General features: G+C 40.1%; 13 protein-coding genes and 1 pseudogene across 14 annotated transcripts; 7 read left to right on the plus strand and 7 right to left on the minus strand.

Annotated features, from left to right (window-relative positions):
- Positions 1–232,899: 232,899 nt before the first annotated feature.
- Positions 232,900–234,180, minus strand: LOC135699336 (uncharacterized; annotated as a pseudogene).
- A 5,149-nt stretch (positions 234,181–239,329) lies between these two features.
- LOC135699337 (tetratricopeptide repeat protein 36 homolog) lies at positions 239,330–240,889 on the minus strand. Its single transcript, XM_065219583.1, has 3 exons — positions 240,716–240,889; positions 240,330–240,521; positions 239,330–239,705 (listed from the first exon to the last, which is right to left on the minus strand). The coding sequence occupies exons 1-3, from the start codon at positions 240,846–240,848 to the stop codon at positions 239,464–239,466; spliced, it is 567 nt and encodes a 188-aa protein (XP_065075655.1). The 5' UTR covers positions 240,849–240,889; the 3' UTR covers positions 239,330–239,463.
- Positions 240,890–292,405: 51,516 nt separating this feature from the next.
- LOC135699362 (uncharacterized) lies at positions 292,406–293,194 on the minus strand. Its single transcript, XM_065219603.1, has 2 exons — positions 293,051–293,194; positions 292,406–293,005 (listed from the first exon to the last, which is right to left on the minus strand). The coding sequence occupies exons 1-2, from the start codon at positions 293,192–293,194 to the stop codon at positions 292,406–292,408; spliced, it is 744 nt and encodes a 247-aa protein (XP_065075675.1).
- Positions 293,195–294,815: 1,621 nt separating this feature from the next.
- On the plus strand, positions 294,816–338,898 carry LOC135699381 (organic cation transporter protein). Its single transcript, XM_065219626.1, has 2 exons — positions 294,816–295,191; positions 337,007–338,898. Exons 1-2 carry the CDS (start codon positions 295,149–295,151, stop codon positions 338,620–338,622), a joined length of 1,659 nt encoding a protein of 552 aa, XP_065075698.1. The 5' UTR covers positions 294,816–295,148; the 3' UTR covers positions 338,623–338,898.
- A 15,938-nt stretch (positions 338,899–354,836) lies between these two features.
- Positions 354,837–356,728, minus strand: LOC135699363 (glutactin-like). The gene is made up of 4 exons (XM_065219605.1): positions 356,349–356,728; positions 355,395–356,285; positions 355,021–355,333; positions 354,837–354,949 (listed from the first exon to the last, which is right to left on the minus strand). Exons 1-4 carry the CDS (start codon positions 356,685–356,687, stop codon positions 354,837–354,839), a joined length of 1,656 nt encoding a protein of 551 aa, XP_065075677.1. The 5' UTR covers positions 356,688–356,728.
- A 40,067-nt stretch (positions 356,729–396,795) lies between these two features.
- dysc (dyschronic) lies at positions 396,796–947,130 on the minus strand. Its single transcript, XM_065219616.1, has 19 exons — positions 947,100–947,130; positions 946,085–947,030; positions 877,906–879,377; positions 753,240–753,790; positions 735,430–735,611; positions 734,971–735,109; positions 689,811–689,941; positions 673,253–673,602; positions 664,017–664,152; positions 663,762–663,946; positions 663,494–663,665; positions 663,311–663,427; positions 645,440–645,475; positions 445,418–445,545; positions 445,019–445,292; positions 444,364–444,432; positions 400,771–400,962; positions 400,612–400,704; positions 396,796–400,551 (listed from the first exon to the last, which is right to left on the minus strand). Exons 4-19 carry the CDS (start codon positions 753,778–753,780, stop codon positions 400,423–400,425), a joined length of 2,874 nt encoding a protein of 957 aa, XP_065075688.1. The 5' UTR covers positions 753,781–753,790; positions 877,906–879,377; positions 946,085–947,030; positions 947,100–947,130; the 3' UTR covers positions 396,796–400,422.
- Positions 492,063–494,078, plus strand: hb (hunchback). Its single transcript, XM_065219584.1, has one exon. It carries the CDS (start codon positions 492,063–492,065, stop codon positions 494,076–494,078), a length of 2,016 nt encoding a protein of 671 aa, XP_065075656.1.
- LOC135699339 (pickpocket protein 28-like) lies at positions 581,162–583,103 on the plus strand. The gene is made up of 3 exons (XM_065219585.1): positions 581,162–581,538; positions 581,600–582,595; positions 582,654–583,103. Exons 1-3 carry the CDS (start codon positions 581,162–581,164, stop codon positions 582,937–582,939), a joined length of 1,659 nt encoding a protein of 552 aa, XP_065075657.1. The 3' UTR covers positions 582,940–583,103.
- On the plus strand, positions 602,856–604,311 carry LOC135699353 (pickpocket protein 28-like). The gene is made up of 2 exons (XM_065219596.1): positions 602,856–603,949; positions 604,020–604,311. The coding sequence occupies exons 1-2, from the start codon at positions 602,856–602,858 to the stop codon at positions 604,309–604,311; spliced, it is 1,386 nt and encodes a 461-aa protein (XP_065075668.1).
- LOC135699354 (pickpocket protein 28-like) lies at positions 625,709–627,526 on the plus strand. Its single transcript, XM_065219597.1, has 3 exons — positions 625,709–626,096; positions 626,156–627,145; positions 627,211–627,526. The coding sequence occupies exons 1-3, from the start codon at positions 625,723–625,725 to the stop codon at positions 627,524–627,526; spliced, it is 1,680 nt and encodes a 559-aa protein (XP_065075669.1). The 5' UTR covers positions 625,709–625,722.
- A 17,923-nt stretch (positions 947,131–965,053) lies between the features above and the next one.
- Positions 965,054–983,958, plus strand: LOC135699340 (proprotein convertase subtilisin/kexin type 5-like). Its single transcript, XM_065219586.1, has 6 exons — positions 965,054–965,208; positions 982,120–982,485; positions 982,545–982,772; positions 982,832–983,329; positions 983,390–983,644; positions 983,710–983,958. The coding sequence occupies exons 1-6, from the start codon at positions 965,145–965,147 to the stop codon at positions 983,895–983,897; spliced, it is 1,599 nt and encodes a 532-aa protein (XP_065075658.1). The 5' UTR covers positions 965,054–965,144; the 3' UTR covers positions 983,898–983,958.
- A 2,031-nt stretch (positions 983,959–985,989) lies between these two features.
- Positions 985,990–987,036, minus strand: LOC135699364 (uncharacterized protein K02A2.6-like). The gene has a single exon (XM_065219606.1). The coding sequence runs from the start codon at positions 987,034–987,036 to the stop codon at positions 985,990–985,992; it is 1,047 nt and encodes a 348-aa protein (XP_065075678.1).
- Positions 987,037–998,976: 11,940 nt separating this feature from the next.
- On the plus strand, positions 998,977–1,000,586 carry LOC135699342 (uncharacterized). 2 transcript variants are annotated; one of them, XR_010517518.1, is made up of 5 exons: positions 998,977–999,078; positions 999,139–999,504; positions 999,561–1,000,046; positions 1,000,102–1,000,362; positions 1,000,424–1,000,586. XR_010517518.1 is itself a non-coding variant. In XM_065219587.1 (4 exons), exons 1-4 carry the CDS (start codon positions 999,021–999,023, stop codon positions 1,000,263–1,000,265), a joined length of 1,074 nt encoding a protein of 357 aa, XP_065075659.1. In that variant the 5' UTR covers positions 998,977–999,020; the 3' UTR covers positions 1,000,266–1,000,586. The 2 variants fall into 2 exon arrangements, 1 of the variants encoding a protein (XP_065075659.1); XM_065219587.1 differs by having other exon boundaries at positions 1,000,102–1,000,586.
- An 18,906-nt stretch (positions 1,000,587–1,019,492) lies between these two features.
- On the minus strand, positions 1,019,493–1,021,627 carry LOC135699343 (serine protease 53-like). Its single transcript, XM_065219588.1, has 7 exons — positions 1,021,482–1,021,627; positions 1,021,329–1,021,423; positions 1,021,137–1,021,246; positions 1,020,651–1,021,065; positions 1,020,411–1,020,594; positions 1,019,762–1,020,339; positions 1,019,493–1,019,696 (listed from the first exon to the last, which is right to left on the minus strand). The coding sequence occupies exons 1-7, from the start codon at positions 1,021,609–1,021,611 to the stop codon at positions 1,019,511–1,019,513; spliced, it is 1,698 nt and encodes a 565-aa protein (XP_065075660.1). The 5' UTR covers positions 1,021,612–1,021,627; the 3' UTR covers positions 1,019,493–1,019,510.
- Between the last annotated feature and the right edge of the window lie 6,084 nt (positions 1,021,628–1,027,711).

Genomic DNA, 1,027,711 nt, shown 5'->3' on the forward strand with positions numbered 1-1,027,711 from the left:
GGATACAGTTCATCGAAAAAAAAAAACATCATCAGCGTCCCCGAGGTAAGACGTGTTCCGCAGAGCTCCGGCCCTGGGTGATTCCTCGGAGTTAATAATAGAGTTTCACATTGGATCGCCAGGAGTTTCTTCATTTACAACAGAAAGTAAGGACTTAAGTAGTTTTTTATAGTAAATAACAGGAATCACCCAGTCGCAAAAAGGAGTAAAAAGAAAAAGAAAAAAAGATACTCCGATTGAGGTTATCTGTTCCACGTGGCACCTGGTGCCTCAGGAAAGCGAAAATAACTCCCTTCCAAAAACCGGCTCTGAATGCGAATAAGATTCTATTTTCACATCATAATAGGAATCAGCGATTCCACCATAGAGGTAACTCTAAGACCAGAAGGTCTCAAGCTAATCGATGCACTCTCGAAATATAAGAAAATCCACGAACCCCTCATTTTATCTGTCAAACTTTCATAGTGGATCAAAACAAACATAGTGTAGTACTAGAATTTATACTGGAATGGGGTACGTTAGTAGATTTGCTTGGGACCAATAGGCTAATCAACTAGTGAGTCAATTTAAAATCGTTAGTTTCCACCGGTTGATTCCACGATGAAAAGGAAAAATTGCGATACACTAATCTGAGCGTACATGTAACTATTATTTACAGGTGCAGTGACAAACTTATACATAAAGGTTACTAAAGCGCTGAGGTTCCGTGACGAGATGGGCAAGAGGAAGCACATCAGAGCAGGACACAATTCCGAGGAAGACGGCGGCAACATAGAGCTTGCCCATTTCGTTGAAGTCCGCTCCGATGAGACCGGCACTGATACCCATTCAGTGGTAAGGCATCACGAGTCAGATGAGCATAGTTCTATCATAGAGGTAGGTCTGGTAGGTCCCGAAGAAACGTGCTCGACTTTTTGGCTCAGTTTTGGTACTATCTTCGGTCCCACACACAAAAAATAATCGTTAATAGAATTGAAAAAACCATTGGTAGAATTAAAAGTTTGCATTGGTTCTTTTTGGTAGAAAGTCTTGAGCTTTCAATATAAAAATGTGTTACCTTTCAAATCAAATGTTTCCCTTCTTGTTAATTTTAAAAGTTGCAAAATTGAAATCAAATTGTAGAACTGTCAAAATAATAACCAAGGTTTTTAAACTGACGTATGAATTGTTGCACACCAAAAGATGCTGGTTTCAAAGTAAGAATATACAATTTTTACATCAAATTAGAGTTATTTTCAAACAAATAGTTCTCATGACTGAAGAGAAAGTATCCAAACTCATATTTTTTTTATCATTTTCAATAATAATGTTGAAGTAATGAAATTGGGTTGTTAGCGGAATGCTTTAATAAAACAGCAAAAAAAGGGTTATCTTCCATTTAATTCCACTTAATTAATTTTGTTATCCATGACAGATACGTATTTCGACTACAATGTGCAGTCTTCATCAGTGTCATTCCCACTAAAGAACTTATCAAAATCTAACCCCCTTAAGTACTCATCCCCTAGGTATAAAAGTCAAGATCACAGGTATATAAATGAAACTACAATGTGTTGAATCGGAACCTACCTAACTAATTAAAACCAAAGATTTAAGTAAGCTAAAGGAGAAAAATCTATTCAACTCTCTAATAAGGAAAATCCCAAAGGCATTGTAGTTTCATTTATATACCTGTGATCTTGACTTTTATACCTAGGGGATGAGTACTTAAGGGGGTTAGATTTTGATAAGTTCTTTAGTGGGAATGACACTGATGAAGACTGCACATTGTAGTCGAAATACGTATCTGTCATGGATAACAAAATTAATTAAGTGGAATTAAATGGAAGATAACCCTTTTTTTGCTGTTTTAATAATAATGTATATTTACCAATTCAATTAACAATTAAAAACAAATATTTTATGCAATCACCATAGATTGCTGCCGAGTTTTAAGATGACGACACTTTGAGAAACGGAGCCTTCATGATGCATTCCCAAAACCTTTCCAAGGATGGAGGTTCTTGTTAACTTGCTCATTTTCCCCAGTGGAACAGCCACATTAGATCCATTGTTTCGGCTGATACAGCGAGTTCATTCCATCAGCTTTACCGGAACGTTAACACAGGTGGTTTGCAATGCAGATCGCAGTTTTCTAAAATAACATTCAGTTGCACCAACCAATAAACTTGCAAATAAATATTACTGCTACTTACCTCTTTGAACGATAGTCGCTGCGTTTCCAAATCCTCCAGGATGGTCGAAATCTATTTCCACAAATGTCCTACTTCGGGAAAGCAGTCCGTTGGATGGGAGTTCTGTTAGGAAAATAATTTTCATAATAAACAAATTCGGGAAACAACAATGATTCCAACAGATTTTAACTTACTTTTTTTGTTTTTTGACCCAACTTTCTGCAGTAGACGCAACAATCAATACGAAACTAACGATTTTAAATTGGCTCACCACTTTAGTAGCCTATTGGTCCCAAGCAAACGATTAACGTACCCTATTCTAGTTGAAATTCTATTACTACACTATGTTTGTTTTGATTCGCTATGAAAGTTTGACAGATAACATCAGGGGTGTGTGGATTCATGCAGAACATGCAGGGGTGAGTGAAATAGCTTGGGACTGCTTGGGACCGTTGTTCTGGTACTGAGTGAGCCAAAAATAATAATGATTTTCTTCGGGACCCAGTGGTCTTAGAGTTACCTCTATGGTAGACGGCTAACTTCGCAATGTAGTTTTGCCTTCCGAAAAAGGCGGCAAATTAAGGCTCAGTGCTGCCAGTGAAAACGTGCTATGAAGACATATTTTTGAAAGTTGAACAACTTTTCTTTTGAAAAATTTTACTTTTAGAATTACAAGTCGAAAGTGAGAGAAACACTTTCAATCCAAAAGGATTCATTTAGTGTTAAATGTTTTCGTAGTTGAAACTACGGATTTTTGGAAACTTTCAATTTAAAAATGCATTATATTTATTGATACAATTTTTGTTTTTTGTGTGCACGCTAATCGATTCACCCCTCGAAACATAGGAAAATCAACAAGCCCCTCATTTTATCTGTCAAACTTTCATAGCGAATCAAAACAAACATTGTGTAGTACTAGAATTTCGACTATAATAGGGTACGTTAATCGATTTGCTTGGGACCAATAGGCTAGTCAAGTAGTGAGCCAATTTAAAATCGTTAGTTTCCACCGGTTGAATAACTTTGATGAGCTGAACTATTTGTTGATTTTGATTATTGTTTTATGATTCAATTTATTATTGTTTATGGTTCAATTAGAATATGAATCAGTTTATGTTTCATGAATAAGGCTAACTGAAGGTAATCATAATTTCTTCCAGCAAACGATAATACGAACTACTGATCTTGTAGAGGAGTTGAATAATAAGGACATTGTCGGACAGGTTGCAGGCTTACCAGTTACATTTTTGAGTGATTCTGGATCGGAAGTGAACACGGTGGATAGAGAAACGTTCAATAAATTGAGGAATATTGATATGGCGCCCTAATATGTATTTCGATGGGTTCAGACACGCCGCTTGAGGCATATGCTTCCCAAGGTCAGATTTCGGTCATTGTAACGTTTGTAGCAAGCTTGTTTATTTCCGGTGATCGACCACAGTTCATGGAAAAATTCTATGCCGTCGAAAGCGGTAGACCGCTTCTCGGAAGACGCACTGCGATTCGATACAGTGTTCTTCAAATTGGTCTAAATGTTCTAATCCTTCCATCGGATAAGATTAAAGCAAGTTTCAAAATGACCACCGGCGAATTTCCTAAATTTAACGTGCCACCAGTCGAGCTGTCGTATGATAAGAACTAACACCTTCACGAAACGTGTTCACCAGTATTCCTCCGGCTTTCAAAGAAGAGACAGAAGGTAGAGTCCAGGATTTTTTGCGTACAGGGATAATCCAACAAGTGGTGGATGACGGATAAATCTTATTGCACCTCGTTAGTAGTCGTCCCTAAAGGAAAAAAAAAAGACATTCGGTTGGTAGTTGACTTGAGGGGACCCAACAGAAATATAATTAGAACACTTTTCTGTATGCCAACCCTGAAAGCAATCTTAGCGGATTTGGACGGTGCTGCTTGGTTTTCTACAATAAATCTGACGAGCGCTTTCTTTCACGTTGTTTTGCATGAAAATTCGAGGCATTTGACGGTTTTTTTTTTCGCCGGGAACGCAACATACAGATTCAACAGATTACCTTTTTGGATTATGTAATGAAGAAATTTTACAAACGTTCGTACTAGAAGATTGCAAAGGCGTTTGCAATTATCTGGATGATATTCTGGTTCATGGAAAAACTAAAGAGGAGCATGATGCTAACCTGTGTAATCAGTCGAGTTTTCGGGTTTCTAACTATCAAATGACGGGCTAAGAGTTGAACAAGATAAGATGAAGGCTATTAGAGGCTTTCGGAGACCTGAATCTCCGTCCGAGGTGCAAAGTTTTCTTGGATTAATGAACTTCACAGAACGATGCATTTATCAACGAGCCGAGAAGACAAATCATTTGAGGAATCTTGCGAAAGCTGAAAGATTTCACTGGGGACAAAACGAGGAGGACGAATTCGTTTATTTGAAGTCAGATGCATTAAGAACCATAACGAGGTTAGGGTTTTTCAGATACAAGGATGAAACAGAACTTTACGTCGATGCTTCTCCAATCGGACTTGGTTCTTATTCAGTACAATGAATCAAAAGTTCCAAGGATTATGCGCTTCTAAGGCGTTGTCAGAAACAGAAAGAAACAGACGCAGTGAGAAGCATTGGCCATGGTCTGGGGTGTTGAAAGGTTTTCTTTTTATTTGCTGAATAAGTCATTCACTGTCAGAGCTGATTCAGAAACAATCCAGTTTATCTTCGGAGATGATCATTCCTCGTTCTGCTTGCGAATGAGCAACATCAAGGCCTGTTGTCTCGTCACATGGCATAGCTTTAAAAGTGTTTTCACCGCGAAAAGTTTTTTTTTTCTGAAAGCAGTTTTTGTGCCTCAGGTGACTCGCGCACTACATAAGGAAGCAGCCGATCCTGGCGAAGCCTACGATCGGACTGTCCATCTTTAACCCGCTCGAAGATATCAAATTGATTTTATCGGAGCCATAGTCAGCAGCAAGAGCCGTGTAATACACATCGGCAAACGACAACCACACGGACGGTGTGTACGACTGGAAACAATAACCAGCAGAAAGCAGTGAGCCGCCGCACGGACGGTGTGTACGACCGGCATCTATTGTGGCAGAGCAGCAACAGTATAGCAGTAGAAACGGTAAGGGCACATAGCAGCACGTATCTGTTTTTGTATTCCCATTCCTCTGACTGTTTGCTTGTGGATCGTCTGTCTCTCCCCCAGTAGAATCGTTCCACATAGGGTGGTTCGTTAATAAAAAAAAAGTCAAATAATAATTACTTTTTGACGACAATTTTTAATTTCTAATGGATGGTTCAAAGGGGGGCAGTAAGCCTCCCAATGATAAACTTAGAAAGCGCCATTATCAGGCGTCCTCTGCCTCGCCTTGGGTTGTCTATTTTCGGCAGAAAGAGAAAGCCCTTAACTTCTTAGGGATTAAAAGAATATTGACGCGTCGTTTCCCGGGGACCGAATTTCATCAGGTCAATCGGAACAAACTGCGTATAACTGCACCTACATATAATATCGCAAATGATATTGCTGACGACGAGGCTTATAACAAAGAGTATTACGTCTACATCCCATCTCGAGATGTGGAGATAGACGGCGTGGTCTCTGCAGTGAGCCTGACGTGTGATGACGTCATGGAAGGTATGGGGCGCCTTCAAAATGCTGCTACATCTACCGTGGACGTTCTGGGTTGCAGGATATTGTATTCAGCGACCACGGTAGATGGTCAAAAGACTTATTCCCCTTCAGGCTCACTACAGGTGTCTTTCGCTGGATCGGTTCTCCCAAAGTTCTTAGAAATTGAAAATGTTTTTTTCCCGGTGCGACTTTTTGTACCAAGGGTATATAATTGTACCAACTGCAAAAAGTTGGGACACACAGCTGCTTTTTGTGACAACAAGCCCCGTTGTGGCAAATGTAGCCAAGACCACATGGAGGGTGCTTGCCAACAGGAAGCAACTAAATGTGCTTACTGCGGCAAAGAACCTCTTCATGCTTTGCAGGACTGCCCCGCGTACAAGAAGCGTACCAACAATGTGAAGCGTTCAATAAAAGAACGCTCCAAGCTGACGTTTGCAGAAATGGTTAAGTTGCAAAATGGATCCTCTGCTTCGTTGGCATCAGCCGCTCAAAATGAAAACACTTTTGAGATTTTGTCTTCCGATGAACTGGACTCTGACATAGCAGATGAGAGTGAGTCTCCGGAGGTACACGCCCCCGGTAAAAGGAAGCCGACTAGCTCCCCGGGAGTGCGCCGGAAAAAAAATAAAACCACTCTCAAAAGCATGCAAAAATCTGAAGGTAGCGGGGATTCATTGAAAAACCCGAACAAATCGTTAATTGCTGCTCCATCTGATCCTTGCTGCAGCTTTTCCACCCCGCCGCTACCTAATAAAGGTAATCGTAAGAGGTTACCAAAAATAAACACCACGTCTACTCGCAATTCAAAGAAAACTCTCCCGTCCAAGCGAGGAAAGATTAAATTTAAGGACATTGTGGATAATATTTTGAATGCCCTCGGCTTTCCCGACGAATCGCCACTTAGAGGGCTTATTGACCTGCTTATTCCTATAGTCGGAAACTACTTCAAGCATTTGACTGCATCATGGCCCCTCATTGGTGAATTCATATCTTTCGATGGATAATTCGTCGAGTGAGGATCAAGATATGATCACTTTATTACAATGGAACTGTCGTAGTTTAATACCTAAATTAGACTCGTTCAAGTATTTGATTCACAATTCTGATTGTGATATATTTGCACTCTGTGAAACTTGGCTTTCTTCTGAAGATGAACTAAACTTCTACGATTTTAACATTATCCGCCTGGACCGAGATGATTCATATGGTGGCGTACTTTTGGGGATCAAAAAGTGCTACCCCTTCTATAAAATCTCAATCCCAATAATTTCAGGCATTGAAATTGTCGCTTGCCAAATAAATGTGAAGAACAAAGATCTTTGCATAGCTTCTGTATATGTCCCTCCAAGGACTTCCATAAACCGCCGTCAGCTTTGGAGTTCAGTTAATATCCTTCCATCTCCAGTTCTAATACTGGGCGATATGAACTCACACGGTACTGGTTGGGGCGAATCATACGATGACAATAGAGCGGGTATTTTCTATGATTTGTGCGACGATTTCAATTTGACTATCTTGAACACTGGTGAAGCAACACGTATAGCAAACCCTCCTGCTCGAGAGAGCCGTCTTGACATTTCTTTGTGCTCTAACTCACTATCATTAGATTGTCTGTGGAAGGTTATCAATGATCCCCATGGTAGTGATCACTTGCCAATTATCATTTCAATCAAAAGTGGTCGTCTAAAAACAGATCAGTCAATTCAAGTTCCTTTTGACCTCACGAGGAACATTGATTGGCAAAAATTTGTATCGGCGGTAACTCTTGGTATTGATTCTACCGATCCTCTACCACCACTGGAAGAGTATCGTTTCTTTACCGAGCTAATCTACAAAAGCGCATTAGAAGCTCAGAAACGACGTGTTCCAAGTGCATCGCTCAAAAGAAGACCCGCCACCCCTGGATGGGATGACGAATGCACAAAGTTGTATCTTGAGAAATCCGATGCCTTTAAAGATTATCGTAGACATGAAAGATCTGAGCTTTTTGAAAAGTATCTAAAGCTTGAAAAAAAGCTTAAAAACTTACTAAAAGCAAAGAAACGAAATTACTGGCGTACTTTTATCGAGGGACTTTCTAGAGAAACCTCGATGACAACGCTTTGGAAAAAGGCTCGCTATATGCGAAACCGCTCATCTTCCAATGAGAGTGAAGAATACTCCTCCCAATGGATATTCGACTTCGCTAAAAAGGTTTGTCCAGATTCTGTTCCAGCACAACCAACTTTACGGGATACAGCCCGAAGTAACGGTTCTCTGGATGAACCATTTACAATGCTGGAATTTTCAATGGCACTTCTTTCATCAAATAACTCTGCTCCGGGAAGCGATATGATCAAATTTGACCTTCTAAAAAACCTCCCCGATATCGCTAAAAGACGATTACTTAACCTATATAATTCATTTATGGAATTCAATATAGTTCCACCAGCATGGAGACAGGTTAAAGTAATAGCTATTCAAAAGCCTGGGAAACCAGCGTCTGATCACAATTCTTACCGTCCGATCTCTATGTTATCATGCCTGAGGAAATTATTAGAAAAAATGATCCTATTAAGACTTGACCATTGGGTTGAATCAAACAATCTACTTTCAAATACGCAATTTGGTTTCCGGAAGAGTAAAGGAACAAACGACTGTCTAGCGATGCTTTCATCTGATATTCAACTGGCCTTTGCGCACAAGGAGCAATTGGCTTCAGTCTTTTTGGATATTAAGGGCGCATTTGATTCGGTTTCCATAGACATACTGTCAGACAATTTGCACAGTAGTGGATTACCCGGTATTTTGAATAATTTTTTGTATAATTTGCTGTCAGAAAAACAAATGACCTTCAATCTAGGTCAACTGACAACTTCTAGAATTAGCTACATGGGCTTACCCCAAGGTTCATGTTTAAGTCCCTTACTTTATAATTTCTATGTCAAAGATATTGATAACTGCTTAGATAATCAATGCACGCTTAGACAGCTTGCAGATGATGCCGTGGTTTCCATGAGAGGTCCACGTGCAGAAATCTTGCAAAGACCATTGCAAAATTCCCTAAATAATCTGTCTCTCTGGGCAAGAAATTTAGGGATCGAGTTTTCACCGCAAAAAACTGAATTGGTAGTGTTTACAAGGAAGCGGTTTCCAGCCCAACTGCGTCTAAACATTTTGGGCAGAGACATTACCCAATCTTTAACCTTCAAATACCTTGGAGTCTGGTTTGATTCAAAATGCACTTGGGGTACCCACATTACGTATTTGAAACAAAAGTGTCAACAAAGGATCAACTTTCTACGATCAATTTCCGGGACATGGTGGGGTGCTCACCCGGAAGACCTCATTAAACTATATAAAACGACTATTCTTTCAGTTCTTGAGTATGGCTCTTTTTGCTTCCACTCGGCAAGAAAAAGCCACCTAATCAAATTGGAACGTATTCAATATCGTTGTTTACGTATTGCCCTTGGCTGTATGCATTCAACACACAATATGAGCCTAGAGGTCCTAGCGGGCGTAAAACCCCTGCAGAACCGATTCTGGGAGCTCTCATTAAGAATATTGATTAAATGTAGTGTCAGTAACAACCTTGTGATTGAAAACTTCGAAGAAATGCTCGAATTGAGCATCCAGTCTAGATTCGTGCGAATCTATCTTAATTATATGTCATCGGATATTAGCCTTCCTTGCTATACCCCCTCTCGTGTATGCTTTACTAACTACAGTTCCCCCATTGACTACGATCTCTCCATGAAACAGGCTATTCAAGGAGTTCCAGATCAACTTCGACCTATCTCAATTCCCCACATTTTTGCTGAAAAGTACCAACAAGTCAATTGCAATAGAAGATTTTTCACTGATGGATCACGCATTGATGGATCCACTGGCTTCGGCGTCTTCAATGAATACTCAACCGCCTTTCGGAAACTTCAGGAACCTTGTTCCGTTTATGTTGCTGAGCTAGCAGCAATTAACTTCGCATTGGGGATGATTTCCGATATGCCCATAGACCATTACTTCATCTTCTCGGATAGTCTCAGTTCGATTGAGGCTATTCGGTCGATGAAACAAGGTAGGCACTCATCTTATTTCCTTTCAAAGGTAAGGGAGCAGATGAGTGTACTGGTCGAAAGATCATATATGATTACCTTTGTATGGGTCCCCTCACATTGCTCAATCCCAGGCAATGAGAAGGCAGACTCTCTCGCAAAGGTGGGCGCACAACAAGGCGAGATTTATGATAGAAGAATTTCACATGGTGAATTTTTCCCATTAGTACGTCAGAGTTCTCTTTTAAGTTGGCAAAACGATTGGACAAATAATTCTCTTGGGCGGTGGTTACATTCCATTATTCCAAATGTTTCTTCGAGAGCGTGGTTCAAAGGTCTGGATGTAAGTCGGGGATTCATTCGAGTGATGTCAAGACTTATGTCCAACCACTACTCGCTAGACGCACATCTCTATAGAATAAACCTCGTTGACAGCAATATATGTAGGTGCAGAACCGGTTATGATGACATCGATCACGCAGTTTGGTATTGCCCGGGTAATGACGCCTCCAGAGCACGACTATTGGATACCCTAGTGGCCCGAGGTAGACAACCCTTCCGTGAAGTAAGAGATGTATTGGGAACACGTGATCTTCCCTACATGCAAGCGATCTACGAATTCCTTTGTTTGTCTGATGTTAGAGTTTGATGTGACTATCCCCTCCTTTCCTAACAATTTCCCGCCATTGTGTCCCAGTCTTATTATCCTCCTGTTCCTGTGCTACTTGCCCCTGCCCAGTCAGGATTTGGTCAACCGTCCGAGAGTAGTATCTGAAGGAGGCTTCAGAAACCAGTTTCCTACCTAGATCCTTCCAATTGAAATTGTTACCCATTAACCTCGAGCCCGCCACGAGTAATTGGTACCCAATACTAACCTAGAAATACTGCTATTTAAAATGTAAATCAAACATTACTGATTTTGGCTCCGCAAAGTGTCACACACGACTGAGCCTAGTAAATAAACGAACTAGTTAAAAAAAAAAAAAAAATCTTCGGAGATGGGTGTAGAACAGGAAAAAGGACGATGTCTCAGGCAGAAGTTAGGGCTCTCAGACTTTAATCGCATGACTTCAAAGTCAAATGTGTGTCAGGTGATAAAAATTAAATTGTGATCCAATAAAATATATTCTTTTAAATGAATAATGGTATAGGTGATTCAAATGTTGCGGACGTTCTTTCTCGGTTAATTGCAAAAACATAAACAGATGAACCTTTCAATGAAGATAACGATAGGCATTTGCTGTTTATACTGGACGCTGCAACAATGGACATAACTTGGAAGGACATTGAATCAGCATCTTAAGCAGATGCAGAGCTAGTTGCTATTCGTGAAGCGTTGGAATCAAGAAGATGGCCAAAGGACCTCCGTTGTTTCGAATCACATGCTAAGGAGTTGAGGATTTTGTGTCCTAAGATTTTAAAAGGAGAGAGACCTATCTTACCGATATCATTGCGCTCAAAGGCATTGCTGACAGCACACAGAGGACATCCCAACTAACAATTTTCACAATGTAAACGCTTTACTCATTTCATTTATACAGCTGTATTCAAACGTTATACGATATGAGGGAACCTTTATTCAACCTCTATACAAGCAAAACTGGCAAACTTAGTCAGCTACAGCTGTTGGGATGGTTGGGACAAGCTCTTATTGCATTTCCATTAACGCTTCTATACATTTGTTATCCTGCTGTGTGTGAACTTGAAAGCCGCTTATTTAACCTTTTCCAGGTTTTCCAATAATCACTACACAAGCTTTCTCTTGAAGCCAGGTTCAATATTGTTTACGCTATTTTTTGATGGAGGATTTTATTGAGTTTATTTTGCTGTTAATCAAATTAATCGAATTTAGTTACAATCACACCATCAAATTATTTACTCTGCACCGGAGGAACCTGAAAACGAAAGCTAAAAGCTAAAAAACTGCACACATCTAAAAATTAACCTAGCTGACTGTAAAAATGCTTCCAAAGTAGCGCCAACACAGTTGTTGTTAGTTGTTGAAAAAGTACTTTTGATGTTTAGGTTATTCAGCAAGAGTGGTTGGTTGTGCAGAAGCCATCAAGTGAGTCACATATTCACTTTATTAGCTTTGTTTTGCAGCTACAAGTTGAAAGTTGATTAGTATGTGTATAAAAGTGACATTAGCGTTTATTGGCTGTTGTTATTCAGTGCGACTGATAAATTGTATAATGGTTGTGAAAAAGTTGAGTAAACGCTCTCCAAAACTATTTTGCTAGCTTCTGCTTATAGCTGTATCTGCAGCTTTTATTCAGCTACTTTACAGCTCAACGCTGCAAAAGCTGGCTTATAAAGCTGAAAATGTTAATTGGGATATAGGATGTGCTGTAATGAAGAGGATTTTGAGGGGCCAGGTTTGAGTGATTAAGCGGAGTCATTCGTCAAGATTAGTAAGACCTGCCTTATGATAACGGAACGACATCCACCAATACCGTTATCAAGCCGCAAGCTACCAGAAGGACCATGGGAAGTGTTGCAAATAGATTTTTTATGAATTCTCGGCAGTGGTTTTGGTGAATTTTGGATTGTAGTTTATACGTATTCGAGATAGGTACTTAACAGCTGTCAAAAGCGATTTTTAGACGCGAAAAGTACTAACGCAGCCCTATCCAAGATATTTTAACTTGGAGTCTACCGCTGGTAATAAAGAGCCACAGCGGTCCACGGTCCAGAAAGGAATAAATATTAGAAAATCGATTCCTATATGTCCACAATCAAATGGTTCGGTTGAAAGCCAGAATCAGGGGCTAATCAAGGCTGTTGCAGGAGCGAAGCAGGATGGAGAAAATGGGAAACATGCGTTAAATAATTATGTTCATGTGCATAACACTATGAATCCAAATTCAAGGCTCGCAGTCACGCCAATTGATCTGCTTGTAGGATGGCAATACAGGGGTACTTTCCCATGCCTTTGGGAACAGAAGAATGGAAAAATAGATAGAGAAGAGATACGAGATAAGGATGCTGAATCAAAGTTAATAAGCAATATGTTTGCAGACAACCACAGAGGAGCCAAATGTTCAAACATTACTGCCGGAGACAAGTTAATAGTAGCTGTTTCAAGGAAGATGAAAACGGATCCAACATTGTCTAACGAACAATTTACGGTCTTATCCCGTGATGGAGGAAAACTCGTCATCAGGAGTGATGATGATGATGATGGTCCAACCTCTTACCCCTACAAAGGTTTGAGCTGGACGAGTTATCTTTAAGATAATTAAATATAAACATTTTAACCAGGTTTGCAAACAAAATCGAGCTGGTTACAATTACAGATATAAATGTCCTGTTAAATATGCTATAGGCATCAACCAAAAACATTCAAAGGTGTAACTAGTTATCAAAAGTCCCAGTATAGTCCTCGACAATACTTCCATTTACACGTGACCTGGGATTTACACGTTTAAGCTTCCGCAGTGCCAGGACTATATCCAAGGAAACGACTTCCAGCCAACCCTTTACTAATTCAAGGCTTTTGCCACAATTTCCACGTATTAGTCATTTATACCTGTATTCCGCGCGCGAGGCTCAAACCATTGTAGACTACTCAAAGCTATTTTTACTATTACTACTACAAAATCAAAAAAACTAAAAATCCATCATCACCATCGAGGCAAACAATGTAGTTTTTTGTATATGCTACACCAATTACTAAAATGTCTTTATGACAGTCTCCATACAAAATAATCCGTTAGAGATAACTTTGTCAAGATACATGATTTATCCATTCAAAAAAATTTAACTGCTCAATAAACAGCTTTTACATGTGAAATGCAGCGTCTCTTGAATTCTGTAAGTGTAGTTGCACGCTTGATGTATCTAGGCATCGAATTGAAAACATTTATACCTTTGAAAAATAATGAATTTTGTGAAGCATTATTCAAAAGATGTGGTGTTCTTACTTCGTCCGCGTTTCTAGTGTTATATCTATGAAAATCACTTCCTCTTTCAATCCGATCACACAAATATCGAGGCAGCAAACCGTTAACTACTTTAAAAATGAACACCATAGTCAAAAACACAATTCTTTGCTTCACTGACAGCCATTGCAAAGCGTCCAGCATAAAAGTTGAGGAAGTGAATCTATTACATCTTAAAATCAAACGCATTACTTTATTCTGCAAACGCTGTAATCTCGATATTTGTGTTTCATTGGCCAAAAATAAAATGGAAGGGCAAAAGTCTAGATGAGGGGAGATGATTGATTTGTATAACTGTATTTTACTACCAATAGTTAAATCGTTTTTCAAGCGACATAGGATTCCATACTTCTTGGCAATTTTCTTGATGACATTGTCAATATGAGATTTGAACTTGAGTTTGTCATCAATTATCACGCCAAGATATTTAATTTCCTGAACGCGATCAAGTGTCTCATCATCAATAACAACAGAGACATCATCATCTACACGATTACGCGAAATTACCATGAATTTAGTTTTACTTATATTTAATTACAATTGTTTATACTTCAACAATCTACTTAGAGAACGCAAATCTTCATTCAAGCGTGAAACGGCTTCTTCTAAATCTTTAGCTGCAATGAATAACACAGTATCGTCAGCAAAAAGATTAATATCACAAAACCGTAAAACTCGTCGCATGTCATTAATATATACATAATAAATAAAAGGGGCCCTAATACACTTCCCTGAGGCACTCCAAGGTTATTGGCAACGGGACAAGATACAAAATCATTAAAAACAGTCCTTTGTGTTCTGTCAGATAAATAGTTTTCAAACCATTTGTATGCAGAACCCGAAATTCCAAAGCGCTTGATTGTTCTCAACAATAAGGGCCTAAATTGTCTCAAAAGCGCGTTTTAGATCCAAAAACACAGCACCAATCGTATATTTATGCTCCAAATTTTCTTTTCATTTAGCTAACACTAAGTTTAACGCAGTTTCACAAGAATGGCCTTCCCGGTATCCCGATTGTTCCGGTATCAACAAACAGTTACTATTTAAATATTCTAACAGCTGGCCTTTTACAACAAGTTCCAAAATTTTCTCTAATGTGTGCAGCATGTTGATGGGACGAAACTCTTCGGCTTTAATCGTCCCAGCAACTTTTTGTAGAGGAACAACTAAAGATTCTTTCCAAATATGCGGCACGTGCCCAGATTGCAATGATTGATTAATAAGGTCCCGCAGAGTGTGTCGAATGACATGAAAGCAATCTTGAATAACTCTAGCATTAACATTATCTACTCCAGCCATTTTTCCTAATGAAAAGCAAATATTTTTAAGTTCATCTAATGTAATTGGGTGAAAACCATTAAATCTACAATTACTATTAATCGGCTGTTTTATTTCGTCCGGTTCATTGATCAGTTCAATAGATTGATTGATCAGTGAAACGCTCTCGACGAAATAGTCATTAAACTTAGAAGCAATTACTGGTTCTGACTGTTCTAATATGCCATCAAAAGTTATGGTCCGCGATTTACAATTACTAGGCTTCATCAAAGATTTCAAAATTTTCCATAACTCTTTGCTGTTGTTTTGATGCTGATCAATTTTCCGCTGAATATATTCACATCGAGTTTTCTTAATTGATTGTGAATATTTATTACGCGCGACCGTGTACCTATTCCAATGATTATCACTATTAGATCTACAACACTTTTTGTACCATTTGTCCCTCTTACGTTTAAGACGCAAAAGATCCAAATTGTACCAGCTGTTCGAGTTTTTCAAAGAAACAAACTTTTCTTCAACTAATTTATTGGTACAAGTTTTCAAAACGTTAGTAAGAACAGCTGGATCTTCATCTAAAGTTCCGGAGTGAGCGAGGTGTTCAATATTCTCGTAGTTTTCGAGATGTGAAGCTTATTGTGGATTGCGGAAACGGCAATAGCGCTGAAGAACTTGAAGAGAAAGTAGTAGATGTCCAAGACGAGCAGAAGAAAATGGTAGATTTTCGTGTATTTTCCTGTTTAAGTTAGTATTTTGACTATAAACAATAATTAAAATGATCAATTTCACAGACGAGCCTGTTCCGAATCCATTGGATACAAATGTATATACTGATTGTGAAGAGAATTCGAATCTGTCAAACGATGAAGCTATTGTCAGATGTCCGAATCTCTAAGAAATATCATGATATGTATTTGTATTACATTTTTGACTTAGTGTAGATTAGAGGATAGATGTAGTAGAAAAGACAAGATGGGACGAAATGGAAATAGAAATTGAAGCTCTTCTTTATTTGTTCCCGAAAAACCCCGAAAAATCGAAACGTTTCACTATGGAAAGCAATCCAGGTCACGACATTAATCGAGCATTTTTTGATATAATTTTTTTTTATTTGGCTGATTATTTATCCACAATGATAATATATTCAGTAATCAAACCTAGATAACTGGGTAACAGAACTTGTTATCAATTTGGTGTAATTTTTTACTGGGATATCCTTGGTATTACTACAAATGTAATGGCAGTACATACTTATGGACTGCAGCGTGCAAGCAAGTTTTCCAGAATAAATGTTTTCGTACAGCACCTTTATAAGATTATTTTATAACCACAGTGAATTTGAAGAAACGTACCCGAAACATTAACTAATATAAAATACACAAAATTATTTAAAAACCTTTAAGACACATTACCGAATCCGTTCATGTGGTGAAACATTACATATTCTGTATACTTTTTAAGGAAATCTGCAATATAAGCTTACATTTCCCGGTTGGGTGTAGGATCTACCAACATATAAACCGAAATATGGTACTGTCCTTCAAGATACAGAGCGGTATATTTGATTCATGGCAATTTGATGGAACTGTCCAAATCTTCGTGAGAGGGAGAAATCTCAAGATGTAGGTCATCGAGATATAAAATATTGACTACATAATCGCTTTATCAACTCTGTATTAGGACGTGGATTCTACAGAAGGAACAATTGATCCCCTGATTAGTCAGCTTGCGATCTGCTTGATTACCTCAACTTCAATAGGAACATATGTTCTTCAAAGTCGAGCAGCACAAAAAATAATGCAAATCTCACTGCAAAACCAATGAATGGAACTCCTCGGGAATGGCACCCGCATGTTTGCAGTTTGCTTGCAATCTTCCTCTTCCATTTTCACTTCCAGTGAGCATTCAGAAAACGAACGACATAAACCCTTTCCATCCGTTTAGCCTTCTTCTGCATTGGGTTAGTTAAGAGGATATTAATTTCACGAAATTAAAATATGTTTGCACGATTCACTCCATCATGCTGCCGGGCTTCGGATCCTCACCAGCTTTGAGACATTGGGAACTTGGTCTTGCGTTGTCGAGTTCCCTGGCATCCATTCGGTTGTTTTCGCCACTAAAATAACGTGAACTGATCGAACTCAGTACTCATTGTAGCTGCAGCACTCGCACTAGCGCTCGTCACCACCAAGGCACCCATCCCGTTGCGAATCGGAACCACAAAACCAACGAACGCCAGGACCAACATCACCCAAATTGCGACGGCTGCATCTTCCCTTTTATCTGGCGCGTGTGTTTCTTTGATGGCTTGGCTGCGCGTTGTATAAGGTCAGGTGCTCGCCTTGTATGTCGTCCTCTTCCTGGTTCCTTCTTCCCACTTCCATTGATTCGCTTCGTCAGGGCTGCTGCTGCTGCTGTTACCGCACACATCAGAGACAACACCAACTGCCATCCCGGGTCCGATCTTGTGCCGTGTAATTGAGCAGATCATTTTTCGTTGTCCCCTTGCCCGCTTCGCCGCCTCGTATGCAAAACCCACCCCGCTCTCCCCGCGTGTCCCTAGAGGTACGTATGATGAATATGTTGATATTTTTATTAACCCTCTTACTTTCGATCTCGATTGGGGTACATTTGTCTTGCCTCTTTGCTTTTTGTTCAAGATTTCGTCGTCGACCGAGTGCCACACGACTACCACACGACACACGGCTCACAGACTCGGGGTGGTGAGGGTGATCGATGGTAGGTTACCATCGTTTTTTTTTTAATTTTTTTTTTCGGAACTTGCCTGACCCGACCTGGCGAGAACATATGTCATCTTGGAGGCGATCGATTTTCCACCTTTCTTTCTGGTTCCCTGTTTTATTTTTTTTTTTCTTTGCTGATTTTGCAAGCTTACAATCGAAAGTTGCAGATTTGCATGCTACTTTTTTTTTTCTGCAAATGCAGGTAGTTGCCAGTCTGTTGAATACTTTGTTGCATTTGTCTTGTAACATTGGCACAGGTGATTGACTAAATGACTGGAACGTTTCGCTCATTGTTGCATTTTGTTTTGTTTGTTTTTGTCGGAGTCATGCTTGCAGAATTGGCTCCTGATAAACAAAAGTGTAGAGGAATCCTCGGAGAAAGGCAAACGACTGGGCGTTATGGCTGTTATGTATCTGGTGGTATCAGAACACTTCTGCAATTGTTGAATGTAGCCTATAGGTTGGAGTGAAAATTAGTATAACGGGCAAATATACTATTGCATACATTAAACATTGATAAACGCACCTTAAAAATAAACCAAATTATCCATAAAACTACGGTGAAAATCCCTAAAACGGTGTGAATGATCCATAAAAAATGTCACTATGATCCATATTTAATGTTAAATCTAGCAACACAATTGTTAAAATGTACCACTAAATTTCTAAAGAATGAGCATTGAAATTGTGTGAATTACCCATAAACATATTGCGAATGATCTAAAGAGCGGCGCCGGTGGTGTAGTGTTAAGCGTGATTACCTCTTCTCACCCCAGCAGGTCTGGGTTCAATCCCAGTCGGCGCTGCGGGGATGTTCTGAGGCATAACATCTCTGATCAAGCCTTCCTTCGGAAGGGAAGTAAAGCCGTTGGTCCCCGGTTGATGAGTTTGTTGGGTCGATAGGTAGGGTGCTGGTGTGAGAGCTGCATGCCTTGCCTCCCTGGCGTCGGTAGCATTGGTGCTCAGCACGGAAAACTAGATCGACGGAAAACAAATCAAGGAAAAAATAATAATAATAATAACGTGGCTTATGTAATATCTTCTTAGCATTCTTGGACAGAGTTGGTAACGGTCAGTTTGGTCAGTGACGCTCGACGAAAACCAAAAATAAATTGTCGTGGTACAAAAACCATCATTTCCATACATCCTTCGTCATTGACGAAGAGAGGCCGGCAATAATCCCTTTGAATAAATCCTGTTGCATCTTGTACCTTCATTTCTCTTTTTTCTATCATGCATGGACAAAAAGGCAAATACCGTCGAACGTGCATGTGAGCAGACTAGTTACAACACTATGAGCGCTTCTTCTTTTCCTTTAGCCTTTTATGATATCCTTTTGATAGACCAGTGGTAAAGACACAAGCCTGATAATCTCAACGTTGGTGGTTTGAAACCATTTTGTACACATTTTAAGATTTTTGTGTTGCTTCCAACGATTATCTTTTTTTTCAAACAATACGGAACGGCTGACTAAAACGTGCAGTTTAAATCCTCTCCGAGTAACCAACAGATCTAAGAGAGAGAGAGAGAGAGAGAGAACGTGCTGAGATAAATTTTTTTTTCACGACGTAAATGAAAGAGGACTGTCTTCGTATGGAATTTGTCATGCGCTGTTTGGAGTGCGACGAAGATAGTAATACAACATTTTTCATCACTGACTTTACTCTCTCTACGTTGATGCAAGACAGCCCTGTTCTTGGACTCATGTCTTTGTATTGCCTTAATCATTTACGTTATTTATTTATAATTATAAAGCTAGCTTTAACGAATGCATCATCTTGCTTTACATAGCATAACATAAATTAACGTTTGCATGAAAAAGTAGAAATTTTCGCCGATTTTTCAAGCGATGACCTGCTCTTTTGATAAAGACACCTGGAACTTCAGGCTATTTCTCCAACTTCAAAGAATCTCTAATTTTTTTTCTCGATTTCTCAGGACTAAGGGGAATTTCTTCAAACTTAATATTATTTCTGCGAACTTCAGGGAATTTCTGTGAAGTTCAAAGAATTTATGTGAACTTGAGGCAATTTCTACGAACTCCAGAGAATTTCTGTGAACGTGTAAGGAATTTCTGCAAACTTTAGATAATTTCTGCGAATTTGAAAGATGTTCTGCTCACTTCCGGGAATTTGTGCAAATTTCAGGGAATTTCTGCAAGGTTCCAACATTTTCTGTGAACTTTAGAGAAGTTCAGCAAATTGCAGGAAAGGTCTTCAATATTTAGGGAATTTCTGCAAACATCAGAGAATTCTGCAAACATTAAAGAAAATCTTCGAACTTCAGGGAATGTCTGCGAATTTGAAAGATATTCTGCAAACTTCTGGGAATTTGTACAAATTTCAGGGAGTTTCTGCGAGGTTCAAAAATTTATGTGAACTTCAGGGAATTTCTACGAGCTGCAGAAAAGCTCTACGAAATTTAGGGAATTTCTGCGAATATCAGAGAGTCCTGCAAACATTAAAGAATTTCTGTGAACTTCAGGGAACTTCAGGCTATTTCTCAAACTTCAAAAAATCTCTAAAAACTTCAGGGAATTTCTCAGAACTTCCAGGAATTTCTTCTTCATTAATATAATTTCTGCGTACTTCAGGGAATTTCTGTAAAGTCCAAAGAATGTATGTGAACTTGTGGAAATGTGTACACACTCCAGGGAATTTCTGTGAACTTTAAGGAATTTCCGTGAACTTCAGGGAATTTCTGCGAATTTGAAAGATGTTCTACAAACTTCCGGGTCATTGCGCGAATTTCAGAGAATTTCTGCGAATTTGAAAGATGTTCTGCAAACTTCCGGGAATTTGTGCAAATTTTAGGGAATTTATGTGAATTTATGAAATTTCTGCGAATATCAGAGAATCCTGCAAACATTAAAGAATTTTTGCGAACTTCAGGGAACTTCAGGTTTTTTTACAAACTTCAAAGAATCTCCGAAAATTTCAAGGAATTTCTCAGAACTTCAGAGAATTTCTTCAAACTTAATAGAATTTCTGCGAGCATCAGGGAAGTTCAAAGAATTCATGTGAACTTGAGGCAATTTCTACGAACTCTAGGGAATTTCTGCAAATTTGGAAGATATTCTGCAAACTTTCGGGAATTTGTGCAAATTTCAGGGAATTTCTGCAATGTTCAAAAATGTCTGTGAACTTAAGGGAAGTTCTGCAAATTGCAGAGAAAGTCTACACAATTAAGGACATTTCTGCGAAGATTAGGGAATTTTCAAACAATAATGAATTTCTGCGAACTTCAGGGAATTTTTGCTAATTTGAACAATGTTCTGCAAACTTCCGGGAATTTGTGAAAATTTCAGGGAATTTCTGCGAGGTTCAAAAATTTATGTGAAATTCAGGGAAGTTCTACGATTTACAGAAAAGTTCTACAAAATTTATGAAATTTCTGTGAACATCAGGAAATACTGCAAACATTAAAGAATTTCTGCGAACTTCAGGGAACTTGAGGCTAATTCTTAAACTTCAAAGAATCTCCAAATATTTCAAGGAATTTCTCAGAACTTCCAGGAATTTCTTTAAACTTAATAGAATTTCTGCGAACTGCAGGGAATTTCTGTGAAGTTCAAAGAATTTATGTAAACTTGTTCGAACCTGACGTTTGTTTTTTCCAAGGAGTTTTTTTTATCTACATACGTTTGCTGATCTGGCCTTAACCAGGCCCAGGAGACAATTTCTAGTTCCTCATTCTAGGTCCCTATTATTTGCCGCTGAGAAGCTGTTCGGAAACCAAGTAGAACCTCCACGAGGCGTCCCATCATTCGTCCCATCATTCGTCCCATCATTCGTCCCATCATTCGTCCCATCATTAGTTCCATCATTCGTTTAGTCGCAGCGTTGAACCTGACTATTGGCCACGAAAAGGCTTGCCAATGCACATCAAAAATCGACTACATACATCCGAACATTTGTGCATCTCAAATCGAAGGAAGACGTTTCACGCAACTACCATAAACCGGACTAGTTTATGTTGACCTTCTTCAAGCTTTGTCTACAATTTAGACTTCTACATCAACACATGTCAGGTAGTCTTCAGGTTCAATTGGCTAAACTTGGTGAGTTCGTTCCATTTTGTAAATTTGTATCTTTTCAAACCAGTAACGTTGGGAGATCACCTTTTGTGGTGTGTTACTGGTATTAGATCTACCGCCGAACGCTAGTCGTGACAACTTCAAGCTACTTTTGATGACTTGATAATAGTGACAAGACTCGGGTAGTGACCACCGCGCCGTTATGCTTATTTGGAATATTTGTTTATTTGTTTATTTGTCGTCAATCAGTGTAGACCGTTTTACAATTGTGCTGTTGCTTTACATGCTATTTTAAAACATACGTTTTTATTTGAAATTGCCAATCAATGTAGACTGACTGACAACTGTGACAGTTGAAATACATTTTTATTTTTATTTATTTTGTCGTCAATCAGATGTAGACCATTTTTTACAAGTTACAAGTCATGTGTTAAAATTACGAATAGAATTAAAGTACTGCTTTAATCTGGTTTTTGTCATTATAAAATCAATAGCTTCACTATGTTTATTGTAAGCAGTCATAATTTGATTTAGTGGACCAAATTTGGCATAATTTGTGCGATAGTGATTTGTAGTAATTATATTTCGAGTTCGCAGTTGCCAAGAAGGTATGTAAAAATTAAGCTTTGATAACAGTTCTACCATAGAGGTAACTCTAAGACCACTGGGTCCCGAAGAAAATCATTATTATTTTTGGCTCACTCAGTACCAGAACAACGGTCCCAAGCAGTCCCAAGCTATTTCACTCACCCCTGCATGTTCTGCATGAATCCACACACCCCTGATGTTATATGTCAAACTTTCATAGCGAATCAAAACAAACATAGTGTAGTAATAGAATTTCAACTAGAATAGGGTACGTTAATCGTTTGCTTGGGACCAATAGGCTACTAAAGTGGTGAGCCAATTTAAAATCGTTAGTTTCGTATTGATTGTTGGTTCTACTGAGTCAATTCGATGCGATACTATATCGTTCACAAACGAAACCATTGCAAATTCACGACGCGCTTTCAATGCTTGAATGTTGATGAGCATGCAGCGTGCTTCATAAGATGGAAGAGGAAATCTTGTCCAACCTAATTTACGAAGAGAAAATAGTAAGAATTGCTTTTGCACTGATTCTAATCGTTCCTCATGCGTGAATGAAAAAGGTGACCAAACAATGCTGCAATATTCAAGTATTGATCTTACATATGAAATGTTCAGTGATTTTATTGTATACGGGTCATGAAAATTGTAACTGAATCGTTTGATTAAGCCAAGCATATTATTTGCTTTGTATTATAATGATCAGTGAATGCTAATTTGAATCAATTATAACTCCTAAATCCCTAACTCGTTCACACTTTTCTACTGCCTGATTTCCTAATACAATTGTATTTTCTGGTTTGTTTCTTTTTCTACAAATAGCTATTGATTTACATTTTTGAACGTTTAGTTGCAGGAGGCTTTTGTTACACACAACATAGAATAAGTTTATTTCAATCTGGTATGTCTGTATATCTTCTTTATTTCTTATTTCTAGAAAGAGCTTCATGTCATCCGGATAGATTTAAACTTTTATTTTTTTAAGAATAAAGGAGATGTCGTTTGCAAATAAAATAAACAAAAGAGGGCCTAGATGCGAGCCTTGGGGGACTCCAGAAGTAACAGTAATAGGGTTTGATTTTTCACCTTTGAATCTAACTTTTTGTTGGCGATTTGTTAAATATGACTCAAGCCATTTGAGAAGCCCAGGTTCAATTCCTATTTTTTGTAATTTGAAAAGAAGCATGGGTATATCAATACGATCAAATGCTTTGCTAAAATCGGTATAGAGTGCTTCTACATGGTTTCCATTATCCATTGCAACCAAAGAATAGTTGACGAATTCAAGTAAATTTGTATTAGTTGATCGTCCTTTGAAGAAACCATGTTGCATGTTAGTGATTCTGTTTTTGATCTGATTGAATAGTTTTTCATTGACGATCGCTTCGAAAAGCTTTGGGATACAGGAAATAATAGCAATTCCTCGGTAATTTTGTATGTCAGATTTTTGTCACTTTTGAAAATAGGCACTAGAAAAGAGCTTTTCCATGTTTTTGGGAAGATTCTAGAATCTAGTGACATATTGAAAAGCCAGAATAATGGAGCTGTAAGTTCCAGTGCCAGGCTCTTCATAAATACTGGTGGAGTTCCGTCTGGTCCAGAGCCTTTGAAAGCATCCAAATTGTACAAAGTTGCCATAATATCCTGCACATTAACTTGATTAACTTGTATATCACTAATACATTCTGGGATGAATTCAAAACAATCACGATCATCTTCTGAAAAAGAGGTGTAAATTTCTTGGAAGGAAGTAGCAAATAGATTGCAGATATCGGCTGCGTTGTCACCAACCGTTTCATTAAAATCCTTTTTTGATGGAAAATTGTCTGATTTTAATTTAGTTTTAACGTAATTGAAGATTTTTTTTTGGACTAGATTTTATTTCGAGCTCGGTTCTTGAATTGTACTCCTCAAATGCAATATCAATTGTCATATTTAATTCATCGCAAATACGCAAATAGTTTGCCAAATTTTCATTGGTGCCTTGCTTTTTATAAGCCTTATGTGCCTTTTGCTTTCGTTTTTTTAAGTTTATAATTCGACTGTTTTACCAAACAGGATGTTTTGAGTTACTTTGACGTTTTCTTCTTTTTAATGGAACTTCTTCAAATATTATTTCCGGAGAACTTCGGGATTAGGGCGTAATTGCTTTTGTAAACAAACACATCATTTGCCGATTTCTCGCGAATTGAAGCTCAATTTAAAAAACTAACAACGCAAACAGGTAGAAGAATGGGTCCTCTATCATTTCATATAGTTTGTTCACGAGATTGTCGTTTAATTCGCGAGAAATCGGCGATTGACGTGTTTGTTTACAAAAGCAATTACGCCCTAATCTCGAAGTTATCCGGATTTCAAATATTATTTTGTAGAAGACGTCAACAGCAGTTTCAACATTTTCTTCATTCCTAAAAATCGTTTGCCAATTTATGTTACTTAATCTAAATTTAATATTTTCGTAATTTGCAGAATGATAATTAAAAACCTCTTCATACTCACAATAGTAGGGTCTTTTTATACTCATGCACAAATAAGGAAAATTCGATTGCTGTGTGAAGCGCTTCGTTTTTCCATAATGGATGAAGTGAATCGGTTACACAGAAATCTTCCTGAATATTCGTCAATAACAGATCTAAATAGCAATTTTGCTGATTTTTTATATAATTTATCTGGTTAAGACCTAAACAAGCAGTTTTATCAAAAATAAACTGAAGTGTTTCATTTTCCCCAACGATTGGAAGTAAAATAGTATCATTTTCAGAGTCTGGAATGAAGTCAATAGTACGTTGGTTGAAGTCTCCATAAATATGAATTTTTACTTCAGGCCGAAGACTAGTTGTAATTTCTTCAGCAATATTAAAAAACTTTTCATATGTTTCTTTACGGGCATTGTTGGGAGGGGGGAAATAAACCAAGCCAAATATGTGTGTTTCACCAGCCATATGCACTTTCACCCATACATGTTCAAATTCTCTAAACTTTGTAGCTGCGATGATTTCAGCATTAAATTTTGTAGAAATAGCTATAAGAACTCCACCTCCTGACTTCTTTTCCGACGAATGCAAATCACGGTCATCCCTAAAAACATTGTAATTGTTTCCGAATACTTCCTCACTTCTAACACATTCGTCTCAACTAGTTTCAGTACCCAAAATTATTGCAAAGGAGCAACCTACAATTTTTTTTATGGATTTCGTTCATTTTCAATGCACTTCTCATGCGATTGAAGTTTTGGCAATATACTATAATTTCACTTGACTCTAGTTGAGAGGAGGCTGTAAGAACTGCCTCAGTTGTAAAATTTTAGTATAAAAACTATTTACCATTCCTGCAAGCTGTCCGGGATTCGTCAAATTGGATAAAATGTATTGTTCCTCGGGTTCGGTAGTGCTATGGTTGATTGCTTCCTCTACGAAGTGCGTCAATGGCGCCGAAAACACGAGTGTTGCGCATAGCATGCCTCACATGATGAAGTAGAAGCACATCCACGATTCGACCAGTTGATTGCCGTGATTAGGTTGAAATTCGTCAGGCTATGGATTCAAAATGTCTCCTCGCTGAAACTGTATGGGCCGAAGGCTGTTTGATGCCTCGAACGGGTTGCATTTCTATATTTTAGTTGAAATGCATGTAATGTCGACACAAATGTCCCTAATTTGGGCCCATACATAAATTCAACAATCGATAAATAGCAGATTTTTTGCGATGTGCCCAATCTTAGATCCATAGGCCACCATTAAAGCCATTTCCCCTATATTTCAAATCAAAAATATTGTTTATGTTCATAGATCTCACATAATCCTTTTCCCTTTGTCCTTATCCTTTTCCTTTCCCTGTTCTCTTTTCAGAAAGCGAGTAATGGCGCTATAGCCATAAATCATAAAAAGGCTAGGTACGAGATATCCACGTTTCATCCATTTATTGGATTCTGAAGCATCGTTTTTTAATCTTCGATTTAAACAGGCCCGATGTTTTCTGAATCATCTTGCCCCTTAAATGCTGCACAGTAGGCCTGGCTGTTTTGATATATGTGACGCATCTTCGATGTCTCACTACACACCAAAAAATTCTGAATTTTACTGGCGTAAACATCCATGCATGCAAACATTCATACATAAAAATTTCCTTTTCACGGAAACTAGCAGCTTGCAAGACATGTTGCAAACAAAAGTGGACAGTTGCATACAATATATGGAATATTCCATTATATGTCTCATAAATTTACACGATCTATAATCTAAACTTGTATGATATATGACGCTCCATTTATGTGCATCATAGTAACGGAAATTTACACTACTTTTTTTAGCTGTGTATGACTCGCGAACTTTTCCCATGGTGAACTTCGTTAAATATCGCGAACTTTTCCAACACTGTCGATGTGAAACATATATCAAACAGACAAGACAAATGATGTAGGTATATATATCATTTTTCAGGATGCTTTCAAGTACTGGCTGTGTTGGTGTTAGTTTAGATTAGATTAGATTAGATTAGATTAGAGAGTAACGGGTTGTGTTGTTTCTGGGGAACACAGTATTAATATTAGGAAAGTTGGTTGATTAATTTGATAAATAATTATTGAACTTTATGTTAATACTTTTTTTCCAGATAAAATGTGCACACTTCAAAATACCTAATCTTACACGTGATAGAATCCATCTTTGACATGTCATGTAAAATTAAGTGCTCCGAGACTGAAAATTTCGAAAGTACGTTTCATTGTGCTGAATTTCACGTCTCCAGTGCTGTTAATTTTCATATCATTCGATTGAAGATGAACCAATACAACCATTCAATCAATTCTGTGAAAACGAATTCTCACATGACCATAATTTGAAGAGCCCCTTTCTCATTCGAAGCTCATTGTCACTGTCAATTGAGTCACTCACTATCATTTGATATACGCCAGTGGAGTATGGAAGAAACCCAGCAAAATGTCGGATCAATGTAAGGCAAAGTTAAGGTCGATGTCGACCAAATGTCGTGTTGTTGTCGGGTCAATTTTGGGTTTATGTCGGATCAATGTCGAGTCAACATCGGGTTGGGGTTTGGTAGAAGTCAGGTTGGTGTCGGGTTGGCTTAGCTTTTTCGTCGGAATGTCGACCAGAGCTCCGTTTATGTGTAGGTTACACTCAATTGAATGATATCAAGCGTTTCTCAAATGAGAATGATCCATGCCTTTGTCAAATGACTGAGCAACTTATCACCCATTCGAAGGAGGTCTCCTTTGATAGCGGATAGCTTTTTTGTCGTCGGTCTCTGTTCCGCAATCTAGTGCCAATCACCGACGGACATCGATTGCCATCCATTGACGGCAATCGAATGTGCAGGAAGGCAGCTTCCACACCTGCGTAGGATGTCACACCCATTCAACACACATGGGCCGGGACCAACGGCTTTACTTCCCTTCCGAAGGAAGACGTGACCAGCGATACGACATATGATGCTTTTATAATTCGTAGCGAAAGAAGATCCCGTTTTATCCATCTCCATCTTTTTAAGATTACGCTCACTGCATTCGGAGAAATTCACGCCTTTATCGGAATATTATAATTTTCAAAAATACCTGAGAAAATTATCTAAAACATGTTTTCTATTGGGATGTTTTTAGTCGTAGTGGTAGTGTACTTGAACCGCTTTCATGAGAAGGAAACGAGTCGCACGCACACACACACACCGAACCGGAAGCAGCGTATATAAACATTCAAACAACTTTTTGATCCTAGACATTCTTTTAAAATAAATAGTTTTTTCGTAAACAATATCACATTTTTCCAGTTGATTTTAACACGTCTCGGCAGAAAAACTTATAATCAGAAAGGTACGTATGCTATGGTTTTTAATTTTTCGTAATTGATGATAAATGTTATAGTTTCAGGAATGGCGAAGGGTAATCGACTAACGGAGGAAGAACGGCGGCAATCACACAAAAAATTGGTCGCTCTGAGAAAGCGGTACGGAATTTCCTCAGAAAAGGTTCAAAATATGGCATTTGACCTCCTACCAAAGGACGCATCAAAGTTTGCTTGAGGCTGAAAGGCCAAATCAGACATGAAGCCACAAAGAATCGGTTGTCCTGCTCCCAATTAAAACAAAAGCTGGATGTTCCAGTGAACCCCCGACAAACTATTCGGATTTTGAATGAATTGCCCAACATCAAATGGAAGAAACTGCAAGGAAAACCGAAGCTTAACCTCACTCATAAGCAGAACCGGCTCAAGATCGCGCGGAAGAACATGAAGTGGAAGACAGAATGGCGTAATGTTGTGTTTTCTAACGAAAAAAGTTTAATCTAGACGGACCGGACTGTTACAGTTGCTACTGGCATTCATTTGAATCAAGCCAATGTCGTGAGATCGAAGCGAAACTTTGGAGGTGGAAGTTTGATGGTATGGGGTGCCTTCTTCTACCATGCCAAGCTCTCGATTTGTTTCATCTCAACCCGGATGAATTCTGGAATGTACCTGGAGCTCTTGGAAGATGTTTTGATCGGTCATATTGAGAACGAGGCAAATAACGACGTTTTTCAGCAGGACAATGCATCTATTCACGTCTCCAAGCAATCCAAGTCTTGGTTTGTTCTACCCCTCTCCCAGTTGAAAACCACTGCTCTTAAATCTCTGACATCTGCTATAGTTGAAACAAGAGCTGCCTCAGTACCAAAATGCGAGGTAAATTAAATTATAATAGACGACAATCTTCAGATTTTGGTCCGTCTGAAAAATGTCCGTAGGAGGCAATATCAAAGAACAAACGATCCTGCCATGAAAGTTATCTGGCGGGATTTGCAAATACAAGAACACTTAAAGAAGGTGGTAACATGTTGATAACAAATTTGGAAAAAGCTCAGAAACTTGCTAAGCAATTCGAGAGTTCCCATAATTTCAGTTTGGGTCTTACTAGTCCTATTCAGAATCAGGTTGCTCGGGATTATCTGAATATTTTCTCTCGGGTAAATATGTTTGATGATTCCTGGGGGACTGATTTGGACGAAGTAAGGTCTATAACTAAAAAGTTTCATAATATGAAAGCTCCAGGTGATGATGGAATTTTCTATATCCTCATCAAAAAACTCCCAGAGAGTACCTTGTTTTTTCTTGTTTCCATTTGGCATACTTTCCTGATAAATGGAAAAATGCTAAAGTCGTTCCAATTTTGAAGCCGGATAAAAATCCAGCTGAAGCTTCTAGCTACCGTCCAATAAGTTTGCTTTCTTCAATAAGCAAATTTTTAGAAAAGATTATTTTAAATAGAATGATGCTTCACATCAATACGAACTCAATTTATGCAGATGAGCAGTTTGGATTTCGCCATGGGCATTCAACTACACATCAACTCTGAAGAGGTACAAATTTAATTCGTTCAAACATATCTGACGGCTGCTCAACTGGAGTTGCTCTTCTAGACATAGAAAAGCATTCTACAGTGTTTGGCATGAAGGTAAGTTACTGTAGTAGCTGGAGTACCTAGGTTAAAATGAAACGTAATTTATTTTGAATTTGGAACAAATAAAGAGTTAAAAAAAATGTACTGGAAATTGTTTACACCCTGTAAACATAGCAAAGACCCCGGCCTTGTTTGTAGCGAATTTAGTCAAAAATCGATACAGTGGAATTCGGTAGGTCGTTTTGAAAATTATTTCAATCAACGACAATAGCGCAACACAACCACCGAAACATGCGTGATAAAGCTCACTCATCAAACACCACGCCGTGGGTCGCCGGCAGCTCGAAAACTGTGTCAATTGCCTGCTCCGCGGATGACAGCAGCTGCATTCCTGTACCTACCCGGCGTCCACCAACACGCTTTGTCACCATCAGAGTCCCCTCTTTCGTCATTTTACGACATCTCCAAACCAACAAAAAAAAATAAATAAACGCTCAAATTTTACTACCGTTGTGCATTTGTTTTTCCATCGCGGCCGGTTCGTCCTTCAACAACGCTTCAACGAGGAACACCGCCGCCGCTTCAAGGGAAGAATTTCTTCCAGCAAGAAACTCGATCCACCACGTCCAATGTGTAAGAACCTCTCATCGATCTGGAGCTGGACCTGGCGGTCGGTGGAGGTTGGAAGGAGCTTGAGGGATCTCAACATTCAGGCTCCTTTTTGTTCGGCTGTGGTGATAGCAGCAGCAGCAGCAAAAAGAAATTGTTGCGCATGTGCGAGCACTCTTAATTACGAGCTTTACCATCGATGCATTGGCTCCACACACTCTCTTACACAAGACGGTAGTTGAGGATAGCAGGCGGGAAAAGAGGGGGGGGGGGGCTGAGGATGACTCGCTTGGGTCCAGAGCGAGACGGATGGATCTTCATGACAAGGGGCAATTGCTCAGTTTCGGCTCGGGATGCGCCGGCCTTTCGTCAAGTTGCCCATCAGCCGTAAAGGATCGCTTTAGGGATTGAACAGTGAAACTTTGTAGAGCGGACTGCTGGTTTCATTTGATTCGCAAAAGGCGGTCACGATCGAAAAGTATTTTTTTAATGAGTAGTCAAGATTTCAAGATAGACAGTTGGAACAATTTAGGAAATTGAGAAAATAGAAATAGAAAGATTTTTTTTTTTTGTTTATTAATTTATTTGATAAGGCTCAACCGAATTAACTTTACAGAGCCGAGGATTCTTGGTATCTATACAATACATCTTAAAACTATAGTCAAAAGGTACAACACAATAAACACTTTATCTTCCGCTATCCAAAAAGCCTCCTCCATCAGAACTGGAGCCGCTTCCAGTAGTTTCATTGTATGGCGAATTGTTGTACGCCAACGAGGGTCAGAGCGCGTCCATTGCAACAATGGACGCAAAACGTGGTCAGCACTCACACACTTATCACGAAACGGTTGCTTTCCAAAGTCGACGACGCATCGACCGAAAGAACTGCTGATGAAGAACAATGAGGAGGACCACACAATGGTTGCTGCCGAGAAAACAGACGATCGCGTGACACACATCGAGAGTGGCCTACTTTTGTCGACAGCCGAGTGAACACTGAAAAATAGAAAGATGTATCAGAGAAAATATAAATAGAAAGATCATCAAAATGAAGTTTAATTTTGTTCATCACCTGAACATTTTCTTCTGAAAACAAAACAACGCCTAACAGCAACTCCACTGTACCCATTTGTTTTGACTTGCGTTTCATATTTTTCACCTCATAATTATCTTTCTCGCTTGCAACCGGTGAAATGATGACTCTCGGAACGGCAGGTTCTTCGCTCGATTTTTCGCTCTTGAGTTTCAGCTTTCAGTGCGGCTGAAAAAAAAAAACGAAAAACAGAACCGAAAATGCGATTCCACCGTTTGCGCGGAACTAAAATTAAACTCCGACCGGGGCCGGCTCCTGTCGTGTGCAGCATCAGGTGCATATTTGCGAGATGCAATTGCAGTCTGGTTGAAACAAGAGAAAAAAAAAAATGGAACCTGCACATACTCACACCCATCAAGTGCGTCGAATGTGTATGTTCCGACCGAGATACCAATCAGGTCCGAAATTGATGAATTACTTTGGCTTGTTCAGGGCGATGCGGACCAGGCGCGCCTCCAGTGCACGCAATCCACGCTGCTGACCTGGACTCGCGGGATAAGAACTTTGAGCAGCAGCGGAAAACGGTAAGTGGATGCGTAAAAAAAAAATCTGTTTGCATTTCAGACCGGCTGAGCCGGTAGCGGAAGGGAAGGCGGGAGGGGTTGAGTTTGGATAATTTTCACCGACACAATCCCCGGACGGACTGACGAACGGTTACTACAAAGCAAACGTCCCAAGAACGCAAGCATTTCCACTGCCGGCCGCCGAAGGGATACGCAAAAAAGGGTTACAACATTTTTGGCACCAGATCGACCGAATTTCGAGGGGGCTATTGATCGCCAAACTTCCCGCCAATTCCAGCCCACCACCGGGCGAGAAGGGAAGGAAATTGACCAACTGACTACCGGCCAGATTCGGTCCTGCTGCTGCTGCTGCTGTTGATGATGAAAGGATCCGCTGCAATTCGGGGGAATGTTTTAATTTTTCGATTTATGATTTTCGGATATGCACAAGGTTCTGTGTTCGCTGTTTTTCTGAAAAAGGGATTCGACCAAAAAATGAGAGCGCGGATTGATTGGGAAAGTGTAATGAACTGCGCCGGTCTTGGGCCGGCTTCCTTTGGCGGAGAAGTGTGCGGAAATGCTGGAAATTTTTCGGTTCAATGAGTCCTTTTGTGAAAAAACGCTTACTCGGTACCGAGGGGAGCGAAGAGACGACCGTTACGATAGAAATTAAAATTGCTGATATTTTACTAATTAAACTACAAAGCATGTTGCGGCAAGTGGATGACTCAAGGGAGATCAATGAAAGCAGCAAAGCAGGACAACTGGACTGAAGCGGAAGATTGTAGTTACTGGGATTGACAGATGGCGAAATGGCGCAAACTTCGATGGGTATGTTCTTTTGAAGAGAATGTAATTTTTCGCACTTTTAGCTCCAACGAAACTGCATTTTATAGGAAAAACAATAAGAATGATATAAAAAAAAAACTACAAGGGACAGTTCTATGGGGTTGTACGCAAAAGTGTCGTAGGATTACATAGTCTTATATCATAAATTTTATTTGTTAACTGCAGCACGAGCCTATCGATTGACGTTTTAAGAATTACAATCCATCATCTCTGGATCAGAATCAGATCACTTTCATGCCGCGACCGGCTTTGGTTTTTGAAATTGCATCACCAATGTTACCTTAAAGTACATGGTATGTTAGATTTAAACATATCTAGATAGAACTGGAATTAGGCGTAACAGCTTTTGTAAACAATGACTTCTCTTGATGATTTTTAGGAATTCAAAGCACGCCCACGCAAACCAACATTACCGTCGGGTAGGGGAAGCCTTATCCTACCTGTTAGTGATGTTGATTTGCGTGGGTGAGCCTTGAATTTCAAGACTTCATCGAAAGAAGTCATTGTTTACAAAAGTTGTTAAGCTCTAATTCCAGCTCTATCTTGATATGGGAACCGATTGATGACCTTGAAAAATGTCCAAAAAATACTATTTTACAAATTTATCGTGGTCCTGAGAAGGATTGTTTTGTCGTGATGATTGAGTAATGCTGAGTAGGGTGTTTCATTTTGAAAAAAGTGATGAATTTTTGATAGGCCACCCTCCAGTTCGATTCATAGCCCCAAAATATGAACCTGTGCAAAAAATGGTAAAGATTGATGAAGGTTTAGAGGTCGCGCCAATGATTTGGATTTTGTATGGAGATTTTGGTGAATTAGTATGGGAAATTATTGATTTTCGTTTACATTGCTCTAACTTTGGTTGTAGTTGTCCAAACGTTGAAAAAAAAAATATGTGGTTGTCATGACAATGATCAACAAGCCTGTTGTTGTTGCGATGAAATTGGCGTTGTTGCCTTGTACATATTCATCTGTCAATTTACCCTATTTTGCCATTTTTTCACATTTTTATAATTCTTGATACGCTGCAAAACTGAGCGTAGCAACTGTAGGCTTTTTGTTTATTGCCATAGCAATAACATACTAAATTTTTTCGACATTTGGACAAGTAGAAGCAAAGTTATAGCGATATAAGCGATTTTTTAAATTCTTCCATAGTAATTCCCATACAAATTTCAAATCATTGGCGCGACCTCTAAACCTTCATCAATCTTTACCAATTTTTGCACAGGTTCATATTTTGGGGCTATGAATCGAACTGGAGGGTGGCCCATCAGAAATTCATCACTTTTTTCAGAATGAAGCACCCTAATGCTGAGCTATTAGGGTGTTTAACACATATGAGGCTGGTGAGCTGTATGTTGTTTGGAATGAGGGTGACGCGCTTGGCATAGATGACCCACAGCGACTCACAAAGAGCTACTGATTCCGGTCAATAGCGGTGTGGCTTCTTCTTCGTTCTTCGGTGAATGGACGCTTATGTGAGCTGCAGCTGGCTGCTTGCAGACAGTATTTTGTTGTGTACTGGAGAACAATGTTGAACGCCACGCGCCGGACACCACCACACACGGTGATTGGACCTAATCCGGTTGAGGGCAGCCTTGATAGCTAGCTGCTTGCGGGGAGCCTTCCGTTGTGTACTGTTTTATATATTCACTATCGAATTATGTTGAGGCAAATAGTACTGTGATTTAAAAGTATACTTGAATAAAAGAGTACTACACCGTTTGGAGTTCAGTATGATAGTGACGTTTCACATTTTATTTCGCTTTCTTTGCACCTATCGAACGGTGACAGATCACCCGATCGGACTGATCAGACTCGAGTTCGCTTCGTTGTTTTCCGTTAAACGTATTTCGCCCGCACGGTAATCGCGAATACTACAATCTCAACTGCTTTCGATCGCACGGTTAATGCGGATACCATAGCTCTTCCCCCTTGGAAAGATTCAATACAATATAGTTAATCAAGTTATACAATTCAAAATCCTGTCATATTTCAAATCAAACCACTCAGAACGTAATACATATTACATTTAGTTAGTATTCAAAGTCATTGTCAATTCTTGTTTTTCTTAGCCTCTTAGAACGCCTTAGATCCTGTTCCCATGAAACTTCATTTTCACTCGTCGAATTTTCGACATCGATTTTCCGTTTTCTTCCTAGCTTAAGCTCATCCTCGGAAAAGCCCTTAAATTCCTCACTATTGGCTCTCCGTTTCGGTTGCAGCTGTTGCTGGTCCCACCTAATGATCGGGTTTTGGAACTGGTTCTGTTCCTTATTCAAGTGAAGTTGCCCTCGATGGGCCATGGTTTCCACGCCGCTTCCAACTCGAATCTGGAATGTGTTACGGGAAAACTTTTTAATAAAAACTGCCTTAAGCCATCTAGTTGTAGAATGAGGATTATGGCTTTTATACCATAATTCACCCCCCTCTATCAGCTTTTCGAAAGGGTCTGCATTTTCCGGGATAAATCCCTTGTCCTTCGAATTGACTTCATCATGTACAGGGACCAATTGTTCATTCATCTGACCCTCTTTCATAGTTTCCGAACTAAGATATTGTTTGTATTGTGTTTTAGGGTTTAACAAATCTACGTTCGTTTTTGGTTTATATGAAAAAAATAATTTGCGATGGAAAGTCCCCATCGATAGTCAAGAGGTTGTTTCTATAGTTAATTAAAAATAAATTGATCTGGTCCTCCAAATCTATATGAGAAAACTCTGGGTCCAGCAAAAATTTCTTCAACACATCTTTTACGGTTCTCACCAACCTTTTGGCTTGCCCGTTACTGGACGGGTTATATGGTGGACTTTTGAGAACGTTAATTCCCTGTTGCTTTAAAAAGTTAACAAACGTAAAAGAATTAAATGGAGGACCACCGTCAGAAGCCAATACCTCAGGCAATCCAAATCTAGTGAATAAAGCCACCAATTTCTTCAAAACCTTTCCACAATCTGTTCCTTGTTTCATCCATTCAACTTCCAACCACTTAGAAAAACTATCGACAATCAATAAAAATGTGCGATGGTTAAAGTAAAAGAAGTCAATGTGAATCCTGCTGAAAGGTCTTGTTGTAGGTATCCATTTATATTCAGTTTTTGTTTTTGGAACAATTGCCATGCTATTACACGCATCACAGATTGTAACATATTTTTCAATATCCGAATTAATTCCAAACCAATAAACACTTTGCCTTGCTAAACGCTTCATTTTTACTATACCTGCATGGTTGGCATGCAAAAGATTCAATATCTGTTGTTTCATTGATAACGGTATTACAACTCTATTCTGTTATAATAGACATTCATCTACCAGTTCTAAATCATGTTGATTAGCAAAAACATCTATAAACGGTTTATTCAACTTTGCACGCCAGCCTTTTTGCATGAATGATATAACTGATTGCAGAAATTCGTCATTTTTGGTTTTAATTGCTTCCACCTTGTAGTCAATAGGGAATTCACCGCTGAAATTAATGCCATTGATCATTTCTCTGCCGTATTCATCTGGGACTGCCAATGGAAAGCGTGAGCAGAAGTCAGCATTTCCCATTCGCTCTGATGGCCTGTATTGCATTTCAAACTCATAAATTGACAGCTCAAGCACAAATCGCTGTAATCTAGTAACGAAAATAGAATGTTTGCCCTCTCTACCGAAAATTCCCACTAATGGTTTATGATCCGTGTAAATAAAAAACTTCTTCCCATATAGAAATTTATGGAATTTCTTTACCGTGCATACTAAAGCAAGTGCTTCCAAGTGAAGAATCGGGTAGTTTTTTTGTGCTGTGTTAAGTGAAAACGATGTGAAATAAATTGGCTTTTCAACTCCTTCAATTAAGTGAGCCATCACTCCTCCTAGACCATAGCCTGACGCATCAGAAACAATAACAATAGGCTTGTGTGGGTCATAAAACTCCAGGAACTGCGTGTTTATCAATGACTTTTTACCTTCCTCGAATGCTCTATTGCAATGTTCATCCCAAACAAACTTAACGTCACTTTTCAATAAATTATACAGATAATACAGTTTTGATGATAATCGTGGAATAAATTTATGATAGTAATTGATTAATCCCAAAAATGATTTCAATTCCGTCACATTTCGTGGTGCACTTGCCTGTTCTATTGTAGAAATTTTGTCGGGACAAGGTTTCAACCCTTTATCACTAATTATATGACCTAGTTAAACCAATTCGGTTACAAAAAACTTACATTTGTCCCAATTTACTTTTATATTCACACTTTTTAATTTTTCAAGGACCACATGTAATTTTACTCTACAATCATTCAAATCCTTGCCCGCAATTAAAACGTCGTATAAATAAACAGAAACATGTTCGATTCCATTTAGAACCTGATCCATTACCTGCTGGAATATGGATGCGCTTGAAGATGCACCTTGTGATAATCTATTGTATGTATAAAGTCCTTTAATTGTATTTATCACCATAAATTGCTTAGATCTGTCTGATAAAGACAGCTGTGTGTTTGCCCAAAGAGCAAAAATATTTGCAATTTGCCAAACCAGCAAAAACATCTTGAACTGTAGGCAATGGGTATGTATTTGGTATGATAAATTTATTTAAGGATGCTTTATGTTTTTTATGACCACTATAATAGGTGACGCCCATTCACTAGTTTTGATTGGTGTTAAACCCTTCTGTTCGTGCAGACGACTACTACTGCCTCTACCCTTAACATAAAACAGGTACTGTGTCTACCCATAGATGTCACCACTTGTCCCCGTATCATTGTTATAGCTTATTATGTACTGCTCTTGTTATGTTACAGTAAATAAACGTCTGTAGTACTTTTACCTCCGCACTTTATCCCTAAGGCGATAGGGAACGTCGCACGCTTTTTTAAAAAATAGGAATCTCTGATTTTAGAACTAGATCCGCTTCAAATCCTTGTATAGGATAAGAGAAATTCTTTAAAAATACATCCTTATATTTACTCCTAATTTCTTCAATCGTTTATTAATTCGTCATAATATTAGTGGAAATAGAATTAACAAAAAAAAAAACCTCCAATCAGGGAAAAACACGTCAAGCCATGGCCTTCCCAAAAGAGGGATGAAATTATTCTCACAATTAATAACTAAAAGATTTAAATTTTTGACGATGCCCTTAAATATGACTAATACGTTAGTTTCTCCCTCATTAACCAGGTTTGAACCGTTAATAACAATCAGTTTCTTTTGACTCCTTGTCAATAATCAAAATATTGTTTCTTTCCCATCACCGTCACGGATGAACCACAATCCACTTCCATATTGAAAAGAATATTATCAATTTGCACATTTACTAAACAAGGTTCACTAATTTTGCCAATAGAAGAAATATGCATGCATTCGAAAACTTTTGTCTCACCCTCTACTTCATGCTCGCTATCCGAATCGGTTCGCATCCTGTTGACAAGATTGCTCAAATAGTCTTCCTGATTGGGACCCGAAGTGTTGGAATCTACCATGTTCACTGCATCGCGCTGCATATTTTTGAGCTTGAAATACTCCCGCTTAATGTGTCCTTTTATTCCGCAAAAATCACTTGTCATCTGTGAATAATCCGGACGGTTCCACCACTCACCACGCGGTGATTGAATAAACACCATTTGTGAGACCAGATGGAATTTAACTTTGAAATCTGTGTTAGGGAAATCGCTTTCCGCAGGCAATCGGTGATAATTTTAATTATCATAGTAACAGTTGCACGTTCGTGAAAATTTTCAAAGGTGATATTTTGAAACATTTATTAAGTCTTAAACTTAACAGATGTGTAGAAATATTTCTGATCGATTCGTGATAAAATTATGGTAATTAGTCCAGGGGCAGCTGAGTTATTAACGTTCAAAATCTTTTAAAATTTTGTTACATGTTACATTTTTGGTTTTCACAAAGTGTACCCCCATATAGAAATCACAGACGTAGTCCTACGCAGGGCGTCACAATATCAGATTCAATCGACCAAATCGATGCGACGAAGAGACTGCTGGCTTTCTTTTTCTGTTAAAGTCGAACAGCTTCGCAGCATTCTAGACCCTCAGTCGGCGTGCACAAACAAATGTTCAATCGCTTGTCTCTCTTTCTCCCGTCGCTCCATTGGTCTTCCTTTCAAGCTTCGTCGAAACGGATGAGCGAAAGAGCGCTCGACTTTGATAGTTTTCTCTTTCATGAAACACATCAACAGAGGTTTCATGGCGTATATGACGGAAAATGAACTAACACATTTAAAGCATTTCTCACGTGAAAACACGTGAAGATTACACGTAATATTTTTAATTTATCTTCCATCCATATATTTATCAAAAAAAAAAAATGATCGTAAACGGGACATAACGCATTTTAAACAAATTGAAAGAGCGGTGATAGAGTGTTCGTGAAAGGGGATCGAAAGCCATAATGAGGTTCGTTTAACTAGAAAATCGACGTTAGTTACATTGAAAGCGATGAGCAAAGCAACGGCGAGAAGTTCCACAGCCAGCCTTTGCTTCTAAGCGTCCTGCTTTTTTATTTTCGTTTCTTGCTGATAGTCTAGCTAGGCGTTATAGAAATGAAGTGTCGAACAGGTATGTATGAGAGAAACAAAACACGAGTTCATTTTAGAGCTTCGAAATTGTAGAGCCCTGGTCCTACGTCAGTAATGGAACACATTGTGCATCAAATTTCTATGCAGTGTATCAAAAACGCGATTGGTTTAACGTAAGAAAAATTTTATGTAATGATTATCAAATTGTTTATTTTTCATTGCACTCATGAAAAGTTTCAGGCAAGACATGTTTAATCTTTATTTTGGATATTTTTAGCCGAAGGCTAGTTTATCACTCTTAGTCGGTTTCAGAAGGAGAACCTCCTACGGAGTTGTTGTACAGAGTTGCTTTCTTCTTTTAAACAGTTGAAGATGCTAATTTCAAATAACAGACTGAAGTTGTAATTTTTATACGATACATGTAGGAGATGAAAGTATAGAATAGATAGTTCCGTTAGAATACGGCAGTGGGAAAATTGCATATAGATAGTAGATAGCGAGCTAGGACAACTTTTAAGGAAGGTACAAATCGGTTTTTTCATCTCTCTTTACCAAACTCCCCCTTTGGAGAGGGATGGTGAGGAGTGTAAACGGCATCGTCACGAGGTCCAAAGGCTCATCCCGTACGGAGCCGTCCCGACAGCCGAAAGAAAAATGACAAACAGAAACTAACAAAAAACTATCTAAATACTTTGATTCTCTGAGGAATATTAAGAGGGCGTCGGCAGCAGGCGAGTTGTCTCCGAGAAGGTTCCGAATGCTCGAAGTGATCCCATAGGTCTCCCTGAGATTTTCGAACTCGGGACAGATGCAGAGGACGTGCTCGACGGTCGCCGGAACCCCGCAGATCACGCAGTTCCTACGGAAGGGTCCTCCGTCGAAGTTGCAATACAGTCGGCAGTGTCCTGTTCGGAGCCTTGATAGGACTCTTTGATCCGGCTGATTCCGGAGGTAGGTCCACGCCTCCGTGCTTCCTTTGATCTTTCGGATGAAAGGTCCCCTAGTGCTAAACCACTGTGGTCGTTCCAAGCTTTCCGTATGGTTGATTTGACCCATCGCCTGATGTCTTGCAGCGGTACCTTGTCCGTGAATCTGGAGTCGGATGGTCCAGATCCAGCGAGGTGACCCGCTGTCTCGTTGCCAGGTACTCCACAGTGTCCAGCTATCCATGTGTAGATGGTGATACTCGGGGCATACTTAACGGTAGCCTGAATCCACGGGTGTAATGGAGCTGCGGAGCAGAGTTCTTGGATGGCGCTGTGAGAGTCAGTCAGGATGAGAATTGGTTGGTTCGCTGGTGATGTGGCCGCATGAAAAATTGCGGCAGCTTCTGCTGAAAAAACGGAGCATTGCGGCGGTAGGCGGTTGCTAACTAGTATACCACTTCCGGATACTCTGATGCCAACGCCCGAACTGGATCGGGAACCATCAGCGTACCAGTGTGTGTGATCGGCATAGTGGGAACCAATTAATCATTTTGTCAAGCTTCTGCATTCATGTTCCATCAGATGTCACAGCTGTTGTTTGCGGTGACATCTTTCGGAAACTAGACACAATCTGTTTTCCTATAATTGTTCACAGAGGACACTGCAGTGCAAAACATGTCTGGTACCTCTATATGTGCATTTAGATTATTATTCGAAGTCCCTCCTTTTTGACACATTCTGCAAAATAGCTCACACATTTTAGTATGGGGCGGGGCATAAAGTATCTTTTGTGCAGAATTTGTAAAAAGGAGGGACTTCAAATCTTAAAGCAAATGCATATATAGAGGTACTCTATTTTGTAATCTGTGAAAGGGAAATCACAAATCGAGTGTGAACAAAATACATGGCATGTTGAGAGATTGAGGTCGTGAGAGCAAATTTTCTCTCTCAGTAGTAAATCAGGTAAAACTGTATGGGAAAAAATCATTTTTATTTAATTGTAGCTTGTTTAACAATAATTTCCGGGAAAAAACTGAACTACAAAGTCCTTGAATAATTTCTTTAGGTTGTCGTTCACTTTTTTTGACCTGAATATGCACCGAAAGCGAATTATTCCCACTTCTCCCAATTTCTATATGGGGATTTTTATCACTTCCTACCAGCGGAACAGCGCCATCTCTGTGGAAAATGGTCGAACAAAATGATTCATTAGTCCAACTACTGACCGACGCAGGGCCACGGAATTATCTCCTGCCTTGAATCGGTTCTTAATTCAGCGATCAGCCCTGGGCTGGTTCGTCTCTGATCGAAATAACATCTAAGACAAAGTTGTAGAAAAAATAATGTCTTTTGGGAAAAATAAATAAGAAATAGTTTTAAGCCAACATTTAAAAAAAAATGCTGAAATACAAATATCTGAAAATGTTAACGACCGAGTATAGAAATAAAAACTTTTGAATTGTTCTGAACTATGGTCACTTAAAAACTGACAAAAATTCTAAAACAAGAACTTTAATTAAATTACTAAAAAAAAAAAAAATAACAAGCATCTCATAAATTTGATCAAAAGTTCTGTTCTACGATTTTGTCAATTTTTAAGTATTCATAGTTTTAGACATTTCAAATGTTTGTATTTTTCATGTGCTTTTTTTAATGCAAAATTGGAGAAAACCAAAGGACATTCTATGATATTTAGGTCATTCACAATGCTGAGTTTCTAAATTGTTGCAAAGTGCTCCTATTTGAACCTATTAAAAATGAAACTGCAACACGGTCATACAATGTACTGTTTTAAAAGGTTTTTTTGAACGGGTTTGAAAAAAAAAATGGCATATTAATGTCAAAGATTCACCTTTCCATACGTACCGTTGGATTTGATAAAGAGCCACAAATTGATGAGATATTGTTCAAAATCTAATACTGCTTCTTGATTTTAAATTCGGCCTACGAGTTTTAATTCCGTCCTAACGCATTTTTAACGCCATTAGATTTTCTTCGTCCTACGGATGAACGTAGGACAAGGGTATTCACTAGCGCTCTTTTGTTTTGAGGACAATGAGCGTAAATATTCAAACCATGAGCGCTGATAGGATTTATGTTGTAGTTAATGAACTAACGCATCGGAACCAACCTATTATTGATTTGTGCACGGTGAAATCATTGATAAAATTGATCTTTTCTTATCGATAGAACGGAAATGGGCGATTACGACGAAGTTGCGCTCTACCCAAACAACAGTATAATCCAGCGTCAGGTAACGAGTTCGAACCAAGAGAAGACGCTCCGGACGATTCGGCTGTCGAAGCATGTCCCAAGTAACAATTTTGATTTTATGACGGTTCTGGAGACCATTATTTATACTTGTAACATGCTTTAAAACCTCGATAGAACTTAAAATGTTACTTGGGTGTAGAAAAAAGTACAATACTCACCTTACCCATCAGGCTATAAGGCCTTGATGTCCTCTGCAGTCCGAAGAAGTCGTCTCTAATTTACTCGATCCATGGCCACACGTCGCCACATAACATTAATGTGATCACATGAGTTCTATATGATAAATCACTTAAATTTCATTTGATCCATAAGGTTCATGTGATTTTGTGGTGCAATTCCCAATTATGATATCTTATGAAAGTTATGTGAAATTCTAATGGATATTTTCCATTGGATATGTGATTTATTCTTTGAGTGTATACTTCTAGAATGAGTAAATTTTTTGTCGATTATTGTCATATTAGAAAAGATTTATGAGGCTTGGAAAATTTTACTTAGTCTACAAGTAAACTAGGTTTTCTAGAGTTTGAGTAATTTTAACTTAATTTGAGTCGATCCTGTATGCCTTGCAGTGTGGAAATCCGTTAGTTACTTAGTAGTGGTCCTTTTGCCAGTGAGCAGTGGGAACGAGCACATCTAAGTGAGGGATTCAACTTCCCAAGTAACAATTCAAGTTTTATAGAGGTTTTAAAGCTTTCTTCAAGTCTAAAGTATGGTCTACAGAACCCTCATAAAACCCCAATTGCTACTTGGGTTACCACCACCTAAATATGAAGAAATCGACAATCAAAAGAGCAATTTATAAGCTTATTAATACGATTCTAGACACTTTGTGCTCAAAAAGTGTTGATGAGTCAGGATCAGGGTTGCTGAAACGATTCAGATAGGAAGGAATATTGAAATAAAGCTCATCGAGAAATGGGGAGTACTGTCCAATGAAGCCAAGTACGATGAATTGGAGCTTAACACGTAACGATTTTACAAATAAAGTTTTAAAATAAGATATATCAAGCGGCATATTCATTACATTTTGCAAAATAATTACAAACTTGGCTAAATATAGCTCAATTTTCTGATACCAATCTTTTTGCCTCTCTCATACTCCATGATATCACTTGAAAAACACAATTTCGTTCCAAGACCCGGAGAGACGAATGGCATATACCAAAAGACTCATCTCAACGGGATCGGAAAATGGTTCTGTATGTGTGTATGTATGTATGTATTTATGTTTGTATGTGTGTAAGTTCGTATGAGTGTAACTCACTCATTTTTCGCCGAGATGGCAGAACCAATTGGAGTAGAAAAAGTTCCAGAAGATGTGTTTCAGATCCCCATAGATCGCAATTGATTTTTTTTTTCCGATCGTAATTATGGTTCCGAAGATATGAACAAAAATGTGAATTCCAGATTCCACTGGGGAATTCGCAAAAGAATGATTTATCAAAAACTCATCATGCGACACCTCAAATCACATTAGAATTTTACTATAAGATCAATGGTGGACATATTCAGACCCAATGATCACAACGGCCTCTTTCAGTACCCCCGGTAAGTGGACAGACTCTGACTTGCGCCGAAATCCATCGTGCGATACTTCAAATCACATGGAACTCAACATAATTATTAGTGCAAGTATTTTATATTGTATATTGATTTTCCCTAACTTATAGCTCACCTGATACTTTGGAAAAGTTCGTTATGGGTTTTCCTCTCGGGTTCCCTTTGATTTTTCTCGATTTTTTCCTCATTTTTATGACTCCTATTCAGGCACAAAGCGGCGAAATTGTCTGCTTCGTTCAGCACTAAACGCACCAACAAACCGACCTGCCAGAAGAGCATTTCGTTTGTGCACAATTCGAATTGTCAAACGAGCGATTCGAACATTTAAACGGGCGATCTGATCTGTCACATGGGGTGAGACGCAAACCAAGGCAATATAAATTATACGTGGGTTCATAAGCATAGCCAGAGGGGAGCAACTTCCCCCCTAAGCTCAGCAACACAAAGGCTTTCGGTGAAATGGAGTTCGGTGAAATGGCATTCGGCCAAATTTTCCATTGTAATTTTTTTTTCGCCCCTCCCTAGCTCGAAATCTGGCTACGCCCTTGCGTGGGTCCTTGCTCATGGAATGACGTGATCGGATGAGTAGATGTCGGTAGTGTTCAACGTATTTTAAATATACACGAGCACGAATTTGAAAGTAGCCTGTATGAGCTGTCACGTCGGTTCCTCGGTGCTAAAACTGCATCCGGGGGTGGGTGTTCTCGAATAAAAAGATGGAATAGGATGGAAACACACTGTCCGTTTCATTCACTTTTTCAGTGACAGTGACCTTTGACATATCCAAACAAACCGTCAAATCGCATGGAAAATGTTCCTTTTGGATACAACATGGCAGCACATTGACAGGTCTATAACTATGACCGTTTATAACAGTGACAGCTCGTTCGGGTGGTGGATTTTAAAACGCCCGTATTTCTAATGCGTGTTGCAAAATGCATCGCACGTGTAGTTTGATTAAAGATGTAAAACAGTGTAACCAAAACAATTTTAAAATTTTCCCTTGATTACAAAAGTCTGTAAATATCTGTGAAAAAAAAAAATAAAAGTCTGTAAATGTCTGTAACGAAAAACATGTCTGTGAAAAAAATAAAAGTCTGTAAATTCACACACTGTAAATCTTTTTCACTCGGCTGTCGACAGAAGCAGGCCACCCTCGATGTGTGTCACACGATCATATCCGGAGAACTTCCAGATAAGGGCGTAATTGCATTTGTAAACAAACACGTAAATCACCAATTTCTCGCGAATCAAAGATCATTTTCAAAAACTAACAACACAAACAGGTAGATAAATGATTCCTCTATCATTTGGTATAGTTTGTTTGAGGGATTAAACTTTTATTCGTGAGCAATCGGTGATTGATGTGTATGTTTACAAAATCAATTACGCTCAAATCTCAAAGTTGTTTGATTATTTTCTGAGATTGCTGGTATTACATAAAAGAATAGCTGTAGGAGGGATAAATAAAATCGATTGATCAGTTGACGTGGATTTTCTAATTAATGAAATCTCAATACTTGGTATCCGTTTTCATTATATTATAGGCTGCCATCTTGGATTGAAATCCACCAATAGTTCAACAACTATACTCACTGAAAATATTTTCCTAGAGAGGTCTTCTTCTTCTTCGCATTTCAAGCTTATTGCATATCGCATATTAGCTTATTGCGTGCTCTCAACTTAGTGTTCTAGATGCACTTCCACAGTTATTAATTGAGAGCTTTCGATGCCTGTACTATTTTTGTGTGGCAAGTCCAATCATACTTCTATGCCCAGGGAAGTCGAGAAATTTTCCAACCCGAAAAATTCCTAGACCGGACCGGGAATTGAACCCAGCCACCTCCAGCATGGTCTTGCTTTGTAGCTGCGCCTTTACCGACTGAGCTAAGGGAGAGGTGCTAGTAGTAAATTTTGACGCGACGGTTAAACGAGGTGTAGTTGATCAGCAGGATGTATTTGACCACTGAAGTTTGTTGTGTTTATTCATTGTGAACATGCAAGGGAAATGGATGTAATGTCGGCCTAAACGCCCCTAATTTTGACCCTTACATAAATTCAGCAATCAACTAAATTTTCAATAGCGACCGAAAATAATCATAAGTACCGTCGCAATGACGCCTTCATCTATATAAAATTGATAAATAGCAGATTTTTAGCGATGCGCCCAATCTTAGATCCATAGGTCAACATTAGAGCTATTTCCCCTATGGTATATTTTTTTCAAATGATGTATGTAGCATGTATTATCTCGCCCTGAAACAAACAAATGATCTAGAAATGTCAGTGATCAAATATACCTCGCTTATCAATCACACCTAAATGTTTGACGGTAATGTTTCAAATTATCACGATTTAAATACGCTTTTTCTCTTACGGTAGTGTTTTTTTTTGTATTTACTTACTCGCATCTTTCACGTAAAAAGAAGAAGAATGTAGTATATTTTAATGTTAAAATGTTTGTGTTTATCTTAAAACACATATTGGTCAAACCCGATTTGAAATCTCACTGTGGCGATAACAAATATCCCTCGCTCTTTAGTACCAACAAGAACAACTACAAGAATTTTTTTTCATTGAATTAGTATACTGATTTTGTTCTTTATTTATTTTGTTTTGAATGATGTTTTGTACATCAAGCTGAACATAGCATTAGGTCCTCAGTAACAGTGACAGATTCTCTTCGTCGACTTTCTTTTTGTATCCTCAAGGCCATGTAAAGACATTCCCAGGTTTTTTTCAGCACACAGATCGATAAAAGAAGCTTTTATCTAGCATCTAATACGACACACACAACAAGAAATGGATATGTGCTGAAGTTATTAACAAAAGAGACAGTCGACTAAAAGAATCGATCAATGTTACTGAGGACCTAATGCAATGTTTGATATATGTTGAATAGCTGTACTTAATTTACTGTACTGTTGTTTTATTGTTTGTTGTGTTATTTAAAGACAGATAAGTGATTAGTTTTAAATATTACTCATACTACCTCCGAGCAGTGGTGTGCAAAGTGAATTTCAATTAATCATCTTGAAACGAACGATGAACTTGATGCCAGTGCTATTAGTATCATCCATGTGTCGTTGTCTACTATTTTCTGCGAAATAAACTGACAAAGCACAACGTAGGGCCTGGTCACACCCTAGATGGATCACATATTAAGAAGGCTTGCAAATCTGCCAAAAACCAACAAACTAACAAAGTAGCAATGGCGGTGGCATAAGAAAACGACATGAGCTGGCGCGTCGGTATACTTGAGCTGTCAGAAGGTCTTGGAATTCTGTTTCTTTTGAAAGCAGCACCCTTCAAACTCAGACCTCCATGCATGCATTGCAATATAAAATAAAACAAAATTAAATCAATCATTTGGCACGTCACATGCCATTAAATTTCCAAACAAACCCGAACGGAATCAATCATTTTGGAGCCGAAACCCGCAGGAGCAGCACATTATTTTCCCGCAAACGCACCGAACAGCCATACTCGTACTGCCAACGGGGTTAATCTGCCGCCCATTTGGGTTTATTAAATCTCCGGATCTTAATGGCCGTTATTACCGGGGTGGCGACCACAGCGTTTACTTCTTCGAAACGCTGCACTTGATCTCGAAGCTCATTCAGATAAGCATCCCGGGAGAAGAAAATTCCGAAAAATTTCAATTGCTACTCGCTCTGGCCGACGAGCACCAGATCCGAACCTTGATTGCCGCCCAAGTTTTGAGAATTTTGCGATGCAACGCGAAAATGAAAATTGATCCCCATTGTTCGGGATGGGGCCCTCGAAGCCGCAGCTTCCAGAAGCTTGATCGGTGTAATTGAATAACTGTAATTTGCTCCAATGCTACCCGTGTTGTTGAGGAGGATTTTTGTGAGTAATTACTATTGTTCTTTTTGAAGAAATGCCGGAGGGTTGAGTTCTATTTCAACCGATAAATTAACCATTTGCCACTACCTGTCGTTGTCACGGGTTTTGACATCCTCAATTAGTCCATCGGGAAGGGTTTTGCCTTATATGTCGCGTAATACAATTAGCTTCAAATTCCCGGCCGGGTCAACAAATCCGGCAAACAAATCTCAAGAATCCAATAATCACCGTCTGCCTGCAGGAGCACGAGCAACTGGGTAGAAGGAAATGAACGAACCAACTACAGACTGTTTGAATGACGGCTTTAAAATGCAGTGCAAAGGATTATCCCGAAGCCATAAGTGTTATTCAACTTTGGAAGGGGTTGCAAATGTCATCCAATCGCGATGGGTGTGCAGTGCGTTCTAGAATGACGGACACCCCCCATTTGTGGGGAAATGATTTGCTTCAAGCATGGTGCGGATTTTACTATGAATCCTTACAAATGACCCAAGCTGCAATTTGTTCGCCATTCACCCCCTTTCTACGGGCCCATTGAGTGACAAAGTAGTGAAACTTGCTTCTTTCTCCCAAAAGTGATCTACCGCAGCGAAAAAAAGAAACTGTTCGTAAAAGCTGCATCGATTCGATCGCCGTAATTAATACATAAATATGAACAATTTAGATCACCTGTGATAAGCGAAAAGTGACAACTGCCACCATCTGCTACCGCAAAATGCAAAATCCACGCGAACACTCGCTGTGCCAAAAGTGACCGAAAAGCAGGAAATCGTAAAAAAATTGGTTGATCAGTGTGAGGTACGACGGTAATTGCTACAACTGTTCAGCTGACTTGAAAATGTGCCTCGGTACGATCAGCGAACGTAATGGGACATGAAACGGCACCGTTTCAATCGAAGAATATCATTTAGAATAGGGTAGATATGAATTACTTTTTTAATCACATCTCAATAAATTATCGACCTGCAGACGAAATGATACTGATGTCAACATGCGTGCATTGCATTCATAAGCTTACATTTTTTTTAATTAATTGAATTGATAAGACTTATTCAAAGTAACTTTACAGAGCCGAGGATTCTCGTTCACCATACAAAACATCGTAAAACTATAGTTAAAAAGTACCTGGAGGAGGCTTATTGGACAGCGGAAGATAAAGTGTTTAATGTGTTGTACCTTCTAACTATAGTTTTACGATGTTTTGTAAAGTAAATGAGAATCCTCAGCTTTGTAAAGCTAATTTGATTGAGCCTGATCAAATATATTAAAAAAAAAAATGAAATGCATTTTAATAAGAAAATTCTTTCTCTGTTTTCTGCAAATAAACATTATTCAATAGGTACCTGAAAAATGGTTGTGCATGTTTAGAACCTTATTTTAAATGGGATAGGAACTGATTTTTTAAATATTAAAATTAAATTCAATTAAGATATTTTATGTCACCTTATTTCGAAACTTCCGTTAATGCTACCTATCTCTAATGGATTTTTTATCCAGTTTATTTGGACGGCTCAGCAAAAATGAGAGCAGAATTCAAACGGAAAACTAATACTGCTTTCAATGAAATCAATTTGATTACTGATTTTGCATTCATAATGTTGGATGAATACGGGCCTGGTGTAAATGGTTAGCATCCATGCTTCTCACGCTGAAAGACTTAAGCTCAAATCTCACCTCGGCTAAAGGGTGTCCCGCATCACATTGCATCACAGAAAAAAAACGCTGTAGAAAATTACCTAGTTGACCGATCCTTGACTTTCAGAAAATAACATATATCCCATTAGTAAGCGTTTTGCATATTTATTTCATTCAACTTCAATACCATAACAGTACGCTCGTACCTTACGCTTAACTCATTAGGTTCTGTACAACATCTGGCTGCAGCTTCTTCTGTACGGAAATCCACTTTTTCTTCATGTCTTCCTCAGATTTGACCTCCTTGAGATGCTTCCGTAGTGCCTGCCTCATAATAGCCCAGTATTTTTCGATGGGCTTTAGTTCTGGTGCGTTGGGGGGTTCATGTCCTTGGGTACGAAAGTGACCCCATTGGCTTAGTACCACTCTAGAACAACATTTGAAAAGTGGCACGAAGCTAGATCTGGCCAGAAGATCGTAGGGCCCTCGTGTTGCTTTAACAGAGGAACCAGACGCTTCTAAAAACACTCCTTGAGGTAGACTTACAGTCCCGGTAGTCACGAATGGCGCACTCCTTTTGCCACATGAACAGACCGCTTGCCAAATCATGTATTTTTTGGCAAACTTTGAAAGTTTCTGCTTCCTTACTTCATCCGGAACATCAAACTTGTGCTGGGTGGGAAAGAACAGTAGCCCCGAAAGCTGCCGGAAGTTTGCCTTGACGTAAGTCTCATCATCCATGATGAGACAATGAGGCTTCGTCAGCATCTGGGTGTACAGTTTCCGGTCCCGTGACTTTTCCACCGTATTTTGCCGTTCGTCACGATTTGGAGCCTTCTTCACTTTGTACGTATGCAGATTCAACTTCTTGGCCACATCCCTAACCGAAGCATTGGGATTCCGCTTAAACGCTTTCACGACACGCTTTTGATACTGATCACTGATAGAACATCAATTCAGACCACATTTCACCTTCCGTTCGATGCTCAGAGTTTCATAGTAACGTTTAATCGCACGACTCACCATTGCCTGCACGATTCCGAATTGTTTTCCGATGTCTCGATGAGAGTTGAGGATTTTCCAGGTGCTTGCGCAAAATCAATTCGCGACGTTGCTTTTCTGGTGACACCATTTTTCCATCTTTCGAAAAACTGACAGCGATAAAAATACAGTGTAAACAATACACTCTAAACTACTTTTACCTAAATTTTCAAGAGAAAATACCCAATGGATAATTTTCCACAGCGTTTTTTTTTCCGTGATGCAATTTGATTTGGGACACCCTTTAGTCAGGACTGACCTAAAATCAGGCATAACATTTGATAACGGCACAAAAGCATTTGTAAACAAACTTCCTAAGGCCCTTTACACGTGAACCAAAGTACGCCCACGCATAGCAACAACATCATCGGATAGGGGCAACTATCACCTTTCCAAAAATGGTATTGGTTTGCGTGGGCGTACTTTGGTTCGCGTGTAAAGGGCCTTAGAAAGTTTGTTTACAAATGTTTTTGTGCCGTTATCAAATGTTATGCCTGAAATGTGTTAAACACAGCAACAAATTAATTTTGATATCACATCAAAGTGCATGCACTTCAATCGTGTCAAAAATGTGATGTTATATTACTTGCCAAAAAGTACAAAATTATAATTAGTGCAGTGCATAAACTGACATACCGCTGCTTTTGCTGCATTTTTTTATTTGTGTGGCCATAAAAATTACATGAGATTTTCGACATTATTGACGTGCATCCTCTTGGATGTAATATTAAAATTTAATGTTTGCTGTGAACAAAACAAATAAACAATAATCGTTAGTTCAACGACCGATGAACTGAAATCAAATATTAAACAAGAAATTAACAGAAGAACTTCGAGTTTAGATTTAAAAAGTTTTGACTGCATAATGAAAGCACAATATGATATTCTGTCGCGACAATTGAAATTAAAATGATTTTGGATTATGATAGCAACTGCACACTTGAACTTTAACAGACTTTGCTCGGGTTGCTCCTCTTATGTCGACGCCAACTGAAGAGCAAATGTCAAAATCAAAATAGAGGCATCATTCTGCCCGCGCACACCTACAAAATGAGGGGTGTTCAGGTTCTCGATTAAAAGAAATGCGTCAAGTTTAAGTCGACCAAATTTTGATCGTAACACCGTTTAGTAGGAGTTGGGCCGAATACTCGTGGCTCACCCGAGGTTAGGTGGGTCCATTGTCGAAGGATAAGATCCGGAGAGGAGCTTGAGGGTGCGGATGTCTCATCAGAGCGTTGTCGCCAGTAAGAACGGTAGTGCGATTCTAAATTCGTCTGAGACTCATCGATGACCGGATGACGGTAGTTTTGTTATCAGATGATGCTCCTCTCAAATACAGGATGAACATTGATACGAGAAGCGAACGGACCACAGTTGAAATTCGTTATGCTCTCTGTAGAATGATTGTCGTCCCAAATTGAAATGCATATGGGTTTGGTTCAGCCCCGTTACGCAAATTTGATCTGAGCTGACAAACGAGGTGGAAAATTAGTCATCGCTAGCAGAGGTGGTACGAACATTGATAAAGCGTGGAAACCGAAAATTGTATAGTTCGTAGTGGAGGAAGTTTTCTCTACCAACAAAAGATTTTTGTATCCATGTTGGAAAGGCTGTTCATAGCTATTCAATATGGGAATGTAAACATTCGAATTATAAATCTAATTTAAAGCATTTGAAAGTCAACCTATTTTAGCGGTGCCAGTGGTGTAGTGGTATGCGTGATTACCTCTCACCCCAGTAGCCCTGGGTTCAATCCCAGTCGTTGCCACCGGGATGATCTGAAGCATAACATCTCTGATCACGCCTTCCCTCGGAAGGGAAGTAAAACCGGTTCATGAGTTGATGGGTCGATAGGTGGGGTCCAGGTGTGGGAGCTGCCTTCCTGGCGCAGGTAAACAACGGAAAACAAGATCGACGGAAAACAAATCAAGGAAAAAAAAGTCATCCTATTCTACATTGTTGTCTAATGAGCGCTGTATGTTGTACAGTCAATTTTCAAATAATTACCTTCCTTTCTTTGGATGACAGTCATATGGATACTCATTAGCTGATGACGAATGCAACACCCGAAATTCGAAAGCATATTGTTAAAGGGCTCGAGCGATGCAATAATCATTCGAAGTATTGCGGATGTTTTCGTTCAGTGTAGAAGTTTCACCTCTATAATAACTTTGTTAAATGAGAGCTCGTAACCAGTGATGCCAGATTGCTTAGCTAAATGTCTGTACGTCGGAGGCGAACCAGCTCCAGGCTGAAAGCCTCCCTAATTAAGAAAACCCAACCTATTGTCTGTACGAAAGCTTCAAAAATGTATGTATCAGGAATTTGGGAAAAGGTAAAAATAGAGGTAAATTAACGCCGGGCCCAAATAAGTAGCGTAGGTCTAATATTTCATCCTGTAACGCTATAAGAAATCTTTATTCCATGCACATTTTTTAAACATTTCATGGGAATGTCTTAGCTCGTGGATTTTTCAAATTTCGAATAAATTTCAATCTATAATGATGATTGATGATTCAAAACTTACGAGTTAACTGGTAATTATGTTGAATACATCCAATCTACGAAATTATCTTCAAATAGATCCGGCATCCCTCAATCAGGGGTTTTTCAAGCCGTCTCTTTGCTGAAAACGAGCAACATTTTTTGGCTGTGTATTTCTTGAAGCAATGTGAATCTTTTTGCAAAGTAGTTTTGGGAAAATCTGAAAGATAACGCGGTGTATAAAATCGACTGAATGTCACAATTCTAAATTGTGGATAGAATTTCTAGTAAGTTGCATGTACCGTGTACCCCCGGTAATCTGAACACTTTTTAGTTTGGACCCGCTAATCTGCACGCCGTGCAAACTAAAAATTGCTCAAACGTCATTTAGAACATGGAATGAATAAAAGCGAAATGGAACGATGCGAAATGGAACGCATAATCAAATAAAAACAGCAAATAGGACTACCAGAAACTCGCTTTTCTGCTGATCGCAGGGTTACGCTCAATGAACTAAAAATGAACCCCGTTAATATGCACGAAGTGTCATGGTATAAGTAAAGAGCGGTTAAGCAGGTTGGTATTGAGCCAAACGAATTGGTAAAGCCCGAACTGTCAGTAGACGAAACCTAACCTCAATTACCCAACATCCATTCCTTGCGCACGAACTTAGACCGTTCTTCCGGATTTATTCTGGCTCTCACACAGTTCGAAAAGTAGTGTAAATTTCTGTTCAATATGATGCACACAAATGGAGCGTCATATATCATATAAGTTTACATTATATATCATGTAAAGTTCTAGCATAATTCATGCAATGTAGCAAATATTGTATACAAATTGCTCGGTTGTGTGAAATTAAATTTATGTTTACGTGAATGAATGTTTACATCACAATTAAAATTCAGAATTTTTATCTGTGCAGATTCGGATGCTATCTCTTTGCTTTTCTCGACGATGGCTGAAACGATTTGAATGCAACCGGTTGCATTTTGTTTGTATCTACAGTGTATTTCAAAATTGATCGTACACCCTAGAAGAATTTTTCAAACATGGTGTATATACGTACTTTTTAAAGTCGTTACTGGTGATCAGGGATGGAAAATCATTTACATTCATTTCGTGCATTCATTTACATTCATTTGCCTCTAACTTTTTTCATCAACAGAATACCGTAAAATGATGTACACAGATAAAAATTCTGAATTTTAATTGTGATGTAAACATTCATTCACGTAAACTTAAATTTAATTTCACACAACCGAGCAACTTGTAAACAATGTTGTTTACAAAGATGGGCTTTTGTATACAATATTTGCTACATTGCATGAATTGTGCTAGAACTTTACATGATATATAATGTAAACTTATATGATATATGACGCTCCATTTGTGTGCATCATATTGAACAGAAATTTACACTACTTTTCGAACTGTGTATGAAGCTTTTGTAGCTTTGATATTAACTTCTATTTGTTAATAACTACTATATTAACAACTATTTGTTAATAACTAAAACCTGAATCTCTTATACATGATGAACTAGAGCTGGCAGAACATGTTATTTTTTTCAGTGAATGCAACCAAGCATGCACAGTTCGAAAAAGTAATGTAAATTTCTGTTCAGTATGATGCACATAAATGGAGCGTCACATATCATATAAGTTTACATGATATATCATGTAAAGTTCTGAGACATTTCATGCAATGTAGTAAATATTGTATACAAAAGCCCATTGTTGTAAACAACATTGTTTACAAGTTGCTCGGTTGCGTGAAATGAAATAGAAGTTTACGTGAATGAATGTTTACATCACTATTAAAATTCAGAATTTTTATCTGTGTGGGAAAATTCATTCACTCGCGCGAGCACCACAGAATCAAAATAGCCATCCTCGCCTACAAACAGATTGCCGAACTAGTGTAAATTCTTCCTACCAAGTGACTCTGCAGCTCGACTCAGAACTGACAGCAGTAGAAGGAAATAAAGATAAACTGAAGGGCAGCCGAACAATTTTCTATAGCGAGGGAGAACCAGATTGAATTCCTAAAATCCGAATGCTAACGATTTAAATAGCCGAGTCAGATAGTTTTTGGCTCACTGACTTAAATCAGTTGAATTGGCCACAGCAGTTTTAAGTTATTTGCGTGACGCTTATGTTTATGTGTTACAGTATAACAGTTTTTTCGATATTAATAGCGATTTAAATGTGTCAAGCTAGAAAATAAAAAGTGATTCTTTCTGCAAAATTTTCATTCAGATCACTCAGCAGAATGCAATCGTAAAATGCTCAGCATGGAAAAAATAATAAGAGAGGAATTATCCACACTACTACACTCAGAATCATTCATGTTACGCTCAGCTGCCTGTTTTGCTCAATTCTGCATTCATCGAAGAAAATAGAAGCAATTGGCGTTGACGGCACCGTCGAAAAATTTGCTCTTCCAGCAAATATAGACAGTTTCTTATCGGAATTTTCGTGGAGTGAAAGGATAGTACAAAAACCGCCATGTTTCACGCACAGTCTGACGTTTGCTTACGGATTTTCTCATAGGAGTAAAGAGCTACAGAGTCGCCGTCAACGCCAATGCGAATACGAACTAAATCAGTTCGGCTCGCACAAGCTGCTGTTCGTTTCTGATGTTGTATGCGTGTGAGTGAGTTGAGAATGCAAAATGGAACGATTTTTCCCATGCTTGAATGCAACTTACATTCACTGAAAAACAATGGTGGGTTCTTATCGTTCTAATTCATCATGCATAAGAGATACTGATTTGAGTTGTTTGCAAAAGATGTAGTTAATATCAAAGCCTACAAAAGCTTCAAATACCAATTAACGAAATTCTGTTTGTGAAAAAAGTTAAAGGCAAATGAATGTAAATGAATGCAAATGATTTTCCATCCCTGATGGTGATTGAACAGATGTTTATTGATTTATTGCTATAATTTTGGTCTTTATTGGAGGAGCCTGTGTGAAGTTAGATTTATTTTAGTAAAACGCACGATTTTAAACTTTTTACCTTGTGGATGAATTTTAGTAAGATTAGTGGCAGATGAATGATCTTTGAGCTTGAGCTTGAGCTTGATTGACCTCCCACGGTTGCTACTCTGTTACTGCCAGATCAGCTGTAATTACACAGAGAACCAATAGACGATGCTTGGGACTAGCAATCATCCTCAATGTGTAAAAACTGGTGATCTCAAACTAGGCAATACCAGCGCCGGCCGCGCCCGAACACAGGTCAAGAAAGGAATGGGAAGGATTGTGTTGACATGACACTCGCTTTGATGGAAGCCGAGAACACCTGTGCACTTCCCCGAGGAATCACTGGGATGTTGGATAAGAGGGTTGGGTTTGCAGCAGGGTTCGTTTTGGTAAACGATAATCTGAATTGATGTCCTAACGATCATATAACGCTAAGGAGCTTGGGACTAAACCCACGGTCTTCTGCTCAGTAAGCAAAAACTTTTGCCACTAGGCAGACGAGCACCTTTTTAATCACCGAGTTGCTGCTATTACCATGTAGTCATGTTAACAAATAAAACGATTGACGAATCTTGAATGTGGATGGGCCTGAGATTAGACTCATGATGTTCTGCTCAGTAAGCAAAAACGGTTGCTCTAAGGCCACCGAGCCCCTCATATCACATAATACCGTTTCTCAAATTTGAGTATCCATTCAAACCCGGAACCAACGACAACAACGAGTTTCGCAAAATACACGATACACAAGCAATTTTACCATAAATTTCTTTGATATGTAAGGACCTGGGACCGCGTTTTTCTGCTCAGTAAGCAGGCCACTGTAACCGACGATCTTTCAAATCCGAAAACTAAAAACTACGAAAAAGTACTTAGGCCTTCATTAAGTTCCACTTTCACGCGACGTTCAATGACAGGGTCCTATCCAGGATTACATCTGAAAAATCCAAATCTGGCCAACGCCCACCCTAAACCTAAACCTGTTCTAATCCACCTGAAATGACTAACGAATGGAAGACTTTGACTACCCAGCCATGCAATAGTCTCATTCCGTGCCGTATGGCAACTTGATGATTCTATTGCGCTCATCTTTTGGCACCACCCAGGGGAGACTTGGTCCTGTACCCAATGCTTAACTTATCTCCATTCCACTCAGCTACTCGCAATTTCTTGTGATATAGTGGGCGGAATATTATTATATGAGACAATTCAATGCAGACGTCTTTCCAAATTTGGCAGATCGACAGGTAATCGGTGAGTTACCACGATAGTTGCTATTCAACAACTCGACAACGTCCCATCGTCAACGCCTGCTATGAGAATTTCCCATTGCATACGTCAACGAAATGACGTCATCGAGCTATCGATCAACTACCCTGGTTATCGCCTGGTACCTTATAGCACGATGCTAGGAGGCGAACCGGAAGAATCGATGAGCTACCTCTCCCTCCTTGTTTGGTTTGAAACTAACTGTGCACAAACCATTTGAAGTTTGTATGAGAATTACTGTGAGAAACCTAATTTTGTTGTTCAATTCATCACACGATAAAGATCGATAGCTGATCTTGCATGACATTTGTTCAGCTACAATGCTGAAGACCGTTTTTTATTCAAACAACAGATGGAAAAGTTATACCTTATTTAACACTCTGAACACGATGCCTCCGGTAAAATGTGTAATGATATATGTGCAATGCTTGAAAAATAATTACTCAGCAATTTATCGATAGATTTTTAACCTATTGGTTACGAATAAATCTTTACAGTCTGTAATTCCAAGTGGCGCCAATAGATTTGAAACCATTTCATAAACGCACAGGGATCCATTTTGTTTTGATAAATAGATATGGTGTTTTGTTAGGAAGATATGAACAGTTTCCCATAGTAATTCTCATATAAATTCCAAATGGTATGTGTACGGCCAATATTTAACTACATAAATGAGTTCAAATTTTGCAAGGGTGCTGATCATCCCGATTTGAATCACTCTAATGTAGTAAGTTGTACTCTAAGTTTGAGAACGATGACTAATTTGCCTCAACGTTGCAAACTAATTTTCCTATTTATGTATTCTCTCACACCTGAACAAGCTTTGGATACCCCTGGGGAGCAGATTAAGAATGTCAACCTTTGATATTTTAAAGATGTGTGGAGTTTTGACTTAGTATCAATTAGAGCTTGTCTAAATTCTTTAAGATTTAAGATTAATTCCTTCTTCTTTGGCATTAAAGACTGGAACGCGCAAAAAATCGTCGACAAAACAAATCGTTTCTTTCAGTCAAAATTCATATCACAAAATCTTTTTTCTTTTGGTAGTTCAATTCATAGGGGAAATGGCACTGGCGTGCACAGGGTGGGCAAGGTGGGGGCAATTTCCCCTCCTTTTATATATAAGATTGTTGATTTGAAGGTAAATAACTTCATTTCATACTATAAGGGCACTGAAAACCTTTTATTGCGTCAATTCCTTTGAGATGGTGTCTGAAAATTGCACCACAAAGGTGCATGAATGAACAAACTTCAATAAAATTTTTTGGTCAAAAAATTGCACCACAGTGGTGCATACAAACAAATTCTGGTGTAATTTGTTTTTTCAAAGTGGTTCATGGAGGGTTAAAAGAAGAGGGTAAATTTAAGGTTGAAAAATTCCCCTTCGTGGTGGTAAATTGTAGAAAAAGCTTTTTATTGAATAAATATTGGTGTAAAATATCATCAATGAATAATTCTGGTGGAAAAATTGAATCACGCAAAAAAATTGGAGGTGCACATTCAACTGAAAATTTCTGGTGGAACGTTCGCAACACTGTGGTGAATGTAGAAGCAAGGTTTATTCTTTTTCTGGTGCATAATTTGCATCGTTCTGATGAATGCAAGCTTCATTGAAAATTTATGGTGCAAAATTTGCACCATGAAGAGGCAAAGCCTGAAAATTGCACCACAAAGGTGCATGGTGAAACAAACTTCACTGACAATTTTTGGTGCACCGTTCTGGTGAATGGAGGAACATGCTTTATTGAAAGTTTCTGGTGCAAAATTTGTATCGCTCTGATCAATGAAATGAACAGAAAATTTCTGGTGGAAAACTTGCACAGGTCTGGTAAATGAAGGCACAAGCTTTATTTAAATTAAGCTATGTTGAAAACTACTGGAGGAAAATCTGCACCGTTTAGGTGAACGGATGGGCAAGCTTTTCGGAAAATGTTTGGTCTCAAATTTGTATCCTTTTGCTCAATAGAGGAACAAAATTTAATAATAATTTCTGGTGTAAAATTTGCACCATTCTGATGATGAAGGGAAGCCGCTTTACTAAAAAATCATGCTGAAAAATCTGAAAACAGGAGCAAACTTTATTTGGTGGAAAACCTGCAACAATCTGATGATAGGAGAAGCAAGCTATATGGAAAATGTCTGGTGGAAAATGGAAAAAGGATATCTGCACCAATCAGAAGATTGGAGAACAATTTTTATTGAACATTAAAGGTGGAAAATTTGCATTGTTCTGGTCAATTGAAATTTTCTGGTGTAACATTTTCTGGGGCAAGTTTGTATTGAAAATTTCTGGTGTAAGATTTGCAACAATCTGCTGCATGGAGGGGCAAGCTGAATTGAAAATTCCTGATGTAAAAAATGCACAGTTCTGATGAATGAAGGGGCAAGCTTTATTGAACATTTCTGGTAGATAAAATACTACAACGTTTTGGTGAATGGACGGACAACTCAAACTTGACTTCCGAGAAGAACCTCAAGGGTATTGAATTCTGAAGACAAGTTCCAAAAGAAATGATTTCTGGGGATGATTCCATGAAAATTCTGCGAATAATTTCTATTGAATAATGCAGATAGTTCCCAGATGTTGAGGAAAATTTCAAGGAAATTCCGAGGATAGTTTCAAGCATATTTTGGGAAGTATTTCTGGAGGATACAGAGGAAATTCTTCTGAAAAATTAGGGGAATTTCAGTTCCAATGTGTTCTGAGGAAAAAAAAAAGTTCTAAAATATTCTGAGACGAACCTCAATGATATTGAATTCCTAGAACGGTTTTTTTTTTAGATATTTCTGGAGAGAAATCAAAGAAAATTCTGCGGATAATTTCTAGTACATCCTGCAGATAGTTTCAAGATAATTTCGAAAAGAATACCGAGAAAATCAAATTTTGAGTGAAATTCCAAAGGGATTTTAGGCAAAATTTCAAGCGAATTCCGAGGAAAATTTCTAGCACATTTAGTTCCAAGGTGTTCTGAGAAAAAACCATAAAGGGTTCTAAATATAATTCCAGTGGACTTTAATTTTGAGTGAAATTCCAAAGGGATTTGAGGAGATTTTCAAGGGAATACCGATAATTTCTAGCTCATTCCGGAAATAATTTCTGGATAATACTGGGGAAATTCTTCTTAAACTCTAAGGGAATTTCAGTTCCAAGGTGTTCTGAGTAAAAGTTTGACTCAGAGTTCTGGAGAGTTCTAAAAATAATTCCAGAAGACTCTGAGAAGAATTTCAAAAGAGCTCATAGAGTTCTAAAAAAAAGTTTTTGGATTCCCTAATTGAAAAATGGGTATTAGTTTGCCATTGAACCTTGGTCGATTGTTGTCTTACTAAAAGATCGTCAAAGAATCTTCTCTGAAAATGTCAATGAACAGCTTTGAGTGTGTTGGTTTATTTCCTTTTAATTCCGTTATAATTGCTCATCTTTTGACAGATACGCGTATTTCGTCTACTACTTGCAGACTTCATCAGTGCTAAGCACTCAATATCACTGATCAAGATTGGATTGATCAAGAGCAATATACTGTTTGTTCACTGCTATGTGCACTGTTTGAACCTTGTACTTGTCGACGCAGTGTGCATGCGAAAGGAGAATGCGATTCTTATTGGTCATTCATCTCGGTTTGTCGATGCTATCACCACCATCTGACGTGACTTCAGCTGAATTCAACCACCAAGGCAACAAAATTACAGCAAATGTATAATTTCGGATAAAGCCCTACTATCGCAACCATTTGACGAACCGATCACCATCGACATCGTCAATGGGATTAAATTGCCAATTTCCATTGGCTGTCTGAAAGCAGTTTGCATTGAAGAAGATGAACCAAAACCGGAGCAAAAAATAAGTAAAATTAGCAAAATTGAACAGTAGGGAATAAGTGGGATGAGGACAGCACCATCTACGACGTACTTTGGAGTACTCCCCATCCCCAGATTAAATGCACAAAAGAAAAAAAAATTGCCCCTCCTTAACAAGATTCCTGTGTACGCTAGTGGGAAATGGATGTAATGTCGGCCTAAATGCTCCTAATTTGGGCCCAAACATAAATTCAGCAATCGACTATATTTTTAATAGCGACCAAACATATCTATTAGTACCGTCCCAATGACGCGTTCATCTAGATAAAATTGATAAATAGCAGACTTTTAGCGATGGGCCCAATCTTAGATCCATAGGCCAAAATTAGAGCCATTTCTCCTATATTTAAAGGAAAAAATATTCTTTTGGTTTGCCAAATCCGAACTGCCGTGTCTTCCGCTTAACCTCTTCCATTAAATTTTGCACAGTGGTCTCATCGACCTTATTCGCCGCCGAACGCCATTTAGATTAAAACTGCTGCTAGTTTTCCATGGATTTATTAGTTTTTTTGAGATTCCGTTTGAACAAGGCCCAATACCGTTCGATAGGGCGGAGTTCTGGGCTGTTGGGAGGGTGGTGGTCTTTTGGTACCACAACCACGTTTTTCGCATCGTATCACTGGATTGCCTTTTTCCCATAGTGGCAGCTCGCCATGTCTGGCCCGAACAGCACAGGTCTATTATGTTGCTTTAGGAATTGTAGCAGCCACTTTTCCAGGCACTCCTGGACGTAAATCTCTTGATTGATGGTTCCCGTAGTAATGAAAATGCCGCTTTTTAGACCACACGTGCATATGGCCTGCCAGACGAGATATTTTTTCGGGAACTTCGATAGTTTGATGGTTTTGAAAATTTCAGCCACCTTCCCTTTTCCTGATGCGTTATAAATCTCTTGTCCCGGAAGCCGCCTTCACATTAGTTTCGTCGTCCATGACGACACCAGTGTCTGTTTTTATCATTTACTATCACATGCAAGGAGTATCGCTTCAACCCAGTGTCGATGAATTGCGTTTGTTTTGAACATCTTCGTAGTTACGAAACGAGTGAAATGAACAAATGAGTTTATTATACATCAACGAATACGTGTTTGTTGATATTCACCAGTGCTCGATTATCAAACCCAAAATTGTCAAAATCAGAAGTGATCCTCAAAAGCAAAATAATCAACGACATTTTGGGCAAAATGATTATTTTGAATATTGTCGACCACACTGCCTAAATCATCGATATTATCATCAGTTCAGCTTGAGGCAATAATTTGCCGTCGACTTATGTCTAAAAACCACGTTCTTCAGCGCTATATTTGTTTAAAATGAAAATAATCATTTTGCATTTGATCCTCAATATCATCCGAAACAAGATGAAGACGAATATCAATATTTACAACAACAGAGGCGATAATGAGAATCCAGCAACGAATGAAGAAAAAAAAAATCTCGCCTAACTTTTCAAAAGGTCCTAAGTAACAAATGTAAACAAATCGAGTTTATAAATGCACATTGTAACATTTGTACCTAAGAACATTATGAACACACACACATTAATCTGAATGTCAATTGAATTGAGAAAATTCTAAATTAACAAAGCGTCTGAAGTCCAAATTTACATTAAAGATGGTTCACTGTTACATAAGACGTTTGACTATGTTCATCAAGACAAACGTCTGAAGTATCAGAAAAACCAAAACAATGCATATGTGTACTTCGGTCCTTTGTGTTTATACGAGTAAAACTTTTAAAATGTTCAAACAAACCAAAACAATGTGGTTGTGCACATCGGAATTTTCATGTCAAGCATTTTTCTACTATTTCCGCGTGGGGGGGGGGGGGGGGAGTAGTTTTCGACAATTATCCACTGCCCATACAAATTTAAAAATTTTTATATGGACAATTGTCTACGGGGGTCAAGAATACCGAAAAGCTGTCTACGTAGTTAATGAATAGCCCCTAAAATAACACTGTTATTAAATAAAAAGCAGCTCACGCGACCACCAACGATCGACCAAAACAATCTGTGGGCAGTGTTGCGATATACCGTTAAAAAAAAGTTGATGGTCACTCATAATGCTTAAAACAAACAAATAATGTTGAAAACATAAATGACCTATAAAACTGTGATTATAACAAAACGTCCTATATAACATGTTCAATGTACACCTGACAAGAGCAAAATGTCCTATGTAACATTTTTCACGTTTTGATAGAAAAAAAAATGTATGAAACGGGTATTTCAATTTTGCTATCGTATTTTACTATTAAAGGTCTTAAAAATGTCAAAAGTTGATTCGGTTTAAAATAGTATCAAAAAAGATTTTGTCAAAGAGTGAAATGTTAGATAGGACCTTTTAAAAAGTTAGGCGAGAAATGTTATTTTTGATACGTTGCCTAGATCAAGGGAATTTGTTTATATCAAAATACAAATTCATGCAGGTAGTTGGTCTATCTGTTAAGGTTTTCTTCATTTTCAGCTAAATTGAGTGTAGAAGAAAGGATTTTTTATCAGCACTGGACGACACAGTCGAACTTTGTGAGCAGATTCATATACAGTTTACGGAACCACTGCTCGCCACCTTCACCTTCTTAAACGTCGACAACCCGGCTCGTTTCTTGGCCCGCTGCACAGTAGTATGGGAGACATGTTGCTGCCACGTCCGGATTAAGCTCCCCGAACACTTTTAAAACGTTTGTCACGGTCGATTTGGTCACATCCAGCAATTTTGCTAACTTGGCGTGTAAGAACGTTGGATTCACTTGCTGCGCGAGCAAAATATTGACACGCTGCTCCTCTTGCTTGGACGTCATTTTGAAAACTGGAGATCAAACGTTGAAAACTCATCATAGCAACCAGTGTATATACAATCAACTTCCAAATGCAGCATTGCAGGTTTTTTATGCGTTTTTAACAGAAATACATCAACTTTCACCTCAGTGTTTTTTAGCGTCTTCACAGTAAAGTCTGTTCCAATTTGTGTTTGGTCGCTTCTTTTTAATTACTGTAGCGCCTCTAGTTATCGTAGCAAGAAACTATTGACAGCGTTTTGATGACAGCGGAAGCATTGTTTATTTAGTAGTGAAAGTAGTACTTGTTCAAAAGTTATCGAAGATGGAACGTGACAGAAAAATTCGGCACACTCATATTTTGATGGACGATGAAACTTACGTAAAAATGCCAACAATTTTACTTTGCTAAACGTAAGAGGGATGCTTCGGATAAATTCAAATTTGTCTTTGCAGATCAATTCGCTCGCAAGTTGATGATTTGGCAAGGCATCTGCAGTTGCGGATAGAAAACAAATGTTTTCATCACTGGAGCGACTATGAATGGACAACTTTACAAGGAGGAGTGTCTCCAGAACATTATTTTGCCGGTCATTACAGCAGCGATGTCATAGAATGGTACATGCAGAATAGTGTTGATTTTATTAAGAAAAGTATCAATCCACCAAATTGTCAAGATTTTCGTCCCATTGAAAAATGTTGGGCAATTATCAAGCGCAAATTCAAGAAATGTGGCAAAACAATCAAAACACCATCTGATTTGGAGAAGTGGTGGAAAAGGATGGTAGGTAGATGAGGTTGACAGTGCTACTGTGCAAGACATGATGAGAGGTATTCCACGAAAAGTTCAAAAATTTATCCGAAAAGCTGAAGAATAATTTTAGTTGTATTTTTCTCTTAAAGATAAACACTAATCCTACAAAATGACACCTTTAGCGTTTTTGTACTTTATTTCCCCTTGAACTATTTTGTGCGACCAAATTCTAAATGGAACAGACTTTAGTTGTTAGTATGATGAATTTCAAAGCATTCTTAAATTTTTAAGCTTGACAAAGCTAAATTGCGGTAAGAAATTTTGTACGGATGTGTGAACCAATTTGAACCAAATTTTGTGGATACTCAACCACATGTAATGCATGTAGCTCTTTCACTCCTAAGAGTGGATACGTATCTACTTTCTTTCCCGCTATCACCCGGAGCATACTGTGTGTATTAACATTGCAAACAAAAACATCTACAAAGGTGGGGGGAGCGGGGGGTATCACCATCCTTTGTGGCATGATCAACATGTGTCCCGACATTGCCAAGTCGAACCTCGCTTCCAATTTATCTGACGAACAGCAACCGCTCACTCCGTTGCAGCGAAATCCGTTGCACCTTACCCATCGATCAGACAAAACCAGATCCTAATAAACTGGAATCGATGTTGGTAGTTTTGCGGGCAGCGCAAACAAGAAGGCGCATTTTTAGGGAGTTTGATTAAACTACGAATCTCAAAAAATGCATGGAGGAAATAAATGCGGCAGCGAATGCAAGAAAACGGCCGATGAGATCGACTCAATGGTTTGACTGAGTAAAATTGTCCTCAAAAATCTGCTCGAATGTGAGGAGCATCGTCGAATTTTTTACTCAGTCTAGGAGCTTACTAATTACTTATACGCTGAGTGAAACCTGTTCCTAATTTTTCTCAAATTCGAAAAGATTTTCTTAGAAAATCGAGGAAAATTTTAATCAGTCTATGAGTAACCTACATTTTTTGCGAGTTTGCTTGAACGAAACTCAAATTTCAGTTGGTTTAATCGGCCGTGTTTGGTGAAAATAATCAGCAAGCAGACGGTTGTTGGTGCTGTGCTAGCATTGGTTCCGCCTTGGACGTAATCGTCCCGGGCCAAGCTTGTTGCAACAATGTTGCGCACCGGTTGACGAACTTCGGTCGTGGTGGTCAGGACATGATAAGAAAGTTGATTTTTTCGTCTTTTTATGACTATGATAAAGTGAGCGAAAACAGAAAAAAAAACGTAAGCACGTGTAAGTCAAAAGGTGCTAAACTTGATCGGATTGTGGAGAAATTATGAGCCATTTTTCCTCGCTGAAAGCAGCTGTTTCGTGTTGCCATTAACAGTTTACTTTTCAATCAACGGTGAGCAAATGGTCGAAGTTTAACATTATTCATAAAAATTCTCAGCACAGGTTGGTAGAACGAAGGAGATCGATGTCCTTCAATCACTAATTATATCATCATGTTGCCACGAGAACCGGTCCAGGTCAAATCAATTTTCACCGGGGACAGCTTTTGAGTGTTAGTAGGGCAAACTGTAAATTTTAATCAATAACCGGATTTTCGTCCTCGGAACCCGGTTCTAGAGACCGTCGACGCCAGAACCAAAATGAGTAGCAAAGAAGAAACCACCAAGCGAAAATTTTCTCTCTGTTTTCTCCATTTACGGGACCTCCTCAGTTCCAGAGGGCATTGGAGGGTACTTAGCCGAAACAAAAAATCAACGACAACGACTACTTTTACTGCCTCCTGTTACGCATGCTTCTTCCGTTCAACCTGCATGAATATCCAATCAATGTATGCAAAAATCTGATAATTTATTTTCTCCTGCCAACAACATATGCCTGGAATCATATGCGTAGGATTTCCAAAAATAAAAGTACCACTCTCAAAAACTGCACATAATGATGCTCAGTGAACAGCAATTACCTCCCTACATTGTTATTAATTTTAATTCATTCAATCTCTTCCCAGCTCGGGTCCCACAGCACCACCATCCCCACTACCAACGGCGCCGGTTTGAACGATTGCCGAGGTTGCGAACGGATAATTTTTTCCGGTGCCACTGATTTTTTACCACTGATAATGTCCTGCTCATTGTCCTGGGGTTCACAAAGTTTTTCGGGGTGGATTGGAAGCAGAGATGCCAGATTCAATGGAATTGCTTCCGCAGCGGATTTCAAGATGACCAAGAAGCCCAGTAATTCACTAAATCGGAAAAAAATATCAGAATGGTTGTTTTGTTCCTTTGGTCTGACCTTTTCCGGTGGGTCCCTTCACTCTTTGATTCAGGACCATTGCACAATGATCCCAATGCAGTAGTTTGTGAGACAAACATGTTTGCACTTAAACCGTTTGTTTAAGATGTGTTGGGCTTCATAGCCTAGTCAGTAAAGGTACGGTATTACCAAGCCTGAGGCGGCCTACCTTGTTCGATTCCCGGTTTGATCGAGGGAATCTTTCGGGTTGGAAATTTTCTCGACTTCCCTAGGGCTCAGCTGGTCATAGAGTATCATTGTGCTTGTCACACAATATACAAATTCATGCATTGGTATTGGCATCGAAAGCTCTCAATTAATAACTGTGGAAGAGCATTTAGAACACTTTGTTGAGAGCACGCAATAAGCAAATATGCGCTAAGTTATAAGCCTGAAATGCAAATAAGAAAAAGAAGAAGTTAAGATGTATGGTGTTTTCGGGAAAGTTTTATATATTTTTGGACAAGTTTTTGATGTATATGAAATTTGGGTGGATCTTATGGGAGTTCAAAATATAAACTTTGTTGTTATTTTAAATAGACCAGCGCAATATTCTACAAAGTTTTCTATTTCTAATTATTCTCGTTTTATATTGGTTTGAAAAAGGCAAAAAATAGAGAAGTAATGAAATTGGGTTGTTAGCGGAATGCTTAAATAAAACAGCACAAAAAAGGGTTATCTTTCATTTAATTCCACTTGATTAATTTTGGTATCCATGAGGCAATCAGGTTCCGATTCAACACATTGTAGTTTCATTTTTATACCTGTGATCTTGACTTTTTTACCTAGGAGATGAGTCCTTAAGGGGGTTAGATTTTGATAAGTTCTTTAGAGGGAATGAAGACTGCACATTGTAGTCGAAATACGTATCTGTCATGGATACCAAAATTAATTAAGTGGAATTAAATGGAAGACAACCCTTTTTTAGCTGTTTAACCTAAAAAATAGCTTTTTCATATTTAACTAGCTGAGTGTACCCGGCCTTGCTCGCGATTCAATATTTGCTTGAGTTTATGAGCCGATTAAAAAAAATCATACCATATTTATGTTGCCCTTCCCCCCTCTTATCTAAGGGGCTACTCCATATTACCATCTCCTTATACCTCCACATGCCACATTTGGTTCCATTTGCTTGATTAGTTGTCGAGTTATGCAGAAATTTCTGTTACATTTGTATGGGAGCCCCCCCCCCTTATAGAATGGGGAGGGGTCTCAAACCATTATAAGAACCATTCCCTGCCCCAAAAACCCCTGCATACAAATTTTCACGCCGATCGGTTCAGTAGTTTTCGAGTCGAAGGGGTTCTCAGAGATTTTATGCCTAATAAAATCCCGGTGGCGCCAACTGAGATTGAACTCAGGCCCTCTTTGGGGTGAGAGGCAATCACGCTTACCGCTACACCACCGGCACCAATGATGCAATGATTTCTCGCAGATAGTTTGTTCTAGAAACTTTTAGAACTTTTAATGACGCATGTTTTTGTTCAAGAAACTAAATTACTAAATTTTCGGTTGGCAAGTTATAAATGCTTTTTGTTTTAAAAAAAAAATAAAATGCTGATATCTCAAAAAGGAGCATATGTATTTTTTTGTTATTTCCATTTTAAAGATCATTGATATGCACAGTGTATCTCAAAATTGATCGATTGATCGAGAGGACAAATTTTTGTAACATGGTGAATAGATCTTCTTCTTCTTGTTCGCATTTCAAACTTATTGCTTAGCGCATATTAGCTTATTGCGTGCTCTCAACTTAGTGTTCTAAATGCACTTCCACAGTTATTAATTGAGAGCTTTCGATGCCGATACCAATGCATGAATTTGTATATTGTGTGGCAAGCACAATGATACTCTATTGCCCAGGGAAGTCGAGAAAATTTCCTACCCGAAAGATTCCCTCGACCGGACCGGGAATCGAACCCGCCGCCTCCGGCTTGGTAATACCGTGCCTTTACTGACTAGGCTGTGAGGCCCCACGATGGTGAATAGATATATGTTTTAAATCATGGCTGGTGGTTATGTTTATTGATTTATTGCTATAGTTTTGGTATTTATTGGAAGATCTTCATACAGTTAGATTTATTTTAGTACAACGCTTGATTTTCAACTTTTTGACTAGTTGTCGAATTTTAGTTAAATTAGTGGCAGATGAATAATCTTTATTACGACTAAAAATGAGCGAAATTTCAAGAAGTTATGATCATTTTATTTGAAGAAATCAAGGTGTTTAAAAAAATGCGTTTTCCGTAACTTATTTTCATATTTTCCAAATCTGTTTGCGTGGTAAAACTATTGAGAATAGTTAAATTCTAATGAACTGCTCATAACTGCTTTATATAAAGAAGAAATCTCCTGTGATTCATGTTTGAGGGTGTCATTCCGATATCTTGTGAATGCCATGAAAAGAGGGTTCAACTAGTGGAACTTTTATTAAAATGTGAATTTCACTACTGTTTCAGTGGTTGAAGTTTCATAAAAAATAGAACGAACAGTGATGCAAAATATGAAATACCATATTTATGAATCAATAATGACCAGTACACTGCCGTTCTACGCATATCAGTCCCATGTTTCAAAAGTTGCTTCTGAGAAAATCCCGAATAATGTTTTGAATCATTTCTGCTCATTGGAAGAAAAATACGTTAAAATAAGTTAGCGCATTGCTCACATTTCAACAGAATCAATATGTTTTAGTGAAAACTACAGAAATTACCTTCAATGAAATCATTGAAATCGTATTGTTATACGAACAATATTTAATGGGACTGTTATGCCTAGACATTTGCACTGAAGTAGGAAATTCTACGCTTGTTAGCCCCACTAGGAACTGTTACTGTCAGTGTTGCTTTGATGGCCACATTGCGTTTGACGTCTTTACTCTTGTGATTACATGAGCGTGCTTGCGTTCTCCGTAGTTTTGGAAGATCCTGGATAGTTTGTTTAGCTTTCTATTATTAAATTATACCAACAATACATTTTTGACACTTCTATAAAACCATTAAAAGTATGGGCATCTCAAACTAATGATGAATACACTATTTAGAATATAACCTTCTTAGCATCTTGTTTTACTCCTTAGCAAGATGAACGTAGGCCTAAATGAGATTGTGCTTAATCATTTTGAGTCCGACCATAGATTTAAGGTTGACATGCTGTGGACAAAATATCAATGCGTCACACGATCGTTGAACGTGGGCTTCGATGATTTCAAGAAATACTTACTACTTACTACGTATTATCATATTATATAAAGGGCTTTTCATGAAGCACGTAGACAATAGAGAGGGTCTTGCATAAGAGAGGAGCGGACTAGCTGGTTTTGAGCCAAACGAACTATCAAAACCAGAGTCAATCTAGCAGCGCCTAGCTGGCTTGCATTGGCAGTGATGCTAGAAACTACCCAGGCATAGGCTGCCAAGGCAGTTTGTTTTGAATTCGCTCCTCTTTTATACTAGACCCTCTCTAGTAGACACTATAGGGGGAGTGTGGGGGGTGGCGAGTGTCTACGTTAGTGTCTAATATTGCATTGTTTGGCATTAGAAAGTGACGTTTTAATATGAATTCCCGTTTTTCTTAATATAGATGAACATTAAATAAAACTGCCACTTCCTAAAATGGTTCATACTGTTTCTTTTGATTGTATGAATCCTGCTTCCATAATTTGTGTACACAAATCGCTTCGTTAATGATAAACTCAGTCGAGAAAATTTTTTTGGGACAGTTATGCGTAGAATTTCAACATGGAACAATTAGGCTTGATGCAATATGTTTTTCTATTTTCAATCCAAAGTCTACCTAAAAAAGTACTGTTTTATAAACAAAAGTGAAAAACGCCCAAAAGTAACATGGGACAGATATGCGTAGAACGACAGTACAATTCAATACAAAAGTTCGAATGGAAGAACGAATGTTGAATGGACAAATGATCGAATGGACAGAAGGTCGAATTGAACTTAGAGGAACAAAAGGATGAATGAACAAACGGTCAAATTCAACATTAAGCGACAAAAGTTCGTATGGACTAGTGTTAGAAATGGGCAAGAAGTAAAATTGCACATAAGCTCAAAAAACCAATATTGACAAAATATTGTTTAGAAAATTATCGCTTCGAGTTTAAAGGAACTTAAAAACAGTACTTTGCAAATACTCCCAAGGAACTACTCATGATTTAAGTAAGGAATATGTTCTAGAGAAAGGCAGTTATTTGTCTCTTAAATTGCAGTGACACAGACAGTAACTATTTGTTAACTCAATTTTCCAAAGAACTGCTTATGATATACAGAAGGAAAACATATTTGATAGTTAGCCACCCACTTTATCCTCCAACAATTTAACCAGTTTATCCATTTCTTTTTTTTGTCCTTTTTTGACCTTTTGTCCATTTGACCTTTTATCCCACCAAGTTCAATTCGAGCATTTGTTCTTTTAAATTCAATTTGACCTTTTTTCCCTCTAAGTTCAATTCAACCGTTCGTTCATTCGACCTTTTGTCCTTCGACATTTTGTTCATGCGACCTTTTGTCCTTCGACCTTTTGTCCATCGATCTTTTGTCTTTCAACCTTTTGTCCTTCAACCTTTTGCCTTTCGATCTTTTGTCCTTCGACCTTTTTTCCTTCAACCCTTTTCCTTCGACCTTTTATCCTTCGACCTTTTGTCCTTCGACCTTTTGTCCTTCGACCTTTTGTCCTTAGACCTTTTGTCCTTCGACCTTTTGTCCTTCGACCTTTTGTCCTTCGACCTTTTGTCCTTCGACCTTTTGTCCTTCGACCTTTTGTCCTTCGACCTTTTGTCCTTCGACCTTTTGTCCTTCGACCTTTTGTCCTTCGACCTTTTGTCCTTCGACCTTTTGTCCTTCGACCTTTTGTCCTTCGACCTTTTGTCCTTCGACCTTTTGTCCTTCGACCTTTTGTCCTTCGACCTTTTGCCCTTCGACCTTTTGTCCTTCGACCTTTTGTCCTTCGACCTTTTGCCCTTCGACCTTTTGCCCTTCGACCTTTTGTCCTTCGACCTTTTGTCCTTCGACCTTTTGTCCTTCGACCTTTTGTCCTTCGACCTTTTGTCCTTCGACCTTTTGTCCTTCGACCTTTTGTCCTTCGACCTTTTGTCCTTCGACCTTTTGTCCTTCGACCTTTTGTCCTTCGACCTTTTGTTCTTCGACCTTTTGTCCTTCGACCTTTTGTCCTTCGACCTTTTGTCCTTCGACCTTTTGTCCTTCGACCTTTTGTCCTTCGACCTTTTGTCCTTCGACCTTTTGTCCTTCGACCTTTTGTCCTTCGACCTTTTGTTCTTCGACCTTTTGTCCTTCGATCTTTAATCCTTCAACCTTTAGTCCTTCGACCTTTAGTCCTTCGACTTTTATCCTTCGACCTTTTGTCCTTCGACCTTTTGTCCTTCGACCTTTTGTCCTTAGACCTTTTGTCCTTCGACCTTTTGTCCTTCGACCTTTTGTCCTTCGACCTTTTGTCCTTCGACCTTTTGTCCTTCGACCTTTTGTCCTTCGACCTTTTGTCCTTCGACCTTTTGTCCTTCGACCTTTTGTCCTTCGACCTTTTGTCCTTCGACCTTTTGTCCTTCGACCTTTTGTCCTTCGACCTTTTGTCCTTCGACCTTTTGTCCTTCGACCTTTTGCCCTTCGACCTTTTGTCCTTCGACCTTTTGTCCTTCGACCTTTTGCCCTTCGACCTTTTGCCCTTCGACCTTTTGTCCTTCGACCTTTTGTCCTTCGACCTTTTGTCCTTCGACCTTTTGTCCTTCGACCTTTTGTCCTTCGACCTTTTGTCCTTCGACCTTTTGTCCTTCGACCTTTTGTCCTTCGACCTTTTGTCCTTCGACCTTTTGTCCTTCGACCTTTTGTCCTTCGACCTTTTGTCCTTCGACCTTTTGTCCTTCGACCTTTTGTCCTTCGACCTTTTGTCCTTCGACCTTTTGTCCTTCGACCTTTTGTCCTTCGACCTTTTGTCCTTCGACCTTTTGTCCTTCGACCTTTTGTCCTTCGACCTTTTGTCCTTCGACCTTTTGTTCTTCGACCTTTTGTCCTTCGATCTTTAATCCTTCAACCTTTAGTCCTTCGACCTTTAGTCCTTCGACTTTTAGTCCTTCGACTTTTAGTCCTTCGACCTTTAGTCCTTCGACCTTTTGTCCTTCGACCTTTTGTCCTTCGACCTTTTGTCCTTCGACCTTTTGTCCTTCGACCTTTTGTCCTTCGACCTTTTGTCCTTCGACCTTTTTTCCTTCGACCTTTTGTCCTTCGACCTTTTGTCCTTCGACCTTTTGTCCTTCGACCTTTTGTCCTTGGACCTTTTGTCCTTCGACCTTTTGTCCTTCGACATCTTGTCCTTCAACCTTTTTTGTCGTGACCGGACCGAGGATTCCCGCCTCGGCAACGGCTACAGGAATTAATGGTGCAGCTTCCACGGCTGCGGCTGCTTCCAGTCGAATGTAGTAGATAAAATTAGTGTTGAACAAAGAATGAGTAGAATCGAGTGAGCGTGAAGCGTGGTAGATGTAAACTGAATATCATTGGTTCGAGAATTTTGATAAGCTTGCAGGTATAAATATGAGGTACCTAAGCTCGTTGACGGCATTCTTGTAACGAATTTTGGAGGATACAGACGTTAAGAAGGAACAGCAGCAACAATAGCAGCAGGATTGGAAGCAGCCGCATCCGTGAGAGCTGCACCATTAATTGGTGTAGCCGTGACCGAGGCTGGAAACATGGCGGATGGTTCAACAAGGGCCCAATGGTCGCATGGACAAAGGATCGAATGGTTCAAAGAGGGACAAAATGTCGAATGGCCCAAAGAGGAACAAAATGTCGAATGGCCCAAAGAGGAACAAAAACTCGAATAGACTAAAGGTCAAATGATCCAAAGAGGGACAAAAGGTCAAATAATTAGAAGGGACTTGACAAAAGGTTGAATGAACAAAAGTTCGAATGGCACAAGGATGGAAAAGAACATAATGTTTCACACAGATATCTTAAGAAAATAGAAGAAAATTATAGTTCTTACAAACAGCACAGTTCTTCCGAATAATAATATGTTAATGATTTAATTTCACGTTAACATTGTTTTTCCTTCTTTTTTATCTCTGTTCGTTCTTTCATATAACCTCTTCTGGATGCATCTTTTGGAACAGTATTCGTATTGGAAGGTCTTAATTTAGTTTTTTTTTACGAGCTGATGTTGTTTTAATGCGTTTCCCATCCGTAGTTACTCCAACACTGGATTTCAATATCAACAATTTACCTTGTTTTCGTCACTGCTTGTTCTTTCATATAATCAAAAAATGTACCAATTTTTTTGGTTAGTCATTTAATATTCCACGCAACTGTGTCCTAAGTCTGTCAAGTATTCTTTACACTATTTGCCATCTGGCCAAGTGAGCTTCACAACAAAATGAATCATTCGACCTTTTATCCATTCAAACTTTTGTCAATTAGACCTTTTTTACATTTAACCTTCTGTCCTTAGACATTTTTTGATTCGAAATTTTGACTCCCTTCTCATCATTTGACCTTCTGTCCATTCAAAAATTTGTCTCCCTTCTCATAATTCGACCTTTTATCCATTCGACCTATTGTCTCCTTTTCGTTTTTATGGCTTTCTCAGTCTAGGGTAATTCAAACAGTTAGTTGTGCATTGTCGCCTTTCTCATCATTCGACCTTCTGTCTATTGACCTTTTGTCTTTCGACCTTTTGTCTTTCGACCTTTTGTCTTTAGACCTTTTGTCTTTAGACCTTTTGTCTTTAGACCTTTTGTCTTTAGACCTTTTGTCTTTAGACATTTTGTCTTTATTCCTTTTGTCTTTTGACCTGTTGTCTTTAGACCTTTTGTCTTTAGACTTGTTGTCTTTAGACCTTTTGTCTTTAGACTTGTTGTCTTTAGACCTTTTGTCTTTCGACATTTTGTCTTTCGACCTTCTGTCTATTGACCTTTTGTATTAAGACCTTTTGTCTTTAGACCTTTTGTCTTCAGACCTTTTGTCTTTAGACCTTTTGTATTTAGACCTTCTGTCTTTAGACCTTTTATCTTTAGACCTTTTGTCTTTAGACCTTTTGTCTTTAGACCTTTTGTCTTTAGACCTTTTGTCTTTAGACCTTTTGTCTTTAGACCTTTTGTCTTTAGACCTTTTGTCTTTAGACCTTTTGTCTTTAGACCTTTTCTCTTTAAACCTTTTGTCTTTAGACCTTTTGTATTGAGACCTTTTGTCTTTCGACATTTTGTCTTTCGACCTTCTGTCTATTGACCTTTTGTATTAAGACCTTTTGTCTTCAGACCATTTGTCTTTTGACCTTTTGTCTTTAGACCTTTTGTCTTTAGACCTTTTGTCTTTAGACCCTTTTGTCTTTAGACCCTTTTGTCTTTAGACCTTTTGTCTTTAGACATTTTGTCTTTAGACCTTTTGTCTTTAGACCTTTTGTCTTTAGACCTTTTGTCTTCAGACCTTTTCTGCCGATCTTCGCATGTCGGTCCCATAGTTCTTTTTGTCAAAAATGAGTTTTTCCATGCAAATGGTAGATAATCACGCATATTTTCACAATACTGGATGAACTCAACAATTTTATTCTGAAAAAGTTTGGAAATACAGTCAAATTAGTTGTCCCATCACATAAGAAGCAATGGTACGAAGCAAACGTAAAACGCGATTTTCTCGGCTTACTGATTTTCGCTATGGGACGGACATGCGAATAGCGGCAGTTTTGTCTTTAGACCTTTTGTCTTTAGAGCTTTTGTCTTTAGACCTTTTGTCTTTAGACCTTTTGTCTTTAGTCCTTTTGTCTTTTGACCTTTTGTCTTTTGACCTTTTGTCTTTAGTCCTTTTGTCTTTTGACCTTTTGTCTTTAGACCTTTTGTCTCTAGACCTTTTGTCTTTTAACCTTTTGTCTTTAGACCTTTTGTCTTTAGACCTTTTGTCTTTAGACCTTTTGTGTTTAGACCTTTTGTCTTTAAACCTTTTGTCTTCAGACCTTTTGTCTTTCGACCTTTTGTCTTTAGACCTTTTGTATTTAGACCTTTTGTCTTTCGAACTTTTGTCTTTCGACCGTTTGTCTTTCGACCTTTTGTCTTTTGTTTTTCGACCTTATGTCTTTCAACCTTTTGTTCATTCGACAATTTGTATCGTTTGTCATCATTCGACCTACTGTCCATTGACCTTTTGTCTTTTGACCTTTTATCTTTCGACATTTTGTCTTTCGACCTCTTCTCATACAATCGTGTTAGGTACAGGAAAAACGTGACGAAAGTTGAGACTTGTAAATTTTTACTTAATTTCTCGTGGCATGATTAAGGGATATGGGTTATGATACAAACTGGTGGTTCAGTGGATTGAAAATAGTATTTATTTCCATATGAAGCACCGTAATGTCCACTGCCTTGAACTGGAGACAAAAAATCTCTATGACCTGGATCTAAAATTTCTCCATTTTTAATTTCATTTTTCAAATATATCAAATGAGGAGTGTAGTATTGTTTGTTGTCCAAATAAAGTATTCGGCCAGATGAACCATTCGGTAAATGAACTATTCGACCAATCGGAATTCAGTTAAATGTCTGTGAAAAGTCCATTAAGTTTGGGTTGTTTAGTTTTGTCCAGATTCTCGGAAAATTGTGTTTTTTTCTTCAAAAAGAACAAAATCAAAATTTTTAAACAAAAAAAAAACAATCTCCAAAACTCAGTATTATTTTTTATAATTAAATATAAAAAAAAACTTGAAATTTGTTACGCAATCTTGGAATTGAACGTATTTTCTCAAAGGTTAAACTTATTTTTTTATTTAGCTTGTTTCTTATTAATGGGGGAGACACTACTGATTTGCCAACATTGTCTCAAATGTGCCCGCCTTGCCATCGTCCATCTCTGCTACCAACTTAAGCTTTCTTTGGCAACTCGCTGCATCTCTCTTCACCTCCCAGAAGCTACACACAACCGGGAAATGTAAAATTTGATTACAGATTTGCACGAGAGTATAAAGTTTAAAATAATTTTGTAATTTCTATGATATTGCGTCTAGAAAATCATCTCGTGAAGGTTTCATAAAAACATATGCTGTCATTACAAAAACTGTCATTACATTTGTTGTATGAATTATATGCAGAGGATGTAAGAGAAGTTTGTTTTGCGTGTATATATTTTCTTCAACCATCCATCATCCATCCACTTCAACCATAATCATCGGGAAGTATCCCGCAGGAGCGCTGCCCATGCTCTGCTCCCATGCTGTGGGCAAAATGTGACGAAACGTTGATGGGCACGGGTGACAGTGCGATCAGTGATTCGCGGCAGGGTCCTGCGTAAATTTTGACCCGAAACATCTCTCCTGCGGGTGCAACTTTCTTGTCACGGTCAATACTCGTTCCCGATGAAAAATGTATTTATTTATGCGCGTAAATACATGTTCAACGCTGCCGAAACATTGATTAATGGAACGGTTATGGAAATGATCATTCGATGACATGCTGCTGGAAAGGGATCTGATTAATTTGAATCTTCTTTTTTTTTCTCGCAGAACATCGTCAAATACGCCACTTCATTTCCGAATTTCCCACGGCCAAAGCGAATCGTCATCAAGTCTAGTGCTTTCTTCACAATTTACCGCTAATCAAACGGACAGTTTTCCGATCACGAATTTGTACCAACGCGTTTCGCGAACGATCTTCCCAAAAATGGAGCCGGGACCAGATTTTTGGAAAGTTTCCGCCGACGACCGGTCGGTCACTTTCAACCGCGCGGTGCTTACACATCGTACCGCTAACCGAGGCACATGCGTAATTGAACCAGTTCCATAAAAGGATCTTAAATTAATTTTATCCTCCCTCTCCCTGCGAAAATGGTGGCGGTTGTGGTGCTACCGCAACTAAAAGCCCAAAACATCGAACGTCGAACAATGTCACGGGGTAGACAATTACGCGCCAACTTCTGTATGCGCTCGGCTGCAAATGGCTTTCATTTCCCCCGAAGAAGAGATTCGTGATGCCATCCTCCTTCTGCGACAGAGCGAGCGTTCGAATTTGCGCCCTATGGACGTGTGAAAATTTGACGATTCAATTAAAAGGTTTGTCGGCTGATTTTCGTTTTATTGATTTTATCGTACGTAGAGGACGGTTCGGGATGAACGCAGCGGGGCTCGTGATTTGGGGTTATTGCGTGAAACCGAACTGGACGGATGGAACCGTTTAATGATTTCATCTTTTTCCCGGGAATAATGGGAAATAATTGGTGCTCTCGAATCGATCCGGTCGGGTGGCACTCTGAGAAAAAGTTATTCGCAATTTCAGTGACTTACTAAGAAGGGTATATATATCGCTTGGAAACCGACTTCTGATCCGAGGCCCAGAGGCTCAGCTCGACGAGATCAGACAATGTATGTAAAACTCGATTCAAAGTAAATCTGGACGCACGGTTTAATACACCACCGCGCCCCTGGTGGTTGGAACAAAAAACGTTTGCCAGACATTTGTTGATGTTTCATTGACGAAGAAATTGGTGAAAAGTTTTTCTCGATTGATCGACGCATCCCGAAATTACGGATCATGGAACTTGAGAAAAGAAAATTAATTGTGCACAAAAATCTAGAGAACCCTTCGTGGTCTGCCTCAAAAATAGCAAAAGTGTTAAAATTCCCAAAGTCAACGGTGATTCTTGTAATCAAATGTTGCAAGGATACTCTGAGTGTGGATAGAGCACAGCGCATCTATCATACAAGTGGCACTAGGGACAAAGCGCTGAGAAGAAAGGTGTTGAGGTACGTGAAAAGCAACCCAGGTGTCTCCATACGTGATTTGGCAAAGAAATACGATTCCAACTTTTCCACCGTGCGTAAAAATCCCGTCAAGAGAAGGATATAAGTATTTTTGTGCCAGTAAACATCCGAATCGCTCCCTGAAACAAAAATTAGTGGCCAAAAAGCGAGCATGATTACTTTACGAACGAGTTTTGACGAAATTTGATGGCTGTATTTTAATGGATGACGAAACATATGTCAAAATGGATTATAAACAAATCCCCGGACGAAAATTTTACCTGTCAACTGGTCGTGGGGATGTCCCTTTTAGGTATAAATTTGTTTTTGCTGATTAGTTTGCTCGGAGACTAATGATTTGGCAAGGAATCTGCAGTTGTGGCCTTAAAACCAAGGTTTTCATCACATCTCACACAATGACGTCGAAGGTGTCTGAAAAAGCGGATTTTATCCTTCATTCGGCAACACAAGACCAACGTTATGTTTTGGCCGGATCTAGCCAGCTGCCATCACTCTAAGGAGGTACTAGAATGGTATGCTGCAAACAATGTTAATTTTGTCGCCAAAGAGATTAATCCTCCGAATTCCCATGACTGATCGAAAAATATTGGGCAATTGTCAAGCGAAAACTTCGAGGATGCGGTAAAGAAGTGACAAATGCACAACAAATGCGTTTAAAGTGGAATAAGTTCGGCGGCACAGTGTCACCAGCGATTGTGCAGATCATGATGGCATTGATCACAAGTAAAGTGCGACAGTTCGTTCGAAACGGTGAAATGTAATAACTTGTTGTATATCGTTTGAAAGCTGAATAAATACCCTTATGTTTGACGTTTTGATCAACCATGTATGTTGTTTAATTATTGAGTTATGATCACTTGAATGCGTCCAAATTTACTTTGAATCGGACTTTATGTGTGCTTCTGACAAAGTTGTCCGAGATCGGGTTTTCAGCAACTCGGGGGCAACTTGACAGCTCCAGTATATTGCCAGTGTACAAACTCACAAATTTCAGAAGTGTTATCTGAAAAGGGCAAATGCGGAAATTAAATGAAACCAAATTAAAGTTTAAAATTCATCGTATTGTCGCGCGCTCACCAACCCTAGTAGCACGCTTGTCACAAATCAATTGTAAAAACCTATATACGACTTATTTCAGTCATAAACAAGTTGCTGTACTTTATTGTGATGAAAGTGTGCCACTTGGGAAACTACACACGCGACGTTAGCGACTGTGATTCCAGTTAAAAATTTTGCTTTAATTCTCAGTAGTATGCAGAATACACTATCACTTTATGACATTTCTTTTTATTTTGTGTACAGGTTGGACTCGATTATCCGGAGTATCGCTTTTTTTTCACTCCGGATAATCAAATCCTCCGGATAATCGAATCACAAAAAAAAATCAAATGTGCAATTGAAGAACGTAATGTTTTTTTTTTGTTATTTTATTTGGCGTAGCCAGAAATTATTTCTAGGGAAGCAAACAATAAATTAGCCAATAACCTGCATAGAAAATAACTATTTATGGTACAGTTCAACCTTTACCTACATTTTACCAGCTATGTTAACCTTGTACAAAAAGGTTCTGCTATTGTTATGGAATGTAATGAACATCAAAAAACATTACTTTCTAATGTTACAGTTACTAGTATGCTCCAGAAGCATTTTGTTATGGTCCCTTAATCATATTGAACTGTTTTAAAACGTTACGAAGAAAACCAACACACTACATTTTTTTGTTTACCTTTTTCAAGTCGATAAAGTAGAAAAAGTAACGCTTTATGCGTTACATCTGTCATTTGATGGATGAATTCCCCCGAGGCGACGTGACGCCCCACGCGCTGTTGTGTAACGGCCTTCACACCGAGACTTATTTTGACAATCGTAGGAGTGCAAGTGTAGGTTATTTCATTTTGTGCAATTTGTTCTTTGTGCTGTGTAGTGGTGTTTCCGGTTGTTGCTTTCGGACAATTCAAATTCTAAAAAATGGTGAAAGTTGCAATGAAAGGAAAGAGGAGCAGAATTGTCCTGACGTTTGCTACAATAGTAAAAATTTTGCAAGATCTCGACAAAGGGCAACCTATGATCGAAATAAGGCGAAAGTATAACATCGCTGAATCGACTGCATACGACCTAAAGAAGAACAGGCTGAAAATCATGGAACAGATCGCACAGCGTCAACTTCGGATGAGCAAGCCTTTTTTTTTTTGAGCAAACAGAATCCACTACTGTTTTTCAGTGTATGTATTTTACATTCACTGAAAAACAGTAACGAGTTCTGCCCGCTCTAATTCGTGATGCATAAGAGGTACAGATTCAAGTTAGGGGCAAAAATTGTAGCTAATAACAAAACCTATAAAAACTCCATACATCATTTTGCGGAATTCTGTTGATGAAAAAAGTAAGGGCAAATGAATGTAAATGAATGCATGAAATGAATGTTGGTCGATGAACCTGACGAAATAAAACAGCCAGTTAATAGTAGTTGTAGATTTGAAGTTTTTCACCCAATCACATTAGATGAACTTAGAGTTATTGTTTTTCATTAGGAAAATCGGCTGGAGTAGATAATGTTAATGCTAGAGTTATTCAAGATTGCTTTCATGTCATTGGCCACATCTTGCTGGACCTTATTAATGAATCATTACAAACTGGACATGTGCCACAAATTTGGAAGGAATCCTTAGTGGTCCCTATTCAAAAAGTTTCTGGAACGATTAAAGCCGAAGAGTTTCGTCCCATCAACATGTTGCACACTTTAGAGAAAATTTTAGAACTTGTTGTTAAAGGCCAGCTGCTGGAGTATTTAAATAGTAATAGTTTGTTGATACCAGAGCAATCGGGATATCGAGAAGGTCATTCTTGTGAAACCGCGTTGAATTTGGTATTAGCGAAGTAGAAAAATAACTTGGAGTGTAAAGATACGATTGTTGCTGTTTTTTTGGATCTTAAACGCGCTTTTGAAACAATTTCTAGACCCTTATTGTTAAGATCAATCAAGCGCTTTGGAATTACGAGCACTGCATATAAATGGTTTGAAAGCTATTTGTCTGACAGAACTCAACGGACTGTTTTTAATGATTCTGTTTCCAGTCCCGAGGGGAATACCCTTGGAGTGCCCCAGGGAAGTGTATTAGGGCCCCTGTTATTTATTATGTATATTAATGACTTGCGACGTGTTTTACGATTTTGCGACATTAATCTTTTTGCAGATGATACTGTGTTATTCATTGCAGCTAAGGATTTAGATGATGCCGTTTAACACTTGAATGAAGATTTGCGTTCTATAAGTAGATGGTTGAAGTATAAGCAGTTAAAATTGAACACAAGTAAAACTTAATTCATGGTAATTTCGCGGAATCGAGTAAATGAGAACGTCTCTGTTGTAATTGATGATGAGACTATTGATCGCGGTCGGGAGATTAAATATCTTGGCGTGATTATTGATGACACACTTAAGTTCAACTCTCACATTGACAATGTCATCAAGAAAATTGCCAAGAAGTATGGAATTCTATGTCGACTGAAAAACGATTTAACTATTGCCAGTAAAATACAGCTATACAAATCAATCATCTCTCCTTATCTTGACTTTTGCCCTTCCATTTTATTTCTGGCCAATGCAACACAAATATCGAGATTACAGCGCTTGCAGAGTAAAATAATGCGTTTGATTTTGAGATGTAATAGATTCACTTCCTCAACTTTGATGTTAGACGCCTTACAATGGTTGTCGGTGAAGCAAAGAATAGTATATTTGACTATGGTGTTCATTTTTAAAGTAGTTAACGATATTTGTGTGATCGAATTGAAAGAGGAAGTGACTTTCATAGATATAATACTAGAAACGCGGTTGAAATAAGAACACCACATTTCTTGACTTGTGCTTCACAAAATTCATTATATTATAAAGGAATAAATGTTTTCAATTCGATGCCTAGACATATCAAACGTTTAGCAACACTTTCAGAATTTAAAAGACACTGCAGTTCACACGTTAAAACTGTCTTTTGAACAGTTATCCAGTGATTTTTTTATGAATTGACAAATTATGTATCTTGACGAAGTTATCTCTAACGGATTATTTTATATGGATAGCTGTCATAACGACTTTTTAATAATTATTGTAGCACTGCAAAAACTATTTGTTCGCCACGAGGGTGATGATGGATTTTTAATATTTGATTTAATAGTAGATTAATTAAAAAAAAAGTAGTCTACAAAGGTTTGAGCCTCGCGCGCGTATTACGGATATAGAGGACTGAATTTAACATTTGATAAAAAAAAATGCAATTTTGAAGCTTATTTGAAAGATTGTAACCGTTGGCCCAATCTTGTAGCTTGTTGGCTCCTCCACAAGCATCCCAATGTCATTTGTCACACCTGCCAGTGAGAACCTAATTCCTTAATCCAAGCCTGTAGAATATCGGACAGCCTCACTGGCGGTTGCATCCTTAGCTGTCATTAGAAAAATGCGCAGAGCCGTCCATTTATTTAATGAGTACGCGTTACACAACTCTCACAGGGTGTTTGTTGACAGAGGTTGTAGCCAAGATAACACCCATCTTAGTAGTCGACAAAGAGTTCCTTGTTTGGAAGGGTTACCAACCGTAAAGAAAAGACATGTCAAACTTCGGATTTTCCCGAAGATATTTCAGAATATTTTAACCAAGGTATTAAATAACCGCTTCAAAGCATTGGTCGCTCTCATTCCTGTCCGTGACTTACAAGGTAGTCGAAGTGCGCGATAATTTAAAGTGTAAGAGTGTTAAAGTTAAATAAAATGGTGTATATAATTATTCTTTTTGTAGTGCTTTCTTGCAGTTAGTCCATAGTTGGACGGTCACAAACAATTCATAAAAAGTAGTGCTAGTACAAAACGTTAATAGTACGGTCAGTTACAGTAGTAGTACGTAAAAGAAATCTATAGCCTAATTGTACGCTTTGTTAAACACAGTTAGCTATTGTTATCCGTACACTGAGATAATTATTCCTACAAATTTCATAAACTACATCGTATGAACGTATGCAAATACGAGCCTGAATCAATTTCATAATTATCTTATGTTTTCATAATATATCTATAGTATTCATAATTTGATACAACAAAAGGTATACGAAAAACATTAAAATTTCATTAACACATCGTATGAATTATTTTGGTTCAGCTTACGGCAAAAAATCATACGATGATCGTATGAAATTTATTTAAACAGTGCAAATCAAAACAACAACAAAACACAAGATGGCGGATTCAGCTTCAAGACGTGGCGCAAGGCTCCGTAAACCTGTAAGTAAATTTAATTCATATTGTTTCATTGTAGTTTACAACTTTATTTACATTTGTAGACAGTTAAGCAAGCTGCTGTGGACGGGTAAGTGTCAGATATATGTTTTGTTTTTGTGTTGATAATTTAATACAACAGTAAATTTTTTGAACAGGAATCGGACACGAGTACAAACAAAACTACTCGCAAAATCGTAAGTATAAAGTTCTCAGTTGACTCGTTATTTTTTACAGTACCGAAGGTAATCCAGCCCCGAGCTAAAAGCCTCCCTAATAAAGAAAACCTAGCCTAACTTTACAATTTTTGTTTAAAGAAATTGGAACCACCATCAATATCCAAATCAGCTTTTCTTCCTGCCACAGCTTCATTAATTCAACTGAGATCTTCTATTCCAGCTGTGTTCAAGCAAACAGGGTTGACAGAAAATTACGCTACAGTACTGCAGAAAAAAAAGACACTGAAGTCCTTGGAAAATGTAGGCCAAAACAAACAACAAAATTTCTTAAAAAATTAAAACTAATCGGTTTCATTTTCAATCCTCAGCTACCACAAATTGACGAACTGGAAAACCGTTTAAAGCTGCTACTCCAGCTAGCAAAACTGTATCTATTGCTGCAGCTCCACCTTTCACAATAGCATCAGGGTCGACGACAGTTACCACAGTTACAGAAAACACGAGCTGCCTCGGAGTCTTAATTTAATATATATAATATAATAAATATAATAAATAATTGCCGCTAAGGCTTTCTCAGTCTTAATATCACTCTAAAGACTACGATTTAATCTGCCCGATGCTTTAGTTATAGGTTTTAGTTCATGGTCTATGGCCGAAACGTCGGGCAGATTAAATCGTTGTGGTTAGAGTGAGGTTAAGACTTAGAAAGCCGTTAAACTAAGCAAATCACTCAAGTACTAGTCGTCACCATCACTAATAAAGTAATTAATAAACTCAAACTATATTTTTCATTCATATCCTTTATGAGTTTCATACGAAATGACAAATGAAATTGTTCGTAATATCCTATGATAGCTATTGTTCGTTTAAATTGAGATTCATAGTTATATGCATGAAAAATCATACGATGGCTGATTGACAAAAAAACTGACAGTTCTTCATAGTTCGGTCGTATGAAATTCAACATAAAATCTTGTCGCAAAAAATCATACGATATTTCTATGAAATTTGTTTGATTAATAATCTCAGTGTAGTCAAAGCCGTCAGCGTCTGGTGTCAGCGTGAAGATTATAAGAAAAGGTAACAACATTCATTCCTTTTAAATAGAGTTAGTGGCATTTGAGAGAGATATTATAGAGGTGTACTAATAACCCTGAATAGGTCCATATTTGGGCCTTTTCGTTTACGTCTTCTGGTGTCATCCGGAAGGGTTGTATATATCCCACAGCAATAGCGTAGGCCGAGTGCTAGACGAAGCACGTCGGTACCCTTGTAAGACGCCGATATTCCGTGACATTTTGGGAAGGAAGTTCAGTCAAATTGGATTGAAGGAGAACGTATTGCGGCCATTTTCCCAGCGCCATCTTGGAAGCTGACCAGACAACACGCAGCTGCCAACAATACAGGTCGTCTGCCTGAATAGTCCGTTGATCAACCCCCAATACGGTTGAACCGGGCCGTGACCATCACCCACTGTTCAGAAGCCACCAAGACGTTTCAATTATCACCTGCCGCCACCACCACCAATGCTAGCCACCGAAGCCATCGTTCACCATCAACACCACTGCAGTAAAAACCGCAAGTAGTACACCCATAAAGATGTCTCTCTCTCTTTAAAACAAAAGCCCCAGTATGGGCTAATAAAAACAAATTAGGCATGTAATGAGGTAGTAGTTGGCTTTCTTTCAAGCAAGCATTCCCAAAGGTAATTTATGTACACCGTTCTCGTTCTGTATGATTCCGTATCCAAAAAGGGGAACCCAGGCCTCAACCTTTTAAGTCCACTATACCTTAGATATTTTTACCTTGGTTTTTTGATTGGTAACCGTTCCCTTTACCTGGAAAAGTCAATTGTTGACGAAAGTATAGCGCCGGCTAAAATGAATATTCTGTTGACGTTGTGTTATAGTGCTCATTGAGTATTAGCGACCCAGTGCTCAGCATAACCTTACCCGTTTTCCCTTCTGAGCAGCTAAAAGGCTACAAGATACCTTGAGTTAGTAATAAGTTTTCTGGCAAATGTTAGGGGTTCGTGAGCATTCCTGACATTGTTGAAAATTATTATAGCATCAGATTGCGGGGTTGCTAGTGTAATAGGATGCTTTGTTGATTGTTCATTAACTCTTGATAGCTTGTAATACTTATGAATATTTTAGGTGGACAAAAAGGCGAACTAAGAGGTGGACGCCTGAGTTTTCCACATTTATATCGCTGTGAAGCAACTGTAAACTCTAGAGGGAATTTATATCTGTAACTGAAACCAGTTCGATTTTGTTTGCCAACCTGGTTAAAATGTCATATTCAATTATCTTAAAGATAAATCGTCCAGCTCAAACCTTTGTAGCGGTAAGAGGTGGGACCATCATCATCATCTTTATATGGCCAGAACATGTTCTGGTGGATACGGGGATTGTACGACTTTTCCCGAAATTCAGATCCTTGAAATAACTTTCGTCCAAAGTTTCTTCCTCGAAATTAACTTTTCCCCGAAAACATTACCACGAAAAGAAATTCCCCGAATGTACTATTTCCTCGAAAAATACATATCTTTAGAATTTAGATTATTAGCATTAAACATATTATTTTAAGACCTCCCTTAGCTCAGTCGGTAAAGGCGCAGCTACATAGCAATACCATGTTGGAGATGGCTGGGTTCTACAATCTCTACTTTTTTCTGAATTGTTTAACTATTTTCTCTATTTCTTTCATATACCAAAAATAATCAGGATAAATTCTTCGTCAAATGACATATTGTTAGACAAATTTCACAATAATGGCTTGGAGAAATAAGTGTTTGAAATCTGCCACATTTTTGTTACATGATTCATTTTCTATTTCATAAAGTGTCCCCCAGTAAGGAAAGAAATAGTCCTACTTCAAAAAAGTTCTTAAACTACCCCAACGTTTTTCATCCGTGCCTGTCGCTTGCAATCCCTGCCAATACGTGTTCAATAATTAACAACAATCGATAATAATTGCACCCATTCTCTCAGCCAAACTGCCGCGACCGCGGAAGCATTTCTCGATTCTCTCACAATGCACTGACCAGTGGCTGGATGGCGGCGGTTGTGGCATAAGGTAGGAGGAATTCAGTGTGTGTGTACAGCTATATGGCGGATAATTTGCAGCTTGGGCCACAAGCTTTCCCGAAAACAGAAAATCACGCAAAAATGTAGCTGGCACTCGCAGGAATGCTCGCACAGTGACAAGGCCAACACCAGCCGCCGTACGGATCGAGCCAACCAGTTTTAAATGCAACAATGTTGCCACTCGCTGTGACCAGAAGCAGCAATCTTAATTGTTTTGACATGAAAATACCGAAATCAATGCGCGGTGCAAAATGTGATGAAATTATAGTAATTTTTATAATTTCATTTCGCTCGGATCGCTTCGCTATTTGACGTCGGTCGATTGTTGTAAGAGCTATGGTTCTGAGGAACACTTTTAGAAAGGTGCGTACTTAAGCGTACTCACGAGGAGAAATTTAAGAATTTTATGGAGCACGTTTCTGATATGAAGAGTTACAATTGGAAAATGTAATTCGGACAGTCCAGATCCGATCAAAATTTCTCATGATACTCTCAATATCACTAGCAGCTGTCGTGAATCGAAAAAAAAAAACAAAAATCACGGATAAACATCAGCTGCCCTATGCTCATCGATACCCAAACCAGGCAAACGCACACACTCACATTTCGTCGATTACGTCTTCGATAACCTAAGCTCTTCGGCAAGACCCGGAAAGCCACTTCGTCAGTGACCGCGTCTCTCGCTCGCATCGCACACACACACACCGTCGTCGATGGATGATTATGATGACGATAATGGTACCTTTTGGCAGGTGTACCCATAAATCGTTCCGTTTCTTGTCCGAACCTACCTGTCTTTTTGTTTCGATTCTTTCCCTACTCTGCTCGATGGTAATAACCATTTTCTCATGTAAAAAAAAATCTATCTACCCCTCGATAGCCGGCGTAGAAATCATTCGAAAATCTCTGATCGTTCGTTCCCAGAAAAGATCAAAATCGCTTCCCTGCTTCAATGACGACCATTCTCATTAAATCTAATGCCCGGCACTCTTGTAATAACAATCAATTTCTTGCCCCCGAAATTGACCATTGACTGACGAACACAAAAGTCAACGAACCTATCCGATCTGATCCCTGGATCGTGTTCTCGAGGGCAATTCACATGCACAAAATGAGTTCAAAATTTTCAATTATCCTGCCCTGGCGGAGGTTTCGTTGCAAAAAGGTGCAAAGGCACAATTTTTGCCAAACAGTAATTTGACAAACACTTTGATCGGATCGATAAGATCGAAGATTTTTGTGCTTTGTGAAAAGCAGGGACTCTCGAGGAGAACGGGTGCATGCAGTAAAATGTAACAACCGTTCGGAATGGGCAATGTAAACAAAGCAGGGGCCATGCGCTGACATCTGCAAAATTGCGACGACCGTTGTTCAACGGTGCGCGCCCCTGCCTCTTTGTTACCAGAGGGTCCTATGTGCAGGGTTCGGAATGTCCTCAAATTCAAAGTAATGAATGTCGTTTTGTGCAGGTTGTGCGTTCATTGTCCCCGGAGTTAACGGGATAACGGGTGTCGTTAGCTAGAACAGGTGTAATATTTTATTGGTGATTATTTGTATGAAATGAGTTCTGCAACCGGTAAAAGCGAAATATGTTGCAAATCAGATCTGGAAGGAATAATATTCGACGGCTGCGATAGTTTTGAAATGCTGCATTATCACCTAGCATCGTATGCTAACACCCATTGGATTCAATTATAAGATCGTTCACCAACCTCTGCAGCTTGTGGTAAAAGTCGTCGACTTAAGAATAACATTTGATTCTGCATTAATATTTAAGCTGTCATCATTTCCAAAGCTAACGGGCAAGTAGGTTTCATCTTCCGAGCTCTATTGAAGTCTTCGTTCTTTCTTTTATTTAACGTCGGTCTCTGTTCCGCAATCTAGTGCCAATCACCGAAGGACATCAATTGTCAATTTTGTACTTGTTAGATACAAGAAGAGGTTGAAAAGCAAGTGTTTAACATATATAACCTGTCAATTACGTTTTCAGAGTGCAACAATCAGGGTTCTGTATTTTCGAAACAAAGAAAAGAAAATGAACTCTCCGCAGATTCGCTTCATTTAGAGCAATATCATGTTCGTGTGAGTCATCGTGTTTCTTGTTATCGAGTCACGATGAACATTCCTCTTTTCCGCTTGTTTCGTTCGTCAAAGGCTTCAGTTCGTTTCATTTGAAGCAAAGACGTGTTTCAATTGACTCAATGAATGACTCTAAAACTGCTTTCTTCGTTTTTTTCCACTTTTACTTCAATTCGGGGCTCATTCGACATACCGACCTGACGACGCAGGATGGCAGCCATCGGATTTCAGAAAAAGTGTTAAATACCCTGCAATAGGTTATTTTCTGAACGGGGATGGCGTGTAGATGCTAAAAATCGATATCTGACGCCATTTTGGAATTCAAGATAGTGGCCATTGCAAACCAATGCATTGGTTTTATGAAGTGTCAAATACCCTAAGATATGAGTACTTTCGGAACGGGAACAACGCGTAGATGCCAAAAAGCGATATCCGACGCTATGTTGGAATCCAAGATTGTGGCCATCAAGTTTCATAAAACGTGTCAAATACCCTAGGATATGGGTATTTTCGGAATGGAGACAATGCGTTGCTACTGAAAATCGATATCCGATGCTCCAAAACGGCGGCCACAGGAACAACGCGAAGATGCCGAAAATCGATATCCAATGCCATTTTGGAATCCAATATGGTGGCCATAAGGTTTCACAAAAAGTGTCAAATACCCTAAGATCTGGGTATTTTCGGAACAGGAACAACGCGTAGATGCTGAAAATCGATATTCTATGCCATTTGTAGGCTATTTGACACTTCTTCTGAAATCTGAAGCCACCATCTTGAATTTCAAGATGACATCGGACATCGACTTCTGGCTTCTAGATGTCACCTCGATTCCTAAAAAAAAACCCACTTTGATCGGTATTTGGCAGTATTTTACAGTTTGTCTGAACCAAAGCCTCCAGCTTGGATTTAAAGACGGCGTCTCATCCGCACTCTGAAAATAACCATATTTTAGGGTATTGACACGTTTCCGTAAATCGGAAGCCGCCATATTTGATTCCAAAATGGCGTCAGATATCGGTTTTCATCCTCTAGACATCAACCCGATTCGAAAAATACCTTTATTGATAATTTTTTGACAGAATTTCCCACTTTTTATTCAACTGGAAGCCCCTATCTTGGATTTCAAAATGACAAGCATATAAATTTTTATTCTCTTGACGTCACCCCGATTAAAAAAATACCCAATAAATATACCACCCAACAAAGATAAATTTAACATCCACGTGCACAGATCTATGCGCATGCGCTTAAATGAACCGAATCAACAAAAGTCATAAAAACTGCTCGAATTTGGATTGAACAGCTTCGCTTCAATGGAAAAGTAAGTTCATTTGACAATGTAAGAAGAAATTAACATGAGTCAAGCCTATAGTCGCTATATTAATAGTCTGGTGAATAGAATTTCGATCTATCAAAAAGCGGAACCAATTCCATATATATTGTAGACCAACAATTGAAAAGGTACTATCAACTTTTATACACTAAACGTTAATTATTCTTTCTTCACCAATCGAACAAAAATTACCGGCATCACCGGATAGGGGAAACTTTCCCCAACCCAAAGATGGTGTTTGTTTGCGTAGGCGATCCTTGAGTCACGAGAAAAGGGTTTCTGAAGTTTTGATCGCAATAGCTGATGGGCTCTTTTCTGTTGTTGGTCGTGATTTTCTCGATTGGTTTCGCTATTTGACAGCTCAATTGGTTCCTGAGGTTCTATCCGCCAGACTATGAATATAGTGGCTATATTCATGCCAAAACAAACAGCATGAAAACTGATCGAAAGTGGTTCTGTTGATGTTGACGGGGATCTTCTCGAAGAGAAAACAGAATGACTTTCAATTGAAAGTGATGGTTGACCGCTTCTTCGTCACTTGACGATTTTCGTTTTTTTTTTTCCTTTATTAGAGAGATTTTTAACCTAAGGCTAGTTCATCTCTTGAAAGTCACTTTGTGGGGCCTTGGTAACAATCAACGATTTTATGATTCGATATATCATTACAAGATCTAATGGTTTCAAAATTCAGAAAATCAATTATTATAGCAAATAAGTGGAAGCAACCCTGCTCAAAATTTATGATTTTTTATCGAGAGGCAAATAGAAATCATGCCGGTTACTGCAGGGCCCCAAAAAGGACACTTTCAAAACCTCATGTACTGGTACCATCCAACGACCTAAAATTTATTATTGTTCATCCAGAAATAAAAATACATCATGCCACGGACCAACAGGTGGATCTGGACACATCTGGATACCCGGAACCAGTTCCGACAGTATCCCAAAAAGGACACTTCCTAAACCTCATATACTGGCATCGTCAGATGACTCAAAATGATATATTTTTTCATTTAGAAGTATATAGACATCATGCCATGAAGCAACAGGTGGATCTGGCCACATCCGGATACCCAGAACCAGTTTCGAGGAATGTATAAAAATATCTATTGAGATACATCTGTTGAATTCGAACTTATTTTGACTTTTTATGATTGAGACGTCTTCTTTTATGGCTTCGATAATCAAAGGCCAAGTGTCATTTTGGACAAACACCTTAATAGTATGGGCGCTATAAAACAAACAAAATTATGAAATTTTCATTTATCACACAACTCGCAACAGAAAATTAGCCATTTCCAACGGGCATTCCAGATCATCAAAAACCAGAAACCGTTCGGTTGTCTCCGTATGACTAGTGTAAAACTCGAAGATTACAAAGACAATAAAAAAACCCGAATTTATCCACCTTCTTACTTATTCAAGTTTATTTATTTTATTGTCATTATCAGTGACCAAGCTCCCCACCCCCGTGTCATCCAGTGACGCTACGCCACTGCCTGGGGGTACCCGGAATATATCCGGGTGTAGTCTATTTGGTGAGGCTACGAATCACCTTATCATCGTATTTTAATGTGATTTAATGGGTTTTAATTCAATTCATATTCAAGCAACTTCCCTGGGGTACCCGGAACATGTCCAAGTGTGTCCAATGTGGTCTGGAACACTTAACACGACTTGCATTGATCTTATTTTTGAATTCTGTAGTAATTTGATGTGCCGCATGATGGTTTTGATACGTTTTCCGTTAAATCCAGCGTGAGGGCCCATATTCACCGGATCTTATTCCGACCATATCTCCGGAACCGGTTCACCGATTCCAAAACCGTTCAAGACCTATCATTTGGCGCCGAGTTTGTCCAAATCGGTTGAGCGGTTGCTGAGAAACGTGAGCGCATTCATTTCGTTACATACACACACACATACACACATACACACATACACACACAGACATGTTCCGATTTCGTCGAGCTGAGTCGAATGGTATATGACACTCGGCCCTCCGGGCCTCGGATCGATAGTCGGTTTTTCAAGTGATATCTATACCCTTCTTTGTAAGAAGGGTAAAACGTCCAGCTGTTGTTGAAGGAAAACTGAATCACTACGATACTTTACGACAAAATACAGTTTAAAATCATCCGTATAAGATAGCTTCGGACACCTGATTGAATAGTGAATGTCAGCAGAAATACGAACGGCCCAATATGACTACCTTGGGGCACACCAGAAGAAACCGGAAACGACTGAGAAATACGGTCACCTATTTTCACTGACATTTGACGACCGGTGAGGTAAGAACGAAGCCAATTAAGAAGGGGACCATGGAAGCCTAATCGCTCTAATTTGGCAAACAGCAAGCCTCTTGCAATCCATTTTATTAAACGCGACAGAGAGATTCGTGTAGATAGCATCAACTTGTTCGCCTTTTTCAAGCTCGTGAATTATAAAAGATGTGTATTGCACGAGATTTGATGCAGTGGATCTCTTCTGCATAAATCCATGTTGTTCGGAGGCAACGTAACTGGAGCAAGTGTGTTTAAAATAATCCAAAACTATCAGCTCAAAAAGTTTTGAAACTGCGCACAAAGCCGCAATGCCTTGATAGTTGATTACTGACTGTTTATCGCCTTTCTTGAAGACAGGAAAAACAAAGGAATTCTTCCAGCCATCAAGGAAGATTCCAGAATTCAACGAGAGGTTGAATATGAATGCTAGTGGTGCGCTCAAGGCTCCTATAGAGTTTTTAATCACCACAGATGGAATTCCATCCAGGCCAATACTGGAAGATTTTTTTAAACGAAGGCCTGCTGTTTGAACGTCATCTCTCGATATAGGTGGATGAGATTCAACAACTGAACGTATGGGAGCCTCACTTGCTGCATCTGAAACGTGTTCGTCAGAGAGCTCCTCGTTGACGAAAACACTGCAGAAATGTGACCTGAATAGATCCGCGATACCAAACACATTAGACATTTCTCGATCCCCGTTGAACATCGTGGAGGGCAGACCCGATTCCTTTCGTTGATCTTTAACGTGATTCCAGAAGCTTTTAGGATTAGTTTTGAGCTTATTTTGTAGTTGACGCTGGTGTTCTAGGTAGAGTTGCTCGATGAGCTGCTTGTACTGCTTGTTAAAGTGCATGTATTTCTTTCTCGACACGTCAGATCACAGTTTGCAAAACTTTTTCAGATGATTTAAGACGTTTCAAACGAGGATTTGACCATGGAGGGTTAGAGTGATGCAAATTTTGAAATTTTCGTTCCACAATACTTAAACGATTCCAAATCGGATCCTGACTAACCTCTCAAAATTTGAACCCATTTGGGGAGAAACTGAGATGGCACAAACCATTTGAAGTTTGTATGGGAATTACTATGGTAAAACCAAGATTTTTGTTCATGTCTATCTAATAATTCACCATATCGGTCTGCTTCAAAAGCTTTCAACTTTACTTGTAGGAAATTTTCCCAGCTACAACTTTGCTCAAGACTTTTTGATTAAATGCAAGGATCGAAACTTATTAATGGTTCAATGCACTAATGTCTTATGATCACGCTCAATCAACTGCACAGCAGGCAACATTGGTGTTTCAGGGGCGTTGAATAGGACACAAAAATTATGGCTACTATGTCACACTGCAAAATACAGTGTTGCCTACAGAGCAGCTGCTTGATCATGTCATAAGTTTACCAATCGCTTAAATAATTAATAACTATTTCCTGTCTCGTTTTACATAGAAACAATCTTCAGCAAAGTTGTAGCTGAGAAAATTTTCTATAAGAACAGCTATCGAGCTGTTTTGCAGCTCAATATGGAAAAAGACTAGAAGGCAATGAACAAAAAGTTGAGATTTCCCATAGTAATTTACATGTAAACTTCAAATGGTTTGTGCGAAGTTTGTTTCTATCCAAATGAGTTGTAACTTTTGGAGGCTAATCACGACTCGATTTGAAACCATTTAAGCACTGTGGAGCGAAAAAGTCAAATTTTGCATCAGTCTTATGGAGGGTGTGTTGGTATGACTGGAGTTTTGTTTTTCGGTACGAACTGATCGATTGCATAAATAACTATATTCGTAAAAATAGTCGAGGAAATATTTACGTCATGATCACGCAGTTCTTCATCCCAGTTTATGCTCTCGAAAAAGGCAGTCATACCATCGAGGTCAGCCTTCCAGTAGTCATATGAAATGCTATCCACAGTGTTACGAAAAGAAAATGCCTGGTTCAATTTCAATGATATCTGAAGAGGTGGACACAGGCGTCTCATAAATCAAGCAACTAGAAGCAATTTCACGGCTAAGAAAACATAAATCAAGCAATCTATCATTCTCATTAAAAACACTATTTAGTTGCAGGAGATCAGCAGTACTGTAGCTGCCCAGAAGAGCTGCTGCCAAGGGTGCAATGTTTGAGCAATTGGATTGAGGATGGAGAAACCCGGCGTCATTCCAGGACCATTTGATAGACGATACATTGAAATCACCAATTACGAGGATGTCGTCATTTCCATTCATCTTGGATATGATCCAAAAGAGAGAGTTTAAGTGTTGATCAATCAACTCGGAATCTCCAAGGCGGTCCGGGGGCAGATACAGCACACAGACGAAAACCACTTTCGATTGTAGAAAGTTCAACACCAGTACACCTAGGTGGATGGAGCTGCCGAGATTGAAAGACTGATCGAACAGCAAGTAGAACTCCACCACCATAATTTTTGGGGATCGTTTCTCGAGAACGGTTAGTACGATAGACAGTAAAATCCAAACCAAATATTTGTCTAGAGTGCGTGTTGCTGTTTAACCATGTTTCCGTAAAGGCGTAAATGTCGTAGCAAGCATCCGAACGTTGCTACAGATGTATTTATGCCATCAACATTTTGGTAGCAGAGTAGTACCGCCTCATCCTGCGTTTTTGTTGCGATACGGTTGTCGTTGCTGCGGTTGGTATCATCATAGCATCAGTCGGCTGAAAGTGTGGAAGAACTTTGAACGGCAGCGTAGTGATCATTTCCTGCTTCGGCAGGGCATATACTGTCAATGCAATTACCTGAGAGAACAAGCTCAGTAGCTAATACATCAGTTCACGAAGATTTGCCGCACTCTTCGCTCACCTGTAAATTTTAACAGTTTTGGGTGGTTTGTTTTGGATCCCATTCATAGCCGTCTCTTTTACTCAGAAACAAAATGATAGGAAGCCAAAAGTGAGGTTAGGGACCGTGCACTGATCTATTGCTACTTCCTACGGCGAGGTATGAATGGATCCACACTGACAAAACTGGGCAAAAAGTCATTTTTTGTAATGGTGTTTATGTAAACCGGGTCGTCCAATACGGATAATTTAAATTATTAAATTTAAATTTAAATTCAGAAAATCGCAAAAACTTCAGGAGCTTTGACTGCCAAAACTGCCAATTAGTTTAGAAAATAATAAAAATGTCGAACAATTCACAGAAAGAAAAAAACAATCACGGTACTGTCGAAAAAGTTGCCAATTAATAATTTTGTCGAGCTTCTGCATTCATTTTCCATCAGATGTCACTGGTGTTGTCGGCGGTGACATCTATTGGAAGCTATACATAATCATGTTTTCCGTTAATTGATCACAGAGGATAGTGCAGTGCAAACCATGTCTGATACCTCTATATATGCATTTAGATTAACATCCGAAGTCCCTCCTTTTTTACATATTATGCACACAAAATAACTCACCCTTCACAGGATTTCTCGCCGATTTCTATGAATGGGGCTGGGCAGAAAGTACCTTTTGTTAACAATATTTAAAAAAGGAGGGACTTCGGATGTTAATCAATACGCATATTTAAGGGTACCAGACATGTTTTGCTGTGTCAGATGCTCTATTTTGTAGTCTGTGAATGGGAAATCACAAATTGAGTGTCATCAAAATACATGGTATGTTGAGAAATTTGACTAGTGAGAGCAAATTTTCTCTCTCAAATTTGAATATTTTGGCTCTCTGGGGACTGGTAGTAAAGCAGGTTAAACTGTATGGGGAAGAAATCATATTTATTTAATTGTAGCTTGTTTAACAATAATTCCCGGGAAAAATCTGAAAGTCCCTGACAAATTTAATTAGGTTGTCGTTCACGTTTTTGACCTGAATATGCACCGAAAGCGAATTATTTCCACTTAGCGCAAATTATATATGGGGATTTTTATCACTTCCTACCAGCGGAACAGCGCCATCTCTGTGGAAAATGGCCGGATGATATAATTAATTTCAAAATCTTCATAATAGTAGTGAACATTCCAGGAAATTTAAGAGAGCTTCAAGGCAATCATAAAAAATAAAGGAACTGTTAAGAAGTTGTGAGGAATGATAGGAAATACGGATGCTTTTTAAGAAGTTTCATGAACAGACTCCGACATAGCGAGGAAATTTTTGTAAAATTTCGGACACTTGAAGCAAGTTTCGAGAACTTTAAAGTGGTTCCATCAGCGTCAGGAAAACTGCAGGAAATTTATAGAAGTTATTGGAACTTCAGAAAAGTTCAGAAAACTTGAAGAAATTGTGAAAACTTTAGAGAAGTTCCATGTTGAGCAAGATAGGTCTAGAGAATATCAGAGTTCTTCAGAGATCTTAAGGCTGTCACAATAACTTCAGAGACCTCCAGACTTTAAGCAAGTTTCGGGCAACTTGGAACGTAAGTTTCGATGAATTCAGGACAACGCCATGAAAGTCAGCAAGATTTTGAGGATCTTTCAGAAGATAAAAGAATTTCAAGGAAGTCCAGAGAAGTCCTGAAATTTTTAGAAAACTCTAGGCATATTTTGTGAATTTTAGGACAGTTCCATTTATTTCAGGGCAGTACCAATAACAGCATGATGGTTTCAAAAACCTCTGGGTGGTTCAATTAATTTCATAGAAATTATAGGAAATTTACGGAAGTTCCACAAAACTCTGGGAATTTCCGAAAATTTCAATAATGTTCCGACTTCTTCAATGAAGATCAAAGAATAAAATAAAACATCAAAAAAGGTTATCTTCCATTTAATGTTAACACTTAATTCATTTTGTTATCCATGGCAGATACGTGTATTTCGACTACAATGTGCAATCTTCATCAGTGTCGATCCCACTAAAGACTCATCAAAATCAAACCCCCTTAAGTATTCATCCCCATAGGTATAAATATACGTATCTGTCATTGGCTTAGATCCAGGCCAATTATCCAGGCGATTATATGGCCAAGTCCAATGACCGAAACGTTGAACATAAATCATTCTAGCATTCCGAAACATTTAGTATTTTTAAGCTTTATGGCCAGCTGATAGCAGAAAAGTTTATCCATACCCTAGTTTTAATTAGAGAGAACTGAATAGTCTGTACATTCCAAAATTAAAATAAAGGCATTTATGAAAAATCAGTGACTAACCAGCTCCAAATCTAGCGGCGCCGGCGGTGTAGTGGTAAGCGTGATTACCTCTCACCCCAGCAGGCCTGGGTTCAGTCCCAGTTGGCACCGCCGGGATGTTCTGAGGCATAACATCTCTGATCACGAAGTAAAGCCGTTGGTCCCCGGTACATGAGTTGATGGGTCGATAGGTAGGGTCCAGGTGTGGGAGCTGCCTTCCTGGCATTAGTAGCATTTGTGCCCAGCACGGAAAACAAGATCAACGGAAAACAAATCAAGGGAAAAAAAACTCCAAATTTATCATGACAGCACTGAATCTTAGACTTCCAAAAATTATGACGATCTCGGGGTAACACAAAATTTCAAGATGCTGATATTTGAACACATTTCGGGAGCTTGGAAATATTTCCTAGATTTTAGGGCACAAACTAATAGCAATAGCCTAAAGTGTCTATATCCATATCATAAAAAAAAACTACAAGGGATGGCCTTATGGGGTTGTACGCAATGGTGACGTAGGACTACGTGGTCTTATATAATAAATGCTATTTGTTAACTGCAACAGGAGCTTGTGTTTTGTGCAGGAATACGAATTTTAGCGAGGTTCTCTCTATGTAAAGGGTGATACGGTCAAAATTTGGTCAAGGGAAAACGCGTGTAAATCGGTGAAATCGTTTATTTAAAAAATCAAATTAAATTTCTTTTTCAAGTTCAATTAGTATAAAATTCAGGAAAAATATTCAGTTAGGCTTCCGCTTTTCCAAATTCGAATTGCCGGGCCTTACGCTTGACCCCTGCCATCAGATTTTGTACAGCCACCTGGTCCACCTTCTTCGCCGCAGAAAGCCAGTTTGCCTTGAACTGCTGCTCGCCCTTAGCAGTTTTTTTGGTCTTCTTTAGGTTCCGCTTGACAATAGCCCAGTATTTCTCAATTGGGCGGAGCTCTGGCGTGTTGGGAGGGTTCTTGTCCTTGGGAACCACCTGCACGTTGTTGGCGGCGTACCACTCCATGGCCTTTTTACCGTAATGGCAAGATGCCAAATCCGGCCAAAACAGTACGGAACAACCGTGTTTCTTCAGGAAAGGCAGCAGACGTTTATTCAAACACTCTTTCACGTAAATTTCTTGGTTGACAGTCCCGGAAGCTATGAAAATGCTGCTTTTCAAGCCACAGGTACAGATGGCTTGCCAAACCAGATATTTCTTTGCGAACTTTGACAGTTTCATGTGCTTGAAAACATCTGCTACCTTTCCCCTTCCTTTTGCCGTATAAAACTCCTGTCCCGGAAGCTGCTTGTAGTCGGCTTTGACGTAGGTTTCGTCGTCCATTACCACGCAGTCAAACTTCGTCAGCATCGTCGTGTACAGCCTCCGGGATCGCGCTTTGGCCGTCGTATTTTGTTTATCATCGCGATTTGGAGTCACTACCTTCTTGTAAGTCGATAGTCCGGCTCGTTTTTTGGCTCGATGCACGGTTGTAGACGATACACCCAGCTTATTTGCGGCATCTCGGAGAGAGAGGTTAGGGTTTCGCTTGAAACTACCGGCAACTCTCTTTGTCGTCTCAGCGGCTTCCGGTTTTCGATTTCCCCCCGATCCAGACTTCCTGGCTGTCGACAAACGTTCCCCAAACACTTTAATTACATTTGTAACGCTTGATTTGGCAACTTTTAGCGATTTTGCCAACTTTGCGTGCGAGTAGCTCGGATTTTCGCGATGCGCGAGCAAAATTTTGATACGCTGCTCTTCTTGCTTGGACGGCATTTTGACAACTGAAGAGTGAATTCCAAAATCAAAATAGGAGCAACATTCTACACACACACACCTTCAAAATGAGGGGTGTTCAGGTTTTTTAAATGGAAAATTGAAAGAAATACGTCAAGTTGATATTGACCAAATTTTGACCGTATCACCCTTTATACTCTTTAGTGTGACTATGATTGCCCTGAAAAGAACCTTTTGGTATGAATTTTAGTTAGAATATGTTCAGAAATTTAACTCTTCTGGAAAATCTTGGTGACCCTGAAAAGGGCCGAGGGTAGTACAGGCTTAAACCCTTTGGAAGATGATGATGACGTGTAGGCACAGCAAATCGGTTCAATGATTGGGCACTCGCAAGAGTCTCAGTCCGTCTGTTGCTGGACAGGGGTTGAACTGGTTTCTGCGACAGGTTGGAAGGTTGCAGAATATCAGTGTCCACCCAGCTAAAGCTCCTCCCCTTTTTAGTTAAACTGTCGTATCAATGTCGAACTGCAGAATTGCAACCAGCAAGTGCAACCCAAGAATCAAGAGCGGTGCGATGCTAGTTTTCATTGCTATGATGATGACTGAATTAAGGGGCTTAGAAGCAAAGGGATGAAAATCAATTCTCTTCATCGATTTCCTCTTTTGATGACCATGGCTTCACTAACTTATTTCGCACTATTTCAGCTATGCTCTTCTATCATCTAGAACAACAAACGTTTCAATGAATGTGTTTGCCGTCGAGTTATGATCGAAACAGAAAATCGATTAAGGGAATCGATCAAAATCACTTGCACGCCTGCTTGCAAGTTCGGTTACAAGATTACAACTCTGGACAGCATTTTGTGTGGTCGTTCTGAATATGGCGATGAGTGTGCAAAATGTTACGCAATTCCATCCTCGCTATTCGCAAACGCCCGGAGATCGGAGGCGAATGCCAATTCGACTTGTTTCGTCTACTAACGACGAGTGTGCGGGAAGCAGCAATGCTACATCGACATGTTTCGCCTAGAAGCGATTCTCTGATGACTATGTTGGGAAAGCAGCATATGCATGTAAGTAATTGGTGGATTTGTTAGTTCTTTTTGGAAAATGCTCGACATTTACCTCTTTTTCAATAGTTTCCTGTTGAAAATCAACAGTCGGAAGCATTGCCATCGATGCGTTGAAATATGTCTGATCGGTTGGTGATAAAGTTATTGAAATTGGTACAGGGTCAGGTGAGTTATTAACTTTCAAAATCTTTCATAATTTCGTTACATGTTCCATTTTAGGGTTTTACAAAGCGTACCCCATATAGAAATCACAGACGTAGTCCTAGGTCAAAAACTCAATCCTTCATCAACTGCGGATGTTCCAAGTCATGTCGCAAGACATTCAAACGTGAAATTTTGCCAATCCCAGAGCTGCCGCAAAGACACAACCACCAAGAACTTTCCAAACCCACGGGGCCACCCCCTGAAGCCTTTGTTAAAGCATCGTTTAATGAATATTAATGTTGCATTATGACACTCCGCACTATACAACAGCCAGCCAAAGTGAGCGCAAAAACGGTGCACAATTTCTTCCGACACAACAACGACGACGACGACGACGACGACGACGACGACGACGACAACGATATGCAATAATGAGATGAAATTGATATTAATTTGCGTTTTTCTCCTCCCGTTGCCAACAATAACGGAGAAAATCATAAATGTTTGATTTATAGTTGAAAAAAAAAGCATGTGCATTTCGCTTGGGTGTTCTGCTCGCGCATAGTGGCGACATGAAATTATCATTAGTATTATTGTCGTTATTATACGCGCATTGGAATAGTGCGGCGAGGGTGCAATGGGAAGCTGACAACGTACACGTGTGCGCGATTCCGACGACTCTGCCAACCATCCAACCAATGGACGGAAGTTGCGCGGATTTAGCCACAAGAAGATGCGATCATCGTTTGCAACGCAGACGACAGCAGAACGGCATTTTTGAATGGACAACAATTGCACTATTATATGACAAACCCAACCTTTCGGTTCGGTCCCATTTGGTTACGCAACGATCTGGCGAAGGAAATTTATCAAACCCTAAAACGGAATCTCGTTGCCGGTAGAATAGTCACGGGCTTGTATGAGCATAAAGACTATTGTGTTTTTATGACTCAACGATCTACACACCAGCACCGACTGATGAGGGAGGGGGGGGGGGGCTGAGAGAGAGGCGATTATGTCCATACGCCCAGGCGCCACAGGAGCCCGGCTGCTGAGCATTCTAAAAGGCTTGGACAACACGATTTGTCCATTTGTTATCCACTGAACTGGAGACACTCGGACACTCGCGGCCTAAGCTGATATTGAAAGATTACAACCTATTTATGATTTTGTTAATTAATTTCATGCTTGAAGTGCATTACGCAATTGAAATTCTCAATACTTGAATAACTCCAAGAACGGCACAAACCATCTGTTGAAAGATTTGCTTTGCTCCTTGTACTGGGAGCGTTTTTTTTCTCCTGAGGGCAATTATCGTGAAGCTGATGCCTGGTCCTCGCTCAGAATTTTCGGTTTCAAGTTCGATGACTTCCAAACACAATTAACTTCCACTCGAGTGCGGGATCCTGATTTTACCAGTAACAAATCTGGCCGGCATCGATCATCGCCTTTCCGAAGTGAAGTTTTGCGTTTTTTTTTGTTGTTTTCATCTGCTGCTGATCCCGTTGCTCATGATGGTGAGTGTAGGGAGCTGTGATTTAAGATAATAAACAATAATTATACTGATCCTGGTGTGCACGGATTCACCGAAAAGGCGCTCACTTGAAGGCACTTGAAATTACGGCAGCCGCGGCCGCTGAAGTTTAAGAGGTTTCCGTTGGTTTGGTGCTTTTGCTGCGTGCGCATAATTCGTCAATGTTTGTAATGAAGTTAACGCTGCAAATTTCGAGCAACTGCGGGTTTCGAAGAAAGCCACGAACGGCTTAATGCACTTATAACGTGATAAGGCTGGCAATGAATTAATGAATCAGATCGAGACGGCCGATGTTGTTTGAAGGGATGTTGTTCAAATTATGCCGAGGCAAGATAAATTTTGAATTTATTTTTATGGTTCTTTCGAGCAGATGATACCAGATATCCTAAATTGCATGATCCTGTGAGTTTATTAATGCTATGGGTGCGTTTTTAAACATATTATTATTAAGGAAATGTTTTATGATAAATCTTTTGATTCAATGTATGTTTAAAATCGCACCGTCAGTAGAATAGCTTTAATTTTATTTTACTTTAATCATAATGACAATGTTGGTACTTATACGATGGAAGTCCTTAAATTAATCTGTTTGATATTTCGATGTAACAAATATGATAATCAATGCCTTGAATACTTTGTCACTTCTAATTTGTTCTATTCATGGTATTTAAGCTTATGACAGAGGGAGTTTGGTCACATCATAATTACTAAACATTTTTTGCTATAAACTTAGTCAAGGTTGCTGCCATTCATTTGCTATAAACAAAGTTTTGCAAATTTCTGAGATCAATAGAAGATTTGATGATATTTTGCACATATAAATTGCAAGAAGAGATTGTAAAGAATGTGTTCGACACATTCAAGATATCAATTTTCATATTTAGAGTCACAATTTTATAATCAGTGCCGCAGGGCTATAAAATTTTTTTTTCGGTGTTATGAAATCATTAGATGTTAAAATGATAATTAGTATTTGCTAGTTAGAAGAAGACAAATATGTGTTTGACTCATTAAATCTGTCAATTTAGCTTTCAGAGCGTCGCAATCAGTGATTTTTTAGGATTCCTGTGACTTCCCAAGTAGCATTTCTTATTTTATACATTTATAATCTTATTATCTTATTTTAGTGGTTTTTGAGATCAATTTTATAAAGCCGTCAATAAAATTAATAGCTCCAGCACAACCTTTTGATAACAGCTATAAGATCGTCTTCCAGCTTAGTGGACCACTCTTGATAAGGGTTATAAAGCATGTTTGAGAATCACAATAAAGCTGTCTTAAAACTTTTTGTTAGAAAGCCCCATACTCTACAAAAGGTTATCATAGTATCTTTAAGAGAAATATTGAAAATCAGTTATAAATCCAATTTAATTTTTATTTGCTTCAAAGCAACCGCCATAAATCATTAGCGGTAAAAATAAGTTTGAGTGTTGGTGTTAAGATCACCATGCAATCAATTTTATTTCATGGCGACATTAGTGAAAATCTTAAAGAAAATATATGACTTTTTAGAAGTTTCAAAACATATGCACACATACCTCGAAAACAGTAGGCTGTGCATGTATTCAATCACATGCGACTGTTTCATTGAAACATCTCAATGCGCTCTCTCAGGGCGCCATCACCGTGCGCTGTTTCGCATGCTTTGACTCTCGCGGTCCCATCATATGTGATGTTGTCGGGTGACGATAGACGAAACTGCAAGGGTTTGTTCACAGAAGACTTGTGTGCCCTTTTCACATGTGGCTTTTGAAATGGGGTGAAGTTTTTAGATGGTTCCAGAAATATCTCCTAGTATAGCTTCAAGCAGACTCAACACATGGTTCCAGAGATCTACTGGAATCACCGTAAGATCACCACTTATGCTCCTAGGAAGACGAAATTGCTTGTCGAAAGGATGCTAAAGGAAGGTAAAGGAAGACTACGTGAGTGGTGGATGGCAACCTTACGGTAGTTGGGATACCGTTAGCTTGTTAGCACCCCAAATAATACCGGAATATCTCTGGAACTATGTGTCCTTCAACAAGTCCTCATGCGGAAATCTTCTAAAATTCATTTTTTTGAAGCTTCTGAAGCTTTCAGCCCATTTGGTGGAAAAATAAACAAGTTATTGCGCATTTGCACCAAATTAGGCAGCTGCGCTAAAAAAATCCTTCAGAATACTTTTACTTAGACCAGTAAAAATATAAATGGACGATTTTGAATGTAAAACAGCTCTACATTTTACTCAACTCCCCGGCAAGGTGACAGATAATCTTAGTTTCACGTACCCACTTGCAAATAGTAGATGTCGCCACACAACGTAAACAAAGGGACTGCCCTTCACCGCCGCAATGGTATTTCTCTATGGGAAGGCAACTTTTTGTTTCACCATGTGTGCAAACCAATCCAAACAAATTGGAACAGATTGATGGAAGTTTTTCTTATATAATCAAATAGAAATAAAAACACATTGGTTAATTCTATTATATTTTGCTCTTGAATATTATCAGTCTTGAGAATAATGTTTCTGAGCATACTTGTGCGGTGAAGACTTGCAATAAAAAGCCGTATTATTAAAAACAGTTTACTTCCCCATCTTTCTATTGAGGGGTGAAAAAAAATACAAAATTGATTCTTATTCGCGGTGAGTAGTAGGTTTGCTGTGTGAACACTAACATTTCGTATATTCATTCAAACATGAAGAAATAAATAAAATAAAAAAAAAAAAGCGTCTCTCAACAAAAGATATTCATAATGAGCTTCTAAAACGAATAAATTTCAGTGATTGTCTTTTGTTACACCCGTCCGTTTAATTAACATTGTTCCCCACCAACTTGAAGTTTCAAGAAACAGATGAGGCTATCTGTTTTTATGTTCAGTATTTTATTTACTCTATTTACATATCTGCATTCGCCCTATTCAGATAACACTTCTGAAATTTGTGAGTTTGACAGAACCACCAGCACCAAATTTTCGGAGTACACTGGAAATGTACTGGACTTGTCAAGTTGCCCCCGGGTTGATTTTACTATACAAGATCATATGGTCGGCGTTAAGTTAGAAGGGACTAAGTAGCAAAATAAAAACAAAACATGAGTTAATGATATCATAAGATCAAGAATTCCTTCAGCTACATTTCGCTTTTCCAACCAGATTTGAAAAATTAGAGTACCAAGAGAAAACGGTCAAATGATTTGTCCTATTACATAAGACACAATATTGAACAGCCAACTTTAAATTCGTTTTTCTCGAAATCAAAAAAAAAAATGTCACTGTTCTGTCTGACTTGACCGATCATATCAACACGCTGGTAGAACTCTGAAGATTAATATTTGTATTTTGTCTGGCTTGAGTGTACACTATTTAAGGGATTATTTTCAACGCAGAAGTGTACTTTGCTGCAAAAACGTTGGTGGTGACTTCTCATTACATACACACAAGGCTACACTTAAAAATTAACCAAGTTTAACATGTTGTAAATTTGTTCTGTTATGATCAATTGACTGTTGATGTTGACTCAAAACATGCTTTCGCATTGACCTTTGTCCGATCAGCTATGCACAAATTTTAATTTTACTGTCAACTTCCAGCAGGTGCTTCAAAAAATTTGGTATTTCTTACACGTGAAATTCAACATATTTGTAGTTGTGCGTCAAAATTTCAGCTCAATTGATCATAACAGAACACATTTACAACATGTTAAACTGGGCTAGCTTGTATGAAAACGACCTTTGTCCGATCAACTTTGCACCACAGTAGGTACGTAGGTACGAAATGCTGGATTAAGGTTAATGTAATAAATTTAGGAAAAAGTTGTGTCATATCTGTATTACGGATTGTTGCTAAGCTTCTTGCTTCAGGAATTGTATTGAAACTTACTACGGCAGCAACTGAATTCTTCAGATGTGTTAGTGCTCACAGGGTAGTTCAAATCAGCCACCATGATGCTGAATTGAAACAATAAATTTGCGATAACAGATTTCCAAATAGTCCTAGTGTTAATACCGTGGACCCTCGATGAAATTGAAAAAAAAAAAGCATATTAACGAGCAAATAAACCACAACTTGATTGTATATTTTACTTACCAAAGCCATATCCCCTCCTTCATTCGTAATGAATGGGCTATTTTTCAAGTTAATCCTTTAATCAACGAAAATTTCCGCTAGAAAAACTTTGTTAGTCATATCCATCTGACACCTCTTCTCCACGTTCGATAAGAGTGTAGTAGCTAGGTCGCTTTCCATCGTTTTCAAAACAAAACAACACTTTTCCCACATCAAGAACACGAGTTGGTCTTCCAGTTGAGTTTGTTATTTCGATGTCGCATTGAGACGTCGCTTAGCGACGTCTCAATGAGAAAAGCGCATGAGATTCGCCTCACGCGACGTCGCATGATACTCGTTTTCATGAAACGCATACATCCGGAAATGTGCTGTGCTTACAAAAAAGTGCAACACACAGACACAGAATGTGAGATGCGACACAACTGAAGAGAGAGAAACAGAGTGCTACAAATCTCTTGCGCATGAGACTGCTATGTCTATGAGACTATTCGTATTGCGTCTCGCATACGGTAGCGCGCGCACTGGAAGCCTGGTTGCAGCTGTAATAAAACCTTGATAAATTTTGAATATAGACAAGCAGCTCTAGATTTGTTACTTGGGTTGTGATTCTTGGGGCCTCCCTTAGCTCAGTTGGTAAAAGCGCAGCTACAAAGCAAGACCATGCTGGAAGTGGCTGGGTCCAATTCCCGGTCCGGTCTAGGAATTTTTCGGGTTGCAAAATTTCTCGATTTCCCTGGGAATAGAGGTATGACTGGACTTGCCACACAATTATACCAATGCAAAAATAGTACAGGCATCGAAAGCTCTCAATTATTAACTGTGGAAGTGCATCTAAGTGGAGAGCTCGCAATAAGCTAATATGCGATATGCAATAAGCTTGAAATGCGAAGAAGAAGAAGAAGAAGAAGAAGAAGAAGAAGAAGAAGAAGAAGAAGAAGGAGACTCTCTGAATGTGAAATTGACAGTATTTATATGCCAAACACATGCTTTACCACTTCTTCTTCGAACTTGAAATGTGTTCAAAGGGTTATACAAATAGATTATATACAGTAGCTCAATACCATAGGATTATAGTTTGATACAGTCAACTTTCGCTCGTTGGGCTTTCCTTTGGTTTGTTTTTTCCGTCGATCTTGTTTTCCGTGCTGAGCACCAATGCTACCGACGTGCCTACCTATCGACCTATTAATTAATTAATTAATTTAGCTTTATTTAGGAGGCTTTCAGCCTTAGGCTGGTTCGCCTCCAACGCCTATCGACCCATCAACTCAAGAACCGGGGACCAACGGCTTTACTTCCCTTCCGAAGGAAGGCGTGATCAGAGATGTTATGTCTCAGAACATCCCGGCGGTGCCGACTGGGATTGAGCCCAGGCCTACTGGGGTGAGAGGTAATCACGCTTATCACTACACCACCGGCGCCGCTTAGTTGGGCTGAGCTGTCAAGCATAAAATTTGTTGAGGGATATACCGATTGTTTATTATCATCACTATCCTTTAGCAACTATCCAAATTGTTCATACATGAGCCCCTCGAAAAGGAAACAGCTCTGCCAGAAATGATGCTTGACTTCGATTTAGGTGGGCTACAGCCCAACTAAAGCGTAGCCCACTTAAACATAGCCCAACGAGTGAAATTTGACTGTACTCAAAAAAAAAACATAGTTCAGATTAGGTCAAGAATGTTGCGCTCTTTTGTTAAGAAGTATTTTTATAATTTTTACTCAAAATAATATAAATGCTTTCTTTCTTTAATGAAAGAAAGAAATGTTTTTAAATTTTTTGTCTTGCTTGCGAATAAACTTTTTACCCGAAAAAGATTTTGGCTAAGTTTAGATACGTATCGATGGTCTTACAATCAGGGGTTGAAACGGTTGACGTTTTTTACTACACTCGCTTCGTTGTAGTGCGCGACAGTCTGTTTGTATTCGTACTCTTATGCTCCACCGTTGTCTCTCTTACACAACATTATCATATAACTATCATATGACATGTGTGATTTCGTTCCTCTATTTGGTGTAAATTGATCCATTTATGATCAGACATGTTATTACTAAACATCGTTGCTTGCTATTTTCAGAATTCACCCAAGTAAAACATCAGCAGCTCTTATTTTGATACAAAACTAAAATACATACATTCGTGACGGTCTTCGGTAACAGTGTCATATTACAGAGCCTGTCATATGACATTTTAGTTTGGTACTGTAATTTGATAGCTTGTTTTGCAAGTTTCGGAAGCAAAGGCAGGCGATTATCACAGAAAAAGGCTTTAGGTAGTGATGAAAAACGTCGCTAGAACTATTCCACAGCCGCAGTCAGTTTATGGGCAAAAAGAGGGACGCACATTTTTGCCTGTAGACTTGGAGACATACTTCAAGTCTCCGCGTACATCGTACGGGTTAGGCAAAAATGTGCGTCTATCTTTAAAAACTGTCGCATTAATGGCCCTTCGCTCATTTTCAACTTCTATTCAATTTTCATACTGCCGTACTCTAACGGAACTATCCACCTACCCTCTTCTAAAGATCATTCTCTAGCTAATAAATCATCACACTAAAGCTTCATGTTAGCATTTCCAACCAACTCTGAAAATCGTTAACTTCGCGTATGAAGTAACATAAAAACACTTTGAACAGAAAAAGTGTCAACTACACCCGAGCAGGAAAAAATAACTAATTAATACCAAATTTAGGTATGAAAATAGCATAACTGGGAACGTAAATATGGTATAAGTGAGGCTGACATAAGAGGTAAAATACCAAAAATAATACCGCAAAAATATTCTACAAATAACGAACTAATAAATAATTTAGCTATTACAATAACAAACGGATAACATACGTTTTTTAAATGCCAGAATACCATAGTTTGTTATTTTGAAGGTCTTCTAATACCAATTCAATAACTCTATGTCATTGTCCAAAAAATCTGGACCAGTTAAAAAATAAAATCTGGACAAATCTGGAATGCTCAAAAAAATCCTGTGCCAATCTCCAAAAAAGTGATGTGCCAATCTCCCGTAAAAATCGGTCAGAATGATCATCTGAAATGTATTTCAAGTACTGGAATGAATATAAAAAGCAAATTACTTGTTAGCATTGCTAAATCATACAAAAGTTGAAAAGTATTGACACAGTGTGCCCAAAAAGTTTAATATCCACTGCGCAGCAGTTCAAAAATTGAATTATATGTTGGTAAAATACTGCAGAAAATATTTTTAGAATTGTTTTCTTAAACTGTAACTTTTTTAAGAAGAATAAGAAGCAAAGAATTGAGCAAATTTGATGGGATGGATGTTTTTTAAACTAATAGTCAGTGTAGTCCTTACTATTTGATGCAGTACCAGAATATAAAGATTTTATTAGTTCTAAATAATTCTAATATTATCTTGAGGTTGATCAGGTTTACAATTTAATTCTTGACATCATACAACACACAACACCCAATAGATCAGTAGGCATTATTATTTTGAAGCAAAATTCACCTGGCTGAAGTGGGAATCAAAGCCTAACATCGTGGACTCACACAAAATTTACCTAAACTACGGGTAACTCCACTATTATTTTACGCCAAACAATAATTTCATTATATTACTAAAATGAAAGTCTGATTGCGTCAATTTTTGAAGTCCCAGGATCTTAAAATGATTATAAATTTCGAAATTTCTAGTTTTCCTGGGTCCCAGATCATGATTTTTTTTGGTAGTCTGAATTTTCTTGGAACTCTTCACAGGATATCTTCGCCCTTTTGTAACCGTTGGTTTCTTAAATCGATTTGCATTAGCTTCGCCAAGTGCACCACCTCCTTTAAATACACCTTGCCTTATGCAAAGTAGTGCTGCCACCTATGTGTCAGTAGACGGTGTTCATTTAGTAGTCGACCTAATTAGAAGAAATTGCGCATAATTCCGTTAAAATGTCTTAACATTTTATTAAAATGAATCTCCATTGAAACATTGGATAGAATTCTATTGAGATTATTCTCACGATTCGTATCAACATACGCCTTAAGTTTCATCTTAGCGGCGCCGGTGGTATAGCGGTAAGCGTGATTAACTCTCACCCTAGTAGGCCTGGGTTCAATCCCAGTCGGCGTCACCGGGATGTTCTGAGGCATAACATCTCTAATCACGGAAGTCAAGCCGTTGGTCCCCGGTTCAAGAGTTGATGGATCGATAGGTAGGGTCCAGGTGTGGGAGCTGCCTCCCTGGCGTCGGTAGCATTGCTGCTCAGCACGGAAAACAAAATCAAGGAAAAAAAGTTTCATCATAAAAAATTTATATGATTTCTCGTCCGGATTGTAGGGGAAATGGCTCTAATGTTGGCCTATGGACCTAAGATTGGGCCCATCTCTAAAAATCTGCTATCTATCAATTTCATCTAGATGAACGCGTCATTGGGACGGTACTAATGGATATTTTTTGTCGGTATTGAAAATTTAGTCGATTGCTTAATTTATGTATGGGCCCAAATTAGGAGCATTTAGGCCTACATTACATCCATTTCCCCTACATTCACAAAATATCCAAACAATTGTCATCAGAGTTGACAAGACAATTGACACCGTCTTCAACCAGAGGTTGCACAGACTGAATATTTAATACTAGACAACGGACAACACACCACACCCAGTAGACCAGTAGGGAAATTTTCAGGTTGTCAAAATTTGCACCAGCTGGAGCGGGAATCGAACCCTCACTTCGTGGCACTCACAATACGCCTGAACGACAGGTGATGCCGCACGACCATCAAGCCCACAAAGATGAATGGAACTCTACTCAGAATTAGCTTGAAATTCTCCTTTGATTTCACAAGGCATTCGCCTCACACTTCACTGTGAACTATTTTAGAATTACCTTAAACTTCCTATAATGTCCAACGTTGATGGCCTTAAATAATTAAAGTAGCCAGCTTAGATAGAGGGTAAATCAATTGCAGTGATATTTTTAAACCAACTTTTAACATGGGAACATCTGGAACATATATTTAACATCTGGGAAAATCTGGAACATATATAAAAAATTTGGAAACATGCGTGGTCTGTCTGTGTATCTCGAGGTGTACCTGGCAAAAAGACTAAAAATCTGGAAAATCCAGATAAATCTGGAATACTGGCAACGCTGGCCACACAAGTAGTCATCTTGGTCGACGATACCGGAGTTCAACACGCTGCACGAGCACTTTTGGATTCGGGCAGCGAGTGTTGTTTCATAACGGAGACCCTGTCCCAATCGCTGTTGCTCAATTTTACAGTAGGACAACGTACTTCCTATGGAGCAACTATAAAAGGCGTCGACAAAGCAGTGGAAGTTCTCTTTTTATCACCGTCTATTGTGCTCAAACAAACGTCATTAGTTGTATATTGAATTGTAGCAGAAGAAATATAATCATCTGAAGTTTTATTTTGATAAAGTGCATTTAATCTATTTCGAACAATTAGTGACAGTTCAGTGAAGAAATTACTTACCTGCATGTGAAGATCCATGATTATGTGCACACACTTAGAATTTTTTTTATTTATTTATGTCGTCAATCAATCGTAGACCAATTACAATGAATGCTTATTAACTATGTCTTAAATATTATTGCCTGGCTAGTGTTATTTTATTCATTGTTACTTTACTTACATTGGTGTTATTTTATTCATTGTTACATCAATTGATTGGGAATATGCGTTATAGCAGGTCATAATTCTATTCAAAGGCCCATTTTTAGCATAGTTTGTTCTTTGATTGTTAATGTAAAACAAATTCCTAATCCTCAGAGAGCGAGTGGGAGCATAAAAATTTATATTTTCTAAAATTTCCGGAACATTAACTCTTTGAGCAATAACATCGTTTATAAATGTTACCATGGCAAAGTCTCTTCGTTTTTTCAGTCCATCTAAACTTATTAACAAACATCGCGATTCATAAGATGGAAGTGGTAATCTCGTCCAACCTAATTTTCGAAGGGCAAACAACAAAAACTGTTTTTGAACAGACTCAATGCGGTTTATATATGTATCCTGATACAGAGCCCACACTACGCTACAGTATTCAAGAAGAGGTCTCACATAGGCCACATACAATGTTTTAATAGTGTAAGGATCATTGAAGTGCTAAATCTTTTGATAAACCCTAGCATGTTACTTGCTTTATATATAATGTTATTGTAGTGATCAACAAATGACAACTTAGAGTCGAGAATAATGCCTAAGTCCCTTACTTGATTACACCTTTCAACTGTTTTCTCACCAAGGGAAATTGTGTCATTTACTATGGCATGCTTTCTTGTAAACGATATAGAATTACATTTACTAACGTTAATCTCTAACAAATTCTTCTTACACCAAGTGTAAAAAATGTCAACTTCTTGCTGAAATAGCTGCATATCATATGCTTTAGATATTTCCATGAAAAGTTTCATGTCGTCTGCATATATTGAAACATGAAGCAGCTTCAAAATGTATTCTATATCATTGACAAATAAGATGAATAGTAGTGGACCAAGATGCGAACCTTGTGGCACACCAGATGTTACATGAACGGCAGACGACAATTTTCCTTCAAATCTTACTCTTTGCGTTCTCCTTGACAAGTATGACTCGATCCATTGCAGTAGCCTGGTATTAAAACCTAACTTGGACAACTTGAAAATCAACAGTGGTATATCCACTCTATCGAATGCTTTACTAAAATCAGTATATAATGTTTCTACTTAATTTCCCTTATCCATTACATTTAAAGCATATGTTACAAAATGTATCAAATTAGTGGCTGTAGATCGACCTTTAACAAATTCATGTTGTTTACTAGTAATGAGAGATTTAACTTGGGAAAATATGTTGGCATTAATGATGGACTCGAAAAGTTTAGGAATAGTAGATAATATAGCAATCCCGCGATAGTTTGTGATATCCGATTTTTTCCCGTTTTTAAAAATAGTACAGAAATCTGTAAAATTTTACCGAAATCTCAACAACTGAATTCTCGGTAAAAAGTTTCGCAGATTTCCTGTAATTTTTCACAAATATCTGTGAATTTTTCACAGATATCTGTGAATAATTACAGGAAAACCGTAAAATTGTTAACCGAACGTTCAGCTGTTGAGATTTCGGTAAAATTTTACAGAAATCTGTAAAATAATCTTAGTGTGCACTTGAAAAGAAAAACTTATCTCAACCTGAAGACGTTCGTTGGGAAAAGTGTACTCACCTGAAATTTTACCTGTGCTGCCCTCACTGATACTATCATCTGGTCCATAAGCATGGGCTTCGCTTGCTTTTGTCTTCTGACCTGCTGATTTAGGGCAGTTATGAAGACGATTTGCAAAATTTTCCTTAATATGGTATAGTATAGTATAGTATAGTACCGTGCCGATTCAAATTTCGGACACTTAAACTCGAATTTCGGACACTTTTAAAAGTTGATTATCTCGGTCGAATATGATCCACATGTCTTGTAAATTTTAAATTTTTTTGACTAGTGCCCTCCACGATCATCTAACATTATTACTTTGTTTCTAACTGGATGTAATATTTAATTAAAAATGAAAGTGTCCGAAATTTGAATCGTCCGAAATTTGAATCGGAACGGTATAGTATAGTATAGTATATTCGACAATTGAAGAGAGACCAGAGTTATAGTATAGTATAGTATAGTATAGTATAGTATAGTATGGTATAGTATAGTATAGTATTTAGTATATAGAGTTACTAAATGGTTTGCTTTTGCAAATTTTTCTTTTAGAGGTCAGATTTTGCGTGATTGTAGAAATCTAAAGTTAATAAATTTACCTCCCTATAATGCCAGAAACTGACTGTTCGTCGGATGCGACGAAAATTGATTCATTACTGTGGTGCCCAAAGCGTGTCAGGACATCAGGTCAGACATCACACAACATTATCATTGCAGAGCACGAATCGTCCATCGAATTCAGTTGAACCGTACACGGTGTCAACCCGTTGGTGGTCAACCATCACTCAGCTGTTACTCACCTCGGAGGATGTAACCCTTGTTTTTGCAGAAGGCAGTGCTTTTATTGTGAAAACGCTTGTTGACCTCAATTTCCGGTAGCTTTTTTTCCCCGCCGAAATCAGCTTACAATTAATATTAATGTCCTTCCCAGCAATCATTCCGCCTTGGATACATGAGCCACGGAAGCGCACCCTCTGTTGAATTATTCACCAAATCATAAAAACAAACGTGCCTGCCATACACATGTCAAAAATCAGAAATTCAATCGGTTTGGCTTGCTTAAGTTTCAACATGAATGTTCAGTTTTTTTGTTTGTTTTGGCGATTCTAAAAGATGATTTTAGAGTACAGAAAATCCTCATGGATGCAGGAAAAGCGAAATGAGTGGCCACTATCCTGTCATATTTTGATGTAATTGATTGACAGAATGGAGAGGAAAAACTTGAAGAGATCATTAAATGTCCCGAATGCCAATCCAACCAAACGTTTCGTGAAAGTAATTAATTATTTTTCGTAACTGATTAAAAATTGCAAACGAGAAAAACAGAACCTGAATAATGTACTCACTAAAGTTGCACTTGTCTGCCATGGTCAGCGCCCATGGGATGCGTTTTGGACATGTGCCCCGGACGACATTATCGGTGACAATTTATCAGAACCCATCAAAATCACGTACTTACGGGTTCGGTGGTTGATTGTGATGCGTTTATGCCTTTCGAATAAGAAGAAGACGAACTGCGTCGAAAGTCCTCCTATTGCATGACCGATAACTGTATTTCGGTGGACCAATCGAGCGTACCGATTCGCGATGAATATTCATTGACAAGTGCAGAAGCATTCGACGGCCCCAGGACAGGTTCTTCCGCTGGAACACATGCTACGACACGGGCTTCAGCACCTTACATTGTTGTAGACTGGACGTCAACATAATTAAAAATTACACACCAGGCCTTCTAGAAGAGTGCGTCGTTCTCGAAAACGACACCCGTGCCAATATTCATTTTCTTGGGAAAGTCATTCGGGATTTTTTTTTTCTGGTTTCAGGAAGAGATGAGGCACTTTTTCGTGGAGCGAAATTGATTGAATGAATTTTCATGGCGAACCAGTTTCCTGACCGGGGCGCTTCTCGCTTATCTCGGACCTAATTTCGCAAAATAAACACACCATCCGTCGCCGTCGTCGTCCTGCTGTCCCGGGAGTGATCCATCGCAACACGGCAGCCGGTTGGTCGAAGGAAAAAATTCCGAACATTCGTGCCTTTGACGGACCAAGCAGATTATTCCAGGACCCTTAATGTGGTTCGGGCTCGTGAATGATTTATGTCCGCTTTCTTTTCGCAATTCCAGATCTCGGCGTTCCTGGGTTTTTTTTTTGAATAAAAAGCGTCTCTCAACCGGTACAATATATTATTCAAAAATTCGGCATTTTACCCGTTTGGTTTGCACGAGACAGAAAAAAAAAATCAGAATGAAGTATAGTAAATAAACTGGAAATTAATTAAATTCGCATTAAACTGGAACTCTGGTCAGTCAATTGACCGCTGGAAAGTTGCTCGGTGCATGATTTATGTCATTGGCAGTATGGTGTGGTAATTTGACATCATTTCGTTCAATTTGTGCATTAAAGGTTTGTTATAAGTAAGGTTGTAACGTAAATCGGTATATATTAGACGGAATGCCATTATGCCGAAAACTATTAGGTTGTTAAGGTCAGTGTAAATTTGCAGCAAAATCAGGCAAATTTACTCGTCATTAAATGTGGGAAACTTGAAAGGACGCATGGCTGAAGAATGATGCAAGAACACAGAGTCTAGTGTCTGATCCTTACCCCGTGGATCCGCTGTTCCCGATGTAAACTATTTTAATGAAAACACTTCGAGTGATGTTAAAAGTAATTCACAAATTTTTTCATGTATTGTAGCGTATTGTAATTGGAATGTATTTTAAGTCAATTTATTTTAATTAATATACTGGATATAGCCAAAATCGAAAAATATTTAAAGAATTGATAAGAGCTGCCTAGTAAAGCCGTTGATCCCCGGTTCATGAGTTGATGGGTCGATAGGTATAGGGTCCAGGTGTGGGAGCTGCCTTCCTGGCGTCGGTAGCATTGGTGCTCAGCACGGAAAACAAGATCGACGGAAAACAAATCAAGGAAAAAAAAAAAAGAGCGGCCTTGGTCTTCCAAACAAAAATTTCATACAATTCTTCTCAAAAGTAATCTTGCCGTCTATCATTCACCAAAGTAAAATTTCGTTCGTAACCTGTTTAGATTGTTTATTTTGTAGGCTCAATGTCTTTGAAAGCTCTGCGGAGCTGAGGGACTAATAAAGTGATAATTATAATCGAGTTCTTGATTATTTTTTCTTTAGAAAGTATTCCTGCCATGCTGCATACCTCGCCCCATTTCCACTGTTGTCTTGTTATTGCTGTCCAACGATACACCTTCTGCCACTACCCGAGTAGAAGAAAATATCTCAGCGAAGGTGGTAAAATGTTGATCAAAAATTCGAAAAAAGCTCAGAAACTTGCTAAGCAACTCGAGAGTTTCCTTAATTTCAATGGAATTATCTGAATATTTTCTCTCGGAAAAATATATTTGATGATTTCTGAGGGACTGATTAGGATGAAGCCAGATCTACAACTAAAATTTTTCAAAATATGAAAGCGCCAGGTGATGATGGAATTTAATTGAAAATAAAACTCCCAAAAAAACACCTTGTCTTGGTAAAATTATTGAACAGATGTTTCTATTTGGCATACTTTCCTGATAAATGGATAAAATGCAATGTTGTTCCAATTTTGAAGCCGGATAAAAATCGAGCTGAAGCTTCTAGCTACCGTCCGATTAGTTTGCTTTGATCAATAAGTAAATAAAAAAAAAAGATAATTGTAGACAGAATGAGGCTTCACATCAATACGAACTCAGTTTTTGCAGATGAGCTGTTTGGATTTCGCCATGGGCATTCAACTACTCATCAACTTTTAAGGGTTATCAATTTAACTCGTTCAACCAAATCTGAAAGTTGATCAATTGCAATTGCTCGTCTAGACATAGAAAAAGCATTTGACAGTGTTTGGTATGAAGGTTTGATTGCTAAATTGAAAAAGTTTAATTTTAAATTCTTTATTATGAAATAAGTTCAAAATTATTTAACTGACAGAACTCTGCAAGTAAATTATTGCTGTTATTACCAGATCAGCTGTAATTACACAGAGAACCAAAAGACGTTGATTAGGACTAGCAGCCATCCTCAATGTGTGATATACTGGTGATCTAAAACTAGACAATACCAGCGTCGGCAACGTCCGGTTTCTGGTCAAGAAAGAAATGGGTAGGCATATGTTGACGTAATGCACTCTTAAATGAAAGCCGAGAAAACCTCTACACTTCCATGAGAAATCACTGGGATGTTGGATGAAAGGGTTGGGATTGCAGCAGGATTCGTTTTGGTACACGATATGCTGAATTGATGTCCTAACGATTCAATATCGCAAAGGAACTTGGTTTTGAACCCACGGTCTTCTGCTCAGTAAGCAAAATCGCTCACCACTAGGCCACCGAGCTCCTTATGTCACAAAACAAATACGATAAAGTTTCCGTTCTACTGGTTGTTACTAGGTTTCGATGCGGCGGCAACCTCACCGAAGACGACAACAACTGTTCTTGATATGGATTTGATATGAATTTCCGTCTTTTCTAAAACTAAAATATTACTTATTTTCTTTTATTCCTGTTCTGAGGCGGCTTGGTATTGAACTTATGATTTTCTGCTCAGTAAGCAAAATCGGTCGTCACAAGGCCACCACGCTACTAATTTCAAAAAAAAATAAATAAAATAACGACCAAGTTCCTGTTCAACTTGCTATGAGTAGATTTCGATTCTTACGGTGACTTCACCGACGACGGTAAAAATTAAATCGGAGACCCTCGACGACCGATGAACCGTTGTACAAAGGAGATACAGGAGGCCGTTGACAAACTGTAGGCAACCTCGAGGTGTACGGCTTGTACTGTGAGGCAGGTAAAGAGGGCGACCCACCTCTTCACATTAAACCTTCCCACCTTCGTTAGAAGCGGGCCAAAATAGTCCACACCTACGTAGCTAAACGGACGAATATGCAACGCTAGGCGGACTGGAGGAAGTGCAGCCATCGGTGGAATACGAGGAAGGGCCTTGCGGATCTTGCATAGCTGGCAGGTATATTCAACCTTCTTCACGAGCTGACGTAAGTTTGGGATGGTGTAGCGCTGACGAAATTCGTTAACGACGGTTTCGTTGTTTGCATGTTGGTAACGGCGACGGTAATCTGCAATCAGGAGGTTCATTGCCCGATGCTTCGAAGGCAGTATTATCGAGAACTGGGCATCGTAAGTCACATCCATAGCAGCTACTATACGACTACACCGGAATTAACGTAAACAGTTTGCTCTTCCGATTGATGTGCATCTGGTTCTCGTTAGGTTCTGACCTATTTCGTTCGAGGATAGCTGTTTCATCCGGAAAACTGTCCTGCTGTACGAGTTTACAGATCACACACTCTGCGCTGAGAAGCTCGGCTTGGGTAAGCGGCCCACGCAGCTTCTGTTATGGTTTGACCATGTTGTAGATGAAACGTTTGGCGTATGCAGTGGTGTGCAGCATCATTTTTCACGCCGAAAATCGCTCGAATTTGAGTACCGGTTCATCTGCGAAGTGGCATAACACTGATGGCCTGATATCTTCGGAAGTGGAATCTGTTGGTTCGACCGCCCTGGGCCATGCTTCTTCAGGAAGTCGCAGGAATTCTGGTCCGTAGAACCACTGGCTATCTTGGTTAAACTAAGGTCCTCGACCCCACTTGGTTGTCTCATTTGCTGGATTAAACTTGGACGGAGCCCATCTCCATTCGCTTGCGTCCGTACTCTCTAGTATCTGCCCGACTCGATGAGCTACGAAGGGCTTGTACAGTATGACCCATAAAAAAATGCGACATGGGACATTTTTTCCAATTAAATGTGATTCCTTCTAAACTGCTGATTGAAACAAATATATTTTTGCTTTCCCATGTTTATTTGACATGTTTTGAATACATTTATTCAATGTGTCCTCCCTGGTTCTCGATCACCTGCTCCAGGCGGGGTCGAAATCTGGAACACACGGTCGTAATATATGACGCTGGCATCGAGTTCCATGCCTTGCGAATGGATGACTTGAGCGAATCCACACTGGGATGGGGGGTTTCACAGGCCTTAGCCTGAACATAGGCCCATATTGAATAATCCAATGGATTCAAGTCCGGGCTGCTGGGGGGCCAAAGCTCCTTCGACCAAAAATTCAGGTTCTCGGTGAGCCAAGCTTGGGTCCTGTTAGAAGTATGGCAGGGCGCTCCATCCTGCTGGAAAACGACTAATTGGTCTTCTCCAAAGTTGACCTTAATCCATGGCATCAGATGGTCCTTCAAAATGCCGATGTAGACCTCCGTATTCACTTTTAGACCCTCTTTGATGAATACCGGAGGCATTTTCAAGCCGTTGGACGCGACTGCTCCGAAAACCATAACTCCTGCAGGATGCTTGGTGGTAAACTTAAATTTTATGTTCTCAGGAACCTCCTCGATCTTCTTCGGCGAAATAAACCGGTCAGTGCGCGTGTTGGACACCGGATCGATGTTGAAAAGTTTTTCGTCAGAGAACACGATTATTGGTTTTTTCTTCTTCAAGATGGAGAGAAGCCGCTTAGATCTCTCAAGCCGCAGTCCCTTAATCCGGTTCGTTATCAGGTGGCGCTTCACTCTAGCCCTAGACGAAGCCTTCAAGTCATCTTTGACCAACCGTTGCATCGAGGTGTTGGAGATATTGGCTTGTTTTGCCAATTTCCGGATCGATCTTACCGGATTCACCGTTATTTTTCTTTTGACCGATCTGATGACCCCTGGAGTGCGTGCCGATCGCGGACGTCTACTTCCTGGCTTCCGTGGATGTGGTCCAGCAAGGAGAGAACGTTTAATTCGATGAACAGTGGACCGGTGGCATCCTACGATCTTTGTTATCTCTTTCACTGACTTTTGGGCGAGAAGCAAACTGGTAACAATTTCTTTTGCGTACATTTTTGCAAACTTTTAAAACGAAAATCACTGTTTTGTTTACATCACTTGACAGTAGAGATTCTAACGAATACACGCATATAAAATAGTGGTAAAAACAGTTTTAAAATAAACCCAAAAATAAGCTGTAATCAATGTCGCATTTTTTTATGGGTCATACTGTAGCGTCGCGGGTCGGACCGGATCCATGATCGCGCTGTGGTGGAGTCTGTCCAGAGGAACCTCTTCCTAAATACGATCGGGTGATTTTCCTGTACGAATTGTAATAGACGCGTACCGAGAACGCCTCATTGCAGCTCAAACATTGGAATGGACATCGGTTTGAGCGGTGCCTCCTTGGTATTGCCGGAAACCAAAACGCAATCGCGTGCTTCATCGCCTACGGTTGTGCGAATATAAGCTGCACACGAGTGAGCAATCTCACTGGCGTTGACGAATACGTGTAGCTGTGCATTAGACTGATGCAAAATTTGACTTTTTCGCTCCACAATACTTAAACGATTCCAAATCGGATCCTGACTAACCTCTCAAAATTTGAACCCCTTTAGTGAGAAACTGAGATGGCACAAACCATTTGAAGTTTGTATGGGAATTACTATGGTAAAACCAAGATTTTTGTTCATGTCTATCTAATAATTCACCATATCGGTCTGCTTCAAAAACTTTCAACTGTACTTGTAGGACTTACTTACTTTGTACAACTTTGCCGAAGACCACTTTTTGATTAAATGCAAGGATCGAAAGTTATCAATGGTTCAATGCGCTGATGTCTTATGATCATGCTCAATCAACTGCTCAGCAGGCAACATTGGTGTTTCTGGGGCGTTGAATAGGACACAAAAATCATGGCTACTATGTCACTCTGCGAAATACAGTGTTGCCTACAGAGCAGTTAAATAATTAATAACTGTTTCCTGTCTCGTTTTACATAGAAACGATCTTCAGCAAAGTTGTAGCTGAGAAATTTTTCTTTAATAATGGCTATCGAACTGTTTCGCAGCTCAATATGGAAAAAGACTAGAAGGCAATGAACAAAAAGTTGAGATTTCCCATAGTAATTTACATGCAAACTTCAAATGGCTTGTGCGAAGTCTGTTTCTAACCAAATGAGTTGTAACTTTGGTAGGCTAATCAGGACCCGATTTGAAACCATTTAAGCATTGTGGAGCGAAAAAAAAGTCAAATTTTGCATCAGTCTACTGTGCATCCTTATACGTTTCTATCGTGGCTCTGGGAAAATAACACCTCGGTATCCTCACGGTTCAAATGAACTCGATCATCCTTGTCCAGCGATTCCACTGCTCGAATACTTCATTGCTACCACTTCATCACACTCAGTTCCAGCCCGCCACAAATCCAGGATCAGCACTTTCCCGTGAATTATGAACGACGCGAGTAAACCTAGGAGGTCAATCAATGACATTACGCACCGTAGTAGCTGTCGTTTCGTCGGCCGAGTGCCGCTGTCGAGGAGATTCCTGACTTCTTCTCCCATGCGGGTGGAGAAGCTTAATTCGTCCGAATTTGATGACCACAACATGCCGAGTACTCGATCCACTTGTTCGTCGCACTTCAAGATACCGGTTTTTGCTGTTTACCGCCGCTGCTTTGCCGAGCTTTGCCAAGACATTCCTGCTGTTTGACCTCCAATTTTGTAGATGAAATCCTTCATTGTGATGGAACTTGAGATTGACCCCACAATTTTCTGCTCAATAAGCAAAGTTGGTTGCCACTAAGCCACCGAGCTCCTCATATCACAAAACAATTACGATCAAGCTCCCGTTAAACTTGCTGTTACTAGATTTCGGTCCACGTTCGGACCTTACCGACGACGACAACAACTGTTCTTGAGAAGGATTTGATATGGATTTCCAATCAACACGTCGTAAACCGACGATCTTCTGTTCAGTAAGCAAATGCGTTGATGGCTGCCAGTATTCGAGGTGCTCAATTAATTTTGTAGACACGTTATTTGGTAAAACAATAAGTTAAAGCCACATGGAACTAACTAGATGTTACCTCTTCCAAGTCCAAAACAATGACGAATTTAAGTTACAGAAGCCTCACGGAGAAACGTGCCTTAGCTATTTGGTGAAATAGAATCGTCATCCGAACCGTCGTCCGGTCGCATGTTGCCGATGTTTGGTTTGTTGTTATGCTGCTCAGTGTATTTCGTTGAATTTGATGACTATGAACATGATGATTATGACTGCTCCTCCAACGAGACGAATGCTGCTGCTAGTTGATGTTGATGAAATATATTGATTTGATTGATCTTTGTGTATGAGATTCGAATGGTTTCTGGAACACTGTGTGCTTTTTTAATTGGGCCTCCGCTGGTTGGGCCATGAACCAATTAAAAAGCAACTGGATATCAAAATGTCATGTCAAATTAGATTTGACAATCAAACATGAATTCTGCCAGGGTGTGAGCAAATGCGTTTAGGATCGCGAATCATATGTAATGAATGTAAAAATTTGGTATATATTCGAATCATTTGATTTAAGGAGACAACAAAAACAAAAATTGTGCACATTATATGATTCGCTTTTTCCACTTGATTCAGTCCGCTCTTTCCCTAAGCCGAAACTGAGAATTCGTTCATTTAAAGCCAAAGCTAAAGCGCATCTCACACCACACCGCGCAGCGTCCGGGCTACTCTGACTGACTCTCTCATATCACCGCAAACTCCGCAAAACCGCAAACTAGTTCAAAACCGCAAACACGATGAACCGGCCACCCGGAAGGCAATGAAAATCACAATCACACTTACACACCCGTGCAAAGAAACGGATCCAATAAACGACTCTCTTGCGAAAGCAAACCCGTCATCGTCGAACGGCAAGAAAAGGAACTCGGTGAGCAATTTTATAATACGGAATTTCCACCGGGAATGCACGAATTTCACCACACCCAACTGTGAATCACGTTTAGAAGCACTTTTGGTACATATCGATATCGGTTTCGGTCGAAAACACTTAATTTTTGCAAAAATAGTTGCGAACCAACATCAACACCGACCGTGCCTTCACGCATTTTACAGCGCGTAAATAAACTTAACTTAAAAATTATCACTGGGATGCCACAAATTTCTGGTCCGGGAGAAAAAATCAAACAACGCAGTTAGCGACATCTCTTCTGATGCTTGGAAACATGATGAATCACGTTTTCCTTCTCGATTCTAAAACTTCACGGAAAGCGAGAAAACCACACACGTATAACCGTTCGGGAGGCAGAGTGCCAGCGCTAATCAGGCAAATGCACCCGAAAACTATGAAAACGAACGCACGCACAAAACAGAGAGCAAACTTGAAACACAACCGTATCCGAAGGATTTCTCAAAAGCAAGTTCGGGTGTTATGGAAAATAAATGAATTAAATATAATAATAAAAACCATATGGATTACGAATTCGGCAGGGAAAAATGATGTCTTTGAGCGATCGTTTCTTGCATGAGGATTTGGATATTATGTTTCAGAGCAACGGTGGGCTAAACTCAATCATTCAAGCATTCCATTTAGCCCCTTGACGATAGTAGGTAAATTTATTTTCGAAACCTTCATTTACACTATTACAGATTCCTTGAGGACACACCTAATCACGAGGGAATTAAAAGTTGTCCCACATCAAATTGCAACACGGAAAAATACGCTTGGGTATGTTCTCTTGAACATTTGGGTAGAAGTAATTTAGAGTGTATTGTTTACACTGCATTTTTATCGCTGTCAGTTTTTTGAAAGTTGGAAAAAAAATGGCATCACCCGAAAAGCAACGTCGCGAATTGATTTTGCGCAAGCACCTGGAAAATCCTCAACTCTCTCATCAAGACATTGGAAAACAACTTGGAATCGTGCAGTCAACGGTGAGTCGTGTGATTAAACATTACAACGAAACTCTGAGCATCGAACTATTAGTGATCAGGATCACAAGCGTGTCGCGAAAGCGTTTAAGTGGAATCCCAATGCTTCGGTCAGGGATGTGGCTAAAAAGTTGAATCAGTTCAAGTCTTTCGTTCTGAGAGCCAAGGACCGGGAGGGACTGCATACGTACAAAGTGCAGAAGGCTCCAAATTGTGATGAACGGCAAAGCCAAAGTCACGGGCCCGGAATCTGTACACCCATATGCTGACGAAGCCTCATTGTCTCATCATGGATGATTAGACTTACGTCAAGGCGGACTTCCGGCAGCTTCCGGCGCTACTTTTCTTCACCGCCCAGCACAAGTTTGATGTTCCAGAAGATGTAAGGAAGCAAATCTCATGTGGCAAACGGGGTGCGCCGTTCGTGACTACCGGGACTGTAAACGGGGAGATCTACCTGAAGGAGTGTCTACAGAAGCGTCTGCTTCCTCTGTTGAAGCAATACGAGGGTCTTACGATCTTCTGGTCACATCTAACTTCGTGCCATTATTCAAATGTTGTCCTGGAGTGGTACGAAGCCAATGGGGTCACTTTCGTACCCAAGGACATGAACCCCCCCCTCCCCCAACGCCCATCGAAAAATAATGGGCTATTATGAAGCAGGCACTACGGAAGCATCCCAAGGAGGTCTAATCTGTGAGTGAAGAAAAAGTGGGTTGAATGAAAAGTTCAATGTTAAAAATATTAATATCGGAAAAGGTTCAGAACAAACCTTTTTCCAATAAATTAATTTTAAATTAAAATAGTTTGAAAATAGTAGGTTGTGAAATGTTGGCGTCTTTTGAATCAGGAGAGCTGATTTTTTAAGATTAACAAGTTTTCCGAATACGTTTTCCAGAGTGTCAGAGCAAAAAGTTCGATTTTCGCACCATCTATCCAGATGAGCTTTTAACTATCTGTTTATGTCTATTAGGTGGTCCTCATTATAATCAAAAGCTTTGCTGAAGACGTTAGGCCACGGAAAAACAACGTTTCGGAGTAATTAATTTAGTCCTGGTAGATTGCATGCCTTGCCTATTGTGCATTGCGATATACAACTTTCATCTAAGATTACTGAGTCTGTTATTACATATGATTTTTTTTCTTTTCTTTATTACCGTGATTTTTAGCCGTAGGCTAGTTCATCACGATATACAGCAGATGGTCAGGCTAGATCCTGCCTAAAAAAAAGGTTTCAATTTGACATGAACGGGACGTCAGAGCCGGTTAGATTACCCAACGAATGAGACAGACAACATTTTAAAAACTTTATGTAAGGTGAGGATTAGATCGGGGCTGTGGTGTGGACTGGATGCGCGAACAAGGTAGAGCTCCACCGTAGGAGACAGACGGCAGAAAAAAAAATAGAAACGTGAGGAACACACGATCAGTGCAGCCACCGACGGGGCTCTAGATTTGGTCATACAAGTGGGCTTCTTTCAGGAAGGTGATCAGCGCAGCCAACGTCGAGGGGTCGTAACCAAGCAGATTACTGACGTTCTCCGAGAGTCCATGTTGTTCGCGTAGCTTCTGGAACTCCGAACAGACACACAGCACGTGTTCCACCGAGGCGGGGATCCTGCAGATTGAACAGACCTTGCCGAAAGGTGTCCCACCGAAATTACAGGAAATCTTCGCATGGCCAGTCCGGAGTCTTGAGATGATCCGCTGATCCTTGTACTTTTGGATGTCCGGCCAGGAGCGTACGGTTCCCTTGATCTTCCTCAGGAAAGTGGTCCGCGACTGGAACCATTCCTGATGTCAGGCTTCCATAATGGTATTCACAATCCAACGCCTGACGTCAAGGATGGAATGGATACTTCGTTCTGCTCGTCAATGTTGGTGGTACCCAAAGGTAAAGACGACGTACGTCTAGTAATTGACTTGCGTGGACCAAATAGCTAAATTCACCGAACACCGAGTTAGATGGGGCCAGATGGTTTTATACAATAGATCTGTCCTATGCGTTTTTTCCATATTGAATTGCACGAAGATTCACGCCATCTTACCAACTTCTACACCGAATTCGGAATGTTTGGCTGCGTTCGACTGCCATTTGGTCTCTGCAACGCCCCTGACATATTCCAGGAGACGCTTCAACGAACTGTGCTGGCTGATTGCAAGGGATGCACAAATTATTTGGATGATGTGTTGGTGTTCGGGAATACCAAGGAAGAACCTTGCTTACCTCAATGTTGTATTGAACGAAAGCAAATGTGTCTTCGGAAGCCAGTCGGTTGTCTTCCTCGGATTTCATCTAACTCCTAACGATTGGCAAGTTGAGGAGGAAAAAGTACAAGCAATTAAGAACTTCAGGCAATCAAACAGCTGCGCTGAAGTTAAAAACTTCTTGGGCCTAATCACTTTCATGGACAAATTCATTGTGCGTCGAGCAACAAAATCTGAACACTTACGAAATCTCGCCAACTCCGTAATTTTTTATTGGAATGACAACGAAGACGATGAGTTCAATTGGCTGAAAAACGAAGCTTTGGAATCCATAAAGAGACTTGGATACTACAACCTGACTGACCGCATAGAATTATTTGTAGATGCCTCACCTGTTGGTTTGGGGACGGTACTTACTCAAATCGACGGAAAAAACATTCGACGGATTATAGCTTGTGCATCCAAAACGTTATCCGTTGCAGAAAAACGTTACTCCCAAACACAGAAGGAAGCACTTGCAGTTGTCTGGGGTGTAGAAAAATTTGCCTACTATCTGTTGACTAGGCCGTTCACTATTCGGACAGACGCGGAAGCAATCCAATATATCTTCAACGTTAATCACAGTTTGGGAAAACGAGCAATTTCACGTGCGGAGAGCTGGGCGTTGAGATTGCAGCCTTACGACTATGACATCCAAAGAGTACCCGGAATCCAAAATGTAGCCGATGCATTGTCTCAACTCATACCAGAAACACAAGAGGCTATCCCATTTAAAGAAGAAGAAGAGACTCACTACCTTTACTCTTTGGATACTGGTAATATGATCATTACGTGCGATGAAATAGAAACGATGTCTGAAAATGGCAGCGAATTACTATCAGTGAGAAAAGCGGTGTCGTCGAACAAATGGCCATCTGAACTGCGAGCATATGAGGCACAGAAAAATAATTTGCGTTGTCGTGGTTCTATGGTCTTCAAAGATGACAGACTAATACTACTCTCTGCGACTAATACCCCGGACAGACTATGGCTTATATCATGAAATATAGGCTGTCTTGCAATGAGCACTCATACATAGGATTTCCAGTGAAAACTAGATGTATGAGTGCTCATTACAAGACAGCCTATATTACATGATATAAGCCATAGTCTGTCCGGGGTATAAAGGAACTTGATTAAGCACATGGAGGCCACATAGGAGAGGTGGCGATGAAGCGTGTAATGCGTGAGTTTTTCTGGTGGCCCAGGATGTCTGCGGAAATAACTCGCTTCATGAAGACCTACAACACCTGTGATCAACTCTCGAGACGAAATCCACCAGCATTTCCCCTATGCTCAAGAGAAATGCCTGAAGGACCGTGACAAATGCTGCAAATAGACTTTCTTGCAGTACCCTCCTGTGGATCCGGGGAATTTCTGGTTGTAACTTACACATACTCGCGCGACCTGTTTGTAGTAGATATGAAGGCAATGGATGCAATTGCTAAAAACTCAGCCTTAAACGATGTTTTTCAAATATGGGGATACCCTTCTGTCATACAAAGTGACAATGGATCTCCATTCCAGAGTACCGGATTCATCTCATATTGGGAACACAGAGGAGTTAAAATATGAAAATCTGTACCACTAACTCCTCAGAACAATGGGGCTGTTGAAAAAAAAAAATCCAGGTATCATTAAAGCCCTATCAGCGTCTAAATTGGAAGGATCTAACTGGTGTAAAGCACTACAGCAGTATGTCCACAGACATAACACGTTAATCCCGCATTCACGGCTGCAAGTTACCCCCTTCGAACTAATGGTTGGTTGGAAGTATAGGGGTAACTTCCCCGGTCTCTGGAAGCCTTCCGATTCTAACGGAAATTCCAGCGAACTTGACCGCGTGGAAGTTCGAGAGCTTGATACTGAGACGAAATTAATATCGAAGCAGTATGCTGATCACGTACGTGGGGCTGAAGAAAACAATATTGTCAACGGCGATACGGTCTTACTTGCACACCACAGAAAAACTAAGACAGATCCTACTTTCTCATCAGAACGGTTTGAAGTTATTGCTAGAGACGGTGCAAAAGATGTAGTGATGACTAAATCTGGAATTCAGTACACTAGGAATGTACAAGATATTAAAATAGCGCCAGGTTTAAATCACTCTGATGGGCAAGAGTCGTATGAAAGTGATACAAAGTCTATACATAACCATCGCTTCAACTCCAGGACTCTAGGGATCTTCGACTATAGAACACTCTAAGTCGACCAGCAAGATTTGACGACAATTACATCTACCAACTATTCTACTGAATCTCGATGCAAGGATCTCATAGCGTTAACACCAAACATTCCCAGAACTGGAACGACAAAGCACTTCGATGTACCCGAGTATTCGGATTCTTTTTGTTATAAAGCTAATTCGAAATACTACAAACTAAAATTTAAGAATGCTAAATAAAGAACCATTGATTTGGTAATTCTTATTCATTTTGTTCTCAACTCGAGTTGTATACTTCTCTGACATTTGGTTTATAGCCTTCTGTAGAGCTTTTGACGTTTAGTCGGCGCACACCACTGCACCATTTAAATCGAATGAGTGCAAACAAGAGGAAAATAGATTAGTAGGGAAACAAACCGTTCATTCATCCATGTGTGCTAAAAAGAGAAAGGCGATTCATGTCGATGTCAGTAGTATTGATGGTCCAAAAGTGAGGATAATAATAACAAACGAACCTTTTCTGGAGCAGAGGATAAAAAACTTCGCCCTTGATAATGCGATTACGCAAGTGTGCGTATTATATACGACAGAAAAGTCAATGACGCCACTGTGTCTAAGGAAAACCCCATAATTTCACTCAAACCTATGCATTTCCTAAGCGTCAGATAAGAGCAAACATTGACTTGTAATTTTTTATAGTGAACACAGCGTTATATAAGTTCATCGGTAAGAGAATTTGGTACACTGGAACAAAAAATCATTTTTCACATTTCACAGGATTCACATTCGACATAAATAATAAAATTTATTAATATTTATAGTATTCATAATAAATCATAGTGTCCACAACTTTAATCAAACCATAGAATTTAATGTTTTCACAATAGAACCTATGGTACATAGGGAAATCTACAATAGAACAAGGGGGTTGTTATGTATCTTAACCAAAAATCACTAATAACCTAAATAACTAATGACAAATATAACCACTAATTGTATTGTTGTTCTATTGTTGAAAATCCTTACAAAATCCTTTAAATTTTTGTACAATATATGCACAATAAGATCAATTGATGGTAAGAGATTTAGTTGTAATTGTATTTTATTTTATGGTAACTGTCTGGTTATATTTTTCCGAGCAGGCCAGAAAAAAATCACATTTATTTTCAACAGTATTCAAAATCAAATGTTCGAAGCATCCTTCCATACAACAGATAGTAGATCAGAAATAAGTAGTTTCTAAGTATTTTTATTAATAAATCATTGAATGAGAATTTTATTCTCCGCTACTTATTTTTTTAATGCACGTGATCTAAGTAAGAAGGAAAGTAAGAGGGAGTACTGTTGGGGGTAGATGTAGTGATACAGAAATTGTAGTCGAACTCTAAAATATATTGTAGATAAAACTAGGTACTTATTTATTATACAGAATTGAATATTTAAATAAAAATAACAACACAGTCAAATGTTAGCACAACCCAAACGCTCACTGCATCATGTTTGGCATGTAATTAACGCAAACCTATGCGTTTTGGCAGCATTTCCGGAATGTCCGGTCACAGTACTGAGATGCGAATTGGATTAATCCTATTTCATTAAAGCAGGACGTGCGTTTCAACGTGGGATACGACTAGACCCTGGGTTCAATCCTGGTCAGCGTCGTCGGGATTTCCTGAAGCATAAATCTCTTATTACGCCTTCCTAGAAAGTAAAGCTTGTAGATTGAGGTATTGAATGCATTTTTGCTGGTAGGGCAGAAGTGCACTAAATGCGTTGTGGGTGATGTGGAAATCGTCAAAATGAGTTGATGGGTCGATGGGTAGGGTCCAGGTGTGGGAGCTGCCTGCCTGGCGTCGGTAGCATTGGTCCTCATTACGGAAAACAAGATCTACGGAAAACCAATTAAGGAAAAAGAAAGATGGATTCACTAAAAAGTTACTAAGACTTTACGTTAGTTTTCTACATAAAAGAAATGAAAAATGCTCTAAAGAGCGCTCCCATTCGTGGTAAGAGGAGTAAGTGTAAGGTACGTTTAGTGATCGTTATTGCAATTAAACAACGTTACATTTTTGCAACTGGACAGGCTTGGGAGTAAACCCACGAGATTCTACTTGTGGACGCTCAGTACATTGAACTGCTACCCCGAACATGTTCTCCTAACTCTTCTTGTAAGCGCTCCCTAGATTTACAATAAAAAACTTCATGAATGGAACCACTTGCTGTTATCAGCGGAAACCACCTTTATGGTCTTTTGGCGACATCATCCTATTCGATGATTAATTAAATGCTACAATGTCGGTAAAAGCTACAATGCTAACTTAATAGTTATTGTTTCATCAAACTACGCATTTACAGACTGTGTGCTTTTTTATACTACCATGCAATAAAATCAAATTTTAACAATATTTCATTCGAATGTCGATCTAGTTTCTACGTCGCAGCCAGAGCCGAGCGTTCCAATCAAATGATCAAAAAATCCTCTCGTTTAACACATGTCGTCCAAAACATCGATCAGACTGTGCTACTAAAAAAAAAAGAAATCCACAAAAGGAAGGAAAGAGGCGCGTGCCGGTTTTTATTTTTATTACATTACCTGGCACTTTCTTCCCCTCGTTCGGCTGTCTGATTCATGCCATTTCTCGGAGAGCAAATAAACAACTGCTGTAGGACGTAAGGGATGGATGAATCTCTTTTGACTGAACCTTTATGCTTTATGTTAAAGAGAGCCGGACAATAAAACTGCAATATGGTCTCGGCCTCTGGAAGTATATAAATAAATGCACAGAGTTTAGTCACCCTCTCCAATGTTGTCGGTTGAACACTCCCATTGTTGGTCTGAGGTGTAAAGTTTTAGTCGGGAATGAAAATTTCTTGCAATGTTCCGTCAACTTTATTAGTTGATTGGAAAATCTAGAAACTAACTCAGAACAACAGATCCAACCAATATGACATGTGTTGATATAAATTACGGCCGTTAATCCTCATCAGGAGTGCAAATAAACCCGACAGCCGGTCCTTTTAGTTTCCCTCATTTGTCTTAACCGCATTCAGCCCGAAAGCGAAGAGAGGTGTGCAATTGCAGTTAATTATTTTGATTTCTCATTCTGCCTTATTTACGATTCCTCTTTCCGCTCACAAAAAGTGCCAATCGACAATCTGTTGCCCAGTGTGACTTGGCGCGCGAATCGGTCCCTCCCGAAACCGAAACCGCTTTGAAAGGGAACCTCATCGACTTCATTGGTCAAAACTTTAACGAGCATTTCCGGACTTGATCCATATGGGGTAATCCTTGCCCAAGTGGAAATAGATGGAAATTGCAATTACACATCCCCGAACGGGCAGTCTCATCCGCGCTGATGAGTGTTCAATTGTCAGACGGTTTAATTGCATTCCCGATCGGATAGCAGTTGGCTTCAGACGGAGCAGGTTCGTCGTCGCATCGTGCGTTGAAATCTACCGTTCAAATTCCGTGCGCCGCAACCAAATCAAACAAAAATCCAACACGCGTTAATGGCGTCGTCGTTTTCATTGATCGTCACCTTGAACGCGTCACAACTCTTCTACCATCAGCTGCTACACACACATAGGATGGGCAGGACGTCGCCTTCCGATTTTCGCCGAATTCCGGATGGGTGAAGAAGAAAACCCCAGCAGTTCCGACTGATTTATATCGATTAGGAAATTGGCTCAATTTCCTTTGTCTAACTGTTTTTTAATTATGCTGGACCGAGAACGAAAAAAAAAAATCCCTCCCGACGATGAACCTTCGCTGACCTACATTTTATCTGCCATGCAGAATCTCGACTCCCTATCCTGTCCCGGTCGGTGTTTGAGTATGGCTTTATTGGGATCACCGCCACCAACCGTTTGGGAATCGATTTTCTTCACTTCCTTCGTCGTCTACAAAGAGGGATCTATCGGTGGTGGTAGCAGCAGCAGCAGTCAAAGAGGGGATCCTTTTCAGAGCAGACATTCATCTTCGTTGATCAGATGTTGCTCCGGAGGTTAGCTTTTTCCGTTCTCATCATGGGCTTCCCTGAACTAGCTTCTGTTTCGGGCGTTGGTTGATGAGATTTTGACCCTCGTTGCTTTCGTCTAATGTGACGTGTAGGGAAAGGGACGGTTCAGGAGAACAGTTTTTTTTACAAATGCATTTTAGAGTAACACGTGTTAAACGCTGCAACATTGCTGACGGCAGACACGGAGGAATGCAGTCAGGGGCTAACTGATCATCCTGATCTGCAAATTTGTGATCAAACATTGATAATAGATTTAAATTTAAGCAAGCAGAGAAGGATTTAATGATATTAAATTATCCATTCAGGGCTGGTAGTGAGTCACTTTTCAGTGACATGGTAACTTTTTTCAAGCCAATCACTAAAAAGTCACTTTTTCTTGTAATAAGTCACTATTTTAAACATTTTTAAGCGTGAATTAATTTCAAGATTGATCATTCTTCTGAATAGACCTACATTTTGTTCTATTTTTTGAGTAATGCGAAGTTGCCGACCTTGTATAGAGTTTTTTATGTTTGATCGTCTTCTCTATCTGCAGGGTGTCCACTCATTTGGCTTAATAATGTTCCCTGACTTTTCCAGGTGTTTCATAACTTTGGTGGATAATTTCCAGGTTTATAATAAGAATGCTGTATACAAATATGTTTTAATGTTAACGTTTTAAAGACATGACAATCAGTTTTAAAGAAACAGCTTTACTGTCAAGTCCGTTAAATGTTGAAGTTGAACACTTAATTCATTTTAGTAAGTCTAAGATCACAACATTTTTAATGTCTTGACGTTTCGTACTAACAAAAATGTGGAAACTTTAATGAAGTTCTATTGATCTCAGAAAAGCTAGATCTAGAGATCTTAAGGGGAAGTCCCCCAAACTTTAGCCCAGGCTATTTAATTGGTTTAAAAATCTTTAAGCGTGAGTTTAGACAAATTCAGGATAGTTCCATGATGTTCTAAAATAAAATAAAAAACCCATAAGATGTTCCGAAAGATTCAGTCAGAGACCTTCAGAAAATTTATGCAAATTTCAGAAATATTTCAGGAACTTCACAGAAATCCAGAGAATTCCAGGCGAAGTTTAAAAGTGGTAACGAGAATTCCATTTATTTTAAAGTAGAACCGAGATCTTCGTTAGAGTTGAGTGTTTTAGGGAAGTTCCGAGAACATCAAGACAGATCAGAGATTAAAAGGGAAATTCTAAAAATTTCAATGAAATTGCAGAGTCCGGTATTTCCTGAAACTTCGGTTTGCTCAGAGAAAATTTGTGGAACGCAATAAAAATGATGTGAACATCCGGATAATGTGAGAGTATTTCAAGAATGGTATATCATGAACATTTCAAGAACTAAAAAAATTCGAAAATTTAGCCAAGTTGATTAGAGAACATCAACAAAATTCCATAAATAATAAAAAGGCGAGAACATTTAACAAGCACCGATATTTTCAAGAAATTTCAAAGAACTTCTAAGAAATTTAGATATTTTTAGATTGTTTCATTATATTCAGTGAAGAGCCGAGTACTTCGAGGACGATCAGATAACATCAGAAAAATTGTATTAACCTAAGGTAATTTGCAGCGACTAACAAGGAGTTCCTTAGAATTATGGGATATTCCGAGAACTCTATGATTGATCCGAATACTTTAGAAGCTACAGGGAATTTTAAATTTATATCAGAAAATTTACCGGAACATTTGATCAATTTAGAAGAATTAAGGTAAAGCATAGAAATCTTGTGATTTAAGACAAAGTTCCGCGAGCGATTATACAATTTATAAAACTTTAGGAAAATTGTAGAACTTAAAGGCAATTAAATCAATTCCAGGAAAATGGTGGGTTCTTTAAAATAAATACTAAGTTTTTAAGGGAAGTTTACAGAATTTAAAGGAAATTGAGAAATATTTTGGGCAGTTATAAAAACATTAGGAAACTAGAAACTAGACTATTGAAGAAGTAATAAATCAGTTTCGATCATTTGAACTTCAGACAAATCTTGAGAACTTCTGTGAAAATCATAGGACTATATTAATTATTTCGCTGCGAAAGCTTAAAGAAGTTCCAGAATAACTTCGAAAACTTCACAGAAGTGCAGGGATCTTCAGAAACATTTCGAGAACTTCATAAAAATCTATGGAACTTAAGGGAAGATCCGAGAACTTTAGGAACTTTTATGGGCATTTCGGGAGCATCTCAAATAAGTTTAGTTAATAAAACTCCAAAAACCAAGGGAATTTCAGGGGAGTTCAGTTCCATTAGTTTCACTTAACTAGCGGGAAATTTCAAGAAGTTCCCAGATTTTCAGAGAACTTTAGAGATTTTAAGAAAATTTTTGAGGTTTTCTCATGAGTCCAGAAGTTTACGCAAGCTTAAACATGTTTAGAACAGTTCAATTAAATTCAGGGTAGTATAACAAGCTTCATGAGAAATGCAAACGCTTAAGAGAAGTTTCGAGAACTTCTAATAACTAACCTTCTAATAATAACTAATAAAAAAAACTTCAAGAAAGAACAGATATCCTCAGAGGAGAGATATTCCACAGCAGGAAAATTACATAAAATAAAAAAAAAATCGAGAAACTCAGTGAATTTTTAACACTTCAGAGAAGATTCATGATCGTTAGGAAAATTGTGGAAACTTTAGGAAATCTGAAAAAGTTTAGAGAAGTTAAAAAAATGATGAGAAGTATTGCGAGTATCAGGCTAGATTCTCAAACTACAAAAGAACTTCAAGGCAATTTAATTAACTTCAGGAATACTTTGGGAACTTTCAAATGGTTCTGAAGACCTCAGAATTGTATATTCTATATTCAACGGAGATTTTCCATGAAAATTCGCTTGGAGTTTATTATCTTAGGCTTAGTCTTCACATGAAGCCCAAAATTCCTTAGAACTACCATGAAAGCAAATTGCAGTTGATGTTTTTCTCATTTCCTCTTTTCCCAGAACTCCCGTGGAATGAGGTCCTTAGAAGTTATAATAAAATTCCATGAGCCTTACGATAATAGATTAAGGTATTGCCGAAGCCAACTTTTCCCCTATTAAAATGTATGAATCTTGTACATAACCTAAAAACTAGTGTGATATGTATCGACTCAAAAATACAAATTACTAGTTTTCAAATAAAATTGAAAAAAACATGCTAAGACTATGAACATTGTTATGTTAACAGCCATACATCGATTCATGTTGATATGGAGACGTGACTAACGATTTTTTTTCTTTGATTTGGTTTCCGTCGATCTTGTTTTCCGTGCTATACCTCAGGACACCCCTGCGGCGCCGACTGGGATTCATCCCTGGCCTGCTCGGGTGAGAAGTAATCACGCTTACCACTACACCACCGGCGCCGCTAACAACCCCTTGTAAAATGTATTCCAATGCAGATACCCATTCTGGTTGTTGGTTTAATTCGGTAGGATTGTATTTGGATACGATTTGCAACCATCCATTGAAGCATGCAGAAATTTTGTTGGTTTTATCATGTTTGATCTTCGATTTTTTTTCAATGCTATTTCAATAATTTAGCACTTAAATATCTCATTCTACTTACTAGAAAGATTCTACTTATGCCAGAGAAGAAAGGATTTTCGTTTAGTTATATTCTTGGTGATCAGAAAAACTATGCAATTCCGTCTCCGACAGAAGCACTTTTCGTGCTGCCTTTGTCGTTCAGCTCGTCTAAATCTACCAAACCAGGCGTGACTTCCTCCTAATGGTTTCATATGAACTTCTGCTTTGTTTATGTTGATATTCAGCACCATTAACAGTACTCCAAAGTGCGTGGGAGATGGTGATGGCCCACCACTGTTTCTCTGCTGTTCAATTTAGCTAATTTTATTTATTTTTTACTCCGGTGGTGGTTTATCTTCTTCAATGGAAACTGCTTTCAGACAGCCAATGGAATTGGCAATTTAATCCCATCGACAATGTCGATGATGATCAGTTCGTCAAATGGTTGCAATAGTAGGGCTTTAACCGAAATGATACATTTGCTGCAATGTTGTTGCCTTGGTGGTTGGATTCAGCTGAAGTCACGTCAGATGGTGGTGATAGCACCGACAAACCGACATGAATGACCAATAAGAAATCTGCATCGCTGTCAGGACCTCAGCAATAGCATTGAAGATGGTCGTCGCGTCTGTTTTCAACACCCGTCTCACACCCACGAATGTTTCCGTCGGTCGATCATTATCAATATACCTGATGACAATCGCCAACTGCTCGTGGTGCCCACAATCGCTCGTCTCATCTGCAATGATTACCACTGGTTCTCCTCGCAAGGATTTCGCAATATTCCGCAACATTACATATGTCATTTTGAATACGGTTGCTTGTGTACTGGAAATTTTTGGCACCTTCCGCCAAGTGTTTTTCCAGCACAGGATCGTAGTTAGCCACCAATTGGGTGGCACACTTTCCGAATGTTCACAAAGTGGTCGGCAACCTTTGCAAAGTATGCGCATAATACCGATGAAACGTTCCATTATATAGCGATTTTGTAGCCGCTTTGCCTTACTAGCAGCAATCATACCTCTTTTTTTGGTGGTCCAGTTCTTCGTCAATACGAAACTAACGATTTTAAATTGGCTCACTACTTGACTAGTCTATTGGTCCCAAGCAAACGATTAACGTACCCCATTATAGTCGAAATTCTAGTACTACACAATGTTTGTTTTGATTAGCTATGAAAGTTTGACAGATACAATGAGGGGTTAGTGGATTTTCGTATGTTTCGAGGGGTGAATCGATTAGGGACCGAAGAGAGTACCAGAGCTGAGCCAAAAAGTTGAGCACGTTTCTTCGGGACCTGCTAGTCTTAGAGTTACCTCTATGCTAATACCTACTTTTTAATTAGGGAATCCAAAAGCTGTCTTTAAACTTTGTACAGTTACAAAAAAGTCCATTCTCAGAATTCCTTGAGGTTCTTTTCGAAATTTTTAAAACACTATGAGCTTTTTTGAAATTCTTCTCAGAAGTACACTGGAATTATGCTTAGAACTCTTCATGATTTTTTTTTTCAAAACACCTTGTAACTCAAATTCCTTTAGAGTTTCAGAATGTTTTCCCGGAATTAGCTTGAAATTTTGTTTAAAATCCCTTTGGAATTTCACTCAAAATTTGATTTTCTCGGTATTATTTTCTCTGTATTCTCCATAAATTCTTCCAACAATTAGCTTGAAATTATCCTCGGAATTCCCTTGAAATTTTCCTCAACATCCCTCTGGAATTTCATTCGAAATTTGATTCTCTCGGTATTCTTTTCGAAATTATCTTGGAACTATCTGCAGGATTCACTAGAAATTATTCGCAGAATTTTCATGAAATCATCCCCAGATTTTTTCTTCTTTTGTAACAGTGCTCAGAATTCAATACCCTTAAGGTTGTTCTCGGAAATCAAGTTTAATTTATCCGTCCGTGTCACCAAAACGTTGTAGTTTTTCTACCAGAAATGTTCAATAAAGCTTGGTCCTCCATTCACTAGAAGTGTGCAATTTTTAGATCAGGAATTTTGAATTCAGCTTGCCCCTCCATGCAGCAGAATGTTGCAAATCATACACCAGAAATTTTCAATACAAACTTGCCATCAGAAAATTTCAATTTACCAGAACGATGCAAATTTCCCACCGTTAATGTTCAATTAAATCTTCTGATTGGTGCCGATTTTCTTCTTCTATTTTCCACCAGACATTTTCAAATAAAGCTTGCCCCTATTTCCATATTTTTCATCATAAATTTTCAGTAAAGCAGATTCCCTCCAATCATCAGAATGGTGCACAGATTTTCCACCAGAAATTTTAAATTTAGTTTAATTTTAAATAAAGCTTGTGCCTTCATTTTCCAGACTAGTGAAAGTTTTCCACCAGAAATTTCCATACATTTTATTAATAGAACATGCTCCTGCATTCACCAGAACGGTGCACCAAAATTGTCAGTGCATTTTGTTTCACCATGCACCTTTGTGGTGCAATTTTCAGGCTTTGCCTCTTCATGCAGAATGGTGCAAATTTTCCACCATAAATTTTCAATGAAGCTTGCATTCATCAGAACGATGCAAATTATGCACCAGAAAACATAATAGACCTTGCTTTTACATTCACCACAGTGTTGCGAACTTTCCACCAGAAATGTTCAGTTCAATGTGCACCTACAAATTTTTAGCACGATTCAATTTTAGAACCAGAGTTATTCATTTTGATTAGTCCCTCCATGCACCACCTTGATGATATTGTTACACCAGAAATATTCAATAAAGAGCTTTTTCTTTGATTTACCACCACGAAAGTGAATTGTTTAACCTTAAATTTACCCTTTTCTTTTAACCCTCCATGATCAACCTTGAAAAAAAAATACACCAGAATTTTTTTGTATTCACCAATGTGGTGCAATTTTTTGACCAAAAAAAATTCATTGAAGTTTGTCTCTTCATGCACCTTTAAGGTGCAATTTTCAGGCACCATCTCAAAGCAATTGACGCAATAAAAGGGTTTCAATTTTACCTTCAAATCAAGTTATCAAGAAATCTAGATATTTTTTTATCATAACTTTGTAAATGTGGAAATAAAAATCTTATTTATAAAAGGTGGGGAAATTGCCCCACCTTGCCCCACCCTATGCACGCCAGTGTCACTCACACACTATAGATTTCTAGCTGTGAGTTCCACTGAGAAACGTCTCTTGGATCCAATGTTCTTTTTATAAGTTCCGAGCCAACAGGCTTGTTGGTGTTAGTGCAATGTGTAAATGTTTAGTGGTGTTCGTATTTCATTGCAATGTTTATCTTTTCACACGAAACAGCTGATGGCAGTGACGTAAATCTCACTGGTTGCAGTATAAAATGTTACGGTAGAGTGACGTCGTCACTTGAGTGCTAAGCAATGTTTACAATATTTTTGCTTCTAACACCAGCAAGCTGCATAATAAAAAGAGGAGACAACTGGCTTCTTTTTGTCTGTGACGCGTTCTTCTTCTCTCGCGGAAACGACAATGCAAAAACTATTTCATTATGGGCGACACAGTCGACCGTCAAAATACAATTAAATAGATTCCCTGTTGTAAAAATTCTCGCGTTTCTATACCACGACCAAACAGGCGCTGGTTCACGTTTGACAGAAAATTGGTTCTTGAAAGTCCCCCTATTGTCTCCTCTTCCTCTAAGTTCGGGATAAATTATAAGTATTAGTGCAAGTGTTGCCAATGTCGCAACACAGGCAACCCGGTCCGCAACGTTTTCGCTGTTAACGATTGAGCGGTACGAAGGTTCGTTCAAGCAACACTAGGCGCGCACCGAATTGACAGATAAGGACAATAGGAGTCCGAATGTATAAATGATCCAAATGTATAGATGACAAGCTAAATTTGAATCTTTTGATTTAGAAACTATTTTGCTATACTACACACTTAGAAATACCTAATTTTACACGTGACGGAATCCATCTTTGACATAAAGGATGAGACGTAAACAAACATGTCATGTAAAATTAAGTGCCCCGAGACTGAAAAGTTCGGTACTTGACGAAAAGTACGTTTGATTGAGCTGAGTTTTGCATCTATTACGACTCAATTTTATGTTAAAAATGACGCTCGTATATGTCAGTCTCAGAGCACCTAAATTTACATGAATTTTTTTAAGTGTGTAGATTTCCTTTAAATCTGTTATCAAAAGTAATCTGAGACTAATTAAATTTAATTACTTAATGCCTAATACAATATTCCTAAACTACAGCTAAAATGATTTCTTAATTTCCTACAGACATTTCAGGCTTAAAAGTTACCTAAATTAGTAAATTTAAATGCTATCACCATTCAAGATCGGTAGGTTACACACTTAGAAATACCTAATCTTACACGTGACGGAATCAATATTTGACACAAAGGATGAGACGTAAACAAACATGCACACTTAGAAAAAATCATGTAAATTTAGGTGCTCTGAGACTGACATATACGAGCGTCAATTTTGACATAAAATTGAGTCATAATAGACGCCAAATTCACCTCAGTCAAACGTACTTTTCGTCGAGTAACGATTTTTTCAGTCTCGGAGCACTTAATTTAACATGACATGTTTGTTTGCGTCTCATTCTTTAGGTCATGTGTGTGTCATGTACAATTAAGTGCTCCGAGACTGAAAAGTTCAAAAGTACGTTTGATTGAGCTGAATTTCACGTCTGTTATGACTGAATTTTATGTCAAAATTGACGCCCGTATAAGTCAGTCTCAGAGTACCTAAATGTACGTGCATTTTTCTAAGCGAATACTCACTTAGACATAACTACACTCAAAAAATTCCACAGGTTTGATCGAAGTGTTTAAACACTTGATTTTTTTAAATGCACAATCACATTTACTTTAAGTGTATTTCACCTAATGAGTTATACACGTTAATTTATAGTTTTTCAAATTTTGAAATGTTGAAAATATTTCATTATCTTTTCAAGTGTATTGCACATTGAATCACACTACTGTTGAAAACAGATGAATTTAATGTGTTCTGCATTTCAATGCGATGTGAATTGCTTGCTCAGAAAGGTAAACATCGAAAACAAGACTTGTGACTTTATCCTATCAACCCGCCTCATATATGAGAACAACCGTGACACAGTGAGATCGAACGAAGACTTCGGCAGCAGCACACCCCAACAGTCCATGATCGAATCCCAAATCAGACCCATTAAATCGATATGTGAAAGCTCTGGCCTCTGGCAGTTTTGTTTATATATTTGTCGATTCATTTTTAGAGTCGGTAAAATAGAATTCGATAAAATAGAATATTGTACAATATTGAACTATGATGTGCAAAGCTATTGATATCACCAAATGAGGCACATAGAATCCAAGTGTGTCACAATTCAAATCCATAGTGTTCAGGCATGATTCATAGCATAAGATTCACACATGAAATGGATGTGTTTTACAATAAGCGCAAAATTAAGTGTGAGACACATGATGATGACGTGTGGAATTTTTTGAGTGTACTTTTACACGTGAAGGAATTCATCTTTGACATAAAAGATGAGACGTTAACAAACATGTATGGGCTGTTCATTAACTACGTAGACAGTTTTTTGGGATTCTTTACCCTCCCTTCTTCTGCGTAGACATCTAAATTTACATGATTTTTTCTAAGTGTATACACGGCGAATGAGAACGACCCAAATTTGAGTTTAGTTCACTCATAATCGCCAAAAGTGCAGGAACTCAGCGATGAGTAAATTTGCGTTGAAACTGTTTTCAGCTGGAAGCAATTAACAAATTAAGTTGCTATCAGGAATAGTGCTTGGTTTTGTTCTTCGCAACAAAACTTCAAGACATAATATCTTCGATGGTATCTGATAGATCCGATCGATCCGATGCGTCCTCCGTGGACAATGGAACAACAGAAGCCTATAATTGTGTTGCTTGTGGGAAGTCTGATGGGCCAGATGACTTCGTGGCCTGCGAAAAGTGTGACAAATGGTGGCATTTTTCGTGCGCTGGAGTCGATGCAACTGTAGCAAACAAAGACTGGATTTGCCCGCGATGTTCACCATCACTTGTACCAGCTTCGATACGATCAGCTTCGTTGAGTCGGAGGGCAGATTTGCAACGCAAACGCCTCGCTGAACAGCCGGAATTGGAGGAGAAACAGCTGGAGTTGGAAAGGAAAAGAAGCACTCACAGGTGAAATACGATCTGGAGGAGTCGCTTGCGGAAGAAGCTGACAACCGCAGTGTAAATAGCCGAAATCCTAGGTAAAATCTTCCGATACCACGAAGCTTCATCCAACTCTACCAAACGGCAGTGGTATTCTTTCCAAGTATGATGGAGCTGAAGATCAAGGTCTACTTGAAGAAGCTACTAACGCAGGAACGCTGCTAGGTGATAGTTCGATACAGCAGCTTCTGAAGAAACGGCCAGTTACGGTTGAAGCGCTGCTCCTGATGGAAACTGAATTGCGCAAATTTCGGTTACAGATTCAGCAACCGATGACAAGTAGAAAAAAGGATCAACCTGTCCACGTCCTGATGCTTCCAAAGGAGCAATCCCTAAAACAGTTCCAACAGATCGGGACAACAAAGCCACTAAACATGGTCAACCTTGCATCTCGAAGAAACAGCCTGGAATTCCTGTTCTGGATCCACCTCTTCGTAATCGGAAGGAAAGCCTTTTTAAGGAAAAGATTCCAGAAGACCCGCTCAACCCGATGGACGAAGATCAGCTGCAAACTCCGCCTCACGCTTAATCCAGTCAGGTCTCCGCTTGATCTACGATGAGCAGCCGCGCTATCAAACCACGTGCTTGAACAACGACGGAATTAAAGGCAACCCTCACATCAATCAACACCCGCTTACCCCATCAAGATATCCTGTGTTTCGGGGGCCAGGAGCCTAACCTGAGAAGACCATTACGGGAACAGTTAGCCACGTGATTTACCGGACTTCTCGGGTGATCCAGAGGAGTGGCCGATTTTCTACAGTAGCTTCTACCACTCTTCTGTGGCCTGTGGGTTCAACAACTTGGAAATTCTCGCACGTTTGCAACGTTGCTTGAAAGGCAATCCCAAGTAACATTGGAAGTTTTATCAAGGTATTAAAGCATGCTACAAGTCTAAATAATGGTCTCCAGAACCCTTATAAAACCAAAATTGTTACTTGGGTGCTCTCAAGTCAGTGCGATACTATTTGCTCTCTCCCGAATCAGTTCCGCCCTGAGTTTTTTTTTTTTTTCCTTTTGTTTGTTTTCCGTAGATCTTGTTTTCCGTGCTGAGCACCAATGCTACCGACGCCAGGAAGGCAGCTCCCACACCTGGACCCTACCTATCGACCCATCAACTCATGAACCGGGGACCAACGGCTTTACTTCCCTTCCGAAGGAAGGCGTGATCAGAGATGTTATGCCTCAGAACATCCCGGCGGCGCCGACTGGGATTGAACCCAGGCCTGCTGGGGTGAGAGGTAATCACGCTTACCACTACACCACTGGCACCGCTATAGTTCCGCCATGAGGTTATCATCAACAGGATGATTAAAAACGTGCAGGAGACCCAAACCGGAGAAGCTGAAAAAGTTGATCGAATTTGCGATGTCGGTCAGGAATCTGACACAGCACCTCGTTGCAGCGGGTCATCAAGCTCATTTTTCAAACCCGGCACTTCGTCAAGAACTGGTTGAGTTGCCAGCAAACATAAAGCTTCAATGGGTGCAACATCTAATGTTCCAACCAGAAGCGAGTTTGAGAACTTTCAGCAACTTCATGGCAATGGTGGTCTAATCGGTAAGCAAGGTGGTCGTCTATACGGGTGGTCAAAACGCCAATAACGACAAATCTCGAGGAAAGGACAAAGGGTTCATTCACGCTCACACCAAGAGCCAAGTCGCCGTCGTGCCGATAAAAGAGAAGGGTGAGAATGAAAAACTTTACATGTTTTGTGGAAAAGGAGGACATCGCTTGAAAGACTGTACGAAGTTCCAGCAGCTATCGGTGGACGAACGATGGAAAAATGTTCAATCGTTTAAGGTTTGCAGAAGCTGTCTTAATCCACATGGACGTCACACGTGCAGAATTTCGAACAGGTGCGGGATCGATGGATGTCAATTTGCCACCACCATTTGCTGCATGGGAAACTTAAAGCAATAGCGAAGAAGCCTGCGCTCGCATCTGCTGAGAATCATGTTCATCATCACTGCGGACAGTCCCCATACTCTTTCGAATCATTCCCGTTACACTGTACGGGGAGTCGAAGTCCGTCACCGTGTTTGCATTCCTAGATGAAGGGTCTTCTACAACGCTTATCGAACGTAGTCTGGTCGAAAAACTCGGTGTAAAAGGGCCAACAGCTCCACTGTGCCTCAATAACGCTTGATGTTTCCGAAATGGATCGGACGAATCAGTTCCAGCTGGTGAAAGCACGCACAGTAGGAGATTTGAATCTGCCATCACAAACCCTACGCTACGCGGATCTCCAAAAGAACCATCCTCACCTCAAAGGTTTACCGGTGCGAAGTTACGAAAGTGTCACTCCGAAGCTTCTGGTGGGCCTCCGAAACCTACAACTAGCCGTTCCTCAATCAAAATCAAGGAAGGACGTAGTGGCATCGTAGTTACCAAGACTCGCTAAGGATGGTATGTGTACGGAACCTTGGATCCAGTCAAGAAATCGGATGAGTATAGCTATCACGTGTGCGAATGCGAAGCTGAAGAAATGTTGGACCTTATGATGAAGGATTTACTTCAACACCGAGGATTGTGGAGTGAATCATCCGGAGGTGCTAGATTCTGTAGAAGAGAACTGGAGTTCCAGTAGCAATCTTTACTGGACCTTGTCAAAAATTCCTTACACGGCTCAGAAATTTCAAGTTCGGTTTGAGGTTCGGAAAACTTCTCGGAAGTTCCAAAAAGCCCCTTGTACAACTGGATTAGAATGCATCATATATAAGGGTAGATTTCTTACATTCTCTGCATGTTTCCTAACAACCAATGTAATTGCAGTTCTTACAATGAACTGTAGCATACAAGCTAGTTTTTTCTAGAAAGAATATTTTTCGAACACCATTTTGCAGGTATGGCAGTCAGTCACCTCGAATAGGAAAAGCCAACAAAAAATTGTTTAGCTACAAACAAACTTCGAGGTCGTAAAAACCGTAATAAGAATTACTCAAAATACAAATCACAATGCACTTAAATTCATATTGACCCATCAGAGTAGTATTAAGTTATTCTTGTTAAACTACAAAACAATGAGAAATCAGCTCCGCAAAGCTAACGCGATTGCACCTTCCAAATAAATGAAATACAAGAAAACATATCCTTCCTTCGACATCATGTACAAGAGTCCCGTATCATCCATTATGCATATTGTAATTAGAGTAATTAATGTCTGTGTACCTCCGAATCGGCATCAGATGCCCACCTTGATATATGGCTCAATTTTCGCTGACAGCTCTCCGGGTGGCAAATAATTATGGGATGTTAGGCAATTGTGAAACAGAACTGAGTAAACTACGTACCTACCGGTTTTGATATGAATACAAATAAAACAAAACAAAGTTCTCCTTCCACGCTCATCGGCATCTTGAAGATTGATGGTCAAGTGATAATAAAGCCATGATCGATTTTCGCATATTTGAACTCCGTCGTCATGGTCATCACCAAAAACGGGGTGTGGCGATTCTAATGACAGTGGCTGCACGCGCTCACATCACATAATTCAAATTTTTCTTACGCCAGTAGGTTCATATCAACTAGAGCCTTCCAAACGGCAAACGGCATCAAAGGTAGCCTCAGTAGAAAGTTCAACAAACCAGACATCCTTCTCGCTGTACGCGGTTCGCTGCCGAGAAGGAGGATCATTCACCCGTTTTTTTTATCATCATATGGTGTCGGATTGCCCCTCCAGGTTCCCGGGCGAACGAAAGCGAAAAACGGAAGGAAATGATCAATTTAATTCGGTTCGATGCCGGTTGGGAAACAATGCCTAAAATAATTAAATTAGAGTTAGTACCACCATCAGCACCGACGGACTGCTCTGTTTGCGCTGAGCTCAGCAATTGTAATTGCACCCACGGATAACAGGCGATAAAAGGTGGAAGGATGTGCTGAAAATCTGGCGATTTGCCATTTGACCTCCCACGTCCTGTTCCCGGGATTGGTTGAAAGGAAAATCGTCCGGTATATCAGGTGAATACGGTTCGATTAGGATTGGAGGAAAACACCTCTTGAGCCAGATGGGTCCTGCGAATTCGAAGGTCAATGGCATCGCCCAGTAAGGGATGCTGTAATCGATCGGAGCATGTTTGAATATTTATCGCACGGCCTCTCAATTATCGATTTAATTACTTCCTCCCTTGCCATAAATGGATTCGAGTGTCGAATGCCTCACGGAATGATTTATCGTCTTTACGTTGACATTCGAACACGGGAGGACCCGCTCCAGATTGAGTTGTCCACATTTCATCGAACAGATGCACAACGAAACGTCGAAAATCTCCAGTACATTCCATATTTCCGTCCGCCCGTCGTTGATTTCCTTCTGTATCCAAATTTATAATTGATTATTTGATGAAAGCAAGGTGCATCAATTTCTTCCTGCCCCTGAAAGCGATCCGGAGCAGGTATGTACCTACCATAAATGTCCAATTCTCCCAGCCCCTTCCAAAATTGGACGCGGAGCGTGTGGCGCTCGGTGATTTTTTTTTTTTCCCTCCTCGGATGACTCCATGTTTGGATGTGGACACACTTGGCTGACGGGTTTTGAAAGGTGCCTGCCAAAAGCGATCAATTAAATAAGTATTTCGTGTCTTGATTATTCGTATCAATGGGGCTCGGGTCCTCTGAATTGTTTATTACTCTGTCCGGGGTCCAACCCGATTGACAGGTAATTGGATGCGCGCGAACGTGCTCTCAATGACTGATGGGGAGCAGTTTACGGTTAACACCAACAAGACAAGGGACCAGGGGAAAAGCGGTGGCATCTTTTTATTTTGGTAATTAATCGACACAACTACAGGTACCTGGATGCAGATCAGCGGTTGTGGGTCAAAGTGATGGCATCGCTTAAAATTTCGTTTGGCTGTAAGTAAGCAGTTCAATTTCATTGGTCATAATCAAGCGATTTTATGATAGGTGAGTACTCACTTTGAGTAAACCCAGTGAGTTTGGAATCTAACTTTGTATTTGAGGATTAATATGGTAAATATGGTTTCAAGCAACTTTACAAAAAACAACATTCGTCTAGCTCTTTATTTGATAAAGGTAAAGCAATTATTCAGCTTTCAAGTGGATTCTCCCTAAAAATATCAGTTTTGGTCGATTCGATTTTTTTTAGATAAAGGTCTTGAAAAGACTTGTAAATTGCGTTCCATTTAGAAATGAAACAACAACAATTTCGTGTATTTTGGGATTTAATTTATATAATAAAGAGCTGATTGCACTCAAATGTTGGATTGTATGTATATTTCAAGGGAAAAATACAGGAAATAAAATTGATCGAAATTTCGAAAACTTTCCGGGATTTTTCCTGGATCCCGGGTTGTCAATCCACGCAATCTTCTGTCGTTCATCATTTTGATAATTCTAATCGACAATAGTTTCATCTGACTGGTGCTTTAAAATCACTTTTGTCACTACCTTCAGCATCCTCATCTTATTTGCCCAAACATTCTTAATTGAACTAAACTGGGGACAATTGAATCTTGTGGAACAAATTAGATATTATTTACCTCGTAAAATTTTAGCGCACGCTACTGTAGTAACTAGCAATGGGCGATCTTGGATCGAAACACAAAAGATCGATTATTTTGGTTCGATTAATCGATTTTTTGAATCAATCACAACCACGACAAAAATCGACTGGATCGATCTTTTTTATTCGATTTTTGATTCGATCCAAAAAAATGTTTTCAGTGCATTTGCATTTGCAATTTAAAATTGATTTTTTTTTGTCTTCACTTTTGCACATCACTTGCCTTGAAAATGGATACAGTGAAAGATTTACCGGAAAAAATTTCACTGCAGTTTGACGAGAGGTACAAAGACGTTGAGCTGGTGGAAACATTAGCTATTGCAGCGCTCCTTGATCCTCGTTTCAAGACACTAAGTCACTGTAGATGCTTTTCAAACATGGGAGAAAATCCGTAGTGAATATCCTCGTGTATACCCCATTGCTCGAGAATATTTATCAAAAATGGTAACAAGTGATCCGTCAGAGAAGCTATTATCTAAAACTGGTGAAACCACACAGAATTGATATCGGCTCAATGCAAAACGCATGGCTCAATTAGTTTTCTTGGGATCCGTCTCGGATGAGTTTTGGGATATCTGAATTAAGTACTTCCATACTTACCTGCTTTTACACTCCGACCTAACTGTTTTGTTTCATACATTAATCTTTCGTTTTTTAAATCGTACATTTAATACCAATAAAGCGAATATTATAACTTGCTATTTATTGCCTAATCAAGTATCCCGACACCCAACCGAGGGATGTAAGATTCGCTTACAATTATGTGTGATTCATCATCAGAGGATGTTAGTGGAGACCGCATGAACCGAGGATGCGATATACTTAGCTGCGGTCCAATGCAAGAAAATTGGAGACCGAAAAATGTAGAGTGTATTAGTGAGTGAAATTAATTATGTTGAAAAAAAAAATAGAAAAAAGGTTGCCGACTGGACTCGAAACCACGGACGTTGCGACTATCAGAACTGTGCTTTCTCCACTGCTCTCTCCATGCTTCTGAATATTGTTAGCCTAAAAGCAAACATGAAGCGCTCATTTTCTCGCATGCTCGACTTCGTATGCTTTTTCTGCTGGATAGATTCGAGACAAGTGTGTGCGTCGTTCTACAATGTTCTACAACGTGCGTCGTTCTACAATCTTACTGGTATAGTCGAAATATCCACGCTAACACGAAATAAAAAAGACAAAAAAACCATTACATCGCTTGCATGGTCAATTCCTAACATTCGTTGCGATGTTCATGAACAGAGGATGATAGGAAACGGAACTAACATTTATTGTAATAGATTTTTGGTTTGCGTGGAGCAAAAACTTCCACATGTGAAATGAAATTAAAATAGTAATTTACTATATTCTCATCATGTATGTATGTTACACTCACAACTTTTACTGCGTACGTACAACACAATTTTTTTCTAAATAATATCAATCATCGCACCAATTGACTATTATAAGTGAAATCAAGCTGAACATTGCATTATGTAACATTGACAGATTCTCTTTGTCAACTTCCTCTTTGCATACTCACGGTCATGTCAAGACAGTCCCAGCTATTTTCAGCTAACAGATCGTTAAAAGAAGCTATTATCTATCTTGTAATATGACAAACATGACATGAAACAGTTCTATACCAAAGTTATTAACGAAAGACTTACTTAATTAGGACCTAATGCAATGTTCAGCTTTAAATGTCATAACAAGATAGCTTATGTAACATTATATCCATTTTAGACTGAACTTGGCGTTAATTACATCAACTATGATCCGTTATATTTGAAAAATGAATCGATTCAAAAGATCAATTCAAAAAGATCGATTCAAAATGATTTTTAAAAAATGAATCGATTTACTAAGATCCATTCTTGCCTCAAGATTGCCCAATGCTAGTAGTAACATGTCGCAGCTTGTGGTTAGAATTCTAACATGGCGGAGACCAAGGGGATCGAATAGATGGTAATAATTGGTTCGGGAGACATCCAAACTTGTAAAACTAGAATAATATTGTATTATATATGATACAAACCTTAGTTTTCGGACCACATCTACAAATTCTCAGTCAAATCATGCACTTTCCTGTACTTTATAAGCAAACACAAACTAGCATTTGCTAGAAACATGTCCCTGAGCCATGGTTAAGTAATAGTTACTTTTGTACTGGTAGTGGTCAGAAGTTCAGACTCTGAAGCAGCATAGAGGTAACTCTAAGACCAGAAGGTCCCGAAGAAACGAGCTTAACTTTTTGGCTCAGCTCTGGTACTATCTTCGGTCCCAAGCTAATCGATGCACCCCTCGAAACATAGAAAAATCCACTAACCCCTCATTTTATCTGTCAAACTTTCATAGCGAATCAAAATAAACATAGTGTAGTACTGGAATTTATACTAGAATGGAGTACGTTAGTCGATTTGCTTGGTACCAATAGGCTAGTCAAGTAGTGAGCCAATTTAAAATTGTTAGTTTCGAATTGATTGTTGGAAGCAGGGTTTCACAATATCAGCTTCAATTGACCAAATCGATGCGATGAAGAGACTGCTGGCTTTGTTTTTCAACTTCGCAGCATTCTAGAACCTCAGTCAGCGTGCACAAACAAAATTTAATGTTCAATCGCTTGTCTATCTTTCTCCCGTCGCTACATTGGTCTTTCTTTCAAGCTTCGGTGAAACGGACGAGTGGAAGAGCGCTCGACTTTTAAAGTTTTGTCTTCCATGAAACACATCAACAGAGGTTTCATGACGTATATGACGGAAAATTAAAATATATATTTAAAGCATTTCTCACGTCAAAACACTTGAAGATAAAACGTAATATGTATAACTTATCTTCCATCCACATATTTATCTAAAAAAATTAACGAAAACGGGACATAACGCATTTTGAACAAATTGAAAGAGCGGTGATAGAGTGTTCGTGAAAGGCATTGAAAGCCATAATGAGATTTCGTTTAACTACACACTTCGAAATAACTAATTTTACACGAGACGCAATCCATATTGGACGTAAGAGGCTGTTCATAAACTACGTAGACAGTTTTTTTGGATTATTGACCCCCCCCCCCTCCCCCTGAGTAGACAATTTTCACACAATTTTTTTTTTTAAATTTGTATGGGCCGTGGATAATTGCCAACTCCCCCCCCCCTCCCACCCTAAACTATCTACGTAGTTTAAGAGTATGATCATCTGGAATTTATTCAAAGTACCAGAATGTTTATGAATTACATGTTTAAATAAATTATATAAAGCAAATAACTTGTTAGCATTGCTAAAATCATCCACAAGTTAAGAAAAGCAAGGCTGCAAATACTCATTTCAGCTAAAACAATGTTTTTGTTTTTTAATTATGAAATAATTAGATGCTATGATCATATTTTGAATTGGTAAGATACAAGAAGAGGTTGCAAAAAATGTGTTTGACATAATAAACCTTTGACTATATGTTTTTAGTATTACTTCTACGTGAAGTCAACGATTTACATAGTTGAAGATGCTAATTTCAAATAACAGACTGTAGTGGTAATTTTGAGGGAGTTTGGTAAAGAGAGATGAAAAAACCGATTTTGTACCTTCCTTAAAAGTTGTCCTAGCTCGCTATTCTAATAGCTATATGCAATCTTCACACTGCTGTACTCTAACGGAATTATCAACTCTATGCTTTCATCTACTCCATCTATCGTATAAAAATTACCACTACAGTCTGTTATTTGAAATTGGCATCTTAAACTATATTAAACCTGTTTATTTCAGTTCATAAGAGCCACAATCAGCGATTTTTCACAGACTCACTCAGCGATCAGCAAATCGCTGATTGTGACTCATAGAAAGCAAAATTTACATGTTTTATGTTTTAAACGCATACTTTGTAACCTTTTCTTGTAAGTTACAAGTAAAACATGTCATCATACCATCTTTTGGTTTTATTATTTCGAAAAACATTATTTTAGTTGAAATTAGTATTTGCAACCTCGAAGAAAAGTATTGCAACAGTGTGCCCAAAAAGTTTAAATATCCATTACGCAGAATTTCAAAAAATGAGTTAAATTGTTGGTAAAATACTGCAGAGAATATATTTAGAATTGTTTTTTTAAACTGTATCTTTTTTTAAAAACAATGAGGAGCAAAGAATTGGATTTTTCTTACTAATAATCAATATACACAATATGTCTATAAGATTTGATTAATTCTGAATAATTCTAATATTATCCTAAGGTTGATCAGACTTACAATTTAATTCTTGACATCATACAACACACAACATCCGGTAGACCAGTAGGCAATTTTATTTTAAAGTTAAATTCACCTGGCTGAAGTGGGAATCAAAGCCTAACATCGCGGTACTCGCACACAGTTTACTATTCCCATGGCCATATAATAATTTAATGTCAAAGAATAGTTTTATTATATAACTAAATTAAAGTCTCAGGATCTTAAAATGTTTCTAAATTTTGAAATTTATATTTTTCCTGGGTGGAATCATGTAATTTTTTTGTTAGTCAAATATACTTAGAACTCTTTACAAGATGCTTTGTCCTTTATTCAGAGTTCCATTTTAATCATCCTAGAATTCCATCATACTTCTTTTCTGGATTCCCTAAACATAATCTTGATAATATAAATAGAGAGAAAAGGATTTAGTCATTTCCATTTAATTCCACTACCTTATTTGCTTATCCTTGACACATACGCGTATTTCGCCTACAATATGCAGACTTCTTCGGTGGCTTGTACTGATACTCGACTGAAGAAAAACATCGCATTTTACCGAATATATATTATTTAACACAGGTACATTTTTTGATTTCCTGTAGGAGCAGGTACTTTGCTGTTTACTCGTTGATGTGCCCTAGGTAGTAACTTGAAAAGCCATGTGTGTCAGTTTCCTTGATCTCTGTTGAGTAAAGTTGAATTAAGTTGTTTGTGTATGGAACGGTTCGACTGGGAATTGATGTGTGTTGTGAATGGCTGTTCAGTCTCGACAAAATCAAAATACTGCTATTTAATTTTTGTCCAACGTTTCGGTCCGTTTGGGACCTTCTTCAGGGACTCTAAAATTGTTTATTAACATTTTAGTTGTTTGAAAATGTGTTTTAATAATTTTTACAAAATTTGTTATTTTTACCAATTTTTACAGTTTTCTTGTCTAGTGTGGTTCTGTGGAACCTGAAGATGTCCCGAGGTCAGAGTTTCTGTTTTTGTTTTTAAAATGTTTTTATATGGTTAGCATTTGGTAGCCACTCACGCTGAATTTTATCGTGTACTTACTCCCGCTCAAACACAAACGGTACGAATTCATTTATCCGTCGAAAACCCTTTCCAATTTCTACGCTCTGGAATTCAGTACACGGCACTAGAATGATCACCATTGCTTTTCTACCCAGTCCGTAGTGTTTGTGTGATCATTCCTCAGCTGATCAATACGTGTGTGTGTGTGTTATAAACTTGCTTGTAAATTGCCTGTGTTTGCGTGTATTTAGCTATCCACTGTTTGTTTTGATTTTGGTTTTCAGCTCAGCTGATCAATACGTGTGTGTGTGTGTTATAAACTTTAGCTATCCACTGTTTGTTTTGATTTTGGTTTTCAGTTTCTCCCATTCCGATTGTTTTTCAGCCAATGTAGAACTCCTGCATATGCGACGTGAAGATTGTCGGTGTCCGTCCGTTTGTTGACTGTATTTTTTGTGTTGTGAATGTGGCAGCTCTCCAGGATGGGTAGATTGTGTGATTTGTGTGTTGTGTCCATTATTTTCGTCTCTTCTAACTTAAAGTTGTGTTCCGTTCGGGCTGCATGGTTGACAATAGCGGTTGTATCCCATATCGCTTGGATTGCTATATCGTTCGTTGTGTGTCCCGCTCTTTGTAGTGTTTGTAGCTTTTTGTGATTAGACTTGTGTTTCGACAACCGTGCTTTCAACTTTTGTGTGGTCATACCAATATAGCAGGCATTACAGTCAGAACAATCTATTTTGTAGACAACATTACTGCGTTCATCTACTGGTGTTGGATCTTTCACCCGTGGTAGGAGGGATCCAATGTTTTTGTGCTGACTGCTAGCTATGTTTACATTCGGATATTCCTTCCGTAGTGTTTTCGTTAGAGTTTGAGACAAACCCCTAATATTAGTGAGTGAGCGGAATGTTGTTGTTGTATCTTCATTGCTGCTCACTTCCATAGCTGTTTCTGTTTGCCTGTTTCCACTGACCCTGTTTATTACGCGATTAATGATATTCGCGGGATAATCATTGATCCGTAAGTGTGCAAAAATAATGGATTTTATCTTTTTCAGGCTCAGGTTAGTAGAGAAAAGTATGACCCGCTTGGCAAAATTGGACGCTACATTAATTTTTAGTGACATTGGGTGCCCTGAATGGAAATTTAGGAACCTACCGGAAGCAATCGTTTTAGTATACCATTCCGTCCTGATCATGCGATCCTCTCTTCTAACGAGTACCATATCCAGAAATGGGAGGCGGTTGTTTTCCTCCTTCTCAACCGTGAACTGGATGTGTTGATCCTGCTGGTTGAAAACGTTTTGGACTTCTGTTACTTTGTCAGTGGGAAGGACTAGGAATAGGTCGTCGACATATTTCCTAAGGAACGGGATCGCGATGACACTTGATGCTACCGCATCGTCCAGGAGGTCCTCCATCACGTAGTCTGCAATGATGGGAGACAGTGGGTTGCCCATCGCTGTGCCAAACGTCTGTCGGTAGTAAGCTCCCTCGAAAACAAAGTAGCTGCAATCGATGCAAAACTCCGTAACTTCCCAAAACAGGTCCAAGCAAATCGCTGTGTTTTTCCCAATGTCGTCCCAGTGCCGAAAAATGCTCCTCTTGACAAGACTTTTTGGGATAGAGGTAAACAGTGCCACCACGTCAAACGATACCAGAATATGTCCCTCCGGAAGCTCGATAGAGTTAACATATTCACAGAACTCAAACGAATCCTTGATGCTGTATATACTGACCAGCGAATTTTGCAGGATTTTGCCCACATGTTTGGACAGTTCGTATGATGGTGCTGTCATACAGGGCACGACAGGTCGTAATGGTAAACCTGGTTTGTGTGCCTTCGGTTATCCGTAGATCTTTGGGCAAACCGCTCTGTAGGTCTTCAGTTTCGAGGCAAGATTTGGGTCCAGTAAGTGTAGATCTTGGAGTCGTTTTACAATGGTGTTGTTTTTGTTTTGAAAAGTGCTTGTGGGGTCTTTCGCTAACCTTAGGTATGTTCGATCGTCCTCTAATAGGGTCTTCATCCTGGTCGTGTATTGCTCCCGTTCCATTACCACAGTTCGGTTACCTTTGTCTGAGTTTACGGCAATTATCTCTGGATGGGTCTTGAAGAACTCCCTGGTGTGCTGCTCCGCATTCCTGTAGAAATTCGTTGCAGGGTCATTGGTGCCACCGTGTTGAGCCCTATGTAGGTAGTTTTGTATCTGATTTGCCACTGAGCATCGCGTTCGTTCTTGAACCGCCGTATCGTCATTGGTCCTGATGACGGACTCCACATCGGCAATGAGATGATACATCGGAACTTCGGACAGGTTTTTGTGCGGTAATGCGAACTTAGAGCCAAGGCTCAGAAGGTGTTCCACTTCCCCCGGCAGCGCAACGGCCGTCGCGTTTAGAATGGCTTTGTTGTTCAGCGTCGGCTCTGTTGTAGTGAAGCTCAGATGAGGTGTGTTGAGCAGCATTTGAAACTTTTGCTCGATCTTCCACTCGGTTTTTGCTTTGTTTCGGTCGCTATACACCTGTTGCTTGCCCAGAAACTCTCGGGAGACTCCTTCAGGCACCGCTTCTTGGATTTTGCTGCGAAGACCGTTGAATTGCTGCTGATACGTCCTGAGTTTGAAGAACGTGTGTTTCACTTCTGTGTTCAGAACGGACTTCTTGAACCTCGCAATGTCTCTTTCCAGCTTTCTCAAATGGGGCTCTGTTCTACTCGCATAGTTGTTTGTTGATCTCGTTGATGTCCTCCGTCAATAGTTGGTGGTTCTCTGTGAAGATGTGTTCTGCAACCTTTGATTTGTTATCATATGTTAGGCCTTTACCCTATTGCTTTTTTCTCTTATTAACCTCCGCTATATGTTTTTAAAATCTAGTTGCTAAAGTTCTCTTGGTTTGTCTTAAATATACCTTGTTACAATGATTACAGCTTATTTTATATACACCTGCTTTCCCTTAAATATTAACTGGGTCTTTAGTGGATCCAAACAGTAATTTCAACTGGTTATGTCTACTGGTGAAAACTCAATCTAATCCTAATTGTTTTAACTGTGGTCTTAGCTTACAAGTAATTTCTTGATCAAATGGAACGAACACTCGTTTCAAGGGTTCAGGTGCTTCCTTTGTAGAATTGTCCATTTTTTATCGATGATTGCCGCAGCACCTCAACACTTTGTATGCTTAGAAAATTTACTCCAAGTTGTGTATTGTTTTAATTTCAATTTATTTAAGATCTTCTATCTTTGATGTGATGTGAATTTCAAAATGTCTAGTTAATTGCGTAGCAGGCAATCTTCATCGCAGAATTATCTACTTCATCCCAAAGCTAAATGGATTTCTATGAGCACACATGTAGAGGTATATTGCATTGCAGTATGGAACTATTTGTTATTGATCATTAGCGATACAGATGTTGATATGTTCATTTATAAATAACTTATTTTACACGTTTTAGAATCCAGTTTTTACATAAAAGATGAGACGTAAACAAACATGGCATGTAATATTAAGTGCTCCGATATTGAAAAGTTTGCTGCTGGACGAAAAGTACTTTTGATTGAGCTGGATTTTGCGTCGGTTATGACTCAAATTTATGTCAAAATTGACGCTCTTATATGTCACTCTCAGAGCACCTAAATTCACATGAACTTTTCTAAATGTGTGTGTGTGTGTGTGTGTGTGTAAAAGACTGATGCAAAATTTGAAATTTTCGCTCCACAGTGCTTAAACGATTCCAAATGTTGTCCTTCTTAGCCTCCCAAAATTTGAACTATCTTAGTAAGAAACTGACTTGGCACAAATCATTTCAAGTTTATATGGGAATTAATATGGGAAAACTTATGTTTTTTGTTCATATCTATATAAAAAATCACCACATCACTATGCTTTTAAAAATGATAGCAGTTTTTTTTTAACTACAAGTTTGTTGTTATGATAGCATTTTTTTTCAACTACAAGTTTGTTGAAAACCACTTTTCAATCAAATGTAAGGAACAAAAGTTATTAATGATTCAAGTCACTGATGTCTTATGATTATGCTCATTCAACTGTTCAGCAGGCAACATTGGTGTTTCTGATGCGAAGAATAGTGCACAAATATCATGGTTACTATCTATGTATGTCACACTGCAGAATACAGTGTTGCCCACAGAAAAGTTGCTTGATCAAGCCATAAGATTATCAATCTCTTAAACAATTAATTACAATTTATTTTGACATTTGGCTGAAAAACAATGTTCCGCAAAGTTTTAGCTTAGAAAATTTCCCGTAGGAATAATTATAGAAATTTTCGAAAAAGCTATATGGAAAATGGGTAGAAGACAATGAACAAAAAGTTTGGTTTTCCCATAGTAATTACCATATAAAGTTCGAATAGTTTGTGCCAAGTCAGTTTCTTGCCAAATGAGTTTAAATTTTGGGAGGCTAATCTGGACCTGATTTTTAACCGTTTGAGCACTGTGGAGCGAAAATTTCAAATTTTGCATCAGTCTAGTGTGTATCTCGAGGAACCAGACTAGCGATACATTTTGCTAGCGAAATGTTTTGATTGTTGTCTTTACAGTTGACAGTATTACCCGTTTGACTGAAAACCTATGTGAAGTTTTTGCTGACATCACTTCAGTCATCGTGCAATAAGGTTTTGCACCGCCGGGGTTGACCTCAATCTGATGACAGTTCAGTGGTACTGTTTACATGGACTTAGTAGATTTTTTCTTTGGCAGATTTTCTCAATCTTTTAAATTTGTCGAACCTCTTAACGGAATCCCTTTATGAAGAGCTTTGAGTGTGTTGGTTTATTTCCTTTTATTTCCATTATAATTGCTTATATTTTGACAGATACGCGTATTTCGTCTACTACTTGCAGACTTCATCAGTGCCAAGTATTAACACCACCAGATTTTCTCGATAATTTTTCAGACTGCAGTTAGCACACTTCTGCAATCACCGCGAGCAACAACCTTTCACCGCGCATTACTTGACAATTTTCAAATTAAAATTCGAGAATCTTCAAATTATTGCTTTTAAACTTCTAAGCGCTTGTTAACAGTACCACTGAACTGCCAAAAAGGTTCGGCCGATTAGCACTGAGTTCATTTGTAACGTCATGCTGCAGTACCTTATATCCATTGGTGAACCACTCGACGTGCTGTCAACTGCACACTTAGAAATAACTAATTTTACATGTGACGGAATCCATCTTTGACATAAAGGATGAGACGTAAACAAACATGTCATGTAAAATTAAGTGCTCCGAGACTGAAAAGTTCGTTACTCGACGAAAAGTACGTTTGATTGAGCTGAATTTCGCGTCTATTATGACTCAATTTTGTGTCATAATTGACGCTCGTATATGTCAGTCTCAGAGCACCTAAATTTACATGATTTTTTCTAAGTGTGTGGATGAACAGGATGAACCTATCCAACCTCTCTAATCTGACGGGTAGCGATGTTGAGCCAATTTGCTTTCAAATCGGTGCCAGTTTCTGATTGGTCGATTTGACAGTAGCAATCGTGGAATAAAAAAGACAGAGGGATCGCATCAATCTGGCTGGCAGTGATGCCGGAATCAATGCTGACGTCAATGGCGTTGTTAATTGTTTATGTTTGCGAAAGGAGAGTTGAAAAACTGAGTGCACTGCATGTTTTAACCTATGGATATTGTTGTTTGTTTATGGTTGTTTGGCATCATTGGTCAACTCCTTAAAACAGCACGCACAACTTTCCGAAGGGCATTCTTCAAGAACACTAAGAAGAGTGAGAAGCTCGATTGTCAAGTCCCGTCCCGGCACCCAACGACACTTCAATCAGCAAGCATCTCGTTCATCCTCTTTCGGGCAAATCATTGGTTAAACAAGATGCAACAAACAACAAGCAAAGTTGCAGTTCTGCCGATGCGTAGGTGATTCTCGATGGTAGACGAAGCCTAGTTTCCACAATGCCTTTCATTATAGTGAACGAAAAATCTTCGCAAAAATTCACGACTTTGGCATCATTCCTATTTTGGCAACATAAAATTGACGCCTTGTTGCCAAAAATGGGAAGGCACTATAGTCACTTCAATGAGATGAGATTTGAATTCTTAAATCCTCTGCGAAAGTTTCTTAAGTGCAATGTAAAGAGTGTTCTTACAGCAGCCTGCAGTGATCAAGCTACTTTTTCAGAATCAATTTGATCGTAAGATAAATTTTGGGGGTCTATGGTTTGGTGTGAATAGTTTCATTAGAAGTAAGAAGTAATAATTTGACACGATTATTGGAAAAGTCTTCCGACGACCACGTAACTGATTCTGTACACCTTTTTAGAGAATCTGGCTGGTTGAAGATTAATCTCTCACGTGTTCTTTTTCAAGAGCGGTTTTAGCGAAAGTGTTGACAGTTTTTCAAATTGTTGAATTCCTGCGTGTGTTTGCAAAATTAAGCGCAATAATACTGAGCTTATAACAATCCAATTATAACATTCAACAGTCACAACAAATGCACATTATATCCGAGCTAATCGAAAATGAAAAATCAAATCGATTCATTCCACCATCCTTGTGTCAGCTTCTATGGCAGCTCATCAGCTGCTGTTATCGCAGCAAAAATGCTAATTATTAAAATCAATTCAATAAAAATGAGCTCCAGACGCGTGCCATGACTCGTTTTTTTTTTTAGTCTTCCTTCAACATCATCAAACCGAAAATGTGGCCTTTTTAAAAAACCTACCTCAGAAATGAGGAGAAGAAGCAGCCGGGTTTGAAAAAAAAAATCATAACCATTTGCCTTAGGACGCTTTTTCCGTCCATCGTGGTCGTCGTCGTCGTTGTCGACCCGAACGCGGCCGCATTCTTAATTATGAACAAACGATGATACATAAATTTTGGAATCGGTGGAAAAAAAAGAAGCAGCAGGGAAAAAATTGAAATAAAACAAAACGCAAGGTGCGTTTTTGGGATTTTTTTCCTCGATCGCTTTTTTTTCATCCTGCGCTCCGTACAATTATTTATGATTTTAATCACGAACTGCGTGCTGGAGATAGAGATATATGTACATATAGGCATACTTAGGAGGGCGAAGGGGAATCTGCTTTTTAAAGTGCGAGTCGCTTGAGTGCGCATCGCGATATCAAATTGCTTCCGCGTGCCATTAATCAGACAGACGGAAAGAAAGGACATGTGCATTCGACGGGAGAATGCAGCAGAAATGTGGGTCATTTCCAGAGAGGAGAAATTACGGGACCACTGTTAGTCGGGAATAATTCGATCAGTTTCGGGTGATAAGAAACAATGTCTCAATTGGGGATGGGGCGATAGGGCGTGTGTCCCGAAACGGACTATGGAATACAGATCATTTGACGTGGAATTTCAACTGACTTCAATCGTAATATCGCTGTGACGGAATAATGATTTGAAAATATGTAGGGTTCATGTTAGCTTCGGCATCCATTGACTGCTTTTGGCGACACAAATTTACACGAAAATTTCACTGCATTTTTTCACCAAAGGATTCCTTAGATTTTTAGCGTCAATCTGTAAAGGTTTTTACAGCTGAGAAAACGCATTTTTATCAGTTTTTCTTTAAATGAATCACACGCGCTACAAAATGCTGTTGATTTTGAGTTGCCCATAAAAGAACAGCAGATCAAATGTAAAGGCTGTCGAAGGTAAACAACAAAAACAGTTTTGGAAAATTCTATAGATAGTTTTCCATGAAACGACAAAATTCATGTAGGTTTGTTGGAAAATATGCGAAAATATGAGGAACTTTCCACATGGAGGTTAAAACTGAAGAGGTAAACTTTGGAGTGGCGAAAATCGAGAGGATGTCCATGTATGAATGAAATCGGGAGGGATTTTGAAAGGAAACAGAGCTTGAGGTAGTAGTGAGTTGAGAGGAGCAGAGTGTTTTGAAAACAAAGAAGAATCACGTTCGGTACCACCTTTCAGGTGCAACCAGATTGAAATAAGCAAGTTGGCTAAAGAATGGAGGTCCTGGGAAGAATCGCTGGAATGCTACTTCGTAGCGTATTGTATTACGGACTAGTTAAAGTTACATCTAGGTGGACCAGCATTACAATCCATTTTAAAGAATTTGAAGAATCGTGACCAGATGCCGATAGTCTCCCTCATTCCGAAATGGTACGATGTAGCAGTCGAAAAGCTCGACGAGTTCTTTGATCCTTGTCACCGAAGGACGTCGAAGCGCCGCAAGCTACGACAGCTCAGACAAGTTTTTAAATGCGGTTTCGAACGATATGGAAGTGATATTGAAGCGAGTTTGACGGAGATCTACCTAACAGATACGATGGTGGAGGGATTTTGCTTAAGGATCTACTTCGCCGATATTGAAGCTCTCGGAATCTCGTTGGAAGGCGTTGATCAACAAATCGATGAAATGAATACGAACGAATCCTCTCAGAAGATTTGTCGAGTGGGTCAGAACGGTTTACGATGGCTAAAGATTCTTCGGTGAAATTCAAGCCAATGCGGAATAATACGTGCTACAACTGTGGTCGTGTAGGTTATGTGGCTGCATCGCAAGCGTGCCCAGCTCGTGGAAAACAGTGTAGAACTTGTCAGATTTATGGACACTTTGAACTACTGTGCCGCAAACAGAAGCAACGACCACTTCCGGATTGCAGTGTTTGAATAAATTATATTTAGCGTGCCAATACGACTCAGTCTCTGAATCCACTGAAAAATCGATTCGTTAAACGATCAAGAGGTACTGAACCAACACGAGTAAATATGCACTGTAAGATACTAATGTATTGTTAGAATCCCTATATAAACCCCACGGAGTAAATAAACCAGTTCAGTTTTTATTTCAACTACCAAACTATACGCGTGCAGTTTAATTAGATCCGAGTGTCCTAAAAGTCCCAAATAATACATTAAACGGATAAGGTGGCAAGCAGATTCGAGCGGTAGAAGATGAGCAACCAAGAAGTAATGTCAAGGAGGAGATTCGATAGGACTAAGTACACAATGTTTTCTACTCAGGCAACGAAAGCAACGTTGTGACGTGCGTCATTGGTTGGCGTCCTGGTCAAAACTGAAGGAAGTACCAGGATCCTCAAGGCTTATGGAAGTAATGATCCGTTGAAGATTTTGGGTTCTTTTGTTGGTGGGTAAAAGCTAAACTCGGGTGGAATTTGTGGTGGTCGAAGATGGGCAGCGTTGTCTACTAGGCGACACTACTGCCAAACAACTGGGCATTCTGAAAGTTGGGTTGAATATCAACAAAGTCAACGATTTGTCATTACCGTTTTCAACGATCAAGGGCGTGGAAGCATTCTTTCACATTGACCTCAACTTTGCACCTGTGTTTCGATCCATGTGCTGACTGCCTTTGCCTCTGGACGCAGCTGCCAACAAAAAGTTAGACAAGTTATTTCAGTGTGACATTATTGAGCCGACAACAGGGCTGAAAAGCTGAATATCACCACTAGCTGTGGGACACGGTTAGAAAAAAGTACCCAAAATTAGGTTCTTTTCACTCATCTCGGCACTATAGTGCAGGAACCGAAAAGTAAAGGGTGATACGGTCAAAATTTGGTCAAGGGAAAACGCGTGTAAATCGGTGAAATCGTTTATTTAAAAAATCAAATTAAATTTCTTTTTCAAGTTCAATTAGTATAAAATTCAGGAAAAATATTCAGTTAGGCTTCCGCTTTTCCAAATCCGAATTGCCGGGCCTTACGCTTGACCCCTGCCATCAGATTTTGTACAGCCACCTTGTCCACCTTCTTCGCCGCAGAAAGCCAGTTTGCCTTGAACTGCTGCTCGCCCTTAGCAGTTTTTTTGGTCTTCTTTAGGTTCCGCTTGACAATAGCCCATTATTTCTCAATTGGGCGGAGCTCTGGCGTGTTGGGAGGGTTCTTGTCCTTGGGAACCACCTGCACGTTGTTGGTGGCGTACCACTCCATGGCCTTTTTACCGTAATGGCAAGATGCCAAATCCGGCCAAAACAGTACGGAACAACCGTGTTTCTTCAGGAAAGGCAGCAGACGTTTATTCAAACACTCTTTCACGTAAATTTCTTGGTTGACAGTCCCGGAAGCTATGAAAATGCTGCTTTTCAAGCCACAGGTACAGATGGCTTGCCAAACCAGATATTTCTTTGCGAACTTTGACAGTTTCATGTGCTTGAAAACATCTGCTACCTTTCCCCTTCCTTTTGCCGTATAAAACTCTTGTCCCGGAAGCTGCTTGTAGTCGGCTTTGACGTAGGTTTCGTCGTCCATTACCACGCAGTCAAACTTCGTCAGCATCGTCGTGTACAGCCTCCGGGATCGCGCTTTGGCCGTCGTATTTTGTTTATCATCGCGATTTGGAGTCACTACCTTCTTGTAAGTCGATAGTCCGGCTCGTTTTTTGGCTCGATGCACGGTTGTAGACGATACACCCAGCTTATTTGTGGCATCTCGGAGAGAGAGGTTAGGGTTTCGCTTGAAACTACCGGCAACTCTCTTTGTCGTCTCAGCGGCTTCCGGTTTTCGATTTCCCCCCGATCCAGACTTCCTGGCTGTCGACAAACGTTCCCCAAACACTTTAATTACATTTGTAACGGTTGATTTGGCAACTTTTAGCGATTTTGCCAACTTTGCGTGCGAGTAGCTCGGATTTTCGCGATGCGCGAGCAAATTTTGATACGCTGCTCTTCTTGCTTGGACGGCATTTTGACAACTGAAGAGTGAATTCCAAAATCAAAATAGGAGCAACATTCTACACACACACACCTTCAAAATGAGGGGTGTTCAGGTTTTTTAAATGCAAAATTGAAAGAAATACGTCAAGTTGATATTGACCAAATTTTGACCGTATCACCCTTTAGGTAAAGCGGGTCAAAGTAATTTTCATTTACTTATGTGCAGTTCGTATGGAATTTTCCACTGGCTTTATAACCAAAAGTAAGTTAGTTGTACCCAACAGTAGGTAAATATGATCATACTCAACGTTGGGTTCCCACACTTTACTACCCCTATTGGGTGGTTTTGCTCCTCCGTTTTTGACAACATTAGAAGGAGAAAAGGAGACAAACTAGTAAAAAGTAAGTAAAAGTGAACTGGTCGTTGGGTACTTTTTTCTTACCGTGTAGGGAAGACTATCGGTGAAGTACGATTGTGGCTTGATCTTCGTCGTGTAAACGAAGCGGTTCTAAGAGAGCATCAATTCATCCGAAACTTTGCAAACAATGGTTGGAGTTTTGCATCTTTCAGTACCACTTCGAGCACACGCAATTGTATCAACAATCAATACGAAACTAACGATTTTAAATTGGCTCACCACTTTAGTAGCCTATTGGTCCCAAGCAAACGATTAACGTACCCCATTCTAGTTGAAATTCTATTACTACACTATGTTTGTTTTGATTCGCTATGAAAGTTTGACAGATAACATCAGGGGTGTGTGGATTCATGCAGAACATGCAGGGGCGAGTGAAATAGCTTGGGACTGCTTGGGACCGTTGTTCTGGTACTGAGTGAGCCAAAAATAATAATGATTTTCTTCGGGACCCAGTGGTCTTAGAGTTACCTCTATGATTGTATTTTGCTAAAGAATTACGATCTATTGCTGAAAAAAAAACTTATTTCTTATTATACAAACAATCCAGCTTTCCACGCTCGGAAAAAGCGGCTTGTTTGTATGAATAAATGTATCCTTCACTGTTCTTGAGGTATGCTCACGAACCCCCTAAATTTGCCAGAAAGCTGACTACTAACTCAAGCTATCTTCCAAATAAGCTTCAAATAGACAATAGGGGGACTTTTATGAACCAATTTTATGTCAAACGCGAACCTGCGCCTGATTGTTCGGGCGAACGTATAGAAACGCGAGAAAATTTACAACAGGGAATCTATTTTCTTGTATTTTGACAGTCGACTGCATCGCCCATAATGACATAGTTTTTGAACGGTCGTTTCCGCGAGAAAAGAAGAATACGTCACAGACAAATGGAAGCCAGTTGCCTCCTCTTCCTCTTAGGTTTGGTTCACATTTTGACAGTTCTCGCTGCTCGATGGGCTCAAGATGGCTGCTTCAGAGAATCTCGATATATAGGATTACTAGTATAAACATTATCAACATTGCTTCCGGCATCATTGCCAGTAAGATTGCTATGATCCCTCTGTTTTTTTTTATTGCACGATTGCTCTCAAATCGACCCATCAGCAACTGGCTCAGATTTGACAGCAAATTGGCTCGAAAACGCTACACGATTGTCAAGTCTCGTCCCAAATTATAATGGATAAAGCAGCAGGCAGCAGCTGAATATAAAGCGAGAGAGTGAGAGAGAAGAATTAGGAATTTTTCATGTAATTCCACTACCTTATTTGCTTATCCTTGACAGATACGCGTATCTGGTCTACAATATACAAACTTCTTCAGTGTCTATTAGTAAATAAGTAAATTAATAAAAAACGAAATACGTGTATCTCTCAAGGATAAGCAAATAATGTAGTGGAATCAAATGCAAATTACTAATCCTCTCTCTCTATCCCTCTCTTTATACAGGTATTCCTCTAAGACGCCCACATTCATCAGGAGCAGCTGAAGGTAAACAACGAAACATGACAAATATGTGCGTTACATAGAGAAAAAAGCACATGGAAACGTGGACGGTGCTTGGATTGCCGAGAATACGTAAATTCCCCTATCCCAACTAGAACCTCTAGTTTGGAGTGCGTTTTTGATATCAATCGAAAATTAATTGTTGATTAGCTCCTGCGTAGCATCCCATTTCATGAACCAATTACGGATCGGCCTAGGGCAGCGTAGCCCAATCAACTTCTCGCACATGCCACCAATAATGCATGTAATTCCGCGAATCCAAGGCCACGCCGATGATGACAACCGTTTTTCGCAGCAGGACGCACATGGTCGTCACACTTCCGATTGCAACTGCCGGGCAAAACTGGTACGTTACGTAAAGCAATCGACCCAATTGTTTCCCATTCAGCTGAGTGGCCTCGGCTGTCTGTTTTTCCTGGTCTGGTTATCTCACGACAATTGCAAGCTGAAACCAGACTGGATGCACCTTTTCTCCGTATGATAGGATCGACTCGCTTATCGCACGCGCGCACTCGTAGTGCACCCGTTTGCCTATAGGTACCAAAACCTACGCGAATCCACGTGCCATCGATCAACCCGAAACATGGTAAGTCGTTACGAACTATTATTAAGAGGTTGAGTAGTTTTTTTCTCCTCGTTCATCGAACAACAATGTTTCGGGAAATTGCAATTGCCGGCAACATATGTTTTCCTACTTATGCATCGGGAGAACCACCTGATCAGGATGATGCTTACTTATTGGCATATTACGAGAGAACCCCCTTACTCCCGTGGGGGGTAATTACTAGAATCAATAAAGATCTGTGCGTGCGAGCATCAGAGTTGACTGCTGCTCGGCTCGGTTAGTTGGTTTGTGGTTTTGCAGCCGGACATCGGACAAGTGCGTGCCGGGCGACGTGTCCAAGCAATTATTCAGTCATCAGCACACGCACGCGCCGCTCACTTATGAACAGCACCCATTTCACTTTCCGGTGTCAACTTTTTTTCGAAGTTATTATTGTATTTAAAATTGTCAATAATTGTCAAGCTGAGAAAGTTTTTCTTTTTTATGGTGAAAGGATTCTTTTCCGTTGTTTTTTCATCTCGTTTCTGGTTGTTTTTTTGGGGATAATTGTCACATTGAAAACGAAAACTGGCATTCTGGTGCGAGTGGCACTGAGTGCCTGCGCTAATTATCAACAACACAACTGTTTACTTTTTCACTGCTTATTATAACTGACTGCTTTCCCGGCAGGTATTCTTAGTCACAATTAAACCTAAACATTAACAGGTGCTTCAGCTAGTTAAGTCCTTCAAGAGGTACACTAATTGTTACCATAATTATCACCCGGATTTAGATCTTGTGGGGGACCATACCGGGTCAGGTCAACGAACTGCAAAAAGCCCTGAGTAGCAAGGGAGTTCCGAAAAAAAAAAACCATCAGTCTAATCAAAGTTGCATTCACGTACAGAGCCTTGTCCGACCATATCACAGAAGTAGCTGGTGTGAGACAAGGATTTATACTATCGCCACTACTGTTCGTCATCGTAATCGACGAGATAATGGCAGGTGTAATTGATCGCGTACCAACCGTGAGCTGCTTCAGAAAGTCTATCACTATGGAGCATTTCAACGACTTCGATTTGGCAGATAATGTTGCTCTGTTATCACAATATCGCTCTGATATGCAGAGGAAACTCGGTGACCTAAATTGTTAGATGACAGCACAATGAAAATCCTTTCAATTTAATAGTTGCTGGGCAACCGTGCAGGTAGTCGAAAGTTTCGAATGCATTGGTTATTTGAAAGCATCCGATGGTGGGATCAAGACTAGCATAGGTGCACGAATCAAAAAGGCTAGAGAAGTAGGGCGTCCCATTTTTTTTTCTTTTTCGAAAAGTTAACTTGCTCCCCACACTACGAAAAAGTCATGTACATTTCGGTCCCTGAGACCGACACATGCAAGTGGCCCTTAACATAAGAATCAGTTGAAAGAGACGAAAAAATCAATTTAATCAAACGCACTTTTCCTCGTTTTTGCGTATGCTTTGGCTTAAGAACACTTAATTTTACTTGAAATCTTTGTTTACGTTCCATGATTAACGTCAACGATGAATAGTTATTTCTAAGTCCCCTTTCCCCTAGAATTGTAAATTAGGCTGTAAGAAACAATAGCTACATTGACCTTTCTGACGTTTATAACACACACACTTGAGTAATCCCATTCTCAAGTGCGAAGAATGCACTAAAGGGTGGAACGGCTGAAATTTGGTCAAATATAATTAAGTGCACACTTAATATGTTATTATATAAATGATCAAACTTTATTTCTTTTTGAAGTTCAACAGCTACAAATTACAGGAGTTTTATTGCATAAGGCTTCCGACTTTCAAATGCGAACTGTCGGGCTTTACTTTTCACACCATCCCACAGTGGTTTGAATGCTCAATATCACAAACTTTTTTATTTGTGCCTTCAATGTCGGTTTTTTCACTATGATGTCTTAAGAAGAGTTTTTGCGTAAAATAAGGCGCAAAGACTAGTGATAGGTTTTAGTTCGGAACTCCACCACAGGCGGCGCTGCAAAATCTAACTTTTTTACATTTACAAGATAGGTATGTGGTGTCTCGAGCAAAGTTGTAGATAATTTTACTACAAAAATCTTTGCTGAACACACAAATACTCTATATTCCTTAGTTTTTGAGATACGTAGCGTTTAATATGACTGTTCAACAAAATTTAATTTTTTTCAGTTTTTATAATATATTTAAAAAAAACTATAGGTTTTAGAAGACTATAATGTTCAACAAATATTTGTATTTTATGACAATACAAAACTTTGTTCCAGACGTTCAAAATGTATCGATTACACAGGCTGAGTTATTTTTTTTTTTTTTTTTTTATATAAAAGTTTAGTTTTTATTGTCAGTGTTTTTACAATTAGTTTTCTATATCTAGATGAAAATTCAACTCAGCTACATCAATTCTACCGTTACTTCCATTAACAAAGCAGATGTAATTAATAAAAAGTTTAAGAATTTCCACACGTTTCGTATTTCCTATTCCTATTAAGGCAGGTCTCACCAGGTCTTCAAATGTGAGTCGTCTCCATCCATCCAAAATGCCTGTTATCCTCTGCTGCAGGACCGTCCAAGCCGGGCCAACACGAGTGCAGGTGCAGAATTTATGGAGGAGAGTTTCCGCCGTTTGATTGTCACAATGTGTGCAGTTCTCGTCCGCCACACGCTGCATCACAAAAAATAGCTTGCGATGCTCGATCTTCTCATTGACCAGGAGGTACAGTCTCGTCCGCTGCGCTGAAGTGAGCTGCTTCGCCGCAATGTTGCGCCACGTGCGCGGCCAGTTGGTTGTCGGGCTATTACGTTCCACCCTTGGCAGGTCGGTTTGGAGAACGAAATGTTGGTGGATTTGATCGGCGGAGGGGTTTTGTTGGATTTGGTGGGGAATTTGGGATAAACTAGATAGGATTATTTTGAGGTCAGGAAGATCTATAGAGATTGCTGGGCGGGGATTTACGTGGAGCAGAAGGGATCTATAATAAGGAAGGGAATCGATCTCACGAAGGTGCCGGTTAATGGCCAACGACTTACATTTTAGTGCTGGTAGATGCAACTTCAGTCCTCCGTCTTCTCTGCTCCGTGCTAGCTGCATCATTGGGACGTGGGCCACCATTCCTCTCCACAGGAAGGTACCCATCGTTGATGTAATTTTCGCCGTGTGCTTGGCAAGGGGCGGCAGTATCGACGACAGGTACCATATCCTGGAGGTGCCGAACGTGTTCAGCATGATGACTCTTTGGTGCAACGTTAGTGTCCGTAGAGAGTGCAACCACATTTGCTGCGCGAACTTCCCTACCTGTGCATCCCAGTTCAACGTCGTCATCAAGCGGATTGAGTTTGCGAAGACAACACCCAGAATTTTGACTACATTCGCTGTTTGCAGCCATGGGGTGATGATCGCGTTGCCTTCGCAAAACCCAACGTCAATGGCAATAGTCTTCCGCAAGTTCAGTTTGGCGCCGGCGGCTAGCTCGAAGCGAGTGAGCAGACCATTCATCGCCTCGATTTGCCCGACCGATGTGACGATGACGCTGATATCATCCGCGTAGGCCACTAGCAAATCATTTCCGCACGCTTGCTCGAGTCTGACCACCAGTGGGTGGAGGTACAGCACGAAGAGGTGCATGGACAACGGGTCCCCTTGCCGCACGATGGAAAATGAACAGGTGGGCAGGAACTCACAGTCTCCCAGTGTTGGTGAGTTCTTTGCCGTTAATGTTCACGAAAAGTTTACTATTTTGCTATACAGAAATCCAAAACAAAAATTTTATCTGCGGATTTGAACAGTTTTTGACCTGTTTCATACTACCGGAAGGTGTATGCTGGTCACAAATGCCGTGCCAAACTGATTTCCTACTCAATTAATCAATCTTTGATGTGAAATTCGCTAATAAACACGAGGCGCATTTCGTATAGCAAACATGCCATAACAAAATGGGCATGGTTCATTTAAGTAAACAAACTAACACTTCTTCCGACTGTTACACCTATGTATTAGCCGTCTCGCCCTTGCCGTACGGAGCGTTGGATTTCGAAAGAGCGAGAGAGATGCCCATTGATGAGCAGCCGTGAGGTTGAGCGATTGGCAATCTGCGCCAGCAGAGCGATGAGATTCTCGTTGAATCCGAGGGAGCGCATGGTCGAGAAGAGAAATGAGTGCCGGACCCGATCGAACGCATGATCGAGATCGTAGCTTATGAGCTTCCCGGCACGGCGATGGTGACGGAGACTGGCGATCCGATCTTTCAGAGCAAGGGTGGCTTGGAAGATGTTTCACTCGGAGTTAGAGCATTTCTGTCCATCGCTCAGCACGTGGTGGGCTCTCATCACCCGCTCTAGCCTGGTCTTGATAATGCGGGAGAACAGTTTGTAATCGCTGTTGAGCAGCGAGATCGGACGGTAGGATCGTGCCGTGTTGTCTCCTCCTCTCTTTTTAACCAGCACGATAATGCCTTCCACAAATGCGGCGGGAAGATTGCCGTTGAGCGCTTCGTTGAGCAGCAGGTTCAGCTCTCGGTGGATAACGTCGAACATGCGGTAATAAAACTCTCGCGGGATGCCGTCGCAGCCGGGAGACTTTCTGGGAGCACTTGTTTTTATTGCCGACAGAATTTCTGCCGTGGTGATTTCACTCGTGCAGGCTTCATTCAGTGGGTCGTTCGGCGGAACGGCTCTCTCACAAATGAAGCTGTTGTCGTCTCCACCGTTTGCTTCTTCCGAGTAGAGCTCGGAGAAATAGCCCAGCAAGTGCGCCTCGATCGCTTGCGGTTCCTCGATGTTTGCATTTTGCTCCGTGGCCAGTTGTGTGATGACGGTTCTCTTTCTCCGCCTCTCCCCCAACTGGAATATCGACAGTGGTTCCCCCGCCACGTGCGTTTCGTTGATCCGCATGAACGTATGGGAGAAATTACGCTGCAGTGCCAACATTTCCCCTTTCAATCGATTGATCGTGGTTATCAGTTCTGGGTGCTGGTAATACCCGTCGTACGCTAACCGTAGCTCCGCATAGAGGCGCTGGTGTGCGCTGTAGAATTCGTCGAAAACTTCTCGAGATTTCCACTTGAAGAACGATTTTATTTTAGGCTTAGCGTACGAGAGCCACCATTCCATCCATGACCCGTAGTTCCTGCGTTGGCGGGTCCAATATTGCCACTTATATTGGAACTCCCCAACGTTTTCGTCAGTTAGAAGGTGGGGCCGAAGTGACCAGAATCCACGGCCGTGTTCGTGTCCAAGTTGGGGGAGGCATATTCGGAGTGTCAGCGCTTTGTGGTCGGTGAACGAGCAGACATGCGTGTGTGCTGCTCGCAGATTATCGCGCAAAACGCTGCTGACATAAATGCGGTCGAGGCGCGATTGAGCATTTCTGCTGACGTAGGTGAAGCCTGTATCGCGTGGACAAAGCTTTTCCCACACATCGTGCAGCTGGAGCTGCTGCACAGCTGTTTTGAGTGAGGGGCTTGTGTTGGGGCTACTTGAATCGCATGCTCGCAGCACACAATTAAAGTCACCAGCCAGAATCACATGCTGTGTCCGATGACGGAGGTAGTAGGCAAGCGTCCCATTAAAGAAATCCTCCCGAGCTGCGCGCTGCGAAGAGCCGGAGGGAGCGTAAACGTTGCAGATAGTTGTATCTTGCACTCTCAGCGCAAGCAGTCGGCCGTCCAGACTTCGTTCGACGTGAGTGGCATGGATGTGGTCCTTCAGAGCAATAGCTGTACCTCTTCTCATGTGATCTACATTGGCGAAAACGACGAAGCCAGGCAAGGAGAGCTGCTCGTTTTCAACCTCTTGCAGACACACAATATCGAGGTTTTGGCTACTGATGAAGGTTCGGAGCGCATTTAATTTTGTAGGGTTCGTGATGGTGCCGATGTTGATGGAAGCAACGTTGTAGGATGTGAGAGCCATTTATGGGAGCTTCTCTCCACCCCGCTCTTCGTCCTCGCTGGTCCGGCGCGGTTTCTTTGCTCGGCGGTCGGCCCTGTCCCGCCTGCTACTCGTGGATGTTGAAGATTCGTCGGTTTCGTTGCCATTCCCGCTCTTGCTCTGCGATCGCAGCGCGTGTGTTGGCTTCTTGAACAGGTCAACCGTAGCCGTGCTGGTGTTGGCTGGTTGGGCAGTTACCGATGGCACTCGTTGCGACGACGACATTTGCGCTAGTAGTGGTTGCGGACACAGGGACGCTACAGCTGTTGCGGCCTGGCTACTACTCTGCGCATTCGTGTCCGTCTGCTTCGGCAATTCGGGAAATGCACCCAACGTTGCCGTTGGTGGTGCGGTAGGTTTCGGCTTGACTGGTTTCGGACCAGCTGGTTTTGGTTGCGGTCGTGGACCCGTTTGCTTCGTCACGTTAGCGTAGCTCTTCTGGACCAGAAGCTTTTTGTTCTGGACACATGATATGCCAGTGTGCGCTTGCTCGTGACAGTGGCGACAGGATTGAAGCTGTCCCTTGTAAACGACAAGCGCTCGTTCGCCGTCGATGGTGACCCACGAGTCAATATTTTTCTTCACGAGCATTCGAGCAGACCATATGCCGAGCGAAATACCACCGAAATCGTAGCCTTCACCCCACATTAGCTCGCGAATCGATAGCACCTCACCGAACGCGCTCAGGAACTCTACCACTTTCTCTTCGGACACGTCTTCGGGCAGGTCATGCACCTTCACTTCCACACTACCATCCTCCATGGTAATACGAAGCTTGTGCTTCTTTCCGTCCACTTCAACTTCGTGCTTCTCGTCATGATTGTCAGCGATTTTTTGTGCTAACGCCAGGTCATTGACCTTGACGAAAGCACATGCTCCACCGCGGTGGCACTGTAGTCTCTGCACGTCTTCTTTCTTCAGGCCGAGCACTGAACGGCAGAAGCCGTGCACTTTCTCGAACGACGGCTTCACGGGGAAACTCGAATAGTCAATCTTGAAAGTGTTTTCACGCCTCATCGCGGACACTGCACACGCGACGCGGCACGATACGGATAGCAAAGCTAAAAAATATCTTCAACGGCTTGACTATTGAAATAGCGCTAAAACGACAAGAAAAACACGTCCGCGCGTCTCAGAAGCTGAGCGATAACTGAGTTATTCACAAATTTAGTAAAATTTTTTACATATTTTGTGCCCTCACAGACAAAAATCCGGCAAAATCCGGCAGGTGAATCTTGAATAGGATGAAAGCTTGATCAAAAGTGATCTCAAATTCTATTGAAACATTTGTCCCTTTTAGTATCCTCGTTGATTATTTTGCATTTCAAAAAGGTCTTGACCACGGACATCAGAGTAATTGCCATAATCATAAATCACAGTAGTCTACTTGAATGTAATGTATAATTTTGAGTTAGCTTTAATTATATTATAATTAAATGATTTAACGTATTACGTTATACATCATTGTATGTATGTATATATAAATATTTCAAAAATATAAACAAAGGTTACACAATATTGTTATCAAAAACATTTTCATCTTTCTCTTCCACATCAAGCATGTATTTCGCATCGCTACAGAGGTCATTAATTGGCTTGTCTCGAGATGCTCTAAGGCTGCTGATGAGAGGATCAGAAAATGTCATCATCGCCAAGTGCTTGCTTGTGTTCCAGTGTGTTAATCCAGTTGTGCCATCAAATACCCACTTAATCGTCATTTTCTCCAATTCGTCATCACTAAACTTTTCCTGCATGAGCGCCCATTACACATGTTAATATATTGACAAACATCGTATTGTCAATTTTCCGTACAATATTATGAATCTATAAATATTGAAAATATTAATTACAATACGCTAGAGCGTTCGTTACACAGGTTATTGACAATAAATTGACGTACTGACAATATTATTGAAAAGGTAATATTGATGACGATGGATTGATGACGAGTATAGTGGAAAACTGAGTTTCATTTCACTTTATCAGTATTTTTCCCCTACTCAAGAGCAGGGAGAACGTACGTCATTTAGACCGACTGACTCACAAAGTACATTCACGCATGCAGTGTTGCCATTTTGTTTAAATCTGCGTGTGTGATATAAAATTGGTTTCAAACTAAATAAAAAAGTATCCTTTTACAGTCGCCAATCACTACCCAGGCTTCAACTATATGGATGTTCATTTTCTACAAAATCACAAGCATAATCAATAATCATGTATTTTTTTTTTTACTTTAAAATAAAATAAATACTTTCTGCGTATCACACCCTACTAGAGTGATGCAAAATTTGAAATTTTCGCTCCACAATACTTAAACGATTCCAAATCGGATCCTGACTAACCTCTCAAAATTTGAACCCATTTGGTGAGAAACTGAGATGGCACAAACCATTTGAAGTTTGTATGGGAATTACTATGGTAAAACCAAGATTTTTGTTCATGTCTATCTAATAATTCACCATATCGGTCTGCTTCAAAAGCTTTCAATTTTACTTGTAGGAAATTTTCCCAGCTACAACTTTGCTCAAGACTACTTTTTGATTGAATGCAAGGATCGAAAGTTATTAATGGTTCAATGCACTAATGTCTTATGATCATGCTCAATCAACTGCTCAGCAGGCAACATTGGTGTTTCTGGGGCGTTGAATAGGACACAAAAATTATGGCTACTATGTCACACTGCAAAATACAGTGTTGCCTACAGAGCAGCTGCTTGATCATGTCATAAGTTTACCAATCTCTTAAATAATTAATAACTATTTCCTGTCTTGTTTTACATAGAAACGATTTTTAGCAAAATTGTAGCTGAGAAAATTTTCTATAAGAATAGCTATCGAGCTGTTTTGCTGCTCAATATGGAAAAAGACTAGAAGGTAATGAACAAAAAGTTGAGATTTCCCGTAGTAATTTACATGTAAACTTCAAATGGTTTGTGCGAAGTCTGTTTCTAACCAAATGAGTTGTAACTTTTGGAGGCTAATCACGACCCGATTTGAAACCATTTAAGCACTGTGGAGCGAAAAAGTCAAATTTTGCGTCGGTCTACCCTACACGTAACGCAAATTAATTAATTTAAACATGTTTTTCCTTTATTAATGTTTAACAAAACATCAGCATAATAGTTTATATTTGGGAAACTGCATACCATGAACGTGGGTTTTTCAACACGACTGGTAATTCCGAGCACTTGACAATCGATTTGATTCAATTCCATTAATTTGTAAAAACACATGTGTCTGCATGTGTTATCATATTGTCCTGAGTATTTTCTGTGTTCTGTCAAAAAGTTATAACATTTGATATTGGCTAGCCGTCAACGCCAATATCAATTTGGCATTTGAATGCAAATTCGCGGAATTTCAGCTCAAGTGGAATAACCCACGTTCACGGTATATCCTATTTTAATTAATAAACTATATGCGTGCCCATTGATAAAGTTTTTATAACATATTGCCTACATTAACTTTCTTACACGTATTTTGGTTATAGTTGACTTTTGAGTATTCATAATCAATAATATAAATTTGCTAAAAATTATAAGACGATTTCATGATGGTAAAACTATTGTATAATTATGATAAAACTAAGCATTATATGTATGGTTAACATTCGGTAAACATTATTGTTCTGAAGAAAAAGGTGAGTTTAGTAATATCAAAACTAAAATTGGATGGGAAAATGTATCACCTAGTTCTTTTGTCATTCCGTAAACAACATTCCTTTAAATTGAAATGAAAACTTAAGAATGGGTCTAGAATAGGTTATTATGTAATACTACTTATTATTTTAACCCAAAAATAATTTAAAATGAATAGCAAAAAAAGTTGTTGAATATTACATCGAAACTGCTGCAACCAGGTCAATCCATCGGTTGTGTAATATCACATTGTACGATGTACATCGATTTTGCGAACAAAATTACATCCATTGATGTAATATTTTATCTGCTTTTTGCTATAACATCATTGTTTCATACATCAGCTTGAATTACGTTGATCGATATAACATTTTTTTTTGCTGTGTGTGCAAGCATAAGTAAAGGTTTGGTGACAATTGGTTTTCTTTGGTACACACTAAACCAGGCCCTCGCTGTTCGGTAATTTTTGAACTACGGAACTTTTCGGTATAAGTTTATCAGTAAAAAATTTAACAATTTTGAAATTTATTACGAAATTGTACGGACCTAGTTAAAACCATTCAATGATAATGTGTCGATTTTATTGATTTCTTACGAGTAAGGGGCTGCTCATAAACTACGTAGACATTAGGGAGAGGGGGGATTGACAATCATCCACGGCCCTTACAAAATTTTTTTTTAATAGGCAATTCTCTACACAGGGGGAGGGGGGAGTCAAGAATCCCAAAAAACTGTCCACGTAGTTAATGAACAGCCCCTAATGGTTATTTGAAATTTTACCGACTTATGCCTTGTTCAGACTGGAGAGTTATAACATGTTATAACGGTTGTCAAATAATTGCAACACAGAAACCACTATCAAGATAGTGCTATAACATGTTATAACTCTGTAGTCTGAACGTACGAATTCAGTGTGTTGTTAGTATTTTATATAGGTCCAGCAACGACGTTTCTGTTTTGACCCGAGTGCAAACATCAACGCTAAACACACTTTATTTCGCTGATCCGTGTTTCTTATGAGGGGAAATTGAGACTTTAACACATTGAGGTTAAAAGGCTTCAAACGTATTGCCATTCATGTTGTCAATATTCGCATATTGATGATATTGATAGCAACATTGACTGTTTTTTGTCAATATATTCTGAGTATGGACAAAGTGAATTCAAAATCAGCTTTTCGTCAATACTTGTCATCAATCATCATCATCAATATCACCTTTTCAATAATATTGTCAGTATGTCAATTTATTGTCAATATATTGACATGTGTAATGGGCGCAATGCACGCATTTGCATCAACAATCCTCATTGTCGTGTGCTCCAAGAGATCCTTTAGTTTCACTTCTGCAGATGTTTCCGAAACTACTAACCCTGTATTGGGATAACAGCACTTTTTAGCTTGCAGCACTTTGTAGTAGGACGGATACAAAGGCACATTCCGATCCAGAGCTCCATTACGAAGCTTTTCGTATTGGTCTTTCGATAAATTAAGATCCAATATTAACGCAAGAGCTTCCGTCTCCGAATAGGGTACAAAGCCATTTTTGGATGATTGCATAGCCGAACCCATTTCCACGGCTCTTGTCGGAGTTGTTTGCGTTGCCTGTTTTACAATGAACGCTGCATCTTCTTTACCATCCTCACGTAATTTCATTTGGGTTGCAAATGCAAGTTCAGCTGTTGGGTAGTTAGACCGCTTTGCAGACGTCTTGCGTCTCTTAACAACCTCGCTGCTTTCTTCGAACGGCAAAGATTTTCTTCCACGACGGGAAGATCCAGAAGTAGAAGGGAAACGATCAACAACTTTCTGTTGTAGTTTGAAGGGGCTATCGAAATAACCACAACTGCTTTCAAGCATAGTCCGGTTGTGGGATTCCCACAGTTTCTTTTTTTTAATATTTGCATGTCGCCTTCACAAAATGGTTGATTTCAGCTGCCACTTGTGTCCAGAGAAGTTTTTGATTGTTACGGCATTGATTATGTTTCAATGCCGTAACAGTCAAAAACTTCTCTCGACACAACGTTTGATTTATCAATGTCGTTTCCCTTAAATTCTTTCCACAGTTTAAAAAGCTTTCGCCTGTCGATTTCAACTGAAATTTTATTTGATAACTTATAATTTAAATTTTTTTTGAAATTGTCACAAACAAATAACTTCCATAGATAACTCATTTATATCATGAATTGGAAATCAACACTGAATACCTTATTAACTACATGGTTGTACTTACCTTTCTTGTTGAAAGACATGCTTTTCTCACTTTTGGGATCTGCTACGGAAATGTTGAAAAAATAACCTCCACTTCACTATAAAAGGATTATTTTCTAAGTAATATGCGTTTAATGCTGCAAAACCGATCAATGTGTGGCCAAACTTTGTTATATTATCACTGAGCCTACTTTGATTCAGTCTTTGTCAAATGCACGCTGTCACTGAACTACGGAACGACCTTTTAGAATACAAAACAATCAACGAGGATACTAAAAGGGACAAATGTTTCAATAGAATTTGAGATCACTTTTGAACAAGCTTTCATCCTATTCAAGATTCACCTGCCGGATTTTGCCGGATTTTGCCGGATTTTGCCGGATTTTTGTCTGTGAGGGCACAAAATATGTAAATTTTTTTACTAAATTTGTGAATAACTCAGCCTGTGTAATCGATACCTTTTGATCTTCTGGAATAAAGTTTTGTATTGTAATAAAATACAAATATTTGTTGAACATTATAGTCTTCTAAAACCTATAGTTTTTAAAATATATTATAAAAACTGAAAAAAATTAAATTTTGTTGAACAGTCATATTAAAAGCTACGTATCTCAAAAACTAAGGAATATAGAGTATTTGTGTGTTCAGCAAAGATTTTTGTAGTAAAATTATTTACAACTTTGCTGGAGACACCACATACCTATTTATAAAAAGAAATTCATCAGATGACTGTTCAACAAACAGCTTTAACGTGTGAAATGCAATGTATCTTATATTTTGTAGGTGTAGTTGCACGTTAAATGTGTCTAGCGAGGAATCAAATATATCTCCAAATGACAAAATGACAAGCGATAAACGAGACGAACGATAAAGCTATGTCAGCAATCGATGGCAATATGATCTTCTTCTTTCTTTTTCATGACAAACGCCCTTTGTAATATAGCTCACTCTGGTCGGTAGTAGGAAACGACCAAATTGTTGGCAAGCTTCTTCACGAAGTAAAGGTGTATTCAGACCTGAGCGCGAGTGGGAGTAGCTCTCTGAAGATGGCTTGATTGCTACCACGCCACAGCGGGCTTCAAAAAATACGTTCTCGGCGATAGCTTTGGAGCCAGTGATGCCACATTTTTTCGAATTTAAATCTGTATTTTCATCGCAAAAAAAATCTGTTTAATCTGTATCTGGCTGACAAAAATCTGTATAATTTGGTCTGTATGTATTATGGTCTCAGTGCGGATTTATGTAAATCTCCATTGAGCAAATTCATAGTTCAGAAGGAGTTTGTTCAATGTTTAGAATCATGAAAAATTAATAAAGTTTGCTTTCTAAAGAAGTTACCTATCTTAAAAATCCTACAATATTGACTTTTAAAGCGTTTTGTATCTCTTCTACTGTCTGAAAATACAAAACATTAAGTAGGGTAGAGCACTACTTTGTCGTAATCGCCTATGTCCGAAAAAGAAAAAGATCAATAATATCAATGATAGCTTTTTTCGGATGCTCTACTCATGCGCTAGTTCATTAGCTACAACATAAATCATATTAAAGCGGATTGTATGTAAATTTACGCTCATTGTTGTCAAAACAAAAGAAGCGCTCCTAGCGATTTCCCTTTATCTACGTTTATCCGTAGGATGAAGAACGGCGTTTCAATGCGTTAGGACGGAATTTAGAATCAAAAACCAGTATTAGATTTTAACCAATATCTCAACAATTTGTGACTATTTATCAAATCCAATGGTTCGTATCACAAAATTTAGAAGTCATTTTTGACAGAAATATTCCCTTTTTTGTTCAAATCCGTTCAAAAAAAGAGGTAAAGCGCGAGTTGTGCTTAGAAGGACGGAAGTTAGATAAAAAAAACCCTACCAGTTGTGAGTGACAAATATCTGTTTCCGACGAGGGGGGTGACTCAATCTAAGCTGCAGGGAATTTTTTGCTTTGCTGTTGTGTGTTGCGTGCGCGCTTAATAGATAGAGAGAAGATTGATGAGGATTTTGAAGATTTCCTGCAAAAAGGTGGAGAGCGATGTGAGTGGATGAATTTAGATGCAAGAGATGAAAAAAGCTTTTTTGTAGATTGATTCGCTAGCGTGAGATTTTTCCACCATCTAAAATTTGGATTTAGATGTGTCGCATCCCTCGGTTTCCGACTGAACATTTTGTTAATGATGTAACTATCACAATTCCCTAGAATTTGTTTTTTTATGTCTGAGATTACGAAAACCTTTTAGTTGGACATTGGACATATCACACAACTTTTACAGGGAGTTTAGTCGAATTGCATGCAATATTCTTTATATTTGTAATCACGCTTTTCAAATATAAAAAAAAACCAGTTGACTCTTGGACCCACAAACTGTAATCATCCACTTTGTGGGTTTTCTAAAATGGATTGTTTACAGATTTGATGAAAAATATACTTAATTAACCTACGTATCTGTCACCATGTGACATGGTTAATTAAATAAATAGAAAGGGAAACTAATATCCCTTCTAACGAGAAATCAGAACATCAGAAGTTCATTTGAAGCTAAAACAATAATAGTTTATTAAGTGAAAAATACGATTGGGGTTTGATGCCCAAATTGAATTCAAGCTGTTCAAAAGAATGAATCGATTATTTATCGGAATTAATATATATATATATATATATAAAAAAACATAATACAAAATATATTCCCTCTATTTGCAAAATCCGAAAAGTCTATGTATTTTTCAAAAATCTGTACTATGTATATACAGATATCCGTATCAAAATATTGGAAAAAAAAATCTGTATGATTATAGATAAATCTGTATATGTGGCATCACTGTTTGGAGTTCTGCTTGGTGGAAATTCTTGCTCTCTCACTATCTCTGCATAGCATCGGCCGAAGAGAACGAGAATTGACAAAATAAAAAAATAGGAAGGTACTGCAAGACTGCCAGCAGCAGAAAACGAAGGTGGCACGGCAACAGACCTTGGAGCACACGCAGAAGACTAAAGGCTACCGGCCCATGATCTCCAAGAAGTTAACGAGGAGATCGGTCGACTGAAGAATAACAAAGCAACTGGTGTAGATCAACTACCAAGAGAGCTATTTAAATACGGTGGTGAAGCACTGGCTAGAGCGCTGCACTGGGTAATTGCCAAGATTTGGGAGGTAGGATATTACCGGAGAAGTGAAGCAAGGTGTTGTATACCCAATCTACAAAAAGGGCGACAAGTTGGATTGCTGCAACTACCGCGCGATCATACTGCTGAGCGCCGCTTACAAGGTACTCTCCCAAATTATACGCCGCCGCCTGTCACCATTTGCAAGAGAGTTCGTGAGGCAATACCAGGTGGGATTCAAGGGTGCCCGCGGTGCCACGAACCAAATTTTCGCGATTCGGCAGGTTCTGCAGAAATGCCGCGAATACAACGTGCCCACACATCATTTGTTCATCGACTTCAAATCCGCATACGACACAATCGATCGAGATCAGCTATGGCAGATTATGCACGAGTACGGACTTCCGGATAAACTGACGTGATTGGTCAAGGCGACGATGGATCGGGTGATGTGCGTTGTTCGAGTATCGGGGACACTCTCGAGTCCATTTGAATCTCGAAAGGGGTTACGGCAAGGTGATGGACTTTCGTGTCTGCTATTCAACATCGCGTTAGAGGGTGTGATCAGAAGAGCTGGGATATACACGAGTGGCACGATCTTCAGGAAGTCCAACCAGCTTCTTGGCTTCGCCGACATCATGGCACGGAACTTTGAGACGATGGCAGAAACGTACATCAGACTAAAGGCTGAAGCTGAGCGGATTGACATCAAAGACAAAATACATGAAAGGAAGAGGTTCTAGGGAAGACAATGTTAGCCTCCCACCCGAGTTCAGATTGACGGTGACGAAATCGATGGTGGTCGATGAGTTCATGTATTTCAGTTCACTGGTGACCGACGAAAATGATACCAGCAGAGAAATTCAAAGACGCGTTATGGCAGATAATCGTACCTACTTTGGACTCCGGAGGACGCTCCGGTCGAATAAAATTCGCCGCCACACGAAGTTGACTGTCTTCAAGACGCTGATTAGACCGGTGGTCCTCTACGGCCACGAGACCTGTACTATGCTCGTGGAGGACCAACGCGCCCTTGGTGATTTCGAACGGAAGGTGTTGCGTACCATCTACGGTGGAGCGCAGATGGATGACGGAACGTGGAGGAGGCGAATGAACCACGAATTGCACCAGCTGCTGGGAGAACCATCCATCGTCCACATTGCAAAAATTGGGCGATTACGGTGGGCTGGGCACGTCGTGAGATTGCCGGATGCATTGGCGTAGCTAGATAATTTATCTTGAAAAAGCCTAGATAATTCTGAAGGGGGCCTCGATAATTCTGGAGGGGGCCTAGCCCCCTGGCACCCCCATTAGCTAGTCAATGGCCGCACGACGACCCAGTGAAAATGGTTCTAGAAAGCGTCCCAACAGGAACGAGAAGAAGAGGCGTGCAGCGGGCAAGGTGGATCGACCAAGTAGAAGGCGACCTGCAGACCTTTCGCAGACTACGAGGCTGGTGAACTGTGGACATGGATCGAGTAGAGTGGAGACGACTTCTTCGGATACCAGAAGACAACAAGGCCTTAGCCTGATTGGTAAGGTAAGTAAGCAAGACTGCCGGAGTGATTCGTGATTTAGGCGTAATTTTTCCGTTTTAGTAGAACACACAACGGAAGACACCGAATCGGCGAATCCTGTGAGCGGAGGGGAGAGAAGAAGGCAGTGATAATAAGTCGATATCAGGAGGCTGGCAACCCCACATCAATTCTATACGTTTGACAGTAGGCAACATCACGGGCCTTATTTAAATACGGCCCGCCTGACGTATACATGGTGGAAAGGAAAGGAAAAACGTGTTATAAGCAGAAAGACAAGAGCAGATGATAGCATCAAAAACATGGCCACCAGTCAGGCCCCTGGTCGATATCCCTTTTATTTCATTGCACTCGCAGCAGAGCGGAAGAGTGCGCAGCTACTTCTGCATGCTACTATGAAGAGGCTAGCATCCGCGTCTTTTATGTCGTAAGGACCAGTGTGTAACGAATGGGCAAGGGGGAGCACGGCCTTGTACCTATATGGTACAATACAGGAGAGCAAAATCGAGTGGTACAGAGAGAGAGTATTGGTTTGTAAAAATGGGATAATCGTTGTTGGTGATGGGCTTCATTGGTTGTTGTGATGTTGTGAAACTGGAGATAGGGTTGACTCTGGTGGGGCTGCGGTATTGGGATGTGGTAGTGGACCTGGTGGAATTGGCGGCGGTGGTGGCGGCGGTGCTGCCTGTGGGACATTTGTTTTGGTTTTGTGGCTCGACTTATTGTATGTAGAATTTCGAATATATAGAACTTATACATTCATCATCTGTCCTATAGTTTTCGGTACGTGGTGTGTTGTATATGTGGAAGCATTCTAACATTGGTAATCTTGATGTAATGAAGGATCTGTCAATAATTTTGGCTTGGTCCAGCCAAATCGGTGTTTGTATTTTATACAGTGATTGATTCGTGCTGTTTTGTTGCATATCTCGATCACTGCTTGATCATTTTTTTTTAAATGCGTTTATTTTTCCAGGCTCATTTGCCGTAGCTTTGCGGAGCCGATATTCATCGTTTGGGTACAAAATTACTTAAAACTAACGATAGTAAAGCGGGGGCCGATTACTCGTGGCTTTCTCGAGGTTAGGGGTAACAAATTGTAACAAACGGGTGGCAGGGTAGGGATTGAGAACACAAGGTTTTTTAGAGCAATGTGCTCTTGATCTAGAACTAAGCGACATACTGGAGAAAAAGACAAACATGGGGGTACAACTGCTTGATCATATGTGTGGCCTGAATTCAGTACCCCTTCAAGTTTGTTTACATTGGGCTTGTGGCCACTTATTCGGGTTTTTAGCTTGTTCGTAGTCATACCTATATAACATCCCTCACAGTTTCGACAGGGAATGTTGTATATGACGTTATGCTGCAGTATCGACTTGACTGGATCCTTCACGTTCGTATATGGCATCTTGGCATTATATATATTGCTGTTGGCGATTTTAATCGACGGATAGTCCTCTTGCAGACATATGATGATGGAATTGCTCAGATTCGGAACGTACGGGAGAGATACATATTGTGTTGGTTGCTCCGGAGTATTTCGTGGTTCACTGTTGTTTCTAATGTTGTTCTTGTCATTGATAACACGGTTGACGATGCGATTAATCAGTGTTGTGGGATAGTCGTTTCGTCGAAGATGGAGGTGCACAATCTGCTTAACTCGTTGGTTATCCGGGCTCGATGTTAGTTTCTTAACACGTTTCGTAAAGTTCATGATTACGTTGACCTTTTGCTGCATCGGATGTAGAGAGTAGTAGTTGAGCAATCTCCCCTAAGTTATCGGTTTGCTGTACCATTCAGTCGATAGCGAATGGTCCATTTCTCTTGTAACGGTCATGTCCAAGAAGGGCAGCCGTCTGTTATTTTCTTCTTCTACAGTGAACTGAAGATGCATATTGTAGTTATTGAAGGCATCCAGTGTAGACTGAACTTTTTCCTGTGGTAGAACCAAGAAGAAGTCGTCCACATATTTGCTTAGGAATGGGACTGGAAGTCCTAGATCCTGAACCACTTTCACTAACAATTTGTTGAGCACCATAACAGCCAGGATTGACGACAGCGGGCTCCCCATGGCTGTACCGAATTTTTGTGCATAGTATTGAGACCGGAACATGAAAAAAACTATTGTCCAGGCAGAATGTCACAATTTCCAGGAACAGATACATGTTAATCATGGTATGTTTCTTTATATCAGACCACTCTTCTTTAATCGCTTGTACCACAAGGTCCTTGGGTATATTTGTAAAGAGAGACACTACATCAAACGAAACAATAATGTGATTCTCCGGGATTCTCATCGGTCGGATTTCTGTCGCAAACGTGAACGAGTCTCGAATGTTGTACTCACTGTGTATGGCGGATTGCAGGATGTTGCTGACGAATTTGGAAATTTCGTATTTGGGGCTCGTTATGTTCGGTACTACTGGTCTCATATGTAGGTCCTTAGGTAGGCCGTATATAAGGGGACAGATAGCTGTGCTGCTTTTCAATCGATACGTTGTTCTGTCATCGATGAGTGCCAGATCCTTCAGACGTTTAACAAAGTTGTTGTTCTTGGTTTCGATGCTCCCAGTTGGATCCCTGTTGAGCTTTTTGTTCGCATCTTCATCATCCAGCAGTTGTGTCATCTTTCGGTCGTAATCTTCTAACTCCATTATCACAGTCTTATTCCCTTTGTCCGATCGAATGATGCAGAGACCCGGGTTTCTCTAATGTATCATCGAAAAAATTGAATTTTTAAAACATTATTAATTTTTATTTAAATCACTGGTAAATTCTATCAGACAGTGAATTCCAGTTAGGTACGCTGGTCATGACCGATCAGAAAGTTATCAAGGCATTTCTCATGATGGAGTTTTCCAAGCAGCACCATGCGTCTCCATAATTATTCATGAAATTAACGGTTTTGTTCGAAATTAGTATATTTGAGCGGTTCCACGAACAAGTGGGAAATTTTTCCAGTTTTTATTTTTTGTATTTTTTGATTTGCATTAAACCTTGCATACAAGTTTTTGGGGAAGAAAAACGCCGTTTTACATACTTGGTTCGCCATTTTGAATCTAGCCTTACTTATGAGAAGGGCCTATGAAAAATGCACATGATATCTTCAAAAAATTGTATCTCGGAAACGGTTTGTCCGATTGGTTTGGTGTCTTGGGCGAAGTTTTAGACAATTGTTGGTGTTATATGGAGAAAATATGCACGGCAAAAAAAAAGTTTGGTATTTGTGTTTTGAACTAAAATATAAATTTTCTCTTTAAAGTGACATGCTAATAATTTTTTTTATTATCCTTATGTTATAGCTGACTGAAAATGCTATCTAGTGCACAGTAGGTTGTTCTGGAGAAAAATAGGTTACAATGAAAAAAAATTGTTTTTTTTTAAATACAATTTTCAAAAAAGCTATTAAAAAAGTCAAAAAAGTTTGTCATTCTAATTTTATGAAAGTACATCAAATTTGCAAACAAAAAGTACTATGGTAACATTTTTCTAAGATGCACCGTTTAGAAGATATTACTGATTTAATATTGTTTTTTTTTTTTGATAACTTAATAAGTTTTGGCCCTTTTCGGATGTACTCCGTGTTTTTCCAGTTTCAAAAGTATTTTTTTTCGGAAAGATTGGAAAATTTTGAGTTAAAATGACACTGACAGCTTAAAGATTCGAGTGAAATTCTCTGCCTTAAAAGTATTTTGAAGAACAAGTTACAAAATCCCACTATCAGGAACAATGATTTCTTCAAATGATTTTTGGTGCGTTGTGCTGAAAACGTGCTAACAAGTATTAGATACAGGTAATCAGATACCAGTTAGCTGTACTACGTACAGTTGGTGATTGTAAACATGGTCTTTGTTGGAACTAGTCCACCATGGCCACGCTGGCCATAACGAGGCTAGCTCCGTCGTTGACCGTTCCTTAATAATAAATAAAAAGAAGGCAGTAGTCACCTTCCATCAAACTAGAGGGCTGCCGACTGATACCTCAATCAACAACCGCCGCACTCTTTATTCATTCAGGTATATACAATTTACAATCTTCTTCAATAACAATATACCTACGCCAGCAAATCTACCTCGCTCCAACTCTCCAAACTCGTACCTGAAGGTTCGACGATACCTGAGCGTTCAACTCTACCTATCTTCCAACAGTCTTTACCCAGCATTCTATGATTTCTACCCGTGAGCTGTATAATAATGTCTGACTCGGTTCTGAATTCATCCAGTATCTACTAGGGAAAACCAAACTCAGTAAATGCAGAAAGGTTGCTTTTAGCATAGTGATTATAGTAATTTCAGCTCATAATCCTGTGTTTTTGAACGAGATCCAGTGTTGTTTGATAACATAATAATTGTAAAGGAAAGTGTAACACGTTTTGGTGCAAAGGTAAGTTTTAAATACACATTTTAATTATATGTTTTGTGATATTTTCGTACAAAACTAACAATTGGAAAATATTTTCTATGTTACAGATTACAAAATGAGTAAAATAAGATGTATTCGCCCATTCAAAGGCATTCAGTGTTCGAAAGAACTGCGATATCTCACGGATGGTATCATCCAAAAACTAAAATCAATTGGATTTTCCAAGGTATCCACACTGAACACCAAGGATTTTCGTGTTTGTTCGTCTTGCCGTCTACATATTGATTCAAGAGCTCACCTCACCCAAAACGAGGAACAAAGCGTAGCCGGCGGCTCAAGGATGCCAACTGTTGAAAGTTTGGTCACGATACCATCAGAGTCAACGCTAAGCACAATTAAATCAAATGAAGACTTCACGATGCCTGTAGACGTCGAAATATTCAACCGAGGAATAGCAGCTGTTCGTGTTTCGCCTATAGATTTAGGTAAGGTAAAAAAGGAAATCTTTTTAAATTAGACGCTAAAACAGAAAAAGCAAACGAGTTTGATGAAGTCATAGAAAATATGAAAATTAAATTTTTAAATTCAGCCACAAGGCAAGAAAAACTATCAATTTTATCATTGTTGTCAAAATCATGGTCAGTACAAAAAATTGTAGACGAATTTAAAACCAGTAGAAATATTGCATCATATGCAAGAAAGGAAAGAGATAATGTATTTGATTCATCTCAAGGTTCAAGCTCTGGAAAAGCTTTGAGTAATGAAACAAAAGAATTTTATAAAAATACAGGAATAAAATAAACTGATGATATCCAACATATAATATTATTTTTTATTGCGCATAATCACCATCCCTGAAAAATAAGCTTAATTCGCTCTTTTGAATCTTGCTAATTGAGGAGCTTACATTTGCAGTTCTCAAAAAGGTGTATCTCGAAATCGAGTTGTCTCATCGGTTTGATGTCTGTGGCGATGTTCGGCAATAGAGAGAAAATATGAACAGTATAAACACATCCAGTTTAAATGGATTAAACTGTTAGGCGATATGCAAGAGTTGAATGCACATTTTCAGCACAACGCACCAATAATCACTTGAAGAAATCATTGTTCCTGATAGTGGGATTTTGTAACTTGTTTTTCAAAATACTTTTAAGGCAGAGAATTTCACTCGAATCTTTAAGCTGTCAGTGTCATTTTAACTCAAAATTTTCCAATCTTTCCGAAAAAAATACTTTTGAAACTGGAAAAACACGGAGTACATCCGAAAAGGGCCAAAACTTATTAAGTTATAAAAAAAAAAACAATAATAAATCAGTAATATCTTCTAAACGGTGCATCTTAGAAAAATGTTACCATAGTACTTTTTGTTTGCAAATTTGATGTTTTTTCATAAAATTAGGGTGACAAACTTTTTTGACTTTTCTTAATAGCTTTTTTGAAAATTGTATTTTTTTAAAAAACAATTTTTTTCATCGTAGCCTATTTTTCTCCAGAACAACCTACTGTGCACTAGATAGCATTTTCAGTCAGCTATAACATTAGAATAATAAAAAAATATTGACATGTCACTTTAAAGAGAAAATTTATATTTTAGTTCAAAACACAAATACCAAACTTTTTTTTTGCCGTGCATATTTTTTTTCCATATAACACCAACAATTGTCTAAAACTTCGCTCAAGACATCAAACCGATCGGACAAACCGTTTTCGAGATACAATTTTTTGAAGATATCATGTGCATTTTTCTTAGGCCCTTCTCATAAGTAAGGCTAGATTCAAAATGGCGAACCAAGTATGCAAAACGGTGTTTTTCTTCCCCAAAAACTTGTATGCAAGGTTTCATCCAAATCAAAAAAGATGAAAATTACTCGTTGCTTTAATGATATGGAACCGCTCATTTATAAGGGATGCAAATAAAAAAAGAAGCTTTTGGTCCTCAAATTGGCTAGAATTCACTTAAGTAAAATGTTTTTTATATGAAATCGAACTAAAAGTTTTCGAAAAATTCAATTGCATGCCCGGAATTTATATTTAAACCGATTTTAAAAGAAAATAAGAGGTACGTCAAAAACGAATTACAGATTCGTAAAGTACGCATTCGGGACGTCACATTTCCGTAGAAATCTGGTCGATCGACTTGGTCATTGCTAAAATCGTATGTCTATCCAGCGGGACACGGGTTTTCCGGGAAGCTTTGAGATACGTTCAAAATCCTTGAAGGTACGCTATGGTACGTTATTGGTACATTCCAAAACACGTATCAACTTTGAAATTCGTTAAGTTTGTCCCGCTGGATAGATTGACGTCAATTACAGACATTTCTGAAGTTCACAGACATTTTTCGCAGACTTCTGAAAATAGTGATCTTGTCAACTTCCCTAGTTATGATAGTCGTTGTAATTTGATGTCCCTACAATTACTTAGTGTTTGCCGTGGCATCTCTAAGGCTACCTTCATTGCTGATCTCCTACGATCATTAATTGCGGCTCACTTCTGCACCAGTTGAAAATCAATACCAGACGAGTAAATTTACCTTCTTAGTATTTTTTTCAACATCCCGGCTTCTCGCACAAACTACGGTGCTAATGACCCGTTCACTAGCATGTGCAAGATTTTCAACAAATGTTATAACTGATTTGATTTTAATATCTCCCGTGTTAGGCTTAAGAATCTGTTTTATCCTGCTCTTTTATCTTTCCGACGGTTTCTGTTTGCGGTGCGTAAATTAAGTTTATTATGTTATCATGAACATCGTTTTATATGGTTAGGACTTAGTGCAAGCAAATGTATCTGTATGATTTCATGTTATCTGTTGGTACTGAAATGGTAAGGTTTTGCGCCCACTTGTGTGGGCTTTTCCCTACAAATAAATAATTAAATTAATAACTGTGGAAGTAATTCAAAGAACACTGAGTTGAGAGCAAGCCAATCGCTCGGATATGAAGCGTGAAAATCCAAGATTAAGTCGAAGTATGTGCCCAATATTCTGGTTTATCCGCTTAGAACAGGCTGAATTGCATCTTTTGATCCTCATTTACGAACATTTCAGCTGCTTCACAATCAAATTAACCATAATCAAACAGAATGATTACGCTGATAAAAAATAATGCATAAATAACCAATAATCCAAGCAGAAGGACAAATGAAATGGAAATAATCCGAAACGAAAACAAACACAAATTTGTTTTGCCCTAATGAATGCAAAGTGCTTCGGTTCTTCTCCTCCTTCTCCTCCTTTGCTAGCCTTCTACACCCAAAGACTCACGGAAGTCTGCAACAAAGTTGCATCCTCTTCCATCCCGAAACCCAAATCCCGTGTGATAAATTATCTTGTAAATGTAGACGGTGTACTGATCCGTCAGCACGCATTGCATGAAGGGTGAAACGAAACCAGCAAATAAAAATGCATTTTATTTGCCTTATCAGAAGACGTGTGCCAGCACCTTGCAGTCCGGTAATGAGAGACCTGGTAATTCTGGGAGTAACAAAAAATACGAAAAAGCACTGCTGCTGTTGAAGTTGAAGCTGTTGCTGTGAGAGAAACGCTGTAATTATGCTGTTAATGTCTCAAAATTAAATTTAAATTTTTCGTAACGTTTTCGGGACGGGTGGTTGATTTGAGTATGATAGCACTTAGGAGCTGAGCGAAATAAAGGAACACGAATAAAAAGGATCATCACCCATTCGATGGACGAGGCGTGCAATTTTTCGCTACAGATGATGAGATAGCTGTCCACGGTGGGTTTCTGACGAATCAATCTTGGGCAAACTCGTGCCACCGCTTGTATGCAAAGTACGACATATTTCGGTCAATTTGCAACATTGTTTTTAGAGGATCTCCGGGTACAGGAACGGTAATTGATTGATCATTAGGGGTCTTTGCTGGGGCCTTCTGCTGCCGGCAGCAGGTTTGATTCTTATCAATCTTGTAACATGAAAAATCAATTTTAAAAATTATGGGCATTATCATTATCATTATTGAACGTCAAGAGCACATCATTCTCCAACGGCAAGTAAATTTTTGAGCCAAATTTCGTAAGCTTTACTTCCAGTTTCCCACCGACGGACAAACCGATCGACCAAGGGAAAGCTCTTTCCCAAGTCGTGTTCATTTTCATATTTATTGGTCCTGGCATTCAACGAATGCATACAGCAATTGAAACGGTAGCAAAAGAGATCCTACAGCTCGATAGCCAGATTTGTACAAATTTCATTTCTGTACCCGTCGTCGTTTTCGTCATTCCTAGCGGTGCGGGGGTAGTTGGAGGCCATGGTGAAACGGGGATCACATAAAACGCCATAAACGCCGAGAAGCAATCCCGCCGTAGTATGCACAAGATTTAACATCATTAGCCAACAATTGCTCTATCTGTTTGTCTTCGGGTCGTCGTCGTCGTTGTCGTCGTAGTCGGGGTTTGAAAGCGCATCGGCCAAAACATGGCACCAGTAGCTGGAACACACAAATGTATATATGTTCGAACACAACAGGACAAACCATAAAATCAATTGAAAACTAAACTCCAACCAAATGAACACGGCTTCCCATCACCGCCACCCAACTTTGCACCCTCGAACTCAGTGAGCATTCGATCGCTTTATTGTTTTGTTATGAATATCAATATTTCGTACCTCAGCCGGGTCCCCTCGGCGTCGCAACCAACCTCGCCTCACGAGGGCTGTAACATTTATGGACCTCTTGGGAGCACACGGCTAGGTCGGGCACCGTCTTATTTGCATCTCGATTGTGGTGCAGAAGGTTTTCAAAATAATTTTATTGAACATAATTATAATTGAAATCGAAACATTTATTAATGCGCGCGCGACATACGGTAAAAGGTACGAGAGAGGTACAAGACCCGCTAGGAAGAGCGCTCCGAGTTGACTTGGCTGGGATGCATTGGAAGAGTGCCAGGAATGGCTTCTCATGAGAGCTTGCGGGTTGGTAGCGTTGGAAAGAAATGAAGCGATGTAAACAGAAGCGAAACGATTGATTTGTATGGAGCAGGGTGGAATCTAGTGAATGTGGTTGTTGATCAAGAATTGCATGTTTTGACGACGTTCATAATGATCATGCACAGCAAAAAAATAATTTTGATATCACATCAAAGTGGATGCACTACAATCATGTCGAAAATATGGTGTAATATTACTTGCTAAAAAGGACAAAATTATCATTAATACAATGCATGAACTGACATTACGCTGCTTTTACTGCATTTGTTTATTTATGTGGTCATAAAAATTACATGAAATTTTCGACATGATTGTAGTGCATCCACTTTGATGTGATATCAAAATTATTTTTTTGCTGTGTGAGCACTATTATATATGACGATTGTTTGACAGTGCAGGTCAGTCCAAAGATTTTTATATTCAGACGCATTCTTGTGAATTTTACAGTTAAGGGAAATTAGGGCTTCGTCAATTCCTTTTCCTTTTATCGCCAATGCAATGTTTTAATTTGCTTATACTCTGCAATTAAAAACAGGCCATATAGATTACTATGTCCTCATATAAAGGAAAAATCCGGACACGTTGGGGTTCAAACTTGCGTTTTATTTTTCATAGTTCAATGTAACAGCTATACTTTAGTTATGCTTATTGTGAGACCATTGTTTGCCCTGTAACGTGGCTAGATCTCCTTTTCATGGTACGTTACGGGATGTAAGATCTACCACCGATTCCTAGTCCTGAATACTTCTAACTAGAGGAACAGGATTTTTCAGTAATCCAAGGAACACATCTTAGTCCTTGTTACTTTTTATGCCTTGTTGATAGTGACAAGACTCGGTTTTGTCCACCGAGGATGATCTTGAAACAACGAAAAAATGAGTTAGTTAGTCTTCATCTATGTGGTTCCTAATGTTCTAATCGTTGTTCTCTAGTTTGAAGTGGTGGTGTTAGGTCCCGAACAGAGGAAAAAAAATTAAAGGGTTGTGTCCTAGACACGACCGCAGTATGACGTAGAACCACACAAAAATGATGTTTTTCATGCATTTTTGACTATTATACTTTATCTTAAAATTTTCAAGTATTTCAATGTTTCGGTTATGGTTCACTCAAAACAATTTAAACATTTTTCTAGAAAAACATATTAATGTGAAATTCCACATGATTTTCATTTGACCACACATAAACAGAATCCACTCAGAAGTACACATGAAATTTATACGTAAATGAATAGTATGTGCGGTCACGCATGGTTTTTATATGTACATATATTAAGTATGTGGCCGACACATAGATATTGATTTGTTGATCACGTTGCAATAATTAATGTGTGGAACACATAATAACTCCAGAACAAGATCCTTAGGATGATCCTAAACAGTCCAGGACCCGAAATTCTGAAATTCACCGCCTTGCTGGCCTTCAGCCTCTCGAAGAGCGACGAACGGTCTCCTTGGAAAGGTTCAGAGACACCTGTCTGAGATCAGATCTTCAGATCATACGTGATCTGGCACGTTAGTTAAGTTAGACTCGTAGTTAGGTAGGTTATCAAATTTATCAATTAAAACAATTAGATGAAATACGTAAATACTCAATTAGAATATCCAGTGAACAAAGATGAAGAGCCAGATAGACTAATCAATTGAAATGTAAAATCAATGTATACACCATAATCAACAGAAATAAACGAAATTTTACTACTACTACTACTACTACTACTTTTACAGTCAGTTGTGTGTAATTCATCAACAGAATATCATCGAATATGTCTTTCGAGCAATTTTTTCTCAAATTTGAAAGCTTTGGTGCGGGAAGAAATTAAGGAAAAAACTTTTGTTTTTACTAATAATTGTGGTTTGTTTAAAATTTATTTCCCGGAAAAAAGTGATCGTCAAAGTCCATGTATTTTTCGGGTTTTGTTGAGGGGGGGGGGGGGGGGGGAAGATGTTGTTGAGGTAGGGGGGGGGGGAGATGTTGTTGAGGGAGAGGGAAGGTTGTTTTTTTTTTTTTTTTCCTTGATTTGTTTTTCGTCGATCTTGTTTTCCTGAGCACCAATGCTACCGACGCCAGGGAGGCAGCTCCAACACCTGGACCCTACCTATCGACCCATCAACTCATGACCCGGGGACCAACGGCTTTACTTCCCTTCCGAAGGAAGGCGTGATCAGATATGTTATTGCCTCAGAACATCCCGGCGGCGCCGACTAGGATTGAACCCAGGCCTGCTGGAGTGAGAGGTAATCACGCTTACCACTACACCACCGGCGCCGCTGGGGAAGGTTGTTGAGAGGGGGGGGGGAGAAGTTGTTGTGAAGGGGGAGGAGGTTTGCAAACTTTGCTTTTCCTCATTGTGTCGCATTCCTCATTTCACGCCGTGATCCACCTTTAGCCACTGACTCGGTCCTGCTTGCTGCAGGACCAAGTGCTACACCCTCCAAGGCGACAATGAACAAAAGCATTTTTTTTTAATTTAAATGATCTTTATTTCTTGTATTTGTTTGGTTTACATGTATGGATTATCAAGTGACACAGATGCGTCTTTTCAACTTTAGTACATTTGAAATTTTTAATTATTATTTACAGTTCCTAGTCCTATCAGGCCTGTTATTAGAGTATGACCACCTTGGTAGGATTGGTTTGTTTTGAATTTGAAAAAGAAGACTACTTATTACTACTATTTACAACTACAATTAACCTGTAACTACTATATACACCTAACCCATCATATACAAATTGCTTATCAAAGCATGTTCTGATGTATTGCATTTCTGCATAAACCTAGTCTTAATGTCATCAATCAAATCTAATTTTGGAATGTTCGCCTCTTGGTGGAGGTCTGAAATTCTTGTGTCAAAGGGACGATCAAGGATCATCCTAAGCACTCTGTTCTGAGCAACCTGGATTTTGTTCCTGTGAGTCTGAGCACACACCGGAGCTGCGTAGAGGATCGCAGGTGCTATGATTTGTTTGTAGACAGCCAGTTTGTTCACCCTTGAGAGGCGGGATCTACGACAAATCAGCGGATACAGAGACCTAACCAAGGTGGAACACTTGATTACGGTTTTCTCCACATGCGAGCGGAATAGGAGCTTTTCGTCAAACAACATCCCGAGATAGGTTACTTCGGCGGACCACTCAACCCTTGTGCCATCCATGATTACAGTACAAGAGGGAGCTGGTTTTAGTTTGGGAGATTGCCGATGGAGGAACATTATTGTTTGGGTTTTGGAAGCATTGATTTTGATTTTCCACGTGGTGGCATAATCAGCAAAGGCGTCAAGACATCGTTGGAGCTTGTTTGTTATTTCGCGAGGCATCCTACCCTTGACGGTTATTGCGGTATCATCTGCGAACAGGAAGAACACGCAACCGTCTCCGAGGGGAGGAATGTCTGAAGTGTAGATGCTGTAAAGCAAAGGGCCCAACAGACTTCCTTGCGGAACTCCTGCTGGGATGGAGTGTTTGGAGTGAGTGTTTGAAAGGCAGCCATTCAACGATACCTTAAACGACCTTTGCTGAAGGTAGTTACGGGTGATTTTAACAAGATGCAAAGGAAAGCTGAAGTTACAAAGCTTGTATACAAGCCCATTGTGCCAGACATTGTCAAACGCTTGCTCAACGTCTAACAATGCCATGGCTGTGGACTTGGATACAGCCTTGTTACTTCGGATGTTATTCATAACCCGTACTAGCTGATGATTTGTGGAGTGCCCCTTCCTGAACCCGAACTGTTCCGGTAGGAGAATGTTGTGTTCCTCGACAAACTTGAGCAAACGATTGAGAATAAGTTTCTCGAACAATTTGCTCAGCGCTGAAAGGAGGCTGATTGGTCTGTAGCTTGAAGCTAGCGTTGGGTCCTTCCCGGGCTTGCGGATAGGTATGATTTTCGCTGTCTTCCAGATACTTGGAAAGTAGTGCAGTTCCAAGGATCTGTTGAAGACAGCAGCCAGCAGAGAGTGAACCTTCATGCTGAGATTTTTCAATATTCGGTTGAATATTCCGTCAAACCCGGGGGCCTTCATGTTTTTGGTGCATTTCAGCGTTGAGCAAATCTATTCCACTGTGATTCTATCCTCCGGAGGGATGGCACAAGGGGATGAATCAAGGTTGAGTACGCATTGCTCAACCTGAACTTCGAGCGGACTTTGGATGTTGAAGCCAAGCAAGTGCGATTTGGCAATATGCTCATCATTTGCTTTCTCCTGAGGGGTGATTATGAGCCGATCGTCATCATTTTCATCTTTAAGTGGAGGAATGGGTTTGGGGTGCGTCTTTAGGACCTTGGCAACCTTCCAGAATGATCTGGAGCGGTCATCCAGATTCTGGATGAGCCGCCCGAAACTTTCGTTCCGGAGTGAGACCATTCTGGAAGCAATCTCCTTGTTTAGATCGGCCATTTCACGTTTCCACGCTAGATCTCCGGTTCTTTGGAACTGGCGTCTATGAACATTTCTCAGTCGAATCAATAGTTGGGTGTGGGAATCAATGGCAATAAACTTACCCCTCACAGGAACTCGTCGGACGAACGCCTCGTCAGCCACGATTATGGCTTGGTGAAGTCCCTCCAACGCTCGGTCGATAACCTCAACGGAGTCAAGCGGCGGGTTGTCGATGATGTGCCTGTCTACCACGTGTCCAAACTGGGCCCAGTTTACGCTATGGTAGTCCTTGCGCAGGCTTGGAGCAGGAGCTACGTTGTATCCCAGTTCAGTCACCACCGGTTGATGGTTGGAGCTGAGTTCGTTCAAGGCTACCGGCTTTGACAAGCCAGTATTTGTAAGAAACAGGTCTAGCGTCAATGGGTTGCCTGACGGTGAGATGAATGTTGGCTCGTCCGAGAACCAAACGGAGTACAGCCCATGCTGTGAGTGGTCGAACAGCAGACGACCGTTCTGGTTCTGCCTGTAGTTAAGCCAGGCCTCATGACGAGCGTTTAGATCTCCTCCAACTACGAAGCGGTAACCGGTACGGGTGATGGTGGACAGGTCCTTCTTGAATTTAGCCGCTAAATAGTCCACTGCTGGTGGCACACTGTCGAGGGCAGTAGACGGCGATGAACTGGACGTATCCAATCGACGACTCCACCTCCACACCAAGGGCCTCGATGATAGTGGTGCGGATATGGGACAGAGTGTGGTATTTTATTCCTTTCTTGACGACGACCGCAACACCACCCCCCTGGAGCTGGTGCGATCAAGCCGGATAATGTTGTGGTCAGGCAACCAGAAGCTGTCGCCGGACTTTAGATGGGTCTCGGTTAGAAGGCCCACGTCGATGCTGTGCTTGCGGAGGAAGTCGGCAAGCTCAATCTTTTTTGCTCTTACAGAGCAAGCATTCGAGGTGACGATAGTTAGCGGTTTAGATGCCATACTGGATGATGAACCTACCGAGCACTTGGATCTGTTCGGGCTTATTGCGGCACTTACGAAGAGCACCGGACATGTTGACGAAAATTTCCATCAGTTCATCCGCTGAGAACAGATCGGGGTTGTTGTTTTGCGCTGTTGGTTGTCTCCAGAATCCAGGGGGGATGGAGAGCTTTGGCTAGCAGAATCACCGGAAGTTGCTTGAGTGGAATGCACCCGCCAATTTGCTTGCCTTTGCTGAGGAGCACGAAGAGGCGGTAAATCCTCCGTCCGAAATGCCGGGACTTTGTCCTTCTTGCGTCCTGGTTGGTTGTTAGTTGCCACCTGTTTTCGGATGCGTTTGAAGTCCTCGCGTTTGGAGCACTGTCTGTCGGAACCTTGATGTGCACCACCACAGTTGGCGCATTTTAACGCCACGGCTCCATCCGCAGGGCAGTTGGAAGTGGCGTGTTCTTGAGCGCAGTTGCTGCAGCGTGGCTTGATGTTACAGTTGCGGGTACCGTGTCCAATGTTGAGGCACCGCTGGCACTGCGTTACGTCACGATGGCCGCCACGGTATGGCTCCCATCGTACGATGATGGAGTAGATCGATCGGATGGCTTGCAGCGCATTGAGCGTCACCTTCCCTTTCTGGAAGTGCACCAGGAAAAGACAATACGGGTATGTCTTCACGTTTTCGTCTCTCCTTGTCATTCGGAAGACAGCGATTGGGGCTAGCTTGTACCGGTTGATTTCAGCTTCGACCATCTTGGGGTCGAAGTTTGGTAGACCCCTGATGACTACCTTGAAGGGCTTCTCACCGGGGATGTCGTGCGTGAAGAATTCCGCCTTGGAATCCTTCAGATATTTCACGGCCACGTCGTACTCCGCTTTCGTAAGGAGCATCACCTTTGTGCCGATCCTGCCGAGCTTAAACTCAGCTGCAACGCCCAGCGATGAGAGATCGCCAATCAGCGTGTTGAGTGGTACTTGCTTCACCACCAGTGGCGGAAGCTTGACTTTTACCGCACTCGGGCCGGCAGAAATCTCGGGTTCGACGGCGTCGCCGAAATCACCGATGTCGCTGGCGTTCGTCGCGGTAACATCGTCGCGTCCGCTCGTGCCATCGGACTGTCCTTGTTTCTTCTTCCTCTTTTTCGTCCGCTTCACCGGGACTGGGTTGGTATTCCCAACATCGGTGGGAAGAGTAGCGTACCTATTTGAGGTAGGTACCGAGCTACCCTCACCACTGTTTTTCTTCTCCGCTTGGTCACGAAGTCTGCTCCGGGAGCGCTGTCTTCCCATCACGCGATGCGACCGACACTACTGACGACGCGACGTGCAGTATATTTGCGAACGTTTGTAACAAACTATAGGTTAATCGAACAACTCGACAGAGCGAGCAAAGACCGAACTGTACTGCTTGAACGTCAAAGAATGATGAACAAAAGCACGACAGCAGCGCTGTTTTATATCTTTTCAGGTTCAAGCAGAACGATGTGCAACCGAACCTGATAGGATTTCCCGCCGTTTTTTATTAATGGGGTGGAGCAGAAAGTTTCTTTTGTGCTGAATATGTAAAATAGGATGGACTTTGGATGTTAATATAATTGCATATATAGAGGTACCAGATATGTTTGACAGTCAGTTGTTGGTAATCCATCGAGTGCATGTCTCCTGTTAAGCAATTAGTTTTTGGAAATGTTGGCTCTGTATGTAAAAAATTAATTGTTTATACATAATTGCGGTTTGCTTAAAATTTATTTCCCGTAAAAAAGATCGTCACCGGGGAAGCAACACGAGTAGCCAAACCTCCAGCAAAAGTAAACAGATTAGACCTCTCACTTTGTTCGAGTTCACTATCGTTGGATTGCTCGTGGAAAGTAATTCAAGATCCCTACGGTAGTGACCATTTGCCAATCAAAATTTCTATTACCAATTGTTCATCTTCTACTCGCTCGGTTAACATCGTGAACGATCTTACAAAAAACATTGACTGGCGAAAATTCGCGACCGCGGTTCTTGATGCCAGTCAATCGGTTGAAACACTTCTTCCACTGGACGAATACTCCTTTCTCGCGCGTCTTATCATCGATTGTGCGCTGCGAGCACAAACGAAACGTGTTCCGGGTGTTTCCGTACGCAAGCGACCTCCCACTCCGTGGTGGGATATGGATTGCACCGACGCGAACAGCGAGAAGTCCGCCGCGTTTAAACGCTTCCGCAAACACGGTATGGTCGAGGATTTTGAGCGGTACAACGACCTCGAGAAAACGTTTTAAAGCTTGATTAAAGCCAAAAAACGCGGCTACTGGCGTCGGTTCGTCGATGGTTTGTCGCGAGAGACTTCCATGAGAACACTCTGGAATGTCGGCAGGAGAATGCGAAACGCGTCATCACCGATTAACGAAGACAAGGAGTACTCGGACAGTTGGATATTCAGCTTCGCGCGGAACGTTTGCTCGGATTCGGTGTCTGTTCAAACCAACGTTCGTGATCGTCCGTCGGGTAATAACGAAATAGACTCCCCGTTTTCGATGGTGGAATTCTCACTTGCCCTCCTTTCGTGTAACAAGTCAGCTCCAGAAATGGATAGAATCAAGTTCAACTTGCTTAAAAATCTCCCAGACGTCGCGAAGAGACGCTTGTTGAACTTATTCAATCAATTTCTGTAGCGCAACGTTGTTCCGGATGACTGGAGGCAAGTAAGAGTTATCGCCATTCGAAAACCCGGTAAACCCGCGTCGGATTATAACTCGTACCGTCCCATTGCGATGCTGTCCTGTATACGGAAATTGTTGGAGAAAATGATTCTTTTTCGTCTAGACAAATGGGTCGAGTCGAATGGTTTACTTTCAGATACGCAATTTGGATTTCGGAGAGGCAAAGGAACAAGCGACTGTCTTGCGTTGCTATCAACTGAAATTCAACTGGCTTATGCGCAAAAACAGCAAATGAGTTCAGTTTTCTTGGACATTAAGGGGGCTTTTGAATCTGTTTGTATCGATGTCCTTTCGGATAAACTCCACGATAGTGGGCTTTCACCAATTATGAACAACTATTTGAGCAACTTGTTGTCTGAGAAATATATGAGCTTTTCTCATGGAAACTCGACAACTTCACGAATTAGTTACATGGGTCTCTCCCAGGGCTCATGTTTAAGCCCTATTCTTTATAATTTCTATGTAAAAGACATTGATGGTTGTCTTGATGAAAATTGCTCGCTAAGGCAGCTTGCAGATGACGGGGTTGTGTCCGTTATAGGGCCAAGTGCACCGGACCTGCAAGGACCATTGCAAGATACCTTAGACAATTTGTCTACTTGGGCTATGAAGCTGGGTATCGAATTCTCTCCGGAGAAAACTGAGTTGGTTGTTTTTTTCTAGGAAGCATCATCCTGCACAGTTACAGCTTCAACTAAAGGGTAGAACAATCACTCAAAGTATATCTTTCAAGTATTTAGGTGTCTGGTTCGATTCCAAAAGCACGTGGGGAAAACATATTGCGTAGGGTAAATTATGGCTTCGGCACCCATTGATTGTTTTCGGCAACCGAAATTGAAACATTAATTTCACTGTATTTTCCCATCAAAACTCTTCACTGAATGTATTCAACCGATTCCTTACCCATTCAGCTTCAATCTTATTACATTTTTACGACTGAGCAATCCTGTTATGCCAGATGTTTCTTTAAATGAAATATACACACTACAAAATACGGCTGATTTCGAGTTGCCGATAATAGAACAGCTGGTTAACACGCAGTTCAAATGGAAATGGTGCCGAAGAAAAAGAGACTGCCGACAATAGTCACACTCACCTGAGAAGTTTGGAGCATTGTAAAAACGTGTTCAACCCGTTTTGATCAATTCTGTCGATTGGAATTGATAGAACAGCAAGCAGTAGATAAATTGCAATAAACAAACCCGCCATATATGTGTGTGACGCTGAGAAATTGCTAATAGAAGTCCGGATGCTGCTTAGATTGACGAGAATACGTAAATTCCCCTATGTGAAACAAAAATGCCAACAAAGAATCAATTTTCTTCGTACAATTACCGGAACTTGGTGGGGAGCACACCCGGAAGATCTGATCAGGTTGTATCGAACAACCATCTTGTCGGTTCTAGAGTACGGTAGCTTCTGCTTTCAATCCGCGGCGAAAACACATATCTTGAAGCTGCAACGAGTTCAATACCGTTGCCTCCGAATCGCGCTTGGCTGTATGCACTCGACGCATACGATGAGCCTCGAAGTACTCGCGGGTGTTCTCTCACTGACAGTTCGTTTCGCGGAACTGTCCTTCCGGTTTCTTATCTGTTGTGAAGTAATGAACCCATTGGTAATAGAAAATTTTGAGAAGCTGCTCGACAGAAATCCTCAAACAAGATTCAAGACTCGTGTTTGCCTCCAAGACTTTTATAGTTCCTCTGTTAATTTTGATCTGACCATGTTGCAAGAAATCCGTGAAATACCAGATCACCATCGGTGGATGGTTGTTCCCTTAATTTTTGCAAACAAGTACCACCATGTTAGTAACAATAATAGTTTTTTCACAGATGGGTCAACTATAAACGCTTCCACTGGATTTGGAGTATTCAACGAATTTCATAGCGCCTCATATCAACTGCAAAAACCCTGTTCCGTATACGTTGCGGAACTAGCAGCCATATTCTGCGCAGTAGAGCAAATTGCCTCACTACCATCTGATCACTATTTTATTTTTACAGATAGCCTTAGCTCGTTGGAGGCTATTCGATCAATGAGGCCGATGAAGCACTCCTCGTATTTCCTGACCGAAATCCGAGCAAAATTGAGTACTTTATCTAACTGCTCCTATACTATCACCTTAGCTTGGGTCCCATCTCATTGCTCAATTCCGGGTAATGAGAAAGCGGACTCGCTAGCTAAGGTGGGCGCTATGGAAGGCTATGGATCGACAAATCGCCTTTGCGGAATTTTTCTCAATTACCCGTCAGCACGTCCTCACCAACTGGCAACAAAAATGGAATGAGAGTGATCTGGGAAGATGGTTACATTCTATTCTCCCACAGGTGTCGAACAAGCCATGGTTCAAAGGATTGGACATGAGCCGTGATTTTATACGTGTTATATCAAGGCTCATGTCCAATCACTACTCGTTAGACTCGCATTTCTTCCAAATCGGGCTCGCAGGCAGCAATTTGTGCGCTTGTGGTAGTGGTTATCACGATATCGACCACGTGCTTTGGTCATGCACCCTCCATTGTGTTGCTAGATCCGAGTTATCCGCATCCCTCAGGGCCCGAAGAAAACAACATTTGCGGCCCGTTAGAGACATCTTGGCGAGCCGAGATCTCGAATATTTTAATTTAATTTATGTGTTTTTAAAACGGATCGATCTGAGGATTTAGTAGTTAGTGTCATCTTGCGTTCCCTCAAGTTGCTAGGTAAATTTCTTGGTTGACAGTCCCGGAAGCTATGAAAATGCTGCTTTTCAAGCCACAGGTACAGATGGCGTGCCAAACCAGATATTTCTTTGCGAACTTTGACAGTTTCATGTGCTTGAAAACATCTGCTACCTTTCCCCTTCCTTTTGCCGTATAAAACTCCTGACCCGGAAGCTGCTTGTAGTCGGCTTTGACGTAGGTTTCGTCGTCCATTACCACGCAGTCAAACTTCGTCAGCATCGTCGTGTACAGCCTCCGGGATCGCGCTTTGGCCGTCGTATTTTGTTTATCATCGCGATTTGGAGTCACTACCTTCTTGTAAGTCGATAGTCCGGCTCGTTTTTTGGCTCGATGCACGGTTGTAGACGATACACCCAGCTTATTTGCGGCATCTCGGAGAGAGAGTTAAGGGTTTCGCTTGAAACTACCGGCAACTCTCTTTGTCGTCTCAGCGGCTTCCGGTTTTCGATTTCCCCCCGATCCAGACTTCCTGGCTGTCAACAAACGTTCCCCAAACACTTTAATTACATTTGTAACGGTTGATTTGGCAACTTTTAGCGATTTTGCCAACTTTGCGTGCGAGTAGCTCGGATTTTCACGAAAAAAAACTTCACAGTGTGAAAAGTCATAACCAGAATCATCCAGCAAATTCATTTAAAATTCATTGTTAAAAAAGAGGTTTACAGTGAAACGTAATAATATGAATCATATCGTCAGTAAGAACAAATCAAATTTCTGAGCCTCCACTTACGTGTTCTGCCGGTTCTGCATCAGCTTCCATCGTATCTACAGCAACTGCAGCTATCTTTTCAATTTTCATTTCCGTGGTTTTTCGATTTGCGAGTGCTCATCGACGCTGGTTGAGGTGGAAGACGACAGGTCCTTTGGAAATGGCCTACTTGACCGCAGTTCCGGCACGACTTTCCAATAGCCAGACAGTCGGATGGAGAGTGGAATGCGCTTCCACATCTCCAGCATCTTGCTTCACGTGGTCGGTTAAAATTCATTCGTCGCTGTTCAACTTCCCCACTTCTTGAATAACGGCGTTGTTCAAATCGAGAATCATTGCCAAATGCACGGCCACGAGATAGCCGAGGGGCTCCGTTTCCGTGATATGGATGGAATCTATTCCGAAGAACTTGATCCCGTGGATAGTCCGCTCTAATCGGGGCTAGCAATGCCGGTTCCTTTGAGCCGTGCTTTTAGTTGTAGTAATCTTCGTTGATCTGTATGGTCTCAATTTTTCTTACTGCATCCACTAAGTCAGTGACTGAACCTTCACGATTGAGAATTCTCAGAGCTGCTTTGCGCACCTCTCGATTTTGCGCATGGCCAGCAACCGTTCCAACTATCTTACCTCCAGAATACTCACATAGCCTAGCGACGGAAGCGACTCTGTTGACGAATGTCAAATCTGACTCCTCCCGTTTCTGCGTCATCAACGCAAGCTTTCTCCTTTGCAACATAATTTCGGAGCCTGACCCGAAGTACGACTTCAATCGATGTACCGCATTCGAGAAAGGACTGGTGTTCGGATCAGGTGCATTATCCGCTGATTTTGTGTTGTTATAGATTCCCAGCAGGCGTGGTCCAGCTTTGATCCTGAATAGGATGAATTTTGTCTGCTCATCCTCGATTCCGGCTAGCTTCATGGAGTCAACAAGGAGGTCCTTCCACATGTCATACGAGTGCCTGTTTATCTCTTCGTCTTCCGCAAGTGGCTTACATTCAGGTATCATCAAAGACGACACTGACAACTGGTTAACGGATGATACGAAGCGAGATTCCTGAAAGCTGACTGAAGGTTCAACTCGTCGCGTACTTGATGGCCTTGGTGCTCCATCAAAGGCGACGCTGCCTTTCGTCCGTGACGTTATTTGCTGATTGCATCGCCTCCACGCTTGCTTGCAAAACTGCCTTTTCTTTCTGTTCCTTCTGCAATGCTGCTGCCAATGCTGTAGCACGAGCCTTCTCCTCTTCCAGTTCCTTTACCAAAGTCTTCAGTTTGTCTGCCTTTCGGGTATTCACTTGAAGATCCCCCTTCTTAGCCTTTTTTTTCTTGGTTTGTGACTCTTTGCAATAGACAGTTTAACACAGGTTTGGTTTATGATTGAAATTAAAATGTTCCGATTCAGTGCAGTAATCAAAGCCTAACATCTTCGCCCTTCCGTCGAAGAATACACAAACATTGCTCTTATCTCTCTGGTTAGGGGGGTTATATTCAATAATGGCAATCCGCCCTTCCGTCGGAAACATTCGAATACAAAATTCTATCTTTACCGCCCTTCCGTCGGTAGAGAATAATAGCATCCATACTATCACGATTTTACAATTTTCCAAGATGGCTGACCAAATTTTCAAAAAAAAATGTAACACTTTTGCTCGCCTCTCATCTTTTTACTATTCGGTTCTCAAATAAATTGTAGTGTTTCTTCACAACAATTTTAAAATCACTGCACTAAAATTTCACTCTTTGCCATTTTCTTTACTTACCTCTTGGGAGAATCTGCGCCATTGTGGTAACTCTCCATCTTAATCCACTTGCGTCTCCCACAGGCTGCAGCAGAATCTCGGTGATGTATCGCAGAAAACGGACCATTTTTCACGATCGCAGTTTCATCTAGCAGCAGGTTGTTGAGCGATGGGAACGGAAGCGCTTCGACGATTATCGGAGGACGACGGGGTACGTATAATTTGCCGGATCTGGAGTGTTTGGTCAGGTGGATCGAGTTCTTTTGCCACATCAAGCCGGTTTTTTGTTGTTGTTTTGCTTCACAGCAGCTATTCGACTTTGCACCGTCATATGTTGCTGTGATGTGAAAAGTGAGAATGCAAATGACAGTGAATGTGACAAGTGAGAATGCAATGTGAGTTACTCGAGGTGTCTCATAGTACGTTCAGACTACAGAGTTATAACATGTTATAGCGCTATCTTGATGGTGGTCTCTGTGTTGCAATTATTTGACAACCGTTATAACATGTTATAACTCTCCAGTCTGGACAGCGTTTCAAAACAACTCCAAAATTGCTCATGATTAGGAACTGTCTTACCTCTTGAGTACACCTCAGCAAAGATTGGAAAAACATCAACACTCAACTGTGATGCCGTTTTATATTATATTGCGTATGTCCTACTTGTCAAAGTGTGGTTAGATTTGCTGAACAGTGTGACATGCTGTGTTTCGACACAGTGTGCAGAGTTGATTGCCCCTTGGCTAAAGAAGGTGTCGTGTTGGTTTTTACACACAGATCGATGGCAAATTATTTCCTCATGCTGAATTAATGATAATAATTAGGTCTTAGGCGCTGGGCTCAAAATGAATTTGATTATTTTGCTTTTGAGGATCGCTTCTGATTTTAACAATTTTGGGTTGGATAATCAAGCACTGATGAATATCAACAAACGCGGATTCGTCGATGTATAATGAACTCATTTGTTCATCACATACGAGCGAAACAGCGTAGATTTTCAAAACAAACACATTTCATCTACATTGGGTTGAAGCGTTACTTCTTACTTGTGATGTTAAATGTTAGAAACAGACACTGTTCAGTAGTAATAAAGTGTTGTTGAAGGGGAAAATGCAGAATACTGAGCATTTTCTGCAATACTTCGACTAGCCCCTGGGTTTTATGGGTCATTTGAAAACTGTTCGAACTAGTTTGACAGATCGATGTTCATGTATAACACTTCCAATCGCAAAAAAAATAACTTTTGAGGCTCAAGCTCCGCATAATATGTGGATATTATGTTATATGATGGTTACTACGCCAACACCTTGAGCCCTGCCCTGCTCTGTTACATTTCAACAAAGCATCCCGAAACAAGGCGCGCACAATCGCTGACATGCGGAACAACAGTCATCGCATTCAGAAATGCATGCCTGCCTACCTGCCTCCTCCAGAGCGCCATAATGCAGCTCCAATCGCAATGTAAAAGTTCATTGATAAAGCGCTTCTCCCAGCTAGCGATTGGAAATCGTTGTGTTTCCCTGCTTGCTCAGTCCCTAGACATGGATATCCCGCTCTGCTCTGCACCCAATTGAAGTTTTGTTTTCTGATTTGTTTTAGCTTATCTCAATAAATTGATCTTCCAAGCGACCAAGCTGCAGCAAGGCAAAATTTCCTTTCTCTACTAGTTTTATCTCTTCGAATGTGAGGTCTCCGGGCACGATCCAAATAGAACCACAGTCACCAACCACATTTGCTCCTGCTTTGACTACTGTCCGTCTGCTCATATTCAATTCTAATCCACCAATAAGCAAGGTTGCAAATACTCATTAAAGTTTTAAAAAAATCTGAGGTATGAACTCATTAGATATTATGATCAAATTTCTAAGATACAAGAAGGTGTTGCTATTTCGGTTCCTGAGAGTCTGCGATCGCAAAATTGATGATTGTAACTTACATCTCTTGATTTAATCATTCCGAAAAAAAAGTTGTTTAGTGTGGAATCAGCACTTGCAACCTTGCCAATAGGAAGAAAGTTCCCCATTGGTCCGATTTTTAATTAGCGTCGAGATTCTAATCATTTTCGGAAGGAACTGCTCGGCAACAACCAAACTCCTTAAACGGTCAGTGAATTAATTGAAGTCATATTTTTATCCTCGTCTTTTGTGTCTTTCTCTTCGTTCCACTCTGACTGCCGGGCGGGGTAGGTCCGAGGTAAGTACCTACCTACACTCCTACAGTGACTGATGCCGAGCTCGTGCCACCCGAGCAATGTGCGCCGTGTGCCATGTGCTGCCATAAAAAAAAACAACGGTCATCCAGGATCTTCCCCTCTTTGCCCCTCTCATTGTAGAGGCGCTGTGAATCCTTGGTACCAACTTTCTTGAATATTATTAAAATCATTATGTTCTGCCTGCTCCGCATTCTGATGGTGGTGGCTTTTCATTGCACATTACGACCGATGACGATGACGGTGAGGACCACGAGCAAGCGACACAACGACGGTTGGTGTCCTTTTGTAAGACGATCTTGCTTGCTTCCTTGTTCCTTGTCGCTCTGCTAGGGTGACTAGAGCATTACAACTTTTGATTTTCAGTCGCTGATGCTATGAAACACGGGTACTAAATGATTGATGGAAATTTCCTAGGTGGAATAGGGAATAAATCAATCATTTCTATTTGCGGTAATGCGCGGTCATACATCGGATGCGGTAACAATGTTGACTAATTGAAGAGCTTGCAGAGTGTTTGCAGAAAATCACAAGTTATGTAGCACGAACGCTGAAAACCCTATTTTCCACCCCGCTCCACTCACAATTCAATCGAGAGAGTGGAAAAGACAGAGACACACTTACAACCCGCGAAGAGAGCGAATCTCCTTCCATCCTATCCAGCCGCACGCGGCACGTTACATGACTTGGGACACACACCTGTCTTTTCGAAAGCTGCAAGTAAACGACGGACGCCTCAGTCGAAGGTGAAGCCCCCATGACCCGTTCCGCACGAGCCAACCCCACCGCCCGCCTCCACCACTCCCCCATTTACTGGTTCGGAAGATCGCAAGCAAAGGACTCTCGCATTCAATTCAGAACACTTTTTCGCCAAGGTATCACTCCTTTTTATGATCCCCAAACGGTGGTTTCCCCATCGCACAGGATTCTCGCTTGACCCTTAATGCGGCGCGACCGTTGTTGACTTGTGCGCGGTTTTGAACTCGAAAATATGCCGGTTCAGGTGCGCCTCGAGAATCCTGCTGCTACTGCTGCCCCTCTTCGGAGTAAAATTGAAGAGTTAACGATTTGTTTGCTCGAGTTTATTCGTTACACTTTCAGGCAAATGGAGAAACCGTTTCGGGTAATAACGTATTTGCTTCTGCTTTCTGTTACAAATGGGGCCGTTGACTTTTTTGTGGACGGATGGATGGATGGATGGTCGGTCGGATGGTAGGAATGGGTGGGATAAGCCCGCATATTTTTTTCGGTTTTTGTTTCTTGACTCCAGATGCTTAATTTTCTGTTTTGGTTGAGCTTGATGCTCCGGTAGTTAAAAACGTGTTTACGGTGCCGGTGAACCTTGAGTTGGTTCACTGTCAATGTTTGTAAATCTGGTGGCATAAGTGGCAATGTCCTCGAAGGGGACATTTCTGCGTGATATTTATACATGCAGGTTCAGACCAAATAAAATGTTGCCTTTATGAATTTTTGAGAGAATTTTATTCTACGTTTTTAACTTTTAAATCTTGAAAGATGGCAAACAAATTGTGTGCTCCTTTTGTAGCCTAGGGGGAATGGCGCTAATGTTAGCCTATGGAGCTAAAGATTGGTCACATCGATAAAAATATCCTGTTTTTCATTTTTCATAGAACAGTGCGTCATCTGAACAATACAAATTAATATTTTTGGTTGCTGGTGAAATATTGACAAAACATGCGTTCCTTCGAAATGTGTGTATGAACCCAATATTAGGGACATTTAGGCCAACATTTGGGTCTAATGTGTCAAAGCAAGAAACGAACAATAGACATTTAATAAAACTCCAGATGAAACCAATACGGAGTCAAAAGTAGGTAGCATCCATGATCCCGAAGGCTTGGAAGTTGTATGATAGAATGTTCTTCGAAAAACGACCAAAAACCATGAGCAAATATAATGGGTTTTCACCAAGAATGACTAGAAAAGCTGCTGCACTATCATCTGGGAAACTGTTTATATCAATTAGTCTTTGAATAGTACGAAACAAATGCTGTTCTTCAAGTTACCCCGGGACACATTTTACCTCACCTTACCCTACCTCGTGGGTAAATTACTTTTTTACATGATCAATGTAATGACATTTTTCTTTATAACATTTTCATGACATTTACAAGCTCTGTTCGGGGTAGTCTTTCTGTCTCTTTCTTAATGTTTATTTTCTTATTTTTTTAACTTAAGTAGATCGTCAGGTATGGAGTCGATGAAATGCGGAATGGTCCATAAACAGTGCGGAATGTGTAGGCTGTTGTATTTTATATAATATTTTATGCAACACGTTAGAGCTCGAGTTTCGAAAGGTGACGTGAGTACTCTTTGGTCAAACCGATTTTTGATAGAGATTGGCTTTAACGGCTCCAGGGAATATAAACTGTTAAATGTGGACAATTTAATGCGACAGGCAAAATTTTCTTGCCACATTTGGGGTAAAAGTGTCTGAAGGAGGGGACACGTGCCCCCCCCCCTTGAATACTAATGGCACCGCCAGTGGTGATTGAGAATAAAGCACTAAAATTAAGTAGATCCCCCTCAAAATAAACCACAGCACACAAAGATGCGTAGAACCCTTACGTCCGGACTTATTTGAGTTTTTGGCGTAACAGTTTTTGTAAACAATGACTTCAATCATCGATTTCTCGCGTATAAAAGATTGATCTCTGAAACTAACAGCACAATCAGGTAGGGGAGTGATTACAATATTCTTCTTCCTCCAGCGACTGGGAATACGAGGAAGTGCCGGAATACCATAAAGCAAATTACGAAGAAGTCAAACGTAGATTGTGTACAATAAATTGGCAAAATTTAATAAGTATTGAAGGAAATGTCGATACTGAAGTAGAAAAATTTCACTCAATTCTTCAAAGCCTAATTTTAGAAACTATGCCATCAAAAAAAAAGAAGACGAACACAAAACAATAAACTACCCGGATGGTTCAATCCACAACTGAAAAATTTGAAGAATAAAAAAACAGAAAGCCCATAAACTATACAAAAAGGAAAAAAAAAAACTGATACCAATTTGCGAAACTATCACAACTTATGCAACCAATTAAATACAGCCATCAACTCTGCATATGAGGACTATAACCGCAAAGTCAAAAATGAAGTCGAGTCATGTCCTAAGATCTTTTTGAATTATGTAAATACGAAATTAAAAAGTAGCAAATTTCCTTCGCGAATGAATTTGGATGCAAATATAGGTGAGAATTCTTCTGAAATTTGCAATCTCTTTGCAAATTTCTTCCAAGAAGTATACACCACATTTTTCGAAGACTATCGTGACAGCGATTTCTTTGCATTCCTCCCTGAAATTTCTAAAAACATCTCTGTCAACCAATTTTCTCAACATGAAGTCCTCAATGCACTAAAAATCTTAAACGCGTCGAAAGGATCTGGACCTGACGGCATCGCACCCATATTTTTGAAAAACCTTTCTGATGAACTCGCATTTCCTCTAGAGCGTCTTTTCAACATGTCTCTGAAAAATGGAAAATTCCCTGAAATTTGGAAATCATCATCAACACATGGACGGCAAGACTGTTAGCTACGTATACCGCTGCGTTTAGTCGTTAATAACTTGCACTTGTTTATGTTGTTATTATGGTTATAAATTATAGCTTCATCGTTCGATCGTCAGTTTATGTGCTACTGCATTCAAGTGCCGTGAATTTCTTTCGGTGTGTTGTGTTTTCGTGGAGCTGTTTTAAAGTGAAAGTGAAGCATTTTGAGCATTGCTTACAAACACTTTCCTAAGCAAACGTCACGCGATTTTTTTTTTCCAAAGCGCCATCTACCAGCAAAGTTTTGAAGCTTGCGAGCTTTTGTTGAGCTCGTGGTGAAACTGTTGCAAACATTTTGGCGCTTATGAGGCTGGGCAAGAACATGTCCTTGGCGATCATACTGAGATCGTTCAAAGAATTAAGTCGGAAAGCATGAATGAACTCAAAAGTGAACTTCGTCTGAACTTCACCGCTTTGATCAATTCCAGTGCAATGCCGTCAACAGGATTTGATGTGTGGAACTGCAAGCTTAATATTTCCATCCATCGGCACTTTTACTGTACCACCTCTAAGGCAGAAATTTTGGCTCTACCTTTCGCGTATCTCTCGTGACGTCACAGTGGAGCAAGTACGTGAACTGGCGATGCAGAGGTTAGGAATAAATGACGTTGAGACATTCAGACTAGTCGCCAATGGTAAGAATGTCAGCAGTTTGTCATTCATTTCGTTCAAACACGGTATGAGTCCTGAGCTGAAAGCAAAGGCTCTTTCGACTGCAACGTGGCCAAAGGGAATACTATTCCGTGAGTTCAAGGACAACAGGAATGTTACAAATTTTTTGAACCCTTCTCGAACGCCAAATGCCAATTTATCCCCCAGCATGGAGTCACCCAATTACCCGGATCACCAAAACAACGCCATGACATAATAAGTGACAAATCACATCGCTGCACAGAGTTCGTCAACCAACCTGTTCCTGAATGGCCGGTTTCTTCATTGCCATTTGCCATTATTTGACACATGTTTCACTTGTCTCTACCGAACTTCATCCAAACTCTTTGTCAGTCCAGCAAATTCCATTTGGCTTTTCTTATCAGCCACAGTTAGGCAGCTGTACACTGGGACGCACCGAAGTTGGCCTCATGGAAGCCCTTGTACCTCCCACCACAGTCGAGCCATTCCAGCCAGCGCTCAGCAGTCGTCCCGGCCCTGCGTGTGGGAGTAGTGCAGGGGTCTTCCAACTCGACAGCATAGGCAAGTCAACTTCTGTTATCGATTCAACGACTTCTGATCCGCTCATTGCTTCCAGTCAATATTCGCCTGCACCATCAAGGCATCCTTCGCAAGATGCTCAGACTCTAGGACGTATTGAAACTATACCTGCTCCTTCTGACTTGCTGCTGTATTATCAGAACGTCGGTGGTATCAACTGTGATGTCGACGATTTTCGCGTAGCTACCTCGGATATTTGCTACGACATCATTATTCTCACGGAGACATGGTTGGATTCACGCACGCTCTCTCGTCAGGTGTTCGGCGACGATTATGAAGTTTTCCGTTGCGATAGGAATGCTGCTAATAGTCGGAAAGTTAAAGGTGGAGGTGTTTTAGTGGCTATAAATTCTAGGTTTAGAGCGAGGTTACTAGAAAATAAAGCTTGGACATGCTTAGAGCAGGTGTGGACGCCGATTAAACTGGGCGATCGTACCTTGTTTCTCTGTGCGGTTTACCTTCCTCCCGACCGTATACGGGAGCGTGATCTCATCGAAACCCATTGCCAATCGGTTTTCTCTGTTCTGGATACCGCCAAAGCAACCGATGAAGTTATTGTGTTTGGTGACTTCAATCTCCCGGGAATTTCATGGAAAAAAACTAAAAACGGCTTCCTCTATCCTGACATGGATCACTCTGTCATCCATTCCTACGCTTCGCTCCTTCTGGACAATTACAGCTCAGCACTCTTTCTCAAATCAACCATGTTATTAACCAGAACAACCGCAGTTTGGATCTTTGTTTTGTAAGCGCCCAGGACATGGCTCCTTTCTTATGCTAGGCGCCCACTCCTCTGGTGAGACTGGATCGTCACCACCCGCCACTACTGGTGACGTTAAGTACTAAGCTGATGCATGATTTTAATATTTCCCCTGCCACCGTTTCCTACGATTTTCGAAACGCCGACCATGGTAGTATCGCCGAGTTACTCTCCAATTTAGATTGGGACGACTTATTGGACACCGTTGACATTGAGTCCGCCGCTCAAACTATTTCCAATATCTTGGCATATATCATTGACAGACACGTTCCGAAAAAGATTCAACATCATACGACCCATCGACAAATCCAGAAAGAGAGCCGCTTTTAGGAAGTTCATCAAGTACTGCACACTATCCCTTCAACGTCACTATGTCAGGATCAGTCACGGATACAAACGAGTTGCGAAACGGTGCTTTCTTCAGTATCGACGTGGATTGCAGAGAAAGCTTAAGTCACGTCCCAAGCAGTTTTGGAAGTTTGTCAACGAACAACGTCATGCAGCTGGTGTGCCGTCGTCTATGACACATTATGGTAACTTGGCTTCATCTACGCAAGATATCTGTCAGCTGCTCTCTGAAAAATTTGCTAGTGTCTTCACGAACGAGAGACTCAGTGACGACCATGTCCGACTGGCTGCCAGCTACGTACCACTCTCTGGCCAAACTATGAGCAGAATTGACATCAATCCCGAGATGTTTTTCAGGGATTCCTCGAAACTCCACTGACGGAATTCCATCGGCGTTCCTCAAAACGCACTTGGACAGTTTGTTGTCTCCACTGCTGCACGTTTTTCAACGGTCTGTGGACGTCGGAGTTTTCCCATCCTGTTGGAAGCTAGCGCACATGTTTCCAGTACATAAAAAAGGCAACAAACAGGACGTTGGCAACTACCGTGGTATTACTTCGCTTAGCGCTGTTGCTAAATTGTTCGAACTCGTTGTTATGGAACCTTTACTCGCTCACTGTAAGCCGTATATTAGCATCGACCAGCATGGTTTCATGGGTGGTCGCTCCACTGTCACTAACTTGCTGTGCCTTACTGCCTTCATCTCTAACATTACGTCGAATCGTGCTCAGACGGATGTCATTTATACTGACTTATCTGCTGCCTTCGATAAATTGAATCACCGCATATCAATCGCTAAACTGGACAGGCTTGGTATCCACAGCTGCCTTTTGCAATGGTTTCAGTCGTACCTCACCGATCGCTATCTTACTGTTGTCATTGGTGATCACCAGTCCCGTACCTTCGCTGCCACATCCAGCATACCTCAGGGTAGTCACCTAAACCTCTACCTAAAACTCTACCTCCGAATTCCCTCAATTGAAGACTGTTGCTTCCTTCAACGTCAGCTGAATGCTTTTGCTGATTGGTGTATTCTGAATCGTATGGAGGTTAACCCGTCTAAATGCTCGGTTATCTCTTTTTCGCCCAAGAAAGAGACTATTATGTTCAAGTATGTTTTATTAGGCACTGAAATTGAGCGCGTCAGCCAAATTAAGGACCTAGGCGTGATTCTGGATACAAAACTCTCTTTCAAGCAGCACATCTCGCACGCCGTCGACAAAGCTTCCAGAATTCTAGGGTTTATCTTCAGGATTGCCAAAGACTTCACGGATATCTACTGCCTTAAATCGTTGTACTGCTTCTTGTCTCGCTCCATATTAGAATACTGCTCGGTTGTCTGGACTTCTCACTACAACAATGGTGTTGAAAGAATTGAGTCTGTTCAGCGACGGTTCCTGAGATATGCGCTACGTAAACTGCCGTGAACGGGTCCCTTCCGATTGCCTAGCTACGAAAGTCGTTTGCAACTGATCCATCTGGAGCGCCTGTCAGTCCGAAGAGATACAGCAAGGGCATTGTTAATTGCGGATATTTTGCAAGGACTGTCCTCCTTGAGCAAATTGACATCAATGTTCAAACCCGAGCCCTACGGAATAATTCAATGCTGCGCCTGCCCATACAGCGAACTAATTATAGCATGTTCGGTGCAATCCGTGGTTTATAGAAACTCTTCAATAGGGTCTCCGCACTGTTTGATTTTGACCTGACTCGCCAGCTGCTTCGCCGGAGGTTTAGTTCGTTTTTTTCTAGATCAGATTAGTTTGTTTAGTAATGTTCCTTTTTTTTACGAGATGACTATCTATGTACTTATTGATGTTTTGTTTTATTACTTTTCATGTTTAGTTTAAGTTACATCATTGGGGCAAATAACGCCTGTTGATGTTCAGTCATATAAATAAAAAATAAATATTTGGTACCTATTTTCAAATCAGGTGCAAAATCAGACATTCGAAATTATCGTGGAATTGCTATTATTTCTTGCATTCCAAAACTTTTTGAATCAATCGTAAACGGCAATATTTTTCAGCAGGTGAAAAATCTAATTACAAGTAAACAGCACGGCTTTTTTAAAGGTCGCTCAACTACCTCTAATCTTCTAGAATATGCATCTTTCATTCTTAAAGCATCGGACAGTGGCAAGCACGTTGAAGCGCTTTACTTCAGGAAAGCATTTGACCGCATCGACATACCATTATTAATCCCCAATGAATCACATCATTCGAGCAGTTTAAAACGCCATTTTCCTCCACTCGAACTTGTCCGTGGAACAATATTTTGATAGGTTTTCTTCTAGAACCTTGAGAAAAGAGAGTCGTAATTATGCTAAGCTTGAAAAATATGGAATGTATTGCTTCATTTTCTGGAAGTCGCTGGCAGAAGGTTGTCCCAAAACTGCTCAACAATATGATGAATTGTTTTTGTAAGCAGGTCAGGATCTCGTTTAAATTACAAAATCGCCAATTAACCACTTTATTCGAGCACTTAAAATGACGTTTACTACCACTCGAACTTTGAAATAAAACATTATTTTGAGATTTTTTCTTCTAGAACCTCGAGAAAAGTAGCCAAAATTTGTGCGTTTCATAAAAAAATATAAATTATTTGGTCAAGTTTTGTGAAATCGCTGGTAGAAAGTCACGCCAAAACTGCTTGACAAAGTGGTCAATTGACAGAAACCTCTTAATAGCAAGCACATGATGCACTCATAAAGCATTATAACCAGTAGCTCTCGGATGAGCCTCATAAATACCGACCATTGACTTCTGAATACCCCGGAGGGCCGAAATGGGTCAGGTCTCCGATTGTTCCGAACCGAAAACAATACTGATGAATGGGCTGATTAAAAATCAATCTTGTTGCTACTTTTCCGGCGAAACGTTTTGAGCTTGCTGCTAGTTTCACCGGACCAGAAAACCGAAAAACAAAATCCAATCAAGTCCGTTTGTAGTCCTGCGGGAGCCCCTGAACAAAAAATTAACCCCTTGCAGTAATTCCTCGTAACTCGCTTGAAAATAAGCCACGCAGTCGGTACATCCCACGGAAATGATTATAGGTTGTGCAGTTAACGTCGTTTTGGCTGCCACGATGAGTGCCTACTTTTTCGGGTGCTGCATTGATTAACGGTGAAACAATAATGATCATGATTACGATCTGACGAATAAGCGGAAGGCAATTGGAGTTTGACCCCAAAACAAAAAAAAATGCTAAAGGAACCCGGTTCAGTAGTAAGTAGCAGTGCTCCGAGGGGGGAAACGCTCGCTCCGACGATGATTAATTTCAAATTTAATAACTTTTTAAGGATTTCGCCCGGACTACGGGATCAGAAGCAGTCAAGCTGCCCTTCGGATGGACCGTGGTTGCAAGTGAAGACAGTTCGAACCGGTTCCAATAATTAATGGAGGAAATTATTTATGGTTAAACAAGCATTTAATATGTCTTTGGACTCGTATTTTACTCCCTGGAACACGTCCGGGGTTGGCTTTCCATTAACGATAAATTAATTATACATGCATTATTTTCGTCAACCCCGGGGATTTGCCATGCGTCGCCGTCCGGATGATGTGATTCTGACACACGACGCTGCTGGCAGGGAAAGTGTTTATTCGCATGGGCACGGGGCCAAAGCACCATGTGCTCCCGATGAGGTTCGATTGTATCTCACTTCGCAAAACAAAGAGAAATGAATTATGACAGGCTTACAATTTTCCTTTCTGTAAAATGAAACCGAAAAATGACAGAAACAATTGCTTCCTAGAGAGCCGTCAGGATCTGGTTCCATCATACAAGTAATGAGCTCCCAAGAATAACATAAATTACTCCGGTGCTTAAGTGATAAGCGATTATCGAAGTGAAAAATGTCGCCTGCAGCACGAGCCACACGCTCCCGAGACAGCCCAGCACCGCGTGTATACTTAACTCGAGATGCAGCTTGACTGCGACAGTTGCATCTGTCATAAAATGCGTAACCCTATTTGTTTGCACAGCGTGCGCCGCATGATGGGAGCGATTATTTCATCTCTTCCTCTGAGGTGTCGCGATTCCGCTGAAATGTGGACGGTTTTCGTAAAGGAGCGGTTAAAGATGAATAACGCGAATATTGGCAGCCTAATAAACACTCACTAAATGAAGGCATAACTGTCATAGTTTAATGCGAAATTACTAAAAAGCATGCTTGCTCAGGAGAAAATATCTTTTTAGTTGTAATAAAAATTCAAATGAGCACTGAAAACAGAGCCAATAAAAAAATCACAATGATCACTAAAAAATTCAAAGTTTTCCAAAATAGAAAGTTATTTGTTATAGGTAACAGGCCTGAACATACTCATACAACTAAAACACTACTCTTCAAAAATATGAAACTATGACATTTTCAGAGTTGGTTGGAAATGCTATCTAACATTTGATATTATAATAATAATTTGTTTATGTTAGAAGCAAGAAGAGGAGGTAAAGATTGTGTATGACACATAAAAATAGTAAATTTTGCTTTAAAAGGGTCACAATTAGCTATTTTAGCTGTGATGAGTAATTGTCATGAGTGAGTACTATTCGTTACAGCTAATCGCTAATGTGACACTCAGGAAGCGAAATTGACAGGTTTTATGTGTCATACACAATCTTTACCTCATATTCTTGCATTTTACATATACAAATCATTATTATTATATCTCATAGCTTCATAATTTTGAAAGTAGTATTTTAGCTGTAACGAGTATGTTCAGTCCTGATTGGTATCGGTTTGGTTCGCGTAAAAACCGACCAACCGAGATTGATAAATTCACAGATTATAACATTTAAGTATGCTATGGTTAATATATATGTACCGTTTCCATGATATTGTTAAAAACGTACCACGTAAAATGTTACTTTGTAACCGTTTAGTAACAATGTCCTAGGTTTTAATTTGTGCATGTTGCTTAGGGAACTATAGTGTTTTCTAAGTGTCAGTGTTGGGTTAGTAGGATCAGAAGGATTGTTGGTAAAATTGCTGTAAATTGAAAAAAAATAATGTATAAATTTGTGTTAGTATGATTAGATTGAAATTTATATTTTTATAAACTTAATTGGGCGAGACAGGATCGAAAGGGTGTCGTGATCAACTGTGATAGAGACTGAATAGGCGAAGGAGATGATATGGATGGGTGCTGTGCTTCCATTGATTAACGTCCTTTTAAACGAACCACCTTGAAGAGGTGGAAAAAGTTCATTCAGCACGGCCAAGTCGCAACCAGCACCCAGCCGGTTAGCATCCCCAGGTAGCGATAATCACGGGCTACTTAGAGTTGGCTATAACCTATTTGCTCTATCATCGTCATCACCGACACTAGCGACTTATAAACAGTAGTGCATTAGTTACAACGATGATTCCCCGTTCTTGTTCGCATTACTGACGGCAAATATCACCGCCAGCAACCCCACCGGGCACCGCGTGGAGGTAAGAATCGGAGTTCAGGTGCACAGAGGTCGCAAATTGCTGGGAAGGTCAACCATTGCCCAGATGTATACCGGCGTTCGTGCGTACAAGACGTGAGTGGAGTCACTACTATTGTGAACCGAACAAAGTGCCTCAAAGTGCAGTGAACGACCTCCTTCTGTTCCGTTCAGGTAACTTAGTTTGGCCAAATTTGATTTTGGCTTGGTTTTAAACAACCATTTTTCCTTCAGGACCTTTTTTATTTGTTCCACGAATATCCTCACGATCGGCACGTTTCGACCAGATCAGTCTCGACTGTCTTGGTCTAAAACTCAAGGACATTCTACTCTCCGGCTTGTAATTGCCAGAAAGGAGAGCATCCTTGGACTCGGAAGTCCTAATCGTTAAGGAGGAAGACCCTTCACGGCTCGACCAATGTGGCCTTGTCACGGTCAGCTGATATTTGCCAACGAAGGGAGATGCCGTTGCCAACAGAGAAGGCTACTTCGGTAACTGCACAGGGATCGCTACATTCCTTGGTTGCGAACAGCCATCGCAACGCTCAAACACAAGCCTCCGATCCGCCATTGTCGTGACCACAGCTCCAGTCACCAGGCACCATCTTCCAACCCAGTTGAAGCCACCGATCTGCCATTGTCGACGGAGTGATCAAGCCACGGACCGCAATCGCAGTCAAACATCATCGGCCTCAACACAATCACCACCCGCGAGCGCTCGCCATCGTCCCGCAAACACCACCGGTACGTACCAAAGAAGCAGAAACCCATAGAACACACTCCACAATAGCTCAATAAAACCATCCGCACCATAATACCATTTTAATAAATTTCTAGACTTTTTCCACCCACACTTTAGCTTTCCATCAATTTCACCGTCACTAGAGGAATCCCCCAGTTTCTGCACACTTTGTTCCGTGTAGCGCCCCCGAATTACCCAGTAGCATGCCGGCCCTGTGACACAATTCAGGGGTCTCATGCTACTGAGCTAGTTATCCGGGAGTCTTGGTTGAGCCATTAGGGTGAGTCTTATCTAGTCTCAACTTTCTGGGGGAAAACCTCGTAAAAAACCGCGTGAAACAAATCACGTGAAAACCGACTCCAGTGTATTTTGGAAACTACAGAAATTGTCAGAGAAGTTTAAAGATTTTTATAAAAATTACATTTATTTCAGGACACCACTATGAATTGGAGAGAACTTACAAAAACTTGAGGGTAGCATCCAGAAAATTACTGAACCTCAGTGCAGTTTAATTTACTTCAAGGAAAATGCAGGAATTGCTTGAGCTTGAGCTTGAGCTTGATTGACCGCCCACGGTTGCTACTCTGTTATTGCCAGATCAGCTGTAATTACACAGAGAACCAATAGACGATGCTTGGGACTAGCAATCATCCTCAATGTGTAAAAACTGGTGATCTTAAATTAGGCAATACCAGCGCCGGCCGCGCCCGAACACAGGTCAAGAAAGGAATGGGGAGGATTGTGTTGACATGACACTCTTGACTTCACACTTGATGGAAGCCGAGAACACCTCTGCACTTCCACGAGGAATCACTGGGATGTTGGATAAGAGGGTTGGGTTTGCAGCAGGGTTCGTTTTGGTAAACGATAAGCTGAATTGATGTCCTAACGATCATAAACGCGAAGGAGCTCGGGACTAAACCCACGGTCTTCTGCTCAGTAAGCAAAAACGTTTGCCACTAGGCAGACGAGCACCTTTTTAATGACCGAGTTGCTGTTATTACCATGTAATCATATTAACAAATAAAACGATTGACGAATCTTGAATGTGGAAGGGCCTGAGATTAGACTCATGATTTTCTGCTCAGTAAGCAAAAACGGTTGCTCTAAGGCCACCGAGCCCCCCATATCACATAATACCGTTGCTCAAATTTTTGTATCCATTCTAACCCGGAACCAACGACAACAACGAGTTTCGCAAAATACACGATACACAAGCGATTTTACCATAAATCTCTTTGATATGTAAGGACCTGGGACCGCATTTTTCTGCTCAGTAAGCAGGCCACTGTAACCGACGATCTTTCAAATCCGAAAACTAAAAACTACGAAAAAGTACTTAGGCCTTCATTAAGTTCCACTTTCACGCGACGTTCAATGACAGGGTCCTATCCAGGATTACTTGATGATTCTATTGCGCTCATCTTTTGGCACCACCCAGGGGAGACTTGGTCCTGTACCCAATGCTTAACTTATCTCCATTCCACTCAGCTACTCGCAATTTCTTGTGATATAGTGGGCGGAATATTATTATATGAGACAATTCAATGCAGACGTCTTTCCAAATTTGGCAGATCGACAGGTAATCGGTGAGTTACCACGATAGTTGCTATTCAACAACTCGACAACGTCCCATCGTCAACGCTTACTATGAGAATTTCCCATTGCTGACGCCAACGAAATGACGTCATCGAGCTATCGATCAACTACCCTGGTTATCGCCTGGTACCTTATAGCACGATGCTAGGAGGCGAACCGGAAGAATCGATGAGCTACCTCCCCCACTTCAAGGAAAATGCAGGAATTTGAGAGAAATTCCGAGAAACTGAAGGAAAATCCGAAAACTTCAGCAAAATGCCAAGATCTTCGGGGTTGCCTTAACTACTTCAAAGACGTTTAGAGATTTTCAGGCAGTTTCGATATTTTCAGGGATATTCCGAATACTTAGAGGGAGATCACAGAACGTCAGAGCAGTTCCATTGGTTAGTTTCAAAATATATCAAGAATCTCTGAGGAATTATGGAACATTGAGGAAATGCAGGAATGTTCCTCAAATTTCAGGAAAACTACGGGGTCATCAAGGTAGTCCCATGAATGTCAGGAAAATAGATGGAACGTTACAGAAGTTCCGAGAACTTCTTTAAAAATTGGGAATATTCATGACGGAACCAAATCTTCAGATAAGGCCAGAGAAGATCAGAATAGAGCAAAATTGCAGTAACCTTTTAAATGTTCTGACAAATTGATCTTGACATTTTTACCTAAAGGGTGATACGGTCAAAATTTGGTCAAGGGAAAACGCGTGTAAATCGGTGAAATCGTTTATTTAAAAATCAAATTAAATTTCTTTTTCAAGTTCAATTAGTATAAAATTCAGGAAAAATATTCAGTTAGGCTTCCGCTTTTCCAAATCCGAATTGCCGGGCCTTACGCTTGACCCCTGCCATAAGATTTTGTACAGCCACCTTGTCCACCTTCTTCGCCGCAGAAAGCCAGTTTGCCTTGAACTGCTGCTCGCCCTTAGCAGATTTTTTGGTCTTCTTTAGGTTCCGCTTGACAATAGCCCAGTATTTCTCAATTGGGCGGAGCTCTGGCGTGTTGGGAGGGTTCTTGTCCTTGGGAACCACCTGCACGTTGTTGGCGGCGTACCACTTCATGGCCTTTTTACCGTAATGGCAAGATGCCAAATCCGGCCAAAACAGTACGGAACAACCGTGTTTCTTCAGGAAAGGCAGCAGACGTTTATTCAAACACTCTTTCACGTAAATTTCTTGGTTGACAGTCCTGGAAGCTATGAAAATGCTGCTTTTCAAGCCACAGGTACAGATGGCTTGCCAAACCAGATATTTCTTTGCGAACTTTGACAGTTTCATGTGCTTGAAAACATCTGCTACCGTTCCTCTTCCTTTTGCCGTATAAAACTCCTGTCCCGGAAGCTGCTTGTAGTCGGTTTTGACGTAGGTTTCGTTGTCCATTACCACGCAGTCAAACTTCGTCAGCATCGTCGTGTACAGCCTCCGGGATCGCGCTTTGGCCGTCGTATTTTGTTTATCATCGCGATTTGGAGTCACTACCTTCTTGTAAGTCGATAGTCCGGCTCGTTTTTTGGCTCGATGCACGGTTGTAGACGATACACCCAGCTTATTTGCGGCATCTCGGAGAGAGAGGTTAGGGTTTCGCTTGAAACTACCGGCAACTCTCTTTGTCGTCTCAGCGGCTTCCTGTTTTCGATTTCCCCCCGATCCAGACTTCCTGGCTGTCGACAAACGTTCCTCAAACACTTTAATTACATTTGTAACGGTTGATTTGGCAACTTTTAGCGATTTTGCCAACTTTGCGTGCGAGTAGCTCGGATTTTCGCGATGCGCGAGCAAAATTTTGATACGCTGCTCTTCTTGCTTGGATGGCATTTTGACAACTGAAGAGTGAATTCCAAAATCAAAATAGGAGCAACATTCTACACACACACACCTTCAAAATGAGGGGTGTTCAGGTTTTTTAAATGCAAAATTGAAAGAAATACGTGATATTGACCAAATTTTGACCGTATCACCCTTTAGGGGATGAGTACTTAAGGGGTAAGGTTTTTGATAAGTCTTTAGTGGGAATGACACTGATGAAGACTGCTTATTGTAGTCGAAATAGGTATCTGTCATGGATACCAAAATTATTTAAGTGGAATTAAATGGAAGATAACCCTTTTTTGCTGTTTTATGATTCACTCAGTCGAAGGCTTCCCATGTATGTGTACATCGCTTCTGTTCAAGTTGGAGGGGGGAAGGCTTTCAAAATATATAAATTACCGAACCGACCCAATCATCATCATCAATCCACGAGTTAGCCACACAGACGGCAGCTATTCAAACCAGCAACACCAGCATTCCTTCAACAATGCCCGCGCCCTGGGCTCAGCAGCAGTTAGCACCTTCGAGGACGCCGACTATGTGGTAGCATACGTTCCACTGACACCACGAGACATCCGGTTCCAGGCATCCGTTCTACATAGGAGTGCAAACACATGCAATAGAATAAAATCCACCACTCGATGTAACCAATTAGCATAATAACAAAAACTCAATCATTCTTTTCTAGGTCTTCAGCCGAGAACGCTACCCCTAATACACCTAAGTAACCATTTTGGAGTTTTGAAGGTTCTGTAGATCATGACTTAGGCGTGTAGAATGCTATAATACCTCTATAAAGCTTGCACTGTTACTTGGCCAGTAACTTAATAAATTTTCAGAATCTTTAAAATTTAAAAAAAATTCAAGAATCAAGAATGTTTCAAACATTGTATAATTTTACGTTCCTACTAGAATTTACATTTTTTTATGAGCTTGGAGGGTGCGCTCATCTTTTGAAAGTCTCTGATATTTTGAATTTCATATACATTTTTGAAGTCTTTAAACACTACTGTGATAAATACGTGCCATAAACACGAATTCTGCAAACAGAAGGAATAAAGTTGGAAACTGTTTAACTGAAATTTTTTAAAGAACTCATGGCACCTTGATAATTTCTGAAGAATTTTAATTTTTCTTCATATTCTTCTTAGCATTTCAAGCTTGTTGCTTATCGCATATTAGCTTATTGCGTGCTCTCAACTTAGTGATCTAGATGTACTTTCACTATTATTGGTCCGTATAATTCCAGAAATACACAGTGATATACGAACCAAAAAAGTTGCATAAGATGCACAGATTTGATATATACGTTCCAAAGTGGAGGCCATATACATACATACTGGCTTTCCAATAACGATTTTGCCGATTTCAATATAATAGAAATACGATCATCCATATAAACATTTCCTGCAGCTAGTCTCGATACCTTACCTTCGTATCCAGAAACCACTACAATCATCGCATTTGGTCCGCAGTTTTACATTAATCTCACCTTGAATTGCTACAAGATCGAATGCTCTTATGGTCTTATGGGATTTCGATTTGCGGCAAACTCAAATGCGATCTAGTGTGCAAATTCTTATGCTATCTGTGGTTATCTGGAGAAGCCACATCCGGACCAAATTGTGATTAGGGCGAAACTAGAAAATGTAAATGGAGTAGGCAAAAATCTACTAACAAACAACCACAAACAATTTTTTAAATGTTCCACTATCGAAAAATCCGTGCAAAGTGAAAGGCGAAACAAAATTTATTTCAAAACAAGCTTTAATATAGATTACGCTCTTTCCTTTGTTTACGATAGTAGAGGGCGCTATTTTGAAACATTATTTTCAATTATCAATCAACACAATCAACAATCAACAATAATCGGATAAAAACTCGAATTTTGAGAATGAATTTTGGTGTGTGTGGATTTTAAACGGCACAACCTTTAGTATAATTGCGTGGCAAGTACAATCATACTCTATTCCCAGGAAAGTCGAGAAATTTTTCAACCCGAAAAATTCCTAGACCAGACCGGGAATCGAACCCAACCACCTCCAGCATGGTCTTGCTTTGTAGCTGCGCCTTTACTGACTGAGCTAAGGGAGGCCCCGAATTTTGAGGCAAATTTAAAAGGAATTCTTAGGAGTTCGGTACAATACACCACCGCGCCCCTGGTGGTTGGAACAAAAAACGTTTGACAGGCTCCTGATGAATGTGGGCGTCTTAGTGGAATACCTGTATAATGAGAGAGAGAAGGATTAGTATTTTCCATTTAATTCCACTACTTTATTTGCTTATCCTTGACAGATACGCGTATTTCGTCTACAATGTGCAGACTTCTTCAGTGTCTTGTACTAATACTCGAGTATTAGTACAAGACACTGAAGAAGTCTGCACATTGTAGACGAAATACGCGTATCTGTCAAGGATAAGCAAATAAAGTAGTGGAATTAAATGGAAAATACTAATCCTTCTCTCTCTCGTTTGACAGGCATTTGTTGATGTTTCATTGACGAAGAAATTGGTGAAAAGTTTTTCTCGATTGATCGACGCATCCCGAAATTACGGATCATGGAACTTGAGAAAAGAAAATTAATTGTGCACAAACATCTAGAGAACTCTTCGTGGTCTGCATCAAAAATAGCAATAGTGTTAAAATTCCCAAAGTCAACGGTGAGTCTTGTAATCGAACGTTACAAGGATACTCTAAGTGTGGATAGAGCACAGCGCATCTATAATAAAAGTGGCACTAGGGACAAAGAGCTGAGAAGAAAGGTGTTGAGGTACGTGAAAAGCAACCCAGGTGTCTCCATACGTGATTTGGCAAATAAATACGATTCCAACTTTTTCACCGTGCGTAACATCCTTTCAAAAGAAGGATATAAGTGTTTTTGTGCCAGTTAACATCCGAATCGCTGAATGACACAGTAGGCTGCGCTTGAAAGCTGACCTGTTTATCTTTTGCTGTGTATTTTGCGACAGCGAATTAAACATTTTTTTTTGTTTTAAATTTGTTAATTTGTGTGCTGAAATTTAGTTTCAAGTGTTCATAAAGTTATCATTTAGTGATGTATCGTGTTTTGCCTGTGATTGCCTTGAGTGACTCGGTTGACCTTGAATCTAACCTCCAGAATCTACGACGCAGCTTCAATTCTATTGTTCGGTGTAGGTTCTCATTGCCTCCCGGGCGCCCGATTCTTCGAGTTCGGATGGCACACTTTCGGCGTGTAATTCTATTGAGAGATTCGTCACCGTGGGCGATTTTGAACCCGGTCCGGTTGGTGAATTAGCCCGGGAACGTGTTGATAATGTGTTTGTCGCGAGTTTTGGTCGTGATTCATGATGATGATGGTCCCACCTCTTACCCCTACAAAGGTTTGAGCTGGACGATTTATCTTTAAGATAATTGAATATGACATTTTAACCAGGTTGGCAAACAAAATCGAACTGGTTTCAGTTACAGATATAGATTCCCTCTAAAGTTTACAGTTGCTTCACAGCGATATAAATGTGGAAAAGCTCAGGCGTCCACCTCTTAGTTCGCCTTTTTGTCCACCTAAAATATTCATAAGTATTACAAGCAATCAAGAGTTAATGAACAATCAACAAAGCATCCTATTACACTAGTAACCCCGCAATTTGATGCTATCATAATTTTCAGCAATGTCAGGAATGCTCACGAACCCCCAACATTTGCCAGAAAACTTACTACTAACTCAAAGTATCTTCCAAATAAGCTTCAAAATTGCATTTTTTTTTATCAAATGTTAAATTCAGTCCTCTATATCCGTTATACACGCGCGAGGCTCAAACCTTTGTAGACTACTTTTTTTTTTTAAATTAATCTACTATAAAATCATATATTAAAAATCCATCATCACCCTCGTGGCGAACAGAAATAGTTTTTGCAGTGCTACAATAATTATTAAAAAGTCGTTATGACAGCTATCCATATAAAATAATCCGTTAGAGATAACTTCGTCAAGATACATAATTTGTCAATTCATAAAAAAATCACTGGATAACTGTTCAAAAGACAGTTTTAACGTGTGAAATGCAGTGTCTTTTAAATTCTGTAAGTGTTGCTAAACGTTTGATATGTCTAGGCATCGAATTGAAAACATTTATTCCTTTATAATATAATGAATTTTGTGAAGCACAAGTCAAGAAATGTGGTGTTCTTATTTCAACCGCGTTTCTAGTATTATATCTATGAAAGTCACTTCCTCTTTCAATTCGATCACACAAATATCGAGGCAGCAAACCGTTAACTACTTTAAAAATGAACACCATAGTCAAATATACAATTCTTTGCTTCACCGACAACCATTGTAAGGCGTCTAACATCAAAGTTGAGGAAGTGAATCTATTACATCTCAAAATCAAAGCATTATTTTATTCTGCAAGCACTGTAATCTCGATATTTGTGTTGCATTGGCCAGAAATAAAATGGAAGGGCAAAAGTCAAGATGAGGAGAGGTGATTGATTTGTATAGCTGTATTTTACTGGCAATAGTTAAATCGTTTTTCAGTCGACATAGAATTCCATACTTCTTGGCAATTTTCTTGATGACATTGTCAATGTGAGAGTTGAACTTAAGTGTGTCATCAATAATCACGCCAAGATATTTAATCTCCCGAACGCGATCAATAGTCTCATCATCAATTACAACAGAGACGTTCTCATTTACTCGATTTCGCGAAATTACCATAAATTTAGTTTTACTTGTATTCAATTTTAACTGCTTATACTTCAACCATCTACTTAGAGAACGCAAATCTTCATTCAAGTGTAAAACGGCATCATCTAAATCCTTAGCTGCAATGAATAACACAGTATCATCTGCAAAAAGATTAATGTCGCAAAATCGTAAAACACGTCGCAAGTCATTAATATACATAATAAATAACAGGGGCCCTAATACACTTCCCTGGGGCACTCCAAGGTTATTCCCCACGGGACTGGAAACAGAATCATTAAAAACAGTCCGTTGAGTTCTGTCAGACAAATAGCTTTCAAACCATTTATATGCAGTACTCGTAATTCCAAAGCGCTTGATTGATCTTAACAATAAGGGCCTAGAAATTGTTTCAAAAGCGCGTTTAAGATCCAAAAAAACAGCAACAATCGTATCTTTACACTCCAAGTTATTTTTCCACTTCGCTAATACCAAATTCAACGCGGTTTCACAAGAATGACCTTCCCGATATCCCGATTGTTCTGGTATCAACAAACTATTACTATTTAAATACTCCAACAGCTGGCCTTTAACAACAAGTTCTAAAATTTTCTCTAATGTGTGCAACATGTTGATGGGACGAAACTCTTCGGCTTTAATCGTTCCAGCAACTTTTTGAATAGGGACCACTAAGGATTCCTTCCAAATTTGTGGCACATGTCCAGTTTGTAATGATTCATTAATAAGGTCCAGCAAGATGTGGCCAATGACATGAAAGCAATCTTGAATAACTCTAGCATTAACATTATCTACTCCAGCCGATTTTCCTAATGAAAAACAAATAACTCTAAGTTCATCTAATGTGATTGGGTGAAAAACTTCAAATCTACAACTACTATTAACTGGCTGTTTTATTTCGTCAGGTTCATCGACCAATTCAATAGATTGATTAATCAATGAAACGCTATCTACGAAATAATCATTAAACTTAGCTGCAATTACTTGTTCTGACTGTTCTAATGTGCCATTAAAAGTTATGGACCGCGGTTTGCAATTACTAGGTTTTAATAAAGATTTCAAAATTTTCCATAACTCTTTGCTGTTGTTTTGATGCTGATCAATCTTCCTTTGAACATATTCACAACGAGTTTTCTTTATCGATTGTGAATACTTATTACGCGCGATTGTGTACCTAGTCCAATGATTGTCATTATTAGATCTACAAAACTTTTTGTACCATTTGTCCCTTTTCCGTTTAAGACGCAAAAGATCCAAATTGTACCAGCTGTTCGAGTTTTTCAAAGAAACAAACTTTTGCTCAACTAGTTGATTGGTACACGTTTTCAAAGCGTTATTAAGAACAGCTGTAGATTCATCTAAGTTACCGTCTGCGAATGGAAAATCCAGGCTTCTCTCAACAAGGTTTGAAACAGCTTGCTTCGAATATTTCCTCCAGCACTTCAATTTTACAAAATTATCGTTATCGTTAACATGGTCTAAGACATTAATGACTAAAGTCTCATGATCGGTTATTTTCAAATCAGTATCCGTAACTGAACAAATGGAATTAAAATTGGAATAAACGTGGTCAATTAAAGTTCTACTGTGCCTGGAAATACGCGTATAGAGCATTTCTAGCTCAAATCGTTAAAAAAAATGTCAATTTTGTCTCGACCCCTTCTGATTTGAATGAAACATTGCTCACGTGTTCGCTGCTACTAATAGTTGCATTTTTCATTTAAATATGATTTTTTCCTCCAGAGTAACTTTTGAAAAGGGCGTATAAAAAAATGGATTATTTTTTTTTCAAAAAATCATAACTTGAAAATTATTGATCTGATCAAAATGGCATATGAGAAAAAGTTTTAGGTAGTTAAATTATCTTTGCGGAAAAAAATACACTGAAAGAAAAACTTAGTAAATTAGTATTTAAAAAACGTAAAACGATGATTATCTCAAAACACCCCTTCTTCGATCTTCATAATTTTTTTTTTCAAGAAAATTGATGGAATATCCTTGAATTTCGTGAAAAGTGTATGCTGGTAACTTCCTTAAAAAGAAATCTATAATTTTTTAAATTTTTGTTGATTTTTACAAGTTGATGAAAATGCATATTTTTTTGAAAAATAATAACTTATTTGGATTTTACGCATAATTTTCAATAACTTTGCATATAGAAACTTTTTTCCTAAGTCCAGCCGTTCTCAAGTTAATGCGAATTAAAAAAATATAATTATAACAATTTTCAACATTTTAGGCCATTTTCAAATGTTCGTCGAGATGTCTAGCAACGAGATTTTATTTCATGATTGTATATTAAAAAACAAACAATTCATTCTCAGATATGGTAGCTGTCAGACTTACCCGTTTCTATCTAGAGGCAGCGGAAGAGAAGCACGTTGATGTGGTCAAATGAAAGATTTGTTGAGATAAAAAACAGTATATATTTATTATTTTATTTTACAACTCATATTATTTGAATACATTGAATAATTTGGGTGTATCGTTTGAATTAGAGAATATTTTTACTGCAATTTGGTTGTTTGAAACTGGAATATAGCAATGATATTTTCGAGTTCCAGGAATTGGTTTCACTTTCTTAAAAATTGGATCAAATTCCGTGTCAGCCTTTTTGTATTCTTCCGTAGAAACATAAGAAAATGACATTTTTGTTTGAAGATCTTCTTTACGACTATTTGCCCAGTCGTACAGTTGTTTAGGGTTCGTTATAGGGTGCTCGTGTTGCTTAGCTAAACTTGCTCTGGTTGCCATTCTCTTAAGGGTACCGCCAATCGCATCACAAGGACCTTTGCCGTGTGAAGTTGCAAAAAAATGCCATTCAATTTCTACATCTACATCTACATCTGACATAAAAATACACTTTTGGACTGTTATTTGCAACTTTAAAAATTCTAATAATTTTGAGATAAACAACTGAACTGCTACTGTGTCATGCTTTGAAATTGATTTAGGTAGAGGTTTACAACACTTGAAATTGTTATCCATCGTAAAAAACTACTTGCTTTTTAACTTGAAACGCTAAGAGAGATGAACTGAATGGAACAGGTGAAGATCGTCCCAATATATATATATATATATATGTAGCAGAATAATTACAATGTTGACATTATACCTATCTTCATTAGGTACAATTGATTATAGCAAACTTTTTTAGGTGTGAGTGTAAGAAGCCTCCACGGGGTGCTTTTTTTTATGTAGTTGTGATATCGCGGGATGAGCTCTTAAGGCACAATATGGTATACGTCAGAGAAGTACCTAGATAATTTACCTCAATTACAGGTTTAATAACATATTTGTTTACCTGTTTATGTTTTGAGCCTCTGTTATGACATACACAATTCTATCCAGGTAAACAACTAATAGAGGACAGAAAAAAGGCACATGAGTGGGCTTATTGATTATTTGGGTATATTTGAGAGTATTTACTTATAAACTTGTTTCTTTTCCGCTGCGTCTAAATAGAAACGGGTAAGTCTGACAGCTACCATATATGAGAATGAATTGTCTGTTTTTTAATATATATTCATGGAAAAACATCTCGTTGCTGGACATCACGACTAACATTTGAAAATGGCCCAAAATGTAGAAAATTATCATAATTATTTTTTTAAATTGCATTAACTTGAGAACGGCTGGACTTAGGAAAAAAGTTTCTAGATACAAAGTTTTTGAAAATTATGCGTAGAATCCAAATAAATTACTATTTTACTAAAAAATATGCAATTTCACCAACTTGTAAAAACCAACAAAAATTTCAAAAATTATAAATTTTTTTTTAAGAAAGTTACCAGCATATACTCTTTACCAAATATTAGGGCATTTTTTCAGTTTTCTTGAAAAAAAAATTATGAAGATCGAAGGGGGGGTGTTTTGAGATAATCATCGTTTTACGTTTTTTAAATACTAATTTACTAAGTTTTTTTTTCAGTGTATTTTTTCCGCAAAGATAATTTAACTACCTAAAACTTTTTCTCATATGCCATTTTGATCAGATCAATAATTTTCAAGTTATGATTTTTTGAAAAAAAAATAATCCATTTTTTTATACGCCCTTTTCAAAAGTTACTCTGGAGAAAAAAATCTAATTTAAATGAAAAATGCAACCATTAGTAGCAGCGAACACGTGAGAAATGTTTCATTCAAATCGGAAACACTCATGACCAACCGGTTTGCGTTTTGGGCTGGAAATGCTCTATACTCATTTACAGTTTGCTTTAAATTAAAAAACTCAGCTAAACGCTTCAAATGATTCGAATTATGGTTATCACGCCAATTAATATTAATAATATTCAGCCGTGAATCAGCAAGTTTTCCAAAGTGCTCGGCTGCTGGTCTCTCGCCGGTTCCGGAGATTGCGAGTAATATGAAAGATGCCTCGCTGGATACGCCCAAGACTTTGAAGGTTTACATTAAAGAGTGTCTGAAAAATCGGATTTTACTCTTCATTCGGCAACACAAGACCAACGTTATGTTTTGCCACTACTCTAAGGAGGTACTAGAATGGTATGCTGCAAACAATGTTAATTTCGTCGCCAAAGAGATTAATCCTCCGAATTGCCCTGACCGATCGAAAAATATTGGGCAATTGTCAAGCGAAAACTTCGAGGATGCGGTAAATAAGTGACAAATGCACAACACGTGTTTAAAGTGGAATAAGTTCGCCGGTACAGTGTCACCAGCGACTGTGCAGATCATGATGGCATCGATCACAAGTAAAGTGCGACAGTTCGTTCGAAACGGTGAAATGTAATAACTTGTTATGTATCGTTTGAAAGCTGAACAAATACCCTTTTGTTTGATGTTTTGATCAACCGTGTATGTTGTTTAATTCTTGAGTTATGATCACTTGAATGCGTCTGGGGGTGTATTTCTTCCGGAAAAGAGCTTAGCTCAGGACCCAAAATATATGGAATTTAATGTATTTCCCATCTAACCTTTCGAAGAAAACCATTAAAACTGTAAATCAGCTTGATTAAAACGTTTATTGTTCCATTTTTCTTAAAGCCGAAAAAACGAAATGAAAACAAAGATAACGATATCGTTTTAATTCATACAACAAAAAAGAACTAAAAAAACGACTTAACAAAAATGCCTTTCTCTACGTATTACTACTACGCATGATCGATATCAGTGCAATCCATGACTTTCTCTGCCAAGGGGTGACTCAAGCTTGATTCTTCCGGTTGGGTGGCAGATTCCATCGCACTGAAAAGCTCTGACTCAGTATGACCCCGAAAAGTCATGGCCTCCAGTTTTTGCATTGCTCCTTGGAGAATTGAAATTCCGAGAGAAACTTCGGTCTTCACATCATCTAGTTCACGACACCAGGCACATTCGATGTCCGAGCTACAACAATTCCTCGGTGAAGTGATTGTAAACGAGCTGCTTCAGACACAGCAGCCCATCGAAAATACTTCGAAAGCTCGATAGGCGGGGATTCCGCTTTCTTCAAATCCTCCTGCTTATGAGCTGGCGAAGAATTTATTGTATTGGCCCATAGCAGCCATGAGCTCTGGTGACCCTCGAGGTGGCAATGACTTCGGCGTAGCTCATCAGCCAACGCAGCATCATCCCTTGTTGAATGGGCACCCGCTCGGTCAGGATTTTGTGGCGCCAATAATTTGTTTGTTACCTGCTGGTACTGCCCGGCTGTTTCCACCCTCGATGAATAGGCATAGACAAATATTTTGACACATTTGTCTCGCCAGTTCGTCAGCAGCCGTGGTGTCAGAACACTAACTGCATACAGTTTTCTCTTTACATCGTCTTGCAGAGCTACAAACTCATGCATGTCTTCGATGGTTGGTTCAGTTTTCTCCACCCAACTGGGAACGTCATTCTCGAACGTGACTTGTCGATCCATTAAGTTTTTGGCTTGAACCCAAATTGATTCCAGAATTTCGTTCACTGAATTACCATTCACAAAAGCTCTGTTTGTTTCTTTTGGGCGTTGCTGGCTGCGATATAGTCGACGGCAGAATATTCCAGTGAATGAAAAAACATATTCTTCACCAGATTTTTCCTCTACTTCACCGTTGGAATCATCACCCTCGACATCGTCATTCATCGGCCACAATCCCAGCTGGTCGTAAGGAAGCTCAAGGTTGTAGATTCCCGTATTCTCGTCAGTCATCATCAGCGGATCTGGGTCGTTCTCTTCTTTCTCGTCCAAATGCTCTTCGCTCTCATAGGAACTGAAAAATCCAAATCTTGATTAAACAATCAAAACAAAAATCTAAATAAAAACGCTCACTCCTCCATTTCCGAATCCATTATTGGAGTTTTTTCACATTACACGTAGATGTATCTAGTATAACGATCCACCATAACGATGAATAATTGTGAGAAACGAAAATAATAACAAATGCACGCAAAGTTGTTTTTACTCATTTTGAAATAAAAAATAACCTATTACCCTATTACTCACCATCATATTGAACTATATTAGAAATGACTTGGGAAATGAGAATTTTTATGCAGAACTTGAATTTTATCAAATAGGTAAGTAAATAAAATCAGGGAAACTTGTTTACCATAGCAAAAAACAGGTTCAATGATTATTTGAGCGGTTGGAATAGTTACGTTTTTTTATTGCCTTTTACACACTATTGGTATGTTTTTTTTTGCGTGTTTGTCGCGAGTGAGATGGTTGAGTTCTGAACAGTGCCCGGTTTTTGATTTTCAATCGAACAGACAATAATAATGAGTTTATGTTCAACACATGCGTACATGTAGGCATGTAATTTGGCATGCTAATCATGAAAAAATCACGTTTTATTAATGTTAATTCATATATGATTGTACGTGTCGTTAAAACACGAATAAACATAACATAAAAACTGTAGACTAAAGTTCTGACTTCATCAAACCTCCTTCCTGGCAGAGGATTGTGTATAGATGAAATCATTTTGGGTATACGTATACGTGACGTAGTGTGCGTACGATAAACGTCAGCAATCTCTATAATGAGTCACGCCCAGAGTAAATCCATCCCCACCCCAGCAGGCCTGAGTTCAATCCCAGTCGGCACCGCCGGAATGTTCTGAGGCATAAGGGAAGTTAAGCCTTTGGTCCCCGGTTCATGAGTTGATGGGTCGATAGGTAGGGTCCAGGTGTGGAAGCTGCCTCTCCGGCGTCGGTAGCATTGGTGCTCAGCACGGAAAACAAGATCGACGGAAAACAAATCAAGGAAAAAAAGAGTAAATCCAAGTCTCTCTATTGAACTGACAAACCGGCTACCTATCGTGCAAATTAAACAAACATTACGATGCTCCGAACAAACAATTCAGAGTCACAAATAAGCATATAGGGGAAATGTCTCTAATGTTGGGCTATGGATCTTAGATTGGGCCCATCGCTAAAAATATGCTATTTATCAATTTTATCTAGATGAACGCATTATTGGGACGTTACTGATGGATATTTTTGGTTGCTATTGAAAATTTAGTCGATTGCTGAAATTATGTATGGGCCCAAATTAGGGACACTTAGGCTGAAATTACCTGCATTTCCCCTATATTTAATAAATGTACAATGCTGAATAAAACGGGTTGTCGAATTATGTGCTGAAAAATGCTCATTGAGATCGATATATGCACCCTCATTCCACTGTTTGCTCTGATCTGATTAATTTACTTATTAAAAGCTATATAAACGTTGACTGTCTTTCCGATTCAACACCAGAAGTTTGATCTAATAATAGACTGAATAAATGTAATTTGTACATACATTGACGCTTTAACTCGACTGTTTTGAATTGATTTAATAACATGCCTTATTAGACGTCTAATAAATGTATTCGATTCATTATTCTACAACACTGATTCAGTCTAACAACAAGACAAATTCAGTAGAGCAGTGGTTGCCGTTTCCGCTTCCCAAGTAGAAGGTCGCGAGTTCACTCTCAAGTTCAACCCTTTTTTTATCTATGTTCTACGCCTAATTAATTTAAAGCGTAATCATCGATAACGTCACTCACGACAACGATTTAATTGATCTAGTTTTAAAAAATATCAATCATCCTTTCTTTTGCAATTGGAGAGGTGATCTCATGTACGATGAATGAATCAAACATTACCACATGACCTTGAAGGAGCTAGAGTTGCGATCGGGAGTACTGATAGGTATTCAGATTCAAGTAAGCTTTTATTGGTTATTGAGCTATATGAGCTTATATGATAGCTCAGATGACAAGGCGAGCGGCTGGTGATCGAAAGGCACATGGTTTGGTTTATAATATTCTGTGTGGTGTGTGCTTCTTCATAAATAATGAAAAAATCACTTAAGAAACACCACCCTCTGTTTTCCCGTTCTCTTATTTTTGGGTTGATTTTCCCGCAGTTGAATAATCGTTTCATAAATGTCTAACAATGTCGTGATAATCAACTGTATACAGGACATCGCTGTTTATGAAAGCAATAATGTCTAATAAACATTGAATAATCAAAAATTCGATCGAATAAGCTCTGTTACAACTCATATAAGTATTATAAAAGCTTCTCGATATACCTTATACAACACCAAGTAGTAGCAATTGTTCAATGTTGTTGTTGAAAAAATTCTCCAGATTTGTGTGAACAAAACCTGAACGGAAGTTATTGTTAAAAATAATATAAGTATTTTTAAGCATGCAGTTGAATAAGATCGTCAAAAAGTCGTTTCTTCAATAGGTGATTGTTTGTTGGGCTATGAAAGATGCACGAAAGGTATTGCAATAAAATATAAAATAAAATTGAAGAAATGATCATAAACACGCCGTGATCATTAAATTTTCATGGGATACGTATGGTAATGATCAGTAATTAGAATTTCTACTTTTTTTTTGATAAGATAATTTGACAAAATCACTGATATAATGATTTACTACAGCCGCTATTTTGTTCTCGCTAGAAGTCATTTGAAGTTGATGTAGAAGTCCTCTGTTGCCAAGTGAAAAGAAAGGGAATCCTTCGGAAACCGTGATGCGAGTTCAACTGGTTTTCTCTTGGCGTGACTCAGACTCTATTTAGAATACCATAGTGAGAAGGAAATTCAAAATAAAGACTGTATCGAAAATAAGTAATAAGACGGCATACACATTTAGAATTTCGCCGACCCAATTCAACTTGTCCGCAACTACAACCTATTGAACGCCGATTGTTGATTATGAATGGCAATTGTAAAGAGCGGATATTAGGAGTTCTAAAGCCATGAAATAGTCAAAAATATACTACAACGATGCGTTAAAAACAAGTTTTTTTTTCGAATTTAGAACGAAAACTTTATGAAGAGCTTTTATAGGTTTTAGTTTTATTCCTATTAATTCCGTTATAATTGCTTATCTTTTAACAGATACGCGTATTCCGTCTACTACTTGCAGATTTCATCAAAGCAAAGTACTCAACATGACTTATAAAATAAGTTGTACACAAACTTTTCACCACTGGTGTTGAGTACTTGGCACTGATGATGTCTGCAGGTAGTAGACGAAAAACGCGATAAACAATTAAAACGGAATTAAAAGAAAATAAATTAACACACTCAAAAAGCTCGTCACAAATTGATTCCATTAAGAGGTCCGACAGAATTAAAAGATTGAGGAAAAGTTGGTTTACAACTTATTTTCGATACAGTCCTTACTTACTAAGCAAATGTAAGAATAACTCAGTACTATAACCCCCATCGTGTACGCTTTACTAACTACAGTTCCCCTATTGACTATGATCTCTCCATGAAACAGGCTATTCAAGGAGTTCCAGCTCAACTTCGACCTATCTCAATTCCCCGTATTTTTGCTGAAAAGTACCAGCAAGTCAATTGCAATAGAAGATTTTTCACTGATGGATCACGCATTGATGGATCCACTGGCTTCGGTGTCTTCAATGAATACTCAACCGCCTTCCGGAAACTTCAGGAACCTTATTCCGTTTATGCTGCTGAGCTAGCAGCAATCAACTTCGCATTGGGGATGATATCCGACATGCCCACAGACCATTACTTCATCTTCTGGGATAGTCTCAGTTCGATTGAGGTCGATGAAACAAGGTAGGCACTCATCTTATTTCCTTTCAAAGGAAAGAGAGCAGATGAGTTTGCTGGTCGAAAGATCATATAGGATTACCTTTGTATGGGTTCCCTCACATTGCTCAATCCCAGGCAATGAGAAGGCAGACTCTCTCGCAAAGGTGGGCGCACAACAAGGCGAGATTTATGATAGAAGAATTCACATGATGATTTTTTCCGTACGTCAGAGTTCTCTTCTAAGTTGACAACACAATAGGACAAGTAATTCTCTTGGGAGGTGGTTAAATTCCATTACTCCAAACGTTTCTTCGAGAGCGTGGTTCAAAGGTCTGGATGTAAGTCGGGGCTTCATTCGCGTGATATCAAGACTTATGTCCAACCACTACTCGCTAGACGCACATCACTACAGAATAAATCTCGTTGACATCAATATATGTTGTAGGTGCAGAACCGGTTATGATGACATCGATCACGCAGTTTAGTATTGCCCGGGTAATGACGCCTCCAGAGCACGTCTGTTGGATACCCTAGTGGCCCGAGGTAGACAACCCTTCCGTGAACCCGTGATCTTCCCTACATGCAGGCGATCTACGAATTCCTTTGTTTGTCTGATGTTAGAGTTTGAGGTGACCATCTCCTCCTTTCCACACATTTTCCAGCCATTGTGTCCCTGTCTTATTATCCACCTGTTTCTGTGCTACTTGCCCCTGTCCAGCCAGCATTTGATCAACCGTTCGAGAGTAGTATCTGAAGGAGGCTTCAGATACTTGTTTCCTCCTTCAAATAGAAATGGTTACCCATTAACCTCGAGCCCACCACGTGTAATTGGTAGATTACTGCTGTTTAAAATGTTAATTAAAAAAACTACGGGTTTTTGGCTCCGCACAGCGTCACACTCGACTGAGCCTAGTAAATAACGAACTAGTTTAAAAAATACTCCAAAGGAATTCTGAGAGCATTCCAATTGAATGCTGAGTAAAAATTCAACGGGAGATCGAAGCATGATTCCACCAGAGAAGAGGAGAAAACTAAATGAATGTCTAGGAATAATGCCTAGGAATTGTGAGGTACAGGTACAGATACAGGTGAATTTTAAGAGATTTCTGAAGCAAATTCCAAAACAGTTCTGGCTATAAGTTCAGGAGAATTATGAGGCGAATTCGATGGAGGTTCTGAACGTAAATCCGAAGTAAATTTAAGGTGTATTACAAACGAATTCTGATGAGATTTCCAAGCGAATTCTTAGGAGACCCAAGAATCATGCTGAAATGATTTGATGCAGCAGTGGGCGAAACTATTAAACCAATATTCTACGACTGTTATCTTGGTGTGCCATAAATTAATTTATTCATGATCATCATTTACAAATCCATTAATTCTAAACATTCAATACATATCATCAAAACATTTTAAAACAAATAACAACTCTTCCCTTCTTATATCATTTATAGCATTTTCTGTCGATTCATTCAGATGACAAGAGACGCACCCAATGTGCCACTGTCCAGATGTTCCATATGGATCGGCCCCCTAAAAAAGCAGTTCAGTTTCGCCTTACGTTACCTTCATCACCTCCCGCAGCATCTGGTTGCACAGCGCCGCGTATGGATTCAGTTCAATCAGTTGCGTCCGGGCAAATTGACTTCCCAGCTTTGCCGCCGCCTCAAAGTCCTCCCGTGCCCCATCCGTGTCCTTATTCTTCCTTCGCAGTACACCGCGCTGGCAAAGCGCCCGACAGCCAGTCCGCCCGGAACGATTCGAAAGCTTCAACGCCTGTTCGATGTCTTCCAGTGCAGCTGTAAGCAGCAGGGATTGATTATGTTGGCAGCGGTACGATTTAAAAGGCGCTGCACACGGCCGATGAATCCAACTCAAATTTGTGTTTCATTATCACAAATTCGTGAAAATGCACGCCTTTTATAGATTGAGTAAACTTTTCATCGATTATCCGTCGATATTTACGTGATTATAGGGTAAAAAGAAAAAAATTGTCATCTGCGAGAATAATCGTAGACCAAATAAAATTTTCTTCAATTTTCATCAACTCGAGCATTTTTTTGAGGAAAATCGAGGAAAAATAACTCAGTCCACACGGACAGAAAAAATAACACACCGACTGTGTTACATCTATTCAATTTTTAAGCATGTCATAATTCCCCATACAAAACTTCACTCAAATTTATTAAATTATTATATTAAAAACTTACGCTTTTAGAAATTTGAGTGACATTTTGCATAGGGGATTATAGTATGCTAAAAAAGTGAGTAAATGTGACTCAGTCCGTGAGTTACTTATTCTGTCGGTCTATGACTGACCTGCGTTTCCGGAAGGAACTCAAATTTGAGTTGGATTCAACGGCCGTGTAGAGGAAAACTTGCTTGCTAGTTCGGCCAGCCACCACTAGAGGCTGTGAACTTACCTTTCTCATTGCCAAGATAGCGGTACACTTGAGCTCGATTGTTCCACGGTGCAGGGCGTTCCGGCGCTGCGTCTATGCTTTTGCTGAACAGATCGACGGCATCCTTAAGCTTTCCACTCTCGGCCAGTTCGATTGCATCGATTTCAAGCTTCTTCGATTGCTGGATGTGCGGGTTGTCCGGTTCGGCAAGGTCTGACGAAGATTTTGCAGTTCAATCTATGGTTTTATGTTTCGATATGCTACGGTCATAAGAACTGTTGCGTTATACTTAATACCTCAATAAATCAATTTATCACTTTCAAAACATCGATTGCACATGTGTAATTACGATTAGTTGTTATGATCGTTTTTTCGCAGTACTAAAGTCGTTACTTATATTAAATTACCTTGCAAATCTTCTGGAAACTCCTCCTTCCCAGTATACAGCAGTTCTTCGCCACCGATTTGCGATGGGTTGAAAATCGATTCCAGCACCTGCCGATCGTGCTCACTCAAGCAATCGCGGTTTAAGGTAGCCATGCTCTGCTTCGATCTCTACTCGACAACTACTGCCAGGCAACTGGCTGGAGGAACTTCCTTATCCGGTTTTGTTTAGAAGTCTCCATTGGAATTCAGTAATGTAAAAAAAAACGAGATTTGCATAGTCAGACTGAAGCCGGTCCCGGCCGTGGTTGTCAAGCTGTCGATGACGCAGAGAAATCAAAACAAAAACAAGTTTCTCTTGAAGCGAAACAAACATGCTTGTGTTTGTTTGTGGGAGGCAGGTACCTTAATGGCTGTTCAACATTTTTTTTTTTTTTTGCCATTTAAATGATCTTTATTTCTTGTGATTGTGTGGTTGACATGTATGAATTTTTTTTTTAAGTGACACAGATGCGTCTTTTCAGCTTTAGTACATTTGAGATTTTAATTATTATTTACAGTTCCTAGTCCTATCAGGTCTATTTTAAAGTATGACCACCTTGGTGGGATTGGTTTGATTTGAATTGGAAAAAGGAGACTACTTATAACTACTATTTACAACTACAACTAACCTACAACTACTATATACACCTAACCTACTATATACAAATTGCTTATCAAAGCATGTTCTGATAAATTACATTTTTGTACAAATTTAGTCTTAATTTCGTTAATTTTGGAATCTATTTTGGCAATGCCTGCCTCTTCATGTAAATTTGTTATTCTAGTGTCGAAAGGACGATCAAGAACCATCCTCAGCACTCTATTCTGAGCTGGCTGGTCAACAGGTATGGTCGTTCGTTATCATGAAAAACGAAATCCGGTTTTCAAGCGGAGAATGGTCGGTCAAGAACATGCGTCGATCAGAAAAACATCGAACACTTGTGGGTGCTTTTATGGCTACGAAGCGTGGTCGTTTATAGCGTTCTTTGCATAGCCATAATTTGTTTCTCGGTGCGATGACTTATGTCTGTAGTTTGTTTTCCCTTCTAATGCCAGTTTCAATTATTTCATTAGGTGAAGTAAAGCACTAACTATGGTTAGCGTGATGCTATGTGACCTTACACGCAAGATGATCAGAAAAGCAGTTTTTCTAATTGATTAATTGAATGGTCGATAATCGTTCATTGTTGCGAAGAGTGCAGTGCTGCAAAATATAGACCATACACGGCGATATTGACAAAACAGCTTTCGTCACTCATTCGAGCTAAAGATCATCTTCAATGGAAATCATGTCAATTGTTCGTTACAATGTAGTCAGTGACGAACATGTGCAGGTTTTGTTATCGCCTAAATTTTTGACGAAATTAAATTAACTAAGGAAAATGAATCCATGGAGCCGTCAATGTGAAATAGCAAATAGCATCGATTGTACGGAATTTGTTAGCAGGTGAATCTCTGTCATCGATGAAAAAATTAATGGTTTTTTCTACGCAAATTTACGTGCGAGTCAATTCTTCTAGAAATAACGTTAAAAATAATTCCTACAATATCGCGTGAAAATTTTCAAAGATAATGACAATTTTCAGTAATGAAATTTATAGTCTGAAAGCAACAGCGTTTCTACTTCATGATTTTTGTAATTAAATTTCCCTTCTACCCAATTTAGATTAGAAATACTCAGATGGAGAGATGGGCGGAGAAAACAAAATACAATTTGGCAGCAGAGATTTGTACCTAAACAATCATGCAACCCTTGCTAAAAGCTAGCATTTCGCATGACGGTTACTTTTGATTCGATTTACGTGCAAAATAATAATTGATTACATCGCAATATTTTGCACATTTCTTTGTGCCATTAATTAACCAACTAAGATCAATTAATCAATAGTGTTAGAATATTGTTTTTTATTCAAAAAACTAGTTGAATTTGAGAAAGACATGAAACATAAAGGTGATTGAGTTTCTGTTCGATTGCAATACTCTCAAATTTAATCTAGTAAGAATAAGAAATCCTCGGAAAAATTTTAATGGGAATGTTGGATTGGCTCAGATTTTGACAGTTCATTTGGCTCAAAATATCCGCACCGTAGAGCCACACTTTTTGTTTGCACTGAAGGTACACTTGAGAGCACTCTCGACACTGAAAATTCAATTAGATTTAACGTAAGCATAGCTATATTAAAAAGTAATGAAAAAGTCCCAAAAGAGCGATCCATCACTGCAAAAGGCTGTAAGTTTTTACCCATTGGGTATTTTCTTTTGAAATTTTGGGTGAAATTAGTTCAATGTGCATTGCTTACACTGTGTACGTTGCACTAAAGGGTGTCCCACAGCAAATTGCATCACGAAAAAAAAAGCTGTAGAAAATTATCAAACTCCCCAGTTGGAAGGGATGGTGCTGGATGAGAAATACCTGTCATTGAGCGAAATAATTAAATTGAAAATCAAAGGCTGTGCCAAATACTGTATGACAGCAGATGTGTGGACAGACACCGGAAACAATCAGAGTTATTTGGGCATGACCTTACATTTCCTCCACGACGACCAAAACACTATGAAATTCATCACTCTTGTCGCATGCCCCTTAGAGGGTTCTCATACTAAAGATCACTTGGTAAAGGAGTTCAAAGCTACATGCACGGAATGGAATATAGGCTTAGCCAAGGTATTATTTTTTTTCGATTATTTTAATTTAATTTTATTTACTGTTCAGGGAAAAACAGAATACGAGAAAAATTATCTAAAGAACATTATTCCACACTTTTGAATAGTTAATGTTTAAAAATGATGACTTCGTATATTTTGAACAAGTATCCCATACTTAAAGCTCGATTCACTTAATATCTGGACGCAAGAAATCAGCAGTCAAACTAAAGGTTTTTATTGCACTTTTAGGAAAAAATATCCACAGTCTTACTCCGGTTTGGTTTTCATGAAATGAAAAACTTTTCTTGAAATACCTCGCATCATTTTTTGGACCCTTCATGTTCGATTTCTTAATATTTGCAGCATTCCAAGTCTCTTTTCCAGTCTTTTGCAGCTCAAAAATTGCCCAATATTTCTCGATTGGGCGAAATTGACGGCATTTGGGTGGGTTGAGGTATTTTTCAATGAAATCCACCTTGTTGTCACGGTACCACTGAAGTGTCTCTCGACTGTAGTGGCAGCTACCGAAATCTGGCCAAAACTTTACAGGGCTTTTGTGTGCTTTGATGAATGGTAGAATGCGTTTTTTCTGGCACTCTTCCTTGTAGAGCTTCGAGTTCATAGACTCATTTGCAACGAAAACTAGAGTTTTTTGTCCGCAGCTGCAAATGAGAAATGCCCAAAGTCCATCTTTACATACGTCCATCAGTATGCATCCTGGGTTCATCGTAAAAACCTCTCTATATAACTTCCGACCGCGTGTTTTGGCCATTCAGTTCTGTTTCAGTGTCCAGTTTGGCTGCTTGCTGGCATGATAAGAACGATAGCTTTTGTTGGAATTGTAATTTATGGCCATGTTGCCGTCAGAGAGTTGTGGGTTTGCTCTAATTGTACTCAATACCTTCTAAGGCAGTTGCCGATCGTAAGTTCCACTACGACGCTTACTGTGATCCTTCCAAACAACAGTTTTCCACTCACGGAAACATTTGTGAACACTGTACACGGTAGATATAGCCAAATTCAACGATTTCACAATTTTTGAACCTGATCACTTTGGATTTTCAAGGTGGGTGTCCAAAATCAATTTCTTTCTTCCACTTTCCATCTGTCACAACTTTTTTAAATCTTAATGAATCGTAACAAAACTTTTACCACTAAAAGAAGAAAGCTTTCCAAACAATTTGCTCTCCTACATCCGAGAATTGACCACTAGGACCGTTGTAAAAAAATAAGCAGTGCGTTCAGATTTTAAGTGAAACTAGCTTTACATGATTTTTTGATAAATATTTAAAAATAAATTAACCTTTCAAATAAAAAAAAAAACAAGAAAATGTGGTTTGAGGCAAAATTCAAAATTCAAACTATTTTTCTTTAAATTCTGCATAATAAGAAGAAACATAGAAAAGAAGATGATCAAAAAATAAGATAATGAGCACTAAATATGAGGTTTATGAAATTAATCGCTTCATGTGTGGTGAAGCTGTTGAATATCATGTATTAAATTTTAGATCAGCTTTCTTGCAAAATGATTTCGGATGGGCAAAAGTGAAGAGAAACACAAAAAAACTCTTTAATAAAAAAAAAAACGTTTTAATTCTCGACCGATTGTTTTGATAATAACATGAGGAATGAAAAACAGTATAGCAAGAAAAATGGCGGTCACAGTAGAGTCCAAAAGGAAAGGTTACCACCTCACATTAGGGTTGCCAGGGTTGCCATTCTAACAGCCACCTTCAACCGCAGCAACTCACCAAACCGACATTAGCCCGGTGACGATGAAGGGCAGACTCTGGAAGACTCTTGGTCATCATGTCCGCCGGTTGTTCCATGGACGAAATGTACCGAATACAAATCCGTCCATTCTTCACCAAATCACGAAGAAAATGAAATTTAACATCCACGTGCTTCAGCCGTCCGTGGTTCTTGCAGTCCTCCGCAATCCTTATTGTGGACTGATTGTCCTCGAAGAAACTCACCGGAAGTTCAGCGACCGTTCCCAAATCACGAAGCAGACGAAGCAGCCAAATTTCGTAACAAGCAGCAGCACACAATGCGTTCAGCTCAGCTTCCGTAGAGGATAGTGAGACCACTTGCTGCTTACGCGTCATCCAACCGGTAGTGCATCCAGCAACTTTGAATACACAACCACTGACGGAACGTCGGTCCACTGGATCATTGGCCCAGTCCGCATCGGAGAAAATCTCGACCATCGGAGCCTTCAAATCAGCACGATACATCAATCCGACATCCAGAGCCCCTTTTATGTATCGCAAGATACGCTTTAAGTACACGCAAACCAAAAATCTATTACAATGAATGTTAGTTCCGTTTCCTATCATCCTCTGTTCATGAACATCACAACGAATGTTAGAAATTGACCATGCAGGCGATGTAATGGTTTCCGTATCTCTGGCCACCAACCGAGCCTTAAACCGGTCGGATTCTCCATTCAAGCCACGCTTTATTTTGAAAATCCACTTGCTCGTTATCGGCGTTCGGTTTGCTGGTAGCTGCGTCAGTTTCCAGGTTCCATTCTTCAGCAAGGAATTCATCTCTTCATCGACAGCCTGTTTCCATCAGCACCAATCGTCCCGCTTCTGGGCCTCCGCCAGTGACTTCGGTACATCCTGAACGTAGTTTACGGCGCTCAAAGCATATGCCGCGTAATCTACATAGTAATCCTGATGCCAGGAAGGAGGGCGCTTTTCCCGTTGTGGTCTCCCAGATTCCACGTTGATATCCGGCGCCGGGCCAGCATTCTCCTCCGATCCGTCCTCGTCACGAAAACTTCCGAATTCATCATCAGACGCTTCTGAAACGGCTTCGTCTGCACCTTCGGCGGAACCTCCGCTCGCTTCATTGTCAGAATCCTCCGATTCGCTTTCCTGACCACTTTCCCGATCGCTTTCGTCCGACTCTTCATCACCTACTGGAGGTAACACGAATCCACCAGGTGATTGCTTCTTCTCAACGTATGTTTGACCACCCTCTGCTTCAACGAAATCCACATCCCGTGCATGAATGATTCGCTTCGTCTTCGGGTTCCAAATCCGGTAACCGTTATGTGCGTATCCGATGAAAACACCTTTCCAAGCCTTCGGATCCAACTTCTTGCGTAACTCCTTCGGCACGTGAACAAAGACTGCACATCCGAATGCTCGCAACTTTGAGACATTCGGCTTTCGACAACTCGTACGGAGTCATACCAGCACCAATCGCATTTGACGGGCTTCTGTTGACCAAGTACGTCGCTGTCTGAATGGCAGGTGCCCAGAACCGCTTGTCTACTCCTGAATCCTCCAGCATAGACCGCGTTCGCTCCACGAGTGTGCGGTTCATCCGCTCGCTGACGCCATTCTGCTCGGGCGTATATGGGACCATCCATTCAACTTGGATTCCCTTACGCTTACAAAAATCATCGAACATCTTGCTACGGTACTCACCTCCGTTGTCGCACCGCAATCGGCTTATTTTTACACCGAACTTTGCGGTAACCAACGCCTCATACTGTTGGAACAAGTCGAACACCTGACTTTTGCGCTCCATCAGGAACGTCATCGTAAAATGACTCCAATCATCGATGAATGCCACAAAATAGTGTACATCTCCAACACCATCAGGTGAAACCGGTCCACACACGTCTGAATGGATCAGTTCCAGCACTCGCGACGACCGTTTCTCACTACGCTCTGGAAACGGCTTCCGGGTCTGTTTGCCCACGACACACGACTCGCACAAAACAACACTCTTGTCTGTCTTTGCACCGGTCAGCTCGAGTCCCGTGACCATATTTCCAGCGATAAGTTTCTCGAGACTTCGCGCATTTAAATAGCCGAACCGACGATGCCACACTTCAAGATTCTTCGGAATCCGCCCACACGTCAACATGGAATCACTCGCGCTACGCTTTTTCGTGAAGAGATCGAGACGATACAACTTTCCACAACGAGAACCCATCGCGACGGCCTCCGCTCCGCGATATATCACTACTCGTCCGTTTTCGTACGTCACTCGCATTCCCGCATCGTCCACTCTCATCACCGAGAAAAGATTACATCGGAATTCGGGCACGAACAAAACGTTCTTCACAGTGCATTCCACTTCCGTCCCGTTGACGTTGGACACCACTTTAATCGTACCGAAATGTTTGGCTACTATCGATTCACCGTGTTTCGCGATGGCGATCTCGACCGGACACGTCAACGGCTTCAGGCTTTCAAACAGCGTTTTGTCGTTGACAATGTGGTCCGAACATCCCGAATCGATAAACCACTGCACACGAAATTCTTCAGCAAACTTCTTCACTTCTTCTTCTTTTTCTTCCTCTTCTTCTTCTTCTTCTTCTTTCCTTTATTTAACGTCGGTCTCTGTTCCGCAATCTAGTGCCAATCACCGACGGACATCGATTGCCATCCATTTACGGCAATCGAATGTGCAGGAAGGCAGCTTCCACACCTGCGTAGGATATCGCACCCATTCAAACACACATGGGCCGGGACCAACGGCTTAACTTCCCCTTCCGAATGAAGACGTGACCAGAGATTTTTATGCCTCAGAAAAATCCCACCGGCCTCGGCTGGGATTGAACCCAGACCCATTTGGGTGTTATAAAGCAGTCACGCTTACCACTACACCACCGGTGCCGGCTTCTTCACTTCAATATCACCGCCCGCAGCAGCAAAACAAACACCGCTCGGTCCAGATTCCGCTGCGTGTGCCTTCGGCGTATGTTTTTCGCGAGATTTCTCACCACTTTTCTGTCCCTTTTTCGTGGGGCACTCAGACAATTTATGCCCCTCTTGCTTGCACCTAAAGCACTTAAACTTCTTCTTATTCTTCGGCTGCTTGGTGCCCACAAAAACAGCTGCGTCGTTCTTCACCATTTGCTCCCTATGCATCCCTTTTCGCTTCGTTTCCTCATCCAAGAGGCGACACTTAACGAACTCCATGTTCAGGTTTGCCTCTGGCATTGTTTCCAAGGCAGTAACCACAGCAGTGTTGGCAAAATCAGAAATCAATTGATATTTTTCCGCTCTCATGGGCTCGCAATATCACGCGTGATATTGGAACAAAATATCATGCTTGATATTGATTTTACAAGCTCCTTTGATATTGCGAGACTATTCACAGCGTGCAAACATCATGCTGAGAGTTGACTCGACAGAAAAATGATTCCATTGCACACCGTATTCTTAGAAAGAGAAAGCATAGTTTGCTATCTCTTTTTACTCCTCACCGATGGCAGACACGAAGGGACTGCTGCCAGCCGTTATGGAAGTTTCGGTTGCATTGGGTGTAAAGCAAAATTCATTCAACTCAAACTTACCACAGTTGTTGAGTTTTGTTAGCTTGATATTCCGAGCTGCGATATCACAACTTGCAAAATCAACTGCAGTTGTTTGCTTGTTGATTTTTGTCTACGAAAATCAAGCGTGATCTTGGGCGTTGGTGAGATTTGATGTTTTGATATTTTCCCAACACTGAACCACAGTGTCGAACGATGGACCCAATGTGAGCAAGAGATGGCAAATCACGTCTAGTTCTTCCATCTCTGCTCCCGTTCCACGGTACTCACGCACTAGCCGATCGAAGCACAGAAAGTGTTCCTGCAAGGTACCGCCCTCATACCGCAATGCCAACATCCTGCGCTTAAGATGCATGCGGCTGGCCATACTGCGTCGCTCGAAAACTCGGCTCAGTGCAGTCCAGATCTCCTTCGGTGTGCGCTTTCCCTGCACAAACTCCAGCTGAGAGTCGTGGATTCGGGAAATGATGATGAACATGGAAATAATATGTTTTATTTTATTCCTTGAAAGTTTGAAGATGATCGGTTGAATGCGTGAATTTTGCCGAATCTTTTCTTGTGATGCAATTTGAACCCGTACACCCTTTTTTTTTTTTTTTTTTTTAACTCTTTATTTGTTCCAAATTCAAAATAAATTACATTTCATGTTAACCTAGGTGCTCCAGTTACTGCAGTAACGTACCAGCCTTAATTGTTATGATATATATCTAAGTGTTTTTACATTGTTCATGTCTTGGCAATTCAGTATTTTAAACAGGTTTTTTTAACCTGCATGTCAGTATAACAATTGATATCTTAAAACTAAAAACTAAAACTAAATCTTATCTAAGTATAAAGGGAATTAATCGTTGCAATTGAGGATTGCAACGATTTTTGCCTGAAATTATTAATTATTTTGTTGGACATTTGTGCTAAAGTCTCAACATTCGAAATTCTATGTACTTCGGTTGTACTGTACCAGGGAGGCAACTTCAAAATCATTTTCAGAATTTTGTTCTGAATCCTTTGAAGTGCTTTTTTCCTGGTAGTGCAACAACTAGACCTTATTGGCACAGCGTAAAGCATGGCCGGTCTAAAAACTTGTTTAAATATTAGAAGTTTATTCGTCAGGCAAAGTTTGGATTTCCTGTTTATAAGAGGATACAAACATTTTATATATTTGTTACATTTGGCTTGAATGCCCTCAATGTGATCTTTAAAAGTTAATTTTTGGTCAAGTATTAATCCAAGATATTTCACTTGGTTTGACCAGTAAATTGGAACTTCGTTCATAGTGACTATGTGACTACTACTAGGTTTCAAAAACGAAGCTCTAGGCTTATGTGGAAATATTATAAGTTGAGTTTTGGAAGCGTTGGGAGAAATCTTCCATTTTTGTAAATAAGAAGAGAAAATATCTAAACTTTTCTGCAGTCTGCTGCAAATAACACGAAGACTTCTTCCTTTAGCGGAAATGCCTGTGTCATCAGCGAACAAAGATTTGTGGCAACCCTGAGGCAAATCAGGGAGGTCCGAAGTGAAAATGTTATACAATATAGGCCCAAGAATGCTACCCTGAGGAACTCCTGCCCTAACAGGTAGTCGATTAGATTTGGAATTTTGATAATTTACTTGAAGAGTTCTGTCAGTTAAATAATTTTGAACTAATTTCATAATATAAAGTGGAAAATTAAACTTTTTCAATTTAGCAATCAAACCTTCATGCCAAACACTGTCGAATGCTTTTTCTATGTCTAGAAGAGCAACTCCAGTTGAGTGGCCTTCAGATTTTTTTGAACGAATTAAATTGGTAACTCTCAAGAGTTGATGAGTAGTTGAATGCCCATGGCGAAATCCAAACTGCTCATCTGCAAAAATTGAGTTCGTATTGATGTGAAGCATCATTCTATTCAAAATTATCTTTTCAAAAAGTTTACTTATTGAAGAAAGCAAACTTATTGGACGGTAGCTAGAAGCTTCAGCTGGATTTTTATCCGGCTTCAAAATTGGAACAACTTTTGCATTTTTCCATTTATCAGGAAAGTATGCCAAATGGAAACATCTGTTAAATAATTTTACCAAGAAAGACAAGGTACTCTCTGGGAGTTTTTTGATGAGGATATAGAAAATTCCATCATCACCTGGAGCTTTCATATTTTGAAAATTTTTAGTTATAGACCTTACTTCGTCCAAATCAGTCCCCCAGGAATCATCAAAAATATTTTCCCGAGAGAAAATATTCAGAAAATCCCGAGCAACCTGATTCTCAATAGGACTAGTAAGACCCAAACTGAAATTATGGGAACTCTCGAATTGCTTAGCAAGTTTCTGAGCTTTTTCCAAATTTGTGATCAAAATTTTACCACCTTCTTTAAGCGCTGGAATAGGCTTTTGAGGTTTTTTCAAAATTTTTGTGAGTTTCCAAAAGGGTTTGGAACTCGGGTCTAATTTAGAAATATTATTTTCAAAAGTTTTGTTCCTCAGGGCAGAGAATCGCTTTTTAATTTGTTTTTGCAAATCCCGCCAGATAACTTTCATGGCAGGATCGCGTGTTCTTTGATATTGTCTCCTACGGACATTTTTAAGACGGATCAAGAGCTGAAGATCATCGTCTATTATAATTGAATCGAATTTAACCTCGCATTTTGGTACTGAGGCAGCTCTTGCTTCAACTATAGAAGTAGTCAGAGATTCAAGAGCATAATTAATTTCATCTTTGGTTTGCAAAGGAATGTTTGGATCGAAGTTATATTCCATAAATGTTCGATACTGCTCCCAATCAGCTCTATGGTAATTGAAAGTAGAGCTGTTGGGATTACAAATTATTTCTTGGGATATTTCAAAAGTTACTGGAAGGTGATCAGAACCGAAGTCAGCATGGGTAACCAATTGGCTACAAAGTTGACATGAATCAGTTAAGACCAAATCAATAGTGGAGGGAGTTCTTGCAGAAGAAAAGCATGTTGGGCTGTTTGGATATTGAATAGTGTAATAACCTGCAGAACAATCATCAAACAGAATATTACCATTGGAATTGCTTTGAGCATTATTCCATGAGCGGTGTTTTGCATTAAAATCACCAATAATGAAGAATTTAGACCTATGACGGGTAAGTTTCTGGAGGTCACCCTTGAGAAAATTCTTTTGCTGGCCTACGCATTGGAATGGCAAATAGGCAGCTATAAACGTAAGTTGTCCAAATTTTGTTTCAACAGAAACCCCCAAAGTTTCAAAAACTTTGGTTTCAAATGAAGAAAGAATTTTATGTTTGATTCGTCTATGAATAATGATGGCAACGCCACCACAGGGTCCATCAAGACGATCATTTCTATAAATCAAGTAGTTTGCGTCCTTCTTAACCTTATGGGCAGGTTTAAGGAACGTTTCAGTTATAACGGCAATATGCACGTTATGAACTCTTAAAAAGTTAAATAGCTCGTCTTCATTATCTTTAAGAGATCGAGCATTCCAATTTACAATATTTAATGCTTTAAAATCCATTACTGAATTTTAAAGTCATGACAATATTATTTGCAAATTTTACTCCAGTTTGAATAGCATCAAACATGGAGTTAGATTTAAGCATATCAGAAATCATGTCAATTAATGAATTCTGTAAAAATTCCATTTTGGGGGCAGTAATGCTTCCTAAGTCAAAATTGTCAAAATTTCCATTAGAACGTTGGTTAGTATTTTGATTTCTACCCGCTGCAATAGCAGCATAGGTAGCTCCATTAACTCGCTGAACATTGTTAGCAGCGAGGGGAGTAGGTACAGATGAAACATTTGAAGCAGGGGAGATATTTGTACCTACGGGTACGAATGTAGAATTTGTTCCTCGCTGACCGTTGTTAACAGCAGAGGAATTTGTACCTGTTCCGACCAGCGTTTCCTACCTGACGGTTAGAACGAGATTGTAGGATCGCTTTGCGAGTCTTACATTCCCAAAAATTGGATTTGTGGTTTTCACCACAATTTGAACATTTAAATTTCTTAGGATCTTCCTTCACAGGACAGTCGTCCTTTGCGTGAGAGGAATCACCACAATTCATGCATTTAGCTGGCATGTAGCAATTTTTAGTTCCGTGACCCCATCCCTGGCACTTACGGCACTGGGTGAGGTTTTGAAAATTTCCTCCAGTCTTCCTGAAGTGTTCCCACTTCACTCGGACATGGAGCATAAGGCTAGCTTTTTCTAAGGCCTTAAGGTTGTTTAGTTCACTAGACTTGAAGTGAACTAAATAAAAATCATTAGAAATCCCGTTGCGCGAATCGCCAGGACGGGATTTCATTTTCATTTTGATTACTTGGAGTGGCACAACTCCAAGTAATTTTGCCAGTTCATCTTTGATCTGATCCAGGGATTCACCACTGGGCAGTCCTTTCATGACAACCTTGAACACACGTTCAGTTTTGGTGTCGTAAGTAAAAAATTTGTGCTTCTTCTCAGTAAGATACTTGAGAAGACATTTAAATCCGTCCAAGGTTTCAGCTAATACACGGCATTCACCCCGACGTCCAATTTGTAGTGAAAACTTAACTTTCACGAAATTCAAAAGTTCCATGCGAAGAGCATGGAAATCGGTAGTGGTTATCACAATAGGGGGAATCTTTTCCTTCTTGGCATTAAGCCGGGAAAGTTTACTAGAATTTTTCTTGGATGATGGATCATTCTCATCATCCGTGAGCAAATCAAATTGATTACTCAAATTAATTTCATCAGAAGGGGGGTCAAGAGTTTGCCCCTTTCTTTTGCGTTTAGGCGCCATGGCGGCAGTAAATTTTTATCCAAATCGACTTCCAAGCAGATTACTATAAGAATCTGAAGGATCGAAGAGGAATTTTCCAAATCGATATCCAAGAAGGATTACCTCGGGTAGGGTCCAAACAAGGATCGAAGAGGAATAAGAGTTGAACAAGGTAGAAAATTTTTACAGGTTGAGCACTGAAAAGTGCTGTTAAAATTTGTTGTAGCTTTAGGTAGTAGTAACACTTCCTTCAGCAAAAAGCAAATAGATCCGCACGGCAAGAGAGCACGATGCGGACTGTGAACCCGTACACCCTTCATCATACCTGAATTTGGTGTATAACCTACAACTATAGTTATAGTTGTAAATAGTAGTTTTAAGTAGTCTCCTTTTTCAAATTTATAACAAGCCAATCCCAACAAGGTGGTCATTCTCTAAACAAGCCTGCAATTAATAATAATTGAAATTTCAAAAGAACTAAAGTTGAAAAGAAGCTTCTGTGTCACTGTAAACCAAACAAAATCAAGAAAAAAAACTCATTTAGTCAAATAAAAAAAAAGTTATTTCTCCTGCTCGAAGCTATTCGTTCCTGCTCGGGTTGCGATTATTTGCACTGAGTCCCATGTGCTATTATCAACCAGACTATCCACACCGATAAGCTATACTGAATTTTCGAAAAAGACCATCAAAACTCAAATCAACGCAAAGACCGAAAAATCCATCAAGTCAAGTCTAAATATATATCTAACCCACTAACCGTTTCCGGATGATCCGGATCAAACCGGTTTCTGAATACGATAAACTTCGCCTACAGCGAACCGGCATCTGACGCGCGTTTGTTCGGTCTGGCTCGTTGGTGTGATGTTTTTCCGTTTTTGCTTTTCGTTACATATTTCAGTCAGTTGTGTGTGGTGCTTTCTTGACACTACACTTACTACGGCAATTATCAGATGGTTAAAGAAACACGCATTTCTCAGTAGTCAACGCGTGGTGGTGTATCCAAGCCTAAGTGAATCGTATTTAGCTGCTCCGTCGCATGTGGTAAATGAATGTGAGAACAATCCACAGCTGGCAAGGTCAGTGAGGAAGCATTCGATAGGTACCTATACCTACCTACTGTGCAACAATGAAGAAAGTGACCGATTAGATACAATGAGGCAGTTGCAACCGGTTAGTGTCACCGTGTGATCGTTACATTGTGTCGCCAGCGCTAAATTAATGTTCGGCGGTCTGACTTCCGACTTCCGATTTTACGGAAATCATGACTTCTCGATTACTTTTTCAAAGGGACGTATCTGCTTCTGTAACGAAATTTGTCGTAACTCTTAGCACTCCCATGCAAACTAACAACACCAGTAGAAAGGGTAATGTTTCCCTATCAAGATAGTGTTGTTAGTTTGCGTAGGAGTGCTAAAAGTTTGGAAAAATTGCCGTTTGAATCTTTGTTTACAAAAACAGAAATGTCCCTTTGAAAGAGTAATCGAGACTTTTAGGTTGTTGTTGTTATTGTTAGTACTTTCAACCAGGCTTACTTCCATTAATTTTCCATAAAAAAATGCTGCATGGTATAATGGAATCATAACATGTTATAATGAAATTTGGTATTTGTGATGCCTCGTATGACAAACTATGCCTATTTGTATAATAAAACTCATGCTCATCCATGGTCACACTTGTATAGCTTTTGTATAGTGCTCATAATAATTTTAAAAATAATGCTCTAGCTCATAGAATGTCATACAAGTTTTATAATCAGTTACAATAAGAGGTTTTAAGGAATGTGTAATTTACATAAACCCTTAACATGTTGCTTTCAAGGAGTCACAATCAGCGATTTTCTGATCGCTGTGCGTGGAGAATGAAGAATAAGTGAGAGAAAATAATAAAATTGCTTACTGCGACTATCATAAAGCGAGATTGGAAGGTTTCAAACACATACTTTACCACCTCTTCTTGTTACTAACAAATACAAAGTATCATCAAACCATGATTCCATGATCCCATAGATTTTTTTTTTTTTGTTAAATTAATTGAAGTAACCCTGCTTTCAACAGTTCATTTGCAATGCTAACATTCGCGTTGGAAGTCAATTGATCAACGACATACAGATACATTTTATCTAAATGTACAATACCTATGTATTACACACTGTCCACAATGTTATTTCGATATTTTGACGCAGTATTTGGCGGAGATAGTATCTCTCAGCACTCCGAGAGGAGAATGAAAACAAATATGTCATAATTCTAGATCAGGCTGGAATTAGGGCGTAACAGCTTTTGTAAATAATGACTTCTTTCGATGATTTCTAGAAAGTTAAGGCTCGCCAACGCAAATCAACAATAAGATCTGGTAGAGGAAGATTTCCCCTACCTGACGATTAGCGTGGGTGTGCCTTTAGTTCCTAGAAATCATCGATAGAAGTCATTGTTTACAAAGGCTGTTACGCCCTAATTATAGCTCTATCTAGATTTTTTGGTAACTGGATCCCTGAGAAAAACGTGTAACTATTTATGTTTGAGCCGACCTTGTGAAACGAATTCTCGGCGCAAGGAAAACTTTTTCGATATTTTCTCGGTCTACTCCATTCTATTTTCCATTGAACGCACACTGTCCCAGCTGTATTTCAAAACTCTCCTCGTCGCACATTGGAGTATTTGATCCAAAAAGCTGGCCAAAACTACAAACTAATGTTTTAAAGTAAAAATTTATTAAATTTTTGCTAGTAATGTACTGTTTGTTAAATTGTATGAAAAAGATAAGAAATTTAATCCACCTAAAAGTGCAAATTGAACTTTTCTTTATTTGTTAGGGTGGCCAGCAAACTGGGAAAACCGGGAAAAACCCGAGAATTCTATGGAAGATCCGGGAAAAATAAATTGACCATACCATAGGAACAATTTTTTTCACCTAAATTTCAGAATTAACCATTAAAACAGAGTGATTCTTTGCCAAATGAATGTATTGCTCTTTTTGCTGCATAATTTACTTCAGTTTCCTGTCATATTGATTTTAGAATTAAATCACTCAGCAAAATTACAATTTGATTTTCGTCGTTTCAATTTCAGTTGTAAATTGCATGGGCCTTAAAAGAAAATATTGAAGATGCTGGACTTTGGAAACAAATATTTGTGAAATCCAAAAGAGAACTATTCTTTTCCTTAGTTTTAATTTTTCGTTATTCAAAATTCTCATGACATGAATTCCAGAATGATTGGAATCCTTCTCAGAATTTCCTTGAACGGAGACTAGGATTCCTTTGAAATTCTTTTCAAATTTTTATTTTATTCAAAACAGCATAAATCTTTCAAACCTCTTGGAGTATTAAAAAAAAAACTCTTTTTAATCACACTAAATCTATATCTATCTTCTATCTTCTATCTATCTATATCTTCTTCTATATATATAAAAATGAATTTCTGTCTGTCTGTCTGTCTGTCTGACCCTTATAGACTCGGAAACTACTGAACCGATTGGCGTGAAAATTTGTATACAGGGGTTTTTGGGGCCGTGGAAGGTTCTTATGATGGTTCGAGACCCCTCTCCCTTCTGTAAGGGGAGGCTCCCATACAAATGAAACAGAAATTTCTGCATAACTCGAGAACTAATCAAGCAAATGGAAGCAAATTAGGCATGTGAGGGGTATAAGAAGATAATCATAGGCGGTAGCTTCTTAGATAATAGGAGGGGGGGGGGCTACGTACAATATAGCATGCTTTTTTTTTAAATCGGCGCTTATATTGAATCCCGAGCAAGACCGGGCACACTCAGCTAGTAGGTATATAAAAATGAGTTTCTGTCTGTCTGTCTGTCTGACCCTTATAGACTCGGAAACTACTTAACAGATCAGCGTGAAAATTTGTATGCAGGGGTTTTTGGGGCCGGGAAAGGTTCTTATGATGGTTCGAGACGGGAGGGAGGGCTCTGTAAGGGGGGGCTCCCATTCAAATGGAACAGAAATAACTCGAGAACTAATCAAGCAAATGGAACCAAATTTGACTTGTGGAGGTCATAGTGGGTAACCCCTTAGATAAGAGTGGGGCTACATACAATATAGCATATATTTTTTCAAATTGGCGCATAAACTCAAGCTAATATTGAATCCTGAGCAAGGCCGGGCACACTCAGCTAGTTACTAATAAAAGTAAGCAAAATGAACTTCAATGTTTGATCTATGATTGTTGTGGAAAATCGTACGTGGAATTCAAAAATGGAGTCAGAAAAGAGTAAGATAGTTTTCTAGAAGCTTAAAAATGAACTTTCACTTAAAAATTAAATTTCACTTACTAAAACACTAATATCTCCGGCTGTAATGAAGCTATATCAATTATTTGAACGCCTGTTGTTTTCGATCGTCTGAACAGTGTCAGAGGGATTAGTGGCATTGTTATTAATTAATGGTTTGTTCAATTTTTGTTTTATGTATTGCATGTTTCCAAGAAAATTTGATTTCAGCAAAGTTTTTAAGCAAGGTAAATACAAATGTTTGTAGAGGTTGTGCCGACAGAAAACTATCCAAACTGAGATTTTTACTGACAACATTTTTGGATTCAGCACACGATTTAACATGGGAAATCAGCGTACAAAGTTCTAATAGTATTGTTTGCAATTTTTTGGCATTACAATTTGTTGGATGTGATGAATCTTTTGCACTAGGGTTGAAATTAGCGCCAGAACACTCTTAGAACTCTGTGTCTTGTTGAATTTTCAACATAATTATCTTAGATTTTTACTTAAAATTCATCTGTCATTTTCCTCACGATCCTCATACAGAATCACGTAGGAATTTTCTCCGTTTGAAATCTTCATAAATTACCTAAGAATTTAATTTAGAAGTTGCATTCTTCTCCACAGAAATCTCTCCAAATTCATCTTACAATTTATAATTCATAAATTGACTATAATATTGGAATTCTGCTCAGAACTTCTCCTTCGAAAATTATGTGGGAATTCCTTTCAATATTTGTTTGAAATAAACACTTTGAATACTTTTAAATTTTACTAAATATTCCAGGGTTTGTCTGCAAGATTCTATCGATTGTTCTGCAATGTGTCATAACCCACAAAATGCTTGCAAGTCTCAGAGCCTTGACAATTATGACTCCACGACTCATAAGTATGATTTTTTTTTGAAAATCTGTGATCTTGGAAAATATTCATAATATCACATTTTTATTATTTTTTCTCCAAATCTTGTATCACAAAGATTGTTATTAATCACAAATTTTGAAGAAAAGTTCTAGTTTCAGACCCTACACAAATTTCAAAGTCCCAGAATTTTCAGAATTTTCTTAAATCACATTTTTTTTAATCCTTTCAGTAAATTTCTTTCAGTAAGTAACCTTTCAGTAATATTTTGCATATTTTGTATTGGTCTATTGGACGTGGGTATTACATTTAATGAACTATGTTTAGTTTCACGTTGAGTGAGTTCCAATGTCAAAAGGTTTTACATATTTGTTTGTCTTTAACTTTGTACATCAGCGCGAGTACTGAAAGGTTAATATTTATGTTAGTATAGTCAACAGAGTGAACACACATTTTCTTTATCCGAGGTCCCTAACAATTTCCTCTAATTCTCATTTTTATCAAGTTAATTTTTTTTCTGAAACATATTTTTAAAATTAAATCTCTTTTTTCACAATTCTGAAATTGAAATCATAACATGTATTGAGCATGAAAAGTGATAGAAATTGATTTTTCAAAGTATCTCGATAGATGAATGATTTGTTTTGAATATATTAAGTGACTCCTGGAGTTGAATTTATACTTTCAGCTTTAAAAAATACTTTATGTAATTCTGCTTTTACTTTTCCCACAAATAACCTCCGAAAATTTACAGTAGGACACATTTTTAAAATGCGTACCATTTCGTTTTTAAATGAATATTAACAAACGAGAAATTTCAAAGATTTTAACCGGGTAAACCGGGGAAAAAACGGGAATTCCGAAATGAAATGAAATTATTTTTCATTGTCGATTTTAAAAATACTCTAAATATACTCAAAAATGACGTTCTAGACTTTATTATTGTGCGGTGCTGGAGGAGGCCTGGTCACAAGAGTAATGTTAATGACCAATTATACACCTTCCATGCAGCAATCAAATAGATAAAGATGAGATGGCTCTTAGATAATGACTTATGCGAGTCGATTGAAATCAGCCGAATACTAAGTGAGGGTTAAGTTGATCCTTAGCATAGATGCAAAGGTGTTGAAATGCAGAAGTAGATGTCGTCAGGATTGAACGCGCATGTTTAAATATCGTTTATCCAGATACCTATCGTATAAATTTTCATATCATCGAGTTATGATTATTGTCAACAATACCATTTCGATGAAGATGGTGCTACTAATTGTACCTTTTTTTTGTGATACCAACCATCACAGAAGCCGATGCTTCAATCATTAAAAATAACTCGTTCCGAGAAGGGGCTTCTTCATCTTCAGGTTCGCTCACCTCCCGGAATGAACGCTCGGTGCATCATAGATTTGATATGATTAGTAATATCAAATAGTGTTACATGCAAACGCAAAAGAGATACAACCAGGATTTGTTTTTAAAAGTAATAGTTTCATCTGAATACTCAACTAACCATATGTCAGTGACATTGTCTCACTTTCGACTTGTATGGTTACTTGGGTACTCACATAAAATGTTTCACAAGTTCAACAATGCCCAACTATGGACAGCTCAATGTTAATCCCATTTACTCTTCGAATCAGCTAAGAATGTATAGAGATAAAGCTCAAAAATACAGTTTTATCTGATGGTACTTTATAAACATCAAACAAAGGGTTGAATATAAACCCTTCTAAGACCACTGTAGTACCGTTCACACGGAAAAGGAAATTTTCTATAAATAACTTAAAATTGAAAGAAACTTTTTTTAAACTTTCACGAACAGTTAAATATCTGGCAGTCATTCTTGACAGTGAACTTGACTGGAATTCACATATAGAGCAGGTTGTTAATTAGGCAATAAATGCTCTTTAGATAAAGCCTAGTATACAGATCGAAGCGAAACGAATATTGAAGCACGCGAAAAATCATGAAATTTCGCTAGCGAAAAAGGTTGTCAAAAAATGCTTGTGGAACATTTTCCAGTTTCCTTTTTTCGCAGTTTACAGTTCATGTGAAACAAAATCGATCAGTTTACACCTCCGGTGAAGTGAAAATTCGACAGATACGCTCTTTCTCGAAACGTCAACTTTTCGCTTAGCTGCTGCTCTTTTCGCTAGCGCTGCATGCGTGAAAAAAAAATAAACGTAAACGAAATAGATACGATCCACAAAATTAGATTTCGCTGGATCGTATCTGTTTACAGTTCAAAGCGAAGTGAAAAATTTAGTATTTTGTATGAGATTTTCGCTTCGCTTCGATCTCTCTACAGGCCTTAAGTAAGAAAACTTTTGTTAGGGAATCTAATCTAATCCAACACTAACACAGCCAGTTCTTGAAAGCATCCTGTTAAATGATATATCATTTTTCTTGTCTATTTGATATATGTTTCACATCAAAGCTGCGTCACACATATCAAAACGGCCAGGCCTACTGTACAGCATTTAAGGGGCAAGATTATTCAGAAACCATCGTTGGAAGCATCAAAGCTAGAAAGGTTAAGTTATGCTCCATTTTCTTCTGACGGTTAGGGCATGAGCACTCTTGTCCTAGCCTTTTATGACTTATGGCTATAGCGTCATTACTCGCTTTCTGAAAAGAGAAGAGGGAAAGGAAAAGGAGAAGGACAAAGGGAAAAGGATTATGTGAAATCTATGAACATAAATATTATTTTTGATTTGATATAGGGGATATGACGGCTTCGGCATGACAGACTATTTTCGGCAACCCAAATTGCAACGCTTATTATTATTGCGAAAACACTTTGCTGAATGCATTCGAACGATTCTTTAGGCGTTCAGCTTCAATTTGATTATATCTTTACCACTGAGAAAAATCTAGCAGGGTTTTCTAGAAATGTAGCACACGCACTACAAAATGCTGCTGATATCGAATTTCCGATGAAAGCACAACTGTTTAACACGCAGCTCAAATAGAATGGTTGCCGAATAAAAAGATGTTGCCCACAATAGTCGCTCTCACTAGAGAAGATTGGAGCTTTGTAAAAACGTTTCAACACAGTTTTTGACAACTCTTTCGACTGTAATTGTTAGAGCAGCTGGCAGCAAAATACTGTACACAACCGAATACTGCATATGTGTGCGTTCCTTAGAGAAAAAGACAATAGAAAGATGAGCTATTTAGGTTGCCGAGAATACGTAAATTCCCCTATACAATATGGAAATGCAGAACGGTGCGGTGGTCACTACCCGAGCCTTGTCACTGTTATCAAGTCGTAAACAGTAACAAGGACTAAAATGTTGTCCTTTGATTACTGGAAAATGCTGATTCCCAAGTTTGAAGTTGTCACGACTAGGGTTCGGTGGTAGATCTTATAACAGTAATGCACCACAAAAAGGTGATCATGGTGACATGTGTTGATGTAGAAGTCCAAATTGTAGACGAAAGTTGACGAAGATCAATATGAACTAGTCCGGTTTATGGTAGTTGCGCGGAATGTCTTCCTTCGATTTGAGATAAACAAATGTAAAAGGCGGATGTAGGGGAATTTACGTATTCTCGGCAACCTAAGCAGCGACCTTCTTTCTATAGCCTTTTTCTCTATGGAACGCACACATATGCAGTATTGGTTTGTTTACAACCTTTTGCTGCCAGCTGCTCTAACAATTTCAGTCGAAAGAATTGTCAAAAGCTGTTTTGAAACGCTTTTACAAAGCCCCAATCTTCTCTAGTGAGAGCGAGTATTGTCGGCAACCAGTTTTTCTTCGGCAACCGTTCCATTTGAACTGCATGTAAATCTGCTGTTCTATTATCGGCAACTCGAAATCAGCTACAATTTGTAGTGCGTGTGTTTCATTTCAAGAAAAGCTTGCTAGATTGCTTTTTCTCAGTGGTAAAAATATAGTCAAATTGAAGCTGAAAGCATAAAGAATCGTTTGCATGCATTTAGCGAAGTGTTTTCGTAAGAAAATCCAGTGAAAATAGTGTTTCAATTTGGGTTGCCGAAAATAGTCTGTCATGCCGAAGCCGTCATTTCCCCTATGTATGTAGTCGATTTTTGATGTGCATTGGCAAGCCTTTTCGTGACCAATAGTCAGGTTCAACGCTGTGACTCAACGAATGATGGAACTAATGATGGGACGCCTCGTGGAGGTTCTACTTGGCTTCGGAACAGCTTCTCAGCGGCAAATAATAGGGACCTAGAATGAGAAACTATAAATTGTCTCCTGGGCCTGGTTATGGCCTGATCAGCAACCGATTATAGATCAGAAAACTTTTGGTAGGAAATGGGGCCTAAAATCAAAAATGATCCACTGGATTTATTTGACGATTTTAAGACCCAGAATATCCTACGCATCATTGGTTTGATGGCCAAAAAAAAAAATATAAAATTGGCACAGAAGAAGACTGCAAAGACTTGCTACTCTCTCAATAACTGGTGCAGTGAACAGCACACCGAGTATGTCACTAGATGCTCTACTTTATCTGCTTCCGTTGCATCAATTTATCCAATTAGAAGCTGAAAGAAGCGCTTTAAGGGTTCAACGAACAAAGTGCTTCCTTGAAGGTGATCTTACAGGAAACCTTAGCATTTTTAAAATGTTTGATATTGATTCTCTTGTATTACAAAATGAAGACTGGATGGAGAAAAAATATAATACCACCGTTTATACAATGCAGCAGAAATTATAAACATTCGAATATCTGCATTATGTCTGATAATCAAGCAGCATTAAATGCTTTAAAATAAGCAACATGCAATTAAAAACTCGTATGGAAATGTGCAATGTCACTTCAGAAATTGGTCTGTCAAAACCAAGTAAACCTAGATTGGGTTCCTGGCCACTGTGGAATTGAAGGGAATGAAAAAGCCGACACGTTTGCCAGGCTAGGATCATCTCAGCAATTCATAGGACCAGAACCATTATGTGGAGCTCTTGCTTTTTCTCTTAAAATGGAGATCAAGAAATGGAAAAAAAAATGAAGGTGGAGACCAATTGGAACAACACTTCCATTGCTAGACAGTTGAAATGGATCATAATTCCGAACATTTCAAAGACTAGCAAAATTCTTGAATTATCTAAGAAAGATCTCAGTGCCTATACTGGTTTGATAACAGGACATTGTCCATGTAAATATCATTTGAAGCTAATTGGAAAACTTCAAGAGGACATGTGTCGATTTTGTGGCATAGAAAAGGAAGACTCTGAATACCTGCTATGCTCTTGTGCAGCAATTTTCAATAAAAGGCGTATTTTTCTGGATAAGGGCTAGCAGAAACCTTTGATATTTGAAATGAAGGTCCCAGTCAAGTAGTACATTTCATTCGAAATGTAATACCTGGCTGGGAAAATGCTTACGGTCAGTCTATGCCGGTCGCTTCACAAAATAGTGATACGACATAACTGATAAAGCAATATAAAAACGGGGAATATCACAATAGATCAAAGTAATGGTCGCAGTTATGAATGTATCCAACACGAAAAAAAACATCAAACTGTCCAATATTGGACCCTGCCAACACACGGCGCCTGCACGGTAAGGTGGGCCGTCAGAATGGTTCATCGGTTGCGAAGTGAAGTGCTTCTGAAACTGAAGCGATACATTTCTCGATTTTTCAACGTAATCCTAACGTAAACTTAATATTATCACCCATATGTCCGTCCACGCCCGAAACCCATCCACCACACAAAATCAAATCAAAAATGTTTCTGTATGGCAAACACGCCCGGAAATAAACGAGAATATGGGTGTATATCTTCACTGTAACAACTATGGGTAATCATCGAATGTACTTGCATTTTACTCAGTCACTTTTGAACAAACTGCAATCACTCTCTCATACTCGAAATATGCCACGACTAAATTGGCACAACGACGCCCTAACGCTATCTGACTAAAGCGCAGGGCTCAAATACGACGTTCTTGACTCTAAACAAAAATGCAATCAAAAGAACTGTCAACGACTGTATACAAGCATAATTAATTAAATTTGTCAAGTAAATAGCAAAGAGGACCCAGGAGGAACATTTGCATCTGCGACAATGTCCCAAAGGCTTCAATCTTTCTTTTTGGTAAATTAATGTATGTTGGAAAAAAGCCCGGAAACTAAATCGATAATTTAATGTTACTTACCGCATGCTTACCGATGCCAAATCATAACTTCTGACACTTCTGACAGAATGAACTTTTTAAACCGACCAAGTGATCACCCAAAAGCATCTAATAATGACAGTTGTGTGGATGTTGAAAAGGATTAATTTCGGTCCAAGAAAACGACAAAACATCATGAAATTCACACATTTTGGATTTCGGACTTTTGGCCAACTTTTCAGGTCAAACGCTCCTATGTGCGTCGTCGTCATATGGGGAAAAAGAAAAGGAAAAACGACGATCAACCACGCGTGCTTACACACTCGATAGCCGACCAAACTGAACGAAAATTCGAAACCGGCGTCGTCGGCTATTCCATTCTGATGGTGCAGTTCGCATCGTAAAGTAGAGTGATCCAAATCAAGAACCAAACCGTTTTCGTCGTCGCGTGTGATTAATATTTTTTTGGCTTCGTCCATATCAAGTCGATTTGAATATTGGTTGCAGTTCGAGTGTTTTTATTTTGAACATAAACAGGTCTCCGTTTGTTGTGTTATTGACTGACGGCCTCCTGCTTGGAATGGAACTCGATCACGTGAAGTTCAAGTGAACCGCGGAAATGCGCTTTAGTGGCAGTGACAAGGATCGCGGCTGTCTGACTGACTGTTCCTGAATCCCATGAACAAATTTGAATGATTTCCGGACTTCGTTTTTGCATCCGCATCCACACTATCTGCTATTAAGTCAGCTGGTAAGTATGAATGCTCAGCTGAATTGCTAGTAATTTCCGAGAGCAAATTCAAAACAGATAATGACAGCTCTGTTGCGTGACTGATAAGAACCCGCCAGTGTATGTGTGTGTAGGTAAAGACTCGCATACAAACCATTGATTGTAAGTCATCCATGGTAATACTAATCTCATTTACGAGTGTTTCGACAATACCGGTCCGCTCAGGAATGGTAAACAAAACTCCCTTATCAGTTTCACGTTGAAAACGCTAAACGGTTCGAACTTCACGACCAGAAACCGTTCATTCGTTCTACCAACGACCCTCGTGGGATCATTATCCAGAGCTTCTCAAACGATGCGCCACATAAGACACATGTCACCTGGTGCGTTACGTGCTGGAGGCGGTATCTCTGTGAAGGCACGTCGCACTTTCCTTCTAATGAGAGTGATCGCATGGTTTGTGCCGGCTTACAAAGTCCAGTGGGCCTCCCAGTTTGTTCAAATAAGATGTCTACTAATCGCACATGTCATCGATGATGGTTTGTACAAGTTAGCGATTGAACAGCAGTCATGTGATGATAGTGATAGATTTGTTTAATAATGTCCATCGTGAGATCACTGTTGCCTGGAATGTAGTTTTATTATTTATTGCGATATGTGTTCAGTGATTAACATCATTGTTTGTTGTTCTGAGCGGAAACTTTTGTACCGTGGACCCCCGCTAATCTTAACGACACTTCATGCATATTTTAAATTTGAACTTCTAGTAATCCTATGAGCATCAGAAAAGTGTGCTGTTTTGCTGTTTTGTTTTGATTCTGTGTTCCGTTTCACAATGTTCCATTTCGCTTTTCTCCATTCCATGACCAAATGACATTTGAGCCATTTTTAATTTGTACGGCGTGCAGATTAGTGGGGTTCAAATTAAAAAGTGTTCAGATTAAAAACGGTCAGACTACCGGGGGTCCATATAGACCTGTTCATTTTAACAGAAATGTTCGGGTTGCACCGGGTCAACCGTGATTACTGTTCGTCATGTTAATTTGAACTTGTGTTCAAATTTTCAGCAAAACCAGTGATGATTTAGGGGTGCTTCAAGTTAATATTATGTTTTAAAGGTAATTTAAGGCTTATAATATTTGTATATCGATACTGAAACAACAAAAACTGCTGTAACAAATTTCATAGCAAAGCTTAATGTGTTGTCTACCAACTTTGCGACCAAAAGTTGACTATTTAAAGTGATTTCATTGAAGTTTGACTTAGTTTCATGCTGGAAGATATCTTAAAAAGTGAAGAATTTTGAAGTATTTGTTCTACGAATTTTCCATCCATATGATATAAAAATGTGTAATCTACGGCATAATGTTCCTTATACTGTTCTGGAAATTTCGTTCAAACATAGTTTTCGTGTAGATTCCATAGATTGAGAGATAAAAATCAGAAAAGAGGCTGTTATAAAGGGTGATACGGTCAAAATTTGGTCAAGGGAAAACGCGTGTAAATCGGTGAAATCGTTTATTTAAAAAATCAAATTAAATTTCTTTTTCAAGTTCAATTAGTATAAAATTCAGGAAAAATATTCAGTTAGGCTTCCGCTTTTCCAAATCCGAATTGCCGGGCCTTACGCTTGACCCCTGCCATCAGATTTTGTACAGCCACCTTGTCCACCTTCTTCGCCGCAGAAAGCCAGTTTGCCTTGAACTGCTGCTCGCCCTTAGCAGTTTTTTTGGTCTTCTTTAGGTTCCGCTTGACAATAGCCCAGTATTTCTCAATTGGGCGGAGCTCTGGCGTGTTGGGAGGGTTCTTGTCCTTGGGAACCACCTGCACGTTGTTGGCGGCGTACCACTCCATGGCCTTTTTACCGTAATGGCAAGATGCTAAATCCGGCCAAAACAGTACGGTACAACCGTGTTTCTTCAGGAAAGGCAGCAGACGTTTATTCAAACACTCTTTCACGTAAATTTCTTGGTTGACAGTCCCGGAAACTATGAAAATGCTGCTTTTCAAGCCACAGGTACAGATGGCTTGCCAAACCAGATATTTCTTTGCGAACTTTGACAGTTTCATGTGCTTGAAAACATCTGCTACCTTTCCCCTTCCTTTTGCCGTATAAAACTCCTGTCCCGGAAGCTGCTTGTAGTCGGCTTTGACGTAGGTTTCGTCGTCCATTACCACGCAGTCAAACTTCGTCAGCATCGTCGTGAGCCTCCGGGATCGCGCTTTGGCCGTCGTATTTTGTTTATCATCGCGATTTGGAGTCACTACCTTCTTGTAAGTCGATAGTCCGGCTCGTTTTTTGGCTCGATGCACGGTTGTAGACGATACACCCAGCTTATTTGCGGCATCTCGGAGAGAGAGGTTAGGGTTTCGCTTGAAACTACCGGCAACTCTCTTTGTCGTCTCAGCGGCTTCCGGTTTTCGATTTCCCCCCGATCCAGACTTCCTGGCTGTCGACAAACGTTCCCCAAACACTTTAATTACATTTGTAACGGTTGATTTGGCAACTTTTAGCGATTTTGCCAACTTTGCGTGCGAGTAGCTCGGATTTTCGCGATGCGCGAGCAAAATTTTGATACGCTGCTCTTCTTGCTTGGACGGCATTTTGACAACTGAAGAGTGAATCCCAAAATCAAAATAGGAGCAACATTCTACACACACACACCTTCAAAATGAGGGGTGTTCAGGTTTTTTAAATGCAAAATTGAAAGAAATACGTCAAGTTGATATTGACCAAATTTTGACCGTATCACCCTTTAGCTAAAATTCACAAGAAAACAGAGCCAATACAAGTTTCAATTAGATTGACAGAACATAGTTGCATTGCTTTTCAATGATGACCGAGGACTGTTCCATTGATAGATGATATTTCTAGATAGAGCTGGAATTAGGGAGTTACAGCCTTTGTAAACAATGACTTCTCTTGTTGATTTCTCGCATTTCAAGGCATGCCTGCACAAACCAACATATCCATCGGGTAGGAGAAGTCTTCCTCTACTTGATGGCAATGTCGATTTGCCAGGGAGAGCCATGACTTCCGAGAAATCATCGAGAGAATTCATTGTTTACAAAAGCTGTTACGCCCTAATTCCAGCTCTAGCTAGATTTTTAGAAATATTAATCCTCAGTAGACGTGTTTTTTTTATCAAAGGCAATTTTCACTCGAGCCATAATAGAAATTTCTAAAATAACGAACATTTAACCGTTTCAACCCCATTTGTTTCTGAGCAGTTTTGGAATGTTTTTTAGTTTTTTTTTTTATATATATCTTTATTAAGGAGACTTTCAGCCCTCGGCTGGTTCGTATCCGTGTTTTTTTAGTTTTCTCTAAATAAAACTAGACTACGGGATCGCCATCAAACCTAAAAATACTTTATTTTTTCGGATATTGGCTTTTTAGTTTAACGGATGATCTAAACGCTACGATGTTTTGTGTCCGACGTTTCGGTCTTTGAACTTGGCTTCTTTAGGGGATATAAAGTTGTACCGTCTTTCGATCAGCTCAACAACTTTTACGACTAAAACTATGCGACTAAACGGTGATAAAACTTTAACACTTTTTCTTGAAGACTGATAGCCGAAAAAATGACTTATTCTTGAAGATCGTTAAAGTTCCCCGAAAGTCTAGAATTTTCTGAACTGTTCGGAGCTTCTCTGATGTTATTGGAACCGAGATTGGAACTGCCATCTCGAATAACGTTCTCTGGACCTAAGTTTCTCAGAGTTTTTGTTAAGTGTTTCCGCTGTCCTTCTTTGATCTAACCTAAGGCTCCCACATTTTTTCTGACATTCCTTGAAGCTCATGGAACTTCCTTTAAAAAAATTAAACTTCCTTGCAGTTTCCTAAATTTTAAACAAGTTCTCGAATTTTCTCTTAAGTTTCTTAACTTTTCAAGTAGTCCTCGAAACTTCTCTAAAGTTGAAACAATTTTCCTGATATTCATGGAACTTCCCTGAAGACTCTACATATTTACAGAAATTTTCAGAACGATCCTGAAAGTCTCGGAATATTCTATAATTCTTCAGAATGTCTTGAACGTTCCTGAAATTATTTAATGAACCTGTTCTGAAGATCTTTGATATTTCTTGAAATTCTTGCACCATCCCTGAAAATAATGAAACTGCTTAATTTTTTTAAAACTTCTCTAAAGTTCTCTGATCTTCCCTGAAGATGTCGAAACTTTGCTGAAGTTTTCATGCATTCGCTAAGTTTCTTGGAATTATTGTAAAGTTTCTGTATTTTTATGTAAGTTCCTCCTAAGTTCCGTTCCTCCTCCAATGGAATGTGACCGGCTTTTTCAACAATCTCGGTGACCTGGACATTAGAGTGGGTCATCGTTAAATGGAAAAAAGCAAACTTTACCGCACCAATCGAAAACAACCATTTTTTGGTTTCATTTGGAGTCCCAAACAACTGTGCAAAATTTTGGGACGATTGGTTGTAACTCGGCTTTCCGCATTGCGTTTGAAATTTGTATGGAAATTAGTAAGGGGGAACCAATTTTTTTACATTTTTAAACACCAAAAATACTTTTTTTCTGCTGACACTACCGGTGTTCCAATGGGAGTCAGATTCCAAACTGAAATATTTTCGGAGTTTCTTATCTTGCCGATTTAGTATGTTCAGATGAATCATTCAAAAACAATTGCTCTATCTCATATGTGGAGTTAAAGAGGGGGGGGGGGGTTATTAAATACCCCATCCCTCTCACTCATATCAATAGCTTCAGCTTGAAATAACTTCGGGGTTTCTTATTTTATCGGTTTGGTATGTTCAAGATGAATTATTCAAAATATTGCTCAATCTCGTAAGTGTTGTTAGACAGCGGGGTGGGGGGAGGGGGAAAGGGCTTAATGTATGCAGTTTTTAAAACGAAAATTGTTGTAGTGTAAATATTTAATATCCACTTGTCGGTTCATTTGTTAGTGAGGAGATGCTGTTTGAATTATTAGCAGCTGGGAAATTTTAAATTTATTTACAAAGCTTTCATTTGAAATACTAAACTGCCATTCGGACCACCCGCATATAGAAAACACAGAAGTAGTCGTACGTCAAGAACCAAAAACAAGAGAAAACGAAAACTGTCTTCATCGGTTTCGTCTCAGACACAGGTACAGTCGGATTTCGCTTGTTGGGCTAACTTTAAATGGGCTAAGTTTCAGTGGGGCTCCCAAACCAAACGTCACTTCTAACAGTGCTGATTCCATTTCGAAATTTTGACCGGCTTCATGCAAAAACCGGCAAACGAGTGAAGTAATGATACAGATTATTTGAATGCGATACAACGAGTTGCTTCCTTGATGGTTGTCAACGATATGGCAGAATGAGGGGTGAAGCTTATTTCTGACTTATCAATAAATCCACCCGAGACCTAATTCAACAGCAATATTTGCTTCAAGGGATAGAACAGCATCGAAAAGAGCACCCTGAGAAATCGTAGAATATATTAAAATGAAATATAATGATTACAATCCAATGACATTTGTGTGAATATATCTGACATTCTATATTGCACCAAAAGAGAATGGGAGTATGTACTCGCTTTACAACTGCTCTTATGAGATTAAGCAAATGTTTTTGAATAACCCATCCGAACAACTCGAGAGATGGGACCTCCGAAGTTATTTAAGTCTTTATCTTTACTTTCATTGATATAAGTGAGGGCCGAAAAGCATACATTAAGCACTCCATATCTAACTACGCCTATTAAATGGAGCACATGTTTTTGAATACATCTGAACATACCAACTTGACAAAACCAGAAACACCGAAGTTATTGCAATTTGAAGCCTTACCTGCATTTATATGGGTGACGGCGGCGGGGTATAGATAGCCCCCTTTATCTCTTAATATGCCTATGTATGAAATTGAAAAATTGTTGTTGAATAATTCATCTCAACATACCAAATCGATAAGATAAGAAACTCCGAAGTTATTTCACTTTGAAACTTTACTTCTATTGCTATGAGTGACCCCCCCCCATCCCCCCTCTCACTACGCATATGAGATAGATCTATTGTTTGTGAATATTTCATCTGAACATACCAAAACGTTAAAATAATTAACTTCGAATTTGGAGTCTGACTTTCATTGGTACACCGACAGTGTTGGCAGAAAAAGGGATTTTTGGCATTTAATTTGAAACATTGATCTTTGAACAGCTATTACTTTTGACGTTGGATAACGTCTTTCAGCAACATACGGGGTACAAAATTAAAAACAGTCATTTTGGATTCGCTACGAAAAATTAAAAGATTTTGAACGATAATAACTCAACCGTCTCTCGATAGATTTACGAGATAATGGCATCAATCGATTGGAAATATTTCTGAATGTTTCAAAACTATTGATTTCATTCTTTAAACTATTGAAAAATGGTTAAAAGTAAACCATTGTCTAAAGATGGTGAAAATCGATTGATTTTTTTTTTATATTCTTATACTTTCTCCAACCGAGACATCAGATGCGAGTATCTGACACCTCTGATATTTTCTGTTCTACTATATGAGCGTTCAACAAGGTCGCCCGTTACATCATTGTCTACCCGATCATCGACCCAGCAGCAGAGCAGCAGAGCAGCAGTACCAGAGCAGCGGAAGCAGAGCAACGGCAGCAGAGCCTGGGGGCGAAAGGGCAACTACGCCGAGTGCGTTGGTGCCAGTGCTCCGGTATACTGGGCCACCGTCATGGAATGCCCAGCTGCTGCAGTTCTCAGTCGGTCGTATTCACCGTCTGCTCCGCAAGGGCAACTACGCCGAGCGCGTTGGAAAAATGGCCCTTTTCAGGGCCACAACATTATCAAGAAAGAGTTTAACGATTAATTTCCTAATGCCTTTCCGACACTTGAATATCGAAAGTTGAATCTTCGCAGAGCCATAGATTCCATTTTTATTGCATTTCTACAAAACTTATTTCAGAATCGAACTCGTCTTCACAGACTGTGTGAAGAAGAACGATGCATCATCGAGCACAACCCGTTCCGTTCCAAAATCGTCCTCATCACAACCTCCAAAACAACCATCTACCCTCTCGACATCTCGAGTGGATTTCCCGGTTCATCATACCACCTAGCGCTGTTCTACTGATTGGTAATAATATTTACCCGGAGTTCACCGCACTCGTGGTTGAAGCAAAGTGCCCGGCATGCAAACCGTCATCGCCATCCGGTATCCATGCTCGGCATAACCATCATTCCAAAACCAAAACCACAACCAAAACGGCCCTTTTCAGGGCCACCAATAATTCGACAAAGAGTTAATTGATAAGGCAATTTCTTTCCAGAATATCACAGTTGCACTTAAAATTGGGGACTATACTGAGGTGTGGGAACGCTGGAAGGGGAGATGCTGTCTGTCTTCGAACTACCAACATCATTCCAAAGCTCCTCCAGGGCGACAGAGTAGAGTAAACCCAACAACATCAGCCCAACAAAACGGCCCTTTTCAGGGCCACCAAACTTTCGCAAAAGAGTTATTAAGGAATATTCCTAAAATATAATATACACAATTAAGTACAACACAAAACAGACGTTATCCAACGCCAACCCTGCGGTAGTATCTAGTATACAACCCTTCCATAGAGAAGTCATAGTTTACAAAAGCTGTTACGCCCTAAATCCAGCTTTATCTAGATTTGCACTGATACATAACCGTGTCAGACATGTGGATTGGATATATTCTAGCTTTTATTGTGGAAATAGGCATAGTTGGCTTCGCTTGGATATTTTGAACTCAATAACCATAGGGAATACCCTAATTTCACATAAATAAAAAAAAAAACAAAAAAATAGGGGAAATGACTCTAATGTTGGCTTATGGATTTAAGATTGGGCCCATCGCTAAAAATCTGCTATTTATCAATTTTATCTAGATGAACGCGTCATTGGTACGGTACTAATGGATATTTTTGGTCGCTATTAAAAATTTAGTCGATTGCTAAATTTATGTATGGGCCCAAATTGAGGGCATTTAGGCCGACATGACGTCCATTTCCCCCATATGAAAGCTTTCCCGACGACTCCTTTATCCTAAAACTAACGATTTAATTTGTTGTCTTCTTAAATACGCCTTTGGGACCATTTTGCAGTGGAAGGACATCTGATCTGCCATATGTTTGATATGAAGTTATTAATTAATGCCCAGAGAAGTTGATAAATTTTCTAGCCCGAAAAAAATCTAGGCTAGACCAATTGAACCCAGCCACATCCAGCATGGTCTTGTTTTGTAGCTGTGCCTTTACCGACTTAGCTAAGAGAGGCCCCTAGTGTGCTCTTAATATTGGGCCCTTACATATTTCCAATGACAATTGGTCACTAGCATCCATAAATATCCTATTATATTGTCCAGAAAATTGAAGAACAGGATATTTTTATCAATGGGCCCATTCTTTAAATGCGTAGGTCAATATAAGAGCTCCTATTGTAAGTATTAAGGCTTGTACTCGAAAAAAAAGTACCATTTTTATCCGTGTGTAACTTTTTTATCCGTGGATAAAAATTGATGAAAATCTGGGTATAACTAGTTTGGAGTGAATTGTTTACATGTGCAAAATTTCATAACAATCGGTTCAGTGGTTATTGATATGTCATCGAAACAAGAAGAAAATTGCCGGAGAATTTTGCGCGTCGTCATGGGAAATCCTACTGCGACTATGAGATGGATCGGAAGACAACTGGGAATCACCCATACAACTGTGTCTCGGGTTTTAAAATCGTTTAAGTTAAGAAAATCGAAGCCAGCTGACCCTGTGAAGGCCCTGAAGATGTTGGATTATTTCAAGCGTAATTCGAACCTTTCGATTCGCGCCGCGGCTCTGAAGGGAAAGTGTTCCGCCTGGTTCGTTCAGCAAACCATGAAACGAGCTGGGCTTTGTGTATTCAAGGTCCGGAAGGCACCGAACCGGCGTGATCAACAAAACACGGCGGCCAAATCCCGCGCAAGGAAGCTGTATCGAGAGTTGTTAACGAAACTGATGTGTGTGGTTATGGACCTACATCAAGGCAGACGCAAAGCAGATACCGGGGCTGGAGTTCTACGTTGCCAAATCACGGTTTGATGTTCCAGAAGACATAAGGAAGAAGAATGTGGACAAATTCGCCAAAAAATACTTGCTCTGGCAGGCCATATGCCACTGTGGTAAACTGAGTAAACCGTACATCACAATGGGTACCATCAACAGCGAAATTTACCGCACCGAGTGCCTCCAGAAGCGTCTGTTGTTCTTCCTGCAGTCCCACGGAGGCAAGACATTATTTTGGCCGGACCTGGCATCATGCCATTACGCGCGGTCGACGTTGGATTGGTACAGAGACAATAACGTTGTTTTTGTACCAAAAACCGCCAACCCCCCAAATTCACCAGAGATTCGTCCGGTGGAAAGATTTTGGGCCATAATGAAGGCCAAAGTTCGAAAATCGTCCAAGGTGTTTAAGAACGAGCTGGAGTTGAAGAAAGAATGGATGAAAAAGACCAAAAAGGTCGGCTCCACCATTGTACAAAATGTAATGAGAGGTCTTAAGGGAAAGGTGCGGGCTTTCAGCGATGGAATGGAAATTGAATAAAGTAATTATGCCGAAACATAATCCATATGTATTAGTTCATTCCCTGAAAGTTTCAAAAAAAATCCGACTTAAAATAAATTTTTGGCGAACACTTTTGTCTGGTGCATTTTTCTCGAGTACAGGCCTTAACTCCCCTACTTTGAGATTTTAAGAGTTGAGCACAGTTGAGAGGTCTAAAAATAAAAAAAAAAATAACATGATATATTGATCTACTTAGTCTTTGCTGCAGTTCGACTGCACCTTCGCATCATGGTCACGGTCAAACATTTTCAAACAGATGCGCAATAGACAATAACTTATACTTCATAGCTTTAGCCACATGGACAGCAACAACAGCAAATTAAGTACACATTTCACTTAATGTGAGCGACCACTGCCATTCTTGGGATAATCGCAATCTCGGCACGAGATAAAACTCACGTACGCCCCCTCCATTCGCATTGCTTTATTTCTACCTTCCAATGAATATTTTTCTCACGAGCCAAACAGGATAAAAATATTCACATCTCAAAACAAACCGTTTAATGACCGAATTTTCATTCCTTTTGCTGTTTGAAATTACGTCTCACAAACACGGAGAGCCATCTCCACTGTCTCCATCTCTCTTGCCATCAATCTTCAACGAGAGTGGTGTCTTATTTTAAAATTCCGCAAACGTACGAAATCGGACAATTATGGCAGAAGAATAACCCACAGACACCGATATTCACAAATCGCGTCGATTGTGTAGATCGGAGCGAAGCGCAACGAATGACAGCTGATTCGAGCACGTAATCCATGACGTGTATGCAATACGGGGACACCCCCTCATCATGATCCACAGAAGAAGAAAAAAACAACTAGACCATGGAACATAACAAAACATTGAGTAACACTGCTCTGGAGAGTGTTTCTCCTCTGGCTATTGCTACCGTTCATTCAAAGTCTTCTCTGTGCGAAACGAAACATGACGGTTACATACCACTAGTGCTAACCTGAAAGCACGCGGATGATGATTGTGCTGGTGCATCAGCGAATTTTTCCTGCCTCCTTTCTACGTTTTTTTTTTCTTTCTATTATATTCTTGTGATTGCTGATCCAAATAATGCAGATGAAGAAAATGCACTTAAAACATGCAGTATATGGGCTGAAGATTTTACCGAAATGTGATTGATCCTCACAAATGATAATTTTTTACGTTGTTACCCTTCCTCCCTTCAAAATTTCTCAACAACATGAGGTTGAAATAAATATTGTATGTATTTTTTTATTTGGATGAAAATATGCAAAAACTTTTCTTTTGTAAAAAAGTGCCATTTTTTATCTTCAAATCGAATTTTTTAACCAAGCCTTGTTTTTGAAAAGGCCCCATAGAAAATATTAAACTCATCTTCAGAAAACTGTTACTCGAAAATGGTACGTTCGATCGGTTTGATCTCTTGGGAAATGTTGTAGGTATTAGCTGGAACTATTTGAAAAAAATATGCACACTCTAAAAAAATACATCATATAAAAATAAAAGCTTAAAAATATGTTTTCTCTATTTTTTTTTAAATTTTTATTTTTTTATATGTTTTAGGGGATAAAAATTGCCATCTATTGCACTATAGGTCATGAAGGAAAAAAATTGACAAAAGAGTTATGGTTTTTTAACATTCTGAAGTTTTTGGAAAAATATCCAAAACATAGTCCAAATTTTTTTTCGACTTGATATAATCAAAGAACATCAAATTTAAAATAAAAAGCTTTCCAACTAACATTTTCAAACATTCGTGTACTTTACAAACATGTTGTACCGTGAAGTGGGATTGGGCGATCTTCAGAAAAAGATCGATCTTGGCGGATCGATCTTATATTTGACTCTAGAATCGATACACTGATTAAATCGGTACCAAAGAATCGATGTTTGGTAGATCGATCTTTTGATTTTTTTTAGTACGCTTGTTTACGTTGGTATCCCAAGAAATTCTTTCATTTATAATATTCAATTAAACCACCGGCCAGAAATTTGTTTTTGAATAAAATGCGAGTAAAGCAACGAGCAAACGAAAACAAAGAGGAAATGAACGTCACACTTGCTCACGGTCAATGTGTGTGTCAGTTCAATTAGGTTGAGAACAAAGTACACGGACAAACAGAATGATACATTAATGATCCAAGTTGAATAATTTTCGAGAAAAACGGGACAGCTCATAATGATGAATAAATTCGAACTATTTTTGTGTAGTTTTGAATCCCTAATGATTAATCAATCAAAGTGTATCATTCTGTTTCTCCGTGTGGACAAAATGTGACGACAAGGAGCAATGAGCCCAGGAGGGAGGTAGTACAAACATCGAAATAATGTAATTCAGCAACATAGGGAGCGATGCTGATGCTAACGTTAAATTTACCACGAAGTCTGGGAGGAGAGTAAATCATTTTTTCTATGTAAATGAACTTAAACAATTGAACATCTATCAATTTTTTTGATCTTTTCGTGGACAAAGAATCGATTCGAAAAATCGAAAATCGGGATGAAAAAGATCGATCTTCCAAAAATCGATCCAAGATCGTCCAATCCTGCCGTGAATACTGGTTTTCACCGATCAATCGAATTGGAATTAAACAATTAATTGGAATCACCATGAATTTTATCGGAATAATCACGTAACTTCTACTTGGTGATCCAGTGCCGTTGAAGTTCACTGAATTGAGTGTCTCCATCAAGGCTCTACATTTTCGAAGCTCAAAAATGAACTCCACTTTTGTTTCTCTCACACAAACGTGTTCAACGCTTCATTTCTATAACGCCTAGCTAGACTATCAGCAAGAAATGATAATGAAAAAGAAGCACGCTTAGAAGGAAACGCTGGCCGTGGATCTTCTCGTCGTTGCTTTGCTCATCGCTTTCAATGTAAGTAATGTCGATTTTCTAGTTAAACGAAACCTCATTATGGCTTTCAATGCCCTTTCACGAACACTCTATCACCGCTCTTTCAATTTGTTTAAAATGCGTTATGTCCCGTTATCGTTATTTTTTTTAGATGAATATGTGGATGGAAACGGTGCCGGTGGTGTAGTGGTAAGCGTGATTACCTCTCACCCCAGCAGGCCTGGGTTCAATCCCAGTCGGCGCCGCCGGGATGTTCTGAGGCATAACATCTCTGATCACGCCTTCCTTCGGATGGGAAGTAAAGCCGTTGGTCCCCGGTTCATGAGTTGATGGGTCGATAGGTAGGGTCCAGGTGTGGGAGCTGCCTTCCTGGCACGTCGGTAGCATTGGTGCTCAGCACGGAAAACAAGATCGACGGAAAAAACAAACCAAAGGAAAAAAAAAATGTGGATGGAAGATAAATTAAACATAGGTATTACGTGTAATCTTCAAGTGTTTTTATGTGAGAAATGCTTTAAATATGTTATTTCATTTTCCGTCATATACGTCATGAAACCTCTGTGATGTGTTTCATGAAAGAGAAAACTATCAAAGTCGAGCGCTCTTTCGCTCATCCGTTTCACCGAAGCTTGAAAGGAAGACCAATGGAGCGACGGGAGAAAGAGAGACAAGCGATTGAACATTTGTTTGTGCACGCCGACTGAGGTTCTAGAATGCTGCGAAGCTGTTCGAATTTAACAGAAAAAGAAAGCTTCGCATCGATTTGGTCGATTGAAGCTGATATTGTGACGCCCTGGTTTCCATATGAGAATTACGTAATTCTTACGTGAAAAATGCAATGGAAAAAATCAATGTGTGTTTTCACGTAGCATTGATGTGAGGATAATTTTGAGTGTAGCTTAGCCGATTTTGAAGTATTCAGACCGAAAAACTACAGAGTAGGGCAGAGCACTACTTCGGTCTAATCGCCCATTTTGAGCAGAAAACATCAGAGTTAACTAGCCAATTATGCATTTGGTATGATTCTTTAGTTCAAAAGCTACCGAACTAAGTCAATAAGAACGCGTGATATGAATGTTTACACCAATTTTTTTTCAGAAACAAAAGAAGTCCTCTGATCGAATTATTTTGTATCTTCAATAGCGTTTGAATGGCGTTTCTATGCTTACCTTACCTTACCAATCAGGCTAAGGCCTTGTTGTCCTCTGCTGTCCGAAGAAGTCGTCTCCACTCTACTAGATCCATGGCCACAGTTCGCCAGCCTCGTACCATTTTCACTGGGTCATCGTGCGGCATTCTTACGACGTGCCCAGCCCCCCGTAGTCGCCCAATTTTTGCAATGTGGACGATGGATGGTTCTCCCAGCAGCTGGTGCAATTCGTGGTTCATTCGCCTCCTCCACGTTCCGTCATCCATCTGCACTCCACCGTAGATGGTACGCAACACCTTTCGTTCGAAAACACCAAGGGCGCGTTGGTCCTCCACGAGCATAGTCCAGGTCTCGTGGCCGTAGAGGACCACCGGTCTAATCAGCGTCTTGTAGACAGTCAACTTCGTGCGACGGCGAATTTTATTCGACCGGAGCGTCCTCCGGAGTCCAAAGAAGGCACGGTTCCCTGCCATAATGCGTCTTTGAATTTCTCTGCTGGTATCATTTTCGGCGGTCACCAGTGAGCCCAAATACACGAACTCATCGACCACCTCGATTTCGTCACCGTCAATCTGAACTCGGGGTGGGAGGCTAACATTGTCTTCCCTAGAACCTCTTCCTTTCATGTATTTTGTCTTCGATGCGTTGATGACAAGTCCAATCCGCATAGCTTCAGCCTTCAGTCTGATGTACGTTTCCACCATCATCTCAAAGTTCCGTGCCATAATGTGAATGTTATCGGCGAAGCCAAGGAGCTGGATGGACTTCCTGAATATCGTGCCACTCGTGTCTATCCCAGCTCTTCTGATCACACCTTCTAACGCGATGTTGAACAGCAGACACGAAAGTCCATCACCTTGCCGTAACCCCCTTCGAGATTCAAAGGGACTCGAGAGTGTCCTCGATACTCGAACAGCGCACATCACTCGATCCATCGTCGCCTTGACCAATCGCGTCAGTTTGTCCGGAAATTCGTACTCGTGCATAATCTGCCATAGCTGATCTCGATCGATTGTGTCGTATGCGGATTTGAAATCGATGAACAAATGATGTGTGGGCACGTTGTATTCGCGGCATTTCTGCAGAACCTGCCGAATCGCGAAAATTTGGTTCGTGGCAGCGCGGGCACCCTTGAATCCCACCTAGTATTGCCCCACGAACTCTCTTGCAAATAGTGACAGGCGGCGGCATATAATTTGCGAGAGTACCTTGTAGGCGGCGCTCAGCAGTGTGATCGAGCGGTATTTTTGTAGATTGGGCATACGACACCTTCCATCCACTCCTCCGGTAATATCTCCTCCTCCCAAATCTTGGCAATTACCCAGTGCAGCGCTCTAGCCAGTGCTTCACCACCGTATTTCAATAGCTCACTTGGTAGTTGATCTACACCAGTTGCTTTGTTGTTCTTCAGCCGACCGATCTCCTCCTCAACTTCTTGAAGATCAGGGGCCGGTAGCCTGTCGTCTTTGCGCGTGCTCCAAGGCCTGTTGCCGTGCCACCTTCGTTTTCTGCTGCTTCACCGTTGAGACGTTTCTATGCATTAGACCTAATTTAGAATCCGTAGACCGAGTTTCGGGTCAAGAAGCAGTGGTAGATTTTTAAAAATATCTCAACAATTTGTTTATTTTTATCAAATCTTAATGTTCGTATTAAAAGGTAAGTACATTTAGAAAACATCTGCAGTAAAAATATACCATTTTGTGAAAAAAAAAATACACTCGAAAAATAGAGACAAAGGGAAGGTTGTGCTTAGTAGGCACAAAATTAGATCAAAGCCCTACCTAAGTATTGAAGGGCCGTTTCGCTTTCTTTATTCCTCACAAAGCTGCAGTGAAACGGACGAATTTTTTGATTTTGAAGTGCTATTGATTGATTAGGATAGGGTAAACTCTCCTATAGTTGCGGTACGTTAGAATTGTTAGGTTCCTATAGTTGTGTATGAAGACTCCGTGCTCGGTGCTATCGTCGGACCGTCGTGAGCCTTCAGGAGAAGGACCATCAGGAGATTCCTACGGTTAACAATCAAAACATCTGAGAACCCTCTCTCCGTAAAACTTCTCACTAGTATGACACAACAACCGTGAGATATCGTTGTTTTGCTTTTCTCACTCATTCGCAATATCACTAACATCTGTCATGTGGTACCATTATATCACCGAGGAAAAATAAACAGACATATAAATTGACCGTCATCTCATTTGGAGCATAAATACGGTTATGACGGTCATTCCTCTTCCAAAATCACGGATGAGGCGATAGCTGTTATGTATCAAGGAAAAGTCTGCGTTATACAATCGTATCATAACCAGTAATTATTATTGCGAGAATTCATATCTGCATGAACACGTACTACCTGCAGTCACGAACGCTTATTCATGGATGGAGATTTTGCAGTTATTAATTTTTCCAGATACCGTGACGCTTGAGCTCCAAGAATAAGGATGCTGACCGCATATCGTATCCACATTACCGAAGCCCAAGTATCAAGGGATCCGTAAAAAGCAAAACCAATAAAAATACTTGCGTAAATAGGAATTCCCCTCTAAATATTAAAATTGGGGCTAGCAATAAAAGCAACCATTGGTATCCATCATTAAAGATAACTTCAAATCGTTACTTTGAAGTCCGTAAGGAAACGCAATGTATTTCAGTAAATCTTCGCTAAAATTAATAGCGAATTCGTTTATTATTCAGTTCCAACCTGAAGCGGCGCCAGTGGTGTAGTGGAAAGCGTGATTACCTCTCACCCCAGCAGGCCTGGGTTCAATCCCAGTTGGCACCGTCGGAAGGGAAGTAAATCCATTGGTCCCCGGTTCATGAGTTGATGGATCGATAGCTAGGGTCCAGGTGTGGGAGCTGCTTCCCTGGCGTCGGTAGCATTGGTGCTCATATTATTTGTTACAAGGAAAATGAAAATCCAACGTTTTCTTCAAAATGTTTCGTATGTTCTGAACTTAACAACTTTTAGCAAGAACAGGGAAATGAGGGAGCATTATTCTCACTTCCCACTTATAAATGCCCAACAGAGATGATCAGTGAGTGAATGATTTTGCTACTCTCTCCTTGTTACTTAATCTAACTGTCATGGATGGCTTTTATGAAGGCGGTCTAGTGAGGTAGAGGTGTTTCTAAGTGATATGCTATTTGACCGTCATTTTTGAGATGTGACGGTTATGCGAGGACGACCGTCAAGGTACAATAACCGTTTTGATAATGCATAGCACTGCCATTACGCAGCAGTGTGGTTTCGTTAACTTCTGGTCGTACAACTTCCGGGCATGATTTTTGCAGCCATATTCTGTTTCTCGTCACGGTTTGGGGACTTCTGAACCTTAAACGTACGTAGTCTAGCTCGAGTTTTGGTATTCTGCACGAAAGTCTTGCTCACATGCAACTTTTTAGCCACATCTCGAATTGAGGCGGTCGGTTTTCGTTTAAAGGCCTCAACCACGCGTTTGTGATCGTTCTCGTTGACCTGACGGCTTTTTTCCGGATCTTCGCTTCCGATCAACATTAAGACGTTCTTGGAACCGTTTTATGATACCAGACACCATGGAATTCACGATTCCCAACTTTTTTTTTCCGATGGCACGATGTTACAGATCCTTATTCTCAAAGTACTCGTGCCAAACTTTTTCGCGCACGCACTGTTCTTTCGTCGCCATTTTGAAAACTTTTGTGCACCTGATGAAATCAACTGACAGAATCTAAACAATTCACATTAAACTATGTCTACGCACAATTTAAATTAATTTTACCCAACGAATCAAAAGTTAGAGCAATTTGAGTGTGTGCGGATTTTAGACGGTACACCCTTTACGTTTAAGCTGCAAAAGATCCAAATTGTACCAACTGCTCGAGTTTTTCAAAGAAACAAACCTTTGCTTAACTAATTGATAGGTACACGTTTTCAAAGCGTTAGTTAGAACAGCTGAAGATTCATCTAAATTACCGACCGCTAATGAAAGATTCACGCTTCTCTCAACAAGATTCGAAACAGCCTGTTTCAAATATTTCCTCCAGCACTTCAATTTTACTTAGTCATCGTTATTATTGTATTTCTCTAAAACATTAATCACTAATGTTTCATGATCGATTATTCTCAAATCAGTATCCGTAACTGAACAAATAGAATCGACATTGGAATAAACGTAGTCAATTAAAGTTCTACCTACCGGTGGAAGCTAACGATTTTAAATTGGGTAACTACTTGGTCCCAAGCAAATCGATTAACGAACCCCATTCTTGTCAAAATTCTAGTACTACACTATGTTTGTTTTGATTCGCTATGAAAGTTTGACAGATAAAATGAGGGGTTCGTGGATTTCCCTATGTTTCGAGGGGTGCATCGATTAGCTTGGGCCCGAAGAGTGTACCAGAGCTGAGCCAAAAAGTTGAGCACTCTTCTTCGGGGCCTTCTAGTCTTAGAGTTACCTCTATTGTTCTACTGTGCCTGGAAATAAGCGTATACTCATCTACCGTTTGTTTTTAGTTAAAAAAAAATGAGTTAAACACTTCAAATGATTCGAATTATAGTTGCCACGTCAATTAATATTAAAATCCCCAGCTAATATATTTAATTTACTAGAGTCAAGGAATGTCTAAAAAAGTCAACGTGCTGGGACTAATAAAGTTAGGATAAACCAGACCCATAAAATATTATCCACATAGCAGAAGTTCTGAATTTTAACCATCGCGTAAAATCTCACCTCGTGTAATACTGAGCTATAACACTAGTTTACAAAACAACATAAAAAGTGTGAACTTTAGTGGTTGACCAACGTTTCTAATGCAAAATCCTACGCTGAATTCAATGCCGTGGTCAGAAAAAATTAAAGTAGAGCCATTTTCAAGATATACAAAAAATTTAATTTTTTGAATTTTGGACAAAAGTACGATTACTAAAATGTCAATATCTTTGGAACTAGTGCACCAATTTTAAATCTTTTTTATGAAAGTGAAGCTAAATAAATTTGCTATCGTTCACTTGAATATTATGTCTTAATTAAAAATTTAATTTTGAAGTAATTTAAAAATTTACAGCATTTTTTTTTATTTTTCCTGCTAATTTTCCATAAAAATCTTGTTTTAATCAACATTTTTAATGGGATAAAAATATTAAAAAAATCATTCCATAATTTATTCTTAAAGTCCATTAAAAACTGGAGAAAATGAGCCTTTAATGGATGAAATCGGTTGGAAATTGTCGAAGTTATGATTTTTTTTGTAAAATCATGGAAATTGAATGTTCCATGATTGGCCGTTGTCCCGCTCCTAGGTTCATGCACCACTTCCAGTAAGCCTTTCTGCGGACGTGTACGCATACGGTGCATTTCACTAACACTACCAGCTGTCACGCAAAATTAAATGGGATATTTTCAACAATATAATTTACGCTAGTGTTTGTGAGACCGCTCGGCGAGAACCTAACGCAACCAACTCAATTTGACAGCTTTCTTTCTTTAGCATTGCTTAACGATGTATACGACAAAACGTGAATTCAAGTGTAAAAATGATCCTCAAAAGTTTTGTTACGCGTGTGGCAACTATATATTTACAAAATCGGTCAATTTCACTGCTTCGTTGCAAACTGCATACAGGCTTTATTTTAAAATTGATCCTGGAGACTTTGACGAACCGTGGATTCCAAAAGTATTATGTAGTTCGTGCAAAACGTGCTTGGCTAGGTGGATGTCAGGCGCAAGGTAAATTGATTTTTTGAATAACTTTCATATAAACAATTTATGTACAGCATGGTAGTGCTTTGTTCTTTCCTGATCGACATTATCTTACTTCATCTATTTTTGATAAGTGTTAATGTCTTACTTACTAACTCACTTATTTGTTATCTGTCAGTCGCTATTTGTCCTTTGACATGCCCACCATCCCAAGCAACACACATCTATCAAAATAGGTTGCTTCAACTTGATTGTGACTGAAAAAAAGGTGTATACAAGTAACCACAACTGTTAAATGACAAGTGTGCTGCTAGGGATATGGCGTCGACCGTTTTGTCATGCAACGGATTGTTATTTTTGCTTGACAAAAGTTAAGCAACAAAGACGTCACAAAACAGTTGAGTATCCACAAGTGGCTTCTATGACAAAACCTGTTCCACATTCAAGTTCGGTCCCGTATCCTGTTTATCCAAAGCGGAAACGAGTGCCCTCTGTTGAATCGACCGTTACAAAAAGTGAGGAGGAATTCAAGGAGGAATGCGAGGAAGACTTCGAGGTGGAATTGGAAAGAAACCCAAAACTGTTTACACAATCCGAATTTAATGATTTGGTGATCTCGACTTATCGAAGGAGAAATCCGAATTGCTGGCATCACGCTTGAAAGAACACAACATGCTGAGCAAGGAGGTCAAAATTTCTTGTCACAGGAATCGTCACAAGAAATTTGACAAATATTATTCTACAAAGGACAAGGCATGTTTTTGTCATGACGTAAACGGCTTGTTTGAAGAGTTTGGTGAGCCATATGATCCAGCTGAATGGCGTTTATTCATCGATAGCAGCAAGTTGAGCTTGAAAGCCGTTTTACTGCATCAAGGGAATGAGAAACCTTCTATTCCATTAGCTCATGCCGTTAATATGAAGGAAACGTATGAATCAATGGCTCTATTGCTCAATTTGATAAATTACAATCAACACAATTGGAAAATTTGTTCCGATCTTAAAGTGGTTGCCATGTTGACTGGATTGCAACAGGGATACACAAAATATATGTGTTTTTTTGTGTAAATGGGACAGTCGAGCTCGTAAGGAACACTACGTCCGAAAAGATTGGCCAAAACGGGATAATTTCACAATTGGTAAAGACAACGTTAAAAATTATCCTCTTGTGGTAAAAGAACGCATAATACTTCCACCACTACATATAAAACTTGGGCTATTCAAAAATTTCGTCAAAGCGTTGCAAAAAGAAGGGCCGGCATTCCAGTACTTGAAATCAGTATTTCCAAATTTATCTGACGCAAAGATAAAGGAAGGTGTATTTGTTGGCCCACAGATCAAAAAACTGCTCAATGATTCCGCATTCAATACAGTTTTGACACCAGATGAGGAAGAAGCGTGGAAATCGTTCCAGCGTGTTGTCACAACCTTTTTAGGAAATTTCAGAAGCCCAGATTATGAGGAAGCCGTCGATGAATTGCTCAAAAATTATGAGAAAATAGGTATAAATCAAAAATATTGCGTTTGTTACATATAATTAATTTCAAATCCTTTTATTTCACTGAACACAGGTGTGAATATGTCTTTGAAGATACATTTCCTACATTCTCACATGGATTTTTTCCCGGAAAATCTTGGTGACGAGAGTGATGAGCACGGCGAACGTTTTCACCAACAAATGAAGATGATGGAACGTCGTTACCAAGGGTTTTGGGATGAAGCAATGATGGGTGACTATTGTTGGTTTCTGATTCGAGAAACAAGTTCAAAACATCGAAGACAAAGTCATTCGATTCTCAATCATTTTTAATAAAACCTAAATAAATTTCTTTTGTATCAACTCGGTTTTAAATCCTGATATGCCTTAATCAAATTGATATGTAGAGAAAAGAATCTCCCATGAAAACTTTACATGCGATTTGGATGCTTACAACGACACCTAGAAAAGGAACTCTAAAGCTGTTGTATTTCAGCAACATTTTTAAGTGTTTTACAAAAATGCTCATAACTTCGACAATTTCCAACCGATTTCATCCATTAAAGTCTCATTTTCTCCGGTTTTGAATGGACTTTAAGAATAAATTATGGAATGATTTTTTGAATCTTTTTATCCCATTAAAAATGTTGATTAAAACAAGATTTTTATGGAAAATTCGCAGGAAAAATAAAAAAAAATGCTGTAAATTTTTAAATGACTTCAAAATTAAATTTTTAATTAAGACATAATATTGCAGTGAACGATAGCAAATTTATTAAGCTTCATTTTCATAAAAAAAATATTTAAAATTGGTGCACTAGTTCCAAAGATATTGACATTTTAGTAATCGTACTTTTGTCCAAAATTTAATAAATCAAAATTTTTGTATATCTCAAAAATGGCTCTACTTTAATTTTTTCTGACCACAGCATTGAATTCAGCGTAGGATTTTGCATTGGAAATGATCATTACCTTACCGAGTTCAAAAATGCTGTAAACTAGTGTAATTAGCATATAGAACGAAATTGTTTAAGGAATTGCTGATTTTCGAGTGCGCTACAGTGCTGCAAAATCTCGACAATACACGGTGATATTGACAATTCTGCTTTGGTCACTCATTTGAGCTAACTGTTATCGTCAAGGCAAACCATATCAATTGTCAATGACAATGCTGTCAGTGACGAACATGTGTAGATTTTGTTATTAACAAAATTTGTAACGAAATTAAATGACTTGAGCAACACAATTACATGGAGCCGTTAAAGTGCACAATAGACTGATGCAAAATTTGACTTTTTCGCTCCACAGTGCTTAAATGGTTTCAAATCGGGTCCTGATTAGCCTCCCAAAGTTACAACTCATTTGGTTAGAAACAGATTTCGCACAAGCCATTTGAAGTTTACATGTAAATTACTATGGGAAATCTCAACTTTTTGTTCATTGCCTTCGAGTCTTTTTTCATATTGAGCTGCGAAACAGTTCGATAGCCATTCTTATAGAAAATTGTCTCAGCTACAAATTTGCTGAAGATCGTTCCTATGTAAAACGAGACAGGAAAAAGTTATTAATTATTTAAGAGATTGGTAAACTTATGACATGATCAAGCAGCTGCTCTGTAGGCAACACTGTATTTTGCAGTGTGACATAGTAGCCATGACTTTTGTGTCCTATTCAACGCCCCAGAAACACCAATGTTACCTGCTGAGCAGTTGATTGAGCATGATCATAAGACATCAGCGCATTGAACCATTGATAACTTTCGATCCTTGCATTTAATCAAACAGTTGTCTTGAGCAAAGTTGTAGCTGGGAAAATTTCCTACAAGTACAGTTGAAAGCTTTTTAAGCAGACCGATTTGGTGAATTATCAGATAGACATGAACAAAAATCTTGGTTTTACCATAGTAATTCCCATACAAACTTCAAATGGTTTGTGCCATCTCAGTTTCTCACCAAATGGGTTTAAATTTTGAGAGGTTAGTCAGGATCCGATTTGGAATCGTTTAAGTATTGTGGAGCGAAAATTTCAAATTTTGCATCACTCTAGTACACAAGTATCTGCGCCCTGAACTGCCTGGATAACAAAAATGTGATTCAGAATGCCTGAAATTACACTTTTTGTTACCAGGTGAATCTTTGTCATTGACGAAAAACTGACTGAGATTTTGACGAAGGTTTTTTTGAGGATCAAGTCTGTCTGTGACTATGTGAAAAACTATTTTGTCAATATCGTGCGAAAGTATATCAATGACAATGACAAATCTCAGCACTGGTGCGCTGTATATCACAGAAATTTACTTGAATTTTACATACTGTGCTACACGTCATTGAATGGGGCCTCCCTTAGCTCAGTCGGTAATGGCACAGCTATAAAGCAAAACCATGCTGGAGGCGGTTGGATTCGATTCCCGGTTCGGTCTAGGAATTTTCCGGGTAGAAAAATGTCTCGACTTACCTGGGAATAGAGTATGACCATAGAGGTAACTCTAAGACCAGAAGGTTCCGAAGAAACGAGCTCAACTTTTTGGCTCAGCTCTGGTATCTACTATTTTCGGTCCCAAGCTAATCGATGCACCCTTCGAAACATAGGATAATCCATGAACCCCTCATTTTACCTGTCAAACTTTCATAGCAAATCAAAACAAACATAGTGTAGTACTAGAATGTCGACTAGAATGGGGTAAGTTAATCGATTTGCTTGGGACCAATAGGCTAGTCAAGTAGTGAGCCCCGAGACAACCAGGTTGCACGTATATTCAAAGTTGTTTTTGTGATATACAAACATATATACAAACAAACAATTCGTAGAGAATACAAATAAATGGCTTATACGTACAAAAGTGGAGGCCATATACGTGCATATTTTAATTTAATTTTAAACGAGTTGATTTAACATCATTTACGATTTAATCTGTAATAACAAATTCAGTTTGAAAAGTCTTACGATGTAATCCGATTTAATTTGTGATACAGTACGACGGAAAAATGAGTCATCGCGTATAGGTCGGAAATTGGTATTCTATACGATTTAACTTAAACATAATACTAGGTGTGCCATTCTTATATGAAATTTTGACTAACACTGTAGCAATTTACGATACTGTCTGTACATTGTTATACGACTTCTGGTTGTCTGGGCCATTTTAAAATCGTTGGTTTCCACCGGTTGGTATGACCGTGCTTGTCACACAATTATACTAATGCTGAAATGGTACATGCTTTCTAAGCTCTCATTTAACAACTTTGGAAGTACCTGTGGACAAAGATAATAAAACCAAAAAAGAAGGTCATTCAAAATGAGCCTTCCTTCCAAGAATAAATTGGAGTCCTGACATTTGACAATCGTATATAATGTGTGGCTGTTTTATGTTTTATCACATAATCCAATGTTATGCGCCAACCGATGCTGCCGAGCTACAGGACAAGGAGAATTTTTACAGTCAACTGAATGCCGTCGTGGATAAGGTTCCAAAGGGTGACATCAAGATCTACACTGGCGACTTCAATGCGAAGATCGGCTCCGACAACACGGACTATGAGCGTGTCATGGGACGCCATGGTCTAGGCGAAATGAGCGAGAACGGTGAGCTGTTTGCAGAATTGTGTGGCAATAACGACATGGGGAGGTTCACTCTTCCCCCATCGGCCAGTGCACAAAGTCACGTGGGTTTCCCGTTATGGACATACCGAAAATCAGATCGACCACATCTGAATCAGCCGAAAATGGAGACGGAGCCTTCTTGATGTCCGGAATAAACGCAGCGCCGACATCGCGTCTGACCATCACCTTCTAATCGGCGAAATCCGCCTACGCATGTCGCGGATCCAGTGACGGGAGGAGATACTCGGGCGGCGGTTCAACACACGCTGACTTGAAGATCCAGCGGTAAAAGGTCTTTTGTTGAAGAACTTGAGACTCGAGCTGCGGACGTTCCAGAAGGTGGCAGCGTAGAAGAACAATGGACGGCCATCAAGAATGCCTTTATAGAAACAAGCGAGAGCAACTTGGGTGAGCTGCGCACCCAGAGGAAAAAGTGGATCACAGATGAAACCTGGTGGAAGATTGAGGAGCGTAGAGAAGCAAAAGTCGCGATAGAGCGGGCGAGAACCAGAGGAGCCAAGAACGAAGCCCGTCAACGGTACTCGGCTCTAGAGAAGGAAGTCAAGCGCTCTTGCAGACGGGACAAGCGAGCGTGGGTGAACTCCCTGGCCGACGAAAGGGAGAAAGCCGCAAACACTGGCGATATACGCCTCCTCTACGATATCTCACGACACCTAAGTGGAGCAAGGATGAACCCGAGGATGCCAGTGAAGACGACTGGACAATTGCTTACCGACCCCACTGACCAGCTGAAATGCTGATTTGAACACTTCGAACAACTTCTTCAAGTTTCGACGGCCAACCAGCCATCAACATCTCGACATGATCCGCCTAGGGTGCGGCGCATCACTCGCGTCAATTCCGAGGCCCCATCACTGCAGGAGATTGAAGCAGCTATCCGAAGCATGAAATCCAACAAGGCTCCAGGGGTCGATCGCATATCAGCAGAGATGCTCAAAGCTGACCCCATGCTATCCACACAAATGTTGCATCAACTATTCTGTAATATCTGGGACACCGCGACTTTTCCGGCCGACTGGATGCAGGGCATCTTAGTGAAGTCCCAAAGAAGGGGGATCTGACTGTGTGCGACAATTGGCGAGGCATCATGTTACTGTGTATTGTTCTCAAAGTTCTGTGCAAAGTTATCCTGAATCGGATACAGGAGAAGATCGACGTGACTCTCCGACGGCAGCAGGCAGGATTCCGTGCCGGAAGATCTTGTGTCGACCATATTGTCACGCTCCGCATCATCCTGTAGCAGGTCAATGAATTCCAAGAGTCCCTTTATTTGGTATTCATTGACTACGAAAAAGCTTTCGACCGTCTCAATCACGAGAATCTGTGGGGCGCCCTGAGACGCAAGTTAGTCCCGGATAAAATCGTCAACCTCATCGAAGCGCAGTATGAGGCTTTCACGTGCAGAGTTCTGCATAATGGAGCCTTGTCCGACCCTAGCCTATCTTGTGTGAGACAAGGATGTATACTATTACCGCTACTGTTTCTCATCGTAATCGACGAGATGCAATTGACCGTGTACCGAACCGTGGGCTGCTTTGGCAGTCTATCACCATGGAGCATCTCAACGACTTCGATTTGGCTGATGATGTTGCTCTATTAGCACAACGGCGCTCTGATATGCAGAGTAAGCTCAATGACCTAGCCGAACGCTCCTCTGCGGCGGGTCTCACCATCAACGTCAACAAGACCAAATCGTTGGATATCAACACGGGCAACCCTTCCAACTTTACGGTAGCGGGGCAAGCAGTGGAGAAGGTCGAAAGTTTCCAATATCTTGGCAGCCAAATAGCGTCGGACGGCGGGACCAAGAGCGACATAGGTGCACGAATCAAGAAGGCTAGGGCTGCCTTTGCGAGTTTACGAAACGTATGGAGATCCAACCAGATAAGTCAACGCACCAAAATCCAAATTTTCAACTCGAACGTGAAATCTGTGTTGTTATACGCCAGCGAGATGTGATGTGTATCAGCAGAGAACACTCAAAAGCTGCAGGTCTTCATCAACCGATGCCTGCGGTATATAATTCGTGCCTGGTGGCCTCACAACTGGATCTCGAATGCCGAGATCCATCGTCGATGTCATCAGAAGCCGATAGCAACAGAAATTCGACGGGGCGGAAACGAAATCTGCAAGCAAGCGCTGGATTGGAATCCGGCAGGACATCGCAGCAGAGGCAGACCCAGGGGCTCATGGCGGCGGAGCCTCAATAAGAAAATTAAGCAAGTCGATAGGAATCTGACCTGGACCCAGGTCAAGGCAAAAGCGAGCAGCCGCCCAGGATGGAAGTCTTTCACGTTGGCCCTTTGCAGCGCTGGTGGTGCACAGAGCCCTTAAGTAAGTAAGTAAGTCCAGGTGTAGAGTCGCCTTCCTTGCGTTGGTGATTGACACTTGCTTGTGGAACAGATTCTGGCGGAAAAAATGGGTGAGTTTGTGTACAAGACACGACCGCATGGTTGACGTAGACTACGTTGAGATGTTTAGTGAACTTATCGTGTATTTTCCTTGATATTGATTTAAAATACAGTAGAAGTAACTTATTTCTTCAATTGACTCCATTTCCCTTCCTTGAAATGTCAATTTTCTCACCCTTATTAGTAATTTTTCTGACTGTTTCTGGACTTTCCGTTAGGGATATTTTCGCATATGAAACACTTGTCTTTAATCCTCCGTTATACAATATATTCCCCGTGCACACTTCAATGCCCATCCCATCTCCGTTGAACATAACATAACACGAAGCAGGGCAGTTCAGGGCAGGGCCGCTGCAGCAATGAGGCGATGCTGAGCTGAGGAGGTGGCTCGTTGATTGTTGAAGGGTAGCGGTGGGAGATTTGGGACTAGGCGACGGGGCTGGTTTGCCGGGTATTGTTCATCCGTGATGGCTGGAAGTGTACGTTTATTTCGATGCCGGCCTGGCTGGTTGCTAGTAGCCACCTTCTTCCTGATGTTGATGTATTTCGTTCGCTTGGGGCAGTCCCGACTAGTGGCACGGTGAGTACCGCCGCAATTCACGCACTTCAGCTCGGTATCATCAGCTTGAGCACAGGTCGCCATCGAGTGGGCCATAGCACACTTGTCGCAGCGTGGTTTCATATGACAGTTCTTCGTACCATGGCCGAAGGAGAGGCAACTTGTGCATTGGGTCACATCACGGTGTTGTGGTTTGTAGGATTCCCAGTAGATAATGACCTGAAACGGGTTACGTATGTTGATCTTCAGCGCAGGAAGGGTGGTGGAGCCCTTCGTGAAGTGGACCATTAGGTGGAGTGCCTCTGGTTTCAATCTGAGCCTAACCAGTTCATCTTTTACGGTAACCGCTTCGTACGACGGCAGTCCCCGTAAAACAACCTACAATGGTTTCACCGAAGGCAAATCGTGGGTGTAAAACTCCACCGTACTGTTCTTCAGTAGGTCACCGATCGGCTTGTACTGCTGTAGGCTGGAGCACATGATCTTTTTTCCTACGCTACAGATATTGAATCGCGGGAAAAAATTGAGTTTTGCCAGCTCATCCTTAAGCTTGACGACGTACTTCATCGGGGTGAATAGCGGGGGAATCCGCTCCTTTTTGGCAATTTCAGCGGTGTCACCACCGCCATTTTCAACTCCGAGACCGAGAATTGGTTGCTCTGTACCAGCTGGTTATCTACGTCATCCGAAGCAGCGCTGGCGTTTATTTGGGCATTCTTACTAGGGCCCTCCGATGCAGGAGTAGTAGAACGCTTGTGTACCATGCTTTGTTTAGTGGCAACTGCAATAAGACTTGCCAATGTGCCTGTTGATGATGGCACTTCCACGACGTGAAAGTAACAATAAAATGAATAAGAAGAAACTCGACAGCGGAGCGAACGAACGAACGAACGAACTATACGGTCTAGCAACCAATGACCATGAGCGGAGGAACGACAGCAGAGCTCTTATATAGTTTTAAAGGTTCAAGCAAAACGATGCACAACCAAATGGAACTCGATTATGACGACTTGGTTTGGGAAGAACGTTAATTTCATGAAAACAGTGATAAAATGTCCACTCTTTATTTGTACATTTTCAACGATTTTTTTTAGAAAATTATAAAAGCATTTATTGTAGCAGATTGTGAGAGTTATTTCCTATCGATTGTTGTATTTGGATTTTATTTTCATCTATAAATGACAAAGTTATAAGCGTTCAAAACCTTACACCTTTTCGTGACGGTCGCAATTTTAGATTTTCATTTTACACCCAGTACCTTCCCGTAAGACGTAGTCTACGTCAAAAGAAAAAAAAGAAAAGGAAAAAACAACCGTCAATAATTTTGTATTCCTCGTACAATTGCTCCAAAATGAGTCTCCAAGAAAATGGTAAACCTTGATTCTTAAATCATTTTATTTTAAGTGAACTGACTGATACAATCGAAATATGTTCAACCTTTTATTCTTAATATTCATCCTTTTAAGTTGACTTAGTAAACTTCGTTAGTTTTAAGAATCTTGAAATTTGTCGCGTGACGCCACCAAGTATCTTCCAGTTTGATAATATTTCATGGATTACAGTTCTACGAGCTTGCACCTGAACACCGTTGAAAGTGAAAGTAACAGTTACTATGTTGTTTCCTTCTTATCTACCTACATCATTGCTTGAAAAAAAGCTGTCATTGTACTTAGCTCGAGATTTATTTCGCTCTCTTTTCAGCCATATTCAACCATGTACAGCATTCCGCATGTAGCACACATTCGTTCATGTAACAACTGCATCATTGTCTTTTTATTTTTCTCTTTTCCTTTTTCAGCCCAAAAAAACAAACAAACAACCAATTAAGACCGATAAAAGTGCACAAAAATGCATCACTGAGAAAAAATAAGTCCAAACCTCGGTCACAACAGAAGAAAAGTGCAATCAGGTGGAAATCCCAGCTCCGTTCGACTCAGAGAAACAAGAGCAATCAACTCACTCCGCAGGCGAACCCCACGCGCTCACTTTGGTATTTCTCGTGCTCTCGCATTCAATGATTACGCGCCTCCTGACGGACTGATGGTGGCTCAGCGGATGATGATGATGATGATGATGATGATGGTTTGAAGAGCGCGCCAATCCAAGTCCCCCCGACGGCAAACCTGGCGTAAAAATTTCGCGAGTTCTGCATCATCGTTCGGCACGAGCGGTTGTCAAGGCTCGCTGTTTGCAATTCGATACGATCGTTCGTTCGGTTGGGCTGTCGTCAATCCCCCCCACTCGTCGTCGCTTGTTTCGGTGCTCCAGAAGGATTTCTTGATAGACTTGAGGAAAAAGCTAGCAGCGTGCGGGATTCTTAGATCGTTCTTGAGACTCGTCGCGATCGGACGTGCGGATTTTGGAACTCCAGATCGGAAGTGCGGTGAATGGTAGTGCAAATATTGAAATAAGGACAGCTCTGTTTGAAAGTTGAACCGACGACGACTGCGCAGTTGGAGGTCGTCGGGTTTTACGATTTTGGCACGTTCCTTGAGCTGTCTGGAGTGACACCTGAAGCACGATGGCGGTCGATCATACGTTGGAGGAGCTGATGGGAATGTTGGGTAAGTGAGTTGGATCGAAAATCCATCATTTCACGGTTGACGGAGTGCGTGGCTTATTACGAATTATTTAGCAGTTGAAGGGGATTTTTTTTCTTCCAATGATTGCTTTGCGTGAAGTAGGAACCCCACGTGAGCTGGGTACCGAAGCGAGGGGGGGGTATGTGTGGTGCATATTGATAATTGCTGCAAGAAGTGAGCGCAAAGGCCAAGTGATTAGAAAGTGAAATTAATGGGTTGACGTTGGAAGTGTGAACACTGTTGTGGGCTAAAAGGGTTGTGAAATGTAATGGCTTCGATGTTATGTGATCCAGTTGTGAAGGTTGTGCAAGAAACTGAACCCATCCACTGACAATGGGAAGTAAGCAGCTAAAGTTTAAATTATTTCAGTTGGTCAAATTTGAAGCTGCATTGTCATGTGCTTGTGTTACGGTGGATGCGAGCAAAATGAACCTTACTGTACACCTTTTAGGCATGAACTACGTGAATGATCACTCAGAGGCTCCAAGCTCGACAACTATTCCGATGGCATTTGTTTTTGATAAATTTGCACTATTGGGGAAAATTAATAATGTTTGTGAAATAGAGAGTAACGACATCACTGGATGGTTTTCTTCCGTAGAATGGAGGTTGTACTTCATAAAGTGGAGCGTTATCACACTAGAGCTGTGTTCCAGTTGATGAATTTTCACTGAAATTTGACAGAGGCAAATTTGAAAATAAACCTGCTATTGCAGTCAGACTTATTTCTGACAGACCAGGGATCAAATTTGACCAAATCCTTCTCGAAAGTCAGAAGATCAACAACAGAGGGATTTCCGAATATTATTATTAATTTTCGAAGTGTCAAATTTAATTAATTAATTTAGCTTTATTTAGGAGGCTTTCAGCCTTAGGCTGGTTCGCCTCCGATGTCAAATTTAAGCAAACATTAACCAAATGGAATATAGCTCACGTAAAATAAATCCAAAATGTATTCATGGGACCCACACAACAGTACATGACAACATAAACAAATAATTTGACCTAAGATAGGCTTCATATCTATATTTAATTGGTTTCTGTTGATGTAAAGTCATATTAAATGCACACTTAGAAAAAATAATGTAAATTTAGGTGCTCTGAGACTGACATATACGAGCGTCAGTTTTGACATAAAATTGAGTCATAACAGACGCGCAATTCAATTCAATCAAACGTACTTTTCGACGAGTAACGAACATTTCAGTCTCGGAGCACTTAATTTTACATGTCATATTAGTTTACGTCTGATCCTTTATGTCAAACATAGATTCCGTCACGTGTAAAATTAATTATTTCTAAGTGTGTGTATATGTAGTTTCATATACTAAATTTCCAATTAAAATTGGTTTAGTATTTTGCACTACCTCGAAGATAAAATGCAATCGATTTACCAAATTGGAATGACAATCTTTTTAGAAATTTCAACAAATATGTTTGATAAGGGTTAAACCATTTTTTACAGAATTAATTTATGGCTACCTTCTGTTCTTCAGCATTCTTATTGATTATCAATTGGAGTCATTGTTCGCCCGTAAAGATGTTTATTATTGGGTCTTTTCACATAACATATGTGGAATTCGATCTTCAAAAATCGACCCTATTTCAATCAGTCCAGTGGTAGGCGCGTAGGCAACAAGATATACCGTGACAGCGGGCCCAGCACAGCAAAATAAACAATTTGAGCCCGGAACATGCTACCTACTGCCAAACGCTGCTGTTGGTATAGGCCTTGTCACTGGCCTGATTTCAATGATTTTAAGTGGCATAGAAGGACATCGATCTGTCAAATGGATTATAGGGGAAATGCAGGTAATTTCGGCCTTAGTGTCCCTACCCAGACAACCAGAATACACGTATATTCAAAGTTGTTTCTGCGATTTACAAACATATATACAAACAAACAAATCGTATAGAATGCAAAAAAATGGCTTATACGTACAAAAGTGGAGGCCATATACGTGAAAATTTGAATTCCTTTTTAAATTAGTTGATTTAACAAATTAAATTTGGAAAGTCTTACGATGTAATCCGATTCCATTTGTGATTCAGTACGATGTAAAACTGGTTCTTCGTATGTAAGTCGGAAATTTGCATTTTATACGATTTAACTTAAACATAATGTGATGTATGTTATTCTTATATTCGATGTTGACTTAAACTGTAGCAATTTACGAAACTGTCTGTACATTGTTATACGACTTCTGGTTGTCTGGGTAATTTGGGCCCATTCATAAATTCAGCAATCGACTAAATTTTCAATAGCGACCAAAAATATTCATTAGTACCGTCCCAATGACGCGTTCATCTAGATAAAATTGATAAATAGCAGATTTTTAGCGATGTGCCCAATCTTAGATTCATAGGCCAACATTAGAGACATTTCCCCTTACTTACTTGATACTTGATGGGCTACGAATCGCCAGGTTGATTCAACGCCGAACGAAGTACTCTTCTCCATTGGACTCGGTCCTGAGCCAATCGCTTCCAGTCGCCATGAACGTTTAGCAACCTGATGTCCTCCTCAACTGCAAATAGCCAACGTGTCCGAGGTCTACCCCGGAGTCGACGACCTCTACCGGGTTCTCTGCTGAATACAATATTTGCTTGTCGTTCTTCCGGCATCCGCACTACATGCCCAGCCCACCGTAGTCTGCCGTGTTTTATAAGCTTCACTATATCCGTACCGTCATACACTTGGTACAACTCGTGATTCATGCGACGCCGCCAGATGCCATTCTCCTGTTTACCGCCGAGTATTGTTCGCAGCACCTTACGCTTGATGACACCAAATGCTCTCCGGTCAGACTCTTTTAACGTCCACGATTCGTGGCCGTAGAGGACTACCGGAAGTATCAGCGTCTTATACAGAGCGAATTTTGTTTTCGTTTGCAGGCTACGGGACTTCAGCTGGCTACGTAATCCGTAAAAGGCCCTGTTTGCAGCTGCAATACGTCTCTTCACCTCGCGGGTAACATCATTATCGCATGTCACTAGTGTTCCAAGATACACAAATTCTTCCACTACCTCAAATTGTTCACCATCTAACAACACTACACTACCAACACCACTATTGCTCCCACGCTGTCTACCGGCTACCATGTACTTCGTTTTGGTAGAACTTATCGTGAGCCCAATCCTCGCCGTCTCCCTCTTAAAAGGCACAAACGCCTCTTTCACTGCTCTACGGTCAATTCCGATGATATCGATGTCGTCCGCAAAGGCAAGGAGCATGTACGATCGTGTGATGATGGTACCGTTCCTCTGCACACCAGCTCTCCTAATCGCTCCTTCAAGAGCAATGTTGAACAGTAATTTTGAAAGTGCATCACCCTGCTTCAATCCATCTAAGGTCACGAACGAGGTCGAAATCTCATCTGCAACCCTTACACTTGATTTCGATCCATCTAGCGTTGCGCGAATCAGTCTAATTAGTTTCGCCGGAAAACCATGTTCTAGCATAATCTGCCAAAGCTCATTTCTCTTCACTGAATCGTATGCTGCTTTGAAATCAATAAACAGATGGTGAGTCTGCAAGTTGTACTCTCGGAATTTATCAAGGATTTGACGCAGGGTAAACATTTGATCCGTCGTTGATCGGCCCTCACGAAAACCTGCCTGGTATTCACCGACGAAGGACTCCTCAAGCGGTCTCAATCTGTTAAACAGAACGCGTGACAGTATTTTGTACGCCGAATTCAGAAGAGTTATTCCTCGATAATTGGCGCACTCGAGTCTGTGCCCTTTTTTGAATAATGGGCAAATGAGGCCATCCAACCAGCTAGCAGGCAGTTCTTCGTCCTCCCATATCTTCGTTAGAATACGGTGGATTGCTTGATGCAGCTGCTCACTTCCGTGTTTGAAAAGTTCGGCCGGGAGCTCGTCCTTCCCAGCAGCCTTATTGTTTTTCAGCTCACGTATTGCCTTTTTAACCTCGTCTAGCGTTGGAGGCTCCACAGCTTGATCGTCGTCTGCGATGTTTACTCTGTTCCTCGATACTCCCTCACTCTCTCCATTCAACAATGTCTCAAAATGTTCTTTCCACCTGGCAGCCACCATTGTTTTATCTGTCAGCAAATTCCCCTCAAGGTCATTGCACATGGCGGGAGATGGCGCTGTTTTACTCCGCACACCATTGACAGTCGCGTAGAACCTTCGCATATCGTTCTGTTCCATACTTTCTTGCGCCTCAGCAATCACGCGTTCTTCGTATTGCCTTTTCTTTCTGCGGTGGGTTCGTTTCTCAGCTGCCCTTGCTACCTTGTACCGCTCTCTGTTCAGCCGGGTACCAGACACTAACATTCGGCTTCTGGCAACGTTCTTCTCATCCGTCAACCTCTGGCACTCCTCATCAAACCAGCCATTACGTGGTCGTCTTTGAGCTGTACCTATCACTTCTTGTGCTGTTGTGTTCACCGCTCCGTGGATTGTGTTCCACAGATTGTTGAGGTCCTCGTTCACGTTGATTTCGCTAATCCGCTCATCAAGCTTCTGGCGGTACTCTGCAGCAACACCTTCTACTGACAAGCGATGGATATTGAAACGCATCGATCTCCGGTTCGTTGAATTCGTAACGGTCGATAGACGCGCCCGAAATTTGCAGACAACAAGATAATGATCTGAGTCAATGTTAGGCCCCCTAAAAGTCCTTAATTCAATGCCATCTGAGAAGTGCCGGCCATCCACCAACATGTGATCGATCTGGGTGCAAGTTTCGCCATTTGGGTGTCTCCAGGTGTGCTTTCGGATATTCTTGCGTGCAAAGTAGGTGCTACTGATGGCCATACCTCTAGCAGCGGCGAAGTTTATCAGTTTCAGGCCGTTATCATTGGTTACTGTATGTAGGCTCTCTGTACCAATGATTGGACGAAAGAAATCTTCCCTCCCGACCTGCGCATTTGCATCTCCGATTACAATCTTCACGTCGTGTTTTGGGCACTCATCATAAGTTTTATCGAGACTGTCATAAAACGCGTCCTTCACGTCATCGGATTTATCGTTGGTTGGCGCATAGATGTTGATCAGGCTGTAGTTGAAGAATTTGCCCCGAATCCTTAATGCACAGATGCGGTTGCTTACCGGTCTCCACCGCATAACACGCTTCATCTGCTTCCCGATCACTATGAACCCTACTCCATGTTCTGCCCTATCGCCACCGCTGTGATAGATATGATACTTGAAGGAAGTGTTGGCGATGGGATCCACCGCCCGGAATTCACGTTCTCAGGATCTAGGCCACCGTACTTCCTGAATAGCAGCTACGCTCACATTCACTTTTTGCAGTTCACGAGCCAAAAGGCCCGCTCGTCCAGGTTCATTTAAGGTTCTGACATTCCAAGTACCGAGTTTCCATTCATTGTCCTTATTTCGTTGCCGGGTCGGTTGCCGAAAATTCCGTTCGTTGTTTTCTCTTTCTTCGTTTTTCTGAGTAATGTTGGGGGTTTCAGTATGCTACCTTACCGGGGTCGCGATACCTACATCATGTTGGTTAGGCTGCCACCTTAGGTGTAGCTGACGTGATACAGCATTTCTTATTCAGCCGCTCGCTCCGAGACAGACGCTGTTTGAGCCGCACCTCCATGGTGAACAGACGCTCGAGGGTTGCACCTCCTCACTTTGCTATCACCACGATCCGGATCCATGTTTTTATCGTGGTGACATTGCCCAGGCTACGCTACCAGCATCTTTTGCTGGCGGTCTTTGTCATCGGCTGACCCGTGGAAGCGTGAGGTAGGAACTTGTGAGGACCAGAGCTGTTGGGACAACACTCCTTCCAGTTTGTCGACTCACCATTTGTAGCCCAGCCATTTCCCCTACCAGCTGTAAAATGAGAAGGGGGATCAAGGGGGCAGTCAATTCTTTTAAAATAATTCTAATGTGGTTTACAATTCTATGTGTTCTTAGCACTTTGATTTCATTAGGTTTCGTAGGAGGAAAAAATTCGACCGCGTAAATTTGGAGTTAAGTGCTTACATTTTGAAGTCCAGAGAGCAGCAGCAAAATTTTGCAACAAGTTGTCAAGGTTTATACAGAAGTACCATTTGAAAAATATGCAGTGTTTTGAGCTGACCTTGCATCGTTCCATTCGCAAGAATTTTGCAAGCTGGGTGATAAATGAAATCGAGCGCTTATCGATACCTGTAATACCCAAGATTTCAACACTTCCTATGTTTCTCAATTGCCATCAATTGAAAGTTTCTTCTCAAATCCCAATACAAAGAACTACTCCAATTACTTTGGAACAAAAACCGTGGTAAGGTTGATCCTGGTTGATCAAAACGGCAAAGGGCAACACATTTTTTTTTCGACTGTTATGGCTAAGGTCCTAGGGTGGGACTCGCAGCTAGGTGTATCAATGTTAAGCACTATTTACAAACGAAAATAATAGTTTGGTTCTATTGGAAGTTGTTTTGTTTATAGTTTTTTTTTTATAAAAAATTGCCTTTTTCAATGTAAACGTTAATATGCATCTACAGGATATTTCGTGAAGTAATCAGAAGTTGAATCACTAAAAGCACAATTAACAATATTTCAACATACCACAGACAAAATGGTAGCTTTACACCTATTCAACGTAATCATCAAATCTTTGCGTTATTTGCATTAAATTCCATTCAATTACAATACTTTCTTTAATCAATCCAGTTCGTTTGGCATCATTCTACTTGCCATCCGCTAATCTATGGAATCTATAGCATCTATAGAAAATACTAGTTAACAAATCCTTTGAAAAGCCCCCTGTCAAACTAGTCGAAAAAAGAATACCAAAACGTCAAACTCCGTCAAGCATTTAAACAGCTGAGGAATAAAAGAGATGACAAATTATCTGGGCCTCAATTGTTTACATCTCATTGTGCATTATCCTAACCATTGACCATTCGCCTTTTCGGTCCCACTGTAACTCCTTACTCCTACAATAAAACATCATAAGCAAACATCAGTCTGGGCGTGAAACAAGGTGAACATTTCCTTACCCTTTCACTCCTTTGAAAATCCCATTAGATTCTGTCAATCTATGCGAGAAAAGACGGCGGCTGGCTGGTACCATGGTGACAAAGGCCGCTAGATTCCATGCACAGATTGTCAGATGCTTACACGCTAACTTGAAAGTACTCATTAATGAGTAAAAAAAGACCCATTTTGAAGAAAAGTGGCTTAACTCATTAATGATTAAACAATTTTACCCATTAATGAGTATCTGTTACCCATTAATGATTAACAATAACTCATTAATGGGTAACAGATACTCATTAATGGGTAAAAAATTTACTCATTTAATGAGTTAAGCCACTTTTCTTCAAAATGAGTCTTTTTCAACCATTAATGGGTACTTTCAAGTTAGCGTGTATGGAATTTTACCATTGGAGTAAAGAGTTGCATAGTCGTAGGGTTACCATTTCAAAAAATTGAAAAGGAGGACATTTCATTTCAATTTTAGAGAAAAGGGAGGACATAGTATATATTTTGTTTATCAATGGAGGAGGACAACGAGTTTTTATCAAACGTTTTGAAAACATATGCACTTACTCAAAATTTATGATTTTCAAAAGGTGTAGTGTAGTGTAGTCGTCATCAATTCGATTATAATCATTATTCTTTAAAGGAAAAAGGGGACGTCATAATTTTTTGGAAATTCAAAAGCAGTTTTTTCGTTTAAACCGAATAAATTTGAAAATTAATGACGTTCCCTTTCGGTAATTGGTAGTTTGTCTATTGGGTTACGTCCAATTAAAAAGCAGTAATCTTTTCTAACGGATACTAGGGTTTTTGATCTAATTTCCGTCCTACTAGCACAACCCACGCGTAACCTCTCTTTCTTGAACGGGTTTTTAACAATAAATGAAATGTTGCTATCAAAGATGACTTCTAAATGTATTCCCCTTTCCAAAGTACCGTTGAATTTGATAAAGAGCTACACATTGTTGAGATATTGTTAAAAATCTAACACTGCTTCTTGATTCCATATTCGTCCTACGAATTTCAGTTTCGTCCAAACGCATTGAAACGCCATTGGATTTTCTTCGTCCTACGGATGAAGGAAAAAAATCGAGTTTGCTAGGAGCGCTTCTGTTGTTTTGAGAACAATGAGTGTAAATATTCACCCAATACGCTCTAATAGGCTTTGTTTCTAGCTTGTGAACTAACGCATCAGTACAATCGTGAAATCATTGATTATACTGATGTTTTCTGCTCGATAGAACGGAAATGGACGATTACGACGAAGTAGCGCTCTATCCTACTACCTAGCCTTCAAATTTAATTATACAGTACCGGTCATATTAGGGTACTAATGCTGGAATTTTGTCCCTCTAAACAAGTTTAATGGACTGCAACTTTTTAATATTGGTATTGAAAATTCTGAAATTGTTACTGCTGGTTGGTTAAATAATAAAAATTTAACAGTATGAACTTATTAAGTTGAATTGAAATTAAGAATTGATTGTGCTTCAAGAAATTACAATTTTTTAAACGGTGTTCAAACAAGACTCGGTTTACTGAAATTACTCATACTTCATGTAGAGTCAACTTTCTTAAAAATACCGGTAAATTTTGAATATTTGATCAACCAGCAGTAACAATTTCAGAATTTTCAATACCAATATTAAAAAGTTGCAGTCCATTAAACTTGTTTAGAGGGACAAAATTCCAGCATTAGTACCCTAATATGACCGGTACTGTATAACTAAATTTGAAGGCTAGGTAGTAGGGTAGAGCGCTACTTCGTCGTAATCGTCCATTTCCGTTCTATCGAGCAGAAAACATCAGTATAATCAATGATTTCACGATTGTACTGATGCGTTAGTTGTTGCTGAAGTTTTGCAATTTAAATGCACATACTAAAAAATTACAGCTCTTTAAACTTTTTTGGGCAGACAAACACTTTACAATGAGCCCTTTAATATGACTTAAGAGAGGAGCAGATTCAAAACAAACTGCCTTGGCAACCTCTTTCTGGGATGTTTCTGGCGAAACTGCCAATGGAATCAAGATAGGCGATGCTCAGTTGGCTCTGGCTTTGACAGTTCGTTTGGCTCAAAACCAGCCAGTCCGCTCCTTTCCTATACTAGACCCTTTATAATATGACCGGTTCTGTACATACCTGGAAATTAACTAATGAACAGTTTTGCATGAAAACGTCAGTTTAATAAACTTCAAAACCTTTCAAATAGGATGAGGTTGCGTCAAAATAAAATGAAAAAATTATTTATTTATTATATTTTGAGGCAAAAGGAGAACATGTGAAAAAATGTTAAAAAAGGAGGACATGTCCTCCTTTAGGATACCATATGGTAACCCTACATAGTCGCCGTCAACGTTAATGTTTACTGAGCATACAATCATATATCTGCTTTTCTTTCGTAATGACCAATGCCGCAAACGCAAACAATTACTTTTTGCGTGAATTTATCGAAAAAGAAAACTCACTCAAGTAAACCACCACAATGATTGTGTAGAGAAAGAGTCCTCCTATCCGATAAAATCGGTTTCTAATATGGATTGATTTTGACATACGAGAAATTTACAAAAAACGCCATTATATATGTTTTCGATATTGGTTCTTATGAACGCTCAGTTTCGTTATCAAGAAAATTTTATTTTGACAGATCGATGTCCAACTATGCCTGTTATACCACTGAGGCAACACATAAAAAGGGGTCAATTTTGAGTCAGCTATTTTGAATGAAGTTTCGCATATGTTATGTGGTCTTTTTATGTAAATTGGATGACGACCTAACTCAAAAGCAGTTTACGAGTTGTTGTTCAGCCAAGCTAGCTCTTGCTGCCATTCGGTGCAATATGCCACCAATTGATTCACACGGATGTTGCGAAGAAATGTCACTAAGAATCAATGTTGTATTTCTCCTTAAAAATACAGAGGCTTGATTTTTTTTTAATTTTTGTATTGGGAAGTGGCTCCACTAGACATAAATACACACTTTTTTATATGTATGCATTTTTAAATTGAAAATAATGCACAGCAATCGAATCATGCGTCAGCCCTTCTGATATTACAACAAAATTTAAGTTTTTAAGTGTTCCTGAATCCATTTAATAAATAACAAACGGATGAACTGAAATTTGAAATTTTTTCAATGATGTTTTTGAACAGCATCCTGAAATACAAACAGTACCACTTTTTGCTCGGGCACTCGCGAATATTACCAAAGCCCACCAGGGAGTAAGCATTGCTTGGCTAGTATGATCACTAAGGATGCTCAACTCAGCTGGATTCCTCCAGCGGATCAGTTTTGAAAAATAATTACACCTAATATAACAAACTGTTCAGTACTTACCGTCAACTTCTCTTCTCCAGAAGATGGCCATCGGAGGCCAATTTCGCGGCCCGGGTAAAAATAAACAAACTACTGGTGGTAAGCTCCAAGTTGGATTAGCTTTTAATACCGTCCTTCCATAATAAAATTGTTATGGTGATTTTGCTTAACGACGTTTTCGGTGTATCATCCAAACCATTGGTGGAATAGTTTTATTATTTGTGTTATCGTTCGTTTATGCTAATTTTTTATTAGGGTTGTTTGATTGATCTGCAAAATGTTTGCTTAGAGTCGTGTTAATTAACTCTGATTCGACATCAAAGTAGCCAGACATTCTTCATCGGGATATAATTCGAGGAAAATACCGGTTGACGCTTACCACCAGGCTGAGCACACGGCAAAACAAAACACCAAAATTGCTATAAAAAGATCAGTTCCCGATTACTTTTTCGAAAAGCCGTATAAACTTTTGTATAAAAATGCATTTGATCGTCGGCTTGGCGTAACTGGTAGCTCACCCACGCATACTAACACCACTATCAAGTAGGGGATTATTTCTCCTATCTGATGGTAGTGTTAGCATACGTGGGCGAGCTACCAGTTACGCCAAATCGACGATCAAATGCATTGTTTCCAAAAGCTAATACGACCCTTCGAAAAAGTAATCGAGAGTTGTTCATCCGCTCAATGGCAAATGACGTAACTTTTTCGCCGGGCATTTATGTGGGTGCGGCAAACGTGAGGCACACTGAGAAAAAAGTTGGCACCAAACAAGTGTGTAGAGTGGCCACCCCTTGATGAGTAAATTTATATTTTTGGAGTTGATGATCCATTTGTAAGCCGCGTAAATTATTTAGGAGTTGTAGAAGTAGCATGGGGTGGGATGAGCATATAAATTGTTTTCAAAGCATGGCTTTTACCTAAAGAGGGTCTAGTATAAGAGAGGAGCGGACTGAACAGATCAGAGCCAAAGCCAAATGATCCATCAAGGGCCAAGCCAATTTGAACTGTCATTCGAGCCAATTGAACAAGCCAAATCACTCGCCAAATCAATTCTTATATCAAGCCAATTGCGATTGAAATGCAATTTGTCATTTGACAACAGTGAATACATCACTTTGTTTTTCAGATCAGACATCGATGTAGCAACTGAATGTTTGATAAACTGTAATTGATTCGTATTTATAAGCTGTAACATCTTGTAGGACTTTGCAGTAGAGCAATATAAGACATATTGGAATAGCAATAAAGGTCTTACATATCCAATGCGTCTCCAAATGTTGGAGTTCTGTGAAGCCTGGATTAGACGTTTAACTCAACTCACTTCAACTGAGAACTGAACGTCGTAAAATTTGGTCGATGACTATATATTCATTTAATCACTGGATTTCTTGCATTGCCTTCATGTTCAATCATAATAGCAGTACGGCATGATGAATGAATGATTATCTAACTAGCGGGAATTACTATTTGGAAACTGGAGACATCCAAACGAAATTCCGGGTGACTCGTTGTATTTACTTCTATGTCGAAATACTTTCATATGGGTCATTCCAGCCCAAGTGGGTACACCACCTGTGGTCGATGTCACCGATTTGAGCCAAACTTGGCCAAAATGCTTATTCTGGCATTCTGAACAAACGTCTTTTTTGATTTTGCTCTGAAGTGCCTAGATCCCTCTCGGCTATAACCCTGCATTTTCGAGATTTAATTTTTAATCTTTTAGAAGAGATTACTCCACAACCAAATAAGCTATTTGTAATCTAAGAACGTCGATTTGAAGGTTTTTTAATGTAGATTCTTACAGGTATACCCACATTTTGTTTTTTTTTTATAGAAACTACAGTAAACAGGCTGATTACCGGCAGGTATTAAAATTGTCAAAAAATGGCCTATTTTCACCATGGGCGGGATTTTTTGTTTCTTAATATTTTGAGCTCAAATTTTCACCACACTTTGGAAAACTCTTCTACTTGATGATGAGATTAGCAGTACTATACAATTTCAATTGTGGATGACAGCCCATGGTGAACTGAGGCAATCTTTTGACAATTTTGGTACCTGCTGGTAATCGGTTTGTTTACTGTAGCTACTTTTACAAAAACACAATGTGAGTACATTTCTGTGAGTCTACATTAAACAACCTTCAAATTTTCGTCCCAATATCACGAATAGCTTATTTGGTTGTGGAGTAATCTCTTCTGAAAGTTGAAATTTTTAAAAATCTCGAAAATCCAGGGTTGTAGCCGAGAAGGATCTAGGCACTTTAGAGTAAAATCAAAAAAGGTGTTTGTTCAGGATGCCAAAATAAGCGTTTTGGCCAAGTTTAGCTCAAATGGGTGACATCGAACACAACTTTTTTTTAAATTCTGAACCCACTTGAGCTATGCCAATATCAACAATGGATTTGTGATTTAGTTTTTTTTTTGACTTATCCATTATTATTTAATCTCTCTTTGTTTGTATTTATTAAAATTACACATAACATCAGTATACCCATATTATGTTTTGTATATTTTCTATTATTATTATTTTCCAGTTATCATGCAATATGAGAAATGACGGCTTTGGCACATCTTTACCTATTATCGTCAGGGGGTAAACGAAGTCTTAGAGTGTTCATTTATTGCAAAACGATGTTCTGAAGTATGATGCACCTTCATGCAAAAAACTAGCGCTTTTTTAACCCTTGACAATAATAGGTAAAGAAGGGCCGAACCCGTCATTTCCCCTATTTAATTTTGAATGTTGGTTTTGCTTCTTTATTGATCGATTTTACAATGTTTGAATTCACAAAAAACATCAGCTTTAAAATATAATTGAAGCGCTAACAATACATAGATTTACTGTTAAAGCGTTTTTCTTTTAGTGCTTTGGTACTACTTGAACGTAGCCTGAATAACAAATATCGTATGATCAATTTCTGCCGCATGACATGACAAGTCTCAAAATGATTTGCAGGAACGGTGACCATCAAGTTGCAAGGAATATTCTTTACATCAGCACAGCTTTGCAGGATTCTAAAATTTCATTGGAATATTTGTTCTAACCTGGTAATTTTCATTATTGACTTATGAAAGTTTTATTATTGTCATAATATAAAGCGTAACCATTGAAGTCTTTCAGTGTTGTAAGCAACGGCCCTTTCTTGATATTGTCATTTTCTGTTGTACAGCTTTTTATGCATCGTTGGCACAGGCTACCTCGTCGATTCAAGCTGTTCAATATAACACCTGCCACATAATATAGTGCATTTTGATCCGATTCTTGAAATTCATGGAAACTGTTTAGATCATCTTCCTCCAAAGAATTTGGATCATTGAACAAGCTGTCCAAAAGTTGATCATCCTCAGAGATATTTTCGAGTTTCTGCTCTTCTGCTGCATTATTTTGTTTCTCTGGTTCGACTCTATTTATAATTTTTGAAAAATTCAGAACCCACTCTTTGTCATCATAAGAGTAAGATGAAATTTGAGATCCCTCCAAAACCTGCGCCAACGAAACAAGCTTCAAATCATTCTTCGCTTGCAAAGCTCTTGGACATTTACGTCTTGCCCTTAATTGTGAAAAAATGTTTTCAACGCAATCTTGGGTAAATCTTCCTAGCAAGAGAAAATTGTAGCCGTTATCGAGAAAATATGCCTGCAATCGAAGAATTGAGTCTGTGACCATAACGATTGAACTCTTTTTTTTTTAATCTAGTTCGTTTATTTGTAAGGCTCAATCGCGTTAGCTTTACGGAGCCGATAATTCATTGTTCTTTGTTTGTAAAAAAATTCACTTAATTCTATGTCTAGTAGGAGTTGGGCCGATTACTCGCGGCTTACTCGAGGTTACAGGGGTACATTGTCGAAGGATAGGAAAAGGGGAGGAGCTTGGGTAGGGTTTCGATGTCTCATCAGAGTGATGTCGCCAGTATGAACGGTAGTGTGGTTCTAGATTCGTCTGGAGTTCGACCGGCTATGGTGACCAGTGGGCGACGATGAGACTCATCGAGACGGGGGACAAGACAAACAAAAACTAATAAAGAGATACAAAAAACAAACGAATTAAATTCTTATACTAGACATTTGCAGAAACACATAAATCGACTGCATATAGCAGAGATCGCGGGTACCCAACACGTCTCTGATAGGAATATAGGGTTGTCTTCCTTGGGCCTCGAGGGTATTCAAAAATCGCTCTCTGGCGGCGTCATTATCCGTACATTGCCAAACTACGTGATCGATATCGTCGTAACCGTATCCACACCGACATATATTGCTGTCCACGAGGTTTATTCTATTGAGATGCGCATCTAGCGGGTAGTGGTTGGACATAAGTCTACTCATCACGCGAATGAAGTCACGACTTAAGCCCAAGCCTTTAAACCACGCTCTCGAAGAAACATTAGGAATAATTGAATGTTTGCCAACTCGAAAGGGTACTCTGACGCACTAAATAGTAAAATTCATCGTGTGAAATTTGCCTGTCATATAATTCGCCTTCCTGCGCGCCCACCTTTGCGAGAGAGTCCGCCTTCTCATTGCCTGGGATTGAGCAATGTGAGGGGACCCATACAAAGGTAATCATATATGATCTTTCGACCAGCACACTCATCTGCTCCCTTACCTTTGAAAGGAAATAAGATGAGTGCCTACCTTGTTTCATCGACCGAATAGCCTCAATAGAACTGAGACTATCCGAGAAGATGAAGTAATGGTCTGCGGGCATGTTGGAAATCATCCCCAAAGCGAAGTTGATTGCTGCCAGCTCAGCAACATAAACGGAACAAGGTTCCATAAACGGAACAAGGACACCGAAGCCAGTGGATCCACTGAGACGAGACCCGTCTGTAAAATATCTGTTCACGCAATTGACGTGTTGGTACTTTTCAGTAAAAATACGTGGGATAATAATAGTTCGAAGTTGATCTGGAATCCCGTGAATCACTTGTTTCATGGACAGATCATATTCAATTGAGGAACTGCGATTGGTGAAGTGAGCACGGTCTGGAGTATAACAAGGAAGACACATATCCGAGGATATGTAGTGGTGGTAGATTCTCATAAATCGAGATTGTGTGTTCAGCCCAAGAATTTCTTCAAAATTAGCAATTATAAGTGTGTTCGTCACTCCGCATTTGATTAGTATTCTGAGAGAGAGCTCCCAGAAACGGTTCTGGAGGGGTGTTACTCCTGCCAGAACCTCGAGACTCATGTTATGCGTTGAGTGCATACAGCCTAGAGCAATACGCAGACAACGATATTGAATTCGTTCCAATTTTATTAGGTGACTTTTTCTTGCCGAGAGAAAGCAGAAAGAGCCGTACTCTAGAACAGAGAGAATTGTTGTTTTATAAAGCGTTATGAGGTCTCCCGGATGAGAACCCCACCATGTGCCGCAAATTGAACGGAGAAAGTTGATCCTCTGCTGACATTTTTGCTTCAAATACGTAATATGGGTATTCCAAGTGCACTTTGAATCAAACCAGACCCCAAGGTACTTGAAAGACAATGATTGAGTAATGTTTCTGCCCAAAAGATTAAGATGCATTTGGGCTGGGTACCGCTTTCGAGTAAACACTACCAGTTCAGTTTTCTGCGGTGAGAATTCTATCCCTAGATTCATAGCCCAAGAAGACAAGTTATCTAAGGAATTTTGCAATGGTCCTTACAAGTCCACGGCATGTGGACCTCTTACGGAAACCACACCGTCATCTGCAAGTTGTCTTAGCGTGCATTTTTCTGCCAAACAGTTGTCGATATCTTTGACATAAAAGTTATAAAGAAGAGGGCTGAGACATAAGCCTTGGGGCAGGCCCATGTAACTAATTCTGGAAGTTGTCAGTTTTCCAAGAGAAAAGTTCATTTGCTTTTCTGACAACAAATTGTGCAAGAAATTATTTAAAATTCCAGAAAGTCCACATCTGTGCAGATTGTCTGACAGAATTTCAATGGAAACTGAATCAAAAGCCCCCTTAATGTCCAAGAATACTGAAGCCAATTGCTCCTTGTGCGCAAAGGCCAGTTGAATATCTGTGGAAAGCAGCGCTAAACAATCGTTTGTTCCTTTGCTCTTGCGGAACCCAAACTGTGTATTTGATAGCAAGTTATTTGTTTCGACCCACTGATCGAGTATACGAAGGATCATTTTCTCCAACAATTTCCTAATGAACGAAAGCATCGCAATCGGACGGTATGAGTTATGGTCAGACGCTGGTTTGCCAGGTTTTCGAATGGCTATTACTTTGACCTGTCTCCATTCAGGCGGTATAATGTTGTTTTCTAGTAAGAAATTGAATAAGTCTAGCAAGCGTCTTTTAGCGATATCTGGGAGATTTTTCAGAAGATTGAATTTAATCATATCGCTTCCCGGTGAGGAGTTGTTCGATGAAAGAAGAGCCATAGAGAATTCCAGCATTGTGAATGGTCTATCCAGAGAGCTGCCGCTCGGAGACGCTTCTCGAAGAATGTGTTGTGCTGGAGCTGAGTCCGGACAGACCTTTTTAGCGAAATCGAATAACCATCGGTTGGAGTACTCTTCACTCTCATTAGAAGATGAGCGGTTACGCATGTTCCGAGCCATCCTCCACAAGGTGTTCATTGAGGTTTCTCGTGAGAGTCCCTCGACGAAATTGCGCCAATAACTGCGTTTCTTTTCTTTGACTAATTGTTTCAGCTTTGTCTCAAGTTTTGAATATTCCTCGAAGTATGTGGAGGTTTTGTGTCTACGAAAAGCTTTGAAAGCATCAGATTTTTCTACATACAATTTTGTGCATTCTTCGTCCCATCCAGGTGTGGCTGGTCTCCTTTTGAAGGGCGCACTTGGAACTTTTCTTTTTTGTGCTTCCAGTGAGCTTTTGTATATCAAATCGGCGAGGAATCGATATTCTTCCAATGGTGGAAGCGTATCTATTGATTCGGCACCGATTGTCACCGCCGTTGCATATTTATGCCAATCTATGTTCCTTGTAAGATCAAATAGAACTCGAGATGGTTCTGCAGAGTGAGGGGCACACTTAATTGAAATGATGATTGGCAAATGATCGCTACCATGGGGATCATTGATAACCTTCCACAAACAATCCAATGATAGCGATCTTGAACACAGATTGAACTCTGTCAGGGTTTCCAACTCGGTTTTTTTCTTCCAACATTGCAATTGTAAATTATTAACCTGAACGAATTTAAAAACATTATAGCATTCTGATTGTTTTGCGAAGTAACAAGTTTGATCCAGCGAGCTAGACTTTCAACGAAGAAAGCGGTTGGTAGAATATGTGGGCGTTTTGATTGAATACTGTAAGCTTTTAGTGCAGTGGCCACTTCCGTATTTACATACTTTGCACTGTTCAATACCTGAAAAAGGAATACTTTACAATAATTTTAATATTTTTTTCAACACCTTCATTTTATCGAAATTATTAACAGCCTTTGTAAAATTCACGTCTGCCGTGTACGTTGTAAGACGGGGAGAATATAGTTTTGATTATGTACATTAATAACATGTTTTACAATCAAAAATTTTATTAGGAATACATCGTTATTAGAAGTAACATAATGTAGATTTGCATTACAGTTCTTACTTGTATCGGTAATGTTTCCATTATCGCAGGGAAGACCGATCAAATCCTGATGTGTTTCATCAACTGCAACAAGTCGATATTCAACCTTCACAATACTCATTCAACCACTCAACTATATTATTGGTCTGAGGAGACTGAATATCAGCAGGTCACGTTAAATTAACAGATGATGCTAGATCTGAATCAATAGCAACATCTGAATAAACTGTATTGTCTGGTAATCTGGTCCTTACCTTCGAGCCTTCGATGAGTGGACTGTATATTATGGAGTGGATTCCTGGATTTTCTATCGTATTGTGCTATATTTGTCTCCTATCGCTCAGCACACACGAAAATAACACCTTGGTTCACTTTAAAACACTACATGTATTTTTACACACTATACACAGTTCATTTTACGGAACTAAACATTTATTCTACTTATTCTACATTAACGAACACAAAGTGTGGCCGCTATTGCCGATTCCTTAAATTGCGATGGCCTCAATTCGCGATGGTGCCGATTTCTGCTGGTGATTTGCCGGTCATGACCCTCATATGCAGTTGCAACGATTGTTTCTTCGGTCAGCTGTTGATTTTCCTTCATGCTTGTATTGGTAAGCTTCGTTGACATACGGTAGATTGTTGGTTTTGATCCACAAGCCCTTGCAGCAACATCGGGGGGGGAACTTCAATGCGAGCGCGATCGCCGTAGTACACTTCTCAACATCAACATTCTCGCCACCCTGAAATGCTGGGATTTCTGAAAATAAAAGAAACCTACCCTTCTCGAACACTGAGCTGTTGGCAATCTAGACATCTGGAAGTTGATCGAGGAACTCTCTTGACTCATTATTTTTAGTTGGTAGCAAGCATATTTTCTCAATTGGCCGCTTCAAACTGCCAGACGCCGTTTTGATGGTCACAACTCGAACTACTCCGTCAGACCCTGGATCGGAGGATCGGAGGAAGATTATCATATCGCACGATAACTAATTGACCAACTTTGATCGGTATTGGTGGTCACCAACGCTTGGTTCTGGCCTGCAGTTGGATTAAATATTCCGTTTGCCATCTCTTCCAGAATTCTTGGAGTCGCTTTTGCATAGTTTGCCATTGGTTCAGACGGTTTGTAGGTATATCCTGGTAATCTAATTCTGGTAGCTGATGCAGAGATGACCCAACCAGAAAATGATCTGGTGTGAGGGGTTCCATATCGTTTGGATCATGGGAGAGCGCTGTAAATGGTCTTGAGTGGCCTCTACCTGACAAAGAAGAGTATTCATATCCTCTAACGATACTGGATTATCGCCAAGAACCTTCAGAAGATGTAGCTTAGCGGACTTCATCTGTAAAATCGACGAATCATGCAGGGTGTATGTAACAATCTAGATGTGATATCGGCCAATCAATCAAGGGTGTATGTGAGTAGCAAACAAGGAAAAGTTGTATCATTTTGTAATATCAAAGTCTTGTCCATTTTTGCAAAAACTCAACATTTTTCATAACCCAACAAACAATTTGAGCTGATTAAAAGCTAAATAAGCCAATGTTTAGCTGAACAAGCAAATTTCGGCCTGTATATGCTCAAATTCAGTATTCAATGTTTGGTGGGAATCCTCTTAAACGTCATCCCTTTATCGAACAAATAGCAGAAACATATAGCATTACCTTTTAAATAGGATTCAATAATCTCATTTGGACATTGCTATCCAATGATTCTAATTTCCTATCAAATGTTACATTCGTCCTTTTGAAAAGGTATGCTTGACATATTTTCATGTTCTGTCATATACGCCATGAAACCTCTGTTGATGTGTTTCATGCAAGACGAAACTGTCAAAGTCAAGCAGAGTTGCGACAAATCTTTTACATTCCTACCAATGTTCTTGTCGAAGCACTCTCCATGACCATCCATCAAGTTGACGAAAGAAGTAAAAAGCAACTAGTGAATGTCGTCTTCGGTGTTAATCCATCACCGATTTGGTCATTCCCGACAATCACGACACTCGATTGTGCTCGTTTTGAAGCAGTTTCTGCCTTGTTTGCTTATGTGAGTGTGTTGGTGAGTGAGCCAAACAGTCACGCGTGCCGACTTGAACTTGGAATGCGTAGGCATTGTTTTCATTTTCTTCTATCGTTTTGGTTGTTCTCATCATCGGACTGCAGAAGTCTTCACTCTTTTCGTTGTGCTTTACATGTTCACTGCGTGAAAAAAACTTTCTTTCAGCGATAGTCGGTTGACGCGTTGACGAGTGTCAAGAAGTGAGTGCCATGATATTTTGCATCTCTGAAGTCAAGCGCTTTTTCACTCGTCCGCTTCAACGAAGCTTGAAAGAAAGCCAAATGAAGCGACGGAAGAAAGAGAGACAAGCGATTGAATATTTGTGTGTAAACGACGACTGCGGTTCTAGAATGCTGCGAAAACTGTTCGACTTCAACAGAAAATTTAAAGTTAGCAGTCTCTTCGTCGCATCGATTTTGTCGATTGAAGCTGAAATTTTGACGCCCTGATGGTGATTTCATTTATAAAAATGTTTTGTGTGGGTCACTTGATAAGTTACTTGTGTGCGTTATGTTTATAACCTATCTAGATAGTCAAATTCTGAAACTGTTCGAGCTTACGTACTTCACCTTTATGATACTTCGCCCGCAGAAAATGATAATGGCAGCAAAATTATTCAAGAAAGCACACCGTAAACTATATTGTGTATCATGTGAGTTCTTGTGAGATATACTTAATAATTTCAAAGATCATCACAACAGCTTGCTTTTTTCAAAGTCTCAAGTTATCGATAACTGCTGATTTAATTAAATTTAATTCGAATCTCTTCGGTACATATCTGTTGTTTGTCTCATCAGATTTGTATTCTAAATTGATACATTTGCTGACCTTGTGGTTGTTTTGTTATTGCTATAACATGATAAAAGATTCCACATATCAATAATTGTGTGTGCGGTTGTCTCGATCGAACCTACATCACTTAGTGACACATAAGGTCCGTTTCGGACAAATATTTGCTTGCAGTTTCTCGTTCCAGTGCTGCTGTACGATCATTTGTTCGTTCATACTGATCATAGCTCCGCCGATCGGTAGTATCGTTCTAATAGCAATGCAAACGATTTCCAAAGAGAAAATATTTACATCTCTCACTGACGTCTTTTGCGCCGAGCAATAACAACGTTCTGGGCAGTCTCAGTGATGGGCTTACTTGAGGCATGGAAGAGAAAGGTTAATTATGATGTTTTGACGGTTGACTAAAAATATCTTCCCTACCGGATCAATTTGGGCTGTATTCGTAGACAATAGGGGCTTCCTTTTCCATTTGCAATGCACTATCGCAGGGAATCTCTAAATTAACCACAACCAGTGCTCTATTGCCGGCACCCTGCGAGCGCACCGAGAACCGGTGGTTTATTTTTGAAACTAATACGTTTTCGATGGAGAACACATTTTTCGGCCCCGTTTTCTAATGTATCGGCACACGCGACCGTAGCAGTAGCAGTGGAACCCCGTGCCAAAACAAAATCTACTATTACTTTCGGATGAGCGCGGAGGTGCGACTGAGTGACTGACGCGAGGGTGCGGTGTGGTGAATTACCTGCCGATTTCAAGGCTTAAAATCTACGGGGAATTATTGCTAAACTGGTCCAAAACCGGTACAAACCAGTGAGATTGATTTCTACCGTGCACAGGGGAACACGTTTTTATCGATTCCTGCTCTTATCTACCCACTTGCAGTAGAGCAAATCCACGCCAAATAGCGAAGAAAAATCGAACCAGAATGCAATGAAACTTCGTAAAATCTTTCGTGCCACGGGTAATGATCCAAGTTTGGGGTGGAACTCGGCCATTTTGACACTTATTTTTGAAAATGGTGTATTCGATATTTTTTAATAAATCATAGCACGAAAACGGCTAAGTAGTCGAAATGACGTCGGAGAACAAGTGGTAGAAAACTAAATCGCATTTTCAGAAAAAAAAAAAGTTATGCATTGTGTCCAAAGCACGACCGCATTGTTACGTAGAACTACGAGAATATTTTTGCTGCACCTGTCAATAATTTTTAAAAACAAAATAAATGGTTTAGAAATTTAATTTCCAAAAAATGTTCGGTTAATGAATAAATCCTAAAATTAAAATTAATTTAATTATTATTCATAACTAGGTTCAAAACGTCAAACCCAACTTTCGGGAACTTAGTAATGTTAGTCATGGCAGAAAAACTTTAGAAATCAAAAAGCACCTGACATCACTAATCTTTGTATTGCAGAACTATGAAAGACAGGTGGCTTTCAACTAAATCTTATTTGAGTTAAATTAAATTCATTTTATCTCTACTTGTGCTTAGTGAAAAACCTATAAAATAGCACTCGTTTCAATTGAGCAAATGTTAATTTTATTATTTCATTGTAGCATACAATACTCTCAATAGAATGGATTATATTCCACATACACAAAATATACAACGTACAGTTGTGTTCAATATAATAGCAGCGCATACCGATTTCCATTCGAAATGGTCAACTTTGGCATGATGTAACTTTGTTAACTTATCATCAATTGAACTGAAACGTTCGCCAAAGAACTACCAAATATGTTCGATTTTACGATTACAAAATACCAAATTTTTGGAAGCACCTGTTGGAAAGTGAGACTCTAGGTAACATTGTTCAAAATAATGAACATTTTTTTCCGAATACAGTAGAAGGCTGCAGAGTAGTCAAGTTAAAGCAAGTAATCAGAAGTCAAATGGTACATACGCGCTGACAGACATGATATTTATGATCGGAGCTGTCCAGTATACAATTGGCAAATTAAAGTTAGCCCCCGTAGAGTACTGAAGAACTTTGAAAGTTATGATGAAGTGATTTCTTAAAAAGCATTTATTTTACGAACAAATTATTCGTAAAAAAAAATGGTTTTTACAACTTTAGTAGAAAACTCAAGGGATATAATAGAAAACCAAATTCTTATCTGATTTTTAGCTGTGCACATAGATTTAAAATGTTCTACCATGTTCCACGTGGTCTAACTTTAATTTTCCAATTGGCATGCCAATGACGCATGAGGAACCTACGCTTTTAGAAAATACTTCATTCGAATGATTAAAAGTGACTCACTCTGTAAATATGATTCGTTTTCAGTGAACTGCTTAAGCAAGCCTTTTGAATCAACAGACACTAGCACTTCATGGTAAGTGATTTCTAAACTGAGAGGCCAATCCGAACAACTTCACTCAATACAGAAATCTGCTTTCTGGTCGTGCTGAATTTTTATTAATTACTACCAATAAGACATCACAACTGTGTGAAAAATAGCCTTGACTTAATGGTTTATTGCACACTGAGCTTAGTCATCCATCCAATAGGCCTTTTGCATCTGAATAACTTTTTTTCTAGACGAAATGGCAAGTTACATTGACAACGAATCTTTTTCAGAGAGTGAGTCACTTTTACTCATTCGAATGGATAAATTTCTAAAAGCGTTTTAATCCTTGTCGGGTGTTTTCATCACTGTGACCATTTTGGCGTATCACTATTATTAGGAGTGATCGCCATTGTTTGATTAATAGCATTATCCCAGCAAGGCATTATACTTCAAATAAAGTGCACTGCTTTACTGGGAGTTGTTCTCCAAATGTCAAAGGTTTCTATCAGCCCCTTGTCGAAGAATTTACGCCTTTTATTGGAAATTGCCGGACAGTGGCATAGCAAATTTTCTGATTCTTCCTTTTCTATGCCACAGAAGCGACATACATCATCTTGAAGTTTCCCAATCAGCTTGAAGTGATAACGGCTCGGACAATGACCTGTTATAAGACCTGTATGTATGCTAAGATCTTTCATAGAAAGTTCCAGGATTTTATAGTTCACAGAAATGTTTGGATTAATTAATCGCTTCGACTGCCAAGCAATGGAAGTGTTCTTCCAGTTTTCCTCCACTTTTGAAGATTTCCTCGCTTTTAGCTCTATTCTAAGAGATGCAGCCGATAAGCCACAAAAGGGCTCTGGCCCAATAAACTTATGCGAAGATCCGAGTCTTGCTAGTGCATCAGCTCTTGATTATGACAAGACAATTTTTGAAGTGATTGAACACACTCCCAGACAAGTTTTGATGTACACATCGCCGACTTTAAAGCTTGACTGTCGGACATTATGCATATATTTGAACTTGATAATAGAAAATTCTAAAATTGCTTGCATTCCAGCTTGGAACACAGTTGGCCATCTACCGATATGTCTATCCCTGGGCCAGTTACTCCTGCTCCCACTTGATTGTTCAATCTTGAACCATCTGTATAAAAAACAACCGATCCTGGAAGAAGAATCGGACCACCAAATTGCCATAAATTACGCCCAGGGAAATTGTATCTTTTCTCCATCCAGTCTTCGTTGTTCCTTACTAGAGAGTTGATACTAACAGTTTTTAGAATCCTAAGATGTACTCTAAGGTCTCCTTCAAAGAGTTTTACTGACTTTGTAATCCTTAGAGCACACTTTTTGGCTTCTAATCGTACAAATTGATACAATGGTAGCATATAAAGCAAAGCATCCAATGCCTTCGATGGTGTACTTCTCATTGCACCTGTTATTCAGAGAGTTGCTAACCTTTGGAGTTTTTCTAACTTTCTCTGAACAACACTCTCTTTTGTTTTTGGCCACCAGACCAATGCACCATAAGTAATCCTGGGTTTCACAATTGCCGAGTAAATCCAATAGATCATTTTCGGTTTCAGTCCCCACTGTTTACCGAATGTTCTTTTGCATATCCATAGAGCATTAGTAGCTTTGTTTATTGCCTGCTCTAGGTGCATATTCCAATTAAGTTTACTATCGAGGATTACTCCAAGATATTTGACAGCATTAGAAAGTTCCAAAAGAGTGCCTTTCAATCTTATGTTCAATCTTATGTCTAATGAAAATTTCTTCCTTCGGGTAAATGGCACGATAGTAGTTTTAGAAGGATTTATGTTTAATCCTTCCCTACTACACCACGATGAGACAAAATTTAAAGCAATTTGCATTCTGTTAGCGATAATACAACCATATTTGCCACGTACAATTATGACTATATCATCTGCGAAGCCAATTATTTCGAAGCCATGAGCTATTAAATTTTTGAGAAGATCATCAACTATTAAAGACCACAATAGAGGTGATAACACGCCTCCTTGCGGGCATCCTTTGGTTGCTCTTACACTGATGAGTGAGCTTCCAAGGTTTGCTGATATTTCTCTTTTTGATAACATTTCATTGATCCAATTTGCAATGCTTTGATCGAAACCACGTTTCATCATAGCTGTAGTCATTGAATCGTGAGATGAATTATCGAATGCACCTTCAATGTCAAGGAATGCAGCAAGTGAAATTTCTTTTGCTTCAAAAGATCTTTCTAGTTTTGTAACAACCGTATGGAGTGCTGTTACTGATGACTTACCTTCCTGGTATGCAAATTGATTTTTGCTCAGAGGATTTGTAACTAAATATGATGACTTTATGTGTTCATCTATTATTTTTTCCATTATTTTTAGCAAAATAGACGATAAGCTTATTGGCCTGAAGGATTTTGGTGAAGTTTAATCCTTTTTATTAGCCTTGTTAATAAAAATAACCCGCACTTGTCGCCACACTGCCGGTATATAGCTTAATATTAAGCTTGCTCGAAATATCTTTGTTAGAATAGGCATTACAACCGCTTTTCCCTTCTATAGTAGTACAGGAAAAATTCCATCCCTACCTGTTGACTTGAAAGGTTCAAAGGAGTCAATCGCCCATTCAACTTTTCTTTCAGTAAAGATTTTGTTGGCCAAAGTGCAAGCATCAACTCTTGTTCTGTCTAACTCAGTCGTTTCATTCAATAGTTCATGAATATCCGTCCTGGTTTCATCGATACCAATTGCTGTTGTCGTCACGTTTTGGTCTTCGTTTGAATTAATAATAGAACATGGAAAATGCGTTCTCATCATCAACCCTAACGTTTCATTTGTAGAAGTAGGAAAAGAGCCATCCTCTTTTTTCAAAGTGCCCAGACCATTGGAATCAGGGTGCCTTCCATTCATTTTGACTAAACAAATGTTTTATGAAATTATGGAATAATAGGATATTATGAGGATATTTTGTATGTGTAAGTAATAAGAAAAGATTGTAAAGTTTATGTTTCACACATCAAACCTGCAAATTTAGCTTTGACAGAGTAACAATGAGCGTTTTTCTGATCGCCTCTTCGCGAAGAGTGAAGAGCGAAGAGTGGGTGAGATAAATTACAAAATCGCTTATTGCGACTCTCATCTAGCTAAATTGGCAGGTATTATGTGTCAAACACAAACTTAACAATCTTTTCTTGTTGTTAACATAATCAAAATATTTTCATAATATCTAATTATTCCATAATTTCTTAAAACATTTATTTAGTCAAAACGAGTGGAAGGCAGCCTGATTGGAATGATCTTTAGCGAGTATTTTCTGCAACCTAGCAGTTGCTGGAGTATTTTCAATGTTCTCACATGTATGCTTCCAGTGTATCCTCTTTGATCTCCGTATTTCCTTATTATAGGCGGTGAGGGATTCCTTATATTGTTCCCACTGTTGTGTTCGTTTAGCCCTATTGAAAAGCTTCCGGGCTTTTTTACGAAGTTTCTGTAGCCTGTTGTTCCACCAAGGTACATCCCTGTTTGTTGAGCGTTCCTTTTCGATGCAACTCTCATCAAATTTGAAAGTTGTTTAGAACTATTCTCAAGTTCTTCACAAGTGTTTAAGTTAATTGCTATCTTGTCTCTTCCTCCAGATTTGTGCATATATATTGTCACTAGAGTTGGAATCCGAAAGACCCACTTGCGACAATCGATTTTACTCTCGTGGTGTACGTTAAAGATAACGTCGCATCTAGTGCGAACTATAGCGCATCATTTAACGAATACAGCGCACTAGATGCGACGTTATGTTTAAAGTACATAAATAGATTAAAATCGCTTGTCGCGAGTGGGTCATTTCGGTTTCCAAGTCTAGCGAGTTTTTAATAACGAGGAATATCTCTGTCATGCTTACTGGGTCAGAGCTAACCAAAATGCTCGTGCTAGAAATGTACAGCTTAATACCATGGGATTCCTCGATATTGACGAGTATTCACGGCAGCAAATACATCTAATCGCTGAAAAATATGTTGCACAGTGATGAAGGAGTTCTGAATTGGTTTCTAAGGCTAGGTGATTTATTTTTATTTTGGACAAGGATTTCGGGATGCTATGAAAGAACTGAGTTTATTCGGCTATGAAGCAGGGATGGTACATTCCAAAATCCAGAACCAAGACCAACTGCCAACGGAGCAGGCGAATCAGTCACGGTTGGTTACCATCTGTCGATGGGTGATTGGGGTAGTTAATGGACGATTAAAGCGAGATTTCATGTTGTTCCGTCAAAGTTATTTCAATGTGGTTATGTGGCATATGTTTGAAGATTTCAGAGTGGCAGCAACCCTCATAAATGCGTTCTATCTACCTGTTGTGAACAACGCACGGGCGCCCGACTTTCTAGGTATCATTGATGAAAGAATCAACCTGCCCAATCTGAATACGTCATAAACAACAATTTGAACAGACAGCGAGTAGCTTTTTTTGCGAATGTCTAAGGATCTACCAGAATATCACGATTCAGCAGGAATACTTGGAATTCTCAATATGCTGGATCACTAAAATACTATAGTTACATTCTTGTTGGTCGAGACTAGGTGGGTAGAGAAGCAATAGGTAATTATTATTGCTCATGCATTTCTGGAAAAAGAACCCTAGTATGTTGCGCACATATTATGCCTATGCCACGTCTGCCCTTCAAGACACCGGGTCAACGGGACCGCCATTAAGATTGGCGACCAGGCTATCCCCATCGAGAAATCCATTCGTATCCTGGGGGTACTTGTGGACCGCACCCTCTCCTTCGTGCCGCACTTCAACCAGGTCAAAAAAGACTGCCGAAGCAGAGTTAACCTGATCCGGACCATCTCCAGGCCCATCGCACTAATAATCGGGCAGTTCGCTTCCGGGTAGCGCAAGCTATCATCGATAGCAGGCTGCTGTATGGAACAGAGCTCACGTGTATCAACTCTGAGAAGCAGGTTGAGATCCTCGGTCCAACCTTCAACAGCAGCATCAGGATAATCTCTGGCCTTCTACCTTCCACCCCCGCTGATTCCGCTTGTGTTGAAGCAGGGGTTCTACCCTTTCGGTACCGCATCATTAACGCTACCATCTTCAAAGCTGCATCCTTCGCCGCCAAGACAGCAGGAAACGGCAGAATCTTCCTCCTCGACGAGGGGGACAGAATCCTGCAGACGATCGCCAGCATTGACCTCCCCCCAGTGGCTAGGACCCACTGGCACGGAGAGAAGAACTGGCTCTCTTCCAGCATTCATATTGACTATCACATAAAAAATCGATTTAAAGCAGGAGACAACTCCGTGGCCCTCCGTCACACAGTAATCGAACGCCTCCGAACCCATTACGCCGAACACACTCACCGGTACACCGATGGTTCCCGATCCAACACGGGCGTTGGCATCGGAGTATCCGGAAGTGGCATACTCGCTAGCAGCAGCTTACCACAACAATGCTCCGTTTACTCGGCCGAAGCGGCCGCAATCTTCCATGCGGCCACGTCACCAGCAAACCAGCCAATCGTAATACTAACTGATTCCTTCAGTGCTATCCAAGAGCTAGCTTCAGCAGTTCCCACCCACCCGTGGATTCAAGCTACCATCGAATACGCCCCGAGCAGCACCATTTTTACATGGATCCCCAGTCATTGCGGAATACCTGGTAATGAAGCAGCAGACCAACTCGCTGGAACTGGACCGGCGGGTCCGAGATTCACGGACAAAGTCCCCCTTCCAGATCTCCGGCGATGGATCAAAACAACCGTACAGAAAGCCTGGGCCGACCAGTGGTTCAGCACTCGAGAGCCTTTCATCCGGAAGATCAAAGGAACCACGGAGGCATGGACGGACCTCCCAAACCTCCGGGATCAGAGAGTGCTCTCGAGGCTGAGGACTGGCCACTGTCGGTTTTACTATAATTTCGGCGGCGGAGGTCCCTTCCGCAAAAGCTGTGCCATCTGCCATCTCCCGGCCACCGTTGAACACGTCCTCTGCATCTGTCCTGAATTCCAGGACCTCAGGGAATCCTATGGGATCACCTCCAGCATCCTGAACTTACTCGGAGAGGATTCAGCCGCTGCAGACGCCCTGCTAGTTTTCCTCAGGGAAGCTAACCTATACCATGAGATCTAGGAAAGCCATAGCTGTTATATTCGTTTGTATACTCGTTCATTTGTTTATATGTTTAATTTCTTCTGACTGTCGGGACGGCACCGCATGGGATGAGCCTTTGGACCTCGTCACGGTGTCGTCTCGTTCAGTTTTGTGTTATTCATTTTGAACTTGTTGTCGTCTCCGTGAAGAGCCAGGAGAGCTGTCACCTTACAGCCTCAGCAGCCGGAGGGGCACCACATGGGATGAGTCTTCTGGCCCTCATGAAGGTGTTCCCCCCAGGCATTGTCAGGAGAAACTCATTTTAAGCCTACTATGTCCAACAACTCCGTAGGAGGTTCTCCTTCTGAGACCTCAACAACTGACTAGAGATGAACAAGAATTAAAAAAAAAAAAAACATATTATGACTGTAGTATGGTTTTTATGATCCGCAAGATTCCAGCCTAACATTAATCAACCTGCTCAATTTTTAGATAATGTAATTGCAAACAAAAATCTTTATTATCATTTTTCAAATATCTGGGAATTACAATATTATGTGTCACCTTCTTACATCAAAATAAAATAAACTATTTTTCGTTATGCTTTTTCTTCATTTGCAGCTGAAAAATCTTGTGAAGAACTACTATTGATGTGTTTTTTTTAATAAACACTAAACTTCCTCGATATTTGACGTTCTACTGATTCTAATAAATGTTATATATGATTGCTTTAAATCAACCAATATCCCCAAATGATTTGACCAGCCTACGAGATTCATAATTAATTTAAACAACATCCCACAAGATAACATTTCATAAGTATGCTCTTTTAACGTATGTTAACATAATGTCACGAGATGAACTACATAAGGTCTAAAAATATCGCTAATAAAGCTTTAAAAAAATGTAAAAAAATAATGTTTTTAATCAGTTTACTAACTCCAGTAGATAAAACAGGTTGTCTTTATTTTTTCATATTATTTTAAAACTTTGATTTATTCATATTACATCAGTTTCAAAAGCATTTTTAGATTGTTGGACTGACATTTGAGACTTTTTTTTTTGTATATTCATGAAAAAAAAAACTAAAAATGCTCATATTCATTTCGAATAACTTTTTTCTCCCACGATAAACAATTTTGACCCCATACCAACTTTTTCTTGTCTTAATGAGACCTTTCAAATAAGATATATGTCATTCGTGTACATCACAGGACCGGATTTGCCCAATCAAATATGCAGAGGAAACAATTTTCTGGACTCAACAAATGTTTTCTGAACAAAAACAATAAAAATTAATTGTGTAAAAACAAGGTTCAACATTTTTATTAAAAGTCGATGTTCTACGATTTTGGTAAATTTAAGAAGTGTCCATTGCGTAAATTTCAGAAAAGATAGAATTTTTGATAATGGAAAGCTTATAAAACATAAGTTTAAAAATCTTAACAATGCATTTTTTGTGCTATTGAAGTTTTAACAGTTTTTTTTCATTTGTTGACAAAAATTTGTGATTTCTTTTCAGTGTGTATTCTTTTTTTGAAAAGAAAATCGAATTTCCTACAACTTTGTCTTAGACGTCATTTCGATTACATGAACCATTTTCATGCTATGATTTATTGAAAAATATCGAATACGTCATTTTTTTTAAATCAGGCGAGAGTCTAAATGGCCGAATTCCTGTACATACTCGGCAAAAAATTATGCAAAGTTTCATAGAACTCGAACAGGGTTAAACTAAATCGATTCATCATTTGGCGTGGAACTGCTCACCACTGCCAATCATCGGCGATCGGGGTAGCGGCCCTTGTTACGCAGTAATGGACTGATTCATGGGGAAATCATGCAAATCTAAAGCAAACAAGTCATTTTATACTGCAAATTAATCATTACCAAGTTGTTAACGAGCTGACGACGCAAATCAGAGCTACCGAACGAAGGTTCGGACTGGATTCGTGACAGCGCTAAAGTAACTTAGTAGGTGTTGCTGCTTAGGCTCGACCAAAGATGTGTCTTATCTTATCAAATTTTGCACACGAGAAGCGCTTGGAGATTTTTAAACAATCGCCTCAAGTAAGTGCCAGTAAGACAAACCATAACTTGTTGTAAATAGGAATGACATACACACCCGGTGACACCCGATGTTGACGTTGAGATCAGCCACGGGGTTCAAAGTCGTTAACGCTTTGCCGGTCGGTCTGATTGAGTTATCACTTCACCTAATAGGTGACCGAATGAATGGCATCGACGTACGCTTGGTGATGATTGATAAGTGTTCGGTGGATGGTCAGTTGACTCGTGATGGCGATTCGAATATTTCAAGATTCTGTTCGGCTGTAGAAAAATGAGTAAAGACGGAGTTTCTGAATGTCGTAAACAGAAACGTTTCGATTAGAGCGATGATTTTTTTTTATTGGTTGAAGCTTTAGTGGTCAGCAAATATGTTTTGATATGGTGGCTTGTTGCCACTCGATACTCAGAACCAGCACTCTCAATTTCATTTTTAGAGGATAAGGTTCCTGGGGTAAAAAGCACCTCTGCGGCAAAACGGCCGCATGCTGTTTTCAGTACTAATTTTTTTTTTTTTTTCGTAGATCTATCAAGCCGTATTCTGAATTTCTCAAAGTCTTGTCAAGTTTTCAAGCCTGATATCTCAATAAAAAAATACACAATTTGCCAGAATGCTACATATTTTTGTGCAGTCTTGAAAACTTCTCAAATTCCAGATTCCTGAAACTTGTTCCTGTTAAAATGACCAATGCACTTAACCACAAACGTTTGGTTACTGGGTACATTATCAATGAGCATTGGGGTGATGTGGCTGGCAACAAGGCGAACGAACGTTCAATGAAAATTAACTCTTAAACAACAATAATTTATGGTGGTCCTGAAAAGAACCGTTTTGTCGTGATGGTTGAGCTATGCTGAGATATTAGGGTGTTCAACACGGATGAGGCTGACGCGCTTGGCATAGATTGCCCAAAGCGGCTCACGACGAGCAACTGAATCCGATCAGTAGCGGTGCGGCTTCTTCCTCCTTCTTCGGTGAACACCGCATCGCAGTTTTTTCCTTGATTTATGTTCCGTCGATCTTGTTTTCCGTGCTGAGCACCAATGCTAACGACGCCAGGGAGGTCGTGGAGGGGACCAACGGCTTTACTTTCCTTCCGAAGGGTTATGTTGACGGTTGAGTCCAAATTTGAGCTTTTCATCAACAAAAGACGTATCCGTGTATGGCGCAGAGCGGGACAGGAGCTTCAGGACCGATAAATTCAAGGCACGATGAAGCATGGAAGAGGTAACGTTATGGTTTGGGGATGTTTTTCTTGGGCGGGAGTGGGAAGCCTTGTCAAAATCGATGGAATTATGACAGCAGTTGCGTACATCAACATTCTACGTGAAAATCTTGAGGTTTCCTTGATTAAAACAGGTCTGAAAAATCAATTTTTGTTCCAGCAAGACAATGATACAGCAAAGAAAACCAAGTCGTTCTTGCGTTCATGTCACATTGAACCCATGGAATGGCCTCCACAGAGCCCGGATCTGAAACCCATCGAAAATTGGTGGGTCATACTCGATGCCCGTGTCGATAAAACAGGAGTCACCAATAAGCAAAACTATTTTGCAGCTCTTGAGAGGGTCTGGGAAACTTTTGATTTATACCAGTTTAACCTTGCAGGATGAATTAAGCCAACTTGAGTATACCTCGAAAAACGTTTTTCATAATGCTCTGTTGACCAGTGACGATTAAACTGACGTATCAAAGCTTCCGCAATTGCCGGGATTGATTTGAAAGGTTCAGACAGTTTTTCGGTTTTCTGTATTTTTTCGCAACATTTTTATTCAGTAACATTATGCCAAAAGCAAAATACACTTGTACCAAAGCAATATATGTCAACAATGAAAAATATCTATTCCTTCATTCTTTTACTTTAAAAAACATCCTGGAATAATGTCCATTTAATTGGTATTGGTTTCAACATAGATGTAAGCAATGCTGGCATCACAAACATTTTTATAATTTGAAGCATAGGTGACACTTCTATTTGAGCATGCGTGTATGCACGATTAAAACTGTATTCAGACCTGAGCGTGCTTGGCGTACGCGGGCGAGATTTGCGTTGGTAAGAAAGAGAGATTTTCGCAGACCGGTGTAGACTACTTCGGTCCGTTTTATGTAAGACCCGTTCCCCGACGACCGGTAGTCAAGGTATATGTTGCAGTTTTCGTTTGTCTTTGTACCAAAGCGGTTCATCTAGAACTGGTGACGGAGTTGAGCACAGACCGATTCTTGCAAGCTCTACGACGTTTCATTGCCAGGAGAGGAAAATGTCAAGACCTGTATCCGATAATGGGACAAACTTCGTTGGAGCCAGGAACAAGATGCAGGAGTTCTTGAACCTGTTACGGAGCTTAGACCACCGAGAAACGGTCGTCAAGGAGTGCGCAGAAAAGGGAATCCAGTGGCATTTCAACCCGCCCAGTGCACCACATTTTGGAGGACTGTGGGAGGCAGCAGTACGGTCAGCTAAAACCCACTTGATCAAGGTCGTGGGAGAAACACCGTTGTTGACCGAAGATTTGACCACACTTCTGGTGCAGATTGAAGGTTGCCTCAACTCACGACCGTTAACGCCGATGTCCGATGATCCCACTGATTTTGAGCCTCTGACGCCTGGCCACTTCTTGATTGGCTCCTCATGACAGTCGTTCACCGATACTTATATATATATATATATAGAGAGAGAGAGAGAGAGAGAGAGAGAAGTACTAGTTGTCGCTCTCATAACAACGCAAATGTAGCTGCACTCCGCTCATGCACGCCCAGGTCTGGTCACGTAAATTCAACATGGTCAGCCCAAGCAACATACATGTTCTATAACAGTGTATATATCCTTTGTATGACTTGTTTTGGTTGTACAGAAGTTTACTCAACACAATTCTATGAATTTGTATTACTTGGGAGATGTTTAGCATGTGGGCCTCTCTTAGCTCAGTAGGCAAAGGTGCAGCTATATAGCAAAACCATGCTGGAGGTGGCTGTGTTCAATTCTCGGTCGGTCACAACCAGTAGACCTGTAGAAAGCTTGTCTTTAGCAAAAATATGAAATGGCTGTTAACTTTTGGAAACAAATTATAAATAATGATCATCATTAAGAAAAAATATCGTAAAATTCAAGTAACTTAACAAATAAATCAAGTAACAAGGGTACCGGTGCAAAATAAGGTTTATACTTAAACATGGCTAATTTTGTTCTTTTAGACTATTGCAACCCTACTGCAACCTATTTACTGAGTATTTTGTACAGCATGCGTATAATTTTGCACAATGTAATTTCGATGATGTTAACACGAGGATTTCCGCCTTGGATTGGGTACAAATACTTGACCAACCCACCATTGATGCCGCCGTCTCCGTATTCTACGACAACATCTATAAAATAATCCAAGATACTGTTCCGGTGAAGACACGAAAATCTTGTTTGCAATTCCAACAACCTTGGTGGAATCCGCAATTGCGTAATCTGGTAATTCCGTGGACGTCACCTACGGTAGAAGAAGCTCCACCACCGACACCACTGACTTTTTCCGAAGTGTTTTCGAACCCGATCAAACTCCTCCACCGCAGCAATACATTGATCAGCTACCAAGATACGACATTCACCTGCAGCAGCTCATCTTCAGTCAAGACGCTATTCTCAAAGCCCTTTGCTCAGTCGATCTATCGAAAGGTCCATGCCCTGACCGTATTCCACCGTCTTTCGTCAAGAACGTGCAGCATCGTTGGCCACTCCCGTTATGTCTATTTTCAATCGATCGATTAAGGATGGCGTTTTTCCGGATTCCTGGAAGCTCGCCTCAATTACACCAATCTTCACCGACCTATCTCGATCCTGAACTGCTTGGCCAAAGTTCTCGAAAGTCTTCTGCATGAGAAGTTGTATCCAGCTGTTGAACCCATAATCTCAGAGTTTCAGCATGGATTCATCTTAATGACTTACACGAACACTCTTATAGGTAGCTTCGAGAAGCGTCAGCAAGTGGACTCCGTTTACATCGACTTCTCTAAGGCATTTGACAAAGTCCCTCACGACCTAGCCATTATGAAGCTAAACCGCCTTGGTCTTCCACCGTGGATCGTTTCATCCAGGAAGGCTTTCGTTAAGGTACGTCATTCCAGATCCGAGGTATTCCATATACCATCGGGGGTTCCCCAAGGGAGTCACCTAGGACCTCTCATTTTCGTTCTGTTTTATAACGACGTGTGAGATATGCTAAGTTCCTGTAAGTTGCTATATGCGGATGATCTTAAGCTGTACCGTGTGATCAAATCGATCGTGGATTGTTGCGCACTACAAGCTAATATAGAGCGATTGTCATCCTGGTGTCAGATGAATGGAATGCAAGCCAATGCAGCCAAATGCAAAGTGATTACCCTTACCCGTTCTCATTCTCCGATCATTTTTGATTACTCTATGAATCAATCGCCGCTGGAAAGGGTTAATGCCATTAAGGATCTTGGGCTCAGGACAGCAAACTAAGGTTTAACGAACACATATCCATGACAGTTGCAAAGGCCAACTCCATGCTAGGATTTTTGCGCCGCAATACTGCACAATTCGACGACGTGTACGCCCTGAAAGCGCTGTACTGCTCTATGGTCCGCAATGTTCTTGAATATGGAGTACACATTTGGGCTCCATATCATGCTGTTCATGTACTGCGCATCGAGAGAATCCAGAAACAGTTTATAAATTTTGCATTACGACGTCTGCCATGGACAAATCCAGATAGCTTACCTCCGTACGAGCATAGATGTGCGCTTATTGGACTGCAAACACTAACAAATCGCCGAGTCTTTCTCCAGAGGATGTTCATATTTGACATGGTTAGTAATCATATTGACTGCAGTTGTTTGCTCGGGAACATCAATTTCCACACTCCAGCTCGCCGTCTCCGCAACTATTACTTTCTGTGGGCTCCCGGACATCGTACTGCTTGCGGTTATAACAATCATCTCGATAGATGTTGCAGACTATTTAATGATGTGTGTGATGTTTTTGATTTTAATATAAGTAGACCAGTTTTTAATAATAGGATTAAGTCACTTTAAACAGACTGTCAAAGATGGTGGTTAAATAAATAAATATTTTGTACAGCGTACATATTTATTTTTTAATATGCCATTCAAAATGAGCAAACTTGTAGATTTGACACATGACTTATTTGACCCCTCATTCTCATTTAAATGTTTCCAATAGTTAATCAAAGCTTAATTACTGGTTTCTAAATGGTATATTTGGAAATTTCAAAAGCAAGATATTGTCAATTTAAGCCAGTAAAACAGTTTAAATGCTTTCAATTGATAGAGGATTTTGGGGTAAATCAGGCTCTAATCATGTATGTATTTGTCCGTACACAGTATGAAAACAATCACATTAGATGTTTAGATTCCTTTTTACTTCAAGAAAACCTAAATCTCATGTTAGCATTTCAGCGGCAGAAACTGTTCAGTCATCATCTACTATGTTATTTTTCAATATTGAGTTTAATTTCGGAAAACTTTTTATTACAAAATCTGGCTTAATTTACCCCATGCTCTCCTATAAATATTTTCATTAGTTTTTCAAGGCACAAGCTGACTACTAGTAGTACTAGAAGACATATTCTAATAAAAGGTACTGACTATTTGAATAAGGGAAGTATTATAATGGAAACAAAAAACTACAGAAAATATGGGATTTTGGGGCAAAATAGGCTCCAAACATGCACTTATCCCAGCGTACGTCGATTGAAAATATGCAGAATAAAATTCTTGACATTTTTCCCAAAAAAAAGTCATATGTTACATTGTGTGGTTTCAGCGGCAGACAATTCAAGCCTTTTTGTTGCCAAAATCCCCACTGTGCACTGTGCGGCAGTGGCTCTTCTTGACTTTCTACCACCTGACTCCTGAGTAGTAAGTGTAAATAAAGGCGTCTATGTTATGTTTTGCTGTACCTGCTGTGGGTATCTAGAGTATCCTGTTCCCTTAACTTGCCTTAAAAGTTACATTTTTTGAAGTACTAGTCTTCACAACATAAGGGGCATCATAACGGAGCATGAGATTTGATCAAATTATTCGCAGCTCTACTTGTCCCACGCCCTCGGCTGGGTGAGGTATAAACGATGACACTCAAACACACACGCACACACACACCTTATACCCTATTCAAATTACAGCGTATATCACGTGATATACGCTGTCTTGCAATGAGCACTCATACATCTAGTTTTCACGGGACATCCTATGTATGAGTGCTCATTGCAAGACACCCTATATTACTTGATATAGGCTGTAATGTGAACGCGGTATTAGATAGATATCAATTTGTTTACATCATAACTGGTTTATGATTTCACAGTATAGCACGAAAATGATTCCCATCCTCTGCAACAACAATTGAAATGTAACTATGCAATAGAATTTTATTTGACGTTTAATTGATACGCACTTCTGCAATGCATATTCACTCAAAAACTACACGTGAACAATAATTCATGGCCAGCTATCTAGTACATACGGCGGCTCAAAAAAAAAACAAAAAACAAATTGTTTAAGTTACGAAGAACAAACTAAATTGTTTAGTACGAGTCACCACCAATCATCAGTGTTCACTCGGCTGTCGACAAAAGCAGGCCATTCTCGATGTGTGCCACGCGATTGTCTGTTTTCTCGGCAGCAACCATTTTGTGGTCCTCCTCATTGTTCTTCGTCAGCAGTTCTTCAATGGAAGCGCTCTGACCTACGTTGTCGTAACTGCCATACAAAGAATCCACTGGAAGCGGGTCCAGTTCTGATGGAGGAGGCTTTTTGAATAGCGGAAGATAAAGTGTTTAATGTGTTGTACCTTTTGACTATAGTTTTAAGATGTATTGTATAGTGACCAAGAATCCTCGTCTCTGTAAAGTTAATTCGTTTGAGCCTTATCAAATAAATCAATAAACCAAAAAATGAAAAAAACCAATCATCGGTAAATTGGAGCAAAAAGGAAATTTCCCGTACTCTGCCGTCTATTTTACCTGTCCTTGGCCACTTTTACATAAGATTAGCGTAGGTTTGATGAGAGTCTGTGGTTTAGTTACGAAAAATAAGGGAAACTGTATGGTTATACTCTGAGTGGTGCGAAGACGGACCTCAAAATCGAACCACTTTCGAGCTGTCAAATCGAACCACTTTTTTATCATTGTGGTTCGTTGAAATAGATAGAAGTATTGTTATCGTCCAAAATAAAAAATAAATATTTTTCAGTAATGTTTTTGATCTTTTTAAAAACGTGATTCGAAACGACTTAAACAATTAAAAATAACAGTATTATTGCGTATTTTGGACCAAAGTAGACTCCTGCGCTGAAAAAAACCCCTCCGATTTTTTTTTCGCTCAGGAACGACTGTGACTTCGGAGAACGTTCTAAGGAGATTTGTGATGATAGTACAAAAGTTCCAGGAAATTTCAACAGATTTTTCCCGCGACAGAAGAGGTTTCAGTGGATATTTTAGTTGCTGCCAGCGAGGTTCTACGGGGGTTCTATAGAGTTTTCATGTTCGAGTTTCACACGATTTGGAGGGAAGTCAAATCGTTGCCATTGGAGGTCCCAGGGAATTTCGACAGCACTTCCATAGATATCGTCGGCAACATTAAATTTGCATCTGATTTGCAACTGAATTCAGATGTTTTACACAATTTTTATCAAAATGAATACTGCACAACCGGTCACTGGGTTTGATTTGAAAATTGAGATCCACCTCACAGAAACTGAGCCACTCTTTTCGTACTGCTGAATCCTTGGGAAACCTGAATAGGCTTCGCTTTTCGTCGTGTCCATCTTTATAATTGCAAAAGTGAGCAAAACACTTCATTCTGAATTTTATTCCACTCCGTAAAAACTCCAGCTATGAACAATGTCAACAAACAATCACAAAGTCACGAATCGGCTCTGCACAAAAAGCCGTTTGACACTTCTCTCTACCAACCGACGGTGATGAAACGTTTATTTCAACACTACCAACATGAAGAAAATTTCACTTCGCACCACTCAGGTTATACTCACAGATCGGAATTCACTGGTCACCATGAGAACTAGAAACTTTTCAATGTTTCAAAATCCCAGAATTAGAAGAATTAAATCGCAGCCATTTGATTAATTTCAAGCTCACAACCTTAAATTTCAAAGTTTGGCGTTTCAAATATTTTTGCTAGTTTTGGAACTTGAAAACTTCTCATGTTCCCTAATCTTCTCCATAATCCCCCACTCCATGTCATAACACTTTTTTTTCTAAATCCAGGATCATATAATTTTCGTAGCATGGAATCTTTAAAAATCTGAACCACAGAATTTGCATTTTTTTTTCCCCAAACCTTTAATCTTGACCTTTTGCTTTTTCAAATTATGGAAAAATTGAATTCTTTTATGATTTGTGTGTGTGTGAGTGTCATCCTCTATCCCTCACCCAGCCGGGGGCGTTGGACAAGTAGAACTGCGAATAATTTGATCAAATCTCATGCTCCGTAATGGTGCCCTTCATGTTGTGAAGACTAGTACTTCAAAAAGGGTAACTTTTGAGGCAAGACAGGGTGTCCTCAACAAGTTAAGGGAACAGGATGCACTAGATGTCCACAACAGGTACAGCAAAACATCACATAGACGCCCTTATTCACACTAACTACTCAGGGGGTAGAAGGTCAAGAAGAGCCACCGCCGCCAACTAAAGCTTGAACCAGGTACCTGGGACTCCCACGATATACCCGTGGCAATGGTCAGCAGACGATGCCCTGTGCGTATTTAGTATGTAATATGTATTTATGTTTGAAGCCTTGCGTCATCTAAACCATAATTTGCATCACCACAAATACACTTGTCAACAATCTTCAACTGGAACGTACTCACCAAATCACTTCACCCGGGAGCGTATTCCCGATGCTTCCACGCATATTTTTCTCGCCACTCCAACCACACAACAACCAAATATCACTTTTCTTCACTTTTCTTTTTCAAGTCACTCAGTGCACCTCGCAAAACCCTAAAGGCCCACGCACATTAGATTCGGATCGGACGCGTTGCGGCAAAGTGACAGCTAAATCTATTGTCTAACTGTCAAATTTACGTCAATGCAACGCAAACTGATCTAATGTGGGTGGCCCTTAACAATAGATCAACGCCGTTCTCATCACCACGTAAATAAACAGAAATTAAAATTTTCACTCGCGATGCCACAAATTTTTGGTACGGGAGAAACAATAAAACCACGCAGCGCCAAATCTTCTGATGCTTGCAATTTTGCAAACATGATGAATCATGTTTTCTTTCTTGATTCTAAAACTTCTCGGAAAGCGAGAAAACCACCACTCACACACGTATAACCGTCCGGGAGGCAGAGTGCCAGCGCTAATCCGGCAAATGCAGCCGAAAACTATGAAAGAGAATGCACGCACAAAACAGACAGCAAACTTTAATCACAACCGTATCCAAAGGCGTTCGAAACTCCAAATTGAATTCTTTTATGATTTCCTCCATAATTCGCTCGAAAATCTTCTACAGAACACTCTCTGAATTCACTCTACAATAATCCTCATATTATTAATAATTCTAGCAATTCCCTGAAAAAAAACCCCCCGGTTTTCCTCAGCATGCACTTAATTTTCTCCTGAAATTTCCATGGAATTACCACAGGAATTTCTGTTTTAGTTCTGCTCAGAATTCCCATTAATTCGTTGAAATGCTCCTCACAATTTCCTTGGAAATCTCTTTTAAAATTTATAAAAACTATCACCGGAATATCCTTGGAATACGTCTCAGAATTCCTTAGATTTTTTTCTGTAAATGTAGTTAGAATTATCCTCGGAATTCAGAATTAAATTTTCTTGGAATTTTTTTTCGGAATTCGCTTAAAAATTTCCTCAAAACTCCTTACAATAATGTGTTCTTTAAATGACGACCACCCTAATCAAGATTTTCATAAAATGAAGGACCAATTAATTATAAAAAAAAAAATCCACAAAGACACCACCACCCTGACACGGACCCAACGATTTCCCAATTCAATATCAATAAACCCCCCCTCAAGGCCACACGCACCCAAATCGATTTGAAACCGGCATGATAGCGACATTTGCGTATGTACTGTGTGGTGGCGCCACCAACCAAACCCGAAATGAGTTGACAACAAATTAAACAACCGTTGCGATGACGATGCAAACAACCCAACGACAAGCGAGCAATTGAGCTTAATTGACAGTCGGCGGGAATTTCGGGGGAATGCCTTTCGATTTGTTTCAATTTATTTCGCTTCCTCTTAAGCCATCGCATCGATTGTCCCTATTTTATACGGCTGCTTCTGATAAGATACTGAAGGCCGAAGAAGAACGGGAAACTGTTTTTGCGTCGATCAATCGATTCGATATTGACCAGCAATTTGCCATGGGATGAAACGAATAATAATTGAATTGACCACACACATGCAAAGTAGATTAACAAACATCAAAAATGCATACTCGTTTGCCCAGCCATCTCAGTCATCATTCTCGTCTGGCCCAAAATAGAAACGGCAAACAGCTTGCCGTACGATCCCCAAAAATGTTCACACAAATAACTTCACCCGCACGTCACTGGCAAGTTCGCACCAAACCGCCTCCCAATTGCTCAATTTGCACGTTTACTCAAATATTAACCTCACCTTATCTTCTTATCTCATCCGCAGGTGACTTCGGTCGTTACCAGGCATTCCAGTTCGTGCTACATCTGCTGGCCGCCGTGACGGCTGGCCTCCACATGTTGTCCCTGGTCACGGTGGCCGCCGTTCCGGAGCACCGTTGCTTCATCGAAGGGGTCGATTCGTCGTCGTTCAACACTACCAGTTCGATGCTGGACTTCAACACCCTTGGCCAGTACATTCCTCTGAACAAGGATGGTGAGCTGGAATCATGTTGGATGATGGAGGGATTGAACAGAACCACCTGCACATCCTACGTGTACAACAACACCTACTACAAATCTTCAAGGGCGATCGAATGGGATTTGGTTTGCGATCGCGAGTGGATGGGAGCGCTGGCTCAGACGGTCTATATGCTGGGTGTGTTCACTGGGGCCGTTTGGCTCGGTGGTCTAGCCGACAAGGTCGGCCGGAAGAAGGTCTTCTGCTGGTCGGGTCTGCTGCAGTTGATTCTGGGTGTCGCGGTGGCGTTTACTCCGGAATACTACTCGTTCTTGGTGATCCGATATCTGTACGGAATCTTCGGTAGCGCTGGTAGCTACATCACTGGATTCGTACTAACGATGGAACTGGTTGGACCGAGTAAGCGAACACCTTGTGGAATCTCATTCCAGGCGGCCTTTGCCGGTGGTATAATCTTGGTAGCTGCATGGGGTGCCGTCATCCACGATCGTATGCTGCTGCAGGTGATCTACGGCCTACATGGCCTCTTACTCATCGCTCACTGGTGGGTCATGGATGAATCTCCTCGTTGGTTGTGGATGCAAAATCGTAAGCGTGAAGCGATCGACATCATTGCCAAGGCTGTCCGCATGAACGGGCGTGGTTTGACCGTTGACAAGGAGTACTACCTCTCCAAGGACAAATCAAGCTACGCGGTGGAGTCCACCCCGAAAACCACCGCCGGTCTTACCGATCTCTTCAAAACTCCCAATCTTCGCAAGATGACCCTGAACGTGTGCCTCTGCTGGTTCGCCAACTCCATCACATACTACGGTCTATCGCTGAGCTCCGGCAATCTGGGAGGGAACCCGTTCCTCATCCTCTTCCTGATGGCTTTGGTTGAAATGCCAAGCTACATCTCGATCAGCTTCCTACTGGACAAGCTGGGCCGTCGCTCCATCACCAGTTCGCTTATGCTGGCCGGAGGCATTTGCTGTATTGTTGCAGCTTATCTCACCAAGGGAAGCATCGAATCCACCACGATCGTCATGTTCGGAAAGCTATTTATCGCCGGCTCGTTCGCCGTAATCTACAACTACTCAGCTGAACTGTTCCCAACCGTGGTGCGCAACTCTGCCATGGGTCTCGGATCGATGTGTGCTCGTCTCGCTGGAGCTTCCACCCCGATGATCATCCTGTTCCAGTCGTTCGATGCAAGGATCCCAGCCGTCATTTTCGGTGTCATTTCCTTGATCTCCGGAGCGTGGGTGCTATTCCTCCCGGAAACCAACGGAAAACCCATGCCTCAGAGCCTGCAGGATGGGGAGAACTTTGGTCGGGGTGATACGGCTTTCTCCAGCTGCATGGGACGAAACAAGACGCACATGGAGGATATGCCTCCGGCGCAACAGATGGTACAGCTGCAGACAATTGAGCGGTAGATTGCGGTTCCTAGGTTAAGACTAAGGTCTACTGAAGTCGAGTAAAAAGTGTTCACGATAGGGCAGAGCTATCGAGCTGTGGATCGAGCAACAGTTTAACTATGTTTTAATATTTGAATTATGTCTTCCAAATGTCATACGTGGAATAGCCAATCGATGTACGATGTACGTACTGACCGAGCGAGTGGGGAACTACGTATTGTGGATGCGTAAGTTAAGCTCAAAATCTGAACTTTAGATAGATATCTTGTTGAAAAGATTAGTGGAAATATATTTTAAATGTACGAGAAATCGAAGGGTTCTTATTTTATTTTTGATGACATTCCTCGCAGATTCTCCGTGATATGATAGCAATGTGAGCCCTGGTGTGTTGTTAGTTTGTTTAGGCAATCTTTGGTTGGTGCGAAAAGGAAATTGCAAGTTTTGTTTACAAAAGTTGATATGCCTTTTTCAATTTCTGGTCGAGAATTGTCAGCCTGCTTAATACGTTGTCTCTGTTCCGATTCAGTTCCAATACGTAACGTAACGTAACTCTTCCTCCTCAATTGTCGTACAGCCATTTAACGTTCAATTTAAATGTTATTCATTTCGCAAATCCGTCACCCGCTGGTATCGGATCACTTTATCGTTTTTTTTTCACATTCTATCGAACTTGTATGCAACATTGTTTGATCATGACAAGCAAGCTATTTTCTGCGAATAGCTCGTGAGATATGTTCTTAGTGACGATATTTTTAGGTAAATTTATTTAAAGAGTAACGTCTGTTTGTCCATGCTTCTAGGAACATACTACACATTTTGTTATAATGTCCCATTAGTATTTTTGACGAAAATGAGCTATACATTGGAATCGATTGTCAAGTACCATCACTATACAATGTATACGAAAAGTTTCCTACTTTGTTCAGAAAATGTCGCGAAAAATACCAAAACTATGTGGTCCCATCCATAAGAGCCCATGGAGACAAAAATCTTCAACATCGTTTTTCTCAGCTTGCTGTTTTAAAAAATGGGGCAACTATGTTGTAGGGTAGAGCGATACTTCGTCGTAATCGTCCATTTCCGTTCATCGAACATCGTTAGAACATCGTTTCTGCTACTCAATAATATCCATGATTTCACCGTACACAAATCAATAATACGTTTGTTTCGATGTGCTGATAAACTACAACACAAGCCTATACGAGTGCGGTGTATGCATATTTAAACTCAGAACGAATTGGCAATCAAAAAGCAGTGTTAGATTTCTAACAATATCTCAATAATTTGTGACTCTTTACACTAGCGTGCACAGGAATATTGTTAAGGAGGAGCAATTTTTTTTATGGTGCATTTAATCTGGGTATGGGGAGTTCTCCAAAGTGCGTGGGAGATGGTGCTGTCCACCCACCACTGTTTCCCTACTGTTCAATTTAGCTAATTTTATTTATTTTTAACTCCGGTGGTGGTCAGCCATGCCAGTCATCATTTACATTCATTTTGTGCATTCATTTACATTCATTTGCCTCTAACTTTTTCCATCGACAGAATTCCTTTAAATGATTAATGAAACTTTTGTAGGTTTTGATATTAACTACAAATTTTGTCGATAACTCAAATCTGTACCTCTTATGCATGATGAACTAAAGCGGGCAGAACTTGTTACTATTTTTCAGTGAATGTAATTTACATTTACTGAAAATCATATGTAAGTTCTGTTCGCCCCGGTTCATGATGCATAAGATATACATATTTTAGTTGTTCAAAAAGGTTATAGCTAATATCAAAACCTACAAAAGCTTCATACATCATTTCATGGTGGTTCATCTTCTTCAATGCAAACTGCTTTCAGACAGCCAATAGAAATTGGCAATTTAATCCCATCGACGATGTCGATGCTGATCGGTTCGTCAAATAGTTGCGATAATAGGGCTTTAACCGAAATGATACATTTGCTGTAATGTTGTTGCCTTCGTGGTTGGATTCAGCTGAAGTCACGTCAGATGGTTGTGATAGCATGAGCATGATTGACCGCCCGCGGTTGCTACTCTGTTATTGCCAGACCAGCTGTAATTACACAGAGAACCAATAGACGATGCTTGGGACTAGCAATCATCCTCAATGTGTAAAAACTGGTGATCTCAAAATAGGCAATACCAGCGCCAGCCGCGCCTGAACGCAGGTCAAGAAAGGAATGGGTAGGAATGTGTTGACGTGACACTCGCTTTGATGGAAGCCGAGGAGTCCTCTGCACTTCCACGAGGAATCACAGGGATGTTGGGTAAGAGGGTTGGGTTTGCAGCAGGGTTCGTTTTGGTAAACGATAAGCTGAATTGATGTCCTAACGATCGTATAACGCGAAGGAGTTTGAGATTGAACCCACGGTCTTCTGCTCAGTAAGCAAAAACGTTTGCTACTAGGCAAACGAGCTCCTTTTTAATCATCGAGTTGCTGTTATTACCATGTAGTCATATTAACAAATAAAACGATTGACGAATCTTGATGTGGATGGGCTTGAGATTAGACTCAAGATGTTCTGCTCAGTAAGCAAAAACGGTTGCTCTAAGACCACCGAGCCCCTCATATCACATCATACCGTTACTCAAGTTGTTATAACTATTCAAACCCGGCACCGACGACAACGAAAGGTTTCGCAAAATACACGATAAACAAGCGATCTTACCATACACTTTTAATATGAAAGGACCTGGGACCGCGTTTTTCTTCTCAAAATTCACTGCAACCGACGATCTTTCAAATCCGAAAACAAAAGGCTACGAGAAGGTATTTAGGCCTTGATTAAATTCCACTATCACGCGACGTTCAATGTTTCGATTTGCTCTTTACGCATTGTTCAGGCAATTATAACAAGCTATGACCGACGTGACGATTGTTTAAAGTAATATGAGTAATATGAGTATTATTGTACAAACCACGTTACCTCACTATTCCGCAGCGCCATCAGCTTTCATCTCTGGATCCTGAGCTGTTTTGGTGATATACCCACTTGCGGCATACTACCTTGGGCGCCCATATAGGCGTGTACTATGTAGGGTAGCTCATCTGCTGCACTACGGCGAAACTCGCACACGGTCTGCAATCCACCCCAATTTTCTGATCGAAACCAGTCTTGAATTTAAACTGCCACTGCTGCTGCTGTCAACTCCTCCTTGCCGTCTTCAGTCGTCAATACCCATGCAATAAAAAGTTATACACAAAAGAAAGTGTTGCATTTTTCGAGTACAATCTTTAAATGGTCATTGATTTCTTATATGACACGATGAAAAACATGTTTTCGATCGCGACATCACACATATTCCCCTTAACCCGTACCTAAACATTTAAAAGAAAAAGCCTACCTTACCTAGTAGGAAAAGATCTTGTGATTTGCTTCTTTTACCATTACAAATTCCCACCTGTCCAATACGAAACCAAAATCACGTGTATGCATGTATGTGTATATCACGTTAATTTCCCCTCAGTTTCCCTCTCATGAGCGAGCAATCAATTTGCCTTTCCCTTCCGCTCCTGGCACTGTTGCTTCGATGACTCTTCAAGACTTTTTCTAAAAAATATTTTGGCTCCTAGTTTTCAAACACACTCACACTGGTTAACCCAATTTACAAACCATATTGAATACTCCCATCCTGCTTTTTCTTTTGAAGCTTATTTTCCATCTCTCTCACACTTCAACCCGGCCGATGCAAGAAACACGCGAGGGAACCGCACACAGATATAGCATTATTTAATATGTATTTTCAACAATACCAATGCGTACTTCAGAACACTCACACCCACTCTATAGGAAACCGATTTTCATACCACGACCGATTTTTGACTGTATTTTTCACGTTTAATTTTCAAGATGGCGACTTAAGAAAGGCAATTAATATAACCGTAAAAATCAAATGAATTCACCAGCCAACCTCGATTTAATGCTCATCATTCCATTACGAACACCAGAGGCAGTCTTCACAAAACACTCATCTACACCGCTCCGTCATGGGGGACTTCACCCCGCAACTACCAATGCTCCTTCAGCGGCCTCTCTTTGCATAATGAAGATCTTGTATTTTCACAGGTCCACCCAGCTAGCATCGGAAAAATTAAGAACTTTAACTCCCATTTCAAAGGGAAGAGTAGCTTTTTCTAAATACACTCCACACTGGTACTGAAAAACCGAAGACACACCTACCGACGACGTTTTTCCAAGACCGAACTCTACTTGCGACCGCACTGCTCGAGCTCTCGCAACTCTCTCGCTCACGTCAGATGGTGGTAATAGCACCGACAAACCGACATGAATGACCAATAAGAATCGCATTCTCCTTTCGCATGCACACTACGTCGACAAGTACAAGGTTCAAACAGTGCGAATAGCATTGACCAAACAGTATTTTGCTCTTGATCAATCCAATGGTGTTGAGTACTTGGCACTGATGAATTCTTCAAGTAGTTGACGAAAAACGCGTATCTGTCAAAAGATAAGCAATTATAACGGAATTAAAAGGAAATAAACCAACACACTCAAATGTTACTGAAGTTATCCAGTACCATACCATCCAGCATGCACTAATTTGTAGTACAGGAAGCCATCCAGTACCATACCATCCAGAATGCATCATAAATCAACTATTGCATACTTCATGGCGTAAATGGAGCAATTGTGCTAAATTAACTTTTAAATCAAAATTTACAACCATTAATGATATTACATATAATTTAACAATGTATGGTGGGAAAACCAGTGACAAACCATTCCAGTTCTTCACCTAGAATATTCTAGAATATCTAAACAAGACATTTAAACATTAAGACATCTTGGCTAATTGTTTTTAAATTGTTTGATTGATTTTTTTACTTCAAAGAGGAGTTCTTCAAAGAAATTTGAAATTTTTTTACAAATACTTGCTGGATGGGAATACTGAGTCAAATATAATTAAAGTGATTTATTCAGAGTATTCAGTAATATCTTAAGAAGACGTTTGCATACTTAAACATCATGGCTAATTGTTTTGAAATTGTTTGATTGATTTATTTTTACTTCAAAGAGGAGTTCTTCAAGGAAATTTACAAAATTTTCTACAAATACTTGCTGGATGGGAATACTGAGTCAAATATAATTAAAGTGATTTATTCAGAGTATTCAGCAATATCTTTAGAAGACATTTGCATACTTAAACATCATGGCTAATTGTTTTGAAATTGTTTGATTGATTTTGACATCCAGCAAGTATTTGTAGAAAATTCTTTAAATTTCCTTGAAGAACTCCTCTTTGAAGTAAAAAAAATCAATCAAACAATTTCAAAACAATTAGCCATGATGTTTAAGTATGCAAATGTCTTCTTAAGATATTTTTGAATACTCTGAATAAATCACTTTAATTATATTTGACTCAGTATTCCCATCCAGCAAGTATTTGTAGAAAATTCTTTAAATTTCCTTGAAGAACTCCTCTTTGAAGTAAAAATAAATCAATCAAACAATTTCAAAACAATTAGCCATGATTTTTAAGTATGCAAATGTCTTCTTAATCGGAGACGAGCCAGCCAACGGCTAAAAGTCTCCTTAATAAAGATATAAAAAAAAATGTCTTCTTAAGATATTGCTGAATACTCTGAATAAATCACTTTATTTATATTTGACTCAGTATTCCCATCCAGCAAGTATTTGTAGAAAAATTTTCAAATTTCTTTGAAGAACTCCTCTTTGAAGTAAAAAAATCAATCAAACAATTTAAAAACAATTAGCCAAGGTGGCTTAATGTTTCAATGTCTTGTTTAGATATTCTAGAATATTCTAGGTGAAGATCTGGAATGGTTTGTCACTGGTTTTTCCACCAAACATGGTTAAATTACATGTAATATCATTAATGGTTGTAAATTTTGATTTAGAAGTTAATTTAGCACAATTGCTCCATTTACGCCGTGAAGTATGCAATAGTTGATTTATGATGCATTCTGGATGGTATTGTACTGGATAGCTTCCTGTACTACAAATTAGTACATGCTGGATGGTATGGTACTGGATAACTTCAGTGACATCACACTCAAAGCTCTTCATAAAAGTATACTGTTGTTTTTGTGCTTGTACTTGGCTTGTACTTCAGCAGTGCTGCCAGCCATTGTGCTGGCACGGCCAAAACATACTGCCATCACCTGCTCCCAAGAAATATACATCGCTGTCAGGACCTCAGCAATGGTATTGAAGATGGTCGTCGCGTCTGTTTTCAACACCCGTCTCACACCCACGAATGTTTCCGTCGGCCGATCATCATCATATACCTGATGACAATCGCCAACTGCTCGTAATGGCCTCAATCGCTCCTCTCATCTGCAATGATTGCCACTGGTTTTCCTCGCAAGATTTTCACAATGTTCCGCAATATTACACTATGCAACGATGTAATCATGTAATTTTGAATAGGTTACTTGTGTATTGGAAATTTTTGGCACCTTCCGCCAAGTGCTTTTCCAGCACAGGATCGTACTTAGCCACCAACTGGGTGGCACACTTTCTGCTCCTTCCGAATGTTCACTAAGTGGTCGGCCACCTTTGCAAAGTATGCGATGAAATGTTCCATTATACAGCGATTTTGTTGCCACTTTCCCTCTCTGGCAGCAATCATAGCTGTTTTTTGGTGGTCCAGTTCTTCGTCGATACTCTTCCTGGTTTTGAAATTCTTCCACGCATCCATACTACCAACATGGGTACCACTGCGATTGTGTTTGCCCTGCAACTCGGTCGCTTTCTTCAAATTTCTGAACCCTGTAGGAACTTTTCATTAATTTATTTGATAAGGCTCAACCGAATTAACTTTACAGAGCCGAGGATTCTTGGTCACTATACAATACATCTTAAAACTATAGTCAAAAGGTACAACACAATAAACACTTTATCTTTCGCTATCCAAAAAGCCTCCTCCATCAGAACTGGAGCCGCTTCCAAAGGTTTCATTGTATGGCAGTTACGCCATCGTGGGGCAAAGCACTTCCATTGCAGCAATGGACGCAAAACGTGGTCAACACTCACACACTCATCACGAAACGGTTGCTTTCCAAAGTCAACGGCGCATCGACCGAAAGAACTGCTGATGAAGAACAATGAGGAGGACCACACAATCGCGTGGCACACATCGAGAGTTGTCTGCTTTTGTCGACAGCCGAGTGAACACTGAATCGGACAACTTGGATTGTCCGAAAAGACCGGCAGCAAAATGTTTGATTGTGTAAATTGGCTCTGAAAATCCAGAATAACATTGAAAATAGTTTTGAAAGTTTTTAAAATTTCTTGGAAGTTACATAAAGTAACAGTTCGAATAATATTTTGATACTTTTTGTCTCAGAACACATTGGAACTGAGATTCCCCTAAAGTTTCAGAAGAATTTTTCTGTATTCTCCAAAAATTCTTCCCAGAATGAGCTTGGAATTATCCTCGGAATTACCTCGAAGTTTTCCTCAACATTCCTTAGGAATTTCATTCAAAATTTGATTTTCTCGGTATTCTTTTCAAAATTATCTTGGAACTATCTGCAGGATTCACTAGAAATTATTCGCAGAATTTTCTTGGAATACTCCCCAGAAATTCTTTGGAACTGTCCTGAGAAGTCAATATCCTTGAGGTTCTTCTTGGATTTTCTTAGAACTCTCCTAAGCAGAGTTGAAAAAATCATGAAAAAATCACCAGCATTCACTATGAAATGAATTTATCATCCATAGTGAACTTTGATGAATTTCAATGATTTTTTTTCAGCCCTGCTCCTAAGAGCTCTCTTGGTATTCTTCTCAGAAGTCCACTGGAATTATATTTAGAACTCTTCATGATTTTTTCAACACCTTGGAACTTAAATTCCTTTAGAGTTTCAGAAAATTTTCCCGGTATGAGCTAGAAATTATGCTCGGAATTCGCTTTTAATTTGGAATTTCACTCAAAATTTGATTTTCTCGGTATTTTTTTCGAAATTTTCTTGGACTATCTGCAGGATTCACTAGAAATTATTTGTTGAATTTTCATGGAATCATCCCAGAAATATTTTCTTTTGGAACTGTCCTCAGAGTTCAATACCGGTGAGGTTCTTCTCGGAAGTCAAGCGTAAGTTGTCCGTCCATTCACCAAAATGCTGTAGAAATGTTCAATAAAGCTTGCCCCTTCATTCACCAGAACTGTGCAATTAATAGATCAGGAATTTTCAACTCAGCTTGCCCCTCCATGCAGCAGATTGTTGCAAATATTATACCAGAAATTTTAGATACAAACTTGCCCCAGGAAATTTTACACCAGAAAATTTCAATTGACCAGAACGATGCAAATTTTCCACCGTCAATGTTCAATAAAAATTGCTTCTCCAATCTTTTGATTGGTACAGATTTCCTTTTTCCATTTTCTACCGGTTCCAAATTAAGCACTGATTAGTCTGCCAAAATTTGAACTCATTTGGTGAGAAACTGACTTGGCACAAACCATTTGAAGTTTATATGGGAATTACTATGGAGAAACCATAATTTCGGTTCATATGTATCTCAAAATTCACCAGTTCACTCTACTTTAAAAAATGATAGCTGAGCTTGTTGAAAATTTTCTCAGCTACAACTTTGTTAAAGAACACTTTTCGATCAAATGTAAGGAACAAAAATTATTAATGATTCAATTCACTGGTGTCTTATGATTATGCTCAATCAACTGTTCAGCAGGCAACATTGGTGTTTATGGCGCGTAGAATAGAGGAAAAAAATCTTGGCTACTATGTCACACTGCAGAATACAGTGTTGCCCACAATACAGTTGCTTAATCTTGCCATAAGATTATCAATCTCTTAAACAATTAATAACTATTTAATTTGACGTTTGGCTGAAAAACGATTTTTTGCAAAGTTATAGCTTATAAAAATTCCCATAAGAATAGTAATAGAACTTGTTAACAGTACAATATGTAAAAAGGCTATAAGACAATGAACAAAAAGTTTTGTTTTCTCATAGTAATTTCCATATAAACTTCAAATGGTTTGTGCCATGTCAGTTTCTTATCAAATGAGTTTAAACTTTCGGAGGCTAATTAGGACCCGATTTGGAACCGTTTGAACACTGTGGAGCGAAAATTTCAAATTTTGCATCAGTCTTGGGTGCAATTTTTTGACCAAAAAATTTCATTGAAGTTTGGCCCTTCATGCACCTTTGTGGTGCAATTTTCAGTCACCATCTCAAAGAAATTGACGCAATAAAAGGTTTTCAGTGCCCTTATGTTCAGGCACGTAGCCATGGGGGGGGGGGGTTCTATGGGGCTGAAGCCCCCCCCCCCAATTATTATAATCATGTGAAAAAAAAATCTGACCCAAGATAATAGATATCTGTTACCTGTACCAGTGCTGCAAAATTTCGACAATACACGGTGATACTCAAAATTCTGCTTTGGTCACTCGTTTGAGCTAACAGTCATCGTCAAGGCAAACCATGTCAATTGTCAGTAGCATTTTTGTCAGTGACGAACATGTGCTGATTTGTTTATTAGCTAAATTTGAAAATGAAATTAAATGGCTTGAGCAAAACAATTACATGGAGCCATTAAAGTGAATAAGCATCTACGTCCTGAACCGCTTGGATAACAATAATGTGTCTCAGAATGCAAGAAATTACACTTTCTGTTACCAGGTGAATCTTTGTCATTGACGAAAAAATGAATGAGATTTTGACCAAGATTTTTTTGAGGATCAAGTCTATCATTGACTATATGAAAAACAATTTTGTCAATATCGCGCAAAAGTCTGTCAATGACAATGAAAAATCTCAGCACTGACCTGTACTGTACAGGTAATAGATATCCATTACCTGGGTAAGGTTTTTTTTTTATTTTTCATATTATATTAAAATAATTTATGGACGAGGCTTCAGGCCTATAGCCACCTCTAAAATAAGACTCTGGCTGTACCTATATAGTGTGCATGAACAGTTTATGTTTGCAGCGATTCTGTTAAAGATCATGGGACCATCGAGTTTTTATGAAAGATCAGCCTCGTTTCACTTCCGTAGGAACTAGGGTGTAGACCCAATTTGTAGCCTTCTAAACACAATCCGCACTGTACCCCTCTTTTTCAAGCAGGATTTCATACAAAATAGAATGTTTCTACAACAAATGACTTTTTAATTTATTTACCTTTCCATATGTACCATTGGATTTAATAAAGAGTCACACATTGTTTCTATTTAGATTTTAACTCTTTAATTGTTCAAAATTCAAAATAAATTACTTTTCGTTTTATCCCAGGTGCTCAAGCCACCTAGTAACTTATCTGCTGTAATTTTTATGATATAAATCTAAGTGATTTTACATTGTTCCTGCCTTAGAAATTCAGTATTTTAAACAGGTCTTCTAAACCTGCATGTCAGTATAACAATTCACATCAAAACTAAAAACTAAAACTATATCTTATCTATGTATAAAGGTAATTAATCGTTGCAATTGAAGATTGCAACGATTTTTCCCTAAAATTATTAATTCTTTTGTTGGACATTTCTAGATAGAGCTGGAATTAGGGCATAACAGCTTTTGTAAACAATGGCTTCTCTCGATGATTTTTCGAAAGACATGGCTCTTCCTGGCAAATCAACATTACCATCGAATAGGCGAAGACTTCCCCTACCCGATGGATAAGTTGATTTGTGTAGGGGTGCCTTGAGTTGCTAGAAATCGACGAGAGAATTCATTGTTTACAAAAACTGTTACGCCCTAATTCCAGCTCTATCTAGATTTGTTCTAAAGTCCCAGCATTCGAAATTCTATGTACTTCGGTAGTACTGTACCAGGGAGGCAATTTCAAAATCATCTTCAGAACTTTGTTCTTAATTCTTTGAAGTTCTTTTTTCCTGGTAGTGCAAGATCTAGACCATATTGGCACAGTATAAAGCAGGACCGGTCTAAAAACTTATTTAAATATTAGAAGTTTATTCTTTAGGCAAAGTATGCATTTTCTGTTTATAAAAGAATACAAACATCTTATATATTTATTACATCAATGTGATCTTTCAACACAACCACTTTCAATAGGATTACAATCTAAATATGTGGACCTCATATCGGCTCTTAATTATGCGAACAGTATAATACAGGTTTTTAAGGAGAGACGAGCTGACGCTGAAGAAAAATTTGCTGAAATTTTTAATGCAACCTCAAAGCTGCATATGTCTGTTTTCGAATGCGCAGTTACGACTACATCCACGTGCATCCAAACAAACAATACGTGCAAATCTATCAGTAGAAACACCAGAGGAATACTATCGAAGAGCAGTTTTCATTCCATGACTCGATGGATTGATCCAAAACATGATGGGACGTTTCACAAAAAATGATGACATCCTTCCGGTGTTCCAAATATTGTTGCCTGGTTTTACAGATATTGGAGAGTCATCCCAACTTGACAAACTTAACTGTTATCTCTGTGATTTCACCAGCGTGGTTACCAGAGTTGCGACCTATCACAATCACGATCGCCAAACAGTTGATGGTAGTAACGCTTTGTACATTCCTATCAATGTGCTCGTCGAAGCTGACCATCCATCAAGTTGACGAAAGAAGTAAAAAGCAACTGGTGAATGTCGTCTTCTGTTGTGATCCATCACCGATCTGGTCATTCCCGACAATCACGACACTTATCTGTGTTCGTTTTGAAGCAGTTGCTGCTTTGCTTGCTTATTTGAGTGTGTTGGTGAGTGAGCCCAACAGCTTCCGTTTCATGTTGCCTGCTGTGTTTGTGAGCAGCGACCATCACTGGTGATTATTGTTTGCCATAGCTTTAACTCTCAGAGCGTCGATCAAAACGATCTGTCAGCGATAGTCGGTTGATGCGAAGACGAGTGTCACGTGAGTGTCATGATATTTTGCATCACTGGCTGGTTTCAGGTAAAGGTGGAATACGAGCTCTGGTGCCGGACATCCATAAATATTAACAAGAATTTTGAGGCATTTGGGCTGCTTGATAAATGTGACTCGACGTATTTTCCAACAATCAATGTTTTGTTGAAGATTTTGTTGATACTGCCGGTCACTACAGCCAGTGTGGAAAGATCTTTCTCCACACTGAAACGAATTAAAACTAATGGGAAACCAGCGACTTTCGGGCTTGGCTATAATATCAATTAACTGCTTAGAGTAAAGCTAGAAGATTACTTTTGTAATAACCAGGTATAATGTCCAGGATATGGCTCTACGTTTTGTTTAATTTGTTGCTCAGATTTTTGGACAGCAATTTGGAGATCGGCAACTGATTCAAATGAAGTAAAAGAATACATTTCTCATTCACTATTTATTACCTCTTTCAGGCAGCACCCTGATCGGAAGTCAAATTCAAACTTAATCTAATTGCATTAAATATTTGCACTTATATAGCTAACTGGAACAATACAAAATATCACAGGATAACGATCAATTCAAAACAAAACAAAAATACAGTGACGCTAAAACAAAAACTTAAAAACATACAGAATGATGAAGGCAACAATATTCGCTGTTCGTGTTTCGTGTGGATAACATTGCTACCACTGCATCGAGGGATGTTTGTTATTTACCGCCTTCATAAATTTAAATGAATAAGGATCCGGTGCCGGTGATTTTACGATTCAACACCATTAAATCTTAAAATAATTATGTTTTAAAAAATATGTAACAAATTTTTGTCTTTCTTAACAGAATGCAAATCTTGATCATCATTACCAACAGAAAACAATTAAAACTACAAATATTTTCTTGAATTTCATACATTTGTTAAACTTTTCTCATAACTGCGTATTAAAGAGTTTGAAAAATTATTATTTTACATTCTGATGGTTCATTAAAAATTCCGATCAAAGATTAAAACGAATTAACAAAAAAAAATGATGACACATGATTTTGAACGATTTTGGTTAAGGTAAAAAAAAAACAGTGTATCAATCGATGTTCAGTTAGGCGCACATTTTATAAATCATTGAAGTTTTTATGTCATAAAATTAGCTCTCCCCGAAACCAAATGCTGGCTACGGGCCTGCTTATGTTATTAAATCTAGTTCTTTTACCTTCAAATCAAGTTATCAAGAAATCAAGTTATTTTGTATCATAATTTTGTAAGTGTGGAAATAAAAATCTGATTTATACAAAGGGGGGGGGGGGGGCAATTAGAAAGGTAAATAAATTTGGAGGTCATCTATAGTAGAATCACTTTCACAGCAGCACGCAGATAGTGAAACTTCTGAATGTCGGCCACTTCTGGGTTAGAGTGAATAAGCGCGAGGAACGTATCATGAGAACATAGCCAATCTTGGTAATCACCAGTAAATTCAGGCAGAGCTATTGTTGGCAATTTTAGACCATGCAGATCAGAACTAGTGTGAGTGGGGGGATTTAGGGGGAGATTGCTTGGTTGTTTGATAGGTGCAGATAACTTAGATAGCAGACCAGCTTTAATTGCAAAAAAATGATTCAAATTCCTCACTTTGATTCGACGTCTCCATTTCCTCCAGTTCCCTTTGAGTTTCCTCCAGCCCTTGCCACACGATATCCAGATTTTCCAGCCTCAGAAGGACTTGCAGAGCGTCCCGTCCAGCCTCAAATGCATGAAGAAATTGTTCGGCTCGGCTGAGCGACGCAAGCAGTAAGGTTCTCCGGATGTTGAGCTGTTGCTTCCTCCTATCATCGTCCATCTTGTCGGTCATTGTTGCGAGCAGATGGTCAACATCGTAGTACCAGCGATAGGGGCAGAACGTGAACAGGAAGCGGAACGTGGTCTGGGAAAAAAATCCAGATAGCACTGGCGAGAAAGAAGTATCCAACTTGGAAAGGTACTAGCCTGACCAAGACAATGCAAAATCTCGTACTCAGCCAGAAACAGCTTCAAAATAACCCAGAACTGGATGCTCCGTATCGATGGCCCTTTAGCGATCTTCACGATAGATTAGCGATGGGGTTTGTCCTGTATAGCACTCACGAAGCAGCGTGGAATCCGTTGACCGTAATGTCAGGAGTCGTGAAACGCCGAAGTTCACCAGCCGACATGTACGTTTTACCTGCTGCCTAATTAATTAGGTTTTTGAAATTTCGTAGGTGGAACACTTTTGCAGGATCGGTAAGAATAGGAATGAACGTGCTATAGTGAATCCTACGTGATGCTGTTCCTTCTGCTGGGAGATTCGTTGCGGTGATTGTGTCGTATGTGACAATCCTGGCCTGGCTACGCCCAGTCGAAGGTCTGAATTCCCAGAGGATTGCAAGTAGGATTTTTGAATTCTGGTTAAATCTCGGTAGGAGGGCTGAGCTCCAAATTAGTTCACACATTCAGTGAGCCAAAAACGGGGTGATTCAACCAGAAGAAGAATAGGTTCTACTTGAACTTATTATTACTGTCTGGATGATGTCGATGGTGACGGTAAATGAGCCATTCTTTAGGTAAGCTTTGATATGATAGTCATTGGCGTAGCTAATGGGGGTGCCAAGAGGGTCTGGCCCCCTCCAGAATTATCTATTCCCCCCTGGTGTGGTTTTTTAATTCCCCGGTAAGCTTTGCATTGTCAAGTTCGATGTTACTAATATTTTTAAAGTCCATTGTGTTGACTACTTTTCTTATGTTCTGGACTAGTAGAAGCAATTTTGAGAAATAATATTATATCGATATATAATCGATGGCACAATAAGACTTCTTCAGGCTCTACAAATTGGCCATGAGCCCAGGGATTTTTCTTTAACTCATGGGAACTTCATAAAACTTCGAGGACTTCTAAGAAGTTCAGGGAACATCGTAGAAATTGAGGAAACTTATTAGACATTCTGGGAACTTCATAGATCTACAGAAAAATTCGTAGCATCAAGGAACTTGGAAAAGTTCTGAAAACTGCGTAGAAGTGGAAAATTGATTTAAGTTTGAGAAGCTTCGTAGAAGTTAAGGGAACATTATTTTATTTCAGGGAAGCTCATTATTGATCGGGAACCCCTATATAATTTCATGGAACTGTTTTTGAAGCCTCGTGAACCTGGATTAGTTGTGGGAATTAAGTACAAATTCAAGAAATTTCGTTCGTGGAACTTTGCGGAAAATCAACGAGAAACGTAGAAGTACAGCAAACCTTGTAGAAGTTTTGCGAAATTCGTAGCATTTTGAGGAACTTCATATAAGGGGTGTAAGGAATTTTGAAAAAGTTCAGGGAGCTTAGTAGAAGATCATAAAGTAGTTCAATAAACTTCTAATAACTTCAGGGATCCTCGCTTCAGTATAAGGAACTTTGTTGCAGTTTGTCAGAGATCTTAATTCTAAGAAGCTCCATGAACTTCTTGAGGGTTTTGGACTTTGTTAAATTTCAAGAAAGTTTCCAGATGTTCAAGAATATTTGTAGATGATATATGCATTTCCAGAAGTACAAAGATGTTCAGAGATCTTCGTAGCATTAAGAGAGACTGGAAAAATATGGAATTTGGAGTAAATTCAGGGAACTTCGTAGAAGTTGGGGAAGTTTACTAAACCATAAGGGAGTTTTGTAGATGTTCAGGAAACGTTGCATAAGTTACAAGATATTCTTTGAGACATCCTTCCTAGGCAGCAGGAATTATTCAAAAGATCTAAATTTTTTATCTGGTTCGTTTATTTGTAAGGCTCAATCGTGTTAGCTTTACGGAGCCGTTAATTCATTATTCTTTGTAACTTAATTCACTTAACTCTATGTCTAGTAGGAGTCAGGCCGAATATTCGCGCCTGATTTTCTGAAAAATATCAAATGCGCCATAACAAACAATTTTAAAAAGTTTCATGCAAATCGGAGAAGGTCACGTCAGATCGATTTGTCGTTTGGCTTGGAACTACTCATATGGGATTGTTTTTGCCATGTAGCTCGCTATTTGTACAACTCGATGGGCACTTGAAAAAAAAAATGCCGGCGCCGGTGGTGTAGTGGTAAACGTGACTGCTTTCTCGTCCCAATGGGTCTGGGTTCAATCCCAGCCGAGGTCGGTGGGATTTTTCTGAGGCATAAAAATCTCTGGTCAACCGATGTCCGTCGGTGATTGGCACTAGATTGCGGAACAGAGACTGACGTTAAATAAAGTAAAGAAAAAGAAGGGCCCTTAACAATTGCGTTGTAGAGAGTTCACTGTATGACCCCTTGGGATCGAATCGGTTAACTGGGTGTTATTTGTATTTTTAAATTGATATTATATCCTAACACGAATGTCATTAATTTCAAAACGATTGACAGCTCCGTCCTTCAGATCATAAAACAAACCTGATCAGTGATCAGTCTCTTTTGCCCTATACTTGGCCGCAGTAGCAGTGAACTCGTTGCGGTAGTTGCTTCCCTGCTCGCTTACCGTGTTGATCTTCAAATATGGTCCATATAGTCCTGGAAAAATAAAACAAGTTGAGCTCTACCATGAATCTGTTACAACAACCAAGAAAATCGAAAACACTTACGACTCGCTGGTGGCCAGAAGGGAATATCATCGGCACTGGGTACCCCTCTAATTGCAAAGGACGTCCATAGTTTAACCATGATCTTTGCCATTTTGATATCATCTGCGTTCAATGCCCTCACAGGAAATAGATAGTGGAGTTCATCGGCATGTGCGACTGCCCCTTTATGTGGGAATGGGACGGTATATTCAATCTCCGCGTTCTGCGTACTGGCATAGTCGAAACTGTTTAGGTAGACGTTGTCGGGATTCACGCGGGAAAAAGCATGAACTTCCGTCAACACGGGAGCTTTTACTCCATTAGTGCTGCAAACCTGTGGGAAGAGTTCAAGGTGATTAGCATGATGTGAAGCATTTCTCGAATATTGTTCTCACATCAGTCAAGCTGGCCACTAGATCCTTCCAGCGCAGTTGATCGATTTCCCGCTCCAGGAAGTTGCTTCCGATTGCGTATGCCTCCATAGCTCCATCGAGTCTAGTTTGGCCAAACTTCTCATGCAGTGTACGAACGTACAGTAGCAAGTCGTGTGCACTGTTAAATGACTTAGGTAGTGTCGGCTGCATTCGGTAAAGCTCATCCAACAGGAAGAGACCATCCTGTGAAACAGTTCCCGCCATGATGGAAATCTCCTTGTTCGCATATTGATGGTAATGCTTAGGATGTTGAGGGAATAGTCCCGACGGACCTCCCACCACAATGTTCGTTGCTGCTACATACGGAAATCCACGCTTTGCAATAGTTTCGTTTCGATGAGCGAGAAATGCTTCCAGAAGGATTTTGGTGGATGTTCCTTGAAAACACTTCTCAATCCTTGCTTCAGTACAGCCCATACGATTAGCGATGTCAATTGCCCCTTCCACTGGTGAATCAGCTATATGCCTCGGAACCAGCAGCGAACCGGACTGGATGATCGCTTTTCGGAAAGGAGCTAGCGGACGGTTTTGAACCAATGGACTGTGAAGCATTGCCGTAACCGTGGATGCTCCCGCGGATTGACCAAAGATCGTCACCTCGTCACTGTTCCCTCCAAAGTTCCCGATATGCTGCTGAACCCAGTCCAACGAAGCTATCACATCCAGCATTCCGGCATTTCCGGGAATATCTTCGCTCATGGTACTTAGAAATCCGAGCGGTCCCAGCCGGTATTGAATCACAACCAAAACGATGTCCGATTCTAGTAGATAGTCCGGTTTGAACATGTCTGCTCCCCCTGTATAGAACCAACCTCCATGAATGTACACCATCACAGGACGGGTGGCATTCAACTGGAAAAGAAAATTCACGATTATTCACAATTTTCAGCTGAAACTCTCGATTTCGGCTCAAACATTATTAGAATACACCGATAAGGTGAGGCAGTCTTCGTTGTCCACGTTGACATAATCCATAGTAATCTGGGGGCAACGGACGCCCGGTTTCGAAGCATCTTTAGTTCCACTCCAAGGCCCGACATTCACCGTAGGCTTGAATCTCAAACCTTCAATCGGGGATTGCCCGTACGGAATGGCTTGAAACTTGAAGATGGGTCTATTTGTCCATGCCGTATGACCAATCGAGCCCTGAACGTTTCCCAAGCCTTGGATGTTAACTATTGGCGGCGGCAATTGTTGTCCATTGCTGGAAATAACACCGATTGCGAACACTATCACAGTTAATTTGGATAACATTTCAGTTTACTATACGATTAGCGACGAATGACCGAACCGAACAGCATTTGAATGAGGATTGCGGTTCGTTTGATTCAATGCTGTGTGCTATCGCCGAAGAAGACATGAATGCAGGCATTATCAATTTTTGTCAGTTGCCATTGACCCGGTAGATTAGTGAATAATCATTAGCTTTTATTTTTTGTAGGGATTGCAATCGAGTACGGTAGGGTGGATGCACTAGTCATGACAATATGTGCATATGGTAATTGCATTAGCCATAGTGGTAGTAAAATTATGTTTCTTTCTGTTGATTATGATTGTACATGGGGCCTCCCTTAGCTCAGTCGGTAAAGGCACAGCTACAAAGCAAGACCATGCTGGAGGTGGCTGGGTTCAATTCCCGGTCCGGCCTAGGAATTTTTCGGGTTGGAAAATATCTCGACTTCCCTGGGCATAGAAGTATGATTGGACTTGCCACACAATTATACCAATGCAAAAATGGTACAGGCATCGAAAGCTTTAAATTAATAACTGTGGAAGTGCATCTAGACCACTAAATTGAGAGCACGCAATAAGCTAATATACGATATGCAATAAGCTTGAAATGCGAAGAAGAAGAATGATTGTACATTGATTTGATATTTCAATTGATTAGCTTATCGGAATCTTTGTTTAATTGGATATTCTAATTTAATATTTACGTTTTCAACTAGTTTACAGAATACCCCTTGGTGGTGTGTTTTGTAAAATGCGATAACCTACCTAACCACGAGTATAACTTAACTAATCTGATGATCTGATTTCAGACAGATGTCTCTGAATCTTTCCAGGATGAATACTCTCCGTTCTTCTAATGTCTGAATTCCAGCCAGAAGGTTGATCTCAGAATTTCGAGTCCACGGGGGACTGTTTAGTATCATCCTAAAGATCTTGTTCTGAATCCTTTGGAGTTTAAGGTGATGGCATTTTGCTCTCCCAGATTGGCATACCGTACGCGCTTACGAGAAGGATGATTTGCTTGTAGACAGCAAGTTTGTATTTCAGGGACAGAGTGGATGTCCTGTTGATGATCGGATACAGGGATCTCATCAGGATGTTGCATTATGTTTTCGTTTTGTCATCGTGTTCCCTGAAAAGCAGCTTGCTGTCGAGTGTAAGGCCGTGGTAGACTACCTATTTGGACCATTTCACCACTGTGGCGTTCAAGTTAATCTTATTATTCTCAGACGGAACAAGTTTGGACATCCCGACCTCTATGAAGTTCGGCGGTCAGAGCACCGATGACCCTTTTTTTTATAGATGATGGATGTGTAATCTGCGAACAGGGACAACGATCCACCATCAGGGAAAGCCGGCATATTACAGGTGAACACCCAAGTAACCATAGGCACGTTATTTCGCCTTTTTGGCTATATACAGCTGAACAACGGCTATATGTACCAGTGTTTGCAAGTTCTGATGAGGCCCGTATATAGCCAAAAAGGCGAAATAATGTGCCTATGGTTTTTTTTTTGTTTCCTTTGGTTTGTTTTTTTCCGTCGATCTTGTTTTCCGTGCTGAGCACCAATGCTACCGACGTGCCAGGAAGGCAGCTCCCACACCTGGACCCTACCTATCGACCCATCAACTCATGAACCGGGAACCAACGGCTTTACTTCCCTTCCGAAGGAAGGCGTGATCAGAGATGTTATGCCTCAGAACATCCCGGCGGCGCCGACTGGGATTGAACCCAGGCCTGCTGGGGTGAGAGGTAATCACGTTTACCACTACACCACCGGCGTCGTTGTGCCTATGGTTGTAACCAACGGATTTGGTTACATATAAGGATGGGCAGACATTTTGAGGGAGATTATTAAGAAAACAGTGATTGGTGTCGGTAGGTGCGCGTAGGCATCGTCGTCGCAAGTCTAGAGCGACTAAGCGTTCAATTCGTTAATATTTCAAGCTCGCGAGTTGGTGATGTGATCGATAGATCGTGTAGGGTCAGCCGGAGCACTGAAACGCAATAATTCCCGGCTGTTGCCCATAGTAGCAGTGAGTGCCTCTTCCGATCCGATCCTGTGAACGCAGGCCATCCGCTACCAGGGCCGATTTGCCATTTTGTTTGGTCTCGGTGGCCATTGCCCGCCCAACGTGTCAATCACTCGGATTGGGGTCAACCAACCGTCCGAACAACTACCGTCGGAGCTCCCAGGCGCCCGCCAGCCTCATCGAAGCCAGCCCGGCTGCAACCCACGGATCCGGTGAACCAGAACGGCCGCAGCGGTACAGCAAGTAACTGTACTAACCCCAAAACTTTGAAAATAAAATATTAAAATTTAAGGTTAAAAGTCAAAATCTAAGCTGTGTTGTGTTCATTATTTGTTTAAAGAAGCCTGTTGTCCTTTATTGTATCATTAAACTTTAAATTGTGTTGAACTTCGCCCAGTGCCCAAGTGAGTATCAGGAAGAAAGCTCCCCCAAAGAAATTCTCCGGTGGACCACCATAAGGCCCTGATAGCCAGGGCAGCTAGCTGCAAAAGAGGCCTTTGTCGTGCACACCCCAGTCGGTTGCCATGGCTAGACCAGCAACCGGGGGCTTTACCTCCCAGGGGCCCTACACCTCACCATTCCTCTCCAACGGGGGAGTTTGGTAAAGAGAGATGATCAAACCGATTTGTACCTTCATAAAAGTTGTCCTTGCTCGCTTTCTACTCTCTCTATATACAATTTACACACTGCCGTACTCTAACGGAACTATCAACTCTATACTTTCATCTCTTTATCTATCGTATAAAAATTACCACTTTGGTCTAAAGCACTGATTATAAATTGTCAGTTGGTTGAAGAATCTGAAACTCAAGTGTTTGAGTTCCAGATTCATAATTTGGTCGAAACCTGGGGCTTTCATGTTTTAGATGATTTGATATAGGCCAACAGTTCGTCAGCCGTAATTTCGAATTCCACAAGAAAATTGTCGGGATTTGATGGAGGTTGGCTGCACTTTCAGTAACCGCAGTATCGTATGGACTATCGTATGTTCAGTCAGAGATTATGAGAGCTGACGAAGTGTTGACCTATAGCATCAACCTTCTCTTCTCTTCAGGGGTTATCAGACGGACGACTGAATCATTGGGTTGATTGAACTGGACAAGTGGTGGAATGGGCCTTGGCATATTTTTAAGGATTTTTGTTAGTTTATGTGGTAACGGTGTAGATAAGTCGTGATTTCGACCATGCAGAATAATCCCCGAAAGAGTAGGAGATAAAGTGAGAGCGGGACGAACATATGATCAGGACAAGTTGGTCAGGTCTGAGATGTGTATATAATGGGCAGGAGAAATATATATGAGTTAAATCGTTTGTGATTATCAACCGAACAAGTTGTTTGATTTAAGGTACACCGGGGGAAGTGGATACAAGAAAATGCATAGTTCAACTTCAACTTGATGTGCAACTCTTAAAAATGCATCGATTTGTATTCTGTTGATTGTAAAATGAATGTGGAAGTGTTGTGCATAACACAATATAAAAATAAAATCATTAAGATTACTCGCTAGTGCTCACCAAAGATTTAAAAAAATTGACTCGATGGTCCACTTACCCCGGTGCTTCGGTGTAAGTGGAACAGCGATATGTTTGTAATCATAATTGAGAAATAACGATTGTGATTGATATAAAATGCATTCAGAATATCTCAAACACGCTTAAATGACTTATTTCTTATGAAATCATTTATAAGTACGTAATAAAAATTAAAATAAAGGAAGAAGCCCAGTTCTTAAGATTTTTTTTTTAGACTTTATTAACCAGATTTTTAGCCCTTAGTTCTTAGGAAGTACACCGATGAAAATGGAAAAAAAATACAATACAAAGTTCGACTTCTACTTGATGTGCAACCTTCAAAATTGCAATATTTTAGGTTTCTTTACTGTAAAATTAATGTGTGACTGTTACATATAACATACACACAATATCTCATTGATTGCATTAGGGTATGCTCACATATTACGTAACGCAAGAGGGTGTAGCTGTAGAAGGGTATCTGACAACGGGGTATATGTCATGAATTAGCTGATATGAAAAAAAGTGACGAGCGAGTATGGGGAGTATTCAAAATCTCACCTTTCAACGTTAAATAGTTTATGAACAAGCCTTTATACACAAAAAATATGAGATTTTTAAAAGCTGACTTGCTCATGCATTTACATTGACGATATGGGGTAATTGGTTCATCGGGAGTTTGTTATCATTGAGATTGTGGAAGAAATAATATACAATTAGAATTAAAATATCTCCAAACACCTTTATAGACTTTTAGCTAATCAAATTATTTTTCTAGTCGATAAGCAACTTGACAATAAAAAAAATCCTATCCTTAAATCAAATGTTCTTCAAAGGGAGACCGCAATAGTGTGCCGATTATTATTTGAACGTTCCAATACGCTTCTTCGCAGAATCTTTGATAGTCTTCTTTGAGTTTTTCAATGTCTCCAAAGCATCTGATGAGGTGATTACTTCGGCTCCTGCGCAGATCTTTCGTCGTTTTTCTTTCGAGGCTGATGAACTCTGCTTAACATATTCCAATAAAACTTTTTCAAAAGATCCATCAGCTGCAGATGCGTTTTCTACCTGCACACTGGCATGTTGTATGTTTACTTGGCATGTTAATTCGTTCGTAGCAGATGTTGTGGCACGTTGAAGTCAATTAAACTTTTCAAGTGCTCCTGGTTCGTACTTCTCATCAGGAATGACTTTGTCAGAGAAGGGGAAAATCCCTGCTTTCTTGAACCCGCTGATAATGTTCGTCTTATCGAATTGGTTCCACGCTTGAGAAATAAGTGTAGAAAATACTGATTTTGAAGCCTTGACTCCGTAGTTTTTGCGCTGCCAAGCAATTAAGAGTCCGTCATACCTTTGCTTAAGGGATTTGAAAACGGAAAGATCCATGGGTTGAATCAAATGGCTTGTGTGAGGTGGAAGTTTCAATATCACCACTTGCTCTTGCAACGCTTTTTCAATCAGCCTGAGACTGGTGTGGGATGAATGGCCGTCATAGATTAGAACAACGGGTCGTTCTTTCGGGTACGCATTTAAAAATTGACGCTCGAAGTAATTGTTAAATGTCTCAGTATCCATCCATCCGTTCGGCGTAGATGCGTAACTTAGGCCGGGAAACTCGTCCTTTTTCGAGGCCATCCAGCTGTTCCAAACGTTTTTCGCTTTAAATATGATCAGCGGAGGCAGTTTCCCACCTACTGCATTAGCACCCATCAATACAGAAATATTCTCCTTAGCAGGTCCTGCTGTAACGCGATGTGCTGCTGTCCCCTTTGCTCCAACAACAACTTTCAGTTCAGTTCAGTTCAGAAAATAATCAGCCATGATAAAAGAATCAATGCATCTCTTGCGGGCGACCTCGACAGCTTGAGGCTTCTTTTGAGACAAACCATGGCGTTTCTTGAAGCTGTAAAAGTATTCGTCTCCAGGCATCGAATTCTTAAAGGGGTTTGGAACATCATTTTCTTTTAAGTACCGTGCAATAGCCTGCAGTACTTCAGACTTGGATAAGCCAAACCCCCACTTCTCCATGGTTTTAATGCATGAGGCAATTTTGGCTTCTTCGTCTATCGGAATCGCAGTGGATCTACCTCCCGTAGTACTTTTTACGCCTCTTTCGCCATTCACTCGCTTGTATAGGGTTGATCTTGGGATTCCATAGCATCTTGCAGCATGTGACAAAGTCATTTGTTTATTTTTCACAGATTGAATAGCAGCATTTAACGTAACTTTAGAATATGTAGATACTGGCCTTTTTCTAACGTATGTCCGGGTCATTGTCGCTGAAATAAGATAAACAATAAAATAAATAATCAATTACAACAATTAGCATGAGAAAAACCCACAGACAATGGTCCATTTTTATGTAAACACAGCATGTCCCACTTCCCCCAGGGCTATCAAACATTGGGGGAAGTGTATCATTGCAAATTTTATTTCTTTGATAGTTTGAAGCACTGAATATTTGTAGTGATCCCAACAACCACATCATAATAGTTAACAGCAATACGAAACAACTGCAAAAACTGGTGGTTGAAAACTATACGAAGCTTTTTATTACGATGTGAGCCAACTTTTTGCGGAACTGAGAATGGCGTATCAAGGAATTAGCTACGTTAGTGTACGTATGCTCTCGATATTATCGTAGTGTTGGTGTTAGTAGGTCACTAGGATCAAATACATCTTTATTATGCAATTATTAGTACAAAATTTCAACAGTAGAATTTTATAAAATGAAATGTTCCACTTACCCCGATGGTACACTTCCCCCGGTGTACCTTATAGATAGTATCACTACCCGAAGAAGGCCAAGTTAAAACAATGGCGACGAGGATGGGATAGGAATCTTTCAACGCGTGTGAAAAGTGAAACTTAGTGAAAACTTAGTGAAGATTATCGTAGTGGCAGTATTTACCCGGATAAACGAATTATCAACGGGGAAATTTGTGAAAGCCCACATTTTTACCATCGGGTGGTAGACATTTTATTCGAGCGAGAGTAAGAATTTTTTTTTTGTTATCAGAAGAATAACGTTGAGCTCTATTGTTCTGCTAGTGGCGTGGTTTTCATACCTTTTTGTAGACATTTTTGCTGGTTTTGAGAAATTTTATTTTTTGGCAAATTTGGCTATAAAAATCAGTGATTTTCCTCACTCAGTGATTGTTAAAATTTTGGGCCGAGTCAAATTGTATCTAGCCAACAAAGAGAAAATCCTTATCCAGCGTATTTTCATCAGCAACGCCATTTTGTGAAAAGAAATTCGCAGTTGGCTGTTTCGTGACGCTGATTCTTTTATTCTGTTCACCCGGTTTTCATATTTTCATGGCACATATTGTTTCCTGGCCCGGGATATTGCCTCCTCGATACATTGAGTGTATGCGTTAAATTTACACTGTTATTATTTTTATACTTTGTAGCTTTCCGCCTGACAGTTAATATCATTAATATTTATACTAAAAACCTGGGTATTGCGAACTCTGTCGATTAAATTTTTCAAGTGAGCAAGAAATCATCTTGAAAATCTTTCGAAGCTTCAAATTGTTTTGCTCACAAAAGCTCACAAAATCGTATATACATGCTGTCAAATGAACTCTTGGCTCCTCCGTCTCTGCTCCAAAAATATCGTATACATGGTGTTGGGAGTGCACCTGCCCACAAAGCTCACATGACTCTTATAAAGATTGATTAAATTCTTGTTTCAGCAATTCGTAACCCAGTTTTCGCATTATTATAAATATCACGTTCGATGATTTACATTATCCTCGACATTATCCGCCTACTAAGGTTGATGTTTCGACAGTTTCATAATTATAATTATTAATTTGTTTTCAGTAGGTGGCAATACCTTTACTTTTGGTTCAAAAAGTAACTATCCACATGACTTCTGAGCTCTTTTGAATGTTTGGCTCCCGTTTGACAGTTCGACTCGGCTCCCAGATGACAAGCATTTTGAGTTAGTTCGCAGTACTCAGCTAAAAACTATAATAACTACCAATTTTTTCACCCAATATTACTTCAGATCAACTTGTATTTCCTCTAGTTTTGAATTTGAAAGCAATGATTAAATTTCATTGATACGCCTTTTTCATATGATGAGCTGGAAATCAATTTGACGTTTTAATGCATCCACAAAACACGAAACAAAAACATGTTTTTCAATGGGGAAAAAAGTTGCACTGGCAAAGGATGCCCCAGCTGATGTGTAAACAAACGCTACTGGTGAGACATCTACAATTTTGGGGTGGTACGTGAAACTTGGCCTATCTGTCAAGATATCAAGCCACTGCTGCCACCTTTCCCCTTCAAGTCTGCCGGCGTGCGAATAGTTCGGATTTTTGCGTGCAAATTTTGATACGTAGCTCCTCTTGCTTGGACGCCATTTTGATAACTGAAGAGCAAATGTCAAAATCCAAATAAGGGCATCATTCTGCACATAATTAGGGGTGTTCAGGTTTTTTTAACGCTCGATTAAAAGAAATGATTAAGTCGTCCAAATTTTGATCGAAACACCCTTTACCAGTTGACAACAGTTACATACGGTACTGGTCTGTATCTGCTTCGCAAATTCGGACCAAACCAGTCAATTGGGCAACTAAAATTGACTGAAAGGTTATACACACTTAAATTTTACACCGAGATTTCAACAGCCGAGCAGTTCTGCAATTTATTTAGCTGAGATTCAGTAAAACAATCGCCGAGACTCAGCTATCAAATAACATTTTGCTGAGATGTCAGCTAACAAACAGATATTTTGCAGAGATATCAGCAAAAGTAAATGCCGAGGTTATTTCCTGTTGGAGATTTTACCGAGCTAGATTAAGTGTGTACTATAATGACTGTAACCTAAGCCCGTGAGATCTCTGAAAATGTCCCATTCGATTTCTAGAAATCATGCATAAGCCATCTGCTGCTAGTTCGTAAAGCAGGAACTCTTGAAAAGATCTTAATCGGCAACCAGTAGATGAGAGTTACTTTAATCAGGGGGAACGACACTCATTTGGATGCATTTTCTCACTCTAGTCATTACTTTGGATTTTCTGGGGAGTTTTTTTGCTTACTTTTCCTTAAGGCAAAATTTGGACCCGCTCTGTTTCATTTTCTCATAAAAAACTATTATGTAGGGGAAATGGCTCTCATGCTGGCCTATGGATCTAAGATTGGGCCCATCGCTAAAAATATGCTATTTATCAATTTTTATCTACACACCAAAAAATTCTGAATTTTACTGGCGATGTAAACATCCATGCATTCAAACATTCATACATGTAAATTTCCTTTTCACGTAAACTAGCAGCTTGCAAGAAATGTTGCAAACAAAAGTGGACAGTTGCATAGTTGCTATAATCTAAACTTGTATGATATATGACGCTCCATTTATGTGCATCATAAAGGGTGATACGGTCAAAATTTGGTCAATATCAACTTGACGTATTTCTTTCAATTTTGCATTTAAAAAACCTGAACACTCCTCATTTTGAAGGTGTGTGTGTGTAGAATGTTGCTCCTATTTTGATTTTGGAATTCACTCTTCAGTTGTCAAAATGCCGTCCAAGCAAGAAGAGCAGCGTATCAAAATTTTGCTCGCGCATCGCGAAAATCCGAGCTACTCGCACGCAAAGTTGGCAAAATCGCTAAAAGTTGCCAAATCAACCGTTACAAATGTAATTAAAGTGTTTGGGGAACGTTTGTCGACAGCCAGGAAGTCTGGATCGGGGGGAAATCGAAAACCGGAAGCCGCTGAGACGACAAAGAGAGTTGCCGGTAGTTTCAAGCGAAACCCTAACCTCTCTCTCCGAGATGCCGCAAATAAGCTGGGTGTATCGTCTACAACCGTGCATCGAGCCAAAAAACGAGCCGGACTATCGACTTACAAGAAGGTAGTGACTCCAAATCGCGATGATAAACAAAATACGACGGCCAAAGCGCGATCCCGGAGGCTGTACACGACGATGCTGACAAAGTTTGACTGCGTGGTAATGGACGACGAAACCTACGTCAAAGCCGACTACAAGCAGCTTCTGCTGCCTTTCCTGAAGAAACACGGTTGTTCCGTACTGTTTTGGCCGGATTTGGCATCTTGCCATTATGGTAAAAAGGCCATGGAGTGGTACGCCGCCAACAACGTGCAGGTGGTTCCCAAGGACAAGAACCCTCCCAACACGCCAGAGCTCCACCCAATTGAGAAATACTGGGCTATTGTCAAGCGGAACCTAAAGAAGACCAAAAAAACTGCTAAGGGCGAGCAGCAGTTCAAGGCAAACTGGCTTTCTGCGGTGAAGAAGGTGGACAAGATGGCTGTACAAAATCTGGTGGCAGGGGTCAAGCGTAAGGCCCGGCAATTCGGATTTGGAAAAGTGGAAGCCTAACTGAATATTTTTCCTGAATTTTATACTAATTGAACTTGAAAAAGAAATTTAATTTGATTTTTTAAATAAACGATTTCACCGATTTACACGCGTTTTCCCTTGACCAAATTTTGACCGTATCACCCTTTAGTAACGGAAATTTACACTTCTTTTTTTAGCTGTGTACTGTATACAAATTGCTTATCAAAGCATGTTCTGATAAATTACATTTTTGTGAAAATTTAGCTTTAATTTCGTTAATTCTTGAATCTATTTTGGCAATGCCTGCCTCTTCGTGTAAATTTGTTATTCTAGTGTGGAAAGGATTACAGTACAAGAGGGAGCTGGTTTTAGCTTGGGAGATTGCCGATGGAGGAACATTATTGTTTGGGTTTTGGAAGCATTGATTTTGATTTTCCACGTGGTGGAATAATCAGCAAAGGCGTCAAGGCATCGTTGGAGCTTGTTTGTTATTTCGCGAGGCATCCTACCCTTGACGGTTATTGCGGTATCATCTGCGAACAGGAAGAACACGCAACCGTCTCCGAGGGGAGGAATGTCGGAAGTGTAGATGCTGTAAAGCAAAGGGCCCAACAGACTTCCTTGCGGAACTCCTGCTGGGATGGAGAACGTGTTTGAAAGGCATGAATGGCTGCCTTTCAAACACGTTCTCCATCCCAGCAGGAGTTCCGCAAGGAAGTCTGTTGGGCCCTTTGCTTTACCTTAAACGACCTTTGCTGAAGGTAGTTACGGGTGATTTTAACCAGATGTAATGGGAAGTTGAAGTTACAAAGCTTGTACACAAGTCCGTCATGCCAAACATTGTCAAACGCCTTTTCAACGTCTAACAAGGCCATGGCTGTGGACTTGGATACAGCTTTGTTACTTCGGATGTTATTCATCACCCGTACTAGCTGATGATTGGTGGAGTGCCCCTTTCTGAACCCAAACTGTTCCGGAAGGAGAATGTTATTTTCCTCGACAAACTTGAGCAAACGATTGAGAATGAGTTTCTCGAACAATTTGCTCAGCGCTGAAAGGAGGCTGATTGGTCTGTAGCTTGAAGGCAATGTTGGATCCTTACCGGGTTTGCGGATTGGTATGATTTTTGCTACTTTCCAGATGCTTGGAAAGTAGTGCAGTTCCAAGCATCTGTTGAAGATAGCGGTTAGAAGAGACTGCACTTTCATGCTGAGTCTCTTCAAGATCAAGTTGAATATACCGTCAAACCAGGGGGCCTTCATGTTTTTGGTGCATTTCAGCGCTGAGCAAATCTGTTCCACTGTGATTCTATCCTCCGGAGGGATGGCACAAGGGTAGGAATCATGGTTGAGTACGCATTGCTCAACCTGAACTTCGAGCGTACTTTGAATGTTGGGGCCAAGCAAGTGCGATTTGGCAATATGCTCACCAATCGCATTTACTTTCTCCTGAGGGGTGATTATGAGCCGATCGTCATCATTTTCATCTTTGAGTGGTGGAATGGGTTTGGGGTGCGTCTTTAAGACCTTGGCAACTTTACAGAATGGTCTGGAGTGGTCGTTCAGATTCTGGACAAGCCGCCCGAAACATTCGTTCCGGAGTGAGACCATTCTGGAAGCAATCTCCTTGTTCAGATCGGCCATTTCACGTTTCCTCGCTAGATCTCCAGTCCTCTGAAACTGGCGTCTACGAACATTTCTCAGGCGAATTAAGAGTTGGGTGTGGGAATCAATGGCAATAAACTTACCCCTCACAGGAACTCGTCGGACGCACGCCTCGTCAGGCTTGAAGCAGGAGCCACGTTGCACCCCAGTTCAGCCACCACCGGTTGGTGGTCGGAGCTGAGTTCGTTTAAGGCTACCGGCTTGGACAAGCCGATATTTGTCAGGATGAGTTAATGCCTTTTTATTTTACTTAAAATGATCTTTATTTCTTGTGTTTGTGGGGTTTACATTTATGATTTTTTTCAAGTGACACAGATGCGTCTTTTCAACTTTAGTTCGTTTGAGATTTTTATTATTATTTACAGTTACTAGTCCTATCAGGCCTATTTTAAAGTATGACCACTTTGGTGGGATTGGTTTGTTTTAAATTGAAAAAGGAAACTACTTATAACTACTATTTACAACTACAACTAACCTACAACTACTATATACACCTAACCTACTATATACAAATTGCTTATCAAAGCATGTTCTGATAAATTACATTTTTGTGCAAATTGAGTCTTAATTTCGTTAATTTTGGAATCTATTTTGGCAATGCCTGCCTCTTCATGTAAATTGGTTATTCTAGTGTCGAAAGGACGATCAAGAACCATCCTCAGCACTCTATTCTGAGCGACTTGAATTTTGTTCCTGTGAGTCTGTGCACATGATTCCCACACCGGAGCTGCGTAGAGGATCGCAGGTGCTATGATTTGTTTGTAGACGGCCAGTTTGTTAACCCTTGAGAGGCGAGATCTGCGGCAAATCAGCGGATACAGACACCTAACCAAGACAGAACACTTGACTACTGTTTTCTCTACATGCGAACGGAAGAGGAGCTTTTCATCGAACAACATCCCGAGATAGGTTACTTCGGCGGACCACTCAACCCTTGTGCCATCCATGATTACAGTACAAGATGGAGCCGGTTTCAGTTTGGGCTATTGCGAAGTAGGAACATGATCGCTTGTGTTTTGGAGGGATTGATTTTAATTTTCCACGTGGTGGCATATTCAGCAAAGGCGTTAAGGCATCGTTGAAGTTTGTTCGTTATTTCGCGAGGCATCCTACCTTTGACGGCTATTGCGGTATCATCTGCGAACACGAAAAACACGCAACCGTCTCCGAGGGGAGGAATGTCGGAAGTGTAAATGCTGTAAAGCAAGGGGCCCAGCAGACTGCCTTGCGGGACACCTGCTGGGATGGAAAACGTGTCTGAAAGACAACCATTCAACGATACCTTAAACGACCTTTGCTGGAGGTAGTTACGGGTGATTTTAACCAGATGTAATGGAAAGTTGAAGTTACAAAGCTTGTACACAAGTCCATCATGCCAAACATTGTCAAACGTCTTTTCAACGTCTAACAAGGCCATGGCTGTGGGCTTGGATACAGCTTTGTTACTTCGGATGTTATTCATCACCCGTACTAGTTGGTGATTGGTGGAGTGCCCCTTTCTGAACCCAAACTGTTCGGGAAGGAGAATGAGTTTCTCGAACAATTTGCTCAGCGCTGAAAGGAGGCTGATGGGTCTGTAGTTTGAAGGCAATGTTGGATCCTTACCGGGTTTGCGGATTGGTATGATTTTTGCCGCTTTCCAGATGCTTGGAAAGTAGTGCAGTTCCAAACATCTGTTGAAGATAGCGGTTAGGAGAGACTGTACTTTCATGCTGAGTCTCTTCAAGATCAAGTTGAATATACCGTCAAACCCGGGGGCCTTCATGTTCTTGGTGCATTTCAGCGCTGAGCAAATTTGTTGTACTGTAATCATATCCGCCGGAGGCACGACACAAGGGGAGGCATCTAGGTTTTGAACGCATTGCGCAACCTGATCATCGAGCGGACTTTGGATAGTCGAGCCAAGCAAATGCGATGAAGCTACATGCTCGCCGATCGCATTTGCTTTCTCCTGTGGGGTGATTAAAAGCCGATCGTCATCATTTTCGACTTTGAGAGGTGGAACGGGTTTGGGATGAGTTTTCAGGACCTTGGCTACCTTCCAGAATGGTCTGGAGCGGTCGTCCAGATTCTGGACAACACGCCCAAAACTTTCATTTCGGAGTGAGTCCATTCTGGAAGCAATCTGCCTGTTCAGATCGGCCATTTTACGTTTTTTGCCCAGATCTCCAGTCCTCTGAAACTGGCGTCTACGAACATTTCTCAGCCGAATCAATAGTTGGGTGTGGGAATCAATGGCAATAAACTTACCCCTCACAGGAACTCGTCGGACGAACGCCTCGTCAGCCACGGTTATGGCTTGGTGGAGTCCCTCCAACGCTCGGTCGATGTCCTCCACGGTGACAAGCGGCGGGTTGTCGATGATGTGCCTGTCTACCAAGCGTCCAAACTGGGCCCAGTTTACGCGATGGTAGTCCTTGCGCAGGCTTGAAGCAGGATCCACGTTGCAGCCGAGTTCAGCCACCACCGGCTGGTGGTCGGAGCTGAGTTCGTTCAAGGCTACCGGCTTGGACAAGCCGATATTTGTCAGGAACAGGTCTAGCGTCGATGGGTTGCCCGCCGGTGAGATGAATGTTGGTTCATCCGAAAACCAAACGGAGTACAGCCCATGCTGTGAGTGGTCGAACAGGAGACGACCGTTCTGGTTCTGCTGGTAGTTCCGCCAGGCCTCATGGCGAGCATTCAGATCTCCTCCAACTACGAAGCGGGAACCGTTACGGGTGATGGTGGACAGGTCCTTCTTGAATTTAGCCGCTAGTCCACTGCTGGCGGCACACTGTCGAAGGCAGTAGACGGCGATGAACTGAACGTATCCAGTCGACGACTCCACCTCCACACCAAAGGCCTCGATGATAGAGGTGCGGATATGGGACAGAGTGTGGTATTTTATTCCTTTCTTGACGACGACCGCAACACCACCCCCCCTGGAGCTGATGCGATCAAGCCGGATAATGTTGTGGTCAGGCAACCAGAAGCTGTCGCCGGACTTTAGATCGGTCTCGGTTAGAAGGGCCACGTCGATGCTGTGCTTGCGGAGGAAGTCGGCAAGCTCAATATTTTTTGCTCTTACAGAGCAAGCATTCCAGCTGACGATAGTTAGCGGTTTAGACGCCATACTGGATGATGAACTTACCGAGCACTTGGATCTGTTCGGGCTTATTGCGGCACTTACGAAGAGCACCGGACATGTTGACGAAAATTTCCATCAGTTCATCCGCTGAGAACAGATCGGGGTTGTTGTTTTGTCCTGTAGGTTGTCTCCAGAATCCAGGGGGGGGGGATGGAGAGCTCTGGCCAGCAGAATCACCGGAAGTTGCTTGAGCGGGATGCACCCGCGAATTCGCTTGCCTTTGCTGAGGAGCACGAAGAGGCGGGAAATCCTCCGTCCAAAATGCCGGGACTTTGTCCTTCTTGCTTCCTGGTTGGTTGTTAGTTGCCACCTGTTTTCGGATGCGTTTGAAGTCCTCGCGTTTGTAGCACTGTCTATCGGAACCTTGATGTGCACCACCACAGTTGGCGCATTTTAACGCCACGGCTCCATCCGCAGGGCAGTTGGAAGTGGCGTGTTCTTGAGCGCAGTTGCTGCAGCGTGGCTTGATGTTGCAGTTGCGGGTACCGTGTCCAAAATTGAGGCACCGCTGGCACTGCGTAACGTCACGATGGCCGCCACGGTATGGCTCCCATCTTACGATGATGGAGTACATCGATCGTATGGCTTGCAGCGCGTTGAGCGTCACCGTCCCTTTCTGGAAGTGCACCAGGAAAAGACAATCCGGGTACGTCTTCATGTTTTCGTCTCTCCTCGTCATCCGAAAGACAGAGATTGGGGCCAGCTTGTACCGGTCCTTGAGTTCTTCTTCGATCGCCTTGGGATCAACATCCGGTAGACCCCTGATGACTACCTTGAAGGGCTTTTCACCGGGGACGTGCGTGAAGTATTCCGCATTGGAATCCTTCAGGAATTTGACGGCGATTTCATATTCCGCTTTCGTCCGGAGCATTACCTTAGTGCCGATCCTGCTGATCTTGTACTCAGCTGCACTGAAAATAAAATTTCGTTTATACAACGAAATCACTCGTTTGTTTTACGAATTTATTCGTTGTTTTCTGCAACGAAATGGATTTGTACATTGTATGAAGCTAGTTTCGTTAGAACTGCCACATTCGCTATCGCTACACCCAACCAGTGGGCCACAAGTGTTGGTTGTGGATACCGAAAAATGTGGAGTGTGTTAGTGAGGATGGGTAAAAATAACTTCATTATTGTAAGGGATAAACATGACAAAAATATAAAAATAGGCTTCAGACCGGACTCGAATCATGCCTTGCGATAGCCAGATCTGTGTCTTATCCATCACTCTATCTGTGCTACGAGAAAGGTATAGGCTAAAGGCAAATAAGAAGTACTCATGGAGCGGTAATTCGATTTCGTTTGCTTTTTCTGCTGCTTGCATGTATTTTTTTTTCCTCTGACATAAAACCACCGTGACCAGCATTTTGATTTATAATGGCAGCTTGCATGTATTGGTCAAACCAACAATATTTAAAAAAAAATATCCCATCTCCAACACACAATCAGAACTTTAGGAGACAATAAGCGCAGTTGTTGGTTTGATTGTAGTGATTGTACGAAGATGAAATTGTATATTGTACGAATAAGGTGTAATATGGGCATTGCCCCCGATGACAGGGAAAACGAATGTTTCGTACCATTTATGAAAGATGTGTTGTATGTACGAAATTCATTTTTACGAAACGGTTTTCAGAGAAATAACGAAAATACATTTTCAGTGTGCGATACCCAGCGATGCGAAATCGCCAATGAGCGTCTTGAGTGGCACTATCTTCACCACCAGTGGAGGAAGCTTGACTTTCGCCACACTCGGGCCGGCAGAATTCTCGGTGTCGACGGCGTCGCCGAAATCACCAATGTCGCTGGCGTTCGTCGCGGTAACATCGTCGCGTCCGCTCGTACCATCGGACTGTCCTTGATTCTTCTTCCTCTTTTTCGTCCGCTTCACCGGGACTTGGTTGGTATCCCCAACATCAGTGGGAAGAGTAGCGTACCTATTTGAGGTAGGTACCGAGCTACCCTCACCACTGTTTTTCTTCTCCGCTTGGTTACGAAGTCTGCTCAGGGAGCGCTGTCTTCCCATCACGCGATGCGACCGACACATCTGACGACGCGACGTGCAGTATATCTGCGAACGTTTGTAACAAACTATAGGTTAATCGAACAACTCGACAGAGCGAGCAAAGACCGAACTGTACTGCTTGACGTTCAAGCAGCTAATATGATGAGTTAATGCCATACAGCAGCGCTGGTTAATGCCATACAGAGTGCAGGAACTCAGCGATGAGTAAATTTGTCTCATGGTTTCCTGTGGAAAACCTAAAAAATTTGCCAGAAAATGAGGAAGTTAACGAAAATTTTATTCAGTCTCGGAGTAGTACCAATAGACTGAGTGAATCCAATCTTTACTTTTCTCAAATTCCAAAAACCTGGGAAAAAAGTGAGGCAAATTTACTCATCGCTGAGTTCCTGCACTTTATTTCTTATTACTGAGATAACTAAACTCAAATTTGGTCGTTCTCATTCGCCGTGATATCACCTTGAAAAATATCGGCGCCGGTGGTTAGCGTGATTACCTCTCACCCCAGCAGGCCTGGGTCCAATATCAGTTGGCGCCACTGGCATGTTCTAAGGCATAACATCTCTGATCACGCCTTCCTTCGGGAAGTAAAGCCGTTGGTCTCCGGTTCATGAGTTGATGGGTCGATAGGTAGGGTTCAGGTGTGAGAGCTGCCTCCCTGGCGTCGGTAGCATTGGAGCTCAGTACCGAAAACAAATCTCGCGTCACTTTCCAATAGGTCCTATCTACATTGATCGATTCTCTTCATCGACATTCTCTTTCGTAAATAACTCGGCTTCACAATTCGAATTAGATGCTCGATTGTTGCTTCTTCCATCAAAAATATCCGGCAGTGGCGATTCAAAGTTGATCAAGGTTGATCAAAATAATTTGTACCCCTGCTTCCAGTTTGATAACATGAGCATTTTGTGTGATCGTTGGTTCTGAATATGGACAAACAGGCAGATGAATTCTATTCCTACTCTTTACTGTAATAAGCTTGGTGGCCCTGAAAAGAGCCGATTTGTTGCCAAAGTTGGTGATGATTTAACGTCACGGATCTCATTTTTCAGGAACACCTTCAGCACACCCCGTAAATCAGACTGGAGATACGTCAGACACCGCCACGGCGAGCCAGACGACGGATGGTAGTTATCTCGAAGAATTTGCGTTTGGTTCTGAATATGGCGATGAGTGTGCAAAATATTACGCAATTCCATCCTCCCTATTCGCACGCTCCCGAGGATCGGAGGCGAATGCCACTTCGACTTGTTTCGTCTACTTACTACTCTCTGACGACTGTGCTGGGGAAGCAGCATATGCATGTAGGTAATTGGTGGATTTGTTAGTTAATTCGACGCTTTTGGACAATGCTGGACATTTACCAGTTTTTCAATAGTTTCTTGTTGAAAATCAACATTCGGAAGCATTTTTATCAATGCGTAGCCATATTTCTGATCGATTGGTGATAAAATTATTGAAATTGGACCAGGGGCAGCTGAGTTATTAACGTTCAAAATCTTTCTTAATTAGTTACATGTTCCATTTTCGGTTTTCACAAAGTTTACCCCCATATAGAAATCAAAGACGTAGTTCTACGTCAAAAATGAATTCCTTTTCCTCTTGTTAGACGAAGGGGGTTTCATTGTCCGGTGAGGCTTTTTCCGGGGCTAGGATCAGCAGTTCGTCACTTTCCATGCTACTATACACCGACATTAGGTTGCACTTCTCCGTCGGATTCGATCGGTTTGAGTCCGGAAAGTGGATGTGCATTGCCGTCTCCTCCATGATGCGCTTGATGTTTTTGTCCCTGCGACCGATTATGAACGAGTGGTCCATCGTCTATTTTAATGAGCTCGTTGAAAACTGACAGTGAGTATGGCAGAGTGCTTCGCGGTCGACCTGAAAACTGCGAGAAACTGCACGTCTTGCTTGATAATTTGTGTGTATGCAGAAGGGATAAGTTGGAAATAGAAAGAGTAGAAAGGATGGATTAAAATTGTACATTGGGCAATTAACTATTTTAAATCATATCTTTATGGTCGAAGGCTCAAGGTTCGTACAGACCATCGACCACTAGTCTACTTATTTGGTATGAAGAATCCTACCTCTAAGTTGACAAAAATGAGACTTGAATTGGAAGAATTTGACTTTGACATCGAATTTGTTGCTGGTAAAGACAACGTATGTGCTGAAGCTTTGTCAAGAATTCCAAGTAAATCAGAGGATTTTAAAACACTCAGTGTCCTCACAGTAAACACTAGGTCAATGACAAGAAAATTACAAAATAATCAACAACATTTGAAACCCAAAGAATTATCGGAACCAGAAAGTAAGACTGATCACCTTACAATTTGGGAAACCGATAGTCCTTCAGAAGTAAGAAAACTCCTTAAAGTCTGTTGTGAAGTGCACCACAACACACTTTGGCTTAAAGTTTTTAATAATAATTACAAAAAAAATTTTGGAACAGATTCGTATCCCTATTTCAAACAAAAATGGAGGTCAAGCATTCGAGTTTGCACTCCTACAACTATCAACACTCATGAGTAATTACAAAATAGACAAGCTAGCAATGTCAAGGGAGGATAACATTTTCAATCATATCTCTTTACATACATTGAAGGAAATCGCTAATATCGCCATTTCCAAATACCACATAATACTTTTCAAACCTCCCAAAATTTTAACAAATGAAGAAGAAACACAGGATATCCTAAAGCAATATCATATGCTGCCTACAGGTGGACATGTAGGTAGACACAGACTATATCTCAAAATAAGAGAATATTTTAAATGGAGAAACATGAAAGATGACATTACGAAGTTTGTCAAATCATGTAATCAATGTAGAATAAATAAGATTTATAGACACACAAAGGAAGCAGAAGTAATTACTACAACTCCTTCCAAACCTTTTGAAATCTTACCTGCCGATACTGTTGGACCATTTACAAAAACCAACAACGGAAATAGATATATATTCATTACAATGTAATCTATCAAAATACATTGTATTGGTTCCTGTACCTACAAAGGAAGCCAATGTATTAGCTAAAGCAATTGTAAATAATTTTATTCTAACTTACGGAGTATTTCTTCAACTTTGTACAGATCAAGGCACGGAGTACAACAACGAGGTTATTAATCAAATATGTAAACTTTTAGAGATTAAACATACTCTTTCAACAGCATATCATCCGCAATCTATTGGGGCTTTAGAGAGAAATCACAGATGTTTGAATGAATATCTTAGATGTTTCACTAACGCTCACCAAACAGATTGGTATGACTGGGTTAAATACTATGAATTCACTTTTAACACGACTCCCCATACAGAGCATGGATACACACCGTTTGAACTTGTGTTTGGTCAAAAAGCTAAAGTGCCACAAAATCTTCAAAATGACATACATAAAACTGAACCAATTTATAGTATAGAGCAGTATAACAATGAATTGAAATTTAAGTTACAATACACGAATCACATTGCAAAAGAAAATCTAATACGAAACAAAGAAAAAAGGCAATCAAGAAATAATGAACAAATAAATCAAATACATTTGAACATAGGTGACAAAGTATATTTATCTAATCAAAACAGAAAAAAATTAGATCCATTTTATTTAGGACCATATATCGTTCATAAAGTCGAGACACCAAATTGCATTATAATTCACCCACAAACTAAGAAATTAACAACAGTTCACAACAATAGGTTGATCAAAGTTTAAATAAAATAAAATAAGATTTACCATTAATCAGAATGTAACACCATTCTTTTTAAAAGGAAGGGAGGTGTGGTGTACCTTTAAACTTCCATTTCCTACATTCCTTTCTGCTTAACTTTAAACAACAATGTTTGGTCATCGTTTCCAAAACCTACTTCCAAGCACACAATGTGCTTACCAGTAAACTTACTTATTTCCTCATGCCACCACACCAGAAGCCCACAACTAGGTCATAAGAACGTAAGCTACGACGGGCACTCATGCTCACGTAAGAATGTATGACAGAGCATGTGTAGAGAGAAAAAGAAAATCGTACGATAAGCTAGGCGTAAGCATTCTCTTGAAGTGTAGCTGAAGTACTAGAATGTAAGATATAAAATATGAGTGGAACAAACAACGAGGGTGATTCTTGATCAATTCTTGTGTATAGTCGTCACGTCCGAAACTCCAACTAATGGCTAATGGGGGCTAGCATACTTCGTACAGATCAATGAGATTATGAGAGATTTGGGTAAAAATTGAATAATCCTGAAGTGTCGTTCCCCCTGTCTTTAATATAAGAGTATTGGTAAGTTTTATCCCAAGTAATCCTAAAAGGTAAAATCCACACAATTCTGACATACTTGTGTCATTTGATTATGTTGCGGCTGTGATATCTCTCACGTTCCTAATCACCTTTTCCATCATTTTTTTCATTTTTATATTTTTTCCGCTTTTTGGTAATACTTTTTTCATCGCTCATTTTTTCATATTTAGTTGTTTGTTTGGTTTTTTTTTTCTTTTCCATTTGTTAACTGATAATAGTTTCAATATCTTAATTTTTTTTCATCATCTTCATCCCCGGGCTCCTCCTCATCAATCGTCTCCAGTAAAAACATAATCGGTGTGGCAATATGTTTCATTTTTTTTTTCTTCTTTTTCCTTTTAGTTTACAATATATAATTACAATGATTCAATAATCGAAAAACTTAACGATCTCCGTCCTTTTGCTCAGGGTGAGTGTTTATCTTCTCTTTTTTTTCGTCTCTCTAATTTTGATGCTCCGTATTTTTGCAATCATAAAAGTCAATCAATCATAATACAGTTCAATAAAAGGTTTGTTTTTCTCCGATTTCGCTTTAATTTGGGAGAAAGGAGGCTTTTTGTTTACATGGGTGTTTTTTTTTCGGTGATTTATTTTACAACGTTTCGTTTACGGATCAAGGTCAATTATATGGATAAGGGAGGGGAGGACTTCCTTTTTCCACTTGAAGCAATAAATCGTGGGAAAACTTTCCGCATTCTTACACAAAGAGATAGTAACGAATCATTTTTAATTTTGTGTCTGTCGAATAACTAACAACAATATCGATTTGGAGTATCCTTTGATTAGCTTTTGTTTTTGTTGTCACCGTTTACACGACTTTTAGCCGTCGATCCGATTCCGCCAGTGCCGAACTGAAATTTCGTGGGAGCAGTGATTTTGATTCACGCGCGCGGAGATTAGTAGAGGCTGAGGTTATTAGATCATTGTTTACATTCGATCGGTTTGAGTCAAAATAAAACAAAAAAATCGTGTCAGTTTTTGCTTCGGTACGTCGCAAATGGCTATACGAGTAAATGAAGTGTGTTACTGAGATGGGCTATTCACAGTGAGTTTTTTTGTTGCTTCATTCAGTTTGCTGTTTGTTTTGAATTTTCATATAAAAAATCTAATCTGTTTTGCTTGTTTGTATATAGACTAAGTCGGTGACTTTCTTTTTTTTTCTTACTGCGTATGGTTTCTTGTTTATAACATGAGTTTTCAGCTTCCGATTAACAGGTAAATGCTAGTTGTAAACAATGCGATTTTTTTCAGTGTTACATCCTTCGCTCACATTCTCTCACTTGTTCTCTTGTTTTGTTTGCTCATATGCTTTAGTTTACGTTTTGTTTTGCATGAAAGATTAGGTGGCAAGTGTTTTTTAATATTTGTTTCCTTTCATCAATGCTACAAATATTAGTGTTTGAGTATATGACTTGTTCGATTAATTTACACAATGACTTTCTTTGCTTGTAGTTTGAATTTGTTATGCTGATTTGATTCGTGTATCCCATTAGCTAGTATGCATCTACACCCTTGTTCATGTTTTCTTTGCTTAGGTATAAATACTCTATTTACATCGAGCGTTTGAGTGCAGTTTTTTTTTTTCCTATTTCTCTTAATGATTCTGACGTTTCGTTTACCCACTTGCATCTTCGCTTAATCAGACTGTATGAGTTGTTGGTATATGGGTTATGAAGCTTTTTTTTGTTGTTATCATAAGATTCCATTGCAATATTTTTCATTTGCTTTGATCGTTTCTTTTACGGTAACGAAAATAGCTAAAAATTATACCTTTTTTTCATTTCTCATCCTGGCGATTCACGAAAGCAGTTTATGGAAGATCTATTTTCAATAGCTCTTCGTCATATTGTTAGAGTTTTGGCTCGCATGCGGTCTCCCTGCTTCCTATGGCTCTTAAATAGATGTAGTTCTAATAGAATTATATCCACTGAACTTTTGAAGCGAAGCTCTACGGTATCTTTAAGTATCTTTCATTATTCTTTAGGGTTAAAAACGCAGTACTATGTTTGCATCACACTTTAGTTTCGATTTCATTTTCAGCTTGATTATTTTTCATACATATCTTTGTTTTGTTATCACGATAAGCTGGTTCCGTTTTTGCTTGATTTCCGGTAAATTGAAAGATCTCTTGTTCAGGTGGGTTTCTATGTATCAACAGTTGGGAGGAGTATGTCTGTTTTGGATGCTGGCGTCTCCCATGAGGGGGGCCCCAGCATCATCGGTCAACTGGTTTTTCGCAAAAACAAGCTTCTACTAAGCAGTATTCAACGCTGCAGGCAACTTATGTCTTTCGTTTGAGTAGTTAAATTTTTCATTATGGATGCAAAGCTGGGTGCGGGGACAGTGGGAAGGCTTCATCCTGTTATGATGTAACTTTTTTTTTAATGCCCCAGTTGATCGAATTTTGGTTGACTTAACGGTTAACACAGCAACAATAGGAGCAAAATTTTAGACTGTTGAATCAAATGGAAGACTAATCCTGCTTTCAATGAAATCAATTTGATTAGTGATTATTTTTATCTGAATACGGGCCTGGCGTAAATGGTTAGCATCCATTCTTCTCACGCTGAAAGACTTGAGTTCAAATCTCGCCCCAGACAAGTCGAATGACGAATGACTTAAAATGTGTTAAACAAAACAAATAAAAAATAATACATAGTTCAACGACAGATGAACTTAAATTAAATTTTAAGCAGAACTTCAAGTTAAGTTGCTTTCATTTAAAAAGTATCCACTGCATACAGAAAACACAATATGATATCAAACTTATGTCACGACAATTGTTATCAAAATGAGTTTTCATTATGATTGGAACTGCAAACTTTAATATCGGTTTGCTTTCATTTTGTTAACCGGATTTGATCGAGTAGTTAGTTGACTGACGTGAAAGATTAGCTTATCATATCTGAGTTTTAGCTATTCCTTTTAACCAACTGAATGGCATTTTAGCATTTAATGAATGATCGACTTGAATAATTCATTTTAAATAAAATCCTATATTAGAAAGGTCCCAGATCTAAAACGTTCAAAGGTAAACTAATGAATGAAAAAAAAAATCAATAATCTATTTTTAATGATTTTATCGGCATCACTAAAGGCAAAGGAGCGTAGGATGTTACCAGTTTCAGGCTAAATACTATTTTTTTTTCCTTTGGTTAGTTTTTTTCCGTCGATCTTGTTTTCCGTGCTGAGCACCAATGCTACCGACGTGCCAGGAAGGCAGCTCCCACACCTGGACCCTACCTATCGACCCATCAACTCATGAACCGGGGACCAACGGCTTTACTTCCCATCCGAAGGAAGGCGTGATCAGAGATGTTATGCCTCAGAACATCCCGGCGGCGCCGACTGGGATTGAACCCAGGGCTGCTGGGGTCAGAAGTAATCACGCTTACCACTACACCACCGGCGCCGTTTGTCAAATACTAATAAAATATACAAATTTAAGATTTGGCCTTCTCCGATTTGCATTAAAGTTTGCATAATTATGTGCTATGGGCAATCGTTCCCATTTTTGCAAAAATTCAGCCATTTTTGATGTTGTTTTTTTTTTTTCTTAAAAACGTCACTTCTGATCGAAATAACGTATGTTACCAAGTTTTTAAGAAAAGTAAAGTAATGATGGAAAAAATATGCACGGTTTATTTTTTAAGTACTTTTGAGTAAAAATTAATTTTTTTTTTTTATATCTCAAAAAGCATATCTTCAATATTTATAATTTATTTTTAAATAATGCTCATGGAAAATACAATACTTTGGTAGGGGGCGACCCGGGATTAGTGGTTTACAACCATACCTCTCACGCCAAAGTCACGATTTTAGTCAATTTAGAAGTATTCATGGTGTTAAATATTCCAGAAATTTGCATTTATATAGAGTTTTTTTTAATTGAAGATTTAGGGGCTTTGATCTGATTTCCGTCCTACTAAGCACAACCTGCGCTTTACCTCCCTCTCCTGAACGGGTTTGAAAAAATGGAATATATCTGTCAAAGATAACTTTTAAATTTATTCACCTTTCCATTTGATAAAGTTGGAGTTGATAAAGAGTTACAAATCGTTTTAAATCTAATACTACTTCTTGATTCTAAATTCGTCCTACGAGTTTCAATTCCGTCCTAACGCATTGAAACGCCATTAGATTTTCTTCGTCCTATAGGAACAGGCAGGCAAAAGAACGTAAGAATTTCATAAGAAACAATTATGAATTTTAGCCACAAGAAATTAGTATGAATTTCATTGATTTGCCTTATGAAAAATAATGTTGACAAAAAAAATAAATCGGAGCAGACTGGAACCATGGACGTTGAAATTACGGAGCTCGCTCTATCAACGTTTAAGTAAATGGAATGGCTAAAGGCGTATAAGAGCTACGTTATGTTAGACGAAACTCTTTCATAAGTCGCGCTAATGAAATTTACATTTGTCGTTCATAAGTCGAGTCTTATGAAATTCTTAAGTCTATTTGCCTCAGTGTATGGATAAACGTACACTGTAAACAAACATCATCCTCTGATCGAATGAAACCTCAGACCATTCAAAACAAAAGACCGAAATTGCTTTTTCGAATGATAGCTGCAACCGGATGGCGGTTGTTTTGAAATCAGATGAATTTCCTCTCGAATACTGGATGAAACTTGTTATGAGAAGGGATAGGGCCTTCAGTTGAAATATGTAATGCTCTCTGCAGAATGACTGTCATACTAAATGGAAATGCATATGGTATTGGTTCAGCCCCATAACGCAAATCATTCAAAACGATGATGTAAATAATTCTATCGAACGTCATTTGCTGATCTGAGCTGACAAACGAGGTGGAAGCATATGCATCGCTATCAGAGCTGTTACGAACAAAAGTAAAGGATGAAAACCAATGTTTGGCTAATTCGTCGTGGAGGCAGTGATGCCACATATACAGATTTATTAGATCATTTGTCAATATTTTGATACAGATATCTGTATATACAGATTACAGATTTTTCAAAACTATACAGATTTTTCAGATTTTTCAGATAAAGGGAAAATATGTTTTACTATTTTTTATATTTTTTAATTCCGAATAATAATTTTTTCTTACTTTTGAACAGCTTGAATTCAATCGTCTTTTTCACTAAATAAATAATCATTGTTTTAGCTTCGAATGGACTTGGAATCTTTTGAGTGAAACTCTGATGTTCAGATGCTCTGATTTCTCGTTGGAAGAAATAGTAGTTTCCCTTTTTATTTGTCGAAGAGTCAACTGGGTGTATTGATATTTGACCAACAAAATTTCAGAAATAAAGCATATTGCAAGGGGCAATCAAATCTGCACACTGTGCCGAAACACAACAGGACGCATTGTTAGGCTAATTAAGGCACAATATGATAAGGAAGACATAAACAATATAATATAAAACGGCACCACTGTTGAGCGTTAACATTTTGCCAATCGTTTTTAAGGTTTACTACTCGGGTCAATACTTTGTTTACTCACAAACGAAACTAGTGAGAGAACGTCATACATAAAACTGGTGATACAAGGATTCAATCAAGAAGTTGTAAACGACAAACGGATACCCACCGGTGTTGGGGATCATTCGAAAAATTCTGAAAAAAAAGTATTGTCTGAATCGTGAACCTCTTCAAGCCTAACAAAACTAAGCCCGTCTCTTCCGAATCACAGCAAAAACCACAGCGGATCGTGTTTTCATCTAGAACAGCTTCTATCGGGGCCTCACTTCAGTCGAGTTCATCTATGTATACCATGGCCGGTCCTGAGCGCATTGTCAATACGGCAGTCAAGACGGTTGAAACGGGTTTCCTCTAGAGGCGATTCGTTTTCGATTGAGGATGAAATCATTGCGAAAAATGCCCGATGGTTGCCTTTGATGATAAAATCGAACGGCCACACCAAAAATTTTATCAATATCAAGCAAATGGATCCAAACTATACAGCAGGGATGGCAGAACACCTACACTATGCTGTTATTCGTATGAAAATAAGAGTACCATGCATCCTGCGAAGATCGGATTTAATTGTGGAACGATGAGCATCGGACTTAACTTTCAGTAAAAGTTTTGTGTTAAAACTTATTGAAAAATTACGGAGCTGAAAAAAGAGCAAGTGTCCAGATAAAGGTTTTCGTAATTACAGACATACAAAAAATAAAATTCAAGAAATTGTGATAGTTAATTCATTAAGAAAACCTTCAGCCGGAAACAGATTTGCCTCTCATAACTGGAACTTAATGTTTTATATTTTCAATCTGTAGAAAAGAAACACATCGCTTAACAAAAAAATTGTAGGATTTGGGAATTTTTCAAATAGACAAATTCTTTAGAAAGCAACCATAAGTAATTTTCATGATTCTAAACATTGAATAAAGTCCTTCTGAACTATAAATTAACTCAATGGAGATTTATGTAAAGCTGCACTAAGACCATAATAAAGAAATTTTACAGATTTGTTTACAGATTTTTGTCAGTCAGATACAGATTAAAAAGATTTTTTGCGATGAATCTACAGATTGAAAATTGAAAAAAATGTGGCATCACTGCGTGGAGGAGGTTTTCTTTCTCCACCACGGATTTTTTTTGTATCCATGATGGAATGGCTTATTATGGCTATTCAGTATGGAATTGTACATAATCAAATTAAAAATCTAATTAAAAGCACTTGCATGTCACACTATTCTTAAATGTTTGTCCTCTGAGTGCCGTATGGTTTATAGCTAATTTTCAAACGAAAATCATCCTGTATTTGGATTACAGTCATATGGATGTTCATCATCTGACGACGAATTCAACCATAAGAAAATCATTCGAAAATCGAATGCATATTGTTAAAGGGCTCGAGCAATGCAATAATCATTCGAAGCATTGCGGATGTTTTGGTTCAGTGTAGAAAAAGGGGATTTGCTAGGAGCGCTTCTTTTGTTTTGAGAACAATGAGCGTAAATATTCATACAATGCGCTCTAACAGGATTTATGTTGTAGCTAATGAACTAACGCATCGGAACAAACCTATTATTGATTTGTGCACGGTGAAATTATTGATATTATTGATCTTTTCTGATTGATAGAACGGAAATGAGCGATTACGACAAAGTAACGCTCTACCCTACTTTTTGAAATATTATTTTTACTCAAAATTACTAAAACATACCATTTATATGTTTCCCAGAAATAATTTGTTTTTCTCTACAACTATGTCTCAGACGTCAATTGTATCAGAAGTGACGTTTGTGTGCTACAATTTATTGAAAAAAATACAGAAGCCATTTTGTAAAATCCAACATCTAAAATGGCCGAATTTTTGTACCAATTTTAATGATTGCCCATAACGCACAATTATGCAAAGTTTCATGCAAATCGGAGAAGGACGAGTTTTTCCGATTCGTCATTTGACGTGAAACTGGTCACACCGATCATGACACTGCTCTTTAATTGCATACCGGTAGGCGCTCATTTTAACCATCCAGCACCTGGTGACTAGGTGACCCAAAATTAAATACTTTTCCCTTGATTCCGGGGTTCAGCCCAATAACCTAAATTTGAGTAATTTGCATATAGTAGTTTCCATTTAACACCAGCACAAAAAATTACTTACTCTTTAGTATATTCTACCCAAAATTAAGTTTAATTCACGTTTAATTAATTGCAATTTACTCAAAGGTAACTTATTGGGCTGAACTATATCGTTGGGTCGAATCTCTCGTTCCTTTTTTTGACAACAATAAAGAGTGCAAGTGAGAGGCTAAACTCAATATTAAGTTAAAAGAACTCATATTGTGGTTAGATTTTTTCTCCGTGTAATCTAAAACAAACGCAGCCAGTACGAGAAAGCATCCCGGAAAATGATTAGGTTAGATAGCGCCTTAACTTTAAGTTAGATAGCGCCTAATCATTTATTCTTGTCAACGTTGATGTGTGCTGCATATCTGAAATATGACACAAACAAAACGGCCAGGCCTACTGCGTTGAGCGGTTAGCTACCAGGTAGAGTATCTATCCCTTCAAATTCTACGGTCCAAGAATATCAAGGCCTAGGTTCAGGCTTCGGCACACTTTAACCTCCGTGATAAACCGTTACACGCAAACCAAAAATCTATTACAATGAATGTTAGTTCCGTTTCCTATCATCCTATTTTCATGAACATCGCAACGAATGTTAGAAATTAACCATGCAGGCAATGTAATGGTTTTTTGTCTTTTTTATTTCGTGTTCTGTATATGCTTGCACCTACACAAGCAAGCATTTGCCTTGATTTGTATGTATAACATAGTAGAATGACGCACACACTTGCCTCAATTCTCTCCAGCAGAAAAAGCAAACGAAGGCGAGTATTTGAGGAAAAAGCGCTTCTTGTTTGATTTTAGCATAAAGAGCATGAAGAGAGCAGTGGAGAAAGCCCATGTCTAAAAATCGCAACGTTGTGGTTCGAGTCCCCCAGCAACATTTTTTTCGACATGATTAATTTCACTCACTAATACACTCCACATTTTTCTTTCTTCATTTTCTTGCATTGGACCTCAGCTCGGTATATCGCATCCTCCGTTCATGCGGTCTCCACTAACATCCTCCGATGATGAATCCCACATAATTGTAAGCGAATCTTACATCTCATCTTACAGTCGAGTATGCGAGAAAATGAGCGCTTCATGTTTGCTTTTAGGCTATCCTTATTCAGAAGCATGGACAGAGCACTGGAGAAAGCACAGGTCTGATCGCAACGTTCGTGGTTCGAGTTCAGTCGGTAATCTGTTTCGTATTTTTTTTCGACATAACTAATTTACCTCACTAATACACTCTACATTTTCGGTCTTCAATTTTCTTGCATAGGACCGCAGCTAGGTATATCGCATCCTCGGTTCATGCGGTCTCCACTAACATCCTCTGATGATGAATCCCACATAACTGTAAGCGAAGCATCCCCCGGTTGAGTGTATGCATAACACTTGGGCGCAGCACACGATTCGGTCATGTTAAGGATTTCCACGGCGCTCGGTAACTATCCTTTTATATTTTCACATTGTTCATGTTAAGTTGTTCAACACTAATAGGAACGAAACGAGCGATAAAATAAGCACCTCCACTCGCAGTACCCTGGTACCCTGTTTTTTTTTGCCTGTCAAAAATCCCATTCTTAACCAAAGCTGATGAAACTAGTTGCAAATCAAAGCTATACTAATCTTCTTTGATTTTCTAAGAAGTGGTCTGGATTGAACCAAATTGGCCACCGGGAATCGGTTCCAAGACAAAATAGTCAAATTTTATTTCTGTAACTGCAACAGGAAATCCAAATGACGAAATGATTGCCAGACATACCGATATTTAACACCATAACATAATTCTATGGCTAACTTAACTGTTTCATTTTCTTCGAGCTCGTGTGTGTGGAGTGTTTAACACATGCGCATGGTTTGGTTTTTCTATCAGAACACCAGGGGACTCATGACTAAATTGGACGATGTTTATCTGGCTGCGCTTTACGGGAAATATGATGTTTATGTATTCACGGAAACTTGGCTCGATGGAAGGATCAATTCAGTGCAACTGTTTGACGAATTTTTTTTTTGTCTACAGATTAGACCGAAATTCATCCAACAGCATTCGTACTCGCGGTGGGGGTGTCTTCCCCAACTAACAATTTTCACAATGGAAACGCTTTACTCATTACATTTATGCAGCCCCAAGCTGTATTCAAACGGTATACGATGTGAGGCAACCTTTACTCAACCTCTATACAAGCAAATCCGGCGAACTTAGTCAGCTATTTATGGCTGATGGGACGGTTGGAACAAGCTCTTATGCCACTTCCATTTACGCTTCTTAACAGCTGTTATCCTGCTGTTTAGTTGTGTGCGAACTTGAAAAGCGCTTATTCAACCTTTTCCCGGTTATTTAATAATCACTACACAGCTTTCCCTTGAAGCCGGGCTAAATATTGGTAACGCTTTTTTTGTTGGAGGAATTGATTAAGTCTATTTTACTGAGAGAATCAAATTAATCGAAATTAGTTTTAAGCACATCACCAAATTATTTACGCTGCACCGGAACCTGGAATCGAGCTCAAGACGACCGCATTGGCAAATCTTGATTTGGCTATCAACTTCGCTATGCCAACAATTTGAACTGATGTAAAATAATCTACATGACTTTCATTGGAGCGGTGTATATTCCCCCTGAATGTTGACATGACTGCAGCACAATGCAGCTTCATCTGGATGCTGCAGAATTTGCATCGTCCTTGGCTGATCTAACGGATGTGCTTCTTCTGCTTGGTGATTTTAATCAGCCTGATCCGATTGCATCTTCAACTACTCCTGCCAGCCGCTTGCCTGTAGACGATACGGCTTTCCGTGGACTGAGCCAGATAAACCTTGTTCCCAATTTCCAGTCTCGTTTTCTTGACTTGGTTTTCGTAAGTGTAGTACCGAAGTGCCTACCTCCAAGAAAACCGCCTTGGTCTAACGCTACTCTCCACAACCTGAAACGAGTGCGAGCTAGTGCTCTCCGCGCTCTCACTTATCGACGATGTACCCTTATCTAACGAAATTGTTCAATTGCCAGCAATGACTATCACCACTACAACAAGCTTCTTTACAAGAGCTATGTAATTCGTACTCAACATAATCTGCAAAGCCACCCCAAGGGATTCTGGTCGTTTGTGAATACGCAGAGGAAGGAAACTGGGTTGCCGTTAAAAATGTTTCTCGGCAATGATGTTGCATTGACAACAGATGGGGAGGTAGCTCATCGATTCTTCCGGTTCGCCTCCTAGCATCGTGCTATAAGGTACCAGGCGATAACCAGGGTAGTTGATCGATAGCTCGATGACGTCATTTCGCTGACGTCTGCAATGGGAAATTCTCATAGCAGGCGTTGACGATGGGACGTTGTCGAGTTGTTGAATAGCAACTATCGTGGTAACTCACTGGAAAGACGTCTGCATTGAATTGTCTCATATAATAATATTCCGCCCACTATATCACAAGAAATTGCGAGTAGCTGAGTGGAATGGAGATAAGTTAAGCATTGGTTACAGGACCAAGTCTCCCCTGGGTGGTGCCAAAAGATGAGCGCAATAGAATCATCAAGTTGCCATATGGCACGGAATGAGACTATTGCATGGCTGGGTAGTCAAAGTCTTCCATTCGTTAGTCATTTCAGATGGATTAGAACAGGTTTAGGTGGGCGTTAGCCAGATTTGGATTTTTCAGATGTAATCCTGGATAGGACCCTGTCATTGAACGTTGCGTGAAAGTGGAACTTAATGAAGGCCTAAGTACTTTTTCGTAGTTTTTAGTTTTAGGATTTGAAAGATCGTCGGTTACAGTGGCCTACTTACTGAGCAGAAAAACGCTGTCCCAGGTCCTTACATATCAAAGAGATTTATGGTAAAATTGCTTGTGTATCGTGTATTTTGCGAAACTCGTTGTTGTCGTTGGTTCCGGGTTTGAATGGATACACAAATTTGACCAACGGTATTATGTGATATGAGGGGCTCGGTGGCCTTAGAGCAACCGTTTTTGCTTACTGAGCAGAAAACCATGAGTCTAATCTCAGGCCCATCCACATTCAAGAATCGTCAATCGTTTTATTTGTGAATATGACTACATGGTAATAACAGCAACTCGGTGATTAAAAAGGTGCTCGTCTGCCTAGTGGCAAACGTTTTTGCTTACTGAGCAGAAGACCGTGGGTTTAGTCCCAAGCTCCTTCACGTTATACGATCGTTAGGACATCAACTCAGCTTATCGTTTACCAAGACGAACCCTGCTGCAAACCCAACCCTCTTATCCAACATCCCAGTGATTCCTCGTGGAAGTGCAGAGGTGTTCTCGGCTTCCATCAAAGCGAGTGTCATGTCAACACAATCCTTCCCATTCCTTTCTTGACCTGTGTTCGGACGCGGCCGGCGCTGGTATTGCCTAATTTAAGATCACCAGTTTTTCCACATTGAGGATGATTGCTAGTCCCAAGCATCGTCTATTGATGCTCTGTGTAATTACAGCTGATCTGGCAGTAACAGAGTAGCAACCGTGGGCGGTCAATCAAGCTCAAGCTCAAGCTCAATGATGTTGCATTGACAACTGAGGACAACTGGAGCCTATTTGCTAGGCACTTCTCGAGCGTCTTCTCAAATGACTCACCATCGCAAGCAGAAATTAAACGAGCCGTCCGTGATGTGCCAACCGACGTCGTAAACATGGATGTTTTTGCCGTAGATGTACAAATGGTTAATTATAATTTTCACCCGGTCCGAGCGTTATTTCATCTGGTGTCCTAAAAAAAATGCTCCGATATCTTAGCTGCTCCATTGTCTTTGCTCTTAAACCTTTCACTTCGTCAGCAGAAATTTCCCGCGCTGTAGAAACGCTCTACTATGTTGACTGTTTTCAAGAAAGCAGACAAACGCAATGTGGAAAACTACCTCGCTCGGAGTTGAATCTAAGGTGTTTGAGTCGCTGATAAATGAGAGATTATTCTTATTATTAAACGAATCTCGTCACTTAACGTCGTTCTTTTTGGAAAATGTATACAAGAAACTTCAAGTGGATGCCATCTACACTGATCTTTAAGCTGCGTATGATGCACGACGTTCTGCTGGCAAAGCTTAAAAAATAGGATGTTCTGCTTCCTTCTGCAGCTGGCTTAGATCGTACCTCGTGCAACGTGAAGTTACATACTACTCATCGTACTGTTTCTCGAACAGATCTTGAGTTCCACAGGGTAGCACTTTGGGACCACTGCTCTTCACCGTTTATTCTACTACGTGGAGGTACATTGTTTTTCGCCGACGACTTGAAAATATACCTAGTCGTTCGAGGCTATGCTGACTGTTTAGAACTACAAAACCTTCTTGAAATCTTTAATGAACGTAATTTTATGATCCTGTGCGTCTCAAAGTGCTGCGTAATTAGTTTCCGTCGAACTAGGACTGCCGTTTTGTTTGATTATAACGTTGCTGGGAGTACACTTCAACGTGTCGATCAGACCTCGGTGTCATGTTGGATGAAAAGCTCACATACACTCGCCACTTCTCAACCACGATCGACAAAGCAAATCGTCAACTTGGATTCATGTTCAAGATCTCTAAGAAATTCCGCGATCATCTGTGTGTTAAGCCGTTTACTACTGGAATTCGCGTGTGTTGTCTGGAATTCCTACCAAGAAGTATGGAGTGCGCAATTCGAAGCTGTTCAACGCAAATTCGTCACATATGCACTGCGCTATCTTCCTTTTAATTAATTAATAATTATTTAATCTTCCCCTGGAAGTTTCTACTGACCTTCCCCTGTTTCGTCCATCTTACCCCGTAAATTAATTCTAGATCCCTCCCGGAAATTTATTTCGACTTCCCTCGCAAGCGTCTTCTGGCTTTGCTTGAAAGGTTCTTCCTACTTCACCCGCCAGATTTTTTGACGTAGGATTACGTCTTTTGGCAACATATTGGGGGTGCGATTAAAAAAAAAAAACCAAAGTCAACCGCGTTACGAAAAGTGGTCAGGATTTTACCACTAATAACTCTGTCAATAGCGGATGGATATTAATTTTAAACAAGCCAATCGATTGGAATGTCATCTACGAATCTGCAAAAATGAACAAATTATCAATTTTCAAAAGGTCACTATTGAAAATTGCACGAATGTGCAACTATTGATATAATAATGAAAATAATCACCGAATGACTGCGAAAAGTGCTTTCCCTAAAAAATCGAATTCACTCCGGTCGCATCGAACGGTGCTTATTAAATCACCGCGTGTGGGTGGTGTCCAGTGGTCATCATCAGCAGCAGCAGCAGCAGCAGTGCTTTCGGCGCATGGCGTTGTAGATTGTTCTCCAGTCCACGACGAAAGGCTGCCTGCAAGCGCGAGCTGCTGTCCACTGAGCGGTCCATTCTCCGAAGAAGGAGGAAAAAGTTGCACCGCTACTGATCGGATTTCAGTTGCTTGTCGTGATCCGCTGTCCTTTTCAGGACCACCCTAAATTTGTTAAAGAATATTTTCTGGACACTTCTCGCGTTAACTTTCAAATAGATCAAACTGATGTTGTTATCGTCTAATACGCTTAGTAACGAAAGAGAGAGTCGATGAAGAGAATCGATCAATTTAGATTGTTCTATTTGAAAAGTGACGCGAGACTTGTTTAAAATACCATGTATATATTAAGGCAACACTGGGGGTGCAATTTCAAAAATCAAAGTCGTTCGCTGCATGAAAGTGGTCTGATTTTGATCCAGGGACGATTGATTTTAATTCTTAATACTCCAATCGATAGGAATTTTTTCTACAAATCTGTTAAAATTAAGACGGTGTTCATTCCATCACCGCGTGTGGTGAGTGGTGGTGTTCTCCAGTACACAACGAAAGGCTCCCCGCAAGTAGATAGCTATCAAGGCTGCCCTCAGCTGCTGATCAGATTCAGTTGCTCGTAGTGAGCCGCTGTGGGCCATTTATGCCAAGCGCGTCATCCTCGTTCCAAACAACATACAGCTCGTCAGCCTCAACCGTGTTGAACACCCTAATAGCTTAGCATTACTAAACCATCACGACAAGACGGTTCTTACCTATCTTCATGCCTTTTGATGCAAATTTTAAGCCCCTCTTTTTAAGAGAATTATGCCAAAAAAAAAATCTTCTCCAATTCTCCTAATAGAAGGGGCTAAAAATTTGCATCCAAAAGCATAAACGTACGTACCGTCATGCTCAGTTTTTGTGATTGATGTATTTTCCCTAATACACATTTCATTTCCGCACCGCTATCATCTCCAAGAACATCGAGGAAAACATTCTACTAGAGCTTGTATCCAAGACATATCGTTCAGGAAGCCGACAGAGCACCTCAAAAACAGAACTCTCAAATTGCTTCCGAATTTCAACCTATCGAACTTTTTCACTGATAACGAGTTGAGAAATCAATTTAATTTTTACTATACAATTGTTGTGACATCAAAACTACCTTTCGTTAATATTTGTTATTGCCGAAAAATTGCATAAGATTTTGACGAATGTTGTTATGAGAACCAATTCTTCCAGTGACAGTCCCAGCGCTCAATTGAATGCGTTCAAAGCTCTCGAGGGTCGCAAAGTTGAGCAATTACGGGACACCAGAATTGCCAAAGAATACGGGCAGCAGCTGGAAGCAGCACTGTTAAAAGAAGAACAGCTTGTTTCAGCTATTCTTGAAGATGGCTGAAGGTTGCACTGTCATAGTGGCACTTGGTACGACGGCTCCAAACGTGTAAGTCGTTTACATCATTTGAGTCACTTACACGTATCGGCCTTAGGAGAAATTGCATGAAGTTTTCGCCAAAATCGACAAAAAAGTTCCAGAATGTTAACTATTCCCAGAGGAAGTACATGGGCATTTTCAACAACATGAGGAAACACATCAAGTGGAAGAAGATGACATAGAGCAGTTGAAGCTGAAAACTGCGGAACGCAACTCAAAACTGTGGCAAAAAGTTGCAGCAACTTGATTGTCACTGAAATGAGTCACATGAAAGTTGCCTATACTGGTTTGCAACAAGCGTGCTACTAGGGTAGCATCGAAAATCCAGATCTGAGTAAATTAGTTAGAACGTGGGTGAACGTTGGAAACTGTGGACTCACTCAACATGCTTGTCAATTGGTAACAAATGTGAACTGTCAAACGGGAGCCAAGCATTCAGATGCCATACATATAGTTACCCTTCTTATCTATCGTCAAGCATTGTTATCTCAGAGCAAATCATTAATTGTAAGCGAAACGGTAGCAACCAACAGGTTCAATAAAGAATGCTTAAGCATCATTCAATCTATTGTCGAACTGTCAAATTTACGCCAACGCAACGGAAATGGGTCTAATGCTCCGAACAGTTTTCAAACAGTTTGGCTGGGTTTTCAAATCTTAGAAAGTGTGTACAACAGTAAATACAACAGTGAGGAAAAACAGCATTAGTTTTGTGCTTTTTTTTTGTCAGTTTGGTGCAAACAGCTGAACGCAAATTTGATTGTTCCTATGTTTTTGGTTAGGAGTAGGGCAAGGAAAGTAGCACGAAAACACTCTTCTAGCTGTGTGTAGACAGTTTTAACCCAGCTCTACCTTCAAGTTCCATGAGTCACTGTACATTTTATTTATAATTATAATTAATTATAATTTATTATAATTTCTGCCGCTGATGTAGGTTCTGTGGAGTCTTTACGGATGTGAGTGAGGAAGCGTACGCAACCGCTATTTACTTCCGGGCTGTTATAAAAGGTAAAGTCCACTGCACATTAGTGATGGCTAAAGAAAAGGTGGCACCACTGAAGGTACCTCGTCTGGAGCTTATGGGAGCGCTACTGGGAGCAAGACTAGCAAAGGCAGTGGGAGAGTATCACACGTTCCCTATCTTTCGTCGCTTCTTCTGGACGGACTATGAGGCAACGTTGGTCTGGATTCAGTCGCAACATCACCGGTACCGACAATTCGTGGCCTTCCAGTTGGGAGAGATCCTGAACAAGACAGAAGCATCTGAGTGGAGATGGATTCCTACTCAACAAAATGTGGCTGACGAAGCCAATAAGTGGGGTAGAGGTCCCAGCACCGACGTCCAGTCCCGTTGGTTCTGAGGCCTAGATTTCTTGTATCTCCCAGAGTCGGAATGGCCGAAGAGGACGTCTACGAAACTGCTTGAGACCAACGAAGAGTTGCGGCCCTGCTTAGTACATCACAAACAGCCGTTTGTGGATGACTTGGAGAACTTTTCCAAATGGGAGCGCTTGCTGAAATCGATCGCTTATGCTCACCGTTCCTTTTATTCTACCACGCAACCATCCGTTGACCACGCTACTTGTCGATTGGTATCACCGCAAGTATCTGCACGCCAATCAGGAGACCGCGCACAATGAAGTTCGTCAGCGTTTTCATGTTTACAGTCTGCGTGCAGTAGTTCGTCGTGTAGCGAAAGATTGTCAAGCGTGCAAAATCACCAAAGCGGTGCCAACTACACCAATGATGGCACCACTACCAGCTGCTCGGCTTGCGGCCACAGTGCGTCCGTTTTCCTATGTTGGGATGGATTATTTCGGTCCCATGCAGGTCAGAGTTGGTCGAAGTTGCGTCAAACGTCCACTCGCTATCTACGGAGTTTGTAAGATGGCCATACGTAGGTTCGTGGCACGCCGTGGTTCACCAGTTGAAATCCATTCAGATAATGGAACAAATTTTCTGAGAGCCAGCCGTGAGCTACGCGAAGTGATTGAAGCCATAGGGAAACAACTACAAGAGACGTTCACGAATTCAGCTTTTTTTTTTTTCCTTTGGTTTGTTTTTTCCGTCGATCTTGTTTTCCGTGCTGAGCACCAATGCTACCGACGTGCCAGGAAGGCAGCTCCCACACCTGGACCCTACCTATCGACCCATCAACTCATGAACCGGGGACCAACGGCTTTACTTCCCATCCGAAGGAAGGCGTGATCAGAGATGTTATGCCTCAGAACATCCCGGCGGCGCCGACTGGGATTGAACCCAGGCCTGCTGGGGTGAGAGGTAATCACGCTTACCACTACACCACCGGCGCCGTTACGAATTCAGCTACAAAGTGGGATTTCAAACGCTTCCCCCTGGATGGTAGTTTTGGGGGTCAGAAACACCCTGCCAAAATTTGAAGTGATTTGGTTCACGGGAACCCCTCGCTCAAACGGCTTGAAGTTTGTATGGGTAAAATCTTCTCACGGACCATCTGGGGACTACTCAGATGCTAATGTATCTAAAATCACCATTTTACTACACTCCACATAGTTGCAGAGTAAAATCAAGGCCTACTTTAATCAAATTTACACAGCAATAAATTTATCAGATTTTCCGGATCTTCCAGCGGGTTATGTCGTGACCACTCGGAACAATTGAACAGCTAATATAACAAAAATCACCATTTTACTGCATTTCACATTGTTACAGAGCAAAATCAAGGCCTACTTTGATCAAATTTATGTAGCACTAAATTTTACGGATGTTCCGGATCTTCCGGTGGGTCATCTGGTGACCACTTGGATCCAACGACCAGCACCATTTTACTATACTCCATATAATTGGAGAGGAAAATCATGGCCTACTTTGATCAAATTTACACAGCAATCAATTTTACGGATGTTCCGTATCTACCAGCGGACCATCTGGTGATAACTCGGAGCCATTGAACAGCTAACACATAAAAAATCACCATTTTACAACATTTCTCATTGTTGCAGAGAAAAATCAAGGCCTAGTTTGATCGAATTTATGTAGCACTAAATTTTACGGATGTTTCGGATCTTCCGGCGGATCATCTGGTGACCACTTGGAGCCATTGAGACGCTTATATCTAAAATCATTAATTTACTACATTTCATATAGTTGCAGAAAATAATCAAGGCCTACTTTGATCAAAAATACATAATAATCCAGATTAAGGTTGATCCGGGTCATCGGAAGGCCTTCCGGTGGACGCTCAGTATTTAGAACCAGGTTATGGGTTGATTTTGTTAAAATATTAATCAGCACTACCCATAGATGCCTGTTGCTGTGGATTTTCAGCACCACCTTGTTGTAGACGACTGGTACCTTTTCTCCCCCCGATGGCCTCTCGGAAACCCGGAATAAAACCGGAACCACTTGGCCAATCTGTTCCTATTTTTAGTAGACCATAATTTCGAACATTTTTCTACTCACTGTGAAAATTTCAACCAATTTCATGGTTAAACAAAAAAGTTATACCTATGCAAACATTGCTATTCGTATACATGTTCGTAAAAATAAAAACTGCACAAGCGCGTTAGGCTCTCCCCAGAAGTGAAGCAGGTGGTGTTCGTTTGAAACGCTAATAACTTTTCGGGGGTAACTCGGATTTACATCCGGTCTTGAGCCAAGATGTTCCCAATACTCCAAAGGTGCTACATTTTGTACACGAAGAAAATCGACCCACTACAGCGCCACCTAGAGCCGCGAATGTGAAAGTGGCTCGCTCCCCCATACATTTTGTCGATTTTCCCCATACAAACTTCAAGCCGTTTGAGCGAGGGTTTCCCGTGAACCAAATGACTTCAAATTTTGGCAGGGTGATTCTGACCCCCCAAACTACCATTCCAGAGGGTAGCGTTTGAAATTCCAGACTTTGACTTTTTCCCATACAACGCTGAAACACTCTAGTGGGTAGTCAACCCGCCATCCGCTCCCAATTTTGGTGGTGTTTGGGAGCGCCTAGTAAGATCGGTCAAAGTAGCGATGGGATCGTTCTGGAGCGACATAAATCCGGACGATGAAACGTTGCTAACCGTGGTCGCGGACGCGGAACCGATTGTGGACTCCAGACCTCTCACGTTCATCCCTCTGGAGAACTCTAATCAGGAAGCGCTGACACCGAACCACTTCATCTTGCTTGGTTCCAGTGGAGTAGCACAGCCTCCAAGGGCACTAGCTGAGAAGACGAGAGTAACACGCACGAACTGGAACATGGCTAGACAACTCGTAGACCAGTTCTGGAGGCGATGGGTCATGGTGCAGATTACGGGTGGAGTGTTCCGATGATAACGTTGAGTCGGTAGCGGAACCGAAAGTACGTTACGGATCGGGGGATGTTGCCAACTCTGGCATCACTGCGGATAAGGCCTCTTGCTGTGCCGCCGCATCGGAGTCCACCTGTATCCGCGATCAGCAAACGTCAACGCGAACATCAATGTCAAAAGAGGAAAATCGAAAGCCATAGAAAACCCTTATAAACGTGAATTTGCAGTAAAATTGTAATTGATTAGTGTAAAATTTATTCTGGATTGATAATCTCACCCGCCAAGGGATCTGGCCGTTTATTTCCGGCGATTAAACCATAAGTTTCGTTAGCACTTGTGTTTCTACCGAAGCGATATTGAATTTTGTTGGATTTTATGTAGCAGTAGAAGGGTGACAACATTTTTTAAGATATACGGCACAACTGAACCCAGTGCGTTCTCTGTAAGGAGGTCCGAATACAAAATTCAACACCAACAATTTTATCAAGCTTCTGCATTCATTTTTCATCAGATGTCAATACTGTTGTTTGCGATGACATCTATCGGAAACTACGCATAATCTGTTTTCCGTTCATTGTTCTCAGAGGACACTACAGTGCAAAACATGTTTGGTACCTCTATATATGCATTTAGATTAAAATCCGAAGTTTCTCCTTTTTACATGTTCTGAATAAAAAATACTTTCTAAGCCCCGCACCTGACAGGACTGCAGCCGTGTTTTATGAATGGGGTGGGGGCAGAAAGTATCTTTTGTGCAAAATATGTTAAAAACGAGGGAATTCGAGGTACCAAACATGTTTTGCTGTGTCAGATACCCTATTTTGAAGTCTGTGATAGGGAAATCTCAAATTGAGTGTCATCAAAATACATGGCATGTTGAGAGATTAAGCTCGTGAGAGAGAGTTTTCTCTCTCAAATTTGATTGGCTCTCTGGGGACTGGTAGTAAAGCAATTAAAAATGAATGGTAAAAAACCTTGTTCAACGATAATTTCCAGGAAAAGGTGAACGACAAAGTCCACTTCTGGTTTCTTTAGGTTGTCGTCATCATTTTTCGAACATTGGCTCCGCTGTAACCAGTAGAAATTCGGCCACGAATATCAAATCAAACTTTGATGATATGTCAACGAAGAATGCAACCTTTCCCAGCGTCCCGATTCGACACCGCAACCGCACCTGTCCATCGCAATATCAATATTATCAAAGCACCCTTCTTCATGAGCAAAATACAATTACCACTAGCCAATCACTAAAGCACACGCGTTTTGTTTTTGTATTCTTCTAGCTTAAGACCTCTCTGTATACATGTGGTTTAAAAAGCATTCTCAATTGAGCACAATCATATCCTTCCTAGAACGTTCCATTCGGTTAAACCAACTTTGATATCTGTATCATCATCATCATCACCATCATCATCATCATCATCATCAGCTACATCGTTTCGATTTTCATGCACACATTGCAGAAAAATGAACGCAGCATTAATGTATTTAGACTCATACCATTCGACGATTAGCTTTTTTCTTTTGTTTAAAAACTGTTTGTTACCGTGTCGTAGTGTGTGTATGTGTGTGTTTGTATTTGAGTTTGTGTTGGTGTTTGTGTGGATGTGAGGCTTCGCGTATTTCCCGTACCTTAACCATTTAGAATTATCACACAAGCAGTAGTTTTAATCGATTCCGCACAAGCTCTTATTTGCAGTTATTTAACGGAGCTCACCCACCCCTGTTTCGTTTGACGTTGGTCAGAGCGGTCAGGGGTGGGTGGCGTATTCCTCAAGCATATGGTATTCTTTACTTAATAGCGATACTGAAATTCGTTTGCTTACAACGAGCTCCAAATCAATGAAAAAACTCGAAATCAAAATCTAACCCTAACACGCGCAAGCCCTTAATCACGAGTCAACAGATAACAATTTTTTTTTCAAATTTAGGTTTTCGCTTTATGCTTTGCTTTAGTTTAGTTTTTTTTTTTAATTAGTTAGTTTTTCAGTTTTAAACTCACACACGTTATTGCAAATGTTATTACTTTTGTGTTACCCGCGGTTCGCTTGGCATTGGTTGTTTTTTTTGGTTTTCGATTTGCACACCCCTATCGTAGCGTGTGTCGTTCGATCCGAGCGAACGCTTGAGCAGCGACAGTGACGTTCAGTCGGACGAAATGATGTTGCATATCGGTAGGCGTCCTTAGGTTCAAGCGTTGCTCAAGCGCTCTCGAATGAACGTGAACCGTTTGTCGGTTGTTTCTGTTTAGGTTTGTCGTTTCAGTTTAGCTTGAGAGAGTTGGATGATTTTTTTTTTTGTTAAGTGATGAATTGTTTGTCTGATGATTTGTTCAGGATTGTATCAGTTTTGTCGTTTTGCTTGTTTTGGTAGTGTTTGGTTTTTAACCTGGTTTAACATCCCTGACGGCTAGAATATCTCTGAATTACCGCGAATAAAGAATTCTTTCTTATCTCTTCTGCTGATTGTTTTCTTTTTTTGGAACTAAAAACTTCAATTAAAAACTAATAACAAACAATAGAAATACAACAGTGAGGAAAAACAGCATTAGTTTTGTGCTTTTTTTTTTGTCAGTTTGGTGCAAACAGCTGAACGCAAATTTGATTGTTTCTTTGTTTTTGGTTAGGAGTAGGGCAAGGAAAGTAGCACGAATACACTCTTCTAGCTGTGTGTAGACAGTTTGGAACAACAACAGAACGCAACTTTAGAGTACTTTAGGGCAATCATCTAGTATAGCAGGAAAGTGGGGGAAGTGTAGTTTTTCCTCGTTTCCTTCGCAAGAGTGTCAACATTTATAAGTACGGCAGTGTATTTGTGTTTGCTTTGCTTATTAATTGTAACATTACTTCTGAGTAAATTTTACGAATATCACGCTCTAAATTACAACACCTTTTGGCTTCTTTAACAGCTCTTCCAGCTTATAGTCTTTACAATTTGTCTTAGTTTGCGTATTTCGTTAATGCTATTTTTGACTTGAAGAAGAACTCATGGAAAAACGTAAGACTTGCGTAAAAACAGGGAAAAGTTGGCGATACTCTTTACGGTCTCAGATCGAAATTTTTAAAAAAAGTTCCGCAAACTTTTCCCATTTTCAAACAAAAGAAAAACAATAGTACAGAAAACCGAACTTAACGAGCTTAGAAAAAAAAAGAAAACCGCAACAGAACGAACACATAACGAACACCGAAAAGAAAACTTACTTCAATTTATCAGCGGTAAGGTCGATCCCTTTTTCTGGCACTTCAGAATTATCCGGATCGCTAGCCGGCAGGGATAGCAAATGCTATGCTTCTAAAAATATTAATGCTGTTGGTTTCGGTTCTAGGTTTGATTTCTTTGCTTCGACTACTAGAAACGTGATATCGTTCTTGTCGCGTGCGGCGAAGCACTCCGCTATCAGTCGGGCGACGTCCTAAAATGGCAAAACAGTTGATGGATCCAAACGGCGAACTAGCCCAATTTCGATACGAACCTGATGGTGCATCCCGTCGACTTTGTTTCCGTCGACCTCCAGTATCAGCTGGCCTACCTCCAGTCCACCTGCATCGTACGCTGCCCCGTGTTCCTAGAAAATGATCGCAAAATCACCCATTAGAATGTTGACAGCGAAACGATTAGAACGACCGCTTACGTGAATGTTGATGATCCGCGGCAGTGGGTGCTTGGTGTTGGCCCCACCCTCGATCGCGATGCCGAGTATGGGCTTCGACTTCTTCACCGTTATGTGTAGGTTTCCTCTATGGTCAGGTACTATATGTGGTGGCTGGTCTTGGCTCTGCTCCAGCGATGAGCCGTTCTGGTCCATCGGTAGGCGCTGCATCGACTGCCAGGTTCATCCGGTAGGAAGGAGTAAAACAATAGAGCGGGTTAGGATATTGGAATGAAGATTTGCATACGGTTCCATTGTCAATGGTACAGTTTTTATACGACTATCAAAGCTCCCGACGCTGCTGGTGAACTGGACATATGTGATATTACAAATTACTTTACTACAGCCCACCCCGTGAGGATTCAATTTCAATATTTTGCATGCCCATGTTTCAAACTATGATACATTTAATTACCGTAAAACGGGGTGAAGTTGATTACTGCATCGTTCAATTTTAGATTCACAACAATCCTTTTTCATAATATTTTTATAAGACAATTTTTCGATATTTGAATGAGTAGTTTTGAAAACATTTAGTACTTTTGAAACGTTTTCCCAATCAAACGATGCAATTTGAAGTGATAAAATAAGCAACTTTAAATTTTTGCTCCAAATCCGATCATAATCAGCATTAATCCTGGGGCTGTGTTCGGCGAAATTGTTTATTTTACTTAAATTGTGGGTCGCTGAATCTGAATCTGAACGCATCGCTATCGTTATGTGAAAAACTGCTGTTAATTGCCTACATTTAGGCAAATTTATAATTAATTTGCTTTAAAATATGCTGCCAGTGCTGAGATTTGTTTTTGTCATTGACAGACTTTCGCGCGATATTGACAAAATTATTTTTCGCATAGTCACTGACAGACTTGAACCTCAAAAAAATCTTCGTCACAATCTTATTCATTTTTCGTCAATGACTAAGATTCACCTGGTAACAAAAAGTATAATTTCGAGCATTCTGAGTCACATTATTGTTATCCAAGCAGTTCAGGTCGTAGATGCTTGTTCGCTTTAACGGCTCCATGTAATTTAACACATGTTCGTCATTGACAGCATACCCAAGCAACATTGCAAGTTTTATCGAGTCTTTCAATCATCCTACAAGTCTAAATCATGGGTCACAGAACCCTCATAAAACCAGAAATGTTACTTAGGTTGTCACTTACAATTGACATAGTTTGCTTTAACAATGATTATTAGCTCAAATGAGTGACCAAAGCAAAATTGAGAATATCACCGTGTATTGTCGAGATTTTGCAGCACTGTTTGTTGCACAAAATTGGTTGAAATTTTAGCACCAGATTCTTCTTTAGCGAACACAAATCAAGTATAAATGCTAACTTCTGAATATTACATTATATAAAATCCTGCATGATTAACTTCACCCCACGATAAAATTTTCAGTTTTTTATCTAATTATACTTCTAAAAAAGAGACCAAACATGCAATTTTAAAACTAAATTCGTACATTAGAAAAGCATTAGCTAATACTGGTTTGAAAGGTATTTGCTATAATCAGCCTCGTCTTCAGTGGGGAATCGATGACAACAGGGTCTACCTCACCGAAACATCTTCACTGACCGCTGCAAGTATTGCTCTCGTTGATGGAATGGATTACGTTAATCTCAGTCAACGCAATACAGTCCGAAATGAATTTGGTCGCACGCTGGATTTGGTATTTTGCAACGGTGAAAATGATTTCGATATCACCGAATCCGCTGTGACGCTTTTACATATTGATGCTCACCATCCTTCCTTAATTCTGTCGCTACCTGCTCCACTTGACTGGCCATCTCACCCAGCTTGCAACGTGGATGATAGAGGAGAACTTCTGGACTTCAAGAAAATTGATTATGTCCCATTACTGCAGTATCTTTTTGATCAAGACTGGGCCGATGTGTTTGAATGCATTGATGTTGATGAGATGACTGTGCGTTTCTGTAGCATTATTCAACATTGGTTGGAATCAAATGTTTCTCTCAAAAGATGACCAATTTTCCCAGCTTGGTGTACTCCTCAGCTTAAAGTGCTGAAGCGTGAGCGTAACGTAGTCCAGAGAAAACTACGTCGTCACAGAACAGCTGACACGAAGCGTGACTTCAAGCGTGCCAGTATCGCTTACATTAAACTCAACAGTGCCTTGTACAAATCACACGTCTTCAGAGTCCAGTGAAATTTGCGGCATAACCCCCGAAATTTTTGGAGCTTTGTCAACAGCAAAAGGAAAGATTCGAGTATACCGTCCAACATGCTACTCGACGGGAAAGAGTCCACTTCTCTTGGCGAAGCGTGTGAGATGTTTGCTAAACACTTTGCATATGTCTTTTAAAAAATATGACAAGTGACGTTGAAGCTGAATCTGCTGCCTCTGATACGCCTAGTAACTTAGTGGAACTGAGCACATTCGAAGTAACTTGGGATATGGTACTTGCCGTTGCTCAGCTGCCTTAGCAGAACCTTTAGCAGCCATGTTTAATGCATCCTTTGAGCAAAGAAAATTCCCAACATTGTGGAAGCAGTCGTAATAAGCTGGCAATAAACGGGATATTAAGAACTATCTAGGTATCACCAGCGTCCTAACTGTTTGAGATCATCTTGAGCGAATTTGTCCTGAATCGCTCGAAGAACTACATTTTAACTGACCAGCATGGATTCATTCCCGGTAGATCGGTAGCTACTAACCTTTTGGATTTCACAAATGCACTCATCACCGTGATGGAGGATAAGGCACAAGTCGACGTCATATATACTGAGCTAAAAGCCACATTCGACAAAATTGACAAGAAGGTTTTGTTATGCAAGCTTTCCCGACTAGGAGCGTCTGAGCAACTTAGGTCGTGGTTACATTCCTACTTTACTGGACTTCGAGTACGACTAGGATCTTGTGTCTCTTCTACGTTTACCAGCACCTCTGGAGTACCTCAGAGAAGTACCCTGGGTCCACTTTTGTCTACGTTATTCTTCAACGATGTAACAGCTTTGTTGGAAGTTAACTGCAAGCTCATTTGTGCAGATGATCTTGAGCTATACGTCATAGTTCACTCAATTGAGGATTGTCATCGTCTTCAAGCTCTGCTAGATTTGTTTGTGGATTGGTGCCGTCGCAATAAGCTCATCATCAGCGTTCTAAAGTGTGCAGTGATGACGTTTAATCTCTGTAAGAGTTCAATCCTTTACGGCTACTGCATTGACAATGTAACGCTTCGCAGAGTAGAGCGTGACTGATCTTAGTGTACTTTTGGACCCAAAGTTGACCTTAAATCTTCACTATTCCTCGATCATCTCCAAGACGAATCGTCAACTGGGATTTATTTCGAAGATTGTACGAGATTTCAAAGACCTGCTTGAAGGCACTATGTTGCTCTTTAGTTCGGCCCATACTTGAGAATGTACCTGTGGTTTGGTCTCCATATGAGCTAGTGAGGAATCTAAGAATAGAACGTGTTCATAAAAGATTTTTGAGGTTGGCTTTGCGCAGCCTTCCGAGGCGCGATCCAATGAATTTGCCACCTTATGCAGACCGATGCATGCTATTGGACCTGGACACATTGGAACACAGAAGAAAAATGCAACAAGCCTTATTTGTAGCGAAACCTTTGAATGGCGATGTGGACTGCCCTCAACTGCTTTCACAATTAAACTTCGGCAGCCCTACTTTTGCTCAACAAAACAGATGAAATTATCCTTAATAAGTAAAAAAAATCTCCTTAAAATAGATCGGGTTGCTCCTTAAATGATTGATCAAAATACTTTAACAATCTTAAAATGCTCAGTAAATATTTAAAGTACGCTCCCTAAAATAGAGAAAACTGTACATTAAGCATTTGAAAATGCTCCTTAGTATGCACCGCTTTGCACCATTTTGAAGTGTAATTGTACCATATATCATCGAAAAAGCTGCTGTAGAAAGGTTAATAAGTACCATGAAATCAGCTGAAATGTTCAGTAAATCATTGTGTGAATTTGTGCATTTTTACTGAACATTTCAGCTGATTTCATGGTACTTATTAACCTTTCTACAGCAGCTTTTCCGATGCCAGTAAACCGGTACATGAAGCAGAATTCCGTTGCCAAAAAGCGTGCAACTACGACCGTGTTTTGACGAAACACAAAGGCTGCACTTTGATGGATGACGAAACATACGTCAAACTCGATTTTAAGCAGCTTCCCGGTCAAAAGTTTTACATCGCAACTAGACGTGGGGATGTGCCGAGTAGATTCAAGTTCGTGTTTGCCGACAAGTTCGCGAAGAAGGCCATGATTCGGCAAGCGATTTGCAGTTGTGGGCTGAAAACGGAATCATTCCTTACATCCTCGATGATTACATCCCAAGTTTACATCGAAGAATGCCTGAAAAAACGTGTATTGCCGTTCTTCCGCAAGCATAGGGAAAAAGTCATCTTTTGGCCCGATTTGGCCAGCTGCCACTACTCCAAGGTGGTTCTGGAGTGGTATGCTGCCAACAAGATCGACTTTGCCCTAAGCTAATGAATCTTCAGAATTGCCCGGAATTTCGACCAATCGAAAATTACTGGGCAATTTCAAAGCAGGGAATTCGACGAAGCAGGGAATTCGAAGTCCAGAACATCTAGCAAATGCGGGCAAAATGCAAGAAATGCCCTGATTCCGTGTCCGTTTCCACTGTGCGGGCGCTGATGGGCTCCATCAAGAGGAAAGTTCGAAATTTCGTTCAAACTGGAGTAATGTAACCATCTAATGCTATAGCTTTGAAGTTTTAATAAAAGTACGGTAAAGCAACCATTAATGGACTATTTAAACTGATTGAATCGCGAATTACAGGTCTTTTTGTGCGTACCAATTTACCTTTAGTCAGCCTTTACAGCACGGTCTGCCAATAGACGAGTGCACGGATGGATTTGAGTTCACTCACTCGACAAAAAGTGACACTACAGCGGGGCACTGTTTACTAAAAATGAACACATGAATAATACTCGCGTAACATTTGAAACGGGTCTATCAACTTATGTACAAAAAACTTGTTAAGCCTTTTTCGCGCGAACCGAATACGCTCACGCAAACTAACAACACCATCGGGCAGAGGAAATTCTCCCCTTCCCGATAGTGCTCTTGGTTTGCGTGGGCGTACTTCGGTTCTCGTGAAAAGGACCTAGCAAATTATTTACAAAAGTTGATAGGCCCTTTTCAAAAGTTACGCGACCATTATTCATGTGTTCATTTTTAGTAAACAGGGCCCCGCTGTTGTGTCAAAAAAAATTCAGTAGGTGAACTAAAGTTCACCCGTGCACAGGTCTATGGGGATTTGTTGTCTCTGTTTTGCTTATGGTCTACACACTTAGAAAAATTCATGTAAATTTAGATTCCCTGATACTGACATATACCTACGAGCGTCAATTTTGACATAGAATTGAGTCATAAAAGATGCGAAATTCAGCTCAATCAAACTTACTTTTTTTCGAGTACTGAACATTTCAGTCTCTAAGCACTTAATTTTACATGACATGTTTGTTTACATCTCATCCTTTATGTTAAAGATAGATTCCTTCACGTTTAAAATTAGGTATTTCTAAGTTTGTAGTAAAACTGATGTCATATATTTGTTTTTTGTTTTTGAAATTCAAGGGTGTAGAAGAGATGGCCAGTTCTATATCGGCTCACCCATTGATATCCATCATTTGTTGGAAGGGTTCAAATTTAGCATAATTTGTACGGCTGATGGTTTGTAAAAACAATATTCCGATTGCGCAGTTGTCGATAAGGTACAAAATCATATAGTTTTGATAAGAGAAGTTTAACTTCCCTTAAGTTCCCGCAATTCTGAAGTTCTCAGAACTGCCCCAACGTTCATATAACTGAGGTTTTGGAAACTTCTGTAAAGTTCCTGCATGGAACTGTTATGAAGCTCTTTGATCTTCACTAATGTTCTAGAAATTTTCCTGAAATGTATGGAACTTAACATAAAAGCTCTTAAAACTTCCTTGTAGTTCTGGACGTTCTTGTAGCTTTCATAATAAAGGGACACCAACATTAGATCCGGATGTGATGCGTAACGGCAAAGTGACAGCTAAATCTAGTGTCTAACTGTCAAATTTACTTCAACGCAACGCAAACGGATCTAATGTAGGTGGCCCTTAACCCGGAACTTTTTCGTAACTTCCTTGAAATTCTATGAATTTACATCAAGTTCTTAGAAAGTTTTCTCGTAACTTCATTAAAGTTCTCGTAATTTTTTTGAAAATTTGTTTTTTGGACAGCTGTAAAGTTCCTGTAATTTTTTAAAGTTAGTCAAACGGGCCTGAAGTTATCGAAATTTTCAAAAATCTTCCCTAAAGATCCCACAATGTTTCGGATGTTCATGGGACTGCTCTGAAGTTCTCAGAACATTCCCGAAGCCTTCTGACCATTCATATAAACTTCTAAGTACCTGAAGCTTTCTGGAGTTTCTCGAAGTTCTTGATCTTGATCTTGACTTCTTCTTCTTCTACTACTACTTTTCTTCTCATTTAGAGCTTATTGCTTATCGCATATTAGCTTATTGGGTGCTCTCAATTTAGTATTTTATAGATGCACTTCCACAGTTTTTAATTGGGTTCCTTAATTTTGAAAAATATATCGGTTTCGGCTTCGTTTTCTGAGCACAGCGATAGTTTTTTCGAACCCAAACACTTTCATCTCGATTTTTAAATCAAGATATACATAAATCAAAATAATAACTTCACTGTTTGACACTAAACTGACAAACTGACAGCTCACTCCCATACAAAGTGACACCGAGGGGCGCTAATAAGGTGATTTTTGAAAATGTTATTGTACATATTTAAAATAGTTCCAGTGTACCAAAATTGATGATATTTTGGGTTTGGTTCCATTCTTAATGCAGATTACGAATATGCATTTACCTCAATACCCTTAAAGAACCCAATTGAGAGCTTTTGATGCCTCAACAATTTTTGCATGGTCGGGTACGAGGATCGCAAAGGTTTCAACTCCTAGAGCAAACTTCCGCTTGTGCAGTGCTGAAACGTAGCTAAGAACGTTTGTATGTTTCCCGGAAGGTGCAATCAAAGCTTTCAAAGCGAATCCAGGACTTTTGGACGTGGATGTAGCCAACAAAATCGGTGTTGCTCGCAGTACAGATCGGAGTATACGCGCATTCGGGAAGATTTCTTCAAGAATCCGGGCTATTAAGCAACCTAACCAACACTATGAACGGACAGTCGAACAGGTTCGTAGATTTTCCTATGTTTCGAGGGGTGCATCGATTAGCTTGGGACCAAAGATAGTACCAGAGCTGAGCCAAAAAGTCGAGCAAGTTTCTTCGGGATCTTCTGGTCTTAGAGTTACATCTATGGTTATACATCAACGAATGTCTGAAAAAACGTGAATTGCCGTTCTTTAGATCCCACCGGGGCCAGATTTGGCGAGTTGCCATTACAGTAAAAATGCGCAATAGTGGTATCATAGAGGTAACTCTAAGACCAGATGGTGCCGAAGAAACGTGCTCAACTTTTTGGCTCAGCTCTGGTACTCTCTTCGGTTCCATCGATGCACTTGTATCGGTCCAACTTGCAAAGCGAATCAGAACAAACATAGTGTTGTACTAGAATTTCGACTAGAATGGGGTACGTTAATCGATGTACTTGGTACCAATAGGCTAGTCCAGTGTAGGTCAATTTAAAATCGTTAGTTTCCACCGGTTGGTGGTATCGCGATAATGGAGTAGACGTCATTGAGAAAAGGATGAGCCACCCAAACTACTCGGATCTCCGCCTAATCGTAATGTGTTGGGGTATTATCAGGGGCCTCATACCCTAGTCAGTAAAGGCACGGTATTACAAAGCCGGAGGCGGCGGGTTAGATTCCCGGTCCGGTCGAGGGAATCTTTCGGGTTGGAAATTTTCTCGACTTCCCTGGGCATAGAGTAACATTGTGCTTGCCACACAATATAAAAATTCATGCATTGGTATTGGCACCGAAAGCTCTCAATTAATAACTGTGGAAGTGCATTTAGAACACTAAGTTGAGAGCACGCAATAAGCTAATATGCGCTAAGCAATAAGCTTGAAAATGCGAATAAGAAGAAGAAGAAAGAAGAAGATGGGGTATCATCAAAGCTAAACTGAAGAATAGTGGAAAAAATGGCGAAGAAAGCTATGTCAATGGCCAGATAATGCAAATAAAAAGCAGCCGCTGTGGTTGACTAGCAACTTGTGCAGAAGATGATGGCAAGTTCGAATTTTAATTCGAGAGGAATAAAAATTGCAAAACCCATATTGTATCTTTAAACTACAATAAATTCATAACACTTCCTTTTAATAACGTTTTATTCTTAAACAAACAGATTCTGAGATACAAGGTGATTGAAGGCGTACCGATTCTAAATTGGCAGGGATTTAGTATAATTGTGTGGCAAGTACAATCGTACTATGCTCACAGGGAAGTCGAAAAAATTTCCAATCCGAAAAAATTACAAACCGAACTGGGATTCGAACCCAGTCACCTCCAGCATGGTCTTGCTTTTTAGCTGCGCCTTTACCGACTGAGCGTAAGGAGGCTCCAAATTCATTTATATACCTATCTTCACAAATTGAGATCAAAAATAACACGGATCTCGAGTTTGATCTCGGATGTGTTTCATGAATTTACCTCTTTTACGGTTCGTCCGGCTCTTCCAAAGGACCTATTTTGGGCCCAAGGTCCACGGTTATATCATATCACTAAATTTATTATTATATCACTATTACAAATCACGAAGCTCAACAATCAGTTTCAGTTCGAAGTTTTACGATAAGACACCGGTGCACAGTGGTCTAAAAAAGCCAAAACGTGCGTGTATAGTGTCTTCGGAGAAGTTTGTGTACTTCAAAAGCCCCTTCTCATGGGCCTATCCATTTCATGATTAAACTACATACACTCAAAAAAATCCACACGTTTGATCGAAGTGTTTAAATACTTGATTTTTTAAATGCACAATCACATTTACTTTAAGTGTATTTCACCTTGGTTCAAAGTGTTATACACGTTAATTTCTAGTGTTTCAATCTTTGAAATGTTGAAAATCTTTTACTATCTATTCGTGTGTATTGCACATTGAATCACACTACTGTTCAAAACAGATGGATTTAAAGTGTTTTGCATTTCAATGCGATGTGAATTGCTTGCTCAGAAAGGTAAACATCGAAAACAAGAGTTGTAACTTTATCCTATCAACCCGCCTCATATATACACTCAAAAAAATCCACACGTCATTATCATGTGTCTCACACTTAATTTTGCGCTTATTGTGAAACACATCCATTTCATGTGTGAATCTATGCTATGAACCATGCCTGAACACTATGGATTTGAATTTTGACACACTTGGATTTTATGTGCCTCATATGGTGATATCAATAGCTTTGCACATCATAGTTCAATATTCTACAATATTCTACTTTATCGAAATCTACTTTACCGACCCTAAAAATGAATCAACAAATATATAAACAAAACTGCCAGAGGCCAAGAGCTTACACATATCTTTTTAGTTTGGGATTCGATCATGGGCTGTTGGGGTGTGCTGCTGCCGGAGTCTTCATTCGATCCCACTGTGTTACGGTTGTTCTCATACACTCAAAAAATTCCACACGTTTGATCGAAGATTTGAACACTTGATTTTTTAAATGCACAATCACATTTACTTTAAGTGTATTTCACCTTGGTTCAATACACGTTAATTTCTAGTGTTTCAAACTTTGAAATGTTGAAAATCTTCCACGATCTATTCAAGTGTATTGCAGTCGATAAAGTAGAATATTGTAGAATATTGAACAATGATGTGCAAAGCAATTGATATCACCATATAAGGCACATATAATCCAAGTGTGTCACAAGTCAAATCCATAGTGTTCAGGCATGGTTCATAGCATAAGATTCACTCATGAAATGGATGTGTTTCACAATAAGCGCAAAATTAAGTGTGAGACACATGATGATGACGTGTAGAATTTTTTGAGTGTAGGAGGAAGATAAAAAAAAATACTTTTTTGTTTGTGGAGATAGCCAATTGGTATCTTGAGCAAAGTGTTAGACAATATTAAATCAAACATTTTTGCTCAGAACGCTAACCCGCTATCTCTTATTTTTACCAAGATATGTAATTTTTTTGGTAAGAGCCTTCAGGAAATCAATGTTTTGTAAATAACTTTTCAGGAAGCTATTTTTGACATAAGTATGTTGTATACAAATGTTTGATTTAAAAAAATATGCCATTTTGTCTTGTTAAGCAAGTTCCCATCTTCAATATTTCTAGAGGTATTCAATGTTTTGACCCAAAATCAGCACTTTTTCCAAGGCCAACAGCTCGATTTTTTGCAAAATTGGGCAAACTTGGTTAATTACATTTGAAAGTATACTTAAAATGCTATAGTAAACCGTGTACAGATTATCGTTTTCTTGCCTAGCAGCTCCTTGAAACGTCATTTACTCTTGGTGTTAAATCGAAGTAGGCATGCAAAGAAGGGAATGCCTTGCTAAGCAGCGTGCGATAAAACCAATGGTAAAAGTTTTGACTCCATATTATAATTTGTAGTGACCGGTTGACTGGATAAGAAGGTGATTCGTAGTGTCTATTGTAGTGATCGGTTGACTGAATGAACAGTGATTCTTGTTTCTCGTGGCAGGTGAGTTTCGGTGTCTATTGCAGTGACCAAATATTGACTGAACTATGATTGGTCGCTGATCTCTCGGCAGGAGATTCACAGTGTCGGTATCATACAATATTTTCTTGTGCCAATTGGGCAGTTATCTGAGGAGGCCTAGGAGTCAAGAAATAGAGACATAAGGCGCTTTCGGATGGACCATATACGAACAATCTCCCGATCAGCAACAAGCATCGACCTTCAGAATCGTCTGCTTGAACCATCTGACCCATTAATTTCAACAATAAGCCCACTTCCGAAACAAGCAAAACTGCATTTGTCTGAAGATACTTAAACTCTTCTAGTTCCATCTACCGATGCATCGATGGTGAAAGTGAAGTAAGCGACAGTTCTGAAAGTGACGAGGAAATGGGTAGCGATGAATTATTTTTTTTTCTGTGATATTGTATGAAATTGCGTGTGGCAGTGGCTATCACGATATCGAGCATGTTGTTTGGTCGTGTACCTTACATCGTGTTGCCAGATCTGACTTATCCACATCCCTCAGGGCCCGAGGAAAACAACCCGCGATACCCGTTAGAGATGTCTTGGCGAGCCGAGACCTCGACTATTTGAATTTAATTTATGTGTTTTTAAAACGGATAGATTTGAGGATTTAGTAGTTAGTCTCATCTTGTGTTCCCTCAAGTTGTTAGCTGCACATCGGTGTACCTCCATGTTTGTCTTTTTCATCAGAGTGTCGCCTTGTTCGAGATCAAGAGCACATTGCTCTCCAAACCTTGTGTCCACAATCCCTACCCTGCCATCCATTTGTTACAATTTGTTACCCCTAACCTCGAGATAGCCGCGAGTAATCGGCCCCCGCTTTACTAACGTTAGTTTTAAGTAATTTTGTTATCTAAACAATAAATATCGGCTCCGCAAAGCTACAGCAAATGAGCCTGGACAAATAAACGAATCATTAAAAAAAGTATTAAAGATAGGAACTTGCTTTCCAAGACAAAATGGCGTATTTTTAAAAATCAAACATTTGTGTAGAACATACTAATGTCAAACAATTACTTCCTGAAAAGTTATTTGCAAAACATTGATTTTCTGAAGACTCTTATGAAAAAAAAATTCATATCTCTTTAAACGTAAGAGATAGTGGATTGACGTTTTAAGCAAAAAATTTTAATTTAATATTATCTAAAACTTTGCTCAAGACACCATTTTGCTATCACAAACAAAAAAGTAATTTTTTCATCCCACTGTTAGGTAGAAGTCCAAAATAAGGGGCTTTTTAAGTGCCCAAACTTCTCCGAAGATACTATATGGCTTAATTGGACCGTTTTTGCATAAACTAAAGAACGCACGTTTTGGCACTTTTAGACCAGACTGTCAAAATAGCAGTCCGAATAGCATCGCACCGGTAAGGATGCTCTTAGCTCGTGCAAGAGTGTAAAAGCTACGAAAAAGAGGAGTTAATTTCTTTCAAATGTGGCTCTGTTTGTGGAGACCTAAATCGAAGACAACATATCAAGAAGACTGGCAACTCTTCCATTTTATCATACATCCGGTATGAGACAGGCAGAAACGCGTAATCTGCCGCTCAAAGATAAATGCTTCGAACGAATTGGATTGCAAAGGTTCCATCCTCAGAATAAGGGTTTGTGTATTTGCTCATTTTTCTATGCGTTGCTTCCACCTTTGCTTGAGCGCAGTGCTACTGTGTCTGTCACTTGGATTCAGGCAAAGTTGCCAGTCTGCTTGATATGTTGTCTTCGCCTAAATGCAAATAAAATGAGCAGTGGGGAGCAGACGGTTGTTATGTTGATCCACCCTAGTTGACTTACTTTCCATCCGAAACTTGTACCTTAAATATTTAAAAAAAATCAACGTAAGTGCCATCAGAAGGTTGTAAAAAACGTTCCACAAGAAGGATTTAGTAACTGTTAACGATATCTGCTTCAACAGCCTGGAACATTGAACAGTATCCGCATTCGCCAAACGAATATATTTACCCTAGTTCCAGTTCACCAGCACCGTAATGGATTGTTTGTTTTGTGTTAACCAAACATTCAAAACTATCTTTGCGACTAACTACAAATCAAGCTGAGATGTTACTCGTGAAGATGCCTAAGATTTTAAAACTGGTAAGTTAATGTGCTATTAAGTAAAATGTAACTAACAATATTGTAAAAGCACAACATACGAATGTTAAAACCGCTTTTGCGGCAGAATGATAAATTGCAAAACGTGCTTGAATTGAATGACAAGTTCCTACAACATGAATGTTCCTACTCAGGTACTGCAAAAACAAACAAAAACAAAAAAAAAATAACGCGTTACGAATGTCTACGATTCCATGAATATGATTCTCGTGCCGGATGGTTCCAATGAGCGATGAAGAAGTGATCTGCAAAAGCATTCTACTTATAATACGATTACTGTCTACGTCAAACTTCAACCAAACAACATGGGGCAGCGTTTGAACCAACGAACTCAAATGTTTCTCTATAACGACAGACAGGTGAATCACGAACTGCTTACGTGAACAATCACTCACAAACTATAGTTATGTAAGTTCGATTTCTTAAATTCTCAATTTTCTGGCTTTTTTTTTATTGTTTTCATTTACTTCGATTCACTAACAAAAAACAATTAACGAAAACATACAGAAACGTCACAGAACAAATTGGCACTTTTTGGTTTGCTTTTTTTTATCTATTTGTTTTGCGGAATTTGATCGTCACAATTTACCTGATGCCGTCTGACACCTGCATCGGATCCTAACAGCGAACCACCTTCATCTTTCATATCAAAGCTCCTAGACAACTTAGTGGCTAATTCCTATAGTTGGGGGGACAAGTTGTATGTAGTGGAAGTTGTTGTTGTTGTTGTTGTTGTTGTAGTTGTTTGGGGGTGATTTTTGTTTGTTTGTACAATGGATGACAACAGTGAGTGGTTAGGGGGGGAAAAGGCGAAAAGAAACAGTTAAATTATGAAGAGACTTTTTTTTACACAAAATTACAGCTAAATCAAAACGTCACGGGACAAATCGGTTGTATTTGGTTATGAAACATAAATTATACTAGAAATCGGTGAACGACTGTGTTTGTGTGTTGGGTATTGAACAACTTAGAATCAAATTATACGTAATATCGAAAATCAAATTGACCAACTGAGTTCAAGAGAAATCAAAGCCTATGTAAGTGTATTAATTCCTGACACAAAGTTTCTGTCACTGTGTGGATTTCTTCTAACCTGATCGAGGTTCAAAAGTACCGAAAACTGTGAAACACGATTTTTGTGTTGGTTTTTGAAAATCTGTACAATTGCTGGTTGCAAGGCCTACATTGTGTTTGCAAGGCTACGCTGAATATAGATATAAGGTTGATGCTTGCTGTTGATGAGTGCGCTCTAGCTTAGACACTAGCTCTACTGGGTAGTCATGTGTGGGGATTTACAGCGTTGGGCGTATGCACAACGAAAGTGACCTTCTCGACGGTATTTTTTTATTTAAACAACTGTTTATAATTCAACAATTATATGATGGTAATGACACTATCCCCCCTCCCCCTCCCCCATCGTCATTAATCCGTTTGCATAGGATACTTTAGTCTTTGGTATAGGGGTAGGGGATATATTGAAGACGTTACGGTTTCTACTCTCCATTATTGAGTATAATGTCACCCATTTAAAAGAATAGCGGTCAATATCCATTAAGGAGTTATCACTGAAGAACTGTCAAAATCTGAGTGACTTGAACATTCCTATTAATTTTTTCCGAGGATTTCTTATTCATACTAGATCATACTTGAGAGTATTGTAAGCAAATACAAATTCCATTACCTCTATTTTTTGTGTGCTTCTCAAATTCAGCTAGTTTTTGGAATCGAAAATAATATTCTAACTCTATGGATTAATTGAAGAAATGTGCAAAATATGGCAATGCACTCAATTATTATTTTGCACGTATATAGGATCGAAAAGAAAAGTCATGTGAAATGCTTGCTTCTAGCCAGGGTTACAAGAAAATTTAAATACTAAACTCTGCTGCCGAAATGTGTTTTGTTTTCTCCACCCTATCTCTCCCTCTGAGTATTTCTAGATATCAACAGGGGAAAATTCAGGTTGCCAGGAACAAGTTGGGTGAAAACCAAAGGCTAATAAATCGGAGAAGACTTCGCAGTTCAAAGATCAAGCTGTTGCAGGTTTGCCAACATTTCGAGAATCTGTGAGTTCAAAAAGCTGATACATTCTGTACTGTGCTTAGTGTTGTTAACTTCTCATGGAGTATAGGGGAACAAATCCAATCTCCGAAATGAGAAAAATGACTCATGATTTCATGAACAAAGCGTGTTTTCATGTTATGAAAATACACCATGAATAATATTCATGATATCATGAGCTATTTTTGCGTAACGCAGCCAAGATTCCCGAGATCATGAATCATCCGAGTTGAAGTATGCAATCCGTAGCTAGGTAGGGTAAATTATGTCTTCGGTACTCATTGATTGTTTTCGCAAGCTAAATTTAAACTTAATTTCGTTGTATTTTCTAACTAAAATACTTCGCTGAATCTATTTAAACGATTCCTTCGTCTGTCAGCTGCAATTTGATTACATTTTTACGACTGAGCAAACCTACTATGCCAGGTTTTTCTTCAAATGTATTATACGCACTAAGGCATGGAAAATCATTTGCATTAATTTCGTGCATTCATGTCCATTCATTTGCCTCTAACTTTTTTCCTAAACAGCATTTCGCAAAATGATGTATAGAGCTTTTGTAGGTTTTGTTATTAACTACAACTTTTGTTAACAAGTCAAATCCGTTACTCTTATGCATGACGAACCAGAGTGAACAGAAGCCACTACTGTTTTTCAATGAATGTATTTTACATTCACTGAAAAACAGTAACAAGTTCTGCCCGCTATAGTTCGTGATACATAAGAGATAAAGATTTGAGTTATGAGCAAAAGTTGTAGCTAATAACAAAACTTACAAAAGCTTTATACATCATTTTGCGGAATGCTGGTGATGAAAAAAGTTAAAGGCAAATCAATGTAAATAAATGTATGAAATGAATGCAAATTTTTTTTTTTTTTTTTTTTTTTTTCTTTATTTACAAGGCTTTCAGCCATTGGCTGGTTCGCCTTGGGAACTCCAGAAGGGAGTTCCAAAAGGTTTGTAAGAGCTGCTACAGTGTTTGTATAACCATTAACACCATTAACATAAAACACAAATCAGTATAAACATAAAGGACATATTAAAATAAGAACTGGCGTGGTACATCTGCGTTAATTCAGTTGGACTTCCAATTGGATTGCGGTAAGTTGTCATCAGGGTTCAGGGTTGAAACGTATCGTGTATGCCGGTAGTTGGAGCTAGTCATTGAGGGTTGCGTGGGTCGAGTAGTTTAGATCATATTGAAGAGTCCGGTTTCCTTCAGGAAGATAAACAGCGTAGCAGTCCGAACGGGATCATCGGAGAGGACATCCCGGATGCTGCCGGAAATGTCGTAGCTTCTCCTGGTTCCATCGTATTTCGGGCATATGCAGATGAAGTGCTCGACGGTCTGTGGGATGCGGCAGTGGTCGCATATCCTCCGGAAGGGTCCGTCCCCCTTATAGTTGTGGGAGACGTTTGTGTGGCCGGACCGGAGTCGCGATAAAACAACCTGCTCACGGTGGAGGGGTGGATCCTCCCATCTGCTGGTGTCCCCTTTTATCTTCCGTATAAACAGTATACTTCCGGCGAGCCAGTCCCGGCTCCAGGATTGGTCTACGGTCTTGGTGACCCACTTCTTCAGATCCTGCCCGGGGACCTTCCGGGTATATTTGGTCATACGACGGCCTGTTCCGGCGAGATGATCAGCTTCCTCATTCCCTTTTACACCGCAATGTCCAGGCAACCAAATGAATACCGTGTTGGGTGGTGCGTACTCTTGGATGGCCTGTATCCAGGGGTGCCTGCTGGTTGCGGATTCAAGTGCAGTGACTACACTAGCAGAGTCTGTGAAAAGTGCGATTGGCCGTGTATCCGGGGTAGTAACTGCGATAAAGGCTGCGGCTGCCTCGGCGGAAAAAATAGAGCACTCATCCGGGAGCCTATGACACTCCTTTAGGTGGTCACCGGAGATGCCGATGCCCACCCTTTTCTGGGCTACGGAACCGTCCGAGTAACGGATGGCGTATCCAGCGTACGTCCTTCTCTGCAAATCCAATACCGCCTGATTTACCGCAGAGGGATTGGAACCAGCCTTGAAGTGCCGTTTGATGGTGTGGTCGGTCTTAATTGGCGGTTTGTTCCAGCCTCTGGCTCCAACCCAATGTGTCTTGCACACTGGGGGGAGAGCTCGGTTGGAGATTTCCCTGAGGAACTTGTTGGCCTCCTTTAGGAGGGAACCTTCCTCGTCTGTACCTGACGTTATCTCATTCAGCCCGATGGCGCGTTTGCATATAGTCGCGGTAATCAGGCGGTCGAAGGGGAGTACTCCTCCCTCGATGCAGGCGGCGATCCCGGGGGTACCAGGAAGGAGTCCGGAAGAAATCCGAAGTGCTTGCTGGTAGACTGGTGTAAGCCTTTCCACCAGGCGTGGTTTGGCAAGGTACGTAGCCTCGATGCCGTAGGTCAGCCGCGAGTTTACTATAGCCTTCGCAACATTGAAGCGTGAGGTCCGGTTGGCGTTAGGATGTCGGCCTGCTAGTGTCCTCAGGATGTTTAGGCGCTGTTTGCAAGCACTCTTTACCTCGTTCAGGTGCGTGTTGAACGTAAGAGAGCGGTCGAAATGCACACCAAGTATCCGAAGGGTTTTTCTGAACGGAATTACCTCGTCCTGGATGCTGATCTTCGTGCTGAGGATCCGGTGATTGGACGGGCAAATATGAGTGTACCCGCTTTTTGCTGCGGACATCTGGAATCCCGCGTTTGATGCCCAATTCGAGATGTAGGCCGTGGCTTGAATAATTTTTCTTCGAAGCGCTTTGACAGTCTCCTTAATTGCCATAAGGACGATGTCGTCTGCATACACGAAAATGAATATTCCGACCGGCAACCTCGTGAATACCCCATTCATCCTAACGAGAAAGAGGGTGACCGCTATCACCGACCCTTGCGGTACGCCAGTCTCCTCGTCGAAAATCTTGGATCGGCAGTTCCCCAGGACAACCTGGAAGGTCCGGTGCGAGAGGAAGTTCTGGATGAACTTCAACACGTGTCCTTTTAGACCCCAGGCTATCAACTGGTCCAAAACACCTGGCATCCATGCCCGGTTGTAGGCCTTCGATAGGTCAAGCGCAACCAATTCAGCGTGATGGTTATTTGCGGACATTGACGATAAAGCTTCGCTGAGGGAGCCGAGGTATGTACTGGTTCCGTGACCTGGTCTAAAAGCATGCTGTCGGTGGTCCAGGTGTTTCCCTTCCTCCAGGTACAGGATCAATCTCCTGTTTAACATTCTTTCAACCAGCTTAGACGCACAGCAGGTCAACGAAATGGGTCTAAATTTGTCCACCTCGTGCCCTGTGGAGTTCGGTTTGGGGATTGGGACGATCAAGCTGTGTTTCCACTGGTCGGGGAAAGTGTCACCCATCCATTCCTGGTTCACCAACTCTAGCATCCTAGCCTGCTCCCCGATAGGGAGGTATCGAAAGAGAGGATATCCCACTTCATCAGGTCCAGCAGATGCGCCTCTAGCTTTAGATAAAGCAAGGGCGAGTTCATCCATGCGGAAGGGTCGATTGATGTCCAGGTTGTCGCTGTCATTCGGGATCGGGATGTTTCCTATGGAGTGGATAGTCGGGCAATTCTTCCGGCGGAATGCTGGGTCGTACCTGTCGATCGATGACAGTGACGCGAAGTAGCTGCCGAGAATGTCGACGATTTCAGCTGGATTTCGTGTGGTCGTTCCGTCGTGCTCGATGGCGATACCACGGGCTCTCCTTTTACCGCTTATCGCATTGACTTTGCTCCAGAGGTCAGCTGTTGTTTGGCTGGGGTTAACCTCGTCTAGGAAGGACTCCCAGCTCCCCTTTTTAGCTTCACGGATGATATCCCTGCAGTCATTCCTCTTCGTTCGGTAGTGTTGTAGTGCTGTTTCCTTGTCCGGATGGTTGGCAGGAAGTTTCTTGGCTGCCCGAAGGGCCTTTCTCCTGGCTTTAATGGCCGCTTTGACACTTGGGGACCACCAATGAAGGGCCTTTTTCCCCGGAGTCGCGCTTGTTCTTGGGATGGTTTTCGAGGCGGTATCGAACATCATCTTAGTGAAGTCGCTTATGGTGTGGTGGTAATTGAGCCGACAGTTTTCCTCAATAGCGATCTGGTAGGCCTCCCAGTCGGCCTGCTTATAGATCCAGCGGGGTCTTCGCGATATTTCGGGTGGGCATTCATCAAGCTGTATACTAATCGGGTAGTGGTCGCTGCCCCTCGGGTCATCGTTCACCATCCACAGTAATCGGTGTATGATACTGGCACTAGCGAACGTGACGTCAACCGTTGACATTCGGCCACGGGCGAACGTGTTGGACCCGTCGTTTAGCAGGATGAGATTCCTGGATTCGGCGATATCCATGATGATGCTTCCTCTTTTATTCGTTGGGTGTCGTCCCCATGCTTGATGGTGAGCATTGACGTCTCCCATCAGAATGAGAGGGCCTTCCAGGGTGTCAAGGAATTTTGCCAGGCGGTTTCGAAGGTCTGAAATCTTCTGGCAGGGCAGATAGATCGAGATGGCCGTGGCAACGATCGGACAGCGTATTTTTGCAGCTACTATTGGCAAGTCAGCTGGTGTGGTGATCCTGACAAATGGAAGAGATGATCTAATCCCGATGGCGACGGAGTGGTAGATGTTGATTCCTTACTTGAGGATCCATCGGTATTGCCCAGACAGTGACCGATTCATCCTGATGACGCTGGATTTGTGTACCTCCTGGATAGCCAGAATGGCTGGGGAATGATCCCTAACCAAAATCTCCAGATCGCTGATGTTGTTTTGGAACCCATTAATATTCCACTGGATAGCCAGGAAAGCATTTTCCGTTGCACGTCTGCTTGGTCCATTGGACGTAATGTTCCGGTTTCGGTGTTGATGATTGCCGACGAGTGTGGTGTTGGCTCTTACTGAGGGTGCCAACCCAGGTGTAATTCCCACAAAGGTCGCAGTCGTTGGTGCCGTTGCAGCGAGCGAGGGTATTAGTACAACGGTAGTGTCAGGCAGATCGAACGACGCGCTGGGTACGTTCATGGGACTGGTGACGTCGATTTCATCGGCCGTGGGATCCGTGTCAGTCAGGGCTTCATCAAGATTGAATAGATGTGTTCCATTCAACCAAGACGGAGATGGCACAGGGGAGATAACCATCGGTGGGCTCGAGTAGCAGACCGAATGGAACATTGCCCCACCCAGGACAGGCGGAAGTATTCCACCCATCAAAGGCAGGGGTGATCCAACGGGAGGACGTACGTTTTGGCTGGGTATTGGTGCTGCATTAATGTCGGGCAGGTCGAATGACGAGCAGGCAGTAGGTGCCCAGTGTGGGAGAAAGCTGGCCTTCCATTGGTCATATTTCTTCGCATTGGACCGTGCATCTAGGGGAATGTTGATGCTATCGTGATGTATGCCGCTGGATACGTTCATGCGACTGGTGACGTCGATTTCATCGGCCGTGGGATCCACGTCAGTCAGAGGTCCATCTGGATTGAATAGAGGCGTTCCATCCAACCAAGACGGAGATGGCACAGCGGAAATAACCGCCAGTGGGCTCGAGCAGCAGACCGAATGAAACATTGCCCCACCCAGGACAGGCGGAAGTATTCCACCCATCAAAGGCAGGGGTGATCCAACGGGAGGACGTACATTTAGGCAAGTTTGCGGATGATTGATCCCGTCAGCGAAGTCATTAGCTGGTTGTGAGCGGGTAACCCTGCTTGGCTCCGGTTCAGTGGTTGGAAACCGTGTCGATTGGGATCGAATTCCACCAAGGGGAGGTGAGGGCTTTTCGTCGGTCGTGAAAACTACATTGAACGGTTTGTTGGGTCCAGAATGAAACAGATCCCCACCAGGGGCAGGCGGAGGCATTCCGCCAACCCAGGGCAGGGATGTCCCAACGGTGTTGGGATCGATGATTGCATTTGGCGTACAGGTGGTGTTGATGCTGATGAGCTCCGATACGGTCATTTTCAATGTTGCATGAGACAGAGCCCCACCAGGAACAGATGGAGGTATTCCACCCAACCAAGGCAGGGATGTCCCAGCAACGGAAGAAGAGATGTCAAACGACGTGTTCAGTGGCTTGCGTCCCTCGGAGTCCTTCGGGGAATGGGCGTAGCATCCCTTGTCCGTCCCGATATCTTGATGATGCTTCGTTTCTTCTTGATCCTTAGGGGAATAGGTGTTTCCACCCTTGTCCGTCCCTCTTCCAGTTTCCATCCGGTACCGGGGGGTTACCGTTAGTTCCGGTGTGGGAAAGGCTTCCGCACCAACGGGGCCCCGACTGCCGGGGGCTATCACTGGGTTCTTCTTTGGGTTCTTCGTCCACGAGCCACAGGGGTGGTCCAGCAGTACCGGTGTGGGAATGACGTCCGCACTGCAGGTGCCCCGTGTACTTGAGGCACTATGGTTTTCATTCGATCTGTTCGGGTGCGGAGGGGTGTCCGAAGATTCCGGTGGAGTTTTGGCTTCCAGTTCAACGGTGCCTCGGTTGCCCGGGACAGAAGTCGAACTAGTTTCGTGGTGGTTCGTAGCTTGCGGTGATTTAGGTGTTCGAATGGCCATTAGAGATATCCAGTGTCAGGCGGTGGTCGGTGGCCGTTGAACGGAAGCAGCAACTTCCGTTCAAACGGTATCAGGTGGTTCCGGAGATAACCGAAGAGACTTCGGTATCATGGGAGGCTGGGTTATGTGGAGTGGCCGTATCGGAGGGCTGAGAACGTTACTCGGTCGTTTGGAGGATTTTGGCGTGTTGGTAATTGGTAGCGGCGTATCGACTCTGGCATTTGGGTTCGGACTGAAGTCAGGGGTGATCGTCCTGTCACTGGCGTTCCCCGGTGATGTGGATCTATCCAGTGAATTTCTGGGTGTGACTGGCGAGGAGACTGTAACAGGAGTCTTAGCCGTAGGTGTGCCCGGTTCGGCGGTTTTGGTTTCCGAGGTGGGCACATATGCGGTGGTTACAATTTTCTTTCCTACGCTTGATTTGGTGCTGGGTTTTTCGGTAAACGTATTTATAATCTTTTTACTGCCCGTTGCTACTTGCAACGGAGCGGATGTGGCCTTCGGCCTTTGCGATAGCGGTCTCTGGGGAGCCGGTACCGGAGGGGACCGACCGGACGTTTTCATGGCTGCCTCAATCTGTTGTAGTTTTGTTTGAGTGGTAATCTGGGTAGCCACGAGGGCCTTGATGGACTGCTGAAAGTTATCGTTCATCTGCAGCATCTGTTGCTGCATCATTGCGAAAAAATTCTCTAGTGGCGGGTTAGCAGGTGGGGTGTCAATCGTGTTATTGGAGTTGTCAGAATTCCTTATAGCAAGCGCAGCCTTGAGCTGGGCGATCTCCGTGTCCCTGTCACGAACCGCATTGGCAAGGTCTTCGATTTTCCTGCTCATTTCTGCTAGAGTTCCCTCCAGGCTGGCCGAGGCGACACCCGAAAAGGAGGTAGCCCCATGGCTTTGGTCATATAACCTTCTCGCCTCAGGATATGACAGATCTCTGTCCACCTTGAGCTTCTGTATATCGTTTTCCCTGCAATAACTCGGGCATGCTCGGTCGGATATTGAGTGCTCATCAGTTTTGCAACGGGGACAGAACTTTGGGTTGTTGCACGATCTGTCCTCAGCGATCGGATGATCGCCGGAACACTTCCCACAGATCGGCTTGGCTGACCTACAGCGCATTCGTGTATGTCCGAAGGCCCAGCAGTTGAAACATTGCATGGGCGACGGATAATATGGCCGGGTACGACAACGGAGGAAACCAAAATCGATGTATTCGGGGAAGCACGTGCCCTCACATGTGAGTATGAGGGTTGGTGTGTTCACCCTACCGCCGTTAGCCCTGCGCGTGATTCGTCGGACGTCTTTGACCCCTTGTTCGCTTAGGTCCTGGAGCAGAACATTTTCGGTATCATCGACCACATCACGGCAGCTTACTACGCATCTCGTAGAGTTGAGCGAGGGATGGGGTATCACCTCAACTTTCATACCGCATTTAAGTTGCTTCATCTGCAGCAGCCTTTCGTATTGGTGAGCACTCCTAACCTTCAGTGCGTAGGTGGCTCCTTGCGCCTCTTTGAAAGCACCTTCTATTTGTCCTCCTGCAATACGCTGTACATCCCTGCGAATATCAAAAGGTCGATTCGGCAATTTTTGACGTGGATCTCCTAGCCCTTGCAGACGTAGGATTTGCACCGTACCGTAATTCCCCTGCGGGTCCATAAAGGGTGGTAACCTTGCTCCATTACGTCCTCCTACGCCGTGTCGATAGCCGCCACCCGGATCCGGTTGGTCCCCCCATGATGGAGGGCCCCCCATAGAAGTCGCCATTAGGGCGACCCCAACCCAGCCTCCCAAATAAAAATCTCTAGCAGCTCACCTGGCTTCTGATGACGTTTCGGTGAAAAGCGCTGCAGCGATGAATTGGCAGCGATATATATCGCGGTCAGACGACAAAAATCACTTCACTGGTCCCAGAGGAAAGTTTTTCGAATTAAATCGCCCACTAGGGCCACCGCAATCAAAGCACCGATACTAATAGCCCGTGTGGTGAGGGGAGAGAGGCTCAACTCTTAAAATACCACAGCACTGTACACACACGAACGGGATCTTCACCACGGGGTTCGCACACGGTGGAGAGAAACAGTCGAACGTGAAAAAAACTCTCCCGCACTGACAAACGTACTCGTCGACGCCGCCGGTAGGGAGTCAAGGTCGCCCTGGTATGCGTGTAGTATTTGGCCGTCAGCACCACCGGTATCGGGAGAAATTTGCTGCGCACACTTGTCGACACTCCGGGAGAGGGAGAGAATTTTCTTTCTTCGTTCACCAGTATCGCTACTTCTTTGGTGGATGTGAAGCCGGGCCGAGACGGACGAACGGGCCCTATTCACCAACCACCACTATCACTTTGTATGGGATGAGCCCAATATTTGCCCCAAACCTCCGTAGGGGTATGTGGGCTTCGAAACAACGCAATTCGCAACGAGTTCACTTCACAAATGATAAACCCCCTCGCCCGTTCCAGCAGGTCGAAAGGGGTTTGTTTTTCGGCCTTTTCTTCCGGTTTTTCCTCTGCAGCTTTTCCGGATTCACGTTAGGCACATGCAAAAATACTAATACTCAACGCCTAGTAGACGCACTAGACGGAGTTGGACACTGTAAAACACTTACTAATCGCTTCTTCGATAGCGAAAAATCACTCTTCCCCCTCGCCCATAAGCGGACAAAAGGGGGGAATTTCGCGAAAAAAATTTTTCGTAAAAAGCACTCACGCCGTTTAATTCGCGTAAAAAACACCTTTTTGATTAACGCTAATTACAGCGATTAATAACTACAAGTTAAAAAAAAAAAAAAAAAAAAAAAAAAAAAAAACACTACGGTTCACTGGTTAAAATCAAAACAACAGTAAAATTGGACGATTAAAACGGAGTGAAAATAAACTTAGCTTGTCTGTATGAGAGCCAGCTCATTGAATGAATGAATGCAAATGATTTTCCATGCCTGCGCACTACAAAATATGACTGATTTCGAGTTGCCGATAATAGAACAGCTGGTTAACACGCAATTTAAATGGAAAGGTTGCCGAAGAAAAAGAGACTGCTGACAATAGTCACACTCACCTGAGAAGTTTGGCGCGCTGTAAAGACGCTTTCTAATAGTTTTGAACAATTCTGTCGATTGGAATAGGACGGAGAAGCAAGCAGCAGACAAATGTAAACAAACAAACACGTCATATGTGTGCGTGACACTGATAAAATGCTAATAGAAGCGCGGACGCAGCTTATATTGAAGAGAATACGTAAATTCCGCTATATTTTTTTTCCGATGCGAAAGCCTTCTCCGATTTGCAAGAAACTTTGCATAGGGTAGAGCGCTACTTCGTCGTAATCGCCCATTTCCGTTCTATCGATCAGAAAAGATCAATAATATCAATGATTTCATCGTGCACAAATCAATAATAGGTTTGTTCCGATGCGATAGTCCATTAGCTACTCCTAATTCCTGTTAGAGCGCATTGTATGAATATTTACGTTCATTGTTCTCAAAACAAAAGAAGCGCTCCTAGCGAACTCCCTTTTTCTACGTTTATCCGTAGGACGAAGAAAATCCAATGGCGTTTTCATGCGACGGAATTGAAACTCATTGAACGAATTTAAAATCAAGAAGCAGTATTAGATTTTGAACAATATCTCAACAATTGGTGACTCTTTATCAAATCCAATGGTACTTATGGAAAGGCGAATAAATTTAGAAGTCATATTTGACAGAAATAATCCATTTTTTGTTTAAACTGCTTGTGCTTAGTAGGACGGAAATTAGATGAAAAACCCTAATTGTTTGTTATGACAATCATGCGCTTTATTTTTGTATCCTTGATTTGTTTTCAATCGATCTTGTTTTCAATGCTGATGGTTGCCTGTAATTTGATCATTTTAGATGGCCAAGTTTTGAACCCACCACAGCATGCTTTTGGCGCTACTGTATATGGACGATCAAATGTAAAATACTGTGGTAGCCACAGCATAGTTCTGTCAAAACCTCAGCGTTTTCATTGATCCATTAATGATTACCAATTCGCGATATATTCCACGTAAAGTTGACCTATAATACAAGACCATCCATGGACCTTACTGACTACCATAACTATTGCCATTACGGTGCTCAAACCATAAGTAACAATGTTCTAATATAGTTCTCTTTCCAAAAATGTACGGAGAAAACAACTATTTTGAATAGTAATGGTTCTTAACAACCTATTATTTGTAAGGTCCACTTCCAAAAAAACTATAAAACATAAGGGTAAAACTTTATCACACAAACATTTCATGTAAAATTCCATAACCATTTCAGTTGAAGTTAAGTAGAGATTATAAACAATGTTTAACCATTTTCGGTAAGTTCGAGTTATGGTTCGCGTTTATTCGGGTAATCGCTCTCCCAGGTGCGTAAAAAAAGAGCTGCCGAAGTCATTCGGGGGAATCAATCTCACTGGTAAGGATCTTAGCAGCAAACACAGCTTGCGCGGTCCGTCTTCTTCGTTCCAAGGTGTCAATTCCAAGCAGGCGACAGCGATCGACGGAAGATGGCAAGTTCACCGTGTCATGCCAGGGCAGATGACGAAGCTTTCTCTGTAAACTCTCAAATCTGGCTATCCAGCATGATTGGTACGGGCACCAGACGACAGCACTATAATACTCTAAGATTAAACGTACTAACAAACAATAACGCACCCGCAGACATAGCGGATCGCGAAAGTCTTCAGATATTTTGAACATAAAGCCAAGCTGCCTGTTAGCTATAGTCAGCATGTCATTGTAGCACCGACGAACCCAAGCTCTTACAAGCAACATTCAAATTCTTGCCCAAGACGCCATATTTAAAATACGTTAAACACTACCGCCATCTACTCATCCGATCGCGTCGTATCATGAGCAAGGACACGAACCCACTTAGAATTTATATTGCCATGGTTTGCGTCTAACCTCGTTTGACTATAGACACTGTATATAGACTGGACAACGTTTGTCTTATGCAGCCAAACGAACTGTCAAAAAGTGTAACCAAACGGACTGTCATCCTTTGGTTTGCTTCAAAGGAGCAAGTATTGTGATCTAGTGTTGTTTTGACAAAAAGCAAAATATAAACAAAGAGGCGAACTCCTAGTAAAATTGTGTTTCTCTCAATGTAAGTTTTTCCAACATATTATTTGTATGCGGCTGAATTTGTGATAGTGAAAAGGTTCCTCTCTCTTAATAGGATTACAATTTCAACATCCACTACGGTTTGCATTTACTCTACACAGCTATATGTTTTAAAGCAACAACAACGGTTAACGATCCGCAGTATTGAAGGTCTTCAATAGTTCTGATCATAATGTCAGTTTTGATACTCTCCGGACCAACTAAATCCAAATGCATAGATAACTTCGTTCAAATATTGTGAGAGATAGTTCATGTTGATGGTTAATATTGACGTATGAACTACGTCTTTGTGGAGCACATCAAAAAAGTTGGAGGGTGGTGTACAAGACACGACCGGATTGTTGACGTAGGACTACGAAATTTTTGTTCGATTTTTTAGTATGTACTCTGTATTATTTAACGGTTCAGACGTTTTCGAAGATGTCGCGCAGTAGGAGAATGCATACGATGAGGGTGTCTTAGTTTACGAAAGTAAAACGGAATAAATTTAACCCACCAATAAGACTACAAATAGAACACAATTAATTTTCCTAACAAATTATTTGATTTTTGTAATATTTTGATGTATTTAGTGACAAATTGAATGGGTGAACCATGGGATACTCTATATAAATTCTATTCTAACTCTTTTCTGAAATAAACTTGGTGGCCCTGAAAGGTCCGTTTTGTTACGTTGGTGATAAGTTTTAACCTCCGAAACCGTACAGAGTGCGGCCCTGTCGCTTCAGAGCGTAGACGACATCCATGGCCGTGACGGTTTTTCGCTTGGCGTGTTCAGTATAGGTGACGGCATCACGGATCATGTTTTCTAGGAACACCTTCAGCACACCTCGGGTTTCCTCGTAGATCAGACCGGAGACACGCTTGACACCACCAGGTCGAGCCAGACGACGGATGGTAGGCCCTGGATGTCATCACGCAGAACTTCCGATGACGCTTGGCGTCTCCTTTACCAAGACCTTTGCTTGTCCAGTCATTGATGCTTGTTGTTTGTCGTTGAACGGGTGAATCGAAACTAAGCCAGAAGCGTAGTTAGCAACCTCTTATATAGACAATCAGCTCTGCCGGTACCATATTTTCTCGCTTCCCATTGGCTATTAGGTATTAGCCAATGGGAAGCAACAAAATATGGTACTGAAGCGACAGGGACGCACGGTTTCGGAGGTTGAAACTTATCATCAACGTAACAAAACGGCCCTTTACAGGGCCACCAAGTTCATTTCAGAAAAGAGTTAGAATATAATTTATATAGAGTATCCCCTACTTCCAAATTTGGTTAATAGATTACAACTCTGGAGAGCAGCGGCGCCCGTGGTGTAGTGGTAAGCGTCCCAGTCGGCGCTGCCTGGTAGTTCTGAGGCATAAGATCTCTGATCACGCCTTCCTTCGGGGAAGGGAAGTAAAGCCGTTGGTTCCCGGTTCATGAGTTGATGGGTCGATATGTAGGGTCCAGGTGTGGGTAGCATATTGGTGCTCGGCACGGAAAACAAGATCGACGGAAAACAAATCCAAAGGAAAAAAAAAACGGAGGGGATTTTGTGTGGTTCTGAATTGGCAACAAAATGTTCCGCAATTGCATCCTCCCTATTCGTACACGCCCGAAGATATGAGGCGATTGTCACTTCGACTTGTTTTATTTAGGAATCATTATCTATTATCTGATGACTGTGTTGGGGAAGCAATATGTTCATGTACGTAATTGGTGGCTTTGTTAGTTATTTCGAAGCTTTTGGACAATGCTTGAAATTTACCAGTTTTTCAATAGGTTCAATTTTAAAATCAACAGTCTAAAGCATTGTTATCGATGCGTAGAAATGGTTCTGACCGATTGGTGATAAAATTATTGAAATTGGTCCAGGGCAGCTAAGTTATTAACGTTCAAAATCTTTCATAATTTCATTTTTCGGTTTTCATAAAGTGTACCCCCATCTTCCCGAAAGACGTAGTCCTACGTCAAAATAGTGTCAGGTTTTGAACGCTTATAACGTGACCAATTATGGATGGATTTCGAATTTTATTACACCACTTGATTAAAATTTGTTAACTATTAAAAATTTATCAAACATTTTTACCATAATCAACCATTCAGTGCTCGCTTGCTCTCGCACTTGCTATGACTGTCAGGCAGATAGCCGAGTGTGAGGTTATAAAAGAGCGCACCTGTAATTTTTGTGTTAGTAAGTATTTAGTATAGTATCTGCGGATGTATTAACGTAAGAGAAAGTTAGTGAAGCGAATCGATCAAAGGAGATCGAGCCTTTTAAAATGTTCATCAAGATTTGACTTATAGCTTTTACACGCCCGTTCAAATACCCAAAAATGTGTAGAATAAGATGAATTATTTTCGGAGTAAACAAGGGGAATCCAAAAATATGTAAAAGCTTTACCAACAATAAGGTAAAAACTTGCTTAAAATTAATTAATGTGTCGAATTTTTTGCGTGTTAACTAAACAGAAGGAGAAGGCTGATGTCTTGGCCAAAGTTGTTCAGATGGATAAATCGTATTGGATAGTGAAATGCTCAGTTCATAACTCGCTCACCAGGTAGCGAGAGTGTGCCATTTGATCTCTAATTACTTGCTTAACATGACATCCCGATTTGATAGAAGGTTGGTGTCTTCGGAAAAGTTATGCAGGTGAACAATACCTATTAGATGCAATATAAAAATGTTTTATGATGTCAGATGCACTGCAATGTATTATAAACTGGAATGTTATATGAAATGCATTTTAACTTACGATTGTTTTTTTATTATTTGTTTTCCGTCGATCTTGTTTCCCGTACTGAGTACCAATGCTACTGACACCAGGAAGGCAGCTCCTAAGCCTGGACCCTACCTATCGCCCTATTAATTCATGGACTGGGACCAACGGATTTACTTCCCTTCCGAAGGAAGCCGTGATCATGAATTTTATGCCTCAGAGGGGGGGGGGGGGGTAAGAGGCAATCACGCTTACCGCTACACCACTGGCGTCGCTAACGATAAGTTTGATTATTCAGTTATAAAACGTTTAGTGTCCATGTTTGGAACCTTGTCTCAAATGGGATAGGAACTAAATATTGAGTGCTAAAAATATAGTCTTCATTTTAGGATATTGAGTGTTACCTAATTTCAAATATTTGAAAAATGAATTGAAACATCGTTGATTTGGGAATTAAGTTTATGTGTTAATCTAGTTAATATTTTTGAATGGAGCAACAACAATAATCGTGTAGTCCTACGTCAATAATGCGGTTTTGCGCTGTACACAAACCCTATCTTTTTAATGACTTCAATAATGTCAATAACATAATATGGCACACATCTCTTAAAATTAGCAGAATCATAATATTGTAGTGTGATGTTTATCTGTCAAGCTATTAAGTTTTCTGCAAAAATTACATTTTTAACGAAAGAGATGATTAAACTTTGAAATAAAAGAAGTTAGTTCGGAAAAGAGCCAATTTTAAGTAAAATTGAGCTAAAACCACGATTTTAAATTAGCTGTCCTGGAATGAAAAATAACTTCCCCTCTAATATTTTTACGTGGAAATATTCATCAATGTACGTTAAATTTGATCACGTCATTAGTTAAAAAAAACTGATTGCCCCAATTTGCAAATTATCCACCAGAATATCGTATGTTTTGAACACATAAACGCTCTTAACATGTTGCATTTGTGAGATAGCGTGTTAAAGTTTTCTAGAAAGTTGCTTGTTTTGGTAAATTAAAAAACTCTTTTTAACATAGTATGCCATGAAAAAATCAAATAAAAAAGTTATGGTTGAAACGATTTCCTTGAAAAATACTTCATATCTCAATGAAAAAGACGATTTAAACCATTGATGGTTTCAGCAAAGTTTCTGGAAATGATAAGATCTACAACTTTGTGGAACATTTTATTTCTCTAAACCACATAGAAAAAAAAGTTAGAAATTAAATTTTTTGTCCTAAGGGATTTAAATTATGGACGACCCCTTCATAAGATGCGCCTTTTTTTCCAATCCAAACTTGTCTGAAGACACCAACTTGATTAAACTGCATCTTTATGCACTTTTTTAGTTTTTACCTGAAAAACACCCTCCTGGACCACTGTGCAATGGATTCATAACTTCGCAACAGATGAGAAACCGGAAAGACAGCTTAGCTAAACGATCTGTTAAGAGGAGTACACCCGCGGGGCCTCCCTTAGCTCAGTCGGTAAAGGCGCAGCTACAAAGCAAGACCATGCTGGAGGTGGTTGGGTTCGATTCCCGGTCCGGTCTAGGAATTTTTCGGGTTGGAAAATGTCTCGACTTCCCTGGGCACTGTATGTATGATTGGACTTGCCACACAATTATACCAATGCAAAAATGGTACAGGCATCGAAAGCTCTCAATTAATAACTGTGGAAGTGCATCTAGAACACTAAGTTTTGAGAGCACGCAATAAGCTAATATGCGATATGCAATAAGCTTGAAATGCGAAGAAGAAGAAGAAGAAGACCCGCGAGTAACGATATTGAATCCGTTGCAGCTTTAAATTGTGTGTGTTTGCCGCCGAAATTGAATTTTTAGCAAACCCATCTTAAAATAGATAGTTTAGTGCTATTAATCTTCCTATAAAAAATCAAAATATGCGCACCGTAAAGCCACACTCTGTGTTTTCACTGAAGGTACATTTGAGCGCGCTCTCGACTGTAGCTTCAGTGAAAACTTAGAGTATGACTCTTCTTCTTCTTTTCCTTTATTTAACGTCGGTCTCTGTTCCGCAATCTAGTGCCAATCACCGACGGACATCGATTGCCATCCATTGACGGCAATCGAATGTGCAGGAAGGCAGCTCCACACCTACGTAGGATATCGTACCCATTCACAACACACATGGGCCGGGACCAACGGCTTTACTTCCCTTCCGAAGAAAGACGTGACCAGAGATTTTTATGCCTCAGAAAAATCCCACCGACCTCGGCTGGAATTGAACCCAGACCCATTGGGGTGTTAGAAAGCAGTCACGCTTACCACTGCACCACCGGCGCCGGCAGAGTATGACTCTACGGTACAGATATTTTAAATTTTGATAGGGAAATTAATAGCACTAAACTATCTTTTTTAAGATGGGATAAGTGAATATTCAATTCGATTTAACGTTATCATTTTATAATAAAAAGTAATGAAAAAGTCCAAATAGAGCAATCCATAACTGCGGAAGTACTGAGTAGTTAATTTATAATATTAAGCCAATACACACAAAACACGCAATAACGCTCTTGAAATGTAATTTGTCAATCAAAGGTTCTTATTATTTCTGGATGGGGCACTATAGCCCTGTCATTATACCAAATGGTCATTAGACCGAATGGTCATTAGCCCAGACTTAAATAAACGTTGACGAGCTTCCTTACACAGTAGTTATGTTTTTATGATTTTAAACACATTTGAACGTTCCAAAATCTTGGAAAAATTGCTTGAATCATCTCAGAATACCCTCAGTTTTTGGTATTTTATTATAATTTTCTCCATAATACTCGTGAAAATCATAACCCCTATTTGAACTTAATCTGCAAAATTCTTCAAATTATTTATATTTATGCAGTATTACCTAGTACTTCTATTATTATAATAGTAGTATTTCTCCGGAAAAATCACTTGGATTTCTCCTCAGCAATTACTTTGCATTATCCAGAAACTCCGTATGGAGCGAGTTACTTTGAAGTTTTCCTGGAAGTATTTTTGGATTTAATTGCAATCATTCTTTGAACATACTCCCGAAGTATTCTCCGAAAATTCTCATGGAATTATGCTCTGGATTATTTTCTCCCTGAAACTTCTAGAAATTATCCTTAGGAATTCTTCTATGAACTTTCGTTGAGTTATTTTCATAATTCATTAGGAATTAACTGCACAAATACGTTTGAATTTTCTTTAAAATTTCTTTCGAATCCCATTCAGGGTTTACTTGTAATTCTACTACCTTGGTATTCCGGTTTCACATAGAATCTGCAGTTCCTCAAAACTTCCTTGAAAGCAGATTGCACTTGATATTTTCTTTACAGTTCTTCCCAGATATGCCTTGGAATAAGTTCCTTAGAAATTATCATCCAATTTAATGAACCTGCAAAATTATGCACGGTCCTTAATCTTGATGGATTTCAAATATGTGACCTTGGAGAAAAAAAAACCTAGGAAGCAGGTTCTTGATTAAATTTCTCCAAGTATAATAAATTTTAATTAATTAATTTTTTGTTCAAATTAAAAATTTGTAAAATATCCATATTTCAGAACTTTAATATAAAACAATTCAAGCTTCTGAATTTTTAAAAGTTATTTTGTTACTGAAGATAAATCTTAGGATCTATTTGCTTCAATGAGTTACAGAAAAGGTCGGGTAAAATTTAATGTTTGCATAGTAAAATGTAGTTTATTCTTAAAACAAAAATCCTTAGTAAGAAATTTTAAAATTGCTGAAGTAATGATGAAATTCCCTGAGAGTTTCGGGTTTTTCCAGGAAAAATGAAATTCCCGGTTTTCAGAGATGTTTTCATGTAGTAGACGCCTTGAACTATTGAATTAGTTTTTTTAGTTTCCTGACATGAGACGGAATAATTGTTGGCTATTTTATTATTTGCTGTTATTCTCTTTTTCAAACTTGCAAATTTGGTTCGCAGCGTTGCCGGTGGCGTAGTGGTAAGCGTGATTACCTCTCACCCAAGCAGGCCTGGGTTCAATCCTAGTTGGCGCCGCCGGGATGTTCTGAGGCATAACATCTCTGATCAAGCCTTCCTTCGGAAGGGAAGTAAAGCCGTTGGTCCCCGGTTCATGAGTTGATGGGTCGATAGGTAGGGTCCAGGTGTGGGAGCTGCCTTCCTGGCGTCGGTAGCATTGGTGCTCAGCACGGAAAACAAGATCGACGGAAAACAAATCAAGGAAAAAAAATTCTTCCCAAGTGTTAAGAATTTATTCACGGAATTTAGCCTAATGACCGTTTTGCCAAATGCTAACCAATTTAAAAAATTTGAAAATAGAAACTCTGACCTCGGGACATTTTCAGGTTCCACAGAATGACACTAGACAAGAAAACTGTAATTATTGGTAAAAATATCAAAACTATTAGAACTCATTTTCAAACAACTTAAAGGTTAATTAACAATTTTAGAGTCCCTGGAGAAGGTCTCAAATGGGCCAAAACGTAGTACCAAACTTATGACCGTACGATCAAATGACCGTTCGGCCTAATGACCATTCGGGCTAGTGACCATTTAGCCTGCTGATTTTTGGCATAATAGCCCATCATCCGCCCTGAGCATTTAATATAACCTGTTTGATATGGGGCTGTGTCATTTCGCCGAAGGACGTTTTGCCAAAGAATATTTCGCCGAATGGATCATTTCTAATATGTAAAACATTGATTGTACATTTGATACATTTGTAAAAATGTAATATATTGATTGTTTAAAAATTCCCGAAATCAGTACAACTCCAAAAACCTTACTTACCTTACCAATCGGCTAAGGCCTTGTTGTCCTCTGCTGTCCGAAGAAGTCGTCTCCACTCTACTCGATCCATGGCGACAGTTCGCCAGCCTCGTAATCTGCGAAGGGTCCGCAGGTCACCTTCTACTTGGTCGATCCACCTTGCCCGCTGCGCGCCTCTTCTTCTTGTTCCTGTCGCTTTCTAGAATCATTTTCACTGGGTCGTCGTGCGGCATTCTTACGACGTGCCCATCCCACCGTAGTCGCCCAATTTTTGCAATGTGGACGATGGATGGTTCTCCCAGCAGCTGGTGCAATTCGTGGTTCATTCGCCTCCTCCACGTTCCGTCATCCATCTGCACTCCACCGTAGATGGTACGCAACACCTTCCGTTCGAAAACACCAAGGGCGCGTTGGTCCTTCACGAGCATAGTCCAGGTCTCGTGGCCGTAAAGGACCACCGGTCTAATTAGCGTCTTGTAGACAGTCAACTTCGTGCGGCGGCGAATTTTATTCGACCGGAGCGTCCTCCGGAGTCCAAAGTAGGCACGATTCCCTGCCATAATGCGTCTTTGAATTTCTCTGCTGGTATCATTTTCGGCGGTCACCAGTGAGCCCAAATACACGAACTCATCGACCACCTCGATTTCGTCACCGTCAATCTGAACTCGGAGTGGGAGGCTAACATTGTCTTCCCTAGAACCTCTTGCTTTCATGTATTTTGTCTTTGATGCGTTGATGGCAAGTCCAATCCGTCTAGCTTCAGCCTTCAGTCTGATGTACGTTTCCGCCATCGGCTCAAAGTTCCGTGCCATAATGTCAATGTCATCGGCGAAACCAAGGAGCTGGATGGACTTCCTGAATATCGTGCCACTCGTGTCTATCCCAGCTCTTCTGATCACACCTTCTAACGCGATGTTGAACAGCAGACACGAAAGGCCATCACCCTGCCGTAACCCCCTTCGTGATTCAAAGGGACTCGAGAGTGTCCCCGATACTCGAACAACGCACATCACTCGATCCATCGTCGCCTTGACCAATCGCGTCAGTTTATCCGGAAATCCGTACTCGTGCATAATCTGCCATAGCTGATCTCGATCGATTGTGTCGTATGCGGATTTGAAATCGATGAACAAATGATGTGTGGGCACGTTGTATTCGCGGCATTTCTGCAGAACCTGCCGAATCGCGAAAATTTGGTCCGTGATAGCGCGGGCACCCATGAATCCCGCCTGGTATTGCCCCATTTGGGAGAGTACCTTGTAGGCGGCGCTCAGCAGTGTGATCGCGCGGTAGTTGCAGCAATCCAACTTGTCGCCCTTTTTGTAGATTGGGCATACGACACCTTCCATCCACTCGTCCGGTAATATCTCCTCCTCCCAAGTCTTGGCAATTACCCAGTGCAGCGTTTTAACCAGTGCTTCACCACCGTATTTTAATAGCTCACTTGGTAGTTGATCTACACCAGTTGCTTTGTTGTTCTTCAGCCGACCGATCTCCTCCTCAACTTCTTGAAGATCAGGGGCCGGTAGCCTGTCGTCTTCTGCGTGTGCTCCAAGGTCTGTTGCCGTGCCACCTTCGTTTTCTGCTGCTTCACCGTTGAGGTGCTCGTCATAGTACTGCTTCCACCTCTCAATCACCTCACACTCTTTCGTGAGAAGGTTACCGTCCAAGTCCTTGCACATATCGACTTGCGGCACGTAGCCTTTGCGCGAACTATTTAGCTTCTCGTAGAACTTCCGTGTGTCGTTTACGCGGTACAGATTTTCCATCGCCTCGCGATCTCGGTTTCCTGCTGACGCTTCTTCCTTCGGAAAACCGAGTTTTGTCTGTTCCGCGCTTGTCTGTATCGCCCACATTCAATCTCATGCGGTGTTGCAGCATTCTCGCCCGTGCTGCATTCTTCTCCTCTACTAACAGTTTGCATTCGCCGTCAAACCAGTCATTTCTTCGGTCCGGGATTGCAGTACCTAGTGCCACTGCAGCAGTACTACCTATGGTTGAACGGATGTCCCTCCAGCCATCTTTAAGAGAAGCTGCGCCAAGCTGCGCCAAGCTGCTCTTCCGTGGGTAGTGCAACTTCTAGCTGCTGCGCGTAGTCCTGGGCAACTCCGGCGTCCCGTAGTTGCTCAATGTTGGGTCGTGGCGTTCGACTTCGACGTGTGTTATGCACCGTCGAGAGTTTTGAGCGCATGCATACTGCAACTAGGTAGTGGTCCGAATCTATGTTCGCACTGCGGTACGTGCGGACGTTGATAATGTCGGAGAAGAATTTCCCGTCGATTAGAACGTGATCGATTTGGTTTTCTGTGTGTTGGTCAGGTGATCTCCAAGTGGCTTTGTGGATATCCTTGCGGGGGAAAAAGGTACTTCGAACTACCATACTCCAAAAACCTGCTCATGTTTAAAATAAGGAAGCATTTCATTTGAAAAGCTTGCCAGGTTGAAACAATCGAACCTTCTAAATCTTTTTTCGAGACTGAAGTCAAAATTTACTGAGCTATAAAAAAGTTCAAACCCGTTGAAAATGACTTATTCTTCGGCGAACTGACCTTCGGCGAAACTTCCTTCGACAAATCGTCCTTCGGGGAAACGTCCTTCGGCGAAATGTCCCACTCCCGTTTGATATATCTCATGATAGGTCATGGTATAAATCCATGGCACGGACCATTCCTCAAAACTCTTGTAGAAATATCGAATTATGGAGAGTACGATACACAGGAACATGTAGGGAATCTTTCGCAGAATCTATCGAGTTATCGAAAATATCGAGTTATATAATATCGAGTTGTGGAGAGTTGACTGTATTTTAAGTTTTTATTTTTTTTTAAAGATTACAACCAAAATTACCATGTTACATTTTTTGTCTAGGACGACACTTCGATCAGATGTGACGTTTACGTGCTTCAGTATATTGGAAAATGTAATAGACGAAATGTTGAAAAAAAAAATGGAACATCTAAAATTGCCGAATTTCATCTAAAATGTGAATGATTGCCCATAACGAACATTTATGCAAAGTTTCATCAAATCGAAAAAGGTCGAGTTTATCCGATTCGTCATTTAGGGTGGAACTGCTCGTTTCAGATAATCATGTAGCTTGGAGACTTATTTGCGTTGCAAACCAATTTTGAGAACCGCTGTTCTAGAATGTTGGAGGTCGTCAACATTAGTAACCATCTTTACAGTGAAAAATGTATCCACTTTTCGGCGCTTCATCGGACGTTCAAGATCAGCTATTTGTTCATCAACTGACCATATTTACAGTGATGAATCCCTCCATTCAAGAAGCTAATGGAAATTGGCGATTGGCTCAAAGTTTGCTGATGATTTGCGGCATAACAAATAAATCCTATGAAGTTATTTCGGTCACTTTCGTTGCGATTACGACAATTATAATTTGGGCGTTGTAATCATTTGCGGAGAAGCCTAGCTATCCAAATTTCTCTTACTCAGCTGCGAACTACTAGCAAGCTCTTGACCGTGCGCGCCTAGGCCCTTCGTCAGAATGATGATTGCAGTTGCTATGCGGATGTGATCTACAGGTGGTGAACTAAGACTATGTATTGAACATACTGAGTATCAAACGACGAAAACAAAGGAAGAGAAAGAGAGAGGAGCTAAATAAATCATTTACTGTCAAAGTATATCTAGAGAGATGAAAATGAAAATTTGACAAAGTCAATTCAATCTTCGATCTTCGATACTAAGAAGTGCCTCATGCTGCTCAGTGCAAAAGAGAAGCGATTGAAGTACTCGAACTGAGAGTTGAAGAAAACAAACAGAACTAACACTAGAAATTAAATGGAAAATCATCAACCAAACAAAGTGTCCATTTGTATAAATATATGTGAGTAAAAGTGGAGTTTGATTGCAGAAGTCAGATTTTTGTTTTTTTTTTTCAGTCCGATTGGTTCATCGTTTATGATTGTTTCTCGAATGATTTTTGGAATGGCGAATTTCATGCAATCGAACGTGGCTCAACTACACCTATTAATTGATGATTCACTATAAGAACAGAATGTAACATTCCAATGTGAAGAACTAGGAAAGAAATGTGACTGGAAACATCGAGATTCGGTATGAAAATCTAGAATATATAAAGAAAAAGCTTGCAAAATGCAGCTAATCAAAGCACTATAAACTAAAAGCTCTATGATAATGGAAAGTAATTTGGTAACGAACGAATGATTTTTTTCACTGTAAATCATATCTATAAAAATGGACACAATTCGTGCTTCGCAATATTTTTACTTTACTGGTGCAGATTCTAAATTTTGGATTTGACAATACAGGAGTGGTTATTTTTTAATTGAAAATTGGAAAAAGGTTCGAAAAATATGTTGTTACAATTACAAGTTACAAATAAGGTTGGTTTACTTTTACTTAAAACAAAAAGATTGTAATGAAAATTTATCACTTCATTTATGAAATTATAAATTTGGAAAAAAAGAGGGCTGCTTTTGAAGCAAAAGGTGGATTACTAAAAAATCAAAATAAATTTTAAAAGTCAAAAATGTAATTACAAAACAGTTGTGATAGAAAACGGACCGAACAAAATCAAACAACCGGAAGTGAAACGAACCGAAAAAAGTCAACAAAATACACGTTTTGATTTTCTTTTTTTTTTTTGTAAAAATCCAAATAAATTGCACTTACGAGAGGTCTTCCCCAGTACCAAGATTTGACTCGTTGCGTTAAACCACCTAAATGTGATCGTAATCCATCTAAGTAGCTCCCCTGGAAAATTTAACGTACACAACAACACACACATGTATGGAATAGCACCGATGAAAGTTGGTAAAGTTTTTTTTTTGTTTGTTTTGAAAATATAACGAAAGTGGATTTTCGGGATGTGGATGATTCGGGGATTGAATAAAATAAGGAAAACTTCACTAGAATATGAGTATTTCTAATAAACGTCTGTCTACGGTAAAGGAAAGTTCTAAACTGGGACTATTCAAAACAGAAGTGAAATCAATGCTAAGTATAAAACGATGTTTTTTTATTCTATTAAGTCCTATTCTAGCCTTTTAATCATTTGAATGTCTATTGCTATGTCTAGCTTTTGAAAAAGTTACAATATTCTAAAACAGAGCAATGATAAACACTATAGCAGTTTGGAAGAGATTCTACGTATATTTGGTCACCTATTTCAGCTAAGGATGATTTCGAACGTGTTTTTGTAAGCCTGGTGTCTTCTTGTCTATAACCTATCAGTTCCAATCCTTTCCTATCCTATCCAATCATTAAGCTGAGACTCTGTGCCTATTCTGAACGAGTGTACTCTCTGCAATGGGCCTAACTGGAGTCCCTAAGCAGGTTTGGTGGACAATCCTTTTAATAATTGTTTTTTTTTTAATATTCTTACCATTACATGAAATCAGAACGAAAAAGTATATAATCAAGAATGGAAGTATGTATCATACGGAAACCAATGAAATCAAACGTCATATTTAGCACAAAACACTTGCAAAGCACGAATCAGTTCGCTTACCTGGTCCTGATGGAAGAAAGCATGAAACGAATCGAAATAGTTAGTTTTCAGGTATGGAATGAGGAGACTTTATTTTGAATTTTTGGAAACGCTTTCTTCAAAACCTTCGGGTTGTTATTACCTGTTATTTGTCAAAACCTGTTCTGGGAATTTCGTAAAATATAGGTAGTTTTGTTGCTTCTCGCAAAATAATAGACCATATCATCAGCAAAACCGATAACTTCGAAGCTTTCTTCCACTAGTTTATTGAGAAGATCATCAACAACAAGTGACCATAATAAGGGTGGCAATACAAGATGACACACCCTAGTAGTTTTATAGTTATAGATGATTCTCCCAATTATTCAGCATTTCCATAATCCAAGCTATAATTCAAGGATCAACGTTCCTTTTTTCCATTGAGCTTTTTATAGCTTTGTATTTTTTCTATTCTCTTTATTTTAGTGAATTTTGGCCATTGGCTAGTTTTACACTTAGTTTATAGATTTGTAGGATGTATAATCAAAAGCTCCCACACAATTTCTTTTTTGTCAAGAGTATTTTCTACTTTTGCAACCAGTTTATGTAAAGCTATGTGACTGTAGATCTGTTTGATTGGTAATCAAATTAAGATCTGTTAAGAGGACTCAACTCCAGTATAGCGTATACTGCGTGTTGATGAACATCATAAATCATTGGTGCTTGTGATTGAAACTGCAAGCGAATGTGAAATTTCCCGTCATGTACGATGGACTGTTGAGGATAAAATTCCCGGTAGGCGTGAAAATTGTAGGTTTTGCCGACGATGTCACGCTGGTAGTCTGCGGGGAATCCCTCGAGGAGGTAGAGCTGACAGCGGCTCACTGCGTCAGACTTGTGGAGGAATGGATGAGAACCAGGAAACTGGAGCTCGCCCATCACAAGACGGAAGTGGTCGTAGTCAACAATCGCATGTCAGTACAGCATGCGACGTTGACAGTCGGCGGAAGCACAATTAGGTCTGTGCGCTCTCTAAAACTCTTGGGGGTTATGCTCGACGATAAGCTCAGCTTCGGCTGCCACGTCGAGTACGCCTGCAAGAGAGCGTCTACGGCTGTGGGGGCATTATCCCGTATGATGTCTAACAGCTCGGCAGTGAATGCCAGTAAGCGCAGGCTCCTCGCTGGGGTCGTAGTATCTATCCTCAGATACGGTGGCCCTGCGTGGGCTGCGGTACTGGATATTGACTGCCTCAGGCAGAAATTAGAGAGTACACACAGGCTAATGTGCTTGAGGGTGGCCAGTGCATACCGCACTATCTCGAGAGAGGCCGTCTGTGTCATAGCAGGGATGACGCCAATCTGCCTTATCATTAAGGAGGATGTGGTGTGCTATGACGCGAGGACCGTTCGAGGGGTGCGCAACAACGCGCGAGTTGTGTCGACCGCGAGATGGCAATCGGAGTGGAAAAACTCCACAAAGGGGAGGTGGACTTACCGCTTGATACCTTCCGTATCAAGCTGGGTCAACAGGCGCCATGGGGAAGTAAACTTCCAACTGACACAGTTTCTGTCAGGCCATGGCTGCTTTAGGAGTTACCTGCATAGGTTCGGATATGCAAGTACTCCCATCTGCCCCACATGTGCTGGCGTCGAGGAGACCGCCGAACACGTTGTGTTCGCCTGTCCACGTTTCGAGCCAGTATCGAGCGCTATGCTAGCGATATGCGGAACGGATACCAGTCCGGATAACATCGTTCCTAGGATGTGTGGTACCACCGAGAACTGGAGCGCGGTGGTGACTGCGGTCACCCACATAGTTTCGGTATTACAACGACAGTGGCGAGCCGAGCAGCAGTTACCTTTTGCCCGACTAGATCGTTAGAGTATTGCTTGAGAGCCGCCATAGCGCTACAGCGGCCCCTCCCACGAAGTAATGCCTTCGGGCGGTTCCGGAGAGGTCAAGGTCCAAGCGCACAAGGTAAGGTTTAGTGGGTCGGGAGTGAAATTCTCCCATCCCCACACCCTAAGTTCCTTCTCAGGTGTCTGTGAGCAGATTCCTCCCTGTATGAAAAAAAGGTGAGCCTGTCAACGATTCTCCGTTCACCTCAAAGGAACTTGTGACGCTCGTGGCCGAGGTCATCATTATCATGCGCACCTGCAAGACTCGATCAGAACAGCTGCATGCTGCCCTGTTTCTTGTCACTAAGTATGGACCGTGAAGCCATCAAGATCGTAAATTGAATGCTTGCTCCTTGAAGAGCAAAAACATCGAGTTTGTTGACTTTCTCAACGAACGGCACATCGACATAGCCGTCATCACCGAGACTCTCTTGAAGCCCGAGCTGAACGTCTTCTTACCCGGCTTTCGGCTCGTAAGGCTTGACCGTATCAGTTCCGGGGGAGGAAGAGTGGTCATCGCTGCGCGACGGAACATCAGCTGCCAGCTACTGCCAAGCTTCCAGCTGAAAACTATCGAAGCCATCGAAGTTGAGGTGAGCACATCGCTTGGTCCAATCACCATCATCGCGGTCTACTGCCCTAAGCAAACCAACATTAGGGACGGCTTGGCTGCAGACCCCCGAAGAGACATCATCAAGTTAACACGACGGCGGCAAAATTTCATCATCGCTGGCGACCTGAACGCCAAGCATCAAGTATGGGGCAATAGTCGGCGAAACCAGATTGGCACAATCTTGTACAACGATCTGCAGGAAGCCCACTACAACATCCTGTGTCCAGACACTCGCACCCGGTTGAGTCGATCCGGAGCTCATGCCACCATCGACATCTTTATCAGCAACATTGGCGATAACATCTCTCAACCTATCGCCTATCAGGAACTGAGCTCGGACCACTATCCGGTGGTGGCCGAAGTAGGTTCCTCTGTCAATAGGTTTCAAGTTTCTCGGCGAAATTACCATCGTGTCAGCTGGCAGCAGTACCAGCGCTGTGTGGACACAGCAATCGACTACGACGTCCTACCGGAGTCGTTCGAAGAAGTCGTGCAAACCATCGAAGAGGCGATATCCCGTGCCAGGAAGTAACACGTACCAGCATCCAGACAGGAGAGTCATACTCTGAACCTTGACAGCCCAACCTAAGATCTTATCAGGCTCCGTAACACCATTCGTAGGCAGTTCCAGCGTTCTGGGCTGCCCCACTTGAAGACCAATGTCAATAGGCTAACCAAAATTATCCAGGCCAGGATGGTGGAACTCAGAAATAACGATTTTGCCAACAAGATTCGCTCTCTCCCAGATTGTGCAAAAGCATTTTGGAAGATGACCAAAATTTTGAAAAATTAGTCAAGACCGATCCCTCCGTTTTCCTCTGTTGATCAGAACTCGGACCCACCCCTGCTCATAACCCCAGTTGAAAAAGCCAATGCTCTTGGCCAACATTTTGTGATTTCACATAATCTTGGCCAAACCATGGTGAGCCCCCATGGGCCTGCCGTACTGGAGGCAATGACTAGAGTCGCTGACACCCCCGTAGTAGTGCAGGATGATAGTAGTATATCGGCTGATGAGGTGATAACAGCTGTTAGAAACACTAAAACATGAAGGCCATGGATGGTGTAGTCAACCTCGAGTTGAAAAACTTGAGTATTGACTTCTTCAGTAGATCTCGGAATACAACCAACACTCCGCTCGATTTCAATGGAACATACAGGTTTTCACTATTATGTTCGATAAGTTTTCCCGTATTTATCTTTGCTAGTTCATTTACAATGTTGATAAATTTGATAGATGTTACTTAATTGATTCTTATAAAAAAAAAACAGCGACTGCAAGATCTTAAAGGTGTTCATCAACAATTGTTTTTTTTTTTCAGTTCAGAAGCATTTTGACGTTCCACTGCAATCGGCAATATTGCGGATCCACAGAAAAAATGACCGAGATTTCAAATAAATCTGATGTTAATTTAACTGTTATGATTGTTAAAAATTGAATTTAAAATATACATTTTAAATGTTATATTAAAGCATTTGGATTCAGTCTCCCTTGTTGCCTCACCCCCCGCACTTTACTTTACTAATGATCCTTTAACTCTGCTGTTTATTTCGAAGAATGGTTGGACTTAAATTGTTGTGATTTCTTTACTTTAGTAAATTCAACGTTGAATATCGTTTATCTAGTACACACAGTTACAAATAATCCTTACCGAGTCATAGTCCGCCCTCGATAGCTGAGTCTCGCTGCCTCTCCTAGGTCGTGACGGATCATTGTAATCCTGCAAGGAATCGGAAAAACAAAACACACACAAAGAAAACACAAATTGAGTATTTCAATCATTTAGGTTCGTTATGATTCATTATGCAGCTCATTAGGAGGTCAAGAGGTTTTTCATTCGAGAAGATTTGCTCAAGAGCTTCTTTTCTGTTTTGTTCAGAGTAGGTAGGTTGTGTTGAGTGGTGAAATGTTAGGAAATTCAAAAACGCACTTTCGAAAACGGACAAACATTAGTTGATTGGTGTTTGTTTTTGACAGTTAACAGTAGTGGGATGTGACAGTGTTGGTTGTGTCGTTGGCAAAGTATAATGGTAAACAATAAACAACTTCCTATCTAATTTTGATTTCTGCTCTAAACATCGAAACGGATCTATGCCTAACAGTTAGATGGGAATCTGTATTTTTTTTTATTGGGTGAAATGTGGTCCCTGTCAGAGTTGCGTGTTCTGGATCTGTGACTGTAGTGTTGATTTTGATTTTGCTCTCTGTTGGACTGGTCTGCTGTCAGTCAGTTTTGACAGGATTGGTCCGAGGAAAAATCGAAACTTGTCCGCGGTTCCGAGGAAAATCAAATCGCTTCTAATCACCTTATTCTTCAACTGTTTGACAACGTCGCTAGACGACGAGGAGATTTTGTGTCGATTCGGGTGATACAGAGGATTGAGGCCGAGGACACCGGCTGGCGGTGAGGCGGCACCAAGGCCACCGAACGCGACACGATTCGGCGTTCCGCCGCTGCCCAGATCCGCCAGGTGGCTCTGCGATGTATTGAGATGACGGGACGATGACGACGATGTTGGTGGATGATGGTGGAGAATCGGTCCGGCCGACATGGGGCGATACGGCAGTGGTGCCGGTGGACTGCGCAGCGTTTTGTTGATTCAAAAGGGTAAGATTTTTGATTTTTTTTTTGTTGATAAATTAAAAATAAAATGAGTAAATAATTGGTCAAATGAAAGAAAGTAAGTAAGGAGAAAACTCAGTACCGATTGCGAATGTCCGGGGTGGTCCCGGCTGCTGCCGCTGAATTCGATGCCCCTGCCGCCACTGCACCGGGGTCGTCTGCCAGACCTCGGCCTGTCGCTTCGATCACTTCCAGATCCGTGTCTGAAACCTGCAATGGGGAATGGGATGGGAAGATGGACATTCTGAGACTGCTTTGACTCCGGGCGGGCCTCTGCACGACGTTCCGTCGACAATGTGGCGTCGCTTTGATGAAAGACTATGCGTGAAGTGGTGAGGTGTATCTCCTAGAGGCGCCAAGTTGCAAATCTACTAAATTTCTCAAGACTACAGAATCGGATTTGGTTGAGTAAAATCAAAACAGTGGCATTCCCATTCCATCTACAGGTGTACAGTGGAGGCATTCCTGCTCTAACTATGAGAACAGCGGAGAGCGTGAGTAGAGCAATATGCATTACTAAAGAAATGGCGAATTTCTTTCCATCCATCTCTGTATTTACACGGAAAGAAAAATTGCAAGACTGAAAAACGAGCGAGCGGAGAATTTACAGCCAGCGATCTATTCTACCGGAATAAAGAGAAAACTTTGCTGAAACACTTGTTAAGTCGAAGAAAAAACAGTGAAGATTATGAAAAAGGAGTAGGTTTACAACGTGAGCAAGCAGAAAAGTACCGAGATTAAAAAAAATACTAGCGGAAAGTGTCTACACCAAGCTGCGAAAGGGTTTGCTTTTTTTAAATTTTGCGCGAGAGCAAATTTGAATAAAATAGAAGGTTAAAAGTTCAATTTCATTAAGTTGCAATTAGTGTGTGTATTTTGTGACGGGTGTGGTGTTTGTATCTACTGTGGTGAAGCTGTGCGTGTGGTTTTTTTTTTCTAAAATCTACTATTGGTACGATAAATGTGATCTATCTAAGTGCGATTTTTTGTTATAATAATGACTGTTCTTTAATCTACACTCAAAACCAAATTGCGGTAAACGTTTTCATTTGTTTAATTTTGAATGTAGATTTCTATTTTGCCTATTTATTTTCCAACTAGTCTTCATCAGACAATCAACCATCGAGCGTTCGTATCACAATTCCACCTTGAACTCCATTTTGATTTTTTATTATAACCCGAATCGAGAGTCATAAAAAACGCTGCGCCTGCTTCACCCAATCAAAGTCGAGAACTCACGGGGCTTTCCGTGTTTTTTTTTTGTTTTCACTCCTCACACGATCAAAAACCGTCGTCATCCAATGGTGGCGAGGCAATTTCGAAGAAATTGTACATAAAGGCTGACGATGTAAACATAAAAAACGCTCGCCTTGTTGCAGAAGGGGGAGAATTTTTGTTATTACGCCATCTCTCCATCTGCCTTCATCGGAGTGCGGAGTGGCGGCGGTCGTGAGCACATAACAAAGGAACTCAACCGCTGCCTCTAGCATAATCAAAGCCATGTAGCAAGCTGCGTTTCCCCCTTGGATTTAATTTTTTTCGGTTGATGTTTTGTTGGTAGGCACACTCACGCACACCGAGTCGGAAAATGCTTTGTTAGCAAAACATTCGGAAACTAGGGTTAGGTTTTTTTCTCTCGTGCCTGATGTCGTCTGCACGTCTTCGTTGTCGTTTTGTGCGCTTCCTTCATACAAGGAGAGAAGATTTTCCCCCACCTTATGCTGGTTGTACGGATTTTCCCTTTTTTATGTGAGCCTGTAAAATATAGGCGATGGATGGTTTTGTTGGTCCATGTTGTGGGGACGCTTAGCATCGTACTTAACTGAAGCCAAGGGATGTTCAATATAAACCACACTCATAAAATAAATCACATAACCGATGGAAGATATCCATGTGAATTTCACATAACTTTCATGAGATCCCATAATTGGAAATTGCACCACTAAATCACATGAACGGTATGTCTCCAATGAAATCTATATGATTTCTCACTTAGAATGTCTTATGCTGTGTGATATTCAGAAAAAAATCATTCATTTTGCTATTGGAATTGCCAAGCTAAAACGATTTCAAATTAGGACCTGATCATTTTCTTAAAATTTGAGCTCATTTGGATTCTCATGTATACTTATACTGCACTGGCTTTTCGAAGTTTATATGGGAAATGTAAACTTTTTATTCTCCTAGTCCTAGCCATTTGGCATAATCATTAAGTCATTCAAAGTGTTTTTATATTGCTTCATACACGAAGCTTGCGATTTTCAGAGTTGGTTGGAAATGCTATTTAACATGAAGCTTTAGTGCGATAATTTATTAGCTAGAGAATGGTCTCAAAAGAGGGTAGGTAGATAGTTCCGTTAGAGTACGGCAGTATGAAAATTGAATAGAAGTTGAAAATGAGCGAAGGACCGTTAATGCAACAATCCAAGTCTCTTAAAATCGCAAACTTCGCGTATGAAGTAACATAAAAACACTTTGAATGTAACAACTCAAGGCGGGACTAGCCGTCAACAATAATGTTGGATAAAGAAGAATTGCACTATAACACGCCACCGACTGAAAATGCTTTCGGCAACGTGGGGCTTTAGGTAATGATGAAACGTCACTAGAACTATTCCACAGCCACAGGCAGTATTTGAGCAAAGTCAGGTGCAAACTTTTTGCCTGAGCTTTGTTTTGCTTACGTCTTCAAATATATTTCAAATCTCCGCGTACATCGTACGGGTTAGGCAAAGAGTGTGCGTTTGACTTGCACTGTCGCATTAATGGTCCTTCGCTCATTTTCAACTTCTATTCAATTTTCATACTGCCGTACTCTAACGGAACTATCTACCAACCCCTTCTAAGACCATTATCTACACACTTAGGAAAAAATCATGTACATTTAGGTGCTCTGAGACTGACGAGCGTCAATTTTGACATAGACGCGAATTCAACTCAATCAAATGTACTTTTCGTCGAGTAACGAGCATTTCAGTCTCGGAGCACTTAATTTTACATGAAATATTTGTGTACGTCTGATCCTATAAGTCAAAGATGGATTCCGTCACATCTAAAATTAGTTATTTTTAAGTGTGTAGCTAATAAATTATCGCACTAAAGCTTCGTGTTAGATAACATTTCCAACCAACTCTGATAATTATAAAGGGGTAAGTTTGTTATCTTTTGACGTAGACTACGTCTTACAGGAAGGTACAGGGGGTAAATCGAAAATCTTAAATTGCAACCGTCATGAATATGCGTTAGGTTTCGAACGCTTATAACTTTGTTATTTATAGGTAAAATTAAAATCCAAATACACCAATCGATAGGAAATGCATGTACACATCTGATGTATTTCATCATTCTCATTTATAAAGTTTTGATAATTGTACAAATAAAATATAACAATGTTATAACTGTTTTCAAGAAATAAACGTTTTGCCTAACTCAGTTGTCAAAATCAAGTACCATTTGGTTGCGCATGGTTCTGATTGAACTTGTAAAGCTATAAAAGAGCGTTGCTGTAGCTCCACCGCTCACGTTCGTATCGTCACCAGCGGCAAAAGGTGAAATGTCTCCCTCTCTCTCTGCCATCGTGTAAAGGGTGTCCACGATGAAATTGCCACACACAAAATTGATTCGCAAAATTCGAGTTTTCATCCGATTGCCATCAAATTTTCAGGGATTGAGAAATAACTATTAAACTTCATTTTACCATTTTACTCGTATTTTATTTACAGTCCATACGCAAATGCCCGCACCTTGGCCTTAACCCCGGACATAAGATTCTGCAAAACCTGTGAATCAACCGTTTTTTGCATGTAAACCCATACTTTCTTCAGTTCCTCGACTGTCTTCACTACCTTAGGTCGTTTAAGAAGGTGCTGCTTCATAATCGCCCAGTACTTCTCGATGGGGCGGAGCTCCGGAGTGTTGGGAGGGTTGAACATTTTCGGCACGAAATTGACCTTATTGTCCGCATACCACTTCAGCACGTCCTTGGAGTAGTGGCATGAGGCCAAATCCGGCCAGAAGATTGTTGGGACGTTGTGGGCCTTCAGGAGAGGAAGCAGCCGCTTCTGGAGGCACTCTTTTATGTACACCTGTCCGTTCATCGTGTCCTGGGTCACGAAAGGTGCACTCCGCTTCCCGCACGTGCAGATGGCTTGCCAAACCAGGAATTTCTTCGCAAATTTGGACATCTTCTGAGTGCGGACATGCTCCGGAACGCTGAACTTATCCTTGGCCGTGAAAAACAGGTTGCCGGGGATCTGTTTGAAGTCGGCCTTCACATATGTTTCGTCGTCCATGATGCAGCATTCAACTTTCGTCAGCATGTTGAGGTACAACTTCCTGGCACGGGTTTTGGCGGACTTGTTCTGCTTTTCGTAGCGATTAGGGGCTTTTTGTACCTTGAACGTTCGAAGCCCAGCCTTAGTTTTGGCCTTCTGGACAAAACTTCGGCTTAGGTGCAGCTTCTTAGCCACATCCTTAACGGAGGCGTTCGGATTTCGGTTGAAGGCCCCAACTACGCGGTTGTGATTTTTGGTGTTGTACGGAATACTTTTTCCTTCACTTCTGGGTTTCCGATCGGTGGTCAACCGTTCCTCGAACCGCTTAATCACTCGCGACACCGTGGAATTCGCGATTCCCAACGTTTTAGCGATGGAACGATGCGAGAGATCCTTGTTCTCGTGATGAATGCGCAAGATTTTATCACGCACGAGCTGTTCTTTCGACTCCATTTCCGCGAGTTTTGATCACAGGACTTTAAAACTTGCAGGATGTAAATAATGCACTATGAACTAAATCCATCCAAATTTTCATTAAATTCTACCCAACGGTTAAAAAGTTAGAGCAATTTCATAGTGTGGCAATTTCATCGTGGACAAAGTTCCTCGCAGCGGACGGCGTAATGAATGGATCACCTTGACAACCAGCGGTGGGGTGGAAGAAGACTCACCTCTTCAACGAGCTGTTTTTGCATTAAGTTCAATCTGCACCTTCCCGGTATCATCTGATCCGACTGGCGATTTTCTATATATATATTAATGGAGAGTCGATCGGATGATATCGAGTAGATGTGCGATGAGCTTTAAGTTAAAAACGATGTCGTTGTACCGAAGCTAATTTTCGCATCGGACAATGTCGTGAACCGATCGCCTGAGCAACTAGTAGCAGCAGTATCTCCAACAGCAGTAAGAAGTGGAGCCTTTTGGCTCGAATTGAACAATCGGTCCTTCTCAAGACCGCAGAATTGGTAGTATTGACCGATTTTCCATAGATCTACCATAGCCTCAGATAGCCTTGTCGGTTAAGGTACAGTATTACCAAGCCGGAGGAGGCTAGTTCGATTCTCGGTCCACTCTAGGAATTTTTGGGGTTGGAGAATTTCTCGAGTTCTCTGAACTTAAAGTATCATTGGGCTTGCCACACGATAGACGATTTCATGCAGTTGTAAAGGCATTGAAAGCTCACAATTAATAACTGTGGAAGTAATAATACCTTCAGTCCTCAATACTAAATTTAGGTGGTGAATATTCACATCTGATTGTTATCTAGAAACCAAATGTAATATACTATTTATTCGCATTATAATGAGGTCCTGAATTTGGCCATGTTTCGCTAAGTATGAAATCCAAAATGACCAAAATAATAGGCTACTTCTAGGTACTGTATTTTAAATAAATATCAAGAAAACAGCAGTCCTGGAGCTCAGAGCGTTTTCAACGTCTGCTATTGAGATTGTAGGGCTTGAGAAGTTAATTGTGTACGATGGTAAACTTTCCACCAGATTAGGGAAATCAGGTGGACATTACGAAAAATAAACGCGTGGACATTACGAAAAAAGTCAGCAAATAATAGTGCAGATTCTGTAGTGTCACGATTCTGTAGTGTAGCGCCACCAAACGACATAGAGTTGGACGCATCTCTCCTCTTTATGAAGTTCCAAAAAGATGAAGGGTTGGCCTTCACATCGTCGTCAATTCGAAATACATACTTAAAAAGAAGAAGGGCATACTAGCGTTGTATCCAGTCTCGAGCCTTTGGAGGAGAATCCTGTTTGAAGAAGTTCTGTAGCAGAACAACCGACGACAAGCTTTCCGAAGAACATTCCGGCGGTGTCTTAAATCAGAATTTCACCATACTTGTCTATAAGACTGGCGTAAAAAAGCTCTGCGTACGGGAGTGTGTCAGCTAATTAATTCAAAAATCACGTTGTAAAAACTGAGACCTCTAGAGTAACATTGGCTCCAGTGAACAGATGTTCCCAGTTTTTGTTAATTCGTTAATTCGTCACAACAACGGTTGAAATCAAAGCCCCGTTCGCTGGCTGTTGATGAACGTTGATAATCAAATCAACGTGTGTCTAATGGTAGGATGAACGGAGTATGATAGCGATCAGGTTTTGAAATGGTTTAAGGTGCTTCAATCACTTCCACGCTGCTACCGTTGTTCACGAAGGCCAAGTCTAGCCATCTTCCGTTGACGTTGCAGATGTCACAGACTTGTTGAAGTCCACTTATACCAAAAATCTCTCAGTTGATGCAAGCTCTTGCTCAGAGGAAACGTTGGTGAACAAGTAACCCCCGATATCTTCGTCGAAAGACCACGACACTCCCCGAGTAGCACACTTTCATCACAATAGATGATGCAGACGGATCCTTGGTGCTTTGTAATTCATTGACTTTTGCATCAAATTCCTCCCAAACTATGGATCGACATAGTTTCTCGTTGTATCCTTCAATATGCACGTGCTGCTGATCTGAATTGCCAGGATCAGCTTGTCCAATCTTCTCAATTAATGATTGATACGCCTCATTATAGTTCGAATCTTCGCTGAATCCTTGCTTCTTGAATCTGGGGTCCAATAAAACTGCCAGGCCCACCAACTCGTTGGTTTCCCTGCCACCAAACCGCTTGGCTAATCCATCAAGAAGTTCCTGTCCCAACTTACGCACTATCGGACTAGGACTGCAGTTTTCGACAGTGAAACATTTTTCTCAGCTGAAATTTCCTCCGTAACGGCGTAAAAAATCTCCAAAATCTTGACAGCTCTTTCAATTAAATCCCACTCACGTGTTTCCAAACGAAGCTTCGATTCCAGCAATGCCAAGGTTGATACAACAGCTTCTTTGTTAATAAGAAGCCGTTGCAACATATCGTAAGTGGAATTCCATCTAGTGGCAACGTCTTGCTTTAGTTTCAGCTCTTTCATGCCAAGCTTTCCTTGCATCACGTGAACCTTAGCCAGCGCAGAACTGCTTTTTTTTAAATACTGTATGATGGACTTGCATTTATCTACCACCAGCTGCATGGAGTTTGCAATGCTGCGTTGAACAATCAAATTGAGGGAGTGAGCAAATCATGACAGATGAATAATGTTCAATTTTGATGCAGCTGTTTTCAAGTTAGCGGCATTATCAGCAATAATTTTGTTCTTAATTGAAAACTTTTTCAAGGCATTCGTGATCCAAACAGAAATGTTTTCTCCAGTATGTCTATCACTGAACTCGGAACACTCCAACAAGTAAGATTGGAGCCGTGAATTCTGACCAAAAAAATGAGCGGTTAAAGCATAAAATCCGACATTGTTTGAGTTGGTCCATCCATCGCAAGTTAGACAAACAGCCGAAGCAGTCGACAGATCATTCATAACTTTAGCCAATAGTTCATCGTAAACGGTTGGGAGTAAGCTGTTTGTTAACGTCTTTCTGCTTGGCAACGTGTATGATGGGCACAACATTTTCACAAATTTACGAAACTCGTCATCTTCGACTATTGAAAACGGGTGTTAGGGTTTTTGATCTAATTTCCGTCCTACTAAGGACATCCCGCACTTTACCACGCTTTTTGGAAAGGGTTTTTACAAAACATGGAATGCTTTCATCAAAGATAACTTCTAAATTTATCCACCTTTCCATACGTACCGTTGGATTTGATAAAGAGTCAAACAATGTTGAGATATTATTAAAAATCTAACACTGCTTCTTGCTTCTAAATTCGTTCTATGCGTTTCAATTCCGTCCAAACGCATTGAAACGCCATTAGATTTTCTTCGTCCTACGGATAAACGTAGAAAAGGGGGATTCGCTAGGAGCGCTTCTTTTGTTTTGAGAACAATGAGCGTAAATATGCATATAATAGGATTTATGTTGTAGCTAATGAACTAACGCATCGGAACAAACGTATTATTGTTTTGTGCATTGTGAAATCATTGATATTATTGATGATTTCTGCTCGATAGAACGGAAATGGGCAATTACGACGAAGTAGCGCTCTTCCCTATTCCTTACATATCATTTCAAGACCAATAATTGAAATGGCCTTAACTCCATTTTGTAAACAAACCTTGTAAGGCCATTTTCTCGCGAACCGAAGTCCGCAAAGGCAAACCAACATAATGAACAGGTAGGGGAAATTCTCCTCTACCCGATTGTGGTTTAGGTTTGCGAATGAAGGTTTCGGTTCGCGAGAAAATGGTCTTACAAGGTTTGTTTACAAAATGGAGTTAAGGCCATTTCAATTGTTGGTCTTGATTTTCAACAGTTGTGTGTCGAAAAGCCTGCTTTTTTGCACCGAAATTGGCTTGACGATGTCAACAAATTACGACATCGTTATTTGAGAGGTAGATCGAGCGGAAACTGGAGCCGAACTTGATTCCGGAGATTGATCCAAATCATCCTTGGGTTTGCCTGTACTTACAGCAGCAGGATTTGAAATCTCTTCATATTTTGCTGGTGGTGCAGGACTATCTGCTCCCGAAAACTGAATCGTCGGATGTTTGCCTCTAAGATGCCTTTTGAGGTTTCCGGTCGAACCACCGGCTGTTGCTATCAAAGCAGAACAGTGCCAGCATTTACCTTTGCCCTCCTCCTTCGTGAAATGATATCAAATTTCACTCGAAGCTTTTCCTTGAGCAGACATTTGATGACCAATGATTCAAATTAGTTACTCAAAGATTACGAAAATAGACGTAATTTTGTCTTCCAGCTGGAGGATTTTGTTTTGCTTAAAGCCCACACTCACAACAACAAAATTTTGACAGCAGTAATCAGCAAAACAGCAAATGAACTTCTGCAACCCCAGCGGGCGTAATAATAAACGTTTGGATTTCGTTTTAACACCGGCATCATCAGATTTCAAATAATATCCTTCACATCTGAAATCCAAATTATTTGAAATCCGTTCCGATTTATATTCATTTTTTATCAAAATTGTAAAAAGTGTTTGTTAAAAAATATTTTTCGTCTCAAACGTAAAATAAAAAACCATTGGGTACAACAGCGGGTTTCCGCTGGGCTACCTGTCGAGAGTTGTCAAATGTGGGAAGACGGATAGAAGTAAAATGGCCGGCGCCGGTGGTGTAGTGGTAAGCGTGACTGCTTTCTAACACCCCAATGGGTCTGGGTTCAATCCCAACCGAGGTCGGTGGGATTTTTCTGAGGCATAACAATCTCTGGTCACGTCTTCCGTCGCAAGGGAAGTAAAGCCGTTGGTCCCGGCCCATGTGTGTTGAATGGGTGCGATATCCTACGCAGGTGTGGAAGCTGCCTTCCTTCACATTCGATTGTCGGCAATGGATGGCAATCGAGGTCCGTCGGTGATTTATCACTAGATTGCGGAACAGAGACCGACGTTAAATAAAGGAATGAATAGAAGCAAAGCAACATGTAAGAGCGAGTGAGAGAGAGATTCGAATCATTTTTGACAGCTCGTTTTCAATCCTTCCGATCCAAGAACATAGAGAAAAAGAGTAGTGAACTCTACTGACCCGCTAAGTCGGTTCTCATAAAAAATGAACCGTGGATCATTCATTCTTCGCGCTGATCCGGGTCTTTTGAACGGATCTGGATCTGATCGCCCATATCTACCGTATATAGCCAAAAAAGCGAAATAACGTGCCTATGGTTACTTGGGTACCTTGCGTCTCCATTGGTACATAGTCACATAATACATATACATTTTCTGCTTCTGCTGATACAGGCTTGATTATTCAAAGTGAATACTTCAACAAGTAAAACGCTACCTAGACAGAGCACATGCTAACATCATAATAGTGACCTATTAACAATTGATTAGGCGTTCATTTATGCAGATTTGTAGTAAAATTTCCAATCTATTGGCTTGTTTAGAATTAATATCCACCCGCTATTGACAGAGTTATAAGTGGTCAAAACCTGACCACTTTTCGTAACGCAGTCGATTTTGATTTTTTGAAATTACACCCCCAATATGTTGCCGAAAGACGTAATCATTCGTCCAAAAATCTATTAATCTTTGATTACCAATCATCTTCCAAACCAAGTCCCTCGATTTAATCTATTTTGCCTGCAAAAATGTTTCCTTTAATCTGAAGATGTTTTGATTAAAATCGAAACACCCCTAATTGATAAAAAAAAACATATTTTCCTGAATCTTACCCAAAAGCATTCACAGTGCGGTTGGTGCCAGCATGAAATTTTCCTACATCCCTTAGCATCAGCAGTGTACCTAACCCCAAAATATGCGATCATGTGTTTTTTTTTTGCCGGTAGGTGTGAGTTTTCAAAATCGCATTTTTTCTAACAGCGCTCCAGCAACGCTGGATTGCCACCAGAAAACAGTCGAAAAAACACAACTCCTTCTGCCCTTCCACAACAGTACGCCACATACAATAGTACGAACACTCTCAACACCTTCCCCTGCCCCCCCACTCCTTGACTACTACTGTAGAAACCGGCTTATGACTGAAATAAGTCGTATATAAGTTTTTACAATTGATTTGTGACAAGCGTGCTACTAGGGTCTGTATATGTATCTGTAAAGCTGCTTAGGAATGCCAAATGTAGCGTTTGGGTTCGCTATAAGGTCTCAGATAGATATCACACACGCAGACAGATTGCTCTACAAGCGACACTTTCGCAGCAACCTGCTCAAGTGACTCGCATCCATCAATAGGATTTCACTCCTCCGCCTCGTTGAAATTGACTGGTAGCGGAGCCAATTCGGGATTGCTTACGTCGCTGTGGAGTCATGTTTCCGTTAGCACAATCACGTCGTAATCACTCGATGCTGCAGCCAAGAAAAAGTCGTTGGTCTTAGCACGCATACCACCCACGTTTTGGTAATTAACAGATAGCGGCTGATGAGGCCTCGGTGCAGGAATAATCAGGTAGTGCTGTGAAATCAGGCGTAGAAGACCGGGAAGATGAACCTGTTACCGAGAGTTGCGAGCTGCTTTCTGTGCTTATAAGCAGAGGTTCGCGATTGATAGCTGGCGACGACGTAAGCACAGAGCGGTCGGTAAGAGTATTAGCAGTTTCAGAAATTACATCTAAGAGTCTGGAGTCTTGTTCCCTGTAGCGGTCTCGATCGTTGTTGACGCTGGTTTCCAAAAAAAAACTGCTTTTTGGTGCCAACATCTTCAAATTCACGAAAGCATATTCCACATGGCCAAAGCAGTTAGGTTCAAGTCCGGTAACAACCCAATTTTGTACGACACAAAGGTTAGGGATCTAACATCAAGTTTGACCACCTTCAAGTCATCTGTTTTTCACTGTAATTTTTGGCAAAATACCTGACAGGTATAACCAAAATTTATCAGAATCTTGTTCAGAAGGTCGCGAGGCAACCAGACTTGGGTCCACCGTACTGGTTTCGTTGCCGCAAAAAGCTTTGGTAGGGTGATGCGAAACAATGTCATCATCACCGTCGATGACACGACGGTTTTGGTACTGAAGGCCGGTGCCATTAGAGTGCGACGAAATAGTTCCGGAGTAGACGGAACAGATTGATCAAGGATTTGAAGTTCCATCGTATTTCGTTCCTGACTTCTTGAGTGTATTATACTGAAACTACTTCCACGTGTACCTACAGGCGTATATGAGATCAGCGAGCTTGCAATTCACAGGTGAAGGACACTGCTATATTACAAATATCACTAACAGGTACGAGGGCCGTTTTCAGATATTCAAGAAAATGCTACTTGATTTTTTTCGTTTTTCTGCAAATAGTTCTTTCACAATGAGTTTTGGACAGGTCCGTACCTGGACCCTTCTGTTTGAGGGAACTAGATGCACATGAGGATCCAGTGGAGGTGCCAAGCCTAGCTCGAAATTTGCTTTTATCGTCGTCGTTGGTAGTACTATTCGCACATTTTAAATTAAATAATTCAAAATACATGAACTATCACGTATCTTAATCGTTCGTTACATACCAAAAGAGAACTTTTGTATGACGCGAAGCACTGTGGATTGTGAGATGCCCGATGACCCCGGAGGGATCGGTTTTGCTTACTGAGCAGAAAATCATGGATTTACCCCAAGCTCTCCATCATGACTCTTAAAATGCATGATCACTAAACAAAATGAATATTTTCTTTCGATAGTCAGCTATCGAGAGATCAAATGAGCAACACATAAACAATATATACTTTTGGTTGCATCGCAAACTTGAGGCGAATCCTAACCGATTACCCTAGCCAATCTTCCAAACTCCGTAGCACTTATGAGGATGTGGCAACATCTCCTTCTCTATCCCTATATAAGATAAAGATGGGCGTGGCCGGAAATAGCGACAGTCATGCTTCTGGTATTCTTATTTAGATTGGAATCAATGTTTATTCCCCAGCATTATTCCTGAAAGTAGTAGTACGCTAACGCTAACTTACCTGGACCCTTTTGTTTGAGGTCCTTGTATGCTGGTAATCTTCGGTAAATCGTGCCCCCGGCAGACGTGGCGTCCTCACTGCCCAAGTAGCACACATCCATCATAAATAGTTACAGCAACTTAATTATGACTAAATTAAGTCATATAGAAGTTACCTCAACCGAATTGTGGCAAGTGTGCTACTAGGGTGGACACTTCGTTCCTTGAATTGATTTCGTTCCCAGCGACTTCGAAGAGCTTGGTTGATATGCTCTGCAGAAATCATCTGTTGACCATATTGGTGGTTGTGGTGCTACTGCTGATGATTGGTGGTGGTATTGGTAGTACGCAGATTTTCGGTGTATGTAGGATGAATGAGGAATCCTTTTGCAGTTTACAAAGTGACCACTCGTACAATATCGTCGTTTCCTGGATGCAGCACGTGGATTCGTGCTGTAGTCCAGCGCACGAACCAGGTGACTGGTTCTCATCTACGATGACGACGATTGCACCACTTGATGCGTGGTTGTAGCGAAGCGAGATATTCCACATGCCAGCGTTTCCAGACTTCTTGGAGCTGTTAATGGATTAGCTGCCGTTGGGAGAGATGATTGGCTGGAATCGATTCGTAGTCAACGTCTGAGATGGTCTGCAACGACGAACCGATCAGAAAGTGGCCCGGTGTAAGAACTTGGAGATCCGCTGGATCCTCGGAAAATTTGGTAAGTGGCTGTGAATTGAGACAGGCTTCGATCTCGAAATGTGTCTCCATGTCGTCGAAAGCTAGCTTGCGGTCTCCCAATACTCGAATGAAGAGCTTCTGTGGAGAGATGGTTGCTGCTTCCCATAATCCTTCAAAATGTGAACCACGAGGCGGAGTAAAGTGCCAGTGAATTCCTTTGGTGGTACATTCACTGGCAAAAGAGTGCTGGAAGTCCTTGACATGCAGTAGTTCCCAGATTACGTTGGCTGTACCAACGAAGTTTTTGGCGATGTCACTGTAGACGTCTGAACCAAAATCCTGACGAGATAAAAAGCGACGGAAATCTTGCAGGAACTTGGTAGTAGCCCAAACGAAGTGACAGACGGAGTGGCTCGAAAACTTTGGTAACGAACCTGCTATTGCAATTTATCAGTGTACCACATGGCAACACTACTACTTGACTGAACAAGCATTTTCACCAGATGTACTAGAAAGTTTTGGTTCTATCTCTTTCACTCATATGCATAAAAAATGACAAAATGATACACTCTTTGCACACTGTCAAAGATCATTGCACACAAAATCAACTTTGTTCAAATCAAAACAAAAATAATAGCCCATCTGGTGGCTGATGAAAATTCTATTACAGCGAACCACATTATTTTAATTGATTTCTTCGCCAGTTAGTCGTCTGTCACTTCGTTTGTGGTAGTAGTATGGTCCACGACGAACTCCAAGTGAACAGTCTTCGTACTGAAGCATATGAATAATGCTTCATAGGTTTTCGGAGGTGCATCTCTATGGTGACAAGGTTTGAGGCAGATTGATCCCCAGAAATCAACACCATTGACGGATAATGGTCTCGACTGCTTTCGGCTTTGCTCGGAAACAGATAACGCAGTCGTGAACGATACGACGAGAGATATTTCTGCCACCCAGAATCCAAAAACACTGCCAAATAGTGTTGGTGAGAAGCTGAACAGCTGCGTGTAGAAGACGTTCTTGTTGACAGCGAACGAGAAGTGTAGTGAAAAAATGCGATCCTGGCAGTAGTATTTGATGGCGAAAATCATAGGGTTGTGCAGCAGTTGTACTGAACGACTCAACTGTCCCCCGATGCAATCATCGGATTGAACCAGTGAAGCCGTGAATTCGAGGAGACTGTCTGGTTTGCCTGCAGTGCCGACAATTCCGCTATGGCACATTATGCACGAGTACGGATTTCCGGATAAACTGCCGCGATTGGTCAAGGCGACGATGGATCGAGTGATGTGCGTTGTTCGAGTATCGGGGCCACTTTCGAGTCCCTTTGAATCTCGAAGGGGGTTACGGCAAGGTAATGTTAGAATGTATGATCAGAAGAGCTGGGATAGACACGAGTGGCACGATCTTCAGGAAGTCCACCAGCTTCTTAGCTTTGTCGAGTTCAGATTGACGGCGATGAAATCAAGGTGGTCGACGAGTTCGTGTATTTGAGCTCTCTAGTGACCGCAAAAAAATGATACCAGCAGAGAAATTCAAAAACGCATTATGACACGGAGTCGTGCCTACTTTGGACTCCGGAGGACGCTCCGTTCGAATAAAATTCGCCACCACACGAAGTTGACTATATCCACAACACGCTAATTAGACCGGTGGTCCTCTACGGTCACGAGACCTGGACCATTTGGTGTTTTCGAGCTGAAGATGTTGCGTACCATCTATGGTGGAGTGCAGATGGATGACGGAACGTGAAGGAGGCGAATGAACCACGAATTGCACCAGCTGCTGAAAGAACCATCCATCGTCCAGATTGCAAAAATTGGGTGGCTACAGTGGGCGACCTAACTGGAACAAGAAGAAGCAACCCGGGCAAGGTGGATCGACCAAGTAGAAGGCTACCTCCAAATCGTTCACAGACTATGAGGCTGGCGACATGTGTCCATAGATCGAGTAGAGTGGAGACGACTTCTCCGAACAGCAGCTGTCAATTCTGCAGCTAAACTGTCATTTGAACCAGTCGAACGAGTCCTAGTTCAGCGCTACGATGTTCGACCGTTTGTTGACGGTGACGAAACGGTTCGCTTGGCCTTTGGCCTCTGCCTACGTATTCCTCGGCGAGTTTTGGTGAAGAACAAGCAACTACAAGCGAGGATTTCTTTGCTTCCTTAACTGCCTCGATGTCTGTGGCTGCAAGTCCTCTCGAGATAATGTCAGCGGGATTTTCTCGTCCTACTACATGTTTCCACTCACAGTGCTCCGTTTTCTGCTGCTTCTTGATTTTTGGATACCCGATTTTCAACGAAAGTTGGTTGATGGAGTAGCCTTGGGCCAGCTCAAAACGGTGGTTGAATCTAACTAGAAGTAGGTTTTGGACGTGATTCGTAGCGCTTTGGAGACCTTCTAGTAGAGCTCAGCAGACAGAAGTGCCCCACCATGTTCCAGGCGAGGAATGCTTTGCTGTTTTAGTGGATACGCTAATAGAACGACCTTGACTTAACCTGACTCATTCGACGATCTTATAAATGCAGATAATGAGGGGTCCGAGAAGAAGTGGAGCTCCACAGAAATAGCATTCCGAAGTACGATGAATCGATCAATGCGCCGGAAATTCAAACGGGGGAACTCAGTGTAATATTCGACCCAGTGCGTTTTCATTTGCTCCGGTCCAAAATTGGTTTGAAACTCCAAAAATGAGCCATAGATTGAGAAATGCTGCTATAGGTCGGTTATAATTTGCAAAGGTTCATAGTTGACTTTAGGCTTAGGTTTTTTGAGTTCCCATGAATCCATCAAGTGATACCTCAAATCACATGATAATTCAAAAACCAGTACAATTATAGTCATTTGGAGTGCCTATGACCAAATTGGCCACATCTGGACGTATTCCGGATATCCCTGGAGAGGTGGTCAGTTTCTATTTAGGGTCAAAATCCATCATCCGATACCTCAAAATCACATGTTAGTTCATCTATCACCTCACATAAAGTGAACACTTTTGACGGAATTTCTATTTACTAAGAAGGGGCAGATCTCACCAAAGGTGTATTAACTCTGGTTTATCTTATTAATATTTTTTCCTTGGTTTGTATTCCATCGATCTTGATTTCCGAACTGAGTACCAATGCTACCGACGCCAGAGAGGGGTGCACAGGGCCTTTGTGAAAGATTTCCATCCTGAGCCATTACTAGCTTTGGCCTTGACCTGTGCCCAAGTCAAATTTCGGTCAACGTTCTTAATTTCACTGTTTAGGCTCCACCGCCACGAGCCTCTGGGTCTGCCTCTGCTGCGATGTCCTGCTGGATTCCAGTCCAGTGCTTGCTTGCAGATTTCGTTTCCGCTCCGTTGTAGTGTGTGGCCGACCCACCTCCACTTCCGTTCACGAATTTCTGTCTCTTTTGGCTTCTGATGGCACAAACGATGAAGCTCGGAATTCATCGAGATCCAATTGTGGGGCCACCAGGCACGAATTATGTACCGCAGGCATCGGTTGATAAGCACAGACTTCACGTTCGAGTTGAAAATTCGAATTTTGGTGCGTCGACTGATCTGATTCGCTCTTCAAACTGACAAAAGCAAACCTCGCCTTCTTAACCCATGCACCTATGTTGCTCTTGGTGCCGCCGTCCGACGCTATCTGGCTGCCAAGATATTGGAAGCTTTTGACTTTCTCCACTGCCTGCCCAGCTACCGTGAAATTGGGACGGTTTTCCGTGTTGACATTCAACGATTTGGCCTTGTTGACGTTGATGGTTAGACCTTCTTCAGAGGAGCGTTCCACAAGGTCGTTGAGCTTACTCTGCTCTGCTTGAGATGCTCCATAGTAATAGGCTGCCACAGCAACCCATGGTCAACGGCTCCAACCATGATCTCGTCGATTACGATGAGGAACAGTAGCGGTGATAATAAACATCCTTGCCTCACACCCGCGATTATCCGAATCGGGTCAAAAAAAGCTTCGTTGTGCAACACTCTGCATGAGAAAGCCTCGTACTGCGCTTCGATGAGGTTGACGATCTTATCAGGGACTCCCTTGCATCTCAAAGCGCCCCACAAGTTTTTGTGGTTTAGTCGGTTGAAAGCTTTTTCGTAGTCAATGAATACCAAGTACAGGGACTCTTGGAGCTCATTGCCCTGCTCCAAGATGATGCGGATCTTCCAGCACGGAATCAAGCCTGCTGTCTTCAGAGAGTCACGTCGATCTTCTCCTGTATCCGATGGAGGAGAACTTTACACAGAACTTTGAGAACAATACACAGTAACATGATGCCTCGCCAGTTGTCGCATAAAGTTGGATCCCCCTTTTTGGGGACATTTACCAAGACGCCCTGCATCTAGTCGGCCGGAAAAGTCGCGGTGTCCCAGCTATTGACGAATAGTTGATGCAACATTTGTGAGGATAGCATGGGGTCAGCTTTGAGCATCTCTGCTGATATGCGATCGACCCCTGGGGCTTTGTTGGACTTCATACTTCGGATGGCTGTTTCTATCTCCTGCAATGATGGAGCTTGAGTGTCGACGCGAATAACGTTGATGATGTTGATGGTTGGTTGACCGTTGAAACTTCGAGAAGTTGTTCAAAGTGCTCAAACCAGCGTTTCAACTGATCAGTGGGGACCGCGTCTTTCACCGGCATCCTTGGGTTCATCTTTGCCCCGCTCAGGCTTCGTGAAACATCATAGAGGAGGCGGATATCGCCAGTTGCTGCGGCTTTTCCCCTTCATCAGCCAGGGAGTCCACCCACGCTCGCTTGTCCCGTATACAGGAACGCTTAACTTCCCTCTCTACAGCCGAATACCGCTGACGGGCCTCGTTCTTACCTTCTCGGGTCCTTGCTCGCTCAATCGCTGCTTTTGCTTCTCTCCGCTCCTCAATCTTCCTCCAGGTTTCATCGGTGATCCACTCCTTCGTCTGAGTGCACAACTCACCCAGGTTGTTCTCGCTTGTTTCAATAAAGGCATTTTTGATGCTCGTCCACTGTTCTTCTACGCTTGCCTTCGACAAACGATCTCTTCACTACTGGGTCTTCCAGTCGGCGTGTGTTGAATCGCGTCCCGAGTCTCTCCTCCCGCCGTTGAACCCGCGCAATGCGTAGGTGGATCTCACCGACCAGGATATGATGGTCAGACGCGATGTCAGCGCTGCGTTTATTCCGAACATCAAGAAGGCTCCGTCTCCATTTTCGGCTGATGCAGATGTGGTCGATTTGGTTCTTTGTATATCCATCACGGGATACCCACGTAACTTTATGCACTGGGCGATGGGGGAAGAGCGAACCCACAAAACTCTGCAAACAGCTCGCCATTCTCGCTCATATCTCCGAGACCATGGCGTCCCATAATGCGCTCATAGTCCGAGTTGTCGGAGCCGATCTTCGCATTAGAGTCGCCTGTGTAAATCTTAATATCACCTCTTGGAGTCTTATCCACGACAGCATTCAGTTGACCGTAAAAGTTCACTTTGTCCTGCAATTCGGCAGCATTGGTTGGCGCATAACATTGGATTATGGTAAGGTTTCGGACCCGTGTTCTGAATCTGGCAACGATTATTCTCTCATTGATAGGTTCCCACTTGATGAGCGCAGCCTGTGCTTGGGCGCTAAGCAGAAAGCCAACTCCAGGATGTCGCGGAGCGTTTTCACATCGCATACCAGAATATAAAAGTACCAGACCCGAAGGCAGCTTGTGTTCTCCAAAGTTTGGCCAGCGGACTTCACTAAGTCCCAGGATTTCTAACATCTCAGAGATGTTATCCCTTAGAAAATCCCGACGATACCGACTGAGATCTTATTTTTATTATTTTTTTTTAATAAATTTATTTGATAAGACTCATACAGACTCACAATAAACACTTTATCTTCCGCTATCCAATAAGCCTCCTCCATCAGAACGGGATCCGCTTCCAGTGGTTTCATTGTATGGTAGTATCGCCAACGGGGGCCAGAGCGCTTTCATTGTGGAAATGGACGCAAAACGTGTTCATTACTCACACACTTATCACTAAATGGTTGCTTTCCACAGTCGATGACGCATCGACCGAAAGAACTGCTGATGAAGAACAATGAAGAGGACCACACAATGGTTACTGCCGAATAAACAAACAATCGCTTGACACACTCGAGAGTGGCCTGCTTCAGTCTGCTGATCTTATTATTTAAAAAATATGCATTCAGTATGATTAAATGAATGATCTGAAACACATACATTTCAGTAAATTAATAAATTTTTCATCGATTCTCAGGATTCTGGCTTTATTTATCACTTCCCGAATTCCAAAACGCTGAAAACCTTCGGGAATTGAAACCTCTGCATCAATACCATTCAATAACAATAAAAAGTCCTTAGAGACTGATAGTACGACATTTCCCCCTCCATTTAGCAATTATTTATTCGGCTTCATGCGAGAAGAGAGTGTACTGCAACAGCCAAACCCGTTTTCCTAGGCTAGAGGAAAAAAATAAGAACCGATCGTCAGTCATTTTTTCCACCCTCACTTGCCAGAATTAACGACTGTGTGCAAACAACGACGGGCGCAGTTTTTCCCAATCATATTCGATTAAATTACTCTCACTTTCAATGCCCCCTTAAATGCCTACTGAGGGAGAAAGGACTCATTCTTGTTTCTCCCATCTCATTTTGATGGGTTTAGATCACTGACGAAAGATTGCAGCGTCGAGGGTGCCGTCAATTTTTGGATAAATTAATATAACACGAGGTTTCTGGCGATTGGTGGACCCCTCGTGCCAATCGATTTGAATTATTAAGGCAAATAATGAATTCAAGGAGCCAAATGCCTCCTCCGCTTGGACAGTCGGTGGACGGTGGGTTTGAGAACAGGGACATCTATTTATCTTTATTATGATTGCACAAAAGCAACAACAGCTTCTAGTTCGAACTGGGAGAGGAAATTTTGCGTATTCCAATTCGGTAGCATGGCGACCAACCACCACTATAAATGAAAATGTTTTTACAAGCTGACGAAATTTCTATTTATTCTCATTAAGGTCCCGTCCGTCCCCTCTCTGCCCCGGCTGTTTATTACGTCGGCGAATGCCCTTTTCCGGGTAAAACAGAAGCATGACGAGAAATTTTTAAATTGCGACGGGTGCCGTCGTCGACGTCGTGGTCGCTGGTGGGTAATTAGGTAGCTATTTTGTGAGTTGCTCGGTGAAAGTGGACAATGCGGGTTAATCGAAGCACAGAGGTTTGGCGACAAACCTTTGCAAGGGAATTGGTTTTTGCCAACGAGTTTCTAATTGCAAATGCCCTCGAACGGGATGGGTTATGTAATTAGACAAGTGGATTTTAGTAATGGTTGGAGCACATGATTGTTTTTGAACTTTTGAGGTATGCGAAATTAGTAATAGAGAATATGAAAAGCAAAATTAAATATGAATAAACCATCCGGTAATTTGGAAGGAGAAGTCATACCACTTCTAGGAAGCTTTGAAAGTAGTCCCTGTCGAGCCGAATCTCGTTCAAACAACTACATCATCCGAAAGCAAACAAGTTAATCAACTTATTTTTACATATACGAATCACCGAGAGCTGTTACTGTTCACTTTTTTCTCCTTCCTTCATTCCATTCGCCCCGATAACAGAGTGGCACGTTAGCACATTGTTGACTTAAGATTATGAATGTTTTTGTTGTCTTCCTCAAAAAAACAAGAAGACTCTGAGCTGTGCAATGCAGGAAAACAAGTGCCTCATTCTCCTCCCAGCTGGGCCCTTGTTCAAGAACAAAAGCGGCTAGGTGCAAACAGAAACCCACCGAGTCTCTGCGTGCGACGTTTCTTCTTGTGCCTACCTCTGAAGGAGATGCAACTCCCGATAAGAATAGGGCGGTCGGAGAGTAAATATGCGTCACCACCAATTCAAAGCTACTTCTGTGCATTAGTCGACCGCCAGCACCATCCAGAGCCTAAACGGATCATTGTTAATCCTTGCTCATAATTTATCTTCCAATGCATCTCACTCGCCCTACGGGGGCAGGCCACTCACCGAAGTTCTGCTGGCTGACCGACACACCACCATCGCACCATGACGAAATCGGTGTGGACACGGTCCATTCAACATAATTTATCTACCCATTTCATCTTAGAATTCCATCGATTTTGTTCCGTACGTATCGAATGGTCATTAGTCTGTGATTATTTCATAAATTGATATGAAAATTTTGATTTCCACCAAATTGCTTCTCGTTCTGTCCCACAATACTACAACCATCATCTCCATTTCAACGACCAACACAGACAGACATCCTTTGACCGGATTGTAAACATAAAAAATGTCCTTCTCCCTCTGGTGCACGCGAAAGGGGGAAGTATGTATGTATATAACGACCAGCCACCCTACATCCGACGATTATGTATCTTTCCTACGTTGAGAATCGCATCACCATCGCTGTACTGCCTACGCATATTTTTCATGTGGTTTCCTTGTTTTTCCCATTTTTGTGCCACCCACCCCCGCGCGCTCGAAGCGAATGTTTTACGGAACTGTTTCCTTTTTTTTTGTTGGTGGCCTCTTCGATTTGCCCCGAGGGGATTGAGATTATACATTCTGGTGATGTGTTTTCCGAACGGTGTTGCCATGGTCACCGATTGAGTTGGAAATGCGGGAGATGCTGCTGTGAGGCGTGAAGCGATTATTGACTAGGGATGATCAGTTCGGAGTTGAACATCGTGAGAGTGATGGAATTAATTTTATATATTGAGTTGTAGGGTTAACTACCCCATTTCCGGCCTATTAAGCACAACCTGCACTTTGTCTTTCTAAATCTAGCGCAGTTTAGCACCAAACGGAATGTTATTATTACTATTGGCTTTCAAATTTATTTACCTCTCCGTACGTACCGTAAGATTCGATAAAGAGAAACCAATCGTTAAGATATTGTCAAAAGTCCAACACTGCTTCTTGACGCCAAACTCGGCCTACGGATTCTAAACTCGGCCTAACGCATTGACACGCCATTGAAACGCCAATAAATTCACATCGGCCTATCGGATGAAGATTAAGCATGATTCGGTCGGAGCGCTTCTTTTGTTTTTGAAAATAATGGGTGCAAACCTTCATATCACGCGTTCTCATTGACTTCGTTCGGTAGCTTATTAACTAAAGTATCGTACCAAACACATAATTGACTCGTTTACTCTGAAATCATGGACTTATTTGAAGTTTGCTGCTCAATAGGCCCAAAATGGGCGATTAGGCCGAATTAGTTCTCTACCCTATTCTACATTTTTCCAAATTCCACTGTGCCATATTAAGTAAACAGGATTTAACTAGTGATAGACCTGTGCGCCGCCGCGCCACGCCGCCGCCGCCACCGATGAAATTGAGCCGGCGCGCCGCCGCAGTAAAATTATTCACGCCGCCGAATAAATTTATGTCACGCCGATAAAAATTCCGTAACATCTTTTCGGTAAAATGCATCTTGAACGCATTGAAGTTAGAACTTGTGTGCACGCTCGTTCGTGGCTACTAACATTGAGTGAAAAACCACTAAATTTAATTAAAACCAGATCTACTTTAAATTGAGAAACATAGCCAAAACTGTTATTTCTTCTCATTACCATAAATAAATAAAATTTGAAAATGAGTCAAAAATACACAAATGGGCAAACATTTCGTTTCCTGTATTTTTTTTCTTTGCGATTAGGGGAAATGGCTCTAATGCTGGCCTATGTTGGGCCCATCGCTAAAAGTCTGCTATTTATCAATTTTATCTAGATGAACACGTCACGGTACTAATGGATATTTTTGGTCGCTATTGAAAATTTAGTCGACTGCTGAATTTATGTATGGGCCCAAATTAAGGACATTTAGGCCGACATTACATACATTTCCCCTAATAAACCTCTCAATACAAATGATTTGTTTTCCGTCGATCTTGTTTTCCGTGCTGAGCAACCTGAGAACTAAAAATCACGGCCAGCTATCCAGAACAAAATTTTCTCAAATATACACCGTGAACTATGGTTCACGGCTGTGGTTCACGAATATGGGAACTCTTTTTTTCCCGTGTATCGACCCATCATCAACTCATGAACCGGGGACCAAAGGCTTTACTTCCCCCTTCCGAAGGAAGACGTGATCAGAGATGGTATGCCTCTGAACATCCCGGCGACGCAGACTGGGATTGAAAACAGGCCTGCTGGGATGAGAGGCAATCACGCTTACCACTACACCACCGGCACCGCTACCCGAACAACGTTGTAGGTGGAGATATTCTATGCTTTTGGAAAATTTGAAAGCTGCAGTATCCTTGCATGAAAACCAACAAGGCTCCAGGGGTCGATCGCATATCAGCAGAGATGCTCAAAGCTGACTCCATGCTCAAACACAGCGACTTTTCCAGCCGACTGGATGCAGGCCGTCTTAGTGAAGGTCCTAAAGAAGGGGGATCTGACTATGTGCGACAATTGGCGAGGCATCATGTTACTGTGTATTGTTCTCAAAGTTCTGTGCACAGTTATCCTGAATCGTATACAGGAGAAGATCGACGTGACTCTCTGGCGGTAGCAGGCAGGATTCTGATGGTCTTATGTGGACCATATTGTCACGCTCCGCATCATCCTGGAGCAGGTCAATGAATTCCAAGAGTCCTTTTATTTGGTAATCATTGACTACGAAAACGCTTTTGACCGACTCAATCACGAGAATCTGTGGGGCGCCCTGAGATGCAAGAGAGTCCCGAATAAAATCGTCAACCTCACGTGGCTTCCACGTGCAAAGTTCTGCATAACTGAGTTTTGTCTGACCCTATCCGGGAAGTCACTGGTGTGAGACAAGGATGTATACTGTCATCGCTACTGTTCCTCATCGTAATCGACGAGATCGTTGTGGGTGCAATTGACCGTGTACCGAACCGTGGGCTTCTTTGGCAGCCTATCAGCATGGATTATCTCAACGACTTCGATTTGGCTGATGATGTTGCTCTACTAGCACAACGGCGCTTTGATATATAGAGTAAGCTCAATGACCTAGGCGAACGCTGCTCTGCGGCGGGTCTCACCATCAACGTCAACAAGATCAAACCGTTGGATGTCAACACGGGCAACCCTTTCAACTTTACGGTAGCAGGGCAAACAGTGGAGAAGGTCGAAAGTTTCCAATATCTTGGCAGCCAAATAGCGTTGGACGGCGAAACCAAGAGCGACATAGGTGCACGAATCAAGAAGGCTAGAGCTGCCTTTGGTTGGAGATCCAACCAGATACGTCAACGCACCAAAATCCGAATTTTCAACTCGAACGTGAAATCTGTGTTGTTATACGCCACCGAGACGTGATGTGTATCAGCGGAGAACACTCAGAAACTGCAGGTCTTCATCAACCGATGCCTGCGGTATATAATTCGAACCTGGTGGCCTCACAACTGGATCTTGAATGCCGAGCTCCATCCTCGATGTCATCTGAAGCCGATAGCAACAGAAATTTGAGATCGAAAGTGGAGGTGGGTCGGCCACACACTTCGACAAGGCGGAAACGAAATCTGAAAGCAAGCGCTGGATTGGAATTCGGCAGGACATCGCAGCAGAGGCAGACCCAGGGGCTCATGGCAGCGGATCCTCAACAAAGAAATAAAGCAAGTCGATAGGAATCTGACCTGGGCCCAGGTCAAGACAAAAGCGAGCAGCCACGTAGGATGGAAGTCTTTCGCGTTGATCCTTCCCAACTAACAATTTTAGCTGCAGATTAGCTTATACAACCGAAAATTGGCTTATACAGCTAATTTTTGCCTGTATAAGCTAGTCTGCAGCTACAGTTGTTTGTTGGGTTTGCACTTCCGGTGGTGTACAGAACCCTTAAATAAGTATCCTTCGTTAGAAGCATTGGTTCGCAAGTTTTTGTGTGTGCCCACCGCCAGCACGCCAAGTGAACGAGTTTTTAACATAGCTGGGCTGACCGTATCTGCATGTTGGTCAGACATCCACCCTAACAATGTGGATAAAACTATAGTCGGTGTATGATGAGTCACGCCAAGAGAAAAACATATTGACGCGCATCACGGTTTTCGAAAGATTCCCTTTCTTTTCACTTGGCAACAGAGGACTTCTACATCAACTTCAAATGACTTCTAGCGAGAAAAAAAAAAACTAGAATCATTATTTCAGTGATTTTGTCAAATTATCTTATCAAAAAATAGTAGAAATTCTCATTACTGATCATTACCAAACGTATCCCATGACAATTTAATGCTCACTGCGTGTTTATGATCATTTATTCAATTATATTTTATATTTTATTGCAATACCTTTCGTGGACCTTTTTTACTTTGCACGATAGGTAGCCAGTATGACAGTCCAATTTGTAGACTTGGCTTCACTCTTGGCGTGACTTATTATACACCGACTCTAGATAAAACAATCGCCATCCATGACAATTGACAGCAGTGGCTGTGAGGTAATGCAACAGATTGCTATTATATAAAGGGTGATACGGTCAAAATTTGGTCAATATCAACTTGACGTATTTCTTTCAATTTTGCATTTAAAAAACCTGAATACCCCTCATTTTGAAGGTGTGTGTGTGTAGAATGTTGCTCCTATTTTGATTTTGGAATTCACTCTTCAGTTGTCAAAATGCCGTCCAAGCAAGAAGAGCAGCGTATCAAAATTTTGCTCGCGCATCGCGAAAATCCGAGCTACTCGCACGCAAAGTTGGCAAAATCGCTAAAAGTTGCCAAATCAACCGTTACAAATGTAATTAAAGTGTTTGGGGAACGTTTGTCGACAGCCAGGAAGTCTGGATCGGGGGGAAATCGAAAACCGGAAGCCGCTGAGACGACAAAGAGAGTTGCCGGTAGTTTCAAGCGAAACCCTAACCTCTCTCTCCGAGATGCCGCAAATAAGCTGAGTGTATCGTCTACAACCGTGCATCGAGCCAAAAAACGAGCCGGACTATCGACTTACAAGAAGGTAGTGACTTCAAATCGCGATGATAAACAAAATACGACGGCCAAAGCGCGATCCCGGAGGCTGTACACGACGATGCTGACGAAGTTTGACTGCGTGGTAATGGACGACGAAACCTACGTCAAAGCTGACTACAAGCAGCTTCCGGGACAGGAGTTTTATACGGCAAAAGGAAGGGGAAAGGTAGCAGATGTTTTCAAGCACATGCAACTGTCAAAGTTCGCAAAGAAATATCTGGTTTGGTAAGCCATCTGTACCTGTGGCTTGAAAAGCAGCATTTTCATAGCTTCTGGGACTGTCAACCAAGAAATTTACGTGAAAGAGTGTTTGAATAAACGTCTGCTGCCTTTCCTGAAGAAACACGGTTGTTCCGTACTGTTTTGACCGGATTTGGCATCTTGCCATTACGGTAAAAAGGCCATGGAGTGGACGCCGCCAACAACGTGCAGGTGGTTCCCAAGGACAAGAACCCTCCCAACACGCCAGAGCTCCGCCCAAATGAGAAATACTGGGCTATTGTCAAGCGGAACCTAAAGAAGACCAAAAAAACTGCTAAGGGCGAGCAGCAGTTCAAGGCAAACTGGCTTTCTGCGGCGAAGAAGGTGGACAAGGTGGCTGTACAAAATCTGATGGCAGGGGTCAAGCGTAAGGCCCAGCAATTCGGATTTGGAAAAGCGGAAGCCTAACTGAATATTTTTCCTGAATTTTATACTAATTGAACTTGAAAAAGAAATTTAATTTGATTTTTTAAATAAACGATTTCACCGATTTACACGCGTTTTCCCTCGACCAAATTTTGACCGTATCACCCTTTACTATCCACCCCTACATAACGTACTTTTATTATACTTAACAAAAGGCTTGTAACACTTTGCCGTATGACTTCACCCCCTGCAATTTTAACAAGCACTTGACATACTTTTATAAACAAATTCCGCATGATCGGCCAATGAAAACGCTCAATATTGAGTAAGAATTCCTCATATACATATGAGTTTAGGTTACTCAAATTCGTGAAAACGTAGGTCACTCATAGAATGAGTAAATTTCCCCACACTTTTCCAAGGAAAACTTCTTGAATATGAAGAAAACTGATTGTGGTTTTAGTTTGTCTACTAGTACACTTCTAACCTGTGTATAATTTTCTTAAATTTTCCCCATATTCGAGAAGTTTTCCCCGGGAGAGTGTCGTAAAATTTAGTGGCCTACGTTTTTAGCGATTTTGAGTCATCTGAACTCAAATATGGGTAGCATTTTTTGTCGTTGAGCGATTGGTTTGGGAAGTATTTTTTTTTCTAAATCATTAAAAATAAACTCACGCCGACCAAATGTCACGAAAGCAAACGCCACCGCCGCCGGCAGAAAACAACATATCACGCCACCGCCGAAAATATTTTGATCGGCGCACAGGTCTAACTAGTGATATATGGAGAAAGCGCTCCATTGTTTGGAGAACAATTTTCCATTCTAAGAAGAATGCCCTTAATGGATGGTGCATATATTTCCCGTATTATTTTTTTCCGGATACCTTGTAGCCAGTGTTTCTGTATAAGGGCACCATCTTATTCTACATACATACTGTACCAGACCAAAGTATAAAGCATTGTGATTTTTTCAAATCTTCAAAAAAAGTTCAATGTGCTTTTATAAAATCTTAGCTCGTGGCTGCTGGTTGTTAATCAAATATTAATTTATACTTTGGATGTAGAGGGAATTCAAAACTGCCAGAGTATATAACAGCTAATTGTTGGTGTAGTAAGGATAAAATGCCGAACTCTTGCATACACTCAAAAATATTACTAATCAATAATAGATTAAAATTTAATCTTTATTTTATTTAGCTAATGGTACGACATTTCCCCTTAACATAGTAATTATAGTAATTATTGTACTGCCACAGCCAAAACCCATTTTCTTAGGCTAGAAGAAAAAATAAAGAACTACGAGATCGTCAGTCATTTTTTCCCCCCTCACTTACTAGAATTAACTACTGTGTGCAAACAACGATGAGCCCAGTTTTTCCCAGTCATATTCATATAATTATACAAAAGGACTAAATTAATGGTCTTTTTAATATAGAACAGATTTTTTGTATCGGTCAACTGGTTGTGTAGATACGGACAGAACATGTTCAGGTTAGCATGTATCCAAAGACTATAATATACCACATGAGATTTATGGAAGTCATAATGAGCAGTGCTGTAAATTCTCAAAATCATTTGAAAATTTTGATGAAAATGAGAAAAGTAGCTATTCGCTATCAAAGGGGACCTCCTCCGAATGGGTGATATCAGTTGCTTAGTCATTTGACGAAGGCATGGATCATTCTTATTTGAGAAACGCTATATAGGGCAGAAAACTTCAAATAAATTCATCATTTCAGAGTTAACAAGTCAATTATGCATTTGGTACGATACTTTAGTTAATAAGCTACGGAACGATGTCAATGAGAACGCGTGATATGAATGTTTTCACCCATTACTCCCAAAAACAAAAGAAGCGCTCCGACCGAATCAATTTTCATCTTCATCCGATAGGCCGAAGTGGATTCATTGACGTTTCAATGGCTTTTCAATGCGTTAGTCCAAGTTTAGAATCCGTAGGCCGAGTTTGGCGTCAAGAAGCAGTGTTAGACTTTTGACAATATCTCAACGATTGGTTCCTCTTTATCAAATCTTACGGTACATACGGAAAGGTAAATAAATTTGGAAGCCATCAGTAATAATAACATTCCGTTTGGTGCTGAACTGCGCTAGATTAATGCCTTGTTCAGACTGGAGAGTTACGGCTAATGTGGTCAATGATTCATTTGAAGTTTATGGAAAGCCTATTCTTGAAAAACCATGAAGAATGAGCTGTGGCACGGCATGTTTTGGTGTAATAGTACGTTCAGGCTACAGAGTTATAACATGTTATTGCGCTATCTTGATGGTGGTTTCTGTGTTGCAATTATTTGACAACCGTTATAACATGTTATAACTTCTCATTGGACAGCGTTTAAAAATGCAATTGTCCCCTGCTTCAGGTTTCCCTGGGGGTATACTGGATGTTCCGAGAGTGGCCAATGTGGTCAATGATGCATTCAAAGTTTATCAAAAGTCTATTGACGATAAATCATGAAGAAAGAGCTGTCGCACGGCATGCTTTGAGTGATTAAATGATCTGCCCGCATTCAGAACCCTCCACCAGAACGGATTCCAGGGAAATGGCCATATCTCGGTTGATTATAGGCCGATTTTAGTTGTTGGCATATGATTCGCTTTAAAAATGGTTCTTCTTTCGTTGTATTTACTAAATATATATATATATAAATTTAGCAAGTTAGACAAGCCCTCCGAAACCCAGAATATCACCGGTATCCGGTGACCAGGATTATTTTCATAACCACACCGTAGAACAATATTAGTTTTCCAGTCAAATGCTCTTGGAAGATTTAAAATCAGATCATATTTGACGAAGTAACAACACTCCAAAGTTGACCAAAAATTTACCTATCCTAGTTATTTTGAGTAACCTCTGTATAACATGTTATAACGGTTGTCAAATAATTGCAACACAGAAACCACCATCAAGATAGTGCTATAACGTGTTATAACTCTGTAGTCTGAACGTACTATAAGAAAGACTAAGTGCGTGTTGTGCTTAATAGGCCGGAAATGGGGTATTTAACCCTATCATTCAATTGAGTGTAACCTAAACACAAACGGAGCTCTGGTCGACATTCCGGCGAAAAAGCTAAGCCAACCTGCCACCAACCAGACTTCTATCAAACCCCAACCCGATGTTGACCCGACATTGACCCGAAATAAACCCAAAATTGACCCTACATTAAATTATCCTTACATTGATCCGACATCGGGTCGACTTGTCTGTTCGGGACCATTTGCTGGAATTCTTCCATACTCCACTGTCGTATATCAAATGATACTGAGTGACTCAATTGACAGTGATAATGAGCTTCGAATGGGAAAGGGGCTCTTCAAATTATGGTCATGTGAGAATTCGTTTACACAGAATTGATTGAATGGTTGTAGTGGTTCATCTTCAATCGAATGATATGAAAATTTACAACACTGAAATGAGTATCCAAAATTAAATTGTTCATATCCACTCCTGAGCATGTGGTCAGACTCTCTAAAGAATGTTGTAGGAAATCCATACATTGAATTTGGCGTTCGATGGCTGCTAATTAAATCCACCGTCTTCAGTTTGATGATACCGTTCCATACCTGATTAAGCTATTTAATTGAGGATAAATATAAATACTGTAAAAACCACTAGTTCCAAACGTTGCAACAATGTTTCCGGCAACAATTTAAAAATTGTGTTTTCTGTAATAAGTCACATTAACAGTTATACAATATTCTGTTTTGAATGGAAGTTTAAAATGTGTTATTTTCACAGCCACAACAGTAAAGGCTCCCGCACAGAGAAAACTTCCTGGACTTGAAATATAACAAAACCATTTTAACAACATAACCATTGATCTTGTTGTCTCATGGGATTTGATTTGTCGGATTTTGGCCACCTTATGGGCGGGCACATGACCAGGTGTAGCCAATGTGGATTGATGTATAGCATGATATATTTTGGCTCATGTCAGATTTCGGCCACATCAATAATGGTACACGGAACACAGGGCCTTACTAACGTTAACTGGGACTCATGGCCAAGCATAGGTGGAGACCCATCGAGTACTCCAAAGTCCTCCTTGTCCAACAATTCAACAAAACCACGTCTTTCAGATATTATTTCATGATACCAGGTTACTCAGAAGATATTCCAAAGATTCAGGTGATCAGAGTACTCCATAAACGCAAACGCACACTGGGCTAGAAATGCAATCTAGCGGAGCAAAACTAATAACTCCGAAAAGAAGCATTTCCGCGACTTGGTGTCTTCGGTAAAGTTTTTCATTATAATAAGGACCATCTATTGACATAAACAAATAGTTCAAAACTGTTTCGCAAACATGACGCCACAATCTTTTTTCTTTCTCTGAAGTTTTGGAGACTTGATGTCTTGGGCAAAGTTATCTATCTTGACAAAAAAAAACCTTTTTTAAGGCGTAAAATTTCCACAGCCTACTGGTTCCGAGTTATATGGAGTTAAAAAAGAAAATGTCAAAAATATGGTTATTTCTTTCTGTTTCGGTTTTTTGATGACAACCATATAATGTTATATTTTTCTCTTATGCAAATGCATCAAATGAATAACTTTTGTGAACTGGTTTAGGCTTCAAATTTTAAAGATATTGTTGAAAAACCGAAAAAAAACAACATTTTTTAAAAACTTTACATTTATCCAAAGCGCAAAAAATTGCAACCTGACATTTTCAGCAAAAATTAAGCAATACTCGATGGAAAATTTTTTCAAAATTTGAGAAAGGTATATTTTGGTGTTTTTGAGATTTCATAATTTTTTTCTATAACTTTTTTTAATGGCGTTTTGAAGACGTGACGACTTTGGCAAAATTGTTTATCTTGATAAAATAAACAACACTTCTCCAGAAGTGAAAACTCCACAGCCTACTGTTTTCAAGTTATATGGAATTACAGAGAGAGAGAGAGAGATAAAAAGGTCCTTATTATGATGAGAAACTGTACCAAAGACACCAAGTCGCGGAAATGCTTCGTTTCGGAGTTATTAATTTTGCTTCGCTAGATCGCATTTCAGGCCCAGTGTGCAACGGTGTCACGCCACTATGCCACCGCCACCGAGGCAAAATGGTTTCCACGCCGCCTCCACCGATGAATGGACCGGCGCACAGGTTTACTCAGAATTTGTTGTCGTACAGTTCATTCAGCGTCATTCCCACTAAACACTTTTTAAAATCTAACCCCCTTAAGTACTCATCCTTTAGGTAAAAATGTCAAGATAACGGGTATAAAAATGAAACTGCATCGTGCAGAACCTACCTAAGTAATAACCAAAGATTTAAGTAAAGTAAAGGAAAAAATTAAATTCAACTCTTTATTAAGGAAAATCCCCAAAGGCTTGATGACTAATCATAATTTTCCATATTAACGAGTTGTTTTCTTCTTTACTTTACGTAACATTTTGGTTATCAGTTAGGTAGATTCCGATTCTGCACGTTGCAGTGTGTATAAGAGAACGCTGGTACAAAATGACTAGGGAGGGAAGGAGATTTGAAACTCAAATGTCAATAGCCAAATACATCCGTATACCCTTTAGGTCCACTGTTGTATAATTAACAATGCACCCGTGTACTGAATGGGAGTTGTGGGTTGAAGTCCCACCAGTGCCCTTAGATTTTTTTCGCAAATTTTCTCACACACACGCGTCTCTTACCGATGATATATGCTTCCTCTAACTTTCCATGTACGGACTACCAAGGATTCAATTGATACGACATTTTATAGGTATGATGTCTTGGAAGAAGTTGTTTGATATGCTAATGCGCTTCTTCTAAAGTTAGACATTTTTGATTCAGCTTCTCAATATACAAGGTTGGTTTTTTCACAAAATTTATAGAACATTCTCTTTCAAACATCTTTGTTTAAGAAACCCCATCTTGTTTTCTTTCGGATGTATTTGACATTTATTCAGGAAAGCTCATAAAAATATGATTTTTTATCATAACTTGTTCATATTTGAAAAATCTCAAAATTTGACAAAATGGCGGTAACTAGGTAAATAACCGCCATTTTGTCAAATTTTGAGATTTTTCAAAGATTCTAGTTCATTCCATTCTCTGAACTATACTCTTCAAGAAACTGAGCCGATTTTCTTTCTAGGTGACGATTTGCGACCTCTAGGCTGCTCGCAGCTTTGGGAAGTACCCGCTGGGCAGCCGCCATATTGGACGCCATTTTGGATTTTTGGACTTAAAAAAAATCCCAGTTGTAGAGCAAGAATGAATAAAGAATTGACAAAAAACTCAGGTCTCTAACTCTTACCAGTTCCCTGGAAAAAAAATCCAAAGTTTAGGTCAATTGAACCGGAAATCCCCCTTAAGGAAAATTCAAGAGCAGCGTGAAAAATTCAAACTGATATTGTCTGAAACCTAGCATCAAAACTACTGAAAGAAAACACCAATATTGAAGACAAGTGGAGCAGGATCAAGTCAATTACAATTGGAACTAAATGTTCTCCCTTGACGCCTCGAAGGAAGCAAGCTACTAATGACTATTTGATGGCAAATCAGAAGCATTTAGCAAACAAAAACGATATTACTTTGAAGAATAAGGCTATTGAAGCAGGATGCTTTCAAAAAACACGTCCCTGAAAAAATTAATGATTTGCTGACAGAAATTAATGATCAAAATCCGTTGTCTCAAATGACTGTAGTGTTTAGATGCATTAAACAGCATAGGAAATAGAAGGTACATCAACATAAAGAAATGGGAACAGAAAGCTCAACAACAGGCATCCAACAATAATCATACACAACAAATTCATACAGTTGATGAAGATGATGGGAGAGACGCAGAACCCGAACCCACAATCGAGGAAGTGAGTATGGTTCATTAAAAATAACAGTAGTTCTCAGACCTAGACGGAAACTATTCAAATCCCGATTCCGAAAAAGCAGTGTCCTCAGAATGTAGATGATTATCGGCGTATCACACTTTGTCAGACGGCTTATTAAATATATACCAGGTTGCTTTTGAATAGCCTAAGGCAACGAATCAAGCCAGTTCCAGCATACCAAATGGGCTTTCAAGCAAAGCGCAGTGCCTCTGACCAAATTTTCGTCCTAAGTAGGATTTTAGATGAACGATGGCGCGATGGATGTTTTATTTTCCTCTGTTCGGGATCTTAAAAAATAAAATTAAGGTATGACCATCCATCAGAACCCTAGTCTTAACCACTTCAAACTAGGGAACAACGAATAGAAGATTAAGAATCACATAGATGAAGACAACTAACTCATTTTTTTTTTCCTTATTTCAAGATCATCTTCGGTAGACAAAGCCGAGTCTTGTCACTATCAACAAGGCATAAAAAGTAACAAGAACTAAGATGTGTTCCTTGGATTACTGAAAAATCCTGTTCACCTAGTTTGAAGTAGTCAGGACTAGGAATCGGTGGTAGATCTTACATCCCTTAACGTACCACGAAAAGGTGATCTACCCACGTTACACGGCGCGATGAATGTTGCAATATACTAGTGTCGCTGGATTTAAAGCAAGCCTTTGATCGTCTGGACATTTCGAAAACATCCTTAGTGATCCAGGAGTATCAAAAGCGTTGATCAACCGAATAATTGTAGCCTGTCTTCTCGAAACTACTTCGATTCAATGGATCAACTCAACACATAACGGAAGAGGCGTAAAACTGATGTCAGTCAATGAATTTCTACCAGACATTACGCTTGAACAAGGATCAGTGGATTAGTGTCAAATCACCATGTATATTAGCGTATGCTGATGATTGACTCTTGCAAAAATTAAAATAATCACAATTTTGATCTAGAAAAAGTTAAATTGAAAGCACAGAAGTGGTATTAAAAGCTGAACGTAGAATCAAATCCTTGCTGTTCCATGGTATGAGGTGGCGTTTGTTCTAACTAACGGTTTGGAATGCTCAGCTAAGTTTATTTGCCATCCATATTACTATTTCTGTTTATCCACATACATTGCAACTATAACATAATAACGAAATACGTGCCAGTATCAGATTAGTATTTTTTTTATTCCGGAAGTGTGAATATACTTCAGATATACATTTGATAAGTGAATGTGTTCATGCGAGGCTTATTTTATATGAAGAAGACCTCAGATGTAAAACGTGTAACGACGTGTAAAATGTTCTGCCCGCTCTAGCTCGTCATGCATAAGAAAAACATATGTGAGCTTTTCACAAAAGTTCTATGTAATCACAAAATCTAAAAAAGTTTGCTACATTATTGTACGGTATTCTGTTGCTGAAAAAAGTTAGAGGAAAATGAATGTAAATAGGGTTAACTACCCCATTTCCGGCCTATTAAGCAAAACCCGCACTCTGTCTTTCTTAATCAAGCGCAGTTTAGCACCAAACGGAATGTTATTATTATTGGTGGCTTCCAAATTTATTTACCTTTCCGTACGTACCGTAAGATTTGATAAAGAGAAACCAATCGTTGAGATATTGTCAAAAGTCTAACACTGCTTCTTGACGCCAAACTCGGCCTACGGATTCTAAACTCGGCCTAACGCATTGAAACGCCATTGAAACTCCAATGAATTCACTTCGGCCTATCGGATGAAGATAAAAATTGATTCGGTCGGAGCACTTCTTTTGTTTTTGGGAATAATGGGTGCAAACCTTCATATCACGCGTTCTCATTGACTTCGTTAGGAAGCTTATTAACTAAAGTATCGTACCAAACGCATAGTTGACTTGTTAACTCTGAAATCATGGATTTTTTTGAAGTTTTCTGCTCGATAGACCCAAAATGGGTGATTAGGCCGAAGTAGTTCTCTACCCTAAATGCACGAAATGAATGTAAATGATTTTCCATGCCTCACAGTGGCCGGAACCCGGACGAAACCTCTAAAAATATTTTGGTTTTTTTATATTTTCCTAGGTCTCTCACACATTCAATAACGTTTTCTCAAAATTGACTATTGGATAAGATTCAGATTTTTGACAACACTTTGAACGTTGCTAAGTCAGCTGATTTTGAAGATTTGCATGTTCAAAAACCAACAAGCTCACTTAAAATACCTGTTACACATTCAATTTTAATCCAATTTGATCACAACAGGTTTAATGTTAAAAAGGAGTTAAACAACTTTTATTCGCATGTGAATAAACTTATCAGGATTAATCTTAATTATGAAAAAAAGGTTCATGATGTGTGTTTAGTGAAATGAAACACCAAGCTTATTTTTTAATTGCATGCTTCACAACATACTGAAACAGTTCGAAAAGATCACATGCTACAGATACTATGGAAAATAATCTCTACTTTTTGAATTCATGGGTCCCTATTTGCCCCTCATTGCCCCAAGGGGCTAAAACCTTATGTTTTTAAACTTTCGGTACTCAAGCAATTCAGTCTAAAAAATAGATATTGCTCCCATTTCATCATTTCTGAACCGATTTTGATGAAACAGCTTCGAATCTTTCTGGAATTGATTCTTGTTTTAGATGTTTGAAGGTTATTAGTGAATTTTGTTTTAAAAAAAAATGTATTTATGAACGTTAGTGTAAATCCTACAATTTTCATAAACATGTTTAAACCTCAGCAAGAAATAAAAATTTTGAACCAATTCCTGATCGATTGAAAGCAATTTCATCTAATTTGGTCTGGAACTGATGAAATGGGGGTATAAAATCTATTTGTTTTGGTAGAAAAGCTTATATAGTTTAAAAAAAAATAATTAAAGGCTTGTTCTAGACACGACCGTAGTATGACGTAGAACCACGCAAAATTGATGTGTGGCATGCATTTTTAAATACCATGCCTCAATCCAGCCCATCGCTGGTTGTGAGATGGTGATCACGCCGTGATCCACCTTTATCCGCTGACTTGCTCCTGCTTGCTGCAGTACCAAGTGCCACGCCGTCCAAAGCAGTATTCAGAAGTGTGTGTGTGTTTATTTTAGAGGAATTTTAACCATTCGCCCTTTAGTGTTTACAATATTTATTGTTACATTTATATTGCATTGTTGACACCAATGTCTTTTAAATATTTTAATAATTTTTCTTCATTAGGTAGTGACAAAACTTCTTCCAATGTACTGTTGATATTATTTTCCAAACCTTCAGTGCAATATGCTCTACAATCAATCAAGAAATGGGTGACAGACTGAGAAACGGTGATACGGGTGTGACCAATTCTAAGTCTTGATAGAATGCGATCTTTGGAATTCCTGTTGCCGGGCCAAGAGAGAGTGGGATTTTTAATTTTCCTTAGTGCGCAAGACCTATTTTTAAATCAGTCTAAATCCCAGCTTCCTCGGATCTTACTCTTAAGGGCCACCCACAATAGTCCGTCACCGTCACCGTCACCGTCAACTGACAGCTTGGTTTGAGCCAACGCTATTTAGTTCAGCAACCCACAAAGATGCGTTGCGCTCACTACGCGCCAGTACTAAAACGCTGACGCTGTGCTAAATTTTGAAAATTTTCAAAATTGACGCAGCGTCATTTTGCTGTTTTGTAACATCAGCGTAATCAGAAGCGTATGTAGTGCCGTGTTGCTTTGAACACATCATGGAAAACATTGTTAGTAGGAATTTGCATTTGTAAGAAGGGCCAACCCCAATTCCCAAGCAAATGTCAGTGATTTAGTGAGAATAAAATACAACTAGTGAAATAGCTTTGTAGACAATTTAAACTATTGCAATGTTTTATATATCCTTTAACAATATTGTGTGGATTCATGTTTGGCCAACGTATGCAGATCGTGTTGGATTGTTGCCTCTCTGAAGGGCTGCAGAGTTAATACATCTCAGAGGATCAACTAATGTACGCCATTCACCAGGTTCACTGACGTTCCCATCACCATCCCTCCTGGCTCTGGACAGCCGTTGATTGAAGTTGTCTTGAATTTGAGGTAGGTCAACACCTGGATTTGGCCGGAGCAAGTTATTCTTAAGAGGAAATGCAGCACCCCCAACAATGAAATACGGCACCACTTCATTTGAGCCTGGCAACTAGCTCGGTGCTTGCAAATCCAACTCGCCATTCACCAATCGCCTCCAAAATTCAGAATGTTCGGACTTTTTTTTTAATATGAAATCTTCTACCAAAACAAATGATTAAAACGAGATTATGCTACTGTCAAAACGCAATGCGTGACGCATGATTGTGCGCAACGCTGCTTCAATGCGTCCGTCAGCCTTTTTAGTACATGATGGATGCGTTGACGCTGACGGCGACGGACTATTGTGGGTGGCCCTTTAGCCCACCGGGCGACGTCAGACGAAGGAACGGACAATTCAACAGCATGAAGTTCTCTACAATTTCCTGCCAATCTGTCAACCTCTTCATTGCGACGAATTCCGGAAAGCCCGGGAAACCAACAGAAGGAAACTCTATTGGCAATAGCCGTAAACTCTACCTCAATTAACCAAGGGTGACGTGTTGAATTAACTTTCATACCACTTAGGCAACTGGCGGAATCACTGAATATAACTATGCGTTCATTGCGATCAATACTCATACTTGAGGCTTTCATCAGGACAAAGACTTCAGCACTAAAGATACTGAAGTGACGAACTGATACTGGAATTGATAGAGATAGCAGGTATATCATATCCAACTTTTCCATCAAAAACCGACCCATCGGTGTAGATGTGATGATAGTTATTGTATTTGCCTGATTAAAGATTGCAGAAATATTGAAGATTTAAATTCGTTATTGACTCAAGAAGACTATTTGTTCTATTAACTAACGGAACCTCATTAAACCAGTTAGACTCACACACCGAACAACTTTAGTTACAAGGCAAACCAGCAGATAGTATTCGAATGGGAGCTGACCACATTCCGCCTTAACAGGTGAAATGGGACTTGCTACAAAGGCACCTGAAGTAAATCGGAAGGCTTGGTTATACAAGGGACGTAGCCTTTTCACTACAGCATCACCACCTCCACTAAAGAGTCCAGCTCCATATAAAATTTTGGGCAATAGCCATGCATTAACTATCCTGAGGATTGTCCATTTTAACTCGCATTTTGTTTACCGTAGCCTTGCGAACAAAGTCAGCATGATCTTTGAAATGAAGACGGCGGTCAAGGTAGATACCAAGAATTTTTAGATTTTATTTTGCAGGGATGAGGCTTTGTTTGATTTTCTGATTTTCTGGAAGTTCACTGATACCTTTTCTATTGGAACTAATGTGAAGAAGTTGTGATTTTTCTGGGGCAATAACGAAACCTCTTTCATCTGCCCAGTGGGCAAAGTTGACTGGATCCTTTTTCGGGCCAAAGATTTACAATTATGGAAGGAAATTAATGATATATCATCAGCATACACTAGGATATGGACATTGTTGTTTCAAAGTGACTGCATGCAAATAAGGAAAAGGGTAGGGGAAGAGGGGTATTTTCATGCATAACTTCTCCACGTTTCGTATTAGTTAAACGGGACCTATCCCATCGCTGGTTGTGAAGATTATCCGCTGACACGCCGTCCGAAGCGGTAATGAGCAGAGGAACGACAGCAGTGCTGTTTTATATCTTTTCAGGTTCAAGCAGAACGATGTGCAACCAAGTGTTACTCGATTATGACGACTGGGTTTGCGATTAACGTTTATTTCATGAAAACAGAGATAGAATTACCATTTGTACATCAAATGCTTTTAATGGAAAATTGAAAAAAAAAATTATTTCAGCACATTTGTAATGTAATACCTGATCGATTGGCGTATTTGGATTTTATTTTAATCTATAAATGGCAAAGTTATAAGCGTTCAAAACCTAACACTATTTCAACACACATATTTTTTTGATTTGCACCCCAGTATAGTCGACAAAGACGTAGTTCTACGTCAAAATGACCGGTATGGAGAAGCATGGCGATTAGTGTATCAAACATTAACAGTTATTATGTCAAGGTGTTGGAAGGAGTTACATTAATTTAGTAGCTCGGCACCCACCTTAATGATGTCAGGACTAATTGTCGAACACGATTGAACATCCTCCGCTCCCTCAACGGGCAGCATAAAACGAGCAACAGGGCCATCGTACTCAATACCGCCAGAACCATTGTTCATAGCCGACTGACCTACGGAATTGAGCTCCTCTGTGCGTCCAGCGATTCGGTCGTCACCCGACTAGCACCGATATATAACCAGGCAACACGAATTGCGGCTGGAATTCTGCCCTCAACACCAGCCGATACCGCCTGTATTGAAATCGGAGTGCTCCCTTTCCGATATTGCATTGCGGAAACAATCTGTACCAGAGCCGTGGGCCTCGACGAAAAATTAAGCGGAGACGGAGAATTCTATCTCCTCACAGAAGGGAAACGAATCCTCCAGGAAATCGCTCACCAGGAGCTCCCCCCGGTGGCCCAGCTCCACTGGAACGGAGCCAGAGAGTGGGATTCTTCCCCCATCCGAGTAGACAAATCCATGGCCAAGCAGTTCCGAGCAGGAGACAACTCTACGGCAATGAGATGCTGCCTCACCGAATTATTACAAACACGGTACCACAACTATGAACTCCGTTTCACCGACGGCTCCAAGGCAGGAGGCAGGGTCGGCTTTGGAGTAACTGATGGACAGATCTCACACTTCTGGAGAATCCCCGATCAATGCTCGGTCTTCTCGGCCGAGACTGCAGCCCTCCATTACGCAGCTTCCCTACCATCCTCCTCTCCGCTATGTGTACTAACCGACTCTGCTAGCGCCCTCGCGGCACTGGAAACCACCACCGCCCGCCACCCCTGGATTCAGGCCATAGAAAACCACACCCCCCTGGCACCACTTTCATGTGGATACCGGGACACTGCGGAATTGCCGGAAACACAGAGGCAGACCACCTCGCTGCCATTGGACGAAATGGCCGACTCGCCAACACTTCGGTCCCCAGACAGGACCTGAAAAGTTGGATCAAGTCAACCCACAGGACGGCATGGGACCGCGAGTGGTTCGCCAGGAGATACCTTTTCATCCGGAAGACCAAAGGGGTAACCCTTCCCTGGACGGATGTCCCAAGGTTTAACGACCAGAGATTCCTGTCCCGGTTAAGAACCGGCAACATGGGGAGCAGCAGTGGCAGAAGCTTCCGCCAAAAAAGCGACACCTGCAGAACAATAATGACGGTCGAGCACATTCTAATAAACTGCCCTTGTTTCCACGGACCACGAGAACTTTACGGGATCCCGGGCAACATCCGAGACGCCCTTCAGAACGACCCGGTAGCAGAGGCACAACTGATATGTTTCGCGAAGGAGGCCGGAATCTACAAGAGGGTTTAACTCATATATATTATGACAGTAGCGGGTGCCAGGTCTCTCCTGGCAGCTGCTACCGGTGGGGCTCTGCTGGGGTCCTCAAAACAAAACAGAAAACACAAAAGATGATAGCAACATAGGACAGTAAGGCAAAATAAGTTCCCCTCTGGAACCGCAACCATCATTCAACTCCGCAAAATAAAAACTCTGTACCTTCTCTCCCTTTAGGATATCCCCTTCTGGGGTGTCCGGAGACGAACCAGCCCAGGGCTGAAAGTCTCCTTAATAAAGAAAAGAAAAAAAAAATAGTAGCTAAGTAGGATTAGTAAAAATTGTTTGGTGGATTATTAGACGGAACTTTTTTGGATTTCCTTAAGGTGATTTCGATGGAAATAATTTTATTTCAATTACGCACAATGCTATTTTTTTATATTGTGCAACACAGAGTCATTATCCATACAACTTAATTATAATTTTCACTATGGACTAAATAATCCTGAACTTTTCGATAAGGGACTGTTCACAAACAACGTTGAGATTTGTTTAGAATTGCAAGAAATTGTTTACCCTTTCTATCGCTGCATGGATAATCATCAACACAAATCTTTAAACAAATAAATCACCATATATACTCGAACATCCCCCATCCTACATGCTCCACAATAAAAATAACTTGCCTTAATCCGTTTTCTTTTTAAATAGGTTTTGCCTGTTTATACTCAATATCCGTGTTAAACATCTCAGAAATGGTTAGTATGAGTTTAAATAAAACAAATCTGGTGATTCATCCAATGATGAGGCCCTACGTTGTGTTTATTTCGGTTAACGAGGATGACTCCAATTGCTCGGCGGTGGTACAGTGAACTCGAATTGCGAACCCAATCAAAACTAATGATTTTTCTTGCCTCCGAGAGGCAGCGTGCCTACTCGGAGTATTTTGATTTACTGAATATTTTATTTAAAATCTTTGGCCTTTTATACAGTTTCATATAATAGATAATAATTAAACCATCTTCATTTGTGATTTGAAACAAAGTGGAAACAAAATACAGATTTAATTCTTTTCAGTGGAACAAAGTGGTGAAATATTTCGCTGCTACATTTCGTCATGGCTATTTTGATGCTTCATAGGATTTGCCCTTCATATGACATTTCCATGGAATCGAGAACAAAAGTGTTGTGAATCACAACATCCCGGCCTCCAAAAAATACAAAGATTTTTTTTTTTAGTTTAATCGTAATGAAATGATCAAAGCTAAACCTGTTGCGATTTGTAGTTTTGTGAAAATATTCCTAGTGACTAGTAAGTCGAACGTATGAAAAAGCTAATCCATAGCTACATGATTTTAAAAACAATAGTGTCTCAACTGCATGCGCGATGGTGACTGATGAGTTGAGCGTCCTTCTATTCATTCTGTTCTAATGGTCGTTCATGCTGCTGCTTCTATTCTTGGTTTGATAGATATGGTGCTTGTTTGAATGTATGCCGGTTCCATGGCCGCTTGTCCTTAGCTTCTCTGGTAGTGGTGGCTGGCTCTCATCGGGTTTGATGTTGGATCGCAATAGCATCCTCCTAGTGCTTCGTTCGATATGATTAACCGCAGGTAAGGGAACATATTCGGAATAGGAATAGTCGACATGGGACTAACGTATATGCTGATCCTGGCGCTGGGAGACTCGTTGTGGCGGTTGTGTCATCTTAGACAACCCTGGCCTGACTATGCCAAGTGCAAGGCCTGAGTTCCCGGGAGGTAGCAAAGGGATTAGGATCTGATTGAATCGAGCTTGGAGGACAAAGCTCCAAAAATGATCACTTTGCCAGTGAGCCATAACTGCTGTGATTCAATCAGGGTAAAGTGTTGTAGGATGAGGAATTAGGAATACCATCTTGTTGACTTCGATGACGGTGATACGGTTGCGTCTAGGTCTTGATCGAGCACTGCTTTAGGCTGATGATGGTTCGTCCTTCCGACGTTGTAATTGGAGATCTCGTTCCAGCTGACCGGTATCCTGGTCACGGCACCATATGATTCATCCAATGATGAGGCCCTACGTTGTGTTTATTTCGGTTAACGAGGATGACTCCAATTGCTCGGCGGTGGTACAGTGAACTCGAATTGCGAATCCAATCAAAACTAATGATTTTTCTTGCCTCCGAGAGGCAGCGTGCCTACTCGGAGTATTTTGATTTACTGAATATTTTATTTAAAATCCTTGGCCTTTTGTACCGTTTCATATAATAGATAATAGTTAAACCATCGTCATTTGTGATTTGAAACAAAGTGGAAACAAAATACAGATTTAATTATTTTCAGTGGAACAAAGTGGTGAAATATTTCGCTGCTACATTTCGTCATGGCTATTTTGATGCTTCATAGGATTTGCCCTTCATATGACATTTCCATGGAATCAAGAACAAAAGTGTTGTGAATCACAACATCTGGTTATTTATTATTTTTTAGTTATTTAAGTGATGTCCTCAAAAATGAGTTTAGCATCTTAAATAAACATTTTTTTTTGAATTAATATAGGTTAACAAATATTCAATCAATGGGTTCACAGGAATCAGAAAGATAAGATCACTCTTTATATTGCCTATGTGAGGTCAGTACTGGAATATTGCAGCATTGTATGGTCTCCTTTTTCAATCACGCACGAAGAAAGATTAGAATCCGTACAGAAACAATTTCTATTATACGCTCTTCGTAAATTAGGTTGGACATCATTTCCTCTTCCATCATATGAAGCACGCTGCATGCTTATAAACATACAAACATTAAAAGAGCGTCGTTAATATGCAATTGTTTCATTAGTAAACGATATCGTTTCGCAGCGCATAGACTCCAAAGAACTTTCCATGCACCTACTCGGCAACTCCGAAATCGAAATTTATTTGCCAAAAGCCATCATCGCACAAATTATGCAAAATATGGGCCATTAAACCGCATGATGGCCTCTTACGATCAATACTGCGAAACCATTGACTTTACAATGTCTCGGCATAAACTAAAACAATATTTTTACTCCATAAGGCATTATAACTCATAAAAAAATAGTAAAGCTTACGCTGCTTAATTTTTATTAAAGACAAAATTATACTTCAACCTCTTTTCCAAAGTTGACGAAATAAATAAATACATAAAATTTAATTCACATTTTTATGATTTCCGACGTCAAAAATGGAATCCAAAATTTACAAAATATGTGATTTTCAGCCAGATTCTGCAACATTTTAGGTTTTGTCCGACCATTGTATGAAGGCACGCCACTGTGTGCCTGGCCAAGTGTCATCCAGGTCGAAGATAGTACAGTGTGGTGACCAACCGTTTGGCGTCGAATCGATCCCTAATTTTCTGGTTCAGAAATCCTATAACATTTTTGACATTTTGAGCTAGTTTAACATTTTTGAAAGATTCGCACTAAAAAATAGTATTTTTAGACCAAATTTCAAATGTATAGTTCAATTAGACTTAAGCAATCAAGCCTTCAAAAGATTTTGCGTGAAATATGTTCAATAAGTTAATTTTTAAGCAGGTGGTGGCCACATTGCCCCATTGGCGAAATTGCCCCCACTCCCCCTACTCTTCCAGCAGATTGAAAAAAAAAATCCTGACTCAACCCATTTACTTCCTATTTACTTGACTTCAAAAAGCATCCCCACTTTCCCTGCTTCCTAACGGTCAATCTTTTTTATCCCTACGCTTCGATTTCCTCGAAAGCCCATGTGCTATCCATTATCGTATTTTTTCGTTTTTCCAATTTTCTTTCACCCCTCCAACCAAAACATCACCACCACCGTCCGTGAGATCCCTTGGTTGAAGTTCAATGCTACAACTGCTGAGACCCTCACGCACCTTCACCCACCCGTCCATGTATGGGTGCTGAGTGTCCTCCTTCATTCATTCCCATTTCTCTCCCTCTCGCAACACCATCAAACCGAATGAGCATAAACAAAAAATCAACATCACTTTCGATTTCATTGTCCACACGACCACCGCCGCCGCCGCCGCCGTCAGCAGCGTGTTTCGGTTCACATACATCCTGAGAGTGGGCCATCCAGGAGGGAAGGGTGGTGAGCACCCCTCGGCCATCATATAGGCCCGGTAACTCAATCCGACCAAAACATAGGCCACTCAACGAGCATTGCCTTTTTTGCTTGTTCCTCCCTTGTTTCCATCGTCGAGTTTCCCTTGCCACTGCACTGGGAAAGGGAAACACAGTGAGGGTCATCCCGAAAAATAAATCCAATGCACTCGATGTCGACGTCGTCTTCGTCAGGGTCACACATTACCGAAAAAATCTCGGATCAGTTTTTAAAGTGCTTGCAACGCGTGAGGTTCTTCGCTCTCTACGCACATTCGAGTAAAGAGGTTACTGCACGCGGAGTGTGATTTTTACGCGTTTCGAAGAAAAACTTATCTTGTGTTTTAAAGGGATAGATGACTTCATAAGTGCATTTAGGTAGTGTGAAATTCGAAGAAGACGATTCAAGGAAAAGGATTCAGTGAAGTTATCTGACATATAAAGTGAATTTTGTGCGAATCGGAAGAGTTGAAGTCGTTTTCGTTGGATACAATGAATAATTGCTGATACAAGCAAGCAAGCAACTCAAGTTTTCAACAGCTCATAGGTAAGTTTGGACTCGAAGGTCAACTCTTTTGTCGCAATATTTGCCATTTTCCTGGAATTTTTTTTACGACCGGTCAGTTTGACTTTTGTCAAAAATTTCTACCCTTGGCAGAAACAAAAAATCAAACACGGGGCGTTCTGGACCCCCGGCGGACTGGAGGTAGAAAAAAAAAGTCACTTTCTCTTTCGCTCGTCACTGTCGGTCTCGGTTTGGCAAACCAAAACTAGAGCAATGTCTGTTGTTTTGGGAAAACGGTTACCCCGTTTCTCCGGGCGGGCAGAGGGATTTTTACGATCTGCCTAGTGACTGTTTTATTGCTCCCAGGGCCCGTCCTATGAATATTCAAATGAGGTCGTAAACGGAGAGAATCGTCTTTTTTTTTTTGCTTGGCTGGTTGGTTGGGAGAATGTTTTCGTTTGGATGATATGTCCCTTTTTCGAGCTGGGGTCGAGTGACTTTCGATTTTTGGAGAGATGGACTGTAAAGCAATAAATTTGATGAAGCCCTGCTTAAAGCGATTGCTTTCGGATCGGTTACGGGACGTAATCCTTTAGAACAGTTATTGGTTGTTGTTTCGGGGCAAATTAAGGGGCCCTGTAGGAAAATATTGACTCAAGAAGTCGGGAATGGGACTGAAATCAGCGTGGCGACAATTTTCCTGGGAAACGGAAAATCTGTCTTGAGACGGAAAAAACGCTCATATTCTTCCCCTTTTATCGATTTTCCAACCCTCCTGAATGCCACAAAAAAAAAACGATCCAAAGAAAGGGAAAACTCATATCGAATCCGTACAGCCTCGTTCCACCGCCCAGGGTAAATAAAAAGCTCGCGCGATGAAAATAAAAATAATCTTCCTCTTGGCAATGTGTGTGCAGATAGCCTCGCCGCACATAGGAAGGCAATTTTTGTGAGGGAGTTCACCCTCGCAGAACGCAAAAAATATCCGACATCAGCAACATGGCGCGTTTTATTAATGGTTTTCTATCTCTCTCCTTCCATCCCTTCTTCCGATTCCCTTTAGAAACAGAAATGCAGAACTTTGACTCAATCATGTCCAGTTCGCTTGCCCAGCGGCAATCGAACGGAGGCAGTTGGTACGACATGACCATCAAGTCGGAGCCATCGGATACTTCGAACAGCTACGGTCAACAATACCCGAGTCATCATCATCATCACCTCCAGCAGCAGGATACTCCAATGTCCCATTCCAGCCCAACGTCACCACAGAGCGTAGACAGCATGGATTCGATGAGCGGTCGAAGTCAATACTACGATGTGAAGCCAACCAACGGATTGATCCACGGGTACAATCCACTCGGGTTTAATCCGTTAACTCCACCTGGATACGCTGGAATGTTCGTTCCAACCCAGCAGCAGCTAGCCAGGCAGACAACTCCAAACCGGAGCTATGCGAAGCAAGACTCCGGTTACGTGTCATCAACGCTCACGCCAACGCATACCCCACCGATGGACGTAACGCCACCAAAGTCCCCCAAGGAAGCTGCAGAGACTCCCGAGAAAGATGACGATCACGGTTCGGACTGTGAAGAGTCCTACGATGGTAGTGAAGACGAAGATGGAATTCGAAAGCCTAAAATAAACTCACACGGCAAGGTCAAAAAGTTCAAGTGCAAGCAGTGCGACTTCATTGCGGTAACGAAGCTAAACTTCTGGGAACACACTCGAAATCACATCAAACCAGAAAAGATGCTAACGTGTCCCAAGTGCCCATTCGTCACCGAGTACAAACACCACCTGGAATACCACCTCCGAAATCACCAGCGATCGAAGCCCTTCCAGTGCCCCAAATGTACCTACAGCTGCGTCAACAAGTCCATGTTGAACTCCCACATGAAGTCCCATTCCAACGTGTTCCAGTACCGCTGTGCCGACTGCAACTACGCCACCAAGTACTGCCACTCACTCAAGCTACACCTCCGGAAGTATTCCCACAAACCGGACGTGGTCCTTAACCTGGATGGCACTCCAAACCCCCTTCCCATCATCGACGTCTACGGCACCCGCCGAGGACCGAAAACCAAATCGCAGAAAACCCAGAACGTCAAGCAAGAAACTCAACCCAACCAACCAGCCCAAAACCCACAATCCCACCAATCCATCCCGAACCAATCAGCCTTCACCCCTCCCAACGCTCAACCGACCAACCTGTCCCGAACCCTACTACCACACCAGCTCCTGCCGAACCCCTTAGCCCACATGTTCAAGAGCGCCGCCTCCAACAACCTCTCCCTGTTCCCGTACCTGAATCTTAACTTCCAGATGTTTGCAGACCAGCAGGCCGCCATGGCCCAACTCTCCCCCAACTTCCACCAACAGTTCTCCTCCAGCCTCACTGACAAGCTCACCAGCGAAGACTCCACCGAACCCCCCTCCAAGTGCTCCTCCATCTCGACATCCCCAACCACCGCCCCAACCACCACTTTGAGCGAGGAGCTCCTCAAGCAGATCACGGCTGCCGCCGCCGATAGCTCCAACCTTAAATCCTCGGAAACTGACTCCGAACCCGCTCCTGCTCCGGAAGAACCCCCAACGCCGCAAACCCCATCCACCAGCTGCACATCCCATCCGACAGCCACCATCTCCGGAGCTGGTGGAAGTACCGGTAAGAACCGTCGCAAGGGCCGTGCCTTCAAGCTGGAACGACTGAGCGAATTCACCAAAGCTCTGGAAACCGCACCGTCACCGATGGACCAATCGGACGATGAACATTCCAATGGATTTGAAAGGCATCAGCAGCAGCAGCAGCAGCAGCAACAACCTCAACAACAACCACAACAACAACAACAACCAACGATGGTCGATTGTTCGGTGCAAACGACGCCGGTGGCGTCTCCCCCTCCACCGCCGGCGGCGGTCCGAACCTTCGAGTGCAAGTACTGCGACATCAGCTTCCGGGACGATGTCTTGTATACAATCCACATGGGTTACCACGGATACGACGAGGTGTTCAAGTGTAACATGTGCGGCGAGAGAAGCGAAGACCGGATCGGGTTCTTTCTGCACATTGCGCGAAAGGCGCACTGATGCGGGGATTTGTGTTGACAGGAGTTAGTTTATATGAACTTGTTTTCAAAGCATGTAAAGACTAGTCGTTGTTGAAGATTGTTTGACGTAATAATAGAAAAAAAAAAGCAAAGACCACGCGAAGACTGAATAGCTAGTGTTAAGTGAAGCTTCTCAACGAGCGCGGAATCAAAAATCTCCTATGTTTAAGAAAGTGTGAGGAAAACTGAACCTAAGACTACGATGTAAGTTCAAAGCATTCTGTATTATGTGAAACATGTTGTATTATATAAAAAAACGAAGGAACTTGTAAAACATTCTAAAATGAGCGAGAAATCAAAGAATAAGTTTAAGGCGAAATAGTTTATAGGCAAGCTACGAAGCGTTTTTGTTTATCGAAATTAGGGACAACTGAAGGTCAGGTAAAATTTGTTGTGTAATTCCATAGTTACTAGGTTAGTGCTCACTGTACCTATATCATATTTATCGAAATTGAAATAAATTATTTGAAAATCAAACAAGTTGTGTTGAAGTATGGTTCGAACGTTACGATTATAGCCCCTTCACCACAGTACGCAGTCAGAACCACAAACGGGATTTGGATGTAGGTTAGCAATCAATCAAGGGACTCTGATAGCCTAGTCAGTAATGGCACGGTGTAACCAGGCCAGAGACGGTGGGTTCGAGTCACGGTTCGGTCGGGGAAGTCTTTCGAGTTGGATATGTTGTCGTCTTCCGTGGACATAGAGCGTTGAAGGTTCCAAATACGAGAAATTATTGTCCACTTTTAGATAAGCACATTCTGCGGGAAGCAGTTACATATGAGATGTGATTCTCGGGATGTTAAAAGTAAGGAGCGAATGGTGTGGAAAGCCTTCACAACTTCTAATTTAGCTTTGATCAGCCTAAATTACTGCAGTTAGTGTTACACTGTCAATACCCTAATTTTCGACCTATTACACAATGATGGAATTCAAATCAACGAGGAACGGGTGGAAGATTCCCACGACTATCAGCTAGACAGAGTTAGACCATAACGTGAAATGTTGGTGTGCTAGCATAATCTCGTTTATTAATTTATTTGATAAGGCTCAACCGAATTAACTTTACAGAGCCGAGGATTCTTGGTCACTATACAATACAAAACTATAGTCAAAAGGTACAACACAATAAACACTTTATCTTCCGCTATCCAAAAAGCCTCCTCTATCAGAAGTGGAGCCGCTTCCAATAGTTTCATTGTATGGCAAATTGTTGTACGCCAACGAGGGTCAGAGCGCGTCCATTGCAGCAATGGACGCAAAACGTGGTCAGCACTCACACACTCATCACGAAACGGTTGCTTTCCAAAGTCGACGACGCATCGACCGAAAGAACTGCTGATGAAGAACAATGAGGAGGACCACACAATGGTTGCTGCCGAGAAAACAGACGATCGCGTAGCACACATCGAGAGTGGCCTGCTTTTGTCGACAACCGAGTGAACACTGTGCTAGCATAATGCGCAGCATCATTTAATTTGTTCTCGAAATAGAACTCATAATTGGGATAAGTTCCCATCACTTCAAAGCATTATGATGATTGAAATTTTTTGCAAAGCATAGGTACTTTAACCCTCCGTTACTCGCGCTGTTGTACTTTGTACAGCACACATGAGTTTTCCATTGCCATTTTGTTGCTGAGTTACCTATCGATCTGAAACCAACGAGTATCCTCAAAAAACTCGTTTTGATCTAAACAAGCTAATCTTTGATTACAGTAAATACTTTAAAATGCGGATGATAGGGAAAATGTAAATGGAAACCGCGTAAACTGTGACCATACTACGTGGGATTTGACTTAATTGATTACAACATGGAATATATCGAGATCCTTACCAGATAGAAAGTTACTGTCTCCAACAAAGTTGTTCAGGAGATCATAGCCTTGTCGCTGGCGGAAAGTAGTTCAGAATTTTCTCACAACGTAGCGCTAGTATACAGGGTGCGTGACGAATTTTTGCAGTAAATTTCAAATAGTAATTTCTCATGCTTGTGCATCATGATTTAGATATATTTGGCAGCACTGGATAGCTTATACTGTTAGGTGTAAGATTTAAACAAACAATGTTGAGTAAACGTAAAGATGTCGAAACAAGAGAGCAATCTGTCAGCCGTTGTCGCTTTGTTGCGCGCCGGAGTATGCGTGAAAGAAAAAATTCGGTCGGTAAATGTGTCTGAAAGAACAGTGTATAATATTAAAAAAGGCTTGGGAGAGTGATAAGACGGAGCACCTGCTCATACTGCTAATAAAGCACAGAAATGGCTTACGGAAAATATTTCGTAAATTTGGGAGGAAGAAATTTGGCCCCCAAGCAGTCCCGATATCAATCCGTTGGATTATTTTGTATAGGGCGTCGTCCAACGGGATACCAATAGAACCCCTCACACCACACTTAAGCCGCTAAAAGCTAAAATCAAGGCAGTGATGACATCTATGGATCGAAACATTTTAAAACGTGCATACTGCAGTTTCCGGAAGCGTCTAACTACAGTTGTCGAAAGGGAAGGCAATTTTTTTGAATAAATTTACTCACAACTTCCATATGTTGCGAAAAAAAATAAATCGCACAAAATTCATTGCTAGAATACCTAACTGGTGTATTTTTTCTCAAATATGCCATTTACTGCAAAAAATCGTCACGCACCCTGTACATGTGAAATTCTCGCATGTGATATATCTCGAGATCCTGACCAGATAGAAAGTTACTGTCTCCAACAAAGTTTTTTAGGAGGTCAAAGCTTATTGCTTGGTACTCAATAGTTCAGCATTTGCTCACTACGTGACGCTAGTATACATGTGAAATTCTTATATAAAAAATCTCGAGTTCACGACCAGATAGAAAGGTACTGTCTTTGGCATAGTTGTTCAGGAGGTCAAGGCCTTTTTGCAGGTGGATAGTAGTTCAGAGTTTTCTCACTTCACGGCGCTACTATATATGTCAAATTCTCGCATATAAAATATCTCTAGATCCTAACCAGATGGAAAGTAAATGTATTCGGCAAAGTTGTTCAGGAAGTCAAGACCTTTTTGTTGGATGACAATTTTCACTATGCGGCGCTAATATATACGTGCCTTTCTCGCATATTTAATAGCTCGAGATCTTGATCAGCTAGAAAGTTGCTGTCTTCGGCAAAGTTGTTTAGGGGGTCAAGACTTTTTGGCTGGTAGACAGTAGTTAAGAATTTTCTCACCTCGTGGCGTTAGTATACATATATACTTCTCGCATATGCTATATCTCGAGATCCTGAACAGATAGAAAGTTACTATCTACGACAAAGTTGTTCAGGAGGTCAAGGTCTTTTGGCTGGTGAACTATAGTTCAGGATTGTCTCACTGCGCTGCGCTAGTATACACGTGCAATCCTCATATATGCTACAGCTCGAGATCCCGAACAGCTAGAAAATTACTGTCTTTGGCAAAGTTGTTTAGGAGATCAAAGCTTTTTGACTGGTGAACAGTAAATAGTTCAGAATATTTTCGGTATGCGGCGCTAGTGTACATGTGAAATATTTGTATATGCTTTAGCTTAAGGTCATGAAGTAACTGTCATCGTCGAAGTTGTACATGCGGCAAAGTTCTTCCGGATGGTGAGTTGATTAGTTCAGAATTTTATCACTTTGCAGCGTTAGTAGTCATGTGAATTGTAAAATATACTGAATCAAATGCAGCTTTATTATTTCGATGTGAAAAGGAACTAGATACCTCCATTATACCCAATATAGGTTTAGAAGTCATGCATATAGTTCGATGTGATCATATTGTTTCAATTTGTACCACATATTGTTTTATTTATTGTTGTTTTTTTTTCTCTTCTAACGTAACATATTTTAAACAGATTTTTTGTACATATGATGTTCACAACTATATCTTCTAATCATCTGTTGCACAACTTCTGCACAGCGTTGTAACCGTAGCGTGTTGTTTACATGTAAATCCTTTGCATCTACCACACTTGAGGGTAATAGAGGTGTTTCGGGTACGTCCGCAGGTTTTACAAGTTCCCTTCATTTTTTTCGCAGATGACTTCTCTTCTGTGATTCCATGGTTTGTTGGCACAACTGCATGCAAGATTTATTTAGCGTCTTTTGGGAGACTTTGGATAACCGTCCTCGAGATTAATTGCGCATTCATTAGACCGACAGCCAACTTATGAAGAAACACTCTTCTGAATTTCGACGAGACCTCTCTCTTTATTGATTTATCAATGATTTGTGCATTTATACCGGATGAAAACCAAATCAAGTATTGTACGTTAGTAAAGTACTACCACTTTCTTATCTAAATTTTATTTTCAGAAATATTCAAAATTGAATAGAAGATAACCGTGGGCCACCTGTTTGTTACTCTTGCAACCGAAAATGTTGCATAAAGTTGGTTAATGTAATGTAAAATGTATAAAATATATAGAGGAATGTACGTATTCTCAGCAACCTAAGCAGCGACCTTCTTTCTATAGCCCTTTTCTCTAAGGAACGCACACATATGCAGTATTGGTTTGTTTACAATCTTTTGCTGCCAGCTGCTCTAACAATTTCAGATGAAAGAATTGTCAAAAACTGTTTTGAAACGCATTTACAAAGCTCCAATCTTCTCTAGTGAGAGCGAGTATTGTCGGCAACCAGTTTTTCTTCGGCAACCGTTCCATTTGAACTGCATGTAAATCTGCTGTTCTATTATCGGCAACTCGAAATCAGCTACAATTTGTAGTGCGTGTGTTGCATTTCAAGAAAACCTTGCTAGATTGCTTTTTCTCAGTGGTAAACATATAGTCAAATTGAAGCTGAAAGCATAAAGAATCGTTTGCATGCATTCAGCGAAGTGTTTTCGTAAGAAAATCCAGTGAAAATAGTGTTTCAATTAGTGTTGCCGAAAATAGTCTGTCATGCCGAAGCCGTCATTTCCCTTATATATACACGAGTGACCCAGTCGAGCCATAGGACTATCTCAGTCATGAGATTGCTTCACTCAGTTGTCTGGAGAAATTTCCAAAAGCGTAGTTCACTCAGCGCTGAGTAAGCTATACTCCCGATCATAAGCTTAAATACACCCCCAAAATACATGCAAATCTGTTTCGTTCAAAGCTCTCTCATTTTACGTCCTATTTTTTATCTCCTTAGGTTATTTGAATGGTATGAATAGTATAGCATAAGGGTTCTACTACCACTTTTAATTTCAGTTTTTTTCAACTCAATTCTGAGAAAATCAATCATGATTCTTCAGAGTAAATTTTGAAAAATAGTGTAACTTTGGGTGAACCTTTGGTATACAAAATATGAAAATTATATTGAGCAATTTGCCTCTTCGTATTTCCATACAAAGTCTTTCAAATGTTCTAAAAAAGAACGAAAATTGGACGTAAAATTACAAAAATATAAACATAAGACATTTGCATGTTTTTGGGGGTGTCCTTAAACTTATAATCGGGAGTGTACGGTTTTATTAATTGCTCCATTCAACTGAGAAAAAGTGCATCACTCTCTGAATTACTCCCGTTGTCCGTGCACGCGATTTTTGTTTTCTTCTAAACCCCTCGATAAGACATGTTGAAATAAGCCTAAAATTAAAGAGAGACTCTAAACATTCATTTGGTGGAAGTTTCAGCGATATTGATAAGATAATATTTTCCATCTGAGATACGTGTTACAACTAATTTATCAGAGGTATACAAATGGAACGACTCACCCCAATTTATGTATCCATAAATCTGCATGAAAATCTTCACCAGCAAAAGAAATCCAGAATATTTTTGTCTTATCCCACTTAGGCTGATGTAAATTGAATTTTTATTTTATGATATTTGATATGAGAGAATTGCTCGCCAAGTTTTGAGAAATTTCAAAACTACTGTTCATCAGCCAAATGATCTATATCTCCTTAACAGCTTGGCCAAAAACTGTAAATTTCTAGCTGTTCAGGATCTCGAGATATTATATATGCGAAGATTTCACGTATATCCTAGTGCCGCGTAGTGAGAAAATTCTGTACTGTCGACCTAATGCGACCTAATCATGATATGAAAAAAAAAAATTGAATTTCTGTCCACCAGCCAAAAGGCCTTGGCCCCCTGAACAACTTTGCCCAAGACAGTAACATTCTATTTGGTCAGGGTTTTGTGAAAATTTCACGTGTATACTAGTGCCGCTTAGGAAATTCTCAACTATAGACTGTTCCAGAAAGTATAAGCACACTTTAAAAATAACAAAAAAAGTCATGTTTTTTAAAGTTTTAATAATTTTATTTGGCAAATCATATTTGTATTTGTATTTCAAATGATATTTTACTCTCGTTTTATCAACATATTTAATCATAGCCAAGACTCCTAACTTTTCCTCGTACATGACCCATTAGCTTCTGCACAGTGGTACTTCCCACCATTTTGACCACTTTTGGCCAATCTTTTTTGAATTTTTGGATGTCGTCCGCTGGTTTTATTAATTTTCGAAGCTTTGCTTTGGTTAAAGCCCAAAAAGTCTCGATTGGCCGTGCCTCCGGGCAGTTCGGCGGATTCATGTCTTTCGGCACGAAACATACATTTTGACTTTTGTACCATTCTAAAGTGTCCTTTGCGTAATGACATGACGCCAAATCAGGCCAAAATACTACTTGACCTTCGTGCTGCCTGATCATCGGCAACAATCGCTTCTGGAGACATTCCTTAGCGTATTTCTGAGTGTTCATCGTCTCCGTTGTGATGTACGGACTAGATGTTTTACCACACTCGCATATTGCCTGCCAAAACCATAGCCTTCTTACCGAATTTTTCGGTAAAAATTGCCCTCTCCGTTTCGGGTTTGTCCTTGCCTTCGCTTACAGTATAGAATTGTGGTCCGGGAAGCGTTTTGTAATCTAGTTTCACGTACGTTTCGTCGTCCATTATTATACACCCAGAATTTCGACACAATAACGAATCGTAGAGCTTGTGGGCCCGTGGTTTCACGGATGCGGCCTGATTTGGGTTCCTTTTGGGTTTTTTCTGCTTCCGGTATGTTTTTAGCCCAAGTCTTTCTTTGGCACGCATGACGTTACTCGACGAGGTCCCTAGTTTTTTCGCAACATCCCGAACGGAAGTCGCTGGTTTTCGTGTGTAGGCATCCCTGATCTTTTTATCGATATCCGGACTTACAGGACCGGATTTCCGGCCACTCTTCGGCGCATCTTCAAACGTACACTGTTCTCTATATTTTTAATCGCAGTTCGTACCGCTCCGACGCTTACACCCTCTTCCTTGGCCAATTTTCTCAAGGAGAGTCCGCTCACAGTGCATCATTTGTGCACGATACTTTTTCGTTGTTCCCGAGTAAAACCACGTATTTTGACAGGAAACACAAAACTGAGCTTTTTTTTTTGCTGCTATGTCATTCAGAAATGAGAATATATTTCATTATATTCAAAGTGACCGTTAAAATAAGGTGTGCTTATACTTTCTGGAACAGTCTACATTGTACACCAAGCCCCTCCCCATGGACATGGAGGTTGACGGTACTGAAGCAAAGGGTTATGTTTAATTTCTTTATATTTGCAACGATGATGATGTCCTATATCACCTTCTTAATGCTTGAGTATACCTCAAACGATACCTTGGTTGTTAATAGAACTTCCTTGATGCAATCGGCTGCATTATGCAGACTGAGCAATTCTGATTATAGTATCAGATTTGTTCTGTATACAGAGGAACTGGGAGGGCTTATTAAAAACTTCTCACCAACAAAGTAATGATCTTCTTGTAAATTTTGCATATAATTGTATTAATATTTTATTTTATTTAAGCATATTATTTTTGTTACAGTCAATTTGCATTAGCATATGATACAAGAGATTTAATATTACTTGCTCGTTTTCGCGTAAAATAATCAATATTTATCTTACTTGTAATTACCTTTGAAAGTTTTTTTTCAAGTTTTTTTTTGTGATCTGAAAATTTACCCAGTTTGGTAAGAAGTTTCGAAGCTAACGCATGTCCACAGGCCTAATAGAAAGATAGGCAGAACAAGTGTATCATTAAGAATGGTTGCATGCAGGGTTGCTTCCACTCACTTGCTATAGATGAGTGATTTTCGGAGTTTTGAATTCGTTAGATGTTGTAATGGAGATTTGTGCTGTTGGATGCGGGTGGAGATTGGAGGGCGGGTGTTTGACGCATAGAGCCTGTCAATTTCGCTTTCAGAGTGTCGCAGTCAGCGGTTTTATGATTCGTGAGCGCTCGCGATTCGTAGAATCGTTGATTGTGACTGCAAGTGGATTTGACGGGTTTTGTGTGTCGGACGCTTGCTTTTTGGCCTCTTCTTGTGTCTAATATGTGCAGAGTATCATTATAACGTCTAATGGTTTTGAGATTCCTGGTGGCGTGAAATATATTTGTGAGAATATCTTTTTGAGATTTTAGCAGTCACGTTTTGTTTGTTTATTTATTTCATGTAATTATCGTAAATAATAGTTATTCAAAGCGCTGTGGATTATAAGATGCTCGATGACCCTCGAGGGATCGATTTTGCTTACTGAGCAGAAAATCATGGATTTAACCCCAAGCTCTTCCACAGCACAATAAATCGCCACCATCATTTGTATATTTGATATTGAACATTAACCTCGGAAACTATTTGCATATCAAGCGAAAACGTAGTCCTGTATTGTCGCGAAGCGTTATGGTTCTGAGATGCTCGATGACCCTGGAGGGATCGTTTTTGTTAACTGAGTAGAAAATAATGGGTTTAATCCCAAGCTCTCCATCATGACTCTTAAAATTCATTATCACTAAACAAAATTAATATGTTCTTTCGATAGCCGGCTATCGAGAGATTAAATAAACAACAAATAAACAATACATACTTTTGGTTGCATCGCCAACTTGAGGTGAATCCTAACCGAATACCCTACCCAACCCTCCAACTCCGTAGCACTTATGAGGGTGTCGCTAAGTCGGTGGCCTCTCGTTAAGTAAGTACTACATCAACATTTCCTTCCCTATCCCTAGTTATGGTAAAGATGGGCGTGGCCGGGAATAGCGACAGTCATGCTTCTGTTACTCTTGTTTAGATTGGAACCAATGTTTACTCCTCAGCATTATTCCTGAAAGTAGTCTAACTGAGAATTTCAGAAGAGACGTGAGTGTCGCTAGTATCCAATCTACGAAGTATATCATAACAACGCTAACGCTAACGCTAACGCTAACGCAGTCTACATTGTACACCAAGCAATAGGCTTTGACCTCTTGAACAACTTTGTCGAAGACAGTAACTTTCTATCTGGTCAGGATCTCGAAAAAAAAAACCACGTGTGAGAATTTCACGTGTATACCAGCGCTACGTAGTGAGAAAATTTTGAACTACTGTTCACTAGCAAAAAAGTTACGACCACTTGAACAATTTTATCGACGACAGTTACTTTCTATCTGATCAGAATCTTGAGATATTTAACATGCGAGAATTTCGCGTGTGTACTAACGCCACGTAGTGTGAAAATTCTAAACTATTGTGCATCAAGCAATAGGCATTGACCTCATGAACAACTTTTTCGAAGACAGTAACTTTCTACCAGTTCAGGATCTCGAGCTATAGCAAACGCGAGAATTGTACACGTCAACTAGCGCCACTTTGTGAGAAAATTCTGGGCTACTGTCCAAACCACCAAAAAGTCTTGACCCCTTGAACAAGTTTGCCGAAGACAGTAAATTTATATCTGTTCAGGATCTCGAGCTTTTGTATATGCGAGAATTGCATGTGTATACTAGCACCGCGTAGTGAGAAAATTCTGAACTAACCAACGAAAATATCTTGACTTCCTGAACAACTTTGCCGAATACATTTACTCTCTATCTAGTCAGGATCTAGATATATTTTATGTACGAGAATTTTACATGTATAGTAGCGCCGCGAAGTGAGAAAACTCTGAACTCCTGTTAACTAGAAAAAAGGTTATGATCTCCTGAACAGCTCTGCCCAAGATAGTAACTTTCTATCTGGTCAGGATCTCAAGATATTTTGAGAATTTTACGTGTATACTAGCGCCGCGTAGTGAGAAAATTCTCAACTACTGTTCACCAGCCAAAAACCCTTGACCCCCTGAACAAGTTTGCCAAAGACAGTAACTTTCTATCTGCTCAGGATCTCGAGCTATTGTTTATGCGAAAATTTCACGTATATACTAGCGCCATGTAGTGAGAATTTTCTGAACTATTCTTCACCAAAGAAAAGGTTATGATCTCTAAACCATTTTTGCCCAAGACAGTAACTTTCTATCTGGTCAGGATCTCGAGATTTTCCATGATGTAACCAATTCAGTCAAATCCCACGTAGTACGGACACCGTTTACGCGGTTTCCATTCTGCGCATTCTTTTTGGCATTTGCAGTCTATTGGTTTAATGCCATGTAACTTGCGCCTCTTCTTAGCAGAATCTTCCTTCTAGATTTCTTTCTTCGTTCGCTTTTTAACTCTCGTAGCCCTTGTCGAAGATTCCTCTCCATAAAAAAAAACTTCCATCTGAATCAATGAGCTCATTCGGGTAGCTATCTAAGATGGATTCTCGAAGCTAGGATGGATTTTCAATGCCACTGGCTTTGTGTTCCGCCGAAGCTGCAAGTGCAACAACGGAAGCTCTGGATTTATCCACAAAATTTTCTTCACCGTCACCAAAACCATAAAACTCTTCATCAGACAATTCACTAGACGAGCTTTCATCCGTTCCGTACATCGAAAGATAATTGAGCACCGACATTTTTCAAACTTTTCAAACGCCACGAATAATGGAAACATACAGTCGCTGTCAGAACACGCTCACAATTCGTCGCTTATGTTGAACTGAAACAGCGTCGCTATGGCGATGTGACTGACTTGCGGTTACTTTTCTGATTTATATGCAAATTAACCGCAAGTCGGTTCCAGTCAGATTTTGGGCATCCAAAATTTTTCTTTTGCTTTTTTTTTTCAATGTGTTTGATTGAATATAGATGGATTCTATAAGAAAGCTCGTTAGTTGTCAAAGTTATCCATCCGAAATACGCGTAGAACGAGAAAACATGTAAAATCTTTGCGCGCTGTTTTCTCATTTTCGCTATTTTACAGATGGGACTGACTTGCGATTACCGGAGAAGGTTACGTATTTTTTCCAGTGAAATTTACGTGACAATTTTTTTGAGTGTAGACATGGAAGTTCCTTTTTTCCCAACACAGAAACGCCTCGGGTTCTTATGCCAAATGATGCATGTGCGTCTACAAAACACGAACGAAATCTTAAAAAAAAACAGTATTATTTAGTATTTTTTTTATTCAATCGGTATATAAAAGATGTACCGAGAACTTATTGGAGGGATTTATGGCTAATCGAGATATTTCCGATCAACTACGGAATGTTGCATAACATTGGTGCGAAATTGTGCACTCCGTTATTCGTGTGTATTTCTTTCTTAGCGTTTTGAAGTTGAATCGGTGTGGAAACCTTATTTCTGATCAATCTCAGTACCGCCTAAAAATTTCTAGAGCACACATATCAGCTCTCACAAAATTTATAACACAGAAACTGGACCTTCACGTTTGCTGCAGTGCAGTACACAAGAAGGTCCAATTTCATGAGTGATTTAACAACCGTCCAAGATTTGTGTCCTAGAAATCTTGAAGCCATTGTTGGACGCTGCAATAAATCACCTGAAGGAAGCCTTACTCATACCTGATTGTAATTTAGGAACCATTTATATGAGGTCCTGAATTTAACCAAGTTTTACTAAATAGGAAATCCAAAATATGTACATAGGACCGAAATCATAGGTTACATCTACTTTATTTTAAATCAATATCTAGACAAATGCTTCACTACACAGCTTAAGGTAGTCTACGTCAACCATGCGGTCGTGTCTTGTACACAACCCTGCCAATTTTTCACTATAGTTTTAAGATGTGTTTGTGTAGTGAATATTCGTCCTCGGCTCAGTAAAGCTAATGCGATTGAGCCTTAACAAATAAATTAATAAACAAACAAAAATGTATCTATTTAGGCGTGCTGCGTGTAGTGAATTCAAAATTCAAATGTGTTAATTTGAATCGAGCAGTCATTATAAGAACACACCATACTAGGAACGCATGAATGCTTTCATTTCAGTATCATCAAAATCGGTTAAGAACCCTCCCCTTGGTTAGTTTTGGCACCTTGCTGTTGGTGGGCGGGCTTAATTTCATGCTTTATAGTGGAGTGTTGGAGACGGTAGGTTAATGGCCAGCGTTGCTGGTTCATGCCGTGATAGAATGGCGCCATGGGCAGGTAATGGGAATTACTAAGCTTCCCCTCTCTGATGAACCACTACATGAGAAAACCAAAGATCTAGTCTTGCAGTGATATTTAGTATCACACTTGTTACTCCTTTGTTTGAGAGCCGCGTTGTAGTACGCTTACGTATAGGCACTGACGTTGGGTGCGATACTGGCGGGGTTAGTGGAAACGTGTGAGCATAATTGGAGCATATACCCTATATGTATACTTTAAAAATCAGCTAGGAAACTAACTTCAAACTGAAGCATTTTAGTCACTGGAAGGTGTCACCTGGGACGAACTAATATATAATAAATATAGGTCAAAGGCAAAAACAATTTGATACACGTTAAATTTTAGATTACATACACAAGTGCAGGTACTTAATAAAGCATGGGTTATAATTGATTAGGTAGATTAGAGATTTCAATTATTTATTAAATTAGGCTAATGATATATCATAATCATCAAACGATCTTAAATAAGAAAATTTAGACAGCCTAATACACTGAAACCTCCGTTTACGAATTCTTTTTTTTTTACGCAGTATTCAATTTACGTCCCTCTTTTTATGAAGTAAATCCCAAATAACGAGGTTTCTTTTTACGAAGTAAATTCCAAATAACGAATTTGTTTTTGCGATTATGGGAATCTGGGAAGAACTATGAAATATCCCACAATATGGGTATCTTTGGAATCGGAGTGAGATGTAGGAACCGGAAACCCATGTCTGACGCCATTTTGAAATCCAAGATGGCGGCATCCGGCTCATGAAAAACTGGAAGATACTTTCAATACCCCACAATATGGGTATTTTTGGAATCAGGGTGACGTGAAGAAGTGGAAATCTATGTTTGACTTCATCTTGAAATCCAAGATGGCGGCTTCCGGTTGCATAAAAACTTGGACATTCTGCCATATACAACACAAAATGGGTATTTTTGAAATCGGAGTGACGTGAAGGGACCGAAAATCGATGTCTGACTCCATTTTAAAATCCAAGATGGCGACTTCCGGTTACATACAAACTCGGAAATTCTACCAAATACCCCACAATATGGGTATTTTTGAAATCGGATTGACGTTTAGGGACCGAAAATCAATGTCTGACGCCATTTTGAAGTCCAAGATAGCGGCTTCCAGTAACAGAAAAGTTTGGAAATTCTGTCATATACCCCACAATATGTGTATTTTTGGAATTGGAGTGACGTGTAAGCACCGGAAATTAATGTCTGACGTCATTTCGAAATCCAAGATGGCGTGGGGTATTTGATAGAATTTTGAAGTTTTTTTGTTAGCGGAAGCCGCTATCTTGAATTTCAAAATGGCGTCAGACATCGATTTCCGGTCCCTACACGTCACCCTGATTCCAAAAATACCCATATTGTGGAGTATATGACAATATTTTCAAAAACCTCTTTTTACGAAGTAAATCCCAAATAACGAGTTTTCTTTTTACGAAGTAAATCCCAAATAACGAGTAAATCCCAAATAACGAGGTTTTTTTTACGCACTAATTCGATTTATGAACCCCCGTTTTGGTTCGTAAATGGAGGTTCCAGTGTATCATTAAGTAGATTTACAAAAGAATTAGGATGTGGGGGATCTGCTTAGGGAGGCAACTAGCCTTTAAAGTAACTGGAAACTAGCCATTTTTTGATGGTTGCTTTAAAATGTCAATTTGGTATATATGTGAAAGGATGAATCATTGGATTTTCGGTTTCTTTACATGTTGCAGCATAAATCTAGTACTATGTGTCATTTCCTCAAAACCCCCCAATAACCGACCTCTCAAATCCCTTCCCATGGCGTTCAAGTGGTCCGCATAGACTATTCAGCCATTACCCTTCCTTTATCCTCGGCTTTGGATTGGCTTGCGCTCCCATTGCCCCACCAAACACTGCAACATGAAAATGAAAAAAAAAAATGAAAGTATCATCAAAATCGATTCTTCTTCTTCTTCTTCTTCTTCTTCTTCTTCTTCTTCTTCTTCTTCTTCTTCTTCTTCTTCTTCTTCTTCTTCTTCTTCTTCTTCTTCTTCTTCTTCTTCTTCTTCTTCTTTCCCTTATTTAACGTCGGTCTCTGTTCCGCAATCTAGTGCCAATCACCGACGGACATCGATTGCTATCCATTGACGGCAATCGAATGTGCAGCAAGGCAGCTTCCACACCTGCGTAGGATATCGCACCCATTCACAACACACATGGACCGGGACCAACGGCTTTACTCCCCTTCCGAAGAAAGACGTGACCAGAGATTTTTATGCCTCAGAAAAATCCCACCGACCTCGGCTGGGATTGAACCCAGACCCATCGGGGTGTTAGAAAGCAGTCACGCTTACCACTACACCACCGGCGCCGGCCAAAATCGGTTAAGAAATGGATTTTTACAGCCAAAACAAAACTGTGTCACCAGTTGTGGGCACTGCAGTTTAAAAATCTTGGAATTGTCAAACGGTTTCTCAAGGGCAGATTTCATCACGCTCCAAAATGTCCAATCCAAAGCCGTTAAATCAATCCCCAATGGTGGCAGTTCAATATTTTCACATTCCAGAACCATTGCGTGCCACTCACGGATGCAACTGTAGGAATGTTTCAATTTCCTATCCAAAACCGAACAACAGAAAGAACAATTTTGACAGGACACGACCTTTGCCAACCGACCGGCGACGCCGTCGACCCCCCGTCTACGATCCAAATCTTCTCATCTCAATGTGCCGCTGTATAAGGTGAAGATATGTCAAAGGCATATAATTTACACTTTTCACATTTCGCTCCCTTCCGGGTTTCGTCTTCAACGGAACGGACCCTCGAAGAAAATACAGCACAACAAAGGCCAGCAACGGAGTCTGGCACGTGCGAAGGAATTTAAGTAAAAGTTCCCCTCGTTTTGAAAAATTGCCTGATTTTTTTCTTTTTCAATTCAAGGCAAGTTCAGCATTGCACGGGCGATAATTATACAGTCTGATTTGAATATTAAGATGGGAGATGATAGGAACGATCTTAGTGGGGTGCTAACGACCACATTCTGCGCTAGGGTGAGTGACTCAGAGATTTTAGCTGTTGAGTGTGGTCATGGTCGGATAGTGGTGGAAATTGAATCAAGATTGCGGGCACGTGACGTCTGTCAAATCAAAACTTATTCCCTTAGTTTGTTATCCTCCTTGAAAAAAAAAGTCATTATTATTTATTTTCTTGCATTTGCATGATTTTTTACTATGCAGATGAAAATTTTACGGTACCCAAAAAAATCGCAAATTATCAAATGTGACATTTCAATTAGACGGGTATACCATTAAGCACCGCTGCATACTCCAGATTGAATCATTTAGGCAGCTATCGTCAGCTTTCGTAATGCGATTACTTCACAACAGAAAGGGACATTCGTGACGCAACGAATAGGATTACGCTGCGACTCGTTTTTTCCCCTCTAAATTCTTCAACACAAAAAAGTCCCAAATGCGTCCTCCGGCACGTTCCTGAACTTCGTTCTCAAATTTGAATAGAGTGGTAGCACCCGGGATAATCTTCGGATCTTTCAAGGGTCAAGAAACGCATAATTATCGATTTTGGGACTCGTTGCAAGCGCACGCATTTCAACACGTCCGAGGAAAGCTCAACAAGCGTGACCGAAGGATAATGAGATCGATTCAGCGCGGTAGATGTTGCTCTCGATAAGGACCTTCTATTTTCGAGTTTCGAGCGTCTTTGGAACGTTGCGCCGGTTCGTTTTTAATCCTATTAACGGTGCGAAGATTGCGTAAAAATACGGTCAGCTTGAGAGACCTCAGACCCTTATGGGTCATAACTCAAAACACCCATATTTCGAGGGGACCGAAAGGGCACATGCCAAAAAAAAGAGCGAATTAATTGAAACGGCTGACGACCACGTCTCGGTAATGAATCAATTCTCCGAGACCCACATCTTCCTTTTGCGTGTTCCAGGCAGAGGTCCGATAAAGTTGGGAAAACAACCACATTTTTTCGGTTCCCGTTTTTGCGCCCAGAATCTATCGTGCTGCGAGATAGAGAGAAAAAAATCATACATCTGTTGTCGAGTGTGGAATGATTTGGCAGTTTATGGGCAGGGTCGTTTGGTGTCGGGGCAGGAGGCTGGCTGTGCAATGTGTGTTTTAATGATAGATGGATAAAGAGGGCTAAACTGCAGCAGCAGCAGCAGCAGGGAAAGTAACCACATCGTCACCACCTACACCCCGATCGATGCAAAAATAGAAATGCACATTTATTTACGTACGGTGTGGGATTGTTTATATGTGGCAGCAAGTATGGAATTACGCCGGTCGTTGGGTGGTGGTGGCAGCCAGCAGGATGCAGCATGTGCTATGCATTAGAAATGGTTGGAACAGATGATTGTTGGAATTTTGGAAAGGTTATAAAACGAAAAGATCCATTGACGAGTGTCGTTGATCGGAAGGGGTACAGATGATTGAGTGTTTTTGCTACAGTTATCAATGCATTGGGAGATTCAAGAAGAATAGTTCAAAAATAACTTGCTTTTTTCTGTGGATGATTATAAGACCAACCCGAAGGACTCTAACTATTGAAAAATAGAATGTTTTACGCTAAGAAGATATTCGAATTAACTTAGTTTATCTCGATGTGCTTCAGACAGTGACTTTGAGTGAAATATTAACACCCGGAATGATTAGTAGAACTGTACTCCCACACGTTTTCATTAGAAATTGTTTTAGCTACATTTAAAATTAAATTAAATGTTACACACTCATTTACATTGGCGTAACTAATAGGGGTGCCAGGGGGGCCAGGCCAAGCTTGTTAAGTTCAATGCTACTATTTAATAGTGATTAATAAAATTGGACCACCAACAAAGATTTTTTAAAGTCATTTTATGTTGATTACTTTTTTTATGTTCTGGACTAGAAGAAACAATTTTGAGAAATTATATTATATTAATTCGATGGCAATAAGACGTCTTCAGGCTCTACAAATTGGCCATGAACCCAGGATTTTTTCTTAAACTTGTGGAAAATTCGTAAAACTTCAAATAAAAGTTCATGGAAGATTGTTGAAATTAAGTAAACTTGGTAGAAATTCTAGGAATCTCATAGACCTTTAGAAAAATTCGTATAAAAAAGGAACTTGGAAAAGTTCTGATAACTGCGTAGAAGTAGGGAGGAAACCAAAATTAGTCAACTTGCCAACATAGGCTATCGGAATTCGTCCGGTTTTCGTAACATACATAATTTAGATATTACGTTCGAAACGGATTTACTCATTCAATCGGTTTACTACGCGGATGTACTTACGCGCACACGTCACAGCATTTTTTTCCATAACTATCTTGAAACAATACACAAGGAATCCAGTGTTCAAGCTGCCAACATAGGCTAGTCCATCTGCTGTATTGTCAAAGATAGAAGCAAAATTTATCTTATTTTTTTTTTTATAATTACTTTATTTGTACAGGCTCAATCGAATAAACTTTACAGAGCCGAGTTAACCTTTGCGTTATACATTATTACTGTCTTAAATTTAAAGTTAAAAGAACTGGACCGAGTACTCGCGGTTGTCTCGAGGTTAGTGGAGATTTACAATTTTTTGGATGGGAAAAGGGAAGAAGGAGGTTTGAAATTTGGTTTACGATACAACTATTTAATTAATCCTAAAGCATGAAATTATTTCTAATCATCTTGAAAACAAACATTGAAAAAAAACCCCACACGTACAAAATACAAACTAAACACAAGGTTAATCAAACTTACAATCTAAGGTTAAAATCCTTAAAGTAAACATACATGAGTTTCATAAACTCCAGATTGCGTCTAGCCAAAATATCCCGAACTGGAACATTAGGTTGTCTACCTCGAGCCCGAAGGGAATCATAAAAATGTGATCTGACTCCACGATACTCCGCACAAGACCAAAGGATGTGATCAGCGTCCTGGTAACCTTGTCCACATTCACAGAGATTGCTGTCTCCCAACCCCACACGGAACAAGTGAGCGGTTAGACAATAGTGATTGGACATGAGACGAGACATCACGCGTATGAAGTCTCGACTCAAGTCCAACCCTTTGAACCATGCAAACTTCGACACCTTAGGGATAATTGAATGTAGCCATCGTCCCAAGCTCCCTTCACTCCATTGATGTTGCCAGCTAACGAGCGACTGCTGACGATAAATAGAGAAAAATTCACTATAGGCGATCTTTTTTTTTTTTTTTTTCTTTTGATTTGTTTTCCGTCGATCTTGTTTTCCGTGCTGAGCACCAATGCTACCGACGCCAGAGAGGCAGCTCCCACACCTGGACCCTACCTATCGACCCATCAACTCATGAACCGGGGACCAACGGTTTTACTTCCCTTCCGAAGGAAGGCGTGATCAGAGATGTTATGCCTCAGAACATCCCGGCGGCGCCGACTGGGATTGAACCCAGGCCTGCTGGGGTGATAGGTAATCACGCTTACCACTACACCACCGGCGCCGCTACTATAGGCGATCTGTCGATCATAAATGTCGCCTTCCATAGCGCCCACCTTCGCAAGTGAATCCGCCTTCTCATTGCCCAAAATTGAGCAATGCGAAGGGACCCACGCGAAGGTGATGATGAAAGAGCGCACGGATAAAGTACTAAGCAGTTCTCGTAAAAATAAAGTAGTGGTCTGGAAGAAGTGAAGCAATAGTTTCCAAAGTGTAGTGAATTGCTGCCAGTTCAGCCACAGGGGGAGGTAGCTCATCGATTCTTCCGGTTCGCCTCCTAGCATCGTGCTTTAAGGTACCAGGCGATAACCAGGGTAGTTGATCGATAGCTCGATGACGTCATTTCGCTGACGTCTGCAATGGGAAATTCTCATAGCAGGCGTTGACGATGGGACGTTGTCGAGTTGTTGAATAGCAACTATCGTGGTAACTCACCGATTACCTGTCGATCTCCCAAATTTGGAAAGACGTCTGCATTGAATTGTCTCATATAATAATATTCCGCCCACTATATCACAAGAAATTGCGAGTAGCTGAGTGGAATGGAGATAAGTTATGCATTGGGTACAGGACCAAGTCTCCCCTGGGTGGTGCCAGAAGATGAGCGCAATAGAATCATCAAGTTGCCATAAGGCACGGAATGAGACTATTGCATGACTGGGTAGTCAAAGTCTTCCATTCGTTAGTCATTTCAGGTGGATTAGAACAGGTTTAGGTTTAGGGTGGGCGTTGGCCAGATTTGGATTTTTCAGATATAATCCTAAATAGGACCTAGATTATTTAATACACTAGTAACCTCAACTTCTGCCACAATGTTTCATTGTGACTAATCAACCCTCAATGGGTACAATATCAAATTTGCGGTAAATTTGAAAAAAAGGGAACTTGGAGTGTAGAGCGCACTGCCCACTGGACGATTCTGAAGCCTGACCAAGTGAGTGGGTTACGGGTTTATTTGATTGTACGTCATTTCCAAGTTATATATAGATACATTCATACCATTGGCATTTTGTATTTGAGATAAGACAGAGACAGGATGCGGAGGGTCCGCTTAGGGGGAGTGTAACCTATGTTATGGTTTCCATTTATTAAATAGTTCAGATAGGCTGGAAATGATAGGTTCATGGTGAGAAAATGTACCATATGGTGCCCGTTCACTGATCGAAATCAGATTCAAATCGTCAGGCCCTGCCCTGGAATAAGGGGATTGACGATGATTTGTTAAGTTGCATTTTGAATTTGCATATAATTGTAAGTTTAGGTTTGCTTTTGTAATTGTAAGATAGATAGTTTGCCTCAATTGAAACATTGAGTTGTATAAACTTGACGAATCATACCTCTAAAATAGTAGTAGTTACAGTGCCGCATTATCTAACAACCACTGCCTGCAACTAATGTTGGAGGGGTCGGCAGGGCTGATTACGGATCAAAACTAACATAACTTTAACACTGAAATGATCCCGAAACTAACGCTCATTCATTGCACTTTGAGTCATAAAGTAGTTTGATTTATTTTTCTACTAATCTATCTACACACTTAGTTTTTTCTACCGAGCTCGGCTGTGCGGGTCTCGGCGGGGAGGGCTTCGCTGAGAACTCGGCGGGAGTGACATTTGATTGAGGTCTCGGATAATGCCTTTTCTAATAATCTGCCTACGTTTCTTTTCTTTGTTATCTACTTTATCCCCTTTTTATTTTTCTGCTCTTCTTTCCTCTTCTCTTCTTTTGTTTTGTTTGTTTACATATAACTAATACTAATACCTCCTTGTTTTCTCTCTAATTTGTCTACTATGTCCCACCATCACGATGAGAGATGAGCTACCGTACACACTCATATACACTCCCAAAATAGTATGCCGCAAGTAAGTATATCACAGAGGCAACTAAAGATCCAGAAACAAAAACCGATAACGCTGAACGGCAGATTGGTTTACAGTGGTCGACCAGGGTGTGTGCTGATAAATTACAAAATTACAATTACATCATTATTTCATACATCAGCTTGAATTATGTTGATCGATATTACATTTTTTTTTTGCTGTGCACTACACCACCGGAGCCAGCAAAGTTCAACAATCCATCGTTGCTTATGCCTTTGTTGTCATTTGGAACCAGTTTTGCGAGGTAGGCGACGATTGTGCGTATTTCTCGCGTAACTTTTGAAAAGGGCCTAGCCTGAACAATACGTAAAGAGCAAATTGAAACATTGAACGTCGCGTGAAAGTGGAACTTAATGAAGGCCTAAGTACTTTTTCGTAGTTTTTAGTTTTCGGATTTGAAAGATCGTCGGTTACAGTGGCCTGCTTACTGAGCAGAAAAACGTGGTCCCAGGTCCTTACATATCAAAGAGATTTATGGTAAAATCGCTTGTGTATCGTGTATTTTGCGAAACTCGTTGTTGTTGTTGGTTCCGGGTTTGAATGGATACACAAATTTGAGCAACGGTATTATGTGATATGAGGGGCTCGGTGGCCTTAGAGCAACCGTTTTTGCTTACTGAGCAGAACATCATGAGTCTAATCTCAGGCCCATCCCCATTCAAGATTCGTCAATCGTTTTATTTGTTAATATGACTACATGGTAATAACAGCAACTCGGTGATTAAAAAGGTGCTCGTCTGCCTAGTGGCAAACGTTTTTGCTTACTGAGCAGAAGACCGTGGGTTTAGTCCCAAGCTCCTTCGCGTTATATGATCGTTAGGACATCAATTCAGCTTATCGTTTACCAAAACGAACCCTGCTGCAAACCCAACCCTCTTATCCAACATCCCAGTGATTCCTCGTGGAAGTGCAGAGGTGTTCTCGGCTTCCATCAAAGCGAGTGTCATGTCAACACAATCCTTCCCATTCCTTTCTTGACCTGTGTTCGGGCGCGGCCGGCGCTGGTATTGCCTAATTTAAGATCACCAGTTTTTACACATTGAGGATGATTGCTAGTCCCAAGCATCGTCTATTGGTTCTCTGTGTAATTACAGCTGATCTGGCAGTAACAGAGTAGCAACCGTGGGCGGTCAATCAAGCTCAAGCTCAAGCTCAAGCTCAAGCTACTGAATCAAAAGCCCCCTTGATATCCAAGAACACAGAAGCCATTTGCTCTTTCTTAGCAAAAGCCAACTGAATTTCCGAGTTTCAAATATTGAATAATGGTAATGCTAACGTTTATTACTGATTAGGAAAATTACGTTTATTCGATAAAAGCACATGTTTTAAACTGAAGGGTAAAGAGAGGTACATATGTCAAAAACACTCGGTGCTGCCAGTCTGTTCAGGTGCGGAAGCCAGTGTGTACAGAAACGTTGATTTGTGTATGAAAACATAACACATTTCCCTCCTTTAACGGCCATCTGGCGAGAAGATGATTCGTGGCTTCCTGGCTCTTGTCGACCTTCGTGGAGCTGCTGGAGGTGTTACCACTCCGCTAGCATCGCGGGTGATGCTCGGGGTGGTGAACTGCTCACCACCACTGTTTGTTGATACCTGGGGTGATGGTGGCTGTTCCTGAAGACCGGCTGTAGTGGAACCGTCGATTGGTGTTGATTCCAACGCCAATCGTGAAGAATATGGATCTGGTTTGTCACTCATACCACAGCCATTTCTCGGCAAACCAGGTACGCGATTCTGGAGCTGATCGATATGCCGTTTACACTTTTTGCCATTATAGTCAACCTGATAGTGCAAGTCTCCTAAGCGAGCCGAAATTACACCGGAGACCCATTTATCCATCCGTGGGTTGAAAGACCGAAAATAAACTGGCTGGGAGACGCCAAACTCACGAAACGATGAATCCAACTTATTTTTCTGTTGTTGGCAGATTCTTGTAGTGAGATCCGCTGGCAACAGTAGATTCAGGCGTGTTCGAATGTTCCTACCGAGAAACAGTTGACATGGCGGTTGACCAGTAGTAGAATGAGGAGAAGAGCAGTATTGTCGAAGAAACTCGTTCAAATTGAGTTGAATGTTGCTTCTCGTTGTATCCATTGCTTTCAAAGCATTCTTCACTGTCTGGACACAACGCTCGGCCTGTCCATTGGTTGATGGGTGGTACGGAGCAGTTAACTTGTGATACCTTACGCCTACCATCCGAAGATAAGTCTTGAACTCAGTAGATGTAAAATTAGTTCCATTATCTGAAACAATAGTTGTGGGTACTCCATACGCTGCAAAAAGTTCATCTAGGAGAGCAATTGTAGCACTAGCGGTCATGCTGATGGTAACCTTCACCTCGATCCACTTACTATACGCGTCCGTGATTATGAGTAACATCACTCCAAGATACGGCCCAGCATAATCTATATGAATGCGCTCCCACGGCGCCTTCGGGTACTCCCACACGTGATCGCGAAACTTTGGAGGATCGTTGGCATTTTTGGCACATTCATGACACTCCTTAGCAGCGCGCTCGATGTCCGCATCGATTCCGGGCCAATAAATAAACGATCGCGCCAGCCCCTTCATCTTCACTATTCCTAGATGTCCGACGTGTAAATCCTTCAGTACAGCTTCCTGCAAAGAGCGCGGTACTACCACCCTGTGTTCATATACTAGACATCCAGCTGCAGTTTTGTAGTTGATTTCGGGGGACTTGAAGCCTACACGTTCCAAAGATTGGCCCTCCTCGAGAGCGCGAAGAATCTTGCCCAAGACGTCATCTCGCCGTGTTTCCTGGGCGATTCGTTGAGCATGGATTGGTAGCTGTTGGATTTGATGCAACATAAAACAATCGAATGCATCGAACTGTTCGTCTCGTCCGATAGTCATCTCTCTCAATAGGTTTACTCCACACCCTGGAACAACACGGGAACAGTAGTCTGCGTTGACATTTTCCTTCGTTCGTTTGAAAACAACGTCGAAATCGAAGTTTCCCAGAAAATCGGCGTAGTTGGCCATACGGCTAATGCAAAGCGTCGGAAGCGATTTTTCTGGATGTAGTATCTGTGACAGCGGCTTGTGGTCAGTTATTAATGTCCAGTGATGTGCATACAGGTACATGAAAAATTTCTGCACAGCCCAAACTATCGCAAGGACCTCCTTATCCATTTGTGGGTAGCGCTGCTCTGTCGTGCTTAACGTTCGACTGGCATAAGCTATCGGTCTTTCCACTCCATCACTAAGACGATGCGACAACACCGCCCCCAGTCCTGTACTACTGGCATCCGTTGCTAGCAGTAATGGAAGCTCCGGATCGTACTGCATTAGCACCTGTGGTGAAATCAATGCACTTTTGATTTCTGCGTACGCTGTCCCGGCGCTTGCTGTCCACTTGAAACTGTCGTGGAGTAACATATCTCGGAGAGGCCTGTACCGTGTGGAAAGGTTAGGAATAAATGCGCTGTAATAAGTTGCCTTTCCCAGAAACAGCTGTAGTTCTTCGGGGCTCGACGGCTTTTTTGCATCCCGTATTGCTTCAATATGCCTGTCCGACTTATGTACTCCTGCAGCGTCGATTTTATGTCCCAGGAACTCCACAGCAGGAGCCCCGAACACGCACTTTGAACGATTTAGGCGAAGTTCATTAGTTCTCAGCTGCTCCAACGTTTTCTCTAGCACATCCAACATCTCCTCGAAGCTTGCCGCATGTATCAAAATGTCGTCGTAGAAATTCACAACATTCGAAAGTCCTTGTAGAACCGTTTCCATTCGCCGTTGCCAAATTGCAGGAATATTGGCAGCACCATATACAGCTCGTGTGGGTCGAATCAACCCGTGCGTAGGTGTATTCAGCGTTAGAGCATGACCAAAATCATCGTCAACCGTCAAATGGGAATACGCATCGGTTATATCGAGATGACAGAAAACCGCCGCACCTTTCATTTTGTGAAAAAGATAGTCTGCACGGGGAATTGGATGCTCATCAATTATCATTCGGGCATTCAAAGTTGGCTTGTAGTTACCTGTAATCCGAATCGTTCCATTCTTCTTGGCGACGACGTGAGTAGTAGATGCCCATTCAGATGATTCCACACGCTTGTAAAGACCGGATGAAATTTTCTTGTCTATTTCTCTGGCGTACGCATCTCGTAAAGCGAATGGAATTTCCAGTGCCTTTGAGAAGACTGGAGATGCTCCTGGTTTCAGATGTAGAGTAGCCGGAGGGCCAGCCAGCTTGCCAGCAGTCTCGCCGAATACACCATCGAAACGTGAGATGAGATGCGACAGCCGTTGCTGCTGTTGCTTGGTGATTACTGGTTCCGCTGCGGTAAGTGTGTTCACTTGCTCATCCGTGCCAAACAACTGCACAAAGTCAATGTCGTATGCAAATTGCGCAATCCATTCTCTACCGAAGAGTGAATCGAAATCTCCGTCTACGACGTACAAGTTTAGACGCCGGGAGGTCCTACCCAACGTAACATTCACTGGCAAGCGGCCGATGCAGTGGATTCTATGCCGCGTGTAACTGGCAAACTGTCTTTCCGATTTGTGCAGGCGAAAACTAGCTTTGATCTTGCGAAGCGTACACAGGCTCACGATTGCACACGGCGCCCCTGTGTCTAATTCCATCTTCACAGCCTTTCCATCAATCTGAACTTCTAGCATCTTCCTGTCCAGAGGTTCAACTGACGAGATGACATCAACTTTCTGCAAAGCCTCCGTGTGATCGGCGTAATCGGATCCCTCATCCGATAATGGAGACAGTTCTTCCTTGACTTGAGCCGTCTTCGATCTACATACCTTCGACAAATGTCCCTTTCTGTTGCAAGCAAAACAAACCGCATCCCGGAATTTGCAGTATTTTCGCTCATGGCGGCCTCCACAGCCATGGCATGTTGGAGCACGATCCTGGTTGCTCGAGCCTTGACGAAAGCTTCCTTTCTTTACACCCGTTGACACATAACCCAACTTGTTTGTTGTTATTGTCGTTCCGGCCGGATCCGTTGTCACTTCTACAGATGTCTTGTGTGTAGCTTCCATTGTGTGCACAACCTTGTAGGCAGCGTCAAACGTCTCCGGGTTTTTCGCAATAATTTCATCGCACATTCCGCGAGATTCCAAGCCAAAGAGTAACTGTTCGATGAGCATACGATCCAAAAAATTGGTGTTTCACCAATGTTGTTTTTATCGTAGCGTATGTCAAATCCTCCGGTTGCCTTGGGCTGACGAGAAATTTGAGTGCGTTGTTCAGTTCAATTCCCATATGAACGCGAGCATATGCGGCATGGTCCGCCTCCCGGATTCTGCTGAGGTTGAGCGCCCAGTCGAAACGCTTGAAATAGTCCTCCACTGATGAACCGTCCGATGTCTTGAATTCTCCGATTGCGAAAGCTGCTGGTTTTGAGCCTCCTTCTTGTGCTGCATTGGCACCGCCGGCTGCTGCTGCTGAAACTTCCTGAACTGCTGCTTTTAGCGCATTGGTGAAAACAGTAGTAAGGCTCTGTAGCACCTCCGCTGGAATGGACATTTTATCCAACTTCTGACACCACTTTCAAATATTGAATAATGGTAATGCTAACGTTTATTACTGATTAGGAAAATTACGTTTATTCGATAAAAGCACATGTTTTAAACTGAAGGGTAAAGAGAGGTACATATGTCAAAAACACTCAGTGCTGCCAGTCTGTTCAGGTGCGGAAGCCAGTGTGTACAGAAACGTTGATTTGTGTATGAAAACATAACACCGAGGAAAGCAACGCGAGACAGTCGTTCGTTCCCTTACCCCTACGGAAACCAAATTGAGTATCTGAAAGAAGGTGGTTCGTCTCAACCCATTTGTCGAGGCGAAAAAGGATCATTTTCTCCATCAATTTCCGAATACACGACAGCATCGCGATGGGCCGATACGAATTGTGATCCGACGCGGGTTTATCAGGCTTTTTAATGGCTATCACCCTTACTCGTCTCCAATCGTCGGGAACAATATTGAGCTCCAAGAACTGATTGTACAAGTTCAACATGCGCCTCTTAGCGACGTCTGGGAGGTTTTTCAGCAAGTTGAACTTGATTCTATCAGATCCCGGGGCAGAATTGCCACACGAAAGGAGAGCGAGTGAAAGTTCCACCATTGAAAAAGGCTGACTGATTTCGTCTGCCGAATTCGCGGTTTCGCGAGGAATCAACTGCGACGGCACGGAATCCGGACACACTTTTCGCGCGAATTTAAGAATCCATTGATCCGAGCATTCCTCGCTTTCGTTGTTAGTAGACCGGTTACGCATTCTTCGCGCCGTACTCCAAAGCGTTTTCATAGACGTTTCGCGCGACAATCCGTCTACAAACTGCCGCCAGTAACCCCGTTTTTTGGCCTTGATGAGGCTCTTGAGTTCGCGTTCAAGAGATGTGTATGCGTCGAAATGCTCGCGTGTTCCGCGTTTCCGAAAAAGTTTAAACGCGTCGGACTTTTTACGGTAAACCTCCGTGCATTGTTGATCCCACCAGAGCGATGGTGTTTTCTTACGGATTGACGATCGCGGCACCGGTCGTGTTTGAGCTTGAAGTGCGCTGTCGACGATGAGATTAGAGAGGAAATTATATTCCTCCAACGGCGGAAGAAGCAAAATGTATTCAAATGGGTCAAGTCTTGAAAACTAAGCTGTCACGCAGCTCCAGCTTGATACCCAATATAAAAAATTGATGGTTGACAGCTTCCTCATTGCTTGAAGATTTTCGATTGAAAGTGACTTTGTTGGGCCCTGAGGCCGAGTTTAGAATCCTTAGGTTGAGTTTGGGTTCAAGAAGCAATGTTAGATTTTTAACAATATCTCAACAATGTGTTATCAAATCTTGCGATACGTACGGAAAGTGAAACAAATTTGGAAGGCAAAAAATCCGTTCGAAAAACAGAGGCAAAGGGCGGGTTGTACTTTGTAGGCCAAAAATTAGATCTAAGCCCTATTCTTTCTGGGAATACATTTTCGAAAGAACAGAAATACAAAATGCTTGGAAACTGTATTTTTGATGTCAATCATATTATCCTTCTGTTACAACTTGACGAAAAATTGCCTTTCCCTTTTCCGGGTAGTAGTTCGATTTCACTTTCATGCCGCCATCATCACAGCAGGACATAAGATCCAGAACATCCTCCCAATATAGTTTTTTTTACAACCAACCAACCTGAACCCTACCTCCTATGTTTGTTTTGCAGAACGTGACCCATAAAAATGACAAAGTGAAAAAAAAAAGAAACACCAAAAGTCGAAACCCATCTAGCGGTATATGTTAATTGTCGCCATTGAATAAAAGGCCCCGGGGTAGAAGTTTTTGTTCTCCAGGACTCATCTTCCAGTGTACCTCCAAGCCGAAGGTTACGTTAATTGCCCTGCTCGTGCCGTAAAATCCAGATTAGTCAGCGCAGACACACAGGAGGAGGATAAAGGATTGAGCGATCGTAAAACCCGGCCCGGTCTAACTGTTTTAACTTTTACTTTTTATCACTTCATGTCCCCGAGGGCAGTGTTTGCTTTTCTCACCGACAAACATCCATTTACCCGCCTTTGTCACAATGCTGACATTATCAATGACCTCCACCGGCTCAAGGTCTGGACACAAAAAGGATTAGGAGGATTGTCGTCGTAAAAAAAAATACCCATGTCTCAATCCCGTTCCGCCCTTCCATGGGTCTCTATCTCCCTCTGGCCCGTAATCCTGATCGATCCTGACTAGACATTGATTGTCCAGCCGATGCAGTCTAATAGTGGCTGCTATAACGGTCGCCAGGTGAATTCCGTTCCTGCTTTTACCTTGATCGATCAAATTTCGCCAGAACACAAAAGCGCAGCCGTGTGTCCTTTTAAATCCCTGAAAAGAATCACTGACCATATGCGAGTTTGTGTGCGCAATGCAGAAGAAGAAGGACGAAAACGGACCCACAGAAAGGACACCAATAATTTATCGATCATCTTTCCAGCTTACTTCCCAAAGCCGGTTGGTAGGAATCTTTCCGTGCAATAAAAAACAGCATGCGATTCTATAAAAATGAGCCACAATCGGACCTTTAATTGTGTTCGGGATGACAATTCCACACACGACCAAAAAGGAAGGATTTTTCTTCGATCGAATCACGTTCTGGAGACGGAAAATCGCAAAACAATGACCAATAATAATCACAGCTCGGACACAGCGTCCGAGAAAGGTGATCAACAAAAACATCACCGACAGCAAACACCCGGCTTATGCTTGAAATCCTGAACGGAGATGATTCATGATCCTTCCACTCTCAGGCGACAACGGGATCGTCCATAGTAGGACACTCACCCATACCAACAGTGGGAGAGTGAGTGAAATGAATGCTGGAACAGGATCTTTCGGACCGTAGCGAAATTCAGATGGTCCGAGGATCTTTCGTTGTTTGCATGGTCGTTAAAGAAGGGAAAAAATAATCGTAAAACTGTAGCAGAAATAGCCAAACACACGCAGGCAGATGTGCACGGAAAAGACGGTAAACTGTTTTGTGAAAGAGGATCGTGTTACGCTGTTTTGAACGGGTTCAGTAGCAAACTTATCAACATGACAGGGCAGTGGAGGATGTTTTGGAGGATTTACAATTGTTTAGTTACAATGGAAAAAGCACCTATGCAATCACGTGGCCGGAATTGGGTGGTCTTCATGTCATTCCAACTATCATTTTGCCAGAAAGTTATGCTACAGCTAAGTGTGCTTCGATTTATCGATTAGATTATTTTGCCAGTCCATTTTTGCAGGTTTTCCCAGGTGTACTAAAAAATCTCAGCAAGGGAATAATATCAATAATACTTCAAGGCGGGGGCCTTAAGAGCTCTCTCTCATTACTCGCCTGCTCTCAACTTAGTGTTCTTTGAAGCAGAGCGTCTTATTAGTCTTGATTAATGATTTATGATTAAGATTAATGATTAATCATACTCACTCAACATGATTTTTAAGAGATTATTCATTAATCTTTATCATAAGCCTCACATAGTTTAACACTCCGAATACGGTGGGTAAAATACTTTACGCCGAGTACGGAGCCTCCGAAAAACGTGTAACAGCAAGTTTGCAATGATATAACTTAGCTATTTCTTTATGAATTTCAAAAATTGTGATGCATCTAGAATTCCTAGGCTCTGTAGATTATTGTAATTGCAGAAATATTGAAAATAGGGTCATCTACTTTTTTCAAAAGCGAAAAGTGTCGTTACACGTTTTTTTTTAAGGTGTGTTTTTGGGTTTTGCAGGCGGTTTAAGATCCATAATTTAATTCATTTAAATTTTCATAATTAGCCCGAATACAGTCATGGTTCCTATATATGGAACCTGGAGACAACTAAACGGTCCTGAGAAGATCCGGAACTTCAGTAAAAGTGTTCTATCCATAAACCTGATCCTAGAACTCCGCGGTTTTTTTCGAAAACATTAGGAACTGTGATATAAGAAAGAATTTGGGTTCATGACATAAACATGGACTCGGATGGCCATCCGTAAAAGTGTTCAATCTATGAAACTGATCCCAGAGCTCCACGGTTTTTTTTCGAAAACACTTAGGACTGTCATAAATAAATTAACTAGGGGTCATAACATAAACATGTACCTAGAAGGCAATGGGGCCGTCTTCCGGAAGATCTGAAACATTCTTAAAAATGGTCAATCCATGAAACTGATTCTAGAACTTTGCGGTTTTTTTTTTCGAAAGCAGTAGGAACTGTGATATAAGAAATAATTTGGAGTAATGACATAAACATGGACCTGTATGGCCATAGAACCGTCCTCCGGAATATCCGAAACATCCGTAAAAGTGGTAATGAAACTCATCCTAGAGCTCCGCAGTTTAAGAAAAAAAAAACACTAGGAGCTGTGATGATAGAACGAATTTGGGGTCGTGACAAACATGGACCCTGAAAGATCCGGAATATCCGAAAGATCCGGAATATCCGTAAAAGTGGTCAATCCGCGAAACTGATCCTAGAGTTCTACGGTTTTTTCGAAAGCATTTGAAACTGTGATATAATAAAAAAAAATTGGGGTCATAACATAAGCATGGACCCGGATGGCCATAGGACCGTCCACTGGTAGGTCCGGAACATTCGTAAAAGATGTCAACCAAGGAAACTGATACTAGATCCGCAGTTTTTTTTTCAAAAACATTTCAAACTGTGATATAAGAAAGAATTTGGAGTCATGGCATAAACATGTACCTGTATGATGATGAATTTCTCGAAACTTTTTTTTTAATTTATGTAATCTCGCTGCTCTGAAATATCTCTCCTCTGACGATATCTGTTCTTTCTTCAGGTTTTTTTCAGTTTTATTAGCGAGATCAATATCTTTCTTGAAGTTCTCGAAACTTCTCTAAAGAGTTTGCATTTCTCATAAAGATTGTTGTACCACCCTGAATTTAATTGAACTGACCTAAAAAAATTTAATTGAACTGACCTAAAAATGTATAAGCTTCCTTGACGTCTTAACATTTCTAAATTTCTCTGAAAATCTGGGAACCTCTTGGAATTCTCCGCTAATTTAGTGAAACTAGTGGAACTGAACTCCCCTGAAATTCCCCTTGTTTTTGGACTAAACTTATTTGAAATGCTCCCGTAAATGTCCATAAATATTCATGATGTTCTCGGATCTTCGTCCATAGACTTTTATGAAGTTCTCGAAATGTTTCTGAAGATCTCTGTACCGTTCCGATTCAAATTTCGGACGATTCAAATTTCGGACACTTTCATTTTTAATTAAATATTACATCCAGTTAGAAACAAAGTAATAATGTTAGGTGATCGTGGAGGGCACTAGTCAAAAAAATTTAAAATTTACAAGACATGTGGATCATATTCGACCGAGATAATCAACTTTTAAAAGTGTCCGAAATTCGAGTTTAAGTGTCCGAAATTTGAATCGGCACGGTACTTCTGTGAAGTTTTCGAAGTTATCTGAAATTTCAACGAAATAATTAATATAGTTCTGAAGTTCTTAATTATCTGAAGTTCAAATTATCTAAACCAATTCATAGCATCTACAATAGTCTAGAGTTTCCTGATGTTTTGAAAACTGTCCAAAATATTGCTCGATTTCCTTAAAATTCTCTATACTGCCCTGAATATCAAAGTATTTTTTAAAAACAAATTTCCTTAAGTTAATGGGATTTTTGTTATCTGATCGTCCTCGAAGTACTCGGAACTTCACTGAATATAATGAAACAATCTAAAAAGATCTAAATTTCTTACAAGTTCTCTGGAATTTCTTGAAAGTATCGTTGCTTGCTAAAAGTTAAATTAAATTAATGGAACTTCGTTGATAGTCTCAAATCAACTTAGCTAAATTTTTGAAATGTTTTAGATCTTGAAATTTCCATGGCATAACACTCTTGAAACACTCTCACATTTTCCGAATGTTCACATAATTTTTATTGCGTTCAGAAATTTTCTCCAAGCAAACCAAAAAAGGAAATTTCCCTGAAACTTCGTTAAGGTTTCTGCAATTTCATTGAATTTTTTTAACTGGCCTTTAATTCTATGATCTGTCTTGATGTTCTCAGAGCTTCCCTAAAACTCTCGATTCTAATGAAGATCTCTTTTCTGCTTTAAAATAAATGGAATTCTCATGAACACCTTTAAATTTCTCTTAAATTATTTGTATTTCTGTGAAGTTCCTGAAATATTTCTGAAGGTTTCATAAATTTTCTGAAGGCCTCTGTACTGCATCTCTCGGAACATCTTAAGGGTTCTCGATTTTATTTCAGTACATCATGGAACTATCCAGAGTTTGTCCAAACTCACGCTTATTGATTTTTAAACCAATCTAATAGTCTGGTTTCGGGGACTTCCCCTTAAGATTTCTGGAATTCTCAAAAGATCTCTAGATCTAGTTTTTTCTGCGATAAATAGAACTTCTTAAAAGTTTCCACAATTTTGCTAGCGCGGAACATCAAGACATTACAAATATTGTGATCTTAGACTTACTAAAATGAAGTAAAGCTGTTTATTTAAAACTGATTGTCATGTCTTTAAAACGTTTGCGTTAATTGTTATTGTTGTTGTTGTTTTACAAAAAAAAAGCATATTTTTAACGTAATTCATATATAGCTTTAGATAAATAGAAAAAGTGTATCATGAAGAATGGTTGCATGCAGGGCTGCTTCCACTCACTTGCTATAGATGAGTGATTTTCGGAGTTTTGAATTCGTTAGATGTTGTAATGGAGATTTGTGCTGTTGGATGCGGGTGGAGATTGGAGGGCGGGTGTTTGACGCATAGAGCCTGTCAATTTCGCTTTCAGAGTGTCGCAGTCAGCGGTTTTATGATTCGTGAGCGCTCGCGACTCGTAGAATCGTTGATTGTGGCTGCGAGTGGATTTGACGGGTTTTGTGTGTCGGACGCTTGGTCTTTGGCCTCTTCTTGTGTCTAACATGTGCAGAGTACCATTATAGCGTCTAATGGTTTTAAAATTCCTCGTTGCGTGAAATATATTTGTGAGAATATCTTTGGGAGATTTAAGTAGTCACGTTTTGTTTGTAGTTTATATTTTATTTCTTTCATGTAATTATCGTAAATAATAGTTATTCAAAAATAGATAGTTCATTCATATATTCGTACTTTGACGCGAAGAGCTGTGGATTATGAGATGCTCGATGACCCTGGAGAGATCGATTTTGCCAAGCTCTTCCACAGCACAATAAATCGACACCATCATTTGTATATTTGATATTGAACATTATCCTCGGAAACTATTTGCATATCAAGCGAAAACGTAGTCCTGTATTGTCGCGAAGCGTTATGGTTCTGAGATGCTCGATGACACTGGAGGGATCGTTTTTGCATACTGAGCAGAAAATCATGGGTTTAATCCCAAGCTCTCCGTCATGACTCTTAAAATTCATGATCACTAAACAAAATGAATATGTTCTTTCGATAGCCGGCTATCGAGAGATTAAATAAACAACAAATATACAATACATACTCTTGGTTGTATCGCCAACTTGAGGTGAATCCTAACCGAATACCCAACCCAACCCTCCAACTCCGTAGCACTTATGGTCTCTCGTCAATTAAGTACTACATCAACATTTCCTTCCCTATCCCTAGTTATGGTAAAGATGGGCGTGGCCGGAAATAGTGACAGTTATGGTTCTGTTACTCTTGTTTAGATTGGAATCAATGTTTACTCCCCAGCATTATCCCTGAAAGTAGTCTTACTGAGAATTTCAGAAGAGACGTGAGTGTCGCTAGTATCCAATCTACGAAGTATATTATAACAACGCTAACGCTATAAATCGATTTAAAGATTTTCATATCCGCCAGCCTGAAAATAATGGGTTGGGACATTTATTTTTGGTGAAAAAAATTCTGACACCTAAAAACCCTCCAAATCTCGATTAGAGCCGTATTAATCGGGTGATATCTTGTCATTTTAACTATTTATATTCCATTTTTATTACTGATTAATCAAATGCTCTATATTGACAATTGTACCTTCGAACGCTTCCAGTGAACAAGAACTCAATCTCACCGAATCCATCTCTGCGTGCGGGCTGGTTCAAGTAAATTCTTATACGAACCCGAACGGTAGACTACTAGATCTAGCATTCACGAATTCTCCAGATGTCATTGAAGAACTGCGGCCACCACTTCCACTCTTATCCACCGACGCCCATCACCCACCGTTTATTTTACTAGTGGATGTGCACAGCGTCATCATAAACCACCAAATCGACGCGGATTCGGATGCAATTGACCCAGATTTCAGGCAATGCAACTTTGATTCACTTAATGCCGCGTTTTCGTCGATCGACTGGCAGCTTCTTCTACATGAACACACTGTTGATGCAAACGTTATCTTGTTTTATGACAAGCTGTATGAGATTATTCACTCAATTGTTCCTCGTCGCCGTCGTATTTCAAGTTGCGTCAACAGGAAGCCTTGGTGGACGGCTGAATTGCGAAATCAGCATAATAGACTGAGGAAAGCACGCAAACGATATTTCGCTGATAAATCGAACGAGAACAGAGATTTCCTTCATCTAATTGAATCATTCTATAATGAACTTCTCTCTTCAAGCTACATGCGCAAACTTGAATCCAACCTAAAACAAAATCCGTCGATGTTCTGGAGGTATGTTAAAAAGCAAAAGGCTAGCAATCGTGTACCGAATAACGTTATCTACGGTGATTCCATGGCCATGCCAATCTTTTTTCGAATTTTTTTCAAAGTGTGTTCTGTTCAACTTCTCCTGTACCTCGCCCGGATTGTTTCCAACACGTGTCATCTTATGGTATCCACCTTCCAATCTTCAGTTTTTCTTGTGACGAAGTGTTAAGTACGTTGGCTAAATTAGATGCTTCGAAAGGAGCGGGAGTCGATGGTCTGCCACCGATATTAGTGAAGAACTGTTTAACTGTTCGTTAGAACAAAAAACGTTCCCAAGTTTATGGAAAACCACGTCAATGATTCCTGTACACAAATCTGGCAGTTTAAACAATGTGGTAAACTATCGAGGGATTTCAGTTCTCTGCTGTCTGGGAAAGGTTCTCGAATCACTAGTGCATAAGGTCGTGCTGAATGCAGCGAAACCGATTATCTCTGAGTATCCGCACGGATTCATACCACATCGGTCTACTACAACCAACTTACTGTGCTATACCAACGTACTGTTCCGTGAGATAGAACGTCGCAACCAGGTGGACTCTATTTACATCGACTTTTCGAAAGCGTTCGACACCGTCCCGCATGCCTATGCCACAGAAAAACTGAAACACATGGGATTTCCGGAATGGATTGCGGACTGGATGAGGTCATATCTAACGGGTCGAAAGGCATTTGTGCAAGTGAACTCGTCTCGTTCCAATACGTTCGACATACCATCTGGCGTACCACAGGGTAGCGTGTTAGGACCCTTGCTCTTCGTCCTCTTTATTAACGACCTGTGCCTTCGAATATCCTTTGGAAAGCTCCTTTATGCTGATGACCTCAAAAACTTCAGAATTATCGCGTCTGTACTCGATTGTATTGTACTGCAGGCTGACATCGACGTAGTGTAAATCTGGTGCAAAGAGAATGGTATGAGCGTGAACATCAATAAATGCAAAACGATCACATTTAGTCACTGTTTGTCAACGCTCACTCACCAATATCGAATTGATACTACTCCGCTAGAACGTGTGCCATTTATTCGTGACTTGGGAGTTATAATTGACTCTAAACTTATAGCGAATTTGTTTATTATTCAGTTCCAACCTGGATCGGGTATCAAGATCGGGTCTGCTTGTTTTCTTGCAAACGTCAGTTTGATAGTTTATTTTTAAAACCTAGCGCAGGTTGAGGTTCGCACTGACAAAAAGTTCGGTTTCGCACTGGTTCCAACCCCGATAATAAACAAATTCGCTATTAGATTCAGCGAACATGTCTCCACCATGACAGCAAAAGCTTTCTCCGTACTCGGGTTTATTCATCGTAATGCTTCTCAACTAACCGATGTGTACGCATTAAAATCACTCTTTTGTGCTTTAGTGCGCAGCATTCTGGAATACGCTGCCCCGGTTTGGGCACCATATCACACGTCCCAGGTGATCCGCATTGAACGTATACAAAAAATGTTCATACGATTTGCACTCCGGAACCTACCGTGGAATGATCCCGTGAATCTTCCTGATTACCAACAAAGGTGCCGTTTAATCAACTTAGAGTTGCTATCAGTGAGACGGCTGAGATTGCAACAATTGGTTGTATTCGACATCCTGATGAACAACACCGACTGTCCAGATCTTCTACAGGAAGTTATGCTTAACGCACCTCAGCGCCAATTACGAAACTCTGCCCTTATTGTCATTCCCAGTCACAGGACTAGTTATGCTAAGTTCCTGTCTTAGAGCTTTTAATGCTGTTTGTGATGACTTCGATTTTAATTTAACTAGGCTCTGTTTTAAAAATAGGTTAAGAGTAAGTGTGATAGGTTAAGATTAGTCTGTGCGAAACCGTCGAAGACTGAATAAATAAATAAATGAATAAATATTGACAATTAGAGTTTCCAAATCAATCACCCTCCCACTAACACAACTCTTTCCCTCCTGTGACACCTACGAAGGTAGTATGGGTTTCCTACACCTTATTAAGTATATGTTGGATTAAATTTCCCTCCCTTCCCCTACGATTGTAAGGATGTGGCCAGGTGTATAATGCGATGCTTGTTTTGTAGATTTTATTTTTGTGTGGGGAAAATCACTAATCCCAAGGGTAATTTTCTGCGTCAACACACGATATTTTCTGCAAAACGTATTAGTTGACCATTATATAGCCAACCACGATTTGTACAATAGCATATACCATGCTATCTATGGCATAATAATGTACCTGTATGGCCATGGGATCTTCGTCTGGAAGATCTGGAACATCCGTTAAAATGGTCAATCCATAAAACTTATCCATGAGTTTCACGGTTTTTTCTATAACACGTGAAACTGTGATATAAGAAATAGTTTGGAGTCGTAACATAAATATGGACCCGAATGACTATGAAACCGTCATCCGGAAGATCCTTAAGAGTGGTGTATCGATGATACTGATTCTAAAACTTCGCGGTTTTCTCAAAAACACTTCGAACTGTGACGTTTTCGAAAAAAAAATTACGGTTTTTCACAGTTTCATGCATGAAACACTTTTACGGATGTTCCGGATCTTCCGAATGACGGTCCAATGGCCATCCAGTTAATATTTATGTCACGATCCCAAATTCATTCTTATAACACAGTTCCTAATATTGTTTGAAATAAACTGCGGAGCTCTAGGATCAGTTTCATGGATTTACCACTTCTGATGATGTTCCAGATCTTCCAGAGATCTTCATGTTGACGTTCCAAGAGATTAAAAAAAACTGCTGAGCTCTAGAATCAGTTTCATGGATGAACCAATTTTACCGATGCTCCGAATCTTCCGAAGGACGGTTCTACAGTCACCCGGTCCATATTTATGTCACGACCCCAAATTCTTGCTTATATTACAGTTCCACGTGTTTTCGAAAAAACTGCGGAGCTCTATTTAGAATCAGTTCCATGGATGAAGCACTTTTATAGATGCTCCGGATCTTCCGGAGGATGATCCCATGGCCATCCAGGTCCATTTTTATGTCACGACGCAAAAGTCTTTCTTATATCGCAGTTCCACGTGTTTTCGAAAAAAAAAAATCGCGTAGCTCTAGGATCAGTTTCGTGGATTGACCACTTTAACGGATGTTCCAAATCTTCCGGAGGACCGTTCCGTTATCTCCAGGATCAAAATATATACACTACGAAAAAGGCATGTAAATTTCGGTGCCCTGAGACCGACACATGTAAGTGGCCTTTTTGTCATTAGAATCAGTTGAAAGAAACGAGAAAATTAATTCAATAAAACGTTCTCTTCGTCGACTTGCTTATGTTTCGGTTTGAGATCGCTCAATTTTACATCAAATGTTTGTTGACGTTCTATGATTTACGTGCAATATGGATTACGTCTCGTGTAAAAGTAGTTATTTTTTAGTGTGTAGGAACCATGACTGTCTTCTGGCTAATTATGAACAGTTGTACCCATTAATCTAATTTATGGATCTAAGGCCACTTTCAAAACCCATAAACATCCTGCATTAACACAAACGTGTAAGGGGCTGTTCATAAACTACGTAGACAATTTTCCACGGACCATACAAATTTTAAAATTTTTGTATGGACAACTGTCTACGCAGGGGGAGGGGGGGGGGGTCAAGAATCCCAAAAATCTGTCTACGTAGTTTATGAACAGCCCCTAACGACTATTTTCGCTTTTGAATAAAGTAGACGACCCTATTTTTATTATTTTTACAATCAAAATAATTTACAGACACTAGGAATTCTCAAGTGCTACAATTTCAGAAATTCATCAATAAATGGCTAAAGGCCCATGCAATAATTATGTCACGCTAAATCTAGCAAAAAACTATCCCCTCCCCCTCCCCCCTATCGTGACGTTTTTCCTATACCTAATGCATTGCTTATCACAAAATCTTATACCTCCCTCCCCCCTTAGAGCGTGACATAATATATGCATCAACCCTAAGTTATGCCATTGCAAACTTGCTGTTACACGTTTTTCGGAGGCATCGTATTCCGAGGGGGTGACTCTATCTACGATGTAGGAAAAATTGTATTTTGCTGTGGTTAGCTGCGCGCACGCTGAGTAGATTGATGACGATTCTGAAGATTTCTTGCAAAAAATAATGTGCGATGCAAATAGATGCGAGAAAAGGAAGAAATTTTTTTCGAAGATTGATTCGCTAGTGTGAGATATTTTGAGCACCTAGAATTGAGATTTAGATGTGTCGCCCCCCTCGTCGTATTCGGAGTGTTAATAATTATGTTTTCTTTCCGTGATTTGTCTTCCATCGATCTTGTTTTCTGTACTAATGGACGAGTACTAATGCTACCGACGCCAGGGAGGCTGGACCCTACCTATCGACCCATCAGTTTATGGACCGGAGACCAACGGCTTTACTTTCCACAGAAGGCGTGATCAGAGATTTTATGCCTCAGAAAATCCCGGTGGCGCCGACTGGGATTGAACCCAGGGGTGAGAGGCAATTACGCTTACCACTACACCACCGACGCCACTAGATCGGTAATATCTTCTGGGTAAACAAAAAAAGCCGTGTGGTCAAAATCGAAAAAGTCGGCAGAAAAATTGTCGGCAGCTCGGGTAAATTTTCCGATGGAAGACAAATTTTAAAAATTATGTAGTTAAACTATTTTTTAAATTATAAATCGCTATACATACGTTAAGAAATCAGAATTCTGGTGAATAAATGCCATGAATTCAATTTATTACCTTTTATTTATTATTAATGCACTACAATATTTCCGTTTTCCGGAAATTTTCGAAAAGAACCATCAGCTGTTTCTCGTTTCCCGGGAAGCCAAAAAGGGCCGGGAAATGGAATCATTAATCACAATATATAACGAAATTCACAGCTTTCTTCGAAATTAATCACAACTTCCAACATTCACAGAGGACAGTGTAATGCAAAACATCTCTGGTACCTCTACATATGCATTTAGATTAACATCCGAAGTCCCTCCTTTTATACACATTCTGCACACCTCTCACAGGATTACCCGCAGATTTCTATGAATGGGGCAGGACAGAAAGTATAATTTGTGCAGAATATGTAAAAAAAGGAGGGACTTCAGATGTTGATCAAAATACATATATCGAGGTACCAGACATGTTTTACAGTTTCAGGTATTCTATTTTGTAGTCTGTGAGAGGGAAATCTTTTTTTTTTTTTAATTATAGTCATTTTAACGCTCTTGGGTCATTCGTGACTTGTCCGGGGGTGAGATTTAAATTCGTGACTTTGAGTGTCATCAAAATACATGGCATGTTGAGAAATTGAACTAGTGAGAACCCAGGATGTGAAAGAAAAAATTTTCTCTCAAATTTGCGGTCTGGATACTGGTAGTAATGCAGGTACAACTGTATGGGGAAAAATCTTTTTTTTTTTAATTGTAGCTGTATTGTTAAACATAATTTCCGGGAAAAAGTGAACGACAAAGTCCCTGACTAATTTATACAGGTGTTCGTTCACTTTTTTGACCTGAATATGCTCCGAAATCGGATTATTCCCACTTCTCTCAATATCTATATGGGGATTTTTATCAATTCCTACCAGTGGAACAGCGCCATTTCTATGGAAAATGACCGGACGATATGATTAATTCTGTTCGACAAAATTAGGACATCTTTGGGCAAGAAATTTCATGAAAATACGTATTTTCGTGACTTGAAAGTTTTTCTCTCAACAAATGTGCGTACTCAAAAAAAAATTCTTTCTCAGATCGATTCCATTCTCCAAATTTCAATTATATTTCCCACAGAGTGGGGTTGAAAATCAACTTAGTAGAGCAGTGGATTAAAAAATTTCCATGAAAACTCGGTTTTCTTTTCAAAAATTGTGAAATTGTGATTAAAACAAGTCTGTTCTACAAAATTTTACCATATTTGTCAAAGGGCGGGGTAGAAAACCAACTAACCAGAGCAGCTGAATAACTATTTTCATGAAAATATATATTTTTGTGAATGTTAACCGTTTTCCTCAACAATCGTTTGTGCTTCAAAAATATACTCCCTCGCATCGATTCAGCCAGGTCTATTCTACAAAATTCAAACATATTTTTAAATGAACTGGTTAGAAGTCCTACAAAAATACATATTTTCGTGAATTTAATCTCGTTTTTCATAAAAACTGAACGTGCTATGGGAAATCTGAGTTCATATTTAAATTCAGCGAGGCACGGTCAAAGTGCGTAAAACGCTGCCGACTAGTGTTTCCAAAATTCTTTGGAATAATTTTAGAACTATCCCTAACTCAATGGAAATTCAAGATACTTCAACCTCTTTGACCATACAAATTTTCAAAAGTTACCTCCGCAACTCGATGGGCCCTTAAATATCAAGTTGGGAAGCGATGGCTGTATTACATTTTGAATTGTTTTGTAGTAAAGTTTAAATTTTTTAAACCGCCTCTTTACTGGAAAATAATCCATTTTCCGCTTTAAACAATGCAGTTATCGCAATTTTTTTTTTTTTAATTCAGGGAAATTATTTCAAAAATATGAAGGTTTATATTTCTTTTCCAAAGATTTTATGTTTTGTCTCACTTGCTTGTTTCATTCAAAATAGCTGGGATATAATTTGTATGACCCTGTACACCGTGTTCGTTTGGAAAATAGTAATAATTTTAAATTATACCAACGTGAAACTTTAAATTAAAAAATAATAATTAAAAGAACTTACTCGAACTTTTTTCTATGGATAGAGAAGATCAGATTTTAATCATAGAAAAATGAATCTTTTACTGGGCGCCTAGCTCTGTATAGAAATGCTTCAACAAATATTTATTGATAGCTTTATATGCCAGCCATTTCATGTATTTGCATGGCAAGCACAATGATACTCTATGTCCACGGAAATCTAACCCACCACCACCTTGGTAAAACCGTGCCTTCACTCCTTGAATTCAGAATCAATTGAAGCATCCCATCCTAGGAAACAACCAGACTATGCTCTTTAAAGTTTCAGCTCCAGCTAGTGGCAACAAAACTGACAATTTTTTATCGAAACCATCTGTTCCTCGGACGACGACGACAACAACGACGCCTATATGACAACCGATGCATCGGGAAAATTGATGAAAAAACAAACTCACACCCCCTTTTTGCCTACAAATCATTACCATTCACCTCATTAGCCTTGAACATCCATTTAAATCCCAACCCTCACACGGGCTGCCCGAACCCTTACCTAGTTCGAAGAGGTTGAGATGCAGATGAACAAATACGATGATGACGACGACGATGACTACAGGCACTAACTGCACCAGTCAAAGCAGCCAGCCATAACAAACACTTCACGGCCGCTGTCTGTCCCCTCTGAACCCCGAACGATCGTCTTGCCCCGCTGCCACTCCGCGACACAGAATTCATTAAAATACTTCTAGGAAAATTAACATCTCAAGTGGTGTCGTGCACCAACCGAGGTTCCGGAAAAGGAAAAAAAACAACGGGGAAATCGGTGAACTAATTTCACACTCCCGTGGCAAAGTGTGCGCCTCCTCGCAGACTGTCAGATGTTCGTCTGTCCTAATGAGGAAATCATGCACGAAAATGAGGAAAATGCTACCAAAAAAAGAATCCGAAGAAAAATCAGGACCCTCGCGGGTCTCAATCGCTCATGATTTTTTGTTTTATCTATAAATATCCTGGCACGCGGCAGAATCCGTTGTTGTTTTCGTCTGCTGCGGCTCTGTTACCAGCTTTGCAGCTATCCCGTGGGCAAACAAACTCGTAAAATATGTCACCCGAGAAAAAAAAAAGTAGGAATCAAACTGCAGCGGACATGCACCCTCGCTATCCGAATGTGGGAAGGGACACTCGGCAGAGAAAAAAAAATGAATAAGCAGAGAGGAACTGCAACTTTTTTTTTTCGGAAATCCCTCTCATGCATTGATCGTGGCGTAAGGAGTTGCGCACTCGAACGATGGACCAGTAATGGTTAGTCCTTTTGCATCCCACTGGATTTTTTTTTTCGTTCTGCCCTCGCCGGAGCGCAGGGAACTCTCGGACAGCTGCTTTTTTCTCACTTTTGTAACCGTTTGGTAATGTTTCCAAGGGTTTTGTCGTTTATGTTGTATGTTCAAAACCTTCACGTTTCTTGTGTCATAACAGTATAATGCCGCAGAAGTGATATGGTTCTGTACCACTGTAAAAATGTTGTGCCGTTACGTTATGTTCACCATAGCAGCTTAAGCAGAGGCCAGAGGCTAAACTTAAGCAAGCACCACTCGGGAAAAAATATAATCAATACTCACAAATTGACAATCATATTGATCAAAAAAGTTTGATTTATTCAATATTTCCCCTCATTTTCCCCATCGGTTTGACTACAGTAGCTGTTCCTCGGCAACTTTTGTAAAGGTGGAGGTGATTTGACTCGAAATTTTCCTTCAATGTTAGTGAGGAGCATCCCTGTATTGATGACGAAAATATTGTTGAAACTTATGTCGTGTGAGGTATTCTTCTTCTTCGAATTTCAAAAGTTTATTGCTTATCGCATATTAGCTTGTTGCGTACTCTCAACTTAGTCTTCTAGATGCACTTCCACAGTTATTAATTAAGAGCTGTCGATGACTGTATTTTTGCAGTAGTAGTAGTGTGACAAGTACTATCATACTCTATGCCCAACCCGAAAAATTCCTAGACCGGACCGGGAATCGAACCCAGCCACCTCCAGCATGGTCTTGCTTTGTAGCTGCGCTTTTACCGACTGAGCTAAGGGAGGCCCCTATGCATGTGTCCGGAGATTTTAGAAATTAGTTACCCTAAATATTTTGACGTAGGACTACGTCTTTAATTTCTATACTGGGGGTAACATTAAAAAAAAAAAATCAAAATTCAGACACGTAACGAAAAATCCCAAACACGAACGTAACGATAGAGCGCAAATCGAACACACGACACATTGCGCGTACTCACATAAGCGAGCTCACCGCTCGGTTGACCGCTCACCATTTCACCAATGAATGGAAGGGAGGAGAAAAGCAGCGGTAATTAAAGCGTTTGCCAAATCGTTTTCTTCGTCTTTCAGCGAAAATTGTTCGAGAAACTCATTCTCAATCGTTTGCTCAAGTTTGTCGAGGAAAACAACATTCTCCTTCCGGAACAGTTTGGGTTCAGAAAGGGGCACCCCACCCATCACCAGCTAGTACGGGTGATGAATAACATCCGAAGTAACAAAGCTATATCCAAGCTGTGGAGCCATGGCATTTTTAGACGTTGAAAAAGCGTTTGAAAATGTTTGGCATGACGGACTTGTGTATAAGCTTTGTAACTTCAACTTTCCATTACATCTGGTTAAAATCACCCGTAACTACCTCCAGCAAACTGAAACCGGCTCCCTCTTGTACTGTAATCATGGATGGCACAAGGGTTGAGTGGTCTGCCGAAGTAACCTATCTCGGGATGTTGTTCGATGAAAAGCTCCTCTTCCGTTCGCATGTAGAGAAAACAGTAGTCAAGTGTTCTGCCTTGGTTAGGTGTCTGTATCCGCTGATTTGCCGCAGATCCCGCCTCTCAAGGGTGAACAAACTGGCTGTCTACAAACAAATCATAGCACCTGCGATCCTCTACGCAGCTCCGGTGTGGGAATCATGTGCACAGACTCACAGGAACAAAATCCAGGTCGCTCAGAATAGAGTGCTGAGGATGGTTCTTGATCGTCCTTTCGACACTAGAATAACAAATTTTCACGAAGAGGCAGGCATTGCCAAAATAGATTCTAGAATTAACCAAATTAAGACTAAATTTGCACAAAAATGTAATTTATCAGAACATGCTTTGATAAGCAACTTGTATTTATATAGTAGGTTAGGTGTATATCAAGAGCAAATTTTCATTATGTCGTAAGTAACATTCGCACCAATCCGAGAAAAATAAAGTTTTGTTTTGATGACCGAAAAGTTATTCCTATTTCCAAGTAAACACATATAATCTCATAGTGATAGCAATGTTTAACATATTTAGCAGGGTTTTAATCATACAAATGCAAATCGCTAGCTTTCATGCTAAAAAATACTGGTTTTTGAGTCAAAAGTTAGTATACGTCATATGGTGGCCCTTTTTGTTACTTAAGTCAAAGTGTATTTACCAGGATATTCGGAAGAATTATCAATTACGTCTCCTTACGTGCAGCCTAGACCTGTTCATTTTAAACGAAATGTTCGGAATGTAACGGGTCAACCGTGATTACTGTTCGTCATGTTAATTTGAACTTTTGTGCAAATTTTCAGCAAAATCGGTGTGGATTTAGAGGTGCTTCTAGTTAATTTTATGTTTTCAAGGTAATTTACGGCTTATAATATTTGTATCTCGAGACTGAAACAACGAAAGCTGCTGTAACAACTTTCATAGCAAAGCTTAATGTGTTATCTACCAACTTTGTGGCCAAAGGTTGACTATTCGAAGTGATTTTATTCAATTTTCACTTAGTTTCATGCTCGAAGATATCTTAAAATGTGAAGAATTTTAAAGTATTTGTTCTACGAATTTTCCACCCATATGATATAAAAATGTGTAGTGTACGGCATAATGTTCCTCATATTGTTCTAGAAGTTTCGTTCCAACGTAGTTTTCGTGTATATTTCATAGATTGATAGATAAAAATCAGAAAAGAGGCCGTTTAGCTAAAATTCACAAGACAACAGAACCAATAAAAGTCAATTAGATTGACAGAACATAGTTGCATTGCTTTTCAATGACGACCGATGACTGTTTCATTGATATATGATTTTTTCATAAATATGAATCCTCAGTAGACGTGTTTTTTATCAAAGGCAAGTGTCACTCGAACCATAACAGCAATTTATAAAATAACGAACATTTTGAATGGCTCGAGTGACACTTGCCTTTGATAAAAAAAAAACACGTCTACTGAGGATTCATATTTATGAAAAAATCACTGCACTGCAGCCCATTCATCATTTTAGGACTACCGAAATCATCTTAGCAACAAACAGTTCGATTTATTCACTTTAATAATGAGAAAGCGAAACGACGAACGTACACTTTTCACGGGTTTCTCAGCGCTGTTACTTAAGTCAAACGGCATCTCCATAGAAATTGGGTGACTTAAGTAACATCGAAAACTATTTTGATCGGAAGGTGATTACGTCAAAAAGCAATTTGACTGGCAAATAAATTTAAAAATGGGATTTGATCCTATATTCGGACAGTATATAGTGTAATAGCAGGAGAATCGATTGACACTGATAGCTCGACTTTGTTTACCTTTGTTACATTCGACGTAATTAAAATTTGCTCTTGATATAGTAGTTGTTGGTTAGTTGTAGTTGTAAATAGTAGTTTTAAGTTGTCTTCTTTTTTCAAAATTTATAACAAACCAATCCCACCAAGGTGGTCATTCTCTAAACAGGCCTGATAGGACTAGGAACTGTTTTTAATAATAATTGAAATTTCAAAAGAACTAAAGTTGAAAAGACGCATCTGTGTCACTTGATAAGTTATGCATGTAAACCACACAAATTCAAGAAATATAAATCATTTAAAGTCAAAAGTTAAAAGTTTTCTTCGTCATTTACTTTCGGGCAACGGATGGATAAGCGTTGGACACGCCGTATGAGTGGAACAGTACGCATCGCACCAATACGAATACGACGATGAATTGACCCACATCGACCGGAGGAAAGGCTTCCCGCAATAGGCAGCATGACTTTGCCACCGTCATCCGGTCGGCATCTACTTGCACTGGTGTGAAAGAGTCAAGTAGCGCTAGTTGTTCTTTCACAACATTCCAATTAAATGATGGTTGGAGCACGTCTTGGTTTGGTATGAATTCTGCCATACACTTGCAACTAGGAACGCTCTGAAGAAAAATACTCCCAAAGGGAGAGGCCCAATTAGCTATTCGGCAAGTAACGGGTGTTCAATAAAAAATGAAATTTTTTTCAGTCATATAGCTAGTAAAAAAAAATTTTTTTTTCAACGAATTTAGTATTTTGACGTAGGACTACGTCTGTGATTTTTATATGGAGGTACACTTTGTGAAAATCTAAAATAGAACATGTAACGAAATTTTGAAAGATTTTGAACGTTAATAACTCAGCTGCCCCTGGATCAATTTCAATCATTTTATCACCAATCGATCAGAAATATTTCTACGCATCGATAACATAGCTTCCGACTGGAATAATACATTTTTGAAAAAGTGGTAGATGTCAAGAATTGACCAAAAGCGTCCTGCATATGCTGCTTCAACTACACAGTCATCAGAGAATCGTTAGTAGACGAAACAAGTCGAAGTGGCATTCGCCTCCGATCTTCGGGCGTGTGCAAATGGGGAGGATGCAATTTCGTAACATTTTGTACACTTGTCGCCAGATTCAGAACCACACACCACCAACGACCACCCAAAATGCTCTCCAGAGTTGTAATCTGGTAACCAAGCTTAAAAGCAGGGGCACAAGTGATTTTGATCGATTCTCTTCATCGACTATCTTTTTCGTTAATAACTCGACGGCCAACACATTCATTGATACGTTTGTTGTTCTGGATGATAGAAGAGCATAGCAGAAATAGTGCGAAATAGGTTAGTGAAGCCATGGACATCAAAAGAGTAAATCGATGAAGAGAATTGACTTTCATCCCTCTGCTTCTAAGTCCCTTAATTCAGTCGTCGTTATAGCAATGAAAACTAGCATCGCACCGCTTTTGGTTCTTGGGTTACACTTGCTGGTTGCAATTTTTTTGTTCGACGTTTTCGAAGGACCACCAAAAACATGAAATTACGCTATTTTCTAGGGTTCCAATTATTCGTTTAACGATTAATAGTAAAGATTTTTCAAGCTATTCGATTAAATATTTATCGAATTTTCAATTATTCGAGCGCGTAACCGACATCCCTTCTTATTTCTACTCGTTTGATTTAGCGGAGTATAGAAAATAAATAAAAATACTAATTTAACTGAACAGGCATAAAGAAGAACCTTGACGTGACACAGGATCATAAATTCTTTCTGCTAAAGGCTAAGATTTACCAACTTGTTGAGAGAAGGAGTTTAACGAGAAAAACTAAAAAGAGAAGGAGCTTTAGTTGAGTGGACACTGGTATTCTGCGGCCTTCCAACCTGTCGCAGACATCAGTTCAACCCCTGTCCAGCAGCAGACGGGCCGAGACTCTTGCGAGTTCCCAATCATTTTACCGAAGAATGTGGGATTGTCCGGTCCGATTTGCTGATCCAGCTGCCTACACGTCATCATCATCTTTCAAAGGCTTTAAGCCTGTATTACCATCGGCCCTTTTCAGGACCACCTAGATTTTCTAGAAGAGTTAAATTTCTGAACATGTCCCAACTAAAATTCATAGTCATACTAAAGAGTATAAGCAGAGAAAGCCCGGCTCAAATTCCTATTCCTACACAAAACACAAGCTCCTGCTGCAGTTAACAAATAACATTTATTATATAAGACCACGTAGTCCTACGTCACCATTGCGTACAACCCCAAAGGGCTGTTCCTTGTAGTTTTTTTTTAATTAAAAACATAATGTTTATTCTTCAAAAAACGTCAATGAATATTGGAGAAGGGGCCTGGTCAGCCGTACGACGCAACTTAGTCGCGATGCTCTCACAAGAGCGCTGGACGGCACTGAAATCATTCTCATTTTTTATTGAACACCTGTTATGTGAACGTGATCAGTTGCAATTCCATTAGCTGTGTGGACAGTCGTCACAACTAATTTGAAAGACCCAGAAAGTGGACGCGGACATCGGAATGAGAAGCATTACCAACGGCAACGAAATCCTTCGAACGTTACACAGCTGAGTTTGACTACAATGATCACCTGCGTAATGCTGTTGCCAGTTTGTTCGCTTGGATCAAAAATGGCAGTTTCATTTGCGACGGAGATGGTCACCACAAATTTGGTAGGACCCTTAAGGATGCGGACATCGGAGGCTCTCTGAGTAGCTTTGCCATCTTTTGGACGTTCCACTACAGTCGTTCCGTTAGCCTGACTACAACATTGATCACCTGCAAAATTTTAACCGCTGTGCAATGGTGTAAGCACTTAAATATCTTGGATCCCAAATGGCCTTTTTCAGGGCCACTATATTTCTACGCAATAGAAATTCTTTTAAGATCTCTAGATGGTGGGTAAAACAGGTTCACAAAATTGAAATATTTTTGAACCATGGAGAGAAATAACGCCAAAGAATCATCAATCAGTGACAATAGCAGTGTTCGGAAAAACATTATGAGCGTTGGGTCATTGAGTCTCCGTGAAAGAATAAACTTGCGTAATCATCCAACTATAAACCTTCCCGCAGACGTCAATTGGTAGCACGTTTATGTATTTCGTGTTAGTTCTCCATCCACTGAAGCAAATACAACAGCAAAAACCAACAAATAGCGCCAAAATAAAAGGAGCGCCAAAATGCAACAGCGATTAGTACCTACTCGTTCCGTACCCTACAGAAGGAGTTTTTTTCACCTTTTTATGGCACAGACCTGTTGGTCGATATTAACAGAAGGAGTTAAGATAATAGATTTAAAAGAACTAAGAGCAAACACGTTTGTTTCGACGACTCACGGCCTTTGCGTTACATATTCCAGAGCTTAGATGTAAAGCATTCATCACCTATTTCTCTTGCCATCGGCATTTACTTACTGATATAGACGAATTTCATGCTAACTCGACAAATCGTTGGCAGCACCCTCTCAGATGTCAATGAAACTTTGTAAGTGTATAGATTTCGTCTACTTAAGCAACTATGCATACTTATTTTCTTTAAAAAAAATCTAGACCAACATTTGGAAAGGGCAGAACTTTTTTGTCATCATTTACTTAAAAAAAAAACTTTGACTCAATAATGTCAAGTCCTACAAAAATGTTGTCAAAGGATGATTTGTAGAGAAATAAATGAACTTTTGTAAAAAAAATATAAAAAAAATAAAGTTTTTTTCTTACACTGAAAAAAAAATAATATTTAAAACTTAAAAATGAGATTCCTCAAAAACACAATTTTTTTAATCTGAAACTTTTTCTAAAGATAGACATACCATTCATCTATAATTCGTTGATACATCCAAAGATGGGTACTTTAAAGGAAACACTGAATAAAATCTGAGTGGTGCGAAGACGGACCTCAAAATCGAACCACTTTCGAGCTGTCAAATCGAACCACTTTTTTATCATTGTGGTTCGTTGAAATAGATAGAAGTATTGTTATCGTCCAAAATAAAAAATAAATATTTTTCAGTAATGTTTTTGATCTTTTTAAAAACGTGATTTGAAACGACTCAAACAATTAAAAATAACAGTATTATTGCGTATTTTGGACCAAAGTAGACTCCTGCGCTGAAAAAAACCCCTCCGATTTTTTTTCGCTCAGGAACGACTGTGACTTCGGAGAACGTTCTAAGGAGATTTGTGATGATAGTACAAAAGTTCCAGGAAATTTCAACAGATTTTTCCCGCGACAGAAGAGGTTTCAGTGGATATTTTAGTTGCTGCCAGCGAGGTTCTACGGGGGTTCTATAGAGTTTTCATGTTCGAGTTTCACACGATTTGGAGGGAAGTCAAATCGTTGCCATTGGAGGTCCCAGGGAATTTCGACAGCACTTCCATAGATATCGTCGGCCACATTAAATTTGCATCTGATTTGCAACAATTTATACTAATAAAAATTACTATGTTTGATTGCAAGTCAGGCAGAGGATGTGTCAGGGTTTTATTCTTTCTTGACTTCCCCCTCCCCCTCACAGAAACTGAGCCACTCTTTGCGTACTGCTGAATCCTTGGGAAACCTGAATAGGCTTCGCTTTTCGTCGTGTCCATCTTTATAATTGCAAAAGTGAGCAAAACACTTCATTCTGAATTTTATTCCACTCCGTAAAAACTCCAGCTATGAACAATGTCAACAAACAATCACAAAGTTACGAATCGGCTCTGCACAAAAAGCCGTTTGACACTTCTCTCTACCAACCGACGGTGATGAAACGTTTATTTCAACACTACCAACATGAAGAAAATTTCACTTCGCACCACTCAGAATAAAATCAATGATTTTTTTTCAGGGTGGGAAAGACAAATTTAAAAATTTTGAAAGACGTGTTTCACGTCTACTACTAAATAAGATTGAGTTATACTCCAAATGAAAAATAAAATGATCTTTTATAAAGCTTTTGAATATTAAGAAAGGCTCAACTAGTTTCGGAGATATGGACGGAACATGTTATTGTAAATATGGGTGTCGATATCAAATCACATAAATCGCAAACAAGATATTTTTAACGCGTGAGAAAACCAGTTTCAATGCCACAAAATGTACCTATAAAATAAATATTATTTCCCGTTTAAGATGTAGGTACAAAAAAGGTACGATGTAGGTACGACCACAGCCGGTCTGTAGGTATACATTATTTGCTATTTAAGTGAAGATATAGATACGACCCTATTCAATGTAGTGTAGAAACAGTGACAGTGATAAAGTAAATTACTGTAACATTTAATAACAATTATTCTCATGGATGCCTTAAGAGTTTCTAAATGCAGTGCTGGTATTTCGAATCCCAAGTGTAACCGAAACAAACTACGTTACTTCAATTCAAAAACTGCAATCAAATGGGATATACTCACCAACTGAAAGTACAGATGCGCATTTGTGAGTCATGCCGTGCATTGGTTCAGCACAATAGATATACGTCCAAAAAACCGCACTCGGATCTGTGCGATCCACAACCATCCACAAGTGGATATGAACCACCGACATGTGATGAACAACCATCAACAAGTGGCCACCAACCTGATGATATACCAGGAAAGAATACTCAGATCGATAATTTAAATTTACACCTTTTTTATTTGTAGGCTATACAAATACTTGTTTAAACCTTGCACACTTATTAATTCATGTTTTACTTTTCCTGTCTTACAGAAGTACTGTCAATTCCATCATTAGAATCAATTGCATCAGCGGACCAGTTACAGGGACCATAAAATGTGGGAATATTCAATAGCATCGTTTACACATTGAATGTTTCACCAATTTCATTAAGGAACATGAGGACCATGGATTACCGTGTAACAAAATCAGCAAACATCACACAAGCAGTACGACAGAAATTTTTAATATGGATCCAACAGACATCAGTAAAGCAGAAGCATTCGACGAAATGGTAAAACAATTAAAAAATAAGTTTAATTCTTCTCCTGATGATAGAAATGAGCAGATACAAGTTTTATCAGTGTTACCGCACTCTTGGTCAATAAATAAAATCATAGAAGAGTTCCATGTACCGGTATATATGGTAAGACAAATGAAAAAAACTAGTGAAATATCAAGTTATTCTTTGTACCACTAGTGCACGAAGTAGACACGGAATCAGTGAATTAGACAAAAAGACTGTTATAGATTTCTTCTGAACTCCGAAATGGCTTAAAAGAACGGATTCGGAAGCGACTTCTTATGATGTCTCGCAAAGAGGCATACACAATATTTGAAGAAACGTATGCGAGTATTAAAATTGGCTTCACCTTATTTACAACGTTGAGACCTAAACATTGTAAGCGTCTTGATAGTAAAGGTACTCATAATGTAATAACGAAAATGTAAAATTAATGCTAAATAGTTTAGGAATCGAATCCCAGGAAGAAATAATGGATAAACTGCTTTGTAATTTTTCTATTAGGACGACAGAGTTTTATTTTCGAGCTTGCAAGAAATGTGCCACCAATGAAGAAGTTGCAAACGAACTTGCTGCACTATTAGAAGAAAGTGGTAAAGAAGATGTAATGTTTCAACAGTGGCTAACTACGGATCGTTGTAACTGACGGATTTCACGCCAACTCATCCAGTGGTTGGCAGCACCCTCTCAGAACCTTATGGAACTTTGTGGGTGTGGAGACTTAGCAATTTTAAGCAACTTTGCGTACTTATTTTTTTCAAAATTTATCTCGCCTAACATTTGATAAGGGCCAAAGTTTTTTGTCGATTTTTTTTTCAAATCGATATAGCTTAAAAATGACAAGCTCTACAAAAAAGTGATGTATGGCGAACTTTTAGCAAATAATCTGAAATTTTATAAAAAAATTTAAATAAAATAAAAAATCGGTTTCTACACTCTAAAAAAATATATTTAAAAATTAAAAGTCATTTTCCCAAAAATGGTACCCCTCAGATTTGCTTGATATTTTTTTTTTCATGAAAGGCAATATAATTACCTAACTTTTCTTCATACATCGCAAAATGGGTGCTTTTAAGGAAAAAAAGTTGTTCGAACAACAACTTTTTCATGTTAATTTTTTTTTAGCGTGTTTCACTCAAAGTCGAATAGTAATACGCGCACAACCTTATTAAAATTCGATTAAACTTTATGGGTATACTTTTCGATAATCTGGGCGAAATCTAGCCTAACATTTGAAAAGGGTACAGAGAAGTTACCTGCAAATCGTCCAATAAGAGTTCAGAACAAAACGTTCTAATGAGGAACAGCCATCTCAGCATGCCAGGAAGTAATGATTATGTTTCTGAATATCGAAATGGATATAAAGAGCATGTTCAGAAACGTTTATTGATGATGTCTCTTAAAGAGGCTTTTATGATTTTTGAAGAGAAATACAAAAGTGTTAAAATCGGATTTACTTCGTTCACTCAGCTCCGACCAAAGCATTGCATACTGTTGGATAGTACAGGTACACATAATGTATGTGTCTGTACTGTACATGAAAATGTTAAATTGATTATTAATAGTGTAAAATTTGATTCATATAAAGAAATTGCAGACAAAATACTTTGCAGTAGTCCTATTAGAACCATAGATTGTTTTTATCGTACATGTGAAGAATGCATTTCCACAGATAGTATCGTGAGGGAACTTACATCAGTATTAGAAGCAGATGATATGGAAGAAGTTTTATTTCAACAGTGGTTGACTACCGACCGTTGTAATTTGGAAACTATTATTAAACCTGCAGATGAGTTTGTTCAATATTTGACGGAAAAAGTTGAAAAGCTCATAACCCATGATTTTATTCATAAAGAGCAATCATCTTACCTAAGTAATAAAAAAAAATTCTCTTCAAAACGGTGAAATTTTAGTGATTTGCGACTTTTCTAAAAATTATTCATTTATTATTCAAAACTCAGCACAGGGGTATCATTGGAACAATAATCAAGCTACGATACATCCTTTCGAAATTTACTACATAAAAGAAAACAAGTTGGAAAATTTAAGCTTTATTATTATTTCAGAAGTATTGACCCATGATACAATAGCAGTTCAATTATTTATATCAAAATTGTTAGATTTCATTAAACAATCTATTAGTTTCACAAAAATTACTTTCATGTCAGATGGAGCAGCGGCTCATTACAAAAATAAAAATAATTTTGCCAGTTTGTGCAACTTCAAGTCCAAGTATGGATTGGAAGCAGAATGGCACTTCTTCGCAACGTCTCATGGGAAAGGCCCATGTGACGCAATTGGAGGAACTCTCAAACGAATGGCAAAGAGAGCAAGTCTTGCTCGAGATTATGGAAACACAATCACAACTCCACAAGAACTGTATGACTGGGCAGTTAAACAAACAGATACAAGCATAACAAAATTGAACTTCTGCTTCATATCAAATGATCAATACACAAAGATGTCCGATGAACTCAAGGAGCTGTTCAGTCATGTAAAAACTATACCTGGTACACAAAAATTTCATTGTTTTGTACCTATTTCTCAAAACATAATTTCTACTAAGCGATTTTCACATTCAAAGGAAACTCCAAAAAATTTCACTCTGTTTCCGATAGACTAATAATCAATGAAAAACTCAAATTATGTATGGAGAGTTATAGGAAAATAAATTATGCACTAAACAAAAACACTAGAGTTTTCATTTATTAAAACACCATTCGAAATGCAGGAAAATCCTCTGTATTAGGCCCTTTCAAATGTTAGGCTAGATTTTTGTTTTAAGCACGCCCAGATTATCAAAAGGTCAAAATCTTTATGCTCATTAAGTTTCAACGGATTTTAATAAGGTTGTGCGCGTATTACTATTCGACTTTGAGTGAAACACGCTAAAAAAAAATTAACATGAAAAAGTTGTTGTTCGAACAACTTTTTTTCCTTAAAAGCGCCCACTTTGCGATGTATGAAGAAAAGTTAGGTAATTATATTGCCTTTCATGAGAAAAAATATCAAGCAAATCTGAGGGGTACCATTTTTGGGAAAATGACTTTTAATTTTTAAATATATTTTTTTAGAGTGTAGAAACCAATTTTTTAATTTATTTAAATTTTTTTATAAAATTTCAGATTATTTGCTAAAAGTTCGCCATACATCATTATTTTGTAGGGCTTGTCATTTTTAAGCTATATCGATTTGAAAAAAAAAATCGACAAAAAACTTTGACCCTTATCAAATGTTAGGCGAGATAAATTTTGAAAAAAATAAGTACTCAAAGTTGCTTAAAATTGCTAAGTCTCCACACCCACAAAGTTTCATAAGGTTCTGAGAGGGTGCTGCCAACTACGAAGACGAGTTGACGTGAAATCCGTCAACTTGGAGAACATTATGAAACCTGCAGATGAGTTTGCCACGTTTTTCGTAGATAAAATTGATAAGTTAATCACTCATGACTTTATTTGTAGAGAACAGTCTTTATTACTAAGGAACAAAAAAGATTATCTAAAAGAAGATGAATTAATTGTAATTTGCGATTTCTCTGAGAACTATTCATTTATTATTCAGAAAGCTGCTCAGGGTTACCATTGGAATAACGTTCAGGCAACTATTAACCCTTTTGTAGTTTATTATATAAAGGACAGTAAAATAGAAAACGTTAGTTTTATAATATTATCAGAGGTATTGGCAGTTCAATTGTTCATTTCAAAACTGATAGAATTCTTGAAATTATCAATAGATTTGTTCAAAATTACATTTATGTCAGATGGAGCAGCTGGTCATTATAAGAACAGAAAAAAATTTGCCAGTCTATGTAACTTCAAATCAATGCACAAAATGGAAGCAGATTGGCATTTCTTTGCAACGTATCATGGCATAGGTCCCTGTGAGGCTATTGGTGGAACTTTAAAATGAATGGCAAAAAGAGCAAGCCTTGCCAAAAAATACTGAAATACCATTACAACCCCACGAGAGCTCTACGACTGGGCAGTTAAACAAACAGAGAAAAGCATCACAAAATTGAATTTCTGTTATATATCTACTGAGAAATACGAAAAAATGTCGGAAGAACTAGAAGATTTGTTTCACCACGCAAAGACGATATCTGGTACACAAAAATTTCACAGTTTTCAGCCTATTGCCGATAATCAAATTGCAGCTAAACTATATTCTAATTCAACAAGTTATTCTCTTAATAAGATAAAATAAAATTTATGAAATAAGAGCACCATTTTTTCATACTGTGCCAATTAAACATAACATTAAAATTAAATTTTCTATATCATTCACATTTGGTTTGAATACGTCTTCAATATCTTTTTTGGTGTACCTTTCATTTGGAGCTTGTTGAGTGAAATCCGGTTTAGTGGTAGGTTTCACATGAATCTCATCATTTCAATATTTTTTATGTCCACACTAAAAAAAAATCATTGATTTTATTCAGTGCGAACTTTTAAAGTACGCATCTTAAGATATATGAACGAGTTATAGATAAATGGTATGCCTATCTGTAGAAAAAAATTCCGATTTAAAAAAGATGGTATTTTTGAGAAATCTTAAAATTAAATTCTAAACATTTTTTTCTTCAGTGTAGCAATAACATTTTTAATGTTTTGGTATTTTATTATGCAAGCTCCTTTATTTAACTACAAATCATTTTCGGACAACATTCTTGTAGGACTTGACATTATTGAGTTATAATTTTTTGAGGAAAGTATTAATAAAAAAAAAAAGTTCCACCATTTTTAAATGTTGGTCTAGCGTTAAAAAAATAAGTATGCAAAGTTGCTTAAGGGGGTATTCCCAATCTTTTGCCTTTTTTCGGCCTGTTTTTCAATTAATTTTTTTTCAAGGAAAATGAATAGTAATGCGCCTAACTCTTTGGGATTCTTGTTTATTGAACATTAAAGTTTACAAATAATTTTTTTTCGACATAAAAAAAGACATTATTGACGTCACAAAATGGCGACAAACAGACCCCTGTTCGCCGCAAACGCCTGGACGGGCGAAGACTTTTCTCTGGAACGGCTTCATCTGAAACAGATTTCGTGATGAAATAATAATCTGCATAAGATTCTCTGGAGCTTCTCCCGTTGGCAGCAAAAAATCTTGCAAATTAACAAAATGGCGGCCATATGAAAAAACAGGCGATTTTTAGCCCGCTTTTTTGCAACTTTAAGGTGCTTCAAACAATGTTAAATGTTAATATTTTTGGCTGAAAGTGGGAGAAGCTCCAAAGAATTTAATAAGGAACAAAATGCGCAAAGATTCAAGTCAATATCTCTTATAGTTTCTGAGAAAAATCTTCGCCCGATAAAAAAAAATGTGGTTTCGAGAAAAACGCGTTTAAAGTTTTGACTTTAGTTAAAACCATTTGGGGGTTCTTACCATTAGTCAGCTATGCCTGGACACCGAATTCGCTGATCGGAAAACGGCTTGGGGGGATGAAAGTATATAGTCTAAAGTACAAAAAAACGTAAAAAAAAAAAATTTGATTTTTTGAAAAAAAAAGATCGGGAATACCCCCTTAAGTAGACGAAATCTACACACCCACAAAGTTTCATTGAAATCTGAGAGGGTGCTGCCAATTCCTTTGTCGAGTCGTGAAATTCGTCATAGGTAAGTAATAATATCATCATTCAGAATTTAATATCACAAACAAACTTTTAAAATTACATGTATCAATAATCATTATTTTCATCAGCTACACGATAGCCGTCCCAAACGATCAAAAGGACGCCAGAAAAATATATAACGGCCCTTCTCAGGGCCACCATTCGAAAAACAACTGGCCCTTTCAGGGCCACCGATTCAAAACCGGAAAGAGTTAAGATAATAGATTATCGATCAATTAAAAGATCTAAATGCTCAACATATTTGTTCCGTTCACTAGCGATCCTACGTCAAGCTTCCGTTCGTGCTCCTAGGTACAGACCCTTCTACACTTTTTTTACATTAAAAAAATGTTTCCATTTCTCACGCCACACGTCACCTCTTATAACCTAAAATTACCCAATAACAACAACCGTGTTGATTGTTCCATTTTGTTCAACCACCGTCAATACAATATACATAAAAAACAACCCCTCGTATTAATTTCATAAACACTGCTCATTTGCCGACCGTGAAAAAAACTAAACTGCGCCGAAAAAAAAATGAACACAACGCCCTTTGTAAATTCAACTGATTAACCCCACTTGACACCAGCAGGGAAGGTTGATTTTCCACTCCTCTAATAATCCACCAATATCGCTGGGATAGGGAGCAAAAAATTACGTCATAAAAAAAATCATCATAAACTTAAAAAAAAATATATTCAAGCCGAAAAAAAATCTCCCTTCGTTGGAAATTGATTTTTTTCATAAAAATGCGAGGGGAAGCTGAAATGTGATGCCCATTGAGTGAGAGAGAGCGATCTGCCCTTCACGGGAATAGAAGTGATCGACCGGGAGGGATGACGATTTAGGACTGGATTTTTTTTTGTTCATCGTTTTGCTTCGGTTGTCGAAATAATAGAGCAAAGAAGGGAAAAAATGAATGATAGGAGGAAAAAAATAAAAATTGAAAAGCCTGGTACGGCACATGTGTTTTGGCTTTTTATCTTTGATCTTGCGTTTTTAGGTGGATTTTTTTTTTGCTAAGGGATGTAAACGATCAGGTATGTTGGTTTGGTCGGAACACCGGAACAGGTGATGAATTTATGCAGGGCAATTCGATTCCAAGAAAATACGAGTGCATTGCAATATGGGTTTGCTCCAACAATAGAAGAGATGGGAGTAAAATGCCCATGTTAAGGTAGATTCCCGTTTGATCCACAAGGTGAACGGATATTCAAATGCAATGTTGGATTGGGTTATTGGAAAGATATTACAGTTGATATGCTTAACGAAAACGGGTAAGTTCTTGATTAAATTGGTAAAATTAAAAAAAAATCCGACAATAACCTGTTTCGGAAATACTGCGGGGCAAAATGCGCATCTGATGGAAGGAAGCATTTATCTATGTTCTTCCTTTATTGAATTTGTTGTTGTTCTCGCCTGATGGTTATGCTTTCCACACTACAATTTGCGGGACGCAATATGCCCCTCTCCCCTCTTATGGTGGTAAGCTCCATCGAATCTCGTATTATCCTCGATTTTGCTAAGCACCTTGGCGTATTATCCTCAATTTAAATATCGGATTTCACTTTATTACCCCAGTTTCGGGGTATTACAGAAAATTCCCGATATTCGAAAACTACGCAGCCAAAATAAAATTTGCTATCACCGGTCTCACAAATACACTTGTAAAAGCAACAAATCTCGCGTCACTTTTCAAATAGATCAATCTACATTCGTAAATAGCTCGGTTACAAAAACGTTTCCTGTCGTCTTTGTCGCATTAGAAGCTATATTGTCGCTTCTTCTATCGACACAATTTTAAAATATCTGGAAATGTCTTCACACGGCCGTCACGACCTAAAGCTATCGGAAGAATTTGTCTGGCTCCACGAGTGCTCCATTTGGGATGGATATTCTTGTTCAGCAGCTTCATGTTAAACCAGAGATGATGGAAGCTTACAGGACGTGGGCACCGGATGAGTATGACAGTCATTGTAATATTTTCGGAGGATAGTCGCAGATTCAACGAAAAAAACTACAAGGGACAACCCTAAGGGGTTGTACGCAATGGTGACGTAAGACTACGTGGTCTTATGTAATAAATCTTATTTGTTAACTGAAGCAGGAGCTTATGTTTTGTGTAGGAATAGGAATTTGAGCGGTGTCTCTCTGTTTATACTCTTTAGTATGATGCGCTTGGCATAGATGGCCCACAGCGACTCACGAAGAGCTACTGATTCCGGTCAATACAGTGGTAGACATTCGTTTAGCCGAGACCCAGTTTTTCTATGTATATCGAAAGTAATACACAATGAATGCTCGGATTTGGTCTTGTACGATAGATTTCATTTATTTCTAACAAATTCATTAATAAAACTTAAAATTACGCTACGTTTGGATAACAAAATTGAAAAAAAAAATATCGGTACACGGGTAGACATTCGTTTAGCCGAATTGTTTAATTTCACCATGAAGATGACTTTTAATAAAGAATTTCGAAGAAAATCGATAGTTAATACTTAGTGTGGCCGCCATTGTTACGAATCACTTCAAAAATACGGTTTGGCATCGAATCAGACAGCTTTTGCAGTGTTGCCATGTCGATTTTGGCCCAACAATCTTGAACTTGTTTTAAGACTGGAAATGCTGTCAAACTGACGCCCGTTTGCGTAAACCATTCCAGCCAAGATTCCCCATAGGTTTTCTATGGGATTACAATCAGGACTGCAAGCTGGCAAGTCCAGCAGTGGAATGTTTTTTTCATCAAACCAAGCCTTGGACTGGTTGGAGACGTGGATAGATGCATTGTCCTGCTGAAAAACGATGTCCTCATTTGCGTCGGTTTTCAATATGACCGATCAAAACGTCATTCAGTAGCTCCAGGTACATTTTGGAATATTAGGAAAAGCCAGCCCATACCATCAAACTTCCACCACCAAAGTTTCGCTTCGATCTAACGACGCTGGTTAGATTCAAATCGTGCCAGTAGCAACTATAACAATCAGGCCCGTCTAAATTAAACTTTTTCTCGTCAGAAAACACAACACTACGCCATTCCGTCTTCCACTCCATGTACTTCAGCCGATTTTGCTTATGAGTGAGATTGAGCTTCGGTTTTCCTTGTAGTTTCTTCCACTTGATGTTTGGCGATTCATTCAGAATTCGCGCAATTTGTCGGGACGTAACCGGAACATCGAGCTTTTGCTTTATTTGGGAACAGGACAGTCGATACTGTGTTGCTTCATGCCTGATTGAACCTTTCATCCTTAACGATACTTTGGTGCGCCCTTTGGTGGCACGTTTAATGCCATATTTCGAACCCATTTTGAGGAAATTCCTTACTGCTTTCTCAGATCGACCAATTTTTCGGGCGATTGAGACATTCCTCCGTCAGTCGGGAACCCTTCGCCATTCGGGCACCCTTCCCCATTCCTGAAACTATTACATTTGACATTAATCAATAAAAATTAAACACCGCATTATTGACGCACCTTGTTGATTTTATTTAACTTGTTTTATCGAAATGCTTTAAAACACACTTGAAAACCGTGAGATATTTGCCAAAAACAAAACTTTTTCGCACCTCGGCTAAACGAATGTCTATGGTGAAAACGCTGTTTGAATGTTTACATCCGCCGCTACCGGTGTGTGCGTGAGACTCGTTCCTCTCTCATCAAAGTGATGCAGATACACTACTACAACGACAAATCACATCCCGAATAAAAACATGTTTTAAATATAATTTTTGAATATTTTCAAAATTTTTAGCTCTCGGCTAAACGAATGTGCGTCTGCGTGCGTCTTCTTCCTCTTTTTATGGATGCTCATGTGGGCTACAGCTCACTGCTTGGAGGCAGCCTTTCGTTGTGAGCTGGAGAACAATGTTCAACGCTACGCGCCGAAAGCACTGCAGCTGCTGATGCCGACGACCGGACACCACTACACACGTTGATTGGAACTGAATCCGATCAGTGGTTGAGGGCAGCCTTGATAGCTAGCTGCTTGCGGGGAGCTTTTCGTTGTGTAATGGAGAACACCACCACTAACCACGCGGTGATTGAATAAACACCGTTTGGTGAGACTGCATAGAATTCAACTTTGAAATCTGTTTTAGGGAAAATGCTTTTCGCAGGCAGTCGGTGATAATTTTAATTATCATAGCAACAGTTGCACATTCGTGCAATTTTCAATAGTGACATTATGAAAAATGATAAAATCTTAACTTAAGGAGATGCTTAGAAATATTTCTGATCGATTAGTGGTAAAATTATTGTAATTGGTCATGGGGCAGGTTTGCTAGTAACGTTCAAAATCTTTCATAATTTTGTTACATGTTCCATTTTCGGTTTTCACAAAGTGTACCCCCATATAGAAATCACAGACGTAGTCCTACGTCAAAAGCGCCCGTTTAATTAAACGTATTAAATCCAACTACGGTGATGTCGACCGTAAGGTTTTGAAACAGATGCAGAAGCTGGGAGTTTGAGCCACCCCAAGGAACGCCAGTTCACTTGGGATACGGTAGCCGAGTTTGACTGCACTGCAAAGTTCTGCTGGTAATCAAGTTGGGTACGTGTGTCGTGTGGTTGTTCCGCCTATTTCAATTGTTCTTCTACATATTCTGCTCTTTGCTGCTTTATGATCTACCGTCGACGTTGGAAGCCGTCTTCAGTGTGTCGACTATCTTGAAAAACCTGGCAAATCCGGAAATATCAGGGAATTCATGTTTGGACCTGAAAAGCCAGGATATCTCAGTGATATTCATTCAAATTTAGGGAAATATTACCTTACAGCAGAAATTTATTAAAAAGTATGACTGACTTTGCTAGTTTTAAACAACTTAATTGCTTGGTGTAGTTTGAGGGTGGTTTTCCATTTCAATGCTTGAAGTTGCATTTTCGCAAGTTGAGTTACTCACATAAAAGGATATTTTCGATGATTTTGAGCCATTTTGCTCCCACTGGGTGTTGTTACATTCCTGAGTTGAACTGAGATAAAAATCCATTTCCGTAGACGCTAGACGATGTTAATTATTGCAAAATTTAAGCTACATAAGGGTATGTGCATCTCTTAAAAGATGTTAAATCTAATTGCGTCAGACAAAATTTAACATTAGAGTAGATCGGTGCGTCTGTTCGATCCAGCAGTGTCCAACAAACAAATAAAAATCAACCCATCAAGCACATTGGAGCGCCTTTGAGTGAATATAACAATGGTAAAGAGTTAAGCTGGGTTTAGACAAGGCAAGTCATTGATCAACTCAGTTGAATTCAATTGACTTGAAAAGTTGAGCCTGGTTCAACTTTTTTCAATTCGAGTGCGTTTATCAGGTCAGTTGAACGACATGGTTTACTCGTTAAATTCACGTGCAAGTCAGTTGAATTCAACTGAGTTGATTAATTGACTTGCCTTGTCTTATTCCAGCTTTAAGCTGGCCATCTCCGCAGTATCTCCAGTGATCTCCCTGTTGCGGAGATTAAAGCGGAATTAGAGCACCTTCATCTGCAACCAATTTAAAATTTTCCCATTGCGAAACGCGATGAAACCAGTTCATTCCGGGACCAGTTGTACCTGGTGCTCTTCGATAAGGACTCCATCAGTGTGGCTGCTCTGCGGCAGATTCGCGCGCTGTTCAACGTCGCGATTCAGTGGGAGCAGTATCGCCCTCGGCACCGTGACGTGCCACAGTGCAATAATTGTCTGGCATTTGGGAACGGTACGAAGAATTGTCACATGAAGGCTCATTGTGGCAAATGTGCTGGGGCTCACAATACTACCACCTGCAAGAAGGAAGAAGAAGCTGAACCTAAGTACATGAACTGTGATTCCAACCATCTGGGCAGCGATAGGAGATATCCCAAGAGAGCGGCCTTCATCCAGATCCGACAACAGGCTTCCACGAGGAACCAACCTGGTCGACATCGCAATAATCGTGCTCCTATCGTCAACATGGACTCGTTTTCAGTACTTCAGGCTCGTCGTATGGTCCCGATCCTAGCACCGCTTCCACTAAACCAGCGCTCCCCCCGTTGCGAATGCAACATCAGATAAAGCGGGTCCCGGCCACCGTTCAGCATCGCCTCAGTACCGCTGCGGCCCAGCTGAGCCACGGCTCTACTGCCCGCGATTATCGTACGCCCGTGCTGTGTCAGGTGAGTCAGAAGACAATTCTCCACTCACAAGCGACGAACTAGTGATCCTCGAGACTGAGGTGATCATAATCTTGCACACCACCAAGACACTACCTGAGCAGCTGTTACAATTTGTTTTGCAAAGTGGATTTAAATAAAAGTAGAGAAAATATACAAATTAGCTATTTAAGAATTAGTGTGCACCACCTGGTAATTGCCGTGCGACAACCCCTCGTCATGTAAACAACGATCGTTAAACGGAACGCACCGAAAACGTTATCGCTTTTGCACGCACACACAGTCAGATGGAAACAGAGTACAGGCACCGGCGGTACCGGCAGAAATTAGAAAGCCGAAGACAGAAGTCCACGGATCACCGTCGCGAGAAGCAGCGCTAACGTTCTTTTTGGCACCGTGCACGCGAAAAGGGCAGAGCAGCCATCTTTGGTGTCGCTCATATCGCGAAAAAAGTGTCCACGCAACTGCAGTCCTCTCGTACGGTAGCAGAAAGGTGAGATTCAAAAAAATAAAAAAAAAACCGTGCTGGAGAAGGGTTCCCTTGGACGGGGCTGTTCCGTTCCTAGTCGTCGGTGTCTTATCCGGGTCATTTCTTCATCCGAGAGTCAGCACCGGAGGAAACTTTCCTGCAAAGACCGAAGACCACGCTCTCAACTCCCACGTGGGTACGATACTGTCTGGACGTTACATAACCTTCAACCGGTGAACACTGACGGTCCACTACGAAGTGACTTTACACCCGTCAGACACCGTCAGCTGGGTAAACCCAAGAGCAACAAAAGCCCCTGGAGGGGCTCTTTTTATTCATCCATCTTCATAGACGGGACGAGCGTGACAGGATTCCGTCGCTTCTTTTCACGACCGTAAGTGCTCTAGTGCGAGTTCGTCAATCAACGTGAAGCAGCCAGCTGCACCGTGCCGTTTGATCGCGGAAAAGGCGCCTTGGTGTCGAGTGACTTGGAGAGGTGAGCTCGACGGTGGATTGCAGCACGGTTAGCCCACGTCAAGCGAAACGGATCCAAGTTCTGAAGATCAGGACTGTGGTGTGCGTGTGTGCCGTACGAAGAGATTGTAGCCAGTGTGAGCTCGGCTGTGCTAGTCACGCTGGTGTAAGCAGGCAAGGACGAACTCTGTGACCGGTCTAAGACAGAATAGCTGGTGCTATCTGGCACCGACAGCAGTGGGTTGACACTGATGTGGGGAGAAGCCGTGGCGGCTGAGGCAAGCCGGCATTCTCATCTGCTTTCAACATCGTGCGCAGTGGATGCAGCGTGATCGCAGCCAGGCGGCACGTTCGAGTCATTTTCAGTGTTTGCGGTGTATGAGCAGCTAGCCAGCAAAACTCAATGGGCCCGTGAGTAGAAGAGTACAAGTATTAAGTTTAAGTAGGACAGGAAAGAAGTTAGGTATAGGCAAGCTAGGATCGCCTAATGAGGCACCTGATAATTGTGGGACATAATGTGATGTCACACAAGGAATAAATAACCTGCTCCAATGTACATCCACTCTTTTTCGTTGATTTAGTGCGCATATGGTCCAAATCAGTAGCTAGTCGGGTGGTCTGTCGTTTCTCTTTCTACGTCAGGACCGAACCTCGCAACACAGCTTCGTGCAGTTATGTCCCTCGTGCAAAAGTATGGACCGTGAAGCCATTGCTTGCTCGCTCAAGAGCAAAATCATTGAGTTCGTTGATTTCCTCAATAAACATAGCATTGACACCGCCGTCACCACCGAAACACACCTGAAGCCAGAGATAAATGTTCACCTCCCCGATTTTCGGCTCGTAAGGCTAGACCGGATCAACTCCTGCGGAGGAGGAATCGGAATCGAATTGGGTTCTTTAATTTTGAAAAATGTATCGTTTTTATACATCATCTGAAAGCGCTTCGTTTTCGGAGCACAGCGATATTATTTTCGAACCCACACACTTTCATCTCGATTTTTAAATCAAGATTTAAAGCAAAATAATAACTTCACTGTTTGACACTAAACTAACAAACTGACAGCTCGCTCTTATACAAAGTGATACCGAAGGGCGCTAATAAGGTGATTTTTGCAAATGTAATCGTACTTATTTGAAATAGTTCCAGTGTACCAAAATCGATGAAATTTTGGTTTTTGGTTCCATTTTTAATGCACATTTGCGAATATGCATTTACCTCAATACCCTTAAAGAACCCAATTATGGAGAAATATTGGCTGCCGACTGCTACCGAGCTTCCAACTGAAGATGATCGAAGCGGTAGGTGTGGAAGTCTTCACTCCCAAACAAGTCACCATCAGGGACGGGTCGGCAGCAGACCTGCGGAGAGAAATCATCAAACTAACTCGAAGCCGCGAGAAGTACATCATCGCTTGCGACCTGAACGCCAAACACCAAGCTTGGGGCAACAGTCGACGCAACCAAAACGGCACAACCCTGAACGATGACAACATCTCGCAACCTGTGACCCACCAGGAGCTGAGTTCGGACCGATACGAAGCTTCCCGACGCAACTACCATCGCATCAGCTGGGATCAGTTCCAACACTGTGTCGACTCCACTGTAGACTACGGTGTCCTTCCGGAGACGCCCGAAGACGTTGACCGGTGTCTGCATTCCATCGAAGAGGCGATATCCCGGGCCGGGGAACAACACGTACCAATATCCAGACAGGTGAGCAATACTCGGAACCTTGATAGAATTACCAAAAATCTCATTAGACTCCGTAACTCCATTCGAAGGCAATACCAGCGTTCTGGCTTGCCTGTCTTGAAGATCCACTGTAATCGCCTAACAAAAACCATCCAAGCCAGGATGGTAGACCTCAGAAATCAGGACTTTGCTAACAGGTTCCGCTCTTTCTCAGGATGTGCAAAACCCTTTTGGAAACTAGCCGCGATAGGTCAACACTCCGTCAGCTCCCATAATCTCGGACAAAACATCGTCAGCCCTCACGAAGCTGAAGTTGCTAAAAACGCAATCAGATTCCTAATATTTTTCCGATGAATCCGAGATTACGACTGAAGAACTTTTGACCTATATCAAATCGTCTAAAAACATTGAAGCCCCAGGTTTCGACAACATCCTGAATCTGGAACTCAAACACTTGAGTTCCACATTCTACAACCATCTGGCACTGATTTTTAATCTGTGCCTCCGACTTGGCTACTTTCCCTCGTGCTGGAAGTCAGCCAAAGTCATACCCATCCGGAAACCTGGGAAGGATCCGTCCTCTCCTTCAAGTTATCGACCAGTCAGCCTTCTCTCAGGGTTATCAAAAACCGGCTCCTAACATCTGCCGAAGAAAACAACTTGTTACTCGAGGAACAGTTTGGTTTTCGGAAAGGTCGTTCGACCGTCCACCAGCTGACTCTAGTAACAAACATTCTCAGACGGAACAAGTCTGTTTCGGAAACATCTGCCATGGCGTTGTTGGACGTTGAAAAAGCATTAGACAATGTCTGGCATGATGGCCTGTTGTTCAAATTGCAGCACTACGGTCTGACAATCTTCATCGTAAAGATAATTAACAACTATCTATCTCCGAGTCTCTCTGAATGGCATCACATCGGATGCTTTCAACATCGATGCTGGAGTTCCTCAAGGAAGCATCCTTGGCCCCATTATATTCAACCTGTTCACCTCCGATATGCCGGCTCTCCCTGATAGTGGATCGTTGTCTCTGCGAGATTCGTGTAGCCATGACTGAGGCTGTGAAAGCCTCGGTCCGGTCACAACAAGAACGATCAAATAAAGGTCTGTAAAGTTTTGAGTAAAGACCAAATTCAAGATCCAGCAAAGGTACTGCTGTCTTAGAAATGACCCATTTATCCTTCGGTTCAATCGCATTCAGTTTTATACTTTAAATAAATACCTAAACCGGGAAAATTTCCAAAATTCCGGGAGAAAAACCTGAAAATGATCTGATAACTTCAAATGAAGTTCTCTGAACTTCTAGCAAATTTCTCTGATCCTCAAGCGAATCTCTCTGATCTTCAAGCGAAGGTCTCTGAACTTCAAGCGAATTTCTCTGAAGTTCAAACGAAATTCTATGAACTTAAAGGTAAGTTCACGGAATATCCAACGATAAGTTCACAGAATTTTCTACGAAAAATTCGCGTAATTTAGGAACAAATGTTCACCGAACTTCCGACGAAAAGTTTACAGAACTTCCCTGAAGTTCAGAGTAATTAAAAATATCCCTAGGGATCACAGAACTTCCCTGAATTTCACAGAACTTCATCAAAGATCGCTGAAGTTCGACGAAAAGTTCAAAGAGCTTCCGACAAGAAGTTAAAAGTAGAGGGTTCAATTCGGGAAATCCCGGAATTTCCCAGGATAGCCTAAATCCCGAATCCCGGGATTTTTACTCGAATCCCGGGATTTCATGATTTTTTTCTTTTTCAATCTCTTATGCAAAAATATTCGAGATTGTGTTTACATCTCTGTGGTTAGTGAAAGAGAAAATAGGTGAAAAGAATCGATAAGAAACAGATAGGACCATTTTCAATATTCGTCGAGTTTTCATCGTAATGTTCGTGCCACCAGACCTTATATAAGCATCATTAGTGTGTGACAGGCTTGAAAACAAAAGGAATGAAAAAAACACAACAATAACAAAGGAGGCTCTTGGATTCACTGCATTCGCAAGCATAACGTTCCATATTTCCGGTACAAATACTGATTCGCGTCGTAATTACATTCAAAGCAGGTAAAATAAATGTTTTTTTTTTATCCTCAAAGCGTTGGTCTTACGCGATTTGTCTTAAATTAATTGCAGAAGCTATGGTGGACGTGTGGCAACATTTTAAGAAACTTCCCGACGAACGCGCCCAGTGTTTGAAGTGTCCGCAAATTCTGTTATACAAAGGTGCTTCAACTAGTGGTTTGTGGCGGCATCTAAAAAATAAGCATAATTTGCCAAGTGCAGAACCAACTCCGGTACCGTTTCTGAAACGAAGTTCACTTCGCGAGATTGTTGCACGTCTAGCTGCATTGGACGGGATATCGATTGCTGCCATTACGAAGAGCAAGTTTATTCGAGAGTCAGTGTCAGCTAGAGGATTCAAACTGCCAACATCCAAATCCACGATAATCAAACTCATCCATGAGTTCTACGATGAAATTAAAAATCAGACCAAGAAGGAATTTCACGACAGGATCGTTGAAAAAAAAGGAGCTCGTCAGTCTTACAACAGATCAGTGGACCAGTTCTGCTAACAAGCGATACTTGAACATTAACGTTCATTTCGCAGATGGTTCATGTTACAACCTAGGATTGTCTCGGATTCACGGATCTTTCCCAGCAGAAAAGATTGCCTATGCTATCGAACAAGTTACCAAGGACTTCGGCTCTATATAACGGCCGTAACATCTGACGCAGCTTCGGTAATGGTAAAATTTGGGAAAATCGTGCCATATTTCCACCAGCTATGCTACAACCACGCATTGCACCTTGCCGTACAAGACGTCATCAATCAAATGAACTCCAACGAATTCGAGTCCACGGCAAGTGAAGAACATTCTTCTTCTGAAATTCAGGATTTTGATGACGAAGATTGTGACAACTAAGACCGACACGATTATTCTGATAACGAAAAATTCTATTCATCCGGTACGCTATGAACTTCTGTTATTTGTTTTTCATATTACTATTTTTCTATCATTATCTTGTCATTTATTTTTCAGATTGCTACAATGCCAAAACATTTGGAAAAACTCTTAAGCAGATCCGAAATGTAGTTCGGATGTTTCGTCATTCACCGGTGAAAAACTCGGTGCTGCAAAATAAAGTTGTTGGAAGATTCAAGAAACCTCTTCAGCATTTGCTAGACGTAAAAACCAGATGGAATAGCACCGGAAAAATGCTGGAGCTGTATATCAAATTACATGATTGTGTAGAGGAAGCACTCGAAGGGTTGGGAGAAAGTTCCTTTGTATCCAGTGAAGATTTTATTTCGGTCAGATCCCTCTTTGAAGCTTTGCAGCCAATACGACTCGTTTCGGAAGCCTTAGGACGTCGAGATGCTACGTTGTTGACGGCGGAAGGTAGTCTGAGCTTTTTGTTATCAAAACTTAAGAGTATGGGCAACCCTAATTCAACGAAACTCTACGAGGCGGTTCTGAAGAGAATCAATGAGAGACGAAACATCAAATTGGTTTCACTTCTAAAATTTCTTCAGAACAGCATTGCCTCAACATCATCTGTTGAGTTACCTGTGATTTCACGCAACCAGCTGTTCAAGTTCGTCAAAGAAGAATGTACTCGTTTTTTCACATGTACTTCCGACGACCAACATGAAGTAACGGTGGATGACACGAGTAAGAACCAACATCAATCTTTAAAGGACGAGTTGGAAACCATTATCCAACAGCATGCTGGATCTAGTAGCATGCCAACGACGGAAAAATCCGATAGCGGAAACATTGCTCAAAAGGTCATTCAAAAAGAGATTTATCTTTACGAGTTGACCGGAGACCTAACAGCTGTTCTGAAAATCTTGTTAACTGCTCTCAAATCCATCAAGTCAACTTCAACGGATAGCGAGAGAGCTTTTTCGGATTTGGCGAACATCTGTTCCAAAAGGAGATCATCACTGTCAGATGCAAGTATCCATGAACTTTGGTTCTTGAAATCTTATTTTAAGATGAGCAACTGATTATAACATGTTTGAGTCTATATTCATTCATTCATTTACTCATTGTTAAGTTTTAAAGTTGAATAAAAGCGTTAATTTTTGGAAAATAAGGTTTTTTTTTAAAGCATATCAAAATTTCCCGGGATCCCGGGATTTCCCGTGATTAAAAAAAAAATAAATCCCGAATCCCGGGATTTTTTAGACCCGGGAAATTGGACCCTGAAGTTAAAAGAATTTCCGACGAGCGGTTCAGAGAATTTCTGATAAGAAGTTAAGATATCTTCCGACGAAACGTTCACAGAACTTCCAACGAAAAATTCACACGTCTTCAGTAAATTTTCCTAAAGTTCGCAGAAATTAACTAAAGTTCCCTGAAGTTCCGCTGAGAAGTTTAGAGAACTTCCAACAAGAAGTTCAGAAAACTGCAGACAAGAAATTCATAGAACTTCCTAGAGGTTTAAATGAAAAATTTAGGGATCTTCCGACTAGTGGTTCAGAGAACTTACGAAGAGGAGTTAGTTCAGAGAACTTCTGATGAGATGTTCAGAGATCGTCCAACTAGAAGTTTAGGGAATTTTCGACGAGAAGTTCAGCGAACTTCTGATTAGAAGTTCAGAAAACTCCTAACAATAAGCTCACAGATCTTCATTGAATTTCCTACGAAAAGTTCTGAGAACTTCCGATAAGTTCACAGAACTTTTGAAGAAAACTTACTCAGAACTTCAGTAAAGTTCCCTGAAGTTCCGACGAGATCTTCACTAAATTTTCGGCAAGAAGCTTAGAGAACTTCCAAGGAGAAATTCACAGAATCTCCGAAGATAAAGACTGAGAACTTCCTAAATACTAGAAATTCACAGTACGTCCGACGAGAAGTTCATCCAGAAGAGCTACTTGGCAAACATGGAACATACAACAGAGAAAATAGTATGTTGCGAATAAGTTCGCTGTTGGATTTCATATTCTTGCGGACACTTTCAATCACTTGCTGCTTCCTCCCGAATTTGATGCGTATAACTTTTCCGAATTAATTTGCTGCAGCCGATCGGACTGTCCAGGAAGAAATAATGCTACCCGCGGATGAACGTTCCGATTGGGTACCAGGCTGCAACAAACTGCGGTCGGAATAGCTGCAGCGAACCGGATTCCGCAAACGTAAACACAAACAGTACATTTCAGGGGAAACATGTCAGAAGGGTATAACTCGAATCGTAATCAATGACTTTGAACGTCGATTTCTCTTGAATGACCACACACCCACGGGATCTGACTACACCAGATCATAGAACGATCATTTCTCTGTCAGGTAATTTAGTTAGTTTGAGTGGGTGTGTTTTTTTTTCTTTCCTTTATTTAACGTCGGTCTCTGTTCCGCAATCTAGTGCCAATCACCGACGGACATCAATTGCCATCCATTGACGGCAATCGAATGTGCAGGAAGGCAGCTTCTACACCTGCGTAGGATATCGCACCCATTCAACAACACACATGGGCCGGGACCAACGGCTTTACTTCCCTTCCGAAGGAAGACGTGACCAGAGATTTTAATGCCTCAGAATTACAATTCAGGATTGAACCCAGACCCATCGGGGTGTTAGAAAGCAGTCACGCTTACCACTACACCACCGGCGCCGGCTCAAGTGTGGGTGTGTTGTCATTCGTAAGAAACCGACGATCCAAGTCTTGTTTACGTTTCGAGTTAGACCCTTCTGACTTGTTTCCCCTGATTTGATGCTCGTAGATATGTGTGAATGAGAGCGGTGAGAGCAGATTTTGTTTTGCTGCGTTCATTTCGATAATCCGAGATTTTCTCTAATACGCCGAAAACGGCGTATTATATATATATCCGAGATTAAAATTGAGGATGATACGGCATGGTGTTTAGATATCGAGGATATTTCGTGTATGGCGTATTATAAAATGCTGGAAATTACTATTATTTAACTAATAAACATATCAGTTGAGGTATCGAATCGAAAGAAGAATGATATATCTAACATCTTGCATCAATTAAACCGTGATGTCTGGTTTAGATCAGATATACAAGCCATTTGAAGACATTACTTTTCTAGTCTTATTTTCTGGAAAAATTGTTACACAGTTTTATGAATTTAAAATGATTTTCATTAAACAGCGTTATGCTTCCATTCATTTAATACATTTAAAGGCAGATTTTTTTCGTCGTCATATCAAGTAGCTGAGAAATAAGGAGGGGGGGTGCATTTAACCCCCATTTCCTCAAAGCTTTTATGTTCTAAAGAAATGCATTCACCAACCTATCGAATAAATAAAATTCCCAATTTTGCCGACCGACACAGTACAACATTTCTCTCCTTCGAAACATAATTTACCTCCAAAGGTATCAACCCATTAAAGCTCTATTACAACCTCGGCCGCCGGCGATCGCCACCGAATGCAATTATTTATGCAAAATAGACCAACAGTCCAGCACTCAATGATCGACAAAAACCGACCAACTGGTCACCGGAGCAGCGGACGACTTTCAAACAACTAAAATCCCATTATCGGGGTAGCTTTCTCACCCAGACGGTCGGTACCTTCAACCGTCAACCGCACGCACGTCAGTCAACCATCCATCCAACCAACCAAGCCACCACCTGGGATCGAAGCCAGACTAAATGCGTCGGTTAAGTTTTGCGTTTGCTTTTATTTGCACTATCATTGCACCGGTTTTGGGTCACATGCACACTCGTGCCACACACGCTCTCGGGGTCTCTCTACCACTGACTGACGATGGCGAAAAAAAGGGTCTAACTATGGCAGGGCAACCTCATAAAGCCCAGACGTCGCCGTCATCGGTATCGATACTCGTGTGGTATGGACGATAAGGGTAGAGCAAAGCGGTAAAATTCAATTATCGAATAGGCTCAAAAGCTACTCGGAATGCAACAACTCGTTCGAGGACCATACCTAATGAGTGGGAGCTGATGACTTGGCAAAGTCATCGCCGCCGCTGCCGGGTTTTCTTGAAGCAAAAGGAAAAACAAACAAGCCTGCGGTTTGAAGTTAAGTTTCTGCCCTTGCTCCGCTCTAAGTCATTAATCATTTCGGTTTGGATTTTTTTTTTGGGAGTAGGAAATGTGACATATGCGGATGCGTAACAAAGTAACTCAAAAAATTGCATTCGAAATCTATTGATGCTGAGTTTTGTTTCTTGCATCAAAAAAAGGAAAACCAACAGCCCTCTTGAGATCGCGCGCGTTTTTACGAGAGTCATGATCCCAAAGGATCACGACTTCCCCTACGATCATAATAACGTTAAAATTGAGCATCTTCGGTTTCCTAAGTTGACCCAAAGTCCCTTGTAAGCTGCTCGTCCGGCCTCGGGGTCGACCTGGTGGATGGCTCGTGTTCACCTCGCACACCACCGACCGACCTGGGGTCCTTCCTCTTCCCTTTTGTGTGGAGTTTAAGAAGCATAACTGTCGTAATAATGCGATATTGTTACCTTTCGATTGTTGCCCGATCGCATCTTGCATCATCATTGCGCAGGGCAGGGAGGGAACGAAAATGGCAGTTTTGATTTCTGGTTGCCAGAGCTGATGCTGCTGTTGTTGTTCAACATCTTCCGAGCGAAGAAAAGCGTATTGATGATGATTGAATGGAGATTTCTCTTCCGTTTGCTCACTCTCGGAGACTTGGGTGCACTATTTATGAATGGAGAGTTTGAGATTTTCTTCCTGCTTCCCGGTATCGACAAAAGAAACAAGCACACCATGGGGGGGGGGGGGGGGGAGAGGTGTGGATGGCAGAGGCGGGGGCGAACCACGAGGCATAAGGATAACACATTTGTTGACGAACCAAACGAATGAGCGCGCGTGCGCACGAGGATAAAATTATCCTCCGGGAGTTCGTCGGGTTATTGTTGGGTATTTAGGTATATGTTTGAGGAAGTGCAAGCTGCAGATGGATTGGAAATTGAAACTCGCGCGCTCGTTGACACACATTCACTCGTCTCGAATTACAATTGTTGAGATGATTGGGCGATGGTCAATTGAAGTTTCGTCGTTGATTTCGGCTTGAGAGGAATGAATATAAGCTTCACGTGTTAAAAAGCAGTAAGTGATAAAGCAATGTCGCTTGAAAAAAACTGCGATAAGCAATATCAGGGATGGTAGGTGTAATAATAAACTGATGCAAAATTTGAAATTTTCGTTCCACAGTGTTCAAACGGTTCCCATTTGGTTCCTGATTAGCCTTCTAAAATTTGAACTCATTTAGTAAGAAACTGACTTGGCACAAACCATTTGAAGTTTATATGCAAATTACTATGGGAAAACCAAATTTTGTGTTTATATTTATCTTATATTTCACCCTATTACTCTGCTCTAAAAACTAATAGCAGTACTTGTAGTTAATTTTCACAGCTACAACTTTGTAGGAGACCTTTTTTCGATAAAATGTAAGGATCAAAAGTTATTAATGATTCAAGTCACTATTGTCTTATGATTATGTTCAATCAACTGTTCAGCAGGCAACATTCATTGGTGTTTCTGGCGCGTAGAATAGAGCTAAAACATCATGGCTACTATGTCACACTGCAGAATACAGTGTTGCCTACGAAACAGTTGCTTGATCATGCCATAAGATTATCAATCTCTTAAACAATTTATAACTATTTAATTTGATGTTTGGCTGAAAAACAATATTCCGCAAAGTTGTACCTGAGTAAAATATTCATGAGAATAACTATAGAATGTTTTACTGGTGCAATATGGAAGAAGAATAGTTTCCCCATAGTAATTCCCATATAAACTTCAAATGGTTTGTGCCCAGTCAGTTTCTTACCAAATCAGTTCAAACCCTGGGAGGCTAATCTAGACCCGATTTGGAACCACTTGAGCACTGTGGAGCGAAAATGTCAAATTTTGCATCAGTCTAGTGTGATAAACGTTGATTACGGAAAAAATCCGGACCATTTGAAAACGCTGCCATTAAAGCATTGTTTGAATAAAATGTTTTCAAAATTTCACTGAATCAAGCTAAGAGTGTGTAAAATCACAGTTGACATTGTTTGTCAGGATAAGTTCATTTGTTTCCATCATGGCTTCACCGGAGCAAGCACGTCGCGATTCGATCCTGCACGCTCGAAACGAAAATCCCAGTCTAGCCCGATCAAATTCCTGGACAGGAATGTTATGCCTCAGTTGACCAGCTCCAGAATAATGTAAAATCAAAAAGAAGTCGAAAGCCTGAAAAGCGAAACTTTCGTTACTTCTGGGACAAACAAATTTACCAAGAGGAGTACCTACGGAAGACTACTCTCTTTTCTGGAGCAGCATGAGGTGGATTTCCTACTCTGGCCCGACTTGGAAAGCTGCCACTACTCAAATTCAACCAAACAGTGGTACAGCGAAAACGTCGTCACAGTGGTTCTCAATGAGATGAATCCGGCCAATACTCCGGAACTAAGGCCATTTGAGGAATACTGTTCATTTGAGAAGCACATAGGGGAAGGAGGGGCATAGTGAACAGGTGAGGCATAGTGAGCATCCCGCACTTTGGCTCTGGATCTCCAGCTGCATGAAAAAAATCAACTGGTGTAGGTTCAATATCATTATGATATTGATCCTACCACCAACCAATTTGTTCCGAACGGCCGGAAGTCCAAGGTGGTGCACGGGATGCACACCTGTTCACTATGCCTCTCTTACCCCTACTGGAGAAAAACCAGCCAAACAAGTGGGAACAGAGCTCGTGCAAGTTCGAGCAATGGCATATGGTAAGAAGGAAGACTGCATACTTAGAAATAACTAAGTTTACACGTGACGGAATCCATCTTTGACATAAAATATGAGACGTAAACAAACATGTCATGTAATATAAAGTGCCCCGAGACTGAAAAGCTCATTGCTCGACGAAAAGTACGTTTGATTGAGCTATATTTCGCGTCTGTTATCACTTAAATCATAGGCGTAGCGAGAAAGCAGGGGATGCAACTACCCCCTCCCTAATTCAGCCGCAAAATATGTTTTTTTTAAGATATCATGTATCTAGAAAAAGTAGGTATGATAATTTCAAAAATCGTAACTCATGAACGAAAAAAAAAATCGCTGATTTTTTTAATATGTTGTGTAGAAAAGCCTAAATTTTCAAAGAAAAATACAAAAACGTGTTACACCCATTGTCTACAAACCATGAAAATCATAAAAAAAAAACAAATACAATCAAAGTTCTTCTATACAAAACTCAAATTTTTAAAAAAAAATTTCTGAAAAGTATCTTTAATAACCTTTCATTAAATATTTCGACCATTCAAATCAGCCCAGTGGTTCAAAAGTTATAATTAAAAAAAAAATCATGTTTGAAAAAAAAAAAGAAAAAAAAACATTTTTTTGACCACCTTTACATGGAAATGGTCACCCTAATAAGTAAATAAAAAAAATACGGGTTTAATATTTTTCCATAAAGAGCAAATCTACCAATTGTTTCAAAATTCTGATAACCACTATAACGTTTTGCTATGGAATGGCTGTATGAATATATATTTTTTTAAATCATCACAATTGTGTAGAAAACAAAATAAAACTGTCGATTTTTGTGACTTTTGTTTTACACTTTATTCCAGGATTGTTTAAAAACAATCAGAAGTGCCAATTTTTTTTTATCTAATTCCTAGACCTTAAATCTAAAATAAAGCGTTTCTAACAAATGTTCAAGTTAATTATAATGATAATTATTGAAAAACTATTATCGAATAAAATGGAAGATCTCTACCCAGACTAAGTTTTCAAACATAGTTTTGTAAGTTGTTAAAGATAAAAAGATGAGATGAGAGGAGGAATCGGGAATGTCTTCGATAAAATAAGAAATCTTTGAGTATTGAACGTTCACCAAATTGTAGAATATTAAAATCCATTTCATGCAAACAAACGCGCAACATCGCAACATCAACATATCATAATTATACGAGTATTGAAACTTTTAATAAATTACGGATTCTAAGAATGTTTTATCATTTTGCTTTGCATAATTGTAGGAGCCACAACATTTTGAAATTTTTTCTAAATGCTAATCGTTTAGAAGTGATTATATGGATAACTAGCTGACCCGTCGAACTTGGCCCCGCCAAAAATTTGATTTTTGTTTTAAACAATTTCAAGCATTCACGATTCCACCCTAAAATAATCTCTTTGAACGGAATATTCACGATTGATTTATATGATACTACTCTTACTTCAATTATTAATTGAATGGAATACTTTTCGAATTGGATTGAATTCAATAACATTTATTTACACGGAATGTTAAGCGGCTTATGGAATCATTTATCAGGTCAATTAAATGCATTATGGTAGACTACATTCTTCAATTTGTTATCCGGCGCATAAATAAACCAAGATGAAGGCTTTCCAACACGTGAACATGCCACATATAAATGGCACGGCGAACCACCAATCGTCATGCATTGCGACTGCGTGAACCAATGTTCAATGTTCTGACTGGTGGCATAATGTCCCTGTAACACTTAAAATTCAAGGTTGAAGAATTTGAACTCGCAAATGCATGAAATTTCCACTGAAATCACCTCTAAAATCACAAAACATGGACTGCCGACTCAATTTGAAGATGCCTCACTAAACAAAATATCAATATGAATTGACGAAGTAAAAAGCATACCTGTCAAATGGCGCAATGTAAACACCATACATTGGTAAGGAAAAAGTACCAAAAATTAAGTTAAAATAAACTCAACGTTGGGGACTGTTAAGTAAGGTTCTCATTTTGGTAGATAGATTGTTTGTTCTTGGTTTAAAAGCAAAGTCAGAATAATGATAGAAAACTCAATTGTGTGAAAGTAACGATATATGCCTATGAATGACACTCTAAAGTGCCATTTATAAGAAATGTCTTTTAAAATGTTCATTTAGGCCATTTTTGTTTGTTTTTTTTTTCAATGTAAAAATGTTCCTTGGGCATGCCTGCAGAGACGAACACAACAAAAAAATATTGCAAATCAACCAGCTTGCATCGGTCGGTATAACTTAGAAGATTGATTGGATCATTCCAGAGAAGCTGACGCAAGGCAAACCTTACACAAATTTCCTGAATCCTTTCAACCGCAAGGATATGCGAGACCAAGCCGGGGAAGCATATTCTAAAAAACTGCGAACCAGCGAGCAGAATAGTGTCTTGAGACAATAAATATCGGTGAAACCAGAAGCATGATGACGAAAAAAACCAAGCACAGTATATGCTTTAGCAGGTACGCTGTTTTGATGTAGATCACAAATAGAATTTGCACGTTCTAGAGAATCCGGCCCCATGTAATATTGATGGTGAATAACGTTGTTGCAGCGAGTGAAGGATATTACTTTGCACTTCTTGCTGTTTACGCGCATGCCGTTGACACCGCACCAGACTATCACACTATGTAGGGTTAACTACCTCATTTCCGGCCTATTGAGCACAACCCGCAGTTAGTCTTTCTTAATCTATCGTAGTTTAGCACCAAACGGAATGTTATTGTTACTGATGGCTTCCAAATTTATTTACCTTTCCGTACATACCGTAAGATTTGATAAAGATAAACAAATCGTTGAGATATTGTTAGAAGTATAACACTGCTTCTTGACGCCAAACTCGGCTTACGGATTCTAAACTCGGCCTAACGCATTGAAACGCCATTGAAACGCCAATGAGTTCACTTCGGCCTATCAGATGAAGATGAAAATTGATTCGGTCGGAGCGCTTCTTTTGTTTTTGGGAATTTTGGGTGCAAACGTTCATATCACGCGTTCTCATTGACTTCGTTCGGTAGCTTATTAACTAAAGTATCGTACCAAACGCATAATCTACCTGTGAACGCCGGAAACATGGATTTATTTGATGTTTTCTGCTTGATAGGCCCAAAATGGGCGCTTAGGCCGAAGTATTTCTCTACCCTATATCTTTTTGCACCACGACACAGTCAGTGGGAGAAAAAAAAGAAAGTTTGGATGATGAGAGCATGTCACACTGGTAATTAACATAAATGATAAACTTTGACTATATGTTTTAGTATTACTTCTACGTGAAGTCAACGATTTACATACATAGTTGAAGATGCTAATTTCAAAAAACAGACTGTAGTGGTAATTTTTTATACGATAGATGGAGTAGATGAAAGCATAGAGTTGATAGTTCCGTTAGAGTACGGCAGTGTGAAGATTGAATATAGATATTAGAATAGCGAGCTAGGACAACTTTTAAGGAAGGTACAAATCGGTTTTTTCATCTCTCTTTACCAAACTCCCCCTTTGGAGAGGGATGGGAGCATACCATCAATTACTGTCAATGGTCGAAAGGTACAGTAGCAGCACCTACCCCATTTTTAACGCATTTTTAACCCCCAACAAGAAATTTTTCGCGTTCAACCTTTCGCTGCCCAAATATTGGATTTTGTAAAGTAGGACGTTTATTACACGGCCCAATGATAAAAATCCGACAATAGGTACCTGTAATACGTACTCGGTATTTTGGAGTGGTAGTGCATCATAGGGACATAAATTTACATTACGTTTTCAACTGTGTAGAGCTCGAAGATTAATGAATTTTTAAGACATGTAGCAAAAAAAAAAGAAAAGTTTTCCAAAATTTTACTATCCCTACCTAGGGTTATTTTTCAAATTAATGAGTTCAATTTTTAAACCGCTTTGCGGCTCCACTTAATCATGTTCGATTGAGCTCAAATTTTTCATAGGGTATTTTTCGATACAATGAGCATTCTGTATATGGGCCGTTTAAAAAGTTCGATGATTTTTTCTCATATATTTCAGTAAAATTCAAATTTTTCCTGTGTACTATTTGTGGGTAGATAAAAATAGCATACATTTGTATCACAAAAATAGACATGTGCGCAAGTCATCGGCGGCGGCAGCGTAGCTGCATTAAGCCGTTGCGTTTTATCGGTGGCGGCGGCGTTCGACGGCTGTCAAAATGTAATATTTTAAACATGAACTTATTTCAATTTATTGTATTACTGCATAAGTTAGCATGAGCCACAGTTCCCAAGAGCAGCCATACTAAACTTATAACGAACCTTTTAGCTTTAGCTGCATTGTATTTTAGTCTTAATCAATTAGTCAATAGAAAAGGAGCTAAAGCTCCTAAATTATATTTTTTTTGGAATTCTCTCCAGAGAAATTCTTAATTCATATGTGACTTGTTAAAGATATCGCAATTCAACAGTTGTTACCATGTTTCAGAACTGTATCCTAAGATGATTTGTGTAGTAATTATAATTATCCTGAAATAAATAGCCTTTTCCGTTAGGGCACGTTATCATCAAGCCAAAAGCCAAAGGTGGGCAAAGCGTAGTGTGAAGGGGAGGTGGTCCACCCGCGAGAAAAACTTGAAGCTCTAGAAAGCTCTATGTGCGGCCTATTAAAAAATAAATCTAAGGTTTCTCCCTAGAAAACTCCACCATGCACTTCTTATCCCTAATAATTCTCCCAGGCATTTGCTTAAGTTTATTTCTTTAAAACATTTCTCAGAATATTCACCGTACACCCTTAAAATAATCCAAGAATTGTATTGAGAATTGCATTGGAATTCAGTTCAGCATAACCTTTGATACTTTCTGAAAATTCCATTAGAATTCTTCTTAAAATTCCCATGCTATTTTCCAGAGTATTCTTTCAAACTGTACGCAGAGTTCGATTCCTTGGAAAACTTATCGTAATGATTCACATCATTTGAGCAGTTCAAAATGAGTTTTCTTAATTCACTTGGAACTCTTTTCTATTTTTTTCATCAAATTCTCAGCAGAATTATTTTCCTTTAGTTTCTCCTTGAAATGATTTTTAAAGCATGCCGATCGCATCGGTCATATTTGGTATTAGCTCCGTATCTGGCGTGTGTTAATTTGATTGTGATCGGAGTTTTTTTTTCTGGTTGTGTTATTGTGGACCGGTGAGCGCACTATATTGGTTTTGTGTGCAGTGTCCAGTTTCTTTTTAGTAGTCATCGTAGGCAGTACTATTCGTATATTAAAAATTAACCATCAACCACTGAAACTATATGAATTATCGCGTTTTTCTGTTGTTCATTACATACCAAGCGAAAACTTAATCATATTTTGTCGTGGAGTGTTATGGTTTTCAAATGCTCGATGATCCTGGAGGGATCGTCTTTGCTAAGTGAGCAGAATATCTTGGGTTTAATCTCAAGCTCTCCCACAACAGAATCCACCGCTGTTGGGTTCCGAGAGTATAAAGTTCAGTTAATAATCAAAAGTTGAATAGTTTAAACCATGAATTTTGGAAAGGGTGTATGCGTGATCCAGTTTGGAAGACATTGTAGGTTGCTTTCGGAGGCGTTGGTTCATTTGAAAAGCTTTCTCTTAAGTCGGTCGTATATTGTGGTAATGTAAGAGCTATGTAGTGGCTATAGAGCAACCGTTTTTGCTTATTGAGTAAAAGATCATGGGTTAAACCCCAAGCCTCGTTACATTACTGAGTTGATCTATCCAGGCATCTATTGTAGACAATCGTTAATAATAGAAATCAGTGGAACGATTTGGAAAAGTAAAACATATATTTAGACAAATGTGACGTAAGCCTGATCCAGTTCGGAAGCCATAGTTAACTGTTTTCGAGGATTTCATTTCATTGTTATAGCATCTTGTAACCGATATTGAATGATTGTCGGTCGTAGCTTGTTGTGATGTAAGAGGCACGATGGCTTTAGAGCGGCAGTTTTGCTTACTGAGCAGAAGATCGTAGGTAAGAAACCCAAGCACCTTACACTTTAAATCGTAATAAATTTCAGTTAAAAGGACGGGTACGTAAAAGAAGTAATATTTGAGTTTTAGGAAAGACGTGTTGATCGGAAATCCATACAAAATTCTTCTCGAGAGCAATTGTTGTCATCGTCGGTAAGGTCGTCGCCGGGATCTAAAAATAATAACAACAAATTGAACGGAAACTTGAGCGTAATTATTTTGTGTTATAAGGAGCACGGTGGCCTAATTGTGATCGATTTTGCTTACTGAGCAGAAGATCGTGGTTTCAAACCCAAGCTCCATCGCGCTATTAAATCGTTAGGACATCAATTCAGCATATATTTTACCAAGACGAATCCTTCTGCAATCCCAACCCTTTTATCGAACATCCCAATGATGTCTCGTGGAAGTGCAAAGGATTTTTATAATTTTATTAAAGCAAGTATTACGCCAACATATTCCTATCCAGTCCTTTCTTGACCAGCATTCGGGCGTGGCCGGCGCTGGTATTGCCTAATTTTAGATAACCAGTTCCGGTGTTCGGAAAAATTCAAAAACTCAAAACTCATGCATGAGTTTATGCGCCTATGAGTTTTGCCTGCCAAAATTCAACGTCGCAAAAATCACCGCTGAGTTTTCAGGTTCACAATTTCATTTCTTTATACGTCGGTGATTTTATTTTTTGTTACCCTTGGTTGTGCATGAGTGGTTGGAAAACTAATATAACATGCAAAAGCATGCTATCAATTGAGGTTTGAGTGGTTTTTATGAGTTTAAAGCTGGAATGATTTTTCGGCGTTGTGAGTGTGAGTGCGTGAATATGCATGAAAATTTCAAGCATGAATTTTGCTTGCCACATTCGCACGCGAGTTTATTCTCGCAGGGAGACTCAATGAATGAGATTTGAGAGTGATTTTCCGAACACTGATTGAGAATGAATGCTAGTCCCAAGCAACGTCTATTGGTTCTCTGTGTAATTACAGCTGATCTGGCAAAAACGGAGTTGCATCTACGGGCGATCAATCATGCTCATGCTCGATCCGATATGTTTCACGAAACTCGGCATTTGCTTATGGGGTTTTCCCATAGAAGTGAACAGCAGCAGAGTCGTCGTCAACGCGAATGGTTTCACCAATACCAAAACAAAGTTATCAAAAAAAGTTCGTAGGCCATAATTGAAAACATGCATCAAAATCACGTCCTTAATGTTCGATCCATAGATATAAAGCGCTTAAAGCGTTATATCTTTTAAATTAGCAGTAAGAGTGAAACATGTGATATTCATTTACGTTTGAAAGAAGTGGTTTGATTTTCAAGCAAAAATATCAAATATAATTGTTAATTACATAAAAAACTTTTAGAGATAAAGATAAAACTCAGATAGGGGAATTTACGTATTCTCGTCAATCTGAGCAGCGTGCGCGCTTCTATTTACATTTTTCTAAGCGTCAGGCACACATATGACGTCTTTGTTTGTTTACATTTACCTGCTGCTTGATCTTCTGTCCTCTTTTACTTCGACAACCTTTCCATTTTAACTGCGTGTTAACCAGTTGTTCTATTATCGGCAACTTGAAATCAGCCGTATTTTGTAGTGCGTATATCTCGTTTGAAGAAAAACCTGGCCTAACAGGTTTGCTCAGTCGTAAAAATGTAATCAAATTGAAGCTGACGAAGGAATCGTTTAAATACATTCAGTGAAGTGTTTTGGAAAGAAAATACAGCGAAATTAACGTTTTAATTTTCCCAAGTAACAATTTAACAGTCCTTTGGTTTTCACTCTGATTTATTGTGGTTTAATAACGGCAATAAGCAATATTTTTAGTATAAATACAGTATTTCATAGTGCAAAACATGTTTCATTAGTAGTTCAGCTTTATGCTGTTTTAAAAACCCTTTAAAGTCTAACGAGAAAATCAGAATGAGTCTAGTTTTAAAAATGAATTTAATGCAGCACTCTATCTCTTTATAAAACTGTTCAGTAAATCAATCATAAACCTGTTCGGCATTTATTTCATTAATGTCACGACCAAATACTCCATTGAGGTGTTTTATCATAATAATAGCAATTATAAAACCGTTCTGGTTCAAACGGGATCAAAAAGCATATATTGATGCGTTTTGGTGTCAATGAAGTGTATCACAAAACCTTCCACTGTTTACAAACAAAACTAAAAAGATGGATCTGCCTAGGGACAGAGAAAAACATAATCGAGTGGGCCTTTCAAATGCAGAATCACAAGGATAGTCCAGTAATAATTTTAGCAATGCTGTCGACGGAAGAGAAAAGGAATTCAATTACAGAACTACCTGGGAGGCCCCTCAGCTCCGACAAAACCGGTCAACAACAACAGAGCAGCCGATTGAGAAGAAGCTGTCCGTCATCTGGAAATTGGCTGCCTTGCGAACCATAGCAACGATTTCATTCGACGAAAGGGTTAACTGTTCCAAAAATTCCAAGCAAGCACACATAAACATCATCGCACCATCCGGAAGAAGGAAAACTTTTCGAGAACGATTTAGCTTCCACCTGTTACTGATTAACTACTTCCAATAGTTTTTGGAATTGCCCTTATCAAGAATGTTTGATCGCACAACAAAACTGTCGAAAGATAAACAAATTTTGATGTTTAACTTTTTCCAGGCAACTTTCCCACCATGAATACCGTCATAAAACTAAACGGAATACCCTAGAGGCAACTCTAAGAATAGAAGGTCCCGAAGAAACGTGCTCAATATTTTGGCTCAGCTCTGGTACTCTCTTCGGTCCCAAGCTAATCGATACACCCCTCGAAACATAGGAAAATCCACGAACCCATCATTTTATCTGTCAAACTTTCATAGCAAATCAAAACAAACATAGTGTAGTACTAGAATGTCGACTAGAATGGGGTACGTTAATCGATTTGCTTGGGGCCAATAGGCTAGTCAAGTAGTGAGCCAATTTAAAATCATTTTATTCCACCGGTTGGGAATAGGAAGCTGGTTTCAGAGAAAATCAATTCAATCTGCCAATTATCTTCATAAAAGCCGAATTAAAATGTTTTGTGTTCGTTAGTGATTTTATGAAAGCAAAACAGCTTTTTCACAATGCACCGTTTGAAAAATTTATTTAATTTTTTGTGAAATATAGCGCACATCAAATTAACGCTTGATTTCGCGTTAATTAGCAATATTGTATGCAAGCTTGCAAACGATTTTGTTGTTTATGCCAACTTTAGCTCAAAAATAAATGAAGGGAGACTGTACGCGATATTTAAAATATAGATTTTTTTTTGTGTGGAAAATTAATGTTTATGCTGGCAATGGCAATTGTTATTACTCCATTTGTTTTCACAATCTTCGTGTTTTTCCTTTAAAACAACTTTATTCTCATCAATTCATCAATAAGCAGTAATAGAGATTACAAAAATCATCAAATTGTCTCGGCTGGGAGCAATGATTAACATAACAAATAACTATATTTGGTTTCCTAAATTAAAAATAATTAGTCAAATCAACGTTTTCCAAAGGCGGACATATTTTTTGAGATCTTCCGAAGCACATTTCACATTAAATTTTATCTGTCTCCTAAAATTTTATACAATATGAGTTTCGATCATTTTTTAATGACGAAGAAATTGATGAGGATTTTTGGTAGATTAATTTTTGAACAATGAATTTAGCAAGCGTCAAAGGCAAATGGCACAAGTATTGAAGTCAAATGGCTTTTAATGTACTTTTAATAAAGATTTCAAATGGTTTCATAACGAAATCACACATGTCATATGACAGTTATTTCCAAGAGCCTGACACGCCGCCTTCTTTTCGTAGCCAGCATAAAAACGTGATCACATATCAATCCAAGCCAGAGCGTGGGCCCGCGCCTATGTTCGCTACGACTACTTGTTATTAGTAGAGATAGAGGTGCCACCTCCTTGGTGCCACCTGAGGCATAAAAATCTCTGGTCGCGTCTTCCTTCGGGCCCGACCCATGTGTGTTTGAATGGGTGCGATATCCTTCGCAGGTGTGGAAGCTGCCTTCCTGCACATTCGATTGCCGTCAACGGATGGCAATCGATGTCCGTCGGTGATTGTCACTAAATTGCGGAACAGAGACCGACGTTAAATAAAGGAATGAAGATATGATAGTTATTTGAAAATTTTCTTTTTGCTCGAATGTTGTTTTACCGTTTGTGTTGTATAAGAGAGGCGACGGTAGAGCATGCGAGTACGAATACAAACAGACTTTCGCGCACGACAACGAAGCGAGTGTACTAAAAAACGTCAACGGTTTACATCCCTGGGCCTAACCCCTTAAGGGGTCGGGCTTACCCGCAGTTCTCCTACCAACAATGTAATTGTTCATAACATGTGTTTAAAATGCCAAATTACTTTTTTTCAAGTCGAACCTTGCATTCTGATGCCGTTTATTAAAGAACATGAAAATTGATTAAAATTGCCACTTTCGCTCGTAACGGTTCACTTCTAACATGTTCTATCTCTAAAAAAAGAACACAGCATAAAATAATTATAGGACATCGTAATAATGTCAAGGGGAACTTCTGCAGCCTTGTGAGAACATCGTGAAAATCCTAAGCCTGGAAAAAACTAGGAAAACAATTCCACAGCTACTTTGTAACTGCATGTCGTCACTCATGATGTCACGAGTCAGAGCCGAGCAAGTGCGTGAGAACTGCGGTATGTTTGCAAACTGATGATTACTTTCTATGACTGTTAACAAACGAATCAAGCATTTATCACAGAATCTTTCACACAATTCCCATAAGAAGCTCTTTGTTCCAGCGTTCTCTAGGTTGTAAATAAATCAAGCAAAAACGACTCCTATGTGGAAATGTACTTTTAATTGGAAACACTGTGCCATTTGCATAGCTCTCCATCCAACATACGAAACTGACCTTCTTCTCGACAGTGCGACCGCATTCCTTGTGGGGAAACACGGAAAACTTTCCCTCCAGGGACCCGGAAGTTCGTGTTTCACGCCATTCCCGTGTGAGGCTATCAACAGGCAACGGATACGCACCTGTTGCATATTCATAGGAACGTGCCTACGGCGAAGCGCCAAGGTGCGACGGAAATTCTAATTCCACAATCGTGAAAAGCTTTCGAATGGCAGTAGCGATTTCGACGTCGAGAAAAATGGAACGTTCCCGAGTGCAGCTGGCCTCCGATGGGGCGAAAGATTTGTTTCTGGAGTACTGCAGCAACAGTTCGGTGCATGGAGTGCGCTACTTTGGCTGTCGGGAGCGTTCGGTGTGCGAAAAGTTCTGGTGGGTTGTGGTGTTTGTCCTGTCGGTGGGAAGTTGTGCGATGTTGATTCACAAAACCTACCAGAAGTGGGATCAGACTCCGGTGATTGTTAGTTTCAACGAGAAATCCACACCGGTGTGGCAGATTCCGTTTCCGGCGGTGACGATCTGTCCACAGACCAAGGTTAAAAGTGGAATGCTTAACTTTTCCCAGGACTTCAACGACTTTACCAACATGGACCCTGAAGAGCAGGAGAATTTCAACAGGTATGAAGGGACATTCATTTGAAACGTGCTGTTAATGTTCAAACTGAATTTATGATTTCAGGACGGACAACCTGCTGGCTATGATGCAGCTCTGCGAGCGAACCACATTTTACTACATGGTTCTTCTCAGCGAGGTAGACAGCCTTCCGAATAAAATCAGCAATCTAAGCTACGCCAGTCTTGTCCGCAACATGTCGCTACCAATGTACGAAATGATGGAATATTGCGTCATTCGCAGCGAAGTGAAATTTTGTCGTGACATCTTCACTCACACCATGACAGAAGAGGGAATCTGCACCAGTTTCAACCTTCTATCTGCTGAAGAACTACTGCGCACCGAATCCATTCAATCGACAGATCCTTACCTGTCTGGCACACATAAAGCTTCTCATTGGACTCTCGAAAAGGGATACTCCTCGGAAGCGTCTCTCAATTCGTATCCTTATCGAACCCTTGGACCTGGCTACTCAGCTGGCATTTCGCTGTTGCTACTCTCCAACAACGAAGACATGGACTATCTCTGCCGTGGACCGGTCCAAGCATTCAAAGCCCTGCTACATTCACCAGCCGATTATCCACAAGTTTCGCAGAAATTCGTCCACGTTCCCATGGATCAGGAAGTGAACATCGCAGTGAAACCACAGATGGTCACTACAACCTCGGGCCTACGCAGTTACACTTCAGACCGGCGTCAGTGCTTCTTCAACAGCGAGCGATACCTACAGTTCTTCCAAGTCTACACCCAGGACAACTGCGAGCTGGAGTGTCTGACCAACTACACCTTGCAGCGCTGTGGGTGCGTGAAGTTTTCCATGCTCCGATCGAATGAGACCAAGGTTTGCGAAACCAACCGGATGAAATGCCTGGTGGAAGCTGAGAATGAACTGCTGGAGATGGACGTTGTCAAGCACCACGATCAGAGGGAACATTTTCGCGCGGAGTGCAACTGCCTGCCAGCGTGTACCTCGATGCAATACGATGCCGAGATCACGCAAACCGATTTCGATTGGCTTAAGTGGATTCAAGCCCTCAAGGTGCCGTTGGAGAATACGACTGGGTAGGTTTTGATTCGATTGTTGAAGATGAAGGTTGGCAAGAAATGTTCTTGATTTCAGATTGCACGTGGCACGTCTGGGGATCTACTTCAAGGAAGCTCAGTTTATGACATCGAAACGGAGCGAGTTGTACGGATTGACGGATTTTCTGGCCAATTGTGGTGGTCTTTTGGGTCTGTGCATGGGTGTCAGTTTGTTAAGTTTGGTAGAGTTGTGCTATTTTTGCACGGTGAGACCATTTTCGCTGTGGAGAAAGCAGAAGCAGATGTCAATGGATGCGAAGAACCTTAAGTACGACGATGTGCCGGGAATAAGTCTACTTTCGATGACTGTTAAACGAGATTAGCCGGGAGATAGTGATATTAGGGTGGAATTATGGCTTTGGATTGACAATATTGTCTGTGTTGAAAACGGACTGCTCAAAACTTAGCCACTACTGCTAAAGGTATGAGTGAAGATAGAATAATATAAAAAGATTTTTTTTAACATGACCGGAAGATTAAAGATTACAGTAATGTCGGAAAATTATGGCATGATACTTGAACCAAACATTTTATGTGATTTCATTGCTTACAATCTCTCGCTAATATATAATAATAAAAAAACTTTGTAGATGACGACCACAATCTGAAAGACGATATTGATTTCATAATTATTCTAACAAAAGTGAAAATAGTAAGGTTGATTTTCTGGGTGTTTTGATCTATTGTATTATTGACAAGAAATAGACATATGAATAAAAATATCCTCACGTGTTAGCGTCAAATCCTGGCAAATTCTGCCATTATCGTGTCCAAAATACTTAATTAATAATGATTAATTCAACCAAAGTGTTTGTAACTTCATACGTAAAGTTTAAGATTATAGATTTGGGAGAAAATGCAACAGCCCCATTGCAAAAATACCCATTTTGTGGGGTTTATCAAAGTAACAGTATTTACCAGTTTCCCAGTATAGCAAAAAAAAATATTGTGGAAAAGTCACGACAATGGCGCGGTGGCTCCATTACGTATTAAAAATGGATGGTGATTAAAAGAAAGAAAATAATGCAACATACATTCGCACCTCTGTAAAAAAAAAGTGTGTTTGGAGGCATGTGTCTGAGTCTCAGAGTCACAGAGAGTTTTTTGGCGGACATGTTGGCTTGGTGGTTTCGCGTGAAGAAGGATTTTTGTCTGGGGAAAGGGCGGAGGATTTGGTGAAAGGTGCAAGTCTATAAACCAGCCCCGTGTGTTGAGGATGCAAACAGGATTTTTTTTTTCGTGCAAGAGGATACGGATGATTTTTGACTTAGGACTACGTCTTTAATTTCTATACTAAGGTTCACATTAAAAAAAATTAAAATTCAGACATATAACGAAAAATCCCAAACACGGACGCAACAATAGAGCACGAATCGAACAAACGACACATTGCACATGCTCACATGAGCAAGCTCAATGCTCGGTTGATCGCTCACCATTTGAATAATAAAAGGAAGGGAGGAGAATAGCAGCGATAATAAAAACGCTTGCCAAATCGTTTTCTTCGTCAACATTCGCTGCCAGACTGTTGAGCAGTACAGTCGACGTTTTTCTCTCGCTCTCTTCGATTGCGTTGTTCCGTTTATTCTCGCGTTGAATAGAGACGCTCTCGCTGACCCAGCCATGGGTAAAAAACCGAGTGCCACCAATCCCGGGAAACGGTCTAGGCCTGAAGACAACAGTGATAGTGCGACAGCTGCGAAGAAGCTGCTTGACAACAATCGGTTCTCCGTTCTGAAAGACGGTGCAAAGCCGGTGACTGAAACAACAGGACCGCCGAATAAGGACATAATGCCGCCCTTCTACGTCAAGGGCTTCCCTCCCAGACTGCGGGAAAAATAAACTTCTACATCACGCAGGGCGTCCGGTGCACCATCCAGCTGTACACGGAAGGATACAAACTGATGGTTCCGGCATTGAAATATTACAAGGCGGTAGAGTACTTCTCCCACGACATCGAGGCTGTTAAGCCGTTCAAGGGTGTTCTGCGAGGACTATACGACATGGACACAGGCGTCCTCTTGGAAGAGCTGTTGGCTAATGGACTGAAACCGGTCCAAAATCACAACAAGGCCATCAAGTACCGTGACCAGCTATACCTGGTTCACCTTGAGAAGAACTCAACAACTTTGATGGACCTCTAGAGTCTTCGCGTCCTGTGCAACATAGTGGTGAAGTGGAAGCGGTACAAGCCGGTCAGCCGTGGAATCACCCAAAGCTCGAACTGCCTGCTGTTCGGGCATGGAATGACGGATTGCCATACGGTCAGCCGCTGCATCAAGTGTGGCAAACAACAAAAAACCGATGCCTGCGATAGACTCGATGAAGCCGATCCCATTTGCGCCAACTGCGGTGCTTCTCACAAAGCTACAAGCAAGGCCTGCTCGAAGCGCGCCGAGTACATCGAGATCCGGAAGGATGCATTGACTTGAAACCAGCCCGGCCGCAAGAAGGTGCCGGAAATGAATGATCAGAACTACCCACCGGTTCCACGACGACCGATTCCAGTACTGCCACTCAGTCAACGATTGGCTGCTGCTCAAGCTCAAACTGCTGGAGCCCTGCCAATTCATGTCAACAGACGACTGCTGCTCCACAGCCGCAGCTGGCGTCAGAATGGACCGTCCCTACCGCGGCCCGAAATCAACGATGGTTCTTGGTTCACCGCACCAGAACTAATGAACTCAAAATGCACGACATTGCCAACACCATCAAGAACAAATCCGACCAGCTCCAAGCTGTGGCTATCTTCATGCTCGGTTATGGACCGTGAGCTCATCAAAATCGCAAACTGGAACGCTTGCTCGCTCAAGACCAAAATTAAAGATGTTCGTTGACTTCGACATCACCGAAACTCACCTGAAACCGGAAATGAACGTATTTATTCCTGGATTCCAGATCGTGAGGCTGGATCGGACAAGCTCTCGAGGTGGTGGAGTGGCCATTGCTACCAGGAACAACATCTGCTGCCGGCTGCTACCCAGTTTCCAGCTGAAAATGGTTGAAGCATTGGGAGTGGAAGCCTCCACACCCGTCGGCCCGTCACCATCATTGCGACCTACTGTCCAAAAACAAGCAAACGCCAGGAATGGATTCGCGGCAGACCTGCGGAGGGATATTGTCAAGATAACACGACACCGTAGAAAATTCATCATCGCTGGCGACCAGAACGCCAAACATCAAGCTTGGGGCAACCAAAGGCGGAATCAAAACGGCACCATCCTGAATGACGACCTGCAAAAGGCTCACCACACCATCCTGACGCCGGACATTCCCACCCGGCTGAGTCGGTCCTGCGTGCACTCCATCATCAAAATATTCGTCAGCAACATCTCGCAACCTATGACCCACCAGGAGCCAGTGATGTCACCTGGAACGAAAGCGAGCAACGAACGAGCACCCTGCGTTCGGTTGTGATGCACTACCTCTTCGTTCAGCACCTATAAACCGAACCAAAAAATGACAGTTGCACACCCTCCATTCGGTTCTCGTGTTGCGAACGTAACCGAACTATGTGTTGAACGAGTGCAAACGGACCGAGCAAATGGGAGAAACGAACGCTTCGTGTCTACGTAGAAAACGCTTCGTGTAGGTTTTTCCATTGTCAAAACTTATGAACGGTGCGTGCAACTTTTCGAACGGCGTTGATGTAGGCTGCACAAAAAAATTTAAACTTATAGAACTGTTTAAGATCTAAAACAATTTTAGCATGATGTGAATATTACATGTATAAGGATGTTGAAGGAATACGTCTTTGCCTAAACAGAAATTGACAGAGGAAGAAGTCAGCAAGATTTTAAACCAGTTCGAAAGCTTAGGAACGCCAAAAGCGAAACGTAAATTATGCAGCAGGATGTTGAAAACTACATCAAAAAGCAATCTTAAAAGGCATATCAAAGACCTGCACCGGGAAAATATTTCAGAATTTGATGGGTGGTTTGGACCCCGATGATGAAGCGGAGGATTCATGCCTGCGCGAAAAAAAATATGCCGAGAGTTGGTATGCACATTGACTACAACTTCTACATGACCTCCTGCATCAAAATGGTGACAGAAGGTGAACTTCCATTGTTAGTCGAAATACCAGGGATTTACGACATTATGACAAAAATCGAAGGAGTTCTCAAGGCGAATCCCGTTACCCAGAAGAATATTCGCGGAAGAATAGGAGAGGTAGCTAAAAGGTTCCAAGAACCAAATCATCCTAGGTGCGAACACACTGTACATGAAAAAAAAAAAGATCAGTGGTGGTAATGACTCTCGGTTTAATTGATATGAAGGTAGCTCAAACTGCGGAAAACATTCGTGACGAAGTATTCAAACTTTTGTCACGATTCGTCTAGAAATTGAGAAACTGTACTCTGTCACCACAGATAACGGGGCGAATCACGCGAAGGCAGTTTCCCTCATGAAGACGGTACAGGCAATCGTCCTTATTCAAATTTTCGATAGAACCGTATTTGTTTGTTTTGTATGGAAAATACGATTCGAACGAAAACGAGAATAAGGGCGAATATTAGAAATAGAAGAGGACACAATAAATAATCACAGCACTAGAGTCGACTCTGGAGATGAGAATGATTGCGAAAATATCTAACATCTACGTACCCTGTTCGAAAAGTTGCATGCACCGTTCGTAAGTTTTGGCTACACGAAGCGTTTTCTACGTACACACGAAGTGATCGTTTCGCCCATTCGCTCGGTCCGTTTGCACCTGGGGGGGGATGTGCTGTCAAATCAGCCTACTGATCATCTTGTATGAAACTGGTTCCAAACGTAAACAAACCCTGTAGGTTTCTTATGGCTTGTTTACGTTTGGAACCAGTTATGCGAGGTAGGCGAAGATTGTTCGTATTTGACAGCCACCTCCCCCCCTTGGTTTGCACTCGTTCAACGCATAGTTCGGTTACGTTCCCAACACGAGAAACGAACGGAGGGTGTGCACCAGACATCTTTCGGTTCGGTTTATAGATTCTGAACAAAGTATGAACGCGTTCAAGCACATCACTGCCAGGAGCTGAGTTCGGACCACTATCCGGTGGTGGCCGAAGGGGGCTCATCCGTCAACCGATTACAAGCTTCCCGACGCAACTACCATCGTGTCAGCTGGGATCAGTTCCAACACTGTGTCGACTCCACTGTAGACTACGGTGTCCTTCCGGAGACGCCTGAAGACGTTGACCGGTGTCTGCTTTCCATCGAGGAGGTGATATCCCGGGCAAGGAACAACACGTGCCAGTATCCAGACAGGTGAGCAATACTCTGAACCTTGATAGAATTACCAAAGTAACACCATCCGAAGGCAGTACCAACGCTCTGGTCTGCCGGTCCTTAAGACCCACTGTAATCGCCTAACAAAAACCATCCAAGCCAGGATGGTGGACCTCAGAAACCAGGACTTACCAAGCTAACAGGATCCGCTCTCTTCCAGATTGTGCAAAGCCCTTTTGGAAGCTAACCAATATTCTTAAAAATAAGCCAAGACTCATTCCACCACTGACCCCACTGGATCGTTACGGCGTCCCAGTGGTTCATCTGATAACTGCTGAAGAGAAGGCTGCCGCGATAGGTCAACACTTCGTCAGCTCCCATAATCTCGGACAAAACATCATCAGCCCTCACGAAGCTGAGGTTGCTGAAAACGCAATCAGATTCCCAATATTTTTCCGAGGAATCCGAGATTACGGCTGAAGAACTTTTGACCTATATCAAATCATCTAAAAACATTAAGGCCCCAGCTTTCGACAAAATCCTGAATCTGGAACTCAAACACTTGACTGATTTTTAATCTGTGCATCCGACTTGGCTACTTCCCCTCGTGCTGGAAGTCAGCTTAAGTCATACCCATCTCGAAACCAGGGAAGGATCCGTCCTTTCCTTCAAGTTATCGACCAATCAGCCTTCTCGTAGGGTTATCAAAACTGTTCGAAAGAGCAGTGTACCACCGGCTCCTAACATCTGCCGAAGAAAACAACTTGTTACTCGAGGAACAGTTTGGTTTTCGGAAAGGTCGTTCGACCGTCCACCAGCTGATTCGAGTAACAAACATTCTCAGACGGAACAAGTCTGTTTCGAAAACATCTGCCATGGCGTTGTTGGACGTTGAAAAACCGTTCGACAATGTCTAGCATGATGGCCTGGTGTTCAAATTGCAGCACTACGGTCTTCCAATCTTCCTAATGAAGATAATTAACAACTATCTATCTCCGAGTATCTCTGAATGGCATCACATCGGATGCTTTCAACATCGGTGCTGGGGTTCCACAAGGAAGCATCCTTGGCCCCATTCTATTCAACCTGTTCACCTCCGATATGCCGGCTCTTACTGATGGTGGATCGATGTCTCTGTTCGCAGATGACACATCCATCGTCTACAAGGTTAGGGTCATCGGAGCTCTGACTGCCAAACTTCAGAGAGGCCTGGACGTCCTGTCTGAATATTTCAACAGCTGGAAGATCCGTATCAACGCGGCAAAGACCCAGGCCCATGCATGGAAAATCACTTGCATTAATTTACATTAATTAGCCTCTTACTTTTTTCTTCAACAGCATTCCGCAAAATGATTGTAGGTTTTGTTATTAGCTACAACTTTATTTAACAAGTCAAATCGGTATCTCTTATGTAGGACGAAACAGAGCGAACAGAATACACTACCGTTTTTTTAGTGAATGTATTTTACATTCACTGAAAAACAGTAACAAGTTCTGCCCGCTCTAGTTCATGATGCATAAGAGATACAGATTTGAGTTATGAGCAAAACTTGTAGTTAATAACAAAAGCTCTGTACATCATTTTGCGGAATGCTGCTGATGAAAAAAGTTAGAGGAAAATGAATGTAAATGAATGTATGAAATGAATGCAAATGATTTTCCATGCCTGCCCAGGTCATCATCGTTCCACACTCTAAATGTCCCAGACTTGTTCCGTCGGTGAATATTTAATATGATCTGCCTGTCTACAAACAAATCATCCTTCCCTTAATCGAGTACGGTATGTCAATCTGGGAGAGTTGCGCCAAATGTCATCATCTCAAACTCCAAAGGACCCAGAACAAGATCAGCTAATCAATTTAAATGTTAAATCAATGTACTATCATAATCAACCGAAATAAACATAATTTTACTACTACTAGTTTTCTTCGTCATTTGTTTTCGAGCAACGGACGTCGTATAAGCGTCGGCCACGACGTATGAGTGGAACAGCACGCATCGCATCAATACGAAGACGACGCCACATTATTTCCATTTTCAATCTGTATTTTCACCGTAAAAAGTCTTTTCAATCTGTTTCTGCCTGACAAAAATCTGTAAAATAATCTGTATAAATTCTATTGTATGATGTTATTGCGAAACGTCGTAAATATACTTTGAGTTCATTTGAAGTTCATAAATAGTTTGTTCATAGTTTAGAATCTTGCCTAATCTGGAACGCGCATACAATTTATACTACAATGGTTGCTATGATGAGTTTTCACCGTTTGCTCTCCAGTTTTCAAAATGACGTCCAAGCAAGAGGAACAGCCTGTCAAAATTTTGCTCGCGCAGCAAGAGAATCCGACGTTCTCACATGCCAAGTTGGCAAAATTGCTGGATGTGGCCAAATCAACCGTGACAAACGTTTTAAAAGTGTTCGGAGAGCGTCTGTCAACCGTCAGGAAGTCTGGAAGCGACGGCAATCGTAATCTGGACGTGGAAGCGACGACGAAGAAGGTAGCGTTGAAATATAAGCGGAATCCTAACCTCTCCATCCGGGACGTCGCTGGCAATCTCGGACTTGGAGAGATGTCACTATGGGTAAAAGCACATTACATATGTGGAACAGAGATGTCAGTTTTTTTTTCATGCAATTCCGTAGACTTATTCAAATCTATGGATTTCTACGGATTTTTTTAGTCGATGGTGATTTTTTTTAATTTTTTTTTTTTTTTTTTTTTTTTTTTTCTTTATTTTTGTGATTTTTAGCCGTAGGCTAGATCATCACATTTTTTTTTTTTTTTTTTTTTAATGGATCAATGAAAATGGTGAGGTTTTGACAGAACTATGCTGTGGCTACCACAGTATTTTACATATGATCGTCCATATACAGTAGCGCTAAAAGCATGCCGTGGTGGGTTCAAAGCTTGAGCATCTAAAGTGATCAATTCTAAGGTGATATTTTACGACGAATGATAAATCGATGAAAGAGCTTTTGAAAAACTACTAGGGACAGCCCTCTGGGGTTGTAAGCAATGGTGACGTCGGACTACGTGGTCTTATATAATAAATGTTATTTGTTAACTGCAGCAGAACTTGTGTTTTGTGTAGGAATAGGAATTTGATCGGGGTTCTCTCAGTTTAAACTCTTTAGCATGACTATGAGATTGCCCTGAAAGGAACCATTTGATATGAATTGTAGTTGGGACATGTTCAGAAATTTAACTCTTTTGGAAAATCTTCGTGGCCCTGAAAAGGGTCGATGGTACTACAGGCATGAATACCATGATTCTGTTGCACCTGTAGTTTTTGGCATACTTTCACTGATTGCTTCCCGGGGATCCTTGTTCAGCCATAACAAGATGTGCGCGTGAGGACTTCCACGGTGCTGAAATTCAATCGTGTCAACCAGCTTGTTGAAGTACACACAGCACGTGACTGGATCATCATTGACCAGAGTTGCTCTTTGTAGTGCAGTCTGGATAGGATCTGTTAAGTCATTGCCATTGTGTCCTTCTGACAATCGATGTAGGAGATTCAACAAATGGGACCACTTCCTATCATTTGCACTGAGTGTGAGGAACATTGTAGGCTTTCCCAATTGTCGCATCATGGTGAATAAATTTATCTTCCTTTGTTGCCAATACTGTACTGAATTCGGTATTGAATTGAGGAATGATAGATTTCGCTCAATGCACTTCTCCATGAATAAGGCGGTCCTTAAGGCTGACACGTGTAATGTTTGCGGTCCCAGTGCACTTAAAAGTGAATTGCAAGCCTTCGGACACTCTAAGGCGAAGAACTGTCATTGTCATATTCAACAAATGTTGTGGTTTGGCCACACGCCTATCTTGACGACGAGTTTCACTGGATGCCATCATGAAATATGTCACCCGAACCCCTGGCTTGATGGCCGAAACATATGACAGGAAAAGCTATCTCTTCGCCGTGCTCATCATATATTAATGACAGAGGAACCCTGTTTTGCGTGGGAGCGATCTCCAGGCATTTGTCCTCATTCCAAAGGAGCGTTTCCTGTTGCCCAAGCAGCAATTCTGTCTCATTATCCATGGCAATGGTTTACAGCTCAAATTGAAGATCCACTGTAAGGGTTTCAAGACCATCTATGGCGATCTGATCAACTGTGATCCCGTAGTGGCGGTGCAGTGGTGTCGTACTCTAATAAGAAAGCCACGCTTTAACCGTAGTTTCCTTTATAAAGCCGGACAAGTACGACGACTTATGAATTACGTTCTTTTTGATGAACACGTTGAAGGTCTGATCATCGTCGAGCTGACGGGGAAGAGAGCGTCGTCTCTCTTACACAACGCAAACGGTAGAACAACATTCGAGCAAAAACGAACATTATTAAATAACTATCATATGACATTTGTGATTTTGTTCTAATTCCTCAATTTGGTGTTAATTAAACCATTTTTTGATCAGAAATGTTATTACTAGGACATCGTTGCTTGCTATTTTCAGAATTCACACAAGCACAACATCAGCAGCTCTTATGATGAGAAAAATTAAAATACATACATTGGTGGCGGCCTTCGGCGACAGTGTCGTATGACAGAGCCTGTCATATGATATTTTAGTTTGGGACTGTACTATGATAGCTTATTTTGCAAGTGTCGGAAGCAAAGGCAGTCGATTATCATAGAAAATGTTTCGACTACGGTGACGACTTTTATTCGCCTTCACACGGCACCGTGGAAAATTTTTCTCCAAGTAAAGATTGACAGTATATTATGGGAACTTTCGGCGGAGTGAAGAGACAGTATGAAAGCCGCCATGTTTCATGCACAGTCTAACGTTTTCTTACGGGATATTTCATAGGAGGGAATAGCTACAGAGTCGCCGTCAACGCCAATTCTATCAAAAAGCGAATAAGTGAGGAAGAAAACGGTTGACAAGTTTTTTTTTTTTTTATTTGTTTTTTCCGTCGTTCTTGTTTTCCGTGCTGAGCACCAAAACTACCGACGTGCCAGGAAGGCAGCTCCCACACCTGGACCCTACCTATCGACCCATCAACTCATGAACCGGGGACCAACGGCTTTACTTCCCATCCGAAGGAAGGCGTGATCAGAGATGTTATGCCTCAGAACATCCCAGCGGCGCCGACTGGAATTGAACCCAGGCCTGCTGGGGTGAGAGGTAATCACGCTTACCACTACACCACCGGCGCCGTTAAAACGGTTGACAAGTTGCAGAATTGTATTTTTCTTTATGCTTCTTTCCCTTCAGAATCAGATTATACTCTAAATTGTAAAATTTGATTCTGAAGGGAGTCGTATACTGAAGAGAACTCCGTAGAAACTGTACCGAATTCCGTAAATTTTGCCTACGGATCCGTATTTCCGCAAAAATTTGAAAACCCCGTAGATCTGGCATCTCTGATGTGGAACTTCATGCAAAAAGCTGACTCAAATCTGACCCCTTTTTTGTTTTGCCTCAGCGGTATAACTGGCATAGTTGGACATCGATCTGTCAAAATAAAATTTTCGTTATATCGACACTGAGCATTCATAAAGACCAATGTCGAAAACATAAATGATGGCTTCTTTCGTAAATGTCTCGTAGGTCAAAGTCAATCCATGTAAGTCACTAATTTTATCGGATAGGATGACTCTACACGATCATGGTGTTGGTTTTCTTGAAGGAGTTCACACAAAAAGTAATTGTTTACGTTTGCAGCATTGGCCCTTACGAAAGTAAGCATTGGCGTTGACGGCGACTCTCCAACTCTTTACTCCTGGTAAAATCCCATAAGCAATCTGTGCATGAAATCTAGCGGACTTTGTCCTATCTCTTCATTCCTCCAGCAAGCCGCCGTTTATTCACGCAAAGATTGACAGAATCATATGGGATTTTCATAGGAGTGAAAGGGTTGGGAAATGTTCACCAAGTTTCACACACAGACTGATGTTTATTTATGGGATTTTAATCATTAGAGTAAGGAGTTGCAGCGTAACCGAAGAGGCGAATTAGACACGCTTATGCGTAATTAGATGGTGTTCGTCAGCTGTTTAAATGCTTGACGGAGTTTGACGTGTGGGCATTTTTTTTTCGACTTGCCGAGCTTGGCGGCTTTTCAAAAGATTTTTTAACTAGTAGGTGTTTTCAAGTCGGTCAGAAGCCAATCAAGAGCGTTGTTATTCCGTAATATTGCCTATTTACAGATGCATTATTTCTTCATCTTATTGGTTTGCATTGTATTCATGACGGAAACTATGTTAATTGAATATAATTTAATGCAAACAATTCGAAGAATTGAGGATTACGTTGAATAGGTGTAAAACTATCATTTTGTCTGTGGTATGTTGAAATATTGTTAACTGTGCTTTTAGTGAGTTAACTTATGATTACATCATGAAATATCGAGTTGATGCATATTAACGATTATTTTCGTTAGTAAATAGAGCTTAACTTTGATACAACTAGCTAGGAGTCCCACCCTGGGACCTTAGCCATAGTGATCGAAAAAAATTTGTTATGATTGTGTGTAACTCCTGTTTTGCCTTTTCAATAAACAAGGATCAACCTTACCCTGTTTTTTTTTTTTTTGTTAAAAAGTAATTGGAGTAGTTCTTTGTGTTAAGGTTTTTGAGGAAATTTTCAATTGATTGCTGCTTCTCTCTGGACTTCAAAATATAAGCACTTAATTCCAAATATACGCGGTCATGTTTTTCCTCCTAATGAAATCAAAGCTTGATGCAATTGGTTCCAAAAAATAGAAAGTGTCCAAAGAAGGAAATGTTACATACATGTTTCTTCTAAGTTTACCACAGTTTTGCTGTGTGAATCAAGGTGATTCATTTGTTAAAGTTAGCTATATAATTTTAAATAAAGCACATAAATGGTTAAGGAAATAGTAAGACATGAGTTCAGGAGTGCTAAGAACCCATAGAATTATTAACCACGGTAGAATCATTCAAAAGAATTGACAAGCTCCTTGATCCCCTCTCATTTTACAGCTGGTATAATCAATTTGATGGATCGATGTCCTTCTATACCACTTGAAATCACTGAAATGGGGTCGATTTTTGATGATCGAGCTCCACATATGTTATGTGGTAAAAGGCAATCGAGAGGTACAATAGAACAGCCCAGAAATCCGTCCTTTCGAACGGTATTGGGCCTTGGTCAAACAGAATCTAAAAAAAAACTAATAAATCCATGGAAAACGAGCAGCAGTTTAAATCTAACCGGCGTTCGGCGGCGAATAAGATCGATGAGACCACTGTGCACAATTTAATGGAAGGGGTTAAGCGGAAGGCACGGCAGTTCGGATTTGCAAACCAAAAGAATAAACGAACATTTTTTTCCTTTAAATATATGAATTGAACTACCAAAAGAAAAATAAGAAGATTTCTGTGATATGAATTTTCACTGAAAGAACCGATTTTGTTGTCGACCATTTTTTGCGCGTTCCAGTCTTTATCATGTAAAGTTCTGAGACATTTCATGTAATGTAGCAAATATTGTATACAAATGTATACAAAATCCCATTGTTGTAAACAACATTGTTTACAAGTTACTCAGTTGCGTAAAATTATACAAGTTTACGTGAATGAATGTTTACATTACTTTTAAAATTCAGAATGTTTATCTGTGTAGTACCTGTCACTATGTGATATTGTTAATTAAACATTAATAATGAACAACTAACATCTCTTCTAACGAGCAATCAGAAATCAAAACATCTGAGCATCAGAAGTCCGTTCAAAATTAACGAAGTAAACAATTGGTATTTGGTTAGGTGCTCGTACCTACTCAAAAGAAAGAAAGGATTACTTATGGACAGGCTTGCAATTGCTCATTACAGCTAAAATGCTATTTTTCGTTATTATGAAACAATGAGATACTATAATGATAATTTTTATTTGTAAGATGCAAGAAGAGGTGGTAAAGATTGTATATGACATATAAAATTTGTCAATTTTGCTATCAGAAGGTCACAACTAGCGTTTAGCTGTAACGATGAGCAACGCGATGAGCGAGCAATCAGCGATCATAAAATCGCTAGTTGTGACCTTCTGAAAGCAAAATTGATAAATTTTATATGTCGTACACAAACTTTACCACCACTTCTTGCATCTTACAAATAAAAATTATCATTATAGTATCTCATTGTTTCATAATTACGAAAAATAGCATTTTAGCTGTAATGAGCAATTGCAAGCCTGCTTATGGATATTAATAATTACAATCCAGAGTTAAACATATATTCCACACTAATAATCTGTATCAACATTTTGAGAAAAAATATGTATCATTACAGATAAATCTCCCTACGCTTCGATCAGAGAGCGTATAAGGCGTCGTTGTGCCAATTTGGTCGTGGCACATTTCGCACACTACCCGAAGTTGCAATAGTGAAGGTATGATCACAGATAAGTAGACATAACACTCTTAAAACGTTAATCGAAATCATTTTTAACGGTAAATTTAAATGTTTCTTAGTTAGTAGTACCGCCACTTGTGGTGCACATAATCAATTCCCTAGCGTTTGACGTTTACACACTACAGGCATCTGTTGAGTGTATTGCTCATCATAGTGTATACGACAGATAGCGGCAGGGTTTACAATGATAAATGTTCAATGTGTTGTGTCTGTTTGTCAGTGATATAACATTGATGTAACGTTAGGATAAAATCAAAACATTGAGAAATATAACGCATCACTTTCAGAAATACTTCACTTCGCAACCGATGAACCATTCTGACGGCTATATGTAACCATATAGTTTGTATATTCTTACTTTGCTTGAGTATGGTTAGCTGGGGAATCTGATGAAACTGTCACTTCTTTAAACTGATCCCTTTCGTATTTCTTTCATTCTCTTTTCGCACACGGAGCGATCGGTGGACCAGGGACTTTGGACGTTAGCCTCGTCCCAGATCACCATGTCAATTCAGTGACAGGTGGTGGACATGAAACCGACCACACCAACCAGCGATCTAATAAATTTAAAGTTAGCTATTATAATAACTGACGGATACCCAAACGCATTTTTATGCCAGAATACCATAATTGTTATTTAAAAGGTGGCCGTGTCAACTGCAACGTGGCCAAAGGGAATACTATTCCGTGAGTTCAAGGACAACAGGAATGTTACAAATTTTTGGAACCCTTCTCGAACGCCAAATGCCAATTTATCCCCCAGTGGAGTCACCCAATTAGCCGGATCACCAAGACAACGCCATGACATAATAAGTGACAAATCCCATCGCTGCACAGAGCTCGTCAACCAACCTGTTCCTGAATGGCCGGTTTCGTCATTGCCATCTTCTTTGACACATGTTTCACTTGTCTCTACCGAACTTCATCCAAACTCTTTGCCAGTCCAGCAAATTCCATTTGGCTTTTCTTATTAGCCACAGTTAGGCAGCTGTACACTGGGACGCACCGAAGTTGGCCTCTTGTACTTCCCACCGCAGTCGAGCCATTCCAGCCAACGTTCAGCAGTCGTCCCGGCCCTGCGTGTGGGAGTAGTGCAGGGGTCTTCCAACTCAACGTTAAAGGCAAGTACGATAATTTAATGTACTCGAGGATTCCTGATCCGTTCATCGCTTGCAACCAATTTCTGACAGCCTTACCTCATCAACCATCACAATTCAACCGGACACTGGGACGCACCGAAGTTGGCCTCATGGAAGCCCTTGTACCTCCCACCACAGTCGAGCCATCCCAGCCAGCGCTCAGCAGTCGTCCCGGCCCTGCGTGTGGGAGTAGTGCAGGGGTCTTCCAACTCGACAGCATAGGCAAGTCAACTTCTGTTATCGATTCAACGACTCCTGATCCGCTCATTGCTTCCAGCCAATATTCGCCTGCACCATCAAGGCATCCTTCGCAAATTGCTTAGACTCTAGGACGTATTGAAACTATACCTGCTCCTTCAGAATTACTGCTGTATTATCAGAACGTCGGTGATATCAACTGTGATGTCAACGATTTTCGCGTAGCTACCTCGGATCTTTGCTACGACATCATTATTCTCACGGAGACATGGTTGGATTCACGCACGCTTACTCGTCAGGTGTTCGGCGACGATTATGAAGTTTTCCGTTGCGATAGGAATGCTGCTAATAGTCACAAAGTTGAAGGTGGAGGTGTTTTAGTGGCTATAAATTCTAGGTTAAAAGCAAGGTTACTGATAATATTGCTTGGACATGCTTAGAGCAGGTGTGGACGTCGATTAAACTGGGCGATCGTACCTTGTTTCTCTGTGCGGTTAACTTTCCTCCCGACCGTATACGGGAGCGTGACCTCATCGAAACCCATTGCCAATCGGTTTTCTCTGTTCTGGATAGCGCCAAAGCAACCGATGAAGTTATTGTGTTTGGTGACTTCAATCTCCCGGGGATTTCATGGAAAAAAAACTCGCAACGGCTTCCTCTATCCTGACATGGATCACTTTTGTCATCCATTCCTACGCTTCGCTCCTTCTGGACAATTACAGCTCAGCCACTCTTTCTCAAATCAACCATGTTATTAACCAGAACAACCGCGGTTTTGATCTTTGTTTTGAAAGCGCCCAGGACATGGCTCCTTTCTTATGTGAGGCACCCACTACTCTGGTGAGACTGGATCATCACCACCCGCCGCTACTGGTGACGTTAAGTACTAAGCTGATGCATGATTTTAATATTTCACCTGCCCCGTTTCCTACGATTTTCGCAACGCCGACCATGGTAGTATCGCCGAGTTACTCTCCAATTTAGATTGGGACGACTTATTGGACACCGTTGACATTGAGTCCACCGCTCAAACTATTTCCAATGTCTTGGCATATATCATTGACAGACACCTTCCGAAAAAGATTCATCATCATACAACCCATCCACCATGGCATACGAGCGAATTTCGTCGACTGAAATCCAGAAAGAGAGCCGCTCTTAGGAAGTTCAGCAAGCACCGCACACTATCCCTTCAACGTCACTATGTCAGGATCAATCACGCATACAAACGAGTTGCGAAACGGTGCTTTCTTCAGTATCGACGTGGATTGCAAAGAAAGCTTAAGTCACGTCCCAAGCAGTTTTGGAAGTTTGTCAACGAACAACGTCATGAAGCTGGTCCGCCGTCGTCTATGACACATAATGGTAACGTGGCCTCATCTACGCAAGATATCTGTCCGCTGTTCTCTGAAAAATTCGCTAGTGTCTTCACGGACGAGAGACTGAGCGACGACCATGCCCGACTGGCTGCCAGTTACGTACCACTCTCTGGCCAAACCTTGAGCAGAATTGACATAAATCCCGAGATGTTTTTCAGGGCTTCCTCGAAACTCAAGTCGTCGTACAATCCGGGTCCTGATGGAATTCCATCGGCGTTCCTCAAAACGCACTTGGAAAGTTTGTTGTCTCCACTGCTGCACGTTTTTCAACGGTCTGTGGACGTCGGTGTTTTCCCATCCTGTTGGAAGCTAGCGCACATGTTTCCAGTACATAAAAAAGGCAACAAACAGGACGTTGGCAACTACCGTGGCATTACTTCGCTTAGCGCTGTTGCTAAATTGTTCGAACTCGTTGTTATGGAACCGTTACTCGCTCACTGTAAGCCGTATATTAGCATCGACCAGCATGGTTTCATGGCTGGTCGCTCCACTGCCACTAACTTGTTGTGCCTTACTTACTACATCTCTAACAGTATGTCGGATCGTGCTCAGACGAATGTCATTTATACTGACTTATCTGCTGCCTTCGATAAATTGAATCACCGCATATCAATCGCTAAACTGGACAGGCTTGGTATCCACAGCTGCCTTTTGCAATGGTTTCAGTCGTACCTCACCGATCGCTATCTTACTGTTTTCATTGGTTATCACCAGTCCCGTACGTTCGCTGCCACATCCGGCATACCCCAGGGTAGTCACCTGGGACCGCTGATTTTCCTGATTTATTTCAACGACGTGAATCTGGTAATTGAGGGACCGCGATTATCTTACGCAGATGACCTTAAACTCTACCTCCGAATTCACTCAATTGAAGACTGTTTCTTCCTTCAACGTCAGCTGAATGCTTTTGCTGATTGGTGTATTCTGAATCGTATGGAGGTTATCTCTTTTTCGCGCAAGAGAGAGACTATTATGTTCAAGTATGTTTTGTTGGGCACTGAAATTGAGCGCGTCAGCCAAATTAAGGACCTAGGCGTGATTCTGGATACAAAACTCTCTTTCAAGCAGCACATTTCGCACGCCGTCGACAAAGCTTCCAGAATTCTAGGGTTTATCTTCAGCCAAAGACTTCACGGATATCTACTGTCTTAAATCGTTGTACTTCTCCTTGTCTCGCTCCATATTAGAATACTGCTCGGTTGTCTGGACTCCTCACTACAACAACGGTGTCGAAAGAGTTGAGTCTGTTCAGCGACGGTTCCTGAGATATGCGCTACGTAAACTGCCGTGGACGGATCCCTTCCGATTGCCTAGCTATGAAAGTCGTTTGCAACTGATCCATCTGGAGCGCCTGTCGGTCCGAAGAGATACAGCAAGGGCATTGCTAATTGCGGATATTTTGCAAGGACGCACCGATTGCCCTGTCCTCCTTGAGCAAATTGACATCAATGTTCAACCCCGAGCCCTACGGAATAATTCAATGCTGCGCCTGCCCATACAGCGAACTAATTATAGCATGTTCGGTGCAATCGGTGGTTTACAGAGACTCTTCAATAGGGTCTCTGCACTGTTTGATTTTGACCTGACTCGCCAGCTGCTTCGCCGGAGGTTTAGTTCTTTTTTTTTCTAGATCAGTTTAGTTTGTTTAGTAATGTTCCTTTTTTTACGAGATGACTATCTATGTACTTATTGATGTTTTGTTTTAGTACTTTTCATGTTTAGTTTAAGTTACATCATTGGGGCAAATAACGCCTGTTGATGTTCAGTCATAAATAAATAAATAAATAAATGAAAGGTCTTCAAATACCAATCCGACAATTTTTTGTAGGTGCTGTTTTCTAACAACTGAAAAGTCAAATTTTGCTATTATGGTATTTGTTTAATGTTTTACAAAATAATTCGATTTCTGAATAATATCATAACAATGTTTTATTCCACAAGCATAACAAAATAAGATATCATACCACATTATGATATTCATATGTTATCGGCTCTTGCTCGGGAAACCGGAATTATTTTCAACATTCAGGATATTCTCTACAGAAAAGATGGTTTCAATAAAATTCCTAATTACCACCAATTGTCCTCGAATCGGGAAAAAATACCCTTAGTCTGCGGGAGGAGTATCAAATTGCATGATCAAACCGTTCACCGTGCCCGGGATTACAATTTACTGTTGCAACAAAGGCCATGCATCGACAGTTTTGGCGCCTCGTCCGTCCAAACCGTTATCCGTTACGCACCACCGCTTCTGACCAATCGCATTTCCGGCTTTTTCAAAGCCCAGCCCATAATCCTGCCCGAGCGTGTGTGAGTGTCCCAGTAAAATCTCAATTGCCGCCAATAAAAATGGATTCACAATTAAAGAAGATTTTTCTTGCCTTTGTTTGCGGGGCGAAAATTTAGAATACATCGCATTCTACGGGATTTTGATAAATGACCAGGAATTAAATCGATTTTCGCTTGCCGAAAAACTCTTTTGTCCAGTGCTTTGGGAAAAAAGATCCTCGACCAATTTTGAACCAACGAGGGAACGAAACTGTCATCGAAGTGTTATTTATACCAATATATTTTGCATCCCGGCTATTGTTTTCCTCCTGACCGAACACGGTGAACTGCGACCCGGGAAGCGTCCTGTAGGTCAACATTTCCATTTTCCCCTCCGATCATTGCGGCTTTGGTCATTGCCGTCTTGCCCCGAGAGCGGTGAGGGGTTGTGACCCCTAGGGGTGAGAATATTTTTAAGGACAACCTTTTGTCAACGCAAATGCTGCTTCTTCTTCATCATCTTCGTTCGTCGCTCGCTTTAAAATCAATCAACGGTCAGCGCCGAGTTTTGTTATTGCACAAACTGACCCTTTTCGATATGGTTTCGATTTGTGTGCGCGCTCACACATAGTGTCGTAATTACAACGAATTCAGGGTAATCTTTTTTCCTCCGGGTAAAAATCGTCTTGAAATTCGGGAGGGGTCAAATGACGACAACGGGCAGTGTGAAAAGCTGTCAATTAAAATTTATTGCAACTCGCATTCGAGAGCGAATAATCGCTTGACCCTAGCGCAGCGAGCAACAACAAAGGAAATAAATGGACAATTTAAATAAATTTTGCAATTTGGTCCGAAAAGGTCAGCTTCGGGGATTCTGGCGCGAAGAGGTCCAGCTGTGGGAAAATAGAACTAACGGTCAGATAGCTCTGACGCTGTGCAACGGTAATTGTGTTGCTTCATGCACTTCTGATAAATTTTATGTGAGGCCAACGATCTTTCCCGTAAACCGTGTGTAGTTGCTTTTATTTTAATTTAAATGTTCTAGCCAATTAATTTCCAATCAGCACATAAAAATATAATGATCCCAGGAAAACCGTTGAACGTCTCACCTTCCTAATAACCCTCCACTAAAAAAGGCAAAGTGTCCAATTACCCAACAAGCGAACATTATTGATACAACTTTTTTTTTATTGCCTCCCCGAGTGACGTAGAGTTATTAGCGCAGTTACAATTGTTCGCACCGAAACAACCTGCTAGCATTGGGCAGCGAGTTAAGTGATTGATTTACTGTTTAGGTGCAACTGTCTCAGTCTGAACGCCGCCGTGTCGTTAATCGCGTGTCACGCACTCTGAGAGCTAAGGCGACGACCAGCACAAAATTCCTTGCGTAATGTTGTGCATTCCCCGCATCGATCAGCCAACACATGAACCTTACTCTGACCGGTCGATTCCCCAGTGGCACTCGTGCCAGTACTGCCAAGGGTCAATGTCAATGTCCAGAGCGCTCTCTGTTTGTTTAATTCCATTAGAATCTGGATCAGGTCCGATCGAATGATCAGTCTCAATTCAACTTCCGATTCATTCGCGTGTTTGCGTGTCCGTCTAGAATGGTGATTCTCAGAGTTCTACGGTGTTTCTTCAGTCGCTTTCGGATGCTTACCGAGGAGTACTTTTCCAGTTCGTCCATTCACGGGATGCAGTATCTGGCCCCGAGCAAACGATCCCCGGTAGAGAAAGTACTCTGGATCGTCATTTTTATCGGGTCGATATCGGCCTGCACTATCCTGTCACGGGAAATCTATCGCAAGTGGCAGCAGACTCCGGTCATCATCGCCATTAACGAAAGGATGACACCGATATGGGAGATTCCTTTCCCTGCGATTACAATCTGTCCGGAGGTGCACAACTACACGGCTAGTGAGTTTCGAGTAAATTGCGTCTACTACGCTTACCCGTACAAGGAGTGCGAAGTGACAACGACTTTGGTCGGTGAAATGCCTTGTGCCACGTTCAATGTCCTCTCGGCGGGGCAGATGTTTCATCCGGAACTGCTCGTCAATGCCTCGAACTACCAATACCTTCGTGACATAACGGAAGTTTCCTCCTGGAACCTGGCACTCGGATACAACAACAGCAACCACATTCCATCCTATCCGGTTCGTGCCTTCAGAATAGGAACCTTGCACGGTGTTTCTGTTGTCATTCAGCAACGTTCGATTCCGGAAGTCAATCGCCATCGACCGAATACCACAGCGTCGTTTCAAATCATCCTGCACCTACCGAACGAGTACCCACAGAGTGCCAACGCGTACTACGAGATCCCTGCCAACCAGGATGGAGAGCTACACATCACACCTCACATGACGACCACTTCGGACGAGTTGGAAGATTATCTCCCGATTAAACGCCAATGCTACTACCACGGCGAACGCAGGCTGAAGTATTTTCAGCACTACACCGCGGCCAACTGTGAACTGGAATCGATGGACGATTATATTACCCGATACTGCGGGTGTGCCATGTTGGCCGTCCCCGGCCGAGAGAACATCACCGCGTGCAGCGTTGGAAAGGAAGATTCCTACTGCTGGATGGAAGAACAGGAAGATCTACAGTACAGTATGTCGTTCGATCGCATTCACCTGTACCCCAAACCTGAGGACGACTGCCTGCCAGCGTGTACGGCTATTTCCTACGACGCGGACGTCACTGTTTTCCCGACCAAACGATTTCAGCGACTGGAGAATAGGTTGGTTCGAAGTTTGACGAGCAGGTCGTGCAAAACAAAAATTAACATATCTGGTGGAATTATTTTACAGCATTACCACGACCAATTTGTGGCTCGGCTTTCGGACGCCGCAGTTTGTGGCGTGGAAGCGGCGGGAGCTGTTCAGCGAAACCGAACTGATTGCCAGCATTGGCGGCCTTGTGGGGCTTTTCATCGGAGCGAGCTTGCTGAGCGCCGTAGAGCTGCTTTACTTTATCACCATACGACTGGTGATGGTTTCAACGACGACAACGACGACAACGACGACGGCGACTTCCATCAACAGCAGTGATAATGGTTGTGAAGAAAAACTACCGGGGGGAATAGTGGTGAAATTGACTTGAATGAAAACGGTGCAAGATGAATTGTGCCTCCGAGCATTAAATATTTTGGCAATCGAAATTGCTGAAACGTTTGAAATCAATATTTATAACTGTTTTCAAATGGATACTTACATTCAGGATTTATTAAATGGATACTTACATTCAGGATTATCATTTTCAATCAAAACGACGTCTGAGACAAAGTTGTAGAAAAAATTATTCCTTTAAAGGAAAATTACATACAGTAAAAGAATATAGCAACACCAACCCAATCATAGAACAACAACTTTCGACCTTTTTTTGAAATTTTTGTTTGTTCAATTTTGCACTGAAAATTTATTTTTTTTGATGGTTGGAAATAAATACTGTTGAGCAATTCCAGACTTATTCGCAATGCCATTAATTTTCGTATTTCTAATTCTCTACAAACCATGAAAACCATAAAAAAATAATTACAATCAAAGTTTTTCAATACAAATTCCCAACCTTTTAATATCATTACATTTTTTAAAAAAAATATTTTTAATTACATTTCATTTGATATTGACCTTTAAAATCGGCTAGTGGTTCAAAAGTTACGAATTTTTGAAAAAAAAACTACAAGGGACAGCCCTATGGGGTTGTCCGCAATGATGACGATGGACTACGTGGTCTTATATACACGGCGAATGAGAACGACCCAAATTTGAGTTTAGTTCACTCATAATCGCCGCCAAATGTGCAGGAACTCAGCGATGATTAAAATTTGTCTCATGATTTCCTGTGGAAAACCTAAAAAATCTGCCGGAGAATGAGGAAATTGACGAAAATTTTATTCAGTTTCGGAGTAGTACCAATAGACTGAGTGGATCCAATCTATACTTTTCTCAAATTCGGGAATTTTTCCCTGGAAAATCCTGAAAAAAACCTGGGAAAACATGCGGCAAATTTACTCATCACTGAGTTCCTGCACTTTTGGCAATTACGAGTGAACTAAACTCAAATTTGGGTCGTTCTCATTTGCCGTGTAATGAATGTTATTTGTTAACTGCAGCAGAAGCTTGTGTTTTGTGTAGGAATAGGAATTTGAGCGGGGTTCTCTCTGTTTATACTCTTTAGTATGACTGTGATTGCCTTGAAAAGAACCTTGATCCTGTTTCACGTCATGATTCTTCTCTATGCCTGTTCAGATAAATTATTACTTTTATTCATTTTCTCTACTGCGCTAAATCAAACTAATAAAAAAAGGAATGTCGGTTACGCGCTGAAAATTCGATAAATCTCGCGTCACTTTTCAAATAGACCAATGTAACAAATCCACCATTTTGAGAAAATCGAAGTTGAAGTTCGACAGATTATTATTTTAACTGTTTAAAAACAATACTATTTTTAATGTAGTCAGTGAATAATAACGTTGAAAATTCATAAGAAACGGTAAAATTAAAATTTTACTTTGAATTTCATGCTACAACATAGAAAAAACCACATAGGACGTTTTGACAAGTCGAGTTGTACATCGGACATGTTACATTGGACGATTTTTCTCAATGACATAATCAATGAGTGTTACATTGGACGTTTTGTCTTCATGATACTAGATTCCCTTTCACAGATTTCAAAGTATAGTACCTAACTATAGATTGGCCCCGCCTTTGGAAAATGAGCACCAATCATGTTAGGCAGTCCGAATGACCGAAGTAACAATCATGTACCCATCATTTCAAACTGTACATTGGACAATTTTTCATCAATGATTACCGTAAATAAATGAAAGTAAATTTGGATGGATGTTTTTGTATCACATACAATGATAGAAGAGCAATAGTTTGTATCGCTTAGCTCGATTTGTTTACATTTGTTACTTAGGACCATTTGAAAAGTGACGCGAGAAATATTTAATCGAATAGCTGGAAAAATCTATACGATTAATCGTTAATCGAATAATTAGACTTTTAGGCATCCCTAGGAACAAGGAAAGCATTGTCTGGTTACTTAAAATGTATAAGTCCAAAATTTTACGCTTAGCTTTTGGGCGTCAAGCGTCTTCGGTCAGCAAAAAAGGCAGAGAATTTTCGGCGAAGCATATTCCGTGTCAAGTGGAAATCGAACATCGACGTTACACTCGCTGCAAGTCGTAAATAGCGCTCCCTAAGCTATAATTAGTTTGAAGAAGTGGAAGTCTTAGCATAAGACTGTTGCGTAGTGATCGAGGTTGAACATTAATTGCACAATTGATTCGCAGTCGATTCATCCTTGTAGAGTATCGGCGACGGTCAAGGCTCTGAAAACATCTCTTGGGATACGTAAGGGCTCGACATTGATCAATTGGCAGCGATTCTCGTAGCTTGGAAGACTAAGTGGGTATCTTCAAGGCAGCTTATGGAGCGCAAAGCGAAGAAAACGACGTTGCACAGATTCAATTCGCTCGTTCTGGCTCCAGACTGCAAAGTAGTATTCTAACGTAGATCGTACGAGAGAGCAATAGAGCGATTTCAAGCAGTAAATGTCTGTGAAGTTCTTAGTAATCTTGAAGACAAAGCCAAGAGTTTTGGACGATTTGTCAACGACATACGATATATGGTGTGAGTTTGTCAGCTTTGAGTCCAAAAAACGCCTAAGTCTTTCACGCAATGCACCCGTTCGATAGTCGTGCCTAGTAGTGCCTTTGTAGTTGAAAATAATCGGTTGGTTCTTGCGTGAGAAAGTAATGATTGTACACTTAGCTGGGTTGACCACCAGTCGGTTTAGAATACACCAGTCAGCAAAGATGTCAATCTGATTTTGGAGAGAACGGCAGTCGGCGAGTGTAGTTAGCGCTCAACTTCCGAGCCGATCAGTCGATGTTTTCGGACAAGCAGATTTTGGAAGTCGTTCACAGACTATTTTGTACGTTTTTGTCGGTTATTTTCCACCGTCGTACCAAGTATCGCGTTCGCCTCTGCCGCGACGTCACATCTCGCGATGCCGCGCCGCGAAAATACGTTTCGCGTCGACTTTTCGCAGTTTCCGAAGCATCTTTCCCATGACGAGATCCACAAGTTCGTCGCGAAAGAACTTGGTCTAACGCGCGAAAATGTGCTTCAACTTCAGCCAAGCAGGCGGCTTGGATGTACCTTCGTGAAGGTTAACAACCTCGAACTTGCCGAGAAGATCGTGGAGCAACACGATGGTAAGCACGAGTTCGTGTTTGACGGAAAGTCCTACAAGCTACGAATTACGATGGAGGATGGAGCGGTGGAGGTGAAGTTTTTTGAGCTACCCGAAGGCGTCTCCAACGAAGAAATCGCAGTTTTCCTCGCCGAATACGGTGATGTCATCTACGTTCGTGACTTACTATGGGATAACCGTTACAATGACTTCGGTGGTGTTAAAACCGGTGTTCGTGTCGCGCGTGTAGTGGTAACGAAGAACATTCCTTCTCTCGTTACGATTCAAGGCGAGGAAACTGCGGTGGCTTACAAGGGGCAGCGGCAAACCTGTTTGCACTGCCATGAATTTGCACACATTGGCATCCCATGTGTACAAAACAAAAAACTGCTGGTGCAGAAGCTTGTAGCAGATCAATCGTACGCGAATGTTACGAAAAGCAAACCCCACACGCATCAATATATTGACGCGAAGGGGAATTATTGACAATAATATTGATCATGTAAATTCAGAAATATTGTCAATCTCGATGTATTGACGTCAATATAGAATGTATTGACAATACGATTATTGTCAATAAAAGCAATCGTGTAGGGTCCACTAAAGGGAAAGCAAACAATCCCGCACCAATCAAAACTCCATCAAACAAATCTCGGGTAGATCCACGAAAAACATCATCGGGTTTGAATACAGCACACAGTTCGTTTGTGACCAGAAAACCAGGTACTTCGGGACTGGCCCCAAATCTCCTTAAAGCAAGCGAGACACGACCTGCAACAACACAACCGAAAACCACGATGCCGCCTCCCGCTGCACCTGCTACAACAAAACCCTCCGCAATGCAAGCTGTCATCCAACTCACGCCGGCTTCTATCCCGATCGGCACCATCCTATCCCATCGCAAGACTGATGGCAACGAAACGGACAGCTCACAAGCTTCACAAGCCTCGAACAGCAGCCGACGTTTGCGTAGACAACCACCAGGCAAGAAAATGCGACACTCCGGAGAAGACACCACCACCACCACCACCGAACACGAACACGTCCAAATTACCGCTGAAGATATGCAACAATGATGGAGTACGTCAGCTGCAATATCGGAACCATCAACATCAACACAATCACCAACCAAACCAAGCTAAACGCCCTTCGCACGTTCGTTCGCACGATGGAGCTCGACATCGTGTTCCTACAGGAGGTGGAAAACGAACAGCTTACCTTGCCCGGCTACAACGTTGTCTGCAACGTCGACCATGCAAGGAGAGGAACGGCAATTGCGCTTAAACAACACATCAAATTTTCCCACGTAGAGAAGAGTCTGGACGGGAGATTACTCGCACTGCGTATACACAATACTACGCTGTGCAATGTGTATGCCCCGTCGGGATCCGTCTATCGCGCCGAACGAGAACGGTTTTTCAATAACATCATCGCATACTACCTTCGTCATTGCACCGACCACGGTGGTGACTTCAATTGTGTGATTCGACAATGTGATGCGACGGGGCACAATTCGAGCCCTGCTCTACAAGCCACCGTTCAGCAGCTTCATCTATACGACGTGTGGCAACAGCTTCGGCCACGCGAAACAGAATACACCTACATCACGCACAACTCCTCGTCCAGGCTCGATCGGCTCTATGTAAGCGCCGGTCTCCGAGAACAGCTGAGATCAACAGCTGTCCATGTGTGCTGTTTCTCGGATCACAAAGCCGTCACCGTGAGAATCTGCCTTCCTCTTCCCGAGAGAGCACATGGTCGTGGTTTCTGGTCCCTCCGTCCCCACCTCCTGACCACAGAAAATATCGACGAGTTCCAAATACGGTGGCAATATTGGACTCGTCAACGCCGAAATTATCCATCATGGATGGAATGGTGGTTGTCGTGCGCAAAGCCCAAAATACAATCCTTCTTCCGTTGGAAATCTAAAATCGCTTTCGACGATTTCAATCGGGAACAGCAACGCCTCTACGAGCTACTACAGCAAGCGTACGACGGCTACCAACACAACCGTGCCATGCTCACCACCATCAATCGGACAAAAGCCGAAATGCTCTCACATCAACGACGCTTTTCCGAGATGTTCGTGCGAATCAACGAAACCCACGTTGCTGGTGAGCCTTTGTCGACCTACCAGCTGGGGGAACGAAGGTGCCGCAGAACCACCATCGAGCAACTGCGAAACGAGAGAGATGAGATCATCGGTGATTCTGCTGCAATACAGGATCATATGGTTCAATTCTTCACCGAACTATACGCACGAGGTCATGTGGACGAAGAAGCAGAAGACGGTCCCTTTCGTTGTGAGAGAGTCATCCCTGAGCAGGATGATGTAAACGCAGCCTGCATGAGCGAAATAACAACAGTCGAAATTCTTTCCGCCATCCGAACAAGTGCATCGAAAAAGTCACCGGGTCCCGATGGCTTGCCGAAAGAATTCTATCTTCGAACTTTCAATGTGATCCACCGTGAACTAAACTTGATAATGAATGATGCAATCAGGTCAAACTTCCCAACTCAGTTCGTCGATGGGGTGATTGTTTTGGTGAAGAAACGCGGTACTGGGGAAAACGCACGTTCATATAGACCAATAAGTCTGGTCAATGTGGACTATAAAATTCTCTCTCGTATCCTGAAACAGCGTCTCAAAAATGTGCTCCGAGCCCATGGTGTGTTGTCAGGCTCGCAAAAATGTTCTAACACTGGACGAAATATCTTCCAGGCTACGCTAGCAGTGAAAGATAGAATAGCACAGCTGAAAGCGAACAAACAGAAGGGCAAACTGATTTCATTCGATCTGGACCATGCATTTGATCGTGTGGACCAGAGGTTTTTGTTCAATACGATGCGAGCATTGGGTTTCAACACGACACTTGTTGACTTACTTTCCGGTATAGCAGCAGCTTCTTCATCTCGTCTGCTTATCAATGGGCACCTCTCTGCACCATTTCCGATCCAACGTTCGGTTCGCCAAGGAGACCCTCTCTCAATGCATCTTTTTGTTCTCTATCTGCACCCACTTTTACGGCGGTTAGAACAAGTGTGTGGAGCAGATCTAATCGTCGCTTACGCAGATGATATCAGTGCCATCGTCACCAGCGTCGGTAAACTCGACGCGATGAAAGATTTGTTCAGGCGATTTGAGCAAGTAGCAGGAGCACGGTTGAATGAAGATAAAACAACGGCAATCGACGTTGGCCTCATTAACAGCCCTTTGACGGTACCGTGGCTTCGAACAGAAAATACCATCAAAATTCTTGGAGTGATCTTCGCCAACTCGGTGCGATTGATGGTCACACTAAACTGGGACAAGCTCGTGACTAACTTTGCCCGGCAAGTGTGGCTAAACTCACTGCGCAGCTTGGCTTTGCATCAAAAGGTAACGCTGCTCAACACCTTCTTATCATCAAAAATATGGTATATAGCTGCAAATCTTCACCCAAAAGCAGTCCACGTGGCAAAACTGACAGCCACAATGCGGAATTACCTTTTCCGTGGAGCATGTGCGACCATTCCGATGCAGCAGCTAGCACGCAGTAGAGAAAACGGCGGGCTTAATCTGCATCTACCAGCGATGAAGTGTAAGGCGCTGTTAATAAATCGCCACTTACACGAGATCGAATCCCTTCCTTACTATAGCTCCTACCTAACCCAGATAAATCCTCCCCAAGCAAATTCCATTTCAGACCTTCCATGCTTAAAGCTAATTCTTAATAATGTCCAAAATTTCCCCTTCCAAATCCAACAACACCCTTTCGCCGATCTCATCCATCGATTCTTCATAGATCGTACAGACAGACCAAAAGTGGAAACAACAAACCCTACAATCAACTGGACCCGTGTATGGAAGAATATAGCCGTGCGTGATTTATTACCTTTGCAGCGCAGTGTGTTGTACTTTTGGGTTAACCAAAAAATCTCGCATCGTCGGCTGATGAATGTAATGAGGCGAACGGATGGAGAACAATGTACTTTTTGCAATGTGATGGTTGAAACAATTCAACACAAGTTTTTCGGCTGCCCTAGAGTACAGGCTGCATACGATCTACTTCAACAAAAGCTGCTGGTGGTGACTGGCAGTCGACGCTCTCTCCATCTCGATAATCTCCTCTGGCCCTCACTGCACATTGTTTCCAAAGGTGCAAAAACGTGATCGAAATTGTTTGGACCTCTTAAACTTGATTTTTATGCTATAGTGTCTTCAGCAAAGTTTTTCTATGAAATATTTCACATATTATAGAGGTATCAGTTTGGTGATTAATCCCCCTAAAGTGAAATGCAAATTTTCGTTTTCCTATTTTTGCATATAAAAATTTGCTTTGTTCGGCAAAGTTGTAGGAAATATTATTAGAAAAACTTTGCCAAAGACATCATACGTCTATCTGTTGAGTAGAATGGGTTTTTGTGGAGTTTTCTTTGAAACACCCCTAAAAACTAGTTTTTTCAAAATAACTTTTTCTGGTAATTTTCTACAATTTTCAAATGTTCCACAATTTTGTCACACTTAAAAAATACACAACTTTTACAAAGCAAGTGTATTTTTATCTCTCATACTCATTGAGTTATTGAAGATTTTAATCTAAAAAACTCATCTTTTTGGTATTGAAAATCCCTACAAGCCGCAAATTTCCGCAGATGAAACCATTTACATATGAAACTATACAGTAATCACTTTTGAATCCATGTATAACCGTTTGTCTCTCGCTGTCCCTTGCATGTAAAAACAAACACTCAAAAATCGACGAAATTGTACTGGTGAGAACGCCCAATTCTATGCTCGCAAGCTCTCGCGCGTCTCGTGCGTGGAAATTAAGTGTTGTCAGAGAGACGATTTTGACTGTGAATACTTAAATGGTTTAGAAATGTAATAAATAGCTGTATACTCGTTATGTTTCATGTTCTAAACATTTCACAGAATTTTTTTATTTACCGGAGATCGTGACTTTTTTATCACTTTATTTAGCAACCATGATCTCATGCGTTGTTTACAATATGAGACGTTGAAAGCAGCTTATTGCTTAGTGTGGTCGGAAGTCTAGTTTCAACTAAAATAAGGTTTAAAACATTACCGAAATATGGCGTCATCATCAACAGGTAAGTTTGAAAGTTATTTCTGTAAAATGCAGACCAGATAACAGATAATAACAATCATCACTGCAGGTGAATTCAAGCACAGTGTTCTATTCCAACTGTGGAGATCAACTGAAGGTGATCAAAAGGTGAAAACTGATTTCTATCCTTGCGAGCATGGAATTGGGCGTTCTCACCAGTACAATTTCGTCGATTTTTGAGTGTTTGTTTTTACATGCAAGGGACAGCGAGAGACAAACGGTTATACATGGATTCAAAAGTGATTACTGTATAGTTTCATATGTAAATGGTTTCATCTGCGGAAATTTGCGGCTTGTAGGGATTTTCAATACCAAAAAGATGCGTTTTTTAGATTAAAATCTTCAATAACTCAATGAGTATGAGAGATAAAAATACACTTGCTTTGTAAAAGTTGTGTATTTTTTAAGTGTGACAAAATTGTAGAATATTTGAAAATTGTAGAAAATTACCAGAAAAAGTTATTTTGAAAAAACTAGTTTTTAGGGGTGTTTCAAAGAAAATTCCACAAAACCCAATTCTACTCAACAGATAGACGTATGGTGTCTTTGGAAAAGTTTTTTCTAATAATATTTCCTACAATTTTGCCGAACAAAGCAAATTTTTATATGCAAAAATAGGAAAACGGTAATTTGCATTTCACTTTTAGGGGTATTAATCACCAAACTGATACCTCTATAATATGTGAAATATTTCATAGAAAAACTTTGCTGAAGACACTATAGCATAAAAATCAAGTTTAAGAGGTCAAAACAATTTCGATCACGTTTTTGCACCTTTGGAAACAGTGTGCACTGGAGAGACTGCCAGTGAATAGAAGAACACTGATACTGAAGATTCTTTTTATTTATATCACCTTCATTGATAATTGTAATGGTAGGATAGATATTGATGCACTGAAATTTAATTTTGAAGTCGAGGTTTAAAGAATTATGTAAGTAATTTTAATGAAACAATCAACAACAAATAAACGTACTTTTACAAAAAAAAAAAAGTGTGCGGATGCGCAGAATAACTTTCAGATCATCTGCAAACGATAATCGTGACCCTGTGATAACATGGTGAACGTCGTCGAAGTAAAGGAGAAATACCAATGGTCCCAGATGGCTACCCTGAGGTATACCGGACTTTGCACAGAAACTTGCTGAGCGACAAGTACCCAAAGTTACTGTCAGTTGGCGCTCCGTGAGGTATGAACGAAACCATCTCAAAAGATTTCCACCGATCCCTAGCCTATCAAGCTTAGCGATTGCAATTTCGTGGTTCAGCTTATCGAAGGCTGCCGTAAGATCTGTGTAGATAACGTCCGTATGGGTCCGAGCAATCAAACTGTGCTCCCTATTCGCACACGCCCGAAGATCGGAGGCGAATGCCACTTCGACATGTTTCGTCTAGAAACGATTCTCTGATGTTGTGGTGTTGGGGAAGCATCATATGCATGTACGTTATTGGTAGATTTGTTAGTTATTTCGACCCTTTTGGACAATGCTTGACATTTACCACATTTTCAATAGTTTTTTGTTAAAATCTACAGTAGAAAGCATTGCTTTTGGTGCGTAGAAATATTTCTGATCGATTGAGGATAAAATTATTAAAATTGGTCCAGGGGCAGCTGAGTTATTAACGTTCAAAAAATTACATAATTTCGTTACATGTTCCATTTTCGGTTTTCACAAAGTGTACCCCCGAATAGAAATCACAGACGTAGTACTACGTCAAAATCTTTGGACCATTCTAATCAATGGACACTAGACTAGATTTGTGCGTCGATCAAAATATTTTCAATGGCAGCGTGATAAAGGGTGATACGGTCAAAATTTGGTCAATATCAACTTGACGTATTTCTTTCAATTTTGCATTTAGAAAACCTGAACACCCATCATTTTGAAGGTGTGTGTGTGTAGAATGTTGCTCCTATTTTGATTTTGGAATTCACTCTTCAGTTGTCAAAATGCCGTCCAAGCAAGAAGAGCAGCGTATCAAAATTTTGCTCGCGCATCGCGAAAATCCGAGCTACTCGCACGCAAAGTTGGCAAAATCGCTAAAAGTTGCCAAATCAACCGTTACAAATGTAATTAAAGTGTTTTGGGAACGTTTGTCGACAGCCAGGAAGTCTGGATCGGGGGGAAATCGAAAACCGGAAGCCGCTGAGACGACAAAGAGAGTTGCCGGTAGTTTCAAGCGAAACCCTCACCTCTCTTTCCGAGATGCCGCAAATAAGCTGGGTGTATCGTCTAAAACCGTGCATCGAGCCAAAAAACGAGCCGGACTATCGACTTACAAGAAGGTAGTGACTCCAAATCGCGATGATAAACAAAATACGACGGCCAAAGCGCGATCCCGGAGGCTGTACACGACGATGCTGACGAAGTTTGACTGCGTGGTAATGGACGACGAAACCTACGTCAAAGCCGACTACAAGCAGTTTCCGGGACAGGAGTTTTATACGGCAAAAGGAAGGGGAAAGGTAGCAGATGTTTTCAAGCACATGAAACTGTCAAAGTTCGCAAAGAAATATCTGGTTTGGCAAGCCATCTGTACCTGTGGCTTGAAAAGCAGCATTTTCATAGCTTCCGGGACTGTCAACCAAGAAATTTACGTGAAAGAGTGTTTGAATAAACGTCTGCTGCCTTTCCTGAAGAAACACGGTTGTTCCGTACTGTTTTGGCCGGATTTGGCATCTTGCCATTACGGTAAAAAGGCCATGGAGTGGTACGCCGCCAACAACGTGCAGGTGGTTCCCAAGGACAAGAACCCTCCCAACACGCCAGAGCTCCGCCCAATTGAGAAATACTGGGCTATTGTCAAGCGGAACCTAAAGAAGACCAAAAAAACTGCTAAGGGCGAGCAGCAGTTCAAGGCAAACTGGCTTTCTGCGGCGAAGAAGGTAGACAAGGTGGCTGTACAAAATCTGATGGCAGGGGTCAAGCGTAAGGCCCAGCAATTCGGATTTGGAAAAACGGAAGCCTAACTGAATATTTTTCCTGAATTTTATACTAATTGAACTTGAAAAAGAAATTTAATTTGATTTTTTAAATAAACGATTTCACCGATTTACACGCGTTTTCCCTTGACCAAATTTTGACCGTATCACCCTTTATGTTTTTTTTTTTCAACCAGCGCCGGCGGCGGCGTGAGTCGGTCAACTGTCTTTCCAAACCCACTGCACATGGACAAAAAATGTTAAAAATGTTCAGATTACTCTAAATCGCTAAAACGTAGGTCACTCATAGTTTGAGTAAATTTTCCGATAATTTCCCGGGGAAAACTTCTCGAATATGGGGTGAATTTAAAAACTACAAGGGACAGCCCTACGGGGTTGTACGAAATGGTGAAGGAGGACTACGTGGTCTTATATAATAATATCTTATTTGTTAACTGCAGCAGGAGCTTGTGCTTTGTGTAGGTATAGGAATTCGAGCGGGGTTTTCTCTGTTTATATTCTTTTGCATGACGCGCTTGACATAGATGGCCCACAGCGACTCACGAAGAGCTACTGATTCCAATAAATAGCATTGCGGCTTCATCCTCCTTCTATGGATGCTCATGTGGGCTGCAGCTCGCTGCTTACAGGTAGCCTTTCGTTGTGCACTGGAGAACAAAATTCAACGCCACGCACCGAAAGCACTGCTGCTGCTGCTGCTAATTCCGAAGACAAGACACCACCACGCACGGTGATTGGAACTTAATCCGATCACCGTTTGTGGGCAGCATTGATAGCTAGCTGCTTGCGTGGAGCCTTTTGTTGTGTACTAGAAAACACTATCGCTCACCACGCGGTGATTGAATAAACACCGTCTGGTAAGACCGGATGGAATTCAACTTTGAAATCTGTGTTAGGGAAATCGCTTTTCACAGGCAATCGGTGATAATTTTAACTATCATAGCAATAGGTGCACATTCGTGCAATTTTCAATAGTGCCAATAGTGCCAATTAACAAAAGTTGAAAAATGATGAATTGGTGATAAAATTATTGAAATTGGTCCAGGGGCAGCTGAGTTATCAACGTTCAAAATCTTTCATAATTTTGTTACACGCTCCATTTTCGGTTTTCACAAAATGTACCTCCATATAGAAATCACAGACGTTGTCCTACGTCAAAAAATTGTACACAGGTTAGAAGTGTACTAGTAGACAGACTAAAATCACAATCAGTTTTCGTTTTCGTATTCGAGAAGTTTTCCTCGGAAAATCGTCGGGAAAATCGAGCGTACACTCTAGTGGAACATTTTTTGAAACATTGTGAATAGATATATTTTTTAAATCTTGGCTAGTGGTAAAAAAGATGTTTATTGGTTTATCGCTTTAGTTTTGGACTTTATTGGAAGAACCTGAATAAAGTTAGATTTATTTTATTTAAACGCTCGATTTTCATCTTTTTACCTAGTGGACGAATTTTAGGAAAATTAGTGTAATATTAATGATCTTTATTATGACTAAAAATTAGCAAAATTTCAAAAAGTTACGTTCATTATATTTCAAGATATTAAGGTTTTAAAAAAAAGGCGTTTTTCTCAAATAGCTCATACTTTTAATAAACGCAATCAAATAAGTCCAACATTGTACCAATAATCGATAAATTAGATTATCTCAGAAATAAGAAATAAAGTGCAAGAACTCAGCGATGAGTAAATTTGCCTCATGTTTTCCCAGGTTTTTTTTTATTTATTTATTTATTTATTATTCGTCAATTTCCTCATTTTCTGGCAGATTTTTTAGGTTTTCCACAGGACACAAATTTAATCATCGCTGAGTTCCTGCACTTTTGGTGATTATGAGTGAACTAAACTCAAATTTGAGTCGTTCTCCTTCGCCGTGTACGCAAAAAGAAAAGAGCCAGTGTCGCTACTCGATAGCAAACTACGCATAATGGGAGGAGTCTTTGTAGCGTTTATACCACTTGGTTGCACATTATTCTGCTTTAACCTGAAAAGATATAAAAGAGCGCTGCTGTATTGCATTAGCTCGTTTTCGCTTCGGACGGCGTGGTGAACAGCAATAGCAGCAGTAGGAAGGTGGTGGCTAGTCCACTCCTTCACACCTAACATGCAACAATTGACTGGTCGTGGCAAAGGAGAAAAAGGTCTGGTAAAGGAGGCGCCTAGCTTCATCGCAATGTTCTTCGAGATAACCGCCATCGGTCGTCTGGCTCGCCATGGTGGTGTCAAACGTATCTACGTCTGATCTACGAGGTGTGCTGAAGGTGTTCCTGGAAAATGAGGTCCGTGATGCTGTCACCTACACTAAACACGCCAATCGTAAGTGGCCATGGATGTCCTCTTCAATAAAACGGCCATCAATCTTACATCAGTAAATAGTTCGAATAGAATTTATCTGTGCTTGTTTGTCTATATTCAGAAACACAAAATGCTCTCCAGAGTTGTAATCTTGTAACCAAACTTGGAAGCAGGGGTGCAAGTGATTTTGATTGATTCTCTTAACCAACTTTCTCTTTGAAAAAGTTTACTACAAATTTGGTACGCCTACAATTCAAAAACGGAAAGAGTTGAGATAATAGATAATTCATCAATTAAAAGAACTAAATGCTCTTCACATTTATTCCGTCCACTAGCGGTCCTACGTCAAGCTTCCGTTCATGCCGCTAGGCACAGACCCTTCTACTTTTTTAAAATCTATTTGATCTTCAACTTTAAAAATTTGTTTCACAAGTATTTGAGCATATTTGTAAAAATTTCGGCTGGCCTTCCTTGAATGAGTTCCCTGAACTTCATCAGGACTTCCCTAATTTCTAAGAATTAAAATGAAAGGACTTCCCTGAACTTTGGCAGAACTTCCCTGGAGTTCCCTGAACTTTGGCAAGACTACCCCGAACTTCGGTAGAAGTTCTCTGAACTTCGGCAGGAGATTTCTTTTATATGGCTTTCTCAATCTAGGGTAATCCATACAATCAGTTTTGCATTTCCCTGTTTGGATTACCGTAGACTGAGAAAGCCATATACTGTACTTGTTCGCTAACAGGGCTAAAAGCGCAGTCCAGTTAGCGAATTCCACTCGCTAACTGGGCTGACTTGGCAAACGTCAAAAAACACTGAGGGGAACTTCGATCGACGTTAAAAAAATTAATGTGCATTGAATTGAAGCAGTGTAAAGTTTGTTATTGTTATTTTCACAGCATTCCTTTTCGCGAGCTTAGAAAGGCTTAACGCTTTCGCTAAAAACGCATTAAAGTCCTGATTTCAGCGTGAAATGAAAACAAAATCAAGTTTATTTATATTAACACTTAATATTCAATTCAAATGCCCCTCACTAATTTTCACAACGAAATGTCAACCTAAATGTGACGTCTATTTTTGACGTATGACTGCTTTTTAACTGAGCTACAGTCCAGTTAACGAACGCCCAGTTAAAAAGCAGACCAGTTTAAGAACGCCCAGTTAGCGGACAAGTACTGGAAAAGAAATCTCCCTACGTACCAGTCGAAAAATATAATAAATCACTTCGGCAGGATTTCCCTGGTAGTACTTCCCTGTAGTTCGGAAAAACTTCCCTGAACTTCGACAGAACTTCTCTAAATTTTCGCAGAACTTCCCTGAGCTTCAGCAGGACTTCGATGAAGTTCGGCAGGCTTTCCCTGAATTGGGTTCTTTAAGCGTATTGAGGTAAATGCATAATCGTAATCTGCATTAAAAATGGAACCCAAACCCAAAATTTCATCAATTTTGGTACACTGGAACTATTTTAAATAAGCATGATTACATTTGCAAAAATCACTTTATTAGCGCCCCTCTGTGTCACTTTATATGGGAGCGAGCTGTCAGTTTGTTAGTTTAGCGTCAAACAGTGAAGTTGTTATTTTGCTTTAAATCATAATTTAAAAATCAAGATGAAAGTGTGTGGGTTCGAAAAAAATATCGCTGTGCTCAGAAAATGAAGTTCTTTCGGATGATGAATAAAAAACAATACATTTTTCAAAATTAAAGAACCCAATTGAAGTTGTCATTTCAGTAGTAGAATTATTATAATTATTCAATAATATTGTGTTTACGAATACCTCTCATTTTCTTAATTTACAATGCTTGTTGGTATTGGTGCATTTATAATTTGGGTGTGGTTCGAACGGGTGTGAATTCAGTATCAACGGACAAGCATTAACTTTCACCTTAAGAGAATTATGATTGATTCTGTGATTAATGTGTTTTCCCTAATAGAGGAAATGGATGAATGTCGGCCTAAATGCCCCTAATTTGGGCCCACACATAAATTCAGCAATCGACTAAATTTTCAATAACAACCAAAAATATCCATTAGTACGGTCCCAATGACGCGTTCATCTAGATAAAATTCATAAATAGCAGATTTTTAGCGATGGGCCCAATCTTAGATCCATAGGTCAACATAAGAGCCATTTCCCCTACATATTTCATTTCCGCACCGCTGTCATCTCTAAGAACATCGAGGAAAAATTTCCACAGTATTGTTCTTAACTAGCCTCCAAGCTTCCAACCCATCGGTCCTTTTCAGGACCACAAATGACTGATAAAAGAGTTGACTAAAGAGCTTGAATTCAAGACATAGTACAGGATTGGCTTGTACTACATGGACATCGACAGAGCACCTCAAAACAGAATTCTCAAATTGCTTCCGAATTTCAACCTATCGAAATTTTTCACTGATTGAGTTAAGATGGTTCACTCGGCTGTCGACAAAAGCAGGATGTGTACCACGCGATCGTCTGTTTTCTCGGCAGCAACCATTGTGTGGTCCTCCTCATTGTGCTTCATCAGCAGTTCTTTCGGTCGATGCTTCGTCGACTTTGGAAAGCAACCGTTTAGTGATGAGTGTGTGTTGCGTCCATTGCTGCAATGGAAGCGCTCTGACCCCCGTTGGCGTTACTGATGCCATACAATGAAACCACTAAAAGCGACTCCAGTTCTGATGGAGGAGGCTTTTTGGATAGCGGAAGACAAAATGTTTATTGTGTTGTACCTTTTTGTCGTGACCAGACCGAGGTTTCCAGCCTCGGTCACGGTTACGACAATGGCGACTATAGTTTTAAGTTGTATTGTATAGTGACGAAGAATCCTCGGCTCTGTAAAGACATTCAATGCGTTTGAGCCTTATCAAATAGATTAATAAACAACAACGAGTTAAGAAATCAATTTAATATTTACTATACTTTCAACATCATTCGTAACCCTACGTCAAATCTATGGCCGTGTCTTGGATATTGTTGCGCTTATGTTAAATTCTCATTTGATGACGGTCGAAGTGCGCCGCTCATAAGCGCGCTGCAATCCCGCTCATAAGGATTCTACACAGGTCTGTAACTTAGATAGTCACAGACAAACAGACATAACACATTGAATATTTCGCACTGTAAAACATCGTCGCTAAAACATTACCGCCATCTGTTGAGTACACTGTGGTGGGTAGTACGCTGAACAGATGGCGGTAGTGTGTAAACGTCAAACGCAAGTGAATTGACTATGCGCGCCACATGTGGCGGTACTACCAACTACCGTACTTTTAAATTGACTGTTAAATGCTTGTTCGATGAACAACTTGCGAGAGTTATGTCTGTTTGTCTGTGATTTTATGGTAGCGGCTTGAGGAGCGAGTCCTGGGTAAAGAGCCGCCGCACAATGGCACCAAGCTGGACTTTAATCAAAAAAAAATTCTTGGTTTTCAATAGTTTGATTTTTTTTTTTTTATATACATATTGAATAAAGTTTTCCCACAATATCACAACATTATAAAGAAAATTATTTTTTTAGCAGCTATTCAAAGGTGAGCAAACCTCAGTCATTGATATGAATATATCTTTTCAGCTATATTTCCGATCTGGGTCAAAATGGTTTTAATTTGAAGGGTTTCCATCCAGCTTATGTTTACCATTCGATTTATCTAATACAGGTATTCTTTCTCTTTCCTACATTCGATAATAAATGATAAGGCATGCAGAAAATTGCAAATCTTAATGTTTAAGGAGCTTGTAAATTTTTTTGAAACAGTTCGAAAAGATCGCTTGTAGATCACAATGATGGAACTTCATTGAACTTTTTGGAAATGTACATGTTGTTTTGTCCCTTTTTGCCCCAAGGTATAATTTTAAAAAAAAAAACTTTGGAGACAATTAAAAAAAAAACAGTGGAGACTCATGGTAGCTCGTAACACAAAAAGATTTTGCCTCGAATTCAGGCTTACTATAATTTTTCACATCAAAAATTTATAACGACTTCGAAGCGTTTTTTCTCATAATGCTTTCCAGGCATTGTCATATGGCATATTTCGAAAACTTTTCAGAATCAATGGATTCTCCACTAGAAAAAAACTTTTGACAGGTTCCGAAATCTTATTATCAAATTCAAGTCGATATGGGTGATTGCCGAAGATATTTCCGCATTAAAAAAAAAACGCCTGGCGGTGTTGCCAGTATTGCTTGTGCCAAAACCAGGACGAGGTATATCAACGTGCAGGCCAAGTTTACTGAAGAACTCTGTCTGAATGCGATTCTTGTTGCGATTATATTCATACATATGACCTGATTTTACCCACTTGCAAAAGCTGAGTCTGTAGGCGATATGCAATAAACATTCAAAGCAACGAATCCAGCAGTTTAGACTAATGATTCCGTTTCAATAGGTTTTTCACAATGTTTTCAATATCATTGAAATTTGGCTTTGCACAGGTAACATCGCTGTGCAGATGAAGTCCGCGTAATGGCATTAATGGTTTTAGTGTCAATCATAGTCATTGAGAGTTTATATTCGATACTAATCACGTATTCTCCCACTTTCAATTCCATTGCTTTGCGCTGTTTTATTGCGCCAATCATGCGCTCATACTCTTCCGTTGTTTTCTCTGGAGTTTTCTTGGCCAAATATATCGCGATTGGACGGCAATACCGAGTGGAGGAAAATTGTTGTCCCAAATCAAACATTCCTCTCCGAATATTCTCAGTGGAACAATTGATGTTAACACTACATGAGCATCAGAGCTTTTCGGATCTTCGAATTTCTGATTGTACTCAGGCATGTTCGTCAAGATCCCATTTCACATAGAGGTGAAAACGCGTGCAACCCTTTTGAGCCGAAGAAATGATTTCTGTTTCGAAAAGTTTGGACAATCTAGAAGCAGTGCGATTAAGGACTTCCTGCAAATCAACTGTACAGTGAACTTTTGATGTATCAAAATAAGTTTCAGGAGGGTAGCACAGTTTTTAGCTGCTGATATTGATTTGTACGATGGGTACACGATCTTTGCTGTTTCACGGATGATGTTATATTTTCGTTTTGAAAACTTAGCATTGGTAAAAATTGCCAATGCCTGTTCATTTGATATTTTCGAAATTGTACCAGATTTCAAAACGTTCGCCAATTCCTTCTTACCTTCAGCCCGCATTGTCATTTCCGTTGCAAAATATAGCTCACCTTAAATTCAAGAAAATACCAGTTTTAAAAAACAAAATTATAACCAATTAAAGTAATTACTCACTCGAACTACAAGCTCGTCTATGAATTGATCCAACCATTCTGCATTTGCTGTCAGAAATCGTTCATTCATTCGTTTTGCATTGTTTCAGCGGCGTAGGTATTCGCGATACAAAGCGCCGATTGTAACATCGACATCCTGATAAATTATTTCTACATGTCTCGTTATGTATTCGCGAATTGATCTGAATTTTTCCTCACAACTGCCCACCCAACTAACAATTTTAGCTGCAACTCAGCTTATACAGGCAAAAATTAGCTGCATAAGGCAAATTTTGGCAGTATAAGCTAATCCGCAGCTAAAATTGTTTGTTGGGCAGAACGTGTAAACCACCTAGTAGGGTTAACTACCCCATTTTCGGCCTATTAAGCACAACCCACACTTAGTCTTTCTTAATCTAGCGCAGTTTAGCACCAAACGGAATGTCATTATTACTGATGGCTTCCAAATTGATTTACCTTTCCGTACGTACCAAAAGATTTGATAAAGAGAAACCAATCGTTGAGATATTGTCAAAAGTCAAACACTGCTTCTTGACGCCAAACTCGGCCTACGGATTCTAAACTCGGCCTAACGCATTGAAACGCCTTTGAAACGCAATTGAATTCACTTCGGCCTATCGGATGAAGATAAAAGTTGATTCGGTCGGAGCGCTTTTTGTTTTGTTTTTGAGAATAATGGGTGCAAACCTTCATATCACGCGTTCTCATGGACTTCGTTCGGTAGCTTATTAACTAAAGTATCGTACCAAACGCATAATTGACTTGTTAACTCTGAAATCATGGATTTATTTGAAGTTTTCTGCTCGATAGGCCTAAAATGGGCGATTAGGCCGAAGTAGTTCTCTACCCTATGTCTTTTCTTTTTAATAAAGTTTATATAACAATGAAAAGAGTTTAACTATTGTGTTTCCAAATATAGTTTCAAATCATGACTTTTTACCTGCTGCTTGGCAATCCTTTTTCAGTAGTTTTAAATTCAATCAATACTTTAATGTTATATCTAAATCCGGTCAGCGGATGCAACACACCGGAAAACATACATGTTTTGATTTTCGAAGAAACTTATCAGAATCGCCACATTTTTTAAAAAGGCAGCTGTACTCTTCACGGGCAAAAAAAGCTACTCACCAGGTGAGTAACAGCTACTCCCTCCTCATACACCATTTTGACGTTTAATTGTCTCTCTCTCTGTCTAGCACATGGGGATAAATCGATTCTTTGTTTACCCACTAATCTGTATCTTTCTTGCTCACATATCTGTGATTAAATGGTTCAGTAATGTGCACGGATGAGATTGCAAAAAGCTGTTTTCGACCATGCGAACGTTACTCACTTTTGTCGAAAGTGGATCTGCTCACTTTTTAGTAAATATGTGGAAAATCGGAAGATGCTTCACTCGGTCTATTAGTATAAACCATAGTATTGTATATGACACACTTGCGCGTTTCTGATCGAAAAACCGTTTTTCCAGCGGTTTCAAGTAAGGTGATCAGGGGGCGTCCATTAAGTACGTCACACCCTAAGGGAGAAGGGGGACATGAAGAATCGGCGACAAACAATGCATTAAGTCTAGGCAAAATGCATTGAAAGGGGGATTTTCCTTCAATATAGCGTGACGTACTCTATGGATCGCCACTTAAAGTAAAAACATCAAAAACGGACGCAGCATCCTAGAACCACTATAATATGAACTTTCCATCAAATTCAGACAACTTTTGGATTTTTGTCCGAGATTTGTATGGACGGTGTCCACTGTGCGCCGTATCAATGGGCGCAGTCGTACGGCCATAAAAAGAGAACAGATGGTATAATCCCTTCTTGAGAAATCATCCTGGCACACACCATACATCCTCTTACTTTTTATCATTTTTTTAACCGGCCAACCCCTAGATTTGTGCCATTACATGCGAAAACCACTCTCTGAAAATTTCAGCTTATTTGGATGTAACACGAGCTGGCGCTTTTGATTTAAAATTTATATGGGGATATTGGTTGAAATGTATAAAGAAATAATATTCCTTCACTCTTTCGTGCATAGAACTGGTTTATCAAACTCGGTTGAGAATTTCAGCACACGTAGCTTAAACAATAAGCAACAACTTTGCTGAAGACAGCATCACGATTCAAGTTAGTATTAAGGAGATAGGGGAAATGCAGGTAATGTCGGCCTAAGTGTCCCTAATTTGGGCCCATACATAAATTCAGCAATCGACTAAATTTTCAATAACAACCAAAAATATCCATTAGTAACGTCCCAATAACGCGTTTATCTAGATAAAATTGATAAATAGCAGATTTTTAGCGATGGGCCCAATCATAGATCCATAGGCCAACATTAGAGCCATTTCCCGATTATTGATTAATTATGTGCATTCTGCTTGTATATTGCAACAAAATACAGGCAGCTTATGCAACGTTTGGGTGGGACGGTCGGAGTCATGAATCATCCCCCAGCAGTATTTGTTCAGAATTGTGTTATCCAAGAAATGCTAACCTGAGTACAACGTGGGCAGCAAAGGGATCAGAAACATACGCTGGAGTCATTCCGTAAAGAAATACGATACTTGTAACCTACTTGCGAGCTATTTGCATTGGAAAACGACACATTCAGACAAATAGGTGTAATTAGGTGAGCTTTCCACTTACGGTACTGTGGGAGCGCCATAGCTTCGGTCCCGTTTGCACACATGTGGAAAATGCGTCGCGGTCATCAGTGTTAGCACACCATCCGCACCGTACGGGATGAAACTGAGCAAGGTTAAGGCCATCCTGGGCCGAGTGAAGGAAATCTTTCTGGATTTTTCGTCGAAAACTTCCATTCACGGTGTGAAGTATTTCGGCTGCCCAGATCGAAGCTGGTGCGAAAAATGCTGGTGGATCACGGTGTTTGCCCTTTCGGTGTGCAGTTGTGCCTTTTTGATACGGAAACTCTACGACAAGTGGGATCAAACTCCGGTGATTGTCAGCTTTGACGAAAAGTTTACTCCCGTTTGGCAGATTCCGTTTCCGGCGGTGACCATTTGTCCGGAAGCGAAGACGCCAATTTCGGTGCTGAATTTTACCAGGGAATTTCGACGGTTTGTGGAAAATTCGTCAAGACGAAATCGTCATGAGAGGTTCGGGAAAGTGATAAGTGTTGAAGACATGAGAAACTAATGAAGGTGTTGCATTTCAGAGATGATGCCCTGCTGGCAATGATGCAGCTTTGTGACCGTACAAATATCTACAGCTTGGTCTCCACGACGTCCACCATTCCAAACAAAACGACCGAGGAAAGCTACGCCTCTTTGATCCGGTCATTGAACATCCCTCGAACCGATTTGCTGGATGATTGCATCTTTCTCAGTGAACGATTCAACTGCTCCGAGCTGTTCTCGTACACACTCACTGAGGAAGGCGTTTGTCTCACATTCAATATCCTATCGGCAAAGGACATGCTTCGTACGGAAGTGCTTCAAACAAGCGACCCCTACCTTACCGAAGAGTCCGAAGCTCCCTACTGGTCCCTGGAGCTGGGTTACTCACCGCAAGCGAACATCACTTCCTATCCTCGTCGAACACTAGGACCTGGATACTCCGCAGGTCTCTCCCTCTTCCTACGCTCGGACCTCACGAATCACGACTATCTTTGCCGAGGGCCCATCCACGGTTTCAAGGTCCTACTTCATTCCTCCAGCGAGTATCCCCTGGTAACAAACAAATTCATCCGCATCCCCATGAACCACGAAGTGACGATCGCCGTCAAGCCGGAAAAGATTGCCACAACCGATGGGCTGCAAAGCTACAGCCCCGAGCGACGCCAGTGTTTCTTCAACAGCGAACGATACCTGCAGTTCTTCCGTGTTTACAACCAGGAAAACTGCGAACTCGAGTGCCTCACCAATTTTACCCTGCACCGATGTGGATGCGTCAAGTTCTCAATGCCCCGAACCAACGTCACTCCGGAGTGCGAGATCAATCGATTCTGGTGCATGTGGAATGCGGAGATTGAACTGCTGGAGATGGGACCCACTTTTCACAAGTTTGAAGAGGTCAGTTTCCGTGCGAGGTGCAATTGTCTACCGGCGTGTACATCGGTACAGTACGATACCGAGATTACGCAGGCAAACTTTGACTGGATGAAGTGGGCACGAACGATGAATGTCTCTTCGGCGGCTGTGAATGGGTAATGTTTTGAACGTAATGTAGTAATTACAGTCTAAATTGAGATGATCGGTTTTCTGTTCGCAGGATGGAGATTTCCCGTCTGGGGATCTACTACAAGGAATCGCAATTTATGACTTCGAAGCGAAGCGAGCTGTATGGGCTGACGGACTTCCTGGCGAACTGTGGTGGCTTGCTGGGGCTGTGCATGGGTATGAGTCTGTTGAGCTTGGTGGAGCTGTTTTACTTTTGTCTGATAAGGCCGTTTGCTTTATGGCACCACCAACAGCAGCAGCAGCAGCAGCAGCAGCAACAGCAACAACAAGAAAAGCCAGTACATTTAGAGAATGGGGAAACCCGGACTTCGATTGATTTGCAAAACATTCAACGCAAAAGTGATTGAGAACGGCGGTAGTGAAATATGTGTTTTAATGTTGAATCATCATACAATTCAGTCGGAAAACGTGGCAAATAAATGGATGTCGTGCAATAAAAACAAGCTACATGTATACCTCGATGTAACGTAACTGTCACTTTTGACTTCCATCGCCGATTTCTCGCAAACGGTAATTCAATCAAGCAAAGTAATGATTCCATCGGACAGTTGAGACAAACCCTCATCTATTGGTAAAGTTTATTCATATGATTCAATTGTTATTTGAAAGATATCGACCATGACGGTCAAAACTGACAGTTACGTTATATCGAGGTACACCTGTATAAGAATTTAAAACAAAAAAGGGTGGGTATTGCTAATTAGTATTGAAAACAGTCAAAGATTCACACCGCATATTGAAGCATTCCTAGAGTTTCCTTTGCATAAAATAGGAAACAAGAAGGGTAAAACATTTCCGGTAGCTCATGCCATTGATGGTTCATCGAAGACTTTGCCTCGCATGTAAATTTTTGGGGTGCCATGATTAAGTGTTGGAACCAGATGGTCGAGTTGCGCGATTGTATAATCCATATCCTTTTTCGCTAAACAGAGTTCTCGAATCACACGGAAAGCCATTTGCTTTCGATCTATACAGATTTAAAAAAAAATGACAGCTTAGAATTTTACAATTTAAGGTCAGTATAATGTGCTGACACTGTTGACGACTGTTCAGTAAAACTTATGATTCCCTAATAAAAAAGAATAACCATTCAAGACCGATAACCCAAATGATGGTTTTGATAATAGCCTGAACACATCGTTAAGCAAAATAACCATACACATTTTATTAGGGCTACTTTGTGAACATTATTTTTTTTTCTTTTTTTTTATTATAGTCACTTTAACACTTTTGGGTCATTGGTGACTTGTCCAGGGGTGTGAACGCTACTAGGTGAGTGGTAGTTCCTGTCAGTGTTTTTCATTCCTTTATTTAACATTAGTCTCTGTTCCGCAAGCTAGTGCCAATCACCGACGGACATCGATTGCCATTCATTGACGGCAATCGAATGTGCAGGAAGGCAGCTTCCACACCTTCGTAGGATATCGCACCCATTCAACACACATGGGCCGGGACCAACGGCTTTACTTCCCTTCCGAAGGAAGACGTGACCAGAGATGTTTATGCCTCAGAAAAATCTCACCGACCTCGGCTGGGATTGAACCCAGACCCATTGGGGTGAGAAAGTAGTCACGCTTACCACTACACCACCGGCGCCGGCTTGTCAGTGTTTTTGTCGTTTGCAGTTTCGGGTGGGTTAATCACATACTGCGTATTTTTCTTTTAGAGTGTATTCAAATGTCAGCACGGCTTGCAAGTTCGTTTTGAATTTTTATTCGTTTGAGACTCGTGGCAATCCGAGACGGGACTCGACAATCGAGCTTCTCACTCTTCTGAATGTTTTTGAAGAATGCCCTTCGGAAAGTTGCGCGTGGTGTTTGACGGTGTTGACCAATGATGCCAGGCATGTAAAATATTGTTTAAATTTTAATTTGGATTATATTCGGAGTTTCTACCACAGTTTAACAGCTTGTACATCATTTTTGCTCAACACAATAAAAAAACAACCATAAACAAACAACAATATCCATCGCTTAAAACACGCAGTGCACGCAATATGTCAACTTTCCTTCCGCAAATATAAACAATTAACAACGCCATTGACGTCAACATTGATTCCGGCATTACTGCCAGGCAGATTGAAGCGATCCTTCTGTCCTTTTTATTCCACGATTTATACTGTCAAATCGACCAATCAGAAACTGGCTCGGATTTGACAGCAAATTGGCTCGAAATCGCTACCCCATTGTCAAGTCCCGTTCCAGGTGGCAATCATTGGAGCAGTATACAAGCAGTGAACCATACAAGCAGTGATTCTGGCAGCACTGCGAGCTGCCAACAATGAAATTTGTGCCAACATAAAACAACAACTTCCGTTTCCACGCACGGCATACGTATCAATTTTATACCAACACATATTTTATTCGGCACGGTAGAGGAATAAACACGTTAAGAAGTTGTTCCTTGTATTATTTTGATTGCGTCTCGAAGTTCCGAATTAAATTCCCACGAAATACCGACGATTTTCCGGTTCAAAGTGTTTGATGTTGTTTGTCAAGATGCAGGGAGCTGGAGGTCAAACCTCTGGTGGAGCTGCCACTGCTGCTGTTCTCGTTCGAGCCGTTCAATCAACAATCAATTCGAAACTAACGATTTAAAATTGGCTCACTACTTGACTAGCCTATTGGACCCAAGCAAATCGATTAACGTATCCCATTCTAGTCAAAATTCTAGTACTACACTATGTTTGTTTTGATTCGCTATGAAAGTTTGACAGATAAAATGAGGGGTTCGTGGATTTTCGTATGTTCCGAGGGGTGTATCGATTAGCTTGGGACCAAAGATAGTACCAGAGCTGAGCCAAAAAGTTGAGCTCGTTTCTTCGGGACCTTCTGGTGTTAGAGTTACCTCTATGGTTCAATTGTGCAACGTCAAAGTTTGACCGATGGTTGGAGCGACTGAAGGCGTCTTTTCGTATTTACAAGGTTCTGGAAGACGACGAACGTGATTACCTCCTGTATGTCATGAGCGGTGCCACCTACAACGTGCTGTATAACAAGCTCAACAATGAACAGGGTGTCAACTCAACGAACAAAATAAAATTCCTGATATTCCCTGATTTTCCAGTAATTTTCAAAAAAAATCCAGTTGCAGCGCCTACCGAGGGGTGCGACTCTATCTAAGATGCAGGAAAATTTTCGCTTTGCTGCGTCCAAGCCACAAACGAAGTGACAGACGACTAACTGGCGAAGAAATCAATTAAAATAATGTGGTTCGCTGTAATAGAATTTTCTTAGAAGCTTGTGCCATCATCCACCAGATGGGATAGTATTTTTGTTTTGGTTTTGCACAAAGTTGATTTTGTGTACAATGATTCTTTGACAGTGTGCAAAGAGTGCGTATCATTTTGTCATTTTTTATGCATTTCAGTTTTGAGTAGAGTGAAAGAGATAGAACCAAAACATTCTAGTACATTTGGTGAAAATGCTAGTTCAATCCAGTAGTAGTGTTGCCATGTGGTTCAATCCAGTAGTAGTGGTGTTGCCATGTGGTACACTGAAAAATTGTAATAGCAGGTTAGTCACCAAAGTTTTCGAGCCGCTCCGTCTGTCACTTCGTTTGTGGCCCAAGCTTAGTAATAGAATGAAGATTGATGAAGATTTTTAAGATTTCCTTCAAATTGTTGGAGAGCGATGTGAGTAGATCGATTTAGATACAAGAGTTGAAACAATATTTTTCGTAGATTGATTCACTAACGTGAGATTTTGAGATTTAGATGTGTCGGACCCCCAGGTGCCTACACAGTTTTGGCAACACAGCCCCATCAGCCATAACTTTCCTCAGAATATATTATTGTCACACTTCTCTATATTTTTCCAGATTTGTCAACTAAAATTCATGGAATTTTCCCGGTGACTTCAAATTCCAGCTTTTTCCGGTTGTCCCGGTTCACTGGTCACTCTGCATTTCACATATGAAACACTTGTTTTTAATCCCATTATATTTGAGCAGGCTTGAGCACATTTGAGACCCAGCTCCATAAGAAAATTATTCCGGATAATAAAGGGCGAACACGAAATTATTGCGACACCGAAAATGTCATGCCAATTTTCTTATAATGTTTAGAATCAAACCAAAATTTTAGGGTAGTTTTATACATATATTTACTTCAAAAATCAAAATAAAAGTTAATCGGTGGAGCCTTGAGTGTAAAATTGAACGCATTTTCGCTTGATGCCCTCCATCAAAGTCTTTACAGTGTCATCCGGTACCAGTTTCTCAGTTTTTTTTTCCATTTTCTTAACATGTCCTTCTCGTCTTTGACTGTCTTCTTGCTCCAACGGGGCGCAGCTCCGGACAGTTTGGCGGATTCATGTCCTTTGGAACAAAATGGACAGAATTGGCCTCATACCACTCCAGGACACTTTTAGAATAGTGGCATGATGCCAAATCTGACCAAAATAGCGGAGCTTCGTCGTGCAGCTGCAAGAACGGCAAAAGGCGCTTCTCGAGGCACTCAGATTTGTAGATCTCGCCATTTACTGTGCCCTTTGTCACGCAAGGCTCACTCCTCAGTCCGCAAGAGCAGATGGCCTGCCAAATGAGATATTTGGAGGCGAACTTCGACATTTTCTTCTTCTTTAATTTGTCGTCCACATCGAACTTGCTCTTGCCGGTGAAAAACTCCAACCCCGGAATTTGCTTAAAATCGGCTTTTATATACGTTTCGTCGTCCATCACACAGCAGCCATATTTTGTCAGCATCTTCTCGTAGAGCTTCCGTGCCCGAGTTTTAGCCGTCGATTGTTGCCGCTCATCGCGGTTTGGGAAGTTCTGTACCTTGTATGTATGTAGTCCAGCTCTCTTCTTTGCATTCTGGACGTAGCTCTGCGACATGCCGATCTTTTTAGCCAAATCACGGCTTGAGACGTTGGGATTTGCTTTAATCATCCGCTTCACCTTTCCCTCCGTTTTTTTGTTCTCCGGTCCCGGTTTTCTTCCAGCTCCTTTGCCGTGGTCCAACGTCAACCGCTCCTGGAACCGCTTCAACACTCTGGAGACGGTTGAATGGTGAATGTTCAACATTTTTCCCAACTGCCGGTGCAACAGGTCAGGAAATTCCAGGTGTTTGGAAATAATTTGTTCTCTCAACTCGCGTTGGTTCACCTCCATTTTCGTTGAATCGAAAAACACGACTTCGAGTTTGACAGCATGTACACAATACACATCAATGAGAAAGTGTGCAAAATTTGGTTGATTTTTACCCAATGGTAAAAAGTTATGCCCTGTTGAATGTGTCGCAATAATTTCGTGTTCGCCCTTTAAAAAGTCCGATGATTCTCTCTCACCCCAGTAGGCCTGGGTTCAATCTGATAACGCCTTCCTTCGGAATGGAAGTAAAACCGTTGGTCCCCGGTTCATGTGTTGATTGTTAGATAGGTAGGTCCTGGTGTGGAAGCTGCCTCCCTGGCATCGATAGCATTGGTGCTCAGCACGGAAAACAAGATCGACGGAAAACAAATCAAGGAAAACGTCCGAAGCTATTGGGACTTTTCTAAAGAAGTATTAAGGTCCCCCCAAACTGGCGCGGTTTTAACGCGGCGGCAGCGAATAATTCGCCTCAGAAAATTTGCCGTGTTTTAAATGCATGGTGGCTTACGAAAGCGCTCAAACCAACGCGGCAAGTTGACACTGTTCGCGCGTTTTGGCAGCGTTTCCTTTGCGTTCGCTGTCTGCAGCGTTTTTGCCGCCGAAAAAGAGCGGTTCTTAATATTTTGTGCTGGTGTTGTTGTACCGAAAGTGATTTTCAGATGATAAAAAATGGCAAAAACGGAAACCTTAATAGAATTGGTTCGAAACTATTTTTTTTTTATCAAAGATGTCTGAACTTTTAAATTTAATTTACTGCTCCCTGAAGTTTGATCAAGATCTCAGACTAAAATTGGAATTTCTACAATATTTCCATCTACAAAACTCCCGGAATCCCCCGAAATCCTCCAAATTCTAACAGAGCTCCTATGTAATGCCAAGAACTTCTACAAAATTCCTTGCTCTACTTGGAATTCGCTCAACTTGTATAAAGATCGGTAAACTGCTATAAACTCCCAACGCTTCAAATAAGCTAATGTGAGGTGAGGTATTTGTGAGGATAGTTGACCACCCGCAATGTGTACAATTGCATATGCTATGCTAAATCTAAGGAATATTTTAGTAGAACTACATTTATTTATAAGGAGAATTTAGAAACAGTAAGTTAAATTCAAAGGAAAGGAGACAATCCAAAGCGATTTTAGAAATAAATTCAGTTCTGAGAATAATTCCATTGCATTTTTTAGGAGTATGACAAATTAATTCAAAGGTGAGGTCCGGAGAAGCATTTAGCCGAACATTTTTTTTTTCCTGAGAAAATTCATCTGAAATATCGGGAGAATACTAAGAGCGAACTCATTAGACTGTCCGAGAGTTCAAAGTTCTTCGAAAAAATCTAAAAAGATACCAGCATGCTCAGAAATTATCGTAAGCACTCAAGACTTCAGTATGATCATTCTTCTGGAAATATTCAACAGCACAGATATGAAGTTCTTAACATTTCCCTGAATTTCTACGAAATTCCTTGATATTCTGTAAACTTCCTTGAACTTTCTCAAATGCTACGGCAGATGTTTTTCAATCTTCAACTTGAATTACTTTGATGATCTACGAATTTTCCTGAAGTTCTGTGAGCTTCCCTTATGTTTTGCAAATTTCTCTGATGATCTATCAACATTTCTGAAGTTCTGTGAACCTCTTTGAAATTCTGCAAAGTTTTTGATGATCTACGAATTTTCCTGAAGTTCTGCAAATTTATCTGAAGATATACAAACTTTCTTTGCAGTTTTGTAAATTTCTCTGAAGTTTTGCAAATTTCTCTGATGTTCTGTCTGTGAAATTTAGCATTAAAATTGGCCCTTATTGCGAGTGTTACTTCACGGTGAAAACGAATTGAAGTGACCAGTTGTCACTCACGGTGAAGTGATTGTCGTGTAAATCAAATGGGAATCACTTCACCGTGAGTGACAAGTTGTCATTTCGCCATGAAGTGACATCTTTAAGGGCCCATGGTTTATGCGTGCTATATTATAGAACAAAGAAATATTCTTACACCGTTTGAAAAATTCACGTAAATTTCTGCGAGATATAACGCACATAAAATTAACGCTAGATTTAGCATAAATTTACGCGACATTTCGTGTAAATTTAAGTGCAATATCGCATAAATTAGCAATATTGTATGCAAGCTTGCAAAAAAATTCGCTGTTTATGCCAAGTATACCCTAATAAACAAATACCATAAACGAACTGTATCCCGGATGGGTAAACTATCCCACAAATGGTTTGGATGATACCCCGAACACGTCGTTAAACTCTCTTTTATGGTTATTTTTATTAGGGTAGCTCAAAATTAAACGAAGAGAGATTTTACGCGATAACTAAAATTCAAAAAATTTTCTGTGTACAATGTATGCATACAGTTTATTCGGGGTAGTGCATTATTTTTTGGTTTCATATTCCTTGCTCAATATTGATGTTTTCAAACAAAACAAAAAACAACGATTTATCAAGATTAATTTGCTATCACAATTAGTAATTGAAACGAATAACTTATTGGGGCTCCACGGCACACTGGCTGACGTGGTTGTAACGGTTAACTGAGTTTGAAAAAAATTCATGTTGTGCGCTTTCGTTGGAAACTAAACCCGGGATATTAGAGAAGGACGTCCTCCATATCTTCCATTTGAAGCGGCTACAACAGGTTATCCTCTATCCTTGGAGACCAAATTTAGGTGAATATTTCAGCTATCACCTACAAATGGATGGCTTTCCTGCTTGTTGTTCAGCTGAAGTTTCTCTTTTGGGGCTTACTTCTTTACTTGCTTTAATACAACGATGACGTTCTTGTTTTCAACTAAATTGTTCTTCTTGGTCATAAAATCTGGAATGCTGTCTAGGTGCTCCTGGTCTGGTGATCAAATGTGCGGTAATTGATGTGCTTCAACCAGATGAGAAAGTTGATGAACAGGTATTTTAACCAACACAGTTCCATGTTGCTGTGGTGACGAAACTTCGAGCTCGGCAGGAAGCTATTACTGCAATTGGAACACACGCTCTGCGCCAAGCAGACCTAGAACAAGAGCCTCCGATTTGAACAACAATTTCCCACAACGAACCAACCATATCTTCACAAATCAGTTCAAATTTTGTCATTGGATGCCTTTGTAGATGGCACTTTTCAAAGAAAGCCTTCCTAGGTGGAGATTTGAGCTGCGGCCATCAAATCAATGTCGATACCAATCAGAATGCTCATTCCATACGGCAGAGGATTGGTGCTAATTGATACATCCGTCCGATGGAACATGGACAACTCGGCTTCAGCTGAGCTGGATTCACTCTCATCCGAGCTGCTTTCGTCCTCCACCACTTCGAAATTGGCAAGTTTTCGAAGGGATAAACACGGTTCTACACGGCGAATGAGAACGACCCAAATTTGAGTTTAGTTCACTCATAATCGCCAAAAGTGCAGAAACTCAGCGATGAGTAAAATTTGTCTCATGGTTTTTTGTGGAAAACCTAAAAAATCTGCCGGAAAATGAGAAAATTGACGAAAATTTTATTCAGTCTCAGAGTAGTACCAATACACTGTTTGAATCCAATCTTTACTTTTCTCAAGTTTGCGAATTTTTCCCTGGAAAATCCTGGGAAAACGAGGCAAATTTAATCATCGCTGAGTTCCTGCACTTTTGGCGATTATGAGTGAACTAAATTCAAATTTGGGTCGTTCTCATTCGCCGTGTCTTCATTTCCACCTGCCAGAGACTTGGAACGATACAAACGCTTTTGGCAAATCAAAGGTGGCACTCGTAGAGAATAGAAGAACTATGAAAGTGATGATGGTTTCAAAATAGACTCTTTTCATGCACCATCAATGTAGAGTGCGCTAGCCGATTTTGAAAGGATATGTCATCCAATCCATTTGTTAACATCATAATGACGATTTTCAAAACTCAAAACAATGTACATTTTATTGCACAACTTGCAAATTTCCATCGGGAGTGGTCGTATTTTTCGATTATCTACAGATCTGAACTGATTTCCAGCTGAACCCACACATTAAAAATCCGGAAGATCATAAACGCTGGGACAATTTAATAAATCTTAATTTTTCTCATCAAAAACTTATGGAAGCATCAGCCGGATCACTGCAAACCCGGTACAGAAAACAAAATATTCCACGTGGATGATGATTTCAAGCCCCTGCGGTGGATAAATTAATCAGGAAAGGTGAAAATATTCTCCTCTTCCTATGCTTCACGGTGAAAATGTCCACCCTCATCACTCTTTTGAGGGTTCCCCTATTAACCGCCAGAGGCTGAAACGACCGCTTAGTTTTTTTTTGGATTCGCCTATTTTCGCCAACAATTCAAGAAGACTGGCAACTCTTCCATTTTCACATACGAACGCTGTAAGACAGGTACAATCGCGTCATCTGCCGCTCAAAGGTAAATGCTTCGAACGAATTTGATAGGAAAGATTAAATCCTCAGAAGAAGGGTTTGTGTATTTGCTCATTTTTCTATGCGTTGCTTCCACATTCACTCAAGCGCAGCGCCATTGTATCCGTCGCTTGAATTCTGGCAAAGCTGTCTTCGCCTATTTTCCACGGGGAAGTATACGAGTGCAATCTTAAAATGCTTTTATTTTGAAAATGGAGCATTATATTTAAATCAGGTTGCTGCTACAGTGATAGAAAAGCTCAAGTCTATGTTTACACCTAAAAATCTGAAAAGAAATTATGTTTTCAGTATCATATGTCTATACGCCTTTTTTAATGCAACACCAACGTAGAGAGCGCCACACGAATTCGAGAAGAAACGTCAACCAAACCGTTTGTTTACATCAGAATAAGTATTTTCCCCAACGCAAATAACAGCATTTTTCATTCAATATCCAGTCAATTTCCGTAATTGTCTTATTGTACGATTTTCCACATATCTGAACTGATTTGCACCTTAACTATTCACACACAAGAAATCCGGAAGATCAAAACCACTAAGGCACTTCTCTAATTTTCCATTTTTCTCATCCTGAACACCAGCAGGATCTTTTCAAAAACGTTACAGAATTAAATTTTTCAACTGTAGATTAAGTTTTGCAGCATCTCAGATAAACCAATTTATCAGGAAAAGTAAAAAGTGTTCCGCTTCCTATGTCTCAAGGCAAAAATGTATGCTCACAACCAGCGTTGCCAGAATGTTTTTAAGCTTATCGGTATCAAAGGTTTTAAAAAATCGGTATTTATCAGTATTTTCTATTTTAATTAATTTTATATTTTTGTCGTTTTTGAAAGCGAAAATTTTAACTTTTGGACTATGATTGGAAAATTCCAGGGAATCCTTGAATTAGTTTCTGTAGGAAGCAGAAAACAACATCCAGAGAAAGAAGAAAGAAGTTCTCCTGGAGGAAATTTGAGGAAAGTTCTGAGAGAAGTCGGAAAAACATCCACGGAACTTCCAAGACATAAATTGTGAAACTTTGAAACTTTGAAATCGGAAATAAATTCCAGAAGTAGCCATTTCCAGGTGAAGCCAGAAGAAACTCGGAAAAACCTTCCAAAAGAAGTAAAAAAACCAACTGGACAAAATTCCAGAACTAGACGAATGAAATTTCTGGGAGAAGTTTAATTGAACTTCCTGGAGAAGACCGAAGAAACTTCCTGGAGACGCTGGCAGAAACTTCCTAAGGTAGATTGGAAAAAAAATCTGGAGAAAGGCCAGAGCGCTTACGGAACAGTCGAAAGAAACAAGGACATAATTCCGGAAGAAAGAGCTCTTGGGGGATGATCTAATGATCCAGAAAATTTTCCAAATGGTCACAAAACATCCCTGAAGACCCCGCAATGCCCCTGAAGTTTTTGGAGCATTCCTGAAATGTAGTCAGGAATATTCCATATTTCCTCGGGATGTTTTGGAGTACTCTGATCATCTTTGAAATACTTGAAACTTCCCTGATTATAATGAGACTACCAGAATATCTCTAATCAACTTTGAAGGTCTCTAGACTTCCTTGATGATTACGAAATTTCTTAAGCGCTCTCACAATTTTCTTCAATTTATTGCCAATCAGCATTGAAGTTCTCTGATCTTCCCGATTTTTCTAATTTTTAAAAGTGATCGACACTGCCATTAATAAGCACGAAACTTCCCATAAAATGTTCTCACAATGTTCTAATGTTCGTGTAACTTCTCTAACGTTTTTTAAATTTGCATGAGCCCCTTGGAACATTGCTGAAGTTTTCGGAAATTGCCATGTTTCTTTAAAATTTACGATTTCCTTGAAATTTATTGATCTGATCTGATTGTCCTGATGTTCTCAGAGCTTCCTAAAGTTCTCTTAATTCTCCTGAAACTAATGGAACTGTTCTGAAAACTATTAAATTTTCCAGAAGTTCTTTGGACTTGTGAAGTATCCAAAATATTTATGATGTTTCCTTAAGTTCACAGGTGCTCACTGGACCGGGTTTTAGAATTTTAACAGAATTTATTAAAACATTCTTAAAGTTATCGAAACTTACTCAAAAGTCTGGATTTTTCTGAAGTTTCCGCAGTGGATCCGCAATCAAAATCTAGAAGCATCCCTGAAGTTCCAGGAAGAATCATTCGAGCGAAGGCTGAAGAAGCTTCCAAGGGAAGTCGAAGTAAGTTTCCGAGAGGAATCGTAAATAGAAAATTCCAGAGGAAAGTTGGTAGAAAATCCAGGAAGTTAAATAATGTTTAAAAAGTATTTCCCTGGCCTTAATAGGCCTTTTTAATAGAAAAAAAAAACGATCGATTCAACCTCTGATGGTGAATAGGAGAACGTCAAAAAGAGTGTTGTGAGCAGCGTTGCCAGATATACCGATTTCCGAACTAGATACCAATATAGGCTTTTTTAATGCACCACCAATTAGAGGGCGCCAGGCGAGTTCGAGAGGAAACGTCAACCAAACCGTTTGTTAACATCAAAATGAGGATTTTTCACAACGCAAATTAAAGCATTTTTCATTGAATTGCCAATTTCCATCGATAATTGTCTTTACCTTACGATTTTACACCGACCTGAACTGATTTGTACTTCAACTATACGCCTTTTTAATGCACCACCAACGTAGAGTGCGCCACGCGAGTTCTAGAAGAAACGTTTACCAAACCGTTTGTTTACATCAGAATAAGTATTTTCCCCAACGCAAATAACAGCTTTTTTCATTCAAAATCTTGCCAATTTCCATCGGTAATTGTCTTATTGTACGATTTTCCACAAATCTGAACTGATTTGCACCTTAACTATTCACACACAAGATATCCGGAAGATCATAACCACCAAGGCACTTTTCTAATTTTCCATTTTTCTCAACAAAAATATTCCTGAACACCAGCAGGATCTTTTCAAAATCGTTACAGAATTAAATTTTTCAACTGTAGATTAAGTTTTGCAGCATCTCAGATGAATCAATTTATCAGGAAAAGTAAAAAAGTGTTCCGCTTCCTATGTCTCAAGGCAAAAATTTACGCTCACAACACTCTTTTTGACGTTCTCCTATTCACCATCAGAGGTTGAATCGATCGTTTAGTTTCTATTAAAAAGGCCTATTAATTATATGATTTGAGTAGTAGCTATACTGAAGATCCGAGAGATGTCGCCCCTTCAGTGGTATGAAAATCATTTTTGCAGTATGGAGAATATCAGAAAATCCACGATTTGTAACTAAATATGCTTTCACAGAAGAAAACAAATAAACGAGTGTATACCTTATCGCCATAGGCCTTTTTAATGCACCACCAACGTAGAGTGCGCCACGCGAGCTCAAGAAGAAACTTCAACCAAACCGTTTGTTTACATCAGAATAACTTTTTTTTCACAACGCAAATTAAAGCATTTTTAATTCAATGTCTTGCCAATTTCCGTCGGTAATTGTCTTATTGTACGATTTTCCACAGATCTGAATTGATTTGTACCTGAACTATTCACACACAAGAAATCCGGAAGATCATAGCCACTAAGGCATTTTTATAATTTTCTATTTTTCTCAACAAAAATATTCCTGAACACCAGCAGGATCTTTGCAAAAACGTTACAGAATTAATTTTTTTAACTGTAGATCAAGTTTTCGAGCATCTCTGATAAATCAATTTATCAGGAAAAGTAAAAAAAAGTGTTCCGTTTCCTGTCTCACGGTAGTAATTTCTGCTCACAACACTCTTTTTGACGTTTTCCTATTCATCACCAGAGGTTGAATCGATCGTTTAGTTTCTATTAAAAAGGCGTATAGTAATGTACTCGTGCAATTTTAATGCATCTAAAACTGCCCATAAAGACGATAATGAATAAAAACTGAAAATTTTCATGCATTTCCAAATGGTTTCCTACCATTTCCATACATTCGAAAGTGACTGGCCCTCTGGATGTGGATGATGTCAAAGACAACAAATCACGATTAATTGAGTAGTCCTTAAGTTTTTCTATTGGCGTCTTGCAGTGAAACTTTTCCAAGCTTTCGCCTCCTACATTTCGAAGTGAGAACTACTAGAAGGAGGATAGTTTCCAAATTTTCCAAGTAAAACAGACGATTTTTGAGGAAAATCGGTCCAAAAAGAAAAATTACTAATTTCCCCTGGAAACTATTGCCTGACTCGTGTAAGAAAACGTGTTTGAAAACAAATTGTTATTATTTCGGTATGTTTCGAAGATGTTTTTACGGAAAATAATGCATAACAAGTTTGCACCCACAGCGAGAGGTTACCTCCTGCGCAGCTGCATTTTTCGGAAAATGGTTAATATGTGCGATTTTCACTAAGATGAAAGTGGAAATTAAGTGAATTTACTTAGGAAAGGTTGTATCATGCTAGTGGTAATAGAGAATTGGTTGTATGGGACGCCAAATTCAATAAATGCTCATTTTGGCCTTTTTTAAGCAAACATATTGATACTCACAATTTTTGACGAAAAACGCTCCGGAGCTTGATTTACTCAACACGCACCATACTATAAAATGGTGCTAGATGGTCTTCAAAGTGATAACAAGATGACAAATCATCTTTATTTTGAGTAATTGAGCAATTTACTTTTGTTTACCATCATATTTACGATGCAGCATTGATGGAGCCGTGAAATGAAATGAATATATCTTATGAAAGTTCACCTGGAAAAGTCAAAGCTGCACATCAGTCTGATCGTAAAAACGTTTTCTTCTTCAATTCGAATGTTATATTGGAAGGATTTCACGCAGGCTTGATGAAAATTATGATTTAATGCTAATTTTCACGAATTTTATATGCAGTCTGTCAACATTATCATCATCATGCAGTGGCGACATCTGCGTTGAGCTTTTGCGGCAATCTTCCAATCAGGAAAGGTGAAAATATTGTCCTCCTCCTACACTCAAAAAAATGTGCACGTCAGATTCATGTGTTTTAACCTTTGCCTGTTCAATTGATCAATCACAATGATTGTATGTGTTTTCCACATTGATACAATGTGTTTTACACACTTATTTCTCATGTTTCTAACTATGGAATGATGAAATATCCCACATAATAAATTAAAGTGCATTGCACGCTACATTCATTTACAATATTCATGAATCTGCGCTACATTGAAAAACATACAAACTCGAAGTGTTTTGCATTTCAAGAGGATGCTTGCTTAGCAAAAGTAAACAACAATATTTTTGGTTTTCAACCTATCAGCTTCAAGAGAGCAAGATAAAAACCCTGGTTTGGATATGAAGCCAAATGTCTACAACTATTGGTAAATGTTAAATTTTGAACCCGTGGCCGGACGTTTGCAACCAATATATCCAGGAGTTGGTGGAGTAGTCGATTGATGTACGGAGAAATCGGTTTCGGATGATATTCTGAGAGCTATGATTTTCGTGACATGTTACAGGAAATGTTAATACCCCGTTCACATTACAGCCTATATCACGTAATATAGGCTGTCTTGCAATGAGCACTCATACATAGGATTTCCAGTGAAAACTAGATGCATGAGTGCTCATTGCAAGACAGCGTATATCACGTGATATACGCTGTAATGTGAACGGGGTATAAAAGGAATTTTTGTTTGATTTTGTTTACACTCATTTCTTTATTCATCAGGATTTATTTGCCGTTTTCGATATGAGTTTAATCGATTCTTTCGGAATCGACTATATGTCGGAAGAAAAATTAATATATTTCTAATACCCCGTTCACATTACAGCGTATATCACGGAGCAAGGAGCACTCATACATCTAGTTTTCACTGGAAATCCTACGTATGAGTGCTCATTGCAAGACAGCCTATATTACGTGATATAGGCTATAATGTGAACGGGGTATAACATACTTCTCCCAATATCATTAAAACCCGATCTATCTACTATGTTTATCTACTGTCATAATAAGAAAATAAACATTGGAAAATAAAACTTCGTTTCAAAATACATTACATTTAATACCTAAGTCGCCATTAAAGCGACAGTTTTACAAGATAGACGCACATTTTTGCCTAGCCCGTACGAGTCCCCGCGTACATCGTACGGGCTAGGCAAAAATGTGCGGCTATCTTGTAAAACTGTCGCTTTAATGGCCCTTCGCTCCTTTTCAACTTCTATTCAATTTTCATACTGCCGTACTCTAACGGAACTATCCACCTACCCTCTTCTAAAGATCATTCTCTAGCTAATAAATCATCACACTAAAGCTTCATGTTAGCATTTCCAACCAACTCATGAAACTCAGTTTAATCATATCGAATGATTAAAAATTAATCCTCTCTTTCTAAAAAATAAGCATCTGATATTAATGCATTGAATGAGTACAATTTCCCGAGCATTTCTAGGAAAAAAAAACTTCTTTAATATGAGGATAATCGACGAAAATTTTACTCAGTTTATGAGTATAGTAGTAGACTGAGTGAAAGCGCTCTAGATTTCGATAAGTTTTTCCTGAAAAAGCTCAGTAAATTTTACACATTCAATGAGTGACCCACGTTTTTGCGAATTTGAGTGAACGATACTCAAATATGAAAGGGTTTCATTTGCCGTGTATTCTATTTTGAGTAGTCTCCGCAGCCGTGTAGTGTACGTAGCCACCTAGCGATGAATAGACAAACCACTACAAGCTGGGAAAGCTTTATTGAAATATTTCACGATGCTCAACAACCCGAGTGTAGTGGGATATTTGTTTTAAAGCATATTTTACCAGGTGATGAAAGCGGCTAGCGGAAATTGGTTCAGATAGGGGAAATGAATCTAATGTTGGCCTATTGATCTAAGATTGGGCCCATCGCTAAAAATCTGCCATTTATTAATTTTATCTAGATGAACGCGTCATTGGGACGGTACTAATGGATATGTCTGGTCGCTATTGAAAATTTATGTATGGGTTTAAATTAGGGGCATTTAGGCCGACATTACATCCATTTCCCCCATATCGATTAGCACCAATGAAAAATCTCGATTATGATATGCCAAAACGGTTGTCTAAGGCAGAGACGATGGTTTATAAGAGACGCGCGGGGAGAATAAAACTTAATTTGTTTGCACGGTCAACAAAGTTATTTTGTCTGCAAGGTTTGGCAACCAGTAATTTTGTGTTTACTTCGAGTGACTTTTAATTTGAGTGACTGTCGTCTGTTTAGGCGTCACGGTTCCGTCGGCGATTGGCACTAGATTGCGGAGCAGAGACCGACGTTAAATAAAGGAATTAAGAAGAAGCGTCACGGTAAATAGGCTGAATTTATTTTTCAGTCACTTTAGGTAAAACGAATACCGTATCGGTAGTGATTATTTGAAAAATTGCATGGCATCCTTCTGTAAAAATACACCGGATAAAACGTGACGGAAATTTCAGATTTTTCTGGTTTCCCAAAGACAGCTTCGTCAGAGAAAAGAGTGATGGAAAGCTCTCGATTATGTCGCGTAATTAATCTACCATATTGATAATTTGATAATTATCGTCTAGCTGAAAGTTGATTTCGGGTAGGGATCATATACGACCCCGTGGGAATGAATCGGTTAAATTAATTTAAATGCGAATAGCTTAGAAGAACTGTAATAACTGTGACAAGTAATTTGAAGATTCAATCAATCGCCAGCGAGCATGTTCAAAAATGCCTGCAACCGAAAACGGTAAGACTAATTGACGATACATTAATCTTAACTGATTAGTTATGACATGAGTAATCACATAAATCCATTGCCATCCTTACTGAAGTGTCCTCAAGTACCCCTTGAATAGCAATCGGTCAAGCGGGTCGAGTCATGTGTAACTAAGGGTATGAAATTCTTTCGTAAACATTCACAAGTGGATTGCTCAAAGTTGATTCAGACAAATGTAAGTAACTCGAATGTATCTTGTATCTCATTTGCTTCACGTATGACAAATAATTAATGTACAAAAGAAGTGGATCAACCGTCGATAATCAATATCTATCTGCATTTCATTCTTTACAATCTGTTCCCATTGAATGGTCCGAACCGGAACCGTCCGGCTCAAATTACCTATCGCAAGATAACCCTTTCCGTTTCTTGCATATCAATCGACAGCCGCCAGCCAATAAAGTACGTGTTGCGGGGCGGACGGCTGCCGTGCTGTTATCATTTTGCGATTGCGACAAAAACAAGTGTCAACTATTTAGCAGCAATCTAGATCAAGAGTACAAACCACTCCGGGTCTGACTCAGAAGTGCGATCCCAGTCAAATTGCCTGTTGTTTGTCTAGGTGATTGTGATTGTGATATTCTTATCTGCTTCTTCTGTGTATGTTTTCTTAAAATGTGAGATTCGAAAAAAGAAATCATGCGAAAAAACGTGTGAAATGCGAAAGCAAAGTCGGATTGATGAAGCAGATCAGGAGAAAACAAAAATGTTGCGCGATGTGAAGTTGAATGTTATAAGCAAAGATTTAAGGAACAATTACTGCTTCAACTGTTTCGTGTCTCTCAAGTGAAGTACCAATTGTTGCGATTTGAAAATTTAGATTTTTTTTTTCATCCAACAGCCTACGAGTCCTAAATTTCGAACTAAGCTCTAGCTTTCTCTACCTCTAATGCCTAGTTTTACTTGATCGAAAAAAAAAACCAATCTTAATTTTGTTTTGTACATTTTTTTTCTATGAAACAGTAAATGTGAGAGATGTGTGAGCTGAAGGAAAATAATCGATGTGAGAAAGTAATCGCTTCAAGACGTAGTAGAGTTTCTTTCGGAATTTCTTTGCATCGTGGGGTTTGTGGATTTTTTGTTGGTGAACTTTGTACGGTACTTACCGGCAAATCGTGCGAATGAGGTAAAAGATCTTTTCTCTGAAAAAAAATAAAGAACGAAAGAAAATTATAAGATATGGGGGAGTATCGAAAGCTCGCCTTCTTCATCGCGCGATGACAGCGATAAATAATGTGATTATAAACAATGACACCCTCGCCCCTGTCCAGACGCCAATTAACTTAGAAAGTCCCATCAATTTCGGTACGTTATTGGCTGCCCCATTTGCGCCGCTTTGTTGTATTTTGCCGTCGTCCCAAGGAAAAGGATGCTTCTGCCTCCGATAAGGAAGCGGTCCAAATTTAGTCGAACCAAATAAGCTTTCCTTTGCAAAGTATTTCGACCCTTATTTATTATCCAAGTTTCAACATCATTATATGTTTTATGAATCGGATGGAGTTTGGGAAACTCTCCAGGCGATGTTTGAGCTTGAACAAAAATATTGTCGTTACAGTTGAAAACTGGAAAAACCGACAAGCTAACTAGCCTGCAACTAAAATCTCCCAATAGAATAAAATAAACAAGCGCAATCGATTTTACTCTCGTTTTATAGGTTAAGCATAGTGTTGAAAGTAGTGCGCTGTAATCGTACAATGATGCGTTATGATGCGCAATATTTTGAACACTATGTATAACATTTCCCAAGAATCCAAGAATCTCTTCCCATGCCTTATCTTGAGGTGTTTTGTGAAGTTTTAATACGCCAAAAACTAAGCGATCAATTCAACCTCTGGAGAACCTCAAAAAGAGTGTTGTGAGCAGAATTTTTTGCCGTGAGACACTTTTCATAAAGGGCACCCGCACCAATGCGTTGCTAAAGCTATTTTAGCAACCTCCACCGTAACGCAGCAACCACACCGGGGTTTGCTATTCACGTGCGGGAAATAACAATCTGGCTCTCAATAAACAGCGGATTGTCAAATATAGCAGTGCGATAGCAACCAACTCCAGCGTTCCTATCTGTGAAATGTCAGTTTTTTTTTTATCATTTTCGTGATTGTTGAAAATGATTTATGGATGAATTTCGATCTGGGACAAAAATGTGGACAGCAAAGCGGTCTTCTGGAAGATCCGGAACATCCGTAAATGTGGGAAATTAGCAGACAAGAATCTAGATTTGATTAATCAACTTGTTCTGATGCTGCATGAATGAATTTGGATTTGAAACCAGTATGTACACTCTGGTGGCCACGGAAGGGTCCTCAAAAAGATCCGGAACATCCGTAAAGCTGGTCAATAATTAGAACTGCCCGAAAGATATCTGAGCTACCCTTAAGTTCTGTAGAATTTATTTAAGTTTCTACGTATCTGCATTTAATTGAATCACTTTGAAGTTCTTTGTTTTCCTTGAGGTTCCCACAATGCCTGAAGTTTTGAAAACTTCATTGAAGCTCACGGCACTTCATCAAAAATTTCTCATCCTACCTGAACTTCATTGGACTTCCCTGAGGTTTTGAATCTTTCCTGATTTTCAATATTTTTTTCTATTTTTCCGGAAATTTTAAAAGTGTTCATAAAATTTCCTAAAGACCCCGCATTATTTCTGAAGTATCACAAATATTATTGAAATATCGCATAATTCCTTTGAACTACTTGAAAGATCCTGCAATTTTCTAAGAAGAAGAAGAAGAAGAAGAAGAATTTTTTTCTTTACATAAGTTAATGAAACCGATATGAAGATCTTTGATCGTCTGTGAAGGTCCGAGAACTTCCTAAAATATAATGAAACTACCAAAAAATCTATATAGGGTAGAGAACTACTTCGGCCTAATCGCCCATTTTGGGCCTATCGAGCAGAAAACTTCAAATAATTCCATGATTTCAGAGTTAACATGTCAATTATGCGTTTGGTACGATACTTTAGCTAATAAGCTACCAAACGAAGTCAATGAGAACGCGTAGTATGAAGGTTTGCACCCATTATTCCCGTTATAAGGAATTTAAGCGTTCCGATCGAATTAATTTTTATCTTCATCCGATAGGATGAAGTGAATTCATTGGCGTTTCAATGCGTTAGGTCGAGTTTAGAATTCGTCGGCCGAGTTTGGCGTCAAGTGGGGGAGAGGTAGCTCATCGATTCTTCCGGTTCGCCTCCTAGCATCGTGCTATAAGGTACCAGGCGATAACCAGGGTAGTTGATCGATAGCTCGATGACGTCATTTCGTTGGCCTCTGCAATGGGAAATTCTCATAGCAGGCGTTGACGATGGGACGTTGTCGAGTTGTTGAATAGCAACTATCGTGGTAACTCACCGATTACCTGTCGATCTGCCAAATTTGGAAAGACGTCTGCATTGAATTGTCTCATATAATAATATTCCGCCCACTATATCACAATAAATTGCGAGTAGCTGAGTGGAATGGAGATAAGTTAAGCATTGGGTACAGGACCAAGTCTCCCCTGGGTGGTGCCAAAAGATGAGCGCAATAGAATCATCAAGTTGCCATAAGGCACGGAATGAGACTATTGCATGACTGGGTAGTCAAAGTCTTCCATTCGTTAGTCATTTCAGGTGGATTAGAACACGTTTAGGTTTAGGGTGGGCGTTGGCCAGATTTGGATTTTTCAGATGTAATCCTGGATAGGACCCTGTCATTGAACGTCGCGTGAAAGCGGAACCTAATGAAGGCCTAAGTACTTTTTCGTAGTTTTTAGTTTTCGGATTTGAAAGATCGTCGGTTACAGTGGCCTGCTTACTGAGCAGAAAAACGTGGTCTCAGGTCCTTACATATCAAAGAGATTTATGGTAAAATCGCTTGTGTATCGTGTATTTTGCGAAACTCGTTGTTGTCGTTGGTTCCGGGTTTGAATGGATACACAAATTTGAGCAACGGTATTATGTGATATGAGGGGCTCGGTGGCCTTAGAGCAACCGTTTTTGCTTACTGAGCAGAACATCATGAGTCTAATCTCAGGCCCATCCACATTCAAGATTCGTCAATCGTTTTATTTGTTAATATGACTACATGGTAATAACAGCAACTCGGTGATTAAAAAGGTGCTCGTCTGCCTAGTAGCAAACGTTTTTGCTTACTGAGCAGAAGACCGTGGGTTTAGTCCCAAGCTCCTTCGCGTTATATGATCGTTAGGACATCAATTCAGCTTATCGTTTACCAAAACGAACCCTGCTGCAAACCCAACCCTCTTATCCAACATCCCAGTGATTCCTCGTGGAAGTGCAGAGGTGTTCTCGGCTTCCATCAAAGCGAGTGTCATGTCAACACAATCCTTCCCATTCCTTTCTTGACCTGTGTTCGGGCGCGGCCGGCGCTGGTATTGCCTAATTTAAGATCACCAGTTTTTACACATTGAGGATGATTGCTAGTCCCAAGCATCGTCTATTGGTTCTCTGTGCAATTACAGCTGATCTGGCAGTAACAGAGTAGCAACCGTGGGCGGTCAATCAAGCTCAAGCTCAAGCTCAAGCGTAGGCCGAGTTTGGCGTCAAGAAGCAGTGTTAGATTTTTGACAATATCTCAACGATTGGTTTCTCTTTATCAAATCTTACGGTACGTACGTAAAGGTAAATAAATTTGGAAGCCATCAGTAATAATAACATTCCGTTTGGTGCTAAACTGCGCTAGATTAAGAAAGACCAAGTGTGGGTTGTGCTTAATAGGCCGGAAATGGAGTAGTTAACCCTACTGAAGGTCTCTAGACGTCCTTGAAGATTTCTGCACATTTTAAAAGATCTTGAGATTTCCTTGAACATAATCTGATTGTCGCTGAATTTCCTGCAATTTTTTGCAGCTCTTTAAACTGAAATGAAAACCATGGATCTCCCTTTAAATAGTCTCACATTTTCCTGATGCTCATGTAACTTATCTTATGTTTCTGAAATTTAATTAAAGGCCTTGGTACTTTGATGAAGTTTTGGGCATTTTCTGAGTTTCTCGGAAGTTCTTAAACATTGTTTCAATTTCCTTGAAATTAGTTGAACTGCCCTTAGTTTCTCAGATCTGTCCTTCTGCTTTCGAAGCATTCCTGAAGTTCCCTCAAAAGAACTGTCCTAAAAACCTTTAAAGTTCATTCAGGTAGGGTAGGGAACTATTTCGGCCTAAGCGCCCATTTTGGGCTTATCAAGCAAAAAACATCAAATAAATCCATTATTTCGACTTTAACAGGTAAATTGTGCATTTAGAACGATACTTTAGTTCAAATGCTACCGAACGAAGTCAATAAGAACGCGTGATATGAATGTTTGCACCCAATATTCTCAAATACAAATGAAGCGCTTCGACCGAATCATGTTTTATCTTAATCCGATAGGCCGAAGTAAATTCATTGGCGTTTCAATGCGTTAGGCCGAGTTTAGAATTCGTAAGCCGAGTTTGGCGTCAAGAAACAGTGTCTGACTTTCAACAGACTTTACACAGTATCTCAACAATTTGTTTCTCTTTATCAAATCTTTGAAATCAAGGTAAATAAATTTGTAAGCCATCAGTAATAATAACATTTCGTTTGGTGCTAAAATACGCTAGATTAAGAAAGATAATGTACGGGTTGCGCTTAATATGCTGAAAATGGGGTAGTTAACCCAATATCTATATAGTCGAAAAAAAAAACAATCACGAAACTCTGAGATCAACTTCAGCTCGAAGTTCGACGAAAAGTTTAGCGGCTACCGGTGCGAAAGTCGAAAACATAAATTTACAATCGTGATAACCATGATCGGTGCGTAAGCTAGTTACTAACTAAAATAGCAACGGCTAAAGTGGTCAAACTAGCAACCCGAATAGCAACGCACCAGTGCGGGTGCTCTAATAAATTGCTTCATCGGAGATTCTCCAAAACTTGATCAATAATGGAACAATGAAAATGCTGAGATTTTGACAGAACTATGCTTTGGCTATCACAGTATTTTACATTTGACCGTCCATATACAGTAGCGCCAAAAGCATGCTGTGGTGGGTTTAAAACTTGACCATCTAAATTGATCAATAGAAAAATATAATTCAGTACCGTTTTTGCAAGGATCACCAGCAAGAGAGAAAAATGGAAAATTAGAATAGCCACCCGCACAGGTGCGTTGCTATCTAGGCTGCTCGTTTGAAAACTTTAGCCGTTGCTATGCCGTTGCTAACCAGATTTCACACCGGTAGCTGCTATTACGTTTGCTGATTTGTGTTGAACGTTACTAAACCTATCGTCGAATTTCGAGCTGAAACTGGTCGCAGAGCTTCGTGATTAGTTTTTTGACGTAGGACTACGTCTGTGATTTCTATATGGGGGTACACTTTGTGAAAACCGAAAATGGAACATGTAACACAGTTATGAAAGAATTTGAACGTTAATAACTCAGTTGCCCCTGGAACAATTTCAATAATTTTATGACCAATCGATCAGATATATTTCTACGCATCTGTTAAATTTAAGACTTTATAATTTTTCAAAATTTTACTATTGAAAATTGCACGAATGTGCAACTGTAGCTATAACAATTAAAATTATCACCGATTGCCTGTGAAGAGCAGCAGCAGCAGTGCTTTCGGCGCGTGGCGTTGAACATTGCTCTCCAGTACCCAACGAAAGGCTGCCTGCAAGCAGTGAGCTGCAGTCCACATGAGCATCAATAGAAGGAGGAAGAAGCTGCACCGCTATTGATTGGAATCAGTAGCTCTTCGTGAGTCGCTGTGGGCCATCTATGCCAAGCGCGTCACCCTCATTCCAAACAACATACAGCTCAGCAGCCTCATCTGTGTTTAACACCCTAATAGCTCAGCATTACTCAACCATCACGACAAAACGGTCCTTTTCAGGACCACCATAAATTTTTAAGTGAGTATTTTTTTTGACGTTTGTCAAGGTCATCAATCGGATGTCAGTTCCCAGACTTTATCATTTTTCCAAATTTCACTATGGAAAATTGAACGAATGTGCAACTGTTGCTATGATAATTAAAATTGTCACCGATTGCCTGCGAAAATCGATTTCCCTAACACAGATTTCAAAGTTGAATTCCAACCCGTCTCACCGAACGGTGTTTAGTCCATCACCGCGTAGGTGGTGGGGTTCTCCAGTACGCCTGCAAGCAGCGAGCTGCAGTCCACATGAGCATCCATAGAAGGAGGCAGAAAGCGCACCGCTATTGATCGGAATCAGTAGCTCTTCGTGAGTTGCTGTGGGTTATCTATGTCAATCTCGTCATACTAAAGAGTATAAATAGAGAAAACCCCGCTAAAATTCCTATTCCTACATAAAATACAAGCTCCTGCTGCACAATTAAGATATATTATATAAGACCATGTAGTTCTACGTCAACATTGCGTACAACCCCATACGGCTGTCACTTGTAGTTTTTTTTTCTCGATAATATCGATATTCCTAACCATGAAGATTGAAGGTTGAGATACACTCACATACCCAGTGGTTCAAGAAACGGTCATCCGGAAGATCGGATGTGTCTTAAAGGTTGTCAATTCGTAAAATAGCTAGTAATAGCTAGTAAACGATGCTACATTAATGAATTTGAATCTGAGACCAGCAATGCGCGGAACAGTCCTATGGAAGATCTGGGACATCTTTAAAAGTGGTCAATTTGTAGAAATTATTCTTGACCTCCGCGATTTTTTTAAAATCATTTGTTGAAAAGCTTTATGACTGAATTTGGATTTGAGACCAGCATGCGCACTCTGTTGGCCAAGGGACGGACCTCCGTAAAATTAAGAATATCCATAATCCATAAAAATGGCAATGCTCCGCGAATGCATACGTTAAATCCAATTGAATTTTCGGTAAATTCATTTTAAAATAGATATTGAAGTGCTATTAATCTTCCTATTAAAATTCAAATTTTACACACCGCGAAGTCACACTCTGAGATTTTACCAAGGGGTGGTCTACACACTCATTTTACGCCAACTTTTTTTTTTCTCAGTGTACCGCAGGTGTGCCGCAGGTGTGCCGGCAGTGCCGATAGTGCCCCTCATTTAACTGACATTGTTTACTTGTGAACAATGGCATGCTTGGCAACCCGGTATTTTGACAGTTTAAATGTTTTGTTTTGAAGAAAAAATAATCTGGTTTGCGAGAACAAAAGTAGTAGAATCCGAACCAGGACGGTGATCGAGAGGCATCTCTGTTGGAGAAGCTAATACAAGATAAACTTATTCGACCGGAAGATCCCCTCGTACTGGCGATAAAGTTTCACTGACTGCTACAGATACTCGGAAAAACAGCATTGAAACGCATCTGATGGAATTTGAATTTTACAGCCGCCGGGGAAACATACTGCTGATATTGGAACCATTGGAACGCATTCACGCTTTCGGTAACGGGAGAAGCTCGTCCGAGGATCGAAATTGGCTGCAAAGATCAACAATGGCGAACCGGGACAAGACAAATGCACTGTTCGAGGTGGTCAATTCAATGGGACGAAGCGGTAAAGTTGGCTAAGAAATGATCAGGCGGATAACAAAAGCTCGGTTACATGACGAACAGCTCGAAGCATCCTGATCTTGGTCCTGATAGCCAAAATATGTTGGGTTTATTATTACGGGAGTTAGTCCGTAGTCAGCTGTTCTTGATAATTTGAGCGATTGTCCTGGTTTTGGTATGCGCGGTGGTCCAAATGTGTGAACGTTGGCTGAATATTTTGTGGAAAGGCATTGCAATGTGTGCTGATCCATGGTGGACTTGGTGGAAATTCACAATCACGGTTTCAAAACAAAAATGACAGCAACAATGAGGCGAGATGTGCTGTCAAATCGGCCTACTGAAAATCCATCAATGAGATGTGAATGTCTAAGGCTCATTGAGTTTGTCATCTCTTTTGTTCTCGCTGTTCAAACGGTTGAAGGAGTGTGACGTCAAACTTCGTCATCCATTTTATCAGCCCGAGAACGAAAGAAACGACAAATTTACTGGGGCTCACCTGTTTACGCTCATTGATTTTCCCTATGTATGTTTGGTTCCAATCATAAACAAACCATCGTTGCTTATGGCTTTGTTGTCGTTTGGAACCAGTTATACGAGGTAGGCAACGATTGTTCGTATTTGAAAGTCACCTCCCCTCAGGCAGGCGCAGAGATAACACAGTGTTGCCAGTAACTTTAAAGGTCATGCATATTTCAAACCATGGATGCCAAACAGTGCCAATGAGCGTGCCCTGGTATGCCCAAGTAGTGTTTTGGCACACTGTGTGGAGTGACCTACGCCTTGGTTTTCACTGAAGTTGCACTTGAGAGCGCTCTCGAGTGCACCTTCAGTGAAAACGCAGAGTGTGGCTCTAGGGTGTGGACGTTTTGCATTTTGATAGGGAAATTACCCAACAGACAATTTGAGCTGATTTAAAGCTGAATAAGCAATTTTTTAGCTGAATGAGTAGAATTTTGCCTGAATAAGCTCTTACTCAGTATTCAATGTTTGTTGGGTAATATCATTAAACTATCCATGGGTTGACTGGATTTTACGTTAGCATTCTATAGTAAAAAGTAATGAAAAAGCCCCAAAGGAGCGATCCACCACTGCTTGTTGTTATGCTACAAGACTAAATTTGGATCGGAGACCAAAATGTGTGCAGTAGCGTCGAAGAGACGTTCTACGGAAGATACGGAACATCCGTAAAAGTGGCAATTTAATAAAAAAAAATCTAGATCTGTGCAGGCCTGTCATGGTGGATTCCTTAATCCGGGGGGAAACTGATGGTTACGTTTTTCATTGCCGCGTTAAAATTTTAGGTCATAGATATAAAGAAAACTATTGATAACATTTCACCATGAGACTGCAATGACTGCTTTGACGAGTTTCTCATAACACAAAAGTAGATTTTCTGCATAAATTTCAATGTTATGACGTTCAACAGCATTCAAACAAACGATCATAGCGGCGCCGGTGGTGTAGTGGTAAGCGTGATTACCTCTCACCCTAGCTGGCCTGGGTTCAATCCCAGTCGGCGCCGCCGGGATGTTCTGAGGCATAACATCTCTGATCACGCCTTCCTTCGGAAGGGAAGTAAAGCCGTTGGTTCCCGGTTCATGGGTCGATAGGTACGGTCCAGGTGTGGGAGCTGCCTTCCTGGCGTCGATAGCATTGGTGCTCAGCACGGAAAACAAAATCGACCGGAAACAAATCCAAGGAAAAAAAAAAAACGATCATCGGGTTGCAACGATTGTTATCATTAATTAAAAAGTGGTATTTTTCTTTAACCTTAGAATCTGAATAATGTAGGGGAAATTGATGTAATGTCGGCCTGAATGCCCCTAATTTGGGCCCATACATAAATTCAGCAATCGACTAAATTTTCAATAGTGACCTAAATTATCCAATAGTACCGTCCCAATGACGCGTTCATCTAGATAAAATTGATAAATAGCAGATTTTTAGCGATGGCGCCAATCTTTGATCCATAGTCCAACATTAGAGTCGAAAGATTATTCCCACACACCCAGAAGACTCATCAAACTTCATTCGAAAGTTTCTTCTGGCTTCCACTTCTAGGGTGTCCCCAATCTTCCCGGGATTTGTTTTTCCTATTTTCCTTCTGTATTGCCTGACAAAATCACTGTAAATTTGGCAGAAAACCATTGATTTGTTAATATTGAAAACATTTTACCATAAAGAAAATAACATATCACGCCGCCGCCGAAAATATTTTGATCGGCGCACAGGTCTAGTCGTATCACCATTTTATGAAGCGACCGATAAAGTATTTTCCCATCATTCGCTGCCAGACTGTTGAGCAGTTCAGTCGATTTGAATTCTCTCTAGTTTCGTTCGTTCGTTCGCAAGTCGAATTAGCTCCGCGTTGTGTAGTGACGCTCTCGCTGACCCAGCCATGGGTAAGAAATCGCGCGGTAACGCGAGTGCCGGTTTACCGGGAAAACAGACTCTCCCAGGAGACGGCGCGACCACCGAGCCAGCCCAGAAGAAGCAGAAGAAAACCCCATTGCCCATCCCGACAGGCGTTGCGGACCCGCAGCCGGGGCCTCCCGGAACTAAACGACCCAGACCTGAAGACAGCAGCGCCACCGTATCAGCAGCAAAAAAGCTGCTGAGCAACAATCCGTTCTCCGCCCTGCAGAACGGAGCCCAGCCGCAGTCGGACCCTGAGACGGTGCCGAAAAAAGTTAAGTTGCCACCCTTCTATGTGAAGGGCTTCCCTCCCGGGCTATGGGAGCAGCTGGATTTCTACATTAAGCAGGGCCTTCGCTGCACCATTCAACGGTGCACGGAAGGCTACAAACTGATGGTCCCGGCCGAAAAACACTTCAACGCAGTTCAGGCCCTCTTGGACAGAATGAAGCTGGAGTACTTCTCCCACGACATCGAGGCCACCAAGCCGCTGAAAGTGGTGCTGCGCGGGCTCCACGACATGGACACCACCACCTTAATGGACGAGATTAAGGCGAACGGCCTCAAGCCGGTCGAAGTCCACAAGATGACCCGCAGCAAGGCCATCAAGTATCGTGACCAGCTCTACCTGGTCCATCTGGAGAAGAACTCCACAACCGTGAAGGATCTCCAGACGACACGCACACTGTTCCACATCGTAGTGAAGTGGGAGCGGTATAAACCCACCCACCGTGGCGTCACTCAGTGCTCGAACTGCCTATTGTTCGGGCACGGCACCAGGAATTGCCGCATGGCCAGCCGCTGCATCAAATGCGGCAAAAACCACAAGATCGACAACTGCGACAGCATCGAGGAAGCCACTCCCACATGCGCCAACTGCGGTGCCGCCCACAAGGCCACGAGTAAGGCCTGTCCGAAGCGGGCCGAATACGCCGAGATCCGGAAGAAGGCCTCGTCCAACAGCCAGCCCGGTCGCAAGAAGGTTCCAGAAAACAACGCGCAGAACTTTCCTCCGTTATCACCGGTCCAATCACGGTCAATTCCAGTGTTGCCGCCGCTCCCGCTCAACCAACAGTTGGCTGCCGCTGCAGTACCCGGTCAAGCCTCCGGGCCATCGACGGATCCCCCTGCTCCGGGATTGGCCGGTACAACCGGTGAAGCTACAGACGATTCTCCGCTGTCAACGGATGAGATCGTCACACTGTTGGCCCAGGCCATCATCATCAAGCGCACCTGCGCAACAAGAACACAACAGCTCCAAGCTATCATCTCCTTCGTCGCTAATTATGGACCGTGAACCCATAAAGATCGCCAACTGGAACGCTCACTCCGTAGGGGCGAAAAACATTGAGCTTGCAGACTTCCTCCGCAAGCACGACATCGACGTGGGCCTTCTCACCGAGACCCACCTCAAGACCGGTGACAGCTTCTGGCTGCCCGACCACAGCATTGTCCGGCTTGATCGCACCAGCTCCAGGGGGGGCGGTGTCGCGGTCATCATCAAGAAAGGCATCAAGTACTGCACCCTACCCCACTACCGCACTTCCATCATCGAGGCCGTCGGCGTTGAGGTGGAAACATCGACCGGAAACGTCCGGTTCATCGCCGCCTACTGCCCCCGGCAATGTACCGTTAGCAATGGTACAGCACAGCAGTTCAAGAACGACCTTGCCATCATAACCCACACCAATGCCCGCTTTGTAATCGGAGGGGACCTGAACGCCCGGCACGAGGCCTGGCGGAACTACCAGCAGAACCAGAACGGCCGCCTGCTATTCGACCATTCCCAGCATGGTCTCTATTCCGTCTGGTTTCCGGACGAACCAACCTTCACATCACCGACGGGCAACCCATCGACGCTGGACCTGTTCTTGGCAAACACCAGATTAGCCAAGCCGGTTGCCGTCAACGACCTGAGTTCGGACCACCAACCGGTGCTGACCGAGCTGGGCTACAACGTGGCCCCTGCACCGTGCCAGCGGAAGGACTACCATCGAGTCAACTGGGTCCAGTTTCGACGCGTGGTCGACCGCCACATCGACGACAACCCACCGCTCGACACAGTGGAGGACATCGACCGGGCCCTGGAGGGTCTCCATCAAGCCATATCCGTGGCTGACGAAGAGTGCGTTCGACGAGTTCCTGTGAGGGGTAAGTTTCAAGCAATTGATTCCCACACCAAACTCTTGATTCGGCTCAGAAATGTTCGTAGACGCCAGTTTCAGCGGACTGGGGATCTGCAGCGTAAATACGAAATGGTCGATCTGAATCGGCAGATCGCTTCCAGAATGGTCTCAATCCGGAACGAGAGTTTCGGGCGGCTCGTTCAGAACCTGGACGACCGTTCCAGACCATTCTGGAAGGTTGCCAAGGTGCTGAAGTCTCACCCCAAGCCCATTCCACCACTTAGAGTCAATGACGAACGGCTTATCACCAACGAAGAGAAGGCCAATGCAATTGGGGAGCACATTGCCCAGTCGCATTTGCTTGGCTCTACAATCCCAAGTCCACTCGAGAACCAGGTTGTGCAGTGCGTCCAGACGTTAGATGCCTCCCCTTGTGCCGTCCCTCCAGAAGAACGGATTACAGAGGAACAAATTTGCTCAGCGCTGAAACACAGTACGAACATGAAGGCTCCCGGGTTTGACGGAATATTCAACCTAGAGTTGAAAAATCTCAGCGCGAGGGTGCACTCGCTGCTGGCTGTCATCCTCAACAGATGCATGGAGCTACACTACTTTCCAAGCATCTGGATGGTGGCAAAAATCATCCCGATCCGCAAACCTGGGAAAGACCCTTCACTACCGTCAAGCTACAGACCGATTAGCCTGCTCTCAGCGCTGAGCAAGCTGTTCGAAAAATTGATCCTCAGCCGACTAAACAAGTTTGTGGAGGAACATGACATTCTTCTTCCGGAACAGTTCGGGTTCCGTAAGGGGCATTCCACCAATCATCAGCTAGTGCGGGTGATGAATAACATCCGGAGTAACAAAGCTGTATCCAAGTCCACAGCCATGGCCTTGTTAGACGTCGAAAAGGCGTTTGACAATGTCTGGCACGACGGACTTATATACAAGCTTTGTAACTCCAACTTTCCACCATACCTTGTGAAAATCACCCGTAACTATCTCCAGCAAAGGTCGTTCAGGGTGTCGTTGAATAGTTCCCTTTCGGGACAATTTCCGATCCCAGCAGGTGTTCCGCAAGGGAGTCTGCTGGGACCACTGCTTTACAGCATCTACACGTCGGACATCCCTCCTCTAGGAGACGGTTGCGTGTTCTTTCTGTTTGCAGATGACACCGCGATAGCCGTCAAGGGTAGGATGCCTCGTGAAATTACGAACAAGCTCCAACGATGCCTTGACACCTTTACTGATTATGCCACCACGTGGAAAATCAAAATCAACGCCTCGAAAACCCAAGCGATCATGTTCCTTCACAGACAATCACCAAAACTTAAACCGTCTCCCTCCTGTACCGTAATAATGGATGGTACAAGGGTCGAGTGGTCCACTGATGTTACTTATCTCGGGATGTTGTTCGATGAGAAGCTCCTGTTCCGCTCGCACATAGAGAAAACCCTAGTTAAGTGCTCCGCCTTGGTTAGGTGTTTGTATCCGCTCATTTGCCGCAGATCCCGCCTCTCAAGGCAAAACAAACTGGCTGTTTACAAACAGATCATAGCCCCCGCGATCTTCTATGCCGCCCCGGTGTGGGAATCGTGCGCTCAGACCCACAGGAACAAAATCCAGGTTGCACAGAATAGAGTGTTGAGGATGATCCTAGATCGTCCATTCGACACAAGAATAGCAGACCTCCATCAAGAGGCAGAAATTCCCAAAGTAGATTCCAAAATTGATGATATGACAACTAAATTTATTCAAAAATGCAATCTTTCTGAACATGCTTTAATAAGCAATTTGTACATAGTAGGTTAAGTGTATATAGTAGAGTAGGTTAGTTTTAAGCTGTCAATAGTAGTATTAAGTAGTTTCTCTTCAAATTCTAAAAACAAAACAAACCAATCCCACCAAGGTGGTCGACCGTGTACTAAGTCTAGGACTAATTCTGTAAAACAAATTTTGAATTTTGCCCATACCTAAAGATGAAGAAAGCAATTAAATCACTTAGTAAAAAAAAAATTTATATGGTAATCGTCCAAGTTAAACTAAAATAAAGATCATTTAAAATAAACTAAAACTAAGTATTTTCCCAGTCAGGTATTACCTTTCGAATGAATCGCACTACTTGGCTGGGAACTGAATTCCAAATATCAAAGGGTTCTGTCAGCCCCTTATCCAGAAAAATACGCCTCTTATTGAAGATTGCTGTACAAGAGCATAGCAGGTGTTCAGAGTCTTCATTTTCTATGTCACATAATCGTAACATGTCCTCTTGAAGTTTTCCTATTAGCTTCAAGTGATATTTACATGGAATGCGTCCTGTTATTAAACGAGTGTACATACCTAGATCTTTCTTTGATAGTTCTAAAATTTTGTTAGTCATTGAAATGATCGGATTAATAAACCGTTTCGACTGCCTAGCAATGTGAGTGTTTTTCCAATTGGTCTCCACTTTCATTCACCGGATTTGAATCCAATGGACTATTTGGTATGGTTTATCTTGAAGTCAGCAGAGCCTGCAGATCCCCGCATAACTCACTGGAACATTTGAAAGCATCTCTTCTGAAGGTTTGGGAAGAAATATCTGAAAAAGAACTTGCGGCCATCGTGGATAACTTTCGGAAACGTTTGAAGGCGTGCATGGGTTGGCCATTTTGAAATGAACAAATGAGACAATTTTCTTCGATAAATATTACTACCATTACTACAGTTCAACACCATTTTGTTGTACGGATTATATTCGGACACCCTGTAGATTTTAAATTCGTCAATAAATGACTAAGCTATGGTTTTTCAAATATTGCAAACTTGACGTTAAGTATTTTACCGGAGGCATCGTGTTCGGAGTGTTAAGGCATCTATTGCATCTGGTATTAATTACCCTAATAAACAAATATCATAAACGAACTGTATCCCGGATGGGTACACTATCCCACAAATGGTTTGGATGATACCCCGAACACCTCGTTAAGCTCTCTTTTATGGTTATTTTATTAGCGTAGTTGATTCAACAACTGTAGCATTAATAGCATGATGTGGTTTTCAAAATTGATGTTAATTTTTTGATGAAGCAGTGGCGTCAGAAGTCCATTCATCAGCGACAAACAGATATTTTTTTTATCTAAATGCACAATACAAGTTTAGAAGAAGTAGTCATAGAAAAAGGCGCAGGTCCACCAAACCAATATTTTGGTCTAAGTTTACTTAAACATTCGTAATCCACTGGATACATAGAATAACAACGTCCCAACCACAACTTCTCTAACAAGCTTTGAATAAAGTAAAAAGTGAAACTCTTTCTTGCGTGACTAATGTCACTCAAAACACTTTTTCTCCACGGTTCGGGTTTTTTCGATCAACTTTGAAAAAGTTCAAAACGAGTGCGCTAGACACCGAGAATTCCACGTAAGCAAAGAAGCTCAAAAGAATGCGCTCGTGTTTATCGAAGTTGTCGGGCGTGTCTTTCCTTTGAGCAGTTCCAGGCCAAATAGCAATAAAAAATGTTTTGACTCAAGCGACCTTCTTCGATGTGCATGAAGCTTTGCGTAATTGATTTTTAATGGGCAATCATTCTCGTTTTTGTTCAAATTCGGCCATTTTGGATCTTTTTCTTTTTCAAAATATCGTCTTAGACATTGTTGCGGCTCACCATTTTTGAAGTGTTTTAGTTTACGCCTTTTGTCAAATAGCCGAGTGTCAAATGAAGGGCAAATCTTCTACACGCTATTTTGAGGCTACTCATTTTTGAGTCAAAAACGCCTCAGTCCAGCCAAAAAGGAAGTTACTCAAATTTGAGTAAACGTTCCTATGGAGAAAACTGGGTAACGGCTACTCAGATGATGACATTTATCAACTGAGGAAACCTTACCCATTTCGATATATAAATTATTTCGTCCAGGAAGAATATTTAAAAAAACAAAAAAACTTTGAAATGATAATTAAGTATTTGTTGATACCAGCACCAACTAGCTGGTTATAGCTTTCGCCATCCAAGCTATTACCAACCGGTGGAAACTAACGATTTTAAATTGGCTCACATTGGACTAGCCTATCGGTCCCAAGTACATCCATTAACGTACCAGAGCTGAGCCAAAAAGTTGAGCACGTTTCTTCGGAACCTTCTGGTCTTAGAGTTACCTTTATGCTATTACGAAGCTGCTTCATTTTCAGTGATTCACTTCAAAAAACTAATTTTAGACTCACTGCGCAAAAATCGCCTGTTCACAACTTCAAAGCGCACTATTTTGAATTTAGAAAAAAATGATATCAGAACCATTTACCCAGAATCTAAGTAGATTCCATTCATCGAAGCACAACCAGTTTACTCATTTTTGACAACTCCATACAGCAGGCAAATATGAGTGCGATCTACCCAGTCACTGAGTAGCCTCAAAATAGCGTGTACAGCAAAACAATACCCACATTGAAATCAATGAGTGATATATTTCTGTACCTTCGTACACGGAGAAGAAATTCTCATTACATTTAAATTCAAATAATTAATTGTACGAATATGATATAAAAAGCCAAAGTTTCCAAAAAATAAAGCACAGTATACCATTTAGACTCCGCAGAGGCACGCTGACTCTCGGAGACCATCAAATTGTGAGTTTCATTTTCACTTTGGATTTGCCTCAGCATTTCAACGGTTCCTAAATATCAATTTTGGTTTTATTAGGGTTCTGTAGACAATCATGTAGACTTATAGAATGCTATAAAACCTCTATAAAGCTTGCAATGTTACTTGGGTTGGAAAACTCTTCTGCGATGGACCACGGAACGAATTCACAACGTAGGCCCTGGTCAACACTGGACGAAACCGAGGGGGGCGACGCATCTAAATCTCAAGTTTAGATGCTCAACAAATCTCACAATAGCGAATCAATCTTCGAAAAATCTTCTTTCATTTGTCGCATCTACTTGCATCGCTCATCATCTTTTTGCAGGAAATCTTCAGAATCGTCATCAATCTTCTTTCTATCTACTCAGCATGCGCGCAGCTAGCCACAACAAAACACAATCTTTTTTGCATCGTAGATAGAGTCGTCCCCCTCGGACGAAACAGACATTTTTCAATAAATTGTAGCCCTACAACGTCACTTCTGATTGAAATGATGTCTGAGACAAAATTCTGGGAAAAATAAGGGAAATGACGGCTTCGGCATGACTATTTTCGGCAATCCAAATTGAAACGCTGATTTCACTGAATTTTCTTATGAAAAAACATTTCGTTGAATGCATTCAAACGATTCTTTAGGCTTTCAGCTTCAATTTGATTATATTTTTTACCACTGAGAAAAATTAATCTGGCAGGGTTTTCTTGAAATGAAACACACGCACTACAAAATGCTGCTGATTTCTAGTTGCCGATGAAAGCACAGCTGTTTAACACGCAGCTGGCAGCAAAAGATTGTAAATAAACCAATAGTGCATATGTGTGCGTTCCATAGAGAAAAAAGCTATAGAAAGCTGGTCACTGCTTAGGTTGCCGAGAATACGTAAATTCCCCTATGTACGGTATTTTTTTAATAATTTCAAGATACAAAAATATCGAAGCCCACAACACACAATTTTGCTAAGTTTCATGTAAATCGGAGAAGGTCGAGTTATATCGATTCGTCATTTAGCGTGGAACTGCTCCTTTAAAGTTTTCTTCTCCTTTTTTATTTTGTAAGACGTGAGAAACCGAGAAGTCAAACATTCTGCTGAGCAGACAAGTCAATAAAAAAAAAAAACAAGCAGTATCGAAATTATGGAGACGCCAGTCTGTCTGGATGAGCGGCACTCTCCCCTCTATGTTCCCCCCCACGAGTATAATAACGTCTCATTAATTTTGATATATTTATGTTCGACTTGATGCGAACGATACGGGCTCGCTCGATGATTGTTTCTGTTGACTTGGGCGGATGTGTCAATTTGGGATTGATTTATTAAAGTTTAAAAAATTATCAGCGGACTTACCCTATGCCTATCTAGTGGATCACCGTAAACGTCTCTCCCTCTCCTATATACAAGTTCGTCATATCTCGTCCTGTCTTCAGGAAAAATTAACTCTCTTATTTCTGTTACTAAAGTATGCTGCAAAAACAAATATAAAAAAAGGTAAGGAAATTAAGGAAGAATTCGTTTGAAGTCATGCCTTACCTTCTCGGGTGTATCTAACATTTCTAATAAAACAGATACAAAGGCCTCTATGGTCATTCCTCTAGCACCATATTCCGCTATATAATATGATAAGTTAGCAAAATGATGACGAGGTAATAAGGATCTGGCTTTTTCTTCTACCATCGCTGACACCGGACATTTTCGGCGGGTCCTGGAAAAAAGGTCGAAAAAGAAGGAAGAAAGAAAGAAAGAAGAAAGTCGAATGAGCAGATGTGACAATTGCTGGCGATGGCGGCGTGACCCGTACCTCACTCCAGTTGGACTGTAGGCATCCCACGGTTCTGGCTCAACGGTGGTACACGAGTGTGGCACTTTCCCGACGTCCCGCACCAGCAGCGACATCCGCTTGTGGAACTTGAATTGACTAACAGCCTCGTCATGGGTAACGTCCATGAATGATTGATTATTCACCTCTAGGATTTGGTCGCCGACCTGCAAAAAAAAAAAAATCACATTGTGGAATGGGACAGATGAGCGATTTCGGGGAATCGAGATTCCTCACCATCAGTCCAGCCCGATCCGCTACGCTGTCCTTGTCGACGCCGGTAATAAAAATTCCTAATCCGTACTCTACGCCACCCCTTATCATCAGTCCCAGGGATTGGCCGGGTTCTATCACTAGTTCAACTCTTCGAACACTGGGGGAAAAGAAACGAAATGTTATTCAAGTGCGGTAGATGCAAGGGCAACGATACTAGCAGTCGTAAATTTGTGCTTCACTGCAGTTGCAACTCCGAGATAAATGGGTTTCCGGTTTCCCATAAAGGTACCAGTACATACATGTTTACGCCATTGTGGTTCCATCGGTGGGGTGGGGTCATGTGTGGTTTATCTTTATTACTGCAAACCGGACCGGGCGATCTGAATGAGTGCACTACACGTTTGGTTAGGAATAAAAAATTCACGTGCTTCCGATCGGCAGGTGAATTTTAAGTACGGATAAGGAACAAACTGGCAATGATGACTGTGTTAATTGAATGCTGCAGAATTTGGACACAGTGCACAGCATTACCCAAATGTATTTTAGCAGATATGATGATGATGGTCCCACCTCTTACCCCTACAAAGGTTTGAGCTGGACGATTTATCTTTAAGATAATTATATATGACATTTTTACTAGGTTGGCAAACAAAATCGAACTGGTTGCAGTTACAGATATAAGAGTTTACAGTTGCTTCACAGCGATATAAATGTGGAAAAGCTCAGGCGTCCACCTCTTAGTCGCCTTTTTGTCCACCTAAAAAATTCATAATTGTTACAAGCGATCAAGAGTTAATGAACAATCAACAAAGCATCCTATTACATTAGCAACCCCGCAATCTGATGCTATCATAATTTTCAGCAATGTCAGGAATGCTCACGAACCCCCAACATTTGCCAAAAAACTTACTACTAACTCAAGGTATCTTTCAAATAAGCTTCAAAATTGCAATTTTTTTTATCAAACATTAAATTCAGTCCTCTATATCCGTAATACGCGCGCGAGGCTCAAACCTTTGAATACTATTTTTTTTACTACTACTATTAAATCAAATATCAAAAATCCAGCATCACCATCGTGGCGAACAAAATAGTTTTTGCAGTTCTACAATAATTATTAAAAAGTCGTTAAAAGAGCTATCCATACAAAATAATCCGTTAAAAATAACTTCGTCAAGATACATAATTTGTCAATTCATAAAAAAAATCACTGGATAACCGTTCAAAAGACAGTTTTAACGTGTGAAATGCAATGTCTCTTAAATTCTGCTAATGTTGTTGAACGTTTAATGTGTCTAGGCATCGAATTGAAAACATTTATTCCTTTAAAAAATATTGAATTCTGTGAAGCACAAGTCAAGAAATGTGGTGTTCTTATTTCATCCGCGTTTCTAGTATTATATCTATGATAGTCACTTCCTCTATCAATTCGATCACACAAATATCGAAGCCGCAAACCGTTAACTTCTTTAAAAATGAACACCATAGTCAAATATACAATTCTTTGCTTCACCGACAACCATTGTAAGGCGTCTAGCATGAAAGTTGAGGAAGTGAATCTATTACATCTCAAAATCAAACGTATTATTTTATTCTACAAGCGCTGTAATCTCGATATTTGTGTTGCATTGGACAGAAATAAAATGGATGGGCAAAAGTCTACATGAGGAGAGTTGATTGATTTGTATAGCTGTATTTTACTGGCAATAGTTAAATCGTTTTTCAATCGACATAGAATTTCATACTTCTTGGCAATTTTCTTGATGACATTGTCAATGTGAGAGTTGCACTTAAGTTTGTCATCAATAATCACGCCAAGATGTTTAATCTCCTGAACGCGATCAATAGTCTCATCATCAATTACAACAGAGACGTTCTCATTTACTCGATTCCGCGAAATTTCCATAAATTTAGTTTTACTTGTATTCAATTTTAACTGCTTACACTTCAACCATCTACTTAGATACTGCAAATCTTCATTCAAGTGTAAAACGGCATGATCTTAATCCTTAGCTGCAATGAATAACACAGTATCATCTGCAAAATGTGTCGCAAAATCGTAAAACACGTCGCAAGTCATTAATATACATAATAAATAACAGGGGCCCTAATACACTTCCCTGGGGCACTCCAAGGGTATTCCCCACGGGACTGGAAACAGAATCATTAAAAACAGTCCGTTGAGTTCTGTCAGACAAATAGCTTTCAAACCATTTATATGCAGTACTCGTAATTCCAAAACGCTTGATTGTACTTAACAGTAAGGGCCTAGAAATTGTTTCAAAAGCGCGTTTCAGATCCAAAAAAACAGCAACAATCGTATCTTTACGCTCCAAGTTGTCTTTTCACTTTGCTAACACCAAATTCAATGCAGTTTCACAAGAATGACCTTCCCGATATCCCGATTGTTCTGGTATCAACAAACTATTACTATTTAAATACTCCAACAGCTGGCCTTTAACAACAAGTTCTAAAATTTTCTCTAATGTGTACAACATGTTGATGGGACGAAACTCTTCGGCTTTAATCGTTCCAGCAACTTTTGGAATAGGGACCACTAAGGATTCCTTCCAAATTTGTGGCACATGTCCAGTTTACAATAATTCATTAATAAGGTCCAGCAAGATGTGGCCAATGACATGAAAGCAATCTTGAATAAATCTAGCATTAACATTATCTACTCCAGCCGATTTTCCTAATGAAAAACAAATAACTCTAAGTTCATCTAATGTGATTAGGTAAAAAACTTCAAATCTACAACTACTATTAACTGACTGTTTTATTTCGTCATGTTCATCGACCAATTCAATAGATTGATTAATCAATGAAACACTGTCTACGAAATAATCATTAAACTTAGATGCAATTACTTGTTCTGACTGTTCTAATGTGCCATTAAAAGTTATGGACCGCGGTTTGCAAATACTAGGTTTAAATAAAGATTTCAAAATTTTCCATAACTCTTTGCTGTTGTTTTGATGCTGATCAATCTTCCTTTGAACATATTCACATCAAATTTTCTTTATCGATTGTGAATACTTATTACGCGCCATTGTGTACCTAGTCCAATGATTGTCATTATATGATCTACAAAACTTTTTGTACCACTTGTCACTTTTCCGTTTAAGATGCAAAATATCCAAATTGTACCAGCTGTTCGAGTTTTTCAAAGAAACAAACTTTTGCTCAACTAGTTGAATGGTACACGTTTTCAAAGCGTTATTAAGAACAGCTGTAGGTTCATCTAAGTTACCAGCCGCGAATGGAAAATCCAGGCTTCTCTCAACAAGATTCGAAACAGCTTGCATCGAATATTTCCTCCAGCACTTCAATTTTACAAAATTATCGTTATCGTTAACATGGTCTAAGACATTAATCACTAAAGTCTCATGATCGGTTATTTTCAAATCAGTATCCGTAACTGAACAAATGGAATCAAAATTGGAATAAACGTGGTCAATTAAAGTTCTACTGTGCCTAGAAATACGCGTATACTCATTTACCGTTTGCTTTAAATTAAAAAACTCAGCTAAACGCTTCAAATGATTCGAATTATGGTTATCACGCCAATTAATATTAAAATCACCAGCCAATATATTTAATTTACTAGAATCAAGGAATGTCTCAAACCAGTTCTCTAAAACTTCAACAAAACGCTGGTCACTAGAACTGGGAGAATGATACAAAACACCATAATTACCCATCTTCATGCCACGTACAACTGTAATGCCCAAGAACCAGTTGCCATCAATAACTTCGTTGGTACGAAGGTTGAATTGAACTGATTCTTTGACATAAATAGCAACACCGCCAGTGTGTCTAGAATGTGATAAACAAGCAGCAACAATATATCCCGGAATACTATACTGGTCAAAAGCTTCAGTTTCTACAATATGAGTTTCAGATAATAAAACTAAAAGAGGACGTTTTTCCTCAACAATCTGACGTAATGCTACGTAGTTTGTTGACAACCCCGCAATATTCAAGTATAAAAAATCGAATTGATTCACATTCCTGGAACTTGGCTGCTATTTATTGAAACGCAAGCTGCTTTTCTTCTGATCAAAAAGTCTTTTATAGAGCAAACATTCCGAGCTAAATGCGGCATGGTTGACGTCCAAGTTCATTTTTCGTTCTTTATTCATTTTCAAACAATTAATACATTTCAATACAGTTGACGTACACTCTGACGTTTTGTGTTGTTGGCTGCACCTAGAGCGTCTATCGCAATTTTTGCAATCCATGCTCTTGTGCCCAAATTCTCCACATTTGAAGCATCTCAACACATTAATCGTGAGAACTATCGAGCACCGATCAAACCCTACATTTACTTTTTTCGCACATAACAAACATTTATAAGTATCGATATCGACTTCAATTACAACACTAAACTTGTTATAAGTGAAGCGTGGATTTTCAAACATGTTCACTACTTTTACATCATTAATAGCGATGTCTTCATTTTGACTTTTTAAGTAGCCCACTATTTTCAATCTTGGCACCGAAGTGGGAACAACAGCACTATATTTTTCACCCAGATTGCTTTCAATACCATTTATTATATCACTTACGTTTGCTCCTGTTGCACACTCAACAATAGTGGAGCCATCTTTACCATTCCTAAAATTACTGATTTTGTGTGTTTTTGGATCCAACTGAGTTTTCAAAAACTTACGAGTATCTTCGCAAGGTTGTTTGAACTCTTTTGGTTTAATCACAATGACCGGACGAGTCTTACGATTATCTGGTTTGTTACTTTTACTATTACTGTTACTATTAGTTTTACTTTAACTAACACGACTATGTCTTTTTACAACATCCGCAAAACTCGCATTTTCTTGAAAAACAACATCATCATCATGATCACTATTACTAATTACTAATTTACGTTTTTTGCATCTGGTATTTTGGTCCGATTCCGACTGAATCGTCCTAGATGAACTGCACTGATCATTCTTTACAGCTAATTGGTTTTCCGCATCAATTTTAAAAAATGAACTTTTCATATTATCCAATTTCTCACAAATTAAATTTTCAAGACCATTTACATTTATTCTAATATCTGCCATCCCGCTTTTAACCGCGATGTCCACCTGAGTAGCAATGTGATCTCGCATGCCAGTGATCGAGTCCGAGAGTTGAAAAACCTTTTTCATCTCTTCCTCTATCCTTTTGACGCGCGAGATCAGATCATTCTGCTCGTCACAACTCTGATCTGATAGACAACTATCACACTTGAACAGAATATTTGCATTATCTGCTATAAGCCTGGCCGCAGTCTTAGTGAGTGCCGCACAAGCGAAATGGAACGTTCCATTGCACGGACCTACACATGTAACTGGGAGCCCACTCATAGCAATAGACTGCTCGCATACATTACACACATCCATTTTACCAAATTAAACGCTAACACTGTTAGCAGCAGACATATACAGGGGAGGAGAACACAAAATAAAATTTTACCGCCACAGCTCACTATACAAAAGCAATAGCGCGCCGGGGGGAAAATACAAAATTAAACAAAAACTAGTTGCTAGGCAACCTTTCCTCTACTTATCCTGTTAGAAAAACACCACGGGCACGCGTTGAAATAATCCTTTCGTGGCACACGCCACTATTTCACACGAAATTATGAATTTATTTTCACAGCACAACTCAACTAAAACACTACTTTGTACGCCATACTACGTAATCCAAACAAATTGAAACCGATTGACGGAGGTTCATTTTCTTCTTTAATCAAATGACATTAAAATACTTTGCAACTTATTTTGCTCTTGAATATAATCAGTAGACCGATGCAAAATTTGAAAATCAACCTCCCAAAATTTGAACTCATTTAGTGAGAAACTGACTTGGCATAAACCATTTGAAGTTTATATGGGAATTACTATGGAGAAAGCATAATTTCGGTTCATATCGATCTCAAAATTCACCAGTTTACTGCCTCTTTACTTTAGAAAATGATAACTGAGCTTGTTAAAAATTCCTCAGCTACAACTTTGTTCAAGATCACTTTTCGATCAAATGTAAGGAACAAAAATTATTAATAATTCAAGTCACTTATGTCTTATGATTATGCATCAGAGTTCGAAATTTTCGCCTACTTGAGAAGAGAAGCGTCATTTTTCACCTGCTAGGAGAAATAGATGAGAATGTGAGAAGCGAGAGAATATTATACGCTCACAGCAGTTTTCGCGAGAAAAGCAACAGCGATTTATTTTTTTCGGAGAGCATGAGCGGCAGATAAATCGTTTCTTTTTCAGTGAATTCTTGATGCCGATAATGATTTTTCACTTCTTTCATAAGTGAACCCTACACGATTACTTTTATTGACAATAATCGTATTGTCAATACATTCTATATTGACTTCAATATATCGAGATTGACAATATTTCTGAATTCACATCATCAATATTATTGTCAATAACTCCCCAGTTTCCCTCGAAAATGCTTACTTTGTAGTCATTATTGAGTATTTTGCGGTAACCGTGTAGACTGTGGAATTTTGACGTCTTTGAAAGAGTTTCCAAAAAAGCTGAAACAAACAACTTTCCCGCATGAACGCGAACCATAACTTAACCATACATTAAAAATGTAGAAAATGGCTCATAATCCCTGCTAAGCATTAACTGAAATTAAAAGGAAAGTTTATGTGAACGTTTGAGTGATAACGTTTTAAACTTAAATATTATGGATTATTGGAACTGGACCTTAGAAATAATTGGTTGTTAAGAACCATTACCATTCAAAATTCTTGTTTTCCCATAAATTTTCGAAAAGAGAACTATATTAGAACCTTTAATTTACGGTTTAGCGACTTTGCAGTAAAATTAATTGTTTATGAGACAAGCAAGCGTTCTCTAATACACAACAATTGTCTATTAGGGTGGGAAACGGATTCGAAAATTAAATGTCATTAGTCAAATACATCCGTAGACCATGTAGGTCCACCGTTGTATAATTGGCAATGCACCCGTGTAATGAATGGGAATTGTGGGTTCGAATCCCCCCGGTGCCCTTAGATTTTTTTCGCAAATTTTCTCTCTCACACACACACACACACGTCTGTGTGCTTACCTCTCAGTACGTTCAAACTTTCTCAAAAACATATATTAAAACCTTTTTATTTATGGTTTGAGAACTATAAGGGTAATGGTTATGGTAGTTATTAAGGTCCATTTGTGATTTTGTAGAATCGGTCAACTTTATGTGTAATATATGGTGAATTGGTAGCTTTTAAATTAATGAACTTTATCACTCAAACGTTCATGTAAAGTTAATTAACCATGTCAGTTAAAGTTTAGCAGGGATCATAAGCCATTTTAACCATTGTTGTAATGGTCATGTTATGGTTTGCGTTTATGCGGGTTGGCGAAGAAAGTTTTTTGCTAGGATGTTTCTGTAAAAATTTAGCTGTAGCACCATCTGGACAGCGTGATCTTGAACTAAACTACATATGTTAAAATAAATTCCTTATTCACCCGACCAACTTTGCACATGACACCAAATCTCTAGGAGCGCTATGATGTTTATCCAACAAAAGTAGACTCTGCCCCAGTGTGCGGGGTAAGTAAAGTAAACGGTTTGAGAGGCTATACAGCGTAAATGCATTAAAGTACTTCGACGTACATACAAAGTACACCATTGTATCACAAACGATGTGCTCCGTCTGCTCGAAAACTTTGGTGACGAACCTGCTATTGCATTTTTTCAGTGTACCACATGGCAACACTACACACTAATCCAGTCAGTAAGGTTTTACTGGGTTTTTGAATTGCGGAACTGTTCGGTAAAACTTAAAAACATCTGTGGAAAATCCAAAAATGAGAAAATTTATTCCAAACTAGTGCAGACTTAGTTCTGTTAACTCCATTTAATGGTAGAAAATAAAATTTATCGGTGTAATTGATTCCGTACTGATAACGGTTATTTGAATTCGTACCGACTTTTTCAGCAATTCAAAAACCCAGTAAAAAAATACTGACTCCTGTAAAATAATCTAAGTGTGTACTACTGGATTGTACTAGCATTTTCACCAAATGTACTAGGATGTTTTGGTTCTATCTCCTTCTTTCTACTCAAAAATGAAATGCATAAAAAATGACGATATGATACACTCTTTGCACACTGTCAGAGATCATTGCGCACAAAATCAACTTTGTTCAAATCAAAACAAAAATACTAGTCCATCTGGTGGCTGATGGCACAAGCTTCTAAGAAAACTCTTTTACAGCGAATCACATTATTTAAATTGTTTTCTTCGCCAGTTAGTCGTCTGTCACTTCGTTTGTGGTATAGTTTACTATACGAATGAATTGTATTGATAAAAAAATATTGCATTTTTTTATAAAACCGCTTTAAAGCAGCCAAGCTGTACTTGTAGCTGTCATTGAACTTGGTATAATGCTACCAATATTGTAAAAAGCGTACTTTCCACCAGGGTTACTTCCACTCACTTGCTATAAAAAAATGTTTTTCGGAATTATGTAATCATGAAACAGTTTAATGCTAATTAGTACTTGTAAGTTACATGAAGAGATCATGAAGTATATGTTTGACACATAAAATCTGTCAATATTGCTTTCAGTGCGCCACAATCAGCGATTTTTCGACTCGTGAGCGCTCACTCTGAGTGAACGCTCACGAATCATAAGATCGCTGATTGTGACGCTCTCAAAGCAAAATTGACAGGTTTTATGGGTCAAACACATACTTTACTCCCTCTTGTTGTTACTTACAAGTGCAACATAGCATAATAACATCTAATGATTGCATAATCCCCAAAAAAATGTTTTCTAGCAAGTGAGTGGAAGCAACCCTGCACACTAAAGTACATCGATTTTTATTTTCACTTTTTGAAGCAGAGATGAGCTTCCTTTCTTTGATTTTTGTTTTGCTGAATTCATATCCTAAACCACTGTGCACTGCGTCTTGCACTGCCTTCTGGAAGCGCTACATTTTGTTGTTGGATTTCAAATCCCATTTAGATTAGTGACGTTTAGCGCACGCACACTAGCGGGTGCATCGCCAGGTAAAGTTGTTTATTAATTTCCTCTGACTAACCTTAAAAAATATATCACATTAGATCTGTCAAAGTGAGTTTGAAAGCTATTTGTTATGTATTTTCCTCGGATTTTCACTAACACGCTCTTACATATCGCACCACACCAACCGGACGTGAAAATCTCTATTCACCTCAAAGTTGCTACTAACTGACAGTCTGTATCGAAACACAGCCAAGCAAAACCACTCACCGATCCCGTCGCTCCGGCCGGCGGCCACCGTACTCGTACGGTGGCGAGGCGGGTCGCCCCTGGCGGTCCATCCAGGAGCAGGTTTGCCGGTTTGGGGGCGGCGGGTAGGCGCCCACCGATGCGCCACCGGCCCCTCCCGACCCACCGCCGGTCGGTCCTCCCACAAGGCCGGCACTCCCCAGCGGATCGGCCACGGCAGCCGCCAGTCGACTGGTGCTGCCAACCACGCTCGGAGGTGGCCCGAACCCGTGCAGCGGTGCGGTTGAGTTGATCATCGAGGTCCCTGCCGAGGGGGGCGCCCGGACGGTCATGCTGATCTGGCGCGACGATTTCAGGATCTGCACACATCTCTACAGTTTTAGGGTGAGAAGAAAAACGAAAAAGCAAACGTGGCAATAGAAGAGAGAAGAGTCTTCTAAATACAGGGATAGTGTTGTAGCTTGTAAAAATCAGAGAAGGGGTGGTAGGGCAATAGGGGTGCTAGGGGTGGTAGTTCACATCTACGAAAATGGAGCTTGTTTAGAAAGTGAGGAAAAAAACGAGCACTAGGTAGAAGGTAGGCGGAAATAATAGCAATACATTTAGCGCGGTTTTAAGAATGCACTTGAAAACACGTAAGCTAACTTACTGAAAAGGAAATGGCGGGGATTCCAGCAGGGTAGGGGGTTTTCATGCACAAGTAAATTGGGAATTGTTGGAACGTTCAATAAATCACCCGCCATGGAGTGGGCGCACTACGGGAAGTAGCCATCGGAACACGATTAGTCCATTTGTTCTGAGCAATTATGGTGTGCTACACGAGTCGGAAATTTAATAACTTTCGGATGCATGCCTGAATTAAGGCTTTTTGCCATTCACTTGTTGCATTTTAATACTGATGATCGAATGTGTTGTATTTTTCGGTCTGTATCTCGAACATGAAAGTAATCCTACTACAATGGTTCACTATATAGATTTTGCTTCACCAAGCTCAATGGATTTAAAATCAGGTCATGACCATTCCCTTAAAATTTGAGCTCATTGGGATGTGAACTCATACTGCACTGGCCTTCAGATATGGGAATTACTAAAGGAAAAGTGAACTTTTTGTTCTCACCATGCTAGCACTTCGCCATAATGATGTACGGAAAAGCTTGTGAAATTTTATCGCCTACTACTTTACTACCACTTTTAGATTAGACTTCAAGGTAATTAGTCTGTCACTAACTTTCTGATATCATTGATCTACTGCTTTCAGGGCAACACTGAATCTTGCACTTATGCTATAGCTGCAATCTTGTAGTGCAGTGTTGCCTGCTGAGCAGTTTATGGAGCATGTCACAAGAATATCATCATACTAATTAATTAATCACTAATTATCCAGATGTTCAATTAAAAGCTGATATAAATCAAGTTTATTCATATATCATTATGGTATAAGGTTAGGACGAGTTGAGATTACGATGAGAACAAAAGTTTTACTTTTCTCATAGTAATTCCCATATAAACTTCAAAGGTCCAGTGGACTAGCAGGACCGGATTTTAAACCCATTGAACTGGTGAAGCAACCGCCCCAATAACCACAAATCTTTGCAAATGAAAATTAAAAAAGAGGAATTAATTCCAACATTAACATGGCGATGCGAATGTCTGCTCTTATTTTATGAATTCTTTTTGGCCAATTCTATCTTTTTCACAAGCTCGTTCCCATGAGTAGTCTGTCTTGATGCCATTACCGAGTAAGTACCTACTTCCACTTCCATCTAGCTCTTAAGAATGTGGTGGATCGTAGTTGAGGTGATAGAAACTACCATAGACGTATGCAGGTAAGGATTAATTTTAAATAGTCGTAAATTCATAAATTAAACAAAGACATCATGACCAGGGCTCTACAATTTCGAAGCTCTAAAATGAACTCGTGTTTTGTTTCTCTCATACATACGTGTTCGACGCTTCATTTCTATAACGCCTAGCTAGACTATCAGCAAGAAACGAAAATAAAAAAGAAGGACGCTTGGAAGGAAAGGCTGGCTGTGGAACTTCTCGTCGTTGCTTTGCTCATCGCTTTCAATGTAAATAACGTCGATTTTCTAGTTAAACGAACTTCATTATGGCTTTCAATCCCCTTTCACGAACACTCTATCGCCGCTCTTTCAATTTGTTTAAAATGCGTTATGTCCCGTTTTCGATCATTTTTTTTAGATAAATATATGGATTGAAGATAAATTAGAAATATGACGTGTAATCTTCAAGTGTTTTGACGTGAGAAATGCTTTAAATGTGTTATTTCATTTTCCGTCATATACGTCATGAAACCTCTGTTGATGTGTTTCATGAAAGAGAAAACTATCAAAGTCGAGCGCTCTTTCGCTCATCCATTTCGACGAAGCTTGAAAGGAAGACCAATGGAGCGACGGGAGAAAGAGAGACAAGCGATTGAACATTTGTTTGTGCACGCCGACTGAGGTTCTAGAATGCTGCGAAGCTGTTCGACTTTAACAGAAAAAGAAAGCCAGCAGTCTCTTCGTCGCATCGATTTGGTCGATTGAAGCTGATATTGTGACGCCCTGATCATGACAGCAATAAAATATCTAGGGGTGGGAGCATCCATTATTGTAATGCTTAACAGTTTGCGGGCGTTTCATAATTTTAAGCTCTGTTTTTACCTTTTCTTTGAAACAAACTTAATTATGATTTAGATATGATACGAGTAAAATAGGTTAATTAGGCCGGAACAAATCTCAAGTTTTTCTTTTGTCAACCCCCCTCCCCCTCCTGTGAAAGTTTGGAATTTCACAAAGGGGAAAATTAGAAAAAAATCAGTGTATATTTATTCGCTATTTCATTTGGGTATGGATATTCGCTTTGCTAGATTTTATTATGTTGTAGAATATTATCCTTCACAGCTAAAAAAAAGTAGTGTATATATCCGTTACTATGATGCACATAAATGGAGCGTCATATATCATACAAGTTTAGATTATAGATCGTGTAAATTTATGAGACATGTCATGCAATATTCCATATATTGTATGCAACTGTCCACTTTTGTTTGCAACATTTCTTGCAAGCTGCTAGCTTACGTGAAAAGGAAGTTTACATGCATGAATGTTTGCATGCATGGATGTTTACATCGCCAGTAAAATTCAGAATTTTTTGGTGTGTTGTTCTTCTATAGATTTTTTACTTAAATCGGTACTAGACCGGTACGGCAGAAAAGGTCTTTGAAATCAGATCAGCCGGTTGAGTTGTTGAAAACGGATTTGATCGAACTCATTCCTAATCTTGTTTAACAACTCAGGTGACATCTTTCAAATCAGATTCAAAACTGAACCGAATAAGTCATCAACACGTTTCTAACTGAGTTTAAACCTTTCTGTTATGTTATTCAATCCTTTTTAAAGTTGTTAAAGCTTTCCTGAAGTGATCCAACATATCCCGATCCTTTAAAGAATTAGTTTCGGATTTTGTGGTGTGATGCCACATAAGCTGATTTAATCTCTTTCCTAAATGAATCCTGCATTGATTCAACTTTTTTCAAACTGAATCCAAACTTGTCAAGACGGGTTTGAAATGTTCCTAAGTGAGCCCCAGATTTTTGTTAACTGTTTTGGCATTTGTCAAGGACACAATCTTGTTTAGCTTTCCTAAAAGTGTAGAGTTTTCCGAAATGAACCGACACTTTTTTTTAGCTTAAATTATCAAACTGAGTCTAACCTTTTCTTAACTTGTTCAATACCTTCCTTAGGGAGTCCAAACTTTTCTGTTGAGTGATAGAATTATATTTAATGTTAGTCAAAGCTTTTTTGAAGTGATTCAACTAACTTTTAACGTAGATCCCGCATCCATTGACCCCTTCCTCGTTCTTGTGAGATTCACATTCTTAGAAAATTAGGATGAAATTTTAAAGAATGGACCTTCATGTGTTCATACCAGGTGGAAGATTTTTTTAAGCAAGCACAATTGTTGAGAAAACTGGGTTTATATCCACAAAAGTACGTATTTTTATAGAAATTTAGGTTTCTTGATCAGCCAAGTGGGATTTTGCCTCCGTCCTTTGGTCCTTCAAGAAGTACTGAATATGGATAGTCCAAGAAACTTCAGGAAAGTTTAGTAACCTTATGACAAATTTTGGGAACTTCACAGAAGATCCAAGATATTCCCGGAGATCCAGAAAATTTCTGGCATGCTAAAGGATCTTTATGTCGGTTCCATTTACAGCTTTCCCTCGAAGAACGCGTTACCCACTGAGTTGCACCAACCGCTTTTTCTCGGTGGGCTTTCAACCAAGTGCTCTGATTTTCTGTGAGTGACTAGTTCATCCCTACTCACATGCAAAAAATCAGACCGACTGGTTGAAACCCCGCCGACAAAAAGCGGTGGGTGCAACTCAGTGGGTAACGCGTTCTTCGGGGAAAAGCTGTAAATGGAAGCGACACAAAGATCCTTTAGCATGTCAGAAATTTTCTGTACTTTCGGGAATATCTTGCATATTCTGCGAAGTTCCCAAAATTTGTCATAAGGTTACTAAACTTTCCTGAAGTTTCTTGGACTATCCATATTCAGTACTTCTTGAAGATTCCCGCTATTTTATTTGAATCAAGTTCTCGAAATTAACTCATGGAACTTCCCCAAATTCCACCGAACAGTTCATTAAGTTGCCCTGATGTCAATGGAACTGCCCTAAAGCTCCTTGGTCTTCACAGAAGTGAATTTTCCTTAAATCTTTGAGATTGCCCCGAAGCTATCGGTACTTATCCTTGAAGTTCTTCGGGGGATAGCTGTATTTCAGAGCAGTTCTAAGAACATGATCAGTAGAATAGAAGACACATCACGGAAGCTCCGTAAACTTCAGGGCACTCCCATTAACTTCACAAAAAGGTCGGAAACTTAATAGAAGTTCTGAGAGATTAATGAAAAAGCCGAGAAATTCAAATAAGTGTCATAAACAAACCATGGGATCGAAAGAAAAGATCAGGAAACTTTGGAAAAAAAAACTTGAGGAACTTCGGAAAAACTCCCAGAATTTTATGGTGGTTCCATTAGCTTAAGATTTTTTTTAATTATTTTGACAGGCGAATTGCGGGCAGCTAAAAGATGTTCCGGAAATTTTACAAAAATCCAAAGACTTCCAGATTTCCAGATAACTTCGAGAACTTCACAGGAGTCCAGAGAATATCAGAAAAACCAGAGATGCACAAGCCGATGGCTGAAAGTCTCTTTAATAAAGAAAAATAAAGATAAAGATCAGAAAAACTTCAGTAAATTCATTTTTCGAAGAGTTCTACTTCAACTTTCATTTCAAAATTTGGCCTATTCAATTCTGAGAAAATCAGTAATGAAAATTCAGTGTGAATTTTGTAGTGTTATAACTTTAAGAGCAGTGTTCACTCGGCTGTCGACAAAAGCAGGCCACTCTCGATGTGTGCTACGCGATCGTCTGTTTTCTCAGCAGCAACCATTGTGTGGTCCTCCTCATTGTTCTTCATCAGCAGTTCTTTCGGTCGATGCGCCGTCGACTTTGGAAAGAAACCGTTTCGTGATGAGTGTGTGAGTGTTGACCACGTTTTGCGTCCATTGCTGCAATGGAAGCGCTTTGCCCCACGATGGCGTAACTGCCATACAATGAAACCACTGGAAGCGGCTCCAGTTCTGATGGAGGAGGCTTTTTGGATAGCGGAAGATAAAGTGTTTATTGTGTTGTACCTTTTGACTATAGTTTTAAGATGTATTGTATAGTGACCAAGAATCCTCGGCTCTGTAAAGTTAATTCGGTTGAGCCTTATCAAATAAATTAACGTACAAAAAAAAAAACTTTAAGAGCAGTTGAAGTATACAACAATTGGAAAACACATTAAACCAGTTATCTTTGCACTCAATTCCAGTCAATACCTTTAGAATGACTAATAAAGATCGAAAATCGGTCGTAAAATGGCAGATATATGAGCAAAAAACATTTCCATGTTTTTTTTTAAAAGGTGGCCCCAAACTTATGATCGGGAGTGTACTTTTGAAAAATGTGCAATCACTTCGGAAAGTACTGCGCCACCTCATAAATAATCGGAAACACTTTGGAAAGTACTAAATCAGCTTCGAACAGAATTAAATCACTTCGGAAATGTTCGGAATATTGAATCAGTTCAAAAAAAGGAAGGAGCTGAATTACTTTTGAAAATTTCGGAATCCCTTAGGAAAGTACTGAATCAATTCAAAAAATTATCGGAATCACTTTAGAAAAGTTAGGAATCACTGCGCAAAGAACTAAATCAATTCAAAATGGTTCATCAATTCATCAATTACTTTGGATAGAACTAAAATAACTCCAGAAATGTTCTAAATCACTTCGGAAAAATATGTTCGGAATCCCTTCGGAAAGATCTGAATCATTCATAAATGTTCCAAATCACTTCTAAAAGTTCTGAATCAATTGTAAAGGTTCTGGTTAATTTCAGAAAAATTTGGAAACACTGCGTAGATAACTGAATAATTTCAGAAATGTTCATAGTAACTCCTGAAATTGACGAATCACTACATAAATGATCGGAGTAACTTCGGAATGTACAGAATCATGAAATAAATGTTTGAGATCACTTATGAAAGTAAAGAATCTCTTCCTTAAAGGTTTGAATCACTTCAGAAATGTTCATAATCACTTCGGAATGTACTGAATCACTTCAGAATTGTTCGGAGTCACTTCGGATAGTACCCATTCACTCCACAAAACCCCTAAATCACTTCGGAAAGTACTGAATCGCTTCAGAAAACTTCTGAATCAATTGGAAAGGAACTGAATCCATTCCGAAAAGTTTGGAATCTCTCCAGAAAGCATTTCATCACCTCAAAAATGCTTGGAATAACTTCGGAAAGAACCAAATCACTTCAGAAAATTTTGGAATCACTTCGAAAGGAACTGAATCCATTCAGAAATGTTTGGAATCTTTTCAGAAAGCATTTCATCACCTCAACAATGCTCAAAATTAGTTCGGAATGTACTGAATCATTTGATAAATGCTTGAGATCACTTATGAAAGTACAGATTCACTTCAGAAAAGGTTTGAATCACTTCTGAAGAAACTGGATAACTTCAGAAATGTTCATAATTACTTCGAAAAGTACTAAATCACTTCAGAATTGTTCGGAGTCACTTCGGCTAGTACTGATTCTCTTCACAAAAGCTCTAAATCACTTCGGGAAGTACTGAATCTCTTCAGAGAAATTCAGAATCAGTTAAGAAAAAAACCTAAATCACTCAGGAAATTTCGGAATCACTTTGAAAAGAACTGAATCTATTCCGAAATGTTTGGAATCTCTTCAGAAAGTATTGAATCACCGCAAAAATGATCTTAATCACTTTGGAATGTACTAAAATACTTCAGAGAAATTCAGAGTCACTTCGGAAAGAACCAAATCGCTTCAGGAAATTTTGGAATCTTTTCATAAATGTTTGAAATCTCTTCAGAAAGTATTGAATCACCTCAAAAGTGCTCGGAATCTTTTCGGAATGTACTAAATCACTTAATAAATGTTTGACATCACTTATGAAAGTACAGAATCACTTCCGAAAAGGTTTGAATCACTTCTGAAGAAACTGAATCACTTCAGCAATGTTCATAATCACTTCGGAAAGAACTGAATCACTTAAGAATTGTTCGGAGTCACTTTGGATAGTACCGATTCACTTCACAATACCTCTAAATCCCTTCGGAAAGTACTGAATCTCTTCAGAGAAATTCAGAGCCAATTCGGAAAAAAAACTAAATCACTTCAGAAAAGTTCTGAATCTCTTGGAAAGGAATTGAATCCATTCAGAAATGTTTGGAATCTCTTCAGAGAGCATTTCATCACCTCAACAAGGTTTGGAATCACTTCGGGATGTACTGAATCGTTTAATAAATGTTTGAGATCACTTATGAAAGTTCAGAATCACTTTATAAGAGAATTGAATCACCTATGAAGAAACTGAATCAATTCAGAAATGTTTCGTATTTCTCCAGAAAGAATTGAATCGCCTCAACAATGCATGAAACACTTCAGAAAATTTCAGAATCACTTCGAAAGGAACTGAATCCATTCAAAAATATTTGGAATCTCTTCAGAAAGCATTTCATTACCTCAACAATGCTCGGAAACATTTTGGAAAGTACTAAATCACTTCAGAGAAATTTAGAGTCACTTCGGAAAAAACAAAATCACTTCAGAAAATTTTGGAATCACTTCGAAAGGAACTGAATCCATTCAGAAATGTTTGGAATCTTTTCAGAAAGCATTTCATCACCTCAACAATGCTCGAAATTAGTTCGGAATGTACTGAATCATTTAATAAATGCTTGAGATCACTTATGAAAGTACAGATTCACTTCAGAAAAGGTTTGAATCACTTCTTAAGAAACTGAATCACTTCAGAAATGTTCATAATTACTTTGGAAAGTACTAAATCACTTCAGAATTGTTCGGAGTCACTTCGGCTAGTACTGATTCTCTTCACAAAAGCTCTTAATAACTTCGGAAAGTACTGAATCTCTTCAGAGAAATTCAGAATCAATTAGGAAAAAAAAAAACTAAATCACTTCAGGAAATTTCGTAATCACTTTGAAAAGAACTGAATCTATTCCGAAATGTTTGGAATCTCTTCAGAAAGTATTGAATCCCCGCAAAAATGCTCTGAATCACTTCGGAATGTACTTAATCACTTCAGAGAAATTCAGAGTCACTTCGGAAAGAACCAACTTCAGAAAATGTTGGAATCATTTCGAAAGGAACTGAATTTATCCACAAATGTTTGGAATCTCTTGAGAAAGGGTTGAATCACCAAGAAGATGCTCGGAATCACTTCGGAATGTACTGAACCATTTAATAAATGCCTGAGATTACTTATGAAAGTACAGAATCCCTTCAGAAAAGGTTTGAATACGTCTGAAGTAACTGATTCACTTCAGAAATATACATAATCACTTCAGAAAGTCCTGAATCACTTCATAATTGTTCAGAGTCACTTTGGATAGTACCGATTCACTTCACAAAACTTCTAAATCCCTTCGGAAAATAATGAATATCTTCGGAATGCACTTAATCATTTAATAAATGTTTGAGATAACTTATGAAAGTACAGAATCACTTCCAAAAAGGTTTTAATCACTTCTGAAGGACCTATATCACTTCAGAAAGGTTCATAATCACTTCGGAAAGTACTGAATAGCTTCAAAATTGTTCGGAGTCATTTCGGATAGAATCGATTCACTTCACAAAAGCCCTAAGTCACTTCGGAGAGTACTGAATCTCTTCAGAGAAATTCAGAGTCACTTCGAAAAGAACTAAATCACTTCAGAAAATAAATCACTTCAGAAAATTTCGGAATCTCTTTAGAAAATTTCGAAATCTTTTCAGAAAATTTCGGAATCGCTTCGAAAGAAACTAAATCTCTTCAAAACTAACTGAATCACCTCAACAATGCTCGGAATCACTTCGAAAAGGACTGAATCCCTTCAGAGAAATTCAGAGTCACTTCGAAAAGAACTCAATCACTTCACTGATTTTCTGAAGTGATTCAGTACTTTTTGAAGAAGATTTGTTTTTATTTTTTAATTAGTCTGTGCTGACTCAGATGTTTATGAAGTAATTAAATATTTTCTGGTGCTATATGGGAAATGGCTCTATGGATCAAAGATTAGGCCCATCGCTAAAAATCTGCTATTTATCAATTTTATCTAGATGAACGCGTCATTTGGACGGTACTAATGGATTGTTTTGATCGCTATTGAAAATTTAGTCGATTGCTGAAATTATATCTGGGCCCAAATTACTTCGATTTCCCCTATTTAACTTTTCTGAAGTGATTCTGTTATTACAAAATAATTCAGTTCTTGAGGAAGTGATTGCAAATTTGAGTAAATTAGTGCAGTACTTTCCGAAGTGATTCTGAAACATTCTGAGTTATGCAGTACTATCTGAAACTAGTCCGAGATTTTGTGAGGTGATTCAGTTCATTCCGAATGAAAGTGCTTACAAACGTTCTGGAAAGTGTCGATATATTTAAAAGTGGTTCAGAACATTTCTGAAGTGATTCAATAATTATCCGAAGAGTTTTAGAGTTTTTCTGAAGGGATTTTGTACTTCCTGAAGTGCTTTCAATCTTTTCTAAAGTGATTCAGTTCTTTCTGAAGTGATTCAGTATGCACGGGAAAAAAATAGTTCCCATATTCGTGAACCACAGCCGTGAACCATAGTTCACGATGTATATTTGAGAAAATTTTGTTCTGGATAGCTGGCCGTGATTTTTAGTTCACGGTCCGTTCCCGTTTTCGGGAACGGATTTTTTCCGAGTGGAAGGGATTCCACATTTCCTGGAATGATTCAATACTTTCTGGAGTGATTCCAAACTTTTCTGAAGTGATTCAATGTTTTCTGAAGTGATTCAGTACTTTTTGAAATAAGAAGATGCTTTCCGAAATGATTATGAAGCGATTCAGTACTTCCGAACATTCCTCAAGTGGTTCAGTATTTTCCGCACAGATTCCGAAACTTCTGAAGTGATTCAGTGCATTCTTAAGTGATTTAATTATTTTTTAAGTGATTTCGTTCTTGCGGAAGGTGTAAAACGATTCAGTACTTTCCGAAGTAATTGTGAACTTTTCTGAAGCGATAATGTACTTCTGAGGTGATTCCGTACATTCCTGACGTGATTGAGTATTTTCCGAAGTAATTCCTAACATTTCTGAAGCGATTTAGAGCATTCCTAAGTGATTCAATTATGATTGAGTTCTTACGGAAGTGATTACAAACTTTCTGAAAATATTCAGTATTTTCCAAAGTGGTTCAAGAATTTTCTAATGTGATTAAATTCTATCCGAAGAGTTTTCGAGCTTTTCTGACCTGATTCAGTACTTCCGGAAGCGATTACAAACTTTTTGGATTGATTCAGTACTTTACGGAGTGATTACAAACGTTTCTGAAGTGATTCAGTACTTTCTGAAGTGATTCAGTATTTTCTGAAGTGATTCAGTACTTTCCGAAGTGATTATGAACTTTTCTAAAGCAATTCTGTACCTCCGAAGTGATTTCGACCTTTTCTGAAGTATTCAGTATTCAGTATTCAGTATTCAGTATTCAGTTCAGTATTCAGTATTCAGTATTTTCCGTGTTTCCGAAAACTTTTGAAGTGATTCAGTGCATGTCTTAAGTGATTCAATTATTTTCGGAGTGATTCAGTAAAAACTTTCTACAATGATTCCAATTTTTATGAATGGATTCCGATCCTTTCTACACTTTGTGTGTAGTGGTTCTAAACTTTTCTAAAATGATTCAAGTAATTCAGTACTTACAGAAGTGATTCCAAGATTTTCTTACGTATTTCATTACTTTTCAAAATGATTCTAAATCCTTCTGAAGTGGTTCAGAAAATTCTAAAGTTATTTCAAATTTACCGAAGTGTTTCTGTACTTTCCGAAGTGATTCCTTATATATTTTTTTAGTAATCCAGTACTTTCTGAAGTGATTAAAAACTTTTCTGAATCGAATAAGTACTTTCAGAAGTTATTCCGAACATTTCTAAAGTGATACAATCAAGGAATCAAAACTATCTCCAAATGACAAAATGACAAGCGATGAACGAATGATCACGCTGTGTCACTTGGAGTGGTAGAAGGAAACGAGCAAATTGTTGGCTAGCTGCTTCACGAAGTAAAGCCGAAGATGATACACGTGTGTTATTGCTCGCAATATCGGAATATTGGAACAAAATATCATGCTTGATTTTGATTTTACAAGCTCCTTTGATATTGCGAGACTATTCACAACGTGCAAAAATCAAGCTGAGAGTTGACTCGACACAAAAATGATTCCATTGCACATCGTTTTTTAGAAAGAGAAAGCATAGTTTGCTATTTCTTTTTTATCTTCACCGATGGCAGACGCACAGGGACTGCTGCAAGCCGTTATGGAAGTTTCGGTTGCATTCGGGTGTAAAGCAAAAATCATTAAACTCAATCTCACCACAGTTTTGTGAGATTTGCAGTTGGTGAGTTTTGTTAGCTTGATATTCCGAGCTGCGATATCACAGCTTGCAAAATCAACCGCAATTGTTTGCTTGTTGATTTTTGTCTACGAAAATTAAGCGTGATCTTGGGCTTTGGTGAGATTTGATTTTTTGATATTTTCCCAACACTGGATCAAGCTATGTCCTCATCCGTGTATATTTCAACAAAGCAGGCAAGCAATATATCATACCACTTCGATCGAGCTATGCTACAGAGCGAGTTTGTGATGGTAGTCGTAGCAACCGCTATGTCTGTATCGTTGGTTGCTTTATGTGTTTGGATTCGCTGGGTACAATACATTCCGAAGTGATTCAGTACCTTCCGAAGTTAGGCCAAACTTTTCTGAAGTAATTCAGTGCTTTTTGAATGATTCAGTGTGATTCAGTATTTCCGAAGTGATTCCGGGCTTTTATGAACCGATTTAGTCCTTGACTAATGGCTTTTCTTTCAATGACAGAAGGCATGATCATAGATGTTATGCCTCAGAAAATCCCAACGGTGCCGACTGGGATTAAACCCAGGCCCTATGAAGAGAGAGGCAGTCACGCTTACCCCTACATCACCGGTGCCACTCATACTAAGCTTTTCTAGGTGATGCAATACTTTTCTGTGTGAGCCCATACTTATGACGGGTAGTGTATAACATATTAGACATCATCGTATACACGGCCAACGAGAACGAACCAAATTTGAGTTTAGTTTACTGATAAATCACATAAAGTGCAGGAACTCAGCGATGGGTAAATTTGCCTAATGTTTTCCAGGTTTGTCCAGGGAAAAAATCCCGAATATGAGAATATTAAAGATTGGATTCACTCAGTCTATTGGAAATTCTTGTAAGCGGTCACGGTAGTCGACACATTTTCTGTGGTAATTGACTGCCTTTGCCCCCGACATTTGCAAAACTCGATATCGTAGTACAGTACCGAACTAAAATGTCATATGACAGGCTGTGTCATGCGACACTGTCGCCGAAGACCGTCACGAATGTATGTAATTTAGTTTTTCTCATAATAAGAGCTGCTGATGGTGTGCTTGTGTGAATTCTGAAAACAGCAAGCAATGCCCAACAAACATTGAATGTTGAATAAGAGCTTATTCAGGCAAAAATAAGCTTCTTCAGCTAAAAAATGGCCTTTTCAGCTGTTAATCAACTCAAATTGTTTGTTGGGTGATGTTCTAGTAATAAAATTTCTGATCAGAAATGGTTTAATTTACAACAAATTGAGGAATTAGAACGAAATCACACATGTCATATGATAGTTATTTGAAAATTTAATCTCGAATGTTATGCTACCGTTTGTATTGTATGCGAGAGACGACGGTAGAGCATGAGTGTACGAATACAAACAGACTGTCGCGCACGACTACGAAGCGAGTGTACTAACGTCAACCGTTTTAACCCCTGATTGGTACTATTCCTAGCCTGAGTAAAATTTTCGTCAATTTCCTCATCTTCCGGCAGATTTTTTGAGGTTTTCCACTGAAAAATATGAGACAAATGTACTCATAGCTGTGTTTTGTCAAAACACGGTCGAACAAGAGCCTTGCACGCTTTTTGGCCATGGAATTCTGCTTCATGTGCCGGTTCGGATGTTTACTGGCTTTGTACGACTTGTATCCTTTCCTGGCAAGGATGTTCCGCACCGTTTGAAAGTTGGCGTTGTACCTTCTGGCCACATCTCGGATCAAAAGACTGGGGTTGGCTTTAACGCACCTCAACACCTTGCTGCGCAGCTGACGATCCCTGTTTCCAGTTTTTTTTTTCGTAGGTCCGCTGATTCCTTTCCACACTCAGGCTTAGAGGACTCGACAGACTGTTGTTTTTGACATCCTCAGCACTTTATCCAGTTTGGAACCCTTCGGATTTTCCATGTGTTTGCGCACAATTTTTTTTTCTTCTTTCGAGTTCCATTTGACGTTATTTCTGAACGCGATCGGCTACTTTGATCAAACTTGCACCAGTGTAAGCAAACTACTGTCAAAGATTTTCGATTCCCAACACTAGAGGCGTGCTAGCGGCGTGCGAGAGGCGTACCAATTTACTTTTAGTCAGCCTTTATACTATCAATCTGAGAAAACTATTAAGCAGAGGCTATGTTTTTAAACTTCAAAGCATAAGTAAATTAAATACATTGAGTTCGTGGCAACACATCGGTTTTTGCCACCAAACTGCAGACGTCACTGCGCTGCTACCGACCAGCCAACTGAACAGTCAGCCTCGACAAAGGAAAAGGAATCCTGGCAATGACAGCACAGTACACAGCCCGGCATAGCAGCAATCAATGTGGGAGTGGAATGGAATGTGTGCAGTTTTCCATCTGAGTGAGCCTTCCACCGTAATTACACACGAAGGTAATTTTCCCGTCTTACAGTAAGCGATTTTCCATTTTGAGAAAATGCTGCTCTTTTCGTTTCTACCTCCAAAGTGGTTATAAGTGGCAGGGATAGAAACAGAAGAAGTGTGTGCCATTTGGATGAAGTTTTTAAGTTTTTAAGATTGCTCTGCCCACTCTGAGACTGCCGTTTTCCTTTTTATGCACAAACTCGATTCATCGCGCGGAATATTCATAGAAAAATAAGTTATCGACGGAACCATGGGATAGGAGAAAATTTGGTCGCCAAGGCAACTGTCACAAATCCCTCCCAATTACCGAAAGCAGCACTTTGAAAGTTTTTCTTTAATCTTCCCAAAAGTTTTCATTTCGCTTCACTTTTATTCCATTGCACGTGATACCGTGGGATACCAGTGCAGCAATAATGCACAACTAAAAAGTTGGAAGCAAACAGTGCACCACCACCAACAGCACCATCGTCATAACCACCGCCATAGTCACCGTGACGATAATCCGACTGGGCTATCTCGCCTTGACGTGCCCTCAACCAAACAGGACTCTGCCAACGGGAAGATGCTGTGTGTAGTTTATGCGGTTAAGCCGGAGGAAAGTAGCTTAATCGTTTTTGGTTTGCCACGACATGCCAGGCGCAGAGGATGTTGGTTACATTTTTCATTGTGATGACAGCAGCTTCCGGTCTCAGCTCATGATGGAGTGGGAAAATTCCGGTTCGGTATACAAGTAGTTGGTATAAGAATTTTGACATAATCAACTCATTTAGATCCCCTGTGAATATGCGCAACCAACAACCTAATGGAAAGTGCACAGTAACGAACTGAATCCAACGAAATTATGCCAAAACATCTTAAGATGAAATGTTCCCATCCCATCCAAATGCCCACGCAAGTAAAATAGTAACTTTTATTTGTCTTGCAGACGGCGAATGAGAACGATCCAAAGTTGAGTTTAGTTTACTTATAATCGCCAAAACTGCAGGAATTCAGCGAAGAGTAAATTTGCCTCATGCTTTTCTGTCGAAAACCTAAAAAATCTGCGGGAAAATGAGGAAAATTTATGAATCTAATCTAAAGTAAACCCCACACGTATCAATATATTTACGCGAAGGGGAATTATTGACATTGATATTGATGATGTGAGTGCAGAAATATTGTCAATACCGATGTATTGACGTCAATATTGAATGTATTGACGTCAATATTGAATGTATTGACAATACGATTATTGTCAATAAAAGCAATCGTGTACGGTCCACATATGAGTACCAGTAAATCCAATCTTTACTTTTCTCAAATTCGAAAAAAAATTCCGGGACAAACCTGGAAAACTTGGAAAAACATGAGGCATATTTGGGTTATTCTCATTCGCCGTGCACGGACAGGGAGAAGAAAACTGCACACTAAAGAGGATTACTCCACTGCTGGGGAGGACGAGGAAAACTTTAATCCTATAGCCGGGGCAGGGAAAAAACTTTGTTTTTTTTTTCGGGTAGGGCAAAATTATGCATATCCAACAAATCTACGGAAAAGCTGGAAGGAACTAACTACTTTGGGTTATTAGGTACTTGGAGATAAGGCGAAGAAATTGCTCAGTGCAGTAGAAATAGTGTAAATGTGTGGAGGTAAAATAGGATGTACTTCTACTAATTAAACTACTTTTAAAAGCATTTCTACCGAAAGCAGTGAGGTAGTGATAGAGTGATAGTCTTTCTATTGCCAATCTTTTTCCTTTTTCTTTTTCTTCTCAGTTATGTTAGAAACACAGTTGGTTGATAAATATTAACTTAAACACAAGAGACAAATAAAATTTCCTTCACGGTAAAACAAAAAATCCCCGAGTCTTTCTCCTATTACTGGTTCAGTAAAAGTCTTGGCAATTGAAGTTCGATTTCATGCAACTTGTGGTGGGAGTGAAAAGTCCAAAATTTCAATCAAAACTCAAAAACCAATCCGAATATTAAAAATCGTCTTCAGTGCCAACACACACACACACACAAAATCAAAAACATTGTGTAGTTCTTTTCAGGAAAAAATGTTCAATCAAAATCAACGGAAGTCATTCGGGTGTTTCTGTGTGTATAAATTGCAATTACAAACCAAAGTGCGCGAAACTCTCAAAAATTGAAGATTGAATTAAAATTATTTGAAAAATAATACGAGACGAATTGGACGAAATTGTCAAGGAATACTGTACCTTGAGCGCCTCCTCGTGGTTGATGGCCATGAACGGCGTTCCGTTCACCTCCAGTATCGTATCGCCGGGCCGGAGACCGGCCCGTTCCGCTAACGAATCTTGCTCTATTCGCGATATGTACACGCCGACACCTGTTGGAGAAAAAAGAAATCGAAAGTTGGATTAGCATGAGCGTTCATTCGAATCTGAATGGATTCGACAGAGATTTTTTTATAATAGAAATACGTTTGTTTTAAATTTCAAGGCCCACTTAGTATGGTATGCAAACATTCTCTCTTCCCTGTAGATTGTTCATTACTTGCGCAAGCGCAAACTGCCCACACATCATTTGTTCATCGATTTCAAATCCGCATACGACACAATCGATCGAAATCAGTTATGGCAGATTGTGCACGAGTACGGATTTCCGGATAGACTGACGCCATTGGTCAAGGCGACGATGGATCGAGTTATGTGCGTTGTTCGAGTATCGGGGACACTATCGAGGCCCTTTGAATCACGAAGGGGGTTTCGGCAGAGTGATGGACTCTCGTGTCTGCTATTTAACATCGCGTTAGAAGGTGTTATAAGAAGAGCTGGGATAGGCTTTGCCGATGCCATTGACATTATGGCACGGAACTTTGAGACGATGGCGGAAACGTACATCAGACTGAAGGCTGAAGCTAGGCGGATTGGACTTGCCATCAACGCATCAAAGACAAAATACATGAAAGGAAGAGGTTCTAGGGAAGACAATTGTAGCCTCCCACCCTGAGTTCAGATTGACGGTGACGAAATCGAGGTGGTCGATGAGTTCGTGTATTTGGGCTCACTGGTGACCGCCAAAAATGATACCAGCAGAGAAATTCAAAGACGCATTATGGCAGGGAATCGTGCCTACTTTGGACTGAAATTCACCGCCGCACGAAGTTCACTATCTACAAGACGCTGATTAGACCGGTGGTCCTCTACGGCCACGAGACTTGGACTATGCTCGTGGAGGACCAACGCGCCCTTGGTGTTTTCGAACGAAAGGTTTTGCGTATCATCCACGGTGGAGTGCAGATGGATGACGGAACGTGGAGGAGGAAATTAACCTCGAATTGCACCAGCTGCTGGGAGAACCATCCATCGTCCACACTACAAAATATTGGTGGAGTGAAAATGGTTCTCGAAAGCAACCCAACAGGCACAAGAAGAAAAGGCGCGCAGCGGACAAGGTGGATCGACCTGCGGACCCTTCGCAGACTACGCGGCTGACGACGTCTGGCCATGGATCGAGTAAAGTGGAGACGACTTCTTCAGACAGCAGAAGACATCAAGGCCTTAGTCTGATTGGTAAGGTAAGGTAAGCCACGAGATCCAGAACATAAATTTAAATAGGGGAAAATGGGGCCATTTCGTCAATGGGGCAATGCAACTTATTGAACATATTTTACAAAAAATCTTTTGCAAGCTTAATACTTGAAGCCTACTTGAACGATCCATTCCATTTTAGGCTAAAATATTAAATATATCTAGTGAGAATATTCAAAAAAATGTCAAAAATGTAAGTGTGCCGTAGGTGTGCCGATTGTGCCGGTCATAGAGTAAGCTGCGATTGTTTGTAAAATACCCATCCCGACAATCCGATATTTCTGACCCCTTGAATGACTTGAATTGAAATCGCAAGCATAAATCGGATTGAGGATGACGCGGCAAGTGGCGGGTGTGCAAAATTGTGGTTGTTTTGCATCATAGGATAAAAAAAATTCCTGTGTTTTAGGGTTCTATAATGCCCCCAAAGGCAGACTAGAGACCTAGTATTTCGTGATGTGAACCTGTGGGAAACATTGTAGCAGACCGACTATAGGCCTTTTTAATAGGAACTTAATGATCGATTCAGCCTCTGGTGGTGAATAGGAGAACGTCAAAAAGAGTGTTGTGAGCAGAAATGTTTGCCTTGAGACATAGGAAGCGGAACACGTTTTTACTTTTCCTGATAAATTGATTCATCTGAGATGCTCCGAAACTTAATCTACAGTTGAAAAATTTAATTCTGTAACGTTTTTGCAAACATCCTGCTGGTGTACAGGAATATTTTTGTTGCGAAAAATGGAAAATTAGAAAAGTGCCTTAGTGGTTATGATCTTCCGGATTTCTTTTGTGTGGATAGTTAAGGTACAAATCAGTTCAGATCTGTGGAAAATCGTACAATAAGACAATTACCGATAGAAATTGGCAAGATTTTGAATGAAAAATGCTTTAATTTGCGTTGTGAAAAAATGTTATTCTGATGTAACACCCCTCACCATCCCTCTCCAAAGGGGGAGTTTGGTAAAGAGAGATGAAAAAACCGATTTGTACCTTCCTTAAAAGTTGTCCTAGCTCGCTATTCTAATATCTATATGCAATCTTCACACTGCCGTACTCTAACGGAACTATCAACTCTATGCTTTCATCTACTCCATCTATCGTATAAAAAATACCACTACAGTCTGTTATTTGAAATTAGCATCTTTAACTAAATAATCCCGATCTGTTCTCAGCGGATGAACTGGTGGAGATTTTCATCAACATGACCGGTGCTCTACGTAAGTTTTGCAATAAGCTCAAACATATCGAAGTGCTCGGTAAGTTCATAATGCAGTATGGTGTCTAAACCGTTAACCATCGCTAACTGGCACGCTTGCTCTATAAGAGCTAAACAGATTGAGCTTGCCGACTTCCTCTTCTAACCGAGACCCACCTAAAGTCCGGTGACAGTTTCCGGTTGCCTGACCACAACATTATCCAGCTTGATCGCACCAGCTCCAGGGGTGGTGTAGCGGTCATCGCCAGAAAGGGAATCAAGTTCTGTACTCTGCCCCACAACCGCACTTCTATCATCGAGGCCGTTAGTGTGGAGGTGGAATTACCAACTGGAAACGTCCGGTTTATCGCTGTTTACTGCCCACGCTAGTGTACCGCAAGCAACGGACTAGGAATCCAATGCAAGAACGATCTGACCACCATCAATAGCTCCCGATTCATCGTTGGGGCGACCTGAATGCCCGCCATGAAGCTTGGAGGAACTACCAGCGGAACCGGAACGGATGTCTATTGTTCGACCACGCACTGTGTGGACTGTACACTGTGTGGTTTCCGGACGAACCAACTTTTATCTCTACGGCGGGAAATCCCTCCACCCTGGACTTGTTCCTGTCGAACATCGAACTATCCAAACCGAAGGCGCACAACGATCTCAGCTCCGACCACCAATAAGTGGTGACTGAAGTCGGTGTCAACGTGATTCCTGCTAGAAAGTGCCTGCGTAAAGACTACCACCTGGCTACAGTACGGACGAATGGTGGACAGCAAAATCGATGAAAATCCACCGCTCGCCACAATAGATGACATCGACCGGGCGATGGAAGGACGTGGCTGACGAGGCGTGTGTTCGAAGTTTGTTGCAATTGATTCCCACACCCAATTACTGATTCGGTTGAGAAATGTTCGACAATTTCAGAGGATTGGAGATCTGGGCAATAAACATGAAATGGCCGATCTAAACAGTCAGTTTGCTTCCAGAATGGACTCACTCCGAAATGAAAGTTTCGGGCGTGTTGTGCAGAATCTGGACGACCACTCCAGACCATTATGAAAGGTAGCCAAGGTCCTGAAAACTCATCCCAAACCCGTTCCACCTCTCAGAGTAGAAAATGATGACGATCGGCTTTTAATCACCGCACAGGAGGAAGCAAATGCGATCGGCGAGCATGTCGCTTCATCGCATTTGCTTTGCTCGAACATCCAAATTCCGCTCGAAGATCAGGTTGCGTAATGCGTTAAAAACCTAGATGCCTCCCCTTGTGTCGTGCCTCCGGCGGATATGATTACAGTACAACAGATTTGCTCAGCGCTGAAATGCACCAAGAACATGAAGGTTTTTTTTTTCTTAAACTTTATTAAAGAGATTTTTAGCCTTAGGCTAGTTCATCTCTAAAGAACATGAAGGCCCCCGGGTTTGACGGTATATTCAACTTGATCTTGAAGAGACTCAGCATGAAAGTGCAGTCTCTTCTAACCACTATCTTCAACAGATGCTTGGAACTGCACTACTTTCCAAGCATCTGGAAAGTAACAAAAATCATACCAATCCGCCAGCCCGGAAAGGATCCAACATTGCCTTCAAGATACAGACCAATCAGCCTCCTTTCAGCGCTGAGCAAATTGTTCAAAAAACTCATTCTCAATCGTTTGCTTAAGTTTGTTGAGGAAAATAACATTCTCCTTCCGGAACAGTTTGGATTCAGAAAGGGGCACTCCACCAATCACCAGCTAGTATGGGTGATGAATAACATCCGAAGTAACAAAGCTGTAGCCAAGTCCACAGCCATGGCCTTGTTAGATGTTGAGAAAGCGTTTAACAATGTTTGGCATGACGGACTTGTGTACAAGCTTTGTAACTTCAACTTTCCATTACATCTGCTTAAAATCACCCATAACTACCTCCAGCAAAGGTCGTTTAAGGTATCGTTGAATGGTTGTCTTTCCGACACGATTTCCATCCCAGCAGGAGTCCCGCAAGGCAGTTCCAAGGCAGGGGCCCGTTGCTTTACAGCATTTACACTTCCGACATTCCTCCCCTCGGAGACGGTTGCATGTTCTTCCTGTTCGCAGATGATACCGCAATAGCCGTCAAAGGAAGGATGCCTCGCGAAATAACGAACAAACTTCAACGATGCCTTAACGCCTTTGCTGATTATGCCACCACGTGGAAAATCAAACTCAATGCCTCCAAAACTCAAGCGATCGTGTTCCTCCATCGGCAATCGCATCGCATAATGGATTATGATCCAAGTCTAGGCTACTTCCCTAGTGGTTTTCGAAAATTGACTGGATGTGGCCAGCGTGATCCGGGCTATTCCTAATAACTGCCATCCAACTGGTTGTTGAATTTAAATGTGATTCAATGGTTTTTGATCATATTCAGAAACTGGCCACTTTTCCGAGGGGATCGAAACATGGCCAGGTGTGGCCAATGTGGCACCGACCCCCCAAATGACTACCATTGAACTAATTGTTTATTATAATGTGATTTGAGGGTCACATGATAAGTTTAATTCGTTTGAAGTCGCAATGTGATACAGCAAATGTTCAGAGCTTTCACTATTTAAGCTACAAAAGCGACATTTTTCTTCATTAAGTTTACCCATGATTTTCAGGTGATATTTACAATATGTTTAAGAAAGATTAAGTAATTTTTGTGTATGCAAAGCATTCGGCTTTATAAAACGTTTAGAATGCCGAGAATTTAAGGTACTGGTCCAGTTGTACTGTACCTTTGTTTTTTTCTTCAGTTTTTAGCTCCATTTTTAAAGCACAAAAAGAAAGTCCAAAAAATGGTTCAGGACCAATGAATTTCGTGGATGGCCCTATTTTTGCCAATCGATCAGCTTTTTCGTTCCCTTCGATTCCACAATGCACATTGATCCAGAATGCAGATTTAGGTGGAATGATATGTTTTGAGCCTGAAATTGAAACTTTAGACTAAAAGTCTCTTCTACAAAGTTGTTTCTTATAGTTATGCCTTCATTTTTATGACAATGAATTCTAGGGTGGTTCCTATTATCATTAAAATCAAAAATCCAACTTATTTGTTTGAATAAATTAGGGTATACATTCTTCGGCAAAGTTATAGCTGAGCTAATTTCAAGCAAGGTTTCTACAGTTGCGGTAATAGTTTAGTACAGTCCCACACAAGTTTTGACGCATATGTTTTTGATTTCAAAGCATTCAGCGCAGCTTGACTATCTGAACAAATGCAAACATTCGCATTTTTATAGTTCCTTTTTGTGCAAATCGTTGCACATTCTAAGATGGCATATATTTCAGCTTGAAATACTGTCGGCCATTTTCCCATGGACACCGAGAAGTTAACCCCAGGGCCGGTAATACCAGCGCCGACCATATTATCTTATTTCGATCAATCTGTATAGACAATTACTGATCCAGGACTAATATTCAGTCTTCCTGCATCCTAGTCAACGCGATTTACATCAGGAAGCTTGGAAATTATGGTTGAAATAATGTCGCTTTAGCATACAATCTTCGTTCATCAATATTAATGGACTTATCTGAAACTCTTTTAGAATACTCAAATGTCCAATAAGATCTCCATCGAAGAAATGCATGGACCGTTTGAGCCTTAGAGCACTTTTCACTGCATCCAGTTGAATAAATTGATGAAGAGGAAGGATATTGACGGATTTCACGCCAACTCGTCTTCGGAGTTGGCAGCACCCTCTCAGAACCTTATGAAACTTTGTGGGTGTGGAGACTTAGCAATTTTAAGCAACTTTGAGTACTTATTTTTTTCAAAATTTATCTCGCCTAACATTTGATAAGGGTCAAAGTTTTTTGTCGATTTTTTTTTCAAATCGATATAGCTTAAAAATGACAAGCCCTACAAAATAGTGATGTATGGCAAACTTTTAGCAAATAATCTGAAATTTTATAAAAAAATTTAAAAAAATTAAAAAATTGGTTTCTACACTCTAAAAAAATATATTTAAAAATTAAAAGTCATTTTCCCAAAAATGGTACCCCTCAGATTTGCTTGATATTTTTTCTCATGAAAGGCAATATAATTACCTAACTTTTCTTCATACATCGCAAAGTGGGCGCTTTTAAGGAAAAAAAAGTTGTTCGAACAACAACTTTTTCATGTTAATTTTTTTTTAGCGTGTTTCACTCAAAGTCGAATAGTAATACGCGCACAACCTTATTAAAATCCGTTGAAACTTAATGAGCATAAAGATTTTGACCTTTTGATAATCTGGGCGTGCTTAAAACAAAAATCTAGCCTAACATTTGAAAGGGCCTAATACAGAGGATTTTCCTGCATTTCGAATGGTGTTTTAATAAATGAAAACTCTAGTGTTTTTGTTTAGTGCATAATTTATTTTCCTATAATTCTCCATACATAATTTGAGTTTTTCATTGATTATTAGTCTATCGGAAACAGAGTGAAATTTTTCGGAGTTTCCTTTGAATGTGAAAATCGCTTAGTAGAAATTATGTTTTGAGAAATAGGTACAAAACAATGAAATTTTTGTGTACCAGGTATAGTTTTTACATGACTGAACAGCTCCTTGAGTTCATCGGACATCTTTGTGTATTGATCATTTGATATGAAGCAGAAGTTCAATTTTGTTATGCTTGTATCTGTTTGTTTAACTGCCCAGTCATACAGTTCTTGTGGAGTTGTGATTGTGTTTCCATAATCTCGAGCAAGACTTGCTCTCTTTGCCATTCGTTTGAGAGTTCCTCCAATCGCGTCACATGGGCCTTTCCCATGAGACGTTGCGAAGAAGTGCCATTCTGCTTCCAATCCATACTTGGACTTGAAGTTGCACAAACTGGCAAAATTCTTTTTATTTTTGTAATGAGCCGCTGCTCCATCTGACATGAAAGTAATTTTTGTGAAACTAATAGATTGTTTAATGAAATCTAACAATTTTGATATAAATAATTGAACTGCTATTGTATCATGGGTCAATACTTCTGAATACGAAGAGCATTAAGTCATAACTTTTTGGATTAGCTGCATTATCAAAGTTACCTCCATTATCAAAGACATCCCCGTTTACGGTACATCGAAGCCGCATCTGAATTTTCCCCATGTTTGTGGAGCACGAGCTGCATAAACCGCATATCGTACAGTCGTGAAAATTTGATAGATTGTTCATCGAGGTTGGCCTACCAATCGATCAAATTTGTACGATAAGCGGTTCATCCAGCTCGTGCTCTAAAAAAATGTTGAAAATGAAGTTGTATCTTCGATGTACAATCCTTAAACCACACAGTTGAAACAGTTAAAGTTATTATTATTTACCTAGTGTATCATCAAATTCCTGATGTTCTGATTGCTGATGACTTGTTGATGGTTGCGGCTCTTCAAACTTCCGAGCATGGCTTGATTCTTTTCCATCCGATCGCCTCTTTTTCGGGAGAGGTGTCCTATTGTGCACTAAAATTCCACGACACGATTCACAAATACGCATTGTTACATCCAATTGATGATCAAAGCCCCATGAATGTATTTTCTCTATGAGACTTGATGATAAATTACGTAAATTATTGCGGCTGCAATTGGGATTGTTTATGTTGGCACTACATTGCACCCTTTTAATAATCAATTCAGCAGATTTTTCCATTGTTGTATATATAAACACTTTTTCGTTTCAACAACTATGCAGCACTACACTTTCAACAACTATGCACTACAGCAACTATGAGCATTGTTGTGATATCAACAAACTTAAATATTAGATTATGTCGGTAGAAACAGACTGCGGTGCTTTAAGTTTATACCTTATATCTCTCATGTGACTACCTGAGTTGTTATATAACTGCTATATAGCAGGTAACTTAACGATTATTTTAGGCATGCCTAAAATAATAGTTAAGTTACCTGCGCTATTATATGTATTCACTTGAGAGATGAGGTATAAACATATATGCATATTGCTTACTAATGGACACACCTAATACATAAAAATAAATGAATGATTATTTTTCTAATTAAATTAATCACAAATACATGAATTGAAATCTTTTCATGAATAAAACATACTGAGTGATTTTTACTTAGTTTACCTGTTGATTTGGAACAATTTGAGGGTGGTTTTATAGAAGTTGGATAGAGTGTATGCATATATTATAATACAATCCATCACAGGAAAGTGCAAACCATGCTGAGATGGCTGTTCCTCATTAGAACGTTTTGTTCTGAACTCTTATTGGACGATTTGCAGGTAACTTCTCTGTACCCTTTTCAAATGTTAGGCTAGATTTCACCCAGATTATCGAAAAGTATACCCATAAAGTTTAATCGAATTTTAATAAGGTTGTGCGCGTATTACTATTCGACTTTGAGTGAAACACGCTAAAAAAAATTAACATGAAAAAGTTGTTGTTCGAACAACTTTTTTTCCTTAAAAGCGCCCACTTTGCGATGTATGAAGAAAAGTTAGGTAATTATATTGCCTTTCATGAGAAAAAATATCAAGCAAATCTGAGGGGTACCATTTTTGGGAAAATGACTTTTAATTTTTAAATATATTTTTTTAGAGTGTAGAAACCGATTTTTTATTTTATTTAAATTTTTTTATAAAATTTCAGATTATTTGCTAAAAGTTCGCCATACATCACTTTTTTGTAGGGCTTGTCATTTTTAAGCTATATCGATTTGAAAAAAAAATCGACAAAAAACTTTGACCCTTATCAAATGTTAGGCGAGATAAATTTTGAAAAAAATAAGTACGCAAAGTTGCTTAAAATTGCTAAGTCTCCACACCCACAAAGTTCCATAAGGTTCTGAGAGGGTGCTGCCAACCACTGGATGAGTTGGCGTGAAATCCGTCTATTGCGATATTGGATACACGCCTTGCTCCAGTTATGGAAAAAGTAGCAAGCCTTTGTAGCTTGTTTAGTTTGACTTGTGCCGTTTGTTGCTTAGTTTTCGGCCACCATATAAGTGAGGCGTAGGTAATCCTTGGTTTAACTATGGCTGAGTATATCCAGTGTATCATATTTGGCTTCAGACCCCATTTTTTTTCCAAACGTTCTTTTGCAGGTCCAAAAAGCATTTGTTGCTTTTCCTATTTGTTGATCAATATGTTTGTTCCAGCAGAGTTTACTACCTAAAGTTACTCATAAAAACTTTACTTCTAAAGATAGTGACAGCTTTACGTCTCCTAGGTTAAGATCAGTGATAGAGATTTTACGTCTTTTAGTAAAAGGTACAATAGTTGTTTTTGTATGCTTGACATTCAATCCCTCATCTTTGCACCACGATCGTGTGAATTTTAATGCATTTTGCATTCTGTCGAAAACAACTTTATCGAATTTTCCACGAACTATAATGAAAATGTCATCCGTAAATCCAATTAGTTCGAATCCTTGATGCTTTAGTTTTAAAAGAAGGTCATCAACAACTAGAGACCACAGAAGGGGAAAAATAACACCTCCTTGAGGGCAGCCTTTTGCAGCTGTTACTTTCACTACTGAATCTCCTGTATTAGCTGATATTTCTCTTTTGGATAGTATTTCTACAACACAGTTGCTTATGTTTTTTTTATTAAAATCAAGATTTCTCATGGCGTTTATCATCGACGTGAAAGATGCATTATCAAATGCACCTTCAATATCAAGAAACGTTGCTAGTAGAATGTCCTTAGCCGCAAAGGATTTTTCTACTTTATTAATAAGAGAATGAAGACCTGTTATTGTTGACTTTCCTGACTGGCAAGCAAATTGTGTCTTATATAATGGTTTATTGAGAAGTATTTCTGATTTAACATATTCATCTATGAGTTTTCCATTAATTTCAAAAATATTGACGACAGGCTTATTGGTCTAAATGATTTTGATGAAGATTTATCTCTTTTGTTCGCCTTTGGTATGAATACCACTCGAACTTGTCTCAATTTTTTTTTTGGGATGTATCCCAATAAGAAACTAGACTTGAACAATTTAACTAAAACAGGAATTATTATAGATTTACAATTTTGAATATGTGCTCTGGGCCAGGGGATTTGAAAGAGCTAAAAGAATCTATCGTATTCCATTCATTATATTTTCGCACTTTGCATATAATACCATATCATACTAATATCTACATTAATTCAATGACTCATTCCGAGTACTCGGTGGACCAGCGATTTAAGACGCGAGCCTTATGCCAGATGACCATGGCAATACAGTACCAGATGGTGGACATGAGATCGATCACACCAACCAGCGAGGAAGAGTAAACATCGAACCAGTTACGGAAATTAGTGTGGATTTATCACCCTCGGAAAACAAGAAAAACCTGGAAAAGGTGGAATCATGTCAGAACCGGCCAAGGACGATCTACGAAAGGAAATTACCGATGAAATACGAAGCGTTGCAGAAAAAGTCCAAGGGATTATAAAAGAAGCAATCAATGGCGGAAGACCTGCAGGACATGGTGAGACCGAGCCTATTAGTATTTATAAATTAAACATCAGAATTAAACTAAATACGCACTAGGTTTGAAAAGCATATTTTCGAACCTGGAAGTGTGTATGTAATACTAATATCCAATTAATTGAGGTAATATATACATGCTGGGCTTATTGTTAGTGAAAGTAACCTCGGAATGGGCGTGACTCTCCAGACATTCTGAAATGGGTTGCTGGATCTGCAATAGAGCTATCACCTTCTAACTCCCGGACTAAAGCTGTCTACAATGACCATAAATGCGACATTGTAGAGACAGTTCTTCCATAATAACACTGACGGCCAGTGAGGGTTAGAAGGAATATACACGCACACACACATACACACATCCGAAATCCTCTTATATAGGACCAAACCATGTGCGACAATCGATGGGCTCGATTACGGAGGGCTTACACATATACAGGTTTATCTGTAAGCACACAATTTTTTTCAATATTTTGATACAGATATCTGTTTATTCAGATTACAGTTTTTTTTAGAAAATGTACAGATTTTTCAAATAAGAGGAATATATTTTATTTTCGTAACGTCCCAATAACGCGCTCATCTAGATAAAATTGATAAATAGCAGATTTTTAGCGATGGGTCCAATCTTAGATCCATAGGCCAACATTAGAGACATTTACCCTATCTTATTTCGTTTCTTCCTTTTGAGCATCTAAAACAAGTCGTAAAAAGAAAAATATTATTGTGTTATCTTCGACAATTTTGAATGGACTTCTGATGTTCAGATATTCTGATTTCTGATTTCTCTTTTATTATTATTTAATTAATCAAGCCACATGCTGACAGATACGATGATCATTTTTGTTTTTGTGAATCGGTGAACAAGCCATTTTAGCAAACTCACACACTGATTGAATTTCGAGACTCGAAGAGTCAACTCGATATTTTGATATTTGAATAGCGTCATATTAGAAAAAGTTAATAATGTATGAAATTCGACTAAAAATCCAGTAAAATTTTTGTGTTAAAACTTAATGAAGAATTATGGAGTTGAAAAAAAAATCAAATTACCAGATAAAGAATTTCGTAATCTCACATAAATATAAAACTATCTGTGGGAAATGTGATTTAACGCGAACACTAAACTGATAATAATTTTATTAAAAAGGGAACGAAAATGAAGTGTTTACTCTGCGACAGTTTATTTTACTCTAAACAATCAAGGTGTTTAATATTCCTTTCCGTAATGCATAATTTTCAAAATGAAATACATGATTAAGTATTTTTACTCATTTGTTCGGGTATTGTTTCCGCCACTCCCCCTCTCTCTCTGCTGTGGTATGTATAACAAAGCATCCGAAAGGTCTGTTTAGTGGATTCGGAGACAGAAGCGAAGAGACACAATTTCTGAGACCAACATTCAAAGATGGACACAAGGGATGCTACTTGCCAATGAAAGGAAATACTCGCATGTAATTTACATAATTTATTTAAACAAGCCAACACTAGCCGTTGCACTTCCCATCAATCCGACACAAAACATACTCCTACCAACCGCACTTATCAAAATCCAGGATCAATTTGGGAATTCGATGCTGGCACGAGCATTATTGAACTCATGTTCTCAGCATTGTTTGATGACCAAGGGCTTCTCGAACAAGTTAAAGTTCCGAAAAAGTCCATCATATCTGTTGGTCATAGTTACAGCTCTAGTAGGTCCTCTGTCCAACCATGCCTTGCAGTATGTCGAAGAGATGCAGTTTCATGTCTTGCCGAAGCTGACTGTATCCTTACCCACTGCTGCCATCGATCCATCGAAATGGAATCTTCCTCAATCAATGTTCCTTGCTGATCCACATTTCTACGAGCCAGGTCCAATTGACTTAATCATAGGAGCGGAATACTATATTAATCTCCTTTGTAACGAGCGGCAAAAGGCGACCGATAATGGGCCTACATTGCAAAATACGGTGTTTGGATCGATAGTGTCCGGACGGGTACCAGACAATTCAGAAGGCAGATTAGTATCGCTAACTCATGTCTGCTCTACAGCTGAAATTCAGAATCAGCTTACTAAGTTCTGGGAACTAGAAACATGCAGATCAACCAGCATCCTCTCAACGGAGGAATCAGCGAAGAAATCTTCAACAGGACTACAGTTCAGGATGAAGCCGGAAGATTCATTGTCACTCTCCCGAAGAAGGAACACCTAATCAACCAGCTAGGAGAATCGAGAACAATCGCCATCAAACGTTTTATGGGACTAGAACAACGTTTTGCATCTAACCCCGAGCTGAAAGAGGAGTACACGAAGTTTATCCGTGAATATGACGCGCTAGGGCACATGGAGGAAATTTGTGGAGAATCTACAGAGGAAAGGGATTATTACCTGCCACATCACGCCGTTTTGAAACCAGATAGCACCAGTACCAAGCTGTGGGTAGTATTTGATGCTTCCTGTCGTACGTCGAGTGGAATCTCGCTTAATGAAGCCCTGATGGTAGGACCAGTAGTGCAGGATGATATTCAAGACATTTCCACGCGCTTTCGTCTACATCGCTATGTTCTGGTTGCTGACGTAGCTAAAATGTATCGCATGGTCCTGAATCACATAGCTGATCGTCGGTTCTTGAAAATTGTTTGGAGGGACAACGTAAACGAATCGATTCGTAGTTATCAATTAAAAACGGTCACGTACGGAACTGCTTTTGCGCCCTATCTCGCTACAAAATGTTTGCAACGTTTGTCGGGAGATGAAGAATCAACATATCCGTTAGCTGCAAAAGTGCTCAGGCAGGATTTCTATGTGGACGACATGCTGTCAGTTGTAGATGACATTGCGGAAGGCAAGGCATTGATTCAAGAAATTATTGTTTGTAACTTCCTTAGAGCTTGACGAAGCTCTCAAAGTTTTAGTTTGTGTTTCTCAAAATGAAAGTTTCTCGCAAGAAATCAGTGACCTGAACAGTGGACGAGCAGTACGAGACTCCTCAAGGATCAAGTCACTGAATCCTCAGCTGATCGAGGACATACTCTGCGTTGGCGGTCGGCTGAAACACGCCATCATAATGTAACGATCAGGAATTTTGTATAAATTTGTATATAATTTGATAATGTTAAATTGTTTGAATTAAATTCCTTAGGGTAGGCAGCATTTTGCTGAAATCTTTCCTAAGACGGGTCCATTTAATTTATGGATAAGGTAGGAAAGGGACAGTCGCGCAATTAAACGAGCCAAGTTATCTTTCGTGTTTTTAGATTCACGATAGGACACGAAGGGTTTCGGGAAATGATGGACTTCCGGTTCGTCCGAGTTTTACTTTCCTTTATCTGAGGATTCACGGTCTCGATCATTTCGTCCGTGACTTCCCAACGTTCTTGAAGTGTGTGCGTTTGTTCGTGGTCGTTTTCCCTAGTTAAAGTATGTAATTTAAAGTGATGTCTAGTGTTTCAAATTAATTAAAGATTTTTGTTCGTTCCTTTAGCTAGTAGAATAAGTGTGCGTTTAGAGAATTGTGTGCGATCAGGAGAAAGGCTAGATACATCTACAGGTAATTTTTGATGTGCTCAATATGTGCTGTCCATGTCCGTGCTCGTGCTTGTGCTCACTGTTCTGGTGTAGTCGTGTTAAATCGTTCGCAACAATTCACCGTGCCCAAACGCAGCAACTTCTCCCCAACGGACGGAATTTCCCGGCAATCGCCAACCGGCCGGAAGCGGACGGATCCGTTACGTAATCGGTCCGAGGAGACTCAGGGAATCTCCACGTGGACACGGTTCACCCGCCGGTTCGTCAACCTACCGGCACGGCAGAGTAACCGCCATCGCATCGGCGTGTGAAATGCCATTGTCAGCGAAGCACCTCCATTCATCGGATCACCATCGACGATCACTAAAGAGTGCGTCGAACCCGTCGATAGGTCATCGACTGTAAATCAACATCATCTGGTGAGTCAAGACTTTTCTATTTTTGGAGTGTGGCGTCCGGCGAGAGCGCCATGGAGTGATTTTTTGCCAGTCTAAGACTGATGAGCGAGTATCGCCGAGTTTCCGTGACACGCTTTTCCGGAACTCGTGATGTGGCATTCCCGCCTTTGAAAAGTAACGTTTTTCAACGCCAACGTCGGTGTCACCAGGAGCGCAGACTCGTTTGGAGCTGAGTTGCCGATAAAGTGACGTCACACACATGATTAAGTAGAGCACATGAGCACGTTAGTTAGGGAGAGAGAAATCGCACACACATAGGAGATAGGAGCGAACACACACAAGTAAACCGAAATCGATTGGAACATGTAAAGAAATATACGTAGGATAAGTAATGTTATGCACTAAATATACCGCCTGAATAGTTCCGTGATAATAAATGTTTTCGTAAAATGTCCATCTCCTTAGCTTTAATTAATTGAATGTATTCGACATTACTTCGCGTTCTCCGTTGTAGTTTGCGTGTCCCGTCCTCATGTTGAGAGTTTGAATGTTCGGGAGAGTAGTCCACTTCCAGATCGGGGTGACGTCTAGTGGCAAGTGACGAGACTGCCGATGATGATAAATTCTCTTTTGTAGAGGTTTTTAGGTATGGGTGAGCTCTCACCGAATCTCTGAGTGACTATCGTGTTTGTGGTTTCATGGGGATAATAGGGTTTACCCGTTTTGGACGTTTAGTTGAAAGCCGGCTTGCCTGATCCGTAAATCCTTTCTAGGAAATTTAATGGACTCGCCCTTAGGAGAGTCTCAACCGGGCAAAATTACATTGGGCGTGTGGTCTCCCTTGTGGAGTGGCGCTTAAGCCACATGTTTTTAGAGACGGATCGCCCGGGCTGGCTACAATATTGGAAAATCGGAAACATCCATTCATCATTGATTATCGTCATCCTTTCGCCAAGCTTGTTGTGGTTCACTATCACAGAAGGCATCTTCATGCAGGACAACAATTGCTGATTTCTGCCATGCGAGAACAGTTCTGGCTTACGAATGTCCGAAATCTAGTTCGCACATGCATGAATGTGTTGCATGTTTCCGATTTTCCGATGTCATGGCGTGTTTCAGCCGACCGCCAACGCAGAGTATGCCCTCGATCAGTGCATCGTGATCAGAGATGTTATGCCTCAGAGCGCCGACTGGGATTAAACCCAGGGGGTGAGAGATAATCACGCTTACCACTACACCACCGGCGCCGCTTACTTTTATACTATACAAATCACAATTCACTTAAAAATCAAGAATTTTGGATTTAAAGATTGTTTAAATACAGTCAACTTTCCACAACTCGATGTCCACTAGCTCGATATCGAATTATAGAACCATAGTAAACTTGAATTTCATGGCTACTATGATAGCAATTTTGCATGGGGCTGTAACTCTATAACTCGATGGTCCCTTCAATATCCAGTTGTTGAGAGTTCACTGTAGATAATTTCTTTAGAAAACATCTTTTGTAATTTTCCAAGATTCGAAACTTTGAACAAACTCTTTCTGAACTATGTATGAGCTCAATGGACGTAGATCCGCACTATGACAATAATAAAGAAGTTATACAGATTCACAAGATGTTTTACAATGAAATACAGATGTGGCAACACTGTCACTACGTTGAGTACACGCATAAATTCGAGTGGAAACGTAAAAAATCGTCGAAGAAGCAGATTCACTGTCCTCCAAGGGATGGATTGAAATGATCCAAAATGGGTATTTTATCAAGTTAGAATGCATATCGTTCTTTTTTTTTAATGGAAAAGCTGTCCTGTTCGAGCACCTTTTACCATTATGTTACCACATTCAACAGACACTGTGATCCTATCGCAGCGAATTCCATAGAGTGCAGTTTTGCCACCAACCCTTCACCATCCACCATGGACAGGTACAATACAGAGTAACTTATCTGCCCTCATAATGTCAAATATGCAGTATCAAAAACGGATACTCAAGCCACACAGCGGAACAAAGGAAGAAAGCTTAACTGAATCCAAAGAAAGAGCCATCAAACCGATATGGTACTTCCCCTGCCCTGTCCACATGTGACACCAAATCTGGTCGGTCGGTATGAGTTTGTTGACAACGACCTCGTTCTAGTTCTTTTTCAAAGAGACTCGTTGGTTTGTTTTTTTTTTGCCCCACAGTTCACACAAAACGCCCGGTTATGTCGTCATCGTTTCCTGATTCGCCAGCCAACCCACTCACTCCCACCGTCCGTCGTTTGCACAGCTCAGCAGATGCCTGATGAATGGAACTCCCAGAGGGACAATGCTCGAGCTGGTTCACGTTCGCCGCCGTCGCTCAGTGCGCACAGTGGTCCAGGAATGACAATTAGGAGGAAATAAATATTTTGAGCAAGAAATCGAAAATTTACCAGCAGAAGAGTCTTCTGCGACGTTGTTCCTCATAATAAGGTCTTTATTTTTATCTTTCTTCTTCTTCATCGCATTTCAAGCTAATTGCTTATCACAAATAAGCTTATTGCGTGCCCTAAAATTAGTGATCTAGATGCACTTCCGCAGTTATTAACTGAGAGCTTTCGATGCCTGTACGATTTTTGCGTTAGTACACACTTAGAAATTTTCACAGAAATTTATAAAATTTTACCGAAATCTCAACAGCTGAACGTTCAGTAAACAGTTTCACAGATTTCCTGTACTTTTTCACAAATATCTGTGATCCTTTTAATTTGTCGAACCTCTTAACGGAATCCCTTTATGAAGAGCTTTGAGTGGGTTGGTTTATTTCCTTTAAATTCCGTTATAATTGCTTATCTTTTGACAGATACGCGTATTTCGTCTACTACTTGCAGACTTCATCAGTGCCAAGTACTCAACACCACTGTGATATTCTGATATCTGTGATTTTTTCACAGATATCTGTAAAAAATTACAGGGAAATTGTAAAACTGTTTACCGAACGTTCAGCTGTTGAAATTTCGGTAAAATTTTACAGAAATCTGTGAAATAATCTTAGTGTGTATAATTCTGTGGCAAGTACAATCACACTCTATGCTCAGGGAAGTCGAGAAATTTGCCAACGGACGGAATCCATCTTTGACATAAAGGATGAGACGTAAACAAACATGTCATGTAAAATTAAGTGCTCCGAGACTGAAAAGTTTGAAAGTACGTTTGATTGAGTTGAATTTCGTGTCTTTTGTGACTCAATTTTAAGTCAAACTTGACGCTCGGATATGTCAGTCTCTGAGCACCTAAATTTACTTTAATTTTTTTAAGAGTTTAGTTCACCAGCAGTTTCTCAATATTTGTCTTGGAAGTTCATCGGATGTTTTTCTTACTTTTCTTAGACGTTCAAAACTTCCTCCAGAAAAGATTCTATATTCTTTCTCTAGAAGTTTTTTTCGGCTTTCTTCAGAGCTAATTTGAATATTCCCTGGATATTTTTTCCGACCTCTCCTGAAAAGCACATTTTCCGTTCTTAGACCAAAAGCTTCAGTTTTCGCCTTCAAAAACGACATAAATGTAAAACTTATTTAAATTGTAAATACCGATAAATACATTTTTTTACATTTGATACCGATAATCTGGCATCACTACCACTGAGTTTGACCACACTGGACTACATTTCAATAAAGCTTATGTTATTTTTAAGTTTTGAATTTTAAATCATGAATCCTAAGTAAATTAAAATTTATTTTTAAGTGTTAAAATGTACGTATGTTCTTTGATATTACATTTTATACATTTAAAAGATAAACTCCTTTAGCTCAGTCAGTAAAGGCGCAGCTACATAGCAAGACCATGCTGGAGGTGGCTGGGTTCAATTCCCGGTCCGGTCTAGGAATTTTTCGGGTTGGAAAATTTCTCGACTTCCCTGGGCATAGATGTATGATTGGGACTTGCCTTGCCACACAATTATACCAATGCAAAAATGGTACAGGCATCGAAAGCACTCATTTAATAACTGTGGAAGTGCATCTATAACACTAAGTTGAGGGCACGCAATAGGCTAATAGAAGAAGAGGAAGAAGATAAACATTTCACCAATTCACATATAACATGGGGTCCATATTGAGTGTAAAACATTTGAATTTTAATTGCAATTACAAATTTTCCATAATCCATAATATAATAAAAAAATTATAGGTAGCATTTAATAACTTACATTGAGCATATTAAAATTAATACTAAGCTTTAACATGTAGAATTATACATTTTTAATTCAACATTCATAATATAAAATTTCAAATTTAACATGTAACATTTTACATCCATCATTCAAAGTTTACCAATTCTAAAATTTCATTTTCAATTGTAAAATACTAAATTGAACGTTTATAGATTCAATATTTTAATTATGAGTTTAAAATAAAAAAAAATGTAATATTTAAACATTAAAAACTAATACAAATTAAATAATTAAATTTAAAAATTTAAAACAAAAAAATTTAAAATTGAGAATCCAAAATTTAAATTTAATATTTAACATTTAGCGTTATATAAAGATTGTGTTCGCTTTTATTTTGAGATTTTTTTAGTGTACAGCAGTTAGTTTGACACCTACGGTACTGACTCTTCTTCTTCTCGATTACTCCGCCAAATGAGAAGTTTTCTGTGGGTCTTCTTCTTCTTCTTATTCGCATTTCAAGCTTATTGCTTAGCGCATATTAGCTTATTGTGTTCTCTCAACTTAGTGTTCTAAATGCACTTCCACAGTTATTAATTGAGAGCTTTGGATGCCAATACCAATGCATGAATTTTGTATATTGTGTGGCAACCACAATGATACTCTATGCCCAGGGAAGTCGAGAAAATTTCCAACCCGAAAGATTCCCTCGACCGGACCGGGAATCGAACCCGCCGCCTCCGGCTTGGTAATACCGTGCCTTTACTGACTAGGCTATGAGGCCCCATTTTCTGTGGGTCAGCAATATCAATACCGGTGAACTTCTCCAAACACCAACAGTTACGCGCACGAAAATGACATTTTCAACCACTGTGCGTCGTCGTCGTCGTCGTCGTCGTCGTCGTCGCTATTTTCGATTTCGTTTGAATGTCGCCTTGTCACTGCGAGAGACAGATAATTTCACTGCGAGCCTCTGGACAGAGGTGGGAAGGGGAGATGTTGGGAAAGTTACCACCATTGTGCATTTGGGGTGTTTTGTTTCGGTTGTTGTTTCTAGCTGCTACCTAATTCTTGTGTCGTAGTCTTCGTAGTTCGTCGTCGGATTAGGCCTGGGTTGGACAATGACAGACTCGTGGCGGTTGGTCGGTAATGGAGCTGACAGAGACGGGGTTTAACGAGTGTAGAAATTTGCCACGAGACAGTCACTTTTTGGGCAGGGCTTTCTCTATTTGATGGGTAGCTCTATAGAGCGAGGACTTTTTGTCACGAAATTTTTCAGCTTGGTCTTCTATTTTATGGCGAATGCTAATTTTTGCTGCCCGTAGACACCCGGTCACGGAAGGCCGATTTCTTATGGGTTTGCCGTAGGTATGAAATGAATGTCCTACGGCAGCACAGAACAATGCGAACGCGAGAAATTAGAGGGCCACTCGGTAATAGCCAATTTCAGTTTTATGGAGCTGAAACATGAACGCGTTACAAGGTTATGAAGCAAGAAATGGACATGAGGTGGTGGTGGATGATTCCGAAGATCATGTCAGTGTTACCATTTTTTTTTTGACACACAAATATGAAAAGGGCTTTCAAAAGTTCTGTGCCTAAATGGAGCAGGCTGGGGGATTTTCTGTGATCATCTAAAATAATCAAGTGGATAATCGAAAGCATATTTAAAGCATGTCCAGGGGATTTTCGGTGGCTGGGAAACTTCCTAAATCATTAACCTTTGCAAAAAAAAAAATCACTCGGTTAAGTTTCTACGCATTTTTTTCGCGCGTAATTCTGATCATATGATCTTAAATATCAACAAAATTTAGAGCAACCTGTTTAAAAAAAAATCATAATCAAAAGAGGCTACTGCACAGAGGAAACTAGCAAAACCTCAGGATCTAAAGGGTGATACGGTCAAAATTTGGTCAATATCAACTTGACGTATTTCTTTCAATTTTGCATTTAAAAAACCTGAACACCCCTCCCAAGTAGCACACATGTTCTATAACAGTTTATAAAACTTTGATATAACTAGTTTTGGTTGTATAGCAGTTTACTCAACATAATTCAATGATTTTGTGTTACTTGGGCTCATTTTGAAGGTGTGTGTGTGTGTAGAATGTTGCTCCTATTTTGATTTTGGAATTCACTCTTCAGTTGTCAAAATGCCGTCCAAGCAAGAAGAGCAGCGTATCAAAATTTTGCTCGCGCATCGCGAAAATCCGAGCTACTCGCACGCAAAGTTGGCAAAATCGCTAAAAGTTGCCAAATCAACCGTTACAAATGTAATTAAAGTGTTTGGGGAACGTTTGTCGACAGCCAGGAAGTCTGGATCGGGGGGAAATCGAAAACCGGAAGCCGCTGAGACGACAAAGAGAGTTGCCGGTAGTTTCAAGCGAAACCCTAACCTCTCTCTCCGAGATGCCGCAAATAAGCTGGGTGTATCGTCTACAACCGTGCATCGAGCCAAAAAACGAGCCGGACTATCGACTTACAAGAAGGTAGTGACTCCAAATCGCGATGATAAACAAAATACGACGGCCAAAGCGCGATCCCGGAGGCTGTACACGACGATGCTGACGAAATTTGACTGCGTGGTAATGGACGACGAAACCTACGTCAAAGCCGACTATAAGCAGCTTCCGGGACAGGAGTTTTATACGGCAAAAGGAAGGGGAAAGGTAGCAGATGTTTTCAAGCACATGAAACTGTCAAAGTTCGCAAAGAAATATCTGGTTTGGCAAGCCATCTGTACCTGTGGCTTGAAAAGCAGCATTTTCATAGCTTCCGGGACTGTCAACCAAGAAATTTACGTGAAAGAGTGTTTGAATAAACGTCTGCTGCCTTTCCTGAAGAAACACGGTTGTTCCGTACTGTTTTGGCCGGATTTGGCATCTTGCCATTACGGTAAAAAGGCCATGGAGTGGTACGCCGCCAACAACGTGCAGGTGGTTCCCAAGGACAAGAACCCTCCCAACACGCCAGAGCTCCGCCCAATTGAGAAATACTGGGCTATTGTCAAGCGGAACCTAAAGAAGACCAAAAAAACTGCTAAGGGCGAGCAGCAGTTCAAGGCAAACTGGCTTTCTGCGGCGAAGAAGGTGGACAAGGTGGCTGCACAAAATCTGATGGCAGGGGTCAAGCGTAAGGCCCGGAAATTCGGATTTGGAAAAGCGGAAGCCTAACTGAATATTTTTCCTGAATTTTATACTAATTGAACTTGAAAAAGAAATTTAATTTGATTTTTTAAATAAACGATTTCACCGATTTACACGCGTTTTCCCTTGACCAAATTTTGACCGTATCACCCTTTAGCATGCTTTGCAATAACGGATGAGGTGCGTAGCACCCCATCAAAAGCATTAGAAGCAATCCTCAATCTGCTGCCCTTGCATGAACATGTGCAACTAGAAGCGGAAAGAAGTGCTCTAAGGCTCAAAAGATCTAAAAAGGTCATGGCAGGTGATCTTGTTGGTCATCTAAGCATCTTTAAATACGTCCAAAGATGTGATGAGTATGAATGGAGACAGGATGAAACCAGAGAACAACGATGAAATTTCCTTCAACGTATGTAAAACGGCACGTTCGGATTGGGAAAGTGGTGTTCCTAACGTTCGTCAAGGCTCAATCATATTTTTCATTGAAAAATAATGGTGTGTTCTGTTTGCTCTGGTTCATCATGCATAAGAGACACAGATTTGAATTTTTCACAAAATTTGTAGATTATCATAAACCCTTTGCCTTGTAAATTACTTTACGGAATTATGTTGATGAAAAAGGTTATAGGCAAATGAATGTAAATGAATGCACGAAAAGAATGTAAATGATTTTCCATGCCTGCCTACCACAAACCAAAACTAACTGAAATGAATCGAAGCAAAATATCACGTTTTTTCTTAACTGTTTTTGCTGTTATCTGCGTTATTATAGAATGGAATCATAAGATAATAATTCAATAATATAATAATAAAAAAACACTAATACAATTTGGAAAAACTGAGTGAATAATAAATTAATCCAGTCAGTGACATTTTTCCCAGTCCATTTTAAAAATCACTTGGAATTCTCTAGAAACGTATCCCGAAACTATCCTCGTAATGATCCCGAGTCTCTTCTCAGAATTCCATCGCAATTATGCCCGGGAAATTTGATTTCATTGGAATTCTTCCCGGAATTACCTTGAAACTAACCCAACTGCCAAACGCTAAGAATAATAACAGAATTTCATTGAAATTTGACCCAGAATTATTTTGAAACTATCCTTAGAATTTAACACCCTATGAGTTCTTCTTGTAATTTCCTTTGATTCACGCATCAAAACCCTCTTGAAATTTATATCAAAACTTATTAGGGATACTCATTCAAATTGAACCTTGAACCTTCCTCACTGTCATCATGGAGTTTTCCTCAGAATTACCTAAAATTATACTCAGAAAACTCCTTGACATTAATTTGGAGTTAATTATATCTTGAAATTCTTTCTACAAATACCTTGAAATTATCGTAAAAATTCTCATTCGAATTGTTCCCTGAGATACAGTGGTTCCCTTTAAAATTTCCATTCTTTCAGGTTTAATTTGTGAATCGACGAAAACATTCGAAAGGACAGAAAGTCAAAAGGAACTAAAGTTCGAATGGAATAAAAAGTTGGAAACCATAACCTCATCAATTTGTTATAATGATCGTCTTTATAATAATGGAATATTGAATAGATAGGCGAAACGGCTCTAATTTATTAATTTGTTTATTTATTTAATAATTCATCATCATGTATTAATGAAAAAACTATCCGTTATCTTAAATAAAGTCCAGTATTCTTACTTTATTCACAAATTGAGTGGAATACCAAAAGCAAACGCGGACTCGACGGATACAAACATACGAACCATTGCACAAATAGGCTGGTTGTTGCCATTGAGAGTACGATGAAAGCTCGGCTGCATCAGGGATTGCTGACGTAACATCCTACCTGAAGTACGGAAATTAAGCAGTCACAGAAGATGAGAGCAATCGACGTCACCGTTGAGTAATTTAGCTATAAACGTAGCCTGTTGTAGCTTACGTCTTCCATCAAGCAGTTCGAGGTCAAGCAGACGCCATCTATCGGAATATGCTGGAAGATTCAAAGGATCACGCCGCGGTAGGTTTCTGAGCGCAAGTCGTATGAATCTTTTTTGCACACGCTCGATTCTTAGGTTCCACGTTACGTCATTTGGAGCCCATACAACTGAAGCATTTGCTAGGATCGCCTTTACGAGTGAACAGTACAATACTTTTAAACAGTGTGGATCCGTAAAATCCTTGGCAATCTTAGAGGTGAAGCCAAGTTGAGCTTCGATCCCAATACGACGAGTGTACCCCATTAGGCATAAATACGTTAGGGATACGGACGTTAGGCATAATGGACGTTAGGCATAAAGTCATTAGGCATAATGGACGTTAGGCATAATATACGTTAGGCATAATGGACGTTAGGCATAAAATACCTTGCTGCTGTGCAACTCTAGAAACCTGTTTCGAGCATGATAAACAATGCTTAAATTAGGCTAAGCGTTGAATAACAATGATACAAGTTAAACAAACATAGTTTATTTAATAAGCACAGTTTGGAATCCATTTTTTATCATATCATAAGTGACGTAGCTATATATTTATTTAGATCCAAGATTAGTAGCGATAGCGGTTAAGTAATCTGGCAATGAAAACTCAGCATAGTTTTGAGCTATATCTTGAAATCAATCGCATCTAGAAATAAAAAAAAACACACATTTGTTGTAATATATTCTTACACACATATTGCAATTGTCAAAGAAGAAAAGGTTTTCCTCAAAGAACAGCTCATGAAATAAAGAATGGTGAATTCTGTGATTTTTTATTCAATAACAAAAAAACAGCTAGGTTGAATAAAATATGATGCCAAAGAACAGCTCATGAAATGAAGAATGGTGAATTCTGTGGTTTTTCATTCAAAAATAAAAAAAACATACCTGCTGCTTCCAGGATTTCCTGCCATACTTTTCGATACAAAGATTCTGTTTTTGTTGTCATCAGAATGAAAACTAGCGGAAATGTCTGCTGATGTGAGGGAGCGATACGTCCATGAACAGTGACGAGTTGCCGAAACAAACAAGGAACTGTGGCAAACGTACCATCTGTAACCCAATACTTTGCCTGTCCAAGACGTCGCAAGTTTTCATGAGTTCCAAAAATTAAGGCTATTTCATTATTGTCACCGAGGTCAGCAATCAATGGACAGTCCCCATTATCATCCTTCTGGAATTCATCGGGTGGATTATGCCTAACGTCCATTATGCCTAACGTCCATTATGCCTAACGTCCATTATGCCTAACGTCCATTATGCCTAACGTCCTTTATGCCCAACGTCCATTATGCCTATCGTGCATTATGCCTAACGTCCGTATGCCTAACGACCGTATGCCTAACGTCGTGTACCCCAATACGACACCAAGATCCGTCACTTGATCCACTCTGCTAAGAACAGTATCATCGATGTGATATTCATAAATTATCGGGTCTTTTAACCGATAGTCATCACATGACATTTCGCGACGCTGATGACAAGCTTGTTCAAGCGGCACCAGTGAACGAACGTGTTACGCAACCTTTGCAGGAGAAAGCAGTTCTCGATGCAGATAGATAGATTTTTATAGATTTTTAGATCATCAGCATATACGAGCTTGCGCTTGTGGCCAAGGGTAGATGCAGCGTCATTGAAAAGTAACACAAACAGTAACGGACCCAAATTACTTCCTTGCGGGACACCGGACGTGCTAGCAAATGGCGATGAAACATAAGATCCGTGTTTAAGGGGGTATTCCCGATCTTTTTTTTTTCAAAAAATCAAATTTTTTTTTTCACGTTTTTTTGTACTTTAGACTATATACTTTCATCCCCCCAAGCCGTTTTCCGATCAGCGAATTCGGTGTCCAGGCATAGCTGACTAATGGTAAGAACCCCCAAATGGTTTTAACTAAAGTCAAAACTTTAAACGCGTTTTTCTCGAAACCACATTTTTTTATCGGGCGAAGTTTTTTCTCAGAAACTATAAGAGATATTGACTTGAATCTTTGCGCATTTTGTTCCTTATTAAATTCTTTGGAGCTTCTCCCACTTCTAGCCAAAAATATTAACATTTAACATTGTTTGAAGCACCTTAAAGCTGCAAAAAAGCGGGCTAAAAATCGCCTGTTTTTTCATATGGCCGCCATTTTGTTAATTTGCAAGATTTTTTGCTGCCAACGGGAGAAGCTCCAGAGAATCTTATGCAGATTATTAATTTCATCACGAAATCTGTTTCAGATGAAGCCGTTCCAGAGAAAAGTCTTCGCCCGTCCAGGCGTTTGCGGCGAACAGGGGTCTGTTTGCCGCCATTTTGTGACGTCAATAATGTCTTTTTTATGTCGAAAAAAATTTATATGTAAACTTTAATGTTCAATAAACAAGAATCCCAAAGAGTTAGGCGCATTACTATTCATTTTACTTGAAAAAAAATTAATTGAAGAACAGGCCGAAAAAAGGCAAAAGCTTGGGAATACCACCTTAAAGTACAGCGTTCTGCCAGTCAAGTACGATGACAACCACGACACCAAATGATTTGAGGCTCCCAACCGCGATAGCTTGCAGAGCAACACTTTATGATCAATTTTGTCAAAAGCCGCCTTTAGATTACGTCAACCTGCGCTTTATCTTCCATAGCCAAAAAACCAGGTAGTAGTTAGATCCAGCAAATTAGTAGCAACAGACCTACCGGGAATAAATCGATGTTGATCTGACGAAATGTGGTTTTTTGTAGCGCGTAGAATTTGATCGCTGACGTTAATCTCGAGAAGCTTCGATGCGGAAGAAAGGCTGGTTGTCCCACGGTACTTTCTAACATCTCGTCGGTCACCACTTTTGTGCACAGGAAACATGTAGTATAGTTTCTATCTCATGGGAAATTAACCTTGCTTCAACGAACGGTTTAAAATTAAGGTTAGCGGTTCAGATACTGCGCATGCGCAGCAACGGAACACAACATCACACAACAACAACACAATCGACGGAAGGATACCATCCGGGCCAGGAGCCAATGAATGCTTCAACTTTTTTGAAGCACCGATGATCGTTGCAGATGATATTTCGAACGTGTCTAAATCAATTGCATCCAGCGCAACATTTCACGCAGTCATTTCGGTCTTGACGTCGGATGATGACACTGGTTCAAAGATGGATGCAAAATGCATCGCGAAGAAATTGCAAGCTTCTTCTTCACTATTGGACTCTTTGCCATCATAGATCACATTTGGCGGAATGTTGGCTTATGGATCTAAGATTGGGTCCATAGCTAAAGATCTGCTATATATCAATTTTATCTAGATAAACGCGTCATTGGGACGGTATTAATGGATATTTTTGGTCGCTTTTGAAAATTTAGTCGATGGTTGAATTTATGTATGGGCCCAGGGACATTTAGGCCGACAATACATTAATTTCCCCTGTGTAACATTTCCTTCTTTGGATATTTTCTAATTTTTTTGGAACCAATTGTATCAAACTTTGATTTCATGAGATTTCGTAGGAGGAAAAAGTCTAGCTGTAAATTTGGAATTAAGTGCTTACATTTTGAAGTCCAGAGAAAAGCAGCAAAATTTGGAACAAGAGTCAGAAGTACCATTTGAAAAGCATGCAGTGTTTTGAGCTGACTCTGCATCGTTCTATTCGCAAGAATTTTGCAAGCAGGACGATAAATGAAATCGAGCAGACGATACATGAAATCGATACCTGCAATATACAAGATTTCAACCCTCCCCCATATATGTTTCTCAATTGCCGTCAATTGTAAATTTCTTCAAAAATCCCAACACATAGAACTACTCGAATTACTTTGTAACAAAAAACGTGGTAAGGTTGATCCTTGTTGATCAAAAAGGCAAAGGAGGAGCTACACAAAATCATAACAAACCACTTTGGGTAAGGTCCCAGGGTGGGATTCCCAGCTAGCTGTATCAAAGTTAAGTACTGTTTACTAACGAATATAATCGTTAATATGCATCAACTGGATATTTCGTGATGTAATCATAAGTTGGCTCACTAAAAGCACAGTTAACAATTTTTCAACATATTACAGACAAAATGATATTTTTACACCTAGTCAACGTAATCCTCAAATCTTCGAATTGTTTGCATTAAATTACATTTAATTAACATAATTTCCGTAATGAATCCAATGCAAACCAATAATATCAAAGAGACTAAGAAATATTGCATCTGAAAATAGGCAATATTACGAATAACAACGCTCTTGATTGGCTTCTGACCGACTTAAAAATACTAGTTAAAAAAATCCTTTGAAAAGCCCCCTGTCGAGTTAGTCGAAAAGAGAATGACCTCACGTCAAACTTCGTCAAGCATTTAAACAGCGGAGGAACAAAAGAAACGACAAATTATCTGGGCCTCACCTGTTTACGTCTCATTACGCATGACTATTGACAATTCGCCTATTCGGTCACTCTGTAACTCTTTACTCCTATGGTAAAATCCCATAAGCAAACATCAGTCTGTGCGTGAAACTTGGTGAACATTTCCTTACCCTTTCACTCCTACTGTCAATCTTTGCGTGAAGAAACGGCGGCTTGCTGGAGGAATGAAGAAATAAGACAAAGTTTTCTAGATTACACGCACAGATTGTCAGATGCCTATCGGCATAGGGTTTTTACCAGGAGTAACGAGTTGCAGAGTCACCGTCAACGTCAATGCTTACATTCGTAAGGGCAAATGCTGCAAACGTAAACATTTACTTTTTGCGTGAATTTCTCGAAAATGAAAACTCACTCAAGAAAACCAACACCATGATTGTGTACACTGAGGCAAATAGACTTAAGAATTTCATAAGACTCGACATATGAACGACAAACATGAATTTCATAAGTGCGACTTATGAAAGATTTTCATCTAACATAACGTAGCTCTTATACGCCTTTAGCCATTCCATTTTCTTAAGCGTCGAAAGACGAGTGGTCAACACACGAGCTCCGTAATCTCAACGTTCATGGTTCGGTTCCAGTCTGCTCCGATTTATTATTTTGTTGTCAACATCAAATCAATGAAATTCATACTGATTTCTTGTGGCTAAAATTCATAAGTGTTTCTTATGGAATTCTTACGTTCTTTGGCCTGCGTGTAGAGAAAGAGTCCTCCAATCCGATAAAATTAGTGGCTTACATGGATTGACTTTGACCTACGAGACATTTACGAAAAAAGCCATTATTTATGTTTTCGATATTGGTCCTTATGAACGCTCAGTGTTGATATCACGAAAATTTTATTTTGACAGATCGATGTCCAACTATGCCAGTTATACCACTGAGGCAAAACAAAAAAGGGTGTCAGCTTTGAATCAGCTTTTCGCATGAAGTTCCACCATTTTTCTCCGTCAAACTTTTTCTATTTTTTTTTGGCACCATTTGCTTCAACCTTTGAATTCATTTGGATTCGTAGGAGGAATAATACGACTGCGTAAATTAGGAGTTTACTGCATATATTTAGAAGTCCAGAGGGAAGCAGCAAAATGTTGCAGCAAGTGTTGCAGTTTATGCGAAAAATATGCAATGTTTTCAGGTGACCATCGTTCCATTCGCAAGCAGGACGCTAAATCAAATCGAGCGCTTCGATAGCTGTAAAATCCAAGGATGTAACCCTCCAATTTTCTCAACTGCGTCTAATTGCAAACTTTTGCTCAAATCCCAACACAAAGATCTACTCCAATTACTTTGTACTAAAGAACGTGGAAAGATTGATCTAAAAGGCAAAGGAGGGGCTAAACAGGATCCTAACACACTTTTTTCAACCCCTATAGCTAAGGTCCCAGGTAGGGACTCACAGCTAGCTGTCTCAAAGTTACCAGGAACGCCTATTCTTCCTAGCCACATTAAGCACTATTTACAAACGAAAGTAATCGTTTGGGTCTATTTTACATACACACTTAGTTTTTTTTTATACCGAGATTGGCACCACCGAGCAGGTTCGGCATTTATTTTTATTGAGATCTCAGCAAAATTTATGTTTGTCAGCCGAGATCTCGGTAAAATTCCCGTTTGTTAACTGAATATCGGCAAATTTTCAACTGAGTTCCAGCAAAATAGATTGCCGAGGTGCTCGGTGGTGCCCATCTCGGCAAAAAATCTAAGTGTATAGCGTTACTGTACTAGTTTTGACACCTGTGGTTCAGTTTTTGGCCCTAGCGCCTAGGTAAAATTTTAAATAAATTTTTTGGTTATATTTGCGTAGATTTATGGCAAACCATATGTTCGAATCTTGTATCGAAAAAAATAAGACAAAAATAATGTAAAAATGTGTAATTTAAGATAGGGCCAATTCAAGGACCACTAGGGCCTAAAACTGGCTTACTTACCCTAGTTTTATTTCTAGCTTTTTAAGAAAAATTTCGTTTTTTTAATATAAACGTTAATATCCACCAACATAATAATTCGTTCTGAAATCACAACATTCATAAGTTGACTTACTAAAAGCACAGTGAACAATATTACTGGCTAATAACGCTCTTGATTGGCTTCTGACCGACTTGAAATTACTAGTTAAAAAATCTTTTGATAGTCCCCCTGTACACTGAACGAAAACATCCACAATATTTCGACTGATTATTGTATTGCTCGAGCCCTTTAACAATATTCTGTCGAATTTCGGATGATTTCCTTATGGTTGAATTCTTCATCAAATAATGAGCATTAGACTGATTCAAACTTTGAAATTTTCGCTCCACAGTGCTCAAACGGTTTTAAATTGGGCCCTGATTAGCCTCCCAAAACTTGAACTCATATAGTGAGAAACTGACTTGGCACAAACCATTTGAAGTTTATATGGAAATTACTATGGGAAAACAAAACTTTTTCTTCATTGTCTTCTAGTCTTCTTATATTTTGTACTGTTAACTAATTCTATTTCTATTATGATGGGAATTTTTATTTGTTACAACTTTGCAGAAAATCGGTTTTTTAGCCAAACGTCAAATGAAATAGTTATTAATTGTTTAAGAGATTGATAATTTTATGGCAAGATTAAGCAACTGTATTATGGACAACACTGTATTCTGAAGTGCGACATAGTAGCCATGATTTTTGTCCTCTATTCTACGCTCCAGAAACACCAGTGTTGCCTGCTGATCAGTTGATTAGCATAATCATAAGACATCAGTAACTCGAGTCCTTAATAATTTTTGTTCCTTACATTTGATCGAAAAGTGATTTTCAACAAAGTTGCAGCTGAGAAAATTTTCAACAAGCTTAGCTATCATTTTCTAAAGTAGAGTGAACTGGTGAATTTTGAGATAGATATGAACCGAAATTATGGTTTCTCCATAGTAATTCCCATATAAACTTCAAATGGTTTGTGCCAAGTCAGTTTCTCACTATATGAGTTCAAATTTTGGGAGGCTAATCAAGGCCCGATTTGGAACCGTTTGAGCACTGTGGAGCAAAAATTTCAAATTTTGCATCAGTCTAATGAGCATCCATATGCCTGTCCTCCAAATATAGGATGATATTTATTTGAAAATTGACTGTATAAAATACTGGGCTCAGATTAGATTATTAATTTGTTTGTTTACATTTCCATATTGAATAGCCATGAAAAGCCATTCATCGTGGATAAAAAAATGTAGTTTTGGTAGAGAAAACTTCATCCACCAACAAATAGTCAATTTACGGTTTCCACGCTTTACAAATGTTCGTGACATCTCTGATAGCGATGGCTATGCTTCTATCTCGTTTGTCTACTCAGAGCATTATTTACATCATCGTTTTATTTTATTTGTTTGTTTATTTATTCGTCAATCAATCAAATCGTAGACTACACACTTATCCAGTCAGTTAGGTTTTGCTGGGTTTTTGAATTGCGGAACTGTTCGGTAAAAGTTTAAAAATCTGTGTAAAACTAAAAAAAAACTAGAAAATTTATTCCCAACTAGTACAGGCTTAGTTCTGTTAACCCCATTTAATGATAGAAAATAAAATTTGCAGATTTTATTGATTCCTTACGGATAACGGTCATTTGAATTTTTACCGACTTTTTCAGGAATTCAAAAACCCAATTAAAAATACTGACTCCTGTAAAATAATTTAAGTGTGTACATATTAACATTAGGACTAATGTTCCATGACTTCTCAGGGTTCTGAAATTTATTTTTAATTCTGTTGAGGGCATATTTAGGTCAATCATTTCACAATGATGATTATAAACAGTCATCATCTGATTTACCGGTCCAAATTTAGCGTAATTGGTCCGATGGCGATCTACTGCGAACAACTGTCGATTGCGTTGTTGTCGGGAAGGTGCATACAAATTTAACCTTGACAATAGATCAGTTGAGTCAATGCGTTGCGAAATGATATTGTTTAATAAATAAATCTTTGCGTAATCCCGACGTTATTTCAATGTTTGAATGCTTATCAGCAAGCAACGTGCTTCATATAACGGGAGAGGAAAAGCCGTCCAACCTAACTTACGTAGTGCATATAATAAAAATTGCTTTTGGATTGACTCTATTCGTTCTTCATGCTTTTTCATATAGGGTGACCAAACAACGCTACAATATTCTAAAATTGACCGCACATAAGCAACGTAAAGTGATTTGATTGTATTAGGATCTTTAAAATGGAGACCAAAATGTTTTATAAAATTAAGCATATTGCCTGCTCTATGTATTATTGTGTTGTCAATGTCAATTTTGAATCTAGAAAAACACCTAAATCTCTTACATTTTCACATTTTCGAACATACTAAGATTTTGTTTGTTTAGTTTTCTACTGTACGTTATAAGATTACATTTTTTTAATATTTAGATTCAATAAACTTTTACTACACCATCTGTAAAAAACATGTATTTCATTCTGAAACACATTCACATCCTTATCGATTCCTGTTTCTAAAAATAGCTTCATGTCATTAGCATATATAAGTACCCTGATATTTATTTTTTAAATAAGAGAGACGCCATTAATGTACAAAATAAAAAGAAGGGGTGCGAGCCCTGGGAAACCCCTGACGTGACATGAATTGGCTTAGATGTTTTCTCGTTGAATCTTACAATTTGCTGGCGATCAACTAAATACGATTTAATCCATCTCAATTCCCATTTTATCTAACTTAAAAATCAGCATTGGGATATCAATTCTGCCAATCGCTTTGCTAAAGTCCGTATATAGAGCTTCTACTTGGTTACCTCTGTCCATTGCATTTAATACGAAGTCCACAAATTCCAAAAGGCTTGTGGTGGTTGAACTGCCTTGAAAAAAGCCGTGTTGTGCACTAGTTATCCTTTTTTTTTGCCAAAAATGTTTTTATTTATAATTGATTCGAAGAGTTTTGGAATGCACGAAATGATAGAAATCCCACGAATATTTCGAATATCGGATTTTTTATCAGATTTATATATGGATAAGATTATATAAGATTATTTCCATTCCTTCGGGAATATACTGGATTCAAGTGACATTTAAACAGCTAGAATAAAGGGGTTGTGAGTTCAGTTGCTAAGTTTTTCCATAAAAATAGGTGGGATTCCATCTGGTCCTGAACCTTTAGTGGCGTCCAAATCTCGTAGGCCATTCCAAATATCATGAACCGAAATGTTATTAACGTCAACAGTAGTTGAAAAGTAAGGAAAATAAGAAAAATATTCATAATCACGATCATTATCTGAAAATTTCATGTATGTTTCTTGAAAAAAAAAAGCGGTGAAAAGATTAATTAATTAATTTAGCTTTTTTTTTTTTTTTTTTTTTTATTATAGTCACTTTAACACTCTTGGGTCATTCGTGACTTGTCCGAGGGTGAGATTTGAACTCGTGACTTTGGCGTGAGAGGTAAGGATGTTAACCACTACGCCGGGGTCGCCCCCCTAATTAATTTAGCTTTATTTGGGAGGCTTTCAGCCTTAGGCTGGTTCGCCTCCAAAGAGCGGTGAAAAGATTACATATATCATCAGAATTATTACCTTCCTTTTCGTCCAATGTCATTTCTGATGGAAAACTACACGATTTCATTTTAGTTTTGACGTGATTGAAGAAGTTTCTTGAACATGATTAAATTTCATTCTCAGTTTTTATGTTATACTCAGACAGTGACAAAGAAATCGCATGAATAATTTGTGTAAAGGGGCTGAACCAATACCAAATGCATTTCAATTTAAGATGACTATCATTCTGCAAAGAGCATTAGGCATTCCAACAGAAGGCCCTATCCTCTTTCATTACAATGTTCATCCTGTATTCGAAAGAAATATCATTTGATTTTAAAACAACCGTCATCCGGTTGCAGCTATTATTCGAATAGGCGATTTCGGTGTTTCGAAGTTTCATTCGAACAGAGGACGGTGGTTTGTTACAGTGTAGCACTAGTCGAAAAAATAATAACCATGAAAATTCACAAATCTCCTTTTCAGCCACTCTGTAACTCTTTACTCTAATGATAATTTTCCTTCAGCAAACGTCAGTCTGTGCGTGAAACATGGTGGACATTTCCTTAAAGGGTGTCCACGATGAAATTGCCACACTATGAAATTGCTCTAAACTTTTTAACCGTTGGGTAGAATTTAATGAAAATTTGGGTGGATTTAGTTCATAGTGCATTATTTACATCCTGCTAGTTTTAAAGTCCTGTGATCAAAACTCGCGGAAATGGAGTCGAAAGAACAGCTCGTGCGTGATAAAATCTTGCGCATTCATCACGAGAACAAGGATCTCTCGCATCGTTCCATCGCTAAAACGTTGGGAATCGCGAATTCCACGGTGTCGCGAGTGATTAAGCGGTTCGAGGAACGGTTGACCACCGATCGGAAGCCCAGAAGTGAAGGAAAAAGTATTCCGTACAACACCAAAAATCACAACCGCGTAGTTGGGGCCTTCAACCGAAATCCGAACGCCTCCGTTAGGGATGTGGCTAAGAAGCTGCACCTAAGCCGAAGTTTTGTCCAGAAGGCCAAAACTAAGGCTGGGCTTCGAACGTTCAAGGTACAAAAGGCCCCTAATCGCGACGAGAAGCAGAACAAGTCCGCCAAAACCCGTGCCAGGAAGTTGTACCTCAACATGCTGACGAAAGTTGAATGCTGCATCATGGACGACGAAACATATGTGAAGGCCGACTTCAAACAGATCCCCGGCAACCTGTTTTTCACGGCCAAGGATAAGTTCAGCGTTCCGGAGCATGTCCGCACTCAGAAGATGTCCAAATTTGCGAAGAAATTCCTGGTTTGGCAAGCCATCTGCACGTGCGGGAAGCGGAGTGCACCTTTCGTGACCCAGGACACGATGAACGGACAGGTGTACATAAAAGAGTGCCTCCAGAAGCGGCTGCTTCCTCTCCTGAAGGCCCACAACGTCCCAACAATCTTTGGCCTCATGCCACTACTCCAAGGACGTGCTGAAGTGGTATGCGGACAATAAGGTCAATTTCGTGCCGAAAATGTTCAACCCTCCCAACACTCCGGAGCTCCGCCCCATCGAGAAGTACTGGGCGATTATGAAGCAGCACCTTCTTAAACGACCTAAGGTAGTGAAGACAGTCGAGGAACTGAAGAAAGTATGGGTTTACATGCAAAAAACGGTTGATTCACAGGTTGTGCAGAATCTTATGGCCGGGGTTAAGGCCAAGGTGCGGGCATTTGCGTATGGACTGTAAATAAAATACGAGTAAAATGGTAAAATGAAGTTTAATAGTTATTTCTCAATCCCTGAAAATTTGATGGCAATCGGATGAAAACTCGAATTTTGCGAATCAATTTTGTGTGTGGCAATTTCATCGTGGACACCCTTTACCCGTTCACTCCAATGAAAATCCCATAAGATACTGTCAAGATTTGCGTGAAGAGACGGCGCCTCACTGGTACCATGACGGAGTAAAAAGATAAGACAAAGTTCGCTAGATATGATGCACAGATTGTCAGATGTTTATGAGGTTTTACCATTGGAGTAAAAAGAGTGACTGAGTCGTTGAAAAACGTTAATGCTTACCAGAATGCAGATTTAGGAGGAATGATATATTTTGAGCCTGAAATTTAAACTTTAGACTAAAAGTCTCATCGGCAAAGTTGTTCCTTATAGTTAGGCCCTCATTTTTGTGACAATGCATTCTAGGGTGGCTCTTATTATCATTGAAATAAAAAATCTTACTTTTTGTTTAAACAAATTAAGGTATACATTTTTTGGCAAAGTTAAAGCTGAGCTAATTTCAAGCAACTTTGTGAAAATGAACTTCTTACCGATTTAGAGCTTTTTTCTTGAATTGAGTTAGGGTGTCTATAAAAAAAATAATGTTTTGCTCTAGATTTCTTGTTTCATATTTATCAGCAAAGATGTATTCCAATAACTTTTAGATCTTTTAAAGGCACAATTTTTTGCTGCATAGAATTTGTCAATATCTTTCGCCAAACAAGAGTTATTGACGTTTTTCTACTAAAATATGTCCGTTTCAAATGGTAATATCTCTGGTTGGGGCAATTAAAAAAAGTTTTTTTAAGTATCCAATTCTCAAGTATATGACAAAATTAGAGGTAGGTTATTTTTTAAACTCATATAAAATCAATTTGAAATTATTAATCTTTTTTCACTATAATTGGGTTTTTTTTTTCATTAGAAAAGATACAGACAACAACTTTCTCATCGAGAGAAGTCATTGTTTTCAAAGGCTGTGACGCCCTAATTTCAGCTCTTTTTAAATATGTAATGGGGTATATTGGACAACACCAGCTTGTTTCTCTTTGGCTGAGTCTAAAACACCATGCTATTACCTACAACCTCTTGTCAGACGTTATTTTGACTCAATAAACCGTGTTAAATATATGATTTTTTTGAAAAAAAAAAAAATAAAACCATTTTGTAAATACGCTCTTATAACAAAAAATCCGTAGACAATATCAATTGTTTACTGGTAAACGTCATCGTGTTTAGAAACCAACATATGTGGAAAGTTTCATTAAAATCGAAGAGAGTCATGGCCAACCAATTCGCTATTTGGCGTGGAAATGTAATATTGTGTGAACAGCAAGATACTCTAGGGAGATATGCCTATCAAAATTAAACAGATTCGAAGTGTTTTTATGTTACTTCATACGCAAAGTTTGTGATTTTCAGAGTTGTTTGGAAATGCTATCTTACATGAAGCTTTAGTTTGTTAATTTATTAGCTAAAGAATGGTCTTAGAAGAGGGTAGGTGGATAGTTCCATTAGAGTGCGGCAGTATGAAAATTGAATAGAAGCTGAAAATGGGCGAACGGCCATTAATGCGACAGTGTAAGTCAAACACACAGAACTATTCCACAGACACACGCAGTATTTGAGCAAAGTCAGATGCACACTTTTTGCCTGTAGATTTGAAGACATACTTTTTTTTTTTTATATTTAAAAACAGATTTGTGTGTTTATTTTGTAAAAGTTAATGATACATTATAATCATATAATTATCTAAATTCCATATTCTAAAGCAAATTCATATGCATAAGTGTCTACTAAATTATTACATTGATTAATAAAGGAGATATGAATAACGAATAATTCCAAAATTTTAGATCTATTAATTCTGCTGGTTCCATTTAAACTTGGTCGTAACAAAGAGTCGAAGAAAAGCATTCTCCAACCCACAATCGTCAAGATTCGTCTTTTCAAAAGTTCCCATACTGCTGTGACCCGTTGGCACTCGCTATATTTGTGTTGTATCGTCTCGATAGCAGCACCACAGTGCAAGCAGTTCTCTCCATCCGCTCGTCGCAGCACGTACATCGTTTTCCGGACATCCACTTTCTCATTCACGATCATGTATAGCTCACTTCTAGTTTTCACAGAGATTTTAGAATCACTCACATTCTTCCAAATTCTCCTCCAGTTGTGTGTTGGGTTGTTTCTTTCCACCTTTGGTGTCTCTGTTTGATCGATGTAGAAATCATGTATGAGTTCGGCGGATGGGTTTTGTTGGATGTGGATAGGTAAGTGAGGCATTTGCTGGTGAAGTAGTTTTAAACACTGGAGATCAGCTGGAATACCCGTTGTTGTTGTATTAGCGTGATCGAGGATGGATTTGTAAAACGGCATAGATTCTAGTTCTCGAACATGTCGATTGATGATCAGAGCCTTGCATTTTAGTGCTGGTAGCTGCAGTTTAAGTCCACCGTCCACACGTTTACGTGCAAGCTGTTGCATCGGGACCCGTGCAGGAACTCTATTCCACAGAAATGTGCCCATTGTAGCCGTAATCTTTGCTGTGTGTACCTTGTATGGCGGTAAAATTGATGCCAAATACCATATTTTAGATGTGATAAATGTATTCAAGAGGATTACTTTTTGGTGCAAGTTGAGCGATCTTAGAGAATGTAGCCATATCAGCCGGGCGAAATTCCCGACAACCGCATCCCAATTTAACTTGATCATAAGTCGAACGGAATTCACGAACATAACTCCAAGAATTTTAATTTTAGATTCTGTTTTTAGCCATCGCACCGATAACGTACCTTCGTCAATGAATCCAACATCGATAGACGTTGTCTTCATCAGATTCAACTTTGCTCCCCCAGCACGTTCAAAGTTTAAAAAGAGGCACCTTATACGCTCCAACTTTTCGGATGAAGTCACGATCACGCTGATGTCATCAGCGTAGGCCACTATTAGGTCGGTATCACATACATGCTCCAGCCTGCAGAGGAGTGGATGAAGATAGATCACGAACAAGCACATAGATAGCGGATCTCCTTGTCGGACCGATCGTTGGATGGTGAAGGATTGTGAGAGGTGACCATTAACGAGAATTCGCGATGAGGACTGACCAGCAATGCGATCTAGCAGCTCTACCAACTGCCGGTTGAACCCGAGAGAAAGCATAGTTGTTGAGAGAAATATTCGTGAAACACGGTCAAAAGCATGATCTAAATCAAACGAAATCAGTTTGCCTCTCTGTTTACGTCGAATTAGCTGAGCGATCCTATCTTTGATAGCGAGAGTGGCTTGAAAGATATTTTTATCCACGTTACCACATTTCTGAGCTTCATCGAGGATTCGGTGTACTCTCATGACGACCTCCAGTCTCGATTTTAGGATTCGAGAGAGTATTTTATAATCTGCGTTGAGTAGTGAGATGGGCCTGTAGGAACGAACAGTATTTCCAGCATCTTTTTTCTTTACCAACACTATTACACCATGTACAAACTCCGGAGGAAAATTACTAGCTAGTACATCGTTTAGAACCAAATTCATTTCTCGGTGTATCACATCAAACGTATGAAGGAAAAACTCCCTCGGGATACCATCGGGTCCTGGTGATTTGTTCGCTGCGCTTGTTTTGATTGCTGACCAAATTTCAGCAGTGGTAATGTCGTTCATACAAGCAAGATTTGATTCGTCGTCATTCGGGATCATCTGCTCACTCTCGAAATCCCTTACCGCTGCGTCATCGATTTCTGCTGCTGTATATAGGTTTTGGAAATATCCCAGTACATGTTGCTCGATTTCTTCTGGTTGATCGATATCGTTGTCTTGTTCATCCTTTAGCTGCGTAATCGTTGTTCTCTTTCTTTTCCGTTCACCCAGATGGAATGATGATAGAGCCTCTCCTGCCACATATGATTCGTTTATACGGACGAATGTCTGAGTGAAGTTACGCTGCCGCGACAGAAGTTGCCCCTTGATGCGATTGATATTCCTGAGCATGTCTGGGTTCCCCTGAAGTCCATCGTACGCCAGTTGTAGTTCAGCATAGAGCCGTTGTTGCTCGCAGTAAAAATCGTCAAAAACTGCTTTCGATTTCCAACGGTAGAAAGATTTGATTTTTGGCTTTGCAAATGAAACCCACCATTCTATCCAGGATTGAAAGTTCCGACGTAGGCGGGTCCAATACTGCCATCTAATTCGAAACTCTTCTACGTTTTCTGCAGTAAGTAGATGAGGACGAAGTGTCCAAAATCCATGACCAGGTGATCTTCCAAGTGACGGAAGACAGATGCGTGCTGTAACAGCCTTGTGATCGGAAAATGCACACACATGCACATCCCCTGTACGTAGCTGCTTCACAAGCTCAGGTGTGACATAGATGCGATCTAACCTAGATGCCGAGTGATGTGTGATATACGTATGCCCTGACAATCGTGGATTTAGTATTGCCCACACATCTTTCAGTTGTAGTTGACTTACGGTTGCTTGAAGGGAAGGACTGGTGTTGGTGCCTGTTCCATCGCATTGACGTAATACACAATTAAAATCACCGGCTAGGATCACATGCGGAGTGTTGTGTCGTAAATAATAGGCAATTGTAGAGTTTAAGAATCTCTCCCGTTCGGCGCGCATCTGATTGCCAGAATGGGCGTAAACACAACAAAGAGTTACGTTGCATACCCTGACTGCAGTTAGTCGACCGTCTAAACTTTTCTCCAAGTGTGAAAAACGGATGTGTTCCCTGATAGCAATAGCTGTTCCTCTGTGCATGTTGTCGACGTTGCATAAAACGTTAAATCCTGGTATCGTAAGTTCTTCATTTTCAACTTCTTGTAAAAAAATAATGTCTAACTCCATCGTACGGATGAATGTACGAAGGGCTTCCAATTTGGTTGGGTTTGTAATGGTGTTTATATTTACGGTGGCTATGTTGTAACTGAGAAAATCCATTATTATTTTGAAGAATCTCCCATCGAAACGTTTCCGTTGCCGTGTTTCTGCTTCTTCCCCGGCGGCCGTCCATTAGAGCGTCTGCTACTTGTAGATGTAGATGTAGATGTAGTCGATTCGTCGGTATCCTCATCATTGTTTTTGTTCACTTTTTTCGCCTTACCCTCGCCTACGCCAGGTAAACAAGGAACTCTGAACTCATTAGTTGCATCCTCCGAGGGAATGGTCAAAGTTCGCATCTCGGTGGATTGCTGTGCGGTCGAGGTATTCGGCATAGCTGTACTCAGAAATTCAGAACGGTCGGTTGCTTGCTGTGTGTTCGTAATAGGGGTGATAGAGGTAGTCGGCAGTGTTGTGATCTGAGGTTCCTGTCGGCTTGCGCTCATCGATACACTAAGCGAGAGTTGTTTTGGGTTGTTGGTAATAGTAGTGACCGAAAAATTCGGTGCAGTTGTTTTGGAACGGTTCCTGGCTTGCGGTCCACTTGGAAGTTGTTTTGTATTAGTTTTTGGGGCCAACGACGATTTGGCTACGTTTGCGTATGTCGGCTTAGTTGAATCTGCAGATAGCTTCTGAATCATCAACTTTTTGTTTTGTACACAGGACGCACCATTGCACTGTGGTCCAAAACGGCAAAAAGTGGAACTTTATTCCTAGAGCCTAGCCTTTACATTTTAGCCATATAGTGTCTTCGGACAAAATGTTTGTATAAATATCTTACATAATATAAAACTGTCAAAAATTAGTCATGTCTTACTATGCAAAAAATAAAAACACTAACTTTTTTCTTTGAGGATATAGGGGAACGATGTCTTCAACAAAGTTGTAGACAACGTAAAAACAAGCAACTTCACTCAATACGTCAAAATTCTAAATCCTGTATTTTCAGAGCTATGGAGCTTTTTCTATGGAAGTTCCCTTAAATTTAGTTTTTCATACTTAACTTCTTTAAATTTCATTTTTCAAGTATACAATGTTCTAGACATTTATTTAAACAATCAAAACAAACGTTTTTGCTCAATATCATGAATCATTACAATTACTCCTTGTAAAGTTATTACAACTTTTATCTTTATTTTTCCATTACTTCATAAGCTTTTAGGAGAGAATGGGGCAAGTGAGGACACAAAATCAACTTTTTTTCTTGAAGCTTAGCTCAAGTACTATAAAGTTGAGAAGGTTTCATTTGTCGCTCCCTTCCCAAATTTGAGTACAATAACCTTATTATTTATGGTTTTTCATATATTTTTCACTTTCTTTTTAGGTTTTTTATACATAATTTTTTCCTCTTTTATATTTGAAGTATATAATGTTCCAAATAATCTTAAAACAGGAAAAACACATGTATTTGTAGAAGACCGTTTGTCTCTACAATAATGCATTGCAAAGTTATAGCTTATTTTAACTTTATTTTGCTTTATTTTTTTGTTTATATGGGAGAATGTGGCAATGGGAACACAACATCATCTAGCCTTCTTGAAGCCCAAGTACCAAAAAGCTATGCAGATCAATTTCACCCTTTCCTCCTCCTATTTGAGTATCACAACTTTACGCTGTTACATATTTTCTTGTTTTTATAGAAAACTTAATATATTGAACGTTCGCTGCAATAAAATTATAGCTCAAAAATAATACACCATGTATTATTTTTGAGCTATACGCGAATAGCATAACAGTTTGTGTGATTTCACTGCCTGCTGGCAGTGTTTTTGATATTTAGGTGTACGTGTCGTGATCATTTGGACAAAGAAAGAAACTGAATATGTTATTCGCGTAAGTACATGGTGTATTATTTTTGAACTATAATTTTATTGCAGGGAATGTTCAATATATTAAGTTTTCTATAAAAACAAGAAAATATGTAACAGCGTAAAGTTGTCATACTCAAATAGGAGGAAAAAAGGGTGAAGTTGAATCTGCATAGCTTTTTGGTACTTGGGCTTCAAGAAGGCTATATGATGTTGTGTTCCCATTGCCACATTCTCCCATATAAACAAAAAAATAAAGCAAAATAAAGTTAAAATAAGTTATAACTTTGCAATGCATTATTGTAGAGACAAACGGTCTTCTACAAATACATGTGTTTTTCCTGTTTTAAGATTATTTAGAACATTATATACTTCAAATATAAAAGAGTAAAAAATTATGAATAAAAAACCTAAAAAGAAAGTGAAAAATATATGAAAAACCATAAATAATAAGGTTATTGTACTCAAATTTGGGAAGGGAGCGATAAATGAAACCTTCTCAACTTTATAGTACTTGAGCTAAGCTTCAAGAAAAAAAGTTGATTTTGTGTCCTCACTTGCCCCATTCTCTCCTAAAAGCTTATGAAGTAATGGAAAAATAAAGATAAAAGTTGTAATAACTTTACAAGGAGTAATTGTAATGATTCATGATATTGAGCAAAAACGTTTGTTTTGATTGTTTAAATAAATGTCTAGAACATTGTATACTTGAAAAATGAAATTTAAAGAAGTTAAGTATGAAAAACTAAATTTAAGGGAACTTCCATAGAAAAAGCTCCATAACTCTGAAAATACAGGATTTAGAATTTTGACGTATTGAGTGAAATTGCTTGTTTTTACATTGTCTACAACTTTGTTGAAGACATCGTTCCCCTATATCCTCAAAGAAAAAAGTTAGTGTTTTTATTTTTTGCATAGTAAGACATGACTAATTTTTGACAGTTTTATATTATGTAAAATATTTATACAAACATTTTGTCCGAAGACACTATATAGCTAAAATGTAAAGGCTAGGCTCTAGGAATAAAGTTCCACTTTTTGCCGTTGTGGACCACAGTGCATTGTGTACAAACTCTCCGCAGTGGCGGCATGTTTGCCGTTGCCCGTAATACGATACGTACGTGATATCACCGTCGATGATGATGTATGAAGGAATGTTTCGCTGCACCTTCATCTTAGCGATCAATGTTCCAGTTGGAATTCCTCCAAACATGTATTTTTCTTCGTCACACATTTCCTCGTGGATTGAGAGAACGTCTCCAAATGCACTCAGATACTCGGCAACCTGCTCATGAGTTATACTTTCGGAGAGATCATACAGTTTAACTGCTACGGCTCCGTCTTCCATACGTAGTCGTAGTCTGAGTCGATGTCCATCTATTTCGACCTCGTGCTTGTTATCGTGATCGGTCACTACTGTTTGGGCAAGTTCAAGGTCACACACTTTAACGAATGCGCATGTAGAGCTTCGACTGCATTGTATTCGTTTCACCTCACCTCGTTTCATGCCGAGTTGGGTTCCAACAAAGAGATGTATTTCCTCGAGTTTAGGTTTTTTTGGGAAACCCGCAAAGTCTATGCGGAACGTATTTTCGCGGCGACTCATCGCGATTTCTTCGCTCACGGCGATAGATCTCGCGACACTGTAGGCCCGGCGATGCCTACGAAAATAGTTTGTCGAAAAACACACTAATAACTGTCGAAAATCACCTTCTGACGCGCAACTGTACAAATTCCATCTGCTTGACTCAAATGATGAGCACTGAACACTTCAAATCTCCACGTACATTGTACGTGTTAGGCAAATAGTGTGCGTTTGACTTGCACTGTCACATTAATGGCCCTTCGCTCATTTTCAACTTCTATTCAATTTTCATTCTGTAGCACTCTAAAGGAACTATCCACCTACTTTCTTCTAAGACCATTCTCGAGCTAATAAATTATCACACTAAAGCTTCATGTTAGATAGCATTTCCAACAAACTCATTAATTACATGTTTCATGCTTCGTTATTACAAAATATGAATTTTTAGATCAAAAAAATCGCAACTGTAAAACAAAACAGAAAATCGAAAGCGCATAGCTAGCACTTAACGAAAATACGCCACACAAACTCCTACTTCCAGCACAATATTGCAATCAGGGACGAACGACTCACAGTTGTTTCCATTCCCTTCAGCGGAAAGTGCACCAACGTGGAGACGACGCAAATCAAACATCAACCGATGGGAAATTGAATTTCCGAACTGATAATTTCGCACTTTCATCATCCAGGATCGGGATCTGCCTGCGGCGAATGCCGGTCTGCGCTTCCCATCTGGTGATACTGATTGATTGCAGTCTCGCAATCGACGGAGAATGGAAAAGATCAAGCCGACAAAAAAAAAGTCCGGAAAATTATCATGTTCGTTTTTCTTTCGATCCAATTCATCCTCCATCATAAACGAATGGGAAATTTCGAGTTTAAATTGTCATTAAATTTTCTTTTTGTGCCTTTTTTTCCGCTCGGGATTTCCAGGAACGTTCGCCAACCAGGTGCAGCTATTGATTGAGTGGGAGGCTCGAGATCCGGGAAAGGGACTAGACAAATAGAGAATACATCATCCGTGCCAAAATCAACTCAAGTGCTGAGAGCAAACCCCCCTTCGGTGGCACTTCCGTCATCAATCCTCGATTGCCCCTGATGTGCTACATAACCGGAATGAAAATCGACATTTTTTTCCCTTTTGACAAGCCTTCCTATGCATGGAAATGTATGTAGGACTTACCGGAATCTTTTCCTCCTTTGACGCAGATGCCGAACCCGTGACTGGCGTCGGTCTGTTGGTCACGGGACATGTTCACCGTGCGTGTCGACAGATTGTGAATGATCGGTATGCTTCGATCCCGATCCCGATCTCGATAGATCTGTGAGGGGGGGAAAACAATGAAAGGAATGGCAAGGTTAGTAGCCGAAAGAAGGTGGAATCGATTAAATTAAATCATTATGGGAATTGTTGGGACACTGTTCTGGGATTTCGAGTGGTGTTTCGCAGTGGAACAAATGAGGAGGGGGATTTTTGTTTGCACTCAGAACAGGTTCAACCCAACCCATGTCAAAGCAACTTGACATGGAATTAAGACAACCGAACACCTATTTAATCGAATTTACTTTAACAATTCGATCAGTCGGTCATCTCGCCATTCCTCATTTTTAAAAAACGGAATCAACGGACGTTGGTACTCACCTGGTGGGTGGTAGAAGGCGGACTGCTGGCAGGACTGCGACGGCCTCGATCTCGCGTGCCGTTACTATGATAACTAGTAGGAACTGAAGAAGACGAACTTTGTGTGTTAAACAATCTTATGACCTGCTCTGGCGAGATAGGCCGCTTCTTACCATTATGTCTGGTAGAATTTGGAACTGTACCTGAATTTGAATCCGAAAAGATTTCAATCGGAGAATGGGGACGGGAGATGGGAGGAGGGATTTTATGGTGGGCACGAGGATTTTTTTTTAAAAAAAGGTCAAGAGAGAAAGAATCAGAAGAAGAAGAAGAGCGGAAAAGTGGAAGTTTCAAGTTAAGGTCTTTCGGTCATTCATTTTTTTCGTAAGAATATCCTACAAAACTGGGTCACACAGGACGGATAGTAGAGAAAGAGAGAAGATAGTTGTTCGTTTGAATACGGGTGGGGATTTCTTCTTCTACAGTTTTATTTGAAGAAATATAATCGGGATCTAACCTCTATCGGAGACAGTCAGTAAGAGAAAGAGAGTTCATACTCGGGATTGTCTAATACACACACTCGTTGCGGGGGTCCTTTCAAGAAAAGCTTTTACGGGGGTGGGGGCGGTTCGCTCACGGAAGAAAGTTCACAATCAGAGGGCATACGTTGTGCTCTATAGGTTCGGGAGAGCTAGAAAACACAGTTCAGGCATACAACACATACATCAAATCGAACACTGGGGGGGTCGGGGGGCTTGACTGGGATCACGAGGGGTTATTTTGTGTGGTGTAGTCTTGGTTTTGTGTGTTTTGTGTGGGTGTGGTGGGTGGAGGAAGAGGGGTGGGGGTTTCAGGGGGAAAATAGAATTGTTCTATCTAATTGAAATCGGCTTCATTTCTCCTTTCGATCTCCCGGAAATTGATCAAGACATAATGGCAAGCAGAAGAGTTGGACCAGATACTTTCAATTCTTATCTAAAAGAATAGGAACTGCTAGAAAGAAAGTATGCAGCTGTAGGGATTCAACATCTACAGGTTTTATTTTTTGGAGGGTAATAAGAGTACTTGAAATAGCTAAAATTACGGTGAGAGATATAGAGAGCTAGAGCGACTTTGGTGAGTACTAGTGGATAGACACTAATTAATCTAGAGTGGAATTGTTTGGAGAACGAACAGGAGATCTAGAGATAGTTGCAGGATTCATATGACAGGTTGAATGGCTGCGCTTGGTGAATCCTAATGCTGGTCCAGAAACGAACACAGAATATATTTATGGTAGGAAAAGGAGGAAGGTTTATTGGTGTGTTTGAGAGGCAGAGTAGGTGTAAGTGTGAAAGGAGGCCGGCAGCAGTTCTATGGGAAGCGGCTTTTGAGCTACAGACACAACATCGTTACAAAACTAGGAGGATCGGACGTGGCTATCTGGCGCATGCTTTCGATGCAATTTCGATCTAGTTGGTACGGCGATGGCCAATGGTTCGAATTGCTCAAATTTGTCCGTGGATTTAGAAAATATTTTTCCTGTGGCGTTGATGACTTTGTTCTGCATTTAATTGATTCAGTAAACTTTCTCAGCTCTACTATTTTAGATATCATTCATACCAGATTTGAGAGTAGCATATTTTTAACAGTGTTTTTCGTTAAACGGCAATCATTTATACCTTATGTTGAATATTTTATAATTTTCACCTACGTTTTGGTCCTACATGAAACTTACTTCAAGAATGGTATTAAAATCAACAAATTCAACCCTGGAAATAGTATTATTCTGGATCGAGACATACATTAAGGTTAATCTGGCATCTGGCCGTGTCAAATTATTAGAATGAATATGATTAGAATGAATATGATTAGAATGAATATGATTAGAATGAATATTGGAATGCTTATAAAATACGGAATGCTACAGTGGGCTGGCGGACAAGAGAAGATAATGGACTTGAAGCAATTTCGGAGCAGTGCAGTTCCACGGCAAATTACGAATCTATCAAAGCCGAATTTCTCCGATTGCATGATTGCTTGTTATGGATTCTCATTAACATTTGTGCTGAAATTTATCCGTTTTGAATGTTGCAAAGAATTTCAAAATCTTGTATTATATATTTTTAAATAATTCATTTCTCTGATTTTTTTTTCCTTGATTTGATTTCCATCGATCATGTTTTACTTCTACGATCTTTACTTCCTTTCCGAAGGAAGGCGTGATCAGAGATGTTGTGCCTCAGAACATCCCGGCGGTGTCGACTGGGATTGAACTACTGGGGTGAGAGGTAATCACGTTTACCAGTACACCACCGGCGCCGCTAACCCTCCTCTGATAAACAATGTCCATATTCAGGTCAGAACCAAACCTGCCATGCTTATTAATCATAGTGGACATAGTCTCTGAAGAATTGTTCATGAAATTAGGCGAATTTTGATGTATTGCACGACTAGGTTCGTTGAAAATTATAAATTGGCCACCTTTCCGAGGTTCCCAGAACCTGATCAAAACCAACTGATGACCAATGTTGCCCCGGACATGTCAGCATATCCTTTGATTAATTCTACATAAAATTCTGCAAATTTTGAGGTGTCACATGGCATGGCTCTATGCAAGTGATATATTTTCCACATTTACGGTGCCTCTGGAACCTGTTTCGGAACCATCATGTGGCCAATGTTGCTTTAGACAGTTGACATAACTTCTTAAGAATTCTTCATGAAATTCTGCGAATTTTGAGGAGTCGCACGACCATGTCGCAGAACCATGAAAATTATAAATTGCCCACCTTTCCGGGCATTCCGGAGCCTGCTCCGAGACCAAAGGATGGCCAATGCCAGACATTGCATTGCCTCAGACATGTTACCATTACTCTGATGAATTCTTCATGAGATTCTGCGAATTATGAGGTGTCGCTCGACTTGGTCCTTTGATAATTATGAATTGGCCAGGATTCCCGGAGCCTGTTTCTAAACTACTGGATGGCCAATGTTGCCCCAGACATGTTAGCATGGCTTCTTATAAATTTATTCATGAAATTCAGCGTATTTTGAGGTGTCGCTCGACTTGGTCCTATGAACGTTATAAATTGGCCATATTTTCGTGGTTCCTGGAGCCTGTTCCGAGATTAACGGATGGCTAATATTGCCCCATTATCTCTGATGAATTCTTCATAAAATTCTGTGAATTTTGAGGTGTCGCTCGATGTGGTCCTATGAAAATTATGAATTCGTAAGGAATCCCGGAACCTGTTCCGAAACCACCGGATGGCCAATGTTGCCCCGGACATGTTGGCATGGCTTCTGATGAATTCTTCATGAAATTCTGCGAATTTTGAGATGTTGCACGAATTGCTTCCATGAACATTATAAATTGGCCATATTTTCGGGGTTCCTGGAGCCTGTTCCGAGACCAACGGATGGCCAATGTTGCCCCATTATCTCTAATAAATTCTTCATGAAATTCTGCGAATTTTGAGGAGTCGCACGACCATGTCGCAGAACCATGAAAATCATAGATTGCCCACCTTTCGAGGCATTTCGGAAACTGTTCCCAGACCAAAGGATGGCCAATGCCAATTGCATTGCCTCAAACATGTTAACATTACCTCTGATGAATTCTTCATGAAATTCTGCGAATTTTAAGTTGTCGCTCGACTTGCTCCAATTAAAATTATGAATTGGCCAGGATTCCCGGAGCCTGTTTCTAAACTACTGGATGGCCAATGTTGCCCCAGACATGTTAGCATGGCTTCTGATGAATTATTCATGGAATTCTGAGATATTTGAGGTGTCGCACGAATTGATACTACGAACATTATAAATTGGCCATATTTTCGGGGTTCCTGGAGCCTGTTCCGAGATTAACGGATGGCTTATATTACCCCATTATCTCTGATGAATTCTTCATGAAATTCTGTGAATCTTGAGGTGTCACTCGACTTGGTCCTATGAAAATTATGAATTGGTAAGGATTCTCGGAGCCTGTTTTGAGTCACCGGATATCCAATGCTGCCCCGGACCTGTTGAAATGGCCTCTGATGAATTCTTCATAAAATTCTGTGAATTTTGAGGTGACGCTCGACTTGGTCTAACGAAAATTATGAATTGGTAAGGATTCCCGGAACCTGTTCCTAAACCACTGGATGGCCAATGTTGCCCCGGACATATTGGCATGGCTTCTGATGAATTATTCATGAAATGCTGCGAATTTTGAGGTGTCGCACGAATTGCTCCCATGAACATTATAAATTGGCCATATTTTCGGGGTTCCTGGAGCCTGTTCTGAGACCAACCGATGGCCAATGTTGCCCCATTATCTCTGATGAATTCTCCATAAAATTTTGCGAATTTTGAAGTGTCGCTCGACTTGGCCCTATGAAAATTATGAATTGGCCACCTTTCCAGGATTCCCGGAACCTGATCTTATACCACCGGATGGCAAATTTTGAGGTGCCACACGGCATGGTTCTATGCAAATGATAAATTTGCCACATTTACGGTGTCTCCGGAACCTGTACCAGGACCACCAGGTGGCCAATATTGCTTTAGACAGTTGACACACCCTCTGATGAATTTTGCATGAAAATCTGTGAATAGTCCTATGAAAATTATACATTGTGCACCTTTCCAGGGTTTCAGGAACCAATTTCGTGACCACTGGGCATTTGGACATAGCCTCTGAGGTGTCACTCAAATTGGTGTTATTAAAATTATAAATTGACCACCTTTCTGGGGGTTTTTGGAACATGTTCCGAAACCATCGGATGGTCAATGTTGCCCCAAACATGCTGACATTACCTCTGATGAAATATTCATGAAATTCTACAAATTTTGAGGTGATACTCGGCTTGGTTCTATGGAAGTGATAAAATGGTCACAATAACGGTGCCTCCGGGAACTGTTCCAAGACCACTAGGTGGCAAATGTTGCATTAGACAGTTGACATAGCCACTGATTAATTATCCATGAAATTCTGCGAATTTCGAGGCGTCGCTTAACTTGGTTCTAACAAATTAAAAATTGGCCACCTTTCCAGGATTTCCGGAAACTGTTCTGAAACCACCGGATGGCCTATGTTGCCCCGGACATGTTGCCATGAACTCTGATGAATTCTTCATGAAATTCTGCAAATGTTGAGGTTTTACACGAATTGATTCTATGAAAATTATAAATTAGTCAAATTTTCGGTGCCTCCGCCGGATTCTGTTTCATGTTCACCGGATAGTCTATGCAAAGGCACGTTTAAACGTATATTTGTTGTGAAGCTCTTATTTTGAATTCATCCAAAAATTTTAGTCAAAACGGAGAAATTGAGTTTTCTATAAAAAAAAAAAAATTAAAATTCACATAATTAGAGCCCGATAAATGGTAACCGTTAAAAGTTATGACGCTTTGAAAGTGCGGGTCACGCCATAGGAAGGTTAAGGTAGACTTCCGGAAGTTTAGGGCAGTTTCATTAACACTCCGAATACGATGCCTCAGAAAAACGTGTAACGGCAAGTTTGCAATGTCAAAACTTAGCCATTTCTTAATGAATTTCAAAGTACCTTTAGAATTTCTAGGGTTTGTAGATGATTTCGATTGTAAAAAGATTGAAAATAGAGTCGTCTACTTTTTTAAAAAGCGAAAAGAGTTGTTACACGTTTTTTTTTTGAAAAGTGTGTTTGTAGGGTTTTGCAAGTGGCGCAAGATCTGTAATTTAGATTAATGGGCACAAATGTTCAAAACTAGCCAGAAAATAGTCATGGTTCCTATACATGGATCCTGGAGACAACTGAACTGTCCTCAAAAAATCCGGAACATCCGTAAAAGTGGTCAATCCATGAACTTGATCCTAGAGCTCTGCGTTTTTTTTTTTTAACATTAGGATCTGTGATATAAGAATGAATTTGGGATATGGACCTTGATAGCCATGGGACCGTCCAGCGGAAGATCCGGAACATCCATAAAAGTAGTAAATCCACGATCCTGATCCTAGAGCTCCGCAGTTATTTGAACATTAGGAACTGTAATGATAGAAGCAATTTGGGGTTGTGACATAAACATGGACCTTGATGGCCATGAGACTGTCCTTCGGAAGATCCGAAACATCCGTGAAAGGGGAAAATTCACGAAACTGATCCTAGAGCTCCGTGGTTTTCTTAAAAACGTTAGGAACTGTGATATCAGAATGAATTTGGGATCAGAATGAATTTGGGAATTTCACCACCGTATTTTAATAGCTCACTTGGTAGTTGCTCTACACCAGTTGTTTTGTTGTTCTTCAGCCGACCGATCTCCTCCTCAACTTCTTTAAGATCAAGGGCCGGTAGCCTGTCGTCTTCTGCGCGGGCTCCAAGGTCTGTTGCCGTGCCACCTTCGTTTTCTGCTGCATTACCATTGAGGTGCTCGTCATAGTAATGCTTCCACCTCTCAATTTTATGGAGTGACCATTTTACGGATGTTGTTGATCTTCCGGACGACGGTCCCATGGCTATCTAGGTACATGTTTATGTCACGACCACAAATTCATTCTTATATTACAGTTCCTAATGTTTTTGAAAAAAAAAACTGGGGAGCTTTAGGATCAGTTTTATTGATTGACCTCTTTAACGGATGTTCTGGACTTACCAGAGGATGGCCCCATGGCCATTTGGGTCCATGTTTATGTCATGACCCCAAATTCTTTCTTATATCGTAGTTCCACATGCTTTCGAAAAAAAAAACGTAGAACTCTAGAATCAGTTTCGAGGATTGACCATTTTAAAAGATGTTCTAGATCTTGCGGAGGACAGTCCCATGGCTTTCTAGGTACATGTTTATGTCACGACCGCAAATTAATGTATATATGACAGTTCCAAGTGTTTTCGAAAAAACCGTGGAGCTCTAGGATTAGTTCCATACATTGACCACTTTTACGGATTTTTCGGATCTTCCGGAGGACGGTCCGATGGCCATGTGGGTTCATGTTTATGTCATGATCCCAAATTCATTCTGATATCACAGTTCCTAACGTTTTCAAGAAAACCACGGAGCTCTAGGATCAGTTTCGTGAATTTTCCCCTTTCACGGATGTTTCGGATCTTCCGGAGGACAGTCTCATGGCCATCAAGGTCCATGTTTATGTCACGATCCCAAATTCATTCTATCATCTCAGTCCTTAGTGTTTTTCAAAAACTGCGGAGCTCTAGGATCAGTTTCATGGATTGACCATTTTTACGGATGTTCCGGATCTTCCGGAGGACGGTCCTATGGACATCCAGGTTCATATTTATGTCACAACCCCAAATTGCTTCTATCATCACAGTTCGTAATGTTTATAAAAAAAAAAACACGTGAAGTTTTAGGATCAGGATCATGGATTTACTACTTTTACGGATGTTCCGGATCTTCCGCTGGACGGTCCGATGGCCATCTGGGTCCATGACCCAAATTCATTCTTATATAACAGATCCTAATGTTAAAAAAACGCGGAGCTCTAGGATCAGTTTCATGGACTGTCCACTTTTACGGATGTTCCGGATATTCCGGATCTTCCGGAGGACGGTCCCATGGTCATTCAGGTACATGTTTATGTCACGACCCCAAATATTGTTTTATATCACAGTTCCAAATGTTTTCAAAAAAACCGCAGGGCTATAGGATTAGATTCATGGATTGACCACTCTTATGGATGTTCCGGATTTTTTGAGGACCGTTTCGTTGCCTCCAGGGTCCATATATAGGAACCATGACTGCTTTCTGACTAATTGTGAACATTTGTGCCCATTAATCTAAATTACAGATCTTGCAAAACCATACAAACACACTTTTCAAAAAACGTGTAACAACTCTTTTCGCTTTTTAAAAAAGTAGACGACTCTATTTTCAATCTTTTTACAATCGAAATCATCTACAAACCCTAGGAATTCTAAAGGTACTACAATTTTTGAAATTCATTAAGAAATGGCTATGTTATGACATTGCAAACTTGCCGTTACACGTTTTTCGGAGGCTTCCTAGTCGGCGTAAAGTTTTTTACCCACCGTATTCGGAGTGTTAATTTCAGCAGAATATCGGCTACGTCCAAGAAGTACCGAAAATTAAAGTATAGTCCGTACCATTTTAGATACTGATAATGATCTGGAATTGACCTAGAGATAGCTCCCTGAACTTCGCTGGACTTCCATGAACTTCTTGCACTTTCTGTGATGTTTCTGAAATTTTACTTAAGCTTACTAAACTTATCTTAAGACAAATTTTAGAAACTTTCAAGACATATCAAGTAATTCACGGAAGTACAACGAACGTCATGGAGGTTTATAGATATTTAGGTAACTTGCAGATCATCGTTAGTAAATTAGCGAGGACTCCAGGGAAGCTTCGTAAATTTCTTGAAAGATTAAAGATCTTCAGGGCAGTCCCACTAATGTTTGTGTTGATGATATTTTGAAGAAGTTCTGAGAAATTAAAGGACATGGTGATAATTTCAAGGAAGATTTGTAAACAAACTGCGTGAACAGAAGGGAAGTTCCGAAAAAAATCTAGAATATTTCAGAAACTTCAGAAGAGTCCATTTGCTTTAGGAAAACTGCAGAAACTTTTAAAAAGTATTCACAACTTCAGAAATATCCAGAAAACTTCAGGGAAGTCAAGAGAACTTCAGAGATGTAGAGAGCACCTAATGCAAATTGTGGATTCCAAGTACCTCAGAGAAGAAAGGTCTAGATATCTTTGGGGAATTACAGAGATCTAATGGGCAGATCCAATAATTTCATAGAAGTTCCGAGAACTTTCGGAGTTGGTTTGAGCGTAAGCGTAAGTTCAGAACAGTAGCATGAACTTCAGGACAATTTCAAGAACTCTAAAAATGTTTCGAAAATTTCTAAGTAAACCAGAATTTAAAAAAAATCAAAGAAACTTCATTGAAAATCAAAAACTTCAAAAAAGCCCAGATATCATCCGGAAAGCTTGAAATTTTTTAGGACAGTTCCATTTATTTCACGGCATTACCAATAACTTCAGGAGAATTTACTTTAGGGGTGATCCGAGATCATTGAGAAATCAAAGAACGGTTAGTTCAATAAATTTAAAGGAAATTCCAGGATCTTTAAAGAAGTTCTGGGAAATTCAGAATATAAGGCTTGTACTCGAAAAAAATGCACCATTTTTATCTGTGTGTAACTTTTTTATCCGTTGGTAATAATTGATGAAAATCTGGGTATAACTAGTTTGGAGCGAGTAGTTTACATGCGCAAAATTTCATAACAACCGGTTCACTGGTTATTGAGATGTCATCGAAACAAGAAGAAAATCGCCGGAGAATTTTGCGCGCCGTCATGGAAAATCCGACTACGACCATGAGATGGATCGGTAAACAACTGGGAATCACCCAAACAACTGTGTCTCGGGTGGTAAAATCGTTTAAGGAGTCCCAGACGACCGAGCGGCGGGCTGGAAGTGGAAGAAAATCGAAGACAGCTGACCCTGTGAAGGTCCGGAAGGTGTTGGATTATTTCAAGCGTAATTCGAACCTTTCGATTCGCGACGCGGTTCTGAAGGTAAAGTGTTCCGCCAGGTTCGTTCAGCAAACCATGAAACGAGCTGGGCTTCGTGTATTCAAGGTCCGGAAGGCACCGAACCGGCGTGATCAACAAAACACGGCGGCCAAATCCCGCGCAAGGAAGCTGTATCGAGAGTGGTTAACGAAACCGATGTGTGTGGTTATGGATGACGAAACCTACATCAAGGCAGACGCAAAGCAGATACCGGGGCTGGAGTTCTACGTTGCCAAATCATGATGTTCCGGAAGACATAAGGAAGAAGAAAGTGGACAAATTCGCCAAAAAATACTTGCTCTGGCAGGCCATATGCCAATGCGGTAAACTGAGTAAACCGTACATCACAATGGGTACCATCAACAGTGAAATTTACCGCACCGAGTGCCTCCAGAAGCGTCTGTTGCCCTTCCTGCAATTTCACGGAGGCGAGACATTATTTTGGCCGGACCTGGCATCATGCAATTACGCGCGATCGACGTTGGATTGGTACAGAGACAATAACGTCGTTTTTGTACCAAAAACCGCCAACCCCCCTAATTCACCAGAGATTCGTCCGGTGGAAAGATTTTGGGCCATAATGAAGGCCAACGAGCCTGTTTAAGAACGAGCTGGAGTTGAAGAAAGAATGGATGAAAGTGACCAAAAAGGTCGGCTCCACCATTGCACAAAATGTAATGAGGGGTCTTAAAGGAAAGGTGCGGGCTTTCAGCGATGGAAAAGAAATTGAATAAAGTAATTATACCGAAACATAACATGTATATGTATTAGTTCATTCCCTGAAAGTTTCAAGAAAATCCGACTTAAAATAAATTTTTGGCGAACACTTTTGCCTGGTGCATTTTTTTTTCGCGTACAGGCCTGATATTCAGTTTCGAGAGTTTAATTAAAATTTTGAAAAAAAAACATGAACACCAGGAAATTGTGACCAGATTTTAGGGGAATTTCGTGATTTTCATGGTAGTTTCAAGTATTTTTAAAAAAGCAGGAACCTCACCAAATATCAGTGAACTTCTGAAAACTTTGGAGATTTTTCGGAAGTTTTATTATATTTAGGAACGTTCTGAGTACTTCAAGGATAACCAGAGATCTTCAGAAAAGTCCCATTAATTTAAAGAGAATTTCAGGATGTTTCATGATGAGATATTCCGTGATTTCCATGAACTTCATGGATGTCCAGAGAGGGGGAGGAATAATTAGAATTGCTAGGAGAAGTTTCGTGAGTTTGTAAGAAGTTGTTTTTTTTTTTTTAAATTTTATTTATTAAAGAGATTTTCAGTCCTAGGCTGGTTCGTCTCTATGCTTTGATTTCAGATAAATTTCGGGGAGTTTAAAAATTCAGGAAATCCAAAGAACTCAAGGAAAGTTAATAAATTTCAGGATAACTGCGGGAACTGTATATAATTCCTGAGAACGTCAGGAAAGATCAGAAAACTTCAGAAAAAAACTTAAACACCAGTAAAATGCAAAAAACATTTGAAAAGATGTTCCATAAGCTTCATGGCAGCTTTCAGAAAATCACGGCAGATATTGGCAAATCTGTTAATTTCTGAAAAATAGCAGGAAATTTTTAGAAGTTCCTACATTTTCAAGAAGTCTAGAGAACTTCAGAGTTTTTTTGAACGAACGAGAATTTTAAGAACTTTGGAGAAGTTTAGAGAACATCAGGGAGATCAAGCAGCCATTAATTTCAGGAAGATTACAAAAGTTATGAAACAATTCAAGAACTACATGGAAATTGTTTCATGAATTCCAGAAAAATTGCTGGAACTCTACCTTAAGGGGAGGTTTACTTGGATTTTTAAAAAAAAATGATTTTTTTTTGCATAAAATGAAAGCTACAAGTGTGTAGAATATGTGGCCAAAAGGATTTTACGAAACATATTTAGCGAGTTATGGCGCTTTGAGTGAACCTTTGTCATGCGCGCTGAGGGACGCAACAAAAACTTTAAACGCGTTTTTCTCGAAACCATATTTTTTATAACAACTTAGAGCATAGGGCTTGAACAAGAAAATTGCGCTTTGAAGGATACTATTTTTTGTATGGCTTATACCTAAAATGAAAAAAAAAATTGTTAGTTACTATTTTTTAAGCAAGGACAATTTTCAAATGCCATAATTTGGTCAATTTTTGTCGGATTTCGTTCTAGTTAGGTATAAGCCATAGGGAATATTATCAACTTTAACCACAATAAAAAAAATTTCATTTCAGTTCACCACTCAAAGTTCTGCAGCAAAACCTGACTGACACTCCTCCACGCGAGCCGCCATTTTGTTTTTTTACCTTCAAAAAAATTTCCAAGTATTCAGGAATAATGGACAAATATAATTATCGAAACCGGAAGTTCGTATGTCTTTTCATTCTCCTGAAAAAAAATTCCAAAGTTCAACTGTTTTTCAGCCAAATCCAAGTAAACCTCCCCTTAAATTGATTCTTATATCTTAACTACAAGAGTACATATCTGAAATAATATAAAAGGCTATAGCATAAGATTAAAAATTTACAACTTTTCACTTACTCACCGCTCATAAAAACGCTGATTGTGATTCTTTAAAAGCTATTCGATATTCTTCTGTTTCGGTCCCAATTTTTTCTGAACCTTATCTCAAGAAACTTTCAACACTTTTCGGTAGAATTTGTCAATAGAAGTTCAAAAATTTATATTTTTTTTGTATGAAATTGAATGATTTAAGACATCCAAATGGTTCTAAAGCGTTGACCCTCATATTTACAGGCACAACTTAGACAGAGCTGATATTTTATGGAAGGATGCGAAATATTAAGAATATTGGATATTAAGAAAATATTCGTAGAGCTTCAACATATCATATGAAATACAAAAGAACCTCATACAAGTCATATTGAGATCTCCAAATCACCCTGGAGAATTTATCGTGAAGATCTACCTACTCCATAGAATATTGCTCGATGCGCCGACTAAATGAACAAATGCAAAGAACTTCGTAGGACCTCATATAAAATTATGTGAGATTTATAACAACATATCTTGCATTCTCCAAATCATCCTGTAGTTTAGATCAAAATGTTCCATAGAATTAACAAGGTATTCTATGATGACCCGACTAAACTTTTTAACCATTGATATCCAGGTAAAATAGCAAAATAAGTCAACTGATGGTAAATGGAGGAGTACAATTTGAGAGTATCTCCAGCAGAACTTTAAAGGAATTCGGAACAGAATTCCAGAAGAGTTTGCCAAACATGTGGTGATGGAAAATCTAATGAATTTTTTAGGAGAGCTGCAAATGAATTCTTAAGAAACTTTCAATGTGAGTAGAATTATAAGGGATGGAGTGAATTTCAAAGGGAATTCTTAAACGGATTCAATGACAATTCTGAGAATTATTCAAAGGGTTTCAACCTGAGAAGAATTTCAATGTAATTCCTCCGAAAATTTAAAGAAAATTTAATTTTGAGGATAATTCTAACGTTTTGAGGAATATTTCATGGGAATTCTGAGAAGTAGCGGAAAAGGTTGTAATGTCGTCCTTAATGCCCCTAATTTGGGCCTATACATAAATTCAGCAATCGACTAAATTTTCAATGGCGTCGAAAAATATCCATTAGAACCGTCCCAATGACGCGTTCATCTAGATAAAATTGATAAAAAGCAGATTTTTAGCGATGGGCCCAATATTTGATCCATAGGGCAACATTCGAGCCATTTCCCCTATTCCAAATATATTCCGGTGATATTTTTATAGAATACAAAGAAGCGTTCAAAAATTTATGGAACTTCAGGAGAATACAAAGTGAACGCTGAGGAGAACTCCGATGAAAAATTCGGAACTACTCGTAATCCTAAAATTTCCCTGATGTTGTCCAAACTGTCTTGAAGTCCTTTTTTAGTTTGAGAAACCAGCCTGATACTCACAATACTTCTCTTCATTTTTTTTTTAATTTATATGAACTTTTTTGAACTTCCCTAAAGTTTCTTAATTTTTCAAACGGCCGTGAGATAGCAAAGTGACATAAATCCATTTAGTGAATTGTTCAGAAAACAAATACTATTGTTTAACCTCGCAATAATTTCAAACATTAAAAAAAAATTTCTGGACCTGTTAAATATGATCTAAAAAATGCTATATTGTTGAGTATGAACGTTAATGTTTAAAAAAGCTTTAAGTTTTTCAGCATTTATTTATGGCAGACGTCACTTATGTATAGAAACAGTGAAAAAATATCACTGATTCTCCTAAAATGTAGAGCTAACCTCATATTGCCACTTTGCTTCAATATGAAATTTTGGGCTGTTAAATGTTAATGGGTGCAGGATGCAAAATTCGAATATGGAATCGCTTACGTCACTTTTTCATAACACGGCAGTAAATGTTCGGCATTTTTTATTAAATTCTCGGAAGTTTCTGATGTTTTCAAAATTCGCTGAAGTTCTCGAAACTTTTAACAAAAATTATTTTATATCTCTAAAGCATCTGGAACTAGTCTGAGGTTCTCTGTTATTTCCTGAAATACTAGAATTATTTCTAATGTTTTTGCAGTTCTCGTGAAGCTTGTTGCTCTGCCATGAATTCAACTAAATTTTCCTTAAAATGTCTAAGTTCACTGAACTTATTGAAGTTCTATGAAATTCTGGGAATTCTCCTTGAAAATTTTGGAACTTCTCAAAATTTCCCGTTAGTATTCTGAAAAGCATAGAACTTTGCTGGAGTTCCAGAATTTTTGGAGCTTACCAGTGTTGGGAAAATATCAAAAAATCAAATCTCATCAATGCTCAAGATCACGCTTGATTTTCGTAGACAAAAATCACCAAGCATAGAGCTGTGGTTTATTTTGCAAGCTGTGATATTGCAGCTTGGAATATCAAGCTAACTAAACTCACCAGCTGCAAATCTCAACAAACTGGGGTGAGATTGAGTTTAATGATTTTTGCGTTGCACCCGAACGCAAACGAAATTTCCATAATGGCTGGCAGCAGTCACTTCTTGTCTGTCATCGGTGAACAGTAAAAAGAGATAGCATACTATACTTTCTCTTTCTAAGAAAACGATGTGCAACGGAATGATTTTTGTGTCTAGTCAACTCTCCGCTTGATTCTTGCACGTTGTGAATAGTCTCGCAATATCAAAGGAGCTTGTTAAATCAATATCAAGCATGATATTTTGTTCCAATATCACGCGTGATATTGAGAGCGTATGAGAGCTGAAAAATATAATTTGATCGATGATTTTGCCAACACTGGAGCTTACGAAGCTTCTTTTAAATTTTCCCACATTTTCCAAACATTCATGGAGTTCTCAGATTTTCCCTAAAGTTCCATGGAATTCTATGAAGTTTTCGATGTTTTTCTGAAGATCTGTGGACTTCTGTGAAGCTTTTGAGGATCTTCTGAAATGCCTTGACTTCCCTGAAATTTCTGAATTTTTATTAAGTTCCCTCAGTTTTTCTGGAATCAAAATAATGCCTTCTGTAGTGTGAGACTTGGCCTTCATAAGACCGTCCGCTGTCTCACAAAATTAAATAAATCAAAGGTGTTCACTGAAGTTCTCTAGATTTTCCTGAAGCTCATGGAACGTCCCTTATATTATCGACACTTATTCATAACTTTTCCAATAGCCTAGACATTTCTGATGTTATCAAAACTGTCCAAAAGATTTCTGAATTGATTTGAAGTTCTCTAGACTGTCCTGAATTTCTCAGCTTTTTTAAAAGAACCCTTAATTTTAGTAAAGCTATTTGAATTGTCTATATTTTCCACAATTTTCTAAAAGCTTTGTAAACTAAATTAACGGTCACGGAACCATTTCCTTAAATAACTAACCTGAACTTCTCTGGACATCCCTGAAGTATACTTTGCTTCTCTGAGGTTATCTAAATATTCATTATTCCCTACCGCCCTTTAATTAATATCCCCTAATTCCACGGAACTTGTTACAAGTCTTTGCCAATTTCTTTAATTAAATGGAATTACTCTGAAGTTATCTGACCGTCCTCGATGTACTCGGGACTTCGCTGAATATCATAAAACTATCTACACATTTTATGACTTTTTTAAGATTTCTGGAATTTTAAAGTTCTTGAAATTCTCATGATAATCGCATACAATTCTTAAAATACTCTCACATTTTCCTGAAGTTAATATAATTTTCTTTAAGTTCTAGAAATTCTCTCGGAGCTTTGCTGAAGGTACCGGAATTTTCCTGAATTTCTCGAAACTTCTGTAACCTTTCTGCAATTTTCTTGAAATTATTTGAACTTCCCTTTGGTTCTCTGATCTGTCTGGCTGTTCTTTAGTAACTGAGCGGTACATTTTTACAATTGTGTTGCTAAATTCTACATGAAACATGGATCAAAGTAACATTTTTTATGGATCATCCTCACTTTTTTAGGGATTTGCACCGAGGTTTATTTTATGTCGAATGTAACAAAGGTAAACAAAGTTGAGCTATCAGTGTCAATCGATTCTCCTGCTATTACACTATATACTGTCCGAATATAGGATCAAATCCTATTTTTAAATTTATTTACCAGTCAAATTGCTTTTTGACGTAATCACCTTCCGATCAAAATAGTTTTCGATGTTACTTAAGTCACCCAATTTCTATGGAGATTCCGTTTGACTTAAGTAACAGCGCTGAGAAACCCGTAAAAAGTGTACGTTCGTCGTTTCGCTTTCTCATTATTAAAGTGAATAAATCGAACTGTTTGTTGCTAAGATGATTTCGGTGGTCCTAAAATGATGAATGGGCTGCACGTAAGGAGACGTAATTGATAATTCTCCCGAATATCCTGGTAAATACACTTTGACTTTTGACTCAAAAACCAGTATTTTTTAGCATGAAAGCTAGCGATTTGCATTTGTATGATTAAAACCCTGCTAAATATGTTAAACATTTCTATCACTATGAGATTATATGTGTTTACTTGGAAATAGGAATAACTTTTCGGTCATCAAAACAAAACTTTATTTTTCTCGGATTGGTGCGAATGTTACTTACGACGTAATGAAAATTTTCTCTTGAAATGATCATTTCTAGATAGAGCTGGAAATAGGGCTTTTGTAAACAATGACTTATTTCGATGATTTCTCGGAAGTCATGGCTCTCCCTGGCAAATCTATATCATCATCGAGTAGAGGAAGACTTATCCTACCCGATGGAGTTGTTGGTTTATGTCAGCGTGCCTTGTATTCCGAGAAATCATCGAGAAAATTCATTGTTTACAAAAGCTGTTACGTCCTTATTCCAGTTCTATCTAGATTTGGTTGTTTCTTGAGGAATATTTTTTAATATTTTATGGCTCGTTTCATCAATTCTAAAGGTGCTTACTTAGGGCTGCCCTACAACATTGCAAAATCGACATAATTGATTGACTATATGTGAAAAAACAGCCTACTGTGATTGACTCCCGTATCTATCTTTTTGCTTGTACTTCTTCAAGGAGACTTAAGGCTACTCCTTTAGTGGCGAATTCATCGGAAATTGGAAAGTTCAAATTGATATCAAGGTGAGGCAATTTTTCGAACAACATGTTTTTTTTCTGAAATAAATTGTTCAAGCAACTGGAATTTACAAAAATCATTCCATGTGTAAGATGCCTGAACTAATGGGGTGTTTCCCCTTGTGCTGGGTCATAATGCTGATTAACTGAAATTGGTGTAATTCGATCAAGTTTGTTCCATAAATTGATGCTCCAATGTTAATCAGCACCAAAAAAAGGTATGGATTTGCGAACGACAGGCTCACTAGCACGTGAATCAGCACAAGTGTAAACACTCTACAAGCAAATGATTAAATCCAGTCAAATCTGAGCAATCCACGGCCCTACTTCAGTATCCAAGTCTAGCCGCTACACACTACATCATGAGAGCTAGAGAGACCAAGAGAGATATAGAGAGAGAAACACGTGAGCGATCAACCAACCATGCTGGAAAACAGAAGACTCATGCTGGAGAAAAGGATGACGAAAGTGGACAGTAGTAATAGTAGTACTTGATAGCGAGACTATCTATAGAACGATACAACAATCGGGGGAAAGTCTATTCTATCTATTACAAATGCCGGAGAGTAAGAGGCACGCAATATCAGGAGGAAACTGCTATCTATCCTACTTTAAGATGGAAGAGATGGAAACTAGCAAGTAACGTAACGACAACGATCAACTGAAAGGAAATATAGTGAATGGTGACTAGTTCAAAATTTTCGGAAACTAATGGTGATCTAATTGGGATACGAAACGAACCTATGGGGGGAAATAAGGGGGAACAATAAGTAGTAGAAGAAGAAGTAGAAGGTGTGGAGCTTAGCCTAGGGAGTTAAAAAAGTTGTTGTTTGAAGAAGACTAAGTTTTACCTGCACCAGTTGAAACACCTAAACTAGCTGACTCTAAATAACTACTTCTACTTGGCAATGAACCTCCTTTGGAAGGGACACCGGCTGTGTTATAATAATAATGAGGAGAGTGTGGTCTTTCTCTTTCTACTATTGTATATGAAGTACCGGGTGGTGAATAATATAAACCTGAACGTCCTCGCAGGGAGCTTGTGCTGTTGCCGATCCGGGACGACGACGTGCCGTACGGACCGATGACGTCCTCGGCTTCGAAGCTGTTGGACCGGATCGTGGCCCCGCCGGAGGAGGACAACGTGGTCCCACCGCCACCGACGACTGTGCCGCCGGGACCACTGGGGCCACCACCGCCGCCGCCGCCGCCGCCGACACCAGCAATACTGCCGCCAGTGTGGTGGTAGATCGAGTTGACCGGCGGCGAGACCTGCTGGTAGCCGCTCCTGGAGCTCCAACGGGACGGGCCCAGGTCGCACAGCTCGGCGTAATCGTTCCCGGCACCCATCGCTAGGGGGTCTCCGCCACCGGGGGCGCCCCCTAAGCGCATTTCCGCACACCTGCAAGAGAGAAAGAGAAGGAACCATGAGAAATAATCCAATTATAAGCCGACGGCAACGTGTGATGCGTTGGCAATAGAAAACCAATCTAGCTAAATTGACGCACGGCTCTAGAGCAGACCGCAACATTTTTGTTCGTACGTATGTGTGTGTGTGGGTGTGTGATTGCACAACGAAGCTAAAACATACAGAATTATATAATTTTTATGACGATGATACATTTATTTTCCCCCTCAAACCACACCGCAGCGATATAAGGGGGCAACTGGTTACGTGACCGATTGCTTTGTTGCTTCCCTGTAGGGCGGCAATGGGAGAGGGATGAGCTTGTGTTTCACATATAACTAACAACAACAAAGTTGCAGTATTCCGGGAATCTGTGCGTCATTCATTTTCGTTATTGGTTTTCGCATTATTTCAGAGTGGTGAAATGGTGAAATTTGAATAGAATGTTGTCAATTTATGTGGATGCTATTAATTTAGTGTTTTTTATTTTCGTTCTAAAATTAATATATAAGGGAAATGGATGTAATGTCGGCCTAAATGCCCCTAATTTGGACCCATACATTCAGCAATCGTCTAAATTTTCAATAACGACCAAAAATATCCATGAGGACCGTCCCAAGGACGCATTCATCTATATAAAATTGATAAATAGCAGGTTTTTAGCGATGGGCCCAATCAATAGGCCAACATTAGAATCATTTCCCCTAAATAGAAAGTCTTATTATTATCAATCGATTGCGAAAAAAAATACGTTTTGAGCTTAACAATGATTAACAGAAAATGAACTTTAATTTGAGATCATATATTATTACTCAATAGATGAGTAAATTTGAACTAATGCCACTTTTCTGATAGAACCAAACGTTGAGTTTTTTTTTTAACTTAATTTTGAGATTCGTTAATAGAGAAACTAAACTAAACTAAACTTAATTTTGAGTGTTTTTCTTACCATGTATGTGAATCTATCACCCAAATATGGGTTAACGATTCTTAGCGTATTGAAAGTTTGCTTCCTGTCAGTTGTGACTGTATGTATGTAAAGAGTGATGGCAGATATAATCTACCTTTTTTTTATTTTATTGCATTGGTTCACATTTAATCTAATAGCAACCGGTGGAAACTAATTATTTTAAATTGGCTCACTTCTTGACTAGCCTATTGGTCCCAAGCAAATCGATTAACGTACCCCATTCTAGTCGACATTCTAGTACTACCTTATGCTTGTTTTGATTCGCTATGAAAGTTTGACAGATAAAATAAGGGGTTCGTAGATTTTCCTATGTTTTGAGGGGTGCATCGATTAGCTTGGGACCGAAGAGAGTACCAGAGCTGAGCCAACATGTTAAGTACATTTTTTCGGGACCTTCTGGTCTTAGAATAACATCTAGGCTAATACTGTTTGCCACATCTTTTATTTTACAAAACTTATAAATTTATTACACGTTTAAATAATAAAGTCATGAATTGTTTAAGGGGGTATTCCCAATCTTTTGCCTTTTTTCGGATTGTTTTTCAATTATTATTTTTTCAAGGAAAATGAATAGTAATGCGCCTAACTCTTTGGGATTCTTGTTTATTGAACATTAAAGTTTACAAATAAATTTTTTTCGACATAAAAAAAGACATTATTGACGTCACAAAATGGCGGCAAACAAACCCCTGTTCGCTGCAAACGCCTGGACGGGCGAAGACTTTTCTCTGGAACGGCTTCATCTGAAACAGATTTCGTGATGAAATTAATAATCTGCATAAGATTCTCTGGAGCTTCTCCCGTTGGCAGCAAAAAATCTTGCAAATTAACAAAATGGCGGCCATATGAAAAAACAGGCGATTTTTAGCCCGCTTTTTTGCAGCTTTAAGGTGCTTCAAACAATGTTAAATGTTTATATTTTTGGCTGAAAGTGGGACAAGCTCCAAAGAATTTAATAAGGAACAAAATGCGCAAAGATTCAAGTCAATATCTCTTATAGTTTCTGAGAAAAATCTTCGCCCGATAAAAAAAAATGTGGTTTCGAGAAAAACGCGTTTAAAGTTTTGACTTTAGTTAAAACCATTTTGGGGGTCCTTACTATTAGTCAGCTACGCCTGGACACCGAATTCGCTGATCGGAAAACGGCTTGGGGGGATGAAAGTATATAGTCTAAAGTACAAAAAAACGTGAAAAAAAAATTTGAATTTTTTGAAAAAAAAAGATCGGGAATACCCCCTTAAGTAACTATTACACAGGTGTTACTGTTGCGTCTTTTCAGAAACATATGGGAATTAGGAAAATGAACCATATTGTTAATTTGTAATATTTGCTTTAACACACGTTTTAATTTAATTTCATTTGGTTTACCCCTCGGCTACATTGGTAGCCTTATTAGGCGCAATCATCACTAAGGACTCGGTTCGTCAGCTAAGCGAAAGAGTGGATCATATTGTTTATATGATATATTTGGTTTAACCTAGGTCTGAAAGACGTAATGATTTTGGAACAAATTTGAACAGTCAAAACTGAACCATTTTTACTGTTATTTTAAGAAGTTAACAAACTGGGTGTTTTTTTTATTATTTTGATCTTATCAATTTTCTGCATGTTTAGGAAAATCCCACTGTTCGCAACTTAATCGAGCAGTCGTGAACTGCTTACGAACAAAAAAAAAAATCATATACAGTTAAATTTCGCTCATTGGGCTATGTTTACGTGGGCTTCGTTTTGGTTGGGCTTCCGTTAGTTGAGGTGTAGCCAACCCAAATCCAAGTCAAACGTCATTTCTGACAGTGCTGATTATTTTTCAAGGGGCTTGAACAATTTAGATAGTTGATAAAGGATTGTGATGATAATAAACAATCGGTGTATCACTCAACCAATTTTCAGCATGACAGATCAGCCCAACTAACAAAAACCTTTCACTAAGTGGGCTACGGGTTTAGCCCAACGAGCGAAAGTTGACTGTAGTAGTTGGAATGTACAGAAGGACCGTTTAATCTATCTTTGGCCCCAAATCAGCTCTTCCATGACAGTCTTGAGAGTCTATAAATCCACCAGACACGCTCATAACTATAAGCCGTTAGTCTTTAGGCAATAGTCTTAAGTTATTCGTGCTTAAACCGTCTTAGTGCATCCGCCAGCAAGTGACCAAAATTCACGGCACCAACGTTTGATTGTGTGCCTCAAAACCAAACAAAATTATCAACTGGTAAAATCTTACATCATCATAGATTTGTTATTGAATCGTATTTTCTTATTTTTCAACTTCTACATGTTTTTCAAACGATATGAAATTAATGAATTGATCAGTTTAGATTGAATATCATGGCATTCAGGCAAATTGATTCGAACTTCCGGTGTACAAAATTTTGGTTCACTTCGATATCAACTGGTTCAAAATGTGCCTGGTAGGGTTGAGAACTACTTCGGCTTAATCGCCCATTTTGAGCCTATCGAACAGAAAACTTCAAATAAATCCATGATTTCAGAGTTAACAAGTCAATTATGCGATTGGTACGATACTTTAGTTAATAAGCTACGGAACGAAGTCAATGAGAACGCGTGATATAAAGGTTTGTACCCATTATTCCCAAAAACAAAAGAAGCGCTCCGATCGAATCAACTTTTATCTTCATCCGATAGGCCAAAGTGAATTCATTGACCTTTCTATAGCGTTTCAATGCGTTAGGCCGAGTTTAGAATCCGTAGGCCGAGTTTAGCGTCAAGAAGCAGTGTAAGACTTTTGACAATATCTCAACGATTGGTCTCTCTTTATCAAATCTTACGATACGTACGGAAAGGTAAATAAATTTGGAAGCCATCAGTGCTAAACTGCGCTAGATTAAGAAAGATTAAGTGCGGGTTCCCAACAAACAATTTTAGTTGCAGATCAGCTTATACAGACAAAAATTAGCTGCATAAGGCAATTTTCGGCTGTATAAGCTAGTCTGCAGCTAAAATTGTTAGTTGGGTTGTGCTTAATAGGCCAGCAATGAGGTAGTTAACCCTACTACCGAGAATTTCCGTTTCCGGATCTATTTCGCCAAATTTCAACAACGCACGGCGCAGGACGCTATCTTTCGGGTAGCGCAAGCTTCGTTTTACCGGTGCACTCGCAGGGTAGCGCAAAACTTGGCGTAACATCGCATTTCAACTGCTTATGACAAACGAAGAATCGAACAACTACACTGAACGAAAACATCCGCTATACTTCGAATGATTATTGCATTGCTCGAGCCCTTTAACAATATGCTTTCGATTTTTGAATGTGTTGCCTTATGGTTGAATTCGTCATCAGCTGATGAGCGTCCGTATGACTGTCATCCAAATAAAGGATTATATGTATATGAAAATTGGCTGTAAAACATACAAATTAAATAATTTACTTTTCTATACAGAATAGTCATGAACAGTCAGTCCTCCACCTCTAAACATACAATCTTCACTCAAAAAATTCCACAAGTCATCATCATGTGTCTCACACTTAATTTTGCGCTTATTGTGAAACACATCCATTTCATTTGTGAATCTTATGCTATGAATCATGCCTGAACACTATGGAATTGAATTGTGACACACTTGGATTCTATGTGCCTCATTTGGTGATATCAATTGCTTTGCACATCGTAGTTCAATATTCTACAATATTCTACTTTATCGACTTCTATTTTACCGACTCTAAAAATTAATCGACGAATATATAAACAAAACTGCCAGAGGCCAGAGCTTTCACGTATCTTTTTAATGGGTCTGATTTGCATGAGATTCGATCATGGAATGTTGGAGTGTGCTGCTGCAGTTGTCTTCGTTCGATCTAACTGGCCCATGGTTGTTCTCATATATGAGGCTGGTTGATAAGTATGAAGTCACAAGTCTTGTTTTCGATGTTTACCTTTCTGAGCAAGCAATTCACATCGCATTGAAATGCAACACACTTTAAATCCATCTGTTTTGAACAGTAGCGTGATTCAATGTGCAATACACTTGAACAGATAGTGAAAGATTTTCAACATTTCAAAATTTGAAACACTATAAATTGACGTGTATAACACATTGAACCAAGGTGAAATTCACTTAAAGTAAATGTGATTGTGCATTTAATTAATCAAGTGTTTAAACACTTCGATCAAACGTGTGGAATTTTTTGAGTGTTCGTTTTCCACGCTTTACCAATGTTCGTACCACCTCTGATAGCGATGACTATGTTTCCACCTCGTTTGTTAGCTTAGATCAGCAAATGACGTTAGATAGAATTATTTACATCATCGTCTTGGATGATTTGTGTTATCGGGCTGAACCATATCATATGCATTTAAATTTGGGATGACAATCAATCTACAGAGAGCATTACGTATTTCAACTGAGGTCCGTTTGCGTCTCGAATCAGGTCCAGCATCGTCTTATTACAAAACAACCGTCATCTGGTCATCATTGGAAAAAGCGATTTCGATGTTTTGATTTCAATGGTCTAAGCTTTCATTCGAATAGAGGATGATGTTTTGGTACAGTGTAGGTACTTTCGTTACAAGAGATTGGAATTTACTTTGTTTACTGACTTGACACTGAAAGGTGATTACGCTGTGTCTTTGCCAGTCCTACACAGTTACATTGTTTTACCGAGATTCCAACAGTCGATTAATTCTGAAATTTATTTTACTGAGATTCAGTTAAAGAATTGCTGAACCTCAGCTTTTAAATTTTTAAGATTTTACAGATTTTTACTGAGATCTCAGCTTACAAACGGATATTTTGCAGCGATATCAGCTAAAGTAAATGTAAAGGTAATAGTTTGTTGGAGATTTTATCGAGCTAAATTAAGTGTATAGGGTGTAAACAGGATTCTCAATAGAGGGGGCTTTGAGCTTCTACAGATTTAAAGAAAACTGTCTGCCTTTTGTGTATTTTAAATTTTGAGTAAAACTAGTCTAGAGTGTAATGTTTACATATGCAACACCTCGTCACAATCTGTCAAGTGGTTATCGACATGGCTTCCAAGCAAGAAGTGCTTCGACACAAAATTATGAGAGCGGTCGCGGAAAATCCAGGCCAGTTCCACAGGTGCATCGCGAAACAGTTTGGAATTGACAATTTGATCGTGTCCCGTGTGGTAAAATCGTTCAAGGAGACCCCCAGACGACCCAGATGGTGAGCTGGCAGCGGAAGAAAAGCGAAGACGACCGACCCCGTGAACGCAAGGAAGGTGAGGTATTACTTTAAGCGCAATCCGAACCTTTCGATTCGGGACGTGGCCAAGAAGGTAAATTCTTCCGTCAGATTCGTCCAGCAGACAATGAAGCGGGCCGGACTTTATGTCTTCAAGGTAAGAAAGGCACCTAACCGAACCGATAAACAGAATACGGTGGCCAAATCCCGCGCCAGAAAGCTGTACCGCGTGTGGTTGATGCAGGCGAAATGCATCGTAATGCACGACGAGACGCACATTATTATTATTATTATTATTATTATTATTATTATTATTTAGCTTTATTTAGGAGGCTTTCAGCCTTAGGCTGGTTCGCCTCCAACGGAGACGCACATTAAAGCAGACGCCAAGCAGATCCCCGGTCTGGAGATTTTCGTCGGCAAGTCCCGCCTGGATGTTCCGGAGAAGTTCCGGAAAAAGAAGGTGCGGCAAATTTGCCAAGAAGTACTTAGAGCGGTAGGCGGTCTGTGGGTGCGGCAAATCCAGCAATCCATACATAACGACCGGCACCATCAACGGCCAAATTTATTAAGAAGAATGCCTCCAGAAGCGTCTGCTGTCCTTCCTCCGGTCCCACGAAGGTGACACTGTTTTGGCTGGATCTGGCATCGTGATATTACGGAAACCGGCAATGGAGTGGTACTAAGCCAACAATGTTGTTTTTGTGCCGAAGGAGGCAAATCCGCCAAACTCGCCAGAACTTCGGACAATAGAAAAACTCTGGGCAATTATGAAGGGCAAGCTCCGGAAAACAGGAAAGGTCTTCAAAAACGACGAAGATTTGAAGAAAGGGTGGATGAAAGTATATAAGAATGATGGCGCAAGCATAGACAAACAGACATAACACATTAAATATTTCTTGCTGTAAACATCGTCGCTAAAACATTACCGCCATCTGTTGAGTACACTGTGGTGGGTACTACGCTGAACAGATGGCGATAGTGTGTAAACGGCAAACGCAAGGGAATTGAATATGCGCGCCACAGGTGGCATTACTACCAACTGAGATACTTTTAAATTGACCGTTAAATGCTTGATCGATGAACAACTTATGAGTGTTATGTCAGTTTGTCTGTGGCGCAAGTGTTGCACAGGATTTGATGGGTAGTGTTATGTCCAAGGTGTGGGCATTTAGCCTAGGAGAGGAGGGTGAATATACCAAATTTGCAAAAAACATTTGCTAATACACTCAGGTCTTTTTTTACACGGGGGATACGTACCGTGTAAAAAAAAACCGTGTAAAAAAAACCTACGAGGTTTTGATTTTTCGCATGCTTAAATGTTTTAAAAAAATCGGATTTTGATGCCATTTGTAATTAAAGCATGCTATGGTCCATACAGACATATTTAAAAAATTTCTGTATTTACACCAAAAATTGTGATTTTTTTCTAAGTATGCCATTCGATTACCTATAGCTTGAAACGGATAATTTGATTGGAATCAAGTCGATAGGTTGTATCGTTGTCGAGAAATCGTTAAAAACGTACCGTGTAAATCGTGGAAAACCGTGTAAAAATAACCGTGTGAAATAAAACCGCGTAAAAAAAACCGTGTAAAAAAAGACTTCAGTGTATGTGTTTATTCCCTAAAATTTTGGTGATCATTTTTGTCTGTTGCATTTTTTTCGAGTTCAGTCTTTAGTCTTAGACTTTTAATAGATTTTCAATTAGAAATTTTAAAAGTCCTGCATTTTGAATATTGAAATCAATAAATCATCCATCTTCGGGATATTCATATAAGATCTCACATTTTTTAAGTTAAACATTATATGAAGCCTAAGAATAATATTTTTTCCAAGAAAGATTTATTTCGGATCCTCTTTCACAGTCTTTTAATTTTGTCGAACCTCTTAACGGAATGCCTTTATGAAGAGCTTATTGAGTGTGTTTTTTCCCTTGATTTGTTTTCCGTCGATCTTGTTTTCCGTGCTAAGAACCTATGTTACCGACGCCAGGGAGGCAGCTCCCATCAGCTCATGGACCGGGGACGAACGGCTGTACTTGATCAGAGATGTTATGCCTCAGAACATCCTGACAGCACCGACTGGGATTGAACCTAGGCCTTTTGGAGTGAGATGAAATCATGCTAACCACTACACCACCGGCGCCGCTATTCAAAACGCTCTAGAAATTATCTGAAATCTTGTCTAATTCGCTCTTAATTTCACTTCAAAATTTCGAATAGTTGTGGTATGATTACCTCAAAATTCTCCTTAGTATTCTTCTGATTCTATTGGATTTTCTCAGCATTTTCTTAGTATTGCTACCAGCGTTGGGAAAATATCAAAAAATCAAATCTCACCATCGCCCAAGATCACGCTTGATTTTCGTAGACAAAAATCAACAAGCAAACTACTGCGGTTGATATTGCAAGCTGTGATATCGCAGCTCGGAATATCAAGCTAACAAAACTCACCAACTGCAAATCTCACCAAACTGTGGTGAGATTGAGTTTAATGATTTTTGCTTTACACCCGAATGCAACCGAAGCTTCCATAACGGCTTGCAGTAGTTCCATCGCGTCTGCCATCGGTGAAGATTAAAAAGAGATAGCAAACTATGCTCTCTCTTTCTAAAAAAAAACGATGTACAATGGAATCATTTTTGCGTCGAGTCAACTCTCAGCTTGATTTTTGCACATTGTGAATAGTCTCGCAATATCAAAGGAGCTTGTAAAATCAATATCAAGCATGATATTTTGTTCCAAAAGCACGCGAGATATTGCGAGCGCATGAGAGCGGCAAAATATCAATTGATTTCTGATTTTGCCAACACTGATTGCTACAAAAATTTGATGAAGTTATTCCTTAAATTATTTTTGAAATCTGCTCATCTGAAATCTGAAATCTGACACGAATTCCTCAAAACATGCTTCAGAATTCTCATGGAATTCCATATTTAGTTTCGATTAAATTCTTATAGAAATTGCATTGGAATACTTCATAAAATTCCTTTCAGGCTCTCTTAATAAATTTGATCAGAATTTCTTTGGAAAACACCTTCATTTATTATTGGATTTATCCTCAGAACTTCCATCGAATTCACCTGAAGTTATTGCCAGAACTCATTTGAATTTATCTTAAGAATTCTTTTAAAATTCGCCTTAAAGCTCACCCGTAACCCTCCTCACAATACCTAAGCATTCAGAGAAGTAGAACTTTTCGGCACTGGGTGCAGGAAAGTAATACTTACTGGCACAGTTATTTTAGCAAGGAAAAGTAGGCCACTACGTTATACAAAAGAGTTTCGAAAATTAGCACTTTTCTGTACTGAGTGTCAACAATGTGTGTATATATGTGTGGGAAATTTGTGTGTTTTGGACTCCGGTAAAACCATATGACAAGTTTATTTCAATCGGATATGTGGTTCCGGAGATATAAGCAGTGATACTCTTTAGCTTTTCTCGGAGATGGCTTGACCGATTCGAGTGCAACTGTTTCCATTTTGTTTACATCTAACTCTCACGGTACCCCAATGTTTTTATCCCAATCACATATTTTGTTCCGGATACATAACATAGTCAAAATAGTGAAATTTTACCATAAATCAGATAAACTGTCTCATTTTTCTCGGCTGAAACCAATTTGATTGCAAACGAATCCATTTAGATTGTATTTGATTCCCATTGAACTCTGAAAGTTATCCCGATCAGACAATTTTTTCTCGGAGGTATGACCAAATAAGTGAAATTTTGCAATTGAACTGGAATACTCACTTACTTTTCTCGGAGATGGCTGATCCGATTTGGATGCAACTGGTTTAATCTTTTCTATAGAACTCTATTGAATTTCATCCCGATCAGACATTTGGTTCCGGAGATATGACCAAAAGAGTGAAATTTTACAATACAACAGAAACCTACTAACTTTTCTCGGAGATTGCAGAACCGATTTGAATGAAACAATTTTGATAATTTGATGATAGAATCCTGATTGGACTTTTTGCTCCGGAGATATGAAGAAATAAGTGAAAATTTACTACCACTTTCCTTGGTGATGGCTGGATCGATTTGTGTATAAATAACCACTTGTTTGAGCAGTTTCAGCAGGTTTTCAGAAGTTTTAGCCTTAGCCTTAGTAAAACCTTTTTTTCCTCAAGATTCTTGAAATATTGTTCCTTTATGAAGTTCGAGTGGCAGGAAATACTGCCCTGTGCATAACAGTTCCATTAGCATTTTTAGTTTTTTTTTTAATAATTACTTTATTTGTACAGGCTCAATCGAATAAACTTTACAGAGCCGAATTATCATTTTCGTTATACATTATTGATGTCTTATATTATATATAAGTTAAAGGAGCTGGACCGGATACTCGCGGTTGAGCATTTTTAGTTAAGTGAATCGAATTTTAAAATGCATACGAAAAGTTTCGTACTTTGATCAGAAAATTTTACGTAAAATACCAAAGCTATGTTGTCTCATCCACAAAAGCAGATAGAGAATTTGTTAGAACAAAATCGACTTCAATTAAACATCTTGATGTCATTTGCCATTTCCGTTCCACTTCCGCCCCCAGTGCGTTTGGGCCTTTACAGTCAAATTGTAATTGGAAGATTATTCGTTATTCAAGGAATGTTGCACAACCGAACCAACTCAATAAATTCTTCTGCTATCCCTTCAATATCTGTGGTATTCCCCGAATGATCCAAACCCATCCTGATGCCAACCCCAGCCAAAAACCAACGTTTCACCACTTTCCCCTGAGATACAATGTCTCCGTGGTGTGTAAGCCCTCCAATCTACAACCGAAAGCCAAAAGGCACGTAATCCCACTTCTCATTAATTAGGACTAAGATGTGACGTCCGTTTTGTGAATTCCATGGCTTCAATTCAATACCCCGCTCACCGTCTTTCCCCACCATTGAATCTCTTCCTGACGACGACGACGACGACGCCAACGCAAAGTCACGGTCCACTGCTGCCGAACGACGGCTGTCTCTTCCCTCTAATTACGCAACGGGTCCGACCACTCACAGGAAACGAGCGAATCAAATATCGGAAAACCAACGACGTTAGGACGACGACGGACGGACGGACAGACGGTCCCCGGAGGACACCGGATATCACTTATTTACATATCAATCAGGGCTTTGTGGTCATCGGAACCTGTAGCTTTCTGGTGTGCTCGCCGAACCACCACGATGTCTCCCAGAGGGATTTCGTTTCCACAACAGGTTGAAATTTGAATCGGCTGGCTAATTCCCTAGCATGTTGTGGTGAAATCCTGTCTACCACTTGGGAACCGGGAAAATCAACTCACAGAAAACAGTGGCTGGCGGTTGAGTTTGGAGGAGTCGGATTTCAAAGGTCAGAAGCGACAAACAAATTAATAAATCACTACCCTTTCGTATGTTTGCTCAGTCCAGCGTGCGGTGATTTCCGTGACATCGGAGGTTGTTCCTTTGGCGAAAGGGAAACCAATTATGGATCAATATTGGTGTGCACATAGTTGCCATCGTCGTTGAGGCTAAAATTGCAAACGTCCTGTTGAATGTCCGAAACTAATCGGTACTGCTGCGGCAAAGATTCCGAGATAGGAAATGCAATTTAGCAATGATGGTAATAACCATTCAGCTGGATGTTAACGGTTATTGCCATCTGAATGCCAGAAGGAAGCTTTTCGCAGTCGTCTTGGCAAGCATTCTCAAAGTATCGCTTTCAAATTTTCATTACCCCGGGGTGGATGGTTGTAGTCTATCGTTGCCAAAAGTCACACTCATCACCATTCAATCAGCAGCATAGTTGGGTTTCGGATCGGGGTAATTTATTTTGCGAGCTAATAGACATCGCCACCGACGTCATCAATCGATGGTAACACCGAGCATGTGATGGACCGTAAACCTGGAAACCAACAACAACCATCATGGATCGGTGGTAATGAGACAAACTGGGACGGTGCCAAAAACGCTCTTGTGGTCTCCATCTGCAGTACACCATGCCACCATTCGACAAATACAATCGCACCTAACTATTTCTACGTCGGAAAATTAGGTGTCACATTTAAATTCTGACAGCGTGCGACCAGCCATTTGAGAGGATTTGCGATTTTGTCCGCATTCAGTTATGTTGATTGCTGTCGTCACCTTGATGAATTGGGCGATGGCTTTGGTTGCTGAGGATTGTAAAGCAAAACTAAAAATCGATTTTACTTTTCAATAGATTAGCCTATCTGGCTTTTTATCTTTGTTCATTGGATATTCTAATTTAGTATTAGCGTATTTCATCTAGTTAACAGAATACCCCTTAATTGAAAAAATTTGGTAACCTACCTTATTACGAGTCTAACTTAACTAACGTGCCAGATCAAGTATGATCTGAAGATCTGATCTCAGACAGGTGTGTCAGAACCTTTCCAAGGAGACCGTTCGTCGCTTACTTCACTAGACCATTCAATGGGAGTGTTATCAAGGTGGACTTTTGAGTTACCAGGCGGAAGAAGCCAAGGTGAGTTGGAGTGCGGAAATAGTATGGTCTGTGTTTTAGCTGCATTAATACAAATCTTCCAGCTTTTGAAATAGTCGGACAGAACATCCAGGCCTGATTGGAGTTTTCTCGTCAGAGCACGGATCACTCGACCCTTATAGATAATGGCAGTGTCATCCGCATACATTGACAAAATACCACCACCCGGAAGGGGAGGAACATCTGACGTGAAGATGTTAAAGAGGATAGGACCAAGGAGGCTACCCTGGGGAACCCCAGCATCAGCGTTGAACGTATCAGAAGGAGAATTGTTCAAGAAGACCTGGAATGATCTGCCCGACAAGTAGTTTTTGATGATTTTTACAAGGAAGATCGGGAAGTTGTATCTATGCAGCTTGTACACTAGACCATCATCCTAGACATTGTCGAACGCCTTCTCAACGTCCAACAATGCCATTGAAAATGGACTTGTTCGGCTTGATGATGTTACTAACCCGTGCGAGTTGGTGGATGGTAGAGTGGCCTTTCCTAAACCCGAATTGCTCTTTGAGAAAGATGTTATTATTATTTGAAAACACCAGCAGACGGCTGAGTATCAGTTTTTCGAATAGCTTCGAGATGGAGGACAAGAGGCTGATGGGGTGATAATTTTTGGCACTGGTAGGGTCTTTGCCAGGCTTGTGAATTGGAATGACTTTGGCTAACCATCACGCCAAGCATCAAACACTTATTGAAGACCGCTGCAAGGTGGTTGAAGAAGTCAACACTCAAGTTTTGCAACTCGAGGTTGACCACTCCATCGACACCAGCGGTCTTCATGTTCTTGGTTGATTTAATCGCTGCTTTTACCTCATCAGCCGATATTCTACTTTCGTCAGGGACAACTACGGGGGTGGCAGCGACTCTAGACATTGTCTCTGATATTGCAGGCTCGCGGGGACTCACCATGGCGTGGCCAAGGTTATGTGAATTCACAAAGTGTTGCCCAAGCGCATTGGCCTTTTCAACTGGGGTTTTTAGCAAAGATGGATCCGAATTTTGGTTAGGAGAGGAAAGGGGAGGAATGGGCCTCGGCTTATTTTTCAAAATCTGTGGCATTTTCCAGAATGGCTTAGCACCATCTGGGAGAGACTTAATTTTGTTTGGAAAGTCCGCATTTCTGAGATCCACCATGATTTTGTTCAAACGGTTGCAATTGGTCTTCAGGATAGGCAGACCAGTACGCTGGTACTGCCTACGAATCGTGTTGCGGAATCTGATGAGATCTTTAGTGTGCCTGTCAAGGTTCAGAGTATTACTCACCTGTCTGGATACTGGCTCCCTGGCCCGGGAAATTGCTTCATCGATGGGGCGCAGACACCAGTCAACGTCTTCGAAAGATTCCGGTAGGACATCGTATTCTACAGCGGTGTCGACGCAGTGTTGGAACTGACCCCGGTCGGCACGATAATAGTTGCGCCGGAAAGCTTGAAATCGGTTAACGGTGGATCCCACCACAGCCACCACCGGATAGTGGTCGGAGTTGAGTTCTTGAACGACGACTGGTTTAGAGATGTTGGCCAAATTGGAGATGTAGAAATCGATGGTTGAATGAGCTCCGGATCGACTCAACCGGGAGAATCCGGGCTCAAGATGTTGTAGTGGCCTTCTTCAACGTCGTCGTTTAAGATAATGCCGTTCCTGTTGTTTCTGCTGTTTCCCCAGGCTTAATGTTTCGCGATAATGTACTTGCTCTGCCGCCGAATTAACTTCATGATGTCCTGTCGCAGTTTTGATGCCGACCCGTCGTTTATGTTGACTTGCTTGGGGCAATATGCCGCTATGATGGTGATAGAGCCAACACAAGTGGAAACCCACACCGATGGCTTCGATGACTTGAAGATGAAAACTCGGCAGCAGACGGCAGCATATGTTCCTTCTAGTGGCAATCGCTTCCCCTCCCCCTCTGGAGCTGGTGCGATCGAGTCTAAATAATCGAAAATCAGGTATGGCAAGGCTATCTTCTGGTTTGAGATGGGTCTCGGTAAAGATACCGAAGTCAATGTTGTGTTCATTCAGGAATGAGGCTAGCTCGGTCATTTTTGCTCGGATTGAGCAAGCATTCCAATTTGCCAAGCGCATGTTGCGGGGCTCATTTGACCCCATAATTGTACAGAAGATAGCCTATGACCTGAATCTGGTCGTCGCGGGTTTTGCACCTTTTCATCATGTTGTGCATCTCGGTGAAAATACTCCACATTTCCGCAGAGGTGTTCAGCGACGGTTCGCTTTCCTTTGGAGGGAGGGATGCACCATCTTGTCGCCATTGAAACCTGGGCGGGAAGCCAGGTGTAGCGTGTGCGGTATGAGAACCAGAGGGAAACGATGCAGCTGCGGCTGACAAACGTTGGTTGAGCGGCAGTGGAGGAAGTACCGGAATCGGCCGGCGTGGTTGCAGAGTTGGATAGTTCCAATTGCTATCTTCTGGTACCGGGTCACTTCTCCGTTTCGGTTGGTTATTCGTTGATGACTTTTTGCGGATTTGAATAAATTCCGCTCGCTTCGGGTAATCATGGCTGATGCATTTTGGCTCTGCCTCGTCGGAAAGTTTGCATTCCTGAGTCTTGTAAGCGTCACCGCAGGACCCACATCTGGGCAGCATGTGACCGGGATGTCCAAAATCATGGCAGTTTGTGCACTGCGTGACGTCACGATGCACAGGCTTGTATCGTTTCCATTCCACTATCGTGCTGAAAAGAGCGCGGATGCTACGCATCTTTTCCATATTCACTGAATGTTTGGCAAAGTGGACAAGGAAAAGAACATCCCTGTAGTCCACACTGGTGTTGTGTCTCATCATCCGGAACACCTTCACTGGCTTGAAGCCCAGCTCCTGCAGTTCCTTCAGTATTGTATTCGGCTCCGTATCCGCAAGCCCATGCAGCACTGCTTTGAATGGCTTGGAAACTTCTGCTTGTGATGTTGCAGAAATTTACCGAAGGCTTCGTATTCGTCAGTTGTCCTGCACAGAATTTTGGTGCCGGTGATGCAACGCTTGAAAAGTGGTTTCAAGTCCCGTTGTGTGGTGAAAATTTGTGGAAGCTTGATTTTTGCCACGGTAGTATCCGATGTTTGCTCCAGGATAGCCAGAAGCCGATTTGCGACCTCTTCCGAGACCGTCTGCTGAGTGCGCACCCTTTTCGAAGGGCCTGGTGCCAGCACCGCCAGCGGCGCCTCCTCACGGTTTCGTGCCATTTTGGTGGTAGCTAACAGCGGCGTCAACGCGAGAACGAAAGTTACGATAACGAGCGAATGTGAATTACCTAAGTAAAACGAAAAGACACGTCCGAACGTGTCCGGTAGTCCAACTGGAATGAATCTTTAAAATTCACTACTAGTACTATTTTTTTTATTCGTCACGACGTGTTCAGGGTTTCATCCAAACCATTTGTGGAATAGTTCTATCATTTAGGATATCGTTCGGGTATGGCATTTTTGTATTAGGGTTGTCAATTAACCGGAAACAATTCGAATTAATGTAAGGTTTTTACAAGGGCCCTAGAAAAAAGCAAAAAACTACTACGGAAAGCCCTATGGGTACAACTCCAATTTTGACGTAGGTCTACGTGATCTTTTATAATAAATGTTGTTTGTTAACTGCAGCAGAAGCATGTGTTTTGTGTAGGAATATGAATTTTAGTGGGGTTCTCTCTGTTTATACTCTTTAGTATGACTATGGTTGCCCTGAAAAGAACCTTTTGATATGAATTTTGGTTGGGACATGTTCAGAAATTTAACTCTTTTGGAAAATCTTGGTGGCCCTAGAAAGGGACGATGGTAGTACAGGCTTAAAGCCTTTGGAATATGATGATGACGTGTAGGCAGCTGGATCAGCAAATCGGATAGAACAATCCCATATTTTTCGGTTCATTGATTGGGCACTCGGCCCGTCTGCTGCTGGACAGGGGTTGAGCTGGTGTCTGCGACAGGTTGGAAGGCCGATATTCTACGTGTCCACCCAGCAAGAGCTCCTCCCCTTTTTAGGTTTCTCGTCAAACTCCTTCTCTCAACAAGTTGGTAAATCTTAGCCTTTAGCAGAAAGACGGTTAACACTTTTTTCGGCGAATTTATGATCCAGTTTCACGTCATGGTCTTCTCTATGCCTGTTCAGATAAACTAGTACTTTTATTTATATTCTCTACTGTGCTAAATCAAACGAGTAATAAGAAGGGATGTCGGCTACGCGCTCGAATAATTGAAAATTCGATAAATATTTGACCGAATAGCTGGAAAAATCTTTACGATTAATCGTTAATCGAACAATTGGACTTTTAGGTATCCCTAGAAAATAGTGTAATTTCATGTTTTTTGGTGGTCCTTCGAAAATTTCGAATTGCAACCAGCAAGTGTAACCGAAGTATCAAAAGCGGTGCGATGCTAGTTTTCGTTGCTATGACGACGACTGCATTAAGTTGCTTAGAAGCTGAGGGAAAGTCAATTCTCTTCATCGATTTCCTCTTTTCATGACCATGGCTTCACTAACCTATTTGGCACTATCTCTGCTATGCTCTTCTATCATCCAGAACAACAAACGTATCAATGAATGTGTTGGCCATCGAGTTATTAACGAAACAAAAACTCGATGAAGAGAATCGATCACAATCACTTGCACCCCTGCTTCCAAGTTTGGTTACAAGATTACAATTCTAGAGAGCATTTTGTGAGGTCATTGGGGGCGTGTGGTTCTGAATATGGCGATGAGTGTGCAAAATGTTACGCAATTCCATCCTTGCTATTCGCACACGCCCGAAGATAGGAGGCGAATGCCTATTCGACTTGTTTCGTCTACTAACGACGAGTGTTGGGGAAACAGCAATGCTACATCGACATGTTTCGTCTAGAAGCGATTCTCTGAGGACTGTGTTGGGGAAGCAGCATATGCGTGTACGTAGTTGGTGGATTTATTAGTCATTTCAACGCTTTTGGACAATGCTTGACAATCCTCACTTTTTCAATAGTTTTTTGTTGAAAATCAACAGTCAGAAGCATTGCTATTTGATGCGTAGAAGTATTTCTGATCGAGTGATGTTAAAATGATTGAAATTGGTCCAGGGGTAGCTGAGATATTAACGTTCAAAATCTTTCATAATTTCGTTACATGGTCCATTGGTAGTAATTTTAATGATGATAGCAAAGCTGCCTGATGTTTCCGTGATTTCCAGGAATAACGTCCAACCTCGTGCTACCATATGTCATAAACAAGACGTCATCATTTATTACCAGAACATCGGTGGAATGAATTCTGGTGTTAACGACTACCGCTTAGCTGTATCGGTCCATTGCTATGATGTCATCGTTTTAACCGAGACTTGGAACGATTCTCGAACGCTATGAAGTCTTTTGCTGCAACCGAAATCCTAAAAACAGTCGGAAATCTAATGGAGGTGGTGTTCTTGTGGCAGTTCGTTCCGGTTTGAAGATGAGAGCTTTAGAAAATGACGCGTGGGACTGTGTGGAACAAGCATGGGTTGCCGTTGAACTGAGTGATCGTACACTGTACTTATGTGCGGTGTACATTGCTCCTGACCGTGTTCGTGACAACGAACTTATCGAAACCCATTGTCGGTCCGTTTTCGCCGTAATGGAAGCTGCAACTCCAGTTGATGAGATAATTGTTCTGGGTGACTTCAATCTAGCTGGTGTTTCGTGGAAACCATCTCACAGTGGCTTTCTCTATCCAGACCCTGTACGCTCTGTATTTCATACAGGATCTCGATAGCTATAGTGCAGCAACGCTATCTCAAATCAATGACGTAGTTAACGAGAACAATCGAAGCTTAGACCTCTGTTTCGTTAGCGCTCAGGACACTCCTCCAGTTATCTCCACTAGTAAAGCAAGCTCCTCATCATCCTCCTTTGGTTGTCACTGTCCAAGATAGTCACGTTCGGGATTTTGAAGACATTTCCACAAACGTGTCATACGATTATCGGAAAGCTGATCATAGTACTATCATCGACGTGTTGTCTAGCATAGACTGAGGAAGCGTCCTGGACCCTGATAAAGTTGAAACCGCTGCCCAAACTTTTTCATATGTCTTGGTGTATGTCATTGACAGACACGTTCCAAAGAGAGTTCACCGAAAAGGGTCACACCTTCCTTGGCAGACGAGCCAATTGCGAAAGTTGAAATCGACCAAGCGAGCGGCACTAAGGAAATTCACCAAGTACGCTGTCACTGAAACATCATTAAGTTAGGCTCAATCATGAGTTCAGCCATCGATGCTATTCGCGATCGTAGGATTCAGAGTAAACTCAAGTCACACCCGAAGTCCTTCTGGAATTACGTTAACGAGCAGCGCAAAGAGTCTGGCCTACCATCGTCAATGATGTTCAACGAAGAAGTTGCTTCCACCTCTCAGGAGATCTGTCGCTTATTTTCAGACAAGTTTGCCAGCGTATTCTCTGATGAGATATTAACCGACGATCACGTTGCCCTAGTAGCTAGTAATGTACCACTCTCCGGTCAAGCGTTGGGTGCAATTGACATCGACGTCGAGATGATTTCCACTGCCGCACAACAACTTAAGTCGTCCTTCAACCCAGGACCCGATGGTGTCCCATCAGTATTTCTGAAGAAGCATATCGCCAGCTTGCTGACACCGTTGCAGCATCTATTCCGCATGTCCATCTCGAGTGGTATATTTCCATCTTGTTGGAAATTTGCACATATGTTTCCTGTTCACAAAAGGGAAACAAACGGGACGTGGATAATTACCGTGGAATCACATCGTTGAGCTCAGTTTCGAAGTTATTCGAGTTAGTCATCATGGAGCCCCTGCTCTCTCCGGTCGTTCTACTACCATTAATCTACTTTGTCTGACATCGCATGTCACGGAAAGCATGACAGAACGGGCTCAAACAGACGTAATTCGTAATGTCGGATGCATTCGATAAACTGAACCATGCAATTGTGATTGCTATGTTAGATAGACTCGGGGTAAATGGCAACCGCCTGCGATGGTTTCGCTCTTATCTCAGTGATCGCCACCTGATGGTAACCGTTGGTGAATGTCAGTCTGCTACTTACCCAGCCACGTCAGGGATACCTCAAGGAAGTCACCTAGGCCCGTTGATTTTCCTGTTGTACTTTAACGACGTGAATCGGGTCCTCGAAGGCCCTCGTCTATCATATGCAGATGATCTTAAAATCTATATCCGGATCCGTTCTATCGATGACTGTCACTTCCTCCAATGCCAGCTCGAAGCGTTTGCTAACTGGTGCAACTTGAACCGAATGGAGGTCAACCCCGCGAAGTGTTCAATTATCACCTTCTCTCGCAAGAAGGAACCGATCATGTTCAATTATGTACTTCAGGAAACAACTATCAGCCATGTCAACCACGTAAAAGATCTGGGAGTTATTCTGGATTCCCAGTTAACGTATAAGCAACACATCTCGTTCATTGTCGACATGGCGTCAAGATCTTTGGGATTCATTTTCAGGATTGCAAAGAATATTTCCGATATATATTGTCTCAAATCGCTATACTGTTCCCTGGTGCGGTCCACCCTGGAATATTGCTCTGCAGTATGGAACCCAAGTTATAACAATGGTACTGAAAGAGTTGAGTCCGTTCAGCGTCGATTTCTTCGATTTGCTCTGAGGAAGCTGCCTTGGTGAAACCCTTTTCGTCCACCCAGTTATGAAAGTCGATGTCAACTGATTGATCCGGAGCTTCTACGTACTCGGAGAGACACTTCGCGGGCCCTGCTCATCGCGGATAGTTTACAGGGTAGAATTGATTGTTCTACAATCCTGGAGAAGATCAACGTGATCGGGGTTGGACAGGTTGGACGCTGCGAAATAACGCTATGTTAAGATTGCCTCAGCATCGCACTAACTATAGCATGAACGGTGATATAGACGGTCTTCAACGTGTGTTCAATCGAGTTTCTTCAGTGTTCGATTTCAACCTGACACGAGAGATGCTACGCCGGCGCTTTTCCCGTATTTTCTCTGACGCAGTAAACCGTTGAATGACCATGTATGTTATTGTAAGCGGGACTATGTATTTTAATGTTATTCACTTAAACATCATTGGGGCTACACTCGTCCTCATCCTATCGATTGGCGTATTAAGAATTAAAATCCATCATCTGTGGATCAAAATCAGACCACTTTCATTCCGTTTTTTGGTTTTTGAAGTTGCACCCCCATTGTTGCCTTAAAATATATGGTATGTTGGATTTCACCATAAACATATTATGGGAACTGACATCCGATTGACCACCTTGACCACCTTGAAAAATGTCCAAAAAATACTATTTAACAAATTTATGGTGGTTCTGAAAAGAACCGATTTGTCGTGATGAGTAATGCTGAGCTATTAGGATGTTGAACACAGATGAGGTTCGTGAGCTGAATGTTGTCTGGAATGAGGGTGACGCGCTTGTCATAGATGGCCCACAGGCTTCTCCCTCCTTCTATGGACTGCAGCTCACTGCTTGCAGGCATCCTTTCTTTGTGTACTGGAGAACAATGTTCAACGCCACGCGCCAAAAGCACTGCTGCTGCTGCTGCAGCTGATGCCAACAATCGGACACCACGACACACGGTGATTGGAACTGAATCCGATCAGCGGTTGAGGGCAGCCTTGCTAGCTAGTTGCTTGCGGGGCCTTTCGTTGTGTACTGGAAAACACCACCACTCACCACGCGGTGATTGAATAAACATCGCTCGGTGAGATCGGATGGAATTCAACTGTGAAATCTGTGTTAGGGAAATCGGTTATAATGTTAATTATCATAGCAACAGTTGCACATTCGTGCAATTTTCAAAAGTGACATTTTGAAAAATGATAAAGTTTGAAGATGCGTAGAAATATTTCTGATCGATTGGTGATAAAATCATTGAAATTGGTCCAGGGGCAGCTGAATTATTAACGTTCAAAATCTTTCATAATTTTGTTACATGTTCCATTTTTGGTTTTCACAAAGTGTAGAAACTCCATATAGAAACCACAGACGTAGTTCTACGTCAAAAATTTCGAATTTATATGATTGATCGTGAATATCTCGCGATTGTAAAATTTTAGCAAGAAATTGCTCCAATCAATTTTTGCTTTTTTATTGTCTATTGAATAACCAAAAAATTCCGCGCGTTTTGTGCACGAAAATGCGTAATTTTATCATTAGAAAACAAGGCGTTTCCGTGATGGGAAAAAGTGGTTTCCCTAACACAGTCACCGAACATTGATACCGAGCATGTAATCATTCGTCAAATGTACGGTGGTGTCTTGGATACAACCTCTTACTTTATGAAAATTATTTGGTCACTAAGTCACTTTTTTCTTGGGTACTAACCGCTTCCAGCCTTGCGAGATCAACGTTAATGAAAACCGTGTAGATCGAATCCGCACTATTTGGGAGTTTGCTGTATACCCATAAGTTAACCTATCGTACACGGTAAGAAAAGCGTACCCAACATTGGGTTTGTTCCCCCCAGTAAGTTCTAAAGTGTGGAAAGTCAAAAGTCCAATGTACTCAATGTTAAGCCTTGGAATTAATGATGTTAAAAAAAAATAAGAGGTTGTATCCAAGACACGACCGAAGGTTTGACGTAGGATTACGTGCTCGGTATCAATATTCGGCGACGGTGTAAGAGAAACCACTTTTTCGGTAACTACTAAGCTACCCAATCAACACATAACAGTTTACATAACCTTTATACAACTAGTTTTTGTTGTATAGAAGTTTACTCAACATAATTTCATGAAGATGTGTTACTTGGGTACCATACCTCGTCTTTCCGTCCCACTCCAGGATTGTTTATTTCAAATTTCAAAAAACCTTCGACCCGGGTGGCAGCTGGTAGGTTAGCTCCGATGAGCCCTCACTTACCCAAGCGGTATATGAAAAGTTAAAAGGCCTGCATTCCGAAGAAAACTTTTCAATTGATCAAAACTCTCAAGAAATCATTACTAGCGATTTACTTTATCGCCAACTATTTGGCAGCAATTGATAGACTCAAGTTCATTCAAGCAAAAGTGGAATCAACTTATCCTATCATTTCTACTCGCCCCTCCATTGTTATTATCGTTGTTAGTTCGGTAAATGGAGAATGGAAATCATCGAACCTCATTTGAATATCCCAATGGCAGCCCACCATCGACGGAAACTGCGCTATACCAAAGGGAAGAGGCGAAGTTTTCCTTGAATGGAAGGTTCGAAAAGAGCAATCTCCATAGTTAACTTTGAATCCAAGTGCAGTCGTTATGTTCGCCCTTACCCACAGCTACTAATGGAGTTAATTCCCCAGTAATTGTTTTTTTTTTTTTTACTTTTGAATAATGAGACTAATGAACCACAAACGATGGATGGCTGATTGTTCCTCGAAAATCAATCACACCCGGAATGTGCTTTCGTATGCCTGCCGAGAAATGTATCTCTGATTAAAATTTCCCCTCCCGAATTCCTTTCCCATTGAAGGACAAATTACATTTTAATTCCGCGCTGCTGCGATGCCATGTTCGCGCAATCACTCCCGGGAACCGACAAATGACGAAATTAAATTCGTTCCATTTTACAACTGTCCTTTTTATTACTTCTCCGGAATCCTGCTTGGCCTTTTATTTTATAGCGAAAACAAAATAAGCCATTTCATTCTTCGGGTGGGCACGGTCGTAAAAAAAGAAACCAAGTCCCTGTCAGTTTCAAGCACACATTATTGCCACGACGACGGGCTGCGAAGAAGCCAATTTTGAGCCGCTCTCTAGGAAAAAGTTCATCATGATGAATTTTGGAAAAAGACTTCCACCTCCGCCGACGGCACCGGGAGGACCACCGCAACACACCAGTGCTGTTTCTGGTGCGGTTGAGCACCGGAGATGTGATGTGCAAGCAGCGATGGCGCCATCATAACCAGCCACTGAACCACACCGTAACCGATCGACCGTCTGTCTGTTTGGCTGTTGAGGCAGTGCAGTGCAGTGGTTGCGTTTTACCACGTCACCGCGTGACAGCTTGGATGGAGAGGTGTCCGGAAAACGGAAATTAGCCTAGATTGAGGCTCTGGGGATTTTTTTTTCGGCTGCATTCCGAGGAATTTTGGTTGGATTAGTGAACGGGACATGATGCGGTGACAGTGTGAACGTGTGTGTGTGTGTGTGTTTTTAGCTGTTTAGACTGAGGTGGGGCAACACGCGCTTTGAGAGTCAAATGTCATGCATACAGACGACTCTTCATAAGCTCGATATTCAAAGGTTCAGCGAGTGAGGGATGTTATACAACTATGAGCTTACAAACAACTTGATTGTGACTGAAATTAGTGGCGTAGAATGTTTCACAACCGTTTTGGAACAATTAACCACTTCATTCGAGCAGTTAAATTGACGTTTACTACCACTCGAACTTTGAAACAAAGCATTATTCTGAGATTTTATCTTCTAGAATCACGAGAACAGTAGCCAACATTTGTGCGTTTCATAAAAAAAAATAAAAATTAGTTGGTTAAGTTTTGTGGAATCGCTGGTAGAAAGTCACGCCAAAACTGCTTGACAAAGTGGTCAATTGTGCTACTAGGTTGGGGATGACTGAAATTTTAAGGAAATATCTGGCAAATCAATTACAGAAAGGCTGTAAAAATGGTCAGATATCTTCCAGATGGTGATGGGTCATTAGTTCAAATACCACTAGGCCGAACGCCAGTAAAGCAAACGTCATTAGGCCAATTGGGTTATTAGGACTAAATTTATATAGATGCACTTGGGACCAATAGGCTTGTCAAGTAGTGAGCCAATTTAATCGTTAGTTTCCACCGGTTGGTACTACTCCACAACCCATCAATTTGGTTATAATCTGCTTAGACATATTGCGAAGTTTCGAAGCATTTCTCCAGCTAGCGTGTTTAGATTTTAAAAATGGATTGCAGTAATACTTTTTGCAACTGGTAGTAGCCATTTTGATTAACTGAACTATTGTTGCCGTGTCAACAACACAGTGATCAACAAATCATCTCTAGTGCCACTCTGGTGGTGAGTAGTGAAGCATAACATCATCTTTGGGGTATGGTCGTTGAATCTTACTCAGCGACTTTTCTGTAAAAAATACGAAGTTAACTGAGTAACCTCAGCTTCAACGTCAACTGAGTATAATTTCCATGAAAGAAAAAGATAAAACTGACAAATTTTACTCATTCCCTGGACAAGATTCAACGCTTGTTTGGTCTTCCTGTGTTGGTGTAAATTATGATATTATTTTCTTCGGCTTGATTACTCGATCGGTCACATCCAATATGACCGTCTCACACTTTGGTTATATTTATATTGAACTGTATCTTTTAGGAAAAAGTCTCAGCTTTCTAATGGTGAGCTTCTTTTTTAAATCGGTGAGAGGTAAGCTCATAAAAAACGCATTTTGAAAAAAAAAATCCAAAATGGCGGCCAAATTCTCCAAATTTTTAAAAACGCCGAATGAAAATCCTTACTTTCCCCTTTTCAATGATTTATAAACATTAAGGGGTTTTTTGAGAATTTTTAAAGCTATAGTGATTTAATAAACCATTGAGCCTGATTGAGCCTCTAGTCACAGACAAACAGACGTAACTCTTTGAAAAACTTGTTCTTGAAAACATAGTATCTCAAAACATATAACCTCAGTAGCGACATCTATCTGGCATCTCGCGGAAAACAAGCTTGCTCGCTAACTCGCAAACAATATTGCATAAAAGTTCTATATAATATATAGAAACGTCAAAGTGATCCGATGCCAGCGCTGCGGCGAGTAGTTCGCGGAACTGATAATATTCAAATCAACCGTTAAATGCATGAACGAAGATACACAATGAAGAGTTACGTCTGTTTGTCTGTGCTCTAGTTATCCAGGCGTCCATCAATTTTTTCTCGTTTCATAACTAGAACTTCTGAATGGGTGCAAACAAGTTGGTTTTTGAGAACCTCGTGCAATAAGTGGGTCGGATTCAGCGAGAGTACAAGCCAGTTGGCTGTAATTGCTGGACCGAAGGTTTTTCTTCGCCGTCGAAACGACTGCCAAAATGGCCAGTAGAATGGCTACACTAACATGCACTTATTTAGCTATCTTCGCTCTTTCACTAGAGCGCAAGACTAGCACAGATCGATCGCGCATCGTTGGAGGAATTGAAATCTTCTGCTTTCCCACTTTGCACTAAAGTCGCGGACAAGCACTAAAACCTACTTTCGGACCTTGGATAAAGAAATTTGTGTTTCGTTTTGTCGCGCACAATCGACCGTGTATTCACGCTGTGAGTTGGGTTTGGACTGCTTATTTTGATCGGGTTGATCACTGACCTCTCATCGATCGGGTGATCAAATGTACTACTTGTGTTTGTACAATGGTATTCGTTATCACTCTCTCTCTCATCTCTTATCACACATGCATCTTTAGGTATATAAGCCGTAGCTTTAGGGTAGGTTTGACAATCTTTGACTTAAATATATTTAATTTAGATTTAGGATTACGGTAAGGCCTCAACAGTGTATTTTAGGATCATGCGTGTCATCATGGTGGTTAGCTCCTTTGATATTGCGAGACTAATCACAACATGTAAAAGCTGAGAGTTGACTCGACACAAAAATGATTCCGTTGCACATCGTTCTCTTTGAAAGAGAAAGTATAGTTTGCTATATAGATACTATAGATTCCATAGATAAGTGGAGGCGCAAAAAGTGTTTCGGCAACCATGAAAAATAAATGCTCTTACTGGCATTCATGAAAAATGTTCATGCCATCGTAGAGCTCTTCGTTGTGCAGTTTTGTTTTGATTTATGCGCAAAAGTTCAAAATGAATTACAAAACAATTTTTTGCAACAAGGAGTGGTTTGCATAATATTTCCTTATTCCGTTTTCCGCGAAATAAATCAGAATATGGAGTGTGGAAAGTGTTTTGTGCTCATAATATTGCAATACTTTCCCCGTAAAACACACCATGATGACGCCATGCTCGTTTGGCTACACTAATTGACAGTTCGTTTGGCTACATTCCACTTTGCCTCCGGTTATCTATGGAATCTATAGTATCTATAGTTTGCTATATCTCTTTACTCTTCACCGATGGCTGACACGAAGCTACTGCTGCCAGCCGTTCCGATAGTTTCGAGTCGCGTTTGAATTCGAATGTGTTGCCGATTGCAGTAGAACATCAAAATGCATGAACTGAGAAAGTAATTGTTGAAGAACGCCTAAACTGCCGCTATTCGCATAACAGTCCCATGTTATGTAGATTTCCTAAATACATGAGACTGTTATGCGAATAGCGGCAGTAAAGGTCTTGCTACCAGTGTTGCAATATGTAGTGGAATATATATTTTTTTCAAAATACATCACATGTTACCAGCTTGTTGTTAAGTGAACTAACATAGATAAATATGGAAAAGTCATCAAATTCCATGGTTAAAACCTTAATGTTATATTATTGCAATTAATCTATTCCAATTCTTTCCGAAAATTTGAAATCACTTCATATGAAAACAACAGTTCATCTGCTCTGACAGCTTGAATTGACAATTTGATGGTTCGCAATTCGTGTTGGAGTGAAAGAGTAATAGTACGTTCAGACTACAGAGTTATAACATGTTATAGCGCTATCTTGATGGTGATTTCTGTGTTGCAATTATATGACAACCGTTATAACATGTTATAACTCTCCAGTCTGGACAGCGTTTAAGGCACAGTCAGGGCCGTACACTAATTACGTTTTTATAGGGGAGCAGGGATGGTGTTGTTAAACTTTACAAAATAGTATCTGGGGGTTAACTACTTCTTACGTAACATAATTTCATAGATTAAAAAAGTTTTATTTTGGTTATGATGGAGAGTTTTCCACATAAAGTTTATCTGCACACATAGGAGTAACTAGAGCAAACACCTGGCAGAAAGTCAAAAACACGAAAAAGTTTAAACACAGGTCTTTATAGCTTCACACAGCATGGCGGATAATTTGACAGCTAATTTTGAAAAACAAATACTTTGCTTACATCCAGTACCAGTTAAGTGAACCTGCTTATTCCAGCACTTGCTTGTTGAACGTTTTTGCACAGTACGAATTTCTTATCTTATGTTTACAAATATTCCAGCTTTACATGGAACTTCCCTGAAAACCTGCAAATGTAAAAAAATGAAATATTTACGAAATTCTTGGCATATTCCATGATTTCGAGGAACTCCTTGAAAGTTCCTAAAATTAACTAATGGAATTGCTCTGAAGATCTCTGAATTTCCTGTAAATATAAGGAACATCCACGAAAAAAATTAAACTGCCTACAAATCATTAAACTTCTACGAAGTTCTCTGGACTTCCCTGAAGATCTCAGAACATTGCTAAAGCTTTCGTAAAATCCCAGCGTATCTTGGAGCTTCTGCAAAGTTCCTTCAATTCTATTGAAGTTAATTTAACTGGCCTGAGACTCACTGAACTTCCCAGATGTTCTCTTTTTTTCCTTGATTTGTTTTCGGTCGATCTTGTTTTCCGTGCTGAGCACCAATGCCACCGACGCCAGGAAGGCAGCTCCCACATCTGGACCCTACCTATCGACACATCAACTCATGAACCAGGGACCAACGGCGTGATCAGAGATGTTATGCCTCAGAACATACCGGCGGCGCCAACTGGGATTGAACCCAAGCCTGCTGGGGTGAGAGGTAATCACGCTTACCACTACACCACCGGCTCCGCTAACAGATGTTCTCGAAGCTACCTTAAAGTTCTCACAAGTCTCCTGAAGCTCATCGGAAGTACATGTACAAATCGGCGATCATCCCTTTTGCCAGTGGTGGCTGGGGAAACACGCTCCACCATCGCTCATCAAAGGATGAGTTTGGTAAAGGGGATTCTCGACAGGATTCGTACCTTCCTCAAAATTGTCCTTTGCTCGCTTTCGACTTTATACATATAATTTTCACTCTGCGTACTATACGGAACTATCAACTAAATACTTTCCTCGCCTCATCTATCGTATAAAATGTCCACTTTAATTTGACGGTAAGCATCTCCAACTTGGTACATCTAAAGTTGTCTGAAATTTACCAGCGGCCCTTAAATACTTGGAACTTCTTAAAGTTTCTTGCTGTCCTGAATTTATAGAATCTAACCTTCACCGATATTTTAACGTGTCAGAACGTTTCTGAAGTTATTGGGACTGTTCTTTATATTTCTGAGCCTCCCTGAAGATCGCTAGACCTAGTTTCCCAGAGGTTCTAGGATCTTCATGAAAGTTATGACTTTTTTTCAGTTCTGTTGATATCCCTGAAGTTCCTAGAACTTCCTAAAAGTTCCTTCAGTTTCCCTGAAGTGGATGGAACCGCTTTGAAGTTCTCTTAGTTTTCCTGAAGTGCCCACAAATTTATACAACCTTACTATCTCACAGTCTGTTCACGCACCTCCTTCTTCTTTCATTCCTTAGAATATCATTAAACTTCCTAAGATTTTTGTAGACTCGCTGTTCCCTCTACACAGTTCTAAAAAGTAGTGTAAATTTATCTGTTCAATTTGATGCACATTGATGTTTAAAAAGTTTACATTATAAATCGTGTGTTAAGAAGCATTTCATGAAACGTTTCAAACGTCTACAAAAGTCCATCTTTGACAACCGCGAGTATCCGGTCCAGTTCCTTTAACTTTAAATATAAGACATCAATAATGTATAACGAAAATGATAACTCGGCTCTGGAAAGTTTATTCGATTGAGAAAGTAATTAATAAATAAAATAAAATCCATCTTTGAAAACATTATTGCTTACAAGTTCATTGCGTGAAAAAAATGCAAGTTTACGTGAATAGAGTTTTACATCACAATGAAAATTCTGAATATTTTGCTGTGTACTCTTCTTGAGCTGCCCTGAAATTGATCAATCTGAATTTCCCGACATTTTATGCACTTCGGTGAATATCTTGGCACTTAAGTAGAATTTCTAATATTTTTTCTGGAAGTTACTGTTTTTAATTTTTGAAGCTAGCGGCGCCAGTGATGTAGTGGTAAGCGTGATTACCTCTCACCCCAGCAGGCATGGGTTCAATCCCAGTCGGCGCTGCCGGGATGTTCTGAGGCATAACATCTCTGATCACGCCTTCCTTCGGAAGGGAAGTAAAGCCGTTGGTCCCCGGTTCATGAGTTGATGGGTCGATAGGTAGGGTCCTAGTGTGGGAGCTGCCTCCCTGGCGTCGGTAGCATTGGTGCTCAGCACGGAAAACAAAATCGATGGAAAACAAATCAAAGAAAAAAAAAAAAATTTTAAGCTGTTCGAAGTTCTTGATATTTTTCTGAATTTAATAGAACTATACTTAAGTACTCGAAATGTACTTGAATTTCTCGGACCTTCCCTAAGGCTCCCGAAGTTTTCCTGATAATTTTGGAAATTCCCTGAGTTCACAGAACTGCTCAAAGCTACGTAACTGCCCTAAAATCTTTCATCTTAGCTGACGTTTTGGTAAATGTAGTAAATTTCTATCAATTTTCCTGAATTGAACTGCTATGAAAGTCTTTGTTCTCCGGTGAAGAACTCGAAGTTTTCCTAAAATCTTTGGAACTACCCTGAAGTTTTCGGAACTTCCTTGGATGTTTTATGAAATTCTCAGATCTTCTTGAAGTTTCCCACAATCTTTCTGCTGTTAATGGAACTAACAAAGTATTTTAAAAATTGGCCATAAGTCCGTGGAACTTCCTTAAAGTTCCCGAAATTTTCCTCACGGAGGGAAGGACTTCCAGCTTCTTCAAAGTTTTGTGGACTTTGTTCTGAGAACATTTTGTTAGTTCCTGCAATCCTCGGAAGTGGATAAAACGGACCAAATTTAAAATCTGATCAAAAGTTTTTTTTCTTGTTGACTTGTTCTTATTGTTTTTTGGTTTTAAATATTCCAGAAGCTTTAGTTTGCTATGAGTTGTTTTCTAAATTATAAAATTTTCAAATACACTTTTTGAGACATTTGAGATTTTAAAACCCTTATAGGTTTTTTTCTCAAAATAAAAAAAAAACACTGTTCAAAGTTTTACCATTTTTTTATTTTTCTCTGCAACTTTGTCTTAGGGCTGTTCATTAACTACGTAGACAGTATTTTTTGATTCTTGACCCCCCTCCCTCTGCGTAGACAATTGTCCATACAAAAAGTTTAATTTTGTATGGTCCGTGGATAATTGCCAACCCCCCCCCCCCCTTTAACTGTCTACGTAGTTTATGGAAAGCCCTTTAGATGTGATGTTTAAATAACAATGAGGCTTTTAAATATGATCCAAAATGGCCGATTTTTATCAAAAAAAAATATTCTCCATAAAACCAACTATGCAAAGCTTTAATACAATTCGGAGAAGGTCGAGTTTTTGTTCTATTCGTCATTTGTCGTGAAACTGCTCATTATGAAATTCAGAAAATATCAGGGAGGTCCAGTGAGCTGCTGCAAAGTTTAGAAATCTTCAGACATATTTTGAAACAGAAGTCCAGAGATTTTCAGGGGAGTTTAGAGATGTTCGCGACAGTTCCATTTATTTCAAGGTAGTACCAAAATCTTCAACAGAATTGCGAGAACCTTAAGGCAGCTCCATTTACTTAAAAAAAAATTGCTGGAGTTTACAGAAGTCCCGAGAAGCTCAGGGAATTTACAAAAACATCAGCTTAGTTTCGAGATCTTAAGGCATGTCTAGGGAAGTTCAGATTGTTAAAAAAATAGTCAATTTAGGTAGCCCTTCCACAAATTTTAGATGAGATGAACAGAATTCACAAAGAAAAATAAAATTCACTCACTAGGTAGAAAAGGATGGGAAGCTCGCATTTCTCGACCTTCTTGTCATCAGGGAATCATCATCATATTATTCTTTTGAATGCGAAGTTTACAGGAAACCAACAAGCACCAAAAGAGTTATCCCCTATACTTCCAACCATTCGTTCCAGCAAAAAAGGACCGCCTTCCACCACAATATTCATCGAATGTAGATTCTTCCACTAAGCGGAACAGGAAATGTTAAGGAATTGCCACCTAATTATGTTGAGGAAACTGCTTTACAACCAAAACTAGTTATACAAAGGTTTTATAAACTGGTATAGAACATGTTTATTGCTTGGGCAGGATCACGAGATATTCCATATTGGAACCAATTAAGCTAATCACGTGTACTCACGCGGTTTCATTCCTATGAGCCGTGCTATTGAGGGGATTGCTGTATCGTGATAAGTTGTCTGACCATTGGTTCATGAAACTTTTGCAAGGTATCTTGCATCAAGTTACCTGGTATAGCTGTATGTGGCTACCAATGAATTTATTCACAAATTGAATTAAAACAGAAGCGTTTAAGCACGAATCAACGAGCTGAAAGTGTATAAAGAGAGAGTTGCACGCTATTCACAGAGCACCCCCGGCACATAGTTTTGTTGTGTTTCAAAATTGATGCAGGTGCATCAGATCTCACGAACATCTCGTTTCCGTTAGTTTTGTATTTGTTTAGCTGCTATCAGAATCGATTTTAGTTGATTGCGGTTGGAACGATACTTTAGTGACTAAATTCACTAATAAGCCATGCTTGATTTCCTCATATTAGACAGCAACAATCCAACAGCACGATTTACCAGCCTCGATCCACTGACCCCCATTTTCCCATCACCCGACTAACAACCAATAATGTGCTGACAAGTTTGTTACAACTGCGAACCGAAGCAAATCGATACTTCGCATTCCATTGAACTTTTCGACAGCCAGTAATTCCACCGCCAGGGGGAGTGAGTGCAAACTCAGCATGAAAAATTACATGCCCATGAATTGGCTTTATTTATCCATAAATTACCAACCTCCAGCACGCCAGAGCCGTAAAAATGCAACAACATCCGGCGACTCGCTGCCCAAATACCTGCAACCTACAGGTCCTTACTCAGTTTGGGGCATCGGGTTCGGAAACATCTGTTACCGCATGGCTTCCACAATCCAGTTCAACCCGGTTCGATTCGGTAGCTCTGGGCGTCGAGACTAAAAACGAACGAAGAGGACATTTCTAGATAGAGCTGGAATTAGGGCGTAACAGCTTTTGTAAACAATGTCTTCTATAGATGATTTCTAGGAACTCAACGCACGCCCACGCAGATCAACACAACCATCAGATAGGGGAAGTCTTTCCCTACCTAATGAGGATGTTGGTTTGCGTGGGCGAGCATTGAATTTCTAGAAATCATCAATAGAAGTCATTGTTACAAAAGCTGTTAGGCCCTAATTCCAGCTCTATCTAGATTTTATTTATTTTGGTGCTCTTCTTTTTTTTCTGCGTTTTACAGTTTTGGCAAACTGCCTGTAGATTGAAAAGGAACCCAGCTGGGACCTGTGCACACAACCATAGCATACAAGGAACGGCACAATGCTAAACGGCTGTATGTAGGGGCTGAGGGGAGGTGAATGCGCCGAGGAAGACGCTTTATAGAGGAGGCAATAACTAGATAAAAGCTTATGTAATTCATTTCCTTTGGAAAAAAAAGTTCTTTCGATGGCTATAATGTACTACCCATCTTACAAAGAAGGGTATACATTAGGGTGGGTCATCTTTGTATGGCAGATCACAATCCCCGGCTCTTCTCTTCTTCTTCGCATTTCAAGCTTTTTGCATATCGCATATTAGCTTATTGCGTGCTCTCAACTTAGTGTTCTAGATGCACTTCCACAGTTATTAATTGAGAGCTTTCGATGCCTGTACCATTTTTGCATTAGTATAATTGTGTGCACAGAAACAAATCCGATTCCATTTTCATGAATAAAAAAAACTGAACTGAAATGAAAAAAAACTTGCCATCCCATGAAATCATATCAATGATTCATGATTTCGTGATGGAAATTCATGATTTCATAATGTAGTGGAATCAAGACCGCTACAAGCGTTACACGTACTTGGCAAACCGTGTTCATAAACCGCACTACATAGGTATCTCTTATACACCCTTCGACCTTTTACAAGTACTGATAGTCTAGTGGTCAAAGTATGGGTTTAATGACCGCAAGGTTTTTGGTTAGAATCTAATATGATGCTTTATTTGAATTTGTTACGTTTTTTGGTTAAAAGCTTAAAGTTAAATTCATGAATTTAGCTCATGATTTCAACGAGGATGTCAACTCAAATGATGCATGATTTCGGGAATCTTGGCTGCGTTACGCAAAAATTGATATCATGAATATTATTCATGGTGTATTTTCATAACATGAAAATACACACTTTTTTTTTAACTAGTTCGTTTATTTACTATGCTCAGTCGTGTGTGACACTTTGCGGAGCCAAAATCAGTAATGTTTGATTTACATTTTAAATAGCAGTATTTCTAGGTTAGTATTGGGTACCAATTACTCGTGGCGGGCTCGAGGTTAATAGGTAACAATTTCAATTGGAAGAATCTAGGTAGGAAACTGGTTTCTGAAGCCTCCTTCAGATACTACTCTCGGACGGTTGACCAAATCCTGGCTGGGCAGGGGCAAGTAGCACAGGAACAGGAGGATAATAAGACTGGGACACAATGGCGGGAAATTGTTTGGAAAGGAGGGGATAGTCACATCAAACTCTAACATCAGACAAACAAAGGAATTCGTAGATCGCTTGCATGTAGGGAAGATCACGTGTTCCCAATACATCTCTTACTTCACGGAAGGGTTGTCTACCTCGGGCCACTAGGGTATCCAATAGTCGTGCTCTGGAGGCGTCATTACCCGGGCAATACCAAACTGCGTGATCGATGTCATCATAACCGGTTCTGCACCTACATATATTGCTGTCAACGAGGTTTATTCTATAGAGATGTGCGTCTAGCGAGTAGTGGTTGGACATAAGTCTTGACATCACTCGAATGAATCCCCGACTTACATCCAGACCTTTGAACCACGCTCTCGAAGAAACATTTGGAATAATGGAATGTAACCACCGCCCAAGAGAATTATTTGTCCAATCGTTTTGCCAACTTAAAAGAGAACTCTGACGTACTAATGGGAAAAATTCATCATGTGAAATTCTTCTATCATAAATCTCGCCTTGTTGTGCGCCCACCTTTGCGAGAGAGTCTGCCTTCTCATTGCCTGGGATTGAGCAATGTGAGGGGACCCATACAAAGGTAATCATATATGATCTTTCGACCAGCAAACTCATCTGTTCCCTTACCTTTGAAAGGAAATAAGATGAGTGCCTACCTTGTTTCATCGACCGAATAGCCTCAATCGAACTGAGACTATCCGAGAAGATGAAGTAATGGTCTATGGGCATATCGGAAATCATCCCCAATGCGAAGTTGATTGCTGCTAGCTCAGCAACATAAACGGAACAAGGTTCCTGAAGTTTCCGAAAGGCGGTTGAGTATTCATTGAAGACATCGAAGCCAGTGGATCCAGCAATGCGTGATCCATCAGTGAAAAATATTCTATTGCAATTGACTTGTTGGTACTTTTCAGCAAAAATGCGGGAAATTGAGATAGGTCGAAGTTGATCTGGAACTCCTTGAATAGCCTGTTTCATGGAGAGATCATAGCCAATGGGGGAACTGTAGTTAGTAAAGCATACACGAGAGGGGTTATAGCAAGGAAGGCTAATATCCGATGACATATAATTAAGATAGATTCGCACGAATCTAGACTGGATGCTCAATTCGAGCATTTCTTCGAAGTTTTCAATCACAAGGTTGTTACTGACACTACATTTAATCAATATTCTTAATGAGAGCTCCCAGAAACGGTTCTGCAGGGGTTTTACACCCGCTAGTACCTCTAGGCTCATATTGTGTGTTGAATGCATACAGCCAAGGGCAATACGTAAACAACGATATTGAATGCGTTCCATTTTAATTAGGTGGGTTTTTCTTGTCGAGAGGAAGCAAAAAGAGCCATACTCAAGAACTGAAAGAATAGTCGTTTTATATAGTTTAATGAGGTCTTCCGGGTGAGCACCCCACCATGTCCCGGAAATTGATCGTAGAAAGTTGATCCTTTGTTGACACTTTTGTTTCAAATACGTAATGTGGGTACCCCAAGTGCATTTTGAATCAAACCAGACTCCAAGGTATTTGAAGGTTAAAGATTGGGTAATGTCTCTGCCCAAAATATTTAGACGCAGTTGGGCTGGAAACCGCTTCCTTGTAAACACTACCAATTCAGTTTTTTGCGGTGAAAACTCGATCCCTAAATTTCTTGCCCAGAGAGATAGATTATTTAGGGAATTTTGCAATGGTCTTTGCAAGATTTCTGCACGTGGACCTCTCGTGGAAACCACGGCATCGTCTGCAAGCTGTCTAAGCGTGCATAGATTATCTAAGCAGTTATCAATATCTTTGACATAGAAATTATAAAGCAAGGGACTTAAACATGAACCTTGGGGTAAGCCCATGTAGCTAATTCTAGAAGTTGTCAGTTGACCTAGTTTGAAGATCATTTGTTTTTCTGACAACAAATTATACAAGAAATTATTCAAAATACCGGGTAATCCACTACTGTGCAAATTGTCTGACAGTATGTCTATGGAAACCGAATCAAATGCGCCCTTAATATCCAAAAAGACTGAAGCCAATTGCTCCTTGTGCGCAAAGGCCAGTTGAATATCAGATGAAAGCATCGCTAGACAATCGTTTGTTCCTTTACTCTTCCGGAAACCAAATTGCGTATTTGAAAGTAGATTGTTTGATTCAACCCAATGGTCAAGTCTTAATAGGATCATTTTTTCTAATAATTTCGTCAGGCATGATAACAAAGAGATCGGACGGTACGAATTGTGATCAGACGCTGGTTTCCCAGGCTTTTGAATAGCTATTACTTTAACCTGTCTCCATGCTGGTGGAACTATATTGAATTCCATAAATACACACTTAAAAATAACTACTTTTACGCGAGACGTAATCCATATTGGACGTAAATCATAGAACGTAAACAAACATTTCATGTAAAATTAAGTGTTCTTAAACCGAAACATCAGCTAATTGACGAAGAGAACGTTTGATTAAATTGATTTTCACGTTTCTTTTAACTGATTCCTATGTCAAAAGACCCGCTTACAGGTGTCGGTCTCAGGGAACCGAAATTTACATGACTTTTTAGTAATGAGTACTCTGTATTCATGAAATCATGAGTCATTTTTCTCATTTCGGCAAAAGTACAATTATACCCTATATGCCCAGGGAATTGATTGATTGATTTATCTTTATTAGGGAGGCTTTCAGCCTGGGGCTGGTTCGCCTCCAATCCAACTGCCCAGGGAAGTCGTTAAGTTTTCCATCCCGAAAAATTCCTAGACCAGATCGGAAATTGAACTCAGCCACCTCCAGCATGGTAAAGCTTTGTAGCTGCGCCTTTGCCGACTGAGCTAAGGGAGGCCACACAACCCCTGGCTGGCCTGGCCATTTGGATTCGTATTGAGGTCCCCAGCAACTGTGCCAAAGTTGAACGAATTCGGTTACGATCGGGGTTAGCGGGAGAACTTTTAAATTTGTGTGGGAAACGGCGCAAAATTATTCATTTGCTTGACAATATTTAAAAATTGATAACCTTTCACCATAATTGGGACTTATATTTAAAAAAAAAAACTATGCTGACCAACTACATCCAAGGCCGCCAGTCGATTTGAATTCTGTGCGAAAAGTCATATTTTTTCCTGTCACCCTGGTGCTCACGGTCTTAAATGCAAAATAATAACTTTTGCACAGAATTCGAATCAATTTGCGGTCTTTAACGAAGTTGTTGTGTATTATGTTCTCAACCTAATTCTAAAGCTCTCCCACAAATCCAGATCGTAACCAAATTCGATCAAAATTAGCACAGTTTTTGGGGACCCTAATACGAATCGAAGAAACTGTGGGGAGTAGGGGGTTGTAAAGTTGACCTTTCAGTATACATTAGACTGAAGCAAAATTTGAAATTTTCGCTCCACAGTGCTCAAGCGGTTCTAAATTGGGCTCTGATTAGCCTCCCAAAATTTGAACTCATTTAGTGAGAAACTGACTTGGCACAAACCATTTGAAGTTTATATGGGAATTACTATGAAGATACCATAATTTCGGTTCATCTATCTAAGAATTCACCAGTTCCCTCTACTATAGAAAATGATAGCTGAGCTTGTTAAAAAATTTCTCAGCTACTACTTTGTTGAAGATCACTTTTCGATCAATTGTAAGGAACAAAAATTATTAATGATTCAAGTCACTGATGTCTTATGATTATGCTCAATCAACTGTTCAGTAGGCAACATTGGTGTTTCTGGCGCGTAGAATTGAGGACAAAAATCATGGTTACTATGTCACACTGCAGAACACAGTGTTGCCAACAATACAATTGCTTAATCTTGCCATAAGATTATCAATCTCTTGAACAATTAATGACTATTTAATATGACGTTTGGCTGAAAAACGACTTTCTGCAAAGTGTAGCTGATAAAAATTTCCATAAGAATAGCAATAGAATTTGATTACAGTACAATATGCAAAAAGACTAGAAGACCATTAACAAAAAGTTTTGTTTTTCCATAGTAATTTCCATATAAACTTCAAATAGTTTGTGCCAAGTCAGTTTCTCACTAAATGAGTTCAAGTTTTGGGAGGCTAATCAGGGCCCAATTTGGAAACATTTGAGCACTGTGGAGCGAAAATTTCAAATTTTGCATCAGTCTAGTATACATACAGCTTGGAAAACTGACTTTCAATCCAAAGCGCAGAGAGACAAGTCTTCGATACCAATCGACTCAGCTCGACGAGATCGAAAAATGTACCCAGTGGTGGGGGTGCCAACGATTTTTTTTTGTTGATCACTTTTCTTATGTGTTGGACTAGAAGAAGCAGTTTTGAGAAATTATATTATATTGATAGCATAATAAGACGTCTTCAGGCTCTTCAAATTGGCCATGTACCCAGGGATTTTTCATTAACTTCTGGAACTTCGTAAAACTTTGAGGACTTCTAAGAAGTTCAGGGAACATCGTAGAAATTGAGAAAACTTAGTATAAATTCTAGGAACTTCATTGATCTTCAGAAAAATGATGGGATGATGTGATGTGAATGGAACCCACCATAAGTGCAAGGATTACCAATGTCTGCAGATACTTTACCGGTTGTAAAGTTCTGCCTGATGGTTTGTTGCAGTAGGGTGAATAAGCTTTATTGAAAACCTTTGGAAGACAAAACGACCAGATAGCCATCTGTAATCACGTGACAAGGAACTGGCAAATCCACGAACCCTCGTCCAGTCAACATTGATCTTCAGACAAATTAGTAGAAACAAGGAACATGGAAATGTTCTAAACACTGCGTCGAAGTGGAAAATTTATTTAAGTTTGTGGAACTTCGTAGAAGTAAAGGGAACATTATTTTATTTCAGGGAAGCTTATTATTGATTGGGAAACTCTATATAATTTCAAGGCACTTTTTTGAAGCCTCATGGAATTGTTGTGTAAAATTAAGGCCTGTACTCGAAAAAAAAATACACCAGTTAAAAGTGTTCACCAAAAATTTATTTTAAGTAGGATTTTCTTGAAACTTTCAGGGAATGAATTATGTTTCGGCATAATTACGTTACTCAATTTCCTTTCCATCGCTGAAAGCCCGCACCTTTCCCTTAAGACCCCTCATTACATCTTGTGCAATGGTGGAGTCGATCTTTTTGGTCACTTTCATCCATTCTTTCTTCAACTCCAGCTCGCTTTTAAGGTTCAATTTACTTTGATGCTTTTTCGAAAAATTCAAGAGCAGTTTTTTTCGACGCATTAGTCCAGATTGCAAAATGCTCGCACTATTCGATTCCTTTTGCTATTCTACACAAAATGACGCGAGCTTTTAGCAATCTGAAAGAATGCGTCGAAAAAAACTGCTTTTGAATTTTTCGAAAATGCATCAAAGTAAATTGAACCTTAAGCACCTTGGACGATTTTCGAACTTTGGCCTTCATTATGGCCCAAAATCTTTCCACCGGATGAATCTCTGGAGAATTTGGGGGGTTGGCGGTTTTTGGTACAAAAACAACGTTATTGTCTCTGTACCAATCCAACGGCGATCGCGCGTAATTGCATGATGCCAGGACTGGCCAAAATAATGTCTCGCCTCCGTGGGACCGCAGGAAGGGCAACAGACGCTTCTTGAGGCACTCGGTGCGGTAAATTTCGCTGTTGATGGTACCCATTGTGATGTACGATTTACTCAGTTTACCGCATTGGCATATGGCCTGCCAGAGCAAGTATTTTTTAGCGAATTTGTCCACTTTCTTCTTCCTTATGTCTTCCGGAACATCAAACCGTGATTTGGCAACGTAGAATTCCAGCCCCGGTATCTGTTTTGCGTCTGCCTTGATGTAGGTTTCGTCATCCATAAACACACACATCGGTTTCGTTAACTACTCTCGATACAGCTTTCTTGCGCGGGATTTGGCCGCCGTATTTTGTTGATCACGCCAGTTCGGTGCCTTCCGGACCTTGAATACACGAAGCCCAGCTCGTTTCATGGTTTGCTGAACAAACCAGGCTGAACACTTTGCCTTCAGAGCCGCGTCGCGAATCGAAAGGTTCGGATTACGCTTGAAATAATCCAACACCTTCCGGGCCTTCACAGGGTCAGCTGTCTTCGATTTTCTTCCACTTCAAGCCCGCCGCTCGGTCGGCTGGGACTCCTTAAACGATTTTTCCACCCGAGACACAGTTGTATGGGTGATTCCCAGTTGTCTTCCGATCTCATGGTCGTAGTCGGATTTTCCATGACGGTGCGCAAAATTCTCCGGCGATTTTCTTCTTGTTTCGATGACATCTCAATAACCACTGAACCGATTGTTTTAAATTTTTGCACATGTAAACAATTCACTCCAAACTAGTTATACCCAGATTTGTATCAATTTTTACCCACGGATAAAAAAAAGTTACACACGGATAAAAATGGTGCATTTTTTTTCGAGTACAAGCCTTAGGACACCCGATCTTCCTTCAAATAACGTATGTTTGTGATTTTAAACTTAGTTTTCACAAAAATTCAAAAATTCTACCCTCACGTATGGATTCAGCTAGTTATATTCTATAAAAAAAACAAGCCTATTTTTCAAAGATAGCAGCCAAAATTCAGTTCGGCAAAAGAGAAAATCAAATTTCTATGAAAATATCTACTTTTGTAAACATAAACCAGACTTGACCTTCATGTTTGGATTCAGCAAGTTCCTTTCTTTAAAAACCAAGCTCAATTTTCAAACGATAGAACCGAAATCCAACCTCGCTTGAAAAAATCTACCATGACGTATAAACTCACAAAGGTCTATTCTATAACATACAAGCCTGGTTTTGCTCGTTTCGGCTGATCGATCGTTCTGCAGACCTCCAACCGACTACGTTCGACCGCCTGTTGGTGTATTACCAGAACGTTCGTGGCCTGCGAACAAAGATTGATGATTTTTTCCTGACTGCCATTGACTCTGACTACGATGTCATAGTTCTTATGGAAACCTGGCTCGATGACCGCATTAATTAATCTCAATTATTTTGCAGTCTATTCACGGTATTTCGAAACGACAGAAACCACCAGAATAGCACAAAATCGCGTGGGGGAGGCGTCTTGATTGCGGTATCCAAACGCCTAAGCTCCTGCATTGATCTAGAGCAGCTGTGGGTCAAAATAACGACGCCTCGTAGATCAATAAGTATTGGCGCTATGTATCTACCTCCAGACCGGAAATATGATTCGAGCAGCATTGCAAACCACATCAGTTCGATTGGTACCGTGTTCTCTCGACTAGAACAAAACGACCTAGCTCTGGTATTTGGTGACTACAATCAGTCTGGGCTCTCATGGAACGTTCCTGCAAACGATCTTCCTAGCATTGATGTTCTTCGCTCGAACATGCCCGCATCCTGCGCTGCTCTCCTTGATGGTTTCAACCTGCATGGCTTAACGCAAATCAACTCGACACTGAATAGCAACTCTCGGCTGCTTGATCTCGTTCTGGCGAACGAAGCTGCAGGACTGGAATGTTCTATCCTAGAAGCCCCAGAGCCTTTGATTGGCATCGACACCAATCATCCTGCGTTGGAAGTTTCCATCAACCTATCTGTTCCTGTTCGCTACGATAACCCCCCTGTTGATGTACATGAGCTCGACTTTCGTAGAGGAGATTTCGTCGCGCTAAGTCACTCGCTTGCCCAGGCAGATTGGCAGTTCCTTGACACGTGTTCATCTATTGATGAAGCCGTCAACTACTTCGCTGAGGTCGCTGGCCGGGCAATAACTGATTCTGTCCCATTGAGGAGACCCTCTCCCAAACCCGCATGGTCCAATGCTCGACTACGGAATTTGAAGCGTGTGAGATCGAAGGCCCTCCGTAAATACGTAAATACGGTCGTACTCGAACGAATATCGCACATATAACCGCATTCTTTACAAGAGCTACACGAGGCGTGTGCAGGCTAATTTACGGCTAAATCCAAAGCAGTTCTGGTCATTCGTGAATACCAAACGAAACGAGGAAGGGCTACCAGTCGAAATTCACCTGGGTGATGGAATCGCCAGCAATTCCCTTGAGAAATGTAATCTTCTGGCAGAACATTTCAAAAGCATATTCAATGACACTACGGCTTCGTTGTCCCAAGTTGCTGAAGCCGTGAGGGACACTCCCAGTGATGCTTTCAATTTTTCGATTACCTCGGTTACAGTAGACCTCGTCGTATCCGCCATCAAGAAGCTGCTAGCCCTGACGGGATCCCCTCAAGCATCCTGAAGCAATGCTGTTCAAGAGCTTACAACACCGCTTTCAAAGCTGTTTATTTTTTATTTTTTTTTTAATTACATAAAACAGAGTTTGTTTGCTACAGAGTATTAAACTAACCTAATTTCCTTAACTTTTCATCAAACATCATTGAGCACAGTTAACAAATGTTTAATAAATAACCGAAATGAACTTTAAAAGCATTCCGATTATGCCATCTCACTTGCTCTTACTGTTAGCCATAAAGCTGCTTTGTGTTTTTTTTATTTTTTTCATTTAATTCGAACTGGAGAACATCTTCAAGATCATGAAAATTTAAACCAAACCGCGACTGTATAACACAACTGCACCATTCCCATATTTTTTTGGCTTCTGGACATTCTTTCAAACGGTGATGATTGGAATCAACCAAACCACATTTATCACAGCTGACAGATGTTAAATTTCCGAAATCGTACGCTTGCAATTTTCCACAATTTGGAATCAAATCATTCACAAATGCAAAAACTTTGGAACGGTCATGAATGGAAAGAAAATTGTAAGAAATATTTTCCCAGATCACTCTCCAATCAGCAGCCACACTAATTTCAATACCCGGCATCTGTCTGGATGACTCCAAAAGATGACCATACAAAAGTTTTGTTGTCGTGAGATCAAAGTGTTCTTTAAGATATTTCCCTTCAGTAATCCATTCTCTCGCATTTCTTGTCTTTCAGGAAACTTGCCCAAAATCAAAAAGGTTTCTTCCTTAAAGATTCCTTCTTTGTCTTCAGAAAGGAAGAGATTTTTCAAAAACAAGGCTTTACATTCAGCCTCTGGGTCAATCAATCTTAATCCACCCTTCCAATAGTCTTGATACAGCTGATTTCTATTGAGTTTAAATATAAAACCCTTCCAAATAAATTTCCCACATGCAGATTTGATTTTTCCCAAATGAGCATTAGATGGAGGAATAATCTGAGCAACATACCAAAGCTTCGAAAAAAATGTAACAATTCAATACTTGACAGCTTTCAATTATATTCACCGTCGTACACTGTGTAAATTTAGAACAACTTTTATATTATTTATCAGTTTTGAATAATTTGTATTAACAGTAGCAGTGTTGGGAAAATATCAAAAAATCAAATCTCACCAACGCCCAAGATCACGCTTGATTTTCGTAGACAAAAATCATCAAGCAAACTACTGCGGTTGATTTTGCAAGCTGTGATATCGCAGCTCGGAATATAAAGCTAACAAAACTCACCAACTGCAAATCTCACCAAACTGTGGTGAGATTGAGTTTAATGATTTTTGCTTTACACCCGAATGCAACCGAAACTTCCAGAACGGCTTGCAGCAGTCCCTTTGCGTCTGCCATCGGTGAAGATTAAAAAGAGATAGCAAACTATGCTCTCTCTTTCTAAAAAAAAAAAACGATGTGCAATGGAATCATTTTTGTGTCGAGTCAACTCTCAGCTTGATTTTTGTACATTGTTAATAGTCTCGCAATATCAAAGGAGCTTGAAAAATCAATATCAAGCATGATATTTTGTTCCAATATCACACGTGATATTGCGAGCGCATGAGAGCGGAAAAATATCAATTGATTTCTGATTTTGCCAACACTGAACAGTAGTATTCCAAGTTTTTTAGAAAACTACTCCCAAAACTTTTAAACTATCGGTCTCAGAAATAATCTGAGGTCCTAATGGGGCTCGATTTATTCGAAGAAATACGGATTTTTTAAAATTAATTTTAATTTTTGCAAATTTAGCAAACGAATCAAAAATGTCGATTAGCCTGTCAAACTCTTCATCGTTCCTGATAAATACTGTTATGTCATCAGCGAATGCCATTACAGTTATGAACTTATCGTACACAAGGACACCTGAAATGGAAGCCGCAATCTTCCTCAAAAGAGGTTCAATGTATAGCACAAAGAGTATCATACTCAATGGGCATCCTTGGCGAACGGAGCGATTGATTTCGATTTCTGAGGTAAGAAATCCATTAATTAAAATTCGCGACTTAGCATTTTCATACAAAACCTTCAAACAATCTATTAGCTGAGAAGGAAATCCAAATGTGTTCAATACTTTCCAAAGATAAGCATGATCTACTCTGTCGAAAGCTTTGTTCAAATCTAAGCTAACAAGACACCCCTTAAAGGTTTTTGTTTCGCAAGACTTAGTTAGTATTTTCCTCAGATCTTTCAGGTTATCAAGGCATGACATATTATTTACACATGCTGTTTGCCCTTTACCAATCAGTTTGGCTTAAACTTTTTTAACTCGTTCGGCAATAATTTTTGTAAAAATTTTATAGTCACAGTTTAACAAACTTATGGGACGATAATCGTCCAAGGATAAGCTGTTTCCACCTTTTTTAGGAATCATCCCATCCGTCAAATGGGTTCGGTGGGCGTTTGTAGCCGTTCAAGTAATTATTAAACATTTCGATTAAATCAAACTTTAATGAATCATAGTGTGCTAAATAGAATTCATAATTAAGCCCATCTGGTCCCGGAGTTTTCTTTTGGGAACAACTTTCAAGGACAGATTTGAGCTCTATTTCATCAATTGGTTGAACTAATTCATTTCGATCACAATCATTTAATGTTTTATCAATGTAATTAATCGGGTCATCAGCTGGACTACCGTCTCCATCTGACACAGCATAGTTTGAAAATGTCTCAGTGTAGTAATAGTAAACCTTGCGTTTCAAAATGTTTATATCGGTAATAATATGCGTCCCATCCAATAGCTTCATCATTTTACACGATTCTAATCGTTTTACCTGAGCAGAAACTTGGAAAATATTCATCATTTCACCCTGTAATAAATTTGATTCATCGATGTTGCTACTCAAACGCTTCAAGCGGTTGGATTCAATTTCTAATAATCGCGATTTTATCATTTTGATATCTAGTAACGTTTCTTGACCGCTGCTAGTTTTATTCATCCACTCTATCATCTTTAAATAGAAATAGCTCTTTTCATATGAAATTCTCCGATTTAGATCCCAACTTTCTCGTTTGTAAAATTGCATTATTTTTGTTTTTGCTGTAGAACTCCACCAAACACCTCTATCAATTAAGTATGATTGTCTTCCTTTCCAAATTTGATAATCTTGAGAGAATTTTTCTTGTATTTCTTCGTTTTTTAGCAAGGAATTGTTGATTTTCCAATATCCACGACCTCGTGATGTGAAATCAGTAGATAATATTTTAACTTGCATCATTATTGCACAGTGATCCGAGAAAACCACGGGAAGAGTAGAAAAATCTAAAACGCTTTGAACGAAACCCGCAGGTGCATAGAACCTATCTAGTCTAGATTAACTTTCGTTTCTGAAAAAGGTATAATTCGCTTTATTTAACTCCAACGCAATATCCTTTAATTTGAAAAGATCAATGAATCTCTTCAAACCAGTCGAAAAATTCTTATTTGCACCAGCATTGTCAGCTGCATTCAAAATGCAATTGAAATCTCCTCCAATCACACTAAAAAGAGATCCAGCCTTATTGAGATGAACAGTCATGTTTTCCAGAAATAGTTCATCTCGTTCTTTTTTCCTATTGCTTCCGGAAAAAAGCGTAAACGTTCACATAGTTAACGTTATTGATTACTACAGAAGAAATGCGTCCGTTTGAATCCAGTAATGGCTGACAATAATCGAAAGTTTTACGCACCAAAATGGCGGTACCAGAACCACTTTCCGCGAGATTTATTATGGGAGAGTGTGACTGAATAAAAGAGAAGTTATCATATATAAGCTTTTGCAAAAATACAATGTCCAAATCATGTGTACCAACAAACTCTTTGAGAAGAGATTTGTTAACTGTGTTATTTGAACTATTCAAGTTAATTGAGGCAACTTTACAAACGAAATTCATTTCCGATATCTACTCAATCATGACCAATAAAAAAAAACTACCTATTTACCTGACTGACTACTGTTCAATTTTCCATTTCTTCTTCCACCAGACTTGGTGGCATCGGTTTCCGAATTACAACGATTTCGGTTTGGATTACTGCGACTTCTCGCTTTTCTGTCTTGGACGAGTTTAGGTTGCTTTGAACGACTTCGTGTTTTCACTCCGTGCTGTTCACTGATACTTGCTTGTGTGTGTGGCACGCTGTTTTCCCCATTGTCGACCTCTGCAGCATCAGCTGATACATCTGAACTAGATCCGCTATCGCCCGTCTTGCCCTTCGCATACACCCGTTTCACTGCTCCCTTGGTTTCCTCCTGAACAATCGGCTTCAAACAATTGTTTGCATCAGCGTCGTTCTCGTCACCGAACTCAGCCTCCATCGCATCGTCTAACTTGGCAACTATTTCACTTGGTCCAGCTATCTCACTCTCCACCAACTGTTTCTTTTCAAGGTCTTGGTCCGGCAATTTTTACAGCTCTCTTTCGCTCTGGCACTCACTACGCGCTCCTGGTTCTTTGTCTCCCTCGTCCGGCTTTTTTGCTCCATCCTTTCCCAACAACTCATTTAGGTTGATCATTGTTTGCTGACCTTGACTTCCTGATGAAGCAGATTTGGCATTTTGTTTGGACCAATTCGCTCCACCAGTCACTGCTCCACTGTAAGAACCTTGATTCGATTCCAAGCGATCGTTGACTGACTTCCGGTTTGGACAATCCGCCTTCAAATGATCAGTAGCGCCACATTGAAAGCATTTATTTACGAGGCCCTCATAATAAAGCCGTGCTCGTATGTTCCTGATCTGCAGGGTAGCTGGAATTTCACCATTTTCCTTTATCTCGATGTACGCACCCCTCACCGAGTTCCATATGGGAAACCCAGTGCTCTCTGGGTACTTCTCCCTAACTAAACGTTGCACTTTCCCGTATTTCGAGAGCGCATCCCAGATCTCTCGATCTTCAACCTCAGGAGGGAGATTGAAGATCCGGACGTACCGCACAATAGCATTAGCTGGTGACAATTGAACCACTGTACACTGATACTTATCATACGCGAACTCCATACTTCCAGGCAACTTCCGTAGGGTGGACTTCAGATGATCCTCCGTTTTAAACTTGATTATCACCGATAGTTCTTGCTTCTCCTTGTACATGGTGAGGAGATTGTCACACTTTAGCATAATTTTGGTTTTCATGAATTTGAAAACTTCCACATCCGAGGGTTCCGGGTTACCGCACTCGAAACGCACTCTCAGCGAATTTGCCTTGAGCTGTGATTCGGCCATTGTTCCACTAGATTCCGTGCTTCTTTACAGAAGGCTTCTATTGTTCAACGAAAACAAAAGAACACAGCTTAACGCTGCTTTACGTTATAAGTTTGCACTACACTTGATTGTACGTCTGTTTTCAACGAGATCCATGTACGAACTGTTGTTCAATATTTCATTACAGCAGGGGGAGTTCCCTACGCGTTGGAAATCGTCATTCATGTTCCCGATCTACAAGAAAGGAGACAAGAGAAACGTCGAAAATTACCGAGGGATCACATCACTAAGTGCCTGCTCTAAAGTTTTCGAAATCATCATCAACGACGCATTATTCTCTAGCTGCAGAAATTACATTTCTCCTGACCAACACGGTTTTTATCCCAAGAGATCAGTTTCAACCAATCTAGCTCCGTTCATTTCTTTATGTCTTCGGAGTATGGAAGCTGGAGCGCAGGTGAACGTTGTATACACAGATCTCAAGGCTGCTTTCGACCGGGTTGACCACTCCATACTGCTAGCTAAACTTGAAAAACTCGGTGTATCCTCGAGTTTAACTCGTTGGTTCAAGTCCTATCTGACCAATCGGGAATTTTGTCTTAGCATCGGATCAGAGCAATCGGACTATTTTACAAACAGCTCCGGTGTTCCTCAAGGTAGCAACTTGGGACCATTGCTATTCTCGATTTTTGTGAATGAGACCGGACTGATCCTCCCAACTGGTTGCCGATCGTTCTATGCGGATGATGTGAAGATCTATGTGATTGTACGTAGCTTCGCCGATTGCTTGCGGCTTCAGCACCTAATCGATATTTTCGAAGAGTGGTGCTCATGAAACTATCTCATTTCATCGCAAGCTGAAACCAGTGGCATTCAACTATACGATAAATCCCTAACTTCTGCAACGTGTGGACCAGTGATGGAATTCTCACCAAAATATCATTTTCGCTTGCGATACGTTTTCTCTTGGGAACTTTCCCTCACTAGTTTCACACTCCAATATTTCCTGAGTGAACTTTCTGGGATGAGAGAATGAGATATCGCGAACTTTTTTAACTCGAATCACCAACGCGAGGATACGAAAAATATCAGATCATTTTTTCTCTCTATCTCTTTACACCACATTCGTTCTTGAAAATTGCACTGCACATTTCACAAGGGAAAGATTATAGACAGAAAGCTATCCCGAGTAAATCAATACAATCTCTAAAGCCTGATAAGTCTGGTAGCTGGCTGTCTACTGGTGCCTGTTGTTTAAATTAACCGTTATCAGGATGATGTGAACAGTTTTGTGCAGCTGATAGATTGGTGCATTGGTTGGCAAAAAATGATTGAATCAGCACAAGTGTCAACGCGGCATTAACGAGGAACGGGGAGGGTAGTGTAAGATTTTGTGACTAGCAATTTTTATATTAAAACCGTTCCTCAGGATGGGGGGGAGGGGTGCGGAAGGAGGAGTGCCTAATGTATCCTCAGTCTCGCGAAATACAGTTAATGCATGGCTCCTCTCATCGCTTGTGTTTGAATATCGTTCTTGTAAGCTCTTATGCAATCATTATATGCAGGGGGATGGTTGGGAATATAGGTGGTGGTGAACTTTTTCACTGGGCTATTACTGTCCTCTCCCATGACTGGGAATCCTTGTAAAACAATGTAAAACTAGAAAGGGTCTAGATACTCCCTATGTAAAACCATAAGGTATGCGGGACTGCTGCACTGCTGAACTTCAAAACGCTTTATTTGCTGATCAAGGATCTGACAAAGACATCTTTTTAGTGTGCATTTTAGGATGATAAAAAATTTAAACAGGTTATTCAATGTCCATTAAAACTGTAAAAAATATAGGCAGAAAAAAAAAGAAAACGAAAAATTGTTATACACGGAAATGAAAAACTACCCAAAATTAAGTACTTTTCCCTCAATTCTGGGGTTCAGCCCAATAACCCAAATTTGAGTAAATCGCATATAGTAGTTTCCATTTAACACCGGCAAACAAATTACCTACTCTTAAGTATATTCTACCCAAAATTAAGTTAAATTCACGTAAATTTAAGAATATGCAATTTACTCATAAGTAGCTTATTTATTGGGCTGAACTATATCGTTAGGTCGAATCTCTCGTTCCTTTTTTGACAACAATAACGAGTGCAAGTGAGAGGCTGAAGTCAATATTAAGTAAAAAGAACTCAAATTTTGGGTAGTATTTTTTCTCCGTGTACATATACCAGTTGGCTGGAAATGAACACAAAATTAATCAAAGTAACCATGTACCTTGAGCTTTTGATATAGTGACAGATTGAGAACGATCTAAATTTTTCATCCACAAGTATTGCAAGACTTGAAATTAACAGACAATCTCAAAATACTTTCATCTTGCGAAGTGATGGATTCCCAAGTGAATACACCTGCTAAATAAAAATTATCAAGTAAACTATTTTTTTTTAGAATCGATGTTTAATAGATTTTTTTTTGCAGTTTGAGATCCATGAAAAAAGTTACAGTAGCTTTATGGCACCAGTGACCAGCAAATTTAATATTTTCATTCAAGGTTGTGTGGAAATTCAAGCTACCGGGCAACTACAAATCAGAAAGTTAGCAGATTAGAAATCAATTAATAACTAATTTCCTCAACGTTCAATTAAAAAGTGGTTTTTAGAAAAAAATGTAGCTGAGAAAATTTCCTATGAGTAAACAAGGTTAACTTATTGGTACCGTTCCGATTCAAATTTCGGACGATTCAAATTTCGGACACTTTCATTTTCAATTAAATATTACATCCAGTTAGAAACAAAGTAATAATGTTAGGTGATCGTGGAGGGCACTAGTCAAAAAAATTTAAAATTTACAAGACATGTGGATCATATTCGACCGAGATAATCAACTTTTAAAAGTGTCCGAAATTCGAGTTTAAGTGTCCGAAATTTGAATCGGCACGGTAGATCATTATGGCGAAATTTAAAAACGAGGTGAACGAAATAATCACTTTTCCCATAGTAATACCTTTATAAATTTTAGATGGCCAGTGCGGAATGAGATCACAACCCAATAAGCTCAAATTTTGGGAGAATTATCTGGACCTGATTAAAAATCGATTGAGCTTAGTGAAACGAAGCCGATATTTTGAACCACCCTAATAAGCATGTTCCCAATGCAGTAAGACTAATCAACAGAATGCTTGCTAGCTTACACTAAACATGTCTAAGCGCCAATCTCAGTGGTCTAACTGTACTTCGCACTAATAGCATAGTTCTTCTTGTCGAAGAGTACAGCCACAAATGATGATTTGGTCAGCAAAGATTAGACTCTTGGTGAATAGTTACAAGTATCTACTATTAGCTGGTTGCATTGAGAACTAAAACTATAAATAAATCCGGAAAACTTTGAGATTAGGGCGTAATTTCTTTTGTAAACACACACTTAATTCGCCGATTTCTCGTGAATTAAAGTTCAATCTAAAAAACTAACAACACAGACAGGTAGAGGAATGATTCATTTGGTATAGTATAGTTCGCTAGATTGGGCTTTGATTCGTGAGAAATCGTTGAATGACGTGTTTGTTTACAAAAGCAATTACGCCCAAATCTCAAAGTTCTCTGGAAATGGTGTTTAATGTGAAGGATGCGAAAAATATCGGAGAACGAGAAGAAAACAAACAGACACTCTCGCGTGATCATCGCCTACCTTTACTCGCTGGAAAAAAAGAACAAAGCTGAGGGGATATTTGGTTGGTTCGAATCACGAGTACGTGTGAAATGATGTGAGATGGAAAGACGAAAGATCTTTCGCGATACGAAATGAAAATTTCTCTCGCTCTACGCTTTCATGAACTTTTTATCATCTCTCGTTCGCGAACTTTTTGTGAGAAGTTCCTTTGGGATTTATCTCTGCAATGAGCTGTGATAGAACTTTTTTCGAAAATGATTTTCCAACACTGGTGTGGACAATGTTCGTGACCTAGGAATCACGCTGGACTGCGCCTTAACATTCAAGCTTCATTACTCGGGCATCGTTGCGAAAGCTAACAGGCAACTCGGGTTCATTTTCAAGATCGCTGACGAGTTTCGCGATCCTGCCTGTCTAAAAGCTCTATACTGCTCTCTAGTGCGATCGATCTTGGAATTCAGCTCGGTAGTATGGTGCCCGTATCAAGCAGTTTGGATAGCGAGGATTGAATCTGTTCAAAGGAAATTTGTTAACAGTGCCGGTGGTGTAGTGGTAAGCGTGATTACCTCTCACCCCAGCAGGCCTGGGTTCAATCCCAGTCGGCGCCACCGGGATGTTCTGAGGCATAACATCTCTGATCACGCCTTCCTTCGGATGGGAAGTAAAGCCGTTGGTCCCCGGTTCATGAGTTGATGGGTCGATAGGTAGGGTCCAGGTGTGGGAGCTGCCTTCCTGGCACGTCGGTAGCATTGGTGCTCAACACGGAGAACAAGATCGACGGAAAAAACAAACCAAAGGAAAAAAAAAAGGAAATTTGTTCGGTATGCCTTTCGTCACCTTCCTTGGAATGACCCTGTGAACCTTCCGCCGTACGAAGATCGTTGTCAACTCCTGGGTCTTGAAACACTAGAACATAGGCGGACGATTGGTCAGGCCGTGTTCGCAGCGAAAGTACTTATTGGTGATATTGACTCTCCAGGAATCTTGGCTGAATTCGAAATCTACGCACCCGAACGAGTTCTTCGGTCGAGGAGTTTCCTGCATCTTGGACCTCGTGCTGCGAACTACAGCTTGCATGACCCAATACGGTTCATGTCTGACATTGTCATGTCATTTTGACACGTTAATCCGATGAAGAAAAACAAATTAAATAAATAAATAAAACGGACGGAGCCAAAATCCAGCTTGGCTGATCAAGAAACCCAAATTTCTCTAAAAATGCGTACTTTTGTGGATGTAAACCCAGCTTGCTTAAAAAAATCTGCCATCAGGTATAAACACACGAAGGTTCGCTGTTTAAAATCTCTGCCTAATTTTTAAACGATGTGAATTTCACAAGAACGAGGAAGGGGTCTAGGGGAGCGGAATCTACGTTAAAAGTTAGTTAAATCACCTCAGGAAATCTCAGCCTAACATTAAAGCAATCACTCAACATAAAAGTTCCCTAAAGACAGTTGTTTCGGCCAACCAATAGGCATTCAACCTGAAACGAATTAAAATGATTAATTACTTAATACTAAAAAATTTATCTAGAATTAGTCTTACTACCAAGCGACTGCAGCAGCAGAAAATTAGATTTGTTTTGATTCTGCTGAGTTGACAGCAACAATATATGCTCTACAATAGTAGTAGTAGTTAAGTATTAGTAAAATAAGATGAATATCGACTGAGTTACATGGGTTAACTATGAGTTCACACTCGGTCAAACACTCAAAACTTGCATGCAAGTTATTAGAAAAGGAAAGAAGACAAGTTTAGATGCGTGCATTAAATTGGCAGTTGAAGAAGAGCACATGTTAATGGATTATAATTGTGCTTAATTTAGGGGACAGATGAAGGTTGAAAAACAACTTAAATTTGTACAATAGCCTAAAAGGCCACAAAGGCTTCCATATGAACCCATGAGGAGAGAAATGATATAAAAACGGACCAGGATTGCAATATAAGATCAGTTTACAAACTATCTCCAAAAGTGAAATATATCTTTCAAACCGTCAATCAACGCGTTATTTCTTCACATCGAACCATAATCCAGTACCAGTGAAACCATTGCCGTAGTCTAGTGAGTTGTATCCAAGTCAGTGTACCGACGTTGCAAGGCTACTGCGATAACAACAGTATTGAATCACTTCAGAAAAGGTTGGACTCCGTTTGGAAAATTTAAGCTCGAAAAAGTGTCGGAAAATTTTCTACAGTTTTATGAAAGCTAGATGACCTCAACATGATTGTGTCCTTGCCAAATGCCAAAGCAGTTAACAAAAATCTAGGACTCACTTAGGAAAATGTCAATCCCGTTCTTACAAGTTAGTATTCAGTTCGGAAAAAGTTGAATCAATGCAGGAAACTTTGAATTCATTTAGGAAAGGGATTAAATAAGCTAATGGGGCCTCACTTCAAAAAATGTGAAACCAATTCTTTAAAGCTTGTGTCCGGGATATGTTGGATCACTTCAGGAAAGCTTTGACAACTTTAAAAAGGATTGAATAACGTAACAGAAAAGTTTAGACTCCGTTAGAAAAAAACGTTGAGGACTTATTCGAAAGTTTGAACTCACCTCAAAAAAGTTCAGATATCAACAATAAGACAGGTACCGTGCCGATTCAAATTTCGGACACTTAAACTCGAATTTCGGACACTTTTAAAAGTTGATTATCTCGGTCGAATATGATCCACATGTCTTGTAAATTTTAAATTTTTTTGACTAGTGCCCTCCACGATCATCTAACATTATTACTTTGTTTCTAACTGGATGTAATATTTAATTAAAAATGAAAGTGTCCGAAATTTGAATCGGAACGGTACATTTGAGATATTTAGGATTTTATTTTGTTTTTGAATTTTTACTTGAAAATACTTTAAAAAATTGGTTTGTTCATTTTTCCCAGAAAAAAACAACTTAACTATTCTCTTCAATTTTGTTTCAGAGATCATTTCGATCCGAAGTTTTTTTTTACAAAATTTCAACAGCGCCATTTTGAAATAAAGGCCGATTTTTCAAAATGGGAATCATTGCCCATAACAAAAATAAATGATGCAAAGTTTCATGCAAATCGGAGGAGGTAGAGTTTTTCCGATTCGTCATTTGGCGTGGAACTGCTCATAATACCCTTCCCTTTTTCATACGTTGATCACAAACTGTTCAATATTAGCTTGCACCATTATGTCGCCCCAATATGAATTTCTAATTCGGTCCAAAGTTTGAACATTCACTCCATCCCATCGGTTACCATCAGCGCATGTCGCCACATCACATCCTTCATATCGTACCCAAAGGATGATTTCGAGCCTTTCCATCAGTCGTCACTCAAAATGGTTCGCTCCACATGACTATATTAAATAAAAAGGAAAAAAAAAACCTAAAGAAAACTGCTCCAACTGCAGCGTGTGTCACTAAAGTGGTATTTGACGACGTCATTTTCCCACCTTTCAGTACACCGCAGTGCGCGCAGAGGCAGCCTCTAGGCATCAGAGTGACGAAAATGTGGCACTCTTCGGATCCTTGGCCTCCTCTTAGGGACTACGCTGACAGAGACCGAGAGCTGGCACAAGCCCAAACATCCATCGTTTAGTGCCTTCTTACCACCACCACCACCCACCCCCGCCAACACCAACAGCAGCCTGTGACTGTGACGTATGGTTTGTGGAGATAGTTGTTGGCCAATTCGGTGGTGGGTAGAAAGTACTCTCGAATCAGCAAGTGACGAGCGAAGACGTGATGACAGTCGAAGGCTGACGACGGATCCCCGGATGAGACGAATAGCAACGACACGAACACGTTGTGAAAGAAGGGAATTTAATTCAAGCATTTTAATTCATGAACGATGACAAGTTCTCCAACATGAAAGCAAAACTACCTTTCCTCGTTCGTCGCTTTCGTCGTCGTCATCGTCGTCATCGTCGTCGGAGTTTATTTGCTTTTGGTAGCAAGTGGCGCACATCTCTTGAACATGAACAAAACATCGAGATCCGACAATGCAGAGCTGAAAACTTGGCACGGCTTCCGAAGGTGGAAAGTAGAATCAGCTCGAGAGAAGAGTTTCACCCCCCCCCCCACCTCCCACACCCTCCGCAGTTGTTTGTTACGATACAATGAACGGCAGAAGAAAAAAAAAATGATACCCAAGTGTGACAAGTGCCTCTCGAGAAAAAAAAGAAGATGGGCCTGGAATGGGCGGGGAATGGAACCGGGTGGCTGAACACATTATTCAACTCGGGTTTGGGCCTCCTGTCTTGGCTTTTAGACTGAAACTTACGATGCTGGCCTGGGGTGGATTTTTCTTTTTATACTCGCTTTCGAAACTCCATTGGAAGTACAAGTTGTGTTGCTCTCTTTCCGTTTCTTGCCGCCTTAATTGTATCTATATATTGCTCTCAATTTTTTAACAAAGTCGGGTTGGCTTTCGATTTATGATGAACTGTAGGGTTAAAGATGGGCTGATAAGGTTCCAAGCTTTATTTAAACTCAACACTGTTTTCACCGCTAAGTAGACGAAATAGTTGTACTGGAGGAATCGGATGGAGCTACAGTGTCGCACACCGCTGGAGGTAGCCACGGTTTCACCACATTCCGGAGCCAGTCACCGAATGCCGACTCACCGGAATTATTGGCGCAGAACCACTGGATTGAACCGGGAATCTGCGGGCGGGGTGCAGCCATGACCAGTCCGAAGACGATGGCCGAAACGAACACGATTAGGAGAAGCTTCATTTTGAGCTTACTGCTATCGTCTGGAAGCCTGGACCTGATCGCTTAAATATAAAGTTGTCCGACGAACGAAAACCTAGACTTGACTGCTTACGAATCGGTGGATGTTTGGTGAGCAACTAACTGTTCAGTTGAATCAACTGAGCTAATGCTTGCACAGCGTCTAAATAACCGTTGAATTATGCAGTGGAGGAAGTGGATGGAATCGTAATGATGAGAAGTTCGAAGCTAAATGCGCTCGAGTAATTTCTACGCGCCGTGGGATTTTCCACCCTCCCATTCAAGCGCTATCGATTCCCCATGAGACAGATCACGCGATTGACGGCCGGTTAAGCGAATTTTCAAGATTTTCACTTGCATTCAACGTTCGTATCAGATGTTGGAAGATCTTGCAGCACCACAATTAGTGAATGAGCAGCTGCATAAAGGTGGCATTTTAGATTTTTGCGAGATGTGTCATATCAAAGTAACAATCATAAAATGTACCGTCAGTCCGCATCTTGCTCTCGGATCTACTTGCATTTTGCTAAAGGAAGTGTTACTGCTACCTAAAGCTACAACAAATTTAAACAGCACTTTTCAGTGCTCAATATGCCTGTAAATTTTTTACCTTGTTTGACTCTTATGCCTCTTCGATCTTTGTTTGGACCGTACCCGTGGTAATCCTTCTTGGCTTCTTATAGTAATCTGCTTGGAAGTCGATTTGGATAAACAAATTACTGCCGCCATGGCACCTAAACTCAAAAGAAGAGGACAATCTCTTGATCCCCCTTCTGATGAAATTAATTTGAGCAATCAATTTGATTTGCTCACGGATGATGTGAATGATCCATCATCCAGGAGAAATTCTAGTCAACTTTCCTAGCTTAATGCCAAAAAGGAAAAGATTCCCCATATTGCGATAACCACTCCCGATTTCCATGCTTCTGGACGGATTCAAATGTCTTCTCAAGTATCTTACTGAGAAGCAGCATATTTTTTTTAACTTACGACACCAAAACTGAACGTGTGTTCAAGGTTGTCATGAAAGCACTGCCCAGTGGTGAATCTCTGGATCAGATCAAAGATGAGCTGGCAAAATTACTTGAAGTTGTGCCTCTCCAAGTAATCAAAATGAAAATGAAATCCCGTCCTGGCGATTCGCGCAACGGCATTTCTAATGATTTTTATTTAGTTCACTTCAAGTCTAGTGAACTAAACAACCTTAAGGCCTTAGAAAAAGCTAGCCTTATGCTCCATGTCCGAGTGAAGTGGGAACACTTCAGGAAGACTAGAGGAAATTTCCAAAACCTCAACCAGTGCCGTAAGTGCCATGGATGGGGTCACGGAACTAAAAATTGCTACATGCCAGCTAAATGCATGAATTGTGGTGATTCCTCTCACGCAAAGGACGACTGTCCTGTGAAGGAAGATCCTAAGAAATTTAAATGTTCAAATTGTGGTGAAAACCACAAATCCAATTTTTGGGAATGTAAGACTCGCAAAGCGATCCTACAATCTCGTTCTAAGCGACAGGTAGGAAACGCTCCACGTTTCCGAACAGGTACAAATTTGTTTGCTGTTAACAACGGTCAGCGAGGAATAAATTCTACATTCGTACCCGTAGGTACAAATATCACCCCTGTTTCAAATTCTTCATTTAAACCTGCTCCCCTCGCTAATAACAATGTTTAGCGAGTAAATGGAGCTACCTATGCTGCTATTGCAGTGGGTAGAAATCAAAATACTGACCAACGTAATTCTAACGGAAATTTTGAAAATTCTGACTTAGGAAGCATTACTGCTCCTAAAATGGAATTTTTACAGAAATCATTAAGTGACATGATTACTGATATGCTTAAATCTAATTCCATGTTTGATGCTATTCAAACTGGAGTAAAAAATTTACGAAGAATATCGTCATGACTTTAAAATTCAGTAATGGATTTTAAATCATTAAACATTTTGAATTGGAATGCTCGATCTCTTAAAGATAATGAAGACGAGCTATTTAACCTTTTGAGAGGTCATAACGTGCACATTGCCGTTATAACTGAAACGTTCCTTAAACCTAACCGTAAGGTTAGAAGGGACGAAAATTATTTCATTTTTAGAAATGATCGTCTTGATGGACCTTTCATTTGAAACCAAAGTTTTTGAAACTTTGGGAGTTTCGGTTGAAACAAAATGTGGACAACTTACGTTTATAGCTGCCTATTTGCCATTCCAATGCGTAGGCCAGCAAAAGAATTTTCTCAAGGGTGACCTTCAGAAACTTACCCGTCATAGGTCTGAATTCTTCATTATTGGTTATTTTAATGCAAAACACCGCTCATGGAATAATGCTCAAAGCAATTCCAATGGTAATATTATGTTTGATGATTGTTCTGCAGGTTATTACACTATTCAATATCCAAACAGCCCAACATGCTTTTCTTCAGCAAGAAATGCCTCAACTATTGATTTGGTCTTAACTAATTCATGTCAACTTTGTAGCCAATTGGATACCTATGCTGACTTCGGTTCTGATCACCATTCAGTAACTTTTGAAATATCCCGAGAAATAATTTGTAATCTCAAAAGCTCTACGTTCAATTACCATAGAGCTGATTGGGAGCAGTATCGAACATTTATGGAATATAACTTCGATCCAAACATTCCTTTGCAAACCAAAGATGAAATTCATTATGCTCTTGAATCTCTGACTACTTCTATAGTTTAAGCAAGAGCTGCATCAGTACCAAAATTCGAGGTTAAAGTCGATTCAATTTTAATAGACGACGATCTTTAGCTCTAGATCCGCCTGAAAAATGTCCGTAGAAGGCAATATCAAACGACACGCGATCCTGCCATGAAAGTTATCTGGCGGGATTTGCAAAATCAAATTAAAAAACGATCATCTGACTTGAGGAACAAAACTTTTGAAAATAATGTTTCGAAATCAGCCCCGAGTTCCAAACCCATTTGGAAATGCACAAAAAAAAAACCCTGAAAAACCTATTCCAGTGCTTAAAGAGTTGGGTACAATTTTGATCACAAATTTTGAAAAAGCTCAGATACTTGAAGTAATGAAATTGGGTTGTTAGCGGAATGCTTTAATAAAACAGCAAAAAAAGGTTATCTTCCATTTAATTCCACTTAATTAATTTTGGTATCCATGACAGATACGTATTTCGACTACAATGTGCAGTCTTCATCAGTGTCATTCCCACTAAAGAACTTATCAAAATCTAACCCCCTTAAGTACTCATCCCCTAGGTATAAAAGTCAAAATCACAGGTATATAAATGAAACTGATGAAGACTGCACATTGTAGTCGAAATACGTATCTGTCATGGATACCAAAATTAATTAAGTGGAATTAAATGGAAGATAACCTTTTTTTGCTGTTTTATTAAAGCATTCCGCTAACAACCCAATTTCATTACTTCATTATGATGGCTACCAAGCCTTTGGGATTTTCCTTATTAGAGAGTTGAATAGATTTTTCTCCTTTAGCTTACTTAAATCTTTGGTTTTAATTAGTTAGGTAGGTTCCGATTCAACACATTGTAGATTGATGAAGACTGCACATTGTAGTCGAAATACGTATCTGTCATGGATACCAAAATTAATTAAGTGGAATTAAATGGAAGATAACCTTTTTTTGCTGTCTCAGATACTTGCTAAACAATTCGAGAGTTCCTATAATTTCAGTTTGGGTCTTATTAGTCCTATTGAGAATCAGTTTTCTCGGGATTATCTGAATATTTTCTCTCGGTAAAATATTCTTGATGATTCCTGGTGGATTGATTTGGACGAATTAAGAGCTATAACTAAAAAGTTTCAGCAAAAAAGGTTATCTTCCATTTAATTCAACTTAATTTATTTTGGTTTCCATGACAGATACGTATTTCGACTACAATGTGCAATAGACTGATGCAAAATCTGAAATTTTCAGAGTTGGTTGGAAATGCTAACATGAAGCTTTAGTGTGATAAAGGGTGATACGGTCAAAATTTGGTCAATATCAACTTGACGTATTTCTTTCAATTTTGTTAGAGAATGATCTTTAGAAGAGTCGTAGGTAGGTCGATAGTTCCATTAGAGTACGGCAGTATGAAAATTGAATAGAAGTTGAAACTTTAAAAACTGTCGCATTTATGGCCCTTCGCGTTTTTCAGTTGTAAGATTAAATTGTTATTAATTGTTCAAGAGATTGATTATCTTATAGTATGATCAAGCAGCTGTTCTGTAGGCAATACTGTATTCTGCAGTGTGACATAGTAGCCATGATATTTGTGCTCTATTGGCGTTGACGGCACCGCCGAAAAATCGTTTCTTCTAGCAAAGATTTACAGTTTCATATGGGAATTTTTAGTGGAGTGAAAGGATAGTACAAAGTCCGCCATGTTTTGCGCACAGTCTGCTTATGGATTTTACCATTGGTGTAAAGAGCTACAGAATCACCGTCAACGCCAATTCTTTGCACAAGGAACACCAATGTTGCCTGCTGAACAGTTGATTCAGCATAATCATAAGACATCAGTTACCTGAATCATTAATAACGTTTGTTCCTTGGTTTTCAACAAAGTTGTAGCTGGGAAAACTTGTTACAATCACTGCTATCATTTTTAAAAGCATAGGGATGTGGTGAATTGTTAAAAAGATATGAACAAAAACATAAGTTCTGATAGTAATTCCCATATAAACTTCAAATGGTTTGTGCCAAGTCAGTTTCTTACTTAATGTAGTTCAAATTTTGGGAGGCTAAGCAGGACCCAATTTGAAACCGTTTAAGCACTGTGGAGCAAAAATTTCAAATTTTGCATCAGTCTAATGTGCAGTCTTCATCAGTGTCATTCCCACTAAAGAACTTATCAAAACCTAAGGGGGTTAGTACTCATTCCCTAGGTGAAAATGTCAAAATCACATAAATGGAAGCTAACCTCCCAACACACAATCGCCTATTGAAGAAACGACTTCTTTACGATTTCATTCAGCTACATGCTTAATAATACTTGTACAATTTTTAATAATAACTTCTGTTCAGGCATTGTACACACAAAGCTGGAGAATTTATTCAACCACAACAAGGTATTGGTTAAGGTATGTCGAGAAGCTTCTATTCGACTTCCACGAGTTGTAACAAAGCTTATTTGATCATAATTTTTATTATTCAGCGTTTATTGAACATATTTGCTTCCTTAAACAGCGAGGAGGAGAGGTAGCTCATCGATTCTTCCGGTTCGCCTCCTAGCATCGTGCTAGAAGGTACCAGGCGATAACCAGGGTAGTTGATCGATAGCTCGATGGCGTCATTTCGTTGGCGTCTGCAATGGGAAATTCTCATAGCAGGCGTTGACGATGGAACGTTGTCGAGTTGTTGAATAGCAACTATCGTGGTAACTCACCGATTACCTGTCGATCTGCCAAATTTTAAAAGACGTCTGCATTGAATTGTCTCATATAATAATATTCCGCCCACTATATCACAAGAAATTGTGAGTAGCTGAGTGGAATGGAGATAAGTTAAGCATTGCGTAAAGGACCAAGTCTCCCCTGGGTGGTGCCAAAAGATGAGCGCAATAGAATCAAGTTGCCATAAGGCACGGAATGAGACTATTGCATGGCTGGGTAGTCAAAGTCTTCCATTCGTTAGTCATTTCAGGTGGATTAGAACAGGTTTAGGTTTAGGGTGGGCGTTGGCCAGATTTGAATTTTTCAGATGTAATCCTGGATAGGACCCTGTCATTGAACGTCACGTGAAAGTGGAACTTAAGAAACGCCTAAGTACTTTTTCGTAGTTTTTAGTTTTCGGATTTGAAAGATCGTCGGTTACAGTGGCCTGCTTACTGAGCAGAAAAACGCTGTCCCAGGTTCTTACATATCAAAGAGATTTATGGTAAAATCGCTTGAGTATCGTGTATTTTGCGAAACTCGTTGTTGTCGTTGGTTCCGGGTTTGAATGGATACACAAATTTGAGCAACGGTATTATGTGATATGAGGGGCTCGGTGGCCTTAGAGCAACCGTTTTTGCTTACTGAGCAGAACATAATGAGTCTAATCTCAGGCCCAACCACATTCAAGATTCTTTCAATCGTTGCCTAGTGGCAAACGTTTTTACTTACTGAGCAGAAGACCGTGGGTTTAGTCCCAAGCTCCTTCGCGTTATATGATCGTTAGGACATCAATTCAGCTTATCGTTTACCAAAACGAATCCTGCTGCAAACCCAACCCTCTTATCCAACATCCCAGTGATTTCTCGTGGAAGTGCAGAGGTGTTCTCGACTTCCATCAAAGCGAGAGTCATGTCAACACAATCCTTCCCATTTCTTTCTTGACCTGTGTTCGGTCGCGGCCGGCGCTGGTATTGCTTAATTTAAGATCACCAGTTTTTACACATTGAGGATGATTGCTAGTCCCAAGCATCGTCTATTGGTTCTCTGTGTAATTACAGCTGATCTGGCAATAACAGAGTAGCAACCGTGGGCGATCAATCAAGCTCAAGCTCAAGCTCAAGCTCTCATATTATTTACAAAAATGGAAGATTTCTCCCAACGCTTCCAAAACTCAACTTATAATATTTCCACATAAGCCTAAAAAAGCCACGCGCAAAAATTGGTCAATTTCAAATTGGTATATTTCTGTTGAAAATGCATAAAAAAAAGTTGAGTGTATGTACTACAATGGTTGCTATGATGAGTTTTCATCGTTTGCTCTCCAGTTTTCAAAATAACGTCCAACGTAGCAGCGTGTCAAAATTGTACTCGCACAGCAAGAGAATCCGACGTTCTCACACACCAAGTTGGCGAAATTGCTGGATGTGGCCAACTCGACCGTGACAAACGTTTTAAAAGTCTTCGGGAAGCGTCTGTCGACCGCCAAGAAGCCTGGAAGCGGCGACAATCGTAATCCAGACGTGGCAGCGACGACGAAGAAGGTGGCGGTGAAATATAAGCGGAACCGTATCCTCTCCATCCGGGACGTCGCTGGCAAGCTCAATATCTCCCATACTACTGTACAGCGGGCCAAGAAACGAGCCGGGTTGTCGACGTTTAAAAAGATGAAGGTGCCGAACCGAGATTACAAACAAAACACGCCGGCAAAGCAGCGGTCCCGAAAGCTGTATACGAATCTGCTCACAAAGTTCGACTATGTCGTCATGGACGACGAAACTTATGTGAAGGCGGATTTCAAGCAAGGCGGATTTCAAGCAAGGCGGATTACTACGGGAACCATCAATCAAGAGATCTACGTCCACGAGTGCCTGGAAAAGCGGCTGCTACCATTCTTTAAGCAACATAATAGACTTGTGCTGTTCTGGAAGGACTTGGCGAGCTGCCACTATGGGAAAAATGTAATCGCTCCCAACAGCTCAGAATTCCGCCCTATCGAACGGTATTGGGCCTTGGTCAAACGGAATCTAAAAAAACTAATAAATCCATGGAAAACGAGCACCAGTTTAAATCTTACTGGCGTTCGGCGGCGAATAAGGTCGATGACACCACTGTGAAAAATTTAATGGAAGGGGTTAAGCGGAAGGCATGGCAGTTCAGATTTGGCAAACCAAAAGAATAAACGAACATTTTTTCCTTTAAATATATGAATTGAACTACCAAAAGAAAAATAAGAAGATTTTTGTGATATGAATTTTGACTGGAAGAAACGATTTTTTTGTCGACCATTTTTTGCGCATTCCAGTCTTTATGAATGGAGTTCCAATTTCTTGGTCAAGTCAAGTAAAATATCTTGAAATAGTACTTGACCAAAAAATATCTATTAAAGATCCCATTAAGGGCATTCAAGCCAAATGTAACAAATAAATAAAATGTTTGTATCCTATTATAAACAGGAAATCCAAACTTTACCTGACGAATAATGTGACTATGTCAGTAGACTGATGCAAATTTTGACATTTTCGATCCGCAGTGCTCAAACCGTTCCAAATCGGGTCCTGATTAGTCTCCCAACATTTGAACTCCTTTGAAAAGAAACTGACTTGGCACAAACCATTTGAAGTTTATATGGAAATTTCTATGGAAAAGCGAAACTTTTTGTTCATTGTCTTCTTACCTTTTTCCATATTGCACTGTTCAAAAATTCAAAAGCTATACCTATGGAAAATTTACTCAGCTACAACTTAGCAGAATATAGTTGTTGAGCTAAAAGTCAAATAAAATAGTTATTAATTGTTTAATAGATTGATAATCTTATGGCATGATCAAGCAGCTGTTTTGTGAGCAACACTGTAACACAGTTTGACATAGTAGCCATGATTTTTGTGTTCTATTCTAAGCGCCAGAAACACCAATGTTGCCTGCTGAACAGTTGAATGAGCATAATTATAAGACATCAGTGACTTGAATCATTAATAACTTTTGTTCCTTACATTTGATTGAAAAGTGGGTTTGAACAAAGTAGTAGTAAAATTTTCTACAATCACTGTTATAATTTTCAAAAGCATAGTGATGTGGTGAATTGTTAGATAGATATGAACAAAAAAATAAGTTTTCTCATAGTAATTCCCATATAAACTTCAAATGGTTTGTGCCAAGTCAGTTTATTATCGAATGAGTTTAAATTTTGGGAGGCTAGTCAGGACCCAATTTTAAACCGTATGAGCACTGTGGAACGAAAATGTCAAAATTTGCATCAGTCTACTATGTCAGCTATGTACCAATAGAGACGCAAGGTAGTCTAGTCGGTAGGTCTAGGTAGAGTAATGAGCGAAATTTCTAAACATGACAATTTCAAAAATTGTAACTCAAAACGAAGAAAAATACATTGCTGATTTTTTTATACGTTGTGTAGAAAATCCCAAATAGTCAAAGAAAAATATAAAAACGTATTAGGCCGACTGTCTACAAACCATAAAAACCATAAAAAAAAACAAATACAATCAAAGTTTTTCTATACAAAACTCCAATTTTTAAAAACTTTTATATTTTTTTTAAAGTATTTTTAGTATTTATTTAAAATGTTATTTGTACGACTTTCAAACTACATCTCTAAAATTATGGCAGACCAAAAAGCAAAGAGCATGAAAAAAATACCTTTTAAATGAACTTTCAATTTTTTATAATTGGTGGTACCTGGTGATATTGCTTTGAATAAAAGTTGGAAATTGAAATATAATGAGCTATCTTTTGAAATGATGAACATATTTTAAGCTTAAAGTCAATATTACCTAGTTTCGAACCAAATATCTTCAGCTCCGTAGCCCTGCTGCGATCCTCGCTGACATATGAGCACGTAAATTCGGAGCAATAAATTTCAGTATTATGATGCCTCGCTTGTATACGTGATCAAATCTAATTGGATCTGGTGTATTATAAGATATCATTCCTCCTCTAGCTGAAATTGCTTAGAGCAGTACAGATTGCATTATACAATCTTGTTTTGCATAATATATGACGTATTATCTTATACAATTTCAACTGTACAGTAATGTGATTCGTAATGAACGATTTTAATTTGCAACAAACATGGTTCCCAGAGAAACAGCAATGAGTACAAATTTGGGTTTGGTTGGTTGGTGTGAAGTGCTCGTAATATTTGGAAGGTAGGTGATATTTGAGCCGAACTACACCTACATAGTTGCTATCACATCTGCTCTAGAACTCAGGCGAACAATTAACAGCGAACGATAAGAGGAAGGCCCTGCACAGCTGCTCACTGTGCAGTAGCTAGTGTCACGTTAGGGTGTTTCATTCTGGAAAAAGAATGATATTTTTGATAGGCCACCCCCTAGTTCAGTTCATAACATAAAAACAAGCATTTGTGCAAAGAATCAGCTAAATTGGTCAACGTTAAGAGGTCGTGCCAACGATTTCAATTTTGTTCGGGATTTTCGTCAAATTAGTATGGGAAAAAATGATGACCCACTAAAATCATTCCAACTTTTTTCCTAATCAACCGATTTGCATGAAATTAAAATATGTTATACTTAAAACTATAATGAACAACTTTTTTGAAGACTGAAAGTCGATTTGATGCTTCAGAAAACAGAAATCCGCTTTCAGAACTTAGATTGCAGATAAACCTTGATTTGAGCAGAAATGCAGGTATGCTGATAGGGCATATTTCATAGTATGCTTTGCCAGATTTTTTTACCTCAATGTTTATAAACATATTGTGCTGTCATCTCTAGATACAATAGTGCCATGAAGTTGAGAAGTGATACGGAGAAGCGGTTGATTGGTCAGCCCATTACCAGGTTTACCGGTGGAAAACTTCCGAGTAACCGAGAAATACTGCGAAGCTGACATTTGTGCCTTTGAAGTTTCACGCTAAGGCTTCCTTAGAGTATCACCTTAAGCGAACAAAATAACAAACAAAATTATCATTGACATGTAAACATTCAAAACACGCAATGTTGTGTTCTACAATGTGTGGATAACTTTTTTTCACTCTAGAAAATCACATAAGGTTTACGTGAAACGCACAGAGAATTTGTGTATGTGGAAATCACATAAGTTCCATTGAAAATTTCAGGGGCTTCGAATGGAATATCCTTTGATATAACTCATGTAAGCTCTATTTACGCCACGTACAATTGCCAGAAAAGGAAAATGTGAAACTCTACGTGATTTTTCACGTAACAATAACGTGTCAATTATTTTGAGTGTAACGGAACTATCAACTCTATACATTCATCTCCTCATCAATCGTATAAAATGACTAGTTTAAGTCTGATATATGATTGATTGATTTATTTATCTTTATTAGGGAGGCTTTCACCCTGGGGCTGGTTCGCCTCCACGTCTGATATTTCTATTTAAGCATCTCCAACTATATTTTAAAAATCACCAACGAGTAAAACATTCCATTCTTCCAATATCGAAGAAACCAAACATTCGTTCGCACCCACCATCACCCATAACGCAGAATTGTGTAACACTCTCATTCCTCGGCAAATGGCTATTGATTTTTCCATAAATATTTCAAAATGAGATTTATATTTATATTTGTTTTCAGAAACCATCTTGCTGCTCCTGTTTCCATTTTGCGTTCAAAAGAACCGCTGCGGCTGCTGCCAGTGCGGTTGCTACAATCAAGTGACAAAACATGGCTTCAAGTGCCGTAATTCTGCGAACATATGCGCGACACGTAATTATCCTCATTTCTACGGGCCCGCCCGCCTCCAACTGTGTACTCGTCGCATTCACACACACACACAAACCGAGAGGCCTCTTACGACCTCACACGCGAGGAGCGTGTGTGATTCTTTTTCATTATTTTATTTTTCCCCGCTCTGTTTACGTTCTTCCGCTCCATCGACGACGACGACGACGAGGACATTATTGGTTCGAAGAGGTCGAGAAGACCTTTGCGGCTTTTAACCCCCACCCCGTGTCGTCGTCATCGTCATAATACGTGTGATCACGTGCAGCCGGGTGGAATCTAATATAGGACGCGGACACGCGTACGGCTCTCGGTCTGCTGCCACGTTAATGGCGGATGCGACGACGACTGCGACGACTGTGGTCGATTCTGAGGAACGTTGCGCCATGAATGTTTGATTAGTTCATTAAATTTGAACTGTCAATCAAGCCAAGTGTACCTTGAAAACATTATCGTTTGTTTTAACTGTCAAGGCAGTCGGAAAGTATGAACGAATGGAGACGCATGGTGATCAACTGTTTTCAACAAAATCCTCAATCTCTCACACCGCCGCACCGAGCCTCCAGGAGCACGTCCTATAGAAATGCATGAAAGCGACGATTCCCGGTGCACTCGGTTTGCCTTTGTTGGAGAACGACCTCCCCCGATGGGTGCATGCATGCATAGGTTTACGGCCGAAGAGATCCTGCGCACTTTATTTGCGTGGCATCCCTCTATTCACGGTGGCTTTTCTATGCTATGCAGCAGATCCTGATTCGAGTAGCATCGCACAAGTGGTTTATTATACGGCACAAATGAACGGTTGCCATTGCACTGACGACTGACTAGGGCCAATTATATTGCACTGGTATTTTGAACAAACACACAAAGGAACGCATTGGGATGGCGGAATCCCATTTAATCCCCAAGGGGAACATAACCAACGATTAACTGGTTGCGTCGTCTTCCGGATCATTCCTAGTTGGCGGCAGCCAAGTATTTTTCTGCTGTTGCATCGGTTGTTTATGGCTTGCGTGGGTGGGTTCGAAATTGGAAAACGGTTCTTTATCCTCCAGAGCAATCACTTTTTATTATGTTCCGGATTAAGATCCGACTACTCGGTAACGACAAGCCATTGTTGGATGTCGGGGGAAAGGCATTTCGTTTCGCTGTGTAGACGATGGGAAATTGTGTCACGAAATGCTGGAAGACAATGCTGCTCCGACACTGTTCAAGAAAGGATTTGATTTGTGGCTGTTTGGCTCCAGGGAGAGCATTCAATCTTGCTGACCCAGATTGTGATTGGTTACAATGGATTTATTGTCAGATTTACAGTTCAGTTTATAAAGCACAATTGTCTGCTGTGAGACATTTTTCATTTGTTCCAATTTTACTTAGAAAATGATGGGAAATATCGCTGGAAAAATGGTCTTTCTATTGAAAACCAGGTTACCCATTTCATTCATTAAATGGTAAAATTGGATTATTTAAGAGTCAGATCAACATCTAGCATTGCAAACGGTGGATATTAGAAACTGTGTGATTGCTATGTGATTGTTTTCTAATTTCACAATTGTGAAGCCACTTAATTCTGATATCAATATCGCATTTTAACAACTGTGAAATGTTCATTTAAGAAGCAGCAAACAACATTTAGGAAAATAAGCATTTGAATGCATGTGTAGACTAGACTAGACTATAAGTTATATTTAAGCGATGGCAACCCCGTAACGTGGGTAGATCACCTTTTCGTGGTACGTTACGGGATGTAAGATCTACCACCGATTCCTAGTCCTGACTACTTCAACCTAAGGAACCTGGATTTTTCAGTAATCCAAGGAATACATATTAGTCCTTGTTACTTTTTATGCCTTGTTGATAGTGACAAGACTCGGCTTTGTCTACCGAGGATGATCTTGAAACAAGGAAAAAATGAGTTAGTTGTCTTCATCTATGTGATTCCTAATCTTCTATTCGTTGTTCCCTAGTTCCTGACTTCTTCAAACTAGGGGAATAGAATTTATCAGTAATCCAAGGAACACATCTTAGTCCTTGTTACTTTTTATGCCTTGTTAATAGTGACAAGACTCGGCTTTGTCTACCGAGGATGATCTTGAAACAAGGAAAAAATGAGTTAGTTGTCTTCATCTATGTGATTCCTAATCTTCTAATCATTGTTCCCTAGTTTGAAGTGGTTAAGACTAGGGTTCTGATGCATGGTCATTATCGGTGCCATACCTTAATTTTGTTGCTAAGGAATCCAATTTTGACTGACAAAGGGGCGCGCCTTTGGAGGGTGTTTCAACACTCCAAAGGGTATATATAGCGGGACCTTTCAATTAGAGTCGGATCCTTGCGATAAATGCAAGAGTGGCAACTGTAAAAAAAATCGAATACTTCATCATTTCTCAATAGTGATGGAGTAATACGACATGCACTAAACTAAGGACACGAGATATACTACAATAGATCAATTTACTGGTCGCAGTAGTGTTAGGTCCCGAACAGAGGAAAAAAAAAAGCGATGGCAAGTAACAAAAAATAAGGAAATTCTCACGCAGTGACGCAGCCAGCATTTCTATCTGGAGGAGACAGTGTAAAATTAATGTTATTAAAAAAAATTATTGAAAATCTAAGAACTACGTTAACTGTTTCGATGTAATTTTAGGAAAATACCAGGATCCTTCCGGAAAGTTCAGGAAAGTCCAAAGAACTGCAGAGAAGTTATGAAATTTCAGGAGAATTTTAAGATTTCACAGAAGTCGAGAGCACTTGAAAAAAAAAAAACTTCTGAAGATTCGTAGAAGTCCAGAAAACTTTAGTTACGATCCGGGAACTTCGAGGAAACTCCGAAAACTTCAGGAATACTCTATGAACTTCAGGTAAGTTTCATCATCATTAGTCAGATGCGGGTGCATTTCAAAAGATGTGCTGTCAGCTTCAGGGCAGATTTAAAAATTGGAGGGCCTTCAGAGAAGATCACAGATCCAATTCCATTAATTAGAAGAATAGGAATATTATAAACTTCAAAGATGTTTAAGAAAGTTCAGACAAATTTCGAAGCAGTTCAGCAATTGTTAAGATAGTTCCATTACGTTCAAGGCAGTACCAAAAGCTTCAGGAGAAGTTCATTTTTTTAGAAGTTCCGAGTTTAAGTCTTAAGTTTCGAGAGCTTCTTGGAAAAATTTAAAACTTCAGGAACTGCAGTGAATTTCAGAAAAAAAATCAGGCACTTCAGAGAAGATCCATGATCATGAGGACCAGTGCTTTCATGGAAAATTTAGATCTCGTTACTCACTGATTTTGCATATGTTCGCCCCCACCCATCTCAAATCCATGGGCGCCCTTTAAGAAGCACCCATAATTGCATTAAGGGAAGTACACACAAAACTAGAGTACGCGTAAAACTTAAAAATACAAATTTTTCAGATATTAGATTTTCATGTTAACTGTGGATCACAACGCAGCGATTGTTTATGTTCGACGTTTCAGTCTTTGGATTTGACCTTTTTCATGGGATAATAAGTTGTACCGTCTTTGCTTCTGCGCATAAAGCTTGGCGTGTGCGAATAAAGAGGATGAATTGCGTAACATGTTGCACACTCATCGCCATATTCAGAACCACACGTCCCAACGACCACACAAAATGCTCTCTAGATTTGTTATCTTGTAACCAAACTTGGAAGCAGGGGTGCAAGTGATTGTGATCGATTCTCTTCTATGACTTTCTATTTCGTTAAAAACTCGACGGCAAACACATTTATTGATACGTTTGTTGTTCTGAATGATAGAAGAGCATAGCAGAAATAGTGCGAAATAGTGCTTTTGACGTAGGACTACGTCTTTAATTTCTATACTGGGGTACACCTTGTGAAAACCGGAAATGGAACATGAAACAAAATTATGAAAGATTTTGAACATTAATAACTTAGCTGCCCCTGGATCAATTTCAATATTTTTTATCACCAATCGATCAGAAATATATTTACGCAATGCTTTCAACTGATTTATTTATTTATTCAATTTGTTTTTCTATACCGCACTTAACGTGTCTAAATGAAGCCTGATGGGGAAAAGCCTAGAAAAGGCGTAAAAACCCCATATCTTTTCGAAATACATGAATCACAATATTTCAATACAATTACAACGAACATTAATCAACTATATAGCATTAAAAAAGTTATCCTCCTATGGCATAGAGTTGTCCGTGAATCAAGTAGAAGTCCTCGTCATGCAGTTGAACCGGAAACAAAAAAATAAACAGGTAGCACAATCCTTCACGTGTACATTAAATGGACAGCTACTCACCTTCTCAGGAGTCTGCGTTGAATACGATCATGAAAGGTTTCCGCTGCACAGTTAAAGTCGAAAAACTCGTAAAACTCATTGAAACGCCCAGACATGAACCGTATTGGGTCATGCGCACTGTAGTTCGCAGCACGAGGTCCAAGATGCAGGAAACTCCTCGACCGAAGAACTCGTTCGGGTGCGTAGATTTCGAATTCAGCCAAGATTCCTGGAGAGTCGATATCACCAATAAGTACTTTTGTTGCGAACACGGCCTGACTAATCGTCCGCGTATGTTCTAGTGTTTCAAGACCCAGGAGTTGACAACGATTTTCGTACGGCGGAAGGTTCACAGGGTCGAAAGGCATACCGAACAAATTTCCTTTGAACAGATTCAATCCTCGCTATTCAAACTGCTTGATACGGGCACCATACTACCGAGCTGAATTCCAAGATCGATCGCACTAGAGAGCAGTATAGAGCTTTTAGACAGGCACGATCGCGAAACTCGTCAGCGATCTTGAAAATGAACCCGAGTTGCCTGTTAGCTTTCGCAACGATGCCCGAGTAATGAAGCTTGAATGTTAAGGCGCAGTCCAGCGTGATTCCTAGGTCACGAACATTGTCCACACGTTGCAGAAGTTGGTGATTTATCGTATAGTTGAATGCCACTTGAACCAACGAGTTAAACCCGAGGATACACCGAGTTTTTCAAGTTTAGCTAGCAGTATGGAGAAGTCAACCCGATCGTATGCAGCCTTGAGATCTGTATATACAACGTTCACCTGCACTCCAGCTTCCATACTCCGAAGACATAAAGAAATGAACGGAGCTAGATTTGTTGAAACTGATCTCTTGGGATAAAAACCGTGTTGGTCAGGAAAAATGTAATTTCTGCAGCTAGAGAATAATGCGTCGTTGATGATGATTTCGAAAACTTTAGAGCAGGCACTTAGTGATGTGATCCCTCGGTAATTTTCGACGTTTCTCTTGTCTCCTTTCTTGTAGATCAGGAACATGAATGACGATTTCCAACGCGTAGGGAACTCCCCCTGCTGTAATGAAATATTGAACAGCTTCGAAAGCGGTGTTGTAAGCTCTGAACAGCATCGCTTCAGGATGCTTGAGGGGATCCCGTCAGGGCCAGCAGCTTCTTGATGGCGGATTCGACGAGGTCTACTGTAACAAAGGTAATCGAAAAATTGAAAGCATCACTGGGAGTGTCCCTCACCGCTTCAGCAACTTGGGACAACGAAGCCGTAGTGTCATTGAAAATGCTTTTAAAATGTTCTGCCAGAAGATTGCATTTCTCAAGGGAATTGCTGGCGATTCTATCACCCAGGTGAATTTCGACAGGTAGCCCTTCCTCGTTTCGTTTGGTATTCACGAATAACCAGAACTGCTTTGGATTAAGCCGTAAATTAGCCTGCACACGCCTTCTGTAGCTCTTGTAAAGAATGCGGTTATATGTGCGATATTCGTTGCTCGCTGTTAAAAATAATCGTTTGGTGAATGGGTTACGAGTACGACAGTATTTACGGAGGACATTGGACCATACGGGTTTGGGAGGGGGTCTCTTCAATGGGACAGAATCAGTTATTGCCTCAGCGAAGTAGTTGACGGCTTCATCAATAGATGAACACGTGTCAAGGAACTGCCAATCTGCCTGGGCAAGCGAGTGACTCAGCGCGACGAAATATGCTCTACGAAAGTCGAGCTCATGTACATCAACAGGGGGGTTATCGTAGCGAACAGGAACAGATAGGTTGATGGAAACTTCCAACGCAGGATGATTGGTGTCGATGCCAATCAAAGGCTCTGGGGCTTCTAGGATAGAACATTCCAGTCCTGCAGCTTCGTTCGCCAGAACGAGATCAAGCAGCCGAGAGTTGCTATTCAGTATCGAGTTGATTTGCGTTAAACCATGCAGGTTGAAACCATCAAGGAGAGCACCGCAAGATGCGGGCATGTTCGAGCGAAGAACATCAATGCTAGGAAGATCGTTTGCAGGAACGTTCCATGAGAGCCCAGACTGATTGTAGTCACCAAATACCAGAGCTAGGTCATTTTGTTCTAGTCGAGAGAACACGGTACCAATCGAACTGATTTGGTTTGCAATGCTGCTCGAATCAGATTTCCGGTCTGGAGGTAGATATTTACATAGCGCCAATACTTATTGATCTACGAGGCGTCGTTATTTTGACCCACAGCTGCTCTAGAGAAGTGCAAACTGGAGCAGGATCGATGCAGGAGCTTAGGCGTTTGGATACCGCAATCAAGACGCCTCCCTCACGCGATTTGGTACTATTCTGGTGGTTGCGATCGTTTCGAAACAGTACCGTGAATAGACTGCCAAATAATTGAGATGAATTAATGCAGTCATCGAGCCAAGTTTCCGTAAGAACTATGACATCGTAGTCAGAGTCAACGGCAGTCAGGAAAAAAACAACAATCTTTGTTCGCAGGCCACGAACGTTCTGGTAATACACCAACAGGCGGTGAAACAAGAAACAATTGAAAAAGTGGTAATGTCAAGCATTATCCAAAGTACAATTAAAAAGTGATAATTTGTTCACTGTTTTCATGAAATAAACGGTGTTCCCAAACCCAGTCGTCATAATCGAGTACCACTTGGTTGCACATCATTCTGCTTTAACCTGAAAAGATATAAAACAACGCTGCTGTCTAGCCTCAACTCATCATTCTTTACTTGAACGTCAAGCTACTGCTTGTACTGTCAAGTTCGGTCTTTGCTCGCTCTGTCGAGTTGTTCGATAAACCTATAGTTTGTTACAAACGTTCGTAGATATACTGCACGTCACGTCGTCAGTAGTGTCGGTCGCATCGCGTGATGGGAAGACTGCGCTCCCGGACCAAGCGGAGAAGAAGAACAGTGGTGAGGGTAGCTCGGTACCTACCTCAAATAGGTACGCTACTCTTCCCACCGAGGTTGGGAATACCAACCCAGTCCCGGTGAAGCGGACAAAAAAGAGGAAAAAGAACCAAGGACACTCCGATGGTACGAGCGGACGCGACGATGTTACCGCGACGAAAGCCAGCGACATCGGTGATTTCGGTGACGAGAATTCTGCCGGACCGAGTGCGGCGAAAGTCAAGCTTCCTCCACTCAACACGCTGATTGGCGGCCATCGTGACGTAACGCAGTGCCACCGGTGCCTCAATTTTGGACACGGCACTCGCAGCTGCAACATCAAGCCACACTGTAGCAACTGCGCTCAAGAACACGCCACTTCCAACTGCCCTGCGGATGGAGCCGTGGCGTTAAAATGCGCCAACTGTGGTGGTGCTCATCAAGGTTCCGACAGACAGTGCTCCAAACGCGAGGACTTCAAACGCATCCGAAAACAGGTGGCAACTAACAACCAACCAGGACGCAAGAAGGACAAAGTCCTGGCGTTTCGGACGGAGGATTTCCCGCCTCTTCGCGCTCCTCAGCAAAGGCAAGCGAATTCGCGGGTGCATCCCACTCAAGCAACTTCCGGTGATTCTGCTGGCCAAAGCTCTCCATCCCCCCTGGATTCTGGAGACAACCAACAGCGCAAAACAATAACCCCGATTTGTTCTCAGCGGATGAACTGATGGAAATTTTCGTCAACATGTCCGGTGCTCTTCGTTATGGCGTCTAAACCGCTAACTATCGTCACCTGGAATGCTTGCTCTGTAAGAGCAAAAGAGATTGAGCTTGCCGACTTCCTCCGCAAGCACAGCATCGACGTGGGCCTTCTAACCGAGACCCATCTAAAGTCCGGCGACAGCTTCTGGTTGCCTGACCACCAGTGTTGGGAAAATATCAAAAAATCAAATCTCACCAACGTCCAAGATCAAGCTTGATTTTCGTAGACAAAAATCAACATAGCTGTGAGGGGGGAGGTAGCTCATCGATTCTTCCGGTTCGCCTCCTAGCATCGTGCTATAAGGTACCAGGCGATAACCAGGGTAGTTGATCGATAGCTCGATGACGTCATTTCGTTGGCGTCTGCAATGGGATATTCTCATAGCAGGCGTTGACGATGGGACGTTGTCGAGTTGCTGAATAGCAACTATCGTGGTAACTCACCGATTACCTGTCGATCTGCCAAATTTGGAAAGACGTCTGCATTGAATTGTCTCATATAATAATATTCCGCCCACTATATCACAAGAAATTGCGAGTAGCTGAGTGGAATGGAGATAAGTTAAGCATTGGGTACAGGACCAAGTCTCCCCTGGGTGGTGCCAGAAGATGAGCGCAATAGAATCATCAAGTTGCCATAAGGCACGGAATGAGACTATTGCTTGGCTGGGTAGTCAAAGTCTTCCATTCGTTAGTCATTTCAGGTGGATTAGAACAGGTTTAGGTTTAGGGTGGGCGTTGGCCAGATTTGGATTTTTCAGATATAATCCTAAATAGGACCTAGATTATTTAATACACTAGTAACCTCAACTTCTGTCACAATGTTTTATTGTGACTAATCAACACTCAATGGGTAAAATATCAAATTTGCGGTAAATTTGAAAAAAAGGGAACTTGGAGTGTAGAGTGCACTGCCCACTGGACGATTCTGAAGCCTGACCAAGTGAGTGGGTTACGGGTTTATTTGATTGTACGTCATTTCCAAGTTATATATAGATACATTCATACCATTGGCATTTTGTATTTGAGATAAGACAGAGACAGGATGCGGAGGGCCTGCTTAGGGGGAGCGTAACCCATGTTATGGCTTCCATTTATTAAATAGTTCAGATAGGCTGGAAATGATAGGTTCATGGTGAGAAAATGTACCATATGGTGCCCGTTCACTGATCAAAATTAGATTCAAATCGTCAGGCCCTTCCCTGGAATAAGGGAATTGACGATGATTTGTCAAGTTTCATTTTGCATTTGCATATAATTGTAAGTTTAGGTTTGCTTTTGTAATTGTAAGATAGATAGTTTGCCTAAATTGAAACATTGAGTTAAACATGACGAATCATACCTCTAAAATAGTAGTAGTTACAGTGCCGCATTATCTAACTTTTGTTTTGTTTGTTTACATATAACTAATACTAATACCTCCTTGTTTTCTCTCTAATTTGTCTACTATGTCCCACCATCACGATGAGAGATGAGCTACCGTACATGGTACACGCTCATATACACTCCCAAAATAGTATGCCGCAAGTAAGTATATCACAGAGGCAACTAAAGATCCAGAAACAAAAACCGAAAACGCTGAACGGCAGATTGGTTTACAGTGGTCGACCAGGGTGTGTGCTGATAAATTACAAAACTACAATTACATCATTATTCCATACATCAGCTTGAATTACGTTGATCGATATTACATTTTTTTTGCTGTGCACTACACCACCGGAGCCAGCAAAGTTCAACAATCCATCGTTGCTTATGCCTTTGTTGTCGTTTGGAACCAGTTTTGCGAGGTAGGTGACGATTGTGCGTATTTCTCGCGTAAATTTTGAAAAGGGCCTAGCCTGAACAATACGTAAAGAGCAAATTGAAACATTGTACGTCGCGTGAAAGTGGAACTTAATGAAGGCCTAAGTACTTTTTCGTAGTTTTTAGTTTTCGGATTTGAAAGATCGTCGGTTACAGTGGCCTGCTTACTGAGCAGAAAAACGCGGTCCCAGGTCCTTACATATCAAAGAGATTTATAGTAAAATCGCTTGTGTATCGTGTATTTTGTGAAACTCGTTGTTGTCGTTGGTTCCGGGTTTGAATGGATACAAAAATTAGAGCAACGGTATTATGTGATATGAGGGGCTCGGTGGCCTTAGAGCAACCGTTTTTGCTTACTGAGCAGAACATCATGAGTCTAATCTCAGGCCCATCCACAATCAAGATTCGTCAATCGTTTTATTTGTTAATATGACTACATGGTAATAACAGCAACTCGGTGATTAAAAAGGTGCTCGTCTGCCTAGTGGCAAACGTTTTTGCTTACTGAGCAGAAGACCGTGGGTTTAGTCCCAAGCTCCTTCGCGTTATATGATCGTTAGGACATTAATTCAGCTTATCGTTTACCAAAACGAACCCTGCTGCAAACCCAACCCTCTTATCCAACATCCCAGTGATTCCTCGTGGAAGTGCAGAGGTGTTCTCGGCTTCCATCAAAGCGAGTGTCATGTCAACACAATCCTTCCCATTCCTTTCTTGACCTGTGTTCGGGCGCGGCCGGCGCTGGTATTGCCTAATTTAAGATCACCAGTTTTTACACATTGAGGATGATTGCTAGTCCCAAGCATCGTCTATTGGTTCTCTGTGTAATTACAGCTGATCTGGCAATAACAGAGTAGCAACCGTGGGCGGTCAATCAAGCTCAAGCTCAAGCTCAAAAATCAACATAGCTGTGATATCGCTGCTCGGAATATCAAGCTAACAAAACTCACCAACTGCAAATCTCACCCAACTGTGGTGAGATTGAGTTTAATGATTTTTGCTTTACACCCGAATGCAACCGAAACTTCCATAACGGCTTGCAGCAAGAGTTGTAGTATGGCGTACAAAGTAGTGTTTTTGTTGAGTTGTGCTGTGAAAATAAATTAATAATTTCGTGTGAAATAGTGGCGTGTGCCGCGAAAGGATTATTCCAACGCGTGCCCGTGGTGTTTTTCTAACAGGATAAGTAGAGGAAAGGTTGCCTAGCAACTAGTTTTTGTTTAATTTTGTATTTTCCCCCCGGCGCGCTATTGATTTGTATAGTGGGCTGTGGCGGTAAAATTTTATTTTGTGTTCTCCTCCCCTGTATATGTCTGCTGCTAACAGTGTTAGCGTTTAATTTGGTAGAATGGATGTGTGTAATGTATGCGAGCAGTCTATTGCTATGAGTGGGCTCCCAGTTACGTGTGTAGGTCCGTGCAATGGAACGTTCCATTTCGCTTGTGCGGCACTCACTAAGACTGCGGCCAGGCTTATAGCAGATAATGCAAATGTTCTGTTCAAGTGTGATAGTTGTCTATCAGATCAGAGTTGTGACGAGCAGAATGATCTGATCTCGCGCGTCAAAAGGATAGAGGAAGAGATGAAAAAGGTTTTTCAACTCTCGGACTCGATCACTGGCATGCGAGATCACATTGCTGCTCAGGTGGACATCGCGGTTAAAAGCGGGATGGCAGATATTAGAATAAATGTAAATGGGCTTGAAAATTTGATTTGTGAGAAATTGGATAATATGAAAAGTTCATTTTTTAAAATTGATGCGGAAAACCAATTAGCTGTAAAGAATGATCCGTGCAGTTCATCTAGGACGATTCAGTCGGAATCGGACAAAAATACCAGACGCAAAAAACGTAAATTAGTAATTAGTAATAGTGATCATGATGATGATGTTGTTTTTCAAGAAAATGCGAGTTTTGCGGATGTTGTAAAAAGACATAGTCGTATTAGCCAAAGTAAAACTAATAGTAACAGTAATAGTAAAAGTAACAAACCAGAAAATCGTAAAACTCGTCCAGTCATTGTGATTAAACCGAAAGAGTCCAAACAACCTTGCGAAGATACTCGTAAGTTTTTAAAAACTCAGTTGGATCCAAAAACACACAAAATCAGTAATTTTAGGAATGGTAAAGATGGCTCCATTATTGTTGAGTGTGCAACAGGAGCAAACGTAAGTGATGTGAAAAATGGTATTGAAAGCAATCTGGGTGAAAAATATAGTGCTGTTGTTCCCACTTCGGTGCCAAGATTGAAAATAGTGGGCATGAGCGATCAGTTTTCGTCCGATGTCTTTATTGACTACTTAAAAAGTCAAAATGAAGACATCGCTATTAATGATGTAAAAGTAGTGAACATGTTTGAAAATCCACGCTTCACTTATAACAAGTTTAGTGTTGTAATTGAAGTCGATGTCGATACTTATAAATGTTTGTTATGTGCGAAAAAAGTAAATGTAGGGTTTGATCGGTGCTCGATAGTTCCCGCGATTAATGTGTTGAGATGCTTCAAATGTGGAGAATTTGGGCACAAGAGCATGGATTGCAAAAATTGTGATAGATGCTCTAGGTGCAGCCAACAACACAAAACGTCGGAGTGTACGTCAACTGTATTGAAATGTATTAATTGTTTGAAAATGAATAAAGAACGAAAAATGAACTTGGACGTCAACCATGCCGCATTTAGCTCGGAATGTTTCCTCTATAAAAGACTTTTTGATCAGAAGAAAAGCAGCTTGCGTTTCAATAAATAGCAGCCAAGTTCCAGGAATGTGAATCACTTCGATTTTTTATATTTGAATATTGCGGGGTTGTCAACAAACTACGTAGCATTACGTCAGATTGTTGAGGAAAAACGTCCTCTTTTAGTTTTATTATCTGAAACTCATATTGTAGAAACTGAAGCTTTTGATCAGTATAGTATTCCGGGATATATTGTTGCTGCTTGTTTATCACATTCTAGACACACTGGCGGTGTTGCTATTTATGTCAAAGAATCAGTTCAATTCAACCTTCGTACCAACGAAGTTATTGATGGCAACTGGTTCTTGGGCATTACAGTTGTACGTGGCATGAAGATGGGTAATTATGGTGTATTGTATCATTCTCCCAGTTCTAGCGACCAGCGTTTTGTTGAAGTTTTGGAGAACTGGCTCGAGACATTCCTTGATTCTAGTAAATTAAATACATTGGCTGGTGATTTTAATATTAATTGGCGAGATAACCATAATTCGAATCATTTGAAGCATTTAGCTGAGTTTTTTAATTTAAAGCAAACGGTAAATGAATATACGCGTATTTCCAGGCACAGTAGAACTTTAATTGACCACGTTTATTCCAATTTTGATTCCATTTGTTCAGTTACGGATACTGATTTGAAAATAACCGATCATGAGACTTTAGTGATTAATGTCTTAGACCATGTTAACGATAACGATAATTTTGTAAAATTGAAGTGCTGGAGGAAATATTCGAAGCAAGCTGTTTCAAACTTTGTTGAGAGAAGCCTGGATTTTCCATTCGCGGACGGTAACTTAGATGAATCTACAGCTGTTCTTAATAACGCTTTGAAAACGTGTACCAATCAACTAGTTGAGCAAAAGTTTGTTTCTTTGAAAAACTCGAACAGCTGGTACAATTTGGATCTTTTGCGTCTTAAACGGAAAAGGGACAAATGGTACAAAAAGTTTTGTAGATCTAATAATGACAATCATTGGACTAGGTACACAATTGCGCGTAATAAGTATTCACAATCGATAAAGAAAACTCGTTGTGAATATGTTCAAAGGAAGATTGATCAGCATCAAAACAACAGCAAAGAGTTATGGAAAATTTTGAAATCTTTATTAAAACCTAGTAATTGCAAACCGCGGTCCATAACTTTTAATGGCACATTAGAACAGTCAGAACAAGTAATTGCATCTAAGTTTAATGATTATTTCGTATACAGTGTTTCATTGATTAATCAATCTATTGAATTGGTCGATGAACCTGACGAAATAAAACAGCCAGTTAATAGTAGTTGCAGATTTGAAGTTTTTCACCCAATTACATTAGATGAACTTAGAGTTATTTGTTTTTCATTAGGAAAATCGGCTGGAGTAGATAATGTTAATGCTAGAGTTATTCAAGATTGCTTTCATGTCATTGGCCACATCTTTCTGGACCTTATTAATGAATCATTGCAGAATGGACATGTGCCACAAATTTGGAAGGAATCCTTAGTGATTCCTATTCAAAAAGTTGCTGGAACGATTAAATCCGAAGAGTTTCGTCCGATCAACATGTTGCACACATTAGAGAAAATCTTAGAACTTGTTGTTAAAGGCCAGCTGTTGGAGTATTTGAATAGCAACTCTTTGTTGATACCAGAACAATCGGGATATCGGGAAGGTCATTCTTGTGAAACTGCATTGAATTTGGTGTTAGCAAAGTGGAAAGACAACTTGGAGCGTAAAGATACGATTGTTGCTGTTTTTTTGGATCTGAAACGCGCTTTTGAAACAATTTCTAGGCCCTTACTGTTAAGTACAATCAAGCGCTTTGGAATTACGAGTACTGCATATAAATGGTTTGAAAGCTATTTGTCTGACAGAACTCAACGGACTGTTTTTAATGATTCTGTTTCCAGTCCCGTGGGGAACAACCTTGGAGTGCCCCAGGGAAGTGTATTAGGGCCCCTTTTATTTATTATGTATATTAATGACTTGCGACGTGTTTTACGGTTTTGCGACATTAACCTTTTTGCAGATGATACTGTGTTATTCATTGCAGCTAAGGATTTAGAAGTTGCCGTCTCACACTTGAATGAAGATTTGCAGTATCTAAGTAGATGGTTGAAGTGTAAGCAGTTAAAATTGAATACAAGTAAAACTAAATTTATGGTAATTTCGCGGAATCGATTAAATGAGAACGTCTCTGTTGTAATTGATGATGAGACTATTGATCGCGTTCAGGAGATTAAATATCTTGGCGTGATTATTGATGACAAACTTAAGTTCAACTCTCACATTGACAATGTCATCAAGAAAATTGCCAAGAAGTATGGAATTCTATGTCGATTGAAAAACGATTTAACTATTGCCAGTAAAATACAGCTATACAAATCAATCATCTCTCCTCATCTAGACTTTTGCCCATCCATTCTATTTCTGTCGAATGCAACACAAATATCGAGATTACAGCGCTTGCAGAATAAAATAATGCGTTTGATTTTGAGATGTAATAGATTCACTTCCTCAACTTTGATGTTAGACGCCTTACAATGGTTGTCGGTGAAGCAAAGAATTGTATATTTGACTATGGTGTTCATTTTTAAAGTAGTTAACGGTTTGCTGCCTCGATATTTGTGTGATCGAATTGAAAGAGGAAGTGACTTTCATAGATATAATACTAGAAACGCGGATGAAATAAGAACACCACATTTCTTGACTTGTGCTTCACAGAATTCATTATTTTTTAAAGGAATAAATGTTTTCAATTCGATGCCTAGACACATTAAACGTTCAACAACATTAGCAGAATTTAAGAGACATTGCATTTCACACGTTAAAACTGTCTTTTGAACGGTTATCCAGTGATTTTTTTTTTTTATGAATTGACAAATTATGTATCTTGACGAAGTTATTTTTAACGGATTACTTTGTATGGATAGCTGTTATAACGACTTTTTAATAATTATTGTAGCACTGCAAAAACTATTTTGTTCGCCACGATGGTGATGATGGATTTTTGATATATGATTTAATAGTAGTAGTAAAAAAAAATAGTAGTCTACAAAGGTTTGAGCCTCGCGCGCGTATTACGGATATAGAGGACTGAATTTAACATTTGATAAAAAAAAAATGCAATTTTGAAGCTTATTTGGAAGATACCTTGAGTTAGTAGTAAGTTTTCTGGCAAATGTTGGGGGTTCGTGAGCATTCCTGACATTGCTGAAAATTATGATAGCATCAGATTGCGGGGTTACTAGTGTAATAGGATGCTTTGTTGATTGTTCATTAACTCTTGATTGATTGTAATACTTATGAATATTTTAGGTGGACAAAAAGGCGAACTAAGAGGTGGACGCCTGAGCTTTTCAACATTTATATCGCTGTGAAGCAACTGTAAACTCTAGAGGGAATTTATATCTGTAACTGAAACCAGTTCGATTTTGTTTGCCAACCTGGTTAAAATGTCATATTTAATTATCTTAAAGATAAATCGTCCAGCTCAAACCTTTGTAGGGGTAAGAGGTGGGACCATCATCATCATCATCATCAGCAGTCCCTTTGCGTCTGCCATCGGTGAAGATTAAAAAGAAATAGCAAACGATGCTTTCTCTTTCTAAAAAAACGATGTGCAATGGAATCATTTTTGTGTCGAGTCAACTCTCAGCTTGATTTTTGCACGTTGTGAATAGTCTCGCAATATCAAAGGAGCTTGTAAAATCAATATCAAGCATGATATTTTGTTCCAATATCACGCGTGATATTGAGAGCGTATGAGAGCGGAAAAATATAATTTGATTGATGATTTTGCCAACACTGGTTGAACGGTTGCTTCTCACTAGACGACGTCCCAATACTCGAAGTATGTTTAATTTCTGAACGCAGCTACGTTTGGTTTCTGCAAAATGTTGAAGAAGATTAATTTTCGATAGATAGGAGAACCATTGACTTCGATAGCCCGACCACACTTTCGATGTTTAATATTGCAGATGTTTAATAACTTTGATTTTTTCGGAGCGATGTTGCTCCGTTAGCTGCAACCAGTCTTGAAAACTGTCACTGTAGAAGTCACGAAAGGATTGATCATAGTCACCCTTTTTTATTTTATAACTCTCGAATCGGACGCTCTTTCAAGCAACGTACCTGTTTGCTTTTGACAGTTGACAATGAAAGTCGTGTTGTTTACACTCTTCTTCGTAGCAACGATGCCAGATATACAGACTTCTGAACACGATAAAGGTGGACACTATCTTTTTTGAACCCTTGTAACTTTAATTATAATAACGATTTTTTTAATCTCATTAGATATAAAAAATAGTTACAAATATTAACTAGTTATTGCATTAATTGTAGCTTCACGAAATACTTCATTTGATATTTTTTTGATACAATTAAAAAAGGGTGACCACTTTTTTCGTGTACAGAAGTCTGTATATATGGCATCGTTGCTTCGTAGTGAGTGCCATCTCAGCAGCAATTTTTCTATCAATCAGAATTCTTGACATTCGTTAACCTATCATTGATGATCGTGACAGTCATTTTTCCTATAGTAGCCTCCGGTTCTAGCGCACAGTTGTTGTGGCCTTGCCACGAAGAAACTGAAGAAAAACGTATATTTCATTGATTAATATCATCTGAAGGATTCTGCTTTTTCAACGGTTCTTAGAAAAAGTTACCGTAAAACGGGGTGTCTTTGATCGCAGGGGAGACTTTGATCAGGTCTTGCAGCACTGAGCTGCTCAGGCATCAACATTATCCCTATCCATTATCCATTATCCAATCTATCGTTGGATATTATCCCAATCAGAGCTGGTAAATATCACGGCCGTCATGTGACAATGAGAACACATGTCCTCTCACTATCACGAGACGAAACTCTCTATCATTAGCTTTCTTGTCATTTTCCAATGATCAAGCACTCATGAGAATAATTCTAATGCGGTTTTGACATCAACATTTCTAACTGATTTAGATTAATTTAAGAAAGCAACCGTATGTTATCGGTACAGTGAATATATTATTAAGATTTCCTCGGTACAAGTAACTTTCATAGCATTACATTATCTAGTAAATAGGATGATCACAACACTGTCACGTTCTGTCATGACAAAAAATTCGATGAGATTTTGAAGAAAATCTCTATCATCGTTTTCTCATCCGATGATAGTGACAGAAGTGTAAATATCGCGTGAAATCTTTCATTGAAAATGACATTTGCCAGCCCTGAACCCAATCCCTATCCGGATAATTTTAAAACGGATAATATCCAAGTAAAATTATCCGGATAGACAAGTTGTACAATTGATCATTTTGTCAAGCTTCTGCATTCATGTTCCATCAGATGTCACAGCTGTTGTTTGCGGTGACATCTATCGGAAACTAGACACAATCTGTTTTCCTATAATTGTTCACAGAGGACATTGCAGTGCAAAACATGTCTGGTATCTCTATTTATGCATTTAGATTATTATTCGAAGTCCCTCCTTTTTTACACATTCTGCACACAAAATAGCTCACCCCTCACAGAATTTCCCGCCGAATTTCATGTATGGGGCGAGGCATAAAGTATCTTTTGCGCAGAGTATGTAAAAAAGGAGGGACTTCAAATGTTAAAGCAAATGCATATATAGAGGTACCAGACATGTTTCGGAGTGTCAGGTACTCTATTTTGTAATCTGTGAAAGGGAAATCACAAATCGAGTGTCAACAAAATACATGGCATGTTGAGAGATTGAGCTCGTGAGAGAGAATTTCTCTCTCAAATTTGAATTCTTTTGGCTCTCTGGGGACTGGTAGTAAATCAGGTAAAATTGTATGGGGAAAAATCATTTTTATTAAATTGTAGCTTGTTTAGTATTAATTTCCGGGAAAAAAAACTGAACGACAAAGCCCCTGACTAATTTCTTTAGGTTGTCGTTCACTTTTTTTGACCTGAATATGCACCGAAAGCGAATTATTCCCACTTCTCTCAATTTCTATATGGGGATTTTTATCACTTCCTACCAGCGGAACAATGCCATCTCTGTGGAAAATGGTCGAACAAAATGATTAATTATCCGGATGGAAAAAAAAAGTGGATAGTGATTGTAGGGATGGATTTATGTTTAGAATAGGGGTGTTTGGTATCAAATATGTACCCATAAATATGGGTATTTTTGGAATCGTGGTGATGTCTAGAATCCGGAAATTGATGGCGGCCATTTTGTTAAAAAAAAATGGCCAATAAGCTACAATATGGGTATTTTCGGAACGGGGACGAGGTGTAGATGCCAAAAATTTATTTTTGATGCCATTTTGGAATATGGTGGCCATTGGGATCAGAAAATGTGGCAACTACCCTACAATATACACAGCAAAAAAAGTTGTTGAATATTACATCGAAACTGCTGCAACCAGGTCAATCCATCGGTTGTGTAATATCACATTGTACGATGTACACAGAATCAAATGATGTGACACACAAAACCGATGTAATTTTTCTGACGTAATATATGTGATGTACACAGATGAGATGTAAGTAAACGAAGCGATGTAAGTAAACGAAGCGATGTAATAGTGATGCGATGTAAAGAAAAAACCGAGGAAAAAACGATGTATATACGTATACGTGGTTGATTAAATTGCTTTGCTATCTTTTTTCTCACATAAATTTTAATCAGTTGTAAAAACTGCAGTTACTCAGTTACAGATTACGGCTTCCTCTGGTACTGCTTGGAGTACTGCGCAATGTTGATCGGCATGAAAGACTTCCAGAAAGCATAACGACTAGTCTCCGCCGTGTTGAAGGGCTGACCACCGGGTGGTAGGAGCCATGGACCATGGACAATCAGCATTCCTACTGAATTCGGGTCAAGTAGAAGGTACAGCTAGCTGGATGGACTTCCTTCGGCACTGCGTGAAGCACTAACAATATTGGTCGGCATTGAGGGTTCCCAGAAAGTATGGCGTCTCTGCTTAGTTAACCGTCTGGTTGAAGGCAATGAAAAAATCTCGTCGCGGATGTTCTGCAAAGATAAAAGCGAAATCGTCAATAAATCAACTAAAATTTGAAAAAAATTATTTCAACTCACAGGTTGCTGCTTCCTCTGGCAATGCGTGGAGTACATTCACTCCCGATCATCTAGAACGAAGTCTTACAGTGTTGCGAGATTTAATATAGCATCAACATTATATGATATTGCACAAATTTTGTGTAATATTACACAACTATTTTGGAATGACTTGGTTGCATCTGATTCTGTGTAATAATTATGTTATTGATATGTGAATATTACACAGATGCAACGTAATGGACAATGGTAATTTTGTTTCGGTGTAATTTAAAGAGCGATGTAATATGACATCCAAATGGATGTTATTATACATCTACTTTTCTTGATTACATTCGTTTTGTTGTACATCATGTGAATTACGTTGATGCATATTACTTTTTTTTTTGCTGTGTAGGTATTTTCGAGATAGGGTCGATCGGTAGATTCCAAAAATGGGTCCGACATCATTTTGGAATCCAAGATGATGGCCATCGGTTTCAGAAAAAGTGGCAAATACCCTACAATATGGGTATTTCTAAATAAGAGACGACGTGTTGAGGCTGAAAATCGTTTTCTGATTGAAGTCCAAGATGGCGACCATTGGTTTTTAAAAACCTGTGAAATACCCTACAATATGGGTATTATCGGAACGGAGACGACGCGTGAAGGCCGAAAATCAATGTTCGACATATCAGAAGAATGCATAAGAACACAAGAATAGAGAAAAACGGAAAAGTAAATTTTTGTTTATTCATACGGCCTATGGTCAGCCTTCATTGCAACACTATAATCAAGAGCAAGCATGGGAAAAATCGTTCCATTTTGCATTCTCAACTCACTCACACGCATACAACATCAGAAACGAACAGCAGCTTGTGCGAGCCGCACTGATTTCGTTCGTATTCGCATTGCTTCTATTTTCTTCGATGAATGCAGAATGGAGCAAAACAGACAGCTGAGCGTAACATGAATGATTCTGAGTGTAGTAGTGTGGATGATTCCTTTCTTATTATTTTTTCCATGCTGAGCCTTTTACGATTGCATTCTGCTGAGTGAGCTGAATGAGAATTTTGCAGAAAGAATCACTTTTTATTTTTAGCTTTAAACATACATTGACACATTTAAATCGCTATTAATATCGAGAATACTGTTATACTGTAACACATAAACATAAGCGTCACGCAAATAACTTAAAACTGCTGTGGCCAATTCAACTGATTTAAATCAGTGAGCCAAAAACTATCTGACTCGGCTATTTAAATCGTTAGCATTCGGATTTTACGCATTCAATCTGGTTCTCCCTCGCTAGAGAAAATTGTTCGGCTGCCTTTCAGTTTATCCTTCTTTCCTTCTACTGCTGTCAGTTCTGAGTCGAGCTGCAGAGTCACTTGGTAGGAAAAATTTACACTCGTTCGGCAATCTGTTTGTAGACGAGGATGGCTATTTTGATTCTGTGGTGCTCGCGCGAGTGAATGAATTTTCCCATGCTTGATCAAGAGCAAAATAAAATTGAAGGCAGCAAAGTATAGTACTGTCATTTGATTATAAAAGATAATTAACCTACATCAATCGGTTTCAATTCGTTTGGATTATTCCATTTCATCACGAAAATAATAAATTTGCCCTTATCATATAGCATTCTTGCCTGTTGTTTGACATCCACACCTGGAGAAACAAAAAGTTGGTTTCCCATAGAGAAATGCCATAGCGGCGGTGAAGGACAATCCCTTTGTTTATGTTGAGTGGCGACGTCTACTGTTTGCAAGTAAGTACGTGAAACTAAGGTTATCTGTCACCTTGTCGATTCCAATAATACCCATATTGATAGGTATTTGACAGTATTTCTCACTTTTCAAGAAACCGGAAGCCGCCATCTTGGATTTCAAAATGGTGTCGGATATCAATTTCCGGACTCTAGGCATCCCCCCGATTCCAAAAATACCCATATTGATGGATATATATTTGATATCAGACATCCCTATTCTAAACATAAACTGTTTGGAGCACTCCAGATAATATCCGGATAGAAAATTAATGGATAATGTCCAAGTTAAAGTTATCCGGAAAATGTTTTACTTGGACACTATTCTGAGGGAAAGATATGTGCATAGGGATAAACTCCATTTATTTCTATCCACTGGATAGGTCTATCCAGATAATTATATCGCGTGTTTGGTTACACAATCAAATACGTCCAAATCACATAGTTCTCCAGATTTATTGACACAAAAACGAAGCTCACGATCATCAAAACAACAACAATCATTACATGTTGTCTGTGTCACACTCAGTCTTCACGTCTCATCGTCCAGTCACTCAGTCGACACTCAGGTTCCGAATGTCAGATATGAGCGTCACTCTTTCAAAGGATTGTCAGATAGCTCATCAAGTCAGTCGGGGTTTGGTGTGGTGCACGATGGAAAATGAACAGGTGGGCAGGAACTCACAGTCTCCCAGTGTTGGTGAGTTCTTTGCCGTTAATGTTCACGAAAAGTTCACTATTTTGCTATACAGAAATTCAAAACAAAAATTTTATCTGCGGATTTGAACAGTTTTTGACCTGTTTCATACTACCGGAAGGTGTATGCTGGTCACAAATGCCGTGCCAAACTGATTTCCTACTCAATTAATCAATCTTTGATGTGAAATTCGCTAATAAACACGAGGCGCATTTCGTATAGCAAACATGCCATAACAAAATGGGCATGGTTCATTTAAGTAAACAAACTAACACTTCTTCCGACTGTTACACCTATGTATTAGCCGTCTCGGGTGTGGTGAGTGTCATCGGTGAGATTCGTTTTATTATGCTTTGGTCTTTTCCTTTGGCTACGTATGGTCTCGTGATAATCGTGAGATTTTACAACTCTGGCTGCAACCCTTAATGTTCTGTGGTTAAGGAAGCTAATGCCAATGATGTTCAACATGCGGCCGTTTATTTTCAATGTTGTCAGAGTTTTGAGGATTGCGGATATTCAGGTGGTGTCATAGGCTTTGGAAATGTCGAGTGATACTACTTCTGCATGTTGAACTAATAATAATGCTAAACACTTCATACTTAACAAGTCTTACATCAATTATGACTCAAAGGGTGTAAAAAGAATCGAAATCCACCAATAAATTACCAAGATTTAAGTGTTTAAAACCTAACAATATTTTGTAACACCATTTTTTGATTTGCACTCCAGTAAAGTCCATAACAACGTAGTCCTACGTCAAAAACAAAGCAGTTTTCGGAAGTAACCATGAGTGACCCCCATGAGATTAGGACCATTGAGGGAACTTTAGAGAAGTTCAGGGAAATATTCAGATTTTATGGGAAGTTCTGTGAGTTTCTAAAATTTTGAAAGAATTTCAAGGCTAAAGTGCTGAGAACTTCATAAATATTCAGTGAATTTCAGGGTATTTAAGGGTAATCAGAAAACTTCATGGAAATCCAGGAAAATTCACGAAAGTTCTGAGATGTTTAGAGCAATTACGTGCACGTCACGTTTCCAGTTACGAAGAGATTCGTTGTCATCGCTTCCCGTGTCTTATTTTTAAACAATGACAATGAAACAAGCATGGATGGATAGAACAGTGACATCTTAGAGGTTTAGCTTATCAAGGCGAGGGTGGATCAACTCTAATTGGCGAAAGTATTTCACGTCTCAGTTATCGATAACCAACAAAATAAATTAATGACATGAATCTCGGTCTTCCCTAGTATTTCCAGTCTTGCCTACCTAAGCATTGACCAAAACAAACAGGACAGTCAAATATAAAAGATACATATCGGGAACTGGTTCGTGCCAACCGCTAGTACATCACACCGAAATGTCGAGTGCTTGAACTTGCCGATGACTTTCTAGGCTTTCTAAATAATTTCCGGAGCCACCCGCTTCCTCCCATCAACCTAAAATTTTCTAACGAATAACTTACCCTCCACCATGTCATCGAAACCATGAATCACCGCTACTTGCATGCCGGTTCCCTTTAATACTGCCGCGCCACTTGCCCTCATCGCAACTCGACCAGGATGCGACGGCAAGGGGCATTCGTGGGTGTTGTCCAACATGCAAATTGTTGCTTCCTTTGGCGCTCGTGCTTGGCCCCGCGAGTAACCAACGAACCTTCAGGGGACGCACACACTCCACCCAACAAACAGCACTCCCGGAAAACCGCTGATCCGGTCCGTGTACAATTCAATTTTCGTTCCACTCGTTCAGGTCTTTCAAACGGTTGAACGGTCGTAGGGTGGTAGCATATGTCTCGTCGAGTTTCAGCTTAAAACGAAACGTCGCTCTGCGCTTAGGACCACCCTCATCACCCACGATACAATACAAAAAAAAAATTGCACAATCATAGAATCTATGTAGCAGAAGAAATAGAATCTCACTTTAGGCGAAGCCATTTCACAGGTTTTTGATTTGATCGTTTAATCCCTCGCTTCCCCATCGTTTCTCCATCTGCTTGAGGAGGTGAATTCAAATGAAAAAAATCTACTATACAGGAACACACAAACCTGCCCTCACTTGTGTAGGTATTTTTAGCTGCGGTGTCGTGGTCAAGAACGGACGGAGGGATCCGACGAGGCGTGACGATTGATTGGCTGCTGGCATTGGAATAGCTCCTCTCTAGTATTTCTGGATCGCATAGGTACATGCGGGGTTTTCCTCTATTAATTTAAATTTATGATGTGTGGAAATTGGAAAGGAAATTCAATAACAGTTGCTGCTTCTCCGTGGTCACGCACTGATGTAAGCTTTTCTTGCTACAGTTGTTATTAGTATAATGAATGGAAAAAGGCTCAGATTTTCTCGAGCGCTTCTAACCGACTAGCAGTGCTCTAATGTGGTGTAACTAATGGTTATATGGATGAGGTTGTAAAATGCGCCATAAAATGGTAGAGGGAATTTTTATTAGCTTTCGAGTGTGGTTGTAGACTTTCAGTCATGGTTCTCAAGTTTGAAAAAAGGAGAATATACCGAGCAAAGAATGCTTTTAAATCCTGGATTTTTAAAAGAAATCAATCATCATTTATTGTATACAAAACCAAAGTTGAACTATCACGTACCGTTTCATATTCACCCGTTTAGTGTGACCCAATTTTAACCGAGAATCCACACCTGTTCACGCTCGGCACAGGACACATTAGCCTAGAAACCCGTAACCCAATTTCCGGCATTCCTTTTACCACTCACTGCTGTCAACACGACTATAAACATGTGCACCATATGTGTGAGCAAGAACCATTATAAACAACGAATGGTAAACTCATTGTATACACCCAAAATTTCACATTTCAAAGTGCTGGTGACAATTCCCTGGTGACACTGCTGCCATTTTGGAAAACACGCAATCGACATTAATGGTTTGAAAAAGAAGTCCCATATATAGTATAGTGGAAACCCTCCGAAAAATGCTGCTTTGGAAATAACAGTCCTCAATCAGAAACGATGAAACGTTTTCACTAGGCAAGCAGGAGTATGTTGGTATAAATTAAAACGAATAATGACGCTTGAACCGCTGGTAAATAGCAAATATTGATTCAAAATAATCAACAAACGAGCTGTCAAACAAACACATTTACATACACAGCAAAACAACAATTTAGCATTCCGCTAATAATTTTGATATCACATCAAAGTGGATGCACTACAATCATGTCGAAAATTTCATGTAATTTTTATGACCACATAAATAAACAAATGCAGTAAAAGCAGCGTAATGTCAGTTCATGCATTGTATTAATGATAATTTTGTCCTTTTTAGCAAGTAATATTACACCATATTTTCGACATGATTGTAGTGCATCCACTTTGACGTGATATCAAAATTATTTTTTTGCTGTGTACGATTAAAAATTCACATGTTTGTACATGGCATCAACCGCTTTACAAACAGTTCAATCGGTATAAAAGTGGTCATCCAATCATTCCACCGTATCATATCGAAAGGAAACTCACGTTATTCCAACTCAACACCATGAAGCTGCTGATCATCTCAACGCTGGTCCTGATCGGTACCATCCACGCTGCCTCCGGATTCAGCACTTTCGACCCCTGGTGGCATCCTCATCCATGCCGAAATGACACTGCCCAACGCCAGGTGGATGATCTACCATGGTGGTCACGAATCTTCCCCAGGCTTCCGTGTGTACCGGAACGGAATAACAGTTCGTCCGACGGTGGCAACGACTGGAATACACACTACGGGAACAACTCCTCGAGCGGTTCTGACGCGGGAAATTCAACCGATGAAGGAAGCGATTCGTCGTCGAATGCTAACAATGCAACCAATTCCAACTGAACAGGGGGACACCGTTACGTGCTATAAATCAGTGATTGGAAAACTAAACATCGTTCAGATAATAGAAGGTTGGCCAAATGTTACACCTATGAAATCGATGGGAAAATAAAACATTAACCATCTGTCCTTAAATTGCACCTAAGCGTATCATTATTAGCAAACATCTTTTCAAAAATTAATACTACTTTTGTCCAAGGTTGCTCCAACTCACTTAGCTGTATATTTTTCTTATTGGAAATTATGAAATCATAAGGTGTCATAAAATTATATTCTGTTCTTGCAAATTACAAAAAAAGATTGAAATTAGAGTACATATACGAAAACCAGTTTTACCGTTAATACCCATTCTGCAATATCAATTTGTATCCATTGATTAAGGTTTTATAGTTCAATTAGAGAAATTACAAGGCACACTAGACCAGGAATGCAATCTAGCGGAGCAAAATTAATAACTCCGAAACAAAGCATTTTCGCAACTTAGTGTCTTCGGCAAAGTTTCCCATCATTCATAATAAGCACCTTCTATTGGCATAAACAAATAGCTCAAAACTCTTCCGCAAAGATGGCGCCACAATCTAACTTCTTTCTCTGACGTTATGGACTTAATGTATTGGACAAAGTGGTTTATCTTGACAAAATAAACAACTATTTTGAAAACGTAAAATTTCCACAGCCTACGGGTTCCGAGTTATATGGAGCTAAAGAAAAAATGTCGAAAATATCTAAAATATGCTACCATATGCAGCCATATAATTTTATATTTTTCTAAAATGCAAATAGGGTTACGGTATGTAATGTGGGTCTAGTCCTTTCATTCGGCCTATCACGCAAATAAATAATTAATTAAGGAATATTACACAAAAAATAAGGAAAATATTGATCACTGATGATTGATAAATGTGTACCACACACAAATCAATTTATATCACAACATTTCAATACATTTTCAGCTCTCGTAAGTAATAAAACTGGTTGAGAATATCACAATGTTCGGAGTTTTTAGCCGCCATGACTTATAAGGTTAAGATGGGAAGGTTGACTGACGATCATCAAATGGCCTGATTATGGCATTTATTGATTGGAATTACCTGATAATACACACTAGACGTAAAACTTACAGTTGCTGTTTGAATATTTTATGTTTATTTTAATTGTTTAACAACGTTTTCACAAGTAAAACATGGACCCAACTTTAGGGACACATTTCTTTTCTATGTTCCTAACTATGGCCCATGAAATTCATTTGACAGCATATAGCAATAAGAGTAACGTCAACAATGTTGTTTTGCATTTGGATGATAAGGAACGAACAGGAAGGGAGATTTTTTCTGCCAAACCTGTATAATGAACATCACAATGTTCTGATTTAGATATTCTGCGGTCAAAAGACGATAAGCGAAATTTTTAATTTTTAATTTTTAAATTGAGTGATTTAATGTAGTTTTCGTAAAATTTTCTCTAAGAAATGTTTTGAGGAATGAAGAGCATTAAGTTAACAGTGATAGTGATAAAAAAAATACATCAGAAAACGTTACCAAGAGCGTTTTTTTGAGGATCAAACAAGATAGGACGAAGTTGCATCCATAAATAGACCCAATTTGGGGACAATAGACCCATATTACATACATTTCCCTCGTGAGTTATTGTCTTAAAAAAAGTAAGTTTTTCAACTTTTCGTGGTTTCTGATAGCAAACGACATGATAAGCATATCTAAGCATACCATTTAGCAGTAGAATATCGTTTGCAGGTAAATTCATTGATGAGTTATGATTAAAAACGTAATCGATGGCTGCATATTAGACCGAGGTTAGGGACGTATACCCTACATTACATAAATAACTTGACTTGACAACTTTAACAAAGTTTTTTATCTTGATAAAATAATCAACTCTTCTGAAGAAGTCAAAACTCCACAGCCTACTGTTTTCGAGTTATATGAAATTACAGAAAAAAAATGTGAAAATAAGTGTTTTAATTTTAAATGTACTTAAAATTAAAATATTTATTTTCACATTTTTTTCCGTAATTTCATATAACTCGAGAACAGTAGGCTGTGGAGTTTTGAAATCTTAAGAAGAGTTGTTTATTTTATCAAGATAAACAACTTTGACTAAGTCGTCAAGTCTTCAAACGCCATTTCAATGCATTTTAAAAAGTTATTGAAAAAACTACAAGGGACAACCCAATGGGGTGGTACGCAATGGTGGCGTAGGACTATGTGGTCTTATAGTAAATATTATTTGTTAACTGCAGCAGGAGCTTGTGTTTTGTATAGGAATAGAAATTCGAGCGGGTTTCACTCTGTTGATACTCTTTAGTATGACGCGCTTGACATAGATGTTCCATAGCAACTCATGAAGAGCTACTGATTTCGATCAATAGCGGTGCGGCTTCTTCCTCCTTCTATGGATGCTCATGTGGGCTGCAGCTTGCTGCTTGCGGGGAGCTTTTCGTTGTGTACTGGAGAACACCACCACTCACCACGCGGTGATTGAATAAACACCGTTTGGTGAGACCGAATTGAATTCAACTTTGAAATCCGTGTTAGGGAAATCGCTTTTCGCAGGCAATCGGTGATAATTTTAATTATCAACGCAACAGTTGCACATTTGTGCAATTTTCAATAGTGACATTTTGAAAAATGATAAAGTCTTAAATTTAACAGATGCGTTGAAATATATCTGATCGATTCATGATAAAATTATTGAAATTGTTCCAGGGGCAGCTGAGTTATTAGCGTTCAAAATCTTTCATAATTTTGCTACATGTTCCATTTTCGGTTTTCACAAAGTGTACCCCCATAGAGAAATCACAGACGTAGTCCTACGTCAAAAACATGTTCCACTAAAATGAAGAAATCTCAAAAACACCAATATATACCTCTCTCAAATTTGAATATTTTGTTTATCGAGTATTCAAATACTTTTCTTCTGAAAATGTCAGGTTGCAATTTTTGCGCTTTAGGAGATAATAAAGTTAAAAAATTGCTTTTTTTTTTCTTTTTTCAACAATATCTTTAAAATTTAAAGCAGTATGTTTCTTCACAAAAGTTATTTATTGGATGCATTTGCATAAGATAAAAATATAATATTATATGGTTGTAAGCAAAAAAAAAACGAAACAAATAGAAAAAAAACATATTTTCAACATTTTCTTTTAGCTCCATATAACTTGGAACCAGTAGGCTGTGAAAATTTTACGTATTCAAAAGAGTTGTTTATTTTGTCAAGATTAACAACTTTGTGGAAGACATCAAGTCTGCAAAACGTCAGAGAAAGAAATCAGATTGTTTTGAACTATTTGTTAATGTCAATAAATGGTCCTTATTATGATGAGAAACTTTGCCCAAGATACTAAGTCGCGGAAATGCTTCGTCTTGGAGTTATTAATTTTGCTCCGCTACATTGCATTCCTAGCCCAGTGTGCAAGGGTTACGTTAATTTTGATACACTATTATAAGCAAACTAACAATTTGATCTGCTCATCAGCTACTAGAGAAAAAATTGCCAAATGCAGCTAACTTTTGCTTGTATAAGCAGATTTGCAGATAAATTTTTTGTTGTGAATGTACAAGTTCAAGTATCATGATTAATCAATTATTTATCATCATACGCATAGAGGTGCGCCGATTCAAAAATGGTCATCGGTGGCGGGTGGGGAAATTATGCTCGGCGGCGGCGTGAATCAGTGTGGCAATTTTTTGCGCCTTTGTTTTTTTTTACAAATTGAACAATGAATATGCACGGTCAATATACATAAAGATAAACATTGCACAGTTTATATTTATTTAATTATATAACGTATCCATGAGGATCCGCTGGCATCGATATTCATGAACACATGCATCAATCGTGACGTCTCATAATTTTATTTTTTTGTTTAGTTTTAATTTGTGAGATCTTGAAACATGAGCAATTTGAAATGAGTCTAAATCGATTAAAATCACAACATTTGAATTTGAAACATTTGTTCACTTTCAAAATTCACAGATAGCTCATTTGGCTACATTGTAATTTGTAAGTTGTAATTTTCCAGAGAATACGACAATTTGGAATAAAAAAGAGGGAAGTTTCTTGAACTAATTGGAAACAGTCGTTATGCCTGTCATCTGTTGCAATATTAATAGGGTTAATAGCAAATGTTTTGCCTATTAAGCGCATTCTGCACTTTATCCCTTTTTTTCAAACGGATTTTTTTTTTTCAAAATTGAATGTTTCCACTATGGGTAGGTAATAAGCTTCCATACGTACTGCCAGATTTGATTAAGATTAACAAATTGTTGAGATATTGTTGAAAACGTAACATCCCTTCTTGACAGTAAACTTGGCCTACGGGTATACAATTTGGCCTCACACATTGAAATTAAATGGCGCTGCACTACGGAATATCGAATGGAGAAAAAAGTTGATTCCATCGAAGTGCTTCTTAAGTTTTCGAGAATAATGAGTATAAACATACATAGGGTTTTTGATCTAATTTCCGTTCTACTAAGCACAACCCGCGCTTTTCCTCTCTTTTTTGAACGGATTTGATCAAAAAATGAAATATTTATATCAAAGATGACTTTTAAATTTATTCACCTTTCCATACGTACCGTTAAATTTGATAAAGAGTCACAAATTATTGATATATTGCTTAAAATCTAACACTACTTCTTCATGCTAAATTCGTTCCACGAGTTTCAATTCCGTCCTAAAGCATTGAAACGCCATTATATTATTTTCGTCTTACGGATAAACGTAGAAAAGGGGGATTCGCTACGAGCGCTTCTTTTGTTTTGAGAACAATGAGCGTAAATATTCATAAAATGCGCTCTAATAGGATTTATGTTGTAGCTAATGAACTAACGCATCGGAACAAACCTATTATTGATTTGTACACGGTGAAATCATTGAATTATTGATCTTTTCTGATCGATAGAAAGGAAATGGGTGACTACGACGAAGTCGCGCTCTACCCTATCACGTATTCTTATTGACTGTGTAGTAAAGTCTGGAACGCACAAAATTTTTTCAACTTCAAATTGGTGTATTTCTGTTAAAAATGCACTAAAAAAAACCTGAAATGCTGCATTTTGAAGTTGAGTGCTAGGGGTAAGACAACTGTACTCAGAGTTAATATATTTGCAGTGAGTAAATTTGAGTTACTCAATATTTACTCAAAAACAAACAAAGTAGTCTAATATTTTTCATCAAATAATGTTCAAACAATCCCCGTCTGACAGAATGTTTTGATTTCAAGATTTAGTTTTCCTTCATTAAAAGCTCCAAGTGAGATGGCTCTTGTCCAAACCAAGGGATGTTTAGGTCTTTTTTGCTTTCTATGATGTATGGCTAAAGTATAATATCTTTGAAGTTTTTGGTGATATGGTGGTGTTAGTGTTTCCATATCCCAGCCATTTATAATTACCCGGGAATCTTAAAATAGCTGAAGACTCTTCCCGGAAATCGGGAAATATTTACGATAGTTATTTATTAAATCTTGAACTTCGTCAGGATTTCTCCCGGAAGATTTTTCCGACAATTTCTGGAAGATTCTTGCAACTTACCCTTGAAGATTTCAACCAGCTTCTTCGGAAGGATTCTTATGATCATTGTACAACGGAAGTTTCATCATCTTTTCATTCCAACAGTATCAGATTACAATAATTAGTTCTACCGCTGGAAGTGGAAACTATTTTCCATTTCATCCGGTCTTCCCACGGAAAACTTTTCTGAATTACTCTGAAAGTTTTATCCGGCTGCCTAAATTTGCATGGAAGTCTCTTCTAACTTCGTCCGGGAATTTCCCACAGATTGTGTTAGAAGCGCCTACCGATTTCGTTTGAAAGATTCTTCGCCAGGAAGCTTTCCTGACTTCGCACTAAAGATTCGTCAAACTTTCTCCGGAAATTTTTATCAATTTTTCCCAAAAGTTGTGTGGTCATTTTTAATATAACATATGTTTAACATGGTTTTCGTATAAATAAACTGCTTCTCGGGAAGTCAAACTAGTTTTATGGGAATCGGGAAATGATAATTCTGGTAAATTGCCAGGGTAGGAAACATTAGATGGTGTGATTTCAAGACTAAGAAAGTAAGAATTTGGCCAAATGTTTTCAGGAGATTAATTTAGCTCATGAAAATTAATACTCAATCTCACAAAATCGGTCAAACAGGTTTCATATTTTGTTGCACTACATGCCTGAAATGAGAAAACTCTTTCGTGATAAGCAACATTTAATTTACCTGCATTCATTAAGGAAGAGGGGTTTAAATCTCTGAGAATATTTATCTAGAAAATGTCAGAGTTAGGATCAACTCTCTCCAGAAGCGTTCGTTGTTTTCCCTGATACTCCTGAAAAAAGACATCAATAGACACGAGTTGAAAAAGATTGAACAGGATCAGGTTGAATTTGCATCGTTTGGTGTTGTTGTGTTGATCGATATTTAACACAAAAAGAGCATTTTTGAATGCAGTCTTTTATTTAATTGTTCATCCCAGGTCCTAATAGATTAGTTCTGGCCAACTTCATAGTTGATTCTATTCTGAAACTTATATGAAGTTTGTCAATGAGCGATCATCGAAAGGATGTAGGAACCATCACATACCATTTTTTAATACTGGGATTGTCCAGAATCTACCTTTGGATTGACTGGATTACATGGAATCCCCCCTGGACAGTCATGAATCCCCCTCAATATTGAGTGAAATTCTTCCTGTGATTGTCCGGAATCCTCCCTGGGATAGTTCATATTCCTTCTTTGGATTTTCTGAAGCTACCTTTGATATTGTTGGAAAACCGAACTGGGATTGTCTGAAATTCCCCCTAGGCTTGCTCGGAATCTCTACTGAGACTGTCTTAAATCCCCTTTGCGATTGACTGGAACCCTCCTAGACATTGTAAAAAATCCCCCTGTAATAGAACGTCATCGGCATGGCAGTAAAGCAAGACAGCTCTGACTGTTCCGTAAGGTCACCATAAAAATCTTCCATCGATTTTGAGGGGACAGCCTGTAGTTCCTCTCATACACGTGCAATTGCCCTTTCATTGCTGAAAGGTCTTCCCAGTAAAGCATTACTAGCGCACCGTTTAAAATATTTTTGCTTTGCTTTGCTTTGCTTTGCTTGACAGTATCGGTTGCTATGTGTATTTTATGTTGAGCAACGCGAGTTACTCAGAGTTACTCAAAATTAACTCCGATTTTACTGATGATCAAAAGCTGTCTTGCCCCAAGTTTGGGTGTATATACAATGGTTGCTATGATGAGTTTTCACCGTTTGCTCTCCAGTTTTCAAAATGACAAGCGAGAGGAGCAGCGTTTCAAAATTTTACTCGCGCAGCAAGAGCATCCGACGTTCTCACACGCCAAGCTGGCAAAATTGCTGGATGTGGCCAAATCGACCGTGACAAACGTTTTAAAAGTGTTCGGGGCGCGTCTGTCGACCACCAGGAAGCCTGGGAGCGACAGCAATCGTAATCCGGACGTGGCAGCGGAATCCTAACCTCTCCATCCGGGACGTCGCTGCCAAGCTCAATGTCTCACATACTACTGTGCAGCAGGCCAAGAAACAAGCCGGGTTGTCGACGTTTAAGAAGGTGAAGGTGGCGAACCGAGATTACAAACAAAACACGTCGGTGAAGCAGCGGTCCCAAAAGCTGAATACGAATCTGCTCACAAAGTTCGACTGTGTCGTCATGTACGACGAAACTTATGTGAAGGCGGATTTCAAGCAGCTTCTGGGACAGGAGTTTTATACCGCATCAGGAAAAGGGAAGGTGGTTGAAATTTTCAAACCATCAAACTATCGAAGTTCCCGAAAAAATAACTCGTCTGGCAGGCCATATGCACGTGTGGTCTAAAAAGCGGCATTTTCATTACTCCGGGAACCTTCAATCAAGAGATCTACGTCAAGGAGTTCCTTGGAAAAGCGGCTGCTACCATTCCTAAAGCAACATAATATACCTGTGCTGTTCTGGCCGGACTTGGTGAGCTGCCACTATGGGAAAAGAACCATAACAACTCCACGAGAATTATATAACAGATAAAAATATCACAAAACTACGTTTCGAGTACATATCCACTGAACAGTATATCGAAATGTCAGAAGAACTCGAAGAACTATAAAATAGCATAAAGACAATATCTGGCACACATAAATTCCACAGTTTTGTGCCTATAACTGGTGACAAAGTAGCGGCAAAAAGGTTTTCTAATTCAGAAGATGAACCAAAAATATTTAACTTGATTGGAAAAAGGAAAAAAAATAGTATGTATGAAAATAGGTGTAAAACCTTGAAAATATATAAATCAATGATAAATGAAAAATCTTGTCTTGTTTCTCTCACATATTATCAGCAGACAACATAACAAGGGAATGATATTTTTTTGACAAGGTCTACATGTCCAGAATTTTTTATTGAACTCTGAGAGGGTGCTGCCTATTCCGAATACGATTTGGCGAGAAATGCATCATGAGCCCTTTTCATATAAAATTCTTGATTAATCAAAGTGAGCTTAAGTGCTGATTAGACAAAATTGAATCGCAAATTGAGCTTCATAGTTTTGTGTGAAAATGGCAAATTAAAAAAAAAATCAGTTCAGAAAAAAAAATTCCTTTAAAGTGCCCATCTCACGATGTATGGACAGTCGGTAGTAAACATAATTACCTATCTTGAGACAAAATTTCACCAAAATCAAACATGGTCATTTTTTTAAAATGACTTCAAATTTTAAAAATTGATTTTTTTTTTCCATGTAGGTCTCTGATGGAATTTTTTTAAGTATTTTTTTTTTCTTCGATAATATGGACAATTTTCTAAAATTCATCCATACAACACATTTTTGTAGGAGTTGCCATTTTTCCATAATATTTTATTTTGAAAAAAATCGGCAAAAAAAGTTTGGCTCTTCTCAAAGGTAAGTCTAGATAAATTTTGGAAAAAAAACTAAGTATGGGCAAAATGACTTATTTAGTCAAGGTCCACACATCCAGAAAGTTTCATTAAAAGCTGAGAGGGTGCTGCCAGCTCCGAATACGATTTGGCGCGAAATGCGTCTTTTCCGAAAACAACAACCAAGCAACGTTTATACACGAAACAAATGACAGTTTTTTACAGCATTTATCATTGAAGCGAAGTGATAAGACAAAGTTTGCAATACGTTACGCACATATTGACAGATGCTTATGGGGCTTTGCCATGGGAGTAAAGAGTTCATATTGTTTATAAAGTGAAAAACAATAATACAATCCAAGTGAAATTTATGCGTCACTAGTAGCGGGACATAGTACTAATCTATGGTGATAAATTTATGACAGCCGGTTCAAGTTCCAGAGTTTGAATGATAAATTATTGAAAAAAAGGTTCAAAATAGTGAGGTACGATCATTTAAATGGTACATGTAGGAAATTTAACGAATAATGTAATGTTATGTTAATTTTCATTGCAATGTCATTGAAAGATAATGAAAATTCGTTTTTATGTGTACCGATATTATTTAGGATATGTTTTGTATGATTGCAGATTTCCATCCCGAAATCGACGTCCAAGTCAGTCTGCTGGATATACTGGATTATGTTAGGGACTCTGTGCTAGCGGATTTAGAGACCTATATCATATTGTGTGCCTGGGCTACACCAGGAGATCAACAGCAAAGCAAGAATTGAGGGGAATGGGTTTGCGCTGCAAAGTTCCCATCTCGGGGAGCGGCCACATGAAATTAATTTAAAATTACCCCACGACAAAAAAAAAACTTTGGGATCACCCCAGCAGGCCTGGGTTCAATCCCAGTCGGCGCCGCCGGGATGTTCTGAGGGAAGTAAAGCCGTTAGTCTCAGGTTCATGAGTTGATGGGTTGATAGGTAGGGTCCAGGTGTGGGAGCTGCCTCCCTGGCGTCGGAGCATTGGTGCTCAGCACGGAAAACAAACCAAAGGAAAAAAAAAAACAAACTTTGGGACAGCTTAAACAAAATGATGGGAACATATCCGCTCGGTCCCTATTCCGTAAACAGTGGCAACTTTTCTCAATGATCTTAAATACAAAATTCTGTTCTTATCACAATGAATGCGTACCCCATCCATAATCCACACCGAGTATCGACCAGGATAGTTTTCCACAACCCCACTTAGAAGAGCCATTTTGCGGCAGCACTCAAAAAAATTATGTCTCGTAAAAGATCCCAGATTCCAGTATGGTGTTATCCATTGTAGATTGAAAGATGAATAAATACGTGAATGTCAATCAACTTCTTGTAAATAAACAAAATCGTTTGAATAAATAACGACAGACCGCTTAAATCCCCAATATGACATATCCAGCTATTTGAACGACCGTTCTACACGGATAGAAATCTCTTTATACCTTTTGGAAATTTCTATTGCTGATTATTCATAAAATGTATAAGTAAACTAATAAGCAGACGCCTTGCAAAAAGTTAATGAAGATCATGTGTCAAATGAAATGCATGAGCGGTCACACATACCTTTAATGCATTCTTATAGGACCTATGTAGTATGTCTTATAGAATGTATAAGGCTTATGTTTTGGCAAAAATGTATAAGTGAAACACATGAATAACATAATTGATTTTCGTTTCGTGTAGCGAACGGCGATTTCGAACGGTCGGTTTCATTAAGGAAATCCACGCACAATACAAAAAATGAAAATGACCGAAAAGTGAGATACTAGTTGAAATTGTTCGGAATAATAGACGGGTCGGTCCGTACGGACTGTTTTGACCACATTTCGCGATTAATACTGTTTTATCTCAAGCTTTTTCTTATATACACATTCCCCAATCTTTCATTACAATCACCATAAATGTAACAACGAAGCTACGATACTAACCCCACCCTCCCAACTATCATATGATCATTATCGAATAACTGTCAGCCCGACATTCTTCCAACCCCCATTGCAATTGTTACACGATTCCATCTATACACATACACACACATACGGTATCATTGGCATTGCATTCGGATTCCTTTTCGCCAAGCACATTAAACCATATTCATTCACCTGAACGGGTGGTACCAATGTATATTATAGTACATAACCAATGAAAAGAAAAGCAAAACATATACACATCCGCTTCTACTTTTTCTTTGTTTCACATTATTATGAGCCGCCCACCTCGATACCTCGACCATCACAGAGGGGATCCCTCATCGCAAAATCAATACCATCGATTCCGACACGTAACAGTTTATCATTTTTCCTGCTATCTTTTCCTTTTTGAATCTTCCAATAAAAGAGCTACCTTCACACCAACCGACTGATTCGGAATGTTCCTAGTGTGTAAAATAAGATGAGATGCAAATGAAGGCGGCTGCAAGATTCGAAGAAAGTCAACAGCAGGAGACTCCCATTTTCCTGATTGGCATTACAACATGCTCAATTACGAGCATGTCTGTCACAAGCAAGCCCACAACGCACCGTAACGGAGAAGGCAGTAAATCTAATCAGACACGACATGACCCAGCAAACCACCATCACGATGCTGATCTATAGAGGTTAAACAATTTCATACAAGTCCGTACTGGACCCATGTTCAACTCCACTGCAGATGTTCCACCCATAGTCAGTGTCCCCTGGGACGAAGCCCGAAAAACACGTGTGAGAGACAACCGAGCTAGCCTGAACAAACCACATCATCATCGTCCTGGAAGGACGGTGCCAAATTCGATGTTGAATAAATTTAATTAAACTTTAAATGCCTTGGCACATAGCAATGAATCACACTTTCATGAACCACTGTGCTATAACATCCATAATAGGTATAGTGACGACGACGACGGTGACGACGACATTGGCGAGACTAATTTGTGACCCCGTTCTCAGCCCACCCTTCCCACATATGGTCGCAACCCTATGAAAAGCACATTTTGGAAAATGAAGACCGGGCCAGTACCTACGTGTAAGCTCACCGAAAAACCGAACGTTAGCCTGAAAATGAGGTCGTTTCACATACATAGCCAGGCCCATACATACTAAAAATGATAATGTCACCGTTAAATGATGGCGCCTAGGTTTTTTGGTTGCCGAAAATTTACGCTAGAGGTGGACGGCTTCGATTTTTTTTTTCGATTGTTGGCTGAATTTCGACTGGCACACGGACGATGGGCAGCGAGCGAGGTCACGACATCTGCCGCGGAATACGAATAACGCGTGGGGCTTGGGATATCTAGAGCACGAAACGGGGTATGCGTTATGAATTATTGAAGCAATTAAAATTTTATCACCGGTTTAGGAAAGGTGGGGAGGGAGAGAACATGGTCGAGGATAACGCAAAGAATATGACATTGAGAAGAATTAGATCTCTTGTGGGAACTTAGGAATTCGGTGCGAAAGGTTCCGCTTGTTGGCTACTTTTTTATTCGTTGATGATGAGCGTTGATATTAGATATAAGTTTTTATGCAGTGAACTTTTGTTTTGTTTTATGAAGCATGTTTAAATGTAACTGTCCTACGTATTTCTGAATGGCTGAAGAGTTTCTAACCTGATACCAAGTAGCACACCTAACCCCACCTAAGTAACAGTTGAACATACTTTTCAAATACGTCCATCATTTATTTAATTAAGTTAGTGTTACATATATCATGACTTCTATGTTTCCAAAAAAGTGCGGAAAGTGTAGGTTATGGTAATATAAAAAGTTGTACAGGGCTACAAAAAGGTGCATCGACAACCTGGAAGGAGCGGGATACCTAGCTCTGGTCCTCACAAGTTCCCACCTCACGCATATGATAACAAAAGACTACCAGCTGAAACATTGACACAGCTGGATGGCGTTGCCTGTGAAATGCTGCCAGTTCGCCAATAGCAAAGTGAAGAGGTGTGACGTGAACACTGGCGCGGTAACGCTGATAGAGAATACTTCACTATACCCGAGCTTCTGTTCACCATGGAGGAGTGGCTTAAAACGGCATCTGTTCTCCATGTGAGGAGCGGCTGATCACCGTCCTAGTGCCAGTGTGGTACTCTAAAAAGAGCTGTGCGCAATGGTCAGGAGGTTGGAATAGGCCCAACAAACCGTTGTGGAAAAAATATAAAGTTGCAAATTCCGAAGATTACGGATCGGAATAATCGGCACAGACCTACGCGGGGGGCGACTCCGGCGGAGTGGTTAGCATCCATACCTATTACGCCAACGTCATGAGTTCAAATCTCACCCCGGACAAGTCATAAATGGTCCAAGAGCGTTATAGTGACTATAATTTAAAAAAAGACCTACGTGACGAAATAAGGACTACGATTGGAAACTCGGACCATGGAACTACAAAATGGCTATACGATTTGGCGCGAAATGCGTCAGATGCAAAATAGCTCTTGTGAATTAACAATTTGATTTTTTTTCTGTTCATCAATTTATTTGATAAGGTTTCTTGTTCACTATACAAAACATCTTAAAAATATAGTCAAAGGGCAAACACGCCTACCAAAAACTACAAGGTACCGTCATATGGGGTTGTACGCAATGGGGACGTAGGACTACGTGGTCTCATATAATAAATCTTATGTGTTAACTGCAGCAGGAGCTTGTGTTTTGTGTAGGATTAAGAATTTGAGCGGGGTTCTCTCTTTATACTCTTTGGTATGACGTGCTTGACATAGATTGGCCACAGCAACTAACGAAGAGCTACTGATTCCGATCAATAGCGGTGTGGCTTCTTCCTCCTTCTATGGATGCTCATGTGGGCTGCAGCTCACTGCTTGCAGGCAGCCTTTCCCTGTGTACTGGATGATAATTTTATTGATCAAATCAAACAGTTGCACATTTTTGCATTTTGAAAAATTATCAAGTCTTAAATTTTACAGATGCGTAGAAATATATCTGATCGAATGGTGATAAAATTATTGAAATTGGTCCAGAGGCAGTTGAGTTAATAACGTTCAAAATCTTTCATAATTTAGTTATATGTTCCATTTTCGGTTTGCCTAAAGTGCACCCCCATATAGAAATCACAGACGTAGTCCTTAGTCACACTACACACTTGAATTTTTCTACCGAGCTCGGCTGTGCAAATCTCGACAAACATAAGCAGGCATGGAAAATCATTTGCATTCATTTCGTGCATTCATTTACATTCATTTGCCTCTTACTTTTTTCTTGAACAGCATTCCGCAAAATGACGTATAGGGCTTTTGTAGATTTTGTTATTAGCTACAACTTTTGTCAGCAAGTCAAATTCGTATCTCTTATACATGACGAACCAGAGTGAACAGAAGCCACTACTGTTTTTCAGTGAATGTATTTTACATTCACTGAAAAACAGTAACAAGTTCTGCCCGCTCTAGTTCGTGATGCATAAGAGATGCAGATTTGAGTTATGAGCAAAAGTTGTAGCTAATAACAAAACCTACAAAAGTTCTGCACATCATTTTGCGGAATGCTAATGATGAAAAAAGTTAGAGGCAAATGAATGTAAATGAATGTATGAAATGAATGCAAATGATTTTCCATGCCTGAACATAAGTTTCACTGAGATCAGCAAAAGTGACATTTGATTACTGAGTCTCGGATAGTGCTTAGCTGAATCTCAGCAAACAAATGAAATGTTTGCTGAGATCTCAGTAAAACTTGTTTTACCGAGATTTGCACAGCCGAGCTCGGTAGAAAAACCTAAGTGTGTAAAGGGTGATACGGTCAAAATTTGGTCAATATCAACTTGACGTATTTCTTTCAATTTTGCATTTAAAAAACCTGAACACCCCTCATTTTGAAGGTGTGTGTGTGTAGAATGTTGCTCCTATTTTGATTTTGGAATTCACTCTTCAGTTGTCAAAATGCCGTCCAAGCAAGAAGAGCAGCGTATCAAAATTTTGCTCGCGCATCGCGAAAATCCGAGCTACTCGCACGCAAAGTTGGCAAAATCGCTAAAAGTTGCCAAATCAACCGTTACAAATGTAATTAAAGTGTTTGGGGAACGTTTGTCGACAGCCAGGAAGTCTGAATCGGGGGGAAATCGAAAACCTGAAGCCGCTGAGACGACAAAGAGAGTTGCCGGTAGTTTCAAGCGAAACCCTAACCTCTCTCTCCGAGATGCCGCAAATAAGCTGGGTGTATCGTCTACAACCGTGCATCGAGCCAAAAAACGAGCCGGACTATCGACTTACAAGAAGGTAGTGACTCCAAATCGCGATGATAAACAAAATACGACGGCCAAAGCGCGATCCCGGAGGCTGTACACGACGATGCTGACGAAGTTTGACTGCGTGGTAATGGACGACGAAACCTACGTCAAAGCCGACTACAAGCAGCTTCCGGGACAGGAGTTTTATACGGCAAAAGGAAGGGGAAAGGTAGCAGATGTTTTCAAGCACATGAAACTGTCAAAGTTCGCAAAGAAATATCTGGTTTGGCAAGCCATCTGTACCTGTGGCTTGAAAAGCAGCATTTTCATAGCTTCCGGGACTGTCAACCAAGAAATTTACGTGAAAGAGTGTTTGAATAAACGTCTGCTGCCTTTCCTGAAGAAACACGGTTGTTCCGTACTGTTTTGGCCGGATTTGGCATCTTGCCATTACGGTAAAAAGGCCATGGAGTGGTACGCCGCCAACAACGTGCAGGTGGTTCCCAAGGACAAGAACCCTCCCAACACGCCAGAGCTCCGCCCAATTGAGAAATACTGGGCTATTGTCAAGCGGAACCTAAAGAAGACCAAAAAAACTGCTAAGGGCGAGCAGCAGTTCAAGGCAAACTGGCTTTCTGCGGCGAAGAAGGTGGACAAGGTGGCTGTACAAAATCTGATGGCAGGGGTCAAGCGTAAGGCCCGGCAATTCGGATTTGGAAAAGCGGAAGCCTAACTGAATATTTGTCCTGAATTTTATACTAATTGAACTTGAAAAAGAAATTTAATTTGATTTTTTAAATAAACGATTTCACCGATTTACACGCGTTTTCCCTTGACCAAATTTTGACCGTATCACCCTTTACGTCAAAATGTATTACAAAGAATGTTAGTTTCACTTACTATCATCCTCTGTTCATGAACATCACAGCGAATGCTTAAAGTTGACCATACAGACGATGCAATGAGTTTTAATATTTTTTCCATGTTCTGTATATGCTTTCACCTTCACAGATTCTCTACAACAGAAAAAGTAAACGAAGTCGAGTATGCGAGTAAATGAGCGCTTCTTGTTTGCTTCTAGCATATCCATATCCCGAAGCATGTAGAGAGCAGTGGAGAGAGCACACGTCTGATAATCGCCACGTTCGCGGTACAACACAATAAAGATTTTATCTTCCGCTATCCAATAAGCCTCCTGCATCAGAGCGAGAACCGCTTCCAGTGGTTTCCTTGTATGGCTGTATCGCCAACGGGGAGCAGAGCACTTCCATTGTAGCAATGGACGCAAAACGTGGTCATCACTCACACAATCATCACAAAACGGTTGCTTTCCAAAGTCGACGACGCATCGATCGAAAGAACTGCTCATGAAGAACAATAAGGAGGACCACACAATAGCTGCTGTCGAGTAAGCAGACGATCGTGGGACACACATTGAGAGTGGTTTGCTTTTGTCGACAGCCGAGTTAACACTGGGCATGAAAAAAATATTGACTTATTATTTTGGAACATCGGAAAATCTTTGAAGTTCAGCGGAACGTAAATATGATGTGAGGGACAGGGTCTGGTGATTTGAATATAAGCTTCATATGTACATGAAATTTTATGGTGAAAAATTGCGCTTTAACTTTAAGAAATGTATTCCATAAGAAAGGAGTTTTTTTTGATAATTAAGAGAAAAATTGTTTATTTATTGATTCGTTTCAATCGTGGAGAATCAATGTGGTGACTGATGGCAGTAAGCTTCAACTTGGATTAAATTTTATACTGCCCCAGATGGGAGAGTCTATATTTGTAAAGGATCGTATTGGCTAAAAACGACGTCGACATTAAAACAACACGACAATTTTGATCGATACTACGTATTGTTTGTTTTCACGTGCAGCAGAGCAACACCGAGGAAGGTGAACAATCAAAGCCTATAAACAAATAGGGTAATATGGGATAAAATGCAAGATGATTTTTTTTTGCAAATTTTAAATATTTTTTTAGTATATTTTCGTGGATTTATGATGCAGCATTAGCTGGCTGTTACCACGAAGTGGTCACAAGATAGTCCGCCAGAAGATTCGGAACATCCATAAAATTGGTTGCTGTGTAAATTTGATCACAGTAGGCCTTGATTTGTTCTGATACAATTGGAACGCAATAAAATTGCGATTTTCTAAATATTAGCTGGTCACACTTCCGTGTAATTCGCACCGTTGATTGTCCCGGAAGTGATGAAAGGAGAGCTGATTTCACCACATCCGCAAATCGCCTGCCAGATCAGGAACTTCTTTGCAAATTTCGATAATTTCTTCTTTCGAACATCCTCCGGAATATCGAACTTAGACTTGACAACGAAATATTCTTGCCCAGGAAATTCACGGATGTCGGCCTTGACGAAAGTTTCGTCATCCATCACGATGCAACACTATTTGGTGAGCAACTTTGTGTAAAGTTTCCGGGCGTGGGTTTTCGCAGTGATGTTTTGCTTTTCATTCCGGTTTGGGCCTTTTTGCACCTTATAAACATGTAACCCAGCACGCTTCATGGTTTTCTGCACAAAACCGACTGGCACCTTGGACTTTTCAGTGACGTCTCGAATTGACATGTTTGGACGGTTCTTGAACTGTTGCACCACTTTCCTGGCCATTTCACGACCACTCCCTTCCTTCCTTCGTGCACTCCAGACACAGTTGTATTTGCAATTCCAAGCGTTTTAGCGATCCATCGGTGGGACGCCTTTGGATTTTGATTGTAAGTGCACAAATTTTTTTCACGGACAATTTCTTGTTTCGACGACCTGATATTTACAATTTTACAGATGTAAATAATGCACTGAGTAAGATTTACTAAAATTTTCAAGATTTTTACTCATACGGTTCAAAAGTTACAGAAGATTTTCGGTGTGCCATTTTTATCGAATACCCCCCTTTAGATGAAGAGAACCTGGGGACCACTCGGAGAAAATTAGCAGCTAATATGTCAACAAACACCAATTTCCTACTTCGCATATAAATGCTGACAAAAATCAAGGCCTACTTTGATCAAATGTACACAGCAATCAATTTTAAAGATGTTCCTGATCTTCCGGCTGGTCATCTGATGGCCACTTGAACCAATGACTGGTTAATGTATCAAAAATCACCATTTTACTACAATCTATGTAGTATCAGAACATATCAAGGCCTACTTTGATCAAATGTTCACAGCAATCAATTTCACAGTGTTCACTCGGATGTCGACAGAAGCAGGCCACTCTCGATGTGTGCCACGCGATCGTCTTTTTTCTCAGCAGCAACCATTCTGTGGTCATCCTCATTGTTCTTCATCAGTAGTTCTTTCAGTCGATGCGTCATCGACTTTGGAAAGCAACCGTTTCGTGATGAATGTGTGAGTGCTGACCACGTTTTGCGTCCATTGCTGCAATGGAAGCGCTCTGACCCCCGTTGGCGATACTGACATACAATAAAACCACTGGAAACGGCTCCAGTTCTGATAGAGGAGGCTTTTTGGATAGCGGAACATAAAGTGTTTATTGTGTTGTACCTTTTGACTATACTTTTTAGATGTATTGTATAGTGACCAAGAATCCTCGGCTCTGTAAAGTTAATTCGTTTGAGCCTTATCAAATAAATTAATTTAAAAATCAATTTTACGGATGTCCTGAATCTTTTGGCTGGTCCGCGCTGGTGACCACTCGGTGCCACTGACCAGATTATTTATAAGAAATCACCATTGTACTGTATTTTAAATAGCTGCAGAGGAAAATCAAGGCATCCTTTGATCAAAAAAACATAATATTCAAAATTAAGGTTGATCCGTCACCGGATGGCCTTCCGGTGGACAATCAGTATTTAGAACCAGGTTGTGAGTTGCTTTTGTTAAAATATTAATCTTTTCTTTTTTTATTCATTATTATGGAGATTTTTAGCCTTTGACTAGTTCATCTCCGTAAAATAATAATCAACACTACCCATAGATGCCTGTTGCTGTGGATGTCTAGCATCACCATCCAATTTTCAGTAGACCAAAATGTCGAACATTTTTTTACTTACTGTGAAAATTCCAGCCAATGTGAAATTGGCTGGAATTTTCACAGTAAGTAAAAAATGTTCGACATTTTGGTCTACTGAAAATTGGATGGTGATGCTAGGCATCTATGGGTAGTGTTGATTAATAAGTATCTCCGAGTAACTCAAAATTAACTCCGATCTAGCTCATGATCAAAAGCTGTCTTGCCCCCAGGCTTCCTCTGTTGAAGCAACACGAGGGCCCTACGATCTTCTGGCAGGCGTGCCACTATTCAAATGTTGTCCTGGAGTGGTACGAAGCTAACGGGGTTACTTTCATACCCAAGGACATTTTGGGAAGGGCCTAACGCGCTTTGTTCGGTTTTTGTTTTCACGAACAGGCATACGAATAGAAATATTTACATGGGTATAGTTATGGGTAGTCATGGGTATAGTATTTTTGTTTCACTTTCACACTTTTGATCATGAGCTAGATCGGAGTTAATTTTGAGTTACTCGGAGTAACTCGAGCTACCTGAAATTCTGTTTGTATTGACTCAGTAGCCATGTTTTTTTTTTCGTCCTGTTTTGATGTGCTCTTCCCCCAGTTGTCAAACAACAATACATTCTAACCCCGTTTCATACCGGAACATCATTAGCGCAGATATAAACACCCCATAAACAACGGTACACAAGTAGCCGTACCATCATCTTGCTGATAGGATAAGCACAGTATCATCCTCCATCATCGGAATCGGGTCCGGAGCCTCATCTCAAGCGTTCGTTGGATTTCAGTCGATGTTTATTCAAACTGATGACAGATGATATTTATTAAAACAGTTTTCACTTGTTTAATCAAGACTACTTTGATCACTTTTGAGTAATTATGAGTAACTCAAATTTACTCGATGCAAAATAATAATAATAATAATAATAATTATTATTATTATTATTATTATTATTATTATTATTATTATTATTATTATTATTATTATTATTATTATTATTATTATTATTATTATTATTATTATTATTATTATTATTATTCATCGCACAAACCATGGTCTACATGAATAAACTTACACTAGGCACCCTTAACACTATAGCATTGATCGAAGTCGTTGAATGAAAACATTAATACTAACATTGAAATCAAATAGATAAAAAAAAACTTGGTTGAATTCAACACACATTGCCCTAATAGGTTCATTCTGAGCATAATCGGTCCTCTGAAAGTTAAGCCTCAAGATCTGCCGTTGACGGAGTTGTCTGGGTGTAATACCAAGGTTTATTCGAGAGAGTAAAGGGTGATACGGTCAAAATTTGGTCAATATCAACTTGACGTATTTCTTTCAATTTTGCATTTAAAAAACCTGAATACCCCTCATTTTGAAGGTGTGTGTGTGTAGAATGTTGCTCCTATTTTGATTTTGGAATTCACTCTTCAGTTGTCAAAATGCCGTCCAAGCAAGAAGAGCAGCGTATCAAAATTTTGCTCGCGCATCGCGAAAATCCGAGCTACTCGCACGCAAAGTTGGCAAAATCGCTAAAAGTTGCCAAATCAACCGTTACAAATGTAATTAAAGTGTTTGGGGAACGTTTGTCGACAGCCAGGAAGTCTGGATCGGGGGGAAATCGAAAACCGGAAGACGCTGAGACGACAAAGAGAGTTGCCGGTAGTTTCAAGCGAAACCCTAACCTCTCTCTCCGAGATGCCACAAATAAGCTGGGTGTATCGTCTACAACCGTGCATCGAGCCAAAAAACGAGCCGGACTATCGACTTACAAGAAGGTAGTGACTCCAAATCGCGATGATAAACAAAATACGACGGCCAAAGCGCGATCCCGGAGGCTGTACACGACGATGCTGACGAAGTTTGACTGCGTGGTAATGGACGACGAAACCTACGTCAAAGCCGACTACAAGCAGGAAAGGTAGCAGATGTTTTCAAGCACATGAAACTGTCAAAGTTCGCAAAGAAATATCTGGTTTGGCAAGCCATCTGTACCTGTGGCTTGAAAATCAGCATTTTCATAGCTTCCGGGACTGTCAACCAAGAAATTTACGTGAAAGAGTGTTTGAATAAACGTCTGCTGCCTTTCCTGAAGAAACACGGTTGTTCCGTACTGTTTTGGCCGGATTTGGCATCTTGCCATTACGGTAAAAAGGCCATGGAGTGGTACGCCGCCAACAACGTGCAGGTGGTTCCCAAGGACAAGAACCCTCCCAACACGCCAGAGCTCCGCCCAATTGAGAAATACTGGGCTATTGTCAAGCGGAACCTAAAGAAGACCAAAAAAACTGCTAAGGGCGAGCAGCAGTTCAAAGCAAACTGGCTTTCTGCGGCGAAGAAGGTGGACAAGGTGGCTGTACAAAATCTGATGGCAGGGGTCAAGCGTAAGGCCCGGCAATTCGGATTTGGAAAAGCGGAAGCCTAACTGAATATTTTTCCTGAATTTTATACTAATTGAACTTGAAAAAGAAATTTAATTTGATTTTTTAAATAAACGATTTCACCGATTTACACGCGTTTTCCCTTGACCAAATTTTGACCGCATCACCCTTTATGTAGGGAGCGCCAATTTCTCCTAACAGCAGCTTCGCAACAAATACTGCTTTCTGTTGGCTTCGCCTGCTTTCCAGAGTTGTCATTCCTAGCAGGCGACAGCGACTCTCGTACGGTGGTAAATCGTTTGGGTTATTCCAAGGCAGGAACCGGAGCGCGTATCTTACGAATCGTGATTGAACTGCTTCTATCCTTTTTATCCAGACCTCGTGGTGAGGACTCCACACGACAGAAGCAGATTCTAGCCCGGAACGTACAAGGGAGTAGTACAGTGATCGTAAGCAGTACGGGTCGCGAAACTCTTTCGAAATGCGGAAGATGAATCCCAGATTTCTGTTAGCCCTAGCGATGATGTTGGAGTAATGATCCCGAAACTTCATTTTGCAATCAAGCTCCACTCCAAGATCCCTGATGCTTGTGACTCTTTCCAATGCTTCTCCACAAATCGTGTATGGCCAGCAGATTGGAGATTTCTTGCGGGTGAAAGATATCACGGCACATTTTTTCACACTTATAACGAGATGATTCCTGTCACACCAGTCTTCGAAGAGATCAATATACTGTTGAAGCTTCTGGCAGTCTTCTATAGATCGTATTATCAAGTACAATTTTAGATCATCTGCATACAAGATTTTACACCCGTCTGGTAGGAGAGAGCAGACATCGTTGAAAAACAGGGAAAATAACAGTGGTCCAAGATTGCTTCCTTGTGGAACTCCTGAGCTGTTGCTGAAAGTGTGCGACACAAAAGTGCCAAGTTTCACGCAAAGACGACGGTTCACAAGGTAAGATTCCATCCATTTGACAAACCGAGTTTCAACTCCTAAGCGTTCGAGTTTTGCGAGCAGGATTCGGTGATTGACACCATGCTTGGCATGCACAGTTGTACACACCAACTGCTCATTTGGTAATAACTTTTCACTCAGATGTTGAAATTTATTTTTCTTGAAAGTAATTAATAGATTAGGCTCATAGTTTACTATAGACATGCGAAGATTAGGTAAAGCTTAACATTTGAATCAACACTAATCAATTTAATACTTAAATTCCGAGATGTGTAGTGAGCATTACTCATCTCATTTTTACAACGCAAAAACAAATACAGTTTACTACTAGCATTAAAATCTTCTTTTTTTTAAATATATATAACAAGCTTACACTCTATTCTATCTACTGCTTCAAAAAGAACTATGTTCCGTCAACTATGTGCAAAGTTATTAGCAAATGAGCAGTTTGTGACCAAAACTGTGTATGCCAAGCATGTTGACACGATCGAATGCGGCTTTTAAGTCCGTATAAATGGAATCCATTTGATGACCATCGTGCATACTTAGAAGGCAGCTAGATGTGAACTGAATCAAGTTAGTGGCAGTGGATCTCCCTGGAAAAAAAAACCATGTTGATCCGGGGATATGTACATCTTAGCAGCACGAATTAGCATGTTGTACACCAGTATCTCCAACAGCTTCGACCCAGCACACAATGATGTTACTCCACGGTAATTTGCGATATCTCTTTTGTCTCCTTTTTTGAACGTCGGGAACATTATCGAATCCTTCCATTTATCGGGAAATACAGAGTCTGAAAGTGATTTATTGCAGATAAATCTCAAGGGCCCACAGCACATTTTTTCAGAACGGTAGCAGGAATTCCATCTGGTCCAGCTGACACCGAAGGCTTCATTTTCCTCAGAGCTGTGAGCACATCCGTATCTGCGATGTCACCTACGCGGAAGTTGAGAGCATTCGCTGGAACATCCGAAAGAGCAATTCTTATTTGATCTTCGTCCACCATAAGTTCGTCAAATACGCTTGCAAAGTTTTCAGCGAACATGTTAAGATACCATTAACAGAGTCAGGGGATTCGTCTCCCAGGAACATGTTCGTTGGAAGGTCATTTTCCTTTGTTTTGTTGTTAACAAACGTCCAGAATCTTTTCGGGTTTTCTTTGAGATCTGATTGAAGCCGACAAACATGTCTAGCATACAAAAAGCGATTATACTTTTTGTATCTGTTACTAGCAACACAGAAATTTCTCTTGGAAGAAGGGGTTCTTGTCCCTCGAGTATTTCCTCAGTGCTGCTGCTCTCTCACGTTTGAGTTGTCGAAGATGGCTATTTGATCATAGCGGTGATGGGCGAGAACGTGGTGGAGGGACATGTTCACGGAACAACTGGTGCAAGGTGATGGTGAACACATCAACTGCTTCATTAACATCAACAGACTTATACAGTCGGGACCAGTCGATGGAAGAGAGAGCCAGATTCAGAGCGGCAAAGTCAGTTTTACTGAAGTTGAACTCTCTGTCGTCGTTTAGTTCTTCAAACCTGGTGGGCGGAGAACACTGCAGTAGAACTTGGAATGGCGGATGTAATTGATCCACGGTTGTTAGTGGTTCAGGGGGCTCAGAGACGTCACATAATGGTCTGGTGTCTGCGTTAACGAACAAAAGGTCTAAGGTTTTGTTTCCTACATTTTTGATCGAAATCAACTGCTTTAAACAAAGTACTGTCATTCCGTCAAGTAGAGCAATACTGGATTGTGGAAACGAAGATTCGTGGGGATCCGTAAGGGCAAATCTATCCGGGGTTGGGTACCATACAAGTGAAGGTTGATTAAAATCTCCAAATACCATTTGCAAATCCAGCTCTTGAGCCGAGTTTAGAACTCTATCAGCTGATTCAACGAACTTACTAATAATGTTCACGTTGCCTGCCAGATCAGGAGGAATGTAAGCGGACCCTACGTAAATATGTCTAGCTCCTGCATCTATAACTACCCAAATCTGTTCTATATCTGCATCCACTCCGACAGAACAAATGCTGGAGCTCAATCGAGTATGCACAGCTACTAGTACCCCACCACCTCTTGTCTTACCAGATCGTATGGGATCGCGATCCTTACGGTACACTTGATACTGTGGCCCAAAGATTTGAGGCGATGAGATCTCGTTGTTTAACCAGGTTTCTGTGAGAACAACGATGTCGTACTCCATCTCCGAGACAACGAGAAAGAAGTCTTCTATTTTGGTTCTGAGGCCCCTAACGTTCTGGTAGTAGAAGCTTACGATGTTGTCGGTACTAATAACACAGTGTGGGCGACCAGTTTCGTGGGTTTCGATGTCGCAGGTGGTAGTAGTAGGCTGAAGCAAAGAGATGGTGGACTCTTCTCGGACAGGCTGAAATAGGTGGTTACTATTCAGAGATTGTGCAGTATCCTTTCCGGCTTCGGCAGGACATATACCACTGCTTAGCTTACCTGGTGAAACAGGAAGTGCAACCCAGTGATATGCACAAAAATCCCCAGTTCCGAAAGGCGCCGTGTTTACAGTGATGTTGATATCTTCAATGTCATCAGAGGGCGTTGTGTTAGCAGAGGTACTGGGAGTATAGCTGGCTTGCCCCTAGGAGTAAGCAGAAGCTTCTGTAGACACTCCTTGAGATAGATCTCCCCGTTTACAGTCTTGGTAAACTTTGAAAGTTTCTGCTTCCTTACTTCCTCCGGAACATCAAACTTGTGCTAGGCGGTGAAGAACAGTAGCCCCGGAAGCTGCCGGAAGTCCGGCTTGGCGTAAGTCTCATAATCCATAATGAGATAATGAGGCTTCGTCAGCATCTGGCTGTACAGTTTTCGGGCCCGTGACTTTCCCACCGTATTTTGCCGTTCGTCACGATTTGGAGCCTTCTGCATTTTGTACGTATGCAGTTCCTCCTGGTGCTTGGCTCTCTGAACGAAAGACTTGGACAGATTAAACTTTTTGGCCACATCCTTGACCGAAGCATTTTGATTCCACTTAAATTATTTCACGACACGCTTGTGATCCTGATCACTAATAGAACATCCATTCTGACCGCATTTCTCCTTCCGTTCGATGCTCAGAGTCTCGTAGTAACACGACTCACCGTCAGGGCTGAAAAAATCACTAAAATTCATCAAAGTTCACTATGGATGAAAAATTCATTTCATAGTGAATGCTTATGATTTTTTCATGATTTTGACGATGGATAACGTCTTTCGGCAACATACGGGGGTACAAAATTGAAAACAGTCATTTTGGATGCGTTACGAAAAATTAAAAGATTTTGAACGATAATAACTCAACCGTCTCTCGATAGATTTACGAGATAATGGCATCAATCGATTGGAAATATTTCTAGCAATTTGCTGAATGTTTCAAAACTATTGATTTCATTCTGTAAACTATTGAAAAATGGTTAAAAGTAAACCATTGTCTAAAGATGGTGAAAATCGATTGATTTTTTTATATTCTTATACTTTCTCCAACCGAGACATCAGACGCGAGTATCTTACACCTCTGATATTTTCTGTTCTACTATATAAGCGTCCAACAAGGTCACCCGTTCCATCATTGTCTATCCGATCGTCGACCCAGCAGCAGAGCAGCAGTACCAGAGCAGCGGAAGCAGAGCAACGGCAGCAGAGCCTGGGGGCGAAAGGGCAACTACGCCGAGTGCGTTGGTGCCAGTGCTCCGCTATACTGGGCCGCCGTCATGGAATGCCCAGCAGCTGCAGTTCTCAGTCGGTCGTATTCACCGTCTGCTCCGCAAGGGCAACTACGCCGAGCGCGTTGGAAAAATGGCCCTTTTCAGGACCACAACATTATCAAGAAAGAGTTTAACGATTAATTTTCTAAAGTTGAATCTTCGCAGAGCCACATTTTATCTCTAAAAATAATTTTAAAATTCTTAACAACGAGAATCTTGAAAACATAATAAAATTTACTTAGAAAGTACCATATGTTTTTCTAGTGGATTGGGCAAAGACCTTTTCACTTTGATATGAAAATAAAGTGAAATACATTTCCAAATGTGTTTGTTTTCAAAATCTCGAAAACAAACCCCCGCACACGTTCTACTTACTTAATCTAGACAAGAACGGAACGAACGATTTTAAATTTTAAAGGTCACTTCAACTCTTTTGAATTATTGTGGTGGCCCTGAAAAGGGTCGGTTTTGTTAAGATTTAGACGGGGTAATTAAGCGCGTTCTCCACGAATACGACGAGCCAGCTGGATGTCCTTCGGCATGATAGTGACGCGCTTGGCGTGGATAGCACACAGATTGGTATCCTCGAACAGACCGACCAGATAGGCCTCGCTAGCTTCCTGCAGAGCCATAACAGCTGAGCTCTGGAAGCGCAGATCGTACTTGAAGTCCTGGGCAATTTCACGGACCAGACGTTGGTTAGGCAACTTTCGGATCAGCAGTTCGGTGGATTTCTGATAGCGACGGATCTCACGCAAGGCGACGGTGCCTGGCCGGTAGCGATGGGGCTTCTTTACTCCTCCGGTGGCTGGAGCGCTCTTGCGAGTGGCCTTCGTTGCCAACTGCTTGCGAGGAGCCTTTCCTCCAGTGGACTTGCGAGCGGTCGCTGAGCCATTTTGTTGGTTGTGATGTGTATTCAATGAAAGCACACTGTGGAATAAAAAATAAAAATCACTTCCATTCTGTTTTATAACATGCGTTTGCTGTGTTCAACCAATCAGAAACGATGAAAGAACAAGAACACAACAACTAACAAAAAGAATTTAACCCTCGAGTAGGTATAAAACAGCCAAAATTTGGAATTTTTGTTCACTTTCGTTTCAACCTTCATCGACGTTACAATTATCATACTAGAAAATGACTGGACTAGGATTGGGCGATCTTCAGAGAAAGATCGATATTGACGGATCGATCGTATATTTGGCTCTAGAATCGATCCACTTATTAAATTGGTACCAAAGAATCGATATTTGGTAGATCGATCTTATGGTTTTTATTTTAATTGATCTTTCTTTACGTTTATAACTCACACACTTGCGTAATCCCATTTTCAAGTGCTTAGTTTGCTATCCTCACTTTCGCTTTAGCCAATTGTTTGTTATTGTTATTCTCACTATCGGACCATCAATACATATACATATCTTACATATAGAATGGACTACCGCTTGTTTACGTTGGTACCCCAAGAAATTCTTTCCTTTATAATATTCAATTAAATGTTGTCGTGGCGGTAAGAAGTAATGAGCAAAGAAGGAGGGAGATAGGAAAAACCTTCAAATGTTGCTGTATTCGTTAATATCGGAAACGCAAATAGTGACGTCATTGTAGGGAACGATGTTCGTTAAATTTACCACGCAGTCTGGGGTGAGAGTAAATCGTTTTTTCAATGTCAATAATTTTTTTATTAAGATGGAAAAGATCGAAAGAAGAGACCGATTTTTTCGATCTTTTCGTGGACAAAGAATCGATCCAAAAAATCGTCAATCGGGTTGAAAAATATCGATCTTCCAAAGATCGATCCAAGATCGCCCAATCCTAGACTGGACGCGGCAAGAGTGGAAAAGGACTTGGCAAAGGAGGAGCCAAGCGTCACCGAAAAGTGTTGCGTGACAACATCCAGGGCATCACTAAACCTGCAATCCGTCGTTTGGCTCGTCGTGGTGGAGTTAAGAGAATTTCCGGTCTCATTTACGAAGAAACCAGAGGAGTGCTGAAGGTATTTCTGGAAAACGTTATTCGTGACGCCGTTACTTACACCGAACATGCGAAGAGGAAGACTGTCACCGCCATGGATGTCGTTTACGCTCTGAAACGGCAGGGACGTACTCTGTACGGATTCGGGGGTTAATTTAGTATCATCGACTCAGAACAAAAAACCGGCCCTTAATTTAAAAGGTGTTTTAGAATCGACTTTCTTGCCAGAATGTGAAAGGTTGAAGTGATGTGATGGAGCGTTCATCAATCTGCGGGTGTTAAGCTTAAATCAACGTAGGTCCTGCTGGTTACCGCTACTAATCCAGTACCGACAATATTCTGCATACATTGTGGTGTGGTAGTTCCAGATACGTCGTGCACTTCCGGAATCGAGAGAAGAAATTAATGAAAACGCCTGAGTTGTCCGAACGCGCTTTGGGGAAAGATATCGCAAAAGAGTTATTAAGGAATATTCCTAAAATATAATATACACAATTAAGTACAACACATAACAGACGTTATCCAACGCCAACCCTGCGGTCGTATCTAGTATACAACCCTTCCAACTTTTTATTTACTCTTTATATACAATATTGCTAATCATGAGGAAAATTAGCATTGCAAATGCATTGCTAATCTTTGCCTGAATGCATGGTTTTGGCTGCTCCCTTTCTGAATATATTTTCGAATACACTTTGAAACCCATGCTTTTTTCAGTGGTCTTATTGTACAGAGCTACGGCGTATCAGCTTTTGTAAACAATAGATTTTATCGTCGATTTGGCTTAACTCGTAGCTCGCCCACGCATCCTCACACTACCATCAAGCCTGCCTGGTAGCAGTATTAAAGGCTGAATAAGAGTAAATTGATACGCCCCTCGCGCGCCGCTAGCACGCCTCTAGCGTTGGGAATCGAAAATCTTTGACAGTGGTTTGTTTACACTTCTATAGAGAATAACTGGTGCAAGTTTGATCAAAGTAGTCGATTGCATTCAGAAATAACGTCAAATCTAGACCAACAATTGAAATAGGCGGAACAACCAAACGTAAACAATGGCTTTAAACGCACATTCCTCGAGAATCAAAGCACATCTAAGCAACCTAACACCATCATCTGATAAAGCAAACTTCCTTTATCGAATGGCATTGTTAGTTTACTTGGGAGTGTTTTGATTCTCGGGAATTTTGTGTTTAAAGCCATTGTTTACGTTTGGTTGTCCCGCGTATTTAAATTATTGGTCTAGAAATGGAACTCGAAAGATTCAAGTTCGTGTTTGCCGACAAGTTCGCTAAGAAGACCATGATTTGGAAAGCGATTTGCAGTTGTGGCCTGAAAACGGAACCATTTGTTACATCCTCGACGATGACATCCCAAGTTTCATCGAAGAATGCATGAAAAAGCGTGTATTGCCGTTCATCCGCAAGCATAGAGGCAAAGTCATCTTTTGGACCGATTTGACCAGTTGCCACTACTCCAAGGTGGTTCTGGAGTGGTATGCTGCCAACAAGATCGATTTTGTCCCCAAGCTAATGAATCTTCCGAATTGCCCGGAATTTCAACCAATCGAAAAATACTGGGCAATTTCAAAGCAGCAACTTCGACCAAGCGGTGGGGCAGTCGAGAATATCCAGCAAATGCGGGCAAAATGGAAGGAATGCGCTTATTCCGCTGATTGGCTTTATCCATAGTAAGGTTCGAGATTTCGTTTGAACTGGAGAAATGTTATTATCTAATGCTGTAATTTTGAAGTTTTAGTAAAAGTACTGTAAAGCAACCATTAATGGACTTTTTAAACTTAATGAATCACGAATTACAGCAACTTTTAGTCAGCCTTTAGTATGCGGGGGTGAGCTATGTTATGCCAAACCGACGATCAAATGCATTGTTTACAAAAACTGGTGAAGATCAGCAACCTTTTTTGAAAGAAATATTAAGTTAAAGGGATTTCCGGAGCAGCTCGTCAAGCATCTGTTGGAATTCGGAAGAAAGGGTCGGGAGAAATAAGAATCTTCTGAGAGAAGCCAGTAGAAACTTCCGATAAAGTTCAGAAAATTTGGCTTGGATATTTGGAAGACATTTCAAAGCGACGCCAGTAGGATCTCGAATGAAACGTCCAGTAAAAGTCGGAAAATAAAACTCCGTAGGAAATTAGGAGATACTTCCAGAAGAAAGCGTTAAAATCTTCGGATATTTGAAGAGAGGTTCGGAAGAATTTTCTGGAAGGAAGTCAAACGAAAGTCGGAGAATATTTCCGGGAGGAACCCGAACGGTTTTTGGAAGGTGTCGTGTGAAGCTTCTGAAGGAAATCAAATGAGCATTACAAGGGAAGTTGGATGAAACTTCAGGAAAAATAATCTTCCGTGTGAGATTAGAAGAACCTCACAAGGAAAGTCAAATAATGACTCCTCAAAGAAGCTTACAGGGAAAGTGGAAAATAGCTTCCAGTTAAGGTAGGAAAAAACGTCACGAGTATTTTGGATGAAACTTCTTTAAACAATCGGAGAAATCTACCAGAAACTCGAATCCAGCGATTCTTGAAATATTTAAGAGAAAATGGAAGAATCTTCCAAAATGCAGAAAGAAACTGTTTGGAACATACTTTCTGGGAACAATCAGTATTTTAAAGAATCCTGGAAAATGATAGAATCTACCATTTTTCTTGTGATTATTACCCAAGAAACACACACGTTCTATATATTACCTTTGAATGACTGATTTTGGTTGTATAGCAATTTACTCAACGTAAATCTATGAATTTTTGTTAGTTGAGTAATGCTTGCTGCTCATCAGGGATGTGAAACAAACACTAAAGTGGTCAGGACCACTGGGCAGCGTTTGTTAAATTTTGTAGTCTGATGGATTTCTCAGAGATGTAGGAAGAATCTTCCAGTTGAATTTGGCAGAAACTTCCAGGCAAAGATGAAGTCTTCAGCACAAGTCAGAAAGAAGAAACTGTTGAATGGAAACCTAAAATAATTCCTGAAGGAAGATGAATGAAATTTCCAGGAAAAATTTCCCAGGGAAAGTCCGAACTTCAAAAAATACTTCCAATAGAAGTCAAAGTATTTACCAAGGGAGGTCAGAAGAAACTTCCGAGAAAGACGGTTCCAGAATAATTCAGACGGAAGAAATTTTCAGGAGAAGTCTGACAAATCTTCCGGAAGAAGCAAAAATATTAATATTAAGTTGCTAAAAGTATTTTATGTTCAATGGCTTGTTAAATAGACTTGATCACTGGATCAAAATAATCTCCGATTCTTGGAATTTCCCTAAAAGCGCCGTCAGCTGTAAAAGGAAATACTGCGAATGGAATCATCACAGTATTTAAAATTGAAGATATTTGGTACCTGAAAAAAAATTAAGATGATAATTCCACCACTCACCTTTTCCGCTAACGTTATCCCAAAGGTAAACTACTATCCTCAACAAGCGGAAAATCCATCACTCATCCTCATGCACTAACTCATGCCGAATTGTTCGCGACAGCTCCGTTGTATTGACGACGATTCCTTATTTCAATTCCAATTCCTCCTCCTCGGTTCCCTTCGACGTGTTGTATGAAGTATTATTTCTCTTCTTTTACTTTTTATTGATCCACTATTTATATCCTTGCTCGACTATGTAGTATTTTTCTCAGTTTCACACGATATCGCTTCTTCTTTCTCTTTTCCCCGTTCAACACCACCGAAAACGATTTCTTTCCACCCTTTGTAGTAGTCGATTTTTATAGTCTAATTTACTCGTTTTATCAAACTTATTCTTCCTCTTCTTTTCCCTCTTATTCTCAGCGATTAGCGATCTTATTCACGATTTTCACCACTCACTAGTTGTAGTACTACCTTGATTCAACGAATTTCGCTACCACCTTGCTTTGTATTCTCCACCACATTCCTGCACTCGACACTGGTGCCCACACAAACACTCCCACACACACAAACTTTCTCAATCAAGAAAACCTCTGACTCTGCCCAATTACATTTCCCTTGCATTACATCGACAAATGTATTCTTCGTCTTCTTCCTTTACCGAGCAAAACGTGATGCCATTCCATTCAAGGATGACGAAGTTGTTGTTGTTGTTGACGTTTGAATTCAATGTTTTCGTGAGCTCACTCACACGCGCACACATTTTAGCTCTGACAGTGACACTGAATCCACCGTGGCTGCTCCTTGATAGTACTGGAAGTGAAGAACTTGGGCCGTTCACATGCGTTTTTACACCCCTCCCGGGGGGTATGAAACGGCAACCGGTAAGGGGCTGTGGGCGGTATTTGGTGAGTCGTGAATCGTAGCACTTGCTCACTTGTGTCTTATCAATTCAAAGTCTCTCTCTCTCTCGGTCTCTTTCTCTGTGTGCGATTGTTCGTTCGCTCTCACGCTCTCTTGCTGTCACTTTCACTCGGAGACGGGTCGATGCGGGTGGTTTGCCGAATTCCTGCAAGAGGGGGGTGCTTTTTGTTGGTGAGAAAATGTTGCATGAGATTAAGTGAGTTTTGTTTTTTTTTACAGTGGAAAACTTATGTGGACTGACACTTTTCTTCTTTGCTTTAACGTGTTTTTTTGGATCTCAGAACTATTTTCTTGAACCTTTTTCTTTTCGATCCGTTAGTAACTTCTAATATCACTAAGTAATGCGTTGTATTCCACTATTCGTTAAGCAACAACAACTTTAATGCAAAAACACTTAAAGCAGACACTTATGATAATGCACTAGAACACTTATAGTAGATGAGATTTTCCTCCGATGTCAGATAATATCTTCTCTCGTTATCCAACTTGCACGGTAGTTCTGGTCCTTCTTTCGCCGTATTCGTTCCACAGAAAGTCTTCACGTGTCGATTCCAAATGCGTGTGACCTTACAAGGTGAGAAAAAAGAAAATTTCTAAATTAGTTCATAGCTATACTAATATCTGCAATCAATTTTTAAATAAACACCCTCACTGGAAGGACTTATCTGTTCAATCTAATAAACCCCAATTCGGATGCATATCACAACACTCACTCACAAATTATTTACGCCCCCAAGAGGCTGCCACGACGACTGCTGCTTGCCTCCCCAGACCGTGAAGCACCGACGTCCTTCGACTTTTCAACGTCAAAACCGACGAACGAGGCCTTGAATCCTGGATGCCAGGATGCCCCATATCTTCTGCAGCACCTAATTATCACACGCTCACTCTATTTCACCCTCAAAACACGTCAAACCTGTCCCAAAATACACTAAATCCATCGGTCGTCGGACGATCGAATCCTTCCTGGAATGTCTCCAATCAAAATCAAGACTTTTTCTCAACCGAAAAGAAATATTCTGCAGGTACACAGAGTTTCGCTCCCCACTGCCAATGCTGACTGGTCGCGAAAAACGAATGACGTTTCCAGTTTTTACTCGTCGTCGACGGACGGACACACGGGAGGCTCGCTCAGCTCACCAACATCGTGGTGAGCCAGCTGTCAAATTTTCCTTGCGAAAGGGAGTTTGCGCAGAATTTGAAGTGCCATCTCACCACCACCGTCTGCTGTGGCTCCGTGAGAAGGGAGCCCAATTGTGGGAGACTGTTTGGGGATTCTCCAACCGATGAGGAGGGAGAGTCCGTTTCGCTGAGACGGATAGCAGCGGAGAGTGCAGAAGAGAGTTTGATTCGGTCTACGAATGTTTTGGAGGTTCGCTTACATGATGTTGATTAAGGAAAAGTTGAGAAGAAATTTTGGAAAATTTTATATTGTTCGGTATTTATAATCTAACTAGTTATTAAATCTAGATGCATTCAGATTATTTTAAATAAAAAGTGCCTCCAAATTGTGTTTGCATTCCAGACCTGAGGAGGACATAGTCAAAACAATTCTGCAACACCTAAGATTATCATAGTGATACACCGTTCTTTTTTATCCAGTTCGTTTACTCAATCGCGTCAGCTTTACGGGGCCGATAATTCATTGTTCACTGTTTGTAACAAAATTCACTTAATTCTATGTCTAGGACCGAATACTCGCGGCTTACTCGAGGTTAGAAGGGTACATTGTCGAAGGATAGGATCAGGGGTGGAGCTTAGGGGTGGATTTTCATTGTCTCATCAGAGCATTGTCACCAGTATGAGACTCATCGAGACGGTGGGACAAGACGAAAAAAAAAGCTAGAGACAAAAGACAAAGTAATTAAAATCTTATACTAGACATTTGAAGAAACACATAAACCGTCTGCATATAGCAGATATTGCAAGGTCCCAACACGTATCTGATAGGAACACTAGCATGCACAGGAATCTTGTTAAGGAGGGGCATTTTTTTTTCTTTGGTGCATTTAATCTGGGGATGGGGAGTACTCCAAAGTACGTCGTAGATGGTGCTGTCCTCCTCCCACTTTTTCCCTACTGTGCAATTTAGCTAATTTTACTTATTTTTTGCTCCAGCGGTGGTTCATCTTCTTCAATGCAAACTGCTTTCAGACAGCCAATGGAAATTGGCAATTTAATCCTATCGACGATGTCCATGATGATCGGTTCGTCAAATGGCTGCGATAGTGGCTTTATCCGAAATTATACATTTGCTGCAATGTTGTTGTCTTGGTGGTTGAATTCAGCTGAAGTCACGTCAGATGATGGTGATAGCATCGACAAACCGAGATGAATGACCAATAAGAATCGCATTCTCCTTTCGCATGCACACTGCGTCGACAAGTACAAGGTTCAAACAGTGCACATAGCAGCGAACAAACAGTATATTGCTCTTGATCAATCCAATCTTGATCAGTGATATTGAGTGCTTGGCACTGATGAAGCCTGCAAGTAGTAGACGAAATACGCGTATCTGTCAAAATATAAGCAATTATACCGGAATTAAAAGGAAATAAACCAACACACTCAAAGCTGTTCATCGACATTTTCAGAGAAGATTCTTCGACGATTTTTTAGTAAGACAACAATCGACCAAGGTTCAATGGCAAACTAATACTCACTTTTCAATTAGGGAATCCAAAACCTTTTTATTAGAACTCTATGAGCTCTTTTGAAATTCTTCTCAGAAGTCCTCTGGAATTATTTTTAGAACTCTCCTTGACTTTTACTCAGAACGCCTTGGAACTGAAATTCCCTTAGAGTTTCAGAAGAATTTTCCCAGTATTATCCAGAAATTACTCCCGGAATGAGCGAGAAATTATCGGTACTCCATTGAAATTTTCCTCAAAATCCCTTTGGAATTTTACTCAAAATTTAATTTTCTCGGTATTCTTTTCGGAATTATCTTTTAACTATCTGCAGGATTCATTAGAAATTATTCGCAGAATTTTCTTGGAATACTTCCCAGAAATTCTTTGGGACTGTCCTCAGAATTCAATATCCTTGATGATCTGGAATTGTATTTAGAACTCTGGAATTATATTTAGAACTCTTTATGATTTTTTCTCAGAACACCTTGGAACTGAATGCGGTAGAAATTTTCCTTAGAATTCGCTTGAAATTTTGCTTTAAATCCCTTTGGAATTTCACTCAAAATTTGATTTTCTCGGTATTTTTTTCGAAATTATCTTGGAATTATCCGCAGGATGTACTAAAAATTCTCTCCAGAAATATTTTGGAATTCCAGAAAATCCTAGGAATTCAATATCATATCTTCTCGGAACTTTTTTTTTTCTCAGAACACCTTGGAACTGAAATTCGCCTAAATTTTGAGAAGAATTTCCTCTGTATTTTTCAGAAATTCTTCCCAAAATGAGCTTGAAATTATACTCGAAATTTCCTTGAAATTTTCCCCAACATCCCTTTGGAATTTCATTCAAAATTTGATTCTCTCGGTATTCTTTTCGAAATTATCTTGGAACTATCTGCATTATTCACTAGAAATTATTCGCAGAATTTTCATGGAATCATCTCCAGAAATCGTTTCTTTTGGAACTTGTCTTCAGAATTCAATACCGTTGAGGTTCTTCTCGGAAGTCAAGTTTAAGTTGTCCGTCCATTCACCAAAACGTTGTAGTTTTTTCTACCAGAAATGTTCAATAAAGCTTGCCCCTCCATTCACCAGAACTGTGCAATGGTTACATCAGGAATTTTCCATTCAGCTATTGCCTCAATGCAGCAGATTGTTGCAAATCTTGCAACAGAAATTTTCAATTCAACTTGCCCCAAAAAATTTTACACCAGGAAATTTCAATTGACCAGAACGATGCAAATTTTCCACCGTTTATGTTCAATAAAAATTGTTCTCCAATCTTTTGATTGGTGCAGATATCAATTTTTCCATTTTCCACCAGACATTTTCAATATAGCTTGCTTCTCCTATCATCAGAATGTTGCAGGTTTTCTACCAAATAAAGCTTGCTCCTATTTTCAGATTTTTCAGCATAATTTTTTAGTAAAGCAGCTTCCCTCGAATCATCAGAATGTTGCAAATTTTACACCAGAAATTATTATTAAAGTTGTTCCTCTATTGAGCAAAAGGATGCAGATTTGAGAGCAAACATTTTCCGAAAAGCTTACCCATCCGTTCACCAGAACGGTGCAGATTTTCCTCCAGTACTTTTCAATATAGCTTAATTTAAATAGAGCTTGTGCCTTCATTTACCAGACCAGTGCAAGTTTTCCACCAGAAATTTTCTGTTCATTTCATTTATCAGAGCGATACAAATTTTGCACTAGAAATTTTCAATAAAGCATGTTCTTCCATTCACCACAACGGTGCACCAAAAATTGTGGTGCAATTTTCAGGCTTTGCCTCTCCATGCACCAGAATGGTGCAAATTTTCCACCATAAATTTTCAATGAAGCTTGCATTCATCAGAACTATGCAAATTATGCACCAGAAACATGAATAAACCTTCTGCATTCACCACAGTGTTGCGAACGTTCCACCAGAAATTTTCAGTTAAATGTGCACCTCCAAATTTAATGCATGATTCAAATTTTCCACCAGAATTATTCAATAAAAAACTTTTTCTACAATTTACCACCACGAAAGTGAATTTTTTCAACCTTAAATTTACCCCTTTTAACCATCCATGAACCACTTTGTCCATTCATGCACCTTTGTGGTGCAATTTTCAGACACCATCTCAAAGGAATTGACGCAATAAAAGGTTTTCAGTGCCTTTATTGTATGAAATGAAGTTATTTACCTTCAAATCAAGTTATCAAGAAATCAAGTTATTTTATATCATAATTTGTAAATGTGGAAATACACATCTTATATATAAAAGGAGGGGCTTTTGCCTCCACCTTGTCCCACCCTGTGCACGCCAGTGGATAGGAACATAGGGTTGTCTTCCTTGGGCCTCGAGAGTATTCAAAAGTTGCTCTCTGGCGGCGTCATTATCCGTACATTGCCAAACTGCGTGATCGATGTCATCGTAACCGTATCCACACCGACAGATGTTGCTGTCCACGAGGTTTATTCTATTGAGATGCGCATCTAGCGAGTAGTGGTTGTACATAATTCTACTCATCATGCGAATGAAGTCACGACTTAAGCCCAAGCCTTTAAACCACGATCTCTAAGAAACATTAGGAATAATTGAATGTAACCACCGTCCAAGATTTCCAGTGTCCCAATCGGTTTGCCAACTCGAAAGGGTACTCTGACGCACAAAATGATAAAATTCAACGTGTTAAATTTGCCTGTCATAAAACCTTTGCGAGAGAGTACGCCTTCTCATCGCTTGGGATTGGGCAATGTGAGGGAACCCATGCAAAGGTAATCATATATGATCTTTCGATCAGCACACTCATCTGCTTCCTTACTTTTGAAAGGAAATAAGATGAGTACCTACCTTGTTTCATCGACCGAATAGCCCCGATCGAACTGAGACTATCCGAGAAGATGAAGTAATGGTCTGTGCGCATATTGGAAATCATCCCCAATGCGAAGTTGATTGCTGCCAGCTCAGCAACAAATACGGAACAAGGTTCCTGAAGCTTGCGGAGGGCGCTAGAGTTTTCATTAAATACACTGAAGCCAGTGGGACCCGTCTATAAAATATCTTTTCATGCAATTGATTTGTTGGTACTTTTCCGTGAAAATACGCGGGATAATAATAGGCCGAAGTAAATCGGGAATCCCATGAGTTGCTTGTTGCATGGTCAGATCATATTCAGTTGAGGGAACTGCGATTGGAGAAGTGAGCGCGGTCTGGAGTGTAACAAGGAAGACGCATATCTGACGATATGTAGTGGTGGTAGATTCTCATAAATCGATATTGTGTGTTCAGCCCAAGAATTTCTTCAAAATTTGCAATTCAATTAGTATTCTGAAAGAGAGCTCCCAGAAACAGTTGTGGAGGGGTGTTACTCCTGCCAGAACCTCGAAACTCATGTTATGGATTGAGTGCTTACAGTTTTATCGGTATTTACTATTTTAATTAATTTTATATTTTTCCCCAAAACTCTGGGGAATGTTTGAATTAGCTTCTGGAGGTAGCTGAAAAAAAAACATCCAGAGAAAGAAGGAAGAAGCTCTCCTGGAGGAAGTTTGATAATAGTCGTAAAAACATCCGGGAACTTCCATGACAAAAATTGAGAAACTTCTGTCGAAAATAAAAAAATAAACTTTCGGAAAAAAATCGGATGTCACATCCAATGGAAGCCAGAAAAGTTTCGGGAATCGGAAGTTTATTCCAGAAGTAGCCATTTCCAGGGGAAGCGGCGTTGCTGAATTGACGTTTTTGTACTGTGCTGTGTGGTTTGCTCGTGAAAAGTTTAATTCAAATTTTAAATAACTAATAATGTGGATTAAATTGTAAAAATTGTGAAGTGGAGTTTTTAGTGGATTGTATGACGATGACCAAATGGAGTTCCACTCGATTTCGTTGCTTTAGTAATTGGCATTGATTGATAGTGAAGTCTTCCGGATGACAGCAGTTTGCTCCAGCCGACGCTCAGCTATGTTATTTTTTGGCTTTCGTGTCTGTAGCTCTTATACGAAAATTCAATAAAATTAACAGTAGCTCATTAAATACGCGCCAATCAAGTATGTACTGCAATACTGCTTGATTGAATATTACAGCGATATATTGGCATCGATATTGTATTGTAGCAGGGCTTACCGGAATACCTGCGTTCTTGTAATGGGTTATTGGATCTACGATAGAGGTGTCATCTTCTAGGGATTCAAGCTTCTTGCAGTCATGATTGCAGGGAGATTTTATGTCACTGCCAGACAGTGAAAGTTGGATTGTAAATACATACATACATACAGACCTTATAATGCCTCAAAATGTAAATTTAACATGAAACTGGCCTAAACTGTTCCAGAGGGATTCTGATTGTACGTCTTCGCTGAAATCTTGATCGATATCAGAACCGTAACTAGCGACAATTCTCTAGTATAACAACAAAACCCCATTTACCTGATGTTATTCTGAACAATGTAAACCTTCTAACCGCACAAAACCACATTACGGATGAGGTCGTTATTACTAAGTTGGTGGTCATTCCGTAGATCTGCTCCTTTCTAAAATAGTTGTGCAACAAATAAAATCACTATACCAACCCTAGGTGAAAATAACGATGCCAGTAAAATATGAACCTGACAAATTTAGCAAACTCTGATCCAGGTTCTTCGGTGGGTAATTATACCTCGCTAAAGTTGTTCCATGCTGCATGGAGACACATCAAACTGTAAACTATATTGGTTAATACACTACATTGAATTCCTCTTTAGTAATATGACTTATATTACAGGTATACTTCAATGAAACGTAGCTGTCACTTTTGACTTCCATCGTCGATATCTCGCTAATAACAATAAAGTCATACATATTAATAATAACCGATAGATAGGAAATTATCTCATCTGGGGTGTTATTACTTTGCTTGTTTGAATGGCCGTTTCGGCGATGGAAGTCAGGAGTGACAGTTGTGTTATATCGAGGTATACCTGTATAAGTTTATTTTAAAGAAGATTTAAATTTATTTTAGAAGATCAAGTTCAGCACTGGGAGAGGCTGTGCGTAATCAGGCCCAGAAGACAATTTCTAGTTCCTCATTCTAGGTCCCTAATATATGCGCGCTGAGAAGCAGTTCCGAAGCCAAGTAGAACATCCACGAGGCGCCCCATCATTAGTTCCATCATTCGTTGAGTCGCAGCGTTGAACCTGACTATTGGTCACGAAAAGGCACATCAAAAATCGACTACATACATCCGACCATTAATTTATCTCAAATCGAAGGAAGACATTCCGCGCAACTACCATAAACCGGCCTAATTCATATCGATCTTTGTCAAGCTTCGTCTACAATTTCGACTTCTACATTAACACATGTCAGGCAGCCTTCAGGTTGAATTGGCTAATCTTGGTGAGTTCGTTCCATCCTGTTAATTTTTATCTTTTCAAACCAGTAACGTTGGGAAATCGCCTTTTTGTGGTGCGTTACTGGTATAAGATCTGGTGACAACTTCAAACTAGGGAATCAGAATTTTCCAGTAATCAAGGGTCAAATTTTAGTCCTTGTTACTTCTTATGACTTGATAATATTGACAAAACTCGGGTAGTGACTACCGCGCCGTTATGCATTTCTATATTGTATATTTCAAATCAAAAATATTGTTTATGTTCATAGATTTCACATAATCCTTTTCCATTTGTCCGTCTCATTTTCCTTTCACTCTTCTCCTTTCAGAAAGCGACTAATGGCGCTATAGCCATTAGTCATAAAAGGCTAGGACAAGAGTTAGTGCTCATGCCTCAAACCGTCAGAAGAAAATGGAACATCACTTAACCTTTCTAGCTTTGATGCTTCCAACGACCAACCAATCATATAATTACTAAAATCGGAACGTACGGTACGAGATGTCCACGTTTCATCCATTTATTGGATTCTGAAGCATCGTGTTTAAATCTTAGATTTAAATAGGCCGGATGTTTTCTGAATCATCTTGCCCCTTAAATGATGCACGGTAGGCCTGGCCTTTTTAATATGTGTGGCGCATCTTCAATGTGAAACATATATTAAATAGACAAAAAAATTATATAGGTAAATCATTTTCCAGGATGCTTTCAAGAAATGGCTGAATTAGAAGTAGCCATTTCCAGGGGAAGCCAGAAGAAGCTCGGAAAAACTTTCCAAGAGAGGTCAAAAAAAAACTATGGCCTAAGGATAAATTTTCAGAAGAAGACGAAAGAAACTTCTGGGAGAAGTTTAAGTGAACTTTTGGTAGAGACGGAAGAAACTTTCTGGAGACGCTGACAGAAACTTCGTAAGGTAGATTGGAAGAAACTTCTGGAGAAAGTCGGAAGTCAGAGGGGCTACGGGACAGTCAAAAGAAGCAAGGACATAATTCTGGAAGAAAGAGATTCCTGGGGGATGTTCTGATGATCCAGAAAATTTTCCTTATTTTCATAAAACATCCCTGAAGACCCCGCAATGCCCACAAAGACGTCGGAACATGCCTGAAATGCACTTTGGAATATTTCATAATTCCTCGGAATTCCTTAAAAGTCCTGTAGTTAATGGGGCTGTTTTGGAGTTCTCTGATCATCCTCGAAATACTCGGAACTTCCCCGATTATAATGTTATAATGAGACTACCGGAATGTTTCTAAGCATCTTTGAATGCCTCTGAACTTTCATGAAGATTACGATATTTCTTAAATGCTCTCTGCTGCTTTCAATTGAGCTCTCAAAGACGTTGTTTATCAGCTGACGATAATAGGTTAAGGTATTGCCAAAGCCAACATTTCCCCTAGGTGACATTTTCTTGCCGAGAGAAAGCAGAAAGAGCCGTACTCTAGAACAGAGAGAATAGTTGTTTTATAATGCGTTATGAGGTCTCCTGGATGAGCACCTCACCATGTGCCGCAAATAGAACGGAGAAGGTTGATCCTCTGTTGATATTTTTGCTTCAAATACATAATATGGGTATTCCAAGTGCACTTTTAATCACACCAGACCCCAAGGTACTTGAAAGACAATGATTGTGTGATGTTTCTGCCCAAAAGATTAAGCTGTATTTGAGCTGGGTACCGCTTTCGAGTAAACACTACCAATTTAGTTTTCTGCGACGAGAATTCGATCCCTAGGTTCCTAGCCCAAGAAGACAAGTTATCTAAGGAATTTTGCAATGGTCCATGCAAGTCCAAGGCAATGTGGACCTCTTACGGAAACCACACCGTCATCTGCAAGTTGTCTAAGCGTGCATTGTTCTGCCAAACAGTTGTCGATATCTTTGACATAAAAGTTATAAAGAAGAGGGCTGAGACATGAGCCTTGGGGCAGGCCCATGTAACTAATTCTGGAAGTTGTCAGTTTTCCAAGAGAAAAGTTCATTTGCTTTTCTGACAACAAATTGTACAAGAAATTATTTAAAATTCCAGAAAGTCCACATCTGTGCAGATTGTCTGACAGAATTTCAATGGAAACTGAATCAAAAGCCCCCTTAATGTCCAAGAATACTGAAGCCAATTGCTCCTTGAGCACAAAGGCCAGTTCAATATCTGTGGAAAGCAGCGCTAGACAATTGTTTGTTTCTTTGCTCTTGCGGAACCCAAACAGTTATCGAGCCTCCGAAGGATCATTTTCTCCAACAATTTCCTTATGCACGAAAGCATCGCAATCGGACGGTATGAGTTATGGTCAGACGCTGGTTTGCCAGGTTTTCGAATAGCTATTACTTTGACCTGTCTCCATTCAGGCGGTACAATGTTGTAAGGAATTGAATAAATCTAGCAAGCGTCTTTTAGCAACATCTGAGAGATTTTTCAGAAAATTGAATTTAATCATATCGCTTCCCGGTGAGGAGTTGTTCGATGAAAGAAGAGCCATCGAGAATTCCAGCATTGTGAATGGTCTTGCCAGAGAACCGCCGCTCGGTAACATCATTCATTTGCTGGAGTTTAGCTACAACATAAGTAGATAATGAATGACGAACAGTAATGTAAGTAGAGAACATGGTTGCGATAATTCAATCAAATATTATTTCATTCTATGAAAGCGTTTTGTTCCTTCATATGTGAAGTTAACGATGTTCAGAATTGAGAAGAAATGCGATACTAACATCAACATGAAGCTTTAGTGCGATAATTTATTAGCTAGAAAAAGTTCTGAAGAGGACAGATTGAGAGTTCCGCTGGAGTACGGCTGTGTGAAAATTGAACAGGAGTTGAAATTGAGCCAAGGGCCAATGAGGGGATGTGAGGTATGTCCTCAAATCCACAGGCAAAAGAGTGTGCGTTTGACTTGCTAATGTTTCGCCACAAAGATATTTACAGATTTAAAGATTTGCAGATATCGTTATGACGGGTTAACACACAATTTGACAACGAAAAGCTCGTTTTATGTTTTTAAGAGATAAACCAGTGCTGTCGTGATAATTTTAAAGCTGGTTACTCACAGATTTTTGAGATAAGCGCGCTCCACCCACCTCATATCCATAAGCCCTTGCGTGAATTTCTCTGGACTTTCTTGAACTTCTCTGAACTACCCTGAAGTTCTCTTATCAAAGCTCTCCCAATGTTGCTGGAGTTAATAGAACTGCCTTTAACTTCTTTTGAAGTTTTCAAAACTACCCTGATAGTCACGGAACTTTTCTTAAACGCTTTGTACATCTCTAAACTTCATTGGACTTACAAAATGTTTTTCTAATAATCATGGATTCTCTCTAAAGTCCCCGATTTTTTTTTCTAGAATTCCAGGATGTTCCTGAACTTTTAAAAATTCGATTTTTTTTTTTTTTGTAATTTACCTGAAGTTAATGAAACTGCTCTGTAGTTTTCTGATTTCCCTGAAGTACTCAGAACTTTTCTAAAATTCTTCGAATTCTCTTAAAGCTCTTGGAACATGAAAATCCTTAAACTTATGTGAGGTTTTTAAAACACTTCCTCCCAAAATTTTCCTAAAATAATGAAATTGCAACGATCTTCCCTGAGTTTTTTTTCCTTGATTTGTTTTCTGTCGATCTTGTTTTCCATACTGAGTACCGATTCTACCAACACCAGGGAGGCAGCTCCCACTCCTGGGCCCTACCTATCGACCCATCAACTCATGGACCGGTGACCAACGGATTATCTTCCCTCCGAAGGAAGACGTGATCAGACATTTTATGCCTTAGAAAATCCCTGTGTCACTAACTGGGATTGAACCCATGCCCTTTGAAGTGAGAAGCAGTCACGCTTACCACAACACCACCGGCGCCGCTCTTCTCTGAGGTTTCCCCCATTCCTGAATTCTGCCCTGAAGCGCATTTTCCCAATTCTCATGAAACTCTCCTGAAGTTCTCGGAGCTTCCCTAAGTTCCCGGAGTTTTCTTGAAGCTCTCTGGACTTCTGTGCCGTTCTCGAAGTTTCTGATGATTCCCAACATGTTCCTGAAATAAGAACAAATTAATGGATGCAGCTCTTAGACTTTCAATAAAATTCTCGAAATTTTTTTTGAAGTACATGGAACTGCTTTTATCCTTATTCTTGCTACTAATTTGAAACTTTAAATGCACAAATATCAGCTTCCACCACACGTACTACAAGGAAACTGTCACTACACGTTTGCTGCGCTGCAGCAGTATCAATTTCAAGTGAAATGGAACTCTAATTTCCGAGATTTGTGTAATTGAAAATTCGAGGTGAAAGTGCATTTATAGCTTACGTGGCGGTCATTTGTCACCTTAAATTATCAAAACAAACTCATTATCTTTAAATTTTCCCAACATTCCATACTTTCCTGATGATAATCGTGCTATACAGATGCTATTAGAGCTTCCCAAAAGAAACTTCGTTAAGTTCTCTAGACTTCCCTGAATTTCTCGGTATTTCTTAAAGTTCTCGAAATTTCCTATAGTTTTCAAAAGTTTTGAAAACACTTTTGGAACTCACAAAACTTCCCCTTCTTCTCTTATGTTACCTTAACTATTCTGGAATTCCCTGATGTTTTTGGTACTTCTTTTAAGTTGCCTATATTTTCTTATGCTCTGGAAATTTTGCTGATATTCATAAAACTTCCCTGAAAACCCTATAATGTTTCTGAAGTTTTCGAATCATTCCTGAAATATTTCATATGTTCTCGGAACTCTTTGAAAATTTTCGCTTTTCCTGAAGTTAATGGGACTGACCTGAAGTTCTCTGTGTATCCTTAAAACGTCGTAAAAGTTTTCTCAATTTTCTTGAAATTCATGGACCCGCAATCTTTTGAAGTTCTTCACGGAACTTCCCTTAGAATGTTCTCATATTATCCTAATGTCCAAACGTTTCTGACATTTCCCTGAAGCCCTCGGAACTTTCTGATTTGTCTTGAAGCTTCTTAAAGCTTTTTTTCCCTTTGATTAGTTTTTCGTCGATCTTGTTTTCCGTGCTGAGCACCAATGCTACCGACGCCAGGGAGACAGCTCCCACACCTGGACCCTACCTATCGATCAACTCATGAACCGGGGACCAACGGCTTTACTTCCATTCCGAAGGAAGGCGTGATTAGAGATGGTATGCCGCAGTACATCCCGGCGTCGCTGACTGCGATTGAACCCAGGCCTGCTGGGGTGAGAGGTAATCACGCTTACCACTACACCACCGGTGCCACTATTATTCTTAAAGCTTCCCTAAAGTTCTTCGAACGGTCCTGAAAAAAGGGAACTGTCTTGAAAACCATTAAATTTTACTGAAGGGCTAGGCTTCTGTGAAGTTTCCGAAATATTACTGATGTTTTCTAAAGTTCTAATGAGTTCTATGGACATTCCTGAAACTCCCGGCGCTTCTCAAAATTTTGCAGAAATTACCGGATCTGCCTTGAATTTACTGGAACTAACCCTTTGATAAAATATTTGGATCAACCCTAAACTCATTAAAACCACCCGTAAGATCTCTGAAAATCTCTTAAGATATCTAGACCTGAACTACTTGGAACTTCTTTAAAGATTCAACAATATTCCTCAAGTTATCTCAACCTCGTAGTCTGAGGGTCCGCTGGTTGCCTTATACTTGGTCGATCCACCTTGATCGCTGCGCGTCTCTTCTTCTTGTCTTTGTTTGGTCATTTTCGAGAACCATTTTCACTGGGTTTTTTTTTTTTTTTTTCCTTTGGTTTGTTTTTTCCGTCGATCTTGTTTTCCGTGCTGAGCACCAATGCTACCGACGTGCCAGGAAGGCAGCTCCCACACCTGGACCCTACCTATCGACCCATCAACTCATGAACCGGGGACCAACGGCTTTACTTCCCATCCGAAGGAAGGCGTGATCAGAGATGTTATGCCTCAGAACATCCCGGCGGCGCCGACTAGGATTGAACCCAGGCCTGCTGGGGTTTTTCACTGGGTTGTCGTCCGGAATTATTACGACGTGGCCAGCCCACCGCACAGTGGTTCCAAGGGTATCAAAACACGCGCTTTTTTATTTACGCTGAAAGGGTTGATTAAAGATACTAGGTGTCTTCTGAAAAGTTTCTCGAGTTACAACATTCCTTCTTATGGTAACAGAAAATTAAAGATTAATCCACCTAAAAGTAAGATGCAATTTTTTTTTAATATGATGAGAAAAAAAAATCAATTGTGTTGAGCAAAGCTGTAGAGAACATTACTGTGAACAGCTTTGCTGAAGATTATAGATTTCTAGTTCGTATAACTGCTGAGATATAAAGGTTTTTTTTTTTGTAGACACATCGTTAAAATCAATTTTGTATCTGTAACTTTTTCTACAATATTTCTACACGTTTGGCATGTTGTACAAAGATGTTAGAAATATCAAATTACATATCTTTTCACAGGACTTCAAATTGCTATCATTAATATTTGAAAAGTTATTTAGATTGTTTGGTTGAAAATTACCCTACTTCCAATACCAATAACTTCTAAACGGGCAAAAACGAGCAGGCCATTCTTTGAGCAATTGAAAGTACAAGAAAATGCAATTAAATGGTGAAGAAACCAGACCGCCCCCACGTGACCCTTAACCGAAATACTTGCATTGAAACTTATGATATTTGACTTATGATAATAACAATGATTATTAGAAACGAAGAAATCATTTTCGCCTCGTATATGAGTACTTTATGAACAGACACGGGGTGATGGTACCATTGATAAAGATCGACGAGCCGTTTCTATTCCGTAGCTTTCGAACCTCTCGCAGTTAATTTTGTAGCCTGATGATAGTATAAGAGTTATTAGTTGAATACACATTTATTCAAGTATTCATATGATTTATTACCTGACGTTACCTGAGGTTCCAAGGGAAAAAATGTTAGCTTCCCACCCCGAGTTCAGAGTGACGGTGACGAATTCAAAGTGGTCGATGAGGTCGTGTATTTGACTGCCGAAAATGATACCAGCAGAGTAATTCAAAGACGCATTATGGCAGGGAATCGTGCCTACTTTGGTCTCTAGAGGACAGTCGGGTCGAATAAAATTCGCCGTCGCACGAAGTTGACTGTCTACAAGACGCTGATTAGACCGGTGGTCCAACGCGCGCTTGGCGTTTTCGAACTACAGTGGGCTGGGCACGTCGTAAGAATGCTGCACGACGATCCAGTAAAAATAGTTCTAGAAAGCAACCCAACAGGAACAAAAAGAAAAGGCGCGCAGCGGGCAAGGTGGATCGACCAAGTAGAAGGTGACCTGCGGACCCTACGCAGACTACGAGACTGGCGAAGTATGGCCATGGATCGAGTAGAGTGGAGACGAGTTCTTCGGACAGCAGAGGACAACAAGGCCTTAGCCTGATTGGTAATGTTTCTTAATGATAAACTACCGAAAAATCTCATAAGAAACTGTCAATCTTCTCAATCTGGACAACACTCATAGTCTTAGGGACACTCATATCAGTCCTGTCCAGGCCCACCAATATATTGCAAGGACCTTTTGACGTAGGACTACGTCTTTGATTTCTATATGGGGGTACACTTTGTGAAAACCGAAAATAAGAAAGATTTTGAACGTTAATAACTCAGCTGCCCCTGGTCCAATTTCAATAATTTTATCACCAATCGATCAGAAATATGGCTATGCATCAATGACAATGCTTCCGAATGTTGATTTTCAACAAGAAACTATTGAAAAACTGGTAAATGTCCAGCATTGTCCAAAAGCGTCGAATTAACTAACAAATCCAGCAATTACCTACATGCATATGCTGCTTCCCCAGCACAGTCGCCAGAGAGTAGTAAGTAGACGAAACAAGTCGAAGTGGCATTCGCCTCCGATCCATGTTACCACGTGCGAATAGGGAGGATGGAATTGCGTAATATTTTGCACACTCATCGCCATACTCAGAACCACACGCTCTCAACGACAGGGCTGTTACAACCGGCGCGGATTTCGTGAATTTCGCGATTTTCGCGATTTTCGCGATTTTCGTGGATTTGTCGCGGATTCGAACTTTCAGTCGCGAAAATCGCGGAAACATTAAATGATGTCGCGAAAATGGCGAAGGGGCTAATGTGCTGTTACAAAAATTGTGGAATTCATTGTAACCTTTCCGTCCCGGATTATTTTACTGTCATCAATTTTGTTGTTCACTTGGCTCTCAATTTTTTACCGGTTCAAACCAAACACCCTGCAAATAATCGAGAAATTATCTCAATTCCATAAGTCACACCGGATTTACAAGGAAATTCCCTGAGGTCTGTCCAATCTGAGACATTTTCCTTTTTTTCCAATATGAACATAGCATTTTTCGTGGTCAAATCATAAACTAATCGTATTTATGCAAGTAATTGCCATGTATACCGGATATTCTAGGTTCTCCAAATCGTCCTGGAGTTAGGTTGATTTGTTCTACTATATCATCCAATATTGCAATAATGTCTCTAGTATCGAAATATGTCCAAACAGATTCAAAGTGTCTATGTGGATTGGACCCGACCTATTGTTGCGTATACAAGATGTTATAGGTTCTGAAATCATTCTGGAGATCAGATTATTTTCCTACTAGATCACCCAAGACTAATTGAATATGTGTATTATCGAAATATGCCCAAACAAATTTTCAGTGTCTATGTGGATCATGGCAACCTATTTCCGCGTATGCCAAATGTTCTAGAATTTCGATACTGCAGATATTATCCTAGTCTTTGTTGATCTAGTAAAACAAATCATCTGAACTGCAGAACGATTTGGAGAACCTAGATCATCTGGTATACGTGAAAATAATTAATCATTATCCATATAGACAGCATGAATCTGTTTGGAATGTTTCTATACTACAGATTTTATCCCAGTCATGGTTGATCTAGTAGAATAAGTCAGCTGAACTCCAGAACGATTTGGAGAATTTAAAACATCTGGTATACATGACAAAAGTTCATGCATGATCCATATAAACACTGTGCATCCGTTTGGAAATATTTCGATACTAAAGACATTGTCCCAATCTCGGTTGATCTAGTAGATTAAATTATCTGAACTTCAGGATGATTTGAAGAACCTTGAACATCTGGATTACTCGGAAATAAATCATGCATGATAGACACTTTGAATCTGATTGGACATTTTTCGATACTACAGACATTATTGCAGTCTTGTTAGAACAAATCAACTGATGTCCCGGACGATTTGGAAAACCTATAATTTCCAGTATACATAGTAATAAGTCGTACATGATCCAAAAAGTCACATACATACGATTCGGTAATTTGACAACGAAAAGGTTTATATTATAAATTAGAAAAGTGATGAAACTCTGGTAATTTTTCGATTATGTGCAGGGTGATTGGTTTGAATCGGTAAAAAATGAGAAAACTAGAGCCAAACTAACTAGGGGAAATGACGGCTTCGGCATGACAGACTATTTTCGGCAACCCAAATTGAAACACTATTTTCACTGGATTTTCTTACGAAAACAGTTCGCTGAATGCATGCAAACGATTATTTATGCTTTCAGCTTCAATTTGACTATATTTTTACCACTGAGAAAAAGCAATCTAGCAAGGTTTTCTTGAAATGCAACAAACGCACTACAAATTGTAGCTGATTTCGAGTTGCCGATAAAAGAACAGCAGATTTACATGCAGTTCAAATGGAACGGTTACCGAAGAAAAATTGGTTGCCGACAATACTCGATCTCACTAGAGAAGATTGGAGCTTTGTAAATGCGTTTCAAAACAGATTTTGACAATTCTTTCGACTGAAATTGTTAGAGCAGCTGGCAGCAAAAGATTGTAAACAAACCAATACTGCATATGTGTGCGTTGCTTAGAGAAAAATGCTATAGAAAGAAGGTCGCTGCTTAGGTTGCCGAGAATACGTAAATTCCCCTACAACATTTAGGACAACAAAATACGTCAGAGACGCAAAGGTTAATTTTTCAGAAAATTTGTATTTCAAATTAAAATGCTTTAATTTTTTTTAAATGATGTTTCATCAAATCTATGCCGTAATTATCAATAGAATCTCATAATGTAAGGTTGTTTTATTATGTTCACTAATTACTCAGAATTTATACTATACATAAATAACTGAAGATTGTTTTCTTTTTTTCAAAGGTACAAACGATACTCCTTTAGCTCAGTCGGTAAAGGCGCAGATACAGAGCAAGTCCATGATGGAGGCGACTAAGTTCGATTCCCGTTCGGTCTATAAATTTTTCGGGTTGGAAAATTGGGGATAGGATGGTACAGGCATAGAAAGCTCACAATTAAAATGTGAAAGTACTTAAAAGAACACTTAGTTGAGAGCAAGCAAAAATCTAATATGCTATAAGCAATAAGCTTGAAATGCCATGTAGTAGTATACAAATGGTATGCTTAGGCAATGAAAAACAATTTTTTGTTTTGTCGCTGATTAGTATTTGAAGTCGCGGATTTCTTTTGAGAAATCGTGGATTTCGCGGATTAAATTTAGAAAATTTTGTAACAGCCCTGCAACGACCACACCACTGTGTGGTGGTGTTCGATCGTCGAAATTAGTAGCAGCAGTAGCAGCAGTAGCAGTGCATTCGGCATTGTTCTCCAGTAACAACGAAAGGCTGCCTGCAAGCAGCGAGCTGCAGAGCCCACATAAGCAACCATCAAAACCATCAAAGGAGAAAGAAGCTGTACCGCTATGCTATAATTCGCAATCAGTAGCTCTTCGTGAGTCGCTGCGGGTCGGTCATCTATGCCAAGCATCATCCGTGTTCAACACCCAGCTCAGAATTACTCAACAATCACTACAAAACGGTCCTTTTCAGGCCACCAAAAATTTGTTAAAGAGTATTATTTGGTCAAGGTCATCAGTTCCCGCAAGCAGCTAGCTATCAAGGCGCAACCTGTCTATAGAAGGTCTGGAATTGTAGGCCCGAATGTATTGGTGAGATTAATCATCGTCCAACCATTTTCCAGAACACGCTGGTAGGAAGTGTTAAATATCCATATAGAATTTGAGAGAAGTGGGAATAATTCGCTTTGGGTGTATATTCAGTCCCCAGAAAGCCAATAAAATCAAATCTGTGAGAAAATTAGCTCTCACGAGTTTAATCTCTCGAAGTTCCTCCTTTTATACATATTCTGCACAAACGATACTTTCCGCCCCACCCCATTCATATAATTCGGAAGGAAATCCTGTGAGGGGTGAATTGAATACTCTTTAATACCAAAATGCACAAATCTTAAAAATTCATAAATAGGGTAGAGAACTATTTTGGGCATATCGAGCAGAAACTTCAAATAAATTCATGATTTTAGAGTTAACAAGTCAATTATGCGTTTGGTACGATGCTTTAGTTAATAAGCTACCGAACGAAGCCAATTAGAACGCGTGTTATAAAGGTTTGCACCCATTATTCTCAAAAACAAAAGAAGCGCTCCGACCAAATGAATTTTTACCTACACCACGAACCACCTTTGAGTTCGGACGCGCGTTCACAGCGTTCTTGTATATATTTTACCATTCAAACTTTATTTTATTTTTCATACCTTTTAATAACTGACCCGTGCGCGAGGCCCGCGTTAGCATTTTCAAGTAGCAAATTTTTACTTTTTTTTTTATCACCCGACGCGAGTGCAATGAAGTGCGGTATCGTGAATTGCGTGCAAAATGACAATCGTTTCCTATGGCGCTGCCATGGTGCCTGCAATCGGACTTTCCACGCAGCTTGCGTAGGCGCACAGCGGAATCATGAAGAAATTTTGCGGACCTTCATGCTGCCTCTTTGCCAAGACTGTCAGGAAAAGTTCACCGCTGAACTTAACATGAAGGAACTGTCCAAGTCTTTCCAAAATATCACGGAAAACATCGGACATACATTGGCAGCAAACCACAAACTCCTCATGAATTTCAAAAGCCTAAGCGCGACTCATGACGAAACGCTCGACCACATTGAGAAAATGCTTGTCGACGTAAAACAAGCCATTTCCAACCTCGCCAGCAGCAGCAAGACTAGTTCCACTGAAATAAAAAGTAAACTGTCAGCACTTTTGGACACACCTCCAGCAGACGCCTGTATCGCTGTAGAAAAGGCGGTCAACTCGGCAGCAACAGCAGCAGTAGAAGCCATCACATCAACAACAACAGCAACAGTGCACTCAATTGACCTAATTCCACAATTAATTATGGAAATTAAGAACGACTTAGCGGACTCAAATGCTATTCTAGCTTCCGATGTAAAAGCACATATGGAAGAAATGGCAAAAACCTTTTCTGAAGCAACACATACTGGCAATCCAATTGCATGTAACAACATAGAAATTGAACTGCAGAACGTCGGTGACGAACCAGCCCCCAGCTGGCGAATGCTAGGAAATAAAAAAATATGGAAACGCGACTGGACTGCATTTGACACCAAACAGTGTTCCCGTCGCCTTCAGGAAAAAGAAAAGGAAAAAGCCAGACGTAGGCGAAAGCAACGAAAGGAACATCACCAGGAAAATTCATATCAGTACAACAACAAGAACAAAACATACAACAACAACAACAAGAACAAAACATACAACAACAACAACAACAACAACAACAACAACAACAACAACAACAACAACAACAACAACAACAACAACAACAACAACAACAACAACAACAACAACAACAACAACAACAACAACAACAACAACAACGACAACAACAACAACAACAACAACAACAACAACAACAACAACAACAACAAAAACAACAACAACAACAACAACAACAACAACAACAACAACAACAACAACAACAACAACAACAACAACAACAACAACAACAACAACAACAACAACAACAACAACAACAACAACAACAACAACAACAACAACAACAACAACAACAACAACAACAATCCTGGACCCAATGCGTCCGCCTATAGTCAGACTCACGGAACAGTCTGCAATTGGCGACCGACGCTTTTTGAAGGCACGGCTGCGGGACCCCAAAATTATGGACATTGTGCGGACTTATCTTTCATACTTGCACGACCAGCCACCTTCAGTATGCATTCGCGGAATCACTAAAACTAGTGCAATTTTTATGCTGGCAGCAGAAGGACTACCAACGGAAACAGCCCTTTTACGCGAAATTTTCCTGGACGTTCACGAAGAACTCGGAATTCCACGCACCGACGCTTTGGCAGACCTGAATTCACACCGCGCGTTCCTACTTAGTGAACGCACACAACGACTGCAGCAAACTAGGGAGGCCGCTCGCAAATTTTACAGTCCTCCAAATTTTCAACGGCACTGACGCACTCTACTAAAGGAAGTAACGACGACTATTCCCATGCAAGGGAATTATTATTATCGAATGACGACACTCTACATGAGGTAGACCCTACTAATGTAAGTAATACTGACCCTCCAAAAATCTCTTCACTTCCTCAACAGAATGCGACTGAAATTTTGGTGTATTGCCAAAATTTCAATCGCATGAAAAGCCCAGCTAAAATGAAAGAAATCCACCAGAACATTCTATCTTCTTCTCTTCAAATAATTCTTGGAACTGAAACAAGCTGGGACGAAAGCGTCAGAAGCGAAGAAATTTTTGGAAACAATTTTAATGTATTCCGGCACGACAGGAATTTTCAACTCTGTAATAAAAAGTCTGGTGGTGGAGTGCTCATTGCCATCAATGCTGACTTTACTTCTGAAGAAATCATAACAAATAAGCACAAGGAATTCGAAAATGTCTGGGTCAAAGCACTTATTGCCGGTGAAATACACATTTTTACTTCTGTGTATTTTCCACCTAAACATGCCCACAAGCAGTCTTTTGAACTTTTTTTTCAAATTGTTGAAACTATAATGTCAAATATGGAACCAGAAGTAAAACTGCATATTTATGGCGACTTCAATCAACGAAACGCAGACTTTATTACAGACATTGAAAATGAATCATTTTTACTCCCGGTCGTAGGTGAAGACGATACATTACAATTATTATTCGACAAAATATCTTATTTTAGTCTTAATCAAATAAACCATGTAAAAAATCAACAAAACTCATATTTAGACCTTTTATTTACAAATTGTACTGAAGACTTCTGTGTGGATACATCATTAGCACCTTTATGGAAAAATGAAGTGTTTCACACAGCAATTGAATACTCAATCTTCGTACAAAATTCTTCCTCCTCCAGCGACTGGGAATACGAGGAAGTGCCGGAATACCATAAAGCAAATTACGAAGAAGCCAAACGTAGACTATGTACAATAAATTGGCAAAATTTAATAAGTATTGAAGGAAATGTCAATACTGAAGTAGAAAAATTTCACTTAATTCTACAAAGCCTAATTTTAGAAACTGTACCATCAAAAAAAAAAGAAGACGAACACAAAACAATAAACTACAAAAAAGAAAAAACTGAAACCAATTTGCTAAACTATGCCATCAACTCTGCATATGAGGACTATAATCGCAAAGTCGAAAATGAAGTCAAATCATGTCCTAAGAACTTTTTTAATTATGTAAACACGAAATTAAAAAGCAGCAATTTTCCTTCGCGAATGAATTTGGATGCAAATGTAGGTGAGAATTCTTCTGAAATTTGCAATCTCTTTGCAAATTTCTTCCAAGAAGTATACACCACATTTTCCGCAGAAGATCGTGACCGCGATTTCTTTGCATACATTCCTGAAATTTCTAAAAACATCTCTGTCAACCAACTTTCTCAACATGAAGTCCTCAATGCACTAAAAAACTTAAACGCGTCGAAACGGTCTAGACCTGACGGCATCGCACCCATATTTTTGAAAAACCTTTCTGAAGAACTCGCATTTCCTCTAGAGCGTCTTTTCAACATGTCTCTGAAAAATGGAAAATTCCCTGAAATTTGGAAATCATCTTATTTGGTACCTATTTTCAAATCAGGTGCAAAATCAGACATTCGAAATTATCGTGGAATTGCTATTATTTCTTGCATTCCAAAACTTTTTGAATCATTCGTAAACGGAAATATTTTTCAGCAGGTGAAAAATCTAATTAGAAGTAAACAGCACGGCTTTTTTAAAGGTCGCTCAACTACCTCTAATCTTCTAGAATATGTATCTTTCATTTTTAAAGCGTTGGACAGTGGCAAGCACGTTGAAGCGCTATACACCGACTTCAGTAAAGCATTTGACCGCATCGACATACCATTATTAATCCTCAAATTGCAGAAAATAGGAATGGAGCCTGGACTTTTGAATTGGCTTCAATCATACCTCACACATCGTAAACAAATAGTTCGCTTTCAAAATAAACTTTCAGAACCAATTTCAGTCACCTCTGGGGTACTCCAGGGTTCTCATTTAGGCCCACTTCTTTTTTATTTTGTACATAAACGACATTTCCTACATACTTAAAAAAATAAAATTGCTTGTATATGCAGACGACATGAAGCTCTTTATGGAAATAAGTAATTCTAGCGATGCAGAAGAATTTCAGAATGAAATCAATATATTCCACACCTGGTGTAGTAAAAGTCTACTTAAACTGAACGTAAAAAAATGTACTGCAATAGCATTTAGCAGAAAAATTGAAACACATCTCCCTCATTTCGTTTCCTGGTTTGTGAATCTTTGGTAAACCTTTGATCCTAGGTAGAATAGGGTTTGAAACTTTCAATTGATCCGTACTGTTGCCAATAAACGCCTTGCACTCTTTCAACGTTTTATCCACATGTTTAACTATAGATGGGAGCGGGTCAATCCTCAACTGTCTGTATGGGCCATTAGTAATTTTTTCCGTCATCCGATTGTCATAGTCCTCTTTGTCCAAAATCACTACTGCATTACCTTTGTCCGCTTTTGTGTAGAATACCGGCTTTGTTTTTAGTTCTTTGAGAATTTGAATTTCCTCTTTTTCGGTTTTATTAAGTGAATGTCCCTTTCCGTTTTGTATTGTCTCTGAAATAATATTCCTGGCAGTCTCGTGTAATTGAATAGGAAGTGTGTGAGTGATTGCAGTCTCCATGTCAACGATGGTCTCTTCCACGTCAGGTTTTGAGGAGATCGCATATCCTAATCCCTTGTTGAGAAGTGTCAATTGTTCTTCTGAGAACTGCTGCGTCGAGCGATTCACCACAAAACCTTCGACGGATTGAACCACAGCTGTGTTAACTGAACTGTGTGATTTCTGGTCTCTCTGTTGTGTTGTGTAATTCAAATAGTATTGTAGTGACCTCAGTTTGTTGTTATGTAACTTTCTTTTCCTTTTTTCTTCGCAATCCTCCAATACTTTTACTTTAGTCAAAAACAGTGGAAATTCAATTGTGAATTCTTTGGCCAATTTCAAATGCAGGGAATAACATTCCAACGACTTTGTTTCCAACTTTGAGAAGAGACTCTGAATACTTGCTTTTATAAATTCTGACTCCATCTTACGAACTACTTTTAAGGGAGTTGGTGTCTTAACCTTAATTTTATGACTGATAGGTGTTAGATTTAATTTTCGGCATTTCTTAAGAAATGCTATGTCTTTCCTTAAACCTACGATGGATTTCTTTAGTGATATGTACCTATTAGGTTCTGAAAGCTTGGAAGCCATGATTAATCCTTTAAATTTGTCGAACCTCTTAACGGAATCCCTTTATGAAGAGCTTTGAGTGGGTTGGTTGGTTTCAAAATATGCCTAAACCCTTTTCCACTCGCTCAGTTAACAGCACACAGGAATTCGCAAGTCAGCTTCAGGCATCAGGAGAGATTCGGGAAGATGAAGTCATGGTTTCATTTGATGTCACAGCACTTTTTCCGAGTGTACCAGTAAAGGAAGCCATCAGCCTTTTAGAGGACTGGCTTCTGAAGCAACGTGAGGATTCTACTTGGAAAAACAAAGTTCGGTCATATCTCAAGCTTACTCGTCTTTGTATGGAGGAAAATTATTTCATTTTCAGAGGAAATTTCTATAAACAAACTAAAGGCGCTCCTATGGGCAATCCGCTTTCTCCATTTTTATGTGAATTGTTCATGGCTAACCTAGAAAATACTCTGGAGGATAGGAATTTGTTGCCCAAATGTTGGTATAGGTACGTGGATGACATCTTTAGCATTGTCAAAAGGGAAGATTTATCAAAAACTTTGGAGGCCATAAGCAACGTTCACAAGGACATCAAATTTACTCACGAAGAAGAGAGAGAAGAAGAAATCGCTAGACTTAATGGGTATCAAGAAAAAACAATTCAAGCAGTAATCGATAAAAGAACAAGGGATCATTTTAGGCGTATTTCGACAACTCTTACACCAGTAACTGAGGGTTTAAAACGGGTAGCGGTGAATTTCGACAAAAACATTACCAAACCATTGATTTCAAAGTTTAGAAGTTTTGGCCTCGATTTAGTATTCAGCAGTAGGATAAATCAGCTGAAGTCACTGTTAGGATCAACTAAAGATTCAATAAATGTCTTAGGGAAAGCTGGAGTCTACAAAATCTCTTGTTCAGATTGCAATAAAATCTACATTGGTCAGACGAAAGGACTTTGGAAACAAGGTTTAAGGAACACATCGCAGAGGTAAAAAAGGCTAACAAAGAGATGGATAAAGGGCTTCATTATGAATTTAAATCCAAAGTTTCAGAACATATCGTTAAAAAGGGGCACAATTTGACTAAGGAAAACATTAATATCCTGCGGACTGTATCTTCACCTTGGAAACTAGACGTAGCCGAAAGTCTAGAAATATTTAAACATAATCCATCAACATTGCTTAATAGAGATCAAGGAAACGGATACTCGAGACTCTTTAGCATGCTACCTAAAATAACACATCGTAACATGCATCTACCTGTTCGAGACTGAATTTAGGTACCTGTTTAGGTAAATTTTGACATGGCAGTGGATACCTGCTGATTTTTAGTACCTATTGATTAGTATATAACTCGTAGATTAAAGATGGATTCTTCAGTGGTGTTGAGTACTTGGCACTGATGAAGTCTGCAAGTAGTAGACGAAATACGCGTATCTGTCAAAAGATAAGCAATTATAACGGAATTAAAAGGAAATAAACCAACCCACTCAAAGCTCTTCATAAAGGGATTCCGTTAAGAGGTTCGACAAATTTAAAGGATTAAGAATGCTAGGCTTCATCAAAAGGTTCAGTCATAATTTCGAAGACCCATACACTATTAAGCTTTTATATACCACATATGTAAGGCCAATTCTGGAATACTGCCACCTAGTATGGAATCCATACATTTCCATACACGAAGAACGCATAGAATCTGTCCAAAAACAATTCCTTTTATATGCTTTACGTAAATTGAATTGGACTGCATTTCCATTACCATCTTATGAAGCGCGCTGCATGCTCATCAATATACAAACACTTAAGGAGCGCCGCCAATTTGCAATCCTTTTCTTCATCAACGACATTATTTCAATGCGCATAGATTCGGCAGAAATTCTCGCACAATTAAATTTTTACACACCTTGTCGATATCTTAGAACACGGAATTTATTTTCAGATACATCGTACAGAACAATCTATGCAAAAAATAGCCCAATCAATCGAATGATGCGCCTATATAATTTGCGCTAGATTAAGAAAGACTAAGTGCGGGTTGTGCTTAATAGGCCGGAAATGGGGTAGTTAACCCTATCAAAAAAAATCAAAATACACCTTTTAAAGTCGGGTAGATGAATCGAAAATACTCAAGTTGACAGTCCCTTGGATTCTCTTCATCAACTTTCTCTTTGAAATAAATACCACAAATTTGATACGCTTACAAATAAAAAACGGAAAAAGTTAAGATAATTGATGATTGATCAATTAAAAGAACTAAATGTTCACATTTGTTCCGTCCACTAGCGGTCCTACGTCAAGCTTCCGTTCGTGCCCCTAGGCACAGACTCTTCTACTTTTTTTTTTTTTTTTTTCAGTTACTGTCAACTAATTTCAAACACGATACATTCTCGTTAAACTAGATCAAGAACAGATATGTATAGTCCTGGCTCGAATTCAACTTCCACTTCACGTCATCAATCCCCTGTTGTCTGATGAGAATGTGAAATGCAAATTTTACCACCACATCACGCTCGGAATATCTCAGATATAACAAGATGATACCGACAATCAAATGATAATTCCCTACCCCGTCCTCCTCACCTTTCCTCCCCGGTGGGGAAAAAAAGTGAACACATTTGTAATGCAACCACGGGGTGCAGCAGTGCCTCCAGTACGTGGTTTATAACTGCGGTGTAATTTGCATTTTCCACTCTGCACCCGTAATTGAACCCCGGTCGCTAACCGACGACGACGGACGCGGAGAAAGGGTCATATCTTAATGAGCTGCAGTATTGCGAATTTATTCCATGCTTCTAGCAGCGCAAAAAAAAAAACTCGAAACAAACAGTGCCCAAGCGAAACAATTTAATGCGGCGATAATTGCTCGACCGTACAGCAAGAAAGTATTGTATTATTAAACACACGCTTGCAGAACTTTTTGAAACGTGGCAAAATTACCCATACTTTTTTTCCCCCGAAACGAGCCTGGCGCAAAAAAAAAGTATTGGGAAACTTTGTGGAAATGGCTTCTGCTGTTCCGTTTTGCATCCACACCTTCTTAGCTGCGAGGCCATGGACCATGCCACCGACCGACCGACCAACCGACCATAGTGGCACGTGAACATCATGAAAATAAAACATGCCGCTCCCGAAACTATGCAATGTGTTGTGTACTTACGAGAAGGACGAAGGCTTTCCCAACGCGATATGAATGCCACGAAAAAGGGGGCAGGTGTGGAAAAGTCAACAGCAGCAATCTGACTCGCAGCCAGGGAAGGAGGATAAGGATAAAAGTTTATTTGCTTTTCTGGTTGAACTTTCACCCAATTTTCCACCGTTTTGGACAACGACGACGACGGTAGGTTCATTTGGGAGGAATCCAGCAGGATCTAGGTTGATTTGAATTGCATGGAGCAAAGTTGACGATCGATAAAACTAACTCCTCCGGTGACCGCTCTCGCTTCAGATAGGATTGCGCTGCAAAGTTCAGATCTAATGTTTGGGATGAGAGCACATCTCTGGCAACTACTCGAGAAAAGTTTGTCAATATTAGTTGGGAAATTACTGAGGCGCAGAGGTGGAACTTTTCCAAGTTTCCGATTTGTCTGTTCGCGAGTCTGCTTTGACATTCGGAAAGCAATTCCACGTGCAACTTTTGCCGGACGTGAATGCCATAGCGAAGCAGGGCGCTGTCCACCTAAGGGTGGGGGATGACGAATCAATGTGTCCGGGTGGCTGGGAGAATTTGCTGATGCCATTTGGCACTGGGAATGCTGAACGTGAGGAATATCTCATAAATAATGGAATGGCTTTACGTGTTAGCATCCCGGTGTGGATGGATTGATGGCGATACAGCTCTGGAATTATTGAGTAGAGATCGTGTTCAAGGCAGATTACACCTTCTGGGGGATTGGTGGTTCGCTACATAGCGTATCGATCGATGCTGGACGCTGAAATTATACAATAAGCATTACGCGTAAAAATGTCGGAAGCTTTAGCGAATAGCTCTATAAATGAACATCCTCCGCTGAACTTTTATGCTAATAAGCGGGCTGTTCCCTTCATATGTAGCAACGACGCCATACGCGCCACGTGATCGCTGAGGCAGAACATTTCGACCGCCCCATCAGCATCGAAATTGCTCGAAATTTCAGCCATGCACCTTCCTACTCCACTCTTGACGAAACTCAAGGAAACTTCAAAACGGCACCACGCCGCCACGGAGGACAAGTTCTTGGGCGGGTGGAATGCCACCCACTTTCCTTGCTTCTGGCGAGTGAAAATCCATACGATAGAGAACATGTGCCGAAGAAGCACCGGCGCTCCGTCAGAAATATCGATACAATTTCCTTTCCCATTCCGGGTAGGTACATAAGTGTATCTATTTTCTTTGATTTCGTTTGCTTCACACTGACTGGGGCTGTCTTCTTCGGTGGAAGCTACCATACAGAGAATGAGACAATATTGACAACCTGCACGAGGTTTATTGAACATGCCAGAGACGTGGCACAGTTTCTGCCATTTCCAATCTGCCGATGTCTTTGAAAATATTGACCTACAAAGTTTCGGGTTCCATAATCGATTGTTACGAAAACGTTTACTCTGTGGATCTACGGGAACAAGTTTCCGGTGGCTACTGGAGAAAGATCAAATTACGATGAACCCAATAAACGTCGTCGTCGTCGTCAGTTGGAAGTTATTTCCCATGAGCGATGACGTTACATATATTAACTTGCGTCATGCATTCCTGTTATGTAAGAAGTTGGTTGGAGCCATCCTTGAAGCGGAGGGCAAACTTTATTGAATTCCGATGAAGAATTTATGGCTTTACTTTGGTTTGTGTTCGTTCGTAATCAATGACGGCGGCGGAAGCAACTCCGATGGGAAGCGACCGAGCACGATCCGCAGGAGTTGCTGGAGGCTATTGATGGCGTCTTGGAGCTTCTTCCTGGAGGGAGGATGATGTGCGGTTTTATATTTATTTTTCGCCTTCTTGAGTTTAAAGCTCTGGCCGTTTGGAGTAAGCACGATGGGTGAGAGAACGGGAAGAAATCCTAATGACATTTTCATAGATATGAAAAGAATCACGGGAGAGGAAACATTGAGGAATTTGCCATTATGACATTGTATGTTTACTAATTTTGGAGTGAGGCACCTTTGGAGTTGATGATTTTTGTAATTTCTAATGGGAAGAATTCAACTTGAATAACACGAAACCCATTATCCATCAATGATAGTAAAGAAAATAAAAAAATCTATTTGAAAAAAAGATACTACATATATATTTACTCAAGTGACAACATATTTAAGATAATCAGAATGAAATAGTCAAACATCAATCAAACTCTAGCAAATTATCGATCCGACAGTTCACCCGCGCAAACTAATTCTTCTTCTTCTTCTTTGTATGTCAAGCTTATTACTTATCGCATATTAGCTTATTGCGTGCTCCCATCTTGATGTTCGAGATGCACTTCCACAATTTTTAATTGTGAGCTGTCGATGTCTGTGGCATTTATGCATTATCATAATTGTGGGGCAAGTACTCTATGCCCTGGGAAGTCGATACATTTCCCAAACCAAAAAATTCCTAGACAGGACCGGGAATCGAGCTCAGCCACCTCCAGCATGGTCTTGCTTTATAGCTGCTCCTTTACCGACTGTGTACTGTGGAAAGCCCAACGCAAACTAATATTACCGTGATTTAGGAGAAAATTTGACATTTCTGGTGACATTGTCTATAAAATCACATGCGGTTGAGTATTTACTCGAGATAGGAAAAAGGTTAGAGATTGTATCCTAGACACGACCGTAGATTTGACGTAGGATTACGAAAGGTACCTTTGATGTCACAGTAAATATTAAATTGATTTCTTATCTCGTTATCAGTGAAAAATTTCGATAGGTTGTCATTAGGAAGCAATTTGAGAGTTCTGTTTTTGAGGTGCTCTGTCGGTGTCCTGGACGATATGTCTTGGATACAAGCTGTTATTTGAACTCTTTAGTTAACTTTTTGATCAGTCATTTGTGGTCCTGAAAGTACCGATGGGTTGGAAGCTTGGAAGCCAGTCTAGAACAATGCTGTGGAATTTTTTCCTCGATGGTCTTGGAGATGATAGCGGTGCGGAAATGAAATGTGTATTAGGGAAGACACATCAATCACAGAAACTGAGCATACCGGACGGTACCTAAAGGGTGATACGGTCAAAGTTTGGTCAATATCAACTTGACGTATTTCTTTCAATTTTGCATTTAAAAAACCTGAACACCCTTCATTTTGAAGGTGTGTGTGTGTGTAGAATGTTGCTCCTATTTTGATTTTGGAATTCACTCTTCATTTGTCAAAATGCCGTCCAAGCAAGAAGAGCAGCGTATCAACATTTTGCTCGCGCATCGCGAAAATCCGAGCTACTCGCACGCAAAGTTGGCAAAATCGCTAAAAGTTGCCAAATCAACCATAAACAAATGTAATTAAAGTGTTTGGGGAACGTTTGTCGACAGCCAGGAAGTCTGGATCGGGGGGAAATCAAAAACCGGAAGCCGCTGAGACGACAAAGAGAGTTGCCGGTAGTTTCAAGCGAAACCCTAACCTCTCTCTCCGAGATGCCGCAAATAAGCTGGGTGTATCGTCTACAACCGTGCATCGAGCCAAAAAACGAGCCGGACTATCGACTTACAAGAAGGTAGTGACTCCAAATCGCGATGATAAACAAAATACGACGGCCAAAGCGCGATCCCGGAGGCTGTACACGACGATGCTGATGAAGTTTAACTGCGTGGTAATGGACGACGAAACCTACGTCAAAGCCGACTACAAGCAGCTTCCGGGACAGGAGTTTTATACGGCAAAAGGAAGGTGAAAGGTAGCAGATGCTTTCAAGCACATGAAACTGTCAAAGTTCGCAAAGAAATATCTGGTTTGGCAAGCCATCTGTATCTGTGGCTTGAAAAGCAGCATTTTCATAGCTTCCGGGACTGTCAACCAAGAAATTTACGTGAAAGAGTGTTTGAATAAACGTCTGCTGCCTTTCCTGAAGAAACACGGTTGTTCCGTACTGTTTTGGCCGGATTTGGCATCTTGCCATTACGGTAAAAAGGCCATGGAGTGGTACGCCGCCAACAACGTGCAGGTGGTTCCCAAGGACAAGAACCCTCCCAACACGCTAGAGCTCCGCCCAATTGAGAAATACTGGGCTATTGTCAAGCGGAACCTAAAGAAGACCAAAAAAAAACTGCTAAGGGCGAGCAGCAGTTCAAGGCAAACTGGCTTTCTGCGGCGAAGAAGGTGGCCAAGGTGGCTGTACAAAATCTGATGGCAGGGGTCAAGCGTGGGCCTTACGCAATTCGGATTTGGAAAAGCGGAAGCCTAACTGAATATTTTTCCTGAATTTTATACTAATTGAACTTGAAAAAGAAATTTAATTTGATTTTTTAAATAAACGATTTCACCGATTTACACGCGTTTTCCCTTGACCAAATTTTGACCGTATCACCCTTTACTTTTATGTTTTTTGATGCAGAGTAGTAGTAGTAAAATTTACGTTTATTTCCTATTTTTTTTAAGTTTCACATTTGGTTTTACATTTCAATTGGTTAGCATTTCGCTCTTCAACTTTGTTCAAGGTAATTGGTTATTCTAATGTGATGATTGCGTTTAGCGCTAATTTACAGGAAACCCTGTTAAGGGCTTGTTTCTCGTTTGAATTTAAAAATTTGATAACCTACTTACTTGAGCACATAAACCTACCTAACTACTTGAACTAGGTTGCCAAATCACGAATGATCTGGTGGATTGATCGCAGACAGGCGACTCTGAATCTTTCCAGCTTGGACATCTTTCGCTCCTCGAGTGTTTGAAGACCGGCCAGGTGATGAATCTCAGAATTACGAGTTCGCGGTTGACTGTTAAGGATCATTCTGAGGATCTTTTTTTGGATCCTCTGAAGCTTTAAGTGGTGGCACTTAACACAACTCTCCCAGATTGGCATACTTACCTTACCAATCAGGCTAAGGCCTTGTTGTCCTCTGCTGTCCGAAGAAGTCGTCTCCACTCTACTCGATCCATGGCCACAGTTCGGCAGCCTCGTAGTCTGCGAAGGGTTCGCAGGTCACCTTCTACTTGGTCGATCCACAGTGCCCGCTGCGCGCCTCTTCTTCTTGTTCCTGTTGGGTCGCTTTCGAGAACCATTTTCACTGGGTCGTAGTGCGGCAATCTTACGACGTGCCCAGCCCACCGTAGTCGCCCAATTTTTGCAATGTAGACGATGGATGGTTCTCCCAGCAGCTGGTGCAATTCGTGGTTCATTCGCCTCCTCCACGTTCCGTCATCCATCTGCACTCCACCGTAGATGGTACGCAACACCTTCCGTTCGAAAACACCAAGGGTGCGTTGGTCCTCCACGAGCATGGTCCAGGTCTCGTGGCCGTAGAGGACCACCGGTCTAATCAGCGTCTTGTAGGCAGTCAGCTTCATGCGGCGGCGAATTTTATTCGACCGGAGCGTCCTCCGGAGTCCAAAGTAGGCACGATTCCCTGCCATAATGCGTCTTTGAATTTCTCTGCTGGTATCATTTTCGGCGGTCACCAGTGAGCCCAAATACACGAACTCATCGACCACCTCGATTTCGTCACCGTCAATCTGAACTCGGGGTGGGAGGCTAACATTGTCTTCCCTAGAACCTCTTCCTTTCATGTATTTTGTCTTTGATGCGTTTATGGCAAGTCCAATCCGTCTAGCTTCAGCCTTCAGTCTGATGTACGTTTCCGCCATCATCTCAAAGTTCCGTGCCATAATGTCAATGTCATCGGCAAAGCCAAGGAGCTGGATGGACTTCCTGAATATCGTGCCACTCGTGTCTATCCCAGCTCTTCTGATCACACCTTCTAACGCGATGTTGAACAGCAGACACGAAAGTTCATCACCCTGCCGTAACCCCCTTCCAGATTCAAAGGGACTCGAGAGTGTCCCCGATACTCGAACAACGCACATCACTCGATCCATCGTCACCTTGACCAATCGCGTCAGTGTATCCGGAAGTCCGGAAGTCCGTACATCCCAGATTGGCATACCATACTCAATAGCCGGCAGAATGATCTGCTAGTGGACAGCAAGCTTGTTTTTGAGGGACAGGGTGGACTTCCTATTTATCAGAGGGTAGAGTGACCTGATCAAGATGTTACACTTGGTGGATGTCTTGTTCACATGGGATCGGAATAGCAATTTGCTATCGATGGTGAGACGAAGGTAGACTACTTCACTCGACCAATCAATGGAAGTTCTATCAGGATGGACCTTGACGTTAGCAGGTGGAACAAGCCAAGGTGAATTCGAGTGTGGAAACAGAATGGTTTGTGTTTTAGCTGAATTGATACAAATCTTTCAGCTCTTGAAAAAGTCGGACAGAACATCCAGGCCTGATTGTAGTTTACTCGCCAGAGCACGGATTACTCGACTCTTATAGATGATGGAGGTGTCATCTGCGAACATTGACAGGATGCTGATACGTGTTGCTCCCTGGCACGGGATATCGCCTCTTCGATGGCTTGCAGACACCGATCGACTTCCTCGAACGACTCCGGTAGGACGTCGTAATCGATTGCTGTGTCCACACAGCGCTGGTACTGCTGCCAGTTGACACGATGGTAATTTCGCCGGGAAACTTGAAACCTACTTCGGCCACCACCGGATAGTGGTCCGAGGTCAGTTCCTGATAGGCGATAGGTTGAGAGATGTAATCGCCAATGTTGCTGATGAAGCTGTCGATGCTGGCATGAACTCCGGACCGACTCAACCGGATGGGAGTGTCCGGACACAGGATGTTGCAGTGGGCTTCCTGCAGATCGTTGTACAAGATTGTGCCATTCTGGTTTCGCCGACTATTGCCCCAGGCTTAATGCTTGGCGTTCAGGTCGCCAACGATGATGACATTTTGTCGCCGTTGTGTTAGTTTAATGATGTTGGTTTGCTTGGGGCAGTAGACCGCGATGATGGTGATTGGACCAAATGATGTGCTCACCTTAACTCCATTGGCTTCGATAGATTTCAGCTGGAAGCTTGGTAGTAGCTGGCAGCTGATGTTCCGTCTCGCAGCGATGGCCACTCCCCCTCCTCCGAAGCTGGTGCGGTCAAGCTTTACGAGCCGAAAGTCGAGCTTCAAGTAAGTCTCGGTGATGACGGCTATGTCGATGTGCCGTTCGTTGAGAAAGTCAACAAACTCGATGTTTTTGCTCTTGAAGGAGCAAGCATTCCAATTTACGATCTTGATGGCTTCACGGTCCATACTTAGTGACAAGGGACAGGGCACCATGTAGTTGTTCAGATCGAGTCTTGCATTTGCGCATGATGATGATGACCTCGGTCACGAGCGTCACAAGTTCCTCCGAGGTGAACGGAGAATCGTCGACAGGCTCACCTGAGACAGCACCAGCGTACACACTTGGATTATTTTAAAGGAGTCATTTTTTTACTGGGGTTTTGAATTGCTGGAAAAGTCGGTAAAAATTCAAATGACCGTTATCCGTAAGGAATCAATGAAATTGACAAATTTTATTTTCTATCTTGAAATGGGGTTAACAGAACTAAGTCTGCAAAAGTTTGGAATAAACTTTTTTTTTTTTTTTTTCCTTGGATTTGTTTTCCGTCGATCTTGTTTTCCGTGCTGAGCACCAATGCTACCGACGCCAGGAAGGCAGCTCCCACACCTGGACCCTACCTATCGACCCATCAACTCATGAACCGGGGACCAACGGCTTTACTTCCCTTCCGAAGGAAGGCGTGATTACAGATGTTATGCCTCAGAACATCCCGGCGGCGCCGACTGGGGGGAATAAACTTTATCATTAATGAATTTTCCACAGATTGTTTAGCTTTTGGCGAACTGTTCCGCAATCCAAAAACCCTGTACTGACTGGATTAGTGTGTATGATAAACCAGGGGCGGTGGATGAATCTAGAATTGGCTGCGCCACAGCAGCAGCGAGACGATGCTGAACTGTCCGACTGTTGAGTTGGCTGTTGAGCGGAAACAGGGCTAGGTTCGGAACATTCGGAGGTTGACGGGGCTGGAGAGCTGGGTACTGGACTTCCGTGAGTACAGGAGGCTAACGATGATTACGGAGGCGACCGGGCTGATTATTGATTGTAGCCTTCCGACGGATATTCATGAACTCCACTCGCTTGGGACATCCGCGATTGGAGGCTTGGTGGTTTCCACCGCAGCTGACACACGTTGGCTCAATGTCATCATATTGCTCACAGGACGCAGTTGAGTGAGTTTTAGCACACTTGCCACAATTTGCCTTCATATTGCAGTTTTTGATGCCATGGCCATAGGAGAGGCAGTTCATACACTGCTCAACATCACGATGTTGGGGTTTGTAATGCTCCCAACTAATGATGAACTGAAACAGGTCCCGGATTTTGGATCTAAGATCCGCAAGACTGGTGGATCCCTTCGTGAAGTGCAACAGGAAAAACTGGTCACGGAAGCTGGTGTTGTGGTTGGAACGCCGGTTCATCTAGAACACGGATTTAGGTTTGAGCCCAAGCCGCTCCAGCTCGGATTTCACCGCAGCCGCCTCGAACGACGGTAATCCACGCAAAACCACCTTCAGTGGCTTGCTCGATGGCAGATCATGCGTGAAGAAGTCCACGTTGTTATCCTTCAGGAAACATCCTATTTGTTTGTACTCCTCCAGGCTGGAGCACATTATTTGAAGCTTGAAGTGAGGCAGCAGCTTGTGTTTTGCCAGTTCGGCACCCAGCTTGGCAACATCATTCACCGGCGTGAAAAGCGGGGGAATCCACTCTCTATAAATTTGATTTTTAAATCTGTGTTTGGGAAAGTGATTTTCGCAGTCAATCGGTGATAATTTTCATTATTATAGCAACAGTTACTCATTCGTGCAATTTTCAATAGTGACCTTTTGAAAATTGATAAAATGTTCATTTTAGCAAGCTCGTAGATGACATTCCAATCGATTGGCTTGTTTAGAATTAATATCCATCCGCTATTGACAGAGTTATAAGTGGTCAAGTCCTGACCACTTTTCGTAACGCTGTCGATTAGGGTTTTTTGAAATTGCACCCCCAATATGTTGCCGAAAGACGTAATCCTACGTCAAAATTAACTTTGAACTAATCGCCCATTTTGGGTCTTGGAGCTATCTATGATTTCAATGTTAACGAGTCAATCATACGTTTGGTCCGATACTTTAGCTCAAAAGCTACAACACAAAGTCTTTAATAACGCAAAGTATGAATATTTACACCCATTTTTTGTTCTCAAAAACAAAAGACGCACTCCAAGCGAATCCATTTTTCAATTTCAATGTTAGCTTGATCCTTGAATGTTTCTTGATGTCCTCTTGATTTTCAACAATATCTCAACAATGTGTAATTCTTTATCAAATCTATTGGTACGTATGAAAAGTTAAATAAGTTTACAATTCATTTTGTGTTAAAATCCGATAGAAAAGGTGACGTGAACTGCGAGCTAATGATACTCACCAGCAGTTGTGATAAAAATTATTCCTTCTACACTTAACTTAGCTGAAAATGAAGACAACCTTAAAAGATGGACCAACTACCTGCATGAATTTCAATGTTGACATAAACACATTCTCTTGATCAAGGCAACCTACACGGTACAAATTTGTCACATCTAATCCAAATGCTCTTGCACTTAACTCAGTCTGTCATGCGGCACTACGAATCGAAGTGATTTATCATTGCTTTACAAGTGATTTGCGTTTTGAAACAAAGTGATTTGTCGTTGAAAAATATGTACTATATAACACCTTTAAATCAAAATGATTATCATTAGAATTGGCACCACTGTTTTCAACCATTGAATTTGATTATTTTTGCTTTTGGAAGCAAATGTCAATATCAATATTTCTAGACTAACATTTGAAAAGGGCGTAATTACAAAATGACCATATCGAGAGAATCTCTTCCAAATTTTGATGACCTAAAAATTAATCCCTTTTCACGACTTTCCATTTTCTGGATGATTTAATAAGCTTGACATATAATTAATAGTGTAATCTATCATCATGCATCACTAAAAATTCAAAAAAGTTTTCTTTGGTGTGAAATTGATAATCGCCCTGATAATTTCTTACATGTTGTTACCCCCCGGATCTTCCACCCTTTGAACTGCCAACACTGGTGATACACCGTGTTCCACATTTGTTCTTCGTTCGCAAATTTTTTGAGAGTGGATTTACGCCCGGAGATTTTTTGGTTTTCTTTTTGTTCGTTATTTACACGTGAAATATCAATCGGATTTATTTCAAATGAATCGGATGTGACTAGATACTACAGAATCAGTAAGTTTGACATTTTAAAACAATATTATTCGTAGTTCTGGTGCAAGGCGTAACAACCAGATGCATCATAGAGTTGAAAGTTGGAAATACGCCATGTAAGAAGAAACGTTTTTGATGATTTTAAATTATATTTTCGATTAGTTTGTGAGCTGTTCTCTCTGTTTGTGGCAAAATATGGTTTGTTTACATTTTGGCTCTTACGCCCTTTTCAAATGTTGGTCTAGATTTATCTTCATCTTGGTTTGGATGATTTTGAGGATCAAATGCAAAATGATTATTTTCATGTTACACAAATATAGCACCGTAGAACTTGTTGTGTTGGTTTTTATACACAGATTGATGGAAAATTATTGCCTTGATAATATCAAGGTTTTAGCAACAATCAATACGAAACTAACGATTTTAAATTGGCTCACCACTTTAGTAGCCTATTGGTCCCAAGCAAACGATTAACGTACCCTATTCTAGTTGAAATTCTATTACTACACTATGTTTGTTTTGATTCGCTATGAAAGTTTGACAGATAACATCAGGGGTGTGTGGATTCATGCAGAACATGCAGGGGTGAGTGAAATAGCTTGGGACTGCTTGGGACCGTTGTTCTGGTACTGAGTGAGCCAAAAATAATAATGATTTTCTTCGGGACCCAGTGGTCTTAGAGTTACCTCTATGGTTTTAGGCTCTGGAGTCGACAATATTCAAAATAATCATTTTGCCCAAAATGAACTTGATTATTTTGCATTTGAGGATCCCTCCTTATTATGAAAATTTTGGGTTGGAAAATCAAGTAATAGTGAATATCAATAAACGCGTATTCGTTGATGTATAATGAACTCATTTATTCGTTTCACTCGTACTTCACATCGAAGTTATTCAAAACTAACACAATTCATTTACACTGAGTTGAAGCGCTACTCCTTGCTTGTGATGGTTAATGATAAAAACAGGCATTGCTCACCAGCAACTATTTTCACCAAACTGTGGTGAGTTTAAGATTCAAGAATATATTTTTTTTTTTTGCTTTAAACGCTGTCCAGACTGAGCAGTTATAACATGTTATACATCCTCCTCCCCTCTATGCATACTCACGGACTCCACCAGCGCTCTGGCTACATTGGAATCTTCCACTGCACGCCACCCGTGGATTCAGGCCATCCAGAAGCACACACAACCCGGCACCACCTTCATGTGGATACCGGGCCACTGTGGAATCGCCGGTAACATTGAAGCCGACCACCTCGCGGCCACCGGACGAAGCGGCCGTCTTGCCCACAAGTCGGTCCCTAGACAAGACCTGAAAGTCTGGATAAAATCTACCATCAGGTCAGCATGGGGCAACGAATGGAACAGCAACCAAGAGCTTTTCATTAGAAAGGTCAAAGGGGAAACGGCCCCATGGACGGACACCAAAAGTTACGCGGAACAGAGAATACTCTCCAGACTTCGAACCGGTCACACCCGGATTACTCACAACATGGGAAGCAGCAGCGGTGGAGGCTTCCGGAGGAGATGCGACGCGTGCCGAACAACGATGACGGTTGAGCACATCCTTATCAACTGCCCGTGTTTCCACGGATCACGGGAGTTGTACGGTCTGGCCGACAACATTCGGGACGTCCTCCAAAACGACCCGGTAGCGGAAATCCAACTCATCTGCTTTACGAAGGAAGCAGGAATCTACAAAAATATTTAAAATACGATATTGATAGCAGGCCCGGCAACCCTGCCGGCAGCGGCTGCCAGGGTCACCTGGCAGTTACTGCCGGTGGGGCTCTACCGGGGTCCTGAATTTAGTCACTATAACACGAAAAATACTATTTTGATAGCAGGCCCGGCAACCCCTGCCGGTAGCAGCTGCCAGGTTCACCTGGCAGCCTCTGCCGGTGGGGCTCTACCGGGGTCCTTTAGACAGCCTTTGAAATGAAAATTTGACAGCTAGCTGAGACAGGAAACATAAGTTTCAAAAACCAAAACTCTGTACATTCTAAAAACTCTGTAAACCCCCTTTTCCCCTAGGAATACCCCCTTCTGGGGTATTCGGAGACGAGCCAGCCAACGGCTGAAAGTCTCCTTAATAAAGATATAAAAAAAAAATAACATGTTATAACGGTTGTCAAATAATTGCAACACAGAAACCACCATCAAGATAGCGCTATAACATGTTATAACTCTGTAGTCTGAACGTACTATTACCATAGAGGTAACTCTAAGACCACTGGGTCCCGAAGAAAATCATTATTATTTTTGGCTCACTCAGTACCAGAACAACGGTCCCAAGCAGTCCCAAGCTATTTCACTCACCCCTGCATGTTCTGCATGAATCCACACACCCCTGATGTTATCTGTCAAACTTTCATAGCGAATCAAAACAAACATAGTGTAGTAATAGAATTTCAACTAGAATAGGGTACGTTAATCGTTTGCTTGGGACCAATAGGCTACTAAAGTGGTGAGCCAATTTAAAATCGTTAGTTTCGTATTGATTGTTGCTATTACACCCGAACGCGACCCAAAACTACCGTTAAGGGCCACCCACATTAGATCCGTTTGCGTTGCGTTGCCGCAACGCGTTAAATCTGGATCTAATGTAGGTGGCCTTTTACTGCTGGCAGCAGTAATTTCGTGTCCTTCCATCCGTGAAGAGTAAAGAGAGATAGCTAACTGTACTTGCTCTTCATACGAAAATAAAGGGCGATAAAATCATATTTTGCGTCGAGTCAACTCTCATCTACAATTTTAGATGTTGTGAATAGTCTCGCAATATCAAAGGAGCTTTTAAAATTAATATCAAGCATGATATTTTGTTCCAATATCACGCCTGATATTGAGAGCATATGAAGGCGAAAAAATATAATTTTGCTAATCTTTATGCCATCACTAGGGGCAAGATAAGTCTATTTGAAAATGCATCCTTGAAGTGCAATAGGAGACTAGGGGTAAGACACTTTAGATTATTGAAACAATCAACTTTTGAAAAAAAAACTACATGATACAGCCCCATGGGGTTGTACGCAATGGTGACGTAGGAATACGTGGGCTTATATAATAAATCTTATTTGTTAACTGCAGCAGTAGCTTGTGTTTATACTCTTTAGTATGACGCACTCGACATACTAGTAGCTGGCCCATAATGACTCACGAAAAGCTACTGATTCCGATCAATAGTGGTGCGGCTTCTTCCTCCTTCTATGGATGCTCATGTCGGCTACAGCTCGATGCTTGCAGGCAGCCTTTCGTTGTGTACTGGAGAACACCACCCGACCACTGAGACAGAATGGAATTCAACTTTGAAATCTGTGCTAGGAAAATCGCTTTTCGCAGGCAATCGGTGATAATTTTAACTATCACAACAACAGTTGCACATTCGTGAAATTTTCAATAGTGCAATTTTGAAAAATGTTACTTTTAACTAAAATTTAACAGATGCGTCGAAATATTTCTGATCGATTGATGATAAAATTATTGGGGCAGCTGAGTTATTAACGTTCAAAATCTTTCATAACATAGTTGAAGATGCTAATTTCAAATAACAGACTAAAGTGGTAATTTTTATACGATAGATGGAGGAGATGAAAGTATAGAGTTGATAGTTCCGTTAGTGTACGGCAGTGTGAAAATTGCATATAGATAGTAGATAGCGAGCTAGGACAACTTTTAAGGAAGGTACAGATCGGTTGTCCGATTAGTTTAGTGCTTTTGGCAATGTTGTAAACGCTATTTTGAAGCTAGTCAGTGACTGGGTGGATCGCACTCATTTTTGCATGCTGTATGGAGTTGTCAAAAAATGAGTAAACTGGTCTTGCTCCGATGAGTGGAGACTACCCAGATTCTGGGTAAATGATTCTGATATCAATTTTTCCTAAGTTCAGAATGGCACACTTTGAAGTTGTGACAAGGTGAGTTTTGTGCAGTGAATCAAATATCAGTTTTAAGAAGTAGCTAGTCGGTGATAAACTCTAACAAACAGTTCCCGAAAGTGTGTGATTGAGGTTTGTTCAAATTTGATGGAAACCATCCAGGCTGAAGCAATTTATCTATTTTTTTATATATATTATTCCTGGACGAAATAATTTTTGTATAAAGCATTCATGGGGCATTCCTTCGTTTCTATAGAAATGGGTAAGGTTTACTTAGTTGAAAAATGTCATCATCTGATTAACCGTTACATAGTTTCCTCCATAAACTCGTTTCCTCACATTTGAGTAAAGGCATGTTTACCCATTTTTGAGTTACTTCCCTTTTTGCGGGACTGAGTGATTTTCGACTCAAAAATGAGTAGCCTCAAAATAGTGTGTAGGTAATGACTGGGACTATTTGAAAAACTCTAAAAAGATTGCAGCCAAGGGGTTGGTCCCTCGGCACAGTGTGCCGGAAACAGGTTCGGCATAATATGGGCACACCTGGGCACACTAATTGGCACCAATGATCATAAATTTACATGAAATTTAAACAAAACTAGCAACACTGCTATTATTACTATCATTGTTTACATTCCGGTTGACTTGTAGAAACAAAAAGGTGCCTCAAACAACTGAATTGGATTCGTTCAAAAAACATTTTCATTTTAAAGCCAAGATCAAGGCCAAGATATAAACAGTATTCTTCGTTTTTCAATCGTAAAAAGAATATTATTATATAGGGGAAATGGCTCTAAAGTTGGCCTATGGATCTTTGGTTTTTTTTTTCCGTCGATCTTGTTTTCCGTGCTGAGCACCAATGCTACCGACGTGCCAGGAAGGCAGCTCCCACACCTGGACCCTACCTATCGACCCATCAACTCATGAACCGGGGACCAACGGCTTTACTTCCCATCCGAAGGAAGGCGTGATCAGAGATGTTATGCCTCAGAACATCCCGGCGGCGCCGACTGGGATTGAACCCAGGCCTGCTGGGGTGAGAGGTAATCACGCTTACCACTACACCACCGGCGCCGTTAGCCTATGGATCTACTATGTATCAATTTCAATGTATCAATTTTATCTAGATGAACGCGTCATTTGGGACGGCACTAATGGATATTTTTGGTCGCTATTGAAAATTTAGTCGATTGCTGAATTTATGTATGGGTCCAAAAAACGGATAAAAAGGGACTACTCTAGTTGTGGCTGATACCATTGGTGTTGGTCAGCGCATTATATGTTTGTCGAGGTAGAGATAGTAGGTATACACGTTGATGATTGCAGAATTTATGATTGTGGGAGCCGTTGAAACTTCCCACACAATTGCTTTTCATTGATCTCTTCGTATTTTCTCGAACTCAAAGCAACAATGTGGTTGTGTCCAATCATTTCACGATCTCGTGACCTACTTTCTTTCCTCTGCTCACTGTCAGCGGTCTCGCTTGCCGAGTTTTTTACGTTGTTATTTCGTCTCTTGCTTCTTCGAATCCGTTTCAAAACATTGGAACTGTCAGAAATACCGGGTTGCCAAGCATATCCAAATATTAACTATTCACTAAAAAAAAATATTTCAGCACAACGACCGGCACTGCCAGCACAGCTGCAGCACACTTAAGGCACACTGGGAAAAAATGCCACCTATTAAGTGTGTCGAGTGACTTAGACCTTGGTTTCACCTATTTATCGATTCCAAGGTCACTATTGATGGTGAAGAGCAATATAAACTGACCAAACTAATCAAAGCTTATTTTAGAAGCTAGCACGTCGCAATGCGCCTTTATCTTAAATAAAAACTCAGGCACATTAAAAAACTTGAGTGACTATATACTAAATGAGTGTTTTCGAAAAAGATGCATTTAACTTTTCGCCACATCATAAATCAAAGTAATTTCATCTTCAGTTCAGAAGACTTCCAAAAATGCAACGTACTACCACAACGTTAAACAGTCATCCTGCATGAAAACTGATCCACGAAAGCCGCTGTCGAAAGAATCCGATAACAATTCCCAAAACACAAACATGCACACAGCCTACATAAACTTCAATCGCTCCAAAATATGGGGGAAAGCAAATGTCTCAAATTACTTCGCGGTTTTAAATTCTTAATTTTTACCGCTATTCCGCCAACGTGAGCCTATTCTGTGCCGTTCGCGATCCGATGCGATGGATGTGATAAGTCGGGTCTTCCTAAAGCTCACTCCGCCAGCAAATCCGACGGCAAGTAGCCGCGGTTAAGCACCCCATCCCACCCGCACCCCCCTCAACACGTGCATCCGGAAACACTCGAAGGCCATATCCTTCTCTTTGTCTAGCGACCGTTCACCTCCCCTCTCCAGCCCGCTCATTTATGATAAAGTGTAGTAGGAGTATCGCCCCTGACTGCTGGCAAATAATCCATCCCGATTTGGCCTGCTTCTGCCTTCGCCGCTGCCTTGCTCTAAAATATTGGCTCGGTTGGATGTGACGTGCTAAAGGGGATTGGAAGTTTACTCTCTGCGAACGATGTTCGACTTCGGAGCATCATTCATCCTGCAGTTTCTCACATACTGAACGAAATGAGGACACCAAAGGACGTGGGGTGAAAAGATGTTGTTGGCTCTCGTGTCGTGTGCATCATCGTCATCACCACCAGCACCACCCACTGGAACTGGACGACCGCCCACTCGTCCTCGACCGAAGGGTGCGAAGGGGGGACTGCGAAAGGGGTTTCGGCGGGGGGTTTTGGGAAAGAGCGAGAAAAACTTTTCCACTTTTCCGGTTCCGGAGGTGGGTGGGTGGTTGGGGAGGAGAGATCCTCCCAGCTTATAAATTTCGAAGGCTTTTATCTGCTCGTTTTTATTAGTTTTTTTTTGTGTTGTTGTTTTTGCCGTTGCCCTGTACCAAGATAGCGTCGGTCGTCGTCGTCGAAGGCGACGTAGTTTGAGGCTAGAGCATGGTGCTGCCATTATAACGGAAGCAAAGATGCGAGCGAGTGCAAAAAGAAAAGAAAAGAGTTTCAAGGAAGTCTCGTCATGTAGGCTTATGTGTTGTTTTTTTTTTTTTTTTGTGGAGGCAGAGAGATGGAAATTGCCTGTTTTTGACTTGGGCTCTTATTTTTCCGTTCCGTTTTTCTCTCTGGGTGCCTATTAGAAGACGGAACAAGCTAGTGCAGCAGCAGTGGGAGGCTGGATGCGCTGTGCCATAGATCGGAGGTCGACGTCGCTTTCTGGTGCCTGTTTGACGATGCGGGAGAAGACGGCTAGAAGATCGAAGTGAGACGGGATGCTGCGCGGTAGCAGTCATGCCATGATTTACGATGGTAATTGATCTTCTTGGGAGGGCTCTGACGGCGGGAGTTCCCAAAGTTTTGAGTTATTGTCTGGAATCTTATATTATCACTTCATTATTTCAAGCTTATAATGTCTAATGAAAAAGATGAAAAATGACGGGTGATGAAAATATGGGCGGTAATTCCAACTACGCAGGTAAATTTCACTTTACGCTAAGATGAGTAAGTGAGAAAAAACTCCAAAATAATCCAAAGTAGTCTTCTTTTCACATAATGAAAAATGCGAATTAGTTCACCATTTGCTTGAAGAGTCTAACAATTGCCGTCATTATATCACCTAAAATTTTCTAGAGCATAAATCTCGGAAACTATTTTGACAGCGCTAAGAAACTGGAACTTCTCGATGTGTTGTGTGTAGGGTTACCATATGGTATCCTGGACATGTCCTCCTTTTTCAACAATTTTTCTACGTCCTCCTTTTGCCCGAAAATGTCCTCCTTTTTAATCCTTGCATTTTTTCCAATAACGTATTCATAAATTTCTTTTCAAAGAGCGTTGTTTGCAGAGCTTATCTGTTTAATTATGTCGCAACCTCATCTTATCTAGCAAATGTTATTTGATGGTGGGACTAGGAGTATACTATAGCTGCCAACCCCGCTACATTTAGACTGCGGTCAAGGCTGCCGTCCAGTTCGTAAAATTTAGCTTAAATTTGACAAATGGAAAATTTTCAAATCTGCTATTCTACCAGACTTATTTCAAACAAACCAGGAATCGATTTTGACAAACAATTTCTCGAAAATTGAACGATAAACAACAGAAGGATTTTCGAACATTTTGTATTATTTTCGAAGAGTCAGTGAAAATTCTTTAAATGGAACTCAACCTTAGACTGTGTTCCATTTTTCTGAATTTTTACTTTAATTTGACATTTCGAAAATAAATTATAATGTTCGAAAATCTCTGTGATTTTTTAGAAGAAATTTGTCAAAATTGATTCCTGGTCTGGCAGAAATGAGTCTGGTAAAATAACAGGTTTATTTGAAAATTTTATATCTGTCAAATTTAAGTTAAAAAATCACCAAATGAAACACAGCTACACAGATTGAATCCAACATGCGTTCGATTTTGACGTTCTGGTTCTATGGGTATTTCAAGCAGAACTATACAAATCGACGTATCTTATTTTGTAAACAATCACTTCAATCAACGATTTGTGGCAACTGCAAGCTCACTCACAGAAACTAACAACACCAGCTAGTAGGGGAAAGATGTCTCTACCTGATGATGGTCTTTGTTTGCGTGGGTGAGTTAGCAGTTAAGAAAAATCGTCGATTGAAGAGATTGTTTACAAAAGCATTTTTCGTCGATTTGAATAGTTATGCTTTATTTGCCCGCTGCCATACTGAGAGCGAAGAGGCACGTGAAGCGTGAAGTCGAATGTAAGGAATGATATCAATAATAGGAATTATTTTGTATACAACGCTAAGCTATAGACATAGGCTGTCTTGAAATGAGCACTCATACATTTAGTTTTCACTGGAAATCCTTTGTATAAGTGCTCATTGCAAGACAGTCTATATTACATTATATAATCCATAGTCTGTACGGGGTATTAGAGTCCTATGCTGAATCAATGGTAAAATTAACAGGTTGCTTAGATGTTCCATGTTGGTTTCAATCAGCGATGACATGTATACTGATTTTTGTACATGATAAAAGTTGGGATGGCTTTAAGACTGTAAAGCTGCATTTTTTTTATTCAAATCAGCTGGACTAGATCATTTCCAAGTATCAAACATGAATTGTGAAGGCTAGTTTGATGCATTTTTCAGAAGTACAAAGAGAAGATGAATTGAATTGATAACGACCACAAGTTGTGAACAATATCAATTGAACCTTCGCAAATCATGAATTTTGTGATAGCGCACATTTTATTGAAACGTTTGATAAAAACTCATTGTCCTCCTTTAATGTTAAGAAAAGTAATCATTGTCCTCCTTAATCACCAAACGTCAAATGAAATGTCCTCCTTTTCAAGTTTTTGATATGGTAACCCTAGTTGTGTGAGAGCTGAAGTGTGTATACTCTTGAAATTTCGTGGTAAAAATGTGATTAATCAAAAATAAGGCTTCCACAGCGATTCACTTTTAAATAAGTCCACAGTTTCTGACTGCATATAGTGCTTCCTGATTCTTCCAAATTCTTGTATAACAGAGTGATTTCTGTGTCTCGGCGCCGGTGGTGCTGTGGTAAGCGTGACTGCTTTCTCACCCCAATGGGTCTGGGTTCAATCCCAGCCGAGGTAGGTTGGATTTTTCTGAGGCATAAACATCTCTGGTCACGTCTTCCTTCGGAAGGGAAGTAAAGCCGTTGGTGCCGGCCAATGTGTGTTGAATGGGTGCGATATCCTACGCAGGTGTGGAGCTGCCTTCCTGCACATTTGATTGCCTTCAATAGATTGCAATCGATGTCCGTCGATGATTGGCACTAGATTGCGGAACAGAGACCGACGTTAAATAAAGGAAAGAACCAATAGTGATTTCTGTGGTATACACGAAAATATATTGGCAAACAAATCGTATTTATGCATAAAAAACGACGCATACGTAAATAAGGTGAGGCCTAAAACGTGTATCACAGACAAACAGACATAACACATTGAATATTTATCATTGTAAAACATTACCATCGGTTGAGTACACAGTGGTGAGTAGTACACTGAACAGATGGCGGTAGTGTGTAAACGTCAAACGCAAGGGAATTCAAGCTGAACATTGCATTAGGTCCTAAGTAACATTGACAGATCCTCTTCATCGACTTTGTCTTTGTATTCTTACGGCCATGTAAAGACATTCCCAGGTATTTTCAGCACACAGATCGCTAAAAGAAGCTTTTATCCTGAGTACTGCGAACTAACTCAAAATGCTTGTCATCTGGGAGCCGAGTCAAACTGTCAAACGGGAGCCAAACATTCAAAAGAGCTCAGAAGTCACGTAGGTAGTTACTGTTTGAACCACAAGTAAAGGTATAGCCACCTACTGAAAACAAATTAAGAATTATAATTATGAAACGGTCGAAACATCAACCTTAGTAGGCGGATAATGTAAATCATCGAGCGTGATGCTCGAAAAAGTGTTTTTATTTGATATTAATAATACCAAAACTGGGTTGCTGAAACAAGAATGTAATCAAACTTTATAAGAGTCATGTGAGCTTTGTGGGCAGGTGCACTCTCATCACCATGTATACGTTATTTCTGGAGTAGAGGAGGAGGAGCCAAGAGTTCATTTGACAGCGTGTATATACAATTTCGTGAGCTGTTTCAGTAAAACAATTTGAAACTTCGGAAGATTTTCAAAATGTTTTCTAGCTCTCTTGACAAATAAAATCGGCTGAGTTCGCAGTACTCAGCTTTTATCTAGCATCTAATACGACAAACACAACAAGAAATGGTTATGTGGTCAAGTTATTAACGAAAGAGAAAGTCGACGAAGAGAATCGATCAATCTTACTTAGGACGTAATGCAATGTTCAACTTGAATTGACTATGTACGCCACAGGTGGCAGTACTACCAACTGAGATACTTTTAAATTGTCCGTTAAATGCTTGTTCGATGAACAACTTGTGAGTGATATATCTGTTTGTCTGTGCGTGTATGTTTGAATTTATTTGCATACGACGAAATTACTTTTTCATCAAAAAAAAAAAACGATTCGTGGAGAAGGCTCGGTCGCTATCGTTTTCTTAAAATATATCGTGTTTTCGACAAATATTGGTCCTTAAAGTGTAATAATAGTGCTTCTGAACGTGTTTTACGGATCAAAGTAATGAAATTAGTGCATTCTCAGTAAATTTATGATGAAAGTTATGCGTCTTAAGAAATTGATCGACGGGTTACATTTCGCTAGGATGACGTTTATTGGATCCGTTTTATGGGTGTGTTTTTGTTGTCGGTGGTGTGTTAGTGTGAAGAGTTCAAGTTTTGATCGAAAGCTCCTTTTGAGTTCAAGCTTTCGGCGGTTTTGTTTTAATTTGTGCGAATAAAAAAAAAAGCAGTTTTGGTGTTGCTATGTTGGGAATTCCATCTGGAGTTTGTTAGGGAGGAAATGTTTTTATAATTCTGATAGATCACATTGTTGCTCAGATAGACATCACGTTGAAAAGTGGGATGGTAGACATTAGCCGAAATGTTAATGGTATTGAAAAAATCATTGGTGAGAAATTGGACAATATGAAAACCCATTTTTTTTTTCCAAATTAGGCCGGAACAAATCACACATTTTTCTTTTGTCACTCGATGCTCGCACCAGTCGAGGGGGGGGGGAGGATAAAAAATGATTAAAAAAAACCTTTTTAAATTCGTTTTACATTACATCTAAACCATATATTTCAAACGCTAACATTTTTTCATAGCCTTCGCATTAGCCTTATACTTCTTTGAAGCCGTGATTTTTGACACTAATGCCACAAATGTTGACTTTATTATATGTAACACTCGGGTTATCAACAAGACATTTCGCGCATAAGTTTTTGTATCTTTTCAAGCAAGAACATTGGTAATAATTTAGATGAATAGGAAAAATTGATTTTTGGGTATTGATAAATTCCGGACAAACCATCAAGCGGAATACCACAAACGTAACAGTTCTTATAAGAAACGATCTGTTTTCGATAGTTCTTCCCTATCCAAATATAACTCAACAATTGTGCTTACTTCAAAAAATCTAAATAGACGTATGGATTCAGGAAGGTCTATTCTACAAAATCCAAGTGTAATATTCAAAGGAAGGAGCCAAAATCCATATTGGCTGAGCATAAAAACCAAATTTTAACAAAAATACCTCGTTTTGACAATTTAAAGCTGGCTTTGTGTGTGCTTAAAATCATCACATATGAATTCAGCAAGGTCCATTCTATAAAATCTAAGCACTTCTTCACTTATGGATTCAGCAAGGTCCATTCTATGAAATAAAAGCCTATTTTTCAAAGATATGACACAAAATGCAATTTGGCAGAACCGAAAACCCAAATTTCTATGAAATTACGTATGGATTCAGCAATTCTGTAAAATCCACGCCTATTTTTCAAATGAAGGAGCCGAAATTCAGCTTGGCTGAACAAGAAACCCAAATTTCTATAAAAATGAGTACTTTTGAGAATTCAAACCCAGTTATCTAAAAAAATAGTGCATGCTTCAAAAAATGTATGGATTCAGCAAGATCCAATATATAAAATCCAAGTCTATTTTCAAAGACCAGAGCTGAAATTCAACTTGGCAGAACAGAAAATCAAGGTTTTTATGAAAATACGTACTTTTGTGAATTTAAACTCGATATTCTCAAAAATTGAAGAAATTCAACCCTCACGTATGGTTTCAACAACTTCTATTCTATAAAATCTATTTTTCAAAGATAGGAGCCAAAACTCAGATCGTCAAAATAAAATCCAAGCACAAATTTACAAACGATTGAACCAAAATCCAACCTGGCTACCATCACGAATGAACTCACAAGGTCTATTCTATAACATCCAAGCCTTTTTTCAAAGGACAGAGCCAAAATCCATCTTGGCTGATCAAGAAAACCAAATTTCTATAAAAATAGTACTTTTGTGGATGTAAACCCAGAATTCTCAACAATTGTGCTTGCTTAAAAAAAATCTAGTAACCGGTATAAACACACGAAGGTCCATTCTTCCATTTCTCAGCCTAATTTTCAAAGGATGTGAATCTCACAACAACGAGGAAGGGGTCTAAAGCAGTGGAATCTACGCTAAAAGTTAGTTAAATCATTTCAGGAAAGTTTAGACTAACATTAATCAATCACTCAACAGAAAAGTTTGGACTACCTAAAAAAGGTTATGAGCCACTTCAGAAAAGATGTTACTCCATTTGGAAAATTTAAGCTCAAAAAGTGTTAGAAAACTAGATGACCTAAACAAGATTGTGTCTTTGCCAAATGTCAAAGCAGTTAAGAACAGTTCGGAAAAAGTTGAATCAATGCAGGAAACCTTTGATTCATTTAGGAAAGGGATTAAATCAGCTAATGTTGCCTCACTTCAGAAAATGCGAAACCAATTCTTTAAAGATTGGATTCGGGATTTGTTGAATCACTTCAGGAAAGCAACATAGCAGAAAAGTTTAGACTTTGCTAGAAAAATGTTGATGACTTATTCGAAAGTTTGAACTCACTTCAGCAGGAAAGTTCCGACTCAGTTTTGAATCTGCTTTGAAAAGTGTCACAAGTGTCAGTGAATTTCCTGAATCGTTTCTGATTTGGTCTCACTTCTAAAAAATTTAAACCAATTTTGAAAAGATTGGATGTAGCTCGGAAACGGTTGAATCACTGTAGAAAAAAAATTGAATAATTTAGTTTCATTGCAGCAGGTTTTTAAGTTAAGAAATTTAGATCGAACGCAAAAATCTGACGACTATGGCTCGGCCCATCGTAACAATGTCGGATAACGACCCAATGAGAATGGTTCTTGGTAGTGATCCGACTGGAACAAGACGAAGATGTGCGCGACGAACAAGAGGGATCGATCAGATTGAAGACGGCTTACCTAGTGAGTTGCCAAAAAAGATTAGGAATGAGTTCGATAAAATCCGTTTTCAACAACTGAAACCGGCTGATCCGATTTCAAGGACCTGGCATGTCGTACCGGTCTAATTTAAATTTATGTAAAATTCTGTAAAAGAACAAGGTGATATTCTACAACATAATAAGATCTAGCAAAGCGGGTATCCATACCCAAATGAAATAGCGATACTCGAAAAATAAATATGCATTGAAAGTTTTTTTTTTATTTCCCCCTTCATGATATTCCAAAATTTTGAAGGGGGGGGGGGGGGGGTGACAAAAGAAAAACTTGAGATTTTTCCGGCCTTACTGCGGAAAAAATAGCTGTAACGAATGATCAATGCAGTGTATCTAGAACAATTCAATCGGTGATGATAATGATGATGATGTTTTTCAAGAAAATGCGAGTTTTGCGGATGTTGTAAAAAAACATAGTCATGCAAGTAAAAGTAAAAAAAAATAGTAACAGTAACAAACAGACTAATCGTAAGAGTCGTCCGGTCATTGTGATTAAAGCGGTCATAAGCAATTAAAGCAGTAATTTTAGTAATGGTAAAGATTTCTCTATTATTGCTGAGTGTGCAACAGGAGCTAATCTCAATGATGTAAAAACTGGTATTGAAAGCAATATGGGTGAAAAATATAGTACTGTTGTTTCCACTTCGGTGCCAAGATTGAAAATAGTGGGCATGAGCGATCAGTATTCCTCCGATGCCTTCATTGACTACTTAAAATGTCAAAATGAAGACATCGCTATAAATAATGTTAAAGTAGTTAAAATGTTTGAAAATCCACGCTTCACTTATAACAAGTTTAGTGTTGTAATTGAAGTCGATGTCGATACGTATAAATGTTTGTTATGTGCGAAAAAAGTAAATGTAGAGTTTGATCGGTGCTCGATAGTTCCCGTGATTAATGTGTTGAGATGCTTCAAATGTGGAGAATTTGGGCACAAGAGCATGGATTGCAAAAACTGTGAGAGATGCGCTAGGTGCAGCCAACAACCGAAACGTCGGAGTGTAAGTCAACTGTATTGAAATGTATTAATTGTTTGAAAATGAATAAAGAACGTAAAATGAACTTGGACGTCAACCATGCCGAATTTAGCTCGGAATGTTTGCTCTATAAAAGACTTTTTGATCAGAAGAAAAGCAGCTTGCGTTTCAATAAATAGCAGCCAAGTTCCAGAAATGTGAATCAATTCCATGTTTTGTATTTGAATATTGCGGGGTTGTCAACAAACTACGTAGCATTACTTCAGATTGTTGAGGAAAAACGTCCTCTTTTAGTTTTATTATCTGAAACGCATATTGTAGAAACTGAGACGCGGCCGGTAACTTAGATGAATCTACAACTGTTCTTAATAACGCTTTGAAAACGTGTACCAATCAATTAGTTGAACAAAAGTTTGTTTCTTTGAAGAACTCGAACAGCTGGTACAATTTGGATCTTTTGCGTCTTAAACGGAAAAGGGACAAATGGTACAAAAAGTTCTGTATATCAAATAATGACAATCATTGGAATAGGTACACAACCGCGTATAATTAGTATTTACAATCGATAAAGAAAACTCGTTGTGAATATGTACAAAGAATGATTGATCAGCATCGAAACAGCAGCAAAGAGTTATGGAAAATTTTGAAATCTTTATTTAAACCTAGTAATTGCAAACCGCGGTCCATAGCTTTGTGGGGTCTCATAGCCTAGTTAGTAAAGGCACGGTATTACCAAGCTGGAGGCGACGGGTTCGATTCCCGGTCCGGTCGAGGGAATCTTTTCGTGTTGGAAATTTTCATGACTTCCCTGGGCATAGAGTATCATTGTGCTTGCCACATAATATACAAATTCATGCATTGGTATTGGCAACGAAAGCTCTCAATTAATAACTGTGGAAGTGCATTTAGAACACTAAGTTGAGAGCATGCAATAAGCTAATATGCACTAAACAATAAGCTTAAAATGCGAATAAGAAGAAGAAGGTCCATAGCTTTTAATGGCACATTAGAACAATCACAACAAGTAATTGCATCTCAGTTTAATGACTATTTGTAGACAGTGTTTCATTGATTAATCAATCCATTGAATTGGGCGATGAACCTGATGAAATAAAGCCAGTTAATAGTAGTTGTATATTTGAAGTTTTTCACCCAATTACATTAGATGAACTTAGAGTTATTTGTTTTTCATTACGAAAATCGACTGAAGTAGATAATGTTAATGCTAGAGTTATTCAACATTGCTTTCATGTCATTGGCCACATCTTTCTGGACCTTATTAATGAATCATTACAAACTGGATAAATTTGGAAAGAATCCTTAGTGGTTCCTATTCAAAAAGTTGCTGGAACGATTAAAGCCGAAGAGTTTCGTCCCATCAACATGTTGCACACATTGAAGAAAATTTTAGAACTTGTTGTTAAAAACCAGCTGCTGGAGTATTTAAATAGTAATAGTTTGTTGATACCAGAACAATCGGGATATCGGGAAGGTCATTCTTGTGAAACCGCGTTGAATTTGGTATTAGCAAAGTGGAAAAATAACTTGGAGTGTAAAGATACGATTGTTGCTGTTTTTTAGATCTCAAACGCGCTTTTGAAACAATTTCTAGGCCCTTATTGTTAAGATCAATCAAGCGCTTTGGAATTACGAGTACAGCATATAAATGGTTTGAAAGCTATTTGTCTGACAGAACTCAACGGACTGTTTTTAATGATTCTGTTTCCAGTCCCGTGGGGAATAACCTTGGAGTGCCCCAGGGAAGTGCATTAGGGCCCCTGTTATTTATTATGTATATTAATGACCTGCGACGTGTTTTACGATTTTGCGACATTAATCTTTTTGCAGATGATACTGTGTTATTCATTGCAGCTAAGGATTTAGATGATGCCGTTTTACACTTGAATGAAGATTTGCGTTCTCTAAGTAGATGGTTGAAGTATAAGCAGTTAAAATTGAACACAAGTAAAACTAAATTTATGGTAATTGATCGCGTTCGGGAGATTAAATATCTTGGCGTGATTATTGATGACACACTTAAGTTCAACTCTCACATTGACAATGTCATCAAGAAAATTGCCAAGAAGTATGGAATTCTATGTCGACTGAAAAACGATTTAACTATTGCCAGTAAAATACAGCTATACAAATCAATCATCTCTCCTTATCTTGACTTTTGCCCTTCCATTTTATTTCTGGCCAATGCAACACAAATATCGAGATTACAGCGCTTGCAGAATAAAATAATGCGTTTGATTTTGAGATGTAATAGATTCACTTCCTCAACTTTGATGTTAGACGCCTTACAATGGTTGTCGGTGAAGCAAAGAATAGTATATTTGACTATGGTGTTCATTTTTAAAGTAGTTAACGATATTTGTGTGATCGAATTGAAAGAGGAAGTGACTTTCATAGATATAATACTTGAAACGCGGTTGAAATAAGAACTCAACATTTCTTGACTTGTGCTTCACAAAATTCATTATATTATAAAGGCATAAATGTTTTCAATTCGATGCCTTGACATATCAAACGTTCAGCAACACTTTCAGAATTTAAAAGACACTGCATTTCACACGTTGTTCACCACGATGGTAATGATGGATTTTTAATATTGGATTTAATAGCAGTAGATTATTAAAAAAAAGTAGTCTATAAAGGTTTGAGCATAGCGCGCGTATTACGGATATAGAAGACTGAATTTAACATTTGATAAAAAAAAATATGCAATTTTGAAGCTTATTTGGAAGATACCTTGAGTTAGTAGTAAGTTTTCTGGCAAATGTTGCGGGCTCGTCGACATTCCTGACCAGGCATGGAAAATCATTTGCATTCATTTCGTGCATTCATTTACATTCATTTGCCTCTAACTTTTTTTTTTTCAACAGAATTCTGCAAAATGAAATAAAGAGCTTTTGTAGGTTTTGTTATTAGCTACAACTTTTGCTAGCAAGTCAAATCCGTATCTCTTATGCATCACAAACTAGAGCGGGCAGAACTTGTTACTGTTTTTCAGTGAATGTAAAATACATTCACTGAAAAACAGTAGTGGCTTCTGTTCGCTCTGCTTCGTCATGCATAAGAGATACGGATTTGACTTGCTAACAAAAGATGTAGCTAATAACAAAACCTACAAAAGCTCTATATATCATTTTGCGGAATGCTATTGAAGAAAAAAGTTAGAGGCAAATGAATGTAAATGAATGCACGAAATCAATGCAAATGATTTTCCTTGCCTGTTCCTGACATTACTGAAAAATTATGATAGTATCACATTGCGGGGTTACTAGTGTAATAGGATTCTTTGTTGATTGTTCATTAACTCTTGATTGCTTGTAATACTTATGAATATTTTAGGTGGACAAAAAGGCTAACTAAGAGGTGGACGCCTGAGCTTTTCCACATTTATATCGCTGTGAAGCAACTGTAAACTCTAGAGGGAATTTATATCTGTAACTGTAACCAGTTCGATTTTGTTTGCTAACCTGGTCATGTCATGTCATGTCATATTTAATTATCTTAAAGATAAATCGTCCAGCTCAAACCTTTGTAGGGGTAAAAGGTGGGACCATCATCATCATCAAGCAGCGGAAAAAGCTAGATTCGAAGAGTCAGTTGTCAGTATTGGTCGGCTACGCACCTAATGGGTACAAGCTGTGGAATTAGACGAAGACAATTTTCCGTTTACGTCCAAGATGAACGTAGAGTTTGAGCCCACCGTGTTTGTGGCTCCTTACGATTTCGCAAAAGAAGCGGATGCTGGTGTTGTAGCAAATCTACCAGACACTAGAAGATTCGAGCAAGAGAGGGAATGAAGATGTCGAATCAGATGGTCAAGAGGATGCCGAACCAGATACTGCTTCCAACACACCGGCCGCGCTTCCTTCAGATCCCGGTCATAACCTTGACAAGGCGACCACGAGGCACAAAGGGACTTACGATATTTTTAGTTGGATTATTTTCTGCATATACACCCCCTGCAGTCCACAAGAAGATGACACTTAGTAAAGCTTCAAATACTGCGCTCCCTGAACGTAGATCAAGTTCCGTTGAAACTTCTACGAGGTCTTGCGAACGGGAGCGCCCGTTCTGCGGTAAGTCAAATACGATGTTAACTGGAACAAAAATGGGTTCTGCTGCCCAATATCCCTGCACACTTAGAAATAACTACTTTTACACAATACGTAATCCATATTGGACGTAAATCATGGAACGTAAACAAAATTTCATGTAAAATTCCGTGTTCTCAAACCGAAACATAATCAAGTCGACAAAGATAACGTTTGATTGAAAACGATTTTCTCGTTTCTTTCAGCTAATCCTTACGTCAAAAGGACCGCTTGTAACGCACGTCTCGCAACCTGCGAGATTTCCACCACTGAATACGCTTCCTGTCTCAAGAACAAATGGCTTAAGCGCCATCTCCGAAGAGGACCACTCGTCAAGGTTTTATTTGCCCGGCAAAAAACCCAACCTCAGGGAAGTTTTATACATGGAAGAGACCGAAATTTAGTTTGAGGGCGATTCAGCAGACTGAAAGCCTATAAGAGATTGAGATCCTCACAAACAGAGGCCACTTCAAACGGTCCTAAGCGAAAGTTGGTGCTAAGTGTCGGTCTCAGGGAACCGAAATTTACATGACTTTTTCGTAGTATGTGTGCTCTAGATGTTCCAACTACGTTCGATGAGATCTCCGGTCAAGCTAACAAGACATGCTGATTGAAAGCTGTGAACGATGAACTGGATTCCTTGTACTGCAATAACGTTTGGTGACTTGGGAATCAAACCGTTGCAATCGAAATGGGTATTTCAAGTCAAAGAGGACGAATTTCGCAACCCTATCCGCCACAAAGCTCGCTTGGTCACTAAAACCAAGGGCCTGAAACACCACCATCTTTTCGTAGCCAGCTTAAAATCGTGATCACATATCAATCCAAGCGAGCCCAGAGCGTAGGCCCGCGACTATGCTCGCTATGGCTACTTATTATTGTAGAGATAGGAGTGCCACCTCCTTGACTAAAACATTCCAACATAAGGCTAGCGTGGACTATGCTGAAACGTATGCTCCAGCAGGAAAGCTGAGCACCATAAGAACAGCATTTGCAGTGTTGATTCAGAAGAAGTTTCACGTCCATCAACTTGATGTCTGCTTTCCTATTTGGTGAACTAAGAGAAGATGTGTTAAAGGCAGTTCCAAAAGGAGCAGAAGCTCCAATCAATTTGGTGTGTAAACTAGCGAAATCGTTTTATGGCCTTAAGCAAAGTCTTCGATGCTGGAACGAGAAGTTGAACGTTCATTATAAACACGGCTACTGTTTGCACACCAGGGTGAACCGAAACGACTCCTGATGGGAGACAATCAGATCAACTGATGAAAACATTGTCGCTGAAATCCGAGTTGTCAGATTACGGAGAAGTTAGACATTTCCTTGGCATTCAAATTGACTACCATCGAGAATAAGAATTTATTACACTTTCAATCGAGGCGGCCATTGACAAACTTCTGAAGAAATTTGGAATGGAAAAATGCAATCCTGTGAAAATTGTGATGGAGAAGGGCCTTGCGTTTCCCGAATCGAGCTATGGTACTGATCAACCCTACCACGAGCTGCTTGGCAGTATGATGTACCTTATGCTAAGCGTCAAACCCTGGCAAAGGCTGCGATGCAAAATCGATTTAATGTCAATCAGAAGGATCGCTCTGAATGTGTTAAAAAAACACGGAGAGATACTAGACCTCTTTGTCGTGATGTTGTGAATAATGTTAAGGTTGTAATCATTCCGGAAAACTATCCTAACGTTGAATTATCCACCCAACAGTTGGTAGCCATACGCAAGGCTATTCTGACAAAAGTGATGCAGCAACGTAAGGAGAAGGTCAAGCCTAAATTTGGACAATGTGTTTTTAGGACTGGGTATCTAATTATCGTTTGCAAAAATCAGGAAACAGCTGACTGGCTGAAAAGCGTAATTTCTCCATTACCATCTTGGGAGAAATAGAGCTTACTGATGTGGATGAGAAAAATATTCCTCGTCCTGAATTTATTATTGGTTTTTTTTTTCTGTGAGTGCTAAAGACCCTACTGATGATAATCTAGCACCTCTTGAGATTCAAAATGAAGGGTTAAATACTGATGAATTGAGAATCTTGGAAAGAAGCACCATCAATCAGCTACATGTTGAATTAGTTTTTAATGTGGATGGAGTCTCACTGAACATTACAAGATTGGAACAGCTCCTTTCCGACGCAAGAATATGCAAAAAATAAGTCACACATCCAGGCTACTAAAAACCGGGGTGAACAAATTACCGATAAAAGACTAGATTGAAATACTGATGATAAACAGGATAAAACTGAGGATAGAACAGAAGAACAGGATGGCGATTGTCTGAATGGGGGCAAGGAGCATAACGATCTATCTAGAACAGCACAAGAGTACTGAAAGTATGAAAAGTAGTTCAGATTCCAAAGTACTGTGCTTACCGGGACCTAGTGGAATTATTAAAATTCCCGAAGGAACCAACAACACCGTACAAGGACCACAGACCACGTTTTAGCAACCCCCAGGATCTAAAGGTTCTGTGGGGTCCAAACAAAATGCTTACAACTCTCCTAGAACCCCTCATACAGTACCACACTCCAAAACTGGTCTGAACAAGGGTCACAAAGCGAACATTTTACATACAAATAAGTACATTTCAAATTACATACAAAATTACATACAATAGTACGAACAACAGGAATAGCTATGGAAACAATAGTCAAAACAACAACAACAACAACAACAATATCAAATTTATTCAAATAAACTTACATCATGCAAAGGTAGCTACAGCTGTACTTTGTTAATGTTGCCTTGATTCAGGAGCCATGGACGAATAACTTAGAGTATTGAGAATACCTACACAGTCTGGTAAGTCGATATATGACAAAAATCAGCTAGCACCAAGAGCAGCCATCCTCGTCAATGTCAAAACTAGTTTCTTACCAATAACGGAATATATCAAAAGAGATATTGTTGCAATTTCAGTGGCGGTTCCAACTCCGCGTGGAGTGAAGAAAATGTATGTGGCTTCCGCTTACTTTCCAGGAGATGACGAGGAGATTCCTCCAACTGATGAAGACTTTATCTTTTATCGTAAAAGGAACAACAAACCGTTTATTATCGGTTGTGATGCGAAAGCTCACCATACAGTATGGAGTAGCACTGATGTAAATAATCGGTGTGAGTCACTTTTAGAATATATTATTAATAACAATATTGATATTTGCAACAAAGGCTGTGAACCAACCATTATTAATTCAAATATAAAAGAAGTTCTTGATCTGACTCTACGTGGTGCCAGCTTATCAGAAAACATTACAAATTGGTATGTATCGGATGAAATATCCTAGTCTTACCACAGACAAATATTGTTCGAATATCAGGCAAACGAATTAAAAAAAGAGATTTTTCAGAATCCCAGGAAAACTGGGATTTATACTGTACAAATTTAATAAAAAAAAGTTTGAATTCCGAAAAAAGGTAGCTTTACTATAATTAGGAAACTAGAAGATGCTTCGGTGCAAGTATCAAGTTTTTATTAAACATGCATTTCATGCTAGTTGTCCAGTTACTGAGCGTTCAAATGATAGAGACGTATCTTGGTGGAACAAACGTTTACAAAAACTCAGAAAGAAAGCACGAAAATTGTTCAGTAACGCAAAAAATACAATGTAATGGGATCAATATAGAAGTGCCCTAACCGAATATAAAAAAGAAATAAGAAGATCAAAAAGAATGGACTGGCGGCTTACATGTGAAAACATTGAAAACACTCCTGTAGTTGCAAGACTGCAAAAAGTCCTTTCCAAAGATCATTCAAATGGTTTAGGAACTCTCAAAAGGGAAAACAATTGCTTTAATTCCGATGGAACTGAAACACAGGAAGAAATGATGCAAACACATTTCCCATGTTCAGTACTTATAAGCAAAAATAATTTACCAACCTTACATAGTGGACAATACTGATCAAATCAATTCCAAGATAAATGCTTAGGATGAATCTAGCATAAATAAGTCCAATGCTGGTTTATTAAAATTTACATATGATGAAAAAAAACCATAGCCGATGAAATGTTTACTAGTTCTAAAGTAGAATGGGCCATAAATGCATTTGAACCATTCAAATCTCCAGGCAGGGGTGGAATATTTCCTGGCTTTCTTCAAAAAAGTAATGGGATAAAGTCTGGAACGCACAAAAATTGGTCAACTTCAAATTGGTGTATTTCTGTTAAAAATGCATAACAAAAAACCTGAAATGCTGCATCTGGAAGTTGAGTGTATATTCAATGATTGCTATGATGAGTTTTCACAGTTTGCTCTGGAACAGCGTGTCAAAATTTTGCTCGCGCAGCAAGAGAATCCGACGTTCTCACACGCCAAGTTGGCAAAATTGCTGGATGTGGCCAAATCGACCGTGACAAACTATTTAAGTGTTCGGAGCCTCCCTTAGTTCAGTCGGTAAAGGCGCAGCTACAAAGCAAGACCATGCTGGAGGTGGCTGGGTTCAATTCCCGGTCCGGTCTAGGAATTTTTCGGGTTGGAAAATTTCTAGACTTCCCTGGGCATAGAAGTATGATTGGACTTGCCACACAATTATACCAATGCAAAAATGGTACAGGCATCGAAAGCTCTCAATTAATAACTGTGGAAGTGCATCTAGAACACTAAGTTGAGAGCACGCAATAAGCTAATATGCGATATGCAATAAGCTTGAAATGCGAAGAAGAAGAAGAAGAAGAAGAAGAAGAAGAATAAGAAGAAGAAGAAGAAGAAGAAGAAGAAGAAGAAGAAGGGAGTGTCTGTCGACCGCCAGGAAGCCTGGAAGCGGCGACAATCGTAACGACGAAGAAGGTGGCGGTGAAATATAAGTGGAATCCTAACCTCTCCATCCGGGACGTCGCTGGCAAGCTCAATGTCTCCCATACTACTGTGCAGCGGGCCAAGAAACGAGCCGGATTGTCGACGTTTAAGAAGGTGAAGGTGGCGGCGAAACTTATGTGAAGTCGGATTTCAAGCAGCTTCCGGGACAGGAGTTTTATACCGCATCAGGAAAAGGGAAGGTGGCTGAAATTTTCAAAACCATCAAACTATCGAAGTTCCCGAAAAAAAATGTCTCGTCTGGCAGGCCATATGCACGTGTGATCTAAAAAGCGGCATTTTCATTATTACGGGAACCATCAATCAAGAGATCTACGTCCAGAAGTGCCTGGAAAAGCGGCTGCTACCATTCCTAAAGCAACATAATATACCTGTGCTGTACTGGCCGGACTTGGCGAGCTGCCACTATGGGAAAAAGGCAATCGAGTGGTACGATGCGAACAACGTGGTTGTGGTACCCAAAGACCACAACCGGAACAACAGCCCAGAACTCCGCCCTATCGAACGGTATTAGGCCTTGGTCAAACGGAATCTCAAAAAACTAATAAATCCATGGAAAACGAGCAGCAGTTTAAATATAACTGGCGTTCGGTGGCGAATAAGGTCGATGAGACCACTGTGCAAAATTTAATAGAAGGGGTTAAGTGGAAGGCACGGCAGTTTAGATTTGGCAAACCAAAAGAATAAACAAACATTTTTTCCTTTAAATATATGAATTGAACTACCAAAAGAAAAATAAAAAGATTTTTGTGATATGAATTTTAACTGCGAGAAACGATTTTTTTGTCGACCAATTTTTGCGCGTTCCAGTCTTTACTTACTTCATCTCTTACTAGTGAAATTTCGGCCATAAATTACACAATTGCATGGTGCAAGTCAGAAGAATTGAGCATAAATCCTCAAAAACACATATTATCCCTTTCACAAAAAGAAGAAACATAAAACTAACTGGTCTTCACATGGAAAGGACATAACCTGAAGTCAAATATCTATGAGTTACCATTGATTATAAACTTAACTGGAACCAACACTTAAACCATATGTAAAGCAACAAATACACTATGGATAAGTTAAAGAACCTTTTGAAATAAATGGGGACTGAGGCCAGGAATTATCCATTAGATATACACGGCTATAATACGACCCAGAATTACATATGCCTCATTAGTATGGTGTCCAAAAACTAAGGAAAAGTGTGCAATAAACAAACTAGAAAAGTTGCTACGGTATCTACAACAGGTGCGATGCGTAGCACACCTACGAAAGTCTTAGATGCGATACTAAATCTTCTTCCACTACACCAATTTGTGCAATTAGACGCCGAAACGTTGTAACCGTTTTTCCACTGTTCTTTGAGAATGCTTCAAACGCAGTGGCTTATGCGCCACTCTCGAGTTTGAGAGACCACTGGTCGTGTTTATTTAAGGTTGCCCGACTTAGCTATTGTGGCAGGAGAGCAAATCTCTAGGGTTTTCCGAACGGTTTCGAGGTGAATTCAAACGCAAAGTGAACTAAAAATGATTGCAACCGAAAACGAATGCAAAGCGGAACGTAACGCAGAAGTCACCCGGTAGACTGATTTACCACAGGGATCTTGAACGTAAATGAATGTAAAAAGGTAAGCTATGTTGAACTCATTTTATGTATATTGTCCTTCTTTTCTTAATCATTGTGTGTGAGTGTGTGTGTTGTATTGAGTGTTCATGGCCATGAATGGAACATACCTGCGCAGGGTTTTACTGATGGGCTGGCAGCTGACAGTGCGGCAAGCGGGGGGCGCACGGATACTGTGCGATGTTTTAACGGTGTAGCGATGGTTTCGTTCGTAACGAAAGGGATGCCATGCAGCAGGGATGTAGCGTCGACGGTGGATGCTCACGAAAACGAGGGCCGAACTAAAGGTGCGGGGGAGGTTGTCGGTGGATGTCGGTACTCTACCAGATCATCCGTTCAAGGTAGCCAACGTGCTCCTAGTGGCCTTCACGTACTCTGATTCCGTTACGCAACCACTATGGAACGGAATGAAACTACCCCGTCAGGAATCGCAAGGCAGGCCAACGGAGAAACCTTTCGCCCCGTTTGACTGCCAGAAACTGGCGGGCCACAGAGCAGTCACACCGGAAGTACACCACGTGTACAGAAGCCAGGTAAATGGCCAAGGGATTGCCTACGGGTTTCTAGCCCGTATAAAAAGCGACCGATGGACGCTCGCTGTCCAACGGGAATTAAGTTTTAGAAAAAGAATATAATAAAATGGAATTCAATAATTTTTACCTTTTGTAATAAATGTACAATGCACAAGGGCAGAGTTTTCGCCTTTGTGATTGTAACACGCCAAAACTATTGTTATAAAACAAAAAAAGGAAACAATTAAATTTAGTTCACTTCACCACATTTGAATTAAATTAACTAAATCACTATATAATTTAGTGCAAAGGAATTTAATTTAAACATCTGATTAATTTTAAACGCACCTTTAATTAGAAAAAAAAACTTGGAAAAATCACTTGACTAACTTCTGCTCTCTAGCCGACAATGATTGAAAGTGAACGATAAATTAATTTTAAAGACCTCTCGACCCCTCAAATTATCCGAATCATCATGTTTGACACATACCACGATTCATTGAATCATTTTGGACAAGTTGACCTATTGGCCATCTATTGATTCAACCATGAACTAAAAAAAACCTATTGCATTGGAAACGGTAATTATATTCAAATTTAAAAAATGCTATAACATTATAGCATGCGATGGATTGGATTTTTAGAATCGAAAAGGGATTTTTGAATGTTTATCTTAAATTGGGAAAAGTTCTTAACAAAAGAAATGCTTTATTTACAAAATAATATAAAAATATATTACGAACTAACGGAGAACGTTACAACGTGCGCACTAAGACTTAAGCGAACTAAAACCTTGTTTGAAGGGAACATTAAAGGGCACTTAGGGGTAAGAGGGGCGTGAACAGGTGGGGCATAGTGAGCATCCCATGCACCAGCTTGCACTTCCGGCCGTTCGGAACAAATTGGTTGGTGGTAGGATCAATATCATCATTCCAGTTGATTTGTTTCATGCAGCTAGAGATCCAGGGCCAAACTACGGAATGCTCACTATGCCCCATCTGTTCACTATTCCTCTCCTCCCCCTACATATATTAAAACAAATTCGAATCAATCCATCAGTTAACAGTCAGTAATGATTGGATGGAAACAAAATTCAGTTTTAGTCGATTGTTCAATTGTTACTACCAAACCGCTCTCTATGGAGTGCGGGAGGACCACAAATTCGCCCAGGATCAGTTGTATTATTTACTGACGGATCAAAACAAAATAATAAAGTGGGAGCTGGTGTGACAGGTCTTGGTGTTAATATGTCAGTTTGTATGGGTGGATGGCCAACCGTTTTCAGGCTGAAATTCAAGCCATACTAGAATGCACTATTGTATGTTTAAAAAGAAAATATAAACATGCAAATCTATGTATCTTTTCTGATATCCAAGCAGCTTTGAATGCTTCAAAATCATTTACATGTACTTCCAAATTACTTCAACCGTTGTCTAATAACAATACAGAAAACCTCTACTGGGTGCCAGGACACTGTGGAGTAGAAGGATATGAAAAGGCAGATGAACTAGCCAGGCAAGGATCATCTAAACAATTGCTAGGACCTGAACCATTCTGTGGGGTCTCTCCAAGCTCCATCAAGATGGAATTAAGGAACTGGAAAACGATGATGATAGATTGTAATTGGAATCATACTGTTACAGCCCGACAATCAAGAAAGTTTGTGATGCCAAATGCATCAAACACAAAAAAAAAACTCTATAGCCTCTCAAAGAAAGACTTACCTAGGACTAATAACAGGGCACTGTCCAGCCAAATATCACCTCAGACTAATTAAAAAAAAAGTCGATGATGATATTAGTTGGTTTTGTAACGAGATAACAGAAACCTCCGAACATTTTTTGTGCAACTGTGCAGCACTTCTTTACAGAATGGCCAAGTTCTTTGATAAAGGATTGCTACAGCCTTTTGAAGTATGATGTTTATCTCCTAGTAGGCATGGTAGTGCGTTTCATACGACACATAATTCTTTGCTGGGAATATACCGTTGATGGTTACTTCTAATAGTAGTTTTTCACCCTAATAATTTCAACAAAAAATCGGGAAATATACTACAATAGATCAAATAAATGGTCGCAGTGGTAATGTACCCAACAGGAAAAACAATGCGTCAGACCTGACATCTGTTATGCTGTTGGACATGTGGGAAAATACCAGCTATGCCCCAGCGATAGCAACTGGCAAGCTCTGAAGAAGATTGTTTGATACTTGAACGAGACCAAGTCATCGAGATTGTTGTTTCGCCGCGATCATGACGCATCAGTGTTGACCAGATATGCAGATGCAGATTGAGGTTCAGGTAGCAGCGTTCGAAAAACAATAATCGGATACCTTTTCAACGTCTACGGCTGTACCGTCAGATGGGCAAGCAGAAAACAACAAACTGTGGCAATGTCATCAAGCGAGGCTGAGTACGTGGTAGTAAGCGCTGCGGCATCCGAAGGAATCTGGCTAAAGGGCATCTTAGATGTACTGCAAGCTGAATAACCATTCACAATATACGATGACAACAATGGATGTATTGAAGAGGCAATCAATACTGAATGTAAACGTGCTAAGCACATTGATATAAAGCACCACTTTTTGGCGGACCATGTGATGGCTGGAACTTTTTGTGTGGAACCAATAGGAACCTATGAACAGTTAGCAAATACATTCACAAAGGCACTCGAAGCTGGACGATTCCGTGAAATGAGGTCCCTAATAGAATTGGCTGAAGTTCAAGATCGAAGTAATCAGGAGACACTATCCTAGTAACCTGTTTTTGAAGATATCAACTAGTGCAAACCTTTACTCATGCGTTATCAAACTCTCGTCCTGTACAGACTCAAAATATAGTTCTTCCTTCATTCAAACCACTGTTATATATTTAAGACAGTTATATCGACATACTCATATAAATTAAATTTTTCGTAAAAACTACATGCTGCGTCAAATAGGGGAAATGGCTCTAATGTTGGCCTATGGATCTAAGATTGGGCTAAAAATCTGCTATTTATCAATTGTATCTAGATGAACGCGTCATTGGGACGGTACTAATGGATATTTTTGGTTGCTATTGAAAATTTAGTCTATTACTGAATTTATGTAATTTGGGGGATACTTAGGCCGACATTACATACATTTTCCCTATATTGTTAATTATTTTTTTCTGTATTGCTTATAAGAAGAGCTTTATATTTTCCGAAAAAAGCATTAAGCCAAGAAGTCAAATAAAAAAAAATTGGGACTGAAAGTGTGTGTCCGTTATATAACTGGAACAGTCCTTAGGAACTGTACACAACTGTCGAAGCACCACTTCCACTCAATCAAAACTGAATTTGAGCTAAGCGGTACAGATCCACTTAAAATAGGTCGTCATATGTACGAAGGAAAGGCCGATGAAGCAATCTTTTTAACATTAAAGTGAGAGTGTTGTCTGAAATTAAAATAAGCAATTTAAAATGGTGACTTTAAATGCGCATGATACCGATTCATTAAAAAATTGCATAAATTTAGTTGCATAATTTGCAAACCGTACCTTTACTGTTCCTAAAAAGTGATCCCCTACCCACCACTTCTGTTTTCCGAAGGTCTAAATTATCTGCAGAGCTTCCACCAATGTCTGCTCTGAAAACTTATTCCAACTGTGCGCTGCGGAAAATTTCACAACAAGAAATAACCCAAGTTAGTTCTTACCTTCTCAGCACGCCTCTCCGTGCTACTGACCGTTCTCAGTCGGGATTATGACAAATGACCACTTTTTCCACGCGGCATAATCCTTCCGTTCACGGTTCCACCCTCGAGTCGAGGTTTTCCACTACACATCCTTCCTCTCCGTAAACTTCTTCGTTTTCCTCCTTTTCCGAATAAAAGAGCTCCACTCGATTACACCACGTTACAATCACGCGCACTCTCTCTCTCTCTCTCTGGTAGCTCAACGCAAAATTCCTTCACCAGCACCAGCAAGTCGCGACACGGATCTTCCAACCACCTCTTCCCACCCAGTCAGTGTGTTACTTGACCCAGGTGCTTCGTTTTTCTTTTTTTCAAAAGGTCTTCGCCAATCGACCTCAGCACTTTGCGGGGCCACTTTTATTTCGTCGATTTTTTGCACCCCCCCCACCAATTATGACGAACAACTACTGTTCTTGCTCCTCCGTAGTGCCGTGCCTTCTTCCATCCGACCGCACCACTACAGCAGTATGTACGAAATACCGTGAAAATTTTCTACCTCTCTTCTTTGCTTGCGTTTCACTCCGTTCTCACTCTTCGTTTCACTTCAAGAAAGGCAGATTTTTTCTTATTACTTTAATTTAATTAACCTCATTTTCGCATGTACGCGATTTTCTTCTCGCCTGTGTCGCGTGGTGCGAATTGCTTAAAAAAAAACTCCTTCTCGATTGTTCAAAATCCGATATCCGTCAGGATTAACCAATTAGCCAAGGAAATCCTTATCGATGCTGCTGCTGCTGCTGCTGCTGCTGCAACATAATTCAAGGGAGCGGTCCTTGACACCCTTTTTGCTCCGTCCATTTCCCGGAGCCAGGTGGGATCGATGCAAGTTCCCTGCTCATCTTGTCGAGATTCACATTTTCATCCGAAGAAACCTTTTCAACCGTAATCCGCTACCATTTTGAAGCCACTATCACAAGAAAAAGAAAAAAAATTACACTTTTGATGGAAAAACCTCTCAGCAGAAAAGGATACGCACAAATCCAGCACGGTGCGTTTGTGTCTTTCCCGTAGGACATTTCACCTCGAACTGTGCGAGCAGAATTCCATGATGGCTGACGGTGGTTTTTCCTTCGCGGTGGGAAAATCGGAGAAACTACCGTGCTGAAAAGTTCAAGCTCCGAGCGGTGGGAGGATCCTCTCTCTCTCTCTCTCGCTCGGGAAATTCATGGAGAATGGAGAGAGAACTGTCAAATGTTCGAGTGCGAAAACAAGAGAGATGCCAGGATTCTACGAGTTTGTTATTGTTATCGCATCTGAGCTTTGAAGCACCCACAACCACCCACTGACGGATGGACTGACACATTGAAGGGGGGTTATCTAGCGAGGGAAATGTTTTGACAATCGGTGCTACCAACCGATGGAAAATGAAAATGGGATATTTATAACGTTATCACATACAAATAGAAGGGAGACGTTTGGGCTGTTGCTAAAGCTTTAAAGGTACTGTTTTCTACAAGCTTTTTCCCGCAAATTTGGGTAGTGAAATACAGAGGCTGGACTTTGAATACTCACCCGATCGCAACATTTCTAAGAGATCTCCAGATGAATTCTGGTTTGGTCATGGTCTAGTAGGCTGTGATTTGAATTTCTAGGCTACTCTTATAATTTTTTTTTATAATGCGTTTATTTTTCCAGGCTCATTTGCCGTAGCTTTGCGGAGCCGATATTCATTGTTTAGATTACAAAGTTTCTTAAAACTAACGTTAGTAAAGCGGGGGCCGAATACTCGCGGCTATCTCGAGGTTAGGGGTAACAAATTTTAACAAATGGATGGCAGGGTAGGGATTGAGAACACAAGGTTTGGAGAGCAATGTGCTTTTTATCTCGAACTATGCGACCAACTGATGAAAAAGACAAACATGGGGGTACACCGATGGGCAGCTAACAACTTGGGGGAACACAAGATGACACTAACTACTAAATCCTCAGATCGATCCGTTTTAAAAACACATAAATTAAATTAAAATATTCGAGATCTCGGCTCGCCAAGATGTCTCTAACGGGCCGCAAAGGTTGTTTTCCTCGGGCCCTGAGGGATGCGGATAACTCGGATCTAACAACACAATGTAGGGTGCATGACCAAAGCACGTGGTCGATATCGTGATAGCCACAACCACAAGCGCACAAATTGCTGCCTGCGAGCCCGATTCGGAAGAAATGCGAGTCTAACGAGTAGTGATTGGACATGAGCCTTGATATGACACGTATAAAGTCACGGCTCATGTCCAATCCTTTGAACCATGGCTTGTTCGACACCTGTGGGAGAATAGAATGTAACCATCTTCCCAGATCACTCTCATTCCATTTTTGTTGCCAGTTGGTGAGGACGTGCTGACGGGTAATTGAGAAAAATTCCGCAAAGGCGATTTGTCGATCAAAAATATCGCCTTCCATAGCGCCCACCTTAGCTAGCGAGTCCGCTTTCTCATTACCCGGAATTGAGCAATGAGATGGGACCCAAACTAAGGTGATAGTATAGGAGCAGTTAGCTAAAGTACTCAATTTAGCTCGGATTCCGGTCAGGAAATACGAGGAGTGCTTCATCGGCCTCATTGATCGAATAGCCTCCAATGAGCTAAGGCTATCAGTAAAAATATAATATATTGATCAGATGGTAGTGAGGCAATTTGCTCTACTGCGTAAAATATGGCTGCTAGTTCCGCAACGTATACGGAACAGGGTTTTTGCAGTTGATATGAGGCGCTATGAAATTTCTTGAATACTCCAAATCCAGTGGAAGCGTTTATAGTTGACCCATCTGTGAAAAAAACTCTTATTGTTACTAACATGGTGGTACTTGTTTGCAAAAATTAAGGGAACAACCATCGACCGATGGTGATCTGGTATTCCACGGATTTCTTGCAACATGGTCAGATCAAAATTAATTTACAGAGGAACTATAAAAGTCTTGGAGGCAAACACGAAGCTCTTATAATTTAAATCTTAAAACAATTTGCATTATTTTTTTTTGCTTCGGACTACGTCTTTGTGGACTATACTGGGGTGCAAATAAAAAAATTCTGTGATAAAATAGTGTAGTAAAAGTAATAGTAAAATTACGTTTATTTCTGTTGATAATGATAGTACATTGATTAAATATTTTTATTGATTAGCCTACCTGGCTCTTCATCTTTGTTTTATTGGAAATTCTAATATAATATTTCAATTTAATTTTACAGAATACTGTATTCCTGTTTCCTGGGTGTTGTTTTGTTTGAATTGAAAAAGTGATAACCTACCTAGCTACAAGTATAACTTAACCTTACGTGCAAGATCACGTATGATCTGATGATCTGAGTTCAGTTAGGTGTCTCTGAAACTTTCCAGGATAAATACTCTCCGTTCTTCTTATTCCAGCCGGGAGGTGGATCACAGGATCATCATAAGGATCTTGTTCTGGATCCTTTGTAGTTTAAGATGATGGCAATTGGAACAACTCTCCCAGATTGGTATACCAAACTCAATAACAGGTAGAATTAGTTCTCTATAGACAGCAAGCTTATTTTCCAGGGATAAGGTGGACTTCCTGTTTATAAAGGATGTCCCACATCTAATTGCATCACGGAAAACGCTGTTGAAAATTACCTAGTTGACCGATCCTTTTCAAACTTTCAGACAATAAAATATAACCCATAAGCAAGCTTTTGGTACATTTATTTCATTCAACTTCAATACCATAACCGTACGCTCGCACCTTACGCTTAACTCATTAGTTTCTGTACAAAATCTGGCTGGAGCTTCTTCTGTACGGAAACCCACTTTTTCTTCATGTCTTCCTCAGATTTGACCTCCTTGGGATGCTCCCGTAGTGTCTGCTTCATAGTAGCCCAGTATTTTTCGATGGGCTTTAGTTCCGCTGCGTTGGGGGGGGGGGGATGAAGGGGTTCATGTCCTTAGGTACGAAAGTGACCCTGTTGGCATTTGAATAATGGCACAAAGCTAGATCCGACCACAAGATCGTAGGGCCCTCGTGTTGCTTCAACAGAGGAAGCAGACGCTTCTAGAGACACTCCGTTTGCCACATGAGCAGATCGCTTGCCAAATCATGTATTTCTTGGCAAACTTTGAAAGTTTCTGCTTCCTTACTTCCTTCAGAACATCAAACTTGTGCTGGACGGTGAAAAACAGTAACACCGGACGCTGCCGAAAGTCCGCCTTGACGTAAGTCTCATCATCCATGATGAGACGATGAGGCTTCGTCAGCATCTTGGTGTACAGTTTCTGGGCCCGTGACTTTCCCACCGTATTTTGCCGTTCGTCACGATTTGGAGCTTTCTGCACTGTGTACGTATGCAATCCCTCCCGGTTTTTGGCTCTCTGAACGAAAAACTTGGACAGATTCAACTTTTTGGCCACATCCCTGACCGAAGCATTGGGATTCCGCTTAAACGCTCTCACGACACGCTTGTGATCCTGATCACTAATAGAACATCCATTCTGACCGCATTTCTCCTTCCGTTCGATGCTCAGAGTTTCGTAGTAACGTTTAAACACACAACTCACCGTTTACTGCATGTTGTTTTCCGATGTCCCGATGAGAGAGTTGAGGTTTATCCAGGTGCTTGCGCAAAATCAATTCACGACGTTGCTTTTCGGGTGACGCCATTTATTCCAACTTTCGAAAAACTGACAGCGATAAAAATACATTGTAAACAATACACACTAAACTACTTCTACCCAAATTTTCAAGAGAAAATACCCTATGAGTAATTTTCTACAACGTTTTTTTTTTTTTGTTATGCAATTTGATGTGGGACGCTCTTCTAGGGAATACAGTGATCTTATCAAGATGTTGAACTTGGTGTTAGTTTTTGTTGAGTGTAGGAAAGTCCTAACCCTGTCGTGTCGATCAACCTGGCCGAACCCACTCAGCAATCGAGCACAGCGTTGCCAGATATACCGATTTCCAAACTAGATATCGATAAACAGATAAGGTTCCTCAGAATACCGATTTTTAAGATTTTAGACCGATTTATACCGTTTTTTTTTTTATAATCAAAATAATTATTGCCTGTTTGCGCTCGGAGAAATTTTTTGTGAGAGACTTGTATCTTTTTGAATACCTCATATTTTTTGAGCCTTCAAAACTCTAAACAATCATCTCTAAAGATGCCGTATGCTTGAAACTCTTTCGACTAATGTTTGCATTTCCTCACTGTTTTTGGCTGCACACTAGCTATAAGCACATTTAAGAAGTTCTGAAACTTCAGAAAAGTCCAGACTGTTGTGTAAATTTCGATAAATTAAAAACAGTTTCACTTCTGTTAAAATTCGAAAACCCGGGAATTTCAGAAAATTCCAGCGAACTTCAGTGAACTTAAGGAAGCATCATGAATATTTTGGAAACTTCACAGGTCCAAAGAACTTCAGGAAAACTCAATGGTTTTTAGGAACTTTAGTGAAGCTCAGACAACATCATGACAGATCAATAAATTAATTAAATTGCTAAAATTATAATGGAGTTCCGAGAAACTCAGGCAATTTCCGAAAACTTCAGCAATGTCCTGAGGGGCTCATGCAAATCCAGGAAACGTAATGTAGTTACGTGGACATTAGAACATTTTTTTTAACTAGTTCGTTTATTTACTAGGCTCAGTCGTGTGTGACACTTTGTGGAGCCAAAATCAGTAATGTTTGATTTACATTTTAAATAGCAGTATTTCTAGGTTAGTATTGGGTACCAATTACTCGTGGCGGGCTCGAGGGTAATGGGTAACAATTTTTAACAATCGGAAGGATCTAGGTAGGAAACTGGTTTCTGAAGCCTCCTTCAGATACTACTCTCGGACAGTTGACCAAATAATGGCTGGGCAGGGGCAAGTAGCACAGGAACAGGAGGATAATAATACTGGGACACAATGGCGGTAAATTGTTTGGAAAGGAGGGGAAAGTCACATCAAACTCTAACATTTTTTTTAAACTTTTTAAAGAGATTTTTAGCATTAGGCTAGTTCATCTCTAACAAACTCTAACATCAGACAAACAAAGGAATTCGTAGATCGCTTGCATGTAGGGAAGATCACGTGTTCCCAATACATCTCTTACTTCACGGAAGGGTTGTCTACCTCGGGCCACTAGGGTATCCAATAGTCGTGCTCTGGAGGCGTCATTACCCGGGCAATACCAAACTGCGTGAGAACATTTTTTATGAAGTTCTTTGCTTTTTATGGCAGTGTCGATTACTTTTAAAAATTAAAAAAAAAAAACGGGAAGATCAGAGAACTTCAATTCTGATGTTACAATAAATTCAAGAAAATTGTGAGAACACTTAAAAAATTTCGTAATCTTCAAGAAAGTCCAGAAACCTTTGAAGATGATTAGAGATGTTCCGGTAGTCTTGTTATAATCAGGGAAATTCCGAGCGCTTCGAGGATGACTAGAGAACTCCAAAACAGCCCCTTATTTCAGGAAAATTAAAAGAACTTTTAAGGATTTTAAGGATTTTAACTTTTAAGCATTTCAGGAATGTTCCGAAAACTACAGGGAAATTGCGGAGTCTTCAGTGATGTTTTATGAATATCAAGAAAATTGTCTGGATCATTAGAACATCACCCAGGAATCTATTTGTTCCGGAATTATGTCCTTGTTTCTTTCAACTCTTCCGTAAGCGCTCTGGCTTCCGACTTTGTTCAGATGTTTCTTCCAATCCACCTTAGGAAGTTTCTGCCAGCGCACTATGGGCAAAAATGGATCCAAAATTACCCAAAATTCAATATCTCAACAGCACGCTGAATTCCGGCCATGGAAAACGACTTTTCCGAAGGGAAATCGTCCGGAGAATCGATTGCACGTGGTCCCATAGACCGGAGAGCATTCTAGGTATGTGTTTTGGACCATTTTACCCCATTTTTCCCTATTGTATGGAGGAAATGTTTTTTTACAGCTCTATTTTTCGTAAAACATAAGCACTTTATGCATGGTTTTAGAATACTTTGTCTTTAAACAACAGTTCATGAGATATTAGGGGAATACGAGGTATACTTTATAGGGGAGTAAGGGGTAAAAGTGAAAATACAATCAATGTTTTTTAATACAAAATCCATTTTTTCTAATATCATAATATTTTTTTTCTGAAAAATACTTTTAATTAACTTTCATTTGGTATTTTGAATTCCGTCATCGGCCAAACAGTTCCAAAGTTATAAATTTTTGAAAAAAATCGAAAAGAAAATTTTCTTTTGGCCGCTCTAATATATAAATAGTCACCCTAATGACAAAATAAAAAAATACGGGTCTAATATGTTGCGATAAGGAACAAAACTACCAATTTTTACAAAATTCTGAGAACCACTATATCGTTTTGCTGTATACAGGCAAAAAAAAGTGAAAACTCTTTTAAAACAGATAGCAGTAAATCAAAACTTAGTTAACCCCAATTAACCTTAAAATTTCGAAAAAAAAAATCTTTTTATTGCAGGCAACCTTTGGGGTCATTCAAACAATCGCATCGTTCAACATTCTTATGAATTAAAATAAATTTAACGATAGTTCACTTTTACCCCTTACTCCCCTATAAAGTGTACCCCGTATTCCCTTAATATCTCATGAACTGTTGTTTAAAAGCATAGTATTCTAAAACGATGCATAAAGTGCTTATGTTTTACAAAAAATACAGCTGTGAAAAAACATTTCCTCCAAAAAATAGGGAAAATGGGGTAAAATGGTCCAAAACACATATCTACAAGGCTCTCCGGTCTATGGGATTACGTGCAATCGATTCTCCGGACAGTTTCCCTTCGGAAAAGTCGTTTTTCATGGCCGGAATTCAGCGTGCTGTTGAGATATTGCATTTTGGGTAATTTTGGACCCTTTTTTGCCCATAGTGCAGCGTCTCCAGGAAGTTTCTTTCGTCTTCTCCAGGAAGTTCAATTAGTTCTCCCATAAATTTCTTTCGTCTTCTTCTGGAAGTTTGACCATAAGCCAAAGGTTTTTGTTTTGTTCGACTTCTACTGGAAGATTTTTCCGAGCTTCTTCTGGCTTCCCCTGGAAATGGCTGCTTCTGAAAACTTACTTCTGGTTTCCGAAATTTTTCTAGCTTCCTTTAGATGTGAGATAGATTTAATTTTTTGCCACAAGTTTCTCAATTCGTGTCTTGGTAGTTTCTCGGATGTTTTTCCAACTTTTCTTAGAACTGTCATCGAACTTCATCCAGGAGAGCTTCTTTCGTCTTTCTTTGGACGTTCTTTCGACTTCGTTCAGAAGCTAATTCAAACATTCCCGGAGTTTTCTTCCAGAATTTTCCGCTCATTGTACAAAAGCTAAAATTTTGCTTTGATGGACGGCTTTCTCAGTCTTAAAAACTGCAACAACTACGATGTAATCTGCTAGACATTTCGGCCATGGGTTGAGGCCTTTTTCAAGTAAAAATATTGTTTACCGTAATTGTCTCTAGTTAAGTCGTTTTTGTGGCTGATTTTCCTTATTTTAGTTTCATTTAATGATATGTTATGGAAAAAAACTATTTTCTCACAATTTTGATCACCACTTGAGGACAACGATAATTTTAAAAATTAAATTAAAAAAAAATACTGTTTTAAGACTGAGGAAGCCGTTAAACGTAGTTATTCCCCTCAAGTCCCAGTCGTCACCATTTTTAAAATTTTTGCTTTCAAAAACGGCAAAAATAGGGGAATTTACGTATTCTCGGCAACCTAAGCAGCGACGTTCTTTCTATAGCCTTTTTCTCTAAGGAACGCACACATATGCAGTATTGGTTTGTTTACAATCTTTTGCTGCCAGCTGCTCTAACAATTTCAGTCGAAAGAATTGTCAAAAACTGTTTTGAAACGCTTTTACGAAGCTCTAATCTTCTCTAGTGAGAGCGAGTATTGTCGGCAACCAGTTTTTCTTCGGCAACCGTTCCATTTGAACTGCATGTAAATCTGCTGTTCTATTATCGGCAACTCGAAATCAGCTACAATTTGTAGTGCGTGTGTTGCATTTCAAGAAAACCTTGCTAGATTGCTTTTTCTCAGTGGTAAAAATATAGTCAAATTGAAGCTGAAAGCATAAAGAATCGTTTGTATGCAGTCAGCGAAGTGTTTTCGTAAGAAAATCCAGTGAAAATAGTGTTTCGATTTGGGTTGCCGAAAATAGTCTGTCATGCCGAAGCCGTCATTTCCCCTATATAATTAATTAAATAGCAAATACCGATCAACACCGATTTTTAATACCTTTGATACCGATAAGCTTTAAAACAATCTGGCAACGCTGATCGAGCAGTCAAAAAGATGATGAGCGCATGGCAACCGCGTTCTTACACTTTGTTTTTCTACCATTCATTCGTTTTCCATAACCCTGATGAAATAGATCGTTTGCAAACGTTAGTTAATAATAAAAGCTTCTTCAATAACATCGACGTGTTTAAGTTTATCTCGGTATCACTGCTCTCAAAACTCAAATCTCATCAGTTTTGTCAATGTTCTCCCTGCAAAGAAACTTGCTGTCTAGTGAAAGGCCGAGGTACAGAACTTCTTTGGACCATTCCACCACTGAGACGTTTAAGCATATCTTATTATTTTCACACGAAACAAGTTCTGGTGATTGGGAATGTGGTCATATGATGACCGGGGTCTTCACCGCGTTTATACCAAGTCTCTCTGAAGTCTGGCAGTAAGACTCTACCCTTGTAGACGACGGATGTGTCATCTGCATACAGAGATAACGTTCCACCATCTGGGAGAGCCGGAACGTCGGAGGTGAACAAGTTGAAGAGGATGGGCCCAATGATACTTCCTTGCGGAACTTCCGCACCAATGTTGAAGGCATAAGAAGTGATGCAATTGAGAGAGATTTGGAATGTCTTGTCCAAGAGGTAATTTTGGACGATCTTCACGAGGAGGTTTGAATGACCGTATCGTTGTAACTTGTTCACGAGGCCATCATGTCAGACATTATCAAACGATTTTTCAACATCTAACAATGCCATGGCAGATGTTTTAGATATCGATTTGTTCCGCTTGAGAATATTGCTTACTCGAGTCAGTTGGTGAGTAGTCGACCGACCTTGTCGAAAACTAAACTGCTCCTCGAATAAGTTGTTATTTTTGTCGGTAGATGTTAGAAGACGCCGGTAAATTGATTATTCAAGAATCTTTGATACCCCTGAGATAATGCTGATAGGTCTGTAGCTGGAGGGAGAGGAAGGATCCTTCCCAGGTTTCCGGATAGGTATGACTTTATCTAACTTCCAACACGAGGAGAAGTTGCCAAGCCTAAGACACTGATTGAAAATCAGTGCCATGTAACCATAGAATCTAGAGCTCATATGTTTTTATTGTCGGAAAATTCTATGAACGCTTCAATCTCAGAGGATCTTGTTTCCACCATTGTAGATTGGTTTTGTAATAAAGGTTGTGTAAATTTAATTACTTACGGTAATGCTAACAGCATCTAAAGTTGTTCCTACAGGGCTTGGCATGTTCGTGTGCGACGGGAACTTCTCTTTTTAAACACCTCACTGTATCCCACTTCTGTATTCCCATGAAAATCTACTTTTATGCCACCACCATATTACAAAACACCACCGGGGAATTCGTGCATACTAATATGCTGACTGATTTCTCGGTTTTTCTCATATATTCAAGTCGTTTTTTCCAGGAAAAACGGGCAAAATTTTACCCACTCACTGAGAAACCCCAGTTTTTACAATGTTTTGACAAATTCAACTAATTTTGAGTTCTTCGAATCGGCCGTGAGGTCCCTTCATTTTAAGGAGTTTTAGAGTTAAATAGAGAAATTTTTAAGTGTATTCGGGAAAAAAGAGAGAAGCAATATATTTGTCAACAGGTGAACTATTTTATTGGTACACACCAAATTGACAATCAATTAATCGCATACTCAAGCAGAATAATTTAAGGTCCTAAATTATGCCTACCGTTCATTCTTCGTATATAAATTAGGCCTAACGTCCAATATGCCACACATCTTTATGCCAACCGTATTGTATGCCGTAAACGAATGCCTAGCATCGAAGACTACAAACCAAGGAGACTGGAAACTCTGCCAAAAATCAGGAGACAGTAACGGTAACGCCTCTTCTGAGCAAAAGTGGAACCAGTGTACGAGTGCATTCCCACACATAGGTAGAAAAAATTGCTATCAAGTATTGGTTTTGTTATGATTGACGTAAAAAGTGTCCCAGTTTGGGGCGTTTTGAACGCGGCGGCAGCGAATAATTCGTGGCGCAAAATTCGCCGCGTTTTAAATACATGGCGGATTACGGAAGCGCTCAAATCGACGCGTCAAGTAAACGCTGTTCGCGCGATTTGGCCGCGTTTCCTTTGCTTCGCTTTCGATTAGCTGTTTGCATCGTTTTTGCCGCTGAAGAAGCGCGGTTTTGGTGCAAAGTGATTTTCAGGTGATAAAAAAGGCAAAATTGGAAACCTTAGTAGAATAGGCTAGAAACTTTTTTTTTTTTTTTTAAGATAAAGACTATCTCAGACTATCATTGGAATTTCTACAATATTTCCATCTATAAAACTCCCTGAATCCCCCTCAAAATTCTCCAAATTCTAGCAGAGCTTCTATGTAGTTCCAAGAACTTATGCAAAATTCCTTGCTTTACTTGGAAATCGCTCAACTTGTACAAAGATCGGTAAACTGCTATAAACTCACTGCCCTTCAAAGAAGCTTCCGGAGTAGAAATCTAAGGTATTTATGAGGATAGTTGACCACTCACGATTTGTTCAATTGCATATGCTATGCTAAATCTAAGGAATATGTTAGTAGAACTACATTTATTTATAAGGAGAATTTAGAAACTGTAACTTGAATTCCAAGGGAAGGAGAAAATTCAAAGCGATTTTGACATAAATTCAGTTCTGAGAATAATTCCATTGAATTTTCAAGGAGTATGACAAATGGATTCAAAGGTTTTAGCCGAACTAATTTTTTTTTCCTGTGATAATTCATCTGAAATATCGGGAGAATACTAAGGGTGAACTCAATTGACTGTTTGAGGTTTCAAAGTTCTTCGAAAAAAACTAAAAAGATACCAGCATGCTCAGAAATTATCGTTAACACCCAAGCCTTCAGTATGATCATTCTTCTGAAAATATTCAACAGCTCAACACGCCACAGGTATGAAGTTCTTCACATTTCCCTGAAGTTGATATTATATGAACTTCCTTGAACATTCACAAATTCCTCGGAAGATATGTTTTTCAATCTTCAACTTGAATTTCTTTGATGATCTATGAACTTTCCTGAAGTTCTACAAATTTATCTGAAGATATACAAACTTTCTTGTAAGCTTTGCAAAATTCTCTGAAGTTATGCGAACTTCCCTGATGTTCTGTCTTTGAAATTTCCCGAAGATCTGCAAATTTGTATGATGATATGCATTCCAGGGGAAGTTAAGTTTTGTAATTTCTCTAAAGATTGACAAACTTTCTTTAAAATTCCATGAATTGCCGTGATCACCAGTGGTGAGAAATCTGTAATATCAAACAACACTGTAAACAAATATCACTAAAATGAAGGAAATTGCCAAAATACTTCAACGCATTTTCCTCTGCTTGTAAAGAAACTAGCAAAAGCGCCTCTTCTTCATCCGACGACGAATCCATTGCTCACGATCGCTACGACGCTGCAAAAAAAACTGCCGCTATGGTGTGGGTACCCAAACGAATTTCGCTACCGCTGTCGCGGTGTGAAAACGTGCCAGTTTGGGTGGACCTTCTTTCTTTGCTTTATGCTGACAACGAGTAAAATTCCAGCTTAAATTTGTTTTGAAAATTAAAACTATGGCAATGATGCCATTGACAATGATGGTGGCACCATCCTCGATTATTAATTTGCTATCTCATAATTATCTTCCACTGTTGTTTTCATTATCTGGTAGGGGTCGGTCGATTCCAAGAATTGTTAAAGCATGCAGATGATCACTATCCGGTGGTTTCATGTTCTGACAACATCTAAAATGGAAATATATTCTTTATCAATACGTCCCGTTGGGATTGTAGTTCTTCAACCTTTCATTGTCATTTTCTCCAACATTAGATCCTGCTACGCCTTCCATTGGATCGTGATGTAGGTACCGGATCTTTCTTCTTTTTGAATCCTTGAATTTCCAGCAGCTTCCGAATGACGGTAGTTCACTCAATGGTGGTGGACGCTGATCCACCATGACAAGTTTTTCGGATTGGAGTTGGAAAACCACCGACTTGCTGGGATTAGTATACAAATTGCCGTAAAATTGTGTAGAGCAAAACAAAAAGAACAACGAGTACCGGGTTATGATTATTCATTTCGGTGACATTAGGTCACACACACAGTCACTGTTTATGAGCAGTCTCACTAACACTTGTGCTTCAAAGTTCCACTTTTGATTGACAGAGACGCTGTTATCAGTGACGTTTGACATTTGTATGGGAGAAGGGAACAGTTGCCAGTCTTCTTGATTTGTAGTCTTCGCTAGCATCCACATGCCTAACTTATTTCCGGAGAACTTCAAGATTACGGCGTAATTGCTTTTGTAAACAAATCGGTCAATCGACGATTTCTCGAGAATTAAAGCTCAATCTAAAAAACTAACACCACAAACAGGTAGAAGAATGATTCTTCTATCAGTTGGTATAGTTTGTTTGCAAGATCGAGCTTTTATTCGCGAGAAATCGACGATTTACGTGTTTGTTCACAAAAGCAATTACACCCAAATCTCAAAGTTCTCCGGATTTATGCCTAATGGGGTGTCGTTAATTTCATGAAAGCGCTGGATACGGATCCGGTTCGAATGTAAGCAGCTTACCGGGTTGCGAAGAAGAAATCACCATTCATTAAGTCAAAATAATCGATACATCATATATTGACGATCAACTTAAGTTAAGAAAGGCATGTCGCGTGCGATAAATTACATGCAATATGCATGTTTGTGTATAAGCATTACTACCAGTGCTTGTTGACTGCGATCTAGCATTGTTGCTAGAGAATTCTAGAGCATATACAGAAGAAGCTCCTTATAACGACCATCTGTATAGCGACAAATCTCTCTATAACGACATTTCCACAGGTCCCTTCAAATTCTCATAGGAATCCTCTTCTGTATTGCGACATTTCGCTATAACGACCTTTCTCCATAACGACACACCATCGTTGCTTTTTACCCATACTTGTCATTCTCTATTGCGACATTTTTCAGTATCATGAAGGTACTATTTGCATCTCACAGTGGTTTTATAGCCGTAGACAATATTAAATTTGAAGGTTTAGTAAAAAATGTTTTTTTGGTCGCAGTTTTCTTTGACGTGAATCTTGACCACCTAAACGAGATTTTCGCGTAGTGGTTAACTTACGTGTTTTTGTTAAACAAAAGATGCATTAAAGTTCGTGTCAAGTAAAAGTACATTGCTTTCACGGTCGAAAATGAGTTTAAAAACTAGAAAAGCATTAACATTACAGAATAAACTGGACATAATTGAAAAATTCGAAAATGGTGTTAAAAATAAAACATTATCCGAAGAATTCAAAGTGCCACACAATACTATTTCATCCATCATAAAAAATAAAGAACAGATTCAGCAAAAGGTAAGGATATTGATTGAAAGTGCTACAAAGTCTATCTTACCAAATTTTTCATTACAGGCCCGTTTGTATTCACTGCAACACAAAAAAAACTCGCTCGGTTCAGTGTGTTCCATTAGAAAAAGCTCTGATGTTATTTTGCCAGCAAGCGATTTCGTACAAAATTCCGATATCTGGCGTGATTATAAAAGAAAAAGCAAATGAACTGGCAAAGAAAATGAAACACGATTCTTTTAAAGCGAGCGACGGATGGCTTCAAAAATTTGTTAAGAGGAATGGATTGTCGTTCAAAATTGCTAAATAGTGGAGAAAGTGGAGCTGTAAATGTTGTTGACGCTGGGCGATTTATATCCGATACGTTGCCACTGTTGATTGCTGACTACAGTCCACAAGATGTGTTTTATATGGATGAGACGGGTCTATTTTTCAAATGCTTACCCAATAAAACATACTGTTTCAAAAGTGATAAATGTCATGGGGGAAAATACTCTAAAGAGCGAATTACGGTTGCTGTTGTCACAAATATGGACGGATCAGAAAAGTTGGAGCTTCTGATCATTGGTAAAAGTGCTAAACCTAGATGCTTTAAACATATCAAGAGCCTGCCAGTCATCTATAGAAGCAACAAAAAAGCATGGATGGTAAGCTTCATGTTTGAAGAATGGGTGCTTAAACTTGATGAAAGAATGATGATTGAAGGAAGGCGAATAATTTTGTTTATCGATAACTGTCCCAGCCATCCAAACATTCAGCAAAAGTTGAGCAACATCAAACTGGCATATTTTCTTCCAAATATGACCTCTGTGCTCCAACCACTTGATCTTGGCATAATCAAGTCTTTGAAAGTGCACTACCGCAACAAGCTATTGAAATATCAACTGAATGCTATTGAAAATGGTGAATCACTGAAAATTGATTTACTACAGTGCATTAACATGATAGCTGATGCATGGCATAACAACGTTAAACAATCCACAATTGTTAATTGCTTCGTTAAAGCTGGTTTTGTCAAACCAAACCATTTAATATGTATTAATGAGAGTAGCATTGAAACTGATATAACTGAAGAAAGTTTATTTCAATCAAAATTTGAAATGCTCACTGAGAAAGGTTTTGATTCATTTGGAGGTATACACATGTATGTAATGTTTCAATAATATTATTTATGAAATTTGTGTATTCCAGACTACGTGACTTTTGACGACGGCCTTTGTGAAGGAGAACTTTTGACTGACGATGACATAGTCCGAATTGTTCATGATCAGTCATCTAGCAGCAGTATCGATGATCAAAACCACTAATTGACTGATGAAACTGTTGACAATGAATTAACCAGCGCGCCTTCTAAGAATCAACTTTCAGATGCTTTCCAAACAATATATGCTGGAACGGAAGATCTGCCAAAGGACAGTTTCAGCAAATTTTTTGAATTAAAAAAACAGGTTCTAAGGGAAGAATGAATTGAAATTTGATTTGGTATAATCTTAAACGATATGTATTGTATTGTTAAAAATCGATTGGAATCATCTAAAATATACTTTGATTGTTTAGCATGGAGTAACGTATCTCTCTCTATAACGACATTGAAATTCTATATAACGACTATCTATTATAACGACAGTTCTCTATAACGACAGTCCCCTGCGATGTCGCTATAAAGAGCTTCGACTGTACATTGATGTGAAAAAGATGGTTCATCGCTAATTTTTCTCAAACAAAAATATAATATATTTTATGATGGGAATAATGATAAATGCTTTGGATGCAAAACGAAAGGATTAACTCCAAGCGAAAGACCTGGAAGCAGCCAGTTAAACAACAATAGGTAGAAGAAAAGCAACAACGGAACAAAGTACAAAGCGGAACAACGACGATATGGAAACGGAAAATAGAGGAAGACGTGGAGATACTTGAGGGATGTAGTGGAAATTGACGTGACGGTTCGACAGTCGACGAGAATAGTGGATGAAACGAAGTCCAAAAACAAAAATTATGGACGGTACAAAAAAGTAAAGAAGAGGAGAAATTCCGTTGAGGTGTTTTTACGCCATTGCACACTGGGCCAGGAACCGAAATTAGCAAGACCTCTCTTGTAAGATAACAGGTAGTTGTAAGAATTAAAAAAAAATATATATTACCTGACGAAATGAAAATGTATTCGAATGGGTATCCTAACAAGACCATAAAATGATAATCAGTTGTCTTGCAAACATCGAGGACATATTCCATCGACTTTTGCTGACCCCTGACCCAGTGATGACAATGCAGAAACAGTTTCTTCAAACCGATAAAGAGCAATTTCCAGGACCCGTGCAAATACTGTTGCAATAATCGACATTGAAAGATAACAGGTAGTTGTAAGAATTAAAACAAAAATAATTACTATGAATTACTATACATGAAGATGCTTTGTGCATACATTAGTACAGCGTTCGCCAACGTGCAGCTAGCGGAGCATAAGAGACATTTTCTATCGTTTCCATCGCATGAAGCCAGCAAGCCGTGCATTGGCGAACGCTAATTGAATAAACATTGTAGTCTATGAATTCAGATATCTCAAATATATAAAATTATATGTCCGGCAAACTTTCACCTTTGATTGATGATAAATGGTACATTTCAGAAAGTAAACAACTTTTTGCTAATACTTGCTACTTTTCGAGAAACCGGATTATGAGAATCATGGTAATTTTCACTATTTTGGCTAATATTTCGCTTGTATCGACCCAAAATATTGAGAACTTTTCCTCAAATTATTCGACTTAAAAGAAACACGGCGTTAAAAATGAAGGATTTCTCGTTTGTATGGAAAATAGTACAAAAACGGAAATTTTCTGTTAAATTTTACAATATTCACTATATCTTCGTTATTTGAAGACCTAGAACTTTGAGTCTTTGGGCATTTTTATATATTATTTTATGATCTACAGTTTTGCCCAAGACAACAAACCTCTATCGTGCGAAAAAAGAAAGTTAGTATCGCAGCACCATATATGCGGATAAAATTGGAACTAATTTCCATGACCAGATGAACGTGCATGTTAAACCGAGAAACTTTGCCAAAGACACCAATTCAATATAATGCAAACCCAATGCGCTAGAGGTTTTGTCTTGCTAATTTTGGTTCTTGGCCCAGTGTGCATTCCAATGCCTATTAAATAAACGATATGGAAAATGTTTTTGCTCAAGATCCACCTTCTCCAAACGTATTCTAATGATCGACGGTAACTTGCCTTGTTCCCTTTTTCGCAGTGTCTTATTTCACACCATGATAACATAATCGGCTCATATTGCTACAATATGTTTCTAATTTATTACTTCTGCTGATACGAACTACTAACCGTCAAATCAGAATTCATAGAGAGTGAACAAATTCCGACAGCAAATCGATAACAGATAGTGTTGTAATCCCCACTACTTACATAACAACTAATCCCGAACGATTCCACCATACTAGCTCTTTCGAGATAAGCAGCTTTCATGGATAAGCCCTCAACCATCATAACTAGGTACCCTTGAACTGAATCGATTCCCAAAGTGGTCCGATTACACTGATAACCGTCAATCAACAACCAGAAAGCATCCGGTGTTTATCAGCACTTGTCATTAGCTGATATGAACGCTTGTTGTCTGCATATCTGCATGCATTTGCATCAAGAATGCACATTTCTCCGTTGTTTCAATGGGCGGTGTAATGCAGCTAAAAATACCAAACGATAAGTAGATATTTGAACTGGAACCCTGCACTGCGTCCCCGGAGGGATGCATCATCTATTGGAGGTCCGGTACGAGTGCGTTCTTCATATCTAGAGAAGTGATAACCCCATATTGATGTTATCAGCTATCCGGTTGATGGGGTGCGGCGAGCGATAAACATCAACGCGTAGTATGAGCTTGGGTTGTTAATGACATTCAATTCGCGCGACTTTATGCCCTAGATATCCTTGTTTGCATTGAACCAGAAATGGAGTGTCTTTTTAGAATCGTAAACCGTAATTGCTTGCGGTAAATCACTTCCCGACTCATTCGGGGAAATCGTTGGGCTACGAGTGGAAAGTTCAACTAACTAACCAGCCAACAGTTGGGGGGGTTTTTTCTCAAGTGCGATGTATGCTGCAATACATCACCCTGAATATAACCTCATGTACCGAGCTTATCAGCAGGTGGTTTCTTCAGCGCCGTCGATCAACGACAAGTGAATCACCCATCTCCGTGTCATCAGAAGGTGTAGGTATGTACCTGTGCGAGTATCTATTATCATACATTCCCGCCACACAACCAGGCACAGAGAGGATGAGGAACGGACCTGATACGCAAATCCACTCCACATGGATCGCTATAAAAGACTGCACCCTTCTGGGATGGCTTTCCATAGTTCGGATCGGAGTGGTTCCAAACGGTAACGCGCATTCGTTCAACAGTTGTTGGTCGCGGTCGGATTGATTGAGTTGCTGGGTCAATTAGTGAAGAAAAATATTGCTAGTGGAAATTGGTCAAGATGGTGAACCGAAGCTGGCTACTAACGGCCCTCGTTGGGATGGTTCTGATTTACGAAGCTACTGGTTGGTATCAGCGAAGTTGTGATGATTTGTGGTGGAATTTAGTGAAATTAAGGACTGTTACTGTGAGTTTTATTGAAGAAATGTTGGATGGAAGTGTGCTTACTGAAATTACATTTTCGTTCGAAATTCTGGATAATTCTTCGGAAGCCTAAAACAATGAAACACATTGAAGAGTTGAAAAGCAGTAATAAGCAGGGCATAACAAATGCACGTAAATGAAACAACCTGAATTGTTCCACCTGTGGTGAGATCTGACTCTCCTTACGAATTCAAATTTAGAGAAAAATACTCCTATCATAATTTTGAGTTCAGCCAAATGGGACCATTTAACCAAATACAGTCATCTTTTCAAAGCTCGTCAATCGCCGACCATTTTGATTTTCACCTGTGACCTTTTTCACATAGCTAAACTCAAACAGTGCTGTAGTTCTGGGTGGTCACGGGTAGTCATTAACTACACCCAACCGGTGGATGTAAGATTCGCTTACAGTTATGTGGGATTCATCATCAGAGGATGTTAGTGGAGACCGCATGAACCGAGGATGCGATATACCTAGCTGCGGTCTAATGCAAGAAAATTGGGGACCGCAAAATGTAGAGTGTATTAGTGAGGTAAATTAATAATGTCGAAAAAAATAGGAAAAAGGTTGCCAACTGGACTCGAACAACGAACGTTTTTTTTTTTTACTCTTTATTTGTTCCAAATTCAAAATAAATTACATTTCATTTTTAACCTAGGTGCTCCAGTTACTACAGTAACTTACCAGCCTTAATTGTTATGATATATATCTAAGTGTTTTTATATTGTTCCTGTCTTGGCAATTCAGTATTTTAAACAGGTTTTTTAAACCTGCATGTCAGTATAACAATTGATATCTTAAAACTAAATCTTATCTAAGTATAAAGGGAATTAATCGTTGCAATTGAGGATTGTAACGATTTTTGTCTGAAATTATTAATTATTTTGTTGGACATTTGTGCTAAAGTCTCAACATTCGAAATTCTATGTACTTCGGTAGTACTGTACCAGGGAGGCAACTTCAAAATCATCTTCAGAACTTTGTTCTGAATCCTTTGAAGTGCTTTTTTCCTGGTAGTGCAACAACTAGACCATATTGGCACAGCGTAAAGCATGGCCGGTCTAAAAACTTGTTTAAATATTAGAAGTTTATTCGTCAGGCAAAGTTTGGATTGTCTGTTTATAAGAGGATACAAACATTTTATATATTTGTTACATTTGGCTTGAATGCCCTCAATGTGATCTTTAAAAGTTAATTTTTGGTCAAAAACTAATCCAAGATATTTCACTTGGTTTAACCAGGAAATTGGAACTCCGCTCATAGTGACTATGTGACTACTACTAGGTTCCAAAAAGGAAGCTCTAGGCTTATGTGGAAATATTATAAGTTGAGTTTTGGAAGCGTTGGGAGAACTCTTCCATTTTTGTAAATAAGAAGAGAAAATATCTAAACTTTTCTACAGTCTGCTGCAAATAACACGAAGACTTCTTCCTTTAGCGGAAATGCCTGTGTCATCAGCGAACAAAGATTTGTGGCAACCCTGAGGCAAATCAGGGAGGTCCGAAGTGAAAATGTTACACAATATAGGCCCAAGAATGCTACCCTGAGGTACTCCTGCTCTAACAGGTAGTCGATTAGATTTGGAATTTTGATAATTTACCTGCAGTGTTCTGTCAGTTAAATAATTTTGAACTAATTTCATAATATAAAGTGGAAAATTAAATTTTTCAATTTAGCCATCAAACCTTCATGCCAAACACTGTCGAATGCTTTTTCTATGTCTAGAAGAGCAACTCCAGTTGAGTGGCCTTCAGATTTGTTTGAACGAATTAAATTGGTAACTCTCAAGAGTTGATGAGTAGTTGAATGCCCATGGCGAAATCCAAACTGCTCATCTGCAAAAATTGAGTTCGTATTGATGTGAAGCATCATTCTATTCAAAATTATCTTTACAAAAAGTTTACCTATTGAAGAAAGCAAACTTATTGGGCGGTAGCTAGAAGCTTCAGCTGGATTTTTATCCGGCTTCAAAATTGGAACAACTTTTGCATTTTTCCATTTATCAGGAAAGTATGCCAAATGGAAACATCTGTTAAATAATTTTACCAAGAAAGACAAGGTACTCTCTGGGAGTTTTTTGATGAGGATATAGAAAATTCCATCATCACCTGGAGCTTTCATATTTTGAAACTTTTTAGTTATAGACCTTACTTCGTCCAAATCAGTCCCCCAGGAATCATCAAAAATATTTTCCCGAGAGCAAATATTCAGATAATCCCGAGCAATCTGATTCTCAATAGGACTAGTAAGACCCAAACTGAAATTATGGGAACTCTCGAATTGCTTAGCAAGTTTCTGAGCTTTTTCCAAATTTGTGATCAAAATTTTACCACCTTCTTTAAGCGCTGGAATTGGCTTTTGAGGTTTTTTCAAAATTTTTGTGAGTTTCCAAAAGGGTTTGGAACTCGGGTCTAATTAAGAAACATTATTTTCAAAAGTTTTGTTCCTCAGGGCAGAGAATCGTTTTTTAATTTGTTTTTGCAAATCCCGCCAGATAACTTTCATGGCAGGATCGCGTGTTCTTTGATATTGTCTTCTACGGACATTTTTAAGACGCATCAAGAGCTGAAGATCATCGTCTATTATAATTGAATCAAATTTAACCTCGCATTTTGGTACTGAGGCAGCTCTTGCTTCAACTAAAGAAGTAGTCTGAGATTCAAGAGCATAATTAATTTCATCTTTGGTTTGCAAAGGAATGTTTGGATCGAGGTTATATTCCATAAATGTTCGATATTGCTCCCAATCAGCCCTATGGTAATTGAAAGTAGAGCTGTTGGGATTAGAAATCATTTCTTGGGATATTTTAAAAGTTACTGGAAGGTGATCAGAAACAAAGTCAGCATGGGTAACCAATTGGTTACAAGGTTGACATGAATCAGTTAAGACCAAATCAATAGTTGAGGGATTTCTCGCAGAAGAAAAGCATGTTGGGCTGTTTGGATATTGAATAGTGTAATAACCTGCAGAACAATCATCAAACAGAATATTACCATTGGAATTGCTTTGAGCATTATTCCATGAGCGGTGTTTTGCATTAAAATCACCAATTATGAAGAATTTTGACCTATGACGGGTAAGTTTCTGGAGGTCACCCTTGAGAAAATTCTTTTGCTGACTTACGCATTGGAATGGCAAATAGGCAGCTATAAACGTAAGTTGTCCAAATTTTGTTTCAACAGAAACTCCCAAAGTTTCAAAAACTTTGGTTTCAAATGAAGAAAGAATTTTATGTTTGATTCGTCTATGAATAATGATGGCAACGCCACCACAGGGTCCATCAAGACGATCATTTCTATAAATTAAATAATTTGAGTCCTTCTTAACCTTATGGTCAAGTTTAAGGAACGTTTCAGTTATGACGGCAATATGCACGTTATGAACTCTCAAAAAGTTAAATAGTTCGTCTTCATTATCTTTAAGAGATCGAGCATTCCAATTTAAAATGTTTAATGCTTTAAAATCCATTACTGAATTTTAAAGTCATGACAATATTATTTGCAAATTTTACTCCAGTTTGAATAGCATCAAACATGGAGTTAGATTTAACCATATCAGAAATCATGTCAATTAATGAATTCTGTAAAAATTCCATTTTAGGGGCAGTAATGCTTCCTAAGTCAAAATTGTCAAAATTTCCGTTAGAACGTTGGTTAGTATTTTGATTTCTACCCGCTGCAAAAGCAGCATAGGTAGCTCCATTAACTCATTGAACTTTGTTAGCAGCGAGGGGAGTAGGTACAGATGAAACATTTGAAGCAGGGGTACCTACGGGTACGAATGTAGAATTTGTTCCTCGCTGACCGTTGTTAACAGCAGAGGAATTTGTACCTGGTCGGAAACGTGGAGCGTTTCCTACCTGTCGCTTAGAACGAGATTGTAGGATCGCTTTACGAGTCTTACATTCCCAAAAATTGGATTTGTGGTTTTCACCACAATTTGAACATTTAAATTTCTTAGGATCTTTCTTCACAGGACAATCGTCCTGTGCGTGAGAGGAATCACCACAATTCATGCATTTAGCTGGCATGTAGCAATTTTTAGTTCCGTGACCCCATCCCTGGCACTTACGGCACTGAGTGAGGTTTTGAAAATTTCCTCCAGTCTTCTTGAAGTGTTCCCACTTCACTCGGACATGGAGCATAAGGCTAGCTTTTTCTAAGGCCTTAAGGTTGTTTAGTTCACTAGACTTGAAGTGAACTAAATAAAAATCATTAGAAATCCCGTTGCGCGAATCGCCAGGACGGGATTTCATTTTCATTTTGATTACTTGGAGTGGCACAACTCCAAGTAATTTTGCCAGTTCATCTTTGATCTGATCCAGGGATTCACCACTGGGCAGTCCTTTCATGACAATCTTGAACACACATTCAGTTTTGGTGTCGTAAGTAAAAAAATTGTGCTTCTTCTTAGTAAGATACTTGAGAAGACATTTAAATCCGTCCAAGGTTTCACCCCGACGTCCAATTTGTAGTGAAAACTTAACTTTCACGAAATTAAAAAGTTCCATGCGAAGAGCATGGAAATCGGAGGTGGTTATCACAATAGGGGGAATCTTTTCCTTCTTGGCATTAAGCCGGGAAAGTTTACTAGAATTTTTCTTGGATGATGGATCATTCTCATCATCCGTGAACAAATCAAATTGATTACTCAAATTAATTTCATCAGAAGGGGGGTCAAGAGTTTGCCCCTTTCTTTTGCGTTTAGGCGCCATGGCGGCAGTAAATTTTTATCCAAATCGACTGCCAAGCAGATGACTATAAGAATCTGAAGGAACGAAGAGGAATTTTCCAAATCGATATGCAAGAAGGACTACCTCGGGTAGGGTCCAAACAAGGATCGAAGAGGAATAAGAGTTGAACAAGGTAGACAATTTTTACAGGTTGAGCACTGAAAAGTGCTGTTTAAATTTGTTGTAGCTTTAGGTAGTAGTAACACTTCCTTAAGCAAAAAGCAAATAGATCCGCCCGGCTAGAGAGCACGATGCGGACTGAACAACGAACGTTGCGATTATCAGACCTGTGCTTCCTCCACTGCTCTCTCCATACTTCTGAATAAGGAGAGCCTAAAAGCAATCAAGAAGCGCTCACACTCGACTTCGTATGCTTTTTCTGCTGGAGAGATTCGAGGCAAGTGTGTGCGTCGTTTTACCATGTTATACATAAAAATCAAGGCAAATGCTTGCTTGTGTAGGTGAAAGCACAGACAGAACACGAAATAAAAAAAAGGCAAAAAACCATTACATCGCCTGCAAGGTTAACTTCTAACATTCGCTGCAATGTTCATGAACAGAGGATGATAGGAAATGGAACTAACATTCATTGTAATAAATTTTTGGTTTACGTGTACTAAGCACCAAAACCATGGAGCGATTTCAGACAAATTCGCAAATCCATTAATTTTCGTTTTTTTTTTTTTTATTTGGGTGAAAATTTTCAGAATCGTTTCACTGCTTTTATCATTTAAAATAAATACTTAAAATGGTTTTAATCAAAACGATTTTTTTTTGTTTTTATTTTTTTTGCTGCTCAAGTAACATTTTAAGTTTTATGAAATACTACAAAGTAACTATAAAACAACATTCATAAACCCTGGTCAAGGCTATTTTGTCTTTAATGCATCCACCAAAACCTCATTAAGACTAGAATATGTCTAATTGGCCCACCCTGGAGAAGGTTCTGAAGGGTGTATTCTCGAAGCACTTCAAGATTGATTTACTGCAAAAGGTTGTATGACGAACGCATTGAGAACCATTTGAAAGCTACAATAAAAACCCTTTCCGAGCCATTTCCCCTAGCCGCATGCTGAATCCACTAGGAAAGCATCAATCAAGATAGAAAAGGATTTATGAATCCGATCTTATCAAAATAATTAAAATAGAAACTGATGGTATAAAAATCGTGTTGAATATCCAAATTTATTACAATTGTGCTCATTAAGTGGCCTAGTTTTAACTGCCATATTAAATTTTATGTGAAATGTACGTGAAAACATCGAAAAAATTAAGTCCACCCTCGTTAAAAATCGATTTGAGTAATTATTTAAAATTGAAAAAAAAAATATTTCCTTCAGATCGAACTTGGTCGAGATTTTTTTTTATTATTTTTATTTTTTAAATTTAAATGTTTACTTATTGCTAAATTTACCAAAATATAGTTATATCTAAGGAAATATAGATTGAAAATCGAAGATTCGTTTTTTTACAATTGCAAACTAATTGTAACATGGCGGTGGCATAAACGTTGATTTTCATGGGTCATTTGTGAAAAAGTTGTTTTGCTTTCAAGAATTCCTTAACAAATTAATAAGGTTTTAAAATGGCTTTTATGAAGAAAACTTGCAGGCTGAATTATATTTATCTAAAGCCATTTTGCTTGATCCTAACCCGTTCAGATTTATGGCAGCATTTATGGAGGCAAAGTTGCCTGAAAAAAGTTAAACGTCAAAATTTGTTTATCTTTCGATAGTTGCGCTGTGAGATCCAGGGTTCTTCCAGGTGGTTTTCTCCCGATAGATTGGGAGATTAGTTATTCGGACAGTTTGCGATACTGTTTTACAACATTTCGCATTTCGAACAGCTGAAAGCGCAATCGTTCCCGAAAAAGATCCCCTTCTTCCGGATGGATACAGAAGTGCACCATCCAGCGATGCAGGGATGTACGCTTGAATTAAATTTTCGAAAAGTTGATTCTTTCGCCGAATAAAATCGCTGCTATGGATCGGAATCCAGCTAATCTCCGCTAACTAACAGTTTCAGTGGCTTGCTGTCGGTTGTCATCTTTTCGCAATATCTGGAGAAGGCTGGTATGTTTTTTAAACTTTCGACAATGTTTTATGAATTCGAGGGCCCCGCTCAGTTTGCTCTTCTCCGGCAGATGGTCAGTCGTTGATGATGTGCTGGTTCTTCTAAAGAAGTAAATTTTGCTGAAATCGACTTAAATTTTTCATTCTACTTCGTCTATCCTTCGAGATTTCCTTGTCATAAATTTGGCATTTATTAACTATGAGGAAGCTCAATTTGTAAACAGAGTAATTAGGGAGTTAATGATGCACTTTAAAAAGCCTAAAAAGCAACAATAATTGCTCTAATGCAAACCCTATTGGTTTTATGGTTGCTTTTATAATGATAGAACACGTTTATAAAGTATTTCATCAAGACATTGATAAACAATTGGTAATGACGTTCATGCTTGAATTACAGAACAGTTTTAAGGAGGGATTGATAACTATTTTAAAGGTTATTTTAAAACAAGACAGGTTTTGACTTTCTTGCCAGACTATCTTATCTAGTTCGTTTATTTGGAAGGCTCAATCGCGTTAGCTTTACGGAGCCGATAATTCATTGTTCACTGTGTGTAACAAAATTCACTTAATTCTATGTCTAGTAGGAGTTGGGCCGATTACTCGCGGCTTACTCGAGGTTAGAAGGGTACATTTTCGAAGGATAGGATCAGGGGAGGAGCTTGGGGTAGGGTTTCGTTGTCTCATCAGAGCGTTGTCGCCAGTATGAACGGTAGTGCTGTTGTAGCTTCGTCCGGAGTTTGACCGGCTATGGTGGGTGACCAGTGGGCGACGATGAGACTCATCGAGACGGGGGGACAAGACAAACAAAAACTAATAAAGAGAGACAAAATACAAAAGGTATTAAATTCTTATACTAGACATTTGAAGAAAAACATAAACGGACTGCATATAGCAGAGATCACGGGTTGCCAACACGTCTCTGATAGGAACATAGGGTTGTCTTCCTTGGGCCTCGAGGGTATTCAAAAGTCGCTCTCTGGCGGCGTCATTATCCGTACATTGCCAAACTGCGTGTTCGATGTCATCGTAACCGTTTCCACACCGACAGATGTTGCTGTCCACGAGGTTTATTCTATTGAGATGAGCATCTAGCGAGTAGTGGTTGGACATAAGTCTACTCATCACGCGAATAAAGTCACGACTTAAGCCCAAGCCTTTAAACCACGCTCTCGAAGAAACATTAGGAATAATTGAATGTAACCACCGTCCAAGATTTCCAGTGTCCCAATCGGTTTGCCAACTCGAAAAGGTACTCTGACGCACTAAATGGTAAAATTCATCGTGTGAAATTTGCCTGTCATACAATTCGCCTTCCTGCGCGCCCACCTTTGCGAGAGAGTCCGCCTTCTCATTGCCTGGGATTGAGCAATGTGAGGGGACCCATACAAAGGTAATCATATATGATCTTTCGACCAGCACACACATCTGCTCCCTTACCTTTGAAAGGAAATAAGATGAGTGCCTACTTGGTTTCATCGACCGAATAGCCTCAATCGAACTGAGACTATCCGAGAAGATGAAGTAATGGTCTGCGGGCATGTTGGAAATCATCCCCAATGCGAAGTTGATTGCTGCCAGCTCAGCAACAAAAACGGAACAAGGTTCCTGAAGTTTGCGGAAGGCGCTAGAGTTTTCATTGAAGACACCGAAGCCAGTGGATCCATTGAGACGGGACCCGTCTGTAAAATATCTTTTCATGCAATTGACTTGTTGGTACTTTTCAGTAAAAATACGCGGAATAATAATAGGTCGAAGTTGATCGGGAATCCCATGAGTTGCTTGTTTCATGGTCAGATCATATTCAATTGAGGAACTGCGATTGGTGAAGTGAACACGGTCTGGAGTATAACAAGGAAGACACATATCCGACGATATGTAGTGGTGGTAGATTCTCATAAATCGAGATTGTGTGTTCAGCCCAAGAATTTCTTCAAAATTAGCAATTATAAGTGTGTTTGTCACTCCGCATTTGATTAGTATTCTGAGAGAGAGCTCCCAGAAACGGTTCTGGAGGGGTGTTACTCCTGCCAGAACCTCGAGACTCATGTTATGCGTTGAGTGCATACAGCCGAGAGCAATACGCAGACAACGATATTGAATTCGTTCCAATTTTATTAGGTGACATTTTCTTGCCGAGAGAATGCAGAAAGAGCCGTACTCTAGAACAGAGAGAATTGTTGTTTTATAAAGCGTTATGAGGTCTCCCGGATGAGCACCCCACCATGTGCCGCAAATTGAACGGAGAAAGTTGATCCTCTGCTGACATTTTTGCTTCAAATACGTAATATGGGCATTCCAAGTGCACTTTGAATCAAACCAGACCCCAAGGTACTTGAAAGACAATGATTGGGTAATGTTTCTGCCCAAAAGATTAAGCTGCATTTGGGCTGGGTACCGCTTTCGAGTAAACACTACCAGTTCAGTTTTCTGCGGCGAGAATTCGATCCCTAGATTCATAGCCCAAGAAGACAAGTTATCTAAGGAATTTTGCAATGGTCCTTGCAAGTCCACGGCATGTGGACCTCTTACGGAAACCACACCGTCATCTGCAAGTTGTCTTAGCGTGCATTGTTCTGCCAAACAGTTGTCGATATCTTTGACATAAAAGTTATAAAGAAGAGGGCTGAGACATGAGCCTTGGGGCAGGCCCATGTAACTAATTCTGGAAGTTGTCAGTTTTCCAAGAGAAAAGTTCATTTGCTTTTCTGACAACAAATTGTACAAGAAATTATTTAAAATTCCAGAAAGTCCACATCTGTGCAGATTGTCTGACAGAATTTCAATGGAAACTGAATCAAAAGCCCCCTTAATGTCCAAGAATACTGAAGCCAATTGCTCCTTGTGCGCAAAGGCCAGTTGAATATCTGTGGAAAGCAGCGCTAGACAATCGTTTGTTCCTTTGCTCTTGCGGAACCCAAACTGTGTATTTGATAGCAAGTTATTTGATTCGACCCAGTGATCGAGTCTCCGAAGGATCATTTTCTCCAACAATTTCCTAATGCACGAAAGCATAGCAATCGGACGGTATGAGTTATGGTCAGACGCTGGTTTGCCAGGTTTTTTAATGGCTATTACTTTGACCTGTCTCCATTCAGGCGGTACAATGTTGTTTTCTAGCAAGGAATTGAATAAATCTAGCAAGCGTCTTTTAGCGATATCTGGGAGATTTTTCAGAAGATTGAATTTAATCATATCGCTTCCCGGTGAGGAGTTGTTCGATGAAAGAAGAGCCATAGAGAAATCCAGCATTGAGAATGGTCTATCCAGAGAGCCGCCGCTAGGAGACGCTTCTCGAAGAATATTTTGTGCTGGAACTGAGTCCGGACAGACCTTTTTAGCGAAATCGAATATCCATCGGTTGGAGTATTCTTCACTCTCATTGAAAGATGAGCGGTTACGCATGTTGCGAGCCACCCTCCACAAGGTGTTCATGGAGGTTTCTCGTGAGAGTCCCTCGACGAAATTGCGCCAATAACCGCGTTTTTTTGCTTTGATTAATTGTTTCAGCTTTGTCTCAAGCTTTGAATATTCCTCGAAGTAAGTGGAGGTTTTGTGTCTACGAAAAGCTTTGAAAGCATCAGATTTTTCTACATACAATTTTGTGCATTCTTCGTCCCAACCAGGTGTGGCTGGTCTCCTTTTAAAGGGTGCACTTGGAACTTTTCTTTTTTGTGCTTCCAGTGAGCTTTTGTAAATCAAATCGGCTAGGAATCGATATTCTTCCAATGGTGGAAGCGCATCTATTGATTCGACACCGATTGTCACCGCCGTTGCATATTTCTGCCAGTCGATGCTCCTTGTAAGATCAAATGGAACCCGAGATGGTTCTGCAGAGTGAGGGCCACACTTTATTGAAATGATGATTGGCAAATGATCGCTACCATGGGGATCATTGATAACCTTCCACTGACAATCCAATGATAGCGATCTTGAACACAAAGATAGGTCGAGTCGGCTTTCTCGAGCCGGAGGTTTTGCTATACGTGTCGCTTCACCAGTGTTCAAAATAGTCAAATTGAAATCGTCACATAAATCGTAAAAAATAGCCGCTCTATTGTCGTCATATAGATCGCCCCACCCAGTACCATGGGAGTTCATATCACCCAGAATTAATACTGGGGATGGAAGAATCGAAACTAGATTCCAGAGTTGACTACGGCTAATGGAGGTTCTTGGTGGAACGTATACTGAAGCTATGCAAAGATCTTTGTTCTTCACATTTATTTGGCAAGCAACGATTTCGACGCCGGATAGAGCAGGAAGGGAAATTTTGTAGAAAGGGTAGCACTTTTTGATCCCTAAAAGTACTCCTCCATAAGAATCGTCTCTATCCAGGCGTATAATGTTAAAATCGTGGAAGTTGAGTTCTTTATCGGAAGAAAGCCATGTTTCACAGAGGGCAAATATATCACAATCAGAATTGTGAAGTAAAAATTTGAACGAGTCTAGTTTAGGCACTAGACTACGGCAGTTCCACTGTAGCACCGTGATCATATTTTCAACCTCGTTCGACGAATTATCGAAAGATATGATTGATGCAAGGAGGGGCCATGAAACAGTCAATTGCTTAAGATATGATTCTAACGTTGGAAGCAAGGCAGAAACTAAGCTTCTAAGAGGGTCTTGTCTTGCCAGACTATAAAAGGTTTTTAAAACAGCAAAAAGCTGAATTACTAAGCAGGAAAGTTTTACACTTTGAAATGCTATATTTAAACAAAATGGATTGTTTATTGCCGTTATAAAACCATCATAAATCAGAGTGGATGCTAAATCGTTACTGAATTGTTACTTGGGTAGTTTAGGGGACAACGAATGCCACCTATTACATTAGAGGTAAAGATGAAAAAATATGGACAAATTTTTTTTTAGCGCAGGCTATTAATGAATACTGTCTACAATTTCATTCAAGGTGTCTTCTCTAAGTTTTCCAGATCTTCAACGAAAGTTTCCAATAAGAAACTATTTTTTTAAATGCATTAAAAATATAATACTTTTGGTAAAACAACAACAACGGCAATTGTCGTAATCGTTGTTAAGACATGACAATCAGTTTAAAATAAAGAGTGTCGCCGCAATGCATCTCAATTCACCGACGTGCACACATTAAAAGCCTTGTTCTGTGCTTTAGTGCGAAGTATCCTGGAATATGCTGCTCCCATTTGGGCACCGTACCATACATCTCAGGTGATCCGCATCGAACGTGTGCAGAAATCATTCATTCGCTTTGCTCTTCGGCACCTACCGTGGAATGATCCTGTCCATCTACCTGCATATCCAGAACGATGTCAACTAATTGATCTGGAACTGCTATCGGCAAGACGGCTGAAATTGCAGCGGCTGGTTATATTCGATATCGTCCAGAATAACGTGTCGGATCTTCTCCTGCAAGTATCACTGAACGTTCCACAGCGTCAGCTGCGGTACTCAGCACTTATCGCAGTTCCCGCACATAGAACATGTTATGGTCATAACAACCCGCTCAGTTCTTGCCTCAGAGCTTTCAACAATGTTAGTGATTTGTTTGATTTTAATGTGTCCAAAAATTGTTTTAAAAATAGGATTAAAAACATAGCATAAGTTAAACTAGTCTGTACGACACTGTCGAAGACGAAGAACAAATAAACAAATAAACAATGAAATTCATTATAGGGTAAATTATGGCTTCGGCACCCATTGACTGTTTTCGGCAACCGAAATTGAAACGTTTATTTAACTGTATTTTCCCATAAAAACTCTTCGCTGAATGTATTAAACCGATTCCTCACCTTCTCAGCTTCAATCTGATTACATTTTTACGACTGTGCAATCCTGTTCTGCCATATTTTTCTTTAAATGAAATATACACACTACAAAATATGGCTGATTTCGAGTTGCCGATAATAGAACAGTTGGTTAACACGCAGTTCAAATGGAAAGGGTGCCGAAGAAAAAGAGACTGCCGACAATACTCACACTCACCTGAGAAGTTTGGAGCGTTGTAAAAACATGTTCAACCCGTTTTGATCAATTCTGTCGATTGGAATTGGTAGAACAGCAAGCAGCAGATCAATGTCAACAAACAAACCTGTCATGTATGTGTGTGACGCTGAGAAATCGCCAATAGAAGTTCGGACGCTGCTTAGATTGACGAGAATACGTAAATTCCCCTATGTTGGAGTTTAACATTTACTTAATTTTTAATAATTAGTTGAAGACTAGAAAACAAAACTTTAAAACATTCAATAGTTTGATTAAATGTTTATAGATTCGTATTTCTAGTACAAGTTCAAGATATTCAAAGTTTTCAAAGTACCATAATTATGGAAAAAAAATAAAGAATATTTCAAGATTGCATTTAACTATATGAAAGACTTGAGATGATCAATCCCATTAACTTCACATCAATTAGAAGAACTTTACAGAAAATCAGAGGCACGAGAGGAAATGCTAAGCATTTCAGCGAAGCTTAATAAACAAGCTGTTCCCGCAGAGAAGTTACTAAAACAACTTGAAAATATGATATGATATAAACTTTTAAAACGTTGCAAGCACCTCAGAAAAGCTAGATCTTGAGATCTTTGGTGAATTTCAGAGATCTTAAGGTTCAGTTCCCATAAACGCAGGAAAGTCGAGACTTTTGAAGGAGTTTAAAATTCTATAAGCAGCTCCATGACCTTCAGGAAAAAATACGAAAACTTTAAGATATGTTGAGAATTTCAGGGAAGTAAAGAAGGACCTTCAGAACTATTTCGGGACCTTCAGAGAGGAAGGAGATTCTTTTTAATCCCGTGCATGTGCCTTATCTATTTTGCCTATGTATTCCGTTTTTGGCCCTTCATACAGTGACATGCTGAGTACAATCAGAGGTAATTAAGCTCGATCAAGCCGAACAGCAGAGGGGAGAGTCTATAGCTGTCGGACTTAATTTCCGTGCTACAATGAGTTGCAGACCACTATCATACATCATGCATCATTCGTAGAGGTCCAGAATACTTAAGAAAAGTTTAAAAATGGTAAGAATACTTTGGGATACTAGAATAAAGATACTGAAGAATTGTGAGCTTCAAGGAAGATTCCCTGAGCTGACAGTTTAAATAATTTCAAGGAAATTGCAGACAGCTTACAGAATTTTCGAGAAATTCAGGGAATTTCCGGAATCTTCAGCAAACCTCCGAGAGAATTTCTAGAACGTAAGGGAAGTTACATTAACATCAGGAAAATATAGCGGCGCCAGTGGTGTAGTGGTAAGGGTGATTGCCTCTCACCCCAGCAGGTCTGGGTTCAATCCCAGTCGGCGCCGCCGGGATGTTCTGAGGCATAACATCTCTGATCACGCCTTCTTTCGGAAGGGAAGTTGGTCCCCGATTCATGAGTTGATGGGTCGAAAGGTAGGGTCTAGGTGTGGAAGATGCCTCCTTGGCGTCGGTAGCATTGGTGCTCAGCATGGAAATCAAGATCGACGGAAAACATATCAAGGAAAAAAAATCAGGAAAATATTAGAGTATCTTCAGAGATTTATATAATTATCAACAACATCAAAAATAGGCGAAAATTTAACTAAGTTCATTAGAGAACTTCAAGGCAGTTCCTTTAGCTATAAAAAATGCGATATCATCAACAAATTCAAAGACCTTCAAAGATATTTAGAAAATTTTCGATAGTTTCATGATATTTAGTGAAGTGTCGCGTACATTGAGGATCGATCAAATAGCTTCCGAGCAATCCCATTCAAATAAGGAAATTTTCTGAGACTTATGGAAAGTTCCGCGGAATTAAGTTATATTCCTAGAATTCCATGAACGATCTGAAAATTTTATAAGCGTCAGGGAATTATGAATATTTAGTAAACCTCAGAGAAGCATAGACAACTTCAGGGCTGTCCAAAGTAGTTCATGGAAAATTAGTGATTACGGCTAAGCGTTTCCGGGAACGTTTCTGAAGTTTAAAAATTTTTAGGAAAATTATGCAAAATTAAAGGCAAGTCAATTAATTTTAGTAAGCAGCGCCGGTTGGTGTTTGGGTAAACGTGATTACCTCTCACCCCAAAAGGCCTGGGCTCAATCCCAGTCGGCACCGCCGGGATATTCTGAGGCATATCATCTTTTATCACGCCTTCCTTCGGAATGTTGGGTCGATAGGTAGGGTCCAGGTGTGGGAGCTGCCTCTCTGGCATCGGTAGCATTGGTGCTCAGAACGGAAAACAAGATCGACGGAAAACAAAACAAAAGGAAAAAAAATAACTTTAGTAGAACTGCAGGTACTTATAAACAAAACTTTTCAGTCTGGAGAACTTTAAGAAAATTCAGGAATCCTTTGGGAAGACTATTGAAAAAGTTATGAAATAGGCCCTTATTACCGATGTCACTTCACGGTGAAGTGACAACTTATCACTCACGGTGAAGTGATTCCCATTTGATTTACACGGCAATCACTTCACCGTGAGTGACAACTGGTCACTTCACTTCGTTTTCACCGTGAGGTGACACCCGTAATAAGGCCCATAGTGTTTGGATAATTTAAGAACAGTTCCAAGAACTTTAAGAAAATCTCGAGAACTTCAGTGCAAATCTTTGATATTTATTTTGTTTTGCGAGACCAACCCCCCCTATGAAGGCCAAGTGCACATACCATACTCCAAAAAGCGAGTGTAACGTGATGATCGATATGAGAACTTCGTTGAAAATAGTAGATCTAGAGGAAATGGCTCTAATGTTGGCCTATGGATCTAAGTTCGGGCCCATCACTAAAAATCTACTATTTATCAATTTTATCTAGATGAACACGGCATTGAGACGGTCCTTATGGATATGTTTGGTAGCTATTGAACATTTAGTCGATTGCTGAATTTATATATGGGCCCAAATTAGGGGTATTTAGGCCGACATTACATCCATTTCCCCTATATTAAATATTTTGTTTTGATTCTAGAAAAAACTTTGGGAACTTAAAAAAGTTTCAGAAATTTCATGGAAGTAAAGATTTTTCAGAAAATCTTCCAAAGCTTCACAGAAGTCAAGATATCTTCAGAAAAACTTTATAGAAGTCATTGGAACTTCCAAGAACTTCACAAATGTTTCATGAACAATAGAAAAATGTGGGAACATTTTTTGAAGATGTTTCGTAAGCTCCAAAAATTCTGGAACTCCAGGAAAGTTCTATGAATTTCAGAAAGTTAGAGGAAATTTTTGTGAAGTTCCCATATTTTCGGGGAAATCCTAAATTTTATTGAACTTCAGAGATGTTTGGAAATGTGCTGGGTTCCTCCCATAAGTTCAGTGAAATCGCAGAAGCTTGGACATTTTTGGGACAGTTTAAATAAATCCATGACAGTAAAACAAGCTACACGAGAACTTCAAAAACTTCATAATTTCAGGAGAGAACAGAAAACCTCATATATGGTCATATCTCCGGAACCAAGAGTCCGGTCGATATAAAATTCAATAAGGTTCTGTGAGAGTAAGATTCACACAAAATAGAACCAGTTGTGCTCGAATCAGTTCAGCCTTCGAGAAATGTCAAGTGTTTCCTGCAATACTTACGTCACTCTTTTGATCATATCTCCGGAACCAGATATCCGGTCGGAATAAACTTTCAATAAGGTTTTACGAGAGCGAAAAATACACAAACTGCAACTCGTTCCACTCAAATCAGTTTGACCGAAAAGTGAGTAAGTAACACACATCCAAATGTTTCACAAAATAGACGATTTTTTTGTATTATATGCTTTCAAGCGCCCTTTGTCAGTACCGCCGGTGGTGTAGTGGTAAGCGTGACTGCCTCTCATTTCAAAGGGCATGGGTTCTCTGATCATGCTTTCCAGTAAAGCCCTTGTTCCCCGTCTATGAGTTGATGGATCAATAGGGTCAAGGTGTGTGGCAGCTCCCTCCCAAGCGTCGGTAGTATTAGTACTCAGTACGGAAAATAAGATCGACGGAAAACAAAGCGTCCTCTGAACACCAGGTTCCGTTAAAATTACACAGTAAACCGGAAGATTGTTCAATGTTCGTTGCAAACATTTCTACATTACCATTTCGGTTTTCCCACACAGCAATCAACTGTATCATATGCGCAGACACGGACACGGATCAAACTTGTGCACAAGGAACTGGAAAAACTCCTAGTTCTTGCACAAATACCGATGACGTGTGCTACATGCGCAACAATGGCAACAAAATCGAACGTGGCTGCCTGAAAGATCTTCCCGTGGCGGACCAGTCCAACTGTGCAGCCGTGGAAGGTCAATCCTGCATGACCTGTCCGGCGGACGGTTGCAATAGCGCCACGTGGGTGAAATGTCACAAGTGTGTTGAAACCACAAACACTTGCACCAACGAGCAGGAACTCACTGGAGCAAGTGTCTGCAGTAAATATGTCAAGGAAGATCAATGCTACGCCAAGGTCGATGGAAATGAAGGTGAGCTGGTGTTTTTTTTTTATCAATCAAACATGGCATCCTAACGATTTATCCAACAGTAACTCGCGGTTGTAAATCGGACCTCCCGGCCACGAACGACGGCTGCACCAACAACAAATACTGCGACGTGTGCTCCGGAGATGGATGCAACAGCCTATCGGGTGAAAAGTTACGGACCTTCCCCAAGTGTCTGATTTGCAAGTCAACAGATGCTAAATGCATTGATGCGAGCTCTCCAGCTGTGGAGTGTGACAAGCGGGATGATACCTGTTTCACTCGATTGCAAGGTAAGTTTCAAAAATGGAGTAGTTTTTGACGATTACGATTTACAATATCATTTCCGCAGCCAACGTTCTGGAACGTGGATGTTTGTCCACTTTGACCATCGCCGACCAAAACAAATGCAAGGACGATCAGGATGCCACCTGCTTGGCCTGTACCGATGCGGAAGCATGCAACAAGCAAAACTGGCTCATGTGCCATCAGTGTAAGGAAACGGACGCTGCAACCTGCGCCGAAGTTCAAACCGATGACAAGGCACAGTTCTGCAAAACCTACAAGGACGGAAATCAGTGCTACGAACGTTTGGAAAGCACTAAGATAGTCCGTGGATGCGTGACCGATTTGGCGATTAACGAAAACCCCTGTAAGGACAATACTGAGTGCCGACAGTGTCCGGCCAACGCTTGCAACAAGGAAGCTGCAGCTACTTTGCTGAACACAGACCGATGCATCCAATGTAGCACCAGCGTGGACGCTGACGGAAGCTGTCTATCGGGAAAAGCTGCCAGCCAACCCTGTGCCAAGCCATCGGAGAAGAAGTGCTACGCGAAGACGGATACCGGTATGCACTATCCACTTTCGAGGACCTTCTAAAATTACAAATGTCTAAATTTTATTCCAGAGGGTGTTCTTACGCGAGGCTGCCAAGGGGACCTGACGGCCGATGAGATCAAGGCCTGTACCGGCAAGATGTGCGAAATTTGCGAAGCCGAAAAATGCACCAAAATCTTCCCGACGGATCGTCTGCGGTGCTACCAGTGCAACAGCGGTTCGGACAAAACTTGCTCAGACCAGTTGACGGGCGAGCCCAAGTCCAACTACTGCAAGGTTTACAAGGCCGGGGATCAGTGCTACGCACGTATCGTTAATAATGTTTGTAAGTTGATTCGTAGGTTTATTTCTCTGAATCCAGGAAACTAATGCCAAATTGAAACCCAACAGTTGAACGAGGATGTCAATCCGACCTGAAGGCAGCCGCTTGCGATGGGCTGGGTGGAAAGGAATGCACAACCTGTACCACTGAGAATTGCAACCAAGTTTCGGAAGATCGACTGAAAAACTCGGCCGGACAAAAGGCAGCCAGCTCGATCTTGGTTGCCTCCGCTGTGGCCTTGATTATATTTAAGTAATTTATGTAACGATAGCTGTAGCTGAATTGTGATGTAAATAAAGCCTTAATTTGACTAAGAACATCACCGAACGATTTTGACTATATTTATTGAGATCATTTTTTTTTTTAAGTGTTCTTCTCAAAGAATAAATAAAGTTTGAGTGCTTCTAACTAAACGTTTATTCAGGTTGACATCTACACTTCGAATCACTATTTTTTTCCATCTCGGTCGCAGCTGTAGGTTGCTGCGATTACTTGAATGGAACATCGTGATTACTTGGATGGAACATCTCCCCTCTTAATTCATCCAGTACTCCTCGAATCTAGCTGGTAAACGAGTCTGCCGGTGTTCCCTTGTTGCTGGCGGAACTGGTACTGGATCTTGCTGTGGTGGATTGTCTGCCTCACTATCATCCGAAAAATACTCCGCCTCATCAACTGGACCAAGTTCGTCGGGCACTGCAGCCGGTATCGTTGCTGGAACGGATGGTACGTCTAGGCCAAAACCGTCGAAGAATACTGATAACAGACTAGGACCTTGGCTTGGACTATGATCTGGACCAGATTCGACCGCACGTTGCTTCAGTTGATTGGCATGAGAACGGATGAGCCGCTGATTATCCTCCAGGAAAACGTTGTAGTTGACTTTTCCGACACGCTCGATTACTGTGGCAGCCTGCCATTTCCAGGAATTTGCTTGATGAACTTAAGCATATACAACATCACCCGGGACGAACTGCCTCAAAATCGCTCCATACTTCTTGTTGAAACGCTTGTTTTGCTCATCTGCTTTCGGTTTTGCTGCTGAAATACGGTTGTGTTGCGGGAGTAGCATTGACGAAACTGTGCGGACCGGTCGTCCGAACATTATTTCTGCAGGAGACTTTTCACCTAGGTCAGCCGTTGGTGTTGACCTGTAAACTTGCAAAAACATCTGCAATGCTTCCTCCAGTGTGTCTCCTCCCGATCGAATCTTCCGAAGAGTGCGCTTCAAGGTGTCCACGAACCGTTCTGCTATCCCATTTGATTGAGGATGGTTTCTGGCACGCCAAATGTTGCGAACGTTTGAGTAAGTAGCTTGATTGTTGTTCTTGTCGTTGTGGTTTTAGTTGCGTATACTTCGGGCCATTTGGTGTACGGGTCGACAATAACCAGGAAAAATACGCCGTCCACAGGTCCTGCGTAGTCAATATGGATGCGTGACCACGGCTTATCAGGGATGGGCCACGATTCAAGCGTTGTTTTGACTGGTGCTTTTCCAGCAGTGCAGCAGGGAGTGCATTGCCGGACGAAATTCTCGATGTCGTTGTCGATTCCGGGCCAATAAACGAAACTGCGTGCAATAGACTTCATTCGTACCATGCCGGAATGTCCGCGATGAAACTGCTTCAGGATTTGCCTTCTGAACTTGCTCGGAACGACTACCCTGTCGTGGAACAGTATACAGCCATCGACGTTGGTGAGAGACTCCCGCCTGTTGAAGTAGACTCGAATCTCTGGATCTTTGACTGATCGTGCATCGTTTGGCCAACCCTCACGAATGAACTGCAGCACCGCTTGTAGTGGTTCATCTGCCTGTGTTGCACTTTTGATGTCTGCGAACGAAACTGGTACCTGCTCGATAGTGTTTTGAATAATGCTCACCATGTCTTTTTCTAGGGATATCGCTGCCACAACGTATTCCTCTTATTGCTGCTTAGAACGGTCGATGAGTCTTGACAGCATATCGGCGCATCCGAAGTCGTTGGTAGACACGTGCCGAATGTCGAAGTCGTAGTTCAGAAGCATCAATGCCCATCGTTGAAGTCGATTTGCGGTGTGCAAAGGAATGCCCTTCTTCGATCCAAAGATTGATAACAGCGTTTTGTGATCCGTGAGCAGAGTGAATCTGCGCCCAAGGAGGTACTTGTGAAACTTCGTTACCGCATATATTAGTGCAAAAGCTTCTTTTTCCGGCTGCCCGTAACCTTTCTCCGCTGGAGTGAGGGATCTTGATGCGTGCTGGATTGCCTTCAGATGTCCATTCGAAAATTCATGGAAGATGACTGCACCGATGCCCGTGCTGGAGGCGTCCACTGCTACGATGATTGGTAACTTCGGGTCGTAATGCGTCAGCAACATATTGGACTGCAGGACTTGCTTGAATTGCTCAAAAGACCGTTGGCAAACGGAATTCCACTGCCACTTCGAATCCTTCTTGAGTAATTGGTCGAGAGGATGACGAAGTTCATGGATGTTGCGCACGAATCTGCCGTAGAAATTAACGGCTCCCAGGAACGATCGAACTTCGGAAACATTGGTGGGTGCCGGAATAGAGGCGATGGCTTGAAGCTTCTCTGGATCCGGATTCTGAGAATCTGATATCTGATTTCGGTTTGGAAGAAATGGCACTTTTCCAGCTTGACACGGAACCCATTTTCCCCTAGACGTTGTAGTAGCTTGTCTAGTGACGCCTTGTGTTCCTCCCAGGTTCTTTCGAAGATGATAGCGTCGCCGAGAAACGACCGAACACCAGGAATGTCGGCTATCATGCTGTCAACCAGTCTTTGGAATGTTCCAGGCGCTGACTTCACCCCTGGAGCGAGCCGGTTGAATTGGAAGAGGCCTCGATGCGTGTTTATGGTGAGGAGCTTCTTCGATTCTTCATCTACTTCCACTTGCAGGTATGCATCGGAAAGGTCGATGATGCTGAATATGGTGCTTTCGTTGAGCTGTGCGAAGATCTCCTCCGGGGTAGGTAGAGGATAGTGGTTTGCTTCAAGCGCTTCATTGAGTCCCGTGGAGTAGTCCGCACAGATGCGAACTTTACCATTCGGCTTGCGGACTGCTACAATCGGAGCGGCCCACTCTGAGAAATCGATCGGTGCGATGATTCCCAGAGACTGAAGACGTGTTAATTCTGCATCCACCAGCGGAATCGTGTTGAACGGAACTGGTCGCTTCGAACAGAAAACTGGTTTGGCGTTAGGTTTGAGGAATAACTTTACCTTGGTTTTCTTGCAGTGGCCCAGCGAGTCGTCGAAAACCGCCGGATGCTCGGCTTGCAGCTGTGCTCTAGCTTCGGCGAAACATGGTCTGGATACAGCAGAAACTTGATTGCAGAGAGTATCGAACGGAACCGACCACAGGTTGAACATGTCGATCCAATCAATACCCATTACGTTGAGATCTGGTGATGACGTTACGAAACACTGACCACTAGACTGATGCAAAATTTGACTTTTTCGCTCCACAGTGCTTAAATGGTTTCAAATCGGGTCCTGATTAGCCTCCCAAAGTTACAACTCATTTGGTTAGAAACAGACTTCGCACAAGCCATTTGAAGTTTACATGTAAATTACTATGGGAAATCTCAACTTTTTGTTCATTGCCTTCTAGTCTTTTTCCATATTGAGCTGCGAAACAGTTCGATAGCCATTCTCATAGAAAATTTTCTCAGCTAAAACTTTCCTCAAGATCGTTTCTATGTAAAACGAGACAGGAAAAAGTTATTAATTATTTAAGAGATTGGTAAACTTATGACATGATCAAGCAGCTGCTCTTTAGGCAACACTGTATTTTGCAGTGTGACATAGTAGCCATGATTTCTGTGTCCTATTCAACGCCCCAGAAACACCAATGTTGCCTGCTGAGTAGTTGATTGAGCATGATCATAAGACATCAGCGCATTGAACCATTTATAACTTTCGATCCTTGCATTTAATCAAAAAGTGATCTTGAGCAAAGTTGTAGCTGGGAAAATTTCCTACAAGTACAGTTGAAAGTTTCTGAAGCAGACCGATATGGTGAATTATTAGATAGACATGACCAAAAATCTTGGTTTTACCATAGTAATTCCCATACAAACTTCAAATGGTTTGTGCCATCTCAGTTTCTCACCAAATGGGTTCAAATTTTGAGAGGTTAGTCAGGATCCGATTTGGAATCGTTTAAGTACTGTGGAGCGAAAATTTCAAATGTTGCATCACTCTACTGACCACGCTTGACCATGTCATTGAGGACTGCTTCACAGTGGAATTCTCCGATGAGAGCGAGTGGTCCACCAGATGCGTTGGAGGCTTCGATCAATGATGGAGTTAGCTTTGGTCGTCTCAGTTGCTGCCAAGTTTTCTTGGAAATCACCGTGATATCACTTGCTGAATCCAGTTGTAGCGAAGTCATGACACCGTTGATGTTGATGGTCACATACTTGCGTTTCCGGTTGCTGTTTGCGATGTGCTTCACAAAAATTCCCTTGGCTTGAGATCTGGGACCGGCCTTCTTCTGGAACTGCTTCTTCTCTCGAGGTTGAGTGGAAGAGTCGCTTGAAGACTTCTTGATGCAGCTACAGTAGCCTTCTTTATGACCGATGCGGTTACATACCTTGCAGAGATGATCAGAAAATGGACAGTCACGGACGTAGTGCATCTGACCACACTACCAGCATGGAGTACGAGGAGTGGACTTGCTTTCCGTTTTCAGTGGACGATGCTGGTTTCCGGATTTCTTATCCGAAATGCTATGGACCGAATTCTTCGAACTTGATGGATGTTCTATCATCGTAGTGTCCGACTTGATGTTGAAGAGCCGCTGGAACTCGTCGATCAGAGTTTGAATTGTCACCGGAGCATCAGCCGTTTCACCTACAATCCGGGATAGAAGCCTTGCTCGAATGTCCACGTAGCGTAGTGCTTTGAGACCACAGACGAAAATCAATGCCCTGTTGACATTTCCGCCATTGGTGATTATGTCGTCGGCCCCGGACTTGAGTAGCTGCATGCACTGGTAGCGTTTGTGGAATACGGAGGTCTGTCTGCCGAAGATCTTTGTGAGTGTCTTGACTGTATCGGCAAACGTGACGTCCTTTGGTAGTTTCGGAAGGATGTAGTTGACGGAGCGACTGTGAGAGGACGTGTCCAACTTCCAGAGCAGAAGCCTAACTTTTGCTGCGTCGTCCAGACTTCGTGCGTCGCTTTCAAACAAATCCGAGTAACGGGCAAACCATTTTTCGAATGTGGTGCCGTTCTCCGGATCGAAGCAGAACTCGCTGATGTTCGTCGACAGGGATTCCAAAACTTGCTCTGGGTTCGTTGCTTGTGGAACGGCCAACCGCTGGAGAAGCTGCCAAATCGGTGCTTGGAGTTCCCACGCCCATATTCTCCCCCCCCCCCCCCCTCCGGAGAAAGGTTTTTGTTAGTTGGGCTGAGCTATCAAGCTGAAAAGGAGTGAGACAGGTTTACTCTGAGTTGCTTTTTTGTAGTAACTCGCGAGTAACTCAATGTACCTCAATATTTTCTCTGCCTTCTCCGTTTACTCTTTTTAAGCATATAAGTCTCATATTAGACGTCAGTTTTGTTTGTAAATAAAGTAATCCCAAGTGTTTTCTGAACCTTTCTAATAACTGAAATATTATGGAAGAACCTGAGCTGGTGCCTGCTTACTACCAATAACAACCTACACTTCCAACCAGCTTTAAGGGTTGTCCTTCCAGCAACCAGTCCCAGTCGTCACTCCGAAAAGATCATCTCCGATCAAAAAAGCTCTCCAATATTCTTCTAAACATCTGAAATTCCACCTATAATGCAGCGATCCCATCATCTTCGATTTCTCCAGTCGTAACAGCAGTCCCATTGGAAAAGGCATCACCAGTCAATGTAGTGATAACTAGCTCCGATCCTCTTTCGACTAACATTCCCGTTGGCACCATGGCCCCTCCAACGGCAACCAGAGCATCAGTGTAGCCGCTGCCACTGCCAAAGCCGAAGAGGAGGATGACGATAAAGTAGCTGCTGTTTCCGGTGAGTGCGATCCTCGTTTGAACTTCAAACCCATTAACGATCTACCGGACGAGACCGAAATGAAAACCCGTCAGGAAGACGAAGCACAAATCAAGCTGACAGATTATCTTCGTCGACTTTATCCTGGAGACTTCGGTCGACGGCCGCAGAAAAATTTCGGTGGTGTATAGCAAAAACGGGACCGAATCACGACCATACGGAAGGCGTCCAGCAAAATCACCAAAAGTGGGGATGGATGTCCTCCGTCAGCAGAACGGCACCGTGGTAATTCAGAGCTCGGTTCGCAGTTCCATCCAACGGCAGTTTGTCAAGCGATGGGACGGAATTGCTTCGACGAGTATCGATTTTGAGTATTTGGTCAGGCAGATCGGATTTTTCTACCACATCAACCAGATAAGCATTCGACCGACGTAAGTGTAAGGTTGCAACAAGTTCCTTTCATGTTCACGGTTGGTAAGGGTCGAACGAAGGTTATTAAACTGAGATGATTTAAATGTCTCCGAGTTCCGCTTTTATTGTTGTTTTGATTGACAGCAGCTTTTCGGCTTCTCATGGAGGTGCCCCTTCAAATGTTGCTGTGATGCGAAAAGTGAGAAAGCAAATGACAGCGATCTTTTTCACTGAGCAATGTAAGTTACTCGAGGTGCCTCAAAAGCAACTCTGAAATTGCTCATGATTAGGAACTGTCTTGCCCCTGTTACCGTTTTGGTTCCTGTACCCTATTGGTTCACTTCGAGCGAGAAAAATCAGGAGATAGCGAGAGCGAGGAATAGGGATAAGTGAATTCATTGTGAATTTAATCTGTACATATATCAGTTTCTTGTATGCAATATTGTCTTGTTTTGAATGTAAATATAATTATATATGTAAGTCAGATGAAAGACCACTCCCAAACCAACGGTCCAATTAAATATTGTAACCCAGTCACACCAACAACACATAACACAGAACACATAACGGGAAGGAGTAAGGATGAAGGTGGGCGTTGGAAACAGGAGAAGGATATGGAAAAGGGGTGGTGGAAAAGTAGGAGGGAGGTGGAAATGGGCTTAGGTCAAGCGGGACCCTACTGGGTCAAACTGAAGAAAAGGGGCTCTTTCACTTCAGCCATTGCGCAAGATAGATTGATCTGCCAAGTTTGTTATAAGTTTTGAAAAGAAGTGAAATATACAGAAACAGAGTCACCAACAAATGCCGGCTAATACCACCGAATACGGAGTCAAGACCCATTAATTACGGGCTAAACCACGAGGGCGTCCGTTAACACGCCAACACCCCTGTAGCAAGTGTCCATCGGTAAAACACCAACGACCACTGAGAGACCACCGCCGATCACCCGATCGAGCCCCAGTGCAATATCCGTCGTGCCATACAGTGACAACCGTCGAGCACCGGCATCCACTGTGAACAGTCCGTTCATCCGCCGCCGAAAAACCCCACCCGCTGCAGAATCCTGACATTGCTGGCCAGCAATCTACACACCCACACTACAGACATAACAAGTGAGTGAGAGAATAAAGAGTAAAAGTGATAAAAAGGTGTTTTGTGCTTCTGATCAGTGTCGACAAGCCAGGAGCCGACATTGAAGCTCAAGGGTTTCAAGCTCGAGCTAGCCAACAAAAGAGGCGAGTGTAACACCCCTTGACGAGCCCCTCACCACTGTCAGAAATGACGTTTGACTTCGATTTAGGTGGGCTATAGCCCAACTAACGAGGACCCAACTAAAACGTAGCCCACTTAAAGATATCTCAACGAGCAAAATTCGATTGTATACGAAGTCCACGTAGCATATGGGATTTGGCTTAAGTGGTACCAACATGGAATATCTCGTGACACTGGACACATAGAAGGTTACTGTTTTCGGAAAAGTTGATCAGTGGAGCAACCCCTTATGGTTGGTGGACAACAGTTCAGAATTTTCGGTTCAAGAAAAACTGTCAAATACTCTACAATGTGGGTATTTCCGGAAAGGGAGCATCTAAAAGAATACAATACCGGGATGCATTATCGTAGCAAAAAAAAAAAAATTATTTGAGGAGTATATAAATGACTGCTTCTCACCCCGTTTGGTGAAGTTTTGCGCAGCCAAGAACATCAGCTTCAAGGCTTTGCTGCTCCTAGATAACGCTCCGTCGCATTCGCCCACCATAAGCAATCCCAACATTAAGCTTCTATACATGTCATCAAAGACCACGTCTTTGATTCAACCCCTTGATCAAGGCATCATCAGAAATTTCATGCTGAACCTATGTCAAGAGAAGCTACAATTTTATTCTGGAAACAGCCGAGAATGAAGGCCTTTCACTAGTGGATACATGGAAGAAGTTCAGCATCAAGAATTGTTTCGACTGCTTGGATGTGGTTCTATAGGACAAAACAAAGCCTGTTGGTAAACTGCTGGAAGAAAATTCTTCCGTTGTGTTTCGCGAATTCGCAAAGCAATGAAGACGACAACGAGGATTTGCAGATCATGTACGGAATTCATCAAATTGGCGGAAAGTTTGGTGCGCCGGAGATGACACACAGTGAAATCAAAGAAATCATAAGAGATGAACCGGCAAACAGTAGATGAAATTGTTAGCGAACTGGACCCATCTACAGAAAATATGGATCCCAAGAAACAATTCAAGCTGAACAGTAATAACAGAAGCTGGTTATTGGTTGATTTAAGTTGTACAACGCTGATTAACAGCAAGCTGAATGCATAGTTGAATACTAGTGCGTGAAGCTAATTGTATCCCCATAATTCAACCTCAATAAGTTAGCTGATCTAAAGATTGAACAAGCCTTATTTTAGCTGAACACAACTCCACAAATCAGCAATGCACTACACATATTTTGATAGCCTGATTTGTAAAATGCAGTCAGTGTCACTCGTTGCATGTCCGGCATTTAAGTTCTTCTAAATTCACTGCCTACCTTTCTAATCCCAAGAAGCGGCAGCAGTAGAGACAAGGTAGAGGAGCTTTTTAGGCTTTTTTGTTTATTGCACTGAGTTTTCAGACTGCATTCCAAAAATATAACTCAATTATGGCACTAAAATAGCTTTCACATGACCATCGAAATAAATCTCGCACTTCCCAACTAACATTTTCAGCTTTATAAGCCAACTTTTCCAGCGTTGTGCTGTAAAGTAGCTGAAACAAAGCTGCAGATACAGCTACAATCAGAAGCCACTACTCAGCGATCTTGTTGTAGAAGGGCATGTAAATTTGTTTACGTCAGTTCAAAGTGTTGGCGTAGCGAAGATGGTAGTATCAAGGTTCGCCAATGCGGTCGTCTCGAGTTCGATCCAGGTTCCGGTACAGTGTTAATAATTTGGTGGTTTTGCTTATAACTAATTCCGATTCATTTGATTCGCAGTAAAATAAACATGATTCCTCCAACAACAAAAAAACGTAAACAATATTTAACCTGGCGTCAAGAGAAAGCTATGTAGTGATTATTGCATAATCGGGTAAAGGTTGAGTAAGCACCTTTCATGTTCACACACAACTAAACAGCAGGATAACAGCTGTATAGAAGTGTAAATAGATATGCAATAACAGCTTGTTCCAACCATCACAACAGCCATAAGTAGCTAAGTTCGCCAGATTTGCTTGTATAGAGTTTGAGTTAAGGTTTCCTCATATCGTATAACATTTGAATACATCTTGTGGCTGTATAAATGAAATGAATACAGCGTTTACATTGCAAAAATTCTTAGTTGGGTTGGATCCACATTCTATTAACTACACTTGAAAATGAGAGGAGTGTTTCACTGTCACTATTTGTTGTTTACAATTCCGCATTGCTGTATAACACTCTTCCGGTTGCTGTTATTCAACTTAAATATGACGTGTTTCAAGTTAATGATCATACCTTTTGCCACACATATGCTTAAGTGGTCCAGTAGGTATGATTGATGCCTATAAATCAGCAACAGCCGGTTCGAATCCCGAAATGCAAAGGTAATTTTTAGACTTATAATAACGATATAAATATGTAAATCCAATTAGTCAGCACCTTGTTGCAGTCCTATAAAAATATATAAGATATGAAGCGGTCTTCCATTATTTATTTTATTCTAAATAAAACTAGAAGGCTGAACAAGGGTTGGAAAAGACTGTTATTTAATGCCTTTAAAAGCTTATAATTTATATAACTGTTCAGTTTTCGGCTTATTAAAATTACCAGACTTATATGTTTAAAAGCTGAACAAAGGTTAACGTGGTCTATAATACAACAATTATTCAAACTAAGGCTGAATTAAAATCGAGTAAACAAGACTTTTTAAGCATCAAATTGTTACCTGGGATGCTACTTTCATCCCACCACCTAATACGGCAAAGTTGAAATAAATCAACTCTCCGAGTTAGAAAGCTTCTGCACATTCGACAGCAATGTCGAACAGAGTGCAAAAATGCAATATTTCCTAAGGTAAGTCGAAACCCTTTTCACGCAGTGGAAGAACAATATACACGATAAATTATACGCAATATGTTTGGTAAGCTTTATTCAGGGAAAATAATAAGATGCAAGTTTATGAGCTCCAAAATACCCTAGAACATTAATTAGACAAGATTCATGTTCCTGGTACGTGGCTGTCCATTCCCACCGAATGTCCATTCCCACCGAATGTCCCTTCTAAAGCCAATTACCTCAAATTTGGATCCCAAAATGGTGGCAGACATCGATTTTGGGCCTATACACGTCGTCCCCATAAATAGTTTACGTTAAAGCAAACGTCGCCATCTTGGATTAAAAAATGATGTCTGGCATCGATATCCAGCCTCTACACGTCGTTCCCTTTCCGAAAATACCCATATTGTAGGGTGTTTTACAGTTTTTCTTGAAACAATGGCCGCCATCTTGGATTTCTAAAAAGCATCTGGCATCGATTTTCCGCCTATAAACACCGTCTACTTCTGGGAATACCCACATTGTAGGGTATTTAACAGTTTTTCATGAACCGATGATCGCCATCTTTGAACCAAAATGGTGTCTGGAATCAATATCCGGCCTCTACACGTCGTTATCTTTCCGAAAATACCCATGTTGTGGGGTATTTGACAGTTTTTATTGAATCAATGGCCGCCATCTTGGATTTCAAAAAAGCATCTAACATCGATTTTCGGCCTCTACACGTCATCTTCCTTCCAAAAATACCCATATTTTAGGGTATTTGACAGGTTTTCTTGAACCGATGACCGCCATCTCTGAACCAAAATGGCGTCTGAAATCCATATCCGGCCTCGACACGTCGTTCCCTTTCCGTAAATACCCATATTGTAGGGTATTTGACAGTTTTTCATTAAACGATGGCCGCCATTTTGGATTTGAAAATGTCGTCTGGCATCGATTTCCAGCCTCTATACGTCGTCCCCTTTCCAGAAATACCCACACTGTAGGGTATTTGACAGTTTTTCATAAACCGATTAACGCCATCTTGGATTTTAAAATGGCGTCAGAAATCGATTTCCGGCCTCTACACGTCATCCCTTTACCGGTTCCTGTTCTCACATTGCACAGCACCATCTTATATGTACAAGATTTCGAGACATAACATATTAAGGAAGATCACTTGCACACTAGCGCCGCGTAGTGAGAGACTTCTGAACTAATATGACCACCATCCAAAAGGACAAAATCACCTGAACAACTTTGCTCAAGATAACCTTAATTCAAATAATGCTACAACTCACACAAAACAAACCACAGAAGTCTATTCATCATCCTCCATAGTCGATCCCTAACAATGTTCCCCGAGTGTTCCCCACCGGTTCGAACTCTTTTCAGCCGCTGATAGACCGTTGCTTTTTACATCACGAAAGGCTAGGTTTCTGCTTTGCCTTTGATGGTATTATAAAACTCTAAAACACAGGACTTTTATTATCGTATGAACGCAAAACACCAAAATTTCGCACACTCTCCATTTCCCGCGTCATCCTCAATCCGGTTTATCCTTGCTTTCAAACCATAACATTCAAGCTATCAGAAATACCGGGTTGCCGGGATGGGTATTTTACAAACGATCACAGCTTGCTCTATGACCAGCACAATCGGCTTACTTGCGGCACACTGACAAAAAAAGATGACCCAAGATTGGTGTGCGGAGTGGATAAAAGGCTATTTGTGGCTTAAGTAGCTTGGTTAAAGTTATTTTTAAAGGCCCGCATGGTATTCTAACACACTTGTAGCGCAGTGATTAGCGTACGTAGATCGCATGCCGAATTTATTTATTTATTCGTCAATCAATCAAATCGTAGACTACATATTAACATTAGGACTTATGTTTTATGACTTCGTAGGGTTCTTCTCTGAAGTTCGGCAGAAGCTTACTGAACTTCGGCAGGACCTCCCTGAACTATGGTAGGACTTCCCTGAACTTCGGCAGAAATTCTTTGAACTTCAGCAGGACTTCCCTAAACTTCAGCAGGACTTCCCTGATTTTCAAGAATTTAAATGGCAGAACTTTCCTGAAATTCAGCAGAATTTTGCTGAACTAAGGCAGAACTTCAGCAGGACTTCCCTGTACTACGACAGAACTTCCCTGAACTACAGCAGGACTTCCCTGAAGTTCAGCAGGCCCTGATTTCAAAGAATTTAAATGGCAGAACTTTCCTGAACTTCGGCAGAACTTCTCTGAACTTCGGCAAAACTTCCCTGAACTTCAGCATAAATTTCCTGAACTACGGCAGAACTTTCCTGAACTTCAGCAGAACTTCTCTGAAATACGGCAAAACTTCCCTGAACTGCAGCAGAATTTTTCTGAACATCAGCAGAACTTCTCCGAACTTTGGCAGGACTTCGTTGAACTTCAGCAGGACTTCCCTGAACTACGGCAGTACTTCACTGAACTTCAGCAGACCTTCCCTGATTTCAAAGAATTTAAATGGCAGAACTTTCCTGAACTTTGACAGGCCTTCCCTGAACTACGGCAGGACTTCCATGAACTTCGGCAGGCCTTCCCTGTTTTGAAATGGCAGAACTTTTCTGAACTTCAGCAGAACTTCTCTGAACTTTGGCAAAACTTCGCTGAACTTCAGCATAATTTTCCTGAACTACGGCAGAACTTCAGCAGGACTTCCCTGTACTACGATAGGCCTTCCCTGAACTACGGCAGAACTTCCCTGAAGTTCAGCAGGCCTTCCCTGATTTCAAAGAATTTAAATGGCAGAACTTTCCTGAACTTCGGCAGAGCTGCTCTGAACTTCGGCAAAACTTCCCTGAACTTCAGCATAATTTTCCTGAATTACGGCAGAACTTTCTTGAACTTCAGCAGAACTTCTCTGAACTTCGGCAAAACTTCCCTAAACTTCAGCAGAATTTTCTTGAACATCGGCAGAACTTCAGCAGGACTTCGCTGAACTTCAGCAGAACTTCCCTGTACTACGACAGGCCTTCCGTGATTTCAAAAAATTTAAATGGCAGAACTTCTCTGAACTACGGCAAAACTTCCCTGTACATCAGCAGAATTTTTCTGAACTACGGCAGAACTTCAGCAGGACTTCCCTATACTATGAAAGGCCTTCCCTGAACTACGGCAGAACTTCCCTGAAGTTCAGCAGGCCTTCCCTGATTTCAAAGAATTTAAATGGCAGAACTTTCCTGAACTTCGGCAGAACTTCTCTGAACTTCGACAAAACTTCCCTGAACTTCAGCATAATTTCCCTGAACTACGGCAGAACTTTCCTGAACTTCAGCAGAACTTCTGTGAACTTCGGCAAAACTTCCCTGAACTTCAGCACAATTTTCCTGAACATCGGCATAACTTTCCTGCACTTTAGCAGAGCATCTCTGAACTTCGGCAAAACTTCCCTGAATTTCAGCAGCATTTTCCTGAACTTCTCCGAACTTCGGCAGGACTTCGCTGAACTTCAGCAGGCCTTCCCTGAACTATGTCCGTTTACTATGGAGTGTTTATGATCTTATTATTTTTTGCCCAGTAAATGTAGCTTGATATAAAATTAAGACAAATCAGAATTTAAAAAAATATATGCGATTTATCCAAGGGGTAGGTCACCCCACACACCAATCTTGGGTCAACATTTTTCTCAGTGTGCCACAAGTGTGCCTCTAGTGTACCGCAGATGTGCCGATTGTGCTGGCAGTGCCATTCATAGAGCAAGCTGTGATTTTTGTAAAATACGAATATTATGGTATATTTTTTTTTTTTTTATATTAATTTATTTGTACAGGCTCAATTGAATAAACTTTACAGAGCCGAGTTATCATTTTCATTATACATGATTAATGTCTTAAATCTAGATTTAAACGAATTGAACCGATTACTCGCGGTCGTCTCGAGGTTAGTGGAGATTTACAATTTTTTGGATGGGATTATGGTATATTTGGCAACCCGGTATTTCTGACAGCTTTTGTGAATGCTTTGGTTTGTTGAAAATGTCGAATATCGTGCTCGATAAGGATTCTACTGACGAATAAAACGCCTCTACGCCAACTGGAAGGAACCATCGATAGCAATCGACAGCCCTCGGAAGCCTACATTTCAAATTTAAATGTGAACCAAGAAGTGAATTGCTGGTCTGAGTTCTTCTAGTATTTTCAATTAGAGAATGTTTCTGACATACACAGTGAATGTTGTGAACAATTTCAATGACAGCTGTCCAGCAGTGCTCCCATTTTTATGTAGTGATCAATCCAATACCTACGAGATTGTGTCGAAGGTGTGCCGATGAATGTACCCAGGCTTGCCGAATCTACTATCGGCACACTGTACTGAGTGACTTATCCCTTGGATTTTTCCTTCTTTCAAACATGAACAGTTTTAATGATCTTTTTTTTGCACAGTAAATGCAGCTTGTTCTAAAATTTAATTAAAAAAAAAGATTTTTCCTTCCTTCAAACATGAGCAGTTGTTTGGAGTTTTGTTGTGGTAGTATTTTTTTTACAGTAAGCAGCTTGTCATAAAATTAACGAATCAAACCAATCAGTATTTGGCCAAAAGGCATTCGACCAACCGGCATTCGACTAAATGTCCCGGATCCCCTTCGATAGTGATCAGAATATAAAATTAATCTATTCAATATTATGCGATAAAGGCGCTTGTCACCGTTAAATCCACCTAACGGTCAGGGTTTTCAAATAATATTTAAACCCCAATAAATTTAAATTTTATACATAAATTGTCGAGAAATGTACGTTTCCCCTTGCTTGGGATAGGATATATCTACTGGTAAAGACGTTATTCTCCCTAAGCTAATTCCATAATTTTATCTTGTTTAAAATCAATACTTACTTCAGCGGTAGCAAAAACCCCCTCGAAGCTTTCATGGCACTTGAGCTTCCGCAACAATATCAGTTTGCAATGTACTTCAGCGTACTGCAGGTCGATATCGTATCAATTGATTAAGTCTTCTACGATGCAGGTGCTCTGTGGGTTTCTGGTGACCATTGCAATTTTAATTTCCCTCGCTCACGGTAAATTATTTGCTGTTAAATATTACTATTACCTTGCTAATTCCCCCACAAAACGGACAGCCCAAACCAGTTGCCTCCAGTGTTCAACGGATGATCCAGGCTGCGACCAGGGAACATTCCCTCCAACCGAATGTGCCCAGCAGGACGACAGCTGCTACTCGCTTACCGTTTCCGGGGGATTCATCCTGGAAAGAGGTTGCCTGAGTACGCTTCCGGACGAGGAACAAGCAAAGTGTACCGATCCAAATGATCAATCTTGTACGATCTGCTCCCTGTCCGGTGGTTGCAACAAGGAGCAATGGCACAAGTGTCACCATTGTTCCAAATCCAGCAATAGCAAGTGCGCGTTCCAGCCGAACAGGGTTTCGTTTTGCCGGAATTATACGGTGGAAGATCGATGCTACGCTATGGTCGTTGGAGATGAATGTGAGAATTGAAGCATACTTTGAAAGTTGTAATAGTATTGGAAAATGGTCTTTCAGTGATTCGTGGCTGCCAATCGGACCTAGAGCCAGGCCGGGATGCGTGTGAAGGGAACAAGTACTGTATCACATGTGAGGGCGATTCCTGCAACGATGCCACCCAGGTTGAATTGAAAACAGTTAGCAGATGCGTCCAATGTAAGGAGGGGGACTTCCGATGTGTTGAAGGAACAACCACCAATAGTGAGTGCGATGAGCGGGAGGATAGATGCTACATTAAAATGTGGCGAAACGGGGAACTGGACCGGGGCTGTGTCAAAAAGCTTCACCAAGATGAACAAGACCGGTGCAACGATGAGTCGGATAGGTCCTGCTACAGCTGTAGTGGCCGGCAGTGTAACAACCATCGATGGTTGAGATGCTTCCATTGCAGCCCAGGCCAGAACGCCACGTGTGCTGAAGAGCAGACAAATGCAACCCTTTCGTACTACTGCGGAAGATTTGACCTCAACGATCGGTGCTACTCGGTGTTGGTCGATTTTGAAGGTAATTTAACAGGTTAAAATGTGAAATCCAAGCATTTAATATTTGAATATTTTAGTAACCCGAGGCTGCACTTCGGATCTCGGAGTCAACGTCGATCCTTGTGAAGGAAACGCTGCTTGTGTGTCTTGTTCGACGGATGGCTGCAATTCGATCTCCGAGGCGTACATCAAGGATGCCGCAAATCGTGGACAGCGCGCTTCGTCATACCCGACAAATTGAGCTGAATTCAGCTGGTTGGCCCTTTTGCAAGATAAGACTGACGTACGGCAAACAAAAAGCTTCTAAACTTTTTTATAAGCACTGTAGCTATCAACCTGTAAAAAGATACTTTAGCGGACTTATGGATTACTAAAGTTAATACTTCATTCCAATTTCAGATTATAAAATTGCTGCGACAGCTTTGTCGAATCCCTACCAACCATTCGTGAAACTTCTTAAGAAATCTTTATTCAAAAATAAATACTTTTGTCGTTAATTCTTTACTTTTAAGCTCCTTTGAATTCGATGAATTTATTTAAAAATCTTCAATCGATACATACATTTAAGATTATTTAAGATAAAAGCCATTCGATACAAAAGTTCTCAGAATTTCGCAAAAAATTGTAGATTTGTTTCTTATCGCAAAATATCAGACCCGTATTTTTTTATTTTGTCATTAGGGTGGCCTTTTCCATGTAAGGGGGGCCAAAAAATCGTTTTTGTTTTCCAAAAACGACTTTTATCAATAATTCACAACTTTCGAACCACTACTGGCCGATTTCAAAGTTTATTATATCAAATGAAAGGTAATTAAAATAATAAAATAGAAAAAATATTGTCTAACATTTAGACAATTAAATTAATTTTGGTTAATGACGAATACGTATGCAATGTGCAGTCTTCATCACTGTCATTCCAACTGAAGTCTTATCAAAAATCTAACCCCTTTAAGTATAGACCTGTGCGCCGGTCCGTTCATCGGCGGCGGCTGCTTGGGAACCGTTTTTTCCTCGGTGGTGGCGGCGAGGTGGCGTGACGCCGTTCATTTTGATCGGTAGCGGCGGCGGTGGCGTGCATCGGCGGCATTTTGCATATGGTGGCTGTCGAAATGTTACATTTCAAAGTTGAATTTAAACCAAAATACTGTATTACTGTATGTGTGAATAACTCCAGATAACAGATAACTCCATTTTAAATTTGTTACCGAAAACACCATCAAAACATTTCGGAATAGTAACGGAACTATTTCCTTGGATGTTTTATTCCTGTAACTAAAATCATCCCGGATTAAAGAGCCTATGTAGACTCTGAATCATTTGGTGATTTTTTAACTTTTGGTAAAAATTTTACAGATGGAAAGTTATCGATTAACCCTGCTACCCAAGCATGGTTATTTCTGACATACAAGAAAATAAATTTGACAAACCGTGGCTGAGTTCTGACCGAAAACCGATCGATAGGTAGCACAGGGATTTTCTAACATAAGAAATAACTTTCGAAATGTCACTTTTAAACACGAGTTAAATTTAACTCGGCAAATCGTTCACAGCCAGCGGTGCCAGATATACAGATATGTCTGTATTTATACAGATATTTGAAGTTTCGTACAGACCTTATACAGATATTTAAAACTTAATACAGATTTTTACCAGTTGGTTCCTGAAATTTAACAAAAAGTAAACAAAATTATTTTCGAAATTTGAACAGCTTCAAGCAATTATGGACTTGAAACCATTGGAAATGCTCAACCCGGCTGCCACACACTGGTTGTCATTAGAGCAGGTGGTGAAACGGATGCTAGAAAGACTTCCAGCTCTCAGAGTATACTTAAATTATACTAATTCGAATGTGGACTTAATGCCGAGAAGATGAAAGAAATCAGCGGTATCTTGGAGAACCCCATGATGGAGCTTTGCTTGTGGTTTTTTGAATTTGTTCTACCAAAAGTTAACAAACTAAACCGCTTGTTCCAATCGGAAGTGCCTTAAATATTCCTCGGAAATCCTCGATAATTTCATGAGACCAGACTACATTGCGAAGCTTGAAGACCTGGGATCGTTAATTTTACAACCCAGAAACTACTGTGGAAAAGGTTAACAGTCAAGATTCCTATAGTACGGATTCGTTCTTGCCGGATTCCTATAGTGCGGTCGATCCGGCATTAACGAATACACGTAGCATATGGGATTTGACCTAATTGGGACCAAACACTGATTGTAGGGTAATTTGAAGAGATAACTTCCTGGTGTCTTCTGAACAGTTATTAAACAGAATATTTGCCACCTTTTGGGAACATTTAGCATCCGGAAAGTCACAAGTCTGGTTCTGTGGAAGACCCGGAACATCCGTAAAAGTGGTCAATTCATGAAACTAATCCTAGAGCTCCGCGGTTTTTTCGAAACCGCTCATAGATGTTTTATCAGAATGAATTCGGAGTTGTGACCTGAATATGAACCCAGAGGACCACGGGATGGTCCACCGGAAGATCCGGAACATCCGTAAAAGTGGTCAATTCATGCAATTTATCCTAGAGCTCCGTGGTTTTAACGAAACCTATCTTAGACGTCTTATCAGAATGAATTTGAAGTTGTGACCAGAATATAGACTCTACGGACTACGGGATGGTCCTCCGAAAGATCCGGAGCATCCGTAAAAGTGGTCAATTCATGAAACTTATCCTAGAGCTCCGTGGTTTTTTCGAAACCTCTCGTAGACGTCTTATCAGAATGAATTTGGAGTTGTTACTGGAATATACACTCCGAGGACTACGGGATGGCCCTCCGGAGGATCCGGAACATCCGAAAAAGTGGTCAATTTATTAAATTGATCCTAGAACTCCACGGTTTTTTCAAAACCGCTCGTAGACGTCTTATCAGAATGAATTTGGAGTTGTAACCAGAATACAGACTCTGAGGACTACATGATGGTCCTCCGAAAGATTCAGAACATCCGTAAAAGTGGTCAATTCATGAAACAGATTCTAGAGCTCCGCGGTTTTTTGAAAGCACTCATAGACGTCTTATTACAATGAATTAAGATTTGTGACCAGAAAATGGACGCTAGGGACTACAGGATGCTTCACTAAAAGATCCGGAACGTCCGTAAAAGTGGTCAATTCATGAAACTAATCCTAGAACTTCTCGGTTTTTGCGAAACAACTTATAGACATCTTATCAGAATGAATTCGGCGGTGTGACCTGAATATGGCCTCTGTGGACCATGGGATGGTTAACCGGAAGATCCGGAACATCCTTAAAAGTGATCAATTCATGAAATTGATCCCAGAACTCCGCGGTTTTTTCGAAACAACTTATAGACATCTCATCAGAATGAATTCGGAGTTGTGACCTGAATATGGATACTGGGGACCACGGGATGGTTCACTGGAAGATCCGGAACATCTGTTAAAGTTGTCAATTCATGAAACCGGTCCTAGAACTCCGTGGTTTTGTCGAAACCACTTATAGACGTCTTATCAGAATGAATTCAAAGTTTTTAATGGAATATGGACTCTGGGGACTATGCTATGGTCTTCCGAAAGATCCGGAACATCCGTAAAAGTGGTCAATTCACGAAACAGATTCTAGTGCTCCGCGCTTAATTCGAACCCACTCATAGACTGGTCCATAATTGAAATTGATCCTAGAGCTCCACGGTTTTTTCGAAACCACTCATAGACGTCTTATCAATATGAATTAGGAGTTGTGACCAGAAAATGGATGCTGGGGGTCACGGGATGGTTTACTAAAAGATCCGGAACATCCGAAAAGTGATCGATTCATGAAACCTATCCTAGAACTCCGTGGTGTATTTGAAACCAGTCATAAACATCGTATCAGAATGAAATCGGAGTTGTGTTTGGAATATGGACTCTGGAGACTACGGGATGGTCCTTTGGAAGATCCTGAACATCCGTAAAAGTGGTCAATGCTTGAAAATGTCCAAGAGCTCTGAGGTTTTTTTTTTCGAAACCCTTAATTCAGAGTTGTGACCAGTAAATGGACGTAAAGTATACCATAGTACAATCTGTTAAATATGTTTACTATTTCAATTGCTAAAAAAAATATCAAATTCTCCAAAAAGTGCACAATCCAATGGTCTCTTCAATATTTAGATGGTTATAAGTAGTATGGGTTCCCTTCACCTTTCTAAGTAGATGATTGATAAACTTTACATCCGACGCCTTGTGATTGTAAAGATTGTGGCCATGTGTATAGTGCGATCTTGTATTTTGTTATTCAAAAATATAAAAAATTTGTGCAATAATTTAGAATCTCGTTTCTAGCGTGTACAATTGGTTTAAAAAATCGACAAAATTGGTAACGTGGACACTAAAAGAAGGTACCGTAAAATGTAGGTAACTTTGAAAGAAGAATATAATGAAGAATAGATACATGGCTTATCTATCTCTGGAGGATGTGCTAAATAAATAAATATGAATAAGAACTCAATAAGACGATACTTTTAAATGATTTTTTAAATAACATTTTGATGTGATAAATAAAACGTATGACAACTATAACAACATAACAGATAGTCTCTCGTTAACTTGTAACTCCAAAGAAAAATCTACAAGAAGTCAAAAGAAAAAAGTCCAAGAAATCCAAAGAATAATCTTCAAAAAATCAGTTAAAAGTGCCTAGATGCTACTAAAATGCTTAAATACCACCTAGAAATCATCCATGAAAATATATAGAAAAATCATACCAATGAGCGGTTCTAAGAAAACCACACAGTGCTGAGATCAGTTCCATGAATAAAACATTTTAACGGACGTTCTGGATATTCCGGAACACCATCCCATGGACCCATTTTCCAGTAACAACTCCAAATTTATTCTGATGAGACGTCTATGATTCCATGGTCTCAAGGGTCTATTTTCCGATCACAACTACGAATTCATATTTATAAGACGTCTATGAGTGTTTTCGAATAAAAAAAACACTGAGCCCTAGGATCAGTTTCACGAATTGTTAACTTTTACGGATGTTTCGGATCTTTCGGAGGGTCCACTGGTCCCCAGGGTTAATTTTCTTGCAATGACTACAAATGAATTAATTAGACGCCAATGCGTAGTTTTGATAAAAAAAAATGTGGAGCTCTAGGCTCACTTTCATGAATTAAACACTTTTACGGCAGTTCCGGATCTTCCTGGTAGACCATCTCGTGGAACCAAGGGTTCTTTTTCCGGTCACAACTCCCATTTTGTTCTGATACGACATCTATGAGGGGTCTCTAAAAATCGAAAAAGCTCTAGGATCAGTTTTATGAATGAACCATTTTAACGGATGATCCGGATCCTTTGGAAGGCCATTCCGTGGTCCCTATGGTCAATTTTCCGAACACAACTCCCAATTCATAATGATAAGACGTCAATAAGCTGTTTTGAAAAAATTGGATCAGTTTCATGAATTGAACACTTTTACGGATGTTCCGGATCTTCCGGTGAACCAATCCGTGTTTTCTACGATTAATATTCCGGTCACAACTCATAACATTCTAATAGGACGTCTTTAAGAGATTTCGAAAAAATCGCGGAGCTCTAGGATCAGTTTCATGGATTTACCACTTTTAAGGATGTTCCGAATCTGCCGGAGGACCATAACGTGGTCCCCAGGGTTCATATTACAGTCACAACTCCAAATTCATTCTAAATAGTCGTCAATGAGAGGTTTCGAAAAATCTGCTGAGCTCTAGGATCAGATTCATGAATTAACCACTTTTACGGATGTTCCGGGTCTTCCGGAGGATCAGGCTCTTGACGTTCCGGATGCTAAATGTTCCAAAAGGTGGCAAATATTCTGTTTAATAACTTTTCAGAAGACACCAGGAAGTTATCTCTTCAAATTACCCTACAATAAGAGTTTGTCCCCAATTAGCTCTAATCCCATATGCTACGTGTATTCGTTAATGCCGGTTCCTATAGTGCGGTTCCTATTAACCGTACTATAGGAATCTTGACGTATATGTATACTGGCGTACAAAAACATTTGGATGATGTGTTGTCATCCAATAGCATCAAGCTTGAGGATGTTCATCACTTCAGAACAATGGCGATGAACTTCTATATAACGCTTGCAAATCAAATCGGGAAACATATCAATATGGATGATATGATTCTCGTAAGCCATTGCCAAGTTTTTGAGGTTAAAAATCTCAAAAATAAAACGCACCCCTCAATGTACCCAGTTTTGCGGATTTTCTCAAATGTTATCAACGAATTAGAAATGCAAATGGTAGACGACGAATTCCGCGAGGTGAGAAACATGGATTTTCCAATGGATACAATTTTGAAGATGGTGTTGAATTTTGGGGAGTGGTACTGGCCACCAAACGGGTGAATGGCGAAATCGCTTTTCCTTATCTGAGACGAATTGTGCCAACCCTACTTGCATTGCCACACTCCTCAGTGGCAGTTGAAAGGATTTTTTCGTCGATCACCCCAAAGAAAACTAAACTGCGTAACAGGATGGATGCAGCTATGTTGCAGGGGATCCTAGCGTCCAAGGAATGTGTAAAAGCCATCAAAATAAAAAAGGAATCACTGAAATCTTAAAAACAGCTTTTCGACTATTTTTAAGCAACATAAGACTAAATAATAAAATCTGTTCGGTAAGTAATAATAGATTTTCCCTTCTTCTAGCCTTACCCACATGCCTATGTTCCTTGTTCACGTTGTCACTTAATTCCGATGGTTCGGTACATTGACCTTGAACGGGATTTAATTTTTTTTTATCTCGTGATTTTAAATAGCAAAATGCTTTTTTAAATTTTGGCTTCGTATTTTTTTGCACTATGAATAAAAATAAAAAAAAAAAACGCAAAAACGGACTATTTTAAGTTTAAAAATGCTTATTTGTTTAGTTTAGTGTGTGACGAGTAATTTTATAGCCAAAATACATGTGGGAAATACGAAATCTGCAATGCGGTGATTTTTCTAGAATACAGACAAATACAGACATATTTTTTGACACTCATACAGATTTTTGAAAAAAAATCATCTGGCATCCCTGTTCACAGCCTTAGAAGAGATGGTCATTTTTACGCGAAACCTGACCCGTACCTCAACGGTTGGGTACGGGTATGCAAATAAATGAATTTTCGCGTTCTGATTGGGTACGGGTATTTAAAAAAAACACATTTCGGGTTCGGTACGGGTACACGACCTTGAAAATTTTATTAATCGGGTACGGGTCGGGTTCGGGTATTTTAATTTCAAACCCGACCATCCCTATTATTCAGTTATGGCTGTTTCACCAAACCGATGACGGATGCTTCGATTTACAGCCCGGTCAAGAAAATCTTACTGGATTGAAATTTTCTCGACTTTCATGAGCATGGAGTGCTTGGGAATGTGCTTGAAACTCTGGTACTGGTACTGGTTAACTGTTTCCGGACCGATTAAAAAAAATCAGCTCTATGATAAAGAAACAATCTAGATAGAGCTGAAATTATGGCTTAACAGCTTTTGTGAACAATGTCGATGATTTCTAGAAAGCCAAGGCTCACCTACGCAAATCAACATAACTATCGGGTAGGGAAAGTCTTCCACTTGTGGACGTGCCTTGAATTCCTAAAAATTATCGAGAGAAGTCATCGTTTACAAAAGTTGTTACGTCGTAATTCCAGCTCTATCTAGCAATGTCCTTTTGTGTGCCGTGCAGTGCTGAGATTTGTCATTGTCATTGACAGACTTTTGCGCGATATTGACAAAATTGTTTTTCATATAGTCAATGATAGACTTGATCCTCAAAAAAATCTTTGTCAAAATCTCATTCATTTTTTCGTCAATGACAAAGATTCACCTGGTAACAGAAAGGGTAATTTCTTGCATTCTGAGTCACATTATTGTTATCCAAGCTGTTCAGGACGTAGATGCTTGTTCACTTTAATGGCTCCATGTAATTGTTTTCCTCAAGCCATTTAATTTCATTTTAAATTTAGCTAATAAACAAATCAGCACATGTTCGTCACTGACAAAAATGCCACTGACAATTGACATGGTTTGCCTTGACGATGACTGTTAGCTCAAACGAGTGACCAAAGCAGAATTTTGAGTATCACCGTGTATTGTCGAATTTGTGCAGCACTGGTGCCGTGGAACGACATGAACGGCACTTCGTGCATATTATTGGAGATAATTTTTAATTTGAAGTTCTAGTAATCCTATGACAATCATAAAAGGGATTTTCTAAAAGCCTAAATTGTTGTTTTGTTTTGATTCTGAGTTAGTATCGTTCCATTACGCTTTTCTCTATTCCATCCGCTAAATTTCGTTTGAGCAATAATTTGTGTCAGTTTACCGGGAGTCAGCGGTATTGTTTTTTTAACTTTGACCTGGTTTGTGTTTTATTATGTGCAATGACGAGAAACGCGTCTTTCAAAATTTAAAAATATAAAAAAATATTACATTGACGGCGTATCCAAAATTATAACGGCGGAGTATCGAAAGTTATCACGGCGGCGCGCTGACTCAAAATCGTCGGTGGTGGCGGCGTGTGAAAAAGTGTCGGTGGCGGCGGCGTACAGAACTACTTAAGTACTCATCCCCTAGGTAAAAATGTTAAGATCACAGATATAAAAAAGAAACTACAACGTGTAGAATCGGAACCTACCTAACTTAGTAAAGTAAAGGACCTACCTAACAAAGATTTAAGTAATGTAAAGAAGAAAAATCTATACACCTCTCTAATAAGGAAAAGCAGCCATCATAATGAAGTTATGAAATTGGGTTGTTAGTAGAATGCTTAAATAAAACAGCAAAAAAAATCAGTCCGCATCGTGGTCTCTTGCCGTGCGGATCTATTTGATTATTGCTGAAGGAAGTGTTACTGCTACCTAACGCTACAACAATTTTAAATAGCACTTTTCAGTGCTCAATATACCTGTAAGTTTTACCTTGTTCGACTCGTATTCCTCTTCGATCCTTGTTTGGACCCTACTCGTGGTAATCCTGCTTGTATATCGATTTGGAAAATTCTTCTTCAATCCTTCCGAATCTTATAGTAATCTGCTTGGAAGTCAGTTTGGATAAACGTTTTACTCCCACCATGGCACCTAAGTGCAAAAGAAAGGGGCAATCTCTTGCTCCCCCTTCTGATTTGAGCAATCAACTTGATTTGCTCACAGATGATGAGCATAATCCATCATCCAGGAAAAAATCGAGTAAACTTTCCCGGCTTAGTGCCAAGAATATTTAAAGTTTTGAATTAACTTTGCATCGTTAATAAATATATAGTGAATTTTTCATGATAACAACTGATAACAAATTAAGTTATGAGATAACAACTGAAAACAAAATGATATCTGGGATAACAAGACTTGTTATCTAGATGATATCGGGTTGTTATTCTACTTTGCTCGGGTAGACAGTTTCTGAGCTTTTTCCAAATTTGTGATCAAAATTTGACCACCTTATTTAAGCGCTGGAATAGGCTTTTGAGTTTTTTCAAAATTTTTGTGCGTTTCCAAAAGAGTTTGGAACTCGGGTCTAATTTAGAAACATTATTTTCTTCCATTATGTTCCTCAGGGCAGAGAATCGCTTTTTAATTTGTTTTTGCAAACCCCGCCAGATAACTTTCAAGGCAGGATCACGTGTTCTTTGGTATTGTCACCTACGGACATTTTTAAGACGGATCAAGAGCTGGAGATCGTCGTCTATTATAATTGAATCGAGTTTAACCTCGCATTTTTGCACTGAGGCCAGGCACGTAGCCATAATGGATATCTGTTACCTGTACTGTACAGGTAATAGATATCCGTTACCTGGGTAAGGTTTTTTTTATTTTTCATATTATATTAAAATAATTTATGGCTTCAGGCCTATAGCCCCCTGTGGCAATGGGACACGGGCTGTACCTACCTATATAGTGTACATGAACAATTTATGTTTGCAGCGATTCTGTTAAAGATCATGGAACCATCGAGTTTTTATGAAAGATCAACCTCGTTTCACTTCCGTAGGAACTAGGGTGTAGACCCAATTTGTAGCCTTCTAAACACAATCCGTACTGTACCCCTCTTTTTCAAGCAGGATTTCATACAAAATAGAATGTTTCTACAACAAATGACTTCTTAATTTATTTACCTTTTCCATATGTACCATTGGATTTAATAAAGAGTCACACACTGTTTCTATTTAGATTTTAACTCTTTAATTGTTCAAAATTCAAAATAAATTACATTTCGTTTTACCCCGGGTGCTTAAGCCACCTAGTAATTTATCTGCTGTAATTTTTATGATATAAATCTAAGTGATTTTACATTGTTCCTGCCTGGGAAATTCAGTATTTTAAGCAGGTCTTCTAAACCTGTATGTCAGTATAACAATTCACATCAAAACTAAAAACTAAAAGTATATCTTATCTATGTATAAAGGGAATTAATCGTTGCAATTGAAGATTGCAACGATTTTTCCCTAAAATTATTAATTATTTTGTTGGACATTTCTAGATAGAGCTGGAATTAGGGCATAACAGCTTTTGTAAACAATGGCTTCTCTCGGTGATTTCTCGAAAGACATGGCTCTTCCTGGCAAATCAACATTACCATCGAATAGGGGAAGACTTCCCCTACCCGATGGATATGTTGATTTGTGTAGGGGTGCCTTGAGTTGCTGGAAATCGACGAAAGAATTCATTGTTTACAAAAGCTGTTACGCCCTAATTCCAGCTCTATCTATGTACTTCGGTAGTACTGTACCAGGGAGGTAATTTCAAAATCATCTTCAGAACTTTGTTCTTAATCCTCTGAAGTTCTTTTTTCCTGGTAGTGCAAGATCTAGACCATATTGGCACAGTATAAAGCAGGACCGGTCTAAAAAGTTATTTAAATATTAGAAGTTTATTCTTCAGGCAAAGTATGCATTTTCTGTTTATAAGAGGATACAAACATCTTATATATTTATTACATCAATGTGATCTTTCATTCAACACAACCACTTTCAATAGGATTACAATCTAAATAAGGGGACCTCATATCGGCTCTAAATCATGCGAGCAGTATAATACAGGTTTTTAAGGAGAGACGAGCTGACGCTGAAGCAAAATTTGCTGAAATTTTTATGCAGCCTCAAAGCTGCATATGACGGATTTCACGCCAACTCGTCTTCGGAGTTGGCAGCACCCTCTCAGAACCTTATGAAACTTTGTGGGTGTGGAGACTTAGCAATTTTAAGCAACTTTGAGTACTTATTTTTTTCAAAATTTATCTCGCCTAACATTTGATAAGGGTCAAAGTTTTTTGTCGATTTTTTTTTTCAAATCGATATAGCTTAAAAATGACAAGCCCTACAAAAAAGTGATGTATGGCGAACTTTTAGCAAATAATCTGAAATTTTATAAAAAAATTTAAATAAATTAAAAAATTGGTTTCTACACTCTAAAAAAGTATATTTAAAAATTAAAAGTCATTTTCTCAAAAATGGTACCCCTCAGATTTGCTTGATATTTTTTCTCATGAAAGGCAATATAATTACCTAACTTTTCTTCATACATCGCAAAGTGGGCGCTTTTAAGGAAAAAAAGTTGTTCGAACAACAACTTTTTCATGTTAATTTTTTTTTAGCGTGTTTCACTCAAAGTCGAATAGTAATACGCGCACAACCTTATTAAAATCCGTTGAAACTTAATGAGCATAAAGATTTTGATCTTTTGATAATCTGGGCGTGCTTAAAACAAAAATCTAGCCTAACATTTGAAAGGGCCTAATACAGAGGATTTTCCTGCATTTCGAATGGTGTTTTAATAAATGAAAACTCTAGTGTTTTTGTTTAGTGCATAATTTATTTTCCTATAATTCTCCATACATAATTTGAGTTTTTCATTGATTATTAGTCTATCGGAAACAGAGTAAAATTTTTCGGAGTTTCCTTTGAATGTGAAAATCGCTTAGTAGAAATTATGTTTTGAGAAATAGGTACAAAACAATGAAATTTTTGTGTACCAGGTATAGTTTTTACATGACTGAACAGCTCCTTGAGTTCATCGGACATCTTTGTGTATTGATCATTTGATATGAAGCAGAAGTTCAATTTTGTTATGCTTGTATCTGTTTGTTTAACTGCCCAGTCATACAGTTCTTGTGGAGTTGTGATTGTGTTTCCATAATCTCGAGCAAGACTTGCTCTCTTTGCCATTCGTTTGAGAGTTCCTCCAATTGCGTCACATGGGCCTTTCCCATGAGACGTTGCGAAGAAGTGCCATTCTGCTTCCAATCCATACTTGGACTTGAAGTTGCACAAACTGGCAAAATTCTTTTTATTTTTGTAATGAGCCGCTGCTCCATCTGACATGAAAGTAATTTTTGTGAAACTAATAGATTGTTTAATGAAATCTAACAATTTTGATATAAATAATTGAACTGCTATTGTATCATGGGTCAATACTTCTGAAATAATAATAAAGCTTAAATTTTCCAACTTGTTTTCTTTTATGTAGTAAATTTCGAAAGGATGTATCGTAGCTTGATTATTGTTCCAATGATACCCCTGTGCTGAGTTTTGAATAATAAATGAATAATTTTCAGAAAAGTCGCAAATCACTAAAATTTCACCGTTTTGAAGAGAATTTTTTTTTATTACTTAGGTAAGATGATTGCTCTTTATGAATAAAATCATGGGTTATGAGCTTTTCAACTTTTTCCGTCAAATATTGAACAAACTCATCTGCAGGTTTAATAATAGTTTCCAAATTACAACGGTCGGTAGTCAACCACTGTTGAAATAAAACTTCTTCCATATCATCTGCTTCTAATACTGATGTAAGTTCCCTCACGATACTATCTGTGGAAATGCATTCTTCACATGTACGATAAAAACAATCTATGGTTCTAATAGGACTACTGCAAAGTATTTTGTCTGCAATTTCTTTATATGAATCAAATTTTACACTATTAATAATCAATTTAACATTTTCATGTATAGTACAGACACATACATTATGTGTACCTGTACTATCTAACAGTATGCAATGCTTTGGTCGGAGCTGAATGAACGAAGTAAATCCGATTTTAACACTTTTGTATTTCTCTTCAAAAATCATAAAAGCCTCTTTAAGAGACATCATCAATAAACGTTTCTGAACATGCTCTTTATATCCATTTCGATATTCAGAAACATAATCATTACTTCCTGGCATAGGCCTACTAATATCATCACTGTCAAAGAAATTTAAAACAATTTGTTTTTCAGTATCATTAAATCCTTGCCTTCTTGCTTTCTTACTACAAAGAATACCTTGTTCTCTGACTAGCCTTTTCATCTGTTTCACTGTATGATGGGGTGCATTAAACTCATTAACTATTTGATTCACTGACCATGATTTAGGGAGCACTGATAACACTTTTAATTTGTCATTTGTACTCGTAGAAGGCAAATTAAATTTCTCCTTTAACTGCATGATCATTTCGTCAAAATCATTTGATTTGTTGATATCGTCTGAATCCATCCCAAATATATTTTTACGCACTGCCTTTGTGATCTCTGCAGATTTTTGAACACGATAATTCATACTTCTCATACTTCTCGATAAAATTGGTGATAACTGTAAGGTTGAAGCTATACAATTGAATTGTTCCACATTATATGGACCTTGGATCTGATCCGCTGATGGGATTGATTCTAGCGATGGATCTGTATCTGTAAAATTAAAGAAAAGAAAAAAAAAATATTACCACACATTAATATATAACGCTGTTTAGGTGATAGTACCATGAACGGGGGTGGTTTTGATAATAGGGGTAACTTTGTTAATGCAGCTAAGCCAAAAATTTATGACTTAAGGCACATCGTACGCAATATTTTGGATAGGAAACCGATGTTCCCTTCCAAAATAATGAATACGAAGAGCATTAAGTCATAACTTTTTGGATTAGCTGCATTATCAAAGTTACCTCCATTATCAAAGACATCCCCGTTTACGGTACATCGAAGCCGCATCTGAATTTTCTCCATGTTTGTGGAGCACGAGCTGCATAAACCGCATATCGTACAGTCGTGAAAATTTGATAGATTGTTCACCGAGGTTGGCCTACCAATCGATCAAATTTGTACGATAAGCGGTTCATCCAGCTCATGCTCTAAAAAAATGTTGAAAATGAAGTTGTATCTTCGATGTACAATCCTTAAACCACACAGTTGAAACAGTTAAAGTTATTATTATTTACCTAGTGTATCATCAAATTCCTGATGTTCTGATTGCTGATGACTTGTTGATGGTTGCGGCTCTTCAAACTTCCGAGCATGGCTTGATTCTTTTCCATCCGATCGCCTCTTTTTCGGGAGAGGTGTCCTATTGTGCACTAAAATTCCACGACACGATTCACAAATACGCATTGTTACATCCAATTGATGATCAAAGCCCCATGAATGTATTTTCTCTATGAGACTTGATGATAAATTACGTAAATTATTGCGGCTGCAATTGGGATTGTTTATGTTGGCACTACATTGCACCCTTTTAATAATCAATTCAGCAGATTTTTCCATTGTTGTATATATAAACACTTTTTCGTTTCAACAACTATGCAGCACTACACTTTCAACAACTATGCACTACAGCAACTATGAGCATTGTTGTGATATCACCAAACTTAAATATTAGATTATGTCGGTAGAAACAGACTGCGGTGCTTTAAGTTTATACCTTATATCTCTCATGTGACTACCTGCGTTGTTATATAACTGCTATATAGCAGGTAACTTAACGATTATTTTAGGCATGCCTTAAATAATCGTTAAGTTACCTGCGCTATTATATGTATTCACTTGAGAGATGAGGTATAAACATATATGCATATTGCTTACTAATGGACACACCTAATACATAAAAATAAATGAATGATTATTTTTCTAATTAAATTAATCACAAATACATGAATTGAAATCTTTTCATGAATAAAACATACTAAGTGATTTTTACTTAGTTTACCTGTTGATTTGGAACAATTTGAGGGTGGTTTTATAGAAGTTGGATAGAGTGTATGCATATATTATAATACAATCCATCACAGGAAAGTGCAAACCATGCTGAGATGGCTGTTCCTCATTAGAACGTTTTGTTCTGAACTCTTATTGGACGATTTGCAGGTAACTTCTCTGTACCCTTTTCAAATGTTAGGCTAGATTTCGCCCAGATTATCGAAAAGTATACCCATAAAGTTTAATCGAATTTTAATAAGGTTGTGCGCGTATTCGACTTTGAGTGAAACACGCTAAAAAAAAATTAACATGAAAAAGTTGTTGTTCGAACAACTTTTTTTTCCTTAAAAGCGCCCACTTTACGATGTATGAAGAAAAGTTAGGTAATTATATTGCCTTTCATGAGAAAAAATATCAAGCAAATCTGAGGGGTACCATTTTTGGGAAAATGACTTTTAATTTTTAAATATATTTTTTTAGAGTGTAGAAACCAATTTTTTATTTTATTTAAATTTTTTTATTAAATTTCAGATTATTTGCTAAAAGTTCGCCATACATCACTTTTTTGTAGGGCTTGTCATTTTTAAGCTATATCGATTTGAAAAAAAAATCGACAAAAAACTTTGACCCTTATCAAATGTTAGGCGAGATAAATTTTGAAAAAAATAAGTACGCAAAGTTGCTTAAAATTGCTAAGTCTCCACACCCACAAAGTTCCATAAGGTTCTGAGAGGGTGCTGCCAACCACTGGATGAGTTGGCGTGAAATCCGTCATATGTCTGTTTTCGAATGCGCAGTTACGACTGCATCCATGTGCATCCTAGCTAACAATACGTGCAAATCAACCAGTAGAAACACCAGAGGAATACTATCGAAGAACAGTTTTCATTCCATGACTCCATGGATTGATCCAAAACATGATGAGACGTTTAAAAAAAAATGATGACATCCTTCCGGTGTTCCAAATATTGTTGCCTGGTTTTACAGATATTGGAGAGTCATCCCAACTTGACAAACTTAACTGTTATCCCTGTGATTTCACCAGCGTGGTTGCCAGAGTTGCGACCTATCACAATCACGATCGCCAAACAGTTGATGGTAGTAACGCTTTGTACATTCCTATCAATGTGCTCGTCGAAGCTGACCATCCATCAAGTTGACGAAAGAAGTACTTGAATGTCGTCTTCTGTTGTGATCCATCACCGATCTGGTCATTCCCGACAATCACGACACTCATCTGTGCTCGTTTTGAAGCAGTTGCTGCTTTGCTTGCTTATTTGAGTGTGTTGGTGAGTGAGCCCAACAGCTTCCGTTTCATGTTGCCTGCTTTGTTTGTAACTCACACAGTCGCACCTGCCGAGACGAACTTGGAATGCGTAGGCATTGTTTTCATTTTCTTCTGTCGCATCGCTTTTTCTAATCATCGTACTGCAGGATTCTTCACTGTTTTCGTTGTGCTTTTCATCATCAGCAGCGAATGTAACGTTTTGCGTGTGAGCAGCGACCATTACTGGTGATTGTTGTTTGCCATAGCTCTAACTCTCAGAGCGTGACAAAACGATCTGTCAGCGATAGTCGGTTGATGCGAAGACGAGTGTCACGTGAGTGTCATGATATTTTGCATCACTGGCTGGTTGCAGGTAAAGGTGGAATACGAGCTCTGGTGCCGGACATCCATAAATATTAACAAGAATTTTGAGACATTTGGGCTGCTTGATAAATGTGACTCGACGTATTTTCCAACAATCAATGTTTTGTTGAAGATTTTGGTGACACTCCCGGTCACTACAGCCAGTGTGGAAAGATCTTTCTCCACACTGAAACGAATTAAAACTAATGGGATACCAGCGACTTTCGGGCTTGGCTATAATATCAATTAACTGCTTAGAGTAAAGCTAGAAAATTACTTTTGTAATAACCAGGTTTAATGTCCAGGATATGGCTCTACGTTGTGTTTAATTTGTTGCTCAGATTTTTGGACAGCAGTTTGGAGATCGGCAACTGATTCAAATGAAGCAAAAGAATACATTTCTCATTCACTTTTTATTACCTCCTTCAGGCAGCACCCTGATCGGAAGTCAAATTCAAACTTAATCTAATTGCATTAAATATTTGCACTTATATGCTAACTGGAACAATACAAAATATCACAGAATAACGATCAATTCAAAAACAAAACAAAAATACAGTGATGCTAAAACAAAAACTTAAAAACATACAGAATGATGAAGGCAACAATATTCGCTGTTCGTGTTTCGTGTGAATCACATTGCTACCACTGCATCGAGGGATGTTTGTTTTTACAGCCTTCATAAATTTAAATGAATAAGAATCCGGTGCTGGTGATTTTACGATTCAACACCATTAAAATCTTAAAATAATTATGTTTTCAAAAAATATGTAACATATTTTTGTCTTTCTTAACAGAATGCAAGTCTTGATCATCATTACCAACAGAAAACAAACAAAACTACAAATATTTTCTTGAATTTCATACTGTTCAAACTTACTCCTACGTTGTGTCTCACTTTTCTAATTGTGGCCACAGCACGGCCCAGTGTGCGCACAGAGAAGAAAGTGCATACGATGCACTTCAGAATATCAGAGATGCCAGTACTCCGAATGTCACTGACAAGACGACCAGAGCGATACACACACTTGCAATTTTTGGATTGCACAAAATTGATCAAACAAGAGTTCTTCCACACCTTTTACTTCTCCAGAAAAATCCTTTATTTAACTACAGAAATATTTAGTTTAAATTTTAGGTTTATTCACTTCGAGCTACTACTGATGACTGACTGATCTAAACAAATGATGATGGGAGGAAATGATGATCATGACGAAAAACCCGAATACAAGTAACCGAAGACATAAGGTTGCCAGTATAACTAGATAATTTCGCCTGAACGGGCGAAAATGCGGTGCTGTATGGGCTCGCTACCAAAAACTTCACATTATGTTTCATCACATACATTTGTTTAACTTTTCTCTTTCTGCGTATTAAAGAGTTTGAAAAATTATTATTTTACATTCTGATGGTTCATTAAAAATTCCGATCAAAGATTAAAACGAATTAACAAAAAAAAAATGATGACGCATGATTTTGAACGATTTTGGTTAAGGTAAAAAAAACAGTGTATCATTCGATGTTCAGTTATGCGCACATTTTATAAATCATTGAAGTTTTTATGTCATAAAATTAGCTCCCCCCGAAACCAAATGCTGGCTACGGGCCTGTCTAGGATAGCGAGATATTCCATGTTGGTCCCTATTAGGTCAAATCTCATATGCTACTTGCACTTCATCATCATTAGTTCACACATACATTCATATATTATGAATACGAAAATTTAAAACATGTATTTCGTGATCTTAGATCGAAAATTTCCTGGGTAAAACACATTCACTGTATTTACATACTTGTATTCTTCGAAGTATAGCACAATTAAATGCAATCGAATACACGAAACTCAAAACGACTGCTTCACAAAACTCTTGGTGAACAAAATTTATCACAAAGAAAACCATTTCTACTTTATTGCTTTGCTAGCAATCATGAAAGTATCATTGAAACAGCGGTGCCAGATGTATTGCCACTAGCAATGAATTTAAGTTTATTGAAACAATTAATTGCGAAGTCTGCCTCATTAACATAGATGAGTGGATGTATTTAATGGTGGATAAATATCAAAAACTAATTAAATAAAACATAAATGACCATTGTAGACATTTTACCGGTCCAATTAAAAAAGTCACAGAAGATTGAATTCAACACTAACAGGGTTGATGGCAGCAGTGCACGTAGCCTGGTATACACTTTCCCGCTCAGGGGTGTAAACAAACTTGCAAACAGCGCAGTCTGGCAGTGCGAAAGTTTTGTCTGCTACATTCTTATTCACTAGATAGTGTGACATCATATTTGCTGTTGTATTGAAATGAAGGAAGAAAAGAGATGGTTAAGTTTTCCTCACCATACCAGTTGATATTTATGAAAAATGGGCAGTTTTGGCGTGGGGACATGCACTTCCAATGAATTTTACCAATACATTTAGTAAATGATGATCGAAGAATATTTCAAAAAGAAGAAGTAAACAAAATAATGACCCTTTGTAGAACCTTAACTGGCAGAACTCTGCAAGTAAATTATCAAAATTCCAAATCTGAACGACTACCTGTTAGAGCAGGTGTTCCTCAGGGTAGCATTCTTGGGCCTATATTGTATAACATATGTTCACTTCGGACCTCTCTGATTTGCCAAATTTCAGGCAAAAATCGATGAAATCCTAATTTTCAACGATTAATTTCCTTTATGTTTAGATGAGAATAAGTTTTTGTTTTTAGTATGCATCAAGATGACAATTGTTATACTAACATCCAGGTATAGAAAACCTGTTTAAAATACTGAATATCATAACAATTAAGGCTGGTAAGTTACTGTTGAAGCTGGAACATCTAGATTAAAATGAAATCATAATACAACCATCAGTTTTCTAACTATGATTTTTATTCAACAGTGTATGTGAAAATAGTCGGGTCACCTTACTCATTCCATGGAATTACTCTTTTATTGAAATACCAATCGTTCATTTGTATGCTCCAAAACGACGCGTTCAATCCATTCAATATGTGGCGACACTCTGATCGCTATCAGGTCACCACTGCATCCTTCACTCAAATCGGAAACCAAGCCATGCAAATATGGTATGGGATCGCCGATCCCTTTTGTGTATACAGGTCCACCATGGTCAATCTGAAAAAGATCTCCGTGTTCATCGTAATAATACAAAAATCAGATCATGTTTATAATTCACTTACATTACACACCGTTGGGATTAAATTGATGGGATTTTTTCTACAAGTAATATTATCCTGCTTGTGCTCCAGGCTTGTGCAATCCCAATTGTCGATTGGTCGGGATATTATGGTATACTGTTGGTAGTTGTCTTTCCGGAAGTTTTCATCTCTGCCATACCGTGTACTATACGCTGAATAGTGCCAAAGATCGTCACTTTTGCTGCTCTCTTCATCGCCCATCAAAAGACAAGCCGGCAGTAGATCGGTCTCACTTTTTAAATATTTCGCTAATTTGAGCAAAGCTACGTCGTTTGCGCGCCTTCCGGGATTGAATTGCGGATGGATGATGACGCCATCAATTTCGACCATTTCTCCTGTAGATTCTACGATGATGTACTTCGGTTGACCTCGCTTTTCCCGTGCACAAAACGCCGAGGTCAGGGCAAACTGATAGTCAATTAGCGTCGCGCCACATTGAAAGCTGTTGCCTTCGGTGGAGTTCCACAGTAAACCAATACGAACAATAGGACCATCCGAGATTTGAATTCTACTAGTGTAAGATTTATTCCTGCTCATGCAAGATGACATTCGTGTACACGCTTATTTAAAAAGAAAAAAAAAAAACGATTATGATGATAAACATAACTATAGTGATCATGATGTTCCTTACTTAAGTAGTCCATAGACAGTTGAATTTCTTGTTCTATCCACTCACGATAGGAAGCAATTCTCGTGTACACTCCAAGAGATCCATTCGTACAGGGAGTTCCAAATGAAACTATGCCAACCACGAGAGGAGTTATCGTTCCATCGACGTCTACTTTTTTGGTTTGAATTGGACCACCTGAATCGCCCTGAAAGTTAATTCTTCCTGAGTTCGTTGGACTGCTGATTATACTATCGACAATACTTCACACGTGTCCATATGGTCATTTCCGGCGCAGAATTGTTCACCGATGAAACCATCGGGAAGTGACCGTCTGCTGATGGGAAGCCGCTCCACGCAGCTTGTCTTATCTATCGCTGACAGTTTTACCTTCCGTAAGGTAGGACTAGGACTTTCGCTGAATCCTGCGACACCGAATCCAATAGCTTCCATTTCTTCTGGAAGAACTTCTTCCTCCAACCACAAACAAGCAGAACAAGTAGCATTATCGAAACGGGCCTCTGATTCCAGTTCGATTACTGCAATGTCGTGGTATTTCCGACTCGGTAGGTATCGCGGATGCTTCTTAAAGGCACGAATATTGATCTGCTGAGCAGACTGGTCATCTTCGACGTCCGCCAAATTGGTATCACCTAGTCGAACAGTATCGGGTGCTTGGCTGTAAAGCAGTTTTAATGTCCGATTGGATTTTCAAAAGCATAGCGATTAAGATAATGCGTAGATGTTTACCCGTTGCCATTCACTGCACAATGAGCAGCCGTAAGAACAAACTTTGAAGAAATGAGCGTTCCTCCACACAGGTATTCAGTTTTCCCGTTGGTAGTCCAACCGATGGATGCCTGCAATGAGTTGACTAGTCATGGCCACAATCGGAACAATCCCTAATAGGAACGCCTAGCCATGTCTGAAGTGCTTCCTTACCATGTGCTGAAACTCGCCTACCCTTGCTCTTTGTCCACCGAGTACGTCAAGTTTTATAAATCTTTCTGGGTTAGGATAAAATCTCAAAGGGCAATCTGCGAAAACAAAATCTTCAGTTTCATCTGCTGCATAGTTTGATACTGCAACACTAACCATATAGTGACTCTCTCTGATAATAATCCACCGGGGTCGAATGAGTGAAATACTTGCCTGTTTGGCCTTTGACTGATACTGACAACAGCGAGGCGACTGCTAGTAGACTAAACAACATAAGCGAAGCCATATTCAGTCGCCATACACGTCAGTACCAACGGACGACGAGCTTCGTACTGTTTTTGGTTTGACCAGGGACGATCTACCTACCCTTCTGATTCAATATTCTGTTTCTTCGCTTTTTGGCTGAACGATGAAACAAAACTGGTTTGATAGAGCATCCGTGAGTTTGATCACTACATTGCCTTGGCAAATTATCAGCATCGGCGATATCATTTGCAGTCATAGGGGGCATAAGTTTTGAGAGGTTTAGATGCCCATCCCCATGCATAGACATTGAAATTTTCGCTCCACAATACTTGAACGATTTCAAATCGGATCCTGACTAACTTCTCAAAATTTGAACCCATTTGGCGAGCAACTGAGATGGCACAAACCATTTGATGTTTGTATGGGAATTACTATGGTAAAACCAAGATTTTTGTTCATGTCTATCCAGTAATTCGCCATATCGGTCTGCTTTCGACTTTACTTGTAGGAAATTTTCCCAGCTACAACTTTGCTGAAGACTGTTTCGCAGCTCAATATGGGAAAAAAACTAGAAGGCAATGAACAAAAAGTTGAGATTTCCCATAGTAATTTACATGTAAACTTCAAATAGCTTGTGCGAAGCCTGTTTCTAACCAAATGAGTTGTAACTTTGGGAGGCTACTCAGAACCCGATTTGAAAGCATTTAAGCACTGTGGAGCGAAAAAGTCGAATTTTGCATCAGTCTATTAGACAAGCGTTGAGGGTGAACCAAAAGCAGTGATATTTTGAAAACAAGATGAAACATCTGGGAGTATCTGGAACTGAAGAGTTGGATCGAAGGAGCAGTTGATTTCTGTAGTTAAGAACTTGTTTACCCGTTATCAACAACTGAAAACTTTATGTAGTATTAAACCAGACTTCCTAACTGAGCACACGTCTTTCTCTAGAGGTTATGGGCCCAGTTACGTCCGGCCTCTGAAGTTGAAGCTAATTGATTTGAAGAATCCAGAAGTTCGTTACGGAATTACGGAGAAGACGGGAGTGAAGATGTCAAGCGCGGCGGAAGTAGGAATAGTCCAGTTTGCTGGTGAAGGATACGACGTGTTGAGGTTCCGGGTCGAAACGCAGTTGTCGGCTCACGGCGTGAAGGAAATGATCACGAAGGATGTACCAGCTGACGATGCGCAGAGGAAAGCTTTTCAAGAAAAGGACGAAAAGGCGAATGCTCTTATAGTTGCGTACATCGCAGATTCTGATCTGGAGTACGTGCGTGACAAGAACACTGCGAAGGAAATGTGCACGCAAACCAAAAATCTATTACAATGAACGTTAGTTCCGTTTCCTATCAACCTCTGTTCATGAACATCGCAACGAATGTTAGAAATTGACCATGCAGGCGATGTAATGGTTTTTTGTCTTTTTTTATTTCGTGTTCCATCTACACTTTCGACTATACCAGTAAGCTTGTAGAACGACGCACATTGTAGAACATTGTAGAACGACGCACACACTTGTCTCGAATCTCTCCAGCAGAAAAAGCATACGAAGTCGAGCATGCGAGAAAATGAGCGCTTCATGTTTGCTTTTAGGCTATCTATATTCAGGAGCATGGACAGAGCAGTGGAGAAAATACAGGTCTGATAGTCGCAACGTCCGTTGTTTCGAGTCCAGTCGGCAACCTTTTACCCTTCTTACAAAGAAGGGTATAGATATCACTTGAAAAACCGACTATCGATCCGAGGCCCGGAGGGCCGAGTGTCATATACCATTCGACTCAGCTCGACGAGATCGGAACATGTCTGTGTGTTTTTTTTTTTTTTTTTGGCAAGGAGGAAACCTTCAAAAAGGCCATCGTGCGACCGCTTGACGACTGGGCGCACAGTCGCGGTGACACGGTGTGTGGGATTCTTACCGCACTAAAACCTCCTTAGACGCCTTGCCCTTTTCCCCCGGAACTACTTGTCGCATTACTTCGGAGGGGGCCGTGCATTACGCACCTCACTTTACCTCAGCTAATTGGCGCTTCCAGTTCGCTGATCGTCTCTCCAATTTGTGAGCCATTTTCGCTGCAGCGCTGACATGATCTGCGTTACTGCTCTGCTGACGGCGTTAAAGGTGCCCTCCTCTCGACACATTTCTTCGACGACATTCTCCGTGCTAAGGGCGAGCATATCCTCTCGCACATCATCAAATCTAGGACATTCGAAAACCACGTGCTCTGGTGATTCTTCCACATTCCCACACTCCGGACAGAAGGGTGACGTTGTGTGTCCGAACCGATGCAGGTACTTCCTGAAGCAGCCATGACCAGACAGGAACTGCGTCAAGTGGAAGTTGGCTTCTCCATGCTTCCTGTTCACCCAGGTCGAAAGAGTCGGTATTAGCCTGTGTGTCCATCTACCGTTCTCTGCTGCATCCCACTCCTGCTGCCACTTAGCCATCGACTCCGTTCTCACCATTTTTCGTACTCCTCTGGTTTCTCTCGTCATATAGCACTCGTAGTCCTCCGCCAAGGTGATGCCGATTGGGATCATACCGGCGATAACGCATACTGCCTCCATCGAAATGGTTCTGTACGCACTCACGACTCGCATGGCCATGAGCCGGAACGTACTGCTCAATTTCCTTTGGTTCTGCTTCGTTTTCAGCGCTTCAATCCAGGCTGGACCTCCGTACCTTAGTATTGATGAGGAAACACTAGCCAGAAGACGTCTCTTGCTGCTGCTTGGACCAGAATTGTTCGGCATGATTCTGGCTATTGCGTTGATGACCTTCGTCGCCTTCTCGCAAGCATATTCGATGTGGCTATTAAAGTTTAGCCGGTCGTCGATCATCACTCCCAGATACTTAAGCATGCGCTTCGAAGCAATGGTGTGCTCTCCAACGGTAATTTCTGCCCGCTGCACTGCTTTGCAGTTACTGACCAACATCACTTCTGTTTTGTGGTGGGCTATCTGCAGCTTCGCTCCTTGCATCCAGTTACCAATCGTATCTATCGCCTCAGCCGCCAACATTTCCACTTCTTCCAGCGTCTCACCGGTTACCGTCAAGACGACATCGTCCGCAAAGCCAACGATCTCAACTCCTTTGGGCAGCTTGAGCGTCAGCACGCCATTGTACATTCCGTTCCACAGCGTGGGACCTAGAATGGAGCCTTGGGGAACCCCCGCCGTGATTCTAAGCGATTTCTGCCCCGTGTCTGTCACGTAGACAAGGACCCGGTTCTGGAAATAACTACTTAGAATCCTGCAGAGGTAGCCTGGAACCCTCATTCTATGGAGCGCCTTGGCGATGGCCTCCCAGCTGGCGCTATTGAATGCATTCTTGACATCGATCGTAATCACGGCGCAGTATCGATTTCCTCTCCGCTTCTGTTTGGAAGCTTTCTCGGCTCTGTCAATCACTGTCCGAATTGCATCCACCGTCGATCTCCCTTTCCGGAATCCAAACTGTCTCTCCGACAATCCGTGTTCACTCTCCGTGCATTTCGTCAGTCTGTTGAGGATGATCCTCTCTAAGAGCTTTCCTACAGTATCCAGCAAGCATATTGGCCTATACGATGCAGGATCCCCCGGCGGTTTTCCGGGCTTCGGCAACAGCACAAGCTTTTGTACCTTCCACCTATCAGGGAACTGACCATCGTCCAGACATTTCTGCAGCACCATCCTGAACATGTCCGGGAACGTCTGGATCGCCGCCTTCAACGCCACGTTGGGAATTCCATCCGGGCCGGGAGCTTTATTCGCTTTCAACCCTTTCGCTGCTGCTATGAGTTCCTCGTTGGAGACTTGTTCAACGTTGTCTTCATCTACCTCGCCATATGGTGTAGGTGGCCAGTTCGTTGGGTCATGCTGTGGGAAAAGTCCCTCAACGATGACTTTCAGCTTGTTGTGACACATTTCAACCGGCATCGTTGGGCCTCTGATCTTCGCCATCGCAACTCGGTATGCGTTGCCCCAGGGGTTGGCATCGGCATCGCGGCACAACTCCTTGAAACTATTTGACTTGCTCAGCTTTATCTTTCGTTTCAGTGCAGCCCTGGCCTCTCGGAACACCACCCTGCGCTCCTCTCTGTCTGCTTCTGTTCTTGCTCTCTGAGCACGCCTTCTGGCTAGAAGACAAGTAGCACGGAGGGTGCTAATTTCCTCGTTCCACCAGTAGGCTGGACGCCGCCTGTTCGTTGGCTCCAGTTTTCTCGGCATAGTTGTGTCACATGCCCTTGCTAATAATTCGGTCAACTCATTCGCGCTTAGGCCCGGGACGCTGTTGTCTACCCTTAGAGCTTCGATGAAGAGATCCTTATTGAATGCCTTCGTCTTCCACTTCCGCTCGCTTACTTTCGTCCTCCGCATTTCCACCGGTGTTCGTTCGCCGATACTGTACCGGATCGCCTGATGGTCACTATGGGTGTACTCCTCGCACACCGTCCAGTTCATATTTGCCATTAGCGACGTACTGCAGAAAGTAACGTCGATAATGGATTCCCTACCATCTTTGCGGAAGGTGCTGATGGTTCCTTCGTTGGCCAGACTGACGTTCAACTTTGCCAGAGCTTCCAGCAGGCTATACCCTCTTGCGTTGGTACATCTGCTCCCCCAATCCACTGCCCAAGCATTGAAGTCTCCTGCGATGACGACTGGTCTCCGTCCAATGAGCTCTTCGGTGAGCCCATCTAGCATCTGGTGGAACTGCTCAATTGTCCATCTCGGGGGTGCGTAGCAACTACATACAAAGATTCCATTGATTTTGGCGATCACGAAACCTTCATATGAGCTTGCCACCACTTGTTGTATGGGATACCTGCCCATGACTTGTATGGCCGCCATTCCTGCTCTATCCGCCACCCAGTTACCATTATCGAGAGGGACTCGGTATGGCTCTGCAATGATTGCAACGTCGCACTTTGTTTCCGTTGTTGACTGCCACAACAGTTGCTGTGCTGTGTTACAATGATTGAGATTTATTTGGGTTACCTTCATTATTGCTGGCCCACCATCGCCTTCTTGAACTCAGGGCACCTGAAACTTCCCGTCACATGGCCATTTCCGTCCTCCTTTTTGCAGAGCATGCACCTCGGTTGCTTTGTACAGTCTTTTGCAACGTGCCCCTTCTCTCCGCATTTCCTGCACAGATCAGATCTGTCAGGGCCTTTGCAGTGTCTCGCCTGGTGACCGAATCCCATGCATTTGTAGCATCTCTCCATTTTCTTAGATACCCGAGGAATAGCTTTCAACGGGCACACTGACCACCCAACCTTGATTCGGCCAGTCTTCAGCAGCTCGTTAGCTGCGTCCGAAGAAAGTCGTATCGACGCCGTCTGCGTGCCACCATACGCCTTTCTCAACCGAATTGCCATCGGTACGTCTCCCAGGTTGCATTGCACCTTTAGCGCACTTTTCAACTCGTCTTCTGTTGTGATCTCGTCCAGATCCCTGCACTCGACCACTGACTCCTGGGATAAGGCTCTTACGTTCGCCGTCTCGCCAAGAGATTTTTCGACGAGCTCCTTAAAAGCTGAGCTCTTAACCGTAGGGTCCCTTTTCAGCTCGAATAGCATCTCGCCTTTCTGGGTTCGCCTGGTTTTCACCACATTCTCGCCTAAGTGTTTCAACTCCGGATCATCTCTCACTTTCCGGAGGAGTGCTGCGTAGGACGTTTTGTCCTTCGCCTCAACAACCAGAGCGTCACCCTTGCTTCTCTCCCTACGAGGCCGGATTCTCCTTATTCTTCCTGTCTTCCTTCTTCTTCTCTTCCTTCTTCCTCGCTTCTTCTTCCTTCCTCCTCGCTTCCTCTTCCTTCTTCCTCACTTCATCTTCCTTCTGTTTTTTCTTCCTCTCCTTCTGGTTCTCGACTTTACGCCACGCACCATTTTCTCCCATCTCCTTGATGCCTTCCTCGTCGTCCCTGCGTTTTTTGGGCTCCTCCTCATCTCCTGGCGTGTCCCTATCTCTCTTTTCAGGACGTGGATTTGTGGGTCCCTTCGGAGTCTCATGTGCTTGAGCCAGTCTTATGCTCTCCTTGGCCTCCAGCAGAGCCTTTTCGGCATTTTCGGCCCTTTTTCTCCACTCTTGACATTCCCGATCTGCCACTGTTATGCCGGATTTGATACCGGTCACAAGTTGCTTGATCTCTTTGTGTA

The sequence above is a fragment of the Ochlerotatus camptorhynchus genome, unplaced genomic scaffold, assembly GCF_037179485.1.
Source record: "Ochlerotatus camptorhynchus isolate MF236.1 unplaced genomic scaffold, CSIRO-AGI_Acam_v1.1 ptg000107l, whole genome shotgun sequence".
Classification (NCBI taxonomy): Eukaryota; Metazoa; Arthropoda; class Insecta; order Diptera; family Culicidae; genus Ochlerotatus; species Ochlerotatus camptorhynchus.

What these genes read in the sequence shown, in the direction of transcription:
- LOC135699354 (XM_065219597.1), top strand. Translation starts at nt 625,723, where the DNA reads ATGAAACTGAGCAAGGTTAAGGCCATCCTGGGCCGAGTGAAGGAAATC. An exon ending in AGACGAAATCGTCATGAGAG is followed by an intron (nt 626,097 to 626,155) that starts GTTCGGGAAAGT and finishes GTTGCATTTCAG; the next exon opens with AGATGATGCCCTGCTGGCAA. An exon ending in TCTTCGGCGGCTGTGAATGG is followed by an intron (nt 627,146 to 627,210) that starts GTAATGTTTTGA and finishes TTCTGTTCGCAG; the next exon opens with GATGGAGATTTCCCGTCTGG.
- LOC135699337 (XM_065219583.1), bottom strand. Translation starts at nt 240,848, where the DNA reads ATGGCTACCTTAAACCGCGATTGCTTGAGTGAGCACGATCGGCAGGTG. An exon ending in GTTTCCAGAAGATTTGCAAG is followed by an intron (nt 240,522 to 240,715) that starts GTAATTTAATAT and finishes AATCTTCGTCAG; the next exon opens with ACCTTGCCGAACCGGACAAC. An exon ending in CTATCTTGGCAATGAGAAAG is followed by an intron (nt 239,706 to 240,329) that starts GTAAGTTCACAG and finishes TGCTGCTTACAG; the next exon opens with CTGCACTGGAAGACATCGAA.
- LOC135699364 (XM_065219606.1), bottom strand. Translation starts at nt 987,036, where the DNA reads ATGGGTATTGATTGGATCGACATGTTCAACCTGTGGTCGGTTCCGTTC.
- LOC135699381 (XM_065219626.1), top strand. Translation starts at nt 295,149, where the DNA reads ATGGCGGTCGATCATACGTTGGAGGAGCTGATGGGAATGTTGG. An exon ending in GGAGCTGATGGGAATGTTGG is followed by an intron (nt 295,192 to 337,006) that starts GTAAGTGAGTTG and finishes TCTCATCCGCAG; the next exon opens with GTGACTTCGGTCGTTACCAG.
- LOC135699353 (XM_065219596.1), top strand. Translation starts at nt 602,856, where the DNA reads ATGCTTACCGAGGAGTACTTTTCCAGTTCGTCCATTCACGGGATGCAG. An exon ending in TTTCAGCGACTGGAGAATAG is followed by an intron (nt 603,950 to 604,019) that starts GTTGGTTCGAAG and finishes ATTATTTTACAG; the next exon opens with CATTACCACGACCAATTTGT.
- LOC135699363 (XM_065219605.1), bottom strand. Translation starts at nt 356,687, where the DNA reads ATGTTATCCAAATTAACTGTGATAGTGTTCGCAATCGGTGTTATTTCC. An exon ending in TATCGGTGTATTCTAATAAT is followed by an intron (nt 356,286 to 356,348) that starts GTTTGAGCCGAA and finishes TTTCTTTTCCAG; the next exon opens with TTGAATGCCACCCGTCCTGT. An exon ending in CTTCTGGCCACCAGCGAGTC is followed by an intron (nt 354,950 to 355,020) that starts GTAAGTGTTTTC and finishes TTATTTTTCCAG; the next exon opens with GACTATATGGACCATATTTG.
- LOC135699343 (XM_065219588.1), bottom strand. Translation starts at nt 1,021,611, where the DNA reads ATGGCTTCGCTTATGTTGTTTAGTCTACTAGCAGTCGCCTCGCTGTTG. An exon ending in TCAGAGAGAGTCACTATATG is followed by an intron (nt 1,021,424 to 1,021,481) that starts GTTAGTGTTGCA and finishes TTGTTTTCGCAG; the next exon opens with ATTGCCCTTTGAGATTTTAT. An exon ending in TAGGCGAGTTTCAGCACATG is followed by an intron (nt 1,021,247 to 1,021,328) that starts GTAAGGAAGCAC and finishes AACTCATTGCAG; the next exon opens with GCATCCATCGGTTGGACTAC.
- LOC135699342 (XM_065219587.1), top strand. Translation starts at nt 999,021, where the DNA reads ATGCAGGTGCTCTGTGGGTTTCTGGTGACCATTGCAATTTTAATTTCC. An exon ending in TATGGTCGTTGGAGATGAAT is followed by an intron (nt 999,505 to 999,560) that starts GTGAGAATTGAA and finishes ATGGTCTTTCAG; the next exon opens with TGATTCGTGGCTGCCAATCG. An exon ending in GGTGTTGGTCGATTTTGAAG is followed by an intron (nt 1,000,047 to 1,000,101) that starts GTAATTTAACAG and finishes TGAATATTTTAG; the next exon opens with TAACCCGAGGCTGCACTTCG.
- LOC135699339 (XM_065219585.1), top strand. Translation starts at nt 581,162, where the DNA reads ATGGAACGTTCCCGAGTGCAGCTGGCCTCCGATGGGGCGAAAGATTTG. An exon ending in GAGCAGGAGAATTTCAACAG is followed by an intron (nt 581,539 to 581,599) that starts GTATGAAGGGAC and finishes TTATGATTTCAG; the next exon opens with GACGGACAACCTGCTGGCTA. An exon ending in CCGTTGGAGAATACGACTGG is followed by an intron (nt 582,596 to 582,653) that starts GTAGGTTTTGAT and finishes TCTTGATTTCAG; the next exon opens with ATTGCACGTGGCACGTCTGG.
- hb (XM_065219584.1), top strand. Translation starts at nt 492,063, where the DNA reads ATGCAGAACTTTGACTCAATCATGTCCAGTTCGCTTGCCCAGCGGCAA.
- LOC135699362 (XM_065219603.1), bottom strand. Translation starts at nt 293,194, where the DNA reads ATGAAGTACGTCGTCAAGCTTAAGGATGAGCTGGCAAAACTCAATTTT. An exon ending in ACCTACTGAAGAACAGTACG is followed by an intron (nt 293,006 to 293,050) that starts GTGGAGTTTTAC and finishes AAACCATTGTAG; the next exon opens with GTTGTTTTACGGGGACTGCC.
- LOC135699340 (XM_065219586.1), top strand. Translation starts at nt 965,145, where the DNA reads ATGGTGAACCGAAGCTGGCTACTAACGGCCCTCGTTGGGATGGTTCTG. An exon ending in TCTGATTTACGAAGCTACTG is followed by an intron (nt 965,209 to 982,119) that starts GTTGGTATCAGC and finishes TTTCCCACACAG; the next exon opens with CAATCAACTGTATCATATGC. An exon ending in CTGTTTCACTCGATTGCAAG is followed by an intron (nt 982,773 to 982,831) that starts GTAAGTTTCAAA and finishes TCATTTCCGCAG; the next exon opens with CCAACGTTCTGGAACGTGGA.
- dysc (XM_065219616.1), bottom strand. Translation starts at nt 753,780, where the DNA reads ATGCGCTTAGGGGGCGCCCCCGGTGGCGGAGACCCCCTAGCGATGGGT. An exon ending in TACAGTCCAACTGGAGTGAG is followed by an intron (nt 663,666 to 663,761) that starts GTACGGGTCACG and finishes CCTTTTTTCCAG; the next exon opens with GACCCGCCGAAAATGTCCGG. An exon ending in TCAAACAGTTGAAGAATAAG is followed by an intron (nt 444,433 to 445,018) that starts GTGATTAGAAGC and finishes GATTCCTTGCAG; the next exon opens with GATTACAATGATCCGTCACG.